This window comes from Mobula hypostoma, chromosome 10, assembly GCF_963921235.1.
Source record: "Mobula hypostoma chromosome 10, sMobHyp1.1, whole genome shotgun sequence".
Lineage (NCBI taxonomy): Eukaryota > Metazoa > Chordata > Chondrichthyes > Myliobatiformes > Myliobatidae > Mobula > Mobula hypostoma.
This window is the reverse complement of record NC_086106.1, coordinates 124,295,652-125,449,084: the sequence shown is the minus strand read 5'-3', so window position 1 is coordinate 125,449,084 and position 1,153,433 is coordinate 124,295,652. Positions and strand designations below refer to the sequence as shown.

The 1,153,433-nt window shown below is 42.7% G+C and overlaps 2 protein-coding genes and 1 long non-coding RNA gene across 8 annotated transcripts; 2 read left to right on the top strand and 1 right to left on the bottom strand.

The window, feature by feature from the left end:
- Nucleotides 1–94,072: 94,072 nt before the first annotated feature.
- On the top strand, nucleotides 94,073–190,011 carry fmr1 (fragile X messenger ribonucleoprotein 1). 3 transcript variants are annotated; one of them, XM_063061154.1, is made up of 15 exons: nucleotides 94,073–94,142; nucleotides 112,264–112,316; nucleotides 120,892–120,985; nucleotides 126,583–126,654; nucleotides 131,090–131,238; nucleotides 131,373–131,466; nucleotides 131,569–131,685; nucleotides 141,779–141,949; nucleotides 163,457–163,535; nucleotides 163,623–163,732; nucleotides 167,133–167,219; nucleotides 173,713–173,908; nucleotides 175,936–176,136; nucleotides 176,815–176,894; nucleotides 188,971–190,011. In XM_063061154.1, the coding sequence occupies exons 1-15, from the start codon at nucleotides 94,083–94,085 to the stop codon at nucleotides 189,139–189,141; spliced, it is 1,734 nt and encodes a 577-aa protein (XP_062917224.1). In that variant the 5' UTR covers nucleotides 94,073–94,082; the 3' UTR covers nucleotides 189,142–190,011. The 3 variants fall into 3 exon arrangements, with proteins under 3 accessions (XP_062917224.1, XP_062917226.1, XP_062917227.1); XM_063061156.1 differs by having other exon boundaries at nucleotides 188,976–189,108; XM_063061157.1 differs by lacking the exon at nucleotides 176,815–176,894 and having other exon boundaries at nucleotides 188,971–189,113.
- Nucleotides 190,012–392,572: 202,561 nt separating this feature from the next.
- Nucleotides 392,573–1,103,805, top strand: aff2 (AF4/FMR2 family, member 2). 4 transcript variants are annotated; one of them, XM_063061151.1, is made up of 21 exons: nucleotides 392,573–392,963; nucleotides 588,414–588,534; nucleotides 593,601–594,527; nucleotides 820,724–820,768; nucleotides 855,743–855,829; nucleotides 862,917–862,953; nucleotides 863,204–863,255; nucleotides 923,930–923,981; nucleotides 951,284–951,318; nucleotides 1,025,436–1,025,598; nucleotides 1,029,168–1,030,175; nucleotides 1,039,731–1,039,855; nucleotides 1,044,933–1,045,149; nucleotides 1,051,731–1,051,858; nucleotides 1,058,109–1,058,172; nucleotides 1,058,340–1,058,476; nucleotides 1,061,163–1,061,234; nucleotides 1,063,314–1,063,407; nucleotides 1,078,009–1,078,058; nucleotides 1,091,212–1,091,435; nucleotides 1,094,085–1,103,805. In XM_063061151.1, the coding sequence occupies exons 1-21, from the start codon at nucleotides 392,911–392,913 to the stop codon at nucleotides 1,094,204–1,094,206; spliced, it is 3,813 nt and encodes a 1,270-aa protein (XP_062917221.1). In that variant the 5' UTR covers nucleotides 392,573–392,910; the 3' UTR covers nucleotides 1,094,207–1,103,805. The 4 variants fall into 4 exon arrangements, with proteins under 4 accessions (XP_062917221.1, XP_062917220.1, XP_062917223.1 ...); XM_063061150.1 differs by having other exon boundaries at nucleotides 593,574–594,527; XM_063061152.1 differs by lacking the exon at nucleotides 392,573–392,963 and adding an exon at nucleotides 435,725–436,877 and having other exon boundaries at nucleotides 593,574–594,527.
- Nucleotides 601,652–628,349, bottom strand: LOC134353169 (uncharacterized). Its single transcript, XR_010019555.1, has 3 exons — nucleotides 627,681–628,349; nucleotides 620,201–620,330; nucleotides 601,652–608,980 (listed from the first exon to the last, which is right to left on the bottom strand). It is a non-coding gene; the product is annotated as an uncharacterized LOC134353169 (long non-coding RNA).
- Nucleotides 1,103,806–1,153,433: the final 49,628 nt, after the last annotated feature.

Below are 1,153,433 nucleotides of genomic sequence, written 5' to 3'. Positions count from 1 at the left end.
TTATTGTCATTGTGCTGAGTACAGATACAAAGCCAATGAAATGCATTTAGTATCTGACCAGAAATGCAAAGAATAGTGTTATTTACAAAATAACTGCGAATAAAAAGTGCTACAGCACACAAATATAAAAGTACTGAGACAGTACAATATGGGTGCAATACTGCTTAGCGCTGTGATGAGAGGTTCAGCAGAGTCACAGCCTCAGGGAAGAAGCTCTTCCTGTGCCTGCTGGTGCGGGAGCGGAGGCTCCTGTAGAGCCTACCGGATGTGAGGAGAGTAAAAAGTCCATGGTTAGGGTGAGATGCATCCCTGATAATGCCTTTCGCCCTGCCTAGGCAGCGTTCATGGTAGATGTTCTCAATGGTGGTCAATTGGGTGCCAAAAAGCCCCCCCCAACTCCCTCTCCCATGTACAAGCAGCAACAAGGCAATGACACTCCACCCCCACCAGCAAAAAAGCATCAGCACCCTCCACCAAGCACTCAAACATGCAGCAAGCATCAATAAAGACACAAGCTTGCAGTACCTCAAAAACTACTCAAACACCCAATAATTCGACATACCACAGGCTCTCTTTCTCTCTCCTTAATAAGGGAAAAGGGTGTCCCCATTTCACAGCGAGAGGGGAGACATAACAAACAATTAACTGATTTACGATGTTAAAAGTCTGTTGCGTCACTTTTCGAGCTCTGTGCCCGGAGAGTCAGCACCAAGAAGGCACAGTTCTCCGGGCACACAACACGGGACTCCACTGCTCCCGAAAGTTCTGTGTTCTCCCGCAACGCTTCAGTCAGGGGAACCCACCTAGAATCAGCATGTCTCTAGAGCCACGAAATCCCAGAACCCCAAATGTGTGCACGTCTTCCAGGCCACGTCCTTGGAATATCAAAGAGCGGCCCTTAATGAGGCCCTGAGAATGGGTCCCATTCCTGCAAAGAACCAAAGTCAGAGTGTAACTCCATGTCAGGGTCTTCAAAAGAACGCCCTACACCCTGAAAAGGAAAAAAAGCGTTATCAAAGACAGAACTAAAGCTGTTTCCGAAGATGCAGGCAAAGGAGTCAGTGTTTAGCACCATCTTAACTTTGACCTGCCTTCTTCTTGCAATTTGAAGAACTTCTAGAGGGACCAGAGAAAATCACATGAAAGGTATTCAAGGATGTTGTTCAAAACTTTCTTGGCAACTACAGAGCACCAAATTATGTGCAGCTGGTTGGCAACATGTTTCAAGCAGACAAAACCATGAAGTGCAACATGTCACTAAAGATTCATTTTCTGCATTCCCATTTAGACATCTTCCCTGTCAATCTTGATGCTGTCAGTGATGAGCATGGTGAAAGGTTTCACCAGGACATTGCAGTCATGGAGAAACAACGCCATGGCAAGTGGAATCCATCAATGCTAGCTGATTATTGTTGGGCACTTAAACAAGAAGCCACAGACACTGAGTATCAATGAAAAGCATCAACAACCATTCTTAGCTTAGTTGAACTACTGCAAAGTGTCAGCACTATTATGCAATTAAACTTATTATGTTCAATAAAAGTCAACTTCTTGTTTCTCTAAATTCATATGTGTTACAAGTAGTCTAAACTTATATTTGTGTTCATCTTCAAGCGGTTTGTCAGAACCAATTAAAATTCTGAGGAAGCAACACTTTCGATAAAATGTGTTGTCCAGTGTTACCCATAATAAACATCTAGGACAGGATATAATACAAACAGAAAACAGGTGGCTCCTAGATCCATAATGCTATGGAGACACTTGCACAGTCTCACAGTTTTCTATGTGCAGACGGATGTCTGTACCCTGAGTGCCCTCACACTACATTATGGGAAGCAATTCAAAGAATGCAGATCTCTTGGGCTTCCTTAAACTTTTCTTTGAAGGAAAACGTCTGAACTCTGTCACAGACATTAATTAGATCTTTTCAATGCTTCCTAAAGAAACTAAATGTACCATCAGATAGTTGGCATCAGCAGTTTAATTACTTGCCAAGATTGTTCTAGTACTGTGTTGGCTAATCAATGTATTGAACTAATTGGGCAAATCTAAAGTTTAGACAGCTTGTGAAAGGTTTAACCCTTCCTAAATATTAGCTGCTCCAAGAATTAATCCATGTGACTCTAACCAGAAGAAATTTCAAAGGCATTAAAACCTGGTGAAGCACAAAGAACAATAAGAGGTGCCACAGTGGTGTGGCAGGTAGCACAATGCTATTACAGCCAGAAGAAGCAGGATCCCCCAGTGGCCACCCATTTTACTTCCACTTTCCATTCCCATTCCGACATGTCAATCCATGGTCTCCTCTACTGTTGCGTTGGGGCCACACTCAGGTTGGAGGAGCAACACCTTATATTCTGTCTGTGTAGCCTCCAACCTGATGGCATGAACATCGATTTCTCAAACTTCCAGTAATGCCTCCAGCTCCTTCACTGTTCCCCATCCCCTTTTTCCTCTCTCACCTTATCTCCTTACCTGCCTATCACCTCCTTCTGGTGCTCCTCCCCTTCTCTTTCCTCCATGGCCTTCTGTCTCCCCCTATCAGACTCACCCTTCTCCCGCCCTGTATCTCTTCTGCCAATCAACATCCCAGCTCTTCGCTTCACTCCTCCCCCTCTCCTGGTTTCACCTATCACCATGTGGTTCCTTCTCCTCTCCCCTCACTTCTTACCCTGACCCCTCAGTCCGGTTGAAGAGTCTCGGCCTGAAATATCGATTGTACTCTTTTCCATAGTTGCTGCTCGGCCTGCTGAGTTCCTCCAGCATTTTGTGTGTGTTGCTATTGCAGCTCAGGGAGTTTCCAAAGCTTGGAATGCAACTCCAACGCCGCCTGAAAGGTGTTTGTACATTCTCCCTATGTGACCGTATGGTTTTCTCCCACAGTCCAAAGACATACTGGTTAGTAGGTCACTGTAAATTGTCCTGTGATTAGGCTAGTGTTAAAGGGTGGGTTGCTGGGCAGCATGAGTCGAAGGGCCGGAAGGGCCCATTCCACACTGTATCTCTAAGTTTATAGGATAGGCCCTTTCTTTCTTTCTTTTTAAATCTTTTTATTGAATAAGTATACAAAAAGGTAAGCCATATAGGCACTAATACACTGTTAGAATATAATAAAATTACAGGAGATATTAATACAGAAAGAAAAAGTGATACAAGCAATGTAATTTAAACATAACATACTAAGGTAACATAATAGTATACTAATTTTTATATATATATATCAATAGAAAAAAGGAAAAAAAAAACCCACCGTGCAACTAAACTAAAAGCGAAGCAAAGCAATGGGCTAACTTGGAACCAAGTAGAGTTAAAGAACTTAAAATCACGTCCTCAAACCCGACCTCCATTAAAAACAGTAAAAAAAAACAAGAAGGGTATATAAATATGGAGCAAAAAAGAGAAGAATAAAAAATTACATTAAATGAAAATATTGAATAAAAGATCTCCAGGTCTGTTCAAATTTAAGTGAGGAATCATAAAGATTGCTTCAAATTTTCTCCAAATTCAAGCATAATATCGTCTGAGAAAACCAAAAAAAGGTGGTTGGAGCATTAAGCTCTTTCCAATGTTGTAAGATACATCTTTTCGCCATTAAAGTAAGAAATGCAATCATTCTACAGGCTGAAGGAGAAAGATTACTGGAAATTTTAGGTAATCCAAAGATAGCAGTAATAGGGTGAAGAGAGATATCTATATTCAATACCTTTGAGATAATATTAAAAATGTCTCTCCAAAAAGTTTCCAGAGTAGGACAAGACCAAAACATATGAGTTAAAGAGGCTATCTGCCCCGGACATCTATCACAAAAAGGATTAATATGAGAATAAAAGCGAGCTAATTTATCTTTGGACATATGTGCTCTATGAACAACTTTAAATTGAATTAGAGAATGTTTAGCACAGATAGAGGAAGTATTGACTAATTGTAAAATCTGCCCCCAGTCATCCACAGAAATGATAGAACCCAATTCTTGTTCCCAATCTGACCTAATCTTATCAAATGGAACTTTCCTAAGTTTCATAATAATATTATAAATCATAGCCGATGCACCTTTCTGACATGGATTAAGGTTAATTATAGTATCTAAAATGTATGTAGGAGGAAGCATTGGAAAGGAAGAAAGTATAGTACTTAGGAAATTTCTAACTTGTAGATATCTAAAAAAATGTATTCTTGATAAATTATATTTATTAGATAATTGTTCAAAAGACATAAGGGAACCATCTAAAAATAAATCCAAAAACCGTGAAATACCCTTAGTCTTCCAAGTTTGAAAAGCATGATCCGTAAAAGAGGGAGGAAAAAATATGTTACCTAAAATAGGAATCGCTAGCCCAAATTGGTTAAGATCAAAAAATTTTCTGAATTGAAACCAAATACGTAAGGTATATTCAACTATCGGGTTAGATACCTGTTTGAGGCGTTTCAAATCAAAAGGAAGAGAGGAACCTAAAATAGAGCCAAGTGTATAGCCCTGAACAGATTGTAATTCCAATGCTACCCATTTAGGAATGGATAGTATATCCTGGTCAAGTAACCAAAATTTCATATGTCAAATATTAATTGCCCAATAATAGAATCTAAAGTTAGGTAATGCTAAACCTCCATCTCTCTTAGCTTTCTGTAAATATATTTTACCCAGCCTCGGGTTTTTATTTTGCCAAATAAATGAAGAAATTTTTGAGTCAACTTTATCAAAAAAAGATTTTGGAACAAAAATCGGTAATGCCTGAAATATATATAAAAATTTTGGCAGAAAAAACATCTTAACTGCATTAATACGACCAATCAAAGTTAAATATAAAGGAAACCATTTAGATGAAAGTTGAATAATATGGTCAATTAAGGGTAAAAAGTTAATCTTAAATAAATCTTTGTGTTTACAAGTAATTTTAATCCCAAGATATGAAAAATAATTATTGATCAATTTAAACGGAAAGTTATGATATAAGGGAAGTTGTTTATTAATCGGGAAAAGTTCACTCTTACTAAGATTTAATTTATAACCTGAAAAGAAACTAAATTGTGCTAATAACTCTAAAACAGCAAGGATGGATTTTTGAGGATTAGAAATATATAGAAGTAAGTCATCAGCATAGAGTGATATTTTATGGGACTTTAAGCCCCGAGTTATCCCAGTAATACTTGGAGATTCTCCAATGGCAATTGCAAGAGGTTCTAATGCAATATCAAATAATAAAGGACTAAGAGGACAACCTTGTCGAGTACCTCGAAAAAGAGGGAAAAAAGGTGAGCTTAGAGAGTTAGTATGGACCGAGGCCACAGGAGAATGATGTAACAGTTTGATCCAGGATATAAATTTCGAGCTAAAGTTAAACATTTCAAACACCTTAAATAAGTAAGGCCATTCTACTCTATCAAAAGCTTTCTCAGCATCTAAAGAGATAACACACTCAGGAACATTTTGTGAGGGGGTATAAACAATATTTAACAGTGTATGAATGTTATAAAAAGAGTAACGACCTTTAATAAAACCCGTTTGGTCTTCTGAAATAATAAAAGGAAGTACTTTTTCTAATCTGTTTGCTAATAACTTAGAAAAAATTTTAGAATCAACATTTAATAAAGATATTGGTCTATAAGATGCACATTGAGCAGGATCTTTATCCTTCTTTAATATTAGAGAGATTGACGCTCTATTGAAAGATTCAGGAAGTTTACCAAGTTTTAATGAAGCCTCGAAAACCCTACAGAACCAAGGTATTAATGAAGGTGCAAAACATTTATAAAATTTTGCGGTAAACCCATTAGGGCCAGGAGCTTTCCCCAGGTTCATAGAGGAAATAACACTCTTAATCTCATCAGTGGTAATGGGAGTATCTAGCATAGAAGACATATCCTGTGAGATCTCAGGGAAGTCTAGGTTATCTAAAAGATCATTCATATATTTAGAGTCTCGAGGAGACTCTGATTGATATAAGGAAGAATAAAAATCAAAGAAGGTTTGATTAATCCCCGCATGATCAAGTATCAGTCGGTCATTTTGATTATAAATCTGATTAATTTGAGATTTAGCATAATTAGACTTCAATTGGTTAGCCAATAGTTTACCAATTTTGTCACTGTGTACATAAAATTCACTTCTTGTTTTCTTTAATTGGTTTACAATCGAGGATAAACTGTGTTCCATTTGAAGTTCAGTTCTTTGTTTATATAACTCCTCAGAGGGAGCTGTAACATATTTCTTATCAATTTCCTTAATCTTGTCCACAATTACCAATTCCTTCTGCCTCAGCTTCTTCCTCAAAGCAGCAGAATACGAGATAATCTGACCACGAATATAAGCTTTAAAAGTATCCCAAAGAATGTTCACAGAAATATCCTCTGTATAGTTGATTGTAAAAAAAAGATCAATGTTCATTCATAAAGTTAACAAAGTCCAAGTCCTGAAGCAACAACGAATTAAAACGCCATTACCTATTATTTTGTGTATTGGCCTGAATTTTAATAGAAAGCTTAAGTGGAGCATGGTCCGAAATGGTTATAGAGTCATAATCACATTTAATCACTGAAGAAATAAGATGAGAGTCAATAAAGAAATAATCAATTCTTGAATAGGAATGGTGAACATGTGAAAAAAAAGAAAAATCTTTTTCCTGAGGATGCAAAAAACGCCAAATATCCGTCAACCCAGAATCAGAGAGGAATGAGTTAATCGAAGTTGTAGATTTATTAGGTAAGGTCCGTAGAGGAGCCGAACGGTCCAAAGCTGGAGATAAACAGGTATTAAGATCTCCGCCCCAGATCAATGAAAACTCATTCAAATTTGGGAACTGATTGAATAATGATTTATAAAATTCCGGACAGTCCATATTGGGAGCATAAACATTAACCAAAACTACCTTTTTATTGAATAGTAGACCACTAACCAGTAGAAATCTACCATTCGGATCAGAGATCATATCTTGTTGTATAAAAGTAACAGAGGAGTCTATAAAAATAGAGACGCCTCGAATCTTGACGTTAGAGTTCGAATGAAACTGTTGTTCCTTCCAGAATTTAAAAAAACGTAGTCTGTCCCCCCTCCGCACATGGGTCTCTTGTAAAAATAGAATTTGTGCTTTAAGTCTCCGGAACACTTTAAAAACTTTTTTCCTTTTAATAGGATGGTTAAGACCATTAGTATTCCAGGAGACAAAATTAATAATAGCTCCATAAACCCTAAAGTCAACCCACAAAAAGGAGGATTGACGATAGGCTCGACCCACGAACCCGGAAAGGGAACAGAACAAATAAGAGATACCGGGAAGGAGAACGCAACCAATACTTCAATAGTGTACATAGCCCAAGAAGAAAAAAACTAAAACGTGAAGCCCCTCCCACCACCCCTCACCTCATGACCCCAAGGCTAAATCTAAAACAGACCAGCCAGAAAGAAGCAAGCACTAAAACTACCCCCATGATTTCCGATAGACGCTCCCCAAAAAAAAGTGTAAATGTAAAAAAGATCAGCTAGTTATAAAACAGTAAAAGAGCAAAGAAGTAAATCAATTAAAACAGACACTTAATATAACAGCGAAAAAGCCAGAAAATATAAAAAAAAACCGCAACAAACCTCAGACCCTATGAATAAACAAAAAAAGAAAGGAAATTATTAACATAAACTAGTTATGAAAACCTACAAAAAAAAGTAGATTTAAAAACTACAAAATTTAAGGCCTCAAAGGAAATACATAGAATGACGCTGAGGAAATAACCACCCAGAATCCCCTGGGAAAAAGAAAGGAATGACGCAGATAGAAAGAAAGTTTAGCAAACATATTAATTAATCAAGGCCCTTTCATCGGTGCAAGCCGCACCACCCAGCAAACTCCAATTTAACCTTATCCTAGGCACAGAACAATTTACAATGGACAATTAACCTACTAACCAGTACGTCTTTGGACTGCAGGAGGAAACCAGGGCATCTGGAGGAAGCCCACGCGCACATGGGAAGGAAGGTATAGACTCCCTACAGATGACATTGACATTGAACACTAAACTCTGACACCCTGAGTTATAATAGCATTGTGCTAACTGCTACACTACCACACAGTACCTAATAAGTAAATAAATGCCGCAAGGCGGCAGGAGATATGCTTCACGTTGATACAGAGCTTATCCGAGCTTGTTCAGCGTTCTCATGACAATCTTCGCCAAACAATTGCAGTCCCTGAATTTCTATCACTAAATGATACAACTGAGTAATAAAACCTAATTTAGAAATGTCAATGGTTGTTTCATGGCCGTGCATTGTGTTTTCACTGACATGCAGATCAATAGCCTATGTTTTACAAAGGGATTTCAAAGTGGTCACAGTGGGCCAATTTGATACTGAGAGAGAAACCAGATTGTTCAATCAGAGACCCACTTGTGATGATCATGTGCTCAAATAATTAACCAGATCAACTCTCCTTGACGTTGTTAAGTGACATGTCTAACTGACAAACCCCTGCGATTCACGATTGTTTAATGGCATTTCCAGTACACAAGAGTAAAGGAAACAAAGTAATTATTACTCTGGATCTGATGCAGCACAAAAAGGACACAATAAAATAAAGAACATAATAATAATAATAATAATACAGCACAATAAATATAAAATACATAAAATATACATAGATTGTAAAGCCTCCATTGGTCAGTCTCGACCATGGATGTTGCACTCTAACTGTCTGGATACGCAATACAATATGAAGAGCAATCTGTTGTACATGTAGCAATCTCTCCCTCTCCATGCTGTGGGAGAGTACTACATGCATGTAATGAACCCAAAAGAATGCAGAGACCATGTTTGGCTCCAGCAATGTTGCAGGAGTTGCCAGATAGAATTGAACTGAATGTAGAACTGCCTTAGGGATTCCAGCTCTGTATTTTTCCCTTGGGGTTTACTCCCAAAGCCTTGCCTGTGAGTGGGTGCATCCACAAGGCAGCAGAGGTTTGAGATCAGAGTCGTCCTTCTCCTAGGTGAGCTGCCAAACACAGCTGACGAGCCCCATCTGCCCGAAGTAAATGGTTTTAAGGCGCCAGTAACCCATTTTCTCCCCTTCACCTGTCGGTGGAAGTGCTTCCACTGGGCTTTGTAGATCAGCCCCACGTGAAAGCCAGGAGCTGGACATGGTTGTCAAAGGCTATTTGCGGTGTACATCAATGAGAGTATTTAATAGGTAGTGGGAGATTGTCCCCAGTACCACCCACAGCAATGACAAACTTAAGGAACCACATGGATTAATTGTATGTCCATAAGTGATACTAGGCACAGGAGTGTCTGTGCATAAGGTGTCTCTGACAGGAAATGATTAAGTAGTAGATTGAGGGGGTTGGAGGCATGAGTTAGTGAGTAGGGGTGTTGATCAGCCTTACTGCTTGTAGTCCGTGAGCCAGGACCCCAAATTTGGGCCACCGATACCATCTGGGGGGAATAATTCTTACGGTGATTTTTGGCAAGGTATACACACCTAGTGCTAGAAAATATGTGATAGCATTGCAGTGGTGGTAGCTCTCTGTGATCCCATGGTGCTTTGCCTATGATAAGCTGAATTATGCCAGGTACCTATCCCCTTACTTTGCTCAGATGATGAAGAATCCTTCTCTGTATGAGGCCTTCAAGACAGGCCAATTCGTAGTGCAGCTGTCAAGTAACAACCATTTGGGCAGATCCCTGTGGACCAGGCTATTGAAGCCACAGTGAACAAAGACACACAGACTCCTAGCCTCAGGTGTACTGACCTGTGTAGACTGGCAGACTGTGAGAACCAGGCATCCACCTCAAAGAGTGTGGAAAGTTCAGATGAAGATGTGGAAGACGTGGAAGACTTGGAAAATTATTATAATTATTAATAGGTTATGAAAGTATGGAAAGCAGTCTTTGATTAAATATATTCATTTTACAACATAAAGCTACCACGGGTGCAATGCTATCACATATTTTCTAACTCTAGAGATGTATACCTTGCCAAAAATCACTACAGGCATTATTCCCCTCAGATGCTACCGACCAACCCTACTGGCTCACGGACTTTGGGAGAAGTAACTGCTTTTGGGACTGGTGGTCCTGGCATGGATGCTATGTAGTCTCCTGCCTGATGGGAGTGGGAAAAACAGTCCATGAGCTGGGTGGGTAGGATCCTTCATAATGTTAAAGGCCTTTTTCCTGGTACCTTTCGGTATATACTTCACGTACTTGATAGCTGGTAGGCTGGTGCCACTGATGCAATGGGCAGTTTTGACTGCCCATTGCAGAGCCCTCCTGCCCACCACAGTGCAGTTTCCATATCAAACAGAGATGCAGCTTGTTTGGATGCTCTCTACTGCACATATTTGTAGCTTGAGTATTGATATGCAAACTCCATGCATGCAACAAATTTCATAAAACGAGCATTAGTGACTAGGTGCTCAGGACGTCCTCGCAAACATGGCTGTAATGTGAAACATTTGCCCATCAGTGCCTCTACTTCACCAGGAGACTAAAGAAATTCTGCACATTCCTGATGAGCCTCACAATTTTTACAGATGCACCATCTTATATGGATGCATCACAATTTAGTATGGCAACAGCTCTGCCCAATACCGCAGGAAATTGCAGAGACTTGTGGACACAGTTCAGCACGCAACAGAAAACCAGACTCCCCTACACTTGCCACAGGCTCAGGAAAGCTCCATGTTAATTTCATAATGTTCCTACCAGTAACATCTGGTCAGGACTTTAACAATGAGTTTATTTTTAAATTCAATATTTAAGGGCAACTTTAGCATAACCCAATTACAGACAGTGTTCAGTTCCAACACTGTCTGTAAGGCGTTTGCACGCTCTCCCCGTGACCATGTGGGTTTCCTCCGGGTGTTTCGATTTTCTCCCACTTTCCAGAGCTTACGGGGAGTTGGTCACATAGGTGCATTTGGGTAGTGTAGGCTCGTTGGGTCGGAAAAGCCTGTTACCACTGCCGTATGTCTAAAATTTAATTAAAATTTAAACTAAAAGTACATTCAAAAAGCACAAAATACAAAAGTAAGTGGGAGATTAGCGAGGAGAGGTCACCTAATTTACATGCTTCTGCTCGCCCGCCATCAGCTTTCTGAGCAGACAGCGAACCAATCCATGAACACTAACGCACTACTTCTGCTTGCATTTGTGCTACTTATTTAATATAATATATATTGTATTTCTTACTGTAATTTATAGTACTTTTATGTATTGCAATATATTGCTGCTGCTAAACTACAAATTTCACAACGAATGTCAGTTATATTAATCCAATCACCAACAAGAGAGAATCTGCAGTTGCTGGAAATCCCAGCAACACACACAGAATGCTGGAGGAACTCAGCAGGCCAGGCAACATCTGTGGAAAAAGAGTACAGTCGACATTTTGGGCTGAGACCCTTCAGCAGGACTGGAGTAAAAAGATGAGGAGTCAGAGTAAAAGCCGGGGGGGGGGGGGATGGAGGGAGACACACAGGGTCATAGGTGAAACCAGGAGCGGGGAGAGATACAGGGCTGGAGAAGGGGGAGTCTTATAGGAACTAAATTTGAACATCGATTTCTCGAACTTCTGGTAATGCTCCTAACCCCTTTTCTTCTCTATTCCTCATTTCCATTTTATCTCATTCTCTCATCTTATCTCCTTGCCTGCCTAATGCCTCCCTCTGGTGCTCCTCCTGCTTTTTCTTTCTTCCATGGCCTTCTGTCCTCTCCTATTGGATTCCCCCTTCTCCAGCCCTGTATCTCTTTCATCAATCAACTTCCCAACTCTTTACTTTACTCCTCCCTCCCTCTGTTTCACCTATCACCTTGTGTTTCTCCCTCCCTTTCTCCCACCCTTTTACTCTGACTCCTCATCTTTTTTTCTTTAGTCCTGCTGAAGGGTATTGGCACAAAACATTGACTGTACTCTTTTCCATAGATGCTGCCTGGCCTGCTGAGTTCCTCCAGCATTTTGTGTGTGTTACTCAGTTATATTAAACCTGATTCTGATTCTGACTCTGACTTTCATAATTGAGGACAAATCCCAGTTATCAGAGTGGAGGCTGAGGATAAATATATCTATATTTAGTGCCTAGGAAACATCTAGGATCTGTGCACAGCACAAACACTCTCACCTCCCATCCATTTGAGAAAAAAATTAATTGAATATCAAACTTGTGGCAAGTCAGTCTGTTGGATCATAATTCAATTTGTGAATGAGTTGTTGGATAAAGTTATGGAAGCAGGGAAAGAGTGTAGCTGGTCAGGAAACATTTCAAGTGCATGCAGAATATGGAGTTCACAGTTATTATGGTCACTATCTGGCAGGCTGCTGACAATGCAAGATTTAGTTTACATTGTGCATCATTTTGAATGTGACCATTCACTCTGACAAAGCACAAACGTTAATGAGGACCGAGAAACTGACCGGGTAACTATTCAAGGTATTGATCATGAAAAGTTTGCTTGCAAGGTATTTATATATTTAGAGCTGCAGATTCAGCACGGAACGGGTCCTTCCAGCCCAATAAGCTCACCTCCCAACAACTCAACAACTTCACCCTAAACTAATCACGGGACAATTTACAATGACCAATTAACTTACTAACTGGTACGCCTTTGGGCTGTGGGAGGAAACTGGAGCACCCAGAGAAAACCCACACGCTCATGGGAAATCAGAAGGATGAGGGGGAGATCTCATTGAAAGCTTTCGAATGTCAGCAGGCCAAGACAGAGTAGATGTGGAAAGGGTGTTTCCCACGGTGGGGGAGTCTAGGACAAGAGGATAGAGGGGCGCCTTTTCAAAACAGAGATGCGGAGAAATTTCTTCAGCCAAAAGGTGGTGAATTTGTGGAATTTGTTGCCACATGTGGATGCCAGGTCGTTAGGTGCATTTAAGGCAGAGATTGATAGGGTCTTTATTGGACATGGCATCAAAGGTTACAGGGAGAAGGCCAGGAACTGGGGTTGAGGAGGAGAAGTAAAAAGAATCAGCCATGATTGGATGGTGGAGCAGACTCAATGGGCCAGCTGGCCTAATTCTGCTCCTATGTCTTATGGTCTTATGGCCTTATGGAAAGAATGAACAAACTTGCTTACAGGTGATGCCGGAATTGAACTCCAAACTCCGGTGCCCTTAGCATCGCACTTACTCTATGTGACATCCCAAAATATTAAAGGAAGAAATATTAAAATACGGAGAAACAATGGGGCACAGAACTGCTGATTCAAATGGCTGAGTTTTACACTTAGCACACCGTGGTTTTATATTTCGCACGTGTAATTTGTTGAGCTCAGTCAGGCGTGAGAAAAATTTAATTTATAGGGGAGAAGCTTTGTGTGGAGAAAAAAACATCTACACAGATTAGCCACAAATGGAGAGCTTCCGTGTTGTAATAGTTGAAAGAAAAGTGGCATGGCACAGTGGCTCATTGCTAACCCAGGTTTAATCCCAAAATCAGATCTCTGTGTAAAAGGTAATTACAGGCATAGATCACCTGGAAAGCCCGAGATAATGGTAGCAGTGAGAAGAGGGAATTGTGGTTTTAACACCTTTTAAAGAACATAGAATATAGAACACTACAGCACTACAACACTACAGGCCCTTCAACCCAACCTTTTATCCTACTCTAAAATCAATTCAACCCTCCCCTCCCACACATTTGTTTCATCCATATGTCTATCTGAGAGTCTCTTCAATGTCCGTAATGTATCTACCTCAACCATCACCCCCAGCAGAGTGTTCCATGCACCAACCACTCTCTGTAAATAACAACTAGCTCTGATATCCCCCCATGCTTCTTATTAACATTAACCCCATTATTAACTTCTTATTAACCACAGGCTCTCAGATTAACATTGATTTATATACCAGCTCTGTCCTTGAGCACATCAACAAGTGTGTAAATAGAGTGACATCACAAAAACAAATAAAAGTTTTCCCCAATCAGAAACCATGGATGACCAGAGAAGTTCACCTCCTGCTCAAAGCCGGAGATTCAGCCTTCAGGTCTGGAGACCGGGAGGCTTACAGCTCAGCCAGGGCCAACCTGAGGAGGGGAATCTCTCAGGCTAAACACATATACAAACAGAGAATCAAGGAGCATTTCAACTCCTCAGACCCACGGCACATGTGCCATGGCATACAGGTTATTACAGACTTCAAACCACCTAGTACTGTGCCCCCTTCCAGCTCTGCTTCCCTCCCTGATGAGCTCAATTACTTCCACGGTTGCTTTGAACGAGAGAACAAGGAGGTCACTCTCAAAGCAGATCTCCCACCTGGTGAACTGCCTCTCTCGTTTTCCACCTCTGATGTTTGTGCCACCCTGAGCAGGGTGAATGTACGGAAGGCAGCTGATCCGGATGGAATACCTGGCCGTGTGCTCAGAGTCTGTGCAGGGCAGTTGGCCGGGGTCTTCACGGACATTTTTAATCTGTCCCTGGCACAGGCAGTTGTCCCCACAAGCTTCAAGATCGCCACCATCGTGTCAGTGATGAAGCATTCCACTGCCACGGGCCTGAATAACTTCCACCCAGTTGCACTCACCCCCATCATTGCAAAGTGCTTTGAGAGACTGGTTCTATCATATCTGAAATCCTGTCTGCCCACTACCCTGGACCCCCATCAATTTGCCTATCGCACCAAAAGGTCAACAGAGGACGCCATCTCCATGGCACTTCACTCTGCCCTGACCCACCTGGACAGCCCCAACTCTTACGTCAAAATGCTGTTCATTGACTTTAGTTCAGCATTCAATACTGTGATCCCCTCCAAGTTGATCTCCAAACTTCGCCAACTTGCGGGGGGTATCAGCTCATCCCTCTGCAATTGGACATTGGACTTTCTGACTAACAGACCCCAATCAGTTAAGTTAGACAACCTCTCCTCCTCCACTCTCACGCTGAACACCGGCGTGCCTCAAGGCTGTGTGCTGAGCCCTCTTCTGTACTCCCTTTTCACCTATGACTGCGTTCCTGTACATGGTTCTAACTCCACAATCAAGTTCGCAGACGACACCACGGTGGTTGGCCTGATCAGAGGGGATGACGAGACGGCCCACAGGGACGAGGTCCAGCACCTGGCCGCATGATGTGCTGACAACACCCTGGTGCTTAACATCCAGAATACCAAGGAGATCATTGTGGACTTCAGGCATGCCAGGAGTCACACTCACGTCCCCATCTACATCAACGGAACTGTAGTGGAGCAGGTATCAAGTTTCAAATTCCTTGATGTCCACATTTCCGAGGATCTCACCTGGTCCCTGAACTCCTCCATCCTGATCAAAAAGGCACAACAGCACCTTTATTTCCTGCGGAGCATAAAGAAAGCTCACCTCTGTCCCAGGATACTGATGGACTTTTACTGCTGTACCATTGAGAGCATACTCACCAACTGCATCTCAGTGTGGTATGGCAATTGTCCCATATCAGACTGCAAAGCACTCCAGCGTGTGGTGAAAACTGCCCAGCGGATTATTGGCACCCAATTGCCCACCATTGAGAACATCTACCATAAACGCTGCCTGGGCAGGGCGAAAAGCATTATCAAGGATGCATCTCACCCTAACCATAGACTTTTTACTCTCCTCCCATCCGGTAGACGCTACAGGAGCCTCCGCTCCCGCACCAGCAGGCACAGAAAGAGCTTCTTCCCTGAGGCTATGACCCTGCTGAACCTCACATCACAGCGCTAAGCAGTATTGCACCCATATTGTACTGTCTCAGTACTTTTATATTTGTATGCTGTAGCACTTACTTTTTATTCGCAGTCATTTTGTAAATAACACTATTCTTTGCATTTCTGGTTAGATGCTAACTGCATTTCATTGGCTTTGTATCTGTACTCGGCACAATGACAATGAAGTTGAATCTAATCTAATCTAATCTAATTTTCCAACAGCCCATTATGCCGCTGGTGTTCAGGACAGCAAAGAATGTCCTCCATCTCTGGCAGAGTTCAGGGCTTCCTTCATCATGTCAGTAGCTTCCTCTCAGTTTTCACTAGTGTCAGTCACACGTCCTGGGTGGAGACCATCGCACTCAGATGTAGAAGGATTTTTCATTGCTGTTTCCATAACAATTTGGTTTCAGCCCTGAGCTGAACCCCTAAACCTGGACGATCGGTGGGCCACACTTGGTCTAGCCTCTACCCTTTGACCTGTTTGGCATGGATGACCCTACCAAAAGCCAAAGTATAAAGTTTTGATTCAGTCAACATAGCTCTCCTGGTCATTGAGGTACGCAAGTCCTCAAACCACGACAAGGCTGCGGTGCTCTTGGAGAATCTCCCCCCTCCATACACTTTATCCTTTTGCCCCTTGTATTAGCCATTTTTGCCTTGGGAAAACATCTCTGGCCATTTTATATACTGTACCTCTATCAAGTCACCTCTCATCCACCTTCACTCCAAAGACAAAAGTGCTAACTCACTCAACCTATCCCAATAGATGAATATGACCAAATATTCTGCGTCAGTTGTTGACAATGCGACCAGAATAGAACCAACAGATGAAATTAGGACTAATTTCTATCCCACTCTCATTCCTGTGTCCCTCCACCACTACCCACTGCCTTTCAAAATCCTAAGAGACATTAGAGAGGTTAGCTTTATTTGTTACATATACATCAAAACATACAGTGAAATGTGTCATTTGTGTCAAATCAAATTAGTGTTGATTGTGCTGGGAAGCCTGCAAGTGTCGGCAAGCTTCGAGCGCCATCATAGCATGACTGAAAGGTACTAACCCTAACACATATATCTTTGGAATCTGGGAGGAAACCAGAGCACCCGGAGGAAACCCACACAGTCACAGGGAGAATGTACAAACTCCTTACACTTGGCAGCCGGAATCAAACCACGATTTTACAGATGGTGCTGTAAAGCATTGCGCAAACCCCTACAATACCATGCGTTAACCCTCGTTTATCTCGTTTTGCAGTTCTGATGAAAGATTATCGATTTCAAGTAGAAACTTTCTATCTTGATCCACTTCGGCATTTCCAGCATTATTTATTTTTAGATTGCCTCCATTCGCAGTAATTTATTGTACTATTGCTTTTACTTAGGTAACAGAATGGCCTCCTCATGTTCAGTGCAACACCACCATCTTGTGGCAGAACAAAGAATGACATATTTTGCATTACAATCACTTTGCAGTGTAATGTGGTTGGCAGCTCATCTAGGAAAAGGAAAACTCTGGTCTCAAACCTCCACTGCCTTGTTGTTGTACCCACTCATGGAGGAGGCTTTGAGAGTTAACGTCAAGAAAAATCCAGAGCTGGAGTCCTTACAGCAGTCCTACACTGAGTTCAACGCTGACTGGCAAACTGTATCAGTCTCTGCCGTTCCTTTAGATTCATCAGTTGCTTACTCCCCATGTTGTACTGTTCTGGCTTGCATACTGACTGGCTTGTGTATCAACTATGTACACAGCTAGGATGCAACAACCATGGTCAAACCTGACCAGAGGAGACCACCTATCAATGCTAAGCCGGTATCTTTTGAAATTCATTAAGTGTGTTATCTTTTGGGGCAGATATCTTAACACTTCAGCTTATTAAAGCAGCGGTGGATGAGTGTGTCCCACAAAATCGTTCAAGGTTTTCCCCAATCAGAAGCCCTAGATGAACAATGAAAACCAGGATCTGCTGAGAGCCATTCAAGTCTGCAGATCAAGAATGCCAGAAGAGGAGCAGGTTTGATCTCCGTAAAGTCATCTCTCAGGCGAAGTGGAGATTCTGGACTAGAGTGGAATCAATGACGGATGCTCGACAGCTATGGCAGGGTTTGAATGCCATAACCTCCTACAAAATTAACACTTGCAACATACGGCACAACAGAGCTTTGCTTCCAGATGAGCTCAATGCCTTCTATGCTCACTTTCATCACCAGAACAGGGAGGAACCATCGCGCACCCCCCTGTCTCGGTACAATCCTTTGGTCTCAGTATCTGAAGATGACGTGCAGGCTGACTTCAAAAGAGTGAATCCAAGGAAAGTATCCGGTCTGGATTGAGTACCTGGCTGAGTACTGAGGACCTGTGCCAACCAGCTGGCTGGTATATTTACAGATACTTTCAACCTCTTGTTCCAACAGTGTGTGGTAGCCACCTGCTTCAAGCAGGTTTCAATTGTACCAGTGCCCAAGAAGAGCATGGTAACTTGTCTAAATGACTATCGCCTAGTGGCACTTACATCCACATGATGAAGTATTTTGATGGGCATGTGTTGAAGCTTATCATCTCCTGTCTGTGTGTCGACTTGGATCTGCTCTAACTCACCTACCAAAGGAACAGGTCTACAGCAAGTCCTTTCTTGTTGGCTCTTCACACAACTCTGGAACATCTGATCAGCAAAGGTACATACATCTCGATGTTCTTTCTCCACTACAGCTCGGTATTTAAAACCATCATCCCCTCTAAACTACCAGTAACTCCAAGACCTGGGCCTCAATACCACCTTGTGCAATTGGATCCCAGATTTCCACACTTGTGGACCGCAGTCAGTTCGGATTGGCAAAAACATCTCCTCCACAATTTCCATCAGCACAGGAGTGCCACACGGATGTGAGCTTATTCCCCTGCTCTACTCATTTTACACCTATGACTATGTGGCTAAGTACCAGCTCCAACACCATATACAAGTTTGCTAATGAAACCACTGTTGTGGGCTGTATCAAAGGTGGTAATGAATCAGCATACAGGAGGGAGATTGAAGGTTTTACTGAGTGGTATAATAAAAATAACGTCTCACTCAATGTCAATAAGACCAAGGTACTGATAGTAGACTTCAGGAGAGAAGAAACCAGAGGTCCATGAGCCAGTAATCATCAGAGGATCATAAGTAGAGAGGGTCAGTACTTTAAATTTCTGGGTGTCACTATCTCAGAAGACCTGTCCTGGACCCATCATATAAATATGATTGGGAAGAAAGCAAGACAGCACCTCTACTTCCTCAGGAGTCTGTTGAGATTCAGTATGGCATCAAAAGCCTTGCCAAATTTCTATAGAAGTGTGGTGGAAAGTGTGCTGACTGGTTGCATTACGGCCTGGTATGGGAACAGCAATGACTTTGAGTGGAAAATCCTACAAAAGGTAGTGGATTCGGCACTGTACGTCACAGGTAAACCATTAAGCACATCTACATGAAACGTTGCCATAGAAAAGCAGTATCTATCCTTAAAGATGACCACCACACAGGCCATAGAAGGTACAAGTGCCTCAGGACCAGGTTCAAAAATAGTTACTACCCCTCCTTACCTCTGTTCTAAAAGGTCACCCTTCAATTTTGAGGCCATGCCCTGTAATTCTGGATACTCCCATCAAAGGAGACATCCTCTCCACACCCACTCTATCTAGTCCTTTCAACATTCAGTAGGTTTCAATGAGATGCCCCCACATTCTTCTAAATTCCAGTGACCACAGGCCCAAAGCTGCCAAACGCTCCTCATATGTTAACCCCTTCCTTCCAGGAATGATTCTTTTGAACCTCCTCTGGACTCCCTCCAATGACAACACATCCTTTCTGAGATATGGGGCCCAAAACTGTTGACAATACTTCAAGTGTGACCTGGAATCTCAGGGTTGTATTTGGTGACATGTATATACTCTGATAATAAATTTTACTTTGAACTTTATAATTAATTACCTTGGATCTAATATAATAACCTATCAAATATTGGAAGGTCTAAATAGGGTGGACTTGGAGAGGATGTTTTCAATAGTGGGGAAATCTGGGATCAGAGGGCAATACCTCAGAATAGAGGGACATCCATTTAGAACAGAAATTAGGAAAAATTTCCTAAGTCAGAGGATGGTGAATCTGTGGAATTCATTACCACAGATGGCTGTGGATGCCAAGTCGCTGGGTATATGTAAAATGGAGGTTGACAAGTTCTTGATTGGTCATGGTGTCAAAGGTTACGGGAAGAATGCAGAGAATGGGGTTGAGAAGGATAATAAATCAGCCATGATTGAATGGCAGAACAGACACAATGGCCCAATTGGCCTAATACTATTCCTAAATTTTATAGTCTGATATAAAGAACATAAACTTGTAAACTCCAGTTTTTGTTAAAGAAATCAAATTTCACAAGCTACATGTAATAATTAGAAATTGCAACTCATTGTAAGACATGTCAACTGATCAATTCTCTTAAAGAAATAACAATAGTTTTAGAAATAATTCAAATTCAATTGTTACATATTACTTGGAGTATTGTGTTCATTTCTTATTGATTGATTGTAGGAAGGATGCGGAAACTTTAGAGAAGATGCAAAGGAGGTTTGCCAGGGTGCTACCTGGACTAGAGAGCATGTCTTATGAAGGTAACGTGATGGTATTGGGTTTGCTGACCACAAAGTTCTAAGCTGAAATGAAGAACCTAAGCTCTATCGACTATAAATAGCCATGAGTACTTTCTCCAACAGGAGGTTATACTGTAACTACCCAACCTTCTAAGACGAGTTCATTTCCCTGTTTATTCTCCATGGTGACTTTAATTGCCAATACACACTATTCAAGTAGTGGGTCCTTTCTCCCTACTGTGGAGAAGAGACCTCCAGTTAACAGAGTTATTTAATACACAGATCATTTATTTTCAGTGATACACATTTAAATCCAAACAACAAGATTAAAACACATTTAAAATTCACAGAGAATTTCTGTCTTAAACATTTCCAGATCACAGGCCATTTCTAAAACACGAAGCATTTCCAAAACACTAAAAGGATTTCAGAAACACAGGTATAATTCTTATAAACTAAAAATACATCCCAAAGTTTTGGATGAACAGATCATCCATTGCAGGAACTGAAATGAGAGGAATAGATTCTAATTTACCTTGTTTCTTATATGTTTCTTGATGTTCTTTATCCCATTCCTAATAAACCTGAACTGCGCTCTACATTTATACCTTTTTCCTATCACTTGAATGACTTCATGTGCATATAATACTTCCTCAGATACATTATACACATAAATGGTCTAAAAACATCTTGAAGACACAGTTCACAGCTGTGCTCAGCAACAACTGCTGTAACCCTAACTTCCTTGAGTACATAAAACTTCCAACCATAAACACATCTGTTATTTGATATGTTAAATGATATAATCCATGTGGCCTGCAAGCATCCTTGAACTAAACAACTTTGAGTCAGCTTGCTGTTGGAAACAAGTCAAATTCAATAACCCATTGTCTTATAGTGCACTCTTTAGCAATAATAAACCAGGTGTCATGAACTACATCTTACTTCCCACAGACAAGGTGTCTGCAAGGATGGTCTACCGACAATATTTGTTTTAACTTCAAACTGATGACTGTTTTCTATTTACAGTACTTTGTAAGAACTGAAGACAGGGTCCCATTTATGACCAGAAGTTAAACAAAGCATATAGTTGGAAGTTTACTTACATGTGTGTCATGACATAGAGCTGACATGTTGCTTGACATAGAGCATTGAGTTTCTAGGCTTCTTGAGCACCTGTACTAACCAGTCAATAAATGGAAAGGAAGTGGAGGCAGTAACGGATTTTGTCTTCCTTGGTTCAAATATTCCTGCAGATGGTAACTGCAGCCACAAAATTAAACAGTGCTTACTTCTGAGGAGGGCAGCAATGGCAAATTTAGATAAAATACTGAAGAGCAGAAACACAACATTGTCTACGACGATCCGTCTAGTCAAGTCTATGGTATTTCCATTTGTGATGTATGGCTGTGAGAGCTGGACTATCAGTAAGGCTGAATACAAAAGAATTGACACATTTGAACTTGGATGCTGGAGGGAAGTGTTAAGAGTTTGTTGGACAGCAAGAAGATCCAACAAGTCAATACTTGAAGAAATACAGCCAGACTGCTCACTAGGAGGCTTGATTTTGAGACAAAAGCTCAAATATTTTGGCCACATCATGAGAAGACTGGATTCCTTGGAGAAGACTCTCATGTTAGGTAAAACAGAAGGTAAAAGAAGGAGAGGACGACAGAGGCTACAATGGATAGATAATATTACTCAGGCAATGTGTATGACCTCAGGGGATCTTAAGGCTTGTTGTGTAGGAGTCCATAAGGACACGAAGAGTTGGACCAGACCTAACAACCGAACAACAACAAATCTCAACGAGAGTTGTTAAGCCTTTGCGTCTTCTGTTTAATCTTGCTAAGTTAATTATGACTGGCACATTTCTGTATTCTATGATTATTAAAAGAGGACTCTGATTCAGTGTCATTCTGTCAAAGAGAATGACTTGTCTCATGGTGTGCTTAAGTCGCTCTGTTGGTATTCCAATGCCTAAACTCTTGTTTTTATCTCTTCCTGGGGATCGAGCCAATCCTGTCGTGAGTCTGCCATCCACAACTCCTGGGCTGAGTAAGTATAGATAGAGAGGACAGGCAGCACCTTCTTCCCAGGGCAGAAATGGCCAATATGAGAGGACATAATTTTAAGAAGATTGGAGAAAAGGGGAGATGTCAGAGCTAGGATTTTTAGACGGAGAATGATAGGTATAAGGAATGTTCTGCCGGGTGGTGGTAAAGGCAGATATATTAGGGACTTCTGCTAATCTTGCTAAGTTAATTATGATTGGCACATGGGTTCTGTATTCTATGATTATTAAAAGAGGACACTGATTCAGCGTCTAAGGTGGGGGGGGGGTCATTATGTTAGAGAGAATGAATTGTTTCATGGTGTCGCTCAGTTGATCATCTGAGCCTCTGTTAGTATTCCAATGCCTAACCTCTTGTTTTTGTCTCTTCATGGCGATCCAGCCAATCCTCTCGTGAGCCTGCCATCCACAGCTCCTGGGCTGAGTAGGTGCCAGCAACCTCCGTAACAGAGAAAGCCTGCCGTTCCTCTGCACCTGGGTCCGGTCCTTCGTGAGCACACAATAACCATCTGTTTGTGATCTTACAAAAGGCAACTGCTGTGTTTAGAAAGTGAGCTTTGCCAATCATGAGATCACTGTCCCATGACAGTGAATATCTATCAGAAAAAACTGAGCGAATTAGGGCTTTTATCTTTGGAGAGAAGGAGGATGAGAGATGGCTTGAAAGAGACATACAAGATGATAAAAGGCAGAGACAGAGAGGACAGGCAGCATCTTCCCAAGACAGAAATGGTCAATATGAGAGGGCATAATTTTAAGGGGATTGGAGAAAAGGGGAGATGTCAGAACTGGGCTTTTTAGACAGAGAATTATGGGTATAAGGAATGTTCTGCCTGGGTGGTGGTAGAGACAGATATATTAGGGACTTTTAAGAGACTCTTAGATAGGCAGATGGATGAAAGAAATATGGTGGACTATGTGCGAGGCAAAGATTGGATTGATTTTAAAGTAGATTAAAAGATTGTGATGAAGGGTCTGTACTGTGGCATGCTGTTATATTCTATATACAGTGCTGTGTAAAGTCTTGGGCACATATATATAGAAAGGGAGTCTAAGACTTTTGCTCAGCACTCCATATGTCAATGTGGAGCAGAGAGTGAGTTTGTAAATCTGATGGGAGCAAAGGATGTTGGAATGGCGAGGATGTGGGACAGGTGGCAGAGAAGGTGTGCCAGGGGTTGGGAGGGTGTTGTGGCTGCAGGTACACCCAGCTCTGAGATACCAGGTAAGGTCATTTGACTCCAAGCAATGAGTTTATTGATCATTACAGAATGGTGCTTCTCGCTCCCTCCCCTCTCCCTTTCCCTTTCCCCAACTATGATTTCCCTCTCTCTGCCCTTCTTCCCACTCTCAGTCCACAATATACCCATATCAGAATCAGGATTATCATCACTCACATATGTAGTGAAATTTGTTCTCTTTTACAGCAGCAACAGCACAGTGCAATACATAAAATTATAACAGTACTGTGCAAAAGTCTTAAGCACCCTGTACTGTAGATAGTAATAAATTTAAGAGTCACGGATAGTCATTGAATCATACTGCATTGAAATGAACCATTCGGCCCATCATTTCTATGATAATCATCATACTTCTCTAACTAATCCCACTTGCCTGCATTAATTAATTCCATGTCCCAACTAGGTAACCCAATCTTTTATATGTCATGGACCGTTCACCAAAGGGTCTATGGTTGGGATCCCTGATCATTCCAGTGAGTGTCGATGCCTCGTAAACATGTTATTTTTCCACTAGCTCATCTAGCAGCTCGTTCCAGATCCAAACTTCTTTGCGTAAAAAGATTTGTCCCTCATTTATTTGCGTATTATTTGCACTTTGCTAGTCAGCTCATTGGCTCATTTGATTTAAAGGCTCAACCAGATGACCTAGCAATTCAATATACCTTGAATGGGAACTTAAAAGGCAAAATGATGGACTACCACTTCATTCTATCAACCCACCAAAGGCAATTTGCATTGGAGAACACTTTTAGCAATGGTGAAACTTTAGAAGGCACTTCACAAAAACAGCTCCAAGCAAAATGTGATACCAAGCAACGTAAGGCTCAGTGAGGACAAATAACCAAAAGAAGATTTTAAGGAACATTTTAGAGGGAGAAGGAGAGGGAGGGGGAAGAGAAAAAGAGAGAGGAAGTGAGAGCACAAACAAGAGGAAATCTGCAGATGCTGGAAATTATACTGAGCAACACACACAAAATGCTGGAGGAACTCAACGGGTGGTGGGGTGGTAGGTGAGGAAAGAGGAACCCTATTGTCTGCTCTTACCCCATACCCCCACCACGCTATAAGGGATAGGGTTCCACTTGTCCTCACCTACCACCCCACCAGCCTCCACATTCAGCACATAATTCTCCAAAACTCCCATCACCTCCGACTGGATCCCACCACCAAATACCTGTAGCTCCCCTGGCCAGCCTCAGGGTCGCTCGGCTCGCTGTCGTCTAGGGAAACAGCTCTCGGCCCCGGCAAACTGGATAATTCGTTTGTGTGGATGTTGTGTGATGTACCCCACCCTGCCCAAATAACAGACAATACACCAGATACGATTAAATGATTTACAGTTTATAGATATTATTGGAACTATATAATTAATAGAGAATAAAATATAAAAGGAAAATAAAAGGCGCCACACTTATCAAAGTTCAATCTCTTCATTCACAAACAGTTGGAGCTCAAGACCCAACTTCTCCTTCACCCTGCGACCCTTTGGAGCATCTTAACCGGCCGCCTGGGACCACCACCAGTGGTCGACCAGACGCTCCACACGAGTCCGTCTCCGTCTCCTCTCCTCGCCGAACGCCCCGCTCGGGGTCCAACCCCATTAGTGGACTCACAGCACCTGGTCCATCCTCTGTCTCTCTCTCCCGCCTTCTGCCCCAAAACCCCACGCATACAATATCTTACAGACACACCAAAGCATAACAACTATCGCAATTGGTTCATAACATCTTCTTATCAGTAACGTGATTCAAACAAACTGCTGCGGGAAGGACTTTCTCAGCAGTTAACATAACAAAGAAGCCCTTTCAATTATAACATAACAAAGAAACCATTTTAATTAGACTACGCAGTGACATAAAAAAAAGAAACCCCTTACACACATCTTTCCCTCCACCTCCCCCACTCCACTTGGTGCTTTCCGCAAGGATCGCTCCTGATGTGACTCCCTTGTCCATTCATTTATTCCCACTGATCTCCATCCTGACAATTATCCTTGCAAGCGAATCAATACACCTCCTCCCTCACTACCATTCAGGGCCCCAAACAGTTCTTCCCGGTGAGGCGACACGTCATCTGTGTGTCCGTTGAGGTCATATAATGTGTTCAGTGCTCCTGGAGTGGCCTCTTGTATATCAGCGAGACCCGACGTAGATTGGGAATTCGCTTTGCCGAGTGTCTATGCGCCGTCTGCCAGAAAAAGCAGGATCTCCCAGTGGCCACCCATTTTATTTACACCTCCCATTCCCATTCTGATATCTCCATCCATGGCCTCCTCTGCTGTTGGGATAAGGCCACACTTAGGTTGAAAAAATAACACCTTATCTTCCATTTGGGTAGCCTCCAACCTGATGGCATTGATTTCTCAAACTTCCAGTAATGCCTGACCTCCCACCCCCTTCACCATTTCCCATCCCCTTGTCCCTTTCTCAAGTTATCTCCTTGCCCACCCATCACCTCCCTCTGATGCTCCTCCCCCCTCCTTTTTTCTTTCTTCCATGCCCGTCTTGTTCACCAATCAACTTCCCAGCTGTTTGCTTCATTCTTCCCCCTCCAGGTTTCACCTGTTGCCTAGTGGTTCTCTCTCCCTTCCCCCCACATTTCAAATCTACACATCTTACACATCCTTAAGCATCCTTACACACCTGGAGAAGAGGGATGATTATGTCAGAATGCTGTTTTTGGATTACAGTTCAGCATTCAACACCATAATTCCCTCCAGGCTTGACAAGAAGCTTAGAGACCTCGGACTTCACCCTGCCTCGTGCAGCTGGATCCTGGACTTCCTGTCAGATTGTCAGCGGGTGGTATGAGCGGGCTCCCTCCCCACTGCCCCTCTGACCCTCAACACAGGAGCCCCTCTGGGCTGTGTCCTAAGCCCCCTCCTTTACTCTCAGTATACCCCTGACTGTGTCACCACCCACAGCTCCAATTTGCTAATTAAATTTGCTGGCGACACTACACTGACTGTCCTAATCTCAAATAATAATGAGGCAGTCTACAGAGAAGTAGCCATTACCCTGACCCAGTGGTATCAAGAAAACAACCTCTCCATCAATGTTGCAAAAACAAAGGAGCTGGTGTGGACTACAAGAGGAATGGAGATAGGTTAGCCCCTGTTGACATCAATGGATCTGGATTTGACAGGGTGAACAGCCTTAAGTTCCTAGGCATAAACATCACTGAGGATTTCACGTGGTCTGTACACACCGACTGTGTGGTGAAAAAGGCGCAGCAGTGCATCATTCACCTCAGACAGTTGAGGAAGTTTGGTTTTGGCCTAAACATCAACTGTTCCTTTTTCCACAGATGCTGCCTGGTCTGCTGAGTTCGTCCAGCATTTTGTGTGTATTGCTCAGAGAAAACAAGAGGATGTGTGAAAGAGAGGGAGAGTGGGAGAAAGAGGAGTGGGAACGGTTGAGAAGTGGGGGAGAGTGGGAGAAAGGTGTTCAAAAGAGAGGTTGAGAGAGAGGAGTTGAGAGAAAGAGAGGGTGAAAGACAGGTGAGAGGAGGGAGGGAGAGAAGAAAGAAGGAGAGGAAGTGAAAGGGGAAAGGGAAGAGAAGTAGAGCTAAAGGTCGAAGAAGGCAGGGAGTGGAGGGGGAGGGGGAAAGGAAGAGAGAGTGGAGAGGGAGAAGGGAGCAGGAGAAGAAGAGAGACATTGGAGAGGGAGAGGAAGATGGTACAAAGAGAAATGCAACAAGTTTCTTCTAAAGGAATGGAGACCCACAAGAGACTGCAGGTGCTGAAATTAGCGACAAGAATCAATCTGTTAAGGGAAGTCATTGGGTTGAGTAGCAACTGTTGGGGAAAGGAATTATCAACATTTCGGGTCAAGGATCTGCTTCAGAATCAAGAGTAGAGGGAGAAGATGGCCAGTGTAAAGAACAGAGAAGGAGGGGAGAAGGAGTGGTGAGGCAGGGGCCAGTAGGTGATTGGTGGACTGAGGAGGGGTGAAGGATGACTGAAAAATGGAACCAGATGGGGGAGGTCTGAGTCAGGTAGGTGATAAGTAGAAACAAATAGAAGAAAAGAAGCTTAAAAATGAGCTTTCTTCACCCTCACCCTTTTCCCACCACTTAGCTCCATCTATTCTTTTCTTTTGTCTGCTTCCACACATCAGAGGGCTGTAGGGACAGAGTGAGGCTGAAGGATATAAAGGTTAGGATGAACGTAACAAATTTCACAATCCTTTTATTTGTTAACAGTGAATGAATGAGCCTACGATGCCCAATTTCACCCATGTGATCAATTAACCTACTTACCCATATGTCCTTGGAATGTGGTAGGAAATACAGAGCACCCAGAAGAAACTTGCGCAGTCACAGATAGAGAGAGCCACAGAATTGAACCCAGGTTGCTGACACAGTTGAAGTGTTACACTAACTACTACACTACTGTGCCAAAAAAATTGGAAGGATATTTGATAAGTAAGCCATACCATCTCAATCACTGATGGTGTGGATCCAAGTCACTGCCTTTCCCAACTCCGAATGGGTGAGCATGATTGTTAACATCAAGCAGCTAGACATTCTAAGTGGCATGCAGAATCAGTATCAGGTTTACTATCACTAACATACGGTGTGAAATTTGTTGTTTTGCCACAGGGCAGTGCAATATATTTTTTTAATTAGAAGCTACAAAAAGATATATATATATATTTTTAAAAAGTGCAAAAAGGGAGGCAGAACAGTGAGATAGTGTTCATGGACCATTCAAAAATCTGATAGCAGAAGGGAAGAAGATGCTCTAAAAGATTGAGTGTGCATCTTAAGCGACCTGTGCCTCCTCCCTGGTGGTAGTAATGTCCTGGATGGTGATGGTCTTTAATGATGGATGCCACCTTCCTGAGGCACAACCTTTTGAAGACGTCCTCCATGGTGGAGTGGGTTGTGCCTGTGATGGAGCTGGCTGAGATTACAACCCAACCCTCCAACTTTCTGATCCAGTGCATTGGCGTCTCCATAAAAGGCAGTGATGCAACCAGTCAAAATGACCCCCACAGTACATCTGCAGACACACAATTCATGTGTTTATATTATAGAGATCTTCATATCATGTGGAGTGTGGTATTACAATAGCAGATTGATGAACCAACTTGCAATGCTGAGTAAGGACTGGGTTCCATACGCACTGAATATCATACACTTAAGAGAAGCACACCGCTGCTGGGATTAACAGAAATGCTGAACTTTGGAAAGGGTTGCATGTGATTTATGTACAGGCATTTAGGTGGCAGGGTGGAGGTATATCTCTAGCAAAGGAGGTGTAAGGCAGTGCATCCCTCTGCTAGCCTGCAGGTCACCTTTGGCAATGCTTCGTTCCCCAGTCAGGGTCAAATGAAGCCATGGGAGTGGGTGGTGGGTGGTCGTTTGAACAGCCAGTGTATATCACAATTCCTGTTTATGCAACCACTGACGCCAGGCAGACAGTCTCTGAAGAGTACTGATAATGGGGTCTCCCATCTTGCAAAGACACTGCGCAGAAGAAAGCAATGGCAAACCATTCTGTAGGAAAATCTGCCAACAGCAATACTTGGCAAATCTATAGAGTAGTACTATAACAGGATCAATGGAAGATCAGCTAAAGTGCAAAAGACAACAAACTGCATATGCAAATATAAATGAATAGCAATAAATAATGAGAACATGAGACAACAGGATAAAGAGTCCTTAAAATGAGTTCATTGTTTGTGGGAACATCTCAAAGCATGGGCAAGTGAGTGTAGTTATCCCCTAACAGGAGAAGATCTGAAGATGCTGTAAATCTAAGCAACACACACAAAATGCTGAAGGAACTCAACAGGCCGGGCAGCATCTATGGAAAAAAGCACAGTCAACGTTACAGGCCAAAACCCTTCAGCAGTTATCCCCTTTTGTTCAAGAGCCGCATGTTGTGGTGTAGTAACTGTTGTTAACCTGGTAGTGTGAGTACTGAAGCTCTTGTACCTTCTACCTGATGGCAGCAGCAAGAAACAAGCATGGCCTGGGTGGTGGTGATCTCTGATGATGAATTCTGCTTTCCTATGATAGCATTTCACCTAGATGCGCTCAATGGTTGGAGTAGCTTTACCCACGATGTACTGGGAAAAATCCACTACCTTCTGTGGGATTTTCCATTCAAAGGCATTGGTGTTTGTGTACCAGGCCGTGATGCAGCCATGACACATCCATAAAGTTTACCAAAGTTTTAGATGTCATGCCGACTCTCCACAGACTCCTAAGGAAGAGAGGTGCTGTCGTACTTTCTTCACAATTGCATTTACATGCTGGGTCCAGGACAGGTAACACCCAGGAATTTCAAGTTGCTGACCCTCTCCACCTCTGATCCTCCGACGACAACTAGCTCATGGACCTCTGGTTTCCTTCTCCTGAAGTCTACAACCAGGTGTTCTTTCCTTTGGCTAACCTGCAGATCACCCTTGGGCAAGGTGTAGCACCTGCTTAGCTCCCCGCCCCCCACCCAATCAGGGTCATATGAAGCCATGGGATCAGGTGGTGGATGGTTGTCTGATCAGCTGGTGCATATCACAAGTCCTGGTTATGTGACCACTGACGCCAGGCAGACAATCTCTGATGAGTATTGATAATGACTGGAATCACCCGTTTTGTAAAGGCACTGCCCAGAGGAAGGTAATTGCGAAACACTTCTACAGAATAGTTTGTCAAGAACCATCATGGTTATGGATAGAGAAAATAATAAAAGGCATTAAAGACCAGTAAAAGACCATAATCACCCATATCATACGACACGGCATGGATGACGATAATGATCCATGAATGCGTTATGAAAGCAGTACTGTAGAGAAGGAAGATATAATGTCTAAGAGGAGGAATCACTAGAAGTGGATAGATAGGTTTAAAAAATTTGAAATACCAGAAGAAATGTAGTTTTGTTTTATGAGGATCTTGATTTAAAATAGTTGCAAATTATAATGACAATAGACTTGATTTGGAGAACCACATTCAGTTCTGGATGCAACCTTTCAGGAAATATTAAAGTCAAAGTCAAAATCAAAGTAAGATTTATTATCAAAGCACTTATATATATTTCCATATACTACTTTGAGATCCATTTCCTTGCAGGCATTGCAACATTCCATCTGTGGTCACTGTATTAGGTATACCTGTATACCTGATTGTTAATGCTAAGATCTAATCAGCCAATCGTGTGGCAGCAACTCAATGTATAAGAGCATGCAGACATGGTCAAGAGGTTCAGTTGTTCTTCAGATCAAATATCAGAATGGGAAAGAAAAGTGATCTACGTGAGTTTAACCATGTAATGATGGTCTGTGCTAGATTGGAAGGAGGAGAAGATGGTGGCGCGACGCAGTGCGCGCGGCCGTTTCGAATGAATATCGATATGTGTAACTAGGGGTACCGTGCACAATCCGGATTGGATGGGGACAGCTGTGAGAAAGCGCAGAGGAACATCTGGATTAACTTCTGAAATGCCTGCTTTGCTGCTGCTGCTGCTACTGTACAATCGAGAACCTCCGGAGACGAAGGCCCCAAATCCTCGGCTTTGCATATTGCCTGTCGCAGGCGGGGTCGAAACACTCAGCAGAGATGGTGCTCGGTGTCGGGAGGCGATCGGAGGCTCGGAGCTTTTCGGACGGACTCGGAGTCGGACTGTGGTCGGATGCTTCAAGGATGCTGCATCGGCAAGTTGGCGGCGCGGGAGGTTTACTGTCTGCGTGAAATGAAAGGACTTTCGAGAGACTCTGGGACTTTTACTGTGCCATAGTCTGTTCTTATCAAATTACGGTATTGCTTTGCACTGTTGTAACTATATGTTATAATTATATGGTTTTTGTTAGTTTTTAAATCGGTTTGTCATGTGTTTCTGTGATATTCTGGAAAAACATTTTTATCATTTATTAATGCATGCATTACTAAATAACAATAAAAGGGGACTACGTGTCCTCATAATCATAATCATAATCTGGTTTGAGCATCTTAGAAACTGCTGTTCTCCTGGGATTTTCATGCACAACACAACTCTCTAGAGTTCACAGAGAATGGTGTGAAAAATAAATAAATCCAGTGAACAGCAGTTCTGTGGAACTGCCTTGTTATTGAGAGAAGTCAGAGGAGAATGGCCAGACTGGTTCAAGCTGACAGGAAGGCAACAGGAACTCAAATAACCACCACGTTACAACAGTGGTGTGCAGAAAAGCCTCTCTGAATACACTACACATCAAACCTTGAAGTGGTTGAGCTACAACAGCAGAGGACCACATACATACAGAACTACGCTCAGCGGCCATAAGGTACGTCCTGTACCATTAAAGTGGCCAGTGAGTGTATTGGCAAGAATGAATCACCGATTCAACAAAGTTGGAGCTAAAGAGTTAAGTAATGAGGACTGGTTGCACACAAACTTTTTGGATTCCTTTGAGAACCAATTAAAAGCAGGTCTATGTGATATATTTTCTGCTGAATAAAAAAATTTAAGGGATGAATGTAAAGAAACTATTTCCTCTGGAGTGGGAATCTACTTCAAGTTGCCAGACTAGAATTCCTCATTAGGTTTATCTTACAATAATATTCTTCACTTTTCCAGCTGTAAGCTTGTTAATAATTCATTGGAATGAAACATTAGTGGTTTCCCCAGTTAGATGTTCACACTAAGGCAAACAAGGAGTCTATCAGTGAAACATGACTGAACTACAATATCCCAGCACTTAATATAAAACAGTCACAGCCTGTCATACCCATGGTGGTCCTCTACCAAATCAACTCAAACTACACCTCCAGGCACTTTCTCCATAGCCTTGCAAACCTACCTTCAACATATATTTATCTGATATCCTTTTGAAGACCACAATGGAACCTCCACCACATCTAACTAAAACTAAATTCATGCTAGTTTAATTTTATTTATTTATTTTAAATTTATTTGAATATACAATAGATTAGCAGACCCTTCAAGCTCAATGAGCCCACACTGCCCAATCACACTCAGGTGACCAATTCGCTACTAACCCATATGAGGTTGGTGTGTGGGAGGAAACTGGAACAGCTGGAGGAAATCCACGCAGTCAACATACAAACTCCTTACATATGGCAGGAACTGCACCCAGGTTGCCGGCACTGTAAAATGATGCACTAACTGTTATGCTGCCACTCTCTTGACTCTCTGACTCTCTTAGTTTGTTCCTGTGACAACTTGTTCTCAACTGCACCACCAATGGGACCAGCCTCCCACTCTGCCCAGATCCCTCATCACTGAATATTCCTCAATCACATTTCCCCTCAGACTTCTCTTCTGCAAACGAAAGTGTCCCGTTTCTCTAATCTAGCCTTGAAATCATAGTTCCTTATCACCTAGAATTTGTACAGGGTCAAGTGTTAGCATTTTCTTCCTTTCTATCATATTTCACCTTTCACCCTTAACCCATGACCTCGAGTGTAGTCTCATCCAATCTCAGTGGGAAGAGCCTGCTTGCATTTACTCTAGCTATACCCCTCATAATTTTGTACACCTCTATCAAATCTGCCCTCATTCTCCTATGCTCCAGGGAATAAAGTCCTAACTTATTCAACTTTTCCTTATAACTCAGGTCCTCAAATCCTGGAAACATTCTTTTAAATGTTCTCTGTACTCTTTCAAGCTTATTGATATCTTTCCTGTGTGTAGGTGATCAGAAATGCACACAATACTCCAAGTTAGGCCTCTCCAATGTCTAACATCCCAACTCCTGTACTCAGTACTTTGATTTATGAAGACCAATGTGTCAAAAGCTCTCTTTATGGTTCCATCTACCTGTAACACCACTTTCAAGGAGTTATGGATCTGTATTCCCTGATTTCTCTGTTCTACCACACTCCTCAGTGCCCTAACATTCACTGTGTAAGTCCTACCCTTTTTTCCTCCCAAAGTGTAACACCTGACAGGTTGTTTGCATTCAACTTCATCCGCCAATCCTCAGCCAATTTTTCCAGCTGCAAGCTAAGTACACACAATAACTTTTATTCTGCATTCTGGCTCATTCTTCCTAATCGGAATCAGATCACAACTATGTTATTATTGGCAGACCAATTGATTCGCACAGAGAGAGAGAGCTTCGCACAGGTCAGGGAGAAGAGTTTTTTAAAAAGGAGCGTTTCGCATGGCTCAGTGCATTACCAGTGGACCAATGGATTCACAGAGAGAGGGAGAGAGAGAGAGAGAGCTTCGTGCAGGTCGGAGAGAAGAGTTTAAAAAAGAAGTGTTTTATGGGACTCGGCGCATGAGCAACCGACCAATCGATCCGCGATTCATTAGCAGAAGTAAATAAAAGTAAAGCAGGCTCAAGGTGGAGCGGCCATTGTGTGAGTAGACCAGTGTAGGAGTGAGAACTTGAGGCTTTGGCTCAAGCGGCTTTGCTGAGAAGGCACAGAGTAGCAGGTAAGGCTGTTGTAGTGGTTGAATAAACTGTCACTAAATTACAGCTAATTAAGTAAAGTAGGGATGATGCATGAAAAGGTGATATGCTGTAGCTGCATGATGTGGGAGCTGGTGGACCTCACTGAGGTTCCTGGTGACCACATCTGCAGCAAGTTTTGGCTGCTTGAGGAACTTAGGCTTAATGTTGGTGGAATCTGAGCTTCAAACACTGCGGCACATCAGGGAGGGAGAGAGTTAGATTCTCTGTTTCAGGAGGTAGTCACACCCATTAGATTAGCTGCCTCAAATTCGTTCTGTGGTCAGGGACGAGAGGGTGTGACTGCAAGTGAGGCGGGTAGTGGGATCCAAGAAACAGTGCTGGAGGAGCCTCAGCCCTTGAGCTTACCCAACAGGCCTGAGATTCTTGCTCCCTGTGTGGATGAGGGTGGGGACTGTAGGAAGGAAGAGCAACCTAACTGTGGCACTGTAGTTCAGGGAGCCATTCAAGAGGGGGGAGAGAAGAAAAATTTAGTGGTAATTGGGGATAGTATAGTCAGTGGAATAGACAGAGTTCTCTGTCGTGAGGGTAGAGGTCTTGAAGGCTGTGTTGTCTGCCTGGTGCCCAAGTTTGAGACATCTTATCTGACCTGCAGAGGAATTTGCAGTGGGAGGGGAAAGATCCAGTTGCCGTAGTCCATGTGGGCACCAACAACATAGGCAGAATGAGGAAAGAGGATCTGCTGAGGGAATTTGAGCAGCTAGGGACTAAATTAAAAAGGTGGTAATCTCTAGATTACTACCTGTGCCACATGCAAATTGGCATAGGGTCAAGGAGATTAGACAGCTATATGTGTGCCTCAAGGATTGGTGTGGGAAAAGTGGGTTTGAATTCATGGGAAATTAGCAGCAGTATTGGGGAAGGAGGGAGTTGTACCAATGGGATGGGCTCCACCTGAACTGTGATGGGACTTAGATCCAAGTGAATCGCATAACTAGGGCTGTGGCTAGGGCTTCAGACTAAATAGCAGCGGGGTGAGTTCAACAGAATGGAGAATTATCGATAAAGCAAAAGAGTAAAGTGTGGATAAAGATAAAGAAAAAGCAAAAGATAAAAAAGAGAAAAGTAAGAGTGAAATTAAAAAAAGTCAGTTGCAAAAGATTACAAGATTTTAAAAGGACAATGTGTAAGAGCACTTTATCTGAATGCCCGTAGTATTCAAAATAAGGTCAATGAGCTTGTGGCATAAATCAGTACAAAGGGGTATGATTGAAAGACCATTACAGAAATGTGGTTGCATGGTGGTGAGGAATGGGAATTAAATATCCAAGGATGTCAGGTAATACGGAAGGATAGGCAAGAAGGTAAAGGAGGTGGGGTAGTGCTCTTAGATTAGGACGATGTAAGATCTAAGGGGCAGAATGTTGAATCCATCCAGGTAGAGATTTGAAGTAGTAAAGGGAAAATATTACTGGTGAGAGTTGTCTATCGGTCACCAAATAATAACATTGCAGTGGCACAGGCAATAAACAGAGAAGTATCTGAGGCATATAAGAATGGAACAGCAGTTATTGTGGAGGACTTTAACTTGCACATAGATTGGGTGAATTAAGTTGGTCGAGGCAGTCTTGATGAGGACTTCATAGAATGCATTCGTGATCCATTTCCTGAACAGCATGTTACTGAAGCAACAAGGAAACGAGTTATCTTAGATCTGGTCCTGTGCAATAAGACAGGTAAAATTAGTGATCTTGTAGTTAGGGATCCTTACTGTATTCCACCTGCCACTTTTTAGCCCAGTCTTCCAATGTATCTAAGTCCTGCTGCAATCGCACTGCTTCCTCAGCATTACCTACCCCTCCACCTATCTTTGTATCATCCGCAAACTTTGCCACAAAGCCATCAATTCCATTATCCAAATCGTTGACAGACAAAGTGAAAAGTAGCAGTCCCAATACTGATCCCCGAGGAACACATTAGTCACTGGCAGTTAACCAGAAAAGGCCCCTTTAATTCCTATTCGCTACCTCCTGCCTGTCAGCCACTCCTCTATCCATGTCGGTATCTTTCCTGTAACGCCATAGGATTTTATCTTGTTAAGCAGCCTCATTTGTGACACCTTATCAAATGCCTTCTGAAAATCCAAGTAAATGACATCTACTGCCTCTCCTTTGTCCACCCTGCTTGTTACTTCCTCAAAGATCTCTAACAGATTTGTCAAACAAGATTTCCCTTTACGGAAACCATACTGACTTCGACTTATTTTATCATTAGTCTGCAAGTACCCCAAAAGCTCATCCTTAATATTAGACTCCAACACTTTCCCAACCACTGAGGTTAGGCTAACTGACATATAATTTTCTTTCTCTTGCCTTCCTCCCTTCTTAAAGAGTGGAGTGACATTTGCAATTTTCCAGTCCTCTGGGGCCATGACAGAATCTGGAGATTCTTGACAAATCATTACTAATGCCTCACTTGAGGTTACAGAGCAGCTTTACTAAATGGCAGCCTCTATTCCTTCAAACACATGGCAAGAACAAAGGCACCTGGTTTGTTTACTTCGACTATCCTTGACCCATTCAAGTTTGATGTTCCCTTCCATATTTTAATTCCGTCATGGTCAACAGAGTATGTGTCTTCTGGCTCCTGCACCTCCTCCCTGATGGTAGTAATGTGAAGAAGACACGGTGAGGATCCTCCCTGATGGTAGTAATGTGAAGAAGACACGGTGAGGATCCTCACTGATGAATGATGCCTTCTGGAAGCATCGTTTTTTGAAGAAGTCCTTGATGGTGAGAAGGCTAGTGCCCAGGTAGGAGCCCTCCATTCCCTGCATATTTATGTGCCTGTCTAAATGCCTATTAAACACAACTGCTTTCCATCTGTCAGAGGATTCCAAGCACTGCTGGGCGATCCCTTATTCTGAAACATTAAAGCTTCAAAAGGTGCAAAAGCAACATTAAGTAGTTTTGTTTCTCCCTTTAGCCAGTGGGTAGTGAATCTGTGGAATTCATTGCCACAGGTGGCTGTGGAGGCTAAGCCAATGGGTATATTTAAAGCGGAAGTTAATCGGTCTTAATTAGTCAGGGTGTTAAGGTTATGGGAAAGGGTCGGAGAATCAGGTGGAGAGGGATAATAAATCAAACATGATCAAATGATGGAGCAGACTCAATGGGCCTAATGGCCTAATTCTGCTCCTATGTCCTATGGTCTTATGGTCTAATGACTTAATGCACATACTTTGCATTATTTAATGAAGCTATGTTAGAAAAATGTCAATTTTTAAATTTTAATTTCCATTAGTATACAGTATTTTCTAGAATTAAAGAACGGGGATTATAATCGGGTACTGTAGCACTATTTGATTGCTACTAGGACTTGTGTAACTCATTAAGTGCTTCACAAATGTGACTTGTTTATTTTGTTACATGCCACACAATTGCCTCCAGGGCCACAAATAGCTGAAAAAAGTCATTTCTCCAGATTTCTTTTACCTTGGACCAGCTGTATGGCGGCACCATAATAGTGATGTAATTGGACCGGTAATTCATTTCAAATCCCATCATAGCACTTAGGTATTTTAAATTCAGTTCATTAAATAGAGATAATCAGCATTAAATCTGTAAAACAAAAGTCATCAGCTTGGTTAATGTTCCACAAAGAAGTAAATCTGTTATCTTTATCTGGCCTTTGTGTCTCTAGAACCACTGTAACACCATTGCCCACCTTCATCTCTGGCTTCTTCCCCCTTCCTTTCTAGTCCCGCTGAAGGATCGCAGCCTGAAACATCGACTCTTTATTCATTTCCCTAGATACTGCCAGACCTGCTGAGTTCCTCCAGCATCTTGTGTGTGTTGTTCTGGCCATCTTAGCTCCTCTTTTAATACAATGTAGTTAAACTGGTGACTTATCAGTTGGTCAAAACCACCCAATCAGGGGTGGGCTATAAAATGGTGTCCTTATTGTTCATCCACAAAACAGAAAGACAACTCACCATTCACTATAATTTTAAAAATTCTGAGGTGAGAACAGAATGAGATCAAAAGAACGAAAATGACTTTTTTTTCATAGAATGATTGAACAATTATAGCACAAAAGGAGACCCTCACTCCACCATATCTGTGATAGTTCCAGGAAGGAGCAATCTTATTTGTCCCAATCCCCTGCTCTCCTCAAAGCCAACCTTTCTCAGGCATCTATCCAATTATTCATTTTTATACATAAACATGAGATGAGGAGGAACTTCTTTAGTTTGACAATGGTGAATCTGTGGAGCCCAAGTCATTGGCTATACTTAAAGAAGAGGTTGATAGGTTCTTGATTAGTCGGGCATCAAAGGTTATGGAGAGAAGGTAGGAGAACGGAGTTGAGAAGAAAAATAAATCAGCCATGATGGAATGGTGGAGCAAACTCAATGGGCTGAATAACCGAATACTTCTGCTGCATCTTATTTTCCTCTTAGTTAACTATGAATAAAGCCTCAATAACTCTGTTTTGATGTTCATTCAGATTGCTGCCCCTTAACCGAGTAAGGAATACCAATTTAGGGGATAACTTAAGTCCTTCTCAGAGGGAAGATCTGATCAATGGTGTTGTTTTGAATCCAGGGTCACAAAGAGCAGATTAGGACAACAAAGAGGAGGTACAAGAGTTGGCAGATCTGAAGCAACACACAGTGGAGTTTGAGACCCTTCATCAAGTCTTGACCTGAAATGCTGACTGTCCATTTCTCTCCACGGAGGCTGCTCAACCCTCTGAGTTCTTCAGGCTCCATAGTGTGTTGCTAAGGACAACAGATCTACGTAAAGAATAGCAGTGATGCAGATTATTGTTTTTGTTTTTGTTAAGAACAAAATTCCAGTATTCCATGGTAATTTGTTTTATTTAATTAACATAATTTACTGAAGGGCCCCCATCATCCAGACCATGTTCTCTTCTCACTGCTACTCTCAGGAAGGAGGTACCTGAGCCTTAGATCTCACACCACCAGGTTCAGAAACAGTTATTACCCTACAATCTTCAGGCTTCTGAAATGGCATGGGTAACTTCACTCATCTACACTCACTTTCAAGGACTCTACAACTCATGCTCTCACTATTATGGTACTTTTTATATTTTACATATGTTTATACTTATACATACAGCACATTTTTGCACAACTTTACTTCTTTTGGATGTTGGTTGTCCATATGTGTTATACATACAAAATGCTGGTGGAACTCAGCAAGTCAACCAGCATCTATGGAGAAGAATAAACAGTTAATGTTTCGGGCCAAGATTCTTCATGAGGATTTGTAGCATTTACAGAACCTTTTATGTTAATGGGTTGTTTGTCAGTCTTTATGTATGTATAGTTTTCATAAATTCTATAATTTTTAATATTCTTGTAAGTGCCTGCAAAAAATGAACCTCCATATAATATTTTGATAAATTTACTTTGACATAATTTAAGTGATCCAGCAACTATAATGGAATTTCTCTTTGTTTAGCTCCTTAACATTTAACATTCCTCATTCAGTTTATATGTGTAGATCACTTCAGGATGCTGAGAACTCAGAGAAAATTTGCAGAATTCTATATTGTTCCTTTCTTCAATAGTTCCATCTGCTGGTAATCTTACTCACTCTGCCAATTTAACAATAACTTCTCTTTGTTTCAATGCTGTATAATTAAATCAACAGAGAATTAGTGACACTGTAAGCAATTCCTATGCAATGAAATTGCTACATTTAATAGAGAACTGAATAGATTTGAACAAATTTTGCAATCTGTAGTCATGCTGTATTATTTTGACTTTCATTAGACTCATTCCCAAGTGGTTTCACAAGTTATCAGGGAATATACATAATTATTGTTCATCCCAGTTACCTAATGAGTTCAGTCTCCCACTGTGACAACAAATACATTGTTGTGCCTTTATCGGTAATTAAATCCTAATAATCTGCGAGAATTTATTGGTAAACATAAAATTAACATGAGAAGTGACAGATGGAGTTTAATGCGGAAAAGGATCAAGGATCAACTTTATTCACTATATGCAGTACACTTACACATATTAAGAATTTACTGTAGTGTATCGGGTAGGATGTGACATACAACAAAAAGCAATAATATATAACAATTATAAGAATACTAGCATATATTACAATGCAAACAGCATTATTAAAAGCAGTTTAAAGTGGTCACAGTACAGTAACGGGGTAATAGATGGAAGGGGGCTGGGGAGGAGCTAACTAGAATGGTTGATCAGATTAATTGCTTGCGGGAAGGAACTATTAAGGTTGTGCGTGTTGCGAGGAACTATTAAGATTGCGTGAAGTTTTTGTTTTAACACTCCAGTACCATTTTCCAGAAGGGAACCTTTGCAAAAGGCAGTTTGCTGTTTGGGTAGTGTCCACAATAATTTTTCCTGGTCGTTTCCTGGTTCTGAACATATACAAGTCCTTCAGTGATGGTAGACTGTAGCCAGTAACCTTTTCTGCTGACTTGACAGTTCACTATAGTTTTTGTTTATTCTAAAAATTTGCATGAAACAAGGCAGTAATGGTTGATATGAGGGTGCAATCTATGATGACACTGTAGAATTGCATGTTTTGGGATAGGTGAAATCTTACCAGTTTCTACAAGAAGTACATCCTCTCCCATGTCTTTTTGTTAGTGAAGGAGATATGGTTCTTTGACATGAGGTCCTGTGAAATAATGATGCCCACGAACCTGAATGTTGAAACAGTGCCAACTGTAGAGTTGTTGATGAGTGGGTGGAGGAGGTCCGTTTCTCCTGTGGTTGATATTCATCTCCACTGTTTTGAGTGCATTCAGCTCCAAGTTGTTGTGATTGCACCATGACCCTAGATTGTTTACATCCTGATGGTACTTAGATTTGTTGCCTTCTGTGATCAGTCCAATGACAGTGATGTTGTTCATAAACGTCAGCAGTTTAGCTGATGGATCACTGGAGACATCACTGAGGTGCACCAGGGTTGAGTGAGCAGGACGTGGAGATGGGCTAAACTTGTGATGTGATACACTTTGGAAGGTCGAACTGAAAGGCAGAGTACAAGGTTAATGGCAGGACACTTAGAAGTGTGGAGGAACAGAGGGATCTTGGTCCACATCCACTGATTCCTCAAAGTTTGTTGCGCAAGTTGATAGGGTGATTAAGAAGGTGTGTGTTGGTCTTCATTAGATTGTGGACTGAGTTCAAAAACCACAAGGTAATGTTGCAGTTCTATAAAACCCTATTAGGATCACACTTGGAGTATTTTGTTCAGCTCTGGTCATAGGAAGATTTAGATGCTTTAGAGAGAGTGCAGAGAAGATTTATCACAATACTGCTTGGATTGAAGAGCATGTCTTAAGAGGAAAGGCTGAGTGATGGTTTTTCTCTTTGGAGTGAAGAAGGGTGAAAGGTGAGTTGTTCGAGATTCATAAGATGATAAGAGGTATAGATAGAGTGAACAGCTAGCAACCTTGTTCTAGAGAGGAAATACAAGAGGGCAAAATTTTAAGGTGATTGACAGAAAATATAGACGGGATGTCAGAAAGGGAAGGGTGCATGGAGCACATTAGTAGGTGTGGTGGTACGTTAGGGACGTTTAAGGCACATGAGATTTTGCAGATGCTGGAAATCCAGAGCAACACACGCAAAATGCCAGTGGAATTCAGCAGATCAGGAACATCTGTGGAGAGGAATAAACAGTCAACGTTTCAGGCCAAGACCTTTCATCAGGACTCAGCTCAAAACTTTGACTGTTTTACCTCTCAATAGATGCTGCCTGATCTCCAGAGACATTTAAGAAAATGTTAGGTAGATGAAAGAAGAATGAAGGTCTATGTGGAAGGAAGCTGTTAGATTGGTCTTGGAATAGGTTAAACGTTTGAAGGGTCTATACTGTGCTGTAATGTTCTACATTCAGTGGCCACTTTATTAGGTATACCTACACACCTGTACATTAACACAAATATCTAATCAGCCAATCATGTGACAGCAACTCAATGCATAAAAATATGCGGATATGGTCAAGAGGTTCATTTGTCATTCAGACCAACCATCAGAATGGGAAAGAAACATAATCTCAATGAATTTGACTGTGGAATGATTGTTGGTGACAGACAGGGTGATTTGATGATCTCAGAAACTGCTGATCTCATGTGATTTTCACACAAAACAGTCTTTAGAGTTTACAGAAAAAGATGCAAAAAGCAAAAAAAAAAAAATCCAGTAATTGGAAGTTCTGTGGATGGAAACTCCTTGTTAATGAGAGAGATCAGAGGAGAATGGCCAGACTGGTTCAAGCTGACAGGAAAGTGACAGTAACTCAAATAACCATGCATTGCAACAGTGGTGTACTGAAGAGCATTCCTGACTGCTCAATATGTCGAATATTGAAGTGGATGGCTACAGCAGTGACCACTGGGTGTATACTCAATTCTTTCATCTTGCACTTGTGAGGGAAAGTTGACTCTGCCATCATGTTGTTCACATGCTACAAAGTGGAACCACTGAACAAGGTGCAAATTGAAGAGAATTAACTTAGTGGTGGATTCTGTGTCTGAGAATTTGAAATGTAAAACATCCAGCTTCCACTCTGCTGATTACTAAGACACTATTCATCAATATAACAGTCTCTGTTGGATGACAAGACAGACTGAGGCCTCTGTTGGTCAGGGTCGACCATAGATGTTACATCCCGGCAAGTCAGGGCAATGTGATTATGGAGAGCAAGCTGTTGCCCATGTAGCAAGCTCCTCCTCTCCATGCACCTGATAAACCCATAGGAATGGCAGTGACTGTTACAGTTTGGTACCAGCAGCGTCACAGGAGTTGCCAGTCAGAGATGAACTGCTTTACGGATTCCAGCTCTGAATTTTTCCCTCAGGGTTTACTACTCTCCCATGAGTGGGTATAGCCACAAGACAGCAAAAGTTTGAAATCAGAGTTTTCCTTTCCCTAAATGAACTGGCATCCACATCTGATGAGCCCCGACTGGTTTGGATCCCCCAGGGATAAAGGCAAGTTGGTCTCTGGGCATGATGATGACGAATGAGTTCAAAGTTCAAAGTCGATCTCTTATGTCAATTTATACTACTCTGAGATTAGTTTTCTTGCAGGGTTTCACAGTAGAACAAAGAAATGCAATAGAAAAACTAGGCACAAAGACTGACAACAACCAATGTGCAAAAGGAGCCAAACTATGAAAGTACAAAAAAAATAAAATAAGTAAATACGTAATTAAGAACATGAGTTATAGTTTTCTTGAAAGTGAATCCACAGGTTATGGAATCAGTTCAGAGTTGAGGTGAGTTGAGTGATGTGCTCACTGGTGGTGAGGGCTTTGCCTGTGATGAGCTGGGCTGCATCCATCACTTATTTTTTCCTTTCTTGTATTACGAACTGTAACATTTTAGAAATAAACCAGCAGCAAGAGATTTCACACTGAGTCGGGTTTTAATGTTAAAACCACTATCTTTATTAGTATCTACTTATAATATCGTAACTTAACCAAGATAAACAAATGTTAACAGTGTTATGTGTATATATGTGTGTAATATAGCTCCCAAACTAAGTTAAGTTTGGGGAAACAAAGCTTAGAGTCTTGAGATGGTAAAGTTGGAAAGTTCAGTTCATCCACAGAATGAATGATAGGAGAGAGTTATTTGTAATCCAGGGTAAAACATAGAGAAGAGGTAATTACAAAGTATTCCACAGATTCCACAATGGTAAAATGAGAATACAGTCATTGTAGATCTTGTCTGTCATTTCGTTCCAAATCCACATACGAGTCATCACCGAAAGTGATCTGTCAGAGGGATATCGTCTTCAAGTGGCTGCCACACAACATACCCAGGCAAGGTTAACATACGTGGTCTCCACAGGATAGCCCAAACAAAATCCACTCCATTGGATTATACGAAGTGACAGACACACATTCGTTGTGCACCATGTGCCGATGTTTAACCCACCCTTCTGGGCATAAGAGAGCTCCAAGCCTCAGCTGCGACAAGCTGAAGCTACCGGCTTCCCAGTCTCTCTCTCTCTCTCACGACTGTCTTCTGACCGTGACTGTCTGTGTCCTTGTTTTAAAGTTAAACAAGCTGCAAGTCAGTCAGTGAACAACATCATAGACCCGCCTCATTAAGGCGCTCTTAAAGTAACAGTGCACAGTAAACGAAACCTGTGGGTTTGTAATACGTGGGCATTGGTGTTTTCTGACAGCTTGTGATGCAACTAATCAGGATATTCTTCACTGTGCATCTATAGAAGTGTCAAAGTTTTAGATGACATGCCAAATCTATGCAAAGTAGGAGCACTGTCATGCCTTCTTTGTAATGGCACTTACGTGGTGATCCCAGGATAGATCCTCTGATATGATAGCTCTAAGGAAGAAGGTAATTCTTTGGTGAAGACAATGCCTTTCAAGTTGTGAGAAACTTGATGCACTATCAATAACTCCAAAAGACTGGAAGTAGTGTAAATACTGAAAGGCTTGTATTAGCAGTAAAATGTGACCTCCAGCATGCTGAGTGTCTGCCCCTGGACTGAGAGGAGGAGCCAAGGCCCAACACCTTTATTCAGGGATCTGTGGGAGGAGCCACAGGGGCAGTCAGCAGAGGGGCGTGTCCAGACAGGTAACCCAGTTACAACATATATATGGTTTACCACAAAACTAGAACATGAGGAAATCTGCAGATGCTGGAATTTCGAGCAACACACATAAAAGTTGCTGGTGAATGCAGCAGGCCAGGCAGCATCTCTAGGAAGAGATACAGTCGATGTACCCCAAAACGTCGACTGTACCTCTTCCTAGAGATGCTGCCTGGCCTGCTGCATTCACCAGCAACTTTTATGTGTGTTGTGAGAAACTAGATGTCTTCGTGAGCCTGGGGATCTCTGATATGTGAAACATTAATAATAAATATGCACTTACAGTCAGCATTTGGGTAGGTAAGTACATAATGATCCTCATTACAATAACAGTAAGGTGAAAAGGAAAGACAGACACAAAATGCTGGAGGAACTCAGCAGGTCAGACAGCAGTTAGAGAGATAAAATGTGTAATATTCATCTCCACATTCAAGGATATATTCGCAGTGCAATGTAGATTGCTCTGGAACTGATGGGATTGACCTAAAAAGAGAGACAGAGAAAAGCTTGTCCTTAAATTTCAGTAAGACATCATTGAAACTCTGTGTAGAATTGAACTGGAAATATCAAAAGATCATTTCCCTTTGGTGGATAAACAAGAACTAGCAGGACTAGTATAAAGGCTGCCAGTATAGAAGAGGGATTTGGAGAAATGATAGAGTTTCCAAACATTTTTGAATACTCTGTCATTGGGTACATTTCGTATGGAAATCAAGGTGGTAGAACATGGAGAAAAACAGAGACTATGGGGGGTCATGCATGAATGCTTACACTGTGCGGGAGCTGCTGTGATCTTGGTAAACATCAGAGTAGGCTTGTAAGGCACTTTCACCTCCATTTGCTTTTTTTAAAATTTTGAATTAACTGATGATGGAAAAGCCAGCAGATGGTACTGATTCTTCAACCATTTCATACTTTGGAGGATGCAAAAAAGGGTACTGGTTAAGTTTATTGCTTTTTATTATGCCATGGACAAATACTAGTAAGCAAGGGATCCATGGACCCCAGGCTGGGAACCCCTGCTGACTTTAATTCAGTAGCTCTGGCAGAAGACACATCCTTAAATAGGAAATATATGGGATAAAACATCAAAAACAATGGTAATCTACACTGGGTCATGCAGCGCCTATGGAGAAGAATAATTATTTGAGGTTTTCAGCCAAGATACTTCATTCAAGATTAAAGATTGTTCAATGTCATTTCCAGAACACAAGCGTAAAAGAAAACAAAATAATTGTTACTTCGGATCAGACACAGAAAAAAGAAATACAAAATAAGATAAAGAACACAATAATAAAAATTTTTAAAACACAATAAATATAAATATATACATAGCTTATATACATAGATTGATTGTATGCCCATAAAGGGAGGAGAGTCACGTGAGTGTATGTACATAAGGTGACTGACAGGAAATGATAAAGTAGTGGTGGTGGGAGGTGGGGAGGGGTGGTTTAGTGGGTGGATGTTTTGATCAGCCTTACTGCCTGTGGAAAGTAACTGTTTTTGAGTCTGGACATTCTGGCGTAGATGCTACGTAGTCTTCTCCCTAATGGGAGTGGGATAAATAGTTCATGAGAAGGGTGGATGGTGTTACTAGTCCCTCTCTGGCACCTTTCTGTATCTATGTCCTTGATGGTGGGAATGCATTGGACAGTTTTGACTACCCCTTGAAGAGCCTTCCTGTCCACCACAGTGCAGTTTCAGTGCCATGCAGTGAGGCATTTTATTAGGATGCTCCCTATTGTGCATCTGTAGAATAATGTGAATATAGCTGTATATAGTCTGGCTCTCTTTAGCCTCTTCAGAAAGCAGAGGTGTTAGTGAGTTTACCTGATTGTGTGGAATATGTTCTGGGAGCATGTCAGCTCATGCAAGATGTGCACTCCCAGGAGTTAGAAACCTCTTGCAGTTTCCACTGCTCTGCCACTGAGGTAAAGAGGATTGTGAGTGGTGCGAGTCTCCTGAAGTCAATAACCAGCTCCTTTGTCTTGTTAACATTAAGGAAGAAGTTATCTGCCTGGCATCAAGCCTCGAGATCTTCCACCGCCTCCTTGTAAGTCATCACATCATTGTTGGTGATGAGCATCACCATTGTTATGTCGTCGGCGAACTTGATAGTATGATTACTATGGTTTATGGCCATGTAGACGTGGGTGAGCAGAATGTACAGCAGTGAGCTCATTAGACAGCCCTGGGAAACCCGTGTTGAGGATGATGGGGTGGAAGGAGTGATTGTGCATCCTGACTACCTGAGGTCTGTTGGTTAAGAAGTCCAATACTCAGTTGCACAATGGTGTACTTAGAATGAGGAGCAGTGTCGTGTTTTGTAACTCCGAAGCATAAACACAATGAAAAGAAACATGGAGCAAGGAGTAATGTGTACTTAGTTTTTACTTTTAGCAAGGTGTGCACATATGACTTAGTGACATGATGGTGTATGCTATTCAAGTACTTTAAAATATAACCAGTAATAAATTACACTGATGCTGGAAGGTTTGTGAACCCTGCAGAATTTTCTCTATTTCTGTATAAATATGACCTAAAGTGTAATCAGATTTTTACATACGTCCTAAAACTAGATAAAGAGAAACTAATTAAATAAATAACACAAAAACATTATACTTGTTTATTTATTTATTGAGAAAAATGATCCAATATTACATGTATTTGTTGGAAAAAGTATATGAATCTTTGTTTCAGTAACTGGTGCCACCCCTTTGTACAGCATTAGCTTCAACCAAATATTTCCAGTAGCTGTTAATCAGTCCTGCATATCGGCTTGGAGGAACTTTAGGCCATTCCTCCTTACAAAACTGCTTCATCTCTGGGATGTTGGTGGGCTTCCTTGCATGAACTGCTTGTTTCAGGTCCTTCCCCAAGATTTCTATAGGATTAAGGTCAGGACTTTGACTCGAGCATTCCAACACATGAATTTTCTTCTTTTTAAACCATTCCAGTGCCGACTTACTCGTGTCTTTCGGATCATTGTCTTGTTCCATTATCCAACTTCTATTAAGCTTCAGGTGATGGACTGCTACCCCGACATTCTCCTGTAAAATGTCTTGATACAATGGTGAATTCATTGTTTCCTCAACAATTGCAAGTTTTCCAGGTCCTGAGGCAACTAAGCAGCCCCAAACCATGATGCTCCTTCCACCATGCTTCACAGTTGGGATGAGGTTTTGGTATTGGTGTGCAGCGCCCTTTTACCTCCAAACATAGCAATGTGCATTTCTGTCAAAAAGTTCAACTTTTCTCTCATCTGTCCACAGAACTTTGCCCAAAAAGAATTGTAGAACATCCTGGTGATCTTTTGAAAACTTGAAAGGTGCAGGAATGTTGTTTTTTTTTGGCGAGCAGTGGTTTCCTCCATGGTGTCCTTCCATGAACACCTTTCTTGTTCAATGTGTTTCTTATAGTGAACACATGAACAGAGACTTTAGCAAGTTCTAGAGATTTCTGCAGGTCTTTTGCTGTTACACTCGGGTTCTTTTTCACCTCCTTCAGCATTGCACGTTATGTTCTTAGTGTGAGGTTTGCAGGATGCCCACTCCTAGGAAGAGTAGCAACAATACTGAGTTTCCTCCATTTTCTCTGACTGTGAACTGATGAATACTCAGGCCTTTTCCAGCATGATGCATCTCTACAATTCTTCTTCTAAGGTCCTCTGAAAGTTGCTTTGATGGAGGCACATAAACAGGTCTTTCTTGAGGGAAGAAGGTTCTGTCGTAAGCATGACTTTGTGTGTCTTTTTTAAAGGGCAGAGCATCTCTACAACCCACACCTTCAAACTCATCTCATTGATTGAAACACTTGTCTCCAAATAGCTTTTGTAAGAAGGCATTACCCCCAAGGTTCACATACTTTTTCCAACAAATACATGTAATAGCAGATCATTTTAAATTAATAAATAAATGAAAACGTACAATGTTTTTGTGTTATTTATTTAATTCATTTTTCTTTATCTTGTTTTAGGATTTAAGAGATGACCTGATCATATTTTAGGTCATATTTATGCAGAAATATAGAAAATTCCACAGGGACCACAAACGTTCTAGCACCACATGTAAACAAAAGAGAATGCTTAATCAAACAATATATCAGCAATTTTATTCAACTATTATTGAAATTAAATACACAACAGTTCTCCTGCTTAGCTATAAACTCCAACTCAATATAGAATGCATCTCAACTTATATACATATATACAGTATACTATATATCTATATATATTTACTTATATACATATACAAGGGGTGATTAATAAGTTCTGTCCAAGGTAGAAGGAGTCAATTTTAGAAAACCTAGCACATTTATTTTTCCTACATTTACACAGTTAGTCCAGCAGTCATGGAGCATACGGATCCCTTCTTTGTAGAAGTCGGTGTCTTGGACCTCCAGAAGTGGTCCACAGCGGGGGTGATTGATCATTTTGTGGCCTAAGGTAGAAGGAGATGAGTTATTAACTTCAAACTTTCTGCATTTTCACTCAAAGAGTTGAACTGCATGTGCATGTAACGAGAGCTGTATAACTCATCTCCATCTACCTTAGGCCACGAACTTATCAATCACCACTGCTGTGGACCACCTGAAGGTCCAAAATGCTGTCGTTACATGGATGTGCAGTTCAACTCTTTGAGAGATAATGCAGAAAGTTTGAAGTTAATAACTCATCTCCTTCTACCTTTGGATACAAACCTAGCAATTATCCCTGCTGTGGACGACTTCTACAAATAAGGGATCCGTATGCTCCACGACCGCTGGACTAAGTGTGTACATGTAGGAGGGGACTACGTTGAAAAATAAACGTGCTAGGTTTTCTAAAACTGACTCCTTCTACCTTAGGCCACAATCTTATCAATCACCCCTCGTAATTGTTGTACAGACATCCACAGCATAGTAAATGTTAAATGTCCCTTTCAGGCCTAAAGACTTAATCCCTGTGGAGGATTTCTTATTCTTGTGGGATAACATCTCTCTTGACAACAGGGGCAAGAGGGGTGGGGGGGGGTGGGTCACTCTGCTTGGCAGGTGAGACTTGTGGCTGTGAAACAATCTCATCTTCTGGGACCACGATGGCTGTAGGAGTTAATTCAGGGACTCCAGGAAGGCTCTGGACACATATCTTCCGGATGTGTTGGCATCCCCAACAGTGCATGGAAAGCTGTTCAATCTGCTGATCTATCCCAGGCCACCAGAGAAAGCTTCAAGCCAACACTTCAATTTTGACCAGGCCAAGATGATCAGCAGGTAGCTCCTCCAACACTTTAGCTCAGCTTGGATGGGACAACAATTCGCAATTCTGTCAGAGAGCAACCCCCATCAAGAGCAAGTTCATCTCAGCACTGGTAAAAATGAGGGAACTGGAGTTTCTGCTGCACAATCCAGCCATTTTGGATTGCTATGTAGACTTGAGACAGTGTGGGATCTTTTCTAGTTTCCTTTTGGATCATATCTGATGTAATTGGGAGACTTTCAATTTGCGTTGGGGAGAATATATTGAGAAATATCCTCTTTTATAAATTTTTCAGGTATTTCCTTTATCAAGGGTAGACAGAACAATCCATTAGCATTTCCATAATTATTTGCCCTCCTGAATTTGATATTGTAATTGAGTCCTCCATAAAAAAGAGCCCATCTCTGCATTTGTGCTGCTGCTGTTAGTGGAACACCCTTCGATGGATATATATACATAAATATATAAAATATAGCCCAAGTCCCTGAGTGACATGCCCCACAAATTCATGGCACAATTCCCAGTAGTCCGCAGATAAACATATGCATGCAATCCAGTTTGTCATTCCATGGATTGAACATTGGAGGGCAGCACCAACAGGTGAGGTCAGTGGCCAACCGAATATGGATACAGTACCACGCTCTCCTGGACTGCAACAGCAGGCAAGCCCTAGGCATGAGATCTAGTCCTCACTACAACCAAGGCCACGCAGCTCCCCTGCCATTCCATCAAAAAAAGTGAAACAGGCCTGTGACATCTTACATTATTAATGTCCACCAAGGTCTTGCAATCACAAGAGGAACTTCCAGGACGATCATTCGCAGTTACACTGCATGCACCTTTATGCACCAACTACGATGCCTTCAATGCCTTCCTATAGCAGACAGCAAGTGTGCTTGCACCAAGTTCAGCTCCTCCACTAACGAGCAGTTCAGTGATGGGGTATACCCACAGTACCCAAAGTTCTTGGAGTCCAAATTCTCTTATGATCATAAAAAAAGACATTTTTGAAAAAACAGTTTTGATTGGCCTCAAGAGGCCGCTGAGTCTGAGCACACTGCTATCTGACTGAAGTCTCTCCTATACAAGTACTGGTTGAAAAGTTTTACATCCCAAATCAAACTCAAGGGTTCTCTATCCATCTGTGTGTAATTTTTCTCTGCAATAGTAAGGGAGTGTAATGCAAAGTCTATGGGGAGTTCACTTACATCACTCATAACATGTGACATGACTGTCAGAGACCGAAAACATGAGAAGATGCAGATCAGTCAGGTGCACTGACTGAGCAGAAAAGGCATCAACTCACAGCAGTTTGGTGTTTTGCACAGGTACTTGTGATGGCGTCCAAATATCCGGACCTGCCTCTCGGTTTTTTTGCACTACCTTACTTGCCATTTTTCTATTTTCTATTTATGATTTATAATTTAAATTTTTAATATTTACTAATTTTAACTATTTTTAATATTCTTAATATTTAATATTTGTAATCCAGGGAGTGTGAAGCGCAGAATCAAATATCACTGTGATGATTGTACGTTCTAGTACCAATTGTTTGGCGACAATAAAGTATAAAGTATAATTTCCTGCATCATCAGGCACAATCAGTGCTGTGTTGTGGCTGGTACCGGGGGGCCGCTCATCAACACTATACCTGGGATGCTGTCTGGTCTCACAACCTTTATCTTCAGTTCTGTCAGCTATTATTGAATGGCACATTGAATGAATCAGTATTGTGTTGTGTTGTGCTCTGCTCCTACATTTATCTTAGTCATAGTCATACTTTATTGATCCCGGGGGAAATTGGTTTTCGTTATAGTTGCACCATAAATAAATAAATAGTAATAAAACCATAAACAGTTAAATAGTAGCATGTAAATTATGCCAGGAAATAAGTCCAGTTTCCTACCGTAGCCCTGTACTCAGCCTCATCTCCCTTGCTGATGCATCCAACTATGGCAGAGTCATCCGAAAACTTCTGAAGATGACAAGACTCTGTGCAGTAGTTGAAGTCCGAGGTGTAAATGGTGAAGAGAAAGGAAGACAAGACAGACCCCTGTGGAGCCCCAGTGCTGCTGATCAATCTTGTGCTCTGTTTCCACTTGTTTTTCTCATAGAACATAGGACAGTACAGACTCTTCAATCCACAATGTTGTACTGACATTTCAACCTACTTCAAGATCAATCTTATGCTTCCCTCCCGTATAGCACTCTATATTTCTTACATCCATGTGCTTATCTAAGAGTCACTTATCTCTAACATACAATATCTCTCTCTGATGTAACTATCACCCCTGGCAGATCACACAACACACTCACTGCTCTAAGAGAACTTTCGACATGCCATCTAAAGTATGCCCTCTCATATTAGCTATTTTTGCCCTGGATAAAGGCACTGGTTGATGACACGATCTATGCCTCTTATCATCTTATATATCTCTATCAAGAAACCTTCCGTGCCTCTTCACTCCAAAGAGAAAAGCCCTAACTCAATAAACTTATTCTTATAAAGCATACTCTCTAATCCAGACAGCATCCCAGTAAATCTCCTCTGCAACCTCGCTAAAGCTTCTACATCCTCTCTAGAGCTTTAGAACCTCTCTAAAGCTTCTACATCCTTTCTATAATCCTTCCACATCCTTCCTAGAACTAACTAGAATTTTATAGAGTTGCAACCTCGCAGCTGTTGAAATCAATCCCCTGACTAATCAAAGCCAATATATATGCTTCTTCACCAGTCTATCAGCCTGTGCAGCAATTTTGAAGGGTCAATGGATGTGAAGCATAAAATCCCTCTGTTCTTCCACACTGCCATTAACCCTGTATTCTGTCTTCAAATTCAGCTTTCCCATATGTTTCACTTCACACTTTCCTGGATCGAACTCCATGTGCCACTTTTCAGCCCACCTCTGCATTCTGTCAATGTCCCATTGTAACCTATGGCAAACTTCTACACTATCCACAACTGTACCAATGTTTGTGTCATCTGCAAACTCACTAACCCAAGTTTCCACTTCCTAATCCAAGTCCTTTTCATGGAGGTTGATTTGCTCAAAGTTTTCACATTGTGTTGTGCTGTTCTCCAACATCAGTCAAGAATGGTCATGAATTAGTAAAACAGTTACATTTTATCAAAGAAGTTTTGACAGCATCCTCAACGCATTTTTCCTATTCTCCTGGAAACCACTTGCTGTGATAGAGCTGAGATTGGATTATTGTTTCGTCATTTTATCATTTGGTAAATGTTATCATTTGCTGGCAGGAGATATGGCCTGACCAGTGGAGCAGGGGAAGCAATATCAGAGCACCAATGTTAGCAAAGTTGGCCTGAGAGAAGAAGCAGATATATCTTTACTACTACTACTACGTCGACTCTGGCCTAGGGGGCAGGCGTCGGGCACGGTGATGGACTGTCCACTTCTCCCTCTCCCTCATCAGTGTTTTCAGTTCATCTACATTAGCCGCGCCGCTGTCTTCTAGGAACGTGTTGACCATAGTCTTAGGAGGGCGCCCAGGGTTCATCCTCCCGTGCTTGGGCTCCCATATGATGACTAGGCTGGCAGGTAGTTCGGGGTGGTGTAGACAGTGCCCTGCTAGTTGCAGTCTTCTCGCCTCAATTTTAGTGGTGAGTATCGGTAGGCTGTTATAAAGCTCGACGTTCGTCATGTGCTGTTGCCATCTCACGTCAAGAGCCATCCGGAGCATTCGTGTATAGCAATCATCTAGACTTTCGTATCATCTTGGTGAGTGTCCACGTCTCACATCCGTATGTGATAATGGACTCTATGACTGCTATGAAGATCCTCTTTTTACGCCCTCTGGTCAGGTTCGACTTCCAGATTTCCTTCATGTTGTTCATAGCCCTCCACGCCAGTGCCTTCCTTGTCTTTGTCCTTCTCCGAACTCATCATTCTTGACCCTAGCTACTTGTAGTCAAAGACTTTCTTAATGGTATCATTCTCTATGGTCTTGAGAGTACCTTTGTTGCAGTTAAATGCCATGTACTGGCTTTTTAGCGTTTAGGTGAGTCCAACTTTATTGCACTCAATTTCCACTTTTGTCAGTAGCTGCTGTGCCTCCTCCATCTGGTCAGAGAGCAGAACTATGTCATCTGCAAAATCGAGATTTGTGAGCGTAACTGGTCTGACCCTTTTGGTTCGCCCTGGTTTTATGGTAAAACCAAGTTTGTCATGACCTTTGGTATCTTGATGCAGAGCGTAATCAAGGACGATTATAAAGATGTAGGGTGCCAGAGTGTCTCCTTGCAGCACACCAGCTAGGAGCTCGAACACTGCTGTTTCTCTGACTGGAGATACAACTTTCGCCATGGTTTTTGGTATAGCTGGACTCTATTGCTCTCAGTAGATGGTCTGGCACTCCGTAAGCTTTCAGGATCTTCTGCATTTTACCTCAGTGAATGGAGTCAAAAGCTTTGCAAAAATTGATGTAAGTAAGCACTGCTGGTAGGTTGTTCTTCTTGACTTCCTCGATGATTCTACAGAGAGCAAGTATTTGCATTACTGTCGTGCGCTTTTGCCGAAAACCATTCTGATTGAATCTTAGCTTAGGGTCAATGTTGGTGTGAATCCTGTTCAAGATCATCCGCTTGTATAACTTTGCTAAGATGCAGGTCAAGCTGATACCGCGGTAGTTATCTGTCTTTGTGAGGGATCCAGACTTGGGGACTGGGATAATGTTTGAGAGTGACCACTGTTCTGGTTCGGTCGCCTTTCATCAGTGCCGTATTACATATGTCCAGCAAGATGTCATCCAGGTCACATTTAGTCAGGCCATCTGGTGGTATCCCATCTGGTCCAGTGATCCTGCCCTGTGGGAGTGCATATTTGGCCTTCTTCAGTTCCTCAATGGTGAATTGACCGTCATCGATATCGACTTGCGTTAGTATCGTGGGTATGTCCTCTTCTTCTTCCGTGATCGTTGGAGGGCTTCCCAGCAGGTTCTTAAAGTGGGTAAACCATGTCAGGACATGGTCCTCTGCTGTTTTACCGCTTATTTGACCTGATGGGGACTTCTTCCGTCTACTGATCTCATTGACTAGGCACCATGCTTCTCCATGCTGCATGTCTTCATTAGCAGCTTCTATCTCTCTAATCCTCTCAGCTATTTCCTCTTCCTTCAGTCGGTCGTAGGTGGCAAAGAGATTCTTCTTTGCTGTCTTGAACTTGTCTCTTAGCTCTTCTGTTTCGCTCCTTCTAAGTTTGGCATGACAAGCATGGACCACACTTCTTGCTGCGACGACGTCAGGATGTTTCGAGATCCGACTCTTCTTGATTCACTTCACAGTAGGCAAACTCTTTGTTGCATCTGTGTGTGCGTCTATGAGCCATTGGTAGTGGCCTGTGGCAGCCTCTTCCTCCCCGCTTTCCAGTGGGCCGAAGCGATTTCTCACCTCCACTGTGTACTGGGCTGGAAGAATAAGTTGTGAGGAAAATGCCTTCCAGTCTATCTTGTCCTTGGGACCTGTGGCTTTGGGTTGCCGCAGGCTCAGTCTCACTTGCATTGACACCACTCTGTGGTCAGAACTGGTTGAGCTAATGGACGCTGGAATTTTGGATGGATTATAAAAAGTTGATCCTTCGCTCTGATAACGGCAGAGGAGACACGACACAAGAGAACTACGGAAGCTACCCGAGAAACCACTGGTGAAGTTTAAGACCACCACGAGGGTGGAGGCGACGGACCGATTAATTTCAACCCGTGATTACCAGTGCGGGTAAGAGCTTGCCTGTGGGGGTCTGCTGGTGGTGAACCCGTGCTGTGGGTTAGTAGACCGTTCCCTAGAAGGGGCTCTGTCCATCTGTGTGTGGGGGTCACACAAAGTGACTCTGAAGACTTCGGAAGCAAGAACAACTAAAGCTGCCAACTTGAACATCAACTCAATTAACTCTCTCTCTCTCTCCATCAATTCAACTCGACGCAACACAAAGTGAACTGAACTGCTTAAACTTACCTGACACCATAAGACTGGTATCTACCTCCTGGACTATTATCTTTGTATCCACACACATATTTACAGATATATATATATAATAGTTTATAACCTGTATTGTATTATTCAGTTTAATGATACTAATTCGTAGTAGTAATAAATATAGTCTTAATTTATAGTAAGCCAGACTCCAGGTGTGTTCCATTTCTGCTGGTCCTTTTCAACCCGTCACAGGGTTCGTGACAGAAGGGCCGTACACCACTCCGAGTCGTGGGTTACCTACAGGTTACCTACAGTCACCACCTACAACTCCTTGAGCATTTCCACAAGCGCTACCTTCGCATCATCCTCAACATCCACTGGAGTGACTTTGTCACCAACAGCACAGTTCTCGAACAGGCGGAGGTCACCAGCATCGAGGCCATGCTGCTAAAGATGCAGCTGCGCTGGGCAGGGCACATCTCCAGAATGGAGGATCATGGCCTGCCCAAGATTGTGCTGTATGGCGAACTCTCCATTGGCCATCGTGATAGAGGGGCACTGAAGAAGAGGTACAAGGACTCGCTGAAGAAATCCCTTGGTGCCCGTCACATTGACCATCGCCAGTGGGCTAACCTAGCCTCCAATTGCAAGGCCTGGTGACACAGCATTCACCAGTCTGTCTCCTCCTTCGAGAACGCACGCAGGGCTGACATTGAGAACAAAAGGAGAAGGAGGAAGAACTGTGACACAGTAGCACCAAACCCAGAACAGAATTTCCCTTGCAGCCGCTGTGGCCGGGCTTGCCTGTCCCGTATTGGCCTCGTCAGCCACCAGAAGCCTGCAGAATACGTGGGCAGCCCCCTTTCTAAATCTTCGTTCGCGAAGCCAAGCCATGATGGTGATAGCTATGATGTAGTTATATACTGCCCTGAGATCCATTTTTTGCAGGCATTCACAGTGGAATAAAGAAATACAATTGAATCAATTAAAAACTACACACAAGGACTGACAAGCATTTGATGTGCAAAAGAAGACAAAATGTACAAATACAAAATAAATAATAATAATAATAAATAAATAATTTGGAGAAGATGAGTGGTAAAGTCCGTGAAAGTAACTCCATAGGTTGTGTTCAGTGATCAGTTCAGTGTTGAGGTGAGTAAGTTATCCGTGCTGTTTCAGGAGCCTAATAATTGAAGGGTAACTGTTTCTGAACCTAGTGGTGTGGGATCTAAGGCTCTTGTACATCGTTCCTGAAGGCAGCAGTGAGAAGAGAATATGGCCTGGATGGTGCAAGTCTTTGGTGATGGATGCTGTTTTCTTGTGGCAGCATTCCTTGTAACTGTGTGCGATGTTGGGATGAGCTTTACCTGTAATGGACCGGGCTGTATCCACCATTTTTTGCAGGCTAACTCCATTGTTAATACTATTTTCCAGTCCTTGGTTTCATCTATATAACTACAGATGGAGCACATACACTCTTCCTTGTGGAGAACCCAGATTAATTACTCTAACACATGATATCTTTTCTTCTTAGCTCATCAATCTGAACTTTTCACCTCTAATTATTGACTATCCAGCCAGAGAAAGCATCTTCCCAGTTTCTCCCTCCTCAAGCCTTTTTGGAATGCTGTACACTTCAATAAAATTGCTTCTCATTTCTTTAAATTCTAAGGTATGTGGTTCTACTTTGCTTAGTCTCATTCCAGACAAATAGATCAGATTATAGAAATGAGTCCAGAGAACAGACAGAGCATTTTATCCAAGGCAATCTTTTTGTATCAGCCAGGACATTTCCATCTGCCAAGTGGACTTTTTAACAGTAATAAAATTGCATGTATTGAATTAAACTGGACTTCAGTGCCTAGAAACAAGCATTCAACCACTTTTTGAATGTGTTAAACAGTCAATATGTATGGCAGCAGCACACATATGAGAGACTAACAAAATAAAAGGGCTATGGTGAAAGGAGCCCCTGGGCCTGAGTCGATGTAGTAGTAGTGGTGAAAGAAGAGATTTTTTTTAAAGATTAGTTTTGCTTGTTACATGGAGATTAAAACACACAATAAAACGTGTTGCTTGCATCAATGACAAACACAGTCCAAGGTTGTGCTGGGGGTAGCCTTCAAGTATCACCATGCTCCAGCACTAACATAGCATGACCACAACTCATTAACCCTAACCCATACGTCTTTGGAAAGTTGGAGGAAACCGGAGCACCCGGAGGAAACCTATGCACTCACAGGAAGGATTTACAAACCCTATAAAACCATAAAACATAAGAAGAGAAATAGGCTATTCGGCTCATTGTCTGCTCCACCATTCCATCATGGCTGATTTATTATCCCTCTCATCCCCATTCTCTTTCCTTCTCCCAGAAACCTTTGGCATCCTTACTTATGAAGAACCTATCAACCACAGCTTTAAATGTACCCAATGACTTGGCCTCCACAGTCGACTGCAACAATAAATTCCATACTATATCTGGAATTGAACCCCAATCGCTGATACTGTAAGGTGTTACATTAACTGCTTTGCTACTGTGCCGCCTGGCACTCATTGCCTATAAGCTAGCCTTCGCCCATATCTTGGATGTGCTAGACAGTCACCATGTGTGTCTGTGGCAGACACTTCATGACCTGCAAAATAAAAGGCTACAGTGAAAAGCAATAGTGAGAAGAAAATAACTACAATAGCTTTCATGCAGTGAACTTCACCTGAAATTCTTTGGTAACTGTAGCCGGCAGAGATTACAGCGTCACAGACAGGTGGGAAGAAAGTCATATTTTAGAGAACCTGTTCCATAGCAGCCTCTCAGAACAGTGGTGTAAAAGACTGGGTGGAGATTTTAAAAAAACACATTCTGAGTACGGGGTGCAGCATACCATCCTGTGCGATTGTGGCTCTCTTCCACGTGATGATTTTTCTCCAAGCCATACAATAAGAGACACACAGACATACCCTCTTAGAAACACAGAAACATAGAAAATAGGTGCAGTAGTCGGCCATTCGGCCCTTTGAGTCTGCACCGCCGTACAGTATGATCATGGCTGATCATCCAACTCAGAACCCTGTACCTGCCTTCTCTCCATACCCCCGATCCCTTTAGCCACAAAGGCCATATTTAACTCCCTCTTACTTTTTGTGAAATGTTCCCCTCCTGACAGGGAAGCAAAAATGTCCTCAATACGGGGTAGGGGATACTGTACTGTGCGGAGCACTGGGTTAACAGTCACTTTAAAGTCACCACATATGCGCACCTCGCTTGGTTTTCCTGGTTTTGTGCTGGAGGTTTTCTTCATCACTGGAACAATAGGCGTGGCCCATTCACTCCAATCCACCTTTGACAGGACCCCAGTCCGCTCCAGATTTTTCAGCTCTGCCTCTACTGTTGGACAGATTGCATATGGCACTGGTCTGGCTTTGTGAAATTTTGGACATGCATTTTCCTCAATCTCAATCTTTGCCTTCATGCCCTGAAGTGTTCCTATTCCCTTCATGGACACTTCTTCAGAGTCAGAAAGTATTTGTGACAGTCTCTCAAATGTAGCCTTGCTGCCCGCCTTTGCTGACACATCTAGTGCAGGGGTCCCCAACCTTTTTTGCACCGCAGACCAGTTTAATATTGACAATATTATTGCGGATTGGCTGACTGGTGGGGTGGGTGGGGAGAGTTGCCAACTTTCTCACTCTCAAATAAGGGACAAGAGTAGCAGTCAAATACGGGACACTTGTGTTTACCCTGAGTAAGACTACCATGACCATGAAGCCTTACGCAGGCAACTGTGTGCGCATGTGTGTACGTGTCGATTTTTTTCTACAAATCGTTTTTGGTGATTCTGTTCAGTGAAACTACACTGTACATACATTATTTCTACTTTATATAGGCTGTGTATTTATCATATCATTCCTGCTTTTACTATATGTTAGTGTTATTTTAGGTTTCGTGTGTTATTTGGTATGATTTGGTAGGTTTTTTTTGGGTCTGGGAACGCTCAAAATTTTTCCCATATAAATTGATGGTAATTGCTTCTTCGCTTTACGCCGTATCAGCACGAAAGGTTTCATAGGAATGCTCTACCTTAGCGGGGGAAATACAGAACAAGGGCGATCCCGTATGGGACAAACCAATTTAGCCCAATATACAGGATGTCCCGGCTAATACGGGACAGTTGGCAACCCTGCGGAGGGAGGAGTGTGGTGTTAATCACAACCGGAATATAGGTGATAAGTTAACTATAAGTCACTTATAAGTAGCTAATACACTCAATTTCATTTCTAAGAGGGTTTATCTAACGAATTTAATATTAAACACACAGCGCATATTTTCCTCGCATGAATATAGTGATAAGTTAACTATAAGTTACTTATAAGTCAATAGCATCATAACATTTTAAGTAACTTTTGGATATTAAACACACAGCACATATTTTTCTCGTATGAACATATAAAATCATTGTAACACACCAATATTGCTGAATCAGTGGGAGCCCTGGGCTTGTTTCCCTGCAACAAGACGGTCCCATCGAGGGGTGATCGGAGACAGCGATACTCGAAGGGGGCTCCTTATGTCCAGTCTATTCTGCAATTTAATTTTTGTTGCATTCAATGCAGAAAACCCTGCTTCACAGAGATATGTTGGAAATGGAAGCAACGTTTTCAGTGCTGTCGTGGCTATCTCAGGATATTTAGCCTTGACTTTGATCCAGAATGCCAGCAGAGGTGTTATGTCAAACATACTTTGTTGATCGTCTTCCCGCACTGAACATGGATGACGCGTGCGTAATGACCTCACGTGTGTTCAAGTTCAACAATGGGCATGACAGGGAATGAAGAATGGTGCAGCTGACTCATATCGCCAAATCATATCGTTTCCTTGCAGTCCGATAACACATGCTTTGCGGCCTAGTACCAGTCCGCAGCCCGGTGGTTGGGAACCACTGATCTAGTGCCTTGATGGTGTGCCAATCCAACTGAATTTTCCTGAGCCATTCACGTCCCAGCAATGGTGGTCCTCCATTTTTCAGTACATAGAGGTTCAGCTGCTATGTTTTGTATCTGTAGGTCACTGTCACTTTAATTTTACCTTTGGACGCACTTTCTGTCCTGTGTAAGTCTTTAGCAGTAGTTTAGTTCGTTTCAGACGTATATGAGAAAACAGTTGATTGTAGTTGTGTATAGAGATTACCGTTATAGCTGAGCCTGTGTCCAACTCCATTTTCAGTCTCATGCCTACCACTTGTGGATGATCCATATTACTCTTCAATCATCTGTGTCTTTCACGCTGTGAAGTTGCAGACAACACAATTCACTTTTGTCTGAGTCGTTTTCATCAGCATTGTTTTCTTTCATTTTGTGCATATTGTTGTAGTTTCCTTTCTGAGGTTTCTTGTTTCTCTGTATTTGTCCTTTTTCTGCTGTTTACTAGCTTTGCATACTCTGCCAATGTGGCCCTGTTTGCCACAGTTTCTGCATTCTTTATCTTTAAACCAACAATCATCAGGGTCATGTGACCTGTTCCCACGACAGTAACATTTCTTTCCTTCATTTCTGTTCAGTGACATTTTACTTGTGGCATATTCCAGAGGTTTTTGTTGTATCTCGAAAGCACCTATTTCTAATGATTTTGAGATGTTTAACGCTTTCTCGAAGGTAGGGTCTTTTTCACACAGGAGCTTCTTCTGTGTGGTTTCACAGTGCATGCCACATACTAACCTGTCCCTCAATGTGTCTGAAAGACCAGCTCCAAATTGACAATGTTCTGATAATTTGCGCAGTTTAGCAAAGTATTCTGAAATGTTTCATTTTTGCTCTGATTCCGTTTATAGAATTTAAATCTTTCAGCAATGACCAGCGGTTTAGGGTTTAAATGCTGTTGGAGAGTGTCTACTATTTGCTTGAATGTTTTGTCAGCTGGCTTTTCAGGTGTTAACAAGCTCCACAGCAGACCGTATGTTTTCGCGCCCATTACACTAAGTAAGACGCTGGCTTTCTTTTCTTCATTAACATGGTTAGCATCACAATATAACTCTATTCTTTCAATATAAGTTGCCCACTCTTCAATGCCACTATCAAATGCTGTAATGGTTCCAACTAACGCCATCCTTGATATGTTAACTTAGCCTCGGTCCCTTATTAATTTAGCCCCAGTCCCTTGTTTTCTTTTTTTTTTGACTCGTGTGAGTTTTTTCTTACTCGCATCGCGAGCGTACTTTGGCTAGATGCGTGTGTTTCTCTTTCTTTTTATCTCCCTTCTGAGGCAGGCAGACCCTCAGCTCCTGGGGTCAGCGCCGGCTGTGGTTTCTTTGTCTCCTGACATGCTGCCGCTCTTCTTCCGAGTGCCGTTATCAAATAAACACAGCGTTCCGATACGGTGTAGGTTAATTAGCCTCGTTGCCAATTTGTTGTGCATGTGGCCGTTTATACAACAATATTATTAATAAAAACGCTGGAGACTGGAGTTATGATAACAGGGTTCTTTACTAACTGAAACCGAACTGAACACACATGTACAGATCAATACGTGCCTAATAGCGCATGCTCAAGAAGTAGGATAATGAGCAATGATCTGAAAGAAATGTTTAAGATTCTGAGAGGTTTAGATAAGGGCGACAGTTAGTCTTTTCCCCAGGGTCATCATCGTCATCATTATCTGCCATGTCATATGACATGGGCAATCGTGGTCTCTGATCATCATTGTTCTTGGCAAATTTTTTTTACAAAGGTGGTCTGCCATTTCCTTCTTCAACGCAGGACAGGTAACCCCAGTCATTATCAATACTCTTCAGAGATTCCCTGCCTGGTGTCAGTGGTCGCATAACCAAGACTTGTGATATACACCAGCTGCTCATATGACCATCCACCACCTGATCCCATGGCTTCATGAGACCCTAATCAGGGGCTAAGAAAGTGCTACACCTTGCCCAAGGATGGCCTTTAGGCTAGTGGAGGGAAGGAGCTCCTTTGGTAGAGACGTATCTCTACCTCGCCACCCAAGGGTAGGAGAATCTAAAACTAGGGGGCATAGATTTAGGGTGAGAGGGGAAAGATTTAAATGGGCCTGAAGGGTATTTTTTTCTTGTAGATGGTGATGATTATATGGAATGAGCTGCCAGAAGAAGTGGTTGAGGTAGGAACAATAGTATCATTCAAGAAGCACTCGGATATTACAAAGAGGGGCATGTAGGGCTGAACACAGAAACTGTGAGCAGCTAGGAGGTCATTGTATTCTTTAGCCAGAGGGTGATGAACCTGAGGAATTCATTCCCACATACCGCTGCGGAGGCCAAGTCACTGGGTATACTTAAAGGAAACATTAACAAGTTCTTGATTAGTAAGGGCATCAAAGGTTACAGGGAGAAGGCAGGTGAATGGGGTTGAGAAGGATCAAAGTTCAAAGTAAATTTATTATTGAAGTACATGTATGTCACCATAAACAACCCTGAGATTCATTTTGTTGTGGGCATACTCAATAAATCTGTAGAATAATAACCATAAAAGAATCAATGAAGGACTACCCAGCTTGGGCGCTCAGCCGGAGTGCAGAAGACAACAAACTGTGCAAACACAAAAAGAAATAAATAATAATAAATAAACAATAAATATTGAGAACATGAGATGCAGCAATGAGAAGAGAGCATGTCCTATGTGCTGATGGATGCTGCTTTCCTGCAACAGTGTTTCATGCAGATGTGTTCAATGGTGGGGAGAGCTTTACCCATGATGAACTGGGCCGTTTTCACTATTTTTTGTTGGATTTTCCATTCAAGGGCATTGGTGTTTCCATACTAGGCTGTGATACAGACAGATGATATGCTCTCTACTACACATTTATATAAGTTTGTCAAATACTGAATCACTGCAAACTCCTAAGGATGTAGAGCTGCTGCCTTGCTTTCTTCGTAACTGCTTGGGCCCAAGAAAAAGTCCTCTGAAATAATAACACTGAGGAATTTAAATTCGCTAACTCTCTCCACCTCTGATCATCCAGTGAGGACTTGCTCATGGTCCTCTGGTTTCCTCCTTTTGAAGTCAATAATCAGCTCCTTGGTGTTGCTGACGTTGAGTAAGAGGTTATTGTTATGGCACCACTCAGCCACATTTTTCAATCTCCTTCCTACATGCTGATTCATCGCCTGCTTTGATTCGGCCTACAATAATAATCAGCTCTGATCAATTTGCGGAGCAGAATCAATGGGCTGAATGGCCTAATTCTGCTCCTAGATCTAACAGTCAGCTTGGACTGGTTGGGCTGAAGGTGCTGAATCCAAGCTATAGTGCTGTCTGATTCTAATTGTTCTGGGCATTCCTTTGTTGGTTGCTATTCAACCCGAAAATCAACACTTGCGCGACAGAGCCAGAATATGTTTAATTTGGCTCAATTCCAAAAAAGGGATGTCCTTTGTACTAATTTACGATTATTACAGGCAGAGCCGCCTTCAGTTTTCTGTTCTCAAAGACAATTTGCATTTATGCACTGTCTGCTACATAGTAAAACAGTCAAAGAAGTTAACAGAAGTAACTACACACAAGAATTGAAAACAAGCCTCTACTGACAAGTTACTTTCAAAAATATTTTGTGGCTTGTGATACCACTGATGTTGGATGCTTGACGAATTTGAGACTGCAAACAAATTGCCTTTGTTAATCCCATGTCCCAGCTAAATTAGGCCACAATGTTAAGATAGAATGACATTTAGAAATGGTAACAGAAATGCTTGTCAGCCAACCATGGGTCTTCTTTAGATTTCTCACACACACACACACACACGAGTGTGTGTGTAAAATAATATATTAATACAAAAAAGCATTGAAAGGAAGAGGCATTTGTCCTCTTTTCACTCCTCCCTCCTTAAAACATCCAATAATTTTTTTAACTATAGTTTTTCTATAGTTCTACCATGGAGAGCATTCTGACAGCCTGCATCACTGTCTGGTATGGAGGAGCTACAGCACAGAACTGAAAGAAGCTGCAGAAGGTTGTAAATCTAGTCAGCTCCATCTTGGGCACTAGCCTACAAAGTACCCAGGACATCTTTAGGGAGCGGTGTCTCAGAAAGGCAGCGTCCATTATTAAAGACCTCCAGCACCCAGGGCATGCCCTTTTCTCACTGTTACCATCAGGTAGTAGATACAGAAGCCCAAAGGCACACACTCAGTGATTTAAGAACAGCTTCTTCCGCTCTGCCATCCGATTCCTAAATGGACTTTGAAGCTTGGACACTACCTCACTTGTTTAAATATACAGTATTTCTGTTTTTGCTTATATTTTAATAATCTATCCAATATACATAATTGATTTACTTGTTTATTTATTATTATATTTTATTTTCTTTCTCTCTCTGCTAGATTATGTATTGCATTGAACTGCTGCTACTAAATTAACAAAATTCATGTCACATGCCAATGATAATAAACTTCATTCTGATTCTCACCTTCGACTTCAAGCTTATTCTCATAGGCGTACATACAGAGTATAAATCTGTGAAATGACCTTTTTGCATCAGCACAGTACATTATCCAACTTTAACTCTGAATGTCTCTTGTAATAACTCATTTAAAGAGTCATTTTGCAGCATGAGTTCAGAGAACTCGGAAACAGGCTGAAAAGCAGGACCTCCAGGGTGGTTATCTCGGGTTTGCTTCCAATTCCTTGTGCTGGAGAGGTCATGAACCAGGAGATAGGGGATCTGAATATATGGCTGAGGAGCTGGTGCGGGGAGCAGGGATTGAGATTCTTGACCACTGGGATCTGTTTTGGGGTAAGGATGAATTGTACAGAAGGGACGGGTTGCACCTTAACAGACGGGGGACCAGCGTTCTGGCAGGCAGGTTTGCCACTGCTACACGGGTGTGTTTAAACTAAGTAGTGGGGGGGGGAGGGGAGGAAATATAAGGACGGAGCTAACGGGAAAGAGAGAATAAAGAAAGTTAAGAAAGGCAACAGAATTAACGGGGCAGAAAGCTCAGGAAGGGATCAGAGAGTATGGCCAAGTGCAATAGGAATCGATGTGAAAGGTGAGGGGAATAATGGATTATAAGTATTATATATGAATGCACGAAGTATAAGAAGTAAAGTGGATGAGCGTGAGGCTCAGTTGGAAATTGGCAAGTATGATGTTGTGGGAATAACAGAGACATGGCTGCAAGAGGACCAGGGATGGGAAACGAATGTTCAGGGATATACATCCTATCGAAAGGACAGACAGGTGGGCAGAGGGGGGGGGGGGGGATGGCTCTATTGGTAAGGAATGAAATTCAGTCACTTGTGAGAGGGGACATAGAATCAGGAGATGTAGAGTCAGTATGGATAGAACTGAGAAACTGCAAGGGCAAAAAGACCCTGATGGGAGTTATCTACAGGCCTCCAAACAGTAGCCTGGATATAGGGTGCAAGTTAAATCAAGAGTTAAAATTGGCATGTTGCAAAGGTAATTCTACAGTTGTTATGGGGGATTTCAACATGCAGGTAGATTGGGAAAATCAGGTTGGTACTGGACCCCAGGAAAGGGAGTTTGTGGAATGCCTCAGAGATGGATTCTTAGAGCAGCTTGTATTAGAGCCTACCAGGGAGAAGGTAATTCTGGATCTAGTGTTGTGTAATGAGCCAGATTTGATAAGGGAACTCAAGGTAAAGGAGCCATTAGGAGGTAGTGACCATAATATGATAAGTTTTAAACTACAATTTGAGAAGGAGAAGGGAAGATCGAAAGTGTCAGTATTACAGTTGAACAAAGGGGACTATGGATACATGAGGGAGGAGCTGGCAAAAGTTGACTGGAAAAATACCCTAGCGGGGATGACAGTGGAACAACAATGGCAGGTATTTCTGGGAATAATACAGAAGGTGCAGGATCAGTTCATTCCAAAGAGGAAGAAAGGTTCTGAGGGGAATAAGGGGCAACTGTGGATGACAAGGGAAGTCAAGGACAGTATAAAAATAAAAGAGAGGAAGTATAACATAGCAAGGATGAGTGGGAAGCCAGAGGATTGGGAGACTTTTAAGGAGCAACAGAAGATAACTAGAAAGGCAATACGGGGGGAAAAGGTGAGGTACAAAGGTAAGCTAGCCAAAAATATAAAGGAGGATAGTAAAAGCTTCTTTAGGTATGTGAAGAGGAAAGAATTAGTTAAGACCAAAGTTGGGCCCTTGAAGACAGAAACGGGTGAAATTATGGGAAACAAGGAAATGGCAGATGAGCTGAACAGATACTTTGAATCTGTCTTCACTAGGGAAGACACAAACAATCTCCCAGATGTAATAGTGGCCGGACGACCTAGGGTAACAGAGGAACTGAAGGAAATTCACATCAGGCACAAAATGGTGTTGGGTAAACTGATGGGACTGAAGGTTAATAAGTCCCCCGGGCCTGATGGTCTGCATCCCAGGGTACTTAAGGAGGTGGCTCTAGAAATCATGGACACATTGGTAATCATTTTCCAATGTTCTATAGATTCAGGATCAGTTCCTGCGGATTAGAGGGTAGCTAATGTTATCCCACTTTTTAAGAAAGGAGGGAGAGAAAACACAGGCAATTATAGACCAGTTAGTCTGACATCAGTGGTTGGGAAGATGCTGGAATCAATTATAAAAGATGTAATAGCGGCATATTTGGAAAGCAGTGGCAGGACAGGTCAGAGTCAGCATGGATTTACGAAGGGGAAATCATGTTTGACTAATCTTCTGGAATTTTTTGAGAATGTGACTATGAAAATAGACATGGGAAAGCCAGTGGATGTAGTGTACCTGGACTGTCAGAAAGTCTTTGATAAGGTCCCACACAGGAGGTTAGTGTGCAAAATTAGAGCAAATGGTATTGGGGGTAGGGTACTGACATGGATAGAAAATTGGTTGGCAGACAGGAAACAAAGAGTAAGGGTTAATGGGTCCTTTTCAGAATGGCAGGCAGTGACTAGTGGGGTACCGCAAGGCTTGGTGCTGGGACCGCAGCTATTTACAATATACATTAATGGTTTAGATGAAGGGATTAAAAGTAACATTAGCAAATTGGCAGATGACACAAAGCTGGGTGGCAGTGTGAAATGTGAGGAGGATGTTATGAGAATGCAGGGTGACTTGGACAGGTTGGGTGAGTGGGCAGATGCATGGCAGATCCAGTTTAATGTGGATAAATATGAGGTTATCAACTTTGGTGGCAAGAACAGGAAGGCAGATTACTATCTGAATGGTGTCAAGTTAGGGAAAGGGAAAGTACAACGAGATCTAGGTGTCCTTGTTCATCATTCGCTGGAAGTAAGCATGCAGGTACAGCAGGCAGTGAAGAAAGCTAATGGCATACTGGCCTTCATAACAAGGGGAATTGAGTATAGGAGCAAAGAGGTCCTTCTGCAGTTGTATGGGGCCCTGGTGAGACCCACACCTGGAAAATTGTGTACAGTTTTGGTCTCCAAATTTGAGGAAGGACATTCTAGCTATTGAGGGAGTGCAGCGTAGGTTCACGAGGTTAATTCCCGAGATGGCGGGACTGTCATATGTTGAAAGATTGGAGCAACTGGGGTTGTATACACTGGAATTTAGAAGGATGAGAAGGGATCTGATTGAAACATATAAGATTTTTAGGGGATTGGACAAGCTAGAGGCAGGAAACATGTTCCCGATGTTGGGGGAGTCCAGAGCCAGAGGCCACAGTTTAAGAATAAGGGGTAGACAATTTAGAATGGAGTTAAGGAAAAACTTTTTCACACAGAGGGTTGTGGTTCTGTGGAATGCTCTGCCTCAGAAGGCAGTGGAGGCCAATTCTCTGGATTCTTTCAAAAAAGAGTTAGATAGAGCTCTTAAAGATAGCGGAGTGAAGGGATATGGGGAGAAGGCAGGAAAAGGGTACTGATTGTGGATGATTAGCCATGATCACAATGAATGGTGGTGCTGGCTCAAAGGGCTGAATGGCCTACTCCTGCACCTATTGTCTATTGTCTATGTCTATTAACTCCCGCTGTGATGAGCTGTTAAATTTTGTTTGATAACATCCAATGAAGCAAATTGGATTGTTAAAGGTATTACAGTACTGTGCAAAAGTCTTAGGCACATATTTATAGTTAGCGTGCTTAAGACTTTTGCACAGAACTGTAGTAATTTTATGCATTGCTCTGTTCTGATGCCACAAACAAAAAAAACAAATTTCATGACACATGCGTGTGATGTTAAACTTGATTCTGATATGGGCTCTGTGTTGTGGACTGAGAGTGGGAAGGGGGCAGGGAGAGGGGAATCGTGGTTGGAAAATGGGAAGGGAGAGAGAAGCACCGGAAAGATATTCTGTAAAGGTCAATAAACCAATTGTTTGGAATCAAATGACCTTGCTTGGTGTCTTAGGGTTGGGTGTGTCTACTCCCAAATAACCCCCCGGTCCTGGCACTCCTTCTCTGCCATCTGTCCCACAGAAAGACTTTGTTTGTGACAATGGTCAAGAGAATCCAAGTGTGTGCCATGCTTTTGGTGCCAACATTGCATGCTCACAACTTAATGATTCTAACCGTTGTCATTGGAATGTGGGAGGAAACCCACGTGGTCACTGGGAGAATGTACAAAATCAGTACAGACAGAGGTTGGTAGCATTACATTAACTGCTGTACTACAGTGCTTTTCATAATTCCAGGCATCCAAAAATCCTTTGTTTCCTGTATTCCTTTGATAATTATTTTATTTACTTATTTAATGATACAAGCCTTTCTGGCCCAACAAGCCTGCATTGCCCAATTACACCCATGTGGTTAATTATCTAATAACATATATGTCTGGAGCAACTGGAGGTAAAATACGTAGACATGGGGAGGGTGCACAAATTTGCAGACAGGGACAGAATTGAACCCAGGTTGCGAGTGCTGTAATAGAGCCCCAGCTAACAGAGTATTTTTTATGTCTGTTACATAGGTAAAAAAAATCAGCTAATTTGCATAGAGCTAAATCCCCATAAACAGCAATGTATTAGTGATGAAATAGTGCATATTTTTGTGATTAATGGTATGGGACAAGTATTAGTCAAGACAGAATGAGTGCAATGACGGCTTCCATGAACATCTTATAAGTTTAAGCTCAGAGACAGCATGCCCAATTGTACTGCTCATATAGCACTGCACTGGAGATTCAGTCTAGATTCTGTGCCGTTCTAATGGAATTTAAATTAAATTATTTTGCATACTTAACTATATGAAGCTTCAACAATATTGTTGTATTATCCCATTACACAGAAACTCACAAGTGATAATTCTATTTGTCATTAGCCCCACCCGCTGCATTCGATTGGTAGCAATCTTTCTGGGGATGAGGATCACAGAGGAGCTCTCTTAATCCATCAACAAAACCACAGTAGTAGGGAAGGCAAAACAGCAACTATACTACCTGAGGTGCTTAAGGAGAGCTAACCTACCTCAAAAATAGTTGGACAACTTTTATTGATGTGCGATAGAGAGCAGACTGACATACGGAATGGCAGTGTGGTACTCTAGCTGCAACAAGACCGATCACAAAGCACTCCAGTGGGTGATTAGGATGGCTCAGCACATCACTGGGACTCAACTACCAGACCTGGAGATAATCTACAACTCTCGCTGCCCACAGCGCACTTGTAACATCATTGAAGACCTAATCCACCCTGGACACTGTCTGTTCAATCTCCTGCCATCTGGTAGGAGATACAGAAACATCTTAGCCAAGACAGTAAGACTGAAAAACAGCTTCTTACCGAGGGCTGTTGTGCGGTTGAATCATGCTACACCCGGCTTGCCAATGGCCTTTGAGTATTATGGACTATCGAAGTCACTTGTTGCATGTAAATAGGGTTTTTTTTAATTAAGCCATACTGCATGGATTGTAAATATCTGTTTTGCATGGACTGGAGTAGCATCACAACCTCATTGTCTTGAGCAATGACAATAAAGATCTATTCTATTCTATTTTACCCTATTCCTTACAGTTCAGAGGTTTGAATGGGGAAACTTCAATGCAAAACTCCAGGCTGCCCTCTAGTGTAATACTTCGCTGTTGGATGTGATATTAAACTGACATGAAGCTGAAATAAAATGTTCAACAGTCCATTTATGTGGATGTAAAGGTGCCATAGTGTTATTTCAAGAGCAGAAGGTTGATTCTCACCTAGTCAGCATTCTTCTCAACAAGCATGCCAAAAAAATTGTGTGTAAATTGCTGGTTGTGATTCCTTCTGGGTTGGAATAATTTCCTGTGCTGCTGCTGCTAAATGCTAATTTTCACAGCATTTATACTTTGCTTGTATGCTTAGGAGAATAAACTTGAACTTCAAGGTCAGTCAAAAAGGATTTTAAGGAGTCTCTGAAAATGGATAGATGCCTCACACATAAAGTGCTGGGGGAACTCAGCAGATCAAGATGTTCAAGAACAGCTACTTCCCTTCAACTATATGCTTCGTGAACCTATAGGTGCAATCCTAGTCACCACAGAGCAATACGATAGTGTAGTGATTAGCACAATGCTTTACAACTACTACTACGTCGACTCAGGCCTTGGGGGCCGGTGTCGGGCACGATGACGGACTCTCCACTTTTCCTGCTCCCTCATCAGTGTGTTCAGTTCATCTACATTAGCTGTGCCACTGTCTTCTAGGAACGTGTTGACCATAGTCTTGGGAGGGCGCCCAGGGTTCATCCTCCCATGCTTGGGCTCCCATATGATGACTAGGCTGGCAGGTAGCTCAGGGTGGCATAGACAGTGCCCCGCTAGTTGCAGTCTTCTCGCTTCAATTTTAGTGGTGAGCATCTGTAGGTAATCATAGAGCTCAATTTCCGTCATGTGCTTTTGCCAACTCACGTCAGGAGCCATCCGGAGCATTCGTGTATAGCAACCATCTAGAGCAGGGGTAGGCGAAGGAATTTTGACCAGCCTACGAGCAAATATTAAGATACTATGCTTATCCGGCCCGCAAGCGATTTTTCCTTATTCTGAGTGTTTCCTGCGACCACACTGATCGGCATGCATGGCGTCTTGTTACACTGGCCCCAGGTTCCATTTTGTTCCAAACCAAACACCGGTATATACGAATGACAGGAAGGCAGACTACCTTACCAATATGTATTAAGGTTCTACGAGTCTGTGGTGGCCAGTGCTATCATGTTTGCTGTTGTGTGCTGGGGCAGCAGGCTGAGGGTAGCAGACACCAACAGAATCAACAAATTCGTTCGTAAGGCCAGTGATGTTGTGGGGATGGAACTGGACTCTCTCACGGTGGTGTCTGAAAAGAGGATGCTGTCCAAGTTGCATGCCATCTTGGTCAATGTCTCCCATCCACTACATAATGTACTGGGTGGGCACAGGAGTACATTCAGCCAGAGACTCATTCCACCGAGATGCAGCACAGAGCGTCGTAGGAAGTCATTCCTGCCTGTGGCCATCAAACTTTACAACTCCTCCCTTGGAGGGTCAGACACCCTGAGCCAATAGGCTGGTCCTGGACTTATATCATAATTTACTGGCATAATTTACATATTGCTATTTAACTATTTATGGTTCTATTACTATTTATTATTTATGGTGCAACTGTAACGAAAACCAATTTCCCCCGGGATCAATAAAGTATGACTATGACTATGACTATGACTATTAGATACTCTCAGTGCACGCGCAGGTTTTCAGATGGGATTGTTCAAATTTGTAAACAGAAACAACGTCACTGTGTTTTAACAAGAAATCCACGCTAAATATCCAGATATTTACATGTGCTACGATACTTGTTGACATCTAGCGTTTCAAAATAAAATCAAAGAAAAAAAATCCAATGGCAGTGAATGCAAAACTCAGGAAGGTAGACGCTGAGTGCCAAAAAAGCAGTGAAAATGAAGGAAATACCCATACCAGCTACGAAGTCTCAAAACGTATTGCAGAAAAGATGAAGCCTTTTACAAATGGAGAGTTTGTCAATTAATGTTTACTGGCAGTGGTGGATATTGTTTGTCCTGAAAAGAAATCTTTATTTGCATCTATCAGCCCGTCAGCAAGAACGATCACACGGCGAGTTGAAGAAATGTCAGCAGATGTTAAAAGTTGTTTAAGGGATGCCTGCAACGAATTGCATTTTTTTTCAATTGCGCTTGATGAGAGTACAGACTTTAGAGACACTGCTCAACTTGCAGTGCTTGTGTGAGGAGTGACCTCAACTTTTCAAATTTTTGAAGAGTTTATTCAATTAATTCCTATAAAGGACACGGTTACTGGAGCAGACATTTTTGAAGCTTTGCTGAAAATGATGTCAGAAATGAAACTTAATGTGTCGAAGTTAATTGGCATCACAACTGATGGGGCACCAGCAATGGAGGGACAGAAAAACTAAACTGGGTTCTTTGATTACTAATTGGCATCTTTGGTTAAGCACAAATTATTTTCTAGCATGTCTTATTCATTAATTTGAGGCAAAACATAACTAGATGTATTTAAATTGATAATTCCCATATTTCAAGTTTTTATGGCATTTATCTGGCCCACCGTCCGCTCATTAATATGCGATCCGAGCCACAGAGGCAAAAAGGTTGCCGACTCCTGATGATCTGGAGACTTTCGCATAGTCTTGGTGAGTGTCCACATCTCACATCTGTACGTGAGAATGGACTCTATGACTGCTATGAATATCCTCTTTTTAAGCCCTCTGGTCAGGTTCGACTTCCAGATTTCCTTCATGTCATTCATGGCCCTCTACGCCAACACTTTCCGTATCTTTATGTCCTTCTCCGAACTCATCATTCTTGATCCTAGGTACTTGTAGTCAAAGACTTTCTTAATGGTATCATTCTTTACGGTCTGGAGAGTACCCTTGTCGCAGTTAAACGCCATGTACTCTGTCTTTTTAGTGTTTAGGTGAAGTCCGACTTTATTGCACTCAATTTCTACTTTTGTCAGTAGCTTCTGTGCATCCTCCATCTGGTCAGAGGGTAGCACTATGTCATCAGCAAAATCAAGACTCTGTGCTCGTAACTGGTCTGACCCTTTTGGTTCGTCCTGGTCTTATGGTAAAACCAAGCTTGTCATGATCTTTGGTAGCTTGACGTAGAGCGTAATCAAGGACGATTATAAAGATGTAGGGTGCCAGAGTGTCTCCTTGCAGCACACCAGCTAGGAGCTCGAACACTGCTGTTTCTCTGTCTGGTGACACAACTTTCGCCATGGTTTTGGTATAGCTGGACTCTATTGCTCTCAGTAGATGGTCTGGCACTCCGTAAGCCTTCAGGATCTTCAGCATTTTACCTCGGTGAATGGAGTCAAAAGCTTTGCAAAAATTGATGTAATAAGTACGGCTGGTAGGTTGTTCTTCTTGACTTCCTCGATGATTCTACGGAGAGCAAGTATTTGCATTACTGTTGTGCGCTTCTGCCGAAAACCATTCTGATTGAACCTTAGCTTAGGGTCAATGGCGGTGCAAATCCTGTTCAAGATCATCCGATTGTATAGCTTTGTTAAGATGCAGGTCAAGCTGATACCGCGGTAGTTATCTGTCTTTGTGAGGGATCCAGACTTGGGGACTGGGATAATGTTTGAGAGTGACCACTGTTCTGGTTTGTCGCCTTTCATCAGTGCCGTATTACATATGTCCAGCAAGATGTCATCCAGGTCACATTTAGTCAGGCCATCTGGTGGTATCCCATCTGGTCCAGCGCTCCTGCCCTGTTTGAGTGCATATTTGGCCTTCTTCAGTTCCTCAATGGTGAATAGACCATCATCGATGTTGACTTGCGTTAGTATCGTGGGTATGTCCTCTTCTTCTTCCGTGATCGTTGGAGGGCTTCCCAGCAGGTTCTTAAAGCATGCTTTACAACACCAACGGTAAAGTTGATCAGGATTCAATTAGGCCTCTGTAAGGAGTTGTGTGTTCGCCCCGTGACTGCATGGGCTTCCTCCAGATGCTCTGGTTTCTTCCTATATTCCAAAGGCATAAAGTTGTGAGAATGCTTTGTTGGTGCTGGAAGTGTGGCGACACTTATGAGCTGCCCCCAGGACAATCCTCGCTGATTGATTTGATGAAAATAACACATTTCACTATATGTTTCAATGCACATGTGACAGGTAAAGCTAATCTTAATCTTAAACTTAGCAGCACTACAAACACTTTGATCACTTTGCACTAAAATGGACTGTCCTAATTATGCCCTTTTTTGTAAAAATGATGGTTAGATTACACTTACATTTATGTTAATATACATGTTATCTAAATTTATGTTTTATTTACTGTATATTTATACAGTACCGTGCCAAAGTCTGAGGCACATATATATTTAGCGTGCCTAGATTTTTGCGTAGTATTGTATTTGTCAATGTGCATTGGAGAGTGAGTTTGTTACACACACAAAATGCTGGAGGAACTCAGCAGGCCCAGCAGCATCTATGGAAAAAGTACAGTCATCGTTTCAGGCCGAATCCCTTCAGCAAGACTGGAGAAAAAAAAGCTGAGGAGTAGATTTCAAAGGTGGGGGGAGGGGAGAGAGAGTCACAAGGTGATAGGTGAAACCTGGAGGGGGAGGGATGAAGTAAAGAGCTGGGAAGTTGATTGGTGAGATGAGGTGAGAGAGGAAAAAGTGGATGGCTAATGGAGAAGCGGGGTGGGGAGGTCGGGGGGGGCATTACTGGAAGTTTGAGAAATCGATGTTCATGCCATCAGGTTGGAGGCTAGACAAACGGAATATAAGGTGTTGATTTTCCAATCTAAGTGTGGCCTCATCATGAAAGTGGAGATGGCTATGGATGGATATATCGGAATGGGGCTGGGAAGTAGAACTAAAATGGGTGGCCACCAGTAGATCTACTCCTCAGCTATTTTTTTCTCCAGTCCTGATGAAGGGTCCTGGCCCAAGATGTCGGCTGTACTTTTTTCTATAGATGCTGCCTGGCCTGCTGAATTCCTCTAGCATTTTGTGTCTGTTGCTTGGACTTCCAGCGTCTGCAGATTTGCTCCTGTTAGTGAGTTTGTAAATCTGGTGGGAGTAAACGATATTGGGAATGGCGATGGGGAGAACACTACAGGTGGGGTGTGGCACAGGTGGCAGAGTAGGAGTGCCGGGGTCGGGAGGGAGCAGTGGCACGAGTTCAGACCCATCCAGCCCTGAGACACCAGGCAAGGCCATTTGATTCCTAACAATTGATATATCGATCATTACAGAATGTATTTCTGATGCTTTCTGCTCCCTCCCCTTTTTGCAACAATGAAACCATGATACCCCTCTCCCTGTCCTTTTCCACTCTCAGTCCACAGTAGAGACCAATATCAGAATCAGGTTTATCATCACTCACATCTATCATGAAGTAGGTTTTTTTTGTGGCAGCAGTACAATGCAATACATAAAATTACTACAGTACTGTGCAAAAGTCTTAGGCATCCAGGCTATATACACTTGAAGTCAGAAGTTTACATACACCTTAGCCAAGTACATTTAAACTCAGTTTTTCACAATTCCTGGCATTTAATCCTAGAAAACATTCCCTGTCTTAGGTCAGTTAGGATCACTATTTTAAGAATGCGAAATGTCAGAATAATAGTAGAGAGAACGATTTATTTCAGCTTTTATTTCTTTCATCACTTTCCTAGTGGGTCAGAAGTTTACATAAACTTTGTTAGTATTTGGTAGCATTGCCTTTAAACTGTTTAACTTGGGTAGCCTTCCACAAGTTTCTCACAGTAAGTTGCTGGAATTTTGTTCCATTCCTTCAGACAGAACTGGTGTAACTGAGTCAGGTTTGTAGGCCTCCTTGCTCACACATGCTTTTTCAGTTCTGCCCACAAATTTTCTATCAGATTGAGTTCAGGGCTTTGTGATGGCCACTCCAATACCTTGACTTTGTTGTCCTTAAGTAATTTTGCTACAGCTTCGGAGGTATGCTTGGGGTCATTATCCATTTGGAAGACCCATTCGTGACCGAGCTTTAACTTCCTGGCTGATGTCTTGAGATGTTGCTTCAGTATATCCACATAATTTTCCTTCCTCATGATGCCATCTATTTTGTGAAGTGCACCAGTTCCTCCTAAGCAAAGTACCCCCACAACATGATGCTGCCACCCCCATGCTTCACGGTTGGAATTGTGTTCTTCGGCTTGCAAGCCTCACCCTTTTTCCTCCAAACATAACGATGGTCATTATGGCCAAACAGTTCAATTTTTGTTTCATCAGACCAGAGGACATTTCTCCAAAAAGTAAGATCTTTGTCCCCATGTGCACTTGCAAACTGTAGTCTGGCATTTTTATGGCAGTTTTGGAGCAGTGGCTTCTTCCTTGCTGAGCAGCCTTTTAGGTTATGTCGATATAGGACTCGTTTTACTGTGGATAGAGATATTTGTCTACCTGTTTCCTCCAGCATCTTCACAAGTCTTTTGCTGTTGTTCTGGGATTGATTTGCACTTTTCGCGCCAAAGTACGTTCATCTCTAAGAGACAGAATGCATCTCCTTCCTGAGCGGTATGATGGCTGCGTGGTCCCATGGTGTTTATATTTGCGTACTATTGTTTGTACAGATGAACATGGTACCTTCAGGTGTTTGGAAATTGCTCCCAAGGATGAACCAGACTTGACATCATTTTCTGACCACAATCTGATAGAAAATTTGTGAGCAGAACTGAAAAAGCATGTGCGAGCAAGGAGGCCTACAAAGCTGACTCAGCTACACCAGTTCTGTCTGGAGGAATGGAACAAAATTCCAGCAACTAACTGTGAGAAACTTGTGGAAGGCTACCCAAGTTAAACAATTTAAAGGCAACGTTACCGAATACTAACAAAATGTGCATGTATGTAAACTTCTGACCCTCTGGGAAAGTGATGAAAGAAATAAAAGCTGAAATAAATCATTCTCGCTACTATTATTCTGACATTTCACATTCTTAAAATAAAGTAGTGATCTAAGACAGGGAATGTTTTCTAGGATTAAATGTCAGGAATTGTGACAAACTGAGTTTAAATGTATTTGGCTAAGGTGTATGTAAACTTCTGACTTCGACTGTATATGTGTGTAGGATTTTGCACAGTTCTGTATTTTTCTTGTGTATGTTGCATATCTGATGCCATGCGCCTGTGACCAATGCTGCAAGGTTTTCACTGGATCTGTGCATACATACTTGCAGAGTTGGAGGCAAGATAGCGCCAGCGAACAATGCAACCATCAGCCACGTTCTGATGACAGTTCACGAAACAACATATTTTACTTCTTTTTTGATCAAATGTGATTCTAATACTAAGATGTGTGCACTTGAAACCTGTGAATTACATTCTGATGGTGTGTTTCTGGACTGATAAGCGCTGTGGCATTTTGCTGTCTCCAAGGGTGTTTGGTGAGGTTTGGAACGGAGTGTCTGGCCTGGAGGCCTAAAAGCCAGGAGATGGACCGCAAGCCCATTATCAACTCCATTGCTTCTCTCAGGTTGAGGCACTGAGGGCATGAGTCCAAGGTTGACTGCATTGCTGCTCACCAATTAAGGCATCGAGCAAGGTTGAAGTCGATGAGGATGAGAGCGGAGGATGGCCAGATGTTCGGTGCAGTTCGCCTGCATTTGACCAGTCTTCCTCTCCTTCTTGCTAGTTGCTGTCAAAGGAAAGTGCAAGAGGGTTAGGGTCTACGTAGCAAGGATTGATCTGACAGGATGTGGCCTCGTTTTGGAGGACTTTGGGGTTCATGTTGCATGTGTTCCTAGACTCTGGTCTTCTCTTTTTTGCTGTTTTTGAGTAGTTTGAATGGGGTGATCAATGCAGTCTGGGATGCTTCAGCGATGAATGCTTTGCCCTCTGGCCTGCAGTGGCCTAGCGGCATGATGCTGAACAGAACTAAGTTGTATACTTCTGAACTCCTGGTTTGATGTTTGATGTTCTATCTGATGTCCACTTGCTTTTGCCTTTTGTGCAATTTGCTTTTTTTTTTCCTGTGTTGGGTGTTTGATGTTTTCTTGAACGGGTTCCATGGAGTTTCTTTGTTTCATGGCTGCATGCAGAAGGATGAACCTCAGAGTCGTATCCTGAATACCTACTCTAATTTAAATGTACTTTGAATCCTTGAATGTACTTGTGCATATGACAATAAACTCAAATTGGACTAGCTATAAGATACTAAAATAAGTACTGGGTCACAAAAAAACAGTCCTTAAACGCAAGTCTTTCATTTTCTATAACTGACTCATGACTAACAGCTCAGAGCACAAAGGAAGGATAAGAAACTACAGAAACATTGAAAAACTTGAGTAGGAATAGACAATTCTGCACATGTTCCGTCATGCTATTCTGGTTATTATCCATTGCCTCATCTGCTGAACAAGTAGATAGAGGAAAACTGACAAAAATTGAGAATCAGTTTTTTAATTGATTAAGGCTATAAATATCCTTTTAGTTGTATAATGCAGTGAGATTTATAACACTATTTTTGAAGTATACTGACATTATCATGGTTGGACTTTGCACACCTTTACTCATTTCATTCTACAGATAGCGCTTTATTGTCATTGTTGAAGATAATGAGATTGCAATGCAATCAGTGCAAAATTGATTTGAAATTGAAATTGAAATATCTTAATTGTCATTGCATAGTACAACCTGTCATGCACCAATACAGCGAAAATGAGTTTGCAACATTCATACTCAGTGCTATAAAACAACAAATAAAATAAATAAACAATAAATAAAATCAAGTAACCAGCCAGTGCAAGCAATGTCCAGCAGTACAAAAGCGCAACTCAGATGCATGACAGCCATAAAACCGGTATTAAAGTAGCAATATAACAAAATTATGGATGATACTTGATCGATTGGTTCAGAGCAATTATAGCTCTGGGGAAAAAGCTATTTTTCAGTCTGGAAGTGCGGGCATAGAAAATCTTATAACGTCTGCCAGATGGAAGAAGTCCAAACAGATGATTGCATGGGTGTGTATTGTCCATACAGATGCTTGTAGCTTTCCTTAGGCAGCAAGAGCTGTAGGTGTCCTCCAGGGCTGGGAGCTGTGTCCCGATGATCTTCTGTGCGCTAGAGACGACCCGTTGAAGTGCTTTCTGATCAGCTGCTGTACAACTGAGATACCACACAGAGATGCAGTATGTTAAGATGCTCTCTATGGTGCAGCGGTAAAAGGTCACCAGCACCTGTTCAGGTAGACCAGCTTTCTTCAGCGTCCTGAAGAAAAACAAGCATTGCTGTGCTTTCTTAACTATTGTAGCGGTGTTAGTGGACCATGTAAGGTCTTCTGAGATATGTATTCCCAGAAACCTGAAACTGGACACTCTCTCCACTATGTCTCCGATAATGTAGACTGGAGTGTACTTGTCATCCCATGACTTTCCAAAATTGATAATTAGCTCCTTAGTCTTTGCTGTATTAAGAGACAGGTTGTTCTCTGAGCACCAGCTCACTAAGTTCTGTACCTCTACTCTGTACGTTGATTCGTCTCTGTTGGAGATCAACCCGATCACTGTTGTGTCGTCTGCGAATTTGACGATGGTATCGGTGTTAAATGCAGGTACACAGTCGTAAGTGAAGAGGGCATACTGGCAATTCAATTACCAAAAACACAGTGCCTACATTTGAAATTACATCCAGGTTATTTAGAGTGACGTCTAAGTTACAACTGAATTAAGAACAAACCACTCTAAAATTAAAAGAAACAGTGACTGCCCCATTCAAGTGCTGCACATGCCCAAGTTATAAAATACAACATTAAATATAAAATAACATCAAGAATTATGTCCAATATTGGACTTAGAGATTGTCCATCGTGCCTATGGACTATGGGTGGGTGAGGGGGCATTGATCCGTTGTACAACACTGTTGTTATTCCTTCCCATTCCTTGTGGCACCTCGGTGGCAACCTTGCTGATTCTTCAGCACTTTTTGTGTTTTTTAGGAGGCTGAGTCCCCAGCATGGATGGAAAGTGCGCAAAGAGCTGGCTGGATTCCAACCTGAGACTGCAAACCTCAAAGTCTGGTGCAGATGCCACCACACCACCGGCTGACAAAGTTGTCATCAGCCCTGGGGGAAAAAAAAGCTGCTTTTCAGTCTGGTTGTCCATGCAGAGATGTTAGGAGATTGAATGGGTGATAACTGGGGTGGTATTAGTCCATCACGATTTTGCAAGCCCACCGTGAGTTGTAACCGGTTTCCATTTCTGGTAGTTGTGCCCCAATGATGTTCTGTGCAGTTTTTGATCACTTGGTGAAAAGCTTTTTTTTTAATCTTGTTGCAGCTAATGTACCATGTTATCATGCAGTAGGTCAGTGTGCTATCAATTGCACATCGAAAAAGCTTTACCAGCAGCTTTTGGGCAGATTTGCTCTCCTTAAACTCATAAGATTGTATAGGCATCGCTTAACCTTCCCTACTATCAAGGAGGTATTGGTGGTCCAAAAGAGTTACTCTGGGATGTTCATTTTCAAGAACTTAAAGCTGGAGACACTTCCTACTGCTTCACCATTTATGAGTAGTGGAGCTTGTTCATACCTTTTTGATTTCCTGAAATTGATAATCATTTCTTCGTTTGTTTTATGTTGAGTGAAAGGTTATGGTTATGTACAGTAGATAGAGAGTATCTAGCATTCTGCATCACTGCTTGGTACGGAAACTGCACAGCAGTGAACAGGAAAGCTCTACAACAAGTTGTCAAAACTGCCCAAGACATCACCGACACCAACCTACCTGCCATCGAGGTCACACCGTATACACAGAAAGTTATCGGAAAAAGGCCAGTAACATCATAAAGGCCCCCACCTACCCTGTTCCATTCCCATCAGGAAGGAGGCTACACAGCACCCATGCCAGAACACCAGACTCTGGATTGGGCTCACAGAGTTCCATCATATTCGTCTAAGTCAGATAAACCTCGACATGTCATTTTACGCTTTCATTACTTTCAAGACAAGGAGAAACTGCTTCGATTTATTCGATCTAAAAGTTACATTGATTTTTTGGATCTTCAGTTCCGATTCGTGGAGGACTTCAGCAAACAGATTCGGGATCAACGGGTTCGTTACAGATCTGTGATGTCGGAACTCTACAAGATGGATTTAAAACCAGCGCTGCTCTACCTTGCGCGTTTAAGGATCCGCACACCTGACGGAGCTTTTCGTTTTTTTGAATCTCCATCGGATGCCCAGAGTTATCTGGATCAATTTTCACCTTCAACATCTTAATCGTAATTTTTAATTATCTCCGTTTGATCGGAGGTTGTGAATCTGTCGGGTTTAATTTTTCGTTGCTTTATACAGGCAGAAAAGTTTATTTTTGATTAATTAATATCGTTGCCAAACTTTCTTTCCAACTGCGTCATCCCTTTCTTTTTCCTTGGGGATTCTGGGTGGTTATTCCCTCAGCATCATTTCGTGTATTTCCTTTGAGGCCTTAAATTTCGTAGTCTTTAATTGTACTCTTTTCTGTAGGTTTTCCTAACTAGTTTATATTAATAATTTCGTTCCTTTTTTTTTGGTTATCATAGGGTCTGTGGTTTGTTACGGTTTTCTTTATATTTTCTGGTTTTTTCTCTGTTTTATATCGTGTTTGTCGTAACTGATCTTTGTTTTTTTTTACTGTTTTATAACTAGCTGATCTTTTTTATATTTACACTATTTTTAGGGAGCGTCTATCGGAAGTCATGGGGGTAGTTTTAGTGCTTGCTTCTTTCTGGCGGATCTGATTTAGATTTAGCCTTGGGGTCATGGGGTGGAGTGGTGGGAGGGGCTTCACGTTTTAGTTTTTTTCTTCTTGGGCTATTTACATTACTGAAGCATTGGTTGCGTTCTCCTTCCCGTTATCTCTGGTTTGTTCTGTTCCCTTTCCTGGTTCGTGGGTCGAACCTATCGTCAATCCTCTTTTTTGCGGGTTGACTTTAGGGTTTATGGAGTCTATTATTAATTTTGTCTCCTGGAATACTAATGGTCTTAATCATCCTATTAAAAGGAAAAAAGTTTTTAAAATATTCCGGAGACTTAAAGCATATGTTCTATTTTTACAAGAGACCCATGTGCGGAGGGGGGACAGACTTCGTTTCTTTAAATTCTGGAAGGAACAACAGTTTCATTCGAATTCTAACGCTAAGATTCGAGGCGTCTCTATTTTTATAGACTCCTCTGTTACTTTTGTACAACATGATATTATCTCTGATCCGAATGGTAGATTTCTACTGGTTAGTGGTCTACTATTCAATAAAAAGGTAGTTTTGGTTAATGTTTATGCTCACAATATGGACTGTCCGGAATTTTATAAATCATTATTTAATCGGTTCCCGAATTTGAATGAGTTTTCATTGATCTGGGGCGGAGATCTTAATACTTGCTTATCTCCAGTTTTGGACCGTTCGGCTCCTCTACGGACCCTATCTAATAAACCTGCAACTTTGATTAATTCATTCCTCTCTGATTCTGGGTCGACGGACATTTGGCGTTTTTTGCATCCTCAGGAAAAAGATTTTTCTTTTTTTTCACATGTTCACCATTCCTATTCAAGAATTGATTATTTTTTTATTGACTCTCGGTTTATCTCTTCAGTGATTAAATGTGATTATGATTCTAAAACCATTTCGGACCATGCTCCACTCAAGCTTTCTATTAAAATTCAGGTTAATACACAAAATAATAGACAATGGTGTTTTAACTCGTTGCTCTTCAGGACTCGGATTTTGTTAACTTTATGAATGAACAGATTGATCTCTTTTTTACAATCAACTACACAGGATATTTCTGTGAACATTCTTTGGGATACTTTTAAAGCTTATATTCGTGGTCAGATTATCTTGTATTCTGCTGCTTTGAGGAAGAAGTTGAAGCAGGAGGAGTTGGTAATTGTGGACAAGATTAAGGAAATTGATAAGAATTATGTTACAGCTCCCTCTGAGGAGTTGTATAAACAAAGAACTGAACTTCAAATGGAATACGGTTTATTACTTGCGTCCTCGATTGTAAACCAATTAAAGAAAACAAGAAGTGAATTTTATGTACACAGTGACAAAGTTGGTAAACTGTTGGCTAACCAATTTAAGTCTAATTATACTAAATCTCAAATTAATCAATTTTATAATCAAAATGATCGACTGATATTTGATCATGCGGAGATCAATCAAACCTTCTTTGATTTTTATTCTTCCTTATATCAATCTGAGTCTTTACAAGACTCTAAATATATGAATGACTTTTTAGATAACCTAGATTTCCCTGAGATTTCACAGGATATGTCTTCTATGCTTGATACTCCCATTACTACTGATGAGATTAAGAATGTTATTTCCTCTATGAACCTGGGGAAAGCTCCTGGCCCTGATGGGTTTACCATGGAATTTTATAAGTTTTTTGCACCTTCATTAATCCCTTGGTTCTGTAGGGTTTTGGAGGCTTCACTAAAACTTGGTAAACTTCCTGAATCCTTTTATAGAGTGTCAATCTCTGTAATATTAAAGAAGGATAAAGATCCTGCTCAATGTGCATCTTATAGACCAATATCTTTATTAAATGTTGATTCTAAAATTTTTTCTAAATTATTAGCAAACAGATTAGAAAAAGTACTTCCTTTTATTATTTCGGAAGACCAAACGGGTTTTATTAAAGGTCGTTACTCTTTCTATAACATTCGCACACTGTTAAATATTGTTTATACCCCCTCACAAAATGTTCCTGAGTGCGTTATCTCTTTAGATGCTGAAAAAGCCTTTGATAGAGTAGAATGGCCTTACTTATTTAAGGTGCTTGAAATGTTTAATCTTAGCTCGAAATTTATATCCTGGATCAAACTGTTATATCATTCTCCTATGGCCTCGGCCCGTACTAACTCTTTAAGCTCACCTTTTTTCCCTCTTTTTCGAGGTACTCGACAAGGTTGTCCTCTTAGTCCTTTGTTATTTGATATTGCATTAGAACCTCTTGCAATTGCCATTCGAGAATCTCCAAATATTATTGGGATAACTCGTGGTTTAAAGTCTCATAAAGTATCACTCTATGCTGATGACTTACTTTTATATATTTCTAATCCTCAAAAATCTATCCCTGCTGCTTTAGATTTATTAGCACAATTTAATCTTTTTTCAGGTTATAAATTAAATCTCGGTAAGAGTGAACTTTTTCCGATTAATAAACAACTCCCATTGTATCATAACTTTCCGTTTAAATTGATTAATAATTATTTCTCATATCTTGGGATTAAAATTACTTGTAAACACAAAGATTTATTTAAGACTAATTTTTTACCCTTAATTGATCATATTACTCAACTTTCGTCTAAATGGTCTCCATTATATTTAACTTTGATTGGTCGTATTAATGCAGTTAAGATGTTTATTCTGCCAAAATTTTTATATATATTTCAGGCATTACCGATTTTTGTTCCAAAATCTTTTTTTGATAAAGTTGACTCTAAAATTTCTTCATTTATTTGGCAAAATAAAAACCCGAGATTGGGTAAAATACATTTACAGAAAGCGAAGAGAGATGGAGGTCTAGCTTTACCTAACTTTAGATTCTATTATTGGGCAATTAATATTCGACATATGAAATTTTGGTTACTTGACCAAGATACACTATCCACTCCTAAATGGGTAGTATTGGAAATACAATCTGCTCAGGGCTATGCACTTGGCTCTATTTTAGGTTCCTCTCTTCCTTTTGATTTGAAACGCCTCAAACAGGTCTCTAACCCGATAGTTAAATATACCTTGCGTATTTGGTATCAATTCAGAAAATTTTTTGATCTCAACCAATTTGGGCTAGCGATTCCTATTTTAGGTAACATATTTTTTCCTCCCTCTTTCACAGATTGTGCATTTCAAATTTGGAAGACTAAGGGTATTTCACAGTTTTTGGATTTATTTTTAGATGGTTCCCTTATGTCTTTTGAATAATTATCTAATAAATATAATTTACCAAGAATACATTTTTTAAGATATCTTCAAGTTAGAAATTTCCTAAGTACTATACTTTCTTCCTTTCCAATGCTCCCTCCTACAAATATTTTAGATACTATAATTAACCTTAATCCATGTCAGAAGGGTGCAACGGCAATTATTTATAATATTATTATGAAAATTAGGAAAGCTCCATTTGATAAGATTAGGTCAGATTGCGAACAAAAATTGGGTTCTATTATTTCCGTGGATGACTGGGGGCAGATTTTACAATTAGTCAATACTTCCTTTATCTGTGCTAAACATTCCCTAATTCAATTTAAAGTTGTTCATAGAGCACATATGTCCAAAGATAAATTAGCTCATTTTTATTCTCATATTAATCCTTTTTGTGATAGATGTTCGGGGCAGATAGCCTCTTTAACTCATATGTTTTGGTCTTGTCCTACTCTGGAAACTTTTTGGAGAGACATTTTTAATATTATCTCAAAGGTATTGAATATAGATATCTCTCCTCATCCTATTACTGTTATCTTTGGATTACCTAAAATTTCCAGTAATCTCTCCCCTTCAGCCCGTAGAATGATTGCATTTCTTACTTTAATGGCGAGAAGATGTATCTTACAACATTGGAAAGAGCCTAATGCTCCAACTACCTTTTTTTGGTTTTCTCAGACGATATTATGCTTAAATTTGGAGAAAATTAGAAGCAATCTTTATGATTCTTCACTTAAATTTGAACAGACCTGGAGATCTTTTATGCAATATTTTCATTTAATGTAATTTTTTTTCTCTTTTGTTCCATATTTATATTCCCTTCTTGCTTTTTTTTAAAACTGTTTTCAATGGAGGTCGGGTTTGAGGACGTGATTTTAAGTTCTTTAACTCTACCTGTTTCCAAGTTAGCCCATTGCTTTGCTTTGCTTTTAGGTTAGTTTCACGGTGTGTTTTTTTTGGGGGGGGGTTCGGGGTTTTTTCCTTTTCTCTATTGATATATATGTAAAAATTAGTATACTATTATTTTACCATATTATTTTTTGTTTAAATTGCACTGTTTGTATCAATTTTTTCTTCTGTATTAATATCTCCTGTAATTTCTAACAGTGTATTATTGCCTTTATGGTTCACCCCTTGTGTACTTATTCAATAAAAAGATTTAAAAAGAAAGACAGAACACCAGACTCAAAGACAGTTTCTTTCCCCAAGCAGTAAGGTTGATCAACACCTCCACCCACCAACTAGCCCACCCCTCACCACCACTACTTTATCATTTCCTGTCAGTTACCTTTTGTACAGACGCTCCTGTGATTAGTTACTAACTGTTATGCTGTTGCGTTTAGGGCAGCAATGAAGGTCCTCCTCGTTCTGGACTTCCCCAACATCGGGAACAATCTTCCTGCATCTAGCCTGTCCAATCCCTTTAGGATCTTATACGTTTCAATCAGATCCCCCCTCAATCTTCTAAATTCCAACGAGTACAAGCCCAGTTCATCCAGTCTTTCTTCATATGAAAGTCCTGCCATCCCAGGAATCAATCTGGTGAACCTTCTTTGTACTCCCTCTATGGCAAAGATGTCTTTCCTCAGATTAGGGGACCAAAACTGCACACAATACTCCAGGTGTGGTCTCACCAAGGCCTTGTACAACTGCAGTAGTACCTCCCTGCTCCTGTACTCAAATCCTCTCGCTATAAATGCCAGCATACCATTCGCCTTTTTCACCGCCTGCTGTACCTGCATGCCCACTTTCAATGACTGGTGTATAATGACACCCAGGTCTCGTTGCACCTCCCCTTTTCCTAATCGGCCACCATTCAGATAATAATCTGTTTTCCTATTTTTGCCACCAAAGTGGATAACTTCACATTTATCCACATTAAATTGCATCTGCCATGAATTTGCCCACTCACCCAACCTATCCAAGTCACCCTGCATCCTCTTAGCATCCTCCTCACTGCTAACACTGCCACCCAGCTTCGTGTCATCCGCAAACTTGGAGATGCTGCATTTAATTCCCTCATCCAAGTCATTAATATATATTGTAAACAACTGGGGTCCCAGCACTGAGCCTTGCGGTACCCCACTAGTCATCGCCTGCCATTCTGAAAAGGTCCCGTTTATTCCCACTCTTTGCTTCCTGTCTGCTAACCAATTCTCCACCCACACCAATACCTTACCCCCAATACCGTGTGCTTTAAGTTTGCACACTAATCTCCTGTGTGGGACCTTGTCAAAAGCCTTTTGAAAATCCAAATATACCACATCCACTGGTTCTCCCCTATCCACTCTACTAGTTACATCCTCAAAAAATTCTATGAGATTCGTCAGACATCCTCCGGCCTTCATTGGTCCAATAAAGTGCTGTCTTGTCTTTCGATTTTCACTATTGTTAGTCATGCAAATCCCAGGTGGAGACCCAGGAATACTCTCACCCACTGATATTTCTTCAGTGCACTTTCATAACCCTTTTTTTTTGACCAGTCAGAGTTGTTAGCCCTGAGATGAACCCTAAAACCTGAAGGACCACTCTTATTCTGGTCTCTACCCTTTGATCAGTTTGGCCTGGGTGACTCTATCAAGGGTCAAAGCACAAGGCCCTGATTCCAGCCAACATACGTAGCTCTCACTGAGTCATTGAGGGACGTAAGCCTCCAAACCCTACGAAAAGGTTGTGGTTCTTTTGGAGGCCTCCTGTGTTTAATGTCACTTTATGGAGAATCAATCAATCTCTGTATATAAGCTATCTTAAGTATTTATATCTATTGTTTTTTTTATTTTTATTATCGTGTTCCCTTATTTTATTGTTCTTTGTTTTGTGCTGCATTGGATCTAGTGTAACAATTATCTCATTCTCCTTTGCACTTGTGTATGGAAATTACATTAAACAATCTTGAATCATGAACTGTATCATGGGACTTTTCAACATTAAGATGAGTAACCTTAGGGGAAAAAAAACAATTAAACAAAGAAGTACAGAATTCCCCACAGCAAGCATTCAACATGAACTTGCATTGGAAAATTTAATTCATGCAATATATAAGCTTAATAGAACATAGAAAATTACAACACAGTGTAGACCCTTCGGCCCATGATGTGCTGACCTATGTAAATCTATTCACAATCAGTCTAATCCTATAAGACCCATTATTTTCTTACATGAATGTGCCTCTCTAAGATTTGTTGTGTATTTAATAGTTCCGTAATATATGATTAATATTGGAACTATCTTGTTTGATTAAGCATTCTTTGTTGTTTAAATACTGCATTATAGGTTATATGTAAAAGTATGTGAATGGTATACATCATTACACCACCACGTCATTGTGCGTATCTCGCTAAAAGTAAAAATAAAATGTGTACTGTCTCCCACAGTTGGGTAGGGCCATGTTGAGGATGCAGGTGGACACGGGTCTGGGGTTTCGCTGGTGTCAGACAGTTTACAAGGAGAAATTGCCTCATCTCACCCCAGAAGGGGCAAAGTTGACTTTAAAGACTTACACTGTTGGGGTCATTCCAGTGAGGGGAGTAGTACATATTACAGTAGAGTTTAATGAACAGAGAAATAAACTTCCACCGTACATTGTTAAAGGTAGCCATCCAGTGCTTCTGGGCCGCTCATGCTTGGAGTGGCTCAGACTCATCTGGTACAAAGTGCATTTGATCAGTGGGAGCATTGATCTACAAGAGATATTGAAGAAACATGCGAAAATGTTCAACAGAGAACTGGGCAGTATGAATGAAATCACTGTTAAACTGGCTGTTAAGCCTAACACAACAGCCAAGTGCCTGAAGGTAAGACCTGTTCCATAAACCAAAGGTCGAGGCTGAATTGGAAAGACTAGTCCAGAGTAAGATATTGGAACAAGGGTGCGTGTAAGTAAATGGGCAACTCCAGTGGTTCCTATCCTAAAAAGGGATAGGTCCTTTACGCTTTGTGGAGACTTCAAGATAACCATTAACCTGGTTCCTATGGCTGAACAATACCACTTTCTCCTCATTGATGACCTTTTCACAGGATTGGCTGGAGGACAGACATTTAACAAGATTAACTTGTGTCAAGCATACTTGCAGATCCATGTGAGCCAGGGTTACAGAAATTGTTGACCACAGTGACTTACAAAGGAATGTTCAGGTACTGAAGGCTTCTGTTTGGCATCACCTTGGCTCTCATACTTTTTCAGCCAGCATGGATCAAATCCTGAGCGGGTTGACAGGGGTGTTGAACTTCATCATACTGGGAAAAATGAGTATGAGCATCTACAAAACTTACAGGCTACACTACAAAGACTCAAGGAATATGGCTAAGGGTTTGATTGAATACTTGGGCCATGTGATCATCAACTCAGGGTTTCACAAGGCACCAAAGGTGATGGCAATCGTGGAGGCTCCATCACCACAGAACGTAAGTCAATTAAGATCTTTCTTAGGACTACTAACAAACTACACAAAATTCGTTAACAAACAACAGGAATTCTGCAGATGCTGGAAATTCAAGCAACACACATAAAAGTTGCTGGTGAATGCAGCAGGCCGGGCAGCATCTCTAGGAAGAGGTGCAGTCGACGTTTCAGGCCGAGTCCTGATGAAGGGTCTCGGCCTGAAACGTTGACTGTACCTCTTCCTAGCGATGCTGCCTGGCCTGCTGCGTTCACCAGCAACTTTTATGTGTGTTACACAAAATTCGTTCCTAATCTCGCCAGCTTGCTGAAACCACTTCATGAGCTTTTAAATAAATCAACACTACTGGCATTGGAAAGATCACTGTGAAGAGGCTTTTAAAAGGACCAAAACAGCTTAGTCACAATGTGAAGCACTCACACACTTCAACCTGTTATTGTCCATACAGTTGGTCTGCAATGCATCACCCTAGGTGGTGTATTTATCTCCTTTGGTTCAAGAGCCGGATGGTAGAGGGGTAATACCTTTCTGAACCTGGTGGCGTGGGTCCTGAGGCTCCTGTAACTTCTTCCTGATGGCAGCAGTGAGAAGAGAGCATGTCCTGGAAGGTGGGGGTCCCTGATGATGAATGCTGCTTTCCTATGACACTCTTTGTGTAGATGTGCTCAATGTAGATGTACTCCCTATATACACATGACTGTGCGACTTGGCATAGCTCAAGTACCATCTATAAATTTGCTGATGATACAACCATTGTTGGAGGAATCTCACGTGGTGACGAGAGGGTGTACAGGAGTGAGATATGCCAACTAGTGGAGTGGTGCCGCAACAACAACCTGGCACTCAACGTCAGTAAGACGAAAGAACTGACTGTGGACTTCAGGAAGGGTAGGATGAAGGAACACATACCAATCCTCATAGAGGGATCAGAAGTGGAGAGAGTGAGCGGTCTCAAGTTCCTGGGTGTCAAGAACTCTGAGGATCTAACTTGGTCCCAACATATCGATGTAGTTATAAAGAAGGCAAGACAGTGGCTATACTTTATTAGGAGTTTGGGGAGATTTGGCATGTCAACAAATACACTCAAAAACTTCTATAGTTGTACCGTGGAGAGCATTCTGACAGGCTGCATCACTGTCGGGTATGGAGGGGCCACTACACAGGACCAAAAGAAGCTGCAGAAGGTTGTAAATCTAGTCAGCTCCATCTTGGGTACAAGCCTATAAAGCACCCAGGACATTTTCAGGGAGCGGTGTCTCAGAAAGGCAGTGTCCATTATCAAGGACCTCCAGCACCCAGGGCATGCCCCTTTCTCACTGTTACCATCAGGCAGGAGGTACAGAAGCCTGAAGACACACACTCAGCGATTCAGGAACAGCTTCTTCCCCTCTGCCATCCGATTCCTAAATGGACTGAATCTTTGGACACTACCTCACCTTTTTTTAAATACAGTATTTCTGTTTTTGCACATTTAAAAAAATCTATTCAATATATGTATACTCTGATTGATTTACTTGTTTATTTATTATTATTATTGTATTTTTTTCTCTGCTAGATTATATATTGCACTGAACTGCTGCTGCTAAGTTAACAAATTTCACGTCCCACGCCAGTGACAATAAACCTGATTCTGATTCCAGCTGGGAGGCCTTTACCCATGATGGGCAGTTTGGTTGTCTTCATGTATGTGGTTGAATAACAATTGAACTTGATAAGATAATAAGAGGCCTAGATGGAGTGGACTTTCTACAGAGTGCCAATGGATAAAATAAGGAGATGTTCTTTTAACCTCCAAGAGGACCACCCCCTTGCTGTGGTTTGAAGGCTTGCGTGCCTCAATAACCCAGAGAGCTATGCTTAGGCTCTTGGTAGGGTCACCTATGGCAAACAGGTCTAAGAGTGGTCCACCAGTCCTCCAGCTATGGGGTTCAGCTCAGGGCTAACAACTCTGAAGGGTAAACAAAACTGTTACAGATGCAGCAATGAAGAATCCTTCTACATCCGTGTGTAATGGTATTCCTGAGTCTCCACCCAGAACTTGCATGGCTGATGGTAGTGAGAACTGAGAGGAAGCTACTGGCACAATGGAGGATGCCCTTAACCTCGCCAAGGATGGAGAACAGAGAGAGATGGTGGACGTTCATGTCTGCCCTAATCACCAGCAGACATAGTAGGCAACTTTTAAGGTGATTGGAGGAAAAATTAGGGGAAGATGTCAGAGATTGTTTTGTCTTTACAGAAACCGTGCGTGCTGCAGGTGGTGATGGTAAAGGCAAATACATTAGAGCTATTTAACTATGAAAGAAAAATGGAGTCTTTGTGGGAGAAAAAGTTCGGTCAACATCCCAAATAGAGCGCATAAGGGTGCAATTGCTCCAGGTTTTGGTTTTTCACATAGGCAAGTAAATGCACTGCTTCAAATAAAAGGATGGAAAATATGTGGGTTTAAATTAATTTGAGGCACATGTCAGAATGAAATGTCTGGGGAACCATGACCAGAGGGCAATCACAGTGGGTGGGTCAGGAACTGGCTTGAAGATAAATTGGTTAATCACTGTCAGAGGTACTGAGATATGGAGAAAAAACTGTTTTGCATACTGTCCATTCTGATAAATTCATTATAAGAGTGCATTGGAGTAGTACAATAGCAGAATGCAAAATAAAATGTTACAACTGCAGAGAAAGTGCAGTGCAGTTGAACAATAGGGTGCAGGGGTGTAATGATGCCAAGACTCTTTATCATACTAATAAATCGTTCACCCATGGGGTAGAAGCTGTCCTTGAGCCTGGTGGTTCATACTTTCAGGTGATTGTTATCTTCTGTCTGCTGGGAGAGGGGAGAAGAGAGAATGTCTGATGTGGGTGGGGTATTTGATTACGCTGACTGTTTTATTGAGACAGTGACAAAGTTAGTGGAGGTGAGTCTGTTTCCCGTGATGTACCGAGCTTCGTCCACAATGCACTCTAGTTTCTGCAGGAACATGCATCAAATACTGGGGGAACCCAGCAGGACAGGCAGCGTCTAAGGAGAGGTAAAAGCAGTCAAAGTTTTGAGCCCAGATACTTTATCAGCACTCTTGATACTTTTCCATAGATGCTGCCTGACGTGCTGAGTTCCTCCAGCATCTTATCTGTTGCTCTGGATTTCCAGCACCTGCAGAATTTCAAACAAGAGAAAATACACACAACATGCTGGAGGAACTCAGCAGGCCAGACAGGCAGCATCTATGGAAACGGCACGTTTCGGGCTTCTTCAAGACTGCAGCACCCACTGAATGCTTGAGGAACTCAGCAGGCCAAGCAGCATCAATGGAAAAACGTACAGTTGACGTTCTGTGGCGAGACCCTTCACAGGACTGCAGAATTCTTGTGTTTATCACTCCACTTTCTTTTGGTCACGGCCAGAACAAATTACATGCATTATACATCCAGATAGGATGCCTTCTTTGGGCATTGGTGAGGTTTTAAGATATTATTATAAACGCCATATAAACTATTCCTCGGAAGTACCAACTCACATTCCAAGGACAAATCCGATCCCTCATTTTCCTCCGTGTAGACCGAGCGGGAATCTAACTCCACCGCCAATGAGTAACCCCGCCCTAAAACCATGGCAACCTGCCGGCCCACCAATTCGTAGCGGCACATCTATCACTGTGCCCAGCCCCTGCAGTATAATTGGTCGGTAAAATGCAGGCAAGCAGACTTCTTCGGCGGTTGGTTCATCCTGATATCAATCACTCTCTAAATCCCACCCTACGGCTTTTCCTCCCCACCGGACTCGCGAGCGCGCGCATGCGTGCGATTGGAATTGATTAATTATTTATGTCCTTCGGCCTGACGGAAGGTGGGACCCGGATTTAAGCCTCGCACTCAGCCGGAAGAATAAAAGAAAAAAGCTAATACATATTCAAGTTAAATAAACACCCCTTGATTTCAAAATATCTCGCGCGCGGCGGCGGCACACGGCAGTAGCAAGGGTCCAGCCAACTGTCGCCGTGCACGTGCGTCGCGGCGTCCCTCCAAAGGTCCACGCGTTGTGCGCGCGAACGCGGAGTCCCCGGCGCCGGGAGCGCGCGCGGGCCCAGAGTGCACCTGGCATGGCCAAGATGGAGGACTTGATGGTGGAGGTGCGCGGCTCGAACGGAGCGTTTTACAAGGTAGACGCCGCCGCTTCCCACGGGTCCCTTCCACCCACACCTCCCCTCCTCCTGTCGTTACTCACCCGGCCCTCTCCCCTTTCCCACCGCCCTCCGTAGCCGCGAGTATGTTTTTTGTGGGCGGTCGGGCCCGGGGCCTCGGCTCCTTCTGTTCCTACCCCCCCTCCTTTCACCCCAAACCCACCTCACCAATAATCTGCCCTGGGTGCCAGAGATCACACGCCCACTCCCATCCTTTTGCTGACAACGCCTGGCAGACCGACCCTCCGTCTGGCTCTCGGGCCCTCAATCTCAAGACCCAAGTCCCCCTTTGTGTTTACACTCTGTTCCCAGGCGCCTCCTCATTGTTTGTGTGTGTGTTAGGAAGACGTTCACCTGAGAGGGAATTAAATAAAACATTGCTGGGAAATGCTTAACATCTTTTCATCAGCTGATAGATTGGGTGCAGGCACAGTGATACAGTGAATTGGTTCTCATGGGACATGTCTGTGTGTAGTTTAAAAAAAAACAGCGCTTCATACTTTACATCGTTGACCCTAGCCTTGCCTTTTCTCTTTAATCCTAAAGGTTCTGTAGATCGGGTAACATGATATTACTGACCACACTGAAACTTACTTTTTTTTCTTTCTCTGTCACTTCTGCGCTTTAAGTTCATTAATGAGGAAATTTTGGCTGGACAGACTGGAGTGTGGGGAGTTTTTTTTCACCGTTTGAGAGATTTGGATTGGAACGTGGATGGGAGGGATATGAGGGCTATGGTCCTCAGGACTAGGCAGTATAATAGTTTGGCATGGACTAGATGGGCTGAAGGGCTTGTATGATGTGCTTCATAAATCTATGGAGTTGTTTCTTTTGAACAAATACCTGAGGGGATTTTTAAGTTTATATAATTTATTAAGGAATTAAATACAGTATTGTAAATGATGGATTCCTCACCTCACTACCACACACTATCAGAGGTATCAATATCAAAGAAACCGTTTACTGAGTAATCAATTTTGGAGCACTTTATTTTGTTTATACTGCAATTTTAAGTGTCTTTTGTGGATTCTTGTCTGTAAATAGATTTTTTTTGGAGGGGAGGCGGGAGAGGACTGTTGCTGAGCAATTTTTAGGGACTAGTGTGGTTTTGTGTTTATGGAAGTTGATTTTCAGAATCAGGTTGAATATCACTGGCATATGTCGTGCAATTTGTCATTTTGCAGCAGTAGTACATAAAAATCTAACTTACAATAAGTGTGTGTGTGTATGTATATATATATATATATATATATATATATATATGTAATATGTGTGTGTATGTATGTTAAATTAGTAGTGCAAAAAGAGAGAGGGAATATACTGAGGAAGTGTTCATGGGTTCAATGTCCCTTCTGATCGCGGAGAGGAAGAAGCTATTTCTGAATCATTGAGTATGTGGCTTCAGGCTCCTTTGCTTGTTAATATTGAGTTAGCCTCTGTTCCAGACAGGTTCAAATTGAAGTGCAGTTTATACTTTAATCAGCATACTGTAATAATAGGGCCCAAATGGTGTTGGTGGAATTGACTTGCAAGTTTAATTGGCTCTCTTATCCCTAATAGCAATGTGGAGTGTCTCAAATCTACTGTAAATGAACATTTGTTGTAAATTCTCTTTACTGTCATTATATTTTTCTCTCTATTTCCAAAAATAGTAAAAGAGTCTAGTAACACACCATAGACACAAGCCCTTTGTTCTACCATGTCCTTGCTGAGCACTGAGCACCCATTAATATAAATCCATTGATCAGCACTTGGCCTTTAGCTCTCCTTACCATGACAATTCAAGCGCTCATCTCTGTACTACTTAAATGTTCTTCTTAAGCCTATCACCCCTACTTGGCATAGGCCATAGGCCGTTGTCATCAGCTCACCAGAATCCTCTGTCCTGGGCCAATGGCTTCCACTTTCATTACACGACTTCTACGTGGAAACCCTTCCTTTCCCAGGCATGAGGTCTTTAGTGCTTCTGTTGCCATTTCTGTAGTTCTAGGCCTTTAATAGGTGCCGAACCCCCCTCCTCTGGCAACAAAGCTTAGGCCTATACATAGCAGAGTTAATGTTCTTCTAACTTCCTGAAAACTTTTAAATTATTTTACAAAGTGGATGGTTGGAAGCAGCCACTGATTCCTAGCTCATGGTGTTAATGAGTGCTCCATTGGTTGTGTAGAAATAAAACAGAAAAATTGAAATTGTGCAGCAGTTTGGATTATACTTTCTTGTATATCAGAATCTGAATTTGAGTTGTTCTTTGGCATTATATTCCCTGGCAAATAATATGAATATGAAAAATGACAGCTGTTGGGAATGTGTTTCCAAAACTTTCAATGAAGTGCTCCTTTGACATCCACTACATTGTCCAATTTCTTGTGAATCTGCACCCTAATATGTGGGAGTTTAAGCTTTATAAATTTATATTTTTAATTTCTTCCATGAGCTAATCCATTCCTGTCACTGATTTCCAGCCCTACTCCCTCTTAACATTTCTGACCTCTAATCCTGGTCAAATTTAATCATTTCATCTTTGTCTTTTTGACTTAAGCTGCGGAGACTATAAACTCTGGAAGTGAATTTTGTTCCTTTTTGTCTGTTTTTCTCTCCAAACACTTCTTAACCTGTTATTGATCAAACTTTTGATTATTTAGCTCAGGGATTCCCAAGATGAGGTCCACAGATCCCTTGCTTAATGGTATTGGTCCATGGCATAAAAAAGGTTGGGAACCTCTGATCTAGTCTGACTTTTCTTTGGACCTGCATCAACTTCTGTGGTTTTTGTTATTTTAAGTACCTCGGATCATTTTTGCCTTTGTTATAAATAAAAGTTGTTCTTTGTAGGCTAACTCTAGTGTAGTGTTGATTGTGTCACATTATTATTGGATACTTTTCTTTTTGCATACAGTGCTAAATCAAAGCCTGTCTATCTGTTCAGATTGCTGTAAAAGTTTCCATTACATTGTTTGAAGAACACGGAATTTGGAACGATATTTGGGCCTCAACATGAGCAAAACAGGTTAATGTCTTTATCTCCCTTACTGTTTGTGAGACCTTGTTGTGTGCAAATTGCTTGCCACGCTTGGCTGCAAAACAGTAGTGGCTAATCTTTGAAGGTAATTTATTGGCTGTGAAGTATTCTGAGATGTCCTAGGACTTTGAAAGACATCATGTTAATGCGAGTGCCTTTTAGCTTCCATAAAAGTATTGCATGTGGAAAAGATTGCATGCCCTGCTTCATAAATTGGAATAGACATAAAATTACTAACAACGAAAACAAATGAAAGGCATTTTAGAGTTAGGGAAAGTATAACATACCAATATCACAGGACATGCAAAGTGGTAGAGCATTGCGTGATCAGTTCAAGATTATTTAATGTCATTTCCAGTGCACAAGTGTAAAAGAAAAGAAAGAAATAATTGTTACTTCGGGTCCAGTGCGGCACAAAAGACACATAATACGATGAAGAACAGAATAATAATGAAAACATAATAAATATAAATACATAAGATAGCTATATACATAGATTGTATGTTCATAAAGTGACACTACGTACAAGAGTGTCTCTATAAGGTGACTGACAAGAAATGATAAAGTAGTTGAGGTGGGTTTGTGTGTGGAGGTATTGATCAGCTTTACTGCTTGGGTCTGGTGGTCCTGGGATGGATGATATGTAGCCTGGGAGTGGGGCAAACAGTCAAATAGCAGGGTGGGTGGGATCCTTCATGATGTTACTGGCCCTTTTCTGGCACCTTTCTGTATATATGTACATAGCTCAGTACTGAATGAAAAGAGATGCTAAAGGAGTTTTCAGAATTTTCATGGAAAAACAGCTATGAGTTAACAGAGAACAACATTCAATAGAATTGGATACTTTGTTGGAACTTTGATAAGAGAAAAATATGCAGTTCAGAATGAAAGAAAACACAAAAGTATTTAGATATTTGAAGTGTTTTTCCCCCTACAGTATTATCTTTGTTTTCTGTTAATTTGTAACTTCTCATTAGAGGAAATATTTGGAACAAATTTCAGACAAATTTTTATCAGCCATGGGGCAAAAGTCTACATTATGCTGATGAAATTCCTTCTGAGTGACATGACTTTTAAAATAGAAATGGTTACACCTTCTGATTTTGGAGGCTCATTTGCTTCTGGCCCTGGACAGCATTGCTCAACATTTCAAAGAATCCTGCAGCACATGAGAATGTTTAATCTATCATGCCTGTGCCAGCTGTCTAGTAGAGCTACCCAGCTAGAGCTACCATCCTGCATAAATTTTACTGCCCTGCAGTTGTTGTCACTCTATGGCTATCTATCCAATTCCCTTTGGAAAGTTATTGTAGAATTTGCTTCCATCATACTCTGGGGAACTGCATTCCAGATAACAACAATCTGCTGTGTAGAAAGAAAAATCAACTGATATCACTTGTTCTTTACTCAGTGTAAAAGGCTCATTTGTAACTTTGGGTTCATTTATTGTCCTAGCTAAATTACCTCTTGTAGTATAGTTAAATTTGAGAAACTGCATTGTAGTCAATCAGAAGAATGAGACTGGTAGGTTTAACTCCAGATGTCCAAATTCATGATGACACCGGGAATATTTTAGCTTTTCTTCAGTATCTAACTTAATTTTACTGTTAATTTAACTAAAGTTTGAAGTAGACTTTGAAGTGCCAATGAGCAAGGGAAGTGTCTGCCTCTTCAGGAAGACAATCATAAAAGTCAATATATTTGGGATCACGGAGACAAAAACAAAGTGCAAGTTAAAAGAAAGTTGTGTTAGCCCACTGTTTTAGTAAAAGATGAGCTATATATGCTGACACATAAGGCTGATCCCGGTAACAGAGATCTGAATACTGAGAAAGGTTGAGAAATATGGACTTCACTCTGCAGAGAAACATTTTTGCAGATTGTAACAAGTAGGCAAAAGATGTGCAAAAAATCTGAGATCAACTAACATTTTTAACAGTTAACAAGATCAACGCACACAAAATGCATTTATGGAAATAAATAAACTGTCAACGTTTCAGGCTGAGACCCTTCATTGCTGGAAAGGAAGGGGAAAGGTGCCAGAATAAAAAAAGTTAAGGAAGGAAAAGAAGACCAAACTAGAAGGTAGTAGGTGAAGCCCAGGTGGGTGGGAAAGGTAAACTGCTAGCGAAGAGGGAATCTGATACAAGAGAACAGTCAACCATGTGAAAAAGGGAAGAAGGAAGGGCACTGTGGGGGTGGGGGATAGGCAGGTGAGGAGAAGTAGTAAGAGGCCAAAGTGGGGAATAGAAGAAGGGGGGAGAGGAAAGGAAATGAGAAAAAAATTACCTGAAGAAGAAATCATTGTTTGATAAAATGCTGTCAGATCAAATTAATTAAAAGGGAAAAGAGTAGAAAAATTAACAATAAATGCACCATATTTTCCTGGGTAGAATATGGGGATAAAAATTGCAGAGGGTACTTGCCAACCAGAATGCACCACCTGAGAAGGTGGCAGAGGCAGGTCCTAGTAACAGCATTTAAAAAAGTATCTGGATGAGTACTTGAATTGCCAGGGCTTAGAAGGTGGTGGACTGGGTTCTGTTAAATGGAATTAGTTTAGATAAGCAACACACATAAAAGTTGCTGGGGAGCGCAGCAGGCCAGGCAGCATCTCTAGGAAGAGGTGCAGTCGACGTTTCAGGCCAAGACCCTTCGTCAGGACTAACTGAAGTAAGAGTGAGTAAGGGATTTGAAAGTTGGAGGGGGGAGATCCAAAATGATAGGAGAAGACAGGAGGGGGAGGGATGGAGCAGGGAGCTGGACAGGTGATAGGCAAAAGGGATACGAGAGGATCATGGGACAGGAGGTCCGGGAAGAAAGACAAGGAGGGGTGCGGGGGAACCCAGAGGATGGGCAAGGGGTATATTCAGAGGGACAGAGGGAGAAAAAGGAGAGTGAGAGAAAAAATGTGTGTATAAAAATAAGTAACAGATGGGGTACGAGGGGGAGGTGGGGCATTAGCAGAAGTTAGAGAAGTTGATGTTCATGCCATCAGGTTGGAGGCTACCCAGACGGAATATAAGGTGTTGTTCCTCCAACCTGAGTGTGGCTTCATCTTTACAGTAAAGGAGGCCGTGGATAGAATGTCAGAATGGGAATGGGATGTGGAATTAAAATGTTTGGCCACTGGGAGATCCTGCTTTCTCTGGCGGACAGAGAGTAGGTGTTCAGCAAAGCGGTCTCCCAGTCTGCGTCAGGTCTCGCCAATATATAAAAGGCCACATCGGGAGCACCGGACGCAGTATATCACCCCAGCCGACTCACAGGTGAAGTGTTGCCTCACCTGGAAGGACTGTTTGGGGCCCTGAATGGTGGTAAGGGAGGAAGTGTAAGGGCATGTGTAGCACTTGCTCCGCTTATACGGATAAGTGCCAGGAGGGAGATCAGTGGGGAGGGATGGGGGGGACGAATGGACAAGGGAGTCGCGTAGGGAGCGATCCCTGCAGAATGCGGGGGGGGGGTGGGAGGGAAAGATGTGCTTAGTGGTGGGATCACGTTGGAGGTGGCGGAAGTTACGGAGAATAATATGTTGGACCCGGAGGCTGGTGGGGTGGTAGGTGAGGACCAGGGGAGCCCTATTCCTAGTGGGGTGGCGGGAGGATGGAGTGAGAGCAGATGTACGTGAAATGGGGGAGATGCGTTCAAGAGCAGAGTTGATAGTGGAGGAAGGGAAGCCCCTTTCTTTAAAAAAGGAAGACATCTCCCTCGTCCTGGAATGAAAAGCCTCATCCTGAGAGCAGATGCGGCGGAGACGGAGGAATTGCGAGAAGGGGATGGCATTTTTGCAAGAGACAGGGTGAGAAGAGGAATAGTCCAGATAGCTGTGAGAGTCAGTAGGCTTATATTAGACATCAGTGGATAAGCTGTCTCCAGAGAAAGAGACAGAAAACGTCGGCCTGAAACGTCGACTGCACCTCTTCCTAGAGATGCTGCCTGGCCTGCTGCGTTCACCAGCAACTTTTATGTGTGTTGCTTGAATTTCCAGCATGTGCAGAATTCCTGTTGTTTGCGTTATTAGTTTAGATAGGTGTTTTATGATGGACCAAAGGTCCTATTCCTCTGAAAGTCTAGCCAGAATTATTTTGATTAAAACAATTTGTTCTTTTTTTGAAGGAATAGCTTGGGTTTCTCTGTGAATTAAGATTAACCAAATAACTTAAGTATTATCCAGCAAACCTGAAAATTGACTTCTCTTTGTTGCTTATTGCAATGTTTTTATTGTCAGGTTTCTACAAGAAACAAAAACTGGCACAGATGTAAAAAAAAATATATGTTCTAATGACAAACATTTGCTTGTGACTCTGGACAGATGGCTGGCTCTGATGGTTGCATGCAATTACAATTTTCTGCATCTAATGCAGGGCCTTTTCTATAATTTTCCACAGTCATTTGCCACATATAGAAAAGATTGATAGTAATATTTTATCCATCCTTTAGTTAATAGACAACTGACATTATTAATATCAAAATTCTCTAATCAGTGGCCTTGATGTTATAATGATATCAGAAGCTGAAGGGAGATCTGATTGATGTTTAGTTAGAGTAGACGAACAACAACACACACAAAATGCTGGACGAACTCTGCAGGTGAGGCAGAATCTGTGGAAGAGAGTAACCAATTGTCAATCAGCCCTTCATCAGGACTGATACGTGGCTGTGGTAGCGAGTCTGGGTAAGCATGTGATGGAATAGTTGGAAGGCAGCAGAGATCACAGAGGGGGAGCAGTGAGAGCAGGATTCACTGAATTCCCATCAAAGGGAAGATTTAAGTTTCTTCAGGATAGGCATCCCTGGAAGAGACCACAGTAGTGTAGTAGAATTATAAACACGAGAAGATCTGCAGATGCTGGAAATCCAAGCAACAAACACAAAATGCTGGAAGAGCTCAGCAGACCAGGCAGCATCTTGGAAAAGAGTAAACAGTCAACATTTCAGGCTAAGACCATTCATCAGGGCGGATGATTTTTTTTTCCGGAGTTGAAATATCTAATAGCAGGGGCATGCATTGAAGTTAAGAGGAGGTCATCTGAAAGATGTTAGAGACAGATGTTTTTACACAGAGTGGCGGATGCCAGGCATGCACTGCCTGGGGTGGAGGTAGAGGCAGATACATTAGGGACTTTTAAGATAGGCACGTGAATGTGAGAAAAATGGAAGGATACTGACATTATGTAGGCATAAGGGATTAGTTTATTTGGCCATGTGATAGCTAATTTATTTGGTTTTGCATAGCATTGGCCAAAGGGCCTGTTGCTGTGCTGTGCTGTACTGTACTGTTCTATGTTATAAAGTTCAATATCTTAAGACCTTAAGACATAGGAGCAGAATTAGGCCATTTGGTTATCGAGTCTGCTCTCCCATTCGGTCATGACTGATCCTATTATCTCTCCCCTCCTCAGCCCGATTTCCCACCCTCCTTCCTGTAACCTTTAATGCTGGGTCCAATCAAGAACCTATCAAGCTCTACCTTAAATACATTCTATGACCTGGGCCCGACAGCTGCCTGTGGTAATAAATTCCACAAGTTCACCAACCTGTGGCAAAAGAAATTTCTCCGTATTTGTTTTAAATGGACGCTCCTCTATCCTGAGGCTGTGCCCTTTTTGTCCTAGACTCCCCACCATGGGAAAGATCCTTTCCACGTCTACCACATCTAGGCCTTTCAGCATTGAAAAGGTTTCGATGAGATTCCTCCTCATCCTTCTAAATTCCAGCGAGCACAGACTTAGAGCTATCAAACGTTCCTCTTATGATAACCCTTTCATTCTCAGAATCGTCGTTGTGAACCTTCTGTTAACCCTGTCCAGTGCCAGTGTATCTTTTCTTAGATGAGGAGCCCAAAACTGTTTACAATGCTCAGCTGAGGGATCACCAGTGCCTTATAAAGCATCAACATCACATCCCTGCTCTTGTATTCTAGACCTCTTGAAATGAATGTTAACATGGCATTTTCCTTCTTCACCACCAACTACCTGCAAATTAACCTTTAGGTTGTTCTGCGCAAGGACTCCCAAGACCTTTTGGATCTTAGATTTTTGGATTTTTTCCCCCATTTAGAAAATTTATTTCTTCTACTAAAGTGCGTGACCATGCATTTTCCTACATGTATTTCATTTGTCACTTTCTTACCCATTCTCTTAATCTGTCTTAGTCCTTCTGCAGCCTACCTGTTTCCTCAGCACCACCTGCCCCTCCACCAATCTTCATATCATCTGCAAACTTGGCCATAAAACCACCAATTCTGTCATCCAGATTATTGATATAAAGCATAAAAAGAAACAGTCCCAACACCGACCCCTGCGGAACAACACTAATCACTGGCAGCCAACCAGAAAAGGATCCTTTTAATCCCACTTGCTGCCTCCTACTAATCTGCCAGTGCTCTCACCATGCCAATAACTGTCCTGTAATACCAGGGGCTCTTAACTTGGTAGGCAGCCTCATTGCCACCTTGTCAAAGGCCTTCTGGAAGTCCAAATATACAACATCCACTGCATCCCCTTTATCTATCCTACTTTCAATCTCCTCAAAGAATTCCAACAAGTTCGTCAGGCAAGATTTTCCCTGAAGGGAACCATGCTGATTTTGTCCTATCAACACACATCAAAGTTGCTGGTGAACGCAGCAGGCCAGGCAGCATCTCTAGGAAGAGGTACAGTCGACATTTCAGGCCGAGACCCTTCGTCAGGTTAGTCCTAGGATGCAGTTCATCTGGCCGATGTGACTTATGTACCTTTGGATCTTCCAGCTTTTTGAGCACTTTCTCCCTTGTAATAGTAACTGCACTCACTTCTCTTCCCTCATACCCTTCAACATTTGGCACACTGCTAGTGTCTTCCACAGTGAAGATCTCCTGACGCAATCCAGTCTGGGATCTCAATTCAAGTAAACCTGATGTGAAATACAAGCATTCCACTATTATGCATCATGAAGTAAGGGTAAGTCCATTTTGTCCACTTTTGATATGGATGACTGTCCTATCTTAGCGTTTGATTATTTTTCCCCAATTTGATGCAGTTCACCAGCTGATCATCAGGTATATATTCACTTCATGCCAGTTTGGGTAATGGAAATTTGCCCTTGCAGGATACACAAATTACTGCCCTGATACAGAAGGTACAGAAACAAATTTGCACTTAGGGAAGTTATTTAAAGGTGGTAAATAACTAACATTTATTTTTTTTCACCTTGGTCTGTTTTCTGAGAACCCCTACAAACTGGGAGTCATCTGTACTGTTAAAACAAAAATTTAGATACAATTGCTACGATACTAATGTTTTCTTATGTGTTTGTAGGGTTTGTATGTTGGTGGCAGTGCCAGCATTTGTTGATTTCCTCCCTAACTATGCCCTCCTCACCTATCCCTGGACTGAGAAAGCACTGAAAAGTTAACCACATAGGTAGTTCCAGATTAAATAGTATGCACACTGATAAGGATAGCAAATTTCTTTCTCTGATGGGTTTTTGCTGATATTTCAGTAGCTTACCTAATTATATTTTGTTTCCATAATTTGTTTAAATTACTTGAATTTAAATTTTGTAGCTGCTGTGATGAGATTTGAACTCAGCATCTTTCAATCAGTGTTCTGGGACTCTAGCTGGTGGCTCAGTGACTTCTATCCCATATACGGTTATAGGCCCCTCATCTAAGAAAGGTTGTGCTGGCATTGAAGAGGGCCCAGAAGAGGTTCACATAAATGATCCCAGGAATGAAAGGGTTAATATATGATGGCTCTGGGCTTGTACTTGCTAGAGTTTAGAAGAATGAGGAAGGGGTTCCAATTGAAACCTATTCAATATTGAAAGGCCTGGATAGAGTGGATATGGAGAGTGGGGGAGTTTAAAAGACATCCCGTAAGGACAGAGGTAAGGAAGAATTTCTTTAGTCAGAGGGTGGTGGATCTTTGGAATTCATTACCAAAATGAACTTGCGGGTGTGAATTGGGTTGATGTTTTTGCAGGGAAATGTACTATGGACGTGTGGTCAACACACATCAAAGTTGCTAGTGAACGCAGCAGGCCAGGCAGCATCTCTAGGAAGAGGTACAGTCAACGTTTCAGGCTGAGACCCTTCGTCAGGACTAACTGAAGGAAGAGTTAGTAAGAGATTTGAAAGTGGGAGGGGGAGATCCTCCCTGGACGTGTGGTCGATGTTTAGGGATCTCTTGCAGGATGTTAGGGATAAATTTGTCCCGGTGAGGAAGATAAAGAATGGTAGGGTGAGGGAACCATGGATGACAAGTGAGGTGGAAAATCTAGTCAGGTGGAAGAAGGCAGCATTCATGAGGTTTAAGAAGCAAGGATCAGATGGGTCTATTGAGGAATATAGGGTAGCAAGAAAGGAGCTTAAGAAGGGGCTGAGAAGAGCAAGAAGGGGGCATGAGAAGGCCTTGGTGAGTAGGGTAAAGGAAAACCCCAAGGCATTCTTCAATTATGTGAAGAACAAAAGGATGACGAGTGAAGGTAGCACCGATTAGAGATAAAGGTGGGAAGATGTGCCTGGAGGCTATGGAAGTGAGCGAGGTCCTCAATGAATACTTCTCTTTGGTATTCACCAATGAGAGGGAACTTGATGACGATGAGGACAATATGAGTGAGGTTGATGTTCTGGAGCATGTTGACATCAAGGGAGAGGAGGTGTGGAGTTGTTAAAATACATTAGGACGGATAAGTCCCTGGGGCCTGACGGAATATTCCCCAGGCTGCTCCACGAGGCGAGAGAAGAGATTGCTGATACTCTGGCTAGGATCTTTATGTCCTTGTCCACGGGAATGGTACCGGAGGATTGAAGGGAGGCAAATGTTGTCCCCTTGTTCAAAAAAGGTAGTAGGGATAGTCTGGGTAATTATAGACCAGTGAGCCTTACATCTGTGGTGGGAAAACTGTTGGAAAAGATTCTTAGAGATAGGAATCGTAAACAGTCCTGACGAAGGGTTCTGGCCCGAAATGTCGACTCATCGTTTCCACTGATGCTACTCGACCTGCTGAGTTCATCCAGCGTACTGTAAGTGTTGTTTAGAGATAGGATCTATGGGCATTTAGAGAATCATGGTCTGATAGCGACAGTCAGCATGGCTTTGTGAAGGGCAGATCATGTCTAATAAGCCTGATAGAGTTCTTTGAGGAGGTGACCAGGCATATAGATGAGTTTAGTGCAGTGGATGTGATCTACATGGATCTTAGTAAGGCATTTGACAAGGTTCCACATGGTAGGCTTATTCAGAAAGTCAGAAGGCATAGGATCCAGGGAAGTTTGGCCAGGTGGATTCAGAATTGGCTTGCCTGCAGAAAGCAGAGGGTTTTGTTGGAGGGAGTACATTCGGATTGGAGGTTTGTGACTAGTGGTGTCTCACAACGATCGGTGCTGGGACCTGTACTTTTCGTGATTTTTTTTAACGACCTGGATGTGAGCGTAGAAGGGTGGGTTGGCAAATTTGCGAGCGACGCAAAGGTTGGTGGTGTTGTGGATAGTGTAGAGGATGGTCGAAGATTGCAGAGAGACATTGATAAGATGCAGAAGTGGGCTGAGAAGTGGCAGGTGGAGTTCAACCTGGAGAAGTGTGAGGTGGTACACTTTGGAAAGACAAACTCCAAGGCAGAGTACAAAGTAAATGGCAGGATACTTGGTAGTGTGGAGGAGGAGAGGAGGGATCTGGGGGTACATGTCCACAGATCCCTGAAAGTTGCCTCACAGGTAGATAGGGTAGTTAAGAAAGCTTATGGGGTATTAGCTTTCATAAATCGAGGGATAGAGTTTAAGATTCGCAAGGTAATGATGCAGCTCTATAAAACTCTGGTTAGGCCATACTTGGAGTACTGTGTCCAGTTCTGGTCGCCTCACTATAGGAAGGATTGGAAGCAATGGAAAGGGTACAGAGGAGATTTACCAGGATGCTGCCTGGTTTAGAGAGTATGGATTATGATCAGAGATTAAGGGAGCTAGGAACACACATCAAAGTTGCTGGTGAACGCAGCAGGCCAGGCAGCATCTCTAGGAAGAGGTACAGTTGACGTTTCGGGCCGAGACCCTTCGTCAGGACGGGAGCTCGGGTTTACTCTTTGGAGAGGTGGAGGATGAGAGGAGACATGATAAAGGTATGCAAGGTATTAAGAGGAATAGATAAAATGGACAGCCAACGCCTCTTCCCCAGGGCACCACTGCTCAATACAAGAGGACATGGCTTTAAGGTAAGGGGTAGGAAGTTCAAGGGGGATAATAGAGGAAGGTTTTTTACTCAGAGAGTGGTTGGTGCATGGAATGCACTGCCTGATGCAGTGGTGGAGGCAGATACATTAGTGAAATTTAAGAGACTACTAGACAGGTATATGGAGGAATTTAAGGTGGGGGGGTTATATGGAAGGCAGGGTTTAAGGGTCGGCACAACATTGTGGGCCGAAGGGCCTGTACTGTGCTGTACTATTCTATGTTCTATGAACGTGGGGATCAAGTCATAGGATATATTTGAAGTGGAGATTGTTAGGTTCTTGATTAGTCAGAGCATCAAAGGTTACGGGGAGAAGGAAGAAGAATAAGGTTGAGAGCAATAATTTTCAGTGATAGAATGGTGGAGCAGACTTGAGCAGGTTGGCTGAACTCTTGCACTTATGGTATCAGTGGCGGGATAGAGATATATCTACCAAAGGAGATGTAAGTTGCTCCTTCCCTTCACTAGCCTACAGCTCACCCTTGAGCAAGGTGTAGCACCTGCTTAGCCCCCCAATCATGTCACATGAAGCCATGGAAGTAGGTGGTAGATGACCGTATGAGCAGCTAGTGCATATCACAAGTCTTGGTTATGTGACCACTGACACCAGGCAGACAATCTCTGAAGTTTATTGATAATTGCTGGGGTCAACCATCTTGTAAAGACATTGCCCAGAAGACGGCAATGGCAAACCGCTTCTGTAGAAACACTTGCCGAGTTCCTTGTCATGAGACATTGATCACCCACGTCAGATGACATGACACATAACAAATGAATAGAGTTTTATGGTATACCAGTACTTTACATTGATAATGTGGAAGAACAAGTGATGATCATGTTCTACAAGACCTTTCTGAAATCTTTGCGGCAGTTATTGGGAAGTATGTTTGCATTACAGCTTGGTAATCAACATAATTAGTTTCTTCAATTTCATCTTGATGTAATAATCTGCTGTGTATTATATCCTGGCCCAAGTTTGGATTATCAAGTACTTGATTGAGTGTAGTTACTATAAATCATATTCTCAATTTTTTTTGCCAAATATTAAATTTGAAGTATTGTCTTTTTTTCTTAGCTTGGCAGTATCAGCTTTAGAGGAATAAATGGATTTTAGAGCATTGTCCGTCCAGATTGGTTTTACTTTTGGTTCTAACTTGACCTTCTGGTCAAAGCAGATATTTCAAGGTTTGTCATGCTTTTTTTCCTTCCTTCCATAGCAAAGTGAGGAAATTAAACCTCAAAATCCACTTGAGGTTTGAGTATAGCTATTTATCTAATTTCTGATAACTTTATGTGCCACATTTTCTGAAACTATTTTGAGGACTTGTTTTTCTTGGTTTATATTTGTACATTTTCATTGAATCATAGATAGAGTCATAGAAGTATACAGCACAAAAACCTGCTTTTTTCCCCAACTTCAACCTGACTGTGATGCTTGTCTATGTTAATCCATTTGCTTGTATTAGGCCTCTTTCTCTCCATGTCTTTCTTATCCATATACATGTGTAGGCACCTTTTTAACTTTATAGTTCTGCCTGTCTCCATGACCACCTCTGACAATCCATCATTCCCTGTATGGAAAAATCTGTTCTCCAGATTTCCTTTAAATTTCTCCCCGTTTACCTTAACCCATGCTTTAAATTCTAACTACCCTTTCCCTGGCAAAAGATTTTGACCATCTATCCTACTTATGTCCCTCATATTTCTTAACCTTGATAAATTCGTCCCTTAGTGTCGAAGTTCCAGTGAAAATAAACACAATTCATCCAATCTTTCTTTAAGTGGCAGCCCTCCAATCAAGGCAACATCTTGGCGAATCTCTTCTGCATTCAATCTGTTGCTACCACATCCTTCCTGTAGTGTGGCGATCAGAAACAGATACAAAAATGTGGTCTGGCCAAGGGTTTATGTAATTGCAATGTGACATTCTAATTCTTATGCATATCAAATGCCTTTTTCACTATCCTATCCACCTGTGTCATTAATTACAGTCACCACAGTCTCTGTACATCAATGCTCATAATATTCCTGCCATTTACATACTGGATATCCTACTAGAATTTGATTTTACTTGCATTATTTTCTGGATTAATTTCTATCTACTGACACGCCACCAAATTTTGTAGCTGATCTGTGTTCCGTTGTGTTGTTAGACAAATGTCTTTGCTAGCTACATCTCTACCAATTTTTGTCATTTGCAGACTTACTCTTCGTTTCACCTACATTTAGATGGAAGCTAAATGACTGCAATAATACATTTTACGGTTTTGTGTGATAGTCACTTACCCTAGGAAAACTAAAATCATAGAAAAGTACAGCACAGAAAGAGGCCCTTCAGCCCATTTAGTCCATACTAAGCCATTTAAATTACCTATTCACATCAACCTTTTCTTGGACCACGGCCTGTCATCTATATACCAATCCAATCTTCTCTTAAACATTGAAATCGAGCTTGCATGCACTATTTGCATTGGCATGCTCTCATGACCCTTGAGTGAAGAAGTTTCCCCTCATGTTCCGCTTAAATTTTCACCTTTTACCCTTAACCTATGACCTCTCATAGCCCCACCCAACCTCAGTGGGAAAAGCCTGCTTATATTTACCCTATCTATACCTCACTTGATTTCTTCTTCACTGTCCACTACACCCCCACACCCCCAATCTGTAAATTTGCTGGTCCAGTTAGCCACATTATCATCCAGATCATTGATACAGGTGACAAACAACAACAGACCCAGCACCAACCGCTGAGTCATGCCACTAGTTACAGGCCTCCAGTCAGACAGGCACCCATCTACTACCACTCTCTGGCTCTCTGGCTTCTACCTCATCTTGAAAGCAGAGAAATATTCTAAAATGTTTTATTCTCAAACCTAATATTTAGCGTGTCCTTGCTTTTTCGTCTTTTGAAAATTAGATAGCTCTCCATCACAGTTTTAGATGAGGCACAGTGCTGTATTCAGCATCTTCCTTCTGGGGCATGATTTTGTGGTTGAAGGTGACTTTTTTCCAGTTCAGATGTGGATTCCGAGAACATGTGAACTCAGCTGTGTGTGAGTGGTTTGATCACGTTGTGCTATTTGCCCATCACAGGTACTCACTGCCTTCCTGAATGCTGCTGCTGCTGCTCCGTTTTGGGTGCTCTTGGATCAGGGATTGCTGCAATATGTTGATAACATTGTATTTTCATTAGGAAAACTTGGGGACCATCCTTGAAGCAATTTTCCCTGTTCTTCTAACCTCATGAGGGAGGGGGAAATATGCACTTTTCAGTCTATTATCAGGCATGTGGCATGCCCAGCAAAGTTGATTGAGTGTGATCAGAGCTTTGATGCTGGGGTGCTGACGTTGGTTTTGAAGAACTTTGCAAAGACGACAGTGCTAAAAAAGACCTGGGTTCAATTCTGACGCTGTCTGTAAGGAGTTTGTACACTTTCCTCATGATCATGGGAGATTCCTCTGGGTGTACTAGTTCCCTCCTACATTGAAAAGATGTATGGGCTAGTAGTGTAATTGGTCAAATAGGTGTAATTGGATGAGTGGGCTCCTTGGAAGGGCCTGTTACCATGCCGAATCTTGAAATAAATGAAGTATCTCCAATGTTTTGAAACAACCAACAGTGGGTGTTTACGTCTCTGATACATGTGAGGGGATTCACTGATGTTCAGTAGAATAACAGCTTGGTCTCTTTGCGATCTCAATTTTTGAACAGTCTTAATTGTACAAAACCTGTGCTGGCATGCAGGAAGCAGCCATTAATTTTGTTAATTTGCTTTGACTGACAGGTGGCTGCTATGATAGGGAAAATGATTGATTTCTAGGTTCTTGTCATGGTCTTGGCAATATTTTCTAGATATGCAGGTTAATTGAAGAACCATTGTTTCTTGTATGTTGAGTAAAACCCATCTTCTCGTGCTTCAGCAGTAAACTGGGGCTAGTCTTCTGGAGGGTTTGCATACACAAGTACCATCTGCAAGCTGTGATTTAGGTTGGCTAATTTTGGGTTTGCAGTGGAACTAACAAAGTGTCACTTAGCCCAACAGCTTAATGTTTCTCCAAGTGAGTTACAGTATTACAATGAGGAATATTATGAAGAGGGCTGATGCATTTACTTAGCGATACTGCATGGAGTAGGCCCTTCCGGCCCTTTGAGCCATGCTGCCCCACCAATCCCTGACAAACCCAATTAACCCTGACCTAGTCACAGAACAATTTGCAATGACCATAGTGTTTCTTTATATTTGTTTATCTTGCACGTTTGGAAACTATATCACTTCCCATTGATGTTTGGTCATGGTTGTGCATTTGTAAAGGCAAGTTAAGAATGAGAACTGGGACCTGGCTCCTGTGGAAGGTCCATAAAGCTATTGATGGTTACTTGTTTCATTAGATGTGATTGCAGAGGTGTGCTTTTCCTATTGATTGATGGTTTCATGCATTGGTGGGTTATGCTGATATCCATGTTTATATTGGCTGTCATTAATATCAACTCACTGTTTAGCTGCAACCTGACATTTACCATAGTCTTTGGTGCTTGATCACCTAACAATATTTACTAATCCTGGTGATCAGTATCACCCCTATTACTGACTGGCAACTCCTGCAACACCACTAGTACTAAACTGTATCGGTCTTGCTTTTCCCTTGGATTCATCAGCTGCATGGAAAGGGTGAACCTGCTGCATGGGAAGCAGCTTATTCTCTACACTATACTGCTTTGTCTTCCATATCAACATATAGACAGCTAGGGTGCAACCTTCAGTGGTGGACTCCAAACGATGGAGGCCTCAGACTGATACCTTTCAAAATGTGCACAGACTTCATTGATGTTATAACCTTTTTATGCTTAATATTTTTCTTTGATTTCTTCCAGGCGTTTGTGAAGGATGTGCATGAAGAAGCTTTGACTGTGGCTTTCGAGAACAAGTAAGTCTTTGTCTGGCAGCACATTTCCTGTGAATTAGGTCTGCCTTTAATGGATTGCAAATTTGATTAAATGTAGAAATGAAAACTGCATGATTGCTTCATTTTTATGCTTTGTTCAGATTACAAGTAAAGGTAAGTTTCAGGATAAAAATGAATTTGTTTATTGCACCATTTTAAAAACTTTTTCATTTTTGAAGCATTGCTATTGTTGAATTCTTATCCAAGTCTCAATCTTCAGTATGTAATTAAGATGTTTAGCAATGGTGATTCACTACTGATCCCATTACTAAACTGATATCCGCAAATGCTTTCACTTCCTGCTATCTATTCAAAGGTTCATTTTAAGACTGTAAGACCATAGTGTTTAGGCCATTTGACCCATTGAATCTACTCTGCCACTTCGTCATGGCTGATCCAGTTTTCCTTTCAGCCCCAGTCTCCTGCCTTCTCCCTGTATCCCTTCATGTCCTGACCAATAAAGAATCTATCAGCCTCTGCCTTAAGTATACATAGAGACTTGGCTTTCACAGCTGCCTTTGGCAAAGAATTGCACAGATTCAACACCTTCTGGCTAAAGAAATTCCTCCTCATCTCTGTTCTTAGACTCTCCCACCATAGGAAACATCCTGTCCACGTTCACTCTATTGAGACTTTTCGCCATTTGATAAGTTTCAATGAGATCACGTCTCATTCTTCTGAATTCCAGTGAATACAACCCCAGAGCCATCAAACACTCTGCATGTGACAAGCCATTCAATCCTGAAATCTTTTTCATGGTTCCCCTTGAGCCCTCTCCAGTTTCAGCACATCCTTTCTAAGATAAGGGACCCTAAACTGTTCACAGTACTCTAAGTGAGGCCTCACCAGTGCTTTATAAAGTCTCAACATTACAGCCTCACTTTTATATTCTAGGCCTCTTGAAATGAATGCTTACATTACATTTGTGCTCTGCACTACAGATTCAACCTGCAAATTAAGGGAATCCTACACTAAGACTCCCAAGTCCCTTTGCGGCAGTTTTTAAAAATGTTCAAAATGGAGAGAAAATATGTAAACCCTTTCATTACACTTCCTGACACCGTATCCCATCTGCCATTTCATTGCCATTCTCCTAATCTGTCTAAGTCCTTCTATAGCCTCTCTACTTCAAGATTACCTTCCCTTCCACCTACCTTCATATCGTCTGCAAACAAAGTCATCAATTTCATCATCCAAATCATTGACATATAACATCAAAGGAATCAGTCCCAACACAGAACCAGAAAAAGCTCCCTTTATTCCTCTCTTTCCCTCCTGCCAAATTCGTCATTGCTTTATCCATGCTAGAATTTTTCTAGTAATACCATGGGCTTGTAGCTTGTTAAGCAGCCTCTTGTGTGGCACCTTGTCAAAGGCCTTCTGAAAGTCCTAGTACACAACATCACCTGATTCTCCTGCTTGTTATTTCTTCAAAGATTTCCAACAGATTTGTCAGGAAAGATTTTCCATTGAGGAAACCATGCTGACTATGGCCTAATTTATCATGTGCCTCCAAGTACCCTGAGATCTCATCCTTAATATTTGACTCCAACATCTTCCCAACCATTGAAGTCAGGCTAACTAGCCTATAGTTTCCTTTCTTCCTTCTTGAAGTGTGGAATGACATTTGCAATTTTCCAGTCTTCTGGAAGCATTTCAGAATCTAATGATTTCTTGAAAGATAATTACTAATACCTCCACAATCTCTTTAGCCATCTCTTTAAGAACCTTCTCTCTAGTTATGGTAACTTCATGTATTTCATGACCCCTGACATCTGGAACATCCTTCATACTGCTAGAGTCTTCCACAGTGAAGACAGATGCAAAATACATTTCCTTGTCCCGCCCATCGCTACCTCTCCAGCGCCATTTTATAGTGGTCCGATATCCACTCTCGCCTCTCTTTTACCCTTCATATATCTGAAGAAACTTTTAGTATCCTCTTTGTTATCAAAGTGTATATATACAGAAAACATTTCTGAGGTTTGTCTTCTCCAGGTAGCCATAAAATACAGAAAACCTTGGAAGATGTTGAAAGAAAGACATCAATACACGCACACACGCATGTGCTCACACACTCGCAAAAACCCCCAACCACTTCTTTGCACAAAAACTAACAGCTCACCCAGACCCCCAGCCTGCCACTCAGCAACAAGTAAGAATGGGCGAAAACATGAAAAATAACATACAACTAAGAGGCCAATATGATCTACGGTCCAATCCATTAATGTCAGTTTCAGTAACATCTCCATGAGCATTGGGACCCAACGGCCCCTCCGTGAACCACTCACTCTCCTCAGCATTTGCCTCACTCAGTGGCTACGTTATTCCATCTCTGTACCTAATAAATTGACAACTGAATTTACACAAATAAATTGAGTGTATGTTTGAGGTCTTCTGCCACTGTAGCCCATCTACTTCAAGGTTTGACGTGGAGTCCATTTGGAGATGCTCTTACGTACACCACAGAATGCATGGTTCTTTGAGTTACTATCACTGTCCTTCCAGCTTGAACCAGTCTGGTCGTTCTTTGACCCCTCTCATTAAGACCACGTTTTCCCATACAGCATTGCCCACTCACTGGGCATTTTTTTGTTTTTCGCATCATTCTCTCTAAACTCAAGACTACTGTGTGTGAAAATCCCTGGAGATCAGCAGTTTCTGAGATACTCAAACTGCTCTGTCTGACATTAACAATCATTCCATAGTCAAAGTCACTTAGATCACCTTCCTTCCCCATTCTGATGTTTGGTCTAAACAACAACTGAATCTCTTGACTATGTTTGCATTTTTTTTATGCACTGAGTTGCTGCCATGTGATTGGCTGATTAAGTATTTACATTAATGAGCAGGTGTACCTAATAAATTGTCCACTAAATAGATGTTTTTCTCAAAACATATTTCAGAGGGCAAGGGCTGGGTTGGTGGGAGAGGGATGTTCAGTGACTAATTATAATCCTGTTAGATCTTGAAATGAAAGAAAAAATATGAGTTACTAAGCAATTTATGATGTGTCTGGAGAAGCAATGAATGTTCCGAGGTTGTCATTAGAAATAAATAGGTCTGTGTTTTGAAGAAAGGTCATCATCTTGAAATATTAATTCCTTTTTCTCCACAGATGCAGTCGGATTATTTCCAGCATTTACTGTTTCTATTTCAGATATCCAAATATTGCAGTTATTTTGCTTTCAGGCTCTGTATGATTTCATACAAATCAGGAACTTGTTCTAAAGTTTTTTAGTGTCGCAAATGGATCATTCATAGAGTCCCATGGAAAGCCTTTAAGATGAACCATCTGTAAACTTGGAAGTCCGCTGTTTACCTAAAGCAAGGGTTACCAATCTTTTTTATGCCATGCACTCCTACCATTTACCAAGGGGTCTGTGTTCACGTTCATGAGTAAAAATATCTGATTAGCCAATTATGTGGCAGTAATAGTGCATAAAAGCATGCAGACATAGTTAAGAGGTTGTTGTTCAAACCAGTCATCAAAATGGGGAGAAATGCGATCTTAGTGACTTTGACCGTGAAATGATTGTTGGTACCAGATAAGGCGGTTTGAGAATCTCAGAAATTGCTGATCTCTTAGGATTTTCGCACACAACGGTCTCTAGAGTTTACAGAAAATGGTGTGAAAAGCAAAAAAAAAATCCAGTGAGTGGCAGCTCTGTGAATAAAAGCACTTTGTTGATGAGCGAGGTCAGCGGTGAATGGCCAGACTGGTTTAAACTGACTAGAAGGCAACAGTAACTCAAGTAACCACATATTGCCACAGTGATGTGCAGAAGAGCATCTTTGAATACACAACGTGTCAAAACTTGAAGTGGATGGACCATAGCAGCAGAAGACCACAAATATACACATAGTGGCCAGTTTATTAGGTTACTAATAATGTGGCCACGACTGTAATTTCTCTTCAAGTATCTTTTCTAATGCGATATGGAGCTTAACAAAGTACAGTTTCTTTTAAAGAAAAGCTATCAGTAAAAATGTTTATTAGTCCTGTAACTAGATGTGAAGTTAAGGTCAACACCTGATTTAACAAGGAACAGTCTGTGTGCAGCATGTAATTGTGTCATGGAAGGCCAAGTAATGGAGAAGTATAACATAAATATTTTTATCTGATGTTAGGATGTAAATGACAATAAAGAAAATTATTGCTCTTCTCTAGTTCCATGTCAGCTGAATAGTGTGGAGCTGTAGCATTCTTTCTTCTTCTTTCTTTATTAATCTTTTTATTGATTTTAAAAAGAGCATATATACAAACAAGAGAATTATCTCCAATATATACAGGTTTCCCCCGCCATCCGAAGGTAGAGCGTTCCTATGAAACAGTTCATAAGCCGGAATGTTGTAAAGTGAAGAAGTAATTAGCAGTTATTTATATGGGAAAAATTTGTGAGCATTCGCAGATCCAAAAAATAACCTACCAAATCATGCCAAATACCACAAAACCTAAATTAACAGTAACATATAGTAAAAGCAGGAATGATATGATAAATACACAGCCTATCTAAAGTAGAAATACTTTTCTACAATCATTGCCACACTGTTCTCCGTAGCGAAAATCTCACGCAAGCGCTCTTGGCAGAAACACTCTCTCCAGTAAACTTTAAGCTATGAAGCTGCCAAATCATACCAAATAACACACAAAAATACACAGCCTATATAAAGTAGAAATAATGTATAGTAAGTGTAGTATCACTTACCGGAATTGAGAAGACAGCGCCAAGCACACTGATGAGGGTGTGTTAGGCTGAGTCATCGGAGGTTGGGGTGCTGCAGTGGTCCCCAACTTCCAGGCCGCCGACCGATATCGATCCGCGGAGAATGCAGCGGTATCCAGGGCGCACCCAGCACATCTTTAAGAAAAAAGCCGAAATAAACAAGCTAATTAATTAGGTGCCACCCGGCACGTAAATGTCAGCCCAGATCAAAGGCGACGCATCGGCTCTGATCTGGGCAGAGATTTACATGCCAGGCGGTACCTGATTAATTAGCTTGTTTATTTCGGCTTTTTTCTTAAAAGATGTGCTGCGTGCGTCCTGGCTACCGCTGCATTCTCTATGACAATGTATTGGTCCACGGCCCGGGGGTTGGGGTGGTGGGACACTAGGGTGTCATCTCATGGTCTTCTGTTTCCATCAGGGCAGGCAGGTCATCTTCTATGTCTGCCTGCCTCGATGTCGAAGGTCGAGGTTCGTTGTCTGCTGTGACTGATGTGGAAGGCTTGAAAAACGACAGTATGCTTGTCTGTTTAGCCGCGCGCATTTTTCTATCATACAGTTCTTTGTAAGTACTCAAACCATCTTGAAAATATGCCCTAAACCAACGTACCCTTTCAAAATTAAAGTCATACTTTTCTGCAATCATTGCAGTGAAGATCTCATGCAGTTGCTTCACGTTCAGTTCCTAGACAACTTCACTTTCGGTCCGTTCGCTACTGCATTCGGTTTCGATTGTTATCCTTTCTTCTTCCAATTGCATCAACTCTTCATCTATCAGTTCTTGGTCATGAGATGCCAAAACCTCTTCAACATCATCATCGTCAACTTCCACAAGCCAAACTCACTTTGCCCTTACTTCGTTTACCACGATCGAAATGCTTATTTATGTCTAGTTTTACACTAAGTGTAACACCCTTACAAGCTCTTTTAGGTTTTTCAGATACCTTAGAACTCATCTTGCTAACGGCTGCTGACAGGCACGTGTTTAAGCAGTGCCGGCGAGAATGCAGTTCCGGGGGAGGAGCTTGGCTGCTCGGGGCGCGCGCTGCCTTTTATCGCGCGCTGATTTTTTCCATAACGGTGAAAACACCTTCTGTTGGTGAAAACAGGTAACTAATGTAGGTCTTTTGTGACAGCGAGGTTTCGTAAAGCGAACGTACAAAAAGCGGGGGACACCTGTATGTCAATAACAATACAAACAGAAAGTGAAATAGACATTATCAAAATCATACATAGTATTAAACTAATATGTAGTATATAATAAAAAAGACAGCTAATTCTCCTCTTATCAATTCATAGAGAGAGAAAATAAAACTTAAAATTTTTAAAATGAGAAGAAAAAGATCCCACTATACTATGAGAAAAGGAAAAAAAAAGGGACTGGGCAGTCCATTCTGAGGATACGACAAAAAAAAGGAAAGACTTTCTGATCAAATCTAAAACTTCGAAAGAAAAAAAAGTAATTGGAAGAGTAATAAATCAAATCAAATGAAAATATTGACTAAAAGGTCGCCAGATTTGCTTAAATTTAAAGGATGTATCTAAACTTAAGCAGGACATAATGGAGGCAAGCCAATAAAAGACAGTAGGTGGATTAGAATCCTTCCACTTCAGAAAAATGGCTCTCCTAGCCAAGTTGAAAAAGCTGTAGCATTACACTTAGGGATGTAATTTTTCCCATACGAGCCTGCGTATGTCTCCAGACACTTACTATTGCAGCTTTCTCAACTACCCACATAGGTTGTCCATCAATATGGTCAGAATACACCAAGCAATTCCAAGTTCATGGCTCCCAATAGGGAAGTCTGGAGTGAACAAACGTTGACTTTTTGAATGATCACTGTATTTAATTTGAATGAAAGATAGCGGTAGGATATGAGGTTGCTATGTGATGGGTATCAGTTACTGAATTCAGTTTTTCACCCTGTCTTTGCTAGATCATGGTTTCCTAATAATCTCTGGGTCGCTAGTACCATCCTTTGTTGATTTTGGTTTTGCTGCCATATTTCTTGTGCAGTTTATCTGCAGCATGAATTTTATCTGCAAGGGCCAAGGCAATGATACCCAGTCCTGATGAGGGTCTCAGTCTGAAATGTCAGCTGTTGATTTCCCTCCATAACGTTGCCTGACTTGAGTTCCTCCAGCATTTTGGGTGTGTTGATGGAAAGTACTTTTAATTGTTAGGCCTTTTTCTGGTCCTAGTTTGGAAATCAAGAGTCGAAGTGGGGCAAATTGACGAGAGTCTGATAGTTTTGTAGAGAAAATATGATACTGAGTTCTGTATCCAATCTTTCGACAAGAAGCCCTTATGTCAAATGTTAAAATGGTACAAGACAGCATTTAAGCATTAAGAATTGTGAGCACTATGCAGCTATGTCAGTGAGGTTGATGTTATGATTAAATATAGGATTTAGAGAAATATTACAGTACATTTTGGGCGACGGCAATGTAACAGTTAACGTAACACTATTACAGCACCAGTGACCCAGGTCCAGTTCCACCGCTGTCTATAAGGAGTTTGTACGTTCTTCCCTGACCCATGTGGGTTTTCTGTGGGTGTTTTGATTTCTTCTCACATTCCACAGATGTACAGGTTAATTGATCACATGGGTGTAATTGGGCAGCGCCATTGTTGGAGCAGAAGGACCTGTTTACCGTGCTGAAATCTGAAAGCCTATATGAGACCTTTTGTATAAGTAGCAATATGCTGATGAGCATTTCAAAATCAAGCAGCAGAACTCAAAATCTGGTTCTGCCAAGAGGAAAGCACATTCAAGCAAGAAGCTCACTTGCTTTTATGGATAAGCTTAGATGGAGATACAGGTCTGTTCCCCTACCATGTCTCTGCAGTTCAGGATGCCATGTCCCTGCTTGTTCATGTGTCTTGACTAAATGTCTTGCAGATATTGATAGGTTCTTGATTAGTCAGCGTCAAAGGTTATGGGAAGAAGGCAGGAGAATGGAGTTGAGAGGGATAATGAATCAGTCATGGAATGGTAGAGTGGACTCAATGGGCTGAATGGACTAATTCTACTCTTACTTATGATCTTGTGTATTTGCTTCTACCATCTCCGCTGGCAGCACTTTCCAGGCATCTTCCACTGTGTAAAAATAAAAACTTGCGTTGTATATTTTGTTTAAATTAGACCTTTCCATCCTGAGAAGAAGTCTATTTACTGGGCACTTTCCTCTTGCATTTGAACTCTCAAAACGCAGAACCTTGGAGTTAGAATCATAATTCCATCTGCTGTTCTTGATTCAAGTTTCCAACTCTTCTGTATTCTGCTCTATTACTTCAAAACCTTTCTTCATTATCCAATATCTATATCATCTGCAGACTTGTTAATCAAACTACTTAGATTTTCATCTCGATCACACAACAGAGATCTCGGCACTGATCACAGTCTTCTGTCAGAACAGTCCTACGATCTGGCCAATTTTCTATCCAACTTGTCACCTCATTATGGATCCCTGATGATTTAATCTTCTGGACTAGCCTACCATGAGGGACCTTGCCGAGTGATTTACTAATGCCCATGTATACAACATACTCTACCCTATCCTTATCAATTATCTCAAAACATTTAAACAAATTTGAGGCAGAACCCCACATAAACATGAGTGCTGACATTCCCTAATATGTCCATGTTATGTTTTTTTCCAAATGCAGGCAAATTGTATCTAAGAATCTTCAGTAATTTCAGAACCACTGTTCTAAGGCTCACCAGCCTATAATTTATTGGTTTGTCCTTGTTGTTCTTAAAGGGATAACATATTGCTTTTATTAATGTTTAATTCTTTAAATCAAATCTTTCAAATTCTGTTTTCAGCTGGCAGCCTGAAAGACAGATTCCTTTCCATGATGTACGATTTCCACCACCAGCAGATTATCATAAAGATATTAACGAAGGTGATGATGTTGAGGTATGTGATTACCTGTGAAAGTAGTGTGTGGTATAGTGTTTTAACTACTGTAAGTTACTGTAAGGTGAATTCACTGAAGTACTTCATTCTAATGAAAGGTGATTGACCTGAAAAGTTAACTGTTTCTTTGTACAGATACTGACTGACCTAAATATGTCTGGCAATTTCTGTATTTAGTTCAGATTTCCAGTTTACACATTTTTAAATGAAGTGTAGTTAATGGATATGAAATCTAATCAAGCACTTCAGACTAAATTAGTTCACACTTTTATTTAAAAACTGCATTTTAATTAATTTTGGGACACTCTTATCAGAGTCAGAACCACACAATATGGAAGCAGTTCCTTTAGCCCAATTGGTAGGTGCTGACCAAAGTGCTACATCTAAGCTCATCCCATTTGCTAGCATTTGGTCTATATTCTTCTAAAAGGCTAGATTCTAGTCCTTTCTTTGTAACTGCCCCACTGTCCTTTAAAGGTTGTTTTTGTATGTCTAGCAGAGGCCGCCAGATGTCAGTTGTGGCTCAGTGCTCGTACTGGTTACACGTGCATTTGCTGTTCGCTGATATTTTGTGTTCACTGTTGACTTTGTGTTTAATTTCACTGAAAATGTCAAAAAGAGCTGCAGATACCTCTATGGGTAACAATGAGAGAAAGAGAAGGAATCTTCTCTATCAATAACGCAGAAAATAGAGTTATTGCAGAAGCTTGATCGTGGTGTGTCTGTGCGGCATCTTACTGAAGAAAATAGTGTTAGAACTACCACTGTATATGATTTAAATAAACAGAAAGACAAGTTACTGAAGTTTTATAGTGACAGTAACGTTCTACATTTATTCCAATAAGTCATTTACCATGTGTTTGATTCGGTTCGTTTGAAGCTGTATATTTTTATGTTTTTGTTGGAAATAAAATTTCTTCTTGTCGTTATTCCCTAAATAATACAGTATAACAATTATTTACATAGCATTTACATCGTATTAGGTATTATAAGTAATCTTAGAGATGACTTAATGTATGCGGGAGGATATGCATAGGTTTGATGCGCCGCTTGGTCCTAAAATCCACCACACTAAGATTAAATAAGGGACTTGAGCATACGTGTTTTTTGGTATCGGGGGTGGGGGGGGTCTGAAATCCAAAAAATCCTGAATTCCGAAATGCAACTGACCCCAAGGATTTCGGATAAGGCATTGTGGACCTGTATTAAGTTAATCTCTTAAAGGTAAAAATTCAGTTTCTTAAAAAGTTGCAATAACCTGCATTATATACTCAATATGCCTTGGAAAAAAAATTACATCATATGACATGGGATGATAGTAACTTCCTTACTGAATGAAGTGATTTGGTCTGTGCCTATGTTTTACTGATTCTGCAAGTGGGAATATTTGTTGCAATGCTATTTCCCTTCCCTATGGCCTTTATTCCATTTTTAAAAATATGTCCTTTTTTTCTGTAATGCAATCACAGCCTCAGTATCCACTTAGCTGAAAACAGATTTTAATGGTCTCCATGCACGGTGAGAGAAAAAATCCTTTTGCACTTCCCTTGCAGTTAATCTAAAGTCAAAGCTTCACTGTTGATTAACAAACTTTTCTCACAGTTTTGCAGGGTAGGTGGTGTGGAAATTGTTGAAACTCTAACAGTTGTATGCTTTTTTTTTCCAATCTTTGCATGATTGTAAAGTTTTAGTGCTTGGAACTCCATCAGAATGATTCTAATTTAGGCACTCCTGAATGTGAAGGGCAGACAAAGATCTTTTATTCCTCTAGTAGCAGAGCTTCTCTGCCTTAAATCAACTCCAAAAAGAATTACCTTTTCTCTCAATATTCCTACCCTCATTTTGAACAGTATGATTAAGGAAAGGCGATTGGGAACAAAAAAAAATCAGGAGGTTCAATATACAAGTTCAAAATGGGGAATAATAGTTGGGAGAATGGGTGGAAAAGAGAAATATGAGGATAAAAGTGAAATATTACAAAATGTACAATAATTTTGGTTAGTAAATCTATTAGCACATTAATAGCCTTTTTATGCCATGTGGGAGCAGAAAACTTGAATTAAAATCAGCTTTAGTGTAGTGTTGGCAAACAATATTAATTGAAACAAACATTTGAGAAACGCATTTTGTGTTTCTGTGTCATTTAATTAACTTTTTATTTCTAGCTATTTTTTCGTATTTTAATTAAACATATTTTCTCCATTTTCCCAAATTTGATATATTTTGCATCTTTTTTTTATATGCAGTGCCTATGAAAAGTATTCACTCCCCACCACCACCACTCCGTAAGTTTGAATCGCAGTGGATTTAATTTGACTTTTTTGACGCTGATCAACAGTAAAGACTCCTTCATGTCAAAGTGAAAACAAATTTCTACACATTGGTCTAAATTTGTTATAATTATTAACACAAAATAATTGATTGCATAATTACTCACCCCCTTCAAGTCAGTATTTAGTAGATGCACTTTTGGCAGCAATTACAGCCTTGAGTCTATGTGGATAGGTCTCTATTAGCTTTGCACATCTGGACACTTCAATTTTTCCCCATTCCTCTTTTACAAATTTGCTCAAACTCTCAACGTGTGGGGATCGTGAGTGAACAGCCCTTTAAGTCCAGCCACAAATTCTCAGTTGGATTGAGGTCTGGACTCTTGACTTGACCATTCCAGGACATTAACTTGGTAGTTTTTAAGCCATTCCTGTGTAACTTTGTCTTTATGCTTGGGGTTCAGTGTCTTGCTGGAAAAAAAATCTTCTCCCAAGTCGCAGTTCTCTTGCAAACTGGATCAGGATTTCCTCAAGGACTTTCCCATATTTTGCTGCATTCATTCTACCCTCTACCTTCACAAGCCTTCCAGGGCCGCTGCCGTGAAGCATAGTGGTTGCTACATCAAGCTATGAGGATGCTTCATCCTCATAGTTTGATGTAGCCACGACTGTGCTTCATGGTGGGGATGGTGTGTTTTTGATGATGTGCAGTGTTTGGCTTACGCCAAACGTAGAGTTTAGTATAATGGCCAAAAACAGAGGACAATTTACAATGACCAATTAGTCTACTAACCAGTATATCTTTGGACTCTGGGAAGAAACCAGAGTGCCCAGAGGAAACCCATATGTCTCATAGGAAAGACATACAAACTTACAGACAGCATCGGGATTGAACTCTGAACTCTGACACTTCACGTTGTAATAGCAGTGCACTAAACGCTACATTACTGTTGCTAGAGTTTTACTACATTAAAAAATCTTGACCATCCCAAAGAAGCCTAAATATTGAGTCTTTTCCCTGAATTAATTTCCAGGACTTGTTGGATATAATTTTCATATTATTGAATTAAAAAAACAGAGGCAGGAGACTTGAAAGGGATAAAATTGACTGATCTAATTCAAATTTTTGCAGATTAAATTTAATTATGCAGGGTGCAAATGATACCTGAATATCTCCCCCTTCAACTTATCGTAATATGTGATTGATCATTTTATCAATTTTGTTGTTTACATAACCTTTGGAAGTTTTCCTTTCAAATGGATCCAAAGTTGGTTTACTGTAGTAGCTAACTACAAATCCCCTGCTTCTAAGTCAACCATATCTAAATCTTTGGACAGATGGAATAAAGGTTTTTTTAAATCTTTCTGGCTAACATCTGCCATTTTATTTATACATGAAGATATTCTGAGTCACTGGTATTACAGCTCGGAGTTCAATTCCGGCATCCTCAGTAAGAAGGTTTATGCATATGTCTCATGTGTGTGGGTTTCCTTTGGGTACTCCAGTTTCCTCCCACAGTCCAAAGACGTACATAGTTTGTAGATTAATTGCTCATTGAAAGTTGTCCTGTGATTTGGCCAGGGTTAAATAGGTGGGTTGCTGGGCAATGCAGCTCGTTGGGCTGAAAGAGCCTGTTCCACGCTTATTCTCTAAATGAAATAAATAAAATATCTTGCTGCAGTTTTGAAGGGTTGAAAGGTGTAAAATTTTTATTAAGGGGATGAATCCACTTTGAACATGTATCATCTAGAGAAGAAAGGAGTAGAATTTCTACTACACAAAAAAGTCTGCAGATGCTCGAAATCCAAAGTAACGCATACAGAACACTGGAGGAACTCAGCAGGTCAGACAGCATCAATGGAAAGAGTAAACAGTTAACATTTCGGGCCAAGACCCTCCTTCAGGATCTTTTTCAAATACTGGACAAGATAATTTTGTTTTCTTTGGTAAAGACTTTATATTCAGTATCTTCAGTTTGCAGGTTGGTCCAGGGATAAAGCTCTTGCTGTGTGGACAAATGCCTCAACTTCCATAGAATTGCTACCATACCATTGAAAGTTTGTTCTACATCAACTCTATTTGTGATTGTGGAAAACTAGTCCAGTATACTACTCAATGGCACATTCTCTTTCTTTGAAGAACTTAGTTAAATCTGTTGAGTTTGTAAAAGAACAAAATAGCTCGTGTTGACATTTTCCCATTGCTAATTCATGGAGTCATCAGCACAGAAGGAGATCAGTTGACACATTGTACCTTTTTCAGCTTAGTCTCACCAATCAGTTGTTTTCCCATACCCATGTAAATCTTACTTTTAAAACTACATGATTTGTAGCTTTTTTTAGCTAAGTTACTCACCTTTGAATTTTAATTTGCAGCTGTTGAGTTACTAGTCAGTACCTAAATTATGCTACCCTGGGTACCTGGATTGCATCCAGATGAATATTTAAACATTCCAGAATCATCTAACAAACTGAAAAATAGATTTGTACTTAATTACATTAAACTGGTAACTGTAACCATGTAACATTTCATCAGTATTTAAGACTACTTAAAAGCTTGTAAAAGTAAAACAGTCTAATGGTTATGTATATGGTGCAGGTAATAAATGCCCATTGAATATGCAGAATGTAGATCTAAGCAAATGAATAGGGCAGTTGAACTATAATTAAAGAAAGGCATCCAGATCCAGAATGTTTCATTTTGTTTCACTACAAAACAGCAAAATAAAATAAATCAATCATTCACTCAGTGGTCACTTTACTCAGTATTTTCTATACCTAATAAAGTGACCACTGAGTGTATGTTTGTAATCTTTTGTTATCATTCACTTCAAGATTTGCCAAGGTGTGCATTCAGAACTGCTGTTCTGCACATCACTGTTGTAACGCATGGTTATTTTAATTGCTGTCGCCTTCCTATCAGTTTGAACTAGTCTGGCCATTTTCCTCTAACTTCATTAACAAGGCATTTTTGCCCACAGAAGTACCACATTCTGGATGGGTTTTTTTTTGTTTCCGTACCATTCTCAGTAAACTCCAGAGATCCCAGAAGATTTCTGAGATACTCAAACCGTCAACAATCATTCTACGATCAAAGTCATTTAGATTGCATTTCTCCCAATTTTGATGATTGGTCTGAACAACAACAGAACCTCTTGACCATGTCTGCATGCTTTTATGCTTTGAGTTAATGCCACATAATTGGCTAATTAGATATTTGCATTCATGAACAGGTGTATCTAATAAAGTGGCCAGTGAGTATATTTTTTACATTTGTGTCTTGCTGAACTTTTCTTTCTAAAAGTAGTATTTTTGTAATTTTCCTAGGTCTATTCTCGAGCAAATGAGAAAGAACCTTGCGGCTGGTGGTTGGCCAAAGTTAGAATGATGAAGGGTGAAGTAAGCTATTTTGCTATTAAAATTCAAGTTCCATTTTGATGGATAATACATTAATGTTACTGGTCAATGTTGTGTTTTTTACAGATTGATACTGCATCTTAAATTATCTGCAAATTTGCATGTTCTAAGTTACTTATTCCTATTTTAAATAAACCTGTTCTCGTCATACACGTTCGGCATAGTATCATGTAATGAAATCAAGTGTACAAAATCAGGTTTATTATCACTGATAGAGGTTGATTCAAATTTGTTTTGTGGCAGCAGTACAATACATAGTTACTGGAATTTACATTAAGAAATAGAAGATTCAATAGTGCAGAAAGAGAGCAAAATAATGGAGGTAATTGTCATGGATTCAAGGACCACTCAGAAAACTGATGACAGAGAAGCTGGTCCTAAAATGTTCAGTTTGCATCTTCAAGTTCCCGTACCTCATCTCTGATAATTGTAATAAGAGTGTGGGGGGCCCTTGTGATGGATGCCACCTTCTTGAGGCCTGTCCTTTTGAAGATATTTTCAATGGTGGAGAGATTAGTGCCTGACATAGAACTGTCTGAATTTACAATCCTCTCATCTTTTTCTGATTCTGTGCATTGGAGCCTCAATACCGAGCTGTATAAGAAGATGGCACTAGCCACGATGTTGCAGACAGCTCACAAAACTACTAGATACTCTTCTGCTTCTAGATATATTTTTTCTGAACTGTGATTGGTTGCAGCCTATAATTTCCCTTTTAAGGATGGACCTGTGAGTTGACTAAATAATCTGGTACTTTTGCAGTCTCCTGGCGGATTCGGCAAACTACACTCTCAAGAGCAGATATAACGGGTGAGGTCATTGCTGGGGGTGTATGCTGCGTCGATGCTCAATGGCGAAACATGAACTAATGATCGGCTCTATTTCTCCACAGCAGTTAAAGTGCAAGCAAGATTAAAATCAAGGATGGGAGCAGAAAACAAACAGGTGTTCAGCACCGTCTGCCTGCTTTTAGACCATAAGTCCATAAGATATAGGAACAGGATTAGGCCATTTGGCCCGTTGAGTCTGCTCCACTATTTCATCATGGCTGACTGTTTCCCTCTCAGCCCCAATCTCCTGCCTTCTGACCATATCCCTTCATGCCCTGACTAATCAACTTCTACCTTAAGTATACCCAGTGACTTGGCCTTCGCAGTCATCAGTGGCAACGAATTCCACAGATTCATCACTCTCTGGCGAAAGAAATTCCTCCTAATCTGCATTCTAAATGGATGTCCCTCTATTTTGAGGCTGCGTTCTCTGTTGTTAGACTTCCCCCCACCTTCGGAAACATCCTCTCCAAATCTACTCTCGAGGCCTTTCAACAATCGATAGGTTTCTATGTGATCCCTCCTCATTCTCTGAATTCCAGTTAGTACAGGCCTGGTATGATAAGCCTTTCAATCCCAGAATCATTTTCATGAACCTCCTTTGAACCCTCTCCAATGTCAGCACATTCATTCTTAGATAAGAGGCCCAAAACTGCTCACAGTACTCCAAATGAAGCCTCACCAGTGCCTTATAATGCCTTAACAATACCTGAATAATACATCTTTGCTTTTATATTCTAGTCCTCTTGAAATGAATGCTAAGATTGCATTTACCTTCCTCACCACTGACTCAACCTGCAAATTAACCTTTGAGGAATCCTGTATGATGACTTCCAAGTCCCTTTGCACCTCAGGTGTTTGAATTTTCTCTCCATTCAGAAAATATTCAGTGTTTTTATTTTCTGTACCAAGGTGCATGACCATACACTTACTGACACTGTATTTCATCTGCTACTTCTTTGCCCATTCTCCTAATCTGTTTTAAGTCCTTCTTTGGGCTCTCTACTTCCTCAAAACTACCTGGCCCTCCACTTATGTTCATATCCCCTGCAAATGTATTAATTCACAAAGCTATCAATTCCTTCATTCAAATCGTTGACATATAACATATAAAGAAGTGGCCTTTCACCATTCAATAGATTTCAATGAGGTCACCCCTCATTCATCTGAATTTTAGTGAATACAAGTGCAGAGCCATCAAATGCTCTTCATATGACAAGCCATTCAATCCTGTTATCATTTTCTGGAATCTTCTTTGAATCTTTCCAGGTTCAGTACATTCTTTCTAAGATAAGGGTCCCAAAACTGCTCACAATACTCGCAAGTGAGGCCTCACCAGTGCTTTATAAAGTTTCAACGTTGCATCCTTGCTTTTACTTTCTAGTCATCTTGAAGTGAATGCTAACGTTGCATTTACCTTCCTCACCACAGATTCAAACCTGCAATTTATTTTTTAGGGAATCCTGCACAAGGACTCCCAAGTACCTTTGCATGCCAGTTTTTTTATTGTATTTTCTCTCCATTTAGAAAATTGTTCAGCCTTTCTTTTCTTCTACAAAAGTGTATGATAAACTTCCTGACACTGTCTTCCATCTGCCATTTCTTTGCCCATTCTTGAAATCTGTCAAAGTCCTTCTGTAGCCTCTCGACTTCCTCAAAACTACCTACCCCTCCACCTATCTTCATATCACCTGGAAACCTTTCAACAAAGCTATCAATTCCATCATCCAAATCATTGACATATAATGTAAAAAGTACTGGTCCCAACACAGACCCCTGTGGAACACCACTAGTCACTGGCAGCCAACCAGAAAAGGCTCCTTTTATTCCACTCTTTGCCTCCTGCCAATCAACCAATGCTCTATCCATGCTAGTATCTTTCCTGTAATACCATGGGCTCGTAGGTTGTTAAGTAGTTTCATGTGTGGCATCTTGTCAAAAGCCTTCTAAAAATTCAAGTACGTAACATCCACCAATTCTCCTTTGTCTATCCTACTTGCTTTTTCTTCAAAAAAATTCCAACAGATATGTCAGGCAAGATTTTCCCTTAAAGAAAGTTTGCTGACTGTCCTATTTTATCATGTCCCTCCAAGAACCCTAAAACCACATTTTTAATAATCGACTTCCAACATCTTCCCAACCACTGAGGTCAGACTTACTGGCTTGTAATTTATTTTCTTCTGCCTCTTTCCTTTCTTGAAGAGTGAAGTGACATTTGCAATTTTCCATTCCTCCAGAACCATGCCACCAGAATTTAATGATTCTTGAAAGATCATTACTTAATGCCTCAATAATCTCTTCGGTCACCTCATTCAGAACCCTGGAGTGTAGACCAGGTGACTTAATCTATCTTTAGAATGTTCAGTGTCTCAACACCTATTCCCTAGTAATGGCAACTTCACTCACTCCTCCCCCTGACACTCTTGAGCCTTTGACATACTGCAGTGTCTTCCACAGTGAAAACTGATGCAAAATACTTATTCAGTTTGTCTACCATTTCCTTATCCCCGATTACTACCTCTCCAGCATCATTTTGCCCTGTCTCGCCCCCCCCCCCCCCATTACTATCATTGGATGGGAGGTGCAGGAGTCTTGGGCCCCACACCACCAGGTTTGGGAGAAGTTGTTGCCCTGCTGCCATAAGGCTTTACTCACCTCATCGCTGATTGGGCTCTGCATCTGTGAATTGTTTCACAATTTGTTCTTTTCTTCCCCACACATTGTGTGTTTGACAGATTTTGTTGTGTGGGTTTTTTTTTGAAAGGGTTCTATTGTGTTCCTTTGTTTTGTGGCTGTCTGCAACAAGGCGAATCTCAAGGTTGTATATAGTATATATTGATAATAAGTGTACTTTGAACATTTGAACTTTGATACAACCAGTCAGAATGCTGTCCATGGAACATCTATGGAAATTTGCTGGACTTTGACATAGCAAATCACCTCAAGCTCCTGATGAAGTATAGCCACTTCCATGCCTTCTCTATGAGAGAGAAAAGAAAGTGACCTCTTGCATTAGTTTGTTGTCTTATGATCTTTTTGCAGGAAACATCTTCCTTTAACGTATCTCGGTTTTCAGCAGCAAACAGTGGATAGGTGTGTCGCAACAGCTACTATGCAAATGGACATATTGGTGATTGTGGCTGATTAGTAATGGCAATTCAATGGAAATTAATTTAAAAGCCCGCTGCTTTCCATGTTTGCTAAGGGGACAGAGTTAGAAACTCTGATGTCCAAAGCTTACTGTTAATAAACTTGATTTCATTTTTAATTAGAATTTGGATCAGTTCATTATAATGTCTAAAATTTGCACAGAAACTTGCTTCTTGAAGAAAGCAAGAATGAAGTATCCACGTTGTTCCAAATTAATTCATATCAAGCACTTTATGAACTGTGGGCATCTAAGTTGAGTGATAAACATCCTAAGTTCATTGAAAACAAAATAGTGGTCTTTGCTTAGCACTAAAGAGCTTCCCATTGCAACTGCAGTATTAATGAGAAATTTTGTTTGTGATTGTAAAGAGTGATTTTGGTACTTGGTGTAAGCAAAGTACAAATTTTAAAGATCTCTTACAAAAAACATTTTTCAGTTTTATGTTATAGAGTATGCTGTTTGTGATGCAACATTCAATGAAATAGTCACTGTGGAACGACTGCGACCTATCAACCCCAATAAGCCTGCAACAAAAAGCACATTTCACAAAATAAAACTTGACGTTCCTGATGACCTGAGGCGTGCGTAAGTAAAAGTGAATTTATCACAAGCTAAACAAGAACTTCATGACTATTCTATTAAATGTTTTCTGTTGCATTGGTTAGAAAATCATTGAAGCATTCTGTAGTCTTTCAGCATTTCTAATTGTGTATTTCTAGATGTGCCAACGAATCTGCACATAAGGATTTTAAAAAAGCTATTGGTGCTTACTGCGTGTACTTTGATTCAGAAAGCAATCAACTAGTTGTTTTGGTATGTGTGTCACTTTCCCTTTTGGTGCTTTTATAATATACTAAATGTTAAGTTTTGTTGTAGCAATGTGATCCTAACACAGCATTCTTTGCAAAACCCCAGTCCACCAATGAAATGACGGCGAAGCGAGCAAGCATGCTGAGTGACATGCATTTCAGAAGTATTCGGACGAAGTTGACTCTGATGTTGAGGAATGAAGAGGCAAGCAAACAGCTGGAGGTATGTTCAAATGGTTCAGCTTCTCCAAGTGCAACTTTCTTTGGCAATCCAATATGGGAGGGAAATCTTACTGTGAAACATAGCTACGTAAGAAACAAAAAGCTATGCTGTGAATTGGTTGGTTTGATTGGTTCATTATTGTCACATGTACGGAGATGTAGCAGCCTTTCATACTATTTATACAGATCAAATCATTGCACTAGTTAATTGAGGTAGAATAATTTAAAGCAATAACAAAATGCAGAATGAAGTGTTGTAGCAGCTGTAGAGGAAGTGCAGTCCAGGTAAGCAATTAGGTGCAAGATCATAAGGAAGATTGTGAGGTCAAGAGTCCACCTTATCATGTGAGGGACGAATTTAATACTTTTACTAGAACAGAGTAGAAGCTGTCCTCAAGTCTGGTGGTACATGCTTTCAGTCTTTTGTATCTTCTGCCGATGGAAGAAGGGAAAAGAGAGAACGTCCAGGTTGTGTGGGGTCTTAGATTATGTTGGCTGCTTTACTGAGGCAGGCAGATGTATAGACAGTGTCCATGGAAGGGAGGCTTGTTTCTGTAATGTGCTGAGTTGTGCCTACAAATCTCTGCAGTTTCTCATATACTACCTATTAGTAAATCACTTTTGGACAGTAGTGTTCTTCAGCCTCGTATTTCTAAACTGTACATACACTCACAGTTCTCAATATTAGGACGTTTGAGTGATGAATCTAGAGCTGAGAAAGGAAATCTAGCAAAATGAGTTTTAATTTGCATTATAAATAATGGTGCTGACAGTCCATCGAAATCCAGCACGGGTGTCAATAAAATGACCTTTTTATTATAGTGACCAAAGGAAATGGGTAGATTTCAACTTGTTCTGGTAAGGACATTTTTAAGCTTTTTTAATGTTCACATTAGAAGCAGTTTATATTTGAAGGTATGTTAATTCAGCAACAACTTGTGCTTTTTAAAATCACTTTCCTATTATTTTCATTTTTTGTATTCAAAATGCCTGTGCATGAAACTGCTTTTTATGTATTCTCTGCAGCTGATAGAATATTACAGAATCTCACACATAATGTTACCATAAGACAAAGGAGCAGAATTATATCTTGCAACCCCATTCACCCGTCTCCTCTCCATAATCTTTGATGGTTTTACTATCAACCTCCACTTTAAATAGACCAAATGACTTGGCCTCTGCAGTCATCCCTGGCAATGAATTTCACAGATTCACCACCCTCTGGCTGAAGAAATTCCTTCTCATCTCTACTCTATAAAGAGACGTCCTACTATTCCAAGGTTGTACCCTCTGGTCCTAAACTCCTCCACTATAGTAAACATTCTCTCGACATCCACTCTGTCTAGGACTTTCAATATTTGATAACTTCCAATGAGATTTCTTCCCTCCCCCCCACTTCCTTCTAAACTCCAGCAAGTACAGGCTCAGAACCATCAAATGCCCCTCACCCTTTCATTCTTTCATTCTGGACCCTCTCCAATGCCAGCATATCCTTTCTTAGATAAGTTGCCCAAAACTGCTCATACTATTCCTAGTGCCATTTGACCAATGCCTCGTAAACCCTTAGCGATACACCCTCGTGACATAAGCTCTTAACAATACTTAGGTCAACTCTGTCTTTTTCTGAAGGTATTGACACCCTCTGGATTGCTGTGCTCTGCATTAGCAATTATGTGCATATGTGATTTTTCACATAATGCATAGCTGTTTCATTTAGAACATCAATACTACCAGTTTCGATTTTGAACAACTGAATGGAAGTAGGGTATCTCTCATATTTAGTTGAAGACACTCCTAAGTGCTGAAAAATTACTTTTTTAATCCAGCTTAAGATAAGCCACAGGTCTGTTTCCCACACAGAATGCTAGGGGAACTCAGCAGGTCAGGCAGCATCTATGCAGGGGAATAAACAATTGATGTTTAGGGCCAAGACGCTTCATCAGGACCCAATTCATTCCCCTCCATGGATGCTGTTCGACTTACTGATTTCCTCTAACATTCTGTGTGCATTGCCCTGGATTTCCAGCATCTATAAAATCTGTTTAGATGTGTAACATAATCCTATGGAGTAGTGATGTAAGCTTTCTCAGTGACCCACCTACTTTAGGTATTATAGTATTAAAATTTAGGGAAACAGTATGTGCAGATAGTTTTTTTTAAATGTGAGTTAAATTTAGTTTTAAAAATGTACTGAACTTTGATGTTTCATTTTAATTTTCTGCTATACAAAGTGATACTTGGAAGTTGACAACAGATCATTTTGGCAGTCCTGCATCAATAGAATTGTTTGCATAGGTTAAAACAAGTTCCAGTAACATTTAAATTTCGATCTTGACTTTGCTTGCTGTGCTATTGCACTTGAGAAACCTTGCATACCAATAATACTGGGGACAGAATTTCCCCTTGTAATATTCTTTTTCAGACAGTCTCGGGATAATTGGAACCACAGTACAGTGCAAAAGTCTTAAATACATGTATATAGCTAGGGTGCTTAGGATTTTTACACAGTACTATGTTTGTCAACATAGTGTGGAGAGCGAGTATGTAAATTATGTAAATCTGGTGGGGCAAGGGATGTTGGGAATGGTGAGGGTGGGGCACGGCAGAAGGCGTGTGGGACAAGTGGCAGAGAAAGAGCGCCAGAGGCTAGGGCTGTTATTTGATTCCAAACAATTGGTTTATTGATCATTCCACAATCTCACCCCTCACCCCTCCCTTCTACTTTTTCCAACCATGATTACCCTCTCCTGTCCCCCTTCACTACAATAGAGACCCACATCAGAATAATGTTATCAACGCTCAAATTTGTTTCTTTTACTGCAGCAGCAGTAAAGTGCAGTACGTACGTGTGTGTGTGTGCGCGCGCGCGCTCTCCATTGGGGTGCCGGAGGCAGTGTGGCACAGTGTACATGCTGGACTCCGTGCTACTCTCCAGTACTTACTCGGCAGAAGTTAAGATATATTATGTTCGACTGCAGACTGTTGCAACATTCATGGACTTAGGGACTTAGACTAATTTTTTGTGTGACTGCATTTTACTGCTGTCTTACAGTACAGTGGCATGCAAAAGTTTGGGCACCCCGATCAAAATTTCTGTTACTGTGAATAGTTAAGATGAACTGATCTCTAAAAGTCATAAAGTTAAAGATGAAACATTCTTCACAACATTTTAAGCAAGATTAGTGTATTATTTTTGTTTTGTACAATTTTAGTGGAAAAAAAGGAGCACCATGGAAAAGTTTGGGCACCCCAAGAGATTTGAGCTCTCAGATAACAGAAAATAATCTGCAGGTGCTGGGGTCAAAGCAGAGTCCTGACGAAGGGTTCCGGCCGGAAACGTTGACGGGTCCTGACGAAGGGTTCCAGCCCAAAACGTCGAACGATCTTTTTCCACGGATGCTGCCCGACCTGCTGAGTTCCTCCAGCGTGTTGTGAGCACTCAGATAACTTTTACCAAGGTCTCAGGCCTTAATTAGCTTGTTAGGGCTATGGCTTGTTCACAGTCGTTGTTAGGAAAGGCCAGGTGATGCAAATTTCAAAGCTTTATAAATACCCTGACTCCTCAAACCTTGTCCCAACAATCAGCAGCCATGGGCTCCTCTAAGCAGCTGCCTAGCACTCTGAAAATTAAAATAAATGATGTCCACAAAGCAGGAGAAGGCTATAAGAAGATAGCAAAGCGTTTTCAGGTAGCCGTTTCCTCAGTTCGTAATGTAATTAAGAAATGGCAGTTAACAGGAACGGTGGAGGTCAAGTTGAGGTCTGGAAGACCAAGAAAACTTTCCAAGAGAACTGCTCTTAGGATTGCTAAAAAGGCAAATCAAAACTCCCATTAGATTGCAAGAGACCTTCAGGAAGATTTAGCAGACTCTGGAGTGGTGGTGCACTGTTCTACTGTGCAGTGACACCTGCACAAATATGACCTTCATGGAAGGGTCATCAGAAGAAAACCTTTCCTGTGTCCTCACCACAAAATTCAGCGTCAGAACTTTATAAAGGAACATCTAAACAAGGCTGATGCATTTTGGAAACAAGTCTTGTGGACTGATGAAGTTAAAATAGAACTTTTTGGCTGCAATGAGCAAAGGTATGTTTGGAGAAAAGAGGGTGCAGAATTTCATGAAAAGAACACCTTTCCAGCTGTTAAGCACGGGAGTGGATCGATCATGCTTTGGGCTTGTGTTGCAGCCAGTGGCATGGGGAACATTTCACTGGTAGAGGGAAGAATGAATTCAATTAAATACCAGCAAATTCTGGAAGCAAACATCACACCGTCTGTAAAAATGCTGAAGATGAAAAGAGGATGGCTTCTACAAAAGGATAATGATCCTAAACACACCTCAATCCACAATGGACTACCTCAAGAGGTGCAAGCTAAAGGTTTTGCCATGGCCCTCACAGTCCCCCGACCTAAACATCATCGAAAATCTGTGGATAGACCTCAAAAGAGCAGAGCATGCAAGATGCCCCAAGAATCTCACAGAACTAGAAGCCTTTTGCAAGGAAGAATGGGTGAAAATCCCCCAAACAAGAATTGCAAGACTCTTAGCTGGCTACAGAAAGCGTTTACAAGCTGTGATACTTGCCAAAGGGGGTGTTACTAAGTGCTGACCATGCAGGGTGCCCAAACTTTTGCTTCAGGCCCTTTTCCTTTTTTGTCGTTTTGAAACTGTAAAAGACGGAGATAAAAAAGTAATCTTGCTTAAAATATTAAAGAAATGTGTCATCTTTAACTTTATTCCTTTTGGAAATCAGGTCATCTTTTACTTGCTTTGCTATTCACAGCAACAGAAATTTTGACCAGGGGTGCCCAAGCTTTTGCATGCCACTGTATATGCTATCTTGCCTTGTGCTTTGTAAGACTGGTGGTACTGTGTTTGGCTCAAGATTCACACTGTTTTGTTTGGCTGTATTCATATAAGGTTGAATGACAATTTAACTTGAACTTGAGAGTAAGTGAATGAAAGCATTAAATAATTAAACAAGATTTTTAATCCACTTAAAGCATAGCCTTCCAGTATTTGGACTGGTTCCCTGTTGGCCTTCCCCAGAGTCATTGCTGAGAATTCAGAAATGTTGCAGAACTGAACAGTGTTTTCTCTTGCACTCGTACTGTGAAGATTAACCTGACTCTTTAAGATGATGTGGTGGACAATAAGGAATTTTTATTATGGAGCCTCAGTGCTGATCTAATATCTTGTTACAGAAGCAAACCTAAGTAGCATTGTATTTGTGACACTTCAGTGGAACTGTCAAGTGACATATCAAACACTACAGCTGGACTGTTTGCCTCATCAGAAGCCATATTCAGAACACCAGTTCACTGTTACTCTGTGTTTAAAGGATGAAAGTATTCAGAAATTAACAGATTGGGCGCATTTCCGTGTAGCTTTTAACACAACTCTATTACAGTTTCAGCTTCCTGGGTTCAATTCTACCACAGTCTGTAAGGAGTTTGTTCTTTATGCCCTTGACTTTGTAAGTTTCCTCCTGATACTCCAGTTTCCTCTCACATTCCAAAGAAAGCGTTAGTAGGTTAATTGGTCAGAAGAGCAAGTTTATTGCAGTGGGCAAACTTTGTAACTACTTCTGGTTCACTCTTTTAGGCATAGAACAGTATATGGTGGTGCCCTTTTGACTAATACATTTAGTACTTACCTTTGATATCACCACATTATGTCTTTGATTCTAATATCAGTCCTCCAAGGTGCCCTACGTAGGCCATATTGTTAACTCTTATTTGACTGCACTAAAAAAAGTGCTTAACCTTACTGTGAAAACTCACTTCTTTTATAACTTTATATCCCTGTATGTCTTCCCGAACGTTTGTATCCTGTATGAAAGTAAGTTAAATGCTGTACAATACAAGCCTGTTTTGTTGGCGGCAGCTTCTTGTGCCTACCTTCTGGTGTCATGGATCTTTCCACTGACTGGTGCACTGCAAGCAGGGTAAGGTAGCCTCAGCAAAATCACAAAGAGTGCATGACCATTGGGTTGATGAGGGAAGTGCCATCAGTTACAGAACTACAGAAAGTATTAGGCACCCTTGATTTTTTTTATATAAATTTTGTTTTAGAAGTTTATTTTTTGTCTTCTGCATTAGTATATCAGTAGAAAAGAGCAAATTTTAGATGTACAAATAAAATTAAATGTTAGAAATTTTTTTGAATTTCGTTGAGATAGCATTAATAGATCACTTATCAAATAAAAACTTGATTACTTTGTAGGTATATAGCCCAGTGCACAATTAAACAAAGATAATAAAAGGGTGCTGGTGATCAGTGACGTAATGAGTTGAATGAGCTAAGCTGTTTAACTGAAACAGAAACGGGTGTAGAAGGACTCAAATTGGGCATAGGACAACTGAAATAAAAGGTGGAGGAGTGGCAGATTCCAAGATTCAAAGTACATATATTATCAAAGAATGTATAAATTATACAGTCTTGAGATTTGTGTGGTTATAGGCAGCCACAAAGCAAGAAACTTGAAAGAACTCAACTAAAAAAAAAGTATATTGACTGTACTTTTTTTCCATAATTGGTGCCTGGCCTGCTGAGTTCCTCCAGCCTTTTGTATGTGTTGGGATTCTCAGCACATGCAGATTTTCTCCTCTTTGGGGGGAAAAAAAAAGACTTAACACCCAGTGCATAGAGAAAGGGGAAAAAAAGCACAAATCATGTAAACAATAAAAGCAAGCACAGCATTCTGAAGCAAATTGAGTCCTTAGATCTGAATCCCGGAGTAGGCCCAAAGCCTGAGTGTCTGTTCATCATATTAGCGGGGCAAATCACTGCGAAGCTCGCAGACAAGAAGCACGGCAACTGGGGCAGTTTCACAGACTCCACATCGTGGAGAGATGAGTGAACTTCACAGGAGAGTGAGCAAAATTGACCCAACTCTTTCCTCCGGATCCAAAATCCTGTCTTTCCAGTCTATCTGGGCTGGCATTTAACTTATCTAAACAGCGGATCATGCCTTGCATTAGGACCCAGGCCCCGCTGCAGTGAAACACTCTGGGCCTAGACCACGCCACCCATCCTAAAGCTGTTCTCGACCTCTCCAAATCAGCTCGGTGCTTAGAGTGATCTAACCTCGCACCCATTTTAGATCACAGATGTCGAAATTCCTCTGTCTTGATTCCTCCTCTCCAACTCCCAACAGCGTCAGTTTTGCAATGCACAAGCACAGTTCATCCCTCAAATTCATTTTGCCTCTTCATTGTTTGTGGAAATAGTTTAGTACAATTTGCTTTGGAAAACATTTTTGTAATAATGCTTCTAGTCACATTTCTTGCCTTTTAAACTACCAGCAAGCTGTCGCTCACCTTCCGTAGCACCACCTTAAACCAGATGTGACAGTTTTACCTTCAAATCATCAATTCTTACACCATAGCAAAAGTGAGCATAGCAACAGGACACAAGGTCATTATCCTGCATCAGCAAGATCTCTTCGAAGCAAAGACTTTGCAGCATACAGGAGTTTCAAGATGTGGTATCCAAGCTCTTCTGAAGATGCGCAAAGAAACGGACAAGGCTGAGAACCAGAGATGCAGTGGTTGGCCAGATAAATTGAGTGCAGCTGATAAAAGATGCATCAAACTGACGTTACTTCTAAACTGGAAGAAGTCCTGTACTGCTGTCAGCTCTCTCCTCCCTGAGACCACTGGAACCCAGGAACACCTCTCAACACTCCATAGAGGGCTTGATAAAAGTGGTTTTCAAGAAAGAGTTGCTGCCAAAAAGCCATTCCTCCGAAGTGGAAACAAAGCCAAGAGAATCACCTATGCACAAAAACATAAGGACTGATGTGCTGAACAATGTCAGCAAGTGCTCTAGACTGATAAGTCAAAATTTGAAACTTTTGGCTCAAACTGGATGTAGTTTGTCTGCAGAAGAGCTGGAGAGCTGTACATAAATGAGTGTCTCTAGCCAACAGTGAAGCACTGCAGAGGTTTCCTGCAGGTTTGGGGCTGCATTTCTGCAAATGGATTTGGTTATTTGGTCAGAATTAATGGAATTCCCATTGCTGAGAAGTACAAGTAAATTCTCATCCATCATGCAATACCATCAGGGAGGTGTCTGATCAGTCCGAACTTCATTCTGCAGCAAAACAATGACCCCAAACACCCGGCCATGGTCATAAAGAACTATCTTCAACGAAAAGAAGAACAAGGCATTCTGCAACAGATGGTATAGCCTCCTCAGAGCCCTGATCTCCATTTGTCGGGGCTGTCTAGGATTACTGGGAGAGACAGAAGCAAGCGAAGCAGTCAGAAGCCTGCAGGAGAACTGTTTACTGTTCTTTATAGTTTTTTTTGATATATAGAGATTTTTCATTTCATTGTTTTTGAAAGCATCTTCATTTACAGAATTTATATGTACCTAAGACTTTTGTACAGTAATATTCCTCACTGTAGCATAACCATATTCCACATTGTCACATCTTGAAGCATTGGCTGTCTGGTAACATCTATATGTAGTTTTCATTATCCTTAGCTGGTTACAGAATAAGAGATGACTCAATAAAGGCCTACAAAACAATAAGAGGCATGGGTAGAGCTTAAGATTAGCTTTATTGAAATGGAAGCCTGCATGGAAAGCCTTGTATCTTCAGTCCTGAAAGTCCCTGCCTCAGACTTTTGCACAATACTGTAGTAATTTTGTGTATTACACTGTACTACTGCAAAAAAAAACCACCACCATCCCACAAACGGCACCATTCACAACATCCTTTGCTCCTGCCAGATTTACAAACTCACTCTCCACTCCACATTGACAAATACACTACAGTGCAAAAGTTTTAAGCACCATAGATATATATGTGCCTATGACTTGTACACAGTACTGTACGTGGAAACATGCAGTGAAATGTGCCATTTTCATTAACAAACATCACACTTAAGGATGTGCAGGGGGTGGCCTGCAAGTGTTGTCACATATTCCGGTGCCAGCGTAGCGTGCCCACAATGAATTTTGCCGGTATATTATACTCCACCAAGCTTTGATGCAGCACTCTTATCAAATGTCTTCTGAAAATAGTACATCCATTGGTTCCCACTTTAGCCAAAATTTTTAAAAGAACTCCACAGATATTGATGAGCATGGTTTCCTTTATAGAAAGCACTGTTGGTTTTGTATGTGGTCCTGATGAAGGGTCTCAGCCCGAAACGTTCACTGTACTCTTTTCCATAGATGCTGCCTGGCCTGCTGAGTTCCTCCAGCATTTTGTGTGTGTGGTTTGATTTTGTACGGTTACCTTGATTTTTTTATATGCATCCAAATACATTTTGTTTAATAATTGCTTCTGATCTTTTCCCTCTGAACAGATGTTGAACTATCTAATCCTGTTGTTTCTTGTTTTCTACATCCTTCTGAATGAAAGGATTTGATGTCCAATTTTTCAGTTCAATAAAATATTCCTCAAATGTAAGGAATTCTGAAAAACTAGTATCAGGGCATCATATACCTCACTATTCTCTTTTAATATCCTAACATGAAGTCCATCAGGAACCAGACACTTTCCAGCCGATAGTTTCAATAATTTGCTTACTTTCACTGTCCAGAGGAATGTAATTTTCCTGAGTCCTGTCCTCTTTTTCAGTTCTTTATTTCCATCTACTTCAGGGATGTTAGTTGTATCCTCTATAGTGAAGATGATGCTAAATGCCTTTTCAATCCCTCTGTCATCTCCCTGTTTTTATTAATAATTCCCCAGACTCACCTTATTAATAAAATTTTCTTCTTCAATTACTCCTAAGTTTTACTATCTGCTTTTGTATTTTTGGCTGGCTTTATTCTTTCTTTTTCTTCTTTATTAATCTTGCTTCCTGACCCACTGAATGTTTCACTAAGAGTGTTACTGATTAATAGAATGCGTGTAATATGTAAAGTGAGTTTGTAGGTGAAAAGCAATTTGTCTTGCAATACCTTCTGTGCAAATAAATGTATTCAAAAGGCAAATTATTATTTCTCCTTTCCATTGTTTCAGTTAAAAAGTTGTGTTCCTTTGTAACTTGCCAAGATGAATGTCATTAGATAACATGATTGTTGTCTGCATTGGTACTACATCTGCTATGCTTGCTTTAATTTTTTTAGAGTTCTCGGCAGCTTGCCTCTCGCTTCCACGAGCAGTTCATAGTACGAGAAGATCTCATGGGCCTCGCCATTGGTACACATGGAGCCAACATTCAACAGGCAAGGAAAGTGCCCGGCGTTACCGCCATTGAGCTGGATGAAGAGACGTGCACTTTCCACATCTACGGTGAGGTGGGTTCTTTTAGAATACATTTCTGAACAAGCATATTTATTGTTAACTGTTAAAGCTTAATGTTGTGCAGCTGCATCTAAACATTTTAGCTTCAGTTGAAGAATAATGCCTGTCTTCCTTGATACAAATATATTTTAGTTTTTATGGACTTCGCTGGATTCACATTGTCCAGAGTTCAAACTACTGAAAGGTAGAGGGTTTAATAAGATCGAAGCTAAAAAGCAGCTTTTTCTGGCTAATCAGTGTAATCAAGAGGGTCTTAGTTTATGATTAAAAATTTGGCCCCATAGGATGGAGATGTTTTTCTCCAAAGATTATATGCTTTAGAATTCTTTGCTGCTTTGAAAGTTCTGGTACTTATAACTCAGCTGTGAGACTTGTGAAGTTTTTTTGGAATTAGATATCTAAGTCTGACTCTGCCAAGAAGATGTCTCATATACAACTGACAACATTTTCAGATGCTTCTCCATTTCACTGTTCTAGATATTAGAGCAGAGTTAGGCCATTCAACTCATCAAGTCTGCTCTGCCATTTTATCGTGGCTGATGTATTTCTCTCCCAACCCTTTCTCCTGCCTTCTCTCTGAAACATTTCAAGCCCTGACTAATCAAGACCTTAAATACACCCAATGACATGCCCTCCACAGTTGCCAGATAATGAGTCCAAAACTGCTCACAATACTCCAATTGAGGCTTCACCAGTGTCTTATAAAGCCTCAGCATTATATCCTTGTTTTTATATTCTAGTCCTCTCAAAATGAATGTTAACATAGCATTTACCTTCCTCACCAGTGATTCAATGGCAAGTTAACCTTTAGAGAACCCTGCATGAGAACTCCAAAGTCTCTTTGCAACTCAGATTTTAGAATTTGCTCTCCACTTAGAAAATAGTCTTATGTTTTTATTTCTTCTACCAAGCTGCATGACCATTCACTTCTAGACACTATATTCCATCTGCCACTTCTTTGCTCATTCTCCTAATCTGTCCACATCCTTCTGCAGCCTCCCTGCCCCTCCACCTATCTTCATATCATTCACAAACCTGGCCACAAAGCCATCAATTCTGTCATCCAAATTATTGACATACAACATAAAAAGAAGTGGTCCCGGCACCAATCCCTGTGGACCACCACTAGTCACTGGCAGCCATTCAGGAAAGGCTTCTGTTATTTCCACTCTTTGCCTCCTGCCGATCAGCCAGTGCTCTATCCATGCTAGTATCTTTCCTGTCATACCATGTGCTCTTAGCTTGTTAAACAGCTTCATGTGTGGCACCTTGTCAAAGGCCTTCTGAAAATCCAAATAAGTAACATCCACTGATTCTGATTTGTCTATCCTACTAGTTATTTCTTCAAAGAATTCAAACAGATTTGTCTGGTAAGATTTTCCTTTTAGGAAACCATGCTGACGTTGGTCTATTTTATCATTTGCCTCCAACTACTCCAAAACCTCATCCTGACCAGTCGCCCCAACATCTTCCCAACCACTGAGGTCAGGCTAACTAGACTATAATTTCCTTTCTTCTGCTACCCTCCCTTCTTAAAGAGTGGAGTGGTATTTGCAACTTTACAGTCATAGAACCCTGTCAAAATCTAATGGTTCTTGAAAGATCATTACTAATGACTCACAATCTGTTAAGCTGCCCAAGCAGCTTCACCCTAGTAATAGCAACTGCAGTCACTTCTCTCCCCTGACACGATTGTTCTGCAGTAAAGACTGGTGCAAAATATTTAAGTTCATCTGCCATTTCCTTGTCTCCCATTACTACCTGTCCAGCAACATTTCCAGTGGTCCAATATCTACTCTTGCCTCCTTTTTACTCTTTATATCTGGAAAATCTTTTAGCATTCTCTTTGATATTGTTGTCTAACTTCCCACCAATTATGCTCTATTGTATGCTCTCTCTTTTGCTTTTATGTTGTCTTTGATTTCACTTCTTAGCCGTGGTTACATCATCCTACCTTTAGAATACTACTTTTTTGGAATGCATCTATCCTGCACCTTCTGAATTGCTCCCAAAAACTTCAGCAATAGCTGCTCTGCCGTCATCCCTTTTAGTGCCCCTTTCCAAACAACTTTAGCCAGCTCCTCTCTCATGCCTCTGTAATTTCCTTTACTCCACTGTAATACTGGTACATTTGATTCTAGCTTCTCCCTCCCAAATTGCATGGTAAATTCTACCATATATTTACTGTCTCCTAAGGGTTCCTTTACCTTTAAGCTCCCTCAGCAAATCTGGTTCATTACAGAACACCCAATCCAAAATAGCTGATCTCCTAGTGTGCGCAACCACAATCTGTTCTTAAAAAAAAAAGCCATCTTGTAGGCATTCTACAAATTCTCTCTCTTGGGATCCATCACTACACTGTTTTTTTGCCAATTTACCTGCATGTTGAAATCCCCCATGACTATCATAACATTTTCCTTTTGACATGCCTTTTCAATCTCCCATTGTAATTTGTAGCCCACATACTGGCTACTGTTTGGAGGCCTGTAGATAACTTCCAACAGGGTCTTTTTATCCTTGCAGTTTCTTAACTTTACCCACAAGGATTCTACATCTTTCAATCCTTTGTCATCTCTTTCTAATGATTTGATTTAATTTTTTCTACTAACAGAGCCACACCACCCCCTCTGCCTACCTACCTGTCTCTCTGTTCCACTGCAACTCATCCCACTGACTAGAATTTTGTCCTATCATCTGCCTGTCCTTCCTGACAGTCTCACTACACACTGCCTCTGCTTGTATGCCAACTGCCCCATCCTCAGCTCTCTCATTCATGTTCCCATCCCCCAGTCAAATTAGTTTAAACCCTCCCCAACAGTTCTAGAAAACCTACCCATAGCTATGTTAGTCACCTGCGGGTTCAGGTGTAACCATCCGTTTTGTATAGGTCACACCTCCCCCAGAAGATATGGCCGGTGAATCTGAAATCCTGCCCCCTGCACCAGTTCTTCAGCCATGCATTCACCTGCCAAATCATCCCATTCTTGCCCTCATTGGTGTGTGACACAGGGAAAAATTCTAACTGGCTTTGCTTATTTTCCATTAATTTGGCTAGTTGAACAAACAGAGGGGCAATTTGCCAAGTTTGTAGATGGGAAGTTCGATGCAAAGGAAGTATAAATAATTATTTCTGTCATTAACTGGTCAAACATTTAACATTCTTGCTTGTGCTGCTAATTTCTATTCATGGGTTAGCAAGGTTGATTTGACTGTCTGTGGCATATTTCTGTAAGAAGATACTGGTGGTTCAGTTTTGGTGATCCTTGTGATTGGGGACTTAAAGATGTTGAATTTGTGGTGCACGAGGGGATGTAAAAAGCATCTCCAAGTCTGTATGATATGTCATTTATCAAGGAGTATGGAATTTTGGGCATGGTGGCATTTCTACTTGTTACTGCTTTTCTTGGCAGAGTATACCAGGTTGGGAGAGGCCAATTAAATAAAGAACAAGGCTCCATAGAGCTGTACAGTCAGGAGCAAGCCGTTCAGCCCACCTAGTGTTGTACTGAACTGTATTCTGTCTTTTTCCCATCGACCCAAACCTAAACCATAGCCTTCCACACCCCTCCCGTCCATGTACTTGCCCTCTCTTAAATCAAATCCACTTCCTTGGCTTCAGGTTCTCCTTAAGTATTTCACTCTTCACCCTTAATCTATGATCTCGAATTCTATTCTCACTCAAACTCATAGAAAATGTCTTTTGGCATATACCCATCTGTACCCTTCATAAATTTTATACCTCTATCAAATCTTACCTTATTCTCTTACACTCCAGGGAATAAATTCCTGAGCTATTCAGTCTTTCCCTATAACTCAGGTCCTGAAGTCCCAGTAACATTCTTGTAAAGTTTCTCGACTTTTTCATCTTTCTGATATCTTTCTTGTAGGCAGGTGACCAACACTGCAAAAATTGAAGGATGACCAGAACTGCACACACTCCACTGTTGGGCAATTGAGTTAAAGAGAATAGATTCTCTAGTTCAATAATGAAAAGCGCTGGGGTGAAGTGGTCAGGTGCACTTGTCAGACAGCCTTTCATTTCTGCTCCAACCATCTGACCTTTTGACTGAAAGTGCTAGCAAAAACAAGCAACTCAATTTGGTAGGATTTCCTTTCCTGCATTGCTGGATGTAACGTTACAGTAATACTTGTGGCTGTAAGCCGACCAGGTGTGAGCCACGGTGGCAGGGCCTCCAGCACTGAGTCTGACCCTGTGGTACAGAAGGGTGGGACGGAGAAGAGGAGAGCTGTCATCATTGGAGACTCTATAGTCAGGGGAGCAGACAGGAGGTTTTGTGGACGTGAAAAGGACACCCGCATGGTTTGTTGCCTCCCGGGTGCCAGGGTCCGGGATGTCTCTGACCGGGTGCACGACATCCTGGTACGAGAGGGAAAGCAACCAGAAGTCGTGATACATGTTGGGACCAACGACATAGGCAGGAAGAGGGATGAGGTCCTGAAGTGTGAGTTTCAGGAATTAGGCAGAAGGCTGAAGAACAGGACCTCAAGGGTGACGTTCTCAGGATTGCTGCCAGTGCTACGTGACAGAGATGGTAAGAATTGGAGGAGATGGCAGTTGAATGCGTGGCTGAGGAGTTGGTGCAGGGAGCAGGGTTTTAGATTTTTAGATCATTGGGATCTCTTCTGGGGAAGGTGGGACCTGTACAGATTGGATGGGTTGCACCTGAACTTGAGGGGGAGCAATATTCTTGCAGGTAGGTTTGCTAGCATGGATCGGGAGGGTTTAAACTAATTTGCGAGGGGGAATAGGATTCACAGCAATAGACCAGTGAAAGAAGTGCATGGAGTAAAGCCGGATCTAACATACAGAGAGGCTTTGAGGAAAGAGAAGCAGAATAAACGGTGTAAAGACAGTAAGGTAGAAGGGCTGAAATGTGTGTACCTCAATGCAAGAAGCATCAGGAACAAAGGTGATGAACTGAGAGCTTGGACACATACATGGAATTATGATGTAGTGGCCATTACAGAGACTTGGCTGGCACCAGGGCAGGAATGGATTCTCAATATTCCTGGATTTCAGTGCTTTAAAAGGGATGGAGAGGGCAGAGAAAGGGGAGGAGGGGTGGCATTACTAGTCAGGGATACTATTACAGCTACAGAAAGTGTGGGTAATGTAGCAGGATCCTCTTTTGAGTCAATATGGGTGGAAGTCCGGAACAGGAAGGGAGCAGTTACTCTACTGGGGGTATTCTATAAGCCCCCTGGTAGCAGCAGAGATACAGAGGAGCAGATTGGGAGGCAGATTTTGGAAAGGTGCAAAAATAACAGGGTTGTTATCATGGGTGACTTTAACTTCCCTAATATTGATTGGCACCTGATTAGTTCCAAGGGTTGAGATGGGGCAGAGTTTGTTCAGTGTGTCCAGGATGGATTCCTGTCACAGTATGTGGACAGGCCGACCAGGGGGAATGCCATACTAGATCTAGTACTAGGTAATGAACCGGGTCAGGTCACAGATCTGTCAGTGGGTGAGCATCTGGGAGACAGTGACCACCGCTCCCTGGCCTTTATAATTATCATGGAAAAGGATAGAATCAAAGTGGACAGGAAAATTTTTAATTGGGGAAAGGCAAATTAGGAGGCTATAAGGCTAGAACTTGCGGATGTGAATTGGGATGATGTTTTTGCAGGGAAATGTACTATGGACATGTGGTCGATGTTTAGAGATCTCTTGTGGGATGTAAGGGATAAATTTGTCCCGGTGAGGAAGATAAAGAATGGTAGGGTGAAGGAACCATGGGTGACAAGTGAGGTGGAAAATCTAGTCAGGTGGAAGAAGGCAGCATACATGAGGTTTAGGAAGCAAGGATCAGATGGGTCTGTTGAGGAATATAGGGAAGCAAGAAAGGAGCTTAAGAAGGGGCTGAGAAGAGCAAGAAGGGGGCATGAGAAGGCCTTGGCGAGTAGGGTAAAGGAAAACCCCAAGGCATTCTTCAATTATGTGAAGAAAAAAAGGAAGACAGAAGTGAAGGTAGGACCGATTAGAGATAAAGGTGGGAAGATGTGCCTGGAGGCTGTGGAAGTGAGTGGGGTCCTCAATGAATACTTCTGTTCGGAATTCACCAATGAGAGGGAACGATGATGGTGAGGACAATATGAGTAAGGTTGATGTTCTGGAGCATGTTGATATTAAGGGAGAGGAGGTGTTGGAGTTGTTAAAATACATTAAGACAGATAAGTCCCCGGGGCCTGACGGAATATTCCCCAAGCTGCTCCACGAGGCGAGAGAAGACATTGCTGATACTCTGGCTAGGATCTTTATGTCCTCGTTGTCCACGGGAATGGTACCGGAGGATTGGAGGGGAGGCGAATGTTGTTCCCTTGTTCAAAAAAGGTAGTAGGGATAGTCCAGGTAATTATAGACCAGTGAGCCTTACGTCTGTGGTGGGAAAGCTGTTGGAAAAGATTCTTAGAGATACGATCTATAGGCATTTAGAGAATCATGGTCTGATCAGGGACAGTCAGCACGGCTTTGTGAAGGGCAGATCGTGTCTAACAAGCCTGATAGAGTTCTTTGAGGAGGTGACCAGGCATATAGATGAGGGTAGTGCAGTGGATGTGATCTATATGGATTTTAGTAAGGCATTTGACAAGGTTCCGCACGGTAGGCTTATTCAGAAAGTTAGAAGGCATGGGATCCAGGGAAGTTTGGCCAGGTGAATTCAGAATTGGCTTGCCTGCAGAAGGCAGAGGGTGGTGGTGGAGGGAGTACATTCAGATTGGAGGATTGTGACTAGTGGTGTCCCACAAGGATCTGTTCTGGGACCTCTACTTTTCGTGATTTTTATTAACGACCTGGATGTGGGGGTAGAAGGGTGGGCTGGCAAGTTTGCAGACGACACAAAGGTTGGTGGTGTTGTAGATAGTGTAGAGGATTGTCAAAGATTGCAGAGAGACATTGATAGAATGCAGAAGTGGGCTGAGAAGTGGCAGATGGAGTTCAACCCGGAGAAGTGTGAGGTGGTACACTTTGGAAGGACAAACTCCAAGGCAGAGTGCAAAGTAAATGGCAGGATACTTGGTAGTGTGGAGGAGCAGAGGGATCTTGGGTACATGTCCATAGATCCCTGAAAGTTGCCTCACATGTGGATAGGGTAGTTAAGAAAGCTTATGGGGTGTTAGCTTTCATAAGTCGAGGGATAGAGTTTAAGAGTCGCGAGGTAATGATGCAGCTCCCACACCCCGCACTTCCCGTTTCTACCTCCTACCCAAGATCCACAAACCTGTCTGTCCTGGCCGACCTATTGTCTCAGCTTGCTCCTGCCCCACCGAACTCGTTTCTGCATACCTCGACACTGTTTTATCACCCCTTGTTCAATCCCTTCCGACCTATGTTCGTGACACTTCTCACGCTCTTAAACTTTTCGATGATTTTAAGTTCCCTGGCCCCCACCGCTTTATTTTCACCATGGATGTCCAGTCCTTATATACTTCCATCCCCCATCAGGAAGGTCTCAAAGCTCTACGCTTCTTTTTGGATTCCAGACCTAATCAGTTCCCCTCTACCACCACTCTGCTCCGTCTAGCGGAATTAGTCCTTACTCTTAATAAGTTCTCCTTTTGCTCCTCCCATTTCCTCCAAACTAAAGGTGTAGCTATGGGCACCCGTATGGGTCCTAGCTATGCCTGCCTTTTTGTTGGGTTTGTGGAACAATCTATGTTCCGTGCCTATTCTGGTATCTGTCCCCCACTTTTCCTTCGCTATATCGACGACTGCATTGGCGCTGCTTCCTGCACGCATGCAGAACTCGTTGACTTTATTAACTTTGCCTCCAACTTTCACCCTGCCCTCAAGTTTACCTGGTCTATTTCCGACACCTCCCTCCCCTTTCTAGATCTTTCTGTCTCTGTCTCTGGAGACAGCTTATCCACTGATATCTACTATAAGCCTACTGACTCTCACAGCTATCTGGACTATTCCTCTTTTCACCCTGTCTCTTGCAAAAACGCCATCCCCTTCTCGCAATTCCTCCGTCTCCGCCGCATCTGCTCTCAGGATGAGGCTTTTCATTCTAGGACGAGGGAGATGTCTTCATTTTTTAAAGAAAGAGGCTTCCCTTCCTCCACTATCAACTCTGCTCTTAAACGCATCTCCTCCATTTCACGTACATCTGCTCTCACTCCATCCTCCCACCACCCCACTAGGAATAGGGTTCCCCTGGTCCTCACCTACCACCCCACCAGCCTCCGGGTCCAACATATTATTCTCCGTAACTTCCGCCACCTCCAACGGGATCCCACCACTAAGCACATCTTTCCCTCCCCCCCCTCTCTCTGCATTCCGCAGGGATCGCTCCCTCCACAACTCCCTTGTCCATTCGTCCCCCCCATCCCTCCCCACTGATCTCCCTCCTGGCACTTATCCGTGTAAGCGGAACAAGTGCTACACACGCCCTTACACTTCCTCCCTTACCACCATTCAGGGCCCCAAACAGTCCTTCCAGGTGAGGCATCACTTCACCTGTGAGTCGACTGGGGTGATATACTGCGTCCGGTGCTCCCGATGTGGCCTTTTATATATTGGTGAGACCCGACGCAGACTGGGAGACCGCTTTGCTGAACATCTACGCTCTGTCCGCCAGAGAAAGCAGGATCTCCCAGTGGCCACACATTTTAATTCCACATCCCATTCCCATTCTGACATGTCTATCCACGGCCTCCTCTACTGTAAAGATGAAGCCACACTCAGGTTGGAGGAACAACACCTTCCGTCTGGGTAGCCTCCAACCTGATGGCATGAACATTGACTTCTCTAACTTCCGCTAGGCCCCACCTCCCCCTCGTACCCCAGCTGTTACTCCTTTTTATGCACACATTCTTTCTCTCACTCTCCTTTTTCTCCCTCTGTCCCTCTGAATATACCTCTTGCCCATCCTCTGGGTCACCCCCCCCCCGTCTTTCTCCCTAGGCCTCCTATCCCATGATCCTCTCGTATCCCCTTTTGCCTATCACCTGTCCAGCTCTCGGCTCTATCCCTCCCCCTCCTGTCTTCTCCTATCATTTTGCATCTCCCCCTCCCCCTCCAGCTTTCAAATCCCTTACTCACTCTTCCTTCAGTTAGTCCTGACGAAGGATCTCGGCCTGAAACGTCGACTGCGCCTCTTCCTATAGATGCTTCTTGGCCTGCTGCGTTCACCAGCAACTTTGATGTATGCAGCTCTATAAAACTCTGGTTAGGCCACACTTGGAGTACTGTGTCCAGTTCTGGTCACCTCACTGTAGGAAGGATGTGGAAGCATTAGAAAGGGTACAGAGGAGAGTTACCAGGATGCTGCCTGGTTTAGAAAGTATTCATTATGATCAGAGATTAAGGGAGCTAGGGCTTTACTCTTTGGAGAGGAGGAGGATGAGAGGAGACATGATAGAGGTGTACAAGATAATAAGAGGAATAGATAGTGGATAGCCAGCGCCTCTTCCCCAGGGCAGCACTGCTCAATAAAAGAGGACATGGCTTTAAGGTAAGGGGTGGGAAGTTCAAGGGGGATATTAGAGGAAGGTTTTTTACTCAGAGAGTGGTTGGTGCGTGGAATGCACTGCCTGAGTCAGTGGTGGAGGCAGATACACTAGTGAAGTTTAAGAGACTACTGGACAGGTATATGGAGGAATCTAAGGTGGGGGCTTATATGGGAGGCAGGGTTTGAGGGTCAGCACAACATTGTGGGTCAAAGGGCCTGTACTGTGCTGTACTAGTCTATGTTCTATGTTATACCAGAAATTGTTTTTTTGGCATTTGTAAATGAAAGTTGAATATGGTGAAAATAGACAGATCAATCAACACTTTGAACTTAGAGACAACCTGAATGCTGTGGGCATAATGGGAAATGAGGCATCATAACAACAGTTATTGCTGTTTACTTCAGTTATAGCTCATTATTTCTCCAGCTAAACCTCTAGTTGTTGTTCTGTTTCTTCTTTGCATATGTTTATTTATTTAGAGATACAGCATGGTAATGGGCCCTTCCCGCCCAAAAAGCCTGTGCCGCCCATTTATAGCCATGTGTAATTAGTATACCAATTAATCTACTAGCCCATTTGTATGTCCTTGGAATGTGAGAGGAAACCCACGCAGTCAGAGGAAGAATGTATGAACTCCACACAGCGGTGTGAATTGAACCCAGGTCGCTGGCACTTTACTAGCATTATGCTAACTATTACACTACAATACCACATGTATCATGTGAATATGAGCCAACACTGGAAAATTCTTTAAACTTTTATGTCATTAGCACATTGAGTGAAATTCCCCTTGAATTTCAAGGTGCTTTGCAATACATACAAGATTCAAGATTATTGCCATTCATCAGTACAGTGTAAAGGAGAACAAAATGACTGTACAAGACAAATGTTATCAGCTGAACTTATAGCACTTTTGCACTTTTGCACCTTTGCCAAAAGGCACACTCTGAGACTGTTAGCAGAACAGGTGGAGTTTCATCATAGGGTGAATGCATAAAACAATGATTTTGTCTTGCCTGTTTAGGCAGTTGCTTAAGATTCCAAAGTACAGTTTAAAAACAAAAACATGCAAGTAGGTGATACTGATATCTAATGAGTTAATATACAGGCAATGCCAAAAAATGTCTGTTGCATGGAGTAGGTTCTGAGCCATGTTGCCCCAGCAACTCCCGACAAACCTGACTAAACCCTTACCTAATCACAGAACTGTGGGAGGAAACCGGAGCACCCCAGGAGGACATACAAACTCCTTGCAGAACAGCACCAGAATTGAACTCTGAATTCAGAAATGTGTCTTGAGTTGTAATAGTCTGGTGCTAACAGCTAGGCAACTGTAGCACCCATTTTAGTGGAGTCCGCAATGGTAATCGTATTCTGGAGACACAAGAGACTGCAAACACTAGAATCTGGAGCAAGGAATAAACTGCTGGAGGAACTCTATAGCTGAGGCAGATCTATTGGGGGAAGTAGACAACCAACATTTCAGGTCCAGACAACATACATCAAAGTTGCTGGTGAACGCAGCAGGCCAAGCAGCATCTATAGGAAGAGGTGCAGTCGACGTCTCGGCCTGAAACGTCGACTGCACCTCTTCTTATAGATGCTGCTTGGCCTGCTGCGTTCGCCAGCAACTTTGATGTATGTTGCTTGAATTTCCAGCATCTGCAGAATTCCTGTTGTTTGCGTTTAAATTTCAGGTCCAGACATCATCTGCCCATTTCCCTCTACAGGTGCTGCCTGACCCACTGAATTACTCAGTTTGTTTTTTTTGGTTGGTAATCGTATTCACTGCATCTGTCATATGTTTGAGGGATAGAAGTTTGAACTATAATACTGCTTGCCTTTTGTGTACTCTGCAATTATATTTTTGCCTTAAAATACAACTAGATTGCTTGGGGGATATTTTGCTCAAGGTTGGTAGAAATGTTGTTGGGATGAGAAAAGATAACCAGGGGAGTAAATGTATTTTAATAACAGCCAAAACAAGCCAAAAAATAGTGTTCATATGGTGACATCCTCAAGATCTTGTTCTTGAATGTTTTTGACACAATTTTTCAGAGAGCACTTTTGTAATTGAGCATGCAGCCTTCGGGTATATGAAATGCACTATTTAAGGTTTATTGCCTTGTGATTGTCTAAATGAACCTTTCTTGAAAACAGTTTAGCACCGTTCTGATATTCACAGTGACCTTCTAACTTTGTTACATGGGAGAATTTTCAGCTTGTGGCATATATTTGTATCTGCTTGAAAATTTAGAATTTTCCAACAGTTTACTTAGGAAGTCTTGTTATTTCTCTAACTATATACATGTCTTGCTTAATGGAAGCTGGCCCTTTTGCTTGTCAGTGGAATTGAAGTCCGAGGTATGGAAAGCATGGTAGCAGAATGAAATGGGCTTTGAGTCAGGATATACAATCATTGAATGGTGTAAAAGGAAGATATGTTCATGTTCTCCAAGGAGCAAATTAAGACCATGATTATTTTTCTGCATACGATAACTTGAACCAGGGCCCACTGGGTGCCATTTCAAAGCTATTTATGTGGGGGAAAAAATATGGGAGCATGATGAGTGATAACAGTATACTAGTGACAGAACACACAAAAATATGAGCAGACTGGTTGGTTTGGGCATAATTTTGATCATTTTTTCCCAATTCTAAAGAGATACAGTAATAGGGAGACCTGAGTGTATATACTGTATGTGCTAATGTTTGATGACAGTGCTAATTGTGAAACAAATTTTTTGAAAGGGCAGATGTAATTATACTTAAGACCATCACCCCTACTGGGTCATAAGCCACCAACAGCAGCTCACCAGAGTCCTCTGTCCTGGGCCAGTCTTTCAAGTTGTCCCAGGTGTAGTCCATCAAAAATCCTTTCTCTCCGAGGAATGAGATCTTTGAAGCTTCTGTTGGTGTTTCTATAGCTACTTCCGGGACATCTTGAGGCAACTCGTGTAGCAGCAGAACTCTCGATGGATACGATTAAGTATTCTCGTTTCAGCCTTATACAGCTAAAAAGCACAGCTGCCTCCAAGCTCAGTACAGTCAACAAAGATGTCTTAATGCGTTTAAACAAACTATCACTGCTTAAAACTGACAGAAGCAATGCTGATTGTGGACGGATTCCTTGCCGGATTCCACGTAGTTTTTGCAGGTCGGGTACAAGTGCGTTTAAGGAAACGGGGTTTTAAACTCTCAATAACTGACTAACTTGCTGGCAAATGTGCAGTCTGGTGAATAAAATCGATGATCTCAGAGCTAGGGTGCTGAATCATAGGGACGTTAGGGCCGGGTGTCCTTTGTTTTATGGAATCTTGGTTAACCCCTTCTGTACTGGATGCAACGATTCAGATCAATGGGTTTACTATACACCGTCAGGATAGACCTATATCAGAAGCAGAGGTGGAGGAGTATGCCTCGTGATCAACTCTTCTTGGTGCACAAATATATCAGTGCTGTGTCAATTCTGCTCACCAAACCTGGAATATCTAGCAATTAAGTGCCATCCTTTTTACCTACCGCGGGAGATTTCCGGGATCATTTTGGTAGCGGTATACATTCCACCTCAGGCCAATATTAGTCAGGCTTTAGATGATCTGAGCAATGGGATCAACATGCGTGAAACAGCGCACCCTAACACCTTCACCATCATTTTGGGGGATTTTAACCAGGCCATTCTGAAAAAATTCCTAAGCAATTAACATTAACAGATCATTTGCAATACCAGAGGACCACTGTTACACCACCATCAAGAATGCCTACTGTGCTATTCCACACCTTCACTTTGGGAAGTCTGATCATAAGGCTGTACTTCTACTCCCTGAGTACAGGCAGAGACTGAAGACCAGTAGTGAGGACCAAGAAGGTATAGACAAAGGAAGCACAGGAGCGTTTACAGGACTGCTCTGAATCGGTGGATTGGACTGTATTCAGAGATTCATCTTTGAATCTGAATCAGTATGCTTTGGTTGTTACCAACTTCATTAAAACTTGTGTGGATGAGCGTGTGCTTACAAAGACTTACTGTACATTCCCAAATCAAAAGCTGTGGATGAACCAGGAGGTAGATCGTTTGCTGAAGGCTAGTTCTGTGACTTTCAAGTCTGGTGACCCAGGTCCGTACCAGAAAACTAGGTATGATTTGCGGAGGGTTATCTCAAGGGCGAAGAGACGATTTCAAACGAGGTTGGAGGCGACATCAGATGTATGACAACCCTGGCAGGGTTTGCAAGACATTACTTCGTACAAAGCGAAACCCAATAACATGAATAACAGCAATGCTTCACAACCAGGTGAACTCAATGCCTTATATGCCTGCTTTGAAAGGGAGAATATAACTACAGCTATGAAGATCCCTGCTGCATCTAATGACCCTGTGATCTCTGTCTCAGAGGCCGATGTTAAGCTGCTTAAAAAGGGTGAACCCTCGCAAGACAGAAGGTCCCAATGGAGTACCTCGTAAGGCTTAGAAAACCTGCGCCAATCAACTGGCGGGGGTAGTCAGGATATTTTCATCTTCTCACTGCTATGGGTGGAAGTTCCCACTTGCTTCAAAAAGGCAACAATTATACCAGTGCCTAAGAAGAATAATGTGAGTTGCCTTAATGACTATTGCCCGGTAGCACCCACATCTACAGTGATGAAATGCTTTGAGAGGTTGGTCATGACTAGACTGAACTCCTGCCTCAGCAAGGACCTGGATCCATTGCAATTTGCCTATTACCACAATAGGTCAATGGCAGATGCAATCTCAATGGCTCTTGACACAGCCTTAGACTACCTGGACAGTACAAACACCTATGTCAGGATTCTGTTCATCGACTATAGCTCAGCATTCAACAACATCATTCCCACAATCATGATTGAGAAATTACAAAACCTGGGCCTCTGTACCTCCCTCTGCAATTGGATCCTCGACTTCCTTTTTCTTTCTTTTTTTCTTTTTAAATCTTTTTATTAAGTAAGTATACAAAAAAGGTAAGCCATATAAACATTAATACAATGTTAAAGTACAATAAAATTCCAAAAGATAACAATACCAAAAAGAAAATACTACAAACAATGTAATTTAAGCATAAGAAACCAAGATAACATAATAGTATACTAGATTTTATATATATCAATGGAAAAAAAAAAGAAAAAAAAAAACCCCCCAAAAAAAAACCCACCGTGCAACTACCTAAAAGCAAAGCAAAGCAATGGGCTAACTTGAAACCAAACAGAGTTAAACTTAAAATCACGTCCTCAATCCCGACCTCCATTAAAACAGTGAAAAAAAAACAAGAAGGGTGATCCTCGACTTCCTAACCGGAAGACCACAATCGGTGCAGATTGGTGATAACATATCCTCCTTGCTGACTATCAGCACTGGTGCACCTCAGGGGTGTGTGCTTAGCCCACTGCTCTCCTCTACTCTATACCCATGATTGTGTGGCTAGGCATAGCTCAAGTACCATCTATAAATTTGCTGATGATACAACCATTGTTAGGAGAATCTCAGTTGGAGACGAGGGGGCCTGCAGGAGCGAGATATGCCAACTAGTGGTGTAGTGCCGCAGTAACAACCTTGCACTTAACGTCAATAAGACGAAAGACCTGGTTGTGGACTTCAGGAAGGGTAAAACGAAGAAACACGTACCAATCCTCATAGGGGGATCAGAAGTAGAGAGAGTGCGAGTTTCAAGTTCCTGGGTGTCAAGATCTGTGAGGACCTAACCTGGTCTTTATATGCAGTTATAAAGAAGGCAAGACAGCGACTATACTTCATTAGGAGTATGAAGAGATCTGGTATGTCAATAGATACACTCAAAAACTTCTATAGATTTACCATGGAGAGCATTCTGACAGGCTGCATCACTGTCTGGTATGGGGGGGGGCTTCTGCACGGGATTGAAAGAAGCTGCAGAGGGTTGTAAATTTAGTCGGCTCCATCTTGGGTACTAGCCTTTGTACAAAGTACCCAGGACATCTTCAAGGAGCAGTGTCTCAGAAAAGCAGCATTTATTATTAAGGACCTCCAGCACCCAGGGCATGCCCTTTTCTCAATGTTACCATCAAGTTGGAGGTACAGAAGCCTGAAGCCACATACTCAGCGATTCAGGAACAGCTTCTTCCCCTCTGCCATCCAATTTCTAAATGGAGATTGAGCACTACCTTACTTTTTTAATATATATTATTTCTGGTTTTTTGTACAGTTTTTAATCTATTCAATATTCGTACAGTATTATTATTTTTTTTCTTCTACATTATGTATTGCATTGAACTGCTGCTGTGAAGTTAACAAATTTCAGAACACATGCCGGAGATAATAGACCTGATTCTGGTTCCTTTTGCAGCCAGGTTTGGGGTTGACCATGGCACAGTTAGATACAATGATAGGCTTTATAAGTAGTCACAAAGAATGCAATAGGAAGGTAATGTGGAATCTTTACAAGATCAGTTAAACTTGAACTGGAGTATTGGTATTCTGGTAAACGTGCAGTGTAGTCGCGCGCAAATGCGCTACTAAAGAAACATACAGAGGCTGGGAGCCCTGAATTCAGAATGCCTTTACTGATTCAAAATCGCGCGCTTAAATCTCCCCTCCCATGGGCCTCTGCGACCCGCGGGGCGGACGTGACGTCAGACTGTCCCCGGAAGGTCCGCCCCGAGCGGGTAGTTCCAAACGCTACTGCATGTGCAGGTACCCTCACTGGTTGCTCAATGTCCAAGTGCGCCGGTTTGAGGCGGTCCACTGTAAAAGTCTCTTCCCGGCCACCCATCTCCACGACACAAGTGGTTCCGTTGTGCCGGATCAACTTGAAGGGTCCCTCGTATGGCCGCTGTAGAGGTGTCCTGTGCATGCCCCTACGAATAAAGACATACTCACAGTCTCGGAGGTCCTTAGGGATGAAGGATGGCGTGAGACCATGCCTGGAGGTCGGGACCGGTGCCAGGGTCCCTACCTTGTCCTGCAGTCTTGTTAGCACCGCTGCTGGAGTTTTTTACGAACCTCGGGCCTCTGGTACAAACTCGCCTGGGACCGTCAGGGGGGGGTGCTGTAGACCAATTCCACCGAGGAGATGTCCAGGTCCTCCTTGGGGGCTGTGCGGATGCCCAGTAGGACCCAGGGAAGCTCATCTGTCCAGTTGGGGCCCCTGAGGCGCGCCATCAGGGCTGACTTGAGATACCGGTGGAATCGCTCTACCAAACCGTTGGACTGGGGATGCTACGCTGTGGTGTGATGCAGCTGGGTGCCCAGGAGCTGTGCCAGTGCTGCCCACAAACCAGACGAGAACTGTGCCCCTCTGTCGGAGGTGATGTTCGTTGGGAGGCCGAACCTGGCGATCCAGTTTGCAATGAGCGTCCTGGCACAGGACTCTGGACGTGTCTGCGAGCGGTATGGCTTCCGGCCATCTGGTGAACCTGTCTACCATAGTAAAGATATACCTGGCGCCCCGGGAGACTAGCAGGGGGCCAGCAATGTCCACGTGGATGTGTTGGAACCTCCTGTGCGTCGGCTGGAACTGCTGGAGGGGAGCCTTCACGGGCCGCTGGACTTCGGCTGTCTGGCAGTGTACACAGGTCCTGACCCAGTGTCTGACCTGTTTGCGCAAACCGTACCAGACAGATCTGTCCGTTACCAGCTTGATGGATGGGTGGGCCAGGTTGTGCAGCATGTCGAACACCCAGTGCCTCCATGCTGCTGGTACCACGTGTCGGGGTTTGTCGGTAGACACGTCACACTGGAGTCGAACCGCTGCCAAGCCGACAGAGACGTCCTTCAACTGGAGCCCCGAAATGACGGTGCGGTAAGCCGGGATCTCGGGTGTCCAACCGTTGTGCTTCCGCCAGTGCTGCGTAGTCTATTTCTGAGGACGTCATGCCTACTGAGTGGAGGCAGGGGCGAGACAGTGTGTCGGTGACGACGTTGTTCTTCCCTGCGATGTGGCGGATATCCGTGGTGAATTCTGAAATAAAGGACAGGTGCCTCTGCTGCCGAGCCGACCATGGGTTCGATACCTTGGCCAGTGTGAAGGTGAGGGGCTTGTGGTCCTTATACACGGTGAACTCCCTTCCCTCGAGAAAGTACCGGAAATGCCGGACAGCCAGGTAAAGTGCTAGCAACTCTTTGTCGAAAGTGCTGTACTTCACCACTGGTGGCCGTAGGTGCCGGCTGAAGAAAGCAAGTGGTCGCCACTGGTCCTCAACAAGCTGCTCCAAGACTCCGCCGACTGCCGTGTCGGAAGCATCGACTGTGAGTGCCATGGTTACATCGATTCTCGGGTGCACTAGGAGGGCTGCCCTTGCCAGTGCCTCCTTGGCCTGCTCGAACGCCTCCGTGGGCTCCGTCCCGTGCCACTTCTTTGGCCTTGCCGGCCATCAGGCTGAACGAGGGTCTCATGATGCGTGCCGCCGCCGGCACGAACCGATGATAAAAGTTGACCATCCCTAGGAACTCCTGCAGGCCCTTGACCGTGCTGGGCTTGGGGAACTGGCAGATGGCCTGGACCTTGTCTGGTAGGGGAACTGCGCCATGTCCGTTGACTCTGTGGCCCAAGCAGTTGATCTCCGTCAGCCCGAACTGGCACTTCGCCAGATTGATTGCCAGTCTGTGGTCGCTCAGGCGTTGGCAGAGCTGGCACAAATGTGCCACGTGCTCTTGGTGCGAACAGCTGGCCACCAGGATATCATCCAAGTAAATGAAAACGAAATCCAGGCCGCGTCCCACCGAGTCCATGAGCCTTTGGAAAGTTTGGGCTGCATTCTTGAGACCGAAAGGCATCCTCAGGAATTCGAACAAGCCGAACGGGGTGATGAGGGCTGTCTTGGGCACATCGTCGGGGTGCACTGGGATCTGATGGTATCCCCTGACCAGGTCGATTTTCGAGAAGATGGTCGCTCCGTGCAGGTTCACGGTGAAGTCCTGGATGTGGGGTACCGGGTATCTGTTGGCGGTTGTGGCGTCGTTGAGCCTTCTGTATTCTCCGCAGGGCCTCCATCCTCCTGCGGACTTGGGCACCATGTGCAGCGGGGATGCCCACGGGCTGTCTGAGCGGCGTACAATTCCCATCTCTTCCATCTTACGGGACTCCTCCTTGGCGAGGTGGAGCTTGTCGGGTGGGAGCCTGCGAGCTCGGGCGTGCAGCGGCGGTCCTTGCGTGGGGTTGTGCTGCACGCCGTGCTGGGGTTGGCTGTGGAGAACTGTGGGGTGACTATGGAGGGGAATTCTGCCAACACCCTGGCGAATTCATTACCCAAGAGGGTCACTGAATCCAGTTGGAGGGCTGGTAGCTTGGCTTCTCCGAGCTGGAAAGTCTGGAATGTCTTGGCGTGGACCAAACGCCGGCCTTTTAGGTCGACCAGGAGGCAGTTGGCTCGTAGGAAATCTGCCCCTAGTAGTGGCTGTGACACCACTGCCAACGTGAAAGTCCAAGTGAAACAGCGAAACCCGAAACGCAGTGAGATAGTTTGCGGGCGGTACGTCCGAATACTGGTGCCATTTGCAGCAGTGAGTTCAGGGCCTGAGACCGTGTTATGAGTGTCCATGCTTGAGGGGGGGAGTACGCTGACTTCGGCCCCAGTGTCTACCAGGAAGTGCCACCGGGAGTGTCGGTCCCAGAGGTACAGGAGGCTGTCTCAGTGGCCAGCCATCGTAGTCATTAGTGACGGCTGGCCCCGGTGTTTCCTGGAAAGGCACATGGGGACGGCAGCGGCACCCCATCTTTGGTGATAGAAACACCATTGTTCCAAACTTTCGTCTTTCTCCCCTGTGGGTCTCAACGGCTTCGGTTGCAGGGCCTGGGCTTTGGGGCGCGCAATCGTGGCTAGGCCAGTGGAGGCTGCTCCATGTTGCTTGCTCTACCAAAGGACGTCTGCTTTAGCTGCGACCTTGCGTGGGTCGCTGAAATCCTCACTCATGAGGAGGAGGCGAATGTCCTCTGGCATTTGCTCGAGGAACAACTGTTCAAATAAAAGGCACGGCTTATGGCCGTCCATGAGCGCCAGCATATCATTCATGAGCTGGGATGGCGTACGATTGCCCAGGCCGTCCATGTGTAGGAGCCGCGCGGCCTGGTTGTGGCAGGAGAGTCTGAAGGTACAGATCAGGAGCACCTTAAGTTTAGTGGTCTGACCACGTAGTAGTACCGCGTGGCGTCGGCTGTAATGTCTCTGATATTGAACTGGGCCTCAGCCTTCTCGAACCAAACGTGGGGCTGAATGGCCCAGAAAGTCGGGAGCTTCGGAGAGAACGCGCTGTGCGAGTTGCTCAAACTCATGGCTGGTCGCTGAGTTGCTGGCTCCAGATGCCATCTGGAACGTCGGGGCCACCAATGTAGCCACGCACAAATCGCTACTAAAGAAACACACGGAGGCAGAGAGAGCTGAACTCAGAGTGCCTTTACTGATTCAAAATCGGATGTGACGTCAGACTGTCCCTGGAAGGTCCGCCCCGAGCAGGTAGTTCCAAACGCGAGTCTGCCCGCGGTTCCCGATGGCGGTTCGAGTCCCGCATGTGCGGGCTGCCACAGCTGGAGGAATAACCACAAGATGTAGTAAAATGGTTCTGGGCATCAGGGAGTTCAGTTACATGAATTAAATGGAAGAAGCTAGAACTGTTCTGATAGCGAAGAAGATGAAGGATGATTTGATGAAAGTGTTTCAGAATCAAGGGTCTGGATGACTTGTATAGTGAGTAATTTCATTTGGGGTAAAGGTTGAGAAAAATTGCAGGGAGGTAGGAATATTCATGTCGTGGCTAATTGCAAAGTGCAGTTCACACCCTGTGAGGCTGGTAAATGCCGATTCATCTGTTGCCATCAAGTCACAGTTGGATGTTTAAGGAATGGACGAAAGTAATTCGGGGCAATGGGGAATGAGATCGCTAGATTGCTCTCGAGTGGGAATAAAAGGATCCTTTTCTGGTTAGCTGCCAGTGATTAGTGGTGTTCCATGGGACACGGTGTTGCGTGTGCTTTTTATGTTGTGTATCAATGATTTAGATGATTGAAAAGCTCTGTTACAGAGTTTGCAGATGATACGAAAATTGGTGGAGGGGCAAGTACTGTTGAAGAAACGGAAAGGCTGCAGAAAAATTTAGCCAGATTAGGAGAATGGGCAAGAAAGTGACAAATGAAATACAATGTTTGAAAATGTGTGGTCATGCACTTCAGTAGAAGAAATAAATGTGCAGACTATTTTCTAAAGGTGTGGGGGGGGAGGGGAATCCAAAAATCTGAGGTGCAAAGGATGTGGAGACCTTGTGCAGAACAACCTAAAGGTTAACTTGCGGGTAGAGTCGGTGGTGAGGCAGGCAAATGCAATGTTAGCATTCATTTCAAGAGGTTTAGAATATCAGAGCAGGGATGTGATGCTGAGGCTTTATAAGGCACTGGAAAGGCCTCACTTTGAGTATTGTGAACAGTTTTGGGCGCCTCCTCGAAGAAAATATGTGCTGGCATTGGAGAAGGTTCAGAAGGATGATTCCGGGAATGAAAGGGTTATCATGTGAGGAACGTATGATTGCTCTGGACCTGTACTCACTGAAATTTAAAGGTGGGGGGGCGGGGAGATCCCATTGAAACCATTTGAATGTTGAAAGGCCTAGACAGAGTAGATATGGAAGGGGTGTTTCCCATGGTGGGAGAGTCTGGGACAAGAGGGCCCATATTGATAGGTTCTTAATTGGCAATGACATCAAAGCTTACAGGGAGAAGGCCGGGGAATGGGGCTGAGTGGGGGAGATAAAGATCAACCATGATTGAATGGCAAAGGAGATTCAGTGGGCCAAATGGCCTAGTTCTGATCCTATGTCTTACGGTCTCTCACAGAGACCAGGCATGTTCTCCACAGGCTGCCATCCATGGTGTGATCATTTTAAGAATCTTTCAGTAGAGAAGGAAGAAAAATGCCAAGTAAATCCAAATCAAGTAGAATTGCAGCTTAACTTTATACAGAAATGGTAACAATATCATTAATTTAGTTGAAATTAATGTTCTCTCTAGGCGACATTCTTCCTTTAATATCAATCTGATTTATAGGACCAGGAGGCAGTCAAGCAGGCCAGGAATTATCTCGAGTTTACAGAAGATTCCGTGCAAGTTCCAAGGAACCTTGTAGGTGAGTCTGTCATTTACAACTTGTAGTTTATTAAGCTTGTTACATCTGAGTTTGATTGCTATCAATATCGATACATTTTTTGTCTAGGAAAAGTAATAGGCAAAAATGGAAAACTCATACAAGAAATTGTGGACAAATCCGGAGTTGTCCGAGTGAGAATTGAAGGAGATGGCGATAAGAAGATTCCGAGGGAAGAGGTATGTGCTCAATGCGTAGTGATGCTGCAGCTTGTTTTTGCAAAAAATGTAACAGAAGTATGTAAGTGACACTATTTCAAATACATCATCCTGTACTTGTGACTTCTAGCAACTAGACAGCAGGTATATTTTCCCCATCCCCTTGTCCTCCATACTTCCCATTGCTCTGTGCCAAATGTTTTACCACTTTTGTCCCTCAACTCGTAACATGGGACCTCCATTGGATGGGATCAACCATGGATGTTGTGTCCTAGCTATGTCTGCAACCCAGGGCAGTACAGTATGGAAAGTAAGCTGTTGTCATTTCAGCAGGCTTCCCCTCTCCACACAGCTGATGAATCCAAAGGAACAGCAGAGACCGATACAATTTGGCACCAACACGTTGCAGAAGTTGTCAGTCATTGTTGAATTCAGTGTAGGATCACCTTAGGAGCTCGCGCTCTAGATTTTTCGTCTGGCTTTTCTCCTGAAGCCTTCTCTGTGAGTGGGTATAGCTGCAAGACAGCAGAGGTTTGTGATCAGAGTTTTCCTTCTCCTAAATGAGTCAACCCCAACATTATTTCCTGCTAAATCCCATGAAGTAATCTAAGCCCCACACTCCACTCCTTGTGATTAACAAGTTTTGTTAACACTTTTTGCCTACTATCGAATAAAGATTGTTGAAGCAGGTAGCCATCACTGTTTCCAATCTTGGGGTTGTATTTGGCCCTGAGAGAAGCTTCACTCACACCCGTGTCTTTACCAAGAATACGCTTTTCCTTATTGCCTATCTGCCTTTGTTCACCTTTGCTGGAAGTCTCATTTTGCAATCTTTTTTTTTCCTCTTCTGACTTCACTTTTCTAAGTTAAAAGCAAAGTACTTGCATGTCACCATATGCAACTTTGAGATTTATATTTGTGCAGGCATTCACAGTATATATAAGAAATACAATTGAATCGATGAAAGACCGCAACTAATGGGGTGGACAACTAACTGCAAATACAAAAGGAAAGAAAGAAATAACAATAATAAATATATAATAAATACATATGAAGAACATGAGATGAAGAGTGCAGGAAAGTGACTCCATAGTTAATGAGAACAGTTCATTGATGGTGAGAGTGAAGTCGAGTGATGTTATTCCCTCTGGTTCGAGAGGGAATGGTTGAAGGATAATAACTGTTTCTGCACCTGGTGGTGTGGGTAATGAGGCTCCTGTACCACCTTCCTGGTAGCAGCAATGAGAAGAGAGCATGATCTTGATAGATGTTGCTTTCCTGCGATATATGGCTCCTTGTAGATATGCTCAGTGATGGGAAGGGTTTTACCTGTGATGGACTGGGCCATATGCACTACATTTTTGTAGGCTTTTCCATTCAAGGGCATTGGTGTTTCTATACCTTCCTGATTGAATTCTTATATGCAAACAACATGCAAAATGCTGAAGGAACTCAGCAGGCCAGACAGCATATATGCTAAAGAGTACAGTTGACGTTTTGGACCGAGACCCTTCAGCAGGACACTTGTATGCAAAGTTCATCCAGAAATTTCTTCTCGTTGTGATAAATAATCACACTCCTGAAATGTTAGCTATTTTTGCTATCGTCAACATTTTCTGATGTTTCAGATTTACAATTCCTGCAGCGTTTTTCAAAACTCATTTGTACATTTGAAAAGACCAAAAGAAGGAGGAAAGAAAAACTGGTCCTTCAAAACTGCTTCATCATTGTGATAGATCTTAACTCATCTAATCTTTGATTACTCCACTTTACTTTGCTTTGATTTGCTCCACTTTACTGCAAGTTCACTTTCACCTTCAACTGCCCTACGATTCATCTTCCACAGCTTTCTGGAGTAGTTCATTTCAAAGATTCACAACCCCTCCTCCTCTTTCAAGTAGATAACCCCTTATTGTGAAACTGTCCAAAGGTTCTGTGTTCCCATGAGGGGAAACATCCTATCAGCATCTTTCCTGTCAACCCCTTCAGAACCCATGCTTCTCATTCTTCCAGCTCCAGTAAGTGTAGACTCACTATGTCCTCAAGGTAGCCAGTCAATTGTAGGAATCAACTTAGTGAATCTTCTTTGAACTGTCTCTAATGGAAATATATATCTCTTAAGAAAGAGACCAAAACTGTACACAGTACTTGGGTACGGTCTCACCAATACCCTGAACAGTTCTTTCAAGGCTTCCCACTCCTGTACTGCAACTTCCTTTTAATAATGGCCAAACTCATCAGGTTTGCCCATGATCCTTGTGCTTGCTAACATGCATTGAGTTCTAGTTGGAAAAAAACACCTATTTCAGTGTTGTTTACAAACACCTTCATAGCTCCACTCTTTTAGTTTTTGTTATCTCCCCAATCCTATAATTCTCTTATTTTTTTAATCCATTTTTCAGGATTTCGGCATCTCTTTTATTGTCCATTTCAAATTATTTGCCCAACTGAAGAATTTTTACATCTTCAATTTCAGCTTCAGTCAAAACTATTTAATTCTATGGATGGCGGTGGGTGGAGATGCATCTCTACCAAAGAGGGTGTAAGGTGTTCCTACCTTTCACAAACTTGTAGGTCACCCTTGGGTAAGGTGTAGCACCTGCTTAGTACACACCTCCCCACCTCCCAGTCAGGGTCACAGGAAGCTTTGGGAGCAGGTGGTGGATATCACAGGTCTTGGTTATGTGACCACTGATGCTATGCAGACAAACTCTGAAGAGTATTCATGATGGATGGGGTCATCCATATTGTAAGACACTGTCCAGAAGAAGGCAATGGCAAACCAGTTCTGTAGAATTTGCTAAGACCAATCTTGGTCATAGATCATGATCGCCCACGATGATGATGAGTGGTATTAGCCATAACTTTGCATAAATGACTTTATCAACATCTTAAGGTGAACTTAGAGTTTTCTTTCCATTGACTGCAAAGGATGAAAATGTCTCAGTTTTAACAATAGACCTTAGTTCTATGGATCAGTCTTGACCTTTTAAAATAAAAGTTCTTCCAAACTATCCATCTATTCTAAAAATAGAATGGAATGCTCAAGGGCTACTACCAAAATAGCCCACTGCTAGACTTCCTGAGGACAAAGGTTGATGCATGTTTGGTGGAACAGGATAGAATTCTGCAGAACTTGATGATTCTGACTAAATCTCCAGAAATTTCATAAGATAAGGAAGTTAATTTCCTGGCTCACCAGATTCACCATTGTGTTCAGATGTTGCCAATATGTTAACCCTTGTTCTCTATGGACTCTTGGCTTCTTGAATACAATTTATATTTGATCTTACAAAATATAAACCAAGTATTAATAGGGTAGTATATTGAAATGTTACAAACTGAGTTGTGCCAATGAAAAAGTTTTAATTTGTGAGATTGTTTATATTAAGGGTGTTAATATTTCAATGATCATTTACAGGGCATGGTTCCTTTTGTGTTTGTTGGAACAAAGGAAAGCATAAGCAATGCTCGTGTTCTATTAGACTACCATCTAAATTACTTAAAGGTAAGAGCTGAACTTCCTCTTGTTATACTAGTTAGCTGTTAGTTATTTTAATTTCCTTGTAACTACTTTGTGTCTAATGGCTTTTCTATTTCGGGTATTGATTCTTAATGGAGAATGGGCTTTCATGATTATAATGTCCTGAAATGTGAACAGCTCCTTTCCCTAGACAGCTAGGTTTCATTCCAGGACTTTGCTCGAGGACTTTTGTACCTTTTTCTCTGTTAATCCTGGTATGCATATGTTAGAGTTGAATTTGCTTGCCATTCAGTCTTGCAGGTTGTGGTCGCCGCTAGCGGAGGCGGCATTTACAAAATTAGAATCAGATTTATTCTCACAGAAATTTGTCATGAAATTTGTTTTTTACGGCAGCAGTACAGTGCAACACATAAAATATACCATAAATTACAATGAGAAATATATATTTAAAAACTAAATAAGCCTTCCCAAAAAAAGAGTAAAAATAGTGGGGTGTTCATGGGTTCATTATCCATTCAGAAATTTGGCAGAGGATCATAGAGTCATAGAACACCATAGGACAGAAACAGGCCTTTCAGCCCACCTAGTCAATGCCAAACCATTAATCTGCCTAAGCCCATGAACTTGCACCCAGATCTTAGCCCTCCATACCCCTCCCATCCATGTACTCATCCAAGTTACTCTTAAATATTGAAATCTATCCTGCCTCCACCACTTGTGCTGGCAGTTCATTCCACACTCTCGGCACCCTCTAAGTAAAGAAGATACCCGTCATGTTCCCCTTAAACATTTCACCTTTTACCCTGAACCCATAACCTGCTGTTTTTGTCTCACCCAACCACTGTGGGGGAAAAAGCCTATTTGCACTTACCCTATCTATACCCCTCATAATTTTGTATACCTCTATTAAATCTCCCTTCAATTTTTTTTTTTGGCGTGTGCCTGTGTGCATGTGAGTCTCTGCATGTGCGTGCGTGTACATCTGTGAGTATGCGTTCATCCGTCCGTGATGGTGTCTTTTTCGTGGCTTTTACAAGGGGTGGATCGAGAGAGAGACTGTGTGATGCGCTACTCCTCACACAGACATTTTCAGAGTATTTTTCCCTTTATTTTACGAGGTCAACTTGCGATCTTGACACTCAACCCGGCACGCATGGAGGGCGTACTCGGGAGCGGACCCGACTAGTTTCGAACTGGGGAACCTCCGCTCCTGGGTCCGGCGCCGATGTCATTGCGCCACCAGTCGGCCCTCCCTTCAAACTTTTACGTTCTAGGCCTGTCAGTGTTCACTAGGTTTCAATGATAAATCCCCTCATTCTTCTAAATTCCAGTAGGTACAGGCTATAGCTGTCAAACGCTCCTCATATGTTATCTCTTTCATTCCTGGAATCATTCTCGTGAACCTCCTCTGGATCCTGTCCAATGCCCGCACATGCTTTCTTCAATAATGGGCCCAAAACTGCTCACAATACTCCAAGTGTGGTGTGAGCACTTCAGCATTAAAACCTCAGTATTGCATCCATTAAGCCCACCCCCACCCCAAAGCCAACCTTCTAGTGTCTTACTACTTACTGTCCTCTCACTACTGATGTGTGAGGTCCATGGAAACCATAGAAAAAACTACAGCACAGAAACGGGCCTTTTGGCCCTTCTTGGCTGTGCCAAATCATTTTCTGCCTAGTCCCACTGACCTGCATACGGACCATATCCCTCCATACACCTCCCATCCATGTATCTGTCCAATTTATTCTTAAATGTTAAAAAAGACCGCATTTACCACCTCGTCTGGCAGCTCATTACACACTCCCACCACTCTCTGTGTGAAGAAGCCCTCCCTAATATTCCCTTTAAACTTTCCCCCCCCCTCACCCTTAACCCATGTCCTCTGGTTTTTTTCTCCCCTTGCCTCAGTGGAAAAAGCCTGCTTGCATTCACGCTATCTATACCCATCATAATGTTATATACCTCTATCAAATCTCCCCTCATTCTTCTACGCTCCAGGGAGTAAAGTCCTAACCTATTCAACCTTTCTCTGTAACTGAGTTTCTCAAGTCCCGGCAACATCCTTGTAAACCTTCTCTGCACTCTTTCAACCTTATTAATATCCCTCCTGTAATTTGGTGACCAAAACTGAACATAATACTCGAGATTCGGTCTCACCAATGCCTTATACAACCTCATCATAACATTCTAGCTCTTGTACTCAATACTTTGAATAATAAAGGCCAATGTACCAAAAGCTCTCTTTACGACCTTATCTACCTGTGACGCCACTTTTAGAGAATTTTGTACCTGTATTCCCAGATCCCTCTGTTCTAATGTACTCCTTAGTGCCTTACCATTTACCCCATATGTTCTACCTTGGTTTGTCCTTCCAAAGTGCAATACCTCGCACTTGTCTGTATTAAACTCCATCTGCCATTTTTCAACCCATTTTTCCAGCTGGTCCAAGTCCCTCTGCGAGCTTTGAAAACCTTCCTCACTGTCCACTACACCTCCAGTCTTTGTATCATCAGCAAGTTTGCTGATCCAATTTACCACATTATCATCCAGATCATTGATATAGATGACCAATAACAATGGACCCAGCACTGATCCCTGTGGCACACCACTAGTCACAGGCCTCCACTCTGAGAGTCAATTCTCTACTACCACTCTTTGGCTTCTTCCATTGAGCCAATGTCTAATCCAATTTACCACCTCTCCATGTATATCTAGTGACTGAATTTTCCTAACTAACCTCCCATGCGGGACCTTGTCAAAGGCCTTACTGAAGTCAATGTAGACAACATCCACTGCCTTCCCTTCATCCACTTTCCTGGTAACCTCCTTGAAAAACTCCCAATAGATTGGTCAAACATGACTTACCATGCACAAAGCCATGTTGACTCTCCCTAATAAGTCCCTGTCTATCCAAATGCTTGTAGATTCTGTCTCTTAGTACTCTCTCCAATAATTTACCCACCACCGACGTCAAACTTACCGGCCTATAATTTCCCAGATTACTTTTCGATCCTTTTTTAAACAACAGGACAACATGAGCCATTCTCCAATCCTCCGGCACCTCACCCGTAGACACCGACATTTTAAATGTATCTGCCAGGGCCCCTGTAATTTCAACAATTTTCAACATCCCTGCCCTTCTGTGTTGTACCAATTCTAATTTTGTGATTTTTAAAAAAATCTTGCTAAAGTATCTTACAATTTTTTATAATAAACTTTGTGCTGCCTGAGGTGTGAGAAATATGCTGTTGTTCCTGATTTTCTTTACTTTTAGCCCTGTTTGTAATCTACAACCAGAGAGTGACATTAGAATGATGCAAAATTACAAACTTGTGTAAAATATAAAACTTCTATGCAACAGTGGTGTAGTAGTAAAAGATTTTGGCCAATGGTTGGATGGTGGAATATGTATTCTTACATGGCAGTTTCATCGTCAATGACTCATCTGCCATGTGTTACTGATTTTTTCCCTCATCTACTAAACTGAATTGCCTTAAATTAGAACTTTTTTTGCAATTAGCTTTTGCTTGAAAAGAAAAGCATCAGTGACAATATAATGTGTGTGTATTACAAATGTTTCTCCTAATGACATAAACATGGAAAAAGCTCGGAATATTCACAAACCGGGGAGTATCTGCAGAGAGAGATTCAGTAAATGTTTCTGATTGATTTCATTTTATCAGATTTGGGAATTAATGTAGACAAGTCAAGTTTTCAAGTGCAGAGAAATTGCAGTGTGTGTGATGGGTGAGTGAGGAGAGGAGGACAAAAAGGCTTGGAACTAAATTACCAACCAGGTTTTAATGTAGTTAACCGAAGTCCAGAGGAATCCTTGGGATTCTTTGCCCCAAAGGGCTTTGGGGGCTCAAACCTGAGGTCGATAAATTTCTCAGTACAAAAGAAATCAAGAGATTTGGGGAATGGTGCACAAAAGAGGTATTTGAGACAGAAGATCAACTAAGAACTTGTTGAAGTGATGAGGCAAAATGGCATACTCTTTCTTTGATTTATATACAGTGGCATGCAAAGGTTTGGGCACCCCGGTCAAAATTTCTGTTACTGTAAATAACTAAGCGAGTAAAAGATGACCGGATTTCCAAAAGGCATAAAGTTAAAGATGACACATTCCTTTAATATGTTAAGCAAGATTACTTTTTTATTTCCATCTTTTACAGTTTCAAAATAACAAAAAAGGAAAAGGGCCCAAAGCAAAAGTTTGGGCACCCTGCATGGCAGTACTTAGTAACACCCCCTTTGGCAAGTATCACAGCTTGTAAACGCTTTTTGTGGCCAGCTAAGAGTCTTTCAATTCTTGTTTGGGGGATTTTCGCCCATTTTTCCTTGCAAAAGGCTTCTAGTTCTGTGAGAATCTTGGGCCATCTTGCGTGCACTACTCTTTTGAGGTGTATCCACAGATTCTCGATGATGTTTAGATCGGGGGACTGTGAGGGCCATGGCTAAACCTTCAGCTTGCGCCTTAATTGAATAATTGAATTCATTCTTCCCTCTACTAATTCTATTCAAAAAGTTCTATTCAAAAGGTTCAAAGGAACATCTGAACAAGCCTGATGCATTTTGGAAACAAGTCTTGTGGACTGATGAAGTTAAAATAGAACCTTTTGGCCACAATAGAACAGTTTGGAGAAAAAAGGTGCAGAATTTCGTGAAAAGAACACCTCTCCAACTGTTAAGCATGGGGGTGGATCGATCATGCTTTGGGCTTATGTTGCAGCCAGTGGCACGGGGAACATTTACTGGTAGAGGGAAGAATGAATTCAATTAAATACCAGCAAATTCTGGAAGCAAACATCACACTGTCTGTAAAAAAGCTGAAGGTGAAAAGAGGATGGCTTCTACAACAGGATAATGAACCTAAACACACCTCAAAATCCACAATGGACTACCTCAACAGGCTCAAGCTGAAGGTTTTGCCATGGCCCTCACAGTCCCCTGACATAAACATCATCGAGAATCTGTGGATAGACCTCAAAAGAGCAGTGCATGCAAGACGGCCCAAGAATCTCACAGAACTAGAAGCCTTTTGCAAGGAAGAATGGGTGAAAATCCCCCAAACAAGAATTGAAAGACTCTTAGCTGGCTACAAAAAGCGTTTACAAGCTGTGATACTTGCCAAAGGGGGTGTTACTAAGTACAGGCGCACATTCCTTTATCCGAAATTCTGAAATCCAAAAAATTGTTGGAAATAAATTTTTTTCGTGTCATTATTTCCTAAACAATACAGTATAACAACTATTTACATAGCATTTACATAGCATTTACATTGTATTAGGTATTATTAGTAATCTAGAGATGATTTAAAGTATACGGGAGGATGTGCGTAGGTTTGGTGTGCCGCCGGCTCCTAAAGTCCACCACACTGAAACAAGTTAAATAAGAGACTTGAGCATACGTGTTTTTTGGTGGGGGAGGGGGGTCTGAAATTCTGAAAAATTCTGAATTCCGAAATGCAACTGGCCCCAAGGATTTCGGATAAGGGATTATGGACCTGTACTGCCGTGCAGGGTGCCCAAACTTTTGCTTCGGGCCCGTTTCCTTTTTTGTTATTTTGAAACTGTAAAAGATGGAAATAAAAAAGTTTTTTCTTAAAATATTAAAGAAATATGTCATCTTTAACTTTATGCCTTTTGGAAATCAGGTTATCTTTTACTCGCTTAGCTATTCACAATAACAGAAATTTTGGCCAGGGATGCCCAAACTTTTGCATTCTACTGTATTTGTGTAGGAGCTATAAGTACAGAAATGTCAAAAGGAATGCTGAAAGGTGAAATAAAATACTGGATGTACTTTTTATCTATAATGTTTGGATGGTATGTTGAGGGTGTTGTCAAAAATGTAATCAAGCGACCATGGTCAGGTAGATGAAAGGACAAAAGAGTTTTTTTTTATTGCTTCTGGTGCCCTTTGTGGTGCTTGCTGCATGCACATCATCTGAAGGAATTTCAGTATCTGTCATCTTGACTGTTTCCGTGAGTGTCAGTCTTTAGGATAGGATTTGTAATGTTCCCAACACAAGGAGCTGCATTGGATGAATGATCTGTTTTCAGAGAATGGTACTATTCTTAGCATTTGACCAGAGTGTAAATGGATGTATTTCTCCTTAATTCATACCCCACTCACCAAAACAAAATCATATGACTTTAATTAATTTTCTTCTTAGTGCATCATTCCTACTAGGGCATAGGCAGCCTACAGCAGCTCACCAGCCCTCTGTCCAGGGCCACCCTAGTGTCATCCGTCTCTATGTTCTAGGCAATGATTTTTCCTCTCCCAGGGATGTTTCTGTAGCTCTGGCTTTTTACTGTATAAGGTTGCTAGCCCAATGCCTAACCCTGCTTTTGCAGAAGTGTTGGGACTGTCCATGGTGGAGTTGTTTTAACTATTAGTTGCATTAAATTTTAGGTAAAGGAAGTTTGCAAACTTTCTGCAGATCCTCTTTTATAAATATTATGGCGAATCTAGCCATTTTGAAAGCCTCTGTGCTTCTTGTGCACAGGAAGTTGACCAGCTCCGGATGGAACGTTTACAAATAGATGAGCAACTTCGGCAGATGGGTGCAGGTTTGAGGACCCCTGCAAACCGCTCTGATAAAGAAAGAGGCTATTCAGCTGATGAGAGCACAAGTTACTTGCGCGGGGGCAGACCTTATGGAAGTCGAGGGCGTGGAAGGCGAGGCCCAGGATATGCATCAGGTATATTCTTAACTTAACCCACACCCAGTTACAGAGAAAAATGGTTTTATTTCAAGTCTGTTGAAATATTTGTAATTAAGATTTATTGCTATCGAATTTGCTTTTTCAATTTTTAACAAGTTGATTGGAAGTTTTTGAAGTAATTTTTAAAAATTCTTAGGTAAATGGTAATATCTCTTGAATATTTTGAACTACTACCCACAGCTCCAATCTGCTAATTAATTTTGCTGATGATACTACATTGATTGGCCTTATCTCAATTAATAACAAGGCAGCCTACAGAGAAGAAGTCATCACCCTGACACAATGGTGTCAAGAAAACAACATCTCCCTCAATGTTGCAAAAACACAGGAGGAATGGAGACAGGCTAATCCCTATTGACATCATTGGATCTGGTGTTGAGAGGGTGAACAGCTTTAAGGTCCTCGGCATACACATCAGAGGATCTCACGTGGCCTGTACATACCGGCTGTTTAGTGAAAAAGGCAGAACAGTGCCTCCTTCACCTCAGATGGTTGAAGAAGTTTGGTGTGGAGCCCCCAGATCGTAAGAACTTTCTATAGGGGCACAATTGAGAGCATCCCGACTAGCTGCATCACTGCCTGGTATGGGAACTGTACCTCCCTCAGTCACAGTACTCTGCAAAGAATAGTGCAGACAGCCCAGCGCATCTGTAGATGTGAACTTCCCACTATTCAGGACATAGGTGTGTAAAAAGGGCCCAAAGGATCACTGGGGACCTGAATTACCCCAACCACAAACTGTTCCAGCTGCTACCATCTGGGAATCGGTACTGCAGCATTAAAAACAGAACCAACAGGCTTCAGGACAGCGTCTTCCACCAGGCCATCAGACTGATTAATTTACACTGATACAATTGTATTTCTATGCCATGTTGACTGTCCTTTAGTACATACAAATTACTATAAATTGCAGTTAGAGATGTAATGTAAAGATTTTTACTCATGTATGTGAAGGATGTAAGAAATAAAGTTAATCCAATTTGAGCAAGGGCGTAGAGCTAGTTATCAAAGTTTGTCTTTGACACAAAAACATGGGAGTGCAGATTGTGATGAGGATATTTGGATTGTGCCATAATTTATAGGTAGGTTGGGTTAGAGGGTGAAAGTCTGGCAATGGACCCTGATGTGGGAAATGGGTATTGCACTTTGGAAAGAAGAAACAAAAGGTAGACTTTTATCTAAATGGAGAAAAATTGCAGTTCAAGTTCAAGTTTAATTATCATTCAATCCTATATGAATACCCGTGAAAGGAAACAGCATTCCTCCAGGATCACGATGCAACACAGTACCAAAACTCATACTCAGCACAAGACACATACAGCACATATAAGATAGCAGTAAACATACAGTCACACAAAAAATATAGCCTGTCCCTGAGTGACATGTTCTGTAAATTGATGGTGAATTGGTGTTATCGGCAAGAACAAGCAGTTCTCAGCAGATCGCAGACACACAGGCACAATCTAGCTTGTCTTCCACTGTTTGAATGCGGCACCAAAAGGAGAGGCCAGCCGCCAACCCAGTATGAACATCGTGCTACACTGCCTCCGCTGTCTCCTCTCCTGGACTGCTGCAACAGACAAGCCTTTCAATTTACAATAGGTTTCAATGAGTTTCCCTATCATTCTTCTAAACTCCAGTGAGTTTCTATGTTCTGTGCTGGCAGGTTGTGATGGAAATCAAGTTCTTTTGGGGAAAAAAATAGGTGGGAGGAATTTTGAAATGTGGATATATATTGATGTACGATTTACAGTGTTACATTCGTTTAGCATAAGCTAGAGCAATGTGGGAAGATCTGCCAACAAGTACATTAAACAATGCTTAGTGGCCTCATTATACTTGTTTCATAAGGTTGAGATGTCGCACTTAAAGCTGAGCAGTGATCTGAATCAAATGCTATTTTAGAAATAGAGTATTGCTTTTTCAATTGCTTATTTTGTTTTCTGTAATACGCCTTTTAAATTCCATTGACTGATTTATATTTTCCCCTTCTCATTGCTAAGGTAACAACTCTGAAGCCTCTAATGCCTCTGAGACAGAATCTGAGCACAGAGATGAGCTAAGTGACTGGTCACTGGCACCAACAGATGAAGAAAGGGAGCCCTATTCACGTCGAGGGGATGGCCGCAGGCGTGGCAATCCTGGGCGTGGCCGTGGGGGAGGTCGTGGTCGTGGAAGTAACAAAAATCTGTCAGCGGTTTCAGGTAAATGGCTACACATATGTCATTGTCCTTTTTGGCCTCCAAGATTTAGAGGCTTTTTGTAGAACAATGCTGTTACAGCTGAGCGTGTTGTGGTTTGCAGTTCAGTTCCAGTGCCCTCTAAGAAAGCTTGTACATTCCTGCTGTGAGCATATGGGTTTCTCCCACAGTCCAAAGACATACCAGTTAGTACGTTAATTGCTGATTGTAAATTGTCCTGTAACTTAGCTGGGGTTAAATAGGTGGGTTGCTGGGCTGTTCGGCTGATTAGGCCAGAAAGGCCTGCTTCATGCTGTATCTGTAAATAATAAATAAATAATTGAATAAGCGTACTGTTTTGTCGTTTTGTAATTTTACATTATTTAAAACTACATGGATATTACATTGGCATTTTTATGTGCTGATTGCAATATGTATTATCGTGTGTATAGATTAATAAGTGCTGTTTTTTGACAACTGAAGAGATGAATCATGTTTGTATTGCTGACTAATACTGTCACAATCTACAGATTGAACAGGTTATAGTAATTTTGCTTGTACAGGTGAATAATGGTAATATGTTGAGAACTGAATATTATGTGTGTCTGTGTTCGTACATGTGTTCTTTCAGGCATTCATGCACTGGTCTGCAGTCCCAGTCTAGGATGACTTCAATTTTTTTCGGCTTTTTTGGTGTTTTAGATGAATTCTTGAGGGCAGACATCCGTAAACGCAATTCGTCAAGAGACTCGAAGACTGGGACGACAGACAGCTCATTGGAGGTAGCCTTTCGGTTATGGTTTTGGTTTGCATTGCTAAGATTTGTCTACCCTGAGGTCTCATTCAGGAAGATTGTATTCAGCCATTAAATGGGATTGAAGCTAGGTTTATCATATTGCCTGTCTTTGTATGCAAAGAAAAAGCTGCGCTTTAGCTGATTTGCTATATTAACATTTGTAAATACTAATTAAAATTCTTATCTGGAGTTAATGCATATAGTTCTGGCCACCCCATTATTGGAAGAACATTAAGTGTGTGGAAACAGTGCAGTAGAGGTTTACCAGGATGCTGCCTGGATTAGAGGATGTGCTATAACAAGAGTGTGGACAAACTTGGGTTGTTTTCTCTGGAGCGCAGAAGTTGCAGGAAGATTTGATAGAGCTTATAAAATTATGAGAGACATAGATAGAGTACACAGACAATATCTTTTTTTCCCCAAGGTTGCAGTATCTAATAACAGAAAGCATGCATTTAAGGTGGGGGGAGGGCAAGTTTAAAGGTGAAGGACAAATTTTTCTTTTCAAAGTGGTAGGTGACTGGAATGCACTGCCTGAGGTGGTGATACTTTTAGTTGGGCACATGGACGTGAGGGCAGTAGAGGGATCTGGATATTGTGTAGGCATAAGGGATTAATTTAGTTGGTCACTTGATTACTAATTTACTTGGTTTGGCACAATGTTGTGGGCCGAAGGGCCAGTTCCTGTGCTGTACTGATCTATGAAATTCTAAATAAATCCCAGATTTTGGTATTTTTGTAGATCAAAGTGACAAAGATATATATCTTTATTACAGAAAATATAGGTATATTGTCACAAGACCTATATATAAATCTTAAGATGTTGTAAAAGAGACAATTGAGTTGTGTGCTGTTGACGGTTTGTATTTTAGAATGTGGAACCACTCAGCTGTGCAAGAATAGTTAGCTTACTGCATTGTCCATCTACCTGCTTAAAGGCATCCATTAGTCTTCACTCTCCAGGGCGCAGGCCTGGGCAAGGTTGTATGGAAGACCAGCAGTTGCCCATGCTGCAAGTCTGCTCTCTCCACGACACCAGTGTTGTCCAAGGGAAGGGCATTAGGACCCATATAGCTTGGCACCAGTGTTGTCGCAGAGCAATGTGTGATTAAGTGCCTTGCTCAAGGACACAACACGTTGCCTTGGCTGGGGCTCGAACTCACGACCTTCAGGTTGCTAGTCCAGTGCCTTAACCACTTGGCCACGTGCCCACAATCTACCTGCTTACCAGAATAGAAATTGAAGATCAGATCAAATGAATATCTGGCTAGAGAAAGACTGCAAGTAAGAAAGCTTTAAATTCATGATACTTTGGAATGTTTCTGTGGTACGTGAAACCTGTACAAGTTATAAATGCACTCTCAGGTTGGAGAAACAACAAGCTATCTGTCCTCCTTCCTGTGCTTCAGTTCCCCACTCTTTGCCTCTTGCTTCTCCTCACCTGCCTATCACCTCCCCCAGTGCCCCTCCTTCCCTTTCTCCCATGATCCACTTTCCTCTCCAATCAGATTCTTCTTCTCCAGTCTTTTACCTTTTCTACCTATCACCTCCCAGCTTCTTACTTCATCCCTCCTCCCCCACCCACTCAGTTTCACCTACCACCTTCTGGTTGTACTCCTTCCTTTCCCACAACCACTTTATTCTGTTATCTTCCCCCTTCATTTCCAGTACTAGTAGGGTCTCAGCCTGAAATGTCGACTGTTTATTCTTTGCTCTAGAGGCCTCCTGATCTGCTGAGTTTCTCCAGCATTTTGTGTGTGTTGACCTATACACTGCACAAGCACTTGGACGCCATTATTCTCACTGGAGGTTTGGTGGTTTTCAACTATATTGAGAGAATAAGAAATAGGAGCAATATTAGGCCATTTAGCCCATTGAGTTTGCTCCACTCTTTCATCATGGCTGATCCTTTTTCCTTTCTTTATTATTTTTATTTGCACAATTTGACGTCTTTTGTACATTAGTAGTTTGTCAGTCTTTGTTTATGTATAGTTTTTTCATAAATTGTATTGTATTTTATTTTCCTGTAAATGCCTGCAAGAAAATTAATCTCAAGGTAGTTTTGGTAACATATATATACTTCGATAATAAATTTAGTTTGACACTGGTGGAAATCATTTGTTCACTTCCAAAAAAATAATTGTGATGTAGAGCTTGTATGAGTAAGAAAAATGGCCACTGCCGGTGACTAGTGCTGCTTTGCAGGGGTTAGTGTTGGGATTACTTCTTTTCATGTTATATGTTAATGATTTGGATGGCAGAATTGATGGCTTTATGGCCAAAGTAGAGATAGGTGGAAGGGCAGATAGTGTTAAAGAAGCACGAGTCTGCAGAAGGACATAGATAGATTGGGAGGTTGGGCAAAGTGAATATAGTTTAGAGAAGTGTATGATGATGCATTTTCATAGAAGGAATAAAGGCATAGACTATTTTCTAAGTCCCTAAGCTTGATTCTGACATCCAGTGTCACCTGTGTGTTTACAAGGTGGCTCTGTGGATGTATGCTCCAGTTTCCTAATTGGGAGCAGTACAGTGGTATGCAAAAGTTTGAGCACCCCTGGTCAAAATTTCTGTTACTGTGAATAGCTAAGCAAGTAAAAGATTAACTGATTTCCAAAAGGCATTAAGTTAGAGATGACACATTTCTTTAATATTTTAAGCAAGAAAACTTTTTTTTCCCCATCTTTTACAGTTTCAAAGTAAAAAACGAAAAGGGCCCGAAGCAAATGTTTGGGCACCCTGCATGGTCAGTACTTAGTAACACCCCCTTTGGCAAGTATCACAGCTTGTAAACGTCTTTTGTAGCCAGTTAAGAGTCTTTCAATTCTTGTTTGGGGGATTTTTGCCCATTCTTCCTTACAAAAGGCTTCTAATTCTGTGAGATTCTTGGGCCGTCTTGCATGCACTGCTCTTTTGAGGTCTATTCAAAGATTTTCGATGATGTTTAGGTCAGGGGACTGTGAGGGCCATGGCAAAACCTTCAGCTTGAGGTTCATTGTGGACTTTGAGGTGTGATTAGGTTCATTATCCTGTTGTAGAAGCCATCCTCTTTTCATCTTTGGCTTTTTTACAGATGGTGTGATGTTTGCTTCCAGAATTTGCTGGTATCTAATTGAATTCATTCTTCCCTCTACCAGTAAATATTCCCCGTACCACTGGCTGCAACACAAGCCCAAAGCATGATCGATCCACCCTCGTGCTTAACAGTTGGAGAGGCGTTTTTTTCATGAAATTCTGTACCCTTTTTTCTCCAAACATACCTTTGCTCATTGTGGCCAAAATGTTCTATTCAAAAGGTTCAAAGGAACATCTAAACAAGCCTGATGCATTTTGGAAACAAGTCCTGTGGACTGATGAAGTTAAAAAAGAACTATTCACGGTAACAGAAATTCTGACCAGGGTGCCCAAACATTTGCATGCCACTGTATGTTTCCCCTAGTCTAGGCAGTTTTCAGGCGGAATTGATGGACATGCAGGAGAAGTGATTACAGAGGAATAAGTGAATCTGTAGGACTGATTGGATTGCATTCAGAGAAAGCATAGATGCAATGGGTTTAACTTCCTCTGTTAGGACATATTAGTGAAGAAATGCAACCTGAAAAGTTTGTGAACTGAAGAATAATAGATTCCAAAGACCTGATAATTAACATTCCAGTGTTTTGGGAAACCCGTCAATAGAGAGTGTGTACTTTATATCATTTTCTCAAATCTGTATATTGTAGTATGTTTCCTGTGGATTGAAGAATAGCAAATATGACTGTATTTTTTAAGAGTGGGAAAGAAAAGGGAACCGCTGATGTATAAGTATTGGTAGTGAGGAAATCACAGGAAATAATAAATGATGTGATATCAGAATATTTATAAAATAGAAAAGTGATTGAGCAGAGTATGGAAGGGAAATTCTTTGATCAATCCTACTGGAGGTCTTTAGGATGAAACTTTTACGACAGGAGTTCCCAATCTTTTTTTATGCCATGTAGAATTGGAAATGATTATCATATCAAATTATTTATAGAGCAGTTGTCACACAGGTAATGTAGTTCAGTATTTTACAATGGGATAAGTGCAAACATGAAAATTTAAAAATTGAAAATAAAAGATGTTAGTTAAAAGGTTAAATAAATAGATTTCAGCTGGTGTTTAAAAGTGTCAACTGAGTCTGCATCCCTTGTAGTTAGGTATTGATTTCCACAGTTTAGGACCCTAGTTTGAAAGAAAAACTAACATATAATATTTAACATAAAGAAGGGGTTAGTTAACATGGAAGAAGCAGATCCTTGTGTTTGTAGCCTGTGACTAGCGGAGTGCCACAGGGATCCGTGTCGAGGTCCTAATAGCATTTAGCGATCCTGCTGAGGAGGTTAAATGTTATATTTTCAAATCAACTGGCAATACAAGCTAAGTAGGAATTCAAGTAATGATGAGAATACATTTTAAGCAGAAATAGACAAACTGAGTGACAATGTAGCAGATGGAATAGAACATAGAAAAATGTGATGTCATCTGTATCAATAGCAAAAAATGCTTAAGCCTTTTTTAAATAGTGAAAGAATGAAAAATGTTAATGTTCAAAGGGACCTGGGCTGTGAACAAAAATCACTGAAAGCTAACCAGAAGTTGTATAAGATGATAACAGCCAACACCTTTTTCCCCAGGGTGGATATGGCTAACATGAAAGGGCATCATTTTAAGGTGATTAAAGGAAAGTATGGGGGTAGTGGTGTTAGAAGTAGTGTTTTTATTTACACAGAGTGGTGGGTGCGTGGAATGTACTGGTAGGGAGTGTTGTGGAGGCAGATACATTAGGACTGTTTAAGAAACTCTTTTTAAAAAAAAAGGCAAGTTGCTCATTTTGCCTAAAGAGTGATTGCTCTGAAGATTCACCAGACTACATCATTATACTCTAGCCCAATACTTGCATTGCTAATTTCCATAGTGACTATACAAAGTTTTTGATTTGTGTTACTGCCTATCAAAAATAACCCTTAATTTTCAAGTTCATTTTCCTTTGTATGCAGATCTAATCACATGAAATCTCTGCTTGAGTAAATTAAAAGAATGATATAATTAATCCTTGATTCTTAGTCACTGACTAGTTCTGCCACCTCCAACGCTTGTTAAGTGTCATAACTACCATTCAGAGGAGGTGAGCCAGTGCCAGCCCATTTCCTGATGGGGTTTGGCTACAGGATTGTGGCTAGTGTTCATGACTCATTTATGGATTTTGACTGCCTATAGGAATACTGGTGCCCTGACTGGAATTTGGGAGTATAGTGTGTTGCTGAACTGTCACTGATTAAGGTGTGATTTAATAGGCTTGCATTCAAGAAAGTATCATCTACAGGCCAAAAGTGCCTGAATACGCTGCCAGAGGTGGGTACAATTGCACTGTTTAAAAGGCACTTGGATTGGAAAGTTTTAGAAAAGTTAGGATTTTTTCTGGAGCGTAGGAGAATGAAGGGAGATATGATAGAAATATACAAAATTATGAGAAGTATAGATTGGGTAAATACAAGCAAGTGGAAAAACACTGAGGTTACATGGGACTAGAACTAGATGTCACAGGTTTAGGGTGAAAGGTGAAATATTTAAGGAGAACCTGAGGGGGAACTACTTCACTCAGAGTGTGGTGAGAGTGTCGAATGAGCTACCCAGCAGAAATGGTAGATCTGGGTTCTATGGCTTCATTTTAAGAGAAATTTGACTATCTGCCTGGATGAGAGGGCTATGGTCTAGGTACAGGTAGATGGGGCTAGGCCTATGGCTGAAGGGTCTGTTTCTGTGTCCTCTGCTCTATGGCCATAAGGGAAGCTTGCTCATCCTACAACTTAACATTTCTTCTAGTATTCACAAAAACATCTGATGTTGCCAAACACTTGTTCACAACTGTGCGAGCATTTACCCTAGCTATTTATATGGTGGTTGGTGGAGAGGCAGATGGTTTCAGTGTTTGATCTGGTTACAACATTTTGTGGCAGTACATGATAAAGATCCATACTGGTTATGGAGCTTATTTGTTCTAATCTATGGAGGGAAGAGATTTGCTCCACCTGTTTTCTATTAAAGCTGGTAGATAATGGAGGGCTATCAACCATTAACACGATGAATTTGACCCTCCATTGGTCGAGGTTGACGATGAATGTTGCATCCTAGCTGTCGGTTGATGCGTAAGCCACTACTCTACCCAGGACAGTTAGATATACAGTGCGAGCTATTGCCTGTATAGCTGGCTTCCCCTCTCCACGCAGCCGATGAATCCAAAGGAACAACAGAGTCTGGTACAGTTGGCACCAGTGGCATCGCAGCAATTGCCAGCCAGTGTTAAACTCAACATAGGACTGCCTTAGGGACTCCTGCTCCTGATTTTTCCTTGAGGTTTGTTCCTGAATACTTCCCCATGAGTGGGTGTAGCCAAAAGCCAGCAGAGGTTTGAGATCAGAGTTTTCCTTCTCCAAGATGAGCTACCAACCATGGCTAACGAGCCCCATCTGCCCAAAGCATCTGGTTTGAGGCATCGGTAATCCATCTTTGCCCCTTCTCATGTCAGTACATAGAAACATAGAAAATAGGTGCAGGAGTAGGCCATTCAGCCCTTCAAGCCTGCACCACCATTCAGTATGATCATATCATCCAACTCAGAACCCTGCACCAGCCTTCTGTCCATACCCCCGATCCCTTTAGCCACAAGGGCCATATCTAACTCCCTCTTAAATATAGCCAATGAACTGGCCTCAGCTGTTTCCTGTGGCAGAGAATTCCACAGATTCACCACTCTGTGTGAAGAAGTTTTTCCTAATCTCGGTCCTAAAAGGCTTCCCCTTTATCCTCAAACTGTGACCCCTCGTTCTGGACTTCCCCAACATCGGGAACAATCTTCCTGCATCTAGCCTGTCCAATCCCTTTAGGATTTTATACGTTTCAATCAGATCCCCCCTCAATCTTCTAAGTTCCAATGAGTATAAGCCTAGTTCATCCAATCTTTCATCATATGAAAGTCCTGCCATCCCAGGAATCAATCTGGTGAACCTTCTTTGTACTCCCTCTATGGCAAGAATGTCTTTCCTCAGATTAGGGGACCAAAACTGCACACAATACTCCAGGTGTGGTCCCACCAAGGCCTTGTACAACTGCAATAGTACCTCCCTGCTCCTGTACTCGAATCCTCTTGCTATAAATGCCAGCATACCATTCGCCTTTTTCACCGCCTGCTGTACCTGCATGCCCACTTTCAATGACTGGTGTATAATGACACCCAGGTTTCGTTGCACCTCCCCTTTTCCTAATCGGCCACCATTCAGATAATAATCTGTTTTCCTGTTTTTGCCACCAAAGTGGATAACTTCACATTTATCCACATTAAATTGCATCTGCCATGAATTTGCCCACTCACCTAATCTATCCAAGTCACCCTGCATCTTCTTAGCATCCTCCTCACAGCTAACACTGCCACCCAGCTTCGTGTCATCCGCAAACTTGGAGATGCTGCATTTAATTCCCTCATCCAAGTCATTAATATATATTGTAAACAACTGGGGTCCCAGCACTGAGCCTTGCGGTACCCCACTAGTCACTGCCTGCCATTCTGAAAAGGTCCCGTTTATTCCCACTCTTTGCTTCCTGTCTGCCAACTAATTCTCTATCCACATCAATACCTTACCCCCAATACCGTGTGCTTTAAGTTTGCACATTAATCTCCTGTGTGGGACCTTGTCAAAAGCCTTTTGAAAATCCAAAGAGACCACATCCACTGGTTCTCCCCTATCCACTCTACTAGTTATATCCTCAAAAAATTCTATGAGATTCGTCAGACATGATTTTCCTTTCACAAATCCATGCTGACTTTGTCCGATCATTTCACCACTTTCCAAATGTGCTGTGATCACATCTTTGATAACTGACTCTAGCAGTTTCCTCACCACCGATGTTAGGCTAACCGGTCTATAATTCCCTGGTTTCTCTCTCCCTCCTTTTTTAAAAAGTGGGGTTACATTAGCCACCCTCCAATCCTCAGGAACTAGTCCAGAATCTAAAGAGTTTTGAAAAATTATCACTCTGGGATGCAGACCATCTGGCCCTGGGGATTTATCTGCCTTTAATCCCTTCAATTTACCTAACACCACTTCCCTACAAACATGTATTTCCCTCAGTTCCTCCATCTCACTGGACCCTCTGTCCTCTACTATTTCTGGAAGATTATTTATGTCCTCCTTAGTGAAGACAGAACCAAAGTAATTATTCAATTGGTCTGCCATGTCCTTGCTCCCCATAATCAATTCACCTGTTTCTTTCTGTAGGGGACCTACATTTGTCTTAACCAATCTTTTTCTTTTCATATATCTGTAAAAGCTTTTACAGTCAGTTTTTATGTTCCCTGCCAGTTTTCTCTCATAATCTTTTTTCCCCTTCCTAATTAAGCCCTTTGTCCTTCTCTGCTGAACTCTGAATTTCTCCCAGTCCTCAGGTGAGCCACTTTTTCTGGCTAATTTGTATGCTTCTTCTTTGGAATTGATACTATCCCTAATTTCCCTTGTCAGCCACAGGTGCACTACCTTCCTTGATTTATTCTTTTGCCAAACTGGGATGAACAATTGTTGTAGTTCATCCATGTGATCTTTAAATGCTTCCCCTTGCATATCCACCGTCAACCCTTTAAGTGTCATTTGCCAGTCTATCTTAGCTAATTCACGTCTCATACCTTCAAAGTTACCCTTCTTTAAGTTCAGAACCTTTGTTTCTGAATTAACTATGTCACTCTCCATCTTAATGAAGAATTCCACCATATTATGGTCACTCTTACCCAAGGGGCCTCTCACGACAAGATTGCTAATTAACCCTTCCTCATTGCTCGATATCCAGTCTAGAATAGCCTGCTCTCTAGTTGGTTCCTCGACATGTTGGTTCAAAAAACCATCCCGCATACATTCCAAGAAATCCTCTTCCTCAGCACCCTTACCAATTTGGTTCACCCAATCTACATGTAGATTGAAGTCACCCATTATAGCTGCTGTTCCTTTATTGCAGACATTTCTAATTTCCTATTTAATACCATCCCCAACCTCACTACTACTGTTAGGTGGCCTGTACACAACTCCCACCAGCGTTTTCTGCCCCTTAGTGTTATGCAGCTCTACCCATATCGATTCCACATCTTTACGGCTTATGTCCTTCCTTTCTATTGCGTTAATCTCCTCTCTAACCAGCAACGCCACCCCACCTCCTTTTCTTTCATGTCTATCCCTCCTGAATATTGAATATCCCTGAATGTTGAGCTCCCATCCTTGGTCACCCTGGAGCCATGTCTCTGTGATCCCAACTATATCATATTCATTAATAACAATCTGCACTTTTAATTCATCCACCTTGTTACGAATGCTCCTTGCATTGACACACAAAGCCTTCAGGCGTGCTTTTACAACACTCTTAGCCCTTATACAATTATGGTGAAAAGTGGCCCTTTTTGATGCTTGCCCTGGATTTGTCGGCCTGCCACTTTTACTTTTCACCTTACTACTTTTTGCTTCTACCCTCATTTTACACTCCTCTGTCTCTCTGCATTTTTCTGAGGGAAACAGTTCCGTCAGGCTTAGTTGCTTAGCAGCACATGGATGCTCGGAGCTGGACATCATTGTCAGAGGCTATTTGCGACACTTACCATTGGGAGCATTTAACCTCCCCTGGCTATAACAACATAGAAACATAGAAAACCTACAGCATAATACAGGCCCTTCGGCCCACATAGTTGTGCCAAATATGTCCCTACCTTAGAAATTACTAGGGTTACCTATAGCCCTCCATTTTTCTAAGCTCCATACACCTATCCAAAAGTCTCTTAAAAGACCCTATCGTATCTGCCTCCACCACCGTTGCCAGCGGCCCATTCCTCTGTACCTACTCCCAAGCACCTTAAACCTGTGCTCTGTTGTGGCAGCCATTTCAGCCCTGGGAAAAAGCCTCTGACTATCCACACGATCAGTGCCTCTCATCATCTTATATACCTCTATCAGGTCATCTCTCATCCTCCATCACTCCAAGGAGAAAAGGCCGAGTTCACTCAACCTGGCATGCTCCCCAATCCAGGCAACATCTTTGTAAATCTCCTCTGCACTCTTTCTATGGCTTCCACATCCTTCCTGTAGTGAGGCAACCAGAACTGAGCACAGAACTCCAAGTGGGGTCTGACCAGGGTCCTATATAGCTACAAAATTACCTCTCAGCTCCTAAGGAACCATCAAGATCAAAGTGGAATATAGATTAATGCTTGAAAGGTTATAAATGGGTATATTTCAAGCTGAGAATCCTTTACACCCAATGATTATTTCTTTTTACTTCATACATTTTCTTAAAACATTGATTCATATGATTTTGGAACTCTGCCATTTGATTTGCTTTCAAATAAGTTAATTATTCAAACGTATTTGGATTATATAACATGCTTTCACTAGGCAATAACACTGGCGTTTACTCTTTACGTATCTTTAATCTTATGTTTAGCTTATGCTTGCAAAGAACACTTGACACTTGTTTGAACTTTATTACTGCACACATTTTAAAACATGTTACCTTTCTCCCTTTTTTGTATTTTACTGGCCCTACTAAGATTGGGCCACAATATGGGGAATCAGAGGTAGGACTCAATCAAGTGCAAGATCAACTTTAATTGTCATTCAACCACACATAAACGAAGCAGCATTGCTACAGGGACAAGGTAGAGTCACGCACAGCACAAGGCACATATAAGATAGCTGTAAAACATGTAGTCATATATGTTTTTTGTATGCCCAATTCCCTGAGTGTCACGTCCTGTAGACTGAAAGTGCATGGTTGTTGTCGGCAAGAACAAATGCACAGCAACCACCGACAAAAGCAGTCCGGCTTGTCTTACACTGAGCGAACACTGGAGGGCAGCGTCGACAGGAGAGGTTAGCCCCCAACCCAGCATGGATGCCCAAACACTGGAGGGCAGTATCGGTGGCATCAGCAGTGTGCCAGATTCTAGTGCTACACAACACAAGTGTGCTTTTGTAGCACTTTTTGAAATTATTTGGTGAATTTTGTCAAGATGAGTCACTGCTGGAACAAATGATACACAGGAGCACAGAGGTTGGAGAGATGATTAAAGACATGAATTTGTGGAGGTTTGTAAGTCTGAGGAAGTAATAATCAACTGATGTAGGAAGCTCTCTTAAAGGCTTCCCTGCTGTTAATGGAGTGAGTAGGAGGCATGCAAGGATCTCCTAAAGCAGGCAGCAATTACAAAAGTAGATTTTGATAGAGGCAAGAGAGAGGGACTGGTCAAGTTTTTGTATTAAGCTACATGTGAGCTCAACAAATACAAGGATGGTAGGTTTTGTCAGGCTTTATTTAAAGCAGGGGTTCTTAACCTAGGGTCCACAGACCTCTTTGGGGGGGGGTCTGTGAACTTGAGAAAATATTTACATCTTTATTTTCACTAACCTCTAACTGAAATTTAGCATTTCCTTCAATTATGAATTTAAACAACAAACTACAGTAGTATTAGCAGTACCATCCCACAGTTTAATTAATGTTCTGTTCAAACTAAGCAGAACAGTCATCACACTGATGGCTTCAAAAAATAAAATTTAATTTCAACTTGCCTATATTTTAAATGTTTAGTTATTTAATGCGTTAATAAAAAATCACATATATTACATCTATATCACAAATTTATAAATGTATGTTCATAGGCTTCACTGAACTGCTAAAGGGGTCCACGGCATAAAAATAAGCTGAGAACCCCTGATTTAAATGATCAGGAGCTTGGAGGGGAAAAGTAGAGAAGTTGAGATGAACCAAAATGGCAAAGAATGGCTTTAATAAAAATGGCTTTAATAAAATCTTCAACAGAAAGAAAATAATGTGACTGTGCCATCAGATTTTTCTCATGTATCATTAAGGTTGATCAGTTATGTTAAAGTTATGCAGCTAATTTCATTCAGCATAAATGTTTTACTTACAATGTAAACTCCAGTGATCTGATTTTTGGTGCACATTGTGTTATGCCTGCAGTATTTAGTCTTTCAACACTTGCTGATTTGTTTCAGATCAGAACTGACAGCAATAATGAGAGGGGTATCGCGATGAAAGCTTCACACAGCCCGAACGTTTTTGGTGAGAGCACTCGGCAACGCATAGGCAAGGAGCGCGCTCCAAAGAAAGAGAAGCCAGAGACTTCTGCAGACAACCAGCAAGTGATGGTGAATGGAGTATCTTAAAGCGCATACCTGTAGAGTGATGTTCTCTCTTAATTTCCTTTCATTAACCATACAAACCAGATGCTTACATGTCACTTAGAGAACCCTATTAGGCCAAAGACATAAACCTCATTGGTGCATAACTGATGCACACAATCCACTTTTGTCTTTAAGTAGGCAGGTGGAAAAGTTTGTGAAGTAACCATCTTCATTTCACTTAGCAAACTCCTTTTTGAAAAAAAAGTATATTGTTTGATCTGTGCCTTCAATATAACTTGCCAGAAGGGGATAACCTTACTATAGTTGCAGAAATCAGGGAAGCTAAATGAGCAGAAGACAGTAACAATGTAAAATACATGTATGTAGATAAAGTGTGGTTAAATACCGGGGAACCTTTACAGAAGAATGCATGCTTTTCATGATTTTCCTTATATATGCATCTAGCTGAACAGTAAAGGATCAGAAATCCTTGCACTGAAGTTTGTATGGCATTGATTGGTCAGTGTGGGAGGGCACTTTTTTTCTTTACACCTTGGCATTTGATGTACAGGGGTAAATGTAAAGAATTAAATAGTGTATTGTTTGAAAGGCATATAATGCCTGGAGATTGTTGCCAAACGGATGATTTGTAGTTATTTATTTTTGGGAATGTACAGTATTGGGGAGGGGAAAAGCTTTGTTTATGTACCTGTCCACTATGGGCTCTTGTGTTAAACCTAGTATAGATTAACAAAGGTAGATTGACCTTACAGTGTATGATCTGCAATGGGGCAATATTTTTCTCTGTACATAGTAGTGAAAACAATTTGGTTTTATGTTGATATTGTTCGGTTGAAGTGCAATATATTTTGTATGCAAGCAGTTTCAATTAATAAAGTTTGATCTTCCTCTGCTGACTGTAGGATGTGTTACTTCTGTCTGATTTACTACCTGACTTACTGTGATTTACCTGATTTGCTGATCTTCTGCTGACAGTAGGATACGTTGCTTCCATCTGATATTCTATAGACACAGGTTCAGATTTGGAGATAAGTTTTAGTTTTTTTGATTAGCTAAATTAATCCAACAAAAAATTTTAGCTGGTTAATAGCCTACTTGGTAGAGTTCCCTAGTAAATTTAATGAAATGTTGTGTACTGTTACAAAAATTGACAAGGTATGTCACAGTGTACAACATACAAAATTTGCCATGTTTTCTATCTCATTTCTTTCCCCTGGTGTCTCTTTATTTAATTGTACATGAATCAGCATATGGTACGAGGAGCCTACATTACTATTGATGTGAGCTGGGAGGTAAATTGTTTTTTGCAACTGAAAACATCTGACTTAATGAAGAGATAATCAACCAGCAACAAACAATCTGCTGGAGGAACTCATCGGGATGAGCAGCAGGTTGTAGCTACAGATTGTAGCACCTGTTCTCTCCTGTGCTTTCTTAGATAATCAACCAGGTTTTGTTGACAAAATGAATGGGGTCTGAACGATGTGCAGAATTGCAAATGCTCAGGTTGGTCAATGTTTGGCAGCAAAGAAGAGGTACCTTATAACTGGAATCAATCTTGTGAAAGTGAAAAGCTGGAAAAGGGCAATAAACTGGCATCAAGATCGACATAACATCATGGGTCAAATGGTAGCATAGTGGTTAGCCCAATGTTTTATAGTATCAGTGACTTGATTTCCATCCCACCACTGTAACGAGTTTGTACATTCTCCCCATGACCACAGGGGTTTCCTCCAGGTGCTCCAGTTTCCTCCCCCATTTCAAAGATGTACAGGTTAGTAGATTAATTGGTCATTGCAAATTGGCCCATAATTAGGCAATAGTTAAATTGGGGGGTTGCTGGGTAGTGTGACTCAAAAGGGCCGGAAGGGCCTATAACATGCTGTATCTCAATAAATAAATGCCTTGTCCAATGCTGTTTTGTGTGTAATATTCCTGTGATTTTCATTGCATGATAACATTCCACCAAACATGCAACAAAATTGTATGGTCTTTTCAAAATGTGCTGCCCCTCAGCGGCATCCAGAAGTATTTACATGTCTCCAAATGAAATGCAGCACTACCTCACAGTCACTGTCAATTCATCCATTTTTTTGAAAATTGGTAAGCTTTTTGTCCAACATTCAGTGTTTGAATAGCAGAAATTTGCTTCAGTAAGTAAGAACATTACCATGGTCAGTGTTTTCAATTCCTATCACAAACTGCTCCTGGTGGGTCTTCCCATACTCTCTCCCAAACATGCCCTCAATGTCCCCTCTAATTTTTTTTTAGGGGCACGAACCAACCATTGATTTGAGTAGGAAATTTTTACGCGGCCTAAAAACTGCGCTGCATTTTAATTTTTTTTGTAATGTGCGTTAATATTGAGAATGAAAACTGAAAAATTGCATACTTTTTATTTAATTGAAGGGTTTAATGAAATACATTATTACTTTATTGCCGCCAAACAATTGATACTAAAGCATACAATCATCACAGCGATATTTGATTCTACGCTTCGCGCTCCCTGGAGTAAAAATCGATAGTAAATATTAAAAATTTACGTAGAAAAGGGAAAGTAAGGTAGTGCAAAAAAACCGAGAGGCAGGTCCGGATATTTGGGGGGTACGGCCCAGATCCGGGTCAGGATCCGTTCAGCAGTCTTATCACAGTTGGAAAGAAGCTGTTCTCAAATCTGGCTGTACGAGTCTTCAAGCTCCTGAGCCGCCTCCTGGAGGGAAGAGGGATGAAAAGTGCGTTGGCTGGGTGGGTTGTGTCTTTGATTATCCTGGCAGCACTGCTCTGACAGCGTGCGGTGTAAAGTGAGTCCAAGGACAGAAGATTGGTTTGTGTGATGCGCTGGGCTGTGTTCACAAAGAAAATATCTAATATTTCATAAATATTTTCTAGTTGCTTCCAATTCCAGCGCTCAGCAATATGTATGGGAATGTTTCACTTACTGTGTGGCCGCCCTTTTGTGCATTTTAGGGGGAACAGTGCCTCTCTGGCATCTGTCTGAAACAAAATCAGAGATGATGCCTCCTCTGTAAGATCTTAATGCATGCATTACTAAATGACAATAAAAGAGGACTGCGTGTCTTCATAATCTAAAGGTAAAGATCATTAAGATTATTTACATCCACTCCATAACATTGTCTGTGCCTCAGGCCTGTTGCAAAAATCTGTCATCCACAATTTGGGTAAACATGGATAATAATGGCCAGTTTCTCTCTTTTTTGCTGTTGCAAATGTGAGGTAATCTATAAGTGCTACCTGACCTTTCCACCCTGAACCCCTTTAAATCATGTCAAAAATATTGTCAACATCTCCTGTCAAATTATATTTGAAATTCAGATTCTGCAAGTGACCACAGTTTACCGCAAATCACTAGGCTTTTTTTTAATCATTTCTGTGTACACACTTAGGTTTTATGCCCCACTGTGAAGCTGACCCACTGGGCTTTGACGCAAGATCATCATTTCAACCACCTTGGATTAATAAGGAAGTTAGAAATTGGGGTATCAAAAAACTGTTTTTCAATCCACATACATTTATTTATGTGTCAATGACAGTAGCTTTGCTCAAGCTTTATTTCTGTCAATTCCAAAAAGAAAACAACAAGTCATTGTTATTATCTGCTTTGTCATATGACAGTTATTGGTCTTGGCTAATTTTTCTACAGAAGTGGTTTGCTATTGCCTTCTGGGCAGTGTCTTTACAAGGCTGGTGACCCCCAGCCATTATCAATAATCTTCAGATTGCCTGGTGTCAGTGGTGCATTATCAGGACTTGATATGCACCAGCTACTCAAGGCTTCACATACCTTGTTCAGGGGTTAAGAAGGTGCTACACCTTACCCAAGGGTGACCTGCAAGTTAGTGAAGGGAAGGAGTGCCTTACAACTCCCTTAGTTGAGACGTATCTCCACCCTGCCACCCAAAACAAGTGATAGATACTGTGAAACTAGTGTGTCATTGACATGATTCACCACCAGTATCAGATGGCTAATTAGTCACTGATAATAAATATGGTCCTTCCAATCCCATGGATGATTTGTTTTAAATATATAAATTTATCACTTCTTTGATTGTTCTTGGGAAGCACAGTGGGACATTTGAAAGATGCTAAAAACGCATATTGATTGTTACTGACAGGGCAGGACATGTCTTATCTCCTAATCACTACAATGAACAGTTGCTGATTGTAAACAGAATTGTTTTCATTGTATTTCTCTTGCCCCTTTCATCCAAAACAAAAATGTAAGCCACTTTGAATTGCTTCTACCATAAAATATCAGACAAACAATCTTCCATTCAATCAAAAGAGAAGCAATGGATAGTGAGGAATTAATTTTAATGGTTGATGTTATGGAAATGGCAAATCTGTGGGAACCACCAATCACTAAAATTTACATTGCATTGCTGTTAAGCAGATCTGGAGAAAGTTTAACTTATGAAAAGTAAATACATTTAGTGGCCATTTCTTTAGGTACCTCTTGCTCATGGTCTTCTGCTGCTGTAACCCATTCACTTCAAGGTTGAATGTGTTGTAATTTGTCACGAGCCTTGTGGCCCATTACGCCGGTGCTTATGCTGGTTTCCATGGCATGAAGCGACTAAGAGTACGAGACTCCCCCCACCCCCCGGATAGGACACCAGTCTATCGCGAGGTTAACCCCCAGCATTTTTGCTGGTACCCATTCTCAGCTGGTTAAGTGCCTTGCTCAAGGACACACGCTGCCTTGGCTGAGGCTCGAACTCACGACCTTCAGATCGCTAGTCCAACGCCCTAACCACCAAATGTGTTGTAGGTTCAGAGATGCTGTCCTGTACACCACTATTATAACGCATGGTTATTTGAGTTACAGTTGCTTACCTGTCAGCTTGAATTGTCAGCTGGGATGTTATTTATTTAGAAATACAGCTCAGAACTAGCCCCCCTGGACCAACAAGCAGCACTGCCCACCAACCCACCTATATACAATGACCAAGCAACCTACTAACCAGTAGGTTACATCTTTGGAATGTGGGAGGAAACCCACATGTTCACAGGGAGGATATGCAAATTCCTAACAGACAGTGCTGGAATTGAACTCCAAACTCCGACGTCTCGAGCTATTCACACGCAACCTCCAGTGAGCAGCAGTTCTGTGGCAAAAACAGCTTGTTAATGAGAGAGATCACAGAGGAATAGAGAGACTGGGTCAAGCTGACCGGAAGGCAACAGCAACTCAAATAGCCATGCATTAAATACAGGTGGTACCTATTAAGTGATCACTGTGTAGAATACTAATAGTTATAATATGTAGAATTTGATAATGAAGCACTTAGAAATATCAAAATTTGATTCATAGAGCAAAGAACACAGCACAGAACATGTAGCTTAATCTAGAAACTGCTTAGAATTTCCCTACCACATAGCCCTCTATTTTTCTAAGCTCCATGTACCTATCTAAGAGTCTCTTAAAAGACCCTGTTGTGACTGCCTCTGATACCATCACTGGCAGTGCGTTCCACACACCCACCAGGTCAAGATGTTTATTGTCATTTCGACCATAAGCTGCTGGTACAGTACCCAGTAAAAATGAAACAATGTTCCTCCAGGACCATGGTGCTACATGAAACAACACAAAACTACACTGGACTATGTGAGACAACACGAGACTACACTAGACTACATAAAACAACATAAAAACTGCACTAGACTACAGACCTGCACAGGACTACATAAAGTGCACAAAACAATGCAGGGCAGTACAATATTTAATAAACAAGACACAGTAGAGGACAAATTATAATAATAAATGATGTAGATGTCAGTCTAAACTCTGAGTATTGAGGAGTCTGATGACCTGGGGGAAGAAACTGTTGCACAGTCTGGTCGTGAGAGCCCGAATGCTTCGGTACCTTTTGCCAGATGGCAGGAGGGAGAAGAGTTTGTGTGAGGGTGCGTGGGGTCCTTCACAATACTGTTTGCTTTGCGGGTGCAGCGTGTGGTGTAAATGTCTGTAATAGCGGGAAGAGAGTCCCTGGTAATCCTCTCAGCTGACCTCACTATCCGCTGCAGGGTCTTGCAATCCAAGACGGTGCAATTTCCAAACCAGGCAGTGATGCAGCTGCTCAGGATGCTCTCGATACATCCTCCGTAGAATATGATGAGGATGGGGGGGGTGGGAGATGGACTTTTCTCAGCCTTCGCAGAAAGTAGAGACGCTGCTGGGCTTTCTTGGCTATGGAGCTGGTGTTGAGGGACCAGGTGAGATTCTCCGCCAGGTGAACACCAAGAAATTTGGTGCTCTTAACGATCTCAACGTAGGAGCCATCAATGTCCAGCAGAGAGTGGTCGCTCCGTGCTCTCCTGTAGTCAACAACCATCTCTTTTGTTTTGTTCACATTCAGAGACAGGATGTTGGCTCTGCACCAGTCTGTTAGGCGCTGCACTTCCTCTGTATGCTGATTCATCGTTGTTGCTGATGAGACCCACCATTCTCTGTGTGAAAAACTTATCTCTGGCATCTCCCTTGTACCTGCTTCCAAGCACCATAAAACTACGCCCCCTCATGATGGCTATTTCAGCCCTGGGAAAAAAACCTCTGGTTCTCCACACAATCAAGGCCTCTCATCATCTTACACACCTCTATCAGGTCACTTCTCATCCTCCCTCGCTCCAAGGAGAAATGGCCGAGTTCACTTAACCTATTCTAATAAGGCCTGTCCAGGCAACATCCTTGAAAATCTCCTCTGCACTCTCCCTATAGCATCCACATCCTTCCTGTAATGAGGTGACCAGAAATGAACACAGTACTCCATGTGGATTCCAACTAAGGTCTTATAAAGCTGTAACATTACCTCACGGCTCTTGAACTCAATCCCACGGTTGATGAAGGCCAACACAGCATGATCCTTCTTACCAACACTGTCAACTGTTTGGGATTCCAATATTTAACTGTCACTCATTTTTTGGGACACTCCTCTGTTTTCATTGATGTTTGCAAAGAAAAAGAATTTCAGGATGTATATTGTATACATTTCTCTGACATAAAACGTACCTTTGAAACCTGCGCATCTGCTTTGAGTGTCCTATGGACACAGACCCCAAAATCCTACTGATCCTTCACACTACCAAGAGTCTTACCATGAATATTATATTCTGTCTTCAAATTTGACCTACTGAAATGTATCACTTCACACTTATCTGGGTTGAACTCCATCTGCCACTTCTCAGCCCAGCTCTGTATCCTATTGGTGTCCTGCTGTTTCCTCTGACTATCCACAACACCCCCAACTTTTGTTTCATCAGCAAACTTAATAACCCACCCTTCTACTTCCTCATCCAAGTCATTTGTAAAAATCACAAAGAGGAGGGGTCCCAGAACAGATCCCTGCAGAACACCACCCTCCATGCAGAATACAAACCATCCACAACCACCCTTTGCCTTCTGTGGTCAAACTGTTTCTGGATCCACAAAGCAAGGTCTCCTTGGATCCCATGCCTCATTACTTTATGAATGAGCCTCACATGGGGAACGTTATCAAATGCCTTACTGAAATCCATATACACTACATCCATTGCTCTACCTTCATCAATGTGTTTTGTTACATCCTCAAAGAATTCAATCCAGTTCATAAGGCACGACCTGTCCTTGACAAAGCCATACTGACTATCACTAATCAGATTATGTCTCTCCAAATGCTTAGAAATCCTGCCCCTCAGGATCTTCTCCAACGACTTGCCCACCACTGAAGTAAGTTTCCTGGGTTATCTGTACTCCCTTTCTTGAACAAGGGAACAATGTTTGCAGCCTTCCAATCCCCTGGTACTTCTCTCATCCCTATTGATGATGCAAAGATCATCTCCAGAGGCTCATCAGTCTTCTCCCTCGCTTCCCACAGTAGCCTGGGGTATATTTCATCCTGTCCCAGTGACTTATCCAAGTTAGTACCTTTCAAAAGCTCCAGCACATCTTCTTTCTTAATATCTATACCCGCAAGCATTTCAGTCTGCTTTAAGTTATCCCCACAATTGCCAAGGTCCTAATCACTAGTGACGACTGAAGCACAGTATTCATTAAGTACCTCCGCTACCTCCTCCGGCTCCATGCACATGTTTCCACTCTCACTCCTGATTGGTCCTATTCTCACATGGCTCATCCTCTTGCTCTTCACATACTTGTACAATGCCTTGGGGCTTTCCTTAATCCTGCTCTCAAGGACATTTCGTGGCCCCTTCGAGCACTCCTAATTTCATTGTTGAGTTCCTTCCTGGCATCCGTGTAATTTTCTAGAGCTCGAACAGGTACCTAGTTTCTTGAACTTTTCATAAGTTTTTCTTTTCTGCTTAACTAAATTTTCTACATCCTTTGTAGACCATGGTTCTTTTACCCTGCCATCCTTTCCCTGTTTCAGTGGAACATACCTATGCAAATATTCCCTGAATATTTGTCACATTTTTGCATCTCCCTGAGAGCATCTGCTCCCAATTTATGTTCCAAATTACTACCTAATAGCATCATATTTCCTCCACCACAATTAAATGTTTTGCCAAATTTTCTGCTCCTATCCCTCTCCATCACTGTGATAAAGGAGACAGAGTTGTGATCACTACCTCCAAAATGTTCTCCCACCGAGAGATCTGACACCTGACCAGGTTCATTTCCCAATACCAGATCAAGTACAGCCTCTCCTCTAGTTGGCTTATCTACATATTGTGTCAGGAAACCTTCCTGAACACACCAAACAAACTCCACCCCATCTAAACCCCTTGCTCTAAGGAGAAACAGAAAAATAAATAGTAGGTATAAACTACAGTGTGTTTGAACTACTTATGCCCCATCTTCAGATTTTAAATTGCAAATAAATGATTTCATGTTTGAATATACTCAAACACAGACCCTTCAAAGAGCAATTTTTAAGATTTGTTGCCCTACAGGAAATGATAAACAATATTAAATGCCAACTCCCACCTGGAGACCTGGAGAAACAGATTGTCTGCACTACTGTCAGGTCATCATATTACCTTTCATTCAACTCCAGGAAACTGGGAAAGCCTGTTGTTTGAGAAAGCAATCTAACGTATTCTAACACACTTCCTCAGAGAGGAGGGCTGTTCTGGGTCCCCTGATCTTTGGATGAGAAAGTGGAAGGGTGATTTAATAAGTTTGTAGTTGACGTGAAGAATGGTGGCTTTGGGAAGAGTCTAGAAGGTTGTCGTAGGTTACAATGGAGTATCAGCTGGGCTGAAAAATGTGAAGTGATTCAGCTTGGATGGTCAAAGAAAGAAGAAGCGGGGGGAACGTCGACTCAGACCATGGGAGACCTGCGTCGGGCATTTTCATGCCTTACAAGGCACAGATTATAAATCTGTGTGGGGCGCCACTCCTCGCACAGACACTGGAGCAATGTGTGCTTAAGTGCCTTGCTCAAGGATACAAACACGCTGCCACAGCTGAGGCTCGAACTAGCGACCTTCAGATCACTAGACGAACGCCTTAACCACTTGGCCATGTGCCCAACACAAGAAGAGTACAGGGTTAATGACAGAACTCTTAGCAATGTGAGGAACAGAAAGAACTTGAGGTCCACGTCCATAGATTCCTCAAAGTTGCCACACAAGTTGATAGATCTGTTAAGGAGTATGGTGTGTTGGTTTTCATTAGTCATGGGATTGAGTTCATGAGCTGTTGGGTAATGTTGCAGCTCTATAAAACACTTTTAGGCGGGACCGAGTATGGTATCAGTTCTTGTTGCCTCATTATAAGCAGGATGTGGAATTCAGAAGACATTTACCAGGATGCTGCCTGGATTGAGCAAGGTAGGGCTTTTCTCTTTGAGTGGGAGTGGTGACTGGAGAAGTATATAAGATGATAAGAGACATAGAGTGGACAACCAGTAGGGTTGCCAACTTTCTCACGCCCAAATAAGGGACAAAAGTAACAGTCAAATGTGGAACATACATCACATAGATTGTTCCACAAACCCAACAAAAAGGCAGGCATAGCTAGGACCCATACGGGTGCCCATAGCTACACCTTTAGTTTGGAGGAAATGGGAGGAGCAAAAGGAGAAATTATTAAGAGTAAGGACTAATTCCGCTAGACGGAGCAGAGTGGTGGTAGAGGGGAACTGATTAGGTCTGGAATCCAAAAAGAAGCGTAGAGCTTTGAGACCTTCCTGATGGGGGATGGAAGTACATAAGGACTGGACATCCGTGGTGAAAATAAAGCGGTGGGGGCCAGGGAACTTAAAATCATCGAAAAGTTTAAGAGCGTGAGAAGTGTCACGAACATAGGTCGGAAGGGATTGAACAAGGGGTGATAAAACAGTGTTTCCATCAGGAAGGTCTCAAAGCTCTACGCTTCTTTTTGGATTCCAGACCTAATCAGTTCCCCTCTACCACCACTCTGCTCCGTCTAGCGGAATTAGTCCTTACTCTTAATAATTTCTCCTTTTGCTCCTCCCATTTCCTCCAAACTAAAGGTGTAGCTATGGGCACCCGTATGGGTCCTAGCTATGCCTGCCTTTTTGTTGGGTTTGTGGAACAATCTATGTTCCGTGCCTATTCTGGTATCTGTCCCTCACTTTTCCTTCGCTATATCGACGACTGCATTGGCGCTGCTTCCTGCACGCATGCAGAACTCGTTGACTTTATTAACTTTGCCTCCAACTTTCACCCTGCCCTCAAGTTTACCTGGTCTATTTCCGACACCTCCCTCCCCTTTCTAGATCTTTCTGTCTCTGTCTCTGGAGACAGCTTATCCACTGATATCTACTATAAGCCTACTGACTCTCACAGCTATCTGGACTATTCCTCTTCTCACCCTGTCTCTTGCAAAAACGCCATCCCCTTCTCGCAATTCCTCCGTCTCCGCCGCATCTGCTCTCAGGATGAGGCTTTTCATTCTAGGACGAGGGAGATGTCTTCATTTTTTAAAGAAAGGGGCTTCCCTTCCTCCACTATCAACTCTGCTCTTAAACGCATCTCCTCCATTTCACGTACATCTGCTCTCACTCCATCCTCCCACCACCCCACTAGGAATAGGGTTCCCCTGGTCCTCACCTACCACCCCACCAGCCTCCGGGTCCAACATATTATTCTCCGTAACTTCCGCCACCTCCAACGGGATCCCACCACTAAGCACATCTTTCCCTCCCCCCCTCTCTCTGCATTCCGCAGGGATCGCTCCCTACACAACTCCCTTGTCCATTCGTCCCCCCCATCCCTCCCCACTGATCTCCCTCCTGGCACTTATCCGTGTAAGCGGAACAAGTGCTACACATGCCCTTACACTTCCTCCCTTACCACCATTCAGGGCCCCAAACAGTCCTTCCAGGTGAGGCATCACTTCACCTGTGAGTCGACTGGGGTGATATACTGCGTCCGGTGCTCCCGATGTGGCTCTTTATATATTGGTGAGACCCAACGCAGACTGGGAGACCGCTTTGCTGAACATCTACGCTCTGTCCGCCAGAGAAAGCAGGATCTCCCAGTGGCCACACATTTTAATTCCACATCCCATTCCCATTCTGACATGTCTATCCACGGCCTCCTCTACTGTAAAGATGAGGCCACACTCAGGTTGGAGGAACAACACCTTATATTCCGTCTGGGTAGCCTCCAACCTGATGGCATGAACATTGACTTCTCTAACTTCCGCTAGGCCCCACCTCCCCCTCGTACCCCAGCTGTTACTCATTTTTATGCACACATTCTTTCTCTCACTCTCCTTTTTCTCCCTCTGTCCCTCTGAATATACCTCTTGCCCATCCTCTAGGTCACCCCCCCCCGTCTTTCTCCCTAGGCCTCCTGTCCCATGATCCTCTCATATCCCCTTTTGCCTATCACCTGTCCAGCTCTCGGCTCTATCCCTCCCCCTCCTGTCTTCTCCTATCATTTTGCATCTCCCCCTCCCCCTCCAGCTTTCAAATCCCTTACTCACTCTTCCTTCAGTTAGTCCTGACGAAGGGTCTCGGCCTGAAACGTCGACTGCGCCTCTTCCTATAGATGCTGCCTGGCCTGCTGCGTTCACCAGCAACTTTTATGTGTGTTGCTTGAATTTCCAGCATCTGCAGAATTCCTGTTGTTCACAGTCAAATGTGGGACACTTGTGTTTACCCCGAGAAAGACTATGACCATGAAGCCTTGCGCGGGCACATGTGTGCGCATGCGTGTACGTGCCGATATCTTTCTACAAATCGATTTTGGTTTAATCTTCCCGACTCTGTTAAGTTAAACTACACTGTACATACATTATTTCTACTTTATATAGGCTGTGTATTTATCATATCATTCCTGCTTTTACTATATGTTAGTGTTATTTTCGGTTTTATGTGTTATTTGGTTTGATTTGTTAGGTTATTTTTTGGGTCTGGAAACGCTCAAAAAATTTTCCCATATAAATTAATGGTAATTGCTTCTTCGCTTTACACCATTTCCGCTTACGAACGGTTTCATAGGAACGCTCTACCTTCGCGGGGGAAATACGGGACAACGGCGGTCCTGTATGGGACAAACCAATTTAGCCCAATATACGGGATGTCCCAGCAAATACGGGACAGTTGGCAACCCGAACAAGCAGATACATGTTTCCTAATGCAGAAACAGCTAACACAAGGGAGCATAATTTTAAAATGATTGGAGGAAAGTATGGGGGGGGGGGGCGGTCTCAGAAGTAGGTCTTTAACATAGGTGGTGTAAAAACGATGGTGGTGGTGGTAGAGGGATTAAGGGCACTTAAGGGACATTTAGATAAACACACGGATGATAGAAGAATGGAGGGCTGCAGGAGAAGGAAAGGTTAGATTGATGTTAGAGTAGGATGTCGTAAAACACTGGCTGTCTACATATGCTATATAGACTCCACACAGACCACCAGAGGTCGGGATTGAAATTGGATAGAGGCAGCGCCTTACCTCCTACGCCACTACTGTACCTAATTTACAGAGCCAGAAAAAAACGAAATTACTTCAAAACCTTGTCCGAGGTCACGGCAAACTTAATCTTCGGTCAACAAAAAAAGTTTTAACAAGCAACTTAATGGAATTAATTGGGAGGGATAAATGTCTAACATTGGTTGTAGAGAGATTTTAGGCGGGTGTAAACGCCAGTGGAAAGTTCAATTTTGTTAGTGTTTGGTGCAACTGACTGGTTTGATCAATTGAATCTGGACCCACAAGCGACAGCACATGCAGGAATCTGGAGCAACGAAACATCCGATGAAGGAATTCAGCGGGTCGAGAAGTATGATGGGGGAGGGAGCGCGTAAATTGCCCTGACTCTTGCCTCACCCCTCCCCTGTCTAAACTGGCCTCTGCAATAACTCCCCCCGCCCCTGGCAAGCCGGCATTGTTCAAGCCATTAGGGTGGCAGTCACGCATGGGGACTGGCCCTCGCCGTCACTTTGGGTTATTGTGAAGTCACTTAGTGGCCCGGGACAAGAGACGAAATCGCATCATAACTGGGACTCGTCTCTTGTGCCGATAATTAATTGGCTTTACCTCTGATTCCAAGAATCGGATGCACGGCTCTGATGTTTGGAGACCCCTGTTATTTCAAATGAAGGGTCGTTAATACAGAGGGCAAAAATTCAGGTGTGTTCTGGAGGCCTGAGAACATTTAACCTCCAACGAAGCTTTCAGTAATGAGGTCGTGGCACCGTCTTTGTAAATTCAATGAAGGCTGCTTTCAATTTTCATTCATTGGTATTTAATGTTTGTAAATTTTTATCCTGTTGAATGATGATAATGAAATGTTTTCCAGGGGCCGATAATAAGACCATAAGACAAAGGAGCAGAAGTCGGCCATTCGGCCCATCGAGTCTGCTCCGCCATTTTATCCTGAGCTGATCCATTCTCCCATTTAGTCCCACTCCCCTGCCTTCTCACCATAACCTTGGCTACTCAGATACCTATCAATCTCTGGCTTAAATACACCCAATTACTTGACCTCCACTGCCGCCCATGGCAACAAATTCCACAGATACATCACCCACTGGCTAAAAAAATTTCATCGCATCTCTGTTCTGAATGGGCACTCTTCAATCCTTAAGTCATGCCCTCTCATACTAGATTCCCCCACCACGGGGAACAGCTTTGCCACATCCACACTGTCCATGCCTTTCAACATTCGAAATGTTTCTATGAGGTCTCCCCTCATTTTTCTCAACTACAAGGAGTACAGTCCAAGAGCAGTCAAATGTTTTTCATATGTTAACCCTCTCATTCCTGGAATCTTTTGAGTGAATCTTCTCTGAACCCTCTCCAATGTCAGCACATCCTTTCTTAAATAAGGAGCCCAAAACTGCACACAGTACTCCAAGTGAGGTCTCACCAGTGCCTTATAGAGCTTCAACATCACATCCCTGCCCCTATACTCTATTCCTCTAGAAATGAATGCCAATATTGCATTCGCCTTCTGCACCACCGACTCAACTTGGAGGTTAACCTTAAGGGTATCCTGCACGAGGACTCCCAAGTCCCGTTGCATCTCAGAACTTTGAATTCTCTCCCTATTTAAATAATAGTCTGCCCGTTTACTTCTTCTACCAAAGTGCATAACCATACACTTTCCAACATTGTATTTCATTTGCCACTTCTCTTCCCATTCTCCCAATCTATCCAAGTCTCTCTGCAGACTCTCTGTTTCCTCAGCACTACTGGCCCCTCCACCTATCTTTGTATCATCAGCAAACTTAGCCACAAAGCCATCTATTCCATAATCCAAATCGCTGATGTACAACATAAAAAGAAGTGGCCCCAACACGGACCCCTGTGGAACACCACTGGTAACCGGCAACCAACCAGAATGGGATCTGTTTCCTGCCAATCAGCCAACACTCTATCCACGTATGTAACTTTCCTGTAATTCCATGGGCTCTTATCTTGTTTAGCAGCCTCATGTGCAGCACCCTGTCAAAGGCCTTCTGAAAATCCAAATACACAACATCCACTGCATCTCCCTTGTCTAGCCTGCTTGTAATTTCCTCAAAAATTTGCAATAGGTTTGTCAGGCAGGATTTTCCCTTAAGGAAACCATGCTGAGTTCTGCCTATCTTGTCATATGCCTCCAGGTACTCCGTAACCTCATCCTTGACAATCGACTCCAACAACTTCCCAACCAGTGATGTCAAGCTAACAGGTCTATAATTTCCTTTTTGCTTCCTTGCCCCCATCTTAAATAGCGGAATGACATTTGCAATCTTCCAGTCCTCCGGAACCATGCCAGAATCTATTGACTTTTGAAAGATCATTGCCAATGCCTCTGCAATCTCCACAGCTACTTCCTTCAGAGCATGCAGGTGCATTCCCGGAGATCTGGTCCGGGAGATTTATCTACCCTTAGAATATTCAGCTTCCTGAGTACTTTCTCTGTCGTAATTGTGACTTCTCTTCCCTGACACCCTTGAGTGTCCGGTATACTGCTGATGTCTTCCTCAGTGAAGACTGATGCAAAATACTCGTTCATTTCCTCCGCCATCTCCTTATCTCCCATTACAATTTCTCCAGCATCATTTTCTATTGGTCCTATATCTACTCTCACCTGTCTTTTACTCTTTATATACTTGAAAAAGCTTTTAGTATCCTCTTTGATATTATTTGCTAGCCTCCTTTCATAGTTTATCTTTTCCCTCTTAATGACCTTCTTAGTTTCCTTTTGTAAGCTTTTAAAAACTTCCCAATCCTCTGTCTTCCCACTAATTTTTGCTTCCTTGTATGCCCTCTCCTTTGTTTTAACTTTGGCTATGACTTCTCTTGTCAGCCACGGTTGCATCCTTTTTCCATTCGAAAATTTCTTCTTTTTTGGAATATATCTGTCTCGCACCTTCCTCACTTCTCGCATAAACTCCAACCACTGCTGCTCTGCCGTCCTTCCCGCTAGTGTCCCTTTCCAGTCAACTTTGGCCAGTTCCTCTCTCATGCCACCGTAATTTCCTTTACTGCACTGAAATACTGACACATCGGATTTCGGCTTCTCTTTCTCAAATTTCACAATGAACTCAATCATGTTATGATCACTGCCTCCTAAGGGTTCCTTCACCTCAATCTCTCTAATCACCTCTGGTTCATTACACAATACCCAATCCAGTACAGCCGATCCCCTAGTGGGCTCAACAACAAGCTGTTCTAAAAAGCCATCTCATAGATATTCCACAAATTCTCTCTCTTGAGATCCAGTGCCAACCTAATTTTCCCAATCCACTCGCATGTTAAAATCCCCCACAATTATCATAACACTGCCCTTCTGTCAAACCTTTTCTATTTCCTGTTGTAATTTGTAGTCCACATCACTGCAGCTATTAGGAGGCCTATAAATAACTGTCATCTGGGTCCTTTTACCCCTGCGATTTCTTAGCTTAACCCATAAAGATTCTGCACCTTCCGATCCTACGTCACCTCTTTCTAATGATTTAATATCATTTCTTACCAATAAAGCCACACCACCCCCTCTGCCTACCTGCCTATCCTTCCTATACACTGTGCATCCTTGAATGTTCAGCTCCCAGAGACATGCATCCTTTAGCCACATCTCAGTGATGGCCACAATATCATACCTGCCAATCTGTAGCTGTACAACAAGATCATCCACCTTATTCCTTATGCTGCGTGCATTTAAGTATAACACCTTGAGACCAATATTTGGTACTTTTTGCTTTGATTGCACTGCAACTCATCCCAATGGCTGCGAATTTGCCCCATCACCTGCCTGTCCTTCCTGACATCTTTACTGCTCACTATCTTAGATTTATTTCTGTTTTCTCCCTCGTCTGCTCTATCATTTTGGTTCCCATCCCCCTGTCAAATTAGTTTAAACACTCCCTAACAGCTCTATTAAACTTTCCTGCCAGGATATTGGTCCCCTTCGGGTTCAGGTGTAACCCGTTCATTTTGAACAGGTTATACTTCCCCCAGAAGAGATCCCAATGATCCAAGAATCTGAAGCCCTGCCCCCTGTACTAGTCTCTCAGCCATGCATTCATCTGCCTGATCCTACTATTCTTGCCCTCGCTAGCGCATGGCACAGGTAGCAATCCTGAGATTACTACCCTGGAGGTCCTGCTTCTCAGCTTCCTTCCTAAATCCCGGAAATCTCTCTTCAGGACCTCCTCCCTTTTCCTATCTATGTCATAGAGCACTACAGCACAGAAATAGGTCCTTTGGCCCATCTAGTCTGTGCCGAACTGTTATTCTGCCTAGTCCCATCAACCTGCAGACAATCCCACCATTGGACCTGACCCTGGGCACCTACCATTAACTGAGGGGTCTGTGGACACCAAGTTGGGAATCCATTGCCCTCCATTCACCCCTGTCATCCATGTACTCATCCAAAACTTATTTTAAATGCTGAAATCAAACTTGCACCCATCTCTTCTGTTGGCAGTATAATTTACCTATCTTATTTTTGACATTAGTGTGATCACATGATTTGAGTATGATCTTCTCCCAATGGATATTCCCTTAATGGAGAATGTCTGTGTGTTATTGTTTAATGTGGGGAGGCTGATGCTCGGTTCTGGTCAGATCAGGGTCAGGTCCAGTGGCAGGAATGCAAGGTGACTGTGGACTCCTCACTGTTGTTGTGTTGTGCCATAATCTTCTGCTAGCTCCACCATCAAGATCTTAGTTCTTTCGTGTTTCTTGCTTTGTGGCTTCCTGTAAGCAAACAAATCTCAAGGTTGTATAATTTATATATTTTTAATAATAAATGTACTTTGAAAAGAGAGCATAAAGTAAGGTGGTGTTGAGGGGTTCATGGTCCATTCAGAAATATAATGATAGAGGGAAGAATAAATACAAGTGTTTCTACATAAGCTGTACTTTGAGTGGATACCTTCAAGTGCCTGCACCTCCTCCCTGATGGTAAATATAGAAACATAGAAAATAGGTGCAGGAGTAGGCCATTCAGCCCTTCGAGCCTGCACCGCCATTCAGTATGATCATGGCTGATCATCCAACTCAGAACCCTGCACCAGCCTTCTGTCCATACCCCCTGATCCCTTTAGCCACAAGGGTCATATCTAACTCCCTCTTAAATATAGCCAATGAACTGGCCTCAACTGTTTCCTGTGGCAGAGAATTCCACAGATTCACAACTCTCTGTGTGAAGAAGTTTTTGCTCATCTCAGTCCTAAAAGGCTTCCCCTTTATCCTCAAACTGTGACCCCTCGTTCTGGACTTCCCCAACATCGGGAACAATCTTCCTGCACCTAGCCTGTTCAATCCCTTTAGGATTTTATACGTTTCAATCAGATCCCCCCTCAATCTTCTAAATTCCAACGAGTACAAGCCCAGTTCATCCAGTCTTTCTTCATATGAAAGTCCCGCCATCCCAGGAATCAATCTGGTGAACCTTCTTTGTACAGCTTACTCTATGGCAAGAATATCTTTCCTCAGATTAGGGGACCAAAACTGCACACAATACTCCAGGTGTGGTCTCACCAAGGCCTTGTACAATTGCAGTAGTACCTCCCTGCTCCTATACTCGAATCCTCTTGCTATGAATGCCAGCATACCATTCGCCTTTTTCACCGCCTGCTGTACCTGCATGCCCACTTTCAATGACTGGTGTATAATGACACCCAGGTCTCATTGCACCTCCCCTTTTCCTAATCAGCCACCATTCAGATTATAATCTGTTTTCCTGTTTTTGCCACCAAAGTGGATAAATGTGATGTTATAACCTCACATTTATCCACATTAAATTAGTAGTAATAAGAAAAGGGTATATGCAGGATGGTGAGGGTCCTTAATGTTGATGCCACCTTCCTGAACCATTGCCTATTGAAGATGTCCTCAGTTGTGGGGTTTAGTGCTGAAGGTGACTGATCTTTTCATGCCCTGCAGCTTTTTCTGACCCTGCACATTGGCGTGTCCATACCAGATGTGGATGCAACCAATCAGAATGCTATCCAAGGTACATCTGTAGGAATGTGTTAGAGTCTTTGGTGGCATACCAAGTCTTCTCAAACTCCTAATGAGGTATTACTTCTTCATAATTGCATCAATATATTGATCCCAGGAAAGATCTTCAGAAATGTTGACACCCAGGATCTTGAAGTTGTGCCCGTCTCTCCTTCCACTCAGGGGCAGTGCGTTTCAGACATCCACCACTCTCTGTGTAACAAACACACCCCTAAAACCTCCCCTGAACTGTTGGCTACTCATCTTAAACACATGTCCGCTGGTTTGGGTGGACGACAGATCGTTGCACTGCTATGCACGTTTGTTGTCGCTGTTCCAACGCTGCAGAAGGAGGATATATTTCCAAAATATTTCATAGGCTTTGAGATATATTCAAGAAAAAAAGTAATTTCATAAACAAGGGTGGCATAATGCTTTACAACATGGATAACCTGGGTTCAATTCCTGCCGCTGTCTGTAAGGAGTTTGTACGCTCTCCCTGTGACCACATAGGTCTCCTCCAGGTGCTCTGGTTTCCTCCCACAGTCCAAAGACGTAGGTTAATTGGTCATTGTAGATTATCCCGTGATTAGACTAGGATCAGGGGATTGCTGGGCGGTGTGGCTCGAAGGGCTGGAAGGTCCTATTCTGCCCTGTATCTTAGTAAAATATAAAGTATTCTTTGGAAAGTTATAAAGATATGATTAGCTCTAATGCAACATATTTACTTTTAGATTATGAGAACACTCAGTCCTCGTTTATTGTCATTTAGAAATGCAAGCATGCATTAAGAAATGATACAATGTTCCTCCAGAGTGATAACACAGAAAAACAGGACAAACCAAACATATTGATGCAATGAGGAAGAAGGCACACCAGCAGCTATACTTCGTTAGGAGTTTGAGGAGATTTGCTATGTCACCAAAGACTCTAGCAAATTTCTACAGATATACCGTAGAGACCATTCACCTTGGTTGCATCACAACATGGTATGGAGCCTCCAAAGCACAGGATGGCAAAGGTAATAGACGTATCCAGCTCCATCACGGGCACAAACCTTCCCACCATCCGGGACCTCTTCAAGAGGCAGCTCCTTAAGAAGGAAGCATCCATCATTAAGGACCTTCTCCATCCAGGACCTGTCCTCTTCGCATTGCTACCATCAGGAGGGAGGTATAGGAGCTTGAAAACCCTCACTCAACGTTATAAGAACAGCATTTTGCCATCCACCATCTGATTACTGAACGTTCCATCACCCATGAACATTATCTTGTTATTCATCATTTGGGCTGTTTGTTTATTTATAACTTTTAATAATTGTTTTTATGTCATGTACTTTACTGCCTTGTGTTCACTGTATTTTGCTATAAATATGGAATTAATGCACTGGAGCAATTAAAAAGAGAAACTTTTCTTAAAAGTTATGAACTAAGTTATTATTGATATTGGATAGGACTTGAACACACAGCCTTCGAAATCAGAGGCAGTAGCACTATACACTCTGTGGCCACTTTATTAGGTAGAGGAATGGAAGCTGATGATCTTCAGTTGCTCTAGCATATCTACTTCAAATTTCGATGTGTTGTGTATTCAGAGATATTCCTCTGCACATCACGGTTGTGTGGTTATTTGTGTTTGTGTCACCTTCCTGTCAGTTTGAGCCAGTCTGGCCATTCTCTGGTCTCTCTCATCAAGACGGTGCTGGATTTTTTTTTGTTGTTTTTTGCACAATTCTCTGCAAACTCTAAGGACTGTTGTGCATGAAGATCCCAGGAGATCAGCAGTTTCTGAGACATTCAAACCAACGCATCTGGCACCAACAATCATTCCATAGTCAAAGTCACTTAGGTCACATTTTCTCTCCATTCTGATATTTGGTCTGAACAACAGCTGAACCCCTTGTTTGCGTGCTATTATGTGTTTGATTTGCTGCCACATGATTGGCTGATTGGATATTTTGCATTAGTCTCCTCTGTGGAAAACAAGCTGTATGGTAGAGATTATAGGTGTCAGGGGTTTGAAGTGTGTGAAATTACCATTACGTGAAGAAAGCTTCTTTGGAAACTAAAAGGTCTGAAGTTAGATAAGTCACCAGAAGCTGGATATCTCAGGGTTCTGAAAAAGGTGACTGAAGAGATTGTGGAGGCATTAGTAATGATCTTTCAAGAATCACCAGATTCAGGAATGGTTTAGGAAGACTGGAAATGTAAATGTCACTCTACTCTTCAAGAAGGGAGGGAGGCAGAAGAAAGGAAACTATAGGTCAGTTAGTTTGAACAGAGTAGTTGGGAAGATGTTGGGGAGTCGATTATCAAGGATGAGCTTTCAGGGTACTTGGAGGCACATGATAAAATAGGCCATAGACAGCGTGGTTTCCTCAAGGAAAAATCCTGCCTGACAAATCTGTTGGAATTGTTTGAAGAACCAACAAGCAGAATAGACAAAGGAGAATCAGTTGATGTTGTGTACTTGGATTTAAGAAGGCCTTTGACAAGATGCCACACATGAAGCTGTTTAACAAGCTATGACCCCGTGGTATTACAGGAAAGATTCTAGCATGGATAAAGCACTGGCTGATTGGCAGGAAGCAAAGAATGGGAATAAAGGGAATCTTTTCTGGCTGGCTGCCAATGACTAGTGGTGTTCCACAGGGGTCTGTGTTGGGACTGATTTATCTTATGTTATATGTCAATGATTTGGAGGATGGGATTGATGACTTTGTTGCAAAGTTTGCAGACAATATGAAGATAGGTGGAGGGGCAGGTAGTTTTGTGGTAGTAGAGAGGCTACAGAAAGATGGGCAGATTTAGAGAATGGCAATGAAAGGGCAGATGGAATAGAGTGTTGGAAAGTGTATGATCATGCACTTTGGTTGAAGAATTGAAAAGGTTGATTATTTTCTAAATGGAAAGAAAGTACAAAAACCTGAGGTGCAAAGGGACTTGTGTTTAAGGGTGAAGTTGCTAGATTCTTGATTGGTCACGGCATGAAGGGATATGGGAAGAAGGAAGAAGATACGGGCTAAGAGGAAAATTAGATCAGCCATGATGAAATGGGAGAGCAGACTTGGTGAGCCAAACCTATATCTTATGGTCTCATTAACAAGCGAGTGTGCAGGTGCACGTAATAAAGTGGTCACAGTGTATTAATCAACCAAGTGTAACATTTGGAATTAGTTAACCCATCTTTAGATTTACTGCAGATTCAACCAGTGAAAAATAACAATTCACTACAGTGTCTCCATCCCTGGCTTAAGTTTTCTTTTATACTCCTCTTTATGTGTTTTGCATTGTTCAGATTTCAGATTCTCTGTTCCTTTATTAGGAATGGAGTTTTAATGGGTCGTATCTTGGAGACTACTTTGGCTTTACTACTGACTGCAATGTATATCCCAACGAGTAAGTAGGTTGGAGTATTTCTTTTCAATGATCTGAAGTTCCTCAAATCTGAAGTTTTGAAAGTTAACCATTAACTACTAACTGCCTTTCTAGTTAGAGAAGGCTTCATGAAAGCAATGATGTGAACGGTCAGGTAACCTTTACAATGTTGATGTTACGCAAGGAGCACTGCCTGTTAGATCAGGACCATGAGAGAAGAAATGAAACACAGTGTACCATCCATATGCATCAAAGAGCAATATAGAACAGGAACAAGGGCACAGAGATTCTGCAGATGTTGGAAATCCAGACTAACATGCACAAAATGCTGGAGGAACATAGCAGGTCAGGCAGAATCTCTGCAGGGGATTTAGCAGTTGACATTTCAAGCCATGATTCTTATTCAGGACTGATGAGGTCTCCCACAGGACTGGAGAGGATGTTTCTTATAGTGGGGGAGTCTAGGACCAGAGCGACAGTTTCAGAATAGAGGGACGTCCTTTTAGAACAGAGATGAGGAAGAATTTCTTTAGTCAGAGGATGGTGAGTCTTTGGAATTCATTACCACAGACAGCTGTGGAGGCTAAGTTACTGCGTAAATTTAATTTTAAAATTAAAAGTAGTTTCTTGAATCATAAGGGTATCAAAGGTTACAGGGAAAAAACAGGAGAATGGGGTTGAGAGGGATAATAAGTCAGTCACGATGGAATGGGAGAGCAGACACAATGGGCCGAATGGCCTAATTCTGTTCCTATGTCTTATCATCTTATGTTCTTTTAAACTCACTGATTAATTGTACCACCACCCTTCCAGGCAATGAATTTCAAATAATTTCCACCTACTATCTTAAAAAAATCGCATTCCTTGTGTAACCTTTGCCTGAAGTGATAAATCATTGTCCGTAACCCGAGTAGAAAGGGTTTCTCTCTCTCTACTTCGCCCAACTAATCCCATCAGAAGAGGCAAAAGATCTGCAGCAAAATGCAACGTGCTGGAGGAACTCAGCAGGTTGGGTAGCATTCAAAAATCAATGTTTTGAATTCGATCTTTCATCTGGTCTGGAGGAAGAGTCTCGACCCAAAATATCGGCCTCCGTTTACCTCCACAGATGATGCCTGACTTGCTGAATTCCTCCACCATCTTGGGTGTTAAACCTATCTTGCTGTATCTGCATTCTAGAGAGACAACTCCATATTCTGCAATTAAACCTTATACTGTAACTGAAATGCCTCATCCCTTAGAAACATTCCACTAAATAGTTTTGCTCTCTATCTTGCATTTTCACTTACTTGGTAACTAAATTAGTAAATTTGTTCATTACCATCATTAGTAGTTAGCATAACGCTTTACAGTACCAGTTGCTCCTTTCCACTTTTTGTGGCACATCAGGCAGCAACCTTGCTGTTTCCTTAGCATTTTTGTCTATATTTTATGAGGTCGAGTTGCTAGCTCGATGCTGAACCCAACATAGATGTGAAGTGTGCAAGGAGCTGGCCAGATTCGAACCCATGACCACTCTTCTCGAAGTCTGGTGCGGATGCCATTACACCACCGGCTGACTACAGTACCAGTGACCTGGGGGTTCAACTCAGGCCGCTGCCAGTTAAGAATTTGTACGTTCTCCCCGTGACCACATGGGTTTCCTCCAGGTGCTCCGGTTTCCTCCCACAGTCCAAAGACATACATACCGGTTAGTAGATTAGTTGGTCATTGAAAATTGTTCCATCATTAAGATAGGGTTAAATAGGAGTTGCTGGGCGGTGTGAAACAAAGGGCCTGTTCCACGCTGTATTTCTCAATAAATAAATGAAATTAAAGTTTGTTTTACATGCCATGCATACAACGGTGCATTGAGATAGTACAAGGGAAACCAGTAACAGAATGCAGAGTGGAGTGTTACAGTTACAGAGAATGTGCAATGCAGGCAGATAATAAGATGCAAAGTCATAAGGAGGTAGATAAAGAGGTCAAGAGTCTGTTTTATCATTCGAGGGGACTGTTCAATAGTCTTGTAACAGCACAACAGAAGCTTCCCTTGAGCCTGGTGGTACATGCTTTCAGGCTTTTGTATCTTTTGTCCGATGGGAGGGGGAGAAGAGAGAATGTCCAGGCTGGGATTTTGGGTTTACTTCCTAAGGCTAGGTGACCAGAATAATAGGGAATACTCCATATTCCCTTAGTGCACAGTAGGAGGCCATTTGGACCATCGATTCTATGCTGGGCCTCATGAAACAATCCCACTCTCCCACTAATCTTCGCTGTAACCTGTCCTCCCGCTTCTCATGCATCTCAACCTCATTCCCCCCCCCCAACCCCAGATTCGACCACTTACAAAGAGGCAATTGCGACCAAGGGGTTTTTAAATTTTCACTTAGGGATACAGCACGGAAAAAAACCCTCCGGCCCAATGAGCTGCACCAGCCAGCAACCCACTGACTTAAACATAGCCTAATCACAGGGCAATTTACAATGACCAATTAACCTACTAACCGTTATATCTTTGGTCTGTGGGAGGAAACCAGAGCACCTGACGAAACCCATGTGCTCAAGGGATGTACGTACAAATTTCTTACAGATGGCTCTGGAATTGAACTCTGAACTTTGACCCTCTGAGCTGTAATAGCGTCATGGATGTACCTGGGGGGAAACCCACATGGTTATGGGAGAACATGTAAGTTCTTCACGAGCCGCAAAGAAGGTCAGGATTGTGCCCAGGTCACTTACCCGTGACACAGCTGTTCTACCAGCTGGGCCAACCTTTTAGTTCTCTCAGACTTTGGACTTTCTCTTCTAATTCTTAAATTGAATCCACAGGTTTTGTTACAGCAAGCAAGCGTTGGCAGTCCAACCAGGAGAAGCAGTCACCAGAAGAGAATGTCTGGAGTGTCAGCCAGTCTCCAAGGGAGGCAAAGACCAGGAATAGCTTCAACAACATATTTTATCCACAAAGTAAATAAACAAGCTTGTATTAGATCATAAGACCATAAGATATAGGAGTAGAATTACCCTGTTTGGCCCATCAAGTCTGTTCCGCCATTTCATAATGGCTGATCCATTTTCCTATCCCCCCCAAACTCCTGCCTTCTCCCCATATCCCTCATGCACTGACCAATTAAGAACCTTTGCCTTAAGTATCTAAAAAGTCTTGTGCTTCACTGCTGCCTGTAGCAACGAATTCTACAGATTCACCACTCCCTGGCTACAGAAATTCCTCTTCATCTCCATTCTACATGCACATCCTTCTATTCCAAGACTGCGTCCTCTGGCCTTAGACTCCCCCACCATAGGAAACACCTTTTCCACATTCAGTATATCAAGGCCTTTCAACATTCGATAGGTTTCACTGAGATCCCTCATCAATCTTCTGAATTCTAGCGAATACAGGCCCAGAGCCATCAAACGTTCCTCATATGATAAGTCTTTCAATCCCTGAATCATTTTCAGAAACCTCCTTTGAACCCTCTCCAATGTCAACACATCCCTTTTTAGATAAGGGGCCCAAAACTGCTCACGATACTACAAGTGAGGCCTCACCAGTAGCTTATAAAGCCTCAACATTACATCCTTTTTTCTATATATTAGTCCTCTCAAAATGAACGCTAACATCGCAATTGCCTTCCTCACCACCAACTCAACTTGAAAATTAACCTTTAGGGAATCCTGCACAATGACTCCCAAGTCCCTTTGCACATCAGATTTTTGAATTCTCTCTCCATTTAGAAAATAGACTTCACTTTTATTTCTTCTACCAAGGTGCATGATTATACACTTCCCGACATTATACTCCACCTGCCACTTCTTTGTTCATTCACCTAATCCGTCTAGTCCTCCGGCAGCCAACCAGAAAAGACTCCCTTTGTTCCCTCTCTTTGCCTCCTGCCAATCAGTCAATGGTCATCAAATATAAAAACGGAAAATACAAAACCTTCTACTAGACAATCTCGTCCACCTTTATTTTAAGCTTAAACAAGACTTTCCTTTCAGGGTATTTCAGGATGTATAAAATTCTGAAGGGGCACAATTATTACCCCTCAACCATCAAGCTCTTGAATCAGAGGGGATAGCTTCATTCAACTTCACTCACCTCATCACTGAACTGTTCTCACAACCTGTGGACTCACTTTGAAGGACCTCTCATCTCATTTTCTCAATATTTATTGCTTATTAATTTATTGCTGTTATTATTTTGTTTTGTTTTTCTTTTTGTATTTGCACAGTTTGTTGTCTATTGCACACTGGTTATTTGTCTTGTTGTGTATGGCTATTCATGGATTCTATTGCGGTTATTTTGTATTTGCTGTAGATGCCTGCAAGAAAAATAATACCAGCATACTATGGTGACATATATGGACTTTGATAATAAATTTACTTGGAACTTTTGAACTTTAAGCTTTGACTGCACCCAACTTTTCCCCATGTCACAGCCAGATGATAACAGGAAGCATAGGTTTCGGATAAGGGGAAGAGGGTTATCCTTATAAGGATATAAAGGGGGTCTGAGAGGGCTCTTCTTTACCTGAAGGGAGGCAAACACCTGAAACATGCTGGCTGAGGGATTGAACACAGAACACTACAGCACACTCTAGACTTTAGATAGATAGATAGATAGAATAGTACAGCACAGTACAGGCCCTTCGGCCCACAATGTTGTGCCGACCCTCAAACCCTGCCTCCCATATAAGCCCCCACCTTAGATTCCTCCATATACCTGTCTAGTAGTCTCTTAAACTTCACTAGTGTATCTGCCTCCACCACTGACTCAGGCAGTGCATTCCACGCACTAACCACTCTCTGAGTAAAAAAACCTTCCTCTAATATCCCCCTTGAACTTCCCACCCCTTACCTTAAAGCCATGTCCTCTTGTATTGAGCAGTGGTGCCCTGGGGAAGAGGCGCTGGCTATCCATTCTATCTATTCCTCATATTATCTTGTACACCTCTATCATGTCTCCTCTCATCCTCCTTCTCTCCAAAGAGTAAAGCCCCAGCTCCACAATCGTGTGCCAATCTTTTAACCTACACAAAGATCAATCTAACCTTTCACTCCTACATTGCCTTCCATTTTTCTATCATCCATGTGCCTATCTAAGAGCTTCTTAAATGCCCCTAGTGTATCTGCCTCTACCACCACCCCTGGCAGCATTTTCAATGCACCCACCACTCTCTGTATAAATAAGGCCCAAGTTCAATCCTGACCTCTGGTACTGTCTGAGTGGAGTTTGCATGCTCTGCCTGCAACCCTGTGGGCTTCGGTTTCCTCCCACATCCCAAACGAGCACATCAATAGGTGAATTCGCCACCGGAAAGTACCCAAGTGTGTAAACTTTGCAGGTGCTGTGGAAGAAATAAAATTGAATTAGTGGACAAATTGTGGAAATGACTGGTCTTAGCTATTTATTTAATTTACTGTTTTGGAGATACAGCACAGAACAGGCCTATCTGGCCCTTCGAGCCATGCCGCCCGGCAACCCACCTATTTAACACTAGCCTAAACACAGGATAATTTACAATGGCCAATTAAACTACTAACCGGTATATCCTTAGACTGTGGGAGGAAACTGGAGCTCCCAGAGGAAACCCAAGCGCACAGGGGAAGGATGTACAAACATCTTATAGAGGACGCCAGAGTTGAACTCTGATCTCTGATGCTCCAAGCTATAATAACGTCATTCTATCTGCGATACTACCTAGCGAACCAAAAAGCCCGTTTCCATGCTGTGTCATTCTGCGTGATCTTAAGATAATGCTTCCCATCTTGGTCGGGTAGGATATTCATCAGGATACTAGGGAGAGTTCCCAGCCTTTTCTGGAGGTGCTCCTCTGGTCTCCTCAGGGCTCAGTTTGAAAACAAAATGCTCTCCCCTGAGATTTACCATTCACCTATTACAATTGTGGAAAGCCAGCGGAGTAGGGAGATTTTGATAATTGTAGCTTGAAAAGTTAGGAAGCCATTATTTTCTAGAACCCATTTGTCTACATTACATTCCAAAGAATGGAAAATGTTTATTTTCTCTCCCTCTCCATCTCCCTCACTCTTTGTCTCCATTTCTCCCTCTCTCTATCCCTCTCCCTCCACCTCTCTCTCTCCTCCCTCCCCCTCTCTCTCTCTGTCCCTCTCTCCTTCCCTCCCTCTCTGCTTCACTCGCTCTCTCTCCCTCATTCTCTCTCTCTTGCTATCATTCTCTCTCTCCCTCTTACACAATCTCTTTTTCTCCCTCTCTCACCTGTTATCTCACTTTCTCTTTCTCGTCCCCTTTCACACACACACACTCACATTTTCTCCCTCTTTCTCACACCATCTCTCCATCTCTTTCAGTCTTTACACCTCTCCCCTACTGCCCACTCTCCTCCCCCTCTCCCCTCTCTCTCTTTGCTCCCCATTCCTACTTCTCTTCTCCCTTTAAATCAGAGCATTGAGCAGCCAAAAGTTTGATCACCTTTTGTTGGGTACCTTGCCAGCAATGTGCCCAAATCAACGACTCATCGCCGCTATTCCTCAACATTTCATGACATCTAATTTAAACTTTATTTCCCTTGAAGAGTGTAATCCCAATGACAGGAATCTGAAAGCTTGTGCTCTGGAAGATGAAATGAACAAGACGGCCTGTCTGATGATTGAATGCTGCTTCAAGGATCGGACTCAAAATTCATGCTTCCACAAAACAATAGATCGTAAGTCATTTCACATATGCTGTCTTATTTTAGGAGTGCTTCCAATATGTTTGGAAGTTTCCCTTTTGTCCTCAGTGGGATTATTTGGGTTCTGTCCGTTGTAACTCCATGCTGTAACTTGCTGATCCTCAATACGGTACACTGGGACCTGTGACTGATGTTGACTGTAGTATTGTTGTTGCATTGCGAACAGCAGCTACCGCTCCTGAAGACCACCTTTCACACAGTACAGCATTCCAAGGGGCATCACTGGAAATCATTGGCCAGAAAGAGGCAGAAGTGACTCTAATTTTGTCAGATTGATTTAAGAGAATTTTTTTTAAGGAGGAGACAGAAACAGAGATGTAGAGAGGATGCCAACAATCAGGGGCTTCCAATATTCCATACTTCTCTATGATACAGAAGCAGGCCTTTTGGCCCACCAAGTTTATTGTCATTCAACTGTAAACATGTATACAACTAAACAAAACAATGTTCCTCTGGGACCAAGGTTAAAAGCACACTACATGCGTTATATACAGCAAATAAAATAATATTAACGCACTAATATTAGCAGATAATAAAAAATTTCTGTAAATGTACAAGTTGACATAAAGTGCTTATTTGACATGTTGTTAAATATACAATAGTATAGTTCTACTGGCACTATTGTAAATGATATTGTACTGTGTGGTAGCAGGGCTTCAGTAGTCTCACAGCCTGGAGGAAGAAGCTGTTACCCAGCCTAACAGTCCTTGCTCTAATACTGCGACTCCCTCTGCCTGATGGAAGGAGGTCAAAGAGATCCTGGGAGGGGAGGGGGCCTTGAAAATGCTGAGGCCTCCATAAACACAGTGCTTCTGATATGTGTCATAGATGGGGGGGGGGGAGAGTTGGGTTTATTACCACAGACATGTGTAGTGAAATTTGCAGTACAGTGCAATATGTAAAAAAACTAGAAGTTCTAAATGAAATATAAAAAAAAGTAGTGCAAAAAGTGTGGCAGTGTGTATGGGTTCATGGCCCATTCAGAGATCTGATGGTGGAGCGGAAGAAGCTGGTCCTAAAGTAAGATAACCTGTGATGACCCCATGGAATACAAATTATTATTTTTTTAAATTTATTGAAATCTGATGCGGAATAGGCTCTTCCAGTCCTTCGGGCTGCACCTCCCATCAATCTCCGATTTAACCCTAGTCTAATCACAGGACAATTTATAGTGATCAATGAACCCACCAACCAGTACATCTTCGGATTGTAGGAGGAAACTGGAGCACCTGAAGGAAGCCCATGCAGTCACGGGGAGAGTGTACAAACTCCTTACAGACAGCGACAGGAATTGAACCCGGATCACTGGTACTGTAAAGCATTGTGCTAACCCTCTACGCTACTCTGCCACCCCAAATTATAAGCAAGTGCAATATAAAAGCATTTCCCAGTAAATAAGTTCATATAAAAGTGATTCCTAGTGTGATATTTTTTTCTGTTTTTAAGGACCACTGCAAGTATTGACTATTCTGGGAATTGGGATATTGGCGCTGTTTTGTGTCGCACTTTGCCCATTCCTGTGTTGCCTGGTAGCACAAAAGACGTGAGTAGGTTTCTATATTAAATGGACAGTATTGCAATACCGGTGGCATAAAGACACTACAAATCATGGTGACCACCTGATCTTTCCATTATCAAAATCTACTCCAGGTCTTCCACTTCTTACCTCAAGTTGTGGCTTGTTATGTTTTCTAACTTCAAACATTAAATTAATTCAAGAAGGACACAGAGTCTGGAATGCAGGTTTAACTTTGACTTTACTTTAAGCAAGGTGTGCATGTAATGACCTATGCAAATAATGTACTTTTATTTATAACCCATAGTTATTTACTTAAACAAACAATCAACCAATATATATCTACAGGTTCACTCAAATATTATTGAAATATTAAAGCACAACATTGCTCATATGTAGTTTATCTGTAGCTTACTTGATATTTATTCATCTATCTATCTGTCTATCTATTTATTTGTTTGGATATTTATTTGTTTGTTTGTTTGCTTGGTTGTTTGTTTATTTATTGGGATACAGCATGGAAAAGGCCCTTCCAGACCTTTGAGTCACGCCGCCCAGCAACCCCCAACTTACTGCTAGCCTAATCACAGGCAATTCACATTGAACCAATTGACCTGCCAACCGGTACGTCTTTGGACTGTGAGAGGAAACCGGAGTATCCGGAGGAAACCCACATGGTCACAGGCCACGTGGTACAAACACCTTATGGGCAGTGGCAGGAATTGAACACATAGTGTCACCTGTACTCTAAAGCGTTGTGTTAACCGCTACGCTACTGTGCTGCTCCATCTTTATTACCTGATCATCTGTAGCTTATCCCTAGCTTACCGGATCTTTAAGCAACACACATCAAAGTTGCTGGTGAACGCAGCAGGCCAGGCAGCATCTCTAGGAAGAGGTACAGTCGACGTTTCGGGCCGAGAATCTTCGTCAGGACTAACTGAAGAGTTAGTAAGAGATTTGAAAGTGGGAGGGGGAGGGGGCGATCCAAAATGATAAGAGAAGACAGGAGGAGAAGGGATGGAGCCAAGAGCTGGACTGGTGATTGGCAAAAGGGGTGATATACTGCGTCTGGTGCTCCCGATGTGGCCTTCTATATATTGGCGAGACCCGACGCAGACTGGGAGATCGTTTTGTTGAACACCTACGCTCTGTCTGCCAGAGAAAGCAGGATCTCCCAGTGGCCAAACATTTTAATTCCACATCCCATTCCCATTCTGACATGTCTATCCACAGCTTCCTCTACTGTAAAGATGAAGCCACACTCAGGTTGGAGGAACAACACCTTATATTCCGTCTGGGTAGCCTCCAACCTGATGGCATGAACATCGACTTCTCTAACTTGCACTAATGCCCCACCTCCCCCTCGTACCCCATCCGTTATTTATTTATATACACACATTCTTTCTCTCTCTCCCTTTTCTCCCTCTGTCCCTCTGACTATACCCCTTGCCCATCCTCTGGGTTTTTCCCCCCCCTCCCCCTTTTCCTTCTCCCTGGGCCTCCTGTCTCATGATCCTCTCATATCTTTTTTGCCAATCACCTGTCCAGCTCTTTGCTCCATCCCTCCCCCTACTGTCTTCTCCTATCATTTTGGATCTCTCCCTCCCCCTCCCACTTTCAAATCTCTTACTAGCTCTTCCTTCAGTTAGTCCTGACGAAGGATCTTGGCCCAAAACGTCGACTGTGCCTCTTCCTAGAGATGCTGCCTGGACTGCTGCATTCCCCAGCAACTTTGATGTGTGTTGCTTGAATTTCCAGCATTTGCAGAATTCCTCTTGTTACCGGATCTTTATCCAGGTTTTGCAATATTCCAGTCCGGGCAACATTGGCATAAGTTTCTTTTGCTGTCCCTGGTTCCGATGAATGAACGCACAATAGACCCAGATGAGAGGTGAGGGGATTCCCGTTGCCTGGGAGCTTTGGAATTCTTGTATAAATTTACCTGTCTTTCCTGAATTTAGCGAGTTTCTAATATGTTACTTTGTCAAAGCAAACTACCCTATATGTATCTGAATAAATCAGTATGAACTGCTTCCAGCCTCTCACAACTCCCTCAGAGTGAAATCTTGGATCTTAGAAACACAGAAAACAGGCCCTTCAGCCCACAATCTTGTGCCAAAATGTACTTACTTTAGAAATTACCTGGTATTATCCGTAGCTCTCTATTTTTCTAAGCTCTATGTACCTATCCAAGAGTCTCTTAAAAGACCCTGTAGTATTCACCTCCACCACCGTCACCGGCAGCCCATTCCACGCACTCACCATTCTCTACATAAAAATCTTACCCCTGACATCTCCTCTGTACCTGCTTCCAAGCACCTTAAAACTGTGCCCTCTCGTGTTAGCCATTTCAGCCCTGGGAAAAAGCCTCTGACCATCCACACGATCTTGCGGATGACACCAAGATTGGGGTGTAGTGGACAGCGAGTTAGATTATCTAAGCTTGCAAGGGGAAATGGACCAGCTGGAAAAATGGCAGATGGAAGTTAATGCAGACAAGTGCGAGGTGCTGCACTCTTGGAGGACCATCCAGGATAGGGCTAACACCATGAATGCTAGGGCACCGAGGAGTGTGGCAGAACAGAGAGATCTGTGAATACAGATCCATAGTTCCTTGAAAATTGTATCACAGATAGATAGGGTCATAAAGAAAGCTATTGGTGCATTGTCCTTCGGAAATCAAAGTGCTGAGTACAGGAGGTGGAATATTATGTTGACGTTATGGCCTAATTTGGAGTATTGTGGACATTGTTGATCACCTACCTACGAAAAGATATCAATAAGATTGAAAGAGTACAGAGAAAATATGAAAGGATATTGCCGGGACTAGAGGACCTGAGGTTGAATACATTATGACTTTATTCCCTGGAGTGTAGGCAAATGAGGGGAGATTTGACAGAGGTAAACAAAATTATGAGGGGTATTTATAGGGTGAATACAGTAGACCTTTTCTACTGAGGTTGAATAAGACAAGAACTAGAAGTCATAGGTTAAGGGTCAAAAGTAAATATTTAAGGCGAACCTGAGAGGAAATTTCTTCACTCAGAGGGTGGGATGAATGTTAAATGAACAGCCAGTGGAAGAAGTGGATGTGGAATCAATTGCAGCATTTAAGAGAAGTTTGGATGGGAGGGGTATGGTGGGCAATGGTCTAGGTGCAGATCAATAAGACTAGGCAGCATGGACTAGATGGGCCAAAGGGCCTGTTTCTCTGCTGTAGCTCTCTATGACTCTATGACTTGTGTCCTCTTCTGACAGAAAAATTAACTGGTTGCTACGTGAAAACAAAGACGTTGAAGAGGCTAAAATGAGGGATATGAAAGTCGGGGCTTATGTCTTTTCTTTACTCAAGAAACAGAAGAAAAAACGAAAGCAGACAAAAGGTATTGTACCAACATATATATCTATAGATTATATAGATGACCAGTTCTGGAGGGTGGTGTGTTTCGGATTACAGTACTGATATCAATGTCAAAGTCAAAGTCACGTGCAGGAATGACGGGTGCAATGATGATCTTACTTGCAGCAGCATCACAGGCATATTGAAGTATGAAGTTCAAAGTAAATTTATTATCCAAGTACAGAGGCATATGTCGCCATATACTACCCTGAGATGCATGTTCTGGCAGGCATTCACAGTAAATACAAAGAAACACAATGGAATCATTGAAAACAATAGATACAATAGGGTCTTTTACAAGACTCTTAGATAGGTACATGGAGTTAGAAAAATAGAGGGCTATGTGGTAGGGAAATTCTACGCAGTTTTTAGAATAGGTTACATGGTCAGCACAACACTGTGGGCTGAAGGGACTGTAATATGCTGTAGATTTTTATGTTCTATGCTCTTAAACCCTATACACTACAAAGAGAGACAACCAGTGTGCAAAAGACAAAAAATTGCACAAGTGCATAAATAAATAAATGAATGAATGAATGAATGAATGAATGAATGAATGATTGAATGAATGAATAAGCAATAATTATCACAGACACAAGTCCTTAAAAGTGAGTCCATAGGTTGTGGAATCAGTTCAGTGTTGGATTGAAGTTATCCTGTCTGGTTCAAGAGTCTGTTGGTTGAGGGGTAGTAACTGTTTCTGAACATGGTGGTGGTGGTCCTGAGGCACCTGTACCTCTCTCCTGGTGGCAACAGTGAGAAGTTACCATGGTCCGGATGGTGGGGGTCCTTGGTAATAGATGCTGCTTTCCTACGACAACGCTCCATGTAGATGTGCTCAGTGGTGGGGAGCGTTTTACCCGTGATGGACCGGGCAGTATCCATTACTTTGTGTGAGCTTTTCTATTCAGGGGCTTTGATGTTTCCATACCAGGGCATGATGCAACTAGGCAATACACTCTCCCTCGCATGTTTATAGAAGTTGGTCAATTTTAGATGACATGTTGAACCTGCACAAATGTCCAAGAATGCAGAGGTGCTGCTGTGCCTTCTTTGTAATGGCAGTTATGCGCTGCATCTAGGACAGATCCTCTGAAATGAGGACACCAAGGAGTTCAAGTTGTTAACTCTCTTCACCTCTGATCCCCTGATGAGGATTAACTCATCGCATCATATAAGCAGCATCCACAAAAAAAAAACATAATTTAAACATAAATACTGCACCATTTTTACAGGAAAACATAATTCAAACAAACAAAAATATCCACTTTAGTGCAAAGTGGACATAGTATTGCCAAACTGTTTTGATTAGTGTTTTGCCATTTGGTTCATGGACTGAATGGTTGACAGGAAGTGTTGTGGATCTTCATGCTTCTGTACTTCCTGCTCAATGGCATCGAGAAGATGGCATCGTCCAGATGTTGGGGAACTTTGGTGATGGACATTGCCTTCTTGAGTCAGCACCTTCTGTAGATACAACCATATGACAAAATTAATCAAAACATATCGACTTCTGCCTAAATATACCCAATGACATGGCTTGCACATTTCCCTGTGCAAATAATTGCACAGATTCACCACCCTCTAGCCAAAGAATTTTCCCCCATCTCTCTTCTGAATGGATGTCCCTCTATTCTGAGGCTGTGCCCCTGGTCCTAAACACCCCGACTACAGGAAACATCCTGTCCGCATCCACTCTATCCAGACCTTTCAATACTTGATAGGTTTCAATGACATCCCCTCCTCATTCTTCTAAACTCCAGCAAGTACAGGCTCAGATGCTCCTTATATGTTATTCCATTGTGCTCCTGCTGCAAAACAACAGATTTCACAAAACATGTTAATGATAATAAAGCTGATTCTGATTCTGATTCCAATTCCGCATTTCCTGGTACTAATGCTGTTATTCACCCTGCAAATGCTTTGCCATTTTCTTCTATATTTGATGCAAATATGAAGGCTGAGTATTTTCAATTTATAACTCAAAGCCTCTGTCCAAACAACATTTTTGTGAATCTTGCCTGCATCCTTTCCAGTTTAATCAAAACCTTTCTACAGAATGGCAACGAGAAATTCACAAGTTACTCCAAGTGCATGCTCTCCAATGTTTTGTTGAGCTCTGTGTAAGATGACATCTCCATCACCCAGTGGAGGCAATTGTGGCACATGCCTGCTTCACTTCTAACTACGTCACCACTTCCAGGAAACCATATTTTTTAATTTCATTTTTATTTAGAGATACAGCACAGTAACAAGCCCTTCTTGCCCAATAGATTCACACCACCCAATTACATCCATGTGATCAATTAACCAACTAACCCAAACATCTTTGGAATGTGGGAGGAGACCCATGTGCTCACGGGGTGAGTGTACACACCCTTTACAGACAGTGGTAGGAATGAACTGAGGCCGCTGGCACTATTACTACATCACATTCTTGTATCCCTGTGCCTTCCTGTTCACCAACATTTCCCAGGGCAATTTCTACCCTGGTTTGAGATCCCAGTCTTCACCACAAGACAATCAGCTCGATAATTTCATCTGGCATTCCTCTACCATTTCAAATCGGTCCCACTGTAATCTTTGACAAAGGTTCAAAAGTTCATTTGTTATTAAAGTTTACAACTTGAACCTCTTCTTCTCCAGGTAGCCTTGAAACCAAGAAAGAAAAGAAAGGCGGCCTGATCATCAACCCTCAAAATCCACCTCCCCACGCAAAAAACGAACAAAACAGAACAGGGACATCAACCCCCAAATCCCTCCTCCCACACAATAAATAGCAAAATAGAAAAGGAACATTGACCCCCAAATCCCTCCTCCCATACAAAAAAAAGGAATAAAATGGAACAGGAACATCAACCCCACTAAACCCCTCCTCCCACACAAAACAACAAACAGAACAGATCAGGCACATCAACCCCCAAATCCCCCTCCCCCACACAAAAAAATAAGAAATAGTGGGCAAAAAAAAACAGAATATAAAAAGTATAAGACTGAAAAAAAAACTCTATAGTCCAAGTCCACATCCAAAACGCAGAAAATCATGTTAACACTCTCTGGGCCCAGCAGCAGACTGTTCCCTCTCCATAGCAGAGCCATGCAAAGAAAGGCAGCCAGCGCTCATCCTCTGCACTCGCCCCAACGTTCCAATCTCCCTTGTCACTTCAATTGGCAAACAATGGAAGCTTTAATCGGCGAAATTGTGTCAAACAATGGCTGAGCCCTGTCCCACAAACTTCTTACCACAAGGTTACTGCACACTGTCTCTGTCTCTTGGAATCCTCTCGGAGACTGCAGGGTGCTGAAACACTAAAGCCATCTCTAACTTTCCGCATCCACCTTGATATTCCAAGCTCCCTCGTCGCTTTAATCGGTGAAAAATGGAAGCTTTAATTGGTGAAATGGAGTCGAACATTGTCTCGCAGTCTGCCCGACACGAGGTTCCCGCCCGCTGCCTCTGCTTTCCGGAGTCCTCTCGGAGACTGCAGAGCGCTGGAACACCCGAACGATTTCCATGAAGCAAATTACAGGCTCCAACAGTTCCAGAAACACATCCAAGATGAAAAACAAATGTAAAAAAAAAGAAAATGAAATATATGGTTTTGTGATCTATCCAGATAGAACTCAGCAGGTCAGGCAGCATCTATGGAAATGAATAAACAGTCGGCATTTTGTGCTGAGGTGCTTCATCAGGGCTGGGAAGGAAGGGAGAGGATGCCAGAATAAGGAGGTAGAGGGAGGGGAAGGAGTACAAGCTAGAAGGTGATAGGTGATGTCAGATAGGAGGGGAAGGGGGGGAATGAAGCAAGAAGCTGTGAGGTGATAGGTGAAGGAGGCAAAGGACTGGAGAAGGAATCTGAGAGGAGAATGGACCATGGGAGAAAAGGAAGGAGGAGGGGCACCAGGGGGTGGTGATCGGAATGTGAGGAGAAGAGGCAAGAGACCAGAGTGGGGAACAGAAAAAGAGGGAAGGAGGAGGGGGAAAAGATTACCAGAAGTTGGAAACATTGGTGTTCATGCCATTCGGTTGGAGGCTACCCAGATGGAATACGAGGTGTTCAGAATTCTGAACTGTCCACTACACCACCAGTTTTGGTGGCACCTGCAGACTTACTAATGATGCCACACACACTCTCATCTCTGCCATAGTTGGATGCATCAGCAAGGGAGATGAGGCTGAGTACAGGGCTACGGTAGGAAACTTTGTCACATGCTGTGAGCAGAATTATCTGCAGCTTAATGTGAAAAAGACCAAGGAGCTGGTGGTAGACCTGAGGAGAGCTAAGGCACCGGTGACCCCTGTTTCCATCCAGGGGGTCAGTGTGGACATTGTGGAGGATTACAAATACCTGGGGATATGAATTAATAATAAACTGGACTGGTCAAAGAACACTGAGGCTATCTACAAGAAGGGTCAGAGCCGTCTCTACTTCCTGAGGAGACTGAGATCCTTTAACATCTGTCGGATGATGCTGAGGATGTTCAAGTCTGTGGTGGCCAGTGTGATCATGTTTGCTATTGTGTGCTGGGGCAGCAGGCTGAGGGTAGCAGACACCAACAGAATCAACAAACTTATTCGTAAGGCCAGTGATGTTGTGGGGATGGAACTGGACTCTCTGAAAAGAGGATGCTGTCCAAGTTGCATGCCATCTTGGACAATGTCTCCCATCCACTACATAATGTACTAGTTGGGCACAGGACTACATTCAGCCAGAGACTCATTCCACCGAGATGCAGTACTGAGCGTCATAGGAAGTCATTCCTGCCTGTGACTATCAAACTTCACAACTCCTCCCTTGGAGGGTCAGACACCCTGAGCCAATAGGCTGGTCCTGGACTTATTTCCTGGCATAATTTACATATTACTATTTAATTATTTATGGTGCAACTGTAACAAAACCCAATTTCCCCCGGGATCAATAAACATAGAAACATAGAAACATAGAAAATAGGTGCAGGAGTAGGCCATTCGGCCCTTCGAGCCTGCACCGCCATTTATTATGATCATGGCTGATCATCCAACTCAGAACCCAGCCTTCCCTCCATACCCCCTGACCCCTGTAGCCACAAGGGCCATATCTAACTTCCTTTTAAACATAGCTAATGAACTGGCCTCAACAGTTTGCTGTGGCAGAGAATTCCACAGATTCACCACTCTCTGTGTGAAGAAGTTTTTCCTAACCTCGGTCCTAAAAGGCTTCCCCTCTATCCTCAAACTGTGACCCCTCGTTCTAGACCTCCCCAACATCGGGAACAATCTTCCTGCATCTAGCCTGTCCAATCCCTTTAGGATCTTATACGTTTCAATCAGATCCCCCCTCAATCTTCTAAATTCCAACGAGTACAAGCCCAGTTCATCCAGTCTTTCTTCATATGAAAGACCTGCCATCCCAGGAATCAATCTGGTGAACCTTCTTTGTACTCCCTCTATGGCAAAGATGTCTTTCCTCAGATTAGGGGACCAAAACTGCACACAATACTCCAGGTGTGGTCTCACCAAGGCCTTGTACAACTGCAGTAGTACCTCCCTGCTCCTGTACTCGAATCCTCTCGCTATAAATGCCAGCATACCGTTCGCCTTTTTCACCGCCTGCTGTACCTGCATGCCCACTTTCAATGACTGGTGTATAATGACACCCAGGTCTCGTTGCACCTCCCCTTTTCCTAATCGGCCACCATTCAGATAATAATCTGTTTTCCTATTTTTGCCACCAAAGTGGATAACTTCACATTTATCCACATTAAATTGCATCTGCCATGAGTTTGCCCACTCACCCAACCTATCCAAGTCACCCTGCATCCTCTTAGCATCCTCCTCACTGCTAACACTGCCACCCAGCTTCGTGTCATCCGCAAACTTGGAGATGCTGCATTTAATTCCCTCATCCAAGTCATTAATATATATTGTAAACAACTGGGGTCCCAGCACTGAGCCTTGCGGTACCCCACTAGTCACCGCCTGCCATTCTGAAAAGGTCCCGTTTATTCCCACTCTTTGCTTCCTGTCTGCTAACCAATTCTCCACCCACACCAATACCTTACCCCCAATACCGTGTGCTTTAAGTTTGCACACTAATCTCCTATGTGGGACCTTGTCAAAAGCCTTTTGAAAATCCAAATATACCACATCCACTGGTTCTCCCCTATCCACTCTACTAGTTACATCCTCAAAAAATTCTATGAGATTCGTCAGACATGATTTTCCTTTCACAAATCCATGCTGACTTTGTCCGATCATTTCACCGCTTTCCAAATGTGCTGTTATCACATCCTTGATAACTGACTCCAGCAGTTTCCCCACCACCGACGTTAGGCTAACCGGCCTATAATTCCCCGGTTTCTCTCTCCCTCCTTTTTTAAAAAGTGGGGTTACATTAGCCACCCTCCAATCCTCAGGAACTAGTCCAGAATCTAACGAGTTTTGAAAAATTATCACTAATGCATCCACTATTTCTTGGGCCACTTCCTTAAGCACTCTGGGATGCAGACCATCTGGCCCTGGGGATTTATCTGCCTTCAATCCCTTCAATTTACCTAACACCACTTCCCTACTAACATGTATTTCGCTCAGTTCCTCCATCTCACTGGACCCTCTGTCCCTTACTATTTCTGGAAGATTATTTATGTCCTCCTTAGTGAAGACAGAACCAAAGTAATTATTCAATTGGTCTGCCATGTCCTTGCTCCCCATAATCAATTCACCTGTTTCTGTTTGCAGGGGACCTACATTTGTCTTTATCAGTCTTTTCCTTTTTACATATCTATAAAAGCTTTTACAGTCCGTTTTTATGTTCTCTGCCAGTTTTCTCTCATAATCTTTTTTCCCCTTCCTAATTAAGTATGACTATGACTATGACTATGACTAGGACTATGACTGTTCAGGTTCAGGTTTGGTTTCTTTCTCTGGGATTGCGGTGTTTATATTCTGTAACTCAACTAATGGTAGACAATGAGAAAGTTTCAGTGATGCTCGGATGGATTCAAAACTTTGGAAAAGAGCAGAGAATTTATCCCGGTATCCCGGCCAATACTTATCCTTCAATTAGTTTCAATAAAGAGTGATATAAACTTACGTTTCTGTAAGGGGCATTTTCATTTTTAGCTGTTATTTTCAAATATATGAATAGTATAAAATCATGAGTGGCATGTACTTGCCAAGGATGTTGAAAATGGTGAGGGTTGAGTGCCATGGGAGGGGTTGTGGGACAGGTGGAAAAGAAGGAGTGCCAAGGGCAGGAGGTAGTGTGGGTGCAGACACATCTAGCCCTGAGACACCAGGCAAGGTCATTTAATTCCAAATAATTGGTTTATTGATCTTTACAGAATATCTCTCTGGTGCTTCCCGCTCTCTTCCCCTCTTCCCAATCATGATTCCCCTTTTCCTGCCCCCCTTCCCACTCTCAGTCCACAATAGAGACCCATATCAGAATCAGGTTTATCGTCACTCACATATGTCATGTAATTAGTTTTTTTTTGCAGCAGTACATTGCAATACATAAAATTACTACAGTGCTGTGTAAAACTCATAGGCACAGTAGCTACATAGATGTATATTTATGCTCAAGACTATATAAATTATACTGTTCATACATAGGTTGTGTGTGTGTGTACATATGGTATTTATGTGGAATAGGTTGTCATAGAAAGTTGTTAGGTCAAAGGGATTATTTCCATGCTGAATTATTTTGTGATCTGTATCAATAACCTTATAGAACGCACTGAAATCTGACTTTTATATCTAATATTTAAATGCCTGTTTGAAACTAATATTACTATTTTTTATTATTCCTAGGCAAAAAAAAATCTTCCTACACTGAAGATCCATAAGCAAATGTTTTGTATGGAATGTCCTTTTCCTAAATTGTAGGAAAACTTATGGATAATTGATAAAATAAGAACAATTGCAATTCTGTTACTGGAAATAGATATTTGTGGGGGGAAGATGGGTGAGGGGGATTTGAAAATAAATTAGTTCAAGTTTTTGAAGAATATGATTTACCTTGTGAAGAAATTGCTGGAATAGGCCATGTGGCCCTGAAGGTTTTGAAAAATCAGACTGTCTCGCACATGCTTTCCATACTTCGAGTTTCTTGGTGCTGTACAAACGTCAGCTTTCGTCGTGAAGTGCCTCCCAAGATCTAGGACATTAACCACATGTTCCAGGGAATCACACCACTTTTTATTAAACAAGAAAGAGTGCAGAAAAGGAATTATAAGGTTGTTGCCAGAACTCAAGGGACTGAGTAATGGGGAGCGATTGGTCAGGCTAGGGCGTTATTTCATGGAGCTGAAGAGTTGGAGGAGTGATCCTCTCAGAGAGATCCTGTCCGATCCCCACAGAGAGAGATATAACCATATCACAATTACAGCACGGAAACAGGCCATCTCAGCTCTTCTAGTCCATGCCGAACACTTACTCTCACCTAGTCCCCCTGACCTGCACTCAGCCCATAACCCTTCATTCCTTTCCTGTCCATATACCTATCCAATTTTTTTTTCAAATGACAAAATTGAACCTGCCTCAACCACTTCTGCTGGAAACTCGTTCCACACAGCTACCACTCTCTGAGTAAGGAAGTTCCCCCTCATGTTACCCCTAAACTTTTGCCCTTTAACTCTCAACTCATGTCCTCTTGTTTGAACCTCCCCCACTCTCAATGGAAAAAGCCTATCCACGTCAACACTATGTATCCCCCTCATAATTTTAAATACCTCTATCAAGTCCCCCCTCAACCTTCTACGCTCCAAAGAATAAAGACCCAACTTGTTCAACCTTTCTCTGTAACTTAGGTGCTGAAACCCAGGTAACATTCTAGTAAATCTTCTCTGTACTCTCTCTATTTTGTTGACATCTTTCTTATAATTCGGAGACCAGAACTGTACACAATACTCCAAATCTGGCCTCACCAAAACGCCTTGTACAATTTTAACATTACATCCCAAATCCTATATTCAATGCTTTGATTTGTAAAGGCCAGCATACCAAAAGCTTTCTTCACCACCCTATCCACATGAGATTCCACCTTCAGGGAACTATGCACCATTATTCCTAGATCCCTCTGTTCTACTGCATTCTTCAATGCCCTACCATTTAACATGTTTGTCCTATTTTGATTAGTCCTACCAAAATGTAGCACCTCACACTTATCAGCATTAAACTCCATCTGCCATCTTTCAGCCCACTCTTCTAACTGGCCTAAATCTCTCTGCAAGCTTTGAAAACCTACTTCATTATCCACAACGCCACCTATCTTAGTATCATCTGCATACTTACTAATCCAATTTACCACCCCATCATCCAGATCATTAATGTATATGACAAAGAACATTGGACCCAGTACAGATCCCTGAGGCACACCACTTGTCACCGGCCTCCAACCTGACAAACAATTATCCACCACTACTCTCTGGCATCTCCCATCCAGCCACTGTTGAATCCATTTTACTACTTCAATATTAATACCTAACGATTGAACCTTCCTAACTAACCTTCCATGTGGAACCTTGTCAAAGGCCTTACTGAAGTCCATATAGATAACATCCAATTTCTTTTTTAAGATTCTTTTTACATTCTTTATATTCCTTGAGCACCTCATTTACTCCAAGCTGCCTATATTTATTGTAGATCTCTCTCTTTTTCCAACCAAGTTTCCAATATGCCTTGAAAACCATGGCTCTCTCAAACTTTTAACCTTTCCTTTCAACCTAACATTTGAATCTTGTCCAATCCCCTCAGAGAGAGATCCTGTCCCATCCCCTCAGAGAGAGAGAGATCTTATTCAATCCCCTCAGAGATGACAGAGATGTATAACATCTTACTGGACAGAGTTAGGATGAATGCACCCAGTCTTTCTCCTAGAGCTGGGGAATTCAGGGCTTGAGGGCACAGGTTTAAGGTGAGAGGGGAGAGATTAAATAGGACCTTGAGGGGCAAAGTTTTTACACAAAAGATGGTATGGATGTGGAGTCAGCTTCCAGAGGAAGTGGTTAAAACAGGGACAAAAACAACTTCTAAAAGGCAGTGGGGCAGGTACATGGATTGCAAAGGATTAGAAGGTTATGAGGCAAGTTCTCTCAAATGGGACTAGTTTGGATGGGGTATCATGGGCCAGTTGGACTGAAGGTCCTGTTTCTATGCTATATGTCTCCATAACTCTCTACAATACTGAATATTTATTGCTGAAGGCAGCAACACAACTGTTTGGGTTGAGGACATTAGATGAACAAAACCACAGATGTTTGGAACTCAGACCCTGAGCATGTCAAGACTCAAGCAACATCTACATGCAGAAGTTGGAGTCACTGTAGTTCTGGTCACCATATGTTGAACCCTGTCCCATTAGTTCTGACAATTGGATACACTCCCTTGGGAAATACTGTGCAAAACAGATACAGCATTTCATCCAATTTTCAATGAACCAGCACAACCACTGGCCAATTGAAAGAAAAAATTTTTGAAGTTCAAGGCCTTGGTCCTGGCGTGACATCCATTGTCCACGGGCTGTAGTCATCCCTTGCCTCCAGAAAGGCATCTGAAGGCACTGGAAAATTATCACTGATGTTCTCTCCTTCAAATCTTCCAAACTCACTGAAAGGAAGGAATTCCCATTGAAATCTCCTGGGTGCCAAAAGTTTTGGATAGAGTTGATGTGGAGACGATGTTTTCATTAAAGATAAAGAGAAATAAATGAAGTAGTGTGCAAAAATCTCGGCACATATATATAGCCGGAGTACCAAAGACTTTTGCACAGTTCTGTACATTATGTCCTTCCGGTTACCAAAGAACACTTAATACTACTGAGCTAATGCAAAGCTAAGTATTCTCATTTGTTTCCCAACCACCCTCCTATTCTAACCAATATATTGTACTTTGCTGTATTATATACCAGGGGTGATTGATAAATTTGTGGCCTAAGGTAGAAGGAGTCAATTTTAGAAAACCTAGCACATTTATTTTTCAACATAGTCCCCTCCTACATTTACACACTTAGTCCAGCGGTCGTGGAGCATACGGATCTTGGACCTCCAGAAAGTGCCCATAGCAGGGGTGATTGATAAGTTTGTCACCTAAGGTAGAAGGAGATGAGTTATATAGCTCTCGTTACACTCACATGCAGTTCAACTCTTTGAGTGATTATGCAGAAAGTTTGAAGTTAATAACTCATTTCCTTCTACCGTAGGCCACGAACTTATCAATCACCACTGTGGGCACCCTCTGGAGGTCCAAGATCTATATGCTCCACGATAACTAGACTAAGTGTGTAAATGTTGGAGGGGACTATGTTGAAAATAAATGTGCTGGGTTTTCTAAAATTGCCTCCTTCTACCTGATGTCACGAACTTATCAATCACCCCTTGTATATGGTACCTAAGATTTTTGCACAGTACTGTACCTCTGCACAGCACTGAGCATAGACAGAGTTTGTAAATCTGACAGGAGCAAAGGATATTGGGTAATGATGAGGGTGGGGCGCCATGGGAGGGGTGTGGGACAGGTGGCAAAGAAAGAGTGCCGGGGTGGGGGAGTGGTGCAGGTGCAGACATACCCAGCCCTGAAACACCAGGCAAGGTAATTTCATTCCAAACAATTGGTTTATTGATCGATACAGAATTTCTCTCTGGTACTTCCCGCTCCCTCCTCTCTCCCTTTCCCTTTTCCCAATATTGATTCCCCTCCCCCTACCCCCTTCCCACTCTCAGTCCACAACAGAGATCCAAATCAGAAGCAGGTTCATCACATTTATCATGAAATTTGTTTTTTTTTGCAGTGGTATAGTGCAATACATAAAATTATTACAGTACTGTGAAAAGCCTTAGGCACCCTAGCTATGTCTATGTGCTGAAGACTTCTGCACTATACTATACATCGAATCATCAAAACAAACAGTGGAATGCACTGTTTACATTAACCACCAACACAGTCCTCCAGTGTTGCCATACAACATAGCATGCCCTCAATTTACTGACCCTCACCATACGTCTTTGGGATGTTGGAGGAACCTGGAGCATCTGGAGGAAACCCACATGGTCACAGAGAAAAACGTACAAACTCCTTGCAGACAGCGGCGGGAAATGGACCTGGATTGCAGGCATTGTAAAACGTTGCAATAACTGCTCCCACGCCATCCTGCTGATGCTGCAGTGATGTCAAGTCTTCCACGGCAATGTTTTAGAGAAGCCGAGGAGATCTCCCCAGTTCCCTGACCAACAATTATCTCTCGACAATGTCTCCTTAATAAAATGACAGCCCATTTATCATCCTGCTGCTGTTTGTGAAAGCTTACTACGCACTAAGTGGGTGCATTTCAAAAGTGATCCTTTAAAAAAGGATTTTATTGGCTGAAGAACATGTTGGAATTTTATTTCAATATTTTTAAATATTTGTTTCTCCACAATCCTATTAATAATTGGAGCTGGAATTACCGTGGCAGCTGCCAGCCAATTCCCAAAATCTAACAGCAAACTTTTTAACTGCAGCAATTTTTGTATATGCTAAGGGCAGCACAGTAGCATAGTGGTTAGCACAGCGCTTTACTGCACTGGTGACGCAGGTTCAAATCCTGCCGCTGCCTGTGCGTTCTCCCCATGTCCTCATGGGTTTCCTCCCACAGTCCAATTACGTATAGGTTGTTAGGTTAATTGGTTATTGTCAAAATTATCTCATGATTAGGTTTGGATTAAAAACAGGGTATTTGCCAGGCAGTGCAGCTCAGAGGGCCTAATCCACGCTGCATCTCAGTAAATAAATAAATATTAGTTTAGAACATAGAACTTTACAGCATAGGACCAGGCCCTTTGGCCTACTGTGTGTGTGCCGGCACTATAAGAGTACAGCAAGATCACAAGACAACACGGATATGTGATAATATAGAAAATAGAACATTACAGCACAATACAGACTCTTTTAACCTGTTCTAAGATCAGTCCAAGCCTTCCCTCCTACACAGACCTCCATTTTTCTATCATCCTTGTGCCCATCGAATAGTCTCTTAAATATCCATAATGCATTTGCCTCTACCACCACCCTTGGCAGAATGTTCCATGGTCCCACCACTCTCTGTGTAAAAAAAAAACACCTTGACATCCCCCAATACTTTGCTCCAATCACCTTAAAATTATGCCACATTGCTTAAAAATAGTTTATTGTTAATAGAGTTTAATTTCTATTTTCGACAAAGGTATTTAAAAACTATTAAAATCCTTCCCTTTTCTGTGTGTGTGAGAGAGGGAGAGGGAAAGAGTGAGAGGAAGAGAGAGGGTTAGAGAGAGAGGGAAAGATTGAGAGGGAGAGCGTGAGGGAGAGAGGAAGAGAGTGAATGCGAGAGATAGAGAGGGAGAGAATGTGTGAGAGGCAGGGAGAGAGTGCGAGAGACAGAGATGACAAAGTACCATAGATCACCAGTAGGGTGTAGTCAGAGACTGTACAATGTATTTGAAGTGTTGAATGTTGAATGCAATGCTTCGAGGTTCATTGGCCTAGGCAGCCCAAGATCACTGCGGTAAACACATTTTTATTTACTTACTCACTTCTCTTTCAAAAGTAGGAGATATTCAGCTGTTTCACACCCTCACATTCCAGGGTATATTAAACTATCTCCTATTCCGCTATCTGCTGCTGGAATAATGATCTGAAACTGAGGTCCTCAGTTCCTGATCAGCTTCTTAGTGAAGACCTTCACAAAAAGTTTAAATTATAGAATGGTTCTTTTGCACCGCTCAGTAGGAATGCTGGAACTCCCTGCCCAAAAGAACAGAGGGGTTTCCTTTATTACACAGATCGCATACTGGTTCAATAATGTGATTCACCATCACCTGCTCAAGGGCAACAAGGAAGGGCAAGGAATACTAGCAAAGCCACTGTTGCTTTCATTCCATGAATGAACAAGTAAAGCAAGGAAAACAGGAACCAATGAAGGTGAACAAGGTTAAACAGAGAAATGGGTATGGAGAAGATAGCATAGAAACAGGCCCTTTGGCCCATGAGTTCCTCACTAGCTGTATTAGAAATTTAATAGTTCAATGCTGTGTATGTCTGTATATAGTAGTTGTATTATGCAATATATACTCTGTATATAGTTGAGCTGCATTCTTTATTGAGTTGGCGTTTATAGCTAAGCATGAAAGAGTGTTGAGTACTTAACATGTCAGTAATATTTGAGTAATCTTGTGTATATATTGGTTGATTAAACATTCTTGTTTAAATAATTCATTACAGGTTATATGTATAAATACATGAATTGCGTACATCATCTCACTGCCACGTGATACGTGCATACCTCGCGTAAAGTAAACTTGAAGTTGACCTGCACTTCAGAGTCCTGTGTCTTCCTCTGAATTATTTTAATGTTTTGAAGTTACAAAACATAACACTAACCATTTACACGAATCCTCCATCCTCCATACACGGGTCCCTAAGGCAGTCCAGTATTGAGTTCAGAATCAGAATCAGAATCAAGTTTAATATCACCGGCAGAAGTTGTGAAATTTGTTAACTTAGCAGCAGCAGTACAATGCAATACATGATAAATATAGAAAAAAAAGAAAATCAATTACAGTAAGTATATGTACATTAAAGAGTTAAATTAAAAAATAGTGCAAAAACAGAAATAATAATTGTGAGGTAGTGTTCATGGGTTCAATGTCCATTTAGGAATCGGATGGCAGAGCGAAAGAAACTGTTCCTGAATCGCTGAGTGTGTGCCTTCAGGCTTCTGTACCTCCTTTCTGACATTAACAATGAGAACAGGGCATATTCTGGGTGATGGGGGTCCTTAATAATGGATGCCACATTTCTGAGGCACCACTCCTTGAAGATGTCTTGGATACTCCGGAGGCTAGTACCCAAGATGAAGCTGACTAATTTTACAACTTTCTGAAGCTTCTTTCGATCCTGTGCAGTAGCCCTCCCCTCACCACCCCACCCCATTACCAGACAGTGATGCAGTCTGTCAGAATGCTCTCCATGGTACATCTGTAGGAGTTTTTGAGTGTTTTAGGTGACAAACCAAATCTCCTCAAACTCCTAATGAAATATAGGCACTACATTGCCTTCTTTATAGCTGCATTTACATACTGGGACCTGGTTAGGTCCTCGGATATTGACATCAAGGAACTTGAACTTGCTCACTCTCTCCACTTCTGATCCCTCTATGAGGATTCCCTCATCTTATCATTCCTGAAGTTCACGATCAGCTCTTTGGTCGTACTGACGTTGAGTCAAGGTTGTTGCTTCAACACCACTCAACTAGCTGATATATCTCGTTCCTGTACACTCTTTCATCTTCATCTGTGATTCTGCCAACAATGATTGTATGATCAGCAAATTTATGGATAGCATTTGAGATATGCCTAGCCACACAGACATGGGTATAGAAGGAGTAGGGCAGTGGGCTAAGCACACTCCTCAGAGCTGACTGATAACTCCTGCGATGCCACTGGTGCCAAGCTGTATCAGTCTCTGCCATTCCTTTGTATTCATCAGCTGTGTGAAGTATGGGAGCCTACTACATGGGCAACAACTTGCTCTCCATATCATAGTGCCCTGGCTTGCATAGACAGCTAGGACACAATATTCATGGTCAACCCCAGTCAATGGAGGGCCTACTATAAAACGGACTCTTCACCTCACAATCTATCACAATCTTTGTACCTTATTGTCTACCTGCACTGCACTTTCTTTGTAACTGTAGCACTTTATTCTGCATTCTGTTACAGTTTTTCCTTTGCAAAGTTGTAGAGGTGTGTAAACTCAGCTAGCTCCATTATTGGCACTAGCCTCCCTATCATCAAGGACATCTTCAAAAGATGACACTTCAAAAAAGTGGCCTCCATCTTTAAGGACCCCCCACCACTCAGGACATGCAATCTTTTCATTACAACCATCAGAAAGGAGGGACAGCAGGAACCTCAAGACCCACATTAAACATTTTAGGAACAGATTCTTATCCTCCACCATTTGATATATATATTGGAATGAGCTGCTAGTAAGAAGTGGTGGATGTGGGTTCGATTTCAACACTTTCAATCCAAAGAGGAATTTGGATAGAAATATGGATGGGAGGGTGATGGTCCCGGTATGGGATCGATGGGATGAGGCAGACTAATAGTTTGCATGAACTAGCTGGACCAAAAGGCCTGTTTCTGTGCTGTAGTGTTCTATGACTATATGATAAAACACATGATTCTGATTCTGATTCTACCTCGATATGCTGGTGCGACAAAATAATCTCTCTGGATGACATGCAAAGTTTTTCACGGTACGTCAGTACATGTGACAATAATAAGCCAACCTACCATTTTTATCCCAGTTTTACCCTTTTACTCCTTTGGTAACTTCATATAATTATTACCTTCACTGGGCTTCTGCTCATTTGCATCAATGGATTTTTGGTTAGTTCACCTTCTTTGCCTTCTAACTGATTATAGACCTTTACTTTTCTTCTTCTTTCTCAGTCCCTCTGATCTTAATCTTTTCTCCCATCATCAATCTGAAACAGTGGCTGTTTCTTGCTTCAGAGATGCTGCCTGACTTGCTGAGTCTCTCCTGTGTTTTCCATATTGATTTCAGATTTTCAGCATCTGCAGTATCTGATTTTTTTTGTTGTTGTGTTGTGTGTCACAATTTACCCTCTAGTGTTTGCTCGGTGGAAGAACAAGCTGGACCAGGACAACATCCCATGCACCATCAGTCTACAGGCCATGACACTCGGGGACTTGGGCTATATTTTCTTTTGGCACGAAAGGACAGAGTACCAAATGAGGAAGAGTTGTGAATAAGAAAAGAGCTGATATGGTCAATCAGGAAACGGCAGATTGAATTTCTGGGATATGTACTGAAGAAAGAGAAGCTCAAACATGTTGCAGTGACACGAAAAATTAATGGACGTAAAAGTCGCGGTGGACAGCACATGACATTCATGAGTTACATCAAGGGATGGACAGGGCAAAGTTTTGAAGAGCTTATTGGAACTTCTCAGATCGAAGACAGATGGAAGACCATCAACGCCCACATTATAAGACACGGCACATAAAGAAGATGATAATTTTTGTGGCTATTGTGCTATATGTTCTGTGGGGTATTGTGTTTTACACCTTGGCCACAGAGGAATGCTGTTTCATTTGGCTGTATTGCTGTGTATGGTTTAATGGCAATTGAACTTGAACTTGATTAAACATGAACTTAACAAATCTGTTGCCTCTGTTCAGTAACTTCCCATTCCAAGCTGACAGAGGCACAGTACTTTTCCGAAGCAGTGTGAAAAATGTTACTGTTGGGATTCTGCAATATGTTTTTAATGTGGTTTACATCTGTCAGAATTGCACAATTCCTTCACATTCTGTTGCAAGCTATCCTATTATGATATCAGCAATAACAAGCTAATTAAGAATGTAAGAAATAGAAACATTATTAGGCAATAATGCTCCCTTCAGGTTGCTAAATCATTCACTGTTGTGCAACTATCTTGACTTCATTTTCCTACCCAATCACCTTGTCTCTGTATCCTCAGGAGATCAAACCAATATTCTGTTTAGTCTTGAATACCTTCAGCAAATGGGTGCCTACAGCATTTGAATCAAAGCATGTTTGAGAGGATAAGTAAGCTTAGGCTTTTCTCTTTGAAGTGAGGGAAGATGAGAGAAGGGTATAGATAGGGTAAGTGCAAACAGGCTTCTTTTCCACTGAGGTTGGGTGAGACTAGAACTAGATTTCATGGGTTAAGGGTGAAAGGTGAAGTGCTTAAGGGGAACATGAGGAAGAACTTTTTCACTCAGAGGATGAGAGTGTGGAATGAGCTGCCAGCAGAAGTGGTGGATGCAAGGTTCAATTTCAACACAAGAGAAATTTGGATGTGTACATAGATGGGAGGGTTATGGAGGACTATGGTCCTGGTGCAGGTCGATGGGACTAAACAGAATTATAGTTTCGCATGGACTAGATGGGCTGAAGGGCCTGTATCTATGCTGTAGTACCTTATGACTCTATGAATATGAGCTTTGATAGGGGTGTACAAGACAATAAAGGGCATTGAAGGAGTGGAGAGCAAGCATTTATTTCCCAGGGCAGAATTTGCTGATGTGAGAGCATAATTTTAAGGTGATTGGAAGAAAGTATAGAAGAGATGTCAGAGGTAGTTCTTTTGCACAGTACTGTGGTGATGTTATGTATTACGCTTTACTGCTGCCGCAAACAAAAAACAAATTTCATGACATACTGTATGTGAGTGATGATAAACCTTATTCTGATATGAGTCACTATTGTGGACTGAGAGTGGAGAGGGGGCAGGAACCATCAGAGAGGCATTCTGCACTGTTCAATAAACCAGTTCCTTGTAATCAAGTGATCTTGCCTGGTGTCTCAGGGCTGGGTGAGTCTGCACCCGCGTCACTCTCCACCCCCGGCACTCCTCCTCTGCCACCTGCCCCACACCCCTCCCTCGCTGCTGCACCCTCACCATTCCCAACATCCTTTGTTCCTGCCATACTTACAAACTCACTCACTGCTCCATGTTGACAAGTACAGTACTGTGCAAAAGACTTAGGCACCCTAGCTATGTATATGTGCCTAAGACGTTTGCATAGTAATGTACACAGGGAGTGGTGAGCGCGTGGAATGTGCGGCCGGTGGTGGTGGTAGTGACAGATACATTAGGGACATTTAAGAAACTCTTAGAAACATGGATGATAGAAAATTGGAGGCCAATGTATAAGAGGAGGGTTTGATTTCTCTTGGAGTAAATTAAAAAGTCAACACAACATCATGGGCTGAAGGGCCTGTACTGTATGTTGTATATTCTACGTATGTTCAATTGGTCACACTGTATGACCTATAAGTGCACATTCTGGTCTGGTCACTTGCAATATTTTGGTCATTTTCACAAACACTGTGCTGGAAACAACACTTCACCTTCTGCCCATGCCCATAATCAACACTCCTGGTAAGGCATTCCACACACCCACCCCTCCCTGTGTAAAAAAAAATACTTACCTCTGACATCCCCCTATCCTTACCTCCAATCACCTTAAAATTATGTCCCCCCCCACTGGTATTTCTGCCTTGAGAAAAAGTCTCTGGCTATCCACTCGATCTATACCTCTGATCATCTTGTACAGCTCTATTGAGTCACCTCTCATCCTCCTTCACCTCAAATGGAAAAGCCTTAGAATAAGGTTGAAAGAGTACAGAGAAAATTTCCAAAGATATTGTCTTTATTACCTAGAGCATAGAACCATAGAAACTACAGCACAGAAACAGGCCCTTTGGCCCTTCTTGGATGTGCCGAACCATTTTCTGCCTAGTCCCACTGACCTGCACACGGACCATATCCCTCCATACACCTCCCATCCATGTATCTGTCCAATTTATTCTTAAATGTTAAAAAAGAACCCACATTTATCACCTCGTCTGGCAGCTCATTCCATACTCCCACCACTCTCTGTGTGAAGAAGCCCCCCCTAAAGTTCCCTTCAAACTTTTCCCCCCTCACCCTTAACCCATGTCCTCTGGTTTTTTTCTCCCCTTGCCTCAGTGGAAAAAGCCTGCTTGCATTCACTCTATCTATACCCATCATAATTTTATATACCTCTATCAAATCTCCCCTCATTCTTCTACGCTCCAGGGAATAAAGTCCTAACCTATTCAACCTTTCTCTGTAACTGAGTTTCTCAAGTCCCGGCAACATCCTTGTAAACCTTCTCTGCACTCTTTCAACCTTATTTATATCCTTCCTGTAATTTGGTGACCAAAACTGAACACAATACTCCAGATTCGGCCTCACCAATGCCTTATACAACCTCATCATAACATTCCAGCTCTTATACTCAATACTTCGATTAATAAAGGCCAATGTACCAAAAGCTCTCTTTACAACCCTATCTACCTGTGACGACACTTTTAGGAAATTTTGTATCTGTATTCCCAGATCCCTCTGTTCCACTGCACTCCTCAGTGCCCTACCATTAAACCTGTATGTTCTACATTGGTTTGTCCTTCCAACGTGCAATACCTCACACTTGTCAGTATTAATCTCCATCTGCCATTTTTCAGCCCATTTTTCCAGCTGGTCCAAGTCCGTCTGCAGGCTCTGAAAAACTTCCTCACTGTCTACTACACCTCCAATCTTTGTATCATCAGCAAACTTGCTGATCCGACTTACCACATTATCATCCAGATCATTGATATAGATGACAAATAACAATGGACCCAGCACTTATCCCTGTGGCACACCACTAGTCACAGGCCTCCACTCAGAGAAGCAATTCTCTACCACCATTCTCTGGCTTCTTCCATCAAGCCAATGTCTAATCCAATTTACCACCTCTCCACGTATACCTAGCGACTGAATTTTCCTAACTAACCTCCCAGAAGAAGAAGGGAAATTTGATAGAGGCACACAAAAGTATGAGGGGTATTGATAAGGTAAATGCAAGCAGATTTTTTCCACTGAGGTTAGGTGAGAATAGAATTAGAGGGCATAGGTTAAGGGTGAAAGGTGAAATCTTTAAGGGAAACCTGAGGGGAAACTCAGAGGGTGGTGAAAGTGGAAAAAGCTGCCAGCAGAAGTAATAGATTGGGGTTCGACTGCAATATTTAAGAGAAGTTCGGATAGGTACATGGATAGGAGGGATACTGTCCAGGTGCAGGTCGATAGGATGAGGCAGAGTAACAGTTCGGCACAGACTAGATGGGCCGAAGAGCCCTTTTCTGTGCTGTAGCGCTCTATGACTATATCTGTACATCTTAGTTGGGGACAGCTCATGTACGCTGATGGATTTTTCTCACGTCACCATCTTCGAGCTGCTAATAGATCGATAATGCAGTCTCCTGCGGGGAGGAAGCATTGTGAAGACTACTCCAATAACACTTAAGCTGCATTTTCTGTGGGAATGCGGTGATCACCCACACTGCTCCATGAATATGAAAATTAATACGGCCACTGCTGAGCTGCTGGAAATGAGTGAATGAGCCCTTGTTTATAGTGTGCATCTTATTAGAATATGCTTTTGGCTCATTCTTGGTTATCCTGTTGCAAGACTGTCCTGAATTCCTATTAACTCTCAGCTGAGCTTTGAAGCCATTATTTTTCCATTCTCAATCTAATTCATTGGCAGAAATCAGAGTTTAGATCACAAGACTATAAAACCATAATAAATAGAAGCAGTATTAGGCTCTGTGGCCCATCGAGTCTGCTGCGTCATTCCATCATGGTAGATTTATTTTCCGTATCAACTCCATTCTCTTCACTTCTCCCTGTAGTTTTTGACCCTTGACTAAACAAGAATTTATCAACCTGCGTTTCAAATATATCCAGTGACTTGACTTCTAAAGCCGTTTGTGGCAATAAATTCCACGGATTCACCACCCTCTGGCTGAGACTGAAGATTGAAGAATCAAGATCGAAGACTCAAAATTGAAGACTTTTTATTGCCGTTCTTCAGTATGCGAATGCAAAGGAGAATGAAGTGATTGTTACTCCGGATCTGATGCAATAGAAAAATATAATACAATAAGGAACACAATAAAAAAACACACACACACACAATAAGTAACATGATTGAAGTCTCCTGTAATTATGAAGAGACCGTCCAGAAGCCTCTTTTGTAGAAAGCTGATGATATTGTAAAGCTCTCCCATTGCGTCCTTGGCGTTTGCGCTCAGGGGGAGGGGGAATATAGACAGTAGTGATGAACACAGCAGTAAACTCCCTGAGCCAGCAATATGGCCAGCATTCAAGTTATTATAACCTGGCTGTGTGTACATACAACAAAATGAAACAGTACTCCTTTGGACCATGGTGCACCCACAAAGCATTTACGCCTCACACACTGCACATAAAACAAAATATTACCACAAATATCTGAATAAAATATCATTCAAGTTACATGTAACACGCAGCACAGGTAAACAGTAAAGAGTAAAGAGTAAACAGTTTGCTGTCCCAGTGACAAGACCTCAGTGGTGGCAGGGTATTCATTAGTCTCACAGTCTGAGGGAAGAAGCTGTTACCCAGCCTGGCAGTCTTAGACCTGATGTTCTGTACCTCCTTCCTGATGATAGTGGGTCAAAAAGATTGCAGATGGATGGTGTGGGTGCTCAACAAAGCTTCAGACCCTTGATCGTCAATGCTCCTGGTGAATGTCACAAATAGTGGGGAAGAGAGACCACGGTGATCCTCTTGGTGGATTTTGCTGAAAGGTTTCATTATCAAATGCATGATGTTCAGTTGTCACAGAACAGCGACTGTCCACTACAGAAGAATCCATGCACCAACCCTTGTCAACGTAGAGTACACACAGAGTCCTATTGAGCTATTAACCCCTGTCCTAGCAACCCTCAGTTTTTAATATTCTCATTGTTTTCAGATCCCACTGTGACTTCATCTTTCCCCATCATCATTAACTCATCTGGCCTCACTTCCCTCTGAGACTGCAGTAATCCTCCGGCTGTGGATTTCTGTCTCTATTTCCCACTACTGAGGACCTGATAGACTGTAATATCATAAGACATAGGGGCACAATTGGGCCCATCAAGCCAGATTCACCATTCCATCGTGCCTGATTTATTATCCCTCTTAACCCTACTCTATAAGACCATAAGAGATAGGAGCAGAATAGACCATTTGGCCCACCGAGTCTGATCCTTCACTTGAACAGGATCTGAGATCTGGATCTAAGCCACTAAATCACCACTTCTTTCTACTCATTAAACACACCTTGAAGCCAACCTCTTCATCCAAAAGTGATGCAGCAGTTAACTCTGCAACCTGTCAGCTCCAGAGTCAAAGAAACATAGAAAAACCTACAGCACAGTACAGGCCCTTCGGCCCACAAAGCTGTGCCGAACATGTCCTTACCTTAGAAATTACCTAGGGTTTGTCCATAGCCTTCTATTTTTCTAAGCTCCATGTACCTATCCAAAAGTCTCTTAAAAGACCCTATTGTATCCGCCTCCACCACTGTTGTTGGCAGCCCATTCCACATGCTCACTATTCTCTGCGTAAAAAACTGATCCCTGACATCTGCTCTGTACCTACTTCAAAACACCTTAAAACTGTCTCCTCTCATGCTAGCCATTTCAGTCCTGGGAAAAAGCCTCTGACTCTCAGTCCTGACCTCAGTTGTTTTCTGTGTTGAGTTTGCACATTCACAGGGTGAGTTTCTGCCGGGAGCTTGGGTTCCTCCTATACCCTCCATTAAACCAGAGTTAGACCATACTCAGAATATTGTGCTTCGTTATGACCACCTCATTATAGAAAAGATGTAGAAGCTTTGAGAGGGTGCAGAGGAGATTTACCAGGATGCTTCCCGGATTATAGAGCATATCTTATGAGGATAGGTTGAGCAAGCTATGGCTTTTCTCTTCAGAGTGAAACAGAATGGGAGGTGACTTCTCAGAGGTGTCATCATCGTCGTCATTGTGTCCTATGTCATATGACATAAGTGATCATGGTCTTTGACCATGATTGTTCTTGGTAGGTTTTTCTCTGTAAGTGGTTTCCCATTGCCTTCTTCCGAGCAGCATCTTTCCAAGAAGGGTGAGCCCAGCCATTATCAATACTCTTCAGAGATTGCCAGGCGTCAGTGGTCACATAACCAGGACATGTGATACACACCAGCTGCTCATAGGACCATCCATCACCGGCTCCCATGGCTTCGCACAACTCTGATCAGGGGCTAAGCAGGTGCTCCACCTTGCCCATGGGTGACCTGCAGGATGGTGGAGGGAAGGAGCACCTTACACCTCCTTCGGTAGAGACGTACCTCCACCCTGCCACACAGACAGTGGGATAAATGACATGGAGAGTCAGTCTTTATCCCAGGGTGGAAAGGGCTAATACAAGGGGGTATAGTTTTAAGGTAATTGGAGGAAAGTATATGGAGAGAAGTCAAAGACTTTTTTTTTACACAGAGCATGGTGTATGTGTGGAACACACTGTTAGGTATGGTGGTAGAGGCAGATACATTATGGACATTTAAGATACTCTTAGATAGGCACATGGATGATAGAAAAATGAAGGGTTGTTTAAGAGGGGTGGGTTAGATAGATCCTAGAGTCGATTAAAAGTTCAGCACCACATCACACTGTGCTGCAGTATTCAATGATGGGATGGTGGCAAAGGCAGATGCATGAGGGATTTTCAAAGTTTGAAGTAAATTTATTATCAACGTACATATATCATATATGTCACCATTTACAACCCTGAGATTCATTTTCATGTGGCATACTGAATAAATCCATAACTGAATTAAAACTAAAATAGGATCAACGAACAACCGCACTAACTGGGTGTTCAACCAGTGTGCAAACGGCAACAAATTGTGCAAATACAAAAAGAAAGAAATAATAATAAAAAATAAATAAATATGCAAAAAATATCGAGAACATGAGATGAAGAGTCCTTGAAAGTGAGTCCATATTTTGTGGGAAAATTTCAATGATGGGTTAAGTGAAGTTGAGTGAAGATATCCCCTTTTGTTCAAGAGTCTGATGGCTGAGGGGTAGTAGCTGTTCCTGAACCTGATAGTGTGAGTCCTGAGGCTCCTGTACCTTTTTCCAGATGGCAGTAGTGAGAAGAAAACATGAGCTGGGTGATGGGAGTCCCTGATGACGGGTGCTGCTGTTCTGTGACAACACTTTGTGTAGATATGCTCAATGGTGGAGAGGGCTTGACCCGAGATGAACCGAGCTATATCCACTACCTTTTGTAGGATTTTCCATTCAAAGCCATTGGTGTTTCCATACCAGGTGATACAGCCAGTCAATATATTCTCTACTATACCGCTATAGAACTTTGTCAAAGTTTTAGATATCATGCTGAAGCTGCACAAACTCCTAAGAAGTGATGGCGCTGCTGTGCTTCCTTCAAAATTGCACTTACAAAGAGAGATGTTTTAATAGGCACATGAATGAGGAAACTGGAACAATATGGACATTGTGCTCAGAAGAGCTTGGTTTAGTTGGCCATTTGGTTACTAATTTAATTGGTTTAGCACAACATGTGGGCTGAGGGGCCTGATCCTGTGCTCTACTGTTCTAAGTACTATATCCTGGTAGGTTTATTAGGAATAACAAATGCCTTTAAGTTAGGTAAATATTAAAAGAGTAGGAGGGGAAGTTAATGGATATGTGAGAGGGAATGCGTTGCCAGGAAATGATGTCGCTCTGCAGGGATACAACATCAATCCCATGGGCAGAATGACTTCCTTCTGTGCCAAGTAGTCTTAATCTTTTTGTCTCCTATTCTAAAAAGGCCCATTATAGCTTAATATCAGCATTTCTTTGACACACCTGCTGATACTTCATTGTGCTAAAAGTGAAACAGAAATGGTAATGGATGAATTTTAAAATTGTGAACTTTAAGAGGGTTACTGCGTAAAAAAAAATGATACTGCATTTGAATCGGTTAAAGCTTACCTTAACATGCCCTCTAATTTAAAAGCAATATAACACTTATACAAAGACTAATCCTTTATCATTCAGTCCATTCAGCTAAGTCATGCTGTGATGTATTGATGACTTTTCCATCTGCATTACGAAGAGCTTCCAATGTGACTTTCTGATTCCTCAGACAAGCTGTCAAATATGGAGGCATAGGCTTGACTCTGGGTGGTGATGTCGGTTAGGGGAGTTCAGATCAGCCAGTCACTGTACAATTCTGAGGCTCGAGAGGTGCACAAGACGATAAAAGTCATAGATTGAATGGACAGCCAGAGACTTTTTCCCAGGGCGAAATGACTAATACAAGGGGGTATTGTTTTAAGATGCTTGGGGGAAAGTAAAGGTGGAGTGTCAGAGGTAAGATTTTTACACAAAGTGTTGGGTGCATGAAACGCCCTGCCAGAGGTAGTGGTAGAGGCAGATACTGTACTGTGCATAAGTCTTAGACCCACATATATATAGCTAAGGTGCCTAAGACTTTTGCACAGTACTGTAACTTCAATTTACTGTCTGCAATTTACAATTTACATGAAAAACTGAAGACTGGTTCTTGCTTGAATTATTATCTGCTATGTTTACATAACTCCAGAATACTCCCTAACAACAATTATAAAAAGTATCGAGCTCATCCGGGAGCGAACCTCATTGCCATTTACGGTAGAGGCCAAAGTCTTAGGCACCATAGTTATATACACTATATATGTATCTCAGACTTTTGCACAGTACTGTACATTAGGGGCACTTAAGGAACTCTTAGCTAGGCACATGTATGATAGAAAAATGTAAGGCTATGTAGGAGAGAAGCATTAGATTAATCTTTGAATAGGTTTAAAGGTCAGCATATCATTACGGAGCAGAGGAACTGTACTCTGTCGTACTGCTTTATGAACCATGTTCTGTATTTTATAATGATGCAATTAGAAAGAATTACATCAGGGTTAAAGAGCATGCCCTATCAGCAAAGGTTGAGCAAGCTAGGGTTTTTCTCTTCGTAGAGAAGGAGAATGAGAGGTGATGATAGAGGTGTACAAGATGATAACTTGCATTGTTTGAGTGGACAACCAGAGGCGAATCTGTGGAATTCATTGCCACAGACAGCTGTGGAGGCCAAGCTATTGGATACATTTAAAGCAGAGGTTGCTGGTTCTTGATTAGCCAGGGCATCAAAGGCTACCTGGAGAAGGCTGGAGAATGGGATTGAGAGAGAAAATAGATCTGCCATGCTCAAATGATGGAGCAGGTTAAATGGTCCTACTGGTCTAATTTTGCTCCGATGTCTTATGGTCTTATGGCATATTGAGTAGAGCTTCATTCAATCACGACCTCCGGCTTTGCTTGTGTGGAGTTTTCATGTCCTCCCTGCAAACCCCTTGGCTTTCCTCCAGGTGCTCCCATTCCCTCCCACACCCAAATACTTTATATTTTATAGTTTATACTTTATTGTCGCCAAACAATTGGTACTGCAACGTACAATCATCACAGCGATATTTGATTCTGCGTTTCACACTCCCTGGATTACAAGCATTAAATATTAAAAATAGTTAAAATTAGTAAATATTAAAAATTTAAATTATAAATCATAAATAGAAAATAGAAAAATGGGAAGTAAGGTAGTGCAAAAAAACCGAGAGGCAGGTCCGGATATTTGGAGGGTACGGCCCAGATCCGGGTCAGGATCCGTTCAGCAGCCTTATCACAGTTGGAAAGAAGCTGTTCCCAAATCTGGCCGTACAAGATTGGGAGGTTAGTTTATTTGTCTGTTATGTGCCATGCTGTTTGACGTAGGTGATCATGGTCTTCCCATGAACATGATTGTTCTTGGCAAATTTTTCTACAGAAGTGAAGTGGTTTGCCATTACATTCTTCTTCTGGACAGTGTCTTTACAGGCCGAGTGACCCCAGCCATTATCAGAGATTGCCTGCTTGGCATCAGTGATTGCATAACCAGCACTTGTGATATGCACCAGTTGCTTATGTGACCATCCACCACCTGCTCCCATGGTTTCACTAGACCCTGATGGTGGGGCGAAACAGTTGCTACACCTTCCCCAAGGGCCACCTGCAGGGTAGCAGAGGGAAGAGGTGCCTTACACCTTCTTCAATAGAGACATATCTCCACCCCAGTACCTATGGAGGTGAATTGGCTGCTGTAAATTGCCCTTCAGTGTGTGTTGAGTGGTAGAATCTAGTTAGGGTTGATGAGGATGGCGGTGGCTTAAAATGGGTTGGATAGAATTTAAATAAAAAATTGCTGGGTGCTTTCTGGTCTGCACAGGACAGGCTGAAGGACCTATTCCATGATGGATCTCTCTTGGCAGAGAGATGGCAGTGTGCCACGCGTGTGCAGTCCTCCGGTGAAAAATGATATCGTATCTGTTAAATAGGGGCCGTGGACAATTCTGATTTGATGGAGAATGGACATGAAAGCACAGTGGAACATCTGGAGAAATTTCTGAAATGCCCGTCTGCTGCTGTCATTACTGTGTGGTCGGGAATCTTTCGGAGAGTAGGCCTCAAAATCCCCGGCCTTGGTTGCTTTTGACGACTGAGAAGGAGGTCGAATCGTTCGGACAGAGATGGTGCTCAGTACTCGGTGTCGGAGAGCTAATCAGAGCTTGAAGTTTTCGAATGACTCAGATTCGGATTGTGGTCAGCATTGCAGGGAGAGTTTTTCTTCCTTTTCCCGTCTGCATGAGATGTGGGACATTTGAGAAACTTTGAACTTTACTGTGCTCACGGATTTCTTCATCAAGTTATGGTATTGTGACACTGTTTGTAACTATATGTTATAATTATGTGGTTTTGTCAGTTTTTTCAGTCTTGGTTTGTCCTGTGTTTTGTGATATCACACCGGAGGAAATAATGTATCATTTCTTAATGCATGCATTACTAAATGACAATAAAAGAGGACTACGTGTCTTCATAATCATAATCATCTTTGATCATAGAACCATAGAACCATAGAACATTACAGCACAGAAACAGGCCTTTTGGCCCTTCTTAGCTGTGCCGAACCATTTTTCTGCCTAGTCCCACTGACCTGCACCCGGACCATATCCCTCCATACACCTCCCATCCATGTACCTGCCCAAGTTTTTCTTAAATGTTAAAACAGCTAACAGCAAAACAATGAAAAATGAATACTCAAGCGAGAAACAGGCGCATAACAGAGCATTATTTAAGTGGCATTCAGACATGCTGGGAGAACCCTAAGGCAATGGACCTAATAAAAAGGCTTTCATTAATTTACATCCTACAGATGGGCTAAAGTCAGAGAAGAAAAAACAAAATAAAATTCTGCAACACAAGAGATTCTGCAGATATCTGAAAATCCAGAGTAACACATACTGGAGAGTCCTGACGAAAGGTCTTGGTCTGAAACATCGACTGCTTATTGCTTTGCACAGATGCAGCCTGACCTGCTGAGTTCCTCCAGCATTTTGTGTATGCTATATAAAATTCAATTTCTAGAGGTCAACAACTGAAAATATTCATAGGCCTGGCTTTTTTAAATTCAGTGCAAATGAGTTGGCGATGTTACTGTTTTGCCTCTCATGATGAGAACCACAACTATGGAGCACCTGCTAACTGCTGTACTGAGAGGTGACTTCTAAATAAGAACTCAAGAACAATTGTGTCTGTAGATAGTTGTTAGGGTTGACAACCAAGCCAAATGTGATCTTGCACTACATACCAAATAAATTAGAAGTTTGGTCAAAGAGGTGGGTTCGAGGCGAAGTTTGAAGGAAATTCACCATGTCTCTGATGACCCTCAACAATCTTTATAGATACACCGTGTGAAGCATTCTGTCTTGATGCATCACGGCTAGATGTGGCAACTACTTTGCCCATGCTCACAAGAAACTGCAGAGGCTTGTCGACACAGCTCATTCCACAGTCGCCACCAATGAATGCAGAATATATTGTTGTGGGTACAGAGAAAGCGTGGTGCAGGCAGGCAAATAAAGTGCAAGGGCCCTGACGAAGTAGATTGAGAGGCCAAGAGTTTATCCTTATCATACAAGACGTCCCTTCAAGAGTGGTACTAATGGGGTAGGCACTGTCCTTGAGCCTGATGGTAGGTGCGTTCAAGCTTTCGTAACTGCTTCTTGATGGGGGACGCGAAAGAATGTCTGGGGAGGGTGGGGACTTTGACTAGGCCAGCTGTTATACTGAGGTACTGAGAAGTGTAGAGAGATTCCATGGAAGTGAGACTGGTTTCCATGACGTGCTGAGCTGAGTGCACAGCATTCTACAGTTTTCACGATCTTCGGCAGAGCAGTTGTCATACCAATCTTGAAGCATCTGGACAGGATGCCTTCTCAAATTTCAAAGTTCAAAGTAAATTTATTATCAAAGCACATATAAGTCACGGCATACAACCCTGAAATTTATTTCCTTTTGGGCATACTCAATAAATCTATAGAATAATTACCATAACAGAAACAACGAAAGGCTACCTAACTTGAGCATTCCACCAGAGTGTAGAAGACAACAAACTGCGCAAATACAAAAAGAAAGAAATAACAATAATAAATAAGTAAGCAATAAATATTGAGAACATGAGATGAAGAGTCCTTGAAAGTGAAATGATTGACTGTGGGAATGTTTCAATGATTGGGGCAAGTTAAGTTGAGTGAAGTTATCCCATTTAGTTCAAGATCCTGATAGTTGAGGATAAATAACTGTTCCTGAATCTGGTGAAGCGAGTCCTGAGGCTCCTCTACGTTCTTTCTGATGGCAGCAGTGAGAAGAGAGCATTTCCTGGGTGGAGGGAGGATTGCCTGTGGCCCACAGAGCGTCACCTGAGGAGCTCTGATTAAAATTGTTGAGGATCAAACACACCAATTTCTTTAACATCCTGAGAAAGTAGAGATGCCAGCACATTTTCTTGATGTGGCTGAACCAGAACAGCCTAATGATGATGTTCACTCCTGGGAACGTGAAGCTCTCAACCATCTCAACTTTATCACCACTAATGTAGAATCAGAATCAGAACCAGGTTTATTATCACCAGCATGTGTCGTGAAATTTGTTAACTTAGCAGCAGCAGTTCAAGAAAAGACTTAAGGGTGGCCTGGTTCTGTAATAGTTTAGTGGGTACGGCATGGTGGTCTTACCAGGGATCAGTGATACTGGAACATGCGTCCAATGAGCCAAGATGATCTTAATTAAGTCCCATAGTGAATCCTTATCTTATTACCCAAAGAAGCCATCACTGCGAAAGTGATTGATATGACACAACAATCAGGAAGGTTGATAAGGGGACGAGGACTAGAAAGTTAAGGTGATGGGGTGAGGTGAGAGCTCACATGAATGGGTGGTCAGGATGGTCTATATACTAGAATATAGAATAGTGCAGAACAGGAAGAGGTCCTTCAGCCCACGATGTTGTGCCAAACCAATTAAATGAATAAAATGCAACCTAATATCTTCTGCCCGCACAATGTCCTTTATTTTCCATTTATCTCATATTCATGTGCCTATCTAAACACCTCCTAAAAATCTCTAATGTATCTGCCTCTACCACCACTCCGGGCAGTGTATTTCAGGCTCCCACCACTCTCTGTGTAAAAAACTTGCCCCTCACTTATCCTTAGAAGTCACCCCCTTTCACTTGCACTATCTGGTATTAGATACTGTATGTCTACTCTATTTATGCCTCTCATAATCTTGTAATCAAATCAAGTCAAGTTTAATTACCATTCAATAGATAACAAAGTTGTTTGCTCCATTAAGGATAAACAGACAGTAAGAGATGGAGAGTTCCTTACATGCATCTATTTTAATGCTAGGAGCATTGTAAGAAAGGTGGATGAGCTTAGAGCATAGATTGATACCTGGAAATATGATGTTGTAGCTAGTAATGAAACGTGGTTGCAGGAGGGGTGTGATTGGCAACTAAATATTCCAGGATTTCATTGCTTCAGGTGTGATAGAATAGGAGGGGCAAGAGGGGGAGGTGTTGCATTGCTTCTCAGAGAAAATATAACAGCAGTGCTTTGACAAGGTAGATTAGAGGACTCTTCCAGGGAGGCTATTTGGGTGAAATTGAGGAATAAGAAAGGTGTTGTGAAGCTTATAGGGGTGTATTATAGACCACCTAATGGGGACCGAGAACTGGAGGAGCAAATTTGTAAGCAGATAGCAGATATTTGTAGTAAGCACAAGGTTGTGATTGTGAGAGATTTTAATTTTCCACACATAGACTGGGAAGTCCATTCTGTAAAAGGGCTGGATGGTTTGGAGTTTGACAAATGTGTGCAAGATAGTTTTTTGCAGCAATACATAGAGGTACCAACTAGAGAAGGGGCAGTGTTGGATCTCCTGTTAGGGAATGAGATAGGTCAGGTGATGGAGGTTTGTGTTGGGGAGCACTTCGGTTCCAGTGACCACAATACCATTAGTTTCAATATAATTATGGAGAAGGATAGGACTGGACCTAGGGTTGAGATTTTTGATTGGAGAAAGGCTAACTTTGAGGAGATGCAGAAGAATTTAGAAGGAGTGGATTGGGACAACTTGTTTTATGGGAAGGATGTAATAGAGAAATGGAGGTCATTTAAAGGTGAAATTTTGAGGGTACAGGATCTTTATGTTCCTGTTAGGTTGAAAGGAAAGGTTAAAAGTTTGAGAGAGCCATGGTTTTCAAGGGATATTGGAAACTTGGTTTGGAAAAAGAGAGTAATCTTCAATAAATATAGGCAGCTTGGAGTTTATGATGTGCTCGAGGATTATAAAGAATGTAAAAAGAATCTTAAGAAGGAAATTAGAAAAGCTAAAAGAAGATACGAGGCTGCTTTGGCAAGTAAGGTGAAAATAAATCCAAAGGGTTTCTACAGTTTTGTTAATAGCAAAAGGATAGTGAGGGATAAAATTGGTCCCTTAGAGGATCAGAGTGGACGGCTATGTGCAGAGCCAAAAGAGATGGGGGAGATTTTGAACAATTTCTTTTCTTCGATATTCACTAAGGAGAAGGATATTAAATTGTGTAAAATAAAGGAAAGAAGAAGGGTCATTATGGAAAGTATGACGATTAAAGAAGAGGAAGTATGGCACTTTTAAGGAATATAAAAGTGGATAAGTCTCCGGGTCCAGACAGGATATTCCCTAGGGAAGTTAGTGTGGAAATAGCAGGGGCTCTGACAGAAATATTCCAAATGTCATTAGAAACGGGGATGGTGCCGGAGGATTGGCGTATTGCTCATGTGGTTCCATTGTTTAAAACGGTTTCTAAGAGTAAACCTAGCAATTATCGGCCTGTGAGTTTGACATCAGTGGTGGGTAAATTGATGGAAGGTATTCTTAGAGATGGTATATATAATTATCTGGATAGACAGGGTCTGAGTAGGAACAGTCAACATGGATTTGTGCGTGGAAGGTCAGGTTTGACAAACCTTACTGAATTTTTTGAAGAGGTTACAAGTAAAGTTGATGAGGGTAAAGCGGTGAATGTTGTCTATATGGACTTCAGTAAGGCCTTTGACAAGGTTCCACACGGAAGGTTAGTTAGGAAGGTTCAATCGTTAGGCATTAATATCGAAGTGGTAAAATGGATTCAGCAGTGGCTAGATGGGAGATGCCAGGGAGTAGTGGTGGATAACTGTGTGTCAGATTGGAGGACAGTGTGTAGCAGTGTGCCTCAGGGATCTGTGCTGGGTCCAATGTTGTTTGTCATATATATTGATGATCTGGATGATGGGGTGGTAAATTGGATTAGTAAGTATGCTGATAACACTAAGATAGGTAGCATTGTGGATAATGAAGTAGGTTTTCAAAGCTTGCAGAGAGATTTAGGCCAGTTAGAAGAGTGGGCTGAAAGATGGCAGATGGAGTTTAATGCTGAAAAATGTGAGGTGCTACATTTTGGTAGGACTAATCAAAATAGGACATACATGGTAAATGGTAGGGCATTGAAGAATGCTGTAGAACAGAGGGATCTAGGAATAATGGTGCATAGTTCCCTGAAGGTGGAATCTCATGTGGATAGGGTGATGAAGAAAGCTTTCGGTATGCTGGCCTTTATTAATCAGAGCATTAAGTTTAGGGGTTGGGATGTAATGTTGAAATTGTATAAGGCACTGGTAAGGCCAAATTTGGAGTATTGTGTACAGTTCTGGTCACCGAATTATAGGAAAGATGTCAATAAAATTGAGAGAGTACTGAGGAGGTTTACTAAAATGTTGCCTGAGTTTCATCTCCTAAGTTACAGAGAAAGGTTGAACAAGTTGGGTCTTTATTCTTTGGAGCGTATAAGGTTGAGGGGGGACTTGATAGAGGTATTTAAAATTATGAGGGGGATTGATAGAGTTAACATGGATAGGCTTTTTCCATTGAGAATGGGGGAGATTCAAACAAGAGGACATGAATTGAGAGTTGAAGGGCAAATGTGTAGGGGTAACATGAGGGGGAACTTCTTTACTCAGAGAGTGGTAGCTGTGTGGAACGAGCTTCCAACAGAAGTGGTTGAGGCAGGTTCGATGTTGTCGTTTAAAGTTAAATTGGATAGATATAGGGAGAGGAAAGGAATGGAGGGTTATGGGCCGAGTGCAGGTTGGTGGGACTAGGTGAGAGTAGGAGTTTGGCACGGACTACAAGGAAAGGGATGGCCTGTTTCCATGCTGTAATTGTTATATGGTTATATGGATACAGCTGAAAGAGACCGCGTCCCTCTGGTGTCAAGGTTCAAAAATAGCGAGTAAGACAATTCAAATTAGCGAGGAAAGAAGCATATTTTCTTGAAAAAAAAGTATATAATCCAAGACCCTGAGCAACAATGCCTAGCAATCAATGGTGCTGTCTTCTGGCAATGTACTGACACACGCAATGTAGCCTCTCATTCCACTGCTCGAACATGGGAGGGCTGCACCAGTGGGCGAGGCAAGGCCCAAGCCAAGCTCAAACATACTGCAGCGCTTTCGTGACTCTCACCTGGTCTGCAGCAGCAGACAAGTCCAAGGCTCGAGGCCTAGTTTTCACTACAACTGAGTTCCCATGTCCACTGTCCCTCCACACGACAAGGGTAAAAGGTCTGAGACAACTTACATAGATACTTAGATGGAATATTGATTCCGAAGGAAACTACAGTGTCACAGTAGCATTACAAGTGCACAGATATACAAATATATAAATATTAGAGGAGTAAGAAAGAATAAAAAATAAGTTACCTCAAACAGTCTAACAGGAGGAAGTCATCACTTCCCTGGCAATAGGTTGACTCATTATCGAGCCTAATGACTGAGGGTAAGAATTACATCGTATGGCACTCTTTGGAGAAGTGCTCCTCTGTTCAGCCATGGGGACATGCAAAGGGTGAGAAGCATTGTCCAGAATTGCCAGGATTTTCCTTAGGGTCCTTTGTTCTACCACAGCCCCCAGTCTGTCCAGTTTCACTCCTTTTACAGAGACAGCTTCTCTAATCAGTTTATCGAGCCTTTTGGCATCAAGGAGAAGGAGAGGCCCGCATACTCCAAAGGACCTCAGTCTCCTCAGGAAGTAGAAGCAACTCTGGCTCTCTTGTACACAGTCTCAGTGTTGGTGCCCAAGTCTGTCATCCAGGTTCACCCCCCGGTACTTGTAGGTCCTCACCACATCACGTGCTCACTATCATTAGTAACAGGGAGCAATGCAGGTTTAGTCTTCCTAAAGTTCATCACCATCTCCTTTGTCTTACCGATGTTAAGCTGCAGATGATTCAGCTTGCACCATTTGACGAAGTCCTCCACCAGGGTCACATGTTCATCCTCCCATCCTCCCATCCTCCCTTTATAGACCCAACTATTGCTGAGTCATCAGAGAATTTCTACAGATGACATGACTCAGTGTTGTATCTAAAGTCTGAGTTATACAGAGTAAACAGGGAGCCAGTACGGTCCCCTGTGGGGCCCCAGTGCTGCTTATAGTCATGTCTGACACACAGCTCCGAAGCCACACAAACTGTGGTCTGCCAGTAGTGTTTAAAATTATGAGAGGTGTAAATATGTGGGTGGTAACTGTCTTTTCCCCAGGGTAGGGGAGTCCAAGACCTGAGGGCATAGGTTTAGGTGAGAGAGGAAAGTTTGAAAAGGGATCTTTGAGATAACTTTTTTCATGCAGAGAGCTGTGGGTATAGGGAATGAACTGTCAGAGGAAGTGATTGATCCAGGTATAATATTATTTCTGAAGCACTTGAGCAGGTACTTGGAGGGATGGAACTTAGAGAGATATGGGTGAATACAGGAAATTGGGATTAGCTGGGAGGACACTGAGTTTTGCATGGACTAGTCGGGCCGAAGGGCCTGTACCTGTACTGCATTGCTCTATAACTATTACTCTCTCAAGTGCAAGTACTTCGGGATTCAACCTGAAATGTCAACTGTCTAATTCCCTCATAAACACTAATATGAAGAGTCCTGATGTAGGGTCTCAGGCCGAAACGTCGACTGCTTATTCTCCTCCATAGATGCTGCCTGACCTGCTGAGTTCTTCCAATATTTTGTGTGTTGCTCCCTCTATGTACACTACTCGAAGTTCTGAGTTCTTCCAGAAGTTTGGTTGTCACTTCAGGTTCCAGCATGTGCAGTCTCTCCTGTCTCTACACACAGTGGCCAGTTTGCTAGGCACGTCCTGTACCTCCTGTAATCAAGTGGCCATCCCGCTGAGTGTACACTCAGTTCAGAACAAGTTTGACATGTTGTCTGTTCAGAGAAGCTCTTCTGCATGCAACGGTTGTATTTATGGCTATTTGAATTACAGTCACCTTCCTTTTGTGAATCCAGTCAAATCCATCATGGGCATTAGCGTCCGTGGCATCCAGGACATCTTCAAGGAACCTCAAAAGGGTGACTTCCATCATTAAGGACCCCTATCACTCAGGACATGCTCTCTTCTCATTGCTACCATTAGGAAGGAGGTACAGGAGCCTGAAAGCAGACACTCAGTGATTCAGGAACAGCTTCTTCTCCATCGCCATCAGATCTTTGAATCGACATTGAACCCATGAACACCACCTCACTACTTTTTTTTTGCACTACTTAATTTCATGACATATGCCGGTGATATTAAACCTGATTCTAATTCTGACAGCTTGAACTAGTCCGGTCATAGACATACTGTACCTGTTAGTTGGTTTATTGGTCATGGTAAATAGTCCTGTAATGAGGGTATAGAGTTAAGCCAGAAGCTTGCTTAAGAGTTATAGCTCGCTATAGAGTTAAGCCTCATTAGGCCAGAAGCAGACCCTTCACGCTAAATAAATTAAAAATAAATTAAGTGCTTCTGAACACTGCCTTGTATTTTATATCGTCATTGTATTTTCTATGAAGGTGCGTAGATACGGGCTCCATCAGCCAACGTACCCAGCAGCATCAGGCAGCCGGGCTGATATTACTGCAGAAGGCAGCTGTACGGTGGGACAACTGTGACTGGCAGAAACGTAATGTTCTTGCCGTGAGCTCAGCGAAGGCTTAGTACCTCTTTTTCTCTCTCTCTCTCTCCCTCTCTTTTGCTGCCCTGTCAGGTATTTCATAATGCTAATGATTTTGTCTGAGGTATGGGGCTGTTCGCACAGGTAGAATGAAGTGCTGCTCGTCAAGTGGAAGACATCTATTGATGAATTGCAAGTACATGGACCACTGACAATGGGATACAGCTGCACAGTTTCAAAGGCACACTGGATGTTTTCCACTGAACAGGCATGGCAGTGCTATTTTTGTTCCCAAGTATTCCTTGTCTCAGCCTATTTCAATTCCTGTCAATCATCCAGCGTCCTGTTTAATTCATTACAGCAACAATTCCAAACTGCTGAAAATCCCAGTACTGTCTCCCATGGGCTACAAAGAAGAGTGCAGTACAGTAACAGGCTATTCAGCTCACAGTGTTGTGCTGACTAGCAAAAAGCAAATCAAAAATACCCGAACACTAATTCTACTTATCTTCACAATGTTCATATCCCTCCATCCATATGCCTATTCAAATGTCTCTTAAAAGTCTCTAATGTATTTGCCTCAACCACCACACTAGGCAGTGCATTCCAGGAATCCCTCTTAAACCTACCTCCTCTCATCTTCAATGCATGCCCTCTAGTATTAGACATTTCAACCCTGGGAAACAGATACTCCCTGTCTACTCTACCTATAAACCTCTATCAGGTCTCCCCTCAGCCTCAGGCGCTCCTGAGAAAACAGCCCAAGGTTATCCAGCCTCTCATGATAGCACATGCCCTCTAAACCAGGCAGCATCCTGGTAAACGTCTTCTGTTCCATCTCCAAAGCCTCAACATCCTTCCTGTAGTGGGACGACCTGAATGGTACGTAATATTCCATATGTGGTCTAACCAGGGTTTTAGAAGGTTGCAATATAATCTCTTGATTTTGAACTCAGTGCCTTAACTAATAAAAGCAAGCATTCCATTAGCCTTCTTAACCACCTTATCGACCTGTGTAGCCACTTTCAAGGAGCTCTGAACTTACAGGATGCAAAGAGGCAATTGGCTCTGCATCAGGCCCATACTCACTGGAGTTTAGAAGAATGAGGGGGACATCACATTGAAATCTATCAAATATTGAAAGGCCAAGATAGAGTGGACATGGAGAGGATGTTTCTTATAGTAGGGGAGTCTAGTACCAGAAGACACAGCCTCTGAAGAGAAGGACATCCTTTTCGAGCAAAGATCACTGGATCATCATAAAATGGAGGTTGATAGGTTCTTGATTAGGAAGGGAGTCAAAGGCTTCAAGACATGGGGAGAATGGGGTTGAGAGAGATGTTAAATCAACTATGTGTCAGTACCTCCAGTTTGAACTCTGTCTTTTTGTATGTTTTCCCCCTAGCTGTCAGTCTGTGGTTTTGTATTGCCATGTGCTCTTGTTTGTTTTCATGCCCCATGTGCTCCTGTCCCTACTCCAGCTCTACTCCAGACCCTGTATTACCGAGTACTCCACCTCTCACCTGTTTCTCATTATTACACATAAAAGTTGCTGGTGAACGCAGCAGGCCAGGCAGCATCTCTAGGAAGAGGTACAGTCGACGTTTTGGGCCGAGACCCTTCGTCTTTGTCTTGTACCTCTTCCTAGAGATGCTGCCTGGCCTGCTGCATTCACCAGCAACTTTTATGCGTGTTGCTTGAAATTCCAGCATGTACAGATTTCCTCGTGTTTGTGTTTCTCATTATTACCTGTTTTGTAGCCACTTCTGTCTCATTGTGCTCCATCTATCATCTGCCTCTCTGTTCATTGCTCGGTGTATTTTAGTCCTGGGTTTTCAGCTGTTTGTTGTCAGATTGTGCCAGTGAGTTTTCCTGAGCCTTTCCAGCGCCTTTCCAGCATTCGTATCTGTACTCTGTCCATCTGAGTATCAACACTGCCTGTTTCCTGACTCTGCTTTTTGGATTTCTCTAGACATTTTGATCCCTGCCTGAACCTTGGTGCCGAGTTAGTTGTCCCTCTGGATTTGCTACTCAGTAAAGACCACAGTGCACATTGTACTTTGTCTGCGATTGGGTCCCTGCTTCAGTGTCCTGACACTGTGATGGAATAGTGCAGCAGATTTGATGGACTGAATGGCCTAATTCTGCTCACGTGTCTTATAGTCTTATGGCTGGTTGGCAATCTTTGTATGTCCACCAATGGTTTATATCCGGTGATGTTATTGACCTACCTTTAGGCAATCTGCCCTCTTTCAAAAGACTCTACCCATCCCTGGGGTAAATTCTGATGTCCTACATTAGACTATAAGATCACAGATATAGAAGCAGGATTAGGCCTATCTAGTCTGTTCTTCCGTTCCTCTCCAAAGATGCTGCCTGATCTGAGTTCCTTCAGCATTTTGTATATGTTGCTTCCCCCCGCCGCCCCCTGTATTTTGTTTTTCCCCTCCTTTTCCCTCTCATTCCCACTTATTCTGCTCATCACTGGGCACCAAAGTTAAGCCCCAGCTTTTAACCCTCTGCCCTCAAACAGAGTGAGCTGAACTGATTTGGACAAATCTCACCAGAAGTTTCAAAGAGGCAGAGTGCAGTGATGAGACCAGACTGCTCTATGTCACTGCCTGTGAGAAGTGGAGGCTTGGCTACAAGAATATATACAGCTTCACGGTCTTCATCTGAGCTGCACATGACATAATTCATCATGTTGCTGTTGACCTACTTTCGAGGTTAGAAGCGATGCCTGAGTTATAATCCTCCCCCGTCCTTTTGACTGTGTGGATCAAATTATAATATGGAACTTTAAATAGATTCCCATAAATCACGACCAAAAATATGATATGTGCGCCACTGCAGCTAAGACAGCTTCCGGTCTTGTCCCCATTGTATCTCATTTAAAATCTATTTCTATCCTCTTCTGTATTTACATACACGTTTACATTCGTTAGTCTTTGTCAACGAATAGTTATAGCACAGACAAAGTTCATTCTGTCTATTGTGTCTGTGCCAGCTCCCCACCAGAGTAAGTTTCCAGTTCCATTCCCCAACCCTTTCCCTGGAGGTTTGCAAACAATTCTCTATATACACTCAGTGGTTACCTTATTAAGTGCCTCCTGTAACTAATGAAGTGGCCACCGTGTATGTTCACGGTCCGCTGCTGTAGCCCATCCACTTCAAGGTTCAATGTGTTGTGCTTTCAGAGATAGTGTTCTGCACACCATTGATGTAATGTGTGGTAATTTGTGTTACTGTCACCTTCCTGTCAACCTCAACCAGTCTGGCCACTCTCCTCTGATCTCTCTCAAAACCAGGCATGTTTACCCACTGAACTGCCTATCACTGGATGTCTTTTTTTTTTGTTTTCTCGCCATGCTCTGTAATCTCTGTTGTCTGTGAAAATCCCAGAAGATCAGCAGTTTCTGAGATGCACAAACCACCCTGTCTGACGACAACAATCATTCCGGTCAAGGGAAGACTACAGTGTGGGGTTCTTCAGCTACTGGACAGGAGGGGCTCAGGCTAGGCAAGGATTATTGTAGTAGCAAATCACCCGGGGAGGTGCTACCTGAGTTATTTATTTATTGATTGAGATACAGAGCGCAATAGGTCCTACCGGCACTTCAAGCCATGCCATCCTCTGATTCCCCAATTTAATCCTAGCCTAATTGCGGGGCAATTTACAACGACTAATTAACCTGCTAACCAGTAGACTGTGGGAGGAAACTGGAGGACCCGGGGGAAACCCATGCGGTCATGGGAAGAATGTACAAACTCATTGTAGACAGCAGTGGGAGTTGAACCCCGGGTCACTGGACTATAAAGTGTTGTACTAACTATTACGCTACCGTGCCACCTGAAGTGACCCCTCCATACCCCCTTTTGGGTGATGTGGGGATAGGAAGAGGGACAGAAGCAAAAATGATTAAAATCAGGTTGCTAATTTCAAGAAACACAGAATGTTTGACTTGCCAACACCTCTACTCCCCCACCCATCCCCCAGACTCTCTAAGGATTCTGTATCACACTTCATGCCTGGAATTCTCCGATAATTATATGGATCTATGGTAGAAAATTGCCTTAAGATAAGAGAGCCAGTGCAGAGAAAAATCTTCCAGATATCAAAAATGCTGCACAATATACTGAATAATTAATATTTTTATCACCCTACTCTGATTAGAATCCTCATCACTGAACAGAGATTCTGAGAAATTCATATTTTTCCTTCTTGTATTACAAAATTTAAGATGTAGCCTTCAAAGAACAACACACAACTTTTTGTCTGCAAACCTTCAGATAAACAGGTGGAAAATTCTAGGTTCATTGAATCCAGCACATGAAAAAAAAAGATTTTTTTCTCCATGCCTTCAGGGAGAATCAAATCAAAGATTGCGCAGAACTCTAAAATATTTTATAATTTGGTGCGTTGAAGCAGAGTGCATGAAGCCTGTAGCTGCATGTAATTCTCTGCCCAGAGCACCTCATCAAAAACTGGGTAAACCTCATAAAAACCTTTTAAGCTGGAAGAGATATACAAAAGCTAGTTTTTTTATGTGTGTGTGGACTGATTTTGCTTTAGGCTGTGGAAGTTACAGTTTGTAGATAATATAAGGTGAGTGTGTGAAATCAAACAAGGAACGGTTTCGTAATGATATCCATGTTCAATCAGGGATCCACAGAATCATTTATTAGAAATCAAAGTGTACAGAATAAAACACATTAAATAAAAATAAAATTATATGAAACACACAGCACATCAAGCAGCATTTCTGAACAAAGAAGCAAGGGTAATATTTAAGGATGAGAACCAGTCATATTGCTAATGAAAGATCACCAACTGTACCATTGGCAGGGGTCAGCAACAGCAGTGTCGTGATTGGCATAACCATAAGACCATAAGATATAGGAGCAGAATTAGGCCATTCAGTCCATCAAGAATGCTCCGCCATTCTATAATGGCTGATTTATTATCCCTCTCAACCCCATTCTCCTGCCTTCTCCCCATAACCTTTGACACCCTGATTAATCAACCTCCACTTTAAATATACCCAATGACTTGGCCTTCACAGCCGTCCTTGGCGATGAATTCCACAGCAACACACGCAAAATGCCAGAGGAACTCAGCGGGCCAGGCAGCATCTATGGAAAAGAGTAACCAGTAGACGTTTCAGGCCGAGACCCTTCATGAGGACGGGAAAAAAAAGATGTGAAGTGACAGTAAGAAGGTGGGGGGGGGTGAGGGGGTGGAGGAATAAGTACAAGGTGGTAGGTGATAGGTGAAACTGGGAAAGGGGGAGGGGTGAAGTATAGGGCTGGGAAGTTGATTGGAGAAGGAGATAAAGGACTGGAGGAGGGGGAATCTGATAGGGGAGGATAGAAGACCATGGAAGAATGAGAATGGGGAGGAGGACCAGGGGGAGGAGATTGGCAGGTAAGGAGATAAGGTGAGAGAGGGAAGCAGGAATGGGGAATGGTGAAGGTTGGGGGTTGCAATTACTGGAAATTCAAGAATTCGACGTCCATGCATTGAGGTTGGAAGCTACCCAGACGGAATATATGGTGTTGCTCCTCTAACCTGAATGTAGCCTCATCACGGCAGTAGAGGAGGCCATGGACTGACATGTTTGAATGGGAATGGGAAGGAGAATTGAGATGGCCAACGTAGATTGTGTGATCACTTCACCGAGAACATACGCCAGAAGAAGCGGGATCTCCTGGTGGCCACACATTTCAATTCTACTTCCCATTCCCTTTCTGACATGTAAATCCATGCCCTCCTCTACTGTCGCGATGAGGCCACACTCAGGTTGGAGGAGCAACATCATATATTCCATCTGGGTAGCCTCCAAGCTGGTGACATGAAAATCACTTTCTCAAACTTTTGATAATTGACCCACTCTCCTTCACCATTCCCCATTCTTGTTTCCTTCTCTCACCTTATGCCCTTAACAGCCCATCACCTCCCTCATGTGCTCCTCCTCCTTCCCTTTCTTCCATGGCCTTGCAATCTCTCCTATCAGATTCCCCCTTCTCCAGCCCTTTATCTCTTTCACCAATCAAATTCTCAGCTCTTTTCTTCACCCCTCCCCCTCTCCATCACCCACCATCTCATACTTCTTCCTTCTCTCCTCCCAGCTTCTTACACTGACTTCTCATCTTTTTTTCCAGTCCAGATGAAGGTCTCGGCCTGAATCTTCTGTTTACTCTTTTCCATAGATGCTGCCTGGCCTGCTGAGTTCCTCCAGCAGTTTTTGTGTGTTGTTTGGATTTCCAGCATCTGCAGATTTTATCATTTTAATGAATTCCATAGATTCACCACCTACTGCCTAAAGAAATTTTTCCTCATCTCTGTTCTAAATGGACGTCCTTCTATTCTGAGGCTTTGCCCTCTGGTCCTAGGCTCACAGACGATAAGAAACATCCTCTCTAGGTCTACGCTGTCTGGGCCTTCACAGCACCAGCTGTTGGGGTTCATTTCCTGCCACTATCTGTTAGGAGTTAGTACATTCCCCCATGACCGCAAGGATTTCTTCTGAATGCTCCAGTTTCCTCTCACATTCCAAAGACGTCAGGGTTCACGTTAGTGAATTGTGGGCACGGTATGTTGGCACTGGAAGCATGGCAACACTTGCAGGCTGTGCCCAGCACATCCTTGTACTGTGTTGGTCATTGACACAAAACAACGCGTTTCACTGTATGTTTCGATAGTTTGATATACATATGACCTGAAAACACACACTCGTTATTTTAGTACAACTTGTTCCCCTCTGCCGTTAGATTTCTGAATGGACATTGAATCCACGTACACAGCTTCGTTACATATTTTACTCTCTTTTTGTACTACTTATTAAATCTTTTGTATAAAACAACACACAAAATGCCGGAGGAACTCAGCAGGTCAGGCAGCATCTACGGAAATGACTAAGTAGTCGGTGTTTCAGGCTGAGACCATTCTTCAGAACTGAGAAGGTGAGAAGGAAGGGGGAAGTTGCCAGAATAAAAAGGTAGGGACGAAGGGAAGGAGGATAGCTAAAAGGTGATGGGTGAAGCCAGGCAAGTGGGAAAGGTAAAGGGCTGGAGAGGAAGGAATCTGATAGGAGAGGAAAGTGGACCGCGGGAGAAAGGGAAGGAGGAGTGGACCAAGAGTGAAGTGATAGGCAGATGAGAAGAGGTAAGGGGCCAGAGTGGAGAATAGAAGAAGAGGAGAGGGGTAGGGAAACTTCTTTTAATCAGAAGGAGGAATCAATATTCATGATATTCGGCTGGAGGCTACCCAAACGGAATATAAGGCTTTGCTTCTCCACCCTGAGGAAGGCCTCATCTTGGCACAAGAGGAGGCCATGGGCTGACATTTCAGAATGGGATGGGAATTGAAATTAAAATGTTTGGCCACTGGGAAGTTCTTCTTATGGCAGATGGATCAGAAGTTTCGGACTGACACCCTTCATCAGGACTGGAAGATTTCCAGCATCTGCAGAACCTCATATGTTTCTGACACAAAAGAAATTCTGTTGATGCTGGGATTTTGAACAACACTCACAAAATGTTGGGGAACTCAGCAGGTCAGGCAGTATATACGGTGGAAAAAAAACATCCTTTGTGCCTTCAAAACTGAATTGTATAACTCCACTCTGTGGCCTCTTTATTAGGTACACCTGCTAATACAAATATTTAATCTGCGATTCATGTGACAGCAACTCAATGCATAAAAGCATGTAGACATGGTCAAGAGGTTCAGTTGTTGATCAGACCAAACATCAGAATGGGAAAGGAGGAGGAGGAGGAGGAGAAGATGGTGGCGCAACGCAGCGCGCGTGGCCGCTCCGAAATGATATAGTATTTGTAAGTAGGATGCTGTGCACAATCCTGATTTGATGGAGACAGCCATGAGAAGCACAGAGGAACATCTGGAGAAACTTCTGAAATGCCCACTTCGCTGCTGTTGCTACTGAGCGATCGAGAACCTCTGGAGGGGAAGGCCCCAAATCCTCGGCTCTGCCTTTTGCCTGTTGCCAGGGCCGGGGTCGAAGCGCTCAGCAGAGATGGTGCTCGGTGCTCGGTGTCGGAGGGCTGGTCGGAGGCTCGAAATTTTCGGACGGACTCAAGAGTCGGCTGTGGTTGGTTGCTTCCAGGGTGCTGCATCGGCAAGTTTGCGGCACTGGAAGTTCATGGCAGGAAGAGAGTTTCTCTTCCTTCTACCGTCTGCGTGAGATGATAGAACTTCCGAGAGACTTTGAGGACTTTTTTTTTACCATGCCATGGTCTGTTCTTTATCAAATTATGGTATTGCTTTGAACTGTTGTAACTATATGTTATAATTATGTGGGTTTTGTCAGCTTTTTTAGTCTTGGTTTGTCTTGTGTTTCTGTGATATCATTCTGGAGGAACATTGTATCATTTCTTAATACATGCATTACTAAATGACGATAAAAGAGGACTGCGTGTCCTCATAATCTAATCTAATATTCTGCAGATGCTGGAAATCCAGAGCAACCCACACGAAGTGCTGGAGGAACTCAACAGGTCAGGCAGCATCTATGGAAATGAATAAACAGGCAATGCTTTGAGCAGAGACGCTTAATCAAAACTGAAAGGAAGAGGGATGATGCCAGAATAAAAATATGGTGGGGTGGGGGAAGAGGAAGGAGGGCAACTAGAAGGTGACAGGTGAAGTCAGTTGGGTAGGAAAGTTAAAGGGCTGGAGAGGAAGGAATCTGATAGGAGAGGAAAGTGGACCTTTGGAGAAAGGGAAGGAGGAAGGGACCAGGGAAAGGTGATTGCCAGGTGAAAAGAGGTAAGAGGCCATTGTGTTTTCTCTGGAACAGCAGGACTGAGGGGAGATCTAATGGAGGTTTATAAGATTATAAGAGGTATAGATAGAATAGACAGACAGTATCTTTTTCCTAAGATTGAAATGTCTAATAACAGAGGGCAAGTATTTAAGGTGAGAAGGGGTAATTTTAAAGGAGATAGGAGAGGCAAGTTTTTTTAACACAGAGAGTGGTGGGTGCCTGGAATGTGGGGTGCAGGCAGATACATTAGGACTTTTGAGAGACATTTAGATAGGCACATGAATGTAAGGAAAATGAAGGAATATGGTCATTGTGTAGGCAGAATGGATTAGTTTAATTACTAATTTAATGGGTTCAGCACAACATTGAAGGTGAAAGGCCTGTTCCTGTATATTCTAAACACTCAGTGGCCACTTGATTAAGTATCTACTGTGACCATTTTCCTTCAGAATATCACAAGCTGAGGGCTGACCCTATTGACATTTATAAAATCTTGAGGGGCCTAGATGAAAGGAATCACACAGTCCTTTCCCCAGGGTAGGGGAGTCCAAAACAAGGGGGCATAGGTTGAAGGTGAGAGGGAAAAGGTTTACGCGAACCCATGAATACTATCTCTCTATTTTGCTCTCTTACAGACCATAAGACCAAAAGACAAAGGAGCAGAATTAGGCCATTCGGCCCATCAAGTCTGCCCTGCCTGGAATTCCACAATTACTATATGGATCCTTGGTAGAAACCTGCCTTAAGATGAGAGAACCAGAGCTGAGGAAAATCTTCCAGATATCAAGTATGCTGTACAATGTACTGAATAATTAATATTTTCTCACAGTATGACTTTTATATTTATTTAATTCATATTTCTTTTTATAACCTACCATTACTTCTATGCATTGCTCTGTACTGCTGTCGCAAAGCAACAAACTTTTCGATATATCCAAGTTCAAAGTAAGTATACCATAGGTTTGCGGGCATTTACTATAAATACAAGAAACAAATAGAATCAATGAAAGACTGCCCCTAACAGGACAGACAAACAATCAATATGCAAAGTAAACAAAGTATAAAAATACCAAAAGAAGCAGATAATAATAATAATAAATAAATAAACAATAAATAACAAGAACAGGAGATGAAAAGTTCTTGAAAGTGAGCCTGTAGCTTTGGGAACAGTTCAGTGATGGGATAAGTGAAGTTGAGTGAAGTTGTCCCCTCTGGTTCAAAACTATGATGATTGAGGGGTAATAACTGATCCCGAGCCTGGTGGTGTGGGTGCTGAGGCTCCTGTACCTTCTCCCTGATGGCAACAGTGAGAAGAGAGCATGGTCTGGATGATGAATGCTGCTTATATGACACATCAGTGATAATCAACCTGACTCTGATTCCGAGAGGCAACATATTCACACGGATGGTGGTGGAGATATGGAAGGAGCTGCCAGAAGCAAGGGCTTGGTGGGGGAGGACCACAGAATGGGGGTTCTTCTGCTACTGGACAGGGAGGGGCTGGGCTGGGTGTGGAAGCCCCTCAATTACTGTAGTATCGCCCCGGGGGGGGGGCACATGGGTGGCAATAGTGCTATTGGTTTAATTTAACACTAAACACATTGTCTACAAATGGAAGAATGTAAAGGTGTTGCCTGGTTTATTCTGTAATTATTTTCTATTACAAATAAAATTTATCTTGGTTAATAATAAAATGGTTGAAGCAGATACAATTGCAATATTGAAAAGACATTCGGACAGGTACAAGGATAGGAAATGACTAGAGGGATATGGGCTAATCACAGGCAAACGGAACTTGTTCATTTAGGCAACTTGGTTAGCATGGAGGAGTTGGGCCAAATGGCCTATTTCCATGATGTCTGACCCTATGACCCTATGACCCTATGACACGACCTGCAGCTCAGTGAGTTGTTCTGTTGGTTTGAGGTAGAACAAGATACCGGAATGAACAGTAGACCAATGTACCAGTGCAGTACTGACAGCTACCACCCTAATGGAGGTTGTGCCATTATACTGAATCGAAAAATGAGGTGTTGGGGTGTGTTGAGGACACACATAGTCACGGCAGGCTGACAATGCCAAAGCTTTTTCCATGGAAAGGGATTCCAATGCACAAAGAGACAGAACACGAGAGATACAGCTTGGTCACTTGGCCACTTGCTGACTACGAAGAAGCCGAGCCGAGTCCAAGGGGAACCTTGATGGAGTAAGGAAGGAAAGCCACTTTGAGTGCATTATGTTCTGGAACCCCTAACCACAGATTTCCATGGAGATGAGGGCATTTTGGTTTCTTTACACGGTAGGTTTCCCTGCCTGATAGGTTAAGTGAGAGAAAATTCAACAGGACATTGCATCAAGAAATTGGATACGGGCTATCATATGAAGGGCTCTGGCTCTGTACTTGTGAGAGTTTAGAAGAATGAAGGGAGATCTCATTAAACCTACAGAATATTGAAAAGCTGAGATAGAGTGAATGATGCGAGGATCCCTCCTATAATGGGGGAGACTAGAACCAGAGGAACAACCTCAGATTAGAGAGATGTCCATTTAGAATTTGAGATGAGGATGAATTTCTTTGGCCAGAGGGTGGTACATCTGCTTAATTTATTGACACAGATCACTGTGCATGCCAAGTCATTGTTGTGCAGACCAAAGCAGAGGTTGATAGGTTCCTGATTAGTTGGGGCTGTTACGTACCCCGTAACTGGGTTGCCAAACCAGCAGAAATGGATCACTCAGTTGGAGTCTGGATTACTAGAACTAAGAAAGTTTTATTAAAGAAACAAACAACACAGCACTCTACTCAAAAGGATAATAAATGCAACAGTTCAGCAATGATAAACACACATGTACACAGAATTAAGATAACAGGATTAATCAAGCTCTATCGTTGTCTAGGGGTAAATGACCAGTTTCAAAGTGACGCAAAGTTCAGTTCAATTTAGTTCAGTTCAGTTCGCAGTAATCGCTGCCATGGCGATGGACAGTGGGGGGAAGGAGAGAGAGAGCAAAACGAATGAATATTCAAGGCTTCCAGACAGACCTTCGCAGTCAGCTTTCGGGCGAGTCCTTTGTGATGTCATCTGAGGTCACCGACCGTGACCCCTCCGTTTCCAGATACGATCGTTTCCCTGTGCTGAACCTGGCGCCCAGGCAAGGGTGGACACACACCAGGTTCCCGCCGATCATGCCTTTCCACCCTGTACTTTTATGGCCCGGTACTTCCCACCGACTTGTGAGAGACGCACCGCTTCCAGGGTCTTGTTACCTCGGGTGTCGTGTGTGTTGCCTTAGCGAACCTGTCCCTTTTTATCCCCCTGCTGGGGTATCGCCTGTCCATCACTTCAAACAGTTCAGGGTTCAAAGGGGGAGCCGATCTTAACAGCTCTCCTTCCTTCATTAACATCTCCAAATGCTGCTCCATTGTTTTCCTTATCTCTCTCTCTCCTGAAGACAGGTGGCAGACCAACTGCTGATTCCACTGGTGCCAGCCCAGGCCAGCTACATCTTAATCTATGTGTATTCTTGTCACAGGGCATCAAAGGTTATAGGAAGAAGGCAGGAAAATGGGGTTGAGAGGAATCATAAATCAGCCACGATCGAATGTTGGATCAGACTCGCTGAGCCGAATGGCTTAATTCTTTCCCTTTGTCTTGTGGACTTGTGCTCTAAAGGGAAGTGTTTATGAGTGATAAGGTCAGGAGACATAATGCCTTAACAAAGTGGAACAAGAAAAAAAAATAGGCTGAATTGCCTGCGATGAGATGGATACAATACCCTGTACCCAAGTTGTACCCTTTTGGAAATTTGCATTCGTAAATAATTTTAAACTCTCTTTGAACTATGAAATTCTTTTTATAATTGCTGCAGAAAACAAATAATTAAAGCTGTGCAAGGATCTATGATAAATAAGCAAATGATGCCAGAACGATAAACAAGTTCAAATGAATCGCATTGAACTGGAAATCATGTGTGCCAGGGACATGAGGTGAACTGGAAATCATGTATGTCCCAAACATGAGGTGAACTGGAAATGATGTGTGACTGGGACATGAGGTGAACTGGAGGTCATGTAACCTGGACATGAGTGACACCATAACAGAACAAAGTTTCAGGAATGTTGGTTGACAGAAACAGAAGTTTGTTAGGTTGTATTCAGAAATCTAGGGCAAGTTTCAAAGTTCAATGCAGATTTATTATCCAAGTACACATACCCAGTGGCCACTTTATTAGGAACCCCCTGTGCATCATGGTCTTCTGCTGCTGTAGCCCATCCACTTCAAGGTTCGATGAGCTGTGCATTCAGAGATGCTCTTCTATACATAACTGTTGTAAATCGCGATTATTTGTGTTTGTGTATTTAATATTTCAGAATATCTGAGTATGGTTGTAAATATATTGTTTGATAAAGCATGCTTTGTTTGTTGTTTACATATGCATTGTAGGTTATTTGTAAAAGTACGTAAATAGCATAGGTCATCATGCTGCCATGTGATACATGTGCACCTCGTGAAAAGTAAGAATGAACTCTCATTTCAGACTCCTTTTCCTTTCTATTAGTTTAACGCCTTGGAGTTCCAATACATAACAGTGGCGACAAGATATTTTTAAAACAAGCCTGAGATGACTACCTATCTGTTGAAGTGCAGTGAGATAGTCGAGTATAACAAAAAGCACAGCGAGAAATGGTCAAGTTTAAAAAAGTACAGCAACTTTTTTTTGGAGTAGCATCTTTACTTCACAAAAGGAAAAACCATCAAATTTTAAAAAGAAGACAGAAAACAGAAGAATTCACAGGATCATAAAGTGAGTACCAAGTGATAATAATCATAAATAAAAAAAGGAGCAGAAATGACTGGCTACATCAGAAAGAATGACATGTCTGATTACACCACAGGTAACTGGATATTGTATATGGAATGAATGGAGCAGTACTTTAAAGCAAATGAAATAACAGTTGAGAAGTGAGTGCCAATTTTGCTGAGTGGTTTGGATTTAAAGACGTACATTTTACTTAGAAGTTTGATTCCTCCAGCCAAACCAGCTGAAATGACCTTTGCTAATAACATGAAAATAATGCAGGAGCATTTAGAACTGCAATTTGCCTGTCGTCACAGTAGATCAACGGCAGGCGCAATCTCAATGGCTCTTCACACGACTTTAGGTCACCTGAACAACACAAACACCTATAATCAGGATGCTGTTCATCGACCATAGCTCAGCATTTAATACCATCGTTCCCACAATCCTGATTGAGAAGTAACAGAACCTGAGCCTCTGTACCTCCCTCTGCAATTGGATCCTCGACTTATTAACTGGAGACCGCAATCTGTGTGGATTGATGATAACATCACCTCCTCGCTGATGATCAACACTGGTGCACCTCAGGGGTGTGTGCTTAGCCCACTGCTCTACTCTCTCTATGCCCATAACCATGTGGCTACGCATAGCTCAAATACCATCTATAAATTTGCTGATGATGCAACCATTGTCGGTAGAATCTCAGGTGGAGACGAGATGGCGTACAGGAGTGAGATATGCCAACTAGTGGAGTGGTGTCGCAGCGACAACCTGGCACTCAACGTCAGTAAGATGAAAGAGCTGATTGTGGACTTCAGGACGGGTAAGATGAAGGAACACATACCCTCATTCCGCATGGAGGAATCAGAAGCGGAGAGAGTGAACAGTTTCAAGTTCCTGGGTGTCAAGATCTCTGAGGACCTAACCTGGTCCCAACATATTGATGCAGTTATAAAGAAGGCAAGACAGCGACTATACTTCATTAGGAGTTTGAAGAGATTTGGTATGTCGACAAATGCACTCATAAAACCTCTATAGATGTACTGTAGAGAGCATTCTAACAGCTGCATCACTGTCTGGTATGGGGGGGGGGGGCTACTGCACAGGACCGAAAGAAGCTGCAGAGGGTTGTAAATTTAGTTGGCTCCATCTTGGATTCTAGCCTACAAAGTACCCAGGATACCTTCAAGGAGTGGTGTCTCAGAAATGCAGCGTCCATTATTAAGGACCTCCAGCCCCCAGGGCATGCCCTTTTTTCACTGTTACCATCAGGTAGGAGGTACAGAAGCCTGAAGGCACACACTCAGCGATTCAGGAACAGCTTCTTCCCATCTGCCATCCAATTCCTAAATGGACATTGAATGCTTGGACACTACCTCACTTTTTAAAAAATATACAGTATTTTTGATTTTTGCACGCTTTTAATCTATTCAATATACATATACATGTAATTGATTGATTGATTGATTGATTGATTCTCTTCTATACTATGTACTGCATTGAGCTGCTGCTGCTAAGTTAACAAATTTCACGTCACATGCCAGTGATAATAAACCTGATCCTGATTCTGATTCTGAATTGAAACCATTGTTGATTGCAGAATGCTTTAGTTTTCATAAGCAGAATCAAAAGGAAGCGGGAGTCCATTTCAGCGTACGTGACAATGTTGTCTGGGCATTGTCAGTTTGATAATGGGCTTAGTGATGCACTGAGAGTTCGTTTAGTTGTGGAATCTTACAAGAAAGCATTCAAAAATGGCTCCTAATTGAAGCACAACTTACGTTTAAAAGAGCTGTATCAGTGGAAACAGCAGACAGAGACACAACTAAGTTGCAGTTCGGAATGAAAGTGAGCATGAACAACCTTGCCACATCTAAACAAAAACTGGTCTGGCTGAACAAATTGTGTTACTGTTATGGCAGGGGCTCATGTAGATCAGACCAATGCAGTTTTGAAGGCGAAACTTGCAGAAAATGTCATAAAGTAGGATGCATACAAAGGGCATGTTGGGCAGACACAAATAAATGGACTGCACAGGGAAAAGATAAAAATAAAAAGTCAAGCTGCAGTTTCAGAAAGAGCACTAACTTGTAGGCTGTTGATCAAAAATCTGATAATGATGACAGTGACATAGTACTGATGAGCCTTGAGATTTATAATGTGAAAACTAACGATAGACGAGGAAGATAGCTGACACTAGAAATGAAAAACAAATTAATTAAAATGAAATGGGACACTGGCCCAGCTGTTTCAGTCATTCCACAAAATAAGTTTGAATGATAATTCAAAGATACTAAACTGAAGCCTGCAGATCTCCAACTAAGACTTTGTACTAGAGAAAAGGTAACTCCTGTGGGAAAGACATTCGCAACAGTGAGAAACAACAGCCAACAAGCAACATTGGGCTTGTATGTGGTAAAAACAGGAGGGCCAGCATTGTGGGGTCATAATGGGCTGAGATAACTACAACCTGACTGGAGATCCATACACCCTTTGCATGCCACATCCCTTGGAACCGAGTCTGAAAGCGAATGAAGAAAGGTATTGGATGATGCCAGCAGAGTTTAAGGAAAACTCAAGCATATCAAAGGTAAAATAGCGCTAAAAGAAAATGCCACACCCAAGTTTTGCAAGGCCCATCCAGTCCCTTGTACCACCTGTGATAAATTAGCCAGTAACACACACAAAATGCTGGAGGAACTCAGCAGACCAGGCAGCATCTATGGAAAATAGTACAGTCACAAGGGAAAATCTGCAGATGCTGGAAATCTGACTGTACTTTTTCCCATAGATGCTCCCTGGCCTATTGAGTTCCTTCAGCATTTTGTGTGTGTTGCTCATATTTCCTTTCTTTCTTTTTAAATCTTTTTATTGAATAAGTATACAAAAAGGTAAGCCATATAAACATTAATACAATGTTAAAATATAATAAAATTCCAGAAGGTATCAATACCAAAAAAAATACTACAAACAATGTAATTTAAACATAAGAAACCAAGATAACATAATAGTATACTAAATTTTATATATATCAATAGAAAAAAAGAAAAAAAAACCCCAAAAAAAACCCCACCGTGCAACTAACTAAAAGCAAAGCAAAGCAATGGGCTAACTTGAAACCAAACAGAGTTAAACTTAAAATCACGTCCTCAATCCTGACCTCCATTAAAAACAGTGAGAAAAAAACAAGAAGGGTATATGTTACATTAATTGAAAATATCGAATAAAAGGTCCCCAAATCTGTTCAAATTTAAATGAAGAATCATAAAGGTTACTTCTAATTTTCTCCAGATTCAAACATAAAATCGTCTGAGAGAACCAAAAAAAGGTAGTTGGAGCATTAAGCTCTTTCCAACGTTGTAAAATACATCTTTTCGCCATTAAAGTAAGAAATGCAATCATTCTACGGGCTGAAGGGGAAAGATTACTAGAAATTTTAGGTAGTCCAAAGATAGCAGTAATAGGGTGAGGAGAGATATCTATATTTAATACCTTAGAAATAATATTAAAAATATCTCTCCAAAAAGTTTCCAAAGTAGGGCAAGACCAAAACATATGAGTTAAAGAGGCTATCTGCCCCGAACATCTGTCACAAAAAGGATTAATATGCGAGTAAAAACGCGCTAACTTATCTTTGGACATATGTGCTCTATGAACCACTTTAAATTGAATTAGGGAATATTTAGCACAAATAGAGGAAGTATTAACTAATTGTAAAATCTGCCCCCAATCATCCACAGAAATGGTAAGCCCCAATATTGAGTTCCTTCAGCATTTTGTGTGTGTTGCTCATATTTCCAGCATCTGCAGATTTTCTCTTTGTAAATTAGCCAGTAAACTAGATTGCATAGAAACTAACGGAATTCTTTCCAAGTTTGAGTGGAGTCCATGAGAAGCAACAGTGGTGCAAGTAGCCAAGAAGAATGGGTCTGCCAGGATCTGTGGTGATTTTAAGGTCACCATCAACCCAAGTAGATCAACCTGAAAGTAGATCAATATCCTCTGCCAATGATACAGGATATCTTTGCAAACCTTTCTGGGGGTTTCTTCAGCAAAGTGAACTTACTTGAGGGCTCCCTACAGAAGGAGATGGAAGAAGAGACCAAAGTGTTACATAGAACATAGAATAGTACAGCATATTACAGGAACTTTGGCCCACAATGTTGTGCTGACCCTCAAACCCTGCTTCCCATATAACCCCCCCACCTTAAATTCCTCCATATACCTGTAGAGTAGTCTCTTAAACTTTGCTACTATACTTGCCTCTACCACTGACTCAGGCAGTGCATTCCACGCACCAACCACTCTCTTGAGTAAAAAACCTTCCTCTAATATCCCCCTTGAACTTCCCACCCCTTACCTTAAAGCCATGTCCTCTTGTATTGAGCAGTGGTGCCCTGGGGAAGAGGCGCTGGCTATCCACTCTATCTATTCCTCTTATTATCTTGTATACCTCTATCATGTCTCCTCTCATCCTCCTTCTCTCCAAAGAGTAAAGCCCTAGCTCCCTTAATCTCTGATCATAATGCATACTCTCTAAACCAGGCAGCATCCTGGTAAATCTCCTCTGTACCCTTTCCAATGCTTCCACATCCTTCCTATAGTGAGGTGACCAGAACTGGACACAGTACTCCAAGTGTGGCCTAACCAGAGTTTTATAGAGCTGCACCATTACATCGCGACTCTTAAACTCTATCCCTCGACTTATGAAAGCTAATGCCCCATAAGCTTTCTTAACTACCCTATCTACCTGTAAGGCAACTTTCAAAGATCTGTGGACTTATACCCCGAGTTCCCTCTGCTCCTCCACACTACCAAGTATCCTGCCATTTACTTTGTACTCTGCCTTGGGGTTTGTCCTTCCAAAGTTTACCACCTCACACTTCTCCGGGTTGAACTCCATCTGTCACTTCTCAGCCCACTTTTGCATCCTATCAATGTCTCTCTGCAATCTCCTCTACATTATCTACAACACAACCAACCTTTGTGTCGTCTGCAAACTTGCCAACCGACCCTTCTACCCCCACATCCAGGTCATTAATAAAAATCACGAAAATGAGTGTCTTCTTACCATAGACACTCACAAAGACTTCATCACTATGATAGGTTTATTTCTGGAGAAGTGTCTGCACCTGCACCCTGTTTTTACCCGTGCTGGGACGAACTTGCCTTTGACGGAGGTTGCCATATGTGGGGATTTAGAGTTACTGTTCCATCCAAGCTGAGAGCTCAAATGTTGGAAGAGTTACATCTGGTTATCTAGGCATGGTCAAAATGCAAGTGTTGGTTTGAAGTTTTGTCTGGTGTCCTGGGGTAGATCAGCAGATCAAGAAGCTTGCCATGTACTGTCTGTGATGTGAAGATGTCCAGAAGATGGCTTCTCCATCCCTGAGAATGGCCTACATTGCCCTGACGCAGGATTCATGTGGATTCTGTTGAAACATGCATGGGCACAAATTTATTAGTAGTAGTGGGTGCAGCTATAAGGTGGCCAGAAATGCTCCCAATAGCCTCCACTACTATTGATGTGTTGAGAAGACCCTTTTCAAGGACCGGTGTTCCAGAACACTTAGTCAGTGACAATCGACCACAGTTTGTAGCAGAACAATTTCAGTCATTCCAGAAAATGAATGGAATAAGATATATTACTTCTGCACCATACCACCCAGCTACAAATGGCTTGCCGGAGAGATTTGTCCAGAGTCTAAAGAATACACTGCAAGCAATGTCAGCATAACACTCTACACTGACACTGAATCAGCAGATTGACAATTTTCTCCCTGCATATCGTAATACAGCACACTCCACAATCAACAACTCACCAGATATGCTGTTCCAGGATTGTCCCTTGCATTCACACTTTGATCTCCTCAAACCCAACATCAGAAGGGGTATGCAAGACAAACAGCTAAGACAAACTGAAGGCTCCTCAGACAAGGAGGTTTGAAGGTTCACTCCTTCACAAACAGTCCTGGTTAGGGATTACAGAGGTGATCAAAAGTGGGCATTCAGAAAGATTAAGGACAGATCTGGACCGCTCTCCTACACAGTGGAGATTGCATCTGATGTCATCTGGAGACGACACATCGATCAGTTGAGGAGAGCAGAGTCAATTGTTAGAGAAGAAAGGTGGCCAGAGCTGTCAAAACCACTTCCTGCAGTGCCAGAACCAACTCCTACAACCACTATGGATATAGACGAGGCCCCAGAACCTGAGATTGTTACACAGCTACAAGTCTCACCTGCCAAGCAGTTGGATCCCCCTTGTCAGGAAATATGTTATCGCACAAGAGTAAGAAATCCTCCACAGCAATTATATCTTTGTGCCTGAATGGGACAATTTAAAATTTATTTTGCTGTGGACATCTGTACAGTATTTGTGCTGTATAGTATATTGTGCATATAGCTGAGAACCATTTATATATTTATATGGAGTTTATGGCTAAGCAAGGTAAAGTGCTGTAGATTTAATATTTCAATAATATCTGAGTAATATTGTAAGTATATTGTTTGATTTAGCATTCTTTGTTGTTTACATAATGCATCGCAGGTTAATTGTAAATGTACATAAACTGCATACAGTATGTCATCATGCCACCATGTGATATGTGTGCGCACGAAGTTAGACTCACACTTCAGACTCCTGTCTTTTCCTTTCAATTAGCTGAACGTTTTGGAGTTACACAACATATCAATTTAGGTAACAGACACGAAATGCTGGAGGAACTCAGAAAGCCAAGCTGTAGTTGCTATTTAACAACTTTAGTTACTGCAACACACACAAAATGCCGGGGGAGCTCATGGAAAAGAGTACAGTCAATGTTTCAGGCTGAAATGTTGACTGTACTTTTTTCCATAGATGCTGCCTGGCCTGTTGAGTTCCTCCAGTATTTTGTGTGTGTTACTTGGATTTCCAGCATCTGCAGATTTTCTCTTGTTTGTGATTGAATTTAGGTTACTGTACTCACCTGTCAACTTGAATCAGTCTGGCAATTCGCTGCTGACCTCTCTCATTAATGCAACATTTTCACCCACAGAACTGCCTCTCAGTGGATGTTGATTTTGTTTCTTGCACCATTTTCTGTAAACTTTAGAGAGTAGTGTGAGTGAAAAATCACAGATCAGAAGTTTCTGAGATATTCAGACCACCCTGTCTGGCACCAACAATTATTCCACAGTCAAGGTCACTTAGATCACATTTCTTCCCCATTCGGATGTTTGGTTTGAACAACTGAACCTCTTGACCATGTCTGCATACTTTTGTGCATTCAGTTGCTGCCATATGATTGGCTGATTACACACTGGCATTAACAAGCAGGTGTACAGGTGTAACTAAGAAAGTGGCTACTGAGTGCGTATGTTACCAATACTTTGCGGTTCATTTTTTGAACACATTCACAGTAGGATGGAAAGATAAAAAAAACACATAATCAAGGACTGATAAACAACCAGTCTTGTGCAAAAGAAATAAGTAAATAAATAAATAAAACTAAGAACATGAGTTGTAGAGTCTTGAAAGTGCAGGCTAGCAATCCTATCCCATAAAAACCTAGAGCTACAGAAACACCAACAGAAGCTCCAAATACCTCACCGAGAACATGTATGAAATTACGTGGTGAAAGCGGAAGTCACAGGGTCGATCAATCTTTGGCTCAGGACAGAGGACTCTGGAGAGCTGCTGTAGGTGGCCTTTGTGCCAGCAGTCGTGATGGGCTTGAGAACAATAGCTTCTGTGTCACAAGCGTTTGTAAGTGAGTTCTTTTCCTGAAAGTAATTCAGCTCTGTCTGAAAGAAATCAAAGAGGATTGTTGCATGAAATTATTCAGGTCTGGGAATCGAACCTTTTGCTTCCATTGCGGGAACATGAACTGGACATGACAGGACAGCAGTTCTTGGCAGGGAGGAGCATAAGCATCTCGCCATCTATCAGGACACTAAATTACCCGACAGAACATCAGAAACACAAGTGCATCCATTACTCAATATCCCTTGAAGACTCACTGCAGTAAACGATTAAATGACTCAAAAATATGACTGGCTTCATTCCACTCTTAAACAGTACGGTTTTCCTCATGAATTATGGCAGGACAACTATCTGCATTTGAAAATAAATTGCATTGTTAAGCTGTCAAGATAAAAAATATCCAAGAGATCAGGGTCTGAACCTTGTTGATGGGCAGTTCTGTTAAGCACAGTGCTCCATTGTTCTAGTTAACACTCTCGTTTCACTGACCCTGCAGTTACAAACCTTCACCCAAACTGTTACTATAAGACCAAAATATATATGAGCAGAATTAGACCACTCGAACCATCAAAATTGATCCGCCATTCCATAATGCCTGATCTATTTTCCCTCCCGACCTCATTCACCTATCTTCTCCCTGTAACCTTTGATGCCCTGACTAATCAAGAACCTATCACCCTTCGCTTTATCTCAGTGACTTGGCCTCCACAGCTGTCTGTGGCAATGAATTCCACAGATTCATTTACCTTTAGCTAAAGAAATTCCTCCTCACCACTGTTCCAAGGGGTTATTCTAAGGGTGTGCCTTCCGGTCCTTGTCTTTCCCACTATCAGAAACATCCTCTCTTAGTTCACTCTATCTGGGCTTTTCAATATTTGATAGGTTTCAATGAGATTCCCTCTCATTCTTCTAAATTCTAGCAAGTACAGACCCAGAGCCATCAAATGCTCCTCAATATTTTAACCCTTTTATTCCTAGGATCATTCTTGTGAATCTCCTCTGGATCCCCTCCAACATTAGCCCATCCTTGCTCAGATAAGGGGCCCAAAACTGCTCCAAATACTCTACCAAAGTTCTCTCATTATTTCTATTGCTCCCACTGTGTCCAACCAGAGTCATTCCTTGTAGCCCACTGATTTATTTTACTGTTTTACTTTATTTAGAGACATAGCACGGTAACAGGCCCTCCCGACCCACAAGTCTGTGTCACCAATTTTCACCCATGTGACCAATACAACCGGCACTCTTTGGATTGTGGGAGGAAACCGGAGCACCTAGAGGAAACACTTGCAGTCATCGAGAGAACGTACAAACTCCTTACAGACAGAGGTGGAATTGAACCCAGATCTTTGGTGCTGTGATCATGTTACCCACCGCCCAGGCCACGCTCTCTTCTTGCTGCTGCTGTCAGGAAGGAGGTACAGGAGCCTTGGGACTCACACCACCAGGTTCAGGAACGGATGTTACCCCTCAACCATCAAGCCCTTGAATGAGTGGGGATAACTTCACTCAATTTCACTGAGCTGTTCCTGCAATCTATGGACTGAGTTTCTAGGATTCTTCATCTCATGTGCTCGATATTTATTGCTTATTTATTCTTATTATTTCTTTTTTGTTTCTTTTGTATTTATATACAGTTTGATGCCTTTTGCACATCGGTTGTTTGTACATCCTGTTAGATGAAGTCCTGCACTGAATCTATCATGTTTCTTAGATTTGCTATGTATTCCCGCAGGAAAACGTACCTTAGATTTGTAAATGGTGACATATACAGCACTGTGCAAAAGTCTTAGGCACATGTAAAAAAATTCTGTAAAGCAAAGATGCTTTCCAAAATGAATTGAAACTTTTCTAAATATCAAAAAAATACTATAAAGAGCAGTAAACAGTAAAGAAAAACTATATCAAATCAATACTTGGTGTGACCACGATTTTGCCCTTAAAACTACATCAATTCTCTTAGGCACACTGTTGTGCAGTTTTATAAGAAAATCAGCTGGTTGGTTATTCCCAGCATCTTGGAGAGCTTTCTGTAGTTCATCTGCAGACTTTGGCTGTCTCACTTGCTTCTGTCTCTCCAGGTAATCGTAGACAGCCTGGATGACGTTGAGGTCAGTGCTCTGTGGAGGCCAAACAATTTGAAACCATATAAAAAATGTGGGGTGCTTATGACTTTTGTACAGTGCAGTATGTACTTTGATAATAAATTTACTTTGAACTTGGGACATTAGCCGTCATGCTATCCTGCCGTCTTGCGTTCATTTACTTATGGAGGAGTTCACTGCAGCAGACATGGAGTTGTCAGGGAAGGAGAGGAAGACTGAAATATCCTCAGGCCTTCCCAGAGAAACACGTAACAGAGCAGAGGCTCTGGAATATTAGAACCATAGCAGCCCATTTGAACACAGCACGATCCCATAAACAAATATATTAATACTAAAGCAAAACAATACAGACGTTCAAGACCTGAACATAGAACACAGAACAGCACAGAATGGTCCTTTCGGCCTACAATGTTGTGCCAACCTTTAAACCTATTTGCACGATTTGTTTAAAGTTCAAAATAAATTTGTACATGTCACCATATTCTATATTGAAATTCATGTTCTTACGGGCGTTCACAGTAGAAAAAAGATACAATAGAATCAATGAAAAACTACATCCAATCAAAGATGGACAAGGAACCAATGTGCAAAAGAAGATAAATTGTGCAAATACTAAACAACAATTACTAATAGTAGTGCTGCCCTCACTGGCAGCTGGACAGTCAGTCAAACTCCTTCCAAAAATGACATGAGATTCAGGATGTAGCCTCCAGGCTCCTTGGGTTTATTGCAAACTCAGTGGCATGGTATAGTGAACAAGGAATGAAACTGAATAACTACAAAATACAGTGCAGTCACCACATTGTTCATTCACACAAGTAAAAATACGCAGGTAAGTAAAAATTAGTTAAGGTTCCTGTAGGTAAATATTATAAAATTCTGGCGAGTAGAAACTACAGGTAAATAGTATGTGTAAACCATTGGCATCTAGTTTCGTGTCTAATAAGCTCAAAACTAACGTTCTATTTCAGCAAAATCTTCCTGATACCTTTGGATTAAATTATAAACAATGTAGTATCAACTTACAAGCAATGTTTCTGCTGAGAAAAGTAACAGGATGGTTTTAGTTAGAAACTGCTTTAGCTCCAAACATAGACCTCTGGCCTTCTGCCAGCCAACGTGCTTTTCTACTTATTACTTCCTGACTGCACAGCAAGTGCCATAATACAGATTTGAAACCGCTCATTTCAAAATAATGGCCGAATGTACTTAATCACATGGAAAAAAACAAATAGAAGTCAATTGCCTGAAGGGTAGAACAATAGTAATAAATAAATAAATAATTCTGAGAACATGAGTTAAAGAGGCGCTGAAAGTAAGCCCATAAGTTGTGTTTAGTGTTTAGGTGAGTGAAGTTATCCACACTGGTTCAGGAGCCAGATGGTTGCAGAGTAATAACTGTTCCTGAACATTGTGGTGTAGAAGTTAGACTCCTATACCTTCATCCCGGTAGTAGCAGCGAGAAGAGAGCAAGGGCTGGATGGTGGGGGTCCTTTGCATAAGTTACTTATATGGTTTGTCCTCTTTTTTACATTGGATATTTGTTAGTCTCTGATGTGTATACTTGGATTCTTTTGTTTTTCTGTGGATGCCTGCAAGAAAATAATATGGTGACAAATATGTACATTGATAATAAATTTACTTTGAACTTTGGACTAACTCCAAGATCAATTTAACCCCTCCCTCCTATACAGGCTGATAACCTTTCATTTTATTTTCATCCATATGTCTAATTTAGAGTCTCTTAAATGTCCCTAATGTATCTGGCTCTACTGCCAACCAATCAAAAAAAAACTGAGGAGTGCAGTTGAACAGAGGGATCTGGGAATACAGATACAAAATTCCCTATAAGTGGCCTCATGGATAGATAAGGTCATCAAGAGAGCTTTTGGTACATTGGCCTTCATAAATCAGAGTAACGAGTATAAGAGTTGAAATGTTATAGTGAGGTTGTATAAGGCATTGGTGAGGCCGAATTTGGAGTATTGTGTACAGTTTTGGTCACCAAATTACAGGAAAGATATTAATAAGGTTGAAAGAGTGCAGAGAAGGTTTACAAGGATGTTGCCGGGACTTGCGAAACTGAGTTACAGAGAAAGTTTGAATAGGTTAGGACTTTATTCCCCGGAGCGTAGAAGAATGAGGGGAGATTTGATAGAGGTATATAAAATTATGATGGGTATAGATAGAGTGAATGCAAGCAGGCTTTTTCCACTGAGGCAAGGGGAGAAAAAAACCAGAGGACATGGGTTAAGGGTGAAGGGGGAAAAGTTTAAAGGGAACATTGGGGGGGGGGTTTCTTCACACAGAGAGTGGTGGAAGTGTGGAATGAGCTGCTAGATGAAGTGGTAAATGAGGGCTCACTTTTAACATTTAAGAAAAAGTTGGACAGGTACATGGATGAGAGGTGTATGGAGGGATATGGTCCAGGTGCAGGTCAGTGGGACTAGGCAGAAAAATGGTTCGAAACAGCCAAGAAGAGCCAAAAGGCCTGTTTCTGTGCTGTAATGTTCTATGGTTCTAGGTAACTGTTAAAATGTGTTTAATGGCACGATGGTCATGAGGGACTTTTGTGCACCTCTTCCCCAGGGCAGAAATAGCTAATACATGGGGCATAATTTTAAGGTGATTGGGAGAAATTATGGTGGGGTGGGGAGAGATTGTCAGAGGTAGATTATTTGATTATTTAGCATGCATAGAATGTTCTGCCAAGGGTGTTAGTAAATGCAAATACTGTATGGGATTTTAAAAAAACTCTTAGATAGCACGTGACTGATAGAAAAATGGAGGGCTATGTAAGGGGGCGGGGGTTAGAAGGATCACAGAATAAGTTAAAAGGTTGGGACAACATCATGGGGTGAAAGGCATGTTCTGTGCTCTAATGTTCTATACTCTATGTTCTATTCATGAAGTGTTGGTTTATATTGCACTGAGCATTTAGCATTTGAAGAAAATCCTGTTGGCTCAAGCTTCATTATATTTGGCATTCAAGGAGTTAACTTTCTTCAGTGGCTGGGCCATTAATCCAGAAGAATTTGAAACATTTCCCTTGTTTACTCGGTACTTTTTTATTTGAATCTGATCCTCTGATGTTCTGTTGGATATAAATCTCTCTGACAACAAGCTTTTAATTCTCAGCGTCTGCTTTCAGTCCTGTTGCAAAATCAATCATTTTTTCTTTGCTACAGAGAATCTCTGAATAATTTTGTAAATAGAATCTAAAAGGATTTCTTTTCACCACTGATTTCCACCAGCAGAGAGGATATCTTTGGCCTGATGGGTCACAAATTCTGCTCCTAAGTGTTATGGTCTTATGATATATACAGAATCTCCCTTCAGGTGTTTATGTACACGTTCACCTGTATTACTTGGAACTGGTCTCGTCATAGAACTGTGTACAGCATTTGTGATGCAGGAATGGGTCACTTGGCACAAACTGGTACTTATGCTCCCACAATCCACACCCCATCATTACTTATCTAATTCTATCAATAGCTATCACCACTGTTGTTAACAGAATCTCAGATGGCGACAAGGAGGCTTACAGAAATGAGAAAGATTGGCTGGTTGAGTGGTACTATCAGGGCCGGACTTTAGGCAGGGCTAGGCTGGGCTGCAGCCCAGGGGCCCGAGTTGCAAAGGGGCCCAAAATAGATAGATATCATCATGGCGGACAAAAAAAATATGAGAGTGGAGCACAGGAAAGAAAAAAGAAACAAGAAAAAGAGGACCATGAGAAAGAAGCATTAATAAAGACATTGTTTAAACCTGTTCTCGATGATGCGTCAGTACCATCGCTCCTGTCACAGTCTGAGACCGGTGGACAAACGGAGATTTGTTCAACAGCTAGCGCTAGCACCAGCGTTAGCACAGGACCACCGTCCTTGCCACAGTCAGCAGCTAATGTCGAAGAGGCAGAGAGCATGACTTTGGGATTCCCAACCACAGAGGCCTCCGAACAACCAAGTCGGGCCGCCATTAATGTTAACGTTACTGCTACGGAGGATCCTTACAGCACTGATCCTGCTCGCTGGGGAAAGGAAACATTAGATGATTCAGTCCGAGTGTATTGGGCTAAGAAAGGTGTTTTTTCTCCAAATTTCACTTCAAACGCAAGCTCGTAAATGGTGAGTACATATCAAGGCAATGGCTCTTCCACCGGCTGTGTGTTTTGTTTTGCATGCCGCATCTTCAGTGATGGTAACTGTCAGTCCATCTTCGAAACTGGCTTTAGTGACTGGAACATGCCACTGAGTGCACAGGAGAACATGAAAGTAATGAACACCACAGGAAAACGATACTGACCTACGTTACACTAGTGTCTGACAGCGGAAGACTAGATACAGAACTGCAAAAACAGTTCCAGTCAGAGTGTGTCTACTAGACCAACGTATTGAGAAGAGTGTTTTTGGTTGTGAAGTTTTTAGTCGAGAGGGGACTGGCTATCCAAGGCTCCAGTGACATATTTGGCCGGCCTGATAACAGCAACTACATAGGCTCATATCCACAATGGGACAGGACAGGCTGAGTCGTCTTACTCTGATGTCACCTGAAAGTGATCTTGTTCGGAAACTGGATTTTAATGGTCTGATCAAGAACTTTGCTGCGAAGAAATCCAGAAGAACAAGGCTTTAATTTTGAAAAACAAGCATCTGACTTTGTAAATATCTATGCTTGTGTGTCAGTGCTGTTCCTGTTTTTGTGGCAATAGGCTAATAGTTAACTGTTTACAAATTTAGTAAGTAATAAGTGGTCTTTACTCTGCAAGCCACACAGTACAGCAATAGGTTAGTATGTGCTAGATCTCATTTTTCAAAAAGATTGTTGGAGCGTTGTCAAGTTTCCTAGTTTGCCATAGTGCCATCTCTCTTGGCCTTTTTGTCTCTCATTTCCATTTTACTTTCTCAGAACATATGGTTGAGAAAATTACCTAGATACAAATGCTTTGGCATTGTTTGAGAAATAAGGCCTATGGTAGGTGCAGCAATAGCTATATAAAGATTGAAGATTGGGTACATCATACTTCATCTCCCTCATAACTTTACTAAGCCAACTAAGCCTGGGTCAATTTTTGAGTGCTTTAGGTGCTGTCCTTCAAACTAAGAATCTGCATTACTTTCTGTCCTCCCTCTTAAGGCCTGTAAGCTTATAGCCTACGTATTGTACTAAACCAGTGTCTTGGTCCACAGCTTTGATATTTAGACCAGTACGACCTTTGCTCTTGTTCTTGCCTTCTTTTTTTGCTTGGTACAGCAGCATTTTACGGTGTGGGCAGGGGCCCATCAGGGCCTCCAGCCCAGGGCCTCCAGCTCAGGGGTGCCGGCCCCACTGAATCCAGCCCTGGGTGCCACAATAACAAGCTCACACTCAATGTCAACAATACCTAGGAATTGATCATGGATTTCAGGAAGGGGAAATTGGAAGCCCTGATTGAAGGATCAGTGGTGTTAAGCGTCAAGATCCTCTGCTTCAACTTCTCAGAGGATCTATTCTGGGCCCAACACATTGATGCAAACACAGAGAAGACATGATAGTAGTTCTATTTCACTTGGATTTCAACAGAGTTGATATGTCATCAAAAGATCTTGCACATTTCTATGCATGCCGGCTGCAGAGCATTCTAAACATGAGAAATTCTGCTGATGGTGGAAATCCAAAGCAAACGCACAGAATGCTGGAGGAACTCAGCATGTCAGGCAGCATCTATGGAAATGAATAAACAGATGACATTTAGGCCCAAGACCCTTCATCTGGAGGAAGACACCAGAATAAAAAGGTGAGGGGAGGTGACGATAGCTAGAAGGTGAGAGGTGAAGCTAGGTGGGCTGGAAAGGGTGGGCTGGAGAGGAAGGAAACTGATAGGAGAGGAGAGAGGACCATAGGAGAAAGGGAAGGAGGAGGGGACCCAGGAGAGGCCATTGGCAGGTGAGAAGAGGTAATAGGTCAGACGGGGGAATAGAAGAAGTGGGGGGATTTTTTACCGGAAGGAGAAATCAACATTCATGAAATCAGGTTGGAGGCTATCCAGTTGCTCCTCAATCCTGAAGGTGGCCTCATCTTGGCACAAGAGGAGGACATGGATTGATATGTTGGAACAGGAATGGAAATCAGAATTAAGATGTTTGGTCACTGGGAAGTTCTGCTGATTTCAGGCCCAAGATCCTTCATCCCTTTTGGCAGGTGGAGTGGAGGAACTCAGCGATATGGTCCCTCAGTTTGTGATAGGCCTCACCAACGTAGAGGAGTCACATCGGCAGCTTCAGACACAATAGAGGACCCCAGCAGGTTTGCAGGTGTGGTGTTGCCTCACCTGGAATGACTGGATGGGGCCCTGGTTGGAGGTGAGTAGGAGGTAGATGGACAGGTGAATGCAAAGCATTCTGCCCGTTTGCATCGCAACCTAGTATGGATGCTCATTACACAGGATTGAAAGGAGCTGCAGAGGGTTGTAGGCAGCCATTTCCATCGTGGGCACAGCTGTGAGGGGGAAGAGGAGCCTGAAGACTCACATTCAATGACTCAGGAACAGCTTCTTCCCCTCTGGCATCAGATTTCCGAACGGTTCATGAACCCATGAACACTACCTCATTACTCCTCTTTTGCACGAGTTAATTATTTATTGTAATTAATAGTAATGTTTATGTCTTGCACTGTATTGCTGCCACAAATCTAATTTCACATCATATCACAGTGATAATAAACCTGATTCTGACTCTGAATCTAACTGCCTGTATATATCCAGCTTCCTCTTAAGTGTATCAGTTGTTCGACCCTGTCCCATCTTAGTAGAACTGAGTTTTATATTGTTCAATTTTTCTCTCTTTTGCTCCTTGTTAGATTTATTAATGACTGGCTTATTATATTCATTGACACTAGATGTGAATTCTTTATTTTGAAGCTATTGTTTCCTGAATCCCTTATGTTTATGAGACAATTTGTGTTTTATCTCAATGGTCATAACATGCTCACATTATGTCAATCTAACTTGGAGTTTCCTTCTCAGAATCAGGTTTAATATTACTGGCATATATTGTGAAATCTGTTAACTTTGTGGCAGCAGTACAATGCAATACATAATAATAGAAAAAAACTGTGAATTATGGTATGTATATAAATATTAAATAGTTAAAATAAATATGTAGTACAAAAACAGAAATAAAAAAAAGTAGTGAGTTAGTGGTTGTGGGTTTGGTGTTCATTCATAAATCGGATGGCAGAGGGGAAGAAGCTGTTCCTGAATCATTGAGTGTGTGCCTTCAGGCTTCGGTACCTTCTTGATGGTAGCAATGAGAACAAGGCATGACCTGAGTGATGGGAATCGTTAATGATGGATGCTGCCTTTTGAGGCATTACTCCTTGAAGATGTCTTGGATACTACGGAGGCTAGTGCCGATGATGGAGCTGATTAAGATTACATCTCTCTGCAGCTTTTTTCAATCCTGTGCAGTCGCCATTCCTCCCAAGCCACCCCCCACCCCACCCCCGCATACCAGACGGTGATGCAGCCAAGCAGAATGCTCTCCGCAGTACATCTGTAGAAATTTGCAAGTCTTTTTGGTGACATACCAAATCTCTTTAAACTTCTAACGAAATATAGCTGTAAATTTTATTCTGGAAGCATTGAGCTCATTGCCTGATTTAATTGAGTGCACTTTTTCAATTTGTATTAAAAAAAAATCTGCTAACACCAGGGCATCAGCTGAAATGTGGAACATTAATTGAAAAATGAAGTTAAATGACATTCCAAGCGTTCCTATATTGTTTAGGGCTCTGTCACTCTGTAAAAATACGAACACTGAAAGGGGACCATATATAACAATAACTGTCAGTGATAATTAGCAGATATTGTAAATAAAAATGGCACATTTTGTACATTTGGCAAGATGATAAGGACACAAAGTGCGACTTAATTATTTTTCACAGTGCAATCTTAGATTTTATACACAATGTGTGGCATGGTGTATTATGAGCTACGGTTATGCACACTATTAATAGTTCGAATATTTTTTTAAAGCAGCAATTTTGTTATTTTTCAATTCCAAAGGAAATTTAGAACCATTGGATCTGTAAGACGACATTTGTTCCCTTCAACTTGTTCTGACATGTAGCCCCAAATGATTTTGCTTAATAATCTTAAGCACAACAAACTACCTGGCAACAACTGCGATCTGTGAAGAGCAAGTATCAATTAACCTCAGCTTGCTTCCTCGTTTCCCAGATCAGATCAGAACAGTTTCAGACTTGGTTACTTATCACATGTACATCCTGAATGGAAAACATTCCAGATTCAGATTTACTTATCACATGTACACCGAAGCGTACAGTGAAATCCGTGTCAGTAGCGTTAACAAGAAGGCCTTTGACAAGGTGACAAGATGCCACACATGAGGCTGCTTAGCAAGATAAGAGCCCATGGACTTACAGGGGAGTTACTAGAATGGGTGGAGCATTGGCTGGTTGGCAGAAAACAGAGAGTGAGAATAAAGGGATCCCATTCTGGCCGGCTGCTGGTTACCAGTGGAGTTCCACAGGGGTCGGTGTTGGGACCGCTGCTTTTTACGATGTATGTCAATGAGTTGGACTATGGTATTAAGGGACTTGTGGCTAAATTTACCAATGATACAAAGATAGGTGGAGGAGCAGGTAGTGTTGAGGAAACAGAGAGCCTGCAGAGAGACTTAGATAATTTAGAGGAATGAGCAAAGAAGTGGCAAATGAAATACAATGTTGGGAAGTATATGGCCATGCACCTTGGTGGAAGAAATAAACGGGCAGACTATTATTTAGATGGGGAGAGAATTCAAAACACAGAGATGCAAAGAGACTTGGGAGTCCTTGTGCAGGATACCCTAAAGGTTAACCTGCAGGTTGAGTCAGTTGTGAAGAAGACGAACACAATGTCAGCATTCATTTTGAGAAGTATAGAATATAAGAGCCGGGATGTGATGTTGAGGCTCTCTAAGGCACTCGTGAGACCACACTTGGAGTATTGTGTGCAGTTTTGGGCTCCTTATTTTAGAAAGGATATACTGAAATTGGGAAGGGTTCAGAGAAGATTCACGAGAATGATTCCAGGGTTACTGTATGAGGAACATCTGGCAGCTCTTGGGCTGTATTCCCTGGAGTTCAGGATAATGAGGGGGGGATCTCATAGAAACATTCCGAATGTTATAAGGCCTAAACAGATTAGATATGGCAAAGTCCACATCCCACCTCTCCCGGAAGTTCCGGGAGTCTCCCGCATATTAATAGTGGCTCCCTGATGCCCGCAAATTATATACAATGTCCCGGAAATTGATTTTTTTGAGAGCGAGCGTGAAAGAACGCGCGAGAAAGAACGAGAGAGCGAGCGCAAGAGCAAGAAAGCAAGCGCGAGACAGTGAGTGCGAGTGAGAGCGCGCGAGAGACAGAGAGAGAGCAAGAAAGCAAGCGCAACTGAGAGCGACTACGAGAGAGAGAGAGAGAGCGAGAGAGCGAGAGCAAGAAAGCAAGCGCAACTGAGCGACCACGAGCGAGAAAGCGTGCGCGCAAGAGAGAGAGGGCGAGAGCAAGAGCAAGAGCGAGAGTGTTCCAAAAAAAGAAAATATGAATCGTACGTCACCCCAGACTACACTAAAGTGTACCCCTGCCTAATAGGGGTAAAAAATAATGACGCTGTTGCTCGCTGCACTGTTGGCAACAGTGACTTTTCTATTGCCCATGGTGGGTTAAGACTGTAAAAGACATGTTGAGGTGAGTTTAACAGGTATCATTCATTCATTAGTATAGCTAACGTTATTTAAACTAGCTGGCTAGCTGCTAAGCAGCTACTCTATTGCAGACATCCCACCTCTCCCAGAAGTTCCGAGAGTCTCTCGCAAATTGATGGTGCTACCTCTCTGAAATGAGTTTTTGCAGGGTGGGATATCTGCAAAGTTATTTCCCACGGTAGAAGATTCTAGGACAAGAGGGCACGACTTCAGGATTGAAGAATGTCCATTTAGAACAGAGATGCAGAGAAATTACTTTAGTCAGAGGGTGGCAAATCTGAGGAATTTGTTGCCACAAGCAGCTGTGGAGGCCAAGTCATTGGCTGTATTTAAGGCAGAGATAGACAGGTTCTTGATTAGCCAGGGCATCAAAGGGTGTAGGGATGACTGGATAAAGTGGATCAGCCCATGATTGAATGCTGAAGCAGACTCGATGGGCCGAATGGCCTACTTCTGCTCCTAAATCTTATGGTCTAACAACCAAAACAACTTAAGGATGTGCTGCAGCAGCCCGCAAGTGCCACACATTCCAGCATCTACTGAACATGCCCACCGTGTTCAGCAGAACATCGCAAGCAGCAGCGACAATAAAGCAGAAGACAACAACAGCCCCTTTCCCACCTCCACTCGTACACTTAGAAAGGCCTCCAAAACAAGCCCTTGCCCACACACCTACTCGTGCACGTAGAAAGCCCTCAAGCGCCACAACACACCACGTGCTGCCTTCAGTCCTTCGCCTTAGACTTGCAGAATCACAGACATTGGGCCTCTATTCTCCTGACAAGCCAACCTAGGGGCTTTAACTTTTGGGCTCGATCTCCTGACTCACTGACTTCAGCCTTTGACTATTGGGTCCCTAACTCCTTTTTCCAGTCCTACGCAGTGACCCCTCCATACCAGATGGTGATGTAACCAGTTAAAATACCCTCCATGGTACACCTGTAGAAATTTGCTGGAGTCTTTGGCGACAGACCAAATCTTCTCAAACTCTCATGAAATATGGCGGCTGGCATGACTTCTTCTGTAGGTTCCCATGTGTTATACTGCATCCTGACATGGAGAAAAGGCAAGAGAATTCAGTTGAGACAGATAATAAATCAGCCATGATAGAATGGCCTAATTCTGCTTCTATGTCTTATGGTCTTAAGCTGCAGATAGCTGTGGACTCAGCCGAATACATCACAGACACGACCTCCCAATCACTGGCCATTGGTAGTATCTACAGGAGGCAATTCCTCAGGAAGAAAACATCCATCATCCAAGATCTCCACCATCTGGACCATGCCACATTCTTGCAGCTACCATCAGGCAGAAGATACAGAAGTCCTACATCACCAGGTTCTTGAACCAACCTGCACAACAGCACTGGCAACCCTGGTTCAATTCCTGCTGCTGCCTGTAAGAAGTCTGTACATTCTCCACGAGACCACATGAGTTTCCTCCAGGTGCTCTGGTTTCCTCCCACATTCCAAAGATATACCGATTGGTAGGTTAATTGGGAGTCATTGTAAATTGTTCCCTTATTAGACTTGGTTTAAATCATGGGATTTCTGGAGCAGTACGACATAAAGGACCAGAAGGGGGGATTTATTGAAAACTATAAAATCCTAAGGGAATTCGACAGGCTAGATGCAGGAAGATTGTTCCCGATGTTGGGGAAGTCCAGAACGAGGGGTCACAGTTTGAGGATAAAGGGGAAGCCTTTTAGGACTGAGATGAGCAAAAACTTCTTCACACAGAGAGTGGTGAATCTGTGGAATTCTCTGCCACAGGAAACAGTTGAGGCCAGTTCATTGGCTATATTTAAGAGGGAGTTAGATATGGCCCTTGTGGCTAAAGGGATCAGGGGGTATGGAGAGAAGGCAGGTACAGGATGCTGAGTTGGACGATCAGCCATGATCATACTGAATGGCAGTGCAGGCTCGAAGGGGCGAATGGCCTACTCCTGCACCTATTTTCTATGTTTCTATGTTTCTATGTTTCCATTCTGTGCTGTAATCTCAATAAAATAAATGCTAATCACTATCTCAGTATCAGATGGCAGTGAATATTGGTAGCTCGGGTTGAGGCGTTTGATGTCGAGGTGACATCCTCAGAATGCAGTTGTTCCTGTTGCTCTCTGGGAGCGCTTGCGTTTATATAGGCCCACATTTGTTTGCCTCAGTCCTGATTGGCTATCCCTTCAGTAGATCTTTGAATTCTATTGGCTCTCGATTCTTTGGCTCTTAGGGGTCCGTAGATGGCATCTGCTTTGATATGTTTGTTTATGGAGTTATCAGAAGAGAACCATGCCACTAAAACTTCTTGTGCCTGCTTTGTGTTTGCCTGCACCAGAAACTCTGTGGTGTCCTTCTTAATCTTTACGTACTAGGATCAGTGACAATGGATCATGTCTCCACACTGCCAGCTTTTCTCAACTTGTTTACGGAAACACAAACGGGCAGTAAGCATCGAAGGAGATTGAAGATCTATAATCCAGGTGTGGGTGAATGAAACTAGTTAAATACCATACTGCCCTCATTGCTGGGGGAAAAGCTCTGTTCAATGCAGACTGGCACTTCCATTGTGCCCTGGATAATTGACTACCTGACTGACAGGCCACAGTTTGTGCAGCTTCAGAGCTGTGTGTCAGACATGGCTATAAGCAGCACTGGGGTCCCACGGGGAACTGTATTGGCTCCCTTCCTATTTACCCTGTATACCTCAAACTTCAGATACAACACCAAGTCATGTCATCTGCAGAATTTCTCTGATGACTCAGAAATCTGATGGCAGATGCAATTTAATGTGGATAAATGTGAAGTTATCCACTTTGGTGGCAAAAATAGGAAAACAGATTATTATCTGAATGGTGGCCGATTAGGAAAAGGGGAGGTGCAACGAGACCTGGGTGTCATTATACACCAGTCATTGAAAGTGGGCATGCAGGTACAGCAGGCGGTGAAAAAGGCGAACGGTATGCTGGCATTTATAGCGAGAGGATTCGAGTACAGGAGCAGGGAGGTACTACTGCAGTTGTACAAGGCCTTGGTGAGACCACACCTGGAGTATTGTGTGCAGTTTTGGTCCCCTAATCTGAGGAAAGACATCTTTGCCATAGAGGGAGTACAAAGAAGGTTCACCAGATTGATTCCTGGGATGGCAGGTCTTTCATATGAAGAAAGACTGGATGAACTGGGCTTGTACTCGTTGGAATTTAGAAGATTGAGGGGGGATCTGATTGAAACGTATAAGATCCTAAAGGGATTGGACAGGCTAGATGCAGGAAGATTGTTCCCGATGTTGGGGAGGTCTAGAACGAGGGGTCACAGTTTGAGGATAGAGGGGAAGCCTTTTAGGACCGAGGTTAGGAAAAACTTCTTCACACAGAGAGTGGTGAATCTGTGGAATTCTCTGCCACAGCAAACTGTTGAGGCCAGTTCATTAGCTATGTTTAAAAGGAAGTTAGATATGGCCCTTGTGGCTACAGGGGTCAGGGGGTATGGAGGGAAGGCTGGGTTCTGAGTTGGATGATCAGCCATGATCATAATAAATGGCGGTGCAGGCTCGAAGGGCCGAATGGCCTACTCCTGCACCTATTTTCTATGTTTCTATGTTTCTATGTTTCTATGTAAATAGTTGGGTGTATAAAGGGAGGACAGGAGGATGAATACAGGGCCCTGGTAGAGGACTTTGTCAACTGGTGCAAACTGAATCATCTGCAGCACAACATTAGTAAGACAAAGGAGATGGTGTTAGACCTTAGGAAGATTAAGTCTGCATTGCTCCGTTACTTTTGATGGTGAGCACGTGATGTGGTGAGGACCTACAAGTACCTGGGGGTGCACCTGGATGACAGACTTGAGTGGAGCACCAACACAGAGGCTGTGTACAAGAGGGCCAAAGTCACCTCTACTTACTGAGGAGACTGAGTCCTTTGGAAAATGCACGTTTCTCCTTCACATGTTCTACCAGTCTGTTGTCACCAGTACAATCTTCTATGCAATGATATGCTGGGGCAATGGCATTAACATGGGTGATGCTAATAGGATCAATAAACTTATTAGAAAGGCTGGCTCTGTTCTAGGAGTTAAATTGGACACACTGGAGGCTGCAATTAAAAAAAGGGACAATTGAAAATCCTGGCAATTCTGGACAATGTTTCTCACCCTCTGCATGCCACTTTGGCTGAACAGAGGAGCACTTTCAGTAATAGACTAAGACAACTACATTGTCCAAAGAGTGCTATATGAGGTCCTTCTTACCCTCGGACATGAGGCTCTATAATGAGTCAATCTATAAGACCATAAGATATAGGAGCCGAATTAGGCCATTCAGCCCATCAAGTCTGCTCTGTCATTCCATCATGGCTGCTCCCAGATCCCAGTCAACCCCATACACCTGACTTCTCACATATCCTTTGATGCCCTGACTAATCAGGAAACAATCAACCTCCGCCTTAAATATATGCACAGACTTGGCCTCCACCACAGTCTGTTATGGAGCATTCCACAGATTTACAACTCTCTGGCTAAAATAAAAATCCTCCTTACCTCTGTTCTAAAAGGTTGCCACTCAATTTTGAGGCTGTGCCCTCTAGTTCTGGATACTCCACCATAGGAAACATCCTCCCCACATCCCCCTAACTAGTCCTTTCGTCATATGGCAGGTTTCAATGAGATCCCCTTGCATTCTTCTAAATTCCAATGAGTACAGGCCCAAAGCTGCAAAACACTCCTCATATGATCAAACACAAACAAGAAAAAATCTGTAGATGCTGGAAATCCGAGCAACACACACAAAATGCTGGGGGAATTCAACAGGCCAGGCAGCATCTAGGAAAAGAGTACTGTCGATGTTTTGGGCCAAAAAGTCAACTGTACTCTTTTCCTAGATGCCACCTAACCTGCCGAGTTCCTCCAGCATTTTGTGTGTGTTGCTCCTCATATATTAACCCCTTCGTTCCCAGACTCATCCTTGTGAACCGCCTCTGGACTCTCTCCAGTGACAGCTCATCCTTTCTGAGATACGGGGCCTAAAACTGCTGACAATATTCTAAGTGCAGCCTGACTAGTGTCTTATAAAGGCTCAGCATTATCTCCTTGCTCTTTTTATTTTAGTCCCCTTGAAATAAATGCCAACATTGCATTTGCCTTTTTTCCCCACAGACTCAACCTATAAATTAACCTTCTGGGAGTCTTGCACGAGGATTTTGAAGTCCCTCTGCACCTCTGATGTTTGAAACTTCTCCCCATTTAGATAAAAGTTCACACTATTGTTCCTTTTACCAAAATGCATTATCACACATTTCCCAACACTGTATTCCATCTGCCACTTTTTTGTCCATTCTTCCAATTTGTCTAAGACCTTTGCGATTGAACTGCTTCCTCAGCACCACCTACCCCTCCACTTACCTTCGTATCATCTGCAAACTTTGCCACAAAGCCACCAATTCCAGTATCTAAATCATTGACAAACAATGTGAACAGCAGTGGTCCCAATACTGACCCCTAAGGAACACCACTAGTCACCGGCAGCCAAACAGAAAAGACCCCTGTTATTCCCACTCTCTGCCTCCTGCCTGTCATCCATTCCATTATCCATGCTAGTATCCTTCCTGTAACGCCATAGCATTTTATCTTGTTAAGCAGCCTCATGTGTGGCACCTTATCAAATGCCTTCTGAGAAACTTAAAGCTCGGAAGTGATGACCTCCTCCAGTTAAACTGTTTGTGGTAACTTATTTTTTACTCTTTTTACTTCTCTTCTAATATTTATATCTGTGCACTTGTTATGCTACTGTGACGCTGTAATTTCATAGAAACATAGAAAACCTACAGCACAATATAGACCTTTTGGCCCACAAAGCTGTGCAGTACATGTCCTTACCTTAGAAGTTACTCAGGGTTACCCATAACCCTCTATTTTTCGAAGCTCCATGTACCTGTCCAGGAGTCTCTCAAAGACCCTATCGTATTTGCCTCCACCACCATTGCCAGCAGCCCATTTCACTCACTCACTACTCTCTGAGTAAAAAACTTACCCTTGACATCTCCTTTGTACCTACTTCCAAGCATCTTAAAACTGTGCCCTCTCGTGCTAATGATTTCAGCCCTGGGAAAAAGCCTCTGACTATCCACACGATCAATGCCTCTCATCGTCTTATACACATCAATGCCTCTCATCATCTTATTTCCTTTGGGATCAATCCAGTATCTATACATCTATTTATCTAAGCTGTCTCCAAGCAACAGATTCTTGTGTGACCATTGGTCCAAGGAGCAGATCCTCATGTAACCATTAATCCAAGTTAGAGCTCCTCCGGTGACCTCCACAGTTCGGCATGGCTAGATGGGCTGAAGGGCCTGTTTGTGTGCTGCAGTACTCTGTTTTACTCTCTGACTCTATGTTTGCTTTGCATTGTGAAACCATGTAGTAAAGTGCAGGCCTACAGCTTGAGCTGGCACACATGGAAATCAGAAGGCTAAGGCCCAAATGTTATGGTTTCCACAATGGATCAATGTCACGGGCACATTAAGAACGTCAGAAGAATGTGCTGATGAAATACAAGTGCAAACGGAAGCATCACAAATGAAAGCAGATGGCCTGCTGAAGAGAAACTGATGAGCTACATGCTGACTGGAAGATAAAAACGAATAGGCTGCAGATGAGAGTGAATGATGTTGCACATGATGAAGAGGGAAAGGCTAGAAGACCAGGAAACAGGAGAGGATGTTAGTTCAAACTCAGATTAGTGTGGGAAGATGTGAGGTAAATTTTCTACTTTGTGTTTCATTGGTCACAAGGACCTGTTTCTTAGACCTATGGAGATTAGACAAGGATCTGTATCATGGACCTGTGGAGGTCACTCAAGGATATGTTCCTTAGACCTATGGAGGTCACAAAAGGATCTTTATCTTAGGCCCATGGAAGTCACATGAGGACCTACTCCTTAGATCAACGGAAGTCACATAGAGAGCTGTTCCTTGGACTTGTGGAAGTCATTCAAGGATCTGTTCCTTAGATCTATGGAAGTCACATAAGGATCTGTTCCTTGAAGTCACAGGGACAGCTCAGATCCATGTTTCTACTGCACCGCTTTGATCTCAAGTCTCCAGTGTCAAAACTATGGAGATTTATTACTAATGATCCACTGAGAAAACCACATTGTCAACGGCCCATTTGAGACCACTGAAACTCGATTTCAAAGAGAACAACTAGCCTATGGAATAGAATATACAGAGATAATGCATGCATTATAATAATCTGTATCGATGTTCACCAACACATGAGTGACCTCCAGTTTCAGCTGTTCCAACTAAACATTTCAGCACCTCCTTCTGCCCCCTTGTCTCTCATGAACTTCAGAGAGCATCACCTCCGCAATTCCTGTGATGGTGCATTCCACGCTTTGGCTACTTTCAGATCCAGATTCAGATTTATTTCTCACATGTACAGTACCGTGTGAAAGTCTTAGGCACATATAGTTATATAGCTACTGTTCCTAAGACTGCACAGTCCGGTATATTGGTTAACATAGGAAGGTGATTGGGAAGCAGAAATAAGACTACTGAATTTTGCATTAGCTCAGTAGTGTTAAGTGTTATTTGGTAAATGGAAAGACATAATATACAGTACTGTGCAAAACATATTGATGCAGTTATAAAGAAGGCACGACGGCAGGAATGAGTGGCGGCACTTGCGGACTGCGCTCAGGACATTCTTGGGGAGTGTTGGCTGTGAACGCAAACAACAGACTTCACTGTATGTTTTGATGTACATGTGATAATTAAATTTGAAACTAAACATGAACTTGTAATGCTTCAAGTCAGAATGTCATGTGACTTAAAGGGGAACCTGGTAGTGTTCTCTTTCATTTTTAGACAACGTCGTAAAATGTAATATTCTCCTGCATTACCTGAAAGAGGGGCCAAAAATATGATGGAAATCTGAAACATAGACAGAAAGATACAAAGGATTAAGTTGCATCTCTGGAGAGAGGAACAGTGTGAAATTCAGGTGAGGGACCTTTATGAAGTCATGCCTTTAGCAGCCGTCAGTAGTGAGGTGGAGGAATTAGCCCTGTAGTGGTTAGGGCAATGATACTTACTGTAATTCACTGTTTTTTTTGTCTGTTATTATGCATTGCATTGTACTGCTGCCGCAAAGTTAACAAATTTCATGACGTATGCCGGTGATATTAAACCTGATTTTGACTCTGACCACGAGGGTTTTCTCCGGATGCTCCGTTTTCCTCCAATATTCTGAATGCATATGGTTAGGGTTACTGAGTTGTGGCCGTACTATGTTATCTTCGGAAGCCAGGTGACACTTGCAGGCTGCCTAACACAATCCTCTGTGGTTTGATTTGACGCAAGCAAGCATTTCATTGTATGTTACAATGTACACGTGACAAATAAAGCTAATTTTTTAAAAAAATCTTTAAAAAAAGGAATAGGGCGCGGGTAAGGATGTTTCCCATTACTTTCAAGGTTTTAATCTTTTCCTGCCTTTTCAGTTTTCTGACTGTTATAATCAATTAGATCTGGTGTCTTCTCAAGTAATGTTTAGCACTTTTGCAAGCAAATGCGAAACATAAGTGCAAACAGAGCAATGCTGCTGGGCTTCCTGAGGGAGATCAGCATGGTCCTGAGACACCAGGTGTTGGTTGCAGATTAGACACCATGACCTCACTGAGAATTACATCAGCCGAGATATACCTGGGAGATATCCATCAATAAATACAATCAACTCCTCAAGCCAATATTCCGATGGAAATGGCAAGAGAGGAGAGCCGGCAATTCCCAGTTTTAACTTCACCTTGTGTTGGCATATCCTGAAAGAAGAGAATCAGAAGTTCTTTGGGTGGATTAGTGGCAATGCTTGTGTTTGTAGAATAATGGTGACATTTTTACACAAATGGGAGTTTTATTTTAGATTGAAACAATAAGATCAACCTTAATTACTAACCTCCAGAGGGATATGCTTGCCACCAGAAATTTAGAGGCCTCTATTCCTACAATACTCACATGATTAAGTTGAGAGATCTTAGCAGGCCAGGACAGGCAATACTCTATGGAAAAGAATATTGTCAACATTCAGGCCAAGACCCTTCATCAGGACTGGAAAAAAGATGAGGAATCAGAGTTAGACGTGGGAGGAGGGAAGGAAGGAGCACAAGGTGATAGGTGAAACCAGGAGGTGGGGAAGGGGTGAAGTAACAAGTTGAGAAATTGATTAGTGAAAGAGAAGGGGAATCTGATAGGAGAGGACAGAAGGCCATGGAAGAATGAAAAGAGGAAGGAGCACCAGAGGAAGGTGTTGGGCGGTTATGGAGATAAGGTGAGAGAGGGAAAAGGGGATGGGGAAGTTCGAGAAATCAATGTTCATGCCAACAGTTTGGAGGCTACCCAGACAGAATAGAAGTTTTTGCTCCTCCAACCTGAGTGTGGCCTCATCGCAAGAGTAGAGGAGGCCATGGACTGACATGATGGAATGGGAATGGAAAGTGGATTTAAAATGGGGAACAACTGGGAGATCCCACTTTTTCTGGCAGACGGGGAGTAGGTGCTCGGTGAAGCAAACTACCAATCTGCATCAGGTCTCACAAATATACAGGTGGCCATACCAGGATACAGTATATGACCTCAACAGACTCACAGGTGAAATGTTGCTTCACCTGGAAGGACTGTTTGGGGAGGTGAATGGTAGTGAGGGAGGAGGCATAGGGGCTGGTGTAGTACTTGTTCTGCTTGCAAGGACAAGTGCCAGGAGGGAGATCAGTGGGGAGGGACGAATGGACAAGGCAGCCACGTAGGGAGCGATCCCTGAGGAAAGCAGAAAGTGGTGGGGGGGAGGGAAAGATGTGCTTGGTTGTGGGATCTCATTGCAGATGGCAGAAGTTATGGAGAATTATGTGCTGGACGCGGAGGCTGATGGGGTTGTAGGTGAGAACAAGAGGAAGCCCATCCCTGGTGGGGCGGCAGGAAGATAGGTTGAGGACAGCTGTCACAAAATGAATGAGATGCGGTTGAGGGCAGCGTTGATGGTGGAGGAAGGGAAGTCCCTTTCTTTGAAGAAGGAGGACATCTCTTTCACTCTGAAATGAAAAGCCTCATCCTGAGAGCTGATGCAGTGGAAAAGGAGAAATCGAAAGAAGGGGAACCCACCACCAAGCACATCTTTCCTTCACAACACGCTGGAGGAACTCAGCAGGTCGGGCAGCATCCGTGGAAAAGATCAGTCGACGTTTCAGGCCAGAACCTTTTGTCAGGACTGGTGAAGAGTTCCGGCCCGAAACGTCGACTGATCTTTTCCACGGATGCTGCCCAACCTGCTGAGTTCCTCCAGCGTGTTGTGAGTGTTGCTTTGACCCCAGCATCTGTAGATTATTTTGTGTTTACATCTTTCCTTCCCCCTTGCTTTCTGCTTTCTGCGGGGATTGCTCCCCATGTGACTCCTTTGTCCAATCGTCCTTCCCCACTGATCTCACATCTGGCACTTATCCTTGCAAGCAGAACAAATGCTACACCTGCCTCTACACCTCCTCCCTCACTACCATTCAGTCTTTCCAGGTGAGGCAACACTTCACCCGTGAACCTGTTGGGTTCCGTCTCTGGTGCGGCATCCTGTATATCGGTGAGCCTTGACGTAGATTGGGAGACCGCTTCACCGAGCACCTACCCTCCATCCACCAGAAAAAGCGGGATCTCCCAATGGTCAACCATTTAAATTCCACTTCTCATTCCAATTCCAACATGCCAGTCCATGGACTCCTCTACTGTTGCGATGAGGCCATACTCAGGTTGGAGGAGGAACACATTATATTCTGTCTGGGTAGTATTCAACCTGATGGTATGGAAGGTCCACTGCACAGGATCAGAAAAATTTGGAGAAAGTTCCAAACTCAGCCAGCTCAATCATGGGTACTAGCCTCCCCAGCATCGAGGACATCTTCACAAGACAATGCCTCAGAAAGGTGGCATCCATCACTATGGACCCCTGTCATCCAGGACATGCCCTCTTCTCATTGCTATCATCAGGGAGGAGGTACGGGAGCCTGAAGGCACACAGACAATGTTTCAGGAACAGCTTCTTCCTCTCCACCATCAAATTTCTTAATGGACAATGAAACCCCACTATTTACTTCTTTTTTGCTCTTTTTTTCATTACTTATTTGATTTAATTTTAATGTATGTTTCTTATTGTAATTTAAAGTTTTTATGGGTTTCTTTGGAAGTCAACTCTGTTATAAAATTTTCCATTATTTCTTTATTTGGATCCTCACTTCCTTTATCTTTAAATAAACTAATTGACAATGTGATGGTTAAACATACATTGAGGATTTTGTTATAGTTTAGAAAACATTTTGGTTTATTGAGATTCTCCCTCTCAAGTCCCATATTTTCTAATTGTTTTTCCAAACCATCTTTAATTGACTCACCTGTTAAAGAATGGGATAGATTGGGTATTAAACGATTTCAGGATTTGTTTGATGGAGGGAATCTCTCTTCTTTTGTTCAACTTTCGACAAAATTTAATCTTTCTAGCACTCACTTTTTTCGATACTTACAGATTAGAGATTTTTTAAGATCTCAATTACTTACATTTCCTACAAGTCCAGATAACAATATAATAGATACAATTTTTAACCTGAAACTCATTGATAACGGTTCAATATCTTACATTTATGGTCGACTGTTGGGACTGAAAATGGCCTCTTTAGATAAAATTAAAGGAGACTGGGAAAAGGATTTAAAGATTTTCACATCTGATGAGAGCTGGAAGATTATTTTAAAATTGATTAATTCTTCATCATTATGTGCTCATCATTCTTTATGACAATTCAAAGTGGTACATAGAGTTCATATGTCTAAAGGTAAGCTCTCCCGTTTCTATGCAGATATTTCCCCTTACTGTGATAAATGTACTAATGGAGTGGCCACACTAATTCATATGTTTTGGTCATGTCCAAGCCTTGAAAAATTCTGGAAAGATGTATTTCAAACTTTTTCTGCACTTTTCATTGTCAGCTTTAAGCCCAATCCTTTGACTGCCTTATTTGGTATTGTTGAGGATAGTGCCACAAAATTGAAGCCATCTGATTTCTGGGTATCGGCCTTTATGTCTCTTAAAGCCAGGAGTTTGATCTTGCTCAAGTGGAAGGAGGCTGCCCCGCCCACTCACGTTCAATGGCTATCTGACGTTATGTTGCGCCTTGATCTAGAGAAGATTCGTTGTTCAATTTCTGATTCTAAACATGATTTTTTAATGTTATGGGACTCTTTCTGAATTTTTTTTCACAATCTTTGAACCGTTATTAAAGTATGGATCTGTGCCATTATTATTATAATATCATGTGGGAAGGTATTTTTCTTTTTTCTTCTTTTTTTCACCAACCAGCTCATTTTGGTAGTGGGGGTAGATTTTTTTTTAATAAAATACAATTATTTTATTCTATTTCATTTCATAATTCAATCTTTTTTATACATGATTGTTTTGGAATATGGGATACTGTGATCATATTACTGTGATTTAAATTTCATGACGTATGTCAGTGACATTAAACTCAATTCTGATTCCAAAATGTGTCATTTGCATCAATGACCAACACAGTCTGAAGATGTGCTGGGGTCACCCTCAAGTGTCACAATGCTTCTGGTGCTGGCGTAGTGTGCCCACAACTCATTAACCCTGATTAACACACACAAAATGCTGGAGGAACTCAGCAGGTCAGGCAGCATCTATGGAAAGAAATACAGTCAATGTGTCGGGCTGAAAACCTATGGCAGGACTGGAGAACAAAGAGCAGAGGAATAGATTTGAAAGGTGGGGGGGGGGAGGGAGAGAGAAACGGCAGGCGATAGTTGAAACTTAGTGGGGGAGGGATGAAACAAAGAGCTAGGAAATTGGTTGGTGAAAGAAACAGAAGGCCATCGGAGAAAGAAAAATGGAGGCGGGGGAATGCGGAGGAGCACCAGATGGAGGTGATGCTCGGGCAAGGAGATAACATGAGAAAGGGACAAGGGTATGGGAAATGTGGAAGGTGGGGGGGAGATACTACTGGAAGTTTGAGAAATCGATGTTCATGGCATCAGGTTGGAGGTTACCCAAACGGAAGATAAGGTGTTGTTCCTCCAACCTAAGTGTGGCCTTATCCCAACAGTTGAGGAGGCCATGAATGGGCATATCGGAATGGGAATGGGAAGTGGAATTAAAATGGGTGGCCACTGGGAGATCCCACTTGTTTTGGCAGATGGAGCATAGATGCTTGGTGAAGTGGTCTCCCAATCTACGTCGGATCTCATCGATATACAAGAGGCCATGCCGGGAGCACTGAACACAGTAAATGAGCCCAACAGACTCACAGGTGAAGTGTCATCTCACCTGGAAGGCCTGTTTAGAGCTCTGAATAGTAGTGAGGGAGGGGGTGTAGGGGCAGGTGCAGCACTTCTTCTACTTGCAAGGATAAGTGCCGGGAGGGAGATCAGTGAGGAAGGACGAATGGATAAGGGAGACGCTTAGGGAGCGATCCCTATGGAAGGCAGAAAGTGGGGGGTAGGGTAAAATATATTTGATGGTGGGATCCAGTTGGAGGTGGTGGAAGTTTCAGAGAATTATGTGCTGGACGTGGAGGCTGATGGGGTGGTAGATGAGGACAAGAGGAACCCTATCCCTGGTCGCGTGGTGGGAGGATGGGGTAAGAGCAGACATGAGTGAAATGGAAGAGATGTGGTTGAGGGCAGTGTTGATGGTGGAGGAAGGGAAACCCTGCCTGTACAGTATGTCTTTGGAATGTGGGAGGAAGTCCACATGATCATGGGGAGACTGTACAAAGTCCTTAACGAGGGCAATGTACATTGAACCCCGATCAGTGATTACTGGCTATAATATGGTTGCACTAACCATGATGATACCATGCTACCCCTCTATGTTACACTGTGCTTCTGCATCGAATAATAGATGACCTGGGCATACAAATGTGGGCACCAGAATGGCACAGGCATGGAATACAAACAATTGAGTCTCAAAACTCATTGAAGACCCAGCATTTAGTGGAGGTTGCAGAATAAGGTGGGGAGGGTGGTGTTGGTATGGAAGTGTGAAACAGACATTTTGGATTCTGTTGGGAAAGTAGACCAATATTTGTGGGAAGGACTGGGAGGTGCTAGATAGAGAGGACTTGCACAGTAGTTTGGGAGAGAACTCGGGAGACCAGCTCTAAGAGCATTGGAGAATTGGGTTTGGAAGGGAGAGCAAATAAGGCAGCAGAAAGGCAAATAGGTTAGCTTGGTTATTGAAAGATTGAAAGAGTGCAGGGAAACTTTACAAGGATGTTGCTTGGACTTGAGGACCTGAGCTTTGAGGGTTGTAAATCTGTGGAATCAATTGCCACAGAGGGTTGTGGAGGCCAAGACATTGAGTAGATTTAAATCGGAGGTTGGTAGGTTCTTGATTAGTAGGAGTGTCAAAGTTATAGAAGAAGGCAGGAGAATGACGATGAGAGGGAAATCAAACCAGTAATGATCGAATGGTGGAACAGAATCAATGGGCCAAATGGCCTAATTCTGCTCCTATGTCTCATGATCTTATGGTCTTATAGGGAAAATTTGAATAGATATGTAGAAATTATGGGGGGTATATATAGGGTAAATGCAAGCGGGAGCAGGCTTTTCCGCTGAGGTTTGATGAGACTGGAATTATAGATTAAGGGAGAAAGGTGAAATATCACTCAGAGAGTGGTGAGAGGTGTGGAGTGGAAGTACTGGATTGGGGTTTGATAGCAACATTTGTTTGTATACGTACATGAATGGGGAGGAATGGAGGGCTATGGTCCAAGTGTGGGTTGATGGGATGAGGCAGGATAACATTTCAGCATAGTGTAGATGGGCTGAAGGGCCTGTTTTTTTGCTGTAGCACCCTATGACACTCTATGTGTTTGGGCAGTCCAAATGAGGGGCTGCCATTGATTCATTACACGAATGGGCACCAAACTGAAGGTAAACAATTCACTTACACACCCCTTACTTGTTGCAACTGTTGTAAAATTAGGTTGCCCTGGGATGATAATAGGTGTTACCATGACAACATGTTCACAGTTTCCCTGAAGAGTTCTAATAGTGTTACTCCAGGAGGAATGACATCATAGTGTGTGCCCCACATCACAACACAGAGCTGCGGAGTAAAACATGACTATGGGACGTTTTAGAAACATAGAGACATAAAAAACCTACAGCACAATACAAGCCGTTTGACCCACAATGCTGTGCTGAACATGTACTTACTTTAGAAATTACTTAGGGTTACCCATAGCCCTCTATTTTTCTAAGCTCCATGTACCTGTCCAAGAGTCTCTTAAAAGACCCTATCGTATTCACCTCCACCACAGTCACCGCAGCCCATTCCACGCACTCACCACACTCTGCATAAAAAACTTACCCCTGACATCTTCTCTGTACTTACGTCCAAGCACCTTAAAGCTGTGCCCTCTCATGTTAGCCATTTCAGCCCTGGGAAAAAGCCTCTGACTATCCACATGATCAATGCGGCTCATCATCTTATATACCTCTATCAGGTCACCTCTCATCCTCCATCGCTCCAAGGAGAGAAAAGGCCAAGTTCACTCAACCTATTCTCATAAGGCATGCTCCCTAATCCAGGAACCATCCTTGTAAGTTTCCTCTGCACCCTTTCTATAGTTTCCACATCCTTCCTGTAGTGAGGTGACCAGAACTGAGCATGGTGGGGTCTGACCATGGTCCCATTTAGCTGTAAGATTACCTCTCAGCTCTTGAACTCAATCCCATAGTTGATGAAGGCCAATTCACCGTATGCCTTCTTAACCACATGGTCAACCTGTGCAGTAGCTTTGAGTGTCCTATGGACTTAGACCCCGAGATCCCTCTGATCCTCCACACTGCCAAGAGTCTTACAATTAATACTATATTCTGCCATCATATTTGACCTACCAAAATGAACCACCTCACACTTATCTGAGTTGAACTCCATCTGCCACTTCTCAGCCCAGTTTTGCATCCCATCGACGTCCCACTATAACCTCTGACAGCCCTCCACACTATCAAATTTGGGTAAGCTGGTAGAGCTGCCTCACACTTCTAGTAACCTGATTTATGTTGAAGTTGTATACTTTTAGATTCCATAATGTTACTTGAAAAATAGAATTCTCTGTTTTTAAATCTCTTATTCAGCTCATTTTTATTAATGCGGTTGGCAGAGTTTGAAAGCTCAATTTTGCAGGTAAAAATTCCACGTTTCAAAATAAACCTTTGACAGAAATGTTTTCTTTGCTAGAAGTCTGGCGAAAGATGACATGAAATTCCTCCTCACAGGCCCATGTCAGAACCATTAATCTCTGCCATTTTAATGGAGTAGATAGCCTCCCAACATTGAACAGGTCCACTCCACCACTCAGCCTGAGGAGAGAGAATTGTTAAAGATGAGACATCATTTACTGATTCTCTTTCGGGTGACTTGAGTTTTCAAATCCCAGCATGGAACTGCATTCTACCAGTGACTAGATCGGGCCATAAAGAAAGATTTTGGCATACTGGCCTTCATAAATCAAAATACTGAGTACAGAAGTTGAAATGTTATGTTGAACAGAGGCTACAGAACAGTACAGCACAGGAACTGGCCCTTCGGCCCACAATGTTGTGCTGAACCAATTAAATTAGTAATCAAGTGGCCAACTGAACTAATCCCTTCTGCTTACACAATCTCCGTATCCTTCCATTTTTTTCACATTCATACTTCTACCTAAACACCTCTTGTAAGTTTCTAATGGTTCTGCCTCTACCACCATGGAGGCAATGCATTGCAGACTCCCACCACTTACTGTGTAAAAAATGTGTCCCAAAATCTCCTTTGAACTTACCTCCTGTAGTTTTATAAGGCATTGCCGAGGCCGAACTTAGAGTACTGTGTGCAGTTCTGGTCACCTGCCTACAGGAAAGATATCAATAAGCTTGAAAGAGTGCAGAGATGAGACATCCGGGATGTCTCTGACCGGGTGCATGACATCCTGGTACAAGAGGGAAAGCAGCCAGAAGTCGTGATACATGTTGGGACCAACGACATAGGCAGGAAGAAGGATGAGGTCCTGAAGCGTGAGTTTCAGGAACCAGGCAGAAGGTTGAAGAACAGGACCTCAAGGGTGGCGTTCTCAGGATTGCTGCCAGTGCTACGTGACAGTGATGGTAAGAATTGGAGGAAATGGCAGTTGAATGCGTGGCTGAGGAGTTGGTGCAGGGAGCAGGGTTTTAGATTTTTAGATCATTGGGATCTCTTCTGGGGAAGATGGGACCTGTACAGATTGGATGGGTTGCACCTGAACTCGAGGGGGAGCAATATCCTTGCAGGTAGGTTTGCTAGCATGGTTTGGGAGGGTTTAAACTAATTTGCGAGGGGAATGGGACCCAGAGCGATAGAGCAGTGAAAGAAGTGCATGGAGTAAAGCCAGATCTAACATACAGAGGGGCTTTGAGGAAAGAGAAGCAGAATAAACGGTGTAAAGGTAGTAAGGCAGAAGGGCTGAAATGTGTGTACCTCAATGCAAGAAGCATCAGGAACAAAGTGATGAACTGAGAGCTTGGATACATACATGGAATTATGATGTACTGGACATTGCAGAGACGGCTGGCAACAGGGCAGGAATGGATTCTCAATATTCCTGGATTACAGTGCTTTAAAAGGGATAGAGAGGGGGAAAAAGGAGAGAAGGGGTGGCATTACTGGTCAGGGATACTATTACAGCTACAGAAAGGGTGGGTAATGTAGCAGGATCCTCTTTTGAGTCAGTATAGGTGGAAGTCAGGAACAGGAAGGAAGCAGTTACTCTATTGGGGGTATTCTATAGGCCCCCTGGCAGCAGCAGAGATACAGAGGAGCAGATTGGGAGGCAGATTTTGGAAAGGTGCAAAAATAGCAGGGTTGTTATCATTGGTGACTTTAACTTCCCTAATATTGATTCGCACCTGATTAGTTCCAAGGGTTTAGATGGGGCAGAGTTTGTTAAGTGTGTCCAGGACGGATTCCTGTCACAGTATGTAGACAGATTGACTAGGGAGAATGCCATACTAGATCTAGTACTAGGTAATGAACTGGGTCAGGTCACAGATCTCTCAGTGGGTGAGCATCCGGGGGACAGTGACCACCGCTCCCTGGCCTTTAGCATTATCATGGAAAAGGATAGAATCAGAGAAGACAGGAAAATTTTTAATTGGGGAAGGGCAAATTATGAGGCTCTAAGGCTAGAACTTGCAGGTGTGAATTGGGATGATGTTTTTGCAGGGAAATGTACTATGGACATGTGGTCGATGTTTAGAGATCTCTTGCAGGATGTTAGGGATAATTTGTCCCGGTGAGGAAGATAAAGAATGGTAGGGTGAAGGAACCATGGGTGACAAGTGAGGTGGAAAATCTAGTCAGGTGGAAGAAGGCAGCATACATGAGGTTTGAGAAGCAAGGATCAGATGGGTCTATTGAGGAATATAGGGAAGCAAGAAAGGATCTTAAGAAGGGGCTGAGAAGATCAAGAAGGGGACATGAGAAGGCCTTGGCAAGTAGGGTAAAGGAAAACCCCAAGGCATTCTTCGATTATATAAAGAACAAAAGGATGACAGGAGTGAAGGTAGGACCTATTAGAGATAAAGGTGGGAAGATGTGCCTGAAGGCTGTGGAAGTGAGCGAGGTCCTCAATGAATACTTCTCTTTGGTATTCACCAATGAGAGGGAACTTGATGATGGTGAAGACAATATGAGTGAGGTTGATGTTCTGGAGCATGTTGATATTAAGGGAGAGGAGGTGTTGGAGTTGTTAAAATACATTAGGACGGATAAGTCCCCGGGGCCTGATGGAATATTCCCCAGGCTGCTCCACGAGGGAGGGAAGAGATTGCTGAGCCTCTGGCTAGGATCTTTATGTCCTCGTTGTCTACAGGAATGGTACCGGAAGATTAGAGGGAGACGAATGTTGTTCCCTTGTTCAAAAAAGATAGTATGGAATAGTCCGGGTAATTATAGACCAGTGAGCCTTACGTCTGTGGTGGGAAAGCTTTTGGAAAAGATTCTTAGAGATAGGATCTATGGGCATTTAGAGAATCATGGTCTGATCAGGGACAGTCAGCATGGCTTTTTGAAGGGCAGATCGTGTCCAACAAGCCTGAGAGAGTTCTTTGAGGAGGTGACCAGGCATATAGATGAGGGTAGTGCAGTGGATGTGATCTGTATGGATTTTAGTAAGGCATTTGACAAGGTTCCACACAGTCGGCTTATTCAGAAAGTCAGAAGGCATGGGATCCAGGGAATTTTGGCCAGGTGGATTCAGAATTGGCTTGCCTGCAGAAGGCAGAGGGTCATGGTAGAGGGAGTACATTCAGATTGGAGGATTGTGACTAGTGGTGTCCCACAAGGATCTGTTCTGGGACCTCTATTTTTCGTGATTTTTATTAATGACCTGGAAGTGGGGGTAGAAGGGTGGGTGGGTTGGCAAGTTTGCAGACGACACAAAGGTTGGTGGTGTTGTTGATAGTGTAGAGGATTGTCAAAGATTGCAGAGAGACATTGATAGGATGCAGAAGTGGGCTGAGAAGTGGCAGATGGAGTTCAACCCAGAGAAGTGTGAGGTGGTACACTTTGGAAGGACAAACTCCAAGGCAGAGTATAAAGTAAATGGCAGGATACTTGGTAGTGTGAAGGAGCAGGGGGATCGGCAGGTACATGTCCACAGATCCCTGAAATTTGCCTCACAGGTGGATAGGGTAGTTAAGAAAGCTTATGGGGTGTTAGCTTTCATAAATCGAGGGACAGAGTTTAAGAGTTGCGATGTAATGATGCAGCTCTATAAAACTCTGGTTAGGCCACAACTGGAGTACTGTATCCAGTTCTGGTTGCCTGACTACAGGAAGGATGTGGAAGCATTGGCAAGGGTACAGAGGAGATTTACCAGGATGCTGCCTGGTTTAGAGAGTATGGATTATGATCAGAGATTAAGGGAGCTAGGGCTTTACTCTTTGGAGAGAAGGAGGATGAGAGGAGACATGATAGAGGTGTACAAGATAATAAGAGGAATAGATAGAGTGGATAGCCAGCGCCTCTTCCCCAGGGCACCACTGCTCAATACAAGAGGACATGGCTTTAAGGTAAGGGGTGGGAAGTTCAAGGGGGATATTAGAGGAAGGTTTTTTACTCAGAGAGTGGTTGGTGCATGGAATACACTGCCTGAGTCAGTGGTGGAGGCAGATACACTAGTGAAGTTTAAGAGGCTACTAGACAGGTATATGGAGGAATTTAAGGTGGGGGGGGGGTTATATGGGAGTTTGAGGGTTGGCCCAACTTTGTGGGCTGAAGGGCCTGTAATGTGCTGTACTATTCTGTGTTCTATGTTCTAAAATTTTCAAGGATGTTACAAGACTGAGTTAAAGGAAAAAGTTGAATAGGTTAGGACTTCATTTCCTGGAGCATAGAAGAATGAAGGGAGATTTAATTGAGATATACAGAAGTAGCACAGACAAGGAGAACAGAAAGAAGTTTTCTTTGACCAAACGGCTCACAGCCGGGGAATGGGACTTCTGGTTTGAAAGAATGGAGTCAATAGAAATGCTAAATTGACGGCCAAGGCTATAGAACAGAATCCGAGAAGTGGAATTAAAAACACAAGAGGTTCTACATATGTTGGAAATCCAGAGTCCTGATAAAGGGTCTTGGCCCAAAACGTCAATTCTTTATTCATCTCCATAGATGCTGCCCAACCTGCTAATTTCCTCCAGCATTTTGTGTGTGACATTAGGTTGGACTACATTTTCCCAGCCAGAATAAACTTAACAGGCTGAATGGTTTCCTTTCTATTTCAAACGAGGAATTTTACTGAAATAATGTGGACTACAATGATCTTCCTCATCATTACAATATTGCAAAGCACTTCACTGTCAATAAATGACTTACGAACTTGTTGTCTATAGACAGCAGTCCAAAGTTAGAAAAATAAGGCCCTTCACAGAATACTGAGATCATCGAAATGCTCTGGGGTGGAAATGTTGGCTGTAGCACAGGTAAAATTCAATCTCAGGGGTGTATACTGTGACATATACATACTTCGATAATACATTTATTTTGAACATTGAATCTGTTTCCAGGGGCCTGATGTCTGTGAGTCTTCAAGTTGGGTGCGTCATGTCTATGAGATGTGAGTCCAAGCCAGGGTCTGGAGTTTGGAAGCCCAGAAGTGGAAGGTCCTGGGTTGGAGGCCTGACTGCTGGTGTGAGTGGGAGTGTGGGAGGTAGAAAAGGGGCTTGTTTTGCTGTTGTTATTCTGTTTTGTTGTGTTGTTCTGCTGAAGATTGTGGACATGCTACGTTGGCACCGGAACGTGTGGTGACACTTGTGGGCTGCCCAAAGCACACCCTTGGGTGTGTTGGTTGTTAATGCAAATAATACATTTCACTTTGATAAATAAATGAATCTGAACCTGAACCAATGCTATGCGATCTCCTACATCCAGCTGATTCTCTGCAAGGTTCCAGCTACACCAACAATCCCTTCCTACTGCACAGGTAGTGAGGTCACTTGAGTCAAGTCTGATTTTCTCCTAAGGGGTTGTCTGTTGATGGATACTCATGTGACTGTAGTGTCCGACCTAGAATCGATTCTGGGGTGCATCACAACCTGGTATGGAAGTTGTCCTGTCCAAGACTGGAAGAAGCTGCAGAAGATCGTGAACACGGTGCAGCACATCACACAAACCAATCTTCCATCCTTGGACTCACTTTACACCACACTCTGTCGGAGCAGTGCTGCCAGGATAATCAAGGACACGACCCACCCAGCCAACGCACTTTTCGTCTCTCTTCCCTCCGGGAGAAGGCTCAGGAGCTTGAAGACTTGTATGGCCAGATTTGGGAACAGCTTCTTTCCAACTGTGATAAGACTGCTGAACGGATCCTGACCCGGATCTGGGCCGTACCCTCCAAATATCCGGACCTGCCTCTCAATTTTTTTGCACTACCTTACTTTCCCTTTTCTATTTTCTATTTATAATTTATAATCTAAATTTTTAATATTTACTATCGATTTGTACTCCAGGGAGCACGAAGAGCAGAATCAAATATCACTGTGATGATTGTTCGCTCTAGTATCAATAGTTTGGTGACAATAAAGTATAAAGTACATATTCTGGTGCAGATTAGGGTGGATCAACTTTATGGAGAACACCTGTGAGTGACTTTGTGTAATGTGGGGAGGCTGATGCACGGGCAGCCACCACGTGATCCTTCACAGATTGGGGTCAGGGTCCAGTGATATGGAATGCAAGACAACTGGGAATCCATCGCTGCCATTGTGATGTGTCATCATATTCAACCAGTTCCATGATGAGGTCTTGGTTGGATTGCTCTATGTCTGGAATCTTTCCCTTGACCTTTCACCATGGGTGACCCTACCAGGAGCTAAGCACTAGATAAGACCATAAGATATAGGAATAGACAGGCCATTCGGCCCATCAAGTCTGCCCTGCCATTTCATCGTGGCTGACCCATTTCCCTCTCAGCCCGAATCTCCTGCCTTCTGAGATGGCATCACCCTCAGGATCTGAGGAACTCACAAGCCTCTCCAGCATGACAAGGGTGATGTTCCACAGAGAAGACCATAATGGAGTCTCAGGTTGGTATGGTGTTCAAGTTGTGACAAGGCTCTCAGACCTTTACTAAGAGAATACGATTACAAAACAGGGTAATAGACTCACAAGGGAAGGCTCCAACATGAGCTGCAGCATGATCTCACAAAAGCCTCTGTAGTTTTTCTCAGGATGCATTCATGACAGAAATGTTGAAATGTGTCTGGTTGTCACGTTGATTCAAGCAGTGAATTGAGGAAATTGGTCAAGTGCCAGCAGATTTGAAGACCTTTATTTTCAGCTTGGCCGGGGAAGGAAACAACCAGGAGGCAGGAAATAAGCAGTGCCCCAAGGACTTAACAGAAGGTCGTATTAGACATATGATTAACCCTATAAAGAATGCATTTATTCCTTGTTTTGGAAGGTCCTCAAAGAAAGCCAGATGCCTCTCTCCAACAGTTGGGGGAAATCCTTTTCAACTTCACACTTGCAGGCTCAGCTGGCTGATCTTCACATTTCATTAAAATGTTGGAAGATGATTTATCATCCAGAACCTCGCAGGAAGCTAAGGACGTGGGAATATTTTCCATGATGTTATCATCCCAAACTTTCATGGCATTTTAACCCCTCGGCTGCGCAGAAAACAGTTACAAAGTCACAGGAAACCCATCAGCCCATCATATGCGTGTGTGTGTGTGTGTGTGTGTGTGTGTGTGTGTTTGTGTGTGTTTGTGTGTGAGAGAATCGAGAAAGATTTATCCATTTTCACTGTGAAGCACTCCAAAGATCCGCAGGTCATGGGTCACCATACAGGTTGGCAAATGACTCCACTGTAGTGAGCTGATCTCCAACGATGATGAGTTAGAGTAAAGGAACGAGGCAGAAAAACTAGTGGCAAGGTGCGTGACAACAACCTTTCTCTCAACATGAGCAAAGCAGAAGATATACTCACTGAATTCAGCAAATGAGGTGGAGGGAGTGGAAGCAGTGCAAACCGTTCATTGGGATGTTGTCACAACAACAACCTTGCACTGAACATTGTTAAGACCAAGGAATTGCTTGTGGATTTCAGGAAGGGGAAGTCAAGAGAAGACACACCAGTCCTCATTGAGGGATCAGCAGTGGAAAGGGTGAGCAGTTTCAAGTTCCTGGATTTCAACATCTTTGAGGATCTGTTCTGGGCCCAACATATTGATGTAATTACAAAGAAAGCATGACAGTGGCTATATTCCATTCAGAGTTTGAGGAGAATTGGTATGTCACCAAATTCTCTAGCAAATTTCTCCAGATGTACTCTGGAGAACATTCTAACTAGTTGCATCACCATCCAGTATGGAGGGGCTATTGCACAGGATTGGAAAAAGCAGCAGAGGGCTGTAAACTCAGCCAGCTCCATCAGGGCTACTAGCCTCCCCAGCATTCAGGACACCTTCAATAGGCGGTGCCTCAAAACAGTGGCATCCATCATTTAGGACCCCCATCACCCAAGAACATGCCCTCTTCTCATTGCTACCATCAAGGAGGAATAGCTACTTCCCCTCTGCCATCAGATTTCTGAATGGACAATGAACCCATGTACACGATCTCAGTATTTTTTCTCTCTTTTTGCACTACATATTTAAATTAATTTCCCTTTTTATATTAGCTTCTTATTGTAATTTATAGTTTGCAATGTGCTATATATATAATAGTTAAATTAAATAAGCAGTGAAAAAAGAGTAGTGAGCTAGTGTTCCTGGGTTCAATGTCCACTCAGAAATCAGATGCCAGAGGGGAAGAAGCTGTTTCTGAATGACTGAGTGTGTGCCTTCAGGCTTCCGTACCTACTTTCTGATGGTAGCAATGAGAACAAGGCATGACCTGGGTGATCGGAGTCCTTAATGATAAATGTCGCCTCTTTGAGGCATTGATAGAACATACAACATAGAACATAGAATAGTACAGCACAGTACAGGCCCTTCGGCCCACAATGTTGTGCCGACCCTCAAACCCTGCCTCCCATATAAGCCCCCACCTTAAATTCCTCCATATACCTGTCCAGTAGTCTCTTAAACTTCACTAGTGTATCTGCTCCACCACTGACTCAGGCAGTGCATTCCACGCACTAACCACTCTCTGAGTTAAAAACCTTCCTCTAATATCCCCCTTGAACTTCCCATCCCTTACCTTAAATCCAGGTCCTCTTGTATTGAGCAGTGGTGCCCTGGGGAAGAGGCGCTGGCTATCCACTCTATCTATTCCTCTTATTATCTTGTACACCTCTATCATGTCTCCTCTCATCCTCCTTCTCTCCAAAGAGTAAAGCCCTAGCTCCCTTAATCTCTGATCATAATGCATACTTTCTAAACCAGGCAGCATCCTGGTAAATCTCCTCTGTACCCTTTCCAATGCTTCCACATCCTTCCTGTAGTGAGGCGACCAGAACTGGACACAGTACTCCAAGTGTGGCCTAACCAGAGTTTTATAGAGCTGCATCATTACATCGCGACTCTTAAACTCTGTCCCTCAACTTATGAAAGCTAACACCCCATAAGCTTTCCTTGAAGATAGCCTGGATACTACGGAGGCTAGTAGTCATGATAGAGCTGACTATGTTTACAACTCTCTGCAGCTACTTCAATCCTGTGCAGTAACCTCTCCATACCAGACAATGGTGCAGTCGGTCAGAATGCTCTTCATGGTACATTCTTCACCAACTCCTCATGAAAAATGGGTGCTGTCATACCTCTTTGTTACTGCATTGATATGTTGGGTCCAGGTTAGATTCTCAGAGATGTTGACACCCAGGCTGCCAAACAACAAATTTCACGACATATGCCATTGATATTAAACCTGATTCTGATTCTAAATTCATGGCACTTCTCACTCCATCTACAAGTTTGCAAATGAGTGAACTGAATCAACTATGACTTTGAATCAGAGTACAGTGAGGAGATGGGAAGCCTTCTTCTGAGTATTACTATGAATCAGAGTACAGTGAGCAGATGGTAAGCTTTCTCTTGACTACGATTATGATCAAGAGAACACTGAGGGGACAGAAACCCTTCTCCTGACGATGACTGTGATAGAATTGCAGAGCAGGTGGAATGTAGAAGATCATCTCTGAACACACACCACATTGAACCTTGAAGTGGAAGGACTACAGCAGCAGAAGACCAAGAATATACACTCAGAGAGTACTTTGAGGTACAGGAGGTACCAAAAAAAGTGGCCACTGAGTGTATGTTGTATGGATCATCAAAACAGCCACTGGTTTGGAGGTTGTCAAGTCTCTATGACTCATCACAACCTTGTACAGCACGCAAATTAAACTAAACTTCTGGTAAAAACCGAGCAAATTCTCCAATAAGTGCAGTAGGTGGCAGAAAGCTTCATGCAAGTTGTATGCAATCACTGCAGCACGGTCATTATGCTCGTCTGTCTAAGGAAATACCTGGTCACCTACCTTCAGGAAAGATAGCAATAAGATTGAAACAATGCAGAGAAAACTTACAAGGAGATGACAGGCACAGCACATAACAAATGAATGATACAAAATTATGAGGGATATAGATCTTGTAAGTGCATGCAGGCTGTTCCAACTGAGTTTGGGTGTGATTAGAACTGGAGGTATGGGTTAGAGTGAAAGGTGAAAAGTTTAAGGGGAACAGAACATGAGCACGAACTACTTCACTCAGAAAGCAGTGAGAGTGTGGAATGAGTTGCCAGTGGAAGTGATGGATGTGGGTGCAATTTCAACATTTAAGAGAAATTGAGAGGTGCATGGATGGGAGGAGCATGGAGGCCTATGGTCCGGATGCAGGTCGACAGGACTAGGCAGGATAACAGGTTGGCATGGAGTAGATGGGCTGAAGGTCCTGTTTCTGTGCTGTAGTGTTCTATCATCACCTTGACTGGATATAAACGTTATCACAACATGCAGCCTTGAAGGTATGACAAGAATGTTCTGAGCAAACCCAACACTCAGAGGGAAGAAATGACAGCAGTGGTGCTAATTGTTGCCAGTTCTTAATAGTTTAATTATTTATGCAGGTGTATGTGATTGCCTTATAACATGTGAAAAGCCCAGATGTTTGCTTAATAATGCAGTAAAAATTGTGCCTGAAACAGTGCGGAAGGTAGATTGATGTAGCATCCAGGGAAACTAGCAGGTAGTGCTGAATTCTCCCTGCAGCTCTGTGGAAACATTACTTTCCTGACAGTTCTCTTTATTAATTGATCGAGCAATCAACAGTACATCTGGGAATTTGGGGGGCTACAGTACATTAGCTTTCATGATAATTCCACAGCAGGTGAGATACTTATAAATAGAAATAATGTCTGGGGCAGATGATGTCACGGAAACACATGAAGTAAAGCACAGCATATAATATGGTTTAGGCTGGTATGAACTGCATGCTACCTTTCTGGGTGGCACGGTAGCGCGGTATGTAGCATAAGGGTGATAAATGTTCCTGAACCTGGTTTGGTGGGATCTAAGACTCCGTTACCTTCTGCCCAATGGTAGTTTACAGATGTGTGATGGAGAGTATATTGACTGGCTGCATTACGGCCTGGTATGGAAACACCAATGCCCTTGAGCAGGAAGTCCAACAAAAGGTAACGGATTCAGCCCAGTTCATCATGGGTAAAGCCCTCCCAGCCATTGAGCACATCAATGTGAAATGCTGTCGTAGGAAAGTGGAATCCATCATAGTCATAGAGAAGTACAGCACAGAAACAAGCACGTTGGCTTAAACTGCCTACTCCCATTGACCTGCACTGAGACCATAGCCCTCCATACTCCTACTATCCATGAACCTATCCAAATTACTCTTAAACATTGAAATCGAGCTCACATGCACCACTTGTGCTGGCAGCTCATTCGATTTCTGACTGTCTGAGTGAATAAGTTTCCCCTAATGTTCCCCTTAAACTTCTCACCTTTCACCTTTAAGCCATGACCTCTGGTTGTAGCCCCACCCAACCTCAATGGAAAAAGCCAGCTTGCATTTACCCTATCTATACCCTTCATAATTTAGAATACCTCTATGGGGATCCCCACCACCCAGGCCATGAATTTTCTCACTGCTGTCATCAGGTAGAAGGTACAAGAATCTCAGTACGCACACCAGCAGGTTCAAGAAGAGTTTCTATCCCACAACCATCAGGCTGTTGAACAAAGGGGATAGTTGCACTCACTTGCCTGTCCATTGAGATGTTCTCTCTTTAAGACTCTTTGCCTTGTTATTTCATGTGCTCATTATTTATTGCTATACTGTCTATTTATATTTGTATTTGCACAGTTCATTGTCTTCTGCACTCTGGTTGACCTTTCATTGAACCTGTTATAGTTACTATCCTACAGATTTTCTGAGTATGCCCACAGGAAAATGAATCTCAAGGTTGTATATGGTGACCCCGTACTTAACAGTCGGAGAGGTGTTCTTTTCATGAAATTCATGAAATTCTGCACCCTCTTTTCTCCAAACATACCTTTCCTTATTGCGGCGAAAAAGTTCTATTTTAACTTCATCAGTCCACAGGACTTGTTTCCAAAATGCATCAGGCTTGTTTAGATGTTCCTTTGCAAACTTCTGATGCTGAATTTTGTGGTGAGGATGGAGGAAAGGTTTTCTTCTGATGACTCTTCCATGAAGGTCATATTTGTGCAGGTGTCACTGCACAGTAGAACAGTGCACCACCACTCCAGAGTCTGCTAAATCTTCCTGAAGGTCTTTTGCACTCTAATGGGGGTTTTGATTTGCCTTTCTAGCAATCCTACGAGCAGTTCTCTTGGAAAGTTTTCTTGGTCTTCCAGACCTCAACTTGACCTCCACCGTTCCTGTTAACTGCCATTTCTTAATTACATTATGAACTGAGGAAATGGCTACCTGAAAACGCTTTGCTATCTTCTTATAGCCTTCTCCTGCTTTGTGGGCATCATTTATTTTAATTTTCAGAGAGCTAGGCAGCTGCTTAGAGGAGCCCTTGGCTGCTGATTGTTAGGACAAGGTTTGAGGAGTCAGGGTATATATAAAGCTTTGAAATTTGCATCACCTGGCCTTTTGTAACGATGACTGTGAACAAGCCATAGCCCTAACAAGCTAATTAAGGTCTGAGACCTTGGTAAAGGTTATCAGAGATCAAATCCCTTGGGGTGCCCAAACTTTTGCATGGTGCTCCTTTCCTTTTTTTCACTCTAAGATTGTACAGAACAAAATAATACACTAATTTTGCTTAAAATGTTGAAAAGAATGTTTCATCTTTAACTTTATGACTTTTGGAGATCAGATCATCTTTTACTTGATTAGTTATTCACAGTAACAGAAATTTTGACCAGAGGTGCCCAAACTTATGCACGCCACTCTATGTACTTTGATAATAAAAATTACTTGGAACTTTGAACCATAGTTGCAAGAAGAGAGTGTGGCCTGGATGGTGAGGCTCCTCGATAATGGAGGCTGCTTTCTTGTGGCAGCTCTCCGTGTCTTAGTGATGAGCTGGTATCCAAATTTCAAAGTAAATTTTTTATCAAAGTACATATTTGTTATCATATACAATGCTGAGATTCATTTTCTTGAAGGCATAATCGATAAATCTGTAGTATAATAACCTTTACAGGATCAATGAAAGAGAGCACCAACTTGGGCTTTCAAGCAGTGTGCAAAAGGCAACATACTGTGCAAATATAAAAAGAAAGAAATAATAATCAGAAATAAATAAACAATAAATATCAAGAGATGGAGAGTTGTTGAAAGTGAGTCAATACATTGTGGGAACATTTCAATAATGGGGCAAGTGAAGTTGAGTGAATTTATCCTTTTTGTTCAAAGTTAAAAAGTTCATAGTACATTTATTATCAAAATAGGTATGTATTATACAACCTTGAGATTCACCTCCTTACAGGCAGCCACAAAGTAAAGAAACCCAAAAGAACCCATAAAATAACCGTCAAACACCCAATGTGCAAAGAGAAAAAAAAAACAAATTGTGCAAAAAATAAAAGTAAGCAAATAGCATTCAGAAGGCAAGTGAGTCCATAGACATGAAATGTGGAGCAGTTGGAGTTGGTCTTAGCCTCGACGTCAGTTTGATGTGGAGCCAAGTAAACATCGCCCAGACCGGCCAGTTCAAAAGCTGATTGAAGGTAATAACTGTTTCTGAACCTGCTGGTGCAAGTCCTGAGTCTCTTGTACCTTCTCCTGATGGCAGCACGAGAAGAGAGAATGTCCTGTGTGATGGGTGTCCCTGATAATGAATGCTGCTTTCCTACGACAGCATTTCATGTCGAAGTGCTCAATGGTGGGGAGGTCTTTACCTGTGGTGGACTAGGCCGTATCCACAACTTTTCATAGGATTTTCTGTTCAAGGATATTGGTGTTTTCATACCAGGCTGTAATTCAGCCAGTCGATATGCTCTCCACTACACGTCTATAGAAGTTTGTCAAAGTTTTATAACTCCTAAGGAAGGAGAGGTACTACATGCTTTCTTCGTAACTGCACTTACATGCTGGGACCAGGACAGGTCCTCCGAAATAATAGCAGCAAGGAATTTAAAGTTGTTGACCCTCTCTACCTCTTATCCTCCAATGAGGACTGGCTGATGGCCCTCTGGTTTCCTTCTCCTACAACTTCCTGTAGACCATACCTGGCCAGTAGTGTTTCGGTACGAAGAACTTGAGGTACAGCATGATACTTTCTACAAACAAGAAACTGTCCATCCCGCATCATTTCAAATCATAGTCAGGGACTTCAAACAGGCTTGTTCGAAGAAAATCCTGCCCAATTACCATCAGCATATAACCTGTAGCACCAGAGGTCCCAACACACTACACCACTGTTATACTAAGATAAGGAATGCCTATCGTTCCATGCCCAGACCACATGTCAGTAAATCTGATCACCTGGCCGTCCTTCTCCTACCTGCATGCAGGCAGAGGCTAAAGCTCCAGAGATTAGGACAACAAGGGCTCATTTGTGGATCTGAATGAATACCCCATGGTTATTACGGACATTATTAAAACAGTTGTAGATGAGTGTGCCCTCACAAAATCATTTAGAGTCTTCCCCAACTAGAAGTCCTGGATGAACCATGAGCTCTGTACTCAGCTGAAGGCTGGATCAGATCAAAGGCATCCAAGTCTGGTGACCAAGAAAGTTACAAGAGGTCCAGGTGTGATCTCCAGAAATCCATCTCGAAGGTAAAGTGGCAATTCCGGACCAAACTTGAATCAACGAAGGATGCTCAACAATTGTGGTAGGGCTTGAATAATGTCACCACTTATAAAGTTAAATCATGCAACTCAGGCGACAAGGGGGCTTCACTTCCAGATGAGCTCAATGCCTGCCTTCAATGTTCACTTTGACTGTCAAAACATGGAGAACGATCTCAAACTCCCACAGCCCCTGATGATCCTATGATTTCAGTCTTTGAGGCCAACGTGCGAGCAGCCTTCGGGAAGGTGAACCCACGGAGAGCAGACGGAGCAGACGGGATACTGGACCATGTACCAAACACCGGTGCTATCAACTGGTTGCAATGTTCACTGAGATCTTTAACCTATCACTTTACCAGTCTGGGGTACCCACCTGCTTCAAGTGGGCTTCAATAATACCAGTGTCTAAGAAAAACATATCAACCTGCCCCACGACTATCACCCAGTAGCGCTTACATCTTCAGTGATGAGGTATTTTGAGAGGTTGTGGTGAAGCATATCAACTCCTGCCTGAGAAGCAACTTGGATCCATTCCAATTTGTCTACTGGAACAACAGGCCCACAGCAGAAAGAAACATAGAAAACCTACAGCACAGTACAGTCCCTTCAGCCCACAAAACTGTGCTGAACATGACCTTACCTTAGAAATTACCTAGTGTTATCCATAGCCCTCTATTTTTCTGTGCTCCATGTGCCTGTCCAGGAGTCTCTTAAAAGACCCTATCGTATCCGCCTCCACCACTGTCGCCGACAGTCCATTCCACACACTCACCACTCTCTGCGTAAAAAACTTACCCCTGACATCTCCTCTGTACCTACTTCCAAGGATCTTAAAACTGTGCCCTCCTGTGCTACCCATTCCAGCCCTGGGAAAAAGCCTCTGACTATCCACACGATCAATGCCTCTCATCATCTAATACACCTCTATCAGGTCTCCTCTCATCCTCCGTCACTCCAAGGAGAAAAGGCCGAGTTCACTCAACCTATTCTCATAAGGCATGCTCCCCAATCCAGGCAACATCCTTGTAAATCTCCTCTGCAAACCTTTCTATGGCTTCCACATCCTTCCCTGTAGTGAGGCGCCCAGAACTGAGCACAGTACTCCAAGTGGGGTCTGACCAGGGTCCTATACAGCTGCAACATTACCTCTCGGCTCCTAAACTCAATCCCACGATTGATGAAGGCCAATGCTCCATATGCCTTCTTAACCACAGAAGCATAGCTGCTTTGAGTGTCCTATGGACTCAGACCCCAAGATCCCTCTGATCCTTCACACTGCTAAGAGTCTTACCATTAATACTATATTCTGTCATCATATTTGACCTACCAAAATGAACCACCTCACACTTATCAGGATTGAACTCCATCTGCCACTTCTCAGCCCAGTTTTGCATCCTATCAATGTCCCACTGTAAACTCTGACAGCCCTCCACACTATCCACAACACCCCCAACCTTTGTGTCATCATCAAATTTACTAAGCCATCCCTTCACTTCTTCATCCAGGGCAATTATAAAATTCACGAAGAGTAGGGGTCCCAGAACAGATCCCTGAGGCACACAACTGGTCACCGACCTCCATGCAGAATATGACCCATCTACAACCATTCTTTGCCTCTGTGGGCAAGACAGTTCTGGATCCACAAAGCAATGTCCTCTTAGATCCCGTGCCTCCTTACTTTCTCAATAAGCCTTGCATGGGGTACCTTATCAAATGCCTTGCTAAAATCCATATACACTACATCTACTGCTCTACCTTCATCAATGTGTTTAGCCACATCCTCAAAAAATTCAGTCAGGCTCATAAGGCATGGCCTACCTTTCACAAAACCATGCTAACTATTCCTAACCACATTATGCCTCTCCAAATGTTCATAAATCAGGGCACGACTGCGCATGTGCATGGACGTCAGACAGTGAGAAAAGCGAGAAGAGTTTAAAAGGAGTCAGTTATTTCATCAGCGGTTTGGTCAGGGCACGATTGCACAAGTGCGTGGACCTCAGCCAGTGAGAACTCCGAGAAGAGTTTAAAAGCAAGAAGAGGTTAAAAGGAGTTGGTTATTTCTTCAGCGGTTTGGTTGGGCACAACTGCGCAAACACGTGGATGTCAGCCAGTGAGAACAGCGAGAAGAGTTTAAAAGGAGCTGGTTATTTTTTCAGCGGTTTGATTGGGGCACGACTGCACAAGCGCGTGGACGTCAGCCAGTGAGAACAGCGAGAAGAGTTTAAAAGGGGACAGCTTTATAGTGCATCGGAGAAGCAGGCAACGGAGTAGAGGGAGACAGAGTAGGAAGGCTTTGGCTCAGTGGGGCTTTGGCAATAACGGGTCGAGGCGAGGTAGATTACAGACAGGAAGTATGTGTGTGAGGCCGGTGTTCTGTGCTCAGTGTCAGATGTGGGAAGTCTGGGAGACTCCCAGCCTCCCGGACGGCCACATCTGCGCCAGGTGCGTCGAGCTGCAGCTCCTTCGGGACCTGGTTACGGAACTGGAGATGCAGCTCAATGACCTTCATCTGGTCAGGAAGAGCAAGGAGGTGATAGAGAGGAGCTATAGGCAGGTAGTCACACCGGATCCTCGAGGGACAGACAAGTGGGTAACAGTCAGGAGACGGAAGGGCAGGAGTCAGATACTAGAGGGCACTCCTGTGGCTGTCCCCCTTAACAGTAAGTACTCCTGTTTGAGTACTGTTGTGGGGGGATGGCCTACCTGGGGGAAGCAACAGTGGCTACACCTCTAGCACAGAGTCTGACCCTGTGGCTCGGAAGGATAGGGTAAAGAAGAGGATGGCAGCAGTGATAGGGGACTCTATAGTTAGGGGGTCAGATAGGCGATTCTGTGGACACAGGAAAGAAACACTGATGGTAGTTTGCCTCCCAATTGCCAGGGTCCAGGATGTTTCTGATTGCGTCCACGATATCCTGAAGTGGGGAGGTGAACAGCCAGAGGTCATGGTAGATATTGGTACCAATGACATAGGTAGGAAAAGGGAGGAGGTCCAGAAAACGGATTACAGGGAGTTAGGAAGGAAGTTGAGAAGCAGGACCACAAAGGTAGTCATCTCGGGATTACTGCCTGTGCCACATAACAGTGAGTATAGGAATAGAGTGAAGTGGAGGATAAATGTGTGGCTGAGGGATTGGAGCAGGGGGCAGGGATTCAGATTTCTGGATCATTGGGATCTCTATAGGGGCAAGTGTGACCTGTACAAAAAGGACGGGTTGCACTTGAATCCCAGGAGGACCAACATCCTGGCAGGGAGGTTTGCTAAGGCTACTGGGGAGAGTTTAAACTAGGATTGCTGCGGGGTGGGAACCAAACTGAAGAGGCAAATGGTTCACAAATAGAGAATGCTTGGAAACAGTGCGATAGGGAGGATAGGCAGGTGATAGAGAAGGGACGTGCTCAGACAGATGGTTTGAGATGTTTCTATTTTAATGCAAGGAGTATTATGAACAAAGCAGATGAGCTTAGAGTGTGGATCAGTACTTGCATCTATGATGTTGTGGCCATTACAGAGACTTGGATGGCTCAGGGGCAGGAATGGTTACTTAGAGTGCCAGGCTTTAGATGTTTCAGAAAGGACAGGGACGGAGGCAAAAGAGGTGGGGACATGGCACTACTGATCAGAGATAGTGTCACGCCAGCAGAAAAGGAGGAAGTCATGGAGGTATTGTCTACTGTGGAAGTTAGAAACAGGAAGGGGTCAATAACTCTACTGGGTGTTTTTTATAGACCACCCAATAGTAATAGGGACATCAAGGAGCAGATAGGGAGAAAGATTCTAGAAAAGTGTAATAATAACAGGGTTGTTGTGGTGGGAGATTTTAATTTCTCAAATATTGATTGGCATCTCCCTAGAGCAAGGGGTTTAGATGGGGTGGAGTTCATTACGTGTGTTCAGGAAGGTTTCCTGAAACAATATGTAGATAAGCCTACAAAAGGAGAGGCTGTACTTGATCTGGTATTGGGAAATGAACCTGGTCAGGTGTCAGATCTCTCAGTGGGAGAGCATCCTGGCTAGGATCTTTATGTCCTCGTTGTCTACGGGAATGGTACCAGAGGATTGGAGGGAGGCGAATGTTCTCCCCATGTTCTAAAAAGGTAGTAGGGATAGTCCGGGTAATTATAGACCAGTGATCCTTACGTCTGTGGTGGGAAAGCTGTTGGAAAAGATTCTTAGAGATACGATCTCTGGGCATTTAGAGAATCACGGTCGGATCAGGGACAGGCATGGCTTCGTGAATGGCAGATCGTGTCTAACAAGCCTGATAGAGTTCCTTGAGGAGGTGACCAGGCATATAGGTGAGGGTAGTGCAGTGGATGTGATCTATATGGATTTTAGTAAGGCATTTGTCAAGGTTCCATGCGGTAGGCTTACTCAGAAAGTCAGAAGGCATGGGATCCTGGGAAGTTAGGCCAGGTGGATTGAGAATTGGCTTGCCTGCAGAAGGCAGAGGGTCGTGGTGGAGGGAGTACATTCAGAATGAAGGGTTGTGACAGTGGTGTCCCACAAGGATCGGTTCTGGGACCTCTACTTTCCGTGATTTTTATTAAAGACCTAGATGTGGGGGTAGAAGGGTGAATTGGCAAGTTTGCAGATGACGCAAAGGTTGGTGGTGTTGTAGATAGTGTAGAGGATTGTCAAAGATTGCAGAGAGACATTGATAGGTTGCAGAAGTGGGCTGAGAAGTGGCAGATGGAGTTCAACCCGAAGAAGTGTGAGGTGGTACACTTTGGAAGGACAAACTCCAAGGCAGAGTACAAAGTAAATGGTAGGATACTTGGTAGTGTGGAGGAGCGGAGGGATCTGGGGGTACATGTCCACAGATCCTTGAAAGTTGCCTCACAGGTGGATAGGGTAGTTAAGAAAGCTTATGGGATGTTAGCTTTCATAAGTCAAGGGACAGAGTTTAAGAGTCGCGAGGTAATGATGAAGCTCTATAAAACTCTGGTTAGGCCACACTTGGAGTATTGTGTCCAGTTCTGGTCGCCTCACTATAGGAAGGATGTGGAAGCATTGGAAAGGGTACAGAGGAGATATACCAGGATGCTGCCTGGTTTAGAGAGTATGCATTATGATCAGAGATTAAGGGAGCTAGGGCTTTACTCTTTGGAGAGAAGGAGGATGAGAGGAGACATGATAGAGGTATACAAGATATTAAGAGGAATAGATAGAATGATAGCCAGCGCCTCTTCCCTAGGGCACCACTGCTGAATACAAGGGGACATGGCTTTAAGTTAAGGGGTGGGAAGTTCAAGGGGGATATTAGAGGAAGATTTTTCACTCAGAGAGTAGTTGGTGCATGGAATACACTGCCTGAGTCAGTGGTGGAGGCAGATACACTGGTGAAATTTAAGAGACTACTAGACAGGTATATGGAGGAATTTAAGGTGGGGGTTATATGGGAGGCAGGGTCTGAGGGTCGGCACAACAATGTGGGCTGAAAGGCCTGTACTGTGCTGTACTATTCTATGTTCTATTTTGGAGTTAGTGATCACAATTCTATCTCCTTTACCATGGAATTGGAGAGAAATAGGAACAGACAAGTTAGGAAAGTGTTTAATTGGAGTAAGTGGAAATATGAGGCTATCAGGCAGGAACTTGGAAACATAAATTGGGAACAGATGTTCTCAGGGAAATGTACAGAAGAAATGTGGCAAATATTCAGGGGATATTTGTGTGGAGTACTGCATAGGTACGTTCCAATGAGACAGGGAAAGGATGGTAGGGTACAGGAACTGTGGTGAACAAAGGCTGTTGCAGATCTAGTCAAGAAGAAAAGAAGAGCTTATGAAAGGTTAAGAAAACTAGGTAATGATAGAGATGTAGAAGATTATAAGGCTAGCAGGAAGGAGCTTAAGAAAGAAATTGGGAGAGCCAGAAGGGGACATGAGAAGGCCTTGACGGACAGGATTAAGGAAAACCCCAAGGCATTCTACAAGTATATGAAGAGCAAGAGGATAAGACGTGAAAGAATAAGAGCAATCAAGTGTGACAGTGGAAAAGTGTGTATGGAACCAGAGGAGATAGCAGAGGTACTTAAAGAGTACTTTGTTTCATTATTCACTACAGAAAAGGACCTTGGCTATCGTAGGGATGACTTACAGTGGACTGAAAGACTTGAGCATGTAGATATTAAGGAAGAAGATGTGCTGGAGCTTTTGGAAAGCATAAAGTTGGATAAGTCACCGGGACCGGATGAGATGTACCCCAGGCTACTGTGGGAGGTGAGGGAGGAGATTGCTGAACCTCTGGCGATGATCTTTGCATCATCAATGGGGACGGGAGAGGGTCCGGAGGATGAAGGGTTGTGGATGTTGTTCCCTTATTCAAGAAAGGGACTAAAGATAGCCCAGGAAATTATAGACCATTGACTCTTACTTCAGTGGTTGGTACGTTGCTAGAGAAGATCCTGAGAGGATCCAGATGCCATCTCATTGGGTCTTCACTCAACCCTGGAACATCTGGCCAGCAAAGATGCACACATCTGAGTTTTCTTTATCGATTACAGCTCAGCATTCAATACCATAGTCCCCTCAAAACTAGTCAATAAGCTCCAAGACCTTGGCCTCAATTTTTCTCTTGTGCATTTGGATCCTGGATTTCCTCACTTGCAGACCCCAGTCAGTTCAAATTGGCAACAACATCCCTCCATGATCAGCACAGGTACACAACAAGGATGTGTGCTTAGGCCCCTTATTTATTATTAATAATAAATAAATAAGCAATAAATATTGAGATGAAATGAAGAGCCCTTGAAATTGAGTCTATAGGTTGTGGCAACCATCCATGATGGAGCAAGTGAAGTTATCCAGACTGGTTCAGGAGCCGGATGGTTGTGAGCTACCTGAATATGGTGGTGGGTCCTGGGAGTCTTCTACCTTCTTCCTGATGGCAGCAGTGAGAAGAGAGCATGACCTTGGTGGTGGGGGTCCTTGATGACGGATGCTGCTTTCCTGTGACAGTGCTCCGTGCAGATGTGCTTCAAGATCAATTAACCCTTTGGTCACCAGTTGCTGCTGGGACATCCCTCAGTGCTGAAGAGTTCCATTCAAATAAAAGTTCTGGACTCCTGTCTGGTCACAATTGGTTGATGAAGCTGAGGGTATGAGGTGGGTGATTGGAATCTGCCTGTCGCAGTGCAATAAGGCAAGAATCGATAAATATAGCAAGAGTTATCAATTATAAATCATAGTCAGCCAGAGTGAAAAATGAAACCTATTTTGATGTATGCTTCTGTTAAGAAAAAAATATTGCTCCATACGTTTTAATGGGTTTGCAATTTGCGTCAGGTTTGATGATCATAAATGTCACTCGGAATATTCCACTAGAACATTGGCAGCTCTGCTGTCCAATTTATCGAAGATTCATCACAATGCTGACAGTTATTACCTGAACGGCTGGGCATTAATAAGCCTGCTGCATAATCTAATGAAACATATTACCTGTATCTACTAAAGAGAGTACGATTCACCTGCTGCGGAATTGGATGCTGCAGTTTTAATGTCTGACCTTAAGGCTGAGAGCAGAGGTTCACAGACTTTATGATGAACTTCGTTCCAGATATACCAGCTACTCTGACTCTCTACCACGATGTTTCAAACTTTAACCTCTTCAGTGCCAGTGTCTTTTATAGTCTAGTTGCTTCCTCAAACCTAGTAGCTACGGTTTGTCCAACGCCTCCAATCATCTGTCACACATCCCCCATCAACTACCAGAGACCCTCCACTGGGGTTGACCACGAATGTTGAGTCCCAGCTGGTAAGCAAGCCAGTGCAGTACAGTATGGAGAGCAAGCTCTTGCGCATACGGTAGGCTTGCCCTCTCCATGCAGCTGATGAATACAAAGGAACGACAGAGACTGAAACAGTTTGGGACCAATGGCGTCACAAGAGTTGTTTGTCAGTGTTGAACTCAACATAGGACTGACTTAGGGACTTGGGCTCTGGATTTCTCCTTGCGGTTTATTCCCAAAGCCTGCCTCATGAGTGGGTATAGCCACAAGGCAGTGGCGGTTTGAGATCAGAGATTTCTTTCTCCTAGATGAGCTGCCAACCATAGCTGACCAGCCCCATCTGCCCGAAGCAACAGGTTTTAATGTGCCAGTAATTTGCCTTTGCCTCTTCTCCTGTCAGTAGAAAGGATTCCGCTGGGCTTAGTTGCTAAGCCACATGTGAAGGCCAGGAGCTGGACTTGGTTCTCAGAGGCTATTTGAGATGCTTGCCAATGGGAGCATTTAATCGGTACTGGGAGTGTATCCTCGATCCTCTTCCAACCTTAAGCACCTTCATCTACCACCCTCCCATTATCTCCATCCCAACCATTTGCCCAGCTCTCATGCACCCAGAGATCCACTCTATACCATTCTCATCCTGAATCCTACTATCTGACCATCTTCTCAAAGCGTCTTGCAGAGCTGTAGAGTTGTATACCACAGAAACTGGCCTTTCCTCCATTGAATGTGTATTGATAAATCCAGAATCAGAATCGGGTTTGCTATTACAAGCATATATCACGGACTTTGTTGTTTTGTGGCATCATTGCAGTATAAGACATAATAATTTTAAAAACTACAAATTAAAGAATATCTATTAAAAATTGAATTTAATAAGTAGTGGAAAAAGAGAGCAAAAGAAGAAAAAAATGATGAAGTAGTGTTCATTGGTTCATAGGCTGTTCAAAAATCTGACGGTGGGGGTGAGGGGGAAGAAGCTGTTCCTAAGACTTTGAGTGTGTGTCTTCAGGCTCCTGTACCTCCTCATTGATAGTAGCAGTGAGAGGAGGGCATATCCTCCCTTTGATTTCCCGTACAGAATCATTTCCCTCCAGACTCTCTCATTTATGTACACCATGGGCAATTTATGATTGGCAGCTAACTTGCAGACCACACGTGAACATAGAACACGGAGCGTAGAGCACTCCAGCACAGCACAGGACCTTGGGCCCTCAATATTTTGCCAATCTTTCAGCCTACTCCAAGGGATTTGTCATGTTCACTGGGGTACATCTTTGGAAGATGGGAGGGAACTGGAGCAGCCTGCACATCCATACCCAGCAAAGGCCAGGATCTAATTCATGTCGGTGGCGTTGTGAGACAGTAGCTCTACTAACTGCACCACAGAGCTGCTTTTTTTCTGAAGCCTCCAACCTCAGCCCCTGCCATGATAAACTGTCACAACCTTACAGCTCAAACACTTGCTCTTCACTACAGACCACATGTACACTCCCAGATCCTACAGCTCCAAAAGCTTTGGTTACAGAATCTCAGTTTGAACATATGTAGAGTAACTCTGGTCAGCACACAAAATTATGAGTGGTATTGATATGGTAAATACAAGCAAGCTTTTCCCACTGAGGTTGGGTGAGGCTGGAATTTTGGTCATGGGTTAAGGGTGAAAGGTGAAATTTCTAAATGTAAAATGAGGGGCAATCGGTTCATTCAGAGGGTGAGAGTGTGGAATGAGCTGCTAGCAGAAGTGGTAGATACAGATTCGATTTCAACTTTTAAGAGAAATTTGGATAGGTACGTGAATGGGAGGGGTGTAGAGGAGTAGAGTCTGGGTGCAGGTTGATGGGATGAGGCAGATTAATAGTTCGGCATGGACTAGATGGGCTGTTTCTGTGCTGTAGTGTTCTTTGACTCTACAAAATCTGATTTTAATTTGCATGCCCAGTGCTCGGTACAAAATTGGACATTTTTTCTTTCTGTCCCATACCCTCTCTGGCAGAGTGGAACTAGAAACATAGTGAGTAGCAAAATGCCCTACTGCACCAGTGATCAGAAGATTGGGGTTTACTGTCTGCAAAGCATTTGTATGTTCTCCTCATAAGCATGTGGGTTTCATCCGGGTGCTCCAGTTTCCCCCCACATTCTAAAGACATATGGGTTAGATTGGAATTCAGTCCGGAGCTAACATGGCACAGATAAGGATTTCAGCAGGGAATTTATCTCTTTGTTCCTCAGGATAGAGATGTCAAATACCAGAGGGTGTAGCATTAAAGTGAGAAGGGGAAAGTTTAAAGGGGATGTGTAGGGCAGATTTTTTTTATACAGAGAGTCATCAGTGCTTGGAACAGGCTACCAGAGGCGGTGGTGTGATGATATTGGGTTTGTTGAACATGAAGTTTTAAATTCAAACAAAGACCTTCAGCTCTGTCGGATATAAATAGCCATGAGTACGCTCATTAAAGGGAGGTTTTACTGTAACTGCCCAATCTTCAAAGACTAATTCACTTCCTTGTTTATTCTCCATGGTGAGTTTAGCTGCCAATATCCACAATTTGAGTGGTGGGTCACTCCTCCCTACCAAGGAAAAGATACTTCTAGCTAACACAGTAGTTTAGACATTGTTGTGTATTTGCTACTTCAGTAATACTTGAATAATGTAGTAAATATATTGTTTAATTACATATTCTTTGTCGCTCACTTAATGCATTGTGGGTTATCTGTAAAAGTATGTAAATGGCATACGTCATCATGCTACCACGTCAGATGTGCGCATCTCATTTAAATTAAAAATGAAATTACAACTTGCATCTTTTAACTCCCTTTTTTTCTTTTCAACATAACAGACACAGTTCATTTATTTTTGATGACGCACATTTAAATCCAAACAACATTCTTAAAAAATTCCAAATCACAAACCATTTTGAAAACACAAGATATTTCCAAAATACAAGTACAATTCCTATAAATGAAAAAATATACCAACAATGCAGAAAAACAAATGACCCCTCAGAGAAATTGAAGCCAGCAGAATGGATTCTAGTTCACCCCATGTTTCTTCCATGCTTCTTGATGTTCCTTATCCCATTTCTAATAAGCCTGAACTGCTCTCCACATTTATGTAGTTTCTTTATTACTTGGGTCACTTCACATGCATATGATATTTTATCAGATACCTATTTTACAGGAACAGTCTAAAAGCCTCTTGGAGACACAGTTCCCAGCTGCCCACAATTAATGCTCTGAAGCTAACTTCCTTGAGTACATAAAAATAATTAAACTTATTCATAACTCAGTTATTGAAATGCTAAATGTTTGTTTCCATCTGCTCTGTGAGCTTCCTTGAATTGTCTGTTTTGAAAGAAAAACAAAAAATAATCTGCAGATGCTGGGGTCAAAGCAACACTCACAACACGCTGGAGGAACTCAGCAGGTCGGGCAGCATCAGTAATTCCCTCCCCCTCCCTTCCTCCATCCCTATGTCACTCTGCCCCCTCCCCCAGCTGCCTACCTCCTCCCTCTTGGTTCTGCCTCCTTCTACTACCCATTGTGTTTTCCCCTATTCTTTCTTCACCTTTCCTGCCTTTCATCTCCCTGCCTCCCTTCCCCCACCCCTTTATCTTTCCCCTTACTGGTTTTTCTCCTGGAACCTACCAGCCTTCTCCTTCCCACCCTCCCCCCACCTTCTTTATAGGGCCTCTGCCCCTTCCCCCTACAGTCCTGATGAAGGGTTCCGGCCTGAAACGTCGACTGATCTTTTCCACTGATGCTGCCCGACCTGCTGAGTTCCTCCAGCGTGTTGTGAGTGCTGTTTTGAAACAAGCTTGTTGTCTGTTTTGAAACAAGCCATCTTAAGTAACCTGATGCCTGATACTGTACCTCTTCAGCATTAAATCAGAAGCAGTGACCAACACTACTTTCTACAGACACTGCATCTGCTATACACAGAACTTGTTTGCAAAGCTACTCTATAAACAGTGCTTTGTTTTAACTTGAAACTGAATACTACTTGCCAAGTACATTTTGAGAACAGACGACTGGCCCCCATTCATGACCAGATGCTAAAGAAAAGATATACAGCATTCTGCAAAAGTCTTAGGTGCATATCACAGATGACCTGACTTGGTCCAACCAAGCAGAGTTCACTGCCAAGAAAGCCCACCAGCGCCTTTACTTCCTGAGAAAACTAAAGAAATTTGGCCTGTCCCCTAAAACCCTCACTAATTTTTATAGATGCACCGTAGAAAGCATTCTTCTTGGATGCATCACAGCCTGGTATGGAAGTTGTCCTGTCCAAGACCAGAAGAAGCTGCAGAAGATTGTGAACATGGCGCAACACATCACACAAACCAATCTTCCGTCCTTGGACTCACTTTACACCGCACGCTGTCGGAGCAGTGCTGCCAGGATAATCAAGGACACGACCCACCCAGTCAACACACTTTTTGTCCCTCTTCCCTCCGGGAGAAGGCTCAGGAGCTTGAAGACTCGTATGGCCAGATTTGGAAACAGCTTATTTCCAACTGTGATAAGACTGCTGAACGGATCCTGACCCGGATCTGGACCGTACTCTCCAAATATCCGGACCTGCCTTTCGGTTTTTTTGCACTACCTTACTTTCCATTTTTCTATTTTCTATTTATGAGTTATAATTTAAATTGTTAATATTTACTAATTTTGACTATTTTTAATATTTAATATTTGTAATCCAGGGAGCGGGAAGCACAGAATCAAATATCGCTGTGATGATTGTACGTTCTAGTATCAATGGTTTGGCGACAATAAAGTATATAGTATAAAGTATATATAAAGCTTGGATGCCCAAAACCTTTGCACAGTACTTGTATTTGCCAATGTGGAGTGGAAAATGAGCTTGTAAATCTGGCAAGAGCAAAGGATGTTGAGAATTATGAGGGTGAGGCACCATGGGAGGGGTGAGGGACAGATTCTGGAATATATCTCTGGTGCTTCCCGCTCCCTCCCCTCTCCCTTCCCATTTTTCCCTATTATGATTCTCCTCTCCCTGCCTGCCTCTCAATCTCAGTACTCAATAGAGACCCATATCAGAATCAGGTTTATCATCACTCACATATGTCATGAAATTTGTTTTTTTTTATGGCAGCAGTACAATGCAATACATAAAATTACTACAGTACTGTTCAAAATATAAAATTACTCCAGTATTGTGTAAAGGTCTTAGGCATCCTAGCTAGTGGGTAATACCGTTCCGGCTGACCGGAAGTGCACCGAGAGCAGTAAGTGTGAAGGAGTGGGGTGATTACTGTTCTGGCTAACAACGGATGGTGCAATCCGGGGTATATTGCGATCAAGGAACGTGTTTGCAGACTGGATATTGAACTTTTTACTGTTGGACTTCGGCCACATTCCACCGTGATACAACCCTTGGCAGCACAAGAGGTCGTTCCTGTCTGTGGCCATCGAACGTGCAGCTCCTCCCGTGGAGGGTCAGACACCCTGAGCCAATAGACTGATCCTGGACTTATTTTCCATCTGGCATAGTTTTGCATTTTGTTGTTTGACTGTTGGGGTTTTTTGTATTGCTATACTTACGCTCTATTCTTGGTTGGTGAGGCTGTAACGAAACCAAATTTCCCTCGGGATTAATAAAGTATATCTATCTATCTATCTATCTATCTATCTATATGTGCCTAAGACTTTTGCACAGCACTGTAGTTGGAAGTTTAACATACTATTTGATTTCACCAGTGCAGTAGCTCTGATCAGAAAGCTGAGCTTGGAAAAACATGAGGCCCTCTAGCCCAGGAAGTGAATATCTGTCACAGTGGTGGAAACTGACATGATAGTGGTATTGAAGAGACTTGCGGACAGGCTCGTGAGTATGCAGGAGGGATGGAGAGATATGGATCATGTGCAGGCAGAAGAGATTAGTTTAATTTGACATGGTTAGAGCACACTTGGAATATTGTGTTTAGCTCTGGTCACCTCACTATAGGAAGGATGTGAAAGCTTCAGAGAGGGTACAGAGGAGATTTATAGGATGCTGCCTGGATATAGAGGGCACGTCTTATGAGGAAAGCTTGAGTGAGTCCGGGCTTTTCTTTTTGGAGTGAAGGAAGTGTGGTAAACTCATAGAGGTGTAAAGTGATAAGAGATATAAATCGAGCGAACAGCCAGAGACTTTTTCCCAGGGCAGAGATGGCTGAGGCAAGGGAGCATGATTTTAAGCTGATTGAATGAAAGTATAGTGGGATATCATTATTTTACACAGAGAGTGGTGAGTGCTTCCATCATCAACCCTACCATAACACTGCTAGAGGGAGATACAAGAGGGACACTTAAGAAACTCTTAGATAGGCAAATGGATGAGAGAAAACAGAGGGCTATGTAGGAGGGGAAGATTAGATTGATCTTAGAGTAGGTAAAAAATGTTGGCACAACATCATGGACTGACAGGCTGTACTGTACTGTTCTATGACACCATACTCAACATGAGGGCCCGTTCCTGTGCTGTACTATTCTACGTACAAACTCCTTTCAGAGAGCAGTGGGAATTGGACCCCAGTTACTGACACTGTAACAGCATAATGCTAACAGCTTCACTATTGTGGCATCCCAAATGCATGATACTATGTGATATGAAATTTCTTGTTTCAGCTGCACAGTGCAAAAGATTAAATGACTGAAAATTACAAATTAAACAGTGCAAAGGAAAGGATTAAGGAGGTAGTGTTCATGGGTTCAGAATCATTGAGTGTGTGTCTTCACGCTCCTTTGTCTCCTCCCTAACAACGATATTGAGAAGAGGGCATGCCCCAGATGGTGAGAGTCCTTAGTGATGGGCGCTGTGCTCTTCAACCTGCAGCATTTTGAAAGTGGCCTGATCTAATTCTGTATTCTGGTGTTCTTCCTGCAGGCTTTATTCTCCCACACACACAGCATTATTATTCTCTTTACTATTCTTGTTTTGCGGATCTGTGTCGTGCTTGAGGTTCCTCTAACTGTGAGGCTGGGTAGTTGCCACCCACTTCTTCAAGCTGATGTTCACCGTCTTAGGGCCTCTGTTATAGAAGCGCTTGAAATACCAGAGTGGGTGTTCAGTTCTTCTCCTTCCCCGAGGCTAGTTCTCCGTGGAATATGTCTTTGGGAATTCTCCTGCTGTTCATCCACTGAAAAAGCCCACATCATGAAGTGTGCTGATGGCCGACAAAGGTGAACGCTCAGTGGCCACTTTATTAGGTACCTCCTATGTTCATGATCTTCTGCAGCTCTAGCCCGTCCACTTCAACATTTGATGTGTTGTGCACACAGAGATTCTCTTTTCTACACCACTGTTGTAACGTGTGGTTATCTGAGTTACTGTCACCTTCCTGTCAGCTTGAACCAGTCTGGCCATTCTCCTCTCACCTCTCTCATCAACAAGATGTTTATATCTACAGAACTGCTGCTCACTGGATATTTTTTTTTGTTTGTTCCTACCTTGAGACTGTTGTGTGTAAAAATCCCAGTAGATCAACAGTTTCTGAGATAATCAACCATACCGTCTAGCACCAGAAATCACAGTCAAGGTCACTTAGATCACATTTGTTCCCCATTCTGATGTTTGGTCTGACCAACAACTGAACCTCTTGACCATGACTGCATGCTTTTATGCATTGAGTTGCTGCCACATGATTGGCTGGTCAAATATTTGCATTAACGAGCAGGTGTACAGGTGTACCTAATAAAGTGGCCACTGAGTGTACATCTTGGGAAAAGCCTTTCCGGTCTGCAGACAAAGTGAGTGCTAGATTAACAAACAGACCAAGAATAGAAATAAAAAGTGCGCACAAAGATTATGTTGTCAGCTCATTTATGAAAACTGGACTTTATACTCCTTGCAACAGAAAGGATTAAACAATGTCAGCATGTACAGTCTTTCAAATACAGAGCTTTGAAGGAGAGAGCAACATATTCTAGCATCATCAATTTTGCACTCATCTCCCGCCTGCACAGGTAAAACTATGTGGGACACCACAGTAGAGTAATGGGTAGTGCAACTGATATTGTACATTTGAGCTGGTAAAAATGGTGCATCCCACAATGTAGTTACAATCATATTACAAAATAAGCCAAAGTATCTACCTTAAAAACAGTATACAAACACTATATACACATTTACACATCCTCATTAATAAAAACATGGAATATTCCACCGTGTATGGCGGGAAAACACCATAAAGCCAACCCATTATAAGAGTATACTGGAGGAAGACATTGAAGTTTGCACACTCCGCGCAACAGCAGAATGACGAGGCAATGTTTGTGTGTAAGTGTGTGTGTAAATGTGCACATGTACAGAATGCATTTACCAAGCACTCTCCATCATGGCCGCCTAATGTATTCAGCCTGCACAATGTTCATATCGCACCAATCTCAGAACATTCAAAGCAACACACACAAAGAGCTGGATGAACTCAGCAGGTCAGGCAGCAACTGCGGAAGTGAATAAACGATCAATGTCCTGTCCCGAAAAGTTGACTATTTATATATTTCCGTAGATGTTGCCTGACCTGCTGAGTTCCTCCAGCATTTTGTGTGTGTTCTTTAGGATTTCCAGCATCTAAAGAATTTCTCGTGTTTATGCTCAACACATTCATGTGTCTCTCTAAGCCGATTAAATGTCTCTACCGTATCTGTCTCTACAATATCCCTGGCAATGCATTCCAGTCACCAACTACTCTGCGTAAAAATACATACTCTGCACTTCTCTTTTGAACTTTCACCCTCTCAATCTTAAATTAATTTCCTCTAGTACTAGACATTTCATTTCTGGCAAAAAAACGATATTGGCTACTTTATCTATGCCTCTCATAATCTTTTAAACCTCTATCAGGTCTCTTCTCAGCCCTCAGCCACTCAGACATTCCTTTTTTACCCTGCTCCCATATGGCAGAAGATACAAAGGTCTGAAAGCACATACCACCAGGCTCAAGGACGGATTTTATCCAACTGTTATACAACTATTGAGCGGTTCTTTTCTACAATAAGATGGACCCTTGACTTCACAATCGAACTCATTATGACGTTACAAATTATTGCCTACTTTCTGTGTAACTGTACCACTTTACTTTGCCTGTGGTTGTTGTTTTACTTTGTACTACCTCAATGCACTGTTGTATTAAATTGATCTTTATGAACATTATGCAAAGCAAGTGCTTAACTGTATCTTGCAACATGTGTGAAAAATAAGCCAATTTGCCAATTCGTCTTCAGCTGATGAATTGATACTTCTCAATGTTGAATAACACGTGGAAGAAACATTGAAAGTAGCAAATCAGAATCACTGGCATATGTCATGAAATTTATTATTATGTGACAGCAGTACATTGCAATACATAATAATAAAATTGTAAATTACAGTAATAAGTACAGTGTATATATATATATATTTAAAATGTTACATTAAATAAGTAGTGCAGAAAGAGAGAAAAAAAGTAATGAGGTAGTGTTCATAGGTTCAATGTCCATTCAGAAATCAGATGGCAAAGGGAAAGACGCTGTTGCTGAATTGTTGAGTGTTTGCCTTCAGGCTCCCGTACCAACGAAGAGGCAGGCGTAGCTGGGTCCCATGCGAGTTCCTTCTCACACTTAGTAACTTTTCTTTTGGCTCTTCCCACTTTCTTCAGACTAAGGGTGTAGCTATGGGAACTCGCATGGGACCCAGCTACACCTGCCTCTTAGTTGGTTATGTGGAACAGTCTGTGCTCCAAACCTATTCTGGTACTGCTCCCAAACTTTTCCTTCGGTACATTGACGACTACATTGGTGCTGCTTCCTGCACCCATGCTGAGCTCGTCAATTTCGTCGACTTTACTTCAAACTTCCACCCAGCAGGGCCGCAGACAGTCCTTCCAGGTGAGGCAACACTTCACTTGTGAGTCTGTTGGGGTCATCTATTGCATCCGGTGCTCCCGGCGCGGCCTCCTCTACATTGGTGAAACTCGATGCAGATTGGGGGACCGCTTCGTCGAGCACCTCCACAGCAGACAGGGTCTCCCGGTAGCCACCCACTTCAACTCTGCTTCCCACTCCCATTCGGATATGTCCATACATGGCCTCCTCTACTGCCATGATGAGGCTAAACTCAGGTTGGAGGAGCAACACCTCATATACCGTCTGGGTAGTCTCCAGCCCCTTGGTATGAACATGGAATTCTCCATCTTCCGGTAATTCCCTCCCCCTCCCTTCCTTTATCCCTATTTCACTCTGCCCCCTCCCCAAGCTGCCTATCACCTCCCTCTTGGTTCTGCCTCCTTCTTCTACTACCCATTGTTTTCCTGCCTATGACGTCCCTGCTTCCCCTCCCCCACACCTTTGTCTTTCAAATTACTGGTCTTTCAACTGAACCTACAAGCATTCTTCAAATCCTTCCCCCTCCTTCTTTGTTCAGTCCTGACGAAGGGTTCCGGCCCGAAACGTCGACTCATTGTTTCCACTGATGCTGCCCGACCTGCTGAGTTCCTCCAGCGTGCTGTGAGACTTGCTTCTTACAGGCTGCCACAAAACAAAGAAACCCAAAAGAACCTATTGTAAAAAGAAGACAGTCAAAGATCCAATGTGCAGAGGCCAAAAAAAACAACGAAATTGTACAAACAATAAAAGTAAGCAAATAGCATTCAGTAAACACGAGGAAATCTGCAGATGCTGGAAATTCAAACAACACACACAAAATGCTGGTGAACGTAGCAGACCAGGCAGCATCTATAGGAAGAGGTACAGTTGATGTTTCAGGCCGAGACCCTTCATTAGAACGTCAGTTTGTCCTGACGAAGGGTCTCAGCCCGAAACGTCGACTGTACCTCTTCCTATAGATGCTCACTGGTCTGCTGCGTTCCAAATAGCATTCAGACACAGACACGAAGCCAGGCATCACAGCAGCCAGAGCAGGCCACAGCCCGAGTTCAGTGCAGAGACCAGTAAACGTCGCGGAGCAGTGAATGGAATCTGCCCGTCCCTTGCCTATGGTCCAAACAGCCTGACCTTTTCAATCTGGTTCGCCACTTAAATTGTTCAAACATCAGGTAATTCCTCGCTTTGGGGTGTGGACCCCGATGCCGCGATTCAGCTCGAACCTGACCTTTCTAATTTAGCCCACCGCTTAAGTCGACCGAACCTCGGGTCTTTCCTTGCTGTCAGAGCCTCTCCTATGCTCACCTCGGCTCTTCACCAAACTCAATTTCTGGGACTCTGCAGCTCATGTGCTATTATATGTTTTTTTTTACTATTTGCACAATTTGTCCTCTTTTGCACACTAGATGTTTGTCAGTCTTTGTTGTGTGGGGATTCTCAAGAATTCTATTGTGTTTCCTTGCTTTATGGATGCCTGCAAGGAGATGAATCTCAGGTTTATATGCTATACTGTACAAATTTTTATAATAATCAGAATCAGTTTTATTATCAAACAACAGGAATTCTGCAGATGCTGGAAATTCAAGCAACACACATCAAAGTTGCTGGTGAACGCAGCAGGCCAAGCAGCATCTGTAGGAAGAGGTGCAGTCGACGTTTCAGGCCGAGACCCTTCGTCAGTCCTGAAGGGTCTCACCTGAAACGTCGACTGCACCTCTTCCTACAGATGCTGCTTGGCCTGCTGCATTCACCAGCAACTTTGATGTGTGTTGCTCAGTTTTATTATCATTGGCATGTGACGTGAAATTTGTTAACGTAGCAGCAGCAGTTCAATACAATACATAATCTAGCACAGAGAGAATAATAATAATAAATAAAATAAAATATAGTCATAAATGAACAAGTAAATCAATTATGTATATTGAATAGATTTTTTTTAAATGTGCAAAAACAGAAATACTATATATTAAAAAAAAGTGAGGTCGTGTCCAAAGCTTCAATGTACATTTAGGAATCGGATGGCAGAGGGGAAGAAGCTGTTCCTGAATCACTCAGTGTGTGGCTTCAGGCTTCTGTACCTCCTACCTGATGGTAACAGTAAGAAAAAGGCATGTCCTGGGTGCTGGAGCTCCTTAATAATGGACGCTGCCTTTCTGAGACACCGCTCCCTAAAAATGTCCTGGGTACATTTGTAGGCAAATATAGTTTGAAGTTTAAACTTAGAAAACAGGAGCTCATACATGCGAAACAACAGTGAACAGTAGACTGAGCTAACGAATTCAATAATAAATAGATAAGACTTTGCTTAATCTCGGGAAAGCAGCCAAGATAATCAAAGACCCCTCTCACCTTGATCATTCTCTCTTCCCCACCTCCCATCAGGAAGAAGACGCAAACGTTTGAAGATTTGCATCGCAAGGCTCAAGGAAGGGTTGATACCAAAAGTTGAAGACCATTAGATGTAGGAATGGAATTAGGCCATTTAGCCATTCTGCCATTCCATCATACTGACTTATTATCCCTCTCAATCCCATTCTCCTGCCTTCTCCCTGTAATCTCTGATGCTCTGTCAAATCAAGAACCGATCAAACTCTACTCTAAATATTACCTAACGACCTGGCCTCTACAGCCGCTTGCGGCAATGAATTCCACAGATTCACTACCCTCTGGCTAAATAAATTCCTCCTCATCACCATTCTAAATGGGCATCCCTCTATTTTGAGAATAAGGTCCTAGACTCCCCCACTACAGGAAACATCCTCTCCTTACTCACTCTATTTAGGCCTTTCAATATGTAACAGATTTCAATGAGATTCCCCCACCCTCCCCCATTCGTATCAAAGATCGAAGGTGAAAGATCCAGAGTCCAGAGGTCGAATCCCAAAAGTTGAATCCTCTGAGTAAGTGTGTCCAGAAGTTGGAGATTCAATGTCTGTTAGTCTGTGACTGAGAGACTGGGCTCAATATCTGTTCGTCTGAGAGTCCAGTGCCAAGGACTAGAGGCGGCCTGTCTTGGGATAGGAGGCCTGTCTGGCTGTGTGGATGGAAAGGTGGTTTGCTTTACTGTTGTATAGTTTTGCTGCTTGTGTTGTTCTACTGAACACTGTGTGCTTGCTATTTTGCTGCTGGAATGTGGAGCGAAACGTGAACTTTTATCCGCCATATATTATTGTCTTAAGAATCTGCTGTGGTGCGTTGGCACAACATGCAACAAAAAAAACTAAGTTCAACTGAGATAGGGAAAGGATGGTAGGGTACAGAAACCATGGTGTACAAAGACTGATGAAAATCTGATCAAGAAGAAAAGGAAACCTAGATAATGATAGAGATCTAGAAAATTATAAGGCTAGCAGGAAGGAGCTTAAGAATGAAATTAAGAGAGCCAGAAAGGGACATGAGAAGGCCTTGGCGAGCAGGATTAAGGAAAACCCCAAGGCATTCTACAAGCATGTTGCAGAGCGAGAAGATAAGACGTTAGAGAATAGGACCAATCAAGTGTGACAGTGGAAAAGTGTGTATGGAACCGGAGGAGATAGCGGAAGTACTTAATTTGCTTCAGTATACACTATGGAAAACGACCTTGGCAATTGCAGGGATGACTGACAGTGGACTAAAATGCTTGATCATATAGACATTAAGAAAGAGGATGTGTTGGAGCTTTTGGAAAGCATCAGGTTGGATAAGTCACCAGGACCGGATGAGATGTACCCCAGGCTACTGTGGGAGGCGAGGGAGGAGATTGCTGAACCTCTGGCAATGATCTTTGCATCATCAACGGGTCGGGAGCGGTTCCAGAGGATTGGAGGGTTTGCAGATGTTGTTCCCTTATTCAAGAAAGGGAGTAGAGACAGCCCAGGAAATTATAGACCAGTGAGTCTTACTTAAGTGGTTGTTAAATTGATGGAGAAAATCCTGAGAGGCAAGATTTATGGACATTTGGAGAGGCATAATATGATTAGGAATAGTCAGCATGGCTTTGTCAAAGGCAAATCATGCCTTATGAGCCTAATTGAATTTTTTTGAGGATGTGATTAAACACATTGATGAAGGTAGAGCAGTAGATGTAGTATACGAGGGGTGATTGATATGTTTGTGGCCTAAGGTAGCAGGAATCAATTTTAGAAAACCAAGCACATTTATTTTTCAACATAGTCCCCTCCTACATGTACACACTTAGTCCAGCGGTCGTGGAGCATGCGGATCCCTTCTCTGTAGAAGTGGCCCACAGCAGAGGTGATTGATAAGTTTGTGGCCTAAGGCAGAACGAGATAAGTTATTAACGTCAAACTTTCTGCATTATCACTCAAAGAGTTGAACTGCACATACATGTAACGAGAGCGTCTTGGACCTCCAGGTGGTCCACAGAAGGGGTGATTAATAAGTTGGTGGCCTAAGGTAGAAGGAGATGAGTTATACAGATCTCGTTACATGCACGTGGAGTTCAACTCTTTGAGTGAAAATGCAGAAAGCTTGAAGTTTCTCCTCATCTCCTTCTACTTTAGGCCACAAACTTATCGATCACCCTTGCTGTGGACCACTTCTGGAGGTCCAAGACACCAACTTCTACAAAGAAGGGATCCGTATGCTCCACGACCGCTGGGCTAAGTGTGTAAATGTAGGAAAAATAAACGTGCTAGGTTTTCTAAAATTGACTCCTTCTACCTTAGGCCACGAACTTATCAATCACCCCTCGTACATGGATTTCAGCAAAGGATTTGATAAGGTACCCCATGCAAGACTTATTGAGAAAGTAAGGAGGCACTGGATCCAAGGGGACCTTGCTTTGTGGATTCAAAATTGGCTTGCCCACAGAAGGCAAAGTGTGGTTGTAGATGGGTCATATTCTGCATGGAGGTTGGTGACCAGTGGTGTGCCTCAGGGATCTGTTGGGACCCCTTCTCTTTGTGATTTTTATAAATGACCTGGATGAGGAAGTGGAGGAATGGGTTAGTAAATTTGCTGATGACCAAAGGTTAGGGGTGTTGTGGATAGTGTGGAGGGCTGTCAGAGGTTACAGCGGGACATCAATAAGATGCAAAACTGGACTAAGAAGTGGCAGATGGAGTTCAACCCAGATAAATGTGAGGTGGTTCATTTTGGTAGGTCAAACATGATGGCAGAACATAGCTTTAATGGTAAGACTCTTGGCAGTGTGGAGGATCAGAGAGATCTTGAGGTCTGAGTCCATAGGACACTCAAAGCTGCTGCGCAGGTAGTCTGTGTAGCTAAGAAGGTATACGGTGCATTGGCCTTCATCAACTGTGGGATCGAGTTCAAGAGCTGAGAGGTAATGTTACAGCTGTATAGGACCCTGGTCAGACACCACTTGGAGTACTGTGCTCAGTTCTGGTCACCTCGCTACAGGAAAGATGTGGAAACTATAGGAAGGGTGCAGAGGAGATTTACAAGGATGTTGCCTGGATTGGGGAGCATACCTTATGAGAATAAGCTGTGTGAACTCGGCCTTTTCTCCTTGGAGCGATAGAGGATGAGAGGTTACCTGATAGAGGTGTATAAGATGATGAGAGGCATTGATTGTGTGGATAGTCAGAGGCTTTTTCCCAGGGCTGAAATGTCTAATACGAGAGGGCATAGTTTTAAGGTGCTTGGAAGTAGGTACAGAGGAGATGTCAGGGATAAGTTTTTACGCAGAGAGTGGTGAGTGTGTGGAACGGGCTGCCGGCGATTGCGGTGAAGGCGGATACTATCGGGTCTTTTAAGAGACTCTTGGATAGGTACATGGAGCTTAGGAAAATAGAGGGTTATGGATAACCCTAGGTAATTTCTAAAGTAAGTACATGTTTGGCACAGCATTGTGGGCCGAAGGGCCTGTATTGTGCTGTAGGTTTTCTATGTTTCAAAGTTCAAAGTTTATAGCAAATTTTTAATCAATGTTTGTATGGTTGGTGCAGCGCTATTACAACTCGAAGTGCTGGAGTTCACAGTTCAATTCCGGTTCTGGAAATCTGAGGCACAAAGGGATTGACGGGGTCTTTGTGTAGGAGTCCCTAAAGGTAAATCTGCAGGTTGAATCTGTGGTGAGGAAGGTAAATGCAATGTTAGCATTCATTTCCAGAGGACTAGAATATAAAAGCAAGGATGTAATGTTGAGACATTATAAATCACTGGTAGGTCCTCACATAGAGTATTGAGAGCAGTTTTTGGCCTCTTATCTTAGAAAGGATGTGCTGAAACTGGAGAGGGTTCAGAGAAGATTCACGAAAATGATCCAGGATTGAATGATTTGTCATACAAAGACCATTTGATGGCTCTGTACCTGTATTCACTTGAATTCAGAAGAATGAAGGGTGACCTCATTGAAATCTATCGAATGGTGAAAAGCCTTGATATAGTGGATGTGGAGAGAATGTTTCCTGTGGCAGGGGTGTCTAAGACCAGAGGACACAGCCTCAGAATAGTGGGGTGTCCTTTTACAACAGAGATGGGGAGAAGTTTCTTTCACCAGAGAGTAGTGAATTAGTGGAACTTATTGCCACAGGCAGCTGTTAAGGCCAAGTCTTTATGTATACTTAAGGGAGAGGTTGATAGATTTGTGATTGGTCAGGGCATGAAGGGATATGGGTGGGAGGCTGGAGATTAGGGATGAGAAGAAAAATGGATCAGCATGATGAAATAGCGGAGCAGACTCAATGGGCTAAATGACTTGATTTTGCTCCTTTATCTTATAATCGTATGGTCCTCTGTGAGAAGTTTGTATGTCCTCCCCATGGAATGAATGGGTTTTGTCCGGATGCTCCAGTTTCCTCCTGCAGTCCAAAGATATGGCAGTTAGTAGGTTAATTGTTCATTGTAAATTGTGCGGTGACTAGGTTAGCATTAAATTGAGTGTTGCAGGGCAGCGTGGCTCGAAGTACTGGAAGACCCTATTCTGCATTGTTTTTTAAATAAATAAATACCGCTTTGAGATTCCTTTTCTTGCAGGCATTTACAATGGAAGAAATAATTACAATAGGATCAATAAAAAACTACAACAATTCAACAATTAAAAAGAAGGGATTACATAAAAAATAAAGTTAGAGGTTAATGTATAGGTATGAAATAAATGTGTATAAATACATTAATACCAGTGTATATTTACAATGTAAACAGTATTATAAAAAGTGGTAAAAAATGTTTAAAGTGCAATGCAGTGTCTGGGGTAAGAAATAGAGGGAGGTGTGTGGCTAACTAGAATGGTTGACTAGACTTGCAGGCTGCCCTCGGAAATCCCTAGGCTGTGTTGGTTGTTAATGCAATCAATACATTTTACTGTGTTTTACTATACTTGTGATAAATAAATGAATCTGTATCTGAAAACAAAGTTTTACAGGTTATGATGATACATTTAAAAAAATGTACTACCCCATCACCATTGATAGAGTCCAACATATAAGTGCTCAAGATAAGTCTGAACCACTTACAACTCTGTTCAGCTACATGGACCAAGTGAATAATCTTTCTTGGCTTCCCACTAGACCCCCAACATCACAGAGGACAGTTTTCAGTCCATTCATCTGATTCACCCTCACTTGAAGTGAAAGATGAAAGCTTTTGAGAGAATGAAGAGGAGATTTACCCAGATGCTGTCTGGACTAGCGAGCATGTCATATGAGGATAGGTTGAGCAAGCTGGGGCTTTTCTCGTTGGAGCAGGTCTGTAAGGATAGATTGAATGAAGGAGGATGAAAGGTGCCTGATAGAGGTGTAAAAGGCGATAAGAGGCATAGAGTGAATGCATAGCCAGAGAGCTTGTTTCCCAGGATGGAAACGGCTAATACAAGGGAGCATATTTCTGAGGGGATTGGAGGACAGTTTAGGGAGGGTAGTTCTTTACACAGAGAGTGGAGACCACATGGAATGCACTGCCAGGGATGGTGGTAGAGGCAGATATATTATAGGCATTTAAGAAACTCTTAGAAAGGCATATGGATGAAAGGAAAATGCAAGCTTATCAAGCAGGAAAGGCTTCAGGGCCGATACAGTGTTGAAATGTTCTATTTTCATAGGTAAGAAAAGGAGGAGGTCCTGATGAGAGAATTTAGGAAGTTAGGTAGAAAGCTGAAAAGCAGGACCTCCAGGGTAGCAATCTCTGGATTGCTGCCTGTGCCACTTGCACTGAGGATAAGAATAGAATGACTTGGCAGATACTTGGGGATCTGCTATTCTGCATTGGGTGTTATATAATGAACCGGATTTGCTTAGGGAGCTTAAGGTAAAGGAAACTATAGGAGAAGTGATCATAATATGATACACTTCATGCTGCAATTTTAGAGGGAGAAGCTGATGTCAGATATATCAGAACTACAGTGGAGTAAAGGGAATTATAGAGGCATGAGTGAGGAGCTGGTCAAAATTGATTTTAAAAGATCACTAGCAGGGATGATGGCAGAACAGCACTGGCTGGAGCTTCAGGGAAATAAATTTGAAAGGCATGGGATAGATGCATTCAAATGACGAAGAAATCTTCTAAAAGCAGAGTGATGAAACCGTGACTGACAAGGGAGGTAAAATCCAACATAAAAGCAAAAGAGCGGGTATATAATAGAGCAAAAATTAGTAGGAAGTTAGAGGCTTGGGAGGCTTTTAAAAACTAACAGAAAGCAACTAAAAAAAACCAAAAGGAGAGAGAAGATGAAATATGAACATAGCTGGCCAATAAGATTAAAGAAGATACCAAAAGTTTCTTCAGATGTATAAAGTGTAAAAGAGAGGTGAGAGAGGTATTGGACCACTGGAAAATGACAATGATAATGACAATGTAATAATGGTGGACAAGGAAATAGTGGAAGAACTGAAAAAGCATTTTACATCAGTCTTCCCTGTGGAAGACACTAGCAGTATACTGGAAGTTTGAGAGCATAAAGGACAAAAGTGAATGAAGTTGCCCTTACTAGGGAGAAGGTTCTTGGGAAACTGAAAAGTCTGAAGGTATTGTAGATAAATCAGATAAGTCACCTGAACCAGATGGACTACACTCTAGGGTTCTGAGATGGCTTGTGAGATTCTGGAGGTATTGGTAATGCTTTTTCAAGATTTACTAGATTCTGGGATGTTCTGGATAACTGGAAAATTGCAAATGTCACCCCACTCTTCAAGAAGGGAGGGAGGCAGAAGAAGGAAATTATAAAGAAGGAAATTATAGGGCAGTTAGCTTCACCACAGTGGTTGGGAAGATATTGGAGTCGATTGTTAAGGATGAGGTCTCAGGGTACTTGGAGACAGATGACAAAATAGCCCAAAGTCAGCATGGTTTCCTTAAAGGAAAATCCTGCTTGACAAATTTGTTAGAATTCTTTGAGGAAATAATAAGCTGGATAGAGAAAGGAGAATCAGTGGATAATTCTTACATGAATTTTCAGAAGCCCTTTGACAAGGTACTGCACATGAGGCTGCTTAACAAGACAAGAGGCCATGGTGTTACAGGGAAGACATGGATAGAGCATTGGCTAATTGGCAGGAAGCAAAGAGTGAGAATAAAGGAAGCCTTTTTTGGTTGGCTAGCAGTGACTAGTGGTGTTCCAGTAGGCTCAGTGTTGGGATAATTTCTTTTAACATTACATATCAATCGATGTTAGAATTGATGGCTTTGTCTATGGCCGATACAAATATAGATGGAGGGGCAGGTAATGTTGAGGAAGCAGAGAGACTGCAGAGGAACTCGGACATATTAGGAAATGGCCCAAAAAAGTGTCAGGAAGTGTATGGTCATGAACCTTGGTAGAAGAAACAAAAGCATAGGCTATTTTCTAAATGTGCAGCAAATTCAAAACTCTAAATCAAAAAATCTAAATCTAAATTCAAAAATCTAGGTGCAAAGGTACATGGGAGTCCCCATACAGGTGCAGGAGTTTGAAGAGATTTGGCAAGTCAACAAATACACTCAAAAGCTTCTATAGCTTCTGTATCATGGAGAGCATTCTGAGAGGCTGCATCACTGTCTGGTATGGCGGGGGTTGGGGGGGGGGGTGCGTGTGGCTACTGCCCAGAACTGAAAGAAGCTGCAGAAGGTTGTAAATCTAGTCAGCTCCATCTTGGGTACTAACCTACAAAGTATCCAGTACATCTTCAGGGAGCGGTGTCTCAGAAAGGCAGCGTCCATTATTAAGGACCACCAGCACCCAGGGCATGCCCTTTTCTCACTGTTATGTTACCATCAGGTAGGAGGTACAGAATCCTGAAGGCACACACTCAGTGATTCAAGAACAGCTTCTTCCCTTCTGCCATCCGATTCCTAAATGGACATTGAACCTATGAACAATACCTCACTTTTATTAATATATATTATTTCTGTCTTTTTGCACGATTTTTAATCTATTCAATATATGTATACTATAATTGATTTGTTTACTGCGTCCGGTGCTCCCGATGTGGCCTTCTATATATTGGTGAGACCCGACGCAGACTGGGAGACCACTTTGCTGAACACCTACGCTCTGTCCGCCAGAGAAAGCAGGATCTCCCAGTGGCCACACATTTTAATTCCACATCCCATTCCCATTCTGACATGTCTATCCACAGCCTCCTCTACTGTAAAGATGAAGTCACAGTCAGGTTGGAGGAACAACACCTTATATTCCGTCTGGGTAGCCTCCAACCTGATGGCATGAACATTGACTCCTCTAACTTCCGCTAATGCCCCACCTCCCCCTCGTACCCCATCTGTTATTTATTTATATACACACATTCTTTCTCTCTCTCTCCTTTTTCTCCCTCTGTCCCTCTGACTATACCCCTTGCCCATCCTCTGGGTTTCCGCCCCCCCCTTTCCTTCTCCCTGGGCCACCTGTCCCATGATCCTCTCATATCCCTTTTGCCAATCACCTGTCCAGCTCTTGGCTCCATCCCTCCCCCTCCTGTCTTCACCTATCATTTTGTATCTCCCCCTCCCCCTCCCACTTTCAAATCTCTTACTAAATCTTCCTTCAGTTAGTCCTGACGAAGGGTCTCTGCCTGAAACGTCGACTGTACCTCTTCCTAGAGATGTTGCCTGGCCTGCTGCGTTCACCAGCAACTTTGATGTGTGTTGCTTATTTTTTTTTCTCTTCTATACGAGCGATGATTGATAAGTTCATGGCCTAAAGTAGAAGGAGTCCATTTTAGAAAACCTAGCACATTTATTTTTCAACACAGTCCCCTCCTACATTTACACACTTAATCCAGCGGTGGTGAAGCATACGGATCCCTTATTTGTAGAAGTGGTCCACAGCAGGGGTGATTGATAAGTTTGTGGCCTAAGGTAGAAGGAGATGAATTATTAACTTCAAACTTTCTGCATTATCACTCAAAGAGTTGAACTGCATGTGCATGTAATGAGAGCATCTTGGACCTCCAGGTGGTCCACAGCAGGGGTGATTGATAAGTTTGTGGCCTTAGGTAGAAGGAGATGAGTTATACAGCTCTTGTCACATGCAGTGAAAATGCGGAAAGTTTGAAGTTAATAACATCTCCTTCTACCTTAGGCCATGAACTTATCAATCACCCCTGCTGCGGACCACTTCAGGAGGTCCAAGACACAGACTTCTACAAAGAAAGGATCCGTGTGCTCCATGACTGCTGGACTAAGTGTGTAAATGTAGGAAAAATAAATGTGCTAGGTTTTCTAAAACTGACTCCTTTTACCTTAGGCCACAAACTTATCAATCACCCCTCGTATTAGGTATGTATTATGTACTGCATTGAACTGCTGCTGCTAAGTTAACAAATTTCACGACACATTCTGATTTTGATTCTGATTCCCTAACTGTTATTGCAAGTTGAGTTGTAGGTGGAGAAGGCCAATGCAATGTTAATATTCATTTTGAGAGGACTAGAGCATAAAAGCAAACTTGAGACCTCAGTTGCTGCAGTTTTGGGCTACTTATCTCAGGAAAAATGTGCTGACGTTGGAAAGAATTAAGAGGAGGTTCACGGGAATGCTTCCAGGAACAGTAGGGTTATTGTAAGAGGAGCATTTGATGGCTCTGGATCTGTACTGACTGGAGTTTTGAAGAATGAACAGGGATCTCATTGAAACCCATTGAATAATGAAAGGCCTAGTTAAGTGGATGTGAAGAGGGTGTTTTCTATATTCAGGGAGTCTAGGACCAGAGGGCACAGACTCAGAATAGAGGGATTTCTATTTAGAATGCAGATGAGAAGGAACTTCTTTAGCCAGAGGGTGGTGAATCTGTGGAATTCATTGCTACAGACATCTGTGGAGGCCAAGTCATTGGGTATATTTAAGGTGGAGGTCGTTAGGTCCTTGATTAGTCAGGGTGTGAAAGGTTATGGGGAGAAGGCAGGAGAATGGGGTTGAGAGGGAAAATGGATCAGCCATGATGAAATGGTGGAGCAGGCTCGATGGGCAAAATGGCCTAATTCTGCTCCTATCTCTTATGGTCTTGAGTTCTATGATACTCAACTGGAGCGAGAATGAGAGTGAATATTTTATTTCAATTGCCTATGAAATTACTGTGACCTCAGGCCATGTATCTTGTTACATGGAGAAAGATTTAATACAGAGAATGACACTGGTTGTAAGAATTACTCATTATCAGCAATCACTTTATCTACCCTGGAAACAACAATATCTGTCATTGCCCTATTCCACCTACCCTTGTTATCTTCGTTCATAAAACCTCTGTATTCTTTAATTTCCTTTCTAAAAAGTTGTCTAGTTTTCCCAAATACGTTCTATTTTATTGGTGTAATACTTCACAGTGCCACTGACCTGCGTTCAATTTCTGCCACTGTCTGTAAGGAGTTTGTACATTCTCCCCATGACCACGTGGGTTTTCTGCGGGTGCTCCAGTTTCCTCCCTCATTATAAAGACATTAGCGTTGGTCACATGGGTTCTATTGGGTGTCGGGGGCTCATGGAGCCAGAAAGACTTGTTTCTATGATGGATCACTAGCTTAAAAATTAAATGAAATGTACAAGCTCCTTGGAAACAGAGGCAGAAATGAGCCCAAGTTGTTGGTGCTGCTGTAGTACTACACTAACAGTTACATTACCGTGCCCCCCAGTGGGTGGACGAACATACAAAATTACAAATCCAGAAGATGAATGGGGGAGCTCACTCTGCCTCTCAAGTCTGCTCCTGTATTTGGCTGAGATGGTGACACCTTGACTCTGTATTTCCTCGTTGCTTTTCCTCTTTATTTATCCAGAATCTGCCTACCTCTGCCTTAAAAATATTAAATGGCACTGCATTCACTGCCTTTTCTAAATATACACAGCTTTCTTAAGGGGATGAAAACTCACCTGTCTCAGTCTCTGTTTCAGTATCCTCTAGTCCTACTTTTCACAGGAAGAAGCATCATCCTTCCTATCAAAACACCGATGTTATAATTTCAGTGGATCTGTCCTGCACCCAGCATGTAGGTCCATTACGAAGAAAGCACAACAGCGCTTCTACTTTCTTACAAGTTTGTGAAGATCTGCCATGTCATTGAAAACTTTGACAAACTTCTATGGAAGTGTGGTGGACAGTATATTGACCGTTGCATCATGGCCTGGTATGGGAACAGCCATGCTCTTGAATGCAAAAGACTATAAAAAGAAGTGGAAACAGCCCAGTCCATCATGGGTAAAGCCCTCCCAACCATTGGGTACATCTATATGAAGCGCTGTCGCAGGATTCCTCACCACCCAGGCCATGTTCTCTTCCTGCTGCTGCCATCATGAAGGAGGTACAAGAGCCTTAGTTCCCACATCACCAGGTTCAGAAATAATCATTACCCTCAACCATCAGGCTCTGGAACCAATGTGGATAACTCCTCTCAGCTTCACTCACCCCATCACGGAACTGTTCCTACAACCTATCGACTCATTTTCAAGGACTCTTCATCTCATCTTCTGGAGATTTATTGCCTAATCTTCTTTTTTGTCTTTTTGTATGTGCATGTTTTGTTGCCTTCTGCGTATTCGTTGCTTGTTCATTCTGTTGGGTGCAGATTTTCATCGATTTGATTGTATTTCTTAAATTTACTGTGAATGCCCACTAGAAAATGTACCTTGGGATTGCATATGGTGACATACATGCACTTTGAAAAATACATTTACTTTGAACTTTGACGCCTACAAGGCCTTATATGTTTCAGTCAGATTCAGGTTCCGATTCAGATGTACGTCGAAACATACAGTGAAATGCGTGGTTTGCATTAACAACCAACACATCCTGAGGATGTGATGGAGACAGTTTACAAGTGTTACCATGCATTCCGGCACCAAAATAGCAAGTCCACCAAGCTTGGCAGAACAACACAGAACACCGCAAGCAACAAAATAACAACAGCTATACAAGCCCTGTTCCTCCATCTCACGCACATGCACTGCCCTCCAAGCCCAGAACAGGCTAGATTTGTAGACACTTAACCTTGACTTCCCCAGGAGACTCACAGAGACTCACGGTCCCAGGCTTCAGCAGACTTCTGTTCTTCTGATTGACCTTTGGGCTTCAATCTTTGGTATCAACCCCAGGCCTCGCCAAATATGACGAATGAGGACCTTGGATGAAGAGACCCGACACGAGTCCTCCAACTTCGGTCTCGCTGATTCATGTATCTCAGGAAAAAGTAAAAAGCAAAAATCGCATAGGTCACTAGATTCTAAAAGGACCATGAGTATAAGGGCACTTTATCTAAATGCCCGTAGTATTAGAAACAAGGTCAGTGAACTTGTGGCACAGATCAGTCCCGAGGCGTATGATTTAGTGGCCATTTCAGAAACCTGGCTGCAAGGTGGAGATGACTGGGAATTAAATATCCAAGGGTATCAGGTAATACGGAAAGATAGGCAGGAAGGCAGAGGAGGTGGGGTGGTGGCCTTGATCAGGGATGAGATCAGGGCGATTGTAAGAGAAGATATAAGATCTACGGAGCAGGATGTTGAATTCATCTGGGTAGAGATTAAGAATAGGAAAGGGAAAAAAATCACTGGTGGGTGTTGTCTATAGGCCACCTAATAAAAATATTGCAATGGCAGAGGTGATTAACCAAGAAATAACTGAGGGTTGTAAGAACAGAACAGCAGTTGTCATGGGGGATTTTAACCTCCACATAGATTGGGTGAATCAGGTTGGTCAAGGAAGTCTTGAGGAGGACTTCACAGAATGCATCCGCGATGGCTTTCTTGAGCAGCATGTTAGTGAATCTACAAGGAAAAATACTATCTTAGATCTAGTCCTGTGACAGGTAAGATTAACAACCTTGTAGTCAGGGATCCTCTTGGAAAGAGTGATCATAGTATGACTGCATCAGATGAGGATGAAATAGTTAGATCTAAAACTAGTGTATTATGCTTGATCAAGGGAGACTACAACAGGATGAGGGAGGAGTTGGCTAATGTGGATTGGGAGCACAGGCTATTTGGTAGGACAGTTGAGGAACAGTGGAATACTTTCAAAGAGATTTTTCACAGTGCTCAACAAAATATATTCCAGTCAAAAGTAAGGACAGTAAGTGTTTTTATATTATATTTTGTGCTAATTTACTTCCATACTCTACCTTCCCTTTCCTTATTTCTTGTTTAGTTTTTCTCTTCACAGTGGAGGACACTTCATAGAGGAGGACACGTCTAATATGTCAAAGAAGGATGTTATGGACAAAATGGGAGGTGAGGACCTCAATAAAATCACTGTCACTAAAGAGATAGTGATGAGCAATCAAGAGGGCCTGAAGGCAGATAAGTCCCCTGGTCCTGATGGGATGCACCCCAGGGTGCTGAAGGAATTGGCGGAGGTTATAGTAGACGCGTTGGTAATCATTCTTCAAAACTCTCTAGACTCTGGGCAGGTCCCGATGGATTGGAAGACAGCAAATGTCACGCCACTTTTTTTAAAAGGATGTAGGAAAAAGACAGGCAAATATAGGCCAGCTAGCTTAACGTCTGTAGTCAGGAAAATGCTTGAAGCTGTCATTAAGGAAGAAATAGCGAAAATTTTAGAAAGAAGTGGTTCCATTAGACAGGTGCAGTATGGATTCAGAAAGGGCAGGTCCTGTTTGACAAACTTACTGGAGTTCTTTGAGGACATAATGAGTGCAGTGGATAGAGGGGAACAGGTGGATGTCGTATACCTGGATTTCCAGAAGATGTTCGATAAGGTGCTGCACAAGAGACTTAGATACTGATGCATGGAGGCGGAGGAAGTGTATTGGCATGGATAGTGGATTAGTTAACCAATAGAAGGTAGAGAGTTGGTATAAATGAGTGTTTCTCCAGTTAGCAGTCTGTGGTGAGTGGGGTGCTGCAGCTGTTTACCATTTACATTGATGATTTGGAAGAGGGGACTGAGTGTAGCGTAGCAAAATTTTCTGATGACACTAAACTGAGTGGAAAAGCAAATTGTACAGAGGATGTGGAGAGTCTGCAGAGGAATATAGATAGGTTGAGTGGGCCAAGGTCTGGCAGATGGAATACAATGTTGGTAAATGCAAGATCATCCCCTTTGGAAGGAATAATAGAAGAGCAGATTATTATATAAATGGTGAAAGGTTACGGCATGCTGTTGTGCAGAGGGACTTGGGAGTGCTTGTTCAGGAATCGCAAAAAGTTGGCTTGCAGGTACAACAGGTTATTCAGAAGGCAAATGGAATGTTGGCCTTCATTGCTAGAGGGATTGAATTCAAGAACAGGGAGGTCATACTGCAACTATACAGAGTACCGGTGAGGCCGCGCTTGGAGTACGGTGTGCAGTTCTGGTCTGCATACTTGAGGAAGGTTATACTGGCTTTGGAGGCAATGCAGAGGAGGTTCACCAGGTTGATTCCAGGGATGAAGGGGTTAACATATGAGGAGAGATTGAGTCGCCTGGGACTATACTCTCTGGAGTTCAGAAGAATGAGAGGGGATCTTATAGAAACATACAAAATTTTGAAAGGGACAGATAAGATAGAAGTAGGAAAGCTGTTTCCATTGGTAGGTGAGACTAGAACTAGGGGACATTGCCTCAAGATTCAGGGGAGAAGATTTAGGACGGAGATGAGGAGGAACTGTTTTTCGCAGAGAGTGGTGAATCTGTGGAATTCTCTGCCCAGGGAAACAGTTGAGGCTTCTTCACTAAATATATTTAAGAAACAGTTAGATAGGTTTTTACATAGTAAGAGAAATAAGGGTTATGGGGAAAAGGCAGGTAGATGGAGCTGCGTTTACGGACAGATCAGCCATGATCTTATTAAATGGTGAGACAGGCTCGATGGGTCAGATGGCCTACTCCTGCTCCTATTTCTTATGTCCTTATGAATTATTAAAATAAACAAGAATGCTGAATAAAACAATATATATAAAAGATTACTCAAATATTACTTAAATATTAAATACACAACACCTCATGCATCCTGCCTGCACGGAACTCCGATCCCAAAATCGGCCTACAATCATTCATCAATTCTCACTCTCTTATGCTCAACCAGACTCAACCCCAGCCTCTCCAACCCCACCTTTCCAGAAATTAATCCAGAAACATTTCTTGGAACTGAATCCAGTGTTTTAGCAGCTTCCTGGCTTAGATGGCACGTGCTATGATGAGGGGAAAGCTGAGCGGAGATCTGACAGACATTTATAAGACTATGAGAGGCATAGATAAAGTAGACAGACAATATCTTTTTCCAAAAGTTGAATCGTCTAATACCAGAGGGCAGGCATTTAAGGTGAGAGGGAGTAACTTCAAAGGAGGTGTAAAGGGTAATTTTTTTACACAGGGAGTGGCAGGTGCCTGGGGTGGCAGTGGAGGCACAGTAGGGACATTTAAGAGACTATTAAATAGGCACGTGAGGGTCTATTATATGGGCACCTATAGACAGAAGAGATTAAGTAGCCATTTGATGACTGATTTAAGTGGTTTTCCTCAACATTGTGGGGTGAAGGGCCCATTCCTGTCCTGAACTGTCCTCTGCTCTCCATTCTAAGGAGACTAATACTTAGCAGATCTCAAGATAGGGTCTCACCACTGCTCCATAACTGAATTTAATCCAGTTCATTGAAGTTAACTGCATTAATCTGTCCTGGCACCCAACCCTACGGCACTTGTTAACTGCATTAATCTGTGGTCCTAGCACCGATCCCTATAGCACTCTACTCATAACATCTTTCTGACCAAAAAAAACTTACTTATTCTTTTTTCTGTTTCCTGTAAGTAAGCCAATCTTCTACCAATATATTACCTCCTACGCCATGAATTTTTATTTATGTAATAATCTTTGATGCACTATCTTATCAAATGCCTTCAGGAAATCGAAGTACTGTAATCCACTGTTGCTTTGTTATCTTCAATTAACTCCAATACATTTGTCAAATTTGATTTTGCTTTCACAGAACAATGTTGACTTTGCCTATTTGTCTTGATTTATTCTTAGTATTTTGCTTTATTATACTGAATAACAGCTTCTAATATTTTCCCTGTGACCATATTAACTTGCCAATGCTTTCCTTCCTCCTATATCCCTTGATTTTTTGAATAAAAGCGTTTCAAGTCTAATTGAATTACCCTCTTATCTAGGGAGATTTGGAAAATTAAAAATCAACTCTTCAATGACTTTAATAACTGGTTCTTTTAGGTTGTAAGGTTGAAGTCCATCAGGACCTGACTAATTTGCTAAGTTTCACTTCTAAGGTGAATATAATTTTCTTGTTCCTTCCTTCTTTTTAATTCCCAATATGTGGCTATTTCTGGAATATTCCTTCCAGACTCCACTATGTGGTATCAGCAAACACAAAGTTCAGTATACTTATCTACGGCTTCCTGTTCTCTGTTTAAAAACAAAACCACTAGGCTAATAATGAACTCATCTCCACTAATGATTGACAGCAGAATTAACCAGAGGCACCTTCACTCAAAACCTGGTAAACATCCATTGCATACATTATTTTCTTAATCTAACATCAATATATGCATCAAAAACATAAATAACTGAATCCATCCCCTAAAATTTTTTTAGTCAGAGGGTGGTGAATCTATGGAATTTGTTGCCATGGGCAGCAGAGGAGGTCAAGTCATTGGGTGTATTTAAGGCAGAGATTGATAGGTATCTGAGTAGCCAGGGCATCAGAGGTTATGGTGAGAAGGCAGGGGAGTGGGACTAAATGGGAGAATGGATCAGCTCATGATAAAATGGCAGAGCAGACTCGATGGGCCAAATGGCCGACTTCTGCTCCTTTGTCTTATGGTCTTATGGTCTAAACAGGTTGTGTAAGCAGCAGCATCTGTAAGTGTCCATTCTGGATCTATAGCTATCAAAATCAGGATCAGGATCAGGATCAAAATCAGAATCAGAATCAGGATCATATTCAGATTCCGAATCAAAATCAGAATCAGGATAAAGATCAGAATCAGGATCAGGATCAGGATCAGAATCAGAATCAGAATCAGGATCATAATCAGATTCCAAATCAGAATCAGAATCAGGATAAAGATCAGAATCAGGATCAGGATCAGAATCAGGATCAGGATCAGGATCAGAATCAGAATCAAAATCAAAATCAAAATCAAAATCAAAATCTGAATCTGAATCTGAACCAGGTTTAATATCACTGCCATGTGTTGTGAAATTTGTTGATTTGCAGCAACAGTACAGTACAGTACATAGTAGTAAAAACTATAAGTTACAATAAGAATATAAAATAAACAGATGCTGCAAAAAGAGAGCAAATAGTAAGAGGAAGAAGCCGTTCCTAAAACATTGACTGCGTGTCTTCAAGCTCCTGTATCTCACCCTTGATGTTAGCAATGCGAAGGGAGTGTGCTGGGTGATGAGGTTCTGAGTGATAGATGCCAGCTTTTTTGAGGCATTGCTTTTTGAAGAAGTCCTCAGTGGTGGGGAGACTGGAGCCCATGTTGGAGATGGCTGACTCTCCAACGCTCTCACAGCTTTTCTGATCCTGCGCTTTGGCCCCTCCATACCAGACAATAATGCAACCAGTCAAAATGTTCACCACCATACATCTGTAGAAATTTGCTGGAGTCTTTGATAACATACCAAATCTCCTTAAACTCCAAATGAAATATAGCCACTGGCATGTATTTGCCTTCATCCTCTAAAACTGTTGGCAGAATTTGTTCTAATATCCGTACATATGTAAGCAATAGAAAGCAAAAAGATGAGAAAGTTCTTCCTCTCCAGCCTGCCCATGATAATATTTCAGTTCATGACGAGTATTACTTTTGTACATGTACAATTATTAGCACTTGAAGCTAGAGAAGTCATCCAATGCCTCCGGAAAAAAAAAACACATTCATGTCACATTTTCTATAATCCTTTCATGCAAGCAAGCTATTGTGGTCTAAATTCTGCTGATAAGATTCCTATAGCATCTGCATTCATAAGTCTGAAGTAAACCTGTGAATTTAGTCAAATTCAATGTGACAGGCAATGTCTGGGAGCTTTAGACTAGATAGCTGGAAAATGATCATAATTATTTGCTTATGTAATGTGTGTCTTTAGTAGATCTGTCATTCTGAAAGACTCAGGGAGCTGAAGTAACGTCCATCAACCTTAGCAAATATGATCTCCTTTCATGTCTCAGAATTATTTCCGTTCGGTGGTCTTCTATCCCATAGCAGTGCAGAAAAATTAATATGAGTGAAAATAAATAAGTATTTGATCTGATTCTTGACCAAATAACCAGATGAAATCTAACTGTAAGAGTGCAAGTAAGAATCATGAGTTTGGGATACACTAACAGTAACTTCCATTGTTTTACCTGAGTGTAATCAGATTCAGATCTATTTATCACATGTACATTGAAATATACAGTGAAATGTATGTTGGTCCATGGCCTCTTGTGCCAAAATGAGGCCACCCTCTGGGAATAGGAAAAAAGTCTTAGATTTTGTCTATGCAGCCTCCAACCTGATGACATGAATATCGATTTCTCCATCCAGTAAATAAAAATTCCCTCTCCCTACCCCCACTCTGACCTTTTACCTCTTCTCCCCTCTCTAGCACTTCCTCCTGGGTTCCCCTCCTCCTTCCCACTCTCCTCTCCTTCTCCAGCCTTTTACCACCTGCCTTCACCTGTCATCTTCTAGCTTGCCTCCTTCCCCTCCCCCCATCTTTTTATTCTGGCATCCTCCCCCTTCCTTTTCTGGTCCTGAAGAAAGGTCTCAGCCCGAAACATTGACTCTTTGTTCACTTCCATGGATGCTGCCTGACCTGCTGAGTTCCTCCAGCTATTGTGTGTGTGTGTTGCTTTGGATTTCTAGCATCTGCAAACTTTCTTGTGTTTATACAGTGAAATGTGATATGTTAACAATCAACATACCAGAGGATGGTAACATCCTAACATGCTGCATCACTTCATTGTATGGAAACTGCACTGCAGCAAATGGAGAGTCTATAACGGATAGTTAACAGTGGCCAATACATCCCTGGCACCAGCCTAACTGCTGTCAAGAATATCGAGTACTGTGCAAAAGTCTTAGGCATATATATATAGCTAGGCTGCCTAAGACTTTTGCACGGTACTGTATTTGTCAACGTGGAGAGAATGAGTTTGTAAATCTGGCAGCAGCAAAGGATGTTGGGAATGGCAAGGGTGTGGTGCTGTGGGAAGGGTGAGGGACAGGTGGCAGAGAAGGTGTGCCAAGGGAAGGAGGTGGTGCGTGTGCAGACGCAATCAGCCCTGAAACACCAGACAAGGCCATTCGATTCCAAACAAGTGATTTATTGATCATTACAGAATATCTCTCTGGTGTTTCCTGCTCCCTACCCTCTCTTTTTCCCTTTTCACAACCATGATTCCCCTCTCTCTACCCTATCCCTTTCTCAATCCGCAAGAGAGACCCATATCAGAAGCAGATTTATCATCGTTCACATATGTTATGAAATTTGTTTTTTTTGTTGCAGCAATACAGTGCAATACATAAAATTATTACAATACATTGCAAAAGTCTTAGGTACCCTAGCTATATACATATATATATACACCTAAGACTTTTGTACAGTACTGTATACACAGAAAGGTGCCAGAAAAAGGCCAGCAATAGTTTGAAAGGTTTCCCCCCCCACCCCCCAACCCTGCCCATGGACTATATTTCTAACTTCCATCAGGACAAAGGTTACACAGCATCCACACCAGGACCACCAAACACAAAAATCATTGCTTCCTTCAAGCTTGATCAACACCTCTTTCCACTAACTGTCATAAGGAGGTGGCTGGGAACGGATCCAAGTGTAAGACTCAGATACTGAAGTACTAGGGACAGGACTAGGATACAGGGTGAGGGCAAGGAAATGGACACGTAAACCGGGAACCAGGAACAGGACTGGACAAGAGAGCTAGGAGCCTGGGCTTGGACTCCGAGCCAGAGACTGGACAAGGACCCAGTACCTGGGTCTTGCCTCTGGCTCGGACCCCAGAACTAGGCAAGAACGAGGCTTGGCTGGCAGGCAGGACGAGGCTGGAGTCTTCAGGCTTGAGGCTAGAGACTAGAGGCGAGGCTTGGCAGGTGGCAGGAGGCTGGAGCCTTCAGGCTTGAGGCTAGAGGCTAGAGACTTGAGGCGAGGCTTGGCTGGAGGCCGGAGGCTAGAGGCTCCTCCTGGGCAGGGCGCGGATCACCACCTGACAGAGGCAAGGGACAGGAAGGGACAGAACCAACCGCAGGTAACAGCAATACGGCCTGGCTTACCCGATGGAGGCAAGGGGCAGGAAGGGACAGAACCAACTGTAGGTAACGGCAATACGGCCTGGCTTACCCAATGGAGGCAAGGGACAGGAAGGGACAGAACCAACCATAGGTAACGGCAAGATGGCCTGGCTTACCTGGGCGGAGGTAAGGGACAGGAAGGGAGCAAGGTACAGGGTGGCTTCAGGACAAGACCGCAGGCAAGACGAGGCGAGAGTTACCAGCAAGACAAGGCAAGGCTTCAGGCAATGCAAGGTGAGATGAGAATTTCAGGTGAGGTGAGTGTTACCGGCAAGACAAGGCAAGGTTTCTGGCAAAGCAAGGCGAGACGAGAACTTCAGGTGACACGAGGGATACCGGCAAGACAAGGCAGGGCTTCAGGTGAGGAAACAGAAGGCAGAGGAAGGGATACAAGGCGTAAGGACAAGAACAATCCAGCCACCACGCCCTGGTCTCTGAACGTATTTATGCAGCCAGCCCCCATGAGCATCAGCTGCCTCAATTAGAGCTCAACAAGAACAGAAACAGGGTAGACAGGAAAACAAGGAGCAAGAGTCGATGGACCGGACCGTGAACCGGAATACGGACTTCATGGACCAGACCATGACACTAACCCACTCCACCACCTACTACCACCATAGAAACATAGAAAACCTACCGCACAATACAGGCCCCTTGGCCCACAAAGTTATGCCGAACATGTCCCTACTTTAGAAATTTCTAGGCGTACCCATAGCCCTCTATTTTTCTAAGCTCCATGTACCTATCCAAAAGTTTCTTAAAAGAACCTATCATATCCGCCTCCACCACCGTTGCCAGCAGCCCAATCCACGCACTCTCCACCCTCTGCGTAAAAAATTTATCCCTGATAACTGTTCTGTACCTACCCCCCAGCATCTTAAACCTGTGTCCTTTTGTGGCAACCATTTCAGCCCTGCGAAAAAGCCTCTGACTATCCACAAGATCAATGCCTCTCATCATCTTATACACCTCTATCAGGTCACCTCTCATCCTCCGTCACTCCAAGGAGAAAAGGCCGAGTTCACTCAACCTATTCTCATAAGGCATGTTCCCCAATCCAGGCAACATCCTTGTAAATCTCCTCTGCACCTTTTCTATGGTTTCCACATCCTTCCTGTAGTGAGGTGACCAGAACTGAGCATAGTACTCCAAGTGGGGTCTGACCAGGGTCTTACATAGCTGCAACATTACCTCTTGGCTCCTAAATTCAATTCCACGATTGATGAAGGCCAATACACCGTATGCCTTCTGAACCACAGAGTCAACCTGCGCAGCTACTTTGAGCGTCCTATGGACTCGGACTCCAAGATCCCTCTGATCCTCCCTACTGCCAAGAGTCTTACTATTAATACTATATTCTGCCATCATATTTGACCTAACAAAATAAACCACTTCACACTTATCTGGCTTGAACTCCATCTGCCACTTCTCAGCCCAGTTTTGCATCCTATCAATGTCCTGCTGTAACCTCTGACAGCCCTCCACACTATCCACAACACCTCCAACCAGTACATACACATCACCCAACGTCACCTTATGTACATACAATCAGTCTGCGTATGTACTAGTTACTTGTACACTGTGTTTCATAAGATTACTTTTATATTTATATTTATTATGTTTTATGCTTATTGTGTTTTTATATGCTGCATTGGATTAAGAGTAGCAATGATTTCATTCTCTTTTACACTCACATACTGAAAAATGACAATAGGCTATCTTGATTGTTCAATATTGAACTCTGGTGTGCTGGGAACAGCCCACAAGTCTCCAGTCCAAGTCTCTAGTCTCCAGTCTGTCACCAGTCTCCATTCTCCAGTCTACAGTATCCAATCTGCCTCTCATCTTGAGTCCACCATCTCCACTCTCTAGTCCCTTATCTTCAGTCTCCCGTCTCCACTCTACAGACCCAGTCAATAAATCTCAAACGTACAGTCTCCAGTCTCCAATCTCCAGTCTTCATTTCCCGGTCTCCAGTCTCCAATATCTGGTCTTCAGTCTCCAGCTTACAGTCTACCTTGTCAGTCTCCAGTCATCAGTGCCTAGTCTACTGTCTCCACTTCCCTGTCTCCAGTTTCCACTTTCCAGTCTCCATTCCCCAGTCCCAGTCTGAATCCAGTCTCCAGTCTCCAGTCTCTTGCCCCCCGCCTCCAGTCTCCATTCCCCAGATTGCAGTCAACAGTCATCAGTCTCCATTGTCCATTCTCTAACCCCCAGTCTCCAGTATCCTGTTTCCAGTCTACAATCCCCAGTCTTGAGTCTCCAGTCCACAGTCTTCAATCTCAAAATCCATATTCCAGTCTCCATTTCCCAGTCTCAGGTCTCTAGCCTCCAGTCTCCAGTCTTGGGTCTCCCGTCTCCAGTCTTGAGTCTCCCATCTACAGTCTTGGGTCTCTCGTCTCCAGTCTCCAGTCTCCAATCTCCAGACGCTAGTTCCCAGTCTGTCTCCAGTCAATGGTCTCCTGTCAAGGGATTCCAATCTCCATCTGGTCTCCAGTCTCCAGTCTCAGTCTCCAGTTCACTGTCTCCAGTCAATTTCCAGACTCCTGTTCTCAGTCTCTTGTTTCCAGTCTCCTGTGTCCATTCCATTTCCAGTCCCCAGTCTCCAGTCTCCAGTCTCCATTCTCAAATATTTCCTCTTCAGTCCCCAGTGTCCAATTTTCTGACTCCAGTGCCCAGTCTACCATTTCCAATCTACTATCTGCAGTCTCCGTTTCTAGCTCCAGTCTCCTGTCCTTAAACTCCAGTCTCAATTCTCCATTCTCCAGTGCCAGACTCCATTCTCCAGTCTGCAGTCTCCAGCCTTCAGTATCTGGTTTACAGTCTTCATTCAACTGTCACCAGTTTACAATCTCCAATCTCCAGCCTCCAGTCCCCAGCCTTGAGTCCATTGTCCCCAATCTCCTGTCTGTCTCCAATCTCCAGTCTCTCTCCAGTCCCCAGTCTCTGATCTCCAGTCTCCAGCTTCCAGTCCCCAGCCTCCACCACTGAGTCTCCAATCTTCTGTCTCCTGTCTCCAGTCTCCAGACTCCCCTCTCCTGTCCGCGGTCTACAGTCTACTGACTCCAGCCTCAACTTCCCATCGTCCAGTCTCTAAACTGCTGTCTCTTGTCTACTATCTCCAATCCCTGATTCCAGTCTACAGTCTCTATCGTCTTGTCTCCAATCTCCAGTCTCCTCCCTCCTGTCTCCAGTCCCCAGAGTCTAGTCACCAGCCTTCAGTGTCCATTACCCAAACTCCAGACTCCAGTCCTCATTCTCCAGTCTCCAGTTTCCATTCTCCAATCTCTAGTCTTCAGTGTCCAGTCTCCAATTTTCTGTCTCCAGTTTATTTTGTCAGTCTCCAGTCCCCAGAGCACAGTCTACCATCTCTAGTACATTGCCTCCTCCAGTCTCCAGTTTCCAGGCTCCGGTCACCAGTTCCCAGTCTCAAGCCTCCGGTCTCCAGTCTCCACCATCGAGTCTCCAATCTTCTGTCTCCTGTCTTCAGACTCCAGACTCCTCTCTCCTGTCCTCAGTCTACTGTCTACAGTCTTCAGACTCAACCCCCCGTCATCCAGTCTCCAGCTGTCTCCTGCCTCCTGACTCTAGTCCCCGACTCCAGTCTACAGTCCCATCATCCTGTCTCCAATCTCCAGTCTCCTCTCTTCTGTCTCCAGTCCATAAGACCATAAGGTATAGGAGCAGAAGTAGGCCATTCTGCCCATTGTGTTTGCTCTGCCATTCAATCATGGGCAGACTCAATTCTTCCAGTCATCCCTACTCCCCTGCCTTTTCCCCATACATTTTGATGCACTGACTAATCAAGAACCTGTCTATCTCTGCCTTAAATGCACCCAATGACTTGGCCCTCACAGCCGCACATGGCAACAAATTCCAGAGATTTACCACCCTCTGACTAAAATAATTTCTCTGTATCTCTGTTCTGAATCGACGTCCTTCAATCCTGAAATTGTGCCCTCTTGCCCTCGACTCCCCTACGATGGGAAATAATTTTGCCATATCTAATCTGTTCAGGCCTTTTAACATTCAGAATGTTTCTATGAGATCCCATCTCATTCTCCTGAACCCCAAGGAACACAACCCAAGAGCTGCCAGACGTTTTTCATACGGTAACCCTTTTATTCCTGGAATCATTCTTGTGAATCTTCTCTGAACCCTCTCCAAAGTCAGTATATCCATTCTAAAATATGGAGCCCAAAACTGCACACAATACTCCAAGTGTGGTCTCACGAGTGCCTTATAGAGCCTCAACATCACATCCCTGCTCTTATATTCTATACCTCTAGAAATGAATCCCAACATTGCATTCACCTTCTTCACCACCCACTCAACCTGGAGTTAACCTTTAGGGTATCCTGCACAAGGACTCCCAAATCCCCCTGCATCTCTGCATTTTGAATTCTCTCCCCATCTAAATAATAGTCTGCCTGTTTATTTCTTCCGCCAAAGTGCACGACAATACACTTTCCAACATTGTATTTCATTTGCCACTTCTTTGCACATTCCGCTAAGCTATCTAAGTCAGTGGTCTCCAATCTCCGGGCCACGGACCGATACATTGCCGCAAAGAATGTAGCGGTACAGCAGTAGCCAAAACGCACCCAGCACATCTTGAAGAAAAATACCAAAATAAACAAGCTAATTAATTAGGTGCCGCCCGGCACATAAATGTCGGCCCAGATCAGAGGCGATTGCCGAATTTTGCTGGTTTTCCCAATCCACTTTCATGTTAAAATCCCCAACAATTATCATGACCTTGCCCTTCTGACACACCTTTTCCATCTCCTGCTGTAATTTGTAATCCACATCCCGGCTGCTGTTTGTTAACTGCCATTTGGGTCCTTTTACCCTTGCTATTTCTTAACTCAACCCATACAGACTCTACACCTTCTGACCCTTGTCATCCCTTTCTAATGATTTAATATTATTTCTTGTGCACAGGGCCACACCACTCCCTCTGCCTACTAACCTATCTTTCCAATACACCATATATCCTTGGACATTCAGCTCCCAATGGCAGCCATATTTTAGCCAAGTTTCAGAGAAGGCCACAACGTCGTACTTGCTGACCTGTAGCTGAAATTTGAGATGGTCCATTTAATTTCTTATGCTGCATACATTCAAAAATCACAATTTCAGTCCAGTATTTGTTGCTTTCTGCTTTAACTGCACCAGGCCTCTGTTGCCCTGTAACTCATCCCACTGGCTGTGATTTTGCCTCATCCCCTGCCTGTCCTTTCTATCATCTCTGTTGCACACTATCTTTGATTTATTTCTGTTTTTCCCTTCCTCAGCCCTATCACCCCAGTTCCCATCCTCCTGACAAATTAGTTTAAACTCTCCCTAACAGCTCCATTAAACCTGTCTGCTGGGATATTGGACCCTTTTGGGTTCAGGCATAACTCATCCTTTTTGTACAGGTTGTACCTCCCCCAGAAGAGGCCCCAATGATCTAGGAGCCCAAAACCCTATCCCCTACACCAGTCTCTCAGCCACACATTAATATGCCTGATCATGCTATTCTTGCACTCGTTAGCACGTGGCACAGGCAGCAATCCAGAGGTTACTACTCTGAAGATCCTGCTTTTCAGCTTCTCAGACCCCAGTCCCCAGTCTTCAGTCTCCATTATCCAAACTCCAATCTCCAGTCCCCATTCTCCAGTCTCCAGTCACCATTCCCCGATCTCTAGTCTTCTGTCTCCAGTCTACTTTTTCAGTCTCCAGTTCCCATGCCCAGTCTACCATCTCCAATACATTGCCTCCAGTCTCCAGTCCCCATTCCCCAGTCTGTCTGCAGACACCAGACTCCAATCTCCTTTATTCATCCTAGACTCTAGTATCCAGTCTGTATTCTCCATTTTCCATTCTCCAGTCATTGGTCTCCAATCTCCATTCTCCACTCTGCAGTCTCCTATCTCCAGTCTCTAGATTCCAGTCTCCAGTCTCCAGCCTCCGGTCTGCATTCTCCAGTCTCTGATCTCCATTCTTGGTCTCCTTCTCCAGTTCACAATCTGTCTGCAGTCTCAGACTCCAGTCGCCACTCTCCAGTTTCAGGTCTCCAGTCTCCAGTTCCCTATTTCCAGTCCATTTCCAGTCTCCAGTCTCCAGTCCACAGTCTCATCTCCAATCTGAAATCTCCTGTCTCCAGTCTGAAATCTCCCATCTCCAATCCCCAGTCTTGAGATCGCTGTCCCCAACTCCACTCCCTCTCATCCAATTTGCTATCTCGTCTCCAGTCTCCAGTCTCCAGTATTCATTGTCCTGTCTACAATCTCCAATTTCCTCTCTCCTGGTTCCAGTCCCCACACTCCAGTCTCCATTGTCCAATCTCCAGTCTCCAGTCTCCAGAATAGACTCCACTCCACAGTCTCTAATCTCAATATCCAGATTCCAGTCTCCATTTCTCAGTCACCAATCTTGGGTCTCCCCTCCCCTGCTACCAGTCTCTAATTTCCAGTCACCAGTCTCAGGTCTACCGTCTCCATTCTCTAGTCTCCAGTGTCCAGTCCTCAGCTTGTAGTTCCAGCTTGTCTCCAGTATTCAACATCCTGTCTCCAATCTCCAGTCTCCTCTCTCCTGGCTCCAGTCCCCAGATTCCAGTCAACAGTCTCCAGTCTCCATTGTCCAATTTCTAGCATCCAGTGCCCAGACTACAGTCTCCAGTCACTGGTCTCCAATCTCCAGACTCCAGTCTTCAGTCACAAGTCTCGAGACTCCCACCTCCAGTTCCCAGTCTCCAGTCTCCAGTCTCCCAGTCCCAGACTCCAGGCTCCAATCTCTTTTATCCATCCTCCAGAGTCTTCTGTTCCCAGTCTCTAGTACCCAGTCTGCATTCTCCATTTTCCATTCTCCAGTCACTGGTCTCCACTCACCAATCCCCATTCTGCAGTCTCCCATCTCCAGTCTCCAGTCTCCATCCTCCATCTTCCAGGCTCCAGTCCCCTCCCCAGTCTCCAGTCTTCAGCTTCCAGCCTCCAGCCTCCAGTCTCCAGTCTCTGATCTCCAGTCTTGGTCTCCATCATCCAGTCTCCGGTCCACAGTCTCCAGTCCACAGTCCTTAGACTCCAGTCCCCAATCTCCAGTCTCCAGACATCGGTCTCATTTCTCCAGTTTCTCTCTCTTGTTTCCGGTCTCCAGTCTCCTGTCCCCAGTCTCCAGTATCCAGACTCAGTTCTCCAGTCTCTGGTCTTTGTCTCAATCTCCAGTTCACAGGCTGTCTGCATTCTCTAGACTACAGTCTCCACTCTCCAATCCCCAGTCTCCAGAGTACAGCATTCAGTCTACAGGCTCAATCCTTTGGTCTCCCGTCTCCATTCATGGTCACCAGATTCCAGTTCCTAGTCTGTCTCTGGTCTGCATTCTCCATTCTCCTGGTAACTGGTCTCCAGTCTCCATTCTCCAATCTCCATTCTGTGGTCTCTGATCTCCATCTCCAGTTCACAGTCTGTCTGCAATCTCAGACTCTAGTCGCCAGTCTCCAGTACCAAATCTATAGAGTACAGCTTCCAGTCTACAGCTCAATTCTCCAGTCTCCAGTTACAAGTCTTCAGTCTCTATCCAGTATCCAGTCTCCAGTTCACTGTTTCCAGTCCCCAGTCTCCAGTCTGTCTCCCGTGTCCAGTTTCCAGTTCACAGCCTCTCATCTCCAGTCCGAAATCTCCCGTCTCCAGTCCCCAGTCTCAAATTTTCAGTCCCCAGTCTTGAGTCCACTCTCCCCGACTCCATTCCCTATCATCCAATTTGCTATCTCCTGTCTCCAGTTTGAGAAATAGAGGTTTATGTCATCAGGTTAGAGGCTGCCAAACGGAATATAAGGCATCATTCCTCCAGCCTAAGTGTTGCTTAATCACAACAGTGGATGAGGCCATGGATGGACATATTGGGATGGGAATAGGAAGTGGAATTAAAATGGGTGGCCACTGGAAGATTTCACTTGTTCTGGTAGATGAAGCCTAGATGCTCGGCGAATCAGTCTCCCAATCTACATTGGGTCTCACTGATGTACCAGAGACCGCACCCCACTGAACACAATAAATGACCCCAACAGACTCACCTGGAAAGACTGTTTAGGGCCCTGGATGGTAGTGACAGAGGAGGTGTAGGGGCAGGTGCAGCACCTGTTTCACTTGCAAGGATAGGTGTCAGGAGGGAGATCAGTGGGGAGGGATGAATGGATAAGGGAGATGTGTAGGGAGCGATCCCTGTGTAAAGCAGAAAGTGAGGAAGGAAAAGATGTGCTTGGTAATGGGATCCTGTTGGAGGTGGCAGAAGTTTTGGAGAATTCTGTGCTGGACGTGGAGGCTGGTGGGGTGGTAGGTGAGGACAAGAGGAACCCTATCCCTGGTAGGGTGGCGGGAGGATGGGCTAAGAGCAGACGTGTGTGAAATGGAAGAGATGCGGTTGAGGGCAGCGTTGATGGTGGAGGAAGGGAAGGCCCTTTCTTTGAAATAGGAGGACATCTAGTTTGTTCTGGAAAGAAAAGCCTCAACCTGAGAGCAGGTATGATGGAGGCAGAGGAATTAAGGAAAGGAGATGGCATTTTTATAAGTAGTAGGGTGGAACGAGGTGTAGTCTAGGTAGCTTTGAGAGTCTGTGGATTCGTATTGGACATCAGTAGATAAGCCAGTGAGATCGAGAAAGGGAAGGGAGGTGTCGGAAATGGACCAGGTGAATTTGAGGGCAGGGTGGGAGTTGGAGGCAAAGTGGATGAAGCCGACAAGTTCAGCATGCGTGCAGTTGTCGATGTAGTGTAGGAAAAGTGTGGGATGGTCACCAGTGTAGGCTTGGAACATAGACTGTTCCTCATTGACTAGTCTCAGTCTCCAGTTTCCAATCTCAAATCTCCAATCTGCAGTCTCAGTCTTCAGTTCCCTATGTCCAGTCTGTCCCCTGTCCCGAGTCCTCAGTCTCCAATCTCCAGTCCTCTACCTCAATTGTCCATTACCCAGTCGCCAGTCACCAATCTCCTGTCATCAGTTTCCAGTCTCTAGTCTTCTGTCTTCAGTGTCCCATCTCTATCGTTGTTTCCAGTCTCCAGTCTGTCTCCAGTCTCCAGTGTCAGTCCCAATCTCTCTCCTTTCTCCAGTCCTCAGCCTCCATTCTCCAGACTCCAGACTCCAGGTCTCCAGTCTCCAGTCTCCAGACTCCAGTCTCCATTATCCTGACTCCAGTCCCCAATCTCCAGTCTCCACTCTTCCTTCAGTCCCCATAGCTCCAGCTCCCATCTGTCTTCAATCTCCATTGCCCATTCTCTAGTCCCAAATCCTAAATCCCCAGTATTCAGTCTTGTCTGTTATATAACCATATAACATATAACCATATAACAATTACAGCACGGAAACAGGCCATCTTGCCCCTTCCAGTCCATGTCGAACACTTACTCTCACCTAGTCCCACCGACCTGCACTCAGCCCATAACCCTCCATTCCTTTCCTGTCCATATAGCTATCCAATTTAACTTTAAATGACAACATCAAACCTGTTTCAACCACTTCTTCTGGAAGCTCGTTCCACACAGCTACCACTCTCTGAGTAAAGAAGTTCCCCCTCATGTTGCCTCTGAACTTTTGTCCTTTAACTCTCAACTCATGTCCTCTTGTTTGAATCTCCCCCACTCTCAATGGAAAAGTCTTCAGTCTTCAGTCTCAATTCTCCAATTCCCAGTCTTCAATCTCCTGTCTCCATTCTCCAGTCAGCATTCCCCAGACTGCAGTCTCTAGTCTCCAGTTCCCAGTCCCATTGTCTAGGCTCCTGTCTCAAATCTCCATTTTTCAGTCCTCGGTCCTCAGACACAGTCTCCTGTCTCCAGTTTCCAGTCTCCATTCTGTCCTCAGTCTCTAGTCCCCAGGCTCCTGTTTGTCTCGAGTCTCCAGTCTCTATCACTCATTCACCATTCTCATGTCCCCAGACCGCAGTCTCCAGTCTCCAGTGTCTTAAGTCTCCAGTCTCCAGTCTCCCCGCTCCAGTCTCCTGTCCCCAGTCTCCAGTCTCCGGTCTCCACTCCCCAGTCTCCAGTTCCCGGGCTCCAGTCTCCAGTCTCCATCATTCAGTCTCCATTCTCCAGTCTCCATCATCCAGTCTCCAGTTTCCACTCTTAAGACTCCACTTCTCAGTCTCCCGTCTCCAGTCTTCATTCTCCATTCTCCAGTCCACAGTCCCCAGACTCCAGTTTCCAGCCTGTCTCCAGTCTCCAGTCTCCTGTCTCCTCTCTCCAGTCCCCAGACCCCAGACTCAAGCATCCAGTCCCAGTCTCCAGTCTCCAGACTCCAGACTCCAGTCTCTCGTCTGCAGTTTGTCTCCAGTCTCCTGTCTCTTCTGTTCTCTCTCCTGTCTCCAGTCTCCATTCTCCTGTCTCCAGTCCGCCTGCAGTCTTCAGTCTCCATTGTCCATTTTCCTGTCTCCATTCCCCAGTTCCCAGTCTTCAGTCTCCAGACTTCAGCAGTGGGACTTTGACTTCTGTTCATCCGTTCAAGTTTTGGCTTCAATCTTCTGTATCAATCCCGAGACTAGTCAATGAGGGGTCCCCAGACTCCAGGCTCAAACAGCCTGCATGCCAACACATTGGCCCTTGTGGATCCTTGTTCCTCCTGGGAGCCATCTGACATCCATGGATGCCCTTCATCTCCCATCTACATCATAGGTCTTTGAGCATGAGCATTAATGCCAAGGTCAATAAGTATTCAGATAATTTAATCATCTTTAGTCATCACAATGGATGTATTGCTACTGGACATTATTCAATGAGGCAGTTTACCACTTCTTCGGCACTGGCATAACTGAAGCCTGTTTGAAGCAGGTAGGTATCTCAGAATGTCGAAACCAGAGTTTAAAGATTTGATGAGCGTTCCTGCCAGTTAATCAGCACAGGTCTTTATTACTAGGTGAGGTAACCCATCTGGGCTGCATATTTTCTGAAAGATGCTCTCGGCTTCAGAGACTTCAGACACATGGTCACTTGGGGCTGTGGGAGTTTGTGAAGTTTCCTTCATGTTTTGACAGTCAACGTGATGATCGAAGGCTCTGAGTACACCTGGGAGCAAAGTGTTGTTGTCACCTATGCTGTTTGGTTTCACTTTTTAAGAGGTGATAGCATCCAAGCCCTGCTACAGCTTTCAAGCATTCTTCAGTGATTCACATTGACAACGTTTCACGTGAGGTATTAAACCGAAGCACTTCAAATCCACAGAAAAAGAGCTCAGGATCAGAGTTCAAAATTCAAAATAAGTTCATTATCAAAGTACGTATATGTCACCATATACTACCCCGAGATTAAATTTCTTGCATGCATTCAGAGTTGAGTAGAGAAATACAACAGAATCAATGAAAATATGCACACAGAGACTGACAAGCACTCCCTCTGTAAAAGAAGTCAATCTGTGCAAACACAAAAAAAGTAATAATAAATAAATAATATTGAGAACATGAGCTGTAGAGTTCTTCAAAGTGAGTCCCTAGGTTGTGGAACCAATTTGGAGTTGAGGAGAGTGAAGTTATCTATGCTGGTTCCGGAGTCTGATGATTGAAGGGTAATAGCAGTTTCTGAACCTGGTGGTGCAGGACCTTGGGCTTCTGTACCTCCTTCCTGATGGTAGAAGTGAGAAGAGAGCATGGACAGGATGGTGAGGATCCCCAATAATGGATGCGAATTCTGCTGGCAGCGCTCGAAGGTGGTGAGGATGTGATGGACTAGGTTGCAAACAACACTTTCTGTAAACTTTTCTGTTCTGTTCTTGGACATTTATACCAGGGCAGTGATGCAACCAGTCAACATACTCTCCACTGAACATCCATAGAAGCGTGTCAAAGTTTTAGATGACATTCCAAATCAGTGCAAACTTCTAAGAAATTGGGGACGCTGTTGTGCCTTCTTTGTATGGCACTTACGTGTTCATCCCAGGACCGATCCTCTGGTATGATGATGGCAAGACATTTAAAGTTACTCACTCTCCCCATCCATCAAGTTGCTTATCACTGCCACGAGTCGTTAAATTTGTTGATTTTGTGACAGCAGGACAGCGCAGCATGGGAAAAAAGATCTGTAAATTACAATATAACATAAATAAAGGAATGGTGCATCTGAGGAATAGTGAGCTAGTGTTCATGTGTTCGTGGACTGTTCAGAAATCTGATGGCGAAGGGGAAGAAGCTGTTCATCTTAAACAGTACAGTTTTCCTCATGAATTATGACAGGACAACCATCTGCATTTGAAAATAAATTGCATTGTTAAGCCGTCAAGATAAAAAATATCCAAGAGATCTGGGTCTGAACCTTGTTGATGGGTAGCTCCATTAACCCAGAATAAACGCACTGCTTCATTTCTCACATTAACTCTGTCATTTCACTGGCCCTGTAGTTATAAACTCTCCACCAAACTGTTATCATAAGACCATAAGACATAGGAGCAGAATTAGGCATTTCAACATTCAATAGGTTCCAATGTGATCCCTCCTCATTCTTCTAAACTCCATTGTGTACTGCCCCAGAGTCATCAGGAGCTCCTCATACATTTACCCTTTCATTCCCAGGATCATTCTCATTAACCTCTTCTTGACCCTCTCCAATGCCTGAGAGGGGGTGCACAAAACTGTTCACAATATCCTGCCAAAGTCCACTCCGCATTTGTATTGCCCCTGTTGTGTCCAGCTGGAATCAGCCCTTGTATCCCACTTATTTAATTTATTTATTTGTTTGTATATTTATTTATTAGAGTTACAGTAAAATGTTCTTCTGGCCCAGAAGCCTGTGGTGCCCAATTACACCCATGTGACCAGTTAACCTTTTAAACCGTACATCTCTGGAATGTGGGAGTGAACTAAAGCACCCAAAGGAAACCTGCGCAGTCATGAGAGAATGTACAAAACTCCCGAGAGACAGTGCCAGAATTGAACCTGGGTCACTGCCACTGTGATAACTTTATGCTAACTGCTGCACTTCCCTTCTGCCCCACTCATGTTCCCCAATAAATTGCTCTGTGAGCCAGCATAGATCAGTGAGATGAAATGTCTTCCATCAGTGTTACAACATAATATGAATGAAGCAATTTGCAACATCCTGAAAGAGAGAGTATATATAGGGAATTCAAGTCTTCCTTGGCTACGTTTACAGACCTTCCAACACCAGAGGGCACTGTGGCTCCCCTACAGGTCATTTCTCTGTATTGCCGGTAAATTTGGGCAACTCATTTGAAAATTTGATGTTTGAAATACAAGTTTAAGACTTCACAGGGTGCAGTTTGATTATTTTCTATTACATATAAGCATTCTCTAACTTAATATGTCATTTTAAGTCATATACCCATCTTATCAATTCCCTATATTACCTCTTTACTAAAGTTGGGAACTGCTTGATACAATGAATGGAGACCTGTACATTCTGTTGACTTCCAGAGGTCAAAAGAACATCAAAGGGTCTCAATCATTGAGGGGTACAGGTAGGGTAATTACATGCAGCTCTTTCCCCTGAGGTTGGATGAGTCTAGAACTAAAGGTCATGTCCAGGTGAAATACTTAAGTGGAACCTGAGGGGGTAACTTCTTCACTCAGAGGATGGTACAATTGTGGGATGAGCTGCCAATGGAAGTGGTGGAAATGGATTCAATTACAATATTTAAGAGAAATTTGGACAGGTACATGGGTGAGAAGGGTATGGAGGGGTATGGTCTGGGCAGTATAACAGGTTGGCCCAGATTAAATGGGCTGAAGATTCTCCTTCTGTGCTATAGCTCTCTATGACTCTATGGCACTATGACTCTTTCTTCCTGCTTTTTATGTCAGGAATTCCAGTCCAGTGAAAAGAAACTCTTGGAGTGGATCTGGTCTGGAAAGGATCTCACAGGAAGATTCCTCAGTGCATTGCTGAGGGATTTCGGGTGGGTTTTGATTTAATGCATGGTCTAGGGATGGATTGGAGTGACAGGTCCATTGCAAGGAACCATGGAGAGCATTCTAACCGGTTGCATCACCATTGGTATGGAGGGGCCACTGCACAGGATCGGGAAAAAGCTGCAGGGGGTTGCAAACTCAGCCAGCTGAGCCTCCCCAACATCGAGGAAAAGGTGGCATCCAACATTAAGGACCCCCCATCACCCAGGACACGTACTCTTCTTTTTGCAGCCATCGGGATGAGGAACAGGAGCCTAGACAAACAATCACCACTTTAGGAACTGTTCCTTCTCCTTCACCATTAGATTTCTGAGCGTAAAATGAACCAACCGATGAGCCCTCATCATCACTATGTGCTGTGTCATATGGCGTAGGCAAGCATTGTCTCATGACCATGATTGTTCTTGGCAAATTTTTCTACGGAAGTGGTTTGCCATTGCCTTCTTCTGGGCAGTGACTTTACAAGGCAGGTGACCCCATCCATTATCAATACTCTTCAGAGATTCCCTGGTGGTGTCAGTGGTCCCATAGCCGGGACTTATGATACGCACCAGCTGCTCATACGACCATCCACCGCCCGCTCCCATGGCTTCACGTGACTCTGATCGGGGGCTAAGTAGGTGCTACACCTTGCCCAAGGGCGACCTGCAGGCTAGCAGATGGAGGGAGCACCTTACACCTCCTTTGGTAGAGACCCAGCCCCCTTCTTCATTATGTTTGGCTCTCTTTTTGGCAGAATTAATTTAATTTAATTTATACATATATTAATATTGTATTAGTTACAGTAAGAAATATATATAATATATACATTTCTTATTCCAGTTTATAGTGTTTTTATATATCGCACTGTACTGTTGCTGCACAACACATTTCATGACATACAGTATGTCAGTGATATTAAACCTGATTCTGAATAAACAACATGCTCTTAAAGTTATGTCAGACCCATGTAACTGCAGCATTTGACTGAAAACGGGCACTCCCCTTGAAACCATTTGTTTCAAATCACTTGATTCAGGTCTGTATATAGTATCCGCTTTAGAGGATCTCAAAAATCCCAACAAATAGAACCAAAGCAAAACAACGGATTTCTTCCAGTGCACTGGCCAGGTTTTAACCATCTATCATAAAACTCTAGTTAGGCCACATCTGGAGTATTGTGTACAGTCCTGGTTGCGCCCGTATAGGAAGGATGTTGGGGCTTTGAAAGAGGTGTAGAAGAGGTTTACCAGTTACTGCCTGGTTTAGAGGGCACGTGGCTATCACGAGAGGATGGATAAACTTGGATTGTTTTTTTCTGGAGTGCTGCAGGCTGAGGGAAGATCTGATACAGGTTTACAAGATTATGAGAGGCAAAGTTAGAGTCAACAGCTAGTATCTGTTTCCAAGGGTTGAAATGTCTAGTTCCAGAGGGCATGCATCGAGTGTGAGAGGGGGGTAGGTTCAAGAGGGATGTGAGGGGTAAGTTTTTTACTTAGGGAGTGGAGGGTGCCTGGAATGCAATGCCTGGTATGGTGGTGGAGGCAAATACATTAGAGGCTTTTAAGAGGTGCTTGGATAGGCACATAGGATGAAGGAGGGATATGGACATAATGTAGGTAGAAGGGATTAGTGTTGGGTGTTTTTGATTTGCGTTCTAACTGGTTGGGCACAACATTGTGGGCTGAATGGCCTCTTCCTGTGCTGTACTGTTCTTTGTTTTATCATCTAACAATATTAATTCTCTCCAGTGTATCAACATGTGGAACCTTATTGTTCCCAGATTAGCTGCTGTACTTTCGAAATTCCAAACAGTGGCTACACATCAAAAGGAAAGTGTTTCACGTGTATTGAAATGTTGAAAGACAGTGCAGAAATTCATAACTACGTGAACAAGATACCAAAGATTTAATTCTCGCTAAAGTGTTATGCACAGGATTTGCAACAGCTGTAGGCAAATTCTCACAACTTTTATGTGTGTACTTAATGACTGATCTCATTGCAAAAAGAGGAAATGTCATTGCTAGCTAAAGACAGCTCCTTAATGTTTAGCAGTAATCGAGGGTTATTGACTTATACCTGCTAGGGGTAATGGAGGATTAGAGGATGTCAAAATCTCTGTGCGTACAGATTTTTTTTATAAATGACGAATTTCTGGGACTGTCAGAATGGCACTAATTTACTGCACTGCATTTTTTGTTTATGCATAGCTTTTCATAAATTCTATTGTATTTCTTTATTTTCCTGCAAATGCCTGTAAGAGGATGAATCTCACATTAGAATATGTTGACATATATATACTTTGATAATAAATTTACTTTGACTTTGATTTAGCTCCCTCAGGCCCCTGCAGTGGTACTTGCCAGCAATTTTAGGCAGTCTGAGAAGAGACAATTTTCTTTACAGAATTTATTTATCTCATTTGGAGATACAGCACGGTAACAGGTCCTTCTGGCCCAATGATCCCGCGCCGCCCAATTACACCAATTAACCTACGAACTTGTACGTCTTTGGAATGTGGGAGGGGATCGGATAATCATCATCATTATGTGCCATGTCACATGACGTGGGTGATTAGAGTCAACATTTCATGTTGGAAGATTAATGATTAAAAGTTAGCTTTACTAGATCAGAATCAGGTTTAATATCATTGATATATGTCGTGAAATTTGTTGTTTTGTGGCAGTAGTACATTGCAATATATAAAGATTAAAAAACTATAAATTACAATGAGAAATATATATATAGTATTGTTCATTCACTCTGTGCTCTATCATATGATGTTGGCAATCATGGTCTTTCCACGACTGTGATTGTTCTTCGCAAGTTTTTCAACAAAAGTGGTTTGACATTGCCTTCTTCTGGGCAGTGTCTTTACAAGACGGGTAACCCCAGCCATTATCAGTAACTCTTCAAGGATTGTCTGCCTGGCGTCAGTGGTCGCATAACCAGGACTTGTGATATGCAGCAGTTGCTCATACGACCGTCCACCACCTGCTCCCGTGGCTTCACATGGTTCTGATTGGGGAGGGGGGAGTCAACCAGTGTGCAAAAGACAATAAACTGTGCAAATACAAAAAGAAAGAAATAATAAAAATAAATAAATCAGCAATAAATATGGAGAGCATGAGAAGAAGAGACCTTGAAAGTGAGCAGTAGGTTGTGGGGACAGTTCAGTGATGGGGCAAGTGTGGTTGAGTGAAGTTATCCCCACTGGTTCAAGAGCCTGATGGTTGAGGAGTATTGGATGTTCCTGAACCTGGTGGTGTGAGCCCTGAGGCTCCTGTTCCTTCCTCCTGTTGGCAGCAGCGAGAAAAGAGCATGACCTAGGTGATATGGGTCCCTGATGATAGATTCTGCTTTCCTGTGACACACTTTAACTCTGTTTGTCTCTCCACAGATGCTGCCTGACCTGCTTAGTGCTTTACAGCATTTCCATTATTATGGGACTAATGGGATTGCGCTACTGGGAGTCAATATGGATCAAGGGCTGAATGGCCTCTAAGAGAGAAGGAGGTTTATTCTAATAGAGTGAATAATCAACATTCTTATCCAAGAGCACTTTGTAACTAATGAAGCCACCTTCCTCCCATCTCAGGTTGGTTGCATCATGGCCTGATGTGGCAGGAACAGCAGAAGCTTCAGAGCGTAGTTGACTCAGCCCGATACATCACAAGCTTATCCCTCCTCATCATCTCAGATGTTCACGTACGCTGCCTCAGGAGGCTCAAAGTAAGTTCATTATCAAAATACATATATCTCACCACATACAGCCCTGAGATTCATTTCTTGCAGACTTATTCAAGACATCGATAGAAGAATAATCATAACAGAATCAGTGAAAGACCTCCCCCACCCATTCACAAACTTGGGTTTTCAACCAGAGTGCAGAACACAACAAACTGTGCAAATACAAATATAAATGAATAATAATAACAACTGAAAAAATAAAGCAATAAATATCGAGATCTTGAGATGAAGAGTCCTTGAAAGAGAGTCTTGGTTGCAGGAACACTTCAATGATGGGACAAGTGAAGCTCAGTGAAGTTATCACCCCTGTTTCAAGAGCCTGATGATTGAGGGGTAGTAACGTTCCTAAACCTGGCAATGTGTGTCCTGAGTCTTACGTATCTTCCTCCTGATGGCAGCAGCAAAAAGAGAGCGTGGCCTGGATGTTGGGAGTCTTTGATGATGGATGCTGATTTCCTGCGACAATGCTCCGTGTAGACATGCTCAATGGTTGGGAAGGCTTTACCCGTGATGGACTGGGACATATCCACTACTCTTCCAGGATCAGAATCAGAATCAGAATCAGAATCAGGTTTATTATCACCGGCATGTGACGTGAAATTTGTTAACTTAGCAGCAGCAGTTCAATGCAGTACATTAGCAGAGAGAGAGAAAAAAATAATAATATATAAAATAAAACATAATAATAAATAAACAAGTAAATCAATTACATATATTGAATAGATTATTTTAAAATGTACAAAAACAGAAATACTGTATATTAAAAAAAAATGAGGTAGTGTCCAAAGTTTCAAAGTCCATTCAGGAATCGGATGGCAGAGGGGAAGAAGCTGTTCCTAAATCGCTGAGTGTGTGCCTTCAGGCTTCTGTATCTCCTACCTGATGGTAACAGTGAGAAAAAGGCATGCCCTGGGTGCTGGAGGTCTTTAATAATGAATGCTGCCTTTCTGAGACACCGCTCCCTAAAGATGTCCTGGGTACTTTGTAGGCTAGTGCCCAAGATGGAGCTTGTGAGAGGTTGAAAATGTCCTTGAATACTCCCACTAGTTGGTTGGCACAGGTTTTCACTGAAGGGTATTGGTGTTTCTTTACCAGGCTGTGATGCAGCCAGTCAATATACTTTCCACAATGTATCCATAGATGTTTGTCAAAGTTTTAGATGCCATGCCAAATCTCCGCAGACTCCTAAGACAGCATCCAACAACAAAGAACCCTGCAATCACAGCATCCCATCTTCCCGCATTACCATCAGGGTACAGAAGTCCGAAGTCCCACCCACCAGTCTCATGAATAGTTCCTTCCCTTCAACTATTCAATTGTAGAAACAACCAGCAAAACCCTAATCACTGCAGTTTAGCAACACTCTGATCATTTTGAACACTTTACATTAACTTAATTAGTTGGGCTCTTCGCTCTCAGTGGAGCAAAGGCCATCAATGACCCTCTGTCTCTATTGTTCTCTGAAAGCAACGGTATGCTTGGAAATTATCAATGTTTCTGTAATCCATTGTATCCAATGCTTTACCAGAGCCCTGTTGGCCATCCTTAGCCATTTCCACCTCTCACGACATAAATCTAGGGTTGGACTTTGAGAAGCACTAAACATTAAATTAAACGTTTATTGTTCTAATTGTATAATTTATGTTCAATTTATGTTTCTCTTGTGGTTATCTGCTCTGTGCCAGTGATGCTGTTGAAAAGGTTTTCCATTACACTGTGCAGACATTTACTTGCGCAGATGACAATAAATCTAACTTCCACGTTGCAGTAGTTTGGTATTTAAATTCTACACTTGATTCAGGTTCAGGAACAGTTATTGTTCCTCAACCATCAGGTTCTTGAACCAGAGGGGATAACCACTCAACTTCACTCACCCCAACACTGACCTGTTCCCATAACCTATGGACTCACCTTCAAGAACTCTTCATCTCACATTCTCGATATTTATTGCTTATTTATTACTATTATTATTTTTTTTTGTCCTACTTTTTGAATTTGCAGTCTTTTGTCTTTTGCACATCAGTTGCTTGTTTGTCTTGTTGGGTGTAGTTTTACATTGATTGTATTGTGTTTCTTTGTATTTACTGTGAATGCCCACAAGAAAATAAACCTCAGGGTTGTACATGTGACATATATACACTTGGATAAGAAATTTAGTTTGAACTTTGTTTATCTTCTAGCTTCTGCACGTCATTATTCTACATTCCATTCTCTATTCTGTCTTTGCCTAGCTTGCTCTTTATTGTCTTCCTGCACTACACTTTCTCTGGAGTTGTTGACATTTATTCTGCATCCTGTTATTGATTTTTTCAATCCACTATTCAAATGAAATAATCTGTATGGACGGTACGCAAGATATGTTGTGCACTGTGACAGTAACAATAAGCCGACCAATTCAACTCCACTTTTGACCAGTAATTTGACAGCTCGTCTCCCACCACGGGCACTGCTTGACCTGCCGAGCTCCTCCAGCTGAGCTTTTCTCCAGAATCCGGCACCTTCAGTCTCTTGTGTCTCTCCATGTGCCCGCGTTTGGCCCTAAACCTAGGTTTTAGTGTGCACGTCCGGAAGTGATGGAGTAAAGGGTTATGCTGTAGCCAGCAAGTCAGGGCAGAAATGACTCATACCAGGAGCGTCATTTTAAGATGATAGGAGGAATGCATAGGAGACACTCAAAGGTGGGATTTTAACTCAGAGAGTGGTGAGTGAATGGAACGCAGCAGATGCTGGTAGAGGCAGATGCATTAGGAGCATTTAAGAAACTCTTAGATAGGCACATGAATGATAATAAAATGGAGAGTTATGAAAGGATTAGATTGATCTTAGAGTAGATTAAAAAAATTGCCAGAACATCATGGGTCAAAGTGCCAAAGGCCCTGAACTGTGCTGTAGTGTATGTCTTATGGTCTTGTGGCTCTATTTTCTATGAAGGGAGGCCTTTATGCTAGTATGCTAATATTTTATTTGACAATGAAAAATTCCAAAAAGCCGATGTTCATAGCTGGTCATAGAAGACCCAGAGAGTTCCTTCGATAATTTAGGAGAGTGCAGGGAAACATTGCCCCAACGGGATGCAGATAAAAATAAAATTCTTTTCAAAGGGATTCCCCTCCTTAAGATGCTGTTACGTGCAGCTCTTTGTTTGGAGCAGGAATCGAATGAGCCTCCAGGAGGCTCCCTATCCCTCTGTAACCCTCGCTCCATCATCTCAGCATTCTGCAGTTCATCCACCCGTCCACTTGTGGCAGGACCTCCCACAAACCCGGAGATGTCAAACATCTCATTTTACAATCGCGGAAAATCCTAAATGAACTGCCAAAAAAGCCCATTAAACATTAATAATATATAAAAATACATTTAATGTATTACACACATTCTGGCACATGACATCATAAATATTAAACATATGTAGATTCCTTTATAACTGAGAATGCTGTTACATGATTGTTACAACACTGTTACAGCCTATGTCACTTGTAAATGACATGAGGCATCAAATGCCTCAGTGGAACTTTCCACTTAAACCTTCCTGATGATTCTATTTTGTTTTTTGCTTTGAAAGCCTCCTGCCACGAAAGCCTGGTTAGTCCTTCCTTGTACATCTGCTCTCCCTAGCCCTTTCTCACAGCAAATGATGCTCCTTAGGTGCCCCTGGATTCTTTTATTTATTTATTTTTATTATTGAGATTGTGTGGAGTAGGCCCTTCCAGTTCTTCTAGCTATGCCGCCCAGCAATCCGAGCCTAATCACAGGACAATTTACAATGAACAATTCGCCTATCAATTGGTACGCCTTTGGAGGGAAACCCATGCAGTCACGGGGAGAAAGTACAAACTCCTTACAGGCAGCGGTGGGAATTGAACCCAGGTCGTCTTTACGGTAAAGCGTTGTGTTAGCCACTATGCTACCGTGCAGATGCATTCATCATCAAATCTCAGAATTGCAATGATGCAGAAGAATGCCTTTTGGCCCATTGACCATGTGTCAGCTCTTTGTGGTGCAGTTTACTTTATTATGTACCTCTGTACATAAGTGGCCGCTCAGTATGTTTGTGGTCTTCTGCTGCTGGAGCCCATCCACTTCAAGATTTGACGTGCTGTGCATTCAAAGATACTCTTCTGCACACCACTGCTGTATATAGTCTCCTGAGACCATGGATTTGCACCTTGGAAGGTTTCCAGGGCGCAGGCCTGGGCAAGGTTGTATGGAAGACCAGCAGTTGCCCATGCTGCAAGTCTCCCCTCTCCACGACACTGATGTTGTCCAAGGGAAGGGCACTAGGGCCGATACAGTTTGGCACCAGTGTCGTTGCAGAGCAATGTGTGATTAAGTGCCTTGCTCAAGGACACAACACGCTGCCTCAGCCAAGGCTCGAAGTAGCAACCTTCAGATCACTAGACGAATGCCTTAGCTACTTGGCCATGCGCCACTGCTGTAACACGAGGTTATTTGAGTTACTGTCACCTTCCTGTCAGCTTGAACCAGTGTGACCACTCTCCTCTGACCTCTTTCATTAACAAGGCATTTTCACACACAGAACTACTGGATGTTTTTTGTTTTTCGCACCATTCTCTGAAAAATATAGAACTGGGGTTCCTAACCTTTTTATGCCATGGACCCCCACCATTAACTGAGATGTCTATGGACCCTAGATTGGGAACCCCTGCTCTAGACTCTGTTATTCATGAAAATATCAGGAGACCAGTAGTTTCTGAGATAGTCAAACCACCTTGTCTGGCACCACCAATCATTCCAGTCTCAAAGTCACTCCGATCACATTTCTTCCCCATTCTGCTGTTTGGTCTGAACAACAACTGGATCTCTTGTCCACGTATCCATTCTTTTAGCATTGGGTTGCTCCCATATGACTGGCTGATTAGATATTTGCATTAACAAACAGGTATACAGGTGTACCTAATAAATTGGCCACTGAGTGTATTACTTTATGCGGTTCAGCATTGAATATTTCCTGAATATCCTGCCTTGGGATTATATACTTAAACATGCATTACAAATACAAATTATTACTGAAGTTGGTGTATAATTTTTTGAGTTGTTCACTGACATGTGGCTACTGTTGGTAACTGACTAATAATAAATGTTTCCACATTATATTTATCAACACCCATTTGTTAAAGTGTAGCACCTGGCAATAGAACAGTTTATTTTTTTCTCTCACCACAGAGTAAGTTTTCTTTTTTCTGCTGTGGCCAGTTGCTTTTTGTATGATCATATTCCAGATTATTGAGGCAGTCCTGTTATTTTAATAAAAATATTCTATTGAATTAAGAATCAGGAATATATTAGCCAGCCATTTGCTGCTATGGATAATTTTTAGTCATTGCAATCTGTATCATGAGGAATTAACAGGAAATATTACAGACAACTGGTCATCTCAGTTTCCAACAAAGGGATGGCATGGTAGTGTAGCAGTTAGCATAACATTCTTACAGCACCAGGGCAACACACACAAAATGCTGGAAGAACTCAGCAGGGCAAGCAGCATCTATGGAGTGGAATAAAGAGCTGACATTTCTGTCTGAGACCCTTCATCAGAACTGGAATGGGCCAATGAAATAGGTTCAATTCCCACCATTGTTTCTATGCTCTCTATGTGACCATGTAGATTTCCTCCAGGTACTCTGGTTTCCTCCTATATTCCAAAGACGTATGCTTTAACAGGGTAATGGGTCAAACGGGTGTTATTGAGTGAGCGAGCTTATGGACCAGAAAGGCCTGTTTCTATAAACCACATTTCTATAGCACAAACTTAGGCAATGAGCTGTGGCCATTGTTGCTTTGTGAGAAGCACTCGAGTCAATTTGTACACAGAATGCTCCTACAACCACCAGAAGAATTAAATGACCAAATTATTGATTTTTGATGTTCATAGAGTAATTCATATTGACAAGGAGCTGGAGAGAACTACCAGTATTCTGTAAAGTAATGCCTTGAAATCTGTCATCTCCTCTCTAGAGCTGATGAAATCTCATTTGCTGTTGTTGTTTTGTTCTGTGCTGCTCTGCTGAACATTGTGGGCATGCTATTCTGGCGCCAGAAAGTGTGGCAAACATTATGAGCAGCCCCCTAGCACATCCTTAGGTAGTGTTGGTTGTTAATGCAAATTATGCATTGACTGTATGTTCCGATGTAGATGTGATAAATAAACTTCTCCGTGGATTGTCACCTTGTCGTGGTTGAGAAGCTTGTGTGGTCCTGTGATCCCAAGAGCAATGCCGTCTGGAGCTATGCTCCTGGTGGGGTCACCCATGGGGGTAAGGTCGAGGGTGAGGTCCCTTACAAAGAACAATCCAGCCAAGACCTCAACGGTGGAACAGGCGGACGAAGTTACTTCGAACTCAGCGGCTGTGAAGGTGGATGAAGGCTGCAACAAATCCATCAGCTCCAATCGTCGTGGTTTCCATGCCATTGGAATCAGTTAGTTGAATTGTGAAGTATCGTGTGCTTCTTGGAGTGCAACATCAAGTACATATTAAACAAATACACGCACAGGTGCCTTCACTCTGTGGGCCACTTCTTCAGAACGAAGACCACCATCCTTGACCTCAAGGGATAGCTACGACGACGACGATAAATAAATCTGAATATGAATCTGAATCTGGACTGCAATTATAAAATACTGGGACCTCAGCTGAAGTTTCATACTCAAGTTTCTTGAGTGGAATTTAAACCCATGGCCTTCAGACTCAATGGCAAGGAAGCTACCATCTGGGCACCCTTGGATTGTGCACATGTGTAACTCTGTTGGAGGAGGCTGGGAGCCCCAAATAACCAAATAGTTCCGACAGAGAGTGGTGGAACTCTGGAAAGTTGTGAAGACTAGATCGTTGGGGCTACTTGAAGAGGATGTAGAACTGAGGGCTCAGAGGAACTTAAAATCAAAGTCAAAGTAAATTTATTATCAAAATACGTACAGCAAACATCACTAAATACTATCTTGCGATTCATTTTCTTGCAATCATTTACAGGAAAATAGAGACATGCAGTTAAATTTACGAAAAACTATACATAAATTAAGACAGACAACAACCAAAAGAAGACAAATTTTGCAAATAATAAAAAAGTAACTAAATAATACTGAGAACATGAGTCGTAGAGTCCTTGAAAGTGAGTCAACAGGTAGTGGAGTTAATTCCCTGCTGGGGTGAGTGAAGTTGTCCACACTGGTTCAGGAACCTTATGGATGTAGGGTAATAATTATTCCTGAAATTGGTGGTGTGGAACCTCCGGCCCAATGGTAGCAGTGAGAAGAGAGCATTCCCTCAATGCTATGATGATGGATGCCATTGTTGGGGAGGGCTTCGTCTAGACATTTTCTAGACTTTTCTATTCCAGGACATTGGTGTTTCCATACCAGGCTGTGATGTGCAGTAAAGGCGATTAGGATATTTGAATGGTGAGATAGGCTTCGAGCCAGAATGTTCTACTCCTGCTTGCATTTCCTAATGGACTTATGACCCTGTAACGTGAGTGCCAGTCTCTTTCATGAGTGTGATGAGTATCGCCCTCAATGCCTCTATACACGTACTCTATTTATACCATGGATGATTTGTCACATATAGTTATCAAACAAAATATCAAGACAGGAATTCAGAGCTTAGCACATTGCTGGGTGATGAGAATGCAGAATGGAATTCCCTACATACACGTGTTCACAGGTACCGCCACTGTGCGTTGGGAATTAATTTCACAGATTGGTTGCTTTTGGATGCCGACAGTCCTGGCAAACAAGGGAAAACAAGCGGAGGATAGGCCTGGGCATTCCCGTTGCTGGCAAAATAAATTTTATTTTCCGCCTCAGTAAAACTAGCAGCTCGAAGTTCATAAGCTGCAGCCATGGTCCATATTGGAATGGCTCGGATCCATTTACAAGTACGTTTTGGATTAAAAGTCTCCTTACTGTCAGGCAAGGACAGTGGGAGGCAAAACTTGCAAATTGCCAACTATCACTGGGGACCAATAAACTGGCAAAAAGAGAGAGAACCTGAAATTTCTATAACCCTCATGACTACGGGACGCCCCAGTGAACTTCGTGCTTGATGGAGTGGTTTCTGCAGGTAAGGTGATAGGTGTTTTGGGCACAAAGAGATCCCACAAGGGCACAATGAGAAAGATATCCTTCCTTTTTTGGCCGACAGAGGCTGGGGGATAAATATCAGCTCCGATTCTCTTCAATGTAATGGGACCACTCACATCTCTCTGGAAGAGCAGGTATCACCTAGATTTCATCACCTTTTTATGGTGGAAGGGCTTGTCAGTTCCTGAGACCCCAACAGCTATGCTGTCTGGAGCTTAGCTCCTGGTATAGGTCATGGTGGCTCAGTCAAGGGGGAAGGCTCCAGACAAACAGCGATCCAACCAAGAGCTCATGAGTAGAGCTGATGGACGATGATGACACATCACAACAGCAGTGCAGGCGGAGGAAGCTGCATCAGTGAAGGATCCCCAGTCACCTTGCATTCCGTAGCACCGGATCCTGACCCCGATCTGTCAAGGACCTGTGTATCAGCCTCCCCACATTAAACAAAGTCACTCACAGGCACTCTCCATTAAGGGAAAAAACCTCTAAGGAGAACATCACAGTTGATTTGAATGATTGCACTTCTATTGCCTTTTGCCTAGACTCAGTGTACAGTCTCACTGGGCGGGATACCACTCTCTCTGAATTAAACTGCGATGCTCAGCCTGAATTTACCTCCACAGGCGCCTGGAGCAAGGAGCAGAGCAAATTCAGGGCCACTATGTTGACCCTCTGGTTACTTCCTGTGTCTTTGCAGATTATTTGCTCTTCATTCTAAATTTGGCCTGCACCAAGAGTTCAATGCAGCCCTGCCCAAAGAAACTGTTGAAAATGGACAGAGAGTGCGGGAAATCCTTGCAGCCTGACATGCTAAGCACTCCCAGCATTTGTCAACACTCAGATCATCAGAACTTCCTATCAAATAAACTGTGCCATATTTGCATGTTTGTTTGGGGCAGGTCTGTACCATAACGGTTAGTGTACCATGGTTACACGGTTAGTGTGCCACTGTTACCATGGCAGTGACCCTGGTTCAATTACACTGCTGTCAGTAAGGAGTTCGCACGTTCTCCCCGCCACTGCATGGGTTTCCTCTGGCTGCTCCAGTTCCCTCTCACATCCCAAAGCCATGTGGGGAAGTAGCTAAATTGGTCACATGGGTGGAATCGGGCAGCACGGGCTCGATGGGCCAGAAGGGCCTGTTACTGTATTGTATCTCTAAATTAAAATTAAACACCCTTGATCTCCTAATCTACCTCATCACAGCCCTTGCACTTTATTTGTCCACCTGCACTTCACTTCCTTGCAGCTGCAACACTCTATTCTGCATTCTGATTTTCTTTCTGCTTCCTTGATGTACTAATATATGGAATGATCTGTCTGTATGACCTGGAAGTAAAGGCTTTCCACTGTATGTTTTGGTACATTTCAGAATAATAAACCAGTTTCAGAAGACTTGGGGGTAGGAGTGAGGTGAGAAAAGAACTATTACAGGGTTATATGTGAGGGAATGACATTAATGGAACGTTCTGAGCTAGAATTGACCTAAGGTCCAGATGTCATCCTACCATGTTGCAAAAACAAATGAGCAATATGAGGTTGTCCATCCCTCTTATTTACCTCTCTGTCTTGATAACAATCTGCTTGTGATACACAATAGATTCTGCAGATGCTGGAAGTCCAGAGAAACACACACACACAAAATACTGGAGGAACTCAGCAGCTCAGGTGGCATCTGTAGAGGGAATAGAGTCAACATTTTGTGTCGGAGCCCTTCATCAGGACTACTAGTTCTGCTGCTGTGCCTTCCATATTGATGGAACTCTCTCCGGTTAGCTGTGTAATTCTCCACGGACTGCAGAGCTTTGATTTACAAACACAAGAGATTGTGCAGATGGCGGAAATCCAGAGTAACACACACAAAATGCTGGAGGAATGTAGAGGTCAGGCAGCATCTATAAACATGAGAGATTCTGCAGATGCTGGAAATCCAGAGCAAAACACACAAATTCTGGAGGAACTCAGCAGACCCAGATCCCTTTTCCTGACAAAAGATCGCGAGCTAAAACATCGACTGTTTATTTCCCTCTATAAAGAGAGTCAAAGAACTACAGCACAGAAACAGGCCCTTCGGCCCGTCTAGTCTGTTCTTAACTATTACCCTGCCTCATCCCATGGACCTGCACCTGGACCATAGCCCTCCTTACCCCTCACATCCACATTCCTATCCAAGTGTCTCTTAAATATTGAAATCGAACCCACATCCACCATTTGCATTGGCAGCTCGTTCTGCACTCTCACCACCCTCGAATTGAAGAAGTTCCCCCTCATGTTCTCCTTAAACATTTTACCTTTCAACCTTAACATGTGACCTCTAGTTCTAGTCTCAACTTCAGTGGAAAAAGCCTACTTGCATTTACCCTATATGTATCCCTCAGGTGCCACCTGGCCTGCTGACTCTGCTTGTGATACCTGATTTCTCCAATGCCCCCTTTGAACTGGAGGAGGATGGGAACTGGGGTCCTCTGATAGTTGTGGTCTGCGGTATAACAGGCGTACCACAAGGTGGCTTGCCTTCCTCCAAACCTCGGAGAGGAAAACGTTTCAGCCAGAGCCAAGTTGGAGGAGGTGGTAGCAGACTGGGAGCCCAGGAACCCTGGACACCATCTCAACTGCAGAAATGAAATGAGTTTCAACTGAGTTCCCCGCTTGGGGGGGGGGCAGAGTGAGGGACGAACGAGGGGTGGGGGGAGGTGGTGTTTGGATTGCAAAGGCTGGGAGATGTGGAGTGTTGTTGATGGTCCAGACGTGGAGTGAGGGTATGCACTTGGGGTCTGGCGTCCGATCCACCCTGCTGTCCATGCCAAAGGTTCGGCCGAATCTGTCAGATCCACAGCAGATAGCGTTTTTTTTTGCAAGCTCCATGTCATGGCTTCTCACTGACTGAGGCTCCACCTCCCTGTGTGTGTGTGTGTGAGAGAGAGAGAGAGAGAGAGAGAGGGAGAGGGAGAGAGAGAGAGCGAGAGAGAGAGAGAGAGAGAGAGAGAGAGAGAGAGAGAGAGAGAGAGATGTTGATTCTGCCTCGCACAGCCAAGACAGCCAACATTCTCCCACTGCGAGAGGCAGCCAGCGCGTACAGTACGGTTACAGTTAGCGAACAATCGCCGTATGCAGAACCGGGCCACTCCTGCCAAGGACACTAGTCCCTTATAGCTTAACGCACTGCTATGGACCTTTTCGAGTTCGACTTCTTCAGAGACTGGGAACTGGAACAATCGTGGTAGGTCTCTCTCTCTTTTGTTTTGAATAAAGCTCCTTCATGCGTTAGTTCAAGCGTTTATCGTCTCCACTGCCCCTGGCGCCTGTTTCGGCGTTGTTCCTGTAAAACGCAGATATATTGCACCCTTTTCTGTGAGCTGTGTAGTGGCCTCTAGGACGGCTGAATTTTGCCACACTGATTCAGCTGGAAAGGTTTCTTTGTGTTGTATTTTATTTTTTTTTTGCAAAGCTTTGTGTATATAACACACCAGAGACACCTAGTGACATTCAACACTGACTTAAGTTTTCATCTGAATAACCCTGACTGGTGTTTCTAATTAACAAGAGGGTTACTGCTGGCTTTTTGAGGTCACTACTCTCTCAGACATATGTTTCTTTTTAATACGAGGCAAATTCTAGGTGGCTTAGAGCTGCAACGTATTGTAAATTGTACATCATTATTCAGTATGGATGTTTGAATGATTATAGTTTGTAGATGCTTGCAAACTTTGAGTTGACAGACAATTTCTTCCTCTCACCTCAAAAATGTCACCCTTGCAACTTTGTGATGACCAGACTTGGCTGGATGACTTCTTGGAAGGGCATTTGTGTTTTTTTTTATATAATGCGGACTCTCTTGGTGACATGCTCCAAGTGGTAAGGTCCACCAAAGGAAAGTCTGGTATCTCTAGGAGAATCTCATTGTGTGGCTTCCAAGTAGAGAGTGGTGGGTGTGTGGAATGACCTGCCAAGGGTGGTAGAGGCAGATAGCTTAGAGACATTTAAGAAACTCTGAGATAGACACATGGATGATAGAAAAATGGAGGGTTGTGCAGGAGGGAAAATTTTCCTCAAAGTAGGTGAGAAGATTGGCAAAATGTTTTGGGGCCAAAGGGCTTGTACTGTGTTATAGTGTTTGATGCTCAATGTTTTATGTAAAGGTGTTGTCCAGTTACTGAGGTGGGTGTGGGCTAGAATCATTGTACAACAATACAGTGGTCTTCGAGGGGTTAACTGAGACATGTGTTTGTCATTAGTGTTATAGAGTAATACAGCACTGTAACAGGCCCTTTGGCCTAACTGCTTCATGTCCACTGTCCACCACAGCATCCTCCCGACTTGTCACAGATGCTCAAGTTTGGCCCATATCCCTCCAGGCCCTTCCCCGCCATGTATTTGTCAAAATGCCTCTTCAGTGTTTCAATTGTCACTGCCTCAAACTGCCTCACCTGGCAGCTCATTCCAGGTACTCATTACTGTCTGGGCAATGAAGTTACCTCTCAGGTAAATCTCTCCCCTCTTGTATCTGTGGGTGTCAGCTGGACTGGGAAATCCTTACAGAATCTACGTGGACCCTCGCTGGACTTGTGAAGAAAATTCTTGACTTGACCACATTTGTCGTTGAATTGGCCTTTGGAAAGAATGACAGTATTGATTGAGCTCATTATGATCTTGTACTTTATCCTTCACCTGCACTGTACTTTCTCAGTAGCTTTATTCTTTATTCTGTATTGTTAGTGCTTTTTTTTACCTTATTCTGCCTCAGTGTAATGACTTTATCTGTTTGAACAGTACACAAGCTTTTCACTGTATCTTGGTATTTGTGACCAATACAAATACCAATTATAAATAAAGAAAAGCTGTGACTATTAAAAAAAAAGTGCAATAGAGAGTTTTAAATTCCTCCTTCCAAATGGGAGTTATCATAAGTGTTAATGCATGAGTGTTTGATGGCTCTGGGCCTGTCCTCACGGGTTTAGAAGAATGATGGGGGGGATCTTATTGACAATAGACAATAGGTGCAGGAGTAGGCCATTCGGCCCTTCGAGCCAGCACCGCCATTCACTGTGATCATGGCTGATCATCCACAATCAGTATCCAGTTCTTGCCTTATCCCCATAACCTTTGATTCCGCTATCATTAAGAGCTCTATCCGTCTCTTTCTTGAAACTTATTGAAACTTATCGAATATTGAAAGGCCTAGGTAGAGAAGATGTGGAGAGGATGTTCCCTACAGTGGGGAGTCTGTGACCAGAGTGTATAGCCTCAGAACAGAAGAATGTCCATTTAGAACAGAGATGAGGAGGGATTTATTTATTTAGCCAGATGACGGTGTCTACCAGTGCCATTCTCCACCACCTCAGGGATGAAGCATTCATGTCACATTGCCCCACTAGAGCCAAATAGTCCACAGCTGCCTGCCGGAATTTGATGCACAAGTGAATTTCTGCTACAATATCAGCAAGGTTGCATGGTGGCACCGTTGACAGAGCCGCTGCCTCACAGCCCAGAGACTCGGGTTTGATCCTGAACTTGAACGCTGCTTGTGTTGAGTTTGCACGTTTTCGCTGTGATTTTCTGGGTGCTACAGATATCTTCCCATATCCCAAAGATGTGTAGCTTGGTGAGATTTACACTCAGTGGCCTTTTTATTGGGCATAGGAGTGGAACCTAGCATGATCTTCTCCTTCACGGTTTAAGGTTCGACGTGCTTTCAGGGATGCTCTTCTGCACTTTTCTATTGTAACGCGTGTTTATTTCAGTTACTGTCGCCTTCCTGTCAGCTTGACCCAGTCTGGCCGTTCTCCTCTGACCTCTCTCATTTACAACCAGTTTTTGCTCACAGAACTGCTGCTTGCTTGATTTTTTTTTGCATATTTCTCTGTAAGCTCTAGAAACTGCTGTGTGAAAAGTCCAGTAAATCTGCAGTTTCTGAGATACTTAAACCACCCCATCTGACACTAATGCTCGTTCCACCATCGAAGTCATTTAGATCATATTTCTTCCCTTTCTGATGTTTGATCTGAACAACAACTGAACCTCTTGACCATGTCTGCATGCTTTTAAGCATTGAGTTGCTGCCACGTGATTGGCTGATTAGATACTTGCATTAACGAGCAGAGGTCCAGGTGTACCTAATAAAGTGGCCACCATACATTGCCCCTAAGGCAGTTAGTGAGTGGCAGGATCTGTGTAGAGTTGACAAGAAAGTGGGGAGACTGTACAAAGCAGGATTAATGTCAATGAGTGTATAGTGGTCAGCATGCACATGATGGGCAGAAGGTTGTGTTTCTGTGCTGTTTCTCTTTTTATCTGTAGCTCTCTGACTTTTTGTCAGCATTGGTTCAATGCTAATTGTTCTGTTAATACCCTTAACTTATTATTCACTGGCTTTGCTTTGGTTGGTGGAATGTCTTTAAGGTTGAGGAATGTTATAATTGGCATGTGCCCGTTATTATTGATGTCCCAGCTGTCAAGTGGAGGTCACACGCTCTCCATCAGGAAGATAATGGACTCTGCTTGTCGAGCAGCAGTATATCAGACTCACCAGATGCTAGAAATCTTGAGCAACACACACAAAACGCTGGAGGAACTCAGCAGGTCAGGATGGGTGATGAAGGGTGTCCCAGTGAAGGGCTTGGCCTGAAACCGCTACTGTTTATTTCCACAAGACGTTAACACATAGCGGCAAAATTAGGCCATTCAGCCCATTGAATCTGCTCCTCCATTCCATCATGGCTGATTTATTATCCCTCTCAAATGCATTCTTCTGTCTTCTCCCCATAACCTCCGATACCTTGACTAATAAAGAATCTCTTAACCTCCACTTTAAATACACCCAAAGACTTGTCCTCCACAGCCCTATGTGGCAACAAATTCCACAGGTTCGTCACCCTCTGGCTAAAGAAATCCCTCCTCATTTCTGTTCTAAATGGATGTCCCTGTTTTCTGAGGCTGTGCCCTCTGGTCCTTGACTTCCCCACTCTGGTCCTTGATTTCCCATGCTCTCCACATCCATGCTACCTAGGCCTTTCAATATTCAATAAGTTTCGATGAGATCCCCCCCTCATTCTATTAAACACCAGTCAGTACAGACCAAGAGCTATCATACGCTCCTCATGCGCTAACCCTTTCATTCACTGAATCATTCTCGTCAACCTCCTCCGGACCCTCTCCAGTGCTAGCTCATCTTTTCTTAGATCAGAATCAGAATCAGGTTGAATATCTCCAGCATATGTCGTAAAATCTGTTGTTTTTGCAGCAGATGTTCATTGCAATACATAATAATAACAACTGTAAATTACAATAAGACAATAAGTATATATAAGTTAAATTAAATGAGTAGTACAAAAAAGTAGTGAGGTGGTGTTCACGGTTTGACATCCATTCAGAAATATGATGGAAGAGTGGAAGAAGCTGTTCCTGAATCATTTAGTGTGTGCCTTCAGGCCCCTGTACCTCCTCCCGAATGGTAGCAATGAGAAAAGGGCATGTCCTGAGTGATGATGGGCCCAAAACTGCTCAGAATGCTCCAAAAGCGGTCAGAACAATGCCTTATCAAGCCTTATATTTCCCTCCATAGATGCTGCCTGGCCTGCTGAGCTCCCCCAGCACTTTGCGTATGACAGTAGTATATGTTCTGTCCTGGTTGGTTTGTTGAGATTGTGTGCTTCTAGAAGCCTACAAATGAAGTGTATTAGAGTGTGTTTTGGCTCTGTGATGACACATTCCATCTCCTGTTGTCTGTTGACTGTGCATCTGATTCTGGCTAGCGCAATGATGGTAAATGTTTGTAGACGTATGTAGCTAATCTCTTTGTTTCCTTTTTAGTTCTATTTGTCCTGTGCTTGTTGGCCTTGTCTCAGTATCTCCGAACCATGTTTACCTTACTGTGATGCAGATAAATTCTTGTGTTATAGTGGTAATAAATATCTAACCCTGATAATATTAGGTATCTAGCCCATGGGGATCTGTCGTATATACTTGTTTCTTTCTCAGGTGGGGATAGAATGAGTTTGGGATGAACCTGTCGCCAGTATCAATGGGTATGCAATGGGTCTTCTGGGGTGATATGTGTAGCCATGGATAAATATGGGCTTAATTTTATGTTTATAAAATTTACATAATCAGAACTTCAGGGTTCAGTTGTGCATTCTCAGACACATTCACAATAACTCGTGTAGCTGAGATTCTGCAGATGCTGCTGGAGTCTTGAGCAAGTCACCACGAAATGCTGGAGGAACGCAGCAGGTCAGAGGTCAGGCAGCATCCATAGCAGGGCTTCTCAACCTGAGGTCCACGGACCCCTTGGTTAATGGTAGGGGTCCATGGCATAAAAAAGGTAGGGAAGCCCTGATCTATGGAGAGGAATAAGGAGTCAATGTTTTAGGCCAAGATCTTCCATTGTTTCCTTTTTACACCTGCATGTGAGCTGCACCAGCAGAGAAATTGTGGGCAGCAGGGTAATCCCTTACAGTGCCAGCGATCAGAGTCCAATTCCCGCAGCGAACCCAAAATACTGGTGGAATTCATCAGGGCAGGCAGCAGCATCTGTGGTGAGGAATAAACAGTTAACTGTTCGGGCTAAGACATCAAGTCCTGATGAAGAGTCTCCGCCTGAAACGTCAACTGTTTATTCCTCTGCACAGATGCTGCTACCTGACCTGCTGAGTTCCGCCAGCATTTTGCGTGCTCTACTTGGGCATCTGAGACCATTTATCTTTTGGGCAAGATGATTTACAAACAAGTACGTATGCAACTGGGCGCGCATTAGATCAACCCTACATCAGATGAGAAAGCTTTGCATGAGATGGTATTTTATGGTTGAGACAACATTCTCTTTGCAACCTGATGATTCACAGAGGACCAGTGTTTTAAACAAAATCAATAACCTTTGACCTGGCACACACATGATCAGTTAATGGTTACCTTATTCTTAAAACAAAATAAAATTTGTTGGAATGTTGCTCAGTTAGGTCCTGCAGGAATTCACAGCCCTTCAGTGCATCTTGTGAAGTTTTTTATAACTGACCAGGGTGGTGTGTGCCTCAGATTTAATATAAATCCCTTTTTGGCAAATTAGTGTTAAGAGGAAAGATTTACAGAGCTAATAGGCAACTTTAATAAGATTGTATCTGGTACAGCTGTTGCTTCTGAGTTTAGTGCCTGACCTGAAACAATTCACCATTGTTTTGAATATACGATCCCCTCCAGAATGTCAAATTGTGTTGAAAACTCATTTGATCTGATGTTGTGGTGTGCATTTAACTCTCAAGAAAAAAGCACAGTGTGGGTTTTTTTTTGGTGCTCTAATGGAGAAGGAACCCTGGCTCAGATAGGACCTGCTCACACTCATTGGCTTCTGCAAGTATAGACCTTTAGAGCTGTCTATTTTTAAAGTGCACTGGAGTCTTTGACATTTCTGCACAGGGGTGTTTGAGCCGTTCTTGAGCTTTTCCGACGACTGAAGTCAGGCAACGAAACACAAAGCACAGCAGCGGCAACTAGTTTACTACATCATGCCAAGGGATTGTGTTAATGTTCAACTGCACAGATTGCTTACAAGATCAATTATTAATCATTGGGTTAATCTCAATGTGCACGTTGCTTCTCATTGCTAATGCTTCTGCCCTCTGTATGTTTAAGTCTAGTATTTTGATCCATTGATCTTTTTTCAATGACATCTGACAAGCAACTCAAATCTATAGCTTGGCATTGGTTCTGTAAACAGCACCAATGTCTTGTGAGTTTCAGTACTCTCGGTGGTCACTTTCTTAGATACACCTGCACACAATGCAAATATCTAATCAGCCAACCGTGTGGCAGCAACTCAAAGCATAAAAGCACACAGACACGGTCAAGAGGTTCAGTTGTTGTTCTGACCAAACATCAGAATGGGGAAGTAAGGTGATCTCAGTGACTTTGACCCTGCAATGATTGTTGGTGCCAGGCAGGGTGGTTTGAGGATCTCAGAAACTGCTGATCTCCCGGGATTTTCACACACAACAGTCTCTAGAGTTTATAGAGAATGGTGCGAAAGACAAGTTAAAAAAAAAATTCAGCCTAATTCTGCTCATAAACAAGAGAAAATCTGCAGATGCTGGAAATCTGAGTAACACACACAAAATGCTGGAGGAACTCAGCAGGCCGGGCAGCATCTATGGAAAAGAGTAAACAGTCAACGTTTCGGGCTCACTTACATACATACACCTGCACATGCATAAAGTCAATTGCTTTGCCTATTCTTTACTCTTTTTAAAGTGACATTTTACATTCAGTGACATTTTACATTCAATGGAAATTTATTAGGTATAGGAGGTACCTAAAAACAGAGGCTACTGAGTGTGACTAGACTGCTGCATCCGAGCACCACAAAGAGATTATCGTGAAACACAGACCTTTTGCCTTTTCCGACTTATTATCCATGTTAACCCCATTTTCCTGCCTTCTCACTATAACCTTTGACACCCTTACTCATCAAGAACCTATCAACCTCCACTTGAAATATACCCATTGAACTGGCCTCCACAGCCATCTGTGGCAATGGATTCCACAGATTCACCACCTTCTGACTAAAGAAATTCCTCTTCATCTCTGTTCTAAAGAGATATTGTATTGATATTGTATGTGCAAACATAGGATGCCATAAGCGCCGGACTTCAGAGTTAAATTCCAGCACCGTCTGTAAAGAGGTTATCCATTCTCCCTGTGAGCATATAGGATTCCCCCAGGTGTTCTGGTTTCTTCCCAGAGTCAGAGACATACAGGTTAGCAGGTTAATTGTTCACGGTAAATTGTGCTGTGATTAGCGAGTGTTAAAAAGGTGGGTTCCTGGGCATTGCAGCTCGCTGTATCTCTAAACAAAAAATACATAATAAGCATAAACACAGTGAAATTTCCTGGGTATGATGCACTACCTTGATATTTCTTTTTTCTTACACTATTTACTTTATATGTAGTAATATTGTTTTTGTATAACTTTGTGTTTGCACTGTACTGCTACCACCAAAAAAGAAATTTCATGTCATAAAAATAAGTGGTAATAAATCAAACTCTGATACTGCCTGAATTATATCAGGCCAAGCTTATCTACCTGATGCAAAGTAAACAGGGTGTTCATTTAGAAGTGACTCTGGCTTTTAGCAGTTGGGATGTTGAGACTTTTACTCACTGTAGAGCGACGTTGTGTTTTTGTGGTCCTTCTGTTTTATGCGATCCCAAGTGTTTCTTCCAAGTGGTACACTTAAACCCGAGTGATGGGGTTATATTGTTTCGGCAACGTGCCACTGGCTGCCTCTTTGAAACAATTTTTAAGACACGAGACAGAAAATGCCTACTAGGATGGATTCCCTAAATGGAGAAAGCCTGTGTGTGAGCTTGTTTAATGTGGGCAGCCATCGAATGGTCCTTGGCAGACTGGATCAGTGACACAGAGTGCAAGACAACTGGAGACCTTTCACTGCCATTGTGATGTGCTTGGGGCACCATGGTGGCGTAGTGGTTAGCGCGATCCTATTACAGCTCAGGGCATCAGAGTTTCGAGTTCAATCCCGGTGTCCGTTTAAGGACTCTGTATGTTTCCCCTGTGGAATGTGTGCATTTTCTCTGGGTTCTCAGGTTTCCGCTCAGAGTCCAAAGACATACCGGTTAGTAGGGTAATCGGTCAGGTAAATTCTTTTGGGATTAAGTTAGGGTTAGTCAGAGTTTATCAGGGGTTGCTGGGTGACGCAGCTCCGAGGGCCAGAAGGGTGTTTTCCACACAGTATCTTTATAAATAAACAAACAAACAAATAAATAAATAAATACATCTTCCGCCAGCTCCGCCATTGAAGTCTTGGTTGGATCGCTCTTTGGACCCTCCCACTTGACCTTACCGCCATCGCTGACCCTAGCAGGAGCTGTAGATGGATTCGCTCTCAGGACTGCAGAAAGTCGCAAGCTTCTCCACCACGACAAAGTTACGGTCCACGGAGAAGAACGCCTAGTCGACCCCTTTAAGACAATGCTCCTTGAAGGAGAATATGCAGATGTGAAGCATTTCAGAACCAGTTTTATTTTGCCAATCATGCTCTGATTTGTTGATACCTGTAGTAGTTTTTAAATATTGCATTGTATTGCTGCTGCAAAACAAATTTCATGACGTATGTCAGTGATCATAAACCTGATTCTGATTCTGATATGTAGTGGTTTTACAAATGGAAAAAAAATGCTCTGCCGTGACAGATCCAAGCACTTCTTTTATTTCTGCTCTTGATGTTGCGTGGTGGAAATTATTAATACAGTTGATGTCACCTTGCTTCTCCCTCTGATGTGCGCCTGCACGCCATTGATCATGAGTAGATGTGCTACAATGTGCCTGCCTGTGACAATGATTCATAACTGAACTGTCACTGGCCGGCTTTGGTTCTGCTCGTGTTGCTACACAGGGATTGACAGGGATAACGGTGGCATGAAACTTCTAAAATAACAAAATAACCTAAATTGCATTTCTGAGCGGAGTAATCCGTCAAAATTAGACACTAGTTAATGAACATTTTTTTTTTAAAAACTACAGATGTTGTAAATCTGAAATAAAAGTGGAAAATGCTGGGAGCACCTAACATCTGGGGAAGTGGTAAGCAAATATTGAACTCAGTGAGTTACATCATAGATACAGCTCTCCCCACCATTTAGGATATCTATAAGAGACCGTGTCTCAGGAAGGCGACATCCATCATCAGAGATCTCCACAATTTGGTCCATGTCTCCTTCTCAACGTCGTCATCAGGCAGAATGTATAGGAGCTTGAAGACCCTTACCTCCACGGTTCAGCAACAGCTTCTTCTCCATCTCCATCAAGTTTTTGAACACACCTGAAAAACTTTAAGTCTACCTCAAACTACTCTTCCCCCTTCTCTGTCACAGAATTGGAAAAATCTGCGCAGGGATGTTGGCTCGGCAAGCTCCATCACGGGCTCAACCCTCCCCACCATCAAGGACATCTTCAATAGGCAGAGACTCATGAAAAGAAGGTGGCTTCCATTATTAAGGATGCTTGCCATCCAGAACATGCCCTCTTTTCATTACTACCAAAAGGGAGGAAGTACAGGAGCCTGAAGAGGCAGGCACACTCAATATTTTAGGAACAGATTCTTCCCCTTCACAATCAGATTTTTGAACGGACCATGAAGCCGCGAACGCTGCCTCACAATATCGCTCTCTTTTTGCAGGAGCCGAGAGCGAGTTTGTAATCTGGTGTGAGCAAAGGATATTGGGAATGGTGAGGGTGGGGCTCCATGGGAGGGGTGGCAGAGAAAGAGTGCTAGGGGCACAGGTAAATGCCGGTGCAGACACACCCAGCCCTGAGATACGAGGCAAGGTAATTTAATTCCAAACAATTGGTTAATTTTAAAATATATCAGGTGTTTCACGCTCCCTCACCTCTCCTTTCCCCTTTTCCCACCCGTAGTTCCCCTCTTCCTCCCCCCTTTCCCACTCATAATTCCCCTCTTCCTGCCCCCTTCCCACTCTCAGTCCACAACAGAGACCTGTATCAGAATCTGGTTTATCATCACTCACGAATGCCATGAAATTAGTTTTTCGTTACAGCAATAGTACAGTGCAAAATTCTTAGGTACTCTAGCTATATAGCTGGCCAGTGGTGCAGTATCATCAGCACCAGACCTCAAAGCAAATGGTCCTGAGTTCAATCTGGTTGGTTCCTTGCATGCTTTCCATCTGTGCTGGGCCGAGCGTCAAGCGAACAATTTACCTCATAAAAAATCAGTCAAAAGTGGCAAAAATGCTTCCCAATGTGCCACAAGATATGAAAAGGAACAACAGCTCTAGCTATATATGTGTGCCTAAGACTTCTGTCCAGTACTGTTTTATATATATATATAAAAATTGTATTTTGTGGCAGCAGTACAAAGCAATACATAATACAGAAAACATAAATTACACTAAAGACTTGTGTTGAATATTTCTTATTATACATAATTTATAGTGTGCATTGTACAGCTGCTGCAAAACAACAAATTTCACGACATATGCCAGTGGTTATTATAGATAAGACCATGATCGCCCACATCAACACGACACGGCACACGATGATGATGAATAAACATGATTCTGATTCTCTCTCAATCTTGCACTAATGTTGTTATGTTTATTTTGGTGTTTATTTTGTGTATGTGAAGGTTGGGTATAATTTAGGTTAATTTATGTCAACTTATGCTTGTAATGTACTGTGCTGCTGCAAAAAGCTGGTTTTCATAGTATTTATACCATGAGAGTACATGTGTGTATGATAGCTGTAAACTTGAACTTGAAGTAAGATCATAAGATATAGGAGCAGAATTAGGCCATTTGGCCTGTCAACTTTGCTCTACTATTTGATCATGGCTGACTTATTATCTCTCTCCACGCCATTCTGTTGCCTTCTCCCCGTAACCTTTGATGCCCTGACTAATCAAGAACCTATCAACCTCTGCTTTAAATATACCCATTCATTTGGCCTCCACAACCGTCTGTGGCAATGAATTTCATGGAATCACCACCCTCTGGCTAAAGAAATTCCTCATCTCTTTTCTAAAGGGACATCCTTCTATTCTGAGGGCGTGCCTTCTGTTCCTGGACTTCCCCACTATTGGAAACATTCTTTCTACATCCACCCTTTCTAGGCCTTTCAATATTCAATAGATTTCAAAGGGATTCTCCCCTCAGTCTTTTGAAATTCAGTGAGTACAGGCCCAGAGCCATTAAATAATCCTCATATGTTAACTCTTTTATTCCCAGGAGCATTACTCGTGAACCTCCTCTGGACCCAGCACATCCTTTCTTAAATACAGTGGCCCAAAGTATGTAAGGCCAATGCCTTGTGAAGCCTCAACATTACACCTCTGGTTTTCTTTTCTCGTCCTCTGGAAATGAACGCTAATGTTGCATTTGCCTTCCTTACCACCGGCTCATCCGGCAGGTTACTGTCTCGGGATGAGGGGGTTAGGGGGTGGTGCATGCAATTAATTCCTGCTGGTTGTAGCCACGGGAACAAGGAATTTCAGCCGGTGCTGGAAAGCTTGCCTGACATATGCAGACTGGGGACAAAATGTAGTTGAGGGAAAGGTACAGCAAGAGGGAAACCGAATCTACAGCCGGGAGTGATTCTGTCTCTGTGGAGATGTTGCTGCAATTTATCTTTTGAGCGAAAATTCAGTCTGATGTGTCAGTAAGTGGTGTGGATGGAAGCACTATATTTCATTCCCACTCCATGCCATTACATCACTGATTCAGTTAATACCTGCGCTGTTCTAAATTGGTGGCTTCATGTCTATCTTCGGGCTTGGATCTGGTCTACTGTCTATTTATAAGCTTGACACACTTGTTATTAATACCGCCACTGATGTTAAGCTGCTAAATTCAAGGCGACCAAGACAGGCATTTTCAAAGAGTGTGTACTGAAGGATTGGTGCATTAACACACCATTAGAAATAAAACTGTTGTACGATGGATATCTCGGGGTGGAGAGCTAGAGATACGCCTTGCCTTTCAGGGAAACAGCTGAGTGTCTCCTTCATAAACACAAGAGGTTCTGCAGATGCTGGAAATCCTGAAGCAACACACGCACACAAGATGGTGGAGGAACTCAGTAACTCAGGCAGTATCTATAGAAAGGTATAAACAATTGACTTTTCGGGCCAAGACCAGTCATCAGAATCAGAATCAGGTTTCATATCACCGGCGTATATCGTAAAATTTGTTAACTTGGCAGCAGCAGTGCACTGTAATACTTGATAATAATGTATAAAAACTGAATTACAGTAAGTATGTATATAAAAATATAGTGTATTAGAAAGTAGTGAGGTAGTGTTTATGAGTTCAATATCCATTCAGAAATCTGATTGCAGAGGGGAAGACACTGTTCCTGAATCATTGAGTGCGTGCCTTCAGGCTTCTGTACCTCCTACCTGATGGTAACAGTGAGATCAGGGCATGCCCTGGGTGATGGGGTCCTTAATGATGGACACCGCCTTTTTGAGGCACCGCTCCTTGAAGATGTATTGAGTACGATGAAGTCTAGTGCCCATGATGGAGCTGAGTAATTTTACAACTTACTTTGATCCTGTGCAGTAGCCACCATCTCCTACCCTGCTCAGCCCCCACCCCCATACCAGACAGTGATGCAGCCAATTATAATGCTCTCCACAGTACATCTGTAGAAATTTGTGAGTGTTATATGTGACATACTAAATCCCCTGAAACTCCTAATGAAATATAGCCTCTGTCTTCCCTCCTTTATAGCTGCACTAGAAAGGAAGAGGGCAAAATCTAGAATAAGTAGGTGGAGGGGTGGAGGGATGGGGGGTAGTGGTGGAGGTACAACCTTGCAGGTGATACGTGAGAACGGGAAGGTCACCCATTTTGAACTCTTAAACTTTCAGATGTTCTCTTCACCTCCCCGCCCTCGTAACCTCCCTATCATCTCCGTCTGGCTCCCCTCCTCCTTCCCTTTTTGCTGTGGTACAGTGGACTCCCTGTCTTCTTCAGCCCTTTACCTTTTCCACCTTTCACCTCCCAGCTTCTCACTTCATAGCCCTCCCCACCCTCCCTCCCCGTCAGCTGGTCACACCTATCACCTTCCAGCTTGTACTCCTTCCCCTCACCCCATCTTCATATTCTTGCTTATTCTTGCTTCTATCCCCTTCCTTTCCAGTCCCGATGAAGCGTCTCATCCGAAAATGTCGAGTGCTTATTCCCCTCTGTAGATGCTGTCTGACCTACTGAGCTCCTCCAGCATTTTGAGCGTCTTCCACAGGTAGTGTAATTGGAGCTCTCAGAACATGAATACCTCCCTTGCAGCAACACAGGATGTAATGAACAAGGAGGGATAAAGAGATTGTATATGAAAAGCTCTTTGCCTTGAATTTCAGTGCCCAGAAAAATATTTGAAGTGCTCTCTGCCTCACTGTTGCGGATTGCCGTCGAACTCCCCAACAGGAGTTCAATCCCCTCAACCAGCGCTCCCAGTGGCATCCCTGCACACTGTCCAGCTCCCAAGCCACAGCAAGGGGTTCACCCCATGTGGAATCACAGAGGAGTTTACATCGCCTTGCAGAAACTGGCTGTCAGAACAGGAACAGGCCATTCAGCCTATAATGAACGCTAACCCAAGATTCAGTCTGAAACAATCACTTACTGATCAGACAATGATATTAACTTAATCTACACCCCTCTGCCTGCACGGGGTGTATATATTACTATTCCATGCCTGTTTACAGAACATAGAACATGGATCACAGGACCACACACTTCACACTTCCGGCCCTTCAAACTGCATCGCCCTGCAATCCAGCCTAGACACAGGACAATTTACAATGTCCAATTAACCCACACATACACACGGAGGTAGGGACATATAAACTTGCTTACAGAGGATGCCAAACTCCAACGCCTGGAGCTGTAATTGCATCAGGCTAAGGTGGCGGCCCATTCTGCTCCACCTAGCCTATTTCATGATCAACTGAACCCTTCCCTCCTACATTCAAGATTCTTTATTGTCATTCTTCAATGCACGAGTCTCCTATTTTATATACATACTTACTGCAATTCTGTTTTTTTTCTTTTATTATGTATTGCAATGTACTGCTGTCACAAAGTCAACGAACTTCACAGCATATGATGGTGATATTAAACCTGATTCTGACTGTAGTGTAAAGGCGAATGAAATAATTGTTACTCTGGATCCAATGCCGCACAAAAAGACACAATAATCATAAATAACCCTATAAAAATGCAAAAAATAACGTGAAGTCTCTGGCAATTTTGAAGAGATTGTTGGGATGCTTCCTCTGTAGAGGGCTGATGTTACTGTGAAGCTCCCCCAGTGCGTCCTTGGCATTAGCACTTGGGATGGGGGGAGGTGGTGGTGACGTAGACGGCGGTGATGAACACAGCAGTAAATTCATTGAAAAGGCAATGTGGCCGGCATTCGAATTTACTGTATGATGATCGGTTGTCACAGGGCATTGACTGCCCTCTACAGAAGAGTCCATTATTCAGAGCTCTCCATTCTCCATTTATCCAAGAGTCTCTTAAAGGGCCGTAATGTATCTTCCTCTACCAGCAACCCCGGCAGTGTGTTCTATGTATCTACCACTCACTGGGTAAAAAAAAAATCTATCTCTGACACCCTGCAGTAGAGAGCATTCCAACAAGCTACTCGCTGCTTGGTATGGAAACTACACTGCAGCAGACAGGAAGGCAACACTGGCACCAGCCTACCTGCCATCAAGGACATATATGCATAAGTACGCTGGAAAAGGGCCAGTAACATTAAGAAGGATCCTGCCCACCCTGTTCATGGACTGTTTGTTCCACTTCCCTCAGGGAGGAAGCTAGGTAGCATCCATGCCAGGATGCCAGACTTAAAAACAGTTACTTTCCCCAAGCAGTGAGGCTGATCAACACCTCCACCCACCCCTCCACACCCTCAACCATCATTTCCTGTCAGTCACCTTATGTACAGACCCTCCAGTGCCTGGTGTCGCATTATGGACATATAATCAATCTTATGTGTTTATATTTACAGTGCTTTTTATATTTATTACTGTGTTCTTTATCTCACTGTGCTTCTTTTTGTGCTGCATCAGAGCTGAAGTAACAATTATTTTGTTCTCCCTTACATTAGTGTACTGGAAATGACATTAAACAATCTTGACTCTTGAATCTTGAATGCTGGTTCTCACATCTCTCTGTTTAGACAGAGATTTATGTGTCTAAATGCTTTTTAAGTGCTGCTATTGTGTTGAATTGCACCACCTCCCCTGGCAGCACGTTCCAGCCACCTACCACTCTCTGTGTGAATTCTTACCCCACATTCCCTTCAAACACTCCCCCCTCACCTTAAAGTTATGCCTGCTAGTACTTGATATTTCTGCCCTGGGGAAAAGACACTATCTCCCCTCTTGATGAAGTCCTACATTGGTCAGGGTTGAACATGGTTATTGCGTCCTAGCTCTCTATGTGATATGCAAGCCAGCGCAGGACGATATGGGGAGCAAGTAACAGGCTCCCTTTGCCATGTAGCTGATGAATCCAAAGGAATGGCAGAGCCTAATACAGTGGCACCTGTGGCATCACTGGAGTTGCCAGTCAGCGTTGAACTCAACACTGCATCGTCTTAAGGATTCCAGCTCCAGATTTTTCCCTTCAGTTTTACTCCTAAAACTTTCCGCAAGAGTGGGTACAGCCGCAAGGCAGCGGAGGATTGAGATCAGAGTGTTCCTTCTCCTAGATTAGCTGCCAACCATGGCTGACAAGCCCCATCTACCCAAAGTGACTGATTTTAAGTCCCGTAATGCACCTTTGTGTCTTCTCCTGTCAGTAGAAACAATTGCACCAAGCTTAGTAGTAAGCTACATGTGAAGGGCAAGAGTTGCACTTGGTTATCAGAGGCTACTTGAGATGCATGGCATTGGGAGGATTTAATAGATTCTGGGAGTTTATCCCCACTCCCTCCCTTGACTATGACAACCTTAAGGAATCGTACTCTCTCTGTCCTTCTAATAATTTTGTAAACTTCCATCAGTCCTCCAACGGTCCAGAAAAAGAGTTGGAATACTGTTGTATCTCCCTGCCTATCTCTGCAGGCATTAGTCCAGTGTATTAGTAACATCCTTTCACACTATCTGGCTTCCCAAGGGTTGCTATAGCAACCCTCACACATCAACTTATAGAGAGTTTTACAGCAGGGAAACTGGCCGATCACCCCAATGGTCTCTGCCAGTTAACGCCCTCCTCAACCCATCTTCACCTCCATTAGTATGTTTTTCTGCTTCTCTCACTCTCTCCCAGAGTGTTCACCTTACCCTTGGCCTCCACCCTAAACACTCCCAGCTGGAGTGGGATCTGTATTCTCACCTTTCACTGCGTGAAAGCCATTCGCCTCAATTCCCTATTGGACTCGTGGAAGGTGAATCTTCCAGTCTCTCTCACGGGAAGACATTTCTGTCTTCTCTGTCGAAGACCATTATAGAATTAAAGACCCAGGTAACTTTGAGAACATATTCAAAAGGCAGTGTCTCAAGAAGGTGGCATCAGTCATGAGAGACCCTTGCCATCTGGGACATGCCCACTTCTCAATATTACCACCAGGGAGGAGGTACAGGCGCCTGAAGACACATACTCAACATTTTAGGAATAGTTTCTTCCCCTCCACAGTTAGATTTCTGAACAGTCCATGAACTCATGAATGCTACCTCACTATTCCTCTCTTGGCCTATTAATCTATTTATTTATTTATTGTAACCTATACTAATTACTTTGTCTGCTCTGAACTGCTGCTACAATAACTTAATGGCAGTGTCAATAAATCTGCTTCCAATTCTGATATCAAAGGTTCAAGGTAAGAAAGGTTTCTTCGGGTTTGACTCATAGATATACCCTCCCACAAAGGGAGTCGCAAAGGGGATCACTGTGGAAAGCGGGGGGGGGGGGGAGGGAAAGATGTGCTTAGTGGTGGGATCCCGTTGGAGGTGGCGGAAGTTACGGAGAATTATATATTGGACCCGAAGGCTGGTGGGGTGGTAGGTGAGGACAAGGGGAACCCTATTCCTAGTGGGGTGGCGGGAGGATGGGGTGAGAGCAGATGTACGTAAAATGGGAGAGATGCTTTTGAGAGCAGAGTTGATAGTGGAGGAAGGGAAGCCCTTTACTTTCCGCAGGGATCGCTCCCTACGTGACTCCCTTGTCCATTCGTTTCCCCCCCCCACAATCCCTTCCCACTGACCTCCCTCCCGGCACTTATCCTTGTAAGCAGAACAAGTGCTACACATGCCCTTATACTTCCTTCCTCACCACCATTCAGGGCCCCAGACAGTCCTTCCAGGTGAGGTGACACTTTACCTGTGAGTCGGCTGGGGTGATATACTGTGTCCGGTGCTCCCGATGTGGCCTTCTATATATTGGCGAGACCCGACACAGACTGGGAGATCGTTTTGCTGAACACCTACGCTCTGTCCGCCAGAGAAAGCAGGATTTCCCAGTGACCACACATTTTAATTCCATGTCCCATTCCCATTCTGATATGTCTATCCACGGCCTCCTCTACTGTCAAGATGAAGCCACATTCAGATTGGAGGGACATCACCTTATATTCCATCTGGGTAGCCTCCAACCTGATGGCATGAACATTGACTTCTCTAACTTCCGCTAATGCCCCACCTCCCCCTCGTACCCCATCCGTTATTTATTTATTTCCTCTCCCTCTCCCTCTCCCTCTCCCTCTCCCTCTCCCTCTCCCTCTCCCTCTCCCTCTCCCTCTCCCTCTCCCTCTCCCTCTCCCTCTCCCTCTCCCTCTCCCTCTCCCTCTCCCTCTCCCTCTCCCTCTCCCTCTCCCTCTCCCTCTCCCTCTCCCTCTCCCTCTCCCTCCCCCTCTCTCTCCCCCTCTCCCTCTCTCTCCCCTTCTCTCCCTCTCTCTCCCTCTCTTCTCCCTCTGACTATACCCCTTGCCCATCCTCTGGCCTCCCCTCCCCCTTTCTCCCCAGGCCTCCCATCCCATGATCCTCTCCCTCCTCCAGCCTCATATCCCTTTTGCCAATCAACTTCCCAGCTCCTAGCTCCATCCCTCCCCCTCCTGTCTTCTCCTATCATTTCTGATCGCCCCCTCCCCCTCCCACTTTCAAATCTCTTACTATCTCTTCTTTCAGTTAGTCCTGACAAAAGGTCTCAGCCCGAAACGTCGACTGTACCTCTTCCTATAGATGCTGCCTGGCCTGCTGCCTTCACCAGCATTTTTTATGTGTGTTGCTTGAATTTCCAGCATCTGCAGATTTCCTCGTGATTGGGGGTTTCTGATGATGGGTGCTGCTTTCCTGCAACAGTGCTCCATATAGAGGTGCTCAATGGTGGGGAGGACTTTACCTGTGATGGACTGGGCCGTATTCACTATTTTTTGATAGGATTTTCTATTCAAGGGCACTTATAGGCAAGCAAAGGTATTTGAGGGCAGTTTCTTGCAGTTCTTGGATATTGCTGTCTTCCCCTTTTGTAATATGTGGCAAATAATCCTTAAGGTTCCTTGCCTTGTGAATTATTTTCCCAGGAAATCACAGATTGATTCAGCAGAAGGCAATGTGCTCTCATGCCTACGTTGTCCCTTTGCCCCTGTAAAAGACAGATGTGGTCCCATCTTGTGTGGGGTGTGAGCGAGTATTCATCATCCAGTAGTGTACACAGAGAATGTATCCACTCACCAAACTGCCTGCAGACTCGTATTCAGGTTCTGGTTTATTTACCACATCTACATCTACAAAGCATGCAGTGCAATTGGATGTGTTACAGCCAATGCACCCAAGAGTAGGCAGGGGGCAGCCTGCAAATGTTGCCACGCATCCCTGTGCCAACAGAGCATGCCTGCAATGTTCAGCAGAACAACACAGAACTCCACAAGCTTAGGATGCTACGATTCTGATTCGGATCAGATTCGGAATTATTTATCACACGTACATCGAAACATACAGTGAAATGCACTGCTTGCATTAACAACCGACACGCCCTAAAGATGTGCTGGGAGCAGCCCACACTCTCCGGCGCCAATACCGCATGCCACAGCATTCAGCAGAACAACCGAGGCAACCACAGCAACAACGGCAAAACAAAATCAGGGCCACAGCAGCAAAACAAACCCCTTTGCCATCCTCCCACACTCTCAGGCAGACAGGCATCCAGCCCCAGGACGGGCTGCCTCTGGGCCTGTCAGACACTTACGCTGCACACGTGCACCCTTCATGTCTACACATCATGTGGATAATCTCATGTCGTCTCTCTCTCTGATTGAAGTTGTCCGAATGCTGTATCGCTGTGCTGATCTGACATCTGCTCTTACAATGGGACATTTCATAAATCCCATCACCTCTGATTGAAGTGTCAGGGAAGTTTATCTGGATCTGCTTTGCGCTGACTTGTTGAGACGAGGTGCTGCCACGTTAATGAATGCCAGCACTGATTGCTTCTTGTCACTTTATTCATTTAGATAATTCCTACTATTAACCCTGTGAGCCCTTCCTCGCAGAGCAAACGCAGAGTAGACTCTCAGTGAAAGCTTGCCTGTGTACTCCTGTCACTGTAAGAACAGCTAACTGTTGACACTGTGTAAACTCTTATCTATGATAAACTCTTATCTACTCTTAATTACAGCAGTAGGTCTGGTATTTATCATCTGACTTGCAGTACTGTGCTAAAGTCTTAGGCACATATATATATAGTTCGGATGCCTAAGACTTTTGCTCCGTTCTGTATTTCTGGAGCGGAGAGCGAGTTTGTAAGTCTGGTGGGACAAAGGATTTTGGGAATGGTGAGGGTCGAGCATCACGCCAGTGGCGGCTGGGGAAGGGGGGTGTGGAAGTGGTGCGGGTACAGACACATCCAGCCCTGAGACACCAGGCAAGGTCATTTGGTTTATTGGTCATTACAGAATGTCTCTCTGGTGTTTCCCGCTCCCTTCCCTCTCTCTTCTCCTTTTCCCAATCATGATTCCCCTCTCCCTGCCCCATTCCCACTCTCAGTCCACATTAGAGCCCCGTATCAGAATCAGGTTTATCATCACTCACAGGTGTCGTGAAACTTGCTTTTTTTAGTGGCAGAAGTATAGTGTAATACATAAAATTGCTACATTACTGCGCAAAAGTCTTAGGCACCCTTGCAATATATATGCGCCTAAGACTTTTGCACAGTACGTAACACTGTGAGTTATAGCTTGAGCTGAGAGATACTAACCAGATTGATATTTGCTGTGGCCTGCCTCATAACTCACTTGCTTTCATCTCCCATCAGCCTCGCTTCAGTGAACATAAAACATAGAGCATTACAGCACAGTGTTGCTTTTTGGTCATTGATATTGTGCTGACCTATTACTCTACTCTAAGATCAATCCAATCCTTCCCTCCCACACAGCCCTCCATTTTTCTATCATCCATGTGCCTATCAAAGAGTCTCTTAAATATCTGTCATGTATCTGCCTCTACCACCAACCCTGGCAGCTTGTTCCATACACTCACCACTCTTTGTAAAGAACATCTCTGCCATCCTCCAATCGCCTTAAAATTATGGCCCCCTTGTATTAGGCATTTCGTCCCTGGGAAGAAGTCTTTGGCTAGCCACTCGATCTACGTACATCTTGAACAATTTACCTCTCTTTCTCCTTCGCTCTGAAGAGCTAAGTTCAGCTCGCACAATCTATACTCAGTTAATGGTCGGAGACCTTTGCGATAAAACGGTTGGGAAGTACTGCTGTAAGGAGATAAACTTTGGCTCACTCGGTCTAGCCTTATAATTTATGCCCTCCAGTTCAGGTTGCATCCTAAATACATCTCCTCTACAGCCTCTCTAAAGCCTCTACATGCCTCCTATAATGAGGAGGGACTGAACGCAGTATTCTAAATGTGGTCTAGCCAGGGTTTTATAGAGCTGCAACAGTAGTGTAGTGGTTAGTACAACGCTTTACAGTAAGAGGCAACCTGGGTTCAATACCTGCTGTAAAGGGTTTGTACGTTCTCCTCGTGACCGTGTGGGTTTCCTCTGGGTGCTCTGATTTCCTCCCACAGTCCAAAGGCGTACTGGTTAGCAGGTAAATTTGTCACTGTAAATTTTCTCATGATTAGACTAGGATTCAATTGGAAGATAGCTGGGCGGTGCAGATTGAAGGGCCGGAAGTCTCGTTCCGGACTGTATCTCAATAAATTTCAATAAACTAAATAAAAATAACCTTGCAGCAAGCTGTATACTTTTGCCATGGATGGTATGAAGCCCCAGCCTCCAGAGAATGCTGCGGATTTTTTCCACCCCTTTTGAGGCTCAGTGTAAAGGGAGTTCATCTAGGATAGCTCTATACCGGTTTACTGCCACCCATCAAGTCTTACATCTGGTTTCAGTTCCAGCTCTGATCCCAGGCATCTTTACTTTATGGTAAACTCCAAAAATTATTATTATTATTATTACTTTATTGTCACCAAACAATTAATACTAGAGCGTACAATCATCTCAGTGATATTTGATTCTGCGCTTCATGCTCCCTGGAGTACAAATCAATAGTAAATATAATAAAAATTTTAATTATAAATCATAAATAGAAAATGGAAAAGGGAAAGTAAGGTAGTGCAAAAAAACCAAGAGGCAGGTCCGGATATTTGGCGGGTACGGCCCAGATCGGGGTCAGGATCCGTTCCGCAGTCTTATCACGGAAAGAAGCCGTTCCCAAATCTGGCTGTAAAAAGTGTAACCTCACTATTTATGTATGCACCTGTAGCAGCAGCCATTATAAATGTGAAAGGATACTCCCTACCTGCCTCAGTAATTACATCACCAGCAGTATTAGAGTTTGAGAGTCATAGAGCACTACTGCTCAGAAACAGGCCCTTCAACCCATCTTATCCATGCTGAAGTATTCTATCTCATCCCACGTGGACTCGAGCTGTCCATATCCCTTCCGTCCACGTAGTTATCCAAACTTCTCTTAAATGCTGAAATTGAACCCTCAAACACCACTTCCGCTGGCAGCTCATTCCACACTCTCACCACCCTCTGAGTGAAGAAGCTCCCCTTCATGATCCCCTTAAACATTTAACCTTTAATTCTTAACCCTAGTTCCAATCACACCCAACTTCAGTGGATAAAGCCTGATGGCATTAACCCTATCTATCCATCTATTCAAGAAACTTGTGAAAGTGCCGGACAAAGTGTTCCTCTAATTATTGTCCCATTTCCAGTCCCACAGAGAGTAGTGGACCAGCTTAGCACATCATGGAAACCAGTCTCCTCTGCACTGCCTCAGGAAAGCAGCCAGGGCCCCAAGCACCCCAGACAGTCTCTCTTCTATCTCCTCCGGCCCCATGTCCAACCACAACGAGGCCATGGCTAAGAAATCTCACAAACGCCTCCACTTCCTCAAGAAGTTAAATGAATTTGACATATCTCCTTTGACCATCACCAATCATCACAGAAAACATCCTATCCAGATGTAGCATGGCTCAGTATGGCAGCTGTTCTGCTCATGACTAAAATAAACTATAAAGAGTTGCAGACACAGCTCAGGACATCATGGAAATGAGCCTCCTTTCCATGGACTCTGTCTACACTTCTTACTAAAGCAGAGACCCCCATCCACTTCTTCCCCCTTCTTCCATCAGGCAGAAAATACAAAACCTTTGGAAAACATGTAATTCCAATTTCAAGGGCAGCTTCTGGCCTACAGTTATTGAGCTATTGAATGGTTCCCCAGTATTAAGACATGGACTCCTGATCTCTCCACCTACCTCATTATAGCCCTACACCTGGTTGCCTGTTTGGACTGATAACTGTAAAACTTCATTCTGCATTCTCAGAATCAGAAATTTGTTTTTGCGGCAGCAGTACAATGCAATACGTAATAATAGAAAAAAAACTGTGAATTACAGTGGGTATATTTATTAAGTAGGTAAATTAAACAAAATAAGTAGAAAGAAAAAGAAGTGAGGTAGTGGTCATGGGTTCAATGTCCATTCAGAAATCTGATGACAGAGGGGAAGAAGCTGTTCCTGAATCATTGAATGTATGTCTTAAGGTTTTTGTTTGGATAGTATTGTTTTACCTTGTACTGCCTCAATGTAGTTAATATTTTGCAGTGATCAGCATGGATGACATTCAAAACTTAATTTGTCATTGGATTGATAGATTCTTGATTAGTCAGGTCTTCAAAGGTTATGGAGAGCAGGCAGGAGAATGGGGTTGAGAGGAAAATGATGAAATGGGCGGAGCTGGCTCAAAGGGCTGAGTGGCCTATTTCTTATTATTGTCTAATACTGAATATTTCACTGTATCTCAGTATAAGCGATAATAATAAACCAATTCTATTTCGAATTACAACAAGCATTCATGGAATCAAACAGCATAGAAACAGGCCCTTTGGCCTAAGAGGCCCATGCTGACTCAGATGCTCGTCGAAGCTTGTTCCATTTGCCTGACTGCTTGCAAGAAAATGAATCTCGGGATAGTATATGGCAACATATATGTACTTTGATAATAAATTTACTTTGAACATTGATTCAGATGCAGATTCAGAATCAAATTGGGATTAATTTATTCATTGAAACATGCAGTGAAATGTGTCGTTTGCATTAGTAACCAACACAACCTAAGGTGTGCTCGGGGCAGCCCGCAAGTGTCAACCTACTATATCCACAACGTTCAGCAGAACAGTAACAGCAAAGCAAGTCCTTTTTCCCCCCCTTGCAGCTGTCCACCCAGCCACCAACATAGACAGTTCTCCAACTTCAGGACAGGGCACCCCCAGGCCTCCAGCCTCCAGTGGATTCGCAGACGTCAGGCCTCCAACTTCCCCAGTTCTAGGGTTTCAACCTTCGGGCTTCCATCTTCAGTATCAACCCCAGAGCTCATCAATGATGGGCCATTGAACTCCAGTCCTCCAATTCTGGACTCACAGACCCACATATTTAAGAGTCATTGGCATGAGCTTGGCCATGTCTGTGTAACCCAGGGGTTCGCAACCTTTTTACGCCATGGAACATGACCATTAATTGAGTGGTGTGTGGAGCCCTAGTCTAAATCTTTCCTATCCACCATTGCTGTCCATTGGCAGCAAACTCTGTGTCCATAAGTTGCACTGTAATTAGTACTGAGGACTATGTCAATGAGATTTATGGCCTCGACTGATAAAAAAGAGACAGGTAAACTGAAATGCAGCTGCCTATAGATTCTACCACATCTAACACCCACAACCCCATCAAGATTTGGAAATATATTCATCATTATCATCATTATGTGCCGTGTCGTATGACATGTGCTATCATGGTCTATGTGACCATGATTATTCTCGGCAATTCTTTCTAGAGATGTGGTTTGCCTTTCCCTTCTTCTGGGCAGTGTCTTTACAAGATGGGTGGCCCCAGCTATTATCAATAATCTTCAGAGATCGTCTGCCTGGCATCAGTGGTTGTGTAACCAGGACTTGTGATATGTACCAGCTGCTCATACAACCATCCACCACCTGCTCCCATGGCTTCATGTGACCCTGATCAGGCAGCTAAGCATGTGCTACACCTTGCCCAAGGGTGACCTACAGGCTAGTAGAGGGAAGGAGCACCTTACACCTTCTTTGGTAGAGACATATCTCCACCCTGCCACCCAGGAAATGTATTACTGATCCAATATTGTATCTAGATTTAAATTATGGAACTTCCTTCCCGAGTCCATCATGGACACACCCCTCCAAGAGAATCTACACGTAGCGCTTCCTCAAGAAAGCAACATCCATCATCGAAGATCTCCACCATCCAGGTCATGCGATCTTTTTGTAGTTACCATGAGGTAGGAGGTACAGGAGTCTGAAGTCCCACACCAGCAGGTTCAGGAACAGCTACTTCCCTACAACTATCAGGTGCTTGAATTGAATTTAAAATTCTCTTTCTTGTCTCCAAAGCTTTCAATGATCTGTGACCCGAGTACATCGCAGAATCACTTTTAGTTTATAATCCAGCTTGAACTCTCATGTCTTCTTCCTCTGGTCTCTTAAATATAAATAATCTTCCTCAAAAGAAAATAAGTAGATCAGCTTTTGTTTTTATCTACACTCCTAAACTGTGGAACTCAATACTTAAAATTATAAGGGATGCAGACTCATTTGATACTTTAAAATGACAACTCAAGACTTTTTAATTTAACCGTGCTTTGCACCACTGTTTCATCTAAGCTGTGCGGGTGTGCGGCCATGCAGTAACTGAAATGCTCCTGTGCACATAGCCTTTGTGGCTATGCAGCTGGGACTTTCTTTTTGTATGGTGTGCCGCGCATTTTTCAGGCCGTGTAAAAATTTTGTGTTCAGAGCAATGGTTGGTCCAAGCAGCTGTAAGAAAAATTGGAGGGAATGTTGCTTTTAACTAACCTCATTTTGTCTTTTATTTTATGTTTCCTCTTTATCCCATTGATCTGCACCATCTCTATGAAAAGTGCTCTACAAATAAGTTATTATTATTATTATTATTATATTTTTATTTTTTTCTCCATTCAAGCTGGTAAAACCTGATGTGCGGGCATAGCTAAGCACACTCATTTCTCAATTGCGAGGAACTTTTGGACTATTCCAGTAGAGTTTAGCATTGTGGCTTTCTGTAGATTTAGATAGATATTACTGTGTTAGCCTAATTGCTTAGTGCTGTTGTGTAGTGACTTTGGGATGAAATCAGTTGTAGATAATATCATTGGAACACTGTATATCCTGTTCATGTTCCATAGTCTTTCAATTACCTCATTTAATTTGGCATATTTCTGGTGGTTTTCACTCCTTGATTTCTTTATGTTATGTGTGTTTGGAATGGCAATCTAAGTTGTTTTTGCTTGTTTATTCTGAAATATATATAGATGGTTATTATTGATTTTCCTGTCTGAAATAATGGACTCCACCTCAGCATGGAACCCTGTGGACCTCTCGCACTACCGTGGATCGTGTTTTACTCTGCACTAATGACAGAATCAGAAACAGGTTAATTATCACTGGTACTTGTCATGTAATCTGTTGTTTTGTGACGACAGTGCAGTGGAAAACTTGGAATAATGAGGTAGCATTTGCGGGTTCATGGGCCGTTCAGAAATTTTGGTGAAGGGGAAGATACTGTTTTGAGTGTGGGTCTTTTCAGCTCCTGTACTTCCTCCCTGATAGTGGTAATGAGAAGGGAGCATGTCCTGGATGGTGAGGGTCCTGAATGATGGATGCCACCATACTGAGGCACCGCCTCTTGAAAATGGCCTCAGTGGTTTTGCGCAGACTTTTTTTCATTCACTGTCTTGGATAATTTATGTACAACTTGCGTGGCCATCTGAATATACCTCCGGTGACGCTCTCACAAGCAACTTTTTCAGTGTAGCTGTCCCTCACAATACTTGTGCAACTGACAATATATTCAATTTATCTTGACAGCATTGTAGGAGAACAATCACATGAAGGAATACAGAGGTTCAAAGAGGGAATATTTGTATCCTAAGGGCAGTTAGACATGGTTAGTGAATAACACCCACTCATAACTCCATTACTGTTTTACCTTATTCTGCCTCAGTGCACTGTGTAATGATCTGATCTGTATGAACAGTATACAAGATAAGCTTTTCACTGTATCTTGGTACATGTAACAATAATAAACCCATTCCAACACCAATCATAAACAAAGATAAAAAAGTTCAATAGAGAGTTTTGAATTCCTCCCTCCAAATAGGGTTTATCATAGGGGTTTGATGGCTTTGTGACTTGCCTTGCTGGAGTTCAGAAGAATGAGGTGGGATCTCATTGAGACATATCAAGTATTGAAAAACTTAGAGAGGAGGGATGTGGAGAGGATGTTTCTGATAATGGAGAGTGTTGGACCAGGGGGCACAGCCTCATAATAGAAGGTTGTCCATTTGGAATAGAGGTGAGGAGGAATTGCCTTAACCACAGGGTGTTGAATCAGTGCCGCAGATGGCTGTGGAGGTCAAATCGTTGGGTATATTAAAGTGGAGTTTGATAGGTTCTTGATTATTAACATTATTGGAAGCAAGCAGGAGAATGGGGTTGAGGGGGGATAATAAATCAGCCGTGATGGAATGGTGGAGCAGACTTGATGGGTTGAGTAGCTTAATTCTGCTCCAATGACTTATGGTCTAACATTGTGGGAGAACCTTCACCAGAAGGACTGCAGTGGTTCAAAAAGGGAATATTTTTATCCCAGGAGCAATTAGACATGGATAGTGAATAACACCACTCAGCAGCTTTGACACTTCATTCTGTATTGTTATTGTTTTATCTTGTTTTGCCTCAATGCACTGTGTAATGGTTTGATCTGTATGAACGGTACGCAAGACAAGCTTTACACTGTATTTTTTCCATGTGACATAAATAAGTCAGTACTAGTAATAAACAAAGAAAAAATGTGACTATAAAGAAGCTCAGTAGTGTTAATTTCCTTCTTCCCAAACCCTATTTCTTCCTAATTCAAAGGATATTTCTTCTTAATGAGACCCTCTGTTGGTTGGTTGACCATGGATTTTGTGTTCTAGCTGTCTATGTTGTATGGAAGCCAGGACAACAAAGTACGGAGAGCATGCTGTTGCCAATGCAGCAAGCTCTCCTTCAGCAAACAACTGATAAGTCCAAAGGAACGGCAGAGACTGATACGATTTGGCACCAACGGCGTCGCAGGAGTTGCCAGTCAGCATTGAACTCAATGTAGGACTGCCTTAGGGACTCCAGGTCTGGATTTTTCCTTGGGGTTTACTCCCGAAACTTTCCTCGTGTGGAAAGGCAGCAGTGGTTTGAGATGCAAACAACAGGAATTCTGCAGATGCTGGAAATTCAAGCAACACACATCAAAGTTGCTGGTGAACGCAGCAGGCCAGGCAGCATCTATAGGAAGAGGCGCAGTCGACGTTTCAGGCCGAGACCCAGAGTTTTCCTTCTCCTAGATGAGCTGCCAACCACAGCTGGTGGGTCGCATCTGCCCAAAGCGACTGGTTTTAAGGAACCGGTAACCCACCTTTGCTCCTTCTCCTGTACGTAGAAATGATTCCGCTGGGCTTAGTAGCTAAACTACACATGAAGGTCAGGAGCTAGACTTAGTCTTAGTTGACAGAGGCAAGCCACTGGAGCATTTAATAGTAGTGGGAGCTTATCCCCATTACCAGCCCTGACTATAACAACCTTAAGGAACCTAATACAAAGGCAGACACATTAGGGACTTTTTAGAGAGGCACATGAAGAAAATGAAAAGATGTGGACTTTGTGTAGGCAGAAGAGATTAGTTTAGTTAGCCATGTGATTATTAATTTCTTTAGTTTGTCACAACACTGTGGGCCAAAGGGTCTTAAACTGTTCTATGTTCTATGATGTTATACTGTTGTGGTTAAGTTACTGGAATAGAAGTCTGAATTTTATACCATTGATGCAGAGATATGAGTTAAAATTCCACCACAGCAGCAGGGGAATTTAAATTCTATTAACTAAGTAAATCTGGAATTTGTTAAAAAGATTTGGTCTCAGTGATGCTGACCACAAAACAGCTGGATTGTCGTTAAAGCCCATCTGCTCCGGCAATATTCTTTGGGGAGTGAAATGACCTTATGTGATGTGGCCAATACGTGCCACTAGAGCCTTTATTGTGGTTGACTTTTAACCACTTGTGGGCCTCTAGGATGAACAACTACTATCATTTCCTCTGATGTTCAGTACTCTGAGCAAGGAAATGAAAGAGTTAACAAGATGGACTTTAATCACATTCTGTCAGGAGTTTTTGAAGTCCATTTGTAGGGTGTGGGTAACGTAACGTCAATTGCTTCTGCCTTCCGTGGAGGTGGTGACGTTGTCCGTAAGCCACAGTAATCTGTAGGGTGATATACATTCAGTGTTGTGACGGTTGTTTCACGTTGTTGATCTTGTAAGATGGAAGAACTGTTAGTGGGTTAGTTTGTGACTTGCCTTTGTTTTCCTGACCTTGTGCTCTTCTTTAAATGAAGAATCTGCTGGAGGAACTCAGTAGGTCAAGCAGCATCTATGTGAGGAAAGGAATTGCCATCTATTTATTATTTTGAGATACAGCACGGCAACAGACCCTCTCCGGATCAACAAGCCGTGCAGCCCAATTACACGCATGTGACCAATTAACCTACTACTTGTACAACTTTGGAATGTGGGAGTACACTGGAGCACCCAGAGGAAAACTACATGGTCAAGGGGAGTATGTACAAACTCTTTACAAGGAACATCAGGATTTGAACCTCGCCCATTAGTGCTATAAAGCGTTCTGCTAATTGCTACACTAGAGTGCCATTTTCGGTTGAAAACTTGCATCAGGATCTTTTCCATTTCCTTTCCAGATTGTTTATCCAGACTCCAGCATCTGCAGTCTTGTGTCTTCATCTTGTGGCTTTTAGTAGGTTATTATAATAGGGCATAGATAGCAGTTGAGATCCCAGTACAATTTCCTGTTGAATGTGTTGATGCCAATCTGTATGACACCTCTTTCCCCACAATTAAGGACTTCTGAGGTTATGTGCATTGGACACTGATTGCTTTTTGTCCACTTGAGCTTCTGAACAAGATCAGAGAAGCTTGCTTCCATAGAGAGATAATAGGATAGAGGTGGAGAACTGTTGGCAAAGTCAAATACTAAGTCGAAGCCAATCAAGACAGGTCTAACAGGAAATTCATCAATGGGCAGTGAGAATGGGGAGCTCTTTACCATAATTACCTACAGAGTGAAACAACACAGTAACAAATATTTCAGTGCAATGAGTCCACAGTATCATTAAGCGTCCGTTCACATGAATCCAAGACTCCTTCCAGTTTATTCACTGACAATTCTTCTCAACTCCCCCAGGTCTAAAACAGAAGTTGAAAGGTTCGTCAGGGCATCAAAGATTACAGGGAGAAGAGAGGAGAATGGTATTGAGAAGAATAATAAATCAGCCATAACTGAATGCAGGGAAAGATTTGAAGGCCAAATGGCTTCATTCTGCACCTATGTCTTATGTTCTTATTTTATCACCTACACACTAGGTGCAACTTTGAGTGGCCAATTAAATAATCAGTCTCTATGTCTCTAGGAAATGGAAGGAACTAGCACCCTGTGAAACATACATAATATAATTAAACACACACACACACACACACACACACACACACACACATAATATGAGTTTAAGAGCTGAGAGGTAATGTTGCAGCTATAGTGGCATGCAAAAGTTTGGGCACCCCTGGTAAAAATTTCTGTTACTGTGAATAGCTAAGCAAGTAAAAGATAACCTGATTTTCAAAAAGCATAAAGTTAAAGACGATACATTTCTTTAATATTTTAAGCAAGATTACTTTTTTATTTCCATCCTTTACAGTTTCAAAATAACAAAAAAGGAAAAGGGCTTGAAGCAAAAGTTTGGGCACCCTGCATGGCAGCACTTAGTAACACCCCCTTTGGCAAGTATCACAGCTTGTAAACGCTTTCTGTAGCCAGCTAAGAGTCTTTCAGTTCTTGTTTGGGGAATTTTCGCCCATTCTTCCTTGCAAAAGGCTTCTAGTTCTGTGAGATTCTTGGGCCGTCTTGCATGCACTGCTCTTTTGAGGTCTATCCACAGATTCTCAATGACGTTTAGGTCGGGAGACTGTAAGGGCCATGGCAAAACCTTAAGCTTGCGCCTCTAGAGGTAGTCCATTGTAGATTGAGGTGTGTTTAGGATCATTATCCTATAGTAGAAGCCATCCTCTTTTCACCTTCAGCTTTTTTACAGATGGTGTGATGTTTGCTTCCAGAATTTGCTGGTATTTAATTGAATTAATTCTTCCCTCTACCAGTGAAATGTTCCCCGTGCCACTGGCTGCAACACAAGCCCAAAGCATGATCGATCCACCCCCGTGCTTAACTGTTGGAGAGGTGAACTTTTCTTGAAATTTTGCACCCTCTTTTCTCCAAACGTACCTTTGCTCATTGCGGCCAAAAGGTTCTATTTTAACTTCATCAGTCTACAGGACTTAGTTCCAAAATACATCAGGCTTGTTTAGATGTTCTTTTGCAAACTTCTGACACTGAATTTTGTGGTGAGGACGCAGGAAAGGTTTTCTTCTGATGACCCTTCCATGAAGGTCATATTTGTGCAGGTGTCGCTGCACAGTAGAACAGTGTACCACCACTCCAGAATCTGCTAAATCTTCCTGAAGGTCTTTTGCAGTCAAACAGGGGTTTTGATTTGCCTTTCTAGCAATCCTATGAGCAGTTCTCTCGGAAAGTTTTCTTGGTCTTCCAGACCTCAACTTGACCTCCACCATTCCTGTTAACTGCCATTTCTTAATTACATTATGAATTGAGGAAATGGCTACCTGAAAATGTTTTGCTATCTTCTTATAGCCTTCTCCTGCTTTGTGGGCATTATTTATTTTAATTTTCAGAGTGCTAGGCAGCTGCTTAGAGGAGCCCATGGCTGCTGATTGTTGGGACAAGGTTTGAGGAGTCAGGGTATTTATAAAGCTTTGAAATTTGCATCACCTGGCCTTTCCTAATGATGACTGTGAACAAGCCATAGCCCTAACAAACTAATTAAGGCCTGAGAACTTGGTAAAAGTTATCTGAGAGCTCAAATCCCTTGGGGTACCCAAACTTTTGCATGGTGCTCCTTTCCTTTTTTTCACTCTAAGATTGTACAAAACAAAAATAATACACTAATCTTGCTTAAAATGTTGAAAAGAATGTTTCATCTTTAACTTTATGACTTTTGGAGATCAGTTCATCTTCTACTCACTTAACTATTCACAGTAACAGAAATTTTGACCAGGGGTGCCCAAACTTTTGCACGTCACTGTATATAGGACCCTGGTCAGACCCCACTTGGGGTACTGTGTTCAATTCTGGTTGCCCCATTACAGGAAGGACGTGGAAACCATATAAAGGGTGCAGAGGAGATTTACAAGGATGTTGCCTGGATTGGGGAACATGCCTTATGAGAATAGGTTGAGTGAACTCGGCCTTTTCTCCTTGGAGCGACAGAGGATGAGAGGTGACCTGATAGAGATGTACAAGATAATGAGAGGCATTGATTGTGTGGATAGTTAGCGGCTTTTCTCCAGTGCTGAAATGGGTAGCATGAGAGGGCATAGTTTTAAGATGCTTGGAAGTGGGTACAGAGGAGATGTCAGGGGTAAGTTTTTTACGCAGAGAGTGGTGAGTGTGTGGAATGGGCTGCTGGTGGCGGTGGTGGAGGCGGATACGATAGGGTCTTTTAAGAGACTCCTGGATGGCTACATGGAGCTTAGAAAAATAGAGAGCCATGGGTAAGCCTAGGTAGTTCTAAGGTAAGGACGTATTCGGCACAGCTTTGTGGGCCAAAGGGCCTGTATTGTGCTGTAGGTTTTCTATGTTTCCATGTCTATGTATAAAATAGCATATATAATATATATAATTAAATAAACAGTGCAAAAAAAAGAGCAACAAATGAAGGAAGAGGTGTGGTGGCATGCATGGGTTCATTGTCCATTCAGAAATCTGGCGGAGGAGGGGAAGAAGCCATTCCTGAAACATTGAGTGTGTGCCTTCAGGCTCCTGTAGCTCTTCCTTGATGGTAGCAATGAGAAGGTTTTGAAGATGTTCTCAATGCTGTGGAGGTTAGTGCCCATGGTGGAGCTGGTTGTGTTTACAACTTACTGCAGCTTTTTCTGATCCTGTGCAGATTTCAACAGATGCACCACGGAGTGCACTCTAACTGCATGAATCATTGTCTGGGATTGAGGAGCCACTGCACAGGATTGGAAAAAGCTGCAGGAAGTTGCAAACTCAGCAGACTTCATCATGGGCACTGTGGAGGGAAATGGACAGTTGATGTTTCCAGTTTGAGATCCTTCACCTGGACTGCAGGGCCAGGGAAAGTGTGGGGCAAGAGCTCGCAGGTGGTAGGTGGATCCGAGTGAGGATGCTTGACAGGCAGGCGGATGAGGGGAGAGTGCAAGTGTCTTAATGGAGCTAGAAGACAGAGGTGGAGCAAGTTCCAAGGAAGGGCACGTGGCTATGGTAGTGAGTCTGGGCGAGAGGGTTTGAAGAACAGAGGACTAGTAGAGATCACAGAGGGGGAGCAGTGAAAAGGGATCTCACAGAACCCACATTAAAGAGAGTCTTGAAAGAAAGAAGAAGGAAAAATGGAAAGAAAGAAGGGAGGGAAGAAGGAAAGAAAGAAGAATAGAAGGAAGGAAATAAAGGAAGAATGAAAGAAAGGAGGAAAGACAGGAGGAAAGGGGTGAAGGAAGAAGGAAGGAAAGAAAAAAGAAAAAGAAAGAAAGAAAGGAATAATCAGTGTGAAAGGGGAATGGCAAGGTAGTGTTTATGGGTTGATGGCCATTAAGAAATCCGATGGCGGTGGAAAGGATCTGTAAATGTCAAAGAAGATGGGGTTGGTGGCCATAAATTCTAGCATGGATCAGTCGGGCTGAGTGCCCTGTTTCCTTTGTAAATTATGTTAATTAAATGTAAAAATTGCACACTGCTTTGCTGCCCTTTCATTCAACCGCTCTATTCTGAGGGGAGGGTTCAGTGCTCCTCGAAATTGCACTCTCAGTTGTTTGGAGAACATTTGCGTCGAATTAAGTGTTGTTTACTGCTGTGTAATTGCTCTGAATGTCCTAGATTACTTGAGTTTAGGGAGATTTACTTTGTTAATCTGGCGATATTAAGCCTCACTGCCCCAGTTCTTTTTTTCAACCACAAAGGAAAGTAACATATGATAGTTCTGAGTAATATAATAACTCATTTTCTATCTCTGTTTTTACTTAATAAACCCTTTCCTCCTAGCATAAAATGCTGGGGATAATTTTCATCTCATTGGTTGGGCTCAAAGATCCTCCTGGAATACAGAATTCTGCAGAATGAACATTGTTAGAATCAAATTGATTCTGCTGCTGCTAGGTCAATTATTGTTCAATCCGTGAATACCCATCTTGAAAAAGTTCTGTTCCACTCTCCGATGTGTGGCACAGTAGTGGAACACTTTACAGTGTCAGCGACAGCGATTGGGGTTCATTTCCTGCCACTATCTGTAAGGAGTTTGTACATTCTCTCCGTGACAGTGTGTGTATCATCCAGGTGCTCTAGGTTCCTCCCACAGTCCAAAGACATACCAGTAGGTAGGTTAATTGGTCATTGCAAATATTTCCATGATTAGGCTAGGGTTAAATCGGGGGTTGTGGGTAGTGTAGGTCAAAGGGCAGGAAGGGCCTACTCCATGCTGTGTCTCAATAAAATAAAATAAAAATAATATCCCAAGGACAAGTAGGTTAAGGTTAGTAAATTATGGGCCTGCTATGTTGGCACAGGAAGCATGGTGACACTGTGAGCACATCCATGGACTGCATTGGTCATTGACACAAATGACGCATTTCGTTATCACATGTCCACGTGACCAATAAAGTTAGTATACCCTGCTTATTCTCTGTCGCTTCCATTTCCCTTTCTAATGAGGCATTGGCCAAGGTTGGATCTTGTAGTCACACCTTATCTCCAGCTCCAAGTCACTCCACATGGACTCTACCTTCCGCAGCTCAAAGTCTCTCATGATCCTTCATTTATCAGTTTCAGATTGTTTTATCACATGTACATCAAAACACACAGTGAATTTTGTCATGCTTTAGCAATCAACACAACCTAATGATATGATGGGGGCAGCCCATAAGCATCACCACACATTCCGGCACTAAAATAGCATGCCCACAATGCTCGGCAGACAGCAGAACAACACAGAGCAGAACTAAACAGAACAAAACAAGCAACAAAAAAAAAGCTGCAAAATAGTGTTTCTCCATCCCACTCACATATGCACAAGGTTCCCCAACCTCAGGACAGACTGACTTCACCCTCGGTAGATTCACAGACATTGTATCTGTGACTTTCTCAGGCTTCCACAGATATCTGGACTTCTGTTCGATGTTTGAGCTTTGATCTTAGGTATCGACCCCAGGACTCACTGATGAGGCTGAATGAGGACCCAGGATGAGGACCTGAACTCGAGACTTTGAACCCTGTACTTGGCAATGACAGGGCCCCAAACACTAGGCCTTGAACTCTATACTTGGCAATGATGGGACCCTGAATACTAGGCTCAAACTCTGTACTTGACAATAACAAATTTGTGGTCAGCTAGTATTGGGCTGAAGCCTTTGGAAACAGCTGTGCTCAAAATTCAGAAGTAAATTTCTCAGAAAGTGATCTATGAATGAAAGGGACTTTGAACTGTGTAAGAGAGAGATTCCTGGGCAGTGAGGACAGAGCAATGAAGAGAATTGTTCCTGCAACATACATCAAAGTTGCTGGTGAACGCAGCAGGGGTCTTCGAAGAATCAGCTCTTCATGGGCCAAATAAACTTGGTAAGAGATTTTTGTGTATGTCCTTCTGAAAAGTATTATATTTTCACATTAAAAAAATCTTCCTTTATTTTTGGGCTACCACAACTCTGTATGCTGAGGTGCCTTGTTTATTTTAACCCCAGATGTACGAAGTCATGAGTGGCACAGACAGAACAAGTGTGGCCTGAGGGGTCGATGGAGTCAGTTATCTCGCACGTTAGTTGTGAATGTTCTCAATCCTGCAAAGGAAGTTCAGGTTCAAGTTTAATTATCATTCAACCATATATGAATGCAGCCAAACGAAACAGTGTTACATGCATTTTCCAGTAGCTCAGCACCGGAACAGTAGTACATTTGCCTGACAACACCAGAGAACTGGGTTCAATTCTGACCTCGGGTGGTTGTCTGTGTGGAATTTGCATGTGACCACGTGGGTTTCCTCCTGATGCAACTCTTTTCTTCTCACATCCCAATAATATAGCTTGACAGATTAAATGGCCCCTGTAAGCTACCCTTAGGGTGAAGGTTAGTGTTAGATTTTGAGAGGAATTGATTGAGATTTTTATTTTAATTTTATTTATTGAGATACAGCGCAGAGTAGGCTGTTCTGGCATTCTAAGTCACACCGCCCAGCCATCCCCACGATTCAGTCCTGGTCCAATCACAGGACAATTATAATGACCAATTAACTTACCAACCGGTATGCCTTTGGATCATGGGAGCATGTGCCGTCACGGGGAGAATGTACAAACTCCTTACAGACAGCAATGAGAATTGAACCTGGGTCACCTGTATTATAAATCATAGCGCTAACCTCTCTGTTACTGTGCTGCCCCAATGTGGGTGAATAAAATGGGTCTTAGGGTAGGGTTAGTATAAATTGGTACTTGAAGGTCTAAAGGATCTTGTTCTTTGGTGTATGATTCTTAGGAAGTATACAGATGTGCATAGAACTGCTGAGCCCTAGAAGACTACAGACCAATTATTACTAACTGGGGTTAGCCCAGAAGGGTACAATAGGTCAGTGTAGATATGGAGATGTTGCATACAACAACAACAGAGACACAGGTCTTTAGCCCATCTAGTGCATGCCAAGCTATTATTCTGCCTAGTCTCATCAACCTGCATGTGGACCATAGCCCTCCACATCCCTCCCATCCATGTACCCTTCCAAGCTTCCCTTAAGTGTTGAAATCGAAGCCACATCCACCACTTGTGATGGCAGCTCAGACCACACTTGCACCAATAGCTGAGTGAAGAAGTTCCCCTTAAATATTTTGCCTTTCACCCTTAACCAATGACCTCTAGTTCTCAATGGTAGGCTGAATGGCCCGTTTGTGTGCTGTAGGACTCTATAATTCAGGGACAAATTTGTCCATTATTATTGTGTAACCAGCATTTTGTCAGACCGATGAGTTTGAGGGTATTTCCCTCTGTGTTGGTAAAGAGTGATAAGGAGCTTAGACTGATCATCACTTGCAGAAGCAAAGGTCTATCAGGGCATGTGCGATGACAGAAACTAACATATCTCTGCTTCCATCAGTCACTGGTTCAGAAGGACAGGAAGACAAACCCCAAGCTCCAATCTAGATAGTGTGCCTAAGACAGAAGTGCACTTTCCACCACTTCAAGATGCTTCAGAGTGTTCGGTGGCTTATGAAATACTTTTGATGTCTGGTCTCTGTTACGGGCTATGTTTCACACAGCAGAACTACACATAGATCAACTTGTTACCGACCAAGCAATCACCGTATTTGTTGGTTGAATAATGTATGACACCAGGTCTAATTCCTTCAATCTTTGCAATTGCAACAATGGAATCCTTAAAATCCACCTTGGAGGGTGAGGTGCTTGGTCTTCCATCAGAAAGATAACACTTCATATAACTTATCAATGCTTCAATGGAACATGAAATGTTACAGCACAGTACAGGGCCTTTGGCCCACACTGTTTTACTGACCCTTTAACCTACCCCAAGATCAATCTAACCCTTCCCTCCTACATTACATAGCCCTCCAATCTTCTATCATCCACATGCCTATCGAAAGGTTTCCTAAATATCTCCAATGCATCTGCCTCTACCATCACCCCTGGCAGGGAGTTCCACACGTCCACCACTCTCTTTGTAAAAAAACAAATCTACCCCTCTGACATCCTCCCTATACTTTCCTCCAAGCACAGCTCAAACTTATGCCACCTTGTATTTACTCTTTCCGCCCTGGAAGAAAGTTTCTGGCTATCCACTCTATCTCTGCCTCTTGTCATCTTACACGTCTCTGTCAAGTTTCCTGTCATCCTCTTTTGTTCCAAAGAGAGAAGCCCTAGCTTGCTCAACCTATCCGCATAAAACATGCTCTCTAATCGGGGAACATTGTGGGAAACTTCCTCTGCAACCCCTTCTAAAGCTTACACACCCTTCCTACAATGCGGCAACTTGAAATGAACACAATACTCTAAATGTGGTCTAACCAGAACTTTTTAGAGCTGCAACATCACTTGTGGCTCTTGAACTCAATCACTTGACTAATGAAGGCTAACATACCATACGCCTTCTTAAGGAGCATATCAACTTGTGCTGCAATTTTGACTTGAACCCCAAGACCCCTTTATTACTTCACATTGTTAAGAATCTTGACATTAACTCTGTATGCTGCCTTCAAGTTCAAACTTCCAAAGATAACCACTTCCTACTTTTCCAAATTGGAGATACAAGTGACTACAGATGCCGGAATCTGGAACAACAAACCATCTGCTGGAGAAGCTCAGCAGACTGAGGAGCATCTGTGGGAGGAAAGGAATTGTCCATGTCATGTGTTCAAGAGTCCAAAGGTTCATTTATTATCAAAGTATGTCTCCAAATACAACTCGGAAATTTGTATTCTCCAGATAGCCACGAAACAGAAAGAACGTGAAAGTCATTCAGAGAGAAACTTCAAACCCAACTCCAACTGCACCAAAAAGAACTGCACCCCAATCATTAAATCCCCAAAACTCTCTCCCCCCATACAAAATGGAACAGCAACGTGCACCGCCAAAAAACAACCCCTCTCCGCACAAAAGAAATAGAACCTCAACCTCCAAACAACTTCTCTCAGTTTGCAGGCTCTAACAGTCCCAGAAACACACTTAAGGGGAAAAACAGACATAAAAGAAGTAAAAAAAGGATACTTTTTGTTTGCTATCTGGAAGATTTCAACTGAGGGAGCATTGTATGCTGGTGCAATCTTGACTGGAAGTGTTGAAACCCCCCTCACATTGAATGCATGCCCTCTGGTATTAGACATTTTTATCTTGCAGAAAAAGATATTAGATTTTATTCCATCTGTGCATCTCATATCTTCTATCACCCATCTCAGTACATGAAAACCAAGAAGGATAGAAGTTAGTCTGGGAAAATCCTGGCAGAACCACAGAATAAAAAATCAAAGGAATTCTTAGATGCTTGGAGGCAATGGAAGACTCTATTAGCAGGTATATTGAACTGGATGCAGTTTACGAACCTATGCACTGCAGGATCAAGGCCGAAGGGTGAGCTGCAAACTCCCAAGGAACCAACGCTCTGAACGACTGATAACCATGGATACAGAGATCACTCAGCTACCCAGTTGCCTGGACTCAGCGGGGACTAGCTGCCAGCTTGATAGCCAACCAATCAGAACAATGAGTCAGACCGATATAAGCACGAGCGCTCAGCAGAAACGACACTCAAATGCGCATTGATGATGTCACCTCGACTGGTGATGAAATGTTTGGGACCTAACCTCCAGGCTCGGTGAACAGCCCTCCAAATGAGCAGCGTACCCGAGCTACTAATTTTCTCTTCCGTTTCAAATGCTTCTCATAATGGTATAAACTTGTCAGGTCTCCTCTCAGCCTTTACTGCTCCAGAGAAATTGGAAAATTGATTTATTATTTTCACATGTAGTGAGGTACAGTGAAAAACTTTGTTTTGCATACCATCTATACAGATCATTTCATTGCAACAGTACATTGAGGTAGTAGAAGGTCGAACAATAACAAAATGCAGAATGGAGTACTACAGTTACGGGAGGGCAGTCAATAAGGTGCAAGGCCTTAACAAGATAGATTTTGAAGCCAAGAGTCCATTATATCGTACTAGGGGACAATTTAATAGCTTCAGAACAATGAGATAGATGCTGTCCTTGAGCCTAGTGGTATGTGCTTCCAGGCTTTGATATCTTCTACCCAATAAGCGAGGGAAGAACAAAGAATGTCTAGGGTGGGTGTTGTCTTTGATTATGTTGGCTGCTTCAGCAGGCATCAAGAAGTGCATAGAGGGCAGGCTGGTTTGCGTGCTGAGCAGCTCTCTGCAGTTTCTTGTGGTCATGGTTAGAGCAGTTGCCATCCCAAGCCATGCTGCACCTTGACAGGATGTTTCCTGTTGTGCATCAATAAAATTGGTGAGTGACAAAGAGTATGTGCCAAATTTCTTGACCCTCCCGAGGAAGCAGAAACATTGGTGAACTTTCTTGTCCATCGTGCCTATGTGGTTGCACCAGGACAAACTCTTGGTGATGTTCATACCTAGGAACTTGAAACTTGCGACCTTCTTGACCTCAGAACCGTGGTATACACTAACGTTTGCAAAGCCCTCACTTCCTGTAGTCAGTGACCAACTCGTTTGCTTTGCTGACCTTGAGAGAAGAGTTGTTGTAATGACACCATGCCACAAGGATCTCTATCGCCTTCTTGTACTCCGACTCATCATTATTTGAAATTTGGTCCATTAGGATGCTATCTTCAGCAAACTTGTAGATGAAGTTAAGGTAGAATCTGACCATACAGAGTGTAAAAAGTAGAGTAGGGGCCTTCTGAGGCACCAGTGTTGAGGATAATTCTTGAGTCATCGATTCATTTTAAAGCAGAGCACAGAAACAGGCCCTTCGGTCCATCTAGTCCATACTAAGCCATTTAAGCTGCCTACTCACATTGACCTGCTTCAGGACCATAGCCTTCATACCCCTCCCATCTATGTACCTATCCAAACTTCTCTTAAGCATTGAAATCAAGCTCACAATTACCACTCATGCTGGCAGTTCATTCCACACTCTCATGACCCTCTAAGTGAAAAAGTTTCCCCTCCTGTTCCCCTTTAACCTTTCCCCTTTCATGCTTAACCTGTGACCTCTGGTTGTAGTCCCACCCAACCTCAGTGGAAAAAGCCTGCATGTGCATTTACCCTATCTATACCCCTCATAATTTACCTCTATCAAATCTCCTCTATGTTACAAGCTCTTCAGTGTTTCCATATAACCCAGGTCCTCCAGACCAGCAACATCCTTGTAAATTTTTACTGTATTGTTTCAACTTTATTTACATCTTTCCTGTAGGAGGTGACCAAAACTGCAGACAATACTCCAAATTAGGCCTCACCAATGTGTTAAACAACTTCAACGTAGTATCCCATCTCCTGTACTCAATACTTTGATTTATGAAGGCCAATGTGCCAAAAGCTTACCTTATGACCCTATCAACTTGTGTTGCCACGTTCAATGAATTATAGACCTGTATTCCCAGATCCATTTGTTCTGCCGCATTCCTCAATGCCTATCATTCATTGTGTCAGACCTAACCTGGTTGGTACTATCAAAGTGCAACACCTCACACTTGTCTGCATTAAATTCCATCAGCCATTTTTCAGCTCAGTGCAGACCAGGTCGCACTGCAAACCATGATAGTGTTCATGGCAGAGGTGGTGCTAACCTCCTTAGTGATTACAATCTGTCAGTGAGGAAACCAAAGGTCTAGATATAAAGGGAGGTGTTGAGTCTTAGGTCTAGGAATTTGGAGATGAGATTGCTTGGAATTTTATTACTGAAGGTGGAGCTATGGTCAGCAAACATTAGCAACCCTAGATAGTCCAACCTCTCCTTGTAGATCCTGCCCTCTAAATCCAGGTAACATCCTGGTAAATCATCTATGGAGGGAAGTGGACAGTTCCCATTTTGGGTCAAGACCCTTATTAAAGAGATTTTTAAAGAGTTTAAAAACTTGTTACATGTACATCGAAAGATTGTATGAAATGTGTCATTTGCATCAAATCAAATCGGCAAGATTGCGCTGGGCAGCATTGCAACAGTCACCAAGGCTTCTGGCATCAGCATAGCATGCCCCGACTCTCTAACCCTAACTGGTATGGAATGTGAGGTGAAACTGGACACCCAAAATAAACTGTGCAGTCAGGGAAAGAATATACAGACTCCTTCCAGACTGCAGTGGGAATTGAATCCTGATCTCACAGCTGGCACTGTAAAACATTATGCTAACCACTACACTACGTTCAGTTCCACTGAAGTCCTGCAGAGATCCTCCAGCAGCTTGTTGTTCTGGGTTCCCAGTATCTGCATGTTCCTGTGCTAGCATTGTGATGGACCTATTCTGCAGCCTCCCAGAGTCTCTACACCTCCCCAGTAATGGGGTGACCAGAATTAAATGCAGTTCTTCAGATGCAACCTAACCAGAGTTTTATAAAGTTCCAACGTAACTGTCAAAGTCAAAGTAAATTTATTATCCAAGTACATATACTGATACGGATTGACAATAAACTGGACTGGTCAAAGATCACTGAGGCTGTCTACAAGAAGGGTCAGAGCCGTCTCTATTTCCTGAGGAGACTGAGGTCCTTTAACATCTGTCGGGCGATGCTGAGGATGTTCTACGAGTCTGTGGTGGCCAGTGCGATCGTGTTTGCTGTTGTGTGCTGGGGCAGCAGGCTGAGGGTAGCAGACACCAACAGAATCAACAAACTCATCCGTAAGGCCAGTGATGTTGTGGGGATGGAACTGGACTCTCTCACGGTGGTGTCTGAAAAGAGGATGCTGTCCAAGTTGCATGCCATCTTGGACAATGTCTCCCATCCACTACATAATGTACTGGTTGGACACAGGAGTACATTCAGCCAGAGACTCATTCCACCGAGATGCAGCACAGAGCGTCATAGGAAGTCATTCCTGCCTGTGGCCATCAAACTTTACAACTCCTCCCTTGGAGGGTCAGACACCCTGAGCCAATAGGCTGGTCCTGGACTTATTTCATAATTTACTGGCATAATTTACATATTACTATTTAATTATTATGGTTCTATTACTATTTATTATTTATGGTGCAACTGTAACGAAAACCAGTTTCCCCAGGATCAATAAAGTATGACTATGACTACTATATACTATCTTGAGATTCATTTTCTTGCAGGTATTTTACAAGAAAATAAAGCGATACAATAGAATTTATGAAAATCTATACATAAAAAGAGACTGACAAACAGCCAATGTGCAAACGAAGGCAAACTGCAAAAAAAAGTACTGAGATAATGAACTTGAAAGTGAGTCAATAGGTTGTGGAGTCAGTTCAGAGATGAGGTGAGCGAAGTTATCCACAATGGTTCAGGACCCTGATGTTTCTAGGGTAGTAACTGTTCCTCGGCCTGGTGGTGTGACCTAAGGCTCCTGTACCTCCTTCCTGATGGCAGCAGCAAGAAGAGAGCGTGTCCCAGATGGTAAGGGTCATTGATGGTGCTTTCTTGTGTTAGCGCCCTTGCAAATATGCTCAATGGTGGAGGTGGCTTTGCCTGTTATGGACTGGGCTGTATCCAACATTTGTGTCTTTTCCCATTCCTGGGCATTGGTCTTTCTATACCAGGTGATACAACCAGTTAGAATACCGTCTACTGTGCAGCTATATATTAAAGTTTTCGATGACATGCTGAATCTATGCAAACTTCAAAGAAAGTAGAGGCCTGTGAACTTAGTGCTTTGTCTAATAAAGTTCATATACCACTTGCCTTCTTTTACCACCGTATCAACCTGTGCAGTCAGTCAATCAGGTAACTGAGGAGCACCAGAGGTTTTAACCCCGGGCTTGACAGGTTGCAAAGTGCTAAACATTTATCTTGTCCAGTGTGTTTTGATTGTAGTATATCAGGTAATAAATTCCCAGCGGATTCACCCTCGATCAAAAGGCAGCAACTTCAGAGAATTTGTCCAGGTACAACAAACAATTAGAGAAGATAAGAATCGTTTATGTTTGCTGTAAGTTCCTGATTACTGTGTGTTATCTTATCGTGTAAACGCTGCGTGCATTTCCATTGTCTGGTGTTTCAGTGGTCTTATTAACCCATTTATTTTAAAATACTGTTTCAACAGATCGCTGAGTATTATAGGAAGAGCTCATTAAGAGTCTTCCAAAGAACACTGCCAGCAGTAAACTTAACGTTTCATCATTGAAGCATGCGGCCCAAGTAATTTCTTGGCTTAGTCCCATCGAAAGGCCCAGAGGTACTGAGAGCATTTACAAACAGAGTACTACAGGGGTGTTTCTGAATTTTAACATTAATTCTAAGTTTATGTATTTAGAGATTACAGTGTGGAACAGGTCCTTCCGGCCCATTGAGTAGCACCACCCAGCAACCATCTGTTTAACGCTAGACTAATCACAGGACAAATTGCAATGACCAATTAACCTACTAACTGGTACGTCCTCGGATGATGGTAGGAAACCAGAGCACCTGGAAGGAAACCCACATGATTACAGGAAGAGGGTACAAACTTCTTAGAGATGCCATTGGAAAGGTCAACTCCAAATTCTGCTACCCTGAGCTCTAATAGTATTGTGCAAACTGCAATGCTACCGTGGCAACCCAATGTGGAATTGAAATTAAGTCTATTATCACTGAGAAATTTCATAAAATTTGTTGTTTTATGGCTGCAGTGCAGTGCAAGGTGTAAAAAGTTACAATATGAAATGAAATAAATAAGTATTGAGAAGAGGAGTAGCAAGGTTGTACTGATGGGTTTGTGGCCCATTTAGACATTTGATGGCGGAGGGGAAGAAGTTTCTGAATCATTGAGTGTGGGTCTTTAAGCTCCTGTACCTCCTCTCTGGTGGTAGTTTTGAAAAGAGGGTGTGTCCTGGATGGTGAGGTTCCCTCATGATGGATACCGCCTTCTAGAGTTCTTGTGTCCACTTCTTGGATTGGATTGTCTAGCTCAGACAGACCACCTGACTGGCATGCATGAGTTGAGCTGAAGCACATGCTTTCCCCCAGCATGAATTTCTGATTCACTTGATACCATCCCGATCATTAAAGGGGACCTACTCTCTCCTTTGGGTGGCGGAGTGGAGATACGTCTCTACCAAAGGAGGTGTAAGAAGCTCCTTCCCTCTGGTAGCCTGCAGGTCACCCTGGGGCAAGGAGTAGCAGCTGCTTAGTCCCTCCCCTCCCCTGACAAGGTCACATGAAGCCATGGGAAAAGGTGATGGGTGGTCATATGAGCAGCTGGTACATATCACAAGTCCTGGTTATGTGATTACTGTCACCAGGCAGACAATCTCTAAAGAGTATTGATAATGGTGAACGTCAACTGCCTTCTGAAGACACTGCCCAAAAGAAAAGAGCAAACCACCTTTGTGGAAAAAATTGCCAAGAACGGTCATGGTCAAGACCGTGAACGCCCACGTGATACAACATGGCACATGATGATGACTCTCTCTTTAGTTACCCTTCGGCTATTAATGTGGCTGTAGAATCTTCTATAACTCTCCTTTATCTGGTTCTACAGCTGATATTTCTTGCCCCCCTTTTTGCTCTCCTAGTTTCCTTCTGGACTGCGTATTACATCCTATGGAGTGGCACGGTAGCACTCCACAGTGCCAGCAACATGAGTTCAATTCCTCCGCTGTCTATAAGGAGTTTGTACATTCTCCCCTTGACCACATGGGTTTCCTCTGGGTGCTCCGATTTCCTCCTGCATTCTGAAAACCTACAAGTTAGTAAGTTAATTGGTTACATGGGTGTAATTGGGATTTGATTAAATTAACTGGGTGGAGCAGATTCTATGAACTGAAAGGACGTGTTATCGTGCTGTATTTTTAAACAGAGAAGTATAAATTAATATCTCATCAGTTGTGCAATGGAACGGTTTTCCTGAGGTCTTGTAGCTCCACCTGAAGCAAGCAGGTAACTAACAGGGTTGTAAACTCAGCAAACTACCACACAGGGACTAACCTCTTCACCATCAAGGACATCTTAAAAAGGCAATGCATCAGAAAGGTGGCATTGATCACTGACGACCCCCATCACCCTGGACATGCTCTCTTCCTATTACTACCATCAGGGAGGAGGCACAGGAGCCTTGGAGACAAATATTCAACATTTTAGCAACAGCTTCTTCCCCGCCGCCATCAGATTTCTGAATGGACAATGAATCCATGAATACTACCTCAGTATTTTTGTTCTCCTTTTGCACTATTTAGTTCTCATTATAATTTATAGCATACTGTATATGATGAATTGCACTTTGCTGCTGCCACTAAACAGCAGATTTCCCACCATGTGTCAGCGATAATATACCTGATTCCGGTTCTGTTCTGATTCTGTGTTTGAGGCCTACTTTGTGAAACACTCCTGTGACATCTGAACATAATTTTGCAGAAATTGCATTCACTACACACTGTGCTTCTCATAGTAGCAGTAGAGTTGCTGCAGGAAATGGAAAATTTCACAACCCTGAAAGTGTGAGTGTCTTTCTAAGATTAGCCTTTCAACCACGGAGGTCTTTCTGTGTATCCTCTGCCCTGTGGTCTGAAGGGCACTGACTTGCCGTACGCTTTCAGAAGCAGCTGAATGGCTCAATAACCGACGCAGAGATCACTTCAGGCAGAAGCTAAGTACTTATTTATTTGTTTGTTTGTTTATTTAAAGATACAACACAGAATAGGCCCTTCCGGCCCTTCAAACTGTGCCGCCCAGCAACCCCCGATTTAGCCCTATATTGCAACCATTTCATGAGGAAGACCTGCAAAACCCTCACAGAGGTGGCCAGGCTGAACTGCGAACTCTGATGCCCCGAGCTGTAATAGCATTGCAGTAGCTGCAGTGCTGCTCGGGACACCTGTGTTGTAGGTAACAGTTGCTTACACAAACTTCAGTGCTGATATTGGTCACTCAGATGGGAAGGAAAATAATTTTTTTGATCAGGGAGGACTGGGGGCAGCACTGTTATGCGGTAAGTGGTGTGGCATGGTTCCAGAGACTCTGGCTGTATCCCAAGTTTGAGTTCTTTTTGTGCGGACTTTGTAACCTTGCAAGTCCCACCCCCACCCCTTCCCCTGGCTGCTTGAGTTTCCTCCTGTGTCCCAAAGGTGTGATAGTAGATTAACTGCCAGCTGTAAGTTGTCCCTGGGGTGGGTGAGATCAGGAGACATCGGGACATAAACACAAGAAATTCTGCAGATGCTGGAAATCCTCACTCAAAATGCTGGAGGAACTCAGCAGGTCAGGCAGCATATATGGAGGGGAATAAACAGTTGACATTTCAGGCCAAGACTCTTCATCAGGACATATAGGGACATATAGGGAGGCAGGATGGTGAAGAAGGCAGTTGGCACTCTTGCCTTCATCGATCAGAGCTTTGAGTTGGGACATCGTGTTACAGCTGTACAACTCGTTGGACCACTTTGGAGTATTTCTGATTGCCCTGGAAAGGGGTGCAGAAAGGTGCACGTGGATGGTAAAAGGAGAATTGGAAGAGACTAGAGATGTCACAGAAGCATTTCTCTGAGATTTTCCAATTCTCCTTCTCATACATCCTCAGGTTCCATAGAAGACCAGAAGACAGGAGCAGAATTAGGTCATTTGACCCATTGAATCATTCTATCATGGCTAATTCATTATCCCTCTCAACCCCATTCTCCTGCCTTCTCTCCGTAGCCTTTGATGCCCTTACTAAAGGATGGAGGCAGCAGAAAGGAAATAGTAGACCAGTTAGCCTGACCTCGGCGGTTGGGAAGATGTTGGAGTCAATTGTCAAGCATGAGGTTATGGAGTACTTGGTGACACAGGACAAGATAGGACAAAGTCAGCATGGTTTCCTTATGGGAAAACCTTGCCTGACAAACCGTTTGGAATTCTTTGAGGAGATTACAAATGGGATAGATAAAGGGGATGTAGTGGATGTTTTATATTTGGATTTTCAGAAGGCCGTTGACAAGGTGCCACATATGAGGCTGCTTACCAAGTTAAGGGCCCATGGTACTACAGGAAAGTTGCAAGCATGGTTAGAGCATTGGCTGATTGGTAGAAGGCAGTGAGTGGGAATAAAAGGATCCTTTTCTGGTTGACTGCCAGTGACTAGTGGTGTTCTGGAGGGGTCAGTGTTGGGACCACTTCTTTTTATGCTGTATATCAATGATTTTGACGATGGAGTAGATGGCTTTGTGGCCAAGTTTGCAGATGATATGAAGATTGGTGGAGGGACGGGTAGTGTTGAGGAGACAGGGTGGCTGCAGAAGGACTTAGACAGATTTGGGGAGAGTGGGTAAGAGAGTGGCAAATGAAATACAATGTTGGAAAATGCATGGTCATGCACTTTGGTAGAAGGAATAAATAATAAATATGTAGACTATTTTCTAAATGGGGGGGGGGGCGGGAATCCAAAAATCTGAGATGCAAAGGGACTTGAGAGTCCTTGTGCAGAACAGCCTAAAGATTAATTTGCAGGTTGAGTTGGTGGTGAGGAAGGCAAATGTAATGTTAGCATTCATTTCAACAGGTCTAGAATATAAGAGCAGGGATGTGATGCTGAGGCTTTATAAGGCGCTGGCGAGGCCTTCCCTTGAGTTTTCTCAACTTGTTTGGGCTCCTCATCTAAGAAAAGATGTGCATTGGAGAGGGTTCAGAGGAGGTTTAAAAGGATGACTCTGGAAATTAAAGGGTTATCTTATGGGGAATGTTTGATGGCCCTGGGCCTGTACTCGCTAGAAGTCAGAAAGATGATGGGGGGGTCTCACTGAAACCTTTTGAATATTGGAAGGCCTAGACAATCTAGGTGTGAAAAGGATGTTTCCCATGGCGGGGGAGTCTAGGACACAGACTCAGAATAGGGGGACGTCCGTTTAAAACAGAGATGCGGAGAAATTTCTTTAGCCAGAGTATGGTGAATTTGTGGAATTGGTTACCACAGGCAGCTGTAAAGGCCAGGTCATTGGGTGTACATAAGGCAGAGATTGATAGGTTCTTGATTAGCCACAGCATCAAAGATTATGGGGAGAAGGCCAGGGAGTGGGGCTGAGGAGGAGAGAAAAGGAGCAGCCATGATTGAATGGTGGAACAGACTCAGTGGGCCAAATGGCCTAATTCTGCTCCTATGTCTTATCGTCTTGTGGTCTAATCAAGAACCTATCAACCTCTGCTTTAAATATACCCAATGTCTTGGCCTCCACAGCCATCTGTGGCAATTAATTCTACAGATTGACCAACCTTTGTCTAAATAAATTCCTCCTCATCTCTAGTCTAAAGGGGCATCCTTCTATTGTGAGTATGTACCCTCTGGTCCTAGACTCCCCCACTATTGGACACATCTACTCCACATCCACTCTGGGTCTTTCAATATTTGGCAGGTTTTAATGAGGCTTTTCATTCTTTTCCGCCCCTCTATGTTCTATGCTCATAGACTATAGTACATTACAGCGCAGTACGGGGCCTTCGGCACATGATGATGTGCAGAACCTTTAACCTACTCCAAAGTCAATCTAACCCATCTCTCCCTCCATTTTGCTTTAGTTCCATCAATTGAAACTGCTCCACCATTCAGTAAGATTCAATCTTGGACTTAACACTTCTCTCATTTTCTTTCCCCATACCTCTAACCTCCCTTATATTCAAATATGCGCCAATCTCATCCTTAAATACATGGATTCTAATCAATGACTGATTTCACCATTCTGTGGGTAGTCAATTCCAAATAGCATGGACTATCTGTGGAAAGAAATCTCTCTTCAACTCTAACTTTCTGACAGGAAAGCCTTGTTTCGATACATCAGAAACATCATCCTGGCCAATGCTCCTCAGAATCTTATTTGCTTCAATGAGATCCCTTCTCCATCATCTAAACTGCAAAGATTATTGCCTCTGCGTTCTACATAAGTCAAACCCTTTACCTGAGGAATTTACCTAATGAACACTTTCCCATTGTACATGATTGGTAAAAATCTCCTTTATTTTATTTAGAGATACATCATGGTTACAAGATCTTCTGGTCCAGCAAGCCCTCACATGTGTCTAATTAACCTACTAACCCATGTGTCTTTGGAGCTTAGGAGGAAACCAGAGCAGCTGGGGGAAACCCACGTAGTCATGGGGAGAACATACAAAATCCTTACGGATAGTGGTGGGAATTAAATCTGGGTAGCTGGTGCTGGAATAGTACTGTGCTAATCACTGCACACTGTGTCATCTTCCTTAAACATCAGCTCCATCTGTGGTCTCACTGATGCCATGTAACTTTGTATCAATGTATGCATTAATTAGGTAAATTCCTCAGGTAAAGAGTTGACTTATGTAGAACGCAGGGGCAATAATCTTTGCAGTTTAGGTGATGGAGAAAGGATCTCTTTGAAGCAGATAAGATTCTGAGGAGGATTGGCCAGGATGATGTTTCTGGTATGGGGTGGGGTGGAGGGGTCTACTGCAAAGGACCGAAAGGAGCTGCACAGGGTCGTAAATTTAGTCGGTTCCATCTTGGGTATTAGCCTACAAAGTACCCAGGACATCTTCAAGGAATGGTCCATTAAGGACCTCCAACACCCAGAGCATGCCCTTTTCTCATTGTCACCACTAGGTATGAAGTACAGAAGCCTGAAGGCACACATTCAATGATTCAGGAGCAGCTTCTTTCCCTCTGCCATCTGATTCCTAAATGGATATTGAACCCGTGAACACTACCTCACTTTTTAAATATATATAATTATTATTTTTTGCATGATCTTTAATCTATTCAATATACATATACTGTTATTTATTTAATTCTGTATTTATTTTTTCTTCTTCTGTGTTATGTATTGCATTGAACTACTGCTGCTAAGTTAACAAATTTAATGACACACATCAAAGTTGCTGGTGAACGCAGCAGGCCAGGCAGCATCTATAGGAAGAGGTACAGTCGACGTTTCAGGCCAAGACCCTCCGTCAGGACTAACTGAAGGAAGAGTTAGTAAGAGATTTGAAAGTGGGAGGGGGAGGGGAGATCCAAAATGATAGGAGAAGACAGGAGGGGGAGGGATGGAGCCAAGAGCTGGACAGGTGATTGGCAAAAGGGGATACGAGAGGATCATGGGACAGGAGGTCCGGGGAGAAAGACGGGGGGGGGAACCAGAGGATGGGCAAGGGGTATAGTCAGAGGGACAGAGGGAGAAAAAGGAGAGTGAGAGAAAGAATGTGTGTATATAAATAAATAACGGATGGGGTACGAGAGGGAGGTGGGGCATTAGCGGAAGTTAGAGAAGTCAATGTTCATGCCATCAGGTTGGAGGCTACCCAGACGGAATATAAGGTGTTGTTCCTCCAAACTGAGTGTGGCTTCATCTTTACAGTAGAGGAGGTCGTGCATAGACATGTCAGAATGGGAATAGAATGTGGAATTAAAATGTGTGGCCACTGGGAGATCCTGCTTTCTCTGGCGGACAGAGCGTAAGTGTTCAGCAAAGCAGTCTTCCAGTCTGCGTCGGGTCTCTCCAATATATAGAAGGCCACATCGGGAGCACCGGACGCAGTATATCACCCCAGCCGACTCACAGTGAAGTGTTGCCTCACCTGGAAGGACTATCTGGGGCCCTGAATGGAGGTAAGGGAGGAAGTGTAAGGGCATGTATAGCACTTGTTCCGCTTACACGGATAAGTGCCAGGAGGAAGATCAGTGGGGAGGGATGGGGGGGACGAATGGACAAGGGAGTCGCATAGGGAGCGATCCCTGCAGAATGCAGAGAGAGGGGGGGGAGGAAAAGATGTGCTTAGTGGTGGGATCGCGTTGGAGGTGGTGGAAGTTACGGAGAATAATATGTTGGACCCGGAGGCTGGTGGGGTGGTAGATGAGGACCAGGGGAACCCTATTCCTAGTGGGGTGGCGGGAGGATGGAGTGAGAGCAGATGTACGTGAAACAGGGGAGAAGCGTTTGAGAGCAGAGTTGATGGTGGAGGAAGGGAAGCTCCTTTCTTTAAAAAAGGAGGACATCTCCCTCGTCCTGGAATGAAAAGCCTCATCCTGAGAGCAGATGCGGCGGAGACGGAGGAATTGCGAGAAGGGGATGGCATTTTTGCAAGGGACAGGGTGAGAAGAGGAATAGTCCAGATAGCTGTGAGAGTCAGTAGGCTTATAGTAGACATCAGTGGATAAGCTGTCTCCAGAGATGGAGACAGAAAAATCTAGAAAGGGGAGGGAGGTGTCGGAAATGGACCAGGTAAAATTGAGGGCAGGGTGAAAGTTGGAGGCAAAGTTAATAAAGTCAATGAGCTCAGCTTGAATTTCCAGCATCTGCAGAATTCCTGTTGTTTGAATTTAACGACACATGCCAGTGATAATAAACCTGATGCTGATGTAGGGTGGAGGTTCATGGAGAAGTTGGGAGGGGTGAGTATTAGATTCATGAGGTCCTAGTCATAGGATCACAGAACATGGAAACAAGCCATTCAGCCCATCTAATCCATGCTGACCAAGATGCCCTGCACAAGCTCATCCCAATTGCTCATGTTTTGTCCGTATCCCTCTAAACCATTCCTATCCATATTCTTGTCCAACTATCTTTTGAAAGCACTTTTTGTACCCATCCCTAACACTTTCTCTGATATCTCATTTCAATAGGGAGTCATAAAGTAGTAAAACAATACAGCACAGAAGTAGGCCCTTCAGCCCATCTAGTCTGTGCTAAAATATTAATCCACAGAGAAAATGTACAAGGATGTTGCCGGGACTGGAGGAATTGAGTTATGAGAAAAGATTGAATAGGTTAGGTCTTTATTCCTTGGAATGTGGAAGATTAAGAGACTTGATAGAGGTATACAAAATTATGAGGGGTATAGATAGGGTAAATGCAAGCAGACTTTTTCCACTGAAGTTGGGTGAGACTAGAACCAGAGGTCATGGGTTTTGGGTGAAAGCTGAAGTGCTTAAGGGGAACCTGAGGGAAAACGTCTTTACTCAGAGGATTGTGAGAGTGTGGAATGAACAAGTGGTGGATGTGACTTCAGTTTCAACATTTAAGAGAAATTCGGATAGGTGCATGGACAGAAGGGCTATGGTCCAGGTGCAGGTTGATGTGGGACCAGGCATTGGTCCCATACTGGGACCAATTGGTTTGGCACATACTGGATGGATCGAATGTCCCGTTTCTATGCTGCAGTTTTCCTTGACTCTGAATCGCTCGTCCCATCAATCTGCACCTGGACCATAGCCCTTCATTTCCCTTCCATCCCCCTACCATACATGTACCTCTCGTTCTTATCTCATCCAACCTCAGTAGAAAAAGCCTGCTTGCATTTACCCTGTCCTTACCCTCTTAATTTTGTGTACCTCTATCAAATCTCACCTCAATCTTCTACGCTCTCAGGAATAAAGTTCTAACCTATTCAGTCATTTCCTATAACTCAGGACTTCAGGTCCTGGTAATATCCATGTGAATTTTCTCAGTACCCTTTCAATCTTATTGACACATCTCTTGTAAATAGGTGACCAAAATTGCACACAATACTCCACATTAGGTCTCACCAATACGCAACTTCAATATATTTATTTTTTATTTGTTGATTGACATGCACTGCAGAATAGGCCCTTCCAGCCCTTTGAGCCACAACACCCAGCAATCCTTGAGTTAACCCTAACCTAATCACAGGACACCCTCGCAGTCATGGGGAGAACGCAGAAACTCTTTACAGACTGCAGTAGGAATTTAACCTGGGTCACTGGTATTGTAAAGTGTTGAGTTAACCACTACGCTGCCGTGCTGCCCTCTGTACCAACCTCTGTGTAAAGTAGTTGCTCTTCAAGTTGGTATTAAATCTTACCCCCCTCACCTTAAACCTGTGACTTCTTGTTCTTGATTCCCCAACCCTGGGAAAAAGACTGTATGGATTCCACCCAATCTTTGCCTTCAAGACTTTACACAAAGTGCTCCGAATGGCATGTTTCTGTACTATAGTGCTTTATGACTCAGTACACCTCCATTAGCTCACCCCTCAGTCTCCGACGCCCCAAGGAATAACTTATGTATTTATCGAGATACAAAGTGGAATCAGTCCTTCTGCCTCTTCAAGCTGTACTGCCCAGCAGTCCCCTGATTTAATTCTAGTCTAACCACAAGACAATTTACAATGAACAGTTCACCTATTATTTGGTACATCTTTGGACTGTGGGAGGAAACCGTAGCACCCAGAGGAAACCCACGTGGTCACGGGAAAGTCCAGCCTGTCCAAACTTTCTCTGTAACTCTGTCCCTCGAGTCTTGGCAGCATCTTGTAAATCTTGTGAGAGCCCGGAGAAATTTGAAAATGATGTTAGTGGGGGCATTGTTATCAAGGAAACTCTGTGGTTGAAATTATAATTTGACGAACGAGGGTAACACAACTAGAACCGGACTTCTCTGGTTATATTTCTTTGTGAGTGCTTCACTTCATGGAATTTCTTTATGCTTACATGTGGAAATCAATAATGATTTCTTCCACTCGTTAATAAACGGTGTTTGTAATCACTTGAAGTATTCATCCATCCTCAGTTGCAAAGTGATCTCCCTATTTTTTATGGCCTGCAATTTTTCCTTGTCAAATGTGCAGGCATGTCTCTTGGGAGGCACTTTCAATAAAATCTGACTTCATTACCATTGCAAATTTGATCAAATGCTGGCCTATTTTTTTTTGTAGCCATGAATTTGCCTGCTTTTCAGATTAAAGGCCTTAATGCGTGTTGTCAGTGCTGACCGTCACTCTGGGTTAGTTGCATCTATCAAGCGCCGTGTGCTGTTCCACACATTGAGAATTTACACTCCGAGTCTAGTTTGCAGCTCTCCAGTCCTGCTGGGCCTCTCAAGTGCATGCTCACAAATTAGCGTTCCTTCTTGTACCTGTATGTGTGAAAACTTGTGGGTAGCACTGTAGAATAACGCTCTACAGTCACTGTTCCCTCTAAGCTACGCCGGTGCATGGCTGCACAGTAAGTGGAAGTTTACAAAACGTGAAAGATTTTCTTTGTTGTACTGCATTTAATTATACCTTCCAATTAATAAATAAAATCAAAAGTATGTGACTTATCAATTTTCATTCTAAATATTCATAATATGCATGTTACGTAAAAAAAATTGCCACGCAGTTTTCAGGACTTGTAAAAATTCCCTGCTCAGAACTGCACAGCTGTGGAAAAAAAGTGATAGAGGGAATGTTATTTACAGTGCTAGTGATCAGAGTTTAATTTCTGCCATGGTCTGTAAGAGTAACAGGCACAAAATGCTGGAGGAACTTAGCAGATCAGGTAGTGTCAATGGAGAGGAATGAACAGTTGACGCTTGGAACCAAGACTCTTCATGAGGACATATAGTCTTGGCCCAAAACATCGATTGTTCTTTCCTGTCCATTGGTGCTGCCTGACCATCTGAGTTCATCCAGAATTCTGTGTGTTTCCCTGGATTTCCAGCATCTGCAGAATCTCTTGTGCTACTGTGCCTGAAGAGTTTGTACATTTTTCCTGTGACTCTGTGGGTTTTAGCCTGATGCTCCAGTATCTCCTCATGCAGGTACAGCAGGTGGTGAAAAAGGCGAATGGTATGCTAGCATTCATAGCAAGAGGATTCGAGTACAGGAGCAGGGAGGTACTACTGCAGTTGTACAAGGCCTTGGTGAGACCACACCTGGAGTATTGTGTGCAGTTTTGGTCCCCTAATCTGAGGAAAGACATTCTTGCCATAGAGGGAGTGCAAAGAAGGTTCACCAGATTGATTCCTGGGATGGCAGGACTTTCATATGATGAAAGACTCGATCGACTAGGCTTATACTCATTGGAATTTAGAAGATTGAGGGGGGATCTTATTGAAACTTATAAAATCCTAAAGGGATTGGACAGGCTAGATGCAGGAAGATTGTTCCCGATGTTGGGGAAGTCTAGAACGAAGGGTCACAGTTTGAGGATAAAGGGGAAGCCTTTTAGGACCGAGATTAGGAAAAACTTCTTCACACAGAGAGTGGTGAATCTGTGGAATTCTCTGCCACAGGAAACAGTTGAGGCTAGTTCATTGGCTATATTTAAGAGGGAGTTAGATATGGCCCTTGTGGCTAAAGGGATCAGGGGGTATGGAGGGAAAGCTGGTGCAGGGTTCTGAGTTGGATGATCAGCCATGATCATACTGAATGGCGGTGCAGGCTCGAAGGGCCGAATAGCCTACTTCTGCACCTATTTTCTATGTTTCTATGTTTCTTCCCGCATTCCAAAGATGTATGGGTCAGGGTTAGTAAGTTGTGGGCTTGCTATGTTTGCACCGGAGGCATGGTGACACTTGCGGGCTGCCCCAGCACAAGCTCAGTGATGGTCTTTGTCATTAATGACGCATTTCACTGTATGTTTCGATGTACATGTGACAAATAAAGCTAATTTTTAAGGAAAGATAAAGAAATACATTGGGCTCACTGAGTCCAACTGACTATTAAACACCCATTTGGACTAATTCTGAGTACCACACACAAAATGCTTAAGGAACTTAGTAGGTCATTCGTCAGGGTCTTGGCTTGGAACGTCAACTCATTATTCGTCCCCAAAGCTGCCACCTGATCTTGGGTACCTCCAGCAATTTGTGTGTTTTACTCTGGATTTCCAGCATCAGCAGAATCTCTCTTCTTTACACTTAGAATATGTGCCGATGACATTAAATCTGATTCTGATGGAACATAGAACAATACAGTATGATACAGGCCCTTCAGCCCAAAATGTTGTGCCAATGCTTAACCTACTTTAAAATCAATCCAACCCTTTCATTCTACATAGCCCTCCGCTTTTTTATCATCCATGGTGCCTGTCTAAGAGTCTCTGAGATGTCCCTAATGTATCAGCCTCTACCATCACCTCTAGCAGTTGTTCCACACACCCATCCCATCACTCTCTGATATGCCCCCCTATACTTTCCTACGATCACCTTAAAATTATGCCCTCCATCCCATTTTATTCTCCACAAATTTCCCTCTACTTTCCACCCACCCACTCTCACTGATTCCACCGTCCACCTAGACTAGGGGTTAATTTACAGATGCCAACCGACCTTCCATCCTGCCCGTCTTTGAGAAATTGGAGGAAATTAGAAGAACGGTCGAGCAACACACACAAAATTCTGGAGAAACTCAGTAGTCAGGCAGCATCTGTGGGAAAGAGCTGTTTCGGGCTAAGACCCATCATCAGGACTGGAAAAAAAGATGAGAAGTCAGGATAAGAAGGTGGGATGAGGGGAGGAAAAAGTGCTAGGTGGTAGGAGAGAGGGGGATGAGTGAGACAAAGAGCTGGGAAGCTGATTAATGAAGGAGATAAAGGACTGGAGGGGTGATAATCTGTTCGGAGAGGAAAGAAGACCATGGAAGAAAGAGAAGGGACCCAAGGGGCGGCTTTTCCACACAGAGGTTGGTGGGTATATGGAATAAATTGCTAAAAGAAGTGATAGAGGCAAATAAAACTGCAATGTTCAAAAGAATTCGGAAGAGCAAGTGCGTAAGAAAGGTTTATGTGCCAAATGCAAGCAATTAAGATTAGCTCAGGTAGGAAACTTGGGAGCACTTGAGGGGGTGAGAGGTGGAAATAGGAATGGGGAATATTGAAGGGGAAGGGGAGGTGGTGTAATTATCGGAAGTTCGAGAAATTGATGCTTGGATTTCCAGCATCTGCAGATTTTCTTGTATTTGTAACAGTGGAGTAACTGTTTTTACCTACAGAAAGTAGTAGATATGGCCCAGACCATCACGTATTAAGTCAACCCCACCACTGAGTGCATCTACATGGAATGTTGTCGCAGAAGGCAGCATCCATCATCAGAGAACCCCACCATCTATGCCATGCTCTCTTCTCACTGCTGCCACCATGTAGAAGGTACGGGAGCCTCAGGACTCACACCACCAGATTCAGGAACAGTTATTACACCTCAGCCATCAGGTTCTTGAACCAAAAGGGGGTAACTTCACTCAGTTTCACTTGATTTATCACTGAACTGTTCTCACAACCAATGGACTCACTTTCAATGACTCTTTATCTCATGTTCTCGATAGTTATTGCTTATTTACTGTATTTGTTAGTAATATTATTTCTTTTTTTTCTTTCTTTTTGTATTTGCACAGTTTGTTGTCTTTCACACACTGGTTGTCTCCCTTGCTGGATGTGGTCTTTCATTGATTCTATTGTGTTTCATGTGTTAGCTGTGATTGCCAGCAAGGAGATGAATCACAGGGTTGTATATGATGGCATGTATGTACTTTGATAATAAATTAACTTGGAACTTTAGCTGGAGGAAAGCCATATCTACAAGAGATGTTGCCTCCATTATCAAAGATCCCCTGCTAGGCCACGCCACCTTCTCACACCTACCTTTGGGTAGGAGACATAGAAGCAGAAAGTCCCACACTTCCATGACTCATGTACTATGTTCTGGGTTTCATTTTTTATATTGTATGCTCTATGTTGTGATGGTGCTGACTGGGTTTTAACTGACTCTTGGTACTGTGGCCGTGTATTAATGAAATAATCCTCTATTTGACTTCAGGATGATCCAAGCAGGCCATAACTGTCCAGTATCTGTTGTAATGGAGACTTGATGATAGAGTTTATAAGATAAGATAAGATAAGATTAGCTTTATTTGTTGCACGTACATCAAACATACAGTGCAATGCGTCGTTTGTACCGAATCAATTTAAATCAGCGAGGATTGTGCTGGACAGTCTGCAAGTGTCGCTAAACTTCTGGCACCAAGATGTCATGCGCAGAATTTAGTAATCCTAACCTGTACATCTTCCAAATGTGGGATGAAACTGAGGCCACTGGAGGGGTTGCGGGGAGAATGTACAGATTGCCGTGGGAATTGAATCTTGCATCTGGTACTGTAAAGCTTTGTACTAAACTCTGCACTACTGTGCCATCCATTTATCTCTGGACACTAGCATTTTTCTTGTGAATGAAAATTACTTGGAGGTCCATGGCCTCGGGACTTCACAGAAACAAATCCAGGGGAAGTGCGTGTGACAGATAACTGTCACTCTTGGTTTCATATGCCACCAAGTGCCTAAAGACAAGATCTATTGGCCTCACGGCATTAGTTGCCCAGTGGAGGGAAAGGAGGAGATTTGCACCAATTTATGTCAAATTGCCTGATTTTGGTCTCAGTTGAATCAGAAATATTAGGAGGAACAACAATGAAACAGTTGGATGCAACCTCTTGTTATTTTTTGCAATCACTCAAGTCAAGTATGATGTTCTCCTAGGGGGTATCTATTGCTAGATTCTCAAGTGGTTGTAGAGGCTGATCAGAGATCCGGATATTCTGGTGCAGTATGGGCAAGAGTGGCTGTGGTTAGTGGTTGGGTTTTTTGGTTGTTCAGTCTTTCCTTTTGCAGCTACTGCTTGTTCTCTGCGGCACATAGGAGGTTTTTCTCATGTAGCACAGCTCCCTCTTGAACAGATTTCCTCCAGGTGTATCTATTGAGTGGAGTGTCTTCCCAGTTTTTAGATGTAACGTTGAATTTCTTCAGGCTGATTTTGATATTACTTTTGAAGTGTTTCTTTTGTCCACCAGGGGTTCGCTGATCATCCTTCTTCTTCTTAAGCCCATCACCCCTACTGGGTCATAGGCCGCCGACAGCAGCTCACCAGGGTCTCCTGTCCTGGGCCAAAAGCTGATCAGTCCTGTGGCTTCTACTTTCCCTCCACTTCTAGGCAAAGATCCTTCCTTTCCTAGGGAATGAAGACTTCAGAGCTTCTGTTGGCATTTCTGTAGCTCTGGGTTTTTGCGGGATGAGGTAGCTAGCCCAACCCTCCTCCTTTTGCAGATGAGCTTGGGACTGTCGATGGCAGAGTTGACCTTCCTTCATCTGGAAGTAAAGGATCTGTTTGGGGAAACGTCGGTGAGGCATCTCATGACCTATCCATCGGAGTTGGAGTTGCTTTGTCATGTTGGAGATGCTGTTTATGTTGGCCTCCTCCAATGCGCTAGTGTTAGTGCGATTGTCCTTCCAACTAATCCTCAAAATCCTTTGCAAGGATCTTTGGTGGTATTGTTTTAGGACGTTCAGGTGCAACCTGGGAAGGTCAAGCTGAGTTCTCGAAATGGCCACAGCTGCGACACTTGAGATAGTACCCCAGTGTCTGGAGAAACCCTTTGAACTCACGACCCCCTGTCTCGGAGTTGAGAGAGGGTTATCCACATAGGCACTGCTGAGAGTGCTTACTACAGCAAAATGTGAATTTTGTTGGGTGTATTCACTTGATAAGGGCAGACTGTACCAATTGCAAGCTTAGGTTTTATGCTTTAATCAGATTTCCTGCAGTTTTGATATATGCTGTAAACCTCAGGCTTCCTGTAATCTTACCCTTCCTACAGGGCTTCTAATGACAATGTTCCACCTTGCCTCTCACATATGAAGTGCAGTTTGAAATTAATATGATAGAATCATCACAGTTTTAAAATCAAAAGAAACCATGAAATTCTATTTGTGTTATACCACATAAAAATATAATCAATCAACAGTCTGTAGTCTTTTCCAGTAACATCAGTATGGTTTATCCTGAAATACTGTGGATTAAAAATTATTGAGCGTGGAGTAATATAATTATGCAAATCATCTCAGAATTAAATATTCAGGGTTGATGTAAGAAAGGAAAAAGTGGCTGAGTCACCAGAATATTTATCTTTGTATCGTGTATAATGCTATACTAGTGTAGCGACCTTTATAAGTCTGTGCAGAATACTTCAGAGGAAATATTATTCTGTGATAATTTTCCATTTCCAAATTAATTGCTATTTTATCTGTCCTATTTGATCAACTAATGCAGTTCCAAAGAGTATTATTTTATTTCACAAATTAATCTTGACTTTTTTCCCCCCTCTGCTGTGATGTTATGGATTGGTGGGATTAGGTTGTACGTCACCTGCAGCTAGATGCTCTCTGGTGCAGTTGGCGAGTAAGCTTTAGCTTTACAGTAGCAGCTGGTTCTTGAGTTGGCAGCTGGTTGGAGTTTGCTCTGGATTCTGTAAAGCACCTATCATTTGGGGCCACTTTTCTGGATTGTTGTGTCTGCATCCTTTTCACCACGCCCAGTCATGGTTAAGTCTCTATGAGATGTCTGGCAATGGACTTCCTTTCCTATCTTGTATGAACATTGGGAATCCATAATAAGTGTCAGATATTGTAAAGGAGGCTTGACCTGAAAGCAGAGAAGGGAAGACAGTTCAGTGTAAATGATAACTTTAATAATAGATTACAAACTAACAAGCCACGAGGGGCCACCGAACAAGAGAGAACAGAAAATGAAGACAAAAGGCAACAAGGTAAACTTTAGACTGGGAGAGTGAAAGTGAGGAGCAATTGATTGAGGCTGGCTGGATTGATGAGTGAACAAGAAAATGCACGAGAACGGGGGCTAAATAGGCTGCAGGTGATGAGCCTGGAATGAGCGACAGGTGAATCCTATTAGCTAGGAGGTGCCTGACAATAAGGTGACAGGATCTTAAAATTAGAACCATTCCATTCACGGTAGCAGTCTGTGAGCATACCTTCACAGCAAATATGGTTTGAATGTATAATGCAGATACCAAACGTTGTGTCATAGAACCTAGAACATGGAACATTATCCTGCAGTACAGGCCCTTCAGCCCATAATGTTCTGCTGACCTGTTAACTTGCTGTAAGATCAATCTAACCCCTCCCTCACAATTAGCCCTCTATTTTTCTATCATCCATCTGCCTGTCTAAGAGTCTCTTAAATGTCCCTTGTATATCTGCCTCTACACCACACCTGGCAGGACAGTCCATGCACCACCACACTGCGTGTAAAGAACTTTCCTCTGACATCTCCTTCTATATTTTCCTTGAATCACCTTAACATTATGCCCCCTGTTATCAGCCATTTTTGTCTTTGAGAAAGTCTCTGACTATTCATGCGATCATGTTGTATACATCTATCAAGTTACCTCTCATCCTTCTTTGTTCCAGAGAGAAAAGCCCTAGCTCACTCAGCTTATCCTTGTATTGAAACTGTGTTGGTGAGATTTAAATTGTATTAAATACTACAGCACTAAAGAGTTACTGATTATATCCAGTGTAGTGCAGTCTGTTGGTGGAACATATCTGTGGAGATGAATGGTTCCCTTCTGTTCCTATGTTCCCACCTTTTGGTCCATCTAGATTCAGGCAATAAAAGCAGGGAAATTTTGGAAACATTCCAAAAATTTGGCAGCATTGGTGAAGAGGAGCAGAATGAAAGATTCAGATCAACACACACAAGAAACGATGGAGAATCTCAGCAGGTCAGGCCGCACCTATGGAGAAGAGTAAAGAGTCGACATTTCGGGCTGACATCCTTCATCAGGACTGGAAAAGAAAGGGGAAGAAACAATGAAACGAGGTGGAGGTGGGGGGAAAGAGTACAAGCTGGCAGGTGATAGGTGAAGCCAAGTAAGGGGGAAGATGGGTGGGGGAGGGAGGATGGGATGAGAAGCTGGGAGGGGATAGGTGGAAAAGGTAAAAGGCTGAAGAAGAAGAAATTTGATAGGAGAGGAAAGTGGAGCATGGGAGAAAGGGAAGGAGGAGGAGAAACAGAAGGAGGGGATGGGTAGTTGAGAAGAGAAGGGGTGAGAAGGGAATCAGAAGATGGGAGGAGGGAGGAGGTTATTTGATAGGAGAGCCCTTGATCTTCTTCACCTAACCCTTCCCAGGTTCCTACTTCATTCCACCTCCCTCTCTACCCTCCTTCCTCCTCACCTGGTCTCACCTTTCTCCTGACAAGTGAAACAAGAGAAAATCTGCAGATGCAGGAGATCCAAGCAACACACACACACACAGAGTGTTGGAGGAATGCAGCAGGCCAGGCAGCATCTATGGAAAACAGTACAGTTGATGTTTCGGGCCGAGACCCTTGAGGGCTGCCTGGCTGCTGACTTCTTCCAGCGTTGTGTGTGTGTTCCCCATTTTCTTAACCTGTCTTCTACCCCCTTCCTTTCTCATCCTGATGAAGAGTCTTGAGCACACTGGTCAGGATGCAATGTTCCCTCAAATGTTTTTTTACAGCTGTGTGAACTAACCATTGCTCTGAACAGGAAATTTTTACACGGCCTGAAAGCTACACAACATTTTAATGAAACATTATATCAAAGAAAAGGTCTTGCATGGGAGGCTGGTCAAGAAGGTTCAATTGCTCGGCATTCAGGATGAATTTGTAAATTGTATTGGACATTGGCTTTGTGCGAGAAGCCAGATAGTGGTTGGAGATGGTTGCTTCTATGACTGAAGGCCTGTGACTATTGATGTGCAGCAGGGACTGGCGCTGGGTCCTTTATTGTTTGTTCATCTATATCAGTGATCTGGATGACAATGTTGTTAACTGGATTAGCAAATTTGCAGATGACACCAAGATTCAGGAGTTACCATGGATTGCAGTGGGATCTGGTCCAGCTGAAAAAATGAGCTGAAAAAATGACAGATGGAATTTAATGCAGACAAGTGTGGTTTTGGACTTCAGTAGGATCAACCAGGGTAGGTCTTACACAATGAACACTAGGGCACTGAGGAGTGTGGCAGAGTAAAGGGATCTGAGAATATAGGTACATTAATCATTGAAAGTGGTGACACAGGTAGATTGGGTTGTAAAGAAAGCTTTTGGCACATTGGCCTTCATAAAACAATGTATTGAATACAGATGATAGGATGTTATATTAAAGTTGTATAAGACATTGGTGAAGCCTAGTTTGGAGTATTATGTGCAGTTTTGGCCACCCACCTGCTGGAAAGATTACAAGGTTGAAAGAGTACAGAGAAAATTTACAAGGATGCTGCCGAGGATGGAGGGCATAGGTTATAAGGAAAGATTGAATAGGTTAGGGCTGTATTCTTCAGAAAGTAGAAAATTGAGAGGAAATTTGATAGAGGTATAAAAATTATGAGGGGTATATTTCGGGTAAATGCAAGCAGGCTTTTTCTGCTGAGGTTGGGTGGGACTACAACCAGAGATCATGGCTTACAGGTGAAAGGTGAGAAGTTTAAGGGAAACATAAGGAGAAACTTCTTCACTCAGAGGGTTGTGAGAGTGTGGAATGAGCTGCCAGCACAAATGGTGCACGCAAGCTAAATTTCAACATTTATGAGAAATTTAGATAGGTACATGGATGGGAGGGGTATGGCGGGTTATGGTCCTGGTGCAGGTCGTTGGAAGTAGGGAGTTTAAATGTTTTTTCGGCATGGACTAGATGGGCCAAAGGACCTGTTTCTGGGCTGTACCTCTATTTCCTCTAGTTTATTTGTGATCTTGTGATGTCAGCAAAGAGAGAATCATTTCTGAAATTTGTTTCCATTGACTTTGTGGAGAACACACAGCAGCAGGTTCTTTCCCCTGGAACACATCATCAGAATAAGAATCAGAATCAGGTTTAATATCATCAGCATACATTATGAAATTAGTTAACTTTGCAGCAGCAGTACAATGCAATAATTGTTATTATAGAAAAAGGATCTATGAAATAGTGTGTATATATGCATTATATTTAATATGTACTGTTATATTAAATAAGTAGTGCAAAACAAATATATAAAAAATAGAGAGTAATGTTCATGGATTCAATGTCCATTTAGAAATTGGATGGTAGAGGGGAAGAACCTGTTCCTCAGTTGTTGAGTGTGTGTCTTCAGGCTTCTGTACCTCCTTCCTGACGGTAACAATGAGGAGAGGTCATGTCCTAAGTGATGGAGGTCCTTAATGATGGACGCCGCCTTTTTGAAGCACCACTCCTTGAAGATCTTTTAGATACTACTACGGAGGCTTGTGTCCATGATGGAACTGACTAATCTTACTACTCTCTGCAGCTTACTTTGATCCTGTGCAGTTGCCCCTTCCCCCCACCATATGCAGCCAGTCAGAATTCTCTCCACAGTACATCTGTCGAAATTTGCAGGTATTTTAGGTGACACACCAAATCTTCTCAAACTCCTAATGAAATATAGCCGATGTCTTACCTTCATTATAGCTGCGTCAATATTAACTTATTTATATTTATTTATTGACATACAGCGTGGAGTAGGCCTTCCAGCCATTTGAGCCGCACCACTCAGCAATTTCCCCAATTTAACCTTGGCCTATTCACAGGACAATTTACAATGACCAATGAATCTACTAGCCGGTAGGTATCTCTTTAGAATGTGGAGGAAACTGGAGCATCCAGAGGAAACCCACATGGTCAGGGGGAGATCGTGCAGACTCCTTGCAGACAGCAGAGGGAATTGAACCCAGATGCTGTACTGTAAAACATTGTGCTAACCATTACACTACTGTCCAGCCAGGACCAGGTTAGGTCCTGAGAGATTTTAACACCCAGGAACATGAAATTGCCAGCAACATGAAGATGGTGACAGTGTTTTGCCTTTTGTTTAATTATCTTGTAATTTATGGATTAAGGAGAGCTCCTCTCCATTAAATGCAGTACAGCAGCAAATTGTAAACACCAAACATTAGGATGAATGTAAACCTGGCTGCAAGCACTGATTTATTCTTGCTATTTTGCCACCAGTGGGTTGGAAGTCATCAGATATCTTTATTAGTTCAGTGATGAACACTAATGCTTGACAGATAATTTTTTGCAATGTGGGCTACATAAAATTGGGCAGTTGAAGTGGCAATATATCGTTCTCAATTCAATTGATAACTACGTGTAGTATATCTCAGACCTGCATATATAAAACAATTATGTTCCCAAAGGTGATGTCATGCAGAAAACTGAAATATGAAGCACAATAATTCCCTATCGTGTTTGCAGCCATCAAAACAAAGATCTTTATTAAAAGAGACTTAGACAGTCCCCATCTGAATGATATTTACACTGGGTAAAGCAGAAAATTATGATTTAGTGTCATATTATTTTACCTAATGGTATGCGGAGTGAGTACATGGGGCCAAGTTGTCTTTAACCAATTTTCATGCTGATATGACAGAGATGGATGGGACGTTGTCTTCGATTATGCACTAGAGAGTGAATGTATTAATAAGGTCATTACCTCAGCCCAAGCAAGTGGAGAGAAAGAGGAAATTGCCGTTAGACGGAGTCCCAACTTAGGCATATTCAACTACATGGCTTCCGTGAGCAAATCAGGAGATGGGGCTTCCTCTCTCCACAGTGATCCTATCGTAGACCAAAAGACCGCAGACCATGAGGCACGACAGTGTAGCAGTTAGCACGGTGATATTACAACTTAGGGCATCGGAGTTCAGAGTTCAGTTCCGACTTCATGTTTAAGGAGTCTCTGTACGTTCTCCCTGTAAGAATGTGTGTCACCATCTACTACCTTGAGATTTATTTTCTTGCAGGCATTTACAGGAAAATAAAGAAATACAATAGAATTTATGAAGAACTACGTATAAACAAAACTGATATACAACCAATGTGTAAAGGGAGTTCAATTTCAACTGTGCAAACAACAAACAAACAAATAAATAACTAAACTGAAAGTGAGCCCATTGGTTGTGGAGCAAGTTCAGAGTTCAGGTGGGTGAAAGCTGGTTCAGGAGCCTGTTGGTTGAATGGTAATTGTTCCTGAACCTGGTGATGTGGGACCTGAGGCTCCTGTGCCTCCTAGTGAGAAGAGAGCTTGGCCTGGTAGGGGGCTTTCCTTGACGATGGATGCTGCTTTCTTGTGGCAGCACTTCTTGTAGATGTGCACAGTGTTGGGGAGGACCAGGCTGTGTCCACCACTTTTAGCAGGCTTTTCTTTTCCTGGACATGGTGTTTCCATACTAGGCGATGAAGTGATGCCTTAACTGCAGCAAAGAGTGCCAAGTCATTTCACAACAAAATCCGATAATAAGCCAGGAGAAGATAACAGGTCGGATGAACCTGTCACAAGCTCCTTCACTGGGTGATGAGAGCCAATGGCGAGAAATCTGATCTTCAGCAAGCATTTCCAATAATAAATTGGCCATAGAATATCACTTGAGGTTCAAAATTTTGCAGTATATTATTTTATTATTAAAGTACATATATGTCACCATAAACAAAACAGATTCATTTTTTTGCGGGCATACTCAATAAATCTATAGAATAGTAACTATGACAGGTTCAACAAAAGACCACCCAATTAGGGTTTTCAAGCACAGTACAAAAGACTGTGCAAATACAAGTATAAATAAATAGCAATAAATATTGAGAACATGAGATGAAGAGCCCTTGAAAGTGAGCCCATTCATGGGAACACTTCAGTGATGAAGTGAAGTTGTTATCATCTCTAGTTCAAGAACCTGATGATTGAGGGGTAGTAGCTGCCTTGAACTGATACATACAGTAATAATTGATGGTTTCAGATCATGCCTTTATAGAACACGATCACAGGGCGTCACAGTAGCTTAGTTACAATAGCAATGATCAGAAGATCGGAGTTTGATTCCTGCCGCTGCCTGTAAGGAGTCTGTATGTTCTCCCTGTGACCACATGGATTTCCTCCACATTCTCCTGTTTCCTCCCACTTTCCAAAGATGTACAGTCAGGCTTAGCAAGTTGTAGGCATGCTATGCTGTTGCTGGAATCATTGTGACACTTGCGGGCTGCCCCTAGCACAGTCCACAATACAGTGCAACACATAAAATATACTATAAACTATAATCAGAATCAGAATCAGGTTTATTATCAACGGCATGCGTCGTGAGCAGGTCAATGCAATATATAATATAGAAGAAGAGAGAAAATAACTAAATAAGTAAATCAATTACAGTATACATATATTGAATAGATTAAAAATCATGCAAAAAAAACAGAAATAATATATATTAAAAAAGTGAGGTAGTGTTCACGGGTTCAATGTCCATTTTGGAATCGGATGGCAGAGGGGAAGAAGCTGTTCCTGAATCGCTGAGTGTGTGCCTTCAGGCTTCTGTACCTCCTACCTGATGGTAACAGTGAGAAAAGGGCATGCCCTGGGTACTGGTCTTTCTGAGACACCACTCCCTGAAGATGTCCTGGGTACTTTGTAGGATGTACCCATGGTGGAGCTGACTAAATTTACAACCCTCTGCAGCTTCTTTCGGTCCTGTGCAGTAGCACCCCCCCCCCGCCCCCCACCAGTACCAGACACTGATGCAGCTGTCCGAATGCTCTCCATGATACATCTATAGAGTTTTTGAGTGTATTTGTTGACCTACCAAATCTCTTCAAACTCCTAATGAAGTGTAGTCGCTGTCTTGCCTTCTTTATAGCTGCATCGATATGTTGGGACCAGGTTAGTTCCTTAGAGATCTTGACACCCAGGAACTTGAAGCTGCTCACTCTCTCCACTTCTGATTCCTCCATGAGGATTGGTATGTGTTCCTTCATCTTATCCATCCTAAAGTCCACAGTCAGCTCTTTCGTCTTACTGACGTTGACTGCCAGGTTGTTGCTGCTGTTTTCATATCAAGAGATATGAAATCAAATTAATCAAATCAAATATGTAATAAAATTAAGTAAGTAATGCAAAAAAAGAGCAGACTTAGTGAAGTAGGGTTCAGTGGTTCACTGTCCATTCAGAAATCTGATGGTGAAAAGGAAGAAGCCATTCCTAGTGTCTTCAGGCTCCACTACCTCCCCGCTGATGATAGTAATGACAAGAGAACATGTCCTGGGTGGTGGGGATCCTTAGTCATGGATGCTGCCTTTTGGAGGCATCACCTTTTGAAAATGTCCTCGATGCTGGGGAGGCTAGTGCCCATGATGGAGCTGGTTGAGTTTACAACTTCTGCAGCTTTTTCCGATCCTGCACAGTATTTAGAAACTTGCAAGCGTGAAAGTAATTCTATGGGATAATAGTAATGAACATTGTGGTATGATATTTCTTTAAGCACCATCCAATTACTTATTAGTTATAAGTTAGCCATGTCGCTGGTTTGTTGATTTATTTTGTTTTTGCAGACTGGATATGGTGGGTTTGAATTCTGTCAGGAGAATTAGAGAATTGGCAAGTTGTAGGTTAGGAAAGGGAAAACTTTCTTGAAGAAATATTGTTGGATTTTTTTGTGAAACGTAAGCTGTTTTAAGAGAATAAAAGAGATTAAGTTTATTTGTCACATGTACATTGAACCATCAAAACACACAGTGAAATTTGTTACTTGCAACGTAGTCTGAGGATGTGCTGGGACTAGCCCATAAGTACCACCATGCTTCTGGCTCCAACACAGCATGCCTACAAATTAGTTAGCCTCACCCTTGCGTCTTTGGAATGTGAGAGGAAACCGAAGCACCTGGAGGAAATCTACGTAACTACAGGGAGAATGTAGAAAGTCCTTGCAGACAACAGCGGGAATTGAACCCCGATCGCGATAGCAAAATTTTTGCTGCTGTAAAGTGTTATGTTAACCACTCTGCTATCATGCTACCCTCACTGTTGTTTAGGAAGGTTCTGTTTGGAAACCAAACCGTTCTGGCTTTACCCAGAATTCTGTGGTTCACACTTAATGGTGTCAGAGTGACAGGGAACAACAGATTGCTGGAGGTTTGTCATTAAGTATGAATATGCTATCTTCCGTTTCCTGTCTGATACAGGAATTGCAAGGCATCTGACCGCAAGTCCCGACAAAGGATTGTGAGAACTGCTGAGGAGATCAATAGGGTCTCTCTTCCACCCAACAGAGATATTTATCAATTGCGCTGTGTACGCAGGGCCCTCAGGGTCAATGATCCTTCCCATCTGTCCAATAATCTTTTTGACCGCCCCCCCCCCCCCAATCAGGCAGGAGGTACTGTAGCATTAGGACAAGGACTATTAGGATGGGAAAACAGCATCTTCCCCCCAGACCGTAGGACTACTGAACTCCCTGCCACTACACTGGTCCCACCATACATGAAATGCCAGTAGGGTGATGCTGTTTACTTTTGTGTTGTAAATGCACCTTATTATTTGTTAATTTACTACTGGTAATATTACTTTATGTGTTGTGTGTGGGTGAGTCATATGTACTGTGTTTTGCACCTTGGCCTGGAGGAACATTGTTTCTTTTGGCAGTATATTTGTGGACAGTTGAATGACTATAAATGGAACTTGAACTTGGTGTCTGTCATTGTGAGTCACTTTAGCATCTCGAGACCGCCAATGTCTCAGAGATGATTATACAGTCACTGCACTACAGCACAGAAACAGCCCTTTTGGCCCATCTAACCTATGCTGCCCAGGTTTTCTGTGCAGTCCCACCTGACCATAGCCTTCCATACCTCTCTCATCTAGGTATCTATCCAAACTTCTCTTAAACGTGACACTTGAACCTGCATCTACCACTTCCACAGGCAGCATATTTCACACTTGCACCCCCCTCTGAGTGTAGAAGTTCCCCCTCTGATTTCACCTTTTACCCTTAACATCTGACCTCTTGTTCTAGTCTCACCCACCCTGCAGAGAAAAAGCCTGCAAGCACTCACCCTATCTCTACCCCTCATAAGTTTGTATCACTCTGTAAGTTCTCCCTCCCCTCATTCTCCTGTGCTCTAATGAATAAGGTCCCTAGCTCTTCAACTTCCCCTATGACGCAGGTCCTCGAGGCCCAGCAACATCTATGTACATTTTTTCTTTACTCCTTGAAGCTTATTGATAGCTTCCCTGTAGATAGGTCACCAGAACTGCAAACAATATTCCAAATTCAGCCTTATCAATGTTATATAGAATTTCAGCATAGCATCTACTTTCAAGGAATTATAAGTCTATATTCCCAGCATTTTTTTTTAACCACGCAGGCTTTGATAGTCTTCCTTGCTCTCCATTAAATCCCCGGTTTTGATGTCATCTGCTAACTTGCTGATCCTGTTCACCACATTATCATGTAAATCATTCATAAAGATGATAAACAGAGAGGGATCGAGCGCCAGTCCCTCCAGCCTTACACTAGTCACAGGCTGAGAGAGTTGGGGGAGGTGTGCGAGAGAGAGAGAAGGATGAGAGAGCAAGAGGGTGGGTGAGGGAGAGGAGGGGAAGATAGAGAGAGAGAGGGTGATGGGGAGAAGGATGAGAGCAAAAGGGAGGGAGTGGTTGGGGGAGAGAGAGAGAGGGAATGGAGTGGGGGAGAAAGGTAGAGAGAGAAAAAGGGTGAAAGAGAGGTGAGAGAGAGAGATGGAATTCTTAGGGTCTGACGTGACGTATGGAGTGAAGCAGAGGGAAGAGGAGGCAGTTTCTGAGTACAGCCCATGACGTCGATGACTGTGATTAATGGAAAGAGGATGAAGCCATTTTCATTTTGATAACTCAAATGGTTGGGCTGTTGACACATGTGAACTACAGCGTTTGCTGCTACTGACTGTGTGTGATTGACGGGGCATTATGGAAGCCGATAATAAATTAGTCTGACTGATGACAGGATGTGTCTGGGCACTGGAACAGGTAGTAAGATCACCACTCTTGAAAACCACTAAAATGAAAGTAAGTTAAGTAAGTTTTAATTGCATATTATTAAAGGAAGGCAGGAATTTAACACATTTTTCTTCTTTCTGCATTGTTAGGAGATTGAATGGAATGTGTGACAAAGGCACACATTTTGACTGAAGCAATTGCTGTACTTTCTGGGTCACTGATGGGTCCAGACAATCTTCACCTCGATTGTTTTCCTTCAATCTGCCTCACAAAATGATGGCCCCCACCTGCTCTCTCAAGTAAGGTTAAACTGAGGTAGATTGATAACCTTAACTAAACCTGAATGAGAGGAGCCCTAAGCAGGTTAAGGCTCCAGTGTGGATCTGCTTCAGTACTGTAAATTCCTCACTGCACTTTGTAATAATAATATTAATAATTTGATTAATTAGGCACATTTAAGTGACAAACATCATTCCCCACAACCTTGCCTTAAAATACAAAATCATAAAAGACACATACCTTACTATAAATAAAAGCCTGATCCAGTTTTAGAGTCAGAATCCCACAAATTATATTATGACCAATCTGTTATTACAGATATGACAATCCATGATAATTGTCTGGATATGATATTACAGAATACACAAGCAAGAACAACTTACTTAATAGATATCGCCATTCTAAACACACAACATACAGAAATCAAGAAGTGAAAACTGCCAGAAATATGCTGACTTAAAAAAGGAAGTTGAAAGGCTATGGAACATGAACAGAGTATACATTGTCCCAATAGTAATATCTTCAACTGGTATCATCACAAAATTACTGCACAATAGCATTAAACAATTAGGCCTACACAGCATTATTAATGTAAACCTCCAGAAAGCCACAACACTAAACACCACGAGAATAGTCTGAAAGTTCCTACCAAATGAGAAATGAGTGTGCTTGGTGCTGCCTGTACCTCAGGTTTTACCAGCTTGAGCTGAGAGAAAATATAGATATAACAATAATAATAACAACTTATTTATAGAGCCCTTTTCATACAGGTGTTCAAGGTACTTTATAATGTGGTAAAGTGCAAATATGCAAATAAAAGATACAAAGATGTTAGTTAAAGGTAAATAGATTTTGCGCTGGTGTTTAAAAGTATCAGCAGAGTCTGCATCCCTTTTCGTTTTAGGTATTGAATTCCACAGTTTAAGAGCTTAGTTCGAAAAAGCTGACCTGCCAATGATCTCTTGGGAGAGGTTGTTTAAATCTTCGTATTATCTGCAAACTTTGCAACAAAGCCATCAATTCGATCATCCAAATCATTGACATGTAACGTAAAAAGAATCGGTCTCAACACAGACCAGCGGTAGAAGACCTGAGAGTTTGAGAAGGATTACAAAACGAAAGAGATCCTGTGATGGACTCAGGTCCCAGACCATTGAGAGCTTTAAAAACAAGTAAGAGAACTTTAAAATCAATTTTAAAAGACACAGGAAGCCAGTGCAGAGTAGGTAAGGCAGGAGTGATGTTCCTCATCCTGGGTTGCGTTCAAAGTTCAGCAGCGGCATTCTGAATGAGTTGAAGTTTATTAATAGATTGTTTTGAAAGGCTAGTAAAAAGTGCATTGTGGTAATATAGTCTATTTGTTATAAAGGTGTGAATTAGTTTTTTTAGTCCCCTGTGTGCTGTGCAACTTTATTCCTGAAACCAGTATTAAATATAAGATTGTGACAACGTTGTGTTTTCTGTAGCCTTTCACTGAAGCCTTTCAGACAGGTTTTGAAACCGAAAGGAGGTAGTGGCCCTGCCAGCAGAGAATAGTGAATCTCAGGCGCAAAACGTTGATGCACAGCAGAGGCTCTACTTCATTCGGAGTTTGAGGAGATTTGGTATGTCGCTCAAGGCTCTGACAATTTTCTGTATATATATGTTGTATAGGGGATGTGTCAGGGGACACGTTCTTTACGCAGAGAGTGGTGGGTGCATAGAACGCCCTGCCAGGGGTGGTGATAGACTATAGGAACATATAAGAAACCCCAACATGAAAGAAACATTGAGGGCTATGGAAAAAAGGGTTGAATTGGTATTAGAGTAGGTTGAAAAGTTGGCACAACATCGTGCGCTGAGGGGCCTGTACTGTGCTGTAATGTTCTCTGTTCCGTGTTCTATAGCCTACGTTGGTGTGGTTGTCGAAATATCTCTTATGGACTTGTCACATCGCATGCACCAAGAGATAATGAAAACTAAATTCTGCAATTTCCAAATTTTTAATTGGAGAAGACAACAGTGGAATTTCTTAGTGAGTGGGTGAGAAAGAAATGGAAGTGGAATAAGTTAATTATTGAATAGATCTGAAGCAAAAAGAACAAAAGGGAAATCTGTAGGAAATATAAAATATATAGATCAGTCTGATTGGCCTTGCCTAAGTCTCACTGTCAGGCCATTGAGAAACTTATAAAATGTTAGCAACACACATCAGAGTTGCTGGTGAATGCAGCAGGCCAGGCAGCATCTCTAGGAAGAGGTACAGTCGACGTTTCGGGCCGAGACCCTTCATCAGGACTAACTGAAGGAAGAGTTAGTAAGAGATTTTTATTTTTTATTCTTACTTAGAGATACAGCACAGAACAGACCCCTCTGGTCCTTTTAGTCATACTGGCAGCAACCCACTGATGTAACCTTAGCCTGATCATGGGACAACTTACAATCACGAATTAATCTACTAACCCGTAGGACTTTGGACTGTGGGAGGAAACCGGTACGTACACGGGAAGGAACATACAGACTTGCCTGCAGAGGACGCCAGAATTGAACTCCCAACTCTGATGCCCTGAGCTGTAATAGCGTGGTGCTAATCATGGCGCTGCTGTGCGATTCTGCTTAATTCCTCCTACTAATGAGGTGGAGGGTCTTCATTGTATGTTGCATGCGCAAAATCTATCCCCATTTGTAAGGAGTTTGTACGTTCTGCCCATGACCACAATGGTTTTCGCCTGGGTGCGCCGTTTTGCCCCGTGTTCCAAAGAAGTGTAGGCTAGACGGGTAGTTGGTCACATGGATGTAATCGGTCGGTGTGGGCTCATTGGGCCAGAAGAGCCCGTTACTGTGCTGTATCTCCAAATAATAACAATAATTACAGCTATTTATAATGAAAAATTAATGCAAATACAGATGCTGAAGATCTGAAATAAAAACTGGAAATTGTGGAAGCACGCAGCAGACCTGACAGCATCTGAGGCGAGGGAAGCAGAGTTAACATTTTAGATCAAGGACCGTTCGTCAGAGAAGAGTCTACAATTGGATGGAAGTGCATCAAGGTCAAAGGGTTAAGGGTTGAAAATGGAGTCAGTGAGGTAAGGTTACGGGATGAAATTATGCAGATACTCAGGCAAAAAGTATATTACTGTTGGGACTAGTGGGTGGGGTGGGGGTGGGGGTGGTGGGAGCACGGAAAGAGCCTGAGAAGAAGAATTGTCCTTGCAAGGGCTTGAGGAAACTTGGTGAGCCTGATAGAGACTCGAGAGACTGCAGATGCTGGAATCTGGAGCAGCTCGTAAGATGCTGGAGGAAATCAAAGGGTCAGGAAAAATTGGTAAACTACTTGATTGTGTACTGCAAGACAGTGAAAAACTTTGTTTTGCACGCTGTCTGTGCAGATCAATACTCTATAACATCGGTGTATTGAGGTAGTACAAGGGAAAACAATAACCAAGTGAAGTGTTGCAACTACAGAAAAAGTGTGGTGTAGCTGATAATAAGGTGCAAGGCCAAGACAAGGTTGATTGTGAGATCAAAAGCCCATCTTAGCGTATTAGGGGACTGTTCAGTCATCTGATAACAGCAGCATAGAAGCTGTCCTTGAGCCTGGTGGTACAGTGCTTCTTCCCAATGGATAGGGTTAGAAGATGGATGCTTGGGTTGAGGTCGTTCAAGGTGCAGAGCGATATGAAAAGCAATGGTGTAGATGTTGGAGTCTGTGGTCAATCTCCCCCACAGTCCTGATGAAGTTTCTTGGCTGAAACATCGACTGTTTATTCCCCTCTGTAGATGCTGCCTGACTTGCTGAGTTCTTCCAGCAGTTTGTGCGTGTTGCTCAAGGTTTTCAGCTTCTGTAGAATTTCTTGTGTCGACCCCCACAGTTAGAAGCCAAGATCTTTCTGTCTCAGAATATTGAAGTTTTGTCCTCTGTTGTCTCCGGATCTTGTCACCACATTATGGAACTGCTGGCATCATTCTCCCAAGATCATCTTCCTCTTTTGTGATCTAATTACTGGGCTAAACAAGGTGCCTGTTGTACAAGTTGAAGAATGAGACATGCCTTTCTCCTGCTTAAAATATTGCTTAAGTCGTGCTGAAGGAAGAGACGAAGGGGAATTATTTTACAGAGTTACCTATAAAACATTAGTGCCATTATTTTGACACAGCTGATTTCACAATTGATAGAATGTCCTGTGCCTTAAGGCTGGTTACATGATATGGGAGCTAATCGCACTGTGCTTATATTCCTACCCACTGCCTACTGGTTTGATTTAGAATAGGCTTAAACCATTTAGAGGCATTGAAATTAAGAAAGAGAATATTTTTCAGTTACCTAGGCAGAAAGAATGTATTTTTCACTATCGGGAAATCATAACTTCAACAAACTTCTATAGATGAATAGTGGGGAGTATCCTGACTGGTTAATCGGTTATTGTAAATTGTCCCATGATTAGGCTAGGGTTAAATTAGGGGTTACTAGGTGGCAGGGCTTGAAGGCAGGACAGGCCTAAACTGGCCTCTGTCTCAGTAACTAAATAATGAGATGAATCTCAGAGTATGTATATGGTGGCATATACATACATTGATAATAGTTTTACTTTGAATTTGAACTTTGATAATGCTTTTTTTGGTTACACTGTGAACTATGCCCACATATTACCTCACAGCCCCACTGACCAAAGTTGAATCCTGAACTTTGGAGCTGTCTATGTGGAGTTCGTATGCTCTCTCCCTGCGGCCACATGAATTTCCCGAGTGCTCCAGTTTCCTCCTGTAATCAGTCATACAGGCAGACATCGCACCCTGAAAAAACTCATTTCAGTGAGGTAGCACTACCATTTCAGGGAGGTAGCACCCCCGCCCCCCACAACCTATATGCCCCCCCCACCCCGGTTGACCTCCAGGGGTGTATGTAATACTTTGTTTAGTGATTTTGTCTAATCTGTAAACCGAGTTGGGTATATGCAGAAAATGTGATATTAAAGTATGTATTTATATTATCATGTTTATTCTATTACAATTTTAAGCAAGTCCACAGGGAGTTTGGCCCCATGTAGGATATCAATAGAGTAGCCAGCTAGTTTAAATAACGTTAGCTATGCTAATGAACAAATGACACCTGTTAAACTCACCTCAACATGTCTTTTACATTTTAACCCTCCATGGGCAATAGAAAAGTCACTGTTGCAAACAGTGCAGCGAGCAACACTGTCATTATTTTTGAGGTTGACTGTAAAGCCCACCCACAGAGAAAACTGATAGGTCTACTTAGCACTTGACTTGATTAGGATTAGGTGTTTGTTGGTTAGTACAGGCCTAATGGGTGGAAGAGCTTGTTTCTCTATTGTATCTCTATGTGACTCAATAGCTCTCTGATATTGTGCGGTTCAGATCAGATCCATTTTGAAGGCCCTCCTTTGGTTGGGTTCACTATGGATGTTGCGTCCCAGCTGTATAAATTTGCAGAAGACAGTGCAGTACGAGCATGGTAGCATAGTGGTTAACACAACGCATTACAATACAGGCGACCCAGGTTCAATTCCAGCCGCTGCCTGTAAGTAGTTTGTACATTCTCGCCATGGGTTAACTTTGAGTGCTCCAGTTTCCTCTCACAGTCCAAGGATGCACTGTGTAAATTGTAAATTGTCCATTAATTAGGATTAAATTGGGTAATGCTGGGCTGCAGCACCGTGAAGGGCTGGAACAGTCTATTCCACGCTGTATGTCAATAAATGAATAAATAAAAATGGAGAGTAAGCTATTTGAGACACATGCCATTGGGAGCATTTAATAGGTAGAGCTCATCACCACTACCACCCCCCTTAATGAACCTCAGGTCCATTTAAGTATAGAGAGAAGGCAGAAAAGGAATAATATGTTGATTGTCTGAAATGAAGAAGGGTAGGATTTATAACTCCTGCATTGACCAGTTAGGCTGAATGGTCTTCTTCTGTAGCAAATGATATAAGAAATACTAACACTAATAAGTATTAGTGCAGTATTTGATATCCAAATCATTGTAATATGATTTAATTACACTTACTGGTTGCAGTTAACTGTGAAGATCATTTTGTGGGGTCCACGTACAGTCACAGAACACTACAGTACAGAAACTGGCCATTTGGCCCATCTGGTCCATGACAGTCTGGTCTTCTGCCTTGTCTCTTGTGCCTAGTTCCACCTTCCTGTAGCCCATACTTCTCTAATCCTTGTGCTGTTCTGCTGAGCATATGGGCATACTGTGTTGGGTGGATGGAGTCTTTGGTTATGCTGGCTGCTTTACCATCTTACATTTTTATTTTCAGGACGCAGCTGAGCTGATATTTGTTCACCCAATGGGAAGTGAGTAGGGATGGTGGTAGAGGCAGACACATTAGAGCCATTTATGAGATTCTTTGATAGGCACATGGATGATAGAAAAATGAGGACCATGTGGGAGGGAAGGGTTAGGTTGATCTTAGAATAGGTTTGAAAAGTGGACACAACATTGTTGAATGAAGGTTCTGTAATGTGCTGTAGTATTTAGTCTTCTATGATGCTGCTATAGCCTTCCTTGATTTGCGAAAGAGATGTTTTCCTGGATAATTCTACATTGAGCAAAATTTTGTGAAGCGGAGAGGTTGAGCTGAAATGTATAATGGGTGTTCTGGTACTGTGTAACTCAGAGGGGTGCGATGCACCGCTTATTCCAATGGAAAATAAATTCTTAAATCAAAGACAAATACCTTAGAGAGTTAGTGGTGTCGTGAAAATTCATGAAATTACCTTATGTAAATCAACAAATATCCTAGGTCAAGAGGCCTGTTTCTGTGCTGGACTGCTCTGTGACCTGTTGACTCTATCTTTGTTCTGACAATTTATATCTTCCTTTTCATTGTGCTGTTTTTGCATAAATCTATTGTGACCACAACCCTCTACCTGCATCCACATATGTCAAGTTATGCTGCAGCTTTAGAAAGCTCTAGTTAAGCTGCATCTGGAGTATTGCATGCAGTTCTGGTTGCCCATTAAAGGAAAGATGTCGAGGCTTTGGAGAGGGTGCAAAAGAGGTTCACAGGATGCTGCCTGGATTCGATGACATGTGCTATAACAAGGTGTTGGACAAACTTGGGTTGTTTTCTCTGGAGCGGCAGAGGCTGAGGCGATATCTGATAGAGATTATGAGAGGCTTAGATAGAGTAAACAGGCAATATCTTTTTTCTCAGGGTTGAAATGTATGATAACAGAGGGCATGCATTTAAGGTGAGAGGGGGTAATTTCAAAGGAGATGTGAGGGTCAAGTTTTTTTTACATGGAAAGTGGAGGGTGCCTGGAATGTTCTGATAGAGGCAAATACATTAGGGACTTTAGAAGATGTTTAGATAGGCACATGAATGTAAGGGAAATGGAAAGATATTGACATTATGCAGGTGGAAGAGATTAGTATAGCTGGTCATTTAATAACTAATTTAATTGGTTTGGCACATTGTGGGCCAAAAGGCCTGTTCTTGTGCTTGTACTGTTCTACGTCATATTCCATGGCTAAACTATCTACTCCTTGCTTTTATGCTTCTCCTTAAATCACACATCTTTTTGTTGAGCATATATCAGTTCCTTCTTTGCCATGAGGTATTGTGATGATGTGAGGCCTTCATCACTCTAAAGCCTGCTCTGCATAACCTCCTGCTGATCTTCCAAAAGTTCCCAACTGAAAAAAAGCCTCTTCATTGTCTTTTTATGAACTTGGAAAGATCAGGTCTTCAAGATCATAAAAATGTTGCCTCCCAGATAATTTACCCCCTCCAGTGAAAGCAGAATGGATACGGTGAATGGACACAGGAATCCTTAATGGTTTGAAGCCCACAGGATGTTTAGGAACAAAAGCTCAGGAGCAGAAAACTCAGTCCTCCATTTACCCAATGTCTATTAACCTCAATTTTGAAATTTTCAATTGATCTTCAGAATCAGAATCAAGTTTAATCTCATTAGAATATGTCATGAAATGTGTTGGTTAGCAGCAGTAGTACAGTGCCATACATAATGAAAAAACTATAAATTACATTAAGTAAGCAGTGCCAAAAGTGAGGTAGTGTATAAATCTGCTGGCAGAGGGGAAGAAGTTTTTCCTGAATCATTGAGAGTGTGTGTGTTTTCATGCTCCTGTACCTCCTCCTTAATGTTAGCAATGAGAAGAGGGCATGTCCTGAAAGGCAGGGGTCCTTAAAGATAGATGTTGCCTTGTTGATGCATTGCCTCCCATGAAAGGAATAAACAGTCGGATGTTTTGGGCTGAGATTCTTTAACTAGTCCTGATAAAGGCCAGAAACATCAAATCCTGATGAAGTGACCTGCTGAGTTTCTTTAGCATTTGATATGAATTACTCTGGATTTCCAGCAACTGCAGAATATCTTGTGTTTAAAATGTCATGACATATGTCAGTGATATTAAACCAGTCTCTGATTCTGATTCATCGGGACAGAATTTCAAAGCCAGTGGCTGTTTATCTGAGGTGGAAGTGAGGAAAGGTTTCTTATCTCAGAGGGTTGTGAACCTTTGGGATTCTCCACACCCACGTGTGTGGAGGATGACTCACTGAATAGATTCAAGGTCGAGGTACAGTTTATTGGTCTACGATAGGTATTAACAGAACATATAACATTCTCCATCAGAAAGGGGCTATTCTATGATGGTCTCTATGATGGTAAGGAAAAAGCTGCTTAGTTTCTCCTCAGTAACAAACAAAATGTTGGAGAATCAGCCGGTCAGGCAGCATCTGTAGAGAGGAATAACCAGCTACATCACCATCTGATATGGGGGAGAGGGCTTCGTCACAGGATCGAATTAAACTGCAGCGAGCTATAAACTTTATCAGCTTCATCGTGGCAATAGCCTTCATTGTATCCAGGACCTCTTCAAGGAGCGATGCCTCAAAAAGGTGACATCCTTCATTAAGGACCTTTGTCACCCAGGTCATGCCTTGTTCTCATTGCTACCACCAGGGAGGAGGTACAGAATCCTGAAGGCACACACTAAAGGATTCAGGAACAGCTCCTTTCCCTCTGCCATCTGATTTCTGAATGAACATTGAACCCATGAGCACTACCTCATCACTTTTTTATTTCTATATTTGCACTACTTATAGTTATATATTAACTATTTAATTTATACAGTATATAACACCATAAGACCATAAGATATGGGAGCAGAATTAGGCCACTTGGCCCATCGAGTCTGCTCCGCCCTTTCATCTTGGCTGATCCGATTTTTCTCCCATCCCCAGTCTTCTGTCTTCTCTCTGTATCCCTTCATACCTTGACCAATCGAGAATGTATTACTGTGCCTTAAATATACATAAAGATTTGGCTCCACTGCTGCCTTTGGCCAAGAATTCCACAGATTCGCCACTCTCTGGCTTAAGAAATTCCTCCTCATCTCCATTCTAAAAGGACACCCCTCTATTCTGAGGCTGTGTCCTCTGGTCTTAGACTCTCCCACCAGAGGAAACATCCTCTCAACATCCACTCTATCAAGGCCTTTCAGCACTCGATAGGTTTCAATGAGGTGACCACTTATTCTTCTGAATTCCAGTGAATACAGGACAAGAGCCATCAAACGTTCTTTATATGACAAGCCATTTATTCCTGAAATGATTTTCGCGAACCTCCTTTGAATCGTCTCCAGTTTCAGCATATCGCTTCTGAGAAAATGGTCTCAGAATGGCTCACAGAACTCCAAGTGATGCTTCAGCAGTACTTTATAAATTCTTAATATTACGTCCTTGCTTTTATAATCTAGTCCTCTTGAAATTAATGTTCACATTGCATTTGCCTTCCTCACCACAGGCTCAACCTGCAAATTAACCCTTATGGAATCCTGCACAAGGACTCCCTAGTCCCTTTGCACCTTTTTTCTTATTTTCTCTCTGTCCTTTTATTTCTTCTACCAAAGTTCTTCTACACTTCCCGACACTGTATTCCATCTGCCATTTCATGGCCCGTTCTCTTAATCTCTCTGTCTGTCTGTAGCCTCTCTAATTCCTCAAAACTACCTGCAAACAACCTTTGCAACAAAGTCATCATTTCCTTCATCTAAATCATTGACATATCACGTAAAAAGAATTGATCTTAACACAGACCCCCTGTGGAACACCGCTAGTCTCCAGCAGCCAACCAGAAAAGGCTTCCTTTATCTCACTCTCTGCCCTCTGCCAATCAACCACTGCTTTATCCATGCTAAAATCTTTTTTGTAATACCATGGGATCGTAGCTTGTTAAGCAGCCTTGTCAAAGGCCTTCTGAAAATCCAAGTACACGACATCAACTGATTCTCCTTTGTCTATCCTGCTTGTTATTTCTTCAAAGACTTCCTGCAGATTTGTCCAGCAAGATTTTCCCTGGAGGAAACCATGCTGACTATGGCCTATTATATCATGTGCCTCCAAGTACCTTGAGACCTCGTCCTTAATAATCGACTCCAGCGTCTTCCAACCACTGAGGTCAGACTAATTGGCCTATAGTTTCCTTTCTTCTGCCTCTCTCCCTTCTTGAAGAATAGAGTGACATTGGCAATTTTCCAGTCGTCCGGAGTCACTCTTCGGAAAGATCAAAGGTTCTGATGTCTTATTTAATGTCAGAGAAATGTATACAATATACATCTGAAATGCTCTTTTTTTGCGACCATCCACGAAAACAGAGGAGTGCCCCAAAGAATGAATGACAGTTAAATGGTGGAACCCCAAAGTGTCCCCCAGCTCTCCCCTCCCGTGCGTTAGCGGCAGCGAGCAATGATCCCTCCTCCCCCATCGGCAAAAAAAAAGCCGGACTCTTAGGCCGAGCCTTTGGTGTGCTGAACAACGGCCTGTAAGGAACCCCAAGAGCGGGTCCCATTCCCACAAAGAACCATAGACCATTACTAATGCCTCCACAATCCCCTAGTGGGCTCAACCATGAGCTGCTCTAAAAAGTCATCTCATCGGCACAGTAGACATTCGCCCTCCTGGAATTCAGCACCAACCTGATTATCCCAGTCTACTTGCATATCGAAATCCTCCAGGACTATTGTAACATTGTCCTTTTGGCATGCATTTTCTATCACCTGTTGTAATTTGTAGACTATATCCTTACTACTGTTTGGGGGTCTGTATAAAACTCCTATCAGGGTCTTTTTAATTCTGCAGTTCCTTATTTAACCTTACTGTAATTCAGTTTTTTTTTCTATTATTATGGATTGCATTGTACTGCTGCCACAAAGACAACAATTTTCATGACATATGCTGGTGATATCAAACCTGATTTGGATTCTGGTTCATCGTCCCCTCACCTCGCAGTGTGGGACCTGTGGTCTTTAGGTTCATGGCTATTCCAGGTCATGTCCATCTGGGACTTGCCTTCTTCTCATTACTTCCATCAGAGAGGAGACAGAGGAGCCTGAAGACCTGCACTCAACAATTGAGGAACAACTTCTTCCCCTCTGCCTCAAATTTTGAACTGTCCATGAACACCACCTTGTTGTCCCTTTTCTTGCTCTATTTATTTATTTTGCAATTTATAACAATTTTGTGTCTTTGCACAGCCCTCCTGCCACAAAACAACCAACTTCACTTCTTGGTGCACTCAGTGGCCACTTTATTAAGTACCCCCTGTACCTAAGGAAATTGCCACAGAGTTCGTGGTGTTCTGCTGCTGTAGCCTATCTACTTCAGGGTTCGATGTGGTATGTGTTCAGAGATACTCTTCTGTACACCGCTGCTTTTAACGCTTGGTTATGTGAGTTACTGTTGCCTTAAAGTCAGCTTGAACCAGTCTGGCCATTCTCCTTTCTCACTAATAAGGTGCTTTCTCCCACGGAACTGCTGCTCACAGGAATTTTTTTTGTTTTACGCACCATTCTCTGTAAACTCTGGAGCAGGTGCTCCCAGCCGTTTTATTTTGTGCCATAGACTCCGACCATTAAACGAGGGGTCTATGGACCCCAGCCTGGGAGGCCTGCCCTGGAGACTGCTGGGCCTGAAAATCCCTGGAGATCAGCAGTTGAGATATTCAAACCACCCGGCCTGGCACCAATAATTATCCCATAGTCAAAGTCACATTTCTTTCCCATTCTGATACTTGGTCTGAACAGCAACTGAACCTCTTGACCAGGCCTGCATGTTTTTATGCATTGAGTTGCTGCCACATGATTGGCTGATTAGATATCTGTGTTAACGAGAGGGTATATAGATGTACCTAATAAAGTGGCCACTGAGTGTAAGTCAGTGATCATAAACCTGATTCTGATTCTGATTACGTGTGATAAGGGTTTCTACTTACAATATCCTTACAGGCAGTGAGTTCCAGACCCCTATCACTTTCTAAGTAAAAATATCTTTTACCTCATGTCCCACTTAGTCCTTCTGCTGGTTAATTTAATTCCATGCCTGCTGTTTTCATTTAACCCCCTGCTGAGGGAAGTAACTCTTTCCTATTTGATCTACTTGATTTTATACAACTCAATTTAGTTTCGCCTCAGCACCTTCTTTTGCAAAGAAAACAACCCTCAGTCAGTCCAGGATTTTCTCATAGTTCCAATTTTCCCGTCCTACGTAATCCTTGTTAATCACCTCGGCATCCTCTCCAATGCAACCACCTCCTTCCTGTACACCACGCCCAACTACAGTACATGTTGTCTTCACTTCTTGCGAGACCTGCAGTACTGTGCAAAAACCTTAGGTGACGAGATTGTCCGTCTGGGAGGAGCAAAGGATGTTGGGAATGGCGAGAGTGGAGCACCGCAGGAGGTGGTGCATGTGCAGACACACCCAGCCCTGACATACCGGGCATGGGCATTTGATTCCAAACAATTGAGTTGTTGATCATTACAAAATGTCTCTCTGGTGCTTCCTGTTCCCTTGCCTCTCCCTTCCCCTTTTCCCAACCATGATTCCCCTCTCTCTGTCCCCTTCCCACTCTCAGTCCACAATAGAGATCCATATCAGAATCAGGTTTATCATCACTCACATGTCATGAAATTTCTTTTTTTGTGGCAGCAGTACAGTACAATACATAAAATTACTACAGTACTGTGCAAAAGTCTTAGGCATCCTAGCTGTATATATGTGCCTAGGATTTTGCACAGTTTTATACCTGCTCAGTTTTATACCTGCAGGTTTATACTTGCCATCGAAACCGTACAATGGACACAAAATGCTGGAGGAACTCTGCGGATTGGGCAGCATCTATGGAGGGAATGACAATAGACAATATGTGCAGGAGTAGGCCATTCAGCCCTTTGAGCCAGCACCACCATTCACTGTGATCATGGCTGATCATCCACAATCAGTATCCAGTTCCTGCCTTCTCCCCATATCCCTTCATGCCACTATCTTTAAGAGCTCTATCTAACTCTTTCTTGAAAGAATCCAGAGAATTGGCCTCCACTGCCTTCTGAGGCAGAGCATTCCACAGAACCACAACCCTCTGTGTGAAAAACTTTTTCCTCAACTCCGTTCTAAATTGTCCACCCGTTATTCTTAAACTGTGGCCTCTGGTTCTGGACTCCCCTAACATCGGGAACATGTTTCCTGCCTCTAGCGTGTCCTTAATAATCTTATATGTTTCAATCAGATCCCCTCTCATCCTTCTAAATTCCAGTGTATACAACCTCAGTCGCTCCAATCTTTCAACATATGACAGTCCCGCCATCCTGGGAATTAATGATGAAGGATCTCGACTTGAAATGTCAGCTGCTCATTTCCCTCCAGAGATGCTGCCTGAACCTTCAGCATTTTGTGTGTGTCACTCATGATTTCTAAGACAATAGGGGTGGCATGGTAGTGTACTGGTTACCTCAATGCTATTTTAGCACCAGTGACCCAGGTTTAATTCCACTGCTCTCTGTCATTCTTCCCATGGCCACTTGGGCATCCTCTATGTGCTACAGATTCCTCCTTCCTTCTGAAGACATTCAGGTTAGTATAGTAGGCTAATTGGTCACGTAGTGTACAATTAGGGTTGCCACTTTCTCCCTCCCAAATAAGGGACAAAAGTAGCAGTCAAATACGGGACACTTGTGTTTACCCGAGAAAGACTACCATGACCATGAAGCCTTGCGCTGGCACCTGTGTGCGCATGTGTGTACGTGCCAATTTTTTTTCTACAAATCGGTTTTGGCGATTCTGTTCAGTGAAACTACGCTGTACATACATTATTTCTACTTTATATAGGCTGTGTATTTATCATATCATTCCTGCTTTTACTATATGTTAGTGTTATTTTAGGTTTTATGTGTTAGTTGGTATGATTTGGTAGGTTATTTTTTGGGTCTGGGAACGCTCAAAAATTTTTCCCATATAAATTAATGGTAATTGCCATTGATGTTGCCTGGTTTAGAAAGTATGCATTATCATCAGAGATTAAGGGAGCTAGGGCTTTACTCTTTGGAGAGAAGGAGGATGAGAGGAGACATGATAGAGATGTACAAGATAATAAGAGGAATAGATAGAGTGGATAGCCAGCGCCTCTTCCCCAGGGCACCACTGCTCAATACAAGAGGACATGGTTTTAAGGTAAGGGGTAGGAAGTTCAAGGGGGATATTAGAGGAAGGTTTTTAATTCAGAGAGTGGTTGGTGCGTGGAATGCACTGCCTGAGTCAGTGGTGGAGGCAGATACACTAGTGAAGTTTAAGAGACTACTAGACAGGTATATGGAGGAATTTAAGGTGGGGGGTTATATGGGAGGCAGGGTTTAAGGGTCGGCACAACATTGTGAGCCGAAGGGCCTGTACTGTGCTGTACTATTCTATAGTCTATGTTAATTGCTTCTGCGCTTTACGCCATTTCGGCACGAAAAGTTTCATAGGAACGCTCTACCTTAGTGGGGGGAAATACGGGACAAGGGCTGTCCCGTATGGGACAAACCAATTTAGCCCAATATACGGGATGTCCCGGCTAATACGGGACAGTTGGCAACCCTATGTACAATGGGCATGTTGGGCCGGGAGGGCCTGTTATCAGAGCAGGGAGGTCTAGCTCAAAGTGAAGGTAACATCGAGTTAGTCTACAGCTTTGTGTTTCTGTGGGCAATTCTGGTCACCACATTTCAGGAAAGATGTGATTATATTGGAGAGGGTGCAGAACAGCTTACTGAATCAGAATCAGAAACAGGTTTAATATCACTGGCATTCTGTATATCATGAAATTAGTTGTTTTCTGGCAGCAGTACACTGCCATTCATAATAAAACTGGATAGTACAATAAGAAATATATATATCATCATTATGTGCTGTGTCATTTGACATGGGCAATCATAGTCTCATGACTGTGATTGTTCTTGGCAAAACTTTTCTACAGAAATGATTTGCCATTCATTGTCTTCTGGGCAGTGTCTGTATAAGATGGGTAGCCCCACCCATTATCAATACTCTTCAATGATTGCCTGGTATCAGTGGTTGCATAGCCAGGATTTGTGATATGCACCAGCTGCTCATACGACCATCCACCACCTGCCCCCATGTCTTCACGTGACCCTGACTGGGGGTCTAAGCAGGTGCCACACCTTGGCCAAGGTTGACCTGCAGGAAAGTGGAGGGAAGGAGCACCTTACACATCCTTTGCTGAAGACATATCTCCACCCCACCACCCCACCACCCATATATATGTACAGTATGTACATACATAGACACACAGATATTACACACGCTATATATATGTACCTGGGTTTATTATCTGTTCAGAAAATGATGGCTAAGGAGAAGAAGCTGTTCCTAAGTTGTTGAGTGTGTGTCTTCAGGCTTCTGTACCTCCTCTTTGATGGTAGCAATGAGAAGATGGCATATCCTGGGTGATGTGAGGCCTGATTGATGGATATTGCATCTTGAAGATGTCCTTGATTGTGAGGAGACTAGTGCTCCTGTATCTCCTCCTTGATGAGGAGGAGCAAGGTGATAGTGGAATGATTTTGCACGTGTTGCTTCAGATTTCCAGCATCCGCAGTCTCTCCTGTGTCTTACAAATCTTATAGCTACTGATGTTGGGTAGAGATGCAAATAAGCAGATAAACTGTAGAGTTTATCATTTTATATGTCTTGATTAGAAAAAGAAAGATTTGCATTATTGCACCCGGAACATTATGAGAGAAATACCTCAAAGTTTAGTAGCAAGGGAACTGATCTCTGCTCCTGTTGCAAAACTTGTTCTTGTTTGTGTCATGAGATGCAGAGAAATTTGCTCCATTATTGATCTGTAGACCAGTATGTAATATATTAGATTGTGTGGGATCACAGCTGAGCTAAACTTATTAAAATGTCACTGACAATAACTTGCATGGATCTAACATAGGAAAGCACTCTAATCAAAATTCAGAGTTCAGAATCAGATTTAATATCACTGGCATATTGCTTGAAATTTTAAACTCCAGAGATTCTGCAGATGCTGGAAATAGAGAGCAACACACACAAAATGCTGGAAGAACTCAGCAGATCAGACATCATCTATGGAAATGAATAAATAGTTGATGTTTATCTAATATTTATTATATATAAATTAAGTAGTGCAAAAAAAGAGAAAACAAAACGGTGAGGGATTGTTCACAGGTTGGTTCATTGTCCGTTCAGAAACCTGATGGTGGTGGGGAAGGAGCTGTTCCCAAAGTAATAAGTGTTTGTCTTCAGGCTCCTGTGCCTCCTCCCTGGTAGTAAAAATGAGAAGAGGGCATGTCTGGATCATAGGGATCCTTAATGATGGAGGTCGCCATTTTGAGACACCATTTTATGAAGGTGACCTTGATGCTGGGGAGGTTAGTGCCCATGATAGAACTTGCTGAGTTTGCAACCTTCTGCAGCTTTTTCCGGTGTCCTGCAGTGACCCCAATCATAAACACAGAGATTCTGCAAATGCTGGAAATCCAGATCAATGCACACAAAATGCTGGAGGAATTCAGCAGGTCAGGAAAATCTATCGAAAGGAATAAGTAGTTGATGTTTCAGGCAAAGACCTTTCATCAGAATCCCAAGGCCCAGCTGTTAAAAACAATGTTCAGAGTGGGAACTAATTGCTTGGAGACAACAGGGCTTTAAAATATGGTTAAACACATAATCCAATCATCTTTTACAAGGTCTCAGCCCGAAATGTCAACTGTACTTTTTTGCATAGATGCTGCCTAGCCTGCTGAGTTCCTCCAGCATTTTGTGTGTATTGCATCTTGTACAAGAATGTTACCTTGAGGACCTGAGTTATGGGGAAATATTGAATAGGAAGGGACTTTATTCCCTGAAACATAGGAGAATGAGGGGAGATTAGATAGAATATCCAAAATTATGAGGGTATTGATAGGGTTAATGCAGGCAGGCTTTTTCCACTGAGGTTGAGTCGGACTCCAACCAGAGGTGATGGGATAAGAGTGAAACATGAAATGTTTAAAGGGAACTTGAGGGGAATATTCTTCACTCAGAGGGTGGTGAGAGTGTGGAACAAGCTGCCAGTGAAAGTGATGGATGTGGGTTTGATTTCAACGTCTAAGAGAAATTTGGATAGCTATGTAGATGGGAGGGATTTGGAGGGCTATAGTCTGGGTGCAAATTGATAGGACTAGGCTGATTAATAGTTTGGCATAGATTTGATGCTCCAAGGGTAGCTGTAGTGTTCTATCACTCTGAGAAGAACACAAGAAAATGGGAGCAGGTGAAAACCATTCAACCCCTCTGTACTTCCCCACCATCCAATACGATTGAGGCTGATTTATGCTGGCATGAACTCTTCTTCTGTGTCAGTTCACCATTCTTCGATCTTTCTCATTCTCATCTCCCTCCACCTGAGATATATACAATATTCTGGCCTGAGGATGGTTAAGAAGGCGTATGGCACACTTGCCTTTATTAGTTGAGGCATTGAGTTCAATAGTTAGGAAGTTATATTGCAGCTCTATAAAACTCTAGTTAGTCTGCTTCTGGAGTATTGCATACAGTTCTGGTCATTCCTTTGTAGGAAGGATGTCGAGGCTTTGGAGTGGGTTCAGAAGATGTTTATGCCTGAATTAGAGGGCGTATGCTGTAGCAAGAGTTTGGGCAAACCTAGATTGTTTTCTCTAAAGCTGGGGGGAGATCTGAGAGAGGGCTATAAGATTATGAGCGACATAGATGGAGTAACAGACAGTATCTTTTTCCCAGGGTCAAAATGTTTAATACCAGAGGACATTCATTTAAGGTGGTGGTGGCAGTGGTGGTGGTGGTGGGGGGTTAATTTCAAAGGAGATGTGAAGGGTTAAGTTTTTTTACACTGAGTGTGGTGGGTGCCTGGAATGTGCTGCCTGGGGTGGTGGTAGAGACTGATATATTAGGGGCTTTTAAGAGACATTTAGAGAGGCACACGAATATGAGGGCAATGGAAGGATATAGACATTGTGTAGGCTGAAGAGATTAGTTGGAATTTTGATTACTAATTTAATTGGTCCAGCACAACAGTGTGGGCCGAAGGGTCTGTTCCTGTGCTGCACTGTTCTATGGTCTATGTTTTCTACTAACTTTAGGGACAGAGAATTCCAGAGTACCACTATGTTTGTGGGAAAACATTTCTATGCACCTCAGTTTCAAATGACCGGCCTCTTTATTTATACCTGTGTTCCCTTTTTTTGTGACTTTCACTGATGTAAACATCTCCACATCACCATGTCAAGCTCCCTTAAGATCCTGATTGTCTGAATAAGAGTCGCCTCTCATTCTTCTAAATTCCAAGGAATACAGACCCAAAATGTCTAGCCTCTGTTGTCATGACTACTCTGTCATCCCTGGAACCTGCCTGCAGTCCTGATGAAGGGCTTCGGCCCGGAATGTCAACTGTACTTTTCTCTATAAATGCTGCCTGGCCTGCTGAGTTCCTCCAGCATTTTGTGTGAGTTGTTGGGTCTCCTTGAAGGGAAAGCAAGAGCTGCCGAGGCAGAGTGGTTTGAGCAGTTTCCAAATACTAACATTTAAAGCAGGACTTGTTTTAAGCCACACAGACTTTGGAGCCTGCCCTATCCATTCATTAAGTAAAAACTTTGAAGTAAATTTATTGTCAAAGTACATATATGGCATCGTATACTACCTTGAGATTGATTTTCTGCGAAGTTTGAAGTTCAAAGCAAAGTTATTTTCAAAGTACATACAGTATATCCCACTACATACAACCTTGAGATTCATTTTCTTGTGGGCATTCTTAGTAAATGCAAAGAAACAATAGAATCAATGAAAGACTGCGCTCAACAAGACGGTGAAACACCAATGTGCAAAAGGCAACACACTGTGCAAATACACAGAGATAAATAATAATAATAATAAACAGTAAATATAAAGAGCATGAGGTGAAGAGTCTTTGAAAGTGAGTTCATAGATTGTGAGAACATTTTAGTGATTGGGTGAGTGATGTTACCCCCTCTGGCTGAAGACCCTGTTGGTTGACAGGTGATAACTGTTCTTGAACCTGGTGGTATGGGTCTTGAGGTTCCTGTATCTCTTCCTTGATGGCAGCAGAGAGAAGAGAGGCATTTACAGGAAAATACAGAAAGACAATTCAATTTATGAAAATTTATACCTAAATAAAGACTGAAAAACAACCTCATGTATACCACAGGGAGCACCTGGTCTGGCGGGTTGTTTCTTTGATACAATATAGACTCTCAAGCCCTTTTCTCAGAACTCACAACCTTTTGACTCGAAGCCAAAGTGCAATCTACTGAACCACAGGTGACACTGGGACCCAGCTGCAGCATTCTCTGTCATAAGCTCTGGAAACTCCTGCGTAACTGAGAGTTTCTCTGTAACCAAACAAACGGGGTTTCAAAATGACAGCCGGACTTTGTAGTTGAAGTGTTGTGCAAAGATTGCTTGCAGAAAGCTGGCTTTGATTGATTACTTATAGTAACTGTGGAAGTATTTACCTGACAAATAAATGGTACAGCTGAGAGGGCTGTGTAAACAGTGAGAGGATATCCAACTTCTGCTTACAGCTCTCTCAAATGCTCAGCAAACATGGCTCCTCTCTTTTGTGAATGAACAAGGTACGGCGTTCAGCGTCTATGCTGTTTACAGGCATCAGTCTTCTCAAGGGACCTCTCATAGTGCAATTTACTCCATTACAACATTTGCTTCATTTTCGGTGAGGTTTTTCTTCCTTCTTTTTGGCTGTTTGTCTCTAATTTTAATTAGATCTTTCAGAGGAGTACATATTTCCTGAAGTTGGGAATATACTATCCAATCTGCTGTACATCTTTAACTTCATTTTTATTTAATTCTTCATTCTTCGTAATTGTTGAGTGTTATTGTGTTTGTTGCATGTCTTACCAACACACAACAGCAAATTTCTATACGTGTAAATGTACACTCAGTGGAGACTTAAGTAGGTACCTTCTGTACCTAATAAAGTGGCTGTTGAGTCTACGTTCATAGTCTTTTGCTGCTGTAGCCCATCTGCTTTGAGGTTTGACACATTGTGTGTGCAGAGATGTTTTTCTGCACACCATTGTTGTAGTACATGGTCATTTGAGTTACTGTCAGCTTCCTGTCAACTTGAACTAGTCTGGCCACTCTCCACTGATACCTCTCATAAACAAGGCAATTTGCCCACAGAAATGCCACTTGCTGGATGTGTTTTTTTTGTCTTCACACCATTCTCTGTAAACTCTTAGAGACTGTTGTGCATGAAAATCGCAAGAGATCAGCAGTTTCTGAGATACTCAACCACCCCGTCTGGCACGAACAATCATTCCATGGTTAAAGTTGGAGTACATTTCTTCTCCATTCTGATGTTTGGTCTGAACAACAACTGAACCTCTTGACCATGTCTGCATGCTTTTATGCATTGAGTTGCTGCTGCATGATTAGCTGCTTAGATATTTGCATTAACAGTAGGTGTACAGATATACCTAACAAAGTGGCCATATGGTGAATAAAGTTGATCGTTGATCGGGATATTTGGTGTATGCTCCCCTTGAATTTCTTCAGCAAGCTAGATTTTAGATTGGGCAATTAACTTTGTTTTGAATCGACTCTGTTAAGTTACAAGGTAAAGTACATTATTTTGGCTTCATCCCTCCTTTCTTTCCAGTACTGATGAAGGGTCTCGGCCCAAACTCAAAGTCAAATTCAAAAATGGAGCTTGTTTTTCTGTTGTTGTTTTGCTGCTTGTTGTGTTCTGTGTTGTTCTGCTGAGCATTGCGAGCAGGCGGTTGGCGCCAGAATGTGTGACATGATTTGCTCTCTGTTTCGATAACTGAATCTGAATTTTTCAGAATAAAGACTCCTCTAACAAAGGTCTGTTTTTATCATGCATTTTATCTGTAAATGTGATCTGAAGTTATTGCATTTCATTTAAAAACTCTCTCTTGACAGAAGAGCATTTTGGGCAAGGTCAGTTTTGATTACCAATGCCTAATTTTAACCCTTGCATTTTACCCGATATTCAAAGTTCAAAGGAAGGTACAAAGTTCAATGTAAAATTTATTATCAAAGTACGAATATGTCACCACATAAAACCTGAGATTCATTTTCTTGTAGGCATACTCAATAAATAGACAGCATAATAACCATAACAGAATTAATAAAAGACCACTCTTCAAGAAGGGAGAGAGGCAGAACAAAGTCCGACCTCAGTGGTTGGGAAGATGTTGGAGTTGATTATTAAGGATGAGGTCTCAACGTACTTGCAGACAGGTGATAAATAGGCTGCAGTCAGCATGGTTTCCTGAAGGGAAAATCTTGTCTGACAAAACTGTTGGAATTCTTTGAAGAAACAACAAGCAGGATAGATAAAGGAGAATTGGTTGATGTTGGGTACTTGGCTTTTCAGAAGGCCTTTGACAAGGTGCCGCACATGAGGCTGCTTAACAAGCCACAAGCCCATGGCATTAGAAACATAGAAAACCTACAGCACAATACAGGCCCTTCAGTCTACAAAGCTGTGCCGAACATGTCCCTACCTTAGAACTACCTAGACTTTATTTTTCTAAGCTCCATGTAGCCATCCAGGAATTTCTTAAAAGACCCTACTGTTCCCGCCTCCACCACTGCCGCCGGCAGCCCATAACATGCACTCACCGCTCTCTGCGAAAAAAATTTACCCCTGACATCTCCTCTGTCCTCTCTCCTCTTTCCTTACGGGAAAGATTCTAGCATGGATAAAGCGGTGGCTGATTGACAGGAGGCAAAGAGTGGGAATCTTTTCTGACTGGCTGCCAGTGATTAATGGTGTTCCACAGGGGTCTGTGTTGGGATCAATTCTCTTAATGTTATATGTCAATGATTTGGATGATGGAATTGATGGCTTTGTTGCAAAGTTTAAAGACGATATGAAGAAAGGCGGAAAGGCAGGTAGTTTAGAAGTAGAGAGGCTACAGAAGGACAGACAGATGAAGAGGATGGGCCATGAAATGGCAGATGGAATACAGTGTCGGGAAGTGTATGGTCATTCACTTTGGTGGAGGAAATGAAGCAGCTGAATATTTTCTAAATGGAGAGAAAATACAAAAAACTGAGGCACAAAGAGACTTGGAAGTCCTTGTGCTGGATTCTCTAAAGGTTAATTTGCAGGTTGAGTCTGTGGTGAGGAAGGCAAATGCAATGTTAGCATTCATTTCAAGAGGACTAGGATATAAAAGCAAGGATGTAATGTTGAAACACTGATGAGGCCTCACTTGGAGTGTTGTGAGCAGATTTGGGTACCTTATCTTAGAAACAATGTGCTGAAACTAGAGGGGGTTCAAAGGAGGTTCACAAAATTGATTCCAGGATGAATGAGGGGTGACCTCATTGAAACCTGTCAAATGGTGAAAGTCCTTGATAGACTTGATGCAGAGAGGATGTTTCCTATGGTGGGAGCCTCAGAATAGAGGGGCGCCCTTTTAGAATGGAATTGAGGAGGGATTTGTTTAGCCATAGAGTGGTGAATCTGTGGAATTATTTGCTACAGGCAGCTGTGGAGGCTAAGTCTTTATGTATATTTAAGGCAGAGGTTGATAGGTTTTTGATTGGTCAGGGCATGAAGGGATATGGGAGGAGTAGATTGGGGCTGAGAGGGAAATGGATCAGCCATGATGAAATTGTGGTGCTGACTCAATGGGCCAAATGGCCTAATTCTGCTCCTATATCTTATGGGCTTATGGTCTGACGGTTGAGGGATAATAATAGCTCCTCTGCCTTGTCGTAGGGGTGCCTGCTCATAGAAGCTGCTTTCCTACAACAGTGTTTCTTGTAAATGTGCTTAATGGTTGAGAGGGCTTTACCCATGTTGGGCTGGGCTATGTCAACTTTTTTTTGTAGGATTTTCCATTCAAGGGCATTGCTGTTTCCATATTAAGCTGTGATGTAGCTGATCAATATACTCTCCACTATAGAAATTTTGTCAGCCAAATCAGAATCAGAATCAGGTTTATTATCACCGGCATGTGATGTGAAATGTGTTATCTTAGTAGCAGCAGTTCAATGCAATACGTAATACATCTCTGCAAACTCCTGATGATGTAGACTTAAAGAGACGTATTACAGTTATGTGCTTGGCCCAGGACAGGCCCTCTGAAATAATAGCACCTAGGAATTTAAAGTTACACCTCTGATCCTCCAATGAGACTGGCTCATGAACCTCTGGTTTCCTTCTCCAGAAGTCTGTAAACAGCTCCTTTGTCTTGCTGATATTAAAGAAGAGGTTATTGTTATGACACCATTCAGTCATATTTCCAATCTCCCTCCTATATGTCACCACCTTTGATTCAGCCTACGACAGTGGTGTCATCAGAAAACTTAAATATGGCATTGGAGCTGTGTTTGGCCGCAGTTATAAGTGTAAAGCGAGTAGAGCAGAGGAATAAGCACAAAACCTTGTGGTGCAGTTGTGTTGATGGAGATCGTGAAGGAGATGTTGTTGCTGATCCGAACTGACTAAGATCTGCAAGTGAGGAAATCCAGGATCCAAATGCATAAGGAAGTATTGAGGCCAAGGTCTTACAGCTTATTGATTAGTTCAATTCTCATCCAATATTACTGAAAGGGATTGTTGCCTACTTATTAAAGTGATGACTTTGAGAGCTTGCTATACACTGTGCAGTTCCTGCATTAATGGAAGTACTTCATTGTAATGTGATTATATTGGGTTTGCTGATCTTGGAGTTCTGAACTCCGATGAGGACCTTAAGCGCTAGGAGATATAGATAGCTATGGATACCCTCACTAAAGGGAGGTAATACTGTAACTATCCAATCTTCAAAGGCTCGTTCATTTCCTGTTTATCCTCCATGGCGAGTTTAGCTGCCAAAACCAATTATTTGAGCAGGGGTCCCCTCTCCCTACAAAGGAGATAGTTTATAACACCATCAATTTATTTTCAGTGATACACATGTAAATTCCAACAATATTCTTAAAATGCTTTTAAAACTCACAGAGGATTTTGATCTTAAACATTTCCAAATTATAAACCATCTCTAAAACACAAAAGGTTTGCAAAACATAGGTACAATTTCTATAAGCTAATAAGGCATATGAACCAGTCGTCCCTCACAGAAATTGAAGCCAGAAGGATTGTTCTTTCCATTCTTCCTGATGTTTCTTAACCATTCCTAATAAGCCTGGACTGCTCTCTATTTTTTTACTGTTTCTTTGCCACTTAGGTGACATCACACACATGTAATATTTTCTCAAATATCTTCTTAATACAAGTAGTCTAAAAGCTTCTGGAGGTAGAGATTCTCAGCAACCAACAATCAAAGCTGTGGAGCTGACTCCCTGAGTACACAAATCTTCCAACTACTAACAGATCAGCTATTTGATGTGATAATTGATAATATCAATCTGGTCTGCAAGCTTCTGTGAACTAATTAATTTAGCCAGCGTTGTCTAGTTTGAAACAAGTCAAATTACCATAGCCCCATTTATACACTGAATCTCTTGCGCCATAAGCCCAGGTGTTGTGGGACAGTGCATGTTTGCAAAACTGTCTTTTAAACTTCAACTGATTACTGCTTATAAATTACATTAAGAACTGAATTCTGGCTCCTATATATGATAAGAAGCTAAACAAAGAATATGAGATGGAAGATTATATTACTCAAAAACAACTCTTTGATCTTTAGAAGTTTCAGCTACATGTGTTTAATATTTAGTGAGCTTGACAAAGAAGAAAATCTCCCAGGCTTGGTCAGTGAATATCCATCACAGTAAGGCATGTCAGGACCTCGTAGAAGGAAGAGGCAAACACTCTTTAAAATGTTCATGAGTAGTAAAAATAATTCTTTTCATGTGATTCCTCCCTGGATTTTGACATAATGTAGATTAACCCTTAATTGATGGAAATGCTAACAAAATTCAGATTTAGATTCATTTAGTTATCACATATGTCTTGAAACATATAATGAAACAACCAACACAATCTAAGGATGTGCTGGGGGCAGCTCACAAATGTCAGCACACATCCTTGCACCAATAGAGCATGCTTACCAGGCATAGTCCAACAACGTAATCAAAAATAACAGCAACAACACAACAAAATAACAACAGCAAACCAGACCACTTATATACACACACACACACACACACACACACACACACACACACACACAACACACACACACACACGCACACACACACACACAACACACACACACACAACACACACACACACGCACACACACACACACACACACACACACACACACACCCCTCCACCTCCCTCCGGGCCTCGGCTCCAGACTCTTCAGATTCACAACCATTTTTAAATGTAATTGCTGTTCCAGACCATGATGTTTTGTCAATAGAAAATTACTAAATTGTGCCCTGTGCAAACCTGAAACTTACTCAGATCTGGTGATCATTTTGTGGCCAGTGGCTGGAATTTAAATCCCTAAGATATAAGGATATTCGGGATCAGGCTGGTGGAGCCCTGCTGATGATTTCCCCATTTCCTGCTTTACAGAAACTCATGAAATCCTTGCAAAACTGCTAAAATTCCTCAGCATTTAATACTGGAAAATCTACTCAATGAAACTGTGTTGGGGCATGTGGGGGGAGAGAGAAAAAGAAAGAGAGATAGAGAGAGGGGGAGAGAGGAAGAGGGACAGACACACAGAGAAAGAAAAAGCGAGAAAGGTAAAGAGAAAGGGAGAGATACAGAGAGAAAGAGAGGGAGAGAAAGAGAGAGAGAGAGAGTGCGCGACAAACAAAGCAAGAGATAAAAAGAGAAAGGGGCATAGAGTGCAAAAAGAAACAGAGTGCTGAAGTTTAAAATGAAAGTGACGGGGAAAGGCAAAATATAAAACAATTTACCCTGTTTGGTTGAGTTTACTATTTTCAGCTGTTTTACAAACTATGACCTCGCCTTCAAGGACTCTTCATCTCATGCTCTTGATAGCTTTTGTTTATTTATTATTATTATTTAGTTTTTTCTCAGCTCAAGCCAGTAAAAGGGGGTACGGGCATAGCCAAGCCCACTCACTTGTCAATTGCTGGGAACTCTCAGCCTATTCTCATGGTGTTTAGTGTTATGGCTTTCAGAAGATTCATATAGATATTACTGTGCAGGCCTGATTATTTAATGCTATTGTGCAGTGCCTTTGGGATGATACCAGTTGTAGATATTACTACTGGGAAAATGTTTACTCTGTTCGTGGTCCAATGTCTTTCAATTTTAATTCAGCATATTTCTGGTATTTTTCACTTATTAATTTTTGTAAGTTATGTGTATTTGGAATGGCTATATCTATTAAATAAGTTTTATTATTATTATTATTATTATTACTGATCTCTTTTTGTATTTACACAGTTTGTGGCCTTTTGCTCATTGGTGTTTGACCATCTTGTTAGGTGAAGTTTTACATTGATTCGATTATAGTTATTGTTCTATTATGGATTTCTTGAGTATGCCCACAAGAAAATGAATATTGTATCTGGTGAGGTGTACTTTGAGTGTGTCTTTGCAGGGGTGACAAATCTTTCCCATCAGGTTTGTGTGCGGGCTCAAATAGTGCACTCAGTTGAGGACCTCACATAACGTCCTGCCACCACACGAGCTCTCACCATTTAGGATCAGTTTAGCTCAGGAGAGTAAGTCAGGATGGAGGTAGCTCTGAAGGATTTGTACGCATGTTTTCTGTATGTCAGTGGCAAATGCAGAGTACGGGGTCCAGCTCAGGGGTTCCCAACCTGGTGTCCACAGACCCTGCATTAACGGTAGGATCCATGGCATGAATACAGTTGGGAACCCCTGGTCTACCCCATCAATATATTGCAAAAATCTCAGGTGGTCCATGTATTGCATTTGCCAAATCAACTGAATCAGATTTATTATCACTGAGACATATGAAATTTGCTGTTTTGTGACAGTAGTACAGGGCAAGACAAAAAGATTACTCAAACTTACATAGTAAATAAACCATACAATAGATGAATAATAAGCCAGTGTTCATGAGTTCATTGTTTGTTCAGAAATCCCATGGTCAAGGATAAGAAGCTGTTCCTAAAACTTTAAGTATGGGTTTTCATGCTTCTCTGACAAGAAAAAGGCATGTCCTAGATTTTGAGGAAACCCATGGAAATGTCCCACCCGTTGGGACTTGTTTCCTGTAATCACTTTGCTGAACAGTTTAAGGTTTCGTGTTCTTTTTCTATTCACTCCCATAGGAGGAAGAGTGCTTCTCTTCTGTCTATCCACCCAATTCATTCACCTGAACACCTTGGTCATTGAGTCATACCCAACACTATAGCACAGAAGAAGGCCCTTTGGCCCACCTAGCCCCTGCTGAACTTGTATTCTGCCAAATCCCATCCACCCGCACTCGGACCTTAACCCTCCATATTTCTGCCATAGATGTACCTATCCAAATTTCTTTTAAATGTTGACATTGACCCAGCATTCACCACTTCCACTGTCAGCTCGTTCTGCAAATGCACTATCCTTTGGGTGAATTAGAATCAGAGTTAGGTTTAATATCATTAACAAATGTCATGAAATTTGTTGTCATATGGAAGCAGTACAATACAATACATAATATTAAAAACTATAAACTACAATATGAATTATTTATATGGGTTCATTGTTCACTGAGTAAACTTCCCCCTCAGTTTCCCCTTAAACATTTCACCGTTCACCCTAAACCTTCGTCCTCTAATTCTAGTCTTACCCAACCTCAGTAGAGAAAGCCTGCTTGCATTTACCCCTCTATACCCCTCATAATTTTGTATACCTCTGTGAAATCTCCCCTCATTCTCCTATGCTCCAGGGAATAAAGTCCTAACCTATTTAAACTTTCCTGATAACGTTGCTCATCAAGTTATGAGAACATCCTTCTAAATTTTTTCTATACTTTCATCAGAATCAGAATCAGCTTTGTTTTTACCGACATATTTTGTGGAAGCAGAACAGCGCAAAGGCATAAAAATCTATTAATTACTCTACCTTTCACCTTTAAGCCTTAGCCTATGACCTTTAGTTATACGCTCACTCAACCTCAGAGGCAAAAGCCTGTTTGCCACTATACCGCTAGTGCCATATCTCGATAAAGCCTGCTATACCTCTTTCAAATCACACACACACACACACACACACACACACACACACACACACAGCCAGTTAATTGGGGCTGCCACTTATTATTTGGACCAAGCCTTAAAGAATAAAAATAAAAAATAATCAAAACAGAAATAACCAGGATTCCTTTTCTTTATCTGGGACACTACAAGACTGTTGTTGAACAGTTTTTAAATAGCTTCAGTTGTGTAACTTGATGACCAAAGTTTATGTTCAAAAAGCAATTATTTTTGTCACTGATAGTTGGTAGGAAACAAGCAGAAACTTAGTTCAGAAACTGTTTTTCTCACTGTGTTTTCAAGCACTCATGTCTGGAGTTGCGAGAAATGACCGGGAGTGAAAATGAAATGATTTCACTACTTCTACAAATTAGGAACTATAAATAATTTAAAAGGCATCCACAATCATCTTGAATGTTACAAGGAAAATGAAGGTTTGGAGGATGCAGTCCTTGAAAGGATTGAAGGCAGTCTATTATCTGCAGTAGGTGTCTGCGCTGATTTTGTTCATTTACAGTAATAGACAGCTTTCATACATTTCTTTTGATGATTGCATCCTCCAAATCTTCATTCGTTGTCTATTAAAAGAACACAGCAATGTACATTGGACTAATTCCTCTGTCAATAACTATTAGGACCTAATACACCGTTTTATTGTACTTTAGTAGTATCGATCATGTTCTAAGTTGTTCTGTTTTTCATTTTAATACATAATTTGTTACTCAGTTTAGTGAAAGTTTGACTTTTTTGTACATTTTGAACTATTCCCATGAAACATCAATTAATTGGGGCAGCCACTTAATTCAGCCAAAGTGTACCGGTCGCCATGTGTTCCAACTAGTTGGAATCCACTAGAGACAGTAGCTATAAAAAGTATTTGCCTCCCATTAGAAGTTTTCATGTTTTATTGTTTTACAACAATGAATCACAGTATTTTTAATTTGGCTATTGTGACACTGATTAACAGAAAAAAACTCTTGTGTCAGAGTGAAAACAGATCTCTACAAAGTGATCTAAATCAATTACAAATATAAAACACAAAATAATTGATTGCATAAGTACTCACCCCCTTTAATATGACACACCAAATCATCACTGATGCCGCCAATTTGTTTCAGAAGTCACATGATTAGTTAAATGGAGATCTGTTTTTGGAGACCTGTGTGCAGTCAAGGTGTTTCAATTGATTTGCAGTAAAAATACACCTGTATCTGGAAGGTCCAACTGCTGGTAAGTCAGTATCCTGGGGTTATTGAAAAGCACAACAGTTAAGTCAATCATCAAGAAATAGAAGAACATGACACAGCTGTAAATCCGCCTAGAACAGGTCGTCATCAAAAACTGAGTGACCGTGCAAGAAGGGGAATAGTGAGGGAGGCCACCAAGAGACCGATAACAACTCAGGAGGAGTTACAAGGTTCAGTGGCTGAGATAGGAGAGACTGTTCATACAACAACTGCTTCCCAGCTGATTCAACAGTCTCAGCTTATGGAAGAGTGGCAAAGAGAAAGCCACTGTTGAAAAAAGCTCACATGAAATCTGGGCTAGAGTTTGCCAGAAGGCATGTGGGAGACCTTGACGTCAGCTGGAAGATGTTTCTATGGTCTGATGAAACCAAAATTGAGCCTTTGAAACCAAATGCTATGTTTGGCACCACACATCATCAAAAACACACCATCCCTGCTGTAAAGCATAGTGCTGGCTGCATCATGCTGTGGGGATGCTTTACTGCAGCAGGCCCTGGAAGGCTTGTGGAGGTAGAGGTCAAATACTGGGAAAACCTGGATAAAAACCTGACGCAAGAGAACTGCAACTTGGGAGAAGATTTATTTTCCAGCAAGACAATGACCCCAAGCATAAAGCCAAAGACAGGAATGGCTTAAAAACAACAAAGTTAATGTCTTGGAGTGACAGAGTCAGAGTCTGGACCTCAATCCAGTCGAGAGTTTGTGGCTGGACTTGAAAAGGGCTATTCACTCAAGATCCTCATGCAATCTGACAGAGCTTGAGCAGTTTTGGGAGGAGGAATGGGGAAAAATTACAGTATCCAGATAAGCAAAGCTGATCGAGACCTATCCATACAGCCTAAAGGCTGCAAATGCTGCCAAAGGTGCATCTACTAAGTTCTGACTTGAAAGGGGTGAATACTTAGGCAATCAATTATTTTGTGTTTTACATTTGTGATTAATTTAGATCACTTTGTAGAGATCTGCTTTCACTTTGACATGAAAGAGTCTTTTTCTGTTGATCAGTGTCAAAAAAAAGCTAAGTTATATCCACTGTGATTCAATGTTGTAAAATAATAGAACTTGAAAACTTCTTGGGGGGGGTGAATACTTTTTATAAGCACTGTATATGTACATAAGTCTTAGGCATATACACACATATATATAGTCAGGGTGCCTAGGACTTTTTGCATAGTACTGTAGTAATTTTATGTATTACACTGTACTGCTGCTACAAAGAAAAATTTCATGACATATGTGAGTGATGATAAACTTGTTTCTGATACGGATCTCTATTGTGGACTGAGAGTGGGAAGGGGTCAGGAAAACGGGAATCATGGTTGGGAAGAGGGGAAGAGAGAAGGGAGGGAGCGAAAAGCACCAGCGAAACATTCTGTAATGATCAAGAAACCAATTGTTTGGAATCCAGTGACCTTGCCTGGTGTCTCAGGGCTGGCTGTGTATGCACACGTGCCACACCGGGTCCCTGGCACTCCTTCTCTGCCACTTGTCCCACACCTGTCCTGTGGCACTCCACCCTCACCATTCCCAATATCCTTTGCTCCTGTCAGATTTACAAAACTTGCTCTCCGCTCCATGCTGACAAATACAGTATGCGTGTATACACACACATGCACACACGTGTGTGTATATATATATATATATATATATATATATATATATATATATATAAATATATATATAAATATATATTTTTTATATCAATAAAAATTAAATAGTGTAAGAAAGAATAGGAGGTAATTGTGAAGGGTTCATGGACCATTTTGGAATCTTGGATGTCGGAAGGAAGACAATGTACGAATGGGTTTAAATGAGGAAATGTTGACCACGTGCCATTCTGCCAATCTGGTGTAGGGCCCAGCAGAGCTGAGGGCAATGTGCTGCCTGTTTGATAGGAAGTGCTAAAAACTTGCCTCCAAAGCTGTGAATTCCCAGTAAAAGTGAACTCACAGTTGGAGATAGTGCAGAAATGTTGATGCCAAAAGTGTCGACGGAAGCAATTGAAAGGAGTGGGGATATAATTGCTCTGCTCAAAGACAGATTGCAATTCTCTTATCACTGTTCTTCATCTCGTGTTGTGGGGCATGAATGCTGCCTCTATTTGTTTTAAAGTTCCGTATCAGAGGAGAAGATTTAATGCAGCATAGTTTAGTTATGAAACTGATAATCTCTCAATGCAAATTGTTTTACGGTGGCTGGATATACAACAAGGGAATCAGATGGAGAAGAAGTAGAGGTAAACGTCAGTAAGCCAGCAAACTGTATGAAGCTAGACTTAATAGGACATGAAGGATCAGTGCACACGTGTGACCAGGGGATGTGTGTATATTTGAAGGTCTGCCTTCCAATAATACAGTTCAAGAATTAGACCATAAGACATAGAAGCAGAATTAAGCCATTCGCCATTCCATCATGTCTGACTTATTATCCCTCGCAACCCTATTCTCCTGCCTTTGCCCTGTAACCTTTGATGTCCTTACTATCAAGACCCTGATTGAAATAAACTTGGCTTCCGCAGCCGTCTATGAGAATGAATTCCACAGACTCACCACTTTCTGGCCAAAGAAATTCCTCATCATCTCTGTTCAAAAGGGACATCTTTGTATTCTGAGGTTGTGCCCTCTGCTCCTAGACTCACCCTCCAGAGGAAACATTATAATTTATAATCAGTTTTAATTTTCTCTCATATCAGTTTGAGTAAAAGTGAAAAAAAGAGCCATTCAATAAGTGGCAAATGTAATTGCTCTGCCCTTCTCGACTGGCAGTGTTGACTTTCAGTGATAATAAAACTTGGCTTGTTTTTTTTTATCTTGCACTGTACTTATCACCTTTTTGTTGTTTGTAAATCTTCGTGGGTGTAGATCATTCTGAACTCCCCATTTCCATTCTCTTTCTACTGCCATGATGAGACCACTCTCAGTTTGGAGGAGTAACACCTCATGTTCCGACTGGGAAGTCTCCAACCTGATGGCATGAACATTGATTCCTCTAACCTGGTAATTTCTCCCTCCTTTCTCCCTCTCTCTTTTTCCACTTCTCTTTATGTCTGCTCTCCTACCCTTTCTTTTCTCGTCACCTGCCCATCACCTCCCTCTGGTGTCCCTCCTCCTTCCTTTTCTCCCATTGTCCACCGTCCTTTCCTATCAGATTCTTTCTTCTTCGGCCTTTTACCTCTTCTACCTATCCCCTCCCAGCTTCTTATTTTATCCCACTTCTCTCTCCCACCCACCTTCCCCCATGCGTGGTTTCACCTGTTACCGGCCAGCTTGTACTCCTTTCCCTCCCTTACCTCCTTATTCTGTCATTTTCCCCCTTCCTGTCCAGTTCTGATGTGGCATCTCAGCCTGAAATATCCAGTGTTCATCTCCATAAATGTAGCCTGTTCCACTAGGCCCAGTGACAACTTCTGTTATATTCTAATTAGACTAGGAAGTTAAGGTGAACGTTTGACTCCATAATCTACCACTTTGTGGCCTTTCACCTTCGTATCTGTCTGCACTGCACTTTCTCAGTAACTCCAAGACTTTATTATGCACTCTATTATTTTTTCCTTGTACTATCTGAATGCACTGTTGTAATGAGATTTATAGATCCTGTCTGGATGACATTCAAAACCAAGTTTTTACCTTAGTAAATATCAGGATAATAAACTTCTTTCTTGGAAATGATCTCCAATCCAGCAGATTATCTGAAACATTGTGTCTTCTTTAAAACATTGATCAAGCCAAGCACTTCAAACTCAAAAAATGGAGAACAAAGTGTCTTCACAAAATGGCCTCCATCCCTGAGCACGCAGCAAGAACAAAGGCAATTAGTCTGTCTGCTTCCACCGTCCTCGATTCATTCAATTTCATTGATTTGTAGACTGTTGTCTTTTCGGCTAACAAAACCAGTTTACTTGTTTAACAATTGACATCATTCATAGTCTGGCTCTGTGATTGATATTGTTCCCTATTGTTCTAAACTCCCTCACCAGGGAAGAAGTTTCTCTTTAGTTTCACATTTTACGTTCTTCGTATTACAGCATGGGTTTTCTCCCGGTGCTCTGGTTTCCTCCTACATGGGTTAATAAGGGTTAGTGGGGATGTGCTGTGGGGATGCTGTACAGGCACCAGCAGCATGTCGACACTTGGGGGCTACCCCCTGTAAATGGAAAGGCCTTGGAGAGTGTTGTAGAACAGAGACCTGGGAGTGCGGGTATGTACAATACAGTACTGTGCAAAAGTCTCAGGCATATATGTTGAATGTTGAAAGGTGTTGATAAGTGGATGTGGAGAGGATGTTTCCTATGGTGGGGGAGTCTAGGACCAGTGGGCACAGCCTCAGAAAAGAGTGATGTCCATTTGGAACAGATGAAGAGAAATTTCTTTTGCCAGAGAGTGCTGAATCTGTGGAATTCGTTGCCACAGGCAGCAGAGGAAGCCAAGTTATGTGGTACAGTTAAGGCAGAAAGATTCTTGATTAGTCAGGGCATGAAGAGATATGGGGAGACGGCAGGTAATTGGAGCTGAAGGGAAATGGAATTAGCCATGAAGAAATGGCAGAACAGACTCAATGGGCCAAATGCCCTAATTCTGCTCCTACATTTTATGGTCATATATATAGTTAGGATGCCGAAGGCTTTTGCACAGTACTGACACTATTTAAAAACTGTTCAACAACAGTCTCCTGGTCCAATTAAGTGGCATAGTGTCCCAATAAACAAAAGGAATTCTGGCTATTTTCTTCAAAGTTGCTGGTGAACGCAGCAGGCCAGGCAGCATCTCTAGGAAGAGGTACAGTCGACATTTCAGGCTGAGACCCTTCGTCAGGACCACAGCCTGAAACGTTGACTGTACTTCTTCCTAGAGATGCTGCCTGGCCTGTTGCATTCATCAGCAACTTTGATGTGTGTTGCTTGAATTTCCAGCATCTGCAGAATTCCTGTTGTTTTCTGGCTATTTTCTTGATTAGTTTTCGTTCATTAAGAGTTGGTCTTTATTACTGGCTGCCCGATTAACCAAAATCCACTCTGTATAATCCACTGTGCAAAAGTCTTAGGTGTATATATATATATATATGTTTTTTTTGTGACAGCACACCATGCAATACATAAAATTACTACAGTACTTTGCAAAAGTCTTAGGCACGCTAGCTATATATATGTGCCTAAGACTTTTGCACAATACTGTAGTTCCTTGAAAATGGCAACACATGTGGACATGGTGGTGAAAGATGGTGTTTGTCTTCATCACTCGGGCAATTGAGTTCATGAGCTGGGATGTCATGTTACAGCTGGGCAAGATGTTGGTAATGCCACAAATTTGGAATACTGCAGACATCTGGTCACCCTGCTTTATAGGTAGGATGTCAGTAAACTGGAGGTGGTGTTAAAAAGATTTGCAAGAATGTTACCAGGATTTGTGAGGTCTTGAGATCTAGAGGGAAATGACCAGTGGAAAGGTGCTAAGTATCGTAGTGCATTTTGAGATGCTGTAGAAAGGAACACTGACAATATTGAGGCGCACCGTTGGTCAGGCCGACCATGAATGTTGTGTCTTTGTTGACAAGTCAGTACGCAGGCTAGGGCAGTATGATATGGAGATCTAGCTCTTGCCCGTGCTGCATGCCTGCCTTCCACAGGCAGCTGATGAATCCAAAGGAACCTCAGAGCTGGATACAGTTTGGCACTAGTGGCGTCGCAGGAGTTGCTAGTAAGCATTGAACTCAACATAGGACTGTAGCTCTGGATTTTTCTTCGGGTTTACACCTGAAGCCTTCCCCATGAGTGGGATAGCCAAAAGACAGCAAAGGTTTGAAATCAGAGTTTTCCTTCCAGATGAGCTGCCAGCCATAGTTGAAGAGTCCCGTCTGCCTGAAGTCATGATGATAACAGAAGTGATACAAAGATCAGTTTAAGACCATGGTAAAACCACCATGAGAGAGGTGATTGGTTCAGAATCTGACGACAAGTCAAATAATGCTCAGGAAACTTAACACCACCCAAGTCAAAGCAACCCATTTGATTGGCTCTCCATCCACCAGCCTTATGATTTATTTGCTCCATCGCCATGACATCATGTCTGCTGTGTGTACCACCTACAAAAGGCATTGCAGAAGTGTGCCTGGGATTCCCGAGGAGCACCCCTTCATCCATAATTCAGAAGGACCTGTGTCACGGGTGCACAGTTACTCCGGGAGACACGAGAAAGCAGATGCTTTAATCTGTAGCAAAAGTCGAGTTGCTGGAGGAACTCAGTGGGTCAGGCAGCATCTGTGGAGGGAAATGGACAGTTGATATCTTGAGTCAACGTTCTTCTTTGCGACGGTGGCATGGTAGTGTAGCGATTAGTGCCAGCGATCCGGGTTCCATTGCTGTCGCCATCTGCGAGGAGTTTCAAGGTACACCCTGTGACCGTACCTGCTACCGTGCCACATCTCTGCAGCAAATATATCTGCCATCCTCTCTGTGAAAACGTTTGACCTCATATCTCATATCATGGAGTTTGTACATCCTCCCCGTGACAGTGTGGGTCTCCTCTGGGTGCTCCAGTTTTCTCCCATATTCCAAAAACGTACGGGATACTGGGTTAATTTGTCACATGGGTGTAAATGGGCAGCATGGGCTCGTTGGGCCAGAAGGGCCTGTCACTGTGTTGTATCTCTAATATAAATCTACATCTTTCCCCTCTCACCTTAAACTTGTGCCGTCTAGATTTAGACTCCCCTACCCTGGGGAAAAGAAATTCATACAGTGGTGTGCAAAAGTTTGGGCACCCTTGGTCAAAATTTCTGTTACTGTGAATAGCTAAGCAAGTAAATGACTAACTGATTTCCAAAAGGCATAAAGTTAAAGATGACACATTTCTTTAATATTTTAAGCAAGAAAACTTTTTTATTTCCATCTTTTATAGTTTCAAAATAACAAAAAAGGAAAAGGGCCTGAAGCAAATGTTTGGGCACCCTGCATGGTCAGTACTTAGTAACACCCCTTTGGCAAGTATCACAGCTTGTAAATGTTTTTTGTAGCCAGCTAAGAGTCTTTCAATTCTTGTTTGTGGGATTTTCACCCATTCTTCCTTACAAAAGGCTTCTAGTTCTGTGAGATTCTTGGGCTGTCTTGCATGTACTGCTCTTTTGAGGTCTATTCACAGATTCTCGATGACGTTTAGGTCAGGGGACTGTGAGAGCCATGGCAAAACCTTCAGCTTGCACTTCTTGAGGTAGTCCATTGTGGATTTTGAGGTGTGTTTAGATTCATTATCCTGTGGTAGAAGCCATCCTCTTTTCATCTTCAGCTTTTTACAGACGGTGTGATGTTTGCTTCCAGAATTTGCTGGTATTTAATTAAATTCATTCTTCCCTCTACCAGTGAAATGTTCCCCATGCCACTGGCTGCAACATAAGCCCAAAGCATGATCGATCCACCCCCATGCTTAACAGTTGGAGAGGTGTTCTTTTCATGAAATTCTGCACCCTTTTTCCTCCAAACATACCTTTGCTCATTGCGGCCAAGAAGTTCTATTTTTACTTCATCAGTCCACAGGACTTGGTTCCAAAATGCATCAGGCTTGTTTAGATGTTCCTTTGAACCTTTTGAATAGAACGTTTTGGCCTCAGTGACTTATTTAAAGCCATGCCTCACCCTCCAACATTCCAGGGGAAAAAGTCGCAGCCTATTCAGTCTCTGATAACTCAAACTCCTCAGAGCCAGCAACATATCTGTGAATTGTAGATTTTGCCCGGTTCAAATCCTGAAATTCCTAACCATTACCTTACAGACTATGATTTGATTCATGTTGTTAGCTCACAGCTAAAAGGGAGGATGGTTAGGGCATTAAAATTCATTACTTGTCTGCAGATCTATCTAATATCATCTCTCTGTTACACACTTCCAAGCGACCAAAAGCTATCATTTCTTTTAGACTGTCACTAACCACCATTAAGCATGCATATAATCGATTCATCAGTTATCATCGGACACCACGATAGTGTAGCAGTTAGCAGGACGCTATTACATCTCGGGGCGTCGGAGTTCAGAGTTAAATTGTGGCGTACTTTGTAAGCAAGTTCATGCGTTCCTTCCTGTGTGTGGGTGGGTTTCCTCCGGGTGCTCTGGTTTCCTCCCAAAGTTCAAAGACCTACCGATAAGTAGGTTAATTGGTCATTATAAATTGTCCTGTGATTAAGCTAGGGTTAAATCTGTAGGTTGCTGAGTGGTGTTAAAAAGAAAAGAAAAACAAATATGTTAAAAAGTATTGTGATACACCAAGCAGTTGGCAACTCTGGATTACAAGAAACATGGGCTGAATAATGAAAATAGTTTTTATAGATGTGTGCACTTAACATAGTTGCAAAACAAGGAAATTACGTTGCTATTACCAGAAATTTTTTTAAAAATGTAAGTGTTGCCATTTTTCACAAGAGTATTGCATTAACACGCAGATTTTTCCAAAACAGACACAAAAGAGCCTGAAACGGTTTACTCTGAGTGGGTGTTTAATTTGCCTCACACTGCACGGTTCTCTAGGCTCTTTAGTGTTTGAAGGTTACATCAGTTTCCAATTCAAGTGACACATGCAAATCTCTGTACCCAGCTTCCTATCAAAATATATACAAATGTAAACACTATTTAGTTGGCAGGAACAGAAAGACTCAGCTGGTTTTGTGGGTGCTGCTGTAGTATAGCAGTTAGCACCATGCTATTACAGTTCAGGGCTTCGGAGTTCAGAGTTCAATTCCAATGTCATCTGTATGTCCTCCCTGTAGAATGTGTGGGTTTCCTCCAGGAGTTCCCGTGTCCTGCTCAGTTCAAAGATGCACCGATGAGTAGGTTAATGGCCATTGTATATTGTCCTGCTATTAGGCTAGGATTAAGTCGGAAGTTACCATCAACCTTGACTTTAAATATACCCAGTGACTTGACCTCCACACCCACTTGTGGCAATAAGTTACAGATTCACCACCCTCTATCTGAAGAAATTCCTCCTCATGTCCGTTCTAAACGGATGTCCTTCTATTCTGAGGCTGTGTGCTCTCTAGTCCTAGACTCCCCCACTATAGGAAGCATTCTCTCCAAGTCCACTCTATCTAGACCTTTCCATATTTGATAGGTTGCAATGGGATTTCCTTCCCCCTCCCTACCTCGTTCTTATAAACCCCAGCGAGTACAGGCCCAGAAGCATCAAAAGTTCCTCATACGTTAACCCTTTCATTCCTGAGATCATCCTCGTGAACCTCATTTGGACTCTCCCCAGTGCCTGCTCATCTTTTCTCATGTGAGAGGGCCCACAGCTGCTCTCCATATTCCAAGTGCAGTGTGACCAATGTGTCATAAAGCTTCAGCATTACACCCGTGCTCCATTATCACATCTTGAGGTACTGTTGGACAGCAGGTTCTAACATGCCCACTCCACAGTAAGGGAGACAGTACATCTCCAAACTCATGGCAAGGTAAGTGTGTGTATGACTCAGAGGGGAAGATGGTGGTGGGATAGGTTCCCTAGCACCTACTGCGTTCATCTAAATAATTGGCTGATATTTGTCCGGGAAAGTAAGAAAAATGGCGCACTGGCATTTAGTTGCGCTTCTGTGATTTTCTTAATTTGCCGCTGCCACTGTTAATTCTACCAGGGTTAATTACAAGAAATTAAGGAGCTGCCATGAACAGGCTGCACCTATCGCACTCCAATAAAGCCTGAGATGTTCTGCGAGAGCGTTTGTTCATTAATTTGGATTCCCCCAAGGGCTGCAAAGCAGCCTGCCTTCTGAATATGAATCATAAAGTACCCTACAGGAAGCAGCAGAGGTAGGAGATTGACTGCTTCAGCTTTATTGCTCTTGGTAGGTGATGAACAGGCAGACAGTCAGTCAGGAAATAACCCTGCTCACCGTAGAATTTTCTTTTAATAATTTGTGCGCTTGACTCACAGACTTCCGAATATTAAAATATAATGGGCACTCGTGAGAGAAGCGTGGTTGAGGGGTACCTTAAACTGCTGATACAGTGAGAATTGGAGACCCTTTGTATCTTCAGTACTGAGTAACACAAAAAAAAAGTGCTGCAGGAATTCAGCAGGTCAGGCAGCATAGTCATAAAGTCTTAGAACACTACAGCACTGAAACAGGCCCTTTGGCCCATCTAGTCCATGCTAAATTATTATTCTGACTGGTCCCATTGACCTGCACTCAGATCATAGCACTCCATACCTATCCATGTACCTATCCAAATTTCTCTTAAATGTTGAAATTGAATCTGCATCTACCACTTCTGCTGGCAGCTCGTTCCACACTCACTCGTTCTACACTCACTCACTCGTTGTGCTAACCATGAGACTACTCTGCCACTCCAAGCTCTAGTCTTACCCAACCTCAGTGGAAGAAGCCTGTCTGCATTGACCCTATACATACCCCTCATAATTTTGTATACATCGATCAAATCTCCCCTCATTGTCCTACGCTCTAGGAGAAAAACAAAGTACGCAGGTAGAAAATCTTAAAGGCAGAAGCTCAAAATAACTTGGTCTCTGTATTTCATGTGTTCAGTGTACTAGACCAAGAATAATAATTGGTATTGGATTATGATTGGGACTTGCATCGAGATAACAGTGAAAAACTTCATCTTACACGGAAAGATCATTTCAAAACTCGACAACTTTGAAATGGTGCAAGTGAAAATCAATAACAGAATGCAGAGTATGGTGCTACAGAGAAGTGCAGTCTATGTGGAGAATAAGGTGCAGGGAACACGATAAGCTAGATAAGGTGGGGTAGGAGCTAAGGCTGCTGTAATTCTCTCCCGATGGCAATGTAACAAGCAGCAGCACGGTCCACACCAAATCCAGCTCCTCCTCCACTTGTCTGCTTGTTTTACATTACAGTGTCTCAATGGTTAAGCTACTGGAGTCAATACCATGGGGCAGGTTTATTGGATTGGAGTCATGAGTTAGTGTGTATCAGCTCCAGTGTTCAGGGTAATACATCCCACTGCAGAGAATGCACCAATTCGTTACAAATGCAGAACAATGCAAATACTCTTAGTGGCCACTTGATTAACTCCTGTATTTAATAAGGTGACCACTGATTGTATGTTCGTGATCTGCTGATGCTGTAGCTCATCCGCTTCAAAGTTTGACGTGTTGTATGTTCAGAGATGCTCTTCTGCACACCTCTTCTGGAAAGTGTGGTTATTTGCGTTACTGTTGCCTTCCTGTCAATCGGAACCAGTCTGGCCATTCTCCTCTGACCTCTCTCATTAACAAGGTGTTTTCACCCACAAAACTGCTGCTCACTATGTTTTTTTTTGTTTCTTCACACCATTCTCTGTTATCTCTAGAGACTGCTGTGCGTGAAAATCCCAGGAGATCAACAGTTTGTGAGATACTCAAACCACCCCATCTGGCACCAACAATCTTTTCATGGTCAAAGTCACATTTCGTCCCCATTCTGATGTTTGGTCTGTACAACAACTGAACCCCTTGATCATGTCTGCATGCTTTTATGCATTGAGTTGCTGCCACCCCATTGGCTTGTTAGATATTTGCATTAATGAGCAGGGGTACAGGTGTACCTAATAGAGAGGCCACTGATCAATGTGTCATGTGATATGTCATCACGAGGAAATCTGCAGGTGCTGGAAATTCAAGCAACACACAAAATGCTGGTGGAACGCAGCAGGCCAGACAGCATCCATAGGAAGAAGGGTCTCGGCCTGAAACGTCGCCAGTGCTTCTTCCTATGGATGCTGTCTGGCCTGCTGCGTTCCACCAGCATTTTGTGTGTGTTTCTGTGATATGTCATACTTATTTTCATATAATACACAGCTGCCCCCTTTTCGGAAGTGGAACTAGTTAACGTACAGTACATGTAGCAGTTTGATTGCGTTTTGGAAACTCTCTAAAGTCTAACGTCTGCACTGGTGATGTTTGTGTTGATCGTGATGTTGTTGATATAGCAGCCCCCTCTGCACTTACTGAGTCATATAGTCACAGAGTTATACAACCTGGAAACAAGTCCTCCCAGCCCAACTCATCCATTCTGACCAATATGCCTATTCAAGCTAGTCCCATTAGCTGGTGTTTGGCCCATATCCCTCCAATCCAGGGCTTCCCAATCTTTTTTATGTCACAGAGCAATATAATTAAACAAGGAGTGCATGAACCCCAGGTTGGGAACCCCAGATCTAAACCTTCTGTTATCCACGTACTTGTCCAAGTGTCTTTCAAACATTGTAGTTACACCTGCCTCGATCACTCTTTCTGACAGCTTGATCCATTTAACAACTCTCAAGTCCCATTTAAATTCTTAACCATCTACCAACCACCCTCTGTTTGAAAAGCTTGTCTCTTCAGTCCCATTTATACGATTCTATTTTTAACCTGTCCTGGGGAGGCAGTGTGGAGATACGTCTCTGTCAAGGGAAGTGTAAGGCTCTCCTTCCCTCCGCTAGCCTGCACGTCACCCTTGAGCAAGGTGTCAGACCTACTTTGTGCCCTGATCAGGGTCATGTGAAGCCATGGGAGCAGGCGGTGCATATCACAAGTCCTGGTTATGCGACCACTGACGCCAGGCAGACAGTCTCTGAGGTGTATTTATAATGGCTGGGATCACCTGTCTTGTAAAGACACTGCCCAGAAGAAGGCAATGGCAAGCCACTTCTGTAGAAAAATTTGCCAAGAACAATCATAGTCATGGATAAGACCGTGATTGCCCATGTCGTATGACACAGCATATAACAATGAGGACGATGATGATCCTGGGGAAAAGACTGAGACCATTTATCCTCATGATTTAATAAACCACTATGACGTCACCCCTCAGCCTTGTTTGTTCATATGAAATCAGTCCCAACCTATACAACCTTTCCTTGTAACTTAAACTCTCCAGTCCCGGAAACATTCTTTGCACCCTGTTCTCTCTGAATCACATGGTTATGTTCAAGTTGAAGTTTAATTGTCATTCAACCATACATGAATATCCATGAATACAAACAAACGAAACAGCATTACTGCAGTGGCCAAGGTGCAAAACACAGCACCAACAGTCATCCACCGCAGAAGGCGCATATAGCACATGTAAGATAGAAATAATCACAGAAAAAAATAATAATGCAGCCAAGGTTCCTGAGTCCATGGATGTTGTCAGCAAGGACAAGCCTGGCACAATCCAGCTTGTTTTCCACAAAGCAACCACTGGAGGGCAGCACTGACGCCAGCATGGATGCTCCGGCGTAGGGTCTCCAGTGTCACCTCTCCTCAGCAGTGCAACAGGCGACAGCGCGGCACGAGGACGAGTCCACACTACAGCCGAGGCCGTTCAGCTGCCCCTGCTGTCACTCCTGCCGATAAATCAGTGAGTCGGACTTGCAGCGTTCCACATTACCAATTTCCAACAGGGTCTTGCGATCACAAGAAAAATGGCTGAGACAATCACTTGCTGTTAGGCTGCGCACCACCTTCGCATAGCCACTCCGGCACCTCTCTGCAGCAAGCAGCAACACGATCCACACCAAGTCCAGCTCCTCCACCAATGAGCAACTTGTTGATGGGGTAGACCGACTGTACTTAACGTTCTTAATGACCAGCAGTGTCTTGTGATTGTAAAAAAGACAGTAACACGTTTCGTTGGCCCTGGAGAGGAGGCCACTGCATCTGAGAGCACCACCACCTTACTGGAAGTCTTGACAAGGCCCTGGGAGCAGGTGGTGGATGGTCGTATGATCATCTCGTGTATATCACCACTGATACCAGGCAGACAATCTCTGAAGAGTATTGATAATGACCGGGGTCACCTGCCTTGTAAAGACACTGCCTAGAAGAAGGCAATGGCAAACTACTTCTGTAGAAAAATTTGCCAAGAACAATCATGGTCATGGACAGACCACAATTGCCTACATCATACAACACGGCACATAAACAACGAATGAATATGAAAGTATCAAAAAAAAACAGAGAACTGCATTGTTTATGTTGATGACCAACGCAGTTTGAGGATTCTGCTACGGCAGACCAAGAGAGTCGCCATGCTTCTGGCGCCAACATAGCATGCCAACATTTCACTCGCCCTAACCAACATTGTTCTGCAGATCATGGTTAGCATGTTAGATTAACACCTGAATATGTGGCAACATTTGCGGGCTGCCCTATCACATCATTAAATTGCATTGGCTGTTAATGTAAATGACACATTTCACTGTGTACACATGATAAATTAAAAGAATCAGAATCGGGTTTAATACCCACAAAAAAAAATGCTGGTGAACGCAGCAGGCCAGGCAGTGTCTCTAGGAAGAGGTACAGTCGACGTTTCGGGCCGAGACCCTTCGTCAGGACTAACTGAAAGAAGAGATAGTAAGATAAGTCTTACTAGCTCTTCCTTCAGTTAGTCCTGACGAAGGGTCTTGGCCCGAAACGTCGACTGTACCTCTTCCTAGAGATGCTGCCCGACCTGCTGCGTTCACCAGCACTTTTTGTGTGTGTTGCTTGAATTTCCAGCATCTGCAGATTTCCTCGTGTCTGGTTTAATATCACTGGCATATGTCATGAAATTTTTGTTTTGTAGCAGCTGTACATTGTGTTAGATAATAATTGAAAAATCTATAAATTTTAATGAGAAATATATTTAAAAGTTAAGTTAAATAAGTAGTTCAAAAAGAGAGCCAAAAAATCTAGTGAGGTAGTGTCCACGGGTTCATTGTCCATTCAGAAATCTGATGGCAGAGGGGAAGAAGCTACTCCTGAAACATTGAATGAATTTTGAGTCACCAATATCCCATTTTTGCTTCTCAAACCTGTCTGAAAATCTCAACAGATGAAGTTTATACGATCTGAAATTCTTCCCTTCGTAACAGGTGCTGTGAAATTTGCTTTCCTGCTGACTTCCCTTCCAGATTGAACTGAACCAGAATCCAGAATGTTCTGTGCATGAGCATCTCCGTAAGGAGTGCTGTGGAGTGTAGGGACCATCTGTGAGTCAGGAGGAAGTCTGTGAGTCAATGCGTCACAGTAGGACCTGATCTTCCCTGCACGCCTTACCATTACAGAGCCTCTCGCTGCTCCCACTGGTCTCTCAGCTTCTCCATCTGGGGCTGGATGGTAGGGAGATGTAAATGGATATTCCTCCCCATTTTGTTTCACAAGCTGTTCAAGCTGATGCTTTGGACCAATATCCGATGCAATCTCCTCAGGTAATTACATGTTGTGGAAATTGACTTGAGTTTAACTGGGGCGTGTTCAGTGATGGTTGACTTGATATTTAGATCCACATGGAATGGCATAAGACAATAGAACTATAATACCCTAAGAAACCGGGGCATAATTAGTCCATTCAGCCCATAGAACCTGCTGTGCCTTTCCATAATGGCTGATTTGTTAACCCTCTCAACCCCATTCTCCTGCCTTCTCCCTGTAACCTTTGACGCAGTGACTAAGCAAAGAAGTTCACAAGTTCTTCCTGGGATCACTTGAGTTTTCCCCAGTAGTTTCAGTATTGTCCCATTTCCCAAAAGCTTTAATGGGCACATTAATTGATCACTAGAAATTGACTCTGAAATGGCAGAATCAAGGGAATCTCATTGAAACCTACTGGATATTGAAAGGCCTAGATGGAGTAGAGATGGAGAGGATGATTCTGTGAGTGGGGAAAGTCTAGGAGCCAGGGAAACAGCCTTAGAATAAAAGGGGCACCTCTTTAAAACTGAGATGAGGAGCAACTTCTTGTTTCTGAAAGGCTAATACAAGGGGACATAACTTTGAGATGCTGGGAGGAAAGTATACTTGGGCATGTCAGAGGTAAGTTATTTACACAGGGAGTGATGCGTGCATGGAACGCAAACCACTAATGCCAGGAAACTGTCCACACCTCAGTCACACCAGTCTAAGTGTATAGAACACCATAAGATAAAGGACCAGAATTAGGCGATTTGGCCCATCGAGTCTGCTCTGCCATGCCATCATGGCTGATTTATTATCCCTCTCAACCCCATTCTCCTGCCTTCACCCCATAATCTTTGACATCCTTACTTATTATGAACCTATCAACCTCCACTTTATGACTTTTTCTCCAAAGCTGTCTGTGGCACTAAATTTCACATATTCATCATCCTCTGGCTATGCTGAGTTTGGCTTTGCACAAGGTACCTGACACTCTGTTATGTAGTGGGGGAAACAGTGGCTCATGAATCAGAAGTGTTGAACAAAATGTTGAATGATAGAAAGGTTTGCTTTTGTACAGCTTCTCAGTGCATTCTGAAGTTCTTACAGCTAAACAAGCATTTTGGAAGTGTTTGCACTAGAGTCATGCAGGAAACATGGCTGTCACTTGGTGCAAAGCAGGTTCCCTGACCTGCTGAGATTCTCCAGAATTTTGTGTTTGTTGCCCTTCCAATATTTGATAGGTTTCAATGAGATCCTCCCCTCATTCTTCTAAATTCTCTTAAGTACAGGCTCAGAGCCATCAAACACTCTTAGTGTTAACCCTTTCATTCTCAGGTTGATTCTGATAAACCTCCTCTGGAGATTCTCCAATGCTAGCACGTCTTTTTTTATGTAAGACTCGCTTTGCCTAGTGACATGATCTCAGGGGGTGGCACTCCCTTCCCGGCCAAACTTTCGCACTCTTGTTTGGGTGGATGCTGTGTGTTGCATCCCCTGTGTAACATCAGTACCCCGAAATAACATTCAGTCCACAATGTGCAGTTAAACAATTAAGATTTCATATTTAAGTATGGGGTTAGTGGAGAAACAAAAGAGAAGGAAAACAAATAAAAGGCACCGATAATCTCATAAATGTGTCCAGTGCACAAACGTTGGAGCTCACAGATTCGCTTTCGCTGATCCTCCTCCGCTTGTCATTGACCCCTGGACTCCTGCCCCAAGCCCAGGCCCAGCAGGTCTGGCAACCGTCTCTTCGAGCCACGTCTTCACTCTTCATCCTCCTCGCGCCTTGTCTCTCAAATCTCGCACAAACAACAGCTTTCAGATACACAAGAAAGGATTACATCTATTCCAATTGGTTAGCAAATGAATACACGTCCCGTTATCACTGATTATAACCCAAACATGCTACTATAGAGAACATTACCACATCAGTTAAAATTACAGAGAAGCCATTTTATTACAACACTACAGAGAAACCATTTTATTAGCCTTAGCAAGTAACATGAAAGAAGAAACCCTTTACACTCTCCCCCCACCAAATTTAGTCATGTCCTCATGCCTTCTAAATAACTCGCCAACCCTTCCTGTAGATGCAAGAACCCAATCCAGGTACAAACAGTCACATTGCTCCCCAAACAGTAGAACTTATGCCCTGTTCCCCAGGCGCAACAAAGGCCAACCTATCTGGGAGTTTCCTAATCCTCCGAGACCTCCGTACCTCCTCATCTAAATCCTTCAGGCTCAGACACTACTGGGGATGCCTTGAGTCTGCTTGCCAAATCCTCACTGAATTGCTCACTCATGCCCCCACTGCAACTCGGAGCCTCCTGTCCTGTGTCCAGGCACCCCTGTCTCTCCTTCAGGGTCCTGCAGTAACCCAGGCTGCCCACAGCTAGCCCCCCTCCACCTGACTCAGTGGGAGAAGGGCCAGGAGTCTCTTCATCCAACAAGGGGAAGTTAGCGAAAGGCAGCATGTACCACACCTCCATCTCATCATCTGTCAAATCCGTATTCTTCCCTTTTCCTCGATTTTTAGCTGCTGTTTCGTTCTCACCCTGCTGGAGCACTTGGTCTGGACTGCTTCTGCAGCCTCTTCAGCCTCCTGCAATCGAGACGACAGCTTCTTCTTGGACTCCTCCGGCTCTCGACACAGTCTCAGCAGTTCTGACTCACGCTTCTTGGCCATCTCAATCTGGGACGCAGTTACTCCACCGGCTTCTTCCACCCCCGACCTGAAAAGCAGCAGTTAAAGATTGTTCAGCCTCCAGTTTAATGTTCACTGAGCTTATCTCCAGCTTCTTCTTCCGAATGACTTCTTCCAGGTCAACTTTCAGTTTTTCCACTTCATTTAAACTGTCGGTGGTCATCTTCAGGTTCCCTTCAAGCTTCCGCTTCCCTCTTCTGAGATCTGTCTGCAATTGCTTCACCTCCTCGGAAATGTAGTCAAACTCCCCTCTCTGTGCTCTCGGTTTTCTGTTGGCCTTAGTCAGGCAGCTTTCTTTGTCTTCCCCAACTTGCAAGTCTTCGAACTGGTTCTGGATCACTTTCTCCAGTCTCTGCTGGGATTTCTGTCTCTCCGCCTTCACGTCAAACTTGATCCCGGATGAGCCCCCAGATTGTAAGACTCGCTTTGCCTAGTGACATGATCTCGGGGGTGGCACCCCCTACCTGGCCAAACTTTAGCATTCTTGTTTGAGTAGATGCTGCGTGTTGTGTCCCCTGTGTAACATCAGTACCCTGAAATAACATTCAGTCCGCGGTTAAACAATTAAGATTTTATATTTAAGTATGGGGTTAGTGGAGAAACAAAAGAAAAGGAAATAAATTAAAGGCGCTAATAATCTCATAAACATGTCCAGTGCACAAATGTTGGAACTCACGGATTCCCTTTTGCTGATCCTCTGCTTGTCGTCGACCCCTGGGCTTCCATCCCAAGCCCAGGCCCAGCGGGTCCGTCAACTGTCTCCTCAAGCCATGTCTTCTCTCTTCATCCTCCTCACGCCTTCTCTCTCAAATCCCACGCAAACAACAGCTTTCAGATACACAAGAAAGAATAATATCTATCCCAATTGGTTAGCATAAGAATGGATGTCCCGTTATCACTAATTATAACCCAAACATGCTGCTACAGAGAACATTACCTCATCGGTTAAAATTACAGAGAAACCATTTTATTATATCACTACAGAGAAACCATTTTATTAGTGAGTAACATGAAAGTAGAAACCGCTTACACTTAGATAAGGGGTCCAAAACTGCTCATAATACTCCAAGTGCGGTCTGACCAATGACTTATAAACCCTCAGCATTCCCCGTGCTTCTCTCTTTTACCTTGTCTTTACATTTTTCTTTCTTTCCAATATATGTGTTCTTAGTTTTAAACATTGCAGCTCTAAAGAAAACTTTGGCCGCGCTTGGTGTTTTGCAATCAGTTGTGGTCACCCTATCACTGGCGGTGTTTGGAGGCTTTGAAAGGGTTTAGAAGAGTTTTACCAGAATGCTGCCTGGGTTAGAGAGTGTGACTTACAAGAAGAGGTTTGACAAACTTGGCTTGTTTTGTTGGATCAGTGAAGGCTAAGGAAGGTTATTTTTCATTCCTAGTGAAGTAAACCTTATTCATAATAAGAGAAAAGTATATACAAAAGAAAAAAAAACTAATATTTTTGCATTCTCAGTCATTAGATTCAGTATTGATACCTTATTTTTCAAAACCATCCTTTGATTTATGACAATATGAGAGGTATAGATTGAGTAAACTGCTTATATCTCTCTCTCAGGATGGAAATGCCTCATGCTACATACATGCTTTTAAGGAGAGAGTGGTAAGTTCAAAGGAAATGTGTGGGATAAGATTTTTTTGCAGAGAGAGCAGGTGTCTGGAATGCACTGTGAGGTGGTGATGGTGGCTGATACTATTGACCGGGGGTTCCCAACCTGGGGTCCTCGGACCCCTTGGTTAATGGTAAGGGTCCATGGCATAATAAAGGTTAAGAACACCAGGGTCTTGAAGGTATGCATGAAGGGATATGGACCATGTGCAAGTGGAAGGTTCTTGTGCAACTAGGTGTCATTGGATTAATTAACTCAGTACAATATGGGCTGAAGGGCCTGTTACTGTGCTGAAAGTGTTCTACACTCAGTTTCCTTCATAAAGTGGCCACTGAATATATGTTCATGATCTGCTGATGTAGCCCATCCACTTCAAGGTTCAAAGTGTTGTGTGTTCAAAAATGTTCTTCTGCACATCTCAGATGTAACACATGGTTATCTGAGTTACTGTCACTTTCCTGTCAGCTTGAATCAGTCTGGCCGTTCTCCTCCGACCTCTCTCATTGACAGGGGATTTTTCGCCCACAGAACTGCTGTTCACTCTATGTTGTTTTTTGCACCACCCTTTGTAAATTCTAGAGACTATTATGCATGAAAATCCCAGGAGATCGGCAGCTTCTGAGATACTCAAAACTCCCTGTCTGGCACCAACAACCGTTCCACAATGGAAGTCATTTAGATCACATATCTTCCCCATTCTGATGTTTGGTCTGAACAGCAGCTGAACCTCTTGACTGTGTCTGCATGCTTTTATGCATTGAGTTACTGCCACATGATTGGCTGATTAAATGTTTGCATCAATGAGCAGGTGTGCAGGTATACCTAATAAAGTGGTCACTGAGTATATGTTACAATTGAATCTGAATCTACCATCCAATCAAATAATGTACAATATTGAAGAACAAAATAAGCATCATGAAAAATAACCTTCCTCAGTCCTCTCTGGTTCTATTGCCTATTATCTTAATTTTCATCTTCTGGTTATTGACCCTTTTGCCAGCAGAGAAAATTTTTCCTCATTATAAGTGAAAAAGGACCTGCTAGAATTGTCCTCTCTGTGATCCACTGATGTTGCTGTGGTTTCTTGCCAGCAATTCACATCTAATGTAATAAATTATGGCCAAAGATTTCACGTCTACAATGGCAGTTCTGTAGTTGGCACATTGTGAAGTGCTAATTCTGGCCTGAGCAGTTCAACGTCTCACAAGCTGCTTTACCTCATTGATTATGTAAACGTTCAGGCTCTTAAATTGTCTGTGAATTTACCAATGTGCTTTTGACTGTAAACTGCTTTGGGACTGCATGCACTGAGGGAAGATTCGATAGCGGTATGGATAGGTTGGGTGAGATTAGAACTAGAGGTCATGGGTTAAGGGTGAAAGGTGAACTGTTTAACGGGAACATGAGGGGGATCTTCTTCAAGCAGAGGATGGTAAGTGTGTGGAACGAGCTGTGGGTGAAGTGGTGGTTGTGGGTTTGGTTTTAATATTTAAGAGAAATTTGGATAGGTACGTGGATGGGAGGAGCATGGAGGGCCATGGTCTGGGTGCAGGTTGATGGGACAAGGCAAATGAATGGTTCAGCACAGACTATCAGGCTGAAGGGCCTGTCTTCTGCTGTGTTCCTGTGCTGTTCTGTGTTCTATCTGCTGAATCTGGTCTTGATGCAGATTCCTCACTGGTGTTACACCATGTAGCTTGGGAACTGTATTGTTCAGCACCTTTGCTCCATTAACAGCAACCAGGATTTCTCAGTGGCCAACCACTGTAATTCCAGTCCCCAGTCCCATTCTGACATGTCGGTCCTCTACTGCTATGTTGAGGCCACTCTCAGGTCCAGGGAGTAACCCTTCATATTCCTTCTGATTACCCTCCAACCTGATGGCATGAACATTGATTGTTCTAAATTATGGGCATTTTCCCCTTCCTCTTTCCCTCTTCTTCCCTTTGCCATTCTGGCTCCCTTCTAGTCTCTTCACATGCCTATCACCTCGCCCTGGTGCTCCTCCTCCCTTCCTTTATCCCATGGTCCACTGTCCTGTCCTATTAGGTCTCTTCTCATTCAGCTCTTTACCTTTTTGACCTATCTCCTCCCAGCTTCTTACTTCATCCCCTCTCAGCCAACCAACCACCTACCTTCCCCGTGACCAGAGTTCAAATATCACCTTCTACTGTAGCTTGTACTCCTCCCTCTCTCCGCTCCCCCCCCCCTCCACCTTCTTATTCTTCACCTTCCTTTCCGGTCCCGATGAAGCTTCTCGGCCCGAAGCATCGACTGTTTATTCCTTTCCATAGATGCTGTCTGACCTGCTGAGTTCCAGCGGCATTTTGCGTGTGTTACTCTGTTTTTGTGTTGCAGTATTCTATGACTCCATAGTCTTGCACATAATAGTAAATGAAAATAACACAGATAATTATTCTGAATGAAAGCTGTGTGAGAACTACACTGTCATAGGTAATTCAGCCTTGCACATTCTACATCTTCTCCCTTTCAACTCGGGATTTCCTGCCTTTGATGGTGCTCAGTGAATGTAGCCATATTTTCCTTTAGCTCAGACGCAGCCTGCATCAGTTTTATATTGGCATGTGGAACCACTTTCCTTAGCCAGGGGTTAGGATTTAGTAGGTCCTTGTAAAAGCTTTGTTTGATCTTTAAATGGTAGTTATCTGTCAGATCAAACGAGGAGTTATTCGGGGGTTGTTGGGGGTGGGGAGGGAAATTACTTTTCTAAGTGCACATTTGCTGCTGTCCTAGATTGTGTCTTGCATATCAAGGAGCAAAAATGCACAAGTTTGGAAAATTAATAGTTTACTGATGCAAAAAAAGCCTGTGTTCGTAGAATAGCAGCAGAACGCACAGAATGCTATTATATTAGATTGGAAAAAGCTGAAGAGAGTTGTAAGCTCAGCCAGCTCGACCATGGGCACTAGCCTCCACAGCACTGAGGACATCTTCAAAAGGCAATGCCTCAAAAAGGCAGCATCCATCATTATGGCCCCCCCATCACCTGGGACATGCCGTCTCCTCATTGCTACCATTGGGGAGGAGGTACGGGATCCTGAAGACACACACTCAACTTTTCATGAACAGTTTCTTCGCCATCAGATTTCTGAACGGACTGTAAACCCATGAACACCGCCTCCCTGTTTTGGCTCTCTTTTTGCACATTTATATACAGTGGATTCCAGTAAATTGGTACGCATCGGACCAGTACATTTTGACCCAATTAAGTGGCTGCCCCAGTTAGCAGAAGTTTCATAGAATTAGTTTTAAAAAATTATAAAAAAACTACCATTTAACAGAGTAGCAAATTATGTATTTAAGTGAAATACAGAACAATTTTTTTTTGCAACCACAATACCTTAAAATTGTTTATTAGATCCAAATAGTCATCGATGGAGGAATTCACCCACTGTCCTCAAGATTCAGGGGAGAAGATTTAGGACGGAGTTGAGGAGAAACTGTTTTTCCCACAAGGTGGTGAATCTGTGGAATTCTCTGCCCAGGGAAGCAGATGAGGCTTCTTTGCTAAACATATTTAAGAAATATTTAAAAACGCAAACACGAGGAAATCAGCAGATGCTGGAAATTCAAGCAACACACACAAAATGCCAGACAGGAACACAACAGGCCAGACAGCATGGATAGGAAGAAGCACAGTTGACGTTTTGGGCCGAGACCCTTCGTCAGGACTAACTGAAAGAAGAGATAGTAAGAGATTTGAAAGTTGGAGGGGGAGGGGGAGATCCGAAATGATAGGGGAAGACAGGAGGGGGAGGGATGGAGCCAAGAGCTGGACAGGTGATTGGCAAAAGGGATACAAGGCTGGAGAAAGCAGAGGATCATGGGACGGGAGGCCTAGGGAGAAAGAAAGGGGGAGGGGGACACCAGAGGAAGATGGTGAGCAGGCAAGGGTTATTGTGAGACGGACAGAGAGAGAGAAAAGGGAAAACATAATAAATAAATAAAGAAAGAAAGGAAGGAAGGAAGGATGGGGTAAGAACGGGAGGTGGGGCCTTAACGGAAGTTAGAGAAGTCAATATTCATGCCATCAGGTTGGAGGCTACCCAGACGGAATATAAGGTGTTGTTCCTCCAACCTGAGCGTGGCTTCATCTTTACAGTAGAGGATTCCATGGATAGACATATCAGAATGGGAATGGGACATGGAATTAAAATGTGTGGCCACTGGGAGATCCAGCTTTCTCTGGCGGACAGAACGTAGGTGTTCAGCAAAACGGACTCCCAGTCTGTGTCGGATCTCACCAAAATATAGAAGGCCGCACAGGGAGGACCGGATGCAGTAAATCACACCAGCTGAAATGTCTTCCTTCTTAAAGAAAGGGGCTTCCCTTCCTCCACTATCAACTCTGCTCTCAAACGCATCTCCCCCATTTCACGTACATCTGCTCTCACTCCATCCTCCCGCCACCCCACTAGGGATAGGGTTCCCCTTGTCCTCACCTACCAGCCCACCAGCCTCCAGGTCCAACATATAATTCTCCATAACTTCCGCCACCTCCAATGGGATCCCACCACCAAGCACATCTTTCCCTCTCCCCTCTTTCTGCTTTCTGCAGGGGTCGCTCTCTACACGACTCCCTTGTCCATTCGTTCCGCCCCCCCCCCCCCCGATCTCCTTCCCGGCACTTATCCTTGTAAGTGGAACAAGTGCTACACATGCCCTTACACTTAATCTCTCACCACCATTTAGGGCCCCAGACAGTCCTTCCAGGTGAGGTGAAACTTCACCTGTGAATCGGCCGGTGTGATATACTGCCTCTGGTGCTCCTGGTGCGGCCTTCTATATATTGGCGAGACCCGTCGCAGGATGGCGGGGGGGGGGGGGAATGAATGGACAAGGGAGTCGCGTAGGGAGCGATCCCTGCGGAGACCGTTTCGCTGAACACCTATGCTTTGTCCGCCAGAGAAAACAGGATCTCCCAGTGGCCACACATTTTAATTCCACGTCCCTTTAGAATAGTACAGCACAGTACAGGCCCTTCGGCCCACAATGTTGTGCCGATCCTCAAATCCTGCCTCCCATATAAGCCCCCACCTTAGGTTCCTCCATATACCTGTCTAGTAGTCTCTTAAACTTCACTAGTGTATCTGCCTCCACCACTGACTCAGTCAGTGCATTCCACGCACCAACCACTCTCTGAGTGAAAAACCTTCCTCTAATATCCCCCTTGAACTTCCCACCCCTTACCTTAAAGTCATGTCCTCTTGTATTGGGCAGTGGTGCCCTGGGGAAGAGGCGCTGGCTATCCACTCTATCTATTCCTCTTATTATCTTGTACACCTCTATCATGTCTCCTCTCATCCTCCTTCTCTCCAAAGAGTAAAGCCCTAGCTTCCTTAATCTCTGATCATAATGCATACTTTCTAAACCAGGCAACATCCTGGTAAATCTCCTCTGTACCCTTTCCATTGCTTCCACATCCTTCCTATAGTGAGGTGACCAGAACTGGACACAGTACTCCAAGTGTGGCCTAACCAGAGTTTTATAGAACCGCATCATTACATCGTGACTCTTAAACTCTATCCCTCGACTTATGAAAGCTAACACCCCATAAGCTTTCTTAACTACCCTATCCACCTGTGAGGCAACTTTCAGGGATCTGTGGACATGTACCCCGAGTTCCCTCTGCTCCTCCACACTACCAAGTATCCTGCCATTTACTTTGCCTTGGAGTTTGTCCTTCCAAAGTGTACCACCTCACACTTCTCCGGGTTGAACTCCATCTGCCACTTCTCAGCCCACTTCTGCATCCTATCAATGTCTCTCTGCAATCTTTGACAATCCTCTACACTATCTACAACACCACCAACCTTTGTGTTGTCTGCAAACTTGCCAATTCACCCTTCTACCCCCACATCCAGGTCGTTAATAAAAATCACGAAAAGTAGAGGTCCCAGAACAGATCCTTGTGGGACACCACTAGTCACAATCCTCCAATCTGAATGTACTCCCTCCACCACCACCCTCTGCCTTCTGCAGGCAAGCCAATTCTGAATCCACCTGGCCAAACTTCCCTGGATCCCATGCCTTCTAAATTTCTGAATAAGCCTACCGTGTGGAACCTTGTCAAATGCCTTACTAAAATCCATATAGATCACATCAACTGCACTACCCTCATCTATATGCCTGATCATCTCCTCAAAGAACTCTATCAGGCTTGTTAGACACGATCTGTCCTTCACAAAGCCATGCTGACTGTCCCTGATCAGACCATGATTCTCTAAATGCCCATAGATCCTATCTCTAAGAATCTTTTCCAACAGCTTTCCCACCACAGACGTAAGGCTCACTGGTCTATAATTACCCGGACTATCCCTACTACCTTTTTTGAACAAGGGAACAACATTCGCCTCCCTCCAATCCTCCGGTACCATTCCCGTGGACAATGAGGACATAAAGATCCTAGCCAGAGGCTCAGCAATCTCTTCTCTCGCCTCGTGGAGCAGCCTGGGGAATATTCCATCAGGCCCCGGGGACTTATCTGTCCTAATATATTTTAACAACTCCAACACCTCCTCTCCCTTAATATCAACATGCTCCAGAACATCAACCTCACTCATATTGTCCTCACCATCATCAAGTTCCCTCTCATTGGTGAATACCGAAGAGAAGTATTCATTGAGGACCTCGCTCACTTCCACAGCCTCCAGGCACATCTTCCCACCTTTATCTCTGATCGGTCCTACCTTCACTCCTGTCATCCTTTTATTCTTCACATAATTGAAGAATGCCTTGGGGTTTTCCTTTACCCTACTTGCCAAGGCTTTCTCATGTCCCCTACTTGCTCTTCTCAGTCCCTTCTTAAGCTCCTTTCTTGCTACCCTATATTCCTCAATAGACCCAGCTGATCCTTGCTTCCTAAACCTCATGTACGCTGCCTTCTTCCTCCTGACTAGATTTTCCACCTCACTTGTCGCCCATGGTTCCTTCACCCTACCATTCTTTATCTTCCTCACCGGGACAAATTTCTCCCTTACATCCCGCAAGAGATCTCTAAACATCGACCACATGTCCATAGTACATTTCCCTGCAAAAACATCATCCCAATTCACACCCGCAAGTTCTAGCCTTATAGCCTCATAATTTGCCTTTCCCCAATTAAAAATTTTCATGTCCTCTTTGATTCTATCCTTTTCCATAATAATTATAAAGGCCAGGGAGCGGTGGTCACTGTCCCCCAGATGCTCACCCACTGAGAGATCTGTGACCTGACCCGGTTCATTACCTAGTACTAGATCTAATATGGCATTCCCCCTGGTCGGCTTGTCCACATTCTGTGACAGGAATCCATCCTGGACACACTTAACAAATTCTGCCCCATCTGAACCCTTGGAACTAATCAGGTGCCAATCAATATTAGGGAAGTTAAAGTCACCCATGATAACAACCCTGTTATTTTTGCACCTTTCCAAAATCCACCTCCCAATCTACTCCTCTGTATCTCTGCTGCTCCCTTTCCCATTCTGATCATGTCTAAGCACAGCCTCCTCTACTGTAAAGATGAAGCAACGCTCAGGTTGGAGGAAGAACACCTTATATTCCGTCTGGGTAGCCTCCAACCTGATGGCATGAATATTGACTTTTCTAACTTCTGTTAATGCCCCTCCTCCAGTTCTTACCCCATCCCTTATTCATTTTATTTATTTATTTATTTATCTATCTATCTATCATTTTTTTATTTTTTTCTCTCTCTCTGTGTCCCTCTCACAATAACTCCTTGCCTGCTTTCCATCTTCCTCTGATGCTCCCCTCCCCCTTTCTTTCTCCCTAGACCTCCCATCCCATGATCCTCTCCCTTCTCCAGCCTTATATCCCTTTAGCAAATCAACTTTCCAGCTCTTAGCTCCACCTCTCTCCCTCCTGTCTTCTCTTATCATTTCGTATCTCCCCCTCTCCCTCCCACTTTCAAATCTCTTACTATCTCTCCTTTCAGTTCGTCTTGACGAAGGGTCTCGGCCCAAAACGTCTACTGTGCTTCTTCCTATAGATGCTGCCTGGCCTGCTGCGTTCCACCAGCATTTTGTGTGTGTTGTTAAGAAACATTTAGATAGGTTTTTACATCATAAGGGAATTAACATTTATGGGGAAAAGGCAGGTAGATGAAGCTGAGCTTACGGACAGATCAGCCATGATCTTATTGAATGGCGGGGCAGGCTCGATGGGCCGGATGGCCGACTCCTGCTCCTATTTCTTATGTTCTTATGCCATGTTCTTTTGATTAACTGTAAATGAACAAAATCAGCGTAGACATCTAGTGCAAATTCTTTCAATGATTGCATTCTTCCAAATCTTCATTTCCATTGTAACATTAAAGATGATTGTACATACCTTCAAATTTTTCATATTTCCCAATGCTGAAGTCGTGAAATTGTTGCATTTTCACTCATGGCTATTTTTGGCAAATCCAAGTCTAAATGGTTGAAACCACAGTGAGAAAAACAGTTTTGAATTGCCTTACTGCGTGTTTCTCGCCAACTATCAGTGACAAAATTCACTGCGTTTTGAACACAAATGCTGATGCTATTGATGCTAGCTCAAAGCATGGTGTAGTGTCTGACGGCCACACAATGTACATGTGACTGACGCTGGTTAGAAACTCTTTGGCAACAATCTCCTGTCCTAATTAAGTGGCATAGTATCCTACATAAACAAAAGGTATCACGGCATTTTATCTCAATTAGTTTTTGTTCTTTTAGATTTGTCCCAAATAAGCGGCTGCTCTTATTAACCAATGGCCCAGTTAACTGGAATCCTCTGTAAATATATATTCCATATTGTAATTTATAGCATATTGTATGTCTTGCAGCGTACCATTGCCGCGAAAGAGCGAACTTCACAACGTATGCCAGTGATAATAGACCAGTTTCTGATTCTGATTCAATGCACCCAGTTGCAAGCAATTTATTCAGAAACATTTGATTGATTTTGATTCAGAGTTAAATTTTTTACTCATTTTTTTTATGCTTAATACTTTCCAGAACTACTTTTTAAAATGCAGATTGCTGGATAATGATATTTTGCTCCATCGACTGATATTCCAGCCTTAAATAGCCTATCCACTGCGAAAAGATCCTGTGACACGATCATAGCAACGGTGATAATGAGGTGCTTTAAATTAGACTGTTAAATTAGGGATGATTTCTCTAGTGGTGGAGGCTAAGGGTAGACCTGATAGAGGTTATTTTTATTATTATCAGAATAAACTTTATTCGTTATAAAATATTACAAGAATAAATTGTGCAATCTCATTATTCTTACATTCATACTCAATGTACTTTGAGTATTGTTCTATTGTGGACCAATAGGACTGCGGCCTCTCATGTGGCCCCCTTGGGTGGCACACTACCACAATAATTTAGGGGCTTTCTCACCCAACCCAGCCACTCCCTCTCCAGTTGCGGAAGAACCCTCTACTGTGGTCCTTCCCCACCGATCCCTGGTAGTGGCTGCACCAAGATTCAGTACGACCCTCAGCACCTACTCGAGCAGCCTGGGATTGGGAGGTGCCAGTCGACAACTTTCATCTTTGGACATCTCGATGTGCTGGCAGGCCCACAGGTTTCAGGCAGACCGAAGGATGTCTTTCATCCATGGGAAGATCTGCCAGCAGCACTCGTTGTCCGTCTCCCTGAGTGTCCCTGATGGACGATTATAAAATTCTGAGTGGCATTGATATAAGTAGAAAGCCGATGTCTTTCTTACAGGGTTGAAATGTCTAATATTAAAGGACATTTATTAAAGGTAAGAGCGGGAAAGCTGAGAAGAGACATGTGGGGCACATCTTTTACACAGAGAGCGGAGGGTGGCTGGGATGCACTGTCACAGCTGCTGCAGGAAGTGCATACGATGGACAGGTTTAAGAAGCTCTTAGATAGGCACATCATTATGCAGTGAGAGAAGGGGGTATGGATCATGTGTAGGCAGAAGTAATTTGGGTATGATTTGAGTTGTGTAGGGATCGCTCCCTACACAACTCCCTTGTCCATTCGTCCCCCCCATCCCTCCCCACTGATCTCCCTCCTGGCACTTATCCGTGTAAGCGGAGCAAGTGCTACACATGCCCTTACACTTCCTCCCTTACCACCATTCAGGGCCCCAAACAGTCCTTCCAGGTGAGGCAACACTTCACCTGTGAGTCGACTGAGGTGATATACTGCGTCTGGTGCTCCCGATGTGGCCTTTTATATAGTGGTGAGACCCGACGCAGACTGGGAGACCATTTCGCTGAACATCTACGCTCTGTCCGCGAGAGAAAGCAGGATCTCCCAGTGGCCACACATTTTAATTCCACATCCCATTCCCATTCTGACATGTCTATCCACGGCCTCCTCTGCTATAAAGATGAAGCCACACTCAGGTTGGAGGAACAACACCTTATATTCCGTCTGGGTAGCCTCCAACCTGATGGCATGAACATTGACTTCTCTAACTTCCGCTAAGGCCCCACCTCCCCCTCGTACCCCATCTGTTACTCATTTTTATGCACACATTTTTTCTCTCACTCTCCTTTTTCTCCCTCTGTCCCTCTGAATATACCTCTTGCCCATCCTCTGGGTCCCCCCCCTTGTCTTTCTTCCCGGACCTCCTGTCCCATGATCCTCTTGTATCCCCTTTCGCCCATCACCTGTCCAGCTCTCGGCTCTATCCCTCCCCCTTCTGTCTTCTCCTATCATTTTGCATCTCCCCCTCCCCCTCCAACTTTCAAATCCCTTACTCACTCTTCCTTCAGTTAGTCCTGACGAAGGGTCTCGGCCTGAAACGTCGACTGTACCTCTTCCTATAGATGCTGCTTGGCCTGCTGCGTTCACCAGCAACTTTGATGTATATTGCTTGAATTTCCAGCATCTGCAGAATTCCTGTTGTTTGGGTATGATTAGCTTAATTAGTTCAGCACAGCATCGAGGGCAATGTTCCCTCTAATTTTTAGTAGTCAGTTTGCGCAAAAATCTTACGTTTTGCAAATTTTTTTCCTGTGACAAAAGTACGTGCATACTGAATGCACACATAGCATAGTTTATGTAGATTTACAAAATATTTGACATAAAACTGCACAGAATAACAACAAAATAACATACATATTTAAGTCACTCAGTTATTTTCTCTCTCTCCTGTCTTTGGCATTTACCCATTCTTTGTAAGCTCTATCTAGACTAATAGAACATCCATCCAATTGATAGCTTTTGATTCTCGTTAACATGTCCAAATGACATTCACCTAAATGGTTTCTCAGCTTGTTTTTGAGTTGATTCATTAGGCTAAAACCTCGCTCACAGTCTGCACTAGACGCAAGAAAGGTTCCCCCAATGTCCATCAACTGTGCAAGGTTACAAAACTACACACATAAAAGTTGCTGGTGAATGCAGCAGGCCAGGCAGCATCTCTAGGAAGAGGTGCAGTTGACGTTTCAGGCCGAGACCCTTCGTCAGGACTAAGTCTGAAACGTCGACTGCACCTCTTCCTAGAGATGCTGCCTGGCCTGCTGCATTCACCAGCAACTTTTATGTGTGTTGCTTGAATTTCCAGCATCTGCAGAATTCCTGTTGTTAAGGTTACAAAACTATTCATTTTGAAGTGCAAATGCCACCATTTGAGCAAAGTTTGAAATCAGTTTAGATTTAATTTTTTCTTGCATGGAAAATTTGAAATCATTAAACTGTCTAACTATTACAGTATTTTCAGCTAGAAAATCACGATATTTTAGACATAAGGCATTAACTTGTTCATCGCCAAATGTGAAGTCACAATCTGCAATTGCGGAGAAAGCAAAAGCTGACTATTCTTGTACCTCATCTTCAGGAAACCTTTCTTCTAAATGAACACAAAGACTACCTATAAAAATCAACAGCGAACTTGCGATTTACTTGCCAGATGACGCTTCAAAAAGTCGAGTTTCTAAATATCACCCCATTTCTTTCCACTAGCAAATTCTCCATTAACTTTTGCATCATGACAATACAAACAGATAACTCCAGTTTCCAAATCATACATAAATATTTCTCATAGCTGAACGTTCATGGCCTCATGAGCTTTCGGTGTAGCAGTTTCTACTATTTTGTTAAGCCACTCAACTTTAAACAAATTTGCAGTTCTTTTGTGCTTCATGCCCTTCGTTTCTTTTGAATTCGACATGGTGGATCAATATTTTTTAAATAAAAACTTAGTATGCTATCTACAGGATTTGAAACAGATCTTTGTAAACTTTACGATATGAACACTGTCTGCCAAACATGGCTGCTGCCGTGATGCAGCTGTACAAACCAGAAAAGGAAAGGTGAGGTGACGTAAATTAGTGACGTGTATTCTGGTATTTGAAAACCGACTAACTAGTTAACAGAAACAGTTAGCTAAAAGATTATTTTCAATAAGTATAATTATTAATTACTATATTATTTTAGGTAACAAACCTTTTGTGTGCACACTAATTTCCTTTGTGCGCTGGTTGAAAAACGTGTGTGCGTGCGCACACATGCACAGCTTAGAGGGAATATAGATCGAGGGCCAAGTACTTGTTCTTGTGCTGTACCAGTCTGTGCTCTAAGGGCAGAGCATAAAGGTGGTTGGGTCAGAATTTCCATCACTCACCCACATGCACAAATAACTATGACCTCAAAGGAAGTCGTAATATCAGATGAATGGATTGTGTATAACATATAATACTGCAAACAAAATATCTGCAACAAGGAGTGCGATTTCTAAATCATTGTTGGATTCTCAATCAGAGGATCATGCTCACTGCTGGACAACATAGATCTGGAGGAATACCTAACCTGTTGTTACAGGACTACGATATAACACCACTACTTTATTGTTTCCTGTCAGTCACCTTACGTAGAGATACTCTTGTGCCTAGTGTTACTTTATGGACGTACATTCAGTCTTTGTACAGTACTGTGCAGAAGTCTCAGGCACATAAATAGCTAGCTTGCCTAAGACTTTTGCACAGTACTGTAGTAATTTTATGTATTGCACTGTACTGCTGCCACAAAATAAAACGAATTTCTTGACATATGTGAGTGATGATAAACTTGATTCTGATAATGGGTCTCTATTGTGGACTGAGAGTGGGAAGGGGGCAGGGAGAGGGGAATCATGGTCGAGAAAGGGGGGAGAGAGAGAGGGAGCGAGTGGGAAGCACCAGAGATCTGTAATGATCAGTTAACCAATCGTTTGGAATCAAATATCCTTGCATGGTGTCTTAGGGCTGGGTGTGTTTGCACCGGTGTCACTCCCCTGAAAATCCAAGTACACAACATCAATCGATTCCCCTTTGTCTATCCTGCTTCAAGGAATTGAAAAAAGTATCATACTGCCCTGGCTTGTGTATGATGTAGACAGCTGGGATGCAATAGGCATGGTCAACCCCAACCACCAGAGGGCATCATAGAGAAGATGAGCTCAGGAATGTGCTGCCAGGATGGTGTTGGAGGCAGGTACCAAAAGACCATATGACATGGGAATAGAATAGTCATAGTCATAGTCATAGTCATACTTTATTGATCCCGGGGGAAACTGGTTTTCGTTACAGTTGCACCATAAATAATAAATAGTAATAAAACCATAAATAGTTAAATAGTAATATGTAAATATGTAAATAGTGCCAGGAAATAAGTCTAGGACCAGCCTATTGGCTCAGGGTGTCTGACCCTCCAAGGGAGGAGTTGTAAAGTTTGATGGCCACAGGCAGGAATGACTTCCTACGACGCTCTGTGTTGCATCTCGGTGGAATGAGTCCCTGGCTAAATGTACTCCTGTGCCCAACCAGTACATTATGTAGTGGATGGGAGACATTGTCCAAGATGGCATGCAACTTGGACAGCATCCTCTTTTCAGACACCACCGTCAGAGAGTCCAGTTCCATCCCCACAACATCACTGGCCTTACGAATGAATTCGGATGTTTGGCCCATTGGTGGTGAGGTGTTCCGGGTGGGGGTATCCCTCATGTGACTAAGTTTTCAAAGATTAAAAGTATATTTATTATCAAAGTATTTATGCAGAATACAACTCTGAGGTTTGTCGTCCCATAAGCAACTACAAAATAAAGAAACACCATGGGAACCCCTTCAATAAAACATATTGACTTCAGTGGAAGTGAATGGACAGTTGCCATTTTGGGTCGAGACCCTTGACCTGGACTGAAACATAGTTTAAAGTTAATGTAAATTTATTTTCAAAGTCCATATATGTCTCTATATAGAACCCTGAGATTCAGTTTATATCAGACATTCACAGAAGAACCAATCAAAAACTACGTCCAAAGGCAAACAACAAAAATGCAAAGTAAGACAAACTGTGCAAATACAAAAAGAACTAATAAATAAATAATATTGAGAACAAAAGTTGTAGAATCCTTGAAAGTGAGTGTATAGATTGTGAAATCAGTTTAGTGTTGGGGTGAGTGAAGTTTTCCATGATGGTCAAAGTGCCTGATGGTTATAGGGTAACAACTGTTCCTGAACTGGTTGGTTTGGGACCTTAGTCTCCCATACCTCCTTCCTGTTGAGCATTAAGAATTGAGCATGGCCTGGATGATGGGATCTTTGATGATGGATGCCGCTTTCTCGAGGTAGCGCTCCCTGTAAAGTGTATTGAAGCAACAGAGCTGGGTTCTAGAGCGAGGAATGACCCAATTTTTGGATAATTTAAACACCACAATTTAAACTCCAATTTTTTGAGCAATTTAAACAGAGGCGAGAGTGGGGCCAGTTCTGTTCACTGCTCTGAGATGCTCACTGTTGTGTACTGAACTGAGGCTGAGACTCTGGCCTGCTCTCGCTGCTCTGGGCTTCATGTCTGAGGACTCACTTTCGTTCTAAATGCTATTTGCTTACTTTTATTCCTCCACAATTTTTTTTCCTGCAAATTGGGTGTATGTCGTTTTTTTTTTAGTTCTTTTGGGTTTGATGCTTTGTGAGTGCCTGTAAGGAGATGAAACTCAAGGTTGGATAATGTACACATACTTTGACAGTAAATGTACTTTGAACTGATGAACTTTGAACTTTGTTCAAAGGTGGGGAAGGCTTTCCCTGTGATGGACTGGGCTGTATCAACTACTTTTTCAAGCTTTTCCATTTCTGGGCATCAATGTCTCCATATCAGATAGGCAGGGATAGCCAGCTTCTTAACATTGCATTTATGGGCATTTTGATATACAGTCTTTTGTCTATTACAATTAACTTTCTGATGCTGTTTGGCTACACAATTACACTCTGCAAACTTATCTTTGCATGAAATTTAGCAACACAACAGGTCTGTATAGATAACCCGACATGGTATCAATTTTAAATATGTTTGACAACTAATCTTTCACACATGCTGAGCAGAAAGACTTAGCAAGACAGATGGTAAGACTGGCTGCAAAAAAGAGGATCAGCTTGGAACTGCTACTTTGCCCAGGTAGAGTCTGTAATGCTACTGGTGATTACACAGTGACTTGATTTCAGTGCAGCGACTACCACCATCAGGAAGGATGTGCAGGAGCCTTAGTTCCCTCGCCACTAGGTTCAGTAACAGTTATTACTCTTCAACCATAAGGCTCCTGAACCACTAATAATAACATCATTCACCTCAACACTGAACTGATTCCACAACCTATGGACTCACTTTTCCGGATCCCACAATTCATGTTCTTAGTATTAATTAATTAATTCATTCATTCATTCATTGTTTTTTTTTTGTTCTATTTGCACAGATTGTCTTCTTTTGCACATTGGTTGTTTGTCAGTCTTTGTGTGTAATTTTTCGTTGATTGTGTTGTATTTCTCTGTCCTGTTCTGAATGCCTTCAAGAAATAAATCTCAGGGGTGTATATAGTGGCATATATGTACTTTGATAATAAATTTATCAGAACCAGGTTTAATATCACTGGCATATGTCGTGACATTTGTTGTTTTGTGGCAGCAGTACATTACAATACATAATAATAAAACTATAAATTACAATAAGGAGAGTGACTGTATATACACTCATAGTGAAAACATAGCGCAGTAGTATATATGGGTTCATGGTCCATTCAGAAATAGATGGCAACAGCAAAGAAACTGTTCCTTATCATTTAGTGTGTGCCTTCAGGCTCCTGTATCTCCTACTTGATAGTAACAATGAGGAGGGCATGTCCTGGGATGCTGGGGGTCCCTAATGATGAATGCCGCCTTTCTGAGGCATCACCTTTTGAAGGTGTCTTTGATGCTGGGGAGGCTAGTGCCCACGGTGGAGCTGGGGAGGCTGGTGCCCACGGTGGAGCTAATTTCAACGTCTGAGACCTTGGTAAAAATTATCTGAGAGCTCAAATCTCTTGGGGTACCTAAACTTTTGCATGGTGCTCCTTTCCTTTTTTCCACTCTAAAATTGTACAAAACAAAAATAATACACTAATTTTGCTTAAAATGTTGAAAAGAATGTTTCATCTTTAACTTTATGACTTTTGGAGATCAGTTCACTTTCTACTCACTTAACTATTCACAGTAACAGAAATTTTGACCAGTGGTGCCCAAACTTTGGCATTCCACTGTATATAGAAATGAAGCTGTTTCTACTGACAGGAGAAGGGACAAAAGTGGGTTACTGGCACCTTAAAACCAGTCGCTTCAGGCAGGTGGGGCTCATCAGCTGTGGTTGACATTCATCTGAAATAAGAAAAACTCTCATCTCAAACCTCTTTTGCCTTGCGGCTATACCCACTCATGAGGAAGGCTTTGGGAGTAAACTCCAAGGAAACCATCTGGAGCTTGAGTCCTTAAGGCAGTCCTATGTTGCGTTCTATGTCGACTGGCAACTCCTGCGGCACCGCTGGTGCAAAACTGTATCAGTCTCTGTCTTTCTATTGGATTCATCAGCTGCGTGGATAGGGGGGAGCCTGCAGCATGGGCAACAGCTTGCTCTCCATATCTTACAGATCAGGCTTTCATAGCAGCAAAATTAGGCCGTTCAGCCTATCTAGTCTCTCCACTATTGCATCATGGCTAATCCATTTCCCTCTCAACTCCATTCTCCTGCCTTGTCCCTGTAATCTTTGATACTCTTCCTAAATAAGAACATATCAGCCTCTGCTTTGAATATACTCAATGACGTGGCCTCCATAGCCAATGGTGACAAGGAATTCTAGAGATTCACCACCCTCTGGTTAAATTTTCTGCCTGAGAGAAAGGAGTTCAGGACATTTGATCAAGAGATAGGATCAATGCCTCACCAGGGCTACAGAGTCTAAATAAAGAAATATAAGCTAGTAACAGTAACAACAACACAACTGAAAATGCAGCTAGAGTCATAGTGTCTTACAGCATGGAAACGAAGCTGTTAGCTTTGTAAGCAACCTCATGTGTGGCACCTTGTCAAAGGCTTTTTGAAAATCCAAGTGCATAAGATCAACTGATTCTCCTTTGTCTGTCCTGCTTGATACTTCTTCAAAGAATTCCAACAGATTTGTCAGGCAAGATTCTCCCTTGAGGAAACAGTACTGGTTATGGCCTGTTTTATCATCTGCCTCCAAGTACCCTGAGATCTCATCCGTAATAATTAACTCCAACATCTTCCCAACCACTGAGGTCAAACTAACTGACCTATAGTTTCCTTTTCTCTGCCTCTCTCCCTTCATGAAGAGAGAAGTGACATTTGCAATTTTCCAATCTTCCAGAATCTAGTGATTCTTGAAAGATCATTACTAATCAAGGACACGACCCACCCAGCCAACACACTTTTCGTCCCTCTTCCCTCCGGGAGAAGGCTCAGGAGCTTGAAGGCTCGTATGGCCAGATTTGGGAACAGCTTCTTTCCAACTGTGATAAGACTGCTGAATGGATCCTGACACGGATCTGGGCCGTACCCTCCAAACATCCGGACCTGCCTCTCGTTTTTTTTTTGCACTACCTTACTTTCCGTTTTTCTATTTTCTATTTATGATTTATAATTTGAATTTTTAATATTTACTAATTTTTACTATTTTTAATATGTTTAATATTTAATATTTGTAATCCAGGGAGTGGGAAACGCAGAATCAAATATCGCTGTGATGATTGTACGTTCTAATATCAATTGTTTGGCGACAATAAAGTATAAAGTATAAAGTTTAATGCCTCCTGTTCGCAGGATAATTTACAATGTCCAGTTCACCTACTAACCAGTATGTCTTTGGTCTGTGGGAGGAAACCAGAACACCCGGAGGAAACCCACATGGTCATGGGGAGAACGTACAAACTCCTTTCAGATGGCACTGGAATTGAACTCTGAACTCTGGAATGCACCAAGCTGTAATAGTGACATGTTGACTGCTATACTGCCATATTCTCAAGAGTAATCACTAAACTTTATAATTTCTTTACTTCACACCCAATCTATATTCAAGCAACTTCAGTGTGCATTCGGCCATGTAACGTTTTTATCCATTACTACTGCTTTTATTGTTGATTTATTTATGTGGCGATACAGTGCAGAGTAGGCTCTTCTGGCCCTTTGAGCCTGACCGCCCCAACAATCCAGATTAACCCTAACCAAATCACAGGAGAATTTACTTACCTGGTATGTCTTCAGACCAAGGATGGAAACTGGAGGACCCTGGAGAAAACCCATGCATTCCACGGGGAGGATGTACAGTGATTCCTCATAGAATGCCATCGGAATTGAACTCCGAGCTCTTCAATGCCCTTGGTATGTTACCGTGGTTTTGAGAATGGGATTCCGGCAACATATTGGAACGGTTCATCAAGCACATCTCTATCTGTGTCGACGTGTGCAGAGAATAGGCTCCAATGGTTTTCCATTTTATGGAAATTTGCCCTTGTATCAGAGCTATTATCTGATTGTTTGCTGTCTTCACATAATAATAGACTTAATCAGCCATGACTTTAAGTGGCAGATAAACCTGTAAAGGCACTAGTAGCCCAAAGGCAAGAAGTATATTAAATTGAATACCAAAGTCTGTTCAACATCGGAGCTTAACTAAACAGACCAAGCCTGACAATGGTCCTGACTGTACCATTGGGTTTAGGTCAGATCACATTTAAGAAGAAAGCAGGTCCAGGAGCAAAAGCTTTTTGTTCCATGTCAGGCTCTGACCAACACACTGCAGCACATTCCTAATATGTGTAAAGGTATATGGTGAATAAAGATGATCCCTGAACCTTATTTAGAGATACGGTATGTAACATGCCCAATTATACCCATGTGACCAATTAACCTACTAACTCGTACGTCTTTGGTACGTGGTAGGAAACCGGAACACCTGACGGAAGCCCACGTGGGTCTCAGGGAGAATCTATGAATTCCTTACGGACAGCGCTGGGTCGCCGGTGCTGTAATAGTGTGATGCTAACTGCTACACTGAGCTGGCTGCTACCAGCCCTTTCTAAATTAGTGGGTGAAGGAAATCCCAGATGTTTCCTTGTTTTACAGCAAAGTTAGGAAGCTGAATGAAGTGTTGCATTTTATCGGCAGGTGTTGCTCTGCTGAATGTCAAAGGCTGAGCAGAATAGAAAGGAACTTTACTGGCATTGCTCAAGACAATGAGATTACAGTGGTACTCCAGACCATGCAAAGCAGGTAGTTACAATGATAGTGATACAGTTTAATTTTTAAAACTAAAATGTAAAAAATTAAAAATTCACCAATTTACATGTGATAAGTGACTTCTGTAGTACAAAACTCATGAAGGCCATTGGCAAGCCAGGGTGTAGACTCATTGAGTTGCACAACAGCCCACAGTAAGAAGCTGTTTTTCAGTCTTGCTGTTTTTCAGTCTTACTCTCTTGATGAAAATATTTCTGCATCTCCTACCAGATGGCAGAAGATTGAACAGACAGTGTCCAGGATGGGATGGGTCTTTAATGATGTTACAAGTGTGCTGTAGGCAGCGAGATCTGTAGATTATCTCCAGGTCTGGGGGTAGTTGAGTCCCAGTGATGTGCTGAGCCAACCTAGTCACCCGTTAGAGTGCTTTGTGATCTGTCTTGCTGCAGCTAGAGTACCACACTGTCATTCTGTATGTCAGGATGCTTTCTATCTCACATCAATAAAAGTTGTCCAACATATTTTGGGGCAGAAGAGCGCTCCTTTAAGCACCTCAGGAATTATAGTCACTGTTGTGCCTTCCAGACTATCGAGGTTGAGTTGACAGACCTGAAGAGCTCCTCAGTGATGTTCATCCACAAATTTTTGAAACTGGAGTCCTTTTCCACTGCCTCACCATTTATGAATAGTGGGGCTGGTTCGGGACCTCTTGTGTTCCTGAAGTCAATTATCATTTCTTTTGTCTTCTTGATGTTGAGTGATAGGTTGTGGTTCCTGCACCAATCGGACAGTTTCAGTGCCTCCTCTCTATGTGCAGATTCGTTACTGTTTGTGACTACGGACATCCCACCTCTCCTGGAAGTTCTGGGAGTCTCCCGCATATTGATAGTGGCTCTCTGATGCCTGCAAATTATATACAATATCCTGGAAATCAATTTTTTTGAGAGCGAGCGCGAGAGTGAGAGAAAGAGAGAGCAAGAGAGAGCGTGAGAGAGCGAGAGAGAGAGAGAGAGAGAGCGAGCGAAAGTGCGCAATGGCAGAGTGTTCCAAAAAAAGAAAATATAAAATGTACGTCACCCCAGACTACCCTAAAGTGTACCCCTGCCTAATAGGGGTCAAAAATAATGACTGTTTCTCGCTACACTGTTTGCAACAGTGACTTTTCTATTGCCCATGGTGGGTTAAGACTGTAAAAGACATGTTGAGGTGAGTTTAACAGGTGTCATTCGTTCATTAGCATAGCTAACGTTATTTAAACTAGCTGGCTGGCTGCTAAGGAGCTACTCTATTGTAGACATCTCACCTCTCCTGGAAGTTCCGGGAGTCTCTCGCAAATTGATGGTGCTACCTCCCTGAAATGAGTTTTTGTGGGGTGGGATGTCTGTGATTAGGTCAGAGTCAATGTATTATCAAAGTCCAGATATGTCACCATATACAACCTTGAGAAACTTTTTCTTGCAGGCATTTACAGGAACATAAAGGAATACAATATCATTTACTAAAAAAACCTATAGATAAGCAAAGACTAAGAAATAACCAGTGTGCAAAAGAAGACAAAAATGCAAATTAAAAAAAATACTGAGAACATGAAGTGTCTGGTTAACTGGTTCACTGGTGTCACTGATGGCGGAGAAGCTGTGCTGTCTTTAGTCCCTCCCCACAAGGCTGCTCCCTGTTGCAGTCACCCAGTGGTGGAGATGCCAGACACAGTGTGGGAAAGTGGTCTTTGCGGGCATGCTGGAACCGTACTTGGTTGGGGGCTGGCCTCTCCCATTGGTGCTGCCCTCTGGTGTTCACTCAGCGCTGCTCTCCAGTGTTTGCCCAGTGGAAGAACAAGCTGGACTAGAATAAATTACTCTCATGGCACTCAGGGCTTGGGCTATATTATTTTCTTTCTTTGTGACAGTATGTTTTTCTGAAATTGTAACCATTTGTGCTATCTGTGCTGTGTGCGGTGTGCTATTGGTTATGTATTTTGCACCTTGGCCCTGGAAGAACACTTTTTTTTTACTATATTGATACCCAAACTTGAACTTAATTAATTAAACTTGAATTTTAACAATGAGCTGCAAGGTCATAATGAGGTAGTCTGTGAGGTCACAATCTATCTTATTGCACAACTAGTCTGCTCAGTATTCCTTGACCAGCAGAATAGAAACATTTCCTTCAGCTGGTGGTACTTGCTTTCAGACTTTTGTATCAAATATTCTAAGACTCAAGGTACAATTATTATCAGTGTATGTATAGAGTGTACATCCATGAGAATCATCTTCCTGCGGGCAGCCACAAAACAAAGAAACACCATGGAACCCGTTCAAAGAAAACATCGAGCACCCAAAGCACAGAAAGCAGAACAAATCACACATACAGCAAAAAAAAAGAGCGAGAAACACAACATATAAAATATCAAACTGCAGAGTCCTTGAAACAGTCGAGGGATGTTCAGTTTAGTTCAGTTCAGTTCAATTCAGTGCTCTGTCACTCATTGGCTACAGGGCCAGTCAAAATCGCACAAAGTAGCAATGAAAAAAGGAGTAATCAGAAACTAGAAACACATTATACAAGAACTGCAGAGTTCTCTATAAATTAGTCCAGTCAACAAACTGCAGCAATCAAACTTTGGCAAAGACCCAAGACGCCTGCACCTTCCTCTGCAGCAACGAGCAAGAGGGAGAGCAAGTTCAGTCAAATGCAAGCAGACGCTTCTGCCCGATGGGAGAAAAGAGAATGTTCAGGGTGGGTGAGGTCTTTGATTATGCTGGCTGCTTCTCCGGGGCAGTGAGAAGTGTTGACAGAGTCCATGGAGGGGAGGCTGGTTTTTGTAATGTGCTGAGATGAGTCCACAGCTCTCTGCAGCCTCTTGGGCAGAGCGGTTGTGCAGATGTGCATAAACTCGAGGGCTTTGTACGGGCACCAGATTGGAGACATACAGAAGCCCAGCAGCACTGGGCTGGTGAGCGTGTGCCAAGGCCAGGGCAGGAGTATTGCAGTGGTTAGGAGGTATTAAGTAACCATGGTTCCTTGTGCTCAGTTTGGTATCTGATAGGCTGTTGGCAGGTTGGTTTGACACCTCGTATGCCATCTGGGTTGTCTCCAACCTCATGGAATGACCATCAGTTTCTCTAACTTGAGGTTATTTCTCACCCATCTTCCTTCTCACTTTTTCCATTCCACATCCTAGCACTTCTCTTTCTTCTTTTCTTCTTCTCTTCTGTCCATCATCTCCATCTCCCTCTCCCTCTGGCAACCCTCCTCCTCTTTCTTTCAATTGAACATTCCCCTCCTATCGGATTCCTTTTTCTTCAGCCCTTTACCACGTCCACCTATGATCTCCCTGCTTCTCACATCATTCCCTTCCCCACCCTCTATACCCTTGGTCTCACCTATCACCTCAACACACACTAAATGCGTGAGGAACTCAGCAGGGCAGGCAGCACCTATGGAAAAGAGTAAATTGTTGCCGTTTCTGATGAAGGTAACATTTCTGGTGTCATCAGAATGACAGTCCTGATTAAGGGTCTTAGCCCAAAATGTTGACTATTTATTCCTCTCGATAGATGCTGCCTGACCTGCTGAGTTCCTCCAGCAATTTGTGTGTGTTGATCAAGATCTGCAGAATCTCTAGCGGTTATAGGTTGGGTTGAGGACGAGCTTTAATTTGGCATCTAAACTAACCACGGTGGCAGGAAGTATGGGGTTTATCATGACTATAGAAACTTGGGTGGGGGGGATGAAGGTAAAGAGACATCTCTACCAAACGAGGTGTAATGGACTCCTTTCCTTCGCTAGCCTACAGGTCACCATTTGGCAAGGTGTCGCACCCTGATTAGGGTCCCGTGAAGCCATGGGAGCGGGTGGTGGATGGTCGTATGAGCAGCTGGTGCATATCACAAGTCCTGGTTACGCAACCACTGATGCCTGGCAGACAATCTCTGAAGAGTATTGATAATGGCTGGGGTCACTCATGTTGTAAAGACACTGCCCAGAAGAAGGCAATGGCAAACCTCTTAAGTAGTAAAATTTGCCAAGAACAATCATTGTCATGAGACCACGTCATACGACATGGCACATAATGATATCGACTGTAGCACCTTAGCTGTTTCAAGTTTCAGATTTATTCATTGTTCTCACTGTTACTGTCAGGAAGGAGATACAGAAGCCTGAAGGCATTGACGCAGCGATTCAGGAACAGCTTCTTCCCCTCTGCCATCCGATTCCTAAATGGACATTGAACCCATGAATACTACCTTAATTTTTAAAATATATATATAATTTTGGTTTTTGCACTATTTTTAGTCTATTAAATATATATGTGTGTGTATGTTCACTTACTGTGATTGATTTATTGATTTTCTTTTTTTTGTATATCATCATGTTTTGCATTGAATTGCTGCTGCTAACAAATTTCACAATACATACTGGTGATAATAAACCTGATTCTGATTCTGATATTGTCATGGGTATACATACCCAGAGTATCAATACCATGAAAAGTCACTTTTTTTTGCAGCCACAGCACAATACATTACAAATATGACAACTTAACTTACGTCATGATCATGATCATCATTATGTGCCATGTCGTATGATGTGGGCGATCATGGTCTCCGTGATCATGGTTGTTCCTGGCAAATATTTCTACATGCCTTCTTCTGAGCAGTGTCTTTACAAGACGAGTGATTGAAGCCATTACCAATACTCTTCAGAAATTGTCTGCCTGTTGTCAGTGGTCACAAAACCAGGACTTGTGAACCAGCTGCTCGTGAATTACAGAAAGTTCAAGTAATAAGATGCAAGATTAAAATTATCATTCTTCAGTACACAAGTGTAAATGAGAACAAAATGATAGCTACTCTGGATCTGATGCAGCCTAAAAACATAGTAAGCATAAGGAATGCAATAAAACCACAATAAATGTGAATACTCAGCTGCCCTATTAAACACTATGTACAAGTAACACACACAAAATGCCGGAGCAACTCAGTAAGTCAGGCAGGATCTATGAAAGTGAGTAAACAGTTGACATTTCAGGCCGAGACCCTTCTTCAGGACTGGAAAGAAATGGGGAAGGTGCCAGAATGAAAAGGTGGGGGAGGGGAAGAAGGAATAGCGAGGTGGTAAGAAGATTTAAACTTCTTCAGGGTAGGCATCCCTTGAAGAGACTTTGCAGTGGAACAGCAGATCATAAACCCAAGAGATTCTGCAGATTCTGGAAATGTACCAGAAACAGTTATATACATAGACAGACTGTATGTACATAAAGTGATGCTATGTGATGTGTATGCTGTTTCGTTTAGCTCTATTCATGTGTGGTAAAATAATAATTAAACTTGAAAATGAGCATGAATGTAGTGGTGGTGGGAAGTGGAGGTATTGATCAGCCGTACTACTCGAGGAAAGTTAAGTGTTTTTGGGTCTGGTGGTCCTGGTGTGGTTGTTGCGTAGCCTCCTCCTTGATTGGAGTGGGACAAACAGTCCATAAGCAGGGTGACTGGGATCCTTCATGACATGGCTTGCATTTTTTCGACAGTTTTCTTTATATATGTCTCTCAGTGGCAGTTAGGCTGGGGCTAGTGATGCACTGGGCAGTTTTAACTCCCTGTTATAGAACCCTCCTATCGTGCAGTGATGCAGCATGCAGGATACTTTCCACTGCACATCTGTAGAAGGTCATGAGTACAGACGCACATAGTCCAACTCTCGTCAGCCTGCTCAGAAAGTAGAGGCATCGGTGAGCGCCTTTGACTGTGGAGCATGTGTTCTGGGACCATGAGAGTACATGTGTAAATATGTCATTCGTACAGCTTGCAGCTGTAAAAATATTTCACATTTCACTGACTATAGAATGAGTTGTGAGGGATGATTTGAGGCAATAATACGAGTAGGGCAGCAAAGTTCTCAAGTATAAGTTTAAATTTATTGTCATTAAACCATACTCATGTACACAGTTAAGTGAAGCATCATTCCTCTGGGGCCAAGGTACAAAACACAATGCATATAGTCACACACAGCACATGTAGTTGTCATCCAGCATATACAGTCACAAGATAATATTAGCGCTAGTCTCTGAGTGACATGGCCTGGAGATTGACAGGCTGACATAAAGTGTGAGGTGCATGTTTATGTAAGACAATATCATGTTACTGACACTATTATAATAAAACAATCTGTTGTGTAAATATGTGACACGGCAGCAATAAAAGATGAAAAGGGACCAGCGCAGTATGAGTGTGCGACTGTGAGTTGGGGAGGGGGTGACAGGGTGTACATGTGCTCTGGGTGGCAGCAGGGCGTTAATAAGTCCAACAGCCTGGAGGAAGAAACTGTTAACCAGCCTGATTAAGCTAGTTCTTATTAAAACGATAGAACCGTGTAAGTGCATTAATTCAATGTTGTTTGGTGGTTTCTTTGAATTTTAAGAGATCCTCATAAGAGATACTGTAGGCAAGTGGGCATTCATCATTTTTACAAGAATCAGAAGGTGTGAAGATCTCACTGATAATATATAGCCTATTTTCATCACTACCTCATCACATCTCTGCAGTCACTGTACACATCTCGAGTAACAGATTAAGTTGTCAATTTCTGGATGATATTGCATTGATTAATAATGAAAAACTTTCCAGTTCCTTTTACATTTGATCTATTACAGGTGATCAGGTGAACTTTAATGGGAACCTACAGACAAATTACCAGGCTTTTGGATCTCAGTTGTAGCACAGGCTTTTCTGCATGTCAGTCATTAGGTTGGCTGCTCTGATTGGATGTTTCCATGGAGCTTTCATCACATGACCTATTGTCTTAAATTGCCCCGCCCCTATACAGTTGCCATTGCTCCATCCACCAATTGGAAAGTAAACAGATTCATTGTTACCTGATTGGGTTAATTCCAACAGTGTTTCAAACATGTTCTTTCCCTCCATGTTCAATATTTTTAAAAGGAATGGATGAAAACTGTCCCAAGAAAATGAAGACACCAAGGTCGACATTCCCAGTGAGTTCTGTTGATCAGGTTTGCCTTCATTAGCTGGGGTATGGAGTATAAGAGCACAGGGATTATGGCACAGCCTTAGAAAACATTAATCAGTTGACAACTGAGTGTTCGTATGATATTCCATTTGTTAATCCTTGGGAAGGCTGTAATTGCACTGGACAGAGTGCAGAGAAGATTCAGTAGGAGCTGTTGAGAATGGGGCAGACTGGAGAATGGAGAAGCTAAGTTTTAAAGATTAAAGTTCAATGTAAATTTATTAACAAGGCCTATATATGTCACCATATGCGACTCTGAAATTCATTTTTGCAGGCATTCACAGTAGCAAACAAATATAATAGAATCTTTGAAAAACTACACACAAACAGCTCATGCAAAAGAAGACAAACAATGCAAATAAAAAATCTAATAATAATGAATACATACAAACAAAGAGCATGAGTTATAGAACCCTTGAAAGTCAGTGCATAGATTGTGGAATCAGCTCACTGTTGAGGTAACTGAAGTTATCCATACTGGTTCAGGAACTTGATGATTGTTCCTGAAACTGGTGGTGGTCAGGCTCCCATGCTTCGTTCCCAATAGCAGCAGTCGGAAGAGAGCATGGCCTGGATGGTGGTGGTGGTTATTGATGATGCACATTGCTTTTTGTGGCAGTGCTCCTGAATGTGCTCAGTGGTATTCCTTCAGATGGAAGAGACTGAGGAGGACATTACAGAGATGTACAATTTTATAACTGACGCAAGAAAGGTAGATGGTAGGGAACCTTTCCCTGTAGCAGAGGTATTTAAAATTAGTGTGCATAGGCCTAGTACAAAGGGAATCAGAGTGAGCATATTTTTAATCAAATATTGGTTGGAATTAGGAATGGTTTGACTGAATGGCTAAGGAAGCCAGGTTCTCTCAAAAGATTTAAGAAGCACTTGAAATCAGAACTTGATTTGCAATCAATAGAAGTCTACAGACCAGGTGTTGGCCTGGTGTCAGGTTGGACATTGAGTGCTGAAGGGCTTGTGTCTATGCTGTGCGAGCCGCCGACTCTGAAGTTCAGTGCCTGTGATAAGCATGTCAGTGTGTTGTGCTCGCAAGTCAATGTTGAGTTTGTTGTCGTATGCACAGTGCAGTGAAGTACTTTCAGCAGCATCACAGGCACGTTGCGTCAGAAAAGCAACATTCATAAGGAAGGCATAAATTACGCACAACCTTTAAAAGAAAGAGCAAATTTTTAAAAAAGAGTTCAAAATCTATTTGACCTCAATTGATCAAAGTAGTCGTAGTGTTGCTTTACTGATGTAGTGATTAGGATAAAGAACTGTATGGCTGTTAGGAAGTGGCTGTTCCTGAACCTGGCGAGGTGGGACTTTAGGCTTCCATGCCTCCTGGCCAGTGGTGTCCATGAGAAGATGACGTGGCCCGGATGGGTGGGGATCTTCGATGATGGACGTTGTCTCCTGTAGATATGACTGACAGTGGGGAGGGACATGCCTGTGATGTATTGCACTGAGCTCACTACTCACTGCGCCTTCTTGCATTCAACTTGGCCTACCAGACCATGATGTAGCCAGTCAGGATGATCTCAAGAATACCTCTGTAGCAGTCTGTTAGAGGGTTTGGTGACGAGCCATGTACTCTAACAGTTCAAGCCAGAGTGAGGTCCTCCATTGGTCAAGGTCGACTGTAAATATTGCATCCTAGCTGTCTATGTGATATTCAAACCAGTAGGCAAGCCAGGGCAGCACGATATGGAGAGCAAGCTGTTGTCCACACAACTGACGAACAGCGGAGGCCGATGCAGTTTGGCACCAGTGATGCTGCGGGAGTTGCCAGCTGGTCAGTTTTGAACTAAATGTAGGACTGCCTTAGGGACTCCAGCTTTGCATTTTTCCTCAGGGGTTTACTTACAAAGCCTTCCCCAAGCATAGGTATAGTCAGAAGGTGCCAGAGGTTTAAGATAAGAATTTTCCTACTCCTTGATGAGCTGCCAACCATAGCTGACGGGCCCCATCCACCTGAGCACAACATATAAAATGGTTATTAACTGCAAATACAAAACAAGAAAAAAAAAGCAATAAATATCATGAAAGTGGGTTGAGCCTTGAAGTGAGTCTATAGATTGTGGTAGCATTTCAATGATGGGCAAGTGAGGTTATCCACTCTGGTTGAAGAGCCTAATCATTGAAGGGTGATAACTGTTCCTGAACCTGGTGGCTCCTGTACCTTCTTCCAGAAGGCAGCAATGAGAAAAAAAATGACTATTTGAGCTTACACTCTTACATAGAAACATAGAAAAACTACAGCATAACACAGGCGCTTCAGCCCATAATGCTGTGCCGAACATGTACTTACTTTAGAAAATACCTAGGGTTACCCATAGCCCTCTACTTTTTTAAGCTCCATGTACCTATCCAGAAGTCTCTTAAAAGACCCTATCGTATCTGCCTCCACCACCATCGCCGGCAGCCCATTCCACACACTCACCACTCTCTGCATAAAAAACTTTCCCCTGACATCTCCTCTGTACCTACTTCCAAGCACCTTAAAACTGTGCCCTCTTGTGCTAGCCATTTCAACGCTGGGAAAAGCCTCTGACAATCCACATGATTAATGCCTCTCGTCGTCTTATACACCTCTATCAGGTCACCTCTCATCCTCTGCTGCTCCAAGGAGAAAAGGCCAAGTTCACTCAACCTATTCTTGTAAGGCATGCTCCCCAATCCAGGCAGCATCCTTGTTAATATCCTCTGCACCCTTTCAAGAGTTTCCACATCCCTCCTGTAGTGAGGTGACCAGAACTGAGCACAGTACTCCAAGTGGGTACTGACCAGGGCCCTATATAGCTGTAACTACCTCTCAGCTCTTAAACTCAATCCCACAGTTGATGAGGGCCAATGCACCGTATGCCTTCTTAACCAGAGAGCCAACCTATGCAAACAACAGGAATTCTGCAGATGCTGGAAATTCAAGCAACACACATCAAAGTTGCTGGTGAACGCAGCAGGCCAGGCAGCATCTGTAGGAAGAGGTGCAGTCGACGTTTCATGCCGAGACCCTTGTCAGGATTTGAGTGTCCTTTGGACTCGGACCCCAAGATCCCTCTGATCCTGAGTCTTAACATTAATACTATATTCTGCCATCATATTTGACCTACCAAAATGAACCACCTCACACTTATCTGGGTTGCACTCTATCTGCCACTTCTCAGCCCAGTTTTGCATCCAATCAATGTCCCACTGTAATCTCCACACTATCCACAACACCCCCAACCTTTGTGTCATCAGGAAATTTGCTAACCCATCCCTCCACTTCCTCATCCAGGCCATTTATAAAAATCACGAAGAGAAGGGGTCCCAGAACAGATCTCTGAGGCACACGACTGGTCACCGACCTCCATGCAGAATATGACCTGTCTACAACCACTCTTTGCCTTCTGTGGGCAAGCCAGTTCTGGATCCATAAAGCAAGGTCCCCTTGGATCCCACGACTCCTTACTTTCTCAATGAGCCTTGTATGGGGTACCTTGTCAAATACCTTGCTGAAATCCATATACACTTACATCTACTGCTCTACCTGCATCAACCTGTTTACTCACATCTTCAAAAAATTCAATCAAGCTCGTAAGGCATAACCTGCCTTTGACAAAGCCATACTGACTATTCCTAATCATATTATGCCTCATATTATGTTCATAAATCCTGCCTCTCAGGATCTTTTTCGTCAACTTACCAACCACTGAAGTAAGACTCACTGGTCTTTAATTTCCTGGGCTATATCTACTCCCTTTCTTGAATAAGGGAACAACATCTGCAACCCTCCAATCCTCCGGAAACTCCCCCATCCCCATTGATGATGCAAAGATCATTGCCAGAGGCTCAGTAATTTCCTTCCTCGCATCCCACAATAGCTTAGGGTACATCTCGTCCATTCCTGGAGACTTATCCAACTTGATGCTTTCCAAAAGTTCATGCACATCCTCTTTCTTAATGTCTAAATGCTCAAGCTTTTCAGTCCGCCGTAAGTCATTCCTACAATCGCCAAGATCCTTTTCCATAGTGAATACTGAAGCAAAGTATTCATTAAGTACCTCTGCTATCTCCTCCAGTTTCATACACACTTTTCCACTGTCACACTTGATTGGTCCTGTCTCGTCTTATCCTCTTGCTCTTCACATACTTGTAGAATGCCTTGGGGTTTTCTTTAAACCTGTTCGCCAAGCCCTTCTCATGGCCCCTTCTGGCTCTCCTAATTTCTTTCTTAAGCTCCTTCCTGTTAGCCTTATAATCTTGTAGATCTCTATTATTACCTAGTTTTTTGAACTTTTTGTAAGCTTTTTTTTTCTTCTTGACTAGATTTTCAACAGCCTTTTTACACCACGGTTCCTGTACCCTACCACCCTTTCCCTGTCTCATTGGAACATATCTTTGCAGAACACCACACAAATATCCCCTGAACATTTGCCACATTACTGCCGTACATTTCCCTGAGAACATCTGTTCCCAATTTATGCTTTCATGTTCCTGCCTGATAGCTTCATACTTCCCCTTACTCCAATTAAACACTTTTTGACTTGTCTGTTCCTATCCCTCTCCAGTGCTACAGTAAAGGAGATAGAATTGTGATCACTATCACTAAAATGCTGTCCTACTGAGAGACCTGACACCTGACCAGGTTCATTTCCCACACTTCACTCTTGTGAAGTACTTTGGGATATTGGTGAATAGATGCACGTTACCATTATTACTTTCACTAGACACAGGATATTCTGCAAATGCTAGAAATACAGAGCAGCATTCAAAATGCAGCAGGTCAGGCAGCACCTACGGACTGAAACCACCAGGTTCAGGAGCAGTTATTACCCCTCAACCATCAGGTTCTTGAACCAGAGTGGATAACTTCACTCAACTTCACTTGACCCGTCACTGAATTGTTCCCACAACCTATGGGCTCACTTTCAAGGACTCTTCATCTCATGTTCTTGGTATTTATTGCTTATTTGTTTATTTATTATTGTTATAATGATTTTTTTTGTTTGTATTTGCACATTTGTGCCATTTCCACTCTGGATGCCCATCCTGTTGGTGCAGTCTTTCATTGATTCTATTATGGTTATTGGATCTATTGAGTATGCCTGCAAAAAAGTGATTCTCGGGGTTGTATATGGTGACATGTATGCATCTTGATGAGACCTGTAGTTTCAAATTTGAAGTGAGGAAACAGTCAACATTTCAGGCTGTGACCCTTCATCGGGACTGGAAAGGAAAAGGGAAGGTGCCAGAATAAAAAGGTGGGGGAGAGGAAGGAGAACAAAGTATAAGATGATATGTGAAGCTAAGTGGGTGGGGGTGAAGTATGAAGCTGGAAGGTGATAGTGGAAAAAGCAAAGGGTTGGAGCAGAAGGAATCTGATAAGACAGGGTTCCCAATCTTTTATCTGGCATGGACCAATACCATTAAGCAAGGTCGGGAACCCCTGTGATAGGAGATGAGACCATGGGAGAAAGGGAAGCAGGAGGGGCCATTTCACTACTATTTTCCCATAAAATATGGGAAAATGTTCCACACATGACAATAGTAATCATTCATAACTAAACATTAACTTGACACTGCCTCTCTTGGTTTATTATTGGGGTGCTCCAGAGAATTGCCTGGAACAATGACTGGATTGTCCAGTGGCACCGTTCTATTAGGATGTGATTGAATGGTGATTGGCACAGTAGTTACCCACTCTGATCTAGATTTTCATGCTCCCCTGGCCTACTTCAGTGAGCCAAAGCTATGTATAAAAGCCTTATTGTGCAACACTGCAGACAGATCTTCTATCCAAGGGGCACAGACCTTTCGAAGTGAGATGCAGTGCCTTGTTTAATATGCACTGCCAAACAAGGGCGATCTGTTGATACTGTATGTGGTATCTGGACCCAAGCAGAATCTTAATTGGATATTTCCAAAAATGTATGTCTTTGAAACATTAATAATTAAAGTGTATGTATGTACAAAATGCATTTTTAAAAAACAATTTCAGAACATTTTGAAGCTTTGAACGGCATCAGATTGCGTTTATACAATGCCTATAACTGAGTGAAATATCCCAAGGCAATTCACAGCAGGGTGGATCAGACAGCAGCTGGAATCAAGCCACTGAAAAGAAAAACTAGCAAGAGAAGTGATCAAAAACACTGCTGTGATCTGGAACACACATTCAGAAAGGGTGGGCAAACTCCAAATCTTAAAAAGAAAAACAATTGGATATGTTCTTAAAAAGAAATACTTAAAAATCAGAATCAGGTCTATTACCATTCACATAAGTCATGAAATTTGTTATTTTCTGGCAGCAGTGCAATACATAAAATATACCATAAATTACAATACATTTGCTCTCCTATACATATACTGTACATTCATATATATTTATATATGTTTTGGGCCGAGACCTTCAGGAAGAAGGGTTTTCGCCTGAAATGTTGACTGTTTATTCATTTCCATAGATGCTGCCTTATATATATAATGGTGTAATAACGGGGAGGTAGTTATGTATTTAATACTTCAGTAATATTTTAGTAATCTTGTACATATATTGCTTGATGAAGCACTATTCATTTAAACAATTAATCATGATATGTATGATTGCATACATCATCATGCACCTCACTTAAAGTAACCTCAAACTAGACCCATATCCACGGACTTCCGTGTCTTCTTTGAATTAATTTTATGTTAGTGCTCATGTGTTCATTGTCCGTTTGGAAATGTGATGGCAGGATCTTGACAAGAGATTGGGGATGTGGGATTAATTGGCTAGCTCTTGTTAAACTCTAACAGATGAACATTGGGCCAAATGACTGGAACTTGTTTCTCGTAGATTATACTACATTGTTCCAAAACGTGCATGGTGTACAAATCACCTGATTCCAAGCAAGAATGTGGAAGAATTTGAAACTCCATAGTGCAGTTAGAATTCTTGATGCATCCATAAATAAATGCATTGCCAAGGCATCAGAGACAAAGTTTTAGTCCCTCTGTGTGGATGGGGTTGCGGACTGGGAAACCAGGTGAAGGGTGAACTGAAACCTTGAACTTGAGTCACCTATGGCTCAGGGGATGAGCAGATTTTAGTTTTTGTCATTTCAAGTTTCATTCCAAAGACTTGAACACACAAAATTTAAACTGATCCTCTGGCACAGATATGCGGGAGTGCATTTTTGCTCTTCATCTATTCCACGGCAGTAAGTTGGAAATGAGCAGGGAAATAATCAGAATCTGAATGAGGTTTATTATCACTAACATGTCGTGATTTCTTTTTGCTTTGAAGCAGTGGTACAGTGCAATACATAATATGTACTATAAAATGTAATATAAACAATATGTTTAGAAAAGATAAATAAGTGCAAAAAGAGAGCAAAAATAGTGAGGTCATAAACATCAGAGATTCTGCAGATGTTCGAAATCCAGAGACGAAGTCAAATTCAAATTTATTATCAAAGCATGTATGCTTTATAGAACATTGAGATTCGTCACCTTACAGGCAGCTATTAAATAAAGAAACCCAATAAAACCCATTAAGACAAAAGAAGATCATCAAACAGCCAATGTGCAGAGAAAAATGGAAAGAGAAAAAGACTGTGCAAGCAATAAAAGTAAGCAAATAGCATTCAGTAATGAAGTTCACAAAAGTGAGTTCACACTGTGATAGTCGCTGATAGAGCAACACACACAACATGCTGCAGGAACACAGCAGGCCAGGCAGCGTCTGTGGAAATGAATAAACAGTCAATGTTTTGGGTAGTGTTCATGGGTTCATTGTCTGTTCAGAAATCTAATGGCGGTGGGGAAAAAACGCTGTTTCTAAGATACTGAGTGTGTATCTTCAGGCTGCTGTATCTCCTCCTTATTGGTGGTAAAGGGAAGAGGGCATGTCCAGGGTAGTGGGGGTGGGGGAGTGTCCTTAATGGTAGACACTGCCTTTTGAAGATGTTCTTGATGGTGGTGAGGCTCGTCTCCATGATGGAGCAGGTATGCTGATGATCCCTGGTAAGACAAATAATATTGAGACACTGAACAACACCACAAAGCATTTATCTGGTTGTTAGCACTTTGCTGCGGATGTGAGTTTGCTGTGTGTGAACTGGCCACCACGTTCCCACACTCTACGTTCTCACTCAAAAATTACTTCATCGGGTGGAACAGAAAAGATTCTGCAGATGCTGGAAATTCAGAGTAACGCACGCAAAATGCTGGAGGAACTCAGCAGGCCAGGCAGCATCAATGGAGAGGAAATTCGTCTATCCTGATAAAGGGCCTCAGCCCAAAACAAAGATGCTGCCTAGTCTCATGAGCCTGCAGTGTTGTGTGTGTGTGTGTGTTACTCATAGGGTGGAAAGCTCTTTAGGTGAAATTGAGGCAAAGTAAAAGTATTTCACATTTTTCAGCAACAGTACTATTTTAAATTAAGCACATTGGTGTAATTTATCTTTCATTGACGTCTCCAACTAAAGAAATCAAACAGAAGATTACAGCACAGTACAGGCCCTTCACCCCACGATGTTGTACCGACATCTTAAAGAACTCTAAGATCAATCTAACCCTTCCCTTCCTCATAGCTCAACGTTTTCTATCATCAATGTGCATATCATGATGTCCCTAATGTATCTGCCTCTACCACCACCTTTGACAGAGCATTGCACCCACCCACCACTCTCAGTGTAAAAAAAACACGTGTCTCTGACATCCTTCCGATACTTTCATCCAATCACCTCAAAGTTATGCTTCCTCGCATTAGCCATTTTTACTCTGGGAAATAGTCCCTGGCTGCCCACTCAGTCTATTCCTTTTACATCTTGTATACTTCTATCAAGTCACCTCGCATCCTCCTTCACTCCAAGCAGAAAACCTCCAGCCCCGTAATTCACCTCAAGAAGAACGTAGACACAATATATTGCAGGTAAACCTTTGGAACCTATCAAATATTGAAAGGCCTGGACAGAGTGGATGTAGTGAGGATATTTCATATAGTGGGTGAGTCTTGGACCTGAGGACATGGCCTCAGAATAGAGGAATGTCTATTTAGAACAGAGATGTAGAGAAATTTCTTTAGCCAGAGGATGATGAATCTGTGGAATTCATTGCCACTGATGTCTGTGGAGGCCAAGGCATTGGGTACATTTAAAGCTGAGGTTTGTAGGTTCTTGATTCATCAAGTTAAAGTGTATACTAGGAGAAAGCCGGAGAATGGGGTTTGGAAGGATAATATACAGCCATGATGGAATGCTGGAGCAGACTCAATGGGCCAAATGACCTAATTCTGCTCCTATGTCAAATAGTCTTATGGGACAAAGCTTCATTGAAATATAATTGAGAACTGGTTGGGTTTACTGTTGTTCTCTCAGGGAAGTTTAGTAACTGATTTGATTTGACAATAGAACAGCAAGAAGGACAAGGTCCAGATCCTGGGTGTGGTGTTGTGGCTCACAGACTCTGTTTCACATGAGGCTCCTCATCCAGTTCGCATTTGTTTGCTTTGCGAAAATTAATTGCCTGTCCAGTCAGCAGGTTCAACTGAGGGGATTTGAACTGTGTTTTCATGACTTCATGGGACATTTCAAACTTTACAAATAGCTGGGAAGCAAAGAGAAGAAAACAGAATATATAAAGGAAATGAAAAGGGAGAGATCTGGGTGGCAACAAACAATCTGCAGAAGGAACTTCGAGGGTCAATCAACATTCTGTAAGTACAGGAATTACCGACATTTCAGGTTAAAACTCTGCAGCGTGTTGGAATGGGGCTGGGAACAACGAGAGGAATGAATTCATGTCAAGAATTGAAGTAATAAAGTGTAAATCCAATATTAATTTCTACAGGACTAGAATATATACACCAGAATGTAATGCTGAGGCTTTATAAAGCATTGGTCAGACCCCAGTTGGAGTTTTGTCAGCAATTTTGGACCCTTTAATGAAGGAAGGATGTGCTCACACTGGACAGGTTCCAGAAGAGGTTCACAAGAATAATTTTGTTTTGAAAGGGTTGACATATGAGGAGAGTTTGATGACTCTGGGCCGGTACTTGCTGGAGTTCAGAAGAAGGAGAGGGTATCTCATTGAAACTCATTGAATATTGAAAGGCCTAGATATAGTAGACATTGAGAAGATGTTTCCTCGAGGGGGGAGTGTAGGACCAGATGGCACAGTATCAGAATAGAAGAAAGTCCCTTTAGAGTAGAGATGAGGAGGACAGACAAGGGAAGCTGATGTGTCCATATGAAGCATCTCGATCCAAAACATAGACTGTTCCTCTCTAGAGATGCTACCTGACCTGCTGAGTTCCTCCAGCATTTTGTGTGTGTTATTCAAGGACAGCTTCTACCCTACTGTTAAAAAACTGTTGAACGGTCTCCCAGTATGACAAAAGTCTTTTCACTCTATCTTGGTACACATGACAATAATAAACCAATTCCAATTCTATTGCTACTATTAGGGAGGAGGTACAGAAGCCCAAAGACCCAATTTCAAATCCCTTTACCAACTGACTGAAAAATTAAAAAAAAATCTTCAAATGTTGGAAACACTCAACATGACAGGCAATGTCTGAGGAGAGAGAAACAGAATGTTTTTCAGGCCCAAGGTTCTTTGGAAGAACCTGAAACATTATTTCTGCTTTTCTATACCCAAAGACCTCCAAAACTGCTGAGTATTTTTTTTTATCATTTCGTGTCTTTAAAGTAAATTTATTATCAAACTTTGTGTACTCAGTGGCCACATTATTATTTATACCTGTACGTCTGTTCATTAAAGCAAGTATTTAATCAGCCGATCATGTGGCTGCAACTTAGTGAATAAAAGCATACAAACAAGGTGCAACCATGCACCATAAAGGCATGCAAACATGCAAAGAAGCTGCAGAGGGTTGTAAATTTCATCGTTTCCTTAATCTATTTTTAATCTATTCAATATACGTATACTGTAATTGATTTACTTATTTAATGATTATTATTATTTTTCTTCTATATTATGTATTGCAAAGAACTGCTGCTGCTAAGTTAACAAATTTCATGACAAATGCTGGTGATAATAAACCTGATTCTGATTCTGAGATGGTCAAGAACTTTAGTTGTTGTTTAGCTGAAATATCAGAATTGGGAAAAAATATGATCTAAATTCAAAGGAGATGTGAGGGGCAAGTTTTTTTTTATACAGAGTGGTGGGTGCCTGGGGTGATGGTAGAGGCAGAAATGTTTGGGACTTTTAAGATGTTTAGATAAGCACATGAATGTGAGGAAAATGGAAATATGTGGACATCGTGTTGGCAGAAGGTATCGCGTGCTGTTTTGGTCTACCTACAGTGAAGATGTATATATGGTTGAAAGAGTGCAGAGAAAATTTACAACGATGTTACTGGGTTTGGAGGACCTGAGTTATATGGAATGTTTGAATAGGTTAGGACTTTATTCCTTAGAGTATAGGCGACTGAGGAGGTTTGATAGAGGTATACAAAATATGAGGGGTATAGATAAGGTAAATGCAAGCAGGCTTTTCCCTCTTCGGTTGGGTGGGACTACAACCAAGGTCATGGGTTAAGGGTGAAGGGTGAAAAGTTTAAGAGGAACATGAGGGGAAACTTCTTCACCCAGAGGGTCATGAGAGTGTGGAATGAGCTTTCAGCACAAGTGGGGCATGCGAGCTTGACTTCAATGTTAAAAGAAGCTTGGATAGGTACATGGATGACAGTGGTATGGAGGACCATGGTCCCAGTGCAGGTCGATGGGAGGAGGCAGTTTAAATGGTTTTGGCATGGATTAGATGGGCCAAAGGGCTTGTTTCTATGCTGTACCTCTCTATGATTCTATGATGCAATGAGAGGGATTAGTTTAGTTGGCCATTGGGTTACTAATTCAATTGGTTTAGCAACAACATTGTGTGCCGAAGGGCCTGTTCCTGTTCTATGCTTGATATTCACAGGTACAGGACTGGATTGTACTTTTCTGCTTTCTGTTAGCTTTACTCTTATTGCCAATGTTTTTGGCACACATTTATGGATCCATTTTTATTTCCCATTCCCTGAGGTGTCATTATTAATGTTCTGCACACCACACACTTGCAGATTTTTTTTTGCTTTTGCAACTATAAACAATGGATGCTGTTATAATTCAGCATCTTCCTGCAGCTCCCCCAGAACTGAGTGCTTGTCCAAATGAATCCCACAAGTTAACTCTGAGAGAGAAAAGATCTCTTCAGATCTACAGCAGCAATGAGTTTTATTTATTTAATGCTTTTAACATTCAAAAATAACCCTGCACTCTTCACATTGGTGTTATCAGATGAAGAGGGGTGCTGACATGGTGAGATATGGTAGGGACTTTTCCTCTTCTGGAGAAGTTGAAACTGGAGGAAACAGAGTATTCAAGATCAAGTGTACTGTCATTCAACTCTACACATGTATACCAACTAATGAGAAAACCTTCCTGCGGACCTAGGTACACAACACATGAAGTATTACTACCGCACACAACACATAAAGTGATATTACCGCAAATAATAAGGTGCATTTACGACCCAAATGAAAAAATAAACAGTATAACGCTACTGGCCCTTCATATGAGATGAGTCCTGGGTGGTGGCAGGGAGTTCAATAGTCTTACGGCTTGGGGGAAGAAGCTGTTTCCCAGCATAACAGACCTTGTCGAAATGCTACGTTTTTTTCTGCTTGATGGTAAGGGGTCAAAGAGATTGTGGATGGATGGGAGGGGTCATTGACAATTGTAAGGGCCCTGCATATGCATTGCTCCTGATAAATATCTATCAGGTGGAAGAGAGACCCCAGTGATCCTCTCAGCAGTCTTTACAATCCTTTGTAGGGTCTTGTGTCAGATGCCTTGCAATTCCCATACCAGACTGTGATGAAGCTGGTCGAGCCACTGTCAGTGGTGCTCTTGTACAAATTGGTTAGAAAGGGGTAGGGTGAGCCTCGCTCACCTCAATCTCCTCAGGAAGGGGAGACTCTGCTGTATGGGTGGAGTGGGAGGTGGTTGTGACATAGAAATAAGTGGATGTTGGTTTTAAAACAGAGATAAGGTTAGTGTTGTGAATCTTTCTCCGAAGTGTGGTGCCAAAAAGCTTTGTGTGTTCTTGAGGGAGCCACAGATAAATAATTGCTGACCAAATCATAAGCACAAGATTCTACAGATGCTCAAAATCCAAAGCAACACACACAAAATGCTGGAGGAACTCAACAGGTCAAGCATCGTCGCTAGAAATGAATAAACAGTCGACAATTCTGGCTGAGAGCCTTCTTTAGGATCATTGATGAACAAAATTGTACGGGGGTTACGGGGGTGGGGGAGGGAGTTGGGCTGGTTGGCTGGAAGTGCGGAGGTGAAGTTTCAATCAGATCTTGTATACCGTTCATACAGATGAAATCATTGCAGAGTGCATTGAGTTAGAACAAGGTGAAACAATAACAATGCAGAATAATGTGTAGCAGCATCAGAGAACGGAAACATCTTCTCCAAATGTACGCCATCACGGCCTTTCAGTATTTGATAGGTTTCAATGAAATCCCCCCCTCATTCTTCTTCTAAACTCCAGCAAGTACAGGCCTAGAGCATCAATCACCACTACAGTGATATCATATGCAAGCTTAGAGCAGAAACCAGCCACTCCATCATGAATAGGGAGCAAAGGATGCTATCCCATACATTATGGCCTTGTGACTATTGTCTGTAACATTTTACTATGCACTCTGATCTCGTTTTCCCTTGCACTACCCCGGTACGCTTTTGCAATGAGATGATCTGTGCCGACAGCATGTATTTCACCCTACCTCGATTTAGGTGACAATGGGATGGGGAGTGGGGGAAAGAGCAAGCTAGCAGATGTTTAAACAGCAGGAACAAGCTAAGCGGGCTGAACAGCCTCCTTCTGTGCTTCCTACTTGCCAGGAGTGATCCCTTCCTTCTGTCAGTATTGAAATTTGTGTCCATTAGCCACAGGCGGCAGAATAACATATTCTGTAACCTCTACTCTGTAAATATATTCATGGAAGGAAATGCCGCAGATGCAGGAAGCCTGAAACGAAGTGTGGGAATTCACGCAAAATGTACGTGGAGGGGAGTAAACAGTCCCCCATTCAGTGCGAGATTGTAGATACTACCTAGCTTGTTGAGTTTCTTCAGCTTTGTGTGTGTGTGTGGCTCAAGATCTCCAGCATTAGCAGGATCTCTCGTGTATAGGAAGTGCTGAAATTACTCAGCAGGTCAAACAGCACCTGGTGTGGTAGAAATAAAGCCAATGTTTCAAATGTATGTGATATCTCAGAAGGCTTGCAATGCGCTTTGAATAGTTTTATCGCCTGGTTCACATGCTTTAGACCTTTTGTGTATGGGACTCGGTGGTTATTTTTAAGCACTGAAACATCTTGAAAGCTGTGAAGAGCATGTTCTTCTGTGGTTCCTGCAGTAGGCGACAATGATTGTGCTCTTCTCGCCCACAGTGGAGCTACCTCTGCCGCTGTGTGACCAAGGTCAACATCTGTGCGGGAGCAGCTGCTGGAGTTCAGCCCACTGCTCGGTTATTAGCAAAAGAAATAAACCTAAGTTGAAAAGATGTTTTGAAGTCTGTTTTCGAGGCTGTTGTGCCTACGCACTCTGCTGGTACTCCGCAACACAGTGATGAATATGGTTGTTTGCGGCACTGAGCAAGTAGCAATCCAAACCTCTTCTCTTTTCTCTCCCCAAGTTATGAGAGTGAGGAAATCTCTCAATGAACGAGAGGAGATTCAACTTTCAGACTGTTGAATGTAATTTCCTGTTCTTTCGTTATGTGCCATGTTGTATGATGTGGGCTATCATGGTCATTCCATGCCCATGATTGTTCTTGGCAGATTTTGCTACAGAAGTGGTTTGTCATTGCCTTCTTCTGGACAGTGTCGTTACAAGATGGGTGACCCCAGCCATTATCAAGTCTCTTCAGAGATTGCCTGACGTCAGTGGTCACATAACCAAGACTTGTGATATGCACCAGCTGCTTATAGGACCATCCACCACCAGATCCCATGGCTTCAAATCACCCTGATCGGGGGGCTAAGCAGGTGCTATACCTTGCCCAGGAGCGGCCTGTAGGATAGCAAAGGGTAGGAGCACCTTACGCCTCCTTTGGTGGAGATGTGTCTCCACCCCACCACCCATCATTTCTGGTACACAAGTGTAAAGGAGAACTAAATAATTGTTACTGCAGATGCGATGCACTACAAAAAAAAAATCACAAAAGAAAAAGAACACAATAATAATAAACACAATAAATATAAATACCTTAGATACAGTAGCTTCATTGATTATATGTCCATAAAGTGACGCTAGGCACTGGAGTTCCAAGTGACTGACAGGAAATGATAAAGTAGTGCTGGTTGAGGTATGTAGCGGTGGGCTAGTGAGTGGAGGTGTTGATCAGCCTTACTGCGTGAGCAAAGTAACTGTTTTTGAATCCATTAGTCCCAGTGTGAATGCTACAGAGCCTCCTCCCTGATGGGAATAGGACAAACAGTCCATGAGCAGGGTGGGTGCAATCCTTCATGATGTTGCTGGCCATTTTCTGGCACCGTTCTGTATATATATCCTTGATGGCGGGTAGCTTGATGCTGTTAAAGCACTGGGCAGTTTTGACTACCTGTTGGAGAGCCTTCCTGTCATTCTTCAATACACAAGTCTGAAGGAGAAGAAAATGATTCTTACTCCAGATCTGATGCAGCATAAAAAACACAATTAGCATATACAAAACAATAAATATAAATATAAAAGCAATCCTATAAAACACAGGTGCAGGAGTAACTGTACATAAGGTGACTGACAGGAACTGACTCTTGGCAAGAGCAACTATTCTCGGTGGCAGAAGGGCATATGGAATCACAGTAGGGCAGTGACTGTCATTGTGGGTATGAGGAGTGGATTCATACACAAAACGGACTCATAAATGATTGGGAAAGCAACGTGTTTCGACAGAGCTGATTTGAACTCCCTCGTGGACGGCCTCTGGGACTATGCGTAGACACACATCTTCACCATCTCAAGATAGCCCAAAGCTTTTAGAATATGGAACATAGAACAGTGCAACACGGTAGCAGCTCTTTGGCCTATGTTGTGGTGCCAACCTTTTAACCTACCATAAAATTGATCTAATACTTCCCAGAATACAGAATTAAGTTTAACATCACTGGCACACGTCATGAAATTTGTTGTTCTGTGGCGGCAGTATATAGTGTGTATACTGTGTGTATTTGTTGCATATTTAATATTTTATTTGATATTAAAATATTTCAAATATTAAATATACAGCTATATATGTATATATTTTTTCGAACTACACCAGTATTTTCAGACTGCCTTGAGTTTGTTCAAATTAGTTTAATGTTTTGAAATTACAAGACATATCACATTGCAATACATAATAAAAACAGTAAATTACAGTAAGAAATATTTATGTGTATATATAATAAATACATATGTAGAGAGAGAGAGAGAGAGAGATAAAAAGGGGGAAAATGTAGTGAGGTAGTGTTCAGAGGTTCTTTATCTTTTCAGAAATCTGATGGCGGAGGGGAAGGAGCTGTTCCCGAATCATTGAGTGTGTAATTTACAGGCTCCTGTACCTTCTCTCTGATAGTGTCAAGGAGAAGAGGGCATGACTTGGGTGATAGCGCCTATAATGATGGGATGCCGCCTTTTTGAGACATCGCTCCTTGAAGATGTCCTGATGCAGGGAAGGCTAGTGCCTAGCTGACTGAATTCACAACTTTGGTTCTGTCTTCACTAAGGAGGACATAAATAATCTTCCAGAAATAGTAAGGGACAGAGGGTCCAGTGGGATGGAGGAACTGAGCGAAATACATGTTAGTAGGGAAGTGGTGTTAGGTAAACTGAAGGGATTGAAGGCAGATAAATCCCCAGGGCCAGATGGTCTGCATCCTAGAGTGCTTAAAGAAGTAGCCCAAGAAATAGTGGATGCATTAGTGATAATTTTTCAAAACTCGTTAGATTCTGGACTAGTTCCTGAGGATTGGAGGGTGGCTAATGTAACCCCACTTTTTAAAAAAGGAGGGAGAGAGAAACCGGGGAATTATAGACCGGTTAGCCTAACGTCGGTGGTGGGGAAACTGCTGGAGTCAGTTATCAAGGATGTGATAACAGCACATTTGGAAAGCAGTGAAATGATCGGACAAAGTCAGCATGGATTTGTGAAAGGAAAATCATGTCTGACGAATCTCATAGAATTTTTTGAGGATGTAACTAGTAGAGTGGATAGGGGAGAATCAGTGGATGTGGTATATTTGGATTTTCAAAAGGCTTTTGACAAGGTCCCACACAGGAGATTAGTGTGCAAACTTAAAGCACACGGTATTGGGGGTAAGGTATTGGTGTGGGTGGAGAATTGGTTAGCAGACAGGAAGCAAAGAGTGGGAATAAACGGGATCTTTTCAGAATGGCAGGCAGTGACTAGTGGGGTACCGCAAGGCTCAGTGCTGGGACCCCAGTTGTTTACAATATATATTAATGACTTGGATGAGGGAATTAAATGCAGCATCGCCAAGTTTGCGGATGACACGAAGCTGGGTGGCAGTGTTAGCACTGAGGAGGATGCTAAGAGAATGCAGGCTGACTTGGATAGGTTGGGTGAGTGGGCAAATTCATGGCAGATGCAATTTAATGTGGATAAATGTAAAGTTATCCACTTTGGTGGCAAAAATAGGAAAACAGATTATTATCTGAATGGTGGCCGATTAGGAAAAGGGAAGGTGCAACGAGACCTGGGTGTCATTATACACCAGTCATTGAAAGTGGGCATGCAGGTACAGCAGGCGGTGAAAAAGGCGAATGGTATGCTGGCATTTATAGCGAGAGGATTCGAGTACAGGAGCAGGGACGTACTACTGCAGTTGTACAAGGCCTTGGTGAGACCACACCTGGAGTATTGTGTGCAGTTTTGGTCCCTTAATCTGAGGAAAGACATCTTTGCCATAGAGGGAGTACAAAGAAGGTTCACCAGATTGATTCCTGGGATGGCGGGACTTTCATATGAAGAAAGACTGGATGAATTGGGCTTGTACTCGTTGGAATTTAGAAGATTGAGGGGGGATCTGATTGAAACGTATAAGATCCTAAAGGGATTGGACAGGCTAGATGCAGGAAGATTGTTTCCGATGTTGGGGAAGTCCAGAACGAGGGGTCACAGTTTGAGGATAGAGGCGAAGCCTTTTAGGACCGAGAATAGGAAAAACTTCTTCACACAGAGAGTGGTGAATCTGTGGAATTCTCTGCCACAGGAAACTGTTGAGGCCAGTTCATTGGCTATATTTAAGAGGGAGTTAGATATGGCCCTTGTGGCTACGGGGGTCAGCGGGTATGGAGGGAAGGCTGGGGCGGGGTTCTGAGTTGGATGATCAGCCATGATCATAATAAATGGCGGTGCAGGCTCGAAGGGCCGAATGGCCTACTCCTGCACCTATTTTCTATGTTTCTATGTTTCTATGTTTCTGCAGCTTATTTCAATCCTATGCAGTCCCCCGCCATACCAGATGATTATGATGCAGTCAGTTAGAATGCTCTCCATAGTACATCTGTAGAAATTTCCATGCGTTTTTGGTGACATACGAAATCTCTTCAAACTCCTGATGAAATATAGCCACTATACAGCCTACATAGACCTCTATTTTTCTTTCATCCATGTAACCTACCCAAGAATTTCTTAAATTCCTATAATGTATCTACCTCTATCACCACTCTTGACAGTGTATTCCACGCACCCACCACTCTGTGGAAAGAACATCCTCCACTCTATACTTTATTCCAATCACCTTAAAATGATGCCACCTAGTAGCAGCCATTTCTGTCTGCGGAAAAAGACCCTGGCTCTCCACTCAGTCTATACTTCTTATCATCTTGTACACCTCCATTAAGTCACCTCTCAACCTCCTTCTCTCCAAAGAGAAAAGTCCTAGCTCACTCAATCTATTCTCATAAGACATGTTCTCTAGTCCAGGCAGCATCCTGGTAAATCTCCTTTGTATCCTCTCTAAAGCTTTTATGTCCTTCCAGTTATGAGGTGACCAGAACTGAACACAATATTCCATGTGTGATTAGCCAGGATTTTACATATTTGCAACATTACCTTGTGGCTATCTTACTCATTCCTCTGACAAATCGAGGCCAATATACCATATGCTTCCCTACCCACCCTGTCACTTATGCAGTAATTTTGAGGAATCCATGGATATGAACCCCAAGATCCAATGAGCTGATGTCAGGAGTTTGAAAAGCTAAAAAACATGTAGATAAAATCGAAAAGTGCTGGGGATAATCTGCAGGCAAGTCAACGGCTGTGGAGAGGTAATGTTTGAAGCCAGTAACCTTACAAAGCCAGCATTTTCTACTTTCATTACCCTTAGAGGCTTAGTCACTGTTTCAGTATTGGGAACTCTCACACAAAGCATCCAAGTTGCTAAAACAGTGCAAGCTACAATACAAGACCATAAGACATAGGAGCAGAATTAGGCCATTTGGCCCTTCAAGTCTGCTCTGCTATTCCATCATGGCTGATTCATTATTCTTCTCAACTCTATTCTCATGCCTTCTCCCCATAACATTTGACACCCTGACTAATCAAGAACCTATCAATCTCCTCTTTAAATATACCCAATAACTTGGCCTCCACAGGTGTCTGAAGTGATGAATTCCACAAATTCACCACCCTCTGGCAAAATAAATTCTTCCTTATATCTGTTCTAGATGGCCATCCCTCTATTCTGAGGCTTTGCCCTCCGGTCCTAGACTCGCCTACTATAGGAAATGTCATCTCTACATATACTCCTGGGCCTCAAGATCTCTGAGGATCTAACCTTGTCCCATCATATCGATGCAACTATGAAAAAGGCAATACAGTGACTATATTTCATTAGGTGTTTGAAGAGGTTTGGTTTGTCACCTAAAATACTCAAAAGCTAATGTAGATGAACCGCGTGGAGCATTCTGACAGGCTGCATCACTGTCTGGTATGTGGTGGGGGTGCTACTGCACAGGACCGAAAGAAGCTACAGAAAGTTGTAAAATTAGTCAGCTCCACTTTGGGTACTAGCCTCCGTAGAACCCAAGACACCTTCAAGGAGCAGTGCCTCTGTCACTCAGGCCATGCCTTGTTCTCATCATTACCGACAGGAAGGAGGTACAGAAACCTGAAGGCACACACTCAACGATTCAACAGCTTCTTTCCCTCTGCCATCTGATCCTAAATGGACGTTGTACCCATGAATACTGCCTCACTTTTAAAAAAATATATATTCTGTTTTTGCACTATTTTAATCTATTTAATATACATATGTATACGTACTGTAATTATTTTCTTTTCATTCTATATCATCATGCATTGCATTGTACTGCTGCTACAAGTTAACAAATCTCACGACACATGCCGGTGATAATAAACCTGCTTCTGATTCTCTATTTAGGCCTTTGAATATTCAATAGGTTTCAATGAGACCCCCCTTCATTCTTCTAAACTCCAGTGAGTACAGGCCCAAAGCCATCAGACACACCTTTAGTAATCCTTTTTGTCTCGGATCATTCTCGTGAACCTCCTCTGGAGTTTCTCCACTACTAGAACATCTTTACCTAGATAAGGGGTCTCAAACTGCTCACGATGCTCCAAGCAACACACATCAAAGTTGCTGGTGACTGCAGCAGGCCAGGCAGCATCTCTAGGAAGAGGTACAGTCAACGTTTCAGGCCGAGACCCTTCGTCAGGACTAACTGAAGGAAGAGTTAGCAGGATATTTGAAAGTGGGAGGGGGAGGGGGAGATCCGAAATGATAGGAGAAGACAGGAGGGGGAGGAATGGAGCCAAGAGCTGGACAGGTGATTGGCAAAAGGGGTAAGAGAGGATAATGGGACAGGAGGTCCAGGGAGAAAGACAAGGGGGGCGGGACTCAGAGGATGGGCAAGGGGTATAGTGAGAGGGACAGAGGGAGAAAAAGGAGAGTGAGAGAAAGAATGTGTGTATAAAAATAAATAACGGATGGGGTACGAGGGGGAGGTGGGGCATTAGCGGAAGTTAGAGAAGTCAATGTTCATGCCATCAGGTTGGAGGCTACCCAGACGGAATATAAGGTATTGTTCCTCCAACCTGAGTGTGGCTTCGTTAGTTCTGACGACGGGTTTCAGCCTGAAACGTCGACTGTACCTCTTCCTAGAGATGAATCACCTGTCCAGCTCTTGGCTCCATCCCTCCCCCTCCTGTCTTCTCCTATCATTTTGGATCTCCCCCCCCCCACTTTCAAATCTCTTACTAACTCTTCCTTCGGTTAGTCCTGACGAAGGGTCTCAGTCTGAAACGTCGACTGTACCTCTTCCTAGAGATGCTGCCTGGCCTGCTGCATTCACCAGCAACTTTGATGTGTGTTGCTTGAATTTCCAGCATCTGCAGAATTCCTGTTGTTCACGGTGCTCCAAGTTCATTCTGACCAATGCTTTATATAACCTTAGCAATACCTCTTTGCTTTTATATTTGAATGGAATGAATGCTAAGATTGCATTTGCCTTTCTTACCACCGATTCAACCTGCAAGTTAACCTTGAGGGAATATATTACCACATTCCTCAATAACTCTCTGTAGAAGCATTTTGTAACTTGTTTGGGTGATTGTGGCGGTGTTTGTTTAAGAGAATGAAAGATGTTAAGTATTCTTTAGCAGGAGCTCTCATTTGTTGTTGGCTGGTTGTCAAGTATTCAGTGACCTGTAGAGATGAGTCTTATCCAATCCAGGGCCCCTGTTTTTTGATAGCTTGTTTGAGTTTGTGCATTTTCTAATGGGGATTATGCTTGTTGGTTAAATCCTGATTTGTGGGATAGTTCTGTGCCACATTTCATCAGGGAATTCACTTCAACTGCAGAGTGCATGGGATATGATGTAAGCTTGGTTGCATTCTTAAAAGAGCCAAAGGAAGAGCTTTGGGCAGGGTCCATAATGTCAGTGGTTTAGGTAGGGGAGAGATTATTCACCGAGCTCATTCAGAGTCAGCAAAGCCAAGATGGTCACCCGCGGTTCTGAATGGCTCTATCATTTTCATGCAGGCAGGTCTGCTTTTCTATCTGTTTTCTCAAGCAGCCTCTCAATCATGGGAGCTAGAAGTCCGACTGCGAAAGAAATTCACAGTTGCCCTGGTTGCTGCCACGGTGTTTAATGAACTGGCAAATGAGATCCAAGGCTCGTCCGTGGTACTGACTGTACTGTACATTGCACGGCGAAATGTACAGTGTCTGCCTGCTTTTGTGTGCTCTGTACTGTGTGCGATTCCTTTCTGTTGATTGTGTTTCCCTGTGGTTGCATCTTTAAAAGGCGATGCCTCATGAAGGTGGCATCCATCGTTAAGGACACCCACCACTGGGGACATGCCCTCTTCTCATCACCACCATGAGGGAGGAGGTACAGGAGCCTGAAGAGGCACACTCAATGATTCAGGAACAGCATCTTCCCTTCTGCCATCAGCTTTTTGAATGGACAATGAACCATGAACACTACCTCACTATTTGCTGTCTTTATGACTGACTTATTTTACTTTCTATTGTAATTTATAGTACTTTTATCTATTGCACTATACCGCTGCCTCAAAACAATTTATTTTCAGTGATAATAAACCTGATTTTGATTCTGATTTTTCAAAGCGTGAATTTACTTCTCGTAAAACCGTAAGACCAGTATCGTGCTGGGTGGTGGCCCAGGCTTGCTCTGCAACCTCCTAGGTGTGCTAGGAGAAAGAAAAAAATGTTTTTCTTTGCCTGGTACATCGGAGCCACACACTGCCAGAACCTCATGGTGAATGAAAATTGCTTCCATCTCCCTCAAGACGTTTCTAACTTTGCAGTTGTAAGCAAAATTGGAAGTAAAGGGTTTTGCCACCATCGAGGCACAGTTCTGAAGTGTGATGGATGTGACACTCTCCACTTGCCTGGACAAGTGCAGCTCCAAGAGCTCTCAAAGGTGGCTCAATGCCATCTGGGATGAAACAGCTTGGCACGTCACACAACACCATACAGATTCATTCCCTCTAACACTGTTGCACGATGCTGACAGCATGTGCTATCTACTAGACATGCTAGGGCAACTCACCAAGCCTTTGTTGACAGCCCCTCTCAAGCATGTGGGCTTCACCATAATGTGACAATGTCACCATCTACCAGTTCCTTCCAAATCAAATCCATCATCTTGGTCTCCTGTACATTAGGAGTTCATTTATTAGATCGAAACCCTGGATCTCCAGCTCCAGCAGCATAATAAGGACATTCGAGGGATTGTAGATACTGAGAGCTGGAGCAGCAAACAATCTGCTGGAGCAAGTCACTGGGTTGAGTAGCAGGGTCAGGTTTAGAATCATTGACATCTTGCCCTTCAACCTTCTGGCTCCTGAACCAGCGTGAATAATTTCACTCACTTCAACTTTGAATTGATTCCACAAACTGTAGACTCATTTTCAAAGACTCTGCAATTCATGCCACAGTAGTATGTATGTATGTATGTATGCAATTATATATTTACTTATTTATTGCATTAGCACAGTTTGTCTTCTTCTGCACGTTGGTTGATTGTCAGATTTTGTGTGTAGTTTTTCATTGATTCTGTTATATTTCTCAATTCTACTGTAAATGCCTTCAAGAAAATCAATCTTAGGGTAGTATATACATACTAGTGACATATATGTACTTTAATAATAAATTTGTAATGTATGGATCTATCTCTTTTAGAGGAATGGTCCCCCTCTTAGTACTGCATATTGACCTGTTGTCTGCGTATGACCTGTTGTCTGCGTATGCCCTGTTGTCTATGCATGTGCATTGCTCTGTCTCTCTCTCTAGTTGAAATGTGAATACACTAGTTAAAGCCATCTCCCGCATACCTGCTTTTATTTAATCAATATGCTGTTGTGCGTAGACACAACAATTTGGTGTGAACCTAAATGTCAGAAAATATCACAGACTGCAGTGACGAAATAGCAAGAGTTATGCAGCATGAGAGAGCCAAAGACCTGTGAGTAACAGTGAATAACGCGCTGAATTTAAAGCTGATGGCTTCAGTCGGGAAAGTTGAGAATTTGATAGCGCTAATGAAGGCTGGGGGTTGTATATCATGAGGGTTTAACTGTTTTGTAACGCAAACAATGTGGAGGACCAAAAGACAGCTTAATGGCTTATTAGCTTCATGGGTGCAAGGACGTACAGTCTCTTACGCAACCTAGTAACCTCTGAAAAGCCCGTAAGCAATACTTTTGACAAAATTGTTACAATTTTTCAAAACCACTTGAGCCTTAAACCACTGGCAATAGCTGAGAGATTTTACAAAATGAGCCAGTCAAAAGATGAAAGCATTTCTGAATACAGTGCAGAACTGCGCAAACTTTCCCAGTACTATGACTTTACAGATGGACTTTGTGAAGCATTAAGTAACAGGCTTGTATGTGGCATGCACAGTCAAAACACTCAAGTGAGACTACTGTCTGAAAGAGACCTAACCTGAGAACGGGCATTGACCATTGCAATATCATTCGAAACTACAGCAAAGGATGCAACAGAACTTCAGAAAGGGAGGTTAGAATGTGAAGTGCACCTGAATGGTGCAAAAAGCCGAAGATGTTATCAATGTGTCAAATCTTCCCATGATGCAAATGACTGCTGTTTCAGTGAAAAAGTGTGCAGAAAGTGTCACAGACAAGGTCACATAGAGAGAGTACGCAAGTCAGACAAAAAGCACAACCAACTGAAAAATCTCAAAAACAAAACTAAGCAAATGCATAAAGTTACTGAATGTAAAACAGAATCGGACAACGTAGAGTCTGACAAAGGTGACCTATCATGACTGGAACTGCGTAATATAACTGAAGCAGATCACAAATCATCTGGATCACAATAGATGTGTCTGGTGTAAAACTAAAAATGGAGCTTTGTCCATAATTCCAGAGGCTGACTACAACAGTTTGTATTCTTAGATACCATTAGAGAAGACCTCAGTGATGCTAAACAGGTGAAAAAGTGTCTCCCAAAGGCAAACTGAAAGTAACTGTGATGTATGGAAGCCAAATACAACAGTTAGAGCTTTGTGGATTGAAAAGTGGAGGGTCAGCACTTTTCAGGTGTGAGTGGTTGAGAAAAATCCAACTAGACTGTCACTTAGTCAAAGTTCTCTGTGGCAATGGCAGCACAAATGGTAGCACTAACCAGAGACTGGCACAGTTGTTTAATGCTAATGAGAAGGTGTTTGAAAAGGGCATTGGTAAACTCAAAGACACAAAGGTTGGAATTGAACTTGATGAAACAGCAACACCAAGATTCCATAAAGTGCGTCCAGTGCCTTATGCACTACATCCTAAAGTGGATGCTGAACTGCAGATGCATCTGGAATTCGCTCCAAGGTTGAGTGGAGCAATTGGGCCACACCCATTGTCCCGGTGATCAAAAAAGGGGAAGGCCAGAGACATTTACATATGTGGGGATTTCAAGGTGCACTTTGTTCTGTGCCATGAATAGAAGACATTTTTGCACCTTTGTCAGATGGGGAGAGGGTTTCAAAGATTGACTTGTCACAAGCCTATCTGCAAATGGAGATTGAGGAGCCAAGCAGGAAATTCCTCACTACCAACACTCACTCGACTGTTCGATTATAATAGTCTCATCTTTGGCATCACATCAGTTCCAGCAAATTGGCAAAGAGCAATATACTTTATACTTTATTGTTGCCAAACAATTGGTACTAGAACGTACAATCATCACAGCAATATTTGATTCTGTGCTTCACACTCTCTGGATTACAAATATTAAATATTAAAGATATTAAAAATAGTTAAATTAATAAATATTAAAGATTTAAATTATAAATCATAAATAGAAAATAGAAAAATGGGAAGTAAGGTAGTGTAAAAAAACCGAGAGGCAGGTCCAGATATTTGGAGGGAAGAGGGACGAAAAGTCTGTTGGCTGGGTGGGTCGTGTCCTTGATTATCCAGGCAGCACTGCTCCGACAGCGTGCAGTGTAAAGTGAGTCTATGGACGGAAGATTGGTTTGTACCAATGGACCAAGTACTCCCAGATATCCCAGGAACCCAATGTTATCTTGATGACAGCATTGTGACTGGCAAGAATGATGGATAGCACCTCCAGAACCTTGGTAAAACGCTTACCAGTCTGAGTGAATATCGTCTGTGTGCTAAGAGATAGAAATGTGAGTTTTTCAAAAATGAAATCTCATATTGTGGACATGTCATTGACAAACATGGCTTACACAAGTCACAAGAGAAGACTGAAGCAGTGCTACAGGCACTCGAACTGGAAAATGTGTCGCGTCTTAGGTCATACTTGGGCCTTGTAAATACTACCACTGGTTTCTCCCAAATATTTCTACAGTGCTACACCCATTGAGTGAACTGTTGCAGACTGGAGCAAAGTGGGAATGGTCAGAAAGATGTGAAAGAGCATTTAAGGAAACAAAAGGACTAATAACATCCGATGAACTGCTCAACCATTATGACCCATCCCTGACCATCATACTGGCATGTGGTACGTCCCCTTTTGGCATTGGAGTCATTTTGTCACACGTTACGAAAGCTGGATCTGAACATCCATTTATGTTTGCTTCAAGGTCACTGACGGACACAGAATGCAACTGTGCACAGGCCGACCAAGAGGCCCTTAGTCTGTAATGGGGATTGAAGAAGTTCCACCATTACCTGAACAGACAAAAGTTTATGCTAGTGACAGATCACCAGCCCGTTGTGTCCATTTTCAATCCCTGGAAGGGAATTCCAGTGATGTCTGTTACCCGATTACAACGTTGGACACTGTTCCTAGGAGCCCACTCCTATGACATAGAGTTCAAAGGTACCAAAATACAGCGATGTCGATGGCTTGTTACGTATTCCAACACTGGCAATCAAAGAAGAAAAGTCTTCGTACTGTAACCCAACAGAAGTGTTCTACATCACATTGGTAGACCATTTGCTGGTAACTAATTCCAAAATACAAAGGGAAATAAGGAATGACCTGACATTGTCAAAAGTCTATGAAATCACCACGTAAGGATGGCCAGCTCATGGTAACCCTGTGTTTCCAGAGTTCTCAGTGAGACGAGACCAACTCTCGGTATGTCAAAGAACGCTGATGTGCGGGTCTCGTGTCGTGGTTCCCTCTAAACTGTGCAACGGAGTGTTAGAAAATCTGCATGAAGGACATCTGGGTAAATCAAGAGAAGAGTCTCACTCGGAGATATGTGTGGTGGCCTGGAATAGATAAACAGATTGAAGACTTGGCCAAAAGCTGTTCAAGATGCCAAAATAGTTCAAGATGTACCCTTACAGGCACCATGGAATTGGCCGTCTTCACCATGGCAAAGAGTACATACTGATTTTGCTGGGCCATTCATGAACTCCATGTTCCTGATTGTTGTGGATGCTCATTCGAAGTGGCTGGAGGTCATACTAATGAAGTCAACCACCTCAGCAAAGACTGACTCGCCCTGAGGGCTATCTTCACCAGAAATGGTTTACCAGAACAAATGGTGAGTGACAACAGGCCACAGTACACATCAGAGGAATTCAGACTGTCATGAAGAAAACCTCCCAGCAATGAATGGGTTAGCTGGAAGGTTTATCCAAACGTTGATGAAGTCCATTAAACCAATGGACAAGGAGGACATTTCTCTACAGCACAAGGTAAACAACTTCCTTCTTGTGTATTGGAACTCTGTTCATGCGATGACAAACCAAACACCTGCAGTGCTGTTCATGAGCAGGAATCTGTGATCTTGCATAGACCTCCTAAAACCAGACCTACGGAGGGAAGTGCAGAATAAACAGTTCAGTCAGTTGCCAGGTGAAGCAGCAAGGAGCTTCAAGATTGGACAGGAAGTCCTAGCATGTGATTACCGAGAAGGTAAGTGGACACCCAGTAGGATAGCTACAAGAACTGGACCACTGTTTGGCACAGTGGATGTTGGAGGTCAGACATGAAGACGTCATGTGGACCAGATACTGGATGCTCAACCGAAAAACACACCTGAATGGCTTGCATCCAACAAGACGGACACCGTTATAGTCACCGGACTTACTGCTCAGATATGATCATGTCGCTGACAGCAACGTGACATCTGCTAAACCTAATGCCTTTCCACTGGTCCAGAGGCACTATCCTGAAAGAAACAGAGTGCCACCCAAAAGAATGTTTTGTACCGTTTTATGTTGCATTAATGTAACGGGGGGAGGAAGTGTAATGTATGGATCTATTTAGTTTAGAGCAATGATACCCCCCCCTTAGCTTTATGTATTGATCTGTTGTCTGCGCATGCGCATTGTTCCCTCTCTCTCTCTTTCTGTCTCTCTCACTACAATGTAAATACACCAGTTCAAACTATCTCCTGTGTGTGTGCTTTTATTTACCCGATACGTAGTTGTGCACAGACAGAACAAAATTGACTTTGAGTATATAATAAAATCTGTTTCTTGCAGCAGCAGTACAATACAATATGTAAGTTACTAAAAATTACAATAAAATAGATAAATAGTGCAAAAAGTGACTAAAATGATGACGTATTTGGGTTCATGGTCCATCAGAAATTTGATGGTAGAAGGGAAGAAACTCTTCCTAAAACATTGAGTGTGCTTGTTCAGGTTCCTCTACCTCTTGCCTGATGAGAAGATGTTAAGGGTCCTTCATGATGGGTCTCACCTTCTTGAGGCTGCACCTGTTAAAGATCCAAAGCAACACAGAAATTGCTGGAGGAACTCAGCAGGTCAGGCAGCATCTGTGGGAACAGTTGATGCTTCGGGCTGAGACCCTTCTTCAGGACCAGAAAGGAAGGGGGAGGATGCCAGAATAAAAAAAGTGGGGAGAAGGGAAGGAGGATAGCAGGAAGGTGATGGTAAAGCCAGGTGGGTAGGAAAGGTAAAGGGTTGGAGAGGAAGGAATCTGATAGGAGAGGTGAGTGGACTGTATAGGAGAAAGGGAAGGAGGAGGCTCACCAGGGGGAGGTGATATGCATGTGAGAAGAACTAAGTGGCAAGAGTGGGGAAGAGAGGAGGGGGAAGGATTTTTTTTATTGGAAGGAGAAATTGATATTCCAGCCATCAGGATTGAGGCCACCTAGATGGAATATACGGTGTTACCCCTTCAACCTGAGAGTGGCCTAGTCATGGCACATGAGTAGGTTCTGAGTGACATGTCAGAGCCGGAATCCCTCGCTGTGAATACATGGCTCCTCCACAGAGAGAGTTAAGTGCACCAAGAATTCCTGGGAATTCCCATCACGGATGACTGCACCTGGTTCTTTAATATCACCTCCCTGAAAAAGGAGGCACAGCAGTGCCTTCACTTCCTAAGAAGCTTGAGGCACACAAGGCTCCCACCCCACTGTCCCCCCATCTTAACTGCGCTTTATAGGAGCGCCTTTGAGAGCATCTTCATCTGGTATGGGAGGAGTCAAGCACTGGACTGGAAGTCCCTACAAAGGACTTTGAGGACAGCTGAGAGGATCATAGAGGTCTCCCTGCCATCCATTGGGGGTGCATTTATCAGGAGTGCTGTGTGCGCAGGACCCTTTGTATTCTTAAGGAGCCCACCCATCCATCCAGCATCCTCTTTGACTTTCTACCAAAAGGTGGGAGACTACGATGCATTAAAATAAGAACGGTCAGGTGAGCGACAGTTTCTTCTCCCAGGCCATTAGGCTTCTGAACTCCCGGCCGCATTTTATTCAAAAGTCCCACTGGTTAATCTGTTCTGTACCTTACAATGTTTAATATTAATGCACTTTAATTTGTTACTTGTGTTTGATTCATCTAGCGATTTTACCTTCATAAGTTATCATGTGTTATGTGTGTTATATACTACTGTGCTTTACACCCTGGTTCGAAGAAACATTGTCTGATTTCTATATACATTTTATGGTTATATATGTTGTATACATATATACAGTTAAATGACAGTAAACTTGAATGAAAACGGGAGCTAAAATGTTCGGCCACTGGGAAGTTCTGCTTTTGGCGAATGGTTCAGAGGTGCTTAACAGTGATCCCCCAATTTACGATTGGTCACACTCACCTATTAAAGTTGCCCTCAATGGTGCCCTGTATGGTGAAAGAAATCATTGATGCTTTGGGTTGAAAACTTGCATCAGGACTGAGAGGGAAGAGGGGAGAACGCAGGTATAAAGAGGAGAAAGGGAAGGGTGAGGAGGTGAGGGAATTGTGGGGACGTGTCCACCACATGGATTGTACTTTAGAAGAAAGCCCGGGGTAATCAGGAAGGATGGCTGGTGGGGTGGCAATACTTCTCTATCAAAGTAGGTGTAAGGCATTTCTTCTCTCCGCTAGCCTGCATGTCACCCTTGGGCAAGATAAGGCACCTGCGTAGCCCCCACTCAGGGTCACATGAAGCCATGGGAGAAGGTAGTGGATGGTCACATATCATGTTGGTCAGACAATCTCTGAAGAGTATTGATAATGGCTGGGGTCACCAGTCTTGTAAACACTGTCCAGAAGAACGGCAAACCACTTCTGTAGAAAAATTTGCCAAGGACAATTATGATCGCCTGTGTCAGACGACACTGCACATAATGAATGATGATGATGAACAATTCCCAAGAGGAAGTAAAAGCTGACCTCCTCAGTTACTCCCACAAACTCTGAATGATCTGTGAAGTACACCAGGAACTCCTTGAGTGTACTGGTTCTTAACATAAAGGAAACATTTCACTGTATAAATGTTCTAGTGCTTTCCTGGCATATACGAAGAATAAACTCTTCTTGGGCTTCCAGCCAGGTCCAGCAGTCAATTTGAAACCGTTGTTTCGATGACAAACTCTGCCGCCTTCATCAGGGATGATGCCTGGGCATGTCTAGTTCCGCGGTGTTTATCCCCCTGTCATCTGTCCCTCCTGATTGGTTAGTCCTCACCCAATCAGGTTTCCACTCTTCCACCTTGTTTACAATTGAATGCAGTTCTTACTGAGAGTGAGACATTTGTCTTTGTTAAAATTCTTTTTGTCTCGTTTTACTTCAGTGGCTTCTTTCACCAAGCGGTCCGAAAAGCACAGTAGTTTTGACTCATTGAAGTCAATCCTATGGCCATTGCAAATACAACGTTCTGCTACCGTCGGTTTCTCCGGGTAACCCAAATGGACACATCACCTATGCTCCTTGATGAGGGTTTCCAATGTGCATCCCATCTGGCCAATATACGCTGCTCTGCATTCACAGTGAGTCCTGCGAATGCCAGCTGTCCTGAGTCCCGGGTCATTTTTGACCCGCATAAGCTGTGATTTGAGCTTCCTTACGGGTTTGTGGATGGTATTAATCTAGTGTTTCTTCAGGTTCATGACGATCCTTCCTGAAGCTGTTGAAATATAGGGAAGATGAGTGGTAGCAGCAGATTCCTCCTCGTTGTTAGTTACCTGCTTTTTCCATCAGCCCTTTTAAGGGCCCGATTGATTTCTGTTTGGGTTACCTATGCCAATGCTTTTGTGACTGCCTGGTGAAAGAAGCTATTGAAGTAAAACTAGAGGAAAAGAATCTTAACCAAGATGAAGGTCTCGCCATGAGTAAGAACTAGAATATGAGTATAAATAAGTATAAACAAGGTGGGACAGTGGAAACCTGATTGGATGGGGACCAACCAATCAGGATGGACAGATGACAGGGATAGGTGTGTGTGTGTGTGTGTGTTTTTTTGTGTGTGTATATATATATATATACACACACACACACACACACACACACACACACACACACACACACACACACACACACACCATTGAACTAGACATGCCCAAGCAGCATCCCTAATGAAAATGGCAGATTTTGTCATCGAAACATTGGTTAAAATCGATATCTGAACTCAGCAGGAAGCTCGAGAAGAATTTATTCATTTCACTGTATGTTTGATGTACACCTGAAAAATAAATCTGAATCTGAGGTAACATTGGATGATGAGAGACTGACAAGTGAACCCTTTTTATGTGTACATAAGTGCAACGTTCTTTCTTTAATCCCACATCGAGCTATTGGCATTGTTACAGAAGCAATCGTCCAATGGGAGCAGATCAAAGCCTGAGACCTTCTGCGATGCAGGAATTAGTGTATATTGGTTCCCTCCAACTATAACTTTAATGCATGAAATGCGGCCAGTAAATGAGCCAGACCTCACATTACTGAATCTGCTGTTAGGTTTCTTTTCAGCAGCTCTACCCCAGCTTATTGCTAATTTTTTAGATCAGTGAAGTGAGCATGAATTGTTTCGTATATTCATGGATGATCCTGAATTCAGGTTAAATTAGGCCCGACTTGCATATATTAATGTTGGTTGTGTACTTTAACATTTGCCATTTTGTATGTCGTTTGATACATTAACAAGCCTTAAACATTTCAGTGTTTATGTTACATGACTGCTTCTGGCTGGATTTATTTATTTATTGAGATGATGTGTGGAACAGGCCCTTCCGGCCCAGTGAGCCACGCCACCCAGCAACCCACCTATTTAACACTAGCCTTATCACAGGACAATTTACAATGATCAATTAACCTACTAACCGGGTCTGTGGGAGGAAACTGGAGTTCCTGGAAGAAACCCGCACATTCATGGGGACGGCTCCAGAATTGAACTCTGAACTCTGAACTCTGGAACACCCCAACCTGTAATACCATTGCAATAACTGCCAGGTTACCATGACACCTTTCATTGCTATGTTCACCTCCCTGCCACCTCCGTGCTCGTTCTTCTGCGTACTCTAGTTCATTTCAGTTTGGGCTCAATCTCCGACTGAATCAGAATCAGGTTTAATATCAAAAAAGAAAAATTGTGAACTATTATACATGGGTTCATTGTCCATTCAGAAATCTGATTGTGGAGGAGAGCAAGCTGTTCCTAAAATGACAAGAGGGCACGTCCTGTATGATGGGAGCATAGCCTCGGGACAGAAGGGCGCCCTTCCAAAACAGAAATGTGGAGAAATTTCTTTAGCCAAAGAGTGGTGAATTTGTGGAATTTGTTGCCTCGTGCAGCTGTGGAGGCAGGTCATTGGATGTATTTAAGGCAGAGATTGATAGGTTCTTGTTTGGACTTGGAATCAAAGGTTACGGGGAGAAGGCCAGGAACTGGGATAGAGGCGGAGGTAGTAAAAAAGGATCAGCTGTGAATGGTGGAGCAGACTCGATGGGCCAGAGAGCGTAATTCTAATCCTATGTGTTATGGTCTTATGGTCTTAATGACGGAGGCTGCCTTTCTGCTTTTGAAGATGTTCTCGATGCCGAGAAGGCTAGTGCCCATGATGGAGCCGGCTGAGTTTGCAACCCTGTGCAGCGGCCCCTCCATATCAGATGGCGATGCAAGCAATTGGAATTCTCTCCAAGGTATATCGGCTTTATTATTGGTCAGTCAACGACAGATTCTGTGGTTAATCTCATGCTAACTTTCCCGTTTACATTGAAGTTCATGTAAACCCAAACAAGTACTACTTTATTGCAGGGTTCTTTGACTGTTTGGAGACTCATCTGAAGTAAAACAGAATTGTAGGGGTCAATTGTTTTCTGACTGTTTGTTCGTTATTCACTAGAGGCATGGAAAACTTGGCATTGAGTGGTTGTTTCCAAATAAATGCCAGGAATTTGGAGATCAGACAAAGGGAGCCAAGGCCTGTCTGGGACTGTCTACAATTTGACCCATGTTTTGCTGGAGGTTTGTCAGAGCCTCAGTTTTCCCAAAATAGAACATGTTTGTCATCAAATCCCATACTTCCAGGAGATCCTGTTCCTGCCATGTATTTTTCCCCCTTTACTTCTCACTGTACATGATTACTGACAGCTAAACAATTACCTGATGTCCCTCAACAACAGCCCTCAACTGAACATCCTTCCAGACCACTGCTTATGCTCTTCTCCAAGAATCGTCACCTTGTCTTCTTGTCCGAGGATCGTCGCCTTGTCGTGGTGGGAAGACTTGTGAGTTCCTGAAATCCCAACAGCGATGCTGCTGGAGTGCAGTCATCCGGCGCCAAGTTCATCTATGGCATAAAGGTCATGGGTGAGGTTCCAGACAGAGATCCAACCAAGGCCTCAGCAGTGGAACTGGCGGAAGATGATGACACATCATAATGGCAGTGAAGGTGCTGGAAAGCTGCAGGACTGAAGGGTCCCCAATCGTCTTCCTCTCCATGCCAGTAGACTATGACTCCAATCTGTCAAGAACCATGTGGTGGCTACCCACGCGTCAGCATCCTCATGTTAAACAAAAAAATACAGGCATTCTCCATATTTACCCTAACATCCCGGATGTGTGAATACCAGATTGCCTCTACAGTCATCTGAAGACCCATCAATAGAAAACCTCCCAGAACAGGGGTTCCCAACCTTTTTAATGCCATAGACATTTACCATTAACCAAGGGGTCCTTAGACCCCGGGCTGAGAGCCCCTGCCGTAGGAGAACATCATTCTCGACTCAAATGATCACTCTATCTTGGTTTGGAATTATGTATAATGATAGGTTTAAAGATTAGCTTTATTTGCTAATAACAATAATTTATTTAAAAATAATAACTTGTTTAATATGCAAATAATAAATATTCACTATTTGATTTAATTTATGTTTAATGTGTTTCTTATTGTAATTTATAGTATTTTAATGTCTTCCACTGTACTGCTGCCATAAAACAACTAATTTCACGACATGTGTCAGTGAGTCTGGTTCTGGTCACATGTCCATTAGTGAGAGAGTCCAGGACCAGAATGCACAACCTCAGAATACAGGGATATCCCTTTGGAACAGAGATGAAGAGGAATTGCTTTAGCCAGAGGGTGGTGAATCCGTGAAGTTTATTGCCATAGACAGCTGTGGAGGCCAAGACATTGGGTATAGTTAAAGCGGAGGTTAATAGGTTCTCAGTTAGTAACAGCATCGAAGGCTATGGGGAGAAGGCAGGAGAATGAGGTTGAGAGAGACAATAAATCATCAATGATGGAATGGTGGAGCAGACTTGATGGGCTGAATGGCCTTTTCTGCTCCTGTGTTTTATGTTCTTGTGTTCTGCTAAATGCCACTTTGTCTTTTCTTGAACATCAGTGGTTAACCTATGGCATATTTCAAAGAGCCCAAAATTCCATGATTGCTATCCCAATATCATTTTTTCAATTGTGAATTCATTTGATTAATGGAATTTAAATCCCCCCCAGCTGTTACAGTGGAATCTGGAGATTATTCAGATTAGTCATGTGCAGTTCACTAGGTTAAACAATTCAATATCATAGCCAGTTTCAAGGACTTTCAAGTACTTGCTGTACTTGCATTCAAGGATTCTACAACTCATTCTCAATATTATTTATTATTTGTTGATTTGTTATTATTATTATCTATTTTGTCTTTTTATATTTGCACAGTTTGTCATCTTTTGCACATTGATCATTTGTCAGTCTTTGTGTGTAGTGATTCAAGACTTAAGATTGCTTAATATCATTACCAGTAAGTATAAAGAAGAACAAAATAATTGTTACTCCAGATCTGCCACAGACCAAAAAAACACATCAAGATAAAGAACATTATAATAAAAATACCACAGTTAATACAGGTAGCTTATATATTTGTATTATTGCAAACTGACACAGGGTCTCGGCCCGAAATGTTGACTGTACCTCTTCCTATAGATGCTGCCTGGCCTGCTGCATTCCACCACCAGCATTTTGTGTGTGATATTTGAATTATGTATTGATTGCATATCCGTAAATTAATGCTAGGCACAGGAGTGTCTGTATATCAGGTGACTCTGACAGGAAATGATATGATTGGTGGTAGGGTTCTGTGGAGGGGTGGGTTAGTGGGTGGAGGTGTAAATCAGCCTTAATGCCTGGGGAAAGTAATTGTTTTTGAGTCTGATGGTCCTGGTATGGATTCTACATCGCCTCCTCCCTGACGGGAGTGGAACCAACAGTCCATGAGCAGAGTGGGTGGAATCTTTCATGATGTCGCTGACCTTTTGCTGGCAATTTTACATATATTCATTATGTTCTTGATGAGGGCTAGGCTGATGAGTTGGGTAGTTTTGACTACCTGTTGTGAAGCCTTCCTGTGGGTTGCAGTGCAGTTGTCATACCATGCAGTGATGCAGTTTGTTAGGATGCTCTCCAATGTGCATTTGTAGAAGGTCTTGAGTATTGACGTGGATAGTCCAGCTCCCTTCAGCCTCCTCTGAAAGTAGAGGTGTTAGTGAGCCTTCTTGACTGTGTAGAATGTGTTCTGGGACCATGAGAGGTTGTGTGAGATATACACTTCTAGGAGTACGAAACTGCTCACAGTTTACTCTACTGTGCTGCCGATGTAAGAAGTATGTGAGTGTGCCTCATTGATCCTATTGTTTTCTTTGTATCTACTGCAAATGCCCACAGGAAAATGAATCTCAGGGTAGTATATGTGACATGTATATCCCATGATGATAAATTTACTTTGAACTTTGAAATGAAGGCATATAAGTCAGTGAAACATTAGGCTGCTTTTTTAGGCTATTGCACAAACATGCTTCACAGATATTGTTTAGTTCATTCAGCTCCGTTTATGAAAAGGGTCATGTGATTTAGCTCCTGGTTTCCTTTCTCCTGTTTGCCTTTCCCACATTAGGAAAAGGGGAATTTCACTTGTACGTGACCTGGACTCCCGCATCACACCTCTACATTCGCTCAGTGGCCACTTTATTGGGTACCTACTGTATTGCAAAGATCCTGTCCAGATGTGGGAGAAGGTCTTGTGGCCAGATGAGACTAAGCAGGAATTTATTAGCCTCAGCACCAAGTAGTAAGTGTGGTGTAAATCTAATACTGTGTATCAGCCAGGTAACGCCATCCCTACTGTAAAGTATGGTGGAGGTGCTGCTAAACACAGAGTAATCCTGGATAAAAACCTGCTGGTCCCTGGCAGAAAGCTTAAACTGAGAAGGAAGTTCGTCTTTCAGCAGGACAACCCAAAGCACACTGGCAAAACTATGGAGAGACTTCGAATGAAGAAAATTGATGTTCTTGTGTGGCACAGTCACAGTCCTAACATTAACCTGATGAAACTTCTCTGGCAAGTCCTCAAGATTGCTGTCCACCGCTGCTTCCACATCTTACCAACCCTAACCTGTACGTCTTTGGAGTGTGGGAGGAAACCGGAGCACTCAGAGGAAATCCACACAATCACAGGAAGAACATACAGACAGCAGTAGGAATTGGAAAACTGTTGCCGGTGCTGTAAAGCATTATGCTACAGTGCTACACTTGAGTTACGCAGTGGGAAATGTAAGGGTTGCTAGATTAATTGACCATTGTAAATTGGCTCGAGTGTATACACTCAGCGGCAACGTTATTAGGTATCTCCTGTGCCTAATGTACCTAAGAAAGTGACCACTGAATGTGTGTTTGTTGTCTTCTCCTGCTGTAGCCCATCCACTTTGAGGTTTGACAAGTGCAAGGTGCTCGTCTGCACACCACTGTTGTAACGAGTGGTTATTGGTGTTACTGCCGCCTTCCTGCCAGCTTGAACCAGTCTGGTCATTCTCCTCTGCCAACTTGCGTTAAAAAGGCATTTTCACCCACAGAACTACGGCTCACTGTATTTTCTTGTTGTACCTGTAGAAGGCCAGAGGTATTGACACACATAGTCCAGCCCTCTTCAGCCTCCTCTCTAAACTTTGTGTGAAAATCACCAGGAGATCAGCAGTGTCTAAGATACTGAATCCACCCTGCCTGGCACTGACAATCATTTCATGGTCAAAATCACTTAGGTCACATTTCTTCCCCATTCTGATGTTTGGTCTGAACAACTACTGAAACCCTTGACCATATCTGCATTCTTTTATGCATTGAGTTGCTACCACATGACTGGCTGATTAAATATTTGCAGTAGCAAGCGTGTGAGGTGTATCTAAGAAAGTGACCACTGATTGTAAAGTGGAAATTCACTTAATACGTGACCTGGACTTTCGTGTCACATTATTATACCTCAACATCTTACACCCTGTATCCTATTGTGTGTTGACTGCAAGTGGTGCTGGGCGCTCTTTTAAATGTAGTCCCATTATACGGTGATCTACTACATTATAAATGTCTTTGAAAAATCTCGGTCCAAACCAAATTTTCAAAAACGAAACAAAATGTTCCAAACTAGCAAGATTTGTATCGTTTCAGAAGGCACACTTTGTTAAATATCACTTGGATGCTCCACCGGTCTAAGTTAATTACTTTGTCTTGAGAATGTTTTTGTCTTTTGAAAGCAGACTTGCAAGTCAAGCTGGAATATATTGGTGGCAAGTCGTTTGGAGAGTTGTAGGTCAGTAGGAGTCAAAAGGCTAATGGAAGTTCAATGAGTATTTTGAGGCAGCATCTCCAAATGGCTGGTGAAAATTGGGCCATAATACATTGAAAGTTGGTGTGTTGTGTGAAATAACGGGATTGCAACACACTGTAAATACATAATGAAATCTCTGTGTGTCAGTGTCCAAATCAGTGAGAATGAATTTAATATTGCTGACATTAATTGTTGGAATGTGTTTGGGCTTGGGCTGTTATTAACGGAAGTATTGCAGATAGTATGTTTTCAGTTTTAAGTGCAATTGGATTTGTGACAGATTCTGGCCACGTTAGTCTCTCACCCTTACTAAAATAATTTTGGCTTATTGCAAAGCTTTTCTGCGAACACGTACGTTTCCTGAGAGGTGGTGATAGGTGGTTCATTGGTGCTTCATTGTGATAATGTCTCTGATCCCAACCAGCTGGATTTCTTTAAGGCCACTAAATTATTCCCTGACACTCAAAGCACTTTATTAAATTGAAAATACAGTGAGATCATTCAGAGGGAAATTGTGATTTCTTGTGGTTAGAAAAGGGTAGCTTGAAATGATATTTTGTATTTTAGGTGATTTAGTACGATACTTGGGGTACTGGCAACATCTAACCACAATAGTATCTTCAGGATGCTATATGAGCTTGTGAATATGAATGTGTATTAAATTCTGGTCTAATATCAAGTCGTGGTGTTCATTTCATTTTCCCTTTCACTTGTGTACTAAAGAATGATAAAAAAAAATGATCTTAAATCTTGAGCCTGGTATGGAAACACCAATGCCCTTGAATGAAAAATCCTACAAAAAGTAATGGATATGACTCAGTCCATCAGAGGTAAAGCTCTCCCCACCATTGAGAAAATCCACACGAAATTTTGTAGCAGGAAAGCAGCATCCATTATCAGGGTCCCCCCACTGCCCATGACATTCTCTCTTTTCACTGCTGCATCAGGAAGAAGGTACACGAGTCACAGGACCTGCAGCAACTGTTACTACCCCTCAACCATCAGGCTGTTGAACCCGAGAGGGTAACTTCACTCTCGCCATCATTGAAGTGTTCCCACTACCTATGGATTCACTTCAAGGACTCTTCATCTCATGCTCTCAATATGTATTGTTTGTTTATTTATTATTATTATTTATTTTTGTATTTGCACAGTTTGTGTCTGTTGCACACTGGGTGACACCCAAGTTGGTGCGGTCTTTCATTAGTTCCAATATGGTTATTATTCTATTATGGATTTATTCAGTATGCCCACACAAAAATGAATCTCAGGGTTGTACGTAGTGACATATATGTACTTTGATAACAAACAAGTTAGGTCTTTATTCTTTGAAGCGTAGAAGGTTGAGGGGGGACTTGTTAGAGGTATTTAAAATTATGAGAGGGATAGATAGAGTTGACGTGGATAGGCTTTTTCCATTGAGAATGGGGAAGATTCAAACAAGAGGACGTGAGTTGAGAGTTAAAGGGCAAAAGTTTAAGGGTAACGAGGTGGAACTTTTTTACTCAGAGAGTGGTAGCTGTGTGGAACGAGCTTCCAGCAGAAGTGGTTGAGGCAGGTTCGATGTTGTCGTTTAAAGTCAAATTGGATGGATATATGGACAGGAAAGGAATGGAGGGTTATGGGCTGAGTGCAGGTCAATGGGACTAGGTTAGAGTAAGAGTTCGGCATGGACTAGAAGGGCCGAGATGGCCTGTTTCTGTGCTGTAATTGTTACACGGTTATATGGTTATATCATGATGACATTATTGTGTTCTAGATGTATTTACATTATACACAATTTCATCACATATTTCTTTACTTCATTTGAAATTACTTTGTGTTGTAACAGAAAACACCTCAGTAATGATTGGCGCTGTGAATGCTGAACGTAGAATATAATAAATGCAAACTAGATTTGGGTATGCCATCTAATTGGAATCATGGTACATTATATAACCAGGAGTATTCAGTGAAGCTGAAGGTAAATTTTGACCACTGAGTTCTGCATAGAACATAGAGATGGTAAAGAAATTTACTGCCTGTTATGCCGCTGGCAGTTAAGGCAGCAATGAAGGTCCTCCATCTCTGGTGGTGTTCAAGGCTTCCTTCATCATCTCAGTTCTCACTACTGTTAGTTATGCAAATCCCTGGTGAAGACTCAGGAGTACTATCACACTCAGATATACAAAGATTCATCATTGCTGTTTCTGTAACAATTTTGTATTACCAGTCGAGGGTTGTTAGCCCTGAGCTGAACCCCCGAACCTGGAGGACCAGTGGACCACTCTTAATTTGTCCTCTACCCTTTGACCTGTTTGACATGGATGACCCAATCAAGAGCCAAAGCATAAAGCCCTGACTCTTAACCAAAAAAGCTCTCCGGGTCATGAACGCCTCCAGACTACAACAAGGTTGTGGTTTTCTTGAGGATTTTAGAGAATAGATTACATTTAATTGTTATATGTACATTGAAATATACACTGAAATGTGCCATTTTGAGTCAACAAGCAACACAGTCCAAGCATTGTGCTGGGGACAGCCCACATGTGTCGTCATACTTTCGGCGCCAACAAAGCATGCGCATAACTCACTAACCCTAAACTATACATCTTTGGATGGTGGGATGGAACCAGAGTACCCGAGGAAACACGTGTGGTATTGGGGAAAATGTACCATCTCCTTACTGACATTGGTGTGAATTGATCTCGGATTGGTGAATTTGGCACTTTAAAGCAACTGCACTAATGGCTATGCTACAGTGTTGCCCCCACGGTTCAGAACCCCATTCTGAAATGGTTCTGAGTGGAGTCAAACAGCATCGAAACAGGCCCTTCGGCCCAACTCATCCATGCCAACCAAGCTCCACATATACGTCATTTCCATGTGCCTGCACTTATTTACGGACATGACCTCCATGTAATATGTCTGCAGTATAGAACATAGAATGATGAAGTAAATTTTACATTGCATCTGCGCAGACATATACTTGGGCATATGATGCTAAACTAGATTTTAACTTTAAACACAAAATAATCTGCAGATGCTGGGGTCAAAGCAGCACTCACAGCACGGTGGAGGAACTCAGCGGGTCAGGCAGCATCCGTGGAAAAGATCGGTCGACGTTTCGGGCCGGAACCCTTCATCAGGACGAGGGATCGGGCAGCATCCGTGGAAAAGATCGGCCCAAAACGTCGACCGATCTTTTCCACGGAGGCTGCCCGACCTGCTGAGTTTCTCCAGCGTGTTGTGAGTGTTGCCTAGATTTTAACTTTGATTTTGGCTGCACTGACACAATAATGACAACCTGCAAAAACATCACAATAACTGTGAAATTATTAAAAATAGATTAATGTTAACATAGTAGAACAGACTTAAAAACAATTGCACACTTAAACTTGTTACCTTCTGATGAGTCGTTATACCATGTTACCATCTGCTGTGCCAAGTGGATGTGAAAGACCTCAAGGCACTGTTTTAGTGAGTATTTTCACCATTGTCTATCTGACAATCTGATTGAAAAAGATCTGCAAATTGGCTGTTGAATTTCCTAACTGCACCAGTGGTTGTGTTTAAGAAGTAACTTGGTGACTGTAAAGTGCTTTGGCGTACCCTGAGATGACGGAAGACCAATCCGGATCACAGCAGCCTCCTTATCTTGCTGTGTCCCTTTCTCGTCCGTCTTTGCTAGGCTGGGTGAAAGGTTCTCTTTGGAAAGCACCACGCTGGACAACCATTGCACGTGCCCGGAAATAATATCAAACACAGTGTGACACCATGGAGACAGGGATTTAACTGGAGTAAAGATTAGAATTTAATGCCGGATTGTTTTAATTCTAGTATTTCTCGCTTTAGCTGCCAATTTACAGTTAATTAAAAAAGCAAACATATGCTTATATGCTCATTACTAGAAGGAATCATTAATCAAGCAACAAATATATTTTAAAATCTATATTCCAAACCAGTCAAACTGGGTAAATCACAAAGACAGCAACACATCAGAAAAGTGCCAAATTAATGAATGCACCAGTATCAAGCTCTTGACTCTGTTACATGCCCAATCTAATCCTCAGCGATAATATTTACTAATTATTGCAATGCAGGCTCATTGTTGCTTTAAATCTGGTTTCACTTATTTAGGAAATATCCCAAATGAGTGGACTACTTTTCTTAGAAGATCCGATTGTTAAAATTACTATGTTAGGTAAACTCTGAGAGCATTTTCCTTGCATGCCATTGTAGCCGGGTGTTAACCCATTCAAAATAAAGGAGCTATTGTCCATGTTACAATAGTGGACAGAAGAACACCATGGGAATATGTGAAGTAGTTCTTTGCATTTAATTTCCAAGAGTATTTTTTGCTTCTTTCTGTTTCCATTGTATTAAATATAAGACCATAAAAGATAGGGGCAGAATTAGGCCATTTGGCCCATCGAGTCTGCTCCACAATTTCATCATGCTTGATCCATTTTCCTTCACAGACCCAGTCTCCTGCCTTCTCCCCATATCTCTCATTCTCTGACTAATCAAGAATCTATCAACCCCTGCTTTAACATCGTTCTATTGTAAACACAGGTAATTCTGCAGATCAGAATCAGAATTGGGTATATTGTCACTGACAAATGTCATGGAAGTTGTTGTTTTGTGGCAACAATACATACAAAAATTACTATGAATAACAATAAGGTTCAAAATTCAAAGTACATTAATTATCAAAGTATATATGCATTATACAGTCTTGAGATTTGTCTCCTTACCGGCAGCCACAAAACAAAGAAGCCTAAAAGAATCCATTTAAAAAAAGAAGGCTGTCAAACACCCAGTGTGCAGAGAGAGGGAAAAACAACAAATTGTACAAAGTTAAGCAAATAGTATTCAGAACAAAAGCATGTCCATAGTCACGAAGCCCAGAGTGGCCGAAGCAGGCCACAGCCATGGCCTCAGTTCAGTGCAGTGCCGAGTAGATGTCGTGGAGCCCTCAGACATGGAACTTGGAGCAGCCAAAATAAGAAATATATATAAAATATAAAAAATTAATGCAAAAAGAGAGCCAAAAAGTGGAGTTGTATTCAAGGATCTTTCAGAAATCTGATGGCAAAGGGAAGAAACTGATCCTAAAATGCTGAGCTAGTGTCTTTAGGCTCCTATACCTCCTCCCTGATGATAGTGATGAGAAGAGGGCATGTCTTTGGTGGTGGAGGAGTTCTTAATGATAGATGCTGCCTTTTTGAGGCATCATCTTTTGAAGGTTTCCCTGATGGTGGGGAAGCTAGGGCCTATGTTAAAGCTAGTTGAGCTTACAAAACTTGGCAGCTTTTTCAAAGCACTGGCCCCTCCATACCAGAGAGTGATACAATCAGTTACAATGCTGTCCACAGTACATCCTTAGAAATTTACTGCAGAAATTTGCTAGATGCTGGAAATCCCGAGTAACACACAGAACTGCTGGACAATAACTCTGTAGATCAGGGAGAGGAATAAACAGTCAACGTTTTTGGCCAAGATACATCATCAGGCCTCAGACTGCAAGGTTAAGAGTTCAACATTAGCTTACAAAAGGTTCAGGACTCTTTTTACAAGTACAGGGGGAGAGGGTTGGAACATTTGGACCTCAATGAATAGCACAACTTCACTCTCAGTATTGTAAAACAATCACTTATTTAATTTGAAGGGGTAAATGCCCCTTTAAATTAATGGTGGAGATATGTCTTTACCAAAGGAAGTGTAAGGTGCTCCTTCCCTCCTCTAGCATACAGATCACCCTTGGGCAAGGTGTAGCACCTGTTTAGCCCCACCATCCTCCCTCCCACTGATCAGGGTCAAGTGAAGCCATGGGAGCAGGTGGTGGATGGTCATCTGAGCAGCTGGTGCATATCACAAGTCCTGGTTATGTGACCACTGACACCACTGAAGAGTATTGATAATAGATGGGGTTACCCGTCTTGTAAAAACACTCCCCAGAAGAAGGAAATGGCAAACCACTCCTGCAGAAAAATTTGCAATCATGGTCATGGAAATACCATGAGTGCCCATGTCATACAACACAGCACTTAATGAATGAGTGAATACCCCACTACAAATAACACACAAGAAGAATATCTTGGGAGCATATCCTAACAAATGTTGAAAGGCCTTGATAGAGTAGACATGGAAAGGATGTTTCCTATGGTGGGAGAGTCTTGGACCAGAGGACACTGCCTCAGAATAGAGGGACGTCCTTTCATAATGAAGATGAGGAGGAATTTCTTCATCGTCAGAGAGTGATGAATCTGTGGAATTCATTGTCACAGACAGCTGTGGATGCTAAATTAATGGGTATATTTAAAGCAGAGGATGATAGATTCTTGATTGGTTCAGGCATGAAGGGATACAGGGAGAAGGCAAGCAAGTGGGGCTGAGAGGGAAAATGGGGCCAAACTGCCTAATTTTGCTCCTATATCTTCTGGCCATGTGATCTTAAAAAGTGAATTGTTGGAGGTATTAAACGAGCCAGGCAGCATTTGTGAAGGGAAATTGATAGAAGTTTTGGGTCAAGATCTTACAACTGTAGTGGAAGACAGAGGGGAGGTAGCCAGTGAGGGGAAGTTTGGATCAGGAGCTGGTTAGGTGATCCAGGTGAAGTGCCGGTGAGGCAGATGGAGGATGGAAGGGTGGAAGGCATTCGGTGCAGGCAGCAAAGTTGATGGAATCTGTTAGGGGAGGAATGTGGAGTTTGGAACCAAATAAAGGAGGTGGGTTTGACAGACGTGCACAGTGTGGGGACCCAGCGGGAGGAGTGTGTAGTAGGTGATGGACAGGTGAAGTGGGTGGAGGAGAGAAAAGAAAAGAGTGGTGGAACCAGTGTGGGGAAGAACAATTATGTTTGTCTGACACACTCAAAATGCTGGAGGTGCACGACAAGCCAGGCAGCATCTATAGAGGGGATTAAACAGTTGAAACTTCAGGCAGAAGCCCTTCATCAGGACTGGAAACAAAGGGGAAAGAAGCCAGAATGCTCATTCCCAGTACCTGCAGAATCTCTTTCAACTCCAAAGATTGTCAAACTTCGTCAAACCTCTCCTTACCTAGAATATAGAGCTTTACCGTCTTTTCAGCTCATGATATTGTGACATTTTACACTACTCTCAGATCAATCTAGCCTTTCCTTCCTACATAATCCTCCATTGTTCAGTCATCAGTGTGTCAATCTAAGAGTTTCCTAAATGCCCCAAAAGTGTATCTGTACCTACCAACACCCCTGGCAGGGTGGTCCACACATCCACCACTCTATATGTAAAATACTTACCTTGACATCCCTCCTATACTTTCCTCAAATCACTTTAAAATGATGTCCCTGGGTATTAGCCATTTCCACCCTGGGAAAAGGTCTCTGGCTGTTCACTTGATCTATGCCTCTTGTGATCCTGTACACCTGTCATGTTACCTCATCCTCCTTCACTCTAAAGGTAGTTGGTGCCTGACTTGTTTACTCATGGGATTTTGAGTTGATAAGAACAGTTATTACCCATCAACCATCAGTATCCTGAATTAACGTGGATAACTTCACTTGCCTTGATGCTGAATTGATTCCACAAAGTTCGAAAAGATTTGTTATCAAAGTACATGCAAGTCACCATAAAACCTCTGAGATTCAATTTCTTGCGGGCATAAGATAAATCCATAATAAAATCAATGAAAGACTGCAATAACCCATTGGCTCCCTTTCAAGGACTACAACTTATATTCTCAGTATTATTTATTTACTATCTATCCATCTATCTATCTATCTATTTATTTATTTATTTATTTATTTATTTTTTTCTTTTGTATTTGATCAATTTGGCTTGTTTTGCATACTGGTTGTCTAACGATCTTTCTTGTGTGTAGTTTTTCATTGATTCTGTTGCATTTCTTCGTTCTATGGTGAAAACCTGCAAGGAAATAAATTTCAGGGTAGTATATGAAGACGCATATGTTCTTAGATAATAAATTTGAACTTTGATCTTTGGCAGGGAGCTCCACATACTTATCACTCACTGTGTGAAGAATTTAACCCCCAAACTATACTTTCATCCAATCACTTTAAAACTATGTTCCCCTGTTTTAGCCATTTCTGCCCTTGGGAAAAAGTCACTGGTTGTTCACTCATTCTATGCCTGTTATCTTGTACACCTCTGTCAAGTCACCTCTCATCCTCCTTTGCTTCAGAGAGAAAAACTCCAGCTCACTTAATCCTATCCTCATGAGGGAAGAGGAGGACTTCATCTCTATGCAGTCTGGTATCGGCTTAACTCCAATCCCCCAGAATAGAGGTAGTGGCCAAAGACACTCTTTAATACAGTGTCATACAGGGCACAGCTCCTGACACAATGGATGGGCAGTCAATGAAGTTTAGCATCCCAAACCAAGATGAAAGGGTTAATTTGGGATTGGCAAACTCTCTGAAACTTGGTGCCTGGTTAGTGGCTTAATGGCAATGTGGGTAAATAATATTATTGTTTCATCAGGGGAGTTACAACAGTGTAGCGGCTAGTGCAACACTGGGTGTCAGAGTTCAGAGTTCATTTCTAGTGTCCTTTCTAAGCAAGTTTGTACATTCCTTGCTGAGTGCATGTGGGTTTCCTCTGGGGGCTCCGGTTTCCCCCCACAGTCCAAAGACACAACAGTTAGTAGATTAATTGGTCATTGTAAATTGCTCTGTGATTAGGCTAGGGTTAAATAGGTGGGTTGCTGGGCGGTGAGGCTCTTTGGGCAGGAATAGTCTGTTTGCTGTATCTCTAAATAAATAAATAAGATCAAACCATTGTTTACAGTTTGTAGTGAGAAGGGCAAATAGATGCAGGGGAAGCAAACAGAAACACACTCCCTTTGATAGCTCTGAATGGCTGATTACAGTTAACATGCTTACACCAGTGTAAACATTACAGCATCTCATAGAACAAAGAGGATAAATGATCAACCGCAAGTTTAATTAGCTGCTGTTTCAAATTAATAATTAACATTTTAATGTTGAAAGAGGGACTGCTGTAGTATTTAATCCTTGGAGCAGTGTGGTTCATTCTTTCTTACACCCATCGTGTGAGAGCTGTAAATCAATTCACAGCGCGAGAAAATTGGTTGGAACACCTTTTCCAACACTGATTTATTTATTGATTTATTGAGATACAGCGCAGATTAGGCTCTTCCATCCCTTTGAGCTGTACTGCCTCGTCTAATTAGACAGTTTACAGTGACCGATTAACCTACTAACCGGTACATCTTTGGACTGTGGGAGGAAACAGGAGCACCCCAAGGAAACCCACGTGGCCTTGGGGAGAACATGCAACTCCTTACAGGCTGTGGCAGGAATTGAACCCAGGTCCCCTGTACTGTAAAGCGTTGTACTAACCACTGCGCTGCTACGCCACACCTCTGATTCACCTCCAAAGACTCACTAATTATTATTAATATTATTTTATTTACTTTTCTCTGTATTTGTGCAATTTGACTTCATTTGCACATTGGTTGTCCGTCTTTGTTATCTGCAGTCTTCCATTGATTCTGTTGTTTCCTTATATTTACTGTGAATGCCCACAAGAAAATGAATCTCAGGGTTGTATATGGTGACATATAAGTACTTTGGTAATAAATTTGCTTTCAGCTTAGTGATTTTTCAACTTTAGCTGGAGCGTTTCACCTTTGCGTCAGATATATTGGTTATTCAAGCTGCGCAGAAGGTAGCAGATGTTGGGCCTTTTTTCTTGCTGCAGATAACATCAGAGTGTGCAATCTACTATTTAAATTGTCATCTCAAATTTGTACACTAATTAACTGCCAACGAGTGCAGCCAGAGACTCATAACAAATCAACGCAGGCTGATCGCACAGAAGTGTCCCCTGCCACATGCCTCCCGAGGATTGTCCCTGCAAGTTGGAACCTGCCACCGCTTTTGTTTCCATATTTTCGTACACGTTTTGAACCGGCTCAAAGCCTCGCCCCTTTCCGGCTCCCCTCCCCTCTTCCCTGTTTGCCTTCCGTCCCTCCCTCTCTCGAGTTGAGTCGTGCCACGTTGTGAGGGTCCTCGGGGCTTGGCTTGCGGGACGTGAAGGTTGATATGTTATCTGTACAGAGTGCTGCCGTCTCTCCGGTTAACCACCGGTGAGCGTTCCTGCCTTTAAATGTCCTCTCCCCTCATGTCTATTGCAGCCACTACGAGCAAGACCGGAATGCGCTGAGGAGGAAGGAATGGGAAAGACGGAGCCAGGAAGTCCATCAAGATGAAGATCTGTTTGCCTCAAGTTTTAATCTGTTCAGTGAACCTTACAAGGTAGCCTGATGCAAACGCGTTATTTCATCTGAACTGTGGTATCATTTCTAGAGGTGGTTGACTCTGCGTTACTTCAGCTTGTTCGCACCTTTAGAACTGAAAAACCTTAGTGATTGAATCTTAAAACTCTGATAAGCCCAGTGTCACACCATTAATTAATCTGCATGCAGTAATTATCTCTAAATGTGGGTATTGGTGTTGGTTTATCATTGTCCCATGTTCCGCGATACACTGACAAGCTTTGGTTTGTAGGCAGATCATTCCGTCTGTAAGTGCATTGAGATATTTACTCATTTAGAGATATGGCACAGAATAGGTCCTTCTGGCCCTTTGAGCGTGCCACCTAGCAATCGCTGACAACCCCAGTTTAAACCTAACCCAATTATGGGACAATTAACCAATTTCTTGCAAAGATTCCCCTCTTCACTTCCTTCCTTTTATCCCATGGTCCATTGTCCTCTCCTGCGCGATTCAATCTTTCTCAGCTTTCCCTTGTCACTTCCACTTATCACCTCTCAGCTTCCCACCTCAATCGCACTCTCCTGTCCTTACCTCCTATCACCCTCTTTCCCCCCAACCTAGATCTTCTCTTCACCTACCAGCTCTTATCCGCCCCACCTTTTTATCCTTTCCAGTCCTGATAAAGAGTCTCAACCAGAAATGTTGACTGTCCATTTGACTCCATAGATTTCTAATGACCAGTGAACCCACCTGGTAACTACTGATGAATTCTGGCTGTGGGAGGAAACCAGAGCATCTGGAGAAAACCCACACTTTCCCTAGGAGGATGTATAGTGTGGTTCTCTGCTGTTTTGGCCCATCCACTTTAAGGTTCGATGTGTTGTGCATTCAGAAATGCTTTTCTGCACACTACTGTTGTAACACATGGTATTTGAGTTCAGTCGCCTTCCTATCAGGTTGAGAAAGTCAGGCCATTCTCATCTGACCTCTCTCATTAACAAGGTATCTTTTGCCCACTGAACTGCTATTCACTGGATTTTTTTTTTGTTTTTTACACCATTCTCTGTAAACTCTAGAGACTGCTGTGCATTAAAACCCCAGGAGATCAGCATTTTCTGGGTACTCAAACCCACCCTGTCTGACACTACAATTATTCCACGATCAAAGTCACTTAGATCATATTCCTTCTCCATTCTGATGTCTGGTCTGAACAATAACTGAACCTCTTGACCATGCCTGCATGCTTTTATGCATTGAGCTGCTGCCATATGATTGGCTGATTAGATATTAGCATTAAAGTGGCTATTGAGTTTATATTCTTCTGAGCTTTCACAATGAGGTTAAAAGATTGTTTTAAAGGAGGCAACAACTGAATAAAAGCTTCACTCATAGAACGTAGAACAGCTCAACACAGGAACAGGCCCTACGGCCCACAGTGTTGTGCTGAATCAATTAAATGAGTAATCATTTATTGATGAGAGAATGAGCTACAAGCTGGGTGTAAAAATGAAGCTGCGTGCCCTCCCCGTATTGATACCTCAAGAACTACTGATGTATTCTGGCAATGATCGATATCTGAAGTTCAGTTATATTTTCCTTGCTAAATCAATGCCCTTGTCGGTCAAGTGGGGTGGATGGGAGAAGGAGCACAGGGACAATGGAAAGAAATTGTAGGATAGGAAAGTAAAAATTAATACTGGGACCAGTCGATATTCAAATTTATACAATGTCGCTCTGGGACTGGCTTCTCAATCTCACCCAGGAACTAAACCTTATACATGAATTCTCTTGCAATGAACCAGCATATTTTTCCCACCTGCTTCCAATTCCAGTTTTATTGTCAAAGTACATATATGTATGTTTGCGTGTACTTTTTCACTCATTCTGTTGGTTTCTTTGTTCTGCAGGAAAGCGAATCTCGTGGTATAAGATGACATATACACAATAAATTTCGATAATAAATTTACTTTGAACCTTGAATGTCATATATGTTACCTTGAGATTCATTTTCTTGCAGGTATTTACAGGAAAATGAAGAAATACAAGAGAATTTATGAAAAACTATCCCTAAACAAAGACTAACAAGCAGCCAATGTTTAAAAGGCTGAATCACGAAAATAAAAAAATAAATAATATTGAGAACATGAGTTGTTGAGCCATAGAGTACTGCAGCACAGAGTCCTTGAAAGTGAGTCTGTAGGTTTTGGAATCAGTTCAGAGTTGAGGTTGCACCTCCCTTCTAAACCTGAGAGTAAATTATCAATATTAATAAGAATAATGATAATTGTTCCTTCCCTTTTGGTAACCCTGCTTGGTTTCAGTAAGGTAGTTATCATTTTATACTTAATTCTATAAGAGATAAATGCAGAATTAGGCCTTTTGGCCCATCGTATCTGCTCTGCTATGCCATCATGCCTGATTTATTATCCCTTTCAATCCCATTCTCCTGTCTTCTCCTTATAATCTTTGACACCTTCACCAATGAAGAACCAATCAACCTCCGCTTTAAATATACCCATTGACTTGACCTCCACTGTTGCCTGTAGCAATGAGTTCCATAGATTCACCCACTCTGGTCTAAAGGTACATATTTCTATTTTGAGGCTGTGTCCTCTGGTCCAAGACACCCTCATTATAGGAAACGTCCTCTCAACGTCCACTTTATCTCAGCCTTTCAATATTTGATAAGCTTCAGTGAAATCCCCCTCATTCTTCAAAGTATCCAAGGTAGTGTGTATGGAGTGTGATATCTTAACTGTCGACAGTGATGTGCTTTACTGCTGAATGATCCATATTTGAGATGTTGCCATCCTTCTAAACTCCTTTCCTTCCCCCCACCTTTGTATTGTTGTGTCTTCCCCCTTCTTGTCTGGTGCTGATGAAGGGTCTCGGCCCGAAACATCGACTGTTTATTCATTTCCATAGATTCTGCCTGACCTACTGGGTTCCTCCAAAATTTTGTGCGTAAGTGGATAAGTGATGGTATTACTACACTCTTTGCAGAAGGTACCAGGGCTATTTGCAGCAAATATCTTCTGAGCTCTTGATGAAGGAGCATAAAAGAGCAGAAGCAGCATCTTATTGATTGCAGTGTGACAGGAATATCACATGTCCCAGAGTCGATATATATACACATTTACAGATTTGTTTTAAGTTGTTTCTTCATGGCTGATACAATTTAAGTGTCTAATGTTTTGCCCCCAAACTCCTTGTGCTTCATGTACTTTTCCCATACTTAAAAGAAGTAGAGAGAGAAAAAAAATCAAAGGCTTTTTCAAAGGGTGTTGTGTTCTGCTGTCTTTTAGCACACACACTCTTCAAAGGAAATTGTGCCTTTGGCAACTGTCCAGAGGGCTAAATGAATGACCTTCCAAGGATTAAGTTGACATATTCTGGCATTATTAGTGACTTGGTGGAGCTGGGGCGGCACCCTCGCGTACATCTGTTTCGGAGAGTTTGCCAATCCTAAATTAACCCTTTAATCTTATCTCTTATCTTAGCTAGGCTTCACTGACTGCCCATCCATAGTGTCAGGAACTCTGTCCTATGTGAGGCTTTGTGAAAGAGTTTTTTCTCTTTTGGCCACTATCTTCACTCTGGAGAATTAATAACTAGCTGACAGCTGAATGGGTGGAAATGAAGTCCTCCCCTTTCTTAATAAGGATAGGTTGAGCAAGCTTTCGAGTGAAGGAGGATGGGAGGTGATTTGATAGTGGTGTACAAGATGATAAAAGGCATTGATTAAGTGGACAGCCAGAGACTTTTTTTTCCCAGAGCAGCGTTGGCTTACTTGAGGGAGCAGAATTTTAAGGTGGTTGGAGGAAGGGGTAGAGGGAATGTCAGAGGTATGTTTTTTTTTCCACACAGAAAGTGGTGAATGTGTGGAACGCTCTGCCAGAGGTGGTGGTAAAGGTAGATACATTAAAGACATTTAGGAGACTCTAAGATAGGCACAAGGATGATAGAAAAATGGAGAGCCATGTGGGAGGGAAGGGTTAGATTGAATTTAGTAGAGATTACATGGTCGGCACAACATTATGGGCCAAAGGGCCTGTACTGTGCTCTGATATTCTATGTCCTATGTTCTATATTCCCATTGCTGGTCCAGTTGATTCACTAGGCCAGACTCATTCTAGCAATTAATCAGATTTAAACAGGCATAAACATCAAGTTCTCTAAGTTCTGTTAATCAGTCTTCTCTATTTCCCCACCCAGCCATCTTTCTATCCCTTATCCTATCAGCACTATCATCCCTTTTGTTACCCCTACCCTTCCCTCTCATTCTGCCCCTCACACATATTCTTTCTCCCTCTTGTTCCCCTCTTCACCTCCTTCCCTTTATTCCAGGGTCCACTGTCCTCTCCTGCTCATTTCCATCTCCCTCAGCCCTTCGTTGCTTCCACCCTTCCCTCCCAGCTTCTCACCTCATTCGAACTCTCCTGCCCTTACCTACCCTCTCTCTCCCCCCACCTAGATCTACCCATCACCCAGCAGCTCTTATCCACCCCACGTTTTTATCCTTTCCAGCCCTGGTGAAGAATCTCAAACTGAAATGTTGACTGTCCATTTCCTTCCATAGATGCCGCCTGGCCCACTGAGTTCAGTGTCCAGTGTTTAGTGCTTTGCAGTCAGGTTTATTAATTTTTATTGGATATTTTATGAATTCTAATCAAACTCCCTTGACTAGAACTAGAGGTCATGGTTTAAGGGTGAAAGGTAAAATGCTTAAGGGGAACATGAGGGGGAACTTCTTCACTCAGAGGGTGGTGAGTGTGTGGAACGAGTTGCCAGCAGAAGTGGTGAATGTGGGTTCGATTTCAACATTTAAGAGAAATATGGATAGGTACATGGATGTGGACGGTTTGGAATGATATGGTCTAGATGCAGATTAATGGGACTAGGCAGGGTAATAGCTTGGCATGGACTAGATGGGCTGAATGGCCTGCTTTTGTGCTGTGGTGTTCTATGAGTCCGTTTAATCATGCAATGTACAAATGTTTCCTGTTCAGAATAGCTGAAACAGGATCCACTGTAATGCAAGGATTTGCCTTTGTGCTTTTAAAATAATTATTGTCCAGTTTTGTATGCCATCTGATATCTTTCAGACCAGCAAAGGCGATGCCCTGTCCAGCCGGGTGCAGAACACGTTAGGGAACTACGACGAAATGAAAGACCTGTTAACGAACCGCTCCAACCAGAGCCACCTCGTGGGCATTCCCAAGTCGTTGATCCCGCAGACGCCCGTGGAGAAAATGGAGCAGACCTTCTTCAATGAGCCCAGAGCCAAAATGGCGCCCTCCCACCAAAGCAGCAATCACTCTTCCGCCTGCATGCCTCCTCCCTCCTCTTGCCTGTCGCTGAGTTCCTCGCTGCTACATGGGCACCCGAGTAAGAAGTCGCGGATGGACTGGTCCCGGAGTGGGCATGGTTCAGCCAGTGGGCATGGAGGGCAGTCCAACAGCCAGCCCGGTACTCAACAGGTCAGGGAGAAGCACTCCGGCACACACGAGCAAGTCCAAGACAGGTACGGCGATCTGTACAGCAGTCAGAGCGAGCTGCACAAAAGTGACCTGCAGGCCAGCCTGGATGATGGTGTGAAGTTGCAGACATCCAGTCCCAGCAACACCTCTCGCTCCAAAAGGCACAGCCACTCCAAGTCAACCGGTGGAGACCATTCGTACAAAGATGGCTGCCACATGAAGTCTCCCATTGACAATGACTCTGGTTCTTATTCTTGTGGATCTCCTGTGCCATCCACATCCCTGATCCCCGGCAGCAGTGCTCTCTCCACCCAGAACTTCCCTCCGGGACTTCACTCCAAGTCCAGCGTTCTACAGCAGAAGCCTACGGCCTATGTCAGGCCAATGGATGGGCAGGAGCAAGCCCCCATGGAGTCTCCCGAGCTCAAGCCACTAATGGAAATTGAGGACGCTTTCAGCAGCCAGGCGTTTGGCAGCCTCCTGGACACCAAGCCCAGCACGGCAAGCAACAAGTGCAAGTTACCAAAGCTGACGATACCTCAGCCAGGCGAGGTAGGTGGACACATCGATTTTTTCAGGTCTAGAAAAATAACGGGTTCCATCTTGTGCATCCTTTTCAATCAGTAGATTCTGCCTTGATGTTTTAAGGCCATGGTTGTGTGTTGTCATGCATGAAAACCTGTTTGATGTCAAAAATCAATCATGCTACATCAGAAACAGATGCACTGAAGGATTACAATGCTTCCAAGTGTGGAGTTGTGCTTAATGGACCTAAAACTGATTTGAATCTCTGGAGCTTGCTTGAAAGCTCAGAGCCTAATAGTATCCCAGGTTAGAACTGTCGAACGATTGCTTCTTCTATAACTCTTGCTCTTTCGCAGTAACAGAGGATTGTTAGAACAGGTATTGAGCGGCTCAGCCCCTTGTTTTCATCTCTCAGGTTCTGTCTCTCATCTATTCACCTCAATACACATGGCAAACTAAAAAAAAGTAGCAATTACTTTACAGATACTTGGGTGTGCTATTTGCACCGAATATACAGTGTGGCAATCTGTGCACATCCCACTCTGCGTCTGAGGTTACTTCAATTATCCTCATGGTATGACATTTTGGAACAGGATTCATTATGTGAACATTATTTCTTTGCATGTTCAGCACTTGCAGTAGAAGCCAAACTTCTGCCCCAGTTAAACTGAGCACAATTAATATAATGTATTGACTCCAGGAAGAGTGTTGGCCTTTATACAGGGTTTCCTGTTGTTTCATGGGCTTCTGTTGCGACCATAGAGAAATGCTACATGCATCTTTGGATACTTGACAAAATGAGAATTATTTAAATGATGATTATAATCAGAATAATAGTTCAAAAACTAGGGCTTTCCTCTTTGGAGTTAACGAAAATGAGAGGTCAACAAAACCATAATCAATTTTAGTATTGGGTGGTTGGAAGTAGGGTTGAGTTGCTCTCCGATTTTGGCAATTTACTTGCAAAATTGCCAAGATTGGAGAACAACTCAGCCCGACCAATACTGGTATGTTTCACATACTGGCAGTAAAGTGAATCTGATCCTGATTGATGGAGGTGTATAAGATGATAAGAGGCATTAATGGAGTTGATAGCCAGAGACTTCTTCCCAGGGCTGAAATGGCTAACACGAGGGGGCATAATTTTCAGGTGATTGGAGGAATGTCAGAAGTATGCCATCTTCTGTGTGTGTGGAATGCTCTACTAGATGTGATGGTAAAGCGGGGGTCTCCAGCCTGGGGTCCATGGGGTCCATGGCATTAAAAAAGGTTAGGAGCCCCTGTGGTAGAGGCATAATGTAATTATGTAAACGATGAAGGATATGGTAGCCTGGGTTTGTTGCAAAGTTATTTCAGTATGTTGATTTGTGGGTTAGAGTGGGGTGCCAGAGTAGGACTGGATACTGTAGGATGGTCAGCATTTAAACTTACTTACTGCCCATTAGCCCACTGGCATTTTAGGACAGCAAAGAAAGTCCTCCATCTGGCAGTGTTCATGGTTTCTTCATCTTGTCAGTAGCTTCCTCTCAGTTTTCACTATTGTCAGCCATCCAAGTCCCAAGTGGACCCTCAGGAATACCTTCATACTCAGCTGTAAAAGGATTCTTCATTACTGTTTCCATAACAATTTTGCTTTACAGTCAGGTTGTTAGCCCTGAGCTGAACCCCAAACCTGGAGGACTGGTGGACAACTCTTAGTCTGTCCGCTACGCTTAAAGCCCTGACTGCGGCCAACTCAGCTCTCCGGATCATTGAGGCACACAAACCTCTAGACCATGGGAGGAGCGCTTTAACCAAAGTGCAGCATTTACAACATCAACTGAGCAAAGCAGCCGTTCTTACTTTGGCTTCCCCCACCACCATAGACTTTCTGCCAAATTCTGCACTAAACAGCAGTTGATTGCATTAGACATCTCTTAAAGTGGTACCAGCCTCTGCTACACACTGTATCCTGCAGAAAGAGAGGCGCCACTTTAAAATATCTGTTTCTGTGAGGGTTAAACAGAATGGCTTTGTGCGTGGTAAAATGTGTCTAACCAATCTTATACAGGATGAAGAATAAAGTTCAACAGCTATAGAGAAAATGCAGTGCAGGTAGACAATAAGGTGCAAAATCTTAACGAGGTGGGTTGTGAGGTCAAGAGTCATGGAAAAGTACAGCACAGAAACAAGCCCTTTGGCCCACCTAGTCTGTATTGAACTGTTTTACCTGCCTACTCCCATCGACCCGCTCCGGGACCGGAGCCCTCCATAACCCTATCATCTATTTACCTATCCAAACTTCTCTTAAACGTTGAAATGGAGCTTGCATGTACCATTTGTGCTGGCAGCTCTTTCCACACTCTCACCACCCTCTAAGTGAAGAAGTTTCCCCTCACGTTCCCGTTAAGAGTCCAAGTTACAGTACTAGGGAACGATTAAATAGAGTTATAACAAAAGGGTAGAAACAATTTTTGAGTCAGGCAGTATGTGCTTTAGGAGATTTAAACTCAGTTAAAGAAAAAAAAATGTCCACTTTAGAATGAGATAAGGATAGATTCTTCACAATTCTTTAACCGAGAGTATTTTGGCTGTTCTGTCATTGGGCATATTTCATGCTGTTGGATGGGTTTTGTGACAACAGGGACATGGGGAGTGGGCAGCAGAATGGATTTGAGTGAGAGGATTTACTGTGATCTGTTGGATGGTTAAACAGACTCGAGGGGTCGAAATACCAATCCTTTTTTTTGTTTTCTTTTCATGCACTTGGGGAAGTGCTTAAGTTGTGAAAAGCAAGTTCTGTTTTTCCTCTGATTGTTTTCCAACCTCTGAGCCAAAGCCAAAAGCAACAATATTGGAACAGCCAACACAACTGAGCATGTTCAACACTTTATTTAGTCACATGCATTTTTATGATGTCTTTACGTATCTAGAATATAGAACGTAGAACACTACAGCACAGTACAGGCCCTTCAGCCCACAAGGTTGTGCCAACCTTATAACCTACTGTCCATCTTTCTATTATCCATGTGGTTATCTAAGGGTTTCTAACGTATTTACCTCTATCACCATCTTCGGCTGGGTGTTCCATGCACCCACAACTCTGTGTAAAAAAAAAAGACACCTCTAACATCCCCCCTGTGTTTTCCTCCAATCACCTCAAATTATACCCTCACATATGAGCCATTTCCACTCTGGGCAAAAGGCTCTGGCTGTCCACTCAATCTATGCCTCTTGTCATCTTGTACACTTTGGTCAAATCATCTCTTCTTCTCCTTTGCTCCAAAAAGAGCTTTTAATAATCAGACATTGCAGCCAACTGATTAGGCTCCAAGCAACAATGAATTGGAAGCATATTGAAAGAAAATGAAAATATGTGAAATTCTGTAACATTTTTCAAGATGTCCCAATACACTTTACAGCCAATCTAGCACTTGTGAGGTGTTGGCACTGTGGGAGTGTAAGAAATACAACTTGTTAATTTGTACTCTGTGTTCTCCCACAAATGGGAAGATAATCGTCCAATAATCTGTCATCTTTTTTTTGTGTTACTGAATGAGTGAAAAGTAAATCCCCTGCACGTCTTTAACAATAGTGAGGAAATTTATTTTTGCCCTTCTGAGAGGGCGAGGCAAGTCTCTGTTTCACATCTCATCAGCAAAATAGTTCCTCTGACAGTGAGACACTCACTCTTTGATCCAAGCTTCAGTCTAAAGTCTGTGCACAGGCGCTTAGGCAGACAGGTAAGCAGCCACATCTGGCACTATAGCGGGCTACTCTGAGGCTCTGTCTCAATGTGTGCACTTTGTTTAACTTTTTTGAAACTTCCTGATGATTGCATTTGGGGAAGTATCAAAAATTGTTCGCACAAATTTTACAGATGGACCACACTGTTCAGCTGAAGAAATGGGCAGAGATAAATCAGCTCTCCCTGTCAAATTGTCTGCTGTAATAAGCACAAGATATTCTGTAGATGTTGAAAATGCAAAGCAACACAGGTAAAGAGCTGGAAGAACTCTATGGAAAGGAATAAAGGGTCAATGTTTCAGGCCAAGGCCTTCATTAGGACTAGAAAGGAAAGGGGAGGAAGACAAAATAAGAAGATGGGTGAAGGAGTACAAACTAGATGGTAATAGGTGAATCCAGGTGGATGGGGAGGTAGGAGGCTTGGGGAGAGGGAATGAAGGTAGAAACGGGGAGCTGAAAGTTGGAAAAGGTAGAGGCCTGAAGAAGAAGGAATCTGATGGGAGAGGAGTGTGGATTAAGGGATGAAGGGAAGGAGGAGGGGACCCAGACGGATGTGATAGGCTGGCAAGGAGAAGAAGAGGAATAAGAGTGGAGCCAGTCTATGGAATTGAAAAGTAGAGGAGGGGGAAGGGAGAGAAATGACCAAAAGTTTGCAATAATGTTTTCAAATCCAGTTGCATTCAGTAAAAACCCAGTCTAAAATGAAAATTCATGAATATATCTTTTAATTCATTGGTGTCAGCTTTACAATTGGAAGTCTCACTTGGGTAAAATGATGTGGATTAACACGAGAGATAGTAAATAATCTCGTATTAACTAGTAATGAGAAATGTGTTACAGAGCATAAATGTGCTTCCTTGAAATGCTTCAGTTATCTGGATCCATCAAAATTTTGTTTGGCACAGACAGTACATTCAGTTTTCCCCTCAGAAATGGAGCACCAAGGAACAGAGGGCATCGCTTTAAGATGAGAGGGGAGAGATTTAAGAGGAACTCAAGGGGCAACCTTTTGAGACAAATGGTGGTATCTATGTGGCATATCGAAGGAAGAGAGTGAGGCAGGTGCAATAACTTCTAAAAGACAGTTGGACAGGTAAATGGATGGATAAAAGGTTATGGGCCAAATGCTGGCAAATGGGACATCTTGGTCAGCATTAACCAGATAGGCCAGGAGGCTTGATTCTGTGTTGTGTGACTTTATGAATCTACACTCCATGAGACCTAGTGGTAAATCCACTGTTTCTAGCTGTGTGGTAGAAGGCACAGGAGCCTCAGGACTCACCACCAGGTTCTAGAACAGTTACTACCCTTCAACAATCAGGCTCTTGAATAAAAGGCGATAACTGCATTCAACCACTTGCCCCATCATTGAAATGTTCGCACAACCAATGGACTCACTTTCAAGGACTCTTTGTCTCATTATTTCATGCTTTCATTATTTATTTCTATTCATTTATATTTGCATTTTCACGGTTTGGTGTCTTCTGCATTCCAGTTGATCTTTCATTGATGCTGTAGTAGTTTCTACTCTGTAGATTTGATGAGCAGGTCCGCAGGAAAATGAATCTCAGGGTTGTATGTGATAACATATATGTACTCTGATAATAAACTTTGAACTAAATGGTGCTGAATCTTGTGGTTTATGTTTTGATCAGTACCAAGTATTTGAGTGATCTTTTGACTGAGGAATCACTGTCTGCTGTTTAGTTCTGGCTTTTCTCCTTGCTTTACTTGCAGCCAGTAAAGATCGTCCCAGCAACCTTTGGTAACGGTTTATTATTATCACATGTACCGAGATACAGTGAAAATCTAGGCCTGTAGGCCATTCATGCAGATCAAATCATTAAAACAGCGCATTATGGTTTTATGAGATAAAACCATAACAGAATGCAGAATAAAGTGTTGTGGTTGCAGAGAAGGTACAGTGCAGGCAAACAATAAGGCACAAAGTCATAATAAGTTAGAAAGCAAAGTGAAGAGTCAATTTTTACCGTACTAGAGAACCGTTCCATAGTTTGGTGAGATGTTGCTTCCTGTCTGGTACTTTGAATTGTTGGAGTTGACGTGACAGGGATTCCATATCTGCTTTTGCTGCGTTGTAAATATCAGCAGGTCCATGGTAAACAGAAACATATGATCAGATATAGTGCTGTTTCTTAGAATCTAAGTCAAAATTGAGTTAATTGTCATATGCACAGGTATAAGTATGCACAGACGCAATGAAAAACTTATTTGCTGCAGCATCACATGCACAGGGCATCACATAAGCAGCAATCACAAGACAAAAGCATAAATTATATACTATCTTACAAGGAATATGACACATAGAAAATATCCATTTTAGTGCAAAATGGTCAGAGTGTTGCTAAGCTGTTGTGATTAGTGTTCTGCAGGTTGGTTCAGGAACTGAATGGTTAAAGGGAAATAGCTGTTCTTGACCCTGGTGGTGTGGGACTTCAGGCTTCCATGCTTCCTGCCCAGCTGTAGCTGTGAGAAGATGGCATGGTCCTGTTGGAGGATCTTTGATGATGGATGTGGGTGTAATGGCATTGGATTGAGTCCACTGCTCTCCCTCTGCACTGTATTCATTTCAGCATTCCTTTTCTTTCCTGCCGTCTGTACTGCAAATGGCAATGGGGTTTTGAATTCCATAACTTATCATTATTTTAGACATTCATTACAGGAAGATTTATTGGTACATGACTGTTGTTAATTGGTTCAAAACAAACCAACAATAATTTAGCAATAAAACCTCGCATATTTATTTTTTATGTTGTTGCCAAAGGTGATGAATAGTTGATTGGTGTTTAGACATTTCGACTGGTACTGCATGTTAGATAGATGGATCTCTAAGTAAACCAGAGTCCCTTACAGCTAATAGAACTCTTTGCAGTCATGATATTAGTATAATTAGAGCAGTATAGATATTCAAAATTGTCACAAACAGTAATGACAAAACTGAGCAGATAAAATTTAAATAGCAAATTTAAAAATTGAGTAAATTGGTTTATTATTGTCACATGTACTGAAGTACAGTATAAAGCTTGTCTTCTGTACTGTTCATACTGATGAATTCAGTATTTATTTATATTTTGAGATACAGTGTTGAATAGGCCCTTCTGGTCCTTCAAGCTGTGCCACCCAGCAATCCCCGATTTAATCCTAGTCTAATCATGGGGCAATTTTACAGTCACCAGTTAGCCCTACCAAACTGATATATCTTTGGACTATGGGAGGAAATCGTAGCTGTGGGGAGAGCATACAAACTCCTTATAGGCAGCTGGGGGAATTGAACCCAGGTCGCTGGTACTGTAAAGCAATGTGCTAACCACTATGCTACAGTGCTACGCAGTGTATTGAGGTAGTACAAGGTAAATCCATAACAAAATGCAGAATAAAGTGTAACAGTTACAGAGAAAGTACAGTGCAGGTAGACATTGGGGTGCAAGATCTCAATGAGCTCGATTGTGAGGTCAGAGTCCTTCTTATCATACTCGGGAACTGTTCAGTAGTTTTATAGCAGTGGAGTAGAAGCTGTCTTTGAGCTGCGGGTACATGATTTCCAGTTTTTTGAGGGGAGATTATTGACTTGAACTCTAAAGACGATTGCCCTGCAGCACAGCCTTTAGAGCACCAGAGACCCAGGTTCAATCACAGAGTCTCTCAGCCTATTTTGTCCATCAAGGCCTCTCCATTTTAATCCCATTTAGTAAGTTACTTAGAGCTGCCGCACGATAACTGTCCCATTCTGGCCCAATGAGCCCACGCTGGCCAATTACAGCCGTGTGACCTGCTAGCCCGTAAGCCTTTGGAGTATGGGAGCAAACCGGAGCACCCGGAGGAAACCCATGCAAGTCCCTGGGAGAAGGTACAAACTCGGTGCAGACACAGGCCTCTGGCTCTGCATTAGCGTTACGCCAAACAGAAAGCTGCCATGCTGCCCCACTTGCTCTGCAGCTTACTTGGAGATCAAGTGCTCAGCTGAACTCAACCATCCTCTTCTCTGGTGGCTGCCAATATGCACACAGCACGATCCCATGAACAGCACTATAATAATAACCTTCAAATTGATCAGTTTTGGTTACATGATTGAGGGGTGTTCAGAGGCCAGTACGCCTGTCAAATAGCAGCACAACATATCTTATGTTTACAACAGAGGTTAAACATGCTCCTGTGAAATCTTAGACAATGGATCCTCCACAATGCACTGCCCTGGAATATTGTCTTAGGGTTTTAAAGTCAAAGTAGATTTATTATGAAAGTATGTATATGTCACCATATACTATACTGAGATTCATTTTCTCGCAGGCATTTACAGGAAAATAAAGAAATAGAATAGAATTTATGAAAACAATGCGCAAACAAAGACTGACAAATAACCAGTGTACAGAAGACAACAAACTGGGCAAACATAAATAAATAAATACATACACAAATAAATAAATAAATAATACTAAGAACATGACTTGTAGAGTCCATGAAAGTGAGTCCATAGGTTGTGGAATCAGTTCAGTGTTGAGGTGAGAGGGGTTATCTATGTCAGTTCAGGAGCCTGATGGTTGAGTGGTAATAACTGTTCCTGAACCTGGTGGTCTGGGTCCCAAGACTCCTGCCTGGTGGTAGTGGTGATAATAGTGCATGGCCTGGATAGTGGGATCTTTGATGATGAGAGCTGTTTTCTTGTGGCAGCGCTCTATATAAATGTGCTCAATGGTGAAGATGGCTTTGCATGTGATGAACTGGGCTACGTCCACCATTTTCTGTAGACTTTTTTTTATTCCTGGACACTGAATATTGGACTTATGACTCTTTGAAGACTAAGGCAATGATTCTCTTCACCACAGCAAGTTCTACAGAAGTGGCTGACGATGATTTTATCTCATGTTGCACAAGTCTGCTGCACCCAGTCACATTTTGGAGAAAAATCTGCTACAGATCCAATCAAAACTCCGTGAAAGTTGGGCTGAAGTGTTGGCTGTTCTTTTGCTATTATTTTTACATATTTATGCAATGTTGTTGTCAGTTTGAAAGTTGTGAGACTTTTTTAAATAGACTCTGTTGAGCGCTGCTGTAACAAACTCTACTGAGTGAGTGTAACAGACACTTTTCGGCGAATCCCTTCAATGGTCCTATCTCACTTCCCGTCTCGGTGGCTCTCTCAGAGGTGTTGATGGGCGCATTTTTATTTATTTTATTTAGAGAGAGTGTGAAATTGGCCCTTCCTGCCCAATGAGCCACTCTTCACAGCTATCCACCTATTTAACCCTAGCCTAATCACAGGATTAGGTCTGGCCGGTGGTGTAGTGACATCAGCAATGGACTTTGAGGCGGATGGTCTTGAGTTCAAGTCTGGCCAGGTCCCAACCTAAGCAGCAGCGGTATCTGTGAGGAAGGAAGGCCTTGCCACAAAAACTTCATGGATAACTACACTATCTACGGGTAGACGATGCCTCAACAGCAACAATCACATGAAAATTCGCAGTGACCAATTACCCTACTAATCGGTACATCTTTGGACTGTGGGAGGAGAGTAGAGCACCCAGAGGAAACCCTCGTGGTTCACGGAGAAGACAGTGCTGGAGTTGAACACCAAGCTCCAGAATAACTCGAGCCGTAATAGAGTCACGTTAACTGCTCCGCCTTTGTGGCGCCCAATTGTGTCATTTTGTGATACATTCAGCCGCAACGTGAAGTTCTGAGAACAATAAACAACAGTCCCACACGCTACCCCATCCTCAATAATACTTCCTTCTCCTGCTGTGGAAAGTAAACTTCAAATTTAAGTGTTTTTTTTAAATACACCTTCACCCTAGTGACAGGGTCAGGGCAAGTGTAAAGATTGGCTTTATTTGTCACATGTACATCGAAACAGACAATTAAGTGCATTGTTTGCATCAGGAATGTGCTGGTGGCAGCCCGCAAGTGTCACCATGATTCCGCTACCAACATAGCATGCCTACGTCTTAATCTTAACCCGTGCATCTTTGGAATGTGGAGGGTAAACACTTCAGGCTGAGATCCTTCATTGGGTCTCATAATGAAAGGTCTCAGTCTGAAACATTAACCGTTTACTGCTCTCCATAATGCTACCTGACTTGCTGAGTTCCTCTAGTACAAAAGTTCCAAACCTGGGGCCCATGGACACCTTGCTTAATGGCAGGGGTCCATGGCATAAATAAAGGTTGGAAAGCCTTGCTCTGGCATTTTGTGTTGGTTGCTATTGTGTTACTTGTGGTCACTTGCTGCCTGCTGTTAATCTACGCTCATGGTCACTTTGTTAGGTACCTCCTGTACCTAATAAAGTGGCCACTGAATGTATGTTTGTGATCTTTCGCTGTTGTAGTTAATGCACTTCAAGGTTTGACATGTTGTGCATTTAGAGATGCTCTTCTGCACACCACTGTTGTAACGTATGGTTATTTGTGTTACTGTCACCTTCCTGTCAGCTTGAACCAGTCTTGGGCATTCTCCTCTGTCCTGTCTTATTAACAAGGTGTTTTTGCCCACAGAGCTGCTACTCGCTGGATGGTTTTTTGCACCATTTTCTGTAAACTCTAGAGACTGTTGTGCGCGAAAATCCCAGGAGATCAGCAGTTTCTGAGATACTCAAACCACCCCATCTGGCACCAGAAATCATTCCAGGGTCAAAGTCACTGAGATCACCTTTCTACCCCATTCTGATGTTTGGTCTGAACAACAACTGAACCTCTTGACCATGCCTGCATGCTTCTATGCATTGAACTGCTGCCGCATGAGTGGCTGATTAGATATTTGCATTAATGAGGTGTACCTAATAAAGTGGCCTCTGTACAACGGCTCACATATTGGGAAAGCTGAAGTACATTAGCTCAAAAGTAACACATCAACGCAAATTCCCTTTCATAAAGCATTTTGTTTTATCGGCATTAAGGAAGAAAATCACTGTTTTGCAATCAGCAGTTCAGAGAATAGTATTGGTTCTTATAGGCAACTTTAGAGAGGGAGAGGGTAATTTATCGTTGTTTTCCACTGTTGATCAAAATAACTTACAGATTAGTCAATAAAATCATAAGACATAGAAGCAGAATTAAGCCATTCAGCCGATTGAGTTTGCTGTATCATTCCATCATGGCTGATTTATTATCTCTCTCAACCCCATTCTCCCACTTTCTAATGTAATCTTTGATACCCTTACTAATCAAGAACCTATCAATGTCCGCTTTAAATGTACCCAATGACCTGGCCTTCACCAGCTGTCTGTGGTAATGAATTCCTCAGATCCACTACCCTCTTGCTAAAGAAGTTCCTCCTTGTCTTCTTTCTAAAGGCACATCCTTGTATTCCGAGGCTGTGCCCTCTGGTCCTAGACTTCCCCACTATAGAAAACATCCTCTCCACATCCACTCTATCTAGGCCTTTCAATAATCAATGGCTTTAAATGAGATTTCCCCTCATTCTTCTAAACACTAGTGAGTGCAGGTCTAGTATTTAGGCCTTTCAACATTTGATAGGTTTCAATGAGAAGAATTCCCTCTTTTTCTTCTACAGTCCGGTGAATATAGGCCTAGTATCTAGGCCTTTCATTATTCAATGAAAGTTCCTCTCATTCTTCTATCTAGGCCTCTCAATATTCAATAGGTTTTTATGAGATCCCCCACTCATTCTTGTTACATTGATCAAAATAACATACAAATTATTCCATGAAACAAGACTGGTTTATTGGTAGATTAATATCTACAATCTGTACAAAGTGCTTTTAAAAATACATAACAGTTTAGGAAGTGAAGGGAAACAATGTGCAGTTATTAGTCTCTGAGGAATCACTTGCTGAGCAATCGTGCTAATAGGGTGTAAGATATGCAAATGATCCTACAGTCATGCCCATAACTGCGAGGGAAAAGAGCACTTTACAGAGATGCTGGTGCATTCTGTGTGTGGCATCTGAGGAAATGGTACAAAGAACTATTTATATCCACCAAAGGCTTGCACATGATTGCAGATGGTGTTTTGTTAGAAGGGGAAAAAAGGAGGTTTATTATTATATATGCCGTTTGGTAGTTTGCTCTGCAGATGCTGCTGTTTATTTTTACTCCGGGACAGAATATGCAGTTGAACATTTTTCACGCCTGACTGCATTTTGTCAACATTAATTCTTGAATTACAAATAAACACCAGGCAAATGAAAGCTAGACTGCACACTGACAAAGGAAGCTGGAAGGAAATTTTGGTACATTCTGGGTACTTTGTGTATATTTGTGTTTGCAAATCAAGGGAACAGTGAGGCAATCACAACTGGCAGTGTCTAATTTGGTGATTCCCCTTAAAAAAATGTGATATATAAAGCTGATTTAGAGGTTCCTAGCTGGAACTGAAAACACACTCACTTATTGAAAGAAATGGAGGGGGTGTGTGCTTTATCTCAGTAACCCAGCAGGGGAGAGGATCAGAAAACTAGCTCAAAATAAACGTTGTGTCCGGTGCTCCCGACACATCGTAATTTGGGGAACCGTTTCGTCCAGCACCTCTGCACCATCCATCACAGGTGGCCAAACATTTTAATTCCAATTTCTATTTCTGTTCTGACTTGTCGATCTATGGCCTCCTCCTGTGGCAAGATGACGCCACTCGCACCCCCTCCTCTATTCCCCACTCTGACCTTTTAATTCTTCTCACCTGCCTATTACTTTCTCCCTGGGTCCCCTACTCCTTCCCTTTCTCCTTTGGTCCAGTCTCCTCTCTTATCAGATTCTTTCTTCTCCAGCCTTTGACCTTTCCTACCTTACTAGCTTCACCTATCACCTTCTAGCTAGCTTCTTTTCCCTTCCATAACCTTTTCATTCTAGCATTTTACCCCTTCCTTCTCAGTTCTGAGGAAATGTCGACTTTTCCACAGATGCTGCCTGACCTGCTCAGTTCTTCCAGCATCCTGCATGTGCTGCTTGGAAAATAAGCCAGTGGCAGCAATGAAGAGAGAGAAAAAAAATCACTGATTATTAGATGGTGCGGAAAACATATTGGATGCAGAATAATTAATTACAAGGGTATTAAGTCAACTTTTATGATCAAATGTATAACAAGATAAAAAATTATCTCATTATTTGAATGGAATTGGTTTATTATTGTCATATGTGTTGAGGTGCACTAAAAATCTCATCTTGCACACTGTTTATAAAGATCAATTTATTGCACGGTGCATGGAAGTAGTTTAGGGCAGCACGATAGTGTGGTGGTCAGCACAGCACTATTAGAGCAGCAGTGACTTGGGTTCAATTCTGCTACTGTCTGGAAGGAGTTTGTACATTCTCCCTGTGACCGCATTTCCTCCAGGTGCTCTAGTTTCCTCCACATTCCAAAGACATACCGGTTAATAGGTTAGTTACTCACGTGGGTGTATGTGAACAGCACAGGCTCATTGGGCTGGAAGGGTCTCTTACAGTGCTGTATGTCAAAATAAAATGCAGTGGATTCCAGTTAATTGTCATACATTGGAAACTGTACATTTTAACCCAATTAAGCTGTTGCCCAAATCAGCGGAGAAAAAGACAAAATACCACTTAACTGAATAATAACTCTGTATTTAAATGAAAAATGTAACAAATTAGAACACTATCAATACTACTGTAGTACTATACAACTGTGTATCAATTCCTAGTAGTCAATCAAAAGAATGCTACCATGTTCTTTTGATTGACTGTAAATGAACAAAATCAGTGCAGACTCCTAGTGTAGATAATGGACTGCCTTCATACAATCCTTTCTACAGCTGCATCCTCAAAATCTTCACTTTTGTTATAGCACTCAGATCATTGTTGATCCCTTCAAATTTTTTGTAGTTCCTAACTTGTTGTAGTGAAATTGTTTCAATTCCACTCCTGGCTGTTGCAGGCATCTCCAAGCCCGAATGCTTGAAACCACAGTGAGCAAAACAGTTTTGAATTGTCCTGCTTATTTCCCACCAACTATCAGCGATAAAAATCACAACTTTTGGACACAAACACGTGCAACTGATGCTATTTAAAAACTGTTCGCTCTCAGCACAGTGTAGTGCCCCAAATAAATGAAGGGAATCCCGACTATTTTCTTGATTAGTTTTTATTCTGTAAGAGCTGTCCCAAATAAATGGCGGACCCGATTAACTGACGGCCCAATTAACTGGAATCCATTGCAATACAAGGTAAAACAGTAGCAGAATACAGAATAAAGTATAACAGCTAAACACAGTGCGTGTAGACAATAAGGTGAAAGATTATAATTCTTAGAGAGATAGAATTCAGATTTAAAAGAGTGGAATGAGTATAATTGAACTAATGAATGGTCTGTACAGAGCAGCTTACAATGAGTCAATAACATCTGAAAAATATTTGCACCCTTCCCAGCACAATCCTCAGTTAGTCCTGACGAAGGGTCTCGGCCTGAAACGTCGACTGCGCCTCTTCCTATAGATGCTGCGTTCACCAGCAACTTTGATGTATGTTGCTTGAATTTCCAGCATCTGCAGAATTCCTGTTGTTTACCAGCACAATCCTTGCTGATTTAATTTGATGCAAACCATACATTTTACAAGAGACATTCTTGTTGTCATTTGTGGGAACTTGCTACATGTAAATTGGCTCCTGCATTTCCTATACACAATATTGTCCACTCTTTGAAAGTTCACCATTGGCTGCAGAGTGCCCTGCACATTCTTGACATTGTGTATGGTACATTCCATCTGCTTTTGCTGTCACTGCTGCTGGTGTCCTCCAAGGCACAATTCTCCAACCCGGGGATGCGATCTGCTGAAAACAAGACTTTTTGTTAAGTTTTGTTTTTTTCAGCCACTTGGTTTTGACAACTCCACCATCCAGTGTTCATTCACAGAGTGTGGCCTTGACTGGGCCAAGTGCCAGTGTTGACCTTGCTGGCTGGATGTATTTCTCCCCACACTAAGGTGAGAAACGATTGCTCTCAAAGACAATCTGAAGAAAAGTTGAGGTGAGGTAGGGAATGAGCAGGAAAGATGTAAGGCCCTGAATGAACCCATGTGACCTTACATCAGTGGTGACTACTCTATATCCCACATAGGAAGTTAAATACTACATCAATAGTGTTGAGGTTGTGTGTGTTTAGAGCTTCAGGTTCCAACGCGTGAGCATCACCAATAGCCTGTCCTAGTCCGACCACATTGATGTCATGGACAAGCAAGTTCACCAAAGCCTCAAATTCCTCAGGAGTCTAAAGCAATTTGGCATTGACTTTAACCAATTTTTATTGCTGCATCTGGAGGTATAACGGCTTGGTATGGCAACTGCTCTGCACGTGACCATGAGGAGCTGTAGAGTTGTGGACATAGCGCAGCATTTCATGAAACCAGCATCGCCTCTATGGACTCTGTCTATACTTCTTGTTGCCTCAGTAAAGCAGCCACCATAATCAAAGATCCCAGCCAGCCCGGCCATCCTCTCTTCTCTCCCGTCTCATCGGGCAGAAGATACATAAGCATGTACATCCAGGCTCAAGGACGGCTTCTATCCCACTGTTAAACGAACCCTTGTACAATAAGATGGATTCTTGACCTCACAATCTACCTCATTATGATCTTGCACTTTATTGTTTACCTGCACTGCATTTTTTTGATAGCTTTTGCACTTTATTCTGCATTGCTATTCTTTTACCTTACTGTATCTCAGTGCAATGTCTGATGTAAGAACAGTGTCCAATTCAAGATTTTCACTGTATTCACTTGGTACATGTGACAATAATAGACCAATTCTGATTCCAATGTCAAAATATGTTCACAGATAGTACAGCACTGTGACAATGTTACAGGGGGTTGAGCCGCTGCTTCACAGCACCAGAGACATGGGTTCAATCCTGCTGTCCGTGTGTAGTTTGCATGTTCTCCTTGTGACCACGTGGGTTTCCTCCTGGTGCTTTGGTTTCTTCCCACATCCCAAAAGTATGGGTAGACAGATCACTGTCAATCATATGACTAGGAGAGCTATAGAATCTGAGGAGAGATGTTAGGAATGTAGGAGGATGAAATAGGTTAGGGTCGGATTAGTGAAACCCCTGTTGCTACAAAGAAGGCATGCCAGTGGCTATGTTTCCTTAGGAGTTTGAGGAGATTTGGGAAGTCACCAAAGATTTGCATTTTTACGACAGATGTACTGTGGAGAGCATTCTAACTTATTATATTACTGTTGTAGAAGTGCCAATGCACAGGATCGGAAAAGGTGTAGAGAGTTGGAACCTCAGCCAGTTCCATCGTTGGCCCCAGTCTGCCTGTCATCTGGACACCTCCAAAAGTTAATGCCTCAAAAAGGCGGCATTCATCATATGAGAAATTCCCTTTTCTCATTACTGGCATCAGGGAAGAGGTACAGGAACTTAAAGACAAACACTCAAAAGTTTCAGGAACAGCTTCTTCCCCCCCCCCCCCCATCATCAGATTTTTGAATGGACATTGAACCCATGAACACTACCTCACTATTTTACTTTCTTTTTGTACTACGTTTCTTGTTTTAACTTGTAGAAGGGTTTTTGTATCCTGCACTGTGATGCTGCCACAAAACAACAAATGTCATGACATTTTGTCAGCGATGATAAACCTGACTCTGAATCTGCGAATGGGTTTAGACCAGGACCTGGTGCATGATTCTCAGGCTGTACTTTCGGTGACAAAAACAATTGCAAAGATTGGAGCACACCCAGCAAAAGCTGTCTAAGTCAGTGTTATTGAGCTATTGACATGAACATTCTTACTTGGAACTGAGTCACACTGGCGATCTTACAAGTTAAGAACGTGGCTGCCAAATTATATACTGTGTAGGTACAGAGTGTGCTGTTCCAAAAATTTGTGCTGGTAGTGAGTGCAGTCCAGAACTCCGTGAAATAAGATATGTCCTGTTTACGTAAAGTGTCACACTGCTTTACATTGAGTGATGCGGATCTCCGCTACAGACAGGCTGAAGTAGTGGAAATCAAATTGACCATGCATTAACCAGTATGACATAACGAGCAGAGAACTACTGGTATGCTGAAAGCCATGTGGATTTAATTGGGGATCCGAAATCATCTATAGAAAACCCAGAAATATTTCAAATATTCCAACACCCTTCTTGACATTGACCAAAGGCATTCCATTAAAAAGTAAGTGACTTTTTCAACGAGTATTTCGTTTTTAACAGATTCTTTATAAAGTTTCAGTTCATTTTTAAACAGGTACTTTTTATCGCTTGTGTTTTCTTTCTCTCTAGTTTCCTTTCCCTGTCTGATGTTCACTTCACACAGAGCACAAGACGTCCTTTGACAGCAAGTGAAGAGGAGGTGGGGTGTGGGGAAGGGATTAGTAGGAAGGGCTGTCATGGGGAGAGGGTTGAGCAAGGGAGGGATTTTCAGAGCTGAAGGTCCAGGCAGATGCAGGCAGGGCAGCCAGTAATTGAGCAAAAGAGGGTAAACTTTCTTTGAGTACTGGAGGGAGTTGTGAGGATAGGAAGGGGAAGAGGTTGAGGAGCGATTTATAAAAGAGGACTTTAAACCTGAATTATTGAGGAAGAGTGAGCCAGCCAGTGTGTGTCACCATGCACAGGAGTGTTGGAAGAAATGGGGTGGCAAAATTAAGGTGCCAGAAGATGCCATTTCTCCAGGGTGGCCTTGACATACTTGAAGTGCTCAGCAATTAACATGTTTCCAGACAGTACATGGATCTAGTGAATCTGCCCTTAGAAGTGACCCTGGTTTGCTTTACATCCATGGAATTCCCTTTATGGATTTAACCAGACAGAGGGGCCTCAGTTTTGTGTGTCACGGGGACATGATAAACCAAAATAGTTTTGTCTGTTTCTCAGGCACTCTGGACTTAAAACCATAGACCACAAGACGTAGGAACAGAATTAAGCGTTTGGCCTATCGAGTCAGCTCTGCCATTCCATCGTGAGTGATTTATTAACCCTCTCAAGTCCATTCTACTGTGTTGTCCCAATTCAAGAAATTCAGTTGTTTATGCTTGATCACATCTCAGTTAGGATTCTCCCCTAACCTAACCACTTGTCAATTAACTTATGCCTTCCAAACGATATGGAATAAGCAGTTGAGAGAAGTAACTCCTGAAGTAGGATGAGAAGGAGGGAAGCAAGGCTAAGGATTTTTCTACCAGCGGAATGAATTGACCCAATGGCCCACTTCTGGATTGTATCAATTCTTTACTAAAGATTATATAGAGCTGTAGAGTACAGTCTGTTTGGGCCCCTTGGCCCAACCATTCCATGCTAACGTGTTACCCACCCAGATTGTCTCAATTTCCTGTATTCAACCCATATCACTCTGAGCCTCTCCCCTCCATATACATATCCAAGTGCTTCTTCAATGATACCATGTACTTGCCTGAACCACGTCCTCTGGCATCCCATTGCATATATTTCCCACCCTCTGCATTTGAAATATCCCCCTTGGGTTCCCTTTATATCCTTCCCTCTGACCCTTAATCTATGCACCCTAGTTCAAGTTCAAATTTCCAAGAAAATTTATTATCAAAGTACACATATGTCACCAAATAGATACCTAAGATTCATTTTCTTGCAGGTATACTCAATAAATCCAAGAAACACAATAGAATCAGTGAAAGACCCCACCCAACAGGATGGACAAACAATCAGTGTGCAAAAGGTGACACACTCTGCAAATACGAAAAAAAGAAATAATAATAAATAAATAAGCAATAAATATTAAAAACAATAAGATGAAGAATCCTTCAAAGTGAGACCATAGGTTGTCTAACAGTTCAGTGGTGGGGCAAATTAAGTTGAGTGACATTACCTCTTCTGGTTCAAGAGTCTGATGGTCGAGGGGTAATAATAGTTTCTGAACCTGGTGATGTGGGACCCGAGGTTCTTGTACATTCTTCCTGATGGCAGCAGTGAGAAGAGAGATGATCTGGATTGTGAGAGTCCTTGATGATGGATGCTGCTTTCCTACGACAATGCTCCATGTAGATGTGCTCACTGGGGGTGAGGGTTTTACCTGTGATGGACTGGGCCATATCCACTACTTTGTCTAGGATTTTCCATCCAGGCCATGGTATATCCAGTCAATATACTCTCCACGACACATCTATAGAAGCTTGTCAATGTTTTAATGTCATGCTGAATCTTCACAAACTTCTAAGGAAATAGAAGCGATGCTGTGCTTTCTTCATAATGGCACTGATGTGCTGAGCCCAGGACAGATTCCTCTGGTGGTAACTGATATTAGCATCTAACTTAGCTGTACCTCTCATTATGTTAAGCATTTCTATCGGATCACCCCTCTCAATCTCCTATGTTTCAAGGACTCCTGGCCTGGCCAATCTCTCCCTATAACTTTGTTTGTATGTATCTCACCTAATCATGGGACGCTGCTGTGCACACTGGGTGAGATAGCGAGGGATTCAACAAGCAAATCTGTACATTGAACGTGGAAAGTTATGGGTTTAATGGTAAAATTTTACTTGTAGACAACGCGTACAACTGCGTACAAATGGTTCGCAGCTGGGGCTGCTACCTTTTTAATCAATTGGCCCTCTGACGTAGTGATTAGCAGCAATCCGAGTTCGATTCTCATCACTTCCTGTCAGGAGTTTGTATGTTCTTCCTGAGAGTGTACAAGTTTCCTCCAGGTGCTCTCGTTTCCTCCCCCTTTCTAAAGACATGTGGGTTAGAGTTAGTGAGTTGCAGGCATGTTACGTTGGTGCCAGAAGCATGGTGACACTTGCAGGATGCGCACAGCACACCCTTGGACTGTGTTGATCATTGACGCAAATGACCTATTTCACTGTATGTTTTGATGTACACATGAGAAAGAAAGCTAATCTCTAGATCCCCAGATTAAACACTGGATGACGTTGTCAAGACACTGCACAACTAATTCCCTTTTGTAGCAAGCAGTTTACGAAACCGTTTCAGTGGCACCATGGGTTAGAAACATAAAGGGGTTAGATATCAGTGAAGATGTTGGGTTTCAGTAACAACCTGACGTCAAATTAAAAGTCAATGTAAATTTATTATCAAAGTCCATATATGTCACCACATACTACATTGAGGTTCATTTTGTGCGGGCATTTAAGAAAAACAAAGAAATACGATTTATGAGAAACTACACTGAAACAAAGACTGACAGGTAACCAATGTGCAAAAGAAGACAAATTGAGCAAATAAAAAATACATAACACTGTGAACACCAGTTGTAGAATTCTTGCAAGTGAGTCTGCAGGTTATGAAATCAATTCAGAATTGCGGTGAGTGAAGCTATCCACACTGGTTCAGGGGCCTGTTGGGAGAAAGGTAGTAACTGTTCCTGAACCTGGTGGCTCTTGTACCTCCTTCCTGAAGGTAGCAGTGAGAAGAGAGCACAGCCTGGGTGGTGACAGTGGGGAGAGGGGCTCCTCGATGATGGATGCTGTTTCCTTGTGGCAGAATTCCATGTAAGTGTGCTCTACGATGGGCAGGACCTTTCCTCTGATGGACTGTGCTGCATCCACCACATTCTGTAGGCTTTTCGGTTCCTTGGCAAGTAGTGTTTCCATACCAGATCGAGATGCAATCAGTCAGGATACTCTCCACTGTGCACCTATCGAAGTGTGTCGAAGTTTTAGGTGACATGCTGAATCTGTACAAACTTTTAAGAAGGTAGAGGCACTATCATACCTTCTTTGTGATGGCATTGACTGGCCCCAGGACAGATCCTTTGATTTGATAATGCCTAGGAATTTAAAGTTATTGACCCTCTGCACCTCTGATCCCCTAATGAGGACTGGCTCGTGGACCTCTGGGTTTCTTCCTCCTGTAGTCAATAATCAGCTCATTGTATTAAACTAAGTATTTCATGATCACCATTGCTGATAGTAGGGTTTTAAATTGAATTTGCATTTCCTGCTGCCCCAATGGGATTCTAATTTACATCTCTGGATCATTAGCTCAGGCCTCTGGATTTTGAGTCAAGCAGCGTAACCAGCACGCTCTCAGACCAGCAACTCCTTCTCTATATTCCCAAGAAAACTGCCACCGGAGCAAGCTAATTAAATTGTTGCATGCTGCGTTTATCCGGGAGTGAAGGACGGTAATCTCATCCTGCCATGTGATGTGCTGTATGTGTGGTGTGTCAGCGTGTTGGTTGCATTACTGATTTAGCAGCTGCAGTTGCTGGGCCATTCAGGCTAGGAATCAGAATTAGAAGCTGGTTCATTATCACTGACATGTTATAAAATTTGTTTTCTGGCAGCAGTATAGTGCAATACATTAACATATACTGTCAATTATAGTAAGAAATACATACAGTTCTATGTAAAAGTTTTAGGTATGTAGGCACCCTTGCTGTGTATAAGACTTTTGCAAAGCACTTGCACTGTACTCTTGCTGTAAAAAAGAGCAAATTTCATAACATATGTGAGTGATAAACTTAATTCTGATATGGGTCTCTCTTGTGGACTGAGAGTGGGAAGGGGATAGGGAGAGGGGAATCATGCTTGGGAAAAGGGGAAGGGAGAGAGGGGACAGCAGGAAGCACCAGACACACATTCTGAAATGATCAATAAACCAGTTCTTTGGAATCCGATGACCTTGCGTGGTGTCTTAGGTCTGGGTGGGTCTGCACCCACTCCAACCCCTGCCCCTGGCACTTTCTTCCCTGCCACCTGTCCCACACCCCTCTGGCACTCCACCCTTGCCATTCTCAACACACTTTGCTCCCGCCAGATTTACAAACTCGTTCTCCGCTCCACATTGACAAATACAGTACTGTGCAAAAGTCTTAGGCAAGTTAGCTATATAAATGTGCCTAAGACATTTGTACTGTACTGTATATTAAAAAAATAGTGAGGTAATGTTCATGGATTAACACTGAACTGTAATCTGTACCAGCGGACTGATGGAGATATTGCTATAGTCCAGGTGATCCAAGTGAAGAGTCAGTGAGATTGCATCTGCTGTGGACCTTTTGTGGCTGTAGTCAGATTGCGGTATGTGTAAAGTCCTTGCTTAGGCAGGAGTTGATTCTAGCCACGACCAACCTCTCAAAGCACTTCATCACAATAGGTGTGAAGTCAATTGGACAAAAGTCGTTGAGTCAGCTCACCCTGCTCTTGGGCACTGGAGTGATTGGGAACTGCGGAATTTAAATTCTTCCTGTTCTTGTTCAGAAGAACATCTTCTTGCTTGTCTTGCGTTTGCCCTAACAAGAATGCATCTAACTTTATCTAACTTTAATAGGAAGATCACTATGTGTATTAAGATTCTCAAATAGTACCTCTGGCTGCATGGCTGATTGCAGATGTTCTGAACATCTGCATTGGAATACAGTATGTAATTATGCAGAGATAAGAGAATGTCCCACCTATGCATTCTCAATATCTTCATTATTGGCATTGTTTAGGACAGGTAATTAATAACATAGATTTGTGATCTGTGAACTTTAAATTCCTCAATGTTATTATTTACACGGACCTGTCCTGGGCCCAGCACGTAAGTGTAACTATGAAGACAGCACGCTGTGCCTCTACTTTCTTAGCAGTTTGTGAAGACATCTAAACCTTTGACAAATTTTTATAGATGTGTAGTGGAGAGTATATTGCCTGGCTGCATCACAGACAGGTATGGAAACAGCAATGCCCTTGGATGGAAAATCCTACAAAAAATAATGGATATGGCTCAGTACATCTAAACAGAGCATTGTCGCAGGAAAGCGGCAATCACCGTCAGGAACCACCACCACCCAAGGCATGCTCTCTTCTCGCAGGAGCCTTAGGATTCACACCACCAGGTTCAGGAACAGTTATTACCCCTCAAACATTAGACTCTGGAACCAAAGGGAACCACCACTCATTTTCACTTGCCCCATCATTGAAAAGTTCCCATAACCAATGGACTTAATTTCAACAACTCTTCTTCTCATGTTCTTGATAATTATTGCTTATTTGTTGTTATTATTATTATTTCTTTCTTTTTGTATTTGCAAAGTTTGTTGTCCTTTGCATACTGGTTAAATGCTCAAGTTGGTGCATCTTTCAATGATCTGTTATGGTTATTTTTCTATGCATTTATTGAGTATGCCTGCAAGAAAATTAATCTCAGGATTGTGTATGATAATGTATATACTGTATACTTTGATAATAATTTACTTTGAAACTTTGAAACATTGTCTGTTCAATAGGAATTTATAAATAACTGGGCTGGGCAGCTTGGAAGTGGCACTGCAGTTCCAGTGCCAACATAGCACGCCCACACTATACTCTTCGATCCTTCTATTCTCAGCCTCTGCACTCTGGTCCCAGATTCCTCCACTACAGGAAACATCTTCTCCATGTCCACACTACTTCGGCCTTTCAGTATTTAATTGGTTTCAATGAGATTCTCCTCTCATTCTTCTAAACTCCAGCGACTATAGTCTGGAGCCATCAAACACTCCTTTAACCCTACTGTTGCTGGGATCATGATTCCCAAACTCATAACAAGCTGTTACAGCTTTAATTTTTGAGCTATAGATACCCTGTCCTCCCACAACGAGCTTGAGAACTCCATCCTAAGGTAACTGGAAGTAGTATCCAAGGGGGAGTTAAGGAGAATTTGTTTATGCAGTAAGTTGTTTTGATCTGGAATGCACTACTTGAATCAAGATGGTAGGTGAATCAGCATTAACAATCACAAGAGGACTGGACAAGTACATGAAAGGGAAAATCTTTTCAGGGCAATGAGGAAAGATGCCAAGAATTCCCAGAGGTGTTGGAGTCCTGGAACAGGGAGACATCTTGGGCAATGGAGATTAATCTGTTGATTTCCTTTGAGTGAGGGTTGGAATGGTTTCTGTTTCACTACATATAGTGCCTTAGACTTTTGCACAGTACTGTATTCGTCAAAGTGGAGCGGAGAGCGAATTTGTAAATCTGGTGGGAACAAAGGATGTTGGGAATGGTGAGGGTGGAGCAGCGAGGGAGGGGTGTGGGTCAGGTTTGACAGAGAAAGAGTGCCAGGGTCGGGAGGTGGTGTGGTTGTAGGCACCCAGGCAACGTCATTTGATTTCAAACAATTGATTTATTGATCATTACAGAATGTTTCTGTGGTGCTTCCCACTCCAACCTTCCCCTTTTCTCAACCATGATTTCCCTCTCCCTGTCCCCTTCCCACTCTCAGTTCACAAAAGAGACAGGTTTATCATTACTCACATGCAAAAGTCTTAGGCACCTTAGCCATATATGTGTGTGGCTCAAACTTTCGCATAGTACTGTAGCCTTGAACTAGTTCTGATTAATTGCATGGAAGAGTCAGGGTAGAATTGTCTTGATCATTTTTTCCCCCTAGTAGTCTTCAGAATTAATCTGATTTCTTCTCTGTCCAAATCAGAATCAGTATGAGATTTCTTATCACTGACATATGTCATGAAATTATTGTTTGTTGCAGTAGTGCAGTGCAATATTTAAAACAATTGCTATAATTTACAGAAAGCAATTTACAAAAAAAAAGTAAGTAGTGAGAATAGAGATCAAAATAGTATGGCAGTGTTCATGGACCGTTCTAAAATCTGATGGTAGACATGGAGAAGCTGTTCCTAAAACATTGAGTGTGTATCTTCATACTCCTGTTCCAGCTCCCTGGTGGTTCTAATGAGAAAGAGGGCACGTCCGAGGTGGTGGGGGACCTTAATGTTAGACATTTCTTTTTTGAGGCCTATCCCAAGGGTCCAAATGTTTTCCTTGCATCAGTGGAAATAGTGTGATGCATGTGGTGTTGCAGTTATGTGGGACAGCTTGAATGTACTCATGTATCTTTACCAATCCATAATTGTTTTTGTAGTTGTGTAGTTGCATTGTTGTGGGCATGGGGGACTAATTGAACAGTTCCTTTAAAAAGCCGGTGAATGCACTATGGATTGAATGAATCGCCTGTGTTTTAAGGCACAGGGTTCGATTTTTATGAATTTCAATTTAACAGCTCAGCATGTTCCGTCATCTCAGGCAACGTAGCATCCAAATAGAGGCTGAACCAAATGTTTGAGATCAAGACATAACAATTATATTCATACATCGTGCTTGGTCCTTTGGAAGTCATAACAAGGTAGCAAAGAGATCACATTGCACTCAAATTGAAGCATTATTATATCAAATGATAAATACTTCCATAATCCAAATGAGCAGGCATTGACTATAGCTTCATGTTTTATTACTGTGAAACCCAGAAAAATTGCTGAATAAGTTTTGTATTAAATGTGTTTGTAATTTTTTTTCTGGAGTGAATGGGTCAAGGTGAAGTCCTCCCATTCTCTCATGAGGATAGGCTGAACAAGCTCGGGCTTTTCTCTTTGGAACAAAGAAGGGGGAGAGGTGATGTGTCAGAGGTATAAAAGACAGTAAGAGGCACAGATCGAGTGGACAGCCTGGGTCTTTTTCCCAGAGCGGAAATGGCTGATACCAGGTGCTATAATTTTAAGTTGATTTGAGGAAAGTATAGGGGAGATGTCTGAGGTACATATTTATTACACAGCATGGTGGGTGCATAGAACATTCTGGTGGTAGAGGCAGATATATTAGGGACATTTTAGAGACTTTTAGGTAGTCAGATGGATGATAGAAAATGGGGGACTATGCAGGTGGAAAGGCTATGTAGGAGGGAGATTAGTGGAGATGGATGAATGGACATAGGAATCATTGAGGGAGCATTCCCTTCAGAAAACAGAGCGGAGAAGAGGTTTGAAGATAGTGGAAATTGCAGAGACTCATGGAGGTAGGTAAGGACAAGGGAAGCTCCACTTCAGTAGATGTGATGGGAAGATAGGATGAGGATGGATGTCCGGTAAATGCAAGAAATGAATTTCAACGTATTATATGGAAACAAATACATACTGTGGTAATAAATTTACTTTGACCTTTGAATGAATGCTGTTTGTTATCACTGTCGGTGACATGGTCTATCACCTGCTGATGGCTGAGGAAATGAAACTGGGTATAACTATGGAGATAGGATTTCTTTGCTTTTTTTGAACAGAACACGTACCTGGGCAATGTACCACATTTTTGGGTAGATGCTAGTGTTGTATCTGTACTGGAGCACCTTGGACACAGGGGTGGCTGGTTCTGGAGGGCATGTCTTCAGTACCCCACGAAGGGAAATTTCATATATCCACCTGAGGAAAAAAAAACTCATTTTAGCCTTGATACCTTATCTGAAAGGCTGTACTTCCAACTTGTCAGCTTGGAATTTTTGCGCTAAGATTGCACTCACGTTTTTGCAAGAGCAATGCCAATGGTTGTCCCCAGTTGAAGATCAGACCCAAAACCCAGAATCAAGTTTATTGCCACTAACAATCACATACAATCAATCTGTCTGTTTTATCTTATGTATTTATAGTGTTTTTCTAATTATTCCTGTGTTCTGTATCTTATTATGTTTGTTTTTTCTGCTGCATTGGATCTGGAGTAACAATTATTTTGTTCTCCTTTACACTTGTATACTGGGAATGACATCAAACAATCTTGAATCTTGAAATTGGTTGGTTTGTAGCAGTAGTACAGTGTAATATATTAAAATACTATTAGTTACCATGCAAAGTATACAAATAAATTGATAAATAATACAAAATGGGAACAAAATAGTGAAGCAATGTCATGGACCACTCAGACATCTGCTGGTAGATGGGAACAATTTGTTCTTAAAACATTGAGTGTGTTTCTTCAGCTTCCTGTACCCTCTATCAGATGGTAGCAATGATGTTTCTTCATCTCCCCACTAATGTTTTGACCAATGGTGATAGGTCCTTCATAAAGTTTATACACCATAAGCAATATAAGAATATGAAACGTTGGTTGGACTGCTTTGAAGTATTGCATGCAGCTTTGGCTGCTCCATTCCAGGGAGGATTTGTTGTCTTTGGAAATGATACAAGAGAGGTTTGCCACAATGCTGCCTAGATCAGAGAGTATGAGCTTTATGCAGAGGTTGGACAAACCTTTTGCTGGTGTGTCAGCGGCAGAGGAGAGACCTGAAAGAGGGGTAAAATTATGAATTTCGTGGCTAGGATAGACGGCCAGAATCTTGTTCTCAGGTAGAAATTCAGATGTGAGAGTTCATGCATTTAAGGTGAAAGGGAGAAAGTTTCAAGGAGATGGGAAGGGAAGTATTTTTTTTATGCCGTAAGTGGTTCACGCCTGGAATGGGATGCTAGGGGCGGTGGTGGAAACAAATGCAATGGTGTTTGTCCACCATGTTTGACGATTATAGGAAAGCTGTGTGGGAGAGTTTTTAAAGTGGATTGCCATTGCACCAGAGCAGTTCCACACTTTTGACCTCGGAAGTCCAGGTCCAGTGGTACAAACTAGCATCACGAGCTGGGGTCTTCCTTGTTTGCAGTGGATGGATGCCTTCTGTGCCTTGTCATGCCCTTCACTCTCCACAGAGCGTTTCAGTACCACCTTCCCAACTGTTTGGGTCTCACTGTAGATCTCATTCGCCCTGTCTGTCAGAGCTGACTTCACATGATGCTAGGACAGGTATGTCCCTATCTCACCAGGGCATGAGGCCATTGGTGGTGTGCTGGGCTGTGGCTACTGTCACCTGCAAGCAGATACTTGGAGCTACAGGTGAGAGCTGACTGGGGACCAAAGGTGAGTGAGATGCCCTGGAATGGACATGACAAACCCCTTCACCAGAGGTGCTTCCCCTCTCTGGACACCCCATACACTCCAATCGTGGCATTTAAGAGGTGTATACAGTACACTGTTTTTGTTCCTTTCCGCACATTGTGGCACATCGGGCACCAACCTTGCCATTTATTTCTCATTTTTTAATGAGGCTGAGTTGCGAGCTTGATGCTCAACCCAGCACTGATGGAACGTGTGCAAGGAGCTGGCCACCTCTCGCCTCGAAGTTCAGTGTGAATGCCATTACACCACCAGCTGGCTCCATATACATAAATACGCAAAGAATAGGGGATACGGTTGATGTGTAGGCAGAAGAGATATATGCAACACACACAAAATGCTGGTGGAATGCAGCAGGCCAGGCAGCATCTATAGGAAGAGGTACAGTCGATGTTCGGGCTGAGACCCTTCATCAGGACTAACTGAAAGAAGAGATAGTAAGAGATTTGAAAGTGGGAGGGGGAGGGGGAGATCTGAAATGATAGGAGAAGACAGGAGGGGGAAGGATGGAGCTAAGAGCTGGACAGGTGATTGGCAAAAGGGATACAAGGCTGGAGAAGGGAGAAGATCATGGGACGGGAGGCCTAGGGATAAAGAAAGGGGGAGGGGAGCCCAGAGGAAGGTGGAGAATGGGCAAAGAGTCATAGTGAGAGGGACAGAGGGAGAAAAAGAGAGAGAGAGAGTGTGTGTGTGTGTGTGTGTGTGTGTGTGTGTGTGTGTGTGTGTGTGTATATAAGTAAAATAAATAAATAAATAAAGAAGGGATGGGGTACGAAGGGGAAGTGGGGCATTAGCGGAAGTTAGAGAAGTCATTGTTCGTGCCATCAAGTTGGAGGCTACCCAGACGGAAATAAGGTGTTGTTCCTCCAACCTGAGTGTGGCTTCATCTTGACAGTAGAAGAGGCCGTGGATAGACATATCAGAATGGGAATGGGACGTAGAATTAAAATGTGTGGCCACTGGGAGATCCTGCTTTCTCTGGTGGACAGAGATATATGCAGTTTAGTTTGGCATCATGTTCAGGTCAGCACTGACACTGTGGTCTAAAGAGCCTGCTTCTACGCTGCACTCTTCTGTCCTCACTTGAAGTACTGCTGTGGGATTAGTAATTGCCCAGTGGAGTGTCACAGAGTTATAGTTACGTGGCCCAGGGCTTAGAAAGAACACAGATTGTCAGCATGGAAATTGGCTTATGTCCCTAGGGTCGGACTGAATCATGACTCCTGTGACTCAGCCTTTCCGATACGTCTCAACTGACATCCAAAGCAAAACATGATGCCTACCTGCAGCCTTGGCCAGCACTGACAGCTAAGCCTACACACCCTGGACACAGACCACCCATCTGATTCAGTATCAAGGCTGAAAGTACTAAAAACGCTCAGCAGGTCAGGCAGGGTCTGTGGGGAGAGAAATGGGACCCTTTGTCAGAACTGGGAAGTAGATAAATGAAGTTCAGTGAGCTGCAAGGAGGGAGATGGGGGGAGGCTGGGTTTTCTCTGATAGGGTGAAGCTGGGGTAACTATGGTGATAAACTATAAACAAGGTGAACGGGACAATAAGTGAATGGGAGCAGTCAGAGAGAGGGAAGACATACCGGTCAGTAGGTTCATTGGTCATTGTAATTGGTAGTGTAGTGGTTAGCACAATGCTTTACAGTACGGGCAACCTGGGTTCAATACCCGCTGCTGCCTGTGAGGAGTTTTTACCTTCTCCCCGTGACTATGTGGGTTTTCTCGGGGTACTCCGGTTTCTTCACGCAGTCCAAAGACCTAGGTTAATTGGTCATTGTAAATTGTCCTGTGATTAGGCTAGGATTAAATCAGCGGGTTGCTGGGCGGCACGCCTCGAAGGGCTCGCTCTGCACTGTGTTTCTAATTAAATAAATAACAAGGGAAAGAGAATATGGGAATTGCAAAATGCAGAGCGGAAAGACGTGTCTGACAGGCTAGGCTGGGTACATCCTCCACTTTCACTGGGGTAAGCACAAAAAGAAAGGGAGAAAAGTAAACAACAGTAAAGATAAACAAATATAAGCTTGATCTTTTTTTCCAAGGTGAATGACTGTTACAGACTAAAAGAAAATCTATTTACCTGAAGGTCTTTCTTCAACTCTGATTCTCTCTCTACTGTAAGGGCATGAAAGGTTATGGGGAGAAGGCAAGAGAATGTGGTTGAGAGGGATAATAAATCAGCCATGATGGAAAGGTGGAGCAAACTCAATGGGCCCAGTGGGCTAATTGTGCTCCTATGTGTTTTGCAGAATTTCGTGTGTTTAAGATCTGTAACCTCTTATGTCTCCTTATTGAAAACCCATATCTTTGTTTTTACATTGTTTGAATGCCTTTCTGTGTTCTTCTTTCTCTAGCTCTGCAATCCATTGAAAAGTCTTTTCCCAACTCTGGCTTCTGATGCTTGCAGAACTCCTTTGCCCTGTCGTTAGGCTTCAGTCATCAAAGCAATGTCAACAGTTCCCTGCCCAAACCTCTCTTCCGCCTTACTTCCACCATGAGAGTACTGCATCCAATCCAGGACACCACACAATGGAAAGATGTGTTTGCACTAGAAAGGCTGGCGCCAAGGCTGGGAGTTAGCCAGGGAGTCTGTCTAGGCTGAGGTTGTTTGGAGCAGGGAATAGTCACATTGTAGAGTAGGTCTCTTGGGCTTCCCAATGCCACATTGACATTATATTGATCCCTGGAGACACAAAAGAATTGCAGATGCTGGAATCTAGATCAACAAAGTGCTGGAGGAACTCAGCAGGTTAGGCAGCATCGATGGAGAGAAATGGGGTAGTCGAAGCCTTAGGTTGAGACCCTTCATCTATATTAATTCCCATTTGAAACCCAACCGCTCCTTCAATGTTCTGCCCCTTATCTATCTACTCAACAGCAATTAACATATCAACCTGCCAATCCTTTCCCTTTCTTTCTCCCCAGGCCTCCTGTCCCATGATCCTCTCCCTTCTCCAGCCTTGTATCCCTTTTGCCAATTAACTTTCCAGCTCTTAGCTCCATCCCTCCCCTTCCTGTCTTCTCCTACATTTCAGATCTCCCCCTCCCCCTCCCACTTTTAAATCTCTTACTGTCTCTTCTTTCAGTGAGTCCTGATGAAGGGTCTCGGCCTGAAACGTTGACTGTACCTCTTCCTATGGATGCTGTCTGGCCTGCTGCGTTCCACCAGCATTTTGTGTGTGTTGCTTGAATTTCCAGCATCTGCAGATTTCCTTGTGCTGCCAATCCTTAGGCTGTGCAATGAAACTAGAGTGTTCCAGGGAAATCCATGAGGCCACAGAGACAAGGTGTGAATTTTATCAGAGGCCAGGATTGAGCTTGAGACACCAAGTTGAAAGATAGCATTTCGACTGGCTGAGAATCAGTCGTGGTTTATAAAAATAAGGGCGAAACAAAAAGGACCTATTTTCCATCACAGAGAGGCGTGCAGTTGGAGATTTAAATTAATTGGTTAAGGGGTTAGAAGGGAGCTGCAAGAAAGGAATTGGCCTGCAAATGGTGAGGATCCGGAATTCGCTGCCTGAACGAAGGGTGGCACCACAATCCCCCACCACCTTTGAGAAGTTTGTGGATGAGCACTTGAAATGTTGCAACCTACAAAACAGAAAGTTTAGACTAACAGATAATCCATTTTTCTAGAGTAATATGGTAACAGTGCAACACTTTACAGCTGTAGGATCAGGGTTTGATACCTATAGCTGTCTGTAAGGAGTTTGTACGTTCTTCCCATGACTGCATGAGTTTCCTCTGGATGCTCCAGTTTCCTCCCACATTCCAAAAACGTATGTGTTAGCACTAGAGAGTTGTGGTCATGTTATGTTGCCAACAGAAACCCAACAGCACAATCCTTGCTGATTTGATTTGAAACAAATAATGCATTTTACTCTATATCTCCAGTATAGAGTGCAGTGCAAAAATCTTAGGCGCATCCTATATATATATTTAGTGTGCCTAAGACTTTTGTACAGTCAACGTGGAACAGACAGTGAGTTTGTAGACCAGGCGGGATCAAAGAATGTTGGGAATGGTGAGGGTGGAGCACCACGGGACGGGTATGGGGCAGGTGGCAGAGAAATAGTGCCAGGAGTAGGGGTGGCGTGGATGCAGACATACCACCATAGTTAGAGGTTCTTAGACTTCCACAGAACCTAATTTTGAGTATTGTGTGCTGTTTGGGTCATCGACCCACAGGAAAGATGTAAATAAGGTTGAAAGAGTACAGAGAAAATGTACAAGGATATTGCCGGAACTGGAGGGCCTGAGTTAGGAAAGATTGGATAGGTTAGGACTGAATTCCTTGGACTGTAGAAAATTGGGGGGAGACTTGATAGAGGAATACAAAATCATGAGGGGTATAGATAGGGTAAATGCAAGTAGGCTTTTTCCACTGAAGTTGGGTGGGACTGCAACTAGAGGTCATAGGCTAAGGGTGAAAGGTGAGAAGTTTAAGGAGAACAGTGAGGGGAAACTTCTTCACCGAGAGAATCATTAGACTGTGGGATGAGTTGCCAGCATAAGTGGTACATGAGAGCTCGATTTCAATACTTAAGAGAAGCTTGGATATTTACATGTATAATAGGTGTATGGACGGCTATGGTCCTGCTGCAGGTCGATGGATGTAGGCAGTTTAAGTGGCTTGGCATGGACTAGATGGGCTGAAGAGCCTGTTTCGTGTGCTGTACTCTTCTATGACTCTATGGATTGATTGTATGTCCATAAAGTGACTGTAGACACAGGGGTGTCTACTCAAGGTTACTCTGACAGGAGATGATGATGTGGTGGTGGTGAGGTAGTGGAGTGGTGGTTAGTAAGTGCAGGTTTTGATCAGCCTTGCTGCGTTGTTTTTGAGTCTGGTGAACCTGGCATGGATTTTACGCAGCCTTTTCCCTCTTGGGGGTGGGACAAACAGTCCATAGCAATAACGAATGGACAAGGGAGTTGTGTAGGGAGCGATCCCTGCGGAATGCAGAGGGGGGGGGGGAGGGAAAGATGTGGCCACCTCCAACGGGATCCCACCACTAAGCACATCTTTCCCTCCCCGCCTCTCTCTGCATTCCGCAGGGATCGCTCCCTACACAACTCCCTTGTCCATTCGTCCCCCCCATCCCTCCCCACTGATCTCCCTCCTGGCACTTATCCGTGTAAGTGGAACAAGTGCTACACATGCCCTTACACTTCCTCCCTTACCACCATTCAGGGCCCCAAACAGTCCTTCCAGGTGAGGCATCACTTCACCTGTGAGTCGACTGGGGTGATATACTGCGTCCGGTGCTCCCGATGTGGCCTTTTATATATTGGTGAGACCCGACGCAGACTGGGAGACCGCTTTGCTGAACATCTATGCTCTGTCCGCCAGAGAAAGTAGGATCTCCCAGTGGCCACACATTTTAATTCCACATCCCATTCCCATTCTGACATGTCTATCCACGGCCTCCTCTACTGTAAAGATGAAGCCACACTCAGGTTGGAGGAACAACACCTTATATTCCGTCTGGGTAGCCTCCAACCTGATGGCATGAACATTGACTTCTCTAACTTCCGCTAGGCCCCACCTCCCCCTCGTACCCCATCTGTTACTCATTTTTATGCACACATTCTTTCTCTCACTCTCCTTTTTCTCCCTCTGTCCCTCTGGATATACCTCTTGCCCATCCTCTGGGTCACCCCCCCCCCCGTCTTTCTTCCCGGACCTCCTGTCCCATGATCCTCTCGTATCCCCTTTTGCCTATCACCTGTCCAGCTCTCGGCTCTATCCCTCCCCCTCCTGTCTTCTCCTATCATTTTGCATCTCCCCCTCCCCCTCCAGCTTTCAAATCCCTTACTCACTCTTCCTTCAGTTAGTCCTGACGAAGGGTCTCGGCCTGAAACGTCGACTGCGCCTCTTCCTATAGATGCTGCTTGGCCTGCTGCGTTCACCAGCAACTTTGATGTGTGTTGCTTGAATTTCCAGCATCTGCAGAATTCCTGTTGTTTGAACCACAATGAGGAGTCTTGACCCAAAACATCGACTGTCCATTTCCCTCCAAGATACTGCTTGGCCCATTGAGTTCTTCGGCTTGGTTTGAATGAACGCGTCACCTGCAATCTTATTTAGCCCAATGTCAGAACTTCAAGTCAGTGAACACAAATCCCACATAGAAAACAGACTACACCATTTGGAGCATCAGCAATACTCCAAAGCAAAAACTACAGTAAACTATCCAAGGATGAGTTATTGTATCGTAGCATAACACGCAAAGGATATTTACAGCACGGCATACACTGTAACTTGCAAGCACAATAACCCCAGTCAGAATTGGCGACATGGTGTAATATCCTTATTTTAGAAACAATTACACAGCATGGGGTCCTAAAAGATCAGTTGGCTGCCCTTACCGGTGCCAGTTAATCTCTGTCTTTCAAAGAAAATCTGGCTCTGTAAATGCGCCCGGATGCTTTGGGCTTTTGTTTGCCTCTTGGCAAGGGATCGTTTCAGCCGCTTAACACTCCGGTCTCTTTTGCCAGGAAGCGACAATCAAATGTCTACCGTGCGGAGCAGATTTTAATGCAGCTCATCCTGGCGAGGGTTTCCTGGCTGGGCCTGATGCACATGGTGGGCAAGTTTTGTTCTGGTGGATATTTGAACTGACACCATATCCCAGGCAGGGTGATTTGAAGCTTGAGGGATCACACCAGGGACACTCATTTGTGCTATTTCATCCTGCCAATCAATGCCAGGAGCGATCAAGCTGATGTAATTTAATGTCACATTTTTAATATGCATATTGAAAATATTATTTTGATTATAAAATATTCAGAATTAGAATTAGGTTAGTTATCACTGACATATGTCATAAAATTTGTTGTTTTGCAGCAACAGTACAAAGCAATGCATAAAATATTACTGTAAGTTACAATAAAAATACATTAAAATAAAATAAATAAAGAGAACAAAACATTGAGGTAGTGTTCATGGGTTCATGGAACTGTTCAGAAATCTGATGGTGGAGGGGAAGAAGCTGTTCCTAAAAACATTGACTGTGTGCCTTGTGGCTCCTGTACCTCCTCCCTGATGATAGCAATGACAAGAGGTCATGTCCTGGATGTGGGGATCTTTCATGATGAATGCCATCACGGAGACATTGTCTTTTGAAGATGTTCCTGAAGGTGGGGAAAGTTTCAGTTGCTTCGAAAATAATGTCACTGCGGAGCTAACCGGAGGAGAGTGGTGTCTGACCCCAAGTCCCTTTGCACCTTGGAGTTTTGAATTTTCTGCCCATTTAGAAAATAGTCTGTCCTTTTATTCCTTCCTCCAAAGTGCAGAACCGTACACTTCCCGATACTATATTCTATCTGCCCATTCTCCTAATCTGTCTAGGTCCTTCTGCACCTCCCTGCTTCCTCAACACTACCTGCCCCTCCACCTATCTTCATATCTGCAAACATAACCACACAGCCATAAATTCTGTCACCCAGATTATGGACATACAACATAAAAAGAAGTGGTCTCAACACCAAACCCTGCAGAATACAACTCGTCATGAGCAACCAATCAGAAAAGACTCCCTTTATTCCCAGTTTTTGTCTCCTGCCAATCAGCCAATGCTCTATCCATGTTACTGTCTTTCTTGTAATACCATGGGCTGTTATCTTGCTAAGCAGCCACATCTGTGGTACCTTGTCAAAGGCCTTCTGAAAATCCAAGCACACACTATCCACCGATTCTCCTTTGTCAATCCTGCTTGTTATTTCCTCAAAGAATTTTAATAGATTTGTCAGGCAAGATTTTCCCTCAGGGAAACCACACTGACTTTGGTCTATTTTACCATGAGCCTCCAAATACCCTGAAACCTCATCCTTAACAATCGACTCCAACATCTTCCCAACCACTGAAATCAGGCTAACTGGCCGATATTTTGCTTTCTTCTTCTCCATCCCTTCTTGAAGAGTGTAGTGGCATTTGCAATTTTCCAGTCCTCCATGCCAGAATCTATTTATTCTTAAAAGATCATTACTAATGGCTCCAAAATCTCTTTGGCTTCCTCTTTCAGAACCCTAAGGTGTAGTCCATCTGGTCAAGTTGACTTATTTACTTTCAAACTTTTTAGCTTCCCAAGCATCTCCTCCCTAATAATACCTACTGCACTCACTTCCATTCCCAAAACCAAGGATGTCAAGGATCAAGGCCCAAGGGGCGAATTGGAAGTCAATTGAGGCCCATTGGCCAGAGCTGAGTCTGTGAATCTCTGCCCATCCACAGGGAGAGGAGGGAGCCTGGTGTCTGTAGGCCTGAGGCCATGTTTGCTGGAGACTGGTGGCTAGAGGCCTCATTCTGAGGTTAAAAGACTGTGTATGTCGTGGGTAGGAAGAAGTAATGGGGCCTGTTCTGTTGTTTTTATTTTATTGCTTGTTGTTTGCCGTGTTGTTCTGCTGAGCATTGTGGGCATGCTGTGGTGGTGACCCAGCACACCCTCAGGGGTGTTGGTTGTTAATGCAAATGATGCATTTCATTGTATGTTTCAATGGACATGTATCAAATATACTCAGTGGCCACTTTATTAGGAAGACCTGTGCTCCTGCTCGTTAATGCAAATATCAGCCAATCACATGGCAGCAACTCAATGCATAAAAGCACATAGGACATGGCCAAGAGGTTCAGATGTTGTTCAGACTGGACATCAGAATGGGGAAGAAATGTGATCTAAGTGACTTTGACCGTAGAATGATTGGTGGTGCCTCACGGGGTGGTTTGAGTATCTCAGAAACTGCTGCTCTCCTAGGATTTTCACACACAACAGTGTCTAGAGTTTACAGAGAATGGTGTGAAAGACAAAAATATCAAGTGAGCAGCAGTTCTGTAGGCAAAAGGAATTTATTTAATGAGAGAGGTCAGAGAAGCTGACAGAAAGGTGACAGTTACCCAACTAACCATGCATTACAACAGTGGTGTGCAGAACAGCATCTCCGAACGCACAACACGTTGAACCTTGAAGTGGAAGGGCTACAGCAGCAGAAGATCACGAGCACACACTCAGTGGCCACTTTATTAGCTACAGCATGTACCTAATGAATTGGCCACTGAGTGTAAACGTGAGTCTTGAATCTTGAAACCATTGCACACAGTTAATCTAAGTACATTGAATTACGGCCAATGCTTTGCAGATGTGAATTGTCATTTAACTGACTGTGGCTTAATCATTCTAAACTGGCTGTGATTACGATGCTGAAGCAACAATCCAATCCTTAGAAGTACAGAGAGCAATCAGAATCTTGTTGGAATCACTGACCACCAGCTGGTGATTACATGAGACGTAAATATATTGATTGTTATAAGGGCAGACTGAACACATCAAAGCTAGGTTAAAATAGTTAACTTGAGGTCAGACCAGGATATAGTTGGTGTCACTAACTCTGGTTAGACATGCCGCATCGGAATTAAGTTTATTATCACACTCTTCTATGTCATGAAATTTGTTGTATTGCAGCAGCAGGGCAGAGCAATGACACAAATTACGAGAGCAATACACACAAAATGCTGGAGGAACTCAGCAAGTCAGACAGCATGCAGGCTGAGGTCCTTCAACAGGACTGGAAAAGAAGGGGGAAGAAGTCAGAATAAGAAGGTGGGGCGGGGGGAGGAGGACAAGCTGGTGGGTGATAGGTGAGAGACCAGGTGAGGTTAAAGGTGGATGTGCAGGGAAGCGGGTGATGAAGTGAGAAGTTGGGAGGTGATCTATAAAATAGGTAAAGGGATGAAGGAGGAGCAACACACACAAAATGCTGCAGGAACTCAGCGGGCCAGTCAACACCTATGGTTAAAAAAAAAGTACAGTCGACGTTTTGGACTGAAACCTGAAACTTTTATCCACAGATGCTGCCTGGCCTAACGAGTTCCTCCAGCGTTTGTGTGTGTCGCTTGGATTTTCAGTATCTTCAGATTTTCTCTTGTTTGTGGGCTGAAGAAGGTATCTGATAGGAGAAGACAGTGGACCATGAGAGAAGAGAAAGGAGGAGGGACAGGAGAGGGAAGTGGTTACACAAAATACTATAAATTGCAATTCTAGAAAATAGTCCGCACATTTATTTCTACCACCAAAGTGCATGACCATGCATTTTCCAACATTGTATTTCATTTGCCTCTTTCTTATCTATTCTCCTAATCCGTCTAAGTCCTTCTGCATCCTACCAGTTTCATCAACACTACCTGCCCCTCCCACTAATCTTCATATCATTTGCAAACTTGGCAACAAAGCCATCTATTCCATCATCTAAATCATTTATATACAGCATAAAAAGAAATCCCAATAACGACCCATGTGGAACACCTTAGTCATTGGCAGCCAACCAGCAAAGGATGCTTTTATTCCCGCTTGCTGCCTCCTACCAATCAACCAATGCTCTAACCATGTTAGTAACTTTCCTGTAGTACCATGGGCTCTTAACTTGGTAAGTAACCTCATGTGTGGCACCTTGTCAAAGGCCTTTTAAAAGTCCAAATATACAACATCCACTGCATCCCCTTTATCTATCCTACCTGTAATCTCTTCAAAGAATTCCAACAGGTTCATCAGACAGGATTTTCCCTGAAGGAGACCATGCTGACTTTGTACTATCTTGTCCTGTGTCACCAAGTACTCCATAACCTCATCCTTAACAATTGACTCTAACATCTTCCCAACCACTGAGGTCAGGCTAACTGGTCTATAATTTCCTTTCTGCTGTCTTCCTCCTTTCTTAAAGAATGCAGTAACATTTGCAGTTTTCCAGACCTCTGGCACCATGCCAGAGTCCAATGATTTTTGAAAGATCATTTCTAATGCCACCACAATCTGTAATGCTGCCTCTTTCAGAACCCTAGGGTGCAGTTCATCTGGTCCAGGTGACTTATGTACCTTTAGGTCTTTCAGCTTTTTGAGCACCTTCTCTCTTCTAATAGTAACTACGGCCACTTCTCTTCCTTCACATACTTCACACTGGTATATGTCATGAAATTTGTTGTTTTGCAGTAGCAGTACAGTGCAATACATAGCCAAAAAACAATACATTACAGTAAGAAGTAATAAATTAAAGAAATTGTACAAAAAAGAGAGTTGAAAATACTTAGGAAGTGTTCATGGTTTAATTGTCCATTCAGAAATCTGATAGCGGAGGCAAAGAAGCTGTTCTTGAAACGTTGAGTGTGTATCCTCAGGCTCCTGTACCTCCTCCTTGACAGTAGCAATGACGAGAGAGCACATCTCTGGTGATTGGGGTCCTCAGTGATGGATAGTGCCTTTTTGAGGCATCAGTGAGACCAGATGCAGATTGAGGATCCACTTCACTGAGTGCCTTCACTCTGTCTGCAGTGCCAGCCAGGGTCTCCCAGTGGCTACCATTTCAATTCTATTTCTCATTCCCACAATTGCCCTGTCTGTATTCAGCCCCCACCACTGCCGGGCCGAGACTAAATGCTAATAAGAACAAATCCACGTGTTCTTCTGGGGCATGCTCCATCCTAGTGGCATGAACATCGAATTTTCAAACATCTGATCATCTCGGTCACTTCTCCCATATTCTGCTTTTTCATTCCTCCTTATCAAACTGGCTTCCGTAACTCTATATCATAAAATGGGCACTTGACCTCACCGTCTCTCTGATTATACCTTGTGCTTATTGTTCACCTTCACTGTACTGAATTGATCTGTACGAACGGCATGCAATTCAAGCTTTTCATTCTACCTTGGCACATGTGACAATAATAAACCAATTCCAATACTCATCTTTCCGCTGAAGATACACACTCAAAGATTCAGGAACAGCTTCTTCCCCCCTGAACAGTCCACGAACCCATGAACACGATCACGTAATCCATTGTTTGTACTGTGTTAGATATGTGGGTTATGACCAGAGAAAAAATGGCTGGAGTTGCGTAGCACTTTAGTGTAATGGTGTTTATTAGGTGAGTTGAAAATCAAACTCACTAACAAAAATTAGTGAAAATGGTGAAAAGAAAAATGCCAATATTTACATAATGAAACACAATACCAGGAAACACGAAAATAGCCCCATACTCATTCTTGTCGAGTGTGAGCTTCTGATCTCTCTCTCTCTCTCTCTCTCTCTCTCTCCCTCCCTCTCCTCCCTCTCCTCCCTCTCTCTCCCTCCCTCTCTCTTTCTTTCTTTCTCTCTCTCACTTATTCACTCACTCACGGTAATGAGTTCCTTTTATTCGATACTAGGACATGCCATCTTTAACTACCAACAAAGCTAACTTAAGACTACCCATGAATCAGAATATGATGCATCCCACAATGTAGCTACAATCATATTACATAACAAACAGAACTATCGACTCTAAATACAGTATACAAACACCATATGCCAGTTTACACATTCTCTTTACTAACAAAATGGAATATTGCGCTGTGTATGGCGAGAAAGACACCATAAGGCCAAACTGAATGTATCATTTTGGTTTAGGACCCATTATGTGATATACCAGGAAGACATGAAAGTGCATACACTCAAGGCAGTGACAGCCGAATCACAAGACCATGTTTGTGTGTGTGTATATGCGCATGTGTAAAGAGTACATTTACTAAGTGCTCTCCGTCACGCACTGTTTACTTCTTTTTGCAACTTACAATAATTTTTATGTCTTTGCACTGGACTGCTGCCACAAAAGGGCAAATTTCACAACATATGTCAGTGATAATAAACCTGATTCTCACGGATCAATGGTCATGTTTTAAGTCAACTGTAGCTGTATATAAACACGTGAAATGTACTGTATATTTAAGCAAATGTCTCTTGCATGTGTCCATAATTTAAGTTTCATGGGGACTTGGCTACATTAATCTGTGAAGATTGATTGAACCCTCGAACCTTCAGTGAATAAACCGTGGAATACTTAATAAGAAGTTTCTACAAACCCAGTATTTCAATGCGAAAGTCTAATTTTTTGTTAATGCACAGGTACATGTATGCACACATATCATTAAAAACTTACTTGCAGCAGTAGCACCAGCAAAACACATCATATAAGCTGCATTCATTGAAAACCATGAATTAAACATAAATTAATCATAAATACAATGAGGACAAAACTTGACATAGCCCCTATTTTTTTAAAAAAAGAAACTGTTGCCTTTAGATTTGGTCCTGACTTGACCTTTGCATCATTCAGGGTATACACAGAGGTTGCATGTTGTCGTCAGTATTAAGTTAAAATCAATAGTGGTATTGCAAGACACCTGAGGCTGTATGTAAACGTGTAATATATATCTGTAAATGTCTTTTGCACATCCATAATTTAAGATTTATGGAGAATTTGCTGTGATAATAGTTGACGGTTGATTGAACCCAAGAACCTTCAATGAGCAAACTGTGAAGTGCTTAATGATGAGTTTCTGCAAAACCAGGAGAACGTAATCCCTTCGGTATTTGAGAGTCAAAGTCAAGTTTGTTGTCATATGCAGCAAAATCACAGGCAAGCCATGTTCAAAGTTCAAAATAAATTTATCGTCAAAACGCATATATGTCATCATATACAACCCTGAGATTCATTTTCTTGTGGGCATATTCAATAAATCCAGTAACCATAACAGAATCAATGGAAGACCACTCCAACTTGGGCAATTAACCAGTGTGCAATAGACAACAAACTATGCAAATACAAAAAGAAAGGAATAATAATAATAAATAAATAAACAATAAACATCAAGAACATGAGATGAAGAGACCTTGAAAGTGAGTCCATTGGTTGTGGGAACATTGCGATGATGGGACAAGTGAAGTTGAGTGAAATTATCACCTTTGGTTCAAGAGTCTGATGTTTGACAGGTAATAACTATTCCTGAACCTGGTGGTGAGAGTCCTGATGCTCCTGTACCTTCTTTTTGATGGCAGCAGTGAGAAGAGAGCATGACCCAGGTGGTGGTCATCCCTGATGATGGATGCTCCTTTCCAGTGATAACATTTCATGTAGATGTGGTTAATGATGGGAAGGGCTTTATCCGTGATAGACTGGGCCGTATCCACTACTTCTTGTGTGACTTTCCATTTAAGGGTATTGGTGTTTCCATTCCAGACTGTGATGCAGCCAGTCAATATGTACGCAGTGTTCATAAACAAGTTAAACATAAACAATTTTTACAAGAGAGAATATAATTAGAACAAAAATGTTCCTTCATAAATGCTGCGCTATTCTGAGTTACCTTCAATGTTTCAAAGAACATAGAACAGTACAACACAAGAAAGGGCCCTTCAGCCCAGTAAAATTAGTCGTCAAATGGCTAACCAAGCTAATCTCTTTTATCTACACAATGTCCATATCCTTCCACTTTCCTCACATTTATGAACCTATCTAAACATCTTATAGAACTCTGTAATGTATCTGCCTCTGCCAACAACGCAGGCAGTGCATTCCAGGCACGCACCACTCTGTGTGTACAAAAAAACTTGCCTCTCACCTTAAATGCATGCCCTCGGGTTTTAGACATTTCAACCCCAAGAAAAAGCGTCTGTCGACTCTATCTATGACTTCGTAATTCTATAAACTCCTATCAGATTCCTCCTCAGCTTCTGCCATTCCAGAGAAAACAATTCAAATTTGTCCAATCTTTCATTGTAGCCCATAACCTCTAATCCAGGCAGTATCCTGGTAACACGAGGAAATCTGCAGATGCTGGAAATTCAAACAACACACATTAAAGTTGCTGGTGAACACAGCAGGCCAGGAAGCATCTATAGGAAGAGGTACAGCCGACGTTTTGGGCTGAGACCCTTTGTCAGGACTAACTGAAAGAAGAGATAGAAAGAGATTTGAAAGGGGGAGGGGGAGATCCGAAATGATAGGAGAAGACAGGAGGGGGAGGGATGGAGCTGAGAGCTGGAAAGTTGATTGGCAAAAGGGATTCGAGACTGGAGAAGGGAGAGGATCATGGGACGGGAGGCCTAGGGAGAAAGAAAGGGGAGGAGAACCCAGAAGATGGGCAAGGAGTTATAGTGAGAGGGACAGAGGGAGAAAAAAGAGAAAAAAAAATAATAAATAAATAACCTTCTGCAGCCTCTCTGAAACCTCAATATCCTTCCTACAATGGGGTGACTGGAATTGTATGCAGTACTCCAGGTTGTGCCTGAGTGTCTTTCGAGAGGGAGCATGTGATCACTGTGAACACACTGGGCGAGTTCCAGTTTGGTGCCCCTCCACAGGGAATTAAGTGTTTCATAAATGATGGTAACCACATTTCTATTTGTAATTGTAAATCTCCGTCGTATTTCTTGAGTGGATAAACTTTTGTAGTTTTGGGGGGGAAAGAAGGGAGAAATACTACCCAGAGTGTGCCTCAGCAGATCCTTATGACAGAAGCCACAAACTGAGGCAAATTGTGTCCGAAGAAGCAGGTGGTAATGACCGAGTCTGTCACCATGAAGTGCCAGTGGACTCAGGAACAGCACTCACGGGCTTTGTGCAGGAGGCGCTGGAGCAGTGAGCGATCCACATTGAATGCAAATGAAGTCGGGGCAGACGGTGGAGAAGATCAGAATAGTAATTGACTTATTTCATCAGACGGAGGGAGAGATGTGATGGGGGTAGGGGAGAACAGGAGATATATGTCGGTGTAACGCACCATCGCCCGTGTCAGAAAACAATCATTGATTAGCCGTTGGGTCAAGCCACCTCGACCGGCTTCACTGACCCTCGAATTATTTGTGCACTCGACGCTGGTGTTTAAAAGACCTTTCGTGTTTTAATTGGTGTTTATCGTGTTTCAGGACTTGCACACTAGGGCAGTCACTAACAAAATTGAAATGCAGCACATCTCCCTTGTATTTCTCACCATTATGAACAAAAAAATCTTATTTTGTCTGTCATTTAATGCATGGCTCAGCTTTACCCAGGCTGCATCTTTCAATGGATACAACCATGTCACTGGTCAGGTTCCTGTCGGTAAAGCTATTTAATGTGGATTGATATACTTTTCATTTCATGATAAAAGGCATAGATCGAGTGGACAGCCAGAGTTTTCTCCCCAGCGTGGAATTGACTAATATGTGGGGGCACAATTTGATGATGATTGGAGGGAAGTATAAGGGGGATGTCAGAGATGAGTTCTTTGCACTGAGAATGGAGGGTGGGTAGAACTTCCTGTCAGGGCTAGTGGTAGAGGTGGCTACGTTAGAGACGTTTAAGAGAGGCACATAGATGATAGAAAGATGGAGGGCTATGCAGGAGGGAAGGGTTAGATTGATCTTGGAGTAGATTAAAAGGTCAGCACAACACAATGGGCCGAAGGGCCTGTAATGTGCTGTCATATTCTATGTTCAACCTTAATCATGAATTGGTAGTCCAAAATCCCTGCTTAGGTTCACTTTCACAGCTTGCCATGGCTCACTCAGGAACTTGAAAGCTGTAGGCTGATAACCCTGCACTAACATCTTATGAAGAAAGGTTGAGTGAGCTAGGGCTTTTCTCTTTGGAGTGATGGAGGATGAGGGGTCATTTAATGGAGGTAGATCAGATGATAAGAGGCATAGAAAGAGTGGATAGCCTGCACCATTATCCCAGGACTGATATGGCTGATATGAGAGGGCATTATTTTAAGATGATTGGAGGAAAGTATAAGGTGAAACGCAGAGGCTGACCTTTTTACACAGACTGGTGGGTGACTGGAACACGTTATTTGAGGTGGTGATAGAGGCATATGTATTAGGGACGTTTAAGAAACTCTCAGGTAGGCACATGGATGATAGAAGAACGGAGGACCCAGGTAGGAGAGAAGGGTTAGATTGATCTTAGAATAGGTTGGTACAGATCGTGGGCTGAAAGGCCTATAATGTGTTGTTATGTTTTATGATGTGAGAAATATTTCTTGAAAGCAATAAGTTCAAGGTTGATTTGTTAGGGGTGTTAAAAGTTAAGGGGGAGTGGAATGGAGTCGATTGGAAGGGGGTGAGTGGTTGTGTACCTCTATTCAGGTTTAGGATTACATCCCCGTTTTATCCCTGGATCATCAGCCCAGAATTCTACAATCCTAATCCAGCTATTGACTCCTTTCAATGAATGTCGGTGATATTGGAGGATTGTATGGTGGTTCTGTGTTTACGGACTGGACTGCAGACATTTCAGACTTGTGGTTTTTATATTCTATATTTTTTATTGTTTGTTCCTTTTCTGTTTTGTTGTGCATGGGGAGCATGTTTGGGGCTTGATGTTCTGTTGTGTTCTTTTTTTTTGTGTGGGAGAGAGTTTTTTGGGGGGTCGATGTTTCTGTTTCGTTTTGTGCAGGGGGGTTTGGGGGTTGATGATACATTTTGTCCCGGTGGGGGTGTGGTTTGATGTTTCTCTCTGAATGACTTTCATGTTATTTCTTTGTTTCGTGCCTATCTGGAGAAGGTGAATTTCAGAGTTGTATATGGATACGTGTTTTGGTAATAAATGAACCTTTGAACATTTTGAACCTTTGGACCACTTAGTTTTCAAGCCTCTTTTAACACATCTGCTTCTGTGGCTCTACGTTACAATTTGTCACCGTGGGTCAAGTTCAAGTTTATTGTCATCTAATGCCATATATACAACAAAACAAAACAATGTTCCTCCGCAATACATATATCACACACAGCACATAACCAAAATATTACCATAAATAAGTTCATAAAATATAATTCAAAATGGATGTAAACAGTAAACGGCTTGCTGTCCTAGTGATGAGATCTCTGTAGTGACAGGGTTTTCATTAGTTTCACAGCCTGAAGGAAGAAGCTGTTACCCAGTCTGGCAGTCGTAGTCCTGATGCTGCTGTACCACCTTCCTGATGGTAATGGGACAAAGAGATTGTGGGATGTGTGGTAGGGATACTTACCAATGCTTTGGGTCATTTGTCTACAAATGGAGTTGAGGTAGACCCTGGTAATCCCGGAGTAACCTGCTCCTAGAGACAGGAAAGAGTCTGTCTTCATACTCCTTGCTCTAATGCCAGCATTACTGTCAGTAACTACCAAACTAAATAAAAATCTTGTAATCAAAGTTCAAATTAAATGTATTATCAAGAAAACATATGTCACCACTTGGACACAAGGAAATCTGCAGATGCTGGAATTTCAAGCAACACACATAAAAATTGCTGGTGAACGCAGCAGGCCAGGCAGCATCTATAGGAAGAGGTACAGTCGACATTTCAGGCTGAGACCCTTCATCAGGACTAATTGAAAAAAGAGATAGTAAGAGATTTGAAAGGGGGAGGGGGAGGGGGAGAACCGAAATGATAGGAGAAGACAGGAGGGGGAGGGATGACACTAAGAGCTGGAAAGTTGATTGGCAAAAGAGATATGAGAGGATCATGGGACGGGAGGCCTAGGGAGAAAGAAAGGGGGAGGGTGGAAGCCCAGAGGATGGGCAGGGAGTATAGTGAGAGGGACAAAGGGAGAAAAAGAGAGAGAGAGAAAAAAAAATATAATAATAATAAATAAATAACGGATGGGGTACGAGGGGGAGGTGGGGCATTAGCAGAAGTTTGAGAAGTCAATGTCCATGCCATCGGGTTGGAGGCTACCCAGACGGAATATAAGATGTTGTTCCTCCAACCTGAGTGTGGCTTTATCTTTACAGTAGAGGAGGCCGTTGATAGACATATCAGAATGGGAATGGGACGTGGAATTAAAATGTGTGGCCACTGGGAGATCCTGCTTTCTCTGGCAGACAGAGCGTAGGTGTTCAGCGAAACGATCTCCCAGACTACGTCAGGTCTCGCCAATATATAAAAGGCCACATCGGGAGCACCGGATGCAGTATATCACCCCAGCCGACTCACAGGTGAAGTGTCGTCTCACCTGGGAGGACTGTCTGGGGCCCTGAATGGTGGTGAGGGGGATGTCTGTTGGTGGGTCCTGTAGAGACTGATCCAGGATCCACATGTTCTGGTGCAGTGTGGGCAAGAATGGCTTTGGTTATTGGTTGGATCATTAGGTTGTTCAGTCTCTCCTTTCGTAGCTGCCGCTTCTTTTCTGCGGCACAGCAGAGGTCGCTCCCTCTTGAACAGCACAGCTCCCTCTTGAACAGATTTCCTCCACGTGCATCTATTGAGTGCAATGTCTTCCCAGTTTTTGGATATAATGTTAAATTTCTTCAGGCTAATTTTGATGTTATGTTTGGAATGTTTCCTTTGGCCATCAGCAGCTCATTAACTGGCAGCAAAGGGCTTGGGCCAAGGGTTCACAGCCCTTTCTTGTGCCAATAAGCCTTACCCGAGAGGTCCGTGGACCGCGGCTTGGGAACCTCTGGCCCTGGTCTGATGATCAGGGATATGACAGCTGCCAGAAACATATGTTCAGTTAATTTAAAAGGAATGTAAAGTAATATTTGATTATCAGCAATGGTGATCTTGTTAACTATCAGTTTTTATAACCAGCTGGTTCACTTATGTCTGTCAGGAAAGCACGTCAGTAGACCTTACCCGCTGTGGCCTGTGTGGGTTATTAGACCTAAGAGTGATGTGACTGACACTTAATTACCTACTGAAATGACTTAGTAAGGCACTTGGTTCAGAGACATTTAAAGATGAGCAATTAAAGCAGGCCTAGTCTTCCTGAGAATGAATGCAAAGGCCAAAGTCAAAGTTGAGTCTATTGTCGTATGGACAGCATGCACAGGTGCATGAAAAACTTACTTGCAGCAGCATCAGCGGTATTCTTTCTCTCTTTTGCCTGTTCCGCCACTGATATTTAGGGCAGCAATGAAGGTTCTCCCTTTCTGGCAGTGTTCAGGGTTTCCTTCATCATATCAGTAGCTTCCTCTTGGTTTTCACTACTGTCAGTCACGCAAGTCCTGGGTGGAGACTCAGGAAAACCGTCGCACTCAGATGCAGAAGGATATTTCATTGCTGATTCTGTAACAGGGTCGTTAGTCCTGAGCTGAACTCCTGAACCTGGCAGACCGGTGGACCACTCTTAGTCTGGCCTCTGACTGTATGGCATGGGTGACCCAAAGCATAAAGCCCTGATGCCAGTCAACATAGCTGCCCGGGTCATTGAGGTACGCAATTCTCCAACCACGACAGTTTGTCCTCTTTGGATATTGATTGTTTGCCAGTCTTTGTGAGTTCTTTTTCACTGATTCTATCATATTTCTTTGTTTTAGTAAGAATGCCTGCTAGAAAATAAACACAAGGTATTTGGTGACAAATACATACTTTGATTATAAATTGTTATCATCATATAAGCAGCACTCACAAGAAAAAAAATACATATTAAGCATAAACGTTACACAATTTTTGCAAAGAAGAACTCAATTCAAACAAAAACTCAATTTTAGGGCAATGTGATCAATGTGGTCATAGTTTTTCCAAACTGTAGTGAGTAGGCTTATGCTGGATGGTTCAAGAACTGAATGGTTGAATGGAGCTAGCTGTTCTTGAACCTGCAGGTGTGGAACTTCAGGCTTCCGTACTTCCTCAAGTCAAGTCAAGTCAAGTCAAGTCACTTTTTATTGTCATTTCAATCATCCATAACTGCTGGTACAGAACATAGTAAAAATGAGATGACGTTTTCCAGGACCATGGTGCTACATGAAACAGTACAAAAACTACACTGAACTACATAAGAAAAAACACAAAAACTGTGCTGGACTACAGACCTATCCAGGAGTGCATAAAGTGCACAAAACAGTGCAGGCATTATAATAAATAATAAACAAGACAATAGGCACAGTAGAGGGCAGTAGGTTGGTGTCAGTCCAGGCTCTGGGTATTGAGGAGTCTGATGACCTGGGGGAAGAAACTGTTACATAGTCTGGTTGTGAGAGCCCGAATGCTTCGGTGCCTTTTGCCAGATGGCAGGAGGGAGAAGAGTTAGTATGAGGGGTGCGTGAGGTCCTTCATCATGCTGTTTGCTTTGCGGATGCATCGTGTGGTGTAAATGTCTGTGATGGCGGGAAGGGAGACCCCAATGATCTTCTCAGCTAACCTCACTGCAGGGTCTTGTGATCCGAGATGGTACAATTTCCGAACCAGGCCGTGATGCAGCTGCTCAGGATGCTCTCAATACAAATCTCTGTAGAATGTGGTGAGGATGGGGGGTGGGAGATGGACTTTTCTCAGCCTTCACAGAAAGTAGAGACGCTGCAGGGCTTTCTTTGCTATGGAGCTGGTGTTGAGGGACCAGGTGAGATTCTCCGCCAGGTGAACACCAAGAAATTTGGTGCTCTTAATGATCTTTACAGAGGAGTTGTCAATGTTCAGTGGAGAGTGGTCGCTCTGTGTCCTCCTGAAGTCAACAACCCATCTCTTTTGTTTTGTTCACATTCAGGGACAGGTTGTTGGCTCTGCACCAGTCCGTTAGCCGCTGCACCTCCTCTCTGTATGCTCAGTTCCTGCCCAGTTTTCTGGAGCTTCTTGGTGGAGAGAGGTTAAGAGAGATTGTGAGATGATAAAATTGTCAAAGGAAAGTTTCTGACTGTGCAACAGCTGTCTAAAATGGAAGGATTTTGCAGATTATAATGGGCTGGGTTGATTAGATACAAATGACCGAATCAATTTGAATGTCTAGGAGATGTGGTAATAAATGTGCAAGCACAACAAAGTAACTTAAACCTAATTCATTATAAAACAGAAAGCACAAATAAACCACACTAAACACTATATAGTAAGTGACAAAGGTTTCAGGACTTACTCAGCCGCCACTTGATTGTCATCATTGTCGGGGGAACTCTGAATTCCAACTTGTGAAATCACTTTCAGCCCGTCCTAGGCACTTATCGATCAGAATCCTTGGTCCAGATGAAGTCTCAAGAACTGAGTGAATGGTACCTCAAAAAATAGGGGTTCAATCCACAAGCATTGAGAGACACACAAAGACAGATAGATTCTTTGGTCATTTTTTCTATTCCACTGGTGCCTGAGGCTAAGAAAGCATCCAGAGGCTATGGGAAAACACTTAACAAACCTATGGGTTAGGAATACAAACAAGAAAAAATCTGCAGATGCTGAAAATCCAAGCAACACATGGAAGAACTCAGAAGGCCAGGCAGCATCTGTGGAAAAGAGTACAGTTGCCGTTTTGGGCTGAGGCCCTTCATCAGTGTAAGAATACAGCCACTATTAAAAAACATTTAAAGAAACCTACAGCAGTTAACTTGTACAAACACCTTACAGCTGCGAGCTCACAAAGACCTAAAGTATTACTTGGAATTGTTCAGTCTTTCATCTAATATTTTTACAAAATTTAATATACCATAGGTTGGAAAGGAGGTCAAATCGGAGAAATGCAGAAGGGTTATGGGGTCGAGGGGATTCTAGTGTCAAGAGGGTGCAAGTGCCCAGGTTCAAATATGAGTGTGCCTTTAAAATAATTTATCAATCCAACTTGCATTAATCTTTATAAAGCTGAGGCTTTATAAGGCATTGGTCAGACCACATTTGGAGTACTCTGAACATTTCTGGGCTTTTCTACGAAAGAATGTGCTGGCATTGGAAAGAGTTCAGAGGAGGTTGACAAGAACAATCCCAGGTTTTAAAGTGTTAACATGAGCAATGCTGATGGCTCATGTCTGGACCTACTGAAGCTCAGAAGAATGAGGGAGGATCTCATTGAAATCTCTTGAATATTGAAAGACCTTGGTAGAGAGGATATTGAGAGGCGGTTTCTAACAGTGGGTTAGTCTAAAACCAGAGGGTGCAGTCTCAGAACAAAATGGCATTCCTTTAGAACAGAGGTGAGGAGGAATACTTTTAGCCAAAGTAGTGATTCTGTTGAATTCACTTCCAAAGATGGCTGTAGCTCAGTCATTGGGTATATTTAGAGCAGAAGTTGGTAGGTTCTCTTGATTAGTCATGGTGTCAGTTATGTGGAGAAGGTAGAAGAATGGGGTTGAGACAGATTATAAATCAGCCATGATGGAATGGCAAAGCAGACTCGATGGGATGAATGGTTTAGTTCTGCTCCTGTCTGTTATGGTCTTATAACCATGGGACATAGGAGCAGAATGCTGAGCACTGGAGCGCCCCAGGGTTGTGTGCTCAGTCCGCTGCTGACTCATAACTTCACTGCCAGAGTTAGTTCAAACCGCGTTATCAAGTTCGCTGATGATACTGCAGTGGTTGGCCTAATCGGCAACAATAATAAGTCAGCATACAGAGAGGATGTAGAGAGGCTTTTCAAATGGTGTGAGAACAACAATCTAAGTGTCAACATTAACAAGCTAAAAAAGGTAATTGTGGACTTCAGGAAGACACAGGTTAACCACTCTCCATTGCACGTTAATGGCTCAGCTGTAGAGGGAGTGAAGAGCACAACGTTCCTTGGTGTGATCGTACAAGGCGATCTAGGCACAGCAGCATCTACACTTTGTGAGGAGGTTAAGGTGTGCAAGACTCCCCACCACCATTCTAACAACTTTCCACAGGAGCACCATCGAGAGTGTCTGGTCTGGCTGCATCAATATATGATACAGAAACTGCAGGGCATTGGACCGCGAGAACCTACAGAGGATAGTAAAAACTGCTGGGAGAATCACAGGGTTTTTCTCCCTCCCCCCCCGCCCCATTTGTGACCTTTCCCAAAAATGTTGCAGATGAAGGGCCCAAAGCATTGTTGAGGATCCCTGCCACCCATCCCATAGGCTCTCTGACCTACTGCCCTCAGGAAGGAGGCACAAACGCATCAGAATGAGGACTGCCAGACTGGGTAACAGCTTCTTCCCTCAGACTGTGAGACTAATGAATACCCTGCCATTGCGGAGGTCTCAACACTAGGTCAGCGAGCTGTTCATTATTTACTTGTGCTGTGTTTTATTACATGCATTTCAAATTATATTTTATTAACTTATAGTATAATATTTTAGTTTATGTGCTGTGTGTGATATAGTTTTTGCAGGTGCACTTTGATCTGGAGGAATGTAGTTTCATTTAGTTGTATATATGTACAGTCAGATGACAATAAACTTGACATTGAACTTGTATGATCTAAAAATGCCTCAGTCACTCTGAGCTGCTCGGGTGAAGAGAATCTGTAGCCATTACTGAGATGTTCAGACCTAGGGACAGCAGATGACCAAGTGCTTCAGATGAGATTTATTCTATTGACTGAAAAAGTATAGTAGCTTAGAGCAGTGGAAAGTAATGTGTAGAGTGGCTCCCTGTTAGGTCAAGCCACTTTAATTTATATCTGATTCCATGTGTAGTTTTGTGGTATCTTGGGTGGATTGGAATAATATGACCACTGCGTGACTCTGTATGTGTGATTAAAGACAAAAGGATGACCCAGCATGCAAAAATGATCTAGAAGTGTCAAGAATACATTCACCATGCTCCATGTCTGGGCGCCTTTGCAAGGCTGTCATTGAATAGATCATACTCAAACACTGTGACCTGAATTGAAAACCATCAGAGAATTCTGCTTCCACACACAGAGAAAGGGTATCCCTCCTGAAGCATCCGCACTACAAGCAGAAATTTAATTACGTGGATTTTAAAATAAATAAATTCACAGTGAGCTCCACAAATGATTTCTTGTGATTATGGTTGCATTATGCAAAAGGAGCTTAACCTGGGTGATTAATAATGTGTGCAACTTAAATAAGCTCCAGCACAGTAAACACTTTTTTTGTTAATTAATTATGTTGGATCATTAATTTGTGGATGAATCCTGCTTTAAATTGCCCTCCTACACACACAGATTGCCTTTTGAAATCCAGACCACAACTCAAGATCTCCTGTCAATGCTGGGCAAGACACTGGACAGTTACTGAAAGGGGAAACCTGCTCTCTGAGGCCTTTATGGAGAGAGCAGGGGCAAAAGCCCAATTGGTAAATCTTTTAAGGAGCTAGAAAGGTGCACTGAATGGCTTCTGTCTTTCTGGCTGCATTCTCCTTTGAAATGTAAGAACACTTTTTGTTATATATTTGTTCAAGAAAGGGAATAGAAATAACACTGGTAATTATAGACCAGTGAGTCTTACTTCAGTGTTGGGAAGATTATTAATGCTGGAAAATTATAGCTAGAAGCATAACATCCAAGGATACACATTGTATTGAAAGGATAAGCAGGAAGGTAGTGGGGTGGCATTGCTTTGTTGGTAAAAATGAAATCAAGTCATTAGAAAGAGGTGACATAGGGTCAGAAAGTGCTAAATCATTATGGATAGAGCTAAAAAACAGGAAAGGTAAAAGAAAACCCTGATGGGAGTTGTATACGAGTCCCCAAACAGTAGTAAGGATGTGGCCGGCAAATTACAACAGGTGATAGAAAATGCATACCAAAGGGGCAATGTTACAAAAGTCATGGGGGACTTCAATATGCAGGTAGATTGGGATAATCAAGTTGGTGCTGGATTACAGGAGGGAGAATTTTGAGAGTGCCTACAAGATGGCTTTTTAGAGCAGCTTGTGGTTGAACCCACTGGAAGATCAGCTATTCTGGATTAGTTTAGGGTAATGTGGTGCAAGGAACCTGAATCAGTTAGCGAGCTTATGGTAAAAGAACCCGCAAGTGAAAATGATCATAATAGATCAAATTCACGCTAAAGTTTGAGAAAGAGAAGCTAAAGTCAGATGTATCAGTATTACATTGGAGTAAAAGGAATTACAGAGGCATGAGAGAGGAGTTGGCCAGAATTGATTGGAACAGAACACTGGTATGGATGAGGGCAGAGTAGCAATGGCTGGAATTCCTGGAAGCAATTCAGAAGGCATGGGATATATGCATCGCAAAGAGGAAGACGTATTATAAAGGAAAGATGACACAACCGTGGTGAATAAGAGAAATCAAAGCCAACATAAAAGCCAAAGCGAAGGCATATAATGGAACAAAAATTCGTGGGAAGTTAGAGCAGCAGTCCCCAACCACTGGGCCGCGGACCGCTGCCAGGCCACAAAGCATGTGCTACCAGTCCGCGAGGAAACGATATGATTTAGCTATATGAGTCAGGTGCACCTTTCCACATTCCCTGTCACGCCCACTGTTGAGTTTGAACACACGTGAGATCATTACGCACGCGTCATCCATGTCAGCGCGCGAAGGAGATCAACTCCTCGAGCTTGCAAATGATGGCGTGCTGAAAAGTATGTTTGACATAACATCTCTGCCAGCATTCTGGATCAAAGTCAAGGCTAAATATCCTGAGGTAGCCACGAAAGCACTGAAAACGTTGCTTCCATTTCCAACATATCTCTGCAATAAATGCAACGAAAAGTAAATTGCCGAATAGACTGGGCATAAGGATTGCTGTCTTCCATCACCTGTTGATGGCACTATCTCGTTGCAGGGAAACAAGCCCAGGGGTCCCACTGATTCAGCGATATTGGTGTGTTGTAATGATTTTATATGTTCATACGGGGAAAATATGTGCTGTGTGCTTAATATCCAAACGTTACTTAAAAAGTTATGACGCTATTGACTTATAAGTGACTTAATATTTACAGCATGGAAACAGGCCATCTTGGCCCTTCTAGTCTGTGCCGAACGCTTACTCTCAGCTAGTCTCTCCGACCTGCACTCAGCCCATAACCCTCCATTCCTTTCCTGTCCATATACCTATCCAATTTTCCTTTAAATGATAATATCAAACCTGCCTCCACTACTTCTACTGGAAGGTCATTCAACACTTACTTCAAGCTCCCCTGTCCTCCCTTGATAATTGACTTATCACTATATTCACGCGAGGAAAATATACGCTGTGTGTTTAATAATAAATTTGTTAGAGGAACCCTTTTAGAAACGAAATTGAGTGTATTAGCCACTTATCACCTATATTCCGGTTGTGAATAACACCTCCCCGAACAGAATCGCCGAAAATGATTTGTAGAGAAAAAAAATTGGCACATACACGCATGCGCACACAGGTGCCTGCGCAAGGCTTCATGGTCATGGTAGTCTTTTTCGGGGTAAACACAACGTATATGACTGCTAATCTTGCCCATTGGCAACCCTACCCGCACCCCCCCCCCCACCGGTCCGACGGTCCGCAAGAATATTGTTAATAATAAACCGGTCCGCGGTGCGAAAAAGGTTGTGGACCTCTGAGCTGGACGATTGGGAAACTTTCAAAAGCCAACAGAAAGCAACTAAAAAGTTATTAAGAGGGTAAGGATGGAATATGAAAGTAGTCCAGCAAATAATATTAAAGAAGATGCCAAAAGTTTCTTCAGATACAGAAAGTTTAAAAGAAAGGTGAGAGTAGATGTCAGAACACAGGAAAATGATGCTGGAGATGTAGCGATGGGTGACAAGGAAATATTGGACGAACTGAATAATTATTTTGCATGTGTCTTCAATGTGGAAGACACTAGCAGTATGGTGGAAGTTCCAGGTGTCAGGGGTTATGAACTGTGCAAATTTACCGTAACTAGAGAGAAGGTTCTTCAGAAACTGAAAAGTCTGAAGGTAGATAAGTCACCTGGACCAGACGGGGTACGCCCCTGAGTTCTTAAAGAGGTGGCTGAAGAGATCATGGAGGCAATAGCGATGATCTTTCAAGAATCACCAGATTCTGGAATGGTTCTGGAAAACTGGAAAGTTGCAAATGTTACTCCACTCTTCAAGAAGGGAGAGAGGCAGAAGAAAGTCTGACCTCAGTGGTTGGGAAAATGTTGGAGTGGATTATTAAGGATGAGATCTCAGGGTACTTGCAGACACATGATAAATAGGTTGCAGTCAGCTCAAGGGAATATCTTGTCTGACAAATCTGTTGGAATTCTTTGAAGAAATAACAAGCAGAATAGACAAAGGAGAATTGGTTGATGTTGTGTACTTGGACTTTCAGAAGGCATTTGACAAGGTGCCATAAATGAGGCTGCTTAACAAAACACGAGCCCATGGTATTACAGGTAGGAATCTAGCATGGATAAAGCAGTGGCTGATAAGCCGGAGGAAAAAAATGGGAATAAAGAGAACCTTTTCTGGTTGGCTGCCAGTGACTAGTGGTGTACCACAGGGGCCTGTGTTGGGACCAATTATTTTTATGTTATATGCCAATGACTTGAATGATGGAATTAATGACTTTGTTGCTAAGTTTGCAGACGATATGAAGGTAGGAGGAGGAGTAAGTAGTTTTGAGGAAGTAGAAAGGCTACAGAAGGTCTTAGACTAATTAGGAGAATGGGCAAAGAAATGGCAGATAGAATACAGTGTCAGGAAGTGTATGGTCATGTACTTTGGTAGAAGAAATATAAGGGTTGACTATTTTCAAAATGGAGAGTAAGTACAAAAAAACTGAGATGCAAAGGGTCTTGTTATTGGAGAAGATTCTCAGAGATTTATGACCATTTAGAGAAGAATAGTCTCATTAGGGATAGTCTGCATGGCTATGCATCATGAGCCTGATTGAATTCTTTGAGGATGTAGTATATATGGATTTTAGTAATGCGCTTGATAAGGCTCATCTAGAAAGGCAGGAGGTAAGGAATTCAGAGAAACTTGGTATGTGAATTCAGAATTGGCTTGCCCATAATTGGCAGAGAGTATTGCAGATGGAGCATATTTTGCCTGTAGGTTGGTGACCAGTGGTATTTCACAGGGATCTGTTCTGGGAGACCTGCTCTTTGTCATTTTTACTTATGACTTGGATGAAGAAATGGAAGGGTGTCATTTTCAAATGACACCAAGGTCGGTGGAATTGTGGATTATATGGAGAGTTGTTGTAGGTTGCAACCGGACCTTGACAGGGCTGAGAATTGGCAGAAGAAGTATAATTCAGCAAAGTGTGAAGTGATTCAGTTTGGAAGCTCAAATATGTAGGCAAAATACATGGCAAGATTCGTAGCAGTGTGAGGAACAGAAGGATCTTGGTCTCCACATCCATAGGTCCCTCAACGTTGCTGAGCAACTTGATCAGGTTGTTAAGAAGGCGTATGGTGTGTTGGCCATATTTACTTGAGGAATTAAGTTCAAGAGCTGCAAGGTTAGACCACACTTGGAATATTGTATTTGAGTTCTCGTCATCTCATTGGAAAGGTGTGGAAGCTTTAGAGAGAGTACAGAGAAGATTTACCAGGATGCTGCCTGGGTTAGAGAGCATGTCTTATGGGGATAGGTTGTCAAAGTTTTAGATGACATGCCAAATATGCATGAACTTCGAAGAAATTAGAGGTGCCATTGTACCTTTTTTGTAATGTCACTTACATTCTGGCCCTCGAACAGATCCTCTGAAATGATGCCATTAAGGAACTTACAGTTGCTAAATATCCCTATTGAGTCTGTTACTGTCTAACAGTTGCATCTCAAACACAAGATTATATTTATTTTTACAATAAAACATCACAGTTGCAATATTTTCCATGTGCATATACAAAACCAGTTCACATGACTACAAACTAGGAAAATCTGCTAACGCTTAAATCCGAGCAACACACAGAAAATGCTGGAGGAACTCAGCAGGCCAGGCAGCATCTATGGAAAAAAGTACAGTTGACGTTGTGGGCTGGCTACATGTATTATTTTTCAAAAAGCGATACCGCACTTTAAATCCCCATTAACATACTTGCAGTTATCATTCAGCTCCTGTCTTATGGTTGAATATAATGTATTCTGGTGAATATCAAGTCCCTTTTATTGCTCTCATTTTTAAGACTTTTAATGTATTCACTCAACAAATGTGTCACATAAAGGATTTCCTTGGCGATCATTTTTAATACCGGGAGAAGAGTGTTTTAAGTTGACGAGTTGCAAGGCTAAGTACAGCTCCAATTGCGTAATTAAGTTTGTTGATTGTTGGCTGAATCAAAGGTGGTGAGGAATCAGCATAAAGGGGGAAGATTGAAAATCAGGCTGAGTAGCGCTACACCAGCAGCCTTTCAATGTCAGCAAAAATAAGGACTGATTATTGACTATAGGAGGAGGAAACTGGAGGCCTGTGAGCCAGTCCTCATTGGAGGATCAGAGGTGGATAGGGGCAGCAACTTCAAATTCGCTGGTGTTATCACTTCGGAAGAACTGTCCTGGGTCCAACATGTCCATACCATTATAAAGAAGGCACGCAAGTGCCTCTACTTTGTTAGAAATTTGCCAAGATTTGGCATGTCACCTAAAACTTTGACAAACCTCTGTAGATGTGTAGTGGAGAGTATATAGACTGGTAGCATTATGGCTGATATGGAAATCCCAATTCCCTTGAACAGAAAGTCCTACAAAAAGTAGTGTAAAGGAGATGGGGAAACAATAACAGAATGCAGAAGTTTTACAGAGAAGTGCAGTACAGACAGACAATAAGGTACAAGGCCATAATGTGGCAGATTGTGAGATCAAGTGTCCATTTTATCATACTGGGGCTCCGTTCAAGCATACCTGTTATAAGACTACTGCACCCTTGACTTACCATAGAAACCATAGAAACTACAGCACAGAAACAGGCCTTTTGGCCCTTCTTGGCTGTGCTGAACCATTTTCTACCTAGTCCCACCGACCTGCACACGGACCATATCCCTCCATACACCTCCCATCCATGTATCTGTCCAATTTATTCTTAAATGTTAAAAAAAGAACCCGCATTTACCACCTCGTCTGGCAGCTCATTCCATACTCCCACCACTCTCTGTGTGAAGAAGCCCCCCCTAATGTTCCCTTTAAACTTTTCCCCCCTCACCCTAAACCCATGTCCTCTGGTTTTTTTCTCCCCTTGCCTCAGTGGAAAAAGCCTGCTTGCACTCACTCTATCTATACCCATCATAATTTTATATACCTCTATCAAATCTCCCCTCATTCTTCTACGCTCCAGGGAATAAAGTCCCAATCTATTCAACCTTTCTCTGTAACTGAGTTTCTCAAGTCCCGGCAACATCCTTGTAAACCTTCTCTGCACTCTTTCAACCTTATTAATATCCTTCCTGTAATTTGGTGACCAAAACTGAACACAATACTCCAGATTCGGCCTCACCAATGCCTTATACAACCTCATCATAACATTCCAGCTCTTATACTCAATACTTCGATTAATAAAGGCCAATGTACCAAAAGCTCTCTTTATGACCCTATCTACCTGTGACGCCACTTTTAGGGAATTTTGTATCTGTATTCCCAGATCCCTCTGTTCCACTGCACTCCTCAGTGCCTTACCATTAACCCTATATGTTCTACATTGGTTTGTCCTTCCAACGTGCAATACCTCACACTTGTCAGTATTAAACTCCATCTGCCATTTTTTAGCCCATTTTTCCAGCTGGTCCAAGTCCGTCTGCAGGCTCTGAAAAACTTCCTCACTGTCTACTACACCTCCAATCATCAGCAAACTTGCTGATCCGACTTACCACATTATCATCCAGATCATTGACATAGATGACAAATAACAATGGACCCAGCACTTATCCCTGTGGCACACCACTAGTCACAGGCCTCCACTCAGAGAAGCAATTCTCTACCACCACTCTCTGGCTTCTTCCATCGAGCCAATGCCTAATCCAATTTACCACCTCTCCATGTATACCTAGCGACTGAATTTTCCTAACTAACCTCCCATGCGGGACCTTGTCAAAGGCCTTACTGAAGTCCATGTAGACAATGTTCACTGCCTTCCCTTCATCCACTTTCCTGGTAACCTCCTCGAAAAACTCCAATAGATTGGTCAAACATGACCTACCACGCACAAAGCCATGTTGACTCTCCCTAATAAGTCCCAGTCTGTCCAAATGCTTGTAGATTCTGTCTCTTAGTACGCCCTCCAATAACTTACCTACTACCGACGTTAAGCTTACTGGCCTATAATTTCCCGGATTACTTTTCGATCCTTTTTTAAACAACGGAACAACATGAGCCACTCTCCAATCCTCCGGCACCTCACCTGTAGACAGCGACATTTTAAATATTTCAGCCAGGGCCCCTGCAATTTCAACACTAGTCTCCTTCAAGGTCCGAGGGAACATCCTGTCAGGTCCCGGGGATTCATCCACTTTAATTTTCCTCAAGACAGCAAGGACCTCCTCCTTTTCGATCTGTACAGTTTCCATGATCTCACTACTTGTTTCCCTTAATTCCATAGACTTCATGCCAGTTTCCTTAGTAAACACAGACGCAAAAAACCTATTTAAGATCTCCCCCATTTCCTTTGGTTTCGCACATAGCTGACCACTCTGATCTTCAAGAGGACCAATTTTATCCCTTACAATCCTTTTGCTCTTAATATACCTGTAAAAGCTCTTTGGATTATCCTTCACTTTGACTGCCAAGGCAACCTCATGTCTTCTTTTAGCCCTCCTGATTTCTTTCTTCAGTATTTTCTTGCACTTCTTATACTCCTCAGGCACCTTATTTACTGCCTGCTTCCTATACACGTCATACAACTCCCTCTTCTTCTTTATCAGAGTTGTAATATCCCTTGAGGACCAAGGTTCCTTATTCCTATTCACCTTGCCTTTAATCCTGACAGGAACATACAAATTCTGCACTCTCAAAATTTCTGCTTTGAAGGCTTCCCACCTGCCGATCACATCCATGCCAGAGAACAACCTGTCCCAATCCATGCTTTTTAGATTCTTTCTCATTTCTTCAATCTACCTCATTATGACCCTGCAACATATTATCTACCTGCACTGTATTTTCTCTGTAATTGTCTCATTATACTCCGCACTGTGTTACTTTACCTTGTTCAGCCCAAATGTGCTGTTGTAATCAATCTATCTGTATAAATAGTATGCAAAGCCAGTTTTTCACTGTATTTTGGTATAGTTCTAAAGGTTCAGTCTTTTGGGTGGAGCTCTGTCTCTTTCAGGATAGCATATCTGGACATATGGAGTGGCATCAGGTTTGGTCGGTGCCTTGTGTAAGACAACAATCTTGGTTTCCGGTGTCACGTTGCTGTGAGTGACATCATCACTGAGAGGCAAGTCCGGTTACTACAATGTGTCCATCTTGTTGAATGCAATCGACTCGAGTGTGTTCTTCAGTTGAGCATCCAGTATCTGGTCCAACAACATCTCCACGTCTGATCTCCAACATCCACTGTGTACATCAGTAATCCAGTTCTTGTGCCAATCCTACTGGGTATCTCGTCTTCTAGGTAGTCCTGTGCTAGGATGTCCTGTCCAATCTTGAAGCTCCTTGCTGCTTCACTTGGCAACTGGCTGAGCGTTATTTTGCATTTCCCTCTGTAGGTCTGCTTTCAGGAGGTCTATGCGAGATGTCAGATTGCTGCTCATGAACAGCATTGAGGTTTTTGATTTATCGTTGCATGAACAGAGTTCTGATACACAAAAAGGAAGTTGTCCACCTTGTGCTGTAGAGTAATGTCCTCTTTGTTCAACTCTTTAATGGACTTCTTGAAGGTTTGGATAAAACTTCCAGCTAACCCATTCATTGCTGGCTGGTGAGGAGCTGACTTGAAATGTCTGATGCCATTTTTCTTCATGAACAGTCGGAGTTCTTCTGACGTGTATTGTGGTCTGTTGTCACTCACAGTTTGTACTGGTAAGCCTTTTCTGGTGAAGATAGGCCTCAGGATAGAGACAGTCTTTGCTGAGCTGATTGATTTCATTGGTATAACCTCCGGCCACTTCAAATGAGCATCCACAGCAGTCAGAAACATGGAGTCCCTGAATGGTCCAGCAAAGTCAATATGTACTCTTTGCCATGGTGAAGATGGCCACTTCCATCAGTGTAATGGTGCCTGTGGGGGTGCATTTTGAACTTGTTGGCATCCTGAACAACTTTTGGCCAAGTCTTCAATCCGATTATCTATTCTCTTCTCAAACATCTTCTGATAAGCATTAAACAGCTGTGACAGCCTCTGGTTAGTGCTACCATTTGGGCTGCCATTGCCCATTGATGGCACACTGAGAGCTTTGACTGAGTGCCAGTCTAGTTCGATTTCTCTCAAAGGTTTACATCCAAAAAGTGCTGGCCCTCCGCTTTCAAATACATGAAGCTCTGTCTGCTGTGTTTGGCCTCCATACGTCACATTTACTTTCAGTTTGCCTTCAGGAGACAATTTTTCCTGTGTAGGTCTTTTGCATCACTGTGATGTTCTCTAATGGTATCTTAGAAAACAGTGTTGTAGTCAGCCTCAGAAATAAAAGACAAAGTTGACCCTGTATCCAGCTCCATTTCAGTCTCACACCATTCACATCTACTGTGATCCAGATGACTTTGTGATCTGCTTCAGTTAAACAATGCAGTTCTAGGCATGACAGTTCACCTTTTGTCAGACTCTACGCTGTCTGGGTCTGTTCTACATTTGGTAACTTTATGCATTTACTTAGTTTTGTGTTTGAGACTTTTCACTGGGTTGTGTTTTTGGTCTGTCTTGCACATTCTCTTAAGGTGACCTTGTCTGTGACACTTTCTGCACTCTTTTTCTTGAACCAGCAGTCATCTGCATCATTGGAAGATTTGCCCATTGATAAAATTTTTGGCTTTTTGTGCCATTCCGGGGCATTTTATATATTTCACATTCTACTCTCCTTTTCTGTAGTTCTGCTACATCCTTTGCTATAGTCTCTAACAATATTGTAATGGTCAATGCCCATTCTAAGGTGAGGTCTCTTTCTGCCAGTAGCCTCATTTGAGTGCTTTGACTATGTATACCACACACAAGCCTGACCCTTAGTACATCAGAAAGTCCATCTCTAAAATCACAATACTGGGAAAATTTGCACAGTTCTGCAGTGTATTCGGAAAGGCTTTCATCTTTTGACTGCTTCCTTTTAAAATCTAAATCACTCAGCCATTGCCAGTGGTTTAGGGCTCAAGTGATTTTGTAAAATTGAGACAAGTTGCTTGCTGGCTTTGCAGAGGTTACCAGGTTACGTATGAGACTGTACGTGCTTGCACCCATTAAGCTAAGAGGTATAGTGGCTTTCTTTTGCTCCTACACGTTGTTCGTGTTACAATACAGTCCAACCCTCTCGATATATGACTCCCAGCCTTCATTAGCGCTATCAAATTTGTCAACTTTCTTGACTGAAGCCATCGGCACATTATTTTCATTTTGAATTCAGTGCGACTTTCACCGTTACTGATGGGTCCTTCGGCTTTCTCGTGCTGTTTAACTCTCGCTGCTTCGTCCTTAACTGTCGGTGCAGTTTGTAGTATTTTCTAACACTCAGGTTCATACTGATCAGCAATTTGTTGTGACCGTGCTTAACTGTGTATCAACTAATTAAAAGCATGGACATGAGTGATGGCTTTAACTGGTGTATTCACATTGCAGCGAGAGAGATGGAGAGAGCTACAGAGCACAATGTGCATGCATAGACAAAAGCGCATGCGCAGACAACAGATCAATATGTAGTGTTAAGTGAGGTGGTTATTGCTCTAAAAGTGATAGATCCATACCTTACAATCTCTTCACAACAAAGAGGGGGCCATTTCTTTAGTCAGGAATGGTGAATCTGTGGATTTCGTTGCCACAGACAGCTATGGAGGGCAAGTCATTGGAAATATTTAAAGAAGAGGTTGGTTGGTTTTCAATTAGTCAGGACATCGAAGGTTATGGGGGGAAAGCAGGAGAATAGTGGAGCAGCCTCTACAGGCTGTATAGCCTAATTTTGCTCCTATGTCTTATGAATTTATGGTCTGAGGATTGGGATGCAGATGTAACAGGGAAAGGGCGGCAGACAGTATATGGAATGTGAAGTGGCAACTGGATCCAGGTGAGGAGTGGTGATAGGCAAATGGAGGTAAGGAGAGTTGAAATAGTGCCAGAAGCTGGGTGGTGATAGGTAGAGGCAACAAACAACGGAAAAAAGGTGACGAAGTCTGGTGTGTGTCTCAAATAAATGGAATGTATACACTAAATCATTGGTTCTCAGCAACTTACAGTCTTTAAAGGTTCAATAATTTGAACCCTTGAAGCCAATGGGTGGCACAATAGTGTCATGGTTAGCATAACTTATTTCAAAGATTCAAAGTGTATCTGTTATGAAAATGTAACACTCGCTTCGCCTTGCGGCTTAATATAGGGGGTGATAACCCCTTGCCTGGCCAAACTTAAGAAATCTCATTTGGGTGGATGCTGCGCGATGTGTTCCCTGTTACAAATCAGTACCCCAAAATAACTAACAGTACACAATATGCGATTAAACGATTAAGCTTTATAACTCTTACTTTGACTATATGGTTAGTAGAGAAACGAAATATATAGGGCCCAAATCTTAGTAAATAGTCTGTGCACAAAGTTGGAGCTCACAGGTAGGCTGATCATCGCTGCCCTTTGGACCCTCGCTCCAAGTCCACCCCATCTGGTGGTCTACCAACTCTCTCCATTCGCATCTTCTCTCTTCATCTCTCTCTCTCTCTCCAGCAAAAGCCTGCGAAATCAACTGCTTCCAGATTTACCAGACAGGGCAACAAAATCCTGATTGGCTAACATTCATCCATAGTCCTGTTATCTCCAGCCATAACCCAAACATTGCTGCTACAGAGAAACCGTTACTTCAGCAGTGAACGTTACAAAAAAACCATTACATTAGCAGTGAAACCTTACAGTGCATTACAAAAGTATGTATACAGAATACAGCTCTGAAGTTTGTCCTTCTTCAAGCAGCCACGGAACAAATAAACAACATGGAATCCATTCCAGAAAACATCAAACACCCAAAGTGCAAATAGAGAAATTCAGCAAATGGCAATAAGTGAGAGAACAACACATAGGATATCAAACATTAAACCGGGAGTCCAGTAGTATTTTGTTTAGTTCAGGTCAATACCACCAATCACCAAATGGGGTTCAATTCACACTACTGCCTGTGAGCAGTCTTTACATTCTCTCCATGACGTTATGGGTTTACTTCAGGTGCTCTGGTTTCCTCCCAAATTCCAACGTCATATGGTTAGGGTTATTGAATTGTTGACATGCTATGTCGGTGCCAGAAGCTCGGTGCTTTGATTTGATACAAATGATGCATTTCATGGTACGTTTCGATGTGTGAATGCACATGTGACAAGTAAAGCTAATTCTTAATTTTGAGATAATTTAGTTGGGAAAAAAAGGTAGAATGCTAGAGGAACTGAGCAGGTTGGGTAGCACCTATGGAGAGGAATAAACAGTTGCTGTTTTGAGCTGAGACCTTGCATCATGAGCCTTGTGTGTGTTGCTCAAGATTTCCTGCATCTGGTGAGCCTCTTGTGTTTATAAAATTGATTAAGATACTTAGTACAATAGTTATCTCAGCTATAATACTACTAGTTTCCAGGAAACCCCTGACCTCAAAAGGAGTGGCAATTATGTCAACAGTCATATAGTACTGTACAAAAGTCTTAGACACATATATATAGCCAGTGTGCCTAAGACTTTTGCACAGTACTGTCGTAATTTTATGTTTTGCACTGTACGGCTGCCGCAAAAAAATTATGACAGATTTTATGACATTTGTGAGTGATGATAAACCGGATTCTGATATAGGTCTTTATTGTGGTCTGACAGTGGGAAGGGGGCAGAGAGAGAGGGATCATGGTTGGGAAAAGGGGAAGTGAGAGGGGAGGGAGCAGGAAGCACCAGAGAGACATTCTGTAATGATCAATAACCCAACTGTCTGCAGTCAAATGACTTTGCCTGGTAACTCAGGGTTGGGTGTGTCTGCACCCGCAACAGCCGAGCCCTGGCCCTTCTCTGCCACCTGACCCACATCCCTCCCGCAGCACTCCACCCTCGCCATTCCCAATATCCTTTGCTCCTGTGAGATTTACAAACTCGCTCTCTGCTCCAAGTTGACAGACACAGTACTCCTGTATACATAGCTATATACATGCCTAAGACTTTTGCACAGTACTGTATATGGCCCCCCTTATCCTATGTATTGTGTTGAGCATGAAGGGATGGCACTTTGATTTAGAAGACACCAATCTAATGATCTCCGAAGGAGCAATTAGTCTCCTCAGAACTTGGAGAAGTGTTGAAATTACACCTGCTGGCTTTGTAATATTACTGACATCTGGTCATCTAGCTCTGGAATAACACACTTAGAGAGTGAATTTGTAAAAACTGGCATGGAATGGTAGCTGGCTGGGTACAATTACAATGTTTAATAGACATTTTGACAGTTAGTTACATGGATGGAGAAGGCCTAGAGGAAGAAGGCCAAACACAGTCAGATGGGACTAGGTCTGGCAGCCATCTTGGCTGGCATGGGCAAGTCAGGCCGAAGGGCCTATTTCCATGCTCTATCACAGTATAATTCCATAATTAGAGGGCACAGGTTTAAGGCCAGATGGGTGAGATTTAAACAAAACCCAAGGAGCAAATTTTCACCCAGAGCCAGGTATGTTATCATCATTTTAAATGCCTTTGGGGTGGGCCGTGATGTCAACAGTCCCATGCTATATATTTTATAGTGTGAAGGGCCAGAACTTTGATTGAAAAAAGGTAGAGAGCCACTAATCTGAAGATCTCCCAAAGAGCAATTAGTCTCTTCATAACCTGGGGAAGTGTTGGAATTATACCCGTTGGCATTGTAATGTTGCCAACATCTGGACTATAGCTCTGGTGTAGAGTCAGTTTATAATACTGGCACAGGTTGGTATTTGGCAGGAGAACTGACAGACTTAGATAGGATGTGGGGAAGGGCTTCCAAATAAGGTTCTGTGTACTCCTTTTGAGTGTGAGTGAGCTGGCTACAAATCTAAAAGATTTTAGGGATTTTTGGGTCTTTTATGTGCTCCAGTTTCCTCCCACATTCCAAAGGCTTACAGTGCTGTGCAGAAGTGTTCAGCATATATATATAGCTCGGCTGCTTAAGAGTTTTGCACAATGTGGAGTGGAGAGAGTCTGTAAATCAGGCAGGAGCAAATGCTGTTGGGAACGATGAGGGTGGAGGACCGAGGGAGGGGTGTGGGACAGGTGGCAGAGAAGGAACGGCAGATTTGGTGGTTGGCATGGGTGCAGACCCACCCTGCCCTGAGACACCAGTCTAGGTCATTTGATTCCAAACAATTGTTTTAATGATCATTACAGGATGTCTCTCTAGTGCTCTGTCCTCTCTCCCTTCCCCTTTTCCCAGCCATGATTCCCCTCTCCCTGCTCCCTTCACTCTCTCAGTCCACAATAGAGACCCATATCAGAATCAGGTTTATCGTCTCTCACATATGTCATGAAATATGTTTATCTTATGACTGCATTACAGTACAATACAGAAAATTACTGCGGTACTGTGGAAAAGTCTGAGACACCCTAGCTATATATATGTGCCTAAAGCTTTTGCACAGTAATGTACGGCTTAGTGAAGGTTAATGGATTTATAGACGTGCCGTGTTGGTGCTGGGAACAATTGCGATGTTTAAAAGACATTTTGCCAGGCACATGGATGGAAATGCCTGGAGGAATAGGGCTAAACACAGACAAATGGGACTTGGGCGGGTTGACATCTTGGGCAAGTTGTGCCAAAGGGCCTAATTCCATGCTTTATGGCAGCATTACTCCATAATTCCGTGCGGTACGGCAGCGTTACTCCGTAATTCCGGGCGGTATGGCAGCGTGATTCCGTAAATCCGTGAGGTACGGCAGCGTCACTCCGTAATTCCGTGCGGTATGGCAGCGTGACTCTGTATTTCCGTGCTGTATAGCAGCGTGACTCCGTAATTCCGTGAGGTACGGCAGGGTGACTCCATAATTAGAGGGTTCAGGTTGAAGGTGAGAGGGGAGAGAGTTAAGTGAAACCTGAGGAACAACTTTTCACTCAGAGTGTAATCCATAAATGGATTGAGCTGCCAGAAGAAGTGGTTCAACCAGGTGCATTATCATCATTTAGAAGTTCTTTGGAGGTGTGCATGGACAGGAAAGATAGGTTGGTTATTTATTTATTTACAGATACAACATGGAAACAGACCATTCTACCCTTAAGCAACACACACAAAATGCTGCCTGGTCTGCTGCATTCCATCAGCATTTTGTGTGTGTTGCTTGAATTTCCAGCATCTACAGATTCTCTCGTGTTTGCATTCTACCCTTAAGCATCCGCACTGCCCAATGACATCTATGTGACCAATTAACCCCCATGTCTTTGGAATATAGGAGGGGAAACCAGAGCACCCAGAGGAAACCCAGGTGGTCACAGGTGGAACATGCAAACTCTTTCCAGACAATGCGGAATTGAATCCAGGTTGCTAGCACTCTCTTGGGTCTTGGGCAAGGTTTAATTGGCACAGTCTGTGCATTGGGCTCTGCAGTTCATGTCATTGTTTCTGGTTTTCGGTTTCTCCTTTTTTTTGTTGCTATTTTGTGTGATTTTGATCGGGGCGGACTGGCTCTGTGGCTGGCAGTCAATGAGTGACACAGCACTAAATTGAACTGAACTGAATTAACCTGAACATTCTGTTTCAATGACACTGTAGTTTGATGCTTTATATTCTGTGTCTTTGCTCTTTCTTTTTGCTTTTTCTGCAATTCGTTATTGTTTTGTGCGTTGGGTGTTTGATGTTTTCTTTGAATGGAATCCATGGCTTTCTTTGTTTCTTGACTGTCTGTGGGAAGAGGAATCTCATGGTTGTATTCTGCATACAAACTTTGATAATGAATGTACTTTGAATCTTTGAAATTTCAATAGCGCTATGCAATTTCAATAGTGCAATAGCACTAAACGCTATGCTACCGTAACACCCCCAGGGTGTTTAGATGGATACGGGCCAAGCACAAGCAAATTGAGGAAGCTTAGATGAACATCTTGGTTGGCATGGGACAGGAAGGCTGAAGGGCCTATTTCTATGCTGCAGGACTCTTGGAATCGAGCAATAATCCTATCCTGCTCAATAAGTACTTCATAATTTTCTTAAAGTGTGGTGTCCAGGTTTGGAGACAATGGACCAGTTGTGTATGAACCTACCTTTCACGACTGGTAAGAATACAGCTACACTTCTCCACAACTACTGTAATATTGTACAACATAGAAGGCATGGCTCACGTTATCAAACGCAAAGTCAAATATCAAAGCAAATTTATTATCAAAGTACATATATGTCACCACGTACTACCTTGAGATTCATTCTTTTGCAGATATTTACAGGAAAATAAAGAAATGCAATAGAATTTATGAACAAGTATACATAACTGCCCTGCCAGAGGTGGTGGCAGATACTGTACATTAGGGACATTTAAGAAACTCTAGGTAGACACATGGATGATAGCTAAATGGAGGGCTACATCGGAGAGAAAGGTTAGATTAATCTTAAGAGTAGGTCAGCCAAACATAGTGGGTTGAAGTGTCTGTATTGTGCTGTAATGTTCTATGTTCTAAGCTTTATGTTAAACAAAGGCTGCCAAACAAACAATGTGCCAAAGAAAACAAAATGTGCAAAATAAATAAATAAATAAATAAATCTGAGAACATGAGTTGTTGAGTCTGATCAACATTGAAGTTTGACTCTCCTCTCCTCTCCTATCGGATTCCTTCCTCTCCAGCCCTTTACCTTTTCCACCCACCTGGCTTCACCTATCACCTTCTAGGTAGCCTCCTTCCCCTTCCCCCCCAGCCTTTATACTCTGGCATCTTCCCTCTTCCATATCAGTCCTGAAGAAGGGTCTCAGTCCGAGATGTTGACTGTTTATTCATTTCCATAGCTGGTGCCTGGCCTGTAGAGTTCCTCCAGCATTTTGTATGTGTTGAGGTTGTCTGCTGTTGGCTTTCCATTCTGTCAGCTCATGCCTTCCATTAAGGAGCCCAGGTGTTCCCCCCCCCCCCCACCCCAAGAAGGTTTGACGGCGCATCACTTAATTAATTTGTTGGGTTGCCTCACCTACAACAGCAGTGCAGCCACACGAACCGCGAATCCTCACTCACAGCTCGAGCAGCTGGTAATTATGCATGTTACAGTGGTAAGGAAGGGTATAAATATAACTTGCTATGAGAATGAAACGTGTAAAATGAAACTGGATGATAACCAGAAAAAGTCTTTGATTGGCCAGCTGCGTCTAATTTGCACATCTTTAGTTCTCACCAGATCATAATACTGATTTTAATGCATATTTCTATTTAATTTTACGCATTTCTTTTTTTGGGTTTGGGGGGACTCTGTGCATTTCGCGTGCTGCTCCCTCTAATTGCAAATTGCAACATTGTTATTGGCCAAGAAAATGCATGACAATGGCTTGGGCAGGCGGCACAACAATTATTATTGGCATGGAAATGTTAGTAGAGTGGTTGTTAGAAAGCCCAGCTTGATGATCATGGATTGGTGGACACAGTTTTAACAATGGCAGGCGTTCTTTCATTAATCATGAAATGGGTCCGTTCACTTTATAAAGAATCCTGATGAAGGATCTCGGCCTGAAACTTCGACTGCTTACTCCCATCCATCGATGCTGCCTGATCTGCCGAGCTCCTCCAGCACATTGTGTGCATTGCTCTAGATTTCCAGCATCTGCAGTACCTCTTGGGTCTTAGTTTTTTTCCTTTAGGGAAAATCTCGAAGGAGGATGAGAGATGACTTGATAGAGGTGTACAGGATGATAAGAGGCATAATGTGACACTTTCCCAGGGCAGAAATGGCTAATGCAAGGGGGCATACTTTTGTTGCGATTGGGGCAGAATATAGGAGGGATGTCAGAGAGAAGTGTTTTACACTAAGAGTGATGGGTGTGTGGCCCACCCCGCTAGGGGTGGTGGTAAAGGCAGATAATTAGGGGCATTTAAGGAACTCTCAGGTAGGCACATGAATGATAGAAAAATGGAGGGTTATGTAGGAGGGAAGGGTTAGAGTAGATTAAAAGGTTAGCACAACATCGTGTGTCAAAGACGTGGAAATCCAAAGCAGGACACACCAAATGCTGGAGGAACTCAGCAGGTCAGGCAGCATCTTTGGACAAGAATAAATAGTAGACATTTCAGGCTGAGATCCTTCATCTGGACTCATTGTGGGTCAGACAGCCTGTACTGTTCTGTAATATTCTGTGTTCTATGAAAAGGAACTAAAACTGAAGGGGTAGGCATAAAAGAAGAATCAATTTTTTCACGGTAGCACTTGTACGCTTTCTCCTACTTCCCACCTTGTTGTTCTGGCTTCTGCCCCCTTCCTTTCCAAGTCGAAGGGACTCTGCAGTACTGCACCCCCCGCCCCCAACTTTTCCCACTTCAACTTCTTGTTGAAGGGACTCGGCTAGAAACTACTATTTATTCCTCTCCATAGCTGCTGCTTGATTTGTTAGTTCCTCCAGCATTTGCTGTATGTATTGCTCAAAATCTGGACGGCCTAGTTTCAATGTGAGAAGGGAAAGATCTAAAAGGGACCAGAGAGGCAGCTTTTTTCACCCGGAGTGGGGGTGGGTGGGGGAATGGAATGAGCTGCCATAGCAAGTGGTTGAGGCAGGAATAATGACGGCCTTTAAGATACTTTTGTACAAGTGTGTGGATGGAAAAGGTTCAGAGGGATTTGGGCTGAACCAGACCAGCTTATTTGGGCACCTTGTTTGGTATGAAATAGTTGGGCTGTAGGGCTTATTTCAGTGCTGTAAAGTAACTCCATAACCTTATTTAGTTACAAGTCCATATGACATTAAGACAGAAGAGCAGAATTAGGCCATTCAGCCCTTCAAGTCTGCTTTGCCATTCCATCATGGCTGGTTTATTTTCACTCTCAACCCCATTCTCCTTCCTTCTCCCCATAATCTTTGACACCCTGACTAATCAAAAACCTATCACCCTCTACTTTAAATACGCGCAGTGATTTGGCCTCCACAATTGCCTATGGCAATGAAATCCCACAGATTCACCATCCTCTAGCGAAAGAAGTTCCTCGTCATCCACTGATTTGCCAGTTGATTTAAGGAGATGGATGTGCTGACAGATCTCAGCCAACCTTCAAGTTACAGCTGCTTTGGAAGGAAAAGGATAATGGATTAAAACCTGCAAGGAACTCTTTGCTCTTTGATTTTGTTAAATGTGGATGTTTGAAAGCTCTGGGATAGGTCTTTCATTCACCTGGAGGCTTCTGACTGCCTGCCTTTGAACCTGGCTGTTTCCTCCAGTGTGACCAAGAGCAGTTATCAGTTATGTGCCAAGAACCTGGAGTTCACATCTACACAGTCCACAGCAGTGCAGCCCAAGGCTTCTTCTAGTGCCAATGCCTTGCTGTCCTCACAGAAAGGTTTGGCAGCCGGTGCAGTCCTGCACCCCCAACCTTCCGCAGTTAAATGACTGTCTGAACTGTCTGAGAAAGTTCAAAGTAAATTTATCATCGGTCACCATATACTACCCTGCGATTCATTTTATTGTGGACTTTTACATGATTAAAAAAAACAATAGAATTTATATGAACTCTAACTATTATGGAGTGGCTTTCAATTTCATGTTCTTGATAGTTATTGCGTATTTATTGTTAATATTATTTCTTCCTTTTTGCATTTGAACAGTTCATTGTCTTTTGCACACCGGTTGAATATCCAGTTTGGTGTGGTTATTACTCTATCATGGATTTATTGAGTATGCCCACAAGAAAATGAATCTCAGGGCTGTATATGGTGACATATACAGTATGTACTTTGGTAATATATTTACTTTTGAACTTTGAAAAACTATAAATAGCGAAAACTGACAAACCGCCAATATGAAAAGAAGACAAATTGTGGAAATAATAAAAAGTAAATAAAACTGAGAGCATTAGTTGTAGAGCCCTTGAAAAAGAATCCACAGGTTGTATGATATGTTTGCAAGAACATGGAAGTTACTGAGCAACAAAGTAAGATAATTTAAAAGTAACTAAATTATAAAATTGAAGCAAAAATACTTGCACACATTTAAAACTATAAAATGCACATAAACATACTGATAAATTAAATTAAAAAAAAAATTACTGTGGCTATTGTCCACAGCTGGTTGTCCCAATAGTCTTGAAGTGCTGGGCAACATGGTAGTGTAGCAATTAGTGTAACACTATTTCAACACGAGTGACCCGGGTTCAATTCCAGCTGCTGTCTGTAAAGAGTTTGTACATACTGTACTCTCCATGACAGTATTTCCTTTGGGTGCTCCAGTTTCCTCCCACATTCCTAAAATGTGCGGATTAGGGTTAGTAAACTGTGAGAATTCTATGCAAGCATGACAGCACTTGTGGGCTGCCTCCAGGATACAATATATTCAGACTATCTTGGTCATTGACACAAAAGGACGCATTTCACATGATTTGATGTGCTTGTGACAAATAAAGCTAATTTTTAAAATAAACTTAAATCTTAAATAAATGTTTAAGAAATTCCAGGGGTGAACTGTTCCATTGTCCCTTTGGGAGTCTACTGGCTCAGGGCTGGTGCTCAGTGAAGTGAAGACAAAGCTGTGTAAAAAGTATTATTTTTATTATTTTTTGGTCTGACTGTATATTTACTACTATCATAATTGTATGTGCTATGTGCCCTGTGCTGTGAATGACTGTTGGTACTGTGGTTTGTACTTTGGTTCTGGAGGAACACTGTTTCGTTTGGTGGTATTTGTGGTTATTGCTGCTGGATGCTGCTTTCCTGTGACAGTGTTTTGTGTACATGTGTTCGATGGTTGGTAGGGCTTTACCCATGATGGACTAGACCTTGTCCACTACTTTTTGTAGGACTTTCCGTTCAAAGGCCAGTCTCCACCACACATCTAGAGAAGTTTCTTAAAGTTTTAGGAGTCATGTCAAGTCACTACAAACTCCTAAGTAGAAACATAGAAAAACTACAACACAATACAAGCCCTTTGCCTCACAGTGCTGTGCTGAACATGTACCTAGGGTTACCCATAGCCCTTTATTTTTCTAAGCTCCATGTACCTATCCAGGAGTCTCTTCAAAGACCCTGTCGTACCCACCTCCACCACCGTCACCGGCAGCCTATTCCACACATTCACTACTCTTTGCATAAAAAACTTACCCCTGACATCTCCCCTGTACCTGCTTCCAAGCACCTTAAAACTGTGCCCTCTTGTGTTAGCCATTTCAGCCCTGGGAAAAAGCCTCTGACTATCCACACGATCAATGCCTCTCATCATCTTATACACGAAGAAGAGGTGCTGCTGTGCTTTCTTTGCAATTGAACTTGCATGCTGGACGCAGGACAGATTCTCCAAAATGATAACTCCGAGGAATTTAACGCTGCTGATCCTCTCCATTTCTGATCCTCTGATGAGGACAGGCTCATGGACCTCTGGTTTCCTTCTTCGTCAATAATCGAATCCTTGGTCTTGCTGTTATAGAGTAAGAGGTTGTTGTTTTGACAACACTCAGCCAGATTTTCAATCTCCCTCCTATATTTTGATTCAATTTAAAAGTGTTTCCTTGGCTGTTCAATGCTTTGGATTAACCAGATGTTACAGAAATGTCATGCCATGACATCCCTCTCCCCCTTCAACTTTATTCGCCATATACATTTACGTGTGTTAGGAATTTGCTGTGGTTTGTTTGTTTATTTAGAGGTAAAGTGTGGAACAGGCCGTTTCACCCTACCGAGCCATGCCGTCTAGCAGCCCACCAATTTAGCCCTAGCCTAATCACAGAACAATTTACAGTAACCAATTAACCTACTAACTGGTACATGATTTGACAGTGGGAAGAAACCAGAGCTCCTGGAGGAAACCCATGCACACACGGTAAGGAACGTACAAACTTGCTTACTTACAGAGGAGGCTGGATTTGAACTTGAACTCCAAAGCCCTGCGCGGTAATAGTGTTGTGCTAGCCGCTGCGCCCCCTGTTGGTCCGGTTACAAAATGCAACAAAAAACAACATTCAACAATTATAAACATGAGAAAGTCTGCAGATGCTGGAAATCCAAAGCAACACACACACAATCCTGGAGGAACTCAGCACTCAGCAGGTCAGGCAGCATCGATGGAAACGAATAGACGTCAATGTTTCGGGCTGAGACCCTTCTTCAGCACCGAAAAGGAAGGGGAAAGATGCCAAAATCAAAATATCGGGGGTGGAGAAGGAGGCTAGTTGGAAGGTAATATGTGATGCCAGGTGGGTGGGAAAGGTAAAGGACTGGAGGAGATGGAATCTGATAGGAGAGAAGAGTGGACTATAGGAGAAAGAGAAGGAATGATTATACAACGTAAAAATTAGATCAAAAATAAAATTAGAGGTTAACATGCAGATAAATACATTAATAGCAGTATGTATTTACAATGTAAACATCATTATATAAAGTGGATTAAATGTTTACAGTGCAGGGCTGCGTCAGGGACAGGGGTAGATTAAACCCCACAACCTCTTATTAAGTGAAAATCTAGGCCAGAGCTGGTATCACCAAGAAGTGGTGAGGAACATAGGGAGGCAAAGCTTGGAACTTTAACCTGCTTTTGGAGATCTAGTGGTGTTTAATAGTGTTATTCCTCTGCCACCCAGTTAGCCACTCCCACATGGGAGGAGTTCACATACTGTACATGCAGCGTTATCAGTAAGGTTCAGTTGAGTATCCTGCAAGGCTGGCATATGGTGTCTCTCTCTGCACTATCCCTCCCTCATAACAAACACAACTGGAGGGTCACATGACAAATCCAAAATCTGGGAATAGTTTCCTCCTCTCCACTTGGTAATGCTATTCCCTGTCATTGGAATTCTTCCTGCAGCGGGCTATGTCAGAAAACAAGAAGAGCAGAAAGTAGTAAATGTGGTCATCTATCAAGGGGCATTAGAAGAGAAACCCCCTATTCTGGACTGATGCTTAACTGAGTTGTCTCATTGCCAGCTAATCAGTTGAGGTGAACTTTGTTAGGAATTGTGAACGCTCTTACAGGAAAGGTGTAATTCCAGAATACAGCCTTAAGCTCTGACATCTACAGATGGTGCTAATTACTGTCAGGAGAGACTCTCCTTTCCACAGATCTGTGCAGAACCTCAGACTGCAACATGCCAACAGTACATAACAAAATCGAGAGGTTGGCAAGCAGCACACTGAGACAAACACCTGCTCTGTGAAAGCCCATGTTTGATGTAAGATCACTTCAAGATCCAGGCACTTGAACTGATCCAAATGAAGACATTTCTTCCATATTTTAGTTGGCATGTGCTCGAAAGCAGATAAGAGGCATTTTATTGTGTGTGTGTTTGCACATGTGTGTCTGTGTGGGCATATGCAAACATGTCTTGTGTTTATGATCCTACATAAATGTGCTTGAATATATTTATACGTGTATATACATGTTTGCATGTGTATCTGTGGTCTGTGTGGGTATGTGCAAACATGTCTTGTATTTATGTGCACGTGTGTGTATGGTGTGTGCATGTGTGTGCACTTGTACTGTTTAAAGTCATTTTAATACATGTAGATATTTTGTTTAAAAGTTCAAATTTCAAAGTAAATTTATGAACAAGGTTCACCATATGCTACCATGAGATTTATTGTCTTTGCATGTGTGTGTATGTGTATTTAATACACAAAATGGGATATTAATGTCATTACAATAATAAATGGTAGATGTTAAGACATCTCTACTTTCTGAATACGTCTGTAGTCAGGAATGGTATCCCTAAGAATCAAAGGTAACAAATATGTACAATTGTGGAATGAATGCAGAGAAAGAATATTTCAATTCAGTTAACCAGGAATGGCCAGTCAATTGATGATCACTTCCCCACTGACTCCTCTAGTCTCCTTTGATAATAACATCAGTCGCTTCTTTTTAAATAATAGCTTGCACAACCAACACCGAGGTTCATTCGAAAGGGCAAGACAAAAATCCAGCCCATTTTATCTGTGATAATGATCTGTTCTGCTGCGGTCTGTAACAGGGCTGGTGAAGTGTCACGGTAAAGACTGAATGGCTCACAGACATCAGCTCAACCCCTCGATTACATCAAAAGTGTGGCCTCTCCTCAGCTTAACTGCTCTCTCGCTTCCCTATACATGCTATTTATGTACTTTTCAGGCCTTGTGATTATAGACCAGACAAGTAGACAAATATCTGCAGAGGCTGAAGATAACAGTGAGTATTTATAAAACATCTTTCACAAGAGCAAAAGGACTTAGAGCACATTACAGCTAACAAAGGGCTTTTGAAGAACTGTTGTAAAAAAGACAACTCAGCAGACAATATATGTACAGTAAGGTCTCATAACTCACAATGTTGGAAACTATATCAGCCGCTCTTTGATATTGAGTGGTGTTAGTTATATTTACAGTTACTTTAATTGTTATTTAATGATAAATATATTAATGGTTATTCTATTGTGTTTCATTTTTAAAAATTTTTTATTACTTTAGTTCAAATTGATAATTGATGTATTATTGTCACATGTACCAACATACTGTGAAAAGCTGTTGTTTGCCTGACTTCCAAACAGATTATTTCATATTTTCCCCTCCACCATCAGATTTCAAAGTTCAAAGTAAATTTATTATTGAAGTACGTATGTGTCACCATATGCAACCCTGAGATTCAGTTTTCTTGCAGGGATTCGCAGTAAATACAAAGAAATAATAAGGAATAAATACTGTAAACATGAGATGATGATTCCTTGAAAGTGAGCCCATAGAATGTGGGAGCAGTTCAGTGATGGGGTGAGTGAAGTTATTGCCTCTGGTTCGGGAACTTGCTAGTTGAGGGTTAGTAACTGTTCCTGAACCTGCGGTGTGAGTCCTGAGGCTCCTGTGCCACCTCCTTGATGGCAGCAGCGAGAAGAGAGCATGACCTGGATGGTGGGGGTCCTTGATAATGGATGTTGATTTTCAGCAACAGAGCAGGAAATGAATCCTTGGACCCCACCTCACTACTTTTGCTCTCTTTTTGTGCAACTTACTTAAACTTTTCAATTATTTCCTGTTTTAAAAATATATATTTTATGTATTACACTGAAGTGTTGCACAAAACAAAAAAAACACCACATGTGCCAGTGATAATAAACCTGATTCCATTTCTGATACATAAGTTATAAAGTCATAAAACATTACAGCACAGAAACTTGCCCTTCGGTCCATCTAGTCCATACTGAAATATTAATCTGCCTAGCTTCATTGACCTGCACCCAGACCATAGTCCTCCATATCCCTCCCATTCATGTAACTACCTAAATTTCACCTAAGTGTTGAAATCAAACGAGCAGCTCGTTCCACCCACTAACCCCCTTAAACGTTTCCCCTTTATAGAGCTGTAGCGTATATGGATGCAGAACAAGAAAAGAATGCAGAGAGAAAGGGCAATGTAGCAAGACAAATAAAATACAAAGGTAGATTGTGAGTTCAAAGGGTTCTCTTCCTCTAGAGGATCACCTGGGTCTCCCTCCCCCTTATTTGTTACATTAACCATGTAGACGAAGGGCCTGAAGCATTGGTGAGGATCCCTACCAAACACCCCACAATCTATTTGACCCAAGACCAGGGTTCCCCAGTTAGTTTTCCACAGGGCCAAATTATGTCAAGCATGCCAAGCCAAGGGCCAAAACGTCCAGGGAATGTTTTCATTGCACCAGTAGGTTGTTTTATGGGCAGATGTTGTTGTTGCTGCTATTACTATTCTTATTATTATTAATATTATTAATATTATTATTATTATTAGTAGTAGTAGTAGTAGTAATAATAATAATTTAGGCCTGGGATTCTTAAAGCCTGTGTTGTGGGTCACACAAGAAAAAAAATGCATTCTTGAAACAAAATAAGTCCAAAACCAACCATTTAATTATGACTCTAGCTATCACAACTGTCAGCTGTCACACTGAGAACTCAGTCTGGGACTTAAAATACACACACACACACACACACACACACACACACTCTAAACATGGTAGTCTTCACCACTTCTCTTCCACACAAAGAGTTTTAGTAGTACTGCCTTTTCCACTGTTTCTGTTCTCTCATTTAATCTATTTGTTCTTTTTAATTAAGCTATGTAGCATTTACTTTACTTTATTGTCGCCAAACAATTGATACCAGAGTGAACAATCATCACAGCGATATTTGATTCTGCGCTTTGCGCTCCCTGGAGTACAAATCGATAGTAAATATAGTAAAAATTTAAATTATAAATCATAAATAGAAAACAGAACAGGGAAAGTAAGGTAGTGCAAAAAAAATCAGGAGGGCGGTCCGGATATTTGGAGGGTATGGCCCAGATCTGGGTCAGGATCGTTCAGCAGTCTTATCTCAGTTGGAAAGAAGCTGTTCCCAAATCTGGCCATAGGAGTCTTCAAGCTCCTGAGCCTTCTCCCGGAGGGAAGCGGGGCGAAAAGTGTGTTGGCTGGGTGGGTCATGTCCTTGATTATCCTGGCAGCACTGCTCCGACAGCGTGCGGTGTAAAGTGAGTCCAAGGACGGAAGATTGGTTTGTGTGATGTGCTGGGCTGTGTTTACGAGCTTCTGCAGCTTCTTCCGGTCTTGGACAGGACAACTTCCATACCAGGTTGTGATGCACTCCAGAAGAATGCTTTCTACGGTGCATCTATAAAAATTAGTGAGGGTTTTAGTGGACAGGCCAAATTTCTTTAGTTTTCTCAGGAAGTAAAGGTGCTGGTGGGCCTTCTTGGCAGTGGACTCTGCTTGGTTGGACCAAGTCAGGTCATTTGTCATATTGACCCCGAAGAACTTAAAGCTTTTGACCTGTTCCACTTGCGCACCACCGATGTAAATGGGATCGTGCGGTCTGCTACTCCTTCTGAAGTGAACAACCAATTCCTTTGTCTTGCTGCTGTTGAGAGATAGGTTATTGTCTTCGCACCATGCCACCAGGTTCTTAATTTCCTCTCTGCACTCAAACTCATCATTACCCGAGATACGGCCTACAATTTGAAGTATGAAGTGTAGCTATAAATGAAATTATCAGTATTATTGTTGTTGTAATATTATTTTACAGCAATAAGATGGACAAATGGACAAAAATAAATTGATTCACTCACCAATCAGTGAAAGAAGTGACAGCGATGGGATGAGGCAAACCTTCTGATGTCGGGCCTGTATTCTGTGTGGCAATCCGGAGGCACTGGCCAAGATGTGCATTGGAGAGTCTGTTTCTGTCCTGGTTCTTGATAGAGTTCATTGAAGAAAACGATGACTCACATATGTAGGTGGAGGGGAACAGTGTGAGTGGGAACATTGCAATAGCTCTCGTGTTTTTGAATTGAGCTTGGGGACCCAGATTGATCCAAAAGTCACTCACCCCAACGTCCTTGTGTTGTGCTTTGAGCAAATCAGATGTTCCCATTTCCAAGACCTCCATCTGAAGAGTTGCCTCATCTATGGAAGGCACCAGCCTTTTGGCCTCTGCAGTCCACTGGCCGTCAGTCGAAACGGAGAACGGCTGTCTCAGGAAGAGGAGGATGTCACCTGAGAGTTTAGGGGAGCTTTCAAATCAATTCCTGAAGTTTTCTGCCAGGCTCGTCACGAAATCCTTCATCACTGGATCCACCCACATTTCGTTCTTCTTGCAATGCTCCCGCAGATGTGGAAAGTACAACTTTCTCCCGAGAATATCTCTCTCCAAAAGGTTCAGTTTTGATTGGAAAGCTTTAATCGCGTCGTACATGTCCGCAACAGTGTGGTTGTTGCCTTGTAATTGAAGATTAAGTTGATTTAGATGAGACATGATGTCACACAAAAAAAGAACATGTGCCGTCACCTTGTTGTCACTTAAAAACTTCTTAAATCTTTGGGCTTTTTGGCTCTGCAGGCTGGATAAAAATGACACAAGCTCATGGCGCAGTTCGCACACCGTCTGCAACACACGGCCTTTGCTCAGCCAGCGAACATCATTATGCAGCAAAAGATCTTTGTGTTCCGGTGTCATTTCCTCCAGCAATGCTCCGAAAAGGCGATGTTGCAGACTAGAACTCTCATGAATGAAATTTCCCAGTATGGTCACAGTATCCATCACCTCTTTCATTTCCCCACACAGTTGAGCGCACAACACTGATTTGTGAATAATGCAATGAAATGCCAAGAGTGCTGGGTTAACAGTGGCAAACCTGCTTACCAAGCCCTTGTGTTGTCCCACCATCGACGGAGCCCCATCGGTGACAATGGTCACAATTTTGCTCACATCCAAGCCATTCTTCTCAAAGAACTGTGTCAATTCGTTAAAAATTATTTCCCCAGTTGTGCGCCCAAGCAGAGGAAGCAAACAAAGTAGCTCTTCCCGGAAGGTCTTCCCATCAAAAAATCTTGCGAACACAGACAGCTCTTCCATATCGGTTCGGTCACAGGATGAGTCTATAGCTAGTGATATGGCTTCTGCTTTCTCCAAATCAGTGAGTAGATTGGAAAAACACTCCCCCGCTAAAACTTCTACTCTTCTTGTTGCCGTGTTAGCCGACAATGGCACCACCATTAATAGCTCCACAACCGTTTCCTTCGTTTTCTCATCATGACTTAAAACTTCGCCAACCATATCAATTGCACATGTTTTAATCAACTCGGCATCAGCGAATGGCTACTTAGCTTTGGCAAGATTCCATGACACATGCAATGATGCAGCTGTTGCGCTCTCTCTCTCTGATCAGTCCAGTCAGATTTGAACTGACGGTTTTCGTGGTCAACTTTGCACATTTTTGCACAGGTCATGTTGTTCTTGGTTTAGGGTTCATGACTCACTGCTGGTAACAATTCGCTTAGATGACAGATTCGCTTTTGGATGACAGGCGGGTAGCTAGTGCGTGCCACTGTCTAGTCGAGGACCATAGAGAGCGCGCAGTAGTTTGTGCGCTCTACGGGGCGTAGGTGGTGTACTCTGTGGGATGAGGTTAAAATAAATTAGAGCAGCACGTGCTTTATTTACTTGTTATGACAGGTGCGTTCACGTAAATGCCAATGGGTCGGCGCGGTCCGGACATTTGGTTCTCGCGGTCCGCCAATTGGGGTTGTCTGCCCTGTACCATCAGGCAGGAGGTACAGGGGGATCAGGACTAGGGTTGCCAGACTGGGTAACAGCTTCTTCCCTCAGACTGTGAGGCCCTGCCACTACCGGTCTCATAACTAGATTAACAAGCTATTTACTGTTTGCTGTTTTCCTGTGCTGTGCACTACGTGCATTTTGGGATTATATTTTTATTAATTTATTTATGTTAATATTTTGTTTTATGTGCTGTGAGTGATATATGTATTGCAGAAGCACTGTGATCCAGAGGAACATTGTTTTATTAGGTTGTGTATATGTACAGTCCAATGATAATAAACTTGAAATTGGACTTGATATAAGAGGTCTGTTCAAGAGTCTTATGATAATGGGATAGAACCCGTGCTTTGAATTACAGACTCAGAAAGCATGGAAAGGTCTTCTTTGACCTGCTAACTTCATCCTGACCACCAAGCAATCATTTACACTAACCCGACACATGAGTCTTATTTTATCTTACTTATTCATGCATAACCCAACCCTTAAACATAGAGACACACACTGGAGATTTACGTTCTCAGTATTTTAGAGAGCATTACACCGTCCAGACCTTCTGGCAGTTCACAAAATATTGAAGCTCTTTAGAATATCAGTAATTGGAAATCCAATTGTTCGATGTCATCTCATGATTTAGCCTCCTCCGCTAAGCACAGATTTAGACCCATAAATTCAGCTTGTCCAATAAACTAATTACGGGATTCTTGCAACTCTCTCCATTGGAATGATGTCATAGCCTCCTTTAATGTGTTAAATGTGTACATATACCCTGACAGATAATGTAATACTGGGCTGTTTATAGCCCTGTGTTGCATTGTCTCCCTTTAATTGGTAAGTTGGTTTAATATTGTAGGTATGAGTCGCCAGTCAGGAAGGCAAATGTAATCTTATCATTCATTTGAAGAGGACTAGAATATAAAAGCAAGGATGTAATGCTCAGGCTTTAAGGCATTGGTCAGATCACATTGGGAGTATTGTGAGCAATTTTGGGCCCCGTATCTAAGAAAGGATGTACTGCTAGCTTTGGAGAGGTGGTTTACAAGAATCCTCCCAGGAATTAAAAGGGTTAACATTTGAGGAACTTTTCACGGCTCTGGGTCTGTACTTGCTGTAGTTTAAAAGAATGAGGAGGGATCTCATTGAAACCTACCAAATTTTGAAAGGGCTAGGTAGAGTGGACGTGCAGAGCATGTTACCAATAGTGGGAGGGTTCAGGCCTCGGAACAGAAGCGTAGGCCTTTAGACTGGAGATGAGGAGTAATTTCATTTAGCCGGAGGGTGGACACCATGTCACTGGAAATTTTTAAAGCAGAGGTCAACAGGTACTTAATTAGTAAGGGCATCAAAAGTTACAGGGAAAAGGCAGGAGAATGGGATTGAGAGGGATAATAAATCAGCCATGATGGAATGATGGGGCAGACTTGATGGGCTGAATGACCTAATTCTGCTCCAATGTTTTACGTTCTTATTGTCAGATGTACCAATGTACAGTGAAAATCATTGTTTTGCATGGCATCTCGACAGAGCATTTCATCACAGCAGTATATTGAGGTAGTACATGAGAAAACAGTAGAAGTATCCAGGGTAGAGTGTTACAGTCACAAAGAAAGTGCAGTGCAGACAGACAGTAAAGTCCAAGGGCTAAACAAAGTAAATCGTGAGATCAAGAGTGTACCATGCAATGAGACTAGTCAGTAGCCTTATAATGGTGGGAGAGAAGCTGTCTTTGAGCCTGGAGGTACATGCTTCCAAGCTTTTTATATATTTTGCCTGATGGGAGAGGGGCAGGTCTTTAATTATGCTGGCTGCTTTACCTAGACAGAGAGAAGTGTAGGCAGAGGGGAGGCTAGTTTCCCTGATATGCTGAGCATTTTTATTTGGTTCAGGAACAGTTATCACCCCTCAACCATCGGACACCTGAACCAAAAGGGATAACTTCACTCACCTCAACACTGAACTGTTCCCACAAACTATGGACTCACCTTCAAAGACTCTTCATATGTTCTTGATATTTATTGCTTCTAGATTTATTATTATCATTTTGTTTCTATTTTCTTTTTGTGTTTACATAGTTTATTGTCTTTTGCACATTGGCTGTTCATTCATCTTGTGTACGGTTTTTCATTGTTTCCATTGTGTTTCCTTGTATTTACTGCAAATGCCTGCAAGAAAATGAATTCCTTTGAACTTTGTTGATTGTGGGCTAAGAATAATCTGCTCCCTGGGGGAAATTCCCAGCAATCTTCCATAAAATAAAGCCTAGGGTTGCCTACATTCACATCTCAACTGAAGGACAGCTTCTGGGTTCAAATGGCAGAATTGGGACGTGATCCCCCAAACGCCAGGCACAAGCAGTCAAACAACTATCACTGCAGTAACTGAATGCTAGCGCAAAAATTCCCAATAGGCACAACTGGGATTTCCACCTCTGCTATCTGCTGGGCCAATATCAAGAGAATGCTCCCACTCTATAATGTGTGAGTCATAAAGTGTCATCCCGAGGTTGTGAAACACTTTGGTCACTTGTGCTGAAAGAACGAAAGTTAGCGGAATGACCTACAAATGCTGTACACTTAGAGTCAACTGACCATGAGATGGTGGAGCCTTTAGACTGATCGTTTATCTGAGTACTAGCATTATTTATTTTATTTTATTTTGCGATACAGTGTGGAACAGGCCCTTCTAGCCCAATGAGCTTCACGGTCAGCAACCCACTAATTTAACCCTAGCGTAATCACAGGACAACTTACAATGCCCAATTGACCTACTAACTAGTATGTCTTTGGACTGTGGGAGAAAACCAAAGCACCCAGAGGAAACCTGCACACACACCTGAAGAACGTATAAGCTTGCTTACAGAGGAGGCTGGAATAGAAGTCCACACTCTGACACCCCACGCTGCAATAGTGTCACGCTAGGCACTATGGTACCATGGTGGCACACGGTGATTTCTACTGTGCTAACTTGTTTACACCCACTCCCCTAACTAGTATCATGCCAATCCCCTCCAGATAACTACATAGATGTAGGCATCCGTCAGTCTTGTGAGACCATGGATTTGCGCCTTGGAAGGTTTCCAGGGCGCAGGCCTGAGCAAGATTGTATGGAAGACCTGCAGTTGCCCATGCTGCAAGTCTCCCCTCTCCACGACATCAGTGTTGTCCAAGGGAAGGGCGTTAGGACCCATACAGCTTGGCACCAGTGTCGTCGCAGAGCAATGTGTGGTTAAGTGCCTTGCTCAAGGACACAACACGCCGCCTCAGCCAAGGCTCGAACTAGCGACCTTCAGATCACTAGACGAACACCTTAACCACTTGGCCACGCGCCAACTCCAGATAACTAAACAGTAGATTTTCTCGTTTGTGAAACGTTTTCACATTCCTCCTTGACTTTCTTTGGACCCGTAAATTTATTATCAAAGTACATACATGTCACCATACTGAGATTTTTTTTTGTGTGTGGGCAATCACAGTAAGTACATGAAAAACAGTGAAATCAAAGAAAAGCTGCACCCAACAAGACTGGATAACACCCAGTGTGCAAAAGAGAAAGTAACTATGCAAAAGCCAAAAGAAATAATAATAAATAAATAGCAATAAGTATCGAGAATATGAGATGACAACTCCTTGAAAGTGAGTCCGTAGGAATAGTTCAGTGTTGGGGTGAGTGAAGTTATTCCCTCTGGTTCACGAACCTGATGGTTGAGGGGTAATAACTTTCTGAACCTGGTGGTGTGAGTTCTGAGGACCCTGTATCTCTTCCGGGTGGCAGCAGTGAGAAAAGAGCATGGCCTGGATGGTGGGGGCCCTGGAGAGGAGATGAGGAGTTTCTCTCCATGACCATGTGGGTGTCCTCCGGGTGCTCCCACATTCCAAAGACGCGCGGGTTAGGTTTAGTGAGTTGTGGACATGCGAAGTTACTGCTGGAATCATGGAGACACTTGTGGGCTACCCAGCACATCCTCAAAAAGGTGTTGCCTATTGATGTGGAGATGCATTTCATTGTATGTTTCGATGTACACAGTTAGTTATCTTTCAATAATCAGAAAATTAAAAAGAAATGGTGTTGACTTAAAGACAGTAAATAGCTAGTTACAGCCTAGAAGGATATTTCTATGTGTGCCTGTCACCCCCGGAACTGGAGAACCGGTGGATCACTCTTAGTTTGGCCTGTGCCATCTGATCTGTCTGGCATGGGTGACCCTACCAAGAGCAATAGCATAAAGCCCTGACTCCAGCCAACATAGCTCTCTGGGTCATTGAGGCACACAAGCCTCCAAATCACTACAAGGTTGTGGTTCTTTTGGAGGATTTTGTGTGTGTGTTTCTCTAGATTTCTAGCATCGGCAGGATCTGTCGTGCCTCATTATTATTCAAAGCCTGGTCTGAACCTCACCTTCTGCAGATATGTTTCAAGCTGATATTAAGTTCAAGGTCAAGTCCACTGTCTTTCAACTGCACACATGTATATCATCAAATGAAACAATGTTCCTCTGGACCAAGGTGCACAACACAGTACATTTGGCTCACACACAGCAGATAAACATAGAAACATAGAAAATAGGTGCAGGAGTAGGCCATTCGGCCCTTCGAGCCTGCACTGCCATTTATTATGATCATGGCTGATCATCCAACTCAGAACCCCGCCCCAGCCTTCTCTCCATACCCCCTGACCCCCGTAGCCACAAGGGCCATATCTAACTCCCTCTTAAATATAGCCAATGAACTGGCCTCAACTGTTTCCTGTAGCAGAGAATTCCACAGATTCACCACTCTCTGTGTGAAGAAGTTTTTCCTAATCTCGGTCCTAAAAGGCTTCCCCTCTATCCTCAAACTGTGGCCCCTTGTTCTGGACTTCCCCAACATCGGGAGCAATCTTCCTGCATCTAGCCTGTCCAATCCCTTTAGGATCTTATATGTTTCAATCAGATCCCCCCTCAATCTTCTAAATTCCAACGAGTACAAGCCCAGTTCATCCAATCTTTCTTCATATGAAAGTCCTGCCATCCCAGGAATCAATCTGGTAAACCTTCTTTGTACTCCCTCTATGGCAAAGATGTCTTTCCTCAGATTAGGGGACCAAAACTGCACACAATACTCCAGGTGTGGTCTCACCAAGGCCTTGTACAACTGCAGTAGTACCTCCCTGCTCCTGTACTCGAATCCTCTCGCTATAAATGCCAGCATACCATTCGCCTTTTTCACCGCCTGCTGTACCTGCATGCCCACTTTCAATGACTGGTGTATAATGACACCCAGGTCTCGTTGCACCTCCCCTTTTCTAATCGGCCACCATTCAGATAATAATCTGTTTTCCTATTTTTGCCACCAAAGTGGATAACTTCACATTTATCCACATTAAATTGCATCTGCCATGAATTTGCCCACTCACCCAACCTATCCAAGTCACCCTGCATCCTCTTAGCATCCTCCTCACTGCTAACACTGCCACCCAGCTTCGTGTCATCCGCAAACTTGGAGATGCTGCATTTAATTTCCTCATCCAAGTCATTAATATATATTGTAAACAACTGGGGTCCCAGCACTGAGCCTTGCGGTACCCCATTAGTCACCGCCTGCCATTCTGAAAAGGTCCCGTTTATTCCCACAAAAAGTCCCGTTTATTCCCACAAAAGGCCCCGTTTATTCCCAGTAAAGTAACATTACTGCAAATAACTTAACAAATAGTAAAATATATTCCAGAAGATTAGCAGAAGATGCATTTACAACACAAGTTAAAAAGTCTTTGGTATAATGACACCCTGAGATCAATGAACATGCACTGCCAACTCGATACTCACTGATCCCAAGAGCTAGCTGTGAAGTGATGGTAAACAGGGTGTCTTCAGACACAGTGGTGCGATTTCAGCAGCCTCTCCAAATGTGTACGTCACAGATTAGCTTAATGTAACGGTGATTCATATTCCAGTGTAATTATATGGTCCACTGAAATTGATTACATCTCTGCCGACTGAAGAATTCTGGCCTGACGATGGTTTGATAATTTACAACCCTGGCATAATAGACCAGTCTTGTGGAAAGAAAAGAACGAAGATAGATGATACTGGCAGAGTTTCATAGATTTATTAAATTTCTATCAAACAGAAAAAGTCTGCTGCACTTGGAAATTGTCTGAATTTTTTTTTAATCAAAATTCATGAGCTCAGAGTTTGGTTCAGCAGGTTAGGGAATGGTTTGACTCAGAAAGTGGTGAAAAAAATAAAAAGCCTATTTGAAGTAATTTTTCAACGACAGGTTTTAATTGGATGTTAAATCAAATGCTTATCTGCCTTCCTACAGATATCACATTATATAAAGCGCAATTAGTGTTACCAGTTCTGTAACCACGGGCGCCAGGGTAGTGAAGCAGTTAGCGTGACGCTACTACTGTTCAGAGTGTTGGAGTTTCAAGTTCAATCCTGATATCCTCTGTGAGGAATCTCTGTACGTCCTCTGTAGAACGCATGAGTTTTCACCGGGTCCCCCGGATTCCTCCCACAGTCCAAAGATATACTAGGTAGGTTAATTGGTCAATGTAATTTCTCCTGGGATTAGGTTACAGGTAAATCAGGGCTGTCGGGGTTTGCTGGGCAGTATTAATCAAAGGAGCAGAAGTGCCTATTCCGTGCTCAATTACAAGTTACCGGCATGTGACAGACTAACAGCTCTGGTCAGCTGTGGAAACATCAAACGTAGAGTACTCACATCAGCAAACTGTGAACGAACTGGGCAGTATCTCTTCTGTGAGCAATCCTTTCCAATTCAGATTTATTTATCACTGATGTATTGAATGACCAATGCACCCGAGGATGTGCTGAGGGCAGCTCACAAGCGTCACCACCATGTTCACAGGACAACAGTAACAAAACAAGGCCCTTTCCTCCATTCCATCCATCCATCCACCCACTCACACACACGCACACACACAGTCTTCCAACCCCAGCACACACAGACAGCGGCCTCTGACTTCCCTAGTGACTACTGGGCTTCAACTTCTGAAATTCCAATCAACAGACTTGGTGGGACAAATGAGCTAATTCTGCTCCTGTATCTAATGGTCTTATGGTCCAAAATCCGGACTTCTGTCTTCAGTATCTGCTCCAGCTCTCACCGATGACGGGACCCAGAGTCAGACCTCGATCTCTGGACTCACAGATGATAGGACCCTGAACTCCAGGCTTCGAACTCCGGTCTTACGACTTGCCTAACTAGGTGGTCACCAGACATCGTACCTACTGCCTGCATGGACCAATTCCCACTGACAAGGGTGGATTGCAGAATTCCTGTTCTGCAGCTCCAGAGGTGGTGATGATGATTCCAGTGTAGCGTGTGTAAGCTCTTCTACAGACAGGGTATATGATGGGATGATTGGGTAATGGTTAGGGAGGTGATGCACTCCTGAGCTTCCAATGATTTAGCTGGACATTCCCTGTGCCATTCGAAATCCGTTTTGGAACAATCATGGAGTGGGGATTGGCAATCAGTATGGTCACATCTACTGAGACACATTGAGAAGCTTGGTTTTTCTTGCCATCCAAACAGGTAATGGCATGCATTCATCCAGTGGCCATTTTACCTCCTGTACCTAATAAAGTGGCCACTTCATGTTAGCCCGTCCACTTCAAGGTTCAATGTGTTGTGCATTCAGAGATGCTTTTCTGCACACCATTATTTTAAAACATGGTTCTTTGAGTTACCGTCACCTTCCTGTCAGCTTGATCCAGTCTGGCCATTCTTCTCTTATCTCTCTCATTAACAAGGCATTTTCTCTGCTGCTCACTGGATGTTTTTTTTTATCGTACAATTTTCTATAAACTCTAGGGATGGTTGTGCATGAAAATCACAGGAGATGAGCAGCTTTTGAGATACTCAAACTATCCCATCTGACACCAGCAATTATTCCACTTAGATTACATTTCTTCCCTATTCTGATGTTCGATCTGAACATCAACTGAACCCCTTTACCATGACTGCATTGAGTCGTTGCTGCATTATCGGCTGATTACATATTTACATTAACAAGCAAGTGTTTCAGTGTACCTAATAAAGTGGCCACTGGGTACATTGAGGAACAATCACAACAGGATGAAGATTATACTTCAGTGCAGGCAGACAATAAAGTGCAAGATCATAACAAAGTAGATTATGAGGTTAAGCCCATAAGACATAGGAGCAGAATTAGGCCATTCAGCCCAGGGAGTCTATCATGGCTGATTTATTATTATCCCTCTCAACCCCATCTCCTGCCTTCTCCCCGTAACTTTTGATGGCACTACTAATCAAGAAGATGTTAACCTCCACTTTAAATATAGCCAATGACTTGGTCTCCACGGCCGTCTGTGGCAAAGAATTCCACAGATTCACCACCCTCCGGCTAAAGAAATTTAGCTCTAAAGGAAAGTCCTTCTATTCGGAGTCTGTGCCCTCTGGTCCTAGACTCCTCCACTATAGGAAACATCCTCTGGAAATACCCACTCGATCGAGGCCTATCAATAGCCTTGTATGAGATCCCCCTTCATTGTTCCAAACACCAGCAAATACAGGCTCTGAGGAATTAAACACTCCACATATGTTAACCCTTTAATTTCTGAGATCTTTCTTGCAACTTCCTCCGGACTCTCTCCATTGCCAGCACATCTTTTCTTAGATAAGTGGCACAAAGTTCCTCATAATACTGAAAATGCAGCCTGACCAATGCCTTCTAGAGTCTCAGCATTACATCTTTGGTCAAGAGTCTATTGTGCAAGGGGACTATTCAATATTTTTGTGTCAGTCTGATAGAAGCTGTTCTTCAGCCTGGTGCTACATGCTGTCAGGCTTTTGCATCTTCTGCCCAATGGGAGGGGTGGCAAATGTGGACTTTGGTGTTAAACTTACAAAGTGCTGTGCAGGGAGACAGTCAGGTACAAGGGCCGTGACACGGTAGACTGAGAGATCAAGAGATCACCTTTATCGTGTAAGAGTCTTGTCCATGACCTCCATCCCATTGAGTAGTAGTGGGATAGAAGCTGCTCTTGAGCCAGATGGTTTGTGTTCTCAGGGCTCTATAGCTTCTGCTTGATGGATGGGGGGAGAATGATAGTGATGCATAGGGGTCTAAATATTATCTACACCAGGACCACCAGACTCAACAACAGTTACTTCCCCAAGCAGTAAGGCTGATCAACACCTCCACCCACTAACCCACCCCTCCACAACCCCCAACTGCCACTACTTTATCAGTTCCTGACAGGCACCTTATATACAGACACTCCTGTACCTAGCTGAACACTTTCTGAACATATAATCAATCTCTGTATATTATGTATGTATATTTATCATTTTTTTATTATTGCTTTCTTTCTTGTGCTGCATCGGATCTGAAGTAACAATTATTTCATTCTCCTTTACATTTGTGTACTGGAAATGACATTAAAGTACCTTGAATCTTGCTGTACTGAGGCAGTGAGAAGTGTGGATGGAGTCAATAGAGGGAAGGCTGGTTTCTGAGATGTGCTGAGTTGCATCCGTAGCTGACTGTCGTTTCTTGCAGTTGCAGGTAGAGCTTTTACTGTACCAGGCTGTGATCACCTGGGTAGGATGCATTTGTAGCCATTACCCTGATGGTTAAGTGATATGTCCAAGTTTCGGAGAGCTGGGGACATTGCAGGAGAAGGGCAGTAGCTCTCCATCTCTTGAAAAATGAGATAGTGACCAAGTGAAGAGTCTTTTATAACAAACAATGTCTCCCATCCAATCTTGGACAATGTCTCCCATACACTACATAGTGTACTGGTTGGGCACAGGAGTACATTCAGCCAGAGACTCATTCCACCGAGATGCAGCACAGAGCGTCATAGGAAGTCATTCCTGCCTGTGGCCATCAAACTTTACAACTCCTCCCTTGGAGGGTCAGACACCCTGAGCCGATAGGCTGGTCCTGGAATTATTTCCTGGCATAATTTACATATTACTATTTAATTATTTATGGTGCAACTGTAATGAAAACCAATTTCTCCCGGGATCAATAAAGTATGACTGTGACTACTATGACTATGACTAACAAACGCTAGGTGCTGGAAGTTTGAAGTAACAGCGGAAGATGTTGGAAACACTTGTCAGGTCAGGCAGCTTCGATGGAGAGAGAAACTGCCCAGTGCATCACTGGTACCAGCCTACCTGCAATTAAGGATATATAACAAAGCTCAAAGCACATTTTATTATCAAATTATGCATTCTTTATACAACCTTGAGATTCATCACCTGACAGGCAGCCATAAAACAAAGAACCCTTTATATAGAATAGAAGGCCATCCAAACACATTGTGTGTAGAGAGGGAGAGGAAAAAAAACAAATCAGCAAACAATAAAAGCAGGAAAACAGCATTCAGAACTGAAGTTCACAATGCCAAACATCCCTGCAGACAATTCAGAAGTCCACTAGTTGCAGGCTACAGGCTCAGTTCACCTCAGAGATGCACAAAACCTGCAGAGCAGCAAGTCGAACCGGCCCGTCTCCTGCCTCTGACCCTGGCACCCCGAACATTTCAATCTGCCAGGCGCCTAACTCGACCACACTTTGGGTCATTCCTCACCCATGGATTTGAGCTCTGCTGCTTCGATACGGCCGGTACCTTACCTTACCAATTTGGCTCAGCTCTTAAATCGATCAAAGCTTGGATCTTTCCTCAACCCGCCGAATCAGAATTGATGGTTATTTTATAGAGCTCATCATTGAACCCTGAAGCTTTTGCATTGGCAAATGGTACTTGCTTAGATTGTAGTCGTAGATGGCATGGAGCAATTGGGCTGAATAGCCTGTTTCCATGCTATATGACTCTGTACCTCTAGCCTGGGGGTTCCCATCCAGGGGTCCATGACATAAAACAGGTTGGGAAACTCTGCTCTAGCCTGAAAATCAGTTTGATTGAATGTGTTTGTGTGTGTGCGCGCGCAAGCTGGCACAAATTTATTTTTATGATACATGGACACATGCACTTGGGTGCGTGCAGATTGGTGGCCCATTCTAACAGTCACTCCACTGTAAGCATACTTCTTATTTACTTTGAGGCCTTCCCTTACACTGCTGGGAATAATAAACACAAAGGGTTCTGCAGTTGCCGGAAACCCAGAGTAACACACACAAAATGCTGAAGGAACTCAGTAGGTCAGGCAGCATCTATGGAAACGAAGGTGGGAAGATGCCAGAATAAAAAAGATGGTTGTGGGGGGGCGCAGGCAAGGAAGATAGCAAGAAGATGATAGGGAAATGTGAAGAGCTGGAAAAGGAGGGATCTGCTAGGAGAGAAGACTGGGAGAAAGGGAAGAAGGAGGGTCTCCGGGATAGGTGATAGGGAGATGGTGTGAAGAGGTAAGAGGCCAGCATGTACTCCTTCCCCGCTTCCCCCCCACATTCTTATTCTGGCTATTCCTCCTTCCTTTCCAGTCTTTTCAGCCTGAAACATTGACTCTTTATTCCTTTCCATTATTCCCAGCAATGTGTGTTGCTGCTAGCTGGTGGGGTGGAGATGCATCTCATCAAAGGAGGTGTAAGGCGTTCCTTCCCTCCACTAGCCTGCAGGTCACCCTTGGACGAGGCGTAGCACCTGCTTAGCCCCGATCAGGGTGACGTGAAACCATGGGAGCAGGTAGTGGATGGTTGTCTGAGCAGCTGGTGCATATCACAAGTCCTGGATAGGCAACCACTGACACCAGGCAGACAATCTCTGAAGAGTATTGGTAATGGCTGGGGTCACCTGTCTTGTAAAGACACCGCCCAGACGAAGGCAATGGCCGACCACTTCTGTAGAAAAATTTGCCAAGGAACAATCATGGCCATGGAATGATCATGATTGCCTATGTCATACAACACGGCACATAACGAATGAACTGCTGGGAATAATTCAACATTAATGTTTTTAATTTTCTCCAGTGATATGTGCTTCTTTGGTGTTCTGTCTGTGCTGGCTGGAGTGGCGCGTTGGCTTTGTGTTGAAGTAGCCATGCTGGAACGTCGAGGCTGCAGAATTACTGCCTTCTATTCATGTGATGCAAATTACCTTCTCTGTTCATGTCAGTTCAATTTGCTCATCATGACTCATTTTCTCTGTAGTAAAAAGGAAAACAAATTGAGCATTAATGTAAATTACATCAACATTTAACTCCCAAGAAAATGAAAAATGATTTTCAAAGATTCCTTACGGAGCAGTCTATGAGTGCATTGAGGATGGCCACTTGGGCTTTTGAAGTATAGTTGTGGTCAGGTAAATGAGTTCAAAATGTGGGTCAATTATAAAAGCTGTCTGTCTGCGTATAACTCAGCTTACAACCTCCGACTTGCAGTGTACGTGCTCTGAAATAGCAATTGATCTCTATATTTGTGGCACATTATGAAGGTGTCGTGGATATTAAATCTTTGTATTAATGTCTGTGGAAGGTGGTTCAAAGATGTTGATTAGTAGGCTGGAACGGATTTATCCCTGGCTGGTTCTGTAGAGGACCTTCAGTAATGGACATCCCGCCAGGGCTGTCTTCTGCTTCCTGTGCCTGTGCGTAGACCTCAGGGAGGAGTTAAAGGATGAGTACTTGGGCAGCTCAGTAGTGGTAGTAGTTAGTGTAATGGTATCTGTTAGGAGTTCATACATTCTCCCTCTGGGTTTCCTTCAGGCGCTCCAGTGTCCTTCTTCATTTGAAAGATGTACAGGTTAGGGTTAGTACGTTAGTACGTGCTATATTTTGGCGCCGGAAGTGTAGAAACACTTGCTGGCTGCCCCCAGCACATCCTCGGACGATGTAGGTCATTGACGCAAACAATGCATTCCACTACATTTTTTGCTGTTTCAATTAAGTTGTGACAAATAAAACAAATCTCTCTCAAGGAATGGATCTCCTGACCTTTCATTCCATTCTGGATTCAGATCTCGACTCAGTAATTGATTACCACTGTGCTGGGGAGATCAGCACTCACCTCGTACCTGGCCCCTCAGCTCTTTGCAGCTGGTGTGATGGCCTCCTTCATTTTATGAGGACAGTGATATTAAACAAAAAAAAACACAATTCCAGATAAGTAAATATTTTATCTCAATATTATTAATTGATTTCCCATTCTATAAAATGTGTAAATTAAATGGTACTTCTTCAAGCAATTTTCATTTCCTAAGATGGGAGAGATTTAAAAGGGTTGTGAGGGGTAACTTCCTCACCCAGATGTGATGGATATATGGGTCAAGCTGCTAGAGGAAGAAGTAGAGACAGGTACAATAATGGCATTTCAAAGACACTTGGACAGGTACAGGGATAGGAAAGGTTTAGAGCAGGGGTTACCAAACTGGTGTTCACAGACCCCTTGGTTAATAGTAGGGGTCCATGGCGTAATAATGGTAGGGAACCCCTAGTTTAGAGGGATGTAGGTCAAATGCAGGCAAATGGGACTAGCTTAGTATCTTGGTCAGCATGAATAAGTTGGGCAGAAGGGCCTATTTCTGCACTGTGTTACTTTCTGGCTCTATGATAAACTAAATGGTATAATTTGTGAAACGATGAAGAGACAGAGTCCGATGAAGACTGAGTGAAAAGTTGCTGGAGTCATAAGTTGTGCAAAGAACTGCAGGAAGTGCAAAAGAAAAGGCGTTCATCTGAAGCTTTAAAAATCCCTGTGAGATCTTAGTTGGAGCATAAACCTCAGCTTGTGGTAACACTTGTACAGGAGGGAGCTCCTAGCACTGGCAGAGGGTTTCTGGTCTGAGAGATAGCTAGATGGATCACTTACATAGACGCACAGTGGAAAGTATCCTGACTGGTCATCAAGGCTTAGTATGAAGAAAAACACATGTCCAAGAATGGAAATGTCTACAGCAAATGGTGGACACGGCCCAGTCCACACAGTCAAAACCCTCTTCACCACTGAGCTAATTTACAATGAGGACTCTCACAGGGGGAGGATCATCCATCATCAGGAACCTCAACCACCCTGGCTATGCTCTCTTCCTGCTGTCACCTTTGGGAAGGAATTAGAGGAGTCTTAAGTCCCACACCACCAGGTTCAGGAAAGGCTATTATTAGAAACCAGACTCATGGACCAGTGGGGATAACTTCATTCACCTCAACTCTGAAATGATTCCATAACCTATGGACTCACTTTCAAGGGCTCTACAATCATATTCTCAGTATTATTTTTGATTTGTTTACTTATTATTTGTATTTGCCCAATTTGTTTTTTTTTACATTGTAGGTTTGTGTGTGTGTGTGTGTGTGTGTGTGTGTGTGTGTGTAGTCTTTCATTGATGCTATTTTATTTCTTTGTCCTACTGTCAATGCCTGCAAGAAAATCAATCTCAAGGTGAAAAGCTTGTCTTGCATTCTGTTCATACAGATCACATCATTACACAGAGCACTGAGATAGAATAAGGTAAATCAATAACAATGCCGAATAAACTGTGAAAGCTACTGGAAAAGTATAGTGCAGGTAAATGATAAAATGCAAAATCATAATGAGATTGATTGTAAGATGTAGTTATGGTGACCTGTACAGTACTTTACAAAAGTGTTAGCACATATATACAGTGACATGTAAAAGTTTGGACACCCCTGGTCAAAATTACTGTTACTGTGAATAGCTAAGTGAGTAAAAGATGACCTGATTTCCAAAAGGCATAAAGTTAAAGATGACACATTTCTTTAATATTTTAAGCAAAATTACTTGCTTATTTCCGTCTTTTACAGTTTCAAAATAACAATAAAGGAAAAGGGCCCGAAGCAAAAGTTTGGGCACCTTGCATGGTCAGTACTTAGTAACACCCCCTTTTGGCAAGTATCACAGCTTGAAAATGCTTTCTGTAGCCAGCTAAGAGTCTTTCAATTCTCGTTTGGGGGATTTTCGCCCATTCTTCCTTGCAAAAGGCTTCTATTTCTGTGAGATTCTTGGGCCGTCTTGCATGCACTGCTCTTTTGAAGTCTATCCACAGATTTTCGATGATGTTTAGGTCAGGGGACTGTGAGGGCCTTGGCAAAACCTTCAGCTTGCGCCTCTTGAGGTAGTCCATTGTGGATTTTGAGGTGTGTTTAGGATCATTATCCTGTTGTAGAAGCCATCCTCTTTTCATCTTCAGCTTTTTTACAGATGGTGTGATGTTTGCTTCCAGAATTTGCTGGTATTTAATTGAATTCATTCTTCCCTCTACCAGTGAAATGTTCCCCGTGCCACTGGCTGCAACACAAGCCCAAAGCATGATCGATCCACTCCCGTGCTTAACAGTTGGAGAGGGGTTCTTTTCATGAAGTTCTGCACCCCTTTTTCTCCAAATATACCTTTGCTCATTGCGTCAGAAGTTTGCAAAGGAACATTTAAAGAAGCCTGATGCATTTTGGAAACAAGTCCTGTGGACTGAAGAAGTTAAAATAGAACTTTTTGGCTGCAAAAACAAGAATTGAAAGACTCTTAGCTGGCTACAGAAAGCGTTTATAAGCTGTGATACTTGCCAAAGGGGATGTTACTAAGTACTGACCATACAGGGTGCCCAAACTTTTGCTTCGGGCCCTTTTCCTTTTTTGTTATTTTGAAACTGTAAAAGATGGAAATAAAAAAGTAATCTTGCTTAAAATATTAAAGAAATGTGTCATCCTTAATTTTTTCCTTTTTGGAAATCAGATCATCTTTTACTTGCTTATCTATTTACAATAACAGAAATTTTGACCGGGGGTTCCCAAACTTTTGCATGCCACTGTATAGTTAGATGCCTAAGACTTTTGCACAGTACTATAGATTACGTCTTTTCAGTTAGCAAATAACACTTAATACTACTGTTTCCCAACCACCATCAATTGTAATCAATATACAGTACTATGAAAAAGTCTTAGGCACACTAACTGTATTCTGTATGTGTGCCTAAGACTTTTGCATAGTGCTGTATGTGCTTAGATAATAAACTTACTTTGAACTTAGATTGGACCAGCAGTCACAGTCGATTGAATGGTTTGTTGAACTGTGAGATCCTGTGTGGGAGAGCTCTTTGCTGCAGGTTTTATTGTTTAAATGATATTGTGGTCGTGGGCACAGCTGGAGTTCTGTCCAAAGTGGAACCAGACTGCACCACGTATCAAATTGCAATTGGGGGTTGCGGAAGCCAAATGAACAGGGAGTTATATTACTCTAAATCTTGGACCCCTTCTAAGCACAGCTGTACAGACCTCCAGAGAGCCATCAGAGGACCATCAGCCATCATGCCCCGTCGCCTGGTGGTTCAGCCAAGACATAATAAAGGCGAGATTTGTCATAGAGGCCTCCCCTCCATGTACTCTGCCTACACCTCACTACCTCAGTAGGGCTATAGGCATAATTGAAGACCCCACCTACCCCAGACATTCTCCCTTCTCCTCTCTCCCATCATGCAGAAGATACCAAAGTTTGAATGTACATACTACAGGCTCAAAGACAGTTTCTACCCACTGCCACGCACAAACAACAGGAAGAAGCTACTCTCTGTTGTCAGTCACTTGACGGACCTCTTGTACAATAACATGGACTTTTGCCTCACAATCTACCTCGTTATGGTCGTGCACCTTATTGTTTACCTGCTCTGCGCTTTTTCTGTACCTGTTACACTTTATTCTGCATTGTTATTGTCTCACCTTGTTTTGCCTCACTGCTCTGTGTAATGATTTGATCTGTATGAACTGCATGTAAGACAAGCTTTTCACTGTATCTTGGTACATGTGACAAAATATGTGTATTATTGTGATACAAATACTGTGTGTGCGACATATATATATTTAGATAATAAATTTACTTTGAACTTTGAACAATAATGAACCACTACCAATATAGCAGGAATCTGGGAATGCCTTTTCCTCTGATTTCATCTCAAGAGTCGGCGGGGAGGGGTTGTGAAGGATGGGGTTTGCTAAGAGGACAACCCCAACCCCTCACTACCCCTCACCACATCCCATACAAGACAACCAAGTGTGTTCAGACGCATCAGGAACCTTGGTAGAAAGAACATGGAAAAATGATTCGCAAAGAGGCTCAGCCTGAGATCCACAAGTTTTAGTAGTGGTTTGCATTTCTTGACAAGAGCCAAAACATTAGAGCCAGGGAGAATTACAGCAGGGAATCAGGCCCTTCTGCTCAACCCATCCATGCCCACCAAGGTCCCCACTTCATTTAGTCCCATTTGCCCATGTCTGGCCAGTACCTAAAGTCAAAGTAAAGTTTATTACTGAAGTACTGCCTTGACATTCATTTTCTTGCAGGCATTTGCAGGAAAATAAATACATTGGAATTTATTAAAAGCTATACATAAACTGAGCCTGACAACAGCCAGTGTGCAAAAGAGAAATTGTGTAAATAAAAAAATAAAACTGAGAACATTGGTTGTCAAGAGTCCTTGAAGGTGAGTTTGTAGGCTGTAGAATTAGTTCAGCGTTGTGGTGAGGGAAGTTATCTGTGCTCTTTCAGGAGTCTGGTGGTTGAAAGGGTAATTACTGTTCCTGAACCTGGTTCAAAGTTAAAAATAAATTTATTATTAAAATACAAATACGTCACCATGTACAACCTTGACATTCATTTTCTTGTGAAAATCTATAGAATAATAGCTATAACCGAATCAATGAAAGACCACCCAACTAGGGCATTCGACTAGAGTGCGGAAGACAACAAATTGTGCAAATGCAAAAAGAAGAACCAATAATGATAAATAAATAAGCAATAAATATCAAGAACATGAGATGAAGAGTCCTTGGAAGTAAGTCCATAGGTTGTGGGAACATTTCAGTGATGGGGCAAGTGAAGTTATCCCCACTGGTTCAAGAGCTCGATGGTTGAGGGGTAGAAATTATTCCTGGGCCTGGTGGTGTGGGTCCTGAGGCTCCTGTACCTTCTTCCTGATGGCTACAGTGAAAAGAGAGCATGTCCTGCGTGGTAGGGTCCCTGATGACGGATGCTGCTTTCCTGCGACATTTCATGTAGATGTTCTCAATGGTTTGGAGAGCTTTTGTCTGTGATGGACTGGGCCATATCCATTCTTTTTGTATGATTTTGTGGTGTGGGGCCTAAGGCACCTGAGCAGTAGGCTTTCCCATTCATGTGCTTTTTAAGTGCCTTGTGCCTGCTTTCTCTGCCATCTCATTCCATGTGCACACCAGTCTCTGAATGAAGAAGCTGTCCTTCAGGTGCTTTTTAAACCTTTTCCCTCTCACCTTAAACCCATGCCCACTTGCTTTGATTCCCCAGCCCTAGGGAACAAAATCTGTGTTCATTCACTGTGTTTTACATTCCTCTGTCTGGTCCTTGGTGCATCATAACTCCTTGTAAGAGTCACGGCATCAACCTGGCCTGTTGTGGATCTGGTGTCCCTTCTTGTGTCTGCATCAACCTGGTGGATGGACAAGCAACGTCAGGACGTCTGTTGCTGACGTTTCAAGATCAAGTTTACTGTCATTCAACTGTACACGTGTATATCACCGAACGAAACAACATTCCTCTGGACCAAGGTGCACTACACTTATAACTTACACACAACACCAGTAAGTAATATTACCACAAATAAATTAACAAATAATAAACCAAATATACTGTATATTCCGTTTATATTCTGCCTCTCAATCAGAATTGAGCTACACACTGGTGGTGTACAGATCAGTATTCAACAAAACCCGAAAACATTGGAAATCACTTCAACATTCAATTTCTTCAGCAGGAACATGCCACCAGAATGCTAATATTTAAGAAGCTGACCGGCAAGTTAAAAGCTGCTGCCTCAGAGGAAACAATACATGCTTTGAACTCAAAGACGGTTATTGAAATTTTTGGCCAGTGTGTTCAGCAACTTTCTCCGATGGGCCAGTTGCTGTTAATCTCCTCCCAGCTTCATTTACAGTATGTCAGCATTTGAAAGGGCGAGGAATATATACAGCCAATAGAGTTGTACAGCACAGAAAGAGGCCCATCGTCCTGCTGTGATTTGCTCACCTACACTAACCCCATTTCTCTGCAAAGGATATTTATTCTTCTATACCTTGCCTATTTAAGTGGCTTTCTACATGTCTCTTAAACACAGACATATCTGATTCCCCAAGCTCCTCTGGCAGAGTTTTCCAGGTATCAATCACTCTGTATTCCCCTTTGAAACTCCATCATCTCACCTTAAACCTCTGTCCTTTTCGATTTTGATTTAGACTTAGATTTATTTATCACCTGTTCAAGATTCAGGATTGTTTAATGCCATTTCCTGTACACAAGTGTAAAGGAGAACAAAATAATTGTTATTCTGGATCCGATGCAGCACAAAAAAAAACGTAGTAAGATAAAGAACACAATAATAAAAAAACAATAAATATAAATACTTAAGATAGCTCATATGCATGGCAATGTACGGGTTAGGCCAACTCTCAATAGTACCAATGATCCAGATTCAATTCCGGCTGCTGTCGGGAAGGAGTTAGTACGTTCTCCCCATGACTGCTCGGGTTTCCTCTGGGTGCTCTGGTTTCCTCCCACAGTCCAAAGATGTACTAGTTGGTAGGTTAATTGGTCATTGTAAATTGTCTTGTGAGTAGGCTAGGCGGTTGCTAGGCGCCGTGGCTTGAGGGGCTAGAAGGGCTTATTCTATGCTGTAGCTCAATAAATAAATAAATATTTTCTGTCCATAAAATGACACTACACACAGGAGTGTCTGTACAAAAAGTGACTGACAGGAAATGATAAGGTAGCGGTGGTGGGTGTGTAGAATGCTGGGTTAATCGGTGGAGGTGTTGATCGGCCTTACTGCTTGGGGAAAGGAATTGTTCATCGAAACTAACAGTGAAATGTATGCACGTGGAGAGTCAGGACCATTGGGCACAGCCTCCAAATAGAGGGATGTCCATTTAGAATGAAGATGAGGAAATATTTCTTTGTTCAGAGGGTGGTGAATCTGGAATTCATTGCCATGGGTGGCTGTGGAGGCCAGGCCACTGGGTGTATTTAAGGCAGAGATTGATAGTTTCTTGATTCATCGGGGTGTCAAGGTTACAGGGAGAAGGCAGGAGAATGGGGTTGAGAGGGAAAATGGATGAAATGGTGGAGCAGACTCGAAGGGCCGACTGCTCCTACCTCTTATTGTTTTACGGTTTTAAACATGTGAAAACCAATACAACCCAGGGGCGTGCTGGGAGTAGCCCACAAGTGTTGCCACACATTCTGGCACTAGCATACCATTACCCGCCACGTTCAGCAGAAACCACAAGCAGCAACAACAACAGCAGCAAAACTACACCCTTTTCCACCCTCCACCCTTTCCCACCCCCACCCATTCACAAAGACAAACAGTCCTCCATCCGCAGGACAGGGCGCCTCCTGGCCTCCAATCCTCGGCCCCGCTCTCTCAGGCTCGTGATTCCTGTGCAGGTATTTATATTTTGGCTGTGAAGTATATGGGATTGGTCCAGTGTAATATCTGTAGTCTCTCACACAACTGTGTCTAACTCTTCCTTAAGGTGACAAAAGATGCTAGGATCAATGAATGTGGTCCTGGAGCAGCTCAGTGGGTTGGCCAGCGACTATATTAGGAAATGGACAGTCAGTGTTCCTAATCTCAGCCGTTTCCCTCCATTGAAGCACTGAGTTCCTTCAGCTGCCCATTTTCTTGCTCTTGTCTTTGAGGAATGTTTGATGGCCCTCGTATTCTGAGGAGTGGCTGTTGTTTATTTATTTTACTTAGCAATAGAGTGCAGAATAGGCCCTTCTGGCCCTGCAACCTACACAGCCCCAGCAACTCCTGACAAACCCAACTAAGCCTAATCAAATCACCGAACAACCTACAGTGACCAATTCATCTACTAACCGTTTCATCTTTAGACTGTGGGAGGAGACCAGAGTACCCAGAGAAAACCCACATGTTCCTCTGGGAGGACATAGTGAGATGTTACCAGAATTGGACTGCAAACTCTGGAACACCTCGAGCTGTAAGTGTGTCACACTAACCGTGATGGCGCCCAAATTCTGAAAGCACTTGAAATGTACTGAATAATGTTAGAACACTGTGTCCTGTCAAGGACAGCCTGATTGGAGAGCTCTGTACAATCTAAGCAGATGTTAAATCCATAAAAAGGGAAAAAGATTTTTTTTTTCGAATTACTTATATTACTTGGTCATACAGTGACAGCCTTTCATTGTATTTTCTTTGGCAGGAAGGCTGATTCGCCCACACAGAAACACCTGAGCAAAGAAAAAATGAATTAAACTTTTCTAGGTTGTTCACTGAGTAAGTCACACCAGGTTCTGCTCAGGCTTGTGCTCTTTGGCCTACCCTGTCTCGTGCTTTGTCCTAACTATGGTTCCAAAATTCCTGTGCTTGTCCATTCCTCAAAAGGCCTGAGCCTTTTCCCTATAATCTCTACCAGATATCTCCTGAGCTCTCTATTCTGGCTTCATACCCATACTGATTTTCATTGCTATGTCTCCAGCTGCCGGACTCTTTCACTGGAAATTTCCAGCTTTTTCGTTCTCGTTTCTTTCTCTCTTTCTCTCTCTCTCTCTCTTTCTCCCCTCTTTCTCTTTTTCTTTCCCCTCTTTCTCTCCTCTTCTCATCTCTGTTTCTCCTTTGATCTTTGTCTCTCACCTGTTTTATTTCTGTCTCTCTGTCTGTCTCTTCTTTCAAGTAACTCCTTTTAACATTGACAAACATTTTGGCTGCTATTTGGCTATTTCTCTCTGTTGCTTGGCATTGAATTTTATTTGATGGCATTCTTTAGGGCACTTTACTCTGTTCAGGATGCTATACAAATGTAGGTTGGTGCAATACTAATGCCTGATGTAAGGAGTTCACAATACTGACCGTTCTCTGCAATAGAAGCTCTTCTACTTTGGGAGACAATTGAATCAATCTCTTTAATATGTTGAGACATCGCAGTGAATTGACGTAGTTCAGGGTTTATTTTACATGGCGAGATCCCAATGTCCTTGCTTTGTTATGGAAAATTTGTTTTAAAAGAACTACAAAGTAAAATCTCTAGACACATCTGCTTTCAATCTATTCTCTCCCATTCAGGATTAAGATTAATGTTGTCAGGATCGGAAAGGTTTAATGGGAAAGCCGAGGACTTTTTTAAAGTTGCTGTGAATTCAGTATTTGCACTTTGCAGAAGAGATGCACAGGCTGTATGGAAGGGTAACGTTTCCCCCATGACCGCATGGGTTTCCTCCATGTGCCCTGGTTTCCTTCCACACACTGGTTAATTGGCCATTGTAAGTTCTCCTGTGATTAGGCCGGTGTTAAATGGGTGGGTTGCTGGATGGTGCAGCAATGTGGGCTGGAAGGGCCTATTCCTGTTCTCTCAATGAAATAACTAACATGCTCGTGTGTCCGATAGAATGAATAAGCACATTCAAAACTGATCTACTCTGGTTGCCATTCTGCCAACTTCTTTAGACTTAATGTTGCTGGAAATTACATGCTGGGCCCAGTGCTGTAAATGTGATTGCACAGAAAGCACAATAGCTCATCTGCGGAGTTTCAGCATGACATCAAAAACTTTGACAAAACTTCTATATATGTGTACCGGAGTGTATATAGGCTGGATGCATTGAAGCCTGGGATGAAAGCACCAATGCATTTTTAATGGAAAATCCTACAAAAGATATTGGATTTGGCCCAGTACCTCACGGGTAAAGCCCTCCCAACCATTGAGCACATCTACATGAAACGCTGTCATATAGAAAAGCAGCATCCATCATCAGAGATCCCCACCACCCAGGACATGCTCTGTTCTCACTGCTGCCATCAGGTGGAAGGTACAAGAGCCTCAGCACTCACACCACCAAGTTCAAGAACAGATACTAGCCCTCAACCATCAAACTCTTGCACAAAAGAGGATAACGACACCTGTCCATTCATTGAGGTATTTTCATAACCAATGATCTTACCTTAAGGACCCTTTATTTTGTTGTATCATGTTCTCCTTATTTATTGGTATTTATTTATATTTTAATTTGCACATTTTGTTGTCTTCTGCACTCTGGTTGATCTTTCATTGAATTTTGTTATAGTTACTATTCTATAGATTTGCTGAGTATGCCTGCTGGAAAAGAATCTTTGGGTTTTATGTGCTGACATATATGTACTCTGATAATGCAATTTACTTTGGACTTTGAAATACAGTCCTTCATGAGAGACCATGGATGACTGCAGGGGAGTCTTCAGATGGAATATCTGAGCCTGAAATCTGTTAGCCAGTTCAACATGCCTCTCTATTGCCTAATTACTGTCCACAATTTTGATAGCATAGCTTTTGATAGAATGGAGATTTGAGTAAAGGCTGATTTATACTTGTGCATCAAATTGATGCTGTAGGTACGGCGTAGCCGCGAACCCTACACCGTAGCCTGACACGCACCTCTCACAAAATGTAACTACACGTCGCGGCAACGCAGACTGCAACAACTGTGATTGGTCCGCTTGGTAGCATCGCAATTCGTTCTACGCTGCAATAACTTCCCATTGGGCGACTGAAGGGCAGGGAAGGAACTCTGGCTGCAATGCTTTCCATTAAGCTTTGCAGACCTCCGAAATTATGGAGGACACAGTTCGCTTTTACGAAAAAAAGACCCTCGCTTTAAACTTGTTTACCCCGAGAAAGACTACCAAGACGATGAAGCCTTGCACGGGCAGGTGTGTGCGCGTGCGCGACGTGCGAATGCGTGATGTGTACGTGCACGAATTGCAGAGCAATGCAGACACACCAACGCACAAGTAAAAATGCTCACAACGGCGTTGCACACTTGTGTAGGCTACAGCACAAGCTTGATGCACAAGTATAAATCAGTCTTAATGCAATTGCTGTGAGGACCATTAACAGTGTTGAATGAGCAGGGGGATCTTGGTGTCCAGGTACATCGCTCCCTGAAAGTGGCTAGCGACGTGGGTTGATCGGGTGGTTAGGAAGGCATATTGCATGCTCACCTTTATTAGTCGAGGCAATGAGATCAAAAGTCAGGAAGTTATGTTGCAGCTTTATAAAACTCTACTTAGGCTGCATCTGGAGTATTACGTACAGATCTAGTCACCCCATTATAGGAAGAATGTCAAGATTTTGGAGAGGGTGCAGAAAAGGTTTACCAGGATTTGGCCTGGATTAGAGGGTATGTGCGATAACGAGAGGTTGAACAAGCTTGGGTTGTTTTCTTTGGAGTAGCGGAGGCTGAGGTGAGATCTGATAAAGGTTTATAAGATTATGAGAGGCATTGAAGGAGTAGACAGATGGTATCCTTTTGAAATATCTTATACCAGAGGGCATGCGTTAAGGTGAAAGGGGGTAATTTTAAATGAGATGTGGGGGGAAGTTTTTTTACACAGTGAGTGTGGGTGCCTGGAATGTGCTGCCCGTGGTGCTGGTAGAGGCATGCACATTAGAGACTTCTAGGAGATGTTTAGATACACACATGAATGTGAGGAAAATGGAGGGATATTAGGGTTGCCAACTGTCCCATATTAGCTGGGACATCCCATATATTGGGCTAAATTGGTTTGTCCCATATGGGACCGCCCTTTTCTTGTATTTCCCCCGCTAAGGTAGAGCGTTCCTATGAAACGGTTTGTAAGCCGAAATGGCGCAAAACGAAGAAGCAATTACCATTCATTTATACGGGAAAAAATTTTGAGCGTTCCTAGATCCAAAAAAATAACCTACCAAATCATATCAAATAACACATAAAACCTAAAATAACACTAACATATAGTAAAAGCAGAATCGGGAAGATTAAGCCAAAACCGATTAGTAGGGAAAAAAATCGGCATACTCACACATGCGCACACAGGTGCCTGCGCAAGGCTTTCTTGGGGTAAACACAGGTGTCCCGTATTTGATTGCTACTTTTGTCCCTTATTTGGGAGTGAGAAAGTTGGGAACCCTAATGGATATGGACATTGTGTAGGCAGAAGGGGTTAGTGCAGTTGGTCACTTGTTTACTAATTTAATTGGTACAGCACAGTATTATGGGCTGAAGGGCCTGTTTCTGTGCTGTACTGTTCTATGTTCTATGCAAATGGAAGAGAAATGTGCCAGGAGACTATAAAGAAGGTAAATGAACTGCAAGCTTTTTTGTAGTCGAGAGGTTAATTGAGGAAACATTGGCCTGTGATCCAAGCGTTGTCTCATTATGTTACACTTGCAAATTGAAGCTAAAAACAGCTGAACAATAACTGCTAAACCAATGAAGGAGTCGGCTTTGTTTCAAATTCAGTATAATCTGTCCTGGCATTCTGCAGATCATTCAGTGCAATTAATCAGAATTTCAGTGAGCACTGTGAAATTCAGGGATAAATCTCTCTCGGAAGTTTGCAATATCGTTTGGCACAAAGCAACGACGAAGCAAAAGATTTGGAAAAAAGATTAGGGAATAATTAGAGACAATTACAATAGGTTAAATGAAAGCAGGCTTTTTTTAAAACTGAGGTTGGTGAAACAAGAACTAGAGTTCATGGGTTAAAGGTGAAAGGTGAAATATTTACGTGGAAGCTGAAGGCGAACCTTTTCACTCAGAGGGTGAACGAGCTACCAGTAGAAGTGGTGGATGCAAGTTTGATTTCAACATTTAAGAGAAGTTTGGATAAGTACACAGACGGGGGAGGACTGTGGAGGGCTGAGGCCAAGTGTAGGTCGAAGGGACACAGCAGAGTAAGAGTTCAACACGGACAAGATAGGCCAAAGGGCCTGTGTCTGTGCTGTAGTGCATTATGACTCTATGACAATGACAGAAATCCTCAATAAAAGATCGGATGTTAGGAACAGGAGAGCAAAAGTGGGAAGTTGGAGATCCTGGGTAAATAGATCAAGGTGCAGTTACAAAGAGCAGGGAGTTTAAGCTGGAGGTGTGTTAAAGGCCAGTTAGACCATAGAGTCATTGTGAGTGGATCTGCTCAGATACAGAAAGAAAGAAAGGTTAGCTTTATTTGTCACATGTGCGTCAGAACATCAAAACATACAGAGAACAGTGTCATTTTGCACCAGTGAGAAGCACAGTCCAAGGATGATGTTCTGGGGCAGCCCGCGAGTATCACCGTGCTTCCAGAATAGCATTCCCACAGCTTACTAACCCTAACTCGTATGTCATAGGAGTGTGCGGGGTGGGGGGGGCATCCGGACCATTTGGAGGAAATGCATGTGGTCATGGATAGGACGTACAACCTCCTTACAGACAGCAGCAGAGTTGAACCCTGACCGCTGGCGCAGTAAAGCAGTGCGCTAACTGCTATTGTGCTGTACTGCGCTAGAGGGATAGAACAGCACTGGATAGAGCGTAGAAGACGTTTACAAAGACGTTACAAAGACTGGACAAATATAGCTAAGAAGAGAACCTATCCAGGCTAAGATTGTTTTTGTTGGAATAAGTGAGACCAAGGGGAGCTTTCATTAATAGGTATAAAATCGTAAGGAGCCCACTTTGTTTAAACACAAAGGAGTTACTTCCCTTGACAGAACCTAGAAATGCAGATTCGTTTGCTTGAAGCAGGGGTTCCCAACCTTTTTTATGCCATAGATGCCTGCCATTAACCGAGGGGTCAATGGACCCCAGGTTGGGAACCCGTGGGTCAGAGTCTTAGAGTCATAGAGCACTGAAGCAGGCCGTTTGGCCCAACTGATCTGTGCTAGCCAAGACACCCATCTAAGCAAGTCTTATTTGCCCCTATCTCTCTAAATTAGTCCTATCCATGTACCTGTCCAAGTGTGTTTTAAAAGTTGTTAATGTTCCTGCCTCAACCACTTCATCTGGCAGTTCAGACCACCCTCTGGGTGAAATTTAATTTAATTAGTTGAAAGATTAGAGGGGAGACAGGGAAAATTTATTTCACTGAATAAGTAATTGGGTCTGGAATTCACTGCCTGAAAGGGTGGTTAAGAGAGAAATTGTTTTCACATTTTCCAGCAGACAAGCACTTGAAGAATTGTACCTACCCGGCGTACTAAACCTTCAAAGTAAATTTTATTACCAAGGTATCTATAGGTCATCTCCTGCTATCCTGAGGTTCATTTTCAACCACCACAGAGCAGGCCCCAGAACCTGAGATTGTTTTCACAGCCCGAAGTCTCACCTGCCAAACAGAATGACCTCCCTTGTCAGGAAAGTCATTATCCCACAAGAGTAAGAAATACTCCACAGTGATTCAATCTTTAGGCCTGAATGGAACAATTTAAAATTTACTATGCTGTGGATGTCTGTATAGTATTTATATTTTACAGTTTACAGTTGAGATGCATTCTACATTGAGTTAGACTTTATAGCTAAGCAGGGAGGAGTGTTGTGAATTTAATAATTCAGTAATGTTTGAGTAATATTGTAAATTTGTTGATTAAGCTTTCTTGTTTAAATAATTCATTATGGGTTATAAGTGTAAGTACATGAATTGCATACGTCATGATGCTACAACCTGATAGGTGCGCACCTTTCTTAAAATGAACACGAACTAAGACTCACATCTCCTGGCCCTCCTGCCACCTGAAAGGTGGCAACCATCATTAACGACCCCCGTCACCTAGGATATGACCTCTTCTCATTGCTCCTATGAAGGAGAAGGAACAGGAGCCTAAAGGCACGCACTCAATGTTTCAGGAACAGCTTCTTCCCCTCTGTCATCAGATTTCTGAACGGACGTTGAACCTATAAACACTTCCTTAGCATTTTGCTGCTCTTTTTGTAGTACTTATTTAATTTAATTTTTCTTACATATAATGTAGGTACTCCATATCATAATTTCCAGTTTTTATTTTTATATATTGCAATATATTGCTGCCGCAAAACAACAAATTTCATAACATATGCCAGTGATATTAAATCTGATTTTGATTGTGACATTGATGTCAATTGTTAGTGGGGGGAGGGGTAACTCACCAACCCTATTTTAGGGACATTAATGCGCGGGAAATCTTTGCCTTAAGCCGATGTTCTAAACACAGATAAAGAATACCGTTCACCCTGATATTCCAGACCATCCTACCTCTGGTGTTAACTTCTGCATAGCAGAAAGCTTCAATCAAAACATAAGACATCGAAGAGCAAATCCATCAAAATTGACACATATTGAAGCACTGTTGGAAGGCATCTTCAACTGCATGCAGATGCATTGAAGGTCTCACCTTGTGTTGTATCTGCAAAACATTTTACAAATACAAGAAGCTGAATTGCTCAGAATAATTCCAAAATGTAAAGTGGACAATATAAATCTCATTCAACGACCACCCATGATGCTTTGCTGAGAAAATTGGTCCTTGCTTCTTCAAGTGATGCTACCATTGAGGACATCTTGAAGAGTCAATGCGTCAGGAAGGCAGCATCCATCACTATTGCCTGTTGTATATATTTCATTGGAAGGTTTAAAGAGATTTCTATGTCACCAAAGACTCTGGCAAATTTTTACAGCTGTACCGTGGAGAGCATTTTGACTGGTTGCATCATCATTTGGTATGGAGGCTTCAATGCAAAGGATTGCAGTAGGGTTATTGACACAGCCAGCTCCATCATGGGCACAAGCCTCCCACCATCAACGAGTTCTTCAAAAGGCAGTGCCTCGAGAAAGCAACATCCATTAATGTGGAGGTGCAGGAGCCTGAAGGCCCACATTCAACAATCCAGAAACGTATTCTTCCCCTCTGCCATCAAATTGCTGAACAGTCCATGAACTCATGAACACTATCTCATTATTCCTTTTTTTTAATACACTGCTTACTTATTTTTGTAACTTATACTAATTGTATTCATCTGAGCCTGTACTCAGTGGAGTTTGGAACGATGGGAGCAATCACATTGAAATCCATTGCATACTGAAAGGCCTAGACAGAGTGGACATGGAGAGGATGTTTCCTATAGTGGGGAGACTAGGACCAGAGGGCACGTCCCTTTAGAAAAGAGATAAGGATGAATTTCTTTAGCCAGAGGGTGGCGACTCTGTGAGATGAATTGCCAGAGAGAGCTGTGCAGGTCAAGTCATTCGATATCTTTAAAGCGGCAATTGATCAGTTCCTGATTAGTCCAGGCGTCAAAAGTTACAGAGAGAAGGCAGGAGGATGTTGTTGAGAGGGATAATAGAACAGCCACGATGGAATGGCAGAGTAGACTCAATGGGCTGAATGGCCTGATCATACTCATCTGTCGTACGGTGGTCTTTATGTTTGCACTCCATTGCTGCAGCTAAACAGCACATTTCCCATCATCTGAGTCAGTGACAATAAATATAACTAAGCAGAAAATAATGAGTCCTGTCACCACAGTGTGGAGGAGATTCACACAGTCTAAGGGCAACAGTCAGACTTCAACACATGCACGACTCCACTGGGCAGAATTTCAGACAATCGGGATCCTGATTTTCTGAATTTGTTTGCATGTTATCATGGCAACTCTTGTTTGCAAAACACAAGCTGCTTCAACCATGCAATTGAGTTACTGGCTTCTGGATCTCTGGCGCAGAGAGTAATCAGTTTTGGGAGAGCGTTATGGTACATTTGAAACAGCTTCTGAAAATCGCCATTATAAGCTTACTTCAGGAAGATAGCAAGAAGGCACTAAATTATGAAACACCAAGATGGATTGATCTCGCAGTGGCTTACCAGCCACTGATTTAAAAGTAATACCATACTTTAAAAGGCAGTATACAATCCCAAATGACTTGTTCAAGGATGTGTTTTGATAACATCAGTGGTTAGGCCATTATATTATTCTATAGTATACTTAATAATTCAGTAATATAATATTGTAAATATTAGTGTTTGATTAAGTCTTTCTTTACATAATTCATTATGAGTTGCTAGTAAGAACTATGTGAATGGCATACGTCATGGTAGTGTAGTGGTTAGCACAACGCTTTACAGTATCTGTGAAACGGGGTCGGTTCCCACCATTGCCTGTGCGTTCTCCCCATGACTACGTGGATTTCCTCCGGGTACTTCGATTTCCTTCCACAACCCAAAGAGATACTAGTTAGCAGGTTAAATTAGATATTGTAAATTTTCCTGTGATTTGGTTAGGGTTAAATTGGAGGACTGCGAGACAACACGGATCGAAGGGCCAGAAGTGCCTACTCTGCACTGTATCTCAATAAACAAAAATAAAAATTAAAAATTATGCCACCACGTCAAATGTGAGCACCTCACTAAAAAAAGAAAAAACACAAGAGCCAGGATATTTCTCTTCAGACAAATATCTCTGCTCTTGTGTTTTTCTTTCGATTAGTGTCTAGAGTTAAAACTCATACCTCCAGGGTAAATCAGTTATAACCATGGAACATTCTGCTCTCCACGGCCTTTGCTCATCATGCATGGTGCTAACTCTGTGGCTCATTCTTATCCCAGTGCAAGGTAAGGGTCATGTTAGTTTCTTGACTGGAATCATCCATTTTGTTCTCTCGTGTTTTGGTTCCCAGAATAACACTGGAGCTGTTTCCTCTCTCACTATGGGAAAAAAAAATTGGTTATTATCAAAAGGGAAATTGAAAATGGGGACTTTCTTATAAGAAATAGGAATCAGAGGTCTTTTGTACCTTTGAACCTGCTTCGGCTTCCATTGAAGATTATGATTGATCTACTTCAGTGACATTTTCATGTACTGTCCCCATTATCATAAAGTCATTTAAAGAAACTTGCCCTTCAGCCCACCTAGTCTATTCTGACCTGATCTTCTGGCTAGTCCCATCTATTTGCACCCAGAGCATATCCCTCCAACGCCCTGCCATTTACGTACTTATTCAAACTTCCCTTCAATATTATTGTTGAACCCACTTTCACTGACAGCTCATTCCACACTCACAGCACCCTCCGAATGAAGGTGTTCCCCTTAAATATTTCACCTTTCATCCCAAACCTATGACCTCTAGTTCTAGTCTCACCCAACCTGAGGGGCAGAAACCTGCATTCATTCACCCTGTCTACACCCCTCATGATTTTGTAGACCTCATTCTCCTGCACTCCAGGGAAAAAAGTCCGAACATATTCAACCTTTCTCTTTTAACTCAGTTTCACAAGTCCCAGCAACATCCTTGTAAATTTACTTATTGTATTCTGTTGGGTCCATCATGTTGAGAAGGGTGCAGTTGGCCTTGTCACACTTGGCTGTTGCTCCATGGGTTATGGTTCAATCCATCTCCATTTGGTACTGTTACACATGATGAGAGTGTCTGTCTCTCCATCCAACATCTTCCCTTTTATCTTTCAGCTCAATCTGTAATAAAAAAACATAACTTTGGGGATACTCAGAAGGTCAGTCAGCATCCGTGCAGAGAGTTGGAATCATGTTTATTATCACTGACAGGTGTTGTTTTGTGGCAGCACTACATGAGAAGTGCTGTAGCAATAGAAGAACGATGAATGGATAGTTCAGAAGAGAGATAATGGGGAAGCATTCATGAGTTCATGGACCACTCAGAAATCTAATAGTGGAGGGGAAGAAGCTATTCCTAAAATGTTAAGTGTTTGTCTTCAAGCCCCTATACCTCCTCCCTGATGATAGTAATGGGAAGAGTGCCTGTCCTCGATGGTGAGGTCCCTTAATGATGAATGCTGCCTTCTTGAGAAACCTTTTGAAGATGTCCTGGATGGTGGGGAGGTTGTGCCCATGATGGAGCTGGTCGAGTTTGTAATCCTCTGCAGCCTATTCCAATCCAATGCATTGGTGCCTCCATAGTAGGCAGTGATGCAACGAGTCATGACGTTCTTCACAATATATCTGTGGAAATTTTCCAGAGTCTTTGGTGACAGATCAAATCTCCTCAACCTCCTAATGAAGTACATTCAGTGGCATTTTTATTAAATACACCTTAGCTTGTAATGGAATTATCTAATCAGCTAATCATGTGGCAGTAACAATGCATAAAAGCATGCCGACGTTGTGAAGAGGTTCATTTGTTATCCAGACCAAACATCAGAATGGGGAAGAAATGTGATCTAAGGACTTTGATTCTGGAATGATTATTGGTGCGAGACAGAGTGGTTTGAGTATCATAGAAACTGCTGATCTCCTGTGACTTTCATACACAACAGTCTCTAGCATTTACAGAGAGTAGTGTAAAAAACAAATAAAAACAATCAAGTAGCAATTCTGTGGGCGAAGATGCCTTGTTAATGAAAGTGGTCAGAGAAGAATGGTCAAACTGGTTCAAGCTGATAGGAAAACGACAGTAACTCAAATAACCACAGGTTACAACAGTGGTGTGCAGACGAGCATCTCTGAATGTGCACATGTTAAATCTTGAAGTGGATGGGTCACAGCAGCAGAAAAACATCAACATACACTCAATGGCCACTTTAGTAGGTACCTAATAATGTGGCCACTGTGTGCATAGAATCAACAGCCCATCATTTATTTTCTCTTTGGCTGAAATCTGCACCCAGCTGGCTGTGAATGTTTTGCTGAGGAAATTTGTCCACTTACCATTCGATCCTGGCCTTTTAGAATTTTTGACACCTCCATTATGTCTGCCAATTTCTCACTTTCAAAGAAAATAACTGCAGGCTAGACAACCTTTCCTCATAACTAAAATTCTTCAGTCCTGGCAATATCAAACTCAAATATTTTTTTAAATAGATTTTGTTTTATTTGACAAATACATAGTTCATGTAAACAGAAGTAACCTTTTACATATATGCAGCCAATAGCTTTACCTTGGCAATCTTTTGCTGGCAACATTTTTGTGAGTATCTCCTTCCAGTGCTCCTATGTCTCGATTAGTGAGAAGATTAGAGCCATGTCGAGTACTGAGTCCTTTCCACGTGCCTATCTGATTCCTCATCGGAGACAAGGAGACTAGACTCTTGGACTCTGACACACATTGATCAAAGTTCAAAGCAAATTTATTATCAAAGTCATATATGTCACCTTGAGATTAATTTTCTTGTGGGCATTCACGGTAAATACAAAGAAACGCAATTGTATCAATGAAAGACCACACGCAACAATACGGATAAATGACCAATGTGCAAAAGACAATAAATTCTGCAAACACAAAATAAGAAAATAATTAACAATAATCAATAAAACAATAAATATTGCAAATATGAATTGGAGTCCTTGAAAGTCAGTCCAGAAGTTGTGGGAACAGTTCAGTGTTGGGAGGAATGAAATTATACCCTTTGGTTCAGGAGCCTGACGATTGAGGGATAATAACTATTCCTGTACCTGGTGGTGTGGGTCCTGAGGCTCTTGGCCCTTCTACTTGATCAAGTCAAGTCAAGTCACTTTTTATTGTCATTTCGACCATAACTGCTGGTACAGAACACAGTAAAAATGAGATGTTTTTCAGGACCATGGAGCTACATGAAACAAAACAAAAACTACACTGAGCTACGTAAAACAACACAAAACTACACTAGACTACAGACCTACCCAGGACTGCATAAAGTGAACAAAACAGTGCAGGCATTACAATAAATAATAAACAAGACAATAGGCACAGTAGAGGGCAGTAGGTTGGTGTCAAGCCAGGCTCTGGGTATTGAGGAGTCTGATGGCTTGGGGGAAGAAACTGTTACATAGTCTGGTCGTGAGAGCCTGAATGCTTCGGTACCTTTTGCCAGATGGCAGGAGGGAGAAGAGTTTGTATGAGGGGTGCGTGGGGTCCTTCATAATGCTGTTTGCTTTGAGGATGCAGCGTGTGTTGTAAATGTCTGTAATGGCGGGAAGAGAGACCCCGATGATCTTCTCAGCTGACCTCACTATCCGCTGCAGGGTCTTGCGATCTGAGATGGCGCAATTTCTGAACCAGGCAGTGATGCAGCTGCTCAGGATGCTCTCAATACAACCTCTGTAGAATGTGGTGAAGATGGGAGGGGTGGGAGATGGAATTTTCTTGGCCTTCACAGAAAGTAGAGACGCTGCTAGGCTTTCTTTGCTATGGAGCTGGTGTTGAGGGACCAGGTGAGATTCTCCACCAGGTGAACACCAAGAAATTTGGTGCTCTTAACAATCTCTATGGAGGAGTCGTGGACGTTCAGCGGAGAGTGGTTGCTCTGTGTCCTCCTGAAATCAACAACCATCTCTTTTGTTTTGTTCACATTCAGGGACAGGTTGTTGGCTCTGCACCAGTCCGTTAGCCGCTGCCTCGCCTCTCTGTATGCTGACTCATCGTTCTTGCTGATGAGACCCATCACGGTCGTGTATGGCGAACTTGATGATGTGGTTCGAGCTGTGTGTTGCAGCACAGTCGTGGGTCAGCAGAGTGAACAGCAGTGGACTGAGCACACAGCCCTGGGGGGACCCGTGCTCAGTGAGATGATATTGGAGATGCTGCTTCCAATCCGGACTGACTGAGGTCTCCCAGTCAGGAAGTCTAGGATCCAGTTGCAGAGGGAGGTGTTCAGGCCCAGTAGGCTCAGCTTTCCAATCAGTTTCTGAGGAATGATTGTGTTGAATGCTGAACTGAAGACTATAATCAGCATTCGAACGTACGTGTCTTTTTTGTCCAGGTGGGTTAGGGCCAGGTGGAGGGTGATGGCAATGGCGTCATCTGTTGATCGGTTGGGATGGTACGCGAACTGCAGGGGGTCCAGTGAGTGGGGCAGCAGGGTCTTGATGCGCCGCATAATGATCCTCTCAAAACACTTCATGATGATGGATGTGAGTGCGATGTGACGGTATTCATTGAGGCTGGACACTGAAGACTTCTTCGGCACGGGGATGATGGTGGCGGCCTTGAAGCACGTAGGAATGACGGCACTGCTCAGGGAGATGTTGAAGATGTCAGGGAGAATCTCTGCTAGCTGGTCTGCACATCCTGAGCACTCTGCCAGGAATATTGGCTGGTCCGGCAGCCTTCCGTGAGTTGACCCTGCAGAGGATTCTCCTCACATCGGCCATGGTAAGACACAGCACCTGGTCATTTGGAGGAGGGGTGGTCTTCCTCACCACCACGTCATTTTCTGTGAGAAGAGAGCGTGGCCTGAATGGTGGTGGTACTTGATGATGGATGCTGCTTTCCTGAGACAGAACTTCGTGTAGATGTGCTCAATGGTGGGGAGGGCTTTGGCCATGATGGACTGGGCTGTTTACCGGTATTGAGAGAAGTTTCTGTTTGACGATGAATAGAGCAGATCAGAAGACTGGAGAAGAAGGCATATGGCATGCTTGCCTTCATAGGTTGAAATGTGACGTTGCAACTTTACAAAATACTGATTTGGCTGCGGTCTATGTACATACAAGCCTAGCATCACTTTATATACATACAATCAGTCTTTGTACTGTATAAAATAGTCACTTGCACATTGTGTTTTATAGGATTGTTTTTACAGTTATATTTACTTTTTTTTTTGGTTTATTTTATTGTGTTCTTCATGCTTTTTGTGTTTTTTTTAACGCTGCATCGGATTGGGAGTAACAATCATTTTGTTCTTCTTTACACTCGTGTAGAGAAGAATGACAATAAACATCTTGAATCTTGAGTTGCCACACTGCATGATTGTGTTTGAGAGAGCGTAGAGGAGGTTCATCAGGATTTTGCCTGGATTACAGGACTTTAGCTGAGGATTTATAAGACATTGGTGAGACCTCAGTGGGTGTATTGTGAGCAGTTTTGGGCCCCTTATCTAAGAAAGGATGTGCTGACATTAGAGAGGGCTCAAAGAAGGTTCACAAAAATAATTCTGGGATTGAAAGGCTTATCATATGAGGAGCGGTAGATGGCTTTGAGCCTCTACTCAATGGAATTTAGAAGAACGATGGGGGTTCTCATTGAAGTTTGTCAAATGTTGGAAGGTCTCGGTAGAGTGCATGTAGAGAAGAATGTTCATATTGTGGTGGAGTCTTATTTTATTCTGAGGTTGTGACCGATATCCACTCTCTTTGCTCTTTTACTCTTTAGATTTCTGAAAAAATTTATGGTATACTCTTTGAAATTATTAGCTAGCTTACCTGTATGTTGCATCTTTTCTCTCCGTTACTTTTTAGTTGCCTTCTGTTGTTTTTTAAAAGCTTCCTAATCCTCTTGCTTCTCATTAATTTTACTATATTATGTTCCCTCTCTTTTGCTTTTATGATGTCTTTGACTTCCCTTGTCAGCCACGGTTGCTTCATCTTGTCTTTAAGAAACTTCTTTGCAATGACTTAATGGAAGTGTATAAGATTAGGAGAAACATAGAGTAGATAGTCAAAGATCTCTGGTTCCCATGGTAAAGGTATCAAAAACAAGAGAGTAGGGTAGTGGTTACCATGACAATCTTACAGCACAGGATGTTTGAATTCAGAGTTCAGATCTGGCGCTGTCTGTAAGAAGGTTGTATGTCCTCCCCATGACCGTGTGGGTTTCCTCCAGGTGCTCCAGTTTCCTCCCACATTCCAGAGATATATTAGTAGGTTAGTTAGTGTTTGTTAGCTGTCCTGCGATTAGACTAGTGTCAAAAAGTGGTTTGCTGGGTTATGTGGCTCGGTGGGCTGATAGGGCCTATTCCACACTGTATCAATTAATAATAATAAAATAAATAAGTTTAAAGTGAATATTTTAAACCAATTTAGAGGGGATTTTTTTTTTACGTACATGGAGGTGTTATATCTTGGACTTGCTGCTAGAGGAGATGATGGAATCTGATACAATTACTGCGTTCCAGAGGTGTTTGGCCAGACATTTAGGCAGGCAAGGCAGTGAAGGATTATAGCCCTAATGTGGGCAGATGGGGTTCATTCAGAGGGGCACCAACAACAATGAAATAATTAAAGGTGTAGCAGTAGAGAGCAGCAGGGGTAATATCAAGGTTTAATTCCCACTGCCATCTATAGGGAGTTTACACATTCCCCCACAATCATATGGGTTCTCTCTAGGTACTCCTGTTTTGTCCCATATTCCAAAGGAGTGAGGCTTAGGGTCAGTAAGTTGTGGGCATGCTATGTTGGTACTGGAAGCATGGCAACACATATGGGCTACTGCCAGCATATTTCGGACTCTGTTTGTCGTTGATGCAAATGACCCATTTCCAGACATCCCACCCTGCAAAAACTCATTTCAAGGAGGTAGAACCGTCAATTTGCGGGAGACTCCCGGAACTTCCGGGAGAGGTGGGATGTCTGCAATAGAGTAGCTCCTTAGCAGCTAACCAGCTAGTTTAAATAACGTTAGCTATGCTAATGAACGAATGACACCTGTTAAACTCACCTCAACATGTCTTTTACAGTCGTAACCCACCATGGGCAATAGAGAAGTCACTGTTGCAGAGTACAGCGAGCAACACTGTCATTATTTTTGACTCCTATTAGGCAGGGGTACACTTTAGGGTAGTCTGGGGTGACGTACCTTTTATATTTTCTTATTTTGGAACACTCTGCCTTGGCGCGTGCTCTCTCTCTCTTTCGTGGTCACTCTCACACTCTCTCTCTCTCGCTCGCTCTCAAAAAAATAGATTTCCATGATACTGTATATAACTTGCGGGCTTCAGGGAGCCACTATTAATATGCGGGAGACTCCCGGAACTTGTGGGAGAGGTGGGATGTCTGCATTTCACTGTATGTTTCGATATACATACGACAATGCTAATCCAATATCTTCTTTGACCATGTTGATGTGGAGCAGATATTAAGATGCAGAATTCTCATACCACAAACTAGGAAGTACAAGGTACTTCGTAAAATAGGAAAGAGTTTGAGACAGAGAATTAAGTGAGAAGGTAAGATGCCATAAATGTCTTAGAAAGTAAATAGAAATACATTATTTTAAAATGCTTTATACTTTGAAATATTTAGCAGAGAAAAATTACAGTCCAGATTCTTTATAAAGATATACAGTATGGAAACAAATCCTTTGGCTGGAATTTGGCAGATGAGATTTACCAGAATATTACTGGATTAGAGGGCAGACCTTTTGTGGATGGGTTGAACGAACTAGACCATTCTTTGGAGCAAGGGAGGATGAAAGGTAACTTGATAGGGATATACAAAGTGATAGGAGGCATAGACTGAGTGGGGAGTCAGTGACTTTTTCCCAGGGCAGAAATAACGTACGAAGGGGGATAATTTCAAGGTGACTGGAGGACTGTATGGCGGGGGTGGGGGGATGGATGTCAGAGGTAAGTATTTTTATGTGTATGAGAATGATAGGTGCATGGAACACCCTGCCAGGGGTGGTGGTAGAGGCAGATGCATTAAGGACATTAAGAAACTCTTAGATAAACACATGAATGATAGAAAAATGGAGGGTTCAGTAGGAAGGAAGGGTGAGAATGATGTGAGCATAGGTTAAAAGTACAGCATGACAGCATGGGCAGAAAGGTCGTGCAGTAGGGTTCCATGTTCTATGAAACCCATGTGGTTACAGGGTGATCATACTAACTCTCTAAGGACAGGTGCATGAACCAAACACCGTTCTTACAGCTAACGTCTGCAAAGTGTTGCGTTAACCGCTACCCTACCGTTTTCCCCAAATCAATATGAACCAATATTTCTTTACCAATACTGTATTGCTTTCTTTAGCAATAAAGTACAGCTCTGAAACTGGCCAAGTGCACCTAGTAACCAGATGCTTTACTTTGTACAACTGAAGTTAAATTCTACAGAATATGCAACACTTAGGTATCTAGGCATATGATATTAGAAAATCTGTATACTGCAACTGGAATTAAAATCTGGTTCAGACTCAGGTTTTTTTCAATCACTGACATATTTTGTGATCTTTGTTGTTTTGCAACAGCAGTGCAGTGAAACACATAAAATGTATCAGAGGTTATAACAGAAAATATATATTAAAAAATAAGTAACTCGAAAAGAGCATAAGTAGTGAGGTTTGTGTTCATGGGCTCAATGTCCATTCAGAAATCTGATGGCAGAGGGGAAGAAGCTGTTCCTAAAATGTTGACTGTGTTTATTCAGGCTCCTGTATTACCTCCTTGAAAGTAGCAAGGAGAAGAGACTATAAGACATAGGAGCAGAATTAGGCCATTCAGCCCATCGAGTCTCTCTGCTATTTCATCATGGCTGATCCATTTCACTCTCCAGTGGGCACGTCCTAGGTGGTGGGTGATCCTTAATAATGGATGCCATCTTTTTGTGGCATTGCCTTTTAAACTGTCCTCAATAGAGTACCCCATGATGGAGCTAGTTGAGTTTATAATCCGCTTCAAGTTTTTTCTGATACTGTGCAGTGATCCCTCCATTCCATGGCGGGGAAGAACTATTACTAAAAATATATTTATTTATTTATTGGGATACAGCATAAAATAGGCTCTTTCGGCCCTTCAAACTGTGGTACCCGGCAAACTTTATTACTTTATTAAACTCTGATTTAACCTGAGTCTAATCACAGCTCAATTTGCAAAGACCAATTAACCTACTAACTAGCACACCTTTGGACTGTGGAAGGAAACTGGAGTACCTGGAGAGAACACACACATTTCACGGGGAGAACGTGAAAACACTTTACCAATGACATCGGAATTGAACTCTGAATTCCAATCCCCTCGAGCTGTAATAGCATCATGCTACCCGCTACACTACCGTGGTGCCCACGGACTGTGCAGATGGCATTTCTCATTTAAATAAGAGTTTGTTAGCGAGATTCCACTGAAGCGAACTGACAGAGTGAGTAAACTCGTAACAAGTGTTTCAGGCAACTCAATACAGTACAGTGTTTGTTGAGGAATATATATACAATATGAAGGAATTATATTTTCCTTGGTTTGTAGAAACTCGTTATTAAGCACTCTACAGTTTGCTCATTGAAGGTTCTTGGGATCAATCAACCTTCAACCATTAACACCGCAAAGTACCCATAAAACTTAAATTATGAACATGCAAGAGGCATTTACTTAAATATACATTCACATGTTTACATTTAGCTGCAGTAGTCCTGCAATACTACTATTGGTTTTAACATGACTGAAGATCGGGGGCGAGCTCTCTTCCATACAGATGCCGGGTTGACCTTTAGTGATGCAAAGGTCAAACTTAGATGCTGCAAATCAGAAGCAAAACCAGGAAAAGTGAGCCGCAAGCACTCTGCATGTATGCATTTCTAAATGACAATAAAAGAGGACTGAGTGTTCTCGTAATCTAAAAATAGATGTCAATGAGATGCTGCCTCAATCTTTTAAACTCCAGCGAATACTGGCCTAAAAACATCAAACACTCCTAGTACAGAATCATTTTTGTGAAACGGCCAACACAGTAAGGCACACGAGAGTGAGAAACACTAAATCTAGATTTGGAGGGACATCCAAAGAAAATTACAGATATGTTACTAGATACTACCTTGAGATTAATTTTCTTCCAGTCACTTACAGGAAAACGTTACCATGTGTCAGACAAGTTGAGCAGTGTAGTCGCTGAACAGTTCTGCTACATTTAATTAGATCGTACTCAGTTTAGATCAAATTACTTCTCAACCGAAATATACACTTACGTTTGCGTAGCTGGCTAGAAACTCATTGCCTGCACAGAAACAGATAATTAACTCAAGTGGTGAGACTTATTCTGCCAATATGCGGCCAAATTACAGTTCTTGGGAATAGTTGCAACTGAGCTGAATGAGAAGAGTGGGTTGCACCAAGTGAAGTTCAATGAATTCTCAGCAAAAATAAACATGATTAAAATTATTTTGAATCTGAATCAGGTTTAATATCACTAGCATATTTGTGAAATTTGTTAACTTTGTGGCAGCAGTACCATGTAATACATGATAATAGAAAAAAACTGAACAGCGGTAAATTAAATTAAATACGTGCTGCAAAAATAGAAATAAAACAATACTGAGGTAGTATTTATGGGTTCAATGTCCATTCAGAAATCGAATGGTAGAGGGGAAGAAGCTGTTTCTGAATTGTTGCGTGTGTGCCTCCAGGCTTCTGTACCTCCTTCCTGATGGTAGCAATGAGAACCATTTCAGATCCGTTGAAAATTCCTCTTTTTAAACCTTGGCGCGCTACGTCATGCGCCTGCGCAGTGCAGACCCTTCTCCCCGAGCAGTGTTTAAAAAAAAGACTTTTTCTACCCGATTTCTTCCCTCCCTTCTTCTCAGCTGCTTGCTTCGACTGAAACATATTATTATTTAATTATTTATGGTTTTACATCGCTATATTTATACTCTGTTCTTGGTTGGTGCAACTGTAACAAAACCAAATTTCCCTCGGGATCAATGAAGTATGACTATGACTATGACTGTGACTATTAACAAGGCATGGCATGGATGATGGGAGTCGTTAATGATGATGCCTTGTTTTCGAGGCACCTGGAAGATGTCTTGAATACTACAGAGCTGGTACCTGTGGTGGAGCTGACTGAGATTACAACTCTCTGCAGCTTACTTTGATCCTGTGCAGTGCCCCACCACGCCTATACCAGACCGTGATGTAGCCAGTTAGAATGCTCTGTGATAAAACATTTAATGGTAAATTCCTGTGAGTTGTTCAGTCATTGAACAATTTCATAGGACCTGCCTACCGAGATGCAGGCATTTATATCTGCATGATATCTGGGAAACATGACTGCCTTTCTTCAATTGACTCTATTTAAACTCACGAGGCAAACGTAGTCAAGAACTCCTCCCACTCCAATCATTCCCTCTTCTCTCTCGCGTCGAGCAGATCGTACCAAAGTATGTACCACTAAGTTCAAGGACAACCTATCAGATTCTTGAACGGACATTTCGTGCACTACACCAGTGGTCCCCAACCTCTGGGCCGCGGACTGATACCGGGCTGTGAAGCGTGCAGGGGTGCAGCGGTAGCCGAAGCGCACCCAGCACATCTTTAAGAAAAAAGTCGAAATAAACAAGCTAATTAGGTGCCGCCCAGAAGCCATTCTTCATTAGAGGAACTGAGGTGGAGAGGGTCAATAACTTTAAATTCTTCGGCATTAAGAATCAACATTTCTCTCTCTGAAAAGTGTGGAGGATCTGTCCTGGGACCAGCACGTAACTGTCATTACAAATAAAGCACGGCAGCGCCTATACTTTATTAGAAGTTTGTGTAGACTCAACATGTCACCTCGATCCTGACAGCCTGTCTGGGCTGGCGTTTAAATTGACCAAACAATGGAAAAGCTAAAGGCTCCAGCGCCCTGGAAAGAGGAGTGAACATCCCGTCGAGCAAGTGAAATCGGCAATCGCCTCTGATCTGGGCCAACATTTATGTGCTGGGTGACACCTAATTAATTAGCTTGTTTATTTCGTAAACACGAGGAATTCTGCAGAAGCTGGAAATTCAAGCAACACACATCAAAGTTGCTGGTGAATGCAGCAGGCCAGGCAGCATCTCTAGGAAGAGGTGCAGTCGATGTTTCGTCAGGACAATAAAGCTTGTTTATTTCATCATTTTTCTTAAAGATGTGCTGGGTACGCTCCAGCTACCGTTGCACCCCTGCATGCTTCACGGCCTGGTATTGGTCCATGGCCCGGAGGTTGGGGACCACTGCACTAAACTTTTGATCTCTCATTCCATTTCATTATAGCCCTTGTGTTTTGTTAGATTATCTACATTGCCTGTTCTCTGTAACAGTAATACTATATTCTTTGTAAGTCTTGATGAAGTTATATACACAGTCCAAAGGCGTACCAGTTAGTAAGTTAAATGGTCATTGTAAATTGTCCTGTGATTAGGCTAGTGTTGTGGTATGTTAGTGTCGTGGTTAGTACAATGCTGCACAGTACAGGTAACCCGGGTTCAATTCCCGCCAGTGCCTGTAAGGAGTTTGTACATTCTCCCCATGACCACGTGGGTTTCCCCAGGGTGCTTTGATTTCCTCCTACAGCTGGTAGGTAACTTTTGGTCATTGTAAATTGTCTGCGAGTAGGCTTGGATTAAATCGAGGGTGGGGGTGGTTGCTGGGCAGTGTGACTTGAAGGGTGGAAGGGCCTGTTCTGTGCTGCATTACAATAAATAAAGAAATAAATAAATAGATGGGTTGCTGGGCAGCACGACTCGATGGGCTGGAAGTAGGGTTGCCAACTTTCTCACTCCCAAATAAGGGACAAAAGTAGCAGTCAAATACGGGACACTTGTGTTTACCCCGAGAAAGACTACCATGACCGTGAAGCCTTGCGCCAGCACCTGTGTACACATGTGTGATGTGCGCATGCGTATACGTGTCGACTTTTTTCTACAAATCGGTTTTGGCTTAATCTTCCCGACTCTGATACACTGTACATACATTATCTCTACTTTATATAGGCTGTGTATTTATCATATCATTCCTGCTTTTACTATATGTTAGTGTTATTTTAGGTTTTATGTGTTATTTGGTATGATTTGGTAGATTATTTTTTGGGTCTGGGAACACTCAAAAATTTTTCCCATATAAATTACTGGTAATTGCTTCTTCGCTTTACGCCATTTCGGCTTACAAACGGTTTCATAGGAACGCTCTACCTTAGCGGGGGAAATACAGGACAAGGGCGGTCCTGTATGGGACAAACTAATTTAACCCAATATACGGGATGTCCTGGCTAATACGGGACAGTTGACAACCCTAGCCAGAAGGGCCTGTTCAGTGCTCTGTCTCTAAATAAATAAAGAAGGAATGATCTGCCTGGATGGTGCATGAGCAAAGCTCCCTGCTCTATCTCAGACCCACTGACCCAGAGAGTGGATGTTGCAGGCCCCATGTCTGGGAGTCTGGCCCAGAGATTCGAGGCTGGAGGCCTAATGCCTGCGCGTTTGAGAATTTGGAGCCAAGAACTGGAAACCTGGAGGAAGCCTGTTTGTTTGTGAGAGTGGGAAAAGGGCTAGTTTTGCTGTTGTTGTCTTAGCTTGTTCTATTGTTGTTGCTTCGTGTGTTCTGTTTTGTGTCGTCCTGCTGAACATGGTGGGAATGGTATGTTGGCACTGCAATGTGTGGCAACACTTGCCGGCTGTCCCCAGCACATCCTTGGGTGCGTTGGTTGTTAATACAAGCAACACAGTTCACTGTATGTTTCAATGTATTGTACATTTGATAAATAAATCAGATTCTGAATTTGAATCTGATGCTGCTTGACCTACTGAATTCTTCTAGTGGTTTATTTTTGGCAACCAGATCTACATATGATGCTCTCAGCTCCGTCTAACCGGTGTAGTGCGAAGTTGAATCAAAATCAGAATCAGAATGAGGTTTGTTATCACTAATATATAAATTTGGTGTTTTCTGGCAATAGTACAGTGCTGACATAAGGAATTACAATAGATAGATACATAGGTACAGTACTGTGCAAAAGTCTTCGACACACACAGGATGCCCAAGACTTTTGCACCATACTGTATTTGTCAATGGAGAGCTGTGAGCGAGCTTGCAAATCTGACAGGAGCAAAAGATGTTGGAAATGGTGAAGGTGGAGTGCTGCGGGTGGGGTGTGGGACAGGTGGCAAAGAAAGAGTGCCAGGGATGATGGGGGGAAGGTGGAGGTGGTTGTGATGGTCGGGGTTCAGACACACCCAGCCTTGAGACACCAGGCAAGGTCATTTGATTCCAAACAATTGTTTTCTTGGTCATTACAGAATGTCTGTCTGGTGCTTCCCATTCTCTGTCCTCTCTCTTCCCCTTTGCTGACCCATATTCCCCTCTCCCTGCCCCTCGCCATTCTCAGTCCACCACAGAGACCCCATCAGAATCAAGTTTATCATGACTCACATTTGTCGTGAAATTTGTTGGTTTTTGTTTATGGCAGCAGTACAACAAAGACTCTTCTTCCTCAGAAAGCTGAAACAGGCCAATCTCCCACAAAAGCTGTTGCTTAACTTCTACAGAAGCACAATTGAAACCATCCTGACCAACAGCGCCACAGTGTGGTATACCAGCTGCACAGCCGCTGAGCGACAAGACCTGCATCGCGTGGTGAAGGCGGCCCAGCGAATTGTCAGGATGGAGCTCCCAGGACTGGACACCATCTATTCCAGCAGACTCAGGAGGAAAGCAATCAGCACCACACACTCCTGGCCACTCCCTGTTTGACCCGCTGCCGTCCAGCAAGAGGTTCAGGACACTAAAAGCCAGAACAAGTAGACTGAGGAACAGCTTCTATCCCAGAGCTGTGGCCTCCATCACACCACTCCGACAGAACAATGACTGAAACTGTGAGCACACACGTATTGAGTATAAGAGCTGGAATGTTATGATGAGGTTGTTTAAGGCATTGGTGAGGCCGAATCTGGAGTATTGTGTTCAGTTTTGGTCACCAAATTACAGGAAGGATATAAATAAGGTTGAAAGAGTGCAGAGAAGGTTTACAAGGATGTTGCCGGAACTTGAGAAACTCAGTTACAGAGAAAGGTTGAATAGATTGGGACTTTATTCCCTGGAGCGTAGAAGAATGAGGGGAGATTTGATAGAGGTATATAAAATTATGATGGGTATAGATAGAGTGAATGCAAGCGGGCTTTTTCCACTCAGGCAAGGGGAGAAAAAAACCAGAGGACATGGGTTAAGGGTGAGGGGGGAAAAGTTTAAAGGGGGGGGCTTCTTCACACAGAGAGTGGTGGCAGTATGGAATGAGCTGCCAGACGAGGTGGTAAATGCGGGTTCTTTTTTAACATTTAAGAATAAATTGGACAGATACATGGATGGGAGGTGTATGGAGGGATATGGTCCGTGTGCAGGTCAGTGGGACTAGGCAGAAAATGGTTCGGCACAGCCAAGAAGGGCCAAAGGGCCTGTTTCTGTGCTGTAGTTTCTATGGTTCTATGGTTCTATTACAGTACTGTGCAAAAGTCTTTGGTACCCTAGCTCTATGTATGTGCCTAAGAATTTTGCATAGTTCTGTAGATCGATAGATATATAGATAGATAAATGCATAGTACTGTGCAAAAGTCTTTTAAGTATATAGTTAGGGTGCCTAAGGCATTTGTACAATACTCTATATTATGTCTCTCCAGTTACCAAATAACATTTAATACTACTGAGTAAATCAAATGTGCAGCACTCTTATTTCTGTTTCCCTACTTTATTTTAACCAATATATGATTCTGTGCAAAAGTCTTAGGCACTGTAGCTATATACAGTAGATGTGTCTGAGACTCTTACACAATACTGTATAGGTAGATAGATAGTGTCTATAGATAGGCAGATTGATATACAGATAGATACTGTATAAACAAGAGAAAATCTGCAGATGCTGGAAATCCAAGCAACACACACAAAATGCTGGAGGAACTCAGCAGTCCAGGCAGCATCTGTGGAAAAGAGTACAGTCGATGTTTTGGGCCGAGACCCTTCAGCAGGTATACTGTATATATATATAGATAGATAGACAGATTGATAGATATATAGATAGATAGTGCAAAAGAGATTGTGCTCATGGGTTCTTGGGCCGTTCAGGAAATCTGATGGTGGAGAGTAGCTTCAGTGGAGGGAGGACCAGGGTGAACAGGTTGTTGATCATTTATCAGAACTGTGGAAGTTCAGAATAAACAGGTTTTAAGTGCAGATAAAGCAGGGTGAGGAGGAGAGGACATGAGGGAGAATCTGACACACAGAAAGGATTTAGACTAGTGAAGGGTTGATAATCCAAAGGTCACGAAAACCTAGAAGTGGTAAAAAATGCAGTAAACCTGCTGGAAATCTGGAGTAAAAGTATGAACACAAAGATAACTTAAACAAATGAGTCTTTGGGTGTTCTGATTTATTCAAAGCAAGGCCGTGTGTTCACGTGGAGCAGACAAATCAAAGATCATCCATGTCAGAAAGCAGTGAGGATGCTCAGAGTGCGTGCGTAACAGGTTTGGCATTGAGAATGCTTATCTACATTCCACATGATTTCTTTTGGCATCAGTCACGGAGATTTAGGAAAACACGACTGGCACTGAGTCATCGTCTTCTGCTGACGCCTTTGACTAAACAGCTCACTGGTCTAGTTCAGGAATCTTGGTTGTGAATGAGCCTAGGTGTTCGTTAAGAAGTTTGTCCATGTTGCTTTGCGTGTCTGTAGTTATTGTGCATTAATCATCTTATTTTCTTCAGTTATACACCAAAGTCCCTCACAGGAGAGCTCACAGACAACATCTGACATTGATTCATAGAAGTACAGATTACAAAAACAGGCCTTTCGGCCCAAATGCACTATCCTAAAATAAATTCCCATGAGTTATCTATGTTTTTTTTAAACTATTGTGAGATGACCTTAAGACATAGGAACAGAATTAGGGTATTTGACCCATCGAGTCTGCTCTGCCATTCTATCATGGCTGATTTATTATCCCTCTCAACCCAAATTCTCCTGCCTTCTCCCTGTAATTTTTGACCCCTATTACTAATCAAGAACCTATTGACCTCCACTTTAAATATACCCAATGACTTAGTCTCCACAGCTGTCTGTGGTAATAAATTTTACAGATTCACCATCTTCTGGCCAAAGTAATACCTTCTCATCTCTGTTCTAAATGGATGTCCCTCTGGCTGTGTCCTCTGGTCCTAGACTCCACTACAGCAAACATCCTCCTAACATCCATTCTGTCTAGGCCTTTCTATATTCAATAGATTTCAGGGAGATCCCTTCTCATTCTTCTAAACTCCAGTGAGTACAGACCCAGAGCCATCAACTGCTCCTCAATGTTAACCCTTTCATTCCTGGAATCATTCTTGTGAACCTCCTCTGGACCCTCTCCAGTATCAGCATGGTAACAGGCCCTCCTGGCCCAACAAGCCTCTGCTACTTAAATGCACACATGTGAACAAATAACCTACTAACCTTTGGAATGTGGGAGGAATCTGGACCTCCTGCATGGTCAGAGGGAAAACGTTAAGCTCCTTACAGACAGTGGCGGGAATTGAACCCAGGTCACTGGTGTTGTAGTATCATTACTATAACCGCTGAGCTCCCATGTTGCCCCAACCTTACCTATCCATGGACAGTACCTTTAAACTATTTTTAATGTACTTGTTTCCCCTCTGGTCCCTATTAAACCTATCCCCTCTCAACTTATCTGGTGCTGTCAACTCGTTGACTGACCCTACTGCCCTCATTATTGTTTTTATCCCCTGTAAGACCACCCTCAGGGCTCAGGACTCCTCATGCAGGATCTTCACCAAAACTCTCGACAGCCACTGTCGTCCCACTGATGTGGCTGACCCTCTGAGCTCCTCCAGCAGATTGCTTGTTGATTAAAACTGTGCTCCTTGCCCTTGAACCCAACAGTCTCGACTGCAGCAAGATATCTGTGGGCAAAGATCCAAGATTCAAGATTTGATTTAGAGATACGGTGCAGAACGGGCCCTCCCAACCCAACGAGCTGCACTGCACAGCAACCCAACATTAGCCTAATCACAGGACAGTTTACAATGAGCAATTGACTGACCAGCTGGCAAGTTTTCGGCCTGTGGGATGAATCTGGAGGAAGCCCAATGGGTCACGAGGAGAACGTAAATACAGACTCCTTACCAACGTCCCTGGAATTGAACTCCAAACTCCCGACACCCCGAGCCGTAAGAATGGAGCACTAACCGCTACGCTACCATGGCGACAACACAGATTGTTTGTTGTCACTCTTCAGTCCATGAGTGTAAAGGAGAACAAAACGATTGTTCCTCCACGTTGGATGCTGCATAAAAAAGACACAATAAGCATAAAAAATTATGGGCGATGGTCCAGGTGCAGGTTGTTGGGAGTAAGCAGTTTAAATGGTAGGGCAAGGAATAGATGGGCTGAAGGAGCTATTTCTGTGAATTGTTTTTCTATGTCTCTATGACTCCAACACAGTAAAAACTAAAAAAAAGAGCACAAATAAATAGAAACATAAAAGCAATCCTATGAAACACAATGTACAAGTAACTGTCATTACTTGTATGTACATAAAATGACCGCTAAGTGATGTGTATGTAGTGGTGGTAGGGGGAGGTGGGGTGGGTTAGCGGGTGGAGGCATTGATCAGCCTTGTGACTTGGAGGGAAGTAACTGCTTTTGAGTCTGGTGGTCCTGGAATGAATGCTGCGAGTCTCTTCCCTGATGGGAGCCTTAGATCTTCAAGTTAAGTACTGGCAGGGCTTTCATGTCTCCAATGAAAGGCAGCATCATTTTTATCGTCATATTCAATCTTTCAAAGAACAAAACCATCAGCAACAAAACACTGCACCTTCCTTCTTCTTACGTTAATATCTGTCTAACCTTAGGAAAGGATTCCAATATTGATCCAGTGCCAATCTTTATGCTGCACAGTGCCGAAATGATTAAAATCCTCTGTGCTGTTGTCAAGCTGTTTCACTTATCGTATGATTACTGAGGCAGGCTGCAATATATTCATTAGCAAATTGTTCGGGTATTTCTATACGGATTATTGTAAAGTCATAATATAGAATTATAGGCGCTGGTTATACCAGTTATTGGTAATGTCCCTATGGAACCTGACTTAATTTGGTTTCGTCCTTTAACTCAGTGTAGTCAATGCATATTCTTTTAATTATTTCATAAATAAATATTTAATGGGGACAGTCACAAAGCCGATGATGGTGAGATAGTGAGGTCGGGGCAGAACAAGTCACATCCAGTGGAATCAGTGTCTTTTCTCAGCAGCTGTGAAAGAATTTCACAGACGGCTATGGAGGCCAGGTCATCGATTAGTCAGGAGAATGCTGTTACTTGGTTACTGGAAAGATATAATATACAGTACTGTACAAAAGTCTTAGGCATGCTAGATATATATGTGTGCCTAAGAATTTTGCACAGTACTGTACATCTGTAGAAATTTGCAACAATTTTATGAACTTATTAAATATTGTGCAATTCTGTGCTCATACCACTTCTTCAGGCAATGTGTTCCAGATTTAAACCAAAGGATCTGCCTCGAATCCCTCTAAGATATAGTTCAGGGGCTTCCAATCTGGGATCCATGGACCCTTTGGTTAATGGTTAATTGCATAAAAAAGGTTGGGAACCCCTGATATAGATTGTAAATTAATTCAAAGTACCCTGCCTTCAAATTTGAATTTGTGGACACTCTTTAGAATGGCGACTCATAACACCACTTCACTCAACTCAAACGCTTAAGTCTTAATTAATGCATTAAGGCTATTTGCAGGAACAGTTCTGCACCTTTTGGTTGTGCTGGTCAACTGAGGGTTCACTTTCTTGGGAGAGCTCTGTGAAGGAGAGTGAGAGGTGCTCTGAACAGCATCCTGCCCAAACTGCACCTCAGAATCAGATCCAGAAACAGATTTATTATCACTAACTTATATAAAACCATTAAAACATAGGAGCAGAATTAGGCTGTTTGGCCCATCAGGTCTGCTGCACCATTCCATCATGGCTGACTTATCCTCCCACTCAACCCCATTCCCCTGCCTTCTCAACTCCATTCTCCCTGCCTTTGACATCCTGACTAATCAAGAACATTTCAACTCTGCTTTAATTATACGCAGCGACTTGCCTTGCACAGCAATCTGTGGCAATGAATTCCATAGATTCAACACCCTCTGGCTAATGAAATTCCTCCTCATCTCTGTTCTAAAAGGAAATATGATGTGAAATTTGTTGTTTTGTGGCAGAAGTACAGTGCAAAGATATAAAAATTACTATCAATTACAAAATAAATAAATATGCTAAGCAAATAGGAACAACAGGGTGGTGTTCGTGAGTTCATGGATCATTCAGAAATCTGCTGATCGAGGGGAAGAAACTGTACTTAAATCACTGAGTGGGGATCTTCGGGCTCTTACGTCTTCTCCCTGATGGAACCTGTACGTGCTCTCCCTTTCCACCACTGACCTCTCAATGAGGACGGTATGGGTTCGGAATCAGAATTGGGTTTAATATCACTGGCATATGTCATGAAAACATTGCGATACACAATAATAACGAAAAAATGTGAATTACAGTAAATATATACACCTACTGTAATTCTGTATACTTACTGTAATTCTTACTGTATATATAAGTAGTGCGAAAATAGAGATAAAAAAGTAGTGAGCTAATGTTCATGGGTTCAATGTCCATTCAGAATTTGGATGGCGGAGAGGAAGAAGCTGTTCCTGAATCACTGAGTGTGACCCTCCTCCCTGATGGTAGCAATGAAAACAAGGCATGACCTGAGTGATGAAGGCCGTTAGCGATGGATGCTGCCTTTTTGGGGCATCGATCCTTGAAGAAGTCCTGGATGCCACGGAGGCCGGTTCCCATGAAGGAGCTGACTGAGCTGACTAAGCTTACAACTCTCTACAGCTTATTTTCATCCGATGCGGTAGCCCTCCCCACCCTCTATGCCAGATGGTGATGCAGCCAGTCAGAATGCCCTCCACGATGCATCTGTGGAAATTTGTGAGTGTTTTTTGGTGACATACCAAATCTCCTCAAGCTCCTAAAGAAATGTAGTCACTGTCGTGCCCTCTTTGTACGTAGTTGCGTCGAAATGTTGAATGCAGGATAGATCCTCAGAGATATATACATACACCCAGGAACTTGAAATTGCTTACTCTCTCCGGATTCCCCTTCCTGTAGTCCACAAGCAGTCTGCTCGATGCACCGGTCTATTGACCATTACACTGCTACTTGTGGAGTTTTTGCTCACATTACTGCTGTGATTTCTTCGTGATTTCTTACTCAGTAACTTCCAACCAAAGTTTCTACATTTGAGTTAAAAAAGCATTTGGGTTGTTTGTAGGCATTTGTGAAGGACGGCATACAAATACAGACTGGTTGTTTCTGTCTCCTTTCTCTGGACCAATGCCAATTCTTTTTTTCTTTATTAATATATTACAACTGGGCCACGAGGGTAAATGAGCTCTGGGTTGTATTGAGTTACGCACATCAGAGGAAGGTCTCCAGATCTAATCCCGGCTCTGGGCTGCGTTAGTTCAATCACAGCCAGATGTGCGCAGGGAGCACAGCCACAGCTGGGCTCAGCGACTCCAGATTAAGTGTGAGGAGAAATTTGTCCTGGGATTCCCCTGCTGGCTGTGTTTGCATATTCCCCATTGCAAAGCGTTGGCAGGGTGGTTGTGATGCAGCTCATGGCCGAGTATCTCCTGGACCATCGCCGTGCACGTGAAGGATATCTGCCTGGGTGAGAAGTGCGGTAGTGCTGGACACCTTGGTAGAACGGAGACTCAGGTGAGGCGGGGACAGCCTGAATGTGATTACCAAAGGTTTCTAGGTAACAGGAATGCTGCATATGGCAAATCCAATGTTCCCTCGGCAGAGTTTAGAACCAAGGTACTTTGAAAGGATTAGGGGAGAAATCACTTGTGCCAGAGGTGTTAGGCCTGGAGAGCACAGATCGAGGGTAGTTCTTCCCAAAGAGGGGATATTTTAAGGAGGGTGGCACGGTTATCGAAACACTTTCAGCATCAGCGATCGGCGGGAGATTGGGGCTCTCTTCCTAGCACTGTCTGTAAGGAGTTTGTACCTTCTCTGTGTGATCGCATGGGTTTCTTTCGGGTGCTCCAGTTTCCTCACACATTCCAAATATGTTCGGGTAGAAAGTTGAGGGCATGCTTTGTTGACACCAGAAGTATGGCAACACTTGCGGGCACAGAGGAATTGAGGTATTTGAAGATCAGATAGGAAAATGGGGCTTAACATTGAAGATGAATAGTGGTGGGAGAGTGATAGGTAAGTACAGCACAGAAACAGGCCCTTCGGCCTATCTAGTCCGTGCCTACTCTCATCAATCTGCACTGGGACCTTATCCCTCCATACCCCTACCATCTATGTACCTATCCAAGCTTCTCTTAAACGTTGCACTCAAGCTTGCATACACCACTTGTGAGTCTTTACCAAGGGTACAGAGTCAGAATAGAAGGACGTCCCTTTAGAACAGAGATGAGGAGCAATTTCTTTAGCCGGAGTGTGTGAATCCATGGAATTCATTGCTACTGATCCATGGATACATGGGTTTTGCCCAGGTACTCTAGTTTCCTCCCACAGTCCAAAGATGTACCAGGCAGGTTAATTGTAAGCTGTCCCATGGTTAGGTTGGTTTTAACTAGTTTTGTTGAGGGTTGCTGGGGCAGTGCAGCATAGCCCACTCAGTATTGTATTGCTAAATAAATAAATAACAGTGAAACATTTGGCTTGCTTGTTGTTCATACAGATAATTTCATTACACTTTGCATTCAGATAGTGCAAGTTAAAACAATTAGATAACGTAGAATAAAGTGTAACAGCTACAGAGAAAGTAACTTGTGGCTTCAGGCTTCCTGTATCTCCATGTGGTTTCTGCTTAAAATGACCCTAGTTTTCTGGGGCTGAAGGTTCTGGCTGGAGCTGCAGTCTTGCTACAGCTGAATCTTCAGCTGGTCTCGGGTCTCCACACTTAGATTGCCTCTGTCACTGGGCTCCATTATTGAATTGTCCTTGGAGACCACCTGCAGATCTATCTTAGTGGGATTTAGCAGTCAAAGTATTGAGTTCACAGGTCAGGAAGTTATGTTGCTGCTTAATAAATCCCTGGTTAAGCCACATCTGGAGTATTGCATTCAGTTCTGGTTGCCCCATTATATAGTACTGTGTAAAAGTCTTAGCCATATATATAACTAGGAAGTGGAGAGCGAGTTCGTAAATCTGAATGGAGTAAAGGATGTTGGGAATGGCGAGGGGGTGCACCGTGGGAGAGGTGGGGACAGGTGGCAGAGAAAGAGTGCTGGAGCGGGAGGTGGCACAAGTTCAGACACACCCGGCCCTGAGACACCAGGCAAGGTCATTTGATTCCAAACAATTGGTTTATCAACTCTTTCAGAATGTCTCTCTGGTGCTTCGTGCTTCCTGCTCCCTCCCTTCTCCCTTCCCCTATTCCCAACCATAACGCCCCTCTCCCTACCCCCTTCCCACTCTCAGTCCACAATAGAGACCACTATCAGAATTAGGTTTATCATCACTCCTGTAAGTCATAAAATTTTTCTTGTGGCAGGAGTACAGTGCAATACATAAAATTACTACAGCACTGTGCAAAAGTCTTAGGCACCCTAACTGTCTATCACCCATGTGCCTAAGACTTTTGCACAGTACTGTAGGAAGGATGTGGAGACTCTGGAGAGGGTGCAGACGAGGTTTACCAGGATAACGTCTGGATTAGTGGGCATGTTCTATGTTGAGGTTGGTCAAACTTGGGATGTTTCTCTGGAATGGCAGAGGCTGAGAGAAGAAATTAAGATGTTTATAATATTATGATTGGGACAGGCAGAGTGGTGTCTTTTTCCCAGGGTCAAAATTTTTATGAAGCTCCCTTGAAACCTAAGGCATCCCCCCACCACCCCACCGCCGGATCTGTCATTGTAAGATATCTTGCACTTAACTTTCTAATCCATTGGCTTCAAAATTAGTGGGTTGAGTAAGTTTTTAAAAATTTATCTACTTTAATGTCTCTAATAATTTTAAAGTATTTTTAAAAATTTGTCAAAAAACTCTGCTTCACCCACTGGTCCATTGCCTCCTCTCCTTCCATGATGAGGCCACTCTCAGTGTGGAGAAGCAACACCTTGTATTCTGTCTAGGTAGCCTCCAACCTGCTGGCATGATCGTCAGTTTCTCCTTCCAGTAATATTTGTTTCTCGTTTTTTTTCTTTTCCCCTGCCTTCCCTCTTTGGTTGTCCACTCAGGCCTCTTACCACTTCTCCTCACCTGCATATCGCCTACCCGTGGTGCCCCTCCTCTTTCCCTTTCTCCCAAGCTCTGCTCTCCTCTCCTTTCAGATTCCTTCTTCTTCAGCCCTTTACCTTTCCTGCACACCTGGCTTCACTTATCACCTTTAGCTATCCTGCTTCTCCTCCCCCCCACCTTCTTATTCTGCCATTTCCCCCCCCTCCCTTTCCAGTCCCGATGATAGGTCTCAGACTGAGACCAACTGTTTGTTCATTTTCTTAGATGCTGCCTGACCTGCTGAGATCCTCCAGCATTTTGTGGGTATTCCTCTGAATTTCGAATATCTGCAGATTCTCTAGTTTTAAATTAACATTCTGTTTTAGAGACATGTTTAGTAGATGTTTAATCCGGAAGTTAATTTACAAGGAGGCAGAACTCCAGGACTTTCCAGGTTGGGGCCTCAACATTAGACCCCACATACCTGATCATCACAGTGATTTTCTCACCTAACTCCAGGGTCCAGAGGTGCGGTAGAAATGGGTCTTCACTTCATTTCTGATGGAAAGGATTTGGTAGCAGTGACCCTGCGCGAGAGTTGGATTCAGCAAGATCTGACTCACTGTTTACAGAATCAGAATCAGGATTAATATCACCAGCATATTTGTGAAATTTGGTGTCTTGCGGCAACAGTACATTGCAAGCAATAATAATAAAAATTGGATTGAAGAAGTCACTCTTTGCAGGAGGATAATGGAGGAACCCCAAGTATAAGTTTTACACAATGCCTGAAACCACTATATTGTACATTAACATAGATCAGTATAAATAACATCACCAGGATGTTGCCTGGATTAGAGAGCAGGTTTTATGAGGATGGGTTGAGTGAGCTGGGGCTTTTCTCTTTGGAGTGAAGGAAGATGAGAAATGACTTGATAGAGGTGTACAAGGTAATAAGGGGCATCAATCAAGTGGATAGATAGAGAATTTTTCCCAAGGTGGGGATGGCTTACACAAGGGGGCATAATTTTAATGTGGTCAGAGAAAAGTATAGGGGGGATATTGGAGATAAGTTTTTATGCACAGAGAGTAGTGGGTGTGTGGAATGCTCAGCCAGGGCTGGTGGTAGAGGCAGATACATTAGGGGCATTTAGGAAACTCTTTGAAAGGCACATGGGTGATAGAAAATTGGAGGGCTATGTAGGAAGGAAGGATTAGATTTGTCTTGTTGTTTCTCTCCGTGCATTCTGGTGCATCAGGCGTCAATTTTACCATTTCTTTAGCGATTGTTTTTTTACGAGGCTGAGTGGCTAGCTCGATGCTCAATCCAGCATGGATGGAAAGCGTGCAAGGGGCCAGCTGCATTCAAACCCGTGACCACTCGCCTCCAAGTCAGGTGCAGATGCTACTACACTACCAGCCAGCAGATTGATCTTACACTATGTTTTATGGTGTGTATATATATGTGTGTGTGTGTGTGTGTACATACATACACACACAGTACTTAGTTACTACACCATAATGAGTGGCAATTCAGCCCACTGAATCCATGCTGGCTCCCATCAGAGTAATGCCACACAGCTGCATCCCCACCCACCCCTCACCTGGTCTCACCTATCACCTGGCAGTTTGTGTACCAAGGGCCACTCCCTTAGTGTTCTGGTTTCCCCTCCTCGTGCTTTTCCAGCTCCCAAAATGTCAACCGTTGATTCCCTTCCACGGAGATGCTGCCAGACCTGCAGAGTTCCTCCAGCATTTTGTGTCTGTTAGTTCAATTTCTCTTCATCTGGTCTAGGGTCAGAGGGCACAGATCAGAAGATAAGGGTGTCTCTTCAGAACAGAGATTAGGAGAAATTTCTTAAGCGAGAAGGTTGTGAATCTGTCCACTGACGGCAGTGGAGGCCAAGTCATTGGGTATATTTAAGGCGGAGGTTGACAGGTTCTTGATTAGTAAGGGTGCTAAAGGTTATTGGGAGAAGGCAGGAAATGGGGCTGAAAAGGAAAATACCATAAATCAGCTCAGAGTAGACTGGATGGTCAGAAAGGCCTACTTCTGCTCCTATTTCTTGGTCTTATTTCCCTACAGACCTGCAACTTGCCTGGCAACTAGTTTTTTTTTAAGCGTCACACATAGAGTGCCGGAGGAACTCAGCAAGTCAGGCAGCATTTATTGAAGTGAATAAACGTTAACGTTTGGAACCGAGACCCAATGTAGACTCTTCATTTCCATCAATAGGCGCTGCTTTGCGAGCTCAGTTGGATGTATATTTAAAGATACAGCATGGTAACAGGGCCTACAGGCCCACCCTATTAAGCCCATGCGAACGATTACCCTACTAACCCACACATCTTTGGAATGTGGGAGGAGACCAGAGCACCCGGAGGAAACCGATGCGGTCATAGGGAGAATGTGACAGCGGCGGGTGGGTCACTGGCATTGTAAAGTGTTACGCTAACCATGTTCCTCCAGCAGTTTGTGTGTGTGTTGCTCAAGATTTCCAGCATCTGCAGAATCTCTTGTGTTCCTTTTTTAAAAATTCTTTTGCCACACTGGGGACAACATGGTAACCTATATTTAACTGCTGGCAAGGTAAACGTAGTTGAAGTTATTCACGACCCACAGCGGGATTCTGTCGCAGGATCAGAGTCTGAGGTAAAAAAGAACTAGAGTGGATAATTTTTGACAGTGATTAGTTTGGCCAAGAGCCCTGGTTTAATGTTACAGCTTCTCTGTATGTGAAAGAATCTCCTGCAGTGCACAAATATTGGGGCAGAACTGGAGCATTCCTGTGATGTACCCTTTCGGCAGTTCAGCGTCTGTCTTTGTCTAATTTTTAACATTGATGACTGAGGCAGTAATTGGCCTTTAATACAAAAGAGTTTTATTTTTATTTTATTTAGAGATGCAGCACGGAATAGGCCCTTCCGGCCCAATGAGCCATTCAGCCCAGTAACCCACTTATTTAATCCTAGCCGAGTCACAGGACAATTTACAATGGCCAATTCCCCTCCCAACCAGTACGTCTTTTGGACTGTAGGAGGGAACCAGAGCACTTGGAGGAAACCCACATGCTCATGGGAAGGATAGACAAACTTCTTACAGACAGCGGCGGAGCTGGATTTCACACCCCGATGCTCTGAGTTGTAATAGCGCCATGTTAACCACCATGCTCCTATGGCGCCCACTTGCATTATATGAGAAAGGAAGTCTTATTGCAGATGTGTGAAGCCACATCTGGAGTACCACGTGCACTTTTGATCTCCTTACTTAAGCAGAGTTTTGCTCATCATAAATGGAGTGAAGCAACAAGTTACCAGACTTACTAGATTTACCAGACTGGTTCTAGAATAATGGGTTTGCTGTGTGAAAAGAATTTGAATAAGTTGCATCATGGCTTGCTATGGAAACACCAATGTTTAAGAGTAGAAAATTCTACAAAAATTGGTGGATACAGTCCATTCCATCACAGGCAAAGCCCTCCCACCATTGAACACTTCTACAAGGAACACTGTTGCAGGAAAGCAGTAACCATCATCATTGACGCCCACCATCCAGGCCATGCTCTCTTCTCACTGCTGCCATCGGGAAGGAAGTATAGGAGCCTCAGGTCCTACACCAACAGGTTCAGGAACAGTTACAACTCATGTTCTTAGTATTTGTACAAGACATTGGTGAGGCCTAATCTGGAGTATTGTATACAATTTTGGTCACCTACCTACAGGAAAGGTGTAATTAAGGTTGAAAGAGTACAGAGAATATTTACAAGGATGTTGCTGGATCTGGAGGACCTGAGGTATAAGGGAAAAATTGAATAGGTTTGAACTGTATTTTTTAGAATGTCGAAGATCGAGAGGAAATTTAATAGAGGACTACAAAATTATGAGAGTATAGATAGGGTAAATGCAAGCACAGCTTTTTCCACTGAGGTTGGGTGGGAGTACAATCAGAGGCCACGGGTTAAGAGTGAAAGGTGAGGAGGTTAAGGGAAACAGGAGGGGAAACTTCTTCACTCAGAGGGTCATGAGAATGTGGAATGAGCTGCCAGCACAAGTGGTGCATGCAAACTTGGTTTCAACATTTAAGAGAAGTGTGGGCAGGTACATGGTAACGGGTATGGAGAGCTATGGTCCCGGTGCAGTTCAATGGGAGTAGGCAGTTTAACTGTCTCAGCATGGATTAGATGGGCCAAAGGGCCTGTTTTTGTGGTGTACTTCTCTTTGACTATTTTTTATTATTTGCATTGTTTGTCGTCTTTCGCAGTTTGGTGCTTTGTTAGTCTGTGACATAAATGCACTTGGATAATGAATTTTCTTTGAACATCTGGAGTACTGTATACACTTTTGATCTTCTTAGTTAAGAAGGGCTGTACTTTTCATAAATGGAGCGATGCGAAGATTTGCTGGACTGGTTCTAGAGTTAAATGAATCTTCCGTGCAGAAAAAACTTGAGTTAACTGGGACTCTACAGTGTAGAGCAGGAGCAGGAGTTCCCAAATCTGCGCTCCATGGCATAATAAAGTTGGGAACCCTGCTCTGGAGTTTAGAAGGATAAGAAGAGATCTTACAGAGACGTAAAACATGGAGAGCATGGTAGTGTGTGTGGCTTGCATGATATTATGGAGGGTGATGAACATCACATTACAGTGGTGAGACTTGACTTAGAGGTATTTATTTTTCTGTAAAGCACTTGAGGAATTCCCAAAGTTGCCAGTTGAATATACTTCCCTCCTCATGACCAGAGTAAAATTGCAGGTAAAGATTTACTACAACTGACAGGTTATAAACCTCAGGAAAGACTGAAGAGAAAGGGAAACTCATTTTAAGATTCAAGATTCAGGTTTATTTATCATGTGTGCATACATCAAAAAAAAACAGTGAAATGTGTTGTTTGTGTTAACAACCCATGCATCCAGGTATGTCCTGGGGGCAGCCTGTAGGTGATGCTGGAACTCTTGAGCAACACAATTTCCCCCCTCCCTCCCCTATTGCTCACTCTGACCTTTTACCTCTTCTCTCCTGCCCTATCAGGTTCCTTCTTCACCAGCCCTTGACCTTTCCAACCCACCTGGCTTCACCTATCACTTCCCAGCTGGCCTCCTTCCCCTCCCCCACCTTTGCATTCTTCCCCTTTCCTTCTCAGTTCTGAAAAGGGGTCTCGGTCAGAAACATCGACTGTTTGTTTATTTCCATAGATGCTGCCGGACCTGCTGAGTTCCTCCAGCATTGTGTGTGTGCGTTGCTCTAGAGGAACTTGGCAGGTCAGGAAGCATCTATGGAAGGAAATAGCTAGTCAATGGTTCAAGCCGACACCCTTCATCAGGACTGGAATGGAATTCTGTCTTCTTCCCCTTTCCAGTCCCGATGAAGGGTCTCGGCCCTAAAAGTCGACTATTAATTTCCCTCCGTATAGAGGCTGTTGCATCAAAATAACCATTATGAACCTGTCATGAAATTTTTTGTTTCATTGCAAGAAAAATACTATTAGATACAATGCAATAAGATATAAAAAAATAATGAATAAGTACTGACAAAATAGAACCAAATAGTGAGGTAATGTTCATGGGTTCATGAACCCTTCAGAAATCTGATGGCAGAGGGGAAGCAGCAGTTCTTAAAGTGCTGAGTGTGTGTCATCAGGACCTCCTCCCTGCTGGTAGTGATGAGAAGAGAACATGTCCTGGAAATTACAATATGAAATATATGTAAAAATATCTTAACAGCACAGTAGCTTTGTGGTTAGCATAATGCTGTTACAGTGCCAGCTTTCACTTCTGGCTGCTGAGTGTACCGAGTTCATACATTCTTCCTGTTTTCCCTGGATGCTCTGCTTTCCTCCCACATTCCAAAGGTGTACGGGTCAGTACGACAACTGGGCCCAAGTGTAGTTCGGTAGCACGAGCTTGTTGGACCGCAAAGGCCTGTTACTATGCTTTATTTCTAACTTATAAATAAGTAATAAAATAATTAAATTAAGTAAGAGAGGAAAACAAAAGTAGGTAGCGTTCATAGCTTCATTGTCCATTCAGAAATCTGATGGCGGAGGGGAAGAAGCTGTTCCTGAAAAATTGAGTGCACGTCTTTAGGCTCCTATACCTCCTCCTTAATAGTAGCAATGAGAAGGGGTCATGGTGAAGATCCTTAGTAATGGATAACCCTTCATGAGGCATCATCTTTTGAAGATGTCCTCGATACTGGGGGGACTGGTGCCCATGTTGGAGCCAGCTAAGTCTACAACTCTCTGCAGCTGTTTCTGATCCTACACATTGGAGCCTCCGTACCAGACGGTGACGCAACTGGTCAGATTGCCTTCTGTGGTATATCTGTAGAGATTTTTCAGAGTACTGACTACAGTGCAAGACATAAAAATTACAATAATTTACAAGAATAATTAAAAGTTCAAAAGAGGAATGATGAGGCAGTGTTCATTGACCATTCGGGCTCTGATAGCAGAGGGGAGGTAGTACAAGTACAGCGGTGTTATCGGCTCATGTACGAGGTGGTATTTGAACTGGGCCTAGCCACACAGTCACAGTGTATGAGAGAGTAGAGTAGTGGGCTAAGCACATAATAGCGTAATGCTTTACAGTGGCAGAAATTGGTTTAACTCCTGCTGCTGTATGTGAGGAGTTTGTACGTTCTCCCCATGACCCTGTGAGTGTTCCATTTCCTCCGTCATTCCAGAGACATATGATTTAGGGTAGGTAGGATTTGGACATGTTACGTTGGCACCAGAGGCATGGCAACACTTGCGGGCTTCCCCCTGCATGTCCTCAAACTGTGTCGATAGCCGACTCAATCGATGTATTTTACTGTACGTTTCCATTTTTCTATATATATGTGACAAATAAAGCTAATCTTACTCGATCTTCTAATCTTGAGGTGACTGTCAGTGAGGAGGAGATGTGTACGTATTGTCTTTCAAATGAATACCTGGATTTATCTGCCTGCGGAGACAGATATAAATGATGCCTTGGCATGAATGACAAAGTAGGGTAGAATTCCTCAGTGACTTGCCCAATGTAGGCCTCTCAAAACAAAAGCTCCATTAAAATCAGATTTACATTTCATTATCTTGTTTTATGTATGAAGCCATCATGTATGCACACATACAGGCATCACATTACAGAGGTGAGACTTGATTTTGATGTATTTAGTTTTCAGTAAGACACTTGAGGAAATCCCAGAGTTGTAATTGGTGCTAGATATGAACCTTACTATAGATCGAGTGGATAACCAGAGACTTTTTTCCTAGAATCAGAATCAGATTTAATATCACCAGCATATGCTGTGAAATTTGTTAAAAGTACGTACATGTCACCACTTAACAATCCTGAGATTCTTTTTACCGGCGGGATTACTCAACAAATCTATAGAACAGTAAAACCAGGATCAATAAACAACAAACTGTGCATGTACAGATATAAGAAAATAGCAATAAATAATGAAAGCATGAAATAGCAAAATAATGAATCCTTAAAGTAAAATCATCAGTTCTGTGAGCACCAGAATGAGAGTAGTTATCTCCTTTTGTTCAAGAGCCTGATGGTTGAGGAGTAGTAATGGTTCTTGAACCTGGTGGTGCAAGTCCTGAGGCTCTTGTACCTCCTACCTGATGGAAGGAGTAAGAAAAGAGCATGGTCTGGGTGGTGAGGATCTTTGATGTTGGATGCTGCTTTTCGACAGCAACATTTCATGTAAATGTGTGTGATCATTGTTTGGGAGGGTTTTACTCATGATGTACTGGGCTAGATCCACTACCTTTTGTAGGATTTTCCGCTCAAAGGCATTGGTGTTCCCATACTAGGCCGTAATGCAGGCAGCCAATACACTTTCAACCACACATCTATAGAAGTTTGTCATGATTTTTGATCACATACAGAATCTGCAGATTTCTAAGGAAGTAGAGGTGCTGTTGTGCTTCCTTGGTAACTACATTTATATGATGTGCACAGGACAAGTCCTCTAAGATAGTGACACTCAGGAATTTAAAGTTACTGTCCCTCTACAACTCTGATTCTCCGATGATTACTGGCTCTTGGTCCTCTGGTTTTCCCCTCGTGAAGCCTACAATCAGTTCCTTGGTCTTATTGATGTAGCCTGGGGAAAAGTACACACTCAGGACAACAAATACTTTTTTTGGGTTTTAATTCCTTTATCTGTTTTAGATGTTTAAGTGCTAGAAGAGGGCCTCAAAACAAAACGAACGAATTTACAACCAGTTCTTGCCATTACAATCTCAGTTTGAATTTCGATCCACACCCTTGTGTAGTGGCAAATTGCGTATGCAGTATAAAAATGCATAAAGTAATTCGCACTAAACTAATACGGTAGTGGCAATTCTGAAGGAACACAATACAAACAACATTAGAGTCCCTCTAACCCTTTATCTTATACATAGCAGCAAAAATGTAAGCGAATACATCTCATCTAAGACATCTACTACGTTTTAGTACACACGTGCTGAACTTCTGAACAGAGACTAACCATTCACGCATTCACATCACGCTGTTACATGCGCAATCAGTCATGATACAATAAAGTTAGACAAAAGGTACACTTCGGCACAACTTTTACAAGGTATTGTCTGGTAGTTAAATTACAGGAAGACTGACCTACTTGGATGGTGAGGAACTTCGCATAAGCCACGCTATCCAGCGTCGAGTCCTTCACTCGTGAAAAACATGTCAAATTACCGATATACTCGATTCGCCCACAAGCATAAACAAATTCACATGGATATCGTCAGTTAATGCTCACCTTTCCTCACCATGCCCAGCATCTCTGGGAGGAACTCAATTCCAAAGCCCCACCATCTTCCTCAGCAGAAAACAAAATGGTCTCCCCACTATCCCGCGTGTGCGTAATGACATCACCGTCTCTCCTTAAAGGCACAGACAACAATTCTAGCATTACCCGGATGGATGCCTAGGTACACTTTTAACGATAATGAATTCAACGGTTACCTGGTTACATTGACATTGAGTGATAGCATGGTAATACACCACTCTGCCAAATTGTCAATCTCCCTCCTGTGTACTGGTTCATCACCACCTTTGATACGGACCGCAACAATGGTTTTATCAGCAAACCTGCATATGGTGTTGGAGTTGTACTTAGCCACACAGTCATAGGTGTAAAGACAGTAGAGCAGGGGGCTAAGCACACATCTCTGTGGGCATCTGTGCTGATGGAGATTGTGGAGGGAGATGTATTTGCCAATATGAACCGACTGGGGTCTGCAAGTGAGGAAATCCAGGATTCAATTGCACAAGGGGTATTGAGGACCAGGCCTTGAAGTTTACTGGTTAGTTTTGAGGGAAAGATGGTATTAAGTACTGAGCTGCAATCAATAAAGAGCATCCTGATGTACGCATCTTTGCTGTCCAGATGTTCCAGGGTTGTGTGAAGAGCCAATCAGATGGCATCTGCTGTGGACCTGTTGCTTCAGTGGTGTGAAAAACATAGAAATAAAAAAGCAGTGAGGCAGCGTTCATAGGTTCAATGTCCATTCAGAAATTGGATAGTGGGGGAAGAAGCTGTTCCTGAATCGTTAAGTGTGTGCTGAAATGGCTAGTACCAAGGAGCACAAGTTTAAAATGATAGCGTAGGGGGGATGTCTGAGGTTGGTATTTATACACAGCAAGTAGTGATAGTGGTGGAATGCATTGCCTGGGGTGATGATAGAGACAAATGCATTAGGGGCATTTAGGAAACTCTTAGGGAGGTACATTGTTGATAGAAAATTGGAGGACTATGTAGGTAGGAAGGGTTAGATTGATCTTAGAGTAGGTTAAAAGGTCAGCACAACATCGTGGACTGAAATGCAAATCAGTGTACAAAAAAGACAAACTGTGCAAATACCAAAAAAATAAATAATACTGAGTACGATTTACAGAGTCATTGAAAGTGAGTCTGTAGGTTGTGGAATCAGTTCATTGTCGTGGTGAATGAAGTTATCTACACTAGTTTAGGAGCCTGATGGTTGCGGTTAATAACTGTTCCTGAACTTACAATGAGGTACACATTGTCCATCGGTCCATTGGGAGGAGGAGGATGGAATTGATGCACACTTCCAAATCACAGCTCCAATGGTGATCAATAAACTGGATAGGGAGCAACAGGAGATTATTGATCCTTGCTGCAGAATTGCAGCTTCCTTTGTGTGCTGAGTGTCTGCTGACGTAAATAGTGCACTGTTTGTCAGCTGAGAGAGCGCATGAAAGAGGCAATATTTTATTTCCATATGATGCACACCAAAGGCCAGCCAGCACTCAGTGGTTGAAGTAAACATGTGTAATACATTACGTCGCAACGTGCACAAGATGCTGACAAAACCATTAAATCAGTGTGATTACGTTTTCTCTGATGTGCTTGATGAGATGCTGTGATGTATGTTCACAATTATCCACTGTATTTTATTCCATCACCAGGAATGTATTAGAGTACTGCAACACTATAACTCAGATTAAATGGCTATCCTTACATTCTTACCTGATTTCTCTTCCAGTCTGTGTAAATATCATGCATTGTCACCACTGCGATAATCAATTTATTTTGAACTTCGAATGCTGGGCCATGCTACCAGGTTAGTAGAGCAACACAGCGTCTGGTGGATGAACGCAGTGGGTCCAGAGACAGTGAAAGAAAAAGAAATTGTTGAGGTTTTCAGCCGAAACCCGGTGTCAGGACCAACCAGAATGTGTGTTTTACAGCTGTTTCTGAATTTATCCAGCAGATTGTTTGCTGGTCCAGATTTCAGCATTTGCAATCTCTTGTGCCTCCATCAGATCAGAATCAGGTTTAATATCACCGGCATATGTCATGAAATTTGTTGTTATGTGGCAGCAGTCCAATGAAATACACAATAGTAGAGCAAAGAAACTAAATTGCAGTATGTATGTGTGTGTGTGTGTGTGTGTGAGTGAATATATATATATATATATATATATAATAGTTAAATTAAATAAGTAGTGCAAAAATTTAAAAAAATGTAGTGAGGTAGTGTTCTTAGGTTCAATGTCCATTACATTATAAAATTGGATAACAGAGGGGTGAAGCTGGTCGTGAATTTTTGAATGAGCTCTTCAGGTTTCTGTACCTGCGTAATGATAGATGCCGCCTTTTTGAGACATCAGTCCTTGAAGATGTCCTGGACAGTATGGAAGCTGGTGCCCATGGTGGAGCTGACTAAGTTTATAAGTCTCTGCAGCTTATTCTGATCCTGTGCAGTTGCTCCCCTCCCATACTACCAGACGGTGATGCCAACAGAATACTCTCCACAGTACACCTGCAGAAATTTGCAAGTGTCTTTGGTGACGTATCAAATCTCCTCATACTCCTAATGAAATATAGCTGCTGTCTTGCCTTTATAGCTGTATCAATATGTTGACCCAGGATAGATCATCAGAGTTATTGGCACCCTGGAACTTGAAATTACTCGCTATTTTCCACTTCTGATCCCTCTATAAGGACTGGTGTGTGCTCCCGCGTTTCACCCTTTATAAAGTCCACAATCAGTTCTTTGGCCTTACTGACATTGAATGCAAGTTTGTTGCTGTGATACCAATCAACCAGCTGGTATATCTCACCCCTGTACGCCCTCACGTCTCCATCTGAGATTCTGCCAAAAATTGATGTGTCTTCTGCAAATTCATAGATGGCACTTGAGCTGCGCCTAGCCACACAGTCATGGGTGTAGAGAGAGTAGAGCAGTGGGGTCAGCACATATCCCTGAGGTGTGTCAGTGTTAACTGTCAGCACGATGGGGATGGCCTTTCCGATCCACACAGATTGTGGTCTTCCAGTGAGAAAGTCGAGTATCCAGTTGCAGAGGAAGTACAGAGGCCCAGGGTTCTGGCACAGTTCGGATTATAGAAGGTGTAAGTCCACTTGTGAGAGTGATCTGAGGAGAGTGACTTGTAGTAGTGATACGTAATCAGAGCAAGAACCTTATTTGGTGTTTAAACTATCTCCACAATTTTAACACGCTTCTCATTATTTCCAGTTTCTATAAACTGACGTTCCTTATTTTCATTTGCAGTAGTTATTTGACTAGAATGTATAGTCAGGAAGAGCAATGCTATGTTAGAGGTTGGTAATTTGATTTATAATCTGTGGGAGGTTGTCTCAGACATTTCACTTGAGATTGCAAGACTCCGTTGGATAGTGATAATGTAACTTGCTACAAGCCTGTTACTCTTGTCTGGTGAAGGGGCAGTCAACATGGGAGCTGTGTAGCCTCAGTTGTTGTGAGAATTAGGCCTCAAGCTTTGGGCTTGACTGCTGCTGCAGACTAGGTGAGAAACAAGAAAGTGTTACAGTGTTGTTGAGCTCGGCTGGGACTTGGCCTTGCCAGTCAGAGTGTCAGAGTGGTGGAATGACAAGCTGGATTGCATGCAACTGTATACTGCTGGGAGACGGTATCATCAATTGCTGGCCATTGTTGTTCAGGATCTTTGAATATAAATGTGTCTTTTTTTGAGCGAATATGCTTCTTTGCTCAATATTTCGAATTATGTTATTCGCTATTTTTGAATGTTTGCCTGCTCTTTTGAATGTTTTGCACCTTGGCTCCAGAGGTACGCTGTCTCATTCAGCTTTACCTCTGTATAGTTTGAATGATAATTAAACCCAATTTGATTTGATTAGATTATTTTCATATGTACCACGGTACAATGAAAAAACTGGTTGTGCATGCTATCCATATAGATCATTTCATCACAATAGTGTATTGAGTTAGAACAAGGATAAACACTAACAGGATACATAATAAAATGTTACACTGAGAGAGAAAGTGCAGTGCAGGTTGGCAATAAGGTGCAAGGCCATAATGTGGTAGAATATGAAATCCATTTTATTGTTCTAAGGGAACATTTAATAATCTTCTAACTGTGGGAAGAGACTAAATGGGCTGAATAGCCTCATTCTGCTCCTGAGTCTTCTGGTCACATGTAACAGCATTAACTGGAAGAACTTTGTTTCGCATAAACTTAAAAAAGTTAGCAGATGCTGGAAATCCAGAGCAAGATACACAAAACGCTGGAGGAACTCAGTATGTCAGGCAGCATCTGTGGAGATCAGTAAGCAGTTGACTCATTTCTGGCCGAGACCCTTCTTCAGGATTTTGTTTTGCATGTCATCCATACAGATTATTTCATTGCAGCAGTACCCTGATGTAGTACAAGAGAAAACAGTAACCAAATGCATAATTAAGTGTAAAATACTCAAAGTGTGGAGGAACTCAGCAGGTCATACAGCTGAGTTAGTACCTGGTGGAGGGTCTTGGCCCAAAACGTTGACTGTGTATTTTCTCCATAGATGCTGCCTGACCTGCTGAGTTTCTGCCGCATTTTGTGTGTGGTACTCTGGATTTCTAGCATCTGCAGAATCTCTTGACGTTTGTGATTTGCAGAATAGATTTACAGAGAAAGTGCAGTGCAGGCAGACAATAACGTGCGGGGCCTTCACAAGGTAGATTGTTGGGGCAAGGATCCATCTTATCGTATAAAAAGGCTCTTCAATATCTTGATAATAGAGGAGTAGAAGTTGTGCTTTCAGAAAGATAGTCATTCATACAAGAATATCAACTGAGACACTTACCAAGCTTTTCCGGAATCACAAAGATCCGCTGTTACTTTGTCAAGGAAGAATAAGGGAGATCTGTCTTGCCACTTGGACAAAACCTATCCTCCAACTAGTATAACAAAATATGTCAATCATTGGTCAGACTTTTTGTTTACTCCTGAGCTTAAAGATTAGCTTTAGTTTTTACAGGTACTTCAAAACATACAGTGAAATGTGCTGTTTGCCTCATTAACCAACACAGTTCGAGGACAGAGCATGCCCATAACTTGCTAACCCTCATTTCAGAATCAGAATTAGAATCAAGTTTATTATCACCGGCATGTGATGTGTAATTTGTTAACTTAGCAGCAGCAGTTCAATGCAATACATAATCTAGCAGAGAGAAAAAAATATATAATAATAATAATAATAAATAAACAAGTAAATCAATTATGTATATTGAATAGATTTTTAAAATGTGCAAAAATGGAAATACTGTATTTTTTTTTTTAAAGTGAGGTAGTGTCCAAAGATTCAATGTCCATTAAGGAATCGGACAGCAGAGGGGAAGAAGCTGTTCCTGAATCACTGAGTGTGTGCCTTCAGGCTTCTGTACCTCCTACCTGATGGTAACAGTGAGAAAAGGTCATGCCCTGGGTGCTGGAGGTCCTTAATAATGGACGCTGCATTTCTGAGACACCGCTCCCTGAAGATGTCCTGTGTGCTTTGTAGTCTGGTACCCAAGATGGAGCTGACTAGATTTACAACCTTCTGCAGCTTCTTTCGGTCCTGCGCATTGGCCCCTCCATACCAGACATTGATGCCGCCTATCAGAATGCTCTCCATGGTACAACTATAGAAGTTTCTGAGTGTATTTGTTGACATACCAAATCTCTTCAAACTCCTAATAAAGTATAGCTGCTGTCTTGCCTTCTTTATAACTACATTGATACGTTGGGACCAAGTTAGATCCTCAGAGATTTTGACACCCAGGAACTTGAAGCTGCTCACTCTCTCCACTTCTGAGCCCTCTATGAAGATTGGTATGTGTTCCTTCGTCTTATCCTTCCTGAGGTCCACAATCAGCTCTTTCGTCTTATTGACGTTGAGTGCCAGGTTGTTGCTGTGGCACTACTCCACTAGTTGGCATATCTCACTCCTGTACACCCTCTCATCACCACCTGAGATTCTACCAACAATGGCTGTATCATCAGCAAATTTATAGATTATGCCTAGCTACACAGTCATGTGTATATAGAGAGTAGAACAGTGGGCTAAGCACACACCCCTGAGGTGCGCCAATATTGATCGCCAGCAAGATAGTCAGTATAGGGAGTTTAAAACTCCGTTTCCTTAAACGCACTTGTAGCCCAGATCTACACCCGCGCTTCCTCTGAGGTGTTCCCCTGTGGGCACTTCCAAGCACAATCGGTGTTGTTTCCGTCGGTTTTAAGAAGCGATAGTTTCCGTCAGTTTTAAGTAGCCTAGGCACACCCGGTATGTCTTTGGAATGTGAGAGGTAACTGGGCACCTGATGGAAAATCAAGCGGTCATGGCGGGAAGGTACAGTTCGTTACAATGAGTGGCGGGAATTGAAGCCTGATCTTACATCAGGTATTGTGAAGTGCTAGACTAGCTGGCACTCAATGGTTGAGAAAACTTAACACTGATTATCCATTTATAAAGACCTCCTGAGCTAAAAAAATTGGCAAGCCACTTCAGAGCCGGCCGCATTGTTCAGTGTGGTGTCAAAATGTTCTAGGACTAGATAAAAATTGAAGTGAAGGAGTACATTAATGTACTTTAACAAGAATCTGCATATTTCTCAGAAACCTTTCCAGAAACTAAAATCAAGATCAGAATCAGAGTCAAGTTTAATATCACTGGCAGGTGTTGTGAAATGTGTTTTACTGTGGCAGCAGTACATTGCGATATATAATAAAAAAGCTGTTGATTACAATAAGAAGTATATATGTAAAAGATAAAAATGTAGCACAAAAAAGGAGCGAAAAAATAGTGAAGTAGTGTTCATGGGTTCATTTTCCATTCAGAAATCTGATGGTGGAGAAGAAGAAGCTGTTCCTGAATAGCTGAGTATGTGTCTTCAGGCTCCTGTACCTCCTCCCTGATGGTAGCAATGAGAAGAGGGCATGTCCTGGGTGATGAGCATACGTAATGATGGATGCCACCTTTTTGAGTCATCACATTTTGAAAATGTCCTTGCTGCTGGGGTGGCAAATTGTCTGTCTGGATGGTACACAAGCAAAAGATTTTCATTGTATTTTGCTATGTGTGACAGTAATCAAACAATAATATTAATAAATACTTACATGAATTTGAATTTTATAACTATGATGATGGGATTTCAAATCACATCTTCAAATCAATGATGTGCATCCTTGGTTACAAACCTATTACCTTAACTATAGTGGCACATTGCATTTGTAAATTAGCTAAAATGCTTCTGATATGACATAAGTGACCACAATTCAAAGATGCTTCACCGGTTTTAAAATATTGTGGGACATCCTGAGTTTATGAACTGCAATATAGAAATGCATTTCCTGCTTTCACTCTTCATGACCAACCACTGAGAAATTGATGAAGGAGGTCTGATGTTTGAAATGGAGTTGAATCACAATCAGAATCAGGGTCATTATCACTGACATACGTCATTATATTTGTTGTCTTGTGGCAGCAGTACAGTGCAATACATTAAAATTGCTATTAGTTACAGTCAGAAAAAAAGTAGGGGAGAACAGAGAGTTCCTCTCCCCGCTTTCTCTCCTATTTCATTCCCCACTCTGGTTCCCCTCTTACCACTTCTCTTCACATCTGCCTATCACCTCCCTCTGGTGCAGCCCCCCCCCATCTTCCCCTTTCTCCATGGTCACTCTCCTCTCCTGTCAGGTTCCTCCTTCTTCAAACCTTTAACTTTTCCACTTATTGTCTCGCAGCTTTTCACTTCATCTGCTTCCCCACCCGCCTGTCTTCCACGTCGCCTGGTTTTACCTGTCATCTTCCAGGTTGTATTCCTTCCCCTCCCTTATTCTGGCTTCTTCATCCCTTTTTTGCAGTCCTGATGAAGGGTCTCAGTCCGAAATGTTGACTCTTTATTTATCTCCATGTTTGCTGTCTGACTTGCTGAGTCCCTCTAGCATTTTGTTCCGTTGCAAAATATGAGGTAGTGTTCATGGGTTAGTTGATTGTATGTTCATAAATCTGATGGTGGAGGGGAAGAAGCTGTCCCTAAAGTGTTGAATGTACATCCTCAGGCTCCTGTGCCACCTCCTTGATGGTAGTGGTGAGAAGATAAGAGTCCTTAATGATGGATGGCACCTTCTGGAGGCTGCACCCAAAATATCAACTGTCCATTTCTCTCCACAAGTGCTGCCTGATCCGTAAGATCATAAGAAATAGAAGCAGAATTTGACCATTGACTCTGCTCCACTATTCCATCTTGGCTGATTATACTATCCTTCTCAACCACATTCTCCTGCCTTCTCCCTTTAACCTTTGATGCCCTGACTAATAAAGAACCTATCAACCTCTGCTTTCAATATACCCAATGACTTGGCCTCTGTAGACGTCTGTGGCAATGAGTTCCACATACTCATCTCCCTCTGGATAAAGAAATTCCTCCTCATCTCTGTACTAAGTAGAGATTCTTCTATTCTAAGGCTATGCCCTCTGGCCTAGACTGCCCAACAGGAAACATCCTCTCCACATCCACTCCATCTAGGTCCTTCAATATCTGATAGGTTTCAGTGAGTTCCTCCTTCTTTATTCTTCTGAATTCCAGTGAGTACAGACCCAGAGGCATCAAACGCTCCTCAGGCATTAACCCTTTCATTCCTGGAATCATTCTCATGAATCTCTTCTGGACCCTCTTCAATGCTGTTGGGGTCCTCCAGCACCTTGTTTGTCATACCGTTTAAATTTATTTCATTCACTGGGTAAAGTTATTATAATACTGTGTATCTTCTAAAAAATGTGAATTAAATCTGATTCAGGATTATAATAAGGATTATCATCCTATAATCTGGGTGGCGGAGTGGAGATGCGTCTCTACTAAAGGAAGTGTAAGGCGTTCCTTCCCTCCGCAAGCCTACAGGTCACCCTGGGGCAAGGTGTAGCACCTGCTTGCCCCTGATCAGGGTCACCTGAAGCCATGGGAGCAGATGGTGGATGATTGAATGAGCAGCTGGTGTATATCACAAGTCCTGGCCATGCGACCACTGTGGCAGGCAGACAATCCCTGAGGAGCATTAACAATGGCTGAGGTCACCCATCTGGTAAAGACACTACCCACAAGAAACATTTCTGTAGAAAAAATTGCCAAGAACAATCATGGTTGGTCAGAAGAAGTGGGATCTCTCAGTGGCCACCCATTTTAATTCCACTTCCCATTCCCATTCTGATATGTTAATCCATGGCCTCCTCTGCTGTCGCAATGAGGCCACACTCAGGTGGGAGGAATAACACCCTATGTTCCATCTGGGTTGCCTCCAACCTAATGGCATGAACATCGATTTCTCGAACACAGCCTTCTATCTTCTCCCCTTTTCCAGCCCTGTATCTCTTTCACCAATCAACTTTCCAGATACCTACTTCACCCCTTCCCCTCCCAGTTTCACCTATCACCTTGTGTTCTCTCTCCCCTTCCCCACATTTTAAGTCTACTCCTCATTTTTTTCCTCCAATCTTGCCGAAGGATCTGAGCCTGAAACGTTGTCTGTATTTTTTTCCCAATGATGCTGCCTGGCCTACTGAGTTTTTCCAGCATTTTGTGTGTTTTGTTCGGATTTCCAGCATCTGCAGACTTTCTCTTGTTTGATGATCAAGACCATGATCGCCCACATCATTCAACATGGCACATGATGATGATGATGATGATAATGAAACTGGAAAATCTCCCATTCTGTCACCACCAACAAGCCAAGCATTGCAGACTATTTGTGCTTTACTGTAGTAAGGAAGACACAATAAACTGGTGGCTAACTTTGCATGGTTAAAACTCGAGTGTGATGGGAGTTGGTTATATCCCATTGACTATGTGGGTAAAAGTCAATAACTTGTTGGCCTGGATTTTATGGGGGAACGTTAACATCATACACTGTTATTAAGGAGGAAATTGGATGACAATTTTTACCACCTGAACATATTCAGAAAAGCGGGAGGTAACTGACTAACTTCCCTATTATTCATCCAGGGTTGCTTCATCACCACCTGCAGTGATTGCAGCATTCAAACAATTAAACAGCCATCAGGTTGCTCTTTGTCCGAGAAAAATACACAAGGGTTCTCTGATAATCATAGAGGGAGTGCAGCGGCTAGATTTACTGGTGTGGTGATTCAGAGACTTGAAATAACCTGGAGAACCAAGTTCAAATTCCAAGTTCAATGGAATTTGGTATTATTTAATAACCTCAAGTTTGGAAAACTAACAAGCATTAATATCTCATTGCAAAAGCTTCTATGTCATTCTAAATACACACCTGGTTGCTAATGTCCTTCAGGATGGAATGGCAACGTAGTGGTTTGCAGAACACTTTACTGTGCCAACAATTAGGGTTTATTTCCTGCCACTGTCTGTAAGGAGTTTGCACGTTGTCTCTGTGACTGGAATGGGTTTGCTCCCGGTGCTGTAGTTTCCTCCCATGTTTTGGGGACGTACAAGTCAGGGTTAATGAGTTGTGAGCATGCTTTTCTGGCACCATGAGCGTGGTGTGTTTGTGAGCCCGGCATATCCTCAGACTGTGTTGGTTGTTGACGCAAATGATGCATTTCACTGTAAGTTCTGTTCTTTTGTGACAAGACACGTAAGTGACACTTAAAGCTAATCTAATCAAATCTAATTGGGCGGCACAGGCTTATTGGGCCAGAAGAATGAAAATAAATATATGTGTGGGGATAACTGCCTCAGATGACCCTTGGATTAAAGATTTAAGATGACTGTCCTGCTGTACGTGCGTGGGCGGGCTGCCCCCAAGAACACTCTTGGGTGCGTTGGCTGTTAACACAAACAATGCTCTTTACCGTAGTATAACGGTTAGCACAACCCTTTACAGTATCAGCAACCCTAGTTCAATTCCCACCACTGTCAGTAAGGAGCTTGTATGTTCTCCCTGTAACCGCATGGCTTTCCTCCAAGTGGTCTGGGTTCCTCCCACAGTCCACAGACATACTGGTTGGTAGGTTAAACGGTCATTGTAAATTGTCCCATGATCAGGCAAGGGTTAAATCGGGGGTTGCTGGACAGCACGGTTCGAAGGGCCTGAAAAGCCTATTCTGCGCTGTATCTCAATAAATAAGTTAATACATAAATAAATTTTACTGTATTTTTCAGTGTAGACATGAAAAATAAATCTGAATCTTGAATCTTAGATTCATACAGGAAAGAGTCCAACCTCTACTTGGTTGACCCACTGGGATGCAGGTCAGGACACTTAGGACAGATTGTGCAGAGAGTGAAGGCATTAACTTCACAGTGCAAGTCTGGCATCACTGGGAGTTCTGTCTCTGTACTCCTGAGTGCTGAGCCAAAGCAGCTGTTCACTAATTTTTCTGTAGTGCTAAGAGATTGGGAAAGGTTTCTTGCTGTCTGAACTACCATCGCTCTCTATTGTCTTTCACAGATAACCATCCAATTCACAGCACGTCACACATGTAATGCATTTTATTTGAACTGATGTGACTCACAAGAAAATTAGTTTGCTGAATTCTTGTTGCCCAGTTCCAACAAATTGTAACATAAATCCTCTGTGGCTCCTTCATAATGGATTTTAGCCTTGCTCCTGGCTTGCATTCATTTTATTTTCCATTGAACTTGCTCTGTGGCTGGCAAATCATGATGTCATTTTCAAAACATTACCTTGTTTCAACTTCTGGAAAGGTTTCAGAATAAATATTGTTACCCAGAAAGTGCATGAGGCTCACACTGCTGGAGGTTTCGGTGAATTTACATCTTCTTCCAATAAATTAAATGCTTCAAGATTTTGTCCATGTATTTCTACAGTGACTTGCACTGGCATTGGTCAAACTGCACTTGGAGTATTGAGAGAGAAGGTGCAGAGGAGATTCACCAGGATGTTGCCTGGACAAGAGAACATGTCTTATGAGGCAAGGTTGAACAAGCTCGGGCTTTGCTCTTTGGAGCAAAAGAGGATGAGAGGTGACTTGATAGAGGCGTGCAAGCTGATTAAGTGGATAGCCAGAAAATGTTTTCCCATGGCAGAAATGGCTGATATGAGGGGCATAATTTTAAGATGATTAGAGCAAAGTTTAGGGGTGATGTCAGAGGTATTTTTTTCACAGAGTGTGGTGGGTACCTGGAATGCCCTGCCAGGGGAGGTGGCAGAGGCAGATACATTTGGGACATTTTAGGAAGTCATAGATAGGCACTTGAATGATAGAAAAATGGAAGGCTCTTTGGAAGGGAAAGGTTAGATTGGTGTTAGAATAGGTTAAAATGTCGGCACAACACAATGGGCCAAAGAGTTTGCATTGTACTGACATGTTTTGTGTTCTATGTACAGTACTGTGCAAAAATCTTACATAGCTATATAAGCAAGATCTTTGCACAGTATTGAAGTAATTTTATGCTCCACTTGAGTTTCCTCCCTCCTTATTTAAACCCCCTCCTTTCTACATCACTGTAATGTTCCATTCCTCTATATCTCCACCATTTACCGATTTGCCCCTTGACAACATAGGAAAGGGTTCCATGTCCTTACCCCAGTCAGAATATTCCAGAACTGCAATGAGGACATAGGATGTTCCTAAACCTTGACTGGCGCCCACTGATTGCTGGCGAATTGGTCATAGCTTTACATTTGGTACTTATTCCTTCCTTATATAAAATGCAATTTACAAAATATTTATGGACTCCCCTAACAGAACACTCTAGAATTACCAGTACATTTTTTCAATTATTTTTTTGAGGATAGGTAAACTGGAAAATTCATAGCTACAGGCCACATCTGGACTGCTCACTCCATCTGAGTCCAATGATTATCGGTGTTTTTTTTCTTTATAGTAATGATTTCCTTTGAGGAAACGTGAGATGAGTTTTCTTCCAGCATGAGACAGGCAGTGTCACAGATACAGGCTGCTTGTCCACTGTCAGCATCTGAGCGATGTTTCCTTGTCTTCGAGTGTGAATCTCCTTGATGGAGACTGTGCAGTGGCTCAGCCATTTTGTAATGACCAGATGAGAAAGAATCATGAGAATTTAACCAAAATTGCAGAAGGTGGAAATTTGAAATGAAGACACAAAACACTGGTAACACTTAACCAGTCAGGCAGCATCTGAGCAAAGAGAAATAAAGTTAACATTTGAGAATGTGCGTCAGAATGGGTCTGATTTTTTTTATTATTTATTTTTAATTTGGAGATACAGGATAGTAATAGGCCCTTCCGGCCCATTGAGCCTGCAACGCTCACTTATACCCATGTGACCAATTATCCTGCTACCTTGCATGCCTTTGGAATGTGGGAGGGAACTGGAGCATTTGGAGGTCTCTCCAAACCCTTATGGTCACGGAGAGAAAGTACAGTACAGTCCAAAAGTCTTGGGCACAGATACAGTCTATAGCTGGGGTGCCTAAGACTTTTCCATAGGACTGTATGTTAACGTGCAGCAGAGAGCAAGTTTGTCAATCTGGCGGGAGCAAAGCATATTGGGAATGAGGAGTGTGGGGAGTGTGGTACAAGTGGCAGAGACGGAGTGCCAGGTGGGAGGTTGTGCAGGTGAAGGCACCCCAGCCCCCAGACACCAGACAGGGTCATTCGGTTCCAAACAATTGGTTTATTGATCATTACAGAATGTCTCACAGGTACTTCCCGCTCTCTCTCCCCTCTCCCTTCCCCTTTTCCCAACTATGATTCTCCTGTCCATACCTCCTTCCTACTCTCGGTCCACAACAGAGACCAATATCAGAATCAGGTTTATCATCACTCACATATGTCATGAAATTTGTTTTTTTTTTGCAGCAGCAGTACAGTGTAATACATATAATTACCGTGGTACTGTGCAAAGGTCTAAGACACACTTTCTATGTATATGTATATGGTGGGGAGAGCTTTACCCCTGATGGACTGAGCCGTATCCACTACTTTTTGTAGGATTTTTCATTCAAGGGCATTGATGTTTCCATACCAGGCTGTGATGCAACCAGTCAGTATATACTCTCCACCACACATCCATAGAAGTTTGTCAAAGTTTTCGATGTTATGCTGAACCTTCAAAAATTTCTGAGGAAGTAGAGGCGCTGCCATGTTTTCTTCATAATTGCAGTTATGTGCAAGGCCCAGGACAGATCTTCTGAAATGATAACACCGAGGAATTTAAAGTTGCTGACTTTCTCCACCTCTGATCCCCCAATGAGGACCAGCTCATGGACCTCCGGTTCCTTCCCCCTGAAGTCAACAATCAGCTCCTTGGTCTTGCTGACTTTGAGTGAGAGGTTTGTAAAACTGCAACTTGGTAGTATCCCACTTTCATACTCGGTGTCATAGCCAATGGCAGCAAGCATGCCAAACACCACCTTCACGCTCTGTCTAACTGTGACAGCAACATCAGGGAACCATGTACTTGTACTCCTTGGTCCCTCTGGCCCAGAACATTCTCCAGGGCTGATCATTCACTCTATAAGTGCCCCCCATTCCATTGTGCTAGCTCAAAACACGTACATTTTGAAATGATCTGTATGGATGGCTTGCAAATCTTGGTACATGTGACAATAATAGGCGGCACAATAACATGGTAGTGCAGCTGATCAGCACGTTAGTGCAACATTTCACAGCGCCTGCGAGCAGCGATCAGGTTTCAATTCGCAGTAATGCTTGTCTGCAGGGAGTTTGTACGTTCTCTCTGTGACTGCATGGGTTTCCTCTGGGTACTCCATTCTCCTCCCACGTTCCAAAAATAGTAAATTGTGGGCATGCTATGTTAGTGACACCTGCTGGCTGCCCCCAGACTGTGCTGGTCATTAGTGCAAGTGATGCGTTTCACTCTCTGTTTCGATGTAGGTGTGACAAATAAAACTAATCTTTAATCTTTAATCTGGAAGGAGGGGCCATCAATTGAAAACTCCCTGACTTAAATGGATTGATTTTATCTTGGTGAATAAATGTAGAACAAAGACAGGGAAGTGGGGCAGAACTGCAAAGCAGAAGTGGTGTTGTCAAACAGTGCAACCATTCAAAGTTCAAAGTCAATTTGTTATCAAATTACACACAAGTCACCATATACAACCCTGAGATTCATTTCCTTGCAGGCATCACAGCAGAACAAAGAAATACAATAGAATCAATGAGAAACTACAGACGAACAACTAATGTACAAAGGAAGACAATCTGTGCAAATACCTAATAAAAATACATATATAGATTGCAAGGTGGGTAGGTAGACAAATAAATGAATAGATAGATAGATAAATAAACTAACAAAAACTGAGAACATGAGATGTAGAGTGCTTGAAAATGAGTCCATAGGTTGTGGAATCAGGTCAGGATTGAGGTGAATGAATTATTCACATCCTTACACTTCTGGAGAAGAAGGATGCTTATGTGAGAATGCTGTTCTTGGACTACTATTCAGCATTCAACACCATAGTTCCATCCAGGTTCGACAAGAAGCTCAGAGACCTTGGCTTTGACCTTGTCTTGTGCAGCTGGATCCTGGACTTCCTGTCAGGTTGCTGGCAGGTGGTAAGAGTGGGCTCCCTCACCTCCACCCCTTTGACACTCAATACAGGAGCCCCTCAGGGCTGTGTACTAAGCCCCCTCCTTTACTCCCTGTATATCCATGACTGTGTCGCCACCCACAGCTCCAATCTGCTAATTAAATTTGCCAACGACACTACATTGATTGGCCTTATCTCAAACAATAACGAGGTAGCCTACAGGGAAGAAGTCATTTCTCTGACACAGTGGTGTCAAGAAAACAACCTCTCCCTCAATGTTGCGAAAACAAAGGAGCTGGTTGTGGACTACAGGAGGAACGGAGACGGGCTAACCCCTATTGACATCACTGGATCTGGGGTTGAGAGGGTGAATAGCTTTAAGTTCCTCGGCATCCACAGCGCCAAGGACCTCACGTGGTCTGTACACACCAGCTGTGTGGTGAAAAAGACACAACAGCACCTCTTTCACCTCAGACAGTTGAAGAAGTTTGGTATGGGCCCCCAAATCCTGATAACTTTCTACAGGGGCACAATTGAGAGCATCCTGACTGGCTGCATTACTGCCTGGTATGGGAACTGTACTTCCCTCAATCGCAGAGCTCTGCAGAGAGTGGTGCGGACAGCCCAGCGCATCTGTAGTTATGAACTTCCCGTGGTTCAGGACATTTACAAAGACAGGTGTGTAAAAAGGGCCTGTAGGATCATTAGGAACTCAAGTCACCCCAACCACAATCTATTCCAGCTGCTACCATCCGGGAAACGGTACCACAGCATAAAAGCCACGACCAACAGGCTCTGGGACAGCTTCTTCCACCAGGCCATCAGACTGATGAACTCACGCTGATTTGAGTGTACTCTATGTTACATTAACTGTTCTATTTATTATAAATTGTTATAAATTACTATGATTGCACATTTCTTTAGACGGAGACGTAACATAAAGATTTTTACTCTTCATGTATGTGAAGGATATAAGAAATAAAGTCAATTCAATTCAGGAGCCAGATGGCTGAGGAGTAATAACTATTTCTGAACCTGGTGATGTGTGACGCAAGGCTCCTGTACCTCCTGCCTTGGCAGCAGTGAGGATAGAGCATGCCCTGGATGGTGGGGGTCCTTGATGATAAATGCTACTATTCTTCTCAGCTCTAATATCTTATAAGTGGGGAGGCAGTTGTCTCAGAACTCTCAGCATGCACTGAAGGCCAGGGGCATCAGAGTCCTCAAGATTGTGCTGAAGTTTCCAGCAATTGAAGTTGAATTTTCACACAGGCCCATGACAAACGATATATGGGAGTGAAAGAGCAAAGACTGTGTCTTTGTGCTTTTGATTACAATTTCTTTTTGAAAAGGTTTGTCCAAAGGCGGTTGCAATGATTGGTCTGGCTAGATGAAGGTTGCTTTGATGGCTCTGGGCCTGTACTCACTGAAGTTCAGAAGAATGAGTATGGATCTCATTGAAACGTATCAAATATTGAAAGGCCTAGGTATAGTGGATGTGGAGGGAATGTTTCCTATTATGGGGAAGTCTAGGACCAGAGGGCACAGCTTCAGAATGGGGGGGGGGGGAACATCCCTTTCAAAGTCAAAGTAATATTTAAAATCAGAGTACGTACATGTCACTACATACAGCTCTGAAGTTTTTTTTTCTGAGGGCATACTTAGCAAATCTATAGAACAGTAACTGTAAATAGGATCTGTAAACTGTAAGCATCAAGATCTGTAATACTTTGGGCTCCTGGACCAACATGGATGGCTTCAGTCAATCCAGCCTGTCAACTCACTTTCAGGAACAGTGCTGCTCATGTTCTCAATATTATCTTTTATTATTTGCAAGGTTTGTCCTCTTTGCAGATTGGATATTTGTTGTGCTTTGTTGATATGTATTTTTCATGATTCTGTTGTATGTCTTTCTTGCCCGTCAGTGCCTGCAGAACAATAAATCTCAGTGATGTATGTTGTATACATACTTCGATCATAAATTGACATTATGAACGTAGCGGTTAATGAAATGCTGTTTCAACTCAGGCCATCGGAGTTCAATCTCAGTGTCATCTGTAAGGAATCTGTATGTCCTCCCCATGGAATGCGTGGGTGGTTCCCAGGGACTCCAGTCCCCCTCCCCCACAGTCCAAAGTAGGTTAACTGGTCATTGTAATTTGTCCCATGATTAGGTTAGAGTTAAATCAGTGTTGACGGCAGTTGCTAGGGTGGCACTGCTCGAAGGGCTGGAAGGACCCAATCTGGGCCAAAGTAAATAAATAAGTTTACTTTGAACTTCGAAGGAAAAGCCTGCTGCCTTGCGTACTGTTCATACAGACCACATCATTACAGTCAAACAATAACAATGCAGAATAAAATGTAACAGCTACCAGAATAGTACAGAGCAGGTAAATGATAAACTGCAAGATTACAACGAGGTAGATTATGAGGTCAAGAGATCCATTCACGAGTCTGATAACAATGGGATGGAAGCTGCCTTGAACCTGGTGGTACGTGCTTTCAGGCCTTTGTATCTTCTGCCTGATGGGAGAAGAGCGAATTTCTGGGGTGGGTGGGTCGGGTCTTTGATTATGTTGACTGCTATATGGAGACAGTGAGAAGTATGGACAGAATCATTAGAGGCGAGGCTGGTTTCTATAATGCGTGGTCAGCAGTTACTGCGTATCCCCAGTTGCCTTTAAGGAGGAGATGATGGGATATCCATGTGCATCAATATGGTCCGCCAGATGAAAGTGCTTCTTAAGTGTTCCTGGGAAAGACATTCCAAGATTGAGACCCAGTGTTGGAGTTGATTTATTATTCTCACATACTCCAAGATACAGTGAAATGTTATTGTTTTGCATGTAATGTAGACAGGTCATGCTGTAAATCATTGCACAGGTCATATGAAGAAAACAGAATATAGTTAAATTGCAGTTACAGAGAAATTGCCGTGCAGACAAATAAAGTGCAAGGGTCACAATGAGGTAAAATAGGTGATCAAGAGTGAAAAACATTGTCTCGTTTTTACTGTGTACTGTACTTGCGGTTATCGTCGAAATGACAATAAAAAGTGACTCGAGTTGACTTGATTTTTTAATGAATAACAGGTCCATTCAAAAGTGTGATAACAGTATGATCAAAGCTGTCCTTGAGCCTGGGGATAGGAGCTTTTAGACCATGGGTTCCCAACCTGGGATTCAAGGAGCCCCTGGTTAATGGTTCAGACATAACGATTCAGGAAGAGCATCTTCCCCTCTGCCATTGATGTCTGAATGAATATGGAACCCAAGAACACTACTTTTTTAAAATTTCTGTTTTTGCCCTTTGTTTAATTTAACTATTTCATTCAAGGATTCAAAGTGCATTTATTGTCAAACCATGTACAGATCATACAACCATGAGATTTGCTTGCTCACTGGTAGCCACAAAGCAAGAAACCTGAAAGAACCCAAGAGGAATAAAAACATAAATCATGCAAACAATTGAAATAAACACACACGCACACACACACACACACACACACACACACACACACGTATATATTTACTGTAATGCAGTTTTTTTCTACTATTATGTATTGCATTGTACTGCTGCCACAAATACAACAAATTTTACGGCATATGCTGGTGATATTAAACCTGATTCTGATTCTGCTGACACAAAAAAGTAGAGAACCCCGGTTTTAAAACTTGGTATTTTCTGCCCGACGGAGGGGAAGCAGAGGGAGTATCTGGGATGTGTGGAGTCTCTGATTATTCTGGATGTTTTACTGAGAGTGTGATGTGTGGACAGAGACCATAGAACAGTTAGATAGAAGCTATCCTTGAGTATGGTGGTACGTGATCTCACGTTTTGTCTCTCTGGGGAATAGCAGAAGAGAGAACAGAGACAGAGAATAACTGGGATGGGAGAGGTCCTTGAAATATTGACTGCTGTCTTGAGGTAGCAGGGTGTGTAGACAGAGTCTACGGAGGGGAGGCTGATGCGCTGAGCTATGTCCACAACTCTCTTTAAGTCTCTTATGGCAGTGCAGTTGCCATTCAATCTGTGATATGCCTGAATAGAATGCTTTTCGTGGTGCATTTATAAAAATCAGTGAGGGTCATTGGAGACATGCTGACTTTCCTGCGACTTCCAAGGAAGCGGAGGCACAGTGTGCTTTCTTGACTGTTAGACTACACTTGGAATATTGTGTTCAGTCTGGTCACCTTATAAAAGGAAGGATGTGGAAGCTTTAGAAAGGGTGCAGAGGAGATTCACCAGGATGCTATCTGGATTAGAGAGCAAATCTTGTGAGGATAGATTGAGCAACTAGGGCTTTTCTCTTTGGAGATAGGAGGATGAGAGGTGACTTGATAGAGATGTATAGACGATTGAGGTGTATAGATGATATAGATTGAATGGACAACCAAAGACTTTTTCTCAAGGCAGAATTGCCTAATGCAAGGGGCATAAATTTAAGGTGATTGGAGGAAAATCTAAGCAGGGTGTCAGAGGTAATTTTTTTTTACACTGTGTTGTGGGTGAATGGAACGCCCTGCCAAGAATAGTGGTAGACGCAGATGCATTAGGGACGTCTAAAAGACTCTCAGATGGCCGCATGGCTGGTAGGAGAATAGCGGGTTATGTAGGAGGGAAGTGTTAGATTGATCTTAGAGTAATTTGTAAGGCCGGCACAACATTGTGGTCTGAGGAGCCATTGTAATGTTCTATATTCTATCCACAAGGCTGGACCTGGATTATTGATAATATTTGTGGGGGGGGGGGCAGGAGGTATAGGAATATGGAGTTTGCAGTTAGTTCAGCCAAGGTCCTACTAAAAGGCAGGCCAGGCTTGTATTTTGTATTTTTGTACCTAACTTAGCAGTGCTCAGAGCCAGAATCAAAATCAGGTTTAATATCACTATCACAGGTCCTTGCAGAGCACGATCTGTTCTGCTGGGGTGTCTATTAGGAACAGAGACCTCTCTTACGGTTAGGAGTCTGTGGCTGGGCACTCTGATGTTGTAAAGGTACATTACAATAAACACATTACTCTCCCAAACAGAAACAGACAAGATTATGAGGGGTGTAGATTAAATATAAGTCGGCTTTTCCAACTGAGGTTGGGTGAGAACTGGAACTAAAGGTCATAGGTTAAAGGTGAAAGGTGAAGTGCTTAAGAGGAACCTGAGGATGAACAGAGGGTGGTGAGAGTGTGGAACAAGCTGCTAGTGAAAATGGTGGATGCGGGTTGGATTTCAACATTTAGAAACATAGAAACACAGAAAACCTACAGCACAAAGCTGTGCCGAACATGTCCTTACCTTAGAAGTTACCTAGGGTTACACATAGCCCTCTATTTTTCTAAGCTCCATGTACCTATCCAGGAGACTCTTAAAAGACCCTATCGTATCTGCCTCCACCATCATCGCTGGCAGCACATTCCACGCACTCGCCACTCTCTGCATAAAAAATTTACCCCTGACATCTCCTCTGTACCTAAATTTAAGAGAATTTGAGATAGGTGCATAGATGGGAGGGGTATGGAGGACCATGGTCTGGGTGCAGATCACTGGAACTAGGCAGAATAATAATTCAACATGGACTAGATGGGCTGAAAGGCATGCTTCTGTGTTGTTGTGTTCTGACTCTGTATGACATTAGCTATCCACAGCATGGATCAGACATTTATTCATTATGAGGCGATGTGCATAATATTAGAAGCAACATTTGATAGTACATGCCTGGGGCACTTGTGAAAAGATAAGACTAAATAACCAGAGAAGCATTTTTCTCTTTGCATTTCCAACTTATTGACAAAATTATTGATCTCCATTACTGCTGTGTATACAGAGGTTGTTTTACTGGGGGAATCAGACAACAGGGATAACCTAATCTCTTATAAAGCTCCGGCTTTCAAGACATTGGCCCGCAGTGTGCACATGCCTTCATTGACTGATCTTACAAGTTTAATTAGGGTTTATGCTTAATACAAAGATTGAGAAAACAATGAGGAGTTTAGGTGGAGTAAACAAGGAAAAGCTGATTACAGTGGCTGGAGGATTAGGATCCAGAGGACACACATTGAAAGCGGTTGCTGCAGGAATGACAGGGTAGAGGAGGAGAACTCCCTCTTTATTCAATTAAGTTTATTTTATTTAAAGATACAACATGGAATAGGCTCTTCTGGCCTTTTGAGCCACACCATCTAGCAACCCACCGATTTAACCCTAGCCTAAACTCAGAACAATTTACACTGACCAATTAACCCACTAACTGGTACGTCTTTGGACTGTGGGAGGAAAGCAGAGCACCCGGAGGAAACCCACATGGTCATGGGAAGAACGTACAGACTCTTTACAGGCAATAGCAAGAATTGAACCTGGGTGGCTGCTCCTGTAAAGCATCATGCTAACTACTTCAATCACAAGGAAACAACGAGTCTCGTGTGTCTCCTTGTTATGGGGGTAGTTACTTCCTCTGACTGGCAAGATGCAGGGATGCTGTATCTTCATTCAGACAGGCAGTGAGGCTTCAATTAAATCAGAATCAAAATCAGGTTTATCGTCACTGGCAGATGTAATGAAATTTGTTGTTTTGCGGCAGCAGTACAGTGCAATGCATAATAATAAAAGATACTACAAATTACAATAAGAAGATATACATAAAAATAAATTAAGAGGAAAAAAAGGAAAAAAGTAGTGAGGTAGTGTTCATGAGTTCCATGTCCATTCAGAAATCTGATGATGGAGGGGAAGAAGCTGTTCCTAAAACATTGAGTGTGAGTCTTCAGGTTCCTGTACCTCCTTTCTGATGGTGGCCATGAGAATAGGGCATGTTCAATAAATTATTAAAATTGAATGGATGAGATGGTGTCTGTAATGAGAACCATTATTGCCATCTGTTTGTTTTCTCAATACAGTTCACGAGACGTCTTTCAGACAGTGAAATCTGCTGTCCTTTCTGTATTGGTCGTACATGTGACTGCATTCCCATTAATGTCAAGGAATCACGGAGCTAGACAGCACGGAAACAGGTCTACCTCCTCACTACCTACTCAATGTGGATCATTAAGAACCCATTTTATACTGAAACTATTTTATGCCTCACAGCATTCCACAAGACAATAAGACATCAGGGCAAAATTAGGCCACTCAGCCCATCAATTTTGCTCCACCATTCTATCATGGCTAATTTATCATCCTACTCTACCCCACTCTCCTGCCTTCTCCTCATAACTTTTGATGCCCCTACTAATCAAGAACATGCCAACCTCCACTTTAAATGTACCCAATGACTGGGCCTCCACAGCTGACCGTAAGTCCATAATCAACCAATTTCTCAATTTACCATGAATTAACCCTTTCAGTCTACCTGGTCTGTTCTGCCATTCAATATGGTTGACTTAGTTTTTCTTTTCTCAGCCCTAATCTTCCACCTTCTCCCGGTGACCCTTAACCCGCATCTCTGCCTTAAATACACCCAAAAATTTGGCCAGCACCATCTTCTAGCAATGAATTCCACAAATTCACCACCCTCTGGCTGAAGAACATATATTGAACATTACAGCACAGTGTAGACCCTTCAGCCCACGATGTTGTGTCGACCCTTTAAGCTACTCCAAGATCAATCAAACACTTTCCCCAACATAGCCCTCTATTTGATCATTCTGGACTTCAGGCATGCCAGGAGTCACACTCACGTCCCCATCTACATCAACGGAGCTGCAGTGGAGCGGGTATCAAGCTTCAAATTCCTTGGTGTCCACATTTCCGAGGACCTCACCTGGTCCCTGAATTCCTCCATCCTAATCAAAAAGGCGCAACAGCGTCTTTATTTCCTGCGGAGCATGAAGAAAGCTCACCTCTGTCCCAGGATACTGACGGACTTTTACCGCTGGACCATTGAGAACATACTCACCAACTGCATCTCAGTGTGGTATGGGAATTGTCTCGTATCGGACCGCAAAGCACTCCAGTGTGTGGTGAAAACTGCCCAGCAGATTATTGGCACCCAATTGCCCACCATTGTGAACATCTACCATAAACGCTGCCTGGGCAGGTTGAAAAGGGATGCATCTCACTTTAACCATGGACTTTTTATTCTCCTTCCATCCGGTAGACGCTACAGGAGCCTCCGCTCCCGCACCAGCAGGCACAGGAAGAGCTTCTTCCCTGAGGCTGTGACACTGCTGAACCTCTCATCACAGCGCAAAGCAGTATTGCATCCGTATTGTACTGTCTCAGTACTTTTATATTTGTGTGCTGTAGCACTTTTTCTATTCGCGGTTATTTTGTAAATAACACTATTCTTTGCATTTCTGGTCAGATGCTAAATGCATTTCATTGGCTTTGTATCTGTACTTAGCACAATGACAATAAAGTTGAATCTAATCTATTTTTCAATCATCCATCTGCCTATCTAAGAGTGTCTTAAAAGTCTCTAATTTACCTGCCTCAACCATCACGCTTGGCAGAGTATTCCATGCACCAACCACTGTCTATGTAAAGATCTTACCTCTGGCATTCCCCCTAGACTTTCCTCCCAATACATTAACTTTGTGCATCCTTATATTTGCCATCCTGAAACAAGAAGTTGCTCCTCATCTCAGTTTTAAAGGGGTACCCGTTTATTCTGGGGCTGGTCCCTCGGATCCTAGGCTTCCCTACTCACAGAATCATCCTCTCCATCTCCACTCTATTTAGGCCTTTCAATATCCAGGAGGTTTCAAAGACATCCCCCTTGTTTCTGCCATTCGCCTATACATTAGAGTCAATTTCCAGTGACCAATTCATATACTTTATACTTTATTGTCACCAAACAGTTGATACTAGAGCGTACAATCATCACAGTGATATTTGATTCTGCTGTTCGTGCTCCCTGGAATACAAATCGATAGTAAATATTAAAAATTTAAATTATAAATCATAAATAGAAAATAGAAAAGGGAAAGTAAGGTAGTGCAAAAAACCGAGAGGCAGGTCTGGATATTTGGAGGGTATGGCCCAGATCCGGGTCAGGATCCATTCAGCAGTCTTATCACAGTTGGAAAGAAGCTGTTCCCAAATCTGGCCGTACGATATACCAATCCAAATTCCTTTGGGAAACATGATGATGGGGGAAGCCCACAAGATCATAGGAAGAACTTTAAAACTCCCTTAATTAGTAAGGGTGTCAAAAGTTACAGAGAGAAAACGGGAAACGGGGATGAGAGGGATAATAAATCAACCATGATGGAATTGGGAGAGCAGACTTTATGGACTGAATGGCCTAATTCTGCTCCTATGTCTTGTGGGCGTATTGTCTCACTCCACACCCACACAGACAGCTGCTGAAGCCAGGACTGAACCCAGATCCCAGGAGCCAGCCGTGAGACAGCAGCTTCACTTGCTGCCCTGTCAATTGGTCGACTCTTAAGTGCATTCTGAAACAGCCCAATAAGCCATTCAGTTCAAGGAGCCAATTTGGATTAGGCAATATATATTTCCAAATTACATTTCATTTTATTAATAAATATTTAATGTATGTTGTTGAAGCCAACAGTTTTAGCATAATCAGAGTCATTAACAAATATCATGAGACGTGTGGTTTTGTGGCAGCAATACATTGCAATATTAAAACAAGCTAAAAATTACATATATGTGAATTAATTAAGTTTTGGTGCCCTGGTAGTGTGACACTGAGTATTTCAGAATTTGGAATTCAGTTCCAGCACCATCTGTAATGAGTTTGTACGTTCTCACCATGAACAGTGTGGCTTTCCTCTGGGTGATCCAGTTTCCTCCTATATTTTAAAGGTGTACTGGTTAGTAGATGAATTAGTTGTTGTAAATTGTCTTGTCATTAGGCTAGGGTTAAATTGGGGGTTACTGGGCGGTGCAGCTCATTGGGCTGGGAGGGCTAGTTCTGTGCTGTATCTCTAAATAACTAAACATGGTAAATAGTTCAAATAGAGTGCAAAAATCGCGAAGTAGTGTTCATGAGTTGGTTAACTGCCCGTTCAGAAGTCTGATGGTGGAGAGGAAGAAGATGTCTGATGTTGCATTGTTTTCCGAACTTGGTAATTAGCTGGCAAATGTTTCCTCAATAGTGGAGGTGACATCCTCAGTGCGCAGTTCTTGGTGTTTCACTCTGGGAGTGCAGAAGATGTTACTAAAAACGTCGAGTGTCCCACTATTATGTGTGTACAACCCTTGAGTAAGTAGTTCATGTGTTCTTAATAGTTACTTATTGTGCAATATTAGGTGTCTCATGAAGTGAGACCTTTGCATGTAGAGCCTTTGAAATCAGAGACGTAAGAGGTTGCAAATTCTGGAGTCAGAATAAATTAGACAGTTGGCCCTTCATCTCTACATTGGATGAAGATTGCCCTTAAAAACTTCAGTCCAGGTGGAGTGTCCCAACACAAATCATCAACTGTCCATTGATGTCAGCGGGCACAGCCTCAGATTAGAGGGACGTCCTTTTAGAACAGAGAGGAGGAGGGATTTCTTCAGCCAGAGGCTGGTGAACCTGTGGAATTTATTGCCAGGGATGGGTGTGGTGCTCAAGTAATTGGGTATATTTGGAGCAGAGCTTGATTAATAAGGGTGTCAACGTTACAGGGAGAAGGCAGAAGAATGCAGCTGAGAGGGAAAATAAATCAGCCATGATCGAATAGTGGAGCAGGTTCAATGAGCCATATGGGCTAATTCTGCTCCTGTGTCTTATGGTGTTAGGTATTATGCCTAACCTCCCGAGTTCCTCCAGCAATTTGTACGTTACTTTGAAATTAAAGCTGGCCTTGCCCAATGACATTCATATCCTACAAATGGTTAACCAAAAATAATGGAATGTTTGCCTTTGGTCATGACTGTAAATTTTTTTATTAAACTCTCCTCCAAAATGCTGCCTCGACAGTGCAGGACTCTCTTAGACTCAGATTCAGATTCATTTGTTTATCATGTGTACATCGAAACTTACTGTAGAATGAGTCATTTGCATTAAGAAGGGTGTGCTGCGGCGGGGGCCACACATGCTGGTACCAGTATAACCAAGCAACAACAACAACAACAACAAAACAAGTCCCTTCCCCAGCCCTCTCCCACTCAAACACTCAGACAGGGCTCCAAGTTTGCTTCCCGTCCTCCAGTGCTTCAGTCCTTGTCCCCAGATTCCTCAGTCTTGCAGACATCTCAGTTGTTCTCTGGGAGTGCCAGTCTTGGGTGAGGTTCTCACGTCTCTGAGATGGGGTGTGGTTCCCCCAACCTTCTGACCACTACTGAGCAAACACCGATTTAGGCTCAAAGGCTGTCATTGAGTGAACATGCACAGAGTGCAACTTGTGATCTCAGTCCCAAGCTGAGTTCCTGAATAACCACAAATAAGCCAATCGCCTCGAGCAGCATCATCTCGGAATAGACCGACTCAAACACGCACGCACATTTTATGACGTGGCCCCTCCCTGATCACACAGACCGGAGGGAGCTTACTTTTCTCACCTACTTGGCTGAAATGTGTGCTGCTCTCTCTAACTGCGAGAACTGGTTTTCTCCATGTGATTCAAGAGGTGCGACAGTAACGTAGTGGTCAGCGCGATGCAGTTACAGCTCGGAGCGTCGGAGTTCAGGGTCCAATCTCGGCATCCTCTGTGAAGTCTCTCTGTACATCTTCTACATGCAGTGTGTGGGCTTTCTCTGGGTCCTCCAGATTCCTCCTCCAATCCAAAGACATAGTGGGTAGGTTCATTGGTCAGTGTAGATTGTCCTGTGATTAGATTAGGGTTTAATCGGGATTGCTGGCTGCTGCGGCTCGGTGAGCCAGAAGGACCGATTCTAAATCAAAAGTAAATAAATAAATAAACTTTAGCGACAAACACACATCTTTCAACATTAATAAAAGCAGGGATTTCCACACTATCAGCCAGTCCACGGGAAACTTTCCTGTGTTTGAATAGTTTGAATTCTGTGGAAGCAAGGATATAAAGGAAGTTTTGATAGATTTGGAAACTATGACATACTGATGGTTTCCATCCACTGACGTTGGGATGACTCAACTCCAAGGAGACACTAAATCTCTCTGATATTTTCTCAACATTGTTGGTGAAGGCAAGTCACAGATGTTTAAGGATGCCCCCTTCCCACCTCAAAGGGAGGAGTGAGTGAGTTATTAGTTAAGTCTCACGTACAACTCTGGGGAATGCCAAGTTTAGACCTGAAATTTCTGGTAGCTGTCAAGGAGACTGGATACTTCACCCTGACGTGGAGGCCAAACCCCTGTCAAACCCAGGCCCTCTGGGGGCAAGCCATGGGCTCCATCACACTCTGAATGTCCAAGGTACGTCCATTCCAAAAGCAAAGAGCTGAGGATAATGTTTCCACACTGTAATGGCGATAGCTGAGTTGCGTTAGATATGGGTCTGAGTCGCATCTTCAGAGACCATAACACCATAAGACATGGGAACAGAATTCAGCCATTTGGCCAACCAAGTCTGCTCCACCATTCTGTCATGCCTGATTTAGTATCCATATCAATCCCATTTTCCTGCCTTCTTCCCGTAACCTTTGATAACCTCTCTAATTAGCAACGTACCAACCTCTGCTTTGAAAAAAGCCAATGACTTGGCCTCCACAGCTATCTGTGGCAATTAATTCCATAGATTTAACAGTCTCTGGCTAAAGAAATGCATCCTCATCTCTTTACTTGACTGAGATCCTCCTGTCATCTTCTCCTCCTCCTCCTCCTCCTTTTCCCCTTCTCCTCCTCCTCCTCCTTTTCCCCTTCTCCTCCTCCTCTTTCTCCTCCTCCTCTTTCTCCTCCTCCTCCTCCTCTTTCTCCTCCTCCTCCTCCTTCTTCACCTCCTCCTTTTCCTTCTTCTTATTCTTCTTCACCTCCTCATCCTTCTGTCCCTCATCCTCATCCTTCTCCTCCTCTTTCTTCTTCTGATGCTTCTCCTCCTCCTCTGCCTCTCTGGTGCCAGCCTCGCCTTAGGCTGTGCCTCCTTCCATTTTGACTCAATGTGTCATGTTGTGGTGAGTGAGACTAATATAGGAACCAATTACCAACTGCCTTTCCAATCTGTGTTGTAATTTAAACTGTATATTGTTATGTGTGACAATAATAAACCAATATTGTCTTTCAATAGTTTTTTTTTACATACTAGTCAACAATGAAACTAATTAGTCCCATTGACCCTGTCAACAGCCCTACATGGTAATGTTCTTCAAGTGTTTTTACAGTGTGAGTTGAACTCTGTACCTGCTACTTTTTAAGACAGAGTTCCACAGGCCACTGTTTATTGAGTGCATTTTGTGTCAATGCCCTTCTAATCCTCCCTCAGTGAATTGAAATCTGTACGATAACTAAAATCCCTCCTTAGGGCAAGACATTCACCCTTCCTGTCACAACTTTATATCACTCAATCAAAGGCATTGACATGTACACCACTTCATGGAAACCAGCCAATGAAAATTCTGAAGCAGAAATGTTCTAGGCGCCAGTGAGGATTTTATCAGGGGAAAACATCTACACGTTGCAGTGTGTGTGGATGAGTAAAGGAAGTTCAGAGTGAGGAATCCGCCTTTGATTATGTGGCAATGGGTATAGGATGTGCGCTGCTTTGGGAATCCAGCATGCTCGGGTTGTGGTCAGAGCAATGCTTTACAACACCTGCTGGAGTATCGGGGTTTGATTCCCGCTGGTATCTGGAAGGCGTTTGTACGTTCTTCCCATGACCGTGCAGGTTTCTTCTGGGTGCTCCGGTTTCCTCTTCCCTGATGATATTACTACCAAAATCTTGAGTGTGTGTCTTCAGGCTCCCTTGCCTCCTCCCTCATGGGATAGCCAAATCCCATCAGAAAAGAGGATTCCCATCAGTGAAGCTACATACTGAATGCTTTAGGAGTAGATTCTACCATCAGATTTCTGAGATGTCCATGAGCATTATTTTGCTCTCTTTTTGCACTCATTGTATATATATTTCTTATAGTAACTTTTAATAATGGTCATTATGTATTGTACTATACTGTACCTCTGTTGCAAAACAACACACTTAATAACATACGAAATGAGACCATGCTGTCAGAGGGAGAGCATACAAACTCCACACAGACATTAGTAGTCACTATTTTGGTCTGTTTTTGCACTGCTTGTTTTTATATACATTTCTTATTGTAACATATAGGATATCCCATGTATTGCACTGTACTGCTGCCACAAACAGTGCAATACATAAGATATACTATATGTTACAATAAAAGATTTACAGCTTTACAGCACCAGTGACCTGGGTTTCAATTACTGCCAAAGACTGTAAAGAGTTTGTACAATCTTCCTGTGACCACATTGGTTTCTGCCGAGTGCTCTGGTATCCTCCCACAGTCCAACAACGTACCAGTTGGTAGATTGATTGGTCATTGTAATGTGCTGTGATTAGGCTAGGGTTAAATCGGGGGTTGCTGGGCCGAGTGGCTCGAAGGACTGGAAGGGCCTATTCCGCGCTGTATCTCAATAAATAAATCAAATTTTAAAAAAACATTAAATTTCACGGCACTCGTCAGTGATAATAAACTTGATTCTGATTCACGTTCCAAAGATATATGGTTTAAGGTTTGTGAGTTATGGACATGCTTTGCTGGTGCCGGAAGTGTGGTGACACTAGTAGGCAGCCCCCAGCACATTCCTCATTGATTTGATTTGACACCAACGACACATTTCACTGGCTGTTTTGATGTACATGTGGCAATTAAAGCTAATCTTTAACATGAAGTCATTTGAGCAGAAGTTTGAAGAAGAGTGTAATCTGGAAATGATGCTGGGGCCAGTTTCAGCACAGAGCGTGTGACAAGTATATGTTCACTGAGGGATGGGCATGGGTCGGGAAGCAACCTCTGCTCTGTGGAGTGGACTGTATTCCCTGGAGCATAGGAGAATGAGGGTAGAATTGAAACATAGAAGCATAGAAAACCTACAGCACAATACAGGCCCTTCGGCCCACAATGCTGTGCCAAACATGTACTTACTTTAGAAATTACCTCAGGTTACCTATAGCCCTCGATTTTTCTAAGCTCCATGTACCTACCCGCAAATTTGATAGAGGTATACAAAATCCGCAATCTTGATAGAAGTATACAAAATTATGAGGAGTGTACATAGAGTAAAATTCATTCGGGGGTGTACAAGCAGGCTGTTTCCTTTGAAGTTGGCTGGGACTAGAACTAGAGGTCATGGGTTAATTATGAAAGGTGGAATGTTGAACGCCAGAGGACAAAGTCTCAGAATAGAGGGACGTCCATTTAGAATCTGTGGAATTCGTTGCCACAGGTGACTGTGGAGGTCAAATCTTTGGGTACATTAAAAGCAAAGGTTGACAGATTCTTGATCAGTCGGAGCATGAAGGATTATTTGGAGAAGGCAGGAGATTGAAGCCTAGAGGGAAATGGATCAGCCATATGAAATAGCAGAGCAGACACAATGGGGCAAATGGGCTAATTCTGTTCCTATATCTTTTGATTTTATGAGTGGGAACTTCTGTCAGAGAGCAGTGAGAGAGTGGAACAAGGCTTCATCAGAAGTGGTGGATGCAGGTCTGATTTCAACACTTGAGAAGTTTGGATTAGTACATGGATGGGAGTATGTGGTCCAGGTGTAGGTCGATAGGACTAGACAGAATAGTAGTTTTGTGGACTTGTTGGGTTGAAGGACCTGTTTCTGTGCTGTAGTGTTCTGTGACTCTTCTACGAATGCACATGTGCTTGCTATTGAATTGGATATGAACTGTGTGACAATTTTCAGACATTTAACTGCACTCAATTTCCATTCATCATCCTCTTTGATTTTCTACCATCAGGGTGGAGTATCCAATGCATAAAAACAAGAACGGGCGGTCAGAATGGGAAACAGTTTCTTCCCTCAGGCCATTCGGCTTCTGAACTTCCTGTCACATCATATTCAAAGCGTCGCTGGTTAATCTGTCCTGTACCTCATCATATTTAATTACAGAATCAGAATCAGGTCAAATTATCACCGGCATGTGTTGTGAAATTTCTTTGCGTAGCAGCATTAGTTCAATGCAATATATGATAATATAGAGAGAAAGAAAAATAAATAAGTAAATCAATTACAATAATTATATATATATATATATGTATTTTGATTAGATAAATAAGTGCAAAAATAGAAATAATATATAAAATAAAAGAGAGGTAGTGTTCATGGGTACAATGTCCATTTAGGAATCTAATGGCAGAGGGAGAAGAAGCTGTTCCTGAATCACTGAGTGTGTGTTTTCAGGCTTCTGTACCTCCTTCCCGACGATAACAACGGAAAGAGGGCATATTCTGAGTGATGGGGGTCCTTAATAATAGACCCAGCCTTTCCGAGGCCTCGCTCCTTGAAGATGTCTTGGAAACTATGGAAGCCAATACCCAAGATGGAGCTGACAAATTTTACGACTGTCTGTAGCTTCATTCAGTTCTATACAGTAGCCCTCCCCCCCCCCCGCCGTACCAGACAGTGACGCAGCCTGTCTGATTGCTCTCCACTGTACATTTGTAGAAGTTTTTCGTGTTTTAGTTGACAAACCAAATCTCTTCAAACTCCTAATGGAATATAGCCTTCTTTATAGCTGCATCGATATGTTGGGACCAGGCTGGGTCCTCAGAGATCTTGACAGCCCAGGAACTTGAAATTGGTTGTTAGCCATAGTCATAGTCATACTTTATTGATCCCGGGGGAAATTGGTTTTCATTACAGTTGCACCATAAACAATTAAATAGTAATAAAACCATAAATAATTAAATAGTAATATGTAAATTATGCCAGGAAATAAGTCCAGGACCAGCCTATTGGCTCAGGGTGTCTGACCCTCCAAGGGAGGAGTTGTAAAGTTTGATGGCCACAGGCAGGAATGACTTCCTATGACGGTCTGTGCTGCATCTCGGTGGAATGAGTCTCTGGCTGAATGTACCCCTGTGCCCAACCAGTACATTATGTAGTGGATGGGAGACATTGTCCAAGATGGCATGCAACTTGGACAGCACCCTCTTTTCAGACACCACCGTCAGAGAGTCCAGTTCCATCCCCACAACATCACTGGCCTTACGAATGAGTTTGTTGATTCTGTTGGTGTCTGCTACCCTCAGCCTGCTGCCCCAGCACACAACAGCAAACATGCTGAGTTTGCATCTGCCGTAGACCTATTGTGGCGATAGGCAAATTGCAATGGGTCCAGGTGAGGCAGGTGTTCATTCTAGCCATGACTAACCTCTCAAAACATTTCATCACTGTCGATGAGAGTGCTACTGGGCGATAGTCATTAAGACAGCTCACACTGCTCTTCTAAGGCACTGGTATAATTGTTGCCTTTTTGAAGCAGGCGGGATCTTCTGACCATAGCAGTGAGAGGTTGAAAATGTTTGTGAATACTCCCGCCGGTTGGTTGGTACAATTTATACACTTTAGTTTGTTTATTTATTTATAATCCATCTGCAGATTTCATCCTTACTTTCATAAGTTATTGTGTGTTATATATACTACTGTGCTTTACACCCTGGTTTGTTGAATTGTCTTGATTGACGGTATCCATGTATAGAGTTAAATGACAATAAACTTGAAACACATAAAATGCTGGAGGAACTCAGCAGTCCAGGCAGCATCTGTTTCTTTCTCTTCGGTTGTCCATCGAAATCTGATGAGGACGTCCACTCCTTTAACGGTGAGATCTTTGATGACTATACAGTCCTATCCTGGACCCACAAGCTCTATTGCAGGTGGGACATGTATATGTGGTAGTGCTGGCAACCATGGCTGCATTTCTCCTGGCTCTCTTCTGCTGTCTTCTGGTTGTTCTTTCCATCTCCAGAATACAAACCCCGTCCCTACACAGCTGTCGCCACGTGGTACGGTCAGCAGCAACCTCCTCCAGGTCCTCGGGTCTGATCTTGCACTTCCTTAAAGTATTCTTCATCTGATCCTTATAGCGCTTCTTCTGCCTTCCAGTTGAGCGTTGACCATGATGTAGCTGGCCGTATAACACTCTGCAGGGTAGCCGATATGGGGGCATCCTTATCACGTGCCCCAGCCATTGCAGCTAACGCTGGGTGATCATGGCCTCAATACTTCTGCAGTTGGTCTTTACAAGTATTTCAGTGTGAGGCACCCGCTCACGCCAGGTAATTCCCAGGATGCACTGGAGGCAGCTTATGTGGAAACGCTCCAAGGACTTGATGTGATGGCTGTTGATTATCCAAGCTTCACAGCTATAAAGGAGGATGGTGACACAGACCGCTTGGTATACGGCGACCTTTGTGGAGGGACGAAGGCTCCTGTTCAGAAAAGAGTAAACAGTTGATGTTTGGGGTGGAGACCCTTCATTGGGCCAGGCCAGGCAGCATTTATGGAAAAGAGTAAATGGTCGATGTTTCAATGAAAGGTCTCAGCCCGAAACGTCGACTGTTTCCTTTTTTGCATAAATGCTGTCTGGCTGCTGAGTTTCTCCTGCATTTTGTGGATACTACTTTGATTTCCAGCATCAGCAAATTTTCTCTTGCTTGTGACAATAAACTTGACGACTCAATTGCAAGCCTGTTTAATGATTCATGGTGTTAGGGCTGTTAATCTGTTAAGTACCTGGTCATATATCAGCCTTGTTGTAAGACAAGTCTGATTCACACATGGTTAACTGTGGCAGTGAAAGGAGAATCTCCAACGTGTGGAGCTTGTGGCCACGCTGTTTGTGCCTTTGTTCTCCTGATGTTTGCACTATTGAATCTCAACGCCTTAGTGAGATGGCAATGAATGAGTACTGTCTCTCAACAGTGCTAATAAGTCGCTTACTGACATTAAAGGACTGTGTAATATAGTGAAGAGCTACAAGTGCAAATCTTCACGGTGAATGCAAAGCTCTCATTAATTATGTAAAAAGGTGCTGTAAAAATTAAGGGAATATATTTTTATATATTCTCAATAAATTTATGAAAGGATTGTAGTTTTTTACCCCATGAAATTTGCCTTAATTACTTTCTACACAATTAACTCAAAAGCTCCATAAATTATTTCTGATCCAGTTTATAAATGAAAATTAAATTAATTTTAATGTTCATGCTGTGGTAACAATGTCCTTTAGAATGCATAAATGAACAGCAAATGTCTAACTGTCCTTGAATAATTCCTGATACTGAACTCCATTGAGACCTTCCAACAGCCACTCTCTCTTTCACTCTGGTTTGATCACTAGAATAATCGTTGTAGGAAAGCGTGCATTTTGATTTTGAGGTGGGGTGGGTGAAGAGCCATTGAGGGCAGTGCATTGTGGTCCCAAAACAACCAGTTCACTTGGTATTTAAATCTGGCCGATTTGAACACATGCCACACTGAATAATGGGAGGAGAGGGGGTGGACATGATAATATAGTGGTTAGCACAGCACTTAACAGTTTAGGGAACACAGGTTCAATTCCCGCCGCTAGGAGTTTGTACATCCTCCCTGTGTCTGCGTGGGTTTCCACTGGGTGCTCTGGTATCCGCCCACAGTTGGTAGATTAATTGGTCATTGTAAATTGTCCCTCTATTAGGCTAGGGTTAACTCAGGGGATTGTTGGGCAGCATGGCTCAAAGGACCGGAAGGGCCCCTTGAAATAAATAAATGATAAACGCGGAAGATTCTACAGAAGCTGGAAATTCAGAGTAACATACACAAGATGCTGGAGGAACTCAGCAGGTCAGGCAACATCTATTAAAAGTAATAAACAGTCGACGTATCAGACTGAGAGCTTTAATCTGATCTCAAAGTTCCTGCTGAGTTCCTCCAGCTATAAAATGAGAAATGGTCATTGATGCATCTGAACAGCCTGATATATATTGAGGCCCCATCGAAGTTTATACTGTTATGAGAGGCACAGACAGAGTAGGTATCTGGTATCTTTTTCCCAGACTCAAATAGCTGTTTGGCAGCGGAATGTGAGGTGATGCTAGCGGGCTGCTCCAGCACATCATTGGGTGTGTTCGTTGTTAACGGAAACAGTTATTTCACTGTGTGTTTCAATGTACATATGATAAATAAACTTTAATCCTGAATCATGTATTTGAAATTTAATACTTAATGGAATGCTTTTAAGTCAAGAGGGGGTAAGTTCAAAGGAGATGTGATGGACAAGTATTTTTTAAAAACAGAGTGGTGGGTGCCTGGAATATGCTGCCCAGTGTGACTGTGGAGGCAGGGACGATGGAGGTGTCAAAGAGGCTCGTAGGTAGGAATGTAAGCGTGCAGACAGTGGAGGGATATGAACCTTGTGCAGGCAGAAGGGATTAGGTATTGAGTGCTTAACTGGTCCGGCACATACACTGTGGACCGAAGGGCGCATTCCTGTACTACGTCTGTATTCTAACGTAAACAGTCAAGCACTCTTTAGAAATGGTCGCGTTGTATTGTTGGAAAATGGCAGCCAATTTGCATACATAAAGTTGTTTCAAACTGTCTTTAGACAGATAACTGGTCAGTTTGTGTTAGTACAATGGGATTCCTCACACCCATTTTAAAAAATTTATTTCAAAGTTCAAAATACATTTATTATTAAAGTATGTATACATTATACAACCTCGAGATTCACCTTCTTACAGGCAGCCACAAAAGAAAGAAACCCAAAAGAACCCCTTTTGTAAAAAAGACCGTCAAACACCCAATGCGCAGAGAGAATAAAAACAAATTGTGCAAACGATAAAAGTAAGCAAATAGCATTCAGAACTGTTCCTGAGTTTTATGAAAAACATGAAGCCAGACATCACTTCCTTGGCCACAGTTCATCGGAAAGCGGAGTAAACGTTGCGAGATCATGGACGTGAAGCGGGGCATCACTGCATGCTGGCACAGCCGTCTGCCGTTCACTGGAATTGGATGTTGCGCACCATGGCAGCATTCACTGTACACCTCTAATTTCCCCTGAAATGAGAGGTCGTCGAGAGTCAACCACAGTGGTGCGTTTAGAGTTACGTACAGGCTAGCGCAGGTAAGGTCGACAGATTTCCTTCCCCAAAGGACATTAGTGAGCAGGATTGTTTTGTGGTTACCATCACTCAGACTTGATTTATTGGCATTAAACTTCTCCACATTCAGACTCCAGAGACTATATCAATAGAATGGCCAGGTAAACTATCCTTATAGCAACCTCATCATCAATAGAGGAGAGAAAGGGTCACAGACTGGGACAGTATGGAAACAGGCCCTTCAGCCCAGCTGTTCCATGTTTCCCACTATGCTAGTCCTACTTGCCTGTGCTTGGCCCACATTGCTCTAACCTAGGGGCACCCAGCCTTTTTTATGCCATTGACCTCTAGCATCAACGCAGCCTCAGTGGAGGGGCGTCCGTTTAGAGCAGAGATGAGGAGTAGTTTCTTTAGCCAGAGAGTGGTAAATTTGTGGAATTTGTTGCCACAGGCAGCTGTGGAGGCCAAGTCACTGGGTATATTTAAGGCAGAGGTCAATAGATTCTTGATTAGTCAGGGCATGAAGGGATACTGGGAGAAGGCAGAAGAGTGGGGCTGAGAGGGAAAATGGATCAGCCATGATGAAATGGTGGAGCAGACTTGATGGGCCAGATGGCCTAATTCTGCTTCTATATCCTATGGTCTTATTAACCAGAGTCCATGGACTCCAGGTTGAGAACCCCTGCAACTTTTCCTTTCCGTATACTTATGATGCAAACAATAAAAGTGAGCAAATAGCAAATAAAAGTGAACTATTTCTGAGTTTTATGAAAGACATGAAGCCATACAGCACTGCAACAGCCACAGTTCATCGCAAAGCTGAGTAAACATTGCGCAATTACGGACGCGAAACCAGGCATCAGATCAAGGTGGCTAAAAAAAATACAGGAGAGAGCTGGAGAACAAGCTTGGGCAGCGTAACACACGGGAGGTGTGTAGAGGTGTGAGGAACATCACTGGCTTCGATCAGTCCAGCCCTGTAGCGCCTCGGAATGCAGCCCTGAATAGGCTAATGAGTTAAACCAATTCTTCAATAGGTCTAACAATTGCTCTCCGGTTCACACCCCCCTCAGCACACCAGTCCAGGTGCTAAGGCACAAGATGCTCCCTCAGCACCAACAACTCCCCTCCTTCCTCCTCCCCCCTCCAGTTCAACACGTGGGTGAACAACACAGGCTATGACTGTCTACACCCCCTCCTTGCCCTGCACCTACCATCCACACCTCCACATACCAACTGCTATCGTACTGATCTTCACCTCCCCCAGCCCCACCTTCCACCAACTCCCCAGTCATCATGGACTCACCTTCACTACTGAGCGGGTGCGAGGGGCTCTGGGGAAACTCAAACATGGCAAAGCATTGGGACCGGATGGTGTGAATGTACTCCAAGGCCCTGAAGGAGTGTGCTGAGCAGCTGTATGGAGTTCTCCAGCACACTTTCAGTCAGAGTCTCAGCCCGGAAAGGGTCCCGACTGTGTGGAAAGCATCATACGTTGTTCCAGTACCCAAGTACGGCCAATTGAAAGTCGTGAATGATTACTGGCCAGTGGTCCTGACCTCAGACATTATGAAGACCCTAGGGAGAATGGTCCTGGTTCACCTCCAACCCTTGGTCAGATCAGCCCTCAATCCTCTGCAGTTTGCCTACCAGGAGCACATTGGAGTCAATGATGCTGTCATCTACTGCTGAACAGAGTCTACTCCCATTTGGATAAGCAGGGTAGCACTGTGAGGATCATGTTTTTTGATTTCTCAAGTACTTTTAATACTATACATCCCTCATTGCTGGTGGGGTGGGGTGGGGGGGGGGTGAATATGTTCACCAAATGGAGAAATCGATGTTCATTCCATCAGAGCAAAATTATTCAAGACAGTGATAAAAAAACAGTGAAAATCAAAACATAAGTTAAAAAGAACACATCCATGGTTACTGCAAGAGGTTAGGATCATGTTCCGTTGCTGAGGTAGGGTTAGGAATAGGCAGTTCTGTTCCAGGACCTGATGGCTTCAGAAATGTAGGTGTTCCCTAACATGGTGGTTAGTGAGACTTCATGTTTTCGTACTTCCTGCCCAACAGTAGCAGTGGGAAAAGAACATATCCTGGAGAGTGGCAATCCTTGAAGCTAGTTGCTACTTCCTGAGGCAGCACCTCCAACAGATGCTTTCAATGCTAAGTAATAACTGTAATTTTATTGTTCTTCAGCATTTTTATCAAAGATTAAGAACCTTCAACCATGGTTTTTGGGGCAGGTGACCGAGTACCATTCTGGACATTATCAATGAAACCATCTGTGACACTGATCAATCACAATCAGGTTGACTGTCAATGACTTATGTCATAAAGTTTGTTATCTGTGGCAACGGTACAGTGAAAAATGTAGAATTACTATAAATTACAACAATAAATAAACACTGAGGTAAGTGTTTATGAGTTCTTGGTCCATTCAGAATCCTGATAGCAGAGGAGAAGTTGCTTTTCTGAAAATGTTGAATGTGGGACTTCATGGCATGACACTCGACATGATCAGGTGTGTCACTGGGGCGGCATGGTAGCATAGTGGTTAATGCTACACAGTACCAGCGACCCTCCGCTGTCTGTTTGGAGGTTATACATTCTTTCCATCGTCATGTGAGTTTCCTTCCATAGTCCAAAGACTAGGATAATTGGCCATTGTAATTTGTCCCATGGTTAGGCTAGGGTTAAGTCAGGGGTTGCTGGGCGACGTGGCTCGATGGGCCAGAAGGGCCTATTCTGTGCTGTATCTCTAAATAAATAAAAAATAAATGATCAGGGCCCAGACTGTGCATTGAAATGAAGCTGAAGACATGGGGCACTACAGATAATGGAATGTGCAGCATCACACAAAATGCTGAAGGAACTCAACACGTCAGTCAGCATCTAAGGAGGAAATGGACAGACAATATTTCAAATCTGGACCCTTCATCTGGTCTTGACGCAAAACATAAATTATCCATTTTCCTCTATCAATAGCAACACACATGAAATGCTGAAGGAACTCAACAAGTCAGTCAGCATCTATGGAAATGAATAAACAGTTTATGTTTCGGGCGGAGACCCTTCTTCAGGACTGACAGGGCGGGGTGGGAAGAGCCAGAATAAAAAGGTGGGGGAGCAGAAAGAGGATAGGTAGAAGGAGATAGGTGAAGACAAGTGGGTGGGAAAGATAAAGGACCAGAGATGAAGGAATCTGATAGGAGAGGAAAGTGGACCATAGGAGAAAGGGAAAGAAGAGGGGACTGAGGTGGAAGAGGTGGAAGGGAAAGGCAGGTGAGAAGAGGTCAGAGGGGGAATAGAGGGAGAGGGGAGGGAAAATTCTTTGGATTGGAAGGAGAAATCGATATTCATACCATCAGGTTGGAGGTTACCCAGACGGAATATAAGGTGTTGCTCCTCCATCCTGAGGGTGACCTCATAGTGCCTCAAGAGGAGGCCATGGACCGACATGTCGGAACGAGAATGGGAATTGGAATTAAAATGCTTGGCCACCGGGAAGTTCTGCTTTTGGCGGATAGGGCGGAGGTGCTCGACTTTGATCTTGATTTTGTTTGGCCTGATGAGGTCGTCCAGGGTTCAGTGTGCTCCAGCTGAAATGAAGATGCTGACTGATTTGGCCTGCTTTAAGGGTAGTGGTGATGATGTATCACTGTCTGATGTGATGTACCCTGCAGAGTGCCCTGGAGTGGGAAAACAGAGGGTTAAAACTTCATTGTGATGAATTATCAGAAGCTAATTTACAGCTTTATTTGAGAGTCCATGTACAGTCAATCCTCCACTACAATGTAAGTCATAAAACACATTATAGGCCTTCACAAGAAGAAACAGATTATCTATTAAAAATATCCTATTGCTTCTTTTCACTGATTTGTGCTGATTTACCCTCAGTGACCACTTTACTATCTATCTCTTCTACCTAATAAGGTGACCACTGAATGTATGTCTTCCACTGCTGAAGCCCATCTACTTCAAAGTTGGATGTGTTGTGTGTTCGGAGATGTTCTACCGCACACCACTGCTGCAACGTGTAGTTATTTGAGTTACTGTAACCTTCCTGTCAACTTGAACCAGTCTGGCCACTCTCCTCTGACCCCTCTCACTAACAAGGCATTTACTGCCACAGAACTGCCGCTCACTGGATGCTTTTGTAATTCACTGTAAACACTAGAGACTGTCTGTGTGAAAATCCCAGGATGTCAGCAGTTTCTGAGATACTGTAAACACCAATCATCATTCCAGGGTCAAGGTCACTTGGATCACGTTTCTTCCCCAGTCTGATGTTTGTTCTGAATAGCAACCGAACCTCTTGCCCATGCCTGCATGCTTTTATGCATTGAGTTGCTGGTTGGTTTTCATTTAACAAGCAGGTGTACCTAATAAAGTGGGCACTAAGTTTAACTTTTGTGTGGCACAATATCCAGCTCTTATCACCTTGCTGTAGTACTGCACAGGAGGACTGGATGGCATCACCCACCATTCTCAAACATCAAACACAGTGAACTGAATTCAGGGGAGAGAAATGCGTATTTATATTTCACATTTCTTGGCGCGAGGACATCCCAGAACACTTTACAGCCCATGAGTTGCCTGACAAAGTGTAATTACTGCTGTAGTATCAGAACACGGCAGCCAATTTGTGCACAGCAAGCTCCCACAGTTAGCAAGCTACAACATGATAATGACCAGACCATCTGTTTTCAGTATTGGCTTGGCACCAGGGAGAATCTCACTGATCTTCCTGACAGTAATGCTATTCACCACTGCCTGAGAGGGCAGTGCAAAAGCTGCAGCGATATCCTTTCCTTAATGTAGTCCATTAGACCATAAAGCATAGGAACAGAATTAGGCCATTGTGCCCATTGAATCAGCTCAGATCAGATCATCATGGCTGATTTATTATCCCTTTTCTCTGCCTTCTCTCTGTAAACTTTGACACCCTGACTAATCAAGAATCTGTCAACCTTTACTTTAAATATACCCAATGAGTTGGGAAGAAAACGCAGGGTCTGAGACGAAGAAGATAGGACCAGTCCAGCTCTCGACACTCCCTCCCTTCTCATCAGACTTTATTAACAATGTCGGGCAAGTACTTTTCCACAAACCTGTGCCTCGTCCTTCGACCACCACTCCCTTTCCAATTTTCTGTGTCGACAGGGATGTCACAGTGATGCTGACAGCTCCGGCCACCCAGGAACAATCCTGAACTCCGGCACTATGAAGTTCAAGTTTATTGACCTACGCGTGCATACATAGGGTATTAAGTGTCGTCTTCCTGAGGCACCATCTCTTGAAAATGTCTTTGATAGTGGAGAGTGTCATGCCCATGATGGCATTGGCTATGTCTATGGCTCTGTCCAGCCTGTGAACTGGAGCATCTGTACCAGGCTGTGTTGCAACCAGTCAGAATGGTTTCCACTGTACACCTATAGTCACTTGTAAGAGCTTTTGGTGACAAGCTAAATCTGAAACTTCTAACGAAGTAGGACCACTTGTGTGCTGCCTTTGACATTGCGTCCATGTGTTGGGTCCAGGATAGATCCTGCAAGGTGTTGAGATCCAGGAACTTGAAGCTGCTCCTTCCTCGAACTTCTGGCCCCTCAGTGAGGACTGGTGTGTCTTCTTCTAACTTCCCTTCCTGAAGGCCACATTCAGTTCCTTGGTCTTGTTAACAACGAGTGGAAGGTTATTGTTCCAATAATCTGCTGCTTTTCTTCAGAAACCTAGCTCTCCATCGTGAAAGAGGAAAGAGGGATTAATTGAAGAAGTCTCTTCAGCTTCAAAGATGTTATTTCCATAGCATGTGCCTCTTCAGCCAATGCTATCCCACCAGCGCCATTCCCTGTGTACCAGTCCCACTGGCATTGCAGGGGTTGGCAATATTCTGCAAGTGTCCACCTCAGAGCCCAACTCAAGCCCCTCCTTCACATGTTGCCTGCGTACTCAAAACGTTTACAAATGAGGTTTTGTAAGGTATTGGTCAGACTGCCCTTGGAGTATTGTGAGTTGTTTTGGGCCCCTTATCTAAGAAAGAATGTGTTGACATCGAAAAGTGTCCAGAGGAGGTTCACGACCATGATCCCAGAAATGAAAGGGTAAACATTTGTGGAGCGTTTGATGGCTCTGGGCCAGCGCTCTCTGGAGTTTATAAGAATGAGGGGGATCTCATTGAAACCTATCAAATATTGGAAGCCCCTATTGGAGAGGATGTTTCCTATAGTGGGGGTGTCTAAAACCAGAGGGTACAGCCTCAGAATGGAAGGATGTCACTTTCTAATAGAGATGAGGAGGTATTTCTTTAGCAGGCCCTGGAGTTCCCAGCCATGGATCCACGGACCCCTCGGTTAATGGTAGGGATCCATGGTGTAAGAAGGTTGGGAACCCCTGAACAAAAGAGTGGTAAATCTGTGGAGTTAGTTTCCACAGATGGCTGCGGAGGCAAAATCATTGGGTATATTTAAAACGGAGTTTGAGATTCTTGATTGGTAAGGATCCAAAAGGGTACAGGGAGAAGGCAAGAGAATAGGGTTGAGAGGATTAATGAATCAGCCATGATTGAATGGCAGAGCAGACTCAATGGATCAAGTGGCCTAATTCTAGTTCCTATGTCATATGGTCTTAAGAAGATGCCTGACCGTAATCTAAAACTGCATTCCATCAGAGATCATTTACGTTTTAAAAAGACGTGAGAAGAAAGGTTGCAGAAACTAGGCAGGTAATGAGACAATGTGCACAGATTTCCAGGTGCAGATCATTAATGTTGTGGCTGGAGTTATTTGGTCCACTGGCACTTGGGAATATTGCAATTTCCTCTCAGCTGCCTTTTCGTATATTAAAGTTTATTAAACACACCAGGCCAGATTGTGATTGTCACTGTTAAGCACTTCACTAGAAAGGAAAGCACCTCACATTCTCTCAGGAAAACCTCGTCAGATGTGTTGAAACGCCAAACAGAACCCCTTCCCAACAGTGCTTTTACTGAGGTGAGAATTGCTCGGGCTGACCTTGAGATTGTAGTCTGGAAAATCGATTATTTTGTTTTTGGATTGGGTGGTGGATTCTCCAATCCAATTGCCAAGAATTAACCTCGTAGTGAAACCATAAGGAAGGTCAAAGGTACATCCCACACTTGTTGAAGCTGTCAGAGGATCTAAGCAAGGCTCACTGCTAAAGAGAGAACAGAATCAATGCTCCCTTTTAATCATTAAACAGCAAAGTTTATGGGACATCAAAGTGGGAACTCAATTGCCAGAAACAAAGAAACACATAAGAGATGCTGGAGGGACTCAGTGGGTCAAGTAGTATCTGTGGAGGAGAATCGACAGTCGACGTTTGGGGTCGAGACCCTTTATGTGGACTGAATCACAGAGGGGAGATCACCAGTGTAAAGAGGGAAAGACAGGAGATAGGTTGATCCAGGTGATGAGGGGTGTTAGAACATAGAACATATAACATCAAACAGAGAGCACTCCAATGCAGTACAGGCCCTTCAGTCCATGATGTTGTGCAATCTTTTAACGTACTCCAAGATCAATCTAACACCTCCCTCCTATGTCGCCTTCCATTTCCTACCATCCATCTGAATTTCTTGAATGCCCCTAATGTATCTGCTTCTACCACCACCCCTGGCAATGCATTCCATGCATTCACCAATTTCTGTGTTAGAAAAACTCTCTGACATCCCCCCTATATTTCCCCCAATCACCTTAAAATTATGCCCCCTGTATTAGTCATTTTGCCCTGAGAAAAAGTCTCTGGTTATCCGCTCAATCTATACCTTTCAAGGAAATAGACAGTCGAGGCTTCGAGTCAGCACCCTTCACCTGAACTGAAAGATAGAGGGGAGATTATCAGTAGAAAGAGGGAAAGGCTGGCTAGTGGTACGAGGAGCCAGGTGAGGATTGATGTCTTAGGCAGATAGTTGGAAGGACAATGTAGAAAAGTCCACAGCTTTGAGCCTCGGAGTCTGAGACATGGCTGCTGTCAGTGAAGTGATTAAAATTCTGGGTGATCAGGCTTGAACCAGAGGAATACAGAGTATAGTATTAGCAGTAGGCAGAGGTTGCCAGAGTGAAGTTGGAAACAACATCAAGCTGCCTTAGGGACCCCAGCTCCAGAATTCTTCCTCGGGGTTTACTCCCGAAGCCTTTCCCATGGGTGGGTATGGCTGCAAGGCAGCGGAGGTTTAAAATCAGAGTTTTCTTTCTCCTAGGCGGGCCGCTGTCCAAGGCTGATGAGCCCCACCTGCTCAGAGCAACTGGTTTTGAGGTGCCAGTGGTCCACCTTTGCCCCTTCTCTTGTCAGTGGAAACTGTTCTGCTGGGCCTAGTAGCTAAGCCACACGTGAAGGCCGAAAGTTGCACTTGGTTGTCAGAGGCAGTTAGAGATGCACGCCATTTGGAACACTTTATAGGTAGTGGGAGCTTATCCCCACTACCACCCCCAGCTATGACAACCCTAGGAACCATAGTATTAGTGGGATCACATGATTAGCATTTGACCAGTTCAGTAAATACTCAGTGGTGAAGTCGGGTGGTTTCCCAGCCTGCAGTCCACAGACCCCTCGGTCAGTATTAGGGGTCCATGGCATAATAAAGGTTGGGAACCCCTGGGTCAGACTTTCCTTGATGGTTCTCCTTCAGTGAACTGAGTGGAGCCACCTCCAGATGAATTAGTGAAATATGAAAAAATACCACAGATGCGGGAGATCTGAGATGAAAATGGGAAATACTGGGAACACTCAGGAGGTCAGGATTTATCTGTAGAGAGAAACAAAGTTAACACTTACACTGATGAGATTTGCCTCAGTTTTTTTCTTTAGTGTGATTAAGGGTTAAGAGCATTTCCTCCTATCCCCATCATTCTTAGTTTCTTGATCACAATGCCTGGTAGTTTAATTGATTAGTCAAAGAGAGGGTTAGACTGGTGAAGTGGTGATGAGACTTTGAATCCCACTAGTGCAGTTCTGCAGGCTACCACAGCTGCATGCGGTCTAACTAGAGTTTTATAAAGCTACAACATAACTTCCTGAATGCCTCGACTAATAAATGAAAGCACTCCATATGCCTTCTTAACCGTCCTATTGATTTATGTAGCCACGTTCAGGGAGCTATGAACTTGGACCCCAAGATCCCTCTGCTTATCAGCACTGTTCAGGATCTTGCCTTTAACAGTATACTGTCTCTTTGCATTTCACCCACCAAGGTGCAACACTTCACATTTGGACAGGCTAAACTCCATCTGTCATTTCTCTGCTCATACCTGCAACTGATCTATATCCTGTTGTATTTTTTTTACCAGTCTTCTACACTATCCACAGAACCATCAATCTTAACATCATCTGCAAATTTGTTAACCTACCCAGGTACATTTTCATCCAGGTCGTATACAGACAGCAGAGGTCGCATTATAGATCCCTGCGAAACACCTCTAATGACAGACCTCCAGCTGGAATAAGTCCCTTTGACCACTACTCTCTGTCTTCTACGGGCAGGCCAGTTCAGAATCCATTTCTTTCCTGTTGCTGAGGCAGTAATCAGGAATTCCCTTACGGGAAATCTATGTGGCAGTGCTGTAATTTCCTATTTAATGGAAGCCTCCAATGCCATTTCAAAAAACAACCATGTACTGTAGGGTCCCGCTCAGATAAACCCTCAGAATATTGTTTCCTTAGGACACTATGCCTTTATTCCAACTCCTTTGATTAACGTTATTGTTCTGAAGAGTTGTCACAGTGAGGTGATAGTGTGGTGTAACGGGATCGGATTAGGTTGGGAACGCTGGGGTTGAATCAAACAAAGTTTACAGGAGCTAGAAAGGATCATGATGGATTTAGAGAGACAGGAACTCTTCCATTTAAAACTATGAACAGTATAGCACAGTACTGGCCCTTCTGCCCATGATGTTCTGCCAACCCTTTAACTTATTCCATGATCAATTTAAACCTTCCCTCCCACATAGCCCTCCATTTTTCGATGGAGGATTTTTGAGGGACCAAGGCCAGAGATGTAAAATATTGAATAGAAGATGCAAGATGTTGAAGGGCCAGTACTATGCTGTACTGTTCAATGTACTGTGTTGAATTTATTTTGCTCAAATTAGAACATGGAATTCTCTGCCTGTTGTGGTGGTTGAACCAGAACTGATTAGGACCTTCCATTTGCCTATCAAAGAATGTAATGCTGAAGCTTTGATTAGACTGATCAGACTGCACTTAGAGTATTGTGAGCAGTTTTGGGGCTTTTGTCTATGTAAGGATGTGCTGGCATTGGAGAAGGTTCAGAGCAGCTTCACATGAATGATCCTGGGAATGAAAGGGTTAACCTGTGATGAGTGTTTGATGGCTCTGGGCTTGTACTCACTGGAGTTTAGAAGAATGTCGGGGGGGGGGGTCGGTGGGGAATCTCATTGAGACCTATTGAATATTGAAAGGCCTTGACAGAGAAAACTTGGAGAGGATGTTTCCTATAGTAGGTAAGTCTAGGACTAGAGGGCACAGTCACAGAATACAAAGATGTCCCTTTAGAACAAAGATGAGGAGGAATTTCTCTAGCCAGAGGGTGAAGAAACTATGGAATTAATTGCCATAGATGGCTGTGGAGGCCAAGTCATTGGGTATATTTAAAATGGTGGTTGTTAGGTTCTTGATTAGTCAGGGCATCAAAGGTTACAGGGTGAAGGCAGGAGAATGTGGTTTAGAGGCATGATGAATGGTACAGCAGATGCGATGGGCTGAATGGACTAATTCTGCTATTATGCCTTATGGTCTTTGCAAGGATGCAGGGAAAGAGTGGGTAACTAACACAATTATTTGAGTAGCAGCCATCATGGAGACTGAACTCAATGATTTCCTTATGACACACAGTATTTTGTGATTCAATGAACGTCTAGTTTTAGAGCTGGTTTGGTACTTTAGAAAATGGCTCATCGGTTCCAACAAGAGCAATTCAGTTTTCAGACAGATGCTCTGGATTTGATTTCACTGCTGCGTCCTCACATTTTGATATGATGTGATAAGTGCCTAGGCTTGGTTAGATTATCACCTTACCCTTGACATTTGTCCTGTAATACAAGACTTGGAATTCATTCCAGCCCAATAAAAATGCAATTTCGTGAACATTATGTCTATTTTGTTGAACAGCATACACCAAAATAAATAAACATTTGACAAATACAATCACTTTTTCCTTTGACTTTATGAGTTCTGTGAATTAGAGGTTTCATTTAATCAATGCTACATGTAGTGACTCTCATTTTTTTAAGCGTAATCCTTGACTGTTCAGATTAAGTGGTGATTCTTTAAAAAATATTTTGATGAACCCTCACAGAAGCTGGCTTTTACATAGCCAGTGCTTCTGAAGCAGGCCATTTTCCATGTGATAATTAACTTTCTTAATTAACTCTGTATATGTCTGCTAATTTCTCATTCGTTAATGATACAGAATCTAAGGTGGTTCTCTAATTTGCTTGGTGCAAAGGCCAAGGTAGAGTGCCTGCATATGCCTGTTGTCAACCGTGTCTCAATGTTCAAAGTGAATTTATTATCAAATTATGTATACGTCACCGTATACTACCTTGAGATTCATTTTCTAGTGGACACTTACGGCCTACTGGAGAATTTATGAACAACGATAAATAACAAAAACTGACAAACAACCAATGTGCAAAAGAAGGCAAATTGTGCAAATAATAAAAAGTAAGTAATGTATACTAAGTTGTGGAGTCCTTGAAAGTGAATCCATAGGTTGTGGAGTTAGTTTAGTTTTAAGGTGAGTGACATAAGTAGATAGATAGGTAGATATATAAATAAATAATACCGAGAATATGAGTTGGAGAGTCTTTGAAAGTGCGTCCATTGGTTGTGCTCAGTGATCGGTTCAGTGTTGTGGTGAGTGAAGTTATCTGTGCTGGTTCAGCAGCCTGATGGTTGAGGGGTAATAACTGTTCCTGTACCTGGTGGTGTGGAACCTGAGGCTCCTGTACTTCCTGCCTGATGGCAGCAGTGAGAAGAGAGTACGGATTGGTTGGTGGGGGTCCTTGATGATGGATGCTGCTTTCTTGTGGCAGCGCTCTTTGCAAATGTGCTTGATAATGGGGAGGGCTTTGCCTTTGAAATGCTCTCTCTCCTTTGAGGTGGGACGTAATGAGTTTAAATCTCATCCTGAGACTCAAAGTGCAAAATCTAGCACAATGCTCCCGCCATAGTAGTGAGGAGGTGCCCTTTTGTCACAGATGCCATCTGTAGGTTGACATATTGTACAAGATGTTGGTGAGCTGAATTTAGAATATTGTGTGCAGTTCTGGTCACCTACCTGCAGGAAAAATATCAATAAGGCAAAAGAGTACAGAGAATATTTAAAAGGGTATTTCCGGGACATGAGGACCTGAGTTAAAGGGAAAAGTTGAACAGGTTAGGATTTTATTCCCTACAGCATAGAAGAATGAGGGGAGATCTTATAGAAGTATACAGAATTATGAAGGGTATAATTATGGTAAATACATGCAGGGTTTTCCCCTCATTTTGACTAGAAGAAGAGGTCAAATGTTTGGAGTGAAAGGTGAAATATTTAACGGGAACCTAAGGAGAAAAGTTATTCACACAGAGTGTGGACAAGCTGCCAGTGAGATGTGGATTCAGAAGTTCGGATAGGCATATGAATGGGAGGGGTTTGGAGGGATATGGTCCAGTTTCAGGAAGATGGGACACGGTAGATCTGGTCAGCATAGACTGGATAGATTGAAGGGCCTGTTTCTGTGCTGTAGTATCTTGTGATTCTATGTTAACTGAGGTCTTGTCTGCCCTCACAGGATAAAGTATAAGATTAAAAAATATGATTAATCGGAAAATCAGGAGCTATTTTGTCTCATGGCCCAGATCAATAATTATTCCTCAGTTGGCATCACAGAAAACAACCATCATGCTACTGTCTGTGGGACCTTGCTCTACCTGCTCTCAGCAGAAAGGCCTCTCACCGCTGAGGTGGGATGTAGTAAGTTTAAATCTCTGTCCAGAGTCTCAGAGCATGAAATAGATAGATAGGTAGATAGATATACTTTATTAATCCCGAGGGAAATTTTGGTTTGTTGCAGCCACACCAACCAAGAATGGATTGTAAATATAGCAATACAAAAAACCCCAACAATCAAACAACAAAATGCAAACTATGCCAGATGGAACATAAGTCCAGGGCCAGTCTATTGGCTCAGGGTGTCTGACCCTCCACGGGAGGAGCTGCACGTTCGATGGCCACACGCAGGTACGACCTCTCGTGCTGCCAAGTGTTGTATCACGGTGGAATGTGGCCGAAGTCCAACAGTAAAAAGTTCAATATCCAGTCTGCAAACACGTTCCTCGATCGTAATATACCCCGGATTGCACCATCCGTTGTTAACCAGATCAATAAGCACGAAACTCCTTTACGCTTACCGCTCTCGGTGCACTTCCGGTCAGCCGGAACAGTATTACCACCGAACTCCTCTTCTCCAAAAGTCTCTGTTGTCTCGACCCGGTCCTCTTTCCTCGGCTTTGTGATCCCCCTGGGCATCCTCTGTGTGTTTTCCTCGGGATTTCAGCAGGGGTGTCCGCCGCTCTGGTAGTTAAGCCGGCCGGGATTTGCTGGTCCGTGGAATACACAATGCGACCTTGCTTCTGTCCCGCGTGTCGGGATGTAACCATTTCCAGCACTAAAGAAAACCCAAATAAAATTCTCTCTACCAGCATGTTAGAGAGGGTGCAGCTTCGATGTGTTACCGTGAGAAAAAAAATTACGAAAAATAACATAAATTAAAAAGTAAGAAGAAGAAAGTAAAAGAATAGATCGGAACGGCTGTACCAGGCTGCATGCACGACCGGCACATGCGCACTTAGACCAGTGTTCCTAGTGTGCTGTCACCAACACAACTTGTTCTTCTGCAAATGCGACATTGGCTTTTAAAAATCATGGGGCGTCTTTATGTTGTCCCGGGCACTATAGAAATGTAGGCTCCTTTTCAGCAAGGATCGGGATTGGTTTGGTAGTTAAACCAGCTGAGATAAAAAGATTCCCTTAAGTTTGAGATTTGGAATCTGTGTAGGGTTTCATTAGACCAAATCAGCCGAAGTTGTTTCCTGTGGTAGGAGAGCTAGGGACCTGAGAGCACAAATTAAGGATAATTGGCAACATAAAGTTTGCTGGACATTGGTGACAGCCTGACCTATGGTTGGAGAACTGTATGTGTGGGTGGGAGAAACAAGACTTTTTTGCTTGTTGTGTCATTTATTATTTTCTTGAGCATGGTGGGCATACAATGTCGGCACCGGAATGTGTGGTGACACCTGTGGGCTGCATCTGGACACTTTTGGGTTGTGCTGGTTGTTACCGTAAACAACACATTTCACTATATGTTTCAATATACATTATATATATATTCTCTGTCCAGGCCCGGGGGATTGTTTCACCAAGCTCAGCTTTCCAACACAGCAGTTGGCTCATCCAGGGCTCATAGAGTTGTTTCTGAATATGTTAAACTCCCAACCAATATTCCTTGTTCAGCTTCTTGTCATAAACAAGAACCTGTCTTCAGTTCTTTATGTAAATTGCAAGCAATAATCAATCTGAAGTGAAAAGGGTAGCTTTGCAAACAAACAGCACAGATGGCTGGCCCACAACACAGGGCTTGCTGTTCAACAGAGGCAGTGTAAAACAATAGGGTTATGTAAATGGGGCTTGAATCGAACTAGACAACACTGGCTGAGTTATTTAGTTCAAGGAAGCTTGCAGACCAGACGGATACTTCCACTTAACACATCAAATAGCTGATCTATCAATAGTTGATAGATAGATCTATCAATAGCTGATCTATCGATAGTTGGGAGATTGGTGTACTCAGAGAGCACTAATGTTGTTTGGGATTTCTATCCCTAGAAATGTTTAAAGTCACCAAGGAGCAAAAAAAATGAAACAGTATAAATATAAGAGGGGTATCAGGCTTATTAGGAGTGGTCAAGGGACAAAAGAATGACAGAGACAGGATGACTAGAATCCTTTTCTCTGTCTTTGATTTCTGTAATGGAGAACTCGTTCATCTGAAACTTGTTGGTATGTCTTTTTAACTTTTTTAACTTTATAGGAATAGTACCTGTGCTTTGGAAATCCTTTGTATTTTTTAAATTGGTTGTAATTTGGAAATGTTTGATAACATTGAAATCCTCTGTGTTTTGAATATGCTTTAAGGGTCTTACCTAAAGTTAAATGCATATCACCAAAAAAATGAACTGTGCTTAAGCTACTTCATTAGATGAAGATGTCTCTTCCTTGGTAAGGAGAGCGGTCCCACCATTCAAATCGTGGGCATTGTCAGCTAAACTCACCATGGAGGATAAACAAGGAAGTGAACTAGCCTTTGAAGAGAAGGTGGCTATCGTGCAAACTCCCTTTAGCGAGAGTGGCCACAGCTATCTATATCAGATAGGGTTTAAGATCCTTCATGGACAGCAAACCTAATACTACCATGATAGTTAGATAGATAGGAAGATAGATCGATGGATAGGTAGATAAATGGATAAATGAGTGAATGAACCAGAGGGAGAAGAGGAAGCCCATTGTAAAAAAAACACGTTACCATTAATTGAAATGTAGCATCCAAAGTATGAGTGGAAGCCAATTTGATGGAAGATTTTACAAGGGAATTGGCTAAATATGGAAAGGGAGAGAACTGCAGGACTACCAGGGAGGAGCAGAGGTGTTGGGACTAATCCATTGCTGTTCCAAAGAGGCAGCTCCAGCGCTAGGGGATGAATAGTCTCATTCTGTGCTGCAAGGCTCTTCAATTGAGCAATCCATCCTGCAAAATAATATTTGTGGAAAATGACAGCATTGATTGGTATTTTGAAAGGAGTGGCAAGGAAATAAAAAGACAGGCGGACAAGCACAGCAGGAATGAAGATGACAAGATTTTATACTGGAGAAAATAGCATGCATTGTTGACCTTTAGGAAGAGTGTACTTGTTGTTGTCAACTCTGAATATCACCCACTCATTCAACTATTCACTAACACTGGCCTCCCACATTGACACTCATTAGTCTTGTCATTAAGAAATGTTCTTAAAATTAGTATCATTGATCTGCGAGACCTATAAGATGTCCTTGACTGTTGAATACACATAGCCTTGCTTTATTTACCTTGAACTTTTGCTTAGAAATCCTGTTTACTTAAGCATGTGTCCTGAATAAGCAGAGGGAGGGCAGACTGCCAAGGTTTTAAGCATGGACGTCCGTCAGGAATGTCCCTGCTCCCTTAATCTATCAACGTCTCTTCTGGGCTGCATCCGATGGGGGAAACAATGGGTTATCTCCTGAAACAGATTCATATTCAGATTTATTTATTAATCACGTGAACACTGAAGCACACAGTGAAATGTGTCGTTTGGTTGAACAACCAACAGAACATAAGGATGTGCTGGGGAAGGGCATTCCGGTGCCAATGTAGCATGCCCACCATGTTGAGCAGAACAGCAGCAACAAAACAACATCAGCAAGACATCCTCTTCCCTCCCTCTCACCCACCCACCCACCCACACACACAGCCAGTCCTCCAGCCCCAGGACTGTCTGCCTCTGGTCCTCCAGCTTCCATTGAACTCATGAACTTGTAGACATCGGACATCCAATCTGACTGCCACAGTGAGATCACAGATTTGCACAGCCAGGGCTTCTGCCTTTGGCAAAGTAAATTGTCCTGTGTGTGTATGTGTTTTGGATGTAGAGGGGGAGCAATGGTTAAGAGAGGACGGATCAAAGAAATTTGACTGGGAATATACTGAGCTGAGCATTTGTGTGAAATGCAATAAAACCATCGTTATCACAGCAACATACATCAAAGTTGCTGGTGAACGCAGCAGGCCAAGCAGCATCTATGGAAAGAGGTGCAGTCGACGTTTCAGGCCGAGACCCTCGACTGCGTCGACTGCACCTCTTTCTATAGATGCTGCTTGGCCTGCTGCGTTCACCAGCAACTTTGATGTATGTTGCTTGAATTTCCAGCATCTGCAGAATTCCTGTTGTTTGCGTTATCACAGCAAGTCCTTTTTCTTTAATAACAATCATGCTTGTTATTAACAGATTTCCATATAAATTACTGAAGGTGGCACTTGCCCCTGGTAAGTGACTGTTTGGGAAATCCTTTACTAAAGGTTTATGAGATGTGGCGGTGTGTACTGATTGGGAGGGGATGCTTAACGATTGCTTACCTAACTTTCAATTGAGGTCATGCAAGTATAAGCAGCTATCTTGCCACTTACGTCCCTAACTTCTATAGGTGTGTAATGGAGAGTATATTGATTTGCTGCATCACAGCATGCCCTTGAATGGAAAATCCTACAAAAAAATAGTGGATACGGCCCAGTCCATCACGAGCAAAGCTCTCTCCACCATTGAACACACTTACACAGAGCACTGCCACAGGAAAGCAGCATCCATCATCACGGACACCACCCTGGACATGCTCTCTTCTCACAGCTGCCGTCAGGAAGAAGGTACAGAAGTCTCAGGACTCGCACCACCAGGTTCAGGAACAGTTAATGCCCCTCATCCATCAGGCTCTTGAACCAGACAGGATTACTTCACTCAATTTCACTCCCCGATCACTGAACAGTTCCCACAACTTATGGATTCACTTTTAAGGTCTTTTCATCTCACGTTCTTGATAGCTATTGTTTATTTATTTATTTGTACAGTTTGCTGTCTTTTGCACACTGGTTAAATGCCCAAGTTAGGTGGTTTATTCATTCTGTTATGGTTATTATTCTATGGATTTACTGAGTATGCCTGCAAGAAAATAAATCTCAGGGTTGCATATGGTGACATAGATGTATTTTATAATAAATTTACTTTTAACTTTGAACTTCGAATCTCCAGACTTTTTTTCACATGATTTGGGGGTCGATATTGCTCTTAGGCAATAGTGCAGATAGTTAGCTATAGAAACGAAGCCTGCTGTATGTTTCTCCTTTGTCAATGGGCATAAGTCATCAGTGTGAAACAAAAAGGCAATTTGCCGAAACCTGTATATTACTGGATTACAATAGTTATTGGTATGTCACCTGAGACTCCTGCAAATTTCAATAGATGTTTGGTGGGGAGCATTCTCACTGGTTGCATCACAGCCTGGTATAGAGGTTCCAACGCACAAGAGGCTGCCAAGTTTCGTAGACTCAATCAATTACACCACTGACACAAGCAGCCCCACTGAGGAAATCTTCAAAAGGCAGTGCCTCAAGAAAGCGGCATCTATCATTAAAGATCCTCACTATCTGGGACATGCTCTCTTCTCACTGTTTCCACCAGGGAGGAGGTACAGGAGCCTCAAGATCCACACTCTCACTTAGGAACTGCTTCTTCCCCTTCACTGTCAGATTTCTGAGTGACTTATGAACTCATGAAGACTATCTGGCAGCAAAATGGAGCTGAGGCCAAGGTCCGGTTAGCCATAATGTTACTGAATGCTAGTGCAGGAGGAAACATACGGACTCCCACTCCTATGCTTTATAGAATAAAGAGCAGTATAATGCAGAAACAGGCCTTTTGGCCCACAATATCTGTGCTGAGAATAGTGATATGGATGTGTATCGCCTGCACCTGATCCACTTCTCTCCATCCGTGTGTGTCTAACAGTCTCTTAAATATGATATAATATTTGAATGTTCAAAGTAACATTTATTATCAAAGTATATACCCATATGTCACCATGTACTATCTTGAAATTCATTTTCTTGCAACCATTTACAGGAAATTAAAGAATTCCAAAAAACTATACATAAATAAAGATTGATGATCAATGTGCAAAAGGAGACAAATAGTGCAAATAAGTAACAAAACTGGAAAAAAAACACAAACTCTTGAGTTGCAAACAGTCTTTGAAAGTGAGTCTGTAGGTTGTAGAATCAGTTCAGTGTTGTGGAAGGTAAAGCTATCCACACCTGATGGCTGTAGGCTGCAGGGTAATAGCTGTTCCTGAACCCACTGGTGTGGGATCTAAGGCTCCTGTAGCTCCTGCCTGATGGTAGTAGCAAAAAACAGCATAGCCTTGGTACTAGGCATCTTTGATGATGGGTACTACTTTCTTCTGGTAGTGCTCCATGTAAATATGATGAATGGTTGGGGGTGAGGTGTTCTTTCTGTAGATTTTACTGTTCCTGGGTATTGGTGTTTCCATTCCAGGCCATGGTGCAACCAGTTATGATGCTCTCCACTGGGCATCTACAGAAGTTTGCCAAAGTATTTTTGGTGCAGCTTCTAAGAAAGTAAGGCACTGGAGTGCCTTCTTTGTGATGACACTTGTACTGGTTCCAGGACAGGTCCTATGATATTCCTTGTCGTGGCCATCCCTCGAGGTCGAGGATGATGGTCTTCGTTCTGTTGATCTACGTATGGGCTCTCAAGTGGCTTGTGAGTCCAATCTTGGCTTTGAAAGTTCTTCTGCATTCGGGACAGGTAGTTCCAGATGGCAGATCGGGCTTTGGTTGTTGCTGCCTCTCTTTCCATTTTCTTCTCTTTTCTTCTAATTCTGCACATCTGTTGGCTTCGAAAGTTGCTGTTCCTTCTCGGATGATGGCTTGCCAGAGTTTCCTGTCCTTGGCATTGGTTTCCCAATTGTTGATGCCAATGTTACATTTCTTCATGTTGGCTTTTAGGACGTCTTTGAATATGATATTATAACACTAATGAATTTAAAGTTACTGACCCTCTCCACCTCCGATCCCCAAAAGAGGACTGGTTCATAGGGTGCTAATTTCTCTCTACTGTAGTCAACAATTACCTCTTTGGCTTTGCTGATGTTGAGTGAGAGGTTGTTGTTGTGGTACCAATCAACTAGATTTTCAATCTCCCGCCTATATATGTCAATTCATCAGTACTTCTGATGCAGCCAACAGCAGCAAATTTAAATACAGCACTAGAGCTGTACTTAGCCCCACACAATCATAGGCATAATGTGAGTAATTCCCACCTTTTTGGAGATAGTATCATGGAGTGTTCAATATTCTCTTTAGAAAAAAGATGGGAATTCATTGTAATGTCTCTTCTGAAGGAGTGCCAGGGTGGTCCTGAAAGTCATCCATCGATCCAGCATTCCCTTTGACTTTCTACCATCAGGCAGGAGACTCTGATGTATAAGAACAAGAACAGTCAGGGTGGGAAACAGTTTCTTCCCTCAGGCCTTCAGACTTTTGAATTTACTGCCACATCACATTCGAAGTACCACTTGTTAATCTGTTGTGTACCTTACAAAATTTATGCGCTTTTGTTTGTTTATTTTTGTGTTATCCATCTGTAAGATTTCATCCTTACTTAGTTACTATGTGTCACATGTGTTATGTGCACTATAGTGCTTTACACCCTGGTTCAGAAAAACATCTTGTTTGTCAATATAAATGTGTATAATTAAACAACAATAAACTTGATTTGACTTGACTTGACTTGACAAACTTTAGTACTATGCCCCAAATTATGTGCAACACACACAGAATACTGGAGGAACTCAGCAGGTCAGGCATCAGCTGTCATCTGCCTGCTAAACAGAGCCTATTCCCATTTGGATAAGCAGGGCAGCACTGGGAGGATCATGTTTTTTGATTTCTCAAGTGCTTTCAATACCATACAGCCCTTATTGCTGGGAGAAAAGCACCATTCAATCCAGATTGGCACTTCCTGGATAATGGACTACCTGACTGGCAGACCACACTTTGTGCGGCTTCAGAGCTGTGTGTCAGACATGACTATAAGCAGCACTGGGGCCCCACAGGGGACAGTATTGGCTCCCTTCCTGTTTATTCTGTATACCTCAGACTTTAGATACAACACTGAGTCATGTCATCTGCAGAAAAATTCTGATGACTCAGCAATAGTTGGGTGTATAAAAGGAGGATGAGAGGATGAATACAGGGCTCTGTTGGAGGACTTTGTCAAATGGTACAAGCTGAATCATCTGCAGCTCAACATCAGTAAGACAAAGGAGATGGTGATGGACTTTAGGAAAACTAAGCCTGCATTGCTCCCTGTTACTGTTGATGGTGAGGATGTGGATCTGGTGAGGACCTACAAGTACCTGGGGGTCCACCTGGATGACAGACTTGAGTGGAGCACCAGCACAGAGGCCGTGTACAAGAAGGGCCAGAGTCACCTTTACTTCCTGAGGAGACTGAGGTCCTTTGAAGAATGCAGGGAGGCCTCTTGTTCACGTGTTCTACCAGTCTGTTGTCACCAGTACAATCCCTTATGCAGTGATGTGCTGGGGCAATGTCATCAACACAGGTGATACCAACAAGCTCAATAAACTGATTAGAAATTTTATAACTCTGTTATAGGAGTCAAACTGGGTACATCAGAGGCTGTGGTAGAAAAAACAGCTGATGGAAAATCCTGGCACTTCTGGATAATGTTTCTCACCCTCTGCATGCCACTTTAGCTGAAAAAGAGAAGCACTTGTAGTAATAGACTAAGACAACTACGCTGCTCCAATGAGCGCTGTATGAGGTCATTCTTGCCTTCGGTCATTAGGCTCTATAATGAGTTAACCTACAGTCGAGGAAGTGATGACCCCCTCCTGTTGGACTGTGGTAACTTATTTTTTATTTTTTCAACTTCTAATATCTGTGCATTTGTAATGCCACTGACACTGTAATTTCCTTTGGGATCACTAAAGTATCTATCTATCTATCTACCTATGATTAAGAATAAACAAATGCTGTTTTGAGCTGAGACCCTTTATCAGGACTGCAGGAGTATAGAAGTATATGGCTTTCCATAGGTGCTGCCTGACATGCTGAGTTCCTCCAGCATCTTGTGTGTGTTGCCCTATATTTCCAGCATCTGCAGAACATCTTATTTCCTAAATTATGTGCTTGTCCCTGAAGTGTGGACGTAATCCCTTGACCTTTTGCCTTAAACCTCTGTCAAAACATGAATCAGAATGAGATTTATTATCACTCTCACATGGCATGAAACGTGTTGTTTTGTGGCAGCAGTACAGTGCAATGCATAAAAAAGTGTATAAATTACCAAAATAAGTAAATAGTCCAAAAAACAAGAAATATTATTAATGTTAGTGTTCATAGGTGCATGGACCAGTCAGAAATCTGATGATGGTGGGGCAGAAGTTGATGTTAAAACTTTGAGCATAGATCTTCAGGCGCATGTACCTCTTCTCTGATGGTACTAATGAGAAGAGGGTATGTCCCAGAAGGTGAGCTTCCCTCGTGCTGTCTTCTTGAGTCACTGCCTTTTGAAGATGTCCTTGATGGTGGGGAGGGTTGTGCCCATGGTGGAGTAGACTGAGTCTACATCCCCTAGGAGCCTTTTGCACCACTGTGCATTAGAGGCTTCGTACCGGGTGATGATGCAGCCAGTCAGAATGCTGTCCACATCTACTGAAATTTGTAACAAAAATAATTCATGGAAATCAAGAGTTGGAAATCATGAAGGAACGCCCAATAAAAATGCTATGTGATTTGCCAAGGTACTGCATAACATAAAAGAATTTATTAGTTCTAACACCAGCACTTGCTGGGGTTATTGTGAATTGTATTTCTAAAACCTTTCTCAGGAGGCCTCTCAGCACAGAGCTGGAAATCCAGCCTGAGGTGAGGTAAACGAGCGACAATTAATTTGGTCAATTTATAGCTCAAATGAAAACACAGTTTTGTGTTTATACTAAGGGTTCAAGAGAAGGAGTTCCTAAGGTACACCATAGTGAGCAGACCTGGACCCCAGTGATGATCTGCTTGATTTACTCTCTTGCGTTTTTCTATTATGGGTGAGTGTCCTCCGTGGTTTTGCCGGCTGGTGTTCATCGCTAAATAATTGCCCGTAAAGGAGCACAGTTGGCTGGCGATGGTTTTCTCATCTTTATCATTAATATACCCTTCTCTCTTCTTAAAATCTGCAAGGCCCGTTTCCATGGAGACAAGACATTCGGCTGAGTCCCTCAAGCAAACAGGAAGTCTACAGGATTTCAAAGCCTTGTCTGTGATGAGTGTTTATGAAGTCCCTATGTTGTCAGTCTATCTAAAGCTGGCAGTAATTATCTGCTTCCCTGGGCAGCTAACAACTAATAACCTTGTTGACTAACATAAGCACGGGTCTTGAACATAAGGGAGTCTTGCCTAAAACCATATTTACTCAAGAATGCCTTCATTTTAATTTCATGGGAGTCAGGGATACTTCTAAACTGAACTGCACATGATCAAAAAGTGTCTGACTTTCAACATAATCCACATATAATAATCCATTTTTCCCCTTAGTTGGGACTGAGCTGTGGGCTTTGTTTATGATTTAACTCTGCAAACGGAAGCCAGGTTGCGTGATCCACAGGCTGCTATAGCCCTGTCTGCTCAGCGGGACTTGGCATTGTTTATCTCTGTGCAACTGGATGTGCGCTGCCTCCCGTTGGGAGGTTGTAGCAAGGAAGAAATAAACTGCTTCAGAATCAGAGACTGTGTAGTGTCCAAGCCAAGCTATGGATAGAAGTGCTGAATCCTTTCTACAACCTCTAACCTCTGACATTTATGCTTGTAAATTCACTTGTAAATGGAAACTGGGCTGAGGAACAGGGAGAGAAAAATGAAAAGAAAACCACTTATTTATACCACCTAGTGGCCACAGACTGGAATTACAGCGTGACTGTTGACATGGTAAAACACAATGGACAGTCTGAACATAGAAATTTGGATGACTCCGGGGTTGTACGCCTAATGGGTTCTTTTTTTTCTCTCTCACTTTTCTGCTTAGTAGGTTTTTTTCGTTATCACAATTTTTTTCAATCTTTAAGATAATGTTTTTTTTTGAGGTATTGTAAGTGTTGTTACTTCAATGTACTCATGTTATTTTTCCTGTATAATATAACAATAAAAAGATTTGAAAAGAACGAAATTTGGAAGGAGATTGGCTACCTAAAAATCATAAAGAGACATACCTATTGATTTGCAGAGGCATGCAAATGAAAATCTTGGAATAAAGGCACAAATGGCTAAAATATTCAGCTTGTCAAGCAGCATCTGTGGAGAGAGAAGCAGAGGTAATGCCTTTAGTCAATGATAAATTTGAGTAGTCTGGAATCTACTGAGGACGTTCAGAATTTCTGCTTTTATTTCACATTTCCAGCATCCCTACCTACCTTGATATATTGGCTTATTATTGTCACATGTACCAAGATGCAGTGTTAACAAAGTCAAAGATGAGTTTATGCACAATACTGCACTTGTCAACGTGGAGAGGAGAGCGAGCTTGTAAATCTGCTGGGAGCAAAGAATGTTGGAAATGGTGAGTGTGGAGCACCGTGGGAGGGACACGGGACAGGTGGCAGAGAGGAATACCAGGGTCAGGGGGGTGGCGTTTGTGCAGACACACCCTGCCCTGAGACACCGGACAAGGTCATTTCATTCCAAACAATTGGTTTATTGATCATTACAGAATGTCTCTCTGGTGCTTCCCACTCCTTCCCCTTTCCCCAACGAAGATTCCCCTCTCCCTGCCCCCTTCCCACTCTCAGTCCACAATTGAGACCCATATCAGAATTAGGTTTATCATCACTCACATACGTCATGAAATTTGTTTTTTTTTGCGGCAGCAGTACAGTGCAAAACATAAAATTACTACAGGACTGTGCAAAAGTCTTGGGCTCACTAGCTATGCACTGTATAGAAGCCTAAGACTTTTGCACAGTACAGTTCATGTATGCACAGGAGCAATGAAAAACTTGCAGCAGCATCACAGGAAATAGCATTAGTGACACAGTATTTACAGAACACCATAAACATTGATTATACAAAATTGTATGAGAAAGTACAAAACAAATGTAGGGCAATGTAATCAAAGTAGTTCTACTGTTACTATACTGAGGGAGGATGAGGGTTATGCTTCAAGAACTGAACCTGATGATATGGATCCTCACACATCTGTACCTCCTGCCTGGTGGTAGAAGTGAGAAGAACACATGGCTTGGATGCTGGGGATCTTTGCTGCTAGACTTCTTTTCCTAGAGACCGCCGCATCAAAGAGTTCCCCTCCTCCATTCAGGCCATGCCCTCCTCTTGTTATAAGAGGCACAGAAACCGTTAAGACCCACACTACCAGGTTCAGTAACAGTTATTGCCATACAGATATCAGGGTCCTGAACCAGTGTGAATAACTTCACCAACCTCAACACTGACCTGATTCTATGACCTATGGACGCTTTACAACTTGATCTCAGTATTATTTCTTTTTTGTCCAGTTTGTCTTTATTTACGTATTCGTGCTTGTCACACTTTCTTTATGTGCAGCTTTTTCGTAAAACTCTCATGATTTTTTTTCTTGCTGTGAATGCCTGCAAGAAAATGAATCTCAAGGTCGTATATGGTAAAATATGCGTACTTCAATAGTAAATTTACTGTTATTTTGACCTCCAGTAGACACTTTTGTTGGGGAGGGAAGTGCCTGTGATGTATTGGGCTGAGTCCACTATTCTCTGCATGTTCTTACGTTCCTGGACATTCAAATTTCATGTCATGTTATAACCAGTCCGGATACTTATGTCAGTATCATGGGAATGGGATTTTAGAGACAGGATATGTTAGTTTGTTGTCCTGACTAATGAAGACCCCGTGGGAATGATTTTTCCACACTGCAGAGAGTGGGCTCCAGCGGTGTAAGGTGAAACATTATCATTTTGACAAGATTATTACTTTGACTCTTCACAATTAGTGTACTCAGTTTTTTAAATGTAAGGTTTGTCTTCCTTTCCACATTGGCTATTTGTCCATCTTTGTTTATGTATTGCTTTTCTTACATTCTGTTGTAGTTTATTTGTTTATTTATTGAGATACAGCGCGCATTAGGCCCTTGCAGCCCTTCGAGTTACACTGCTCAACAACCCCTGGTTTAACCCGAGCCTAAACATGGGACAATTAACCTACCGACCGCTATGTCTTTGGGCTGTGGGAGGAAACGGGAGCACTCGCAGGAAACCCACGCGATCATGGAGAATGTACAAGCTCCTTACAGACAGCGGCAGCAATTCAACCCAGGTTGCCTGAACGGTGAAGCGTTGTGCCACCCGATTTCTTTATTTACCTGTGAATCATTATCATCGTGATGTGCTGGGGTACATGATGTGGGCGATCGTGATCTTTGACCATGATAGTTCTTGGCAATTTTTTATATAGGTTTGCCATCACCATCTTCTGGGCAGTGTCTTTATAAGATGGGTGGCCCCAGCCATCGCCAGGTTGTCTGCCTGGCATCAGTGGTCGCATAACCAGGACTTGTGATATGCACCAGCTGCTCATATGAGCATCCATCACCTGCTCCCATGACCCTGATCAGGTGTCTAAGCAGGCTCTAAACCTTTGCCCAAGGGTGACCTGCAGGCTAGCAGAGGGAAGGAGAGCTTTACACCTCCTTTGGTAGAGATGTATCTCCACCACGTCACCCGGATGAATGCCTGCCAGAAAATGAATCTCAAGGTAGTATAAGGTAACGTATTATATACAAACTTCGATAATAGATTTTATTTTTAAAGATAAAGATTGACTTTCTTTATCACATGTACATTGAAACATGCAGTGGAATGTGTTGCTTTATGTAAAATCAAGTCAGCAAGAATTATGCTGGGGGTAGCCCACAAGTGTCGCCATTCTTCTGGCACCAACGTAGCGTGCCGAAAACTCGCTAACCCTAACTGTTCGCTTTTGGGGTGTGGAAAGAAACCAGAGCACCCGAAGGTAAACTACGCAGTCATGAGGGAACATACAACTCCTTACAGACAGTGATGGGAGTTGATCCCAGTCACTGGTACTGTGAAGCATTAGCTTAACTGCTACGCTACCATCGTGCCCTTCTGAAAGGGAATGGGAATTTGTACCTGGCAGTGGAGTCTTCGTAAAATTTTCTTGTCTGCCTCTGCACAGCAGAGAGGATCCTAGATTGAAAGCTACATGATTAGTGGTCGAATTTCAATGCAAGATTTCATGATCTATCATATCAGAGATACCTACTGATGGTTGAAAGGCCTAAAAAGAGTGGGCATGGAAAGGATGTTTCCAATAATGGGGAGTCTAGGATTAGAAGACTCCTAATAAAAGCATGTTGCTTTAGAACAGAGATGAGGAATTTCTTTAGCCAGAGGGTGGTGAATTTGTGGAATTCATTGTCAGAGATGGTTGTGGAGGCACAGTTATTGGGCATATTTAAAGTGGCATATCATAGATTGTAAGACATAGGACCAGAATTATCGAGTCAGCCCATCGAGTCTGCTCTGCCATTCTATCATAGCAGATTTATTTTCCCTCTCAACCCCATACTCCCTCTTCCCGTAATCCTTGACACCTGAATTAATCCTTTCAACCTTTACCTAAAGTATACCCAATGACTTGGCCTCCACAGCCATGTGTGGCAATGCATTCCACAGATTCACTACCCTCTGGCTGACGAAGTGCTTCCTCATCTCTGTTCTAAATGGATGTTCCTCTATTCCGAGGCCGTGCCCGCGCTCCTAGATTAGCAAGGGTGTCAAAGGTTATGGGGAGAAACCCGATGCAACCTGATATGATGACAGAAAGCTCTGAGCCAAGTCAAATACTGAGTTAGTTTCAGTGACATACTGTCAAAGCAAAATAGCCCAGCTGCTCACTTATGAATTCCCTAGCCTGGTGTGTGAAAGTCAAAAGATCAATTCAGAAATATTAACCTCTAACTTAGCTCAGTAAATGAGATTTCTCATAATGGCCTCTCCAACTTGAAGTATGCGATAGCATTGAGGATGGGGTGGGAGAACATTCAAGGCATCATCCACATTCGAAAGGTATGTAGGCGGTAATCAAGATGCACAGGCTTCTTGCTCTGACTATGGATACTGTACGTTAAACAGCAGGAAATGGTTCACATCTCTGAGCTGGGAAAAGTTATTTTGTCTGCTTATAAGGAGATTATCATGCAAAGGGTATAAGACGCAGGAACAGAATTAGGCCATTCGGCCTATCGTGTCTGCTCCGACATTCCATCAAGGCTGATTTATTATCCTATTCTTCTTCTGCCTTCTTCCTATAGCTTTTGTCACCTTGAGTAATCAAAAACCTATAAAACTCCACTTTAAATACACTCACTGACTTGGCCTGTAGAGTGGTGAGTGGCAATATTTTGGATATTGGGACCTTGCTATGCATTAAACAAGAAATTCTCATTCAGGTCTAGAATTAGCTGGACTGGGGTAACAGCTGCTCAGACTGGAGGAGCAACACCTCATAATCTGTTGAGGTAGCTTCCAACCTGATGGCATTAACATCAAGTTCTCTAACTTCGAGTAATTTCCCCCTCCTCCCCTTATCTCTTCTTTCACTCCCATCCTGACTTCCCTCCTCCTTCCTGACTCATCACCTCCCGCTGAAGATTTTATTCCTCCCCCCTTTTTATTCTGGCATCTTTCTTTTTCCCTTCCAGTCCTGAAGACCTGAACCATCAATTTTATTCATTTCCATAGATGCTGCCTAACCTGCAGAGTTCTTCCGGCACTTTGTTGTTGTTGCTTTGGACTTCCAGCAGCTGCACCATCTCCTGTGTTTATAGGTTGTTGCTCCTTGGTGTTTGAACTCTGATGGACTGAGAGACCATTTTAGCCGGTTTCCTGGACTGAAACAGGGTAAATCTGGAAAAGTCAAATAAGCTAGGGCCTTATTCCCTGCGTAGGAGATTGAGAAGAGATTTGATCGAGGTATACAAAACTATGGGGGTGGGCATAGATAGGGTAAATGCAAGCAGGCTTTACCCCTCAGGTTGGGTGAGATTAGAATTACAGGTGATAGGTTAAGGCAAAATATTTAAGGGGAATATAAGGGGAAACTTCTTCACTCAGAAGATGGTGAGAGTGTGGAACAAGCTGCCAGTAGCAGGGGTGGATTGGGGTTTGATTACAGCATTTAAGACAAGTTTAGCTAGGTACATGGATTCAATATATGCATCAGTTTTTTTTCTTTGAATATAACCAAATTTCTAGACCTGTATGAGAATTTCTTGTTTAATGCATAACAAAGTCACAAAATCCGCAATATTGCCACTGACAGCTGTGCAGGTTAAGTCATTGGATGTATTTCAAGCAGAGGTTGATAGGTTCTTGATTATTAAGGGCATCAAAGGCTATGGGGAGAAGGCAGGAGAATAGGGTTGAAAGGGATAATTTATCAGCCATAATGGAATGGTAGAGCAGACTCGATGGGCTGCATGCCCTAATTCTGCCCTGTGTTTTACATTCTTACATCAATCATTTCATGATATTTCGTACAGGTACACATAGTAACTTCTAAAGCTCTCATCAAAAGCACACCACTAGGATTATTTCCCTGCACTGGTGATTATTTGGAAATGTTTTATGTTCTTGGTTTACAACCTGAAAACTCGGTCAATAAACTTTTAGGGAAGGTATATTCAGCTCGATAATCATAAATGCTGATCACAGCTTCATATTGACAGGAATTGACCCGGATTTGTGGATCACAGTCAGTTGTCTGGTAACATAATAAAAGAACCTCAATTGTTTATCTCCAGCATCCATAGAGGGAACTTAATCCATACACACAAAATGCTGGATCAGGCAGCATCTATGGAGGGGAATAAACAGTCGATGTTTCGGGCCGAGACCTTTCATCAGCACCAGACAGGAAGGGAAAGAAGCCAAAACTAGAAAGTGGGAGGTGAGGGGGAGGAGTAAAAGCTGGCAGGTGATAATTGAGACCAGGTGAAGGTGAAGGTGGTGTGTAGAATGTATTGGAAGTTGAACAAATCGATGTTCATCTCATCAAGATGGTACAGCCCAAATGCTTACTGTTTATTAATTTCTCCCCACCCTTGCCCCTTCCCTCTTTTTCCATCACCTCCCTTTGGTTCCCCTCCTCCTTCCCATTCTTCTATCCTCCACTGTCCTCTCCTATTAGATTCCTTCTTCTTCAGCTCTTGATCACTCTCACCTATCACCTCCCAGCCCCTTACACCCCACCTCTGCTACCCAGGCAACTTCCCCCTCATCTGGTATCACCTGCCCCCTGCTGGCTTGACCTCCTTCCGCTCCCCCTCAACTTCTTATTCTGGCCTCTTCACCCTTCCTTTCCTATCCCGATGAAGGGTCTCCGCCCAAGACATGGACTGTTTATTCCCTTCCATGGATGCTGCCTGACCTGCTGAGTTCCTCCAGCATTTTGTGTGTGTTGCTCTGGATTTCCAGTGTCTTGTGGTTGGGAATGTAATCTGAGGCACCAGCAGACAGGAATCAATCAGAAGATGTATGGAGAGATCCAATATTGTATACGAGTGGCATTATGTGTGAGAAAGTATCTACACAGGGGCCCAGACATACCAATCTCATCTTAGTCAGTGGCAATGTTGTAGATGAATCAGAAATTGGAATTGGTACTTGTTTATTATTGTCACATGTACCAAGGTAGAGTGAAAAAGTTGTCTGCTGTTCTTAAAAAGCAGATCATTACGCAGTGCATCGAGGACTGTCACACCATTGACATTTAGGACAGCAATGAAGCTTCTCCATCACTGGGGGTGTTCAGGGCTTCCTTCATCATGTCAGTAGCTTCTTCTTGATTTTCACTACCATCAACCATGCAAGTCCTGGGTGGAGAATCAGGAATACAGCCACACTTAGATGTAGAAGGAATCTTTATTGCTGTTTCCATAACATTATTGTTTGACCGAGCTGAACCTCCGAGCCTGAGGACCAGTGGACCACTCTTAGTCTGGGCTTTACCCTTTGACCCATTTTACATGGGTGACCCTCCCAAGAGCCAAGGCATAAAACTCTCCTTCCTGCAGGTCCTGCTGAAGGGTCTTAGCCTGAAACATCAACTGTACTTTTTCCATAGATGCTGCCTGACCTGCTGTTCCTCCAACATTTTGTGTGTATTGCTAAAGAAGGCAATCTGTGGAAATACAAAATAATAATAATAATAGTGATGGTGACTATTATTATAAATAAATAATTAGAACCCGTGTTGTAGAGTGCTTGAAAATGTGTCCATATGTTGTGGAATCAGTGTAGTGTTGAGATGAGTGAAGATATCCACACTGGTTTGGAGCCTGGTGGTTGAACAGTAATAGCTGTTTCTGAGCCTCATGGAGTGGAACCTAAGGCTCAAAATTCAAGTTTATTTATCATGAGTGCATCAAAACATAAATGTGTTGTTTGTGTTAACAGCCATAATTTAGTCAGCTCCATCTTGGGTACTAGCCTACAAATTACCCAGGACATCTTTAGGAGTGGTGTCTCAGGAAGGCAGCGTCCATTATTAAAGAACTCCAGCACCCAAGGCATGCCCTTTTCTCACTGTAATGCTCAGGTAGGAGATACAGAAGCCTGAAGGCAGAAACTCAGCGATTCAGGAACAGCTTCTTCCCCTCTGCCATCCGATTCCTAAATGGATTGAAGCTTCGGATACTACCTCACTTTTTTTTAAATACACAGTATTTCTGTTTTAGCATTTTTTAAAATCTATTTAATATATGTAATTTATTTATTTGTTTATTTATTTATTATTATGTTTTATTTTATTTATTATTATAATATTTTTTCTCTGCTAGATTATGTATTGCATTGAACTGCTGTTGCTCAGTTAACACATTTCGTGTCACATGCCGGTGATAATAAATCTGATTTTGATTCTGATTTTAATTGGTTGCTGGATTAGGTGGTTGCTGGGAGAATCAGAGGCATAATCAGAGGGTGCCTGTGGGCATGTGATTGAGAATATATTAAGGGGAAATAAGGGGATTGATGGGATTTCTCTGAGAGCTGGCCTAGATGAGATAGGCTGAATGGGCTCTTTCTACATTGAGTGACATATTGATATCTCTTTAAACAGCAGTAGCCAATTTTTTCTTAAGATAATGGTTTGAAACCTTGTGCTAACTCCTGAGGTGATTGGATCGCACAAACAATACTTCTATGACTATAGGACAATCTGGTGTAAGGGGCTCCATTGTTTAAAGCAGGATTGCGTAATATGTTTTTTTCTCTCTCTGTGCTTCCTGATTTCATTTCAATGTAAAGCAAACATTGTGGGAAGCTGGGAACCTAACTGGGCTGATCGTAAAGGCTGGGAATTTCCTTCCCAATCTTCTTCCTGTGCCTGTGACACGCAAGTCCGCAGAGAAGCAGAGAGCGATAGAGTGAGGTCCACCGAGTTCAAAGTAGTTCGAAACTAACTTTATTATCAACACACGTATATATCACCGAATACTATCCTGCTGCTGCCCCTCAGGAGTTTTTGCGTTCTCCCAGTGACTGCGTGCGTTTCCTGCGGGTATTCCGGTTTTCTCCCCCAGTACAAAGAAGCTGTTCATTGTATATTGTCCTGTGATTAGGCTAGAGTTAAATCTGGGGATTGCTGGGGCAATGCGCCTGAAGGGCTGGAATAGCTTATTCCGCGCTGTATCTCAATAAATAAATAAATAAATCGAGATTTGTAACCTTGCAAGCATTTCAAAGGTTCAAAGGTCAAATTTAATGTCAGAGAAATATATACAATATAAATCCTAAAATGCTTTTTCTTCACAAGCATTCACGAAAACAGAGAATTGCCCCCAAAGAGTGAACGGCAGTTAAACGTGAGAACCCCAAAGTCCCCCTGCCAGCTCCCCCCTCCTGCGGGTAAGCAGTGGCGAGCAACAGTCCCCCTCCCCCACCCCAATGGCAAAACAAAAAGTGCATCCGCTACCGAGCCCAAGCGTGAGCTAAGCGATAGCAAAGACACAGACCAAAGTTACCCCAAAGGCTTCGCATTTCATCCAACATTCGACAAACCACAAGTTTGAGGTTCTCTCTCTCAAGGGAGATGGAGGTGTTCCCCCCCCCCATTTTCACATTTACAGGAAAATAAAGAAATATAACAGAATTTATGAAGAACTATACAAAACAAAGACTGACAAGCAACCAATTTTCAAGTGCATTGATTGGAAAGGTTTAGAGCAGGGGTTCCCTACCTAGGGTCCACAGACACCTTGGTTAACGGTAGGGGTCTATAGCATAACAAAGGATTGAACCCCTGGATTAGAGGGATTTGGGCCAAATATTTGTTTTATGAGGATGAGCAGGTTCAGGATTTTCTCTTTGGAACGAAGGAGGATGAGAGGTGATTGATATGAATCTCCAAGTTCCTTCCTGGATTACAAAAAGAGGTGTCATTAACCCCAAGTTCTTGAATTGAGCATCACCTCCCAGTTGTCAGGGCAAGACTACCTGATTTTCACCATTTGTGTGAAGAATTGATACCCGACATTTTCATGGTCATTTAAGAGCCTCTTTGACAGGCACAGACAGTAGTTGCAAGGAAATGGAGGCTTATGGGCTATGTGGGAGAGAAGGGTTAGATTGATATTCGAGTAGGTTATCACAATATTATGGGCTGAAAGATCTGTACTGCACTGCAGTGCTCAAAGTTCGTTGGCTCCTTTTCAAAGTGAAGACAAGATTATGTCTCTTTTTTTGTTACTATCAAGAGGCTGTATTTATGCAAAGCTCAAGCTTTTGGTTTTAACTGATAAAAGCTGAAAAAACATTGCGAAGGCCAATTTGGAAATACTTTGTTTTCCTGACTGACGAAATTGCAGCCTGGGTAATTGATGCCAACCATACGGAATTTGCGTGTGCATCCACCTTGCCTCTTGAGCATGGTTTTCAAGATGTGCAACCTCAGCTGTTTGAGGAGATGGGTTGGTCAGTGATGAGATGGTCAGGACATGGAAAATGATGATTAAAATATGATAGTACTATTAAGTGTACATGGTGCTATGACAACTTCTGATTTACTTGTGCTATATGGAGATACAAAGTTAATACTGATGCAGTGTTCAGTGGTGGCCCAAGAGCAGAGGGAGGGACACTGAAGCAGAATAAACAGGTCATTGAGTTTTCATAAGAACTGTACAGAACAAAGGGAAAATAATGGGGCTACTAACTAAAACTCTCAAACTAAAATTGAATGCCATCACTGCAGCTCGCAAGCTTTAACTTAATACTAAATTAACACCACTACTTTACACTGTCAATCTAAATAGTAACGTTCTTTCCCGGTACGGGGACTAAGTTAAGCAGGGAACATTGCCATCACTGCTTGTTGGCCAAGACTGGACAAGACTGAAACAAAAGGAAGGAAGTTAAATAGAACCACCAAGAAGTCCTGATTGGCTGGAATGTGCATTCTCACAAGCATGATTGCTGTCCATCAACGAAGGCACCCAGACTCTACAGCAGAGTCCGTGGTTGTGACAGATGCACTTGTTGATTGAAGTTTAAATTTAAAAATACTGCATTTGGGAAGTGCAAATAAAAATCATAATCGGATAATCCTCACACTGACCCCAGAATCTGAACCACATAGTTTCAATCCCTACATATGTGAAAGCATACAGCTTTATTTATTGTCCAGAGTAAACTTGGTCATAGATAGGGTAAATGCAAGCAGACTTTTTCCACTGAGGTTGGGTGAGACTGGAACCAGATAGAGGTCATGGGTTATGGGTGAAAGGTGGAATGTTTAAGAGGAACGTGAGGAAACTTCTCTCAGAGAGTGGTGAGAGTAGAATGAGTTGCTAGCGGAACTAGTAGATGCGGGGTCGATTTCAACACAAGAGAAATTTGGATAAGGTACCTGGATGAGTGGGCTATGGAGAGCTTTAATCTCGGTACAAATCGCTGGGGCGAGGCAGCACAATAGCTTATTGTGGACTAGATGGGCTGAAGGGCCTATTTCTGTACTGTACTGTTCTATGACTCTATGGTCAACTGTAATCCGATTATTCTCGCTCTACTGAATTGTGAGACCTGACATATTTGACTTTCTCACAGCAGCTGTATTCCTTTGTGACTTGAAAGGAACTTGATCTCAAAACCTCTAGTAAATCTTGAATTCCACTGATCTTATGAAGCCAGAAGCTCCTCACCTATCTATTCCACAAGCTCAGAGAAAGTTACATGTCTGATCCCCAGAGCCATCATTGACATTTTCAAGCACACCCCCATATATTCGTCTTTGCCGTCATCACATCCATTTATCTTTGTTATTTACAGCACAGTGATGTTCTCGTAAAGGACAGACAGATTACTCATAATTTGCTTTTTGTGGATGTCAGGAGGTTGCAACGAAAGGAAATGGCATCAAGTGAATGAGTATTGACTGCAGTGTTCTTCCTAAAATGAATGTCATTATCCTTCAGACAAGCCTGTGTGTGCAGGAGTATTGAGCCATGAGGAACTTAAATTTGTCACCTATTTCATTGGAAAACTGTTGCAAAATCTCCTGAATGGCGGTAACTTGTTCACAAGAATGTAAAAAGAGCCCAGTATGAGGTATATAGTGGCCATGGTATTCGGGGCATTGTAGTTCAGATTTCAATTGTGGCCCCATTTGTATGTTCTCCCCCTGAAAATTGTGGGTTTCCTCTGGATGCTCTGGTTTCCTCCCACAGCCCAAAGACATACCAGTTAGTAGATTAATTGGTCATTGTAAATTGACTGTGCTAAGTTTAAATAAGTGGGTTGCTGGGCAGTGGCTTGTTGAGCACTGTATCACTAAATAATAAAAAATTACAAAAAAAATCTAAATACGGCTACATTCATTCACTGTTCACTGTGGCAATTCCTTCTCCAATATTCATTTAAAACCTGATGATGCTTGTTCCTTAATAAGTCAGTTCATTGAAAGAACATACTTCATGGATCATCTGAAGTAGAAAGGTTTCCAAATAGTTCTCCTTAGTACAGTTCATAGCCAATAACCCTTGTCTGCCCATTGTTAGAGTACAGAACAGGCCCTTCAGCCCACAATGTTGTGCTGAACCAATTAAATTAGTAATCAAAAGGCTAACTAAACTAATTTCTTCTGCAAACACACTATCCATATCCCTCCATTTTCCTCACATTCATGTGCCTATTTGTACATCTGTTAAAGTCCTGAATGTAACTGCTTCTACCACCACCTCAGATAGCATATTCCAGGAACCCACCACTCTGAGTAAAAAAACTTGCCACTCACGTCTTCTTTGAACTTACCCCCCTCACCTTAAATACACGCCATTAGGTATTAGACATTTCAACCCTGGGAAAAAAGATATTGTCTGTCTACTTTATCTATGCCTCTCATTATCCTATCAACCTCTATCAGATCTCCCCTTAGCCTGTGCTGCTCCAGAGAAAACAACCCTGGAACAGTAGAATAGTACAGCACAGGAACCGGCCCTGCAGCCCACAATACCTGTACTAAGCACGTTGCCGAATAAATCCACTCCTTCTGCCTCTACATGATTCACATCCCTCTACTTTGCATATTCACATGCCTATCTAAAAGCTTCTTGAACATCTGCTGCATCTAACACTCCTGGTGGCACGTTGCCGGCATTTACCACTTTACACACCTGAAACCTTCTCTGGTTGGGTTAGAACTTTGCTCACTTCCTTATAGTGAGAGGACCTATGGAAAGTATTCACTCCTCCTCCCCACCCCGGAAGTTTTCGTGTTTTATTGTTTTACAACATTGAATCACAGTGGATTGAATTTGGCTTTTTGACAAAGTGATCTGAATTAATTACAAATACAAAACACAAAATAAGTGCTTGCATTAACATTCACTCCCCTTTAATATGTCACACCAAATTATCACTGGTGCAGCCATTTGGCTTTAGAGTTACATAATTAATTAAATGGAGATCTGTTTTTGGAGACTATAGCCTTGACTGTGCAGTCAAGGTGTTTCAGTACACCTGTATCTAGAATGTCCATCTTCTTCTGAGTCAGTATCCTGGCAAAAACTTCACCATAAGGACAAAAGAACTCTCTAAGCAACCCCGTGAAAAGGTTATTGAAAAGCACAAGTCAGGAGATGGAAACAAGAAAATTTCCAAGTCACTTGATACAGTATCCCTTGGAGTACAGTTAAGTCAATCATCAAGAAATGGGAATTATATGGCACAGTTGTAAATCTGCCTAGAGCAGGTTTTCCTCAAAAACTGAGTGACCATGCAAGAGGGGGACTAGTGAGGGAGGCCACCAAGAGACCTATGACAACTGTGGAGGAGTTACAAGCTTCAGTGGCTGAGATGGGAGAGACTGCACATACAACAACCGTTGCCCTGGTACCTCACCAGTCACAGCTTTATGAGAGAGGCAAAGAGAAAGTCACTGTTGAAAAATCTCACATGAAATCTTGGCTAGAGTTTGCCATAAGTATGTGGGAGACTCTGAAGTCAGCTGGAAGAAGGTTCTATGGTCTGATGAGATCATAATTGAGCTTTTTGGCCGTCAGACTAAATGCTATGCATATCATCAAAAACACACCATCCCTGCCATGAAGCACGAAATGGAGATACTTCACTGCAGCAGGGCCTGGAAGGTTTGTGAAGATAGAGGGTAAAATGAATACAGCAAAATTCAGGGAAATCTTCGAGGAAAACCTGATGCATTCTGCAAGAGAATGGAGACTTTGGAGAAGATTTGTCCTCCAGCAAGACAACGACCCCAAGAATAAAGCCAAAGCTACACAGGAATGGCTTAAAAATAATAAAGTTAATGTTCTGGAGTGGCCGAGTCAGAGTCCAGATCTCAATCCAATTGAGAATTTGTGGGTGGACTTGAAAAGGGCCATCCTCATGCAATCCGACATAGCTCGAGCAGTTTTGTAAAGAAGGATGGGGGAAAAATTGTAGTGTCTGAATGTGAAAAGATAATAGAAACCTATCTACACAGATTAAAGTTGTAATTACTGCCAAAGGTGTGTCTACTAAATACTGACTTGGAGGGGGTGAATACTTATGCAATCAATTATTTTGTGTTTTATATTTGTAATTAATTAAGATCACTTTGTAGAGATCTGTTTTCACTTTGATACGAAAAAGAGCCTTCTTCTGTTGATCGGTGTCAAAAAAGCCAAATTAAATCCACTGTGATTCAATGTTGTAAAACAATAAAACATGAAAACTTCCAAGGGGGGGTGAATACTTTTTTTAGGCACAGTAGCTGTTAGAAGTTTGGTGATAGGGAACCTGGGAGTGATTCCCCTTTGTGGTAATTTTGTTCCAGTGGTGTTTGTTTGGCTGAGAACTATCATTGATTTTCCTGATGAAATTTCTTACATTCTTTTCCATAAGGAGATTCTCAATATTCCATGACATATTAAGTCAAGATTTTCTGAGTTCCTTCAAGGGATCTTAGAACTGTTAGTTCTCTCTACCAACAGCAGTGTTTGAAGAAAAGTATGGGGTGTTACTAATCCCCTGAGCAAAACACAGCCCTCTCTAAAGGGGGAATATCTGACTATTCTTTGTTGGAGCTTGTTTTAAATAAGTTGGCCTGGGAGATTCCCACAATGGAATAGTAACTCCAGAGAAGAAAAGAGAAGAGGGAGGGGGAAGAATTACTGGAAGTTTGACAAATCGATGTTCATGCCATCAGGTTGGAGGCTACCCAGATGAGATATGAGGGGTTGCTTCTCCAACCTGATATCAAGAACATGAGATGAAGAGTCCTTAAAATAGAGTCCATAGGTTGTGGTAACATTTCATTGATGAAGTGAAGTTGAATGAAGTAATCCCCTGATGGCTGAGGGACAGTCAAGTCAAGTCAAGTCACTTTTTACTGTCATTTCAACCATAACTGCTGGTACAGTACACAGTAAAAACGAGACAATATTTTTCAGGACCATGGTGCTACATACTGAACTATACTGAACTACGTAAAAAACAACACAAAACTACACTAGACTACAGACCTACCCAGGACTGCATAAAGTGCACAAAACAGTGCAGGCATTACAATAAATAATAAACAAGACAATAGGCACAGTAGAGGGCAGTAGGTTGGTGTCAGTCCAGGCTCTGGGTATTGAGAAGTCTGATGACTTGGGGCAAGAAACTGTTGCATAGTCTGGTCGTGAGAGCCCGAATACTTTGGTGCTTTTTGCCAGATGGCAGGAGGGAGAAGAGTTCGTATGAGGGGTGCGTGGGGTCTTTCACAATGCTGTTTGCTTTATGGATGCAGCGTGTGGTGTAAATGTCTCTAATGGCGGGAGAGAGTGTGGGTTTCCTCCAGGTTCTTTGGTTTCCTCCCAAATTCCAAGGATATTATTTGGCATTCAAGATGAGGTAGTAAATTGGATTTGAGATTGGCTTCATGGGAGCAGCCAGATAGTGGTAGTAGATGGTTGCCTCACTGAATGGAGGCCTGTGACTCATGGTGTGCTGCAGGGATTGCTGCTGGGTTCCTTGGTGTTTGTCATCTATATCATATATATTTGGCAGAGGTGCACAAAATTATGAGGGGTGTAGAGTTTGGGTGAGACTAGTAGAACTAGAGGTTATGGATTAAAGGTGAAAGGTGAAGTAAGTGAAACAAGAGGAGATATTTCTTCAGTTAGTGGCTGGTGAGAGTGGAATAAGCTGCCGTTAGATGCAGGTTTGATTTCAACATTAAAGAAAAAGTTGGCAAGGTACATGAATGTGAGCAGTATGATCCCGGTTCTGGTCAATGTTGCTAGACAGATTAATGGTTCAGCATTTGCTAGATGGGCCAAAAGGTCTTTTACTGGGCTGTAGTGTCCTATGACTTTCTGACTATGTATGGATAGGTTTAGGTTAAGTAAGTTGTGGGCATGCTATGTTGACATGGAAATATAGTGACACTTGCAGGTTGACCCCAGCACAATCGATGTTTTGATGTACATGTGACAAGTAAAGATAATCTTTAATCTTTCCATGTACTACCTCACAGGTCCAAATTTGGCCATTTTGTTTCCATTATTTCCACTCGACATCTTCAGAAAATGTGAAGGCTTTGATTTAGATCACATGTTTATAGGCCCATAAACATCCCAAGTTAAGTGCCTCTGTGCGGTACTTGTAACCTTTTCCTAGCCTGAGAAGTTTCTATTTGTAGTCACTTATTTAATATTGCAGGAGATTTTCAATAGGGAGCCTTGTTACTCCTCTTCATCACCATCAATGTCAAATAGGGAAACCCTTTTCTCAGCAAAAAAAAGACTTCTTTTGAAATGTAAGTATACAAAATACCATTTGCCTTTTTCCTGATGCCAATAATAAATTTCATATATACAAAATAGCCCATTTCCTTCTGGCATTCTTTAAAGAGAGCCTGACCAATTAGGAAACCCCATATTTGGCCTTCTGATGGTGATAGTTTAGTTGATTCTTCTATGTGTTTGACTTTGTGTGTGTGTGTGTGTGTGTCTGTGTGGGTTTATGTGTACAGCGTGTATGCACACTATGTTTACATGTGCATATGCATACATGCAAACACATGGTATGCATTTTTACATGTGTGCATGTATGAGTGTACGTATATGACATGTATTTGTCTGTACATGTGAATGTATGTATATTTGTTTGCGCGTATGTACATGCTTGATATATGTGTATTTTATGTGTTTACGAGACCTCACATTAGTAATATGTAAGTTCATATCTCAGAGCAAACCTTTAAACTGTATTAACAATTTGTATTTAGCTGACCAATGCGAGCAAGACTTGAGGGTTTGAGGAATGGAGCGAGGATGAGCTGGTTGGCTTTGTTTTTTTCAGTGGAATACAGTAGAATGAGGGGTAAACTTATGAAGATATATAAAATCATGAGAGGAATAGATAAGGTGAATGTGCAAAGTCTCTTCCCCAGGGCTGGGTAATCAAGAGTTAGAGGGCATAGGTTTAAGGTGAGGGGGAGAGATTTAAAAGGGAGTTGAATGACAACTTTTCCACCCAGAGGGTGGACATTATATGGAAAAAGCTGCCAGAGGAAGTGGTTGAGGCAGGTACATTAACAACATTTAAAATCTACTTGGACTTGTACATGTATGGGAAAGGTTTAGAGGGATATGGGCAAAACACGGATAAGCTGAACAAGATTAAGTGGGAATCTTGATTGGCATGTATCAGTTGGGCTGATAGGCCTGTTTCTATGCTATAGGATTCCACGACTTTGACTCCTATGTTTATTTTTTAAAGCACTTGAAGCTCCACCTGATTGGTGATAATAAAATATTTTAAAATTTAAATGGTCCAATCAAAACCCAGCGGTAGCAAGGACTGTGCATGTCCCGAGACTGGCTGGTGTCACAACTGCAGATTCGAATAGAACCCATTCTTCAGCCAAACACAATTGGAATGTTAAGATCAAAAGCAGGGAGCGTAGGACGCACTGGTGATTGGGACAGCTGGCATATCGCTCAGGGTGTCATGGCTAACCCACCACCACTTGCCTGGACAGTGAATTCCAACATCTAGGAGAACAAATTTTTTGCTATCTCTGTCATGAATGTTTTGAGATTGGGCCCTGGAGTTTTAGACAGCCCTCCAGTGTAAACACAAGCCCTACGTTTATTTTGTCAAGATCTATAAGAATATATATTTTTAATGATTCAGTGAAATTATTTCTCATTCTACTAAACTCAAGGGAGTACAGGCCCAGTCTGCCTACTTTCCATAATTTTTCCATCCCAGGCATTAATCTGGAAAACTGCTGTAGAATTTCCTTTATCATTAGTATTCCTTCCTTAATCAGCATAAATGGACCTGTAAATAATAAACCAGAGACATAAAGCAAGGTGTCTCTGTGGAGGCACTGTCTACATCCCCTCCTTCCCCTGCATCCACCATCCACACCTCCATGTACCAACTGTTTTTATCCTGATCTACATCCACCCCAGCCCTTACCTTCCACCAACTCCCCAGTCATCATGGACTCACCTTCACTACTGAGCAGGTGAGAAAGACCCTGTGGAAAATCAGACACGGCAAAGCACTAGGACCAGATGGTGTGAACCTCGAGGTCCTGAAGGAGTAAAAACAACATGTGTGGTCATGGTACCCATGAAGGGCAGATCAAAAGGCTTCAATTACTACCGTACAGTGGCCCTGACCTCAAACATCATGGAGACGCTGGAGAGGTTGGCCTGGCTCATCTCTGACCCCAGGTCAGATCAGCCCTCAATCCCCTGCAATCTGCCTACCAGGACCACATTGGAGTCAACGATGCTGTCACCTACCTGTTGAACAGTGCCTACTCCCATTTGGATAAGCAGGGCAGCACTGTGAGAATCAGGCTTTTTGATTTCTCAAGTGCCTTTAATACTATACAGCCCTTATTGCTGAGGGAAAAGCTCTGTTCAATGCAGATTGGCACTTCCATTGTATCCTGGTTAATGGACTACCTGACTGGCAGACAACAGTTTGTGCGGTTACAGAACTGTGTGTCAGACGAGGCTATAAGCAGCACTGGGGCCCCACAGGGGACTGTATTGGCTCCCTTCCTGTTTACTCTGTATACCTCAGATACAATACTGAGTCAAATTACCTGCATAAATTCTCTGATGACTCAGTAATAGTTGAGTGTATAAAGGGAGGATGGGAGGATGACTACAGGGCCCTGGTGGCAGACATTGTCGAATGGTGCAAGCTGAGTCATCTGCAGCTCAACATCAATAAGGTAAAGTAAACCGTGATGGACTTCAGGAAGACTCAGCCTGCACTGTTCCCTGTTACTATTGATGGTGAGGATGTGGATGTTGTGAGGACCTACAAGTACCTGGAGGTGCACCTGGATGACAGACTTGAGTGGAGCACCAACTCAGAGGTTGTGTATAAAAGGGCCCGAGAAAACCTTACTTCCTGAGACAGAGGTCCTCTGGAGTATGTTGGCCTCTTCTTCACATGTTCTCCCAGTCTGTTGTCGCCAGTACAGTCTTCTATGTGGTGGTGTGCTGGGGCAAAGGCATCAACATGGGTGACGTCAGCAGGCTCAATAGATTAGAATGACGGACTCTGTTACAGGCATCAAACTGGACACACTGGGGGCTGTGGTAGAATAAAGGACCCAATTGAAAATCCTGGCAATTCTGGACAGTGTTTCTCACCCTCTGCATGCTACCTTGGCTGAATATAGGAGCACTTTCAGTGATAGACTAAGACGACTGCACTGATCCAAAGAGATCTATATAAGGTCATTCCTACTGTCAGCTGTAAGTCTCAAAAATGAGACAACCTATAGCCAGGGAAGTGATGACTGTTTAAGGTAACTTTTATTCTTCTTCCTTCTCTTCTAATATTGTATATCTGTGAACTTGTAATGCTACTGTGACACTGTAAATGGGATCAATAAAGTTTATATCTATCTGTAGTGGATGTTTTGGGTCGAAACCTTGCATCAGGATTGAGAATGGAGAAGGCAGATAGCCATTCTGATAAGGTGAGGGGGAGGGCTGAGGCTGGCACTGGCAGGTGATTAGCAGATAGGGTCAGGAGGGGCAGGTCAGTTGGTGGAGATAACAGCAGAGGTGAACATATTGTTTAATTAGGCCAACATGAATTCCATTCTTTCTCTTTGATTAAATCATGGGCTTATGATAACCACATTGTCCTCTTGGTTACAGCAAGACACAGCAAGAAATATTGAGTAGAAGTTTAACTTGGTCAAAAACAACTCTTTGACCCTCGGAAAGGTGATGCTGCCGTGCTAGAAAGCTGTGTTTAGCAATAAGTCCCTTGTGGGCACTGGAGAGTGAGTATTCATCACAAAATGTGGGAGCATTAGGGGAGGGAAAGGAACAGGAGACCCAGTGGGTTGACAATGTGGGTGATAATATTACACATGTGGTCTCAACAGATAGTAACGTACCATCTCAAATTCTGCCGATGTGTGAGCTACAGACTCACTTTCAAGGACTCTTTACATCTCGAGTTCTCAGTACTTTTTTAAACATTTGCACACTTTGTCTTCATATGCCCATTGCTTGTCAGTCTTTTTTAACTTTTTTTCATAAATTCTTTAAACTTTCTTTATTTTCCTGTAAGTGCCTGCAAGAAAATGAATCTTGAGGTACTTTGATTTAAAAAATCACTTTTAAATTTGAACTTTACATTTATTTTTGCATTCTTAATTGGTGCTATGTACATTAGGCATATTCCTGAGGAAAGACTAAAGTTAATATTTATGTTCGGTAGCATTATAGCTGCATGCCAAAGCACAGGGGTTCAGCTAAAATTATTGAATTGGTTTATCATTGTCACATATACTGAAGTACAGTGAAAAACTTGTCCTGTACACCACACATATAGATCAATTCATTGCAACAATGCTTTGAGATAGAAAAACATAAAAAAAACATTAACAGAATGCAGAATAAAATGTTACAGATGCAGAAAAAGTGCAGTGCAGGCAGACAATGAGGTTCAAGGCTATAACTAGATAGGCTGAGAGGCCAGAATCCATCTTATTGCATTGGAGGCTGTTCAGTATTCTGCTATCAATGGGATGGAAGCTATCCTTGATCCTGGTGGTATGTGCATTCAGGCTTTTGTATCTTCTACCTGATGGATTCAAATTCAGATTCATTTTATTTATCACATGTACATCAAAATACAGTACTGTGAAATCTGTTGTGTGTGTTACCAACTAACACAAACTAAGAATATGCTGGGAGGGGCATGAAGAGGGAATATTTGGAGTGGTGACCCATTTCAGTTGAACTTCCCATTCCCATTCTGACATGATGGTCCATTGCCTCCTCTACAGTCATGATGAGGCCACCCTCAGTTTGGAGGTGTAACCTGAATTGATTGTAGTGGCCGTTTTATCAAGGCAGTGAGCAGTGTCGATAGATAAATACTGGTGATGACACATCCAGGGAATACATAATTTCCAAACCACTGGAGCAAGGTAGAAGTCCCACCAAACAGGAAAATGTCTGGAATGAAATGGGAAAGGAGGAAAGTGCTTTTTATTAAACAAGAAGGACAGAGGACAAGAACTCTCATTGAAGGTCATCTCTATTTTATAACTAACATAATCACAGGAAAGTCAAAATCTAAGAACTTAGTGATAACATCATAACAAGTCCACAAATACTGAACTCAATATTCCTGAACTCTCAAATAAAATACCATGAATACACTGGAACTCACACAACATGCTGGAGGACATCAGCAGGTCAGGCAGCATCTCTGAAAGGAATAACTTATCGACATTTTGGCCCGAGTCCCTTCATCAGGACTGGAAAGGAAGGGGGAAGAAGGTAGGGGGAGGGAAAGGAGTACAAGCCGGTAGGTGATTGGTGAAACCAGGTGAGGGCGGGAAGGAGGATAGGTGGGGGAGCGAGATGATGTAATGAGAAGCTGGGAGGTGATAGGTGGAAGAAAAAGAATGAATCTAATAGGAGAGGGAGATGATGGGCAGCTGAAGAGAACGGGTGGGAGGAGAGCCAGGGGGAATGGAAAATGAGAGAAGGGGGTCAAGGAGGGAGAGCGAAATTATTGGAAGCTAGATAAATTGATGTTCACGCCATCAGATTGCAGGCATAAATATGAGGTGTCGCTCCTTCACCCTGAGAGTGGCTTCATCGTGGCAGTAGAGGAGGCCATGGACTGACCTGTCAGAATGGGAATGGGAATGAGAAGTCGAATGGGAAATTTTGCCCTTTGTGGCAGATGGGTCTGGAATGTGGAATCTATGATCACAGTTAAAGTAAGGCCCATTACATCATTAATATCTTGTTTTAATTCTTATCAGGATAGGGGATAATAACATTTAGATTGTATTCTACAAATAAGTGTTCTGCTTGTGTCCTTTGGACATCTGAATAAAATTTTTTCTTTCTCTTTTTCTCCCTCATAGGTCAGTCTTTCCAACGAGACCAGCTGTGTGGAAGAAATACTACGGGTTGGTCTTTGTATTTCTTTTAATTTTAATTCCGTGGCGGGGACTTTTGGGGGATGTGGAGAAGTTCTCCAAACATAGCACAGCACAAAGTGGCCGTGTTCTGGGCTGGGTGGGATGGCTGGGAAAGAGTTAGTAGGCAGCAAAGGGATCTGATTGAATGAGCCTAAAAAGATCTTTGAGCTGCAGGGGCCACAGAGTGTTCCTGTCTTTGAAGAAGGAGTTGGAACCTGTAGGGAAGTTAACCATGAACACAAAGATGCAGCATAATACTATTAAAGTGCTTGTGACCGGGGTCCAATTCCCGCTCCTGTCTGTAAGGAGTTTGTACGTTCCCCCCGTAACCACATGTATTTTAAACATGACAGCAAAAGGTGTGGTACAGCTATAAACAGGGTTCAATTCCAGCCGCTGTCTGTAAGGACTTAGTACGTTCTCCCTGTGACTATGTGGATTTCCACCGGGTGCCCTGGTTTCTTCGCACATTACAAAAGTATATGAGCTAGTAGGTTAATTGGTCACATGGGTGTAATTTTGCAGCACAGGTGTTTTGGGCCTGCAATCGTGCCATATCTAAATAAGGGGAACGTTGACTCAGACCATGAGAAGCCTGCGTCGGGCATTTTCATGCCTTATAAGGTGCAGATTGGAAGTCTGTGCGGGGCGCCACTCCTCACACAGACACTAGAGCAATGTGTGATTAAGTGCCTTGCTCAAGGACACAAACATGCTGCCACAGCTGAGGCTCGAACTAGCGACCTTTAGATCACTGGATGAACACCTTAACCACTTGGCCACGTTAAATAAAATAAATGTTAAAAGATAGTAGTACTCCACCTGACCCCTCAAGCCCTCTCTGCCAGTCAAAAAATCATGTGATCTATACCACTCTTCCTCTATGCTAGTTCCCATTCACCCTCAATTTCAAGAACATACTGTACCTACTTCCTCAAAAAGTATGTGCCTCCAGTGACCCACTGCCCACAATCCTCTGGGTAGAGAAGTCCAGTGATTCATCACTTTGTGGTTTTAATTTGAAGGTTAAGCCCAATAACCGTGAGGTAAATTTGCAGCTTTATAAAATTCTGGTTAGTCCACACTTGGAGTGTTCTGTTCAGTTCTGTTGCCTCATTATAGGAAGGATGTGGAATCTTTAGAGAAGGTGCAGAGGAGATTTACCAGGATGCTGCCTGGATTAGTGAGCATGTTTTCTGAGGATAGGCTGAACAAGTTGGGCTTTTCTCTTAGGATGGAAGGAGGTGGCTTGATGAAGGTGTACAAGATGATGAAGTATACTGTAAATCAAGTAGATAACCATAGACTATTTCCCAGGGCAGAAGTGGTTAAGAGGAGGGGGCATAATTTTAACGAGACTGAAGGAAAGTATAGGGGAGATGTCAGAGGTAGTTATTTTATGTATTGCAATGTACTGCTTCTGTATAACAATAAATTTCATGACATACAGTATACCAGTAATATTAAACTTGGTTCTGATCCTGATTTTACAGAGAGGGTGGTGGGTGCATGAAACGCTCAGCCAGGGTGGTGGTAGAGGCAGGTACATGAGGGACGTTTAAGAGGCTCTTAGAGAGACACATGGATGATAGGAAAAACAGAGGGCTATGTGGGATGGAAGGGTGAGATTGATCTTAGAGTTCACACAACATCGTGAGCTGAAGGGTCTGTACTGTGCTGTTCTATGTTCTAAATGTCCGACGCTTCTCATCTGAGAATCTCATACTAATGGGAACACCTCCACACATCCAGTGCATTTCAGGGAACCATTCTCTTCCACTGAAGATATTCATCTAGAATGGTCGGTCAGCCTGACAGAAGAATGAAAGCTGACAGTGATCAGAAAATGAAACGTGTGGAATTTCCACATAATGAGGCAGGATTAATTTAGCTTTGAAAATACAACATGTAACTATCTCCCCAGTACATGAGGCCATGATATAGCTGGTGATTGTTCGGTCTGACATACTAATAGGATAATAGCCTCAATTCCTAAAGTCTTCAACATTATGTAGAAGATATGAAACATGGTTAAAGGTTCAGGCTCTGAACATCAATGAGTAAAGCTATTAATATTGTGTTAATAGCATCTAACGTATCAGTGTCTTAAAGGTAGAGAAACAGACCCCTGAGACGATTAATGCATTCAGAGAGATGGTGGCAGTTTACAGTCAGCGGCCACTTTATTAGGTACACCTGTACACCTGCTCGTTAATGCTAATATCTAATCAGCCAATCACGTGGCAGCAACTCAAAGCATAAAAGCAGGCAAGCATGGTCAAGAGGTTCAGTTGTTGTTCAGACCAAACATTAGAGTGGGGGGAAATAGTGGCCTCAGTGACGTTTACCGTGGAATGATTGTTGCTTCCAGACCGGGGGCGGGGGGGCGGGGGTGTTGAGGATCCCAGAAACTGCTGATCTCCTGGGATTTTCACACACAAAGATATTTTTTATGCCATGGGCCAATACTATTCAGCAAGGGGTCCATGGCCCTCAGGTTGGGAACCCCTGCTTTAGAGTTTTCTGAGAATGGCGCAAAACAAAACAAAACAAAAAATCTGATGAGCAGTAGATCTGTGGGTGAAAATCCTGTGTTAATGAGAGAGGTCAGAGGAGAATGGCCGGACTGGTTTAAGCTGACAGGAGGCAACTGTAACACATATAACCACACGTTACAACAGTGGAGTGCAGAAGAGTATCCCTGAATGCACTGTACATCAAACCTAGAAGTGAACGATCTGCAGCAGCAGAAGACCACAAACGTATATTCAGTGACCACTTTATTACAGATAGGGGTACTGAATAAAGTGGCCACTAAGTGTACTTTCTACCCATAATGCCTTTGGCGAACAAAAATCCAGCAACCTTTGAAATGAACAGTTGACTCAACACTGTCAGCTCTTTATGGGAGGGAGTTCTAAACTTCTTTCAGATTCTGCTTACTTCTGAACTTCGGTACAGGAAGGCTGGCACTAATCTGTGACCAGTCCAAGACTTCTTATCCAGTGGGAATAATTGTACTCTATCTCCCTATCAGTTCCACTTAATGTCTTGGAAACTTTGATCGAATCAGCCGTTAAGCTTCTAAATAATAAAGCATGCAACTTTAATTTGTGCCACGTCACCTCACAATTTAACCCTTGGGTTCCAGGTATCACTGTTGTAATTCAGCACTCTTTATCAGTGGGGATAGATTCATCAGCCTGTGCTGTTCAGAACTGTTCTAATCTGGCCTTTGTGTAAAGGAATACAGCACGGATACTGGCCCTTCGGCCCAACCAGTCGATACTGACCATGCTAATCCCAATTTCCTGCACTCAGCCCACATCTCTCCAAGACCCTCCCCTCCAAGTACCTGCCCAAGTGCTTCTTAAATGAAACTCTTGTATGTGCTTTAACCAGTTCCTCCAGCTATTCATTTCATGCACTCAACACCCTCTATGTGGAAAGTTGCCCCTTAGGACCCAGGGCATGCCCTCTTCTCATTGCTACCATCAGGAAGGAGGTACAGAAGCCTGAAAGCACACACTCAGTGATTCAGGAACAACTTCTTCCCTGTTACCACCCAATTTCTGAATGGACATTGACCCCATGAGCACCACCTCATTACTTTTTTCATTCTTTTTTGCAAAATTTATTTAAATTAACTATTTAATATATACTGTATATATTCATAATATGATTTACAGTTTTTTTTCTATTATCCTGCATTGCATTTTACTGTTGCTGCAAAATTAACAAATTTCACAACACATGCCAGTGAAATTAAACCTGATTCTCATTCTGATTCTGATTTTAAACCTTCCTTCTCTCACCCTAAGCCTATGCTCCCTTCTTTTGGGCTCTCCTACTGTGGAGAAAGGACTGTTACCATCCACCATATCTATACCTCTCATAATATTAAACACTTTTATAGGATCACCCCTCATTAGTCATTAGAGCACCATTGCACAGAAATTGGCCCTTCAGCCCATCTAGTCCATACTAATCTATTATTCCACCAATGTTCCAAGGAATAAAGACCCAGCCCGGCCAACCTCTCTCTGTAATTTAGGCGCTCTAATCCTGGCCATATCCTCATAAATCTTTTCTGCAATCTCTCCAGTTTGACCATATTTTTTTGTATAACAGGATGACCAAAGCTGTACACAGTGCCCCAAGTACGGTCTCACCAACTGCATCATAATGTCCCAACTCATGCACTTAATGCCCAGACGTCATTCCTTTCCTGATTTTGCATACTTCAAATATAAAATGCAGCACTCCATTAACTCCCTGATTGTTTTTAATACTCACCCATGACAGTTTAATGATTTATTTATATGTACAGAGTCTCTAAGTATCTTTGACCTGAAAATGCTTTTAACTTTTAACCATTTAGAAATTAATCTGGACTATCATTTTATGGTCAAGTATCAATGACCTCACATTGAAGTCCTTTTGCCACAGCTTTGCCCGTTCCCTTAATCTATTAATATCATTTTATACTTCCATTTATACAATGCTCTCCTGCTCCTTGCGTGCTACCAACAAACTTCAATACGTGGCTCTCCATCTATCATAGGAGTCATTAACACATTCAGTGAATGCATAAGCCACCAGCACAGATCCCTGTGGAGCGTATGCTAGTCACATCCTGCCGATCAGAGTACTGGCCCATTATCCCGAGTCTGTCCCCTGCCCCTCAGATACTTCTCCCATCAGGTCAATAGCTTGTCCTCACAACTATAAGCTACATTTTCAGTTAACAGACTTGCTCTATGATTCAAGATTCAGGATTGTTTAATGTCATTTCCAGTACGCAAGAGTAAAGGAGAACGAAGTAATTGTTTCTCTGAATCTGATGCAGCACCAAAAAAAAAACACAATAAGATAAGGAGCACAGTAATTAAAAAAAACACATAGAAATTACAGTATAATGTTTGGCACGGTAATGTAGTGGTTAGCCACACACTACAGTACCAGTGACCCGGGTGCGACTCCCGCTGCTGCCTATAATGAGTTTGTATGTTCCCCTGTAACTACGTGGGTACTCCAGTTTCCTCCCACAGACCAAAGACAGACTGGTTAGTAGGTTAATTGGTCAATGTAAAGTGTCCTGTGATTTGGCTAGGATTAAATCGGGGTGGCTCGGCTCTTTTTTGTGAGGGGGGTGGGCGTGTGGGGGTTGATGTCTTTTCTTTCAACAAACTCCATGGTCTTGCTTTGTTTCGTGGTTATCTAGACAAGACGGATCACAGAGTTGTATTCTGCATGCGTACTTCGCTAATAAAATGAACCTTTTAACCATTGGTTGTACATCTGTAAAGTGATACTAGGTACAGAGTCTATACATAAGGTGACTGACAGAAAATGATAAAGTAGTGATGATGGGGGTGTGGAGGGATGGGTTAGTGGCTGGAGGTGTTGATCAGCCTTAATGCTTGGGAAAAGTAACTGTTTTGAGTCTGGTGGTTCTGTGTAGCCTCCACCCTGTTGGGAGTGGGACAAACAGTCCAAGGGTTACAGGGAGAAGGCAGGAGAATGGGGTGGAGAGAGATAATAAATCAGCCATGATTGAATGCCAGAGCAGACTCAATGGGCTGAATGGCCTAATTCTGCTTTGATGTCTTATGGTCTTATTAGCTCTTTTTACCGTAGGCTATTTATTTCTAAAGTAATGACTCTTCGTGAAGCTGTTAAAATAGAATCACAGACTTATTAAGGCAAATTATGAATGACGAACTATAAATTAATCTCATCCAATAATTTTCATTGTGCTGCAGTTAATATTTGCCTCTCAAGATGACATTAAGAGGAACTGTAAACTTCATCTCATTCAGTCCAGTGTTGCAGATTCTGGTTTTAAATTGCTTTAGGTATTCATGGTCCCCAAGTATCCTCAGTACTTGTGTTTTAATAAGCAAACAAATTCCCAGCAAACGTCGTTTGGTTGCTGTCAAGCTAGAATGGAATAAGCCATTAGTTCCAGCGAGTATTTCACCAATGGATATTTTTAGGCCTATGCTATTGTGGACAGACAGGAGACCATGTGAACAGCTGGACGATTATACTCTGCCTCTGCAGAGAGAAATTATTGAAACTGGTGAGCGATGGTGCAAGAGATGAAAAATGGGAATGTTGTGATCTCAGAGGACACTCAGTCACCTTGATTTAAATACAAGAGATTCTGTAGATGCTGGTAATCCAGAGTAACATACAAAATTATGGAGGAACTCAGCAGGCCAGGCAGTATCTATGGAGAAGAATAAAACGACAGTGTTTCAGGTTGCGACCCTTCATTAGGACTCTCCATTGATGCTGCCTGACCTGCTGCATTCCTCCAGCATTTTGTGTGTTTGGTCTTAAACTTGGCTGCTTAATAGTACTTGTAACAGTTACTCTGAAAGGCAAAATGGAACAGGGCCAATGTTCCCTCTAATTTGTAATGACCAGTGTGTGCAAAATCTTGTGCTGTGCAATTTTTGTGCCCAGTGACAACAACATGTGCGCACAGAATAATTTCTTCAATAAACACAACATAAACTAGCCAGTTCTAAAATTTGCAGACAAATCATTGCAAACTCCATGTCGTCAGTATTTTCCGCATCAGAAACAGGAGAAGAAAATGTGATTGTATACGATCGTGAAATATACTTAACAGGCCAATGAGGGTATCAAGCTTTTGTGCGCAATTTAAAGTCCTTTGAGCACCAGTGGCAGCAGACGTGTGTGCATGTACATGAGCACACCTGAGAGAGAACATTGAACAGGGCTGCCAGTTCTGGAAAGGAGGAAAGTGAGGGGTTTGGGGAAAGGTGGTTGGCAGAAGTGTTTCCTTTACTTCATCGAGGAGTTTGAGTGGGTAAACAGGGTGGAAATTGTTTCTGCTTGTGAGAAAGTAAAAAAAGAAAGTGGGCATCCTGGGGATCGTACATAATGGACGGTCAGAGAAAATTAAAGGGGGAATTTGGGATAGATGTCTTTACCCAGAGAGAGAGATATAAAGCTCACTCCTACTGAGAGCCGTCAAGGCAGATATCAGAAACTCAGGACTCACTTTATTTGGTACATGAGTGGAACCAGATGTGGTCAAGTCAAGTCAAGTCAGTTTTTATTGTCATTTCGACCATAACTGCTGGTACAGTACACAGTAAAAATGAGACAACATTTTTCAGGACCATGGTGCTACATGAAACAATACAAAAACTACCCTGAACTACATAAAACAACACAAAAACTACACTAGACTACAGACCTACCCAGGACTGCATAAAGTGCCCAAAACAGTGCAGGCATTACAATAAATAATAAACAAGACAATAGGCACAGTTGAGGGCAGTAGGTTCCATTGCTGTAGCCAATCCAGTTCAATGTATGATGTGTTGTGCATGTAGAGATGTTCTTTTGCATACCGCTGTTGTAACACGTGGTAATTTAAGTTACAGTTGCCTTCCTCTCAGCTTGAACCAGTCTCATCACTCTCCTCTGGCCTCTCCCATTAACAAGGCATTTTCATCTACTGAACTGCTGCTCACTGTATTTCTTTGTTTGTTTTTTATACAACATTCTCTGTGCATTCCAGAGACTGTTGTCTGTGAAAATCTCAGGACATCAGCAGTTTCTGAGATACTCAAACCACCCCGTCTGGCACCAACAATCACTCCACGATCAAAGTCACTTGGATCACATTTCTTTCCCGTTCTGATATTTGGTCTGAACAACTGAGCCTCTTGACCATTTCTGTGTACTTTTATGCATTGAGTTGCTACCACATAATTGGTTGATTAGATATTTGCATTAAAGAGCAGGTGTACAGATGTACCTAATATGTGGCCACTGAGTGTATATTCAAGGGGAGTTGTGCACTGGCTGGAGGAAAATGAATGGGACAATGTAATAATGGAATAATAATAGCTGGGGTGACCACAGGCTCTTGTGGAGCATAAGAACTGGCACCAAGTAGGCAGCTTGGCAGTTAGGTTCAGTGCTGGGAGATCCTATGTGATCCCACATCATTGGTTTGAACCATTAAATTTCTTTTTGATTAACAAAACACACAACTGTACACAGGCGGGCACAGATTGCTGGATGTGGAATCTTACTGTGCACAAACTGGATGTCACAATCTCTATATCTAGAGACTAAGTACAAGTCAAAAGTGCTTCATGAATTGTAAACTACTTTGAAAAGTCCTGAAGGGAATGTGGTGGTCCAATGGAAAGGTAACCCTTCCTTCTGTCCTTCCTACACGCTGTCCTCCTTCTCTCCCTCCCTCCCTCCCTTCACCCTCCCTCCTTCTTTCAGCTCTCCGCCTTCCCTCCTTACTTACTACACCTTCTCTCCTTACTTTCTTTATCTTTTGTTCTACCTTCTTCCTTCCTTCACTTGTTCCTTCCATCTTTCCTGCACCTTTACTCTCTCCTTCATTCCTTCTTCCTTCATCACCCATCCCTCTTTCATTCCCTCCCTCCTTCTTTCACATTCCTTCCTTCACATTTCCTCCTTCCTTCACCTTCCATATTCACTACTTCCATCACCTTCCCTCCTTTCCTCTTTCTATCTCTCCTTTCTCTCCTTCCCTCTTTCCTTCACCTTCCCTCCTTCCCTCTTTCCTTCACCTTCCCTCCCTTCACTCCTTCCCTCACCTTCCCTCCTTTCAGTCCTTTCCTCTTTTCTGCACCTTCCATCCTTTCACTCCTTTCTTCTTTCCTTCACCTTCCCTTCTGTCACTCCTTCCCTATTGCCTTCACGTTCCCTCTTTTCTTCTCCTTCATCTCCTTCCTCTTTGTTTCTGTTTGATTTGCTTCAGTGTTTTGCTCTCGCGTTTTGTGTGATAATCTCTTGTCTGGATCTCTTTGGGGTGGTGCTGAAGGAAGGTGTTTTGTAAGTGTACGTTGTTGTTGCTGTTGTTCGGTGGGTATGGTGTTCGTGTGTTCCACACAAAGTAACCTCAGTTTTTGATGTACTGGCCCGCGACAGGCAGACTACACGTAGGTTGCTGCAGTAGGTGGGAAAGAGCAGTGAAACAGATTGGCTGCTTTGATCATAGACTACGTGGCACTTCTCAGCTGGTGGTGCTGTGTCAAGATGCCCTCTCACAGCAGAGCCAGTGTTTTGTGTGTGTGTGTCGGGGGCGGGGGGGAGCGATATCTACTTTACTCCCCTTTTAAGTAAGTGCAAACAATATTTGCAGTAGCATTCACAATGTCCCTAGGCACTGGAGTACATATTGTAATGGTGAGGCTTTATAAGACATTGGTCTGGCTGCATTTGGAGCGTAATGAGCAGTTTTAGGCACCACACCTCAGAAAAGATGTGCAGGCATTGGAGAGGGTCCAGAAGAGGTTAATGAGAATGATCTCAGGAATGAAAGGGTTAATGTATGAGGTGTATTTGATGGTTCTGGGTCTGAACTCAGTGGAGTTCAGAAGAATGAGGGTGTATCTCTCTGAAACATATTGAATATTGAAAGGCCTAAACATTGGGGGTCATGGTGTGGATGTTTCCAATAGTGGAGTATCCAGGACCAGAGGACACAGCCTCAGACTACAAGAATGTCCCTCTGGAGCAGAGATGAGGAATTTCTTTAGCCAGAGACTGGTGTATCTGTGGAATTTATTGCCACTGAAGGCTATGGACCCCAAGTTACTACCTGTATTTGAAATGCAGATTCTTAGGTTCTTGATTAGGAAGGGCATCAAGGATTACAAGGGGAAGGCAGGAGAATGGGGTTGAGAGGGACGATAAATCAGCCATAATGAAATGTTGGAGAAGACCTGATGACCAAATGACCTAATTCTGCTCCTGTGTCTTATAGTCTTATTTTTATTGAACTGCAGCTGCCACTCCAAAGTAATAGATGGAGTAGTCATTGAGTACAGTGCTAGGGTGAGAAGGAGATGGTAGTGATGCTGGCCGGGAGATAACTATTGACCAGAATAGCTCAAACTTGCCTACTTTTCGCTGAAACGGTGCCATCTTCGTGACAGAGTAGTTGTGTCTTTGTCGAAGATCTCCAGGCTGAATCTCCAACAATCCAGTATTTGATGGTTTTGTTTATGTGCCAGAATTTAATTAATGATTTGAACTTAAACTTCTCCACAGTACCTACTGGGAATTAAAGTCTGATCTCCGGATTAGTACTAATCCAATAATTTAACTATAGCTCTACCTTTAGTGCTCTCAAGCCAATGGTCAGTTTGACAGGTCTCCTTCAGGTATTATCGTCTTTCAAGTCACAAATTTCGATAGGCATATAGTGGAGAGCATTCTGACTGGTTGCAACAGATTCAGATTCAGATTCTTTTATTTGGGGCCAGAATCAGAATCGGGTTTAATATCACCAGCAAATCACCGGCAAGTGCGTTGTCTCCGCAGTAACAGTACAGTGCAATATATAGTAATAGAGGGAAAAAACTGTCAAATACAGTAAATATATAAAATAGTTAAGTAAGTAGTGCACAAAATAAAAATAAAAAAAAGTAGTGAGGTTGTGTTTATGGGTTCAATGTCCGTTCAGAAATCGGGTGGCAGAGAGGAGGAAGCTGTTCCTGAGTTACTGAGTGTGTGCCTTCAGGCTCCTGTACTTCCTTCCCGATGGAAGCAATGAGAAGAGAGCATGACCTGGGTTGATGGGGGTCCTGAATGATGGAAGCCATCTTATTGAGGCATCGCTCCTTGTAGATGTCCTGGATACTATAGAGGATGGTGCCCATGTCAGAATGCTCCCTGCAGTACATCTGTACAAATTTGCGAGAGTCTTTCGTGACATTCCAAATCTCCTCAAACTCCTGATGAAATATAGGCGCTGTTGTGCCTCCTTTGTAGCTGCATCGATTTGTTGGGCCGAGGATAGATCATCAGAGATGTAGATATCCAGGAACTTGAAATTTCTTACTCTTTACACTTCTGATCCCTCTATGAGGACTGGTGTGTGTTCATTCTACTCACCCTTTAACATGTACTTCAAAACATATAGTGAAATGTGTCATTTGTGTTAACAACCAACACAACTTAAGAATGTCACACATTCCAGCGCCTAAGTAGCATGCCCACAAAGTTCAGAAGAAGAACAACAAAATAACAACAGCAATAAAGCCCCTTTGCTCCCTCCCACCTACCCACTTCAACCCCAGGACAAGCCATCTCTAGGACACCAGCCTCCATTGGACTCCTGGCCTTATAGACAGCAGACTTCCCCAAAGAACTCACAACCTCCAACGTGCAGGATCACAAGAACTGGAGAGGATTGTAGATTCAGTCAATTCCATCATGGATACAACACCAACACGAGGAATTCTGCAGATGCTGGAAACTCAAGCAACACACATCAAAGTTGCTGGTGAACTCAGCAGGTCAGGCAGCATCTCTAGGAAGAGGTACAGTCGACGTTTTAGGCCGGGACCCTTCGTCGGGTCATCATGGATACAACACTGTCCACCATTGAGGACATTTTTAAGAGATGGTGGAGGTTAAGCGATTTTGCAGATGCTCGAAATCTTAAGTAATACGCACAAAGAGCTGGAGGAACTCAGCAGAACAGGAATAAGCAGTTGATGTTTTGGGCCGATACCATCAGGACTGGAGAGAAAGGGGGACAAAACCGGAATTAGAAAGTAGGGAGAGGAGATGGATTACAAGGTTGAGACCAGGTGAGGGAGAACATAGGTGGGTGAGGGAGTATGGATGAAGTAAGAACCTAGGAGGGGGTAGGTGGAAAAGGTGAAGACTGAAGAAGAAGGAATCTGATAGGAGAGAAGAGTGGACCATGGAAGAAAGGGAAGGAGGAGGGGCATCAGAGGGAAGTGATGAATCGAGGAGAAGGAATGAGAGGAGAGGCAGAATGGGGAGTGGAAAAAGAGGAAAGGGGAGGGAGTAGAAATTACCAGAAGTTAGAGAAACTGGTGTTCATGTTTTGTATTAAAGACAGGACTTATGTTGCAAATGTGTTGCATGTAGATCAGATGTGTTACCACGAAACACGTTCAGAAGGAATATCACAAATCTGTTCCCCATAAGGCTTTCACAGGCCTTAATAACTGCAACAACCCATCCGCATTTCAAAGCAGACAAGCCAGTCTTCACCGATCACTCTTCATGACTCAGCTGACGCTGAACGTCGCAGCAAAACCAGGTTGAAAATATCTCAGGTGGAGATTGCTTTTTAGCACGGAGCTCGCATTAGCTGCGCGCGGGGTGCATGTTGTGCATTTAAATGACTGCACAGACGTCATTAGAAGCTGGGTAACGTGTCCATTGGCAGAGTCAATCACACGGCACTGACAGCTGTGGGAAGAGGTGATGAAAAATAGCTGTATCCAAGCAACACAGCCTTTAGTCATCAAGGCTGATGAACAGTACATCCTGAATAGTTGACTAAATGATTGAGTCCTATATATAGAGAGATCCAAGATATATATACTGTATATAGATATGTCTATACAGTGTTTGTGTGTGTGTGTCTGTATGTGTGTTTGTGTGTATATATATATATAAAACACACACATACATTATATATATATATATTTATATATGTGTGTATATAATTACATACAATTTTTTTTATATATATATATATATATAAACAACCTATCTATATAGCTGAAATATTTTATGAACTAATGCTTTTTTTAGTTGGAGTTATTACAGTGGAGAGGGCGAAGATGCTCTTGGCTTTAGGAACATGTCACAATTATATTAATTAGCCTTCATTTCCTGCTGCGTTGATTTTTGTTTTTTGTAAGCCAGATAACATTAGTCGTTGCATACCCTTCAGAAATTCCTGACAGGATTCGAGTCTCTTTCATGGAATTTCATACTTGTTACCGTGCTTCCTGCTCGGCGGGTCTGTCTGGTGGTGGAGCAGACTCGCAGGAGCCAGCTGGAGTGAATGCGAGGACATCAGTGAGGGTAGCAGATTGTTTTCCCTAGCAGTGAACAGCATGTTCTTGTCGTGACAACTTCTGGGCTGAAGACCGATAAAAAAAGCAGGACTTTGAAAGCACAACACTGCAGATGCATTCACTACTCCAGCTGTTAGCTTTTGAAGTCTGTAGCCACTGGGAGTAGTCTCATCTCTAATACCTTGTTTTAAAAAGAAATCAGCATTGAATTGTATCAGATATACGTGCAGGTTGCCTGAGATTTGTATCTCTCTGTACCACCACCTCCCCCAACACACCCCACTCGGTCCCTGTTTAATGCAGCGTAAGGTTCCTGCAGCCCCGCTGGAAGGCAGCCAAGCTGACGCTAGTGAGAAATGCAGACTGAACTTGTTGCCAGGTCTTTAACAAAACAGTTCAGAATGGTGTAGTAAGGTTACCAAACCTGGGGTTTCATGGCCTGCCCAGTCGCCTCTTCCACAGCTGACATTAAAAGCCACCTGCTGCATTGACGAGGTGAGTTTAGTCGAGGTCCCCATTGGCAGGGTGGCAGGGGGTGGGGGGGGAGGCAGGGCGGGAAGGCGGATGAGGGGAATTGGTGCATCCAACTGTGTGCCGGGTTGGGTGGGGGTTTACCAGGTTTGCCAGACCAGAGGAGAGGTGTTGGGGGCGGGGGGAGCTGGCCGAGGGAAGAAGGTAGATCCTGGGCTCTAGTTGAAGGTGTTCTGACCTTTAAGCCTCTGATCCTTGAACCTTGTGAATTGGTGACCTGAAAGCATTAAGGGCAGAATTGGTGGATGCTTATTCGTCGCCTACACCTCGAAGCAAATTAGTTGATCACTTATCATGCTGAAGATTGTGAAATCTTGTTGGCTGCAACATCCCCAACCTTCTTGCAAAGAAACTTGGTAGATCCAGAAAGCAGAAAAAGGTGTAGCTTGATTTTTTCTTGGTGCTTTGGCTTTCTGCAGTCTCTTCCTCTGAAAACCTTCCATTCAAAGTCTCAGAAGATTCTGAGAAAATTAGCAAAGTGTATTGGTCAAACACAGTATCCATTCTCATGTGAAGAGGAGCAGAGTGGTCTTACTTTGTGCCTGTCATAACAGTAGAACGAATCTTAAAGCAAAAGGAAATATGAAATTTAAAATAATTTTGATTTTGAAGTGTCACAATGGTAATAAGTCAATTAAATTTGAAGTTTCTTTTATTAAGCTGTGATAGTTTCACTTACTTGACTTAGTTACCTAGTTATTGAGATGCAGCTCGGAATAGGCCCTTCCAGCCCAATGAGCCTTACTGCCCAGCAACCTACCAATCAAACCCAGGTCTCATCACGGGACAGTTTACGATGACTGATTGGCCTTCCAACCGGTACGTCTTTGGACGGTGGGAGGAAACCAGAGCACCCGGAGGAAGCCCATATGGTGACGAGGAGAATGTACAAACTCCTTACAGAAAGGCGCGGGAATTGAATCTGGGTCACTGATACTGTAAGGTGTTGTGCCAACCACTCTGCTGCTGTGTTATAGGGTTGTTGGATAAGCTGTGCCAAAGTAATAAACCAGTGATGCTCGCAATTGAATAAAGCTCTTGTTGTTTTACAAAGCTGCAGGGTCAGAATAAATTAACTAGGTGAGAAAATGCAGTGGTGATAGATATCACAATCATTATGTCTGCGGCTCTCAGTGAACCAGCAACTGGAATCAGAATCAGAATCAAAAGCAGGTTTAATATCACTGGCATATGTTGTGAAATTTGCTGATCTGTAGCAGCAGTGCATTGCAATACATATTAATAAACATTAACATGGGCGCCATAGTAGCGTAGCAGCTAATGCAACACTATCTCTATTCAGGGTGTCAGAGTTCAGAGTTCAAATCCAATGTTATCTGTAAGGAGTTTGTATATCTTCTCTATGGAACATGTTGGTTTCCTCTGGGTGCCCTGATTTCCTCCCACAGTCCTAAGACATATTGGTTGGTGGGTTAATCAGTCATTGTAAATGTTCGTGTGATTGGTCTAGAGTAAAATCAGGGGTAGCTGGGCAGTGCGGCTCGAAGGGCAGAACAGGCTGTTCCATGCTGTATCTCAATCAATCAATCAAACTATCAATAGACAAATACTAAAAACAATTATTTAAACATTAAATTGAATAAGTAGCATAAAAAGAGAGCAAAACTATAGTGAGGTAGTATACATGGTTTCATTTTCCATTCAGGAATCTGACAGCAGAGGGGAAGAAGTTGTTCTTTGAGTGTTGCAGTTCTGTCAGTGAGTCCATACAGGACACTAAATTCTGTTCTACTGTTCATTCCTTTCACTATCTCATTATCGAAGGGAGTCATTTGACCCCTCATTTGTCCATAAGACAATTGGGTATAGGAGCAGAATAAGGCCATTTGGCCCATTGGTACTTTACTGCTATTCCAACATGGCTGATTTATTATCCCACTCTCTTGCCTTCTCATTGCATCCTTTGATAGCTTTAATAATCAAGAACCTATCAACCTCTGATTTAAATGTAGACCCCCTGGTAAACCTCAGGCTTGCTCAACTCGCTTTCGTCTAGGGGAATCAGCCTTCGGCCCCACCAAACTGGGTAATTAAGTTTGTGTGGATTCTGTGTGATGTACCCCACCCTGCCAAATAACAGACAATACACCATATACAATTAAATTATTACAATTTATAGGTATTACTGGAACTATATAATTAATAGAGATAAAATATAAAAGGAAAGTAAAAGGCGCCAAACTTATTAAAGTTCAACCTCTTCATGCACAAACAGTTGGAGTTCTAGTAACGGTCCTCTTTTCATCATTTGATCCCCTCTGACCACCTCGACCCACCATCTGGGACCAACCACGGTGGTCGACCAGACGCTCCACACGAGTCCGTCTTCGTCTCCTCCCCTCGTCGATGACCCTGGACCTTGGACTCCCGCTCGGGGTCTGCCCCGTCGGTCAGCTCACAGCATTGCGTCCACTCTCCCTTTCCCCATCGCGCCTTTTGCCCAAAAATCCATGCATCACAATAGCTTACAGACACACAAGAAAGAATAACATCTATCCCAATTGGTTAGCAACTGATTACAACTCTCTCTATAACCCAAACAAGCTTCTAGTGAGAGAGAACTTCCTCAGCAGTTAACATAACAAAGAAGCCATTTTGATTAGCCTACACAGTAACATAAAAGAAGAAACCCCTTACATAAATATCCCCAATGACTTGGGCTCCACTGCTATCTGTGGCAACAAATTTCATAGATTTACCACCTTCTGGCTAAAGAAATTCCTCCTCATTTCTAATCTAAAAGGATGTCTCTTTGTTCTGAGGCTGTGCCTTCTGACCCTAGACTCTCCTACTACTGAGAACACTCTCCATGGCCACTCTTTCCAGTTCATCTAGAACAATCCTATCAGTCCCCACCCCCTTCCCCCTTCCCTCTTCCCAGTGGAAACCCACAGTTATGAGGAGAATGTGCAGGATCTACATGAGATTAGATTAGATTTATTTGTCACATGTACATTAAAGCATCGAAATGTACAGTGAAATGCGTCATTTTACATGAAATGAAATCAGCGAAAATTGTGCTGCAAACAGCCTGTAATTATTGCCACGCTTCCAGTGACAACATAACATGGCCACAGTGTGCTAACACTAACTTTAACTTTGGAATGTGCAAGGAAATCGGAATATCTGGAGGAAACCCACACGGTCACGGTGTGAACATACAAAATCCTTATAGACAGCAGTGGAATCAAACCACAATCGGTGATCACTGATACAGTAAGACAATTGTGCTAACTGCTAAGGTACTGTGCCATACTTTGACACGGTACATCGACAGCAGGTGAGGTCAACACGAAACTATTGCATCATCAAGTTACCCAATTGGGATCAAGGCCACTCCTTTGCCTATCTCTAATCAATGATGGATCTTGGCCCAAAGTGACGACTGTTCATTCCCCACCATAGATGCTGCTTCACATGCTGAGTTCTTCCAGCACTTTGTGTGTGTTGCACCAGCTGATCATCTGTCAAACCGCTTCTGTTTGTCCAAAAAATCCTTTCATTGGCATCTACTTCTATTAATGTGTTATATGCAATCACACAAAGAAGAGTCCTGACTTCCACTGGGGGAAATCTAGGACTGGAGGGCACATCCTCAGAGTAGAGGATCGTCGCTTTAGAATAGAGATGAGGAGGAATTTCTTCAGCCAGAGTGTGATGAATCCATGGAATTCATTCCTACAGGTGGCTGTGGAGGCCAGGTCATTGGATATATTTAAGGCAGAGGTTGAAATGTTCTTAATGCTTCAGGGTGTCAAAGGTTAGCAGGAAAGGCAGGCGAAGGGAGTTGAGAGGAAAATTGATCAACGATGTTGAAATGGCAGAGCAGACTCGATGGGCTGAATGGCCTAGTTCTCCTTCTATACCTTGTGGTCTTATTGTCTTCCCATCACTCGCTGTAGGTTGAAGTTTCAAATTTCAGGCTTGAAGGTCGTGCTTTCATTTTTGTGTTTGGACTCCACCCCCTTGTCCCACTCTCCCCAACCAATGGAAAAAATTCTCTCCATTCACCCGATTTTTTCCAGAGTGTCATTTCAATGACAGAACCTTGTTTGATGCTGGTTGTCACTCAAATCGGCTCTGTTATAGAGCTGTGGATCAGGATCGGGGTTGCACAAAACAAACATGAGCTAAGAATGACTTTCTAAGGGAAACTAAATTTGAGGACTGGGCTCGATTAATCTTCGAGTAGGTTAGATGGCACAACATTGTGGGCTGAAGGGCCTATACTGTGCTGTAATGTTCTATGCTCCATAGTACTTCCTCTTCCATGAAATTAAAGTAGATCAAAGTAGATCTGTAGCTGCTACAGGTCAAAGCCAATATCAAAGTCATTTTCATTGTCACATGCACAAATGCATGGGGGCTCAGATGCAATGGAAAACTCACTTGTAGCAGCATTACATGCATAAAGCAGCACTCACAAGAAAACCATAAATTATACAATTTTTTTTTACAAGAAAAAGCACAATTATTTTCCACAATCAAGATGTAGAAGATAAAAAGAAACATTGCTAGAGAGGACAGCTGGAGACGTTTCCCAGGGCTAAATGGCTAATATGAAGAGCCAAATTTTAAGGTGACTGGAGGAAAGTATAGTGGGGATGTCAGAGAGTGATGGATGCATAGAACCATAAGGAATTTGTACTTTATCCTTGTGACCACGTGGGTTTCCTTTCGGTGCTCTGGTTTCCTCCTACATTCCAAAGACATATGGATTCGGGTTAGTAAGTTGTCGGCATGCTATAATGTTGCTGGAAGCTTAGCGACACTTGCGGAATGCCCTCAACACGTGCACTAACATCTCACCTGGAAGCACATTCCACATGCTTACCACAATCTGTGTGAAAGGTTGCACCTCGGATCTTTCCCCTCTCACCCTAAAATCCATACTTTCCAGGTTTTAGACTTGGGGTTGGTGAGAAAGTAATTATTACCATATCAATGCCTCTGAAGATTTTATTCACTGCTATGAGGTCATAAGACCATAAGACCATAAGACAAAGGAGCAGAAGTCGGCCATTCAGCCCATCGAGTCTGCTCCACCATTTTATCATGAGCTGATCCATTCTCCCATTTAGTCCCACTGCCCCGCCTTCTCACCATAACCTTTGATGCCCTGGCTACTCAGATACCTATCAATCTCTGCCTTAAATACACCCAATGACTTGGCCTCCACTGCTGCCTGTGGCAACAAATTCCATAGATTCACCACCCTCTGACTAAAAAAATTTCTTCGCATTTCTGTTCTGAACGGGCGCCCTTCAATCCTTAAGTCATGCCCTCTCGTACTAGACTCCCCCAACATGGGAAACAACTTTGCCACATCCACTCTGTCCATGCCTTTCAACATTCAAAATGTTTCTATGAGGTCTCCCCTCGTTCTTCTAAACTCCAAGGAATACAGTCCAAGAGCGGACAAACGTTCCTCATATGTTAACCCTGTCATTCCTGGAATCATTCTAGTGAATCTTCTCTGTACCCTCTCCAACGTCAACACATCCTTTCTTAAATAAGGAGACCAAAACTGCCCACAGTACTCCGTGAGGTCTCACCAGTGCCTTATAGAGCCTCTACATCACATCCCTGCTCCTATACTCTATTCCTCTAGAAATGAATGCCAACATTGCATTCGCCTTCTTCACTACTGACTCAACCTGGAGGTTAACTTTAAGGGTATCCTGTACGAGGACTCCCAAGTCCCGTTGCATCTCCGAACTTTGAATTCTTTCGCCATTTAAATAATAGTCTGCCCATTTATTTTTTCTGCCAAAGTGCATAACCATACACTTTCCAACATTGTACTTCATTTGCCACTTCTCTGCCCGTTCTTCCAATCTATCCAACTCTCTCTGAAGACTCTCCGTTTCCTCAGCACTACCGGCCCCTTCACCTATCTTCGTATCGTCAGCAAACTTAGCCACAAAGCCATCTATTCCATAATCCAAATTGTTGATGTACAATGTAAAAAGAAGCAGCCCCAACACTGATCCCTGTGGAACACCACTGGTAACCGGCAGCCAACCAGAATAGGATCCCTTTATTCCCACTCTCTGTTTCCTGCCAATCAGCCAACGCTCTATCCACGTATGTAACTTTCCTGTAAATCCATGGGCTCTTATCTTGTTAAGTAGCCTCATGTGTGGCACCTTGTCAAAGACCTTCTGAAAATCCAAATATACAACATCCACTGCATCTCCCTTGTCTAGCCTACTGGTAATTTCCTCAAAAAATTGTAATAGGTTTGTCAGGCAGGATTTTCCATTAAGGAATCCATGCTGAGTTCTGCCTATCTTGTCATATGCCTCCAGGTACTCTGTAACCTCATCCTTGACAATCGACTCCAACAACTTCCCAACCACCGATGTCAAGCTAACAGGTCTATAATTTCCTTTTTGCTTCCTTGCCCCCTTCTTAAATCGCGGAGTGACATTTGCAATCTTCCAGTCCTCAATTTGTGTTTTTCTCCTTGGTCTGTGGGAAAGGATAAACTATGGTATTGATAGAGTGAGGTCACCCCTCAGACTACTAGGCTCCTGGGGAAAGACTCAACAAGCAAGGCAAATACTTCCAGAAGAAGCATTCATTACCCACTGCACACAGACTATTGTGGGTATTTATTTTATTTTAGTTTATTTAGAGATACAGCGCAGAACAGAGACTTACAGCTCAACAAGCCACACTGCCCAGCAACTCATCTTTTTAACCCTAGCCTAACCACAGGAAAATTTACAATGACCAATTAACCTACTAATCTGTCCTTAGGAAGGATCTCGGCCCGAAATGTCGGCTGCTCATTTTGATAGATGCTGCCTGACCTGCTAAGGTCCTGCAACATTTTGTGTGTTTTGCTCTGGATTTCCAGCGTCTGTAGAATCTCTCCTGTTTAGGATTTACTGCTAACTGGTAGATCTTTGGACTGTGAGAGGAAACCAGAGCACCCGGAAGAAACCCACTCAATCATGGGGAGGATGTACAAATTTCTAACAGAGGATGCTGCTATTCAGAGATAATAAGTTCAAAATGAATTTATTATCAAAGTACTTATATGTCGCCATACAATCCTGAGATTCATTTTCTTATTGGCATTCAGAGCAAAAACAATAGGATCAAAGTAGGAATGTACCCAACATGACAGACAAACAACTAATGTGCAAAAGACATCAAACTATGCAAATACAAAAAAAATTACTGTAAATAACCAATGTATTTTTGAGACCATGAGATGAGGAGTCCTTGAAATTGAGTCCATAGTTTGCAAGAAGTTCAGTAATGGGGTGAGTGAAGTTGAGTGAACTTATCTCCTCTGTTTCAAGAGCCTGATAGTTGAGTAGTATTAACTGTTCCTGAAAAAGGTTGTGTAGGTCCTGAGGCTCCTGTACCTCTTTCCTGATGGCCACAGCAAGGAGGAGTATGGCCTGGATGGTGGATGGCTTTTTTGCGACAGTGCTTCTTGTAGATGTGCTCAGTGATGGAAATGTAAAGGTACTCAATTAGATTTCTCCTTCAGATGAGGTAACTCCTTCATTGATTTACATCCAAACAGCACACATACCTCTTAGGCAATTCTTAAAAATAATGAGACTCGGGGCTGCTTGAGACTCATGATCAGTAAGCACATCATAGAAATCTCACTGGGTGGTCCGTTGCCTGCCTTGTGTGTGAACCTTGATAAACCACTATAAATAAACGATTTGTGTTTTTCTCCTTGGTCTGTGGGAAAGGATAAACTATGGTCTTGATAGAGTGGACTCCCAGTAGCCTTTTCCCAGGGCAGCATGGCCAATTCCAGAGGAAGTGGCAAGTTTAGGGGAGATGTTAGAAGTGGGTTTTTGCAGAGAGTGGTACAGTGGCATAAAAAAGTTTGGGCACCCCGGTCAAAATTTCTGTTACTGTGAATAGTTAAGTGAATAGAAGATGAACTGATCTCCAAAAGTCATAAAGTTAAAGATGAAACATTCTTTTCAACACTTTAAGCAAGATTAGTGTATTATTTTTGTTTTGTACAATCTTAGAGTGAAAAAAAGGAAAGGAGCACCATGCAAAAGTTTGGGTACCCCAAGAGACTTGAGCTCTCAGATAACTTTTACCAAGGTCTCAGACCTTAATTAGCTTGTTAGGGCTATGGCTTGTTCACAGTCATTGTTAGGAAAGGCCAGGTGATGCAAATTTCAAAGCTTTATAAATACCCTGACTCCTCAAACCTTGTCCCAACAATCAGCAGCCATGGGTTCCTTTAAGCAGCTGCCTAGCACTCTGAAAATTAAAATAAATGATGCCCACAAAGCAGGAGAAGGCTATAAGAAGATAGCAAAGCGTTTTCAGGTAGCCGTTTCCTCAGTTCATAATGTAATTAAGAAATGGCAGTTAACAGGAATGGTGGAGATCAAGTTGAGGTCTGGAAGACCAAGAAAACTTTCAGAGAGAACTGCTTATAGGATTGCTAGAAAGGCAAATCAAAACCCCCATTTGACTGCAAAAGACCTTCAGGAAGATTTAGCAGACTCTGGAGTGGTGGTGCACTGTTCTACTGTGCAGCGACACCTGCACAAGTATGACCTTCATGGAAGAGTCATCAGAAGAAAACCTTTCCTGTGTCCTCACCACAAAATTCAGCACCAGAAGTTCGCAAAAGAACATCTAAGCAAGCCTGATGCATTTTGAAAGCATGTCCTGGAAACTGATGAAGTTAAAATAGAACTTTTTTGCTGCAATGAGCAAAGGTTTGTTTAGAGAAAAGAGGGTGCAGAATTTCATGAAAAGAACGCCTCTCCAACTGTTAAGCATGGGGGTGGATCGATCTTGCTTTGGGCTTGTGTTGCAGCCAGTGGCACGGGGAACATTTCACTGGTAGAGGGAAGAATGAATTTAATTAAACACCAGCAAATTCTGGAAGCAAACATCACACTGTCTGTAAAAATGCTGAAGATGAAAAGAGGATGGCTTCTACAACAGGATAATGAACCTAAACACACCTCAAAATCCACAATGGACTTCCTCAAGAGGCGCAAGCTGAAGGTTTTGCCATGACCCGACCTAAACAGCATCGAAAATCTGTGGATAGACCTCAAAAGAGCAGTGCATGCAAGATGGCCCAAGAATCTCACAGAACTAGAAGCCTTTCGCAAGGAAGAATGGGCTAAAATCCCCCAAACAAGAATTGCAAGACTCTTAGCTGGCTACAGAAAGTGTTTACAAGCTGTGATACTTGCCAAAAGGGGTGTTACTAAGTACTGACCATGCAGGGTGCCCAAACTTTTGCTTTGGGCCATTTTCCTTTTTTGTTATTTTGAAACTATAAAAGATGGAAATAAAAAAGTAATCTTGCTTAAAATATTAAAAAGAAATGTGTCATCTTTAACTTTATGCCTTTTGGAAATCAGGTCATCTTTTACTCGCTTAACTATTCACATGAACAGAAATTTTGACAAGGGTGCCCAAACTTTTGCATACCTCTGTATGTGTTTAGAATGCACTGCCATAGGTGACAGTAGAGGCTGGTAGATTAGGGACATACACTGTTGTTGCGTGAATGAAATCCCCAGAGAGAGTTACTGGTAGATACAAAGCAGCTTCTTTGTTGGACAAAACAAGGTACAGCAGGCATCATATGGAGACGCTTTCGATGGAAAGGTGTGCTGGCCCAACGTGAGGCTCGATATTTATTTGCTAAACACAAAGGACAATTCCATATTTACAAAGTATAGACAATGCTTTGTTTTGAAACTACATACAAACATCACACCTTCTGATTCGCATCCAACCCACAGATGCCAGCAGCGTCAGAACTAGGATCGACAGCTTTTAGGAATGCATTGTCCCAGACTGAATCCACAGTACATTATCAAGGAACAGAAGACTGGTAGCCAAAGCCATTTGCTATATGTCAATGAGGGAAACCCAAAAATCACTCTAACATACACCATATTTTAAGTAGGCACATGGATGTAAGAAAAATGGAGAATTATGGGCTTTATGGAAGGAAGGGTTGGATTGTGAGTGTAACTGGGATTGGTTTATTATCAGCACAAGTAACAGGATGCAGTGAAAAGCTTGTGTGCATACTGTTCATCTAGATCATATTAATGCACAATGCGTTGAGGTAGAATAAGGTAAAACAAAAACTGAGGGCAGAATAAAATGCAACAGGTGCATATGTAGATAGACAATACAATGTTGATTGACAGTAGATAGACAATAGATAGGAACTACAATGTAGACAGGTAATATAACATAGCCAGACAGTGTAATGTAGATAGAGAATAGAGAGACAGTGCAACGTAGATGGACAATAGATAGACAGTGTAATGTAGATAGAGAATAGACAGACAGTGCAATGTAGATGGACAATAGACACTGTAATGTAGATGGACGATAGTTAGACAGTGTAATGTGGATGGACAATAGACACTGTAATGTAGATGGACGATAGTTAGACAGTGCAATGTAGATAGAGAATAGACAGACAGTGCAACGTAGATGAACAATAGACAGACAGTGTAATGTGGATGGACAATAGATAGTGCAATGTAGATGGACACTAGATGTACAATGCAATGTAGATGGATGATAGACAGTGTATTGTAGATGGATGATAGTTAGACAGTGCAATGTAGATAGAGAATAGACAGACAGTGCAATGTAGATAGACAGTAGATAGACAATGCAATGTGGATAAACAGTCATGCAAGATCATAATGAGGTAGATTGTGAGGTGAAGTGCCCATCTTACTGTACTAGGAGGACCATTCAATAGCCTTGTAACAGTGGGTTAGAGCTCTCCTTGAGCCTGGTGGTATGTACTTTCAGGCTTTTGTATCTTCTGCCTGTGGGGAGAGGGGAGATAAGAGAATGTCAGTGGTGAGTGGGGTCTTTGACTATGCTGGTTGCTTTACTGAGGCAATGAGATTATATGCTGAGGGTTGATGAGACAGTACACACTGTAAAGATCAAAGAAAATGGCCCATAGGGTGATGTAGCTTACCCCTCCTTTTTCGCTTGATGTCAGGTGATAGATCAGAAACAGCTCTGTTCTCCAGTAGCGGCGATGTCAGTAAGTTGCCTGAGCAGCACAAGACCTTGACCAGTTCTCAAAGCAACCTACAAGAAAGAAACATCATGGGTTACATTGCAACGATTTAAAGCTTACACCTGAGACTGAGAGAAAAGATGATTTTTCTGAAATAATCTTTCAAAAATAGAACTAATTGTAATGATGTTTATTTTAAAATTCAGAGTAACGCATACAAAATACTGGAGGAACTCAACAGGTCAGGGAGCACCTATGGAGAGGAATAGACAGTTGATGTTTTAGGCCAAGACCCTTCATCAGGACAACTTCACCACCCTCTACCTAAAGAAATTCCTCTTCACCTTTGTTCCAAAGGGACATCCTTGTATTCCGAGACCATTCCCTTTTATTAGTGAATCTAGCAAATAAACAGGCTTATTAGTTAGACTAGTAATTACACACCCAACTGAACTAATAACCTCTGCCTACACATGGTCCATATCCCTACATTCTCTGTTCATTCATTTGCCTATCTAAGATCTTCAAGTGCCTCAAGAATCAGAATCAGGTTTAATATCGCCGGTATACGTGATGTAGACTCAGTGGCCACTTATTAGATATGTCTGAACACGTCGTTATTGCAAATATCTAATCAGCCCATCATGTGGCAGTGACTCAGTGCAAAAAAACATGCATCAGAAATGGTCAAGAGGTTCAGTTGTCGTTTGGACCAATCAGCAGAATGGAGAAGAAATTAGGTCTAAGTGACTCTGAATGTGGGATGGTTGTTGGTACCAAACGGGGTGGTTTGAGTATCTCAGGAACTGCTGATCTGCTGGGATTTTCGTGCACAGCAGTCTCTAGAGTTTACAGAGAATGGTGTGAGAAAGAAAAAAAACATTCTTTGAGAGGCAGTTCCATGGATGAAAACACCTTGTAAATGACAGAGTTTAGAGGAGAATGGCCATTGTGTTCAAGCTGACAGGAAGGCGACAGTAACTCAGATAATGATATGTTACAACAGTGGTGTGCAGAAGAACACCCCTGAACACACAACACATCAAACTTAAATGAATGTGCTGCAGCAGCAGAGGACCACACAGACTTCCACTCCCGTGGCCACTTTATTAGGTAGAGTGTGTAATAAAGTGTCCACTAAGTGTATGTGAAGCACTGGAATGATAAAGTGGTGTATGCTTTAAATTGTATTGGATTAGAGGGAGAGAGTGTTCAAGTGACGAAGCTTACTGGGCTGTTTTACAGTGCAATCCATCCAAGTCACAGGCACGTGCGATTCCCTGTATGTTGGTTTGAATTATATTTCATTGCAGATACATCAGGTAGTCAAAACTTCCCAATGCATCACCTATATCAATGTACCCACCATCAATGACATATGCAGTATACAGAAACGTGTTGGAAAAGGGCCAGTAATATTATGAAGGACCCCACTCACCCTGCTCATGGACTGTTTGTCCCACTCCCATCAGGGAGGAGGCTGCGTAGCATCCATGTCATGGCCACCAGACTCAAAAACAGGTTCTTTCCCCGAGCAGTAAGATTGATCAACACCTCCACCCACTAATTCCTCCACTATTTTATTATTTCCTGTCAGTCACCTGATGTACAGCCCAGCATCACCTTATGGATGTATTATCAATCTATATATATAAGCAATCTTAATTATTTACTTTTTCTGACGGCCCAATTGAATTGACAGAGGAGGCTCCACACAGGTAGGGGGAGAGTGATTTGAAGAGGAACAATCACAGCCTTTAGGCTTTTTCCAGCAGCCCAATCATATCGCGGTTCATTAGCAAAGGCAACTAAAAATAAGGTAAAGACAAGCAGAGCGGCCATTGTTTGAGTGGACCAGTGTTAGAGTGGGGAGGCTTTAGTACAACAGGCTTGGGCAAGGTAAGTTTCTGGTAAGTTTATTCTTCATTCTTCATCTGTTAATGCATAGTTAGCGCTGTGAGAATGGTTCCAGGGGCTGCTGTGCCGTGTTCTTTGTGTGAGAAGTGGGGATTTAAGGAGACCTTCAGCTTCTTGCAGTTGGTGCACTGAGCTGCAGCTTCTCAGTAGACGTGTTAACGAACTAGAGCTGCAGCTCAGTAACCTTCGGCAAATATGGAAAACTGAGGAGGTGGTAGGTAAGAGCTACAGGGAGGTAGTCACCCATAAGATGCAGGAGGTGGGTACCTGAGTGACCTCAGAAAAGGAAAAGGAAATGGGCAGCCAGTAGAGGGTACCTCTGTGGCTGTTCCCCTCAATAAGAAGTATACCACTTTGGATACTGTTGAAGAGGACAACCTACCAGGATGGAGCTGTAGCGACCCATCTCTGGCACTGAGTCTGGTACTATGGCTCAGAAGGGAAGGTGGGGGGAGGGAGAAGAGGACTGCAGTAGTGATAGGGGATTCCATAGTTAGAGGAGTAGACATGAGATTCTGTGGATGTGAAAGAGACACCCGGACAGTATGTTGCCTCCCAGGTGCCAGGGTCAGGGATGTCATGGATTGGGTCCACGACATTCTAAATGGGGTGGGGGGAGCAGCCAGAAGTCTTGGCACATATTCACACCAATGGCGTAGGTCGGAAAAGGGAGGAAGTCCTGAAGAGAGATTTTAGGGAGTAATAGAAAGCTGAAAAGTGAGACCAGGGTAGTAATCTCTGAATTGCTGTCTCTGCCATGTGCCAGTGAGGGTAAGAATAGGATGATTTGGCATATGAATGCATAGCTGAGGAACTGGTGCAGGGGGCAGTGCTTCAGATTTCTGGATCACTGTGATCTCTTCTGGGGAGGGTATGACCTTTACAAAAGGGACGGGTTCCACCTGAACCCGAGGGGTCCAATATCCTTGTAGGCAAGTTTGCTAGAGCTGTCAGGGAGGGTTTAGTCTAATTTGGCAGGGGAATGGGAATCAGAGTGATAGGGCTGAGGATGGGGCAGTTGGTATACAAGTAGATGCAGTGTGTAGTGAGACTGTGAGGAAGGACAGGCAGATGATAGGGATACATTGCAAGCTGGGATGAGTTGCTTTGTAACGTGGGGATAAAATCAGACAGAGTGACAGATACAGGACTGAAGGTGTTATATTTGAATGCACACAGTATACGGAATAAGGTGGATGATCTTGTAGTGCAGTTAGAGATTGGCAGGTATAATGTTATGGGGATCACTGAGACATAGCTGAAAGCCGATTATAGTTGGGGACTTAACATCCAAGGATACACGTTATAGTGAAAAGACAAGCAAGTAGGCGGAGGGGCTGGCATGCCTCTATTGGTAGAAATGAAATCAAATCCTTCGAAAGAGGTGACATAGGATTGGAAGATGTAGGATTCTTCTAGGTAGAGTTAAGAAACTGCAAGGGTAAAAATACCGTAATGGGAGTTATATACAGTATACGCCTCTGAAAAGTAGCCAGGAGTGGATTGTAAATTACATTGGAAGACAGCAAAGGCATGTAAAAAGGGCAATGTTACGATAGTCGTGGGAGATTTCAATATGCAGGTGGATTGGGAAAATGAAGTTGGTGCTGGATCCCAAGAGAGAAAATTTGTAGAATGTCTATGAGTTGACTTTTTAAAGCAGCCTGTGATAGAGCCCGCTAGGGGAAAAATATTCTGGACTGTGTGTTGTGTAATGAACCAGATTTGGTTAGGGAGCTTAAAGTAAAGGAACTCTTAGAAGGCAGTGATCGCAATATGGTAGAATTCACCTGGAAATTTGAGAGGGAGAAGATAAAGTCAGATGTATTACAGTGGAGTAAAAGGAATTATAGAGGCATGAGAGAAGAGCTGGCCAAAGTCGATTGGAAGGAGACACCAGCAGCATTGATGGCAGGAGTTTCTGGGAGCAATTAGTAAGTCACAGAATAGGGCCGGCTGGTGGCGCAATGACATCAGCGCCGGACTCTGGAATGGAGGTTCCCGGGTTCAAACCTAGTTGGGGCCGCTCCCGAGTATGCTTTCCATCCGTGCCGGGTTGAGTGTCGAGATCGCAACTCGACCTCGTAAATACTGTGAAATGTCTGTGTGAGGAGTGGCGCACCACGCAGTCTCTCTCTCCCTCTCTCTCTCTCTCGCTGCACGCCTTGTAAAGGCATGCAAAAGACATCGTCCTGCCAACATCGCACATGCACGTAAATGAACATGGCAAAAAGAAAGGAAGTCACAGGACAGATACATCCCAAAGATGAAGTATTCTAAAGGCAGGATGATGCAAACATGGCTGACAAGGGAAGTCAAAGATGGCATAAAAGCAAAAGAGAGGGAGCTAAAATTAGCAGGAAGGTTTTAAAAATCAACAGAAGGCAACAAAAAAGCATAAAAGGGAAAAGATGGAATATGAAGGTGAGTTAGCCAATAATATCTATGAGAATACCAAAAGTTTTTTCAATATGTAAAGAGAAAAGGAGAGGTGAGAGTAGATATTGAATTACTGGACAATAATGCTGGAGGGGTAGTAATGGGGGAACAAAGAAATGGCAGACAAACTGAATAAGTATTTTGCATCATTCTTCACTGTGGAAGACAATAGTAGAACACCAGAAATGCAAGAGTGTCAGCGGGCAGAATTGAGTCTAGTTGCTATTACTAGGGAGAAGTTGCTTGGGAAACCAAAAGGTCTGAAGGTAGATCAGTGATCTGGACCACACCCCAGTGTTTTGAAAAAGGTAGCTGAACAGATTGTGGAGGCATTAGTGATGATCTTTTAAGAATCAATAGATTCCAGCTTGGTTCCAGATGACTGGAAAATTGCAAATGTTGCTCCACCCTTCAAGGAGAGGGGGAAGCAGAGGAAAGAAAATTATAGGCCAGTTGGCCTGACTTCGGTGGCTGGGAAGTCAATTGTTAAGGATGAGGTCTCAGGGTACTTGGAAGGACATGATAAAATGGGCTGTAGACAGCGTGGTTTCCTCAAGGGAAAATCTTGCCTGACAAATCTGTTGGAATTCTTTGAGGAAATAACAAGCAGGATAGACAAAGGAGAATCGGTGGATGTTGTGTACTTGGATTTTCAGAAGGCCTTTGCCAAGGAGTCAAACATGAGGCTGCCTAACAAGATAAGAGCCCGTGGTGTTACAGGATAGTTACTAGCATGGGTAGATGATTGGCTGATTGGTAGGAGGCAAAGACAAGGAATAAAGAAAACCTTTTCTGGTTGGCTATCGGTGACTTGCGGTGTTCCACAGAGGTCAGTGCTGGGGCCGCTTCTTTTTACATTGTATGTCAACGATTTGGATTACAGAATTGATGATTTTGTGACCAAGTTTGCAGATGATATGAAGATAGATGGAGGGTCGGGTAGAGCTGACGAAGTAGAGAGGTTACATAAGGACCCAGACAGATTAGGAGAATGGGCGAAGAAGTGGGAAATGCAATATAGTGTAAGGAAGTGTATGGTTATGCACTTTGGTAGAAGGAATAAAAGCATAGACTATTTTATAAACATAGAGAAGATTCAAAAATCCTGGATGCAAAGGGACTTAGGGGCCCTGCAGGATTCCCTAAATGTTAACTTGCAGGTTGAGTCGGTGCTGGGAAGGCAAATGCAAAATCAGCATTTATTTTGAGAGGACTGGAATATAAAAGCAAAGATGTAATGCTGAGGTTTTATGTGATATTATAAGGCACTGCTGAGGCACTGTTAGCAGTTTTGGGCCCCTTATCTAACGAGGTATATGGTGACATTGGAGAGGGCTGTGGAGGCCACATATTGGGTGTACTTAAGGTGGAGGTTGATAGGTTCTTGATAGTTCGGGGCATGAAAAATTATGGGGAGACGGCAGAAGAATGGGAGTGAGAGGGAAAATAGATCAGCCATGATAAAATTGTGTTAAATTGGAATTCTGCTCTTCTGTCTTATGGTCTTATAGTTTTATATTTATTGTGCTCTTTATCTTTTGTGGGTTTTTTTTGTGTTGGATCGGCTCTGGAGTAACAATTTTTTCATTCTCCTTTACACTTGAGTACAGGAAGTGACATTAAACAGTCTTGGATAAGATGATGGGTAACCCCTCATGGAAGTAAATGGTGGGGTAACCTCAGAAATAAAACATGGCACTAGGTTAATTTCTCTACTCGGGTGGTTTCAAGCTTGCTGGCTGTGATGTGGTCTGCAGAGCTTGCAAAAGGGAAAGTTGAAATCAGGTTCCAGTGGGCCAATGTGACCTTCAGTGATACACAGTTCGCTGACTGTTTTCACTGACATGTGTCTGCAGCCTTGGAAGATGGATCGTGGCTGCCCGAATTGGCCAGTGCCTTTGTTTGTTCAGTGCTGGGATTTTATCCAAGACTGTTTCCCTTCAGTTACAAAGATTTTGCTTAACCCTTTCACGGCAATGTCATGATTTATGCCAATACTTGAAGGCAGATTTGAAGTCAGTCTGGTTTAAAACTCCAAAAGAGGCAGTAATGAATGAGTGCGTTTGTGCTTATTGTAAATTTTAGACCACCAGGGAACATTTTGGTATGACAATGAAGAAAAATTCCTCAGCTACTTAAAAGTAGGCAAGGGTATATCTTTGAGCTGGCTATTTTCACAAACCTGCCAGTTTGCATAAAATGGTTCAGCTTTTTAATTGGATTTTTAAATTTGCTGACTCTCTGAGATTGTGCACGATTTTACTAGCTCTGGTTTTGGTAGGAACAGAACTGAACAAAGCGACAAGGTTGCCTTCCCACTTGAACCTGGGTGACAAAACTGTCATCCTCTCACAATATACAAAAACTATAGCCAACATCAGGCGAGCACAAAGAGTCATTGGCTGCAGTCTTCTATCATTGTAAGACTTGTATGTGTCCAGGACAAAGAAGTGGGCTGGAAATACATTGTGGACACTACCCACCCTGCAGACTGTCGTTTCAAAAATCACCCTTCTGGAAAATGCTATAGGGCTATTAAAACAAAAACTTCACACCATCTTAAAAGTTTCTTTCCCCAGATAGTCAAACTGATGAACCAATCTAGTTATCCCCCACTCCCTCTATCTATTACCCCCATCAGTGCCCTGCACTGTACATGCTTTTAACCTTTTATACTTTTTATAATCCTGTTTACGTTGTAAATACTGCTAATATTTATGTGTTTATGCATGTTTTATTCCGTATCTGTACTTCAATCTCTAACAGTATTTTTAATAATTATTTATTCTTTGTAATTGTTGAATGTTTTTTTTGTTGTATGTCACGCCAACACACCTCAGCAAACTCTTAATACATGTGAATGTATATGGCAAGTTAAATCAATCCCTGACCCTTAAACCTTGACAACAGGGCAGTCTCCCCATGAAGAGGATTGATTCTATTGTGTTTCTCTGTAGTCACTGAGAATAACCGCAGGAAAACAAATCTCAGGGTTGTATATGATGACATGTATGTACGTTGGTAATAAATCTACTTTGAACCTTGAAGGAGGAGTCAGTTAGGCACATCGAGGCCCTTTCTCCTTTATCATAACAAACAACAACAAGAAGAATTGGGTTAGATTCCTACTGAGCATAAAAGGAAGGATTATTATTTAGCACCTTCTAAATGTCCACCAAATGGTTTGCAACCAACAAATGACAGTTATGTATTACGTTCTCTTAGAAACAGTGCCTCTCAGTAACAGTGTCACTGAAACCATTTTGATGGTATTGGCTGAGAGATAAATTTTAGACAGAGAATTATTCTGCTCATTTTCACATTACTCCAAGGGATCCTTTCAGTTGTCTAAGCAGGAAACAGACCTGCTACTCCTCACTTGATCTGAAAAACAGGACTTCCATCATAGCTTGCTGCTTCACAGGATTGTTAGCCTAAACCGTGAGCTCTTTAAAGATTTTACTTGTGATTAAAACATCAAAAAATACAACGGAGTGCATTCTTTGGTCAACAGCCAACATAGTCCGATAATGAGCTTGGGGTAGCTTGCAAATGTCACCATGCTTCTGGTGCCATCACTGTTTGCCCATAACTGACTAACTCTAACCTTTGGAATGTGGGGGGAAACCGGGGGCACCCAGAGGAAACCCATATGGTCACAAGGAGAAGATATACACTCCTTACCACTGTTCCCTCTCAGCTGCTCAAAAGCACGTCCGCGCAGTAACTGAAATGCTCCCACACACATAGCCTTTGTTGCTGTGCTGCTGAAATTTTCTTTTATATAATGTTAATATAATTTTGAAATTGTTCATATAATTTTCAAATCTATGCTAATATTGTGAAATACCCTGTAATTAATTATGTGATAATGAATATATCCATAAGTTTTCTAAATAATAAATGTACCACAACCTTTACTTTGAAACATTTTAGAGCTTCAAAATATTTACGTTGTTAGTGTTTCAAATTACAACACTGTTACACATTGTGACAATAAACACAGAATGGAAGTTGGAAGCTCATCTTTAATAAACCATCACTTGCTGAATACCAAAGCATATTACAAAAAACAAAATTTAAAGTGCCGCACACTTTTCAGGTCGTATAAAAACTTCCTGCTCAGAGCAATGATTGATCTGTGTTAAAAAAACAGAGGGAATTGAACCTAGGTCAAACCGGTGTGCTAACCACTACACTACCATGACACTCTTGTCCCAGAATCGACCTTGAACCTATGAAACCTGCCAAAGGGAATTGAGGTAAATTGATTTGAATGCAACCAACAAGTCTCACCTCAGGTCCAATGTCTCAGAGTCAAGCCATGTATCACAACCAACAGGCAGAGGACCAAACGTGATGACCAAGTGAATGGGAATCAGAATTGGAATTGATTTTGTGAACAAAAGTACATTGTCATGTGTACTGAGGTACAGTGAAAAGCTTATCTTGCATACTATTCATACAGATCAATTCATTACAACAGTGTGTTGAGTTAGTACCATAAAACACAGGAACAGAATTAGACCATTTAGCCCATTGAGTCTGCTCCACTATTCAATCATGGCTGATTTATTATCTCTCTTAACCCCACTGTCCTGCCTTCTCCCTGTAACATTTGACACCCTTAATGCTCAAGAACCTATCAACCTCCATTTTAAATGTACCCAATGACTTGGCCTCCAAAGCCATCCATGGCAATGAATTCTACAGATTCATCACCGTCTGGCTAAAGAAATTCCTCCTCATCTCTGTTCTAAGGGAAGTCCTTGTTTTGTGAGGCTGTGCCCTCTGATGATAGACTATAGGAAACATCCTCTGCATGTCCACTCTTTTTTGGCCTTTCAGTATTCAATAAGGTTCAACAAGATTCCGCCCCCCCCCCAATCCTTCTAATCTCCCTCAAGCACAGGCCCAGAGACATCAAGTGCTCCTCAAAAGTTAAACTTTTGATTCCTGGGATCAATCTTGTCAACCTTCTCTGGACTCTGTCCAATGCCGGCGCAACCTTTCTTCGATAAGGGACCCAAAACTGCTCACCGTTCTCCAGCTGCAGCCTGACCAATGCCTCAGCATCACATCCTTGCCTTTATATTCTCGTCCTCTCAAGATGAATGCTAGGAGAGAAAGCAATAAACTAGTGAGAATAAAGTGTTCTAGTTTCAGAGTGCTGTCAGGCCATAAGGTGCCAAGATCATAACAAGGTGAGGTCAAGAGTCCAAAGGTAAGACATTCCAGTGCATTTGCACTGACTGTGTTCTCCCCTTATGCCATATTATAACACAGATGCATGTGTGTTTTGCCACCCCAATAAAGGAACTTGACATTTCAACATTTCAGGCAGTTGAACTTGTGGATTGTGCTTTTAAAACTGGAAGCAGAAAGAAATGGTAAAACCCGAGAGGAACACTAGTAGTATACGTTCATCTCTCGCTCTCTACTTATCTTCACACTGTTGAATTTGATATTACAGTGCAGCAATCACCCTCATAGTTTCAGTGCTGTACCTGCCAAGTCCTTAAGCCTTTCCAATACCAAGCTTAGCACAGGAAAGCAGTGCCTTTAAGCCAGGCTTCCGTAGGTGTTAGGTGAGTTGATCAAATAGTCGAGAAACATGTTTAATAACACTAAAGAAACGCTGTGACTGAGCTCGGGGAAAAAAACTGGCTCCTAAGAACAAAGCGATTTTGGTTTTCAGAGACCGCATCTCATTAGCCTCCAGCTACACACAGCAGAGAACTGTGTGCGTTTCGCCCACACATCTAATGGAGCATTGAGTACAGAGTTATCTCATTAATGCAAAATGCCTGTGACAGCTTAGTGTCCCATATCATCAGCACATTTCTAAGAAATAGGATATAGCTTTTAGTTAAATCTTTCTTTTTTTTAATTGCTTTGGTGATTATGTTGTCCTCTTGAAGTATAGGAGTTAACACTGTAACTCATTGCATGTACAAAATGAACTCAAAAATGTAACGGTAAGATATAGTTTTCCATTTCAATTCATGTCCTCACACTTATATTATGAGGGGTGCTTTCGGCAGTGAGATATTTACTGGAGACTGTTGTAATGGTCGCAGCTTGACACGCTGTGAAATGGGTCACAAATCGATTTGTGAAATTGTTTTCTTTCTGCTGCAGGAGATGACACATTCGTGGCCTCCCCCCTTAACTGCGATACACACACCTGGCAAAGCCGAGACCACCAAGTTCCCGATCCCAAGCAAGGTAGGGACCTGCCACAGGACCGCTCTTGTCAGGGGTGGGGTTCAATTTAAAAGGAAACTTTTTTTTGATAAGGTCTGGCTATTCGAAGCTCAAAATAAAAATCTACCACAGCAAGATGGAGGTTTGATAAAAAAAACAGTATTCGCCAGAGAGTATCATACAATGTGCTGCTTAAGGATTCATAGCGTTAAGAGTACAAAGTTTAGAAAATTAAGACTGGATCTTATTACAACGCATAAAATTCTGATTGGTAAACAAGTACATTTAAATCAGTAAATTAGTTTGTTATTGTCATATATGCTGAGGAACATTGAGAAACTTGTCTTGCAGATCAATTCATTACAACAGTGCATCGAGAAAATTCAAGGTAAAACAATAACAGAATGCAGAATAAAGTGTTACAGCCGCAGGGAAAGTGCAGTGCAGCCAGACAATAAGGTGCAAGGCCATAGTAAGGCAGATTGTGAGGTCAAGTCTGTCTTATCATATTAGGGAACTGGTCAATAACAGTGGCATAGAAGCTGTCTTTGAGCCTGGTGGTACATGTTTCTAGGCATTTTTATGTTTGAATTGGAATCAGGATCAGTGGAATCAGTACTGAGGTACAGTGAAAAGCTTGTCTTGCATATTGTCTGTGCAGATTTGTTCGTTCATTCATTGAGATACAGCACGTAATTGGCCCTTCCGGCCCTTCGAGCCACGCCGCCCAGCATTCCCCCGATTTAATCCTAGCCTAATCACGGGACAATTTACTATGACCAATTAACCTACCAACAGGTATGTCCTTGGATCGTGGGAGGAAACCGGAGCACCCGGAGGAAACCCTCGGAGTGACTGAGAGAACGTACAAACTCCTTACAGCAGCGGGAATTGAACCGGGGTCACCTGTACTGTAAAGCGTAGTGCTAACCACTGCGCTACCACGCTGCCTATTAGTTCATTAGATTAGTTCATTACAGATAAAAACTTTAAAGATTAGCTTTGTCACATGCACATTGAAATGGATCATTCGCGTCAATGACTAACGCAGTAGAAGGATTTGCTGTGGGCAGCCTGCAAGTGTCGCCATGCTTCCAGTGTCAACAAAGTATGTCCACAACTTACTAATACGTGCATCTTTGGAACGCAGGAGGAAACCACAGCGCCAAGAGGAAACCCACACAGTTATGGGGAGAAGTTACAAAAACTCCTTACAGATAGTGGTGGGAATTGAGCCTCAGTTGCTGGCCCTGCAAAGCATTACTCTAACTGCATTACAACAATCCATTAAGGTAGATAGAACATGGTAAAACAAACAGCAATGCTGAATAAAGTGTGCAACAGTTACAGTGTGCAAGGTAATTTGTAAAAACACAGAATTAAGATTTAAAAGAGTAGAACCATTACAGTAGCCTCCAACCAGCATGAATATGGATTTCTACTTCCAGCGAACAATTTTTCTCCATTCCTTCCTCTGTTCCCCACTCTGACCTTTTACCTCTTCCCACCTAGCTATTACTTCCCCCGGGTCCCTTCTCTTTCCCTTCCTCCTATGGTCCACTCTCTTCTCCTATCAGATTCCTTCTTTTCCAGCCCTAGACCTTTCCCATCTGCCTGGCTTCACCTGTCACCTTCTCCTCTCCCCATCTTTTTATTCTGGCATCTTCCCCTTTCTTTCTCACTCCTGAAGAAGGGCCTTGTCCCGAAACATCGATTACCTATTCATTTCCATAGATGCTGCCTGACCTGCTGAGTTCCTCCAGCATTATGTTTCTCTGTATCAGTAGTGAAAACGTCTCATCCAATCCCAGCCAAGGCGGATTGGGGCAGAAATTGTCCCTCGTTTATGAGCTGGTGGTGTAGTGGTGTGTCTGCCGTGCCCGGTTTCAGTAATCAGTAGAACCGGAAGAGAGGAGCTCAGCAGGTCAGGTAGCATCAATGGAAAAGAGTGCAGTCAACATTTCAGGCCGAGACCCTTCAACAGGGCCTACATTAAACTTGTCGTTGTAAGTTATCCTGTGATAGGCTAGGGTGAAATATGTGGGTTGCTGGGCAGTGTGGCTCACTGGGTAGGAGGGGCTCATTCTGCACTGTATCTCTACATAAAATTTTAAAAGTACAATAATCTCATGCAAATAGAGGGATATAGTTGAAGAACCTTCACCGTCAGCACAGCAGCTGAAATAAGACTTTACAGTGCTAGTTACTGAGGTTGAACTGCTGACGCTGTCTGTAAGGAGATTGTACATTCTCTCTGTCACAGCATGGATTTCCTCCAGGTACACCGGTTTCTGCCCACAGTCCCAAGGCATACACAGTGGGCACTTCATTAGGTACACCTGCTTTTTAATGCAAATACCTTAACAGCCAGTCACATGGCAGCAACACAATGCATAAAAGCATGCAGACGTGGTCAAGAGGTTCAGTTGTTTTTCAGACCAAGCATCAGAAGGGGGAAGAAACATGATCTAAGTGACTTTGATCGTGAACTGGTTGTTCATGCCACATAAGGTGGTTTGAGTATCTCAGAAACGGTTGATCTCCTGGGATTTTCATGAACAACAATCTCTCGAGTTTACAGAGAATGATGCAAAAAAAACATCCATTTCTGTGGGCAGTTCTGTGGGCAAAAATGCCCTTTAATGAGAGAAGTCAGAGGAGAATGGCTAGCGTAGTTCACGCTGACAGGAAGGCAACGGTGACTCAAATAACCTTACGTTACAATAGTGGTGTGCAGAAGAGCATCTCTGACTGCACAATATATTGAACCTTGAAATGGATGGGGTACATCAGCTGAAGGCCACACACATATACTCAGTGGCCACTTTATTAGCTGTATGTGCTATTATGGATTAGTTTTTGTGGGCATGTTGTGTTGGCGCTGGGAGAATTAGATAGAGCAGACAGTCTGTATCTTTTTCCCAGAGGGAAAGTGTGAGCATTTTTTCATTACACAGGACAAGTAGATAGAACACACAGCTGGGGTGGTATTGGGTGGAGATATGTGTCCCCAGCACATCCTTGGACTGGGTTGGTCATTGATGCAGACGGCACATTTCACTGTATGTTTTATAGCCTGCTCTACTGCCATAATAAGCCCACTCTGGTAGGAGCAGCAACACCTCATATTCCGCCTGGATAGCCTCCAGCTTGATGGCATGAACATCATTTTCTCTAAATTCTGGTAATGTTTTCCCCTCCCTTTCCTTCTCCTTCCATTCCCCACTCTTGCTCCATACTTGCCCCTTCTCCTTAGCTGCCTATCACCCCCCCATGGTGTCCCTCCCCTTTCCCCTTCTCTCGTGGTCCACTCTCTCCTCTTATCAGATTCCTTCTTCACTAGCCCTGTACTTTTTCCACCAATCACCTCCCAGCTTCTCACTTCATCCATCCTCCTCCACCCACCTGGCTTCACCTATCACCTTCTAGCTTGTACTCGTTCCCCTCCCGCCATTTTCTTACTCTGGCTTCTTCTGCCTTCCTTTCCAGCCCTCATGAAGGGTCTCGGCCTGAGACATTGACCGTTTAATCCTTTCCATAGATGCTGCCTGACCTACTGAGTTCCTCCAGCAGTTTGAATGCATTACTCACTGTATGCTTTTGATATACATGTGACAGATAAAGCTAATCTTTAATCTTTAAAATGATGTCGGTTCCTTTGTCAAGTGGAGTAATGAAGGCAGAGGAAGATAGATTTTTTTGTTGCTGTCGGGTGTACTGTATGTAGAAAAGAAAATGCAGCAAAGGCAGGAAATTGGAATTCTGGTGGAGAGCACTGAGACCTCACAGATACACAGAGCACGCTGGAGCGTTGGCTGCCATCCACGTTGCATCTTCTGTAGTTGCGTTGTGGCTGGTGATTTAACTACACAGTCACGGCACCCCCGGTAACTCGTTGTATCTGTAATGCTTTGAGATTGAAAGAAAGAGTTGCATTAATAACCCATTTCATAACCCCATGCTGCCCTGGAGCAACTTTACAGCCAATAAACCACCTCTTAAAGTGCAGTGGCTGATGTAATGTGGGAAATTTGGCAGCCATTTTGCCCATAGCATCCTCCAGGAGCAGCAATAAGACGAGGCATCAGTATGATCTACTTCCACTGATATTGTTTGAGGAATAAGCATTGGTCAGGTCACGACAAAGAGTGCCCTTGCCATTTATAATGGGTTTGTTTATATCCACTTGATGGCAGATACAGGACCTTATGTTGACATCCATCTGAATCATAGCAGCTCCATTCACTAGATACTGTACAGATGTACCAAATACACAGCCCATTACCCGTTTAGCCACGGTGAGTGTCTCTTGGCTTGGCTAAGATTTAATATAAAAATATCTTTGTGCGTTATGAAATGATGAATTTTCCTCCGGTGTTTTCTCCTTTGCCAAACCCCTTCGTGTTTTATCATCGTGCAGGAACATTGGAAGATGAAGAAAGAAAGATTAACTTTATTTGTCACACAGACAGTGAAATGCATTGTTTTCATCAGTGACTCATACAGTTCAAGGATGTGCTGGGGCCAGCCCGCAAGTGTCACCATGCTTCCGGTGCGAACATAGCATGCCCACAACTTACCAGGGCAGCACATCTTTGGAATGTGGGAGGAAACCAGAGCACCTGGAGGAAACCTACGTTTTCATGGGGAAAACGTGCAAACTCTTTACAGACAGTGGTGGGAACTCAACCCCGATCCGAGGCTCTGTAAAGCTTTGTGCAAGCTGTTACTGTGCCATGCCCTGGCAGGGGTATTCAGTCATCGGATGAGGCCAACTATCTGTCATCTTTCCCTTTCAGGCAGATTCATGGTCATATCTTTCCATTCTTTAAACAGTATCAAAGAACAAGGATCAACTTTATTCACCACATACATTTATGCGTATTAAGAATTTGCTGTGGTGTGTTGACAGGACATGCAACCAAAAACAATGTCCAACCATTGTAAATAATAAATAATTATATAAAAATAATTTAGAGATTAAACTATGGATATTGAATATAATGTGCATAAATACGTGAATAAATGTCAGCATGTATTTCCATTGTAAACAGCATCATAGAAAATGGCTAAAAATGTTTCCAGTGCAGTAACTGAGGTAGTAGAGGGAAGGGGTTGTGGAGGCTAACTAGAAGGGTTGATCAAATTAACTGCCTAGGGGAAGAAACTTTTAAAATTACCTGAAGTATTTTACGCAGGGGTAAGTTTTTTACACAGAGAGTGGTGAGTGCGTGGCGACGGTGGAGGTGGATACGATAGGGTCTTTTAAGATACTCTTGAATGGCTACATGGAGCTGAGAAGAATAGAGGACTATGGGTAAAGCCTAGGTAGTTCTAAGGTAGGGACATGTTCGGCATAGCTTTGTGGGCTGAAGGGCCTGTATGGTGCTGTATGTTTTCTAAGTTTCTATCTTTAATAGCCCTAAGGAAACTTTTGGAAAAGGAAGTTTGCTGGATGGGTAGGGTTCACTTTTCCTGTCCACTTTTTTGTCCTGGATACAGGCAATTCATTTAGTGATGGTAAACTACACCAGTGGCCTTTTCTGCTGTCTGGACAGCATCACACTGAGATCGATGTGTTTGAGTACCTCACAAGAGATTCAGTGGCAAGAGCATCCACAGCTTACAGCAGATGGTACAGTTCACACAGTGAACGGTAGGGCACAGATGAGTGCCGTAGAACAAAGGGATCTGTAAATACAGGTCCATAATTCATTGAAAATGGCATCACAGGTAGATGGGGTCATAAAGAAAGCTTTTGGCCTGTTGGCCTTCATAAATCAAAGACATGAGTACAGATGATGAGATGTGGTGTTGAAGTTGTATAAGACATTGGTGAGGCCTAATTTGGAGTATTGTGTATAGTTTTGATCACTTACCTACAGGAAAGATAAAAATAAAGTTAAAAGAGTACAGAGAAAATTGACAAGGATGTTGCCAGGTCTGGAGGACTTGAGTTATAAGGAAAGGTTGAATAGATTTGGACTTTATTCCTTGGAATGCAGAAGACTGAGAGGGGATTTGATAGAGGTACAGTATACAAAATTATGAGGAGTATTGATAGGGTAAATGCAAGCAGGCATTTTTCACTGAATTTGGGTGGAACTACAATGAGAGATCATGGGTTAAGGATGAAAGGTGAAAAGTTTAACGGGAACATGAAGGGAAGATTCTTCACTCTGAAGGCCGTGAGACTGTGGAACGAGCTGCCAACACAAGTGGTACATGTGAGCTCAGTTTCAACGTTTAATAGAAATTTGGATAGGTTTATGGATGGTAGGGGTATTGAGGGCTGTGGTCCTGGTGCATGTTGATAGGAGTAGGTAGTTGAAACAGTTTAGCATGGACTAGATGGGCCAAAGAGCCTGTTTCTGTGTTGTAATTTTCCATGACTCTAATGAAGATGAAAGGGTATCAAGTGTAGGGGATATTTGGTTGCATCTCTCCCAGCGGAATTCCTGCCCATTTCTGAATTGGTATGGGTAACAATTCTGCCCGTGAACTCTCTCCCTGATTTAAGCCAACACTTCATTGCTAAATCCAGATAAATAGTCTCAGTCCAAAACACTGACTATTTAGTCCCCTGCATAGATGCTGCCTAACCTGCTGAGTTCCTCCAGCTTTTTGTGTGTGTTGCTGCATTTACTAAGTCTAATTTGGCCCCTTCTTTCATTTAATTCGAGCTTTTTGACCGGGATATATGAGACTTCCATTTGTCACCATACAAACAGGACTATGGAATTCCTTTGGATAAAGCACAAGACAGCCTGCCCTTTGTACTGATAGGCACTGCATTAAATACTACAGAGAGACATTGTTAGGAAGACATAAAATGTGATTCTTTCATCAGCAATATTTTATCAACCTGATCTTTTTCCCATTCTGTTTGAATTGTGTGTTTAGTTCTAACTCGTCCAGCTAATTATCCAACACAAACACTCCCAACACAATGCCATTGTATTCTGCTTAATTGCTTTTGTATTATCAGTCATTAATTTCTGCAATTTCAATGTATTGAATCTAAATGAATACATTCTTACCTTTCTTGGCTTGCACTGTAGTGGTTAGGGAGCATGCTCTAATGTAACTTATGTTCTTTATTTTATAGGATTCTCAGCATCTAACCTCTGGGTACAATGGACAAAGTAGGTCACCCTTTACTGTCATTTTTTCTTTGAAAGCCATTTAATGTTTTGCCTGTAATTAAACTTAACGTTGGAATGTTAATTGCATGGTTCTGGTTTTCCGATGATGGAAGGATCATTTGCCTATGATGAGGAATTATCTGTCACAGCATGTTAACAGTAGAATTTCACGGGGTGTAACAACAGCTGTAGACAGGTTATGGTTAAAACAACTACAGACCTGACACTCTTGACACTTGGTCCTTTACAGAGCGGTGCGATGTTCAAGGGAAACCTCCAACCAAGTCAGCGCCACAAAAATCGTGAGTACCACTGGGCTGAGTTCCTTTAAAATTAAAAAATCTCACTCGTTTTGTCTGGAATCTAAGCTGGGTGAAATGTGTTGAGGGCTCTCAAGACTTCAGTGATTGACTTTGGCTTATGATCCTGACCCAAGAAGATTTTTTTTCCCTTTCGAGTTTAGAAACATAGAAAATCTACAGCACAATACAAGCCCTTCGGCCCATATGCTGTGCCGAACATTACCTCAGGTTACCCATAGCCCTCTATTTTTACCTCTTCCTGTAGGTGCTGCCTGGCCTGCTGCGTTCACCAGCATTTTTTGTGTGTGTTGCTTGAATTTTCAGCGTCTGCAGATTTCCTCATGTTTGCCCTCTATTTTTCTAAGCTCCATGTACCTATCCAGGAGTCTCTTAAAAGACCCTATTGTATCTGCCTCCACCACCGTCGCCGGCAGCCCATTCCACACACTCACCACTCTCTGCGTAAAAAACTTACCCCTGATATCTCCTCTGTACCTACTTTCAAGCACCTTAAAATTGTGTCCTCTCGTGTTTACAAAAGAATATTGGCTGAACTCTGGTGTTTGGATACCTGACATACAGGCCAAAGCTCAAAGTATGACAAGCAGTTTTCACAAAGTGTTCATACCAACTATCCCCTCTTCTTCTTCCTCTTACCTCCCAACCACAATAGTTCTTCCAGTCCCCCCACACCAGTGGTTTCTAACCTTTTTTATGCCATCTATCAACACCATTAAGCAAGGAGTCCATGAACCTCAGGTTGGGAACTTCTGCCCTTCTTCTTTCCCTCAACTAGATACAGGGGTGATTCCACATTCTCACTATTCTCTTGGAGAAAAGGATGTTTCTCCTAAGTTCTAACTGGATTTATGAATGACTGTTTTGCTTAAGTGGAAGATGTTGCTCTGCATTTCTCCACTGATCCTCTTGAGAGGTTTAAGAACCACTTCAGACACTGCTCTGGTTTAATAATGCCAAGCGGTCTCAATCCCCACACTGTGCTCCACCCCTCCCAGACACACATACAGCCACCCATAAGGACTTACAAACACTGTTCACACACCAATACACCACAAAGCCATCCAAACTCACACACACACTTACACACACGTACATATAGTCACCCACACCTACACACAAACACATACACTTACCCACACACACACAAACACACACCCATACACAAACACACTTACCCATACACACACACACACACCCCACACACACCGTCACCAACACCCACACAGAAACACACACCCATACACAAACACACATTTACCCACACTTGTACACACACACACACACTTACCAATGCGCACATACATCCACACAGACGCACCCCTATACACACACATACACCTATACATACACTCACACTTAAATACACACACTCACACCTATACACACATACTTACCTACACACAAACACGCATACGTACAACCACATACACATGCACACTTACACCCACACTGCACCTTTGCTAAGTATAACTTGCAGACTAGCGAAGGGAAGGAGCATCTTACACATCTTTTGGTGGAAATATATCTCCATCCGCCACCCACAAAATGATACCAGTGGTAATTCTATTTGGAACATAGTGAAACTCGTTCTCAGGGTTACATTCCATTGAAGCAGTGGAAAACTTGAGTTCAGCAATCAAATGAAATCTGTCTGGGCTGGTGTTAAGCTTTTTTAAGACTTCTTGAATCCTGGAGATATCTGATGCCAGTTCTTTCCTCCTGCCATCGTTCCTTCTAATATTGCATTGCTTTACATAGAAACACAGAATCATAGAAAACCTACAGCACAATATAGGCCCTTCGGCCCACAAAGTTGTGCTGAACCTGCCCCTACCTTAGAAATTACTAGTCTTACCCATAGCCCTCTATTTTACTAAGCTCCATGTACCTATCCAAAAGTCTCTTAAAAGACCCTATCGTATCCACCTCCACCATCGTTGCCAGCAGCCCATTCCACACACTCACCACTCTGAGTAAAAAACTTACCCCTGACATTTCTCTGAACCTACTCCCCAGCACCTTAAACCTGTGTCCTCTTATGGCAACCATTTCAGCCCTGGGAAAAAAACCTCTGACTATCCACACGATCAATGCCTCTCATCATCCATTGTGCAATGCTTTGTGCAAGAAATTTTTACCTGGCCCGAAAACTGCACAGTACTTTAAAAACATTTTCTGTAATATGCATACTATGACTATTGAGGATGAAGACTGAAAAATCACATACAGGTTTCCCCCGCCATCCGAATGTAGAGCGTTCCTATGAAACGGTTCGTAAGCCGAAATGTTGTAAAGCGAAGAAGCAATTACCATTTATTTATATGGGAAAATTTTGTGAGCGTTCGCAGACCCAAAAATAATCTACCAAATCATGCCAAATAACACATAAAACCTAAAATAATAGTAACATATAACAAAAGCAGGAATGATATGATCAATACATTATTATTACTGCACTGCTCTCCGTAGCGAAAATCTCACGCAAGCGCCGTCGGCAGAAAATCTCACACAAGCGCTGTTGGCAAAAACACGGCGCAAGCGCTCTCCAGTAACCTTTAAGCTATGAAGCTGCCAGATCATACCAAATAACACGTAAAAATGCACAGCTGATATAAAGTAGAAATAATGTATGTACAGTGTAGTATCACTTACCGGAGTTGGGAAGACAGCGCAGAGCACACTGATGATGGTGTGTTAGACTGAGTTGTCGCAGATTGGCTGGTGCTGTGGCCCCCACCCTCCAGGCCACCGACCGATACATTGTCGCGAGGCACGCAGAGGTCCAGCGGTAGCCAGGAAGCATCCAGCACATCTTTAAGAAAAAAGCCAAAATAAACATGCTAATTAATTAGGTGTGCCCGGCACGTAATTGTCGGCACAGATCAGTGCTGATTGCCCATTGCATCGCCTTTGATCTGGGCCGACATTTACGTGTGAGGCAGCACCTAATTAATTAGCATGTTTATTTCGGCTTTTTTCTTAGATATGTGCTGTGTGCCTCCTGGCTACTGCTGCATTCTTCGCGAATCGGTACAGTATCTGTCCGCGCCTGGGTGTTGGTGTGGTGGGACACTGGGGTATTCTCTTGTCATCTGTTTCCATTACAGCAGGCAGCTCATCTTCTCCTATGACTGCCCGCCTCGATGTCGAAGGTCGAGGTTCATCGTCTGCTGTGGCTGATGTGGAAAGCTTGCTTGACTGCTGAGCCTCACACATTTTTCTATCATACATTTCTTTGTAAGGACTCAAACCATCTTGCGAATATCCCCTAAGCCTACGTACCCTTTCAAAATTAAAGTTGTACTTTATCATTGCAGCGAAAATCTCACGTAGTTGCTTCACTTTCGCTACTGCATTCGGTTTTGATTGTTATCCTTTCCTCTTCCAATTGCATCAACTCTTCATCTATCAGTTCTTGGTCATGGGATGCCAAAACCTCTTCAACATCATCTCCGTCAGCTTCCATAAGCCAAACTCACTTAGTCCTTACTTCGTTGACCACGATCGAAACGCTTAATTATGTCTAGTTTTACGCTAAGTGTAACATCCTTACGAGCTCTTTTAGGCTTTTCTGACACCATAGAACTCATCTTGCAAATGGCTGCTCATAGGCACGTGTTAAAGCAATGCCGTTCTGGATCCGGCGAGAGCGGCTGCCCGGGGCGCACGCTGCCTTTTATCGTGTGCTGCTTTTTTTTCGTAACACTGAAAACACCTTCTGAGAGCGAAAACAGGATACTAATGTAGGTCTTTTGTAACAGTGAGGTTTTGTAAAGCGAACGTTTGAAAAGTGGGGGACACCTGTAATTCTGATTATACTTATTAATTGAAGGATATCGTGAAAGACAACACCACAAAGAAAATCTTTCATGTTTCATAAACTTTTAAACTTAATCAACATCAGCATTCAGCTGACTGGCAGTTTAATAACAATGAACTACTGACCTCCATTCTGTGTTTACTGTTACAATTTGATTAAATGTTGTAACTTGAAGCACTACCAATGTAAATATGTTGAAGTTCTAAAATGTTTCAAAGTAAAGGTTTGGTATGTTTATAATTTAGAAAATTTGTGGATTATATTCATTAACGCATAATTACAGAGTATTTCTCAATTACTCTATATTAACATAGATTTCAGAATTTTATTAATGTAACTTCAAAATTATATTAATAATATATAAAATAAAAATTCCAGCTGCACAGCAACAAAGGCTTTGTGCACGGAAGCATTTCAGTTACTAGAGGGAGCAGTGCATCCTGCATACCTCTTATTTTTGATGCTACACTACTATCACAGAAACACAGAAAACTACAGCACAAAACCTACACCTTCGGCTCACAAAGCTGTGCCGAACATTTCCTTACCTTAGAAATTACCCAAGGTTATCCATAGCCTTCTATCTTTCTAAGCTCCATGTACTTATCTAGCTGCAACATTACCTCTCAGCTCTTAAACTCAGTCCCAAGATTGATGATGGCGGATGGACCATATACCTTCTTAACCACAGAATCAACCTGCATAACAGCTTTGAGTGTCCTATGAGCTCGGACACCAAGATCCTTCTGATCCTTCACACTGCCAATTGTCTTACCATTAATAGTATATTGTGCCATCATATTTGACCTACCAAAATGAACCACTTCACACTTATCTGGGTTGAACTCCACCTGCCACTTCTCAGCCCAGTTTTGCATCCTATCAATGTCCCACTGTAACCCCTGACAGCCCTCCACACTATCCACAACACCCCCAATCTTTGTGTCATCAGCAAATTTACTACCCCATGCCTGTACTTCCTTATCCAGGTTTTTTTTTATAAAAATCACGAAGAGTAAGGGTCCCAGAACAGATCCCTGAGGCACACCACTGGTCACCAACCTCCATGCAGAATATGACCCATTGACAACTACTCTTTGCCTTCTGTGGGCAAACCAGTTCTGGATCCACAAAGCAATGTCCCCTTGGATTCCATGCCTCCTTACTTTCTCAATAAGCCTTGCATGGGGTACCTTATCAAATGCCTTGCTGAAATCCATATACACAATATCTACTGCTCTACCTTCATCAATGTGTTTAGTCACATCCTCAGAAAATTCAATCAGACTTGTAAGGCATGGCCTGCCTTTGACAACGACATGCTAACAATTCCTAATCATATTATGCCTCTCCAAATGTTCATAAATCCTGCCTGTCAGTATCTTCTCCATCAACTTACCAACCACTGTAGTAAGACTCACTGATCTATAATTTCCTGGGTTATCTCTACTCCCTTTCTTGAATAAGGGAACAACATCTGCAACCCTCCAAACCTCCAGAACCTCTCCCATCCCCATTGATGATGCAAAGATCATTACCAGAGGCTCAGCAATCTCCTCCCTCGCCTCCCACAGTAGCCTGTGGTACATCTCATCCGGTCCTGATGACTGATCCAACTTGATGCTTTCCAAAAGCTCCAGCACATCCTCTTTCTTAATACCTACATGCTCAAGCTTTTTAGTCAGCCGTAAGTCATCCCTACAATTGCCAAGATCCTCTTCCGAGGTGAATACTGAAGCAAAGTATTCATTAAGTACCTCTGCTATCTCCTCCAGTTCTACACACACTTTTCCACTGTTACACTTGATTGGTCCTATTCTCACCATCTTGCTCGCAGCTGCCAAGATCCTAACCTCTGGAATTTTCCTCATAAACCTCTCTGCCTTTCCACAACTCTATCAAATTTTAAGAAGCTCCTCAAAGTCTTCTTTCATCAGGTTTTTTGGTCACCTTTCCTAATATCTCTTTATGTGGAATAGTTTCAGATGTTGTCTGGACTGAGGTTACTGGTGTCACATAATTGTGGTTTGTAACCTGAATAATTGCACCCTTGCAAACACCATGGTGTGAGTTTCTGACAGATGCCCTATTTTCCTTCTACATCTCAAAAAGGTGATGGTAGATTGATAAATTATCCGTGAGTTTAAATTCAAGGCAGAAGAACCAAGGGGAACTTGATGGATAGCCAAGAGAGAATAAGCTGCAAGGCCCACAAGAGGAAAGGGAAAAGGACTAATGAGATTCACAAGGGGGCACTTTGAGATCATAACACATAGAAAGGTGAGGCCATTTGGCCCATTATGTCTGGTCTGCCATTCCATCATGGCTGATGTATTATCCCTCTCAACTCCATCCACCTGCTTACTCTCCATAAACCTTGACACCCATACTAATCAAGAACCTATTAACCTCTATTTCATATATGCCCAATGAGGTCCTAGTCATTCTTCTAAACTCCAGCAAATGCCATCCCAGAGCCATCAAACATTCCTCATATGTTAACTCTCTCATTCTTGGGATCATTCTTGTGAACCTCCTCTGAACTCCCTCCCATTATCCCTCTCAACTCCATTCACCTGTTTTCTCTCCATAACCTTTGACACCCTTACTAATCAAGAACCTATCAACCTCCACTTTAAGTTTTTCCAATGGCTTGGCCTCCAAAGCCCTCTTGACAATGAATTCCACAGATTCACTACCCAGATACAGAACTGCGGTCTTAAACACAAGATGTTCTACAGATGCTGGAAACCCAGAGCAACAACCACAATATACTGGAGGAACTCAGCAAGTCAGGCAGCACCTATGGGGAGGAATAAACAGTTGATGTTTTGGACAGAGAGGCTTCAACAGAGTAAATCTGTAATTTCTTGTGTCTTCAACTGAGTGGCTATCCTCTGTACCCTCTATAATATACCTCCCCTAAGCTGAAGATAACCATGTGATACAGCCAGCCCTTCTAAAACCTGAAGAATGAAGGGGGATCTCATTGAAACCTATCGAATGTTGAAAGGCCTTGACAGTGGATTTCAAGAAGATGTTTCCCATGGTGGGGGGAGTCTATGACTGGAGGACACAGCATCAGAATAGAAGCACATTGATTTAGAATGGAGATGAGGAGGAACTTCTTCAGTCCCAGAGTGGTGAATCTGTGGAATTCATTGCCACCAGTGGCTGTGGAGGCCAGGTCACTGGGTGTATTTGAGGAAGAATTTGATCAGTTCTTGATTAGTCAGGAATGAAGGGTTATGGGGATTGAGGCTGAGAGGGAAATAGATCAGCCATGATTAAAAGGTAGAGCAGACTTGAGGGGCCAAATAGCCTAATTCTGCTCCTATATCTTAAGGTGGTGTAGTGACATCCGGACTGGACTTTGAGGAGAATGGTCCTGGTTTCAAGTCCGGCTGGCTCCTTGCACACTTTCCGTCTGCGCTGGGTTGAGCGTCGAACCAGCAACCCAGCCTCGGAAAGAACAGACAAAATGCTAAAGAAACATCAAGATTGCCGTCAAGGCGTGAAGAGGAACAACAACAATCTTACAGTCTTATGGTCTTAATACCTTCTCCTTTGGCATCGCAGTTGTGAGATGCATGAGATGCCATTGAGATACACTCAGAGATACACTCTCCAACACAATAGTGCTGCACTTGCTTCAATCAAACAGTACATCAAGCCTCTGCACGAAAACCAGAACATAATCAGTAATTTCTTTTTCCAAACAGAATTACTATACACATGATTACTTGTCTTTTTTATAAAGCAAACTGCACCCAGAATAGCTTTGATGACAGCGAACAAAGCAAGAAAAGCCATAACAATAAACTTTGATTTGAACGGCTTTGAAAATGAGAATTTTTTTATGAAGATCTATATTGGCTGTTGAGCTCATTCAAACAAAGGTTATAAAAATTCCAGGCAGACTTATTCCATCTGTCACCACCATTGTTATTTTAATTAGACTGGGACTTGATTGTGCCAGGATTGTTACGAGCAATCTCCTGGTTTTGCGTGGTAATACGACTCCCAGGCAGAATGGAAATGAATCACATTCAGTGATCACTCTTCTGTATTTGCTGGATATAATCTTACGCACTGAATTTATATTTTGTAATTTAGTTCTGTGCACCTTATTCCACTGGGAAAGTAATCCTGCTTTTGTCAGTAGAAGTTGCTGCTGCTTTTCGTATGAGTTTTTCTGTATGTAATTCATAGAGAGCTCAACTATGCACACCTGTAGAGCCATGGAGAACCACAGCACAGAAACAGGCCCTTCAGTCCATCTAGTCCATGCTGAAACCATTTAAAATGCCTATTCTCATTGACCTGCATCAGGACCATAGCCCTCCATACCTCTACCATCCATGTACCTATCTGAACTGCCTTTAAGTGTTGAAATCAAGCTTGCATGCACCACTTGCGCTGGTAGCTCATTCCACACTCTCATGAGCCCCTACTGAAGAAGTTTCCCCTCAAGTTTCCCTTAAACTTTTCACCTTTCACCCTAACCCATCTCCTCTGGTTGTAGTCCTACCCAACCTCAGTGGAAAAAGCTTGCTTGCATTTACCCTGTCTGTATCCCTCATAATTTTGTCTATCTCTATCAAATCTTCTCCCAATCTTCTACATTCTAAGGAATACAGCCCTGACCTATTCAATCTTTCCTTATAACTCAGGTCCTCCAGACCCAGCAACATCTTTGTAAGTTTTGTCTGTACTCTTTCAACTTTGATTACATCTTTCCTGTATACTCACATCACTCCACAGATGTGCATAGAGAGAATCCTAACATGCTACATGACTGCACGGTACAGAAGCTGACCTGTGGCAGACATGGAGGCTTTACCACTGGAACTCAAAACTGCCCAAGGCATCACTGGCACCAACCTACCCACCATCAAGGACCTATATACAGAAAGGTGTCAGAAAAATGCCATCAATATCATGATGGATCCCATGCACCCTGCTCATGGACTGTTTGTCCCACTCCCACCAGGGAGGAGGCTACATAGCATCCATGCCAGGACCGTCAAACTCAATAAGATACTTTCCTCAAGCAGCAGGGCTGATCAACCCTCCACCCACTAACCCACCCCTCCACACCGCAACCACCACGTCTTTATCATTTCCTGTCAGAGTCACCTTATGGACAGACATGTCTATGCCTAACATCACTTTATTAACATGCAATCAATCAGTGTACATGTTATATAATGTACGAGGGATGATTGATAAGTTCGTGGCCTAAGGTAGAAGGAGTCAATTTTAGAAAACCTAGCACATTTGTTTTTCAACATAGTCCCGTCCTACATTTACATACTTAGTCCAACGGTCGTGGAGCATACTGATCCTGGACCTCCAGAAAGTGCCCATAGCAGGGGTGATTCATAATTTCGTGGCCTAAAGTAGAAGAAGATGAGTTATACAGCTCTCGTTACATGCATGTGCAGTTCAACTCTTTGAGTGATTATGCAGAAAGTTTGAAGTTAATAACTCATCAGAGGTGATTAATAAGTTCATGGCCTAAGGTAGAAGGAGATGAGTTATTAACTTCAAACTTTCTGCATAATCACTCAAAGAGTTGAACTGCATGTGCATGTAACGAGAGCTGTATAACTCATCTTCTTCTACTTTGGCCACGAACTTATCAATCACCCCTGCTGTGGATACTTCCTGGAGGTCCAAGATCAGTATGCACCATGACCGCTGGACTAAGTGTGTAAATGTAGGAGGGGACTATGTTGAAAAAATAAATGTGCTAGGTTTTCTAAAATTGACTCCTCCTACCTTAGGCCACAAACTTATCAATCGCCCCTCGTATTTATATTTATTGTGATTTATTATTATTGTGTTCTTTATGGAATGTTTGATGGCTCTGGGACAGCTGGAGTTTAGAAGAATGAGTAGGCCCTTATTGAAACCTATCGAATGTTGAGTGATAGAGTGGATGTGGAGAACATGTTTTCTATAGTGGGGGATTCTAGGACCAGAAGGCATAGCCTCACAATAGAAGGATGTCCATTTAGAACAGAGAGGAGGAGGAATTTCTTTAGCCAGAAGATTGTGAATCTGTGAAATTCATTGTCCCAGATGGTTGTGGAGATCAAGCCATTGGGTATATTTAAAGCAGGGGTTAATAGGTTCTTGATTAGTATGGGTGTCAAAGGTTACGGGGAAAAGGCAAAAGAATGGGATTGAGAGGGGTAATAAATCAGCCATGATAGAAAGACAGACCAGACTTGATGGGCTGAATGGCTTAATTCTGCTCCTATGTCTTACAGTCTTATGGTTTGCTGAAGATTTCCAGCATCTGCAGAATCTCTTGTGTCTGTGGAGAAACTCAGTGAGTCAAGAAGCAGCTATTGTGGGAAAGGAATTGTCAACCCAAAACGTCCACGGTTCCTCTCCCGCAGAGACTGCTTGAAGTATTGAGTTCCTCCAGTTGAATAAAAACCAGAAACTTTATTTTTATTCTTATTTAGAGATACATCATGGAACAGGCCCTTCCGGCCCAATGAGCTCATCTACCCAGCAACTCACCTATTTAACGATAGCTAATCACAGACAGTTTACAATGACCAAGTAGCCTACTAACCAGTACGTTTTTGGACTGTGGGAGGAAAGCAGAGCATCCAGAGAAACATATATAGTCACAGAGTCTTGCACAGATGGAGACAGAATTGAACTCTGAACTCCAAAGCTCCTAGCTGTAATAGCATTGCGATATTTGCTACATTAGCGTGGCCCCCTATCTCTGACACGTTGTGAAATTTCTTGTTTTGCAGCAGCAGTACACTGCAATTCATAAAAAATACTGTAAGTCACAATAAGTAAAAATAACTAGATATATAGATAGATAGACACACAGACAGGCAGGCAGACCATGCAAAAAGAGATCAAAATAGGAAGGTTCATGGACCATTCAGAAATCTGATGACAGGGAGTAAGAAGATGTTCCTAAAAATTTGAGTGTCTGTCTTCAAGCTCCAGTACCTCCTTCCTGATGGTAATACTGAGAAGAGGGGAGATCTGATTTTTTTTTTGCAGCATATTTCTACAGACGCACCCTGGACTGATTGCATCACTGTCTGGTATAGAGGGACCACTGCAAAGGATCAATGAAAGCCGCAGGAAGTTGTAACCTCAGCCAGCTCCATCATGGGCACGAGCCTCCCCAGCATCCAGGGCACCTTCAAAAAGTAAAGCCTCAAAAATAGTGGCATCCATCATTATCACCCAGGAAATGCCCTCCTCTCACTGCTACCATCAAGGAGGAGGTACAGGACTCTCAACATTTTAGGAACAATTTTTTCCCCTCCGCTGTCAGACTTTTGAACAATCAGTGAACTCCTGAATACAACCTCATGGGTTTGTTCTCTTTTTGCAGCTTACTTACTTTATATATTTCTTATTGTAATCTCTAGTGAATTTTATGTCTTGCACTGTACTGCTGCAGCAAAACAACAAATTTCACGATATTTGTCAGTGATAATAAACATGATTCTGATTCAGATTCCAGCCTCTTCTGTTGTACCTTGATTTCATGTGAGCCCTGCCACAGTTTTTTCACTCATTCAGCACATTAGTTTGACACTGAGCTGTCAATGGACATCACAATATCTTGCTTAGACAGAAAGCCGCTTTTCCATTGCGTTATGTGTCTGGTGAATGTAGTACCTCACCATCTCCTTCACATTTTGGTTATATAAGTATGAATGCCGTGACCCTGTTACAAATAGCTCAATAATATTAACTCAACTCTTCAGAAATAGAACTCTTACTGATACCAGACATGAATAGGTATCTATCTGTTCATCTACCCAAGGAACAAACACCCTCAGAAATGCATAAATACACTCTGCCTCCAACCTGATAGCATGAATATTGATTTCACCTTCTGGTAAAAAAAAAATTCCCCCTTCCCCTCTTTCCCTATTGCCCACTCTGACCTTTTACCCCTTCTCACCTGTCTGTCATTTCTCCCTGGGTCCCCTCTTCCTTCCCTTACTCCCATGGTCCACTCTCCTCTTCGATCAGATTCCTTCCCTAGCCGTTGACTTTCCTGATCAACCTGGTTTCACCTATCACCTTCTAGCTAGCCTGCTTCCCCTGCCCCCACTTTTTTATTCTGGTGTCTTCCTTCTCAGTCCTGAAGAAGTGTCTCAGTCTGAGATATCAATTGTTTATTCATTTCCATAGATGCAGCCTGACCTGCTGAGTTCACCCAGCATTTTGTGCATGTTGTTCTGGATTTCCTGCATCTGCAGACTTCCTCGTGTTTATAGTACACTCAGTGGCCATTATAGCTGATATCTCCTGTACCTAATAAAGTGGCCACTGATTGTGTGTTCATGGTCTTCTGCTGCTGTAGTTCGTCCACTTCAAGGTTCAATGTGTTGTGCGTTAATGGATGTTCTGCAAAGCACTGTTGTAAAGTGTAGTTATTTTTTGTTACTGTTGCCTTCCTGTCAACTTCAACCAGTCTGGCCGTTCTCCTCTGACCTCACTCACTGGATATGTTTTGTGTAAACTCTAGAGACTGTTGTGTGTTAAAAATGACGTATTTCATTTTACTTTCCATGTTTCATCGCACATCATCATCATTTTGCGCCATGTTGTACGACTTGGGCGATCGTGGTCTTCCAACTGTCTTTAATCTGAGAAATCTTCACAACATTTGCCTGTCCATCCCTTGATGTAATTCAAGAATGTCACGCTCTGTTTCTTACATCAGTTTTTCCTATCACTGCAGGTTGTGGGAGCTTCTCTTTCCTCAGTATATATCCCAGAACTTCCAGCTGTCATTTCCTGATTGACTATATCAGTTCTTCTCTTAATCGGCTTTTCACAACACTTCCTCATTTGTTAGTCTGTCCTTCCACAATAATTTCATCAGTCTATTCTTTTGATAATTCTTCAATTTTTGATGTACAGGTGAAAATAAAGCTAATCTTTTCTTCTTTGATACTACTTCCTCCCAAGAATAACCAGATCATTACCCCGTACAATAAGATGGACTCTTGACCTCGCTGTGACCTTCTACCTTACTGTCTACCTACGCTGCAATTTCTCTGTATCTGGTACACTTTATTCTTCATTGTTTAATCTTCTACAACCTGAGTGCACGGTTACAATGAATTAATCTGTATTGATGGTCAGCAAAACTAGTCCTGCATTGTACCTCGGCACGGTACTGTAGTGGTTAGCACAACACTTTACAGTATCAGCGACCCAGGTTCAATTCCTGTCACTGTCTGTAAGGAATTTGTACATTTTCCCCGGGCCACGGCAGTTTCCTTCCGCAATCCAAAGGCGTATGAGTTAATAGGCTAATTGGTCATTGTAAATTGTCCTGTGATTAGGCTGGGGTTTAATGGGTGGGCAGCGCAGCTTGAAGAGCTGGAAATGTCTATTCAGTGCTATAGCTCAATAAATAAATAAATAACATTAATGACAGTGATAAACCAATTTACCCACCTCCCCACTCAGCTGGTGTCACCTATCACCTCCCAGTGTGTACTCCTTCCCCTCCCACTACCTTCTTGCTAATGCTAATGACATGCTGGCCTTCGTAACAAGGGGAATTGAGTATAAGAGCAAAGAGGTCCTTCTGCAGCTGTACAGGGCCCTGGTGAGACCACACCTGGAGTACCGTGTGCAGTTTTGGTCTCCAAATTTGAGGAAGGCCATTCTTGTTATTGAGGGAGTGCAGCGTAGGTTCACAAGGTTAATTCCCGGGATGGCGGGACTGTCATTTGTCGAAAGCTTGGAGCGACTGGGCTTGTATACTCTGGAATTTAGAAGGCTGAGAGGGGATCTTATTGAAACATATAAGATTATTAAGGGATTGGACACGCTGGAGGCAGGAAGCATGTTCCCGCTGATGGGTGAGTCCAGAACCACAGGCCACAGTTTAAGAATAAGGGGTAGGCCATTTAGAACGGAGTTGAGGAAAAACTTTTTCACCCAGAGAGTGGTGGATATATGGAATGCTCTGCCCCAGAAGGCTGTGGAGGCCAAGTCTCTGGATGCTTTCAAGAAAGAGATGGATAGAGCTCTTAAAGATAGGGGAATCAAAGGTTATGGGGATACGGCAGGAACTGGGTACTGATTGTGGACGATCAGCCATGATCACAGTGAATGGCAGTGCTGGCTCGAAGGGCAGAATGGCCTACTCCTGCACCTATTGTCTGTTGTCTATTCTAGTTTCTTCCCCCTTTCTTTCCAGCACTGATAAAAGTCATTAGTCTCTCTGTCTCCTTCCTGTATTCCAACTCATTGTTATTTGTGATTAAGCCCACTATGGTAGTGTCATCTGCAAACCTGTGGATTGAGTTAAGGTAGACTCCAGCCACCCACCCATGAGTGGGAAGTCAAAGAGTAAAGGTGTCAAAGGTCACGGGGAACGCAGGAGAATGGGGTTGAGAGAGATAGTAAATCAGCCACGACAGAATGGTGGAGCAGGATCAATGGGCTGAATAGGCTAATTCTGCTCCTAATTATTGTCTTACTGTCTGAGGAGATTAGGGGCTGAAGATGCAGCCTTGCGGGGGACCAGTGTTGAGGACAAGCGTAGCGGTTGTGTCACTGCCTATCCTAACTGATGGTATGCGCTATCTTCTTCGAGGATGCCTGGCAAAGGATATTCATTCCCACTGATGTCAATTAGTGCCCAGCTCTCAATTATATCAAACAAAAATACTTCTCCCCTTACGACAGAAGAAAATTGCATTAATTATATCCGCTGTAGTTTCCAAAACTGTAGGAAATCAAATAAAATTAACAATGTGCCCTCAGACATAATCCTGCACTGCATTAAGGCTTCTAATTCTTTTATCTTCCTCTTTAAGTTCACAGTCATTTCTCTGGCTTACTAAAGTGGAGTGTTCGTGTCCCATTGCACTTTGCATAATTAATTACTTTCATCTCTTATTTCATCTGTGGTATTTTGTGTTACCTTTGTTGTTGCAAAGAACATCTGATTGTTCCGGTTTATTTTAGGGTATTTTTACACAGAGGACCAGAAGTCTTTTACATTTGATCCAAGAGCTAATGGCTATTTGGTACTGAGGCTGATTGTGTAAGTAATTGCACAGGTCATTTATCCTGAATGTCAGAGACATCCACAAACAATCATTCTTATTTTTATTTATTTAGAAATTCAACACAGTAACAGGTGCTTCTTGCCCAACAAACCCGTACTGCCCAATTACACCCATTTGGTCAACTAACCTACTAACCCATATGTCTCAGGAACATGAGAGAAAACAGGAGCACCCAGAGGAAACCCATGAGTTCCTGGGGAGAACGTACAAACTCCATCCAGACAGCAGCAGAATCGAACCCGATTGCTGGTGTTGTAAAAGCGTTACACTACCATGCCCCTCCCCCCCACATAAATCAAAATTTTAAAGAAAACCTGTGCGTGTTGGAAACCTAAAATAACAACAGAGACTGTGGGAAATTCTCAGCAGGACAAACCACACATGGAAAAAGAAACAGAGCTAATTTCTCAAGTCAAGCACTGTTTGTCAGAGCAGGGAAAGAGAAGCTGGTTAGGCTGCAGGGAGGTGGGGTGATGTTTCTGATATGAAAGAACTGGAGTGACCATAGGGACAAGCTGTAACACACAGAAAATGCTGGAGGAACTCGGCAGGCCAGGCAACATCTATACAGTCAACGTTTCAGGCTGAAACCCTTCGGCAAAGGTACAATCCTGCTGAAGGGTCTTGGCCCAAAACGTTGACTGTACTTTTTTCTATAGACGCTGCCTGGCCTGCTGAGTTCCTCCAGCATTTTCTGTGTGTTGCTTGGATTTCCAGCATCTCTTGTTTGTGACGGGATCAGCTGTAAACAAGCTTAACTGGATAAGGATTGAATGGGTATGGTTAGAGAGAGAGAACATGAAGAAAAGAATGTGGGAGTTGTGAAATACAGAGCAGGAGGATGTGCCCAGCAGTACTCCACTCCCAGAGGAGAAAAAGAAATAAAAAGTACAAAAAATAAACCAGCTTAGTCAGTCTCAAAGACTTAAGGGTGTGATTTCATGACACACAATTTGCTGAAGAAAGTCAGCAGGTCGGACAGCATCTGTGAAGGGAAATAGACAGTCAAAGTTTAGGATTGAGATATATTGGCTAGACACCCATCCAGATGCAAAGTCTTGAAATTTCAACTGTCCATTTCTCTCCACAGATGCAGACTGACCCACTGAGTTCTTGCAGCAGTCTTTTTTTTTGCTCCCAATGCCAGCATTTAGAGTATCTTGTATCTTCAGAGTAAGTTACCTGAAGTTGTAAAATTCAATATTGTACGTCAGTCATTTGAGCCTCAGTCATACTGACATGTTGATAGTCATTGATATTCTGGGTGTGAAATGTTGATGCTATTTATTTATTTATGGGGTGGGGGGGTTCAGGATTTGGGCACTGTTGGCAAAGTCAGATTTATTGACCATCGCTCTAATGGCCCTTGAAAAAATAGTGGTGATGCAGCTGTTTTCTGCTGAAGTGTTTTCTGCTCCCATCACTCCCTCTGGTGTCCAACTTCTTTCCCTTTATTCGATGTCACCTCTTATCAGATTCCTTCCTCTTAAGCCCTTTACCTCTTCCACCTCTCGTGTCTTAAATCATCCCCCTACCTAACTTCTTTGGGCCTTTTCCTCCTTTCTTCCCAGCCTCAATGAAGGATCTCAGCTCAAAACATTGACTGTTTATTCCCCTCTGTGAATGCTGCCTGACCTGCCGAGTTCTTCCAGCATGTGTATGTGTTGTTTAACATTTCCAGCATCTATAGAATCTCTTGAGTTTCTGCTGAAGGTGCTGTAAAGAGGGAGTCCCACAGATAGGACGGAGTAATATTCACTGTCTGGCACAGCCATTGTGTGGGTGCACGCAGCTTCCAGTACTCAGAATGCCCCCCACACTGAGCTGAGCCTTGCCACAGTGCTGTAAACTGGGATCACATTAAAACACTTTCACCCAGCCCAAAGGTAAAACACCAAAGTTGTTGAGTCCAGAGGTAGAGACCCAATGTGTCAGGCCTGATCCAGCTTGCACGTGCAAGCACCTCACAGTCTCCACTCAGCTAATAGGATTCACTTGCATTCATTCCAGGCTCATCTCCTGCAGCCTATTTAAACCCAGTTCTCATCCACAGTCCTTGATCACTCATCAAACCAGCTGGCCTCAACCAGTTACTCCTTACTTTCACTCTCCCTGGCTAAAGTTTACCTTTTTGATTGGTGGGTTTAGTTTCTGTTCTCTGTAGATTTGTGGCCCCTTGTGGTTTGTTATTTTGCCATCTGTTATTAAAGTTATTGTTCACCGCTGAATCATCTCCTCTGCTCTGCTTTTGAGTCAAGCCTCCTCTACATTTTCTGACACAAACTTTGAAGCCCCTTGTTCAGCTTGACCTGAGGTCAGATGGACAATGTCTGCAAACCTGTGAGTCCAAACCAAGGACTGGAGATTGGAGGCCCAATATCTGAGAGTCTTAGTGGTTTGGGATCAAGGACTGGAGGTCAGAGGCGGCCTGCCCTGGGACTGGAGGCCTGCCTATGGTGTAAGTGGGTGAGGGGGTGGAGGGTGGGAAAGGGAGTTGTTACCCTGCTGTTGTTTTGTTTTGTTGCTGTTGTTGCTGCTTGTGCTGTTCTGCTGAATGGGCATGTCATGTTGGCACGGGAATATGTGGCAGCACTTGCGGGCTGCCCAATACATCCAAGATGTATTGATTGTTAATGCAAATTGCACATCTTACTGCATGTTTCAATGTACGTATCAAATAACAAGTCTGAATCTGAGCATGATATTGCTGCTATTCAAACCAAACTATAGATACGGCAAAGACTCAAGAGACTGCAGACACTGGAAACTGGAACCACAAATAATCAGCTCCAGTAGGTCAAATTGCATCTGTGGGGAGTTGGGGAAAGGAATTGTCAACATTTTGAGTCAAAAGCTTGCTTCAGGACCATGCCTCTGATAATCCATAACACATGGGAGCAGGATTAGGCCATTCAGGCCATTGAATCTGCTCTGCCGTTCGATCATAGCTGATTTATTATCCTTCTCAACACCATTCTCCTATTCTCCTTCCTTCACCCCATAACCTTTGGAGCCTTTACAAATCAAATAGCTATCAACCTCTGCTTTAAATATATCCAATGACTTGGCCTCCACAGCCATCTGTGGCAATAAATTCCACAGATTCACTATCCTCTAACTAAAAAAGTTTCTCCTCTTCTCCGTTCTAAAGGGTCTTCCTTGTATTCTGAGGCTGTGCCCTCTGGTCCTAGACTCTCCCACTATAGGAAACATCTTCTCCATATCCACTCTATCTAGGCGTTTCAGACCACGATTCTGCACTCAGCTCAACCTATTTAACCAACAGGAAATTTTATCCCCCTCAGTGGTTAGTCTCAGAGTGCCAATTGAGTGCTTGACATACATTGGAACTAATTTCCTCATCGGCTTGTTTACGTGGAACCAAGCTGAAAGCCCAGGCTGACCTTTGGCACTGAATTAAAATCTACCATTGTTTCCATGGTAATGGTATCCAGAAAATTAGGCCTTTGAAGGTGCAGGAAGAAACTTAAAACTCTAGGAGTTGGAGTGAACTCTACAAGAGAGGTTCTCTCAATTGGCAATGACATTTCCCTAATTGAAATAATCTGGTTCTTTGCTTGAGAGAGAAGGATTTCTTTTCTGACTGTGATGGGTTTTCTGCTAAAAAAAACATAGTAACTGATCGCCCTTGCTAAGTAAGGCACAGTATTGCCATGAATTTTAAATCAGCCTAGACACGCAGCCTGCAGGACTGATATAGGAGCTGATATATGAGGTGGCGCTGAGCCAAGCCAAGCATTTGAGACTGTATTCTAGCCACTGGTGCCCTGGGCAAGAATGAACAATCACATTGGTACCCAGGTCCAAATGGTGGCTGGCTTTAAATCACAGACTACCCATTGCAAGCCGTGTAGGAGAGTGTGCAAAGGGTTTTCTTTGGAAGGCACAGTCCTGACCCCCAAGGGTATGTTGCTGTGATTGAATCAGAAGCTAGTGAATGTGAAAAGATAAAGTAACATGTGTCTTTTATAAGGAACCAGCACAGTGTCTCTTTTAACTTTGGCAAGTTTGAAATGGTTCTCTGCATGTAGTCTGGATTGTTATGTTTCTATTGAACCGACCAAAGTTAACATGTTTCAGTGTTATACTCTTGTATCTGACCTTCTTCGAATTATACTTGTGAATCTTAAGCATTGTGGTACATTGGAACTTAATATATCTCAGTAACATTCTGATTCCAATTCTGATTCTGATTCATTTGCCTATTTCTTAAATGCACATCGAAACACAGAGTGAAATGCATCATTTGCATTAACAACCAAACACAACTTAAGGCTGCGCTGGGGACAGCCCACAGGTGTTGCCACGCTTCTTAATGTTCAGCAGAACAACACAAACAACAACAGAATAACAGCAACAAAATAGCAACAGCAAGCAAACCCCTTTCGATTTTGACACTGAAGTTTGGATAAGTACATGGATGGGAGGTGTGTGGAGCGTGATGGCCCAGGACTATTGTGGACAGTTTTGGGACCTGCTGTATATGTAAGAAAGGATGTGCTGGCTTTGGAGAATCCAGAGGAGATTCATGAGAGTGATCCTGGGAATGAAAGGGTTAACACATGAGGAATGTTTGATGGCTCTGGGCATGTACTGGCTGGAGTTTAGAAGAATGAGGGGTGAAAGGCCTAGGTAGAATGGACGTGGAGATGATGTTTCCTACAGTGGGAGAGTCTAGGACCAGAGGATACAGCCTCAGAAAAGATGAACAGCCTTTTAGAACAGAGATGAGAAGGAATTTCTTTAGCCAGAGGGGGGTAACTCTGTGCCACAGATGGCTGTGGAGGTCAAGTTATTGGGTATATTTAAAGTAGAGGTTGATAAGTTCTTGAATAGTTATGGTATCAAAAGTTACGGGAGAAGACTGGAGAATGGTGTTGAGATGGATAATTCAGCAGCCCTGACCTCTTATGTCTTGTGGTCTTAAATGTGTTGCCTTTGACAATGAAGGGTGCTATGGAAATCGACCCCTTCATCTTTATCTTTCTCTGTCCTGCCTGTGCAGTCGTCTGAGTGGATGTTGCATAACCAAGTATCTTCGTGTCTGCACCTGTCCTATTCAACTCTCTACACTCTGGTCCCCACCTTGGTCACAGCACAATAACCCCTGTGTCTCTGAATTACATAATGTGACTGATTTTCGGCCTGACAAAAGGAGTTGTCCTGCATTATTGTATTAGTACCAGTGAAGTTCATTGAAAGTGAGTAAATTCAATTAATGTGTTTTAGTCTCAAATACAGTGAAGAAAATCTGCTTAACTCAATAGGATGTGTCATTGAAGCCATGCACTGTGTCTTTTAGCAGTAATCTGCTTGTAGATTTAATGAATTTGCTACCACCTGGAGTATTTTCGGCTTGTCAGTGAGTCGCTTATCAAAATATCTTTAATCTAAAATCAGTACAAGCAGCTTAAAGTCAGGCAGACTACAGAGCAAACATGCCGATAAAGTGTCAGCATTAGGAAAGGTTGAGCGAGCTCGGGCTTTTCTCTTTGGAACGAAGGAGGATGAGAGGTGTCTTGATAGAGGGTTACAAGATGATAAGAGACATTGATAGAATAGATAACCAGCACTTCTTTCCCAGGGCAGAAATGGCTAATACAAGAGAGCATAAGTTTAAGGTGATTGTAACAAAATGTAAGGAGTGGATGTCAGAGGTAGATGTTTACTTTTTACACAGAGAGTGGCGGGTGTGTTGAGCACACGCCCAGGGATTGTGGGAGAGGCAGATAGACTAAGAGCATACAAGAGTCTAAATAGTCACAGGGATATATAAAAATGGAGGGCTGTTTAGAAGACAAGCGTTAGATTGGTTCTGGAGTAGGCTGCAAGATCAAGACAACATCTTACGCTGAAGGGCCTTTATTGTGTTGTAGTGTTCTGTGTTCCCATTCAACCATAACTGAAGAAGGGGCTCAGACTGAAACATCGACTGTTTACTCTCCTCTGTAGATGCTGCCTGACCTGCTGATTTCCTCCAGGATTTTGTGTGTGTTACTACAGATTTGCTGCATCGCCTGTTTTCTATATAATTAGAAGTGTATAGATATCTGGGAGTGAAATAGTGTTGGAGGAGCTTCCAAAAATGTGAAGGCCATGAAAGGATGAAAATTTTGAACATAAGGATGAGAATTTTAAAATTCCATTGAGCACATCTACACAGAGCGCTATCGTAAGAAAGCAGCATCCATTATCAATGATCCCACACCACAGGCCATGCTCTCTTCTCACTGCTACCATCAGGAAGAAGGTACTGGAGTCTCAGTACCTGCATCACCAGGTTTAGGAACAATTATTATCCCTCAACCATCAGGCTCTTGAACCAAAGGGGTTAACCACTCACCTCATCACTGAACTGTTCCCACAACCTATGAGACTCTTCATCTCATGTTCACAATATTTATTGCTTATTTATTAATTTTTTTTTGTTTGCAGTTGCACAGCTTGTTGCCTTTTGCATATCGCTTGTTTGTCTCTCGTATTGGGTGCAATCTTTCACTGATTCTCTGGCGTTTCTTGAACTGACCGTGAATGCATGCGAGAAAATGAATCTCAGAGTTATATATAGTGACATCTGCGTAGTTTGGTGTGGGTGCGTGGCCAAGTGGTTAAGGCGTTCGACTAGCGATCTGAAGGTCGTGAGTTCGAGCCCCAGCCAAGGCAGCGTGTTGTGTCCTTGAGCAAGGCACTTAACCGCACAGTGCTCTACGACCACACTGGTGCCAAGCTGTATCGGCCCTTGCCCCTCCCTTGGACAACATCGGTGTCGTGGAGAGGGGAGACTTGCAGCATGGGCAACTGCTGGTCTTCCATACAACCTTGCCCAGGCCTGGTTGAAGACTGGAGAGTGAAGACTTTCCAGGCGCAGATCCATGGTCTCGCAAAACTAACGGATGCCTTAAGAACATGTAATTTGAACTTTTGAACTGTCCCGGGTCCAACAGCCGTCAGTTAAATGCCATTATGAAGAAAGCATGCCAGTGCCTCTACTTCCTCAGACATTTGTTAAGATTCGGCATGTCCTCTAAAACTTTGACAAACTTCTATAGATACGTGGTGGAGAGTATATTGACTGGTTGCATTATGGACTTGTATACAAAAACAAAAGCCCTTGTATGGAAAAGTCTTATAATATGTAGACAATATGTCTTAGCCCATTGCATCCTCCCAGCATTGAGCACATCTACAAGGAGTGCTGTTGTAGGAAAGCAGCATCCATCATTAAGGACATCCATCATCCAGACCATGCTCTATTCTCACGACTACCATCAGGAAGAAAGTACAGGAATCTCAGGATCTACATCACCAGATACAGGAACAGTTATTACCCCTCAACCATCAGGCTCTTGAATCAGAGGGCAGAACTTCATTCATCCCAACCTGGAGATGTTCCCACTGAGTTCGACTCACTTTCAAAAATTCTTCATCTCATGTTCTTGATATTAGGTTAGATTAGATTCAACTTTATTGTCATTGTGCTGAGTACAGATACAAAGCCAATGAAATGCAGTTGGCATCTAGCCAGAAATGCAAAGATAAGTGATATTTACAAAATAACTGCGAATAAAAAGTAAGTGCTACAGCACACAAATATAAAAGTACTGAGACAGTACAATATGGGTGCAATACTGCTTAGCGCTGTGACGTGAGGTTCAGCAGGGTCACAGCCTCAGGGAAGAAGCTCTTCCTGTGCCTGCTGGTGTGGGAGCGGAGGCTCCTGTAGCACCTACTGGATGGGAGGAGAGTAAAAAGTCCATGGTTAGGGTGAGATGCATCCTTGATAATGCTTTTGGCCTGCCCAGGCAGTGTTTATGGTAGATGTTCTCAATGGTGGGCAATTGGTGCCGATAATCCATTGGGCAGTTTTCACCACACGCTGGAGTGCTTTGTGGTCTGATACGGGACAATTGCCATACCACACTGAGATGCAGTTGGTGAGTATGCTCTCAATGGTACAGCGGTAAAAGTCCGTCAGTATCCTGGGACAGAGGTGAGCTTTCTTGATGCTCCGCAGGAAATAAAGGTGCTATTGTGCCTTTTTGATCAGGATGGAGGAGTTCAAGGACCAGGTGAGATCCTCGGAAATGTGGACACCAAGGAATTTGAAGCTTGATACACACTCCACTGTAGCTCCATTGATGTAGATGGGGATGTGAGTGTGGCTCCTGGCATGCCTGAAGTCCACAATGATCTCCTTGGTGTCCTGGGTGTTAAGGGCTAGGTTGTTGTCGGCACACCACGCGGCCAGGTGCTGGACCTCATCCCTGTAGGCCATCTCATCATCCCCTCTGATCAGGCCAACCAATGTGGTGTTGTCTGCGAACTTGATTATGGAGTTAGAACCATGTACAGGAATGCAGTCATAGGTGAAAAGGGAGTACAGAAGAGGGCTCAGCACACAGCCTTGAGGCATGTCAGTGTTCAGGGTGAGAGTGGAGGAGGAGAGGTTGTCTAAATGAACTGATTGGGGTCTGTTAGTCAGAAAGTCCAAGGTCCAATTGCAGAGGGATGAGCTGATACCAAGCTGGCGAAGTTTGGCAATCAGCTTGGAGGGGATCACAGTATTGAATGCCGAACTAAAGTCAATGAACAGCATTCTGACGTAAGAGTTAGGACTGTCCAGGTGGGTCAGGGCAGAGTGAAGTGCCATGGAGATGGCGCCCTCTGTTGATCTATTGGTGCGATAGGCAAATTGATGGAGGTCCAGGGTAGTGGGCAGACAAGATTTCAGATGTGATAGAACCGGTCTCTCAAAGCACTTTGCAATGATATTTATTGCTTATTTGTTTATTTTTTTTTTTTCTCTTTTTGTATTTGCACAATCTGTTGTGTCTGTTTTGCACATTGGTTGTGGTCTTTCATTGATTCTATTGTGTTTCTTGTTTTTATTATTTATTTATTGTGATACAGTGCAGAATAGGCTCCTCCAGCTCTTCGAGCCTCACACTGTGATTGCCCACAAGTTTGATAATAAATTTACTTTGAACTTTGAAATTTGGGGTGTTGCAATAACAAGGAGGTAAATTGGGTCTGCAATCTCAGTGAGGAAGGTTTAACTGGATTTGCTATGAGTTAACATGTGCACAGCAGTTTTAATTGTCACCCTTTTCAAATTGACTTCCTATTCCCCACTGCCATGGTGAGGTCAAATACAGGTTGGAGGAGCAATACGTTAGTATGTCAACTTAGTAGACTCCAACCTGATGGAATAAACATCAATTTCTCTAACTTCCAGTAACCACTTCTCTCAGTTCATTCCCCCTCCACCAAACTTTTTTGCTTTACCCAATGAAGTGGTCTTCTCTCTCCTTCTCTCCCCTAATCTCGTGACTTGCCCATCACCACCTTCTAGTTCCCTCCTCCTTACCTTTTTTCCATGGTCCACTCTCCTCTCCCATCAGATTCCTTCTTTTTCAGCCCTTTACCTCTTCAACCTATCACCTCCCAGCTCTAAATATCATTTACCCCCTTCCCTTCCCCACCCACCTTCCTCCTCACCTGGTCCCACCTATTACCTTTCAGCTTATACTCCTTCCCTGGCATCCAGCTTCTTATTCTGCCTTCTTTCCCCTTTCTTTCCAGTTCTGATGAAATGGCATCTGCCTGTTTATTCCCCTCCATAGACGCTGTCTGAATTGCTGAGTTCCTCTAGCATTAAATGTGTGTGTTGCTCTGGATTTCCAACAACTGCAGAATCTCCTGAGTCTTTAATTGTCATCAAGTTTACTAGTGAGGACAAACAGGAGAGATGTGAAATAATCAAATCCAGAGATAACAAAAGAGCTGATGACAGCTTTATTAAGGATGAGATCAGGCAGACTATATTACAAGCTAAAATAGTCCTTACTTCAAGTGAAGCTTTAGTCATGTTTGCAATTAAAGCAACAACCCTTTTAACTTTGTTATATTGGTTTATAATTGTCACATGTACAGTGAAAAACGTGCCTTGCGTACTTTTCTTACAGATCAACCAATTACATTAGTCCATTGAGATAGTATAAATTAAAACAATAACAAGTGCAGAATAAAGTGTCACAGTTACAGAGAAAGTGCAATGAAAGAATGACCATCAGGAAGGAGGGAGGGAAGCCTTAGGTCCCACACCACCAGGTCCAGGGCATTTGTTACTGTACAACCATTAGGCTCCTAAACCAGCATGGATAACTTCATGCACCTCAGTGCTGAACTGACTTCACAACCAAGAGCCTCACTTTCAAGGACTCTACAACTCAGTATTATTCATTTACCTTTTGTTATTATTTGCACAATTTGGCTTTTTTTGCACATTTGTTGTTTTTCAGTTTTTTTTATAGTTTTTCATAAATTCTATCATATTTCATTATTTTCCTGTAAACCCCTGCAAAAAAATGAATTTCAAAGTAGTATATGGTGACGTAAACGCACTTTGATAGTAAATTTTGGGTGATAGAGTGGAGATACATCTCTACTAAAGGGGGTGTAGCCAGCCGGTAGTGTACTGGCATCCACACTGGATTTCAAACTGGTAGTGCTAGGTTCGAATCCAGCTGGATCCTTGCATGCTTTCCATCCCTGCTGGGTTAAGCTTCAAGCTAGCAACTCAGCCTCATAAAAAACAAACAAAATGCTAAAGTAATGGTAAGATGTGCTACAAGGCACGGAAAGGAGCAACAGCAACAATGGACGTGTAATGCGTTCCTTTCCTCTGCTAACCTGCAAGTCACCCTTGGACAAGATGTGGCACCTACTGAGCATCTTCCACCCCTTCCCAGTCAAGGTCATGTGAAGCCATGGGAGCAAGTGGTGGATGGTCATATGTGCAGCTGGTGCATATCACAAGTCCTGGTTATGTGACCACGGACGCCAGCCGGACAGTCTCTGAAGAGTACTGATAATGGCTGGGGTCACCCACCTTGTAAAGACACTGCCTAGAAGAGGGCAATGGCAAACCACTTCCGTGGAAAAATTTTACAAGAACAGTTATGGTCATGAGACCATGATTGCCCGTGGTCATACCACACAGTACATTATGACTTTGAGCTTTGAACAGAAATATTGAAACACTCAGGACTGAATACAACAATGTAACAAAGTGAGTAATGGTAGGATATATAATAATGATTGATACCACTTTAAGGATGGTTGCGTGCAATTAGAATTGTTTGTATTGTTGCTGTTTGGTTAGTGTGGAACTTGATACTGCATCTGATACCGTCTCTTTGAAGTCAACAAACAACAGAAATGCTGTTTTGACCGTAAGTTCTTTTTATAAATAAAGTACTCTATTATTTTAGTGAACACACAGTGTTCCTGTACCTCACTACCAGGACTACACGTCATCTCCAAAGCTCCTTTCCTGCAGCTATCCGGCTTCTCAACAAAACTCACTCAGGTGTGATACCCTAACTGTCCCTGCACAACGTCCATTAAATGATCCTTCCTGCTCTCCTTGTTTTGTTGATAAGTATTTAGTCGGTTCATATGTTCACATTTATTTAAGTTTGTGTTAATTGTTGACTGATCATGATTATTTGCATTATTGTTCTTTAAGTTGTTGGTTGCTGTGTCTGCTATGGTATTGTCCTGGGTTTTATGCTTGGCACTGAACCATAATCAATTCTGGTATGTTTCACATATTGGCAGCGAAGTGATTTTGATTCTGACTCAAAGAAGAAGTCAGGAGGATATGAAGACACTCAGTAGAAGCTGTCCCTACAATCACTCTGAGCACCGGTGCCCCACAAGGCTGTGTACTCAGCCTCCTGCTGTACTCACTGTACACCCATGATTGTGTAGCCAAGATTCCATTGAACTCAATATATAAGTTTGCTGATGACACCACAATTGTAGGCCATATCTCGGGTAATGACGAGTTTGAGTACAGAGAGGAAATTAAGAACCTGGTGGCATGGTGCGGAGAAAATAACCTATCCCTCAACGTCAGCAAGACGGAGGAATTGGTTATTGACTTAAGAAGGAGTAGTGGACCGCACGACCCCATTTACATCGGTGGTGCGCAAGTGGAACAGGTAAAAAGCTTTAAGTTCCTCGGGGTCAATATCACAAATGACCTGACTTGGTCCAACCAAGCAGAGTCCACTGCCAAGAAGACCCACCAGCGCCTTTACTTCCTGAGGTAGCTAAGGAAATTTGGCCTGTCCCCTAAAACACTCACTAGTTTTTATAGATGCACCGTAGAAAGCATTCTTCTGGGGTGCATCATAACCTGGTATGGAAGTTGTCCTATCCAAGACCAGAAGAAGCTGCAGAAGATCGTGAACACAGCCCAGCACATCACACAAATCAATCTTCCATCCTTGGACCTCACTTTACACCGCACGCTGTCGGAGCAGTGCTCCCAGGATAATGAAGGACATGACCCACCCAGCCAACACACTTTTCATCCCTCTTCCCTCTGGGAGAAGGCTCAGGAGCTTGGAGACTCGTATGGCCAGATTTGAGAACAGCTTCTTTCCAACTGTGATAAGACTGCTGAACGGATCCTGACCCAGATCTGGGCCGTACCCTCCAAATGTCCGGACCTGCATCTCAGTTATTTTTGCACGACCTTACTTTCCCTTTTCTATTTTCTATTCATGATTTATAATTTAAATTTTTGATATTTACTATTGATTTGTACTCCAGGGAGCACAAAGAGCAGAATCAAATATCGCTGTGATGATTATACGCTCTAGTATCAATTGTTTGGCGACAATGAAGTATAAAGTAAAGTAGAATAGGACAGAGAAATAGTTAATATCAAATACTATATGCATACGTGAGTTGGGATGGGAGATTAGTGACGTTAGTTACATTAGTAAAGGGCAAGGAATCCTCCCCATACATTATTCCCATTAATGGTGGTAGGACCCAGTATGTTCACATCAATCCCACCACCCAATGTGAGCATATTCAGTGAAAGTCAAAACTGCAGATGCTGGAAATAGAACACAGAACATAGAAATCCTCAACACAGTATAGGTCCTTCAGTCTGTTATGTTGTGCCAACCCCTTAACCTATTCCTGGATCAATCAAATGCTTCCCGCTCACACAGCTTTTTAGTCTTCTTTCTTGCATGTGCCCAACTAAGAGTTTCTTAAATGTACGTGTCTTTACCACCACCCCGGCAGGGTGTTCCACTCACTCACTGTATAAAAATCATACCTCTCTTATACTTTCCTCCAAACACCTCTAAGTGATGCTGTCTTGTATTAGCCATTTCCACGCTGGAAACGTAGTGTTGGGTATCCACTTGATCTACACCTCTTATCATCTTGTACAACTCTGTCAAGTCACTTGTTATCCTCCTTCGCTTCAAAGAAAAAACCCTTAGCTCCCTCAACCTATTGCTGTAAGCCATGCTCTCCAATCCAGGTAGAATCCTGTTAAATCTACTCTGCATCTTCTCTAAAGCTTCCACATCTTCCTACAATGAGGCAATTAGAACTGAACACAGTACTCCAAGTCTGTTCTGACCAGGGTTTTGTAGAGCTGCAACATGACCTCATAGTTCTTGAACTCAATCCCCTAACTAATGAAGGTCCAACACACCATAGACTTTCTTAACCACCCTATCAACTGGAGCTCTGAGCTCAAAAACAAAAACAGAGTATTGTGGAGTTGCAGGTCAAGCAGCATCTGTGATGGAAGAAGAAGAGTTAATGATTTTGGTTCAAGACCCTTCATCAGAACTGGGATGGATACAGAAGAAGTTTGTTAAGCAGCAGGAAAGGTTGCAGGGTAGAACCTGGATTTCCAGGGTGATAAGCTATAATCAACAAAAGAGATTTGCATATTCTGAAAATCCTGAGTAGCACACACACACAAAATGTTTGGTTCAGGAGGTCAGGCATCATTTATGGAGAGGAATAAAGAGTCAATATTTTGTCACTAATCTCCCATCCCAACTCACGTATACCTCTGACTTGATGAAGGGTCTCAGCCCAAAACATTGACTCGTTTTCAAAGGTTCAAAAGTTCATTTATTATCAAAGCATGTATCCATATACAACTCTGAAACTTGTCTTCTCTAGATAGCCACAAAACAAAAAAAAAGAGCATGAAAGTTGTTTAGAGGGAAACATCAAACCTACCCCCCTGTACAAAAAAAAAGCATCCGGATCATCAACCACCCCCCGCACAAAATGGAAAAGGAACATCAACTCCCAATAAACAACCTCCCCCCCACACAAAAAACTAACAGAACTTCAATCCCCAAACACCCTCCCCTTGCACAACGAAATGGAAAAGGGACGGGCAATAAAAAACTCAGAAAATCAAACCATAAGTCTGTAAAAAAAAAAGCCCACAGTCCAATCAATAAATGCAGAATCATGATACCATCCTATGATATCACCAGCATTTATTGAAAGAGATGGACACCACATGAGGCAGAGAGGCCTACCCCCCTTCCACAGTGCGCCACCCAGGAGCAATCAAATGGCAGGCAGTTGGCGCTGAAACTTCTGCATTCGCCTCGACGTCTCAATCTTCATCAATGCTTTAATCAGCAATTAATGGACATTCTAAATGGCAAAATGAAGTCAAACAGTGGCTCATACCCCGTCTCAAAGTTTCTTTGCATCAAGGCCATCCGAGTACGTGCTGGAGGCAGCAAAGCACTGGATCACTCTCCAATCTGTAAATCGAAGGCTCTAACACTCCCAGAAACACGTTTAAGGTGAAAAACAGATGTGAAAGAAGTAAAAAAGATACTTTACATTTTCTATCTAGAAAAGGTTGGCCGAGGGATTGTTGTACGCTGGGGCCATCTTGACTTCTTCCTCTCCATAGATGCTGCCTGACCTCCTGAGTTCCTCCAGTGTTTTGTGCAGGAAAGGCAATAAACAAGGTTTATGTGGTGAATGAGTGAATCAGAGCAGTCAGAGTGAGAACATAGAACATAGAATAGTACAGCACAGTACAGGCCCTTCGGCCCACAATGCTGTGCCGACCCTCAAACCCTGCCTCCCATATAAGCCCCCACCTTAAATTCGTCCGTATACCTGTCCAGTAGTCTCTTAAACTTCACTAGTGTATCTGCCTCCACCACTGACTCAGGCAGTGCATTCCACACACCAACCACTCTGAGTAAAAAACCTTCGTCTAATATCCCCCTTGAACTTCCCACCCCTTACCTTAAAGCCATGTCCTCTTGTATTGAGCAGTGGTGCCCTGGGGAAGAGGTGCTGGCTATCCACTCTATCTATTCCTCTTGATATCTTGTACACCTCTATCATGTCTCCTCTCATCCTCCTTCTCTCCAAAGAGTAAAGCCCTAGCTCCCTTAATCTCTGATCATAATGCATACTCTCTAAACCAGGCAGCATCCTGGTAAATCTCCTCTGTACCCTCTCCAATGCTTCCACATCCTTCCTATAGTGAGGATATCAGAACTGAACACAGTACTGTAAGTGTGGCCTGACCAGAGTTTTATAGAGCTGCATCATTACATCGCGACTCTTAAACTCTATCCTTGACTTATGAAAGCTAACACCCCATAAGCTTTCTGAACTACCCTATCCACCTGTGAGGCAACTTTCAGGGATCTGTGGACATGTACCCCAAGATCCCTCTGCTCCTCCACACTACCAAGTATCCTGCCATTTTCTTTGTACTTGAACGTGGACAAAGGACGCGGATTCAAGTTCATTTAGGTGGAGGTGGAGTAGGTCATGGCTAAAAAAAAACACCATACATCCTTATAGCGCCTTACACAATCTCAGGATGCTGCAAGCCTCTGTACCACTTAACAGCTGACAGGTAGAGGCAGTTAATGTAAGTCACCCAGAAATCCAACAAGGAGCTCAAAACAAAGGCTGTTGTCAAACAGTGGTGCAAATGTGGAATTGGCTCCCACGGAGGAAATGGAGTTCAGGTAATCAATAAAGGGCAAGGTCAAAATGAGGTCAAGAGTCCAGTTTATCGTACAAGTGAGCTATTCAACCGTCTTATAGTACTGCACTGTACTTTACAAATCAAATTAAACCTTTCTCCACGCTGCTTATCCATTTTCTGAAACACTGGTGCCCTTTATACATCACTTTGCTCTTTGTAGGTGTGGTCTCAGAAACCCATCAATATTGTAGTGATAGGAATACTTTATTACGTGCACCTGAACTTTAATGCAAATATCTAACTAGTCAATCATGTGGCAGCAACTCAATGCATAAAAGCATGCAGACATGGTCAAGAGGTTCAGTTGTTGTTCGGACCAAACATCAGAATGGGGAAGAATGTGATCCAAGTGATTTTGACCATGGAATTATTGTTGGTGGCAGACGGGGGTGGTTTGAGTTGGTTTCAGAAACTGCTCATCTCCTGGGATTTTCATGCACAGTAGTCTCTGGAGTTTGCAGAGAATGGTGCAGCAAACAAAAAAATTCCAGTGAGTGGCTGTTCTGTTCAAAAATGCCTTGTTTATAAAAGAGGTCCGAAGAGAACGGTCCAATTGGTTCAAGCTGGAAGGTGGATTTGTTAGTTCGGGGAACAGAGAAGAGGTTCAGTAGACAAAAACAAGACTCATGGATGGTATGTTGCCTTCTGGTTGCCAGGGTCAGGGACATGTCAGATTGAGTCCATAGCATTCTTAATTAGAAGGTAAGTCGCCAGAGGTCGTGGTCCATGTCAGTGATAGCAACATAGGTAGGAAGAGGGACAAGGTTTTGCAAAGTGAATTTAGAACGTTAGGTGCTAAGTTATAAGACGAGATATCCATGGTTGTGATCTAAGGATTGCTACCCATACAATGTGTTAGTGAGGTCAGGACCAGGACGATTGTACACTTCTTTAATACATGGCTAAGGAGTTGGTGTAGGAAGGAGGGCATCAGATTTTTGGATCATTGGGCTCTCTTCCAGGGAAGGTGTGGCCTGTACAGAAGGGACAGTTTGCACCTGAACTGGAGGTGGAGGTGGACTAATATCCTAGTAGGAAAGTTTGTTAGTGCTGTATGGTGGGGGGGGGGGGGTTAAGCTAGCATTGGATGGGAAACAGAGTGCAAGAACTGATAGTGGAGTGGCTGCAGAGAAAGGTCTGGTTACGCCTACATACAAAGTCAGAAATCAAAAGTTTAAGCATAGTGAAATTAATGTTCTGAGCTGCGTATATTTCAATGCAAGGAGTATTGTAAGAAAGACAGATGAGCTTAAGGCATGGATGAGCACGTGGAATTGTGACATTGTAGCCATCAGTGCGACTTGGATGCAGGAGGGGCAGGACTGACAGCTCAACATTCTGGGGTTATGTTGTTTTTGACATGTCAAAATGGCGGGGGGGGGGGTGGGGGAATTACCAGTCAGCGAAAATGGCACGGCAGTACTTCATCAGGAGAGACTGGAGAGCCCATCTAGTGAGGTGTTATGGGTGGAACTGTGGAATAAGAAAGGTATGACCACATTAATGGGGCTATATTACAGGCAACCCAACATGCTGCGGGGTTTAGAGGAACAAATTTGTAAAGAGATCATGGAGTGTTGCAACAAACATAAGGTTGTTATAGTAAGTGATTTTAACTTTCCGCATTTAGTATTAACTGGGATTCCCATACTGTGAAATGACAAGATGGGATGGAGTTTGTCAGATGTGTTCAGGGAAGTTTCCTTAATGAGTACGTAGAAGTCCCAGTGAGAGAGCGTGTGATGCTTGATCTGCTATTAGGGAATGAGACAGGGCAAGCAATAGAAGTCTATGTAGAGGAACACTTTGCTTCCAGTGATCACGATGCCATTACTTCCAAAGTGAATATGCAGAACGTAGGTCTGGTCCGCAGGTTGAGATTCTAAACTGGAGAAAGGCCAATTTTGATGGTATCTGAAAGGATCTGGCAATTGTGGATCGGCACAGGTTGTTTTCTGGCAAAGGTGTACTTGGTAAGTAGAAGACCTTCAAAAGTGAAATCTTGAGGATACAGAGTATGTATGTTCATGACAGAATAAAAGGCAAGGATAAGAGATTTATGGAACCTTGGTTTTTGAAAGATATTGAGGACCTTGTTAACAAAAAGAAGGAGGTGCATAGCAGGTATAGGCAGGAACAAATGAGATATTGAGGACTATAAGACATGCAAGAGAACATAAGAAGGAAATCAGGAAGTCTAAAAGAAGACATGAGAATTGCTCTAGCAGACATTGTGAAGAAGAATCTTAAGGGCTGCTGCAGATATATTAGGAGCAAAAGGATAGCAAAGTACAAAATTGATCTTCTGGAAGATCAGACTGGTAATTTATCCATAAAGCCAAAAGAGATGGGGGAGATAATAAATGGATTTTTTTTTTTACATTTGTATTTACTTTGGAGATGGACGTAGAGTCTTAACAACAGTGAAGTATTGGATCTTCTTCAGATTGCAAAGGAGGAGGTGCTTGCTGTCTTTAGGCAAATTAGAATGGATAAATCCCCAGGGCCTGACAAGTGTTCCCTTGACCCAATGGGAAACTAATGCAGAATTTGCAGGGGCCCTCGCAAAGATATTTAAAACATTCTTAGCCACTGGTGAGGTGCTGGAGGATCGGAGGATAGCTGATATCAGTCATTCCATTGTTTAAGAAAGGCCCTAAGAATAAACCAGGAAATTATTGGCCGGTGAGCCTGACGTCACTAGGGAGAAAGTTATTGGAAAATATTCACAGAGATTGATTAGGGATAGTCAACGTTGCTTTGTGCATGATAGCTCATGGTTAACCAATCTTATAGTGCTTTTCAAGGAAGTTACTGTGAAAGCTGATGAAACAAGGCAGTGGATGTTGTCTGCATGGACGTTATCAAGGCCTTTGACAAGGTCCTGCATGGGAGGTTGGTCAAGAAGGTTCAGTTGCTTGGCATTCAAGATGGGGTGGTAAACTGGATTAGACATTGGCTTCGCAGGAGAAGATGTTTGCCTCTCTGACAGGAGGCCTGTGAGAATTGGTGTGCTGGAGGGATCAGTGCTGGGCCCATTGCTTTTTGTCATCTATATCAATGACCTGGATGATCATGTGATGAATATTATCACTTTGAGAGGATCAACAAGGGTAATTCTTACATGGTGAGCGATAGGGTTTGGAGGAGTGCAGTTGAACAGAGAGATCTGGGAATACAGATCTAGAATTTCTTGAAAGTGGAGTCACGGGTAGCTAGGGTTGTAAGGAAAGCTTTTGGTATATTGGTCTTCATAAATCAATGTATTGAGTACAGGTTGTTAGGTTGAATTTGTCTAAGATGTTAATGAGGCCTAATTTGGAGTATTGTGTGCAGATTTGGTCACCTACCTATAGGAAAGATGTAAATAAGGTTGAAAGAGTACAGGGAAAATTCACTTGGTTGTTGCTGGGACTTGAGAACCTGAGTTATAGGGAAATGTTGAATAGAGTAGTACTTTATTCCCTGGAACATAGAAGATTGGGAGGTGTTTTGACAGAGGTATACAAAATTATGGGGGGTAGAGAAAGGGTGACCCAGCTGGTGGTGTAGTGGCATTAGCGCCGGACTACAGGACGAAAAGTCCCGAGTTCGAATCCCGCCGGCTCCCCTGCACGCTTTCCACCCGTGCTGGGTTATGAGCAGGTGATCTCTTTGGAAACTCACCTGGCAGAAGGCAATGGCAAACCACTGCTGTAACTTGCCTCGTATGTGGTTCCCCATTACGTCAGAGAGGCGTGGAGGGAAAGCGTCCGCTAACCAGAGAAACTCCAGATGCGACATACCTTTCCTTTCCATAGACAGGGTAAATACAAGCAGACTTTTTCCACTGGAGTTGGGTGAGGTTGGAACTAGAGGTCGTGAGTTAAGGATGAAAGGTGGAAAGTTTAAGGGGAACATGAGGGGGAACTTCTTCACTCAGAGGCTGGTGCGAGTGTGAAACGAGTTGCCAGCGGAACTGGTGGATGCGGGGTTGGTTTCGACATTTAAGAGAAATTTGGACAGGTACATGAATGGGAGGGGCATGAAGGGCTATGGTCCAGGTGCAGGTCGATGGGACTAGGCAGACTCATGGTTTGGCATGGAGTAGATGGGCCAAGGGGCCTGTTTCTCTGTTGTGGTGTTCTATGACTCTATCAACAGCATGTCAGATAATAAATTGACTTAATTCGCAGCTGGTTAAAATTCACAGCTAATCACAGATTGTGTTCAACAACATTAAAAGATACATTAAATAAAAGGAAGAGTGTCTGAAAGGACTCGTAGAAGAGGCATGTTTTTAGTTTGGTATTATAGGTAATTACAGGGGATGCGATGCTTGGATTTTTTTAAAAGAAGATTTTGATTATGAATTCCCGAGCCTTTATAATTGTTATTATAAGAGTAGAAAATAGTAATCTAGGTATTTCCACATTTCAAACAATGTTATGTATTCCTCCTGTGTTCACTGTAACAAGTTATTTCACATGGCACTGTGGATATCAAGCATTTGGTATGGCAAGTAAAATTGGCTGGCTAATTGGCCACTTGTATCGGGAAGAAGATACAACAGGCTTGAGAGTGTATATCCCCAGGCTCAACAACAGCTTCTATCTCTCTTCTACTGAACATTAAAGGTGAACCCCTGATCTCTCAGTCTAGCTTGTCCTTCATTTCTCTGCCTGCGCTGCACTTTCTCTGTAAATGTAACACTCTGTTGGGCCGCCATGGTAACAAACTGGTTAGAGTGACACTATTGCAGCTCGGGGCATCGGAATTTAGAATTCAATTCTGGCATCCTCTGTAAGAACGTTTCTACGTTCTGTGTGCGCATGACTGCACTCTGGTTTTCTCCCACAGTCCAAAGACATATCGGTTAGTAGGTTAATTGATGATTGTAAATTGTCCTGTGTTTATGCTAGTGTTAAATATGCGAATTGCTGGTCATTATGGCTCAGTTGGCCAGAAGGGCCATTTCTGTACTGTAGATTTCTGTTTTTCTTTTCAGTCCCTGGAATATACTTATACAGTACTACATGCAGAGTGATCTGACTGGATGGGACTAAAACAAAAGCTTTTCACTTTATCTCAGTGCACGTAACAATAGTAAATCAATTACCAATTACAAAGCCCAAGAACTAAAGTATATTCTGTATACTCACATGCAAAGCTTTATTTTTAGATTTATAGAAAAATACAGCACAGAAACAGGGCTTTCATCCCATCTAGTCCATGCCGAACCATTTAATCTGCCTACTCCCATCAACCTACACCAGGACTATAGCCCTCCACAACCTACCATCCAAGTACCTATCCAAACTTCTCTTAAACGTTGAAATACAGCTTGCATGCACCACTTCCACTGGCAGCTCGTTCCACACTCTTACTGCCCTCTGATTGAATGTTCCCCCTCGCTCTCCTTAAACATTTCACCTTTCACCCTTAACCCATGACCTCCAGTTGTAGTCTCACTTAACTTCAGTAGAAAAATCCTGCCTGCATTTACCCAATCTATGCCCCTCATAATTTTGTATACCTCCAATAAATCTCCTCTCAGTCTTCTACATTACAAGGAATAAAGTCCTAATTTATGTGTAGGTATCTTAAATTAAAATGGTGCCGCGGATTCAGGGCAACTTTTTGTAGGCAGCTCATTAAACTCAATATATGTTTGCTGATGACACAACAATTGTAGACCGTATCTTGGGTAATGATGAGTTTGAGTACAGAGAGGAATTAAGAAACTGGTGGCATGGTGCGAAGACAATAACCTATCCCTCAACCTCAGCAAGACAAAGGAATTGGTTGTTGACTTCAGAAGGAGTAGCGGACCGCACGACCCATTTTACATTGGTGGTGCGCAAGTGGAACAGGTCAAAAGCTTTAATTTCCTCGGGGTCAATATCACAAATGACCTGACTTGGTCCAGCCAAGCAGAGTCCACTGCCAGGAAGGCCTACCAGCACCTTTACTTCTTGAGAAAACTAAAGAAATTTGGCCAGTCCCCTAAAACCCTCACTAATTTTTATAGATGCACCGTAGAAAGCATTCTTCTAGGGTGCATCACAACCTGGTATGGAAGTTGTCCTGTCCAAGACTGGAAGAAGCTGCAGAAGATCGTGAGCACGGCGCAGCACATCACAAAAATCAATCTTCCGTCCTTGGACTTACTTTACACCGCACGTTGTCAGTGCTGCTAGGATAATCAATGACACAACCCACCCAGCCAACACACTTTTTGTCCCTCTTCCCTCCGGGAGAAGGCTCAGGAGCTTGAAGACTCGTACGGCCAGATTTGGGAATGGCATCTTTCCAACTGTGATAAGACTGCTGAATGGATCCTGACCCGGATCTGGGCCATACCCTCCAAATATCTGGACCGGCTGCTCGGTTTTTTTTTGCACTACCTTACTTTCCATTTTTCTATTTTCTATTTATGATTTATAATTTAAATTTTTAATATTTACTATCGATTTTTACTCCAGGGAGTGGGAAGCGCAGAATCAAATATCGCTGTGATGATTGTACGTTCTAGTATCAATTGTTTGGCGACAATAAAGTATAAAGTATAAACTTCTAGATCTGCTTCTTTTGAGCCACTATCACTGCAATGTGAAATGTGTAATTAGAAACATACTTTTAAACCATATGAATGAACTAGCAATGTTCACAGATTGTCTTCATTTGCATGTTGGTTGTCAGTCCTTGTGTGTAGCTTTTCATTGATTCTATTGTATTTTTTTGTTCTACCGTGAATGCCTGCAAGAAATTTAATCTCAGGGTAGGGCATAGAACATATTTTAGTGCAGGAACAGGCCTTGAGCTCACAATGTCATGCTGAACCAATTAAATTAGTAATCAAATATCTAACTAAACTAACCTTTTCTGCCTACACAGTGTCCATATCCTTCCATTTTCTTCACATTCATGTGCCGATCTATACATCTCTTAAAAGTCCCTAAAGTATCTGTCTCTACCACAACCCAGGCAGTGCATTCCAGGCACCCACCACTCTGTGTAAAAAACATGCCCCTCATCTCCTTTGAAATTACTCCCTCTAATCTTAAATGCATGTCCTCTGTTATTAGATATTTCAACTCTGGGAAAAAGGTATTGCCTGTCTATTCTATTTATGCCTCACATAATCTTATAAACCTTCATCAAATCTCCCCTCAGCTTCTGCCGCTCCAGAGAAATCTACCCAAGCTTTTCCAGCCTCCTGTTACAGCTAACACACCCTCTAATCTGGGCAGCATCCTGGTAAAAATCTTTAGCACATTTTCCAAAACCTTCCTATAGTGGGAGCGGGGGAGTGTGGAGGAAAACTAGCAGAACAGTATGCAGTACTCCTGATGCGGCCTAACTATAGTTTTATAAGGTTATAAAGTGTGGTTTTTCACTCAGGGAGTGGTGGCTGTGTGGAATGCACTGTCAGCGGCAATGGTGGAAGTGGATACAATAGGGTCTTTTAAGAGCCTCTTAGATAAGTACCTGGAGCTTAGAAAAATAGAGGGCTATGCAGTAGGGAAATCCTAGGCAATTTCTAAAGTAGGTTACATGGCTGGCACAACATTGTGGGCCAAAGAACCATAATGTGCTGTAGATTTCTGTGTTCTATGTTACCCAGATGGAATAAGAAGTGTTGCTCCTCCAAGCTGAGAGTGGCTCATCATGGCAGAAGAGGATGCCAGGAACCAACATGGAATGGGAATGGGGTTTGGAATTAAGATGGTTGGCCATCAGGAAATCTAGCTTTCTGCAGACAGAGTAAAGGTGCTCGACAAAGAAGTCCTCCCACCTACGTCGGGTCTTACCAATGTAGAGGAAGCTGCATCAGTAGACAACCCCACCAGATTTGCGGATGAAGTGTTGCCTCACTGGAAGGACTGTTTGGGGCCTTGAATGGAGGTGAGGGAGGAAGTTAATGGGAGGTGTATAACTTCTCTTGCTTAGGGATAAGTTCCTGGAGGATGATTAGTGGGGAGGGGTGAATGGGCAAGAGAATCACAGAGGAAGCGATCCCTGCGGAAAGCAGGGAGAATGGAGTGGGGGTAAAGAGGTGTGTGATGATAAGGTCCCACTGGAGATGGAGGAAGTTGTAGAGAATGATGTGCTGAACCCAGAGGCTACACAACCACTGACAAACAAGCAATTACAAAAGAAGACAGTTAGTGAAAATAATTTCAAACAAAGTGAAAGAATAATTTTCTTTGCAGCTTAACAATTAATTACTTACCAGTATTTTATATAACTACTTATATACATGTAACTGTTTAGTGTGCTTCCTGGTGGTCACAGTATGTATATATAGTTATTCAAAGTGTCCTCCACTAGTTACAGTTCTTTGTATCATTCTGGAAAGCTCTGGAAGCTTCTCATGTTATTACATAATGTGAGTAGGGGCTACCTGATTAATTGATGCTTATCTGCAAATTTGAATGGAAATTTCAGCTCAGCTTCCACTGGGAAGTGACCATCTAGTCCACGCCAAGCTATTAGTTTGCATAATCTCATCGACCCACTCCCGGACTGTAGCCCTCCGAACCCCACCTGTCCATATCCCTATCCAAATTCCTCTGGTTGCAAGTGAACTCGCATCTACTAACCACTTCCTCTGGGCAGCTCTTTCCACACTCTCACCACCCTCTTTGTGAAGAAGCCCCCTCATGTTCCTGTGAAACATGCCACCTCCCTTAACCTATGACCTCTGGTTCTAATCTCACCCAAGCTCAGTGGAAAAAAAGCCTGCTTGAATTTACCCCTCTAATTTTGTATACCTCTATCAAATCTCCTGTCATGTTCCTACATTCCAGCAAATGTAGACATAATCAATTTAACCTTTTCCTAAAACTCAGGTCCTCAAGTCCCAGCAGTATCCTTGTAAATTTTCTCTGCACTCTTTCACTTTTATTGACATCTACATTTTCCCTGCTTCAGTGCCAAGGCCTAATCTTAATATTATTTGTCAAGTATTTGTAAGTGGAGGACCTGAATTGATGCTGGACAACATAATGTCATTGCTGTTGAACAAACAAAACCAGGTAAGCATTTGTAAATGTCTCAATATCAGCTAACAGCACCATTTAAAAAGGGAAATACAGAAGAATTATATCAAATGATGCAGAAAAATAGTTATTGCTTTAGTGTAGGAGGCGCAGCAGGTTCCCATAATTCTATCCTGATGTTCACCAAGAAATCTGCTTTTTCTAATAAAGACAATTGTAATGGTTGCTGGAAAACAAACTAAAGCCACTGAGAGACTGAGTACAGGAGTTGACCCTGTACGATGCACTTCCAAAATAACTGTCAAAAAAAGTATGCTTGATCGTTTAATATGATACCAGTAAAGATAAACGATCTTACAGCAATATTAGAAATAAGTGAAATAATGAAATAATGAAATAAGCAAAATAAGTGTAATTAAGCAGTGAACAAAAAAAAGATGCCCAGTAGCCTCTATCTCTCAACAAGACTGAACTGAACTAACTAAAAGAAAGTATGAATATGTAACTATACTTATTCACTTCTACCACACCCCAACACATGTGACTGATTACCCATAATAAACGTGCAACACAGACAGACAGAAAATAGATTTGTGGTTCCTACAATAGTTGCTCAGCCAACCTTGGGATGCTTGTGCCTTGGGGCCTTTTATAGATGGTAGACCGGGACATCTGTTTTAATCTGTTTAGGCATCCGTTAGTCTCGTGAGACCATGAATTTGCACCTTGGAAGGTTTCCAGGGCACAGGCCTGGGCGAAGGTTGTATGGAAGACTGGCAGCTGCCCATGCTGCAAGTCTCCCCTCTCCACGCCACCAATGTTGTCCAAGGGAAGGGCACTAGGGCCGATACAGCTTGGCACCAGTGTCGTTGCAGAGAAATGTGTGGTTAAGTGCCTTGCTCAAGGACACAACACGCTGCCTCAGGTGAGGCTCGAACTAGTGACCTTCAGATCACTAGACCGACACCTTAACCACTTGGCCACGCACCAACACTAGACCGGGACATATACGTTGAAATTCAGTGAACAGTGGTGCTGTGTAAAAATCCAACACAGTCTGAGGATTGTGCCCTTTAGAGACAAGTTACAAGTGTTCAAAATGCAAGATTCCAGTTTGTTTAATATCATTTCCAGTACACAAGTGTAGAGAAGGACAAAATAATTGTTACTCCAGCTCAGGTGCAGTCCAAATAGGGAAAACAATAAAAATAAAAACACAATAAATATAAATACACAAGATAGATTAACTACATTGATTGTATGTACATAAAATGATGCTAGGCACGGACTGTCTGTACATAAGGTGACTCTGACAGGGAACGATAAAGTAGTGGTGGTGGAGGTATGGGTTAGTGGGTGGAAGTGTAGATCAACCTTCTTGCTTGGGGAAAGTAGCTGCTTTTTGAGTCTGTTGGCCCTGGCGAGGAAGCTACGTAGCCTCTTCTGTGATGGGAATGGGACATACAGTTCATGAACAGGGTGAGTGGGATTCTTCATGATATTGTCACACTTATGGTGCCAAACACAGCATGCCCACAGATTACTAACTCAAGCCATATGACTTTGGAATGTGGGAGGAACTGGAGCAACTGGAGAAAAGCCATATGGTCATGAGGACGACATACCAACTCCTGGCAGACAGCGTTGGGAATTGAACCCAGATCGGTGATTGCTGGTGCTATAAAACGATTGTGCTAACCACTTCGCTACCGTGCCACCCAATGCTTACTGCTTAGTTTGAAAGGAAGTGCAGTTGACAATACAACACCCCCTCGGTACTTCACCAGAAGTTGTACTTTTGCCACCAGAGAGTATTTCATAGAAAGATCATGTAGACCAGTATATCACAGGAACAGGCCCTTTGGCCTTCAATGTCTCTGCTGAACACAATGTTGAATTAAACTGAATCTCTTCTGCCTGAACATGATCAATTTCCCTTCATTCATGCAGCCTTCTAAACAATAGTTGCTACCTGCTCCCTCCAATCCTCCAGCAGTCTGCTCTGGGCATCCACTACTTTCTGTATAAAATAACATAACCCAAACATCTCCTTTCTGCTTTTCCACTCTCGCTTTAATTGCATGTCCTCTAGTATTTAATATTTGCCCCTGGAGAAGAGTCTGACTCTCTATCTATGTTTCTCCTACTCTTATAGACCTCTGTCAGGTCTCCCTTCAGTCTCTGCTGCTCCAGAGAAAATAGCCCAAGTTTGTCCAACCTCGCAATATAGCACATGGCCTCTAATCCAGGCAGCATCCTGGTAAACATCCTCTGCATCTTTTCTAAAGGCTTCCTATGATGGGGTGACCAGAAGTGCACCAATATTCCTTATTGTATGGTCTGTGTAATGCAGTGTGGCATGTGTAATGTGTAGTGTGTGTAATGTGGTGTAGCGTGGGTAACATAGTGTGGACTGTGTAATGCAGTGTGGCATGTGTAATGTGTGGTCTGTGTAATGTGGTGTGGCATGTGTAATGTGTGGACTGTGTAATGCAGTGTGGCATGTGTAATGTGTGGTCTGTGTAATGTGGTGTGGCGTGGGTAACATGGTGTGGACTGTGTATTGTGCTATGGTATGTGTAATGTCGTGCCGTCTGTGTAATGTGTGGTGTGTGTAATGTAGTGTGGACTATGTATTGTGCTTATGGTGTGGTAATTTAGTACGGTCTCTGTCGTGTGGTGTGATGTGTATAATACGGTGTTTTCTGTATAATTTGGTGTGGTCTGTGTGATGTGGTGTGGCACATGTGATGTTGTGTGGTCTATGGTAATGTGGTGTTGCCTAAACTACCAGTCTAGATATGCAGATGAAAGCAAAAGGTTGAGAGGATGTCAGGCAAAAGTGGTCATTCCCTGACAAACTGGTGTGGGAGACCCACTGCACAGGATCAGAAAAAGCTGCAGAAGGTTATAAACTCAGCCAGCCCCATCACTGGCACTAGCCTCCCCAGCATCGAGGACTCCTTCAAAAAGCGATGCCCCAAAAGACGACATCCATCATGAAGGATCCGTATCACCCAGGACATGCTCTCTTCTCATTGCTACCGTTACAGAGGAGGTACAAGAGCCTGAAGACACACACTCAGCATCTTAGCAACAGCTTCTTCGCCCCGCCATCAGATTTCTGAATAGTCCATGAACCCATGTGCACTACCTCACTTATGTTTTCTTTTTTTTAAGTCTCTTTTTGTACTATTTACTTAATTTAATTATCTATATATATATATATATATATATATATACACACACACATATATAATATAATATATAATATATTATATTTCTTATTGTAATTTATAGTTTTTATTATTACGTATTGCAATGTACTGCTGCCACAAGACAAGAGATTTCATGATATTTCACGATTTTAAACCTGATTCTGAATTCCGATGCTGATTCTGACAAAGAGTGAGGTATATGAACTCGGAGAATCAGATGTTGCATCCTACAGGCTGAGAGGTGCCCAGAGAGAAGTTCTTCAAGCTTGCATTGTGTCTGGTTGCAGCAGTGCTACACCAAGACTTATTCCCTGGAGCGTAGGAGGATGAGAGGAGACTTGGTAGAGCTGTACAAGATTGAGACGTGTGGGGAGGTCGGGTAAATGCAAGCTGGCTTTTTCCACTGAGGTTGGGTGAAACTAGACCTAAATGTCATGGATTAAGGGTGAAAGGTGAAATGTTTATGGGAACCATGAGGAGGAGCTTTTTCACTCAGGGTGGTGCAACTGTAGAAATGGTGGACGCAAGCTTGATTTCAACTTTTCAGAGAAATTTGGATAGGTGCGTGGATGGGAAGGGGATAGAGGGCTATGTCCCTGATGCAGGTCAATGGGACTAAGCAGATTAATAGTTTGGCAGGGTCTAGATGGGCTGAAGGGCACGTTTCTGTGTTTTAGTGCTCTGTGACTCAATGACTCTATGACTGGAGTTCAGCTAAGGAAACGCTGCCACCTGGCAAGTCCAGGTTGCAGGAATACGTATTGAAGGACACACTGAAGCTCAGTGCAGCCAGTACTAAATTTACTTTGTACTTTAAACTGTGGGGCAGAACCACAGTCTAGGCCTCTTCTGCTACTGAACACAGAGGACCATTGTTAGGTGGGGAAGCCCCTCAAAACAATGAAAGGGTTATCACCTCCGGGGACTATGTCATGGCAACAGTGCTATGTTTATTTGCATTGTTTTTCTCTCTTCAAAGTTTATACCACATAATCTACTGACAATAAATGTAATGTGTGGCCCTGTTTAGAACATAGAACATTACAACACAGTAATCTTTGGCCCAACATGTTGTGTCAACCTTATAACCTACTCTGAGATCAATCTAACCCTTCCCTCTTCACATAGCCCTTAATTTTTCTGTCATCTATGTGTCTATTGAAGAGTTTCTTAATTGAACATAGAACATATAAGTACTTTTATTTTATAAAGAAAATTGTGAACACAATATTGTATAATTTGCAATGGTTCTTACAGGTGAATATACAAAATTAAGTATTATATACAAAATAGTTATTTTTATCATGAATAAAATTGATTTTTGAAATTTAAAAAATAATAGCATCAAACTGCATTTATTTATTTATTGAGATACAATGTAGAATAGGCCCTTTGGCCATGCCACCAAGTGGCCCCAATTTTTGTTGTTCCTCTCCGCGCCTTGTGGTGCATCGGGTGGCAACCTTCAGCATTTCCACAGCATTTGTCTGTTTATTACGAGGCCAAGTTGCTGGCTCGACACTCAACCCAGCACAGATGGAAAGCGTGCAGGCAGCCAGCCGGATTTGAACCCAGGAACGCTTGCCTCCAAGTCCAGTACATGCTGTATGGTCACTATGCCACTGGCCAGCTTAACCCCTGATTTAACCCTAGCATACTCTTGGGGCAATATGCAATGACCAATTAACCTACCGACTGCTATGTCACTGGAATGTGGGAGCAAACTGGAGCAGCTGGAGGTAACCCAAGCGGCCACAGGGAGAAGGGACAAACCTTCTGCAGACCAGCAGCGAGAAATGAATCTGGGACGCTGGTACTGTAAAGCATTGCGCTAACCACTACGCTACCGTACCGCCCTTGCGCAGTGAAGAACGGCAAGGTCGCAGAAGTGACCTTCATGTTGGACATGAATTTTCCTGCTTATCTAGGTATCCATAGTGTCTCCTGAATGACGCATCGGTTGGGACCTGAACCTGTTTATTATCACTTACGGTGCAGTATGTTGTGTAATTTGCTGTTTAGCAGCAGGAATACAGTGCTAAAATATACCTCAAAATAGTTTTCTTGGGTACATTGTCCTTTCTGAAATCTGACAGCAGAGGGAAAGAAGTCCTTCTTAAAACAGTGAGTGTGTGTTATCAGGTTTCTTTAATTCTTCCCTGGTGGTCGCAATGAGAAGAGGACATGTGCTGGGTGGTGGGGGTCCTTAATGCTGGATGCCGGCTTTATCAGGCATCACTTTCTGATGGTGTCCTTGATGGTGGGGAGACTAAGGCCTGTGATGGATATGGCTGAGTTTATAACCCTACAGCAGCTTTCTCCAATCCTGTGCAGTGTCCCCTCCAGACCAGATGATGATGCTACCAATTAGGATGCTTTGAACTTTGTATCATGTAGAAATTTCAAAATAAATTTATTATCAAAATACGTGCATGTCACCATATACTACCCCGAGATTTGTTTTCATGCTGGAGTTCACAGTAATTACAAGGAAACACAGTAGAATCAATGAAAACTACACACAAACAAAGACAGACAAACAACCAATGTGCAAAAATGACAAACTGTGCAAATACAAAAAGTAAAACAAAGAATAAATAATAAATAAGTAATAAATAATATAGAGAACACATTGTAGAACCATTGAAAGTAAGCCCGTAGGTTGTGTAGTCCAGAGTGGAGGTGAGTGTAGTTTGCTAGAAGCTTTGGTGACATACCAGTCTAAGTTGTCAGAGTCCTCTGCCACTTCCAGTTGTTCCACGGTCCTCACTCTCTTCTTCCCTTAGCGTGTTTCCTTGGAATTTCCAAGACTGTATGGAGCCTCACATAATTTATCCTGCTCTCATTTTCCTTTTTAATGAAAGAATTGCCTGACTATTTGAACAGAAGACGAATAATATACCTTATGACATTTGAGAAGTAAATTACGGTAACAAAATTTGTGCTTTCTGCATTTCATTTTCCCACAACACTTGTGGCCAGCTAACACAAAACAGGAGTCGTACCAAAAGAAACAGGTGCGTGACACTTTTTATTGAATCCTTGTGACTGACAGTCATGATTAGCGATCTCACGTGAGTTCAGCACCGCTTAAGTAAGAGGCAATCAAGTGCTGGACTTTGGGTTTATTTAATATCCCGTCTTTGGAAAAGGAAACAGTTTGCAGACACTGCTGTGGGGCTTTTTTTTTGATGCCGTAACGGATCATAAGGGTTTCAAAATCAGAATCAGAATCAGGTTTAAAATAACTGGCATATGTCATGAAATTTGTTGATTTGTGGCAGCAGTACATTGCAATACGTAAATTATTGAATTTAATTTTTATATATGGTATATAAAAACTAAATTAATTACAGTAAGAAATATTTACAAAGTACAATTGTAATTTTTTATACATATATAAATTAAATCCATAAAAACTATACATTACAATTTATATATTTCTCTGAATGTAATTTTTAGTTTTATATCTGAGGGAGAGAGACCTACATCAGTCAGAATTGACCATGGATATTGTGTCCTAGCTGCCTAGATATGCAAGCCTGGGCAGTACGATATGGAGAGCAAGCTGTTGCCCACGTAGCATGCTCCCGCTCTCCACGCATCTGATGAACCTGATGGAATGGCAGAGACCGATACAGTTTGGTACCAGCGGCGTCACAAGAGTTGTCAGTCAGCATTGAACTCAATGTAGGACTGCCTTAGGGACTCCAGCTGTGGATGTCTCCCTCTGGGCTTGCTCTCAAAGCCTCCCCCATGAGTGGGTATAGCCGCAAGGCAGTGGAGGTTTGAGATTAGAGTTTTCCTTCTGCTGGATGAGCTGGCATCCAGTGCAAAAAGAGAGCAAGAAAGAAAAAAATAGTGAGGCACTGTTCATGCATTGGTTTATTGTCCGTTCAGAAATCTGATGGCAGAGGGGAAGTAGCTGTTCCTAAGTCATCGAGTGTATGTACCTCTTCCCTGATAGTAGCAATGATAGTTTACAGACCTCTGCAGCTCTTCCTCCCCTCCTCCCACCTCGCTGCAGCCACAGTACTTTTAACTTGAGAAGTCTTTGCCGGAGATCCTTGCACATTCTTGCCCAGTAGATGACTGGGGGCTGATTGAGACAGGAGCAGGGCAATTGTGAAGCTGTCAAACCCAGGGCACCTTCAATAGGCTTAGGCACCAGCATTCAACAGCCGTCTCTACCCGAGGACAGTCAAAAGGCACTTTGGCCCTGGTGGGTGGTCAGTTCAAAACACGAGTAAAGAATGAGGATTAAACAGACCGAGCAATTCTGCTTCTCTTGACTAAGCTTGCAGAATCTGGGCCCTTTGTATAGAGTTGACAGGAATTGCTTGGGCGTGACCTTTACAAGTGGAGGGAATAGAACTGATTCTGCGTGTCAATACAATGAAAGAAGGAACTCCTGGGAGGTTCCAAGTGGCTGCATTTTACCTCACTGCATTAATACTGGCAGGCTCCAAAACAAAAGGCTCCTCCTTATCACCGTTCAAAACCCTCACTAATTTTCTTCACTCAGCCCTCCACCCTCCTTTCTTGGGCTTATTGCGCAGCAGGCTGGGGAGGCAAGGGAGCTATAGGCTGCCCCTTGACTCAGAGTCTGTAAGCAGGCATTTGCAACAAAAGGATGGGTAGGTGGGAGATCTAATACAATGAGCTTCTCCACTTCAGTGTGTTCAATGTCCCCATCGATTGTCGGCTCATTCTCATCCAATTTAATGATTTGGCAGGATTGGCGACAGAACGCAGGCGCAAGGAGGCTTTGTCTGTCTGTGCTGTGATTTAGAAATGATCATTGAAGTTCCAATGGTAAAATAATGTGTGTTACGGCAAAAATTGTTGCTGATGTTCCAAAGGTTTATTAAACCTTATTAAGGCTGAGCAAGTTGTGGGCTTGCATGGTGACATTTGTGAGCTGCCCCCCAGCACATCCTCTGACTGTGTTGGTTGTTGACACAAATGACGCGTTTCACTGTGTGTTTTGATATTTTATTAGAGTTAAAGAGTATAGCAGGCCCCTTGGTCCATCCAGTCCATACTAATCCATTTAAACTGCCTCATCCTATTATCCCGCACCAGATCTAGAGCCCTCCATACCCCTACAAACCATGAACCTATCCAAACCTGTCTTAAAAATTGAAATCAAGCTGGCATACACCACTTTTGCTGGCAGCTCATTCCACACTCTCACAAAGCTCTGAGTGAAGAAGTTTCCCCTGATACTTTTCACCTTTCACCCATAACCCATGACCTTTTGTTCTAGTCCCACCCAACCTCAGTGGAAAAAGCCTGCTTGCATTTACCCTACTTATACCCCCCTTAATTTTGTATACCTTTGTTTTTCATAAACCTACATGTCAAAAATGAAGCTAATCTTTAAAAGCTAAAGCAAATTCTTCTTTAAAAGAGTATTTGTTAGTGCTCGCCACAAGTCTGGGGACCTGCTTTACATTGTCTTATCTGTATGAAAGGAAGGAAGAAATAGGAATACCAGGTGTATCCATAAAACATGTTCAACATCGTAAACTCAACAATAGTCTCTAGCAAAGGACAGGCAAAAGGCACTTTGGCCCTGATGGACACTTAGCTGAAAACACAAATAAAGACTGAGAGGCAAGCAGACCGAACAATTCTGCCCCTTTTCACTAAACACGTAGAATCTGGGCCCTTTGTTTAAAATTGAAGAAGATTACCTGGACACACCAGTGACTGGAGGAGCTCGGAGACCAGGCAGCATTTGTGAACGGAATTGGACAGCTGACATTTTAGCCTGAAACGACGACTGCCCGTCTCCCTCCATAGCTGCTGCCTGGCTCACTGATTTCCTCACCTGTGTCTTGCTGAAGGGGTAATGGGACTAGGTGGACTATGACACGGGGAGAAGAGTGCTGGATGTTTCATTGAGCGTAGAATGAGCAAAGTAATTCAGGAGCTGAATAATTCAAGTAGAAAAGGAAGACTCAGTAGTAGGCAGTGGATAAATACTCACAGATTAATTGTTCCGATGACATTTTCCTGTGCTCTGCCAGTGGAGGTGTTAAAGTTCAAGTACAATTTTATTGCCATTTAACCATATATATGTATACAGCTAAAGAAAACATTGTTCCTCTGGGGCTATGGTGCAAACCACAGTACATACAGTATAGTCGCACACAACACATATATTGTAATCCAGCACAAACAGTCAAAGATTCAAAGTACATTTATTATCAAAGTATTTATAAAGAATACAACTCTGAGATTTGTCTTCCCGCAGGCAGACACTAAACAAAGAGTATGGAACCCGTTCAAGAAAACATCAAACATTAAAAAAGGAACAAATTGCGGAAACAGCAAAAAGCAAGCAAACAACACATTGAATATCAAACATCACAAAATAATATTAGCACGAGTCCCTGAGTGACATGGCCTGAGATTTACAGGTTGACATGAAGTGTGAGATGAATGTTTATGTAAGATGGTATAACGTTACTGTCACTATCATAATAAAACACAAAGTCGTATAAATATGTGAAACAGCAGCAATAAAAGATGAAAAGTGACCAGTGTGTCTGTGATTTGGAGAGTGGGGGTTGCTAGGCATGCAGATAGAGTGTAGGTGTGTGCTGGGTGGGGGTGGGATGCTGTGTGTGACTGCATTGACACCGAGCAGGGAGGAGTGATTATCCTTAAACCTTCTTGACCCTCCTGCATTGCGCTGGCTCCTACCCTGCCCGGTGAAAGCACACAACTAGCCGACAATCTGAACTGAAGGTGCTTCAGTCAAATTGCCTCAGCCTTAAACATTGATTGTTACTTTAATTGCTAATTGTTTCTTAATGAGAGGAACTTCAGCCTCAATCCTACTTTGTGTAATTGAAGTGGAAATCTGCCTCCTTAATCTGATCCATTTCCTGGCTCTGTAAAGCCTGGACAAAGACTAGATTTGTTGACAAACAGATCTATGTTTCTTTGCTACCTTTCAGCAGATTCATAGTGAAATCAGTGTAAAATATTTTCAATAATTTAAATAGCAATTAATTTACATGCTTGGCTCATAAAGATTCAAGAATGTTTATTGTAATTCTTCAGTACATTCATGTAAAGGGAATGAAATGATTATTACTCTGGATCTGATGCAGCATAAAAAACTGCAATAAGCATAAAAACACAGTAAGTATATAAATTAGTATAATTCGTATAAAATTCTTGTCGCTGTCTGTAAGGAGTTTGTACTTTCTCCCCGTGACCACGTGAGTTTCATCCAGGCACTCCTGTTTCCTCCCACAGTCCAAAGACATACCGGTTAACAGGTTAATCGGCCATTGTAAATTGTCCTGCGATCAGGCTAGGATTAAATTTAGGAAATTGCTGGGCGGCGGAGCTCAAAGTGCCAAAAGGGCCTATTCCAGGCTCTGTCTCAATAAATCAGTTAAAAAATCACAACGTGTAAGTAACTCACACAAAATGCACAAGAAACTCATCAGGTCAGGCAGAATTTATGGAGGTGAATAAACAGTTGTTGTTTCAGGCTGAGAACCTTCATCAGGTCATTAGGGTCTAAGACCGAACCGTCAACTGTTTATTCATTTCCATAGATACTGCTTGACCTGCTGGGTTCCTCCAGTGTTTTGAATCTGTTACTCTGGATTTCCAGCATCTGCAGAAGCTCTTGTATTTATGTACAAGTAAATGCTGTGTGTGGCATGTATTGACAAGGTTACCTTGTATGCATAGACAAAATGACAACCTGCCAGAGTCTACCAGACAGAGAAAAACAAGTGAGAAACACAAGAGGTTCTTCACATCCAAAATACTGGAGGAATTCAACAAGTCAGGCAGCATCTATGGAGGTGAATAAAAAGTTGACATTTCAAACCAAGACCCTTCATCAGGACCGAAAAACATTGACAGTTTATTCCTCTCCATAGATGCCTCCTATCCTGCTGAGTTGCTCTAGCACTTTGTGTGTGTTGCTAAAGGCCCTTTCATTCTTTCTGCATGTCTCTGACAATCACAAACATTTTGGAATGGAGGAAACACATATAAAGCATTGAAAACCTGTACTTAAACTTATAATAAATTTACTTAAGACAATCTTATGTCCTGTTAATCAATTGAAGATTGCTATTAATTAATAAAAAGAAAATAAATGAACTATTTTAATTTAACAAACAATGGTGGATGCATTCGATTGAATGGGTTCACATTAGGTACAGTATGCTCATCATGGCCACTGTAAAATTGAGGGGCCAGAAACAATGTACGCTGGAGACAGTACATTACAGCATGGCTCTGGATTCAGGGATAAGCTGGGAGTTCAGGCAAGCACATCTGGAACATTTTGACACACGTGCTGCACAGCTGGCTAAACGTCAGCTCCAACCAGCCCTCTCTCTCATCGGAAAGCAGAACAGACCATCCCGAATGCTTTTAACCCCCTCAGAGGAAGGCATTGTCATATCAAAGAATTTGTCCTGGGACCAGCATGTAAATGCCAGAACGACACCTCCACTCTGTTAGAAATTTGAACAGATTTGGCATGTCATCTGAAACTGTGACAGACTTCTATAGATGCACAGTGAAGAGAACCCTGACTGGTTGCATCATGGACACGTATGGAAACACCAATGCCCAGGAATGGAAAAGCCTACAAATAATGGTGGATACAGCCCAGTCCATCACAGGCAAAGCCCTCCCCATTACTGAACAAGCTTCCAAAGAGCGCTGCCACAAGAAAGCAGCATCCATGCTCAAGGAACTCCACCATCCAGAACACGCACTCCTCGCTGCTTTTATTTGCTTGTTTGTTTATCTATCATTTATGTATTTTGCACAGTTTGCCTTTTTTGCACATTGCTTGTTTGTCATTCTTTGTGTGTAGTTTTTCATTGACGCTATTGTATTTCTTTGTTCTGCTGTGAATGCCTACAAGAAAATAAATCTCAAGGTAGTATATGGTGACATACATATGTGTAAATTGATAGTAAATTTATTTTGAACTTTGAACCTTTGAAATCAAATGTTGCAAGTGCTGGAAATCTGAGCTATAAGCAGACACTGTCAGAAATGCTCAGGAGGTCAGGCAGTGTGTGAACAACGAGAATTGTTTAATATTTCAGCTCCTTTCTTCAATAATGGGAGAAGATGTAAATAAAACAGGTTGAAGAGAAGCTGGGGAGGGGGTGGAGATTGAAACAAAGAGTGGGGGTGGGGGACAGGAGAGGATAGGAAATGCATTTGACTGTGGTGCTGACTGATGAATCATGGTGAAGATTGGTGCAGAAAGAAGAGTGTGTCCAAGGTGGCTTTCCAGGGAGAGAGGCGGGCAGTGTCTCTTTACCATTTCTTTCTTCGTGAACGGTGTGATTCAAACTCTCTTGATCACTTCGCGATCACCACGTCTTTCCCTTTGCTGCGTTCACCTCTTCCACCCTCCTCTGCAATTCTGTATCATATCCAGCTATGCCCAATCCTAGTCTAAGAAAGGTATTAAAATTAAAGATTAACTTTATTTGTCACATGTAGAGTACATAAAAACATTGAAACGTACCATGAAATGCGTTGTTTGCATCCATGGCCAACGTAATCTGAGGATGTGCTGGGGTCAGCCTGCAGCTGTCACCACGCTTCCATCACCAACATTGCATGCCCACAACTTACAAACTTGGACACATACGCCTTTGGAGTGTTGGAGGACACCAGAGTGTCTGGAGGAAACCCATGTGGTAACAGGGAGAATGTACAGACTCCTGACAGACAACGGCAGGAACTGAATCCAGACCAGGATCACTGGTGCTGTAAATATTACATGAACTGCTGCATTACTGTGCTGCCCCAGACCCAGAAAGTTAACGCTGTAGAATCTCTTGTGTACATGACTTTCCTACCTGTATCTCGACAATCCATTTCATAATTTTATAAGAACCCTTCTCATTCCTCTAAATTCCAGCACATATAGCCTCACCTTGTGGACTAACCCCTTAATGTCCAGAACCAGCTAAGTGGACTTCCTTTGAATCGCCTCCAAAGCCAGTAATCTTTCCTCAATATACTGCATCTACGTTACCACATCCTTAGCCGATACTTTGCCCATTTGGTTTATTCGTCTAATCGTTAATGCTCAAGGACTCTTGCACTGACTCATCAACCATGCTACTGGTCCCTGGGATTCTGATCTCCAGCTTACTGGGTCACAATGGTCTGATTAAGCCAGGTACCAGCACCTTCAGCAACTGCTCAATTAAAGTGGCAACTGAAATAAATGACCTGTCTGCATCTGTGTTGGTGAAGCATGATCTGCTTTCCTCTGATCTCACCTCTGGTAACCAAAGGGCATTGAGAAAAGGCAATTGGTAAAGGAATTAGGGAGGGAGGTAAGGGTGCTATATTTTTCCAGAACTCTGCATTATGGATGTTGCCTGGAATGGAGAACATGTACTGGATGATTTAAACGCTGGCCCAGATAGACGGAAGAGGCAATGTTGGGTCATTTCTGCGACGTTTTCTCTTCTCTCTGCAGTGCTGAGCCTGTGAGACTGCTCCAGCTGCTATAAACTTCATGTCTGTGAGCTTCCACGTGATTTGCTCCGCTGTGTGATGAAGGCTATGGGTCTACTCTGGTTGCTCCAGGCTCCGGGTCTATGGAATCAATTTGGTTCGGAATGTTGTTGCTTGCTTTTATTGTTTGCATGATTTGTGTTTTTTTCCCTCTCTCTCCATGCATTGGTCTTTTTAAAAAATTCGGTCCTTTGCGTTTCTTGCTTTGTGACTGCCTATAAGCAGACAAATCTCAAAGTTGTGTAATTTATACATTCTTTAATAAAAACGTACTTTGAATCTTCAAACTGAAAGGTCTGAAGGTAGATAAGTCACCTGGACCAGATGGGGTACTCCCCAGAGTTCTGAAAGAGGCGGATGAAGAGTTTGTGGAAGCATTAGTAATGATCTTTCAAAAATCACTAGATTCTGAAATGGTTCCAGAAGTTGGAAAATTGCAAATGTCACTCCAAGAAGAGAGAGAGGCAGAAGAAAGGAAACTACAGGCCAGTTAATCTGACCACAATAGTTGAGGAGATGTTAGAGTCGATTATTAAGGATGATGTCTCAGTGTACTTGGAGGCACATGACAAAATAGACTGCAGTAGGCATGGTTTCCTCAAGGGAAAATCTTACCTGACAAATCTGTTGGACTTTTTTGAAGAAATAACAAGCAGGATAGACAAAGGAGAATCAGTTGATGTTGTGTACCTGGATTTTCTGAAGTCTGTTGACAAGGTGCCTCACATGAGGCTGCTTAACAAGCTACAAGCCCGTGGTATTACAGGAAAGAACGGATGGATCATGTATTTAGCAGTGGCTGATTGGCAAGAGGCAAATAGTGGGAATAAAGTGAGACTTTTTTGTCTGGCTGCTGGTGACTAGTTGTGTTCAGCAGGGCTCTGTGTTGGGACCAATTCTTTTTACGTCATATGTCAATGATTTGGATGATGGAATTGATGGCTTTGTTGCAAAGTTTGCAGACGATATAAAGATAGGTGGAGAGGCAGGTAGTTTTGAGGAAGTAGGGAGGCTATGGAAGGACTTAGACAGATTAGGAGAATGGGCAAAGAAATGACAGATGGAATACAGTGTCAGGAAATGTATGGTCATACAGTTTGGCAGAAGAAATGAAACAGTTGACTATTTTTGAAATGGAGAGAAAATACAAAAACCTGAGGCACAAAGGGACTTGAGAGTCCTTGTGCAGGATTTCCTAAAGGTTAATTTGCAGGTTGAGTCTGTAGTGCAGAGCACAAATGTAATGTAAGCATTCATTTCAAGAGGACTAGAATATAAAAGTGAGGATGTAATGTTAAGACTTTATAAAGCACTGGTGAGGCCTCACTTGGAGCATTATGAGCAGGTTTGGGCCCTTTTTCTAAGAAAGAATGTGCTGAAACTAGAGAGGGTTCAAAGGAGGTTCACGAAAATGATTCCAGGATTGAATAGCTTGTCATATGAAGAGCATTTGATGGCTCTGGGCTTGTATTCACTGGGATTCAAAAGACTGAGGGGTAACCTTATTGAAACCTATCAAATTGTGAAAGGCCTTTATAGATGTTGGGAGGATGTTTCCAATGGTGGGAGAGTCTAAGACCAGAGGACACAGCCTCAGAGGAGTGTGCTTTTATAGCAGAGATCATGAATTTCTTTAGCCAGAGAGTGGTGAATCTGGAATTCTTTGCTACAGGTAGCTGTTTGCCAAGTCTTTATGTATATGTAGCCCCCTGGTAAGCGTCAGGCTCGCTCAGCTTGCTTTCGTCTAGGGGGGAGCAGCCTTCGGCCCCGCCAAACTGGGTAACCAAGTTTGCATGGATGCTGTGTGATGTACCCCACCCCGCCAAATAACAGACAATACACCATATGCGATTAAATGATTATACTTTATAGATCTTACTAGAACTATGTAATTAATAGAGATAAATATAAAAGGAAAATAAAAGGCGCCAAACTTATCAAAGTTCAACCACTTCATGCACAACAGTTGGAGCTCAATGAACGGAGTCCTCTTTCCACCATTTGATCCCCTCTGACCTCCTCAACTCGCTGCCTGGAACCAACCACAGTGGTTGACCAGAGCGCATCCAGCGCATCCAGTCCTCTTTGGTTCTCCTCCCCAAAACCCTGGGCCTTGGAATCCCGCTCGGGGTTCGTCCCATCGCCCAGCTTACAGCATCGTGTCTCCTCTCTCCGCCCCCATCTGCCTTCTGCCCCAAAGTCCGCAAAAAGCAATAGCTAACAGACACACAAGAAAGAATAACATCTATCCCAATTGGTTAGCAAATGAATACAAACGTCATTATCAGTAATATAACCCGAACAAGCTGCTAGAGAGAGAGCTTTCTCAGCAGTTAACATAACAAAGAAGCCATTTTATTCTAACATAACAAAGAAGGCATTTTTATTAGCTTCAGCAGTAACATAAAAGAAGAAACCCCTTACATATATTTAAGGCAGAGGTTGATAGACTATTGATTGTTCAGGGCATGAAGGGATACGGGGAGAAGGCAGGAGATTGGGGCTGAGAGGAGAATTGGATCAGCCATGATGAAATGGCAGAGCATATGCAATGGGCCAAATGGCCTAATTCTGCTCCTAAATCTTGGTCTTTGAATCCTTGAGGAAGGGGTGAGTGTCCAGTTATGCTGAGATAATTTTACCTTGAAGATCAGAATGTGACAATGCCATTATAGTTTGTTGACAATTACAGTAACATGCTGTTGGTCAGTGCCTCAATGCTATTTGTCGGAGTTGTTAGAAAACACTTATAAGGATAGGTCAAGTGACCAAGGGCTTTTCTCTCTGGAGCGACGGGGCAGAGAGGTGACTTGGTATAGGTATAAAAGATGCTAAAGGCATAGTTCGAGTGGATAACCAAGGATTTTTTCCCAAGATGGAAATGGCTAATACGAGGGCACATAATTTTGAAGTGATTGGAGGAAAGTGTAGTGGGGATGTCAGAGGTACAATTTTTTACACAGAGAATGGTGAGTGTGTGGAACCTGCTGCCAGGGATGATGGTAGAGACCGATACATTAAGGGCATTTGAGAAGCTCTTAGAGAGGCATATGGTTGATCGTAAAATGGAGATCTATATGGGAGGGAGATAGATAGATAGATATACTTTATTGATCTCGAGGGAAATTGGGTTTCGTTACAGCTGCACCAACCAAGAATAGAGCATAAATATAGCAATACAAAAACCACAAACAATCAAACAACAATATGCAACCTATGCCGGATGGAAGTAAGTCCAGGACCAGCCTATTGGCTCAGGGTGTCTGACCCTCCACGGGAGGAGCTGCAAAGTTCGATGGCCACAGGCAGGAACAACCTCCCATGACACCCAGTGTTGTATCTCGGTGGAATACGGCCGGAGTCCAACAGCAAAAAGTTGAATATCCGGTCTACAAACATGTTCCTCAATCGTAATATGACCAGGATTGCACCATCCGTTGTTAACCAGAAAAGCAAGCCCCCAACTCCTTTACGCTTACCGCTTTCAGTACACTTCTGGTCAGCCCAAACGGTCTGGAAGCCCTCCATGGAAAAGTTTTGCTCAGGTATGTCCTCGTGCAGCCCCGTTTCAGTAAAACACATAACACTGCACTCCCAAAATGTTCTCTGACTCCTGGCTAGCACCGTCAACTCATCCATTTTATTACCCACCGAACTCCTCTTCTCCATAAGTCTCTGCTGTCTCGACCTGGTTGGATTGATCAAAGAGTAGGTTAAAAGCTTGGTTTAACATCATGGGCTGAATAGCCTATACTGAGTTGTAACGCTGTATGTTCTGTATTCTATGTTAACTCTACCTGAGCGGTGTGGAATCAAATTGATTAAATGTTTTGATGAGGGGATAATTGAACAGCCCTTAACATAGGATATTGGAGGGTGAGTAGTCGCACAGTAGCAACTTCCCACTTTGTGTCAACAAGACCACAGAATTGATTTTGGGCTTCAGGAGTTGGAAGTCTGGGGGTCAGTCCTCATTGAGGGATCAGTGGTGGAAGGGGAAAGCAGCTTCAAAGTGCTGGGTCCTTCTAGTCCTTCAAGGTCTTTCTAGTTTGTACTCTTTCCCCTCACCCTACCTTATTATTCTGGCTTCTTCCCTCTTCCTTTCCAGTCCTGATGAAGGGCCTTGGCCTGAAATGTCGACTGTTTATTCATTTCCATAGATGCTGCCTGACCTGCTGAGTTCCTTCTGCATTATTTATGTGTCCTGAATGTTAATGTTCTATCAAATCTATCCTGGTCAATCATTGATGCAGTCACGAAGAAGGCATGCCATTGGCTTCCCTGCACTAGGATTTTGCGAAGATTTAGTACATCACTAAAGACTCCTGCAAATTATTATAGATATATGTTGGAGAACATTGTGACTGGTTGCAGTACAGCTTGGTATGGACACTCCAATGTACAGGACTGCAAGAGGCTGCAGAACAATATAGACTCAGTCACTTGCACAGAAGAACCATCCAGGACATCTTCAGGAGGGTGTCATCCAGTACAAAGGACCCTCACCATCCATGACATGCCCTTTTCTCATTACTACCATTGGGAGGAGGCACAGGAGCCTGAAGACTCATACACTCCATGATCCTGAAACAGCTTCGTCTCCTCTGCTGTCGGATTTCTGAACGGTCCATGAAGCCATGAACACTACTTTAGCATTCCTTTTTTGCACTAGTTATTAATTTTTGCAATCTGTGGTAACTTTATATCTCTATGCTGTGCTGCTGCCACAAAACAACACATTTCATGATATATAACCTTGCTTAAGGACAGCTTCTATCCCGCTGTTATCAGACTCTTGAACAGACCTATTGTACAATAAAATAAGCTCTTCACTTTGCAATCCACCTCGTTATGATCTTTACACCTTATTGTTTACCAGCACTTCACAATCTCTGTTGCTGCTACACTTAATTCTGCATTCTGTTATTGTTTTACCTTGTTCTACCTTAATACACTATGTAATGAATTGATCCATATGAATAGTGTGCAAGACAAGATGTTCACTGTACCTTGGTACATGTGACAATTATACACCAATTTCAGTCTAATTCTGATTCTGAGTAGAAGTTTCTTCAGTGAAGCAACAGAACCACATTGGTGACAATGGCTTCATTCTCTGTTATTACATGGCGATGGAAGTGTAAAAATATACATTCATGAAGAAAGCTGGAATAGATTGGGCTAATTGGAATCTGGAAGAAGGATTCTGAGGGGACTGGCATGTTAAATGCTGAGAAAATGTTTTCCCTAATGGGAGTATCTAGAAGTAGGGGCCAGGTCACTAACTTCAGTAAAGATTGAGAGGAAATTTTCAAAGATTGAAAAGATTAGCTTTATTTGTCACATGTACGTCGTAACAGACAGTGAAATGTGATGCTTGCATTGTGGATGTGTTGGTGGCAGCCCGTGAGTGTTTCCATACTTCTGGGCCAATATAGCGTGCCCATAACTTCTAACCCTAACCTGGACATAGTTGGAATGTGGGAGGAAAGCAGAGTATCCAGGGGAAACCCAAGTATCCATGGGTAGTATGTATGAACACCTTATAGGCAATGGTGAGACTTGAACCCTAATCGTATAGCTAACGTATATGCAAACATATAGCTTAATTTCTTCTGAGCGTGTGGTGAAAATTTGGAGTTCTCTACCTGAGACAGGTGTGAATGTACAACCACAGATGGACAGATATTAGGACCACAGGACCACAAAGAGTACAGAGAGGCAGCTGGGGAAATGATGCTGAGGCATACACTGGATCAGCCATGACGTGACTGAATGGTGGCCACACTCAAGGGGCTGATAGTCTGTTCTCGCTCATGTTTCTTAAGTTCTCCTGACCGTAACATCTCAAAGGGGGTGGTGCAATAGCATAGCGGTTAGCGTAACACCTTACAGTGCCGGTAACTCAGGTTCAATTCCCGATGTTGCCTGTAAAAAACTTGGTAATTTCTCCCTGTGACCATGTGTGTTTTCTCTGGGTGCTCTAGTTTCCTCCCAAAATCCAAAGACATAAGGGTTAGTAGGTTAATTCATCACATGGGTCTAGTTGGGGCTGTGTGGGCTCACTGGGCCAGAAGGACCTGTTACCATTTGTACTAGTGAGGCCTCACTTGGACTATTGTGAGCAGGTTTGGGCCCCTTATCTATGAAAGGATGTGCTGACATTGGAAAGGGTTCAAAGGAGGTTCACAAAAATGATTCGAGGATTGAAAGGCTTGTCATATGAGAAGCGTTTGATGGCTATGGGCCTGTGCTCACTGGAATGAGGGGGATCTATCGAGTGCTGAAAGACCTCAATAGAGTGGAATGGAGAGGATGTTTCCTGTGATTAGGGAGTCTAAGAACAGAGGAAACTGCTTCAGAATAGAGGACCATCCATTTAGAATGGAGATTGGGTGGAGTTTCTTTTGCCAGAGAGGTGAATCTATGAAATTCGTTGCCACAGGCAGCTGTGGAGGCTATGTCGTTGGATATATTTAAGACAGAGGTTGATAGATTCTTGATTAGTCAGGGCGTGAAGGGACATATGGAGAAGGCAGGGTATACAAAACTATGAGGGGATTAGATAGGGTAGGCTTTTTTCCTCTGAGGTTGGGTTGGATTACAACCAGAGGTCATGGGTTAAGGGTGAAAGGTGAAAAGTTTAAGGGGAACATGAGGAGAAACTTCTTTGCTCAGAGGCTTGTGAGAGTGTGGAACGTGCTGCCAGCACAAGTGGGCCGTGAAAGCTCGATTTCAGTATTTAAGAGAAGTGTGGATACTTACATGGATGGTAGGGGTGTGGAGGGCTATGGTCCTGCTGCAGGTTGATGGGAGTAGGAAGAATAAATGGTTCAGCACTGACTAGATGTGCCAACAGGCCTGTTACTGTGCTGTACTTTTCTGTGACTCTATGACTCTGTTGGGGCAGTGAGGGAAATGGATCAGCCATGATGAAATGGTGAAGCAGACTCGATGGGCCAAATGGCCTAATTCGGCTCCTACATCTTATTGTCTACCTTGCTGTATTTCTAAATGAATAAAAATGTAACAAAAAGGTTTTGTGCATGACGGTTTTAATGGATGGTGACTTGTTTGTTCTTGCAGGATGCTGGAAGATGATCTGAAGCTCAGCAGTGATGAGGATGAAAGTGAACAGGTAAAAACTGTAACAAATGCCTTGCATCTCAATGTGACTGAAATTATCCCCAGGGCAAAATCAGAAAAAAAATTATACTGAATCACAAAGCAAAATATTTGAATACTTCAATGACAAAAGGACGTCAAAGAAGTACAAAAGTAGAGAGGGAGAATTCCAGAGATTCTGATCCAAGAAGCTGAAGATGAAGGTTTCAGTGGTGATTCAATGGAATTTGGAGATGTAGAGAAATTTGGAGAATTTGGTCAATATAAGGTCTAAACCTCTTCTGCCTGTACATGAACCATATCCCTCCATTCCCTGCATATTCATGTCCCTATCTCACCATCTCTCAAATGCCACGACAGTATCTGCTTCCATCACCATCCCTGGCAATACCTTCCAGGCACCTGCTACAATCTCCAAAAAAAAATCTGCTCCATACATTTCCTTTAATCTTCCCCCACTCCTTACCTTAAATGCATGTCTTCTATTCTTTAACATTTACATCCAGGGAAAATAAAATATCTGTGCCTTTTATAATTATAAATGTCTATCAGTTCTCCCTTCAGCCTCCAAAGCTCCAAAGAAAACAATCCAATTTTGTTCAAACTCACCATATAGTTCATACTCTCTAGTTCAAGCTTCATCCAAGAAAAAGTCTTCTATATGATCTTCAAAGCTTCCACATCCTTACTGTCATGAGGCGATCAGAATCACACACAGTGCCTCTTATAAAACACCAAAGATTTATACCACTACAGTATGACTTCTTCCTCTTATACTCAATGCCCCAACCAATGAAAGTATCTACATTGTTTGAGTGGATTTGCAAATGCATCAGTCACCTCTTTCCCGCATAAATTTCATGACTTGATGCATGCACTGTTTGTTCCCACCTGGACCCATAGGATCCACTGGGAGGAATGGATATTGAATACAATCTGAGCCAATTAGACTGAGATTTCACTTTGCATTCCCTTAACTACCAAACCAGTCCAGGGACTTGCTTGATTCTCAATTGTTCAGTGACCTATCTCTTGCACCAGATTGGCTCCAACACAGTCAAAAAGCACGCCCAGTTCTTTAAGAAATTCCACAAATCTTGTGAATTAGTGGCCCATGCATGAAGGAAACAGTCTGTTCCGGATGTCGAAGCATTCCCTGAATGAGGAATCACAACATTTATACGTGCCATTAATGCTGCAAGATAGTCTGATGCTTCTTGCCGGAATGTTATCAAAAATATAATTGCTGAACTATTAAAGAGCGAAAATCTTTGTCAAAGGTTTTAACTAGTATTGTAATGGTGGGGAGGGAGGCAGGGGGCAAGAGATAGTAGGGAAAGTATTCCAGAACTTTAACCACTTACTGATCTGGCCCTGGTTCAATACCATGATTATGATCTTCTCTGAATTGTTGTACATTAATGCAGGGAGCAGTGTTCCAGGAAGCTTCTGATCACTCAGTTAACAAAGATATCTGGTGATAATACCTGTTTCACAGAACCTTTTGTTTTAATTGGCCGCCGTTACATCTTAGAAAAATAAATGCACTTAACCTTCACTGTCATTGACTTGAGAGGAGTTTATGAAATTATGAGAGGTGTAGAGAGATTAGACGGTCAGTATCTTTCTCTTTGAGAGGCCGGGTGGAAGTATGTCTCTACTAAAGGGGGTATAAGATGCTCCTTCCCTCTGCCAGCATTCAGGTCACCCTTGGGCAAGGTGTAGCACCTGCTTAGCCCCACAATCAGGGTCACGTGAGGCCATAGGAGCAGATGGTGGATGATCATATGAGCAGCCGATGCGTGTCATAAATCCTGGTTATGTGACCACTGAGACCAGGCAAACGATCTCTGAAGATTATTGATATGGCTGGGGTCACCAGTCTTGTAAAGACACAGCCCAGAAGAAGGTAATGGAAAACCACTTCTGCACAAAAATTTGCCAAGAGCAATCACGGTAATGAAAAGACCATGATCATCCATGTCATGTGACATGACACAACAATGATGATTATGATCTTCCTCGAAGAGTCGAAATATCTAAGACCAGAGAACACAGTTTTAAGGTGAAAGGGAGATGTATAGGGTAAGTGTTTTTTACACAGATTTGGGGGGGGGTGGTGCCTGGAATGTGCTGCCAAGGGTAGTGGAGGAGATGGCAAAGGAACTGAACAAGTATTTTGCATCAGTCTTCACTGAGGAAGACAGCAGGATACCGGACACTCAAGGGTGGCAGGGAAGAGAAGTGTGCGCAGTCACAATTACGACAGAGAAAGTACTCAGGAAGCTGAATAGGCTAAAGGTGGATAAATCTCCTGGACCAGATGGAATGCACCCTCGTGTTCTGAAGGAAGTAGCTGTGGAGATTGCGGAGGCATTAGCGATGATCTTTCAAAAGTCGATAGATTCTGGCATGGTTCCGGAAGACTGGAAGATTGCAAATGTCACTCCGCTATTTAAGAAGGGGGCAAGGAAGCAAAAAGGAAATTATAGACCTGTTAGCTTGACGTCGGTGGTTGGGAAGTTGTTGGAGTCGATTGTCAAGGATGAGGTTACAGAATACCTGGAGGCATATGACAAGATAGGCAGAACTCAGCATGGATTCCTTAAAGGAAAATCCTGCCTGACAAACCTATTACAATTTTTTGAGGAAATTACCAGTAGGCTAGACAAGGGAGATGCAGTGGATGTTGTATATCTGGATTTTCAGAAGGCCTTTGACAAGGTGCCACACATGAGGCTGCTTAACAAGATAAGAGCCCATAGAATTACAGGAAAGTTACATACGTGGATAGAGCATTGGCTGATTGGCAGGAAACAGAGAGTGGGAATAAAGGGATCCTATTCTGGGTGGCTGCCGGTTACCAGTGGTGTTCCACAGGGATCGGTGTTGGGGCCGCTTCTTTTTACATTTTACATCAACGATTTGGATTATGGAATAGATGGCTTTGTGGCTAAGCTTGCTGACGATACAAAGATAGGTGGAGGGGCCGGTAGTGCTGAGGAAATGGAGAGTCTGCAGAGAGACTTGGATAGATTGGAAGAATGGGCAGAGAAGTGGCAAATGAAGTACAATGTTGGAAAGTGTATGGTTATGCACTTTGGCAGGAAAAAAAAGGGCAGACTATTATTTAAATGGGGAAAGAATTCAAAGTTCTGAGATGCAACGGGACTTGGGAGTCCTCGTACAGGATTCCCTTAAAGTTAACCTCCAGGTTGAGTCGGTAGTGAAGAAGGGGAATGCAATGTTGGCATTCATTTCTAGAGGAATAGAGTATAGGAGCAGGGGTGTGATGTTGAGGCTCTATAAGGCGCTGGTGAGACCTCACTTGGAGTGCTGTGGGCAGTTTTGGTCTCCTTATTTAAGAAAGGATGTGCTGACGTTGGAGAGGGTACAGAGAAGATTCACTAGAATGATTCTGGGAATGAGAGGGTTAACATATGAGGAACGTTTGTCCGCTCTTGGACTGTATTCCTTGGAGTTCAGAAGAATGAGGGGAGACCTCATAGAAACATTTCAAATGTTAAAAGGCATGGACAGAGTGGATGTGGCAAAGTTGTTTCCCATGATGGGGGAGTCTAGTACGAGAGGGCATGACTTCAGGATTGAAGGGCGCCCTTTCAGAACAGAAATGCGAAGAAATTTTTTTAGTCAGAGGGTGGTGAATCTATGGAATTTGTTGCCACGGGCAGCAGTGGAGGCCAAGTCATTGGGTGTATTTAAGGCAGAGATTGATAGGTATCTGAGTAGCCAGGGCATCAAAGGTTATGGTGAGAAGGCGGGGCAGTAGGACTAAATAGGATAAAATGGATCAGCTCATGATAAAATGGCGGACCAGACTCGATGGGCCGAATGGCCTACTTCTGCTCCTTTGTCTTATGGTCTTATGGTCTAAAGTTAAGTATGTCGGAGTTGCTTAAGATTCTTTTAGAGAGACATATGATCAGGCCTATTCGAGAGGACTAGAGTATAAAAGCAAGGATGTAATGCTGAGGCTTTATAAGGCTTTGGTCATACCACACTTGGAGTATTGTGAGCAGTTTTGAGCCCATATCTAAGAAAGGATATTTTGGCATTGGTGGGTGTCCATAGGAGGTTCATGAAAATGATTCCAGGAATGAAGGGGTTAACGTATGATGAGTGCTTGATGGCTCTGGGCCTGTACTCGCTGGAGTTTAGGAGAACGAGGAGGAATCTCTTTGAAACCTATTGAATATTGAAAAGACTAGATATGTAGAATGATGTTTCCTGTAGTGGGGGAGTCTAGGACCAGAGGGCACAGCCTCAAAATAGAGGGATGTCCATTTGGAACAGAGATGAGGAGGAATTTCTTTAGCCAGAGGGTGGTGAACATGTGGAGGCCACATCATTGGGTTTATGGCTTTGTGCAACAGGATTAAACAGAGTGGGCAGTCAGATGCATTTTCACAAGGCAGTAATAGCTAATATAAGGGGGTATAACTGTAGGGAGTTTGGAGAAAAATACAGGGGGATGTCAGAAATAAGTTTTTTTACACAAAGAGTGGTAGGTGCATGGAACACCCTGCCGGGGTGGTGGTAGGGACGTTTAAGAGACTCTGAGGTATGCACATGGATGAAAGCAAAATAGAGGGCTGTTTGGGCAAGGAAAGGGTTAATTTGAACTAAGGTAAGTTAAAGGGTCGGCACAACATTATGGGCCACAGGGCGTACTGTGCCATGCTGTTCTATGTTCTATACATAATTAAAAAGAGCAGTGTATGCTTTGGGTATCTATAGGCAATCCGCAATGGTGGATTTCATTATGTATGGTATTTACAATGGCCGCAGGATCCCTATAAAATGATATTCCTGTTTTATGTATTTGTAAGTTAATATAGCACCACAGATGACAGGGAATCAAAGGACGGGTCTGGAACTTATTTTTTTATATATAAGTGCTGTTCAATCTTGCTGGCTTGTAACAGTTTTGTGGACATAGACCTTTGGCCTCTGACATTAATACAAATGAACACATAGGCTCATGGCCTTGTTCATCGCGATTGGCTCACAGGGCATCAAATTCAGATTCATATTCATTTATTTATTGCATTTACATTCAAACATATATCAAAATGCGTCATCTCATCATCCCAATATAATGTACAATAAATATCAATTGAACACACACTTGAGGGTTGTATGTATTTCATTTGGAGGACCTGTGATACTTTGGAGTTTCGAAAAGGATGCTGTACCCGAGGTAAATTGGAGCTGACTGTCAGCTTTGAAGATCTAAGGAAGACATAAATCAATTTAATTACAGTCAGCATCTGTTCTTACAGCTTTACTGTAACTTGGCTCACTCTGGCAGGCTTTCTCTCACTTTAATGAGTGCGGCAACCGAAGACCTTAAAGCATTGCCCATTAGCCCAGCAGAGAAAGGCTGTGGGCACAGATCATTTGTGAAGAGAAGCATGGGAATGACACCCCCAGCCATTCTCCCAACAACAGATGATTGAACTTGACATTGATGTAAAATTTCCGCGGAAGGGACAAATCAGAGTTTCAGTCACCATTTAATGACCAGTGTGCTGCATTATATTTTTCCCTGTGTTTAAACAACTTACACTAAGGGGAGGTGCGATCACTCGATTCAAGTATGATGTTCTCCTAAGGAGTTATCTGTTGGTGGATCCTCAGGTGGTTGTAGAGGACAGTCAAAGATCCACATACTCTGGTGCAGTGTGGTCAAGAGTAAGCGGTGGGTGTGATTAGTGATTGGGCATTTTGGTTGTTCAGTCTCTCTTTTCATAGCTGCATAGCAGAGGCCACTTATGAAACCCAGCTCCCTCTTGAACAGATTTCCTCCAGGTGTATTTATTGAGTGAAATGCCTTCCCAGTTTTTAGATGTAACGTTGATTTTCTTCGGGATGATTGCAATGTTATCTTTGAAGTGCTTCCTTTCCCACCAAGGGCTCACTGACTTTTCTTCAGCTTCGGTAAAGGATCTGTTTGGGGCAAGGTGAGTTAGGCATCCAGAGGACATGACCTATCCATCGGAGTTAGTGTTGCTTTATCATAGTGGAGATGCTGTTCCATGTTGGTCTCCTCCTGTATTACTGTGTCTGTCCTCCCAGCTGATCTTTGAAACTTTTCATAAGGATCTTTGGTGGTATAGTTCCAGGACTTGAGGGATAAGAGAGGTCAGACAGCTGTGGCTCAATTGAGAGACTCCTGTCTCCAAGACAGAGGTGTATGGGCTTCAATCCCCCCTCTAGGGATTTGACCATGTGAGTCTTGGCTGCCACATCTGTGTAACACTGCTACAGTGCCAGTTTTCATCATTCTTTTTCACTTGAGACCTGCCTGCTGTTGCATGAAATATTAAAGGGGTTAGCTTTTTCTGTTCCACATACATCGAAACATCCAGTGAAATATGCCATTTGTGTCAAATTAAATCAGCGATGATTATGCTGGGGCAGCCACGTTTCCGGCACCAACCTAGCAAGCCCACAACTCTCTACCCCTAACCCGTACGTCTTTGGACTGTGCGAGGAATCCGGAGCCCCCACACTATCATGGGGAGGACATATAAACTCTTTACAGGCAGCAGCGGAAATTGCACCCGATCGGTGATTGTGCTTCCCACAATGTTACCATGTCGCCCCATGTACCTGGAGGTTCAAAGTTCAAAGTAATTTAATTATCAAAGTAGGTATCTGTCACAATATGTTACCCTGTGATTCATTTTCTTGCAGGCATTTATAGGAAAGTAAAGAAATGCAATAGAATTTATGTAAAACTATACATAACAAAGACCGGCAAACAACCAACGTGCGAAAGAAGAAAAATTGTGCCAACAATAGAAAAAGATAAATAATGCTGAGAACATGAGTTGTAGAGTCCTTCAAAGTAAGTCTACAGGTTATGGAATCAGTTCAGTGTTGAGGTGAGTGAAGTTGATCCACACTGGTTATGGAGCAATAACTGTTCCTGAACCTGGTGGTGTGGGATCTAAGACTCCTCTACCTCCTTCTCGATAGCAGCAGTGAGAAGAGAGCACGTATCTGTATCTGTAAACATCATGTATCTGTAATAATGGAAGGATGGAACGTAGTTGTTGAGTTGAGTTGAGGCCCAAGTCGGTCAGGGTCAACCATGGATGTTGCATCCCAGCTATCTAGATATGCAAGCCAGGGCAGTACAATATGGAGAGCAATCTGTTGCCCATATAACAAGCTCCCCCTCTCCACGCACCTGATAAGCCCAAAGGAGCGGCAGGGTCCGATACAGTTTGGCATCAGCAGTGTTGCAGGAGTTGCCAGTCAGCGTTGAACTCAACTTAGGACTACCACATGGACTTCATCACCAGAGTTTTCCTCAGGGTTTACTCCCAAAGCCTTCCCCATGAGTGAGTAGAGCTGCAAGGGAGCAGACGTTTGAGATCAGAGTTTTTCCTCCTCCTAAATCAGTAGCCAACCATAGCTGATGAGCCCCATCTGCTCAGAGTGACTAGTTTAAAGGCACCAGTAATCTGCCTTTGCCTCTTCTCCTGTCAGTAGAAGCAGTTCTTCTGGGCTTAGTAGCTAAGCTGCCTGTGAAAGCCAGAAGCTAGACTTTGTGGTTAGAGACTATTTGAGATGCATGGCATTAGGAGAATTTAATAGGTAGTTGGAACTTGTACCCTTACCTTCTCCGGCTGTGATAACGTTATGGAATATAATTGGGTTTATCACCAGTGGTCTGGTAAATAGTTCCTGCCAATCAATAGTTTAAGTATAGATTGTCACCAGGTTACTGGTTATGGGGACCTGCTGTGCTCAAAGCTTGCCATATTTACTACACTACATCAATAACTACCAAAAATATTTCACTGGTATTTTTGGACATTAAAGGATCAATGCAATCTCACAGTTTTTCAGAATTTTCTGGCTGCCATTGGCATAGTTGGCAGTTTAATCCAAATATAAATGGTGTCACAGTAGTGTAGTGTTTAACGTGACACTTTTACTCTTGAGGGCCTTCCAGAGTTTGGAGTTCAATTCCAGTTCTGTCTCTGGGTGCTCCAGTTTCCTCCCACAGTCCAAAGACATACCGGGTAGATTATTCAGTCATTGTACATTGACCCGTGATTAGGTTAGGGTGAAATAGTTGGGTGGTGAGGTTGCTGGGGTGACGTGGCTTGAAGGGCCAGAAGGGCGTACTCTGTGCCATAATCTCTAAATAAATAAATAAATGGATAGATAGATAGATAGATCAGGAAGGTGCTTGATTGGGTTTCTGGGAGTGGATAATGGGCCTGGTTCAACAAGATACATAATCATAGAGTTATACAGCAGGAAACAAGCCCTTTGGCCCAACTGGTTCATGCCAACCAAGATACCAATCCAAGCTAGTCCCATTTGCCCACATTATACCCCTTTGAACCTTTCCTTTCCATGCATCTGTCCTACTGTCTTTTAAAAGTGGTTTTATTTTTACCTGCCTCAACCACTTTCCCTGGTCCCTCATTCCATATACACACGTGTGAAGATGTTGCCCCTTAGGTTCCTATTAAATCTCTCCCTCTCACCTTAAGCATCTTTCCTAAAGCAAGGCGACCAAAACTGAACACAATTCTTCCAAGCAGAGCTTCGCCAGCATCTTGTATGTGGGAGTTTGAGGGATTTTCAGGGAATTCCTTCTGCCAATATATCTGACAGATAAAATGATTCTCATTATATTTTTCATTTCTGATGTATCAACTGCAGTGTCTTTTGTCTGTCATTAATCACCACTTCATTCAAGCTAACTCCTTGTTATCATTCTCTGCCACTTTATCATATCCATTCAATAATCTCGTTATGAGCTGATCTATTATCTGCCTTCATTATAGGGTCAGAAGTGAGGAAGTTAGTTATGTGCTTAATCACATCTTCAAATTCAGGATTAGATTTATTATCACTGGCATATGTTGTGAAATTTGTTGTTTTCTGGCAGCAGTAGAGTGCGGTACATAATATACCCTCAAAGGCCACTTTATGAGCTACCTCCTGTACCTAATAAACTGGCCATTGAGTGTGTGTCCATGGTCCACTGCACGGTTAGGCATGTTGTGCATTCAGAGATGTTGCACACCACTGTTGTAATGCATGGTTATTTGAGTTACTGTCACGTCCTGTCAGCCTGATCCAGTCTGGTCATTCTCCTCTGAACTCTCTCATTAACCCACAGAGCTGCTACTCACTGGATGTTTTTTTTTTCCGTTTTTCACACCATTCTCATAAACTCTAGAAACTCTTGTGCATGAAAGTCTCAGGAGATCAGCAGTTTTTGAGATACTCAAATCACCCCATCTGGCACCAACTATTTTTCCATGGTCAAAGTCAATTAGATCACATTTCTTCCCCGGTCTGATGTTTGGTCTGAACAACGACTGAACCTCTTGACCATGTCTGCATGCTTTTATGTATTGAGTTGCTGTCACATGATGGGCTGATTAGATATTTGCATTGATGAGAAAGTTAACTTAACAAAGTGGTCATTGTGTGTATACTATCAATTACGTATATATAAACAATACAAAACACAAAGCATAATTATGAATTGTAGTTGTGAGAAGAGGGCATGTCCTGGGTGGTAAGATGTCACCATTTTTATTTTATTCAGATATGCAGCACAGAACAGGTCCTCCTGGCCCAACTCGCCACGCAGCTCAGCAGCCCACGATTTAATCCTAACCTAATCACAGGACTATTTACAATGACTAATTAACCTCCTAAGCAGTACACGTTTCAACTGTGGGAGTAAACCAGAGCACCCAGAGAGAGCTCATGGGGGAAACGTACAAGCTCCTTCCAGACAGCACTGGAACTGAACTCCCAACTCTTAACGCCTCAAGGTGCAATAGTGCAGTGCTAACCGCTACACTACCATGGCATCCCTTTTTTGAGTCATCGCCTTTTAAAGATTTCCTCCAATGATGGGGAGGCTAGTGCCCATGATGGAGCTGGTTAAGTTTACTGAACTTTTCAATCCTGTGCAGTGTCTCCTCTCTACCAGACAATGATGCAACCAGTTAGAATGCTCTCCACAGCCCACCTGTGGAAATTTGCTTTGAGGAGATTTGATGACAAAGTAAATCTCCTCAAATATCCCCTTCCCAGTGCTGCCGCCACATTCTCGGAATCTTAACTCTACCTCTCCAGTAATTGGCACATCATCATTATGTGCCATGCCATATGACATCGGCAATCTATGACCATGATGGTTCTTGGCAAATTCTACAGAAGTGGCTTGCCATTGCCTTCATCTGGGCAGTGTCTTTACAAGACGGGTGACCCCAGTCATTATCAATACTCTTCAGAGATTGTCTACCCAGAGTCAGTGGTCACATTATCAGGACTTATGATATGCACCAGCTGCTCATTGGACCATCCAACACCTATTGGCACTTCAGCATCCTTTATGCATTACTTTAGACCATAGTACATTCTTAGCGCCATCCTGAGTGCAGTATACACAAAGTGCTAGAGGAGCTCAGCATGTCTGGCAGCTTCAATGGAGAGGAATAAGCCGTCAATGATTAGGGCTGAGACTCTTCTTCAAGATTTTGCACCATCCTTTCATTTTGTGCTCACTGTTCAGATTCATATTAGTTTATTGTCATTTGCACCAGGGTTTAATGACGATCCTTGCTCCTGTGAAGTTCAGCGTGAACAGCATCGGCATTCGTAATAAATACAGTGAGGAGCATAGACAATAGCATGGCGCAATGTATAGTAGTGCAGACTGAATTAGTGTAAAAATGTATTAGACCATAAGGCACAGGAGAAGAATTAAGCCATTCAGCCCATCAATTCTGCTCTGTGTGGTTGATTTGTTATCCCTCTCAACCCTAGTCTTCTGCCTTCACCCCATAACATTTGACACCCTTATTAATCAGGAACCTATCAACCTCCACTTTAAATATATGCAATGACTTGGCCTTTACAGACATCCATGGCAATTAGTTCCACAGATTCACTGGCTAAAGAAATTCTTCCTTACCTCTGTTCTGAAGGGACATCCTTGTGTTCTGAGGCCACGTCCTCAGTCCTCGTCTCTCCAACTATCGGAAGTATCCTCTCCATGTCGATTCTATCTAGGCCTTTCAATATTCAAAAAGTTTCAATGTGATCCCCCGCATACTTCTGAACTCCAGTCAGTACAGTTTGGGTGCCACGGTAGCACAGCAGTTAGTGCGATGCCATTACAGTTTGGGGTGTTCCTGAATTTGGAGTTCAATTCCTGCACTGTCCATAAGGAGTTTGTATGTTCTCCCCATGAGCCACGTTGGTTTCCTTCAACAGTACAAAGACGTTATCAGTTCGTATGTAACTTGGTCATTGTAAGTTGTCCTATGATTAGGCTCGGGTTAAATAGGTAGATTGCTGGGCGGTGCAGCTTCTTGGGACCGAAGCTCCTGTTTCATAGAACCATAGAACACTACAGCACAAAAACAGGCCATTTGGCCCTTCTAGTCTGTGCCAAAACTTTTTCTGCTCGTCCCATTGACCTGCACCTAGTCCATAACCCTCCAGACCTCTCCCATCTATGTATCTATCCAATTTATTCTTAAAACTTAAGAGTGATCCCGCATTTACCACATCAGATAGCAGCTTGTTCCTCACTCCCACCACTCTCTGAGTGAAGAAGTTCCCCCTAATGTTCCCCCTAAACCTTTCCCCTTTCACCCTAAAGCCATGTCCTCTGTATTTGTCTCTCCTAATCTATGTGGAAAGAGCCTACTCGCATTTACTCTGTCTATACCCCTCATAATTTTGTAAACCTCTATCAAATCCCCCCTCATTCTTCTATGCTCCAAGGAATAAAGTCCTAACCTGTTCAATCCTTCCCTGTAACTCAACTCCTGAAGACCCGGCAACATCCTAGTAATCCTCTCTGCTCTCTTTCAATTTTACTGATATCCTTCCTATAGTTAGGTGACCAGAATTGCACCAGAACTGTTTCGTGCTGTTTCTCTAAATAAATAAATACAGGCCCAGAGCTTGTATTTGTTGTATTTGTTATCACCATGTACTCTGTGTGCCTCGTGAGCAAGGAATTTCATTACACACTTTCCACCTGTGCTGGAGTTGAGCAGCGAACTAGCTGAAACAGGCAAGTGCTAAACAAACAGCCAGGTTGCCACCTGATGTGCCTGAGGGTGTGGGGAGGAACTGTTATATATAACAATAAACTAATCTGAAATATGACATTTTTCCATTCATTATCCCAAAATGCCCATCAATGCGTCTTTTGCTTCTCCCATTCTTTAGACATGCACTGGAATCATTGGAATGAGGCAGAATATTAGTTTGGCATGGACTAGATGGGCCAAAGGGCCTGTTATTGTGCTGTAGTGCTCCTTGACTCCATGGGTACATGCTCTCACTCGCCGTAAGTCACTTGGAGCATTTGCAGCATTCTGCTGTATCAATGATCCCAGAAAGGGAGGCAGACAGCCAATAGCTATTGGCCGAAGTACTGAGCCAGTTGCAAAAGAAATCAGCTGCTCTCAATAAATTGTTCACCACAGCAAACAAATTAAGAAACAACTGTACTTGATTAATTAATGCATGGGTTGAGTGTTAATCAACAGAGTGTTCAAGATTGTACTTGGAGTACACAGTTTCCACCAAGCGTGTTTAGCAAATGGGTCCACCACATGACTTTTGTTGGTGAGATGAGGGTTGCATGGTAACGTAGCAGTTCGCACTACGTTGTTACAGCACCAGCAACCTGGGTTCTGCCGCTGTCTGCAAGGAAGTTGTACATTCGATCTGTGACCATGTGAGTTTTCCCCAGGTGCTCTGGTTTCCACCAGCAATCCAAAGATGTTAGGGTGAGTAGATTTCAGAGTCATAGAGCACTACAGCTGAGCAGCAGCAGTCCCATCAGCTCATCTAATATCTGCCAAACTTTTAATCTGCCTAGTCCCATCAATCTGCTCCTGGACCGTAGCCCTCCATACCCCTCCCATCCATGTGCCCATACAAACTTCTCTTAAACGTTGAAATCAAACTGACATCCACACTTACGCTGGCAGCTCGTACCACCTCTCATCACTCTCAGAGTGAAGACGTTTTCCTTCATGTTCCCCCCGAAACATTTCTCCTTTCATCCTTAACGCATGGCCTCTAGTTGTAGTCTCACCCAATCTCAATGGAAAAAGCCTGTTTGCATTTCCCTATCTATATCCCCTCATAATTGTGTACACCACTATCAAATCGCCCCTCATTCTCCAACACTCCAGGAAATAAAGTCCTAACCTATTTAATCTTTTCCTATAACTCAGGTCCTCAAGTCCTGGCAACATTGCCAGTTGACAGTTGCTGAATTCATTGACTATTTTTCTGCATTTGGCGTTTATTTGGCTCTGAGGCATGTAAGAAGAGCACTTTACAATAAAACAAAACTGAAAGAAAGCAGCAAGCTAAGATCTTGCAGCATGTCCAAGTGGCTGCAATGATCGTGTTCAAATTCACGAGTACCTGCAAATTAACCACTCAACCCCACATTAACCTTGGACATTCATTCTGGATTTGCACTTTGCTTAGAGTAGGAAGGTTGGCTATCTTGGTTTTAATCATGCAGTTTGGATATCATCATGGTGCAACACACACAACATGCTGGAGGAACTCAGCAGGTCAGGCAGCATCTCTGTAAGAGAAATAAAGAGTCAATGTTTCAGCTGTTTATTTCCCTCCATAGATGCTGCCTATCCTGCTGAGTTCCTCCAGCATTTTGTATTTTGCTCTGGATTTCCAGCATTTACAGATTCCTGGTTCCTGTTGTCTAATTTGCCACAAATACATAACACAGATCCGTAATTACTTGAAAGTAGCATCATGAGTGGAAAGGGTCGTAGGGAGTTGCTTTGCACATTGGCCTTCATAAGTTGAGTGCAGGAGTTGGGATGTTATGTTGAAGTATAAGACATCGGTGAGGCATAATTTGGAGTATTGTGCGCAATTTTGGTCACCTACCTACAGAAATGGGGTCAATAATATTGAAAAAGAGTAGAGAAAATTTACAAGGATGTTGCTAGGACTTGAGGACCTGAGTTATAGGGAAAGGTTGATAGATGAAGACTTTTTCCCCTGGAGCATAGGAGACTGAGAGGTGATTTAATAGAGGTATACAAAATCAAAGGTCTACAAAATAATGAGGGGTATTGATAGGGTAAGCAGGCTTTTTCCACTGAGGCTGGGTGTGACTAGAGGTCATAAGTTAAAGGTGAAAGGTTAAATATTTTAAGGGGAATATGAGGGGGAACTTCTTTACTCGGAGGGCATTGAGAGTGTGGAAAGAGCTGCCGGCAGAAGTGGTGGATGTGGGTTCGATTTCAGCATTTAAGAGAAACTTGGATAGGTACATGGACAGGAGGATTATGTAGAGCTATAGTCTGGGTGCATATTGATGGAAGTAGGCAGATTAATAGTTCAGCATGGACTTGATGGGCCAAAAGTTCTGTAGTATCCTATGCTTCTATGACATTAGACCTGGAGCCCATGGACCCCTAGCTTAACTGTATTTGTCCATGACAAAAAAGAGGTTGCGAACTCCTGCTCCAGACTCAAACTCAATATCCTTCAGTATTGACACCCTGCCGTGTCTCCTCCAGCTTCAATTTCATTGTATCCTGCAGCCCAGTAAAAATACAATAGGTGCTCTTCAGCTGTCGTTTGACTATAAATGGAAAGGAAAGGTCAACTGATCAAAGCTTCTTCCATGTAACATGGCTATGAATAGAACAGGATACAAGGAGGCTTTGATTGACTTTTCCATTTTACTCATAACTTGCTTCGGAAAAAAAGCCTGATACAATGGATTACAATAGTGACTTTAGACCCTGCAAAGGCTTGGCAGCGAGGAATCATGCCCAGCACAAGAAAACGCACAAAAGTTTTTTTGATAAGCAATAAATGAGATCTTCATGGTACACATGGGCCTTGATTGAAGATTTGACTTAGGCTGGTAATAGTGAGGATGATTGTAGAGGGTTTTTTTTCAATTGATGGATTAGATTTAGTGATCAAAGGATAATCGTTACAGAGCATAACTGAGTGAAGATTGAATAAAGGCGACGGTTAAGCAACCTTGAACTGCATTTAGCAGAAGGACGTCTGTGGTATTATTCTTCTAAAAAAAGTCTAAAATGTGACAGGTTAATTGAACCTAGGTAAACTACTGTCTGAAATCTATCCAGTACAATGGCAGTTTCATGAAATAAACAGTACTTTCTGAATTGCAGTGAGATAGCAGACTGTTAAAATGATTTGATAGACTGCATTTTTAGAAGCATTGAGCCAGCATGCCTCCTGGCCGTGTTGCTTAGCAACATTTTAATTCAAGAAGGATCAAAAAGACAAAATCCCTATGGAGTTGAAAACAGAAATGAGACTGCAGTTGACAGATGATATGAGTTGTTTCATATAATATACTGTGAAGATCACTGAGTTCTTTCATGAATGATAAATGGTCTGTACACAGATCAATGGGTTCTGCAATAAACTGGAACCATGGTCCATATCTGAGGTAGCAAAGGTTGCATAATCGGGAAGAGACCAGAAGATTTGGTTATTGAAACAATTCCCTGTTTGTTTTTGCTGGTGCACAGTGTGAATGGAAATCGTTGCCAAAACCTGGAAGTCTCAGATTTCCGTTTTAATAGCATCATAGCAACATAGCGTCAGCAGTGCATGGCATGACGTTATGACAGTGCTAGTAATCCGGGTTCATTTCTGCCGTCGCCTGTAAGGAGTTGTGCAGTGATTAGATTAGAGTTAGGCCATTCAGCCCATCAAAACTGCTGTACCATTCCATCATGGCTGATTAGTTTTCCATCTCAACCCCATTCTCCGGCCTTCACCCATAACTTTTGCCACCCTTACTAATCAAAGACCTATCAATCTCCACCTTAAATACCCAATGACTTGGTATCCAGAGCCACCTGTTGCAATCAATTTTGCAAATTCACCACCCCCTGATTAAATACATTCCTCCTTATCTCTGTTCTAAGTGGATATCTTTCTGAGGGTGTGCCCTCGTCTCCAACTCTGCCACAATTGGAAATATCTTCTCCACATCCGCTTTGCCTAGGCCTTTCAATATTCGATAGGTTTCAATGAGATCCCCCCTCATTCTTATACACTCCAGCCAGCACAGTTCAGGCGCCACGGTAGCATAGCAGTTAATGCGACGCTGTTGCAGCTGGGAGTGTTCTGGAGTTTAATTCCAGTGCTGTCTATAAGGAGTTTTTATGCTCTCCCCTTGAACTATGAAATGGGACCTCTGGGTTCCTCCCACATTGCAAAGATGGATGTAATTAGGTGGCATGAGCTCGTTGGGTTGGAAAGGCTATACCTTTGAATAAAAATAAATAAATAAAACTGTACCAAACTACCACTGCTAGAGCCCTCACTCTGAGGATATGATAGTTAAGTAATTGTACTTCTCCCTGTGTGCCATACCTTCAAGACACAGCAGAAGTAGTGGTGCGGATTTGATTTCAACATTGAAGAGAAATTCGGTTAAGTACATTGATGAGAGAACTATTAGTCCTGGTGCAGGACCATGGCACCTGGGAGATTAGTAGTTCGACACGGACTAGATGGGCCAAAGGACCTGATAATTTAGATTATGAGGACACGCAGTCCTCTTTTATTGTCATTTAGTAATGCATGCATTAAGAAATGATACAGTATTCCTCCGGTGTGATATCACAAGAACACAGGACAGACCAAGACTGAAAAACTAACAAAACCACATAATTATAGCATATAGTTACAACAGTGCAACAATACCATAACTTGATGAAGAACAGTCCATGGCACAGTAAAAAAGTTCAAAATTTCTCGTAAGTCCCACATCTCACACAGACGGGAGAAGGAAGAAAACTCTCCCTGCCATGCCCGACCACAGTCTGACTCTGAGTCTCCGAAAACTTCGAGCCTCCGATCAGCCCTCCGACACCTAGTACCGAGCACCATCTCTATCCGAACGTTTCATCTTCAACCTCAGCCTCGGTCGCCAGCAGCAGGAAAAGCCGGGGATTTTGGGGCCTACCCTCCGGAGATTCTCGATGGCACAGTAACAACAGCAGCAAACCAGATATTTCAGAAATTTCTCCAGATGTTCCTCTGCTTCTCACGTCCGTCTTCATCAAATCAGAATTGTCCACGGCCCCTATTTAACAGATATGATAACATTTCACCGGAGAGCTGCGCGCGCTGCGTCGTGCTGCCATCTTCTCCTCCCGCCTCAATGTGCTGTAATGTTCTATGTCTTTATGACTTCAGGACAAAACCACTTGCAAGTATGTTATCCGTGGATAAAGAGAATTGTTCTGACTTCCCAGATGTAGATATTTGCCTGTTTGCAGTAAGCTGTAGTTAGATTCCCAATTAATATCTTTTTAAAACCATAGATAAACCACTAACTAGTTGTGTTTATCACTGCCTTCAATATGAATGGAATTGGATATTATTTAGGCTTTGCCCGAATGCAGACAGAGTGTAAATGTTTTGTACATGATCATTTACCTGGAAGAAGTGGTCAACAATACGGCTGAGAGTGTACAGGGTCTTGCACAGGTGAATGAAGGAATCTGCTGACCTTCGTCCCGAGCTCATAAAGTAAATGAGTGGCAAGCAGGGAGAAAAGTTCAAATTAGTTTCAAATCTGAGACCAAGTCAGAGTTGAGTTTATTGTCATTTGCACAAGTACATGGATGGACAGGTGAAATGGAAAATCTGCAAGATCACAGGCACAGAGCATCATAAAAATAGCATTTACAAAAAAAAATGTAAATTAAGCATAAATTATGCACAGTTTTTGCAAGGAAGAACACACATATTAGTACAAAGTGATCAAAGTGGTCATAGTGTTGCTAAACTATACTGATTATGGAGATTCTTTAAGGTTGGTTCAAGATTACAATGACCACACACATCATTGAGTCTTGTATTTCTTTCACATTGAAGATTATATTCGGACTTCAGAAGATAAAATGCAGATTCATTAATTTCAGGAGGCGTCAAACTAGGGGATGAAGTTATTGTATTGAGGAGGAGAACTGGGAGAAAACACATAAAGACCGATGGAATTGGTAGACAAGTCAAGTGAAAGTTGAGTTTGTCATATGAACAAGTACGTGTACATATGGCTGCAATGAAAAACTTGCCTGCAGCAGCATTATAGGCACATGGCATTAAAGACAATATTAAAAAAAACATAAATTTTACAAAATTATACAAGAAACAACACAATTTGAACAAAATAAAAAGATGGTTGCAGTACAAAGTGGTCATAGTGTTGCTGTCCTAAGAAAATATTGCCAGTAGGTTGGAGAACGGAATAGCTGAAAGAAAGTATCTGTTCTTGATCCTGGTGGTGTACGACTTAAGGCTTCTGCATCTTCCTCCCAATGGTAGCTGCAAGAAGATGGCATTGCCTGGAGGGAGGGAACCTTTGATGATAGACGTTGCCTTCTCCAGGCAGCGTTTTCTGTAGATACTACCTGCCGTGATGTGTCGAGAAAAAACACTACTCTCTGCAGCTTCTTACGTTCCTGAGCATTTGAATTGTTGTACTAGACCTGTCAGGATACTTTCAACCATACTTCTAAAGAAGTTTGTTAGTGTGGTGGCAGAGGAATAAAGGGATGGAAAGAAAGGGAAAACTAAAAGAGATAAAACACAAAATAAGGAAAAATAAACCAATCTTTGCAATTCGGGAAAAATAATTGGAACAATTTATTGCCACAAGACTGACACAAAACCCAGTTTTAATCAGTCTTGTTGATCAAGTCTGGGTTATTAATTAGTACGATTGGCAGGGCCTTTCCAACATGAATTACAAGCCCTAAATGGTTGCAGTGATTCTGCTGGGGATATAAATCTAGCTGTCTAGAGACTTTTGGTGAGGTTTCAGTTTTTTTCTGTTTGATCTGAGTTACTGGCAGTGTATTGCAATTTGTGCACCATTTGTGGAGAATAGGAACTCAAGCTGTCTGTCTCCCTCATCACAGATTGCTGTTTTCTTTAAAAAAAAACAAAATAATATTGGCAAATGACTTGAACACAGTTACTTTTACAGCAATCTCTGGGCTGTTAAAGTAATCTTATTCATATTTTGTACTAGGCAAAGCCAGACCTCTTGCCTTGCGTTAGAACTGAAAGAGCCAAAGTCCCAGGTTGTATTCGTGAGAACGTCAAAGTCAATCGCTGACAGGTGTGCCCACACAGAGTAAAGAGCTACTGATTCACTGGGGTTCTGCTGGCAAATCTGTCAAAGAAAGTCAAAGTCATCTTGAGGCAACAAGTGGTTTACGTCAAGAACTCCAGAAATATTCTAATTGGGCGCCACAGTCGCGTAGTGATAAACGCAACGCTATTACAGCTCGATGCATTCCGGAGTTCAGAGTTCAATACTGTTGCTGTTCTGTAAGGAGTCTCTGTTCATCCTTCCTGTGAAATGCATAAGTTTTCACCAGGTGCTTCTGTTTCCTCCCACAGTCAGAATCAGAATCAGGTTTATTATCACCGGCATGTGTCGTTAAATTTGTTAACTTAGCAGCAGCAGTTCAATGCAATACATAATATAGAAGAAAAAAATAAACATAAATAAATAAGTAAATCAGTGTATATTGAATAGATTAAAAATCATCCAAAGACAGACCAGTCAGTAGCTTAATTGGTGATTGTAAATTGTTCTGTGATTAGGTTAGGGTTAATCAGGTATATCGGGGTTGCAGCGTGACTCGAAGTGCCGGAAAGGCTGTATTGCTAAATAAACAAACAAACAAAATATAAACAAATGGCCTTGTTACTTGGTCCTGCCATTCAGAATTGTCACCTGTCTTTCATTGGCATAGAAAGGGGGCGATTCTGCCCAACAGATCCTTGCCAGTTCTCAATGGAGCAACTTCATTAGTACCACAGACCATGCAAGCTCCGCACAGACAAGAGAAGATTGGATCTGGATCCCTGGAGCTCAGTCAGAATCAGAATCCAAATCAGGTTTATTATCATTGACATAAATCATGAAATTTTGTTGTTTTGCGGCAGCTGTACAGTGCACTACATAAATATACTATAAATTATAATACGAAACAAATTCAAAGATTCAAAGTACATATATTATCAAAGTATGTATGCAATATAGAACCCTGAGATTCATCTTCCCATAGACAGCCATGAAAACCTGTTTAAAGGAAACATCCAACACCCAAAGCACAAAAAATTGAACAAATCACACAAATGGCAAAAAAAATGAGTGAATAACATACAGAAGATTAAATAAGTTATGCAAAAAGCGAGCAAAAAATAGTGAGGTAATGTTCGTGGGTTCATTGTCCATTCAGAAAACTGATGGTGGTGGGAAAGAAGCTGTTCCAAAATCATTGAGTGTCTGTCTTCAGACTCCTGTCCCTCCTCCCTGATGGTAGCAATGAGAAGAGGGCATGTCCTGGGTGATGGGATTCTTAATGATGGATACCACTTCTTGAGGTATCATCTTTTGATTATGTCCTCTTTTGTATTATCTTCCCATTCCATTGTCTTCCAAATGAAGACAGAGAAGGAGGACCCAATTGTTTTGAATCTTCTGGACCTGTAGCATCTCTGGATCTGAAGCTAATGCAAACTCCCCTACAGTTCACTGAGAGAAGCGATTGTTACATTAACCTCCTTAGTCAGGTTCAGTATCATGCATATGTCATTATATTTGTTGTTTTGTGGTAGCAGTACATTGCAATACATAATAAAAACTATAAATTACAATAACATATATATAACTAATTAGTGCAAAAAAGAACAAAATTGAGGTAGTGTACATGGGTTCATAAGCCATTCAGAAATCTGACAGTGGAGGGAAAGAAGCTGTCCCTAAAACACTGACATGTGGGTCTTCAGGCTCCTGCACCACCTCCTTGATGGTAGCAATGAGAAGAGAGGATGTCCTGAATGATGGGGATCCTTCATGATGGATGTCACCTTTCCGAGGCATCACCTTTTGAAGACGTCCTGGATGCTGAGGAGGCTAGTGTCCATGATGAAGCTGGATGAGTTTGCAACTTTCTGCAGCTTTTTCCAATCCTGTCAGTGGCCCCTCCATACCAGACAGTGATGCAACCAGTGAGAATGCTCTCCACAGTACCTCTGCAGGAATTTGCAAGGATCTTTGGTGACATACTAAGTCTCTTCAAAAACCTAATGAAATCTAGCTGCTGTTGTGCCTTCTTTGTAATTGCATCAATAAGATCAGTTGCAAAGCGATGCCCGTCAACAAAGCCTGTACTCAGTTGTGTCAGCCAGCTTTAAGAGTCATGTCATGCAATTGTTTGACATTCATTAAACATGAAAATTACTAGCGAATATAATCAAGGATCCCTCCCACCCGATTTGTTCTCTCTCCCTCCCCCCAGCCCTTTCGTCAGAAGATACAGAAGCTTGAGAGCATGTACCCCAGACTCAAGAACAGCTTCCATCCTATAGTTATGAGACCCTTGACAAGGACCTCTTAAAGATAAGGATGAATTTGTGATCTCTCAGTCTGCCTCATCCAGTTTAAGATGGTGTTTGAGAATCTCAGTGACTTCTGGCTGGTGGCTAACGAAACAAGGGAAGGAACTAAATACTTTGTTAATCATCCTTTTTCTGGCAAACGATCATCACACGTAATCATCTGTCCTACCGAAGGGTTTCGGCCCAAATGTCAACTGTACTCTTTTGCATTGATGCTGCCTGACCTGCTGAATTCCTCCAGCATGTTGTGTGTGCTGCTCGGATTTCCAGCATCTGCAGATTTTCTCTTGCAAGTAATAGCCTGTCACTTCCCTTTGGACTTGGAGGCAATACGACGTGGCTGAACCGAGACTAGGCAAGGCGGCGGGAAAAACCCGAGGTTTGATTGATTTAAGCGCCGCACTGAATTGTAAAGTTTGGGTACAAGCCAAATCGAGGCGGCGGGGTTGAGGCCCCAGAGCACAGCAAAGCAACCCAACCGATGTGCGATCAGGAAGTCGGGCCCAAGACAAGGGATGAGCCGGCTCAGATCACTGCTCCATGAAGTTTACCGAGCTTTGTGCTGAACGAAGGGTCCTTGGACAACGTTGCATAATGTATACTTGGATTTTAATAATGTTCTTTTAAAAATTACTTATCTTGATGTGGTAGATGGGGTTTATTTGTCTTCCCGCATTGAACTTTCTCTACAACTGTAACACTATATTCCACATTCTATCTTCCTTTTGTTTTACCTCAGTGCACTTATGCATTAAATGACACATCTGGATGGTACATGAACTAATGCTTTTCACAGTACAGTGAAGGAACAGGCCCTTCAGCTCACAATATTGTGGTAAACCAATTAAATTAGTAGTCAAATGGCAAACTAAACCAAACTCTTCTACCTACAAAATACCCATATCTTTCCATTTCCCTTACATTCATGTGCCTATCTAAACATCTAGAACATAGAAAACCTACAGCACAATACAGGCCCTTTGGCCCACAAAGTTGTGCGGAACATGATCCTACCTTAGAAATTACTAGGCTTACCCATAGCCTTCATTTTTCTAAGCTCCATGTACCTATCCAAAAGTCTCTTAAAAGACCCTATCGTATCCGCCTCCACCACCGTTCCCGGCAGCCCATTCCATGCACTCACCACTCTCTGAGTGAAAAACTTACCCCTGACATCTCCTCTGTACCTGCTCCCCAGCACTTTAAATCTGTGTCCTCTTGTGGCAACCATTTCAGCCCTGGGAAAAAGCCTCTGCCTATCCAGACTATTCTCTTAAAAGTCCCTGATGCAGCTGCCTCCACCATCCCAGTTGTCATAAGCGACAATAATTAACCCATTATCAATTAGTAGCTATCCACAACTCAATAATCCCAATTGAAAACAGAGAGGGGATCAATTCCTGCAACAAGTCCAGCCTGGCCTCTGACCCAAGAGCTGGTACTGTGCACGCTAACAAGACAAGCAACTCACATCCTTGTGTGTCCCAGACCTCTGCTTTTGACCATAATCCTGTACAAGTCCTTGACTTAATGGTGTTGGCCAAGGCAAATGTTCCATTTGTAACCATCAAAGTTGTCAACAAAGCAGAGGCCAATGCATTTAATTATCCGTTTTTCATTTATTTATATTGGATAATTAGTCACCAAAGGTCATACCAAGGAATAGTAGTAAAGGGAGTCAGTAACAAACTCAGAAGGGATTTCAAAAGAAATCTCTTCACCCAGAGAGTGAGGTGAGCATGGAACTCACTTCTCCCTGTGAACTGCTGTATGGGGTGCTTCGGTAGTCTAGCAATTAGCACGACCCTATTGCAGCTTGGAGCGTTGGACTTTGGAGTTTATTTCTGGCATCCTCTGCAAGTGAGCCTCCGTTCTTCCTGTGTGTGCATGGGTTTTGTCTCGGTGCTCCAGATTCCTTCCACGACGTACCAAAGAGGCACCAGTTAGTAAGTTAATTAGCCATTGTAAATTGCCCCATGATTAGGCTAGGGTTAAATTGGTGGATTGCTGAGTGGGCGCATCTCTGAGGGTCGGAAGGGCCTGTTCCATGCCGTATGTCAAAACAAATAAATAAATAAACAACAGCAGATACTCTGTCAAAGGATTAGTTCAATCCTGCTCCAATCATGTGACACCCCCAAAATGCTGGAGGAGCTCAGCAGGTCAAGCAACTCCTATGAAAATGAACAATCGACGTTTCGGGCTGAGACCCTTCTTCAGGACTGGAAAGGAAGGGGGAAAGCGCCAGAACAAAAAGGTGGGGGGAGGGGAAGGACGATAACGTGAAGGTGATAGGTGAAGCGAGGTGGGTAGGAAAGGTAAAGGAAAGTGAAGGAAGAGGAGCATCAGGGGTTGGATAGGCAGGTCAGAGTGTGGAATAGAAGAAGTGGGGAAGGGGAGGGAATTTTCTGTTTTACCGGAAGGAGAAATTGATATTCATGCCGTCTGGTTGGAGGCTACACAGATGGAATGTAAGGTGTTGTTTCTCCACCCTGAGGGCAGCCTCATCTTAACAGAAGAGGAGGCCGTGGATCGATATGTTGGAATGGGAATGGGAATTGGAATTAAAATGTTTGGCCACCGGGAAGTTCCATTTTTGGCAGATGGAGCTGAAATGTTCGATGAAGCAGTCCGGCAATTTGCGGTGGGTCTCACCAGGGCAGGGAAGGCTGCACTGGGAGCACTGGATACAATAGATGACCCCAGCAGATTCAGAGGTGAAGTGTTGCCTCACCTGGAAGTGCTGTTTGGGGCCCTGAATGGAGGCGAGGGACGAGATGAATGGGCAGGTGTAGCACTTTAGCCACTGGCCTGGAGGGGATTAGCGGGAGGGCCAAATGGACAAGGGAATCGTGGAGGGAGAGATCCTGCAGAAAGCGGAGATTTGGAGGGGGTGTGGTAAAGATGTGTTTGGTGGTAGTATCCCTTTGGAGATGGCGGAAGTTTTAGAGAATGATGTGTTGGATGTGCTGTCTCTTGGGATGGTAGGTATGGACGAGAGCACAGTTGGAAAGAATGAAAGGGTTAACATATGAGGAGCATTTGATAGCTCTGGTCCTGTCCTTGCTGAACTTTAGAAGAATGAGGGGGGATCAAAGCAGAATCTATTGAATAGTTAAAGGCCTAGACAGAGTGGACATGGACAGAATGTTTCCTATGGTGAGGCAGTCTAGGACCAGAGGACACAGCCTCAGAATTAGAGGACAGCTCTTTAGAAAAAAGATGAGGAAGAATTTCTTTCATCAGATGGTGGGGAATCTGTGGGACTGATTGCCTCAGACAGCTGTGGAGGCCAAGTCATTGGGTATATCTAAAGAGGAGGTTGATAGGTTCTTGAATAGTAAGGACATCAAAGGCTACAGGAAGAAGGCAGGACAATGGGGTTGAGAGGGATAGTAAATCGGTCATGAAGGAATGGCAGAACAGATTTGATGGCCTAATTCTGATCCTGTGTCTTATGGTCTTTTGGAAAGAAAAAGAAATCTATTTGTTTCACTTTCTTCCTGATTCGTGATATCCAAAAGTACTTTGCAGTCAATTCAGTGTCTCTTGAAATGTTCAAGGTTCAAAGTAAATTTATTATCAAAATACATACAGTATATATTACCATCTACTATCTTGAGATTCATTTTCTTGCATGCATTTAGAGGAAATACAATAAAATCTATGAAAACCCATACATAAACAAAGACTGACAAGCAAGCAATGTGCTAAAGGAGACAAACTGTGCAGATTACGATGCGGTACTGTGGACGTGATTTGTGGAGTAGTCTCAGTGGGCCTGGTGGCTTGTGGCTTCTATGTCTTGTGGTCTAAAATAATACTGAGAACATCAGTTGCTGAAAACATGAGAAGATGTGGGAGGTGCTGTAAACAATTTGTGCAGAGCAAAATTCCTCAATTGGCAACATGATAATGGCTTGCTGGCTAACCTGCTTCATCAGCAATGGAGTGAAGGTGGAATAGGGATCAGGACTCTGGGAGTAACTCCCAGCCATTATCAATACTCTTCAAAGATTGTCTGCCTGGTGTCTGTTGACGCATAACCAGGACTTGTGATATGCACTAGCTGCTCTTACAATCATCCATCACCTTATCCCATGGCTTCATGTGATCCTGATTGGGGTGGCTAAGCAGGTACTACACCTTTCCCAAGGTGACCTGCAGACTAGCAGAGGGAAGGAGCACCTTACACTGCTTTGGTAGAAACATATCTCCACCTGCCACCCTAGATTACGTAAAATGTCGTGTTTTTTCAGACAATCTTGTGCTCGAGATTATATAGGATTGATAGGATAGTTAAGAAGGTTCATTGAATCTTGGCCTTCATTAGTCGGGGATTCATTTCAAAAGGCCTGAGGTAATATTGCAGCTCTGTAATATCCTGGTTAAACCACTCTTGGAGAATTGTGTTCAGTTCTGGTCCCCTTATTAGAGGAAGGACGTGGGAGCTTTAGAGAGGGTGCAGAAGAGATTTACCAGGGTGCTGCCTGATCTAGGCCCATATATTATGAAGATATGTTGAATGACGTGGGGCTTTTGGATGAAAGAGGATGAGAGCTGTTTTGATTGAGACTTACAGGGTGGCATAGGGGCCCAGAGACTTTTTCCCAGGGCCAAAATGGCTATTACAGGGGGCACAATTGTAAGGTGATTGGAAGAAGGTATATGGGGATGTCAGAGGTATGTTTTTTATTACACAGAGAGTAGTGGGTGTGTGGAGCACCCTGCTAGGGGTGATGATAGAGGCAAATACATGAGGGGCATTTAGGAATTGTATGTACGTGGATGACAGAAAAATGGAGGGTTATGTAGGAGGGAAAGGTTAGATTGATCTTAAAGGAGGTTAAAATCTTGGCACAACGTCATGAGGTGAAGGGCTGTAATGTTTTATATTCCAGCCTGTCAGTCCCAAGTATCAAGCACACATTTTTATTCTAACAATTCTATTCCCCCGTCAACTCCTCCCTACTCTACCACTCACTTGCACACCAGGGGCAATTTACAGCAGCAAATTAATCTACCAAGCTGGGGGTGATTATTTTGGGAAGTGAGAAGAAACTGGAGCAATCAGCGGAAAACCACAGAGTCACTGAGAGAACGTGCAAATTCCACACAGACAGCCATAGGCGTCGGGACAGAGCACAGGCCACTGGATCTGTGAGGCAGCGACACCACTAGCTGTGCCACTGTGCTATCTAAAAAAGGATTATTTTTTAGGGTCATGTTGTTTTCCAAACATTAAGTATAATATACTAGTACGCTTTTGAACTGTGACCCCGACACTGCATCAAAGGGTTGGAATTTGACCTGCTGTCACGCCAGTATTTACTTTTATTTCCTGTGCCGTGTTGTACCGTTCCATGTTCTATATTTTAAGTCAGTCATCCGCTAAATACTGAAGTTCTAAATTATTGAACAAGTTACAACAAATGTTTGTATTTTTTGTATTCCCTGCTCATGGACTGTTTGTTCCACTCCCATCAGGGAGGAGGCTATGTAGTATTCATGCCAGGACCACCAGATTCAAACACAGTTACTTTCCCCAAACAGTAGGGCTGATTAACACATTTTACCATTACTTTATGGGCATACAATCAAACTATGTATATAAGCTATGTGTTTATATTTATTGTGTTTTTTTTATTATTGTGTTCCTTAACTTATTGTGCTTTTTTTGTTCTGCATCGGATCCAGAGTAACAATTATTTCATTCTCCTTTACACTTGTGTACTGGAAATGACTTTAAATGATCTAGAATCTTGAATCTTCTCCAGCTAATGTTTTTGTTTGTACTTGCAGGCAGAAAAAGCCAAGATTCGACCCATTCCTGTGAAGTAAGTTTGCTATTACATGGCTGTATTCCTTATTGATGATCAATAAATGAAATAGTTGTTGTGTTGATGGGAAGGAGGAGGAGAATATTCCAGCATCTGCAGAATTCCTGTTGTTTGAGAATATTTATGTTCCTTAAGCTACTCAGGTAAGGGGTTATACCAGCATGACTTTGCAATCTTCCCATTGCTGCCCAGAGGGCAAATGTTTCATGCTAATCATAAATTAGCCAATTCAATTCAGTGCGATTTGTGCTGTTTCATGTCAAACTGTCTCAGCACATTTACCTACTTCAACCTGGTTCTGTTGCTCTCCTTAAGTGAGCTGTAATGAATATAAACATAATCATCTTCCAGGCCCCATAAATAAACACATGAGTAGTTCAATTGATACATGGGCTCAGCACTAATGCGACAAGACATTACATATCCTGGAAATTGATCCAGTCCTTTTGGCAGTGATAGCCTCATGCTTACTTAATCTTGTTGTGGGACACTATCTCCTGTATTGTGTAAAGAGCAGAATTGTTGCTTCTATTTATATATTATATTTATTATCTAAGGCATAGTAGTGCGAACACTCAAGTCGAGTGTGATGTTCTCCTTAGGTGGGTCCTCAAGTGGATGTAGAGGCTGATCTGGGATCCACATATTCTGGTGCAGTGTACACACAAGTATTAGGGAGAATAATGCTCCTTAATGGAGAATGTCTGTCATTGACTTTGTTTAACTTGGGGAGGCTGATGGATGGGCAGCCTCCACATGGCCCTTGACAGATCAAGGTTAGGGTCCGGTGGCATGGAGTGCAAGATGACTGGGGACGCTTCATTGCGGTTATGATGTGTCATCATCTTCCGCCACCTCCACCACTGAGGTCTAGGTTGGATTGCTGTTTGACTGGAACCTTCCATTGACCCTACTGCCATGGGTGACCCTACCAGGAGCTGAGTGCCAGACAGCTAAACTCCAGACGTCATTGATCTCAGGAACTCACGAACCTTCCCATCACAAGGTGGCGATCCTCAGAGAAGATGACTTAGAAGGGGGTGAGTCAGCCCATCTTCTGTAGTAGCTCTCAGGACCATTTCCCGAAGCTTTCTGCAGATGCACGATATTCAGAGCAACACACACAAGGTGCCGGAGGAATTCTGCAATGATCTGTTTTCTCTCACCTGTTCACGAACTCCAACAGATTCCCCGTACACCCACCTCCATAAGAGTTAATTTAACTGGCCGGTGGACAGTGGTTAATTTATCAGCACGGCTTTGGGGTGTGAGGGGAAACCACAGCACGTGGGGGAGCCGTAGGCTGGAAGTACAAAAACCACTCAGATTATGCTCAACCAGCAGCACTAACTGCTGCACCGCCATAGATGGCTGAGATGCAAATCGAAGCCAAACGTCATTCGAAGTTCGGGAGTCCGCTTCGAAGCCAGAAGGTCGTTCGGAAGTCTGGTTCAAATCCTCAAAGTCCACCGGAGATCTGGATCAAAGTCTGAAAGTCAGTTGAAGATCTGAATCAAAGCCCAAAGGTATTTAAGGGAACGGATCGAAACTGGAAGTGAATTGGAGATCTGAATTGAAGCCCAAAGGTCATTTCGAGGTCCAGATTGAAGTCTGAAGGTTGATAGGAAGTCCAGTCGAATCCTGATGGACAAACGCTGAGCCTGCAAATCTCTTAATCTGCTGGGGAAGTCGGAACCAGTGTGTGTGAATCCACAAGTCCCCTGGAGGCTGGAGGCCAAAGACGGCTTGTTTATATGCGTTGATTGGGAGAGAAGAGGAAACTAGTTTGTTTTGCTGTAGCCGCTTTGTTGCTTAGTATCTTCTGTTTTGCTGTGTTCAGTGTTGTTCCGCCAACCATTGTGGGCATGCTGTGTTGGCTGTGGAATGAATCAGATTTAATATCACCGGCATATGTCGTACTGCGGTAGCAGTACATTGCAATACATAATTAGAAAACTATAAATTACAATTAGGAGTATATGTATAAAAATTATATTAAGTAAGTAGTACAAAAAGAAACCAAGAAAAAAGAGATAAAGATGTGAGATCATGTACATGGGATCACTGTCCATTCAGGAATCTGATGGCGGAGGGGAAGAAGCTGTCCCTGAAATGTTGAGTGTGTGGCTTCTGGCTCCTGCACCCCCTCCTTGATGGTAGCAATGAAGAGAGTGACTCCTGTGGCCTTCCCCCAGTTTTCTCTTAAAACAAACAACGCATTTCAGTGTAAATTTCGATGGACATGTGATAAAAGAATCTGAACGATGGTAAAGACATATATTGTCCATAGATACCATTGAATTTGTGCAAGGACACTCAGCTTCGGTAATTCTTGCTTCCAAACATGCAACTGTACTGAATGGAGTCTGGGAACAAGCAATGCCCAAGGGGGCTTGAAAGATGCACTCAGAGACGTTGCTCCCCCAGATGGGCAATCTGGAATTGAGGTGCACTATTTCAGAATAATTTAAGATGGAGATGAGTAGGAATTCCTTTTCTCAGAAGATCCTTAAAATCAGAATCATGTTTAATATCTCTGGCATATATCGTGAAATTTGTTGTTATGTGGTAGAAATATATAGCAATGCATAATGATAAAATACTGTAAATTACAGTAAGTATATATACTGTATATTTAAAAAGTTAAATTAAATAAGTAGTGCAAAAAGAGAAAAAAATGTAGTGAGATAATAAGCAACACACATAGAAGTTGTTTATGTGTGTTGCTTGAAATTCCAGCATCTGCAGATTTCCTCGTGTTTGTGGTGAGATAATGTTCATTCAGAAATCTGATGGCGGAAGGGAAGAAGCTATTCCTGAATCGATGAATGTATGTCTTCAGGGTCCTGTACTTCCTCCCTGATGGTAGTAATGAGAAGAGGGCATATCCTGTGTGATGGGGGGACTTAACGATGGATGCCACCTTTTTGAGGCATCGCTCCTTGATGATGTGCTGGTTGCCAACTTCCTTAAGAGGATGTTGCAGGGACTTGAGGGCCTGAGTTAAAGGGAAAAGTTGAATAGGTTAGGACTTTATTCATTGGAGCATAGAAGAATGAGGGGAGATTTGATAAAGACATACAAAATTAAGAGGGATATAGATAGACTTAATGCAAGCAGACTTTTTCCAGTGATGTTGCATGAGACTAGAACTAGAGGAAAAAATATTAAGGCTGAAGGATGAAATATTTAAGTAGAACCTGAAGGGGAACTTCTTCACTCAGAGGGTGGTGTGAGTCTGGAACAAGCTGCCGTGAAAGTGGTGGATACAGGTATGATTTCTAAATTTAAGAGGAATTTGGATAAGTTCATGGATGGAAGGAGTATGAAGGGCTATTGTCCAGGTACAGGTTGATAGAACTAGCTAAGTTTGGCACAGACTAGATGGGCTGAAGAGCCATGTGACCAATTAGCTTACTAACCTGCTCATCTTTGGACTGTGGGAGGAAACCAGAGCACAGGGAAGAGACTCACACAGTCAGAGGGAGAATGTACAAATCTTTACTGCTTTATGGAATCTTGGTGTTGCAGTTCAATTCTGGCCTTCATGCCTTTGAGTTTACCAGTGCCCTTCTCAAACACCTTCTCATTAGCATTAAACAGCTGTGCCAGTCTCTGGTTAGGGCTACCATTTGGGCTGTCGTTGCCTGTTAATGTCACACTGAGAGCTTTGATTGATGCCAGTTTAGTTGGATTTTTTTCAATCGTTCACATCTGAAAAGTGCTGGCCCTCCACTTTTCAATACATAAAGCTCTAACTGCTGTGTTTGGCCTCCATATGTCACATTCACTTTCAGATTGCCTTTGGGAGACACTTTTTCACCTGTGTAAGTATTTAGCATCACTGAAGTCTTCTCCAATGATATCTTAGAAAACAGTCTGTTGAAGTCAGCCTCTGGAATTATAGACAAAGTTGACCCTGTATCCAGCTCCATTTTCAGTTTTACACCGGATGTATTGATAATGATCCAGATGATTTTGTGATCTGCTTCAGTTCTAGGCATGACAGTTCAGCTTTGTCAGACCCCACGTTGTCTGATTCTGCTTTTCATTTGGTAATTGTATGCATTTGCTTCGTTTTGTGTTTGAGACTTTCACTCGGTTGTGCTTTTTGTCCGCCTTGCACATTCTCTCTGCACATTTCACATTCTAACCTCCTTTTCTGTAGTTCTGCTGAATTCTCTGCTGCAGTCTCTAATGATATTGCAATGGGCAATGCCCTTTCTTAACGTCAGGTCTCTTTCTGCCAGTAGCCTTGTCTGTGTGCTTTGACGATGCATGCCACATACAAGCCTGTCCCTTAATGCATCAGAAAGTCCATTTCTAAAGTCACAGTGATGAGAAAGTTTATACTGTTCTTCAATGTATTCAGAAAGGCTTTCATTTTTTGACTGGATCCTTTCATAAAATCAAATACCAGCAGTTTAGGGCTCAAGTGATTTTGTAAAATTGTAACAATTACGTCAAACATCTTGCTTGCTGGCTTTATTAGGTTGTGTAAGAGACTGTACATTACTGGTCACCAATCTTTTTAAGCCCAGGATCGGCTACCTCGGCTTTAGTGAAAGGCAAGATCGACCTACTAAATCGTTTAGTCACACGCATGCATACCAGGTAGAAAAGACCAGAAGTAAAACCCCGCAACCTGGAAACAACCTCTCTTTACAAACAACTTTCCATAGCAGGAGTATTGCTACATTACCATTATCTTAATTAGTATTACTTATTTTTATAATGCTCACATTACAACACCTTTAATTCTATGTTTCATTATTTAATTTTATTTCAACACAAAAAATAAATGAATAAAAATTGACTGTTGCACTCAGTGTGATGACTGGGGCTGAATACTTTCTGCTAGTTCCCTGAAATTTGGCTCATAACTACAGACAGCCAGTCTGAGACAGTCTGTGAGATGTCTGTCAGTAAGACAGCTCCTGTACTTAGATTTCATAATTTTCATCTGTTGCAGCACAGCACCCTCACAAACCTCCTGACAGACTGAATATTTAAATGGACATTTTCCTTTGTTAGACTGAATGTTGAATCTGCCACGTTTTTCAGGTGTTTTGTATTGGTAAACTGCTACTGAGACACTAGTATAAGTTTCAGAGGTACGCAAGATAATGACACCACTGTTTTTTGTTTCCTAGTTATTTATCTTTGAGGAATGTTGGAATTTAAAGGGGGAGAAGTGTTGTAATGTGAACATTATAAAGATAAGTTAATACAAATTAGGATAATGATAATATAGCAATACTCCCGCTACGGAAAGGTGTTTGTAAAGAGAGGTTGCTTCCAGGTTGCAGGGTTTTACTTCTGGTCTTTTCTACCGCGGTGCGTGGCGGGGGAGCTATACACACATGCGCACTGGGCAGAAAGAACTGAACTAAAACCACTCAACCCAGAAACATTCTCTCTTTACAAACAGCTTTAAATAGCTGGAGTATTGCTATATTACTATTATCCTAATTATTATTACTTATTTTTATAATGCTCATATTACAACAGTATTTGTGTATTTATTTTTTCATTTTTTTCGGGATCTACCGGGTAAGTCTCAACGATTGACCGGTTGGCGACCACTACTGTACATTCTTAGGCCCATTAAGCTAAGAGGTGTAGGGGCTTTCTTTTGCTCTTCCACATTGTTCATGTTACAATACAGTTCAACACTCTTGATATACAACTCTCTGTCTTCATTACCACCATTTAATTTGTCAACTTTCCCGACTGAAGCCATCGCCACGTTATTTTCACTTTAAATTCAGCATGTCATTCACTGTTACTCATGGGCTCTTCAGCTTTCTCGTGCTGTTTAACTCGCACTGTTTTGTCCAACAACTGTCGGTGCAGTTTGTGATATTCTCTGACATTCAGTTTCATACTTGTTGCCAATTTGTTGTGCCTGTGCACAACTATATATCGATTAAATAAAAGCACAGATGCTGGAGACGGCTTTAACATTGCAGCCAGAGAAAGAGAGAACAGTGTGCACATGTAGACAACAGATCAATACATACTGCTAAGCTGAAGGGGGGGGGGTGTCATTGCTCTAAAATAAATAGATCCATACATTACAGGTTTCAATGAGATCCCCCCTCCGGCATTCTTCTAAATTCCAGTGAGTACAGGCCCAGAGCCATAAAATGCTCCTCATATGATTAGCTTTACAATCCCAGAATCATTTTTGCGAATCTCCTTTGTGCCCTGACCAATATCAGCCCATCTTTTCTTAGATAAGGAGCCCAAAACTTCCCACAGTACTCCAAGTGAGGTCTCACCAATGTCTTATAAAGCCTCAGCATTACATCTTTGCTTTCATATTCTAGTGCTGTCAAAGTGAATGCTAACATTGCATTTGCCTTAGAGTGGATGACCAGAGAGATGGCAAATGGAGCTTAATGGGGAGAACCATGGAGCAAGGCATCTTTGGAGCGTACCATCATTGGAAGGGCAGTAAAATGTAGAGTTTCACAGAGAGACATCAGGAATATTATCCAGCACTTGTAGAAGAATAGGTTGATGAAAGCACAATAAAATGCTGGTGAATGCAGCAGGTCAGGCAGCATCTATAGGAAGAGGTACAGTCGACATTTCAGGCGACGAAGGGTCTCGGCCCGAAACATCGACTGTACCTCTTCCTATAGATGCTGCCTGGCCTGCTGTGTTCACCAGCATTTTTTTTTTGTGTGTGTTGCTTGAATTTCCAGCATCTGCAGATTTCCTCGTGTTTGTGTGATGAAAACAAAGTCACTTTTGGTTATTTTGTAATGATAAATCTGTAGAGAATATTGCCCAGGCCACAGTTAAGACATCAGTGAGCTATTTGTAGCAAGCCACATTGTCTAATGTGATGCATATCTCATCATTATAGAGAGGAATTTGCGATTCTATGGCGATATATCGTAACAGAACAGATACAGAACAGTGAAAGAAAAAAAAGCAGTGAGGTAGTCTTCATGGGTTCAATGTCCATTCAAAAATTGGGTGGCGGAGGGAAAGAAGCTTTCTTGAAATGCTGAGTGTGTGCCTTCAGGCTTCTGTACCTCCTTCCTGATGGAGCAATGGGAAAAGGGCACATCCTGGGTGATGGGGATCCTTAATGATGGATGCTGCCTTTTTGAGTATGTCCACCACTTTCTGATTTTACTTAAAGCAGAAGGTTGTGCAAATTGACTACTCGGGAGCGGACCCGACTAGTTTTGAACCCGGGAACCTCCGCTCCCGGGTCCAGCACCAATGTCGTTGCACCACCAGCCGGCCCTGGAAAATAGAAAGTTTCAAAGTTTCAAAGTACATTTATTATCAAAGAATATATAAATGATACAACTGTGAGGTTTGTTTGCTTGCAGGGAACTACAAAGCAAGAAACCCAAAAGAACCTAACTTACAATAAAATAAAGACCAGCACCTGATACACAGAGAAAGGGGGAGAAACTCAAATAATGAAAACAATAGAAGAAAGCAACAACATTCCAAACCAAAATGTGTCCTTAGGTCTGAACCCCAGAGCAGCCGAGGCCCAAGCCTCAGTGTCAGTCCATCACATTAGTGTGCCTGGAGGACAGCAACCGGGGCAGTCTTCATAGCTTCAGTGTTATGGAGAGAGGAGTCATCACTGCAGGAGAGTGAGTGAAATTGGCTCTTGCCTCCAATCCCACTGCGCTGTCTTTTCAGTGTATTGTATAAATTGTCCAAACAGCTTTTCGTACCTCGCACTAGAACCCAGGCAGTGCTGCAGTGAAAGGCTCTGGGCCTACTACACACCGCCCAGTGGTTCGCTCCGGGCCCAGATTTCACTACACAGCCCAAAGCCGATCTCAGTTTCCCCAAATCAGCTTGGCACCTGGTGCGATCCAACCTCACACCCTGGCCAGTTCTATGGGCACTGGAACTCCTCTATCTGGACTGCTCCTCCCCAGATGGCTCACTCCAGCTGCAACCTACCAGCACGGTTCATCCTACCAATTCGCTTGCTCTGATTCAAATGTTGTTCCACAGGGAGAAATTGTGGGATAATTTAGGGAACGCTGTGGGTGCAGGCCAGTGGGGAAGGACTAGAACAGTGTGAGTAACTTGACAAGGCATGACGTACAGACGTATTGCCCTGACTAGTTCGATTCTACTTCATAAATGTTCCTCTAAATCATCCGAGTGATTCCTGAGTTGGCCAGTCAGTGTGGAATGAGTTTAGTTGAGTGACAAAAACCCCTATGAAATGCAACTAGGGCTATAATTCCAGCATTGTGAAATGTAAGTCTAACATTACTGATTTATTAAGCATATAAAGAGTTAATAAAATTTTCCAATAAAGCTTGGCCTGTTCCCAAGGTCTAAGGGTAATTCCTGGGTTATTTAAAATGTTAAGTCCTCATGCAGTTTAAAGCAATGTGATAGTTGACAAGTTACAGAAGAGATGCATTCGACCTCTGAGGCAGGCCCTGTAGAGCCTTAGTATTTGGGACCAGCTTATTCCTAATGGGCTACTATTGGCAGGCTAGCAAACCAATGGAATAGTTCCAGTTGACAACTTTAAGCAACACATGAGAGAGAATGAGAAAGCCAATTTATCAAGCTACTGTTTCATACACTCATAAGAGATTTCGATGTTTCTGGATTAGGAAATCCACTCAAAGAATAAACTTCTGGTTTGCGCAGAATTGTTTGGCTCATCAGTGTCAGAAGAGCAGACATAAATAATAATTATCTTAAAAATCCTTTCACAAAATCTACACTCGGTGGCCACTTTATTAGAAGCCTCCTGTAACGAATAAGTTGACCACTGTGTGTATGTTCATGGTCTTCTGCTCTGTCGCCCATCCACTTCAAGGTTTAACATGTGCATTCAGAAATGCTCTCCTGCATACCACTGTTGCAACACATGGCTATTTGAGTTACCGTCACCTTTCTGTCAGCTTAAGCCAGTCTGGCCATTCTCCTCTGACCTCTCAGATTAACAAGGCATTTTCACCCACAGAACTACCACTCACAGAATTTTTTTTTTTCTTTTCGCACCATTCTCTGTTAGCTCTAGAGACTGTTGTGCATAAAAATCCCAGGAAGTCAGCAGTTTCTGAGATAATCAAACCACCCCATCTGGCACCACAGTCAAAGTCACATATATCACATTCCTTCCCCATTCTGATATTTGGTGTGAACAACAACTGAACTTCTTGACCATGTCTGCATGCTTTTATCCATTGAGTTGCTCCCACATGACTGGCTGATTCAATTTTTGCATTAATGAGCAGGTGTATAGGTGTACCTAATAAAGTGGCCACTGTATAAAGACTTTTCAGATTCATATTCAGATCTTGGAAACTTCAGGTTTTGTCTTCAATTTTTGGAAACTTTCCAGATTTGGATTCAGATCTGACTCTGGAAAGTCTCCAAAACACGTCACTGCCAATTATTTTTTTTTCTTTTGTGTATTCACTCTTCCAATGCCAGTTGCAGAGCATCTGATTGATCCATATCAGGGTCCCATAATCACTAATGAAATAAGTGTCCAGATGGACGAGCAATTGGATCTTAGTTGCTAGGCTGCAGTGACTGTACTTCGGAAATTCATTTCTGCTGACTTCACTTTCAGAAGTTATGTACAACTCTCAGTTGCTACAACGTATTCATGTCGACAGTAGATTTCCATTTTCAGTGTTGTGGGTGCTGTATGGGATGAATAACTCAAATTCAAGTTCAAGTTTATTGTCATTCAGTTGCCGACATGTATACCACCAAACAAAAAAAAACTTTCCTTTCAACCAAGGTGCACATTACAGTACATTTAACTCTCACACACACAACACTTAAAGTAATATTATCACAAATAAATTAACAAATGAAATATATTCCAGTGAGGGCTGATTGCTTGTCTCGTATCGATGATTGCAGTAAAAATGAGGGCTGTTAACCAGTAAGTGATGATGTAGATTGTGCTAATGGAACATGGAACTACAAACAAAGCCCAGCAATTAGAGACATGGAATGTAGTGGTGATGGGCACCAGGTTTCAGAAACTTCATTAATTATGTTACAATGTGCACCCACTCTTGTAATGGAAAATGGAATGGACAGTTAACTAAGTCAGACTTGAGGATAATTATTTTATTCTGCTATCAAAACCAGTTTTACTGTCAACCCAGTTTCTGTGTAAGCTCATCAGCTCAGAATGTAAAAGCTGTAGCAACTTCGCGCTCAGGTAGATCAGCATTGACTGCCCTCCTAATCCGCACCAGCTTTAATAAATCACCCATTATTTCAAACAACAACACTGTGTGGCCTTTCCTTTTGTTCCTGCATGGGAAACGCTGGAGAATTTTCTTCAGTAACAGGCCCTTCCGGCCCAACGAGCCAATTACACCCATGTGACCAATTAACCTACTAACCTGTATCTCTTATAGTGGGATGTGGGAAGAAATCAGAGTACCACAAGGATACCCACATGGTCACGGGGAGAACATACAAACTCCTTATAGACAGCAGCGGAATTGAGTGGGTGCAAAATACCTTGTTAATGAGAGAGGTCAGAGGAGAATGGCCAGACTGACTCAAGCTGATAGGAAGGCAACAGTAACTGAAATAACCACACTTTACAACAGTGGTGTGCAGAAGAGCGTCTCTGAATGCACAACACGTCGAACCTTGAAGTGGATGGACTACAGCAGCAAAAGACCGTGAACATACACTCAGTGGCCATTTTATTAGGTACAAGAGGTACGTAATAAAGTGGCTACTGAGTGTAAGTTAGTGATAATAAACCTGATTCTGATTCTGATCCTGTCATTTGTGGGAAGCTGAGAGTCCAGTGTCTTGTAGTGGGGATGTTTAATGATGGCTTGTGGTGGGGAGCTCATTGAACAAGGGACAGAAAATCCATCAAACTGCCGAGGAGAGTAATGGAATAAAGAAAAATGTAATTGTATTAGAGATGTTAAAATGACTAATTCTAATTTCACACTGTCAAATTCCTTGCATGTGTCAAGTAATACATACACTTCTGTTTATTGCAGCAGAAATATGATTAAATATTCCATTAATGGTTATTTTAACAAGGTATGAAACTAAATCATGCAGTCACTGAGTGGAGGAATGTATTGTTCGGGGGTCATCACTGTGTGCAGTCATGTTGTACTCGTCTGCCAGAAAATGTGAGCTCTCAAAATATTGGTGCATTTGAATAAAGGTGGAAAGTCCTGGAAACACTGTGCTCCCGTAACATCTCTGGGCAAAGAAAATGGGTGAACATTTCAGGACAGTGACTCTTCTTCAAGTCTGGCTTGATGATCCAAAATTTGAAATGTCAATAAATTACTCTCCTTGCAGATGCTGCCTGACCTGGATGTGGCATCACAGGTAGACAGGGTCGTAAAGAAAGCTTTAAGCACATAAGCCTTCCTAGGTCTAAGTACTGAGTACAGGAGTTGGGATTTTACGTTGAAGCTGCGTAAGACATTGTTGAGCCTTAATCTGGAGTATTGTGTGCAGTTCTGGTTACCTACCTAGAGGGAAAATATCAATTTGATTGAAACAGTGCAGAGAAAATTTACCAGGATGTTGCTTGTAAATTTATACTATTGTTGCTGGGACTTGAGGATCTGAGCTTTAGGGAAAGGTTGAATAAGGTTGGTACTTATTTCCTGGAGTGTAGGAAAATGAGGGAAGATTTAATAGAGGAGTACAAAATTATGAGGGGAATAGATTGGGTAAATGCACAGCACACATAGTTACAGTACTTTAACACATACATTCACAAAAGTAATATTAGCACAAGCCCCTGAGTGTCCTGGCCTGAAGATTGATGGTGTATGGGATGTTATCCTGCAGCCACAATTCTGTAAGAACAAGCACCCAGCAGTTCCTCATCTTGCACTTGTTCAGTAGATGAAGGCAAATTGTTTTGACTCACGCTGGGTCAGCTGTATATAATCCAACTCCTCCAGTGAGACAGCATCCATGGAAATAAACAAAGTCAGTGTTTCATCAAACAGAGACCCTCCATTAGGACTGGAAAGGAAGGGAGAAGACACTAGAATATAAAGGTGGGGGTAGGGGAAGGAGGCTAGCTAGCAGGTGACAGGTGAAGCTAGGTGGGTAGGTAAGGTAAAGCGCTGGAGAGGAAGGAATCTGATAGGAGTGGACCAAAAGAGGAAGGGAAGGAGGTGGTGATATGCATATGAGAAGAGGTAAAAGGCCAGAGTGGAGAATAGAAGAAGAGAGGAGGGGAGGGAATTTTTGTTACTAGAAGGAGAAATTGATATTCATGCCATCAGGGCTGGAGGCTACCCAGATGGAATATAAGTTGTGGCTTCTCCACCCAGAGGTGGCCTCATTGTGGTACAAGAGGAGGCCATGGACCGACATATCAGAACAGGGATGGGAATCAGAATGAAAATGTTGGACCCCCAGGAAATTCCGCTTTTGACAGATGAAGTGGAGGTACTTGATAAAATGGTTCCCTAATTTATGACTTTGATTATTTGGTCATTTCCGTGGATACTGCCTGACTGGCTGAGTTCCTCCAGCATTTTATGTGTGTTGCTTTGGATTTCCAGCACCTGCAGAATTTCTTGTGTTTAGATATGCTGTGTGTGACTGTATGTAATATGTTTTTCACCTTGACCCTGAACAACACTGTTTCATTTAACTGTATACGTGTGCAAGGCTGAACAGCAACTAATCTTGAACTTGAACTTGAGATGTTGAAAACCTGAAATAAATACAGAAAGTTCTGGAAGCAGTCAGCAGGTCAGCCAGTATCAGTGGAGAGAGAAACAGATTTCATGTTTCAGGTTTTCTGACCAGGACTCAGGTCTTAAATCTGAAGTTCAAGTTCAAGTCAAAGATTAATTCTTGTGCTAGTGGTTGTATAACCAGGACATTATATGCACCAGCTGCTCATCCGACCATCCACCACCTTCTCCCATGGCTTCCCATGGCCCTGATTGGAGGGCTAAGCAGGTGCTACACCTTGTTCAAGGGTGACCTGTAGTCCATCAGAGGGAAGGAGTGCCTTACACCTCCTTTGGTAGAGATACATCTCCACCCCGCCAACGGAACATGGAATGTAACACACATAAGATTACGATAGCAAGAAACCATACAATCATCAAAAAATATGTAGCTCAAGTCCCTGAGTGTCATGGCCTGTAGATTGATGGTGGATAGGATGTGGTCCTGAGCCATGTTTCCACAAGAGCAAGCACAAAGCAGTTTCTCATCATGTGTCAGTGCAGCCATAAACAAATGCAATCTAGCTTGTCTTCCACCGAGCGAATACTAGAGAGTGGCACCGAAAGGAAGAGCCAGCCTCCAACTCAGCTAGTCTTCCTGTGCATCTGCTGTGCCTCTGCTCTGCCTCTGCTCTTTCCCATGAAATATAGACACATATAGGACTTAGATGAAGTAGATTCCAAGGACTGTAGTGATAACGATTCAGTCAATAGAGTTTTGAACAGTTGTTTTCTCAGCATGATCCCAAAGCTAATTGAGAACGACCTCCATTCACCGTTCACTATCTACCATGTTATTTTATGCCGTCTTCAGCTTATCCTCCACAGTCCATGAAGAATTCAGGTTAATCTGAAAGGAATCACAGAAAAAATATCATTAGCAATAAAAGCTACAATGAAAACTGACCTGCTACTTGAGAAGTATTAAATGTGCTTCAGAGTTTGTGATAAGTGACTGCATCTGTAATCTTCCACACATAATAATGAAGAAAAATTGTTAGTAGGTGTGTGTGATATGCAAGTTTTATAAATGTAATTTGGCCATAAGTACAAATAAAAATTCATTGAAAATGCACTTCTATCGTTTGCTGGAACCAAGCAAATAGAAACTTTTAAACACAAGAGATTCTGCAGATGCTGGAAATCCAAGGCAAAACACACAAAATGCTGGAGGAACTCATCAGGTCAGGCAGCGCTTAGAGAAATGAATAAACTGTCACCATTTCGGGCCAAAACCCTTCTTGAGGACTGGAAAGGATGGGGGAAGATGCCAGAATGAGAAGTTGGGGGTAGGGGAAGGAGGACAGCTAGAAGCTGATAGGTGAAGCCAGGTCGGTTGGAAAGATAAAGGGCTGGAGAGGAAGGAATCTGATAGCAGGAGGGAGTGGACCACAGAAGAAAGGGAAGGTAGAGGAGACCCAGGGAGAGGTGATAGGCAGGTAAGAAGAGGTAAGTGACCATAGTGGGGAACAGAAGAAGAAGGGAGAGGGCAATAAAGATTTTTTTACCGGAAGGAAAATCAATATTCATGCCATCAGGTTGGAAGCTACCCAAACAGATTATAAGGTGTTGCTGCTCCACCCTGAGGGTGGCCTCATCTTGGCATGAGAGAAGGTCATGGACCAACATGTCAGAACAGGAATGAGAATCAGAATTAAAATAGTAACTTCTGTTGCTCGGAAATCAGTTCTCACGCAGTAAGACTTTATGAGAAAGGAAGTCATGAAAATGGCATTGCTAGTAGATAGGGTCGTAAAGAAAGCTTTTAGCATAATGGGCTTCATAAATCAGGATATTGAGTACAAGTTATGTTGAAGATGTGTAAGATATTGATGAGACAGAATTTGGAGTGTTGTGTGTCGTTCTGGTCACTTGCCTACAGGAAAGATATCAATAAGCTTGAAAGAGTGCAGAGAAAATTTACAAGTGTATTGATGGGGCTCAAGGACTGAGTTGTAGGGAAAGATTCATAGATTAGGACTGTATTCCGTGGATGTGTAGGAGAATGATGGGAGTGACAACAATCAGCGCAGTCTGAGCATGTGCTGGGCAAGTGCTGCTGTGCTTCCAGCACCAACATAACATTCCCACAACTTACTAACTCGAACCTGTACGTGTTTGGAATGGGGGAGGAACTGGGAGCACCCAAAGGAGACCCACACAGTCAAGGGGAGAATATACTGTCGTTACATACAGCAAAGCCATTGAACCCAGGTCGTTGACACTGCAAAGGGTTATGCTAACCCTACGCTATCACTCTAGATAATGTTAGTTTTTTAGATAATTAGCTTCCTAAATCATGTCAGAACTCAACGTGTACCTTGGTCTATTCCTCCAGGGCTATCATTGTGTTTGCCAATATTACTTTCTCTGTTCCTTCTCCCTTCTCTTTTGCCCTCTGAAATCTTCATGATCCTCTGTCTGGACTCTTGCACATTCTCTAGTTTTACTGCCCCACTCTTGATGACTGTACCTTTAGTTGTGTTGGTCACCGTTCTGAAATTCCTCCCCAAGCCGGTCTCTCCTGCTCCTAGCGCTGATATGATTGGCTGAATGGTTCCTTCGGTCCACAGCTAGTTCAGCCATGATGTTATTGAATGGCTGAGTGGATTCGACAGGCCAGATGCCATCCTCCTGCTGTTTCTGATGCTGTTATGATGACGTTTGGCTTATTGTTTCGAGCCCTGTATTCTCTGTACGTTGTTAAGAATGAAAACAGTCTGCTGAATGATGTAACGTCCATGTTAGTTGGACCTTGTCTAATCAGATGGAAGTGACAGGCCTACTGTCTGAACATATGTAATGTGTAAGTATTAGGAAAATACCTTCGGCTACAAAATTACATCACTCTCCCTGTATGTAACTGGCAATAATACAGAGATGGCAAAAATAATTTATGAAATTATTGAACAAATGGCATTAAAAGTTAATGCACTAAATGGGCTTGTCTACGATCTAAGCTGTAAATTTGAAAAGTGATGCCATAACCTTTAACTAGTTACAGATTTTCATAGTTTGATAAATCTTATTGTAAGTCGTTCAGCAGATACTTTGACAATGTGTCAAAGTCAAAGTTCAATATATCGTCATGTGCACAAATGTATGTATGCATAGGTACAATGGAAAACTTACTTTTAATGTTTCAAAGTACATTTATTCTCAAAGTAAGTATATAATATGCAACCCTGAGTTTCATCTTCCTGCAGGATGCCATGAAACAAACATCACTGAAACCTCTAAAGAAAAACTGTACACAACAAAGACCATCAAACGCCTAACACACGAAAAGAGAACAAATCTCGCAAGCAACAAAAAACGAGCAAATAACACACAGAATATGAATCACCATCAAACTGCCAAGTCCCTGAAAACAGCTGCACTAAAGCACCTCCATCAAATCGCGCAAATAGTAACGACAAGTAAACAAACACTCATGGAATGTGAACAATAGAGTCCCCAAAAATGAGTGCACGGCCACATTCAGCATTATTACAGGTACATGGCACCATATCAGCAGCATTCACAAGAAAAACATGAATTAAATAACCTTACAAGAAAGAACGCAATTAGAACCCATAACTCTTGTTTATTATGAAGTGATGAAAGTGGTTATAATGTTGCTAACTCTAGTGATTGGAGTTTTGCTGATTAGTTCACGAAACCAAATCATGAAAGGAAAGTAGCTGTATTTGAGCAACACACACAAAATGCTGGTGAACGCAGCAGGCCAGGCAGCATCTATAGGAAGAGGTACAGTTGACATTTTGGGCTGAGACCCTTCGTCAGGACTAACTGAAGGAAGAGTTAGTAAGAGATTTGAAAGTGGGAGGGGGAGGAGTGATCCGAAATGATAGGAGAAGATAGGAGTGGGAGGGATGGAGCTAACAGCTGGAAAGTTGATTGGCAAAACGGATACAAGGCTGGAGAAGGGAGAAGGTCATGGGATGGGTGGAGAGGAGCACCAAAGGAAGATGAAGAGCAGGCAATGAGTTACAGTGAGAGGGACAGCGGGAGAAAAAAGAGAGAGAGAAAGAAAGGGGAAAAAATAATAATAAGTAAATAAGGAATGGGGTAAGAAAGGGAGGAAGGGCATTAATGGAAGTTAGAGAAGTCAATATTCATGCCATCAGGTTGGAGGCTACCCAGACGGAATATAAGGTGTTGTTCCTCCAACCTGAGTGTGACTTCATCTTGACAGTAGAGGAGGCCGTGGATAGACATATCAGAATGGGAATGGGATGTGGAATTAAAAAGTGTGTATTAAAAAGCAGTATTTGAACCTGGCAGTGTAGGACCTCAGGCTTTGTATCTCTTGCCCAATGATAGCACTGAGAAGATGACATGGTGGGGATTTTTGATGATGGGTGTTTATGTGTCCATTGCTTAACACACTGCTTTGTGAGGAGACTCGAAATTCTTAATAGAAATCAGAAGTCAGAACTTAACAGATAAGAGATTAAAATGTTAGACCATAATAACCACCATCACTGTGATTTTGAAGACCATTGCTGTTAGTGGGTACTCCCTTATTAGCTGCATGCTTCCTATGTTAATGCGTTGACTGCAATGCAGCAATACTTGCTGATCTGAGGTGAAGAAAGGCAATATATAAATGCAGGCAACACACATCAAAGTTGCTGGTGAACGCAGCAGGCCAAGCAGCATCTATAGGAAGAGGCGCAGTCGACGTTTCAGGCCGAGACCCTTCGTCAGGACTAACTGAAGGAAGAGTGAGTAAGGGATTTGAAAGCTGGAGGGGGAGGGGGAGATGCAAAATGATAGGAGAAGACAGGAGGGGGAGGGATAGAGCCGAGAGCTGGACAGGTGATAGGCAAAAGGGGATACGAGAGCATCATGGGACAGGAGGTCCGGGAAGAAAGACAAGGCGGGACAGACGGAGAAAAAGGAGAGTGAGAGAAAGAATGTGTGCATAAAAATGAGTAACAGATGGGGTACGAGGGGGAGGTGGGGCCTAGCGGAAGTTAGAGAAGTCAATGTTCATGCCATCAGGTTGGAGGCTACCCAGACGGAATATAAGGTGTTGTTCCTCCAACTTGAGTGTGGCTTCATCTTTACAGTAGAGGAGGCCGTGGATAGACATGTCAGAATGGGAATGGGATGTGGAATTAAAATGTGTGGCCACTGGGAGATCCTGCTTTCTCTGGCGGACAGAGCGTAGATGTTCAGCAAAGCGGTCTCCCAGTCTGCGTCGGGTCTCACCAATATATAAAAGGCCACATCGGGAGCACCGGACGCAGTATATCACCCCAGTCGACTCACAGGTGAAGTGATGCCTCACCTGGAAGGACTGTCTGGGGCCCTGAATGGTGGTAAGGGAGGAAGTGTAAGGGCATGTGTAGCACTTGTTCCGCTTACACGGATAAGTGCCAGGAGGGAGATCAGTGGGGAGGGATGGGGGGGACGAATGGACAAGGGAGTTGTGTAGGGAGCGATCCCTGCGGAATGCAGAGGGGGGGGGAGGGAAAGATGTGCTTAGTGGTGGGATCCCGTTGGAGGTGGCGGAAGTTACGGAGAATAATATGTTGGACCCGGAGGCTGGTGGGGTGGTAGGTGAGGACCAGGGGAACCCTATTCCTAGTTGGGTGGTGGGAGGATGGAGTGAGAGCAGATGTACGTGAAATGGGGGAGATGCGTTTAAGAGCAGAGTTGATAGTGGAGGAAGGGAAGCCCCTTTCTTTAAAAAATGAAGACATCTCCCTCGTCCTAGAATGAAAAGCCTCATCCTGAGAGCAGATGCGGCGGAGACGGAGGAATTGCGAGAAGGGGATGGCGTTTTTGCAAGAGACAGGGTGAGAAGAGGAATAGTCCAGATAGCTGTGAGAGTCAGTAGGCTTATAGTAGACATCAGTGGATAAGCTGTCTCCAGAGACAGAGACAGAAAGATCTAGAAAGGGGAGGGAGGTGTCGGAAATGGACCAGGTAAACTTGAGGGCAGGGTGAAAGTTGGAGGCAAAGTTAATAAAGTCAACGAGTTCTGCATGCGTGCAGGAAGCAGCGCCAATGCAGTCGTCGATGTAGCGAAGGAAAAGTGGGGGACAGATACCAGAATAGGCACGGAACATAGATTGTTCCACAAACCCAACAAAAAGACAGGCATAGCTCGGACCCATACGGGTGCCCATAGCTACACCTTTAGTTTGGAGGAAATGGGAGGAGCAAAAGGAGAAATTATTAAGAGTAAGGACTAATTCCGCTAGACGGAGCAGAGTGGTGGTAGAGGGGAACTGATTAGGTCTGGAATCCAAAAAGAAGCGTAGAGCTTTGAGACCTTCCTGATGGGGGATGGAAGTATATAAGGACTGGACATCCATGGTGAAAATAAAGCGGTGGGGGCCAGGGAACTTAAAATCATCAAAAAGTTTAAGAGCGTGAGAAGTGTCACGAACATAGGTCGGAAGGGATTGAACAAGGGGTGATAAAACTGTGTCGAGGTATGCAGAAACGAGTTCGGTGGGGCAGGAGCAAGCTGAGACAATAGGTCGGCCAGGACAGGCAGGTTTGTGGATCTTGGGTAGGAGGTAGAAACGGGAAGTGCGGGGTGTGGGAACTATAAGGTTGGTAGCAGTGGATGGGAGATCCCCTGAGCGGATGAAGTCGTTGATAGTGTGGGAGACAATATAAATGCAGGATCACTTGAGTCTGTTGCTCTGGGAAACACAGAAGTCTTCAATGTCTTTGATCCCCTCGATCTTGAATGCTGATCCCACCTTTTACATTTAGTATCTCTAGTATTCCCTGCTTCACTGTCTGTAGAGGATAGATCAGCAGAGATTGTTAAAAAGGTGGTAGATACATTTTTTGAAAGATTGGGGAATTGAGAGGTCTGAAGAATTAGCTTAAAAGAAAAGTTCAAAGTTCAAAGTAATTTTATTGTCAAAGTACACATATGTCACCATATACAGCCCTGAGATTCTTTTTCTTGTGGACATAGTCAATAAATCTATAGAATACTGACCATAAAAGAACCAATCAAAGACCACACAAACTTTGGTGTTAAACTAGTATACAAAAGACAACAAACTATGCAAATACAAAAAGAAAGAAATCATAATAAATAAATGAGCAATAACTATTGAGAACATGAGATGACAAGTCCTTGGAAGTGAGTCCTTTGGTTGTGGGAACATTTCAATGATGGGGCAAGTGCAGTTGAGTGAAGTAACCTCCTTTGATGATTGAGGGGCAGTAACCGTTCCTGAACCTGGTGGTGTGAGCCTTGGGGCTCTTGTACCTTATTTTTGATGGCAGCAGTGAAAAGAGAGCACGTCTGGGTGGGGTGTCTCTGATGATAAATGCTGCTTTTATTCCTTGGAATACAGGGGACTGGGAGTTGAGCTAATAAAGGAGAATGAAATCATGAAAGGTATAAATGGGATGAATGGGTGAATGCATATAAACTGATCGTTAATCCTTGATCTTTGGATTCTATCTCTTTCATTGTGTTGGGGAATCAAGAACTGGAGGACTTAGGTTTCTGATAAGGGACGAGGGGGTGGGATATTTAATGTGAAATGGGGCAACATTTATACACAAAGAGTAGGGAAATGACTGCGGCAGGTACAGTAACAGCTTTTAAAAGACGGTTGGACAGGAGTGTGCATTGGAAAGGTTATGGAAAAACGTCGGCAAATATCACTAGCTTGGCTGGGTCACCTTGATCAGCATGGACGGCTCAGGCTAAAAAGCCTGTTTCTATGCTGTGTGAACTTGACCAACGCAACTGGATAAACTGTTTGGTCCATCAGAAACACCAGATATTTGCACTTGACACTAGACTTTTCAAATTAGCTATGTTGTTCTTTCCAATATCAAAAGCTCCAGCATACTTTGTAGAGAAAAACATCAGAACAAAAATATTAAACCATCTTCCTTGAGCAGAATCAGAACAGGTGAATTCTGCAGCTCAGCACTGATGGTGGAAAAGTCAGGAGCAAATAAGTAAATGTCCAGTGTCCACTTTATCAGGTACATGTGTATACCTGCTCATTAATGCAAATATCTGATCAGAATCAGGCTTATTATCACTGGCATGTGACGTGAAATTTGTTAACAGCAGCAGCAGTTCAATGCAATACATAATCTAGCAGAGAGAGAGAAAAAAATAATAAATAAAATAAAACAATAAATAAACAGGAAAATCAATTACGTATATTGAATAGATTATTTTAAAAAATGTGCAAAAACTGAAATAATGTATATTAAAAAAAAGTGAGGTGGTGTCCAAAGCTTCAAAGTCCATTTAGGAATCGGATGGCAGAGGGGAAGAAGCTGTTCCTGAATCGCTGAGTGTGTACCTTCAGGCTTCTGTATCTCCTACCTGATGGTAACAGTGAGAAAAGTGCATGCCCTGGGTGCTAGAGGTGTTTAATAATGGACGCTGCCTTTCTGAGACACCACTTCCTAAAGACGTCCTGGATACTTTGTAGGCTAGTGCCCAAGATGGAGCTGACTAGATTTACAACCTTCTGCAGCTTCTTTTGGTCCTGTGCAGTAGCCCCTCCATACCAGACAGTGATGCAGCCAGTCAGAATGCTGTCCACGGTGCAACTATAGAAGTTTTTGAGTGTATTTGTTGACATACCAAATCGCTTTAGACTCCTAATAAAGTATAGCTGCTGTCTTGTCTTCTTTATGACTACATCAATATACTGGGACCAGGTTAGATCCTCAGTGATCTTTACACGCAGGAACTTGAAGTTGCTCACTCTCCCTACTCTATGAGGATTGGTATGTGTTCCTTTGTCTTACCCTTCCTGAAGTCCACAATCAGCTCTTTTGTCTTACTGACGTTGAGTGCCAGGTTGTTGCTGCGGCACCACTCCACTAGTTGGTATATCTCACTCCTGTACGCCCTCTTGTCACCACCTGAGATTCTACCTACAATGGTTGTATCGTCAGCAAATTTGTAAATGGTATTTGAGCTATGTCTAGCCACACAGTCATGTGTATACAGAGAGTAGAGCCGTGGGCTAAGCACACACCCCTGAGGTGCGCCAGTGTTGATCGTCAGCGAAGAGGATATGTTATCACCCGATCATGTGGCAGCAACTCAGTGCATAAAAGCATGCAGACATGGTCAAGAGGTTTAGATGTTGCTTAGACCAAAAATCAGAATGGGGAAGAAATGGGATCTAAGTGGCTTTGACTGTGGAATAATTGTTGGTGCCAGATGAGGTGGTCTGAGTAACTGCTCATCACCTGGGATTTTCACACACAGCAATCTCTAGAATTTACAGGAAACGGTGTGAAAAACAAAAAAAAACCTAGTGAGCAGCAGTTCTGTAGCCAAAAATGGCTGGTTAATGAGAGAGGTCAGAGGAGATGAGGTGGAATGGTTCAAGCTGACAGGAAGTTGACAGTAACTCAATGTTTAAATTTCAAAGTACATATATGTCGCCATACTGAGATTCATTTTCTTGCAGGCATACTCACTAAATCTTGAAAACATTATAGAATCAATGAAAGACACACCTAACAGGATGAGCAACCAACGTGCAAAAGGCAACAAACTACACAGATATGAAAGAAAGGAAGAAATAATAACAATAAATTTAAAAAGCAATAAATTTCAAGAACATGTGATGAAGAGTAAAGGGGTGAGTGAAGCTGAGGGAAGTTGTCCCCGCTGGTTTAACAGCCTGATGGTTGAGGTGCAATAACTGTTCCTGAATCTGGCAATTTGGTTTCGAGGTAGCAGCGAGAAGGGAGCACAGTCTGTGTGGTAGGGGTCCTTGATGATTCATGCTGCTTTCCTGTGACAACACTTCATAAAGATGTGCTCAACTGTGAAGATAGATAAGTCACCTGGATCAGATGTTATATGCCACAGGGTTCTGAAAGAGGAGGATGAAGAGATCATGGAAGCATTAGAAATGATCTTTCAAAAATCACCAGATTCAAATGATCTTTCAAAAATCACCAGATTCTGAAATGGTTCCGGAAGACTGGAAAATTGCAAATGTCACTCCACTCTTCAAGAAGGAAGAGAAGCAGAAGAAAGGAAACTACAGGCCAGTTAGTCTGACCCCAGTGGTTTGGAAGATTTGGGAGTCGATTATTAAGGCTGAGCTCTCGGCGTACTTGGAGGCACATGATAAAATAGGCTGCAGTCAGCATGGTTTCCTCAAGGGAAAATTTTGCCTGAAAAATCTGTATGAAAAAGTAACAAGCAGGATAGATAAAGGAGAATTGGTTGAAGTTGTGTACCTGGATTTTCGGAAGGCCTTTGACAAAGTGTCACACATGAGGCTGCTTAACAAGCTACGAGCACGTGGCATTATGGAAAAGACTCTAGCATGGATAAAGTAGTGGCTGATTGGCAGGAGGCAAAGAGTGGGAATAAAGGGAGACTTCTCCGACTGACTGCCAGTGACTAGTAATGCTCCACAGGGCTTTGTGTTGGGACCAGTTCTTCTTACATTATATGTCAATGATTTGGATGATGGAATTGATGGATTTACTGCAAAGTTTGCAGATAATCTGAAGATAGTTGGAGGTGTAGGTTAGTTTTGAGGAAGTAGAGAGGCTACAGAAGGAGAATGGGCAAAGAAATGGCAGATGGAATACAGTATTGGGAAGTGTATGGTCATGCACTTTGGTAGGAGAAATGAAAGGGTTGACTATCTTCTAAATGGAGAGAAAATATATAAAACAGAGATGCAAAGGGACTTGGGAGTCCTTGTGCAAGATTCCCTAAAGGTTAATTTGCAGGTTAAGGCTGTGGTGAGGAGGGCAAATGCAATGTTAGCATTCATTTCAAGAGGACTAGAATGTAAAAGCAAGGATGTAATGTTGAGACTTTATAAAGCACTGGTGAGGTCCCACTTGAAGTATTGTGAGCAAGTGTGGGCACCTTATCTTAGAAAGGATGTGCTGAAACTGGAAAGGGTTCAAAGGAAGTTCACAAAAAATGATTCCAGGATTGAATGGCTTGTCATATGAAGAGCATTTGATGACTCTGGGCCTGTATTCACTAGAATTCTGAAGAATGAGGAGTGACCACATTGAAACCTATTGAATATTGAAAGGCCTTGATAGAGTAGATGAGGAGAGGATGTTTCTGATGGTGGGAGAGTTTAAGGCCAGAGGATACAGCCTCAGGATAGAGGGGTGTCCACTTTTAGAATGGAGATGAGGAGGAATATCTTTAGCCAGAGAGTAATGATTCTGTGGAATTCTTTGCCACAGGCAGCTGTGGAGGCCAAGTCTTTATGCATAGTTAAGCAGAGGTTGATAGATTCTTGATTGGTCAGGGCACGAAGGGATATGGGGAGAAGGCAGGAGATTGGGGCTGAGAGGGAAATTGGAACAGTCGTGATGAAATGGCGGAGCAGACTCGATGCGCCAAATGGCCTAAGTCTTCTCCTATATCTTATGGTCTCACGGTCTTATATCCACTACTTTTTACAAATGACCACATGTTACAACAGTGGTGTGCAAAAGAGCTGTTCTGAATGCACAGCACATCGAACCTTGAATTGGATGGGCTACAGCAGCAGAAGACCATGAACATGCACTCAGTGGCCATTTTATTAGATACTGGAGGAGCCTGTAAGATGGTTTAATGCTTTCCACTAAGATGATGTTGAAGGTTATTCATAACAAACACAGAGATACATCCAGGTGTTCAGCACTCAACAAAGATTACATCAGTCCTGATGGAGCAGGAGCTGTGCTGACTCTGCAGAGAATACAAGATTATTCATTCTGCGATTTCCTCCGGCAGATTTCTTGATTTAGATGTATGCATGTTATTAGAGGCCCACAACATTGTGGTGTCAATTACTGTTGTTCTGACAGCTGAACTTGGGATGCAGTTAATTTATTAACAAGTGGAGATGTCAGATGTCCTCCCACAGATTAAATTAATTTTCACTTTTATTCCTGTGCGTTCTTTGTTATAATATGTTTTGCTCTGCGATTAAGTGAAGGTGGATTTGTCCCTGAAAGTGCATTGTAAAAGATGGCTTGTTACTTGATGCGTTTAAGTAAAAAACAAATATTTGCAGATCCTGCCGTTCAAATATGCCACCGCCTATACACAGACTGTGCTTTAGTTTTGGCAGATTGTCTAGATTCTGTAGAACTAGATTCAGAATGAGTAAGGGCAGATGCAGTACATTAGGGACATTTAAGAAACCCTTAGATCGGCACATGGATGATAGAAAAATGGAGAGCTATGTAGGAGGGAAGGGTTAAATTGATCTTATAGTAGGTTAAGAAGTCAGCACAACACTGTGGGCCAAAGGGTCTATACTGTGTTGTCATGTTCTATAACTTATTCTTCATAGTTATTGCCTCAACTGCACAGAAAAATTAATTGATCTGTATGAACAGTATACAAAACAAACTTGTTGCTATATCTTGGTACATGTGACAATAATAAACCAATTCCGGTATTAATACCAATATCTTTGTCCCCTCTCACCTAAAACCATGCCCCCTAGTTTTGGAGTACCCTGGGGAAGAAAAACTGTTACTAATTATCTTATCTATGCTCCTATAACTCTACACACTGATATAAATTATTCTCCTATGTTTCAAGGAGTGAAGCCTGAGCCTGGCCAACCTCTCCCTATAACACAAACCCTTGAGTACCAGCAAAATTCTCATAAATCTTCTGTACATTATTTCCAGTTTAACCGAATCTTGCCAATAACAGGGTACTGGAAACCATACTTAATTCTCCAATTTTGGCCTTATCCAACTCGAATGAATTTTCAATGCCCAGACTGATGAAGGCCAGCATTCTAAACACCTTTCCTATTGGGAAGAAATGTGTTCTAAGTGACCTTGACCGTGAATGATTGTTGGTGCCAGAATGGGTGGTTTGAGTGTTTCAGAAACTGCCGATCTCCTGAGATCTGAACGCACAATTTCAAGAGTTTATAGAGAATAGTGCCAAAAAACAAAAAAAAAAATCTAGTAGCTGCAGCTCTGTGGGCAAAAACGTCTTGTTAATGACAGATTAGAGGAAAATGGTCGTACTGGCTCAAGCTGACAGGAAGGCGACACTAACTGAAATAACCACACTTTACAACAGTGCTGTGCAGAAGAGCATCTCTGAACGCACGACACGTAGAACCTTGCAGTGGATGGACTACAGCAGCAGAAGATGATGAATATACACTCAGGTGACCACTATTATGTACAAGAGGTATATAATGGGCCCATTCCTGTACCTAATAAAATGGCCACTGAGTGTAGCTAATAAGGAAATTTACTTTAAACCGTTTTCAGAGTTGTGATGGAGCGGATGTGAATCAAATGACATTTTCGAATAGAGGCCGTTAAAGATGCAATTAGCATCAGTGGAGATTCCTGAAAACTGAATTATCATTTGATGGTTTGGTCATGCACATTTTTGTTTGGCATGTTACAGGTGGTATAGAGTCATCACTAGAATATTAATTAGTTTAGGCTTTCACAGGGCAAATTGTGGGCTGTGATCTTGCAACAGTGCCTCACAGTCACTGCATGATCATTTTGTTAGACGCCTACTGAAATGGGTTTTCAGGAGATTTCCTTCTGATACGCCAAGCACATAATTGGCAGGTTTTCTTATTTGCATTTAGCACTGATGTGTAGGTGTGAGATTCTAACACAGGTTACATCTATAATAACGGATTACAACTCTTGATATGATATTTAATAAACAGATTCATTGACTTGGAGCCGAAGTATAAGCTAATATTTCCCTCTGCACCTTGGCTTGTGGAGTGATATCACGCGCAGTCCCTGATGCACAGTTAATGCTTCTCCACTGCATAACTGTGCCAGATAACAAGATTGTAATGGGAAGCCCTTACAACAGGCAGACGTAAGAACAAAATCTTTTATAAATTCAGGTTGAAAATCAGTGGGTCCAAATACATGAAGAAGAATCTAAAAACATTTATGTTTGAACAATGCACATTGACGCATTTGGTCTTCTTCACCAGGCATTTAGCTTCAGTCTTGCACATTTTCTTTTATAAAAATAATAATATTAATAATAACAGTTTTATTAATATACAATGGGATAAAGTCATCTTCTTAATCCTGTCACCCCTGTTGGGCGTAGGCCGCTGACAGGAGCTCGCCAGCGTCCATAAGACATAGGAACAGAATTAGGCCATTCAGCCCATTGAGTCTGCTCCGCCATTCCATCATGGCTGATCTTGGATCCCACTCAACTCTATAAACCTGCCTTCTTGCTATATCCTTTGATGCTCTGACCAATCAGGAAATGATCAGCTTCTGCCTTAAATATATCCACAGACTTGGCCTCCACCGCAGTCTGTGGCAGAGCATTCCCGAGATTCACTGCTCTCTGGCTAAAAAAAATCCTCCTTACCTCTGTTTTGAAGCTGTGTCCACTGGTTCTGGATACCCCCATCATCGTAAACATCCTCTCCACATCCACCCTATCTATTCCTTTCAACATTCGGTAAGGTTCAAAGAGCTTCCCCCCCCCCCTCCCCAGCTGCATCCTTTTAAATCTCAGTGAGTACAGGCCTGAATCCTGGGCCAGTCTTTCAAATTCTCCTTAGGTGTAACCCATCGATACATCTTCTAGGCCAGGATCATTCCTCTCACAGGGATGAAATCTTTGTGGCTTCTGTTGGCATTTTAGTTCTGGATTTTTATGGGATAGGGTTGCAGGCCCTATGCCCAACCCTTCTCCTTTTGCAGCCAGGCTTGGGATCGTCCATGGCAGAATTAATGGAAAAAAGTTACCAGTGAACCTGCTTCTACTGTCCCTTACAGTCCAAATCAATTAGTGGTATTTACTTAAGTGACAGGCAAGTTACGGAAGGAACTCAGTGAGTCAGTCAGCATCTGTGGAGGGAAATGAATAGTTAATGTTCCGGCTTCCGACCTTCATCCTCAGAGGAAGAGGGTCGGCCAGAAGCGTCAAGTGTCCATTTCCCTTCACTGAAGCTGCCTGAGCTGAGCTCTTCTGATATCTTGCTCCAGATTCCTGCAAATGCAATCTGTTGTGTCTCCAGCCTGTATTTACTTGGGAAATATCTATCCTTCATTCAGCATTATAAAAACTTATTATTTGCTGTGATTACCTTGCAATTTGTGAAACATCTCTGTTGCAAATTGACTGCAACATGTTTCTTTTTATCAAGTAATTTTACCAAATCAGAATCACTGATGTCTGCCATGAAATTTGTTGTTTTGTGGCAGTGGTACAGTGCAAGTGATAAACAAGGTTCAAGTTCTAGGTCAAGGTGCATTTATTATCAAAGTGTCTCTGCAGTATACAACTCTGAGATTTGTCTTCTCCAGATAGGCACGAAACAAGGAAATCCATGGAAACCGAAGAAAAACAACATCCCCATGGACAAAACGATATTGCAAAAACAGTACCAAAGACTTCAAACCCACCCCCCACCCCCCCGCCAATTTGCAGTAAGCAAGTTGTGCAGATACAGCAAGCACATCAAATGCCAAGCCCTCTCCTAGTTCAAAAAAACAAACAAAACAAAACATGCAAACAGCACCAAGAACATCAACCCCCCCAAACCCGCTATTACCAAACGTTACTATAATTTGCAATAAAATAGACAAATAGACAGGTAAATAAATAAAGAAAAAATAGATAGATAGATTAGGCCCTTCATTGTTCAGTGTCAACCATGAATGTTGTGTCCCACCTGCCTGCTTGATATGCAAGCCAGGGCAGTGCAGTATGGAGAACAAGCTGTTGCCCAGGCCTCAGGCTGCCCCTCTCCATGGAGCTGATGAATCCAAAGGAAGGACAGAGACCAATATAGTTTGGCACCAGTGACATCGCAGGAGTTGCCAGTAAGCATTGAACTCAACGTTGGTCTGTCTTAGGGACTCTAGCTCTGGATTTTTCTCGGGGTTTATTCCTGAAATACTCCCCATGAGTTGGTATTGCCGCAAGGCAGCGGGGGTTTGGGATGAGTTTTCCTTCTCCTAGATGAGCTGCCCACCATGGCTGATGTACCCCATCTGCCCAGTGCAACTGGTTTTAAGGCACCAGTGACCCTTCTCCTGTCAGTGGAAATGGTTCCGCCAGGTTAAAGTAGCTGAGCCACATGTGAAGGTCACAATCGACTTGATTGTCAGAGGCTATTTGAGACACACCCCATTGGGAGCATTTAATAGGTAGTGGGAGCTTGTCTCCCTTACCTCACCCCCCAACGGCTATGATGCACAGACATAGTTCAAGAGAGAAATACTGAGGTAGTGTTCACGAGTTCATGGACTGTTCAGAAACCTGACGGTAGAGAAGAAGAAGATATTCCTGAATTATTAGTGCACACCTTCAGTCTATTGTACCTCATTCCTGCTGAATCTGGCTATCACTTGCCTGGCCAGCATTCAGGTGGTGGTGGGGGCAAGGTTAAACTATGAGAAAAGTAACAGTTTTACATTCCAATCCAACAAGTGCTGATTGGTAAAGTGTAAACTGGTTAATACAGTAATCAGAAGCTTGTCCGTTGTACATCAATGGCTGGCAGCCATTTCATTAGTCACATGATTACTGCTGATTTACCAAGTTAACAAATAGATTTGGTTTTTACAAATGCCTATGTTGATCTTATCCATAAGTCGGAAAGCACGCATTCTGGTCACCACCCCTCCACAGTTTCGTCATGAATGGAATTGAAAGCACTTGTTAAGACTGACAGAAAATTACTAAGGGACGGTGGGGAAACTAGTTCTACTGTACATAGGAACAAATTTACAGATATATATTAGACTCCACTATGTGCTGAAGTGAGGCTGAGGCAGGGGGCCTGCGCCAGCTGCTCCTGCCTTCATGCCTGTGGCCTAACTTTCATCCTAAAGGCTATTTCCTTACTTTTATTGCTTGCACGTTTTTTTCTCTCTGCGTATTGTGTGTTTGTTTTCTTTTTTTATGAGTTCCTTTGGTTTTCTTTGTTTTGTGGTTGCTTGTAAGGAGACAAATCTCAAGGTTGTAATGTATATATACTTTGATAATAAATGTACTTTGAACTCTGAACTTCTGAATTTAAGAATATTATGGGAGCTCATTTGTATTAGGATGTCCACTCCAGACAATTAATGTCTGCTAATGTGATTGAATAACAATTATTATCTTTTAACTTCTCCACAATGCTTGTTCTTGATGATTTTTATTCTGTTCTTCTCTTTGAGTTATAGATTCAGACAGCAGAAAAACATGACACTTTGCCGACCATGTCCATGCTGATCATTGCTAGTCCCTTGCTCACTGCCTTCCTCTTTACCTTGGTCCTCATTGGCCCATTTGCTCTTGTACCACATTCCACTACACCCAATGGCCACTTTATTAGGCACACCTGTACATCTGCTTGTCAATAGAAATATCTAATCAGCCAATAATGTGACAGCAAGTCAATGCGGACATGGTCAAGAGATTCAGATGTTGTTCTGACCAAGCATCAGAATGTGGAAGAAGGGTATAGGAGGTACCTAATACAGTGGCTGCTGAGTGTATCTTATTGCAGTGTACACAGGTAGGCCTGTTGCCCCAGCTCTTAGTTTGTTAATGGCAATGAGATGCCCACTAGTTTGAAGATGAAACAGACTCCAAAAATTAGCTAATGTGGCTACAAAGAAGGCACGACAGTGGCTATATTTCATTAGCAGTTTGAGGAGATTTGGTGTGACTCTTAAAGACACTCACAGATTTCTACAGATTTACCATGGAGAGCATTTTAACTGGCTGTGTCACCGTCTGCTGTGAGTTTGGGCGGCGGGGTGCTACTGCACAGGATTGAAGTAAGCTGCAGAGAGTTGTGAACTTAGTCAGCTCCATCGTGAGCACTAGCCTGCGTAGTATCCGGGACATCTTCAAGGAGCAATGTCTCAATAAGTTGGCGTCCATCATTAAGGACCCCCGTCACCCAGGTCACGCTTTATTCTCATTGATACCATCAGGAGGGAGGTACAGGCTTCTGAAGGCACACACTCAGCAATTCAGGAACAGCTTCTTCCCCTCTGTGATCAGATTTCTGGATGGACACTGAACCCATGAACACCACCTCACTACTTTTTTACTTACGTTTTTGGCACTACTTACTTAACTATTTAGTACATATATAATTCCTCTAATTTATAGCTTTTTTTTCAATTGTTATTTATTGCATTGTACTGCTGCCACAAAGTCAACAAATTTCACAAGATATCCTGGTGATATTAAACCTGATTCTGATTCTGAAGTTTTCAATAAAAAGTGTCTCTGTTTCAAGGAAAGAAGTTGTGTTCTATATATTTATCTCATTATTTCCAATGCCTTGTTTTGTATTGATCGAATTTTTGCTATGTATTGAATTAATTGAATATATTTGGTGTTATAACTTAATGATAATTATAACAATAATAATAATATAGAATTGAATAGTTAACCTTTATAGTTGTAATATACTTATTGTTCTGTATATCAGTGATTAATCATGATTGTATTGATTTTATATATAATTAATCATTGCATCATTGTCATTCTATTAATTATTTCAGTTCACAGACTATTCAGTCAAATTAGCACAACAATTCATCATTTATTATCTGTGACTAATCATTACAGACTTTGAGATGCTATATTATTTAATACTAATATCAAATTGTTTATGCATGGAGTCACTGAGACAACCAGTGGGCTTCCATGGTACTAACTGAAGCAAAGTTGTTTACCATTAATTTCTTTAGAGATACGGTGCAGACGGGCCCCTCCAGCCCACTGAGCTGAGCCGCTCAGCAACCTGTCGACATAACCCTAGTCCAATCGCAAGAAACATGGAGATGTTGTAATGAATGAGCATGTGGTCTCGGTTTGAGAAAGTAGGGTGAGGTCATTGGTGTTATGTTTTTCAAATCCAAAAACATAACAACTAATTGAAAGGAAACATGGAGCCAGGAATAATGTGTATAACTTCGTTTTTACTTTAAGCAAGGCATGCACCTGTGATGTGAGAGAGTCACGGCATGTGCAATTCACCTACACAGAGCCCATAGTGAATTATTTAAATGAACAAAAATGCTTAATCAAACAACATTGCTCAAATACTACTGAAGTATTAAATACACAGCAATTGGTATTTATTTTGTGGGTATCTCATTTGTTCCATTGAAGGGGCAGATAGCAATTGTTATCATTCTGAATATTGTACAGGAAATCAATAAATGAAATGAATTATGCATTAAAGTATGTACCCATTACATCACTGGTGCTTTAGGGCAGCAGTGAAGGTCCTCCATCGCTGGTGGTGTTCAGGGCTTCCTTCATCATGTCAGTAACTTCCTCTTGGTTTTTATTGCTGTCAGTCATGCAAATCCCAGTTGGAGTCTCAGGAATACTGTCACACTCAGACGCAGAAGGATGCTTCCTTGCTGTTTCTGTAACAGTTTTGTTTCACCAGTCATGGTTATTGGCCCTGATCTGAACTCTTGAACCTGGAGGATCAGAAGACCACTATTAGTCGGACTCTAACCTTTGACCTATTTGGCATGGGTGGCCTTTCCAGGAGCCAAAGGATAAAGCCCTGACTCCATCCAACATGGCTCTACTGGTCATTGAGGCACGCAAGCCTCCAAACCATGACAGGATTGTGGTCCTCTCAGAGGGAATTGTGAAATAGATATCAAAAGTACCAACTCTTATTTTTTTTTAACTCCTTGCTCTGAAATGTTGTCTCTGAGCATGCTTCAGTGACCTTTCCCAGTTACTCATTTTGGGACCTGTGTTCAGATGGTTTAGATAGCCACTGGTGAATGATGGTATTAGTTACATTCATCTGTGCTTCAGAAAACAAATACTTAAGCTCTGATGTTGATTAAGACGCACATGTGGATCCCGGTTGAAGCACAAGTTTCAGCAGAAAAACCTGGCCCTTAGCATAATAAAGGCCTACCTAAGGCTTTGTGGTGGCCTCTCGGCGGGATATGATCCAGGCCTGGGAAAGCTTCGCCCGTGGATAGTCAATGTATGGTGGAGCGTATTCTGAGTGGCTGCATCACCACCTAGTGTGGAGGCTCCAATGCACAGGATCGGAAACATGCTGCAGAGCGTAGCAAGCTTAGCCAGCTCCATCATAGCCACTAGCCTCCCCACTATCGAGGACACCTTCAAATAAACAGTGCCTCAAGGATACGGCATTATTCTTAGTGACCCTAACCATCTAGGACATGTCCTTTTCTCATTACTACCACTGGTGAGGGAGTACAGGAGCCTGAAGACACACACTCAATGTTTTAAAGTCAAAGTATATTTATTATCAAAGTACGTATATGTCACCATACACGATCCTGAGATTCATTTTCTTGTAGGCATACTCAACAAATCTAAGAATAATAATCAGAACAGAATCAAGGAAAGAATGCCTAACTTGGGTGTTCAGCCGGTGTGCAGAAGACAACAAGCTGTGCAAGTACAAAAAGGAAGAAATAATAAGAATAATAATAATTTTAAAAAGCAATAAATATAGAGAACATGAGATGAAAAGTCCTTGAAATTGAGTCCATTGGTTGTGGGAACACTTCAGTGACGGGGCAAGTGAAGTTGAGTAAAGTTATCCCCTCTGGTTCAAGAGCCTGATGGTTGAGGTGTAGTAACTGTTTCTGAACCTGGTGTTGTGAGTCTTGAGGAACGGATTCTTCTCCTCCACTGTCAGATTTTTGAATGATCCATGAATCCATGAACACTACCTTGCCATGTTGCTCTCTTTTTGTACTATTAATTATTTTTATGTTTCTTTTGTAATCTAGAGTAATTTCTTTTATCGTAGTGTACCACTGCTGCCAAATAACAAATTTCATAACATATGTCAGTGATAATAAACCTGATTCTGATGTACTTTAACTAACTCAATGTTTCCAGCTTCTGATCAGCTCCAGTTTCACGTGACTGGCAGGATTAAATCCAGAACTTGGAAACTAACACAACAATAGATGCCTGTGCCTTGATGCTAAATCTAGATTTTGCTCAGCTGGCTAGCAGGTGATAGCAGAAGTTTCAAAAACAGCCACCTCTCTAGTCAATGGGATTAAATAGAGTTCTTTCACTCCACACTGAGGCTTCTGGGTAAGCCAGAACACCATGCCATTTCCTTGTCCAAATTTCCCCTACTGGCCAATGATGTACACTCAATGGCCACTTATTTGGTACCCAAAATAGTCAATGAGCGTATGCATATGGTCTTCTGCTGCTGCAGACTATCCAGTTCAAGTTTGAATATATTGTAGGTGTTGAGGTGCTCATCTGCACATCAATTTTGTAATGCATGGTTATTGTCACCTTCCTGTCAGCTTGAACCATTCTGGCCATTCTCCTCTGACCTCTCTCATTAACAAGGTGTTTTCACCCACAGAATTGCTGCTCACTGGACACACTTTTTTACACCATCTTTTGTAAACTCTAGAGACTGTTGTGCGTAAAAGTACCAGGAGATCAGCAGTTTCTGAACTACTCAAGCCACTCCATCTGGCACCAACAATCAAACACCAACATGGTCAAAGTCACTTAGATCACATTTCTTCCTCATTCTGACGTTTGGTCTGAACAACAACTGAATCTCTAGACCATGTCTGCATACTTTTATGCATTAAGTTGTTACCACATGATTGGCTGATTAGATATTTGAATTAACAAGCAGAGGTACCTAATTAAATGACCTCTGAGTGTATGCTCATATCAAAACGTCCAAAATGCATAAAACATTGCCTCTTCAATTAAATAAAAAATCCACTTTACAAACTGTTTTCCTATTTCACGACTTCTATAGAGCAAAGAATGGGTATTGGACTGATAAGTTCTTTATTAATAAGAATGTCAAAGGTTATGAGGAGAAGGCATGAGAATGCGACTGAGAGATAATAAATCAGTCATGATGGAATGGTGGAGCAGATTCAAAGATCTTGGACTTTTATTTTTGTAATACACTTCGCATGTGACATGGAATTTCTGATCACTTTTAACTGTCAGAGTGTCTTCAAGGAACAGGGATGAGGAGAAATTTGGTCACAGGTTCAAATGGCCTCCATCTCTGTCATAAGGATATATAGAAATACACATCACAAGGTCAAGCAAAAGCATTAGTGATGGAAAGCAAGTAACACTGAGCAGCTGGTAATGCTAAGAAAAATAGGACTGCTGAGAGAACTTAACCCATTAAGCAGCATCTGTGGAAAGAGAATCCAGTCATTGTAAATCAGGGAACCTTCCTCAGAAGTCGGGGAGAGTGGAGGGGTTAATCTTCAAAGCAGAGCTGGGGGTGGGGTGGGGTGAGGGTCGATGTGACAGACAGAAGCCTATCTGGCGATAGCTTGGGTTCTTATCAAAGTGGGAGCGCCCAGATTGGTAGAATGGCTCAGTGCACCGATATAGAAATACCGCAAGCTTCACATGGTTAATCAAAGGAAACTTGACAGAAAAAAAGCAAACTTGTCAGAATGTCTAATCTTAACAGGTAGTTGGTAATTAGTTTATTATTGTCACATGCAGCAAGATACAGTAGTTATAATAAATAGTATGATAATACTTAATATTTTTTCTCAGCTCAAGCTGGTAAAATCTGAGGTACGGGCATAGCCAAGCACATTCATTTGTCAATTGCTAGGAACATTTGGACTGCTCCAATGGTGCTATGTATTGTGGCTTTCTGGAGATTTACTTAAGTCAGGGGTGGCCAACTTTTTACATTCCATGTGTCAATTTTTTCACTCACGAGTTCAGATGCGCCATACAACTTTTGTACCCCCATTCAATTCTTGTAAAAATATGTTAATATAGAACTTGTTCGTGAAAAAAATCGCAACTGAATTCGTGCGTGAAAAAATTGATGCATGAAATGTAAAAGGTTGGCCACCCCTGACTTAAGTATTGCTGTGTAGACCTAATTGTTTAATGCTATTGTGTCATGCCGTTAGGATGATACCTGTTGTGGATGCTACTGTCCAGACAATGTATACCTTGTTCATATTCCAAACTCTTTCAATTTCCTCTTTTAATTCAGCATATTCTGGTGTTCATCACTTATTGATTTCTGTAAGTTATGTGTGTTTGGAATAGCTTTATCTATTAAGTAAGTTGTTCTTGCTTGTTTATCCTGTATTATTATATCCGGATGGTTATTATGGATTGCTCTATCTGTGCTAATGGATTGGTTGTAATATAATTTGTGGAACTCTGACTCTAAAATTAGATTAGGTTTGTGTTTATAGTAAGGTATGATTTCTTTTTTTATGAGTTTGTATTGATACTATAACCTTCCGGATAAACAAGCAAGAACAACTTACTTAATAGGTTTAGCCATTCCAAACACACACAACATACAGAAATCAATAAATGAAAAGCACCAGAATTAAAAGAGGAAACTGAAAGACTTTGGAACATGAACAGGGGATACCTTGTCCCGATGGCAATACTGTATCTACAACTGGTATCATTTTAGGTGTTCTTGTACATCAGTCACTGAAAGCAAGTGTGAAAGTACAGCAGGCAGTGAAGAAAGCTGGCCTTCATGACAAGGGGAATTGAATATAAGAGCAAAGAGGTCCTTCTGCAGCTGTACAGGGCCCTGGTGAGACCACACCTGGAGTACTGTGTGCAGTTTTGGTCTCCAAATTTGAGGAAGGACATTCTTGCTATTGAGGGAGTGCAGCGTAGGTTCACAAGGTTAATTCCCGGGATGGCGGGACTGTCATATGTCGAAAGATTGGAGCGACTGGGCTTGTATACTCCGGAATTTAGAAGGCTGAGAAGGGATCTTATTGAAATATATAACATCATTAAGGGATTGGACATGGTGCAGGCAGGAAGCATGTTCCCGCTGATGGGTGAGTCCAGAACCACAGGCCACAGTTTAAGAATAAGGGGTAGGCCATTTAGAACGGAGTTGAGGAAAAACTTTTTCACCCGGAGAGTGGTGGATATATGGAATGCTCTGCCCCAGAAGGCTGTGGAGGCCAAGTCTCTGGATGCTTTCAGGAAAGAGATGGATAGAGCTCTTAAAGATAGCGGAATCAAAGGTTGTGGGGATAAGGCAGGAACTGGATACTGATTGTGGATGATCTGCCATGATCACAGTGAATGGCAGTGCTGGCTCGAAGGGCCGAATGGCCTACTCCTGCGTCTATTGTCTATTGTCTATTGAAGTCACTACACATAGCACTAAACAATTAGGCCTACACAGCAATATTTATTTAAATCTCCAGAAAGCCACAATACTAAACACCACTAGAATAGTCTGAAAGTTCCTAGCAATTGAGAAATGAGTGCGCTTGGCTATGCCTGTATCTCAGGTTTTACCAGCTTGAGCTGAGAAACAATAAATGATAATAATAACTTATTTATTGAACATTTTTCATGCCGATGATATAGTTCAAAGTGCTTTACAATGGGATGCAGTGTAAAATCTGTATTGTATGCCATTTATGCAGATCATTTATAAACATAAATACACAGACAATAAGTGTTGAAGGCTTCCTTGTATTCTGCTGCTGAATTTAATTTAACAGACAAGGTGATACACCTGAATTGTTCACTGAAACTGGGAACAACGTTAACCTGCTGTGGGTCATGAATCCTGTTGCCCAGCTGCTTTGGCCTGTTAAATGCAGAGAGAAAACTTCATTGCACACTGAGGTGTCTTTGACACTGCAGAGTTGGCTGTGGCGATCAATGAGATCGGCAGAGTCCCAAGTTTCCAAGGACTTACTTCACAGACAACAAAACTGCCAGTGCATCATGTGGACAGAGGAACTTGAGAAGCAAGAGCAGGAGAAACCATTTGCCTCCCGAGACACGCTGATCCAATTCTGGCCCCAATTCCACTTTCCCGCCAGCTCCCTTAATTTCCAAATAGAAAAAAATCTCTCACTGTGTTCAGTGACAACCTCACTGTTCTCTGGAGTAGAGAATGCCAGTAATTCATGAACCTCCTCGGGAAGAGCCCCCTTTCAGTTTTTGTCTTAATTGACTTAACTCATGGTCAGTTATTACACTTCAACCATCCGACTCCTGAACCAGAGAGGTTAATGTCACTCACCTCAACAATTCCACAAAACATATGTTTTTAACAATATTAAACACCTATTTGCGCAAGCACAAAACATCACACACAGCACATAGTAAGTTAATAAACATAATTCAAATGCATGTGGTGTGCAGCGCAGGTAGACAGTAAACATCACTATAAACAAGTCATTGTCACTGTTTTATTGGATGCCAGTGTAATTAGAATAGATTCAACTTTATTGTCATTGTGCTGAGTACAGATACAAAGCCAATGAAATGCAGTTAGCATCTAAACAGAAATACAAGGAATAGTCTTAATCCTACGATTTGGAATGCTGACAATTCAAGAACAAATTGCCCCAATCTCACTGTGTGTAGAAGTATAGATTATGAGACACTGGGGCCCTGGCGTTAAGGTTGTTTGTGGATTGTTGCATATGCCTCAGTGTCAGGGAATCTTGCAGGTTGGACCCAGATGCCACTGTTCGCTGATGGTTTATCTAAGCTAGAGAAGGTTTCAAATGTACATTCAGTACTGGTGTATGTATACAGTACACAGCCTGAAATTTGTCCTTTTCACTCCACAAACCAAGAAACCCCACAGAATGATAGAACCATCGAAGCCCTGAAGCCTTGCCCCTCCCTCTCCTTTTGCACAAGCAACAGCAAAAGATGGTAATTAGCAAATCCAGTTAATTCCACCAAGACATCACCCAGAATACACTGAAACTGGAACACCTCAGGAGAAAAAGGAACGTGAATGATTGCAAGCCATAAGGAGAAGGACTTCATATGGATCACCAACACTGATGGGCTGAATGGCCTGCTTCTCTGCTGTATCCATTTCAGTATATGTTTGCATTCGCACAAGATGAGCTACTACAAGCTGCAAACAAAAATAAGTTATTTAGAGTGACCATGAGTGAAGGGGTCAGCTTGGAAGTGGCTGTAAAGAAGATGGGCCTGATATGTGTGAGAGGTACTGTACAGTGCAGGGAGCATTCTGACTGGTTGTATCAGTATCTACTATGGATGCAGCATCGTAAGGGTCAAATGAGCCTGCAGAGAACTGCAAACAACCAGCTCCCTTACAGCATAGCTCTCCTCTCCATTGAGGACATCTTCAAAAGGCAATACCTCCATAGGTTGGCATCCAAGTTAAGGACCACCACCACCCAGAACATGCCCTCTTCTCATATCTACCATCAGGGAGGAGGTACAGAAACTTAGCAATGCATACTTAGTGGTTTAGGAACAGCTTCCTCCCCTCCACCTTAAGACTTCTAAACAATCCATGAACCCTCGAACACTATCTCACTGTTCTTCTTTTGCACTATCTATTTATTGTAACTTAGAGTAAATCTTGTGCGCCTTGCACTGCGAGGGCCTACATTGGTCAGGTCGCCCATGAATATTGCATCATAGCTGTGATACGCAAGCCAGGGCAGTACGATAGCTGTTGGAGAGCAAGCTGTTGCCCATGTAGCAGGCTCCCCCTCTCCACACAGCTGATGAATCCAAAGGAACGGCAGAGACCAATACAGTTTGTTTGGCACCAGTGGTGTCGCAGGAGTTGTCATTCAGTGTTGAACTCAACGTAGGACCGCCTCAGGGACTCCAGCTCCGGATTTTTCCGCGGAATCATCTTGCACTGCACCACTGCCACAAAACAACAAATATCACTACATACAGCTTCTTTCCAACTGTGATAAGACTGCTGAACGGATCCTGACACGGATCTGGGCCGTACCCTCCAAATATCCGGACCTGCCTCTCGGTTTTTTTGCACTACCTTACTTCCCATTTTTCTATTTTCTGTTTATGATTTATAATTTATATTTTTAATATTTACTAATATTAACTATTTTTAATATTTTTAATATTTAATACTTGTAATCCAGGGAGTGTGAAAGCACAGAATCAAATATTGCTGTGATGATTGTACGTTCTAGTACCAATTGTTTGGCGACAGTTAAGTATAAAGTATAAAGTATGCCAGCGATAATAAACCTGATTCTGATCCTGATTTTGAGCTCTGAAAGTGATTGCTATTGCATCGCTTCTGCTTTGAGAGACACAGTCTTGGGAGCAGAGACTCTGGAGCCCATTTGCCCCTGAGCTGAGGAGCCGTTTCTTCACCTGGAGCCTTGTAAATCATTGGAATTCTCTGCCCTGCAAGAACTTGAAATTTCTTTAATTTGTTGTTTTATGGGATTTATAGATGTTGCTGACAATGATCCATTTCTACTTGTCTCTAGATAGAGGACTACTAATGGAAAGGGAGGGTTTATAGTCACATATAACCTAGACTGCTTAAGGACAGTGCAATTCTCTTCCTCAAGGACATTAGGGAGCCAGATACATTTTTACAATAATTGAATTGTTTCATAAACACGATTACTGACAATAGAAATTCTCATAATTCTAGATTTATTAACTTCCCCAGTTTCAGTGTTAGGATTTGATCTCATATCCCTGAATCAGTACTCCAGACCCTGGTAGTGTATGACTGGTATTGAGTGCTTGCGAGCATTTTTGTAGGACAGACACTTCCTTAATCCCAGGGTTCAGCAGGAAAGATGAAGCTTAGGTACGGGATAAGCCGTGTTTTCATTGACTAAAGGTGCCGGTTCGAGCTGTTGAGTGGTCTCCTTTACACTGGGATTGTAACACAAGACATGATGTCAATAAATTGTACGCCTGACTTTGGCTAAGATATTCCAGTGGCATCTCCCTAACTCATGACCTCCCCATTAAGAAGGACAGGCTCTTCAGGATCATTCTCCTTACGCTCCCTCTCACAGGGTCTAAAGAGACTGCAGATGATTGTAGACTTGGCCTGCTCCATCATAGGCACAACCCTCCACACCAACAAGGACATCTTCAAAAAGTGATGCCTCATGATGGACCCTCATCACCTAGGACCTGCCCTCTGCTCATTACTACCACTAGGGAGGGGTTACAGAAGCTTGAAGACCCACACTCAATGTTTTAGAAACAGCTTCTTCTCTTCTGCCATCTGAATGGTCCATGATCACTACCTCACTATTACTCATTTACACTTTTTTTTATTGTAATTCTTTATGTATTCCACTGTACTACTGTCACAAAATAACTAATTTCATGACATAGTCAATGATAATAAACCTGGTTCTGATTCCGATTCTGTTTTAAGATGGCATTAATGAATGTATACAACAGCTTTCTGGTTGTTTAAAAGCTAAGAAATCTGACTAAAGTCATGACTAAAAATACCTTTTCTGAGGTAAATTGTGTTAAATTATTGCCGCCAAAAATGAAGGGGCGAGCAATGGCGAAGCGAGTTCGGGGATAAACTGGGATAGAGATTTGCAGATGGAGTTCCGATGCCTGCACAACTGACCCAGGTCCAAGTCTGGATTGCTCTGGGTGCTGAGCTGATTTGAAGAGATTGAGAGCAATTTCGGGCTGGGCAACGAAGTTTGGTCCCGGAGAAAGTTGCTGGGCAGTGTGGTCTGGGCCTGGAGCCTTTCACTGCAGTGGTGCCCAGCTCCTAGTGCGAGGTACGATTCGCTGTTTAGACAGTTTAAACACTGGCCCAGATCAGAGGTGAGAGCTGATTTCACTCGCTCTCTGCAATGCTCTCTCCTTTGTCCGGGGTGCCAGAACTTCTCCCAGTTTGTTGTTTGGTCAATTTAAACGCTGGCCCAGATAGCCTGAAAAGGCAGGATGTCCAAAGCTATGAAAACTGCTTTGGCTGTTGTGCTCTGTGCCCATTAAAATGAAGAACTGATAAGCAAGGCTTTGGACCTATTACATGCTGCTCGAGGGTTCAGATCTGAGGACTCAGTTTTTGGTTCAGAATGTTGTTGTCGCTTCAATTGTTTGCATGATTCATGTTTTTTTTTCTTTCTCTTGCGCATCGGGTGTAGGTGTTTTATTTATATTTTTATTCTCTAATATCTAGGCCTTTCAATATTTGACAGTTTTCAATACAGCCTAACCTGCTGAGTTGCTGCAGCAATTTTGTGTTTGTTCTTCTGGATTTCCAGTGTTTATAGAATTGCCTTCAATGAGATCGCCCCCCCCCATTCTTTTATTTCCTTCATCGCTGTCTCATTCATTTCCCTCCATCAATGATGCCTGACCTGCTGAGTTCCTCCAGCAGTTTGTGTGTGAGGCTGGCAATGAAGGCAGAACTGTGTGATTCATGTTGGGGAATTTAGGATGCACTTGTGTGCAGGGAGCACTTTTAAGTTATATGAAGCCTGTAAGATGCGCTGAGCACCCTAAGGTGCACTGAGATCTATGCAAGACTGCTACTTGTACTGAGATTTATGAACAACAGGGAAAGCTCCAGTATGTCATACTCCTGCTGCTTAATTTGTTGCTGTCACCATACTGTAACCCCAGATGTACTGAAAAGGTGGAACTGAATGCCAGGTTCAGAATCAGGATTAATATCACTGGCATATATAATGAAATTAGGTGACTTTGCAGCACTGGTGCATTGCAATACATATCAATGGAAAAGAACATGAATTACAGTAAATATTAGTTCAATAAAAATAAATAGTGCAAAAATGGAAAGAAAAAAGTAATGAGATAGTGTTCATGGGTTCAACGTCCATTCAGCAAATTGGATGGCAGTGGGGAAAAAGCTGTTCTTCAATCGTTGAGTGTGTGCCTTCAGGCTTCTGTACCTCGTTCCTGATGGTAGCAATGAGAACAAGGGATGACCTGGGTGATGGGGGTCCTTAAAATGATGGATGCAGCTTTTTTCAGGCAATGCTCCCGGAAGATTTTAGGGAGATTATTAGTGTTAAAAGCTGAAAGGTGAAGATATCATTACAGTTACTAAATGTTTCCAACTTACGATTTTCTAATTAGAGAGGCAATGCGACCCTCTCCAAATTGAATATAGCAATCTGACCCTCTTTTTAGTAGAACTAATGAACAGTGATTTACTGTATTTGTGCAAATACAGATAACCTCACATTACAAATGACCCATTTTATCGCTGGTAAAATAACTACCATTTCAAGTGTGATTACAGAGTTAGCAACAACAAAAAACGAGATTGATGCTTTGGCATTCTCTTTGCTCAGTTTAGTCAATGAAGAGAAACTGAAAGTATATTTACATTTGCGAAGGGAGCAATCCTCCCACTAAGAACATCTAATTGGATTGACTGCCTTTCAGAAGGTTTATTGAAAGCTGTTTGAAGCTCGTTGCTAAAACAGATTGTGCTGTGCATTGAATATTTCAATTGATTGTGGTTTATTAGTGAGTGCCACACTGGCTGGTTTCTCATTTGTGTTCACAATTTGTCAAATGGAAGCAACACTTCTTGTAATCTTTTCCAATTTTTCAACTTTATTTCCCCCCTCCCTCCCCCTCACCTGGCTTCACCTATCACCTGACAGCATCTTACATCTCCCCTCCCCTACCCACCCACCTTCCTTTCCCCTCACCTGGATTTACCTATCACCTGGTAGTATCTCACATTCCTCCTCCCCTACTCACTCACCTTCCCCCTCACTTAGCTTCACCTATCACCTGCCAGTTTGTTCTCCTTCCGCTCCCCTCCCCCACCTTTCATTCTGGCTTCCTTTCCAGTCCTGATGAAGGGTCTCGGCCTGAAATGTTGACTGTTTATTTACTACCATAGATGCTGCCTGACCTGCTGAATTCCTCCAGCATTTTGTGTGTGTTTATTCTGATGGTGTTTCAGCAGCAATGTCAGACATCCCACCTCTCCCGGAAGTTCCGGGAATCTCCTGCATATTGATAGTGGCTCCCTGATGCCCGCTAATTATATACAATATCCCGGAAATCAATTTTTTTGAGAGCACGAGAGAGAGAGAGCAAGAGAGAGCGTGAGAGAGAGAGAGTGAAAGAGAACGAGCGAGAGAGAGAGAGAGAGCGTGCGAGAGAGAGCACGCGCCATGGCAGAGTGTTCCAAAAAAAGAATATATAAAACGTACATCACCCCAGACTACACTAAAGTGTACCCCTGCCTAATAGGCGTCAAAAATAGTGACAGTGTTACTCGCTGCACTGTTTGCAACAGTGACTTTTCTATTGCCCATGGTGGGTTAAGACTGTAAAAGACATGTTGAGGTGAGTTTAACAGGTGTCATTCGTTCATTAGTATAGCTAACATTATTTAAACTAGCTGGCTAGCTGCTAAGGAGCTACTCTATTGCAGATATCCCACCTCTCCCAGAAGTTCCGGGAGTCTCCCGCAAATTGATGGTGCTACCTCTCTGAAATGAGTTTTTGCAGGGTGGGATGTCTGCAATGTAGTAATGTTGTAGATCTGATACAGTCAGGCTGTTGCTTCTCTATGGGAGGATAACTCACCTGGGTTGGAAAGGGGCAGGAAACAAACAAATGGAGAGTCATTATGTTCGATTAATGACAGGGTCCAACCCTATTCTTCCACGATGACCCTAAGCTACAGTTTCAGCAACCCAAACAGTTTTTGGGCTTTTTTTTCAGGTTTAGAGTGATGGTTTTGTGGACACAGAGGAGAGTTCTGGATCAGGTCAAGACTTGGGGACGGGGATATGGGGAATTAGAGGACAGACCAGAGTCTAAGCCTCTGCTCTGTGTTCAAAGGTCAGTGACATAGATGTGGTCAGATGTTGGGCCAACAGACCAGTGAGGAATAAGGCCCAGTAACCCCCTAGATATGCGAATTGCGAGACTGGAGTTCAAGGCCTAGCATTTGGGTCCCACCATTGGAAAGTCTGAAGCTCGAGATCTGGAGTTCAGGCCATAATTCAGGGTCCTCATTCATTGTCATCAGTGAACCCTGGGTTTATACTGAATGTTGAAGCCCAAAGGTCAATCAGAAGTCAAGGCCTAATGACCAGAGTGCTGAGTCTGCGAAGCGCTGCGAGTCCACTGGGGAAGTCAAAGGCCTAATATCTGTGAATTCATGAGTCTGCCGTAGGATAGAGGCCAACACGGCCTATATTGGAGTTAGAGGGCTGCCTTGTGAGGGGGAGGGGAGGAGCAGAGCTTGTTTGTGCTGTTGTTGTTTTGTTGCGTTGTTCTGCTGAGCATTGTGGGTATGCTGTGTTTGCGCAGGAATGTGTGGTGACTCTTGCGAGCTGCCCTCAGCACATTCCTCGGGTGTGTTGATTGTTTATGCAAACATCGTTTTTCACTGTGTGTTGCCATGTACATTTGTTAAATAAATCTGAATCAAGTCCAGAGGGCTGAATTTGATCAACTACAGGGGCCAACCCTCATATGGGTTCCAAAAGCAACTTTCACATAACCCCAAGAATATAAAACAAAGAGCAGAATTAGGCCATTCAGCCCATTGCTTCAGTTCTGCCATTTGATTGTAGCTGATTTATTATCTCACTCAACCCCATTCTCCTGTCTTCTTCCTGTAACCTTTGACACCGTTACTAATTAAGAACTTATCCACCTCCACTTTAAGTATACCCAATGACTTGGCCTCCACAGCCACCTGTGGCAGTGAATTCCACAGATTCACCACCCTCTGGCTAAAGAAATTCTTCTTCATCTCTGTTCTAAAGGGACGTCCTTGTATTCTTAGGCCATGCCCTCTGGTGCTAGACGCCCTCACCACAGGAAAAGTCCTGTCCACATCCACTCTATCTGGACCTTTCAACATTCGATAGGTTTCAGCGAGCTCCACCATCATGCTTCTAAACTCCAGCAAGTAAAGGTCCGGAGCCATCAAATGCTCCTCATACATTAACCCTTTCATTCCTAGGATTATTCTTATGAACCTCCCCTGGACTCTGTCCAATGCCAGTACACCCTTTCTTCGATATGGGTCCCGAAACTGCTCATATTCCTCCAGGTGTGGTCTAGCCAACGCCTTCAATGCATCAAAGTGATTGCTACCCAATGAGTGAAGTGTATTCAGTACAGAAATATGACAGTCGGCTAGTGGTGTGGTGGCATCCACACCGGACTTCGATGCGTGTGGTCTCAGGTTCGAATCTGGCTGTCTCCTTGCATGCTTTCCATCCACTCTGGCTTGCTAGCGTCAAGCTAGCAACTTGACATCATTGGCTAAAGGAACGGCAAGTTGCCACCCCATGCACCACAAGGTATGGAATAGAACAACAAGAATATGACAGTGATTTGGCAGCCAATTTACCCCCAGGAGTCTCTGGGAAACAACTTGGTGATAATAACCAGGTTAGCCATTTGAGGAATGTTGTACTTGTGATAAGTACTGGCCTCTTGACTAAATAACTCGTGGCATTGGTGGTGTTGAATTCAGTGAATTCGGTTACTTGGAGGGTTTAAGGTGCAACATCAATGTACGTGGTTGTTGTTGTTCAAGGGAAAGAAATGATCCTGTGATGTGAAGCTTGTCTTACAGAACTAACATACCAAGGCAGTAATATGACAGCAATTAATTCCCTCATGAGTTGTGCTGGCTGGAGCTATTATTCATATCTCACTGCCAAATACCTCACTTTCAAATGATATATTTTAAAATTAATTGTTGATTTTGTTACATTAAGATTTGATTCCTCCGAAGACTGTACTATATGTGTGTACTTTTAACAATGGAGCAGGGAGGGACTGCATCCATAAATATTCCCTTTGCCTTTAAACATTCTTGGCTGATCTTGTCCAAACCTGAATTGTGTTCTCAGGGGAGAGTCAGGATCCATAGATATCACTGCTCTGTCAAAATTATAAGCATTTAACATCCCTGATCAGCTTTCCTGACAAAACCTGATAGAACCTGGTCACATTTGATTAACAATTGTGAGCCAGAGAGAAACCATTTTACCTTATTTCCAAACTCTGAGTGTTTCCACAGTGGTTTGGCACAACTCGATTGTGTGTGTGTGTGTGTGTGTGTGTGTGTGTGTCTGTGTGTGTATTGGTGTGTGTGTGTATTTGTGTGTCTGTATCTCTGTATTTGTGTGTGTGTGTGTTTGCTCTTACATTTCATTTAAGTACCACCGCTTCTCGGTGCTGCTCTTTGGTAACAGATTTGCAAGCCGTACAATCAATTCCAAACGATTTTTTTTAAAGCAATGAATTTTTTTGTGCTCAAAAGCCCAGAGTCAGAGATCTGACCGCAGAAACTTTATTTATTTAATCTGAGAAAAGATCATGCTCGGAAATGATCTAAGAGGAGACCAAAGGGAAATTTACTCAAGGGTGAACAGGAATAACCTATTTCCTTTGGTAGAGATGTTTGATGACTCTGGGCTATAGATAGGCAGATGGATTGGAAAGGAAGGGAAATAACGCCTTGCAGTAGTGTAGCGGCTAGTGTAATGCCATTACTGTGGTAGCAACCTGGGCCCAATTGTCATCGGGATTTATCTGTTTATCTTGGGACTCCACTGGTTTCCTCCAAGTGCTGTAGATTCCTCTTACATTCCAAACGTGTACGGATTAGGAGTTTAATTTTTCACATGGGAGGTGTGGGCTCATTGGGCCAGAAGGGTGTGTTATTGTGCTGTATCTCTAAAAGAAAATAACCATCACCTATAGCGTGCTGGGCTATAGAAATCACTGCCTGAGGAGTTGTTTGAGGGAAGAAAATCCGCATTGCAGTTTCAAAGGTTCTTGGAGGAGCTACGAAGGCCAAAGAACACAAGAATGCAATAAATGTGTCAAATTTCCAAAACAACTTTTACTTCCAGGATGCCTCAGAGACTGACAACCAGTGGAGTGAAATGTATTCACCATTGTACAGTGATAGTGATTTGGCATTCAGTTTACCCACAGCAAGATCTGAGTGGGAAACACTTGCTGTGGGTAACTTGGCTGCCAAAAGTGGGATTGATTTCATTCTGGGCCAACAGTGATGTGATGGACCAAATCAAATGTTCTCCTTCGTACCACACCCACACAGATTCCATGAGGCATGGAGAGGCCAGTACACAGGATCAGAAAATAAAAAGCTGCAGAGTGCTACAAGCTTAGCCAGCTCCATCCTGAGTACTCGCCTCCCCTCCATCGAGGACGTCTTCAAAAGGCAATGCGTCATGAAGGAGGTATCCATCCTTAAGGACCCTCACCATCCAGGACATACCCTGTTCTCATTGCTACCATCAGGGAGGAGGTACAGGGTCCTGAAGACCCACACTCAAGGCTTTCGGAACAGCTTCTTCCCCTCTGACATCAGAATTGGTCTCTTTTTGCACTGTGGAGGTGCTTGTTCCATCTGCCAAAAGTGGAACTTCCCAGTGGCCAAGCATTTTAAGTTCTATTCCCATTCCCGTTTCAATGTGTCGGTCCAGGGCATCCTCTTGTGTCACAATGAGGTCACTCTCCAGGTGGACGAGCAACACTCATACTGCGTCAGGGGAGCCTCCAACCTGATGGCATGAATATTGATTTCTCCTTCCAGTGAAAAGAAATCCCTCCCCCCTCTCCTCTTCTTCTTTTCCCAACTCTGGCCTCTTACCTCTTCTCACTTGCCTATCACCTCCCCCTGGGTCCTCTCCTCCTCCCCTTCCTCCTATGGTCCACTCTCCTCTCCTATCAGATTTCTTCCTCTCCAGCCTTTACCTCTTCACCCATGTGGCTTCACCTATCACTTTCTAGCTATCCTCCTACCCCTCCCTCCATCTTTTTATTCTGGCATCTTCGCCCTTCCTTCCCAGTCCTGATGAAGGGTCTTGACCTGAACGTTGACTACCTATTCCTTTCAAGAGATGTTGCCTGATCTGCTGAGATCCTCCAACATTTTGTGTGTGTTGTTTTGGGTCTCCAGCATCTGCAGGTTATTTCCTTTTTATTCATTTTTTATATTTCGTCCATGAGATTCCTCTGGGTGCTCTGGTTTTGTCCCACAGTCCAAAGACATACCAGCTGGTAGGTTAATTGCTCATTGTATGTTGTTCCATGATTAGGCCAGGATTAAAATCAGGGGATTGCTGGGCAGTGCAACCCAAAGGACCAGAAGGACCTATTCTGTGCTGTATGTCAGTCAGTCAGCCAGTAAGTAGATAAGAAAGATAGATAGATAGGTAGACAGACAGACAGACAGATAGATAGATAGATAGATTGTAACTTGAAATATATTTTATGTATTGTACTGTAATGCAGCCGGATGAGCTAAGTATCCAAATGTTTAAATACATAGACAGCTGAGTCAAAGAAACATTCTTCCATAATTATTAAAGAGAAAGCAGATTGATTGATCTTCTATTCACTTGCTCTAAGGTTCTATAGACAGCAGTTGTTGCATCTCAGAGTGATTCCTTGATTAGATAGTACCTTCCAGGGATTGAGGTAACCTGATGAGATTTTCTTCACTCCACTATTAGTAACTGTGCTTTGTTCTTCGTATTTTAATGAGCTTTAAAATTCACTCCCTTCAACTCTGCCTCTCCATCCCTAACCTCCCTTTCAAAGAATTTGCTTTAAACTACTTCTGTTTGTTCTTGCTTGTATCTCCATACATGTAGGATTTTCCCCAAAGAATTACCTTTGAACATTTATCACGTAAAAGTACCAGATATTACTGTTATCTCTGTTTCAAAAGGCAGGATCGATAGATGTGCAATATCTAACTGGGGACATGTTTACACACTGCAAAGCTACATTCAAAAGCATCACCCAGGCAAGCATGAAATATATTAGACACACCGTACTGTGCAAAAGTCTTAGGCACCTATATATAGTTAGCATACCTAAGAGTTTTTTGCACAGTACTGTAGTAATTTTCTGTACTGCTACAAAATAAAAACAAATTTCGTGGCATGTGTGAGTGATATTAAAGTTGATTCCGATATAGGTCTCTTTTGTGGACTGAGAGTGGGTAGGGGCCATTGAGAGGGAAAGCATGGTTGGAAGAAGGAGAAAGGAGAGGAAAAGGAGTAGGAAGCCATTCTGTAATGAGCAATAAACCAATTGTTTGGCATCAAGTGACCTTGCCTGGTGTCTCAGGGCTGGCTGCATCTGGAAACATGCTGCTCCACGCCCTGACACTCCTTCTTTGCCTGACACCCTTCTGCAGCGCTCCACCCAATATCCTTTGCTCCCACCAGAGTTGCAAACCCATTCTCCGCTCCATGTTGACAAATACAGTACTGTGCAAAAATCTTAGGCATCCTAGCTATATTCACACATATATAAACATATTAAAAAATTCTCACCCCTTATGTATTTTTCCCTCGAGCTCAAGTCCTCTACGGGAGGCCTGGGAGCCTGAGAGTTCAGCACAGTACGCTTGCTGTTCCTAGTAGTGCGCTCTTCTGGACCGAGATCTTAGATGTTCTTCCTAGGATTTGTTGAAACCATTCTCCCTGTCCAGGTGCTCCTATCACTGCCGGGATTACTCTGGCTTTAACCTTCCACATCCTTTCTATTTGCTTGTTCAAGCCCTGGTATTTCTCCAGCTTCTCATATTCTTTCTTCCTGATGTTACTGTCATTCAGGATTGCCATATCTATTACTACTGCTTTCTTCTGTCCCTTGTCCAGTATTACTATGTCTGGTTGGTTGGCCAGTAGCTGCTTATCAGTCTGTATTTGGAGTCTCACAGGATCTTTGCTCTGTCATTCTCAGGTGTTTACCATCTGGATTTGGGAGTGTCCAATCTGTGCTCAGTACAGATGTTCCTGGACACAATTCCTGCAACTTGGCTGTGCTGTTTGCTGTATGCTGTCCCTGCCCGTATCTTGCACCCTGCTACAATGTGCTGGATAGTTTCAGCTGATCCCTTGCACAGTCTGCATTTGGGTCTTGTCTGGTGTGATAGAGCCCTGCCTCTATTGCTCTTGTACTCAGCACCTATTCTTTTATACTGTATATGCCAAAACTTTTGCACAGTACTGTATAGTTTCAGAGTTTAGCCTCCTGTTGTGAGTGCTTTGAAGTTGCAGATCTGAAAGTTGCTTATATTTACAGAGGAACTTTATTGTGTAAGTATTACTATGGAAAATATTAAACATGCCACAGAGATAAAAATGGATATTGACTGCAGTCTGCTGTCTTATGGTGTTCCTGCATTAAAAATGTACACCTATTCATGAACTTTTTTATATACAATGTTAAGAGTAAGCGTAACATCCTTAGGGCAGTCTTTTTCAAGTGTAAATTAAGATTTAGATAAGATGGAATACCAAGATAACTCTTAAACTATTTCAGATCCTGCAGTGCTTTCCACTGCTTCCTACCTGTAAAATGTATGGAAATTTGATAAATAATTCCAAAAAAGATATGATATCAGTATTTAAGATGCTGTTAGATGCATGATTATACAGGGAATGGAAAGATATGGATTACGTGCAGGCAGAAGAGATTTGGTTCAATTCAGCATCATGCTCACTGCCAACTTTGTGAGGCAAAGAGCCTGTTCTTGTGCTGTACTGCTCTGTGTTCTATGTATAGCAGTGCCAATCCCATTAACACAAGTCAGGCAATGATTGCTATGGCAACTGCAGAGAGTTGTGGACGCAGTGCAGGACATCATGGAAACCAGCTACTCCTCCGAGGACCCTGTTTACAATTTTTACTACCTTGGTAAGGCAGCCAAATAATCTCAACCACCCTGGACATACTCTCTTCTCTCCCCTCCCACTGGGGAGATGATATAAAGCCTGTAAGCATGTACCACCAGTCTCAACCAGTCCCATTGTTATAAGACTATTGAACAGCCCCCAGTATGACAAGATAGACTCTTGACCTCACAATCTATCTTGTTTGGCCTTACTCCTTATTATCTGTCTGCACTACACATTCTCTGCAAGTGTAACACTTAATGCTACATTCTGGTATTGATTTCTCTTATAGTACCTCAATTCACTGCATAAAGATTTAATCTGTATGAACAGTATCACCAAGCTTTTTGCTATGTATATCTTGGTTGCTGAGGTCTTCTTTGGTCAGAGTTGACCATGAATATTGCATTCTAGCTCTCCAGATATGCAAGCCTGGGCAGTACAATATGGAGAGCAAACTGTTGCCCTTGTAGCAAGCTCCCTCTCCATCCATCTGATGAACCCAAAGGAACATCAGAGACGATACAGTTTGGTACCAGTAGGGTCACAGGAGTCGCCTGACAGTATTGAACCCAATGGAGGATTGCCTTAGGGTCTCCAGCTTCGGATTTTTCCCTTGGGCTTCAGTCCGGAAGCCTTCCCCATGAGTGGGTGTAGTGGCAAGGAGGTAGAGCTTTCAGTTCAGGGTTCTCCTTCTTCAAGAGGAGCCCCATCTATCTGAAAAACCCATCTTTGCCCCTTCTCTTGCCAATAGAAATGGTTCTGCCAGGCCTCGTTGCTAAGCCATATGTGAAGGCCAGGATCTAGATTTGATTCTCAGAGGCTCATTGAGGTGCACCCCATTGAGAATATTTAATAGCCCTTATTACCACCCCCAACTATTAAAACCTTATAGAACTATAGAAACACAGAAAACCCACAGCACAATACAGGCCCTATGGCCCACAAAGTTGTGTTGAACGTGTCCTTACCTTACAACTACCTGGGCTTACCCATAGCCCTCTATTTTTTTAAGCTCCATGTACCTCTCCAGGAGTCTCTTAAAAGACCCTATCGTTTCCGCCTCCACTGCCGTCACCAGCAGCCCATTCCATGCACATATCACTCTCTGCGTAAAAAACTGACCCCTGACATCTACTCTGTACCTACTGCCAAGCACCTTAAAACTATGCCCTCTCATGCTGGCCATTTTAGCCCTGAAAAAAGCCTCTGACTTATCCACACGATCAATACCTCTCATTATCTTGTACACCACTATCAGGTCACCTCTCATCCTCCTTCGCTCCAAGGAGAAAAGGCTGAGTTCACTCAACCTATTCTCATATGGCATGCTTCTCAATCTAGGCAACATCCTTGTAAATCTCCTCTGCACCCTTTCTATGGCTTCCACATCCTTCCTGTAGTGAGGCGACCAGAACTGAGCACAGTACTCCAAGTGGGGTCTGACCAGGGTCCTATATAACTGCAACATTACCTCTTGGCTCTTAAACTCAATCCTATGATTGACAAAGGCCAATGCTCCGTATGCCTTCTTAACCACAGAGTCAACCTGTGTAGCAGCTTTGAGTGTCCTATGGACTTAGACCCCAAGATCCCTCTGATCCTCCACACTGGCAGTGGTCTTGCCATTAATACTATATTCTGCCATCATATTTGACCTACCAAAATGAACCACCTTCAACTTATCTCGGTTGAACTCCATCTGCCACTTCTCAGCCCTGTTTTGCATCCTATCAATGTCCCGCTGTAACCTCTGATGGCCCTCCACACTATCCACAACACCCACCTTCGTGTCATCAGCAAATTTACTAACCCATCCCTCCACTTCCTTATCCAGGTCATTTATAAAAATCACAAAGAGTAAGGATCCCAGAACAGATCCCTGAGGCACATCACTGGTCACTGGCCTCCATGCAGAATATGACCCATCTACAACCACTCTTTGCCTTCTGTGGGCAAGCCAGTTCTGGATGCACAAAACAATGTCCCCTTGGATCCCATGCCTCCTTACTTTCTCAAAAAGCCTTGCATGGGGTACCTTATCAAATGCCTTGCTGAAATCCATATACACTACATCTACGGCTCTACCCTCATCAATGTGTTTAGTCACATCCTCAGAAAATTCAATCAGACTCGTAAGGCATGACCTGCCTTTGACAAAGCCATGCTGACTATTTCTAATCATGTTATGCCTCTCCAAATGTTCATAAATCCTGCCTTTCATGATCTTCTCCATCAACTTACCAACCACTGAAGTAAGACTCACTGGTCTATAATTTCCTGGGCTATCTCTTGAATAAGGGAACAAAATCTGCAATTCTCCAATCCTCTGCAACCTCTCCTGTCCTCATTGATGATGTAAAGATCATCGCCAGAGGCTCAGCAATCTCCTCCCTTGCTTCCCACATTGAAAACATAATGACATGTGTCATTTTAATCAAATCGAATCAGTGAAGATAGTACTGGGCATCCCATACGTATCACCACACTTCGGTGCCCTCATAGGATGCCAACATCTTACTAGCCCTAAGTGTATATTTTTGGAATGTGGGAGGAAACTGGAGCATCCAGAGGAATCCCACGAGGTCATGGGGAGAAATTCATTATAGACAGCAGCGGGAATCGGATCTTGGTCTTAACAGCTGACCGTGGTAACACATTGCACAAACTGCTATATTTCTATTCCGTATCATTTATCGTTCTTCATTTAACCAAAGTAACCAACTAAAACTGCGTACATTTTTACTTTTCCACTAAGTCCTCATTATTCTCAGAGTGATAAAAGCTGTTTGCTAATAACAAAAGCCATGGATGCCACAAATTCTGTTAACAATGTGACTAAAACTACAATGACAAACAGGTCCCAGTGCAGGGTTTCAACACAAAATTTGTTTCTCCCCAACAGATGCTGCTTAACTCGCTGAGTTCCTCTAGCAGATTTTTTGTTGCCCTAGTTTCTGGCATTTGCAGACTCTTATGCTTCACATAGAGGCCTGACTGGGTCAGGATAGCAGATTTCATTTCCTGAAGTGTATTAAAGATTGCTTCATGTTTAATGTAGTTTTAAGTTTCCACTCTCATGTTGGTTAGAAAATGGTTTATGTTTAGATATGTAAAGCCGTTCCACTCCATGGAAGTGAATTTGTTAATTTAGCAACACAAGCATGCTTCACTCAAGGGCATTAATGAACCAGATACTATAAAAATTATGTAATTTCATGGTCATAGTTGCTGATACTGGCTATTCACTCAGGATTATTTCATTTACAAATGGAAGCAGAGAGGGTTAAGAAAGGATTTCCAGTTTCTGAATTCTGAACTTGGAGGGCAGGTAATGTGCTGGATATTACCAACACATTACCTGTGGTGACTTTACTTGAAGAAGCGTATTGGCCTGAAACATTGACACTTGTTCATTTCCACAGATGCATGCCTGACCTGCTCAGTTGCTGGAGTATTTTGTGTGTGTTCCTCTGGATTTCCAGTATCTGCGGAACCTCATGCTTCTGGTTTTAACTGCTTCCCATTTCCTTGAAGCACTAGTGAATAGTTTGTTCACACAGAATTCTGATCAAGCACTTCTGTATAAATGAGTGAATGGAAAATCACGGGAATTCTGTCCACTCATGCCCCGGACATTCTCTCCCCTCTTTCCCATTGGGCAGAAGATGCAAAAGCCTGAAGGGACGTACTACCAGGCTCAAGGACAGCTTCTATCGCGCTGTTATAAGACGAGTAAACAATCTCCCAGATTAAAGATTTGTCACCTATAAATTGAAACATACGATGGAAAGTGTAATTTGTGTCAGTGACCAAAACAATCTGAGATTGTGCTGGGGAAAGCCCGTGAGTATCACCACACAACTGGTGCCAATGTAAATTGCCCACAACTTGATAACCTGCATGTCTTTGGAATATGGGTGGAAACATAAACGTTCAGAGGAAATCCACGCGGTCATATACAGAACGTACAGTGAAAACTCCCCACAGACAGCAGTGGGCATCGAACCCTGATTGCTGGCGCGGTAAAGTGTTACGCTAGCCACTATGTTGCCATGCCCAGTATGATAAGGTGGAATATTGACTTTACAATCTAGCTCATCGTGACGTTGCACTTTGCCTTCTGCCTGCACTACACATTCTCTGTAACTAACACTATAGTCTGCATTCTGTTTTTGCTTTTCCCTTCTACTACCTCAATGTACAGACATCACAAATTGATCTGTACGAATAGCACACTAAACAATGTTTTCCATTATACCTTGGTACATGTGACAACAATGAGCTAATTACCTCTTGCATCTCCCGATTTTTTGACCTCTGCAAATGCTTCCTTCTGCTAGACTGCAGGTCATTCTTGGGCAAGGTGCAGCACTTGCTTAGCCTCCCCCCACCCCCACGATCAGCATCACGTGAAGCCATGGGAGCAGGTGGGTGGATGGCCGTATGAGCAGCTAGTGCATATCACAATCCTGGTTATGTGACCGCTGATACCAGGCAGACAACCTCTGAAGAGTATTGATAATGGCTAGAGTCACCTGTCTTGTAAAGACACTTCCCAGAAAAAAAAGGCAATGGCAGACCACTTTTGTAGAAAAAAAATTGCCAAGAACAATCATAGTCATGCGACCATGGCACATACAACATGGCACATAATGATGATGATGAAGTTCTTGACCCAACATATTTCTTACCCATGGGCAATGAGCATCTCTGGTTAGTCAGGTGTTGATTAGCCCTGAACTGGTTGCTAGGCTACTTCACAGGGCAGTTAAAAGTCTTTTGGACTGGAGTCACACATGGACTAGAGGTGGCACATAGTAACGTTGGCAGATTTCTTTCCCCTGTTGTAACATAAACAAAGTCACCAGAGAGGCACTGAAACTAGTGGATACAAGAGTGTTTTATTCAACAAAAACAAGCAGCAGGCACCATATTGACACACTCTTGGAGGAATAGGCCTGTTCAGCCCAATATTTCATGTCATTTTATATGCTAAAGTTCAAAGGTCAATTCTATAGTTACAATATATCTACAATGCTTCCTTTGAATTGCATATAGTTTCAAACCTCTGTCTTCGCACCCACACTATAGACACCTAAAATGAACGTTAATCAGCATTGTCTGGTTTTCAATCAAGTGGTGTCCACAGGTCCAGGAAAAATATAGTTCAGGGCTTCATTTTAAATTCAATCTATGGTCCACATTCATGTTTGAAAAATGGTTGCTGTTGAACTTAATATTTGTTATATACCCTAACTCCAGAATATGCCCTAGCACTCGGAAAGGTATTGGTAGTCAAAGGAGCTTTTTCAACTATGTTGTGGTTGGCTCATTACCATTGCTGAGATTCCAGATTTCAGAATCAGAATTATTATCGCTGCTATACTGTATGATTGGGTGACTTCAATCTACATGTAGATTGGGTGAACCAAATTGGTAAAGGTGCTGAGGAAGAGGATTTATTGGAATGTATGCGGGATGGTTTTTAGAACCAACATGTCGAGGAACCAACTAGAGAGCAGGCTATTCTGGACTGGGTTTTGAGCAATGAGGAAGGGTTAATTAGCGATCTTGTCGTGAGAGGCCCCTTGGGTAAGAGTGACCATAATATGGTGGAATTCTTCATTAAGATGGAGAGTGACATAGTTAATTCAGAAACAAAGGTTCTGAATTTAAAGAGGGGTAACTTTGAAGGTATGAGACGTGAATTAGCTAAGATAGACTGGCAAATGACACTTAAAGGATTGACGGTGGATATGCAATGGCAAGCATTTAAAGGTTGCATGGATGAACTACAACAATTGTTCATCCCAGTTTGGCAAAAGAATAAATCAAGGAAGGTAGTGCACCCGTGGCTGACAAGAGAAATTAGGGATAGTATCAATTCCAAAGAAGAAGCATACAAATTAGCCAGAGAAAGTGGCTCACCTGAGGACTGGGAGAAATTCAGAGTTCAGCAGAGGAGGACAAAGGGCTTAATTAGGAAGGGGAAAAAAGATTATGAGAGAAAACTGGCAGGGAACATAAAAACGGACTGTAAAAGCTTTTATAGATATGTAAAAAGGAAAAGACTGGTAAAGACAAATGTAGGTCCCCTGCAGACAGAAACAGGTGAATTGATTATGGGGAGCAAGGACATGGCAGACCAATTGAATAATGACTTTGGTTCTGTCTTCACTAAGGAGGACATAAATAATCTTCCAGAAATAGTAGGGGACAGAGGGTCCAGTGAGATGGAGGAACTGAGCGAAATATATGTTAGTAGGGAAGTGGTGTTAGGTAAATTGAAGGGATTGAAGGCAGATAAATCCCCAGGGCCAGATGGTCTGCATCCTAGCGTGCTTAAGGAAGTAGCCCAAGAAATAGTGGATGCATTAGTGATAATTTTTCAAAACTCGTTAGATTCTGGACTAGTTCCTGAGGATTGGAGGGTGGCTAATGTAACTCCACTTTTTAAAAAAGGAGGGAGAGAGAAACCGGGGAATTATAGACCGGTTAGCCTAACGTCGGTGGTGGGGAAACTGCTGGAGTCAGTTATCAAGGATGTGATAACAGCACATTTGGAAAGCAGTGAAATGATCGGACAAAGTCAGCATGGATTTGTGAAAGGAAAATCATGTCTGACGAATCTCATAGAATTTTTTGAGGATGTAACTAGTAGAGTGGATAGGGGAGAATCAGTGGATGTGGTATATTTGGATTTTCAAAAGGCTTTTGACAAGGTCCCACACAGGAGATTAGTGTGCAAACTTAAAGCACACGGTATTGGGGGTAAGGTATTGGTGTGGGTGGAGAATTGGTTAGCAGACAGGAAGCAAAGAGTGGGAATAAACGGGACCTTTTCAGAATGGCAGGCGGTGACTAGTGGGGTACCGCAAGGCTCAGTGCTGGGACCCCAGTTGTTTACAATATATATTAATGACTTGGATGAGGGAATTAAATGCAGCATCTCCAAGTTTGCGGATGACACGAAGCTGGGTGGCAGTGTTAGCTGTGAGGAGGATGCTAAGAGGATGCAAGGTGACTTGGATAGGTTGGGTGAGTGGGCAAATTCATGGCAGATGCAATTTAATGTGAATAAATGTGAAGTTATCCACTTTGGTGGCAAAAATAGGAAAACAGATTATTATCTGAATGGTGGCCGATTAGGAAAAGGGGAGGTGCAACGAGACCTGGGTGTCATTATACACCAGTCATTGAAAGTGGGCATGCAGGTACAGCAGGCGGTGAAAAAGGCGAATGGTATGCTGGCATTTATGGCGAGAGGATTCGAGTACAGGAGCAGGGAGGTACTACTGCAGTTGTACAAGGCCTTGGTGAGACCACACCTGGAGTATTGTGTGCAGTTTTGGTCCCCTAATCTGAGGAAAGACATCCTTGCCATAGAGGGAGTACAAAGAAGGTTCACTAGATTGATTCCTGGGATGGCAGGACTTTCATATGAAGAAAGACTGGATGAACTGGGCTTGTACTCGTTGGAATTTAGAAGATTGAGGGGGGATCTGATTGAAACATATAAGATCCTAAAGGGATTAGACAGGCTAGATGCAGGAAGATTGTTCCCGATGTTGGGGAAGTCCAGAACGAGGGGCCACAGTTTGAGGATAGAGGGGAAGCCTTTTAGGACCGAGATTAGGAAAAACTTCTTCACACAGAGAGTGGTGAATCTGTGGAATTCTCTGCCACAGGAAACAGTTGAGGCCAGTTCATTGGCTATATTTAAGAGGGAGTTAGATATGGCCTTTGTGGCTACGGGGGTCAGGGGGTATGGAGGGAAGGCTGGGGCGGGGTTCTGAGTTGGATGATCAGCCATGATCATAATAAATGGTGGTGCAGGCTCGAAGGGCCGAATGGCCTACTCCTGCACCTATTTTCTATGTTTCTATGTTTCTATGAAATCTCTTCTGATGGGTCAGCAGTACAAAGCAAGACATAAAATTAGCATGAATTACAGAAACAAATACTTAATGCAAATTAAAACAGAATAATGAGGTAGTGTTCATAGTTTCATGAACTGTTCAGAAATCTGATGGCAAAGGGGAAGAAGCTGTTTCTGAATCATTCAGTGTGTGTCTTTAAGCTCTTCTACCTTCTTTCTGATGGTAGTGATGAGAAAAGGGATTGTTCTTAATGGTGTTGGTCCTTAGTGATGGATGCTGCTTTCGTTAGGAGTTTGAGGAGATTTGTTATGTCACCAAAAACATTCAAATGTTTCTACAGATGTACTGTGGTGAGCGTTCTAACTTTCTAACTGGCTGCATCACTGTTTGGTATGGGTGGGGTGGACGGGGTGGCTACCGCACGGGATCAAAGTAAGCTGCAGAGAGTTGTAAACTTAGTCAGCTCCATTGTGAAGAATGGCCTGTGTAGTATCAAGGACATCTTCAAGGAACAACGCCTAAAAAAGCTTGTCAGTCTTTCAGGACCCCCATCACCCAGGTCATGCCTTCTTCTCATTGCTACCATCAGGAAGGAGGTACAAAAGCCTAAAGGCGCCTACTCAATGAATCAGGAACAGCTTTTTCTCCTTTTCCATTTGATTTCTGAATGAACATGGCCCCACTTTTTTAATCTCTAATTTTGTACTACTTATTTAAATATTTAATATATACACTTAACTGTAATTCACAGTTGTTCTCTATTATTATTTATCGCGTTATACTGCTGCAGCAAAGTCAACAAATTTCAGGATGTATGCCAGTGATATTAAACCTGATTCTGATTCAACTGAGGCATTTTCTCTTGAAGATGTTCTCAATGGTGGATTTATTTAATTCCATGAAATTATTTCCCATCTGAACTATAATTTTCAGTTGCCAGTTTTCCAGTTAAGTATGGATAGATTTATGTTATGATTTATACAAAACTGTTTGGCCCTTTCAACATGAAATTGTTAATTCCAAAGCTTAAAAATGCTTTATTCTTTTTCCCAGGGAAAGCCAATTAGTGCGTGTGTAAAAATCTGTGCATGTGTGGAACAGACATCTGGTATTCCTCTGTCATCCCATTTTATTACAGACTGTATGCTGGTTGTTTTGAATAGTAGTAAATTTGTAACCAAAAGGATGCCATGTAAACACAATGAACTGAGCAGTTCAACTGTAATTTTCATCCATTTTTAGGAAATTTCTCCCCCACAGTCTTTATTATTTCCTTTTCAAAATGTCAGCCCGTGAACTGTGCACTCCAGATCTGTGTGTGGGCTTAGGGGAGTGAATTACCTCAAGTTTACAACACTGCAACAGGCCCCTAAATAGGCCTTGTCAGCAGTTATACTCTGCGGTTCCCTCTTAATCTTCTTCCAGCTGCTTGTCTTTCTGTTTTGTGTCTCCTGAATATTCATCCAATGCTTTCCATCTACAAAGCCATTTGCCTGAGTTCACATTCTAGCCATTCTCTTGTTAAAGAAGTTTCAGAGCTCCAAGTAAATTTATTATCAAAATATGTATATGTCACCATATGCTACCCTGAGATTCAAAGTAAAACAAAGAAACACAACAGAACCAATGAACAACTCTACAAAAAAGACTGACAAACAGCGAATGTGTAAAAGAAGACAAACCGTGTAAATAAACAAACAAACAAGCAATAAATAAACTGAGAACGTGAGTTGCAGATTCCTTGAAGGTGAGTCTATAGCTTGTGGAATGAGTTCACTGTTGAGGTGAGTTAAGTTATTCAAGTGAATGAAGTTATTGTGTCTATTGCAAAGTTCTTCAAGAGCCTGATGGTGGAAGGGTTATAACTGGTACCCTTAGGAGTCTGTGGGGATTCTGCAAGACATCAAAACCTTGACAAACTTCTGTAGATGTGCAGTGCAAAGTGTATTGACTGGCTGTACTGTGGCCTTGTAAGGGAACACCAATGCCTTTGAATGGAAAATCCGACAAAAGTTAGTGGAATCGGCCCAGTACATCATGGATGAAACCCTCCCAACCATTGACCACATCTACATGACAAGCTGTTGTATGAAAGCAGCATCCATCATCAAAGATCCTCACCACCCAGGCCATGCTGTTTTCTCACCGCTGCCATCAGTAGAAGGTACAAGTGCATCAGGACTCGCAACACCAGATTCAAGAACAGGCTCTTGAATAAAATAGGGTAGCTACACTCATCCATCGAGATGTTCCCCCAAACAATGATCTCACATTAAGGATTCTTTATCTTTTTACTTGATGCTCTCGTTATTTATTGCCATCTATTTATATTTGCAGTGCACAGTTTCGTGTCTTCTTTGCTCTTGCTCTTTCACTGATCCTATTTACAGTTACTATCCTACTGATTTGCTGAGTATGCCCACAGGAAAAAGAATCCCAGTGGTATGCGGTGACATGTATGTACTTCGATAATAAATTTTACTTTAACCCTTGAGCTTTGCAATGTTCCTGAACCCGGTGGTGTGGGACCTGAGGCTCCTGTACTTCCTTCCTGAAGGTGGCAACGAGAAGAGAGCATGGCCTGGGTGGTGGTGGTTCTGATATTGTATGCTGCTTTCTGTTCAGTTCCCAAAGCTGAGTTGATTGAAATACGCAAAAATACATGTATCTAATAGTACAGCGAGAAAACGAGCTTGCAGCAGCATTGCATGCATTAGAGCAAAACACACAATATGCTGGAAGAACTCCGCAGGTCAGGTGGCACGTATAGAGAGGAATAAATTTTCAATGTGTTGTTTAGATAGATAGCATTCACAATATAAACCACAACTCAAGCATAAGTTACACAAACCTTGTATAATTACGACTGGATATAATCTCTTGGGTAAAAAACCTTTCTGGGATGAAATTTACAGACGGTGCATGTTACACAGGGTATCTTGTGACATAGTGTCAGCCAGATACGCTTTATTGTCCTGGTTGACCCATAGGTATTCTTGATACGATGAAGCATCAACATAGCTCCTCTTGCACTGAGGTCATGAAGCGAGTCGGGGGACCTGAGTGCATTTGAGTATCAAAGTTGGGATGTTATGTACAATGTGTTAATGAGGCTCCATCTGAGATATTGTGTTCAGTTTCGGTCACCTGCAACATGAAATATGTCATTAAGCTGGAAAGGGTGCAGAGAAGGTTTACAAGGATGGTGCCAGGACATAAAGGTCAGAGTTATGGAGAGAGGTTGATCAGGTTGGGACTGTTTTCGCTGAAGTTTAGGAGAATGAGGGGAAATTTTAAGGAGATGTATACACATAGTCTTTTATCCCAGGAACTAGAAGGCATAGGTTGAAGGTGAGAGGGGAAAGATTTAACAAGAATCTGAAGGAGCAACTTTTCCACCAAGAGGGTAGTCTTTACTGGATCAAGCTGCCAAAGGAAGCGACTGAGGCAGGTTCATTAACAATGCTGAGCAGGGGTTCCCAGCATGAGGTTTTTGCTTAATGGCATTGGTCCATGGCTTAATAAAAGCTGGGAACCGCTGGTTTAGAGGGATATGGGTCAAGCTTAGATAGGCGCCTTAGTCAACATGGACCAGATGGCCTGAAGGGTCTTATTCCACACTCTATAACTCTATGAGAGGTTAACCTCCTGAGAGGATATTGAAGGACCAGCTGGCAAACCGGCAGCTGTGTCTTTGTATCTGATGCCAATATTCAGAGCCGCTATAAGTAGAATTCTCTCCTTCACACAGCAGTGACGGGGCTTGAGTGAACAAAACATAAATTCAGCCGGAGACTGCAGCAGCACGGGACGCAGTGCTGACAGGCAATTGGACCTGTCACCCTAATGCCCTAGCGAACAGCAGCCCGGACAGGTACAGATTGGCAATCTTTATCACCATGTGTGCGAATCTTCAGAATAAAATGAAGTGGAATCTTTCATGCTTAAAGTACGTGATATTGTTCAGACTTGGCGGAATAAGAATCAGTTTTATTATCTCCGACATATGTTGTGAAATTTGCTGTTTTACAGCATCAGTACAGTGCAATGCATAATATATACTCTTAAGTTACAATAAGAAATATTTATACAATATACAGTATATATATTTATATACATTTTCCGTATATATAATACATACACTCAGTGGGCACTTTATTAGCTACCTCCTGTATCTATACAGAGGCCACAGAATGTATGTTCATGGCCTTCTGCTGCTGTAATCTATCCACTTCAAGGTTTGATGTGGTTTCGATTCAGAGATGCTCTTCTGCACACTGCTGTTGAAATTATTTGAGTTACTGTTGCCTTCCTGTCAGCTTGAACCATTCTGGCCATCCTCCTCTGATCTCTGTCATTAACAAGGCATTTTCACTTACAGAACTCCAGCTCACTGGTTGTTTTTGCTTCTTGTGCCACTCTCTGTAAACTCCAGAGACTAATTTGTGTGAAAATTCCAGAGAATCGGCAGTTTCTGAGATACTCAAACTACCCTGTCTGGCACTAATAATTATTCCACAGTGAAAGTCAACTAGATCACATTTCTTCCACATTCTGATGTTCGGTCTGAGCAACGACTGAACCTCTTGACAATATCTGCATGTTTTTACGCATTGAGTTGCTGCCACATGATTGGCTGATTAGATATTTGCATTAATGAGCAGGTATACAGATATACCTAATAAAATGGCCATTGACTGTGTTTTATACTTACAGAGTGCAGTAATCTTTATTCCGTCAGTTCATATTTGGGAGAGGTTTGCAACGCTTACCAAGCAGCAACAGTTTTCAGATGAACTCTTCACATTAAATTAAAAATTGATGGATTTTATTAATGACAAGTATTAGGGAACACGGGAAAAGGTGAGTTGATAGGGAGAGAACAGAACAGTCTCAAGAGGCTGAATGGCCTTCTTCTTTTCCTGTGTTCACTAAATTGCAGACAGGATCACCTGGACTTGATTGAAAGTAGATAAGCACAAGTGACAGACCAGAGGTACCTCAGTGACACAGGGACTAAAAGCCTCCTTCCCACCACCAATCACCATCATTCCAAGTGACTTAATGACTTGAGTTCCAATTAACTCTGTGGTCCACAAACATCCCTGATGCTCTTGCAGTCTGTCACATATTCCCAGTGGGAGGAAGACAGCACAAACATAACTTGATAAGGTAACCAGCTTAATAGATGAGAACAAAAATTCAATCTATTGCCAACAGAAGCAGCTTTTAACTCCTTGTTCACCACATCTATGTTAACAGAGCAAAATATTTAAAGTTAAGACCAATTTTGGTGAAATCTTACCAATAAAGTTGGTGTAGTGCTGTTTTTTTCAGGTGACATCATAAACCCACTGTATACTGCCTTCAATGAGATCTCTCTCTTCCTTACCACACACCAGAAATCAAAGTTCAAAGCAAATTCATTATCAAAGTACATATTCGTGACCACCTACTTCCCTGAAATTCATTTTCTTGTGGGCATTCACAATAGAACTAAGAAATACAATAGAATCAATGAAAAGTTACACAAAGACTCTCAAATGACCACTGTACAAAGGAAGAGAAACTGCGAAAGTACAAAAAAAACAAATAATAAATAATACTGAGAACATGGGTGGGAGGGTGGAGATACGACTTGACCAAAGGAGCTGTAAGGCACTCCTTCCCTTCTCTAGCTTGTAGGTCACCCTTGGATAAGGTGTAGCACCTGCTTAGCCTCCTGATCAGAGTCACGAGAAGCCATGGGATCAGGCGGTGGATGGTCGTATGAGCAGCTGCTGCATATCACAAGTCCTGATTATGTGACCACCGACACCAGGTAGACAATCTCTGAAGAGTATTGATATTGGCTGGGGTCACCTGTCTTGTGAAGACACTGCCCAGAAGAAGGTAGTGGCATACTACTTCTGCAGAAAAATTTGCCAAGGACTATCATGGTCATGGAAAGACCATGTTCATCTATGTCATATGACACGGTACATAACGAACCAATACTGAGGACGTGAGTTGGAGAGTCCTTGAAGTGCAATCAGCTTAACATTGAGGTGAGTGAAGTTGTCCACCCTGGTATCAGTCTTCTGACGCTACCCTCAGCTGTAGTTGAACAGAGTCTCTGAATTTAGCTGTTGACAGTCACACACACAGATGAATTTCCCTGCACCAGAAACCAAGGATGAACTCAGTCAGGTTTTGATAATGACAAGTTCCTGTGATGGAAAGATCACCAAACGTCATCCAATGATCCAGAAGCAGCAGATCCTGCTGGGGATTTAGGGTTACCACACCTGAAGTAAAGCTCCTCTAATGATGCTGCACTCAATCTGAGTTTCAGAAATTCCACACAACAGTTTGTGGCATTCCGTTGCGACCCTGTGCTCCACACTTGTGTTCAATTCCCAGCTCTGCTCATTACAGTCGCAGACTTGTCAATCAACTGAACACAAGCTCTTGATACTCTTGTCAGTCTCCCAAGACATTGCCCCACCACTCTTCCCTGTATGCAGGGAGAATGAGTCAAAAACATTATGTCTTTCCAAGCCTGATAAGATGCCCTGTCACTGGGCTTGCTTCAGTTCTGACAAAGCACTAATAGATCTTTAGTGCTATGTGGAAGAGATTCTTTTTCTCTGTGTTAATCTTCTTTTCAAACTGTTTACACGAGGATATAGCTTAATGCAATTACACGCCTCAGTCCAAAAGGCAGCGTTGGAAACCAGCGGCTCCTTGACAGAATACATATGTTCTGTGTAGGAAGCAATGAAGTTTTTCTTTCACAACTCACATGCCTCATGGTTCACTCAAGTTCACCTTGATGTCAATTTAGCACCTGTGCTGTGGTCCCATTTTCAGTCTTAACATTTGTGCTGTTGGATATGTGCCATGTTGTATGAAGTGGGCGATCGTGGTCCTTCCATGACCCTAATTGTTTTTGGCAAATTTTTCTACAGATGTGGTTTGCCATTGCCTTCTTCTGGGCAGTGTCCTTACAAAATGGGTGAACCCAGACATTATCAATACTCTTCAGAGATTGTCTGCCTGGCATCAGCGGTGGCACCACCAGGACTTTTGATCTGCACCACCTGCTCCCATGGCTTCATGTGACTATGATCTGAGGGGCTAAGGAGCTGCTACACCTTGCCCAGGGATGACCTGCAGGTTAGCAGAAGGAGGAAGTGCTTTACACCTACCTTGGTAGAGATGTATCTCCACACCACCACCATATTTTTGCTGTGGACCCATGTTTAACTTAGTAAGGCAGCATGGTAGCATAGTGGTTAGCACAACGCTGTAAGATCAGGACTCGATTCCCACGATTATCTGTAAGGAGCCTCTACATTCTTCCCGTGCATGATTGGGTTTCCTCCAGGTGCTCCAGTTTCCTCCCGTATTTCAGAGATGTGCGGTGAGAGTTAGTGAATTATGTGCACACCATGTTGCTACTGGAAGCATGGTGACATTTGGGGCTGCCTCGCTGATTTGATTTGAAGCAAAATACACATTTTGTTGAATGTTTCGATGTACATGTGACAAATAAAGCTAATATTTATCTCTTCTTTTAAGTTTGACATTCACTCATGTTCAATATTTAACTCTTTCATGAGCTGTGGGCTTCATTGGCTTCATTTAAGTTTAACATTTATTGCCCAACCAGAACTGACCTTGAGAAATGCTGTTGTGCTTATTTCGACATGTTTCCTAAAACTTAGACAAACTTCTATGGATGCACAGTGGAGAGTATCCTGACTGGTTGAATCACCACCTAGTATGGAAACACCAAAGCCCAAGAAAGGAATAGTTTACCAAAAGTGGTGCATAACAGCCCACTCCATCACAGGAAAAGTCATCCCTACCACTGAGTGCACGATAAGGAGCACTGCTACAAGAAAACAGCATCAATCACCAAGAACCCACCATCTAGGCCATGCTCTTAATTACCTTCAGACAGAAGATACAGGAACACTAGGTGCCACAGCACCCAGCACATCCTCAGACTGTGTTAGTCATTAACTCCAATCACTCATTCACCGTATGTTTTGATGTCCATGTGACTAATAAATCTCATCTTGAATCTTGAAACTGTACAGCTTGACTTGATAGAGACGTACAAGATGCCAAGAGGAATTTTTGGAGTGGACAACCAGGGACTTTTTCCCAGGACACAAATGGCTAAAAGAGGGAAGTATAGGGAGATGTCAGAGGTCGGATTTTTTACACAGAGAGTAGTGGGTGTGTGGACCGCACTGCCACGAGTTCTGGTAGAGGCAGAGACATTTAAAAGTTTCTTAAATAAGCTTGTGGTGGGATAAAAATGAAGAGCTATGCAGGAGGAAGTGGTAGATTTATTCCTTGTGTAGTATTAATGGTCTGCACAACATCATGGGCTGAAGGGCACAATTGCTTGTGGGAAAAAATTCCACAGATTCACCACTCTCTGGCTAAAGAAATTCCTCCTTTATCTCTGTTCTATTCCGAGGCTGTGTCCTCTGGTCTTTGAACTCTCACACCAAAGGAAACATCCTCTCCACATCCACTCTTTCGAGGCCTTTCACCATTTGATAGGTTTCAGTGAGGTCACCCCTCATTTATCTGAATTCCAGTGAATACAGGCCCAGGGCCATCAGAAGCTCCTTATATGACAAACCATTCAATCTTGGAATCATTTTCATGAACTTCCTTTGAACCCTCTCCAGTTTCAGCATATCCTTTCTAAGATAAGTGGCCCAAAACTACTCACTATACTCCAAGTGAGGCCTTACCAGTGCTTTATAAAGTCTCAATGTTACATGCTTGCTTTTATATTCTAGTCCTCTTGAAATGAATCTAACGTTGCATTTGCCTTCCTCATGTGACCTGGGAAAAAACTGCATTGGTGGTGTTTGCGTACCCTTGCCCCCCTTGGTGTTCGAGGTGGTGGGTTTGGGAGATGTGACCTAACTAGTCTTGAAGAGTATCTATAGTGGATTTTGTGGATGGCGTGCCACTGCAGTGATGGAGAGAGTAAATAGTGCACCAATCAATTGTCCTGCCTCATCTTGGACATTGAACACCTGAGTGTTGTTGGATCTGACTAATCCAAGAAGCCATAAACATAACCATAAAACATGGGAGCAGAATAGGCCATTTGCCCTTTAAGTATACTTCTCCATTCTACCTTGGCTAATTCACACTTAGTGGCCTCTTTATTAGGTACATCCGTACACTTGCTCATTAATACAATTATCTAATCAGCCAATCGTGGCAGCAACTCAACGCATAAATGCACGCAGACGTGGTCAAGACTTGTTGCTCAGAACAAACATCAGAATGGGGGAAAATGTGATCTAGTTGACTTTGACTGTGGAATGATTGTTTATGTTACACGGGGTGGTTCGGGTATCTTGGAAACTGCTGATCTCCTGGGTTCTTCAAGCACAGCTTTGTCTAGAATTTACAGAGAATGGTTCGAAAACAAAAGAAAAGCATCCAGTGAGCTGCAGTTCCGTGGATGAAAACATCTTGTTAATGAGAGAGGTCAGAGGAGAATGGCCAGCCCGGTTCGAGCTGACAGGAACTCAAATAATCACAGGTTACAACAGCCCTGTACAGGGCATCTCTGAATGTACAGCACTTCCACCCTTGAAGTGGATGGACTACACTAACATGAACTCAGTGTCCACTTTATTAGTGCAAGCAGTGCCTAATAACATGGCCACTGAGTGTAAGTACTGTATATACCTGGTCCAGTTGGTGCACTGTGACCAGAAATACATTGTTGATGTGTGACTCCACAGTAGTAATCTCGCTGAGTGTCAAGGAGAGGTGGTGATACTCTTATTGCCAGGCATTTCTGTAGTGTTATTACTTAACAAATAGTAGCTGAAGATTGAATTCCTCCAAGAGAGCTACAACCTTGTAGTGGTTTGGAAGTTTGCATGCCTCAGTGACCCAGAAAGCTAGGTTGGCTGGAGTCAGAGCTTTATGCTATGGCTTTTGGTAGGATCCCCCATGCCAAACAGGTCAAAGGGTAGAGGCCAGACTAAGAGTGGTCCACCAATCCTCCAGGCGAACAACCCTGACCAGTCAAACAAAATTGAAATAGAAACAGCAATCCAACTTTTGAGTGGCCAAGGACAGACAGATGGAGGATCTTCATTGCTGCCCTAAATGCCTGCAGGCATAATCGTCTGTAAGTAAGTACCTGGTCGTTGTCCCAATCACATGTGGTATAGGTTGTTTCATTTTAGAATGTCTGTGACTGCCACACATAAACAGCAAAGAGTTAAAAGATTCCAATGTAGATTTTATTATTTAGACGTGATGGGAAATTAGAGGGAAGTAAATCTGGTTATTCCCCCTTTGGCTTGTCTTAGCTAAAATCAGCTCTTTTATCACTTTGAGGAAACCTTCAAATCTGTTACAAACAAAAATGGTTTTATTGGCAACACTTATAGCAATGTCATGAAACCCAAGCTTTGATTGCATGAGTTATCAAAGACAATATCTGGCCACCTTTCTAAACTCAAGTTAGTAAAATTATAACCTACCTTGCAAAGCAAGTGAAGGGCTCTAAATGGCTACTGACTCCTCGCACTCAGGAATGTAATAAATTTTCGGTCCTTCAATAGATGAGCATTGGTGTGAGACATGAAATCAAGGCCCTGACCGCCCTCTCAGAGGGGAGTGGGGCTTAAATCTCTCACAGTACTCCTTCAAAGATGACTTAGGGAGTTCCGGCTAAAGTTCCCATCATTTTTATGATCTCCAGTTTTCATCATTGGAGACAAATTGTCTGGTCTATTTGTGGGAACCCACTGTGCTCAAATTTGCTGCCATATTCCATGCCCTGCAACATTTCAAGAACATTTAATTGGCTATAAGCTGCTTTGGAGAACTCTGAGATCATTTTTATTTTGTTTATTAATGCTCCTGTGGAGTGCCTAGGGACATTATTGATACTTTAAAGGCATTCTATAAATAGTAAGTGTTGTTAGAAGTGTTTACAGAAACTACCTCCGTCTGTTCAGAAAGGATGGAGCTGTGTTATCAAGTTATAGTGCAATACAGCACAAAAGCAGCCCTTCTGCTCATCTAGTCTGTGTCGAACTATTATTCTACCTCGTCCCATTGACCAACAACTGGACAATAGCCGTCCATACCCCTCCCATCGACGTGCTTATCTTAAATGTTAAAATCAAACCCGCAAACACCAGTTCTGCTGGCAGCTCATTCAACATTCAGCATTTGAGATTCAAGATTCCCAGTACACAAGTGTAAAAGAGAATGAAATAATTGTTTCTCCGGCTGAAACAATGCGTGTAAGATAAAGAACACAATAATAGAAAACACTGTAGATATAAATACATAACATAGCACTATGTGCATAAAGTGATGCTAGACACAGGAGTGTCCGCACTCTGAGTGATGAAGTTCGCCTGTGATGGGACCTTAGAACAAAACTTGCCATTGCTAATTTTGGAGACCCTCCACAAATTTTAGCAACGAACTTCACCTCTCACCTATGGCTTTTGATGAATTTCTTGCTTCTAGATTCAGACTCGAGCTTCAGCTTTGGTGAGGTCTGGTGATAATGGGTCCACTTCACCAGCAGGTATGAGGCAGGAGAAAGGTCCTAAGTGAATTAGAATGGTTTTAAAGCAGAGTAATCGATCAAATAAATTCTGACCACTTTAATTGGTTTCACTAAATTTAATTGGTCGTAATTCCGCGATGATACGTTTGATTTAGCTGACGACACTGTCTCTCTGAGGAATATCATGACATTATAGCACAGCCATAACAGTTGATTTTACACAATTACTGCGCAGGCAAGCAATAATTTAATATATTAAGAAGTTTAATGATTTTTAAGGCAAGTCATTGCACATTATGATCTCTGAAAGTGCTGAAATTATTCTTCAAGGCAATTTATCACAAGATTATAGTAAATGATGTGTTGAAGATCATTTAATAACAGCAGAGTTGTACTGAAGTGGTTGTACAGAAAACACGGACAATATGGATTGCTCTCTTTGAGTTTTCTTGAGGTAAACTGATTTTCATGGTGAGAGAAATGACTTTGAAAAACACACACAAAACGCTGGAGGAAGTCATCAGGTTAGGCAGCATTTATGGAAGTGAATAAGCAATTGATGCTTTGAGCCAAGATCCTTCATCAGGACAGGGAAGGGAGGGGGAAGAAGCCAGAATAAGAAAGTGGGAGGGGGAAGGAGGACAGGGTGTTAAATGAGGCCAAGTTGGTGGGAGGGAGGAGGGGGGATGAAATAAGAAGCTGGGAGGTGATAGGTAGAATTGGTAAAGGACTGGGGAAGAAGGAAGCTGATAAGAGAAAAATAAACCTCAGGAGAATGGGAAGGAGGAGGGGCACCAGGGGAAGAAAGGAGATAAGGGGAAGGGGGCAGAGTGGGAAATTGAAGAAGAGAGGGAAACATTACCAGAAGTTGGAGGAATCTTGGTTCTTGATTGGCCAGGCATGAAGGGATACAGGGAGAAGGCAGGAGACTGGAGCTGAGAGGGAAAATGGATTAGCCATGATGAAATGGGCTAAATGGCCTAATTCTGCTCTTATCTCTTATGCTCTTAAATCGATGTTCACACCATCAACCCAAAAAGTCAACTATTTATTCATTTGCATAGATGCTGCCTAACCTACTGAGTTCCTCCGGCATTTTGTGTGTGTAGCTCTGGATTTCCAGCATCTGCAGAATCTGAGGTACACCTAAGGGTTTGTTAATGGATGCCACATGGGATTAAATTACAACAAAATAACAGTAGGAATGAATTTAACAAGGTTCAGGAATTATCAGTGAAGCCAAATGCGCAAAGCTCAACTTTACTGTATTCTGGGATTGTGCGCTATATCTCTCAGCCTGTGGTACAGATGAATGACACTCCCGTGACTTACACAGCCAAGCAAAATTCAAAGGCTGACAATGAAGGCAGCAGGTGATGTGGTAAAATTACCATTTCGGGTGCAATCGGGGAAATTGTGCTATAAATGCCCCTCAGATTGCACTGGACAGCTTGATCTCATCTCTGCAAAAGTGAACGTGCTCCAATTTTTACATTAGTCAGTGCAATCAAGTGGTAGCAAATAAACTGAATGGTTTTTTTTCCCCTTGGCATAGGAAATTGTGGCTTTATATACACTCAGTAGCCTTTTTATTAGGTACAGCAGGTACTTACTGAAGTGGCATTGAGTGTATTTCTCTATGTTCATGATCTTCTGCTGTAGCCCCATCTACTTCAAGGTTCAACGTGTTGTACATTGCATACCACTGTTGTAACTGTGCTTATTTCTCCTGTTAGCTTGAACCAGTCTGTCATTCTCCTTTGACAAGATGTTTTCCCCCCACTCATTGGATGTTTATTTTGACTTTTTGCATCATTCTCTGTAAAGTCTACAGACCGTTGTGCATGAAAATCCCAGAAAATCAGCAGTTCCTCAGACACCCAAACTGGCCTGTCTGACACTAACAACCACTCAACCAACTGACTTAGATCACATTTCCTCCCCATTCTGATGTTTGGTCTGAACAACAACAGGTCCTCTTGACCATGTCTTCATGCTTTTGTGCATTGAGTTGCTGCCACATGATTGGCTGATTAGTTATGTGCACTAATGAGTAGGCGTACTGTCTACCTAATAAAGTGGCCACGGAGTTTATACATACATAAGATGATAACCCAATGCAAATTTAATATTCCAGGCAAAATTAACATGATCACCATTTTTCGTACATGTCACCATTTACCATTTGAAAATTGAGTGCCGTAAAGGCAGGCCCTTTGGCCCATCTAGTCTGTGCTGACCTGATCTTCTGCTTAGTCCCATCTACTTGTACCCATACTGTAGCCCTCCACACCTCTCCTATCCAAGCATTGCATTTCAGTCTACTCCAATCGACCTTCAACCGGACCATAGCACTCCATACTTATGGACATCCAAATTTCCCTTAAATATTGAAAGTGAACTTCCAACCACCACTTCCATTGGCAGGTCGTTCCACACTCTCACCACCCTCTGAGTGAAGGTGTTACCCCCTCATGTTCCCCTCAGATTTTTCACTCTTCACCCTTAACCCATGACCTCTAGTTCTAGCCTCACCCAGCCTCAGTGGAGAAAGCCTATGCATTTGCCCTATCTATACCCCTCATAATTTTGCAGTAGTCCCTGCAATCAAGTAGTAGCAAACAACTAGAACTGATTTATCCTTGGCAGAAGGAGTAATGGCTTTATGTACATAAATCCCTGAATATATACATACATAGATGGTCATCATCATCAAAATGTGCCATGTGGTATGACGTGAGCGATCATGGTCTTCCAACTATCTTCAGTCTGAGAAGTTCTAATCAGCTTTGGCCTTCCCTCACTTTGCCTGTGGTGAGGCACCTTCCCCACACCCACCCCCACCCTTCACGCTGCTGTTCTTATTCTTTTCTCTATCCATGACTATGATTGCTCTTGCAATTTTTTCTACAGAAGTGGTTTGCCATTGCCTTCTTCTGGGCAGTGTGTTTATAAGATGGGTGACGCCAGCCATTATCAATACCGTTTAAGAGATTGCCTGCCTGACGTCAGTGGTCACATAGTCAGGACTTGTGATATGCAGCTTTCTGCTCCACGTTGATAAATACAGTACTGTGCTGTGTGTGACTACATGTACTGCATTTTGTACCTTGGCCCAAGAGGAACACTGTTTTGTTTATCTGTATACATGTATGTGTAACTTGAACTTGAACATGGATGAGCTTGTCTATGGGGCCTGGTTCCATCTTGTATTGCTCTTTGACTCAACAACCCACTTTGCTTTTGGCTGTTGATGGAAGCCTGAAATACTGTACTTGACAATGAATATGATGAACTAAAATTGAAATGGTTCTCAGCACAACATTTCACTCTGACTATGGTTGTCGTTGCAAGTTGCTTAAACACACATCTTGATTCTAACCAGTTTTCTTTGGTTCTACAAAGTGAAAATATTAAGAACACCTGGAAACATGCAGTCAACCCGATTAAGTTTCGTCTTTCTCCTGACAGCACCAGTGCTTTGCAGAATTCCCACAGCACAGCCTCCGGCCATTCCAGCGGTGGATGCAGCAGCTCAAGCGAGTCCGGAAGCAGTTCGGAGTCTGACTCAGACAGCGAAAGCAGCTCCAGCGACAGTGAATGCAACGAGGCTTCCCGCAATGCAACACCGGAGGTATGGAAAGTACAGTCCATACGACCATAAGACATAGCAGCAGAATTAGGACGTTTAGCTCATGGAGTCTGCTGCACCATTCCATCATGGCTGATTTATTACCCTTCTCAAACCCATTTCCCTATCTTCTCGCGTAAGGTCTAGACACTTGCACGCTGCAAATGTAACATACCATTTACCAATTACCAGTCCAAATTCAAGCCGAATTTCAACTTTAGCCCTCCATAAGAGTGGTACAGCAGGGACTGATCCAGGGAGAGTTTGATGCATTAATATAGTGTAACCATTATTAATGACCCTCACCATCTTGTTTCTCACATCAGGCAGAAGGTACCCTTACTCAACATTTCAGAGACAGCTTTTTCCCCTCCACCATCAGATTTATGAACAGTCATTGATCCCATGAACACTAGAGTCATTGAGAAAAAGGCCCTTCAGCCCATCTAGTCCTTTGCAAACTGATATATTGCCTAGTACAATTTGGATCATAGTCCTCCATACTCCTTCCGTCTATTTACTTATCCAGATTTAAAGGTTGCAATCGGACACTTGTCCGCCACTTCTGCTGGCAATTTGTCCCACCCTCGCACTGCCTTCTTATTGAATCGGAATCAGGTTTAATATCACTGCATATATCATGAAATTTGTTGACTTAGAGGCAGCACTACATTGCAATACACAATAAGTAAATATAGAGAAAAAACTCAGTTACATTCAGTATACTGTATATATGCCTATTAAGTAGTTAATTTCAGAATCAGAATCAGGTTTATTATCACCGGCACGTGTCGTGAAATTTGTTAACAGCAGCATTAGTTAATGCAATGCATAATATTGAAGAAGAAGAAAAAAATAAAATAATAATAATCATAATAATAAATAAACAAGTAAAACAATCGCAGTGTACATAAACTGAATAGATTAAAATCGTGCAAAGAAAGAAATAATATATATGAAATAAGTCCAAGGGTTCAATGTCCATTTAGAAATAGGATGGCAGAGGGGAAGAAGCTGTTTCTGAATCGCTAAGTGTGTGCCTTCAGGCTTCTGTACCTCCTACCTGATGGTAACAGTGAGAAAAGGGCATGCCCTGGGTGCTGGAGGTCCTTAATAATGGACGCTGCCGTTCTGAGATACCGCTCCCTGAAAATGTCCTGGGTATTTGGTAGGCTAGTACCCAAGATGGAGCCAGCTAAATTTACAACCCTCTGCATAAATAGTAATTATGGTTTTATTACTATTTAATTATTTATGGTGCAACTGTAACGAAAACCAATTTCCCCTGAGATCAATAAAGTAAGACTATGACTAGCTTCTTTCGGTCCTGTGCAGTAACCACCCCTCCCCCACCCTATACTGGATAGTGATGCAGCCTGTCAGAATTCTCTCCATGGTACATCTGTAGAAGTTTTTGAGTGTATTTGTTGACATACCAAAGCTCTTCAAACACCTAATGAAGAACAGTTGCCATCTTGCCTTCTTTATAACTGCATCGATATGTTGGGACCAGGTTAGGTCTTCAGAGATCTTGACACCCAGAAACTTGAAAATGATCACTCCCTTCACTTCTGATCCCTTTATGAGGACTGGTGTGTGTTCCTTCATCTTACCCTTCCTGAAGTCCACAATCAGCTCTTTCGTCTCACTGATGTTGAGTGCCAGGTTGTTCTGCGACACCACTCCACTAGTTGGCTCGCTCCTGTACGCCCTTTCGTCTCCATCTGAGATTCTACCAACAATAGTTGTATCATTAGCAAAATTAAAGATGGTTAGGAAGTTGAGGATCCAATTGCAGAGGGAGGTACAGAGGCCTAGGTTCTGTAACCTGTCAATCAGGATTGTGGGAATGATGGTGTTAAATGCTGAGCTGTAGTCGATGAACAGCATCCTGACATAGGTGTTCAAGTGGTCTAAAGACACGTGAAGAGCCATTGAGATTGCATCTGCCATTGACCTATTGTGGCGATAGGCAAATTGCAATGGGTTCAGGTCCTTGCTGAGGCAGGAGTTCAGTCTAATCATGACCAACTCAAAGCATTTCATCACTATAATGTGAGTGCTACTGGGCGATAGTCATTAAGGCAGCTCACTTTATTTTCCTTAGGCACTGGTATAATGGTTGCCTTTTTGAAGTAAGTGGAAACTAAAATAAGTAGTGCAAAAACACAGAGATAAAAAAAGTAGTGAGTAATGACTTCAATGTCCACTTAGAAATCATATGGCAGAGTGAAAGAGCTGTTCCTGAATCACTGAGTGTGTACCTTAAAGCTCCTGTACCTCGTTCCCGATGGTAACAATGAGAAGAGGGCATGTCCTGGGTGGTGGGGGTCCTTAATGATAGACGCCACCTTTCTGAGGCACCACTCCTTGAAGATGTCTTGGATACTACAGAGGCTAGTGCCCATGATGGAGCTGACTGACTTTACCACTCTCTGCAGTTTACTTTGATCCTGTGCAGTTGTTTCCCCTCCCCCCTGCCGCCAATACCAGACAGTGATTCAGCCAGTCAGAATGCTCTTCACAATACATCTATAGAAGTCTTTGTGTGGTTTAGGTGTAAACCAAACTCCTAATGAAAGATAGCTGCTGTCTTTCCTTCTTTATAACTGCATCTGTGTTGGGACCAGCTCAGATCCTCAGAGACACTGACAACCACTGAAATTGCTCACTCTCTCCGCTTCTGATCTCTCGATGGGGACTGGTTTGTGTTCCCTCGTCTTACCCTTTCTGAAGTCCACAACCAGTACTTTGGTCTTACTGATGTTGAGTGTAAGGTTGTTGCTGTGATACCACTCAACCAGCTGATATATCTCACTCCTGTATGCCTGTTTGTGTTGGGCATGTGGCCAGGTGGTTAAGGTGTTCCTCTGGTAATCTAAAGGTCGCTAGTTCGAGCCTCAGCTGTGGCAGTGTGTTTGTGTCCTCGAGCAAGGCACTTAACCACACATTGCTCCAGTGTCTGTGCAAGGAGTGGTGCCCCACACAGACTTCCAATCTGTGCCTTGTAAGGCATGAAAATGCCCGACGCTGAACTCTCATGGTCTGAGTCGACGTTCCCTCCTCCTGTATGCCTTCTTATCACCAAAATCCCCCTCTGATTCCCTTTAAATATTTGACATTTTGTCCTAAACCTATGGTTTCAAGACTCACCCAACTTCAGTGGAAAAAGCCTGCTTGCATTTACCCTGTCTATACTCCTCAGTCTTTTGTATACCTCTATCAAGTCTCCCTTCATTCTCATACACTGCCACAAAAACAACCGATTTCACATTATTCAAAGATTCAAAGTACATTTATTACGAAAGTATGTAAGCAGTATACAACCTTGAAATTTGTCTTCCCACAGACAACCATGAAACAAAGAAACACCGTGGAACCCATTCAAAGAAACCATCAAACACCTAAGGTGAAAAAAATTCAAATCTCACAGAGAAAAAAAAGCAAAAAACACAGAGTATAAAATATAAACCACATTGAAACAGTGTAGGAATGGTCAGTTTAGTTCAGTTCAGTGATAATAAATGTGATTTATGATTTCTTGTTGACAGTTTTTTTCTCTGTTTCCCCAGCCTGAACCACCGTCCACGAACAAGTGGCAGTTGGACAAATGGCTCAACAAGGTCACCTCCCACAGCAAGACCATCATCAACAGCCAGACCGATTGTGAGGTACTGAGTGATTCCCAGTCCCAGAGCAACCAGGAGATCGATGCTCAGATCAAAGGGAAACAGTTTCTTCCATTGCCTCAGCCGGATTCCAAAGATCGGGTCCTACTTGGGCCTGTCAGGGAGAAAGCCAAGCCAAGGTCGACTCCGAAAGTGCCGGAGGGGAAGCTGGTGAAGCAGAAGTCTCCCATCCACAACGAGCCCGCTCCGCCCAAGAGGACCACGAGCAAGTCGCAGCCCAGGAAGGTGGAGCGTACCCCGAGCACGGAGGCTCCCGATGCCTGGCTCCGGCCCAACCATTCCGCCAGCACACCCAAAGACAGGGATGGGCGGGGAAGCTCGTCCGACCAGCCCAAGGCCAAGGCGAAAGCAGCCAGCACCAAGGCCGGACCCCGCAAGGAACCGCGGAGTACCGCGGTGGCCACTGTGGACAAAAAGAAACACCGTGTGCCTGGTAAGATTGTGCCTAAGTCAAGGGAGTTTGTGGAGACTGACTCATCGGACTCACACACAGACCAAGAGGAGGTCGCGGCTGGGAAAGTGGCAGCTCCTCCCACTGCGGCTAGCAGTTCGGTAAAACCCAAAGACTGCATAAGCATCCCAAGTAGCTGTGCCAGCATCTGTATGGACAACACCACCCTGGAGCAAGGGACCGTCGATCTGGATGAACAATCGTTCTCTCCACTCCCGCTCCCGCAGAATGAACTGCTGTCCCCACTGAGAGACTACGAGGAGATCAAATCTCTTTGGGTGAAATTAGATCTCAGCCTTTTGTCGAGGATCCCTGGACAGGCAGTGGAAGAGAATGTGCCCAACAAGGTAGAGGTTAGACAACCCAACAGCAAACACAACTACCAGCCCCCTTCACCAGTGACGGACAAGAACGCCATTAAAACAAAGCGGAAACACAAGGTGAGACATGTGACCAAGATTAACTCAGTTGAGGACTGAGAATGAAGCAATGCTTTTGGGATTGGATGTTGGTTTATTATTGACGCATACTGACATACAGCACAAAGAGTTTGCCTTGCACTCTGCTCATACAGATCCAATCATTATACAGTGCACTGAGCCGGAACAAGGTAAAATAATAACAATGCAGAATAAATTGTAACAGACACAGAGAACGTGCAGAAACCAATAAGGTGCAAGATCTAATGGGGTAGATAGCGAGGTCCATCTTATTGTATAAGGAGTCCATTCAAGATTCTTATTAACAATAGATTTATTGTTTGCATGATTTGATTTTTTTCTGCATATTGAGTGTTTGACAGTCTCTTTTTAATTGTGTTCTTTTGGGTTTCTTTGCTCCATGGCTGCCTATTAGCAGACGAATCTCAAAGTTGTATAATATATACATATTTTGATAATGAATGTACTTTGAACTTTGGATAGAAGCTGTCCTTGAGCCTGGTGGTACATGCTTTGAGACTTTTGTATCTTCTGCCCAGTGGAAGAGTGGTGAAGAAAGAATGTCAATTATGTGCCGTGTCCTATGATGTGGGTGATTATGGTCTTAACCGTGATTGTTCTTGGTAAATTTTTCTACAGAAGTAGTTTTCCATTGCCTCTGGGCAGAGAACTTACAAGACTGGTGACTCCAGCTTTTATCAATACTCCTTAGAGATTGTCTGCCCAGCGTCAGTGGTCACTTAACCAGGACATGATGTGCACCAGCTCTGCATACGACCGTCTGCCACCTGCTTCCTGGTTGGTGGGGGGAGCAGGGAGGTATTGCTAAGCTTTGCCAACTGTTGACCTGCAGACTAGTGGAGGGACCTCCACCCCTGCCACCCCTGGGTGGTTAGAGCCTTTGATTATGCTGGCTGCTGCACTAAGACAATGATAAGTGTGGGCAGAGTCCATAGAGGGGAGGCTGGCTGAGCTGTGTCCACAACTCTCTGCCATTTTTACATCCTGTGCTACCTCAGCAGGTATCTTACTTGCAGTGCAAAAACATGAAAAATGTGTGTTCAGGTCTCACTTAATTTGCTGATATATTTTGGTTTTTATGACGTAAAGGAGCCTAATAAACACTTCTAGGGCTTCCAGCAGGTACAGGTGTACATTTTAACCAGCATTTTAATGACTAATTCTGCTGTCATCAAAACATATTAAAATCAATACCTGTACCCAGCTGGAAGCCCAAGAAGACTTTTTTTTATTCGTCATATAAGCCAGAAAAGCACTAGATCCTTTTACATGTAGGATGGTATTCAACCCTTGAGTCTATACTGGTTTTTGGAGCTATCCCATTCCATCATTAATACTTACCCCGTAACATATTCTCCCTGTGCAAACAAATCCCCCTGGACATTCCACACAAGCTAGAGGGGAGGACAGCCAATTCACTTACAAAGCTGCAGGAAGCTCAGGTAGTAACCGGCAGAGTGTGCAAATTCCACACTCCAGCACCAGGCATCAGGACTGAAACCAGGTCCCTGTGAGGCGACAGCACGACCTTAAGTTAATTTTAGTACATTTAGAATGAAAACTCAAAAATCAGTGCTGTTTCAAATTCAGTTTAGTTTATTGTCTTACGCACCAGGGTACAATGAACTTAAAGACAAAGGTTAGCGTTATTTGTCATGCCTACATCGAAGCACACGGTGAAATGCATCATTTAAGACAGAGATTGACAGACCCTTGATTATTCAGAGCATGAAGCTATATGGCGAGAACGCAGGTGTTTGGGGCTCAGAGGGAAATGCGTCAGCCATGATGAAATGGTGGAGCAGATTCAGTGGGCCAAATAGCCAAACTCTGCCCCTGTATCTTATGGTCTGACATACATCAAGGCCCATCACAGACGGATTATGTGCTGGAGGCAGACTGCAAGTGTCACCAAGCTTTCAGCACCAACATAGCTTGGTCATAACTTACTAACCCTAACCTGTATGTCATTGGACTGTGGGAGGAAACTAGACCACTCAGAGGAAACCCATTCAGTTTTGGGGAGAATGTAGAAACAGTGGCAGGAAATGAACCCTGATCAGTGATCACAGACGCTGTAAATCGATGCACTAGCTGCTAAGTCACCCCGAAAACAGTGAAATGTGACTTTTGTGTCAAATCAAATCATCAATCGTCATGCTGGGGGCAGCTCACAAGTGTCGCTGTGCTTCTGGTGCCAACATAACATGCCCACATCTCACCAACCCTAGCCATACATCTTTGGAAAGTTCCTTCAAAGTCAACTGAAACTCAAAGTTCTTTCACCTTCCCAGTTAATTAGGAATGAACATCTAATGTTCTCTTTGCCATTGATGGATTAAGCAAAAGATAAGAATAGGTTGATTGATGGTATTCAAATGAATCAAATGCTAAAGATGAGGAGGAGCTTTGACAGGGTTGACGTGAAGAGCCTGTCCCATGTTAGAAGAAGAATCAGCAATAATCTAATAACCTACAGAATAAATTAAGACTCCTAACCTACGATATCTACTGGCTAGGACAAAGTTAGCAAAAGCAATGATTCAGGAAAGATTACTTCCCCTCTACCTTCAGGTTTCTGAGTGGAACAGAACATGAAGATAGAACATGGACAGGACACTACAGGTCCTTTGGTTCATAATGTGCTGATCTTTCAACCTACTCTAAGATCAATCCAACCCGTCCCTCCTGTGCAGTCTTCCATCTTTCTATCATCCATGTGCTTGTTGAAGAGTTTCTTAGATGTCCCTAATATATCTGCCTCTATCACCACCCCTGGCAGTGCGTTCCACACATTCACCACTTTCTGTGTAAAAAACCTACTTCTGATGTCCCCCTATACTTCCCTCGTATCATTTTATTCATCTTTACCAAGTGGCTTCTCATCCTCCTCTGCTCCAAAAAGAAAAGCCCTAGCTCCCTCAAGCTATCCTCATAAGACATGCTCTCTGCTCCAGGCAGCACCCTATCTGAAGCTTCCACATCCTCCTTCTAATGAGGTGACCAGAAATGAACGCAATATTCCAGACGTGGGAGTTCTGGGAGGCCAGCAGCCTCCCTGATAACTACATCTGCCTGAAGTGCATCCAACTTGGGCTCTTTAAAGAGCAACGGCTGTATGACTTACGGCTCTTTCGGAAGAATGAGGACATGATAGATAAGAGCTGCTGGGAGATAAGCACCTAAGTTGCGGGAGGCAGGTAACTGTGAGTGCCTGTCAGGAGAGGGAAAGGCACTGCAGAGAAATACCGCTGCCTTGTCTTGTTTGTGTATACTATTTGTTTGTATACATAATTAGGGTGTAACGATGGTGTAGTGGTTAGCACAACACTCGACAGTAGCAGTGACCGGGGTTCAATTCCTGCCACTGCCTATAAGGAGTTTGCATGTTCTCCCCGTGGCCACATGGGTTTCCTCCGGGTGCTCCGATTTCCTCCCACGTTCCAAAGACCTATCAGTTGGTCATTGTAGATCGCCCTTCGATTAGACTCAGATTAAACCGGGGGATTGCTGGGCAGCGCGCTCAAAGGGCCAGAGGGGCTTATTCCGCGCTGTATCTCAATAAATAAATAAACTTACAGAACTGCTGCCACAGAGCAACAAATTTCACATCATTGGAGTCAGTGACGATGAATCCAATTCTCATTCTGAGCTGGAATTTGCCCTCCAAGCCACACACCATCCCAAGGTCAAAAGCCTGGAGCTCTCTCTGCAACAGCGTCGTGGGTGGACCCACATCTCAAGGATTACAGAGGTTCAGGAAGACCGTCTCCACCAGCTTCTCAAGGGTAATCAGAGATGGGCAGTTAAATAATAGTTTTGCCCACAGATCTTGAATTACCAAACAAACCACTGCTGAATTTTAGATCCAGTGAAGCACCGAGTAGTGAAAATCTGAAATTCTGTCCCCCAAAAATCTGTGAGTGCTGAAGAACGATGTGTGGCACAATGGCATAACAAGTAGAGCGGTTTATTCACAGCTGAAGACAAGGGTTCGATCCTGAGCTCTGCCATTATCTGTGGGGAGCTTGCACATTCTCCCCATAGGAAACGACTCCTGGTTTTCTAATTTCCATCCGCATCTCAAAGATGTGCTGGTTGGTGAGTTAATCTGTGTCAATGAGTGACAGAATGTGAAGAGAGTTGATGGAAACCATTCGGAAGAATAAAGTGGCGAGTGTCAATAGATGGATTCTATTGTTTTTCTTTGTTTTGTTGGTGCATGCAAGAGGATGATCATCAGTAGCGTAGTGGTTAATGCCAGGCTATTACAGCTCAGGGTTATCAGAGTTCAGATTTCAATCCTGGCATCCTCTGTAAGGAGTTTGTCCTTGTGGAATGTGTGGGTTTCCTCTGGGTACACCAGTTTCCTCCTACAGTCCAATGACATACCGGTTAGTAGATTTAATTAGTCATTGTATATTGTCCCATGATCAGGCAAGGGTTAAACTGGTGGATTGCTGGTGGCATGTCTCAAACGACTGGAAGAGCATATTCCGCGCTGTATCTCTAATAAATAAATAAATAGATGAATCTCAAGGTTTTATATGGTGGTATTCTTCTTCTTCTTGGGCCCTTGGCTCCCAATGGAGCATAGGCCATCGATGACCTCCTGCGCCCATCATCCTCTGTTCTGAGCCAGTATCTGGAGAGTGGACTAGGAGTGTCCCCATCGTGTAATTTTTCTCCTCCATGTGTTCTTTGGATGTCCCTTTTTCCTCTTTCTTTGGGAATTCCGTTTTAATGCCTGCCGGGTGATGTTGGCTTCTTCAAGGTCTGGCCAATCCAGCTCTGTTTCTATTTGCATATGGTATGCATTCTTTGATAATAAAATTGAACTTTGAACTTCGTTTGATTGTCAGCGGAGACTCACTGAGCTGAAGGGCCTGTTCTGTTGTTGTATGACTGTATAACAGAATTTCTAATTCCTACTGACAATTAAAATCAGATCAGATTTATTTGTCGTGTACATCGAAACATCGAACCATACTGTGAAGTATGTCATTAGCGCTAAATCAAATCAGTGAACACGAGAAAATCTGCAGATGCTGGAAATCCGAGGCAACACGCACAAAATGCTGGAGGAACTCAGCAGGTCCAGCAGGATCTATGGAAGGGAATAAACAGTTAACATTTCAGGTCAAGACCCTTCATCAAGACATCATTTCCATAGATGCTGCCTTACCTGCTGAGTTCCTTCAACATTTCTCTGGTGTGTTGCCGGCGAAGATTGTGCTAGAGGAAGCACACAATTGTCGCCATGCTTCTGGCACCAGCATAACATGTCCGCAATTTACTAACGCTAACCATGCATCTTTGGAATGTGGGAGGAAATCGGAGCACTTGGAGGAAACCCATGTGGTCAGGGAGAGAACGTGTAAGTTCCTTGCAGTCACCGTTTTGAATTGAACCCTGATTGGTGATAGCTGCTGCTGTAAAGCAATTACACTGACCGCCACACTAGCGACAGATCTGTGTTAGTTCAATCTACTGAGGATTTTGTGACAAAGGTGAGGGAATGGAGTTATGTTACACTTGGACCATGAGTTACTTAAGTAGCTGACCAAGGTAGAGCTTTTCATTTACGAAAATTTGGAAATTACTTACAAAGCCAGTATTAGTTTCTCATCGTTGATTTCCCAGAAGAACTTCAAACTAAGTTTTATTATCAAAGTACATATATGGCACCATGTACAACCCTGTGATTCAATTTCATGTGTGCATACTCAATAAATCTATAAAATAATAACGATAACAGAATCAATGAAAGACCGCCCAACTAGGGTGTTCAACCATCGAGCACATGAGATGAAGGGTCCTTAAAGGTGAGTCTATGGGTTGCGGGAACATTTCAATGATGGGGCAAGTGAAGTTGAGTGAAGTTATCCCCACTGGTTCAAGAGCCTGATGAATAAGGTGTAGTGACAGGCGTGAGTCCTGCGATCCTTGTACCTTTTTCCTAACGGCAGCAGTGAGAAGAAAGCATATCCTGGGTAGTGGAGGTCATTGATGGTGGATGCGGCTTTACTGCGACAATGTTTCATGTAGGTGTGCTCAGTGGTTGGGAGGGCTTACCCCTGATGAACTGGACCATATCCACTACCATTTGTAGGAGTTTCCATTGAACAGCATTGGTGTTTCCATACCAGGCTGTGATGCAGCCAATCAATATACTGCCCACTACACATCAATAAAGGTTTTCTGAAGTTATAGATGGAGAGATGGATGGAGAGACGTGATCGCCCACGCCAAACGGCAAGGCACCTGACTGATGATGAAAGTTACAGACGTCATGCTGATTCTCCACAAACTCCTGAGGAAGTAGAGGTGCAGCTGTGTTTTCTTCGTAATTGCACCTCGTGCTGGGCAACGAGAGCAGTGTGCTTACAGGTCCTTGTCTGAGCTGAATCGTCTCTTCCGGTCCAATAATAAAAGTGAAAGCAGGGAATGGATGGTGAGCAAGGTGAGATTGCTTGCCCCCTCCTGTCAATGGAGATTATCCAGTGCCACAGTTAATTACAGGAACATGGCTGATTCGTGTGGCTCCTGTTTCAACACAGGGAACATACCTCAGAGTTCTTGCGAACAGGTAAGTCTGTAATGAGTGTTCCTCACATTCACAAATAAAGTAAGCCACCATATGCTTATTTAGGGAATTTTCCCAAAATTGCCTGGGACAACTGTGTCAACATAACCAAGCTGCAATGTCTTCAGAATGCACTAGGCACACAGAGGTAAAGGGATATATTTCCAAGGTTTATTTATGTAAAAATCTTCAAAGTTCAAAGATTACAGTTCAATTTAATATCTAAGTACATATATTTAGGATGGTATTGTAGTGTAGTGGTTAGCACAACGCTTTACAGTACCAGCAACCGGGGTAAAATCCCCTCTGATGCCTAAATGGAGTTTGCACATTCTCCCCGTGGTTTCCTCTGGGTGCTCCGAGTTGTCCCACAGTCCAAAGATGTGCTGGTTGGTAGGTTAATTGTTCATTGTAAGTTGTCTTGTGATTAAGCTAGGGTTAACTCGGGGGATTGCTGTGCAGCATAGGCTCGAAGGGCAGAAAGGCCTATTCCACACTGTATCTCAATAAATAATAACTAAATCAAATAATTATCTCACCATGTACTATCCTGAGATTCATTTTTTTGTGGATGTTCACAGTACATAAAAGAAAAACAACAAAATAAATGAAAATCTATACACAAACAACTAATGCACAAAAGCCATTAATTGTGCAAATACAAAAAAAAGAAAATAATAATAATAACTAATCAGTTCAGTCTTCTTACATGTTACAAACTTCTTACCATTTGAGTATTAAATTGTTGGTGGCAATCTGTGAATCTTTTACGTTAGTCTGAGAGGCACGCATACCTAGTACTGCTTGCCCAAAGCACGGGATGCTCTCCTCTCACTGCTGCCACCAGGAAGCAGGTACAGGAGCCTTGAGTCCCACACCACCAGGCTCAGGAACAGTTCCAACATGTCAGTCCATGAGGCCACTCTCAGATTGGAGGAGCAACACCTTATATTCTATCTGGGTAGCCTCCAACCTGATGGCAGGAACATCGACTTCTCAAACTTGGGTAATTGTTCCCCCCTCCTCTCCTTCACCTGTCCTCATTCTTGTTTCCTTCTCTCACCCTTTTTTTCCATACTAGCCCTTCACCCTGATCTGGTGCTGCTCCTCCATTGCTTTCTTCAATGATCTTTTACCCTCTCCTATCAGATTCCTCCTCCTCCATCCCTTTATCTCCTTCACCAGTCAACTTCCCAGCCCTTTACTTCATCCCTTCCCTTTTCTCGGTTTCTCCTATCGCCCATCACCTTGTATTCCTTCCTCTCCTCTCCACCCACCTTCTTACTCTGATTTCTCATCCTTTACTCCAGTCCCGATAAAGGGTCTCAGCCCGAAACATTGACTGTTTATTCATTTCCATAGATGCTGTGTGACCTGCTCAGTTCCTCCAGCATTTTGTGTGTGTGTTGGCTAAGGAACAGTTATTACCTTACACCATTCATGCTCCTGAACCAGCATGGATAAATTCACTAATCCTAACACTGAACTGATTCCACAACCTATGGAATTACTTTAAAGGATTCTCCAACTCATGTTCCCAGCATTATCTACTTGCTATGCATTATTACTATTAGTTTTTTATTTTGTATTTGTGCAGTGAGTCTTCTTTTGCACAGTGGTCGTTTGTCAGTCGTTTTTTTGTGTGTAGTTTTTCATTGATTCATTGATCTACTATGAATGCCCACAAGAAAATGAGTCTCAGGGTAAGATAGCATCTCAGGGGTGGCAGAGCAGCGTAGCAGTTAGCAAAATGCTATTACTGTGCCTGCCACCTGGGTTCAATTCCCACCGCTGTTTGTAAGGAATTTGTATGTTCTCCCCATGACTGTGCGTGTTCCGGCTGGGTGCTCCGGTTTCCTCCCACACCCCAAAGATGTACGGGTTAGTAAGTTAATTGGTCACATGGATGCAACTGGACAGCGTGGGCCCATACTGGGCTGGAAGACACTGTTAACATGCTGCATCTCTAAATTAAAATTAAAATTTAAAAAATGTATGGTGGCATATATCTACTTCGATGATAAATTTGCTTTGAACTTTGGCAATAGAATATACTGTACATATAGATAGAGAGAAAATGTGTTTCATGAGGGCTGATGTATTGCAGTTTAAATCCAGAGATGCCCACCAAATAAATCTGTTCCTGAATCTATTATCTGCTAGTTTTGATTACAACAGTTCCAGCTATCATTCCCCATCCTCCCCCTTTTCCCTCGCCTCAGTGGCTGTAAATTCACAGACACAAGAGACTGCAGATACATTTTATGCTTCGATGTACATGTGACAAATAAAGTTAATCTTAAAAGAAATCTTATCTTAAATCAATAGTCTCTAAGGCAAAGCTCCCATTGGACATAATTTAAATGTGTTAAAAGAGGTGCAAAACCTATTTTTGTAGTTTTCTCCAGAAACAAATTTACCACAATTAATAAAGATATTTTTTTCCAAGGGTGGAAATGGCTAATATGAGGGACAATTTTTTTTAAGATGTTTGGAGGAAAGTATGGGGGGGGGGTGTCAGAATTAGACTTTTTACACAGAGAGTGGTAATTGTGTGGAAAGCACTTCCAGGTTTAGTGTTAGAAGCAGATACATTAGTGGCATTTAAGAGACATGGATGAAAGAAAAATGGAGGGACTGGTTAAATTGATTTATGGGTTAAAAGGTCAACACAACATTGTACTATTGTACTATTCTATGTTCTGTAAACTTATGACCATTTTTTTTCTGTCTGAAATTTAGCTGCAATAATTTGATGTTCATCCCCCAGCTTAGGGCCTGAACATTGAATTAATGCAGGGGTTCCCAACCTTTCTTACGCCATGGACCAATGTCATTAAGCAAGGGGTCCGCGGACCCCAGGTTGGAAGCCCCTGGGCTAATGGAATGCCAGGAAATTGTCAAGGTGCAAAATGGCCTCCTTTATGATGCATTGTTCCTTTCCACAGATGGAGAACACAGAAGGTCTTTGTGAACTGAAGAAACAGCACACAGAGAAGGAGTCCCCAGCCCCAATGCTGCTCCCGGCCAGCTGCTCATCCGCTTCCAGCCACAAGGTCCTTAGCAACAAAGAGTAAGCACTTTCCAAATTTATCACCCATTCCTGCCCACGTATAACCTTATCTTTTCTGGTTCATTATCGTCACGTGAACAGAAACAGATTGAAAAACATTTTGGGAGTTCTAATAAGCCTAGGCTATGCATTCAGTGGCCACTTTATTCGGTACCTTCTGTACGATCGTACATTCGTGGTCTTCAGCTGTTGTAGCCCATCCATTTCAAGGTTTGATCTGTGCTAAATTCCAAGATGCTCTTTTGCACACCACTGTTGTAATGCTTGATTATTTGAGTTATTTTCATTTTCCTGTCAGCTTGAACACACTCTCTGATGTCAATTCATCCTTTAAGGTGCCCAAAACTGCTCACAATACTCCAAGTGAGGCCTCACCTGTGTCTTGCACAGCCCAACTACTACATCCTTGACTTTATTGCCCCAGGCAGCATGGTAGCATTGTGGTTAGCACAACTCTAAACAGTGCCAGCGACCCAGGTTCAATTCCTGCCACTCTGTAAGGAGATTGTACGCTCCCCCCGTTACTCTGTGGGTTTCCTCTGAGTATTCCAATTTCCTCCTATGGTCCAAGGAGGTAGGTTAATTGCTCATTGTTAATTGTCCCCTGATTAGGCCAGGATTAAATTGGGGGATTGCTGGGTGGCGTGCCTTGAAGAGCTGAGAGAGCATATTCCACACTGTATGTCTATAAATTAATAAAAAAAATATACACTGAGCTGCCTGGAGAAACATTTTGTTTTGTGTGTCCCCAGGCAGACCATGGCGTATATAATTACAGTGAAGTAGATAAAAGAAAACAGAATACAGAATATAGTGTTGAGATGACAGGTTCTGACAATCTTACAACTGAGAATTAGTCAAAGTCAATGTTAATTTTATTGTCATGTGTTCAAGTGCCTGTATACACAGGTGTAATGAAAAACTTTCTTGCAGCCACATCATAGGCACAGAGCATCAGGGAAGCAGCAGTGACCAGAAACACAATATAAATTCAGCATTGTTTTTATATGAAAGAAAACCAGTGATCTATATCAACAGTCTGGATGATAATGTGATTAACTGGGTCAGCGTATTTGCGGATGACACCGAGATTCGGGGTGTATTGGTCAGCGAGGAAGACTATCAGTTTGTAGCAGGGTCTGGACCAGCTGAAAAAATGTGATGGAAAATGGCAGATGGAATTTAATGTAGACAGGTGCAAGGGTTTGCACTTTGGTAGGACCAATCATGGTAGCTTTTACACAGTGAACGGTAGGGCACTGAGGAGTGTGGTAGAACTAAAGAATCTGGGAATACAGGTCCATTAATTCATTGAAAGTGGTGTCACAGCAGACAGGGTCATAAAGAAAGCTTTCAACACATTAGCCTTCATAAATCAAAGTATTCAGTACAGAAGATGAGATGATATGTTGAAGTTGTATAAGACACTGGTGAGGCCTAATTTGGAATATTGTTCGCAGTTTTGCTCCCCTCCCTACAGGAAAGATGTAAATAAGGTTGAAAGAGAAAATTTACAAGGATGTTGCCAGGTCTGGAGGACCTGTGTTATATGGAAAGATTGAATAGGTTAGGACTTTATTCCTTGGAAAGTAGGAGATTGAGAGGAGATTTGACAGAGGTATGCAAAATTATGAGCAGGTTAGAAAGGGTAAATAGAAGCAGGTTTTTTCCACTGAGGTTGAGTGAGACTAGAACTCAAAGTCATGGGTTAAGGGTGAAAGGTGAAAAATTTAAGAGGAACATGAGGGGAAAGTTTTTCAGTCTGGATCGTGAGAGTGTGGAATGAGCTGCTAGTGCAAGTGGTGCATGCAAGCTCGATTTCAACGTTTAAGAGAAATTTAGATAGGTACATGGATAGTTGGGGTATGGAGGGCTTTACTCCCGGTGCAGGTCGATGAGAGTAGGCAGATTAACTGGTTCGGCACAGACTAGAAAGCCCAAAGGGACTGGTTCTGTTCTGTACTCTTCTGTGACTCTATAATCCTGTGCAATGGAGGCTCCATACCAGACTGTGATGTAACCAGTCAGATTGCTCACCGCAATGCATCCAGGAAAAACTTGCAAGAGTCTTTCATGACATACCAAATCTCCTCAAACCCCTAACAAAATAGGGCACTTCGTTCTTGCGGCCCATTCTCAGGCAATAAATTTCCATGTTAGCCCTGTTAAAAGAGATTTTCATTGTCCAACCATCAGAGATTGAATAACTTTGAGTAATGATATTAAAAACGTACATTTTTATGGAAAATTAATGGCAGTCATTAAGACTAGATCCAGAAAGTTATTTACGAATGAACTGTGCACTTGGAAAGTGATCAAATAATTAGATTTTGGAATGATTTTAATGCAGCAATTATCCTTGGCAGGAAATGTTGCTGTAACAAGTATTAGTCTGGACCCACACCCACACCGAGAGAGGCAAGATGAGCAGATGAAATGAACACAGTGTATAGAGTTCAGGGCACTACTGCTAATGGTTGCCTGTTGATTACGTTGCTGGCTTATTGATCTATAAACAATAATCTAAATCTCACCACCTGCAGATGTGAAATTTATATTCAAATAATGTTATATGTAAATTGATAAAAGGCTGATATCAGGCGTGGTGATTATGGGACAATGAGTTGCCATGAATCCCCATGTAAACATAGAATATAGAACAGCACAGTACAGGCCCTTTCGGTCCATAATATTGTGCTGACCTGCTAACCTCCACCACCGTTAATCTAACCTTCCCACCCACATAGCCCTCCATTTTTCTTTCATCCGGGCCAACTAAGAGTCTCCTAACTGTTCCTTTTATATCCAGTAGAAGGCATGTCTTGGATGGGGTTCCTTAGGGATGGATGCCACTTCCTTGAGGCACTACCCCCTGAAGGTGCCCTGGATAGTGGGAGAGTTGTGCTCGTGACGGAGCCGCCCAAGTCCGCAGCCTCCCAGAACCCTGCGCATTGGAGCCTCCACGCCAGGTGGCGACGCAACCAGTCAGATCGCACCTCACCAAAACCTGCTGGAGTCCCATCAACACCCCAAGCCCTGTCAAACGCCCAATGAAGCAGAGTCTCCCACAAAAACATCCCCCCCCCCCAGACGCTAGAAATTCCCAGCAAGTTGGGACCAGCTCGCTAAAATTTTTAAGGGACTCAAATCCACCATCCTAACCCACACACAGATTCAGACCCACCAGTGGGATGACCTACCAGGGTTTCAAAGCAAGATAACTACAGATGGACAGTTAAGGTTTAACTTTATCTAAAAGTTTTTAATCAAAAATGTTGAAATGCTATAAATAAATTAATTAAGCAAACAGCCACAGTTGAGCATGAAAAAATTGGTGGCACTATGGTGCGACAATACAGTTGTTGCCACTGTACATTCAAAATGTGCCTCCAGATGACGATATCCAACATTCAGGACTCTCACCACCCATGTCCCCTTCTCATTGCTACCATCAATGAGGAGGTATGGGAACATGAAGGCACACACTCAATGTTTTGGTAACAGCTTTTTCACTCCGCCATCAGACTTATGAATGGACCATAAGCACTACCTCAATTTTTGCTCTCATTTTTGCACTAATTATTTAATTTCAATTTAATTCAAGTTTAATTGTCATTTAATCATATATGAATACCCATGAATACAGCCAAACGAGACATCTTTACTCCAGGGCCAAGGAGAATAATACAGTACCAACAGTCACACACAGCACAAGGCACATACATACAGCACTTTCAAGATAGCAAGTACATAAATAAATCTTTCTTTTCAAATCTTTTTATTATTATTATTATCCAAAATTAACACGCGTACATCAAAGTAAACAACACTTACAATGTCTCAAGAAAAAAAAACATTATTTTAAAGATTGAAACATTTTTGGTCATAATAAAAAAAAAACTCTACTAAGCAAGAAAAAGTGTGGGGGAGAAGTGTTCAACCGCGGAACCAAGCGTCATACAAAAAGCTTCGAGCGATAAACATCAAACCACCAGCAAGAAAAAAAATGTACCGAAAATTTACAATTAGACGTGGAGGAAATCTATGAATTAACTCAAATGCACATAAATATATCAGTAAAATACAGCCTAACAAATGTAAAAGTAGTTCAGACCCAAGCTATGAATGCTACAGAAATCTGTAGCTTGTCTATATATTTTTTATTGTAACTTAAAGTACTTTACTTGTAAATAAAAGTGTCTTTCCTTGACTCCATCAGGCCAGTTTATAATCTTTATATCAAGTGCTGTCTGTGAGAAGTTTGCACGTTCTCATGTCCAATGTGAGTTTCCTTTGAAACCTCAGGATTAGAATCAGGATTATTATCACTGACAGAGGTCATAAAATTTGTGGTTTTACAACAGCATTCAGTGCAATGCATAAAAAAATACTGTAAGCTAAAATGCAGAATGTATAAAAAATATATAAATAGTAGAAAAAGAAAGCAAATTAGTAAGGTCATGTTCATGGACCATACAGAAGCCTGATGGCAGAGGGGAAGAAATTGTTCTTAAAATATTGAGTTACATCTTCAGTCTCCTGTACCCCCTCCCTGATGGTAGTAATGAGAAGGGGGCATGTCCTAGATGGTGGGGCCCTTAGTGATGGATTCTGCCTTCTTCAGGAACCAACTTTTGAAGATATCTTCAATGCTGGGGAAGCTAGTGTCCATGATGGAGTTGGGTGAGTTTACAACTCTCCGAAGCTATTTTCAGTCAACCAGTAAGAATGCTCTTCATGGTGCATCTGTAGCAATTTGCTAAAGTCTTTGGTGACTTACCAAATCTCCTCAAGCTCCTAATGAAATATTGTGGCTGATGAGCCTTCTTTGTGATTGCATTGGTATGTTGGGCCCAGCACAGGTCTTCAAAAGTCCAAAGAGGTGCTATGGCTAGGCTAAGTGAAAGTGTACAGTACCCATGTAGTACATGGAAACAGGAGGGTGTGTCACCCTGAGGGATAGCTTAGCTGTGATGGGCTGTCATGAAGGGATAGAAAGGCTGATTGAAGCTTTTTGTGCTCCTGACCCTCTGGTATGCTATGTCCTGGAGCATTCATTAATTCTTTCTTCTCTTAGGCTAACGAAACAGTTGACGAAAAGGGAGAGGAAGTTCCCGCCACCACTCTCGCCGCTGCCAGATGAACCAGAGCTCAAACGACGGAACGGCGAGAGCAGCTCTCTCGGCCCAGAGAGTGGCGGCGACTCCATACCGACCAGTGCCTCACAGCCCTCCACGCAATACAGACACCGCAAACCAGACAGCAAACCCCCCTGCCATGCAAAAAACCCCACCGTGAGTCCTCCTTCTTAACTTGTCATGGATGGGATGGAAATCACACAGCTTGCTCATGTGTAAAAGCAGAATACACTCAAGGAGGAACTCAGCAGGTCAGGCAGCATTTGTGGAGGGTCAACTGATGAAAGCTCTTGGCCCGAAATATTGACTGTTCATTTGTTCCCATAGGTTCTACCTGACTTGCTGAGTTCTTCCAACATTCTGTGTGCATTGGCCTTTAATATGAAGTGCCTGCTCTTCTCACTCCTGTGATCTGTGATCAGGCTCACTGGGAGGAATTCAGTTTGGGTGTGCTGCTCAAGATTTTCAACATATACAGAATCTCTTGTGCATCATTTTGAGGCTGGATCGTTGAGAATGCAGCGCTGTGTCAGTGCTGCCCTGAGCACTTAATCCAAGCTCAGAATTCAATTCGGAACTGGCAACTGCACTCTCAGTGATACAACCCAGACCCAGGCATCTTCTGCGTTGCTTAAGGTGAAATTGAGAACCATATTTTATTTTCACACATTTTAAATCTGAATTCATTTTTTCAAGTTGACAAGGTAGAATCTGAACTGAAAATCTCTGGATTACCGAGAGGCTACCTGACCTGCTGAGTTCCTCCAGCATTTTGTGTGCATTGCTCCAGATTTCCAGCTTCTGCAAAATCCTGTTATTGCTGTAAAAGCAAGAGGCAGTTTATTTGGATTTCCAAGTCCTAACTATAATTCAGTTGGTTGAACGTTCTCATCTCAGATTCACTAAGGGCAAGTAACACCCCAAAAATTTCAACAGAAGTAAACAGGAGAAAGAATTGGCCACCAGGCTTCTCAAGTCTGCTCCACCATTCCACTTGGCACTAGCTGATATTTCCCAGGCCTCTTCTTTCGAGCCATAGCTCAAAGCTCAAAATAAATTTATTATCAAAGTACACATATATCACCATTACTACCCTGAGATTCTTTTTCTCATACAATAAAATCAGTGAAGAACCACACACAAGTAAAGACTGACAAACAACCAATGTGCGAAAGAAAACAAACTGTGCAAATATAATGATAAATAAACAAACAAACAAACGATACTGAGAATGTGAATTAGTAGGTTGTGGAGTCAGTTCAGTGTTGAGGTGATTGAAGTTATCCACACTGGTTCAGGAGCCTGATGGATAGGCAGCCAGTGCAGAGTACCCCTGTGGTCATCCCCTCAACAACAGGTGTACCACTTTGGATACTGTTGCGGAGCGATGACCTAGCAGAGGAGAGCCTTGGCATTGAGTCTGGCTGTATGGCTCAGAAGGGAAGAGGGGCGAAAAGGCGAGCTGTAGTGATGGAAGAGTCATTGATTAAGCGAATAAAAAGGAGGTTCTGTGGAGGAGAACGGGATTCCCAGATGCCAGAATCAGGGACATCTTGGATCAAGTGCTCAGCATTCTTAAGTCAAGGGAGAGCAGCCAGAGGTCGTGCCCATGTCAGTACCAAAAACATGGGCAGGAGGGGTGATGAGGTCCTGCAAAGTGAGTTCAGCGATTAGGTGCTAAGTTCAGGGACAGGACCTTCAGGGTTGTGATCACAGGATTGCTATTCATGCTATGTGCTAGTGAGGCAAGAAATAGGAAGATCATACAGTTTAACACATGGCTAAGGAGATGGTGTTGTTGTCATCTAATTTGCAGATGACACTAAGAATGGGATTGTAGTGAACAGAGAGGAAGACTATTACAGTTGCAGCAAAATCTGAATCAGCTGGAAATTTGGCTGAAAAATGGTAGATGTAATTTAATGCAGACATGCAAGGACCAACCAGAGTACCGGAGGTCTTACAGGGGAGAGGTCGGGCACTGAGGAGTGCGGTAGAACAGAGGGATTTGTGCAATCTGGTCACCTACCTACAGGAAAGAAGTAAATAAGATTGAAAGAGTGCAGAGCAATTTTACAAGGATGTTGCCAGGACTTGAGGACCTGAGTTTTTGGGAATTATTGAATAGGTTAGGACTTTATTTCCTGGAACCTAGAAGATTGAGGGAAGATTTGATAGAGTATACAAATTATGAGGGGCATAGATAGGATAAATGTAAGCAGGCTTTCCACTGACTGAGGGTGGAAGAGGCTACAGCAGGAGGTCATGGGTTATAGGTGAAAGGTGAAGTTATAAGACAAACATGAGGGGGAACCTCTTCACTCAGAGGAGAGGGGTATGGTTCATCTGCAGGTTGATGGGATTAGGCAGATTAATAGTTCAGCCGTTCCTTTTGCATTTATTTGTTTTTTTTTACGAGGCGGAGTTGCTAGTTCGACGCTCAACCCAGCATGGGTGCAAAGCGAGCAAGAAGCTGGCCGGATTTTCACCCGCGACCACTTGCCTCAAAGTCTGATACCGATGCCACTACACCACTGGCCGGCAAGTTGCAGGAGCTTGCTCTGTACAAGCTAGCTGGCATGTTTTCCACATCGGGAAAGATGATGATGCCTCAAAGGTACTTCACTGAATGTAAAGACAAAGTGCAAATGCATGTCTTTAATTCATGAAAAGGAATCAGATAAAGAATCTACACTAAAAACCCACATTCCTTCTCTGTATTTCCAAGATTTTTTGATCATTTCTTTGCCAGTAGTTGGCTTTACAGAACCATCCAATTGAAGTAAATGTATTTTTTTTTGTTTATGAAGATTTTCTGCTCCAAAAATAAAAGAGATGGTGATGATGTTTCACAGAGCAAAAGCCTAGCTTGAAGCAGACCTGATTTGATTAGGAAAAACCCAGTGGTGTTTTTGATAAATTGTTTGGCACCTTCATACAGAATTTTTCATATTAAGATTATACCTTTGAACTATTCATACATATCGCTATTAGGAAGACTGCACTAGACTCAATTTCTTCTATCATCTTGAACATAACCTGAATCAATTCTGTTGCTAGGGCAACGGCTCAGTAAAGTCTTGCGATTACCATAATAGCCACAACCTGTTCAGTCTATTCACAAGACGAGATGAAGCTGTATATTTTCAGATTCCATAATGTATTTTGAAAAAAAAGAAATTCTCTGGTTTTTAAACCTCCTTAAGATATATTAATTCAGCTGATTTTTATTAATGTAGTAGGCCGAGATTGAAAGCTCTATTTTTCAAGTTTCAAAACAAAGTCTGGGCAGAAGCATTTTCTTTGCTGAAGGGTGGTGAAAGGTAGCATGGAATTCTTCCTCACAGACACAGGTTGGAAGCTTTAATCTCCAGCATTTTAATGGAGTAGATAGCTTCCCCAACATTGAACAAGTCCATGCCACCACTCACTCTGAAGAGAGAGAATTCTTAAAGATGAGATATCATTTACTGTTTTCCTTTAGTTCTTCAAATCCTAGCAGGGAACTGCATTCTGCCAGAAACATTGAACAGATTATGACTTTTTTCCCTGGAGTGTAGGAGAGTGAGGGGAGATTTGACAGAGGTGTACAAAATTATGAGGGATAGAATAAATGCAAGCAGGCTTTTTCCACTCAGGTCGGGTGAGATTAGAACTAGAGTTTGTCGGTTAAGGTTGAAAGGTGAAATGTTTACAGGGAACATGAGGAGTAATTTCTTCACTCAAGAGTGAGGTGAGAGTGTGGAATGAGCTGCCAGCAGAAGTGGTGGATATGGGTTCAATTTCAACATTTAAGAGAAATTTGGATAGGTATGTGGATGGGACGGGTATGGAGGGGTATGGTCTGAGTGCAAGTCGATGAGACTAGGCAGAATAATAGTTCAGCATGGGCTAGATAGGCCGAAAGGCCTGTTTCTTTGCTGTAGTTATCTATGATTCAATGACCACATCATTTCTGCCATCTTACCCTCCTTCTCTGAACTAATTCTCACCCCACAATATCACCCATCTTTCGGCATCTTCCAAAGCTATTTGACTCACTGAGTTTTTCTAGCCGTTTGTATTTTGCTCTAGGTTACAGCATTTGCAGTCACATGTGTCTTCAAAGAGAAGGCATTTGCTGAAAGGCCTGGATTAGGGTTTCCCAACCTTTTTTATACCAAGGACCAATACCATTAAGCAAGGGGTCTGTGGGAACCTCTGGTAGATAGAATGGATGTATATTCTTCATTTAGGCCTGAATAGCAGACATCCCACCTCCCGGAAGTTCCGGGAGTGTCCTGCATATTAATAGTGGCTACCTGATGCCCGCAAATTATATACAATATCACAGAAAATCAATTTTTTGAGAGCGAGCGAGAGAAAGCAAGAGAGAGCGCGAGAGCGACCACGAGAGAGACAGAGCGCAAGCGAGAGCACACCATTGCAGAGGTTCCAAAAAAAACATAAAACGTACGTCACCCCAGACTACACTAAAGTGTACCACTGCCTAATAGGGGTCAAAATAATGACAGTGTTGCTCGCTACACTGTTTGCAACAGTGACTTTTCTATTGCCCATGGTGGGTTAAAATGTAAAAGACATGTTGAGGTGAGTTTAACAGGTGTCATTCGTTTATTAGCGTAGCTAACGTTATTTAAACTAGCCGGCCAGCTGCTAAGGAGCTACTCTATTGCAGACATCCCACCTCTCCCGGGAGTCTCCCGCAAATTGATGGTGCTACCTCCCTGAGATGAGTTTTTGCAGGGTGGGATGTCTGGAGTAGGTTAGTTTGATAGTTAGCCACATAACACAAAGTTCAAAGTAAATTTATTAGCAAAGTGCACATATCTCACCCTGAGATTCATTTACTTGCTGGCATACTCATATATTCATAGAATAATAACTATAACAGAATCAATGAAAGACCACACCAACGTGGTATATCAACCAGTGGGCAAAAGGCAAAAAATGTACAAAAAGAAATAAGCAATATTAAATAACAAATAAGAAATAAATTTTCAGAACATGAGATAAAGTGTGTTTGAAAGTGAGTCCGCTGGTTGTGGGAACATTTCAGTGATGTGACAAGTGAAGTAGAGTGAAGTTATCCTCTTTGGTTCAAGAGCCTGGTGGTTGCGGGATAATAACTGTTCGTGAACATGGTGATGTGAGACCTGAGGCTCCTATACCTTCTTCCTAATGGCAGCAGTGAGAGGAGAGCATGTCCTGAATGGTGGGAGTTCCTGATGTTGGATGCTGCTTTCCTGTGACATGTTCGATGGTGCGGAGGGCTTTACCTGTGATGGACCGGGCCATATCCACTACTTTTTGTAGGATTTTAAATTTAAGACCATTGGTGTTTCCATACCAGCCCATTATGCAGCCAGTCAATATACTCTCCACTGCACAGCAATAGAAGTTTGTCAATGTTTTAGATACCATTCTTAATATCTGTAAACTCCTATGGAAGTCATGGGCTGCCTTACTCTGCCAGTTTGCTGTACGAATTTTAACAGGAGTTGGCTACACGACCATTGAAACTGCTGTGCTTTTGAATAAAATTATTATTACTCTGATTGTAAATCCAATTAGGTTTGTGCCGATGTGTTGTAATATTGGATATATTATAATATTATGGAGTAGTACCATTGCTGTTGCTTGTGTTGTGAACATTGTTATTGTTGGTGCTGGACTGTGTGGGAACACTTGCGGGCTGCCCCCAGCACATCCTGAGGTTGTGTTTGTTGATGACTCAAACGACACATTTTGCAAATGCTTTGATGCTCATGTGCCAAATAAATGAACCTGACTCTGAAAGGCAGTGATTAGAACATAGAACATGAAACACAGAACAGTACTGTGCAAAAGTCTTAGGTACATATAGGCACATATATATAGCAAGGGTGCCTAAGACTTTTACACAGTACTATATTTGTCCACTTGGAGTAGATTGCAAGCTTGTAAATCTGGGCGAGCAAAGGATGTTGGGAATGAAGAGGGTGGAGCGCCACAGGATGGATGTGGAATAGGTGGCAGAGGAGGAGTGCCAGGGGCAGGGGATGGCACGGGTGCAGACACACCCAGCCTTGAGACACCAGGCTAGGTCATTTTATTCCAAGCAATTGGTTTATTGATCATTACAGAATGTCTCTCTGGTGCTTCCCACTCCCTTCCCCTCTTCCCAATGAAGATTCCCCTCTCCCTGCCCCTTCCCACTCTCAGTCCACAATAGAGAGCCACATCAGAATCAGGTTTTTCATGAAATTTGCTTTTTTTTGTGGTAGCGGTACAGTGCAATAGTTAATATTACTACAGTTCTCTGCAAAAGTCTTTAGCCCCCTGGCTCTATATATGAAAATTATGTTACATATGTATGTTATGTTGGCATCAACATGAGTGAAAAGCATCATATACATCAACAACCAACACAGTCCAAGGATTGTGTTGGGGGCAGCCCACAATTATCACTATGCTTCTGGTGCCAACATAACATGCCCACATCTCACTAACCTGACCTGAGTATGGTAGGCATGCTATGTTGGTGCCTAAATGTGAGGCGACACTCATGGCCTCACCCACTACCCCCCCCCCCCCCACCACTGGACTAGGTCCTGTTGGTTGTTAACGCAAATGACAGATTTTGCTGCATACCTTGATGGACATGTGATACATAAATCTGAATCTGAATCCATTAACCTTGCTACCAACAGGAAATGCAATGTTCCTTGCAATAACAACTATCTCTTTTACTGCAGGAGACCGAATTACACTCCAGCTTGTTAAGCAGTAACCATGAAAACAGCCAATCACAAACAGATCCTTGGACGTTAATATCCAATGGTCACTCAGAACCTAGAAGACCTAAGTTAGCGTTTGATGACACGTGAGTATTGGTTTGCACGTCCTGTTACTGTATGTCTGTTAGTCATTAAAGAAAGTTATTTCCTTTTTCTGCTCTCAGAGTCAGTCGTTTAAGCCCCATTTTTATATATTGACAAGCTCCCCAACAGATGAGGCAAGGAAACCACATACTAAAACTGTATTATCAAACCTTATGCTTGGGATACCAGAGTAAGTTCAATGCAAAAGGGCATCGGTGGGTCTGAGACAGTTTTTAATCTCCTCTGACTATAGGGTTGTTGTCAGACGTTTGGAGAATAGTATGTTGCTTAAAATGGGAGAGAGGGCTAAACCACATAATTCCAGAGCAAACAACAGGAATTCTGCAGATGCTGGAAATTCAAGCAACATACATCAAAGTTGCTGGTGAATGCAGCAGGCCAAGCAGCATCTATAGGAAGAGGCACAGTCGACGTTTCAGGCCGAGACCCTTTGTCAGGACTAACTGAAGGAAGAGTGAGTAAGGGATTTGAAAGCTGGAGGGGGAGGGGGAGATGCAAAATGATAGGAGAAGACAGGAGAGGGAGGGATAGAGCCATGTAAGCGGAACAAGTGCTATACATGCCCTTACACTTCCTCCCTTACCACCATTCAGGGCCCCAAACAGTCCTTCCAGGTGAGGCATCACTTCACCTGTGAGTCGACTGGGGTGATATACTGCGTCCGGGTCTCCCGATGAGGCCTTTTATATATTGGTGAGACCCGACGCAGACTGGGAGACCGTTTTGCTGAACATCTACGCTCTGTCCGCCAGAGAAAGCAGGATCTCCCAGTGGCCACACATTTTAATTCCACATCCCATTCCCATTCTGACATGTCTATCCACGGCCTCCTCTACTGTAAAGATGAAGCCACACTCAGGTTGGAGGAGCAACACCTTATATTCCGTCTGGGTAGCCTCCAACCTGATGGCATGAACATTGACTTCTCTAACTTCTGCTAGGCCCCACCTCCCCCTCGTACCCCATCTGTTACTCATTTTTATGCACACATTCTTTCTCTCACTCTCCTTTTTCTCCCTCTGTCCCTCTGAATATACCTCTTGCCCATCCTCTGGGTCACCCCCCCCCCGTCTTTCTTCCCGGACCTCCTGTCCCATGATCCTCTCGTATCCCCTTTTGCCTATCACCTGTCCAGCTCTCGGCTCTATCCCTCCCCCTCCTGTCTTCTCCTATCATTTTGCATCTCCCCCTCCCCCTCCAGCTTTCAAATCCCTTACTCACTCTTCCTTCAGTTAGTCCTGACGAAGGGTCTCGGCCTGAAACGTCGACTGCGCCTCTTCCCATAGATGCTGCTTGGCCTGCTAATTCCAGAGCAGTTTACTTCAATGCTAGGTAAGTTCATTTCAGTGCTCAGTGTGGCCAGTCCTGGTCACCTCATCAGAGGAAGGATCTGAAAGCTGGTGGTCGCTGTACACAGAAACATGCCCTTCAGCCCATCCAATCTGTGCTGAACTGTTATTTTGCCTAGTCCCATTGACCTGCACCCGGACCACAGCACTCCCATCCATATACTGTACCTATCAATACAGGTCAATGTGGAAAACACCAAAATTAAAAGAGGAAGTTGAAAGACTGTGAAACATGAACAGCGTATACAAAGACCTAATAGTAATATCCACACCTGGAATCATCCCTACACAGTCACATTAAACGATGATCCCCGCACAGCAATATTCATATAAACCTTCAGAAAACCACAATAGTGGGAGTATGGAATGAGCTGCCAGACGAGGTGGTAAATGCGGGTTCTTTTTTAACATTTAAAATTGGACAGATACATGGATGGGAGGTGTATGGAGGGATATGGTCCATGTGCAGGTCAGTGGGACTAGGCAGAAAATGGTTCGGCACAGCCAAGATGGGCCAAAAGGCCTGTTTCTGTGCTGTAGTTTTTCTATGGTTTCTAGTAGGCACCACTAGAATAGACAGAAAGTTTCTAGAAATTGAGACATGAGTATCCTTGGTTTTGCCTGTACCTCAGGCTTTACCAGCTTGAGCTGAAAAAAAATAAAAATACAATAATAATAATAATAATAAATAAGCAATACATGATGAGGCATTGCAACGAAGAGCCCTTGAAAGTGAGTCTATAGGGTGTGGGAAAGTGAAGTTGAATCTGCGATGTACCCAGGGAGGAAGCTTTCTATGGTGCATCTACGGAAATTGCTAAGAGTAATCATGGACATGCTGAAATTCCTTAGCCTTCTGAAGAAGTTGAGGCATTAGTTGCCTTCTTGGCTGTAGCATGCATGGAAAATATTTACACCATAATAAAGAAACTGCATTACTGTGAGGCAAGGATAAACTTTCTCAGGCTGATTTCTATTGAACAACAGAGGACCATGAGGTGACCTGATTGAACTTGTCAAACTTGTTAAAAGGTTTCAACTACGTGGAGACAAAATGTTTTGGCTTGTGTGGAGATGCAAAGCTATCAGCTAGCCATGCAAGACAATCAGCGAGAAAATCAGGAGTTAATGAGAAAATTATAAACACATTTAGTGGGCAGAAAACAGAACTCATTACCACAGGATGTAGAGTAGTTGAGGAAAACAGTTTGAGAGAATTGGATAAAGAGTGAAAGGATGGTCAAACTGGCTGGAATTGGTTGCTTTAACTAGCTCATTTTTGCTCCCTGATCTCTGTAATCTAATATAAAACAAAATCATCCTTAGATGTCCAATATTTCTAAGACTGCAACTCATCTTGTGAGCAGCATTCAAAGTTTTCATCTTGATGAAGTGTTTTGACCCAAACACCGACTCTTTATTCTCCTCCATAGCTGCTGCCTGATCTGCTGAGTTCTTCCAGCATATTGTATGTTGCTCTGGATCTCCAGCATCTGCAGGATGCAAGCGCAAAAGATTCTGCAGATGTTGGAAGTCCAGAGTAACACATGGTAAGTGCTGGAGGAACTCAGAAGATCAAGCAGCATCCGTGGAGGGGAATAAAAAGTCACCATTTTGGACCAAGACCCTTCATTAGGTTCTGCACAATCTCTTGTGTTTAAGTTCTCATGTGTTTTAGCAACCCCAAATAGCCACAGCACTGGTCTCCCTGTGTTCTCAGTAGAGCGAGGACAAATCATTTTAACTTGAACTCCACCAATTCAGAGTACATTTTTGTTGTATTTATTAATAATACTGCTGCATGAATGAATAAAATATCTCATATATCAATTGCACTCCATATATAATAATGAGCCACGCATATCGTTGTAAGGGTGCATTTGATAATGAAAGTGCATACATCAATTATAGTGCCTATATCAATCATATTAATATCATTAGTACCGTTAATAATAATCCACATCTATAAATAATGGAGCATATATTAATATTAATATTATAATAATAGTGGTGCATAAATTAATGGTGGTGCTTACATTAATGATAATGATGGTGCATATATAAGCAGTAGTGTTTAAGAATGATATGTTGGATTTGGGTTTATGCATATAACATTATATAGAGGCAGATGAGGAAGGATTTCTTTATTTTATTTTAGAGATTTAGCACAGTAACAGGCCTTTCCAACTTAATAAGCCTTTGTCACCCCACTTCACCCATATGACCAATTCACCTAGTCCTGACGAAGGGTCTCGGCCCGAAACGTCGACTGTACCTCTTCCTATAGATGCTCCCTGGCCTGCTGCGTTCACCAGCAATTTTTATGTGTGTCACCTACTGATCCATATGTCTTTGGAATGTGGGAAGAAACTGGAGTGCCTGGAGGAAACCCACATGGCCACAGAAAGAACGGAGCGAAATGAGCCTGGCTCACTGGTGCTGTAATGGTGTAATGTTAACCACTATATGCTACCATGTTGCCCTTTAGCCAGAAGATGGCAAATCTGTGGAATTCGTTGCCACAGGCAGTTGTGGAGGACAGGTCATACTTAAAGCAGTGGTTGGTAGATTCTTGATTAGTAAGTACAGGGGGAAGTCAGGAGAATGAAGTTCATAGGGAAAATAAATCAGCCATGTTTGAATGGCAGATGACACTTGATGGGCCAAATGGTCTAATTCTGTTCCTACAACACACACAAAATGCTGGTGGAACGCAGCAGGCCAGGCAGCATTCATAGGAAGAAATACAGTCGACGTCTCGGGCCAAGACCCTTTGTCAGGACTAACTGAAAGAAGAGATAGTAGGAGATTTGAAAGTGGGAGGGGGAGATCCGAAATGATAGGAGAAGAGGGGGAGGGATGGAGCTAAGAGCTGGACAGTTGATTGGCAAAAGGGATACGAGGCTGGAGCAGGGAGAGGATCATGGGACGGGAGGCCTAGGGAGAAAGAAAGGGGGAGCCTAGGTCATCTAGTCTTTTAAATGTTCTACATGTACCCACTTCTACAGCTTCTTCTGACGGTATGAAAAACCTTCCCCTCAGTCCCTTTTAATTCTTAATCTTTAAAGTTTAAGGGTTAAGGCTTAAGGCTTAAAACTTTGCCCTGAAGTTTCAGGCTCCTACAGTATACCTACCATGACCATTCAATTCATGGCTGGCTTTCATGATTTTATTTTCAAAGATTAGTTTCATTTGTCATATGATTAGTCAGGGTGGCAGAGGTTAAAAGAAGGCAGGACAATGGGGTTGAGAGGGATAATAAATCAACCATGATAGGACGGCAAAGCAGTCTTGATGGGCTGAATGGCCTAATTCTGCTCTTTATTTGCTTTCAAGTGCCAAATTTCTAAATTACTTGAGAACAGAGATGAGGAGGAATTTCTTTAGCCAGAGGGCGGTGAATCTGTGGAATTCATCGCCAGACAGCTGCAGAGGCCATGTGATTGAGTATATTTAAAGCAAGTGTTGATAGGTTCCTGAGTAGAAAAAGTATCAAAGGTTACATGGAGCAGGTAGATCAGATTCGGCAGGCTGAATGCCCTAATTCTGTACCTGTGGTCTCATAGTGCCCTGTTCCAGTGGTATATTTGCTTCGCTCTGTTTACACACTCAAAGAGGCTTGTTGTGGAGACTGTAGGAAAGTGTAAAACAAAATAAACACTGGTGCCAGACAAAAATATGTAATTGTGCTTGTAGTTGGAAGGAGGAGCTTGTTGACACACAGCTATCTTGTACAGTACGTCCAAACAAGGTCGCCTGAATTTACAATATGTGTCAGAGGCTGTCAGTAGACTATCCTCCAGTTCAAAGTTCAAGGTTCAAAGTAGATTTATTATCAAAGTACATATACTGTATGTCACCATATATAACCATGAGATTCATTTTCTTCAGGGCATACTCAATAATTCCAATAACCATAATAGAATCAATGAAAGATGTACCAACGTGCACATTGAACCAGTATGAAATAGACAACAAACAGTGCAAAAACAAAAAAAATAATGATGGTAAATAAATAAGCAAATAAATGCTCTTTCAAGGAGATGAAAAGACCCTGAAAGTGAGCCCATTGGCTGTGGAAACACTTTAGTGACAGGTCAAGTGAAGTAGACTGAAGTTATCCTCTTTGGTTCAAGAGCCTGATGGTTGAGGGATAATAACTATTCCTGAACCTGGTGTTGTGAGTCCTGAGGCTGCTGTACCTTCTTCCTGACGGCAGCAGCGAGAAGAGGGCATATCCTGGGTGGCAGTGGTCCCTGGTGATGGATACAGCTTTCCTGTGACGGCGCCGACGACACTCCATGTAGATGCACTCAGTGGTGCAGAGGGCTTGACCCGTAATGGGCTGGACCGTATCCACTACCGTTTCCTAAAGAGAAGAGATGAACTTTATTTGCCACGTGTACAATGGAACAGTGAAATGTGTTCTCTGCGTCAAGTCATCTCAGCGAGGATTGTGCTGGGGTCAGCCCACAAGTGTCACCACGTTTCGGCACTAACGTGGCATGCCCACAACTCACTGACCCTACCCTTAACCCATATGTTTCTGGGATGTGGAGGAAGCTGGAGGAAAGCCACACGCTCACAGGGAGAACGTACAAATGCCCAGCAGGGATTAAATACCTGGTCCGCTGTGATCATTGGAGTCATTGAGAAAATGATTCTCAGGGTTGTACATGGTGACATGTATGTACTTTAATAATAAATTTACTTTGAACTGTGAACAGGAGGGTAGTCTGTTGATAGCCCCTGGCATGCTAACTATGCCACCCCTGAGCCTGTACCTGAGAGCAGATTGCCCTCCTTGGGTGTAACACAGGGTGACTGCTCGACTCTCAGCATTACAGACCCCCGGTTTTGACTGACGATTACTGTTTTTCAGGTCTCATAATGCCGATTACTACATGCAAGAGGCCAAGAAGCTGAAACACAGAGCTGACGCACTGGTAATATACTCCTTCTGCTCAACGCCCTTTCCCTTTGCCGTTGCTGACATGTCGTAAATCAATAGTTACAAGCCGGGCCTGTTACTGTATCACCAGTGAGAAGTGAAACGGCACTGCTTCTTGTTGAGATTCACATCACTAAAGTTCTTTTCTTTTTTAATTTGCAGCTTGATAAGTTTGGGAAAGCAGTTAATTATGCAGATGCTGCGCTATCATTCATTGAATGTGGAAATGCTATGGAGCGTGATCCATTAGAGGCAAAATCCCCATATACCATGTATTCCGAGACCGTGGAGCTCATCAGGTTAATGTCTTTATGAATATAATTTTACTAATCACTTTTAAATGATAATTAATAACCTGCTGTGAGGAAATCAAGATGGGAGATTAAGATCCATATAGAGATGTCATATTTCAGAACTTACTACTCAAATTGACTTTTGTTTGTCTGCTTTTAATTTATATGTTTAAGTAACTTCCAATGGTTGGAGGCTTCTCAGTAAATACTTGGGCAAATAAAATGCTCACCTTCCTTGAGGACGTTAACTAGCTGAGGAATGTAGAGCATCTGGCAATATGGTGAGATGCATGGCGGATGAAATTTAGGACAGAGATGCATAATGTGATGCACTTGGGAGTGGGAGGAGGCAGCATGCACATAAGTGCTGTGGTTTTAATAGAGTTACAAGGGTACCCACGTCTAAAGCTGGCAGGGCTTATTAATAAACCCTGATTTGTAAAACTGTTCACAATCCCACTCTCACTGTAAAACTCACCAGGCCCAGAGCCCGCCAGTTCTCCACACACGTCCAATTCTGACTTTTTAATCATCCCTGATTTTCACTGTTTTGTCATTATAGTCAGCCTCTGAAGCTCTGAGCGCAGGATTTGCTCTCTAACTCTCCCCTTCACTCTCCTCCTTTGAGGTGCATTTTCTTTCTGTAAACTGAACACCTCAATCAAGTTTTTGCAGATGGCCCTGTCAGAATGTACCTGGAGTATCATCAGCAGTGTTGGGCCCCTTATCTAAGAATGGATGTGCTGGCATTAGAAAAAGAGTACAGAGGAGATTCATAAGAAAGATCCCAGGAATAAAAGGTTTAACCTAAGTTACAAGGAAAGGTTGAATAGGTTAGGTCTTTATTCTTTGGAACGTAGAAGAGTGAGGTGAGATTTGATAGATTTATACAAAATTATGAGGCGTACAGGGATGGTAAATACAAGCAGGCTTTTTCCACCAACATTGGGTGAGACTAGAACTAGAGGTCATGGGTTAAGGGTGAGAGGTGAAAATTTTAAGGGAAACACGAGAAGGAATTTCTTGCATGACCATACAGAATTGTAGTGTGGATAAAATTAACTTGGGATTTGCAGTCAAGGTGTACATTAGGTGAGAATGTGACAGGTCACTGCACTACAGTTCAACTCAGTGTTCATTATCTTCAGGCTGCCCAATTGTAGTAACAGAATAAGACCATAAGATCTTAAAATATTGGTGCAGAATTAGGTCATCTGGCCCTTCGCATCTGCTCCACCATTTCATCATGGCTGATCCAATTTTCCTCTTAGCCCCAATCTCCTGCCTTATCCCCGTATCCCTTCAATCAGGAATCTTACCAACTTCTGCCTTAAATATACATAAAGAGTTGGCCTCCACAGCTGACAGAGACAAAGTATTACACGGGTTCACCAATCTCTGGCTAAAGAGATTCCCCCTCATCTCCGTTCTAAAAGGACACCCCTCTGTTCTGAGGCTGTGTCCTCTGGTCTTAGACTCAAGCAGTGTTTCTTGCTGAGTAACTGGGTAATGCGAAACCAGAACTGGGTGATCAGATTTGTTGGCGCAGATGCTTGCCCAAGCTATAATACGAATTTGAGTTGGGATGTTACAGTGGCTGGGCGTCTGATGACTGCAGTTCCTAAGGCTGTGGAGTGTATGACAAAGTGTCATCTTGCCGTTCACACTCACTGAAAATCAAGCTGAACAACTTAATCCTGCCAAAATGCAGTGCATCGGCTGAATACATCTGAGTCCATACATCTTCCTAAATGATCTCAGAAAAGCAAGAGCTTAGATGTGAGTAGTTACAAATGTGCACAAGGATTGATAAAGAAATATTTTCAAAGATCAAAGTAAATTTATTAACAAAGTACAAATATATCTCCATATCAGCACACTCGAAATACTGGAATAACTCTGCAGGTCAGGCTGCATCTATTGAATGAATAAGCAGTCGACGTTTTGGACTGAGACCCTTCATCAGGACTGGAAAGGAAGGGAAATAAAGCCAGAATAAGAAGATGGGGGGAGTGGAAGGAGGACAAGCTAGCAGGTGACAGGTGAAGCCAGGTGAATGGGGAAGGCTGGGGGGGTGATAAGAAGGTGGGAGGTGATAAGTGGAAAAGATAAAGGGCTGAAAAAGAAAGAATCTGATAGTAGAGAGCAGACCATGAGAAAAAGGGAAGGAGGAGGGTCACTGTAGGAGGTGATAGGCAGGTGAGGAGAAGAGGATAGTTGAGAGGAGACCCAGAGTAGGGAATGAAAGAAGGAGGACAGGAATTACTTATTTCTCAATTTCGACAGAAAGTGATGAATACAGCTCAGTCCACAGACAAATCCCTCCTGATGAATGAGCACATTAACATATTGCACTGCCACAAGAAAGCTGCACACATCATCGAAGAACCCCACCATCCTGGCCCCCAGCACCATCTCCCTTCCTTTTCAGTCCCAGTGAAGGTTCTCAGCCTGAAACCTTGATAGCTTTTCCCTCTCCATAGATGCTGCCTGACCTGCTGAGATCCTTCAGTATTGTGTGTGTGTTGCTCTGGATTTCCAGCATCTGCTGAATCTCTTTTGCTCTCAATCTCTCAAACCATTCAAGAACAAAACTTGTGCATCTTCTCCCCTTCCAACTTCCGATAATTGAAACTGCACAGATATTGTTTAATCATTGGGAATGTTAATCGTCACTTGCTTCTTTCTCAAGGTACGCCATGAGGTTAAAGAATTTCACCGGTTCCTTGGCAACGATAGCAGATAAGAAACTAGCAGTTCTATGGTGAGTTTTAGCAAAGTCGACATCTGATTACTAATATTATGAATAACTGCATCTTCACTTTATTTGTGTGTATCAAATAAATTAATAAGCAAATGATATTTTATTAACATAAGTGGTAATATTTTGATTTATGCGCTGTGTGTGTTATGTTCTGTGGGTGCACTGTGGTGTGGTGGAATATTGTTTCATGTAGTTTATATGTACATTCAGATGACAATGAATTTGAACTTGAGCTTGAGACACTAAAATCTGAAGCAAGAAACAAGAAGATGGAGGAAATCCATAGATCAAACAGCAAATGTGGAGGGAAGAGCGCGGTCAAGGCCCTTCAATCGGACTACCTCTACCTTGCAGAGGCAAGGTGGCAGCTCTTGGACACCTCGTCATAGCTACCTTTGACCATGACTTCTCCAACAGTCATCAGGCCATTGTTTACCACACCATCACAGATCAAAATAAAAATACAGGGATGTTGCTGGGATTTGAGAACTTCAGCTAAAGGGAAAAGTTGAACAGGTTAAGACATTATTTCCTAGAGGGGAGATTTGATACAGCTATACACAATTATAGGGAATGTAGATAGGATAAATGGAAGCAGGCTTTTTACCCCACTCAGGCTGGATGAGACTAGAATTGAAGATCATGTGTTAGGGTGTAAGGTGAAATATTTAAAGGGGAACCCGAGGAGGAACTTCTTCACTCAGAAGGTGGTGAGAGTGTGGAACGAGCTGCCAGCAGAAGTGGTGGATGAGGGGCCAATTTCAACATTTAACAGAAATTTGGATAAATATATGGATGAGAGGGGTATGGAGGGCTCTGGCCCAGGTGCGGGTCCATGGGCAGGACCATCGGCGTAAGCCCAATAACTCATCAGTAGGAACTGGATTGTCCAAAGGGCCTGTTTCTATGATACTTTGCTGCGGTGCTATGATATATTTCCTCCTCTATCTGCCGACACTATGAAGATAGGTGGAGTGCAGGTAGCTTGGAGGAAGTAGAGAGGCTACTTCCTTAGACAGGCTTAGACAGATTTGGAGAATGGGAAAAGAAAGGGCAGATGGAACACAGCATCAGTAAGTGTATGGTCATGCACTTTGGTAGAAGAAATGAAAGGGTTGACTATATTCTAAATGGAGAGAAAATACAAAAATCTGAGGTGCAGAGGGATTTGGGAGAGCTTGTACAGGATTCCCTAAAGGTTAATTTGCAACTTGAGCCTGTGGTCAAGAAGGCACATGCAATGTGAGCATTCATTTCAAAAGGACTAGAATATAAAAACAAGGATGTAATGTTGAGACTTTATAAAGCACTGGAATATTGTGAGCATTTTTGAGCCCCTTGTCTTAGAAAGGATGTGCTAAAACTGGACAGGGTTTAAAAGAGGTTCACAAAAATGATTCAAGTATTAAACGGTTTGTCATATGAAGAGTGTTTGTTGGCTGTGGACCTGTATTCACTGGAATTCAGAAGAATGAGGAGTGACCTTATTAAAACCTATCGAATGGCAAAAGGCCTTGATAGAGTGGATATGGAGAGGATGTTTCCTATGGTGGGATAGTCTAAGACCAGAGGACACAGCCTCAGAATAGAAGGATGTCCTTTTAGAATGGAGTTACGGAGGAATTTCCTCAGCCAGAGGGTGATGAATCTGTGTAATTTGTTGCCACAGGCAGCTGTGGAGGACTAGTCTTTATGTATATTTAAGGCAAAGGTCGATGGATTCTTGATGGGTAGGGGCATGAAGGGATACGGGAGAAGGCAGGAGGTTGGGGCTGAGAGGAAATGGCAGAGCAGATTCGAGGGGCCAAATGACCTAATTCTGCTTCTATATCCTATGGTCCTGTGGTCTTATGGACACAGCACAGGGTGATAATGGTAAAGGTAATGAGAAGAGTGGGGTTCTCTAAAATAATTAGCAATGATTGAATGGTGGAGCAGGCTCGATGGGCTGAATAGCCTGAATTTGTTTCTGTATCTTATGGTCTTACATTCTTCACCAATCTAATATCAAATGCATTGTTGACATAAATTGCATTGTTTGAGTGCTTAGCCTAACGGATTTTCTCTAATTAAATCTAGTTACCGATGCTTGTCACTTCTCTACTTGAGGATGTTCCGACTTAAGAAAGATCACGCCATGAAATATTCCCGATCCTTGATGGAATATTTTAAGGTAATTTCATCTGAGTCAGTTATCACTGTAGGGAGTCTTCATCATCTGCCTTAACTCTGTCATTCACTCAGATCCAATTAGGGGTAAAAACTGTCAGAGACAGATCCTGCTTTTCTAGGGATGAACACTAAGTAAGAAATTGTTTCCTGTAAAGGAGGTTATTATGAAAATATAATCTTGCATTATTCTATTGAACCCTTTACATTTATTCCAGAGCATCTGAAAGCAACCCCAAGCCAATGAAGTACTTTTATCTTTGACAGTGGTGATGGTTGCAGTGTCAGAACCAAATTCAGGTTTATTATCACTGACGTGTCGTAAAATTTGTCTTCTGGCTACAGACAGTGCAAGACATTAGAAATTACTATAAGTTAAAATTAAAAAAGTTCAACAAGGATTATCAAATCATGAAGCATACAGAAATCTGATGGTTGAGAGGAAAAAGCTGTTCCTAAAATGTTCAGTGGAGATCTTAAGGCTCCTGTACCTCCTCCCGAACGAAGAGGGCCTATCTTGGATGGTGAGGGTCTTTAATGATGGAAGACACCCTCCTGAGGCACTGTATTATGAAGATATCTTTGATAGTGTGGGAGGTTCAAAATTCAAAGTAAATTTAATATGAAAGTGCATGTTTGTCACCTTCAGATTCATTTTCTTGCAGCATTTACGGGGAAATACAGAAGTACAATAAAATTTATGAAAAAACCGTACAAAAATCCAATTTTTAAAAGAAGACAACTCGTGCAAATAATAACAAAAGGTATTACAGTGAACGTGAGTTGTAAAGGCCTTGAAAGTGAGTTTACAGGTGGTGGGGGGGGCGGTATCAGCTGAGCTTTGAGGATTGTGCCAGTGATGGTGCTGGCCGAGCTGGCAACACTCCGCAACCTCTTTCCATCCTGTGCATTGGAACCAGCCAGAGTGCTCTCCATCGTACATCTGCAGAATCATAGAGCACAACAGCACAAAAACAGACCCTTTGGCCCATCTAGCCCATGCTAAACTGTTATTCTGCTTAGCTCCGTCGACTCGCGCCTAAAGCATAGCCCTCTGTACCCTTCCCATCCATGGACTGTGCCAATCTTTTCTTAAGTGCTGCAATTGAGCCCCCATCCACCATGTCCGCTTGCAGCTCATTCCACACATGCAGATCTGTAGATCTGGAGAAATTTTTTTATACTGTTCCCCATCTGAAGGAATATCTTTGTAGATTTCAGTTGCTCAGTCTGTTTCCAATAGAGATTAGAGGAGCTTTAGTGCGCGTTGCTTTATTAAAAATTATGTGTTGCTTTGATAGATCAAAAATGATAAACTGCTCCCTCTGGTCGGGTGGGGGGTGGGGCGCAGTGTATCAGTGACAAGAAATGATCAATTTTAAATTTATTATCAGGAAACCGAACAAAGCACTAGGAAAAGCTTGTTTACATGCAGACTTATTGAAGCGTACAATGCTTTGCCACAGGGAAGAGTTGAGACAGATACAGTTGCATCTTTTAAGCGAGAAATGGATGTGTATTTAAAACAAAATACACAATCCAGTGCGGAGAGAATGGGGTAATGGTATTAATCTTGAAATAGCAAGTGGTTGCCATAGGCATAAACTGGAAATCATCCAGAATTCTGTGGCCCAAATCTTAGTTTACACTGTCCTGCTAAATCTTGCTGACTGAAGTTGTCTTCAGCCTGACAAAACCACACTTTCAGAAATCACATTATTTTCTTCTCCCTAAGTGAGCGATTCCTCTCCCTATAAGGTTCTGAGAAATCTGCTCACCTCCAGTACTGAACATGTAATTAAGATTGAAAATTCAAGTTGATTTGTTACGTCTTTATCAAAACATACAGTGAAATGTGTCGCTTGCGTTAACAACCAACACAGCTGAAGGTACCACTGGGGGAAGCCCGCATGTGCCACCACATGTTCCTGTGTCAACGTAGCATGCCCACAATGCTCAGCAGAATAACCCAGCAAACAGCAAAACAACAACAGCAAAAACACAGATTTCTATAACTTCTGTTAATTTCCACCCTCCCCTTCCTTCTTCTTTAATTCCCCATTTTGGCTCCCTTCTTACCTCTTTTCCTCACCTGCCTATCACCTCCCCCTGGATTCCCCCCCCCTTCCCATTCTCCTATGGCCCACTCTCCTCTCCTATCAGATTCCTTCCTCTCCAGCCCTTGAACTTTCCCATCCACCTAGCTTCACCTATCACCTTTTAGCCTCCTTTCCCTCCCCCAAACTTTTCCAATCCTGAAGAACAGTCTGGGCCCGAAATGTTGACTGCTTGTTCTTTTCCGTAGACGCTGCCTAACTTGCGTTTTGTGTGTGTTGCGAACAGTAAAAACAGGCCCGTTTCTCCCTCCTACCCAAGCGCATTCTCCAGACAGGCGTCAGTCCCATTCCTCCAGTGGACATGGACTCAGACCTGCAGACACTGGGCTTTGATCTCCCCAGCGTACTGACCCGACTAAACTTCACTTTCAGAAATCATGTCATTTTCCACTTCCGAAGTGAGTGATCCCTCACCCTGTAAAGTTCTGCCAGATCTGCTCACCCCCATTACTGGATGTATCATTATTCCACTGTTGGCAATGCGCCTTTGGGTGCCGGAGCCTTAAGCTCTGGGAACCTTCCAAAGCTTCATAACCTCTCTTCTCCAGCCCTTTGCATTTTCCACTTATCACCTCCCAGTTTCTTTCTTCACCCCTTCCTGCATCCACCTGGTCTCACCTATCACCTTCTAGCTTATGCTCCCACCCCTTCCCCCACCATCTTATTCTGGCATCTTCTCCCTTCCTTTCCAGTCCTGAGCATCTCAGCCTGAGTCATTGACTGTTTGTTCATTTCCATGGATGCTGCCTGACCTGCTGAGTTCCTCCCGCATTTTGTGTGTGTCTTGCTGTGGATTTCCAACATCTGCAGAATCTCCTATGTACATCCCCTCACTACCCATCTCTATCTTAAACCGATTTTTTCAGCAAGCCTTCTGTCACCCAATCTGGGTTGCTCAGTATGCTCTGAATACACTCCTGCCAAGCATCCCGTAACATTTTTAATTACTTGCGTTCTCTGCTGAAAGATGCCTCTCTCTGTAATAAGCCTCTGGGGCTTTGCAATAGTTTAATGTTTCCTTGAATCCATTCTGAAAACTCTGCTCTCTATTGACTTCGGCTTTTCAGGATTTCTTGTCAAACACAACAGCAGAAATAGTTAAAGTGTCCTCTGTATTGTGTTTTGTGATTTTCAGTACATTACACTCCAACTGATGCAAAGATTTCCCAAATGCAGTTGCTCCTTTTGGCTGTTTAATCACCTCCTTATTGTTATGTTTGGAGCAAGTCTCAGAATGAATACTTAAAAAGCTGCAGACTTTGCCAATTATTCATAACTGTGATCCAAGCAGAATGTTTCATTTTGGATTAGTTCTTCAGCTATCTAGAACATTAGGAACCGCAGTTATTCATTTGTGCCTGAGGAGAGAAGTCAATTGATCCTCACCCTTTAGATCGGGGTTCCCAACCTGTGATCCACAGACCACTTGATTAATGGTAGGACTACATGGCCTTAAAAAGGTTAGGAACCCCTGCTCTCGACAATGATTAGCTTTGTACATTAAAACTAACAGTAAAAAGCATCATATACACTGGCATACAAAAGCTTGGGCACCCCTTGTCAAAATTTCTGTTACTGTGAATAGCTAAGCAAGTAAAAGATGACCTGATTTCTAAAAGGCAGGAAGTTAAAGATGACCCACTTCTTTAATATTTTAAGCAAGGTTACTTTTTTATTTCCATCTTTTACAGTTTCAAAATAACAAAAAAGGGAAAGGGCCTGAAGCAAAAGTTTGGGCACCCTGCATGGTCAGTACTTAGTAACACCCCCTTTGGCAAGTATCACAGCTTGTAAATGTTTTTTGTAGCCAGCTAAGAGTCTTTCAATTCTTGTTTGTGGGATTTTCACCCATTCTTCCTTGCAAAGGGCTTCTAGTTCTGTGAGATTCTTGGGCCGTCTTGCATGCACTGCTCTTTTGAAGTCTATCCACAGATCCTCGATGATATTTATGTCAGGGGACTGTGAGGGCCATGGCAAAACCTTCAGCTTGAGCCTCTTGAGGTAGTCCATTGTGGATTTTGAGGTGTGTTTAGGATCATTATCCTGTTGTAGAAGACATCCCCTTTTCATCTTCAGCTTTTTTACAGACGGTGTGATGTTTGCTTCCAGAATTTGCTGGTATTTAATTGAATTCATTCTTCCCTCTACCAGTGAAATGTTCTCCGTGCCACTGGCTACAACACAAGCCCAAAGTGTGATCGATCCACCCCCATGCTTAACAGTTGGAGAGGTGTTCTTTTCATGAAATTCTGCACCCTTTTTTCTCCAAACATACCTTTGCTCATTGCGCCCAAGAAGTTCTGTTTTAACTTCGTCAGTTCACAGGACTTGTTTATTTCTTCTGTTGTTTATTTCTTCTGATGACTCTTCCATGAAGGTCATATTTGTGCAGGTGTCGCTGCACAGTAGAACAGTGCACCACCACTCCAGAGTCTGCTAAATCTTCCTGAAGGTCTTTTGCAATCCAACGGGGGTTTTGATTTGCCTTTCTAGCAATCCTACGAGCAGTTCTCTTGGAAAGTTTTCTTGGCTGCTGATTGTTGGGACAAGGTTTGAGGAGTTAGGATATTTATAAAGCTTCGAAATTTGTATCACCTGGCCTTTCCTAACAATGACTGTGAACAAGCCATAGCCCTAACAAGCTAATTAAGGTTTGAGACTTTGGTAAAAGTTATCTGAGAGCTTAAGTCTCTTGGGGTGCCCAAACTTTTACATGGTGCTCCTTTCCTTTTTTTCACTCTAAAATTGTACAAAACAAAAATAATAAACTAATCTTGCTTAAAATGTTGAAAAGAATGTTTCATCTTTAACTTTATGACTTTTGGAGATCAGTTCATCTTCTACTCACTTAACTGTTCACAGTAACAGAAATTTTGACCAGGGCTGCCCAAACTTTTGCATACCACTGTATGTCAAGGACCAACACATCCCAGGATGTACTGAGAGCCGTCCACAAATGTCTCCATGCTTCCGACACCAACATGGCATGCCTACTCGACAACTTGCCTACCCTTAACTGTGCATCAGTGGAACATGGGATAAACCCTTGTACATGGAGGAATTTTCTCTTTGTAGTGAAGAAAGATGAGAGGTAATTTGATAGAGATGTAACATGCACACAGAATGGTGGTGAGCGGGAAGTTAGTTGGGGGAGGGTGGGGGAGGGAAGGGTGATGAAGTAAGAAGCTGGGAAGTAATAGATGTAAGAGATGAAGAGCTAAAGAAGAAGGAATATAATCTGAGAGGACTGTGGACCATGAAAGAGAGGGAAGGATGGAAGTTGTGTAAAGATGCAAGACCATTTGACTATCACCCTCTTCCCTATCCAAAGGTGGGACAGTTCATTGAATGAATCATCCAATGAATCCTGTGCTCCCTCCACCCTACACCCCTTCCCTTTCCCCCTGTACGTATCGTTTTGCAGTTCTAACACATATTCAATTCACTTTGGAAATGTATTTCAACACACACAAAAAGCTGAACGAACTCAGCAGGCCAGGCAGCATCTATGGAAAAGAATACAGTTGAAGTTTCGGGCTGAAACCCTTCCTGCTGAAGGGTCTCGGCCCGAAATGTCGACTGTACTCTTTTTCCATAGATGCTGCCTGACCTACCGAGTTGCTCCAGCATTTTGTGTGTGACGCTCGGATTTCCAGCAGCTGCAGATTTTCTCTCGTTTGTGACTGGAAATCTATTTGAGCTTTTTCCACCAGCTGTCCAAGCAGTGCATTCCAGTTTGTAACATTTCATTGCTTTGGAAGAAAAATTGTCTCCATGTTTTGCCTTTGGTTCATTTGAAAATTGTTTGAGATAGGACCTATTAATCAAACCGGGCCTTGAGGTCAGACCTGAAATGCTTCAAAACCAATCAAGCAGATTTCATTTCTTCTTCAACAATCGGTTGAGAGACTTCCTGTGGTGAAGATTACACTTGTAAAGTTTTAACAAATTCTGGACGTGCCCTTTGGTGACACAGAGGCACAATTTATTTACTTATTGATGAGATACAATATGGAATAGGCCCTTCTGGCACTTCAAGCTGTGCTGCCCAACAATCTCCTAACTTAACCCTAGCCTAACCATGGTTCACTTTACATTTACAAATTACCCTACCAAGCAGCATGTCTTTGGACTGTGGGAGGAAACTGGAGCACTCCGGGGAAACCCACACAGTCACAGGCAGAACATACAAGCTCCTTTTTGGCAGCAGCGGGAATTAAAGCCAGGTCGCCAGTGCTGTAAAATGCTGTGCTAACCGTTATGCTACTGTACTGTGCGATAGTTCACTCCCGACCTCAGTCTTTGTTAGCTTGGCGTTTGCCTGCTCTCCCTGTGATCACAAGGAATTCCTCTGAGTGCTCCTATATCTTCCACAAAGCAAAAATTGTAAGGAGATAAATTAGCTTTATTTGTCACATGTACATCAAAACTGGGTGGTGGGTGGAGACACATGTCTACTGAGGGAGGTGTAGGGCACTCGTTCTCCCTACTAGCGTGCAGGTCATCCTTGGGTAAGGTGTAGAACCTGCTTAGCCCCCCGATCAGGGTCTCGTGAAGCTATAGGAGCAGATAGTGGATGGTCATATGAGCAGCTGGTGCATACCACAAGTCCTGGTTATGCGATCACTGACACCAGGCAGGCAATCTCTGAAGAGTATTAATAATGGCTGGGGTCACCTGTCTTGTAAAGACACTGCCCGGAAGAAGGCAATGGCAAACCACTTCTGTAGAAAAATTTGCCAAGAACAATCATGGTCATGGAAGAATCGTGATCATACATCTGCGGGCATTCCGACCTCTGCAAGGGACTGGCAGCTGTTGGTGGACCTCGAAGGGCAGCTGAAGTTCCCCAACCATATCGCAGCCACCACCCTGCGACCAGACATTGTCCTAGTGTCTGAGTCTACTAAGCAAGTGGTGCTGCTGGAGCTGACAGTCCCATGGGAAGATAGCTTGGAAGAGGCCTTTGAAAGGAAGCTCTCTAAGTACGCAGGACTGGTCAGCAACTGTCAGCAGGCTGGATGGAGAGCAAGGTGTCTCCCAGTGAAGGTTGGTTGTAGGGGATTTGTGGCCCATTCTTTAGTTAGAGCCTTCAGCATTTTGGGCATCGAGGGAGAGAGGAAGAGGAGAGCCATCCGCAGTACCACCGATGCGGCAGAGAGGGCCTCAAGATGGCTGTGGCTCAAAAGAGGGGAGCCATGGAGTCATAAGTAGCTAGCCACCTGGACACAAGCTGGGGTCTGATCAGCCCCGGCTAGATCACCTGGAGGAGGTTGTATGATGTTGAAAGACCCGAAACACCCGATGATTCCAGGAACATCACTGAAGATGTGTCCAGAAGCATCAATAGATGTATGTACACAGCATGGTCATGGAAGGATCGTGATCCTACAACAATGAACGAACATCAAAACACTGAAACACACAGTGAAACACATAGTAACACACAAACAGCTGGAGGAACTCAGCAAGTCAGGCAGCGTCTATGGAGAGGAATATACAGTCAGTGTTTTGTCAGGATTGGAAAGGGAGAGGAAGAAACCAGAATAAGATGTGAGGGGAGGCGAAGGAGTACAAGGTAGAAGGTGACAGGTGAAGCCTGGTGAGGGGGAAGGTAGGTAGGTAGGGGAGCATGTGTTGTTTGTGTCAATGATGAACACAGTCTGATGATCTGCTGTGGGCAGCCCATAAGTGTCATCATACTTCCGGCACAGTGGCATCATGGTTAGCGTAATCCCTTTGCATCACCAGCAGATTTCAATTCCACTGCTCTCTGTAAGGAGTTTGTACGTTCTCCCTGTGACGACGTGGATTTCCTTGGGTGCTCTGGTTCCCTCCCACATTCCAAAGACATACGAGTTAGTTGGTTAACTAGTACATGGGTGTAATTGGGCAATGCAAGGTCAGTGGGCCAGACGAGCCTGTTACTGTGTTGTATCACTAAATCGATAAAAATGCATAGAAATAAAACATACCATGCCCACGACCTACTAATGCTAACTCCTACGTCTTTGGAATGTGGGAGGAAACTGGAGAACGTACAAACTCTTTACAGGCAGCGGTAGAAAATGAAACATGGTTGCTGGTGCTGTTAAGTGTTATGCCAACATGTCACTCTTGTGTTACACAGTGGGAAATGTATGGGTTGGTAGATTTAACTGGCCATTGTAAATTAGCTCCATGTATACACTCAGTGGCCACTTTTTCAATACCTCCTGTACCTCATAAAATAGCCATTGAGTGTATGTTCATGGTCTTCTGCTGCTGCAGCCTATCCACTTCAAGGTTCTATGTGTTGTGCATTCAGAGATACTCTTCTGATCATTATTATTGTAACACATGGTTACTTGAGTTACTGTCGCCTTCCTGTCACTTGAACCAGTCTAGCATTCTCCTCTTATCTCTCTTATTAACAAGGCATTTTCACCCACAGGATTTTCACTTGATTTTTTTTTTTGTTTTTCACACAATTCTCTGTAAAATCTTGAGAGTGAGTGCGTGAAAATCTCTGGGGATCAGCAATTTCTGAGATACTCAATCCATCCCATCTGGCACCAACAATCATTCCATGGTCAAAATCACTTAGATTATATTTATTGCCCATTCTGATATCTGTTCTGAAAAACGACTGAACATGTAGACCATGACTGCATACTTCCATACATTGAACTGCTGCCACATGATTGGCTGATTGGAGATTTGCATTAATGAGCAGGCGTACCTAATAAAGTGCCCACTGAGTGTAAATGAATGGTAGCATCTGGAGGTAGCCGATTGAACTGTGCTGTGAATTAAATGGATTAGTTTTAGATTAGTGTAAATGAGTGCTTGATGGTCAGTTTGCACTCAGTGCATCAAAGAACCTCTATCTGTGCTATATGATTCTATACATCTGTGCTCCTGTTGGAAAATTTGTTCAAGAGGGAGCTGTGCTACATAAGAACGAACTTTGCTGTGGCACAGAGAACAAGTGGCAACTATAAATGGAGAGATTGACAAACCAAAAGACCCAACCACTGACCATAGCCAACACGTACACTTACCCACACTGTACCAGGACATGTGGACCCTGAATTGGCCTCTAGATTCTCTCAAATAGACAGCCCCTTAGGAGAACATCATATTCGACTCGAGTGGTCACACAATTTCAAAGAGAGCCCCCTAATGCTTCTCCAGGCCAATAGAGAAGGGGTAACAATTCCTTCAATGGTAAACAGCTCAATAACACCAGCTCCTCACATAGCCCTCTCCAAATCCACGAGAGTCTGTCCAGACAACTTGTTTAATGCCTTGAACCTTGTGAGCTTTCGTGCAGACTCACACCTTGCACTCCGCCCAAGCAGCAAGTATCAAATCTGCCCAAAGTCATCTATTCTAATCTAACTAGTAATACAACTTAAGTGGTAAAAGAATATTTAATTTTCCTATCTCAGATCCCATCAAAATATGCAGGGTTGTGGCACAATATCAATTGCTCAGGATTTCCTCAGATTATGATCACATTTCCTCAAGAATATGTCACTGAGGTAATAGAGAAATTAGAAATCTTTAAACAAGTGGCTCCTGATTTCTGGAATTGCTACTTCACATCTCATAGAGAAAGTGTGCATTCCAGATCAAACTTGAATCAATAAAGGATGCTCAAAAGCTGTGGCGGATATGAACGCTATCACATCTTACAAAGTAAAACCAAGTGACATAGGTGGCAACAAGGCTCTGCTTCCAGATGAGCTCAATGACTTCTATGCCCTCTTTTGCCAGCAAAACATGGAGGAACCTTCAGGAACTCACACATCCCCAATGATCCTGTAATCTTAATTCCTAAAGCCAACATTAGAGCTTCCTTCAGGAGCATAAACCCTCGGAAAGCATCCAGCCCAGATGAGTACCTGACTGAGTGCTAAAGACCTGTGTTGTCCAATTGGCTGGAGTGTTCACTGAGATCTTTAACTTCCCACTTCAGTCGTCTAAGCTGCCCAGCGGCTTCATACAGGCTTCAATTATACCACTGTCTCAGAAGAGCATGGTAACCTACCTCAATGACGATCGTCCAGTATTACTTACATTCACAGCAATGAAGTGCTTTGAGAGGTTGGTGGTGAAACATATTAACTCCTGCCTGAGAAGTAACTTGGATCCGCTCCAATTTGCCTACCATCGCAAGAGGTCCACTGCAAATTCCATTCCAATGGTTCTTCTCTCAATCCTGGAACATCTGGACAGTGAAGATACATACATCCGGATGCTCTTCATTGACTACAACTCAGCATTCAATACTGTCATCCCCTCAAAACTAATCAATGGACTTCAAGACCTTGGCCTCGTTAGCTCCTTATGCAATTGGATCCTGGATTTCCTCACTTGCAGACCTCAGCCAGTTCAGATTGACAACAATATCTCCTCCACAATCTCCCTCAGCACAGGTGCATCATAAGGCTGTGAGCTTGGCCCCCTACTCTTCTCATTTTATACCTATGCGAGGCTACACATAGCTCCAATACCATACTTAAGCATGCCAAAAACACCACTGTTGTTGGCCAAATCAAAGGTGGTGACAAATCAGCAAATAAGAGGGAGGTTAAAAATCTGCTTGAGTGGTCCAACAACAACAACCTCTCACTCAATGTTAACAAGACCAAACAGTTGATTATTGACTTCAGTAGGGAGAGAAAACTGGAGGCCAATGAGCTAGTCCTCATCAAGAAATCAGCAGTGGAGAGGACCAGCAACTCTAAATTCCTGGTGGTATAATTTAGAGCATAAGACCATAAGTAATTGATGTTTCCATACCAGGCTGTGAGGCAACTAGTCAATATACTCTCCATCACACATCTATAGAAGTTTGTCAAAGGTTTAGATGTCATGCCAAATCGTCACAAACTGTTAAGGAGGTAGAGGCGCTGCCATGCTTTCATTATAATTGCACTTACATACTGGGCCCAGGACGGATCCTCCGAATCTCAGAGAAACATTCTGAATGTGAAAAGGCCTGAACAGATTAGACATGGCAAAGTTATTTCCCATGGTAGGGGAGTCTAGGACAAGAGGGCACGACGTCAGTAACAGAAATTTTGATCGGGGTGCCCAAGCCTTTGCATGCCACTGTATATGTACTTTGAGAATCAGTTTACCTTGAACTGTAAACTTTAAACTTCAAGTTGTCACAGAATAATGCAGTGCAAAAGTGGGAATACGGAAATATCACATCTGGAGTATTGCATTCATTTCTGGTCTCCTCCCCTCCCCCACAATTATAGGGAGTATGTTGGGGGGTTTGGGAGTGGGTCAGAAGAAGTCTACCAGGATGTTGCTTGGATTAGCGGGCATGTGCTGTAAGAAGTGGTCAGACAAACTTAGGTTGTTTTCCTTGGAGTGGTGGAGGCTGAGGGGAGATCTGATAGAGGTTTATAAGATTATGAGGGGCATAGATAGAGTGCACAGACAATGTCTTCCTTCCAAGGTTGTAATGTCTAATACTAGGGGGTTGAAAGCAGTAATTTCAAAGGAAGCGTTGGGGACAGATTTTTTTTTACACAGAGAGTTATTGGTGCCTGGAATGCGCTGTCAGGGGTTGTTTTGGAGTTAGATAAGACAGAGGCATTTAAGAGGCTCTTAGTCAGGCTAATGAATGTGCAGAGAATGGAGGGGTATGGACATTTTGTAGGCAGAAGGTACTAGTTTAGCTGTGCATTTAATTGCTGGTTTAATCTAGCACAATATAATGGGCAGAATGGCCCTTCCCTGTGCTTATTGTTCTATATTCTATTCCCTGAAAGCATCTCTGGGTCTTTCATCTTGGGGTAATTATTGTCAGGAATAAATAGTTCACACACCACTGCAGAGGTCACTCAGAGACAACCACACAGTTATTTCCCACAGAGAATGAGCTAGCCAGTTTGTAAAATAAGTCTCAATTTCAAGTTCGAGTTTATTGCCATCTGACTGTACACCCAAATGAAATGATGTTCCTCCAGACCACAGTGCATCCACAGAACATATATCACATACAGCACAAAAACCAAAAAAATAACATAAATAAGCTAATAAATAATTCAAAAGGCATGCAGCACAGGTAAACAGTAAATAATAAGAGCATGCAGTAAACAACTTGTTGTCCTAGTGACGAGAACTTGGTAGTGGCAAAGTATTCATTAGTCTCACAGCCTGAGGGAAGAAGCTGTTACCCAATCTGGCAGTCTTAGACCTGATGCTTTAGTACCTCCTTCCTGATGGTAGTGGGTCAAAGAGATTGTGGGATGGGTGGTAGGGATCCTCAGCAAAGTTTTGTGCCCTTGGTCTGTAACACTCCTGGCAAGTATCACAAATAGGGGGCAGGGATGCCCTGATGATTATCTCAGTGGTTTGTACTATCCTCTGTAGGGTCTTGCAATCTGATGTCTTGCGTCTTCCATACCACGCAATAATGTAGCTAGACAGGACACTCACAATGGTGCCCTGTCTCCAACATTATTCATTGATATTTTCAGTTGCGTGCCTACATAGTACCAGATTTATTGGTTCCATTAACCACAGAACCTCTGGTTAATTATCTGAAGCAAAGTACTGTCATTAAAGAAAGAAATGTTTAAGTGTTTAGACCTCATCACACTTGTCCAACCAATGGCAACCTTGTAAATTGTGACCTGTGTTGTATCGTAGAGAATACAAAGAAAATGTCTGCATAGGAAGCTGCCACAAAATAACAGCAGTATAACAATGACCAGTTCATTTGTTCCATAAACATGAGCGGTTCTGCAGATGCTGGAAATTCAAAGCGACACACACAAAACACGCACTGAAGGAACTCAGCAGGTCAGGCAACATCAGTGGAGGGGAATAAATAGTCACCTTTCAGGCTGAGGCCCTTCATCAGCACTAGAAAGGAGAAGGGAGAAAGATGTTTCTGTTGACTGTTTACTTCCCTTGTAGATGATGCCTGACTTGTTCAGATCTTCCAGCATTTTGTGTATTAATTTGTACCAGAAATGTTCAAGTTCGAGTTTATTGTCAGGGTATAAATGTCATGAAAATTAGCTCTCTGCAGCAGCAGCATAGTATATTAGAAACATGACAAACATCAATTGCATAAACTTAAGTTAACATAAATTATACATAACAACATAAACATAACAACATTATTGCAAGTTGAGAGAGAGAGAGAGAGAACAGCCCACGGTAATGTTCGAGTTTTTCAGCTCGGTTCAAGAAGCTGATGGTGGCAGAGAAGAAGCTGTTATTGAACCTTGCAGTGTGGGCCTTCAGTCTCCTGTGCCTCCTGCCTCCTGCTCCTTTTCAGCGATAATTAATTGTTGGACAGCAGGGATAATCCCCCTGCTCTACTTCAAGGGAATGCCGTGGGATATCGTTACTTGCAAACAGACAATCTTGGTTTAACATTTCATCCGAAGACACCAGCCCCTCCTTTTGATGTAGCACTGGGATCTGAGCCTGTACATTTATACTCAAGTGCCTTATTTAGAGGCTAGAATCACGGCAAGCATACGCTTCCCCCATCGGAAGTGCCAGCATTACAAGTTGCAGGCAAGTTAACCGTGACCTCAGATTTGTGTTTGGTGATGTTGATGTGTGGAAGATCAGAGCGAAGATGCTTTATTCATTTTATTTAATCTGGCAGTAGAACCCACACCAATCAGTGCTCCATTGGGTTTTGGACTTTTATCCCGCTGCTGAGTCTCTGCAGATGTTCTCGATGGTGGGGGAGGTTGCACTTGGTATGGAAGATCGTGAGAGGCTGCAGAGAGTTGTAGACTTTGCCAGCTCGATCACAGACAAAAAGCTTCCCCACCATTGAGCACATCTTCAACAGCCAGTACCACAAGAAGGCGGCGTCCATTGTTAAGGACCCTCACCATCTGGGTCATAGCCTTTTCCCATTACAACCATCGGGGTGGAGAGACAGGAGCTCAAAACTACACACTTAACAATTTAGAAGCAGTCTCCCCTCTGTCATCAGATTTCTGAACGATCAATGAATCCACGAGAACTACCTCATTATTCATCGTTTGCACTATTTATTGACGTTGTAGCTTTGAGTAATTTTTATGGAAATAATTCAGAAAATGTGTAGCTTGGGTGGTTGATGGTTGGGTTGAGTTTTTTCCAATACTCGCAATTTGCTAGCAAACGTGTCGTCACCATACGAGGATACATCATCAGTGTGCTGTTGTTAGTTGTGTGGAGGACTCAACCCAACGAGTAATTTTTATGATGAATCATGAATTTCATAACATACGTTGTGATAATAAACCCCAGTATTACTTTTTGTTCGCTTTGTATAATTTAGAGTAATTTCATGCCCTTGCACTGTACTACTGCCGCAAGACAAAATATTTCATGCGATGTAAAAGGGTGATAATCAATCCGATTCTGATTTCTCTAAACAACAAATTTGAAGCCCCCACTCAGCTTGCTTAGAAAGCTGCCTCAGGTCTCTACTGCATTTTCATTTGTGGTTTTCTCTGTTGCAGAGTTCCTCGAAAGCCTCGCAGGTTCCATCTCCTTGGGGAACAAATGGAAAGTAAGTTTTCCTTATTTATTCCCTGGCTCCAGAGTTTACTAGAGGCAGGTATCTTGCAGTAGGGCTGGCTACTTGGATGGGTTCTTCTTTAAAATCTTTTTTTTAAATCTCTTCCTAGGAGATTCCTGTAGGTATACCTATACCTCGGGCTGCAGTGTTTCAAGAAGGCAGCTCATCGTCACCTTCTCAAGGGCAACTAGAGATGGGCAATAAATGCTGGTTTAACTGGTGATGCCCACATCCAGTAAATGAATAATAAAAAATAAGTTTGCAATCTGGGTGTGGAGTAGTGAGGTAACATCCATAAGACCATATGACATAGGAGTGGAATTAGGCCATTTGGCACATTGAGTCTGCTCCAGCATTCAATCATGGCTGATCCCTTATTTCTTCTCCCTCCGCAGACCCACTACCCGGCCTTCTTCCCGTAACCTTTGCTGCCGTGGTCAATCAAGAACCTATCTATCTCCACCTTAAGTACACCCAATGACCTGGCCTCCACAGCTGCCTATGGGAACAAATTCCACAAATTCACCACCCTCTGGCTAAAGAAATTTCTCCACATCTCTGTTTTAAATGGACACTCCTTTATCCTGAGGCTGTGCCCTCTTATCCAGTACTCCCCAAACAGGGCAAACATCCTTTCCATATTTACTCTGTCTAGTCCTTTCAACATTCAAAAGGTTTCACGGAGATCCCCCCCCATCCTTCTAAATTCCAGCGAGTAGAGGTGCAGGGCCATCAAAAGTTCCTCATTTGATAACCTTTTCATTCTCAGAATCATCCTTGTGAACTTGTTCTGAACCCTCTCCAATGCCAGCACAACTTTCCCTAGATATGGAGCCCAAAACTGTTCTCAATACTCAAGGTGAGGTCTCACCAGTGCCTTATAAAGCCTCAGCATCACAACCCTGCTCTTATATTCTAGACCTCTTGAAATTAATGCTAACATTGCATTTGCCTTCCTCACCACTGACACAACCTGCAAGTTAACCTTTAGAGTGTTCTGCACAAGGACTCCCAAGTCCCTTTGCATCTCAGATTTTTGAGTGTTCTCCCCATTTACAAAATAGCCTGCATATTTATTGCTTCTACCAAAGTGCATGACCATGCATTTTCCAACATTATGTTTCATTTGCCACTTTCTTGCCTATTCTCCTAATCTGTCTAACTCCTTCTGCAGCCTTCCTGTTTTCTCAACAGTACCTTCCCCCATCCACCAATCTTTGTATCATCTGCACACTTGGCAACAAAGCCATCTATTCCATCATCTAAATCATTGGTATACAGCATAAAAAGAAGTAGTCCCAACTCCGAACCCTGTGGAACACCACTGATCACTGGCAACCATCCAGAAAAGGCTCCTTTTATTCCCACTCGCTCCCTCTTACCAATCAACCAATGCTCAAACCATGCCAGTAACTTCCCTGTAATACCATGGGCTCTTAACTTGGTAAGCAGCCTCATGTGTGGCACCTTGTCAAAGGCCATCTGAAAATCCAAGTATACAACATCCACTGCACCCCCTTTATCTATCCTACTTGTAATCACCTCAAAGAATTCCAACAGATTTGTCAGGCAAAATTTTCCCTCATGGAAACCACACTGATTTTGTCCTATCTTGTCCCATGTCACCAACCTCATCCTTAACAATTGACTCCAACATCTTCCCAACCACTGAGGACAGGCTAAATGGTCTGTAATTTCCTTTCTGCTGCCTTCCTCCTTTTTTAAAGAGTGGAGCAACATATGCAATTTTCCAGTCCTCTGGAACCATGCCAGAGTCCAATGATTCTTGAAAGCTCATTACTAATGCCTCCACAATCTCTACTGCTACCTCTTTTAGAACACTAGGGTGCAGTTCATCTGATCTAGTTGGCTTTTGTACCTTTAGATTTTTCAGCTTTTTGAGCACCTTCTCCCTTATAATAGTAACTGCCCTCACTTATCTTCTCTCACACCCTTTAACACTAGGCACATTGCTGGTGTCTTCCGCAGTGAAGGTTGATCAAAATACTCATTTAGTTCATCTGCTAGCTCCTTATCCCCTGTTATTATTTCTCCAGCCTCATTTTCTTGTGGTCCTATATCAACTCTCATCTCTCTTTTATTTTTTATATACTTGAAAAACTTTTTCTGTCCACCTTGATATTGTTTGCTAGCTTGCTTTCATATTTCATCTTTTCCCTCCTAATGTTTCTTTTAGTTGCTTTCTGTAGGTTTTTAAAAAGTTTCACAACCCTCTATCTTCCTGTTAATTTTTGCTTTGTTGTCTGCCCTCTCTTTTGCTTTTACATTACCTTTGATTTCGCTTGTCAGCCACATATGTACTATTTTGCCATTTGAGTATTTGTTTGTTTTTGGAATACATTTCTCCTGCACCTTCCTCATTTTTCCCAGAAACTCAAGCCATTGCTGCTCTGCTGTCATCCATGCCTGCATCTCCTTCCAATTTACTTCGGCCAGCTCCTCTCTCATCCCACTCTAATTTCATTTACTCCACTGAAATACTGATATGTCAGACTTTACTTTCTCCCTATCAAATTTCAAGTTGAAAATCATATTGTGATCGCTGCCTCCTCAGGGTTTTTTTTTTAACCGTAAGCTTCCTAATTACCTCTGGTTTATTGCATCACACTCAGTCCAGTATAGCTAATCCCTTAGTATGGCCTCATGGTCTTATGGTCTGGTGGCACAATGACAAACTGCTCTAAAAAGCCCTCTCATAAGCATTCAACAAATTCACTCTCTTGAGATCCATTACCACCCTGATTTTCTCAATCTACCTGCATGTCCCATGACTATCATAACCTAGGCCTTTTGACACGCCTTTTCTTTTTCCCATTGTAATCTGTAGTCTACATCCCAGCTACCATTTGGAGGCCTGTATATAACTGCTGTCATGGTCCTTTTACCGTTGCAGATTCTTAACTCAAACCACAAGATTTCAACATTTTCCAATCCTATGTTGCAGTTTTCTAAAGATTTGATGCCATTCTCTACCAGCAGAGACAACCCCTGTGCCAACCTTACTATCCCTCTGATACAACGTATCACCTTGGACGTTCAGCTTCCAACCGCAACCATCCTTCAGCCACAATTCAGCCATTGTGATGGCGACAACATCATACCCAACAATCTGTAAAAGTGCAACAAGATCATCCACCTTATCTCTTATACTCCATGGATTGAGATATAAAACTTAGAGTACTGTATTTGTTACTCCGTTTGATTCTGCATCCTTAATGCACTGATACTCACCATGCTGGCTGCAATTTTGTTCTGTCATCTGCCTGCCCTTCCTGTCAGTCTGACTGCATGCTTTTTCACCATTCTCCTGTCCTGAGTCCCTTCACTCTGGCTCCCACCCCCCTGCCAAATTAGTTTAAACCCTCCCCAACAGCTCTAACAAACCTGCCTACAAGAATATTGGTTCCCCTTGGGTTCATGTGCAACCCATCACTTTTGGACAGGTCATACCTTCCCCCAGAAGAGATCCCAATGTTTGAACAATTTGAAGCCCTGCCCCTTGCACCAGGTTCTCAGCCACACATTTATCTGCCAAATCATCCTGTTTTTATCCTCACTGGCGCGTGGTGCAGGCAGCAATCCAGAAATTACTTTCTGGAGGTCTTGCTTCTCAGCTTGCTGCCTAGTTCTCTAAATTCTCTCTTCAGGACCTCATTGCTTTTCCTTCCTATGTCATTGGTACCAATATATACCAAGACATCTAGCTGCTCTCCCATCCTCTTCAAAATGCTGTGGTTGTGATCAGAGATGTCCCTGCCACTGGCACCTGGGAGGCAACATGCCATCTGGGTGTTCCATTCACATCCACAGAATCTCCTGTCTGTTCCTCTGAGTATTGAGTCCCCTAGCACTAGCACTACCACTCCCCTCTACTCCTCTTTCCCTTCTGCATCAAAGGCATGAGCCACTGAAACTGCGAAACAGAGAGATAAACAGGTAAAGAAGAGAGAGAAAGAATTGCATCAATCAGAGAATTGAATAAAATAGAGAAAATTGTCTTGGACTTCCTTATTGTCATCGCAAGACCCTGTTGGACATTGGTGATGTGGAATGTTGCAAGTCCAATTCACTGCTTTATTGGTAAGACCGACAGTGGGAAAGCTGTGTGCCCTCGGTTACAGCACGAACTAGGCCTCATGCCGCGGGGTTGCCTGTTGCAGCCACCCAGGAGAGGAAAAGCCGGAGGCGCTATGGTGCGGCATTCATGTTGGATTGGGAGCAGGCCCCCCACCCCCCCATCAGTGCTGCTGTCCAGTGTTCGCTCAGTGTAGGATAAGGTGAATTGCATGTGTGTGTTCATCTGCGGACTGCTGAGGCCTCATTCTTACTGAAATCATCCATGCAGCATCATTCTGCAGGACATGTGACTTAGGGACTAGGACTGTAATATATTTTTGTAGGACTGTATTTTTACTGTTATCTTGTATGGCTTCTAGTAACCCTGATCGGAGGGGCTAAGCAGGTGCTACACCTTGCCCAAGGGTGACCTACAGGCTAGCGGAGGGAAGGAGTACCTTACACCTCCTTTGGTTGATGTGTATCTCCACCCCACCAGTTGGTTGAAAAAGTTAGGACTTCATTTCACAGAGCATAGGAAAATGAAAGGAAATCTTTTTGAGGTATATAAAATTATGGAGGAGGGATTACAGAGAAGGTGAATTTTGGCTTCCCTCACTTTGGGTGAAAGTAGAATGCAAGGTCATACAGTAGGTTTAAGGTGAATGGTGAAGTATTTAAGGGGAATCTGAGGGGGACCTACTTCATTCAGAGAGTGGTGCGAGTGTGAAATGAGCTGCAAGTGGAAATGGTGGATGCAGGCTTGATTGTATCATTCAAGAGAAATTTGGATAGGTACTTGGATAAGAGGGGTAGTGGTGGGGGAGCTATCAGCCAGTTGCAGGTAGATGTGACTAGGCAGAAAACCAGGCTGAAGTGCTTATTTCTGTGCCGTGGTGCTCTATGACTTGATGTACTGCTAGCCTGAGGCCCCTGTGTTCCAGAACACTTCCCAAGGCCCTATAATTAACTGGAGTCTGGTTGAACTTATCAAAGTACAACACCATGAAACTGTTCAAATTAAATTCCACCTTCCATTCTCTGGCCCACTTCACAAGTTGGTCTAGATCCCACTGTAAACTTAGATTACCCTCTTCACTGTGCAGTATAACACCAACAGCAGCAAAGATAAATTGTATTATTTTGAGATTCAGCATGGTAATGGGCTCTTCTAGCCCATCGAGCCTGCGCTGCCCAATTACACCCATGTGACCAATTAACCTACTAACCCATATGTCTTTGGAAAAGGCTGACACTTTTTAACAGCTAAAATAATTTACTACTTGAGGGAATGATACTCTGGGCAATTGTGGATGATTGGATGCTATTAATAATGATCAAAGTGTACTCTTTGGCTATCAATTAGTATAGCTAAGTTCCACTGTCAGCTTGAATGGGTAATCAATATCCAAATTCTACAGCCTCACAAAGATCAATGGAGAAGTTAACAGAAGATCCTATTTTTGAAAATGCCATGACTCATCCAACTGCGGCGACAGGAGAACCCACCGTTGCCATTGGCGGGGGTGGGGGTGGGGGTAAGGTTTGAATTCAAGAGCCACGAGGTAATATTGCAGTTCTATAAACCCTGGTTAGACCACACTCGGAATATTGTGCTCAAGTCTAGTCATGTCATTATAGGAAGGATGTAGAAGATTTAGAGAGAGCACAGAGGAGATTTGCCAGGATGTTGCCTGGATTAGATTACATGCCTTATGAAGATAGATTGAGTGCGCGAGGGCTATTCTCCTTGGACTGAAGGAGGATAAGATCCAACTTGGCAGAGGTATACAAGATAAGAGGCATAGATTAAGATGATCGCCAGATAATTTTACTTTCCCCAGTGGAAAATGGCTAATGCAAATAGGCATAATTTTAAGGTGATCGGAGGAAAGTGTAGGGAAGATGTTAGAGGTGAGTTTTTTACACAGTGAGGGGTGAATGCATGGAACGCCCTGCTAAGGTTGGTGGTCGAGGCAACAATATTAGGGGCATATAAGAAAGTCTTGGATAGGCACAAGGATGATAGAAAAATGGAGGGTTATGTAGGAGAGAAGGGTTAGATTGATCCCAGAGTAGGTTAAAAGGTTGACACAACATTGAAGGCCAAAGTGCCTATAGTGTGCTGTAATGTTTAATGTTCTCTGTTCTATGTTATCATTGCACCAGGCGGGCGGTGTGAGTTTCAGAGACTGTTATTTCAGCAGGTTGTGAGGTCTGAGCTTGACTTTTTATGAGGCGGATTAGGCCACTATAACAACAACCAAGTTGTAAACACAGAAGTAGTCACTATTGTTTCATATTTAACATACATTCATTGTGTTCCCTCCCGTCCGGGGACTTCATATAACCTCGCTCTACACAGCCAGCTCCCAATAAAGGCGAATTGTCAACAGTTAAAGTGATTTACTTCCCTCCCATGTTGCCATCTTTCAATTTAATATCGACCTTTAGACTTCAAGTTGCAATGTTTACGTTTACTGAAGGGCTGATGAATATTTCATTGATAGATGTTAAGATCTGGTTTAAAAGCAATCAAAGTCATGGTTGATTGGCAAATAGCAGTCACATTTACAATGCTGGTTGTTTGTGATTATGACAGAGATTGCAGCTGGATTTTATCTGCTTGGAGTGCTTTCCAGTACAACATTTATCCCTGTCTCCTGTCAGAACGAATAAGGAAGGGCTGAGTGTAATTATTATGAATAAAATAACAGAACTCTTGATTGATTTGTGCAATAAAACCGTGCATCACGGTGTTAATCAAACTCCTCTTGAGTGCCTGCAAAGTGTTTGGTGTATTGATTATGAAGGCAGCTCACTGTCATAATGAACACAGGGCCTGCCTACAGGTTCAACATCTGCTTCCTTCTATATCACTGCTTGTCTCTTAATTACACGAGGGTTTTCAGGGCAATAAACAAGCTGGATTTGAGCCAGGCATTCAACTTTCTCCAAGCTTTGTATCCTGGCTTTGACCCTGGGACTTACAAGGTCAGCAGTTCAATGCCACTGACATCACAACATCTGCTCATGTTCAGAACTGCTTAGCTCAGCAACTCCTTTCTTTGCACAAATTTGTTTGCCTGTGATATTAATGACAGGGAAACATATGTTGTGTTTCCTGGGACACATTACAGAAGAAAGACTAATATTCCTGTAGCCTTTTTCATGAGCAGAAGCTCCTCCTAAGTGCTTTGTAGACAATAAAGTACTTTTTCATTTAATAGTGTAATGTAGAAACCAAAGTGTCCAATTTATGCAAGGTAAGTTCTCTCAGAGAGAAGGAAATCAGTATCTTTATATCTCTGGTGTTGACTGAGCCAAGAATATAGACCTTCTTCACTGGGAAGAAATCCCACTGCAAGTGGTCACCAAATACACTCTGTGGTCTCCGCCCGAAATGTCAGTTCTTTGGTCCTCTCCATAGCTGCTGTGTTCATCCACCATTTTGAGTGTGTTATTTAAGATGAGATGTTTTTGGTCACATGTACTTCGAAACATTGAAATATACAGCGAAGTACGTCACTGAAGAGTACAGTCCAAAGACGTGCTGGGGGCAGGCCACATATCACCACACTTCCGAGCCACAACTTACTGTCCTGTCTAACCTGTACTTCTTCACTTAGAGGGTGGTGTGAGTGCGGAATGAGCTGCCAGCTGAAGTGGTGGATGTGGGCTCATTCAAGAAAAGTTTAGATTCGTAGGTACCTGGGTAGGAGAGGTTGGTAGTGACATGGTCCTCATGCAGATAGATACGATTAGGGAGAAGATGAGGTTGGTAAGGACTAGATGGGCCGAAGGGCTTGTTTCAGTGCTGTAGTGCTCTATGACTCTCTGACTCTATTCACGACGCGGGAAAAGTTTTTTCCCCACAGTGGCCTTTAGTTCTGTTACTGATCACTTTGGGTAGATAATTTGTTCTAATTCTCCAGCACATGGCAATGGATGGGTCTGACAGATGGTGGGACTGTCCCAGCCGGCCCATCAGACCTCAGAGTTAAATGCTGGGCCACTGCCAGTGTGTCTAACAACCCCATTGTTACCAGACTGTAATTCAGAGGCAGACGAACTCACAATAAACAGTCCACTAAAATCCAGTGGAACGGAAAATTACCCTGTGCTCTTGCACCTCTTACACTTTGGACTTGACTTCTGAAAGTCAGGGAAGAAGTTGATTGCAGATATACACTTCCATCATATTGTGAGTCCATGTGACCAGGCTTGCTTCTCTCTGTCAGAATCCTTTTGCAGCAAGCAGAGGCAAAGGCAAATTTATGCACAGGTACATGTAAATATGATGAAAAACGTTCTTGCATCAGTATCACGGGACACAGCATTGTTGGATTTTGATGTTTTTGTGATCCAAAGGTTCTCTGGAAGTCAAGAATGAGGTATAAACTGATTGCTTCTGATCATTTTTATTAAGTGTTGCAAAAGCAAAGAAAAACCAGAAGTGTGGAAAGAAGAAGGGAAAGACCAGACTAACAAGGTCATAGTCATAGTCATAGTCATGGTCATGGTCATCTCACATTCTGAGCAGATTATTCCAATGATAACAATTAACCTATAAAATGGCCAGATTCAGGTAGCATGACACCTGTTATGGAAAACTAACAGGTGTCATGCTACCTGAATCTGGCCATTTTATAGGTTTTTTTCAGAAAAATACAGAAGCAACTGTCCTGTAATTACTGGAAAATTCAAAGTTCAAGGTAAAAATTCAAAGGACAGTACTGTGCACAAGTCTTAGACACTTGAGATCTCAGTGCCAATGAAGTGTCTCAGCCCAGAATGTTGACTGTTCATTCCCATTCATAGATGCTGCCTGACCTGCTGAGCTCCTCTAACATATTGTGTGTATTGCATTGCAGTATCTCTTGTGTACTTGATTTTTTATATGGCTTCATATGGTATGGCCTCCAAAGAGCCCTGATCTTAACATCGTTGAGCCTGTCTAGCGATTACCTGGCGAGACAGAAGCAAGGGAGACAGCCAAAGTCTGCAGAAGAACTGTGGCAAGGTCTCCAAGATGCTTGGAACAAGCTACCAGCCAATTTTTTTTATATATAAAGCTGCACAACAGAGTACCAAAGGGAATTTGAAGCAGTTTTAAAGGCAAAGGGTGGCCAGGCCAAATATTGATTTGATTTAGTTTTTTAAATGTTTACTGCACTTTATAGTATTTTTTGATATTTAAAAGCTTTTCATTTCATTAATTTGAAAACATTGTCACCTTACAGACTTTTTTTACCTGTGCCAAAGACTTTTGCACAGCTTTGTACCTGTACTATCAAAGTATGTACTGTATACCGTAAACAACCCTGAGATTTGTCTTCTGGTTATGTAATTCATTGAAAAAGTACATATACAGGTAATTATAGAAACATACGAGCAAGCATAGGGAAGTTAAACTACGAGAAAAATACATGAAAAATAACAATTCTATACCCCAATCCAAAAGTATTCACAAGAAAAATATTAGACCGTAAGATACAGGAGCAGAAGCAGGCCATTCAGCCCATCGAGTCTGCTCCGCCATTCAATCATGGGCTGATCCAATTTTTCCAGTTATCCCCACTCCCCTGCCTTCTCCCCATATCCTTTGATGCCCTGGCTAATCAAGAAACTATCTATCTCTGCCTTAAATGCACCAATGACTTGGCCTCCACAGCTGCTCGTGGCAACAAATTCCACAGATTTACCACCCTCTGACTAAAGTAATTTCTCTGCACCTCTGTTCTAAATGGACATCCTTCAATACCGAAGTCATGCCCTCTTGTCCTAGATTCCCCTACCATGGAAAATAACTTTGCCATATCTAATTTGTTCAGACCTTTTAACATTTGCAATGTTTCTCTGAGATCCCCGCTCATTCTCCTGAACTCCAGGGAATACAGCCCAAGAGCTGCCAGACGTTCCTCATACGGTAACCCTTTCATTCCTGGAATTATTCTCGTGCATCTTCTCTGAACCTTCTCCTTTGCCCATTCCCCTAAACTATCTAAGTCTCTCTGCAGGCTGTCTATTTCCTCACCTACCTGCTCCTCCACCTATCTTTGTATCATTGGCAAAATTAGCCACAAATCCATTAATCCCATAGTCCAAATCATTGACATACATCATAAAAGCAGCGGTTCCATCACTGACCCTTGTGGAACTCCACTGGTAACCGGCAGCCAGCCAGAAAAGGATCCCTTTATTTCCACTTTCTGTTTTCTGCCAATCAGCCAATGCTCCACCCATGCTAGTAGCTTCCCTGTAATTCCATGGGCTCTTATCTTGCTAAGCAGCCTCATGTGCGGCACCTTGGCAAAGGCCTTCTGGAAGTCCAAGTACACCACATCTACTGCATCTCCTTTGTTCACCCTGCTTGTAATTTCCTCAAAAAATTGCAGAAAATTTGTCAGGCAGGATTTTCCTTTCAGGAAACCATGCTGGCTTTGGCCCATCCTGTCATGTGCCTCCAGATATTCTATAATCTCATCCCTAACAATCGATTCCAACAACTTCCCAACCACTGATGCCAGGCTAACAGGTCTATAGTTTTCTTTCTGCTGCCTTCCACCCTTCTTAAATAGCGGAGTAACATGTGCAATTTTCCAGTCATCCGGTACAAAGCCGGAATCTATCAATTCTTGAAAGATCATTGTTAATGCCTCTGCAGTTTCTCTAGCTACTTCCTTCAGAACCCAAGGGTACATTACAGCAGGTCCAGGAGATTTATCCACCCTCAGACCATTAATCTTCCTGAGCACCTCCTCAGTCGTAATTTTCACTGCACTTACTTCACTTCCCTGACACTCTTGTGTGTCCGGTATACTGCAGACGTCTTCCACTGTGAAGACTGATGCAAAATACACATTCAGTTCCTCTACCATTTCTGAACTCTCGTTACAATATCTCCAGCGTCATTTTCTATTGATCCTATATCTACCCTCAACTGTCTTTTACCCTTTATATACTTAAAAAGGCTTTTAGTATCTTCTTTGATATTAGTCACCAGCTTCCTTTCATAATTCATCTTCTACTTACTAATGACCTTCTTAGTTTCTTTCTGCAAATTTTTAAAAGCTTCCCAATCCTCTATCTTTCCACTAACTTGCGCTTCCGTGTATGTCCTCTCTTTTGCCTTTACTTTGCCTCTGACTTCACTTGTCAGCCACTGTACTGTCCTTCTTCCATTCAAAAATGTCTTCTTATTTGGAATATATCTATCTTGCACTTCCCTCATTTTTTGCAGAAACTCCTGCCATTGCTGCTCTGCTGTCCTTCCTGCTAGTGTCCCTTTCCAGTCAACCTTGGCCAGTTCCCCTCTCATGCCATTGTAATTTCCTTTATTCCACTGAAATACCAACACATTGGAATTTAGTTTCTCCTTCTTAACTTTCAAAGTGAACTCAGTCATATTGTGATCACTGGTCCCTAAGGGTTCCTTAACCTTAAGCTCTCTTATCACCTCCAGATCATTGCACAATACCCAATCCAGCACAGCCGATCCCTTAGTGGGATCAACAACAAACTGTTCTAAAAAGCCATCCCTTAGACATTCTATAAATTCTCTCTCTTGAGGTCCAGTACTGGCCTGGTTTTCCCAATCCACTTTCATGTTAAAATCCCCAAAGATTATCATGACATTGCCCTTCTGACATGCCTTTTCTATCTCCTGCTGTAACTTGTAATCCACATCCCGGCTGCTATTTGAAGGCCTGTATACAACTGCCATTAGGGTCCTTTTACACTTGCCGTTTCTTAACTCAACCCATAGAGACTCTACATCTTCCGATCCTATGTCATCCCTTTCTAATGACTTAATATTTTTTCTTATACACAGGGCCACACCACCCCCTCTACCTACTAACCTATCTTTCCGATACACCGTATATCCTTGGACGTTCAGCTCCCAAAGGCAGCCATCCTCTAACCAAGTTTCGGACATGGCCGCAACATCATACTTGCCAATCTGTAGCTGAATTTCAAGATATACTGTACATTAAACATAAACTGTGCAGAATTTTCATAAGAAAGAACAAATTGGGATACAAACTGTTTATTTTTTAATAAACAGGGTTGATTTTTGATAAATCTATTTAATAGAGCAATTGATTCTCTAGATCTGTTTAAATATTCTTCAGCAGCAACTGCAAATGGTTATCAAAACCTCAGCAGCTTCTCCTGATAAAAAACTGAAAGGTTTTCTCCTCCCAGCTATCGACATGCAGTAAGTGGAGGAAAGTAAGAATTTCAGAACGCTCGGCAGGTGAGGCTGTATTTGAGGGAAGAGAAGCAGTCTGTCAAACATTCTTTGTCTGAATTTTCACTATCAAGAATTACCATTTACTTGAGAGATAGCAATTCCGGTCAATAAAATGTATAAGGAATGACTCATTTGTCTCCTTCTGACTTAAACTTATTGGTAACTGAGTGATTATTGTCATGTACTGAGGTACATGTTTTGCACACCGTCCGTAGAGGTCATTTCAGCACACCAGTATGTTACAAGAGGAAAGCAATAACAGAATGCAGAACAAATTGTTACAGCTACAAACAATAAGATGCACACGCATTGACAAGGTAGATTGAACCTGAATCTGCTTGGGAAGTCAAGAGTCTATCTTCTACAATAAATCTATTCAATAGTCTTGTAACAGTGGGATAGAAGTTGTCCTCGAGCCTGGTGATGTGTGTTTTCGAGCTTTCGCACCTTCTGCCTGATTGGGGAGTGGGAAGGGGGAGAAGAGAAGATGTTCAGAGTGGGAGGGGCAGTGGACTATGCTGGCTGCCTTACTGAGGAAGTGCTTAGAGTATCATTGTAAGACATGGCTTGTAGTTGATATTGATTTCTTTTTGTCACATATACTAAGGTGCAGTGAAAAGCTTGTTTATACAGACCAAATCATTACACAATTCATTGAGGTACAATAAGGTAAAACAATAACAATGCAGAATAAATTGTAAAAGCTACCAAAAAAAGCTCAGTGCGGATAGACAATAAATTTTTGAGATTCTTGGCTTCTCCTGGTTGGTTTCTAAGCCTATGATCTGTTTTGTGTTTTTCTGCACACAGAACCACAGGAACAGCCTCCCCATTATCACCCAGTCCATCACCCGTCAGTTCAGTCGGGTCTCACGGGAGCAGCACCAGCACCAGTGGGTCGTCACCCTCAGCAACCATCAGCATACCACAACGGATCCACCACATGGCAGCCAGTCATGTCAACATCACCAACAACATCCTGAGGAGCTACGAGCACTGGGACACTGCTGACAAGCTGGCCAGAGAGAACAAAGGTCAGTACGGTTGAAGCCACACATACTTTTGTCTGTTGGTATTGTAGAGTACGGAGCCATGGGCACCACCTCATCCCACCTGAGGGGAGAGAGTGAGGTAGTGAAGACAGCTTCACTAATATGACACACAAAATGGTGGTGAATCTGTGGAATTCACTGCCACAGCCATTCAGAGCAGAGTTTGATAGATTCTCAATTGGTCAGAATGTCAAAGGTTGCAAGAAGAAGGCAGGAGAATGGGGTTGAGAGGGATAATTATTCATCCATGATGGAATGGCGGAGCAGATTCAATAGGCCGAATCACCTTATTCTGCTCCGATGTCTTATGGTCCTTATGGTCTAAAATGAGAGGCATAGATCAAACGGACAGACAGCACCTTTTTCACAGGGTTGAAATGGCGAATATGGGCAGGCATAACATTGAGGTGGCTGGAAGAAAGTATAAGGGAGATGTCAGAGATAGGTTTTCTACACACAGAGTGGTGGGTGCCTGGAGCTTGCTGCCGGGGTGGTGTCGAGGCAGATACATTAGGGACATTTAAGAGAGAGATGGAAGAGAAATGAAGGGCTATGTGAGGGGGAAGGGTTAGATTGATCTCTGAGAAGGTTAAAAGATCGACACAATATTGTGGGCTGAAGGGCCTGTACTGTGCTGTGGTGTTCTGTGTTCTATGTTCTATACAAGTGTCAGCACATTGTATTGTGTGTCTCAAATTAAATTCCATTGGCTTCATAGATTCACTCAACATGTACAGAGTCTGCACTGACCATTGAGGATCTGCGCTAATCCCAATTTACTTTGCCTGCATCCCCCCCCAAAAAAAACCCTCAGTTTCACACTTGATGCAATTTATACTGGTTAATTATCACATATTTGGGATGTGGGAGTAACATGGAGCTTCCTGATGACATGGAGAAGGTGCAAACTCCACACTGACAGCACAGAATGTCATGAATGTCAGGATTGACCCTCACCACTGGAACTGCCAGCCAGAACTGCCTCATCACCAGGACAAATGTCAGCGGGAGAGCTGTGATAAATCTCCAACACCAATGAAACAAGCCTTCCAAATCCAATTTTGTAAAACAAGGAAAAATGTCACCAGCTATATTTCTTGGGGTAACATAGGTTCTTATAAGTCTAGGGGGCAAAGGTAGGAGAACAAGGTTAAGGGGCATAAATCAGCCTTGATCAAATAGTGGACCTGACTCAATGTGTTGAATGTCCTAACTTTGCTCCTGTACCTCATGGGTGTGGTCTTAATAGTCTTATCAAAAACTAATATAGGTCCCCCCCTGGTAAGACACACACGCACATACACACACACACACACACACACACACACACAAAATGCTGGAGGAACTCTGCAGGTCTGGCAAGTGTGGAAAAGAATAAAGAGACGGGCCTAATGAAGGGTCTCAGCCTGAAATGCTTTCTGACCTGCTGAGTTCCTTCAGCATTCTGTGCACCTTACACTTGATATCTATCATCTGGAAAATGTCTCGACTTTACTGTTCAAAAGTCCTGAGCACTTATATATAGCTAGCGTGCCTAAGACGTTTGTACAGTGTTGTATTTGTCAACATGGAGTGGAGAGCGAGTTTGTAAATCTGGCAAGAGCTAAGGATATTGGGAATGACGAGGGTGGAGCGCTGTGGGAGGGGTGTGGGACAGGTGGCAGAGAAGGTCTGCCAGGGGCAGGGAGTGGTTCACGTGCAGACACAACCAGCCCTGAGTCACCAGGCAAGGTCACTTGATTCCAAACAATCAATTTATTGACCATGACAGAATGTCTCCCTCTCCCTCCCCTCTCCTTCCCATTTTCCAAACCATGATTCCCCTCTCCCTGCCCCTTCACTCTCTCAGTCCACAATAGAGACCCATATCAGAATTAGGTTTATCAACACTCACGTATGTCATGAATTTTTTTATGTGTGTGTATATATACACAACTAAGACATTCAGAATTTTGCACAGTACTGTATAACTGTCTCTCCCCCCCCCCCTTGATGAATGGCCTAATTCTGCTCTTATGCCTTACGATCTTATGTTTGTTTAGAACTGACTATGTGCCGGATAACCCTCCCAGTCACATGTGCTTATAAAAAGTCAAATAAATCCTCTTTCTGGGCACACTGGAGTCCCAGGCCAGCTAGTGAAATGGATATTAAATCGCAATAAAAAAAATTCCCACCAAATTATGCCCAATCATGTAAAGCACTTCAACGCTTGTTTGTGATATTTAATTAAAAGTTTAAGGTTAAGAGGTTTTACATCAAGGCATATTACAGCTGAGTGATGTTGCTTGCACTGTAGTTAAGATGGAAAAATATCCACTTCATGTTTTTTTTTGCTTTGAGAATTAACAAGGGATAATATCAACCAAATGTATTTCATTAGATGCAGATAAATTGCAAATTAGCAATAAAGTCTGCCATCAAAGAGAGTCAACGGGATGCAAATAGCCTGTATTAGGATCTTAAAATAGAGTATTTTATGAGGCAATGAAGGTGGAATATAACAACATGACAATGTTTAAAATAATATTGCAATAATGCTACTTAACAGCATCTTGTCGTTTTCAAGCTATTTTGCTAAAACACATTGTGAAGTCTAATTTTTCCTGCTCTCTCTTTTCTTCACTGCAGAATTCTTTCATGAGCTGGACACACTGATGGGACCATTAACGCAGCATAGCACTATGACTTCCCTGGTTCGCTACACCCGGCAGGGACTCCATTGGTTGAGGGTGGAAGCCCACCTATTGTAGTGACTGTGCTGCATGCTGCTCTTCTCTACTTTTCCATTTGGGTTGCATTTTCCATCTCTACCTCTGCCAGGACCATGACTGGCAGATTTCACTGCCAGCTCTAGGTTCTAGATCGAGCCTCCAGCAACACCCCTCCCGCTGCGCTTCAGACTCACGCAATGTTACTCGATCGAATTATGCCCGCCCCCCCCAACTCCCCCCATCTGAAGCCACCGAATAATCTGAAGCCAGTATGTCGGGGGAGGAGGAAGTCCAGGTGGGAGAGAGGAGCGGTGGAGTGAAACACCAACAACATACGTTTTCCGTGCTTTCATCTGATTTCATTGACTTGGCTTGTCCTTGAGATGACAGCGGGCTTTTCACCACATTGTACACAGCCTGAAGGCCAAGACAAGGCAAAATCAGTTTAAAACGGGAAGTCAAAAAGCATCTGAGAAAATATGAAGTAAACGACTTGGCTGAGTTACTGATGGAAACTCTCAACAAGAATTACACCCAAAGAATTCATTGTTATACTTTCTTGTAACTCAGACAAGCGAGGAACATGATGGACCATTACAGAATAATGAGGTGCAGACTGAGCCCCAGGGTTAGAATAGCATCTGACCCTCACACAGGCAAGTCATCAGACTCTTTATTTTATACCCTTTTTAAAGGAAAACACACTCAAGTAGAAATGGAAAAACGCTCATTGAACTGAAGTCCTCTCTACTTGCTTTCCGCAAAGTGGGAATTCACCATCTTCCATGTTGTCAGGTATGCCTTAGAGATTGGTGATCACAAGCACTTTTTTTTGAGAATATTTATTAAGAAAGAATTCCTAACACCTAGGTGATGTGTGAAGGGAAAATCCCACGCTCCAGCCCTTGTCATTTATAAGGAAGAGCCTGAAAACTGGGCTGTGTATATTTTTGAAGGTGGTTTTAACCCTTCCAACTGCCATGACAATATCATCAGAGATATTTGGCTTCTATTTTCTGTAACTGAAGATCTTAGCTCCTCTCTTTCATATTCTTCTGATTTTTTAAAATTACTTTATGCAACATCTTACCCCACACCAAATTACAGAACAGAAAACTGCCTCCAACTGTGATGATTTCGTCTCTGAACATTTTTGGAGAACAAATGGCTTGAAGAACTAAGATTTCTCTAAGATGGATGAATGGATTAAAAAGGAATCAAAGGCCTGAAAGTTTGTTGCACAAGTACTTAACATGCTCCAGTGAAACTTCTCACTGTTTCATCTTAGTGGGACATGGTGTTAACCTGTGTCAGATACATGAGTCATCATCACCCCATTACCAGCTGAGGGCAGAATTTCTGAAAGGAGTGCTCATATGCAGATACCTCACGGCATCTGTCCAGGATCAAGATCTGTGACATCTACAGACTACATCGAATCTACTAAGGATTCTCAGTATCAAATTTTATCACAATGCATCAGACTTAACTGAAGCAAGCAGCACAAGGGATCCTGTTCACTTGATGACTATCTCAACTGAGTTTATATGTAGCCAGCTGGAAATGATTATAGGTGGTTATTGGTGGAAACATGACATGCAATATAATTTCTTATGAATTAAGTGCCATTTTGTTGTCCTTAAAGCATTCCTAAGCCTGTCTCTGGTAAAAGGTACAATTATCATGAATTCAGTGTCCATTCTTTATCAATATTGGTTGAGCTTCAAAAGGTAAATGCAATGCAGTGAGGTAGAAGAGAAGGATTCATGCTAGGTATTTTAATAGGATGCATACCTGACAAACGCAGAGGTGGAAAAGATTAGGATAGGCAAAGCTGTCTGTGCCTTATTAACTTTTGAAAGCACAGCCAAATACAACAGAAGATAGATAATTCATGGGCACAGAAACACTACATTGGGGTGTCTGCACACATGGGTAAGTCACAGACTTGAATACCTTTCATTCCCTGGGCTTGATTGGTATTTTGAAACGTTGCTGTGCTCTGTCTGCAGAGTTCCTTGGAACTTCCACTCATTGTCCGATCAGCCATTGCCTTTTATTTCCAAAGCTTGCACTTGAACGAGGTGAATTCATTTGATTTTTATTATTACTGGGAAGTGGCCTGTGGGTGTGCAGTACCAAAAGGCATAGAAGAACTGAGTATTCCTATTGCCTAAGTATATTGAATGGGTCACAGTGAAAGGCTTTGGCTTCTCCCAAATCCTTTTGCTCCATTAACTTTATGGCGGAGTTTAAGTGAGGAGGATGTATACCTAAAAAGACCTTGCAGGGTTACAGGGAAAAAGGGACAAATTGGATCGGTCTTTCCAAGAGCCAGCAAAGGAATATTAGAACAAAAGGAAGTCTTATGTATGATGCAAGACTCAATGATGTAAGGTGTTCTACGCACCACTTCATATACCCTCTCATCTACAACGGTGGGAACTGAATACACATCAATATTATTTCTGTCTTTCTTAATAGGAGGTTGTTGTGGGGGTTAGATAAAGGAAGAGAAAATGAGGATTTTGGTGATTGACTTTGTAAAATAAGGGCCCAAAAATAAATTGCCATTATTAAAAAGAGAATACTGCCAATTCCACCATCACTTTCTGTTTGACAACATATCTACAGAACCATACCTCCTTGTACCAACTGCAAAGGATAAAGCCTTACTTGCAAACTGTTGCCCAATGGCAATGAAGGAATCTAGAGAATTTGTGGTCACCTCATAGTCAACCACAAGGGTGAAGGGGATCAATTTAGCAGGGCATCCAACTGAATCCTCACTGCTATTTGCCCCCCCGCCTCACCCCCAGTGCACACTCCACCATGTACAACAACCACTCCAGGATTAGTGGGTTTAATTTGGCTGTAGAGTCATAAAGCACTTCAGCACAGAAACAGGCCTTTTGGCCCATCTAGTCTGTGCCAAACTATTATTCTGCCTAGTCCCATCAACATGCACCCGGACAATAGCCCTTCAAACACCTTCTATCCTTGTACTTATCCAAACTTCTCTTACATATTGTAATCAAAATCACATCCACCACTTCAGCTGGCAGCTTATTCCACACTCACACCAACCTCTGAGTGAAAAAGGTCCCTGCTCATGTTCCCTTAAACATTTCATCTTGCACCTTTAACCCATGAACTCTAGTCTCAACCAACCTCAGTGGAAAAGCTTGCTTGCATATTTACCCTATATATACCCCTCATAGCTTTATATATCTCTAGCAAATCTCCCCTCATTCTTCTACACTTCAGTGAATAACGTCCTATTAAACCTTTCCCAATAAATCTTGTCCTCAAGTCCCAACAACATCTTCATAAATTTCTCTATACCCTTTTAATCTTATAAATACCTTTCTTGTAAGAGGGTGACTAGAACTGCACATGATATTCCAAATTAGGCCTCACCATCATCTTTTACAACTTCAACATAACATCCCAACTTCTATATTCTGATTTATGAAGGCCAATGTACCAAAAGCTCTCTGGATGACCCTATCGACCTGTGGCTGATACTTCCCAAACCCTCAGCCTCTCCCACCATGAAGCACAAAACAGCAAGAGCACAGGAACTGCTTCCCCTCCAGCTCATGCACGGTCCTGGTCTGGGAGTGTACCACCATTCCTGCAATGTCACTGGGCCTGAATTCTGAAACTCTCCACTCTGAGGTACCCAGGGAGCACCTTCTCCAGAAAGAATTGCATTCCTCCTTCATCAAAATCAAATGAAGATAGGTAATTAATGCTGCCTTTTTTCAGTGACACCCATAATCTGAATAATAGTTAAATAAGCAGCCCATCTTTGACTAGCAAGCCGTTGTGTTTAGCTTCATCTTCTGGTTGCAATATCTTGCTCTGCAGTCCACGGACATCTTCCTAAAAATGCCAGTGTAAAAGGGGCTGCACCAATTTGTATAGCCATCTGGACAGAGTGGTAAGCTTTAGAGACATCATCTTATGATATTATTTCAAGAAATAGGAACAACAACCGCTACTCAAATGGCAGAATGAACCCTTTCACTTAAGAGGCAACTGTGGGTTTGAAGTCACATCTGGTCCATATTAAGGTAAATGTGGAGATTTGTTTCATTAAAGGACATTACTGAACCAGATGGGCCTTTATTTTAATGTGTTATCCATTAAGATACAAATATTACAGTGCAAGTACTGATAACTACCACTTCTGATAATGGAATTTTTAAAAAATTACATTTTTATATCATTAAATTAATTTAAATCCTCTTGCTGAATATTAAAATTCAATCCCTGCCCCACCATCCGATAAGATCGGGTTGGCCTGATCTTGGCCTAAGTCCCATATTCCTGGCTGCTGCTGTTTTCCTCATCTCCCCTCCAGTGTTAATCATGGTCCTCCTTGGCTCTTGGCATGTTTGGTGACTCTACCTCCATGGTGCCCTGGGCTGGAGCATCCGTAAGAGTCTCAATTCTCAAAGGGAAAAAAATCTTCGTCTTCTCCATGTTAAATGTAGCAACCATGCACCCTGGTTCTAGGTACACAAGGAAGGAAAATCATTCTCTCAGCTGCACCCCCCCCCCCAAGAATATTACATTTCCACGAGATCAACTTTCTTCCTCGCCAGTCGAATTTAGCCAAGCTCAGTCACTCCACTGAAGACAGCCTAGTGAAGTCAGGAATCAGCCTATGACCTGGAACCAACCTCGTGAATCTTGTCTGATCTGCCTCAATGTATCCCAGCCTGCTTAAAGAGGATGAAATAGTATACTGTTCTGCAGGGGTTGTTTCATCAGCGTCCTGGACAGCTAAAGCAAGATTACCCTGTTTTTATAATCCATCTGCTTTGCAATAAAGGCCAATATCCCATTCCAACACCCCCTGATCACTTGTTGCACCGGCCACAGTGGGATTTGAACTCATGCCATTAGGTCCTTCAATCCCGATTGAAAGTCCAGACACAATGTGACCATGCCGTCAGTGTTTGCAGCGCTACATACATCTCTTTAACCCTTTGTCCAATGAACACTGTGGGAGATATAGACATTGACATTGGTTGGGCCCACAAATGGTTTATCTTCAAGACCCGTTTGCTTCTTTTTTGTACATCTTCAAACAAACTTCCTTTCAACTTCATCACACAATGTATGTCGAAGTCCCTGCCAAAGCAAAAGCAGTTAAATAGCATTTCCGGGAATGAGTAAGTTATCTGAAGCACACTCGTATGATAATATGAGTCGAGTATATTCTCCAGAGGGGATGTCACTGGTGGATCCTCAGGTGACTGTAGAGGCCGATCAAGGATCCACATATTCTGGTGCAGTGTGGGCAAGAGTAAGTGGTGGTTGTGGTTAGTGGTTGAGTCATTTGGTGGTTCAGTCTCTCCTTTCATAGCTGCCGCATATTCTGTGTGGCACAGTGGAGGTCACTCTCATGTGGCACAGCTCCCTCTTGAGCAGATTTCCTTCAGCTGAATCTATTGAATGCAATATCTTCCCAGTTTTTAGATGTAGTCTCGAACTTCTTCAAGCTAATTTTGATCTTATCTTTGAAATGTTTTCTTTGCCCACCAGGGGTTCACTAACCTTCCCTCAACTGGGAGTAAGGATCTGTTTGGGAAGATGTGAATTAGACATAGCCTATCCACCGCAGTTGCTCTCTGAAGTAACTCACAGATCTATGAGCAAAGAGTGAGAAGTGGGTAACTTCATTGAGAGGTCCATATACAGTCGGAATCTGAATGAAGACCCATTGCTTCTTTAGGCCACCAATACTCCCACAATCTTTGAACTTTGCAGGAGATATAGACATGGACACAGGTCCTTCCCATTGTTAGTGGAAGAACTAAACCTAAGCCCAAAGTTCCTCCATTCCTGCCTTCAGTAATGAGATAGTGGAGAAATTTAGTGTCCTTTCAGATACTGATCCCTGCCCCAAATACCATATCTAATCTGACATCAGCGCTACTTACTTCACAGTCTGGTGGTTTGATTTTCCTTATCACTGCAATGCTGCCTCTCACGTTCACCCCAAAACCATTGTAAATCTCTTTTAATAGAGAGGGGGCAGCAGTTCAGGAGGAAGCTCATTCCCATCTTCCTGAGGGTAATAACGAATGGACAGTAAATGCTGACCTTCTCTGAAACTCCCTCATCTCATGAGTGAGTGAATAAATAAATATTTCTACCTGTATTTACGTTCTACATTCATCTGGGAACAAAATATTCAGTAACATTGACCTGCTGTACTCTCTACCACAATATTTCATAATCCATCTTGACTTTCAAAACCCTCCTTAAAACTTACTACCTTGATAAGAAGCTCGTTTTTGCTCTTAATGTCCCATCAAATGACGTTTGGATCTGGTCCAGAACCATGAGTTTGCTGGGGATATTCTCCTATGTTAATAACATTGTATAGATACAAGGTATTTAACCTCACTGGAACCTTATATAAAATCGCCACTGTAATCAATCCTACAAAATAAATGCACAGAAGTAAATTCATAGATTTTAATTCCATGTTTATCATGAGTGGATACAATATTAAATATGAATTTTCATATGTCAACATTGCTTAGGGAGAATAATTCTGCCTTCAAGCTCCCGACAAATTCCCTAGAGAGCTAATTGTGGATCAGTTCATCACCCAAGATAGTCATTCAGGAATTGTTGCACAGCAGAGTAATCAAAGCAATTTGCATTTATATAGCACTTTTCCTGAAGTAAATCACCCAAGGCACTCCACAGCAGGCACAAGCTGACACCAAACCACAGAAGGAGTTATTAGAGTTTGTGATCATTAATCTGGTCTGAGTTTCAAGGGAAGGCTTAGAGAAGGACAGTAGAGTCAATGACGAGGTCAATCTCTGGGGCAGAGCCAAGCCACCATTGCCATTACTGAAGTGGTTACACTTGAGGGAGATGCAAGAGGTGGGGATAAATGAATGCAGGGCCACCACAGGGTTGGGAAGGGGTTAACTTGGTGATAGGCAATGCAAGGGTTGTGAACAAAAGTATAAGCGTATTACAGTTGAGCCATTGGTGGTTCATGAATTGGTGAAGGACGAACGTAACCTATTGTTAAAACTCCCTGGATACCCAAATGAAAAGAAAGACTACACTTGGTTTCTTTTACTGATGAGATGCTAAATCATTCCTGTTTCCAAGAAATAAGAGCAAGATTAAAGATACTTGACATTATTACAATATGTCATAATATTTGGAAGATATGATTAGACATTTTGGTTGGAGAAAAATTGCAGGTCGCATTCTATATTGTGAATGTGACTTCAAAGGGTCTGATTTATCTTGATCACAGCCAGCTGACTCACCTTTTGTTGTAGATTGGTATTGAGTTGTAAAAGACCCACAGGCACAAATTTGAGTTCAAAAATAATCTTCCAAAGGACTGATTGAAATAGTGTGGATTTATTTATACTAAAAGTAGCATCTTAGTTTTTCAAAGTACCATAAATTTGAGTAACTATATCATATAAATTTGGAAAAGGGAACATGAAAAGCAACAGGTGCCTAATATTCTGATCAACCGGCAGTAACTTACAGTTGATTGTCATATAGTTTAAAGGGTAAACACAAAATGGCTGCTCTTTTGGATGGATTACAGAGGAGGAAAAAATGAAAAAGGACAAGGTGTTGACAGTTTAGATATTTAATAAAATCTCAAAGGGGAATATCATTTTGGTAAGGAACCAATTGGGTATTTTTTTCAATAAACAAAAGACAATCTGATTTTCACCTTTATCTGCAGCACAGTTTGAAAGAGATTTTCCAATGAAAGGCCAAGCCAGTCTTTGGTGGTAAATAAATTTTCTTCTTAGACAACCCTTCAAGTTCAAGGATGACTTGCTTCTGAATGACTGGGATCAGAGGTGAGGTACACACAAACTCTGCTTACAGAGTGGGACATATTAGGCTTGCTGTGGCTGGCAGGTGGTAGTGCACACTTTCTACTGAAAGGACTTGAGGCTCTTTGTGTCTTCATTTTATTTGGTCAGGAGCAAGGGGAAGTGTCTTGCAATTTTTTTAAGGAAGATTAATCTTGAAGCTTTCTATTGGATCTCCTAGAAATCTCTTTAAGCAATTCAGAGCACAGAGCCTGTTTCCAGGACTCACGTAATGGGTATAGGGACAAGATACCCTGCTTTTGAAAACTGATCAAGTGTAATTACAGCCTGAATACAGAGGTTGTAACAAACTGGCCTGGCTCAGAGCAGCGGACAGTTAAGTACCAAGATCTCCAAGGATGTCTCTGTGAGATTTCCACCAACTCCTCAGATATTCACTAGCATTAATGATGATAATTCTTGAATTCACGACAAACAGGATAAAGAAACACTTTCTTAAGCTTGTTTATAAAGTGTCCCATGGAAGGTAGAATTTTCTAGCCAAGTGTGTGCAAGTTCTTCAGAGATTTTGTCCCATATTGTAACAGAGTTAAGGGCAATAGTCATTATTGCTATTCCTGCATTGTAAGTGGTTATTTAAAACAAAATATGGCACAAGTCAATCTTATTGGTATAAAACCTGTTTCCATTCCTTTTGATGCTTGTGGTACATTGAGTCATGACTTATTGTTACATTTTTAAACCAGACTAAAGATGTTTTATATAATAAAGCTCCAATTTGGAAACTTATTTATTAGAGAAATAAAGCAGAATATTGGCTAAGCAGATAATTTTTGACAGTAAGCCATGTTTTGTCAGATTTTGATTCTGTTTGACAAGTGTGAATTATTGAGTCTATTTCTCATGCCATGTTTAAATTATTCCTCTTCTGCATTGGGTGCAGTCACTTCACATCAAGCACCTACTCAAGACATTGTAAATACCACCCTTCACTTTCCAAGTTTTTTTAAAAATTTTCCTAATCAAAATTCCATTGTTGGAAAAAAAAATACGCACATCTACTGATTTGTTACTGCCAAAAGTTGACAAGTTCACTGCCTGATCAAAAAGAGGTTTTTTTTTGTTCAAAGACATCTCTCAACGCACCCAATTCTCTCTCAGTCTCACCGCACCACCATGTCTCTCAGAAACTCTTTTGCTGCCTATTAGTTGCTTCACCATTTGCATCCCATTGCAAACTGGTTGGAGCCATCCATTGAGTTTCTGCTGTCATACCATTGATTAAAGGAGGGATGTGGTGCAAGGATGTAGGTGGAGGGGAGGAACACATCCAGTGTAAAGGTTAAGGGAAACACATTCGACCCCAACATCACAAGTAGACTTCATTTGACAGGCATGCTCTTATCTATCCTTGTAAAAAAATAATAATTTTTTGGTAAGTTATGAATTTTTTGTACAGAGAGCTAAAATGTAATTATGTTAAGCTATTGATTAATCTCTGTAAAGCTGTGGGAGGTTGATTTCTTTGGCTTAAATATGAAATATTATCTGCCTGTTTTGCTTTGTGTTTCAGCTGTGTTGCACAGTTAATGCATTTTTGTCACTTGTGTGTTCATTTGGAAACATTAATACTAAATGTACAAACATTAAACTGTTATTGGTATTTTTTGTTCTTTTTAAATGTAATGTCTCAGTATAAATAATAATTGTATGAACTGGTATGACTGCTTCTCTCAAAGAGGGCTTAATTATATTACCAGTGTGTTGAATAATAACAACCTACAATAAAACCATTTTTTTTCTTAATATTGTCTGTCTGAGCTGTCTGGGTAGCTTGGTGGTTAACCATAACGTACATTAAGAGTACCTTAGAAACTGAAGTGTTCTCAAATATTATCTGTGTGTAGGAGGTGGGAATTGCTTCACACCTTCCTTCAGTTGGTCTCGACCTTTCCTGCCCTTTTTCCCAGATCCACTCCTGTTTTCCCGAAGAAGATTTGGGAACAAGGTTTAAGTGATCTGTAAGGAAGGATGAAGCCTACAAAACTCAGCCTTGTTACACCAGGGAACCCATGTATCTTCTCCTGCCACAGAAGGGGTTAGGCCACACTTGGAATATTGCGTTCAATTCTGATTGCCTCGTTGTCAGAGTGATGCAGAAGCTTTAGGGAGGGTGCAAATGAGATTTCCCAGAATACTATCTGGAGTAAAGAACATGTCTAATGAGGGTCGGTCAATTACGATAGGGCTTTTCTCTTAATTTGGAGGAGGATGAGAAGTGACATAATAAGGGTGCACAAGACAATAAGAGGCATAGATCTAGTGGACAGTCAAAAGTCTTTTCCCAGGATGGTAATGGCTAATATGAGGAAGCATAATTTTAAGGTGATTGGAGGAAACCGTAGGGGCGATGTTAGAGGTATGTCTTTTTACAGACAGTTGTGAGTGCATGGGACGCCCTGCCAGAGATGGTGGCAGAGACAGATACTTTAAGGGCATGTAAGAGACTCTGATAGGCACATGGATGAATGAAAAATGGAGGGAAGAGTTCGATTGATCTGAGAGTAGGTTAAAAGGTTGGCACAACTGAATGGTCAACAACAGGCTGAAGGATCTGTATGGCATTATACTATCATATGTTCTATGTTCAAGTTGTAAAGCAGACTAATGGGAGGAGATACGGAAGCCCATTAGGGCTTGGACTGGCTTGTTTTCTGACATTCCCATTGGCCAAATAACGAGGAAGGAAAGAATTTCCTTCACACTAACTCAGAACATCATCATGACTTATTTAAATTACTTTGATGATGTAGCAGCCAATTTTTTTTTTGCCATGAGTGACTAAACTGATGTTCTACAGAAGATAGATCAGTACCACACAGGAAAAGACATTGTGCCAAACTAAAGAAGCTAGCAATTAGACAACTAACAAAACTAATCCATGCTGCCTACACAATGTCCATATACTTCCACTTTCTTCACATTTATATGCCTAAGAGCTTCTTATACTGTACATCTTTATTGTATTTACCACCAACACCATCCCTCACAGCACATTCTGTGAAAGAACTTGCCCCACACAGCTTTGATCTTTCCCCCCTCACCTTAAGTGCATGCATGTTGACACAGAAAGAAAGATAGCAGCTATCTACTCACCTTCCCTATCACTTCCCCCTGGGGTCCCTCCTCTTCCCTTTCTCCTACGGCCCACCATCGTCTCCTGTCAGATTCCTTCTCCAGAACTTGACCCATCCTACCCAACTGGCTTCACTTATCACCTTCAGTCAGACTCTTTCTACTCTCACTTTTCACTTATCACCTTCAGCTAGACTCCTTCCCCTCCTCTACCACTTTGTAATCTGGCATCTTTCCCTTTCCTTGTCAGTGCCGAAGGAGGGTCCCAGCCCGAGATGTTAACTGTTTATTCATTTCCACAGATGCTGCCTGGCATGCTAGTTCCTCCAGCATTTTGATGGTGTTGCTTTGGATTTCCAGCATCTGTAGATTTTCTTGTGTCTATTCTGTTTATGCCTCTCAAAGTCTTACGAACTTTACTCAACACTCCCCTCAACCTCTTGTGGATGTAAAAAAAATCCGAAGATAGTGTGTTGAAAAGAAGTGGAAATTTATCATCAGATTCTTTGGGCCAATACCTATTCCTCAGCAACATCAAGAATCAGAGTAAAATCATGAATGTTCAAACTTCAATGTACATCTATGATCAAAGTATGTATATTTTACCATATACAACCCTGAGATTTGTTTTCTTTCCAGCATTTACATCAGAAAAAAAGAAATATAATGGAATTTTACAAATAGACAAAAATTCTGTAAATATTCCAAAGGTATGGAGAAAAGAACATTTCTGGTAATGGAAAATCATGGATCTCAAAGACAAAGTAGATTAGATTAGATTATGACACACAGTCCTCTTTTATTGTCATTTAGTAATGCATGCATTAAGAAATGATACAATGTTTCTCCAGAATGATATCACAGAAACACATGACAAACCGACTGAAAAACTGACAAAAACCACATAATTATAACATATAGTTACAACAGCGCAAAGCAATACCGTAATTTGATAAAGAACAGACCATGACACGGTAAAAAGTAAAAAGCAGCTGGTGAACCTCCAGTGCCGCAAACTTGCCGATGCGGCATCCTGGAAACATCCAACCACAGTCCGACTCCGAGTCCGTCCGAAAACTCCGAGCCTCCAACCAGCCCTCCGACACCGAGCACCAAGCACCATCTCTGCCAAGTGCTTCGACCCCGGCCCCAGCAACAGGCAATAGGCAAAGCCAAGGATTCGGGGCCTTCCCCTCCTGAGATTCTCGATTGCCCAGTAGCAGCAGCAGCGAAGCGGGCATTTCAGAAGTTTCTCCAGGTTTTCCTCCGTGCTTCTATGGCTGTCTCCATCAAATCAGGATTGTGCACAGCCCCTAGTTAACACATATCGATATCATTCGGAACGGCCGCATGCGCTGCGTCGCGCCATCTTCTCCTCCCTCTGGTAATGGACTTTAGGAAGACTAAGCCTGCATTGCTCCCTGTTACTATTGATGGTGAGGATGTGGATGTCATGAGGACCTACATGTACCTGGATGTGCACCTGGATGACAGACTTGAGTGAAGCACCAACACAGAGGCTGTGTACAAGAAGGGCCAGAGTTGCCTCTACTTCCTGAGGAGACTGAGGTCCTTTGGAGTATGCGGGCCTCACCTTCCACATGTTCTACCAGTCTGTTATTACAAGTACAATCTTGTACGCGGTGATGTGCTGAGGCACGGGTGATGCCATCAGGCTCACTAAACTGACTAGAAAGGCTGGCTCTGTTATAGGAGTCAAACTGGACACACTGGGGGCTGTGGTAGAACAAGGCACCCTCCGAAAAACCCTGGCAATACTGGACAATGTTTCTCACCCTCTGCATGCCAACTTGGCTGAACAGAGAAGCACTTTTAGTAATAGACTAAGCAACTCCACTGCTCCAAATAGCGCTATATGAGGTCAATCTTACCCTCGGCCATTAGGCTGTATAATTAGTCAACCTATAGCCGAGGAGTTGATGACCCCCTCTCCTGTTAGACTGCTTGTGGTAATTTATATTTTATTCTTTCTACTTCTCTTCTAATATTTACATCTGTGCACTTGTAATGCTACTGTGACACTGTAGTTCCCTTTGGGATTAATTATCTATCTATATATTTCTCTCCCCACAGGTACTACTTGACCCACTGAGTAAATCCAGTATGCTGTTGCTACAAATTTTCAGCATCTGATGTATTGTTTTGCATTTAGATTTTCAAGAAGAATCTTGTGGTCAGTGCTGTTTGTGCCTCCAGAAGGATCATAATCTTGACATGGGGCTCGGAGGCTTGCGTGTCTCAATGACCCAGGGAACTATGTTGGCTGAAGTCAGGGCTTTGTGCTTTGGCTCTTGGTAGGGTCACCATGTCAAACAGGTCAAAGGGTAGATGCCAGACTAAGACCAAATTGTTTTGGAAAAATCAATGAAGAGTCATTCTACATCTGAATGCGACGATATTCCTGAGTCTCTATTTGGGACTTGTGTGACTGACAGTAGTGAAAACCGAGGAAGCTATTGACATGATGAAGGAAGCCCTGAACGCCACCAGAGATGGAGGATCTTCTTTGCTGCCCTAAATGCCAGTGGCGTAATGGTTAGTAAGTATGTAAGCGCTGTTTGCAGGGACTTACTGTGAGCAGTAATGTGAAAATGCTTCAAATGCGTGTCATTGATTGCAGTGCAGGTGAGCAAGTAAAATGTACAATAAAATTGAGGGTGTACAGGTAGCACAGTTGCTGTCTCACTGTTGACATGAAACAGATTTGACAGCAATGTCCTGTGCTGTCTATGTGGAGTTGAAATATTCTTCCTGTGGTTTCCTCCCACATTTAGTTGAGAAGAATGAGGGGATCTCATTGAAAAACTTGTAGAATATTAGAAGTTCTAGATAGAGTGGACGTGGAGGGGATATTTTCTACGGTGAGGGAGTCTAGGACCAGAGGGCACAGTCTCAGAATAGAAGGGCATCCCTTTAGAACGAGATGAGAAGGAATTTCTTTAGCTAGAAGGTGGTGAATCTATGGAATTTATTGCCACAGACGGCTGTCGAGGCTAAGTCACTGGATATATTTAAAACGGATTTTGATGGGTTCCTGATTAGTGAGAGCATCAAAAGCTATGGGGAGAAGGCAGGAGAATAGAGTTGAGAGGGATAATAAATCATCCATGATGGAATGGCGAAGCAGACATGGTGAGACAAATGGCTCCATGCTGCTCATATGCCTTATGGCCCTATGATCTATATGTATGGGGCACTGTAAATTGCTCCTATGGTCTATATGTATGGGGCACTGTAAATTGCTCCTATGGTCTATATGTATAGGGCACTGTAAATTGCTCCTAATGTGCAGGTGAGTGGTCGAATCTGGAATAGTTGCTGGAGCCATGGAGAGAAACCAAAGAAAGAAATTCAAAGTTCAAAAGTTCAAAGTAAATTTATTATCAAAGTATGTCACCATATACAACCCTGAGATTCATTTTCTTGTGGGCATACTCAATTAATCCCAAGTAGAATAATAACTATAATAGAAGCAATGAAAGACTCCATCAACTCGAGCATTCAACAAGTGTGCAAAAAACAACAAACTGTTCAAATACAAAAATAAAGAAACAATAAGTATTGAAAACATGAAATGAAGAGTCCTTGAAAGTGAGTCCATTAGTTGTGGAAATATTTTAATGATAGGGCAAGTGAAGTTGAGTGAAGTTTCCCCTTTGGCTCAAGAGCCTGATGGTTAAAGGCCTACGAACAGTTCCTGAATCTGCTGGTGAGGATCCTGAGGCTCCAATACCTTCATCCTGATGGCAGCAGTGAGGAAAAGGAATGTCTTGGGGTGTTGTGGGTCCGTGATAATGGATGCTGCTTTGTTTTGTGCAGTTGTGTTCAATAGTGGGAGGGGCTTTACCCATGATGGACAGGGCCTTATCCATTACTTTTTGTAGGGTCTTTCATTCAAGGGCATTGGTGTTTCCATGCCTGGCTGTAATGACTAGAGTGAGTATAAATGCTACTTGTTGGTGTGCAAGAAAACTGTGCTAGAAAATTCAGCACTGTAATACAAGTCTCCTGGCAAACCTTCCTGTGAGGATGCAGCTTAAATCAGAAAAGAAAGGTTGCACATTTAGTTAAGCAACACACAGAAAAATTTTTTCAGCGAATGACATTGCCAAACAGTAGCAATGCCTCTCAATTATACTCCCGCAGTAGTTGATCTAATTTGTATATGCAAATTAGCCTTAATTATCAGCAATCATTCATTTGCTCTTCCTAATAACATAACAATAACACCATCCAGGTTTCCCAGAGAAAGATTTATGTTTTGTTTCCTCAGTTATGCTGGAAAATGTACTTGCTAATTAACCTAAGTTAGCATTCTATTTGAATTAGAATATTGCTCCTTTCAAACCTGAAGAGGAAGCATCATCTTGTGAGCTATCAGTGAAAGTGCAGGAACAAAGTTAATTATTTTAACAAAATAAACTTTATTCATAATGGAAAAAAATTTAAAAATATATTTTCAAGAATAAACCGCACAACGCCTTTTCACTCTTTACAATCATAGTGGAGAGAAAGTTTCCTCTCCACCATGAATGCTATCTGCCTTCAGGGGCATATGGTATATACAGAAAGGTGCTGGGAAAGGCTCAGTAACATTATGAAGGATCTCACTCGAGTTACTACAGTGTTGTGCAGAAGAGCATCTCTGAACACACAACACGTCGAATCTTGAAATGGATGGGCTGTGGCAGCAGAAAACCACACTGGGTTCCACTCCTGTACCTAATAAAGTGGCCACTGAATGTACCTTAGGTATAATGTTGATCAGTGTCACAGAGTGACTACCAGAATCACAAAAAGTGCTATCAGTTTATCCCATCCCCCACTAGTGTATGGTGGAATGACATCTTGTGAAGCAGCAACTGAGTTTCCTAATGAACATCGACTTCTCCAACTTCTGTTCATTTTTCACCCTCCCCTTCCCTCTTCTTCAATTCCCCACTCTAGCCCCCCCTTACCTCTTTTCATCACCTGCCTATCACCTTCCCCTGGTGCCCCTCCTCCTTCCCTTTCTTCCATGATCCACTCTCCCCTCCAAGCAAATTCCTTCTTCTTCAGCCCTTTACCATTTCCACCTATCACCTCCCAGCTTCTTACTTCATTTCCCCCTCCCACATATCTGGCTCCACTATCACTCTCTAGCTTGTCCTCCTCTCCCCCTCTCCCCCACCCCACCTTATTATTCTGGCCTCTTCTCCTTCCTTTCCAGTACTGATGAATGGCCTTATCTGAAATGTCAACTGTTTATTCATTTCCTTAGATGCTGCCTGACCTGCTGAGTTCCTCCAGCATTTTGTGTGTGTTGCTCTGGATTTCAAACATCTGCAGAATCTCTTGTGCCTGAGTTTCCTGGCCAACTCCATATCCTTTTATCTTTTAGATGATTTTACTCATTTGAAATGTGTCAAGAGACATTCTGGCCATTGCAATATCAGAATCAGAATCAGGTTTATTATCACCAGCATGTGATGTGAAATTTGTTAGCTTAGATGCAGCAGTTCATGCAATACATAATCTAGCAGAAAGAGAAATAAATAATAATAATAAATAAACAAGTAAATCAGTTATGTATATTGAATAGATTATTAAAAACTGTGCAAAAACAGAAATACTGTATATTAAAAAAAGTGAGGTAGTGTCCAAAGCTTCAAAGTTCATTTAGGAATCGGATGGCAAAGGGGAAGAAGCTGTTCCTGAATCACTGAATGTGTGCCTTCAGGCTTCTGTATCTCCTCTCTGATGGTAACAGTGAGAAAAGGGCATGCCCTGGGTGCTGGAGGTCCTTAATAATGGACACTGCCTTTCTGAGACACCGCTCCCTAAAGATGTCCTGGTACTTTGTAGGCTAGTGCCCAAGATGGAGCTGACTAAATTTATAACCTTTTGCAGCTTCTTTCGGTCCTGTGCAGTAGCCCTCCCCCCATATCAGACAGTGATGCAGCCTGTTAGAATTCTCTCCACAATACAGCTATAGAAGTTTTTGAGTGTATTTGTTGACATGCCAAATCGCTTCAAACTCCTAATAAAGTATGTAAACTCCTAATGCTGTCTTGCCTTCTTTATGACTACATCGATATATTGGGAATTGGTTAGATCCTTAGAGATCTTGACACCCAGGAACTTGAAGCTGCTCACACTCTCCACTTCTGATCCCTCTATGAGGATTGGTATGTGTTCCTTCATCTTACCCTTGCCGTTATTACCTGAGAAATTAGAGGGAAGTTGCCTTCAACAAGATAAAACTTAAATCAGATCAAAGGCTGTTGGATCTTACAAATACAGTGTTTGCATGTATTCTAGTGCCAAATAACATCAGTAATTTGTAACCCTGATAGGCACTTGACAAGTTTATTCAGCTATTGAGAAGAGTTAAGTGAAACCTTTGCTCCTATGCTCTCTCTGGTCTTTATAAACTCTCTTCCTGGCCTGTCTCAAGAAAGATAACTACCTTAAATCCACAATAGCATAGTGGTTAGCGTGATGCTATTATAACTCGGGGCATCCCGAAGTTCAGGGTTCAATCCCGGCATCCTCTATAAGGTGGCTCTCTACATGGAATGCGTGGATTTTCTCTGGGTGTTCCTGTTTCCTCCCACAGTCCAAAGATGTACCAGATATGCTAAATGGTCATCGTAAATTGTCCTGTGATTAGGTTAGGGTTAAATTGGAGTTGTTAGAGGATTGCTGGGCAGTACAGCTTGAAGAGCTGGAAGGGCTTATCCTGTGCTGGATCTCTAAATAAAGATAAAAAATAAAAATGGCAACACTCTGCAAGGAGGCTTTCAAATCTATATTCTGTGGAAATACCATTTTACCAATCTAGTCTCGTTTTAATGAACACAAATTATCAGCGATTAATTTTCTAAGTCCCTGGAATTTTTACATGAGTTTTATGCACCTGATTGCAAACATTTGTCACACAGTGTGAATTAAAATGCAGTGATATGCTTTTATATAATAAACAATAATTGCAGGGCAGAGAGTGAAATGCAATTGATAAATAATTTCCCAAACAACGTGTCAGAAAAGTGAATTCACAAATTCCATGCATTTAATTTATTCTTGGCTAGAGTTCAAGGTTTCTGACAGCAAGATTTATTGAATTAATTGCCTAGGGTAACCATGCAATAAAATCATCTAAAAGATAAATTTTCATGGCATGCAGCTACATTAGTGTAATTTTTCAAGTGCTGTGGTGATAGTTCTCCACGTTCCAGGTAGAAAATTTTCTTTAAAATGGCATGATCATAAATCTGGAATTGAAATGAAAGGGAACAAAGAACCAATATTTTGGTAGCATCTTCTACCATTCTAAAGATCCTTGCAGAGTATATCGGCATTGAATCAATGATCAGCAACCAAGAGAATCAAGGATCAACCTTATTCATCATATACTGTATATATATATATGTATATATATATATATGTATTAGGAATTTGCTGCCGTCTTTTGCCGTGATTTCAACAAAAACAACAACATTTAACAATTATAAAGAAATATATAAAAATGAAGTTAGAGGCTGATGTAGTGTATTTAATATTTGAGCGATCTTGTATATATACTGCATATTGGTTGATTAAGCATTCTTGTTTATTTAAATAATTCATTAAGGGTTACATATATAAATACGTGAATTGCATACGTCATTCCGCTACCATGTGATATGTGCATGCCTCGCTTAAAGTAAACCTGAAGTTAGGCTCACATTTTAGATTCCTGTTTCTTCCTTTGAGTTAGTCAATGTATATAAATTACAAAACATAGCAGTTAAAGTATGGATATGAAATACAAATATGCATAAATCCATCATTATTATTACAATACAAACTACATAAATACCAGCATGTATTTACAGTAGGGAAAGAAATATGATTACCACAAAGGAAGTCATAAATACAAGAGATTCTGCAGATGGTGGAAGTCCAGAGCAACATATACAAAAAGCTGGAAGAACTCATCAGGTCAGGCAGCCTCAATGGGGTTGGAATGAATCGTTGATGTTTCGAGCCGAGACCCTTCAACAGGACGACATCATAGGCATAAATAGTGTGGACAGCCTATGACTTTTCCCAGCTTGAAGATGACTGATTTGAGGAGACGTAAGTTTAAGATGATTGGAGGAAAGTATTGAGAGGTACTACAGGTAGATTTTTTTTACACAGTGAGTGCTGGGTGCCTGTAACACACTGCTGGAGTGGTGGTAGAGGCAGATACATTACGGACGTTTAGGAGACTCTTAGATAGGAACATGGATGATAGAAAAATTGAGGGTTATGTGGGAGGGAATGGTTAGAATGATCTTAGAGTTGGTTAATAGGTCGGCAAAACATTGTGGGCCGAAGGGCCTGTACTGTACAGTACTTTTCTATGCCTCACATTCTATGCTCAACCTTTGGTCAAGAATTCCAAAAGCCCTGGTCAAATTGTCTTTCACAACTTCAGGAACTTGAAAGCTATAGGCTGGATCTCTGTTTAATTTCTGATCCTCAGTGTTCTTCCAGGAGTCAAGAATGGTGAGCAGTCTTAATTCCAAGATTTCAGTTTATTTTAGAGTACAAACAAACATACAAATACTAAGCAAACTAAATAAAGAGCTGAGAAACGATGCTAAGAGGAGAATTAATGCTAAGGAGTGCAAGACAAAGGAATAAAGAGAAATAAAATATGGCACTTCTGAAAAATCTATCACTTTTATAAATAGGATAAAGAAAATTCCTTAGATAGTAATAAATTAGTTAATAGGCTACTTAACTAAAACAATTACATCATGTGGGTAATGTGCTAATATATAGCCAATGAAAAATGAGAAAGTTGATAAACCGTTAGTTTAGCTGCTATACCACTTTCTGCCGGTGAGTGTGAAAAATAAATGAGTTTTTTTAAAAAGGACAAATCTTATAAAATGTATTATTTAAAATAAACTGTGGTTTCCACATAATCCTGTTCTAACATCAATAGCCTAAAGCATCTGCCCTTAGCTCTACATGATCTCTGAGAAACAGTGCCGTCATCCTGCCTGGTTTGTAACTCTAGTTGCTAACCTGGTCCTCCTTATCTAACCATTGGAAGTAATTGGTACATGCCCTGGGCTGACCGGAGACATGGTATGATAATAGCCAAATCAAACTGACACTTACACTGGGAGGTGTCCTTTCTAAACCTTGTGATGTTTTGAGTCAGCACTTGCTGTAGCCCGCAGATCAAATTGACTGAACCCACCAGAGTATCTCCATTTGAAATCGGGGCCAGCACTGCAATCTATTATTAGATTCCTTTTCTATCTTGGCAAACTGCTCATATATTAATATTTATTAACTTACATTAAGTTCCTCTGCTGAATTAATGGAGGTGTTAATTCAGTTAAAGTAAATAAGTTTAATATCTCCTTTAAAATATGGGCAGAAACATTTGATGTGAATGTATTAAGCAAAGAAGGAAATGGAAATCAGCTCAATGGTCCAAGATATTCCCCTTCATAATGTTGCCTTGAGTGTCCGAGTAAAGAACCTTATAATCACCCGATAAAGGCAGGAAGCAGATGCAAACCAGAGTTTCTTGGAAATAGATCATCCTATAAACAACCAATCAAACTATCTTTGGAGATGACATGAAATCTCCTGTTTGGCTGTTTGACAATCTAAACACCAGCCCACATAAACTGGAAAGGCAGGGTGCCGGGACTAGAGGTGAGAGTGGGGCCGATTTCACTCACTTTCCCGCAATGTTCACTCTTCTCTCCACAATACTGAGTCTGTGAAACTGCCCTGGCTGCTGTGCTTTGTGTCTACAAGCTTGGTGGCGATTTGCCCCGCTAATAAGATGAACTGAGTCAGAGGTTTGGGCCTGCTCCAGGACGCACCAGGGATTTGGATCTAAGGACTCAATTTGATTTGGAGTGCTGTGCTTGCTTCTATTATTTCTATTATTTGCATGGTTTGTGTATTTGTCTCTTTCCTGCACATTGGGTGTTGCCCTTTCTTTTTGTTAATTGGCTTCTTTTGGGTTTCTTGCACTGTGGCTGCCTGCAAGCAGACAAATCTCAAGGTGTATAATTAATACACTCCTTGCTAATAAAAGTAGTTTGAATCTTTAAATCTAATTTATGTTTGTGGATATCTCCCTCTTAAAGTGATGTCTTCAGCAGTGTTCAATCATTTGCCCAACATCTCATGACATCATCCCATGCAAATGCAAAGATGCAAATCCTTAACACAAGAGATTCTGCAGATGCTGAAGGTCCAGAGTAACACACACAAAATGTTGGAGGAACTTAGCAGATCAGGCAGCATCTGTGGAAAGGAATAAACAGTTAACGTTTCAGGCCGAGAGCCTTCATCAGAACCGTTCATCTGAACTTACCAGAGTATCTAGATCTGATATCTGGGCCAGCACTGCAATCTATTATTCGATTCCTTATTCCATCTTGGCAAAGTCCCCATTTATAAATATTTATTAACTTGCATTAAGTTACTGTGCTGCCCTTTTCTCGCCATCAATGATCAGCACTGTTCTTCCAGGTAGAGTGGTACCCCCTCCCACTTGGAGTGGGAGTAGTTGGTGCTGCCCTCTATCCTGGGAAAACCAAATGCTGGTTAAAGATGCAAAAGAAGGAGGAAGTCGTGGAGAGGAAGGTGCTGCTATGGAGGCCAGAGATATTAGTAAGCTGAAGAAATTTGAGATGTTATGTTAAAGTTCTATAAGACATTGGTGAAGCCTAATTTGGAGTATTGTACGCAGTTTTGATCACTTACCTATAGGAAAGATGTAAATAAGACAATAGACAATAGACAATAGGTACAGGAGTAGGCCATTCAGCCCTTTGAGCCAGCACCACCATTCACTGTGATCATGGCTGATCATCCACAATCAGTACCCTTTTCCTGCCTTCTCCCCATAAATAAGGTTGAAAGAGTACAGAGAAAAATTTCAAGGATGTTGCTGGCACTGGAGGACCTGAGTTAAAAGATGAACAGGTTTGGACATTATTCCTTGGAGCGTAGAGGGTGGAGGGGAGATTTGATAGAGGTATACAAAATTATGAGGAGTAGTACACAGGGGATCCATCCCAGGGGATCATTGGTTTGCGCCTCTGGTGGACTGTGTCCTCTCCAGGGCACAAGCCTGTCTGGGAAGACTTGAAGAACTGGCTGTTGCCCATGCAGTGGGTTCCCCCTCTCCACGTCACTGATGTCGTCCAAGTGAAGGGCAAGCGCCGATATAGCTCGGCACCAGTGTCGTCGCAGAGATTGCCAGACTGAAGTTGTAAACAATATCAAATTGCCTTAAGGACCCAGGCTCCAGATTTCTTCCTCGAGGTTTACTCCTGAAGCCTTTCCCATGGGTGGGTATGGCCGCAAGTCAGCGGAGGTTTAAAATCAGAGTTTTCCTTCTCCTAGGCGGGCTGCTGTCCAAGGCTGACAAGCCCCACCTGCCTGAAGCAACTGGTTTGGAGGTGTCAGTGGTCCACCCTTTCCCCTTCTCTTGTCAGTAGAAACAGTTCCGCTGGGCCTAGTAACTAAGCCACACCTGAAGACCAAGAGTTGGACTTGGTTGTCAGGAGCTGTTAAAGTTGCACGCCATTTGGAGCACTTTATAGGTAGTGAGAGCTTATCCCCACTAATACCCTCTGCTATGACAACCTTAGGAACCATAGATAGGGTAATTGCAAGCAGGCTTTTCCCACTGAAGTTGGGTGGGACTACAACTAGAGGTCATGGATTAAAGATGAAAGATGAAATGTTTAAGGGAACAAGAGGGGAAACTTCCTCAGTCAGAAGGTGGTAAGATTGTGAAATGAGCTGCCAGTGCAAGAGGTGCATGTGAGCTTGATTTCAACATTTAAGAGAAGTTTGGATAGGTACATGGATGGGATGGGTATGAAGGGCTATTGTCCCAGTGCAGGTCGATGCGAGTAGGTAGTTTAAATGGCTTGCTATGGACTAGATGGGCCGAAGGGCCTGTTTCTATGCTGTGTTTTTCTATGAATCTATGACTCTTGATATGAAGACCAGAGTGAATGAGAAAGGGAGAAGGTCATTAGAGTGTGGTTTGATGCACCATTCTCTCACAATATACAGAAGCTGCAGCAAAACGTCAGGTCAGCAGAAAAGATCATTGACTGCTCTCTACCATCGCTGCTGGTCTCAGATCTGTCCAGGATAAAGAAACAGGCAGGAAAAATCATTGCTGACACTATCCATCCTGCAAACAGCCTTTTCCAAAAGCTCCCTTCTTGAAAGTGCTATTGGGCTATGAAAACAAACACTTTTCACCACCTTAAAATGTTCATCCCCACCCCCATCTATTATACCCACTCTCCTGTCTCTGCACTGCACTGTAAACACTTTAAACCATTTTTTACAATATTGTTTACATTGTAAATACATGCTGGTTTTTATGAATTTATTCACATTTTATTCCATATCCATACTTTAACCTCTAACTTTATTTTTATTGAGTTTTATTCTTTACAATTGTTGAATGTTTCTTTTTGTTGCATGTCGTGCCAACGTACCACAGCAAGTTCCTAGTACCTGTAAATGTGTATGGTGAATAAAGTTGATCCTTGATCCTTGAAAGAAACATCAGCTCTGTCTTAAAGAGGTATATCTTGTGATGCAGCAGTGACCAGATCATATACTTCAAATTCTGAAGTCATATTACTGTGGCATATTATTAATGTGAGCGGTATGAAAGTATAATGGTTAGCGCATGGCTTTACCGTGCCAACGATCACCAATCGGGATTTAGTTCCCTTCACTGCCTATAAGGAGTTTGCATGTTCTCAGCTTCCTTTGTCTTGTCCAGTTTCCTCCCACATTCCAAAGATTTAGAGGTTAGGGTTATTGAGTTGTGGGCATACTAGCTTGCTGCCAAAAGCACAATATTTGCGGGCTGCCCCCCACAATCCTTGCTGATTTGTCTTGAAACAAATGACACATTTCATTTTACGCTTTGATGTACATGTGACAAAAAAGTTAAGTACTGTACTTAGTTGGTGGTAGAATCAACGTTGACCAGTTATATGGCAAGTAATGTCTGTTTCTCATAACCTGTGGAAAACAATTGGAATATCCAAATAACACACATCAAAGTTGCTGGTGAATGCAGCAGGCCAGGCAGCATCTCTAGGAAGAGGTACAGTCGACGTTTCGGGCCGAGACCCTTCGCCCAGGGAGAAGGAAAAGGGGGAGGGCGGGGGAAAACTCAGAGGATGGACAAGGGGTATAGATAGAGGGACAGAGGGAGAAAAAGGAGAGAGAGAGAAAGAATGTGTGTATATAAATAAATAATGGATGGGGTACGAGGGGGAGGTGGGGCATTAGCAGAAGCTAGAGAACATTGACTTATATTCCATCTGGGTAGCCTCCAACCTGATGGCATGAACATTGACTTCTCTAGCTTCCACTAATGCATCCACTGGGTTCCCCCCCCCCCAGCCCTTTTCCTTCTGCCTTGGCCTCCTGTCCCATGATCCTCTCATATCCCTTTTGCCAATCACCTGTCCAGCTCTTGGCTCCATCCCTCCCCCTCCTGTCTTCTCCTATCATTTTGGATCTCCCCCTCCCCCTTCCACTTTCAAATCTCTTACTAGCTCTTCCTTTAGTTAGTCCTGACGAAGGGTCTTGGCCCGAAACGTCGACTGTACCTCTTCCTAGAGATGCTGCCTGGCCTGCTGCGTTCACCAGCAACTTTGATGTGTGTTGCTTGAATTTCCAGCATCTGCAGAATTCCTCGTGTTTATGGAATATCCAAATGGCAGCCTGTCCTGGTGTTGCAGTCCTGTCTATGTGTGTGGGTGGAATGGTGAGAAAGGGGCTTGTTTTTCTAATGTTGTTTTGTTTTGTAGTTGTGGTAATTGTTGTTGTTGCTTATGTTATCCTGCTGAACATTGTGGGCATGATATGTTGGCACCGGAATGTGTGTTGACACTTACAGGCTGCACTCAGTACACCCCTAAGTGTGTTGCTTGTTAGCACAACGGCACATTTCATTGTATGTTTCGATCTACACGTGATAAATTAATTTTGAATCTGAATCGCTGACTCATTGACCAGTTATGTCTCTTTGGAGAGGATGATAAGAACAGTCCCCCTTTAGTTTAGCAATACAGCTTCTTTAAACAAATCTCTTTGTTGTGGAGCATCAACTATATGATGCAAGGCTGATCTGGCATTTACATCATGTTGTGCATAGGCTTCCCCACAGAGGGGCAGGATTTGCAGACCTTCTGTATTCCCAAATATCAACTATAGGATCTGAAAGGTAGCAAAGCCTCCAGAGGCACGCTGGACATATCCTGTAGCAGAAACCACCACAAAACTTTGTACCTGGCTTTACCGACTGTTGAAGGTGTTGTGATTAAACACAGATGACAAAATTAGAGGGAAAATAAGATCTAGTGCTTTCCCGCCATATATGAGGAATAAACTATTCTTGGGCTTCCAGCTGGGTACAAGCATCAATTATAACCGATATGTTGATGACAAACTTCCATCTTCATCAGAGATGACGCCTGGGCATGTCTAGTCCAGCAGTATTTATAATCCCCGTTGTCCGTCCCTCCTGATTGGTTAATCCTCATCCAGTCAGGTTTCCACGCTCCCACCTTATTTACAATTGAATTCCAGGTCTTACTTAGAGCGAGAACTTTGTCTTGGTTAAAATTCTTTACCTCTAGTTTTATTTCAATGGCTTGCTTCACCAGGCGGTCCCAAAAGCCATTGGCGTGGCACGGTAGTTTTGTGCCATCAAAGTCAATCCTATGGCCATGGAGAATGCAATGTTCTGCTACTGCTGATTTCTCTGGGTAACCCAAATGGATACACTTCCTGTGCTCCTTGATGCGGGTTTCCACTGTGCATCCCTTCTGGCCGATATACGCTGCTCCATATTCATAGGCAATCCTGAAACACCAGCCGTTCTTTTTCTAAAGGGAGGATGTCCACCACAATGTTTGTCACTTTGAATTATTGCGTGAAAAGAGAAGGCAAGGCTTTTTTATTCTTTAGCTTTCTTTCGGTGATGCTAGGTCAAGGACATCATCCCTAAATTTGCGAGGTTGCGTTCTGTGGTTGTTTCTCTGGCAGTCAAACGTATTCTATGATAAGCTAGCCGAGCGTTGGTTAGGGAGCGTGTCCATTACATTAGATCCGCTCTGGACATCAATGCGAACAGACAACTGTCTCTTCACCCGGAATTGTCAGCCCTTGTCTCCTGGTGATTGGGAGTACATTGACAGGTCCACCACTGCCCAAGGCGAACTAGTTTCACAAAGGAACACTGCGAGGCAGGTCGGGAAATACAACAAACTATCCCAACAATGTGCAGCCATCCCACTATTGGACCCAAAAAGGATTGTCGTCAATCAAATAGGGCGAAGTATCGATGAGGCAACAAGATCGGTCCTCAGCAAGGAGCTAAACTTCGCTCCAGTCCCCAGAGCCTCCCTTATCAGGGCTACATTGGCAGAGTAGAGCAAGCAATCCAAATACTACCACCGGGTACTGCGGAGGAGGTAAGGATGGAGGTCTGCATGGCCCTCAGTGGGGCCATTTTGCCAATACTTAACTTTACAAAAGGAGAGTAACTGGCCCTCCGGCCACTACGGCAAAACCCAGCCATCATGATTTTACCAACAAAGGAAATGTGATGGCTCTGAAGTCCTCAGAGGAATACCATAGGAATGTCCAACAGACTCTGGATGATCCCGCCTACAGAGTTCAACAGCGGGATCCCAAGGATTCGATTGTGAGGAAGACCTCCGGTTTACTGAAGAAATCCGGACTGTCAATAGACATATGCAAGACACTTCCGCTTCAGGTGCCAGTACCTTCAAGACTCTACGGGCTCCCGAACATACACAAGGAGGGTCCCCTCGCCCCGAGGTGTATCGTCAGTGGGATAGCTTCTCTGACTTACTACCTCACTCAGCATTTAACGACCATGCTGCCTCCCTTCACAAGTTTGACCAATTTCGTAAAAATGATAACCAACATCCAGCTGACATAATGGTCAGTTTCAATCTGGTGTCCCTGTTCGCAAGAGTTCCCATCGAGGATAGCTTGCTCCTCCTGCAGTCAAGGTTTGCTAAGGGTACCATTGCCTTTTCTGAACATCCTTACATTGACTACCTCCTCTACAAGGGGAACTACTATGAACAAACAGACGGAGTGGTCATGGGATGGTCCTTGTTAGCAGCTATTTCTAATTCCTGCATGGAGGACTTTAAGGAAAGGGCTCTGAGTTCATCGCCCTTACGCCCTAAATGCTTCTTCAGATACATTGATGACACCTTCGTAGTGTGGCCTCATGGACTCCAGGCACTCCAACAGTTCCTTGATTATCTGAGCAGTATACATCCAAATATTCAATTTACAATGAAGATGGAGAAGAATGATTGCCTCTCGTTCCTGGACATTCCTGGATATTCTAATATGACGGAAACTGGGGAGTAGCTTCGGACATGGCGTCTATCAGACACTCGCTCACGCAGACTTATCCCTCAACAAGATACAGCCACCATCACACCTCCCAATGTAGAGCAGGTCTTTCTACTTTGATTAACCGTGTGAAAACTATTTTGGACCCAAAGAGTGCCCATGAGGAAATAAGACGATTATACACGGCATTACTATAGAATGGCTACAAGGTGAAAGAAATCAATTGGGCCCTTGAAAGAGATGATGGAAAATCCAGGAAACCTAACAAGAAGTACGAATCCATCACTACCACTTGTCTTCCCTATATTTCCATGTTTCTGGAAGGATTGCCAGGATCCTGAAGAAATACCAGATTAATACAATCCGCAAACCCGTAAGGAAGTTCAAATCACTGCTGATGCAAGTCAGAGATGGCCTGGGACTCAGGATAGCTGGCATTTACAGGATTCCCTGTGAATGTGGAGCAGCGCGTATCGGCCAGACAGGACGCATGGTGGAAACTCGCATCAAGGAGCACAGGAGGTGTATCTGTTTGGGTTACCTGGAGAAATCAGTGGTAGCAGAACATTGCATTGATGGCACAAAATTACTGTGCTATGCCTATGGCTTTTGTGACTGCCTGGTGAAGGAAGCCTTTGAAATAAAACTAGAGGAAAAGAATTTTAACGAAGACAAAGGTCTCGCTCTACGTAAGACCTGGAACTTAATGTAAATTAGGTGGAAGAGCAGAAACCTCATTGGATGAGGACTAACCAATCAGGAGAGATGGACGAAGGGGGTATAAATACCACTGAGCTGGACATACCCAGGCATCATCTCTGATGAAGGTGGCGGAGTTTGACATTGAATTGTCAGTTAAAATCAATATCTGTACCTGGCAGAAAGCCCGAGAAGAGTTTATTCAAAACTAGAAGGATTCTAGACTCAGTTTTTCCTATTCTTATTATTCTGCAGCCATGCAATCCTCAAAACTGCAAGTTTCTAGTACTGATCAGCTAACTCCGGACTTCTATGTAGGACCATGCATACACTGGAGTCCCGGGATGCTACCATACCTGTGGGTAAATACTGTTGGTGGCTACTGGAGCGACTACAGCAGGGTCCAGACATCCCCTTCATTCAGTCCTTTTTCAAGGCCTGACTTACAACCTAAGTCTGATAATAATGAATGTTTGTGTAAACAAAAAAACACCCTGAGATTTTTTGAGCCTGTGAGTAGCTGAATCACCCTATAATTTCAGTAGATAGTTACCTAACCCTATCCAATCTAATCCTATTCAGTCCAATTCAATCTAATGCAATAAATCCACGCCTAGAAAGAATATACTTTACAGTACTTCATTGTTGCCAAACAATTGATACTAGAGCGTACAATCATCACAGTGATATTTGATTCTGCGCTTTGGGCTCCCTGGAGTACAAATCGATAGTAAGTAGTAAAAATTTAAATTATAAATCATAAATAGAAAATAGAAAAGGGAAAGTAAGGTAATGCAAAAAAAAAACGAGAGGCAGGTCCGTATATTTGGAGGGTACGGTCCAGATCCAGGTCAGGATCCATTCAGCAGTCTTATCACAGTTGGAAAGAAGCTGTTCCCAAATCTGGCCGTACGAATCTTCAAGCTCCTGAGCCTTCTCCCGGAGGGAAGATAGACGAAAAGTGTGTTGGCTGGGTGGGTCGTGTCCTTGATTATTCTGGCAGCACTGCTCTGACAGCGTGTGGTGTAAAGTGAGTCCAAGGACGGAAGATTGGTTTGTGTGATGTGCTGGGCTGTGTTCACGATCTTCTGCAGCTTCTTCCGGTCTTGGACAGGACAACTTCCATACCAGGTTGTGATGCACCCTAGAAGAATATAACGTGTATCGAAAATAAAGTCTACTGGTAACTTACTTTGAAGCCCTCCATTTGTTGGGGTTGGCCATGGATGTCGCATCTCAGCTGTTTACATGATATGCAAGCCAGAACACTACAATATAGAGAACAAGATGTTGCCCATGCTGTTGGCTCCCTCTCTCCATACAGCTCATAAGTCCAAAAGAATGGCAGAGACCGATACAGCTACAAAAGGTTACCAATCAATGTTAAACTCAACATAAGATTGCCGCAGGGACTCCAGCTCCAGATTTTTCTCTTGGGGTTTACTCCCGAAGATTTCCCCAGGAGTGGATACAGCCACAAGGCAGTGGAGGTTTTAGATCAGAGTTTTTCTTCCCCTAGATGATCTGCCAACTTTGGCTGACAAGCCCCACCTGCCAGAAGCGCTGGTTCTAAGGTGCCAGTAACCCATCCTTGCCCCTTCTCCTGTCAGTAGAAACAGTTCTCTCACGCTTAGTAGCTAAGTCACACATGAAGGCTAGGAGCTGGACTTGGTTGTCCGAGACTATTTGAGGTAAACGCCATTGGGAACATTTATAAGGTAGTGGGAGCTAATCCACACTACCACTCCCAGCTATAACAACTTTAAGGAACCTGTAACCCATCTATTAATTCAAATATCCATCTTTGAATACTATTTCTCTTATGACAATACTCTTTCTCAAGCCTACTCAGAGAAAGATTATCTTAGTTTGGGCTTCGTGAAATAACCTAGATCTTTGTAGGAAGCTTAATGTAAAGGAACCCTTAGGAGGCAATGATCATAATATAATGAAATTCATAAAGCAATTTGAGAGGGAGAAGCATAAGTCACATGTATCAGTATCACAACAGAATAAAGGGAATTACAGAGACATGAGAGAAGAGCTTGGCCAGGTGGATTGGAGGAGGATACTGGTGGGGATGATGGCAGAGCAGAGATGGCTGAAGTTTCTAGAAACAGTTCACAAGGCACAGGATAGACATGTCCCACAGAAGATGAAGTTCTCAAATGGCAGAGGGAGGCAACCATGGCTGACAGGGGGAGTTAGGTTCTGCATAAAAGCCAAGGAAAGGGTGTTTAAGGTAGCAAAATGAGTAGGAAGTTGGATGATATGGAAGCTTTTAAAATTAAACAAATGGCAACCATAAGAAGTATAAGAAGGGGGAAAATGATATATGAGGGGAAACTAGAAAACTATATGAAATGGGATACCAAAGGAGAGGCAGTGGATTTTAAGAAGGCATTTGATAAGGTGCCACACAAGAGGTTGCATAACAAGATAAAATCCTATGCCATTCGAAGAAAGATACTGACATGGATAGAGCAATGGCTGATAGCAGGAAGCAGTGAGTGGGAATAAAGGGGGCCTTTTCTGGTTGGCTGCCAGGGACTAGCGGTGTTCCTTAGGAGTCAGTATTGGGCTGCTACTTTTCACATTGTTTTTCAATGATTTAGATAGTGGAATTAATGGCTTTGTGGCAAAGTTTGTGGATGGTATAAAGGTAGGTGGAATGGTAGATAGTGCTGAGGAATCGATGTGACTGTCATAGAGGCGGGCACTGGGAGCGGACCCAAATGCAAGACACAGACACTGAAGTACTAGGAACAGGACTAGGTGAGTCAAGCAAGCAAGGGAAGTGGGGAAGAAATGACGCTGGACAAGACACAGACCCTGGACGAGACTAGGATACAGGGCCTGGGCTAGGACTAGACTAGGAAAGCAGGACCTGGACAAGGAACTAGGAACTTGGAACCTGGACAAGGACTCTGGGCCAGAGACTGGACAGGGACCTGGAACCTGGATCTTGACTTGGGCTCCGACCCCAGATCTAGGCAAAGACAAGACATGGCTACAGGAAGAGGAGTGACAACAGGACTGGACGTGAGACTCCTGGACAGGACGAGGGAACCCCAGCGCTGGGCTGGGCGAGGTACTCCTGGGCCGGACAAGGCACATGGGCAGGATGAGAACATGAAACCTTGACTTTGTCGAGGGAGAACAGAAACATGGAACACAGAACCGGGACCCCTCCTTGGGAACAGGACTTGGGGCCGGGGCTCTACACAGAGTCAGGACTCCTCCTAGGGAGCAGGACGTAGGGCTGGGACTCATACACAGAACACTGAGAGACAGATCTCCACTCAAGGTAGTGGCAAACGGCCGGACCTACACAGCAGAGGCGAGGGAACAAAGAGACGGTTCCCAACACAAGGTAGTGGCAAACAGCTGGACCTACCTAGTGAAGGCGTGGACACAGAGACAGTTCCCAACTCAAGGTAGCCGCAAACGGCCAGACTTACCTAGCAGAGGCGTGGACACAAGCGAGGTAGCAGGCAAGGCTTCAGGCGAGGCGAGGCAAGGTGAGGCGAGGCGAGGCGAGGCAAGGTGAGGGGAGGCGAGGCGAGGGGAGGGGAGGGGAGGGGACAGTCCAGCCACTGAAGCTGAACCCGGGAGCTGTATATGTAGCCAGCCCAAAATCAGAATCATGTGCCTCAATTAAGGCACCAACAGGACAAGGGAAAACCGGAAAACTTGGAATAAGGATCGATGGACCAGTCTGTGAACTGGAATATGGACTTCACGGACCGGACCATGACAAGCAGGACTTTAATAAATTGGAAGAATGGGATAAAAAGTGGCAGGTGGAATGCAGTTGGGAAATGTACAATAATGCATTTTGGTAAAAGGAACGAGAGTACCTAAATGGGGAGAAGGGGAGAGGTGCAGAGCAACTTAGGAGTCCTCATGCAAGACTCCCAGAAGATTAATTTACAGGTTGGTTCTGTGGTAAAGAAGGCAAATATAATGTTGGCATTTATTTCAATGGGAATAGAATTTAAATGCATGAAGATAATGCTGAGGCTTTATAAGACACTAATAAGGCTGCACTTGGAGTACTGTCAACAGTTTTGGGCCCCGTATCTCAGAAATGATGTGTTGTCATTGGAGAGAGTCCAGAGGAAGTTCACAAAGATGATTCCGGGAATGAATGGGTTAATGTATGAGGAATGTTAGGAGGCTTTGGACCTCACTGGAATTTAGAAGAATGCAGGGGGATCCCATTGAAACCTACTGAATGTTGAAAAGACTAGATAGGGTGAATGTGGAGAGGATGTTTCCTATGGTGGGAGCAGAATAAGAGGGCACAGCCTCAGAATTGAAGTGTAACCTTTCGCAACAAAGGTAAGAAGGAATTATTCTAGCCAAAGAGTGGTGAATCTGTGGAATGCTCTGCCACAGATTGCGGTGGAGGTCTAGTCCATGGGTTCATTTAAGGCAGACATTGATAGTTTCCTGATCAGTTAGGGCATCAAAGAATATGGCAAGAAGTCAGGATTATGGGGCTGAGTAGTATCTGCCATTTGTCCTGGGTATGACTCTAAACTGCAACTGGTGATAAGGCTCTGACTGGGGACTTTCAGAGCTTTGGGGAAAGTGGAGTTACCCCTTAGTCATTCATTGCTCCCAGGGCCGCTCTGACCCAGAACGGTAGCACCTACAAGGGTTCCTGCTCAGGATACAAGCAAAGGCCGTATACTGCTCATAAAATTCAAGTAACACAAACGAAAATTATTGCCACTTGGAATGTAAGAACCCTATATCAAGCAGGAAGATCGGACAATGTGATAAATGAAATGAAAAGACTAAAAATTAATATCATGGGAATTAGCAAAGTTTGTTGCATAGGTGCTGGAACATGTCAGAATAGAAATAAAATACTAATTTATTCTTGTGGAACATCCCATACTAATGGAGTAGGAATTCTTATGGATGAAAACATGGCAATAAGTGTTTTAGGACATTGGGCAATATCAGAAAGAGTGCTCCTTGTTAGACTCAGAGGACAACCATTTGATTTAGCAATTATACAGGTATATGCACCAACAACAGATGGAACAAATGAGGATATAGATAAATTCTATGAAGAGCTTGAACAAGCAAAGAATAGATGCAAATCTCAAGATATTGTTATTGTCATGGGAGATCTAAATGCTAAAGTAGGACAAGGTGCTGTTGGGAATACCATAGGAAAATTTGGACTAGGGGAAAGAAATGAAAGAGGTGAGAAATGGGTAGAATGGTGCAAGATGAATAATCAGGTCATTATGAATACCCATTTTAATAACCATCCAAGACACTTGTGGACCTGGAAAAGTCCAGGTGATAACACTAGAAATCAAATTGACTTTATTACTATAAACCAAAGATTTAGAAACTCAGTGACTCAATGCAAAACATATGCAGGTGCAGACTGTAATAGTGACAATAACTCAGTAGTATGTCATGTAAAAGTAAAACTTAAAAAATTAAAGAAGCAAAAACCTGAACAATCCCTTGACTACTTGCAATTAATTAAAGAAGGAAACTTAAGACAAAAATTTACAATTGAAGTAAGGAATAGATTTCAAAGTCTAGAAATAGAATCTGTTGAAGATGATAGCAATCATGTAGAAATGAAATTTAACTCTCTAAAGGATGCCTTGGTAGAATCAGCAAAGTCAGTGAATCCTAAAAAAGAAAAAAGTACAAAATGGATGACAGATGAAATCAAAAATCTAATGGAATAAAGGAGACGGAAGAAAGCAAATCCTATAGAATATAAGTCCTTAGATAAAAAAGTTAAAAGCTTATGTCAAAAAGCCAAAGAAGAATGGTTAAACCAGGAATGTGAGCAAATAGAAAGAATCCCTATTACTGATCCAAAAGGGTTACATCAACAAATCAAGAATATCACTGGTAAAAAGCTCCTCTGTTCTTCAGGTGGATGTTTGAAAGCAAAGGACGGTACCATTATCATGGAAAAAGATGAGATTATGAACAGATGGACTGAGTATATTCAGGAATTGTTTGAAGACGATCGAGGCGAAAAACCTAAAATTAAGAAAAACATTGAAGGTCCAAGTATTTTAAAATCTGAAGTCCGTAATGCAATAAATAAGATGAAGAAAGGAAAGGCAGCAGGTCCTGATGAACTAGTAATAGAACAAATTATCGCCCTTGAGGATTATGGAATTGAAAAACTTACTGATTTAACCAATGACATTTATGAGACTGGAATAATACCAGAAGAGATGAAAAAAATCAGTATTTATCACTCTTCCTGAGAAACCTAGAGCAATAGAATGTGAATTACATAGGACCATAAGTTTAATGAGTCATATCACCAAGATACTTCTAAGAATTCTGATGACAAGAGCTAGAAGTAAGATACAAGCTGAAATAGTAAAGAACATTGTGGTTTTGTGAAAGACAAAGGTACAAGAAACACAATATTGATGTTAAGGGTACTACCAGAATGAACTATTCAAATGCAAAAAGATTTGTTTGTTTGTTTTATCGACTACACAAAAGCATTTAATAAAATGAAGCACAATAAGTTATTTGAAATATTACAGAATACTCTAGATCTAGATTCGAAAGACCTCCGCTTAATCAGAAATCTGTACTGGGAACAAACTGCCGCTGTAAGAATAGATGGAGAAGTGAGTCAGTTTATGAAAATCAAAAGAGGCGTTAGACAAGGGTGTGTTTTCTCCCCTGATTTATTTAATGTGTACAGTGAAACAATATTACAAAAAATAAGAGACATCTTATGAATCAAAGTTGGCAGTGAAAAAATCAGTAATTTCAGATATGCAGATGACACTGTGTTAATTGCAAGTAAGGAGGAAGAACTACAAAACTTAATTGATATAATTGTTGAAGAAAGTGCAAAAATGGGTCTATCTATCAATTGCAAAAAGACAGAATGTATAGTGATATCCAAAAAGAAGGAGAATCCTATCTGTAGGCTGAGAGTAAACAGGGAAGACATAAAACAAGTACAGAACTTTTGCTACTTAGGAAGCTGGGTGACATCAGATGGCAGGTGCGACATGGACATCAAAAGAAGAATAGGGATGGTAAAAGACACCTTTACGAGAATGAAGAGTATACTGACCAATACTAAACTAGGCATGACAACCCGCCTCAGAGTACTGAAATGTTACGTTTATCCAGTTATGTTATATGGCTCAGAATGTTGGACAATATCTAGTAACATGAGGAAACGAATTGAAGCAGCAGAGATGTGGTTTTTGAGGAGGATGCAAAGAATATCATGGATGAAACGAATATCTAATGATGATGTCATGAACAGAGCAAACACAAAAAGAGAAATAATGTATGAGATCATGAAAAGGTAATGTAATTTCATGGGACATGTGATTAGGAAAGAGGAATTAGAATGCACGGTAATTATGGGAAAGATTGAAGGAAAGAAAGCAAGAGGAAGACAAAGACAAATGATGATGGAGACAGCAGCCAGAGAACTGGAAATGAATACCAATGAATTGATCCACTTGACCCGACACAAGAGTATGTGGGCCATGGCAGTCAAAGCTCAAACTGGGCATGACACCTAATGATGATGATGAGTGCCTGCCATGATGGAATGGTGGAGCAAACTCGATAGGCTGAATTCTAATTCTGCTGTTATGTCTTACGGTAAATTGGCAAATTGGTTTATTATTGTCACGTGTATCGCGGTACTGTGAAAAAAATCATTTTGCATGCCATCCACACAAATCATCTCAGAACAACAGTAATACAAGGGAAAACAACAACAGAATGCAGAATAAAGTGGAACAATTACAGAGAAAGTGCAGTGCAGGCAGATAATGAAGCGTAAGTTTATGATGAGGGAGATTGTGAAGTCAAGAGTTGATTTGATTGTACTAGTGAATGAGTCAGTCATCTTATAACTCAGAATAGAAGCTGTTCTTGAACCTGGTAAGTACTTTCAGGCTTTTGGGTCATTTTTCCTGATGGGAGGGGATAGAAGAGAGATTATTCAGGGTTGGAGGTGCCCTTGATTATGTAGGCTGCTTTAACAAAGCAGCAAGAAATACCTACGGAGGTGGGGCTGGTTTTTGTGTTTTGCTGAGCTGTGTCCATAGGACTCTGTAGCTTCCTTGGGTCTCAGGCACCACTGTTGTGTTAATGAAGTCACTGGAGAAAAGTACTGTTCGAAATGAAGCAGCCTCTTTATTCGACAAAACACATTGAGACCTTTTCTGGAAAAAGTCTGCTTGGCCTAGCCCTACACAATATTTTATGTGCTAAAGATCAAAGAAACATTTAGGGCAATTCAAACAAATCCACATTTACAATGCATCCTGTGATCTACACACCCCGTTCACACCTCCCTCCTTTGCACCCAGATACACACAGATAACTAATTTAAATCAGCGTTGTTCGGAGTTGCATTTCAGATTTAATCTTCAATGCATGTTCAGATCTGAAGGTTGCTCACTGAAGTCAATATTCACTTTATGTCCTAACCCCAGAAACACCCTAACAGGCAGAGCAGGTACCATACCAAGATGTGATGCATCAAGAAGGATGCTTTTTGTGGTGCATTGATAAACATCAACATTGATAACGTTAATCCAGTTGACTGGAGTCCTAGAGCACTAAGGCCCATCTAGTCCCTGCTGAAGTATTTCTCTGCCTAGTCCCATTGACCTGCACCTGGACCATAGCCCTCCATACCCACCCCATCCATGTACCTGTCCAAATTTCTCTGCAATTTTGAAATCAAACCCACATTCACCACCTGCTCATTCCACACTCTCACCACCTTCTGACTGAAGAAGCTCCCCCAACATTTCACCTTTCACCCTTAACCTATGACTCAAATTCTAGTCTCATCCAACATCTGTGGAAAAAGCCCGTTTGCATTTCTTCTGTCTACATCCCTCATAATTCTGTTCACCTCCATTAAATCTCCGCTCATACTATCAAGTCGTACATCAGTAACATTGGAGGTTGGAGGCATTGTGGATAGTGTGGAGGGCTGTCAGAAGTTACAGCAGGATATTGATAGGATGCAAAAATGGGCTGAGAAGTGGCAGATGGCGTTCAACCCAGATAGGTATGAAGTGGTTCATTTTGGTGGGTCAAATATGATGACCGGATATAGTATCAGTGGTAAGACTCTTGGCTGTGTGGAGGGTCAGAGGGATCTTGGGGTCTGAGACTGCTGCGCAGGTTGACTGTGTGGTTAAGAAAGCATACAGTGCATTGGCCTTCATCAATCGTGGGACTGAGTTTGAGAGATGAGAGGTAATGTCGCAGCTACATAGGACCCTGGTCAGACCCCACTTGGAGTACTGTGCTCAGTTCTGGTTGCCTCACTGTAAGAAGGATGTGGAAACCATAGAAAGGGTGCAGAAGAGATTTACAAGGATGTTGCTTGGATTGGGGAATATGCCTTATGAGAATAGGTTGAGTGAACTCGGCCTTTTTTCCTTGGAGCGAAGGAGGATGAAAGGTGACCTGATAGAGATGTATCAGATGATGAGAGGCATTGATCATGTGGATAGTCAGAGGCTTTTTCCCAGGGCTGAAATGGCTAGCATGAGAGGGCACAGTTTTAAGGTGCTAGGAAGTAGGTACAGAGGAGATGATAGGGGCAAGTTTTTTATGCAGAGAGTGGTGAGTGCGTGGAATGGGCTGCCAGCAACGGTGGTGGAGGTGGATATGATAGGGTCTTTTAAGAGACTCCTGGACAGGTATATGGAGCTCAGAAGAATAGAGGGCTATGGGTAACCCTAGGTAATTTCTCAGGTAAGAACATGTTCAGACAGCTTTGAGGCCGAAGGGCCTGTATTGTGCTGTAGGTTTTCTATGTTTCTAACATTGATAGTGAAGGTGGCTTGAAGTGGATTAGCAAGTAAATATGAAACCCCATGACCTTAGAGATGTTGAAGTCAACTGAAACCATTAACACTTCCCAGAGATAAAGTGTCAAAGTTTCTTTTTTTCTGAGGCTGTTAGAACATTCCTTCAAAGATGTCCATTGAGGAATGCTGCTCTCCGGCACATTCCAGGCTGCAGGAGTACATGCCGAGGAACACACTGAAGCTCGTAGCAGCCACCTCAAGGGCTCGGTGGGGAAGGACCGCAGTGTAGAGTTCTTCTGCCACTGAAGAGGGAGGGGCCAGTTTGAGGGAGGAAGCCTCAATTATTGTAGTAGTGTACCACACCTGAGGGGCAGCAGTGTATCAGTATAATACACAGCACCTAAGGTATTGATTATGAATGTAAATAATGGAAAGAATGAATGGTTTGTTCTTGTAAATAATTTACATTACGAATAAAGTTTATTGCATTAAAAATTCCTTCAGAGATTACTCAGTAGATTAGAAGGTGTAACAATTGGATCATCCAGTATCATTATATTAGTAAGTTCTTACCTGTTTTCAATTTACATTCAGACACTCTGAGGTGCTACTTGAAATATGCCTGCTCGTGAGTCATGTTGTCCAGACTTGATTTTTGTGGAGTGGTTGCAGAGATGGAGTAGTTGAGCCTAACAAAGCCATTTACTGTTGCTTCCTCGCATGCATCTCTGTCACTGAGAGAGATGGGAGTAAGTTACTCCTGAGGGGAGAGGGAGGGGGGGGGAGAGAGAGAGAGAGAGAGAGAGAGAGAATGAATGTTGCAGGAGATGAAAAGAGTGAAGAAATGCGAAGGCTGAAGTCTGTAGCAAAGTGATTCAATTAAATTGAATTGACATTAGGGGTGGCATAGTGGTGCAGTGGCTAGCGTAATGTTATTACAACACCAGCATCCAGGGTTCAATTCCACCACTGCCTGTAAAGAGTTCATACGTTCTCCCCGTGACCGCCTGGGTTTCCTCCGGGTGCTCTGGTTTCTTCCCACATTCCAGAGACGTACAGATTAGTAAGTTAATTGATCGCATGGGTATATTTGGGCAGTGCAGGCTTGATAGGCCAGAAGGGTCTGTGACCATGCTGTATCTCTCAATAAAAATAAAAACAAAATAAAATCATGCCTAGGACATCTCATGGCCAAGGACAATGGGAAAGTGGAAGGTATTGACTGGCCTCAGAAACACCAGAGGAGAAAGGAATAGAAGAAGCTACTACAAGTGCATATAGCCATAAGACCAAAAGACAAAGGAGCAGAAGTCGGTCATTCGGCCCATCGAGTCTGCTCCGCCATTTTATCATGAGTTGATCCATTCTCCCATTTAGTCCCACTCCCCTGCCTTCTCACCATAACTTTTGATGCCCTGGCTCCTCAGATACCTATCAATCTCTGCATTAAATACACACAATGACTTGGCCTCCACTGCTGCCCGTGGCAACAAATTCCATAGATTCACCACCCTCTGGCTAAAAAAATTTCTTTGCATCTCTGTTCTGAGTGGGCGCCCTTCAATCCTTAAGTCATGCCCTCTCGTACTAGACTCCCCCATCATGGGAAACAACTTTGCCACATCCACTCTGTCTATGCCTTTCAACATTCGAAATGTTTCTATGAGTACCCCCTCATTCTTCTAAACTCCAAGAAATACTGTCCAAGAGTGGACGAACGTTCCTCATATGTTAACCCTCTCATTCCCGGAAACATTCTAGTGAATCTTCTCTCTACCCTCTCCAACGTCAGCACATCCTTTCTTAAATAAGGAGACCAAAACTGCCCACAGTACTCCAAGTGAGGTCGTACCAGCACCTTATAGAGCCTCAACATCACATCCCTGCTCCTATACTCTATTCCTGAAGTGAATACCAACATTGCATTCGCCTTCTTCACCACCGACTCAACCTGGAGGTTAACCTTAAGGGTATCCTGCACGAGGACTCCCAAGCCCTACTATTTCAAGGATCTTCTCTGAAGATTGGCGCCTTCACGTAATGGAACTTTGACCAGCAACCAATCCAGACATCGGAACACTGAGGGGAGGGGATTTCACCCAGGTCCACTGCCCGAGTAGAAAAGAAAGCATTGGGTCACAGCAGCGTATTAGAGCTTTGACCAGCAACCAATCCACAATTCAGATTTTAATTAAAGGAAGGTAGGGGCAAGCGCAGAGGCCATTGTCTGAGTGGACAGGCTCAGAATGGTGATCTTGAGACATTAGCTCTTCGAGGCTTCAGCAAGGAGAAGCTTCATTCAGAGAAAGCCAAGAAAGTAAAAGGTCTTGGTTAAGTTTTCTTTTTAACTTCCCTTCTTTATATCTGCTCAGCCAGGACAGTAGAAATTCCAGGGAAGATAGTGAAATGCACCTCTTGTGGGATGTTGGAAGACAGAGAGACCTTCAGTATCCCTGTGGCTTCATCTAGCTGCAGCTTCTAACCATCTGCGTTAAGGAATTGGATCTGGAACTGGATGAACACCGGATAATTTGGGAGGCTGAAGGGGTGATAGCTAGGACGTATAGAGAGGTCGTTACACCCAATGTAACGCACACAAAATGCTGGAGGAACTCGGCAGGCCTGGCAGCATCAATGGAAAAAACTACAGTCGAGGTTTCAAGGTGAAACCCTTCAGCAGGATTGGAGAAAAAATGCTGAGAAGCTAAATTTAAGAGGTGGGGGAAGGGGAGAGAAGACGTTGATATTGATAAACATCAGGTGATGGGTGAAACCTGGAGGGGAGGGATGAAGTAAAGAGCTGGGAAGTTAATTGGTGAAAGAGACAGGAGGCCATGGAAGAAAGAAACAAGGGGGGAGGAGCACCAGAGGGAAGTGATAGGCAGGCAAGGTGATATGATGAGAGAGGGAAAAGGGGATGGGGAATGGTGAAGGAGAGTTGGGGGGACATTACTGGAAGATCGAGAAATCAATGTTCATGTCATCAGGTTGGAGACTACCCAAGGGAATTTTTTTTTAAATGATGTTCATGCTGGTAATGCCCTTCCATCTCCTCTTTCCCCCCTCGCCTTATCTCCTTGCTTTTCTTCTCCAGTCCTGCTGAAGGGTTTCGACCTGAAACGTCAACTGTACTTTTTTTCCATAGTTGCTGCCTGGCCTGCTGAGTTCCTCTAGCATTTTGTGTGTGTTGCTCGGATTTCTAACATCTGCAGATTTTCTCTTGTTTGTTACTCCCAATGTGCAGGACACAGGAAACTGAGTGAGAGTCAGGAAGGGGAAAGGGGTTAAGGAGCCAGTACAGAGTACCCCTGTGGCCAGCCTCTCTACAGCAGGTATATCACCTTAGATACTACTAGCAGGGGAGGGGTTGACCTAACAGAGAAAAGTCACAGTGGTCAGGTCTCTGGCTCAGAGACTCACTCTGTCACTCAGTACGGATGGGGGAGAAGAGGCACATTATGGTGATAGGGGATTTGTTACCTAGGGGAATGCACAGAGGTTCTGTGGGTAAGAATGAGTTTCTCACCTGTCCCGGGAGCCAGGGCCCAGGACATCTCGGATCAAGTCCTCAGCATTCTTAAGTGGGAGTGTGAACAGCCAGAGGTCATGGTCCATGTAGGTACCAATGACATGGTAGGATGAGTGAAGAGGTTCTGCATAGGGTGTTCAGGGAGTTAGGTGCTAAATTAAAGGGAAATCCAGGGTTGTGATCAGGATTGCTACCCATGCCACATGCTAGTGAGGCCAGAACCAGGAAGATTATACAATTTAATATGTGGCTAATAAGTTGGTGTAGGGGGAAGGGCATAAGATCTTTGGATCATTGGGCTCTCTTCCAGGGAAGGTGGGACCTGTACAGAAAGGACCTGAACTAAATGGGGACTAATATCTTGGTGGAAAAGTTTGTTAGTGCTGCACGGCAGGGTTTAAACTAGAGTGGCACGGAATAGTTAGTGGAGAGATCGTGGCGGCTGATGTTGATAAGACCTTAAACAAAGTTAGGAATCAAAAGGTTGAGCATGGTGTGACTTGAATACTGAGCTGCATGTACAAGATGGTGAGAGGCATTGATCGTGTGGATAGTCAGAGGCTTTTTCCCAGGGCTGAAATGGCTAACACAAGAGAGCACAGGTTTAAGGTGCTTGGGAGTAGGTACAGAGGAGATGTCAGGGGTAAGTTTTTTACATAGAGAGTAGTGAGTGCATGGAATGGGCTGCTGGCAACGGTGGTGGAGGCGGATACGATAGGGTCTTTAAGAGACTTTTCGATAGGTATATGGAGCTTAGAAAAATAGAGGGCTATGAGTAACCCTAGTAATTTCTAAGGTAGGGACATGTTTGGCACAGCTTTGTGGGCCAAAGGGCCTGTATTGTGCTGTAGGTTTTCTATGTTTCTATGTTTCTGCATATATTTCAATGCAAGAAGTATCATAGGAAAGACAGATGATCTCAGGGCATGGGTCAACACCTGGAATTATGATTTCATAGCCATTAGTGAGACTTAATTGCAGGAGGGGCAGGGCTGGCAGCTCAGTATTCTGGGGTTCTGTTGTTTTAGCTGTGACAGAGTGGGAAGGATTAAAGGAAGAGGAGTGATGTTATTAAGCAAGGAAAATATTGTTTTAGTGCTCCGTCAGGGCGCACTGGAGAACTCGACTAGTGAGACATTATGGGTGGAACTGAGAAGTAAGAAAGGTATGACCACTTTAATAGGGCTATTACAGATTACCCAAAAGTCTTAGGGATTTAGAGGAACAAATTTCTAAAAAGATCGCAGAATGTTGCAAGAAACATAAGATTGTTGTATCAGGTGATTTTAAGTTTCCACATATTGACAGGGAATGCCATATTGTAAAAAGACTAGATGGGATAGAATTTGTCCAATGTGTTCAGGAAAATTTCCTTTCTCAGTACGTAGAAGTCCCAATGAGAGATCATGCAGTTCTAGATCCGCTGCTAGGGAATGAGACAGGGCAGGTGACAGAAGTTTGTGTAGGGGAACACCTTGCATCTAGTGACCACAGTGTTATTAGTTTCAGAGTAAATCTGCAAGGAGATAGATCTGGTGTGCAGGTTGAAATTCTAAATTGAAGAAAGTCCAGTTTTGATGGTATTAGAAATGATCTGGCAACTATGGATTGGGACAGGCTGTTTTCTGGCAAAAGTCTACTTGGAAAGTAGGGAGACTTCAACAACAAAATTTTGAGAGTACAAAGCTTGTGCGTACCTGTCAGAATAAAAGGTAAAATTAAAAAGTATAGGGAACCTTGGTTTTCAAGAGATATTGAGGCCCTAGTTAAGAGAAAAAAGGAAGCTGCATAGCAGGTATAGGCAAGAAGTAACAAACAAGGTGCTTATGGAGCACAAGAAATGCTAGAGGACACTTAAGAAAGAATTCAGGAAGGCTTAAGAAAAGCATGAAGTTGCAGACAAGGTGAAAGAATCCTAAGGGATTCTACAAATTAGTTAAGAGCAAAAGGATTACAAGGGACAATATTGGTCCTCTGGAAGACCAGAATGGTAATCCATGTGTGGAGTCAAAACAGTTGGGGGAGATCTTAAGTGCATCTGTACTTACTCAGGCGATGGATACAGAGTCTATAGAATGAGATAAATGGGCATTAGCTTCATGGACCCTGTACAGATTACAGAGGAGGAGCTGTTTGCTACCCTGAGGCAAATCAGGATGGATGAATCCCTAGGGCCTAACAAAGTGTTCCCTCAGACCCTACAGAAGAAAAGTGCAGAAATTGCCAGTGCTGTAGCAGAGGTATTTAAAACATCCTTAGTGACAGGAGAGATATCAGAGAATTGGAGAATAACCAATGTTGTTCTGTTGTTTAAGAAAGACTCTAAACAGAAACCAGGAATTTGTAGGCTGGTGAGTCTGACATCAGTTGTGAGAACGTCATTGGAAGGTATTCTAAGGGACTAATTATTTGGACAGGTATGGACTGATTAAGGATAGTCAGCATGGCTTTGTGCATAGTGGGTCATGTCTAACAAATCTGATAGAGCTCTTTGAGGCAATTACCAGGAAAGTGGATGAAGACAAGGCAGTGGGTCTTGCCTACATAGTCCTTAGTAAGGCATTTGACAAGGTCCCACGTGGGAGGCTGGTCAAGAAAGTTCAGTCACTTGGCATTCTGGATGAGGTAGTAAATTGGATTAGACATTGGCCTTGTGGGAGAAACCGGAGAGTGGTCGTAGAAGGTTGCATCTCTGATTGGAGGTCTGTGACTAGTGGTGCGGCACAGGGATCAGTGCTGGGTTCTTTGTTGTTTGCCATCTATATCAGTGATCTAGATGATAATGTGATTAACTGGATCAGCAAATTTGCAGATGACACCAAGGTTGGTAGTGTAGTAGACAGTGAGAAAGACTATAATGGCTTGCAGAGGGATCTATTTTGGCTGGAAAAATGAGTTGAAAAATGGCAGATGGAATTTAATGCAGACAAGTGTGAGGTTTTGCACTTGTTAGGACCAACCAGAATAGGTTTTACACAGTGAACAGTAGGGCACTGAGTAGTGTGGTAGAACAGTGGGATCTGGGAATACAGTTAAATAATTAATTGCAAGTGGCATCACAGGTAGATTGGATTGGTACGAAAGCTTTTGGCACATCGGCCTTCATAAATCAATGTATCGAGTACAGAAGATGGAATGTTATGTTGAAGTTGTATAAGACATTAGTGAGGCCCAGTTTGGAGTATTGTGTACAGTTTTGGTCACTTACCTACAGGAAATATGTAATCAAGGTTAAAAGAGTACAGAGAAAATTTACAAAGATGTTGCCTGGTCTGGAGGATCTGAGTTACAGGGAAAATTTGCATAGGTTAGCACTGTATTCTTCCAAATGTAGAAGATTGAGAAGAGATTTGATAGAGGTATACAAAATTATGAGGTGTGTAGATAAGGTAAATGCAAACAAGCTTTTTCAACTGAGTTTGGGTGGGACTACAACCAGAGGTCATGGCTTAAAGGTGGGAGTTGAGAAGTTTAATGGGAACATGAGGAGAATCTTTTTGACTCAGAGGGTCATGAAAGTGTGGAATGAGCAACCAGCGCAAGTAGTCCATGTGAGCTCAATTTCAACATTTATGAGCAGTTTGGATAAGTACCTGGATAGTCGGGATATAGAGGGCTATGGTCCTGATGTAGGTCTTTGGGAGTAAATAGTTTAAATGATTTTTGGCATTGGCTAGTTGGAGTGAAGGGCCTGTTTCTGTGTTGTATTTCTCTATGACTCTATGACCTTGTCCTAATGGAGAGGACTCTGAATTTCTGAGATACTGAGAGTGATGCTTTCTGGAGCTCAACTCCTGGTAGGGTCACCCATGGTAGTATGGCCAAGGGGGAGATTGCAAACAAAGACCAATCCAAGCAAGACCTCAACGATGGAACTAGCTGGGGTTGATGGTACTTCACAAAGGCAATGATGGTGGATTAAGGTTACAGCAGTGAAGGGTCCCCAGTGATCTTGCACTCCAGACAGCTGGACCCTGACCGTGATCTGTCGAGGACTGTGTGGTGGCTACCCGTGCGTCACCCTCCCCAACATGCACAAATGTTCTCCATTCAGGGAGTAACCCCTTAGAAGAACATCAAACTCAACTCACAATCGCACTGCTGTTATATCGAGGGTGAGATATTGCAGGATGGGAGAAAGATTATATGAATGAAACGGCACTCAGGAAACTCAACTAATACTCTAGAGGCACAAGTCAGAATCCATTCAGCAGTTTTGTAATTTCAGTTCGTACAATTAAATGGAAAATCAATATCAGTAATTAAGATTATTTATTTATTTGTCTCATGTATATCCAATCATCAAAACATCCAATGAATTGCTTTGTTAGTGTCAATGACCAGCGCAGTCTGAGGATATTCCGTGAGCAGCGTGCATGTGTCGCCATGCTTCCAGTATCACCATAGCATGCCCACAATGTTCAGCAGAACAACACAAACATCAACAACAGTAACAGTAAAGCAAACCCACTTCCTCTCTCTCATCCATCCACTCACACACACACAGATAGTCTTCCAATCCAAGGAAAAACTGCCTCCGGACTTCCAGACTGCAGCAAATTTGTAGACATAGGGCCTTCAACTTCCCCAGTGGACTCAGAGACTGGCGGACTCGAAGCCTCAGCCATCAGGTCTGGATCTCTGAACTTGCCTGCTTTGGTCTTTGACCTTTGGGCTTCAATCTTTGGTATTGACCCTGATTGAGTATTACTTTTCCACTAATTCAATTTGCACTACAATAATTCTGCTGTTTTGCACTCATTATTGTATTATTGTGGTATTTCCACGTACACTCTGTACTCCATGAACTTCACCAGAACAAGGAATTTCATAGTGCCCTGGTGTCATCATCCTTATGTGCCACATTGTATGATGTGGGTGATCATGGTCTTTCCATGACCATGATTGTTCTTGGCAAATTTTTCTACAGAAGTGGTTTGCCATTGCCCTTTTCTTCTGGGCAGTGTCTTTACCACCAATTATCAATACTCTTCAGAGACTTGCCACCTGGTATCTGTGGTCGCATAACCAGGATGTGTGATATGCAACATCTGCTCATAGGACCATCCACCACCTGCTCCCATGGGGGGATCAGGGACTAGTGCTAAGCAGGTGCTACACCTTGCCCAAGGGTGACCTACAGGCGAGCAGACAGAAGGAGCACCTTACACCTTCTTTGGTAGAGACATATGTCCACCTAGTCACCCAATGGTGTAGATGACAACAAACTAGACTGAATCTGAAAGCCTTGGGAATGTCCATGATGGTGGAGAGGGCTGTGTCCATGATGATGCACGCTTAGTCTACAGTCAGAATGCTCTCCACTAAAGAACATAGAGCATTACAGCACCGTACAGGCCCTTCAGCCCAAGATATTGTCCTACTTAAGTTGTGCCAGCTATATATGTATGCCTAAGACTTTTGCACAACACAGCAATACCTATTCAAATCCACAGAAAGCCACAATACTAAACACTACTAGAAAAGTATGAAAGTTCTTAGCAATTGAGGAATGAGTAAGGTATGCCTGTACCTCATATTTTACAGTTTGAACTGAGAAAACTAATAAGTAATAATAATAATGATAGTAAAAGAAACCAGACTTTGCTATGAATACAAGCCTGATCCAGCTTTCGAGTCAGAGTCCCACAAATTATATTATGACCGATCTGTTATTATGGACAGGACAATCCATAATATCTGTCTGGTTATAATAATGCAGGAGCAAATTATTTAATAAATTTAACCATTCCAAACACACATAATTTACAGAAATCAATGTGAAAAACACCAGAAATATGCTGAATTGAAAGAGGAAGTTGAAAGACTATGGAATATAAACAGAGTGTACATTGTCCAAATAGTAATATTTACAACTGGTATCATCCCAAAGTCACTACACAGCAATATCTATATAAATCTTCAGACAGCCACAATATTAAACACCACTAGAATATTCCAGATGTTCCTAGCAATTGACAAATGAGCAGGCTTGGCTATGCCCGTCTCTCAGGTTTCACCAGCTTGAGGTGAGAAAATTTTTTTAAAAATAATAAAATAATATTGGTTAACATAAGCTATATTAAACCTGATTCTGCTTCTGATAACACTAATCCATTGAACATTTAATGAGCTGATTATATCACTGGAGATTTTAGATACATGTCCTACATATCTTTTTTATTTGCATGAATATCTTACAAAATCCGCTACTGAGATTATCAATATCATTCTAAACTCATCACGAACAAATTTCATAGTATGATATATACAGAAAGAAATGTCATAAAGAGAATAATAAATAAAATCAGAGCAGAATTAATTTCATGTTGTTTACCTAATGCCAAACGGTATAAGTAAACACATAATTTTCATCTGAAGAACATAACATTAATAGATCAGAGACAATCAACTCAACAGGATTTCAAAGTGGCATTAATGTATTATATTTACTTGCAATATTTAAACTATTGGACAGAGAGTGTAATAGGCAAAGAGGCCACATGCTTCGAAGATCAACTGTTAGAAAGAAAAACAACTGAAGTGTTTGTGTGCCCTTGGTTATAAGTGCTTTTCAGAAACAATGTCCCAATATTTCTCACTAATTCCACTTATGCACAATTGTAACAATTGCTGTAATTGATGGAATTCTCGTTCAGCTGTTTTTGCACCCCTTCTGATGGTTTCGATTCTGCATGCTTTCAGATGTTTTAAAAATATGAAACCATGAAATTGCTGGACATGGGCCAGTAAAGATCACCCATGGAAGGCACAAGAGACTGCAGATGCTGGAATCTGGAGCGACAAGCCATCTGCTGGAAGAACTGAGCAGCATCTGTGGAGTGAAGGGGGGAGGGTTAAGGATTTGTCAATATTTCAGCAGGTTGAAAGATCATCTGCACTTCATTGGGACCAATCTTTCTCGAACTTCTGGTAATTGCCCATTCCCCTCCTCTCCTTCACCATTTCTCATTCCTGCTTCCCTCTCTCACCTTCTTTCCTTACTTGCCCATCACGCCCTCTGGAGCTCCTCCCCCTTCCCTTTCTTCCATGGTCTTCTGTCAGATTCCCCCTTCTCCAGAACTTCATCTCTTTCACCAATCAACTTCCCAGCTCTTTGCTTTTCCCCTGCCCACTCTCCCCGTTTTCACCTATCACCTATCAACGTTCTTCTTCCTCCCCTTCCCCCACCTTCATACTCTGACTCTTCTCTTCCTTTCCAGTCCTTGATGATGAAGGGTCTCAAACCAAAATGCCAACTCTTTACTCTTTTCCATAGATGCTGCCTCAGTTTCTCCAACATATTGTATGAGTTGCTTTGGATTTAGAGCATCGGCAGATTTTCTCATGTTTTTAACTGTCATATCTGTCTCCACCACCATTCAGGCAGACCAATACAGATATCTAGCATTGAGAATAAACTGACACTTCTACCCTGGCAGAAAGATTCTCACTGTTTCCCTTTCTACACCATAAATAGATAGTAATACTTGGTATGAAAAGGAATTCATTGCCACTGATGACCGTGGAGGCCAAATCATTGGGGATATTTAAAGCGGAGTTTGATAGGTCCTTGATTAGTAAAGGTATCAAAGGTTTTGGAGAGAAGGCAGGAGAATGAGGCTGTGAGGGGTGATAAATCAGTCATGATGGAGTAGCAAAGCAGACCTGATGGGCTGAATCGCCAGATTCTGCTCGTATTACATCATTTAGTTTGAAATGACCATTTACTCTGAGCAACGGGCGTGAAGAAGTGACAATGCTGCTATTGTACTGATATGCTCTACATTACACAGCAAGGTGCAGATCATAATTTGGATTTTGATTTTAGATTTAAATCTAAATTTAGCTTCAGTAGTAGATACAGCCCAGTCCATCATGGGTAAATCCCTCTCCACCATCGAGCATATCAACATGGAGTGTTGTCCCACGAAGGCAGCATTCATGATCGGGGCCCTCACCATTCAGACCATGCTCTCTTCTTGCTGATGCCATCAAGTAGAATGTGTAGGATCCTCAGGACTTGCTCCACCAGGTTCAGGAACAGCTATTACCTCTTAACCATCAGGTTCTTGAACCAGAGGGGACAACTTCTGTCGACTTCACTCACTGAAATGTTCCCACAACCTATGGACTCTTCATCTTATGTTCTCAATATTTATTGCTTATTTATCTATCTATCTATCTATCTATCTATCTATCTATCTATCTATCTATCTATCTATCAATCAATCATTTATTTATTTATTATTATTGTTATTATTTTGATTTTATTTTGTTTCTTTGTATTTACTGTGAGCACTCACAAAAAATGAATCTCAGGGCTGTTTATGGTAACATGTACAGTATGTACTTTGATAATGAAATTACTTTGAACTTTAGATTTAGAGATGCAGCACAGTAACTCGCTCTTCCAGCTCAATGAACCTACGCTGCGCAATTACACCCACTGATCCGGACATCTTTGGAATGTGTGAAGATACTGGAGGAGACCCACACAATCATGAGGAGAATGTACAATCTCCTTACAGACAGCGATGGAATTCAACCCGGGTCACTGGCACTGTGATAACTTTATGCTAACCGCTACACTACTGTTCCATTCTCAATATCAGTGTGTGTTTGATATTCCGAGATTGTCGTGACTGCAAGATGAAACTGAGAGCTAGAATTATGGATGGAGGAGCTTTTCTTTATTGGCAGTCAGCAGGAGACTGCTTGTGGGCCTGACACAATTGGGAAATCTCATCTGTAGAACTTGGCCATTTAATCAGCCAACCCTGATGCATTGTCACTGGCCATGCTCTCAACCACCTGTTCTAACTCGAGTAGGGTAATGAGGCAGCTCCAAAAATGTGTGCCAATTTGCAAAAAATGTTGAACCTCTCAAGAATTCACCCATCTGTTCACAGAAAGGGATGCACTGAAGCCATTGCTTGGACCACTGGAGAGCTCTGTTCATATGACAGATCTCAGAAAATCATTTGGATTCCCCCCCACGAGCGAGCTGAAGCAGACTGGTGTTAATGACTAGCATAGCCTGCACTCACCTCCCAGCTGGGCAGTTTTAGTCTCAAGTCCTGCTGCAGCGATTTGAGCTCCAAATCATCGGCTGACACTCTGGTGATGAGCTGTCTGTCTATTGGGAAGGACATGAAGCTGCCTCAACCATACAAAGAGCTCTAGGGTACTTCTTCGAAGATAAGCAAACATCGAATGCAGAACATAGAACATTGAGCATTATTTATTTAGTTAGTTAGTTATTTGTGATTTATTTATGTATGTATGAATGAATTTATTCATTTGCTTGTTTGCTTGCTTATTAATATTAGGCCAGATGACCTAATTCTGCTCCTATGCTTTATGATCTTATGGTCTTATTTATTTATGTAGAACATAGAATAGTACAGCACAGCAACATAGTGGCATAGCGTTTAGCGCAACGCAATTACAACTCGGAGCATCGGGGTTCAGAGTTCAGTTCTGATGGCATCTGTCTGTACATCTTCCCTGCTGAAGAGAAGATTTAAGCTTCAGGGTAGGCATAACTCAAAGAGATACTGCAGATACTGGAAATACAGAGCAACATACACAAAATGTCACAGGAACTCAGCAGGTCAGGCAGCATGTGTGGAAATGAATAAACAGTCCATGTATCTCCCTCTTCCTTCAAAACTTTCTTATTGATGCCAAATCTGACTACAACTCAACATTTTGGAATAGAGAATGACTTAAAGTTGGAAGAGAAGCTGAAGTTGCTTGGAAATTCATAATACAAGAATATTTACTAAATAACTCAGTGGGTCCTATAGCTGAGAAGGGGTATTGAAACAGTCATCAGAAAATGGTAGTGTAGAGATTAGCATAACTCTATAATAATGCCGGTCACCATGGTTCAATTCCTGCCATTACCTGAAAGGATTTTATACGTTCTCACCACAACTATGTGGGTTTCCTCCAGGTGCTCCAGTTTGCTCCCACATTCTAAAGATGTTCAGGTTAGTAGGTTAATCGGTCACATGGGTGTAATTGCGTGGTGCGGGCTCATGGGCCACAAGACGTTGTCTGTGCTGTATCTCCAAGATAAAATAAATTTTTAAAAATCAGACTCAGATTCAATTATCACAAGCATATTAAATATGAAATGCATCATTTGCATTAACCAGCACAACCTAAGGATGTGCTGGGGGCAGTCCGCAAACGTCGCCTCACATCCTGGCGCCAACGTAGCACATCCATAATGCTCGGCAGAACTATAACAACAACAGAGTACAGAAGACAACAAACTCTGCAATTCCAGAAAGAAAGAAATGATTATAGTAAATAAAGAAGCAACAAATATCAAGAACATGAGATGAAGAGACCTTGAAGGTACATATGGCAATCGTGGGTCGCAAAAGCCAGCACCGATGCCTGGGTTAGCAACTCCTTCAGTGACTGAAAGGCCTCCTCACATTTTACATTCCACCTCTGTCCAAAGGGCTCCGACGAGTTTAGGTATTCTCCACCCTCCTGTCCTTTTTTCCCCCTCCCTTTCTTCCCCAAGGGAGGGTAACCACACAAAAGCTGATTCAAGGGGTGACTCATTTTGGCATAGCCCTTCACGAATCTTCGATTATAACCACAGAACCCAAGGAATGAGCGCAGTGCACTCACAGTCTGGTGCCTTGGCTAAGTGGTCACCGCTTCTAGCTTAGCCGGGTCTGTAGCTACTCCATACCGTGAGATTGTATGTCCAACATAGCTAACAGATGTTTTGCAGAACTGGCACTTGTCCAGGGAAAGTTTTAACCCTCCAGCTTTCAGGCGGCCGAGCACCTTCGGTAGCCTCACTTCATGTTCTTCCAAGGTGGATCCAAACACTATGAGGTCATCCAAATACACCAACACCACAAGTAAGTTCATATCCCCCACCATCTTCTCCATGACCCACTGGAAGGTTGCCGGGGCTCCCGATATGCCCTGGGGCATCCTTTTGAACTGGAAGAATCCCAGGGGACATATAAATGCCGTCTTCTCTTTGTCGGCCTCACTCATCAGGATCTGGTAATATCCACTCCTCAAATCCAGCACACTAAACTACTTCGCACCACTTAGACAGGCCAGTGCGTCTTTGACCCTCGGGACCATATACTGGTCAGGGCTTGTTCGGAGTCCTATAGTCCACACACATGCGTACCTTCCCGTTCTTCTTCTGGACCACTACTATTGGGGACACATAGGGGCTTCCGGACTCAGTGATGATCCCAGCTTCCTTCAACTTACACAAATCCTGCTGCATGTCTTCCACATCTGCAGGGGCCAGTCGCCACAACCTCTCTCTAGACGGAGTGTCCGCAGTCACCTGGATAGTGTGACGACTGCTCTTGGAACAACCCACATCAAACTCGCCAATGGAAGAGACATCTTCCAATTTCAACATTTTCACTACCAGCCTCCTTTTCCAACCCGGCGGCACCGGGGAGTCCCTGAAGATGAATGACTCAGCGGTCAAATTCCCCCCTTTTCCAATAGTTTCTCCCCGGCGTGCCTCACTGTGGCACTGGACATTACCGTCACGGGGAACAAATGCACCAGGAGCATCCCCCGCTTGAAGGTGACCTCCTGACAATCACTGCCATCCTGCTCGCCTGTACAACCGAGGGCTTCTGCAAATCGGGCCTCACCAGTACCCCAGCCGGAAATTCCGACTCCCCCGTGTGGTCTTCTGGAGCTCAGGCACTCCGGGAAATTTGGGGGTCCCCATCACTCTTGCTACTTCCCTGGGCCATACCACCACTGGTTTTGACTGGGTGAATCACACAGTCCCTCGTTTAAATTCGGTATCCGGCCCAATGCTGCCACGCACTTCCTCAAAAGCAGCTCGAAGCACTGGGTGCACGGACAATGTCCCCAGAAAGCTCTCACCCGCCTTCTCCTTGCAAGCCCCCATATGCTTCCTCACAAGAGGGGTGTTGGTCCCCACCAGAATTGAAACGCCGCCCTTCACAGCGGGGTCTGGACAAACCAGTACTAATGTATCAAGAACCTCAGACACTCCCACATTGGCCTCCGAGTACTCCAGTTTCACTGACAAATAACCGTCATATGGATAATCACCAGCACTGATACCCCAAATCTCCAGTGCACTGGATGGTGTCAAGGGTAAATGCTTCAGATACCAGTTGTAAAACAAATGGTACAGTAACGTGACCTGCGACCCGGTGTCAAGTATGACTTTAGTGTATATTCCCTCTATCCGTAGCGACACACTGGAGCGTGGTCCCACTAAACCTTCAGGAATAGGGTCTTTTGCTTTCAGGAGTTCGTTGGTACATTGCTGAGAACATGTTCCCTCAGAGACACCAGGCAGGTCCCTCACTGGGTCTCCTCTAAGTTTCCCAATGACTCTCTGTGCTTAGGTACCCGGGGGCTCGTTCTCCGAGGGGCTTCCTGCCGCTCACATTCCCGCCGGAAGTGTCCCTCTTCCCCACAGTTATAACACACGCTACTGGCCGCCCCTCTTCTCGCAGAACCCCGGCCACCCGCAGCCCTCTGTGTATTCTGTCCCCTTGAGGGGGGAGGGGCCCTTTGTACCAGTCCTATCATACGGAGGGTCCACACCTGCTGTTAACACCCGTGACAGCTCAGTTCTCAGCTCTGCCACCATCTCCTTTACCAATTTCCGGGTTGGGCTGGCCCCAGTCACTTCACCACAAGGGGCTTCTACCGAGGACTGTACCCTGCTGACGGAGTCCTCTCGCGCCCCCAATGCGTTCTCCTTCTCCCGCACCGCTCTGATCAGCTGAACAAATGGGGGGGGGGCGTGTGTTTTACGGGTCTGCCAGAAACCCCAAGCAATCATGTCCTGGGGCTGGGCACCCTTGGCTATCTAGTCCATCCTTAAATTATCCACCTCAGCTGCCTGAATGACCTCCCGGCACCGCAAACAATTTAGCTGCCTCTCTAGCCGAAAAGATACGCGGAAGCTTCTCCTCCCTTCTCCTGACGCATGTTTTGAACCCCCCCCCCGCCAGGAACTCCAGTGTGCTCCCCATCATACCAAAAGCGATCTCTAATGCGTCTAGATACTCAGCACGGGAAGCAGAGGGCTGGTTAACTGTCAGCCACCAACCCCTTCAAACTTTCAACCAATCTCTGTCCCTTTTCGTCATCAGAGCACTGCCACTCATCTAACAACTGAGAGGTCTTCTCCACCCACGTCTCATACTCCTCTTCCCCCTCGGGGGTGGGGGTTATTCCAGAGAAAATTCTTAGCTTCCGGCAGGGACCCTCTGCACTGGACCACTTATTCGCCAGGGAGATAAGGGCTGATGCCAACTCGGAACCCTCACTCTTCACCGGGGGAACGGGGACTAATTAAACTTTCCAATTCTGACCACTCTTTCCTTTCATTCCTCAGAAACGATAGAACCCTGTCTCTGAAATTTCTGCCCCCAACTGCGGGCAACTCAGTTGTGACCCTGCCTGCTGGGCTCCCTTCTCCTCCCCGGCAGTATGGACAGGCCATGGCCCCGGCCTCACCTGGGACACCGATAGACGCTGGCAGTCCCACCGCCATTACGTCAGCACTAGTCTGAACTAAAACAAGGTCTGAGCCCACCATTTTATCAAACCTTCGTGCTACGATTTCAACTTTGCCAACAGCTTTAACCTTACTCAAAAATCAAATTAACAATTCATCCGGGGTATGAATATCCACCCCACTCAATACGCACGCATTAATTAGCGGCAATCCCACAGAGGCACACCACTGCTGTACTCCAGCAGCATCCATACCAGCACAGATTTAAACAGGGTAATCACACAGCCTCCAATGGAATTAATCCCGGATGAACCCCCACAATTGTGACCCTCAGGCTCGCCCAGCTCGCATTCGTTTAGGGGAATCAGCCTTCTACCCCATCAAACTGGGTAATCAAGTTTGTGTGGATGCTGTGTAATGTGCCCCCAGTTATAAACTCACAATGCAAAATATCAGACAGTACACCATATGCAATTAAATGAATCTTTATGAATCTAAATCTGAATATAGGGTTAGTAATGAAAATAAACAAAAAAAGGGCCTAAAGTGAAGTCAAAATTATGTTGGAGCTTACCATCAGTCTCCTCCCAAAGTTGTTGACCTTTGGACCCTCAGATCCCAGTCCACTCTGTCCAGTGGGCTACCAGCTCTCTCCATGCACGTCTTCCCTCTTCATCTCTCCTCAACAAAAGACCGTGAAAAAAAATCTTTCCAGACTCACAAGACACAGCAAGAACCTCTTATTGGCTAACATGCATCCTGTTATCTCCAGCAATAACCCAAACATTGCTGCTGCAGAGAAACCGTTACCTCAGCAGTGAACATTACAAAGAAGCCTTTACATTAGCAGTGAAACCTTACAGCGCGTTACACATAGGTTGTGAGAACATTTCAATGACGGGGCAAGTGAAGTTGAGTGAAGTTATCCTCTTTGGTACAAGAGCCTGATGGGTGAGGGGTAATAACTGTACTTGAACCTGGTAGTGTTTGTCCTGAGGGTCCCGTACCTTCATTATGATGGCAGCAGTGAGAAGAGAGCATGACCTGGGTGGTGAGGACTCTGATGATGGATGCTGCTTTCCTGTGACTTAAGCCTAAGGTTAACACAAAGTTAGACTCACAGTCCAGTCCCATGTCTTTCTTTTAATTAACTTAATGTTTGGAAGTAACCAAACATAACACTTTGATTCTATAGAATTGCTCACAATCAGGAGTATCCACTTTTTGATTAGTGTATGCACACTGATAAATTTAAGGATGGGATAATTGGAACTCCACACTCAAAAACTGGTACTTACCCAAAACTGTCAGATTGATCAACACCTCCATCCAGTAAACAACCCTCCCACCACAATCCCCACCACTACTACTTTACTGTTTCCTGTCAGAGTCACCTCATGTACAGATACTTCTGTATCTACAGTGGAAAGGACATTATATCCCCAAACAGATCCTTTACTCCAAGATGAAGAAAGGAGAGTGAGTCCCTGGAGGGTAAAGGAAACATTTCAAAGATAACATCAAAATCAGCCTGAGGAAATCCAACATTACATCTAAAACCTGGGAAGACATTGCACTCAATAGATACACCTGGAGGAAAGCTGTTCAAAAGGGAATTGCGCTACATGAGAACGATCTCCACTGTGCCACAGAGAACAAGCGGCAGCTGAGAAAGGAGAGACTGAACAACCAAAGGACCCGAACACCAACCACAGCCACCATGTACTCTTTCCCACACTGCACTAGAATATGTGGATCCCGGATCAGCCTCTACAGATACCTGAGGACCCACCAATTGACAACCCCCTAGGAGAACATCATATTCGACTTGAGTGATTGCACTAGTTCTAGTACCTAGCATCACTTTATGTTCTTATAATCAGTCAATGTATAGAAGCTTATCTTATGTGTTCAGAATAACACACACAAAATGCTGGAGAAACATAGCAGGTCAGGTAGGTGGAAAGGTATAAGAGTCGACATTTCAGGCTGAGACCCTTCATCAGGCTTATTTATTCATATTTATTGTTTTTATTGTTGTGTTCTTTATGCTTATGTTGTTCTTATGCTGCATCGGACCCATAGTAACGTCATTTTATATAGAGCATAGAACATAGAAATCTACTGCACATTACAAGTCCTTCGGCCCATAATGTTGTGCTGACCATGTAACTTACTCCAGAAACGGTCTAGAATTACCCTACCGCTTAGCCCTCTATTTTTCTATGCTCCATGTACCTATCTAAGAGTCTCTTAAAATGCCCTACTGTATCCGCCTCTACTATTATCGCTGACAGTGCATTCCATGCGCCCACTAAAACTTACCTCTGACCTCCCTCTTGTATCTACTTCCAAGCATCTTAAAACTATGTCCCCTCATGTTAGCCATTTCAGCCCTGGGGAAAAAGCCTCTGGCTATCCATACGATCAATGCCTCTCATTATCTTATATACCTCTTTCAGGTCAACTCTCATCCTCCATCACTCCAAGGAGAAAAAGCCAATTTCTCTCAACCTATTCGCATAAGGCATGCTCTCCAATCCAGGCAACATCCTTGTAAATCTCCTCTACACTCTCTCCATAGCATCCAAATCTTTTCTGTAATGAGGTGACCAGAACTGAACACAGTACTCCAAATGGGAATACTAACAGATGTATTTTATAGCTTTAACATTACCTCACGGCTCTTGAACTCAATCCTACAGTTGATGAAGGCCGTCACACCATGAACATTCTTAACAACACTATTAACCTGCACAGCAACTTTGAGTATTCTATGTATACGGACCCCAAGATCTTGTTGATAATTCACACCGCCATGTGTCTTAATATGAATATTATATTCTGTCTTGAGCCTTGCATGGGGGAACCTTATCAAATGCCTTTCTGAAATCCATATACACTACATCACCTGCTCTACTTTCATCAATGTGTTTTGTTACATCCTCAGAGAACTCATTCAGGCTCATAAGCATGACCTGCCCTTGACAAAGCCATGGTGACTATCCCTAATCAGATTATGTCTCTAAAAAAGCTCATACATCCTGCCTCTCAGGATCTTCTCCAACAACTAGCTCACCACTGAAGTAAGACTCACTGCTCTATAATTTCCTGGGTTATCTGTACTCCCTTTCTTGAACAAGGGAATGTTTGCAACCTTCCAATCCTCTGGTACTTCTCCCAGTCCTGCGACTTATCTAACTGAATACCTTTCAAAATCTCCAGCACATCCTCTTTCTTAATGTCTATACTCTCAAGCGTTTCAGTGCACTGAAAATCATCCCTGCAATAGCCAAGGTCCTTTTCAGTGGTGAATACTGAAGCAAAATATTCATAAATTGCCTCTGCTACCTCCTCAGACTCCATGCAGATGTTTCCACTATCGCACCTGATTGGTCCTATTCTCACACTGCTCATCCTCTTTTTCCTAACATACTTGTAGAATGCCTTAGAGTTTTCCTGAATCCTGCTCATGAAGGCCTTCTCATGACCCCCTCTAGCTCTCCTAATTTCATTCTTGAGCTCCTTTCCTTGTAATTTTCTAGAGCTCTAACAGTACATAGTCTCTTGAATATTTCAAAAGCTATTCTTTTCTTCCTAACTAGATTTTCTATATTCTTAGTACACTATGGTTCTTTTAACCTACCATCCTTTCCCTGCCGCAATGGAATATTTCTATGCAGAACGTCATGCAAATGTTCCCTGAACATTTGCCACATTTCTGCTGTACATTTCCCTGAGAACATCTGCTCCTAATTTATATTCCCAAGTTCCTGCCTAATAGCATATTTCCCCCTACCCCAATTAAATGTTTTCCCAAATTGTCTACTCCTATCTCTCTTCAGCGCTATAGTAAAGGATTTGTGATTACTACCTCCAAAATGCTCTCTTACCGAGAGGTCTAACACCTGACCAGTTTCGTTTCCCATACCAGATCAAGTACACTAGACACTAGAATACTACAGCACAGTACAGGCCCTTCGGCCCTCGATGTTGTGCCGACCCATATATTCCTAAAAAAAAAGTACTAAACCTGCACTACCCTGTAACCCTCTATTTTTCTTTCATCCATGTGCCGGTCCAAGAGGCTCTTAAATACCCCTAATGTTTTAGCCTCCACCACCTTCCCTGGCAAGTCATTCCAGGCACCCACAACCCTCTGTGTAAAAAACTTACCCCTGATATCTCCCCTAAACTTCCCTCCATTAACTTTGTACTTATGCCCTCTGGTGTT

Excerpts from the sequence above, each read along its gene's own strand:
- fmr1 (XM_063061154.1), top strand. The coding sequence starts at position 94,083 with ATGGCCAAGATGGAGGACTTGATGGTGGAGGTGCGCGGCTCGAACGGA. Across the intron at positions 131,467-131,568 it reads GCAATCAACTAGTTGTTTTG|TCCACCAATGAAATGACGGC; the intron begins GTATGTGTGTCA and ends GCAAAACCCCAG. Across the intron at positions 141,950-163,456 it reads CTTTCCACATCTACGGTGAG|GACCAGGAGGCAGTCAAGCA; the intron begins GTGGGTTCTTTT and ends TCTGATTTATAG.
- aff2 (XM_063061150.1), top strand. The coding sequence starts at position 392,911 with ATGGACCTTTTCGAGTTCGACTTCTTCAGAGACTGGGAACTGGAACAA. Across the intron at positions 951,319-1,025,435 it reads ATTCGACCCATTCCTGTGAA|CACCAGTGCTTTGCAGAATT; the intron begins GTAAGTTTGCTA and ends TTCTCCTGACAG. Across the intron at positions 1,025,599-1,029,167 it reads CCCGCAATGCAACACCGGAG|CCTGAACCACCGTCCACGAA; the intron begins GTATGGAAAGTA and ends CTGTTTCCCCAG.